This window comes from Aotus nancymaae, unplaced genomic scaffold (genome assembly GCF_030222135.1).
Source record: "Aotus nancymaae isolate 86718 unplaced genomic scaffold, 86718_ANA_hifiasm-v0.15.2.pri h1tg000036l, whole genome shotgun sequence".
NCBI lineage: Eukaryota > Metazoa > Chordata > Mammalia > Primates > Aotidae > Aotus > Aotus nancymaae.
In genome coordinates this window covers 87,405,294-88,310,169 of record NW_026988450.1, presented here as the reverse complement: position 1 = coordinate 88,310,169, position 904,876 = coordinate 87,405,294, and the positions used below count along the sequence as shown (strand labels likewise).

The window sequence follows — 904,876 nt, the reverse complement described above, 5'->3', positions numbered from 1 at the left end:
AGTGTCCGAGGACAGCAGGAGCAAAGGTGTCTGGCTCCAGAATGGAGGGAGAGCAGAGGGAGCCAGTGCCCCCGCTTCCCCCTGTTCATCCCAACTGGGCCCCCAACCAGTTGGACCCTCAATAAAGGTGGGTCTCCCTCTCAGGCCACTGAGCCACCCACTAATCTTCCTTGGAAATGTCCTCACATTTCCAATCACTCAGAAACAATGCTCCTCCAGCCAGCGGCCATCCCTCCATTCAGTTAAGCTGACGCCTGAAAGTAACCATAATCTGAGTCTCTTAGGGCTTCTTCTTCGCCTTGATTTCAAGCAACAAGCAGCGGTTCAAATAACTACAACCAACAACGTAAGCATATTCAGGAAAAGGTAGTCAAAAGAAAAGAGAAGGGCTAGGCGCAATGCCTCGCGCCTGTAATCCCAGCACTTTGGAAGGCAAAGGTGGGCGGATCACTTGAGGCCAAGACCAGCCTGGCCAATAAGGTGAAACCCCATCTCTACTAAAAAATACAAAAATTAGCCAGGCATGGTGGCGTGCACCTGGAATCCCAGCTACTCAGGAGGCTGAGGTGGGAGGATTGCTTGAACCCTGGAGGCAGAGGTTGTGCTGAGCCAAGATAGCGCCACTGCACTCCAGCCTGGGCAACACAGCAAGACTCCGTCTCAAACAGACAAACAAAAAGCAGAGAAGTAGGCCGGGCCTGGTGGTTCACACCCATAATCCCAGCACTTTGGGAGGCTGAGTCAGGCAGATCACTTGAAGTCAGGAGTTCAAGACCAGCATGGCCAACATGGTGAAACCGTGTCTCTACTACAAAAATTAGCCGGTCATGGTAGTGTGTGCCTGTAATCCCAGCTACTTAGGATGGAAGTTGAGGCAGGAGAATTGCTTGAACCCAGGAGGCGGAGGTTGCAGTGAGCCGAGATCACACCGCTGCACTCCAGCCTAGGCGACAGAGCGAGACTCTGTCCCAAAAAAGAAAAGAAAAAGAAAAGAAAACCAACCAAACCAAACAAAAGCAGAGAAGGTGCTGTCACTCTCTCACATGTGGGGAGGAGCCATCTTACTGCGCCCGAGGCCTCTGTCATCAGGTTTTTCCCTCTTCCTGCGGAGCCTGTAAGAAGCCTCAGTCCAGTGCTGGCAGCTTGCGACGCTGTGACAATGCCTCTACCTTGGCCTGGAATCACGTCAGCTCAGTGCGGCCACCCCGGTGGGAGACCTTGCTGTTAAGAAGCTCTTTGGCTGTTTTTGATGTGCTTGATTAAAAATGTGGATAAGAAGACAAAGCAGTGATTTCTTAATCTTTGTGTCATATAGGACAGGCTGTTACTCATACCATGCTTGGGCTGTGTAAGTCGTACTGACTTACTGGAAAGCTATTTGGGAGTATGTACCTAAGGCCTTAAAAGTAGCCTTAGCTTTTGATTCAGGAAGTCTGCCTCTGGGCCTGTCTCTGAGGAAATAATCAGAAGTTTGCAGAAAGCATTGTGCACAAAGATATTCATAGCAGTGTTGATAGTCTGACTGGATTCTTTTTGTTTAGTGGAAGGGACAATGGTATTATTGACGTCAGAAATAAACACTTTACATTAAAGGCTTTTTTTTTTTTTTTTTTTTGACACAGTCACGGTCTGTCACCCAGGCTGGAGTACAGTGGCATGATCTCAGCTCACTGCAACCTCCGTCTCCCGGGTTCAAAGGATTCTCCTGCCTCAGCCTCCCGAGTAGCTGGGATTACAGGTGGTTGCCACCATGCCCGGCTAATATTTTGCATTTTTAGTAGAGATGGGGTGTCACCATGTTGGCCAGGCTGGTCTCAAACTCCTGACCTCAGGTTTTCCACCTGCTTTGGGCTCCCAAACTGCTGGGATTACAGGCATGAGCCACTGTGCCCAGCACATAAAAGCTTTTAAAGTGATGTTTACAGATAACTTTGAACAGCATGGAAAATACTTTCATTAGATGGAAAAGAACCTTCTTGGGTTTTTTTTGTTTTTTTTTTAGAAACGGGGTTTCACTATGTTGGTCAGGCTGGTCTCAAACTCCTGATCTCATGATCTGCCCACCTTGGCCTCCCAAAGTGCTGGGATTACAGGCGTGAGCCACCACGCCCGGCCGAAGCTTCTTGGTTCCTATGATCCCAGAGGCGAAGTCCCACAGTAAGTTATCTGCAAGCTGGAGAAACGGAGAAGCCAGGAGCCTGCATCCCATCTTATGTACATACCAGGATTATAACCATGCTAACTGGAAACATAGGCTAGAAAAAGCTCAAAAAAACTTTTGGGACACAATTCTGAGTGGGTCTCAAGCTCCTTTCTTTTTTTTTTAAAGTTTGTATTTCCATAGGTTTTTGGGGAATAGGTTACATGAGTTAGTTACATGAGGAAGTTCTTTAGTGGTGATTGGTGAGATTTGGTGCACCCATCACCTGAGCAGTGTACACTGAACCCAATTTGTAGTCTTTTATCCCTCACCCCTCACACCCTTTCCCCCTGAGTCCCCAAAGTCCATTGTATCCCTCTTAAGCCTTTGCGTCTTCATAGCTTAGCTCTCACTTATGAGTGAGAACATACGATATTTGGTTTTCCATTCCTGGGTTACTTCACTTAGAACAATAGTCTCCATTTCCATCCACGTTGCTGCAAATGCCATTAATTCATTCCTTTTTGCGGCTGAGTAGTATTGCATCATATATATATGTGTATATATATATATACACCACAGTTTCTTTATCCACTCACTGACTGATGGGCATTTGAGCTGGTTCCACATTTTTGCAATTGTGAATTGTGCTGCTATAAACATGTGGGTAAGTATCTTTTTCATATAATGACTTCTTTTCCTCTGGGTAGATACCCAGTAGTGGGATTGCTGGATCAAATGGTAGTTCTACTATTAGTTCCTTAAGGAATCTCCACATTGTTTTTCATAGTGGTTGTACTAGTTTACATTCCCACCAATAGTATAGAAGCCTTCCCTTTTCACCACATCCACACCAACATCTATTTTTTTTTTTTTTTTTGGTAGTGGCCATTCTTGCAGGAATAAAGTGGTATTACATTGAGGTTTTTAGTTAGTTTGTTTGTTTGGTTGTTTTTTGAGACGAGTTTTGCTCTCGTTGCCCAGGCTGGAGTGCAATGGTGCGGTCTCAGCTCACTGCACCCTCTGCCTCCTGGATTCAAGCAATTCTACTCCATCAGCCTCCTGAATAGCTGGGACTACAGGCACACGCCACCACAGGTGGGTAATTATTTGTATTTTTAGTAGAGACAGGGTTTCACCATGTTGGCCAGGCTGGTCTCAAACTTCTGACCTCAGGTGATCAGCCCACCAAGGCCTATAAAACTGCTGAGATTACAGGTGTGAGCCAACACATCTGACCTAGTTCCATATCAATTTTAGGATTGTTGTTTCCAGTTCTGTGAAGAATGATGGTGGTATTTTGATGGGAATTCCATTGAATTTGTAGATTGCTGTTGGTAGTATGGTCATTTTCACAGTATTGATTCTATCCATCCGTGAGCGTGGGATATGTTTTCATTTGTGTTGCCTGTGATTTCTCTCAGCAGTGTTTTGTAGTTTTCCTCGTAGAAGTCTCTCACTTCCTTGGTTAGGTATATTCCTAAGTATTGTTTGTTTGTTTGTTTGTTTGTTTGCAGCTATTATAAAAGGGGTTGAGTTCTTGATTTTCTGTAGGGACAATGTGGAAGTGACCCAGGTGCATGCCACACAGTAGGTTTGCATCATAGCTGAGGAATCCCAAGCTTAGGATACCCTAAACTTTTATAATGGGCTGCAAGCAAACCTGCTGTATGAGTCCATTCACACATTGCTATCAATAACTACCTGAGACAGGGTAATTTATAAAGAAAGGAGGTTTAATTGACTCACGGTTTCACAGGCTGTACAGGAAGCATGGTTGAGGAGGCCTCAGGAAACTTACCACCATGTGTTTCAGGTGGGGCTGACCCTGCTCGGACACCGGTAGCTGACCAGTCAGAACAGTCCAGTCTACTGCTTACAGCGTTTGTTTTTCTTTTCTTTTTTCTTTTTTTTTTTGTATTTTTTAGTAGAGATGGGATTTCACCATGTTGGCCAGGCTTGTCTTGAACTCCTGACCTCAAGTGATCCACCTGCCTTGGCCTGCCAAAGTGTTGGGATTACAGGCATCAGCCACTGCATTTAGCCTCTTTTCCACTTTTAAGGAACTTTGTGATTACATTGGCCTTACCCAAATAATCTAGAACAATTGAACAAACTCCTATTTCAACATCAGTTAAGTAGCAACCCTAATTTAATCTGCAGCCTTAATTCTCTTTACCACATAACCGATGTGCTCACAGGTTCCTGGGGTTAGGGCATGGGGAGGAACCACAGTTCCAGGCATCTCGGCAACCACGTCCACTCCTGAAGCAGCAGGGGCTGCAGGCTCCCTGAGTCTGAGTCCAGGTGAATTTACACTCTTATTTTTTTACTCCTGAAATAAATTTACTTTCATTGATAGCTTCAATATAGATTCCGGACAGAACACTCAAAAAGGGATGGGACCCCATCTTGAGCCTCCTTAAACAAAACAATTTTCAGCCAAGAATTTTGTATGCAGCAAAAACTTAAGGCAGATGAACACGGGGCTCTGGCTTAGCTATGAATTTTCCATGGAAATACAGTTGTCCCTCAGGACTGGTTCCAGGAACCCCAGCAGAAACCAAAACCTGCAATGCTCAGATCCCTGATATAACATGATTATATTTGCATCTAACTTACACACATCCTCCTGTTTATGTTAAATCATCTCTAGGTTACTTATAATGCTTAATACAATGTAAATGCTATGTAAATAGTTGTTCAACTGTGGCTGGGCAAGGTGGCTCACGCTGGTAATCCCAGCACTTTGGGAGGCTGAAGCTAGTGGATTGCTCGAGCCCAGGAGTTTCAGACCAGCCTGGGCAACATGGCAAAACCCCATCTCTACAAAAAAAAAATACAAAAATTAGCCAGGCATGGTGGCGCATACCTGTAAGTCTCAGCTACTTGGGAGGCTGAGGTGGAGGATTGATTGAGCCCAGGGGTAGAGGCTACAGTGAGCTATGATCATGCCACTGCCCTCCAGCCTGGGCAACAGAATGAGACCCTGCCTCAACAAAAAAAAGTTGTTATGCTGTATTGTTTAGCGAGTAATAACAAGATTTAAAAGTCAGGGCTGGGTGTGGTGGCTATGCCTGTAATCCTAGCACTTTGGGAGGCCGAGGTGTTTGTATCACTAGAGGTTATGAGTTTGAGACCAGCCTGGCCAACATGGTGAAATCCCATCTCTACTAAAAATATCTACAAAATGTATCCAGGCATGGTAGCGCACACCTGTGCTCCCAGCTGCTCGGGAGGCTAAGGCAGGAGAAATGCTTGAACCGGAGAGGTGGATGGAGGTTGAAGTGAGCTGAGATTGTGCCATTGCACTCCAGCCTGGATGACAGAATGAGACTTCATCTCAAAAAATAAAAAATAAAGTCAGTACATGTTCAGTACAGATGCAATCATCCATTTTCACTCTGAATATTTTCAATCTAAACTTGGTTGAATCCATGGATGAGGAATCTGCAGAAACGGAGGGCTGACCATACACTTTTTCAGTGTTCTCTTCCTTCTAGCTTGTAAGGTTTCTGCTGAGAAATCTGCTGTTAATCTGATAGGTTTTCCTTTATAGGTTACCTGGAGCTTTTGCCTCACAGCTCTTAAGATTCTTCCCTTCATCTTGACTTTAGATAACCTGATGACAATGTGCCTCAGTGATGATCTTTTTGCAGTGAATCCCCCAGGTGTTCTTTGGGCATCTTGTTTTGTTTTTGTGGTTTTTGTTGTTTGAGATGGAGTCTCGCTCTGTTGCCCAGGCTGTAGTGCAGTGGAGCAATCTCAGCTCACTGCAGCCTCCGCCCCTCCAAAAAGGCTGGAGTGCAGTGGCGCAATCTTGGCTCGCTGCAGCCTCCAACCCCCAGGTTCAAGTGATTCTCATGTCTCAGCCTCCCGAGTAGCTGGGATTACAGGTGCCTGCCACTACGCCTGGCTAATTTTTAAAAAATTTTCAGTAGAGACAGCATATGACCATGTTGGCCAGGTTGGTCTCAAATTCCTGACCTCAGGTAATCTGCCTGCCTTAGCCTCCTAAAGTGCTGGGATTACAGTTGTGAGCCACCACGCCTGGCCTGAGCTTCTTGTATTTGTATGTCTGGGTCTCTAGCAATGCCAGGGAAGTTTTTCTCAATTATTCCCCCAAATATGTTTTCCAAATGTTTACATTTATCTTCTTCCTCAGACATGCCAATTATTCTTAGGTTTGGTCATTTAACATAATCCCAAACTTCTTGGAGGCTTTTTTTTCCTTTTGGGACAGAGTTTTACTCTCTTTGCCCAGGGTGGAGTGCAATGGTGCAATCTTGGCTTACTGCAACCTCCACCTCCCAGGTTTAAGCGATTCTTCTGCCTCAGTCTCCCAAGTAGCTGGGATTACAGGCACCTGCTGCCATAATGCCTGGCGAATTTTTTGTATTTTTCGTAGAGACAGGGCTTCGCCATGTTGACCAAGCTGGTCTCAAACTCCTGACCTCAGGTGATCTACCCGCCTCAGCCTCCCAAAGTGCTGGATTACAGGTGTGAGCCGCCGTGCCTGGCCTGTTCATTTTTTAAAATTCTTTCTCCTTTGTCTTTATTGGATTGGGTTAATTCAAAAACCTTGTCTTTGAACTCTGAAGTTCTTTCTTCTGCTTGTTCGATTCTATTGCTGAGACTTTCCAGAGCATTTTGTATTTCTCTAAGCCTTTATTTCCTGAAGTTGTGATTATTTTTTATTTATGCTATCTATTTCACTGAAGATTTCTCCCCTCATTTCGTGTATCATTTAAAAAATTTTCTTAAATTGGACTTCACCTTTCTCTGGTGCCTCCTTGATTAGCTTAATAATCAACCTTCTGAATTCTTTTTGAGGTGAATCAGGGATTTCTTCCTGGTTTGTGTCCATGGTTGGTGAGCTAGTGTAATTTTCTGTGGGTGTTAAAGAACCTTGTTTTGTCATATTACCGGAATTGTTTCCGTGGTTCCTTCTCATTTGGGTAGGCTATGTCAGAGGGAAGACCTGGGGCTCAAGCCTGCTGTCCAGATTCTTCTGACTTCCCCTTTTCCTAGGGAAATGGCTTCCTGAGAGCCAAACTGCAGTGATTGTTAATTCTCTTCTGGATCTAGCCACCCAGCAGGGCTTCCAGGCTCTGAGCTGCACAGAGCCTCGGGGTTGTCTGCACAGAATCCTGTGATGTGAATTGTTTTCAGGTCTCTCAGCCATGGATACCAGCACAGTATTGGGGGTGTCTCCCAGGTTCTGCAGGAGCAATCCGCAGGATTCTCCTGGCCTTCCTGGTTTATTTCTGCGGTAGTTCTGGGGTAAAAGTTCACGATGCGAGTCTCCACACACTGCTCTGTTCATCCAAGTGGGAGCGGCAATCTAGTCTTGCCTCCTATCCGCCATTTTCCAGATCTCGTGGGTCTCAAATTTCCATACAACTTGCAAACATACAGCTTGCAAACAAAGACACTGACAACCTCTGTTCAAGACGGTCTTTTCAAGGATTTTTGTTTAGAAAACAGCCTTGACGGCCAGGCGTGTCTCACACCTGTAATCCAAGCCTTTGGAGGCCAAGGTGGGCGGATCACCTGAGGTTGGGAGTTCAAGACCAGCCTGACCAACATGGCAAAACCCTGTCTTTAAAAAAAAAAAAGAAAAGAAAAGAAAACAGCCTTGACATAGAGATACTGTCTTCATCTGGAGCAGAGGGTGAGGCTGCTGACTGCCCTGCATAGTAAAGATATTTGGGGCAAAGGTAGGTGATAGGGTTGGATGTGTGTCCCCACCCAAATCTCATGTCAAATTGTAGTCCCCAGTGTGGGTGGAGGGGCCTGGTGGGAGATGATTGAATCATGGAAGCAAACTTCTTTCTTGCTATTATCATGACAGTGAGTTCTCAAGAGATCTGATTGTTTAAAAGTATGTAGCACTTCCCTCTTCATCCCTGCCTCCTTCTCTGGCCATGTAAGACATGCCTGCTCCTCTTCTCCTTCCCCTTCCCCTGTGATTGTAAGTTTCCTGAGGCCTCCCCAGCCATACTTCCTGTACAGCCTGTGAAAGTGAGTCAATTAAACCTTCTTTTCTTTTCTTTTCTTTTCTTTTTTGAGACAGAGTCTTGCTCTGTTGCCCAGGCTGGAGTGCAGTGGCGCAATCTTGGCCCACTGCAACCTCCACCTCCTGGGTTCAAGCAATTCTCTGCCTCAGCCTCCTGAGTAGCTGGGATTACAGGTGTCTGCCACCACACCTGGCTAATTTTTTTGTATTTTTAGTAGAGATGGGGTTTCACTGTCTCGACCAGGCTGGTCTCAAACTCCTGACCTCATGATCTACCCACCTCAGCCTCCCAAAGTGCTGGGATTACAGGTGTGAGCCACTGTGCCCGGCCAAAATCTTTTTTCTTTACAGATTACCCAATCTCAGGTAGTTCTTTATAGCAGTATGTCAACAGATTCATATAGCAGGTTTGCCTGCAGCCTATTATAAAATTTTAGGGTGTCCTAAGCTTGGGATTCCTCAGCTATGATGCAAACCTACTGTGTGGCATGCACCGGGGTCACTTCCACATTGTACCCATGGACCTGGGGGCAAGTGGAGTCCATACAACCAAAAAGCTTATGTGGCCTGCTATGCGGTGAGCAATAAAATCCTTTGTCTCTGACCCAAGATTTCATGTCTTCTGTCAGTATCCATGAAGCTATGGAGGCCTAACTTGCTAGTTTGCCAATAGGGTAAAATCTCAGACTCTCTTGAGAAATACAGTGACATCATAGCAGTTGAGCCTAAACCATTGAGCCCTTTACTCTGTTTATTTTTGTGTCTTAGAATTAATCGTTTCCTTAATAGAATATTCTTTTACAGTGGCAACAACATGCAGTTATTCCTCATTATTCACAGGTCTTATATTTGCAAATTGTTTATTTGTACCCTCCAAATCAATACTTGTGGTACTTTCAGGGTCATTCCCAGACGTGTGCATGCATAAAGCAGCGAAATTTGCTGTGTACATTCCTAGCGAGGCTGCAAAGGTGAAGCTCTGCCCTCCTGTCTCAATTCTCCTATTGTAAACAAGTCGTTTCTGCAGTCTATTTAGTGCCACACTTTTTGGTTGCATTTTTGTGGTTTTTGCTGGTAATTTTGCTGTTTACAATAGTCTCGAGAGTAGCAGTAAAGCACTGTCTTGTGTTCTGAGGTGCAGGAAGGCTGTGATGTGCCTTCTGCAGAAAATGCCTGTGTCAAATGAGTGTTGTTCTGGCATCGGTTATGGTGAGGTTGGCCATGAATTCAATGTTATAAATCAACAATATATTAAATAAAGTGTCTTTATTATTTATTTATTTATTTTTCTCGAGATGGAGTCTCGCTCTGTCGCCAAGACTGGGGTGGAATGTCCCGATCTCGGATCACTGCAACCTCTGCCTTCCAGGTTCAAGCTATTCTCCCACCTTAGCCTCCCAAAATAAGATGTCTTTAAACAGAAATACATATAAAACAAAGTTACGCATTGATCAGCTGATGAAAATGTTGCAACCAGAGGCTAGCAGTAAACTAACCCTTGTATTTCCTCTAGGAGCAATATTTAGTATTTGCTAACCATAGTAGTGTTTGTGGTGAGAGGGTCTCACTATGTTACCCAGGCTGGTCTCACACTCCTGGACTCAAACAATTCTGTCACCTTGGCCTCCCAGAGTGCTGGGATTACAGGCATGAGCCACTGCACCTGGCCCTCTTTAACTTTTTGAATCCCAGTTGCCTCACCTGTAAACTGAGAATCTTGCACATCTACTAGAGAGTCAATTGTGCAAAACCCCCACCTTTCTACCAATGCCCCTACAGGGGTGAGGCTGGGTCCTTTCTACTGCTGCTCCTGCAGGGTTGAGGCTGGGTCCTTTCTTTTTTCCTTTTTCTTTCTTTCTTTTTTTTTTTTTTGACACAGAGTCTTGCTCCATCGCCCAGGCTGGAGTGCAGTGGTGCAATCTCGGCTCACTACAACCTCCACCTCCTGGGTTCAAGCGATTCTCCTGTCTCAGCCTCCCGAGTAGCTGGGATTACAGGTACCTGCCACCACACCCGGCTAATTTTTGTATTTTTAGTAGAGATGGGGTTTCACCTTGTTGGTAAAGCTGGTCTCAAACTCCTGACCTAAGGTGATCCACCCACATCAACCTCCCAAAGTGCTGGGATTACAGGCCTGAGCCGCTGCACCTGGCCTTTTTTTTTTTTTTTAATTAAATTCAGGGTCTTACTCTGTCACCCTGGCTGGAGTGCAGTGGCACAATCAGAGCTCACTGCAATCTCCAGCTCCTGGGCTTAAGCAGTCCTTCCACCCTAGTCTCCCAAGTAGCTAGGACAGTGAGTGTGAGCCACCATACCTAGCTAATCTTTCTTTGTAGAGATGGGGTGTCGCTATGTTGTGTAGGCTGGTCATTAACCCCTAACCTCAAGCCTTGTCCCGCATTGGCCTCCCAAAGCACTTGGATTATATGCATAAGCCACTGTGCCTGGCCTGACTCTGAACTTTTCAAAAACAAAATGGGCTGGGCACGGCGGCTCACACCTGTAATGCCAACACTTTGGGATGCCAAGGCAGGAGGATTGATTGAGCCCAATAGTTTGAGGCCAGCCTGGACAATATGGTAAAACCCTGTCTCTACAAAAAATTAGACAGGCATGGTGGCATGTGCCTATAGTCCCCACTGCTCGGGAGGCTGAGGTGGGAGGATTGCTTGAACCCAGGACACTGAGGTTGCAGTGAGCCGTGACCATGCCACTGCACTCCAGCCTGGACAACAAAGGGAGGTTTTTTTCTCTCTTCTGAAGTCCTGGTTTTTTATTGGGCAAGGGGTGAGGGAAGCAAACAGACTGGTTAGACAGAGTAGATGGGCGTGTGAGGACAAAATGCTACCCGAAAGCCAGCCAGTCCACACTCCCCTGTAATGGATGCTAATGTGCTTCAGACTCTGGGCATTGGTTTCACAGCCTGCACAACATAGCGAGACCCCATCTCTACAAAGAAAAATTAGCTAGGTATAGTGGCTCACACTTATAGTCCCAGCTACTTGGGAGGAGACTAAGGTGGAAGCATTGCTTAAGCCCAGGAGCTGGAGGCTGCATTGAGCTATGATTATGCCACTGCACTCTAGTGTGGGTGACAGAGCAAGACCCTGTATCAGAAAATAAAAAGAAAAAAAAGGCTGGGCACAGTGCCTTCGGCCTGTAATCCCAGCACTTTGAGAGGCCTAGCCGGGTGGATCACCTTAGGTCAGGAGTTTGAGACCAGCCTGACCAACAAGGTGAAACCCTGTTTCTACTAAAAATACAAAAATGAGCCAGGCGTGGTGGCAGGAGCCTGTAGTCCCCGCTACTTGGGAGGCTGAGACGGCTTCTCCCAGGGATGAAAGAAGGGGTTCTTGGAAAGCTTCTCGTTACCTTCAACCACGGAGGTAAGTTCTGAGTTCTGGTTTTCCTGGGAAACTAACTCTAGTCACAAAGATCTCTGGCGTGATGAAGCATGGGGGCGTGGCAGCATGAGCGTTTCAAAGGGGAAAGTAGAACAGGAGTCTTGCCCAAGCCCTGTTATTGACACCAGCGCCTGTGTGTGGCCTCTCACCCTAACCAGAAATGGACAGAGCCACGTGTATGGTGAAAAGATAGACATATGTTTAGAGTTAGCCAGCTGGACTCAGTTTAGATGATCCCAATTTTGCTGGCAACGTCCAAAGCATCGTACCCAGGAGCCGGCTGAACATATGCTTTCCTGTCTCCATCAGGCTGATCGGGGTGTTGGCCTCGGCCACATCAGTGTCACAGAGCTTCCTCACAGCCTGTTGGATCTGGTGCTTGTTGGCTTTAACATCCACAGTGAACACAAGTGTGTTGTTGCTTCTGTCTTCTTCATGGCGGACTCAGTGGTCCACGGAAACTTGATGATAGCATCACGGTCAAGCTTGTTCTCCTGGGGGCACTCCTCCGAGGATATCTGGGCTGCCTCTGCAGTCACAGTGTCTCGGACCGCCTCCCGACTCGGGTCACTTTCTGCTGGAGCCCTTAGCATTGATTTTATTTTGTGCTGTTCCTTCTGGTGGCTTGGAAACGTGAGAGATTGTAACTGGAAAGTTCCAGGTCAGTCTATGTGGCCTCCCTGCTTCAGCCTCCCTGAGTTCTAGCCTAGGCCAAAAGTGACACTTGGATGGTGGGTGACGTGCAGATCTTCTTTTCTTTGTGGCTGTGGACACCTTTCAACGCTGCGTTCTTGGCCTTCAGAGTCTTCGCTTTGGCTTCAGCTTTAGGATGTACGTAGAATGTACTAACGGGTACATAGGACAGGGCAGGAGCTTCCTTCTTTGCTTTTGCCTCCATGTGGTGAAAAGACAAATGGAGATCTTGTCTCAAAAAATAAAAATAGAAAATAAAAAATAATAATAATAATAATAATGGTGACAGCTACCACCATTTAATAGCCACTGTGCAGCAAGCACTGACCTAATTTACTTAACCGTCCTGAGAGTATTAGCTCCATCTCACAGTGCAGGACGCTGAGGTCCTGCAGTGAGCAGCAGAGCCAGAATGCCGGCCTCACTTACCATGAGCACTACTGTCCCCAGCCCTAGCTCCTGACCAGCACTGACTGAGGCTTGCATGGGTGCCAGGACATTACCATGCCCACTGTGGATGACCAGAATGTGGGGAGGAAAAACAGTTCATCCTCCATGTGGGTTTAGTACAGGGCTCGTTGATAGTGCAGGACTTGTGCTGGGATTGTAGAGAAGGCAAAGGCACTCCCCTGTCCCCAAGTGTTGGAAACAGAAGTTCAGTACCACAAAGAAAAATCAACGCTGAGACAAAGGGTCTCTCAGCAAGGCAATCTTTAAGTTCTGCAGAAGGAGTGCTCCTGTTAGCCATCTTGTCACGAGAGCACAACGAACAAAGGAAAAGCAGACATATTCATCCCTTATGCATTTGGGGTCAGCCTTACTGCTGTGTCTGGTCCTCATTGGTTGGAGCCAGACCTCACAATCTAAAGTAAAACATGACTGGCTAACAACTTAAAACTTTTCTAAACAGGGAAAAGCAATGGAGAACAAAAAGGAAATCCAAATAAGGAAGGGGCACAGGCTGCGAGCTGGGACATGCCTGTGAGCACGTCCCGCACAGGTATCTTGGTTAAAGTATGAGGACATAGAATGTACCATGTGCCCGTGAGCATGTCTTGCAGCTACGTAGGATAGGGCTTCACAAAGAGTCACTAGTAAAACGCGAGAAGGCTTTGAAGAAAGTTAGTCTTTAAACGAGACTATTATTTCTAACATTTATTGTTATTATTATTATTCTCTAACAAGAAAGAAAACTTTGAAGAGGAACTTTTCTACTTCCTACACCAGGGAACACCCATGCTGATGGAAGGGACGGGCGGGAGCCAACCAGGGTGGGCCCAGAGTGAAGGTGCCCAGAGTGCAATGAGGGCCTGGGTGGGGCGTGTGGTGATGCAGGTGAAGGGTCTGGGGTAGCAGGAGGAGGATGCAGACGCCATAGCAGGGAGCAGGACAGAGGAAGCAGGGAGCATGAGCCTGCAGGCAGACAGTGGGGGCGGGGTGATGACCTATCCTGAATGCTGGCCCTGTTTCGGGCTTTGGGGTGAGTCATTTCTTCAAATGCCTGTCCCCACACCACTGTTTGCGACTACCTACTGTAGGCTGACACTTACCCTCTGGCTTTTGAAATCCACTTTTTTTTTAGATGGAGTCTCACTCTGTCGCCCAAGCTGGAGTGGAGTGGTGTGATCTCTGCTCACTGCAACCTCCACCTCCTGGGTTCAGGTGATTCTCCTGTCTCCAGTCTCCCAAGTAGCTGGGACTACAGGGACCTGTCATGATGCCTGGCTAATTTTTGTATTTTTAATAGAGATGGGGTTTCACCATGTTGGCCAGGCTGGTCTCAAACTCTTGACTTCAGGTGATCACCCACCTCAGCCTCCCAAAGTTCTGGGATTACAAGTGTAAGCTACTCTGCCCGGCCTGAAATCCACCTTGAGCATGTCACTCGCCACCCCGGAGCCCAAGCCCCTTAGGTGTCAGTGGAGTTTTGGGCCCACAGCAAGGTGGGGAGGCATGGAGGAACTGGGTACAGCCCAGATCGGGCTCCCTAGACGACAGCCCCAGCTTGGCCACTGAGTCCGTTTCTCTCGTAGGCTGGGGTCAGCCCATCTGACTTGGGCAAAGATCTCTCTAACATCTCTGCTTCCTCGCTGTGATATCCCAGATAACTCCCCTGTGAAGAAGTCCAAGCCCTCGGCCCCTAAGCTGTGAACCTGCTGCCTTCCATGGCAAAAGGGACTGTGCACCTGCACAGTGTGTGAGTCAGGTCGTGATCTTGACTGGGGAGGTGATCCTGGGTCACTCGAGTGGCCCAGTGGAATGGCATGAACCCCAGAAGAGGAGAACAAAGGCTCTCTCTGAGAGCCCCTCAGAGAGAAGTGATGGCAGAGGAAGTGGCTGGGAGGCACTGTGTGCTCATCAGCCATCACTGGCTTTGCAAGCTGGGAGGGCGCGGCCCCTAGATGCTGAGAACGCACTGACCCCAGCAAGGTGACAGCACCTCAGTCCCACACGTCAAGGATCTGCATTCTGCAGACAACACAAATGAGCACAGAAAAGGGATTCTCCCAGGTCCCTACCTCGGAACTGCAGGGTTATACAGTGTGCCGTTTTCACCTCTAAATTTGTAGAAGTTTGTGATGGCAGCAAAGAAAACAAATACACTCCCTGAACTCCCTTTCCCTGCGGATGAGGAGCTGGTTCTCATCTGGTCCTGGGGTGGCCCTGGGCCCTGCTCTCCTGAATAGATGTGCAAGGCCATTTCTCTGTGGTCTCTGTCTGGAACACGGGCACAGACAGGGGCTTGGGAAGTCCACGCTTACTTGGCTTTATGCCGAAACCAAACTCTGGATATGAGTGCACTTGTTTAAAAAAGAAAAAAAGCCAAGCACTGACCCACTTTTTCCTGACAGCTGTAGCTCAGACATGTCCCTCTAAAAGGACATTTATTTCAAGAACACACTGTTCCCAGGGCTGACATCCCCCACCTCCGTGGGAGGCAGAAGCACTAAGAAGAGATCTCAGGGTCTGGCCCCAGCATCTGGTAATGGAGCAGATGTTCCACCGAAAACCAGGCCTGGTGACTGCGTTGGCCAGGTGCTGGAGGGGCTGGGAGTTTGGTCTGAGCAAACTCAGTTGCCTTAAAACAACAAAAATTTATTTTTTAAAATTGTATTTTTTTAAGTCCCAGGATACGTGTGCAGGATGTACAGGCCGTGCAGGTCCGTTACATAGGTAAATGTGTGTCATGGGGGTTTGCCGTACCTATCAACCCATCATCTAGGTTTAAGCACAGCAGGCATTAGCTTTTTGTTCTAATTTTCTGCCCCACCACCAGGCCCCAGACTAATACAGTAAATTGGTACTAGCAGAGTGGGGTGTTGCTGAAAAGATACCTGAAAATGTGGAAGCAACTTTGGAACCGGGTAGCAGGCAGAGGTTGGAACAGTTTGGAGGGCAAAGAAGAAGAAAGGAAAATGTGGGAAAAGTTTGGAACTTCCTAGAGACCTGTTGAATGGCTTTACCCAAAATGCTGATAGTGATGTGGACAATAAGGTCCAGGCTGAGGTGGTCTTAGATGGAGATGAGGAACTTGTTGGGGACGGGAGCAAAGGTGACTCTTGTTATGTTTATTCAAGAGACTGGCAGCATTTTGCCCCTGGCCTAGAGATTTGTGGAACTTTGAACTTGAGAGGGATGATTTTGAGTATCTGACAAGAAATTTCTAAGCAGCAAAGGATTTGAGAGGTGACTTGGGTGTTGTTAAAAGCATTTAAGGTTTTTTTTTTATTATTATTTTTTGAGGAGTCTTGCTCTGTCACCCAGGCCGGAGTGCAGTGACGTGGTCTTGTCTCACTGCAACCTCTGCCTCCTGGGTTCAAGCTATTCTTCCTCAGCCTTCCAAGTAGCTAGGCCTACAGATGTGCACCACCATGCCTGGCTAATTTTTGTGTTTTTAGTAGGGATAGGGTTTCATCATGTTAGCCAGGCTGGTCTTGAACTCCTGGCCTTAGGCAATCTGCTTGCCTCAGGCTCCCAAAGTGCTGGGATTACAGGTGTGAACCACTGTGCCTGGCCTAAAAGCATTCAGTTTTAAAAGGGAAACATGCTCACTAAAGTTTGAAAAATTTGCAGCCTGACAATTCAATAGAAAAGAAAATCCCATTTTCTGAGGATAATTCAAGTCCGCTGCAGAAATTTGCATAAGTAACAAGGAGCTAAATGTTAATCCCTAAGAAGATTGGGAAAATGTCTCCAGGGCATGTCAGAGGTCTTCACAGCAGCCCCTCCCATCACAGACCGGAGGCCTAGGAAGAAAAAGTGGTTTTGTGGGCCAGGCCCTCAGGGTCCCCATGCTGTGTGCAGCCTAGGGATTTGGTGCCTTTCATCTCAGCCACTCGCCATGGCTGAAAAGGGCCAACATAGAGCTTGGGTCATGGCTTCAGTTGGTGCAAGCCTCAAGCCTTGGCAGCTTCCATGTGGTGTTGAGCCTGTGGGTGTACAGAAGTCAAGAATTGAAGTTTGGGAACCTCCACCTAGATTTCAGAAGCTGTATGGAAACGCCTGGATGCCCAGGCAGAAGTTTGCTTCAGGAGTGCAGCCCTCATGGAGAACCTCTGCTAGGGCAGTGCAGAAGGGAAATGTGGGTCAGAGCCCCCACACAGTCTCCCTACTGGGGCACTGCCTAGTGAAGCTGTGAGAAGAGGGCCACCATCCTCCAGACCCCAGAATGGCAGATCCACCAACAGCTTACATCTTGTGCTTGGAAAAGCTGCAGACACTCAACACCAGCCCGTGAAAGCAGCCTGGAGGGAGGCTGTACCCTGCAGAGCCACAGGGGCAGAGCTGCCCAAGACCTTGGGAACCCGCCTCTTGCATCTGTGTTACCTGGATGTGAGACATGGAGTCAAAGGAGATCATTTGGAGTTTTAAGATTTGACTGCCCTGATGGATTTCGGACTTACATGGGGCCTGTAGCCCTTTGTTTGGGCCAATTTCTCCCATTTGGAATGGCTGTATTTACCTAATACCTGTACCCCCATCATATCTAGAAAGTAGCTTGCTTTGGATTTTACAGGCTCATAGGCAGAAGTGACTTGCCTTGTCTCACGTGAGACTTTGGACTGTGGACTTTTGGATTAATGCTGAAATGAGTTAAGACTTTGGGGGAGTGTTGGGAAGGCCCCCCTACCCCGAAACCAATACAGTGATTGGTTTAGAAATGTGAGGACATGAGATTTGGAGGGGCCAGAGGTGATCAGCAATCAGATGGCGATGAAGTTCTAGATCCATTGAGACAAGCTCTAGACAGTAGCATGCAGTCCCACAACTTGTACCAGCATCCCCAGCGGCTGGCATTCCATGTTTCTGCTCCCGTGGCCTCCACGGTGTAACAAGCGAGTGGTTTACGTGGACCTCTGCATCGTCTTTCTTCTGTGCTTCAGCCTGCACATTCGCTTCTTCCTCCACGTGGCTCTCACAGCGCAGAGTCTTCCAAAAAAAATGGCACCAAGGCCGAGAGCTTGGCTAATTATTTTTATTTTTATAGAGATGGTATCCCTCTATGCTGCCCAGGCTGGTCTTAAGGAAGCCACTCACCTCAGCCTCCCAAAGAGCTGGGATTACAGGTGTGAGCCCTAACCTGCCCCTCTCCAAATGACACCGGGCATATTTGTCAAGGGCCCACCCTAACAACCCTGTCTTAATTCATCACCACTTTAAGGGCCGTATCTCCAAACACAGTCACATTCAGAGGGACTGGGGATTACGGCTTGAGCATATGAATTTGGGGAAGACAGAATTCCGTTTATAACACATGGCTGAGTCCTGTGAATGCCCTTTGTTTTATTGTTTGTTTCCCTGGGAAGGCTGCAGGGCTCCCTGCAGTGGGGACTGTCCACCTGACTCACCGTTGGGTACCCAGCTGGGACCCAGGGCCTGCCACGACTTTCCTGGCGGGTGAGTGGACAAGCTAACCCCCACATTCATCCTTTTTACAAAATGGGAACTCTCCTTATCAGAATGGGCCTGCCCTGGCCGTGCTGGTCTCCTGGGGAAGCCGACTGAGACAGATGCATTTCCAGGGGAACCAGGAAGGAGACCCATGGGGTCAGGTATCTGATTTTTTGCACCTTGGATGCGTTTTGTCTGATCTGATACTTTGTGTAAACAGATCCACACGGCATGAACTCCATGGTTTGCAGCGTCCTTTGCTCAGTGTTATCTTGGTGAGAGTCATCCATGTCATCGCACGTCTAAGTACTTTATGTTTATTGCTCAGTAGTATTGCACTGACGATAAATGCGGTGTATATAGGAATATACAACAGGGTATTCATCAGTCTACCCATTGACAGACAGCTTGAGTTATGTCCTATTTTTGGCAATTTTATTTATTTTTTATTTTTTAATTAATTAATTAATCCTTTATTTATTTATTTTGAGATGGAGTCTCACTCTGTTGCCCATGCTGGAGTGCAGTGGTGCAATCACAGCTCACTGCACCTTCCGCCTCCTGGGTTCAGGTGATTCTCCTGCCTCAACCTCCCCAGCAGCTGGGATTACAGGCGTGCACCACCACGCCCAGCTAATTTTTGTAGTTTTAGTGGAGACCAGGGTTTCACCACATTGGTCAGGCTGGTCTCGAACTTCTGGCCTGCAGTGATCTGCCCACCTCGGCCTCCCAAAGTGCCAGGATTACAGGCGCAACCCACCGCACCTGGCAGCAATTTCAAATAAAGCTGCTGTCATCATTCTTGGACAAGTGTTTTGATGAACATATGTTTGTTTTAACTTATTTTGAATAAATACCTAGACACTGAATGGCTGGGTCAAAAAGTAAGCGTATGTTTAATTTTATAGAAAATCACCAGACCTTGTTCCAAAGTATGTGTACATCTTACGTTTCTACCAGCAATGTATGAGAATTCCAGTATCTCCCTAATACTTGGGGCCATGAGTCTTTTAGTTTTAGCCTTTTTTTGGGGGGGGAGATAGGGTCTCACTCTGCTACCCAGGCTGGAGGAGTGCAGTTGTGCAATCATAGCTCACTTGCAGCCTCGACCTCCCAAACCAGTGAACCTCCTACCTCAGCCTCCTGAGTAGTTGGAACTATGGGTATGGACCACCACATCTGGCTAATTTTTTGTTTTTTTGTACAGACGGGGTCTCACCACACTGCTCAGGCTGGTCTGGAACTCCTGGGCTCAAGTGATACTCCTGCCTTGGCCTCCCAAAGTGCTGGGATTATAGGCATAAGCTGTCCTGCTGGCCTAATTTCAGCCATTCTGATCGACATGTGCACATCTCAGTGGCGAGCCCAGGAGCTTATACACAACTTTTTGGTTACCTCTCCCTAGCTCCTTCCTGTCCATTCTCTGTCCCTCAGCTGGTGACACTGGCGGTCTCTGTTGGAGCTCCCTTCCTCCATACCATGGATCAGTTATGGACTCAGGCAGAAAGCCCAGTGAGCCAAAGCTCCATTTGCTTCTTTCTCATTTGTTTGTTTTTCAGGGAACAGTCCTGAGCTGCCTACTGGCCAATGTCTGAAAACAGTTCCCTTCTCTGCCTCCTACCCCCAGTTTTCTATTTGTTTATGGTGAAAGAAATGTCTAGATGCTGCAATCCCCTCTATATTTGCTATTCACTTTTTAAACATTGGCTTTGGCCAGGAGTGGTGGCTCACGCCTGTGATCCCAGCACTTCAGGAGGCTGAGGTGGGTGGATCACCTGAGATCAAGAGTTCAAGACCAGCCTGGCCAACATGGTGAAACCCTGTCTCTACTAAAAATACACAAAATTAGCCAGGCATGGTGATGCATGCCTGTAATCCTAGCTACTTGGGAGGCTGAGGCAGGAGAATCGCTTGAACCCGGGAGGTGGAGGTTGCAGTGAGCCGAGATTGCACCATTACACTACAGCCTGGGTGACAGAGTGAGACTCCATCTAAAAAAAAACAAAAACAAAAACAAAATAAATAAAAATTGGCTTTTACATCATGTTAAAATAGATATATAAACAAGACATGGGGAGGCCAGGCGTGGTGGTTCACACCTGTAATCTCAGCACTTTGGGAGACTGAGGCGGGTGCATCACCTGAGCTCAGGAGTTCGAGACCAGCCTGGCCAATATGGTGAAACCCTGTCTCTACTAAAAATACAAAAATTAGTCAGGCGTGGTGACACTTGCCTGTACACCCAGCTACTAGGGAGCTGAGGCAGAAGGACTGCTTGAATCTGGGAGGTGGAGGTTTCAGTGAGCTGAGATCGCGTCACTGCACTCCAGCCTGGGCGACAGAGCAAGATTCTGTCTCAAAAAAAAGACATGGGGCTTTGGCATGAGTTTGTTGCGTGGGTGAAATAAGTCATCTCCACTTTTGATGTTCCCTTTGCAGCTTCTCCTTTGGTCTCTCAGGCTCTCTTTTACTTGGGAAAGGAGATTCTAATGCTTCCCCCTAACACAGATGTGGTCTAAGACAGATCCATGCTGGCAAAGAGCACGTATGGAAATGAGGATGTTCAGTGGGAAAAGTGAGCCTCCAACAGTGAGACGATACATATAGTATTTATTTATTTATTTGGAGATATAGTCTTGCTCTGTCACCCAGGCTGGAGTGCAGTGGCACGATTTTGGCTCACTGCAACATCTGCCTCCTGGGTTCAAGTGATTCTTCTGCCTCAGTCTCTTGAGTAGCTGAGATTACAGGTGTGCATCATCACGCGCAGCTAATTTTTGTGTTTTTAGTATATATTTATATATATATGCTAATGGGACAAATATATATATAATATATAAATATATATATATTTATTTACTATATAAATATATATTAAATATATCTATTTATTTACTATATAAATATATATAATATATATATATATTTGAGACTGAGTCTCACTCACTCTGTTGCCCAGGCTGGAGTGCAGTGGTGAATCTCTGCTCACTGCAGCCTCCACCTCGTGGGTTCAAGGGATTCCACTGCCTTACTCTCCCAAGTAGCTGGGATTATAGGCACCTGCCACCATGCTTGGCTGATTTCTTTTTTTGTATTTTTTAGTAGTATTGGGGTGTTTTTTTTTTTTTTTTTTTTTTTTGAGACGGAGTTTCGCTCTTGTTACCCAGGCTGGAGTGCAATGGCGCGATCTCGGCTCACCGCAACCTCCGCCTCCTGGGTTCAGGCAATTCTCCTGCCTCAGCCTCCTGAGTAGCTGCGATTACAGGCACACGCCACCATGCCCAGCTAATTTTTTGTATTTTTAGTAGTGACGGGGTTTCACCATGTTGACCAGGATGGTCTCGATATCTTGACCTCGTGATCCACCCGCCTCGGCCTCCCAAAGTGCTGGGATTACAGGCTTGAGCCACCGCACCCGGCCTCCAGAATTGGGGTTTTGCCATATTGGCCAGACTGGTCTCAAACTCCTGACCTCAGGTAATCCACCTGCCTCTGCCTCCCAGAGTTCTGGGATTACAGGCATGAGCCACTGCACCTGGCCACAGTGATATATTTTTGTAGCAAAATGATCCAGTTCAGAATCACGCTTGATATTTAGTTGTCACGTCTCTTTAGTCTTTTTAAATCTGGAACGGTTCCTCAGGCTTTCTGTGATTTTCATGACCTTGATGCTGCTGAAGGTCACAGACCAGTGGTCGTGCAGAATGTCCCCACTTTGGTTTGTCTGTGATTTCCTCTTGATTCGAGGCAGGGCACGTGTCCTCGACTGGGGCATCACTGACATGTTGCTGGCTCTCCTGATTCCGTCCTGTAAGGATATTTCCAGCCACTTATATTTGCCCTATTAGCACTGTGTTCAGTTTGATCTGAATCCTCTTTACCTGCTTTAGATAAAGAAGGAAAGGGGCTGGGCATGGTTGCTCCTGCCTGTGATCCCAGCACTTTGGGAGGCTGAGGCCAGAGGATTACTTGAGCCCAGGAGTTTGAGACCAGACTGGGCAACATGGCAAAATCCTGTCTCTACCAAACAAAAATTAGCCATGCCACGTGGTGGTACATGCTTGTAGTCCCAGCTACTTAGAGTGATGAGGTTGGAGGATTGCTTGAACTTGGGAGTTGAGATTGCAATGAGCCAAGATCACACGACTGCACTCTGGGTGACAGATCAAGATTCTATCTCAAAAAAGAGAAAAGAAAAAAAGTCTGGGCGTAGTGGTTCACGCCTGTAATCCCAGCACTTTGGGAGGCCAAGGTGGGTGGATCACCTGAGGTCAACAGTTGGAGACTAGCCTGGCCAACATGGTGAAACCCCGTCTCTACCAAAAATACAAAAATCAATGGGGTGTGGTGGCACGTGCTTATAATCCCAGCTACTCCGGAGGCTAAGGCAGGAGAACTGGCTCGAATCCGGGAGGCAGAGGTTGCAGTGAGTGGAGATCGCACCACTACATTCCAGCCTGAGTGACAGAGCGAGACTCTGTCTCAAAAAAACAAGAAAGAGAAAAAATGGCAAAGGTATGGGTAATTTGATTTTAAAAACTCCCAAAACTTCCACTTGATTTGTGTTCTTTGAAAAAATTTGCATAATCCCTGTATCTAGTTGGCTGATAGTAGAAATGTAGCCTCGGTCTTTCTTTTAAAACTTTTGCTTTAACTCTGATATATATATATATATATATATATATATATATATATATATATATATAATAGATTTACATATAACAGATATATTTATAATTTATATTATATGTTCTTTTTTTTTGAGATGGAGTTTCGCTCTTGTTACCCAGGCTGGAGTGCAATGGTGCGATCTCGGCTCACCGCAACCTCCGCCTCCTGGGTTCAGGCAATTCTCCTGCCTCAGCCTCCTGAGTAGCTGCGATTACAGGCATGCGCCACCATGCCCAGCTAATTTTTTGTATTAGTAGAGACGGGGTTTCACCATGTTGACCAGGATGGTCTCGATCTCTTGACCTCGTGATCCACCCGCCTCAGCCTCCCAAAATGCTGGGATTACAGGCTTGAGCCACCGCGCCTGGCCTATATTATATGTTCTGTGTGTGTGTGTGTGTGTGTGTGTTGGTGTGTGTATAAATATATATATGTATATATATATATATTTTTTTTTTGAGATGGAGTCTGGCTCTGTTGCCAGGCTGGAGTTCAGTGGCTCGATCTCGGCTCCCTGCAACCTCTACTCTACCTCCCAGGTTCAAGCGATTGCCCTGCCTCAGCCTCCCGAGTAGCTGTGACTACAGGCACGTACCACCATGCCTGGCTAAATTTTTGTATTTTAGTAGATACGGGGTTTCACCATGTTGGCCAGGATGGTCTCCATCTCCTGACCTTGTGATTCACCGGCCTCAGCCTCCCAAATTGCTGGGATTACAGGCATGAGCCACCTCGCCCAGCCAACTCTGTTGTCTTTAGGACACACAAAAGGCATAAGGAGGCTGGGCACAGTGACTCATGCCTGTAATCCCGGCACTTTGGGAGGAAGGGGCAGGTGGATCACCTGAGGTCAAAAGTTTGAGACCAGCCTTACCAACATGGTGAAAATCCGTCTCTACTAAAAAAAAAAAAAAAAAAAAAAAAATACAAAAATTAGCCGGGTGTGGTGGCAGGTGCCTGTGATCCAGCTACTTGGGAGGCTAGGCAGGAGAATCGCTTGAACCACAGGGGCAGAGGTTGCAGTGAGCTGAGATTGTGCCACTGCACTCCAGCCTGGGCAACAGAGCAAGACTCGGTCCCAAACAAACAAACAAACAAACAAAAAACCACTCACAAAAAACAAAAGGTATAAAGAATAAGGTAACTTCAATTATAGTACAATAACTTGATATATAATACACAACATATATTTCCAGTTGGGTTACTAGATATTATCTGTATGTAACATATAAAATATATAATACAATATGATGTAATATATAATTACTTGAATTCTTCTTAAGTAACCCAGTTCAAGAATAAGCCACTGCCAATTTAGTTAAATCTCTCTTGTAAATTCCTCCTCAGCTTCAGCCTACTCTCAGTTTGCCCAGAACTCACTGACCTAAACTCCACTGACAAAGTGAAAAAAAAAAAAAAAAATCCTGCGTTTCAGAAGCAATTTGAGGCATTTAAAAGCAAATTCAGCCCAGATGAGGACGTTTGTTTTTCTAGTGTGGCTACCTGGCTTCTTCCGGCACCTGGCGGTCACACATGGAATTGCAGCTTCTCATATGTAATCCTTGTCAGGATTTTTTTTCTTTTCGAATCCTTTCTTTAAACTTCATTTTGTAATGTAAAACCTGGGTTGCTTAAGTTGGATTTATTATAATTTATTTTTAAATGCTTTCTGGTTCTAAAAGTGACTGGCCTGCATCGGTGAGAACGTTTAAGCATTAACTGCTCAATTATCACAATTTTTCAATCTTTTGTAATTTCTTGGGGGGGGTGTGTGTGTGTGTGTGTACATAATTTTCCCTTATTAATTCAAAAAAACGAATTGCTCATATATACTAGGTACTGAGGTAGACGCTGGCATGAAGTAAGAATAATCAGGATTAAAGTAGTGCTTCTGGTTACACCCTGTGAAACAGGAAACTTCATTTATCTACAAAGGAAGGAAACCTGTCAGTAAATACTATTTATTGATCACCTATCATGTATCAGGTGAACATATTCTTTCTCAGAATATGTCACAGAGCACACGTGCACTGCTTGAAATGTATTAAATAGTCAATGACAGTCCTTACTTGGCTGTTTTTGGTGATCATTCTCGAGGCGTCTTTGGGTGTTAAATTCATTGATGAAAGTTTGAGGAAGAACAGGCTACTTTGTTATCTCCAAGTATCACACAAGTTACTTATTAATTACAGAGAAAAAAACAGGAACTTGACAGCGGAGAAGCTTGGCGCCCCTTGCCTTAAGCAAGCAACCCATGTTGCCTTTAGAAACATGGAAGAAACCCACATCATTTCCCTCTTGATAAAATGCACTAAGGACGCCATCCCTTCTGTGGTTGCAAAACACACATAACCTGAATCTAATAATGAGAACGCATCATACAAACTCAAATTGAGAACATTCTACCAAGTAGCTAGCCTGTATTCTTCCAGCATATTAAAGTTGTTAACCTAAAAAAGACATCAGAGAAAAATGTCTCCTAATATAATTACTGTATTCGGGAGCAAGCAAAAAGGATTATAATTGGGATGTGGAGCTACAGCAAGCCACAGGTGCACCTGAAGAGGGCAGGGGTAAGTGGGCGCTTTTATTGGCCAAAAGTGGAAGTTCACATAAGCTGTTTGGAAACAGACTTCTTTGGTTCTTGAGACTCAAAGCCGGAGTGGCATCAATTCATTTTTGGAGATGCCGCTACTAGGCAAGTGTTCTTTTGAGAGCATCTGATTTGAATTGCTGTAGTCCTAAAGAATGCCTAGTGCTAAGCCTGGTCACAGAAATAACAGGGTAGTGAATGGCTGGAGTCCCAGCTACTCTAGAGGCTGAGGCAGGAGGACTGATTGAGCCCAGGAATTTGAGTCAGGTCTGGGCAGCACAGCAAGATTCCTGTCTCTAAATAAACAAATGTGTGTACATGTGCAAAACGTAGGTGGAGAAACACATGAGACATGTGAAGCGCATGAAGGAATTTCTTGTGTGGTTATTTTGGAAAGTCCTTGAGACATTTCTTATCTCAGACAGGTAAACGTAAGCCCTCCTTTGTGCATTCCTTGCTCAACGTGCTTGGGTCTGAGCAGAGTTGTCTCATCCTGGTAGCTGCAACTTCCACAAAGGCATGAAAGAGGAAGAACGACCGAGACCCTGTTCTAGATAAAAGGATACTAAAAAAGATTTGACAACTAATTGCAACAGTATGATTCTGGACAGAGGGGAAATAGCTATAAAGGACATAATTGAGACACACAGAGAGAGGAAGAATGAGAAAATGAGGCAAAAATGTAAAAATTGGTGATTGTGGATAAAGGGTATAATAGCAGTCCTTTTTACAATTCGCGTCTTTTTTCTGTGAATTTAAAAGTATGTATATAAAGCGTATGTATACTAATATATAAACATATATATGTTAACCCCAAAAGGTGTTCCAGAAAGTAACAAGCTCTTTGAGAAGACAGAATTGATCTCTTTAAAAATGATTTGTTTCATTATAAAATCAGTGTATGTATGCTTAAAGAAAAAAGAAAACTCATCGATCTCTGACACATGTCACAGACCACAGCTGCCTGGGAAGACTGAAGAGTGAAATTTCAGCAGAATGTCAGGTGAGGAGCAGGATCGTGCTAGGTGGAGAAGATTCTAGACTGAAGGGACACCACAGAAAAGACAAGAAAGCGTGGAAGGGCGTGGCTTGAGGAAAATGAGAGGAGTCCTGGGCAGGTGAGATGGGTAAGGACTTCCAGGGAGGAGTAACCACTGGGCTGTGGCGGGGGTGACATCTGGGCCAGTCACAATTCTCTCCACCTGTCGCCTTCCACAATGCCAGGCACGCGCCTGGGGTTGAATACATATTTCTGGGCTGAATAACCTGATACACAAAAGGCAGGCCCCAAATTTCCTCCCCGCCCCGTAGCGTGCCCCGCAGCGACACCACCACAAGCACACAGCTCTTGGTCCCCGCTCTGGGCCTCAGGGCCTCGGGGCCGCGCGCGGGGCGTGGCCAGCCGGAGTGGTGACGCACGCGGGACGCAAGCCGAAAGCTCGGTTTCCAGGGCAACACGCGCTGGGCCTCTGTTTTTCCGCTCCGCTCGTGCGTCACTTCCGGTCGCTCCCCTCTTTTTTTTCCAGCCTTGTTTAGGATAGGTTCCGATTGGGATCAACGTCGGGGTGGGAGTGGTACCGGGAAAGAGCTGTCCAAAATGAACCTTCGGTTCGGCAAGAAGAACCCAGCGTCAGGCAGGTGGACCTCGGCTTCCGTCCCCTAAGCCAATCGCTTTCCAATCCGTCCCCTAGGCGCCGCGGGAAAATGATGCCGCTGCGCTACCGGCCCTGGAGCATGCGCATTACCACTGGAAGCGCATGGGGAAATCCACTGCTCCGGGATTTCCACGCAGCCGGAGGGAATCCAGAGGGGCGGGTGATGGGCGTGGCATCAGGGGGCGGGGTGGGCGAGCCACGGTGTTGATTGGCCGGTGAGAGGCGGCCGTGGAGCGGCAGCGGACCCCTGTGGCGAGCTCTGGCGTTTCATTCATTCGTTCATTCAATGAATGAACTGATTCACTCTGTGTTTACTGAGTGTACTCTGTGTCAGAGCTTGTGTAGGCGCTGAGGATTCAGAGCTGAGTCGGACAAAACCCCTGTTCTTAAGGAGCCCACGCTTCGGCTGACACCGCGGCGTCCCCGCCTTTCTTCCTTTGCACCTTATCTCCTCTCTTCTCTCAAGGCTGATGTCCATGCAGAAGGCGGCGACGCTTAGCCCATTACCCCAGGGACTCTATCCGAGGCTTCCACACCTCTGAAAGCAGCTGTTGAACACGGAAAGGCCTGACGTGGAATCCTGGCTAGCCGCTCAATCACTGAACCCCTTCTTCCACTTTACATTCACCTCTGAAAGCTTGGTGCAAGCGTCCCTAACTTAGGGTGGCTCGACTTAGGATTTTTCAACTTTACGATGGGTTTATCGGGAAGCAACCCATCACAAATCCAGGAGCATCTGCCTAGTTATCTTGCAGAGGGCTGTGAGGTTTAAAATGAGCTTTGGTGCTTATCTTAAGGTTGAGTCCGAGCTTCCTCCCTCATTAGTGGTGTGACTTTGGGCCATTGAGGGGAGGAGACCTGTGGTTGTTTATAGCTGGCTGAAACACTCTATTTATAAGGTGAAGGGGTTTTGTTTGTTTGTTTTTGAGACAGAGTCTTGCTCTCTCCCCCAGGCTGGAGTGCAATGACATGATCAAGCTCACTACAGCCTCCACTTCCCGAGCTCAAGCAATACTCTCACCTCAGCATCCCAAGTAGCTGGGACTACAGGTGTGCACCACCATGCCGGCTATTTTTAAAATTTTTTGAGAGATGGGATCTCACTATGTTACTTGGCTCATCTCAAGCTCCTGGGATCAAATGATCCTCCCATCTTGGCCTCCCAAAGTGCTGGGATTACAGGCATGAGATGCCTAGGCCAGCATGGTTCTAATTTTTGAGACCCCCTGATTGGATTTGTCAGGGAAGCAGAGTTTACTGGAGAATTTTCTGGTAGAGCTTGTTATGAACCGAATGTTCATCTTCCTCCCAAATTCATGTTTAACTTTGTTCCCCAATATGATCCTATATGGATGTGGGGCCTTTTGGAGGTAATTAAGTCATAAGGGCAGAACCCCCATGAATGGGATTCGTGTCCTTCTAAGAAGAGACCAGACAGCTAGTTTGCTCTCTATAAGTCATGTGAAAATACAAGAAGCCAGCCATCTGCCACTCAGAAGACGACCCTCACCAGACCCTACCCGTGCTGGCACCCTGATGTCAGTATTATAATCTGCCCAAACCGACTAAGACAGCCACATCATCAAAGCCTTCTGCCTGTTAGGGCTTTTGTAGAAGGGAGAGAGTGTGAGTGTAAGGTTGGATCTGATTATTTTAGAGATTCCTTCCAACCTTACATGTCTGTAAACTCCTTGAGGGCAGGCTTTGTATATTCTTTGAATTGTCACCATTCAGAGGAGATGCTTAGGAAATACCAAAGCTGCTAAAGGAGCACAGCCCCAGGCCCTAGACAGCTCTGGGAATGCTTTGGATGTTCTCATTTGATTGTCGTGGCTGGGCTGTGGCAGGCTCTTACACTCTCTGAGCCTCAGTTTTCTCATTGGTAAAAATGCAGAGTAATCGTCCCACCTACTCCTTCCCCCACAGATTTGCTGAAACAACATAAATTGATAGAAGTGTACACATTGTAAATAAGCAGTGTTTCCTTTTGCCAGCTTTCAATCTTGCTTTCCAAGTTGCTTGCCTTCTGCACTCACAGCAAGAATAAGAAAAGACCTATGCAAAGAGTACAGTCTGTGGGGTCTGACAGCCCTGGATTTGAATCCCTAAATAGCACCAGCCACTTGGCATGACCCAGCCAAGTAAGGTATCCTTGCTGGACCTCAGCACTAAAAATAGCTCCGTTGCCTGGATCTTCTGGGGTAAGCTTGGAGCCTGGTTTCTGCACTCAGACGTCCGTTAGTGGTGGCTTTTTAAATGTATCTTTTCTGTATTCTGTTAACCCCATATACGTCTTTATTCATTAAAAAAAAAATAAATTTTTCAGACAGGGTCTTGCTCTCTCTCCCAGGCTGGAGTGATCATGGCTTACTTGGCTCGTGATCCAGCATCAACTTGGCTAGACTCAAGTGACCCTCTTGCCTCAGTCTCCCGAGTAGCTGTGACTACAGTTTTGTGCCATCCTGCCCAACTAATTTTGGTGTGTTTTTTTCCCAAGAGATAGAGTTTTCCTATGTCATCCAGGCTGGTCTTGAACTTCTGGACTCAAACGATCCCAAAGGGCTGAGATTACAGGCACGAGCTACCGCATACAGCCTCCATGCAGTCAAAACAGCATGGGGCAGCCTCGTTGGGCAGTTTTTGTGTTGTCTGGGAGACATTTTTCCTCAGCCCCTGGGCACCTCTGTTGAAAACTTCCTGGCTGTGTGGCTTGCTGGAAATCAGCTCTCTTTGTTTTGCCCTGAAGATGTGTTTCATTTGTAACTCATTCTGACTCTGTAGAAAACAATTCGATAAAAACTCAATTGGTTTTCCACTAGCCCTGAGCAGGGATGAGGGATAGTATCTTATTTTATAAAACATATGAATAATAAAACAGCTCTGGTCACATAGCCCTGAGTGGGTAAGTGCCTAGTGACTTAAAGGAGAAGTGCTGGCTCAGACCAGTTTTCCCTTGCTGCTGTATGTGCTGAGAGAACCACTCCTGTCCTCTTTTATTTTTTTGAGATGGAGTCTCGCTTTGTCACTGGGGCCGGAATGCAATGGCGCCATTCTCTTGCATGATTCTCCTGCTTCAGCCTCCCGAGTAGCTGGGATTACAGGCACGCACCAACCACACCTGGCTAATTTTTGTATTTTTAGTAGAGACATGGTTTTACCATGTTGGCCAGGCTGGTCTTGAACTCCTGACCTCAGGTGACCCGCCAGCCTTGGCCTCCCAAAGTGCTGGGGTTACAGGTGTGAGTCACTGCACCCGACCCTTTTTAGTATTTTTGTTTGTTTGAGAGGGAGTTTTGCTCTTGTTGCCCAGGCTGGAGTGCAATGGCATGATCTTGGCTCTCTGCAACCCTTGTCTCCCGGGTTCAAGCGATTCTCCTGCCTTAGCCTCCCAAGTAGCTCGGATTACAGGTGCAAGCCAGCACACCCGGCTAATTTTTTAGTAGAGATGGGTTTCATCATGTTGGCCAGGCTGGTCTTGAACTCCTAACCTCAAGTAATCCGCCCGCCTCAGCCTCCCAAAGTACTGGGATTATAGGCGGAAGCCACAGTGCCCAGCCAGGATTTTTTAATTGAAAAAGAAATACATGCACATGTTAAAAGATTCACACAGAACATTGATCATACGTAACAGAGCGACTCTTTGTTCTGGATCCTCCCTGCAGATGCCATTGCTAATTCCTCTTGTGTTGGGCATTTGAAGTCTGTAAGTCTCCCCCATCTTCAGCTTTATTTTATTTTATTTTTGAACCCAGAGGGGTTTAAATCCTTAAATGGCTTCCGCCCGCACTTAGCAAGCTTGGCGCCTTGGCCCTGAACTAACGACAGCTGTCCTACCCACTGTCGCCCGTTTGGAACCCTTTATGTGGATGGATTGTTGGGGCTCTGAAAGTCGGGAGTGCAGAGGTGCCAGCTGGGGATCATGATGGCCCGTCACACAAGGGGCAACCGGCCCAGGCTCAGGCTCGGGCTCGCACCTCACCTGCCTCCCGGGCCCTGCGATCCTGGAGGCGCTCCCAGTCCCCGCGCGTCACGGTCACCCAACCTGAAAAGGGGGGCACCCCCGTGGGGGACCCGGGGGGCGCTCCCGGAGGATCCGCAGTGGGCTTCCGCGGGGCCTCCACCCCGGAGCTTCACGGAGGAAGTGAAATTTGAGCTGCGCGCCCTGAGGGACTGGTAAGCGACGTGGACAGGACTGGCGCCTCCGTCCAGCTGCGCCACCCCAGGTCCAGAAGCTTTCCTCCTCGTCTCCGCACTCCTGCTTCGGTCCTCCCTCCTTCCTCCCTCCTCCCTCCATCTCCCTCCCCTTCCTTCCTCCTCCTCCCTCTTTCTTTCTCCCCTCCTTTTTCTCACCTTCCTCCTCCCTCCCTCCTCCTCCCCCCATTCCCTGTCCCCTCCCTCCCAGTACCCGCGTCTCACCTCCGCTCCTCCTCCCACTCCGAGCTTCCCTTCCTCCTCCTCTCTCCTTTCTCCCTGGCTCCTCCTCCCTAGCGTCCCTCGCGCCTCTCGCAAAACCCGGGGCGGATCGCGGGCCCGGGCTCGGCCTCCGCGCACGCGCAGGAGCAGCGCCGGCTCGGCCGCCAGTAGGAAGCGCCAGTCCCGAGCCGGGGAAGTGGCAGCAGAGGCTGCTCGGCCTCGCTGCCCACCAGGTCGTGGGCTCCCGCTCCGGGCCCGGGGCCACCGGCTGTGTAAGTGCAAAGCGCGGGGGGAGGCTCCCGGTCAAGGAATCCGGGCCGGCTGCGGGGAGGGCTGCGCGGCTTGGCGTGGAGTCGGCGCGTCCCGCGGAGGTGCTCGCTCAGCCCTCACCTGTCCGGGCCGAGCCCGCCACACCTGTCCGGGTCCGCTATCCAACCGGGTTTCAGCTTGCACCTGCTCGAGGCGCCCTCGCCCCTGTTGGCGCCCTGCTTACACCTGTCTAAGGCCGTGTCCACACCCACTGAAGACCCAGCGGACACCTGTCCGGGATCCGGCCCACACCTGCCGCCCGGGCAGGCTCTGCTGTCCCGAGCTCGCGGCAGAGTCCCCTTCCCCTGTGCGCCTCCGAGCTGTCTCCGCCTGGCTTCCCCTCCGGGGTCGTCCGCTGCGCCGGAGCCCCCCGCCCCTGGGCCTGGCTACGCCCCCTGGAGCCTGCCGAGTCTGGGACACGCGGCTGTGGCCTGGGGACCCGCACAGCCCACGTTCCCGGCGCTTTCCCCGCCCTGCGTTCCCAGGCTTCTCCACTAGCCCTTTCCTTCCTGTCTCCTAGATGCGAAGTGCCTTCGATCTAGCTGGGCGGGGTCAGGCGTTGCTCAGGACGAGCACGCTGTCAATTCCAACTTCTCCCAGGGAAGCCTGGGAGGAGGAAGTCAGCCTGCTGGTCTGGATCTTCTCCCTGTCAGCCCACCCCGAGCCCCTCCACCCGCACGGACCTTCCCAGCGTGAATGTCTGTTATCCGAAAGTTTTCTGGTGTTAGGATGCGTTGTCTGTCTTCCAATGTTTTTATATAGAGAGGAATTAAAACGCTGGAAGCGTGGCCCAGTTGGAAGGTATGGGACAGTGACTTCCCTTCCATCCCCCACACCCCCAGTTTAAACTGGTGACTGTCCGGTGTTTCTAAGGTAGCAATAGCTACTTCCTAGTCCAGCCCAGCTTTATTTGTTAACATGAAACAAAGCACGGGGCGGGGATGGGGCATGATCTTGGAGACCCAGGAATATTGCTGTCCTCAAGATCTGGCTAGGTTTTGTTGTGTGTGTGTGTGTGTGTGTGTGTGTGTGTGTGTGTGTTTTTAATTGTGTGAAAGACTAGTAGTGCAGAGGGAGAAATAGTTGTCCAGAAACATGTAAACAATAAATGTTTCAGAAATATAATGTGTCATTAACAGTTTCATTGAGCCATCAACCTGCCATAAAATCCACTGCTTTGAAGTACAATTCAGTGATTTTTAGTGTATGTGTAACCATTGGCATTCCAGAATATTTTCATCATCCCAGAAAGAAATTCCATACCCATTAGCAGTCACTCCTCATTCTCCACTCCCACAGCCCCTGGCGGTCACCAATTTACTTTCTGTATTTATAGATTTGCATATTCAGGACATTTCTTATTAATGGAATCATACATGTGGCCTTTTCTATATGGCTTCTTTCACTCACCGCAATGCTTTCAAAATTTATTCATGTTGTGGCCTACATCAGTACTTTGTTCCTTTTTGTGGCTGAATAATATTCCATTATATGGATTTAACATTTTGTGTATCAGGCAGTTGATGGACATTCGTGTTGTTTTCACACCTTAGCTATTAAGAATAATGCTGCGCCTGTAATCCCACACTTTGGGAGGCTGAGGCGGGTGGATCACCTGAGGTCAGGAGTTTGAGACCAGCCTGGACAATATGGCAAAACCCAGTCTCGACTAAAAATACAAAAATTAGCCAGGCATTGCTGTAGTCCCAGCTACTCTGGAGGCTGAGGCATGAGAATTGCTTGAACCTGGGAGGTGTAGGTTGAGGTGAAGTGAAATCCTGCCACTGCACTCTCCAGCCTGGGCAACAGAGTGAGACTACATCTCAAAAAAAGAGGAATAATGCTGCTATGAACATTCCTGTACACGTTTTTGGCATGCACACATGTTTTCAGATCTCTTGGATTGCTGGCTTTATGGTAACTCTGGAGAAACTACCAAGTTGAAGATATGTATTTTTGCTGTTTTAATACCTGTATTAGCTTAGTCTCAGATACCAGAACTGGCTCCTTAGCAGGTGCCTTTTTTTTTTTTTTTTTGAATAGTCTTATTCCGTCACCCAGGCTGGAGTGCAGTGGTGTGATCTCAGTTCACTGCAACCTCCTCTTCCCCAGGTTCAACCTATTCCTGTGTCTCAGCCTCCCAAGTAGCTGGAATTACAAGTGTGTGTCACCACACCTAGCTAATTTTTGTATTTTTAATATAGAAAGGGTTTTGCCATGTTGACCAAGCTGGTCTCGAACTCCTGACCTTAGGTAATCCACCTGACTTGGCCTCCCAAAGTGCTGAGATTACTGGTGTGAGGTCAGGTGTTTTTTTTGTTTGTTTTGTTTTTTGAGACAGAGTCTTGTTCTGTCCCCCAGGCTGGAGTGCAATGGCGTGATCTCAGCTCACTGAAACCTCCACCTCCTGGGTTCAAGTGATTCTGCTGCCTCAGCCTGAGGCAAAGCGCGGGGGTTTACAAGCACCTGCCACCACACCCAGCTAATATTTTTGTATTTTTTGTGTTTTTGAGATGCAGTTCCGCTCTGTTGCCCAGGCGTGATCTCGGCTCACTGCAACCTCCACCTTCCAGGTTCAAACGATTCTCCTGCCTCAGCCTCCCAAGTAGCTGGGATTATAGGCATGCACCACCATGCCTGGCTAATTTTTGTATTTTTTTTAGTAGAGACGGGGTTTCACAATGTTGGCCAGGCCTGTCTGGAACTCTTGACTTCAGGTGATCCGCCCTCCTCAGCCTTCTAAAGTGCTGGGATTACAGGCATGAGTCAGCATGCCTGACCTTTTTTTTTTTAAATTGAAGTTTTTGCTGATCTTTGTCGTATCATTTTAAAATTTATTTAATTTTTACATTTTAAATTTTATTTATTTTTGAGACAGGGTCTCGCTCTGTTGCCCAGACTGGAGAGCAATAGCACCACAGTTGTTGGCCACCACATCCAGCTAATTTTTTTTTTGAGATGGGGTCTCCCTATGTTGTCCACACTGGTGTGGAACTCCTGGGTCAAAGTGATCCTCCTGCCTTGGCCTCTAAAGTGCTGGGATTACAGGTGTGAACAACCATACCCAGCCATGACCAATTAAATTTTTAGAGACGGGCTGTTGCTCTGCCACCCAGGCTGGAGTGCAGTGGCGTTCTCATGGTCTGCACCATGGCATGGGTGTGGCTGCTCCTGCATGTCTCAGGGCCCAGTTAGAAGTGGAAGGGACCCAGGCATTCATTCGGTCTAGGATGACCTAGTTGTTTAGATTTCATAGACTGATAAAATCCAAAAAGCTAGAAAGTGAATAATAGGGTTGTCCATTTTAATTTTTGTCCAGACAGGATAATTGAAAAGCAACCACCATCTATTGTCACCATCATTTTATAAAAAAAGTGAATGTTGGCCAGGTGCAGTGGCTCATGCTTGTAATCCCAGCACTTTGGGAGGCCAAGGTGGGTGGATCACAAGGTCAGGAGTTCAAGACCAGCCTGGCCAAGATGGCAAAACCTGTCTCTACTAAAAATACAAAAAAAATAGCCAGGCGTGGTGGCGGGCGCCTGTAATCCTAGCTCTTGGGGAGGCTGAGACAGACAATTGCTTGAAACTGGGAGGCAGAGGTTACAGTAAGCTGAGATGGCGCCACTGCACTCCAGCCTGGGTGACACAGTGAGACTCCGTCTCAAAAAAAAAAAAAAAAGTGAATGTTTAAACACCCCAAACTGAGGAATTTCATAACTTAGAAAGAAAATGATAAAGATAATAGTTAATATTTATTATTTATTTGTTTGTTTGTTTATTTATTTTTGAGACGGAGTCTCGCTCTGTTGCCCAGGCTGGAGTGCAGTGGCGCAATCCCAGGTCACTGCAACCTCCGCCTCCCGTGTTCAAGAGGTTCTCCTGCCTCAGCCTCCCGAGTAGCTGGGACTACAGGTGTGTGCCACCATGCTCAGCTAATATTTTGTATTTTTAGTAGAGACAGGGTTTCACCTTGTTAGCCAGAATGGTCTCCATCTCCTGACCTTGTGATCCGCCCGCCTCCGCCTCCCAAAGTGCTGGGATTACAGACATGAGCCACGGTACCTGGCCGATCTGATGGTTTTGTGTGTTTGGTAGTTTCTTCTGTGTGCGTTCTCCCTCCTGCTGCCTAGTGAAGAAGGTGCCTTGCTTCCCCTTTGCTTTCCACCATGATTGTAAGTTTCCTGAGGCTTCCCCAGACATGTGGGACTGTGAGTTAATTAAACGTCTTTCCTTTATAAATTACCTCGTCTCGGGCAGTTCTTTGTGATAGTGTGAGAACAGACTAATACAGTGCCCTTGCTTATCCGGCTCTTGAGATTCAGTCATGTTCCCGCATTGTAGCTTGGGTCAGTTATTTTCACTGTTCTATAGTATTCCATTGTGTTAGAAGACCACGATTCATTTATCATTCTGATGGTGAACATTTGTATTGTCCTACTTTTGTTTCTGTGTACCTTTTTATGTCTCCTGGGGAATATGCACAGATTCGCCTTTTTTTTTTTGAGAGAGAGTCTTTCTCTGTTGTCCAGGCTGGATGATCTCAGCTCACTACAACCTCCACCTCCTGGTTTCAAGTGATTCTCCTGCCTCAGCCTCCCGAGTAGCTGGGATAACAGGCGCATGCCACCAAGCCCAGCTAATTTTTATATATTCAGTAGAGACGGGGTTTCACCATGTTGGGGAGGCTGGTCTCGAACTCCTGACCTGAGGTGATCCGCTTGCCTTGGCCGCCCAAAGTGCTGGGATTACAGGCGTGAGCCACTGTGTCCGGCCTAACATACTCACCTTTTTATAATGCCAAATTGATTTCCAAAGTGGATGTACCAGTCTATAATCCCACTCATCGTATAGGAGAGTTACCTTTGATCTATGTCTTTGCAAACTTGGTGTTTTTCAGACTTAAACAATTTTTATCAGTACACCTGCGCTTGTAGTGATGTTATTCACAATAGTCAAAAGTAGAAGCAAGTGTTCATCGATGGATGAGTAAACAAAATATGGTACACGCATATAATGGAATATTATTCCACATTAAAGAGGGAGGAAATCCTCAGACATGCTCAGCATGGATGAACCTGGAAGGCGTTTTGCTATGTGAAATAAGCCAGTTACCAAAGAACAGATACTGTGCTGTGTGATTCCACTTACTTGAGGGCCCTAGAGTAGTCAAATGTATAGAAACAGAAAGTAGAATAGTGGTGGCCAGGGACTGCGGCAGGGGATGAGGAGTTAGATTCAGAAGGTACAGAGTTTCAGTTTCATAAGAAGAGGTTCTGGAGATTGATGGCAATCATACAGCAGTGTGAATGTACTAATGCTCCAGAACTGTAAATTTAAAAATGGTACATTTTGGCCAGGCTCAGTGGCTTACGCCTGTAATCCCAGCACTTTGGGAGGCCGAGGTGGGAGGATCATAAGGTCAAGAGATAGAGACCATCCTGGCTTCAATGGTCTCTACTAAACCCCATCTGTACAAAAATACAAAAAAAAAAAAAAAAAAAAAAAGTAGCCAGGCATGGTGGCACGCGCCTGTATTCCCAGCTACTTGGGAGGCTGAGGCAGGAGAATCGCTTGAACCTGGAAGGCGGAGATTGCAGTGAGCCAAGATTGTGCCACTGCACTCCAGCCTGGCAACAGAGAAAGACTCTGTCTCAAAACAAAAAAGAAGGTACATTTTATGTATATTTCTACCACACACACAAAAAAATTTTCTGTCAGCCTGGTGGGTGTGACATGTTTATCACTGTAGTTTTATTTTATTTTATTATTTTTATTTTTAGTGTACCAAATACTTTATGATGTTTTATGACATGTTGACTCAAAAATTAGTGGAAAGTTGCATGCTAATAGCTTTTTATATATTTTTTATTGCATTTTATATCACTGTAGTTTTAATTGCGTTTTTCTGCCGTTGAGGTGGGCACAACTTTCTGAGTTTCCTCTTCAGAGGTGTCTAGTGGAGTACTTTGCACACGCTCCTGTCGGATTTCTGAGTTTCCTCTTCGGGGGTGTCTAGTGGAGTACTTTGCACACACTCCTGTTGGATTACGTATCTTTGTCTTACTCATGTCCCAGTGTTATTTATTCCTTTTCCTATTGCTCTACAATGGCAACTCTGCTGTATTTCAAATTTCCTTGTATCTGTGGGTCTGGTTCTGGGCTTGGTTACATTCCATTAGTGTATTTATTCCTGTGCAAATACCATGCCGACTATAACTTTTTATCTGGTCTTTTTTTTCAGCCTTACTGAGATATAATTTATATATCATACAGCTTACTGATTTAAATGTACAGTGGTTTCATTGTTTATTTATGAGACAGAGTCTTGCTCTGTCACCTAGGCTGGAGTACAGTGGTGCGATCTTAGCTCACTGCAACCTCCACCTCCCAGGCTCAAGCAATCCTCCACCTCAGCCTCCTGAGTAGCTGGGACTACAGGCATGTGCCACCAGCATGGCTAATTTTTTTGTTTTTTATACTTTTTTTGTAGAAATGGGGTTTCACCGTGTTGTCCAGGCTGGTTTCAAACTCCTGGGCTCAAGTGATTTGCCTGCCTTGGCCTCCCAAAGTGCCAGAATTACAGGCATGAGCCGTCATGTCTAGTCAGTTTAGTGGTTTTAGATATGTTGTCAGAGCAAGCTGCACAACTATCCCCACAGTCAATTTGAGAACATTTGTGTCACCATAAAAAGAGACCCTCTGCCCCATTAGCAGTTTTACCTGGTCTTGCTATCTTATGAGACAAATACCTTTTCTGGTGGTGGTACTTTAGGAGTTTGTTAGGTTTTTTTTTTTTTTTTTTTAAGACAGGGTCTTGCCCTGTCACCTAGGCTGGAGTGCAGTGGTGTGATCTCAGCTCACTGCACCCTCGACCTCCCAGGCTCAAGTGATCCTTCTGCCTCAGCACCCCCCACCCCCGCAAGTAGCTGGGACTACAGGTGTGTGCCCACACTTGGCTAATTTTTGCATTTTTTGTCGAAATGGGTTTTGCCATGTTGCCCAGGCTGGTCTTGAACTTCCAGGGTCAAGCAATCTGCCTAACTCAGCCTCCCAAAATGCTGGGTTTACAGGTATGAGCCACTGTGCTGGCCTCTTAGGTATTCTTGACCATAAATTAGCTTGTTACGTTCCATCAGAAATTTGGTAGAGGCCAGGCATGGTGGTGTACACCTGTAATCCCAGCTACTTGGGAGGCTCAGGCAGGAGAATTGCTGGAACCCGGGAGGTGGAGGTTGCAGTGAGCCGAGATCATGCTACTGCTGCACCCCAGATTTTATCTCAAAAAAAAAAATCTGGTAGAGATTCTAACTGAAATTGCTTAGAATCTATTTATCAAGTTGGGGATAAGTAACATCTTATGATGTTAACTCTATTGATGAATATGTTTTTATCTATAAGGTCGCCCAGGTCTCCAGCATGGCGCACGCTATGTCTTTTCATCTCTACAGAGCCTTGCATGTGGAAAGTCGTCACTAAATGTTGGGTGTGTGAATGATGAATATTATGCATCAGTAGTTTCCACGGTAGCCTTTCACAGAAGAGAAAGCTAAACCTCAGTGAAATTATGCGGATCGCATATGGTCGTGTAGAGTGATTGCCAGTGCTGGAACCACGAGCCCGGTTTGGTGGATGTGATGCTTGGCAGGAGGGTTCCCTGCTCGCGCACCGCTCGTCGGGTAGCAGCACGTGTTTTGCTAAGAACCTGTGCCGTGCTGCTTTACATTTCATTCACTTGAGCTTGCACGTGGGTGGCTTTGGGCCTGTGTGTGATTTGTGCATATGTTAACAATAGAGATTTGGGAGAACTCCATGCCTGTGTAGTGCCTGGCACAGAATGCCCACCAAGCACATTTTTGAATTAGGAAAAACTATACTTAGAAAAATTTAAAAAAAATGAAAAAAATTGATGCCTTTTGAGATTAAAAAAAAACTATACTAAAGGTTAAATTTCTGTTATGATTTTAAATTCTGAATTTTTACTGTCTTTGACATGTACGCCTAACCTTAATGTTGGACACAAATATATTTAATAACTTGGTAAAATTCCATTGATGGTATTACATGGGAAGGGTATTGTAATACCATAAGAAAGAAAAAGGCCTTTTCTTTCTTTTCTTCTTTTTTAAAAAACTTGTGCTCTGGGACCCTAAATACCATTTTATTTATTTAGCAGTGTCCAGGGCTTGCTTGTTGTGGTGATGAGATGATACTGTTTTAGTAGAGATGGGGTTTCACCATGGTCTTGATCTCTTGACCTCGTGATCCGCCCTCCTCGGCCTCCCAAAGCCAAGGTGATTTTTGTGTGCACAAAAGGCTCTTTAGGGAATTGTTTTGGGGAAAGGGCAGGAGAGAGCAGGGCATCGTCCTTGAGAGTGTGAGCACTGGAGCTGGGGACTTGGGTTGAGTCATACACATGTAATATACTTGTAAACCATTTAGATCCTGGGCAGACACAACACATGTTGGGAGGCTAGGGTTTCCTTTTTTAAAAATTTAATTTTGTTCATACTCCTCCATGCATGTGTATTTTTGAAGTCTGTAGAGGATGGGGTTGCGATGTGTAGTCCATTGTGGGATCTCCATATTCAGAAAGGGATAGCCCCTCCTCTCCGTGCAGGGTGAGAGTCTTGCCATTAGAATGTCACAGAGGTCTTGTAGCAATGTCATTTTAATCTTAGTGTCTCACCTGGGAGGGTTACTGCCATGATCTCTGCAGTCAGGCTTTGGTGACCTGAAGGTCATGCAGTTTGGGTCTTCCTATTTAAGAAAAAGAAAACAAAATTAAAAATGCAAAATCAGATAGAGGGCTATGGAAGGGGCTTAAAGCTGAAGCCCCATTAGCTTATGGTACAGCTAGCTGCCCCTGGCTATGGGGACCATGGCCAAAAGCCCTGAGGAAGTATGAGCTTGCTAATGGGGACAGCAGAGGTGTGTATCCAGATGTTTCCCTATTTGATACAGAGAGCTCATTTAATCTCACTAACCTTTAAAAAAAATTAGACTTTTTATATGAGACTATGGTAGGTAGCTCATGTGCATTTGTCAGAAATAATGCAGAGAGATCCTATATACCCTTTGCCCAATTTCCCCCAATGGTGCCATCTTACAAAACCGCAGTACGTTATCACAACCAGAATGTTGACTCACCGACACTTGGAGCTATGTGTTACTATCCTCATTTTTATTCACGATTAAACTGGGGTTCAGGGAAGTGCCCAGGCTTGCTCCAGGTCGCCCAGTGTAGAGCTGGGAGTTGAATATCATCCCTGACTTCCAGGCAGTGGGATTTCCATCATGACCATCTGTGGGCTGGGGGCTGCATTTACTGAATTGTCCATTTGTTTGTTTGTTCACTAATCCCTTCAACAAACATCTATTGAGGATCTCCTGTGAGCCAGATTCCTCCATGTGGGTCATCTAATTTAATTTTTTCACAGCTCTGGGAATCAGATAATAACATTTTCTTTTTATATCTGACAAAATTGGCTGAGGGAGGTTATGGCAGCTCTCCTGTTTATAGAGGAGTGGTGGTGTATTTGTGTAATCTCTCCTTTTTTTTTAGGCACCGTGCTAGGCCCTTTACATCCGCAACCTTCTTAATCTAGATACAGTTTTATAAAGCAAGTTCTTTTTCTTCTAATTCTTTTTGTTTGTTTGTTTGTTTGTTTTTGAGACAGAGTCTCACTCTGTCACCCAGGCTGGAGTGCAGTGGCGTGATCTCGGCTCACTGCAGCTTCTGCCTCCTGGGTTCCAGCGATTCTCCTGCCTTAGCCTCCCCGGTAGCTGCAATTACAGGCACATGCCACTACACCTGGATAATTTTTGTATTTTTAGTACAGGTGGAGTTTCACCATGTTGACCAAGCTGGTCTTGAACTCCTGACCTCAAGTGATCTGCCTGCGTTGATCTTCCAAAGTACTAGGATTACAGGTGTGAGCCACTGCGCTTGGCCAAGCAGATTCTATTATCACCATTATTTTGTAGTTGAGGAGTTTCAGGGAGCTTGGAATTCAAATCCAGATCTGGTTGCATGGTGGTTTTTTTCATTATATCCTGTTCAGGGGATGGGGGAGCAATTACACATGTGTTATTCATTCACTCAACAGGCATTTTTGAGCACTGACTCTTACTACTCCTGGTTAGATGGTGGGAATAGGAAGACAAGAAACAGCCCCATTTCTGCAGAAGCTCCAAGCTGAGGCTAAGGGACTGAGGTCAACAGTTACGGCATTATCATCAGAGCTGTGACAGCCACGTGTAGAGCCCTAAGAACTGTTGACATCATGGCTTTCCTTGGGGCTTACCCTGCCTCCAGGTAGTGAACGTCAGAGTCACTGCCTCCCAGAGTGGGCTCTCAGCACTTGGGACTCTGCGTCTCAAAGCCTCATTTCTTCTCTCTAAACAGGGACTTCAAAATGAGTGTCCCTGACTACATGCAGTGTGCTGAGGACCACCAGACGCTGCTCGTGGTGGTCCAGCCTGTGGGCATCGTCTCTGAGGAGAACTTCTTCAGGATCTATAAGAGGATTTGCTCTGTGAGTCAGATCAGCGTGCGGGACTCCCAGCGAGTCCTCTACATCCGCTACAGGCACCACTACCCACCCGAGAACAACGAGTGGGGTGACTTCCAGACCCACCGCAAAGTCGTGGGCCTCATCACCATCACAGACTGCTTCTCGGCCAAGGATTGGCCGCAGACGTTCGAGAAGTTCCACGTGCAGAAGGAGATCTATGGCTCCACGCTTTACGACTCCCGGCTCTTTGTCTTCGGGCTGCAGGGGGAGATCGCCGAGCAGGCACGCACCGATGTGGCCTTCTACCCCAACTATGAAGACTGCCAGACGGTGGAGAAGAGAATCGAGGACTTCATTGAGTCCCTGTTCATTGTGCTGGAGTCCAAGCGTCTGGACAGAGCTACAGACAAGTCTGGGGATAAGATCCCCCTTCTCTGTGTCCCGTTTGAGAAAAAGGACTTTGTAGGACTGGACACAGACAGCAGGTAAGTTTACCTAGAGACCCGGGCCCCTTGGCTTCCCTACATCAGATGGGGAAAGCACATGGCAGAGTTTTGTTGCATCAACAAGTAGAAAGGTGTTGTCCATTGGTATCTAAAACTGATGACTTTGTGTCAGAATCTGAGTGCTGCTAAAAAACCAACCAGACAAAACCCAATGACTTTTAAAGACAGAGACAGGCTTTGGTTTGGGGGAGTCTTTCGGAGTTGTCTTGTACACTCCCCTTTTTTACTGGGGGTCCCCTCCTGGGACTCCTGGAGCTCTATCCTATACAGCAGGTACAGCCAGTTGTGGGTTTTGGGTACTAGACACCAGGCTAGTTTGAGTTGAGATGGGCTGTGAGTAAAAGCCGTGCCAGATTTTGAGACTTACTTCTGAAAAAGTAAGCTTTCTTGCTAATTTTTTTTTTTTGTTTTGAGACAGAGTCTCTGTCGCTCAGGCTGGAGTGCAGTGGTGTGATATCGGCTCACTGCAACTTCTGCCTTCAGGGTTCAAGTGATTCTCATGCCTCAGCCTCCTGAGTAGCTGGGACTACAGGTGTGCAGCACCACATCCGGCTAAGTTTTTTATCTTTAGTACAGACAGGGTCTTGCCATGTTGGCCAGGCTGGTCTTGAACTCCTGGCTTCAAGTGATCTACCTGTCTTGGCCTCCCGAAGTGTTGGAATTACAGGCGTGAGCCACCGTGCCTGGCCAACTTTCTTGCTAATATGTTTTATATAGACTACATGTTGAAATGATAGTATTTTACATATCTTAGGTTAAATAAACTATATTTTAAAAATCAGTATTGACAATTTGATTTTTACTTTTAAAAATGTGGCAGCTAGAAACTGAAATTTACTTACGTGGCTTGCGTTTTATTTCTGTTGGGCAGCACTGTGCTAGAGCACAGTTGGAACACTTTCATTCAGTCTCATCCCTTTGGTCATAGATAAGAGAGTGAATCTGGAGAGGCAAGGACCAGATCCTAGCTGAGCTAGAAGCGGAGCCCACATCTCCTGATTCCCAGGCTGGGCACCCTGTGTGTGTGGCTACTTTTTCTTTCCTAATGACCACAGTGTCGAATTCCTCACTTATAGATCAGCCAAGCATGGGCATCAGGATGCCAGAAATACCACCAGGGAGCTCCTAAATAGCTACGTTACACAAACGGAAAGTATCCCTATTCTCTCTGTGTACAGGGAGTATTGGATAGAGCAGGAAAGGTCAGTTTCCCATCTTGCCTGTTATTAAGTCAAAAACTTTATTTCAAATCTGAATCACTGATGAGGCCTTCTTTGCCATGTACTTCCACTCTCTGCTCACTGCCCTGTCCTGCCATAGTGGCTCTTCGGCAGAGCTGGATGAGATGCAAGATTAGGCAGCAACTGTTTGCCAAGAGGGCGTCCTTATTTGCCAGGGAAAGTGAGGTGTCACTCACCAGCCTCCTGGCTTGGGCGGGGCTCTCCCTCCTGTGTAGGATTGGCTGATGAGCCATAGGTGAGGAGTCAATGATGTAATGTGCATGGTGCCATAGTGCCTGCTGCAAAGTAGACGCTCAGCATGTTTCTTAAATTTATCTAAGGTCAGATGGTATCTTTCTTTCTGGTTGTTGGTCAGTCTGAGGAGAAATGATCACAGGATTGACAAACAGACTGAGTCCAGGCCTCAGTGTTGGAAGCATAGAGTAGCCTCAGTCACACCTGCCTGTGGTGCTTTGCAGGGTCTGGAAGGAAAGAATTTTCATTTCTTCATCCAAATGTGCATATGTGGCTTAAGGAAGGAGAAAGGCATGTTGTAGAGCTGCTCCGTATTGAATCCTCACGCAGCCCTGTGATCTCAGTGGGGTTGCTGTGCCCTAGACCCACTCTGTATTGAGTCCTCACGCAGCCCTGCAATCCATCCAAACGGGGTTGCTGTGGTGGCTGATATGGGGCCGAGGCAGCAACGTTTGGAGGCCTGGGCAGCCAGCGAGCAGCAGAGCTGATGTAAGCACCAGGTCTGTCTCTGAGGCCCAGGGCCTTTCCACCTCATCTCGTGGCCTTCCGCTGCACCTCCTGTGCCTTTTGAAGAGTGTGCACTGCTGTCCGGCCGGCAGGCACCTGCGGAGTCATCCCTGATAAGGTGGCGCTGTATGGTGTACGCCGCTTGGCGGCCACCTGCAAGGTTGGCAAGGAGCGGCCTGCCCCTGCTTTACAGAGAAGGGGTGAAGAGTGAAAGCTCATGGGCAGCATGGGTCAGGAACCCCGCTCTGACCCCTTGATTTTTGCCTTCCTCCTTTGCCTCACGGGCACCAGTGACATTTTTCAGGCACCCACTTCTCGGCTGTAAGGTTGCAGAGTCACCTTTGAATGCCAGGTCTTTTTTGTCTTGAAATCTGGGCTCACCACTCTGCAGGAATGAGAGTGTGCTGGAACGCAGTGCCTCACACATAGTGACAAGTGTTGGTTGAGGGGCTTCATGTGCCAGGCACGACTCCAGGCACTGAAACTACAGTGGCAAATAAAGCTGCTCGCTCACGCTAGTGGGACAACCGCAATTAGACATCGGTTAGCATTTGAACTTCAGTGAGATAATGACACCAGTGAACTCAAATCACGTACATCCTTCTGTCGTAATGGGTAACCTGTTGTTGCTTTTGTTTCTCCATGGTTCTCTAATTTTTATTTTATTTTTTTTGAGATGGTATCTTGCTCTGTTGCCAAGGCTGGAGTGCAGTGGTGCCATCTCAGCTCATTGCAACCTCCACCTCCCGGATTCAAGCAATTCTCCTGCCTCAGCCTCCTGAGTAGCTGGGACTACAGGCGCGCACCACCACACCTGGCTACTTTTTGTATTTTTAGTAGAAACGGGGTTTCACCATGTTGGCCAGGCTGGTCTCAAACTCCTGACCTCAAATGATTCTCCTGCCTCAGCCTCCCAAAGTGCTGGATTACAGGCATGTGCCACTGTGCCCGGCCAGTTGTCTAATTTTTGAAGCAATGATTTGGTGCAGGAACAGAACCTTGCTCTCCCCTGCAACTCTTGGTAGGAGCGAGAAAGTGTCCGACCTGAAATGAGATAGTATTTTGTAGGTCAATGGGAAATCCAGATGTAAGGTTTGGTTTGACGCATCGACCATACTGAGAGACCCCCTGACAGATGATTTGAACTTCAGGTCCTGGACTTCCCCGGACACGATGTGCAGGTGTATTTTACTTAAAAGCTCACACATGCCTCTCATGAAAACCCATGGTCAGTTCTTGTCCGTGTAGTGTTGTAGCTATCAAAATGATTTCTGTTCTTATATGTTTCTAATTTTTGCTTGTTCCTCTTTCTTTTCTTTTTCTTTTCTTTTTTCTGTCATACTGCCCTGTGAGTGTGTTGTTGGGTCTGAAAAGGTAGGCTGTGAACATTGCATTACAAATAGCCAGATTTCCCTGTGTGCTACCTTCTCATAGCCTCCACTGCTTTAAATAACAAGCGCTGCTGCCTAAATCCGTGTGTGAACTGGATAGTCTTTTCATTTTTTTGAATATGTGTTTTAATTTTAGCTTTATTTAGCATGTAACCCATTGGCGTTTGGTGTTTGCTAAAATATTTGCTCTGGGGGATCTTGTCCATCTGTAGCATTTAGTGACACATGAGCCTTTATTCCTTTGTTTGTTTTGAGGAAGTGAATTGCTAATTGATTTAGGCGGCTGTAGAGGGATTTTCCTGGGATCTCTTAACTGTGGAGGTCCAAGGCTGCAGCGCCATGCTTGATCCTGTGCTTTTGAGCAGCATGTCATTCCCAGCTGTGGCTGTGGGCCGTGCATGAAGGCAAGGAGGGCTGGCGCCGGAGTGCAGTGGCCGCCAGGGGAACTGTGGGAGGGTGAGGCTGCCTGTCTTTTCTTTCGCTCTGCCTTGAGCATGCCATTTCCCCGTTTCCTTCACCTCAGTGACTTTCCACAATAAAGGACACATAGGCCATTCTAAAACCCACACCAGGCCAGGTGCGGTGGCTCCCACCAGCACTTTGGAAGAGGCGAGTGGATCACCTGAGGTCAGGAGTTCAAGACCAGCCTGGCCAACATGGTGAAACCCCATCTCTACTAAATATACAAAAATTAGCCAGGCATGGTGGCATGTACCGCTAGTCTCACCCACTCTACAGGCTGAGGCAGGAGAATTGGTTGAATCCAGAGGCACAAGTTGCAGTGAGCCAAGATCAAGCCATTACACTCTAGCCTGGACGACAAGAGCGAAGCTTTGTCTCAAGAATAAATAAATAAATACATAAATAAAATAAAATAAAACCCATACCAATCTTTTGCCCTCCTTATGAGGGCAAGGGCAATTTGTTTAAGTATCAGGGAAATATGGCCTTCTAGTTCACTTGGATCATGTAGACACAAGGACCTGTATAAGTGACCACTGTTTCCTTTTGCTTCTGCCAGTGAGCATTCAGAGCCAGAGAGGCAGTTCACCCATAGCTATTGTATGGGCTCTTACCTGCCCCAGACTTTCCATTTAACCTCCTGTAGGTAAGACATAGCTGTGTCTGCATTTTCATTTTACTTTATTTTATTTTATTTTTAGATGGAGTCTTGCTCTGTCGCCTAGGCTGGAGTGCAGTGGCATGATCTCGGCTCACTGCAACCTCTGCCTCTTGGGTTTAAGTGATTCTCTTGCCTCAGCCTCACAAGTAGCTGGGATTACAGGCGTCTGCCAAGATGCCCAGCTAATTTTTATGTTTTTAGTAGAGATGAGGTTTTGCCATTTTGGCCAGGCTCGTCTCAAACTCCTGACCTCAGTTGATCCCCCGACCTCGGCCTCCCAAAGTGCTGGGATTACAGGCGTGAGCTACTGCGGCGGCCTGCATTTCTCCTCTCCCCTCCCCTCCCCTCCCCTCCCCTTCTCTCTGCTCCTTTCTTTTTTGAGACAGAGTCTCATTCTGTCGCCCAGACTGGAGTGCAGTGGCCTGATCTCGGCTTACTATAACCTCTGCCTCCTGGGATGGAGATGGAGTGATTCTCCTGCCTCAGCCTCTTGAGTAGCTGGGATTACAGGCACGCACCACCATGCCCGGCTAATTTTTGTCTTTTTAGTAGAGACGAAGTTTCAGCATTTTGGCCAGGCTGGTCTCTAACTCCTGACCTCAAGTGATCTGCCTGCTTTGGTCCCAAAGTGCTGGGATTATAGGCATGAGCCACCGTGCCCAGCCTGTGTCTGCGTTTGTTGAAGCTAACGTCTGTCACTGGTGGCACATCATTCATTTACATTACCGATTTAGAACCTCCAACACCAAGGGCAGCCCTGCAGGACACTCTGGCTGGCCTAGTCCCCTGTGGTTTCATCCCCTGCAGGGAAAGGCTCCTGCTCTGTGACCTGCTGCAACCACTGCACTGCCCAGGGGCCTTGTTTCTTTCTTAGTGCTCTGGTCCAAGTACAAACACTTTCATTCTTCATTTGCTTTGTCTCAGTTGACAGGCTGGGCTTTCTGGAAGATATCATCACATTCTAGGGTGGCGAAACAGAAGAGACATGAATGTAATAAGTACAGGAAGTCGTAGCTGTGCAGCTTGGAAAATGCAGGGGAAGGATCTGGTGGTGGCTGGTTTATCCTGGGCTGTGGGCCTTTCCTGCCACCACTGGCTCCCAGGATCAATGGGGACAGCCTGGCCTGGGCTTCCTCCTCTTCTGCTCTCCTGGCAGCCGTGTCTCTGAGTTCACAACCCAGGTACTCTCCTGGACCGCAGGCCATTTAGAGTTCAGACCACAAGAGAGTCTTGAGTCCTTGTCCTGGGCTGTCCTCTCCGTGTCCTGCGTGAGAAACAGGCACCTTTCCTAAGTGACCTGTGCCAGGAGAGACCTCCCTCGTTAGCAGGTGCCCTCTAGAGGTGACTCAGCACACGTTTACGGGGAAGCTTGCCGTGTGCTGTGCTAGATGTTGGGGACTTTAGAGACAGATATGGGGAAAAGGTGATGGACAGAAAGGAGAAGTCTGTCTGAGAGTGTGACTCAAACAACAGGGTACATGGTGGGCTGTTTCTTACAAAGGGGAGAACTGGGAGGGCCTTGCGGGGAGTGTTTTTGAGATGCCTGTTGGGCATTCAAACGGAGAGATTAAAGAGGCAAGCGGATGTGAGTCTGGAGCTCAGGAGGTGACTAGAGAGACACTTGAGTGTTGGCAGTAGGTAGCCCGTGTGTAATATCCTGAATGTGGATGAGCTGAGTGAGGGAGAATGCAGATGGAGGCAGGAGGAAGGCCCCGGGCTGACCCCCAGGTGCTCGCCGTGACCGGGAAACAGCCCAGATTCTGTTTTTTTTTTTTTTGTCTGAGATGGAGTTTCGCTCTTGTCGCCCAGGCCGGAATGCAGTGGTACAATCTCAGCTCACTGCAACCTCCACCTCCCTGGTTCAAGTGATTCTCCAGCCTTGCCTCCTGAGTAGCTGAGATTACAGGCACGTGTCACCACACCCCACTAATTTTGTAATTTTGTATTTTAGATGGGGTCTCGCCATGTTGGCCAGACTGGTCTTGAATGCCTGACCTTGGGTGATCCACCTGCCTCAGCTTCCCAAAGTATTGGGATTATAGCCGTGAGCCACTGCTCCTGGCTGGGGTTTTGTACATTATTCCATGGAGTTTGGGGTTTTAGGTGCAGCTGCCATTTATCCTAAAAGTGCTAGGGGTGGGGCTTCTACTAAAGAAATCCGAAGGGAATGATGTGGCCAGATTTGCCCTTATCCTTTTCCGTTCTGGCAGCAGGACGGAGTCACAGCTGAATAGACTGTCTTTCCCATGGACCCAGAAGGGCAGATCAGGAAGGGCATCTGAGGAGAGAGGTGCCAGAGAATTGGGGGAGAGACTTTGGATAGTTCTGGAATAGCTCTTTTTAAAACAAAAGACAATTAAAAAAAAAACCCAAAAACCCTTATGAATATTGCTAGTTACTATCGAGGAAGCAGTTTTTTCTCTTTTTTGAGATGGAGTCTCACTCTGTTGCCCAGGCTGGAGTGCAGTGGCGTGTTCTCGGCTCACTGCAACTGCTGGCTCCCAGGTCCAAGCAGTTCTTCTGCCTCAGCCTCCTGAGTAGCTGGGACTACAGGTGTGTGCCAGCATGCCTGGCTAATTTTTATTTTATTTTTTATTTATATTTTTTTGAGATGGAGTCTCACTCTGTTGCCCAGGCTGGAGTGCAGTGGCGTGTTCTCGGCTCACTGCAACTGCTGGCTCCCAGGTCCAAGCAGTTCTTCTGCCTCAGCCTCCTGAGTAGCTGGGACTACAGGTGTGTGCCAGCATGCCTGGCTAAGTTTTATATATTTTTAAGTAGAGATGGGGTTTTGCCATGTTACGCGGCCCAGTCTCGAACTCCTAAGCTCAGCCATTCCACCTGCCTTGGCCTCCCAAAGTGCTAGGATAACAGGTGTGAGTCACTGCGCCTGGCCGGAGGCAGTTCTTTTTTGACGCTTCTAAGTGTAGGTCACCATGTTGAGTGACTATGAGGACTAATAAGACAGCCTATCATCAGAGGCTTCAACCTGACTACCCGACTAATCCAAGTTCAAAAGGGGAGAAGCAGGGAAATGAGTGTGACTGTATGTCAGACACCAGTTAGCCACCCTCCTACCTATGTCATTTACGTTACATTGATGCCACCTGAGGCAGATGGTGACAGGCCCAGCTTGCTGTGTGGAAACATTCTCAGAAGGGTTAAATAATGAGACCAGCGTCACCCAGCTGGTGATGAAGCAGCAGGATTCAAACTCAGGTTCTTCAGACTTTAAATAAAGCATGTTGTCTCTACTAATTCTGTTACCTTCCTCTTACACTCGGAACACTAAAGTAAATCAGCTTTGGAGCCTTTCAGAAAAATTGTCAAAAGAACTTCTCTTGCTTAAGTGCCACAGATTCATTTCACAGAGCTCAGACTTCCCTGATAGGCAGGTAGTGTCAAAGTGTTTTAGGTCCCAGGGAGATGGTTTTTTCATTTTGCTTTACATTGACATGGTTGCAGATAATGCTCATATGCAAAGTAAAACATAGACACGTCTTGGCTTTTAATTAAAACTTTTCAGTTCTCGCTTTTTTCTTTTCTTTCTTTTCTTTTTTTTTTTGAGATGGGGTCTGGCTCTGTTGCCCAGGTGTGAGTGCAGTGGCATGATCTCGGCTCACCACAACCTCGGCCCCCTGGGCTCAAGTGATCCTCTAACCTCAGCCTCCTGAGTAGCTGGGATTATAGGCATGCAGCATCACACGTGGTTAAATTTTTTTATATGTTTTTGTAGAGACAGAATTTTACACGTTTTCCAGGCTGGTCTTGAATTCCTGAGCTCAGGCAATCTGCCTGGGATTACAGGTGTGCCATGTGATCCATGCTGGGATTACAGGTGTGAGCCACCATGTCTGGTCTCTTGCTCTTTCTTTATAGAGTGATGTTTTAATATTCAGACTTTAACATGAAAAAGTTCAGATGGAAGAAATTCACACTAACAATTTGTTTTTACTTTTTCATTAGGTAAGATGCAGTTATCAGCGTCCATAAAGCGTCTGAAACTGAGTAGCAAATCTGCCTTTTTTTTTTTAAACTTTCTGTTTAGAGTTCTGTTGTATCTTTTTTTTTTTTTTTTTAAGACAGGGTCTTATTTACCCAGGCTGGAGTGCAGTGGCGTGATCTTGGTTCAATACAACCTCTACTTCCTAGGCTCAGGCCATTCTTGTGCCTCCAGTGTCCCGAGTAGCTGGAATTACAGGTGTGTGCCACCCCACTCAGCTAATTTTTTTTTTTTTTGAGACAGTCTCTTGTCCCCCAGGCTGGAGTGCAGTGGTCTGATCTCATCTCACTGCAACCTCCGCCTCCTGAATTCAAGCAATATTCCTGCCTCAGCCTCCCAAGTACCTGGGATTGCAGGAATGTGCCACCATGCCTGGTTAATTTTGTATTTTTAGTAGAGATGGGGTTTCACCATGCTGGCCAGCCTGGTCTTGAACTCCCGACCTCAGGTGATCTGCCCACCTCGGCCCCCCAAAGTGCTGGGATTACAGGTGTGAACCACCGTGCCAGCCTAATTTTTGTATTTTTAGTGAGAAAGGGTTTTGCTATGTTGGGCAGGCTTATCTTGAACTGGGTTCAAATGATCTGCCTGCCTCAGCCTCCCAAAGTGCCGAGATTCCCAGCATGAGCTGCTGTGCCCAGCTACTCATGCATCTTAAGGTTGTCTGCTTTGGCACTGTAGCCCTACCACGTGGGCACCTTTTAGTATATTTACTGCATTTACATCAGGCACGTAGTCAAAAGGCTCCCCACCCCAAAATATTGTGGTGCAAAATTATGGGCTGTCACCATTATTTAAGTATACAGAGACTTCTTAAACTATGTCATACTATCCCTGACCCTGGAAAAGAAATTCTCTTTATCCGAGTTCCCTTGGATTTTAATTGCACACTGTTATTGTTGAGCAGCTTTAGCTTTTCTTTGGATATGAATATAGAAATTTCTTTGCAGATAAATTGTTTTTCGGACTAGAATACCAAGCTCTTGTCTTCCATAAGCTATATAAATAGTACCAAAATCACAAAAATATTAAGCATTTTATTCTTTAATCTGATTAAGAGCCACGAAAATAATATAGCCTATATCTTTGATTAAATTTTAATTAAAGTGCAGAAAGGAAGTACAATTTGAGTGCCTCTGTTACAGTGTTTGAAGCTATGTAATAGGTGCTTTTGTGCAACTTCCAGAAAGGATGCATCCTCTTTATCAACTGAGACTGTCAGATTATCAGATTCTTATGAATTTTTCTAGCAATTCTTAATTCCAGTTTCTTTCTTTTTTTTTTTTTTGAAATAGAGTCTTGTTCATCACCCAGGCTGTGCAATAGCACCACCATAGCTCATTGCAGCCCTGAACTCTTGGGCTCAAGGGATCCTCCTGCCTTAGCCTCCTGAGTAGCTAGGACTGCAGGCCTGGCTAATATTTAGAATTATTATAGAGACAGGGTCTTCCTGTGTTGCTCAGGCTGGTCTTGGACTCCTGACCTCAAGGAATCCTCTCATGCCAGCCTCTTGAGTCACTAGGATTATAGGCATGAACCACCACACCTGGCTCATTCTGTTTTTATACAATTTAGGATATTTGTATGGTTTTGACTTTAATATGAAAAACTATAAGAGTATTTATATGACTTCTTTTTGTAAAAGTCCTATGTTTTCAAAACAAATTGTTTATCATAATGTTTATATTTTTAAAAACAAGTTATTTATTTAATTTAGAAGATGCTACTAGAAAAATATTTTTTTGGCCAGGCTCACGCCTGTCATCCCAGCACTTTGGGAGGCGGAGGTGGGTGGATCATGAGGTCAGGAGTTCGAGACCAGCGTGACCAACATGGTGAAACTCCGTCTCTACTAAAAATACAAAGATTAGCTGGTTGTGGTGGTGTGTGCCTGCAGTCCCAGCTACTCGGGAGGCTGAGGCAGGAGAATCGCTTGAGTCTGGGAGGCGGAGGTTGCAGTGAGCTGAGATCACGCTACTGCACTCCAGCCTGGGCAAGAGAAGGAGACTCTGTCTCAAAGAAAAAAAAAAGAAAAGAAAAATATTTTTGGGCCGGGCGCGGTGGCTCACGCCTGTAATCCCAGCACTTTGGGAGGCCGAGGTGGGTGGATCAGGAGGTCAAGAGATCGAGACCATCCTGGTCAACATGGTGAAACCCCATCTCTACTAAAAATGCAAAAAATTAGCTGGGCATGGTGGTGCGTGCCTGTAATCCCAGCTACTCAGGAGGCTGAGGCAGGAGAATTGCCTGAACCCAGGAGGCGGAGGTTGTGGTGAGCCGAGATCGCGCCATTGCACTCCAGCCTGGGTAACAAGAGCGAAACTCCGTCTCAAAAAAAAAAAAAAAAGAAAAATATTTTTGAAATTTTGTGTGTTATATTTTGCTACAACAGGTGTACATTTTTGTGAAGTTCGTGTGAAGATGTAATAATTTACTTCTTTCTTTTCTTAAGAGACAGGAGCGTGGTCTGTTGAACAGACTAGAGAGCAGTGGCATAATCATGGCTCACTGCAGTCATCACTCCAGGGCTCAAGCAATCTTCCTGCCTCTACCTCCTGGGGAGCTGGGACTACACGTGTGAGCTACCATACCCAGCTGATTTTAAAAAATTTTTGTAGGCTGGGCATGGTGGCTGACATCTGTAAATCTAGCATTTTGGGAGGCTGAGGCAGGTGGATTGCTTGGGCCCAGGAGTTCCAGACCAACCTGGGCAATATGGCGAGACCCTGTCTCTACAAAAAAATATAAACATTAGCTGAGCAAGTGGTTGTGTGCATGTTGTCCCAGTTACTTGGGAGGCTGAGGTGGGAGGATCACCTGAGCCTTTGTAGAGACATAGTCTCTTGCTCTGTTGTCCAGCTGTCTTGAAGTCCTAGTCTTAAGTGATCCTACTGCCTCGGCCTCTCAAAGTGCTGGTATTACAGGTGTGAGCCACCATGGCTGGCCTAATTTACTTCTTTAGGATGCTTTAAAAAGCAAATCTTTTTGTAATTGGTTAGGAGTAAAGTTTTGTTGTTTTGAGTCAAATATAAAATATATTAAGCCAATATACAGTAGTATTTGTAAACGTATTCATGTATTAAGAGTTGACAGTTATGTTATTGGAGGAGGAAAATGTCCATTTGGATACTGAATCTTTTTCGCACTTGGAACAGGATAACATACCAAGGAAGTGAGCAAAACACTGTCTACCTTTGAGAGTAAGAGCTGGCTGGGCACGGTGGCTCATGTTTGTAATCCCAGCTGTTTGGGAGACTGAGGCAGGAGGATCACTTGAGCCCAGGAGTTCAAGACCAGCTTTAGCAACATAAGGAGACCCTATCTCTACAAAAAAAAAAAATAGCCAGGTGTTGTGGTGTACACCTGTGGTCCCAGTTACTGGGAAGGCTGAGCTGGGAGAATTGCTTGAACCCAGGAGTTGGAGGTTGCAGTGAGCTGTGATCACGCGACTGTACTCCAGCCTAGGCAGCAGAACAAGACCTTGTCTCTAAAAATAAAAAAAAAAAAAAAAATTGAAAAAGTAAGAATGTTCTAGAAACACATCAAGGACACTTAACCCAAAATGCAGAGGCTGAAGGCAAGAAGGCTTCCTTGAGAAACCAGTCATTGAGATGAGCCTAAAAGAGAGTGGAAGTTGTGAGACAGACAGAGCCTGAGATCGGGGGAACTCCGGCATTGCAGCAAGGTTGTCTGCAGAGGGCAAGGGCACAGTGGTAGGAAGGGAGGCCAGAGCCATGGGAGGAGGGGCTAGCTGTGGATGGCATGCCTCTCCCTAGGACTGAACTGAGGATCCTGTGAAAGGTTTGCAGTCGGGGAGGACACACTGATTTGTGCTTTGGGAAGGACACTCTGGCTGTGTGTGTAGAAGCAATGAGAGGAGAGGGGGTGCAGAATGGGGAGTCAGAGACTAGTGGAGGCTGCTGAGGTGACTGCTGTTTCGATGGGAGGAGCAGCTCAGATGCTGCATTTTTTTATGGGGAGGGTCTGTTAGCAGGGGCCCACCTGACACTGCCTTGTGGCCAGGAAGGAGACAAATGAAGGCTAGCGTTTCTTCTCTCTGCGTCTGCCTCACGTCATGATCTTTGTTCAAAACGTATTCAGAATGGGAAAGCTAAATTCCAGAGTAAGAAAGAGTTCGTTGAAATTGTTAGACATGATTGGATTTAATATTATATTGAGATCTGTCAATAACTTTCATTTACTTAGAAACTTCACATCTTCTGGGTTTCCAGAGGACTTTTATTCTTGATAAGATTGCTTTCTTGAGGGACAGTTTAATCCAGCTGTAGTTTTTCTTTAAAAAAATCATTTATCTTAAGAAGTATAATATTTAAAGAAGTATTTAAAAATGATAAAAGGAAGATTTTGGTATAGTCGCTTTGGTTTCTGAGTGGATAGGGACTCGAAGCCTTTGCATTATTTAATAGCATTTCCTTGCCAGTGTTTAAAGAGCTGTTAGCGAGCACTCCAGGCCCTGCCCTCTGAAAGCATTCCTAAAGCTTGCTCTGAAATAGTGAAGATAAACATCTTGTTTGCTGAAGCCAAATGGTTGGCTAATAAGAGGATCTCTCTTTATAAAATAATAATAGGTGTGATATTAAGAAGGGGAGGATAATTGATTTTTTTAAAAAGCTGAAACATAAACTTCCTTATGCTAATATTACAACTGGAAAATCTGAAAAGAAAAATCCGACTCTAACATTGTCTACGTGAAATACATGGTAGAAGTCTATCTACCTATCACCTTTAAAAAAATCCCTTGGCAGAACATTTTTGAAGTCAAGATCACTCCAGCTCACATAAATGGCAATGATTACTGCGGGCTTTAAATTATAGAGCCTACAGTTGCCTTCTTAGCAATTTTAGTAGTGAGAGAATTGCATAGTGCTTAGTCAGAGTGCTTTTGGGGTGGGAGTGGTATAGTAATAATGACACACTTTCATTTACTTTGTAGACATTACAAGAAGCGGTGCCAGGGCCGCATGCGGAAGCACGTGGGAGACCTGTGCCTGCAGGCGGGGATGCTGCAGGACTCGCTGGTGCATTATCACATGTCGGTGGAGTTGCTCCGCTCCGTGAATGACTTTCTGTGGCTTGGAGGTAAGATAAGCTGATGACGGCAATCTGATATGTAATTGTTTCAACCGTTACTTGAAATGAGAGGAAACTGAAAAAGAAAGTCCCCAAAAAGAAGGGATGAGGGAGGAAAAGCAACCAGCCTGTGCTGGTTGCCACGAGCAGTGGCCTGGGGTGCTTCCCTGCCGTATCTGCTGCCCTCCGCCCGCCCTGCTGTGCGTCCTCTGAAGGACACCCTGCCCACGCTGTCCCGCTTCCTCTGTTCTTAGCACACCTTGCCCTCTGCTTTGGATGTCGTTACCATGATCTTCACCTCATAGGCTCATCCCTCAAAACCTCCTCCATGTGTCACATGATGAATGGATAAACAAAGTGCGGTATGGGAATACAGCGGAATATCATTCAGTCATGAAAAAGAAGGAAATTGTGATACCAGTGCAGCACGGATGAATCTTGATAACTTTGTGCTAAGTGAGAGAAGCCAGACAGAAAAGGCCACAGATTGTATGATTCTGTTTATATGAAGTGGCTAGAATAGGCACATCTATAGAAGCAGAAATCTGGCCGGGCGCGGTGGCTCACACCTGTAATCCCAGCACTTTGGGAGGCCGAGGCAGGTGGATCACGAGGTCGAGATGGAGACCATCCTGGTCAACATGGTGAAACCCCATCACTACTAAAAATACAAAAAATTAGCTGGGCATGGTGGCGCATGCCTGTAATCCCAGCTACTCAGGAGGCTGAGGCAGGAGATTTGCCTGAACCCAGGAGGCGGAGGTTGCGGTGAGCCGAGATCGCGCCATTGCACTCCAGCCTCGGTAACAAGAGTGAAACTCCGTCTCAAAAAAAAAAAAAAAAAAAAAACAAACAAAAATTTAGCTGGGCATGGTGGCGCGTGCCTGTAATCCCAGCTACTCAAGAGGCTGAGGCAGGAGAATTGCCTGAACCCAGGAGGCGGAGGTTGCGGTGAGCTGAGATTGCGCCATTGCACTCCAGCCTGGGTAACAAGAGCGAAACTCCGTCTCAAAAAAAAAAAAAAAGGAGCAGAAATCTGTAGAAGCAAATCTATAGGCAAATCTATAGAAGGTTCTAGGAGCTGGGAAGTGGCTGTTAATGGGCATGAGGTTTCTTTTTGGGGTGAGGAGCATGTTCCAGAATCAGATAGTTGTGATGGTTGCACAGTTATGAATATTCCAAAAACTGCTGAATTATGCACTTTAAGTGGGTGAAGTATATGGTATGTGAACTCTATGTCAATCTTAAAAATTAAAAAAAGGGCAAGAGGAAAACCTACTTCAAAGAACAGCCGGCTCTGATCCCCCTCGGCAGTCGGCTGAGCGGGCACTGTGTCTGACCTGTTGCTGTTCCTTTGCGCTGGAATTGGATGTCTGTGTGTGGTCTTCCCTTGGGGACTGCGTCTCCTGGAGGTGGGCCTGGGAGGTCTGGACCGGCTGTGTCCATTGCCTGACAGGTTGCAATGTTCTCTAAATGCTTGTTAAATGAACGATGTGTGAGGAAGGACTGAAACAGGGTTCTTTTGTTGAAGTGGACAGTTTAGCAAGGACACCTGTCAGCCACTTACGAGAATACAAGTCGGAATGAAGTCATGAGGTGAGTTCTATAACAGAAGTTTGATGAGGTGCTGTAGAATACATTAAATGTAAGAAATACTTTCTTTCTTTTTTTGGGACAGAGTCTCGCTCTGTCATCCAGGCTGGAGTGCAGTGGCGTGATCTTGGCTCACTGCAACCTCTGTCTCCTGGGTTCAAGTGATTCTTCTGCCTCAGTCTTCTGAGTAGCTGGGAATACAGGCGTGCACTACCATGCCTGGCTAATTTTTGTATTTTTAGTAGAGATGGGGTTTCGCCATGTTGGCTGGGCTGCTCTTGAACTCCTGACCTCAGGTGATCTGCCTGCCTTGGCCTCCCAAAGTGCTGGGATTACAGGCATGAACCACTGTGCCCAGCCAAATATAAGAAATACTTTAAATGGCCAGGTATGGTGGCTCACACCTGTAATCCCAACACTTCTACCAAAAAAATAAAAAATAAAAATAAATAAAAAAAACCTCAGTTCACCTCATTTTGTAAAAAAAAAAGAAAAAAAATTAAAAAACGTTAGCTGGGTAGAAACCAGCCTGAGCAACATAGGGAGACCTCACTTATACAAAAATAAATTAAGAGACATTAGCTGAGTGTGGTGGTCTGTGCCTGTAGTCCCAGCTACTTGTGAGGCTGAGGCAGGAGGATGGCTTGAGCCCAGCAGGTCAAGGCTAGAGTGAGCCATCATCGCACCACCGCACTCCATCCTGATCAAGAGTGAGACTTTGTGTGTTTTTTTTTTTTTTTAAAGATGGGGTTTCACCATGATGGCCAGGCTGGTCTTGAACTCCAGACCTCAGGTGATCCACCCACCTCAGCCTCCCAAAGTGCTAGGATTACAGGCGTGAGCCACCGCGCCCAGCCGAGACTTTGTCTTTTAAGAAAAAACAAAAACAAAACTTAAAATGGACTTAAATTCAGTTTTTTTTTTTTTTTTTGAGACGGTGTCTTGCTCTGTTGCCCAGGCTAGAGTGCAGTGGTGAGATCTCAGCTCACTGCAACCTCCTGGGTTCAAGTGATTTACCGAGTAGCTGGGATTATAGGTGCCACCATCGCACCTGGCTAATTTTTGTAGTTTTAGTAGAGATGGGGTTTCAGCATCTTGGCCAGGCTGGTCCCGAACTCCTGACCTCGTGATCCACCTGCCTCAGCCTCCCAAAGTGCTGGGATTACAGGTGTGAGCCACTGTGCCTAGCCCAAATTTAGTTTTTTAAAGAGGGTAGAGAAATAAAAGTGGGTAACGAAAGGGAGTAAGAATTAGGGATAAAAAGAAAAGAGAAGCAGATAAAGGATTAAGAGGGGTGAGAAAGAGTGAGTTTTACTTGGTCTTCTTGAAAGAGTACTGTCTCCCTAAGTTCTCCTTATTGTACAATTGGAGAGTAAGTGCTTCTCCCAGCGCACTCTGAGACTAGGGCCTGTGCAGCAGGAGCTGCTTCAGAAAGATGGGGACCGCCCATATGCCTTCCTCATGCCGCGCTGGGCTGGGTCCAGAGGGCTTCTAAAGAGTCCACGGAGAGGGATGGTGCTGTGTGCCCTGGGCCTCTTCCATGGCACACACACTTCCATGGCCTCTCAAAAGTAGATAGTGGAGTTGTCCAGAAGCTACTTATGCCTGACATCATAGCTGACTGAATGTAGAAGCAGATAGAAGATCCAGCTGACTTGTATTAACTCTGATATTAAAGAAATATGTCAACATGTAAAATAATGCCATTCCTCCAGTATTTTATTTTTGTTTTGGAAAATAATTATTTTTCATAAAAATGTTAATGCATGACAAACTTATTATTTTATTTTATTTTTTTGAGACAGAGTCTTGTTCTGTCGTGCAATGGCGTGATCTCCGCTCACTGCAACTTCCACTTCCCAGGTTCAAGTGATTTTCTTGCCTCAGGCTCCCAAGTAGCTGGGGCTGCAAGTGTGCGCTATCAAACCTGGCTAATTTTTGTATTTTGAGTAGACTCGGTGTTTCATCATATTGGCCAGGCTGGTCTTGAACTCCTGACATCAAGTGATCTACCCGCCTCGGTTTCCCAAAGTGCTGTGATTACTGGTGTGAGCCACCACGCCAGGCCTATTTTAAAAGAAATTAATACATAAATCCTTTTCTCAGTTTTAGTTTCCAATATGGTAAATGTCTATAGTGTGACCCACATCACAGAAAAAGCTCTTTGTGATCCTAAGTAATTTCTAAGAGCATCAAGGCATTTTTAGACCAAAAGTTGAAGGACCACTGAATTAATGGATAAAGATGGTAGAGATGAATACTGTGGCACACCTTACAAGGCATGTGGCATAGCTCGAGATTATTATGTTGTCACTGCCGTGAGAGAAGTGGCTGTGTAGCGAGTTGATACAGCTGCCTTTGAGGGAGAGGTAGGTCTCCAGTCCCAAAGGAGCAGGTGCCTCTGGGGTGTATGGTCTGGAAAGGCATTCTGGTCTTGCTTTGGTGCTATTACTTTGAAATATTTTCAATCCAGGGCACTTTCTGTTATACATCTCTGTAGCTCCAGAACCTGGGGCAGTCTGCCACACAGTCTGTGTAGAAAGGCTGGCCACATGAATGAATGAATGCAGAGGCTGGCCTGTTTCACGTGTGCACTCAGCCCTGCAGGGAAACCTTGAGTGTGGTGAGAGTGTTCTGTGTTGCCTGCCTTGACATGGGCATGGGAAAGACTGTGGCAAGTTCCCATTTGCAAAAAAACTAGTGATCTTTAGGTTTGATCTTTGTTGTGGGAGAAAAATGGGCATTTCCAAATAATCCATCTGTTGAAATCACTCTTAGCCACTGCAGTTTGAACTAATGATGGGCCACTGACTTTACTAATGCTGCTGGCTTTTGGTTTTTGTTTTCTTAATGCCTAGCCGCCCTGGAAGGACTGTGTTCAGCTTCTGTCATCTATCACTATCCTGGTGGAACTGGTGGTAAGAGTGGAGCTCGGAGGTTCCAGGGCAGCACACTTCCTGCGGAAGCAGCCAACAGACACCGGCCAGGTGAGCTCTGCCCTTTTCCCAGCCTCTGTTCATTTGCAGTCTTTAAAGAAAGCAGACTCATTTATTACTTTTTTCTTTGAGTTAGCACTAATGTTTAAATAAACTGTAAAATCTGTTGAGTCAGAAATCTTGCATGAGGCATTTTGTTCTGATTTTACTGAATACTTATCGATCTTATTGAATACCACTAATGGGTTAGAATGATTAGTTGATTTCTGGAATACTTGCATAAAATTTCCTGGTAGAATGGACTTGAGGTTCTATGTCTAAGTCTTTTTTATAATTTTATGTATTAGAAGAAGCTAGTCCTAGAGGTCAATTTTAACAGCTGATTCAGGGACTGGGAGTGGTTTCTTATTTTATTGGCTGATGAAATTCTCTCAATGAGTTGTTTGATTTGCTTATGTTTGGTAGCATAAGAAAATGAAGAGTGAAAAAATTTCCTGGGCGGAGCAGATGCACGAATGCTGAATGAACATGAACGTTTTGGTCCTTGAAGAATGAACCTGCCTTTAATGGCTCAGGATTTAGTCATCACGTTGCCGAGCTCACAAAGATTGTACCAAATAATGCAGAGCTCCAGGCCATACACAAAACTGCTAGGAATTTTTATTTTATCTTTATTTTTTTGGTCCATGAGATTTTTGTATATTTTTCCCTTCAAAGACAAAAAAAGTTAGTTAATGTGTATTGAATGGGGAAATGTCTCGCATTTTTTTTCCATGAATTGTATCATCCCCTGTCATCAGCAGAGAATGCAGAGACTGCCTTCATGGGCTAGTGACTGTAGCCACACGGTCTGAAGCTGCATGCCCTCTGTGTAGATTTGCTTAGATGAACTGTAATGATTTTTGAAGATAATTTTATCATTCTTTAGTGGGACGTTCCTCTTGGTGACATCTCAGTTATTGAAGAGGAAAGTGAGGCAGGCTAAGGGTGCTGTCCCAAGTCTGAAGTTTAAACAGGCGGGTCCCTGCTGCTTGCTTCCTGTGCTGTGACCTGACTCGGATGCACCCCATTCGTGTTCACCAACTGTATTTACTCCTTATGATTATAATCACTGTCTCTGGCATGAGATAGCAGTGGTTGAAGTTTCACTGTTTTCTCTAGTCAGCAGCCAAGTGCTAACATCTCCGACACACCCAGAAAGGTGAAAACAGGTTTAATTTTCTCTTTGAAAGAAAGTTTTCTGGGCTGGGCGAGGTGGCTCATGCCTGTAATCCCAGCACTTTGGGAGGCTGAGGCAGGCAGATTGAGGTCAGGAGTTTGAGATCAGCCTGGTCAACATGGTGAAACCCTGTGTCTACTAAAAATACAAAAATTAGCTGGGCGTGGTGGAGCATGCCTGTAATCCCAGATACCCAGGAGGCTGAGGCAGGAGAATTGCATGAAACCAGGAGGCGGTGAGCTGACATTGCGCCACTGTACTCCAGTCTGGCAACACTTTGTCTTAAAAAAAAAAAAGTCTTCTGCTCCTAGGAGTGCCTGCCTGCCTTCCTTTCTCTCTCTCTCTCTCCTTCTCTCTCTCTGTTTTTCCTTCCTTCCTTCCTCTTTCTTTCTCTCTCTCTTCCTTTCCTTCCCTTTCTCTCCCTTCCCCTCTCTCTTTCTTCCCTCCTTCCCTCCCTCCCTTTTCCTTTTTCCTTCCTTTCTTCCTTCCTTCCTTTCTCTCTCTCTCTCTTCCTTTCCTTCCCTTTCCCTTCCCCCCTCCCACCCTCTCTCTCTCTCTTTCTCTCTCTCCCTCTCTTTCTCTCTCTCTCCCTCTCTCCCTCACTGCCTCTCTCTCTCTCTCTTTCTCTCTCTCCCTCTCTTTCTCTCTCTCTCCCTCTCTCCCTCACTGCCTCTCTCCCTCCCTCCCTCTCTCCCTCTGTCTCTGAGATGGACTTTTGCTCTGTTGCCCATGCTGCAGTGCAATGGCACAATCTCAGCTCACTGCAACCTCTGCCTCCTGGATTCAAGCAATTCTCCTGCCTTAGCCTCCATAGTAGCTGGGATTATAGGCACCTGCTACCACACCGAGCTAATTCTTGTATTTTTTTGTAGAGACAAGGTCTCACCATGTAGGCCGGACTGGTCTCAAACTCTCAACCTCAGGTGATCCACCTGCCTCAGCCTCCCAAAGTGCTGGGATTACAGGTGTGATCTACCGCACCTGGCCCAAGAGTGCCTTTCATTGGAGGTGTTTAGATTTTTTTTTTTTCTATATTTTATTTTTTTAGGTTGTGGTTTGAAGAGCTGTAAATGTGTTGAAACTGTTTCACTGATGTGATGAGTAAGACTAGAAACTTTTTAGGGTCACATTTCATTTCTTCCCTTTCCTAATTATAAGCAAATAAAATTTAAAGACATTGAAACACTGCTGTGTCTGTAGTAGAGAAATGTCTTTATTTAGATTTGCATAGAGTAAAAAACTTGGGAACTTTTTTCTGTTGAAGACAGTCTGTAGGGAAGAATATCTGGTGACAGTGACATTTAGATGACAGGAGAAAGGGCAATGGGACTGTCATTTAGAAACTTGGTAGGTTAGGCATGGTGGCTCATGCCTGTAATCCTACCACTTTGGGAGGCCAAGGTGGGAGGATCACTTGAGGTCAGGAGTTTGAGACCAGTCCGGCTAACATGGTAAAACCCCGTCTCTACTGAAAATATAAAAATTAGCCAGGCGTGATGGTGCATGCCTGTAATCCCAGCACTTTGGGAGGCCGAGGTGGGCGGATCACAAGGTCAGGAGATCGAGACCATCCTGGCCAACATGGTGAACCCTGTCTCTACTAAAAATACAAAAATTAGCTGGGCATAGTAGTGTGTGCCTGTAGTCCCAGCTACTCAGGAGGCTGAGGTGGGAGGATTGCTTGAGCCCAGGAGGTTGAAGTAGTGAGCTGTGATTGTGCCACTGCACTCCAGTCTCGGTGACAAAGCAAGACCCTGTCTCAAAAAAAAAAAAAAAAAAAAAAAAAAAATTTAAGAAGCTTGGCAGTGATTTGACTACCTTCAAAGCAATACAGTATCCAGATCTGTTAATGGGCATGATCTCAGGAACAGATATGCCGTCTCATCTTGGATATTAATCTTGAGATTAATATCCAGGTTTGTAGTGGCAGCCTCGTCTCACATCAGGAGTCAGTGGCATCTGTTTGAGATGAAGACCAACCTCATGATTTAACATCCTCCCTTGTTGTTTCAGTAGCAAAACAGCAAAAATGCTGACGTCAGTCAATATCACTGCAACCTGAAGGAAGTTGTTTAAGTGTCTTTTTGCCTCAGTTTTCTTTCTTTCTTTTATTTTTCTGAGTCCAGGTTTTGCTCTTGTTGCCCCAGGCTGGAGTGCAGTGGCTCAATCTTAGCTCACTGCAACCTCGGCCTTCCGGTTCAAGCAGTTCTTCTGCCTCACCCTCCCCTGTAGCTGGGATTACAGGTGCCCGCCACCATGCCCAGATCCTTTTTTGTATTTTAGTAGAGATGGGAATGCACCATGTTGGCCAGGCTGGTCTCGAACTCCTGTCCCCAGGTGATCCACCTGCCTCAGCCTCCCAAAGTGCTGGGATTACAGGCTTGAGCCACCGCGCCTGGCTGAGTTATCTTAGTTTAAAATACAGTTCTATAATTCCTGCCTCTTTTTGCTTTGATTCTCCTTTTGTTTTAATTTTGTTTTAAACTTTACTTTCACAGTATTTCAAAGGTTGGGACCACTAAATCTTAATCTGGAGACTTGCATATTAATCTGTAAGCCTATAATTAATGGACAAAACATATTTTAAAAATTAATAGGACATTTTGTAATTAATCTAAAAGGAAGTACTTATGGGCTTGTAAATATTTCTTTCTGGTCATTTCTACCTTTTGTACTGTCATCATTATCAAAATAGCTGTACATTATTCAGCACCTATTTAGGCCAGTGGATGTGCTAAACGCTTTACCTAAGTTGTACCTCACCACAGGCATTTGAAGGTAGGGACTAGTGACTCCATTTTGCAGGTGAGGAGACTGAGGCTGGGTAACTTGCTCCACATTCCTCAGTGGTGAGTGGCAGAGTTGGGATTTGAACCTGGGTTGATGTGATTACAGAGTGTGTATTCTTAAGGGCTCCTCGAATCAGCCTCCCCTTGACTGGCTGCCTGAAACTCTGTGAGTTCATAAATGTTGAATTTTAGTGGTCTAAGCCTGACTAGACCTTAAAAGAAGAAATATTGTAAGAATATAAGAGTGGCATAGATTAAAATTGTGCCTTGTCACAAATGTTTTATTCTCTGCTAACAACCTAAAAAGGTAATATTTTAATTTTCTTTGTAAGCATGAGAAACAATACATTAAAAATAATTACGTGTCAGGTGTGTTAAACGAGGGAAAAAGAAAAAAGAAATAAAACAAAATTAAAGAGAAAAAGGTGATTACAGTGCAAAATATAAGTGGTTTTAAAAATACAACCATTGCTAATGACCTACTGCTTGTTTTTCTCTAGTGATGTTGGCTAAGGGAAAATGTTATATTGAACCGGTGTTAGGCAGTCATTTTTTTTTTTTTTTTGAGACACATGTCTATGGTATGTTTAGGCTGGACCTGGGCTCCTGGACTCAAGCAGTCCCCTTGCCTCAGCCTCTCCAGTAGTGGGCCACAGGCATGCACCACTGTGCCTGGCTTCAATGTACTCTTTAGAATGGAAGAGAAGATTAAGTTAGTGAATTTTGACAGAAAATAGGAATATGTACTCTTTTCTTTGTTGATGATGATATGTAAGTTTTGTGGGACTTTGGACTTGTCAGCCTTTTTTTTTTTATGGTCTAAATCTATTTCCTCGTGTGTGAAATTAGTATAATGCTATATACTTTGTATGGTTGTGAGAGTTAGATACCATGGGTACAAAGCACCTAAAAGGGGCTCCATGAAAATTAGCCGGTGGGTCAAAGCCAGGCTCAGCGGCTTGCACCACCTGCCACTGGGGAGGCTGAGACCAGAGGATGCTTGGGCCCAGGGTGCAAGGCCAGCCTGGGCAACATAGTGAGACCCTGTCTTTAAAAAAAAAAAAAAGATCAGAGGCTAAGGTGAAGTTACAAAGTTATGGCTCTATGCAAATGAAAACTAGACAAAGTTATATTTCTATGCAGACAAAGACTTGGCCCTGCCAGTTTCCCATCTGCCGTGCAGAAAAGGTCAAAGGAAACAGCCTGTAGTCTCTTTGTCACTTAGTTATGGAAAGTTAGGGTTTTCCTTTCAATTTAGCTCTAGGAAGTCAGCGTGGAACAGCCTTAGGTTCCTTGCCTCTAGACCCTATTCTCCTGTCTCGAGCTTATCTTTTTTTGTGATTGAGAAAATTTTGATTTTTTTCTGTATCTTTAATAGATGAAAAAAATAAAAATGTTGATTTGACATCAGTCACTTTCCTTTATAGAGTGAATACAAGGGGACATTGTTGATAGATTGTTTTTTTTTTTTTTTGAGACAGTCTTGCTCTGTTGCCTAGGCTGGAGTGCAGCAGCACAGTCTTGGCTCACTGTAAGCTCTGCTTCCTGGGCTCAAGTGATTCCTGTGCCTCGGCCTCCTGAGTAACAGGAATACAAGTGTGTGCCACCATACCCAGCTAATTTTTGTAGAGATGAGGTTTCGCCACGTTGGCCAGGCTAGTCTTGAACTCTTGAGCTCCACTCTCCTCGGCCTCCCAAAGTGCTGAGATTACAGGTGTGAGCCACTGTACTTGGCTGATTATGCTGTTGTAATATGTAAATAAATGTGTTTGTATTTCAACAAAATTGTATGATTAATAGTTGCCAGTCCTTTGGGAAGTATTTTTTTTGTAAGACACTTAGGTTATTTACTGACTGAAATATACAGATGTGACTTTTATGATTATAGGGTTGGTATAGATTAAGGTGGCTTTTGTTATAGTGCAAAATACAAAGACTAGGAGGAAGCTTTGCTACTGATTGCTAGAAGAACAAATTCTCTGGGTATCAACATCACTACCTGTAAAATAAAGAGAGTGGCCCAGATGCCCATTTTCTTCCTGTTCTAAGATTAGTTTCTGTGAGCCTCTGTCGTCTGCTTATATTTAGGGGTGTTAAAAGTTTTCAGATTAAATAGTGAATACTGTTCCCTTCCTCGAATCGGATTTCAGTATGTACTAGCTAAGCTTTTAGTTATGGTCTCTGAGCATCGTATTTTAAAAAGCCCTGTTGATCATTTCTTATGACAATTAAATTTGTTACCTTTTCTTCAGCAACCTGGAAAGACCTTTCTGGCCATAGGTGGCGCTGTTGTACATATATATATTTTTTTCATGTCCTAATTTTCCTGTTTGTAAAAGAAGACTTAAACAAGGCTTCCTTCATTTGAATTTTGTTGTTGTTGTTTAATGCTTCCGAATAGCACTATGCCCATTACATTTGTATACCTGGAAAAGTATTCTAGTTATCTTTTTATTATGTCATTTCAGCGTGAAAATTTCAGACATGCAGTGTGGACAGTGGTGAAATTGGACTTTTCTTCCAGTGTTAGAAACCAGTCAGCTATGATTTATAAAAGTGATAGAAACCATCTGGAGCACCTTAAAGCTGAAAAGAGTCTTGAACTCCCTGAGTATCAGAACTGCTTTTGCGTGTTTGCTAGTGGGTGGTATTGTGGTATCATGGAAAAGCCTAGTTCAGCTGGCTTGTGTTTGAACGCAGGTGCCACAGTTCTTTCTCAGGTGCCCCCTTCCCCCCGCATCTATGAGTAGGGGCTGCTAATTTCTGCTTTGTAGAATTGTGAGAATTAGAGAGAATGTGTGCAAAATATTTAGCATGGTGGTCATCTCATAAAATATCTCATGACTGTTAGCTATTGCTTTATATGAAGTCATTTTATAGCATTTGGAAATTACTAAGGCATTGGAATAAGAAAAATGTTTTCATGAAGAAAGACTCAATTACGAAATGAAGGAAATATTTGAGGAGTCAGTAGTTCTTACACCTGTAATTTAGCTGCAGGATTAGAGACATGGCTGTTATACAGGCATCTTGACCCTACCCAAGCCACAGAATTATTGTGGAATAATAAATGTTGGGGCTTAAAGGGGCCCAATAATAACACTCCTATTTTCTTTTTTTTTTTTTTTTTTGAGACTGAGTCTTGCTGTGTTACCCAGGCTGTAGTGCAGTGGTGTGATCTCGGCTCACTGCAACCTCTACCTCCTGGGTTCAAGCAATTCTCCTGCCTCAACCTCCCGAGTAGCTGGGATTACAGGTGCCTACCACCACACCCAGCAAATTTTTGTATTTTTAGTAGAGATGGGGTTTCACCATGTTGGCCAGGCTGGTCTCGAACTCCTGACCTTGTGATCCACCCGCCTCGGCCTCCCAAAGTGTTGAGATTACAGGTGTGAGCCACCGTGCCCGGCCCAACACTCATGTTTTCTTCAACAACCAGTTAAGAGACGAGACAAGAGTAAGCAGGTAGAGAATCAAAATGTCATCCTTATTAGTGATGAAACCACATTCTCTGCCGGGTGAGGTGGGTCACACCTGTAATCCTAGCACTTTGGGAGGCCACAGTTGGTGGATCGCTTGAGCTCAGGTGTTTGAGACCAGCCTGGGCAACATGGCGAAATCCTATCTCTACAAAAAATACAAAAAATTAGCCAGGTATGGTGGCGCATGCCTATAGTCCCAGCTACTCAAGAGGCTGAGGTGGGAGGATCACTTGAGCCCAGGAGGCAGAGGTTGCAGTGAGCTAAGATCTCGCCACTGCACTCCAGCCTGGGTGACAGAGCAAGACCTTGTCTCAAAAAACAAAAAACAACCCGAGATTTCCATGAACTTGAAGGATGCATAAAAATGGGCATCCTACTACCGTATTCAAGATCTGGTGGCTGTGGGCCACAGCGGGCCTTCCTATGAGGGACTCCTCCCTGTCAGACATAGGCATGGCGGAGCACAGCGTCCTGTACACTTCCTGAGGGTAGCAACCAAGAGTGAAAGAGGAGTTCACACGCTCAGCTTGTGTCCCAAACTCTCTCATCTCACAACTCACTTCACTTGGGTGGGGGAGGAATGGGGTAGGCAAGAGGTGTGCGTTGCTTAGGGCAAAGCCTTTATTATGGAAACCAGAGGAGTGGGGAGCAAGTGCTCTCTTTCCCCTCCGTTTAAACAGGTCATGGGTAACAGTTTCTCTCTTGTTAACAGAGAAATAAGGATAGCCTTTGCGATTTAGACTAGCAAGGAAGTACAAAGGATGATTAGAAGGGAGACTTGTAAAATCACTGTCATAGGTAACATTTTCATTTTTTTGGATGGGAGGACAAAGTCTCACTCTGTCACCCAGGCTGGAGTGTAGTGGCACGATCTCGGCTCACTTCAAACTCCGCCTCCCAGGTTCAAGTGATTCTCCTGCTTCAGCCTCCCAAGTAGCTTGGATTACAGGAGCCTGCCACCACGCCCTGCTAATTTTTTGTATTTTTAGTAGAGACGGGGTTTCACCGTGTTTCCCAGGCTGTTCTCAGGTGTTTGATATCATCCTGACCTCAAATGATCTGCCCACCTTAGCTTCCCAAAAAGCTGGAATTACAGGCATGACCCACCATACCAGGCTGATAACATTTGTTGAATACTTAAAATGTGCTACACATATTTTATTTATTTTTATTATTTATTTATTTATGCATTTATTTTTGAGACAGAGTCTCACTCTGTTGCAAGGCTGAAGTGCAGTGATGTGATCTCTGCTCACTGCAACCTTTGCCTCCTGGTACAAGTGATTCCCCTGCCTCAGCCTCCTGAGTAGCTGGGACTACAGGCGCATGCCACCATGCCCGGCTAATTTTTTTGTTTTTCTGTATTTTTAGTAGAGATGTGATTTCACTTTGTTGGCCAGGATGGTCTCAATCTTTTGATCTCATGATCCACTGGCCTCAGCCTCCCAAAGTGCTGGGATTACAGGCATGAGCCACTGTGCTTGGCCTTTATTTTTATTTTTTGGAGATGGAGTTGCTCTGTCACCCAGGCTGGAGTGCAATGGTGAGATCTTGGCTCACTGCCACCTCTGCCTCCTGGGTTCAGGTGATTCTCGTGCCTCAGCCTCCTGAGTAGCTGGGATTACAGGTGTGTACCACCACGCCCAGCTAATTTTTGTATTTTTAGTAGAGATGAGGTTTCACTGTGTTGGCCAGGCTGGCCTCAAACTCTTGACCTCAAGTGATCCACCTGCCTCTGCCTCTACACACATTTTACATAAACCAGTTTAACCCTTTAATTTTCACAACAACCAGATAAGGTAGGTTACAGATGTGGAAACAGGCATTGAGAGGTTAAGAAACTCGACCAAGATTATGGAGCTAGTAGGCCAGGTGTGGTGGCTCGTGCCTGTAATCCCAGCACTTTGTGAGGCCAAGGTGGGCAGATTACGAGGTCAGGACTTCGAGACCAGCCTGGCTAATATGGTGAAACCCTATCTCTGCTAAAAATAAAAAAATTAAAAAAATTAGCTGGGCATGGTAGTGGGCACTTGTAGTCCCAGCTACTTGGGGGGCTGAGGCAGAAGAACTGCTTGAATCCGGGAGGCGGAGGTTGCAGTGAGCTGAGCTGGCACCCCTGCACTTCAGCCTGGGCGACAAAGCGTGACTCCATCTCAAACAAAACAGAAGAAAACAAGACACTCTGGCAGTCTGGCTGAGCCCCGGTAGATTGGCTTCAGGTGTTTAGAGGTGTCAGCATATCTATAGTTCCATGTGTACGTCTGTACATCAGTCAGGGTTTGGCCAGCATGGAAAGGGTGGGACAGAGAGTGTGATGCAGCAGTGGCAGTTGTGTCCTGGCCACTGGCCACAGAGTGAGCACTGCGGTTTGCATTAATCATTTGTGTAGGCAGCGGGTCTCTCCTTGTAACAGAACTTTAGTCCATCAGATTCATCTAGAAAACTCCTGCTCAGAGAAAGTGGGGTTTTCTAGATGAACTTGATTTGTATTTCAACAAAATACAACTACTGAATTCTGCCTCAGGGAAGGGAGTGGCATTCAGTACCCAATCTGAACACTTTAATGCCCCTAAATATAAAGAAAAGACAGAGGCTCACAGAAGCTAATCTTAGAACAGGAACAAACTGAAGCACTGGCCCCCCTCTCTTCATTTTACAGGCAGGGGCGATTGTGTGGGACTTTGCTATTCAGGTGTTAGCATCCTGCTGTAGAGGTGAGAACCACTAGGAAAGGGCCTGGAAACCAGCATTTGGTGTGTGAGGGCATCCTCTGTAAGGGTCCCGAGTGAGACGTATGGAGTTGCCTTCTGCTTACCTCCTGCCTGTGATTTGGCCTTGAAGAGAAAATGTGCTGATTGTTGAATCCTGCCTGATATTTTGGTCTGATTGATAATTGTGTGTCTCCTATTACATTAGTAGTTAAACCTCCAGTTTTCCTACCTCAGTCTCTTATGAGTTTGGTTAATATGACATCAGTCCACTAGAGGCTGATGATACTAATAATCAAATGATTGATGATTGTGACAATGACTCTGAGGCATCAGAAGTTTCATTCATATCCCCTACTTAAAGGACATGGTGAAGTATAATATATTTGACCAGGTTCTTCAGAGAACAAAATGTTTGTAGGATTATCTGGAAATCCAGACTTCCTCAGGGTTCCATGCAACTTCGTGTCTGCTCAATACAGACCTGGGACCTGGTGTCGCGGCGTGTGTGATGGCAGGCTTCCCGTGTCTCCTCTGGGTTTCAGTCTTGCCATATGCAGTGACGGTTAATATCTGTTTATTTTGTAGGGTTGCTCTGAAGGTCATACATGATATTTGTCAAGCATCGTGCTTGGCATAAAGGTGTTACTCCATGGAAAACACCTGTTTTTTATTTTAATGGTGGCTTCAAGATTGCAGTGATTTTTAGTCTGCATTTACAAACAGAGATGGGTGTATACAAAATAGCTCTTAAATAGCACCATAATCATGGGGCCTCGTCTCTGTGTAGACAATTGAATAAATGTGCTATTTCCATAAGAATATATTATTGAGACACACCTTTTTGAATCTTCTTAACATGTTTAGAAATGAAAATAGCTAATGATAAACATGATTCTTGGAACCAGTACCTCTTGGGGTGTGTTTTGCCATGATGGGAAATTGCATTCTATAGAGAAGTTTAATTGGATCACGCAGATATTTGTATAGTTTAGCAGACAACCAAGGCTTTCAAATTTTCTTCGTAATAATGAAAATGGTTTTGTATTTTAAACTAACTACAAAGCTACCTTCTAAAAGTTGGAAATCTTTAACTTGAAGTGTCCAGTAATTGTGTGTGTGTGTGTGTGTGTGTGTGAGAGAGAGAGAGAGAGAGAGAGAGAGGAGAGAGAGAGAGGTATTAATATTTTAGGGGGGTTGTGAAGAATTCCATAGAGCTTTTGGCACCTTTTCTCCTCCATTCTAGGTTGCTGACATACATTTGCACAAATAGTAATCCTTTGTCACTTAGCTTATTTGTGGGAATAAGGAATTCTCATACTTGTTTAAGAAGAGCTGGGAGGCTGGGCGCAATGGCTCACGCCTGTAATCCCAGCACTTTGGGAGGCTGAGGTGGGTGGATTGCCTGAGGTCAGGAGTTTAAGAACAGCCTGGCCAACATGGTGAAACCTCATCTCTACTAAAAAAAAAAAATTAGCTGGGCATGGTGGCACATGCCTGTAATCCCAGCTACTCAGGAGGCTGAGGCAGGAGAATCGCTGTAACCTGGAGGCGCGGAGGATGCATCCAGCTGATCATGCCACTGCACTCCAGGCTGGGCAACAGAGCAAGACTCCTCTCAAAAAAAAAAAAAAAACAGAAGAGGTGGGAGCATGAACATAGAAAGTGGGAAGGGAGAGAGGTGAGGAGGCACTTAACAGTTGGTTCAGGGTATGTGTAATCGTAGCTTTTCTTTTCTCTTTTTCTGTCTGAAGCAAAAAGGCACTAAACTTGTAACATATTGTTTCTTGGAATTGCTTTTTTGATCAGTTACTCAGAAAAGCAGTGATCTGAGTTTCTCAGATTGTTGTGAAGGCGATTTGAATTATGAAATGTGTTTTAGTAGTTATTTTTAAAAGCAGTTTTGTTTTCCAAATAAAATACCATCATCTGTTCTTTCTTCCAGGGGCACAGGAAGTTCTCATTGATCCAGGTACATCATCTATGTGTTTAGTTTCTTTTGGTTATTTTTTTAAGTGCTTGTTTCATGGTGATGTGAATGAATGGTTAAAATTTCTGGATGATGATCTTTGGAACATTCTGATTTAAGTCACTTTAAATCAGAACTGTTAAAAGCCTTATGATTGTTTGGTCCTTGCTTGATGGGCACCCCGTTGCTTTGTGTTGTCTGTTGGAGAGGAGGCTTCTTCCTCTAGCATGGCTAAGTGAATGATTTGAGAATTGTGCCTTTAATTCTCTGAATGCATTGAGCATGTTTGTCCTGTTAATTTTGAGTTCATTTGTAATCATGATTTTGCTGTGATTTGTGGCTTGTGCTCCTCCCTTCCACGTGAGTTTGAATTCTCCACTGCATTTCGTCTGTGTGTTCTTAGCAGGGAAGGAAATCTTGTATTTTCTACAGAGGCAGGTTTTTCTTTCCCCTCGTAATATCTCCTGTAATTAATACGGCAAAAATCTCTTTTATTACAGGGCTTAATTGTTTCATGATGAGCTCTATTATTTTCTGACTTAGTGAGAAACAATGACAGGGTAAATAATACAAAATGAAATCAGCCTAGAATGGGGCTCACACAGGCTCTGTGATAACATGTTCGCTGTCGTCTCCTCTTGGCTCTGAAACGAAGCAGCCTCAGGTTAGCAGACGTTGGTTTTTGGTTTTTTGTTTTTTTTTTTTTCAAGATGGGGTTTCACCATGTTGGTCAGGCTGGTCTTGAACTCCCGACCTCAAATGATCTGCCTGCCTTGGCCTCCAAAGTGCTTGGATTACAGGCGTGAGCCACCATGCCCAGCCCCAGACGTTGGTTTTAATATTTGCATCCACTCTTTTCTTTAGGCCGGTGGCTAAGTTTCCTGATGGGGTTTGTTGAATGTGTAGAGAAAGGACAACAGATGCCGGGCGTGGTGGCTCACGCCTGTAATCCAAGCACTTTGGAGGCCAAGGCGGGCAGATCACCTGAGGTCGGGAGTTCAAGACCAGCCTGACCAACATGGTGAAACCCCGTCTTTAAAAAACAAAAAACAAACAAACAAACAAAAAAAGAGAAAGGATGACAGATGCTTGGTTTGTTTTCAGAAGACCCGAGTTGCTGATGAGAAGACATTTGGGGGCAATGCCTTATGCCACCGAGGAGCTGAGGGCCCCACCAACACTGATGACAAATTAAATAGTTGTTGAATCTACTGGTGTTTGAGTGATACGAGTTTGATTGATACGAGCCCCAGCCTCGCTGGCGATGCCTGCTATAAAATACTGAATTCCAAGTCAGGCACGGTGGCTCACACCTGTAATCCCGGCACTTTGAGAGGCCAAGGCGGGCAGATCACAAGGTCAGGAGTTCAAGACCAGCCTGACCAACATGGTGAAACTCCATCTCTACTAAAAAAATACAAAAAGTAGCCAGGCATGGTGGCAGGTGCCTGTAATCCCAGCTACTTGGGAGGCTGAAGCAGGAGAATAGTTTGAAGCCGGGAGACGGAGGTTGGAGTGAGCCGAGATTGCGCCGTTGCACTCTAGCCTGGGTGACAAGAGCAAGACTTTGTCTCAAAACAAAACAAAAACTGAATTCCAGTGTGTCAATCACATTAGTTGTAGGAGAATTAGATGTATACACTATGTAGAAGTAGCTTAGAGCTATAAGAAAAATCAGTCATTTGTTGAGATAAGGCATTTTTAAAAGATTTCTGAAGCTTTCAAGGTAAGGTTGTGTAGGGAAGAAACTGAGTGTAGAGTGCTGGGAAGAAAGTGAGGAGCTTCTGTGGGGCTTTGTTATTTGAGGGTGCATCCAGATCCTGCTGTAGAGGTGAAAACCGCCAAGAAGGACCCAGAAACCAGTGTTTGGTGTGTGAGCACATCCTCTGTAATGGTTCCAAATGAGAGACGTGTGGACCTGACTTCTCTTTCCCCATGGGAGAGGGAGTGAAGAGAATGAGATGTGTCCCGGCCCCACATTCTGGTTCCTGCCTTTAGGCCACCCCAGTTCCTGCTAATGCCTTCTGACCTCTGCTAGTGGGGACTTTTGCGACAGGACTGACTCGCCTACTGAAATCATATCTGTCTTTCAAGCGTTGGTTCTTTCTAAACCCTTGCAAATGTGTTAGCCATGACTGTGCTGGTAGGGAATCTTCCCAGCTCCTAGGAGCAGTGCAATTTGATTCTCCACAGCCTCTCTGTCCGAATAGTTAACACTCTCTCAGGGGTTATAAAATTGTTCAGCTCCTGGAAAACCCATTCACATGACGCTATCACAGAATTGCATCACTTTCACTTTAATTTTGAATTTTAAATGGGCATAATGTTTGAAGCAAGCTGTTTGAGAATTATTTTCCTCCCTGCTTTCCCCACCACTGTTTCCAAAACCAGAAGAAGAGTTTCACGGTCTTCAGGGCTCCTCCATCTCTCATCCCAAGAACTAAGCTTCCCCTCCCGCATTTCTGGCAGTTTGGCCTTTGTGTTCTTTTTCTGCAGTTTTAAAATGGAATGCTCTTAAAACTCTTTTTTTCTTGTTATTTCTTTCCTTTCTTTTCTCTCTCTTTTTTTTTTAGACAGGGTCTTACTTTGCTGCCGAGGCTAGAGTGCAGTGGCTATTCACAGGCATGATCCTAGCTCACTGCAGCCTTCAACTCCTGGACTCAGGCAATCCTCACACCTCAGCCTCTGGAGTAGCTGGGACTACAGGTGTGTGCCACCATGCCCAGCTAATTTTTAAATTAATATTATTTTCTTTTTGAGACAGAGTCTTGCTCTGTCACCAGGCTGGAGTGCAGTGGCATGATCTTGGCTCATTGCAACCTCCACCTCCTGGTTCAAGTGATTCTCCTACTTCAGCTTCCCGAGTAGCTGGGACTACAGGCACACACCACCATACACAGCTAATTTTTTGTATTTTTAGTAGAGATGGGGGTTTCACCATGTTGGCCAGGATGGTCTTGATCTCTTGATCTCGCGATCCACCCGCCTCAGCGTCCTGAAGTGCTAAGATTACAGGCGTGAGCCACCACAGCTGGCCGAATTTTTAAATTTTTAGATAAAGAGGAGGTCTCTCTGTGTTGACCAGGCTGGCCTTGGTCTCAAGCAATCCTCCTGCCTTTGCCTCCCAAAGTGATTATAAGCATCAGCCACTGTTTCTGGTCTCTCTCTCTCTCTCTTTTTTTTTTTTCCTATTTCTAAACATTTCACGTAAGTTCAGCAACTACTTTACATACAATGATCTTTTGGATACTTTTAGTTGACATGTAGTTGCTTTCTCCATTTTCATGTTGAGGAGAGTTTCTTCTTCCTGTAATAAAAATGAACAATTTGCACTTATTATGTGAGAGACACTGTTCTAAGGTGCTTTTTTTTAAAAAACAAACAAACAAACTAGTTTTAATACAATTTGCCTATTTAAATGGTAAAATGCAGTCATTTTTAGTGTACTTACAGAGCCACCCTCACCACAGTCAGTCTTGGGACATTCTTATAACCCCGAGAGGAAGCCGTCCCTCTCCGTTGCCTACATCCCCTTAGCTCCAAGCAGCTGCTAAGCTACTTTCTTTCTCTATTATTTGCCTATTCTGGACATTTCATGTAAATGGCATCATACATATAATGGTTTGTTGTCTTTTGTGACTGGCCTCTTTCACTTATTGTAGTGTTTCGGGGTTCATCCGTACTGCATTGTGTCAGTATGCTTTGCTTTCTCTTCTTGCAGAATAATATTCCATTGCATATATGGGCCACATGTTGTTTTTCCATTCCATCAGTTGATGGACATTTGTATCATTTGTACCTTTTGGCTATTATGAATAATGATGTTATAAGCATTTGTGTAGACATGTTTTATTTATTTATTTATTTATTTGAGATGGAGTTTCGTTCTTGTTGCCCAGGCTGGAGTGCAATGGTGCGGTCTTGGCTCACTGCAATCTCTGCCTCCTTGGTTCAAGCGATTCTCCTGCCTCAACCTCCCGAGTAGATGGGATTGCAGGTGCCCGCCACCATGCCTGGCTAATTTTTTGTATTTTCAGTAGAGATGGGGTTTCACCATGTTGGCCAGGCTGGTCTCAAACTCCTGACCTCAGGTGATCTGCCTGCCTCGGCCTCCCCAGGTGCTGGGATTACAGGTATGAGCCACTGCACCCTGCCAGTAATAGTCTTTAAATTTATTCTCTGTAAGGGTCTTTTATCTGATACATGATTACCAAAATTTGTCTTTCATTCTGTGTGTTATCTTTTTTTTTTTTTTTTTTTTGAGACGGAGTTTCACTCTTGTTACCCAGGCTGGAGTGCAATGGCGCGATCTTGGCTCACCGCAACCTCCGCCTTCTGGGTTCAGGCAATTCTCCTGCCTCAGCCTCCCGAGTAGCTGGGATTACAGGCATGTGCCATGATGCCCAGCTAATTTTTTGTATTTTTAGTAGAGACGAGGTTTCACCATGTTCACCAAGATGGTCTTGATCTCTTGATCTTGTGATCCACCTGCCTCGGCCTCCCAGAGTGCTGGGATTACAGGCGTGAGCCACTGCGCCCGGCCCCTGTGTGTTATCTTTTTATTTTCTTGATTATGGTGTCCTTTGAAGCATACCAGTTTTAAATGTGGATGAAATCCGGTTTATGGTTTTCTTTGTTGCTGTGCTTTTAATGTCATATCTACGACTTAAGGTGCTCTATATAAACTTTCCACCTAAAGCAACTGAGTCTGCACGATTCTAGGAGACAGGCACTGTTGTCATCCCTAGTCTATAGATGGGTAAACTGAGGTGCAGGAAGGTTCACTGACTCGCTAAGGGTCATAGCTAGTAAGTGGTGATATGGGCATTCAGACCCCGAGTTTGGACCCAGGATTTATCCTCTTAACCACCACACTCTATTGCTTTCTATAGGGAATCATTTATTGAAAATTCTTTGCTCATTTGATTTCTTGACCCTTTTTTTTTGGTCATGAGGGACCTCATCTCTTCATTCACCTTGCAGAGTTGAGCATAGGTTTATTTTTGGTCTGATGTAGGTAGAATTATTGCTGTCAGTTAATTTCTGCATTGCTTACTCTGCAGTGATGATTGTTGCTAGTTGACGTAACAAAGTCATTTAATCACCTTCTGGACATCACACTAAATAAAAGTAGCATCATGACTACAGAAAGTTCAGAGACTGTATTTGATCGATTCCATGTCATTAGCTAAAGGAGACAATCCCCAGTGTTGACACAGATTGTAAGTCCTTCCAGAAGAGGGTCGTTGTCTTCCTTTTTTCCCTGTTCTTCACTCACGCAGTGTCTGGCATAGTGCCTCATTGTCCAGCGGATTAGCTAGAGCATGGCACTCTTCAGTCACTGTGTACAATGGCAGAATTTTTACAACAGTATCTGTTGTTAGTTTCACAAGGGAAAAATCGTAGAAATATCTCTCAAATGTATTAAAAAAGCCTGGAATTTTGAAAAGACTTCCAGAAAACATACAAAGGCATTTTCACTACTTTTAGATTTATTATAGATGTATTATATAGGTTACACAACAGAGTAAATTCATTAACTAGATTTGACAAGTTGTGTAATATTGTTACCTGTCATAATTAAAATATTCTGCCTCTGTTAAAGTAATTAGTATCCATGAGTAAACAAAAATAAGCTAGCATTTATATGCGACTGGGGGTAGACTTTATATATATGTGTGTGTGCATGCATGTATTTCTGTCTTTCAGAGCATTTGGCAGCTTTTCAACAATATTCTAACTTTAGAATTCTGTTTAAAAAATCAGCTGGGTGAGGTGACTGATGCATGTAATCCCAGCATTTTGGGAGGCCAAGGTGGGTGAATCATTTGAGGTCAGGAGTTCGAGACCAGCCTGGCCAACATGGTGAAACCCAGTCTCTACTAAAAATATAAAAATTAGCTGGGTGTGGTGGTGTGTGCTGAGGCAGGAGAGTCACTTGAGTCTGGGAGGTGGAGATTGCAGTGAGCCAAGATCACATCCCTGCACTCTAGTCTGGGTGACAGAGTGAGACCCTGTCTCCAAAAAAAAAAAAAAAAAAAAAAAATCACTGTGGCTAGTACACTTTGGACTGAGTTTATCCTCTCTTATGCACAGAATTCCACTGTCTCCTAGGTAGAGGTTTTCTTTCATCATATTGAATTAGTATCTGAATTACAGGAGCTGTGATTTCTTGAACTCTGGCCTTAAGTGAGCCTCTTGCCTCAACCTCCCACAGTACTAGGAATTTAGGCGTGAGCCATTGTACCTGGCTAGAGCTGTAATTTCTAGGCCTTTGCCTTTCCATGTATTTAAAGTTGCCTATCAAATGATTTTCCCTTTGTTTGTTGGGTTTTCATTAGTCAATTAGAACTTTTGAAAATGAATTTGTTTTTATATGTTATATAAATTTCCCTAGGAACTTGATGTGTTTTTGCTTTTAAGTTTTCAGTTTGTGAAAAATTTAAATATACTCTTATTTAAGTTATTTTTCTCTAGATATTTGTTTACCTCTATAAATTCTTTTCAAGGAGTAGGTGTGCATGTTTAAAAAAATACCTTGTACATGTAACAAACTTGCACATATACCGTTGAACATAAAATAAAAGTTGGAAAGAAAAAATATAAAAACAAAACCATATTTTTCCATATTGTAAAAGTCATCTTCATTATAGAGAATTTAGAAAATAAAGATAAAGAAAATAAATAAATTAAAAAATTACCCACACCTCCCCCACCCCAGGTAAGTTGTAGTAAATTTTGAAATTGGGAAGTGTAAGTCTTCTAAATTTGTTCTTTTCTTCTCAAGATAGTTTTGGTTATTCTGGATCCCTTGAATTTGCATATGAATTTTAGGATCAGATAGTCATTTTCTACAAAGAATTTAGATGGAATTTTTATAGAGATTATGTTGAATCAATCTGTTGATCAGTTTGGAGAGTATTGCCATTTTAAGAAGATTACATCTTCTAATTCATGGACATGAGATGTCTTTTCAACATTTACCTTCTTTAATTTTTTGTTGACAGTGTTTTGAGTTTTCAGAATATCATTTTATAGTTTTTTTGGGTTAAATATACTCTTAAGTATTTTATTCTTTTTCATGCTATTGTAGACGGAATTGTTTTCTTAATATCATTTTCACATGATTCATTGCAAGTGTATGGAAACACAATTTTTTGTGTACTGGTTTTATATCCTTCAAATTTGCTGAACTCATTCCTTAGCTCTAATCATTTTTTAGTGGATTTTTTAGGATTTTCTATAAGCAAGATCATGTCATCTGAAAAGAGAGAGAGTTTTTCTTCCTTTCTAATTTAGATGACTTGTCTTATCCTTGATTGTAGGGGGAGTCTTTTAATATAAAGCATGATGGTAGCTGTGGGTTTTTCACAGATGCCCTTTATCAGATTGAGAACATTCCCTTCTATGCCGAGTTTGTTGAGTGTGATCACGAAAGGGTGTTGAATTTATCAAATGCTTTCTTTGTGTCTATTGAGATGATCATGTGGTTTTGTCTTTTATTCTACTCATTTTCAGACATTAACCTTTGATTCCTGAGCTGAATCCCACTTGATCATGTTGTCTAAGCCTTTTTATATCATGCTGAATTCAGTGTGCTAGTAATTTTATTGAGGATATTTGCATCTGTATATATATATATTTTTGAGATGGCATCTCCCTCTGTCGCCCAGGCTGGAGTGTAGTTGCGTGATCTTGGTTCACTGCAACCTCCGCCTCCTAGGTTCAAGCGATTCTACTGCTTCAGCCTCCTGAGTAGCTGGGACTACAGGAATGTGCCACCAGACCCAGCTAATGTTTCTATTTTTTGTAGAGAGAAGGTTTCACCATGTTGGCCAGGCTGGTTTTGAACTCCTGATCTCAGGTGATCCACCCGCCTTGGTCTCCCAGAGTGCTGGGATTACAGGTGTCAGCCACTGCCCCTTGCCTTGCATCTATATTCATAAGCACTATGGTCTGTAGTTTTCTTTTGATGTCTTTTTCTGGTTTTGGTGTTAGGGCAACATTAGCCTCATATAATGAATCAGTTAGTGTTCCTTGCTCTTATGTTTTCTGGAAGAATTTATGAAGAATTGGTGTTAATTTGTCCCTAAATGTTTGGTAGAATTCACCTTTGAAGCCAGTTGTACCCAGCTTTTCTTTCTGGGAGATTTTTTGATTATTGATTTAATCACTTGTTATGGGTCTATTTAGATTTTCTAGTTCTTCTTGAGTTGGGTTTAGTAGTTTGTGTCTTTCTGGGAATTTGCCCATCTCATCTAGATATATCTATATCTATATCTATATCTATATCTATCATCTATATCTGTATCTACATATATATATAAAATTCATTGGCGTATGATTGTTCATAATATTGTCTTGAAATTTATTTCTGTAAGGTTGGTAGTAATGTCTGTTCTTTCAGCTTTGATTTTAGTAATTTGATTCTTCTTTCTTCTTGGCTAGTGCATAATTTTGTGGTCATTTTAAGACGCAACTTTCGGTTTTGTTGACTTTTCTCTATTGGTTTTCAATTCTCCATTTCATTTACTTCTGCTCTAACTTTCATTTCCTTCTGTTTGCTTCCGCCTCCCGATTTGCTGAGACTATAGGCACATGATACCATGCCCAGTTAATCAAAGCATTTTCTAATTTCTAGGCTGGGCATGGTGGCTCACGCCTGTAATCCCAGCACTTTGGGAGGCCAAGGCAGGCAGATCATTTGAGGTCAGGAGTTCGAGACCAGCCTGGCCAACATGGTAAAACCCCATCTCTACAAAAAATACAAAAATTCAAAATTAGTTGGGTGTGGTGACACATGTCTGTAATCCCAGCTACTCAGGAGGCTGAGGCAGGAGAATTGCTTGAGCCTGGGAGGCAGAGGTTGTAGTGAGCCAAGATCACACCACTGCACTCCAGCCTGGGGGACAGAGTGAGACCCTGTCTCAAATTAAAAAAAAGTACTTTTTAATTTCTCTTGTGATTTCTTCTTTGACCCATTGGTTATTTAGATATGTACTATTTAATTTCCAAGTATATGTGAATTTCCAAAATTTCCTTCTGTTGTTGATTTCTAAAATAATTCTGTTAAAAAAACAATTTTTTTTTTTTTTTTTTTTTGAGACGGAGTTTCGCTCGTTACCCAGGCTGGAGTGCAATGGCGCAATTTCGGCTCACTGCAAACTCCGCCTCCTGGGTTCAGGCAATTCTCCTGCCTCAGCCTCCTGAGTAGCTGGGATTACAGGCACGCACCACCATGCCCATCTAATTTTTTGTATTAGTAGAGACGGGGTTTCACCATGTTGACCAGGATGGTCTCGATCTCTTGACCTCGTGATCTACCCGCCTCGGCCTCCCAAAGTGCTGGGATTACAGGCTTGAGCCACCGCGCCCAGCCTTAAAAAACAATTTTGTTGTGACTGGAAAACACATTTCTGTGATTTCAGTTATTTATTTATTTATTTATTTATTTAGAGTCAGGGTCTGTCTCTGTCACCCAGGCTGGAGTGCAGTGGGATGGTCATGGCTCACTGCAGTCTCAGCCTGCCAGGCTCAAGCAATCATCCCACCTCATCCTCTCAAGTAGCTAGGACTACAGGGCCATATCACAATGCCTGGTTAATTTTTAGATATTTTGTAGAGTCAGGATCTCACTATGTTGCCCACGCTGGTCTCGAACTCCTGGGCTCAAGTGATCTTCCTGCCTGAGCCTCCCAGAGTGCCGGCATTTTAGGGATAAGCCACTGCTCCTGGCCTCCTCCTCCTTCTTTTTTTAAATTTCTGCTGTAGAATTTTTTTTGGGTTATGCTTCCTTTGTCTTCTTTTAGCTTGTTTAAAAATCACAACTTCTTCATATTTCTTCCCGGGTTAGTTTCCCTTTAATTTGTTTGATGATGTGTCTCCAGTCTTATTCCAGAATTTTTATATCCTTAGGGAAGAAAAATATATCAGATCTTCCTGCAGAATTGGTTCTTCAGTAGGTGTCTGGCAGCTGTCAGTAAAGCCAAAGGCTGGCCTGACGCTTATGTTCCTTTAATCATAGTGTCCGGATGGTGACTTTTTATTTATTATTATTTTTTTGAGACAGTGTCTTGCTCATGTTGCCCAGGTTGGAGTGCAGTGTCTGATCTCAGCTCATTGCAGCCTCTGCCTCCCAGGTTCAAGCAATTCTCCTTCCTCAGCCTCTTGAATAGCTGGGATTACTGGCATGTGCCACCATGCCTGGCTAGTTTTTGTATTTTTAGTAGAGATGGGTTTCACCATGGTAGTCAGGCTGGTCTCGAACTCCTGACCTCTGGTGAACTACCTGCCTCGGCCTCCCAAAGTGCTGGGATTACAGGCATGAGCTACTGTGTGCAACCCGGGTGGTGACTTTTTAATTACTGCACACACTGCTGTGACAATGTATTTCCTGTGCCCAGCTCAGTGTCTGACACAGAAGAGGCACCTAGTAGGTGTTATGAGTGTGTAAGTGAAAAAATGACTCATTCTGCTCATGCCTATGATATTTATTATTTATTTATTTCCCAGACACAAAAACCAATGGATCATGGCCTATGATCTTCATTTGTAATTTATCTTCTCTATTTTCATTTCATTTATATTCCCAATTGCATATGTTTTAGTGCTCTTGTCTTTAGGAAATGCGTCCTGTTTTTAATATAATAGACTTGTTTTGTAGCTTAATGAGTTTACCATAGGTCTACTTTTTTAAACTGTTGATTTTGAAAAAATTAAAAACATAAATTTTATAAAAGAGTGGTAAAGAGGACTCTGATATACTCTTCATCCATATTTGTCAATTGTATCATTGGCTTTATTATTTGATCTCCGTGAGTATACAGATTTTTTTTTGAGCGATTTGACAGTGAGTTGCAGACCTGATGCCCTGTCCTGAATACCTCAGCGTGCATTTATGAGGACAAGGTTGTTCACATAAACACTACAGTGATGAAAATCAGGGAGTTTAGCAGTGATGCATTCAGTACCTTTATCTACCCTCCAGACCTTTTCGCATTCCACCAGCTGTTCCAGTACAGCAGTTGCATTTCCTGATGCAGGAGCCCGTCCCGGATCACGCGCAGCACTGAGTGTCCATGGCACTTATATCATCTCAGCCTGTCTTCGTTTTTCATGATAATTGATGTTTCTGAAGAATACAGGCCATTTATTTTGCAGAATGTTCTCACTTTGCATTTGCCCGAAGTTGCTTTATGATTATGAGATTTTGCATTTTGGCAGGGCGGAGGGAGAGGTGAAATAAGCGATTCACTGTGCGTTAAGTCAGAGGCACATGGGGTTCATTTGTTGCATTACTGGTGAGGATAACTTTGATAATTGGTTAAAGTGGAGTCTGATCGAGTTTTCCACTGTGAAGTTACTGTTTTTCTCTATGTAAGTAGTAAGTAATTTGTGGGAAATACTTTGAGAACATGTGTACATCTTGTTTGTCATCACACTTCCACTTACTGGTTCTGGCATTCAGTGAAGAGTCTCACCTGAGTCAGTTATTACTGTGAGGCTGCCAAATGGTGATTTTCTAGCTTCATCATTCCTTACTTGTTTATTAGCGTTTTACTATAAGGAGGAGCTTTTTTTACTTTCTTTTCTCCTTCTTTCCTTCCGTCCATTCATCTATTATCATTATGGACTTATGGATCATTGTTTTTTCGGTGGATTCTAATCCATTGCTATTATTCTTTATTTTGTAGCTCATTGGCTAGATTTGGCCAATGCATCTCTTCAGGCCAACTCTTGTAACCTTTTGACATGTTCTTCAATCAGTTATTGAATACCTGTTTACTTTCAGGCTCAAGATGTTTTAGGTACAGGCTGGGCGTGGTGGCTCACACCTGTAATCCCAGCATTTTGGGATTCTGAGGCAGGAAGATCACTTGAAGTTAAGAGTTCAAGACCAACCTAACCTTGTCTTTACTAAAAATACAAAAATTAGCTGAGCGTGGTGGCGGGCGCCTGGAATCCCAGCACTTTAGGGTCTGAGGAAGGCAGATACCTGAGGTCAGGAGTACAAGACCAACCTAACAAACATGGCAAAACCCTGTCTTTACTAAAAATACAAAAATTAGCCGAGTGTGGGTGGTGGGTGCCTGTAATTCCAGCTATTTGGGAGGCTGAGGTAGGAGAATTGCTTGAACCTGGGACATGGAGGTTGCAGTGAGCCAAGATGGTGCCATTGTACTCCAGCCTGGGCAACAAGAGGGAGACACCATCTCAAAAAAAAAAAAAAAATGATGTTTTAGGTTTGTCATGTACTTTCCCTGTCCCAGCTCAGGAATCGGACATTTCTCTAAGGAATTTTAGTTTCTTTTGCTGGAGAGTGGTATTTAGAAACCAAGGTCTGGTCACTAAATACGCTCATTGCTACTGAGGTTTATTCATTCTAGGCCCTTTGAGAAGTTCTGCTGTTATGTAAACTTCATACTAACTTCTCTCCAATTACAAACCCAAATCCCAGGGTTCTTGCTGTTCTCTCCCTGTTTCACTTTCACATCTTCCTTCTCCACCAGGGAGAAACATGACTCCCAAGGACATCAATATAGTTACTTGTTTTCTTAGTCCTACAACATGTAACCAATATTACTGTAAAAACAAACCCCTACATAGAGTTCAAGGATTGGTTGTAGTTCTTTTGGTCATGAGACCGAGGATAAATACACAAGGTGCTGCAGTTAAAGGTTACTTGGATTTGTTCTTGAAAGCTCCCTGTCAGTGTGATTACGTTATTTGAAATGTAATTATTTATGTTTATGTATCGTTAGTGGGTTTCCCCATCTTTGTTGATTAAAAATTTTTTTTTTTTATTTTTACAGTTCTCTGAGTTACTGTTTTATATTTAAAATCTATATAAATTTTTTTTTTTTTTTTTTGAGATAGAGTCTCGCTCTGTTGCCCAGGCTGGAGTGCAGTGGTGCAATCTTGGTTCACTGCAGTCTTCGCCTCCCAGGTTGAAGCAATTCTCTTGCCTCAGCCTCCTGAGTCACTGGGACTACAGGTACATGCCACCACGCCTGGCTAATTTTGTATTTTTAGTAGAGATGTGCTTTCACCATGTTGGCCAGACTGGTCTTAAACTCCTGGCCTCAGGCAATCTGTCCGCCTTGGCCTCCTAAAGGGCAGGGGTTACAGGCATGAGCCACGGTGCCTGCCCAAATCTATATAAAATGTTAATATGGTTCCAAAAGTCAAAACTATATAAAAAGGGTTAACCAGGGAAGTGCTACTTCCTCTCCTATTCTTTTATTTTTGGAGACAGGGTCTCATGCTCTCACCGCGGCTGGAGTGCAGTAGCATGATCACAGCTCACTTTAGTCTTGACCTCCTGGGCTCAACTGATCCTCCTGCCTTAGCCTCCCAAGTAGCTGGGATCACAGGTGTGCGCCACCATGGCTGGCTAATTTTTTTTTGTTTTTTTTTTTTTTGTGAAGATGGGATTTTGCCACGTTGCTCAGGCTAGTCTTGAACGCCTGAGCTCAACCCAGGAGCCTTCCTTTGCCTCCCACTTTGCCTCCCAAAGTGCTGAGGTTATAGGTGTCAGCCACCACGCCCCATCCCACTTCTGTTCTTTCCACCTCGTTTCACTACCCTTGTAGGTAACTACTAATATCATTTGTTCTCGGCTTTTCCTTCTTCTTCTTCTTCTTCTTTTTTTTTTTTGAAAAAATAAACACCTTTTTTTTTTGAGACGAAGTTTTGCTCATGTTGCCCAGGCTGGAGTGCAATGGCACGATCTTGGCTCACAGCAACCTCCGTCTCCCAGGTTCAAGCAGTTCTCCTGCCTTTGCCTCCTGAGAAGCTGGGTTTTCAGGCATGCGCCACCATGCCCAGCTAATTTTGTATTTTTAGTGGAGACGGGGTTTCATCATGTTGCTCAGGCTGGTCTTGAACTCCTGACCTCAGGTGATCTGCCTGCCTCAGCCTCCCAAAGTGCTGGGATTACAGGCGTCAGCCACCGCGCCTGGCCACATTGATGTTCTTAATTCTTTTTCTTGTGCAAAAGCTAGGATATTACATATATTCTTTTGTACTTGTTGTTTTATGTTTTGTTTCGGTTGCTAATGTATCCTGGAGGTCAGTCCGTATCAGCTTATGGAGATTTTCTTCATTCATTTTCTCAGCTGTGTGGTATGCTAAGTGTGCAGGTAATGTGTTTTATGTTACCAGGCTTCAACATACGAATGTTTGTTTCCAGTGTTTGGTAGTTACAGATAATACATCAGCAAATCACATTGCATAGGAGTGTTTTTGTACTGTTGAAGGTGTATCTTGAGTGTAAACTCCTAGAAGTGGAATTACTGGGTCAAAAAGGAAACATGCATGTAGTGCTACTAGATTTTGCCAGAGTCGTCTTCATAAAGGTTTCGTTGTTTGCATTCACAGCAGCAGCACATGCAAGCATTTCTTCCATAGATTCACCGACACAGTGTGTTGTGAGGCTTTTAAATTTTTGCAACTAGATATGTGAAAAATGGCATCTCTTACCATTAATGAAGTTGAACATCTTTTTAAATGTTTAAGGGTCATTTTTTTTTTTCTTTTATGGATTGTCTGTCCAAATCTTTTGGTCATTTTTTTTTCTGTTGGATTTTCAGTTATTTTTTTCTCTTTTAATTTTTATGGCCTTGATATATGTGGAATATTAGCTCTTTGTGATATGCATTGCATATAGTTTTAAATCACATTATCATTTATGTTTTGGCTTTGTTTATAGTAATCTTGCTGCATTTTAATGTAATCGAATATATTAATCTTTTATTACATTTAGGTTTGTATGATAGAGAGCGTTTTCCATTGTCCAGGTTTTAGAGGAATTTACCCGTGTTTTTTGAACTTCCTTTATGGTTTTCTGTTTTCTGTTCAGATCTTAGATCGATTTGGAGTTTCCTCTTGTGTCTCCTGTGAGGTGTGGGTTTTATTGTGTCTTTTTTTCCCCAGGTGGCCATCTAGGTGTCCTAGGACCATTATTAAACACTCTGTCTTGGCCCCAGTGATTCCAGGTGCCATGTCCTGATGCCGGAGGACTTGATCCCACACTGCCGCCTGTGGACGCCCTGTCTTCCTGCCGTTCCTCTGCAGGATGGAGTCCACGGTGCCCACATGGCAGGGTTTTTGTTCTGTAGTTGGACGTCGGGTATTTGTGACTCAGGCTGGAGTCCACGGTGCCCATGTGACAGGGTTTTTGTTCTGTAGTTGGACGGCAGGTGTTTGTGACCCAGGCTGGAGTCCACGGTGCCCACGTGGCAGGGTTTTGTTCTGTAGTTGGATGGCAGGTGTTTGTGACCCAGGCTGGAGTCCACGGTGCCCACATAGCAGGGTTTTGTTCTGCAGTTGGACGGCAGGTGTTTGTGACCCAGGCTGGAGTCCACGGTGCCCACGTAGCAGGGTTTTGTTCTGTAGCTGGACGGCAGGTGTTTGTGACCCAGGCTGGAGTCCACGGTGCCCACGTGGCAGGGTTCTTGTTCTGTAGTTGGACGGCAGGTGTTTGTGACCCAGGCTGGAGTCCACGGTGCCCACGTGGCAGGGTTTTGTTCTGTAGCTGGACGGCAGGTGTTTGTGACCCAGGCTGGAGTCCACGGTGCCCACGTGGCAGGGTTTTATTCTGTAGCTGGATGGCAGGTGTTTGCGACCCAGGCTGGAGTCCACGGTGCCCACGTGGCAGGGTTTTGTTCTGTAGCTGGACTGCAGGTGTTTGTGACCCAGGGTGGAGTCCACGGTGCCCACGTAGCAGGGTTTTGTTCTGTAGTTGGATGGCAGGTGTTTGTGACCCAGGCTGGAGTCCACGGTGCCCACGTAGCAGGGTTTTGTTCTGTAGTTGGACGGCAGGTGTTTGTGACTCAGGCTGGAGTCCACGGTGCCCATGTGGCAGGGTTTTGTTCTGTAGTTGGACGGCAGGTGTTTGTGACCCAGGCTGGAGTCCACGGTGCCCACGTGGCAGGGTTTTGTTCTGTAGCTGGATGGCAGGTATTTGTGACCCAGGCTGGTGCTAGCCTGTTAGCCGTGGCTGAAGTTATTGCCACATAGGTTCTTGGTGTACCTAAGCCCTTTATGTTCTCTGTAGGAGAGAAAGGTTTGGCTTTCTCTCTTTGGCCTCATCCATCTCTGCTTTCTTCCTTCTTTTTTTGTGCTTTATCTTATCTGTATGTCTGGGTTTCCAGTTTTGTGCCTTGTATACAGCCTTGTGCATGGCAGCAGCTCACTATGGATGGACAAATGGGCAGAGAACTCTAAGAAAAGGGGAACAAAGGATTTCATGCGCAAAATCCTCTTCTAGTAAGGGAAGAAAGAACTGGAACAGAGATATAAAGAACTGGAACAAAGATATAAAGAGATATCTTTAGTGGCTGATGAAACCATTGTTGGATTGATACTCGAGAACCTTTGTGGTAGTGCCTTTTTCAGCCTCCCTGTCCCTGTGACTTCTTCTCCTCCATGCCCTTTCTTTGTGTCTCCTCCTGTCTAGGTCTCAGCCTCCTGTGGCATTGATTTTCTGCCTGTAATCTACAGGCTATGTGTCTTGATGGCTCTGGTTCACTAGTTCATGATGACATCTCATATGGACCGTCACAACTCTACAGATGCCAAGGAAGATCAAATCTATGGCTTACTAGTGTTTTTAGAACTTGTTACTCTTTTGTTGAATAAAATTAAATTGGTCTGACCCACTAAGCTCTCTTGGGAGCTATGTTCCTGTTATTTTCCTATGGTTTATATTGTTCTTGGTTGCTCCACATAGAAATTTGTCCTCTAGCCTTTATATTGAAATTTAGTTTAATGGCTTGGTGTGGTGCCTCACACCCGTAATCCCAGCACTTTGGGAGGCTGAGGTGGACGGATCACTTGAGGTCAGGAGTTTAAGACCAGCTTGGCCAACATGGTGAAACCCCATCTCGACTAAAAAAACAAAAATTAGCGGGATGTGGTTGCGGGTGCCTGTAATCCCAGCTACTTGGGAGGATGAAGCAGGAGAATTGCTTGAAACCAGGAGGTGGGGATTGTAGTGAGCCGAGATTGCACCACTGCCCTCCAGACTGGGCAACAGAGCAAGACTTGGTCTCAAAAAAAAAAGTTAAGTTTATCAAAGTAGCCCTTGTGACTGGAGTTGCCCTTTCTTTAAAAGATGGAGGGAGCACTTGTTCCTTCTCCGTGGCAGGGGATTTCCCTCTAATGCTTTGATCATTTACTTCTCAGAGAAGAGATGAGATACCATATGAGGAATGAAAACCCCACCTCATTCTAACCCCGCCAACCATTTCTCCAAGGGAAAAAAAGACTAAAACTGAACGATGTACAGATAATTCATTAGTGCTAATGAAATAAATCAAGACTTCTTGTCACTTATTAAATATTAACTTATACTAGAAACAAATGTATTATAAGCATGAAAAGCACATAAAGCACCACACTTCTGTGGTTAAGAACATAGGCCCAAGATGGCTTCTGCTTTGAGTCACCACCTCTGTAATTGTGAGAACTAGTCAGGAGATTGAACCTCTCTAGATCTTGGCTCCTCACCTGCAGAGATGGGGTACACTAAGTGTGCTCTCATAGAGTTGCTGGAGACGACGACACGTGCGGACATTCCTGACGTAGGTCCTGCTTTCTGCTAAGTGTGAAAAAATTTCGTTTTTGTCCTGATGGCGTTATAACAACCCGTGTAAATGCTCACTGCTCCAAGGGATGCCTGGTGCCTGGGAGATGGAATTCTCAATTCTCTGACTACGCACAGTTTATGTCACCAGGTCTTGCTGATTTGGATCTATTCTTTAAAAAGTGCATATTTGAGAATATTTTTCCAAGTTTGCCCTTTTCTATTATTATTTATAGTTCTTCCCTCTTGTCTCTTGCTGTGATTTTCACAAAATCAGCAGCAAACAAAGTCCTAAACCACCTGCCTCTTCACAGTTCTGTTCCAGTTCTTTCTTCCCTTACTAGAAGAGGATTTTGCGCATGAAATCCTTTGTTCCCCTTAGAGTTCTCTGCCCATTTGTCCATCCACCTCTCCGCTTACCCGTTTATTCTTCTGTCTTGTTCCAAAAAGCGTTTGAGGCAGCTTATAGAATTAGAGAACAAACAATAAGCAGATGAAAAAACTGGACCAAGGTTAGAAAACAAGAGTGAGAAGTGAGCCTGCGCGGGGATGAGGGGTGTGAGATGTGTGTCCCTGGCCTTGTGAAGTTATAGAGATGGGTGGCAGGGTCATCCCTGAGCTTCCTAGTGGCGCATGGGAAGCAGGATTTGTGGAAGATGCTTACTCTTTGTAAGCTAACCAAGTGGTTTCAGAGAAGTCAAGCTTTTCCTGCTATTGAGATTTTGGAGAATATTTTTTGAGTGTTCTGTGAAGTCAATGAATATTTTATCTTTGTTTTTTTCCTGCCAGAATTCTCTGTGTAGTTGGTTATATTCTTTAAATGGAAGTTTCTCCAAAATGCTTGCCCATGTGGGTTTGGTGGCTAGGAAATCAGATAATTCTGCTTATTGATAGGAGTTGGTCAGAAATAGAAAGTGATAGACATAGAAACATACTATCATTTATAAGTTTTTTTTTTAATGCTGTATGGTTCAGAAAATGCTTTTGTATAGTTGATCTCCTTTGAGGATGCAGGGTGGTCCCTTGCTAACATAAAGAGCTTCAAGCCGTGAGAGAATGTGCGCTGACTTCACCATTGCCTTCAAGACAATTGAGCTAGTTACTGTAAATATGTTACTCTTATGTAATGCATTTCATGTTCTTCAATAAAAAATTCCAACAGAGAGGAAAACTTATTCTGAGTTAATTAACATTTAATACAATGCTTTGATAGCAAGGCCATTATAGGAAGCATATAAGCAGTGAAGACTAAACACTTTCATTATTTAAATTTCAGTAGGGCACATTTAAGTTTTATCTGATTCATGCCCTTCTTTAAACTAACAAAGAAATAATAGAGAAAAAGCAAAAGATTATTTCTTTTCTTCCTCTCGGTTTGCAGGTGCCCTCACCACCAATGGCATCAATCCCGACACCAGCACCGAGATCGGACGCGCTAAGAACTGCCTTAGTCCCGAAGACATAATTGACAAGTATAAAGAGGCTATTTCCTATTACAGCAAGGTAATTCTATTGATTTGTAAATTTTTTACACAGTTGTGTTGCTTTAATCAGAAGTTCTCATTTTACATTGTGTAATGCTGCAATGTCTCTTAATTATTTGTTTCTGTAAGTATTCATGTCTTACTCGCTAATGCACAATACTATATGCCTAAAATGTTTTCTGTTTCTTATTCAAAACTGCATAGGTTTAGTATAATAAATTTGGAAAAGGGAGAAAAAAGGCTACCATGGCCCCAGTATTCACAGATAATGATTGTTAATATTGTATATCTATTTTCTGGTCCTTTAATCAATGTATATTATTTATATTTTGAGAAATGGAGCTGCTTTACTTACTGTGTGGTGACCCATGTTTTCCGTTTGGCATAGTATGCGTTTCTCTATGCTATTGAAATCTTCCGTGGCATAATGTTCAGTGACCCACAGAAGCTTCCGTCTTGTGGAGGCACCCTTCTTTTTAGTTTGGATTGAAAACAATTTCGAATTCCAAATGTACTTACTAAAATACTGAAAAAGAAAAGTTGTGCAAAAGACTATGACATGCCTCCTCTACCCTCACTAACAACTTGGTTTATTGATTATCAACAACTCAGTCCATAGCTTTCATGACCTTTATCTATGCCTATGAGACACACACACACGGACACACATACACACACACATGCACGTATGCACACATGCACGCACACACATGTACATCTTATTTACGAAAATGGGATCATACCATGTTGTATCATAGACCATGGGTGTACTCTCACCTCCAGAACTGCTTCCTTCTTTCAGATAGTGTGGAAAGGTTTTCTAAAATGTGGACACAGTCATGTGTTCGTCAAGGCATTTTGTGAGACACGCTCCTAAACACCACCTAGAACGAGATGAAATGCTTGCTCTTACAGATTTCACAGCTTGCCTTAATTTACTTAATTATTCTCTTGTGGTTGGATACTTAGGGTTTCTCACTTTTTCACTGTGAATTAGAAAAAAAATGCTTTAGCAAAGATTCTTGCCCCTATATTCTTGTGTTCTTGTATCAGTATTCCATTAGGTTCAATTTTTCTAGAAATTTATCCTGGATGTTAACATTTATCATAGGTTATATTCAAGTTACTCTCCAAATTCCTCTTCTAATAGAGAATGAAAAGATGTAGAATCATTTATTTCACCAGTACTGTTACTGATTGTGTTTTATTTTCGTTTTTTCTTCCCCCATTGTAAACAGTCAACTGATAAATGTCCCTATAGATACATCTTTTTGGATTGACTTTTTTTTAAGGGAACAGTTCCTAGAAGTTGAGTTGAGTTGAGTTAAATAGCATACTTTTTTTTGGCCGGGCACAGTGGCTTACACCTGTAGTCTTAGCACTTTGAGAGGCTGATGCAGGTGGATTGCCTGAGCTCAGGAGTTTGAGGCCACCCTGGGCAACATAGTGAAACCCTGTCTTTACTAAAATACAAAAAATTAACCAGATGTGGTTGCATGCGTCTATAGTCTCAGCTGCTTGGGAGGCTGAGGCTCAAGAATTACTTGAGCCTGGAGGCAGAGTTTGTGGTGAGCTGAGATCACACCACCGCACTCCAGCTTGGGCTGCAGAGTGAGACTCTGTCTCAAAAAAAACAAAAAGTATACATTTTAAAAAAGAGTTATATATTCCTATACTGTCCTCCAAAAAGGTTATTAACAATTTACTCCTCCATCAACACTAGCTATTATTTTTAAAAATATTTGCCAATACAGCCAAGCGTGGTGGCTCATGCCTGTAATCCCAGCACTTCGGGAGGCTGAGGCAGGTGGATTACTTGAGGCTAGGAGTTTAGTATTATGCTTAGAAATGCTTTTTTTGAGACAGAGTCTCACTCTGTTGCCCAGGCTTCAGTGCAGTAGCATGATCTGGGCTCACTACAACCTCTGCCTCCTGGATTCAAGTAATCTTCCTGCCTCAGCCTCCTGAGTAGCTGGGACTACAGGTGTGAGCCACCACACCTGGCTAATTTTTTATATTTTTAGTAGACACGGGGTTTCCCCATGTTGGCCAGGCTGGTCTCGAACTCCTGACCTCAAGTGATCTACTCCCCTTGGCCTCCCAAAGTGCTGGGATTATAGGCATTGGCCACCGTGCCCGACCTGCTTAGAAATACTTTCTTAACAATAGAATTAAACTCTTTTCTTCAGTTTTTTAATCTGTAAAATGGGGATAACAGTAGCCATCATCTCATAGAACTGTAGTTAAGGTAAGCCGAGATAATATATGCAAACATATATTTGTATTCACTATTATTAGCATTTAAAATATTTTTTATCATTATCTATAATTTATTTTGTGTGTATTATGACATAAGAATACAATTTATTTTTTTCAGGTCATTATCTCATTGTCCTACCACAATGTATTGAATTTGTATTTTTTTTGCTTTAATTTGAATTCTCACCTCTACTAAATACTTTCACATACTTGTGTCTATTTATTAACTTTTCATTCCTTTCTGTGAATCTCTTTTCTTCAGCACCATATTTTATCTATTTTAGTAGTTTACTTAATATCTCAAAGTGTTTCTTTCTTTTTTTTTTTTTTTTTTTTTTGAGACAGGGTTTTGCTCTGTTGCCCAGACTGGAGTGCAGTGGTGTGATCACGATTCATTACAGCCTTGATCTCCCAGCTTCAGGTGGTCCTCCCACCTCTGCCTCCCTGTGTGCTGGGATGAGAGGTGTGCAACACCTTGCCCAGCTAATTTTGTCTGGTATTTTTTGTAGAGATGGGGTTTTACCATGTTGCCCAGGCTTGTCTTAAACTTCTGGCTCAAGCAATCTGCCTGCCTCGGGCCTTCCAGAGTGCTGGGATTACAGGCGTGAGCCACTGCACCCACCTTTTTTTTCTTTTTTTTGAGACAGGGTCTTGCTCTGTTGCCCAGTCTGGAGTGCAGTGGCAAAATCACAGCTCACTGCAACCTCAAACTCCTTGATTCAAGCAATCCTCTCACCCTCAGCCTCCTACCTCACTCAGCCTCACTCAGATGACTAAGTAACTGTAACAACAGGTGCACGCCACCATGCCTGGCTAATTTTTTATTTGTAATGATGGACTCTCTATGTTGCACAGGCTGGTCTGGAACTCCTGGCCTCAAGCAATCTTCCCACCATGGCTTCCTGAGATGCTGGGATTAAAGGCCAAAGCCACTGCACATAACCTCCCAGAATGAAATGTATTGAAAGCCCCTATCAAAACTCCAATCTGATTTTTTTTAAACTTGAACAAATTATTTTAGAATTTTTGAGGAATAATAAATAAATTATACTTGCCATGAAAATTTGGTTGGGAGGAAAGAATTAAAAAAAAAAAAAGAGGTTGAGTGCAATGACTCATGCCTGTAATTCTAACACTTTGGGAGGCTAAGCTGGGAGCATCACTTGAACTCAGGAGTTCCAGACCAGCCTGGGAAACATGGCGAAATCCTGCCTCTACAAAATATACAAAAAAATTAGCTGGGTGTGGTGGTGCACACCTGTTGTCTCAGCTTCCAGGGAGGCTGAGGTGGGAGGATCACCTGAGCCTGGGTGATTGAGGCTGCAATGAGCTGTGATCACACCACTATACTCCAGCCTGGGCGACAGAGCAAGACCCTGTCTCAAAAAAAAATTTTTTTTCATGGTTTCATTTTAAATAGCTTTGTAATGTACATTAAAATATGTAAATTTAACCAAAAATATGTGGAAAAATTTGCAGTGACTTTTAGTCTCACTTCAATAGAAACTGTTTTAAAAGTTTTGAAGGAAAAAGAGTATTTCCATAGAATCAAGTTCCTATGTTAGTTTTTTCTTGTGTTGTAAAACAGTATATACAATTGATAGATTTCTGACTTCATTGTTGGTATTTAAATAAGTATGAATAGCTTCTTTTTCTGATCGTCTGTGATAACACAGATTACATATATGTTATGTGTGTGGAAAGGGGAGGAATGGAGACTACCCTTTCTGGCATAGTAAGTATAAAACTGCTTGTCCCCCCTTATGCATAATTTTAGTGAGGAAGATGACCAGTTGCCCCTTTGCTTTTTCATGGTTGGTAAATAGACTGCATGTTCACGAGCAGTGATGCCATGCCAGGCCTCTAGTGGGTCTCAGCAAAGGCTTGTTCATTACATGCAATGGTTTTCACATGTAAAAGCATATTAGTGTGTTACTCCTCCCAACCTCCGTTCTCTTCAGGTACTAGTATGCATGGACTTAACCTCTATAAAGCCTTTCTTTAATTTTAAATTAAATTATGTGACATCAGATGAAAATCACTCCAGCTGGGATAACTAGGAAAAAATAAAAAATAAAAAAGGTTTGGAATATTAAAGAAAAATGCAGAACGGCTAGCATGGAAGATTTTGCAGTGGAGGCTTGGGAGGGAGAAGGGCACTGGAGGGAAGGAAGGAGATCCATCCATCTGAACTCTTCTTTCATTTATTTTATTATTTATTTATTATTTTTTTGAGATGGAGTCTCTCTCTGACACCAGGCTGGAGTGCAGTGGTGCGATCTTGGCTCACTGCAACCTCTGCCTTCCGGCCGAACTCTTCTTTTTTGGAAGAGTTCTGGAACCCGACTCCTTCCTCCTTTCCATGCTCTCGGGTCTGGAGCCACATGGTGTGTAAGAGGGGCTGGGGGTGGCTCTCCTGGCTTGAAACTAGAAGAATTGGGGGTGAAGCTTAAAAATACTCCCCGGTTTATTGCGTAGTCAAATGAAGTTCCACAAAGCCCTTTCTGTTCCAAACGCCCTCATTTGTTCTTCATCTCAGGAACCATAATAGGAACTGAGAAATAGGAACAAGCAACTCTGAGACAAAATCAGAAAGCATTCAATACACAGGGAGTCAGATTTTTTGCAACTAAGTAAAATGAATTTATAACAACTGCATTAAAGCTGCAGGTGTGAATTTCTAAAAATGTTTTAGAGTACTACAAGGGATGATAAGCAGAACCGAATAGCAAAGTATTCATTGATAACATTTTGAAATTTTGCAAAATAGCAAGCTACTGTGGTCGTATTATTTTAATGAATGTATACATATTGATGCATTCATAGACTCACTCAGCCCCACCAATCTCTTTTGCTCCCATAAAGGATAGACTTTCTCACAAATTCTCCAGCCTTGGTGGGGAGGTGTATTAGTCCATTTTCATGCTGCTGATAAAGACATACTGGAGACTGGCAACTTACAAAAAAGAGGCTTAATTGGACTTACAGTTCTCTGTGGTTGGGGAGGCCTCATAATAATGGTGGAAGGCAAGGAGGAGCAAGTGCTGTCTTACATGGGTGGCAGCAGGCAAAGAGAGAATGAGGAGAGGACTCCAAAGCGGAAACCCCTGATAAAACCACAGATCTAGTGAGACTTATTCACTACCACGAGAACAGTATGGGGGAAGCCACCCCCATGACTCAGTATCTCCCGCCAGGTCCCTCCCACAGCACATGGGAATTATTGGAGTACAATTCAAGATGAGATTTGGGTGGGGACACAGAGTCAGACCGTATCTTCTGCCCCTGGCCCCTCCAAATCTTATGTACTCACATTTCAAAACCAATTATGCCTTCTCAAAAGTCCTCCAAAGTCTTAACTCATTTCATCAGTGACTCAGAAGTCCATAGTCCAAAGTCTCATCTGAGACAAGGCAGGTCCCTTCTACCTATGAGCCTATAAAATCAAAAGCAGGCTAGTTATTTCCTAGATACAGTGGGGGCATAGACTTTGGGTAAATACAACCGTTCTAAATGGGAGAAATTCGCAAAACAAAGGGGCTACAGGCCCCATGCAAGTCTGAAACCCAGTGGGGAAGTCAATCTTAAAGCTCCAAAATGATCTCCTTTGACTCCATGTCTCACATCCAGGTCATGCTGATGCAAGAGGTGGGTTCCCATGGTCTTGGGCAACCCTGCACCTTTGGCTTTGCAGGGTACAACCCCCATCCTGGCTACTTTCACTGGCTAATGTTGAGTGTCTGTGGCTTTTCCAAGCACATGACGCAAGCTGTCGGTGGATCTGCCATTCTGGGGTCTGCAGGACAATGGTCCTCTTCTCACAACTTCACTAGGCAGTGCCCCAGTAGGGACTCTATGTCAGGGCTCTGACTCCATGTTTCCCTTCTGCACTGGCCTAGCAGAGGTTCTCCATGAGAGCCCTGCCCCTGAAGCAAATGTCTGCCTGGGCGTCCAGGCGTTACCATACATCTTCTGAAATCTAGGTGGTGGTTCCGAAACCTCAGTTCTTGACTTCTGTGCACCTGCAGGCTCAACACCAAATGGAAGCTGCCAAGGCCTGGGGCTTCCACCCTCTGAAGCCACTGCCCAAGCTCTATATTGGCTCCTTTCAGCCTTGGCTGGAGTGGCTGGGACACAGGGCACCAAGTCCCTATGCTGCACACAGCATGGGGACCCTTTTTCCTCCTAGGCCTCAGGTCTGTGTTGGGAGGGGCTGCTGTGAAGACCTCTGACATGCCCTGGAGATGTTTTCCCCATTGTCTTGGGGATTAACATTTGGCTCCTTGTTACTTATGCAAATTACTGCAGCTTCAATTTCTCCTCAGAAAATGGGATTTTCTTTTCTATCAAATTGTCAGCTTGCAAATTTTTCAAACTTTTATGCACTGTTTCCCTTTTAAAACTGAATGCTTTTAACAGCACCCAAGGCACCTCTTGAATGCTTTGCTGCTTAGAAATTTCTTCTGCCAGATACCGTAAATCATCTCCCTCAAGTTCAAAGTTCCACAAGTCTCCAGGGCAGGGGCAAAATGCTGCCATTTCTTTGCTAAAACATAACAGGAGTCACTTTTGCTCCAGTTCCCAACAAGTTCCTCATTTCATCTGAGACTGCCTCAGCCTGGACCTTATCGTTCATATCATCATCAGCATTTCTGCAAAAGCCATTCAACAAGTCTTGAGGAAGTTCCAAACTTTCCCACATCTTCTTGTCTTCTTCTGAGGCCTCCAAACTGTTCCAGCCTCTGCCTGCTACCCAGTTCCAAAGTTGCTTCCACATTTTCAGGTATCTTTTCAGCAACACTCTACACTCGGTACCAGTTTACTGTAGTAGCCTGTTTTCATGCTGCTGATAAAGACATACCCAAGATTGGGCAATTTACAAAAGAAATAGGTTTAATTGAACTTACAGTTCTACGTGGCTGGGGAAGCCTCACAATCATGGCAGAAGGCAGGGAGGAGCAAGTCACATCTTACATGGATGGCAGCAGGCAAAAAGAGAATGAGGAAGATGCAAAAGCAGAAACCACTGATAAAACTATCAGATCTCATGAGACTTATTCACTACCACAAGAACAGTATGGGGGAAACCGCCCCATGATTCAATTCTCTCCCACCAGGTCCCTCCCACAACACATGGGAATTATGGGAGTACAGTTCTAGGTGAGGTTTGGGTGGAAACACAGAGCCACACCATGTCAGGAAGGGCATCTGGAGCCGTGTCCTGGGGGAAGTGCTGTTGTGGTTACTGAGCCCCAGTAGCACAGCATTTAGAATGCGATAGAAATATCTCAACTGTTTTTTGACTGAGGCACTTCCTTTACACCCTGCAGTATAAGAATGCTGGAGTGATTGAGTTGGAAGCATGCATCAAGGCTGTACGTGTCCTTGCAATTCAGAAACGGAGCATGGAAGCATCAGAATTTCTTCAGAATGCAGTTTACATTAACCTTCGACAGGTGAGTGTATGTCTACCTATAAGTGGAAGAGTTAATCCAGTTCTTATGGAATTTATTCACTATGAATTCAGCTTATTTCATTCTGCTGAGGTTCAGCATGCCATGATAAAAACTGTTGAATCTGAACTCTATTTTTTTTTTTTTGAGGCGGAGTCTTGCTGTGTCGCCCAGGCTGGAGTGCAGAGGTGTGATCTTGGTTCACTGCAACCTCCGCCTCCCCGGTTCAAGCAATTCTCTTGCCTCAGCCTCCCCAGTAGCAGGGACTACAGGTGCGTGCCACCATGCCTAGCTAAGTTTTTGTATTTTTTAGTAGAGACGGTGTTTCTCCATGTTAGCCAGGCTGGTCTTGAACTCCTGACCTCGTGATCTGCCCACCTCGACCTCCCAAAGTGCTGGGATTATAGGCTTGAGCCACTGCACTGAGCCCTTAACTTGATTTCTAATTAACATGGTTATTTGTATATTTTACTTCTTTCATTTGTGGTATTTAACTTTCAAAATTCAGAACTTGCTGTCCTTTCCAATTTTTTTTTGGGATGGAGTCTCCCTCTGCACTCCAGTTGCCCAGGCTGGAGTGCAGTGGCACAGTCTGGACTCACCACAACCTCTGCCTCCCAGGTTCAAGCATTTCTCCTGCCTCAGCCTCCTGAGTAGCTGGGACTACTGGCCTGCGCCATTATGCCCAACTAATTTTTGTAGTTTTAGTAGAGATGGGGTTTCACTATGTTGGCCAGGCTGGTCTTGAACTTCCAGCCTTGTGATCCTGCCACCTCAGTCTCCCAAAGAACTGGGATTATGGGCGTGAGCCACCACACTTGGCTCAGTTTTTTTTTTTTTTTTTTTTTTTTTTTGGTTTGTTTGGATAAATAACTGTCTTACCAGCTTTGCAATCTTGAATAAGCGTCATGCCTCTTGCCTTCATGTACTTGCCATTCGTAACCCTGTTTGGGGTGTTGGGTTTATAAAACATGCAATTTGTGAAAGTATTACATAGCTCCTTTGACACTACTGTGTCAGATATTACTTAAATAGTACTTAAATCTGAATCTGAATGGATTTTTAATAAAACAATGATCAAAACCTTTAGTTGTGAATTGATGCTAAATCCTAAAACTGATAGTCTTAGAAGGATTTTAGATATGTAGTTAGTTTAACTTGGATCTTTATAGACAGCGAAACCAAGACCAAGTTAAACAATTTGCTTAAGGACTCAAGACGAGGGTGAGAATATAGGTCACTGTAATTCAGCAGATCCTTAGGAGGGCGTCGTGGGGGAAAGAGAGGTGAGGCAGGCGGGTCCTACCCTCATCCATCTGACAGATTTGTGGGAAAGGCAGACATTGAGCAGTGGGGTAAGTGGAAAAAAAATGGAGGCACAGGTGCCAAGGGAGCAAGTGGCAAAAGGATTTAACTTAGTTTGATGGAGATGGAGGGTGTGGGGGCCAGGGACTGTCTCCAAGGCAGTGAGATTGGAACTGGGCCTTGAAGGATGAATAGGAGCCAGGTAAAGAGGAAATGGGCGAAGGTCATTTGCGAAGAAATGGCTCAGCATGAGTGGTTCTCTGAAACAAACAGAGCACATCACTGGGAGAGACTAAATAAGTAAGAGACGGCGATGAGGGTGAAAGAGGGGAGATGGAGAGCGAGGGAGGGAGGGAGGGAGACAGAGAAGGGTAGGGAGGACAGAGTCTGACCAGGAGGGCTTTCTTGGCCAGGTGAAGCATTTGGGGCTGCTTCTAAGAGCGGTGGGTTTTAAAAGCAAGGTCTTCACATCAGGGACTGATGCGACCAGATTTGTATGGAGCCGGCGGAGAGGGAGGCAGGGGGCCCATTGCAGAGGCCCTTGGGGAGCCCAGGCAAGCAGTGCTGATAACTTCCCTAGAGGAGGGAGGCTGCTGGCGGCAAGGCCAGCTCGCTGGAAACGTGCTTAGGAGTCTACGTGGAAAGGGTCAGCGGCTGACTGTGGGAGTGGTTTGGGTGGAATGGAGTGTTGCTCCATAGGGGCCTGATGGTCAGGCTGGGCTCCGAGGAGGGCAAGCCGCAAGGCAGTGGTGGAGGGAAAGGAGAGGTTCCACTTCGCACGTAACGGGAGAGGCGTGGGTCTGGGGGCTCAGGCGAGAGTTAGGGCAGAGGGTGGAAGAGAGGAGAGACTTTCAAACCAGTTTCTATTTTGAACACATAAACAAGTATGACTAATAATAAGACACTTATGTCTCTATCCGAGGTTCTTAATTTTTTCAATTGAGAGCAAATAACCTAAGTAGAAACAAAATAGCAGTTCACCACCATCTCAGAGTTGTCCACATATTGGTACTTTATAATGTTTATAGTCATAGTCTATAAAAAGAGAGGTATTTTAGCATGAGAGTCGAGCACACGGACTGGATACAGATTGCTGGGGTTGGCATTCAGGCTTCACTTGCCGTGCAACGCATTTAACCTTGTGTGTGCCTCAGTTCCTTCTTCTGTAAAGTGTATTTACCGTCCCTGGGACCCCTCATCTCAGCTAATTTCCTAGATTAGATGTTGGCAGGGAGGCCGATAAGTCAGAGTGTCAGTGTCACACCAAAGGGAGAGACAAGAACGCAGTAAAGCCAATAAACCGAGTAGAAGAAACAACACAGTCCCTCAAAGCTGTTGGCCATGTAGCATTAGGGAAACAGCACCACCGTCGGCAGTGTGTCACCGAGGAGCATTAGGAAGAGGTCCTTATCTTTCGGTTTGTGTTGAAGTTTCCAGAAAAGATGGGCAGAAGCGGAAACGTGACACTTCAAAGTGGAAGCTTCAGTTCCCCGGGCGCCCAGGGGGCAGTATTTGTCTCCAGTGATGCCTGGCAAATGAACCAACATCTGGATCATGTGTCTCATTTCACACACTTTTCAGGGGACCTACAAGGGGAGGGGTTCAGTGCTGCGCCGGGCCACAGATTTGTGGGGCTGATGAGGATGTGGGCCCTGCCCCGGAGTCTGATGCTCTCAGTGCTGGGGGTGCAGGGCTTCCTGGAGGAGGTGCTGTCCAAGGAGAATGAAAAGGACCTGGCAGAGTGGGGCTGAGGAGCCTCTGAGCAGAGGGACTGGGTGGAAACACGTGGCTGAGTGTGAGCTCCAAGCACAGAAGTCACTTGGGGGCCAGAGCAGTTTGGTTTGTGAGGGACAGTGTGGGGAAGAGAGGCCCAAACGCAGCGTGAGGTCAGATCCTGCCGCAGGTCTTGCATAGAAGTCATCAGGTGGGCAGGAGAGAATCTCTGGAGGAATCCAAGCTGGGTGTCACGGTGGAATCCAGCTGTCAGATGGGCTTGGGTTCAGACCCCTGTGTTGCCCCCTGTTAGCTGTGTAACCTTGAGCACAATCACTCGGTGCCTCTTAATATTCTGGTCTGTAAAATGACAGGATAAGAAGCTCTAGTGGTCACTGGGAGGACCGGCTTTGCCACTTCCTGTTCAGTACTGTCTTAGTGCCTGTTCCGAAAGTGACTCTGCGATGGACACCTGTTATGATCAGATTGGAAGGCATGAAGGGACATCTTTTGTGGCAGAGTGGAGGGTGGACTGTGCTTCTAAATGGATCCTCTGAAGGCCTGAAGCAGTGGAATTGCAGACAGTTTGGTTGGGAGCCAAGGACAGGGCTTTGAGGCTGGCTTGCCCTTAAGAACTGGAGTTGCCTTTGCAAGTTAATGCCGATAAATTGAGCCTGCGGGGAATCTGTTTTCACTGTTGGGTATAGAAACACACATTTCATGGATAAAATGTTTTCACTTAAAATGTGAGGACATTTTGTTCTTTGGAGCAGCCTGTCCTTTTGCTGTTGGCTCTTTCTTCCTGTGGACCACTAGAGGTCAGCAAAGACATGCCAGAAGGGGAACCGTGCTCTCCCGCGCTGGGCGGGCGGGGACAGTGCAGATGTGGTTCCCTGGCTCTGTGAATTCTCCCCAGCACGAGGCTTGGCTTGAGTTGACTCATCTCCATGTTTGTTTGCCAGATGAGCAGGCAGCAAGATAATGAGTTCTGGTGGGATTTTATAAGAACAGCAAAGAAGAAGGGTCTGTAGTTTTTCTGAAATAGAACAAGCTTTTGGTTCTTGATCAAGTATGTTCCATTGTAGAATTGATGAGTTGTATCTATTCCTGGAAATTATTTTGGCTAATGTGGAGATTTTTAAAGGAACTGAGATACTGTTATTGCAGATTCCTTCTGCTTTAAGAATCCCTGTGCAAATATAAAAACTGATAAATAATACATCTGGATTAGTGGTATTGGAAAGGGTTTTTTTGTTTGACAGAATTCACCGCAGAGTTCTTCCTCTTTGTGTGGAGGGAACCCAGGGGGTGGAACTTAACAGTGAGCCCAGATGGCGCCACTGCACTCCAGCCTGAGCAACAAGAGCAAAACTCCATCTTAAAAATAAATAAAATAAAATGGGAATGATAATACTCATTTCTTTCTAGAGTTGCTATAAGTTGTAAATGATAGAACAATGCATATAAAGTGCTAAGCACTGTTGGCTTTTAGAAAGCAGTCAGTAGATCGGGCATGGTGGCTCACGCCTGTAATTCCAGCACATTGGGAGGCCGAGGCAGGCGGATCACGAGGTCGAGAGATCGAGACCATCCTGGCCAACATGGTGAAACCCCCGTCTCTACTAAAAATACAAAAATTGCCTGGGCATGGTGGCTCACGCCTGTAGTCCCAGCTACTTGCAAGGCTGAAGCAGGAGAATCGCTTGAACCTGGGAGGCAGAGGTTGCAGTGAGCTGTGATCACAGTGAGCTGAGATCTGAGCACTGCACTCCAGCCTGGCAACAGAGTGAGACTCCATCTGAAAAAAAAAAAAAAAAGCATTCAGCAAACATGTCTGCCTCACTGCTCACTGGTTGTATCAAAGGGATGCAGGCAGTTCCTGTTTGTTGAGGACCTATTAACAGATAGTTTACTAGCTTGTGAATTTGGTTATTTTCTTTAATCCTTAAAATTCTGTTCCAGTATAGTTATTCTTGTTTATAGAGGAGGAACCTCAGGCTAAGGAAAGGTTGTACAACTTGTCCGAAGCCAGACCATGATTTCAGAGGAGAAGGGCCTCCGGAAAGCATGCTGGTTATCTCTTTCCTACCCTCACTCACATGTTCCACACCAGAGGCCAGGCACTCAGCACTACATCATCTGCTAGCCTTGAATGTTCAGTGGGCGACAAAACAGACATGGTCTCGCGCTGATTGCAAGAGAGGGAAGTGGTCTAGAGGGGGAAATGGGTACTGAGCAGATAAACATAAACACAGATAATTGTAAATTTGATCCAAGGAAAAGAACATGCTCTGCCTTGTAGACCTGGGGAGTTTTCTAGTCAGGGCTGCTCTAACAGTATTAATCCCGTAAAATAAGCTCTGTTGGCACACAAAAAGATGAAAAGGCAGAGCCTCTGCGTTATCGGATAAGCTGAAACTCATTGATAATGCCAGTGATTAAGCAGCTGGCATGCTACATGCATTTAGGTAGATGATTTTTAGATATTGGCCATAATCATCACAACAAGTTTGCTTAGTTGTTTATTATGCTCCATTTGAGGGACGGGAAATTGAGGAGAGGAGTTTGCTGTGGGTCCAGGATTGTCTTGTAGATACCACCATTGGTATTTAAACCATTTGGGTTCTAAAATTCAAACTCTATGTACCACATCAGGTAGTTTCCCCCAAACAACCCAAATGATTGAAATTTACTTTCTTCATTCTTGATTAGTTGAAAATGGCAAGTGACAGTAAGGGAAAATGGTAGTAAAGAATTGTTTGAAAAACTGGAAAAGAATCTGACTTTACCAGATTCGAGAACATACTCTAGGATCAACCCACGTTAAATCCAACACCCTTTCCTCTCACAAACCAAATATTCAGGAATGATTCGAGCCGTTTGAAAACATTTTGGCTTATGATACTGCTGACTAAGACCTGCCACCTCTTTGTTCCTGGTTAATTTTCTCTTCAAAGCCATTCAAATTTTATGCAGGCTACTCTGTTCAGATGTAAGAATAGCCTCTTTAAAATTTTTGATGCAGTTCCTTAATGAAGCTGTTGCTAAGGAAACCCAGCAAAAGCCTGCTAGATATGCACATAATAATTGCAACCTCAGAACTTTATGTCAATTTAAGCTGAAAATCAGAGGCACGGGGAGATTTGGGAAAAGCTTTTTAAGATAGAAGGGGGAAAGTAGAAGGAATGCAGCTTAGCTAAGGCTGAAACAGTTCAGTCCGGCCAGCAGGGGGCGTGGCTTTGAGAGATGGATTGTGAGGAATTCATAGTTCCCACCAAGAAACTGTTGGATGGGGAAGGGGGACAGTCAGGTTCATTATTAGAGATGGAAAAGGGGAGAGAGGGAATGGAGACATATCTGACTGAACACGAGCCTGGGATATGGCACCTTGTCTTTAGGAGAGAGAAGGAGGCATATAAGGAAATCTCTCTTGAGTGAGCGGTCAAAGCTGCAGAGAAATGAGCAACCCAGGTGGGCCTCTGATGCCCCTCTGCGCTCTGGATGGCGGCTGCCTGCAAAGCAGTGGGAATCTTTGACCCAGTCCTTCGGTTGGATTTCAGAGCTCCATGTGAAGCCCAATAAAGGGATGAGAGAGGGAGAGGACTAAATCAAAGCAAAAGCCAGATCCTGGAGAATGAGCCCCATATCTGTGCTGTGGGTTGTTTGTTCTGTTTAACGCAGGAAGGCATTGAGAATGGCGCTTCACAGCTTCCCGCAGGGGACATGCCTGCAGTTGGCGCAGATACTTACTGATATTTATCTCTTCCTATTTATTTATTTATTTATTTATTTATTTTGAGACAGGGTCTCACTCTTTTGCCCACGCTGGAGTGCAGTGGCCTGATCTCAGCTCACTGCAGCCTCTGCCTCCCAGGCTCCAGCGATTCTTCTGCCTCAGCCTCATGAGTAGCTGGGGTTACAGGTGCCCACTACTACTGCCTGGCTAATTTTTGTATTTTTAGTAGAGACTAAATTTTGTATTTTCACCCTGTTGGCCAGGCTGGTCTTGAACTCCTGTCCTCAAGTGATCTACCCACCTCAGCCTCCCGAAGTGCTGGGATTACAGGCATGAGCCACCTTGCCCGGTCTTTATCTTTATCTTTTTACTTTAGCTGTTAAGAGCCTTAGAGCTGAGTCTCTAACTTACCCTTAATAATTACACCTACTTCACGGCAGACATTTTTGTGGTTTAACCTTCCCCTGGTTTCATTTAACTAGAATTTTCATTTTCTCTTTACACTGATTTTTATCTCTCTTTTTTTTTATTGTTGTTAAATTGTATGTGTTTAAAAAATTGATTTTAGATTCCTTTTTAGAATGAGGCAGAATGTAAATAAATGCATAAACAGCATATTATGGACACATTGCTTTTAGAAATTCTAAGCTCTTTACCTTAGGGTTACCTTAGAGCTGAGCTGAATATTAACGTGATACATTTTTAATAGGAAAGTTTGGTAATGCATGCAGATTCTAGAGCGGGACTGTATCTTATTCATTTTTTTAGCTACTGTGCCAAGCACAATACTTGTCATAGACCAGGTGCTTATTAATGTTTGTTGGATGCCTGAAGTGGAGTCAGCTAGGACTCAGGCTCCATCCTGTGGCACTCACCAGCATCAGCAGCACTCATCTGAGTGGCAGTGACAGCGATGACCATTGGTGGACGTGCGCACCCGTGTCTGCATTGAATCCTTAAAACCCTCCCATGAGGGATTGTTCTTATTACTTTATATTTGTAATGTGTAGTATACTTCATTTTTACTTGGAAAGTCTTCAAACCTTTAGAAAAGCCACAGGAGTAGTACAATGAACACTTCTATGCCTTTCACCTAAAAGGACAGTGTTTGTCCCTTTGTGTCTAGATTATTCACTTAGTGCCGTGTTCTCACGGTGCCTCCGTGTTGCAGCACGAATCAGTCCTTCATTCCTTTTGACGGCCACATAGTATCCACTGTGTGGATAGACCACGTTTTATGGACACTAGGTTGTTTCCACCTTTTGGCTATTAAGAATAATGCTGCTATGAACACTCATGTACATGTAGTTTGTGGGAATGTACAAGTGTTTGTACATATTTTCAGTTCTCTTGGGTATATACTTGGGAGAGAAATTGCTGGGTCATGTATAACTCTATGTTTAACTTTTTGAGGAACTGTCAAACTTTTCCAAAGCAGCTGTGCCATTTTACATTTCTACCAGCAACAAATGAAGGCTCTGATTTCTCCTATCCTCATCAACACTTGTCACTGTCCATCTTTTGATGAGAGCCATTCTAGTGGGTATGAAGTGATGTTTCATTTTGGTTTTGATTCACATTTCCCTGATGGCTGGTGGTGCTGAGCATCTTTTCATGTGCTTCCTGGCCACTTGTATGTCCATTCAAATTGTTTGTCAGGTTTTAAATTGGATTTTACTTTCTTTTTATTGTTTGGCTGTAAGAGTTCGTTACATATTCTGGATACTAGTCCCTTATCAGATACATGCATTGCAAAATTTCTCTCCCATTTTGGTATTGTTATTTCACTTTTTTTTTTTTTTTTTTTTTGGAGAAGAGTTTCGTTCTGTTGTCTAAGCTGGAATGCAGTGGCATGATCTCAGCTCACTGCAGCCTCTGCCTCCTGGGTTCAAGTTGTTCTCCTGCCTCAGCCTCCTGAGTAGCTGTGAGTTAACTCACATGATTACAGGCATGTGCCACCACACATGGCTAATTTTTGTATTTTTAGGAAAGATGAGGTTTCACCATGTTGGCCAGGCTGGTCTTGCACTCCTGGCCTCAAGTGATCCACCCGGCTCATCCTCCCAGAGGGCTGGGATTCCAGGCATCAGCCGCTGTGCCCGGCCCACTTCACTTTCTTGATGGTGTCCTTGGCAGCACAAAAGTTCCTAATTTTGGTGAAGTCTAATTTATTAATTTTTTCATCATATGTGTTTTTGGTGTTATATAAAAAAAATTGCTAAACCAAGGTCATGAAGATTTATTGTTTTAATTTAGGAAAACAGTAGTGTTAGTTTTTGCATTTAGGTCTATGACCCATTTTGAGTTAATTTTTGTTTATCATGTGAGGTAGGGGGTCCAAGTTTATTCTTTTTTTTTTTTGTTTATTTTGAGGTGGAGTCTCACTGGTCACCCAGGCTGGAGGGCAGTGGTGGGCTCTCAGCTCACTGCAGCCTCTGCCTCCTGGGTTCAAGTGATTCTCCCGCCTCAGTCTCCTGAATAGCTGGGATTACAGGCACCTGCCACCATGCCTGGCTGATTTTTCCTGTGTTTAGTAGAGATGGGGTTTTACTGTGTTGGCCAGGCTGGTCTTCAACTCCTGACCTCAGGCGATCCACCTACCCTGCCTCCCAAAGTGCTGGGATTACAGGGGTGAGCCACCACGCCTGGCCTAACTTTATTCTTTTGTATATAATTATCCAGTTGTCCCAGCAGCATTTGTTGTAAAGACATTTATTTCCCCATTGACACTCTTGTGAAAAATTAGTTGACCGTACTTATTTTTTTCTGAACTCTTAATTCTATTCAATTGATCTACGTGTCTGTACTTATCCCAGTACCACACTGTCTTGATTACTATAGTTTTGTAGTAAGTTTTGAAGTTGGGAAGTGTGTTTCCTCCAACTTTGTTCTTTTTAAAGATCATTCTGGCTATGCTGGGTCCCTTGTACTTCCGTGTGAATTTTGGCATAAGCTTGTCAATTTCTCCAGCAAAGCTAGCTAGGATTTTGATAGGAATTGCATTGAGTCTATAGATCACTTTGAGGTGTTTTGCCATCTTAACAATATTGTCTTCCAATCCATGAACACGACATACCTACAGTAAAGAACCAACACAGCTTCCTTTTTTCCAGGAAGGAGACAAATTTAGTCGGCAGCCAAAATTTAGAATTTTAGGGTTTCTTTTTGTTTTAAATGATTATTTTTTATCTTGGCCATTTCCTAATAAGAAAGGCATCTTATGTTTCTGTTATGTTTAGATTGGGTGTTCTAGGAATCGGTAATTTCATCCACAGATATGAATTTTGTTAAGCTTATAGAGTGTCCTCTCGTTTTTTGGCTTCAACCCTTTCTTAATTTTGTATGTCCCTTCAAGGATCTGCTCTAGTTGGTGGCTTAATTTTTTTTCTTTTTATGCAAATTTAATTGCAATAAACTTCTTTATAAAGTAAACGCTATATGGGGACAAGTGATTTATCCCAGCATTTCTTTCCTGTATGTTTGCTTCACCTTAAATGTGTAATGTATACTGTGAAGATTTGGGGCTGATATTATTCTCTTGGTCGGGGGTGATGTGAGCACGATGGCAGAATAGGACCTTTCAGCACTTGTCCACCTGAAGAAACACCAGCCTGACAGCCATCCACACACACACCTTCGCAAGAGCTAGGAAACCAGGCAGGAGACCACAGCTACATCCAGGTGTAGCACATAAATGAGAAAAGGTGCATGGAAGAGGATGGGAAGGACAACCCCGCACCCCCGGAGTCAGCCTCCTCTGGCCCCAGGCAGCACAGTGTGGAGGGAGATGACCCTCACGAGGGAAAGGAGAGCAACGTGAGTGCCAGGCCTGCCTCGGACCCCAGCACCAGGCTGCCTGGTAAAAGCCAGTACCTGGCAGGCCCTGTGGCCCTAGACTCCAGGCTGGGACTCACGGACTGAGCAAAGTTTTTTAATTAAAAAAAAGTCTGTTAATAGTTAAAAAGAAAGAAAAGAAAGATTTCAAATCATACTTAAGTTTGGAAAATAGTGATTTTTGTTTTGGCAATATAATGGTCCAAAAACTCTCAGCACAAGTTCCTTAAAATTGCTGATTAAGAGATAAAAATCCCCCTATCCGCATACCCAACATCTTTCAAAATGCATAGCCCATAGTTAAGAAAGGAAAAAGGAAATCATTTTCCGAAAAGTAGGAATTCTGAAAGTCAGTGGGCCTTGAAAGCCAGAGAATTCCCTGCCCATCCATGGTAGCAGTTTTCAGTGCTCACATAGGAGGAATAGGAAATCAACCTTAGACCTGCCCAGACCTGGGAGTTGGATGGCAGACCCATGGGTAAAACCGAGATCCCCTGGACGACACATGTTTAGTCAAAGAATGAAACAGAAAAACACCTCAGTTCTTAGGGTAAGAATATAAGAAGACCCTTGATCTTGTTGGAAGGTGTATTAGTCAGGGTTCTCTAGAGGGACAGAACTGATAGAGATATATCTATATCTATTTACAGATATATACATGTGAGGGAGTTTATTAAGTGTTAACTCACATGATTACAAGGTTCCACAATAGGCTGTCTGCAAGCTGAAGAGTAAGGAGAGCCAGTCCGAGTCCCACAACTGAAGAACTTGGAGTCCGATGTTTGAGGGCAGGAAGCATCTACTACAGGAGAAAGACGTAGGCTGGGAGGCTAGGCCAGTCTGGTCTTTTCACAGTTTTCTGCCTGCTTTATATTCTAGCTGCACTGGCAGCAGCTTAAGGGTGGGTCTGCCTCTCCCAGCCCGCTGACTCAAATGTTAATCTCCTTTGGTGACACCCTTACAGACACACCCAGGATCAGTACTTTGCATCTTTCAATCCAATCAAGTTGACACTCAGTATTAACCATCACAGAAGGAAACAAAACCAGTCCAAAGAGGGTTTAGTTTAAACTTGTCCTGGCATAAGAGTGACCACAAACTCCTGGCAGAAAAATGTAAGTCCTTCTGGAGTGAGAAAGCTACGTTCTGAATGAATCAGTGAACAGAAAATATGAAAAAGGCTCACAGAAACTCTGGATCAAGATGTTACACCCAAACATACTACCTTAGGCTGTCTCCCAAAGTCTCATTTAAATATCCCAAAGTATTTTTTTGTTTTTTTTTTGAGACAGAGTCTTGCTCTGTCACCCAGGGTGGAGTGCAGTGGTGCGATCTCGGCTCACTGCAACCTCCGCCTCCCAGGTTCAAGCAATTCTCCTGCCTCAACTTCTCACGTAGTTGGGATTGTAGGTGTGCACCACTGTGTCCAGCTAATTTTTGTATTTTTAGTAGAGATGGGGCTTCACCATGTTGACCAGGCTGGCCCAAAGTATTTTTAAAGGAAATAAACTATAATGACAATCATATCTATTGCCACCACGATGTGCTAGGAATTCAGAGGAGAATACTAATGGTCTCCTCCTGTAGAGATCTCATTTCTGCTTGAAGAGACAGATCTGCAGTGTTTTGTGAGCATAGTGCAGAAGGCATTAGTCTATTTCAGACAGGCAGGAGAGGAGTTTTTAGGAAAGCGGTGATGGGGGTGGGTGACCTTCTAGCTGTGTATGGTTTTATTTAGTTGGCTTTTCATCTCAGGCTCCATAAGATGTCATTGGAGGGACTAGATTTTATGGAGAACTCGGCTGGGCCTGGTGGCTCATGCCTGTAATCCTTGGGAGGCTGAGGTGGGCGGATCACCTGAGGTCAGGAGTTTGAGACCAGCCTGGCCAACATGGCAAAACCCCATCTCTACTAAAAATAAAAAATTAGCCCGATGTAGTGTCAGGCACCTGTAATCCCACTACTGAGAAGGCTGAGTCAGGAGAATCGCTTGAATCTGGGAGGCGGAGGTTGCAGTGAGCCAAGATCATGCCACTGCACTCCAGCCTGGGCAAGAAGAGTGAAACTCCATCTCAAAAAAAGAAAAGAAAGAAATTCAGAACTCTAGTATGGAAAGATGAATGAGAAAAGCTGTAGTCAGAGTTGAAGTCATCATCAAAGTACACATGAACTCGCTCGCTCACTTAACCCAAAGATGGTAAAAGTAGGCAGTATTTCTGGAAGGCAAAGTAGTGGGTTTTTAAGGTTGTCCAAGCATGAATCAAAGGCTGAAACTGGGGTGATTAGGGGTCAAGTGTGGACTTTGCTTGGCCACCTCTTTTGGCCGGTGCGCTTACCAGGAGCACTAACTGTTTACAAAATGTCCTTCTTCCAGCATGTGGTAGATATACCTGGTAGTCCTCCCAGGTACCTGTCCAAGGCGTAGGGCACAGCATCTCTGTTTCAGCCGTGTCCTGTCCACCTTCTTCTCAACACTGGGATTATTTTTTTTTGTTTGTTTGTTTTTGTTTTTTGAGATGGAGCCTCGGTCTGTTACCCAGGCTGGAGCACAGTGGCATGATCTCAGCTCACTGCAACTTCCACCTCCTGGATTCAAGTGATTCTCCTGCCTCAGCCTCCCAGTGGAACTATAGGCTGGAACTATAGGCACCCACCATCATGCCTGGCTAATTTTTGTGTTTTCAGTAGAGATGGGGTTTCACTATGTTGGCCAGGCTGGTCTTAAACTCCTGACCTCAGGTAATCTGCCTGCCTGAGTCTCCCAAAGTGCTGAGATTACAGGCATGAGCCACTGCGCCTGGCCCCAACACTGTGATTCTTTATGGGCCTGTCTCCTCTACTACTTCATGAACTTTTGTGGGACCAGGTCTTATTTAAGTTTTTATTTTCCTTCTTACCTTTGAATGATTAAAACTGAAAATGGATCCAATTACTTTAGGCAGCTGCTTTTTAAAGAAAAATCCTTGGTGCTTACCTCATTACCCCTTCTCCGGGATGTAAGAAAGCAAGTTATGTTTTTTCCGGACTTATGATAGACATATGGAAAGTTTGTGTAATTTTGAAGATATATTTTCTCTCCATGTAATTACGGCCGGAAATAGCTGGCTAGAGAAGCAGAGTGTGTTTCCCATACCTGGGAATGTGTGGTGCCTGCTGCTCCCCGTCCTGCACTCTCCCACGGTCATCACTTGAGTGCTGCCACCAGGCTGCCCCCAAGCATCTGTCACTGCCTTGTTCTTCCGATCGCTGCAAGTACCCATGTTTGAGAAGGCTGATGAGGGTGAAAGCATTTTCTAGAGCTTCTCTGGCTGGTTAACTTGGGGTTAGAACCTGTGATTTCAAAGGCATTAACTAACAGTGATATTTCTGTTTCTTGAACACTCACTGAGAGTTTTAGGTTTATGTTCAGTGTTTGCATTTTTTCATTTAGTCTTTTCAACAATCATAATTAGATTTGATGATCCCTGTTTCTTGGGGATATGCAGGTGTGGCCCTGGAACTCAGGACTTCACAGGTCCAGTCTGTATTCCTCTCTTTACCATCCTGCCTGAGACCAGTCCTGCATCTGGAGTTTCCCACTGATGTTACCACTCTATTTCTTATTAGCAGAAGAAAGAAGATCTGAACTTACTTTCTACTTGGAAATGGAGTAGTGAATTAGTATTTGGATCCCCCAGAGTCTGTCTTGTGAGTAAGGCTACTTGTCTTGAGTAGTCTTTGAGCCACTTCCGTTGGAACCTCACATAAACATCTGGGTCCTGAACTTGGACTTCGTGACTGTGCAGCCTGTTGAAAAATTAGAACAAAGACGTGCTGATTAATATTCCCTGAAAGAGCAGCAGGTTGGAAATGAGTTTGGGGATTTCATCTCGTTTCAAGATTTTGTGAGGACCTTGGCCTGGCATTTTGCCTGGGACTGTTCTGTACCCCCCAGCTCCTCGTGCCTGTGTCGACCTAACACGGCTCTGTCCCGAGGCTCCCTGGGCTTGCGGCTTCTTAGTCAAAAGTGTCTGCCTAGTGCCCAAAAGCAGTTGCGCCCAAGCTTCTCCCATTAAGGATCCGTTTTGGAGCTTTGAAATGATGTCAATTCCATTTGCAATATAGTGTTTATCATTTGATTTCTTATTACGCCGAAATGGTAAGAGGAATGAAATAATGTATTACTGATCATAGTATTACAACCTTTCATCTTGGATAGGTTCCATGAAAGAATCAATGATGCGACCTTCCCTGGATGTCACCTTTATTTTAGTGGGTGGCCTCTTTAAGGGCTCTGGTTAAAATCACTATTTGTCTTCTCTGCCCCAACATCTTTTATCCTTTTTGGCACACAGTGGGTGCAGCTGAAGGTCTGGGCATTTCCAGGTTTGTGATAAAGGCATTAAGTACCCCCGCCTCTTCTTCTTCTTCTTTTTTTTTTTTTTTTGAGACAGAGTCTCGCTCTTGTCACTCAGGCTAGAGTGCAATGGCGCGATCTTGGCTCACCACAACCTCCACCTCCCAGGTTCAAGTGATTTTCCTACCTCAACCTCCTGAGTAGCTGGGACTACAGGCGTGTGCCGCCATGCCGGGCTAATTTTGTATTTTTTAGTAGAGATGGGATTTCTCCATGTTGGTCAGTCTGGTCTCAAACTCCTGACCTCTGGTGATCTGCCCGCGTTGGCCTCCCAAAGTGCTGGGGTTACAGGCGTGAGCCACCGTGCCTTGGCCAACTCTCGCTTCTTTTTTACAGGCCTCCTCCACCCCTCCCTGGCTGCTCTCCACCTGCATTGGGGTCTCTTTCCAGTGCTGTACTGCACACTCCTGGAAAGGGAGAGGCCGTGTCCTACTCAAATTTGAATATTCATGGACCATAGACCTAGACAGCAACTTCCAGATGAAAACTTAGAATATCTTTGTGACCTCAGGCAAAGGTTTTTCTTAGATTAGAACGTAGAAGGTACTAACTGTAGAAGAAAAAAACTGATAAATTGCGCTACGGCACAATGAAATGCTTTCGCTTATTAAGACTCCCTTAGGAAAATAAATTGGCAACAGACTGGGAGGAAATATTTACAAAACATATTTAACTAAGGACTTGCATTCAGAATATATACAGAACTCCTACGACTCAATAATAAAACAGACGACCTAATTTTAAAAACTGTCAGAAGATTTGAACAAGCACTTCACAAAGGAAGATATACCAGTGGCCGGTAATCATATGAAAAAGGTTCAACATCATTAGTTTTCAGGGAAATGGAAGTTAAAGCCACCAGAACGTCTAAAATAAAAAAGACTGATATTATCATATGCTGGTGAGCAGATAGAGCAGTGGTGATTCTCACACTTCATTGGGGTGAATGTGAAATGACCTTTCACTTAGGGAATGTAGGGGTGCAGAGACGCGATGCATACATAAATAGTATGAGGGACACAGAGAAGGGGCATTAAGGAGTCCAGCATGGTTAGGAGAATTTAGGGAAGCTGAAGGGCATGAGGATGAGCTTCTTGGAGAGCGTGGTATTGGAACTGAGCCTCCGAAGGGAGAGTCAGACGTGGAAGTGGACGGAGTGCAGGAGCAGAGAACCTGTGTGTCCTGGCGGCGTCACCTGGTGCAGTTCACCTCACAAGCTGCCACCCGTGATTCCATGTCAAATTGTATTTCATTGGACTTAGAGCAGTTATTTTATTTTGTTGTTCATTGATTTATTGTCATCTTCCCCACTGATTCTAAGCCAGGGTACTAGCCCGTCATTAGCACGGAGGCCCTCCGGGTCAGGGTCTTAGCCTGTTGTGTTCACTGCTGTATCTCCCACCACAAGAGTGGCTGGCACAGAGTAGGCATTCAGGGAATATGCGTTGACAGAATGAGAAACAAATGAGTTAAAGTTGTTCAGTTGGGTGAGGTGATAGGTAGGCGGTGGGACCTCGAGTTCCCAGAGCAGGCTGGAGCTAACTGCGGAGGACCTGGCATGCCTGTGAAGGCACTTGAGCTCCATTTTACGGCCTGAAGGGGTCCCTAGTGGTTTCAAGATGGAGATTGAGTTTGGTGAGGCTGCTGTAACAAAACCACAGACCGGGTGGCTTGTAAACCATAGAAATTGATTGCACACAGTTCTAGAGGCTGGAAGTCCGTGATCCAGGTGCCAGCAGGTTTGGTGTCTGGGGAGGGCCCACTTGTTCATAGACTGCTATCTTTTCTCTGTGTTCTCACATGGTGGAAGAGGTGAGCTAGCTCTTCAGGGTCTCTTCTTATAAGAATACTAATTCCATTCGTGAGGGCTTCACCTCCTGACCCAATGACTTTTCAAAGTCCCCACATCTTAATACCATCACCTTGGGGGCTAGGCTTTCGACGTGTGAATTTCGGGGAGGCACATTCAAACCATGGCTGGGGTGATGGGCTCTGAGCCATGTCTCAGGAACCCGAGTCTGGCAGGGGTGTTTGGATAGGTGAAGGAAGGTGGAGAGGTGGTGGGAAGATGATGCTGATTTGTCTTCCAGATGACGGCTGACGAGGGCCCCAGTGAGGCCACGGCAGTGAGTGCAATTGAAAGGGGATGGAAGGGGGGTTTAGAGGCCCAAGTTGCAAGGGTATTCAAGCTAAGGCTCTCTACTCACAGAAACATCAGGGAAACAGTCATAATCCAGGGCAGAGGAGAGAGAGAAGCGCTTCCTTGAGCAGCACTCCTGGAGTAGCAGAGTGGGCTCTGCCTGCCTTCTTCTCTGAGGGCAGCTGTGCAGTGGGCAGAGCCCAGGCCCAGAGTCAGGTCTTGTCCCTGATGCTTCTTGGTTGTGTGATTTTCCACAGGTGATTAATGTGTCCCTGAGCTGTTAATGTCCTTATTTGTCAGCTCACAGATGGTTGTATTGAGTAAATCAGGTACATTAAGTCTGCTGCCATACAGTAGGTGCTGAAGAAACAGAAGTTGTCATCTGGGTGTGGTGGCTCACACCTGTAATCCCAGCACTTTGGGAGGTCAAGGTGGGCGGATCACCTGAGGTGAGGAATTTGAGACCAGCCTGGCCAACATGGAGAAATCCCATCTCTACTGAAAATACAAAAATTAGCCAATCATGCGGGTGGGTACCTGTAATCTCAGCTACACAGGAGGATGAGGCAGGAGAATTGCCTGAACCTGGGGGAGTAGAAGTTGCAGTGAGCCAAGATTACACCACCACACCCAGCCTGGGCGACAGAGTGAGACTCTGTCAAAAAAAAAAAAAAAAAAGCAGAAACAGAAGATTGCTACACTACAGGTTGTTGGGAGGATTCAGTTGGGTCTCAGATGAAAGAAAACTTTTTGTAAACTATGAAGTCTTAAGTCTAATTTCAGTGGTGTTACCGTAAACAATTCGTTACCCAGTTACATGGTTCTGTGTATTCTTGTGTTTTAAGAATTTTTGTGTTTGATGAAAGACCTTGTTAGAATCCTGTCGTCTAGATGAACTCTTGTTCCTTTTCTTTTTTTTCTGTTCAGGAACTTAAAGTAGAGGTCTCATGTGATTTGTAGCAAGTACCTTTATAGCAGAGAATCTGAGCTGTGTTAGCAGGAGGACTGGTGCATCTGCAGCGAGGGCTGGGAAGGTCTCGAGCTCCCTGGTGCTGTCCTGGGCCTGTGCCCAGTGCTGCTCACCAGGCTTTCCCTCTCCTCAATGTCTCCTCAGGTCTTTGTTTCATGAAGAAACGTTTTTAACCTGTGTTTCTTTTTTTACTTACAAGTTTCTTTCAAAAGCTTTTTTACTTTCTCTCTGTGCTTCAGCTTTCTGAGGAAGAGAAAATTCAGCGCTACAGCATCCTCTCTGAGCTCTATGAGCTGATCGGCTTCCATCGCAAGTCTGCGTTCTTCAAGCGCGTGGCCGCCATGCAGTGCGTGGCCCCGAGCATCGCGGAGCCTGGGTGGAGGGCTTGCTACAAACTCCTCCTGGAAACGCTCCCCGGCTACAGTCTGTCGCTGGATCCAAAAGACTTCAGCAGAGGTACTGGAGTCCCCTTGCCGGCGCTGAGGTGTTGCTTTCTGTCGGCTGATCACATGCCGTTTAGGCCCCTGCTCTGCATGGCAGACATTGTGACTGGTGCTGGTGGCTCAAGGATGACTAAATCCCTGCCTGGTAGTTGGGTACCTATCATCAGGTGATAAGAAAATGTGCTTGTACTTTGCTTTGGGGTTCAGATTTTTGAATCTTTATCAGGGGGAGTTAGAAATCGTCTCTGAGTTCATTGGCGTGGTATGTCATCATCAATCAAATACTGGAAATACCTAATGAATTTTACTTAGGATATTTAGTTAGGTTAGCACAAATCAATGAAGCAGGAATAAATATACTTGGGTATATGTGTATACCCCAGCTATGCTAAGTAAATTCTTACTCTGAAATATTAATGCAGGGCAATACATATTAAAAATAATGCTATAAATCTAATAACAAATATGTATAAGGGTAATGCTCTTACCCTTATATGTAAGAGGCAAATGTATTAGGCAAAGTCTAATTAGGAGGAGAAAAAATATTTTTGGGGGCCAGGCGAGGTACCTCACTCCTGTAATCCCCAAAAGTTTGGAAGGACAAGGCAGGTGGATCACTTGAGGTCAGGAATTCATGACCAGCCTGGGCAACATGGTGAAACCCTGTATCTACCAAAAAATATGAAAATTAGCTGGGCGTGGTAGTACGCGCCTGTAGTCCCAGCTACTTGGGATACTGAGGCACGAGAATTGCTTGAACCTGGGAGGAGGAGGTTGCAGTGAGCTGGGATTGTGCCACTGCACTCCATTCTGGGCGACAGAGAGAGACCTTATCTCAAAAAACCAAAAACAAACAAACAACAAAAACATGTTTGAGGGGTTGCTTTTAGATACGAAACATACGGCACTTTTTTTTCAAGCCTAGAGTTATTGAAGGCATAGGCTTCTAGATAGGGAAAGAACTGAGATGTCATCTAGGTTAATTTCCTACCAGGGCAAAAATAGATTCTTCAGCATCTTTTTTATGTGGTCGTGTCCATCAGTTTCACTGGCCTCTGCTGACGGGAGGTGCTCATGGCTTCATGATGAATCCAGTTCTACTTTTGGATAATTATGATTGTTAGGGCTCTCCCCAACATGGATTTAAAAATTATGTTTCTCCTTACTTTCACCTGCTGGAATATCTGAAGACAAGTCTACTGGACTTTTTGGTACATTGATTCAACAGGTAATTAGTTAGACTTCTGCCCCCATGCCAAGTGGTATGTTGGGTGAGTCATGCGATGGCAAAGGAGGTCTGCCCTGTCCAGTGGAAGTAGACAGCTGCCTCTCACATACGACAGCTTCCCGCTGTCTGCACAGAGCTCTCAGGTCCTTCCAGAGCTGCTTCTAACTTACATGTCTAATGTCGCTGTGACCAGCCTCGTAAGTCACACTCCCCAGACTTCTTACTGTTCAGCCATCTTCCCAAGGCAACACTTAGATCTGATAGAATCTCCAATCAGATTCTCAGGATGCATTCTGATTAGCTGTGAGCAGGGGTCAGCAAACTTTCTCTGTAAAGGGCCAGAGAGTAAGTATTTTAGGCTTCATGGGCCTCACAGTCTCTGTGGAAATGACCCAGCCCTGCTGTTGGGGTGTGAAAACAGCCATGGGCAGTGTGTAAACCATGAAACTGTTTACATTAGGATATGGTGGCCAGATTTGGCATGGCAGCAATACTTTGTGAAATCCCTGGCTGAGAACACTGTGATATCTGAAAGCATTTATTCATTTTTGTTTATTAGAGATGAGGTTTTGTTATGTTGCTCAGGCTGGCCTCAAGCTCTTGGGCTGAAGTGATCCTCTTGCCTCATTTAAAAGGAGGGCACTGGGGTTTGGAAGATAAAACACAGACTAAGTGAGTAGTGTAGGCGGAGGAGAGTCTTTCAGGCAGGGAGTGAAGGCGAGTGAAGGGAGATGGGATGGAGCGCACGCAGCACTTTAGCCTCTTATTTCTCTCCAGGGAAGAGAACTAGACCTGGGGGGCGCTTTTGCAATGTGGGGAGGACACTTCTGCTCTGGACTGCTGTGGTCTGGCCTGAAGCTATGCTAGGAAGAGCTGAGGCCCTGCGTGCAAGCAGATGTATTCAGGGTTGAAAATCCCCCAAGTCCCATCAAGATCCCCATATGAATCCCCAATTTTTGAGGGTTTTTGTCTTTAGAGCCTAAGATATCCTGCCTCTCTGGAGCCACAGGGTGAGGCGGAGTGCTGATGACACTCCAGGCCAGTGAAACAAGCCTATCATGCTGTCTGCTAGGGTGAGATGGCTGAGATATGACAGGGAGTTTGGGACTTTGAGTGTTCACCCTCAACATGTGGCATGGTGTCCAGCACAAAGCAAGAACCAGGACATCCCTGCAGAATAGAAGGCCTGCTGGAGAGGGTCCCGAACTCCGCTCTTGACCTCTTGCACTCAGTATCATCACCAACGGCTAAGACGAAAGCAAAGGACAAAATCCAGGTTCAAAATGAACTCCACTAACAGTATGAGTCCAATCACCAGCACATCCAGCACAGACAGGTGTCAAGCCCCCTGTTTAACTAAAGAAACCCCCAAAACCATGACAGGTACAGAATAGAGGAGACCTGGCGAGGTCATGCACAAAGATGGATAAGGTGTGCTCTGAGGCGAGGTATATGACACTTTTTCTGCACCTACCCTGTCACCTGCCCTCCCTTTCTCTAATTTCTATTTCTTCTGTGTTCCCCAGAGGGATGGGATGGAACCTGTCTCCCAAGCCCTTGTTTCATGACTGGCACCTTTAGATGGACCATGAGGTTGTGTGAATTGAGGCTGATGACCCATTTACCTCCTGCCCTGCAGACCCACAGACTTCCCCACTGTCAATACCCCATACCAGGGTAGTACATTTGTTGCAATTGATGAACCTATGTTGACACACCATCATCACCCAAAGTTCATAGTTTACATTAAGGTTCACTTTTGGTATTGTACGTTCTGTGTGATTTGACAAATGTGTCCTGACGAGTATCCATGATTATGATATCATACAGAGAAGTTTCCCTGCCCTGAAAATCCTTTGTGCTCTGTCTCCTCATCCTTCCCTCCCTATTACCTTCTGGCAACCACTGACCGTTTTACTGTCTCCATAGTTTTGCTTTTCCCAGAATGTCATATAGTTGGAATCACACGATATGTAGCCTTTTCAAATTGGCTTCTTTCTCTTAGTAATATGCATTTAAGTTTCCTTCATGTCTTTTCATGGCTTGATAGCTCATTTCTTTATAGTGCTGAATAATATTCTACTATCAGAATATGTCACAGTTATTTATACATTCATCTATTGAATCTTGGTTGACAACTTGGTTGCTTGCAAATTTTGGCAATTGTAAAGCAGCCATAAACATTTGTATGCAAGTTTTTGTATGGATATAAGTTTTCAACTCATTTGGGTAAATATCAAGGAGCATGGTTCCTGGATGATACGGTAAAAATATGTTTAGTTTTCTAAGAACCTGCCAAACTGTCTTCCACAGTGGCCATACCATTTTGCATCCCATCAGCAATGAATGAGAGCTCCTGTTGCTCCACATCCTTGTCAGCATTTGGAGCTGTCAGTGTTTTAGATTTTGGCCATTCTTATAGGTATCTCATTGCTTTACTATGCAATTCGCTGATGGCATATGATGTTGAGCATTTTTTCTTATGCTTATTTGCCATCTGGATATCTTCTTTGGTGAAGTGTCTGTTCAGATCTCTTGCCCCCTTTTTAATTGGGTTGTTTATTTCTTTGCTGTTGATGTTAAGAGTTTTTTATATGATTCAGATGACAGTCCTTTATCAGTTTTCTTTTGCAAATATTTTCTCCCAGTCTCTGTCATGTTTTCTCATTCTCTTGATATGTCTTTTGCAGAGCAGAAGTTATAAATTTTAATGAAGTCTAGCTTATCAATTCTTTCTTTCATGGATTATACCTTGGGTGTTATATCTAAACAGTCATTAGTATACCTAAGGTCACCTAGATTTTCTTGTGTTAACTTCTGGGAGGTTTGTATTTTTCTCATTCTTCATTTGGATTTTTGATCTGTTTTGAGCTAATTTTTGTGAAGAGTATAAGGTCTGTGTGTGGACGTTTTTTTTGCTTGTAGATGTCCCCTTATTTCAGCACCATTTATTGAAAAGACTGTCTTTGCTCCATTGATTGCCTTTGCTGCTTTGTCAAAGACCAGTTGACTTAGTTATGAGGTTCTATTTCTGGGCTGTCTCTTCTGCTCCATTGACCTATTTATCTGTTCTTTCACCATTACCACACTATTTTTAGTACTATACCTTTATAGTATAAAATTTTGTAATAAATAAAAATATTTACTATTATTTTAGGGCTATTTTTTTATTTATTAAAAATTTTATAATAGAACAATTTACATTTCATTAAATCATTCTGTTATAAAGACATGCACATGTATGTTCACTGCAGCACTATTCACAATAGCAAAGGCATGGAATGAACCTAAATGCTCATCAGTGATAGACTGGATAAAGAAAATGTGGTACATATAACACCATGGAATACTATGCAGCCATAAAAAAGAATGAGATCATGTTCTTTGTAGGGACATGGATGGAGCTGGAGGCCATTATCCTTAGCCAAACTAACACAGGAACAGAGAAGCAAGTACTGCGTATTCTCACTGATAAGTGGGAGCTAAATGATGAGGGTAGAGGGTAGAAGGAGGGAGACGATCAGGAAAAATAACTAATGGGTACTGAGCTTAATACCTGGGTCACAAAATAATCTGTACAACAGACCCCTACAACACAAGTTTACCAGCGTAACAAACCTTTGCTTGTTCCACTGAACTTAAAATGAAAGTTAAAAAAAATGGTACTTAGTAGATGTCACAGAAAGTTAATTGTTCACAGAAAAAAGGTGATTGTTCACGTTTTCTTTGCTATTTCCTGGTATTTTAGGTGACATAGCTGGAGCAGCTGCTGTGCTGGGCAGGGTTGCTGTACAGTTGCGGCCTGTGCGGGGTGCTGGGCCGTGCTTGCCAGCCATCTGTGGCTCAGGGCTGGGTGCATTCAGACTAAGGGATGCTGAAGGGGCGCTGTTGTCTCCCACAGGGATTTTGTGGGCGTGCCTTGTTAAGCTTTGTGCCTGCAGGCTGCGTTTGCCTACGGGCGTCTCTTTCTCATCCACGCCAAGGCTAGCTGTAGTCTCATGGTAAGCAGTTTCACATGTGTAACCTCAGTTCTCACAGCTTGGTGAGTAGAGACCGTGCGTTCCAGGTGCCACGTGAGGGACCAGGGTGGGCAAGGTGCAGTGTTACTTCTGAGGTCACACAGCTGGTGAGAGCGCAGGACCCCATTATTGACCGGCTGTGTGACCCTGGCCGTGTCCCTGAGTCCTGTGTGCCCACTTTCTCATCTGTAAGTGGGACACTAGTTTACACTAGTTTACTGGTGGAGGTTGTAAGGATTGGATTGGTCAGTCCTGTGAGGAGCTTTGGACGGTGCTTAGGAAGTGTTTGTGGCTGTTAGTCAAATGAGATCCTCGGTCAGGTCTAGCGAGCCTCCCATAGCATCCCCTGAGGGTAGTGTGAAAGGGGTTTGCAAGGCCTGTCCCTCCCCTGGGCTCCCCCCACCACAAGGAGTGTGTGTTTCTAGGGCAGTCCCCTTCCTGGCCTTTGGTTGTGGATGAGGGCCAGGGAGGGGCCTGCCCTAGCAACAGTTTAATTTTGGATAAAATAACTGGATAAGCCCTAAAACTTGTAGGATTTTCATTTTCAAAGGCTAAGAGTGGGCTGGGCACGGTGGCTCACACCTGTAATTCCAGCACTTTGGGAGGCCGAGGTGGGCAGATCAGGAGGTCAGGAGATCGAGATCATCCTGGCCAACATGGTGAAACCCTGTCTCTACTAAAAAATACAAAAATTAGCTGGGCGTAGTGGTGCACCTGTAGTCCCAGCTACTCGGGAGGCTGAGGCAGGAGAACTGCTTGAACCTGGGAGACAGAGGTTGCAGTGAGCTGAGATCGCGCCACTACACTCCAGCCTGGTGCCTGGCAATAGAGCGAGACTGTCCCCCACAAACAACAACAACAACAACAAAACGCTAAGAGCGGCCAGCCGCAGTGGCTGACACCTGTAATCCTAGCACTTTGGGAGGTCAAGGTGGGTGGATCATCTGAGGTCAGGAGTCCGAGACCAGCCTGGCCAACACGACAAAACCCTGTCTGTACTCAAAAAAATACAAATCAGCCAGGCATGGTGGTGTGTACTTGTAGTCCCCACTACTCAGGAGGCTGAGGCAGGAGTATTGCTTGAACTTGGGAGGTGGCAGTTGCAGTGAGCCAAGAATGTGCCGCTGCACTCTAGCCTGGGTGACAGAGTGAGACTCCTTCTTGAAAAAAAAAAAATGCTAAGAGTTACTGTTGGAAGAGGAGAGATTAGACCCCAAAGTCTTAGCAGGGGAGAGTTGGGTGTCTAAGCTCGTTTAGGCTGGATTCTGGAGAAATTGGATTGGGAAGGAGTGGTGTTTAGGAAGAAGATAGATAGAGTTCGTCAAGCAATCACACTGTTGCTTTGTGGAGTGATGAGAAAGTATGTTTTCATAGGTTTCTCTGTTTGTGAATGGAATCCCCATTTGGTGTACTTTTAAGAGACTTCAGGCGAGATTTAAATTGCTTTTCAGTTCCTTTTTTTTTTTTTTGCATCCTTTGAATGTAACTCCAGGCTGGCTTCGGGGTAAAAGCAAACCTCCTGGGCTCTATGGAAGTTATCCTAGGAGTCGTTTTAATTTTTTTCCTATCCTGAGGCCACTTATCTATAACATCTAAGACTGCACCAGTCTGAGGTCTTCTGATGCCTCTGGCCTCCTTTGGGGACACTCTTCCCTTTCTCCCTGCCTCACTCCCAGTCATCCTCAGGTCACAGCTGGATGCTGTTTCTTCAGAGAGGTCCTCAGTGGTCCTTTCAGCCTTAAGTGGACCTGTTCTGTTTTTCTCTTTTACCTAATGCTGTTATTTTTCTTTTCTCATGGAATTCTGTTGTTCTTCCTTACAACACTTCTCATAATTTGTAAGTACATTTGAAAAATGTTTGGGGCTGGGCACGGTGGCTGACGCCTGCAATCCCAGCACTTTGGGAGGCCAAGGCGGGTGGATCACCTGAGGTCAGGAGTTTGAGGCAAGCCTGGCCAACATGGTGAAACCCCGTCTCTACTAAAAATACAAAAACAAGCCTGGCATAGTGGTGCACACCTATAATCCCAGCTACTTGGGAGGCTGAGGCAGGAGAATTACTTGAGCTTGGGCGGTGGAGGTTGCAGTGAGCCAAGATCGCGCCATTGCACTCCAGTCTGGGCAACAAGAGTGAAACTCCATCTCAAAAAAAAAAAAAAAACAAAAGCATTGGGTGTGATTATTTAACATCTGCCTTCCATGCTAGCCCGTAGGCCCTGTGGGAGCGGAGGCCCCTGTGTCTCTCTGTGTCCCCACGCCAGTCCCTGACGGTGCCCAGGCAGATGTGGGTGGTGCAGGGCCAGATGCTTGTGGGCGGCTACCATAACACGTCTGTTGCCATTTATTGAGTTTGTTTCTTGCTCTTAATTTTTGAGTTGAATGATGAATGAAACGTACTCCTTTTGAAAAGAAATTGTTTTTCTTTTCAAAAACAAAACAAATAAGCATGCATTCAAGTGACTTGGTACTTTGTATCGAGACGTCCATGTCAGGAGGAGACGTTTGCCATTATTTTGTGAAAGAGGTTAGAGAAAGAAGGTGACTGACTGAGATTAAATAATGTAAAAATGGTAAATGTCAGCTGGCTATATGTTTAACAAAACACAAAAGTCACTTTAAACCCCATCTCCGCTGTGGCTCTGGACTGCTTTAAACATTTCCCAGAGAATTTAATGGAAATCTCCTAACACCCTGTACCTGTGAATAAAAGGCAGATTGTCTGTATTCTCAGGTCCCAAAATGTATTCTGTCTTTCTCTTGAAATGAACATTTGCACTAGCTGGTTATAGACAGTTGAGGTAGGAACACTGACATGTGCTGTGTGTATTTGCCAGCTTAATGGGCTGCTTGGTATCGTTTAAATCTTATTCGTGTTGCTGCATGCGAAGAGTTTTGATCATGCCTTTTGCTCAAGGCTTTTCCTGGACAAGGGATTAAATTTTGCCCAGGAACTCTTATGAAAGAAAGAGAGAGCTAAGGCGGATGTATTTGCTGAAAGGCAATAGTTCATTTATATAATAAACCCCTACATTGGTGAACTTTTTGATTACAAGAGTATTGAAAATTTTATCACTGGGTCATATGCTGCAAATCTGTCTTCAGAAAAAGAATTCACATTTTATAGGGGGAGCACTTTGAGTCACAAAGAAATTATGACTTGTACATTATTTACTGTTAAGAAAATGTATGCTCGGTCTTACTCATAATCGCCTGTGGTAGGAACTGGATCATTATCTATTTTTAAAAGAATCAGCAAAGTGATATTTGCCCAATTCTTATGTGAGAAAACCTTCTAGATATGGTAGTGTTGCGATTGGTTAAATTGGGCCTTTTTGAATTCGTGGCTAGGTTAGTCATGACATTGATTTCAGCTTCATAATCTTAAAAAAAAATCTCTTCTTCATTTTGGCATTTGGTCTTGGCTTCTTCTGACAGTGTGGAATATTGCAGGGACTCGTCCTTCTCTCCTTTCCTGCAGTTGTATGAAAAGTCCTCCCATTTTATATTCCAAAAGATTTCTGGAAGATGAACTACTAAGATATAAATAGTGTTTTTTGTTTGTTTGTTTGTTTGTTTTTTAAATGTATGTGTGTGTTTGGTCAGCTCCAATGATTTCAATGAAAAATTATTATGAAATACTTTAAATATATACACATTAGGATAGAATCATGAGTCCATTGTCCAGATTAAATAATGATCAAGGTTTGACCATGCTGGTTTTATTTTTATTCATTTTTTGTTGAAGCGTTTCATTGCAGATCATGAAGGAGTACACAGCGAGGTACTCCTTCATACCAGCCTCCATGTCTACAGCATGGGAGGGTTTGCTCTCATCAGCCTTTCGTCTTGATCCGCATGTGTGTTAAGTACCAACTGTGTCATCAGGCACCCTGCTAGGCATTAAGGACACTTGAATGAATAAGACACAAACCTGCCTCCCAAGGAAGTTAAGGATCGATGAGAGAAACAAATACATGCGCTTACAGGTGCCTTATGGTACCTGTCAGATAACTCCTATGGGCTGAAATGTGTGCAAAATGTGTGCAAAATACAGTGGAAGTACAGAAGAGGGACTGGCCAGCTGTGCAGGGCAGGGTGCTGAGAGAAGAGGTCAGGAAGGCTGTGAGTGGCTGAACGCTTGGAGAAGCGTCTTCAAATATCAGTGGGCAAACAGAAAGGTTGGCATAGAAGGAAGGGCCCTGCTGTTTGAGCTGGGGAGGAGGCTTCCCTTCTCTTCTGTTTGCTCACCAGTCAGCATCAGGCAGGTGCCCAGTCTCATGCCAGGCCCTGTTACCTCCTTGCCCACCTCCTTGGCCCTCTCCCCTCGCTGACAGTTCCACTCACCCCCATCCGCCCTCACCATTACTGTTTGTGTTTGTCCCGGCATCCACCAGCACGTTTGTCTTCCCAGGGCTGCGGCCTGACTCTTCCCACAAGAATGCCAATGCCATGAGAGCGGGCACTTTTTCTCCCTACTCTTTCTCCTGAACCTGCTTGGCACGCTATTATGTTCTCAATAAATACTTGTTAACCAACCGACTATCGTGAACTATTACGGACTTTCAGTGTGTATCAGTTTTGTCTGAGTTTGAATGGACCTTTATGTGTTTTTTCATGGTCTAAGTTTTGGATCAGCTGGAGTAGTGATTTGCCAGTCAGTGTGGTTGGTTATCAGAGTCATTGGTGGGGTGTGTGTGTTAAGAACACAGATTGGCAGGGAGCAATGGCTTATACCTGTAATCCCAGCACTTTGAGAGGCCAAGGTGGGAGGATTGCTCCAGGCCAGGAGTTCAAGCCTGGGCAACATGGGGAGACCCTGTCTCTACAGGGAAAAAAAAAAATTAGTTGGGCATGGTGGTGTGTACTCAGTAGTCCCAGCTACTTGGGAGGCTGAGATGGGAGGATTGGATTGGATTGCTTGAGCCCAGGAGGTCCAGGCTGCTGTGAGCTGTGGTTACACCACGACACTCCAGCCTGGATGACAGAGCAAGACCCTGACTCTTAAAAAAAAGAGGAAAAGATACTTTTCAATTGTTTGTGCATTCAGATTTCTCCATCTTTAATTCAAAGATGCTAAACTATTTTGCGGGGAGCAGCTGTAGAATTTAACTTTTTTTTTCTAATTTTTTCTAATTTAGCTATCCACTTTTCTTCATTTTTCTCATATTTTAGAGAAATACTGTATTTTTAATTTAATGTTCTTGGTTTTTGATAATGAAGGCCCTTTAAATATGAGTATTTTCTTGAAAAAAAAGTATGCCTATAACTCAGATATATGAAAACTAAAGCTTATAATGATTTCGAAGTGGGCTATTTTGAAATCAGCCTTTGCAGGAGAGACGCTATACTGCAGTGCCTGCTTCTGGTGTATGAAAACCATGCCAACTTTAAAGTCCTTTTACAGGGCCATTAAAAGCAGGTGTCATATTTTTTGTTGGTTGTTGAGTTTGATAGTTGAGGCATTTGTCTTCAAATTGCCAACTTAGCTTAACTGTATTTCCTGCTCCTACTCCAAGCACTTTTGTGACGTTTTGTAATTTCCATCGCAGGCACGCACAGAGGCTGGGCCGCGGTCCAGATGCGTTTGCTCCATGAATTGGTCTATGCCTCCCGAAGGATGGGGAACCCTGCCCTCTCTGTCAGACACCTGTCCTTCCTTCTACAGACCATGCTGGACTTCTTGTCGGATCAGGGTGAGTGAGCTCAAACCATGCTCTTTTCTTCAAGGAACTGTGAATGAGAGCACTCTAGATGCTGGTTCATGTAAACCCTGGGCTTGGGTTTCAGTGGGTGGAAGACGCTGCCCAGCTGCTCATTGGTGAGAAGGTCCCTTCCCCGTCCTTGGTCGCTCCTTCCACATCACTTCTCTGGGACACCCGTGCCACCTCCTCCTGCCTTCACACCCTCTCCTCCTGCTCCTTGACCGCTGCACTCCACGGCTTTTCCCTCTGCCTCTCAGGCTTCTTCTCAGCCTCCTGTGTTGTCTCTCGTTTCCTTAGGCTGCCTTTTATAAAATATAAATGCCAAAGCATAACATTTACATAGAGGAGTGCACGACTCATAGGAATGTGGCTGAGTGAATTCTCACCAAGCGGCCACCCGTGTAATCAACACCCAGATCAGAGATAGGCATCAGCAGAACCCCAGGGCCCCTCGTGTCCCTTTGAGTCACTGGGTAACTCCCTCCTCCCTTTCAGAACTAGAGATGAGGTTTGAGTGTGCTGGCTTTCATGGGACCACGCGGTGTCTCTGCGTCTGTTTCAAGGTTGCCTTTCTCCCAGGCTCCTTTCTTGGCCTTCAGCTTCTCTTCTTACACTCCTTCTGGGTGCTCTCTGCTTTTTGAGTTTCAGTCATGACCTGTTTCCCTGGGCACTTGGGGCTCAGCTGCCCCACACCTGCCTTCCCGCCTGTGCCTCTGGCCCTGGCTCAGTGTGTGGCGGTGGTTGGGTTCTCGGGGAAGTGCTGTCTGCTGTGGAGACTGATGTGTGCAGAGTGTATTGGGAAGTACTCATGGGATCGACCCCGTGGAAGGAAAGAGACGGAGGCAAGACTGGACAGTGGGAGAAGCTGGCTCTCTGTGCTTTGTTGACACAGGCCTCAGCCGCATGGGGAGCTCTGCCCTGCCGTGTCTGCAGACTTGTCCCATGTTGTTCTGTGGAGGGCGGGCCTTTCTACACCCTCACTGACCAGCAGTGGCATGCAGGCTACCCTGGGTGATGTGGTTCTCTTCAGCAAGGTGACAAGGCCTCTGCTGACCCAGTGGGGCCTGTACAGGTGGGAAGCCGTCAGAGAGATCTCTGGCGATGGGAGGGCCGGGGCTTCCTGTCCCTGTGCCAGGCCCTGGGTGCTCACCGCTCCCAGGAAGGGACAGGGTCTCGATGAAGGGCCCTTTCCCGGTCGAGGACAGCTTCTGGGAGGCAGCACTCTCCCCTGGGGAACAGGACTCCTCCCTGCAGGCGGTCTGGGTGGCTCTCTACTGCCCCCTGCAGTGCTGCGCCTTCACTACTACTGTCCAGGCGGGACCCCACTCCCTCACTCCAGCACCTCCCAAGTTTCGCAGTTCTCTTGTTTTCACATTTCTAAAACCAGTACATCGTTGTCTCCATCCCTCCACCCACCGCTTTCCCCTGGCTGTTCTCTGTCTTAGAGCAGGCTCTGGCTCCAGGGTTATGTGGTGTGCCTCTTGGAGGGTGGCTGTGAGGTTTAAATGCACTAATTCTGGCTGGGCGTGGTGGCTCACACCTGTAATCCGAGCACTTTGGGAGGCCAAGGTGGGCAGATCACCTGAGATCAGTAGTTCAAGACCAGCCTGGCCAACATGGCAAAACCCCATCTCTACTAAAAATACAAAAAATTAGCCAGGGGTGGTGGCAGGCCCTGTAATCCCAGCTACTCGGGAGGCTGATGAGGGAGAATCACTTGAACCTGGTAGGCAGAGGTTACAGTGAGCCAATGTTGCTCCATTGCACTCCAGCCTGGGCAACAGGAGCCAAACTCCGTCTCCAAAGAAAAAGAAACCCAGTATACGTTAAGCAATCCTCATAAAGCCTATCTACTCAGCAGCGCCTGTTGAAAGGCTAGCATTCTTTAAAGGAAACGTTAATGTCTCTATAGTGATTTCCGTGGCCATCGCTATCAGAAAGGAATTCTCCTTTTGTGTAATCCTGTAGCTCTTTGTTGCCCAGGTTCTGAAGGCACACACCACTTACTGTGGCCGTCTGCATCCTCGTGTGTGGAATAGCTGTTGTTTTCTATTGAGGACTTCTGGTGACAGCCGTGCAGCTTCTCCCCTGCCTGTGTTGTATCTCTGTTGCTTTTGGGGCTGCATTTGAACTGTGCTAGTCATGGTTGTATCTGCAGAGTGAAGGTGGCTCCATGGCCCATTTGCACTCTGGCCTTTTGGTGACAGGAGGGAGCAGCAGGCCAAGGCAGAGCTCCCAGAGCCACCTGTGTCTCCTGCCAGGGAGGCTGCGGCTCAGTGGCAGCTTGGGCAGAGGTCTGGTGTTACCTGCTCTAGTGAAGTTTTGCTCTCCCCAGTCCCTGGGGGGTGCTGCTCCACACCTCCCCTGGGATTTCTTGAACCTCCTCATGATCCAGCAACTCTAAGAAGGCAGTACCTGGACTCTGTTTGTGCAGGAGTTTAGAATCTTGGGTGCCATCCCTGACCCATGGCACATCCCTCTGCCCCAGTAGCCAGGAGTTCATTCTCCCCTGGTGGCGATGTCCCCACACACCTCATCTCAGCATGCACAATCCCCATGGCTGGCGAGTGGTGGTGACCCGGCCTTACGCCCTTCGCCTGAGCTGTCCGTGTCACTCCTCCGCCAGCTGCGTCTGCTGCATCTTGAGCTTCTTCAGCACATACCGTCCTTCCCACAGCAGGGCCGGCGCACCTCCCCTGTCCCCGCACACTGCCCCTTCACCATGTGGCTCCTCTTGGGCCTTGAAACCCTTCACATGTCCCTAGCTAGACCAGGGGCTCTGGCCCTCTGCTGTCTTCCTTCCTGCACTTACCACATTTACAGTTCAGTCATCAGTTGTGTATTTAGTTGGTCAATGCTTGTCTCCCTCCACGGGAGAAGACCTCATTCTACCTGCTCTCTGCCTGGAACTCGACCTGGCAAATACTGGATGCTAAGCGCATGGCTGTTGAGGTGTCAGGGATGCCCTCACAGCCCTTGCCTTAATCGTGACTGCCTATGGGAAAGTTGATTCTGACTTGGGTCCTCAGGCATTTTTCAAAAGCACATTCTTGGCTGGATGTGGTTGCTTACCACTGTAATCCCAGCACTGTGGGAGGCCGAGACAGGCAGATCACCTGAGGTAAGGGGTTCGAGACCAGCCTGGCCAACATGGTGAAACCCCGTCTCTACAAAAAATACAAAAATTAACCGGGTGTGGTGGTGCATACCTGTAATCTCAGCCACTTGGGAGGCTGAGGCAAGAGAATCACTTGGACCTGGGAGGCAGAGGTTGTAGTGAGCCAAGATTGCACCACTGCATTCCAGCCTGGGCAACAGAGTGAGACTCCATCTCAAAAAAAAAAAAAAGCATATTCTTTTTACAGTGGACATATATGTGTATGTACACTGTATGTATATGTATATGTGTGCTGCATTGTGTATTTCTGTTGGAGTTTGTGTTTCTCAAGGCCATATCTTCCCCTGTGGGTGCCCTGCAGTTTCCACGGGACATGGGAAGCATTCCGAGCTTGTGAGATGACTGAATGTAGATGCAGGATCAAGAATTGGCGTGACCCACCCTACTCTTGTGTCAGGCTGATGAGTCTGACCGTCTCCACTCCAGACATATGGAGCCTTGTCTTGTTTTTATGACAGCACTGGGAAGTAGATTGTATCTGCCAGTCCCATGTGCTCGGAGGTTGATGTTTGCACGTGTGTCCATGAGATGGCTGCCAGGAACAAAGAGTGGATGGGCACACAGGGCACTCAGTTGTTCTGTTGCCGTGTTTCTTTTTGGTTAACAGCATTCATGCATTGATGAACATCCCCACGCCTGGGAGTGGTAGTGGGTGAGCGTTTGCCTGTCTGCCCTACCCTTCCTGTCCAGAACTCACGGTCAGCGTCTCTCTTCAGGTGACAGAGAAAACCTCTGTAGGAAGATACAGCGAGAGTTCTCGTTGGTGCTTTAACCTCTGCCTTTCCCTCCTTTTCTCCTCATCCTGTTCATATTTTTAAGCTTTGTTTACTTCTAAGCCTCTCATGTGATCGTTGCACCTACTCCTCATGTGATCTTTGAAAAAGGGTGATCTGTATGCTGTAGTTTCGAGTAGACATTTTGTAGCTGGTCACACTGGAGGCTCTTGCAATATATGTCTGTGAAATACATAAATGTGAACTCTTATTGAACCGACATCTCTGACTGTGACCCGTGGTCTTCGTCAGCCCTAGGTGAGGACGGAGGCTTCGAGTTGGCCGTGGCTTGCCCGTTGGCCGTGGCTTGCCCGTTGGACTGCTCGTCTCCCTCATGTGGTCACGTCTGGCCATTGCTTTTATGGCCAGACCCTTAGTTAACTCCCCCGCCATGCTGTGATCTCTCTTCAGTATGTCTTTTCCATGCTGGAATCCTGAAGATAGTTTCTTTTTCTTTCTTTTTCTCTTTTTAAGATCTACCAGAAATACTGCAGGAGAATATGTGTTTAAAGTCTGAGTTTGAATTAGTCATGTAGGAATTTTTCTCCGTGGTGTTTGTAGAGTGAGTTAGGAGAGATTCATCGTCTCCGTTTGGATGACTGACAGAGCTGCCACTGGACTTAGCTGGGTTTCACATCAGGCAGCTTATGGGAAAAGAGAGGAGGAGCTGTGATCACGGTGTACTTCTAAGATCTTTTCCTTTCTTTTCTTTGGTGGATTGTTAATTCCCAGTGAGAAAACAGAGCAAAATCACTATGCTTCTGTAAGGGCTGTATTTCCATTAGACATAAATTGGGTTTTCTTTTTGCTGAAAAGGCAGCATAACCCTTTCCTCTGGCGGTGTCAAGTGCCCCCTTGTCCTGGGAAGGGGACGCACACTGTGATTGATGGGGTCCTGGTTGTATGCTTTTAGGTGACAGGAAAATTTGTTTTCCCATGAAATGCTGATAGTGTCTTATGGTTATTTGAGGTCATATTAATTAGTTATTTGAAGACACTTAGTTTAAAAGGAGAAGAACTTGGGACACTTGATACTGTTGAACAAATAACAGTCTCTTGAAAGGCCTGAGTAAAATGCTATGTGGTTAATTGGAGTCGTCTGAGAAAAGGACAAAAGTCAGGAGGTCTGAAAGGTTCTTTCCACTCAGCTCAGCCTCTAATTGCTGTAACCTCCGATTGATAATTAAATCTTCCCCGGCCTCCATTTTCTTGTTTGGACAACTGGGCTGTGCAGTGCTGTGTGGCAGTTTGCTGTTTTTAGTGATAGATACTATAGTTTATTGGATGGCCTTTTTTTTCTGAAGAGCTCCTGGTGCCATTCACAGGCTGGATAACTAACATTTCTAACTTTTGCTGCATGGAAGTAAAGTCTGGAATGCAAGAGCAGCCCAGAATGGGAAACCATGACCCTGGGGTTGAGGAGGGTCTTTCTAGCCTTCTTGTCGTTTGCAAAGCTGGACTGGTGATGTGCAGTTGAAGATAGCATCATCTCAGGATGTCTACTCCAGGTGTACCCTCCAGTATGTGCAGATGACCCAAGATATGCTATGAGGGCAATTATTTTCATAGAAAGGCTCTGACTTCCCCAAGACTTTGGTCATTTTTTCCAAGATGAAGTACTAATGTGATGATTTGTGGACTCTTGGGAACCGTGACTGTGTTGCTTTTCTGATCCTGGGCACAGGGTCGTCTGTGTGTGTGGGCACAGAGCTTCCATGGCACTCCAGCAGCAGATGAACGGAACTGTCATCCTCTGAAGCTTTGTGGGTTGTGCATGCAAGCCTGGTTCTGTGAACTGCACAGGAGTCTCCTAAGAGGGCAGAGGGATTCCTTCCTTTGTGAAAGCTTTAGAATGGCACTATTTGTAATTTCCAGCCTCATCTTTTCCCACTCTCACTTTCACCCTGTATTTGGCCATACTAAATTCTTGACAGTTCTCCAAATACAACAGCATTGCTATTCTGCCGCCTTTGTACGTGCTGTTTCCATTACTGTCATGTCATCCAGGAATTCATCCCTGCCATGCTGAGCTCTCCCCTCTGGGAGCTCCCCGTGCCCTGTGCCTGCTGCCTCAGAGCTTCCATCCAGCATGCTGGGCTGTGGAGTTGCTGGCCTGTTTCTCCATCCAGCAAGCCTCTAAGCTCGTCAAAGACATGAACTGTCACGCATATCTGGAGCAGCACCTGGTACCTCACAGGTCCTTAAATGCCGGCCGAATGAATGAAGTCTTCTGCCTCTTTAAACTCACCTTCTGCTATGCTGTCAAATGGATATTTCTTCTAATTGGCTATTTTAAAGATCCTACTATGGCCTTTGGTCAGGCTTTTGAGCAGGGTTTGGCAAACTGCGGCCTATGGGCCAGATCTGGCCCGCTGCCTGATTGCTGATCCTTGCACTGGCTGTTCCAGGATGAGTTTATAGTTACTGACACCAGTTCCTGTGGAAAATCAAAAAGACTTGTGGCTTTGACATCAAATAACTAAAAAAGGGAAGAAGTGGAAAACTTAGCTGGGTAAACTGTTTCAAGGACTGAGATCAAAAGCCCTAGGAAAGGTTCAATCATATATTGGCTCTGCTACTGTGAGTGAAGTGTGGTTAAAAAGTGCACACTATGGCTGGGCGCGGTGGCTTGCGCCTGTAATCCCAGCACTTTGGGAGGCCGAGGCGGGCGGATCACCTGAGGTCAGGAGTTTGAGACCAGCCTGACCAACATGGAGAAACCCTGTCTATACTAAAAATACAAAATTAGCCGGTCGTGGTGGTGCATGCCTGTAATCCCAGCTACTTGGGAGGCTGAGGCAGGAGAATTGCTTAAACCCAGGAGGCAGAGGTTGCAGTGAGCTGATATGGGGCCATTGAACTCCAGCCTGGGCAACAAGAGTGAAGCTCTGTCTCAAGAAAAAAAAAAATGTATACTATATCAAAAGCTACGAAAAGAAAGGGAAAGAAAAGAAAAAAAATGGATACTGTAAATATGTCATATTAATGCTACCATGAAAAGACTGAGCAGTGATGAGGGGGGTGCCATTTGGTGGGAGGGGCCAGTGAATGATGCACTTGTGTTAACAGTGAGCCTTATTTCACAGCATTTGTGCTGTTGGAATGACCTTACCAGATTACGATGGCGGTGAGTGTGATGCTCTCGCTCTAGAGTGTAGATGGTCTGCATTGCACGTGGTTTCCTGGGCTTGGTCTTGCTGGGATCTGAAGGCTTTTGGTTTGCCTGCTCTACTATAGTCCAGTGTCTTTCTGGAGGCCTCTGGGTAGATGATGTTTTCTTGAAAACCCTCTCTGTGTCATGGTTTTTGCATCTACCTTGTGGGATTGTTCTAAGGATTGGAGGTGACACACCTGAAGTGCGTAACAGTCTGTCTGCTGCCAAGAAGTGCTTAGTAAATATCGTATAGATGGCACTGTTTTCCTTCTGGGGGACCCGGATGCCAGCTCCTTAGTCAGACATTAGTGGTTCTTTTGCTCAAGGTTACCTTAAGAAGACTCCGAGAGAGAAGTAAGAACAGCAGAATCACCCCAAAGGGCTATCAGATGTGGACGTGATTCTTTTTCAAGATGTGCTGCTGTTATGACTTGTATTATAATATTATAATTAACCATAGCACTGCTCTGACTGGCCTGGGGAAGGGGTGGGTGGGAGGTGGAAACAGGAAGAGGAGCAAGGGGAAGGAAAGGATGGTGCCCCCGAGAGGTGTTCTGGGCAGGAAACAGGCGCCAGCGTAACCGGCTGTTTCCACTACATTTGATGTTCAGCCCAGTCTTAGGGTGTTGGGAAGGTGACCTCTCCACCTTGTCATTGAAAGTGTAGATCGAGATTAGACTGTCAGTTCCTTGTTCAGCAGGTAGCGCAGAATCCCAGGTCGTATAGTATCCAGCACGAACCTGACTTACTGTTAGACCTTGCGGTTGTTCAAGCATCTTAAACTTCCAAACAACGGTTGCTATGCAGTGCCTCTCTCCCCATAGCCGCTGTTGGGCTTTTGCCTGCAAGAAACCAAAAGTCTTACTAAAATAAAATAAGTTTTTGAGCGATCACTCATATGCCAAACAATTTATCCATCTAAAGTGTATGAGAATACTCAGAGGGTTGTGCAGCCACACCACAAGTGTCATGCTGTGATGCGGATGGTCCTTTAAAATTCAATGCCAGGTGGAGGAAGCCAGGCTCTGACTTCCACACATGGTGTGTGATCCCAATGATTTGAAATGACCAAAATAGACTATAGGGACAGAAATGGATTAGTCTTTCTTAAGACAATGGGGAATGGGGGGTTGCAGGGGGGTGATGGCTAAAGGGTATATATAGGGTTGAGGTGATGAAGATATTCCAGCAGTGTGTTTCACAGCTCTGAATATCCTCAAAACCACTGAATTGCACCCTTTAATGGGCCAACTGGTATGCAAATTATATCTCAATCAAGCTATTACAGAAGTTTTTAAGAGTCTCTAGCAGACCTCTCTGTCTCATTGGCTAGAACTGGATTATGTGGTCATGCCAGCCCACTGTAAGCATGATGGAAGGACAGTCATCCCTGCGTATCGGCGGGGGGCACTGGTTCCAGGTTCCCTTGGATACCAAAACCTAGGGATACTCAACTCCCTGGTATAAAATGGCAAAGTATTTGCATATAACTTATGCACATCCTCCCCTGTAGTTTACTTGTGTGTTTATTTTTATTTTTAGCAGAGACAAGGTCTCGCCATGTTGCTCAGGCTGGTCTTGTCCTCCTGTGCTGAAGCAATCCTCCTGCCTCAGCCTCCCAAAGTGTTGGAATTATAGAAGTGAGCCACCGCACCCAGCCTCCTATATGGTTTAAGCCATCTCTAGCTGATTTGTAATACTTCATACAATGTAAATGCTACCTACATAAATCGTTATTCTGCTGCATTGTTTAGGGAGTAGTGACAACAAGAGAAAAAAACGATACACGTTCAGCACAGATGTAATTTTTTTCCCAAATATTTTCAGTCCTCGGTTGGTTGAATCCACGGGCGCGGCACCACGGCACCATGGCTAGGGAGGGCCGATTGGTTTGGCCTTGTTTGTGTCTACTGAGGGCAGGCAGTGTGGGGGCTGGCGGGGTGCGGGGAGAATGGCACCCAGTCAGTGACCAGTGTGGGCCTGTGTCTCCCGTCCGTTCTCGCCTGTTTCCTCATCCTTCACCTGACTACCCAGCGGTTGTTCTGACCCAGCCCTGGAGTCACGTTTTCTGCCATCCCCTCCTGTCTGCACCTTGGAAGTATGGAGAGGCCCAGCCAGCCTGCTTCCACTTTCTCACCCTGACTACCTTCGTTCTTTTTAATTCGCCACAATCTCCCTGGCTCCATTCTGGCCTCCTGTTGCTTCATTCTCCAGACAGCCCTCACAGTCACTGTTTAAATTGCAAGTCAGATTGTATTTTGTTGCTCCTGTAATAAAACCCAGGACTCAGTGTGGCCTGCAGGTTCTGCCTCAGTCCTGCCCTCTCTCCCACCTTGTCTCTTACTTTTTCTTCCACTCCCGATTCCAGTTCCTTTGGCTTCCTTCATTAATGCTTACGTGCCAAGCCGTTTCCACCTCAGAGCCCCACGTGCCCGTTCCTGGGTGATCTTGAATGGTGCATTTCTCCATGAGCTCTCGCCTCCAGTGCCATCTTTCCAGGAGACCACCCTGACCCTCGGCTCTTCCGCGTCATACCTCCCACTTTGCATTTCCCAGTTGTAACCCAGGAGGCCAACAGACCTCATCTGCCTTGTCCTGGGATGGCCTGGCACACAGTAGGTGTGAAGAAATACCATTAAATGGATAGACAACCTCCCTTTGACATTCACCTGCACACTGCTTTGCGACCGTCCTTGTCACGTTGCGATGGATGGCCATTTAGGAGAAGTCTAAATGTCACTTCCCCATCTGGTATGCTAATGGACTTGCCTGGGGTGGTCACTGATGATTGCACCTTGCAGGTCGCTCATCTCATCACTGGCTGCTTGTCTCTATCAAAGTCACCTTGATGGAGGGTGGAAGTGGCAGCAGATGTCGCTGAATACAGGAGACCAAAAATAATCACTGCAATTATTTTCAAAGAAGGCAGTTTGTTGCTTCAGAAAATGTTGTTTTCAGAGCAGAATTCAGCATCTCCACTTCTAAACCTTAGCGGCGTGTTTGCTGGAAAGGCGCATCTTCCTAACCAAGGCAGCCGCGTGTCCCACTGCTCCTCCAAAGGTGCCACTTGCCTTTGTGGCAGAGGGAACCAGTTGTGTTAGATGATTGTAAAGACTCCCTTTTTGAGAAAAGGGAGTTAAGGGAAGGATGACTTAATCAGAGCGAGGCTTAGTTACTTAATTGGAGGACGTAAATCATCTGCTGACCGCGTAGTTCGTAGTCGAGTGAGCGTGAGGCATGGCTGGGCAGAGGTGGCTTCAGCAGCCTGACACCCTGTGCTGCCATTGACAGGCTACTGGGCGTGGCGGGAGCCCGTTACCCTCCTCAGGTCTTCTTCACCTTCCCCTTTTCTCACCCCTACTCTTGGTGCAGTGCCATGTTTTAAGGAGCACTGCTGGAAGGGGGCGGATGTTGACCTCACCAGGGTGGGTGTCTCGTTGGAATGTTGCGGAAGGGCTGCAAAGCCCAAGGCACAGGCGCTCATGCCCTCCTACCCTCTCTGTGCTGCCTGTGCCCTCCTGCCGCCTCCTTTTCTCCCACCCCACTGGCTTTCCTGTGTGCAGGCGTGCCATAATTACCATGTTGTGCCCCTCAGCCCAGCCCAGCCAAACACTTTGCTCTCCGAAGCAGAATCTCTGCTGGGGTCGTCTGTGTGCCCTGCCCTCGTGTGCCCTGCCCTCGTGTGCCCTCTTGGGCCCTCTCTGCCGGATGTCCCTCTCCTCTCTCTTGCCAGGGTCACCAGTTTCCAAAGCAGGGGTCATTTCCTCTCCTCTTTTTCTCTTTGTCAGCAGTGTCCCCTCAGCCCAGCGCTTTCTTCCGTTTTCCAGCTCCCGTGTCTCCTCCTGGAGCTTCCCGCTTCTGATTCCCGTGTGGTGGGCCCTTGCGTCGGGGCTTGGTTCTGGGTCCGCGTGCTGCTTTGCTCCCACTGTCTGGTGATTCCCCTGAGCCCGTGCCTTTTGATGCCATTTAAAATGTGTACTTGGATTTTTGACATGTTCGCAGATGCATGCACCTTTCACTGCAGCCGGCTTTAGAACACTTTTGTCACCTCCAAGGGAAGCCCTGCACCCTGCAGCTAGCTAGAGGCACACGTTGGCATTCACATGCTCTTGAATGCATTAATAAGAAATCCTTCTCTTTCGTTTTCTTTCTTGCTGGCTTTTCGGGCTGTTTTTGGTACTGTTGACAACACTGTGATGAAGGTCCTTAGGCCTTTGGCTTTTTTAGCAGGAGAGTTTTCATCAGGAGGGGCTTCCTGGGTCAGCCTTTTTTTTTTTTGAGACAGTTTCACTCTTGTTGCCAGGAACTGTGGGGCTGAGCTGGACCCCATGGGGTTCTCCTGGAGCCCATGTCAGCTTCTCACCACCTCCCAGGCTCCCGCTCTGATGGTGGGAGCTCCTGGAGGAGAGGCTGGCACCCTTTGCTGCTGTGCTAAACACATGTGGCTGGTCCAGAGCTAGAGGAGCAGAGGAGATACAGGTGGGATGCTGCCCAGCCCACCAATGTGGGCACATGTCCTTCCCTGGGCCCTGGCACAGATGCCACCCCGTGCCTCTGCCTCAGACCTCACAGCCTGTGCCGACTCAGCTCTGCAGCGAGGGGCTGGGAAATGTCGTTCCAACTTAGCCGAGTGGACGTGGTGGTGAAGATTTTAATTTCTGGTGTGAATCGCAAGCCTACTTTTAGGAAGCAGGAGATAAATCCCCATCAAGAAAAAGCATTCATTTTCTTTGCATATTTTCTGGCATATTTGACATTTGATTGAAATGTTCACACCTGAAATAACTTTTTGTTTCGTTTTCTCTTTGGCAAGTCCATCCTTACAGATTTAGTTAGATGGGTTAGACAGGGATACTAATAATTCTCCTCCTCCCTCTCCCCGCCTTGGATAGAAAAATATTGATCTGATATTATGTGAGACTTTCTGAATGAGAGTGAAATGGACAGTGAAAAACACAAGAAAAAAATAAAGTAACTAACTCCTTAAAAAATCTCAGTTTTTTGCATGTAAAATTGCAGTGTTTGAGCTGAGCATTGAATTTTAGTAGATGCTCAGGACTCCAGAGGGTGTGTTTTAAGGGTTCTAGGAGTAACTGTTTGGATAATAAGGGACAAGGAGGAGCTGGAGGATCTGTACAGGAGCAACAGCTCTCTTTAATTCCTTTCTGCAGGTATTTGTGGATCGTCTCCCGTCAGTTGGGTACTGTGCGCAATCCTAGCAGTGTGAAGGGTGTGCAGTTCCTTTGGGGATGGCCTGGAGAAACTGGCTGGGGAGATGGAGCACCTGGGAGAAGCTGAGCTTGGCTGCTGCTTTCTACGCCCTAACCCTCCCCAGCCGATGCAATACAGGCAGTGTCACGTGTTTCAGCTTCCTTAGGTAGAAGGCTCGGTTTTTATTTGGTGCCATCCTACCTTGGATGTCTGAATACGGATTTGGAGGTGGCAGAGGTGGCTTTGAACACTAGGATGTGTTTGTTTCCTGAGCTCTTCCAGTCCTGTAAGCCCTTTGTGTCATCCCCTTGCGTCTGCCCCACCTCCAGGGCTGTACCCAGCTTTCCCTGGGTCTTCAGCTGCTGCCCCTCCATCTCCCGGGACGTCCACTGTGGCCACGTCTCTGTGCCTCTCCATCCTGTCAGTGGCCTGGGCCCCAGGTGGTCCATCTCCAGGAGCCTCCACCCCAGCCCTGTTTCCCGTCCCTCCTTGCTCCCGTGACCCCTTCCGTGGCGACTGCAGGAACTCGAGGTCTGTGGGTAGCCGACTCTCACATTTCCTCGTCCTCTTTTCCTCCCCGCATGTTCCCTTAACCTTCTCATGTGGAGCGAGTGGCTCTTCAGCAGGGGAGTTTGGAAATGTGTGGGAGTGTTTCTAGCATAACTGTGACCGGGGCCTGTCACCAGCATTTGGTATAGGAAGGGACAGGGAAGCAAAATGCAGTAAATTCCCATCCCACTCAAAATGCCATCCGAGCAACCCGTGAGATGAGAAGCAGTCCTCTCCTCGGCCTGCCTCCCCTGCTGTTCTCTCAAATGCATGCTGGTTTTTCTCCTCTGCCCCCAGGACCTCAGGGCGTAGAGACAGGCGGACGTCATTTTCCATTGCTACTTCCAAATGGTCCTCCTTCAGAACACTCCAGCTTTTGGAGGGGTATGCTATTGGGATTGATGGCCCCTGCCTTTCCTTGTGTCGTGGTCATTGCCAGGTGCTCTGGCTACTTCTCCTCACTCACCGGGGACCTCAGTCCTGCCTGCTCTGCCCTCAGCACCTCCACCCCGTCTCTGTTCCTGGTGGCTTCAGCACCCACACAGAGGGCCTGCTCAGCTCTGCCTGCTCTCCCATGTCTGCACGTTCTGCTGGGTGATCTCACCTGGCCCTAGGGCTTCAGGAACTGTCTTTGCATGCACGGTGCTGCAGGCCTGACTGTCTACCTGCCCACCCCATCTTCGCTTCCCATCTCAGCACAGGGTGCCCCTGCCAGCCCCGCTGCTCGGGCAGAAACCTTGATGCCACTGTGGCTCCCCTGCCGTCAGGCCCCACGTGTAGTATGTCAGGAAGTCCTGGAGGCTTCACTGCCTCTGCACATCCCAGATATGACTGCAGCTTCACGCCACAGCACCTTTCTGCCTAAACCTCCCCAGTGGCTCCCATTACATGTATCAGAATATGAAAGGAAAGCCAAGTTATTTTTGGAAGGCTCCCGGGTCCTCCCGATGTTTCCTGCTCAGTTCTTCTGCTCATCTCTCTCTAGTCATCTGCACATTCACTCAGCCCCAGCCAGCTTTGTCTTGTTTCTGTGTCTCTGAGAAAACAAACTTGCTTTCCATATCTTGTCCGGGACCTTGCACTTGATTTTTTTCTGCATGACCAGCTTCCCCCCGGGTCTTGGCATGGCTGCCATTTCTACACACTTGGGGTCTGAGCCAAACGCCCACCCCTCTCTGCCTGGTGCGACCATCAGCCTCCCTCCTTGAGGGCAGGCATGCCATGTCCCTTGCAGTCTCTGTGGCCTGGAGCACCGTGTGGCAGGGGCTCAGCAAATGTCTGTTGACTCCCTGCGCAGTAAGGGAAAGTCATGTGACTTCTCCCCACCTCATTTTCCCCATTTGGAAAAGGGACACGAGAAAGACCCACCTCTTGGGATGCATCTTCATTGGTTTATTTAACAGAATACCGCAGACTAGGTGGCTTATAAATAAGGGACATTTATTTCTCACAGCTCTAGAGGCTGGAAGTTCAAGACTAAGATGCCAGCAGATTCGGGTCCTGTGAGGGCCACTTCCTGGCTCAGAGACATGGCAGAAGCGGAGGCGAGGGGTCTCTCTGGGGTCTTTTTTACAAGGGAACGCCTCCCATCACAAGGACTCTACTCACATGCCCTGATCACCCCCCGCAAATTGCTGTGTTATAAGGAATCCCAGTGGGATTTGTCAATACAGGGGTATAAGTTGTTTTCGTGGCAACTTATGTGATCCCTTTTGTTTGTTCAGAGCTAGACAGAAAGGATTGAACAAAACCCCAGCAGACGTGAAGGGAAGCTTTTGACGGACTTTTAGCTGTATGTTGAAGATATAAATACCATGTAGTACAACATAATGAGTACCTGCTAATAAAACGCATGCTTGGGAGAGAAACCACACGTGTAAAACGGTGAGGTGAAGAAAAACCATCAGTATGTCAAAATCCCAAATATATTAGTGGATTTCCTAGTTATAGGAAAACACTAATTTGCCAAGTGAACCAAAATAGAACATCCCAGGGTGGTATCAAAAGGGACCTTCTGCAGCTTTGCGAAGGATCTTGTCTCTGTAGGACAGCATGGCTCCAAGGGGTGTATTCTCCCCAGCGGTATAGTGCCATCCTGCTTTCCTGTGTGCCTGTCCACCATCTGCCACGCAGAGTGCCAAGACACCATTACCCAGGCTGGGCTCTGCTACTTCTGCTCTGGAATACAGCAACACATCCTGAGAGACCACCCTGTCTTCCAGATTCTCTCTTTCTTGCATGTCCTCTACCCACATGGTAAAGCGATTTTTCTAAAGCAGGTGTTTATCTGCAGCAATCTTCTGCTGAAATCGTGTCAGAGGCCGAAGGCCCCTGCACATTGCACAGTGCTCTTTCAGTCTGGCCCAGGCCATCTCTTCAGCTTAGGAGGGAGGCTTAGCTGCTGTTTCCAGAGCAGAGGCTCCTTATGTGTGTTCTGTGAGTTTCTTCCAGCTTTTCACTACAAAGAATGGAGCACTAACCTCCCTGCCAGTGCCCCCCACCTCCCCGCAGCCCCTTTCCTTGACACCTCTTGGTAGAAAAAAACTTTTTTCTTCCCAAAGTATTTTTCCCATTTGTATATAACAATGCTTATCACATTTGTGAATGTGAGCTCTCTGAATAGGACTTTAGAGGAGAGACTTTATTCCAGGGAATAGTTTACACACTGGGAAGATACAGCCTTTGATGCAAACTGAAGCTACCCATTCCAGAATACAAAGGAAAGGTTTGTCTTTTACAGAGAAAGTTCCTGCTCAGGTTCCCACTCAGGTTCACTTATGGGTTTCAAGGCTTCCGACTTGCTTAGTTCTGATTGGCTGTTGCAGGTCACAGTCTATCGATGGCATAAATGGGACTAGGCAGCTAGGTAGTCCCCTAAGTTCAGCAGACACGTGGGTTTTCTGGGAACTCGAGGTCTGTGTGTGACCTCTAGTCAGCAGATGGCCGCTTGACTCTAATTTGAATCTAGGTCCTGTTAGCCACTCAGGATTGATTCATCCTGTGGAGTTGGCTTTTTCAGGGTCTACACATTGTATATTAATTTTTAGTTTTTATGTCTGTGGACTGAGTGTGCCAGGCTGGACAGCTGGAATGTAGTCTTTTTGTTTTTTTTAATCCCAGCCTAGTCATAGAGGCTCAGTAAATGCTTGGTAAGTCCAATTGCCTTTTTTTTTCCTCTGCCATTGTTTCCTTATCAGTAACATGAGGATGAATACCTATCTTCCCAGGCTGTTGTAAGGATTAGAAACAAAGTATATGAAGAACCTGTTCTTAACCTGTTCTCCACCGAGGACCTGTGCTCAATACATAGTCATTGTTCTTGCTTATGTGGATTTGTTCGTGACTTCCAAAGAGTGTTTCAACATACGCTGCTCTTAAAGTCTCACAGTTTTCTATTTTGATGATGTATACATATCACTCATGGGTATTTGAGTGGCCTTGGACAAGATGTTGACGGTCCCTGGGCCTGGGCTGCTGCGTGTGTAGGAAGGGGACGACGATGCTTTCATTCAGAAGAGGACTGTAGGGGCTGTGATCTTTGGGCTCAGGCAGAGCTGGGTTTGTATCCTGGCTCATATACTTATCAAAGGTAACCTTTGACAATTTACTGACTTGACCAAGCCTGTTTTTCAACTGTAAAATTAAGAAGATTGCATCTGGTTAGGTGGAGGATTTATCAGAAAGAATGTATCGACCGCCTGGCATCATGCCTGCCACAGTGGGAGCCAAATAGTGCTGGTCTCTTTGCCTACTTCACCCAGTAGGCAGGTGGCACTTTCCCTGATGAGGCTGTACAGTTCTTTCTAACTTAGAGACCTACATATTTGTCCTTGGGTCTCTAAGTTAGAAAAGTTTCTGTCTTTCTGGTGAAACGTTAAGCTTTCAGTGGGTATTATTGCAACGGAGTAACCAGCTAAAGTTATGAAAAGATTGTTTCTCTGTAGGATTTTCACAGCCAGGTAGAACAGATGGGAGAACTTTTATTTTTGACTGTGTCTGACTCTGACTCTAATCTTTAATTGACCAATTTAGTTTAAAAAAATGTTTATTTTGGCCGGGTGCAGTGGCTCACGCCTGTAATCCCAGTACTTTGGGATGCCGAGGTGAGCAGATCACTTGAGGTCAGGAATTCGAGACCAGCCTGGCCAACATGGTGAAACCCCGTCTCTACGAAATACAAGAAGTTAGCCTGGTGTGGTGGTACACACCTGTAATCCCAGCTACTTGGGAGCCTGAGGCAGGAGAATCGCTCAAACCCGGGAGGCGGAGTTTGCAGTGAGCTGAGATTGCGCCACTGCACTCTAACCTGGGCAATAAGAGTGAAACTCCATCTCAAAAAAAATTTTTTTTGTCGTAGTGGTATGTGGCAGGTACTTATTTAATGCTAAGTGTGACTTTGGTGATGAAAATGTAGGCATGTCTGTATCAGGACCACGTGAGAGTAAGCTAAACAGAATTTCTGATTACTGAATCGAAGCCAACGTGAGGTGGTAGGGTTTTCACATGGGAGTACTGAATCTGAAAATTGAAACAAACTGGAAAAGGCCATGCAGGCCGGATGCACAAGGACTGTGGCTCTTGCTCAGGGTTTGGTCTGGTTTTTTTGGACAAAGGACAGGATGAGGAGCTGGGAGATGAGACTTTATCCTTAGCCTTTCCACTTGTGACCTTCTTTTCTCCCTGGCCCTAGTTTTCTCCTCAATAAAAAGTGTAGAAATTGGGTTAAATGAGCAGTCATGTATGTTCATTCATTTGTTAAAGAGCTCTGTATTAGATACCGAATCTGATATTTGATTTATAATTTCAAATCTATTCATATTTTGTCACTTCAGTGTGAAGTGCTGTAAGGATTAGAAACAACGTATATAAAGAACCTGTTCTCAGCCTGTGCTCCGTTGAGGACCTGTGCTCGATACATAGTCATTGTTGTTGCTTGTGTGGATTTGTTCGTGACTTCCAGACAGTGTTTCAACATATGCTGCTCTTAAACTAAAGTCTCACGGTTTTCTATTTTGATGATGTATGCATATAATTCAATTCAATGTGAAGTGACAGAAAATAATTACTATATATTGTAAAAATTAATTTTGCAGTATGTTTGACATACTGCAAATTTGCTGCTCTGGCTCTGAAGGCCAGAGATCTGAAATGAAGGTGTTGGAGGTATTGGATTTCTTTGAGACCTTTCTCTTTGGCTTGTAGATGGCCGTCTTCTTGATAGCTCTTCACATGGTCTTTCCTCTGGGCCTGTGTCCTAATCTCCTCTTCTTATAAGGACACCAGTCAGATAAGATTAGAGTTCACCCCAACAAAACTCATTTTGATTATCTCTTTGAAGAACCTGTCTCCACACATGGTCACATTGTGAGGTGCTAGGGCTTGGGACTTCAACAGACGAATTTTGCGGGGAGAGGACATGATTCAGCCTATACCATGTGCCGTGGTCTCGCCTGTCCCGTCCCATCCCATGGGACGCTGGTCACTTTCCACTCAATTAAATATTATGACCCACAAAGGAGGTCAAAGTAACTGACAGTATGTTATATGCTTATGTTGCTCTTTTAGAAGTGGTTGGCTAGGTGCAGTGGCTCACGCCTGTAATCCTAGCACTTTGGGAGGCCGAGGTGGGTGGATCACGAGGTCAAAAAATCAAGACTGTCCTGACCAACATGGTGAAACCCCATCTCTACTAAAAATACAAAAATTAGCTGGGCGTGGTGGCACACGCCTGCAGTCCCAGCTACTTGGGAAGCTGAGGCAGGAGAATCACTTGAACCTGGGAGGCGGAGGTTGCAGTAAGCCGAGATCGCGCCACTGCACTCCAGCCTGGTGACAGAGCGACACTGTCAAAAAAGAGAAGTGGTCATGGAGTGCACACATTTGAAATGTCAGCTGAAGGCCTCTCCTGTGCCTCCTGTGACCACTGGCCCGTATTTGTGGGCTTTGCTTATATGTATGGCATGGAGACAGAATTCAATTATTTGGCCTATGCAGTCACCAAATCTTGCTGGTATCCACTTCGGTGATCTGAGAGACAAAAATAAGGCTTTTCTGGCTATCATTTTACAAAAGACATTGAGTTTAATTCAAATTAATAATATTTATTTAGCAACTTCGAAGTGGCAGGGATCTGTTTTGGGGAAGAAATGGCATATTCCTTGGTGTAAAATATAGAGACCTTCTTAAAACGTTCAGAGTTTATCTCCTCTCTGTCAGACAACCCCATTTTACAGGGGAGAAGACTCTACTCAGTCCACTGGGGTCCAGCCTGTTCTGGAAGGCCCCTCTGGAACACCTGCACCAGACGACAGGATGCCCGGCCCGTGTTGCTGGCGTGGTTGTTTGTGCACAGCCCTGAGGGCCTGAGGGGCTGATGTCATCAACCCTGAGGTTGATGTCACAGCCCTCTCAGTTATTATTAACTGCTCTCCTAAGCCTGCTCTCCACCTCCCTCTGTTCCCACCGCCACCCTCACGGCACTGGTGATCATGTTTCGGGCTCCCATTTGACACCCAGGCAGCATTTTGCTGGAGGAGGCAGCAGGTTCAGGGCAGGTGGATCCGGCACCTGCACCCACGCGCTGCGCGGCAGAGCTGGAGGGAGCGCGTCTGGATCTGTGGGGCTCGGTCCGTTTGTTCTCTGTCTTGCTGGTGGCCTTGTTCTCTGTCTCTGCTTTCTGGATTGACAAGTCCTAATCCTCTCAGTCTGTGGCTCATATGTCACAGTCCTGGCCTGCTAAAGCTTGATTAATTAATTTTCTCACTCACCCAGCCAGTATTTATCTTCTTAGAATGTTCTTCCTGTTTTATCTTTTCTCAAATACAGCACCTTCTGGATGTAGAGAGAAAGTGACCAGCCTTTGCCTGCAGTCAGTTTCTGGGTTCTGCGAGAGTGTGTGACAGGAGTTGTCATGCACCCCTGTGTGCTGGGCCTGGTGTAACATGTGCTTATGCGTGTGAACTCCTCTGATCATTGTGATTAGAGGGCATATTGCAGGCTTAGATTACAAGGAGGAGGCAGTAGAGGCATGATGGGCCTCCGGGCTGTATGTGGGAGCTGGGGTTACAGCCGCAGGCACCTGGCTCTGGAGCGCATCCCTGAGCCCCGTGTCCTGGGTCACCTGTAGCTGGCTAAGGGCACCCACTCATAGGATGTTGGATCTCAGTGTCTGACACTGACAAGGGGCTGTACCCACTAAAGACTGTACCAGCCAGCATCAGACACCAGTCAGGGGTGTTGCCGTTTCTTAGTTTTTGAAGCTTAAAGCTTTTGGAGTCATTCTTAAATTGTCCTACTTACCCCATATCCTGTTAATCGCCTAGAATACTCACTGTAATGCTTGAGTTTACCGCACGTGGAATTCCTCTTCTCCCTTCCATCATCCCAGCCCTGGTTAGACTTTCAACATTGATGACTTAGATTAGTTTGTTTCTGTACCAAGGAGGTTATCTATCAACTTGGAAACAGTTGTCATTTGTTTGAAAGACAAGGATTGGATGAGACAAAAATGTCAGATGTAATTTCTTCAGCTACTCCTTCTTTTCGTTGCTTGCTCATTATTTTGTTACTCAGCTCAAAGAAAGTGTGTTAAAAGTTTGCTATTCATTAGTGTCAGAGTAGATGGGGACTTGGTCTGGGTGAGGTTGTGGGTTACTGGGGCCTTGATCTTAGTGAGATGGACCTCACCTCTCATTTTACTGTGTTTCTTGGGGCTAGGGAAGAGCAGGAAAGAAGTGGTGCATTTTCGACATATTTCCAGTGGCCTTCAGTTTTGGTGTTTCCTTTCTCCGCTCCCCGTTCACATCAACTGTCTCTCATTGCCGCAGAGCAGAGTGTGGTGGAGACAGAGGCGAGCCAGGGTTGGGAATCTCGGCTGGCTTGCAGCTACGGCTGTACACTGTAGGAATATTTGTTGAACAAAATCTTTTGTTGTTGTAACTGTGATCATTATGTCATAAATAAAAAAATTGCCAAGTCCTGTGACCTCAGGGACATGACACAGAAGTATGCTTCATCATGGGGGAGAAACTGAGCAGATGGAAAAGAAGTTTTGGTTTCAAAATTATGAAGTTAATTATACATCAAAAGTAATAATTTGAGTTGTGAAAAAAAAAGGTTCTTAAAAATAAAGAATTATGCAGTGAGTCAATGAGGTTATAAATTTTAAAAATGTTGGTCAGGTGCGGTGGCTCACACCTGTAATCCCAGCACTTTGGGAGGCCGAGGTGGGAAGATCACTTGAGGTCAGGAGTTTGAGACCAGCCTTGACAACATGGTGAAACCCCCATCTCTACTAAAAATACAAAAACTAGCTAGACATGGTGGTGGGAGTTTGTGATCCTAGCTACTCAGGAGGCTAAGGTGGGAGAATCATTTGAACCCAGGAGGCGGAGGTTGCAGTGAGCTGAGATCGCGCCACTGCGCTCAAGCCTGGGTGACAGAGCGAGACCCTGCCTCAAAAAAAAAACAAAAAACAAAAAACATTGTGAAGAATTATGGTGGGATTGAAGAGTGAAGCTCTTGATTTATTCAAAATATAACAACAATTTGTTCATGGTTTCACATAGTTCTGTTTCTACTCCTGACCTCTGAACTGCAGTTTCCAAATGAAGGCTGGGTTTGTCTCCTGAATGCCTCATAGGGTCCTGCAGTTACCATATCCTCAGCTGAACTCATTCTCTTTTCCTTCCATGTTTTCCATTTGAGTTAAGGGTGTCATTACTTAGTCTTGGAAGCTTAAAACGTTTGCAGTCATCCCCAAGTTCTAATGCGTGAGTTTCTCTCATATGGGATTCCCCCTCTCCCTCTCGTGGTCATGACCCTGGTTCAGCCTTTCATTACCTGTACTTGGATTAGGGCAGTAGACTCTTGACATTATGTCCTGTTTCCTGACTTTGCTTCTTGCAAGTCTGTGTATCACGTTGCAGCTGGAGTTACCTCCTTAGAATGTGAGCTAAATCACATTCTGTTCCTTAAGAACCTGCACTGTCTACCCCTTGTCTATCTAGTACAGTCTCAGCTCTTTCTCAAGGACATTCATGATTTGATTCAAACTATCTTTCTAGACTCATTGCATACTTTTTCCAGCCATGTAACCTACATTTCAGAGACACTGAACATTTTCTGCTTTTTAAGTGTATCACGTGGCTTTCATGCTGCTCCTATTGCAGCGTGCTCTGCTCTTGCAGTTTGCCGGTTTCTTGTTATGAAGAAATTCATTTCTTCCACTGCACCTCCTTACTATCTTGCTGAGTGTTCAATTCAGCATCATTTATGTCTTCAGAGTAATTTACCTATCCCATTCCCTTACTAGATTACCAACTTCTTGGGGACAGGGACCATGTCTATTCACCTTTTATCTTTTATCATTTTGGGCAATGCTTTTACCTAGAAAGTAGTCAATACATGTGTAACTGATTTATTTATTCAGAGACAGTCTTGCTCTGTTGCCCAGGCTATAGTGCAGTGGTACGATCTCGGCTCACTGCAGCCTCTGCCTCCTGGGTTCAAGTGATTTTCCTGCCTCAGCCTCCTGAGTAGCTGGGACTACAGGCATCTGTCACCATACCTGCCTAATTTTTGTATTTTTAGTAGGGACGGAGTTTCACCATGTTGGCTAGGCTAGTGTCGAACTCCTGGCCTCAAGTGATCCACCCACCTTGGCCTTCCAAAGTGCTGGGATTACAGGCGTGAGCCACCGTGCTGAGCCATGGAGTTGACTTAACATTGCCTTTCTCAAATTATTTTCTAAAATATATCAATGGAGACTCCACCAGGCAGAGAAAGGTATTACAAGGTTTTGCTGTTGTGCCTAAGGACGTGGGACTCCAGTTGAGCGATTTATGATAGACCTCTTCCTTATAGAAGGTGGATAGTCAATGAATATGAAGTGAAGTATGAAATAGTTTCAGAATTAAGGGAGATGGCTGAGCATATTACACATGAGAGATTGTGGTGGAGAAGTGGAGGGCACACTGAACTGGATGGGGGTGAGATCTTTCTAAGCTTCCATTTCCTCATCTGTAAACAATGGCACTTTTTTGGTAAGGTTTTGGGAATAATTTAATAAGACACATTAAGTGCTTTGACTAGTGCTTGGCACACAGTAAGACCTCATTAAATGTCAGTTGCTAATGCAGCTGTTGTTTGTAAAACATCTGTGTTATACTGGGAAGGGCTACAAATTCCCTTTAAACTTCCACCTTTGTGAAAATGAAGGAACTTCAAAGTTTTCTTGTTGACGTTTTGCGATACTGTGTTCTTCACTTATGGAGCATTTTTAAACAAATCCTGATTTTTCTTTGTAAAACCTTTTTGAAAATTCAATTTTGAGCATTTAAAATACAGTTTTTATTATACAAGTAATCTATGCTTCTTTTAGCAATCTTGGAAAACCAAACAGGAAGAAATTATGCATAATCCTATAGAGGCAAGCCCTGTTAACATTTTTAGTGTAATTCTTTTGTATTGTTTTCTGTTCTTTTAAAAATTGGGTTAATTGCTTTCTTTCTTTCTTTTTTTTTTTTTTTTTTCCCCGAGACAGAGTCTTGCTCTGTAGCCTGGACTAGAGTGCAATGGCATGATCTCGGCTCACTGCAATCTCTGCCTTCCAGGTTCAAGCCATTCTCTTGCTTCAGTCTCTAGCGTAGTTGGGATTACAGGTGTGGGCCATCACTTCTGGCTACTTTTCATATTTTTAATAGAGACAGGGTTTCATTATGTTGGCCAGGCTGATCTTGAACTCCTGACCTTGTGATCCTCCCGCCTCAGCCTCTCAAAGTGCTGGGATTACAGGCATGAGCCACTCTGCCTGGCCGGGTTAATTTCTTAAATTGAATTTATTTTGTAAGTGTAATTCTGTATCCTGATTTTCCATGTGACATAACATTTTCCATAGTGTTACAGTCTTTATAAATGTCATTCTTAATGATTGCATAAATTTACATTATGCTGCTGTGCTATGGTTTATCTAACCAGAGGTAGATGTGCAGATTCTAATAATTTATTATCTTTATTTTTTTTAAAAAAAACTTAAAATATATATATATTTTTAATTGACACATAATAATTATATATGTTTGTGTGGTAGTGTGTAGTGTTTTGATACATGTGTATCATGTGTAATGATCCATTCAGGATACTTTGCAAATCCATCTTCAAAATTTATCATTTCTTTGTGTTGGTAACATTCAGAATCCTCTCTTCTAGCCAATTGAAAATACACAAACAATCGTTACTTCTAGTCACTGTACAGTGCTAGAATGTATTCTTTCTGTCTAGCTGTCACTTTGTATCTGTTGCCCAACCTCTTCCTATCCTTCCTTCCCTCAATCCTTCCTAGCCTCTACTCTCTGCTTATGAGATCAACTTTTTTAGCTTCCACATACGAGCGAGAACATGTGGTATTTGTCTTTCTGTGCCTGGCTTATTTTACTTAACATAATGTCCTTTAGGATATTAGGTTCAGCCATGTTGTAGTGAATCACAGAATTTCATTCTCTTTTTTTGTGGTTGAATCACATTCCTCTGTGTATATGTACCACATTTTCCTTATCTAGTCCTCTGTTGATGGACACTTGGGTTGATTCCATACCTTGACTATTGTGACTTAGACATGGGAGTGCAGATACCTCTTCCACACCCTGAAATCTTTTCCTTTGGAAATCCCAGCAGTGGGATTGCTGGATGGTGTATGATAGTTCTGTTTTTAGTTCTTTGAGGCACCTTCAAACTGTTTTCCATTATAACAGTACTAACTTACATTTCTCTCAACAGCACAGAAGAGTTTCCCTTTCCCTGCATCCTAGCTGCATTTGTTATCCTTTGTCTTTTTGATTGCAGCCATTCTAGCTGGGGTGAGATGATCTCTCATCGTGGTTTTGATTTGCATTTCCCTGATGATTAGTGATGAGCATTGTTTCATATACCTGTTGGCCATTTTGTTTGTCTTCTTTTGAGAAATGCCTATTCATGTCCTTTGCCTACTCTTTAATGGGAGGATGATGATGATAATGATGATGATGATGAGTTTTTGCTGTTGGGTTGACTTCCTTTATATTCTGGATATTGGTCCCTTGTTGGAATAATAGTTTGCAAATATTTTTTCTCATTCTGAAGATTGTGTGTTCACTCTGTTGTTTCCTTTGCTGTACAGACGTTTTTTAGTTTGATAAAATCTCATTTATCTATTTTTATTTTTGTTGGCCTGTGATTTTGAAGTCTTATCCATAAAATCTTTGCCTAGACCATTGACCTGAAGTGTTTCCCTTATGTTTTCTTCTACTAGATTTGTAGTTTTGGGTTTTACATTTAAGTTGTTAATCCTGTTAATCCCTTTGAATCAACTTTTTTTTTTTTTTTTTTTTTGAGAGGGTCTCACTCTGTTGCCAGGCTGGAGTGCAGTGGTGCAATCTCGGCTCATTGCAACCTCCACCTCTTGGGTTCAAGTGATTCTCTTGCCTCAGCCTCCTGAGTAGCTGGGACTACAGGCATACTACCACACCAAGGTAATTTTTGTATTTTTAGTAGAGATGGGGTTTCACCATGTTGGCCAGGCTGGTCTTGAACTTCTGACCTCAGGTGATCCAACCTCCTTGGCCTCCCAAAGTGCTGGGATTACAGGTGTGAGCCACCATGCCTGGCCTTGAGTCGGTTTTTGTATATAGTGACACATAGGGGTCTAGTTTCATTCTTCTGCATATTTATATACAGTTTTCCCAGCACCATTTATTGAAGAGATTGTTTTTTTCCCAATGAATGCTCTTGGCAACTTTGTTGAAAATTATTTGGCTGTAAATGCATGGGTTTATATCTGGGTTCTTTATTTTATTTTATTGGTCTACAAGTCTGTTTTTGTGCCAGTACCATGCTGTTTTGGTTACTATAGCTTTGTAGTATATTTTGAGGTCAGATAATGTGATGCCTCCTGCTTTGTTATTTTTTGCTTAGGATTGCCTTAGCTATTTGAGGATTTTTAAGGTTCCATATGAATTTTAGGTGTTTTTTTTTTTTTTTGTCAAAAACATCATTGGTATTTTGATAGGGATTATTTCCAGGATATCTGTGTTTTCTTTGCATTTTTGCATTTTGGGGAAATCTGGGTGGGCAATGTGAAAAAATGAAAAAAGCAGAAAGTTTGAACTTAAAGCTTTGAGTTTGAATATAATTTAGCAACTTATTACCTTAATAGCCCCAAGAAAGTAATTTGAATATGTAGATTCTTCTGTGTAATGCAAGTCTTTATTCTTAATACAATTTCTTCTTCTGGGCATTATATTAAGATCTCTGGAGATGTTAAAAATTTTTCTAGGCAGTGTTTAAAATAGATGTTTATATAGTGAGCTGATGGCTTAACATAATTACCTTTCATTTTGGTAGAACATGTTTATAAACCTGAAAGGAACAAGGAAAAATATTCAGTCTCCTGGTGCACTTGAATGATTGTTCATCAGGGCCTCCAACTGGTCACTCTGAAAATTGAGTGAATAGCAAATATAAAGAATTGTTGATGGGAGGCAGTTAATGTGGCTCACTGCAAATTTATCTAAGTTAATCCACACTCTCTTAAGGACAAGCCTTGTTTTCTTGTTACATGACAGATCTTCCATATCTCCTGGTTTGTCATATCATTAATCTTTATAGTGGTGGCATGTGACTTTTTCAACCTTTGTAGGTAGACTATTATGCTACCTGGATATATATGCAGAGTGAAGAAAAGCTGAGTTCATTTCTCTTGCTCTGTAAGACGCTTAACTTGCTGGACATGTTGGACTGGCTGTTTCAGGATATCAGTTTTGTTTTGTTTTTTTTTTTTCTTTAGACGGAGTTTCACTCTTGTCACCCAGGCTGGAGTGCAATGGTACAGTCTTGGCTCACTGCAACTTTTGCTTCCCGGGTTCAAGCAGTTCTCCTGCCTCAGCCTCTGAGTTACCTGGGATTACAATTGCCTGCTAGCATGCCTGGCTAATTTTTGTATTTTTTAGTAGAGATGGGGTTTTACCACATTGGCCAGCCTGGTCTCAAACTCCTGACTTCAGGTGATCTGCCCACCTCAGCCGCCCAGAGTGATGGGATTACAGGCATGGGCTACCACGCCCGGCCAGCATTGAGTTTGAATATAATTTAGCTGCTTATTACCTTAATAACTCCAGGAAAGTAACGTGACCTTTCCAAGCCTCAGATTCCCCCTTTGTGAAATGGGCACAAAAATGCCAAGGAAGTTGCTTCATATGGGAGAAAGAGTAATCGATTCAAGAAGCCCGAGGCTAAAGCCTCATCCCTGCTCACTGGCAATATGGGTGGATCACGAGGTCAAGAGATCGAGACCATCCCGGTCAACATGGTGAAACCCCGTCTCTACTAAAAATACAAAAACTTAACTGGGCACAGCGGCGTGTGCCTGCAATCCCAGCTACTCAGGAGGCTGAGGCAGGAGAATTGCCAGAACCCAGGAAGCGGAGGTTGCGGTGAGCCGAGATCACGCCATCGCACTCCAGCCTGGGTAACAAGAGCGAAACTCTGTCTCAAAAAAAAGAAAAGATTTATAACATCTCTGATTCTCCCTTTTCTTGTCCCTACGGTGGGGCTAATGCTCATATTTTACTCACTGAGTAAATGTGAATATTAAGTCAGGCGGTGCGGGTGATGCCTCTGATGCAGCGCTTGACTTTCAGACCGCTGCCTATGTGCTCTTGAAGTGTCATGCGCTCCCCAGGAGATGAGCCGTCACTGTCCACTCCTGTCCCATTTTTAATTTGTTGCTGCTGGGTTCTTGCATGGATGAAAGTGTTTTTGAAGGTTGCAAATGACCACTTGACTCCCACGTGTGGTGATCCCAATGGGCATTGCTCTCGTATCCACCCCGACTTCTTGTCTTTCCAGAACATCTCACATTTTGGGCTCTTGAGACGCATCTCAAACCTCTAGCCTTCTCTAGACGTGCTTCTCATGGCCCCTCACCTCTGTGTGCCCCAGGATGTTGTCCTTGGGTCCTCTGGTGAAGAGACTCAACCTGCCTGAGCTGCTGTCTTCAGATGAGCTCGCCCTCCCCTTCCTGTGACCTTGAACTTCTGTCTTGGCCAGTGGCTCTCCTCCACATGGTCCCCAAAGCTGTCGCCCTCAGTGCCAGTCTTGTCTCCATCTCCTTCAGCTTCTGTGTCCAACTGAACATGAAACCCTTTTACCCTAATTCGTAAATTATAACTATGCGAATTAGACTGTGGCCTCTTGGGTCATGGCTAAGCATCTCTTAAGCTCCAGGACCTTTTTAAAAAAAAATTAAAAAATTTTATTTCTATATGTTGTTGGGAAACAGGTGGTATTTCGTTACCTGAGTACGTTCTTTAGTGATTTCTGAGATTTTGGTGCACCCATCACCTCAGCAGTATACACTGAACCCAATTTGTAGCCTCTTACCCTTCACCCCCTCCCACCCTTCCCCCCGAGACCCCCAAGGCCATCGTATCATTCTTATGCCTTTGCATCCTCATAACTTAGCTCTCACCTATGAATGAGAGCATACAATGCTTGGTTTTCCATTCCTGAGTTACTTCACTTGGAGTAATAGTCTCCAGTCCCATCCAGGTTGCTGCAAATGCCATTAATTCATTCCTTTTTATGTAAAGCTCCAGGACCTTATACCGCATCTGACACATACCATGCCTCAATGATTAATCACGTACATATTTTATTAGATTTCTACCTAAGTATTTTCCTTCTTATTTTGAGCTTGTGATATTGCTTTATTTTAAATTATTAATTAATTAATTAATTAATTATTATTTTAAGACAGACTTTCGCTCTTTTGCCCAGGTTGGAGTGAAGGAGCACGATCTCAGCTCACTGCAGCTTCTGCCCCCTGGGTTTAAGCGATTCTCCTCTCTCAGCCTCTTGAGTAGCTGGGACTATAGGCACATGCCATTATGCCTAGCTAATTTAATTGTTTTTGAATTTTATTAGAGACAAAGTCTCATTGTGTTGCCCAGACTGGTCTTGAACTCCTGTGCTCAAGTGATCGTTCTCCTTTGGCTTCCCAAAGTGCAGTGATTACAGGCGTGAGCCACCACACCTGGCCATAATGCACATCTTAAAGTCATCATTGATGTTTGTCTGAGTGAATGGAGAAAATAAGTTGTTGAGACATTAGCATGTCAGAAATCACTGGTCATGGTTGTAGAGCATGTGGGTGGGGGCAGGCAAAGCAGGTCCTTGGATCATGGCGGGGGGATGTAAAGCATTTCTAGATCATTGCCACTTATGAGGCAGATCGGCCACCTGTGCACTATGTGGCCTGCCTCCGCATCACCAAATCCAAATATGACAGAGCAGAGCCCAAGCCGGAGTCGCTGGGGAAGGTTCCCCGAAGGGTAATGACTGACTGCACAGGTCTTTAGGTGCCTGCAGTAACCCCCCACTTCTTAGAAACTACTGGAATTTACATTCGTATGTCAGTGCATTGCAGTTTTTAAAAGGCTTCAGTTTACTCTTACTGTGTAGTGCTCTACAGGGGCAACTGAGAACTCTTTTGGGCATCTCTCTTCCTCAGTGGATCCGGAACTGTGTATCTCTTTAGTTCTGTGAGACTGTTGAAGACTCCATGCTGCTTTTACTGTCTAAGTTTATTCTTTTAATTATTTGTCAGGATTTGGTGTCAGGGTTGTGCTGACTTCATGACTTAAGTTGAGAAGTATTTGCTCCTTTGTATTCTGAAAGAGTTTGTATAAAATTGATATCATTTCTTCTTCTTTAAATGTTTGATAGAACTTAGGAGCGAAGCCATCTGGGATGGAAGTTCTTGTGGGAGTTTGGATTACAGATTCAACTTCTTTAATAAATACAGGATTATTAAATTGTTAATTTTTTGTGTCGTTTTACTCCCAAGGAGTTTGTCTGTTTCACCAGTTGTCAAATGTATTGGCGTATGGTTGTTTATACTATTCCCTTATTACTAACCTCTTAATGACTGGGATCGGCCTCCTTTTTACTCCTGATTTAGATGACTTGTGTTTCTCTCCTAGGGGTTTATTGTTTTTTTTAAAAAAAACCATTGACTTTGTTGATTTTCTTTATTGTTTCCTGTTTCCTATTTCATTGATTATTTTCTTTCTAGTTTGTAATTAATTTTATGTCTTTTTCTAGCTTTTACAGTGCAGACTTAGTTATTGGTTTTGGACTTTTTTTCTAGTATGAACATTTAAAGCTATAAATTTCCCTGTAAGCGCTGCGTCAGGTATGTCTCACAGATTTTGATCCGTTGTACGTTTATTACCATTCCCGGTTAGAAATATTTTTAACATTTCATTTTTGTTTTTATTTTTGATGTGTGTGTGTATCGCTTACTTTTCAGGTATCTGTAGCCTTTGTGGAAATGGTATTGCTATTGACTTGTTGTAATACTGTTATGGTCAGAACATATTCTATGTGATTTCAGTCTTTTGCAATCTATTGAGATGTTTTTTATGGTACAGCATATGGTCTATCTTGGTGAATTTTCCATGAGTACTAGAAAAGAACTTATATTCTGCAATAGAGGGGTATGGTGTTGTATAAATGTCAATTGAAGAAGTTATTTAACAGTTTGTTTAAATCTTCCATATCACTATTGTCTCCTTTATTTTTTTTATTTTTTTTATTTTTTGAGATGGAGTCTTGCTCTGTCACCCAGACTGGAGTACAGTGGTGCGATATTGGCTCACTGCAACCTCTGTCTCCCAGGTTCAAGCAATTTTCCTGCCTCAGCCTCCTGAGTAGCTGGGACTACAGGCACACGCCACCATGCCCAGCTAATTTTTGTATTTGTCGTAGAGATGGGGTTTTACTGTGTTGGCCAGGATGGTCTTGATCTCCTGACCTCGGTCTCCCAAAGTGTTGGGATTATAGGTGTGAGCCACTGTGCCCAGCCTGTCTACTTATTCTTTTACTTAAAAAGTTTTTAAATTTCATATATTTATTTTTGAGACAGAGCCTCTCTCTGTTGCTCAGGCTGGAGTGCAGTGGCACGATCATGGCTCACTGCAGTCTCTGCTTCCTGGGCTCAAGTGATTTTTTCAGCCTCAGCTTTCTGAGTAGTTGGGCCCAAGGGCATGCACTACCATGCCCACCTACTTTTCTTGTTTTTTTGTAGAAACAGGGCTCACTATGTTGCCCAAGCTGATATCGAACTCCTAGGCTCAAGCGATCCTCCTGCCTTAGCCTCCCAAAGTACTAGGATTACAAATGTGAGTCACCATGCTTGGCCTCTTTTATTTATTTTAACAAAGGGGTGTTAAAGCCTCCAACTCTTAAAAAAAGTCATGAATCTTTCTGTTTCTTAGTTCTATCAGATTTTATTTCATGTATTGTAAAGCTCTGCTATTAAGTACACACACGTTTAGTATTGCTGTTTCTCCTTGATGAATTGCCTCCTTTTTCATTATGAAATGTGCCCATTCATTCCTTTGCTCACACTGAAATCCCCTTTGTTTGATACTAATGTTGTCATACCAGATTTGTTATGCTTATTGCTTGTGTTTGTGTGGTATATCTTTTTCCCCCATCCTTTTATTTTCAATCTGTGTCTTCATATTTAAAGGTTGTTTCCTGAAAACCAAACATCATATGTTCTCACTCATAAGTGGGAGCTAAGCTATAAGGATGCAAAGGCCTAAGAATGAGACAGTGGACTTTGGGGACTCCGGGAAAGCAGGGGGTGAGGGATAACAGACTGCAGATTGGGTGCGGTGTGTGTTTCTAGGGTAATGGGTACACCAAAATCTCAGAAATCACCACCCAAAAACTGATTTATGTAACCAAACACCACCTGTTCCCCCAGAACCTATGGAAATAAAAAAAAAATTTTTTTGTTTTGTTTTGTTTTTTAAAAAAGGTCATTTTCTGAGAGTATAAAGTATGTATAGTTGGATCTTGGGTTTTTTTGGTCGAGTTTGGTGTGGATGGGTTCAAGTCTACCGTCTGAGTATTTATTTTGTTTGTCATATCTGTTTTTTTGCTCTTCTTTTTTCTCCTTTTATGCTTTTATTATTTATTTGTTTTTATTTATTTATTCATTTTGAGACAGAGTCTCACTCTGTTGCTCAGGCTGGAGTGCAGTGGCGCGATCTTGACTCACTGCAACCTCTGCCTCCTGGGTTCAAGCTGTTCTCCTGCCTCAGCCTCCCAAGTAGCTGAGATTACAGGCATGTGCCACCATATCTGGCTAATTTTTATATTTTTAGTCGAGTCGGGGTTTCACCATGTTGGCCTGGCTGGTCTTGAACTCCTGACCTCAGTTCATCGTCCTGCCTCAGCTTCCCAAAGTGCTAGGATTACAGATGTGAGCCACTGCGCCCGGCCTCTCTTATGCCTTTATTTGGGAGAATAAAATATATTTTGTTCTGTGGAAAAACACATTCAAAGTGTTTTTTCTGTTCTTAGCACAACTACCAACACAGAAAATTTATGTGACCTCTGGTTACCAAAATATGTGTAAGGATTTCTCCCCATCAATAATCAGTCAGTTTTCCAACAGATACCAGCTGGGTATCTTCTAATTCACTTCTTATGCCGTCTGTCTGAAGATAGTGTCGTATCCCACAGATTGAGAGTCCAGTCTCAGGAGACCATTCTCGTAGTAATACTGAAATGTACAGCACTCGATTCTTAGCCATATTCACCACGCTGTGCAATAGAGCTCCAAAGAAGTCAAACTTATGCCTCCTGTCTAACTGAGGCTTTCTATCTTTTGACCATCATATCCTCATTCCACCCACCTCCCAGCCTCTGGTAACCACCATTCTACTCTCTGCTTCTATGGGTTCAATTGTTTTGGATCATACATGTAAGTGAGAATGTGTAGTATTTGTTTTTCTGTGTTTGGCTTATTTCTCTTAGCCTAATGCTCTCCAGTTCCATCCATGTTGTCACAAATAACAGAATTTCTTCCCTTTCTATGGCCGTATAGTATTCCATTGTGTGTACATACCACATTTTCTTTATGCATTTCTGTGTTGATGGACACAGCAATAAGGTTTCATGGGCTTGGAGAACTGAAATTATTTTCTCAGGGTCATACAGAGGGATAGAGTTGGGATTCAGATCCACGGTTGACTGAGTCTTCCTGTTCCAACATATTAGGCCTGACCACATGCAGCCAGTGTTACCATAGGAGGAATAGAAGAACACAAGGCCATGGCGGCTGCTATCTGTTCCATATGACAAGCTGGAGAAAAGCTTGTGATAAATTTAACATATTTACAGCATATAATTTGGTCAGTGGGAGGTGATGATTGCTTATTTCACAAAAAATCAGTGTATCTCATTCCATTTCTGATCAGATTATCCAACAATGATTTTAGTCAAATTAGAGCACCTAATGCCCTTAAAAGTTATTTTGAACTTTTTTTTTTTTTTTTTTTTTTGAGACAGGGTCTTGCTGTGTCACCAAGGCTGAAGTACAGTGGCATGATCAAGGCTCACTGCAACCTCCACCTCCCAGGCTCAAGTGACCCTCCCATCTCAGCCTGCTGAATGGCCGGAACTACAGGTGTGCACCACCACACCCGGCTATTTTTCCATATTTTTTGTAGGGATGGGGTTTTGCCATGTTGCTCAGGCTGGCCTTGAATTCTGGGATGCAGGTGATCTGCCCACTTCAGCCTCCCAAAGTGTTGGGATTAAAGAAGTGAGCCACCACACCCGGCCCAGACAGAACGTTTTAAATGAAAACCTAGTTATTGCTAAACTATATTGTTCTTACAGAAGCCGAAAATATGATCACCAAAACTTTTGATCAGAAATGATTTACAGGCCATTTAAGTGGACACTGGCATGAAAAGCAGCACGTCATGAATTTCACAGTTATTCTTGTATCTGCTGAGGGATCATTGGAGACAACCATGTGCACATTCAGTCAGTTATGGTACTCTAAACAGGTGGAGAAGAGAAAGGGGAAAGAAGTGCATCTTTTTTTTTCTAAATCTGGGAGGAGAAAACTAAGAATGAAGGAAAAATAAAATATGGAGGAAAAATTACAGGTGTGCTTTGATCAAAAAGCTGAAGTTGCATTTTCACAATTGATTCTGGTACTTTCACTTATAGAAATAATACCACAGTTAGTATTTGAATTGTTTTCTCAGGAATAATGTTATTGATCTTTCAACATAACAATGCTGAGGTCTCTTAGGAGGCTCCCACTAAGCAGGGGACAAAAGGCTTCCACCTTTTGTCCCCTGGTGTCTATGTAAGTTGAAAACAAAACAAAGGGAAAAGATGGAGCTAACACATCTTTATTACCAACACAGGCTATGTTGAAGGACATGACCTATGGTTTTTTTAGAAAGTGAAATTCCTCACTAATACCAAGAATTGGGCAGACACAGCTTCCTACCCAGTCACAGGCTGTGCTGAGCAGGGGAGCCCCATCCCCAATCAGGGGAGGCCACAACCACACTTTCAGCATGGAGCTGCAGACAGGAACTCAGGCTCTGTGACCAGAGAGCTCCCAAGAGCAAGCAGGACCCAGCCAAGCTGAGCCCACAGCACCTGGTTATTGGGACCAAATGCAGCAATCAGATCAGTCACTCTGCCTCTCCAGGGACGGTGCAGAGAGGCCCACTGTTACCTAGCCAAACTCCCTTCTTACAAAAGAGGCTTGAGGGTTCGTGAAGAGTCTTCTTCTCCATTAACAAATACAGTGTTAGCGTTATCCCCATTTTATTTCTGGCAAACACGAGGCCCAGGGAGAGGAAGTGATTAGCCCAAAGTCAAATTTCAAATGCTTTCATTACAAAAAATATTAAATATTTCAGGTGATGGATATGTTAATTAACTTGATTTAATCATTTCACCTTGTATTAAAAATCATAGCGCTTTGTACTCTATCAATACATGTAATGATAATTTGTCAAAATATAAAAATTATTTCTATGAAACATTTTCAAATATAAATGTAAAAAGAATTGTAAAAGGAATCCTCATATATCCATCACCTAGATTCAGTGGTTATCAAGATTTTGACACATTTACTTCATCTCTTGCTTTTTAAATTTGCTGAATTATTTTAAAGAAAATCTCAGAGACATATCATTTCAGACCGTCATACTTTAGTATGCATTGCTAAAAAATGAATGTTTTCTTATATAACTACAATATTATACTTAAAACATTAATAATTTTTTTTTGGTGACTTTTGATACCAATCCATAATCAAACTTGCAGGATCGTTCCTGAGTTCACCTTTATGAACTTTACAAGGGGGATCATAATGCCTTTCCCCTCCTCTTTGGCAGGTATTTTGTCAGAGGGCATTAAATGCCTATTTTGGATAAAAAATATTGAAGTTTGTTGTTAATATATACCAGAATCCCTTGCCCTTAAAGATTTTACAGTCTAAAGAACATAGTACAATATTTGACACAAAGTAAGTACTCAGTAAATGTAATTGTGGGTAATGACACGACTTTCTTCCTTTTAGGAAGCTTGTAGTCCAAATCTTTTATTTTTAGTTGTCAAACTTAAGAAAAATTTAAAGCAGAAATCACTTATAATCTCAGCACTGTAAAAACTTTTTAAGGTGGTCTGTCCTTTGTAAAGCCCTTCAGAGACAATGAGAATCCGGTAGAAAGGAGCACTTCTAGCCTCTGGGTTTTAGTCTCTAAACTCTTCTTTCCACTAAAGGGAATAAGAGCTCCTTGGAGAATTGATTTTATTCTAGGCCTGGGGCTGGATATGAACCAGAAAGAAAGGGATCAAAGAATAGTGGGACCTTATCCAAAGGATACAGGAACCAACTAGAAGGGACGCCTACTGCCCAAAGATGGTGCCAACATCAAAAAAGAAGAACGCTTTCAAGTAAACAATCTAACACTGCATCTTAAGGAACTAGAAAAACAAGAACAAACTCAACCAAGGTTAGTAGAAAGAAGGAAATAATAAAGATCAGAGCAGAAATAAATTAAATAGAGATTAGAAAAACCATACAAAAGATTAATGAAATGAAGAGCTGGTGTTTTGAAAAGCTTAACAAACCTTTAGCTAGACTATGAAAAAAACAGAATAAATAAATGTCAAATAAATCAGAGATTAAAAAGGAGAAATTTACAACTGATAATACAGAAACTTAAAAGGTCACAAGAGACTATTTTGAACAATTATATGCCAACAAACTCAGTGACCTAGAAGAGATGGATAAATGCCTGGACACATATAACCTGCCAAGATTGAATCATGGAGAAAGAGAAAATCTGAACAGACCAAAAATGGTGAGAATATTGAATCAGTAGTAAAAAATCTCCCATCAAAGAAAAGCCCAGGACCTGAGGGCTTCACCACTGAAACATTTAACAAAGAACTAGTACCAATTTTTCTAAAACTACTTCCAAACCCATTCTGTGAAGCCAGCATTATTTTGGTATACTAAAACCTGACAAAGACACAACATCAACAAAAGAAAACTAAGCTAATCTCAAAAGGCAGATATCCCTGATGAAGATTAGATGCAAAAATATTCCACAAAATGCTAGCAAACAAAATTCAGCAGCACATCTAAAGGATCTTCTACCTTGAACAAGTGGAATTCATCCCAGGGATGCAAACATGGTTCAACGTAAATATGATAGATCACATTAATGGAATGAAGAACCAAAACAATATTGTCATTTCTATAGATACAGAAAAAACATTGACAAAATTCAGCATCCCTTCATGATTAAAAACTCTCAACAAATTAGGTATTAGAAATACTCAAAAATAGTTTCCAAATTCTGGAGGAGTCAGGTAGAGTGAAACAAGTATGTTCTAAATTTTGTTCATAGGAGTATACTAAATCATTAAAAGCTGTTAATAGTGCAAAAGAAAAGTTTCCTTGACTCTGCAAAAACAAAACAAAGGATCAGCAACGTTTTAAGCAAAAAGTCAAAAAGATTACTTCAGTCTTCTATTAGTTCAATACCTGTAGTTAATTCCTGTTTTGCTTGATATTCCTGAACACTTCAGTTCTCCATGAGTCCTGAAAGTTTTTCTTCTATTCCGATGTCACAGTCTCCAAAGTCATCAGAAACTTGTATTCAAGAACACCTGTTAGAGTTTTATAGCTCATTGTAAAGCCACCTTCTAAAGAAGACCAAAACAAGACAACAATTGTCTATGGATGACAAAAGGTTTTAGGGCAGCTGTGGTCAAAGATACAATTGATAAGGAAATTTGTTACCTCTGTGGCACACAATAATTTAACAGAACAATTATAATTATTACTGATAATGTACACTAAGTCATATCAGAGTTATAGGAGTTTCCCATGATTTTGGAACACATACCAATAACATATTTGTATAAATAGAGCCTAAAGAAAACCAAACACCATTTCATATTTGACAATATTTCCTATGTGATTTTTATACCAAATAAGCCAAATTATATTATTTTTGGACTTTAGGGAACCTAATATCTTCAAGGATTAAATTGGTCAGAAAAAGACATAATTTATAATTTGATTTTGGAAAGGTCAAAGGTTTAAGACACTTGATATCACAGATCATTGTAAAATAAGTTATTCATTTGACCAAAGTGATAACTCAAGGATTTTTAAAAAAGGTGAAAACCTTCATTCTTTGAGAAAGAAGACTTAATTTTCCAAACAATATTGTTTCTCAAAGACTTAATAGCATGCTATTTTAATAGCACCCTAATAAAATAGCATGAAGCCAATTTGTTTTTCAAAATTTTATAAACGATCTATAAAATTTTAATCTTGAACATAAGATGTAACTTTCATAAGCCTTTTATAATCTTTATAACCTTTACTAAGGGGTTGGTTATTGCTTCAAGAAAACCTTGTTAATCTGACACAGGGGCCCATATGCTGGTCTTGCATCAGTGTGCCTTTGACATTAATGATTAATTTATAGAGAAACTGAACTTATTTTCTCTCTCAAAATTGGCCCTTACAATCTCACATGCTCACCAAAAAAAAAAAAAAAAAAAACAGACATAGAAATGGCCAAAAAAATGTGAAAAAATGCTCAGCATCACTAATCATCAGGGAAATGCACATGAAAACCACCATGAGAGATCACCTTTCTCCGTATGAAATGCCTATTATCAAAAAGTCAGAAGATTAAATGCTGTTGAGGAGGTGAAGAAAAGGGATCCCTTACACACTATTGGTAGGAATGTAGATTAGCACAGCCATTACGGAAAACAGTCTGGAGGTTCCTCAAAAAACATAAAAATAGAACCACGGTATGATCTTCCATTTCACTACTGAGCATATATCCAAAGGAAATGAAGTCAGTGTCAAAGCCATAACTGTATGGCTGTTTTATCGCAGCGCTCTTCAAATAGCCAAGATATGGAATCAACCTAAGTGCCATTCAGCAGATGAATGGATAAAGAAAATGTGATACATATACACAATGGAATACTATTCAGCCATAAAAAAGACTTAAATCCTCTCATTTGCAAACACAGATGAACCTGGAGGGCATTATGTTAAGTGAAAAAAGCCAGGCACAGAAAGACAAATCTGGCATAATCTCCCTTAGGTGTGGAATTTTAAAAAGTTTGTCTCGTGGAATTAGAGAGCAGAATAGAGGTTAGAAGAGGCTGGGGATGGTAGGGAGAAGGGAGATGAGGAGAGGATGGACAGTGGATACAATGCTCTAGTTAGACGGGAGAAGTGAGTTCTGGTATTCTAGCGCACAGTTGGGTGACTATAGTTCACAAAAAGGCGTATTTCAAAAAAGCTAGAGGAGAGGAATTTGAGTGCTCTAACCACAAAGACCTGATATGCTGATTACCGTGGTTTGAGTGTTACACAATAAATGCGTTGAAACATCATACTGTACCCATAGATGTGTACAATTATGTATCACTTAGAAATAAAGGATGTCATGACAACCAATGGAAACATCAATTAGATAAAAATCCAGCAGCTCATGATGATACTAAACAATAAGCAAAACAACTCATTGGTCATTAGTAGAGTTTGATAGGGCAATAGTTCTCCACTCAATAAATAAAGGGGAAGATTCAACCATTTATTAATGTCTGCGTTGTCTGTGTTCCAGGGTAACCAAATGGTCGATGAGGAAAAAATCCTTCCTTATAGACAAATTGTAGCTTATGAGTGCGGAGGAATTAGAGAATTAGAAAATCACCAGTTTGTAATTCCTGATGAAATAACAGATCTGACAACAATTGGTAGCCAACACTTGACTCCTCTAGGAGAAAGGGGATGGGTCCTTTGCACTGGATGGGCCATGCTGACAACTGGGCATAAGCATTTCACTCTCGAAACCCCGCTGAAATGGCGATGAGGTCTTATGGTAGTAGGGGAAAGCCAAGAAGCAACCCCCATTCCCTGTGCCCATCAGGAGCGCCACAAGGCAGTAGGCAGTGCTGAAAATCATTTATGATTGATTGTATCCACAGATGGCCTCTGCCCCTGCAGCAGGTGACGGTCCCTTTTCCACTGCAGGAGAAGATTAGTATTTGACTCCCTTCAGGGAGTCACCAGGCACAGCCGGAGAGGTGTGCCCTGCTCCCCTCAAGGGGAATAAGTGCGTATTGAAGTACCCGTAGTCTGGCCTTCCACAAAGCTCTGAGAGCGCTCATAGCCAGCTGTACCGCTACATAGGAAGTTCCTCCATAGGACAGCGTGCACAAACACGGGGGTTCTCTAATGAAATGGCACAGCCAGACCACGCTGTGGTGAAGCGGCCTCCTCCGTGCTACTCAGTGTGTATGTTATTCTGTCTAGAAATGCCATTCAGAGCCTAGCCAAGTGACACACTGTGGTGCCTTTCCTTTCTTGCACAGCATTGCAAGTGGCATGAGGCAGCACAAATAGCTCCCTTTCCTTCTTCATTTTAGCAGCGTTTACCGAGAGTGCATATGGGGTGGTAGAATTCGACTTAATAGGATACCTCAACCATAAGTGCTCTCCTAACATTAGGCAAATTAGATAATTTACATGATATCAGCTGGAGCCCTTTGGGAGATTTTTATAGATTGAGAATGATTTGATTACTTAAAGACTTTTTTCATGTTTTAGATTAACACTATTGTGTTGTATTCAAAAGTACTTCTGGTCACTTTTCTGCTCTGCTCTCTGGCTTCCTAAAGAATGATGCTGGCTTGGTGCGATGGCTCATGCCTGTAACCCCAGCACTTTGGAAGGCCAAGACCGGGGAATCGCTTGAGCCCAGGAGTTCAAGACCAGCCTGGGCAATGTAGTGAGACCTTATCTCTACCAAAAATTTTAAAATTAGCCAAGCATGGTGGCATATGCCTGTGGTCTTAGCTACTTAGGAGGCTGAGGTGGGAGGATTGCATGAGCCTGGGAGGCGGAGGCTGCAGTGAGCTGAGATTGTGCCTCTGCACTCCAACCTGGGAGACAGAGTGATACCCTGTCTCAAAATAAAATAAAATTAAAATTAAACAAAATGCTTAGGCACAGAAGATTCCTATGATAGCATTCACCAATTAATACCTGTGCCTGAGCTCTATGAAGTCCTTTCCTTGATATTTATTATTTATGGTCGCAGCCTCAGTGGAGCACTTGGTTTTACTTTGCAGCTATTGACCTGTCCCTTGTCCACTCCAGTGTGGCTATGTGATGATGATAATCATTATTATCATTTCCATTTATTCAGCGCTCGATATCTGCCAGCCACAGTTTTTCGAATGCGTTATCTCATTTGTCCTTAGTTAATTCCTTATGTAGGCACTCCTCTTACTGCAGGCAAACAGGACGCAGACAGCTTGAAGGACTTCCCCTGAGGTGGTAGCACAGCAGATAGGGAAAGACCAGGGCATCTCCTGGAGTTGGGTCACCTTGCTGTTCTGGGTCTCATCCTGGGTGTCTGTGTCCCTCTGCTGCTCTTCTCTCTAAGTCCTCTGTCTTCCGCATTAGCAGTGACTGGTATTTCACAGAGAAAGTAGATGCTATAAGGAGGGACTCCCTCGTCCACACCCCTCCCATAATCCCATCCTTTTCTTCATTCTTTAAAGCACTATAGTGAGAAAACCACAGGTCTAGGGCCAAGTACATGGTCTTTGACAAGCTGTTAATTTCACTTGGTGTCAGGTTTTTCATTTGCAAAGTGGGGACAGGAGTGCCTGCCTTCCTGAGCCAGCCTGCCTCCTAGAGCACAGCAGGTGCTCCTGAGCTCTGTCGTGCTATGGGTGAGAAGGGGTCTGTGTCCGTGGCTTGTCTAGAGTGTGCCGTGGACAGTAAGGGGACGTTATTATCACCCGCGTGTCCTCTTCCTCCTCCTTGTGAAATGGCTGGGGGTGGGCTGGGGAACAGGTCTTTTCTCACAAAGCTTTATATTTGCATAAAAAATGTTGATTTGTAATTATTTGCCTAGTACTTGTCGTACAGATAAATTACGAACTCCTGTGGGACAGACAGGTTCTGGCATTTTGCTTGATACCTAGTAATTGCCAAAAAAGTATCATTAAGTTATAAAATATACTGATTCTCTAGTCCTGCCTACAGACCTTCTTGAAATTCGATAAAGGTTTATTTTCTTGGAAAATGGAAGTCTCCTGGAGGATACTAACTCAATTTCCCTTTTATCCACAGGCCCTTAAGAGGAGCAGTTGTGGGTAATTTTTGAATAAGTGGAATGTGGCTTTTGCTTCATTCTGGTCTCTTTTGGTTGCTGCTTCTTTATTTCTGTCAGAAGGTTGGACTCACTGGACTGTCATGAAATGCCCCAAGTAAAATGAAAGCGAGCCACTTTTACTTTTGCTTAATGAATCTTGCTTTTGTTTTCATCTTCTCTTCAGAAAAGAAAGATGTGACTCAAAGCCTAGAGAACTATACGTCCAAGTGTCCTGGGACCATGGAGCCCATCGCGCTCCCTGGCGGCCTCACCCTGCCTCCGGTGCCCTTCACCAAGCTTCCCATCGTCAGGTGAGACGGGCCCTGCAGAGCGGGGAAGGCGGCTGCCTCCGGGACACCGTCCTGTAGTCGGATTGTGAATAGAGATCTTTAGAAGAGCTCCATTTTTTGTTGACTGTGTATTGGGTTCATTATCTCCTTAAACTTGACAGCAGTCCTGTGACATGAAAGTAAGTATTTTAGAGATGAGAGATCGGGGTCAGTGACATTCCATAATTGCTGCACTTCCATGCCCAGTAAATGGCAGAGTCACGTCTGCACCCAGCCTTGCTTGGTTCCAAAGTCCACATTGCGACCACTCCACTGTGGTGGACACCAGCCTGACCATGTCGTCTCCTCCTTGCAAACATTCCGTGGTTTCCCTTTCCACAGGCAGTACATCCCCCGCCCCCAGCCACACAGGAACAGGGCAACTCCTCACCCACACCAGTGCTCACCAGTGTCTGCCTTTGCCCTGCACTGCCTCTGCCTGGCGGGCACTCTCCTCTCCTGGCTTCATTCTGTCTGTGCTCCCTCATTTCTTCATGCGCATCCCGAGCCCAATTTCCAGGACACTTTTCCTGAAATGCGAGCTCCCTGGTTTCCATGGCACCCATTGCTCACCGCCCTCCCAGGATTTGCTGCTGGGTGCCGTCCTTTCTCTGTGACTGTCAATCTTAAGGGTGTGAGATTAAGAGCAGAGACCCTTCGGCACATGCAAAATGGGTCCTTGCAAAAGGTTTTTGTTTTTTCTTAACCACTCAAAGCTTAGGACCTGCAAAAGGTTTACGAACTAATCTTGTGAAGCGATTTCTGAATTTCTGAAAGATGTGTTTGAAGACTGGAAAGAAACAGTTGCATTTGACATTTTGCTGTTGGGTGGAAGTGTGGTAGCCTCAGGATTTGGTGTGATGAAGATGCTGAGCGTCTTGAAAGCGCTCTTGGCTGGGCTGTTGTTCCCAGATTCCCTCGGTCTTGCCACGCATGGGACTTTGACTCACACACCGGCTGCATTCCATGAATGAGCCACCTAACCTCCTGAGTATCAATTCGCTTGTCTCCCGACTATGCCCCCGAAATTAAGAATGATAACCCATAGCATTAAGCTATTATGAGAATTTAATGAAGTAACATGGAAAAGCATGTGTATGGTGCTTAAGAAATGTTAGTTTTCTTTCTCCCTGCATTTCTTTGAAGGCAAGTCTAGTACTGCCAAATGAAATGGGTTCTTTTTTGCCAAAGAGTTGTGTCCTCCCGAGAAGTGGGGGCAGAAAGGGCCACTGTGGGTTGCAGCCCCAGGCAGGCCATGCTGGAATTATAAGGTGTTCTGAAGGGCACTGCTGAGGTTGTTTACTAGGCAGAGCTGCAAGGAGCAGCACCCAGAAGACACGGCTGTGCCCGAGAAGATGGTCTGGCCGTTCCTCAGCATGCCCGGAGGGACTGGCAGCCCGCAGTCTGGAAGGTCCAGGAAGTCCGTGACTGCTCTGCAGCGCCCGCCGCTCCCTGAGCACCGATGCAAGCTGTGGAGGAAGGGGCCGTTGAGGCTTTTCTAAGTAAGGCTTAGAGCGGAACACGTTTGACTTGGGATTAGGGGCATGATTCATTTTTTAAAGATTAAGGTCTAGAAAAGCCTTTCTTATTAATTTTATATTTGCATCATGACTTGAATCATTTTTAAATTTAGAAAACCTTGCCTAATAGAATGTTATAAAGCTTACAGAACATTCTGGGTGTTTGGGGCTGTGTGTAGGTATCCGGGAGCTCAGGCTTCTTGTCGGTGAAGCTGGGGATGATTGGGCCATGCAGGTCGTTGGAACTAAGGAAGAAGCATGTTTGTTCTCCTTGCAGCCTGCCAGGCGGCCCTGCGGTTGAAGCCAGAGGCCGTGGGTTCACTCTCACTTGTGTGTGGCCTTGGTAAAGAAGCAGCCCCTTTATGCTTCGTTTTCTTCATCTTTGAGCCAGGCTTGAAAATTGCCCCATGCAGGGTGGTTTGGTTTTGTTTCAGCTGAGCAGAGGCACATGGGCACAGAGCACCGTGCCTGGCGCCGAAGAAGTGCTCAGTGCATCTTAGTTTTCTTCCTGGAGACATTTCCACCTGTGTTTTCAAACAGCACATTGAAAAGTACTGTAATGTTCGCATTTTAGTCCCTCGGCTGTTAAAACATTAGAAAAGACAGATTGGGCAAAAGTATAAAAGTCTAAATTTGGGCAGGTGCTATTCCCCGAATCTTCTGCGAGCATCCCTTTCCTGGGCAGTGCGTCTGTCTCACCCTCAGGGTCCTGTGGCTCCTGGGGTGGAGCTCCCTGCGAACAGCTAGCTGTGTCTTGCCTGGCACCCTGGTGCCATTGCTCTTGCCCAGTGTGGTCATGGAGTGTTTTTAAAAATCTGATTTTATGTACTACACACCATCTACATAAACGTATTCATGATAGTTTTCTGGAGACTTTAGCTAGAGAAGTAAGCCCTGTGTGTCCCGGTGACTCCTTCATCACCTGGATTGTACCTGGTCTCATTGAACCCTGGAAAGAAGAACCGCCTGAGATTCAGCGTAGTAACCCCCTGGAACATCGGCGCGACTGGCCAAATGAAAGGGAATGTCTTTGGAACATGTGGAGAGCCAGAGTGTCTGGTAGCTTGCCCTGCTCACGGGCCACGGCGTAGAGAACAGACTCCAATGTACCTGCTCTGCACGCTTGCAGCACCCTCTGTGGCTGCTCTGTCTCCAGGCTGGATTGCAAGCCCCCTGTTTCCCTGGTCCTATTCTCCTGCTTTCCCTTGTCGAAATACTTAGAGTGGGCAAAATGTGTGTCGGGTTTTGTTCCTTCATTTAGGCTTTATCTCTGGCTTGGAATGCCTGTGCTTCCCTGCTTTCCTGACGACGCTTAGGCATCTTTCACGATTTCAGTTCAAGGATTATGTCCTCTATAAAGCCTTTTCCGGAGCCACCCAGGTAGAAATAACTATACTTTCTTGGTAAGTTAGGAATTATTTTAGCTGTAAAGAACAGAAGACCTAATAGTAGATAGTCAATAGGAAGTTATTTTTCTAATTTATTAAGAAGCTGGACTGGGCGTGGTGGCTTACGCCTGTAATCCCAGCACTTTGAGAGGCCAAGGCGGGTGGATCACGAGGTTAGGAGTTCGAAGCCAGCCTGACCAACATGGTGAAACCCCGTCTCTACTAAAAATACAAATATTAGCTGGGTGTTGTGGCATGTGCCTGTAATATCAGCTACTCAGGAGGCTGAGGCAGGAGAATTGCTTGAACCTGGGAGGCAGAGGTTGCAGTGAGCCAAGATCGCACCACTGTACTCCAGCCTGGGTGACAGAGCAAGACTGTCTCAAAAATAAAAATAAAAAAGAAGCTGGAAACAGGTGGCCTCTCTGTAACTCTGTCTTTGCCTCATGATTATCAGATGGCCGCTGCAGCTCCAGATAACACATCTACATGCAGAGTAGAAAGAAAGAAGAAGGGGCAGGTCTAGGAATGTCTATCTTTTGCTTAATAGGGAAGCAAAAGTGTTCCTGACAGATTGAGAATGGGCTTTTGCGCCGGTCTCATTAATGGGAAGTGTGTCTCATGGCCACCTGTAATTGCGAGACAGGCTGTGAAAATAAATGTAGCTTTCCTAGGATCTGTGGTATAGATGGGGAAGGGAGAATGGGGTCAGAAATTGGTGCTTGGTCAGCCAGCGAACAGTATGTGCTGTATCTGTGTTCCGCTTATGGAACTTGACTGTACATCTTTGTTGACATTTTAGGTCCTTCTCTCTGAAGAGCTTTTTGTCTTTGTAGCCCCGAGGTGACCTCGTGTGTTGAATGAGTAAATAGTTGGATCCCTTGGAATACTTTGTAATAGCAACTGATAGAAAACCTGACCCAGACTAACTTAGGCAAAAAGAATTCATGGCACATATACCTGAAAAGTTCTGGGAGGAATTCAGATAGGGCTGGAGTCAGGGCTCAAACAGCCTTATCAGACTTGGTTTCTTTCCTTCTGAGCTCTGTCCTCTGCAACGTTGGCTTTAGTTGCAGGCCCCAGCTGCTGTCAGAGTGACCCAGCAGCTCCAGGCCTCACATCCTTTTTCTACTGCGTCCAGGAAAAGAGAGAAGGTGCCTTTTAGTAACATCTGTAAAGGAAAGCTGCTTTTTTTCAGTGGGGAATGTCCCTTTGCTTTTCACTGCCCCTCCTGGGGTTATGGACTCAGATCTGATTCAGCCCCGCAAACCACATGGCTACAAGGAGACACGTGTAGTTCCCCTAAAGCAAAACCTAGGAATAGCTGGGACAGGACAAGAGGGAAGCGGATGTTAGGAGGTAACTGACAAGGACCACAACAGCAAATGACACCCACGGTCCACTCATCCTGCCACACTGCTCCAGATCAGAGGTCCTGTTTTTGGTTTGTGACCTGTTATGCTTATGAGTCAAGATAATGCCGTGATGAATAGCTGCCCTTCCCAAGTCAGAAGGCAGACCTTGGAAAAGCGCAACCTTGGAGTGAGTGCATGCTTTATTTTATGAACCACATTTTGTCTTCCTTGGACTCGTGACACTTTCTGATGCAGAGGCCTGGTCATATAGTTCCATTCTTACTAATAAATAGGCTTGTGTTTTATATGAGACTTATTTTCACACATAGATAAAAATGTGCACCCCCTAATGGGCTGGCCAGATTCGCTATACATGCCTTTCTCCTAAGGTTTTGCCATTTGAAAGTAGGAGGAATTAGGACAGATGTGATGTCCTTGCTCCTTAATTCTTCAGCCTTCAGCACTTTTCTTTTTCATGTCAAATCAAGATCTTTTTTTCCTCCAAGATATGCCATGGGTCATACTTCTAGAACAGACTCTATGACATTTCCTCCTCTAAGACTGTCATGATTTTGTGTGAGGGATAGTGATGTGTAAGCATCTTTGTAGGTTTCAGAATGGAAGGATAGTAACTAAAATGCACTAACATATTTACGCTAAGCACTAATAAACACCTTCGTGTAAAATTGGAAAAGCCACTGGCTTTTGTTCAGTAGTCTTACATTCATATCCCACATTCTGCAGTTAGTTGTGTGACTTTGAATGAATAATTTAACTCCCCCTTGAACTGAGGTTGATGAGACATACCTCCCATGCATGGATCAAATGAAATGTTTGGGAAAGTGTTTTATAAGCAGAAAAGCTCTTTGCAGACATGAGTTCTTATAGAGGTTTCAGGGAATTTTGCCTCTAATTAGATGTCACCTTAACATTCCCTGTCAGTTTCTACTTTTGTTTGTACATGTTAAATTAAATCAAATGAATTAGTTCCATCACTCCCTCAAGAAGTGTGACTATGTAGCTATTTAGTTATTTTTGAAAATTCTTGGGTGGGCACAGTGGCTCATATTTGTAATGCCAGCACTTTGAGAGGCTGAGGCAGGTGGATTGCCTGAGCTTAGGAGTTCAAGACCAGCCTGGCCAACGTAGCGGAACCTCGTCTCTTCCAAAAATACAAAAAATTAGTCAGATGTGGTAGCACGCACCTGTAGTCCCAGCTACTTGAGAGGCTGAGGCACCAGAATTGCTTGAACCCAGGAGGCAGAGGTTGCAGTGAGCAGATATCACACCACTGCACTCCAGCCTGGGTGACAGAGTGAGACTCTATCTCAAAGAACAAGTTAAAGTAACAAGAGTGAAGGGAAAGTAACTGTGGGATAGAAAACTGAAGTGACAAGTTCTGTTAGTACCTGGACATCGTAATGTCCTACGTAATGGCTGGAGATGGGAGAGAGCATGATTCTGAGGTAACTGACAAGAAGGAAGCGTGATTCATGAGAGGCAAGCACCTCTGTCTCTCATGAACAGACATGTACCAGTCACACTGGGGAAATGCTTCTCTTACCAGCAATGAGGCGGGAAACCCCTTTAGTGGAGTCTCTTGAAGAGAACATTCTGATGTGTTGAGCAACATGCTCAGCAGCATCCCTACGAGGATGTAGGCAGGTGTCTAACAATGATGTGGTTTTGCTGTTAGCATTCAGTAGCGTACACTGAGGGCGTGGTGCGGGAGCACCAGGGATAAAGGCGGCTCTCCCAGAGGACAAGGTGGTGTGGCCCGCAGTTGCCTGGCTTGCCGCAGCCCCCCTGCTGCAAGCATCTAGGATAATGGGGTGGGGAGTGCTGTGCATCGTATACGCCTTCGTGAATGCCGTTCCTCATAAGTGGGCTTTTGGCAGGAGTGGGGCAGCAGAGAATTGAGAGTTATGTTCTCAGGCATCAAAAAGAGCTGGTAGGTGTCTGCTGATGCTGACCCAGGGTGGTGGCCTGTGTTGTTGGTGCTCTCAGCACCTGGCCCATGGCAGATTCAGTGAATCTGTGTGCTGTGGTTAATATTCACACCGCATGTAGGGTTGTCCCTCTCTTCCTGAATCCTTGTTCCTCATCTCCACCTGAAGGGAGGCCGGGGCAGTCACTATGGACTAGGCCAAGGTGCTTCCTTAGAAAACAAGTCTGGGACTACCTTCATATATCACCCAAATGTTGCAAAGTCCTGTGCCTGGAAACATGGATTTTACCAGTTTAATTAAAAAAAAAATTGGGCTGGGTGCAGTGGCTCACTCCTGTAATCCCAGCACTGTGGGAGGCCGAGGCGGGCAGATCACCGGAGGTCAGGAGTTCAAGATCAGCCTGGCCAAGATGGTAAAACCCCATCTCTACTAAAAACACAAAAATTAGCTGGGCGTGGTGGCGGGCACCTGTAGTGCCAGCTACTCAGGCAAGAGAATTGCTTGAATCTGAGAGGCAGAGGTTGTAGTGAGCCAAGATTGTGCCACTGCCCTCTAGCCTAGGTGACAAGAGTGAGACTCTGTCTCAAAAAAAAACAAAAACCCCAAAAAAACCAAGTCAGGCATTGCAGGTCAACTGCTATGACATCAGAGGAGCTCAGTGGTATGTGGACTTGAAGGCTAAAGCTCCTTGTTAGTGTTACAGGATAAGCTGGTGGAAAAATGTCTACATTGGTGAGTAAATTATCAGACCTGCTATATATAGAATTGTTAGATATAAGCAAATTTATTGCTGAGGATGCCTCATAATTATGAATTTGGTTTTAGAATAGATGATCAGAACCATTTTCTTTTCCCTTGAGGCCTTTCTTAGTGTTTGACAATAAAACTATTTTAGCAATTTACAGGAAAATACTTACTTATTCTCTGTAGCATGGGAACATGAACTAGGCTCACCCAGAGATGGTTTCAAGTAATTATGATGCAAGTAATAAAAAAAGGAGCCAAAATACATCCCTATTTTAATTCTGTTCCAAAATTCAATGAATGAAGTATTTATTGAGTGCCTAAGATGCGCTTTTGGCCCAAGGCTGATTGCGAGGATTTAGTAGTGGCCAAGCATGATCTCACGGGCCTGGGGCGGCTAAGCCCACATCCCATTGCTTTCGTCCCGACTGAATACAGAGGATGGTTCTGATAGAACTATAAGTGATCCTATTTCGTTACTTACGGAATTCGCCACAAAAATGATAAAGTACGTACACAGTAGCCAACAGTAGACCGTCAGGCCCCTCGTAAGCGTGTAGATATACACTGTCAGTCATGGATTATTATTAAGGACATGGAGTAGAGTTCCAGTGCCATTTCCAGTGAACCAGGGAGTCTTTAATTTGGGGGCAGTGATATGGAGAAGTGGGAATCATTGACTGTGTTTTTAAGAGCTAACATTGAGCTCCTTTAACCTGGAAAAGAGCTCAAGAGTTGATGAAGGCATCTACATGGACAAAGACCCAAATCCTCCAGTGAGAGTGAACTTCGAGTTGCTTTGATACTTTTAAAACTGAAACTTCTAAGTTAGTTCTACTGTCTGAGAAAGAATTCTAGGCATTTATTTCAGAAAGGAGTTTAGAGACCCAAATTCAGGGCAGTGCTCCGGCCTCCCACACTCCAGTCAGGATGCAGCCTCCATGACTGTGTTGATGCCACCGTCCAGGGTTTTCTCCCATAGATGGTCTACCGGCCAAGCCATAACCTTCCTTAAGAATTTCTTAAAGCGGAGCTGTTAGGAGCTGATGATGAACACATAGCGGCGTTCAGGAGGGAGCCCGCCTTGCAACTACAGCTGGCGCTGTCGCCCTTTCCAGCTCATTCTGCTACTCGGATTCCGAGCAAGTGGCCTCCACGCTGTCACACACACGAGGCAGCTGAGGCCAGCTGTAGTCCCCGCCCGCCTCTTCTTAGAGATCTTTCCCTGGGAAGAAAGTTATGAATTAAAAACCAGGAAACAAAAGGCGAGTGGTTTTTGACTGTCATTGCTCTTGACAAGTTCATCCTGCGTCGCTTTCCTGATCAGCGCTCTGCAGTGCTTTGCACGGCCCCGGAGGCTGCTGTTCCTGAGGGAAGTCAGGTTTTTACAGTGTCAGCAGTTTCCAAATGGAATCTGTCAAAATCGCCCTTGTCTTGGACGCTTTATCCCTGGACTGCTGCTTTACCGTTGGCAGCTTCACAGGCCAAGTACAATTTTATTAGTTCTGCAGCTAGAGACAAATAAGGCCCCGGTGCCCCTGTCCTCAGCAGGCTCACAACTGAGTGAAAACAGATAAAAGGTGAAATGGTTCTGATCCTCTAGAATGAAGGCGTAGCGAAGGGCGCACGCAAAGCGAAGGGAGCCGGGGAGCATGTGCTGGGTGTGCCCTTGGTCTGGAGAGTGTGGGGTTAGCACCATCTCCTGCCTTGGGTCACTGAGGATGGTGGATGAGAACCACACACCTGGCGGGCTCCCCGGGGCTGGGATGTGGATCACTGGCGGGGATGGTCTGCTGAGTGTTATAGGTGTGCTTTGCACAGGGCAGGATGGAACGAGGCATCTGAGGTCCCTCCTTGCTGAGAGAGGTGGTGGTTTTGTGGATTCTGTAGGGCAGTCATTATTACTCAGTATAGGTTAGGGTGCCCTGTGCAGAAAAATCAACCCTGAAATCTTCGTGATTTACTGAACAACAGTTTCTGCCCCACTCACTCAAGTTTGATTCACGTTGGGCGGCTCTCCAGGCAGCTGAGCTCTGGGAGGTTGCTCAGTGCTCCAGGCTGCACCTGTCTGGTGCTGCACCTTCTCAATGTTCGGCCTCCAGGATTGCCATGGCCATGCGGCCAAAGAAGAGAGCTGGAGGCTGGCCTGTCGCTCTAAAGTGCTGCGTCTCACAGAGGATTCTGTGGCTCCCACTCACAACCCACTGGCCATAGCTCCTCGGGGGGCCTCACCTTCCTGTGGAGGCCGCGAGGCAGGGGCTGGGGAACACGTAGATTTATCACGATCAGTGTCACGGTTGGTCTTCCCGTTTTCCCACTTCTAACCTTGTCCTGTCCATCTCACGTCTAGGAGTGTTCCAGATCTTAACCACCGTCTTCCCAACTGGTCACAAGGGTGACAGCACCTTCTCGTGTTGTGGCTTAAGAGCATAGTGTCACCTATTATTATCGATTTCCAGCCATGGCATTTGGGGCAATATACTTAGTCCCTCTCGTGTGAATTTCTTTATTGATAACATGGAGACAATATTAATAGTACCCAAACTAAGACAGTGGTTGTATGTTTAAGTGGGATAACACACACGCAGTGGTTAGCACAGTGCCTGCACATGCTCAGGCTCCACAGATTGGTAAATTTATCTCGATGCTAGCTGGATGAATTCAAGCAGGAGTATAGACTGGCAGACATCCACAGCTGGGGAAGCAATGTCAGATGCAGAAGCTGCTGCTGGAGAAGCAGTCATGCATGCGAGTAAAGCAGAGCGTGCTGTTGATCTTCTCGTGGGTGCTTTCTCTTCCCGTGGGTCAGGGACTGGCTGCCACTTGCTATGGGCAGGTCCCTTGGGAAAGGGAGAGGCAGAGGAGAGCCAGCGTTGGCTGAGCAGTGGGCCCTGTGCCAGGAGTCTTTAGCTGAATCCTCCCCAGGGGTCCACAAGGAAGGTGGTGGCCCCACCTGCACTTTATAGACAAGGAACCTACATCTTAGAGATGGCAAGGCACGTGCCCAAAGGCACACCGCTAATAAGTGTGCAGCGAGATTTCACGCTGAACTTTCTGACTCCAGACCATCCTTGGGCCAAGTTCAGGAGCCCCCAGAGGGAGGCGGCTGCTCCCTGAGTTCCAAGGAGTGGTTTCCCTCCCCGGGAGTCTTGAGTTACTGCTGCAACACTTTCCTGCTCTGTCCGCTGACTCGGAGTGCTCTGCCTCCCTCCATTTATCTTCCTTCTGAGTGGTTTACTGTTTTTCTGACACATCATGTTTGGCTGTGTTTATCCTGAAATCAAGCTAACAAGACAGTTGAAGTATTTATGTTCTGTTTGAAACAACAGGCATGTGAAACTGTTGAACCTCCCTGCTAGCCTCCGGCCACACAAGATGAAAAGCTTGCTGGGTCAGAACATGTCGACCAAAAGTCCCTTCATCTATTCACCAATTATCGCACACAACCGTGGAGAAGAGCGCAGCAAGAAAATAGGTATGACGTTTAGCCTGGCCTTCCCACCGTGCTCTGCCACCTGGTGTCCGATGGCTTTTCTGGATTGTTAGAACAAAATTTTGGGCCAGGCCATGCATGTGTGTGTGCACAGGTGTGTGTGTGTGGACGCATGCATACGTGTGGATGTGTGCATGGATGTGTGTGTGTGTAGATGTGTGCATGCATGCATATGTGTGTTTGTGTGTGCGTGTGTGTGTGTGCATGTGGCTGTGTACACATGTGCGTGTGTGTGCATGTATGTGGATAGTCTGTCATGGAAATTTATTTGATATGCTGCTTTTGGCAAGCAGTTGCCCATAGGTCTGATTTTTAAAAATCTATTTCATATAAGGTGACTTTTGAATGTTCTAAAAACCAGAAAGACTTCTGTTAACTGAGACTTACGTGAACTATAGAAGAGTGATATTGGAGATGTAGTGATTTTCCAAGGGCTGAAGTGACTTGTGAATCATCAGAGAAGATTCAGGGTTGTGCTGTGCTCAGGATTGAGTAGGGGATGAGGTCACTGTGTTGTGCTCTCTTGTGAGCACAGGTGTGTTGTGGGAGAGGCTGGGGTGGGAAATCTCTCCCGAGCTTTTGTGTGTCAGAGCTCTCGTTCTTCCTGCATCAGGGCTCGGTGTGCACCCGGCCCTGTCCGCTGGTGTCTTTCCTGAAGCCAGGCTGTGGTGCCAAGCTGTCTGTCCCTTGCTGCCACAAAGAGATGCCCGAGGTCCGTGGCAGGAGATTGAGATTGCTGGTCACTGGGGACCACTGCCACTAGTCCATGTGTCCTGTGATTGAACCTTGAGAGTCTGGAGGCTGGCTCCTCCTTGGTGGCTGCCAGGGCCTCTGCGGAGTGTGAGTGGAAGGCCTGCACAGCCACGGCGCTCTGCATTTGATAGTCACTGCTTTCTTCTCTGTTTCTTTATTTCCACTCTTAATTCCTATACCTCCAATTTAGGAAAAGGCCTTCCAACTCCTTTTTCCATCATGCTTTTCTTTCCAGGACAGAGGCTTCCTGTTGCTCTCACAAGCCCACCCACATCCGGTGTTACGGACTGCAGGTGCTCCCTGACCCCGCCCTGCTCACACCCCTCCCACTCCGTCTGGCTTTTCCTGCCACCATCACTGCGGTTTAGCCACAGTGACTCCTTTCTGAGGGTGGAACAAGACAGGCTTGGGGCTCGCTCTTTCCTCTGCCAGGAGCTTGTCCCCTGCCCCTCTGTCATCAGCTCTCTTGCTGTCACATCCTTTTGGTCTCTGTTCAAATGCCCCCTCCCTCAGAGGGGCATTCTCTGATCCCAGTGGCTCACCGGCCAGTCCTCCCGCCATCTCTAGTGGTGCTGTTTGGGATTCTCTTCCTAGCTTTTCTCCAACTCAGAGCCTCACTGGCCTGTTGATGCTTTCTCCTGCAACATCCCCTGAAGCCCAGAATTCTGGCAGGCTGTGTTCAGCTGCTATCTCCCCAGCACCTGGAGCAGTGATGGAAGAAGGAATGAATGAATGAATGGGAGATACTATGAATCTCATTTCATAGACAGAGAAACTGATGCAGGATGTTTAAGTGTCTTGTCCAAGAACTCACAGGAGAACCTGGATCTCACCGTACATTTCATGTTCCTGGCAGGGCACTGTGGAATTCAAGGCAGAAAGGACAGTAAGAGCTTTATGTGTGGCACATAATCTTTTTTTTTTTGGAGACGGGGTCTAGCTCTGTCACCCAGGCTGAAGTGCAGTGGTATGATTAGGGCTTACGGCTGTCTCAACCTCCTGGGCTCAATTGATCCTCCTGCCTCAGCCTCCCCATTAGCTGGGATCATAGGCACACATCACCACACCCACTAATTTTTGTATTTTTTGTAGAGACAGAGTTTTGCCATGTGGCCCAGGCTGGTCTCGAACTCCTGGGCTCAAGTGAATCTCCCGCCTCGGCCTTCCAGAGAGCTGAAGTTAGAGGTGGCAGCCTCTGCATCCAGCCAGCACATTATCTTGATGAGCATTTCTTGTGCGTTACTAGCTCTAGGATTCCTTAGCTTCTGTAAAGGTCTCATAATAAACTTCATTAACAATTTGTAAATTATCTGAATGCCTTAAAAAATAAAGTGCTTCCGAAGAGATAAAGTTGTTTGCTAAGACAAAGGGCATCATTAGGATGGGAGTACTCAAAGAACCTTGTGCTTGTTAAAATGGTTATCATTTCTTTTATTCAAATTGTGCTTTATAAGAGGCTATCATATGTTACCTTATTTAGTTTTTCCAGTATTTTTGGAAGAATTCATTTTTGTCTCCCTTTTACAGATGAGGAAACAAACTCAGAGAAATGACTTTTAGAAGTAACTAAAAGTTAGTTAGTGACAAGCTTGATCTCACATTGCGGACCAAGTGTCCTGCTCCCATTAGTACCCTCTGGTTTGCTCTCATGTGCACAGTGGGTGTGGGAGAGGCCTATTAACTGGGCTCCACAGTCCTTACCCTCTACTGATTTTTCTGTTTAGTTCATGCAGACAACAAGACACAAACATGAGAAGCTGCCTATGGAGACTAAATGTGGATAAAGGTCTTAAAACTGTAGCCCTGTCAGCAGGTGTGCCTGGTTGCTTACACATTGAACTTGAACAAACAATAAATACTGGGCTAACTGGGAGTAGAGAGTCGAGTGGGGGCCCCGCAGACCCTGGGAAGCCCTCCGGAGGCTCAGATGCAGCCTTCCTCTGAGGAGCCATGTGGGAGTGGGGTGTGCGGTGTGGGGTGGGGGCCCCGAAGACCCTGGGAAGCCCTCCGGAGGCTCAGATGCAGCCTTCCTCTGAGGAGCCATGTGGGAGCGGGGTATGGGGTGTGGGGTGGGGGCCCCGCAGACCCTGGGAAGCCCTCTGGAGGTGCAGACGCAGCCTTCCTCTGAGGAGCCATGTGGGAGCGGGGTGTGGGGTGTGGGGTGGGGGCCACCCCTGGGAAGCCCTCCGGAGGTGCAGACGCAGCCTTCCTCTGAGGAGCCATGTGGGAGCAGAGTGTGGGGTGTGGGGTGGGGGCCCCGCAGACCCTGGGAAGCCCTCTGGAGGTGCAGATGCAGCCTTCTTCTGAGGAGCCACGTGGGAGTGGGGTGTGGGGTGTGGGGTGGGGGCCACCCCTGGGAAGCCCTCCGGAGGTGCAGATGCAGCCTTCCTCTGAATGGCTCCAGTTGTTCTAGCTGTTCATTGTTAGAATGAGAAGAAAATGAGGAGACATGAGGTCATGCCCTTGAAAAACTGCAGCCAGTACTGAATTTTAGAAAATTTCTGAAACTGTGAGTGCTAAACCTACTGCAGAATTTGTGTGTATGTGTGTATGTGTGTATATGTATGTGTGTATGTGTATGCGTGTGTGTATGTGTGTGTATGTGTATGCATGTGTGTACGTATGTGTATGTGTGTGTATGTGTGTATGTGTATGTGTATGTGTGTATGTATGTGTATGTGTGTGTGTATGTGTATGCGTGTGTGTGTGTGTGTGTTTTTAAAATGCCACTTTCAGTCTATTGATTCTGAAAGACACCCCAGTCTTGTCTCTCCTGCCACTGCTTCTCTCCTCTGGAGAACACGAGGTGACAGGGTGTGTGGGTGCTGGGTGGACTTGGTGGGTGAACAGGCAGGGCCTGGCGGCATCCCCAGATGTGCTCCAGTGTGTGTTGCGGTAAGCGGGAGAGAGCTGCACACATCCTGTCCTCGCTGTGTTTTGGGAATGTTATTTCCTGGCTTCCTGTGGGAGCTCCACCTTTCCTCTCTGGAGGGTGACTTCTGAGCTCCGTGGGGATGGGCAGGCCACTATCTAGGATCCTCTGTCTCCTCTGGCCCTGGACTCGCTGTCCTAGGAGTGCCGAGGCTCTTGTTCTGGGACCTTCTAGAGTCTCTGCTCTTTTCTGCTCTCATTGGTGTTGGTGATGAGCTGTCTCCCCTACAGAACTTTGGAGGAAAGCTTCAGTCCTTTGGTTTAGAGAAAAACATCTAGAGGTGATTTAGGAGACTGGAGGTGTGAGACTCCTCTTCTTAGGACTGGCTGTGTGATTTGTGGAGCCCAGTGCAAAATGCAAACATAGGGCCTTTGTTCAAAGATCACTAAAAATTTGAAGACAGTGACACAGCAGACCATGAAACCAGATGCCAGCTCAGCGCAGGGGCCTGTGCCACTGATGGCATGGATTGCAAGTCCTGCCTCTCTGCTTTTCCTTTTTAGTCTTAAGAAATTGTTATCTAGGTGTGGTGGCTCACACCTGTAATACCAGCACTTTGGGAGACTGAGGCGAGTGGATTGCTTGAGCCTAGGAGTTCGAGATCAGCCTGGCCAACATGGCAAAACTCCATCTCTACACAAAATATGAAAATTTAGCCAGGTCTGCTGGCGGGTACCTGTAGTCCCAGCTACTTGGGAGGCTAAGATGGGAGAATCACCTGAACCCAAGAGGGTGAGGCTATAGTGAGCCGAGACTACACCACCGTACTCCAACCTGGGTGACAGAGCAAGACCCTATCTCAAAAAACAACAACAAAAAAGGACACTGTCGAGGATTCTTTTTATGAAAATTACTCTCTGTATTTGTTGAAGTGGGTGGGCTTAAGCAGACATTATCCAGTGATTCTCAAAACTATTTGATGCTTATGCTACAGACATTACTATATTCCCTATTTGCAGATGAGAAAATTAAGACTGAACGAATGTAAGTACCTGCCCCAGGTCAGGTAGCTTGTCAGTGACAGAGCCCAGGCTCCATGCCAGGTTGTAGGACTCCGTGCCCCAGGCCTTTCTCCTTTATAATAAAGCTTCTCACGTGGTTAGAAGTACCTGTTCCTCTGGGCTGAGGAGAAGTTCAGTGGATGATGTAAGATTTTTTTCTGAGATACAAGGTTTGGCCGAAATGCACATTATTTGTTTGGTAGGAAAATGTAATTTACATTGCATAGCTTCTAATATCTTTTTGGCAGTGTACTGATCAGTGATTAGCTTGCCCAGAGGCTTGACAAATCACATCACTTTAACCTAAATTTCCAGTCTAACTGAACCTTGGTGTGTAACTGGGGGAGGTACCATCACAGCAGGCGGCATAGGGTTTTAGAGATGAAGAAATCTTGAGGGCACTGTTTGAGATCATTTTCCACTTTCACCTGGAATAGTTCACGCGTCTGTGTGTGTTGGCCGGTGTGGCCATCATCTGAGCCACATTCCATGCAAAGATGACTGCAACACCAGTCCTCAACTTGAGTGTGTTGGGTTGCAGACTTTCAGTCATTTGTGATGGATCTTTGTGGCACTGCCAGGCTTCCTGCCGAGGTCCATGGCTGCCCTGGAGGCAGCATGATGGCCTGGAGAGGCTGTGACCGTCAGATGGACTTGTGCTGCAGCCTGGCCCTGCAGCTCCCCACTGTGTGATCTTGGACAACTGATGGTGCCTCTGTGGTCTGCAGTCATGCCATCTACGGAATGGGGACATTAGAAGCTGACACAGAGGGTGGTTCTGAGGATCAAGGGAGAGAATGTTTCTAAAGTCCCTAGCGGTCATTCATTAACATTTTTAGTAGCAGTTGTATGCCCTGTGCTGTGTGCTGGGGATGCATTGATAAGTCAGGAGTGCTTCTTACCATGTGGGTCCATACAGTGTAGCAGAAAGAGACGAACTTGTCAGTAAACGCCACTGCCCAATGCCATGGGTCACAGATGACAGCGTGCACAGTGTGTCCTGCTACAGGGTGGGCAGAGCCTGAGACCAGGGGGTTTCAGGAGGCTCATTCTTATGCCTTCCCACTACTCTTGGGACAAAACAATGAGGAAGGGCCACCACCGTGCTTTGACATGCTGAGGGCTGGAAAGGGGTTATCTCCTTCTTTCAGACAAAAATAACTTTTCAGGCCAAGGGCAGTGGCTCGTACCTGTAATCCCAGTTCTCTGGGAGGCTGAGGCAGATTATTTGAGATTAGGAGTTTGAGATCAGGAGATCCTCAGGAGCCTGGCCAACATGGTGAAACCCCGTCTCTGCTAAAAATACAAAAAAATTAGCTGGGTGTGGTGGCACACACCTGTAGTCCCAGGTACTTGGAAGGCTGAGACAGGAGACTCGCTTGAACCTGGGAGTGGAAGTTGCAGTGAGCCGAGATCGAGCCTGAGTGACAGAGCAAGGCTGCATCTCACAAAAAGAAAGAAAAATAAATTTTTTTTTTAGACAGAGTCTCACTCTGTCACCAGGCGTCAGGCTGGAGTGCAGTGGCGCGACCTTGGCTCACTGCAACCTCCGCCTCCCGGGTTCAAGCAATTCTCCTGCCTCAGCCTCCTGAGTAGCTGGGACTACAGGTGCGTGCCACCACGCCCAGCTAATTTTTTTGTATTTTTAGTAGAGACAGGGTTTCACCATGTTGGGCAGGATGGTCTCGATCTCTTGACCTCGTGATTCGCCCACCTTGGCCTCTCAAAGTGCTGGGATTACAGGCGTGAGTCACTACGCCCGGCCAGAAAAATAAATTTTTTAATAATCAACAATTTATCTTAGATTTACCCTTTAGTAGACAGGAACCATCTAAGTACACATTATTTTTTTTGGTACTCTAAAAAATGATTTATTATTATTATTATCATCATCACCATGATAGGGCAGCAGTTTGTTAATTACCAGCATTAGCAACTTGCTTAAAGAGAGTGACCTTTTTCATTTGTGGTGAGAGTGGGCCAGGATGCTGACCATCAGTGGCCCTGGACAGGCTGGGTGAGGCTGGGGGCAGGTGGGGAGGGAGTGTGTTGTGCTCTGGCCACTGACTTATGTGAATGAGGAGGGTGGGTGAACCCTCTCCCATTGAAGGTCAGAAGCTGATGGGCCTGGGAGGTGGGCGGGCATGGAAGCTGGGATGAGGGAAGGACAAGACCTGAGTTTCTGGAGTCCTGAGAGGTGAAGCAGTAGAGTGAAAGAACATAGGTTTCGGAGCCGGAGAGACTGGAGTTTGAATCTCAGCTCTCTTGCTTCTCAGGACCATAGGATGGGCAGGCAGGCCAGCCTGGCAGGGGAGTTCTCCTTTTTTGTAGAATGGGTGTAACATTTGTGCTGCTGACATAGACTGTGGTCATTCACTGCATTGTGCAGAGGCTCCAATGAGTACAGGGTGGTGCAGGCATTGGATGAGCTAGTTAGCTCACCTGGTGGTGCTATATTAATTCACACAATGTCAACATGCCAGCTGTGGGTCAGCTGTTAGAGGTGTGATGGAGTCAGTCCTTATCTCTGTGCAGGGTGCTTGGTGCAGAGTGTGTGGAAGAAGCTGTGTCTTGAGAACACACTTATGAAAGCTCTATGAAAGTTGACGAATTCTTAGCAGACTTTCTCATCTGCTAGAGAAAAAGCCCTCCACTGCCCTGTTAGCCACCTGTGTCTGCTTGGGATGCCTCTGAGTTCAGAGGCCTGAATCCAGCAGCTCTTCTCACTAGCCGTGTGGTTCCTGGGCCAATTGATTACCCTGTTTGGACTTTGAGTGTTTGCCTTGCAGTGATGGGGTTATCGTACCTGTCTCAGGAGGTCCTTATGAAGAGTATTGAGATAACCTGTGTGGGAGTGCCTCACACCTAACACGTGCCTGATGCCTGTGGATTGATTCCGAAATTCCTTCTGGTTTGCCTAAGTGAGGATTGTAAAAGGAGGAAGGGGTGATGGAAATTGGGACAGATGCTGAATTAGCTTTCTGTTGCTTTGATCACAGATTCAGTGGCTTAAAACAACACAAATCTACTTCCTCACGATTTGTGTGGGCGTCAGCTGTGTCCTCTGCTCAGGGATTCACAGGACTGAAACCCAAGTGTCAGCTGGGGCTGTGTCCTCCTCTGGAGGCTCAACTAAGGGAAGGGCCTGCCTTCAAGACTCCTCAGCTTGTTCTTCATTCATTTCCTTGTGGTCCCTGTTCTTTTGGCAGCTGTCAGTTGGTGCTGCTCTCAGCTCCTGGAGGCTGCTCTTAGGCCCTTGCCATGTGGTCCCCTCCACAGGCCCTCTAGGGAAGGGCATGGCCTCCTCTGAGGTCTCACCTGAAACCCAGATTCAACTGATTGGGGACCTCAGTCACATCTGGAAAATCCTTCCACCTTTGTTTTACAAGGTAACCTCATCATCATATTCACACTGAAGGCCGTGCACACCAGGTTGTGCACTCCAAAGCTGAGGGTTTTGAGATCATCACAGTTCTGCCCCACACAGGTACTGAACTACAGTTGACCTGGGAGTGGGTGGGGAGGAGAAGACTCCCTCTCTCACAGTCTTGGGGGAATAGGGGAAATCACACTCCGAGTCACTCACAAGCGATCACATTGCCCCCTTCCTGTGTGTCAGCCTCTGGGCCCCGTGAAGTGCGGTGTGCCTTACAGCTCTGCACCAAGAACAGTGCCGTCTGGACTGATGGCGGCATGAACAGAGCCTGCTGAAGGCAGTGAGGAGCACCATTCATGTGGCATCAAAGTGGCAGTGACGGCTGCCTTGCTTTGTTTCAGAGAAAGCTGGTGGGAAACCAGCTTTGAATCGCCCTTCTCAAGATGATCATGGAGCCTGCTGCCTTGTTGAAAATATAAATTGCTGGAGAAATAATCAGAAACCATGTGGAAAGTGAAAAAATACCAACTAATCACTGGATTTGTGTGTGTGTGTGTGTGTGTATTTTCCAGATTTCCAGTGGGTTCAAGGAGATGTGTGTGAAGTTCAGCTGATGGTATATAACCCAATGCCATTTGAACTTCGAGTTGAAAACATGGTATGTATCACCAATCATTTGACCTTGTTGGGCTGAAACACAAACTTTTCATTAAAGTAGGTTTTTACTTTAATGCGTCTGAGGCGCACGTCTCATGATATCTGCCTGTTTTTATGTTTGTTTTGCCAGAGCATTAAGGTCATTGTGACTGAAGTCCGTGTTTTGTTATTCCCATGTCTTTAGGCTTGGTTCTCAATAAATATTTGAACCTACAAAGAAACCTCTGATTTGAACACATACCAAGCTTAGCTGGTTGGGTATAAGATGTGAAATAATCAGGTTGCGAAGTCCGCATTATGCCTGCGACGCAATGATATCAGCATTATTTTATTGCGACAAGATGATAAGATGATCTAGGCCCCAGGGAGGAACAGGGTGTAGAATGGGAGCTTAAATGACCACACCACCAAGGCGAGCTTTCTCTTGTTTTGAAATCCTAATGTCCTGTTGCACTTTGTGTAGGGTGTTAAAGATTCACTTTATAGTCCCTTCTGTTGTAAATGCTTACCTAATTCTCTAGTCAGGGGAAGGAGATTTGTACTGGCTCTCTAAGCCGATTCTGTGGGTTTTCAGAGCAGACCCTCCCCACGCCAGTGCAGCTTCCATCCCTCAAGTCTTCTCTGCATTGCTGTGTGCTGCTGCCGTGTAGCTTTTCAGCGGCATGCAAAGGATGGTGCTGCGAGACTGGATCTAGAGTTTTATGACTGGCAAGAGCCGGGCTCTTCATGCAAGTATCTCACTGAGTGCTCTTGCCACGTGTCAGGCCTCAGGCAAGGCCCTGAGGGGACAGAGATGGTCAGGCCCTGGTCCCTGCTGTGAACGCAATCAAGGCTCTCTTGGGGTGCACGCGGTGTTGTGGGCCTGATGTGGAGGGGAGTCTGCCTGGCCTTGGAGAGTCAGGGAGTGTTCCTGGGACAGGCGTGATGCCCTGGCCTGGAGTACAGGCTGAGTGGCAGTTTGCCAGGTGGACACGTGGTAGCCACACGAGATGCTGCTCATGCTGCTAGCACTGGCGTAGTTTCCCCAAATCGGTCTGAGCTCCTGGAAGCTCAGCTGGATGTTGAGCCTGCAGTCCCGAGGCTGACTCGGAGGAGCGCTCCCCCTCCTGTTGGGTGAGGACTGACCTGCAGTGGGACTTGGCTCTCGGCTCAGGCCTTTCCGGTGGCTTTCTTCTCAGTCTTAGTAGGGAAAAGCAGTTTAGAGAATCTTCCCCAAAGTGGGTAAAGTATCATATGTCTGCTGCTCTTTCTTACACATTTTTTTTTTTTGGTCTTAAAATGCAGCTTTCATTTTTAACTGGTTTAAAAACAATATGTGCTTATTATAACAAATGAGGAAGAGCAGGGAATAAAATAAAAAGCACCACATGGAGATAGCCCACAAATCATGGGCAAAGTTTTAAAAACTAAATTAAGAATTATTTTAAACATATGAAATGTTACAGGGAATACTGCACACTCGTATACCACCATTCACATTTAAAAAATGGTAACAGTTGGCCATATTGCTTTAGCTATTTTAAAAAGAAATAAATGCCAATATATTTGCCTAGAGACAAGTGGCTTCTCTGCTTCTACCCTTGCCTGCTACATCTGTTCCACACATAGATCATTTCACACCTTGGCTCCAAGGCCGAGCTCTGAGTGTACTCACTGCCGAGAGAGCGGCTTTGCTTCTGGGTGTTTTCTGTAGACAAGAGTTAGGCAAAGTCTGTGTACATCTACACATACATGAGATTGTGCATATATATCTAAACCGTATGCCTACATATGTGTACACATGCACATAAGCATGCATCTGCATCATGGACATCTGCCCTGAGTTCACCTGGACCCTTGCTTTCCAGCACGTCTCCAGACGGGGCTCGCCTTCCTCCCATCCGTGTGTGTCCTTCCTTCCTGCGTGAGAGCTCGGACTCCCACCATCAGCACATCTACTCATGCTCAGTCCTGTCATATATCTGAGATAGTTGCAGGGTTGCTACGACTATACCGCTGCAGAAAACCAACCTGCTGAAAAGAATCCAGAATCTCCCTCTTCGCGGAGGCCTTATTTAACTGATCTCAGCAGTGCTCTGTGACTGTAATGAAACCTTGCCCATCATTTATTAGGTTTATTCTAATATAGGTGATGGTTTTGATCTCTTGTTAACGATTTTTTTATGCATTTTTTCCAGTTGTTTATTGCTAAACTAAGTAACTCCTTTTTTTCCTGACTCTCTCACTTTGCTAAATGTACTTAAAAGTTCAGGTTTCATTGTAGATTCCATAGCGTTTTCTATGATCCTGTTTTGTTTTCTGTGAATAATTGTCTGTAAGCTTTTTCTTCCTTTCTCTTGCCTTAGTGCCCTGCGTAGGACCTCTATTACAACGTTGAGGACTCCTGAGAGCTGGCATCCCTGCATTGCTTCTAATCACAGGCCAGCTTCTTGAGGCCAGGGAATCTGCCTGCCTTGTTCACTAGCCTGTGCTAGCAAGCTTAGTACATACTGAAATGTGTTGATAACTCATAGATGAGTGGCAGGGATATTAATTGGTGGTATATTTCCACATGTGATTGATTGATTGATTGATTGATTGATACAGGGTCTCACTCTGTCCGCCACACTGGAGTGCAGTGGTGTGATCACTGTGGCCTCAGCCTCCTGGGTTTAGGTGATTATCCCACCTCAGTCTCCCAAGTATCTGGGACCACAGGTGTGTGCCACCTTGCCTGGCTCATTTACAAATTTTTTTGTAGAGATGTGGTCTCACTATGTTGCCCAGGTTGTTTTTGAGCTCCTGAGCTCAATCGATCTTCCCACCTTGACCTCCCGAAGTGCTGGGATTTCAGGTGTGAGCCACCATGCCCAGGTATGTTTTTATTTCTTTTTGTTTGTAAATAAAATATTTTCTTTTTGTGTTCACATTCCCATTTGTTAAAATGACAAAACGAATATTAAACATACAGCAAACAGGGCTAAAATAAGTTGATCCGTGATTTATCGCCTGTGCACCCACCGTGCTTACCGTGTCAAGGTGGTTTTGCGTTACACTGTACACTGTCTCTGAAGTTCTCTGTGGCTTTCTATAATGCCCGTTGGTCATTTTATTCCAGCAGTCCCAGATGTGCCCTAGCCAATGTCTTAAGGCGCATTTGGAATTGGGCGCACACAGTAGGTCTGGTCTGGGCTTATGATGCTGCATTGCTTGTTTTAGGGGCTGCTCACCAGTGGAGTGGAGTTTGAGTCTCTCCCTGCGGCACTTTCTCTTCCGGCTGAATCTGGTCTGTACCCAGTGACGCTAGTCGGGGTCCCGCAGACAACGGGAACAATTACTGTGAATGGTAAGGAGAGGCCCTTCGTGGTTCCTGTTCAGGAGGGACTGCTGAACCCTTGCCTGGCCTCCGTGAGGCCTAGAGCCCATCGCCCATCGTGCCAGTCCTCACCAGTTAGAAGATAATGAAGACTGTGTGAGAAAACCTGCTTGCGGGCTGCAGGGTGTGTGGTGGTGGGAGGGGCCCTTCCCGTGCTCTGACCCTACCCCCTGCCCCTCCTCCCTCTGCTGGGCTCCTTTCTGCCGCAGTCTCCTCCAGTGAGCCTTCCTTCCCTTCCTTCCTCCTGCTCCTTCTCGCAGGAAACCCTCAGAGGGTGTTTATACACGCTGAATCCACTCTCTGCCTCTGCAGGGGTCCTTTAACCCTCTGCATCCTGGACTCAGCCCTTTTCACTTCACCGAAACTCCTGTCACAAGCATTGTATTTTTGGGCTAAATCCGGGGCTGACTTTTCAGTTTTTTTCTAAGTTCGCTCCTCAGTGCCCTTTGAGTCCCTGGCCAACCCTCCACGTGGCATGCCTTCCCCTCTGGCTGCTGTGACTCTGCCCCTCCAGATGCTTTGCCGCCTCTCTGGCCCTTCTGTTTGGGTCTCTCTTGTCTTGCGCAGCCCACCCTCAGCCAAGCCTTCCTCACACCCCACTTCTCTCCTTCCCGCCCCTCGCCCTCTGTTCCCTGGCCCTGTTCATTCTTCCTCTTCCACAAGCTACGTTAGGTGATCCCACTGATGCCCTTGGCCTTCCTGTCTTCACTTCCTCCAATGTGCAGATGATTCCCAGGGCTGGACTTGTCAGCCTGCACCTCCAGCCCTTCCCAGCTTCCCTTTACAGTAGGTGAAAAGCAGAACTCGCCTCCCCAAAGCCACCCCTGCCTTGTCAAGCCTCCATCTCAGTGCAGGCATCCTCATCATTTGCCATTTGCCCTAATGGGTTCTTGGGACTCATCCTTGACCCTTGCTGTCTCTCACAGCACCCCCACAACCCCTCCCTCACTGCTTCCCGAGAACAGCCTCGTCTCTCCACCTCCACCTCCCCTTCCTGCCTTGCAGATCATAACTTTTCTAGGGTTTGTCACAAAAGCACTGGGAAGGGTGTTTCTGCCCTGGTCTTGCTTGCTAATAGACCCACCTCCTATCTGTGGCCCAGTGATCTTCCTAGTGAGAATCTGCTCCTGGCATCTCTCAACTGGGAGCCTCATAGCCTTCGCCGGGCCCTTGTTAGCAAGGCCAGGTCCGTAAGTGTTGCTCTGGAGCCTGGTGTGGTCTGGCTTCTGCTGGCCTCCACAACCTCCGCTCTGCAGCTCTCCTCCTGCAAAATCCTACTTCAGTCTCTGAAGACTCCTTAGTTCTGGCAGCTTTCTCGGGTTTCCGAGGCTTTGCCTGTGCCCTGTCCTAGTGCTTACCACCGTGGCTGGCTCCTCGGCTTCCCAGTCCTCGGTGCAGGCTTCCCTTCCTCCTGGAGCCTTCCTCAGCATGTGTTCACTGACCTAGGCCCTGCGCAGTGGTCTCCTTCCTGTCCGGTGCGATGGAGTCCTTGCTGGCCTTGTGTGTCTCGCTCAGTGCCTAGTGTGGAGGCTGGCACACGGTAGTCTTCAGTGTGTGTTTGTTGGCTGGAAGAGCAAACATTTGCTGGAAGGGTACTCCCTAGGGGTGAGGGAGGCGGGTGTAATTATAGGTGAGGGTGCCCTGCCCCAAGCCAGAAGACGGAGTGGAGTGGCGGTTGGAGTGAATGACTCTGGGCATGGACCCAGCTGGGAGAGTGGGTTGCTCGGTGACCCTGAGGCTTAAAGGCTAACTAGAAACTATTAAAATGAATGGGGGTGGGCCATGGAGGGAGTGGTGGGGTGTCCACAGGGAGCAGAAAGAGGGTTCCAGGCAGAAAGAACAATGTGGTGGTAAGAGAGAACATGGTGCATTTGGGGGATCTGGGGGTGGTCAGAATGGGTGGTCCAGGGCAGGCTGGCAGGGATGAGACGGGCTGGAAGGGAGGCAGAGGGCCCACCTGGGGACCTTCCTTATACACTGTGCTGAAGGATGCCAGCTTTCTCCAGGGGGCAGTGGGGCTGCTGCGTTATTTGAATAGAGACGTGGTTAGGTGGGCAATTCAGAGCCATCCCTCAGGATCCAGGATCTCTGTCAAGATGGGAAGGACTGGAGGCAGGGATACCAATGATCAAACTCCAGCGAGGACCCAGGTAGAGGGGGACAGAGGTAGGACCATAGCCAAGGCCTGGCAGTGGAGGGTAGGAGATATTAATAGATTAGAGAGGAACAATGAGGAGTGAAGGGCTTGATTCAGAATAACATGTAACCCATAACTAGTATGTTCACAGATGAGGAGTAGGAGCCTTACTCACGCATTTCTTAGTAGTTTATCCTGTGTCCAGACTAGTGAGTGTTCATTTTTGGCCTGATTTGGGAACGAAGTCAAAAAGACTGATCTTGTATTGTTAGACACATCATGATGTGCTATTGGTCATCAGACTTGTGGGTTTATATGGTGTTTTTTTTTTGAAACAGTCTCACTCTGTTGCCCAGGCTGGTGTGCACTGGTGCGATCTTGGCTCACTGCAACCTCTGCCTCCCAGGTTCAAATAGTTCTTCTGCCTCAACTCCTAAGTAGCTGGGATTACAGGCATGTGCCACCATGCCCAGCTAATTTTTGTATTTTTAGTAGAGATGGGGTTTCACCATGTTGGTCAGGCTGATCTTGAACTCCTGACCTCGTGAACCACCCGCCTCGGCCTCCCAAAGTGCCGGGATTACAGGCGTGAGCCACAGCGCCTGGCCATGATAGTTATTTTAAGCAAGGGGAAGAAAAGAAAATGGCTGATTTAAATTAAGGACTGTAAAATAATGACCGCTTAGCAGACAAAACCACATCATACCAGGTTTTATAGAAAAGACAGATGTGGTTTTGGGGAGGAAAACGTTTGCCAGTTAGAGACGTCTCTGAAGAGGTGTACTTTAGAGAAAGCGTGGCTGCTGTGAATGTGAGTTACATTGATAGGGCAGCTTCAAGCTGGCAGGAGGTGAGCCAGGACTGATCGAGGCTATGTAAGGGCCCTGAGTTGCCCTTGAGGGAGTGGCTGCCTCTCTGTGTAGTATGTAATAGTCTCCTATGAATGCAGAAAAGTTGTCATCCTAGGCATTTAGCCATTGGGTACTGTTTAATTTTGTTACAGAATGAATGTTGTTTATAATAATTATCTGGTGAAATTTCAAAAGCCATTTTAAAGCTTTGCTTAAACAATTTCTAGTGCTTATCTAACCAGTGGACTTTTTTTTTTTAACATGGGAAATTTGCTAATCTTAAATTATAGTCCTTGTACACATAGAGCACATTTGGCATGTCACGTAGCAGCTATGATAACAATAATTGGCTCTTGAACTTTCATCTCTCAACAGAAGGTTTTGAAGCATTTTTCAAATGCTCATTAAGTCACATTATGTCCTGGAAAAGAATATTAACTATCATTCTCGTTTTAGAGTTAGATAAATCTGAAAAGCAAATGAGTAAAGGGATGAGATACTGATTATTAAGTAGACATTTGTAGTTTACAAGGACCTTCGCATATAGTCTTTCATTTGGGCCCAGCCAGCCTTGTGAATCAGGATTGCAGGTGCTGTTATCCTCCCCAGCACGGGTGAGGAGAGTGAGGGTCTCGGGGCTTGAGGGCGGGCATGTGGGTGTGCGGGCAGCTTTGGAACTCAGGTCTCTGAAGAGGAGCCCTGTGCTCTTCTCACTGTTGCTGAGTGGACTGAACATGTTCATTTTCTGTTCCAGGTTACCATACCACAGTCTTCGGTGTGTTCAGTGACTGTCTGCTGGATAACCTGCCAGGAATCAAAACCAGTGGCTCCACAGTCGAAGTCATTCCCGCCTTGCCGAGACTGCAGATCAGCACCTCTCTGCCCAGGTAGTGTGCCCGAGGGTCACAGAGCAGAGTGGCTCCTCGGCATCATTTTTGGTCTTACTTTTTTTTTTGTAATGGCACAAAGAGCCTGTAATTCTTATGACCAGAATATAGGTGAATATTTCTTTAAGATAAACATCAATATGTTTTGCTTAAAATGAATTAGAACAAAGTTGAAATCTTTCTTACCATGATCAGAACAAAATGTGAAATTAGCCTATGGAATCATAATTCTTTTGAAAAACAAAATTAGGGAATTTAGGAATTCTCTTAAAAATATAGGGAATTTAAGTTAAACTTTTATATTATATTTTAATTAATTAATTATTATTATTTTGAGACTGAGTCTTGCTCTGTCGCCCAGGCTGGAGTGTAGTGGTGGGATCTCGGGTCACTGCAATCTCCGCCTCCCAGGTTTAAGCGATCCTCCCACCTCAGCCTAGCTGGGACTACAGGTTCGCACCACTACACCTGGCTAATTTTTGTATTTTTTGGTGGGGCTTTGCCATGTTGCCCAGTCTGGTCTTGAACTCCTGGTTCAAACAATCTACCCATCTTGGCTTCCCAAAGTGCTGGGATTCCAGATGTCAGCCACCATGCTCAGCCAACTCTTATCTTTTAAGAAATAGTTTTGATCTTGTTTGTTTTTAGCATTATAGGAAACCATAAAGAAGAAAGAAAAAGAAATCTCAGGAGTCTCAGAAGCAATTACTATAAATGATTTGTGTTGATTTTTCCTTCTAGTGTTTTATCCATCCTATTTAAAAATATGTCTTTGAATAGTTGAGATTACAGCACATCATATATAGTGTCATAGATTACTTTTCACATAACCACGTAACCTAAGCTTTTCTTCATGTTTTCACCAATTCTTAAAAAAATTCCATTTTAATCGCTTCAACGAAGCACATCATAACGATATCTCAGAACTGCATACCCATTCGTTTCTTGCTATTGGAATTTACGATGGTCTCAATTTTTTTTTTTTTTTTTTGAGATGAAATTTTGCTCTCTCGCCCAGTCTGGAGTACGGTGGCATGATCTCGGCTTACTGCAACCTCTACCTCCCGGGTTCAAGCAATTCTCCTGCCTCAGTCTCCTGAGTAGCTGGGATGACAGGCACCCGCCACCACATCTGGCTAATTTTTGTATTTTCAGTAGAGATGGAGTTTTGCCACATTGGCCAGGCTGGTCTCAAACTCCTGACCTCAAGTGATCCACTCACCTTGGCCTCCCAAAGTGCTGGGATTACAGGCATAAGCCACCACGCCCAGCCTGTTATTAATTTTTGCACTTATGAATAACACTTAATGGATATCCTTTTGGCCATTTCTATAAAATGTATCTTGGGATTTTCTGAAAAAAAATTTTTTTTGAGACAAAGTCTTGCTCTGTTGCCAGGAGCCAGGCTGAAGTGCAGTGGTGCGATCTCGGCTCACTGCAACCTCTGCCTCCCGGGTTCAAGCATTTCTCCTGCCTCAGCCTCCCGAGTAGCTGGGACTACAGGCGTGCACCACCACGCCCAGCTAATTTTTTTTGTATTTTAGTAGAGGTGGGGTTTCACTATGTTGGCCAGGATGGTCTTGATCTCTTGACCTCGTGATCTGCCCGCCTCAACCTCTCAGAGTGCTGGGATTACAGGCCTGAAATGTTTTTAAAGCCTGTTCATGTGTTTAATAGAACCTTTGATTTGCCAGTTGCTGTGCTGGGTGCTGGGACTGTAGCAGCCATATGACAGTCTTGGTCTCTGTCCTCATGGGAAGTTCTGTCATGTGGGGAGATTGATGAGTCGCCGAATAACCACAGTGCACCACTGTCAGGACTCTGATGGGGGAGGTCCCACGTGTTGGGGGAGGTCATGGACTCAGGGAAGTTTCCAGGAGGCGACACCAAGCTCAATGGGAGCGGGGAAAGGAATAGGCTGGGTACAGGGGCAGGCAGGGCGGTCTTCTGACAGAGGAAGGAAAGGTGGAGACAGTGACATATAATTGGGGAATAAAATGAAACACAGACAATGTTTACTCAAAAGGGATCATAGACCTGAGTGTAAAAGCTGAAAGTGTATAACTTTTAGAAGAAAATAAGAGAAAATTATCATGACCTTGAATTGGGCAGAGTTCTTTGGTGTGACACCAAAAGCAGGATCCATGGAATAAAACGTTGACAGATTGGACTTCATCAAAATTAAAAGCTTTTATGCTTCCAAAGACACCAGTAAGAGAATGAAAGTTACAGACTGGAAGAAAATATTTGCATATTAAATATCTGATAAAGAGTTTATATTCTCATTAAGAACTCTTAAAACTTAATAAAAAGAAGACAAACAACCTAATTAAAAAAATGGACAGGAGATGTGAGTAGCTGTTTCACCACAGGATATACAAATAGCTAGCAAGCAACCTGGAAGGATGGCGGCCATCATTAGTCTCTGGCACCACGTGAGGCCCTAGTTCACACCTGGTCAGGGGCCCACGATAGCAGGGGTGCAAGGTGTCGGAGAAGCTGGACCCCTCATGTGAGGCTGGTAGGGATGCTGATGGGCCATCCCTTTTGAAAGCACATGGGCAGTTTCTTCAGAAGTTACATATAACTTTACCGTATGACCCAGCAATTCCACTCCTAGGTGTCTGCACAAGACAACTGAACATATAAGTTGACACAGAAATCTGTACGCACATGTTCATAGCAGCATCGTTCACAATCAGAAAACTGGAAAGGGCCCAGATGGCTGTCAGCTGGTGAAGGAGTCAACAGAATGTGGCGTGTCCCTGCAGTGGAACACCACTCCACAACGAAGGGACGAAGGGCACGCGCCCCAGCGCAGACCAGCCTCAGAAGCAAGCTGCTGAGTACAAGAGCCAGACGCGAGAGGCGCAGGGCTTGAGTCCCCTGATGTGAAACATCCAGAAAGCCAGCTCTCCAGTGGCTGGATGCAGCTTAGTGGCTGCCTGAGGCTGGCAGTGGCGTGGGGACTGAACTGATTGGAAGTGCATCTGCAGCATCTCTGTGGGGTGCTCGACGTGTGTTAAAACTGGATATCAGTGATTTGTAAATTTACTGAAAATGATTGCATTGCATACTTAAGCTAGGTGTATTTTATACCTCTGTATACTGTTTAGAAAGGTGAATTTTGGCAAGGCTTCAGTGATGGGTGGACACATGATTTCCGCTGAGCCTGCCACCAGGACTTCCGGGCCTGGATGTTTCTGAGCACATTAGCTCGAACAGCCAGACGTGCAGACTCCCAGCTCAGGCTTTGCTGCTGAATTCTGCCACTGCTGTCTTTAGAACTGTGGCACCCCGTGGGCACTAGGCTAGGAAGGACACTAGCTCCAGCTACAGTTTTGCAGCACGTGCTCACAGGCCTGTACAGAGCACCAGCCGTCCATCAAAAGCTGGCGGTGAACCCTGAGAGAGCTGGTGAAGGAGACCACGGCTCTGGCTCCAGCTCAGCGAGCCCCAGCCCCCGCTCCAGCAAAAGGGCGGGAGTGGCTTACGGCGAAGAAACACTAAAGGTGGCTGTTACCAAAAAGGAAAAATATCTTGAGAAGAGGTCCTTCAACTTTGTCATTTGTCCTGCTAATAAGGCCTCCCTGAAGGCCCCTGTCCGCTATAAAAGGCAGTGAAGAAAGTGGGTCCTCTGTCTGCTTCTCTTTGCCATCCCCCCATTTTTCTCCTGCGTTTAGAATTGTTTCCAAAGATAATGCCCCTGACCCACCATTTTTATTGTCCTGTGGATGCTGTGACGGAAGTGCACAAATGCTCTGGCACCTGCTACCTCTCAACAAGAATATGTGCTGCCGTGGGTGGCCACCATGAAACTGACCCTGGGTCCTAGGGAGGAGTGTGGATCCCAGCTCACCCTGCTGATGACCAGGGGCTGGAGGAGGAGGGCCCAGCGGAACTGATTTGGAGTTAAAATGTTTGTTTTTTATTTCTTTTCTTTTTTTTTTTTTTTTTTTTTTTTTGAGACGGAGTTTCGCTCGTTACCCAGGCTGGAGTGCAATGGCGCGATCTCGGCTCACCGCAACCTCCGCCTCCTGGGTTCAGGCAATTCTCCTGCCTCAGCCTCCTGAGTAGCTGGGATTACAGGCACGCGCCACCATGCCCAGCTAATTTTTTTGTATTAGTAGAGACGGGGTTTCACCATGTTGACCAGGATGGTCTCGATCTGTTGACCTCGTGATCCACCCGCCTCGGCCTCCCAAAGTGCTGGGATTACAGGCTTGAGCCACCGCGCCCGGCCCTGTTTTTTATTTCTTATTTTAAAAAATTGTACATAATGTATATATTTTTCTAAGGTGATTTCCTGAAATAAAATGTGACTGTTCTTTAAGTGAGTTTTGGTTGCTATTAATCTAACGTGAACGTTCCAGTGACTGATTCATTAAATTTACTCACAAACATTTATCAACACCTACCATGTGCTTTAGGTCCTATAGGACTAGCAATGAATGAAAAATGCCCTGGACATAGGCCTCTGCCCTTGTATGAGTTCACAGCCTGGAAGGGAGGTACTCAGACTAATAGAGTCAAATTTGCTAACTGGCCCTGTGCTATGAGAACAAAGGTGAGGCTGACCCTGTCTTTGTGGTTCAGGAAGGCTTCATAGAAGATGTGATATTCAACTGGGCTTTATAAGATCCACAACAATTGGTCATATAATCAAGCATAGAAAAAAATGCAAAGAGGGAACGATAAATCAACCAACCCAATAAATACAGACCATGGCGCAGGAGAATTCAGTGCTGAGACGCAAACAGCTGGGTCAGATGAGATGTCCAGAAGAGGCAGATCTTCAGACACAGAAGGCAGCTCACTTGGCGAAGCAGGGTCAGATGACGAGGCCCGCTTTGCAGGGAGTTCTCAGGAAAGGCCTCTTGAGGGAGACATGCAGAGGAGCAGAGCCTGTAGGCAGCGGGTGGGACATGGCAGGGAGCACTCCAGGATGGGAGTCGGACGTGCCCAGCTGGAGCCTGGCTAGAGTGGTGCCTTGAGCACTGACAGTGACGAGGGCCGAGGTCAGGAGCAGGTAGCCTGATGGCGTCTCCTGTGGAAATGAGTTGTCCCACCTTCTCCGTGGCCAGGCAGCCAAGAGACGCACTGCACAGGGTGAGGCTCACCAGGAGGCAGCCGTGAAGTGTGCAGCAGGCCACTATGTCCCAGGCCTGTGTCATTACTGCTAGGGTTCTTTTCTGTGTTGCACAGTGCTTCAAATTTGAGATGCTTATTAATTTGTTCAATACATACTTATTAAGTACCTGCTATGTGCCAGGTACCTGGCTAGGTAGGAGCTGATAATACAGAGATTAAAAGTCCCGGCTGGGCCTGGTGGCTCATGCCTATAATCTCAGCACTTTGGGAGGCTGAGGCCTGAGGTTAGGAGTTCGAGACCAGCCTGGCCAATATGGTGAAACCCTGTCTCTACTAAAAATACAAAAAAATTAGCCAGGTGTGCTGTGCCTGTAATCCCAGCTACTCGGAAGGCTGAGGCAGGATAATCACTTGAACTCGGGAGGCGGAGGTTGCAGTGAGTGGAGATTGTGCCACTGCACTCCAGCCTGAGTGACAGAGTGTGACTCCATCTCAAAAAAAAAAAATTGTCTCTGTCTTGAAAAAGCTTTTGGTCCAGTGTGGGGGTGGGGAGGGCAGAGCTACAGGAAGGGCAGCTGAGCCCACAGCGTGCTCGGGGGACACAGGCGTGCCTAGCTTCAGGCACCAGTGATTCCCCCTTGCAGTTTCTATGCTGTTTAGACCTAGGGGCTGACTCACCCAACACAGACCACGTATTAGGGGCCATCTCCTTAAAAAGGAGAGTCTCGCTGGCATAGACCTTAGTCCCACCTCCCACTGTTTGCTGAGGTAAATCCATAGTCCCACACTGGAGTTTCTCTCTGCAAAGAAGCTCCTGGTCCTCATCTCCTCCTGGGAGACAGGACCTGGCCCTTGCCCAGCCTCTGCAGCCCCTCCCTGGGGGCCTGACTTTGGCTGGAGTGGGGTCCCTGCTGCCATCTCTAGTACCATGGCCTGTTCAGGACTCAGCTCCTTTTCAGGGCCAGCCTGAGTCCCCCCAAGCTCCACCGCTCGTGAAAACTGGGACGTTGCAGCTGGGACCGTGACGGCCAGGCCCTGTGACTGCCTGCTTGCTCAGCTCTGGGACCGTCTTTCCTTCTTTCCTTACAGTGTCAGAAGCATTGTTTAGTTTTATCTCAAAATCCTGTTGTTTGAGACACAAAATAGTGAGTCTTGGCCATGCTTTATTTTTCTCCTGATACCTCCTCTGCAAATCCACAGTGACCACAAAGTTTTTCTTAAGAAAGGCTGCCTGCTAAAAGATGGGAAGACGCCATTTATGGTAAGGACACGAGTCGTTTTCCTTCCTTGACAGAGGAAGTGTGTTTCTTGACTTATGAACATTAAAGATATGTAAATTCCCAGGAGCTTGCCTTGATTTATTATGCAATTATTTCACCAAAAGTTGGTTTGGATGCCGAAGCTCCTCAATCAGAGTGTGCAGCCAGAAGTCCCCAGGAAGCGCGTGCCCGGCTCTGTGAGCTTGGCTCTTGTTAAGCAGCATTTCTTCCCTTGAATGGCAGAGGTGTGAGTCTGGAACATTCTTTTCTGTGCTTTGGACCAAGTGTATGATAGCAAGTGCTCCCGTGGCGTGGGAAGCAGATCCGACTCTGATCCTATGTGCTGTACCCGAGAGCAGGGCTAAGAGGAGCTGGGCATCGGAAGGGCAGCTGGAGGGTGTCTGGGTGGGGTGGTCCACCGTCCGCTTAGCTGACTTCGTGAGCCATTTCTGGTTGTGCTAAGCACAAAATGTTGGCTCAAGTTTGTTGGAGTAATTGCAGCTCCCTGTGGAAATCCTTCAGTACAGGAAGAAGGTAGTGGGGCCCTCAGGAAACCCTCAGGGCCGAGGAGAACATGTCTGCCAACCCCCTCTGGCCACCTCCTCTAGCTGTCCCTTCGTTTTGTGGCCAAACTTCTCCAGGGAGCCCTGTGGGCATTTACCCTCACCTGCCACGTGCCTCTATTTGTCGTCCACTGGCTTCTATCCCCATTTTGCTACCAGATATCTTTTCTCTGTGGTCACCAATGACTTCCTTCGCAACCCACTGTTTGCCACCTGTGGGTTGAGAAGGACACAGCCAGGACAATTAGCTTTGTGGATTCAGTTAAAGTCAGTAGAAGTTAGGCGAGGCCTTACAGGTTGAGAGCTTTAGTGCAGGAGCCTTGGGAGGCCCTGGCCTCCGGGCTGCACGTTCATCTGGCCTGGCTGCCTTGGCCTGTCCCACAGTCCAGGGCCTGTCCCACAGTCCAGGGCCTCACCTGACTGGTGCGAGGATGGAGCCCCACAGACACGGCCTGACCCCAGGGTCTGGTCCAGCTGCCCTGTGTGACACTGGGTGTTGGTGGGCATCCCTCACTGTCCCTGTAGGAAGGGGTCTGTTGGACAGCTTCTCATGTCTCTTTGACCTCAGTTCTCATGTTATTAGCTGGAATGGTTCATATATGTTTTCCTCTTAAATCTATGGATTTTTCCAAGGCACTTCTAAGCATGACCGTGATTCATGGTTTTTTTGAATCAATTCATCATTTAATTTTTGTCCTCCATAACTTAAAGTGTTTGTATGTGTCACGTACACATGAGAAATGAAGGCTGAGTTAGGGCGTTCGTGTTTATGACACACAAAGACCCAGACGTGTCTGTATGAGGAAAGCATGAGGCCTGTGGCAGCTCGCTGTTCAAGTTCCTGCTAGCTGGGTACTGAGCTCCATGCGTGAAGCCGGGATTTCCTAACCCCTATTCCTGAAATACACGGGTATGGTGATTCTTCTGTCTGATGTGAGTAATTCTAAAATGACCTTGGCCTCTTCCTTCTTTCTCCTTTAAATTTCTTCTTTTTATTATTATTTTAGATCTGCACATTCATTGCAACCTTCTTCTGGTGATGAAACATCTACTAATGTATCTGTCCAGCTTTACAATGGAGAAAGTCAGCAACTGATCATTAAATTGGAGAATATTGGAATGGAGCCACTGGAGAAACTGGAAGTCACCTCAAAAGTTCTCACCACTAAAGGTAGATATCTTAAGCAGTTTTGACCCTGGGAATTTTTGTATTGTTTACTTGTAGAAGAGATACTTTAAATACTCAGTTTTCAGAGAATCCAGAAACAACTTCCTCTTTTAACTTGGTGCCATCATGACAGTGAGAAACCAGTTCTTCGTGAAAAACACACAACATAAGACAGCGGGACCAAGCACACACCTCTGTATCCCCAGTGCTCTTTCCCAGGCCTGAACATCCATCAGCTTCTAGCAGAACTATTTCTTGAATAAGTGAGAGAGAAGCATTAGCAGGCCTGGAAGCAGTCCATTCGGGATCCACCCCATAATGCATCCAGCCTGTGTCGCTTGGGGTCAGGGGACCTGTGTTGAAATTTTGACTTTACCATTTACTTGCTATTTGTCCTTGGGAAACTGTTACTACTGTGCCTTAATTTCCTCTTGGGTAAACGGGATTTAGTATTTGGCACATACATTACAAGAGTCACCTAGGGAGGGCGTATTTGGCGGGGCATCTGGTGTGTCAGAGGCTAGTGAGTGCATTGATCAAAGGGGGAATGTATTGTATAGGAGGAGGGAAAGGTATCAAGAGTGATATGTGGAAATAAAACTGGGTGATTTAATAAAGTTAGAGAAACTGTAGGCCAGTGAGACCAGACAGAATGAAAAGAGGGAAAGCAAATTAGCAGAACTTTGGGGTGTTTTACGTGCTTTTGATGAGTGAGTGAGATGAACCAGGCACACGGGGTTTGACTAGTTCTGGTGAAGTTTCCAGTAGAAGATATACCAATCACATGTTATTTCCTGGAAGAGGGCTCCCTCCCCATGCCCCATGCCAATGACATCATAATGTTTCTTAGAGGTAGAGCCACAGACCATCTGGTTAGTTCCAGCTTGAGGGCAGGTCCAGGGCTGAACTTGGGAGAACTTGCAGGCAAAGAATGATGTCATGAGAAGATGAGTTTGGAGTGTGTAAGAAAAGGTTCATTTGGGCTTGTACTGCTCTGGAGAATTCCAGGGTATCATCTGTTTGTGTATTTCCTCCAGTGATTTTGATAGAAATCTGTGTGTGTAGGAAGTAAAGCATGTAGCTATGCGTCTGCATTGTCTAACCCAGCCTCCCTGTCCGTATCTGCCCTGGAAGGAGCCTTGCCCTGGGGAGTGATCCAGACTTGTCCTTTAGTGGTTTGTGTGCGTGGTCATGGGGCTGGACCCATGGAGCAGCCCACCTCGTGCACGCATTCTCTGTTCTTGTTCTTGCTCAGGAGGGCCGGCTGTGCCCAGAGCAGGGAGCAGGGATGGAGCAGGAAGTCACCAGTAGCTTGTCGGTGCACATTCATTTGATTTTTCCTGGTCTTGAATGTTTCTCTTTTTTTTTTTTTTTTTTTTTTTTTCCCTTTTTCCTTTCAGTGCTGGTCATACAACATGGAATAAAAAGCACATTTTTATTGAGTGAAGCTGTAAGTGGCAAATTGTTCTATGCTAAATAGTTATTATGGCAAATTGTTCTACGCTAAATAGTTATTAAAAATGAAAGTCTGATGTGTTCACCTCACTACCTTGCCCCTGAGGAGTGGTCTTGCACTTATCTAAGGCTTTGCTCCAGCCACAAGGAGGTCACAGGGAGGTGGTCTCATGCCCTGGAGAGCCGGGGCCCGGTGCGGAACCTGCTGGCACTTGTTGACTTAGCACGGTCTCTGCACAAAGGTGTCAGAAGAGGAGCATTTCTGTTCTTCTCTTTCTCTTGAAATCTCCCCCAAACAACAAAGTATGAAGAAACAGTGAAAATAAGACCATTCCCTGTGAAACAAGGAAATAATTTCAACCCCATGTCACAAAGCATCTGCTACAAGTGTCGTGGAAGCCGGGTCAGAGGGAGGGTGAGAGCAGAAGTGGGACTCTGGGAGGACTTAGGAAAAGCTGTTCCCTGAGAGTAGGCCACACAGCACCCAAAAGTACCCCAACAGTGAAAGCCAGGCGGTGGGCCTGGGCAGGCGCCCGGAGCAGCGGGAATGCAGAGGGGTTACCTTTTCTGTGCCAGGCCTTTGGCCAAGAGAGGGGAGACCAGAGGTGGGAAGATAAGGAGGCGATGGAGCTCCCTGATAGAGAACCTGTGTGTGAAAGGCTTCACTGCAAGCCTCAGCTGTGTTTTCAACAATAAAAACCCCGGGCGGCCTGCCTCTGGGTAAGGGAGCTAGTGGTACAGCAGCCCCAGCCAAGCCGGATCACAGCTGTCGGGGGCCGGGTCCCTCCTCGTGTCACTCCAGGCAGGAAACAGGCCACGCCGGAACAGAAAGAATCGCTGTGAGCAATGGCCTACAGGTGTGAAGCAAACAGGAGGTGCAAGGAGGGAGGCAGCTCCTATCTTGGGCTGGGGCAGCCTGCGAAGAGGTTGAACGAGCCTGGCCTAGAAGTTGAGAGGAAGTACCCAGGAGTGGCAACTGAGACCTCGGAGGAGTGGCCCAGCTTGGTGCTGGAGTCTCTGAGCTCGGGGCACCCAGACCTCTGGGGAGGGCACCATCTGGCCCCACTGTTCTGTGAAATAACACTAAGAATAGTACGTACATCTCATTGGACTTAACTGAGAATTAAATGAGATATGATGTGTGAAGCGCTTGGGACAGTGCTTGGTGTATGAGCACTCGATGTGTTCTCTGCGGTTACTACTTGGCATCGTTTAGGTGTGTGCCCCTCCAAATCTCATGTGGAAATGTCATCCCCATTGTTGGAGGGCGTTCTGGTGGGAGGTTTTGGGTCAAGGGGGTGGATTCCTCATGAATGGCTGGGTGCCTGTCTCTCCTGTTGGCTGAGTGGAGGACATAGACAAGCATGTGGGATTCACTCTGCGATTTCGAATGTGACATAGCTCTGCCGCAGACCCTCCCCTCTCCACACCTGCTCTGTGCAGGCCAGTGCCTCTGCCGCTCTGCTTAGATGCCGCCTCCTTCCTGGAGAGGCCTTCCTCTGCTTCCTGGTCATCTGAGGTCTCATTTTAAGGTCCAGCTTCTGTCCTGCCTTTCTAGGCTACCTTAGCCTTTGGTGTTTCTTTCTTTCTTTTTTTTTTTTTGAGATGGAGTCTCACTCTGTCACCCAGGCTGGAGTGGGGTGGCACGATCTTGGCTCACTGTAACCTCCACCTTCCGGGTTCAAGCAATTTTCCTGCCTCAGCCTCCTGAGTATCTGGGATTACAGGTGCCTGTTACCATGTGTGGCGAATTTTTTGTATTTTTAGTAGAAATAGGGTTTCAACAAGTTGGCCAGGCTGGTCTTGAACTCCTGACCTCAAGTGATTCCCCCATCTCGGCCTGCCAAAGTTCTGGATTACAGGTGTGAGCCACCGCACCTGACCATCTTTGGTGTTCCTTATGCCTCTGACTTCATCTGGAACTTATTCTGTATCAACCATCGTTTCCCTCCTCAAACTTTCATTATGAAAATACTCAAACATGCAGAAGAATTGAAAGAATTTTATAGCAAACACTTACATACCAACCATCTAGGTTCTGTAATTAAAATTTTGTTACATTTGCTTTATCACGTATCTATCCAGCTTCGTATCCATCCATTAATTCATCTTATTTTTTAATGCAGTTTAAAGTAAGTTGCAGATTTCAGTGTATTTTACCCTTAAATGCTGTAGCACATGTATCATTAACTAGGGTTCACTTTTTTTTGGTAAAATAAATGTGCAGTGACATGTATGAATCTTGTATACCATTTATTGAGGTTTAGCAAATACATGTATCTGTCTAATGCAAACCCTTATCAGGATATAGTATGGAACATTTCTGCCACCCTAGAAAATTCCCACATGTTCCTTCCTAGCCAATCCCTGCCCCACCCCTGAGTCAAACCACTCTTTCCATTTATCTGCTCAGCCTAGTGAGTATTTCCTAGTGATGATGAAGAAGGCGGGGAGCACTGTGGCAACTGGCCAGACTTCCAAGGGAGATGCTTTTGGCAGTGGTTCACACCGAGACTGTCAGCGTGGCTGCCTTCTCTCCCCAGCCCTCGAGCGTGGTTGCCCATCATGCCTTGCCCATGCCTCTTCTGCCTTTGTTATTGTGTGTTTTTCTGGGCTTCTCTCTAGTCAGGGTCCCCAGTCAGTCTGAGGATGCGCAGGGCACATATGGCCACCCTGACTTTATGCACAGGGAACGTGGAAGCAGAAGAGGTGGGTGGCGGCGTCAGGTCACAGGGCAGCTGCAGGAGGAACCGGCACAGGAACAAAGCCCTTCTCATTCTCAGCTCTTGTGTCTTTACCTGTGAAGTATGGCAAGTGTCAGTAGATAGCATGGCAGAGCCATTTTCAAAACATCACAGTTGCTTGTGAAAAATGAAACCTATCATTCTTTTTAATTCTTGTTCCAAGCTGTAGTACATTTACATGTGGAATTACATTAATGAAAGCAAACCATCTGTTTCCAAAATACACAAAGGGAGTCATTCCTGTCACTTTAGTCCTACGGTACTGAGAGCTGCCAGCGTGAACGAGCAGAGGACCTGCTCTCAGGAGATGGGAACGGGAGCAGGAGCCACTGGTGGTGGAGAGGGCCAGGGAGGCGGAGCAGAGACAGTGCAGGATTTGGTTGTGGATTGATTTTTATTTTAGCATTATCTTTATTCTAAGCCCATTGAGCTTAGCTCCTTTAACTGTCTCTAAAATGTCTACTGTATGAAACTTCGCCACACGGGATGAAACGTCCCCTTCTCTGGGTTCCCATATGATTCTTTTTGCACTACGATCGAGTTAGTGTAAGAGGTCTTTCTGGGTGGGTGGTGGTGGTGGTCTGTTTATTTCACTGCTACATCCTCAGCACCTAACTACTAAGAACAGTGCTTTTCACATAGTAGGTGCTTTCGTGGTATTCACACTCTCACCAGCTCTGAGCGTGAAATGTTAACGCAGGATGGGGAAAGCTCTTGGGATAACATGGAGCTTGTTTGATTTACAGATAACAGTTGTTCTTGGTGTGCACATCGTGTCTGCAGACCACGTTTGCATGCCGGTGCCTGGTGCTTGAGGAGCCTGTGTCTTGTCCTTCCCCTTTTCCTTTTCCTTCCACCCCTGACACCGAGGGTTCTGTCAGGACCCCCACTAGTCTCTGCACACATCTTCACCCCCTCAGAATAAGCCCCTTTTTCTTCAGACGTCAGTCTTCAGATAAAGAAGTTTCTTGATTTGTTTTCTCTGTTTCTTGCATCTTCTTGCTCTCCTGATTTACTTTAATTCTTACTATTACAGACTCCCTTTAAAATTCCCTGCATTTTCAGTTGATGGTAAGGATCCGTGATATTCAGGGTCAGATAGACCTTTGTGGCCTCTCAGGAGTCTAGACTATCATTGGAGCTTTTATGGGGTGAGTGTGTCCCTGTGTTCACGAATTCCTAACACAGAGATGAGTGTTTATAACCCACCCCATTTCTGGACAAGCAGGGTCTAGCTATGTCATGTAATTCTTCTAATTTGAATTTACGTGTAAACAAGTTTTTTGTTCCTCCTCCTCCTCCTTCTTCTTCTTTTCTTCTTCTTTCTTCTTCTTCTTTTTTTTTTTTCCTGTGTAGACAGAGTCTCACTCTGTCTCCCAGGCTGGAGTGCAGTGGCATGCTCTCAGCTCACTGCAGCCACGCCTCCCGGGTTCAAGCGATTCACCTGCCATAGTCTCCCGAGTAGCTGGGACTACTGGTGTGAGCCACTATACCTGGCTAATTTATTTTTATTTATTTTTATTTTTAGTAGAGACAGGGTTTTACCATGTTGGCCAGGCTGGTTTTGAACTCCTAAGCTCAAATGATCCATCCTCCTCAGTCTCCCAAAGTGCTGAGGATTATAGGTATGAACAACCATGCCTGGCCACTTACAAGCAAATTTTTGTGTACAGACTGTGAAAGACGTGAACTTCTGCTTTTGCTCAGTCATAGATGTCATTGTAATACAGCTCAAATTAAGAAAAATTTACTGTATTAGTGTTTCCACAAATGTTCTAAGATGTGTATGTGTGTATACAAATAGAAACATATACACACCTGTATACATAAATGCACATACACACCCCTTAATTTCTTCATTCTTCTGTTTAATATTTTAACAAAAAATGATGGCTCTGTATTGTTATAATTAAAAATTCATAAATGTTTTGAGGCAAGATTCTCTTATTGCTTTTCTCATGAATGTTGTAACACAGCATCCCTGGAGTTAAAGCTAATATTAATGGCTTCTTACATGTCTCAGGTTCACAGCGGCAGTAATTCCTCTGTTATTATCAACATAGAGTAACCAATTTCACTTGATAGCCCTTACCTAAATGCTAGCATTTAAATAGTGACTATTATTTCTGAAACGAAATTTCACAGGGAAAAAAAGTTGGTGACAGATGTCCCACTGTCAATTGATGGCTCGTTATTCCTGCAGCGCATTACCGTGTAGGATTCTGCAAAGCCTATTCTGACACCCTGTTCTGTGCCACAGTAAGGAAGGGAGAAAACAGAAAGGCCCACTTTTAAGGTACAAACATGTATTAAATCTGACGACCAAGCTATGCAGCTTTCCACTGTGCTGTGGCTGCAGAAAAGTCATCTCAGAACCATGAATTTCCTCCGTGTTATTTCTTAGCTATAAATACCTTGGTTGTTTGGCATCAGAGGGGAAGAAGCTATTCCCTTGTGCATGGATTTGCTTGTTATTTGAATATATCTCTCTTAAGCCATGGAACTTAATACACACATAAGCAGTGTGGTTAGACATCCTCTGAGTATACCTTATGCTTGGAAATAGTAGGATTCTGAAGGTGGGACTTTGAACATTTTTCAGTTACTGGACGGGGCACGGACTGGGGAGGCAGTTTCGAATGTCTTCTGTACTCTGCTGCGTCTGTGTATGCGGAACGGGCCTGGCCTGTTGCCCTCTTGGTTTCTGTGCGCTTTTCCCTCTCCCTTTCTTCGTTGTCACTGTTGCTTATTGCGTCTGTCTGTGTGGGTCGTCTGGCACAGCCTCAGAGTGTCCAGCTAGCGTGATGACAAGAACATGGGTTTTGGCGTCTCGTATTATTAGCAATGCGACTCGTCTTGAGCAAGCTAACTGACTGCTGCAGGCTTGGTGTTCCTCATCTGGATACTCACCGGGATCCAGTCCCTCTCTCACGCGGTCATTCCAGAACATGCCTTCCTGTCTCTGGAGTACCTGACACAGTGCTTAGCACAGGGTAGGTGGGTAGCAGTAGCTGTTAGGTGGCAGTCCCAGGACTGATGGTTTGGCTTCCTTGGTCTGCCAGGGCCTGGAAAACCAGAACATCTAAATTGTTAAGGCTGACTCGAAATAAACAAATGCATGCCCGGCTTGGGGGAGACACGTGCCTTTGTCTAAATTTCCTGGCTGGATCTCTCTCTCTCTTTTTTTTCTAACATGTTTCAGAAACAGTCTTAGCTTTCCCCTTGTTCTCAGACTTTTTCTGGGATGGTGAAATGTAACAATTCCCCAGATGAATAAAGGTATACTTGCATTAAAACCATAGCAAATCCAAACCAGAAACCACTTAGTAGAGTCAGCGTAAGCCCTGCTCATTACGCAGCGAAGGAAGCCGGGAAAGGCAGGAGTGCGCGGAGACCTCGTGAGGCCACGGGCAGCACTGACAGGGAGGAGGCGATTGGCTCAGTTGCTCCTGTTGACAAAGGGAAACCTGTTACCTTGTAATTCTCAGGACCTGAGGGGTTTGGTAATAAGCTGGCTGAAGTGCCATGTAAGAGCTACCCACCCTGCTGGGCTTTCTAACTTTCTGGCCTGGTCTGTTTCCAAGGTGCTTTTATTAGGCTATTTTTATATAATCCTTTTCTTAAAAAAACATTATGGCAAGGCAGGGCAAAATTTTAGAAACTAGTCTTGGAGAAAAGCGGCTTCTACTTCTTGGTATTGTCATAGAGTGGAGTGTCTTGGGGAGTGGGGAAAGGATTCAGTTTCTCCGATCTCTGCTTCAGTTTTCACACCAAATCCCACTTGCATATCTGGGCGTGGACAGAGCTAGAGATGGAGCTGGCACAGCTGTGGCAGCCGGCCCTGGGCCGCCAGGCCAGCAGACTAGTCAGAAGCCCCTAGGTCAGGTCGCCCTCAATTTTAAACTTATTTATTATGGTCAACATTATACTATTTAGGATCAGCTCGACTTTTGTTAGAGTCCTGGCATTGCCGCTGACCGGCCGGGTGACCTGGACCGGGCTGTTTGCGTCTGTGATCGCTGTTCCCTCCTACTGGAGCTGGCGTGCGTAGCTCTTTTGGTTGTTAGGCTACATAGAAGCTGCTTAATACAGTACCTGGCTCCAGTTACGGTTCAGTAAATACTAGTTCCACCTTCCTCCTGGAAGGTGCTGTTATCTTTGATGCTGCCACCATTGTCATCTTATAAAAATGTCCGCTCCTTTGTCACCTTTCTAAAACATGTGGAGATGATTTTCCTATACTCAGTTTCTTAGCCCAGCATTCCGTGAGATCCCTCCTGTGTGGCTTGCTGCCTACCTTTCTCCTCCCCTTGTTTTCTTGCACACGTCTCCAGGATCCACTGTGCTTTGGGGAGCAGGACCACAGTCACCCCTGTCCTCGTGGAGCTCTGAGAGTAGTGGGAGGCTCAGTGGTGAGCAGGGGCACGGTGCCGCGTGAAAGCAGCGGCAGGGCAGGGGCAGCAGAGGGAGCGTCCTCTCAGCTCTTTCTTGGAGTGGTTGTTCCCTCTGGTGCTCGCCTGTCTGTCTTTGTGGCTGCCAGCTGCCCTTCCCTTTGCTGGACTCCTCAGCAGCCTGTAGTCAGCACTTCCCACGTGGCAGCCATCGTGTCGGGCATTGGGGACACCCAGGTGAATGTGATCCAGGGCTCTGTCCTGGGGAATGCAGGATATGCCGCCACAGCCCCTGCACTCCTGCTGCCTTTGGACACACTTTCTTGTATTTGGGACTTTGCTAACTCCCAGACATCCTCTGTGCATCTCAGAGTCTATCCTTCATTCGTATCTCCATCCACTGCCGCCTCCTGAAAGCTTTCCCGAGCCCTTCAAGTAGAATTAATTATGACACTCCTACCATACATTGCCTTGCTTATATTCTGTTACAATAACACTTACCTCACTTGGCTTTGTATTATTCAACAATCAAACATTTACATCACATTGACATGCCAGTCACCATGCAGGCACATGAATAATACATGAACCCTGTCCTGAGGAGCTCACAGCTCAGTGTAGGAGGCAGACATGTGCACTGAATTGAACTGAATTCCAACTGCACATCCTGTATTATTTCTGCTGCATGTTGACTAACCACAGTGAATGGATTTACTGGTGTGTCTCCTAGAAAGACATTGAAATTCCTGAATGACTAAAAGTCATTCAACTTGCTGCCCCCTCCTATACGTGATTGCGGTGGCTTTCTGGTACGGTTCAGCATTTTACACATTTCCAGGGTCACGCTGGAAAAGTTTACAAATCAAGTTGATCTTAAGACAAAGTGAAATGCCTTTTAATCAGTTCTGTGAGACTTGACGTGTTCAGCTCCTCGGGAGCATGGATGGGAAAGAAATAACGCAGGGAGGGCGGAGTGAATGAAGGTGTCTGGCCTGCCATTTGGGAGCTCCTGAAAATCAGATTCCCAGGTAGTTGTTTGGGGCCTTTGGTATGTCATGGCTCTGTAAAAAATGAGGAAAATCGTACACTTCTTAAAATGGAAATGCAGCACGATTTCACAGGCTTTTAGGATTAAGCAAGTGAGCTTACGAAGGGGTGGGTGTAAAGCAGAGTAATGAATCCTGGCTATACCCACTTCTGCGTGGCCTCAGCAGCCTCCCTAACATGGGTGTGATAGCAGGACCTAGTCAGAGAATCGGTCTATGGATTTAATGAGACAATAGACGTACAGGTCTTAGTGCCTGGTTTATGGGAGGACTCCGTAGAGGTTAGCTGGCTGGTGATGGTGATTTAAGTAACATTAACTGGCATGCAAAATCTTTGTCTCCTCCCCCTTCTTTCCTTTCGGGTTGTGTTGGGCAGGTGCCCCCACAGTAAAAATAGATGGTATTTCTTTAGTTTCATGTCTCCATTACAAGTCACTCCTCCTGATCTGGGTGACTGATGTGTCCTGCAGCCATGACCATGGCAAAGCGTGGTGGGCATCGCATAGTTCATTTTGACAGGGTGTGTAAGAAGTGAAAGCCATCCCAACAGGCAAGAACCGTGCTGTCCTGATAGTGTTTGAATTTAGTTGTAAACTTCGATCCACTACTGATAGCTGAAACAATGAGATATTTTACATAGGTCTGGGACCCTAGCAGGTCCACCGTTTACTTCCAGTTACTAGGACAGCAAGTCTTATTTCAGTTATATACTACCCTGGCTTGGGGAATTAATTCAACAAGCAGTTATTGAACCTGTTCCATGTGTAATGGTATTGCACATTTTACAGAAATTTTTAGATTGAGAGAAGCCTCATCTCTCATCTGGTCCCAGCTTTTGGGGGCTTCTTCTAAACCCCCGCATACCACATTTTCCTATCATTAGAGACAACCTCCCCAGAGGTAAGGGGCTGCATCTTCTTTATCTCTGTCCCTAGAACCTAGCATAGCGCCTGCCATGAGAATATTTTAAGGCTGTGCGGTAAATGTCCATTGAATAAAGGAAATGGGCAGCAATAGAATGTGAAAACCAAGTCTCATCACGTGCTGCAGAGAAGACAGAGGACTTTTGCTTCCATGAACTAGGCAGGTCCTGTGTGCCAGGGTGCTGTGGATAGCCTTTACATTGTCTCATTCTGTCTTCACATCACCTCTAACACGGTCTCCATGTACTGACAGGGCGTCTTGGGATGACAGAGGACATGTCATTGCCCATGTTGAAAGAGCTGGTAAGATGGCAGTGTTAGGACTCAGATTCAAGTATGTCTGACCCCAAAGCTTGTGTGCTTGGCCGTTATATTTTCTTTTCTGCCATCTCTTTTCAAAGTGCTCTCTCCCATCGCCTTCATGAGCTTCTCCTTGTGAGTGCTCCCCACCCAGTTATGATGCTGGTTGGGTTGACGGCTTCAGATGAGGGGCGAGAGGCAGTTTGGTCTTTGCCAGTCCTGGATCTGACTCTTGGTTCTGTTACTTATTAGCTGTTGGGCTTTGGGTAAGTTGCTTAAACGCTCTGACTTTTAGTTGCCTCTTTAATAAACTTGGACAATGTAGCTCTAATGTGAAGTTAAGATAGGACTTAATAGGCGGTTGTTTCAGTTACTGTCTTGCGTTCTCCTTTCTTCTTCTTCCAGAGTGGCCCTTAGGTAAGTTCTGCCTTAACTTGGCAAGCCAAGTTAGCACAGGTAGTAGAAAGGAGGCAGAACTTACCTAGTTAGTTGGGACTAGTGGTTTTCATTAGCCTGGGCACATTTTGTGTAGGCATTTAATCACCTGCCAGTTTGCTTGGCTGCTGCGGAGTTAATCCACCACTTCAGAGAAGTTTATTCAGCTGGCACAGTTGAGTCTGGGGACTTAAACAGTGATACAGATGCACCATTTGATTGTTGTCCTTGTCACCAATTCACACGATTGCCTGGCCCTCTTGTAGGACGCCACTGAAAGCATCAGCATTGGCTCAGAACCCACTTCACTCTCTTGGGTGAGCCGTGGTCCGTCGCAAGGTCAATCTTGCAGTGGATTTGCGGGCCAGATTCATGGGCTTCTCTCTGTACTAAATTGGAGGGTGGGGGGTAGGGTGGTGAGCTGAGACTCGAGTGAAATGTTAGCATGGTTTTGTGTCTGTGCATGTGTGTGTATAGGGGTGTGTGTGTATTTATAAAGTGTAACATTTATATCTGTGCATGTGTGTGTAGAGGGGTGTGTGTGTTTATAAAGTGTAACATATCTGCATGTGTGTGTATAGGGGTGTGTGTGCGTGTGTGTTTATAAAGTGTAACATTTGTATCTGTGCATGTGTGTGTATAGGGGTGTGTGTGTTTATAAAGTGTAACATTTGTATCTGTGCATGTGTGTGTATGGGGGGTGTGTGTGTGTTTATAAAGTGTAACATTTGTATCTGTGCATGTGTGTGTATAGGGGTGTGTATGTGTTATAAAGTGTAGCATTCATATCTGTGCATGTGTGTGTATAGGGGGGTGTGTGTTTATAAAGTGTAACATATCTGCGTGTGTGTATAGGGGTGTGTGTGCGTGTGTGTTTATAAAGTGTAACATTTGTATCTGTGCATGTGTGTGTATAGGGGTGTGTGTGTTTATAAAGTGTAACATTTGTATCTGTGCATGTGTGTGTATAGGGGTGTGTGTGTGTGTTTATAAAGTGTAACATTTGTATCTATGCATGTGTGTGTATAGGGGTGTGTATGTGTTATAAAGTGTAACATTTATATATGTGCATGTGTGTGTATAGGGGTGTGTGTGTGTTTATAAAGTGTAGCATTTATATCTGTGCATGTGTGTGTATAGGGGTGTGTGTGTGTTTATAAAGTGTAACATTTATATCTGTGCATGTGTGTGTATAGGGGTGTGCGTGTGTATTTATAAAGTGTAACATTTGTATCTGTGCATGTGTGTGTGTTTATAAAGTGTAACATTTATATCTGTGCATGTGTGTGTAGAGGGGGTGTGTGTGTTTATAAAGTGTAGCATTTATGTCTGTGCATGTGTGTGTATAGGGGTGTGTGTGTATTTATAAAGTGTAACATTTATATCTGCATGTGTGTGTATAGGGGTGTGTGTGTGTATTTATAAAGTGTAACATTTATATCTGTGCATGTGTGTGTATAGGGGTGTGTGTGTATTTATAAAGTGTAACATTTATATCTGTGCATGTGTGTGTAGAGGGGTGTGTGTGTGTTTGTTTATAAAGTGTAACATATCTGCATGTGTGTGTAGAGGGGTGTGTGTGTGTGTTTATAAAGTGTAACATTTATATCTGTGCATGTGTGTGTATAGGGGTGTGTGTGTGTTTATAAAGTGTAACATATCTGCATGTGTGTGTATAGGGGTGTGTGTGTTTATAAAGTGTAACATTTGTATCTGTGCATGTGTGTGTATAGGGGTGTGTGTGTGTGTTTATAAAGTGTAACATATCTGCATGTGTGTGTATAGGGGTGTGTGTGTTTATAAAGTGTAACATTTATATCTGTGCATGTGTGTGTATAGGGGTGTGTGTTTGTTTATAGTGTAACATATCTGCATGTGTGTGTATAGGGGGTGTGTGTGTGTTTATAAAGTGTAACATATCTGCATGTGTGTGTATAGGGGGGTGTGTGTGTGTTTATAAAGTGTAACATATCTGCATGTGTGTGTATAGGGTGTGTGTGTGTATTTATAAAGTGTAACATTTATATCTGTGCATGTGTGTGTATAGGTGTGTGTGTGTGTTTATAAAGTGTAACATATCTGCATGTGTGTGTATAGGGGTGTGTGTGTGTTTATAAAGTGTAACATTTATATCTGTGCATGTGTGTGTATAGGGGTGTGTGTTTGTTTATAAAGTGTAACATATCTGCATGTGTATGTATAGGGATGTGTGTGTGTTTATAAAGTGTAACATTTATATCTGTGCATGTGTGTGTATAGGGGTGTGTGTGTGTGTTTATAAAGTGTAACATATACTTATTGCTGAAAATTTAAAAAATATAAAACAATTTGAAACTACCCATGATCTCATGACTCAGACAAACAAGAGCAGATAGGTATGTTTTCTTCTTTTTCGTTGTAAATGTTTGCGTGTAGTTAAAATTAATTGTGCGTTCGCTGTGGTATTCTGCTTTTTTCATATAGCTCTTTTCCATCTGTTCTAAGGGTGATGTCTGGGCACACGTACGCATTCAGCCTCGTGCACTGTTGAGTGCCTGCCGAGGGCCAAGCCCTGTACGCCATTGCATGGGAAGGGGTGCTGCTGGCCGCTCACCCTAACGTGCACTCACTGAATGCCAGGCACAGTGTTAGACACTCTGCAGGAATCACACTTCGTCCATGCAGCTCTGGTGAAGGCTTGTGAAGATGATCGAGTTAGGAGAAGGAGACTGGGGCTTGAGGAGTGGGAGGAATAACTAGTGTTGGTTGAGTACTTATTCTAAGCCAGGCTCTTTTGGAAGCATTTGACTTCTGTCAACTCATTGATTCTGCATGACGATCGTTTTATAGATGAGTAAACTAAGATACACAGACCTTTGGTCATGTACGGAAGGATAGCCGGCCGGAGCCAGGATGTGAACCCAGCCCTTTTGTCCTGAAGCTGGGGTTTGTAACTAGCATACACTCTGCGTCCTGAGGTGGTGAGATTCAAAGGCAAGGTCTGGTCCCTGCCTTCTATTTCTGACTGTTTGGTGAAAGAGTAAGCTGCTTGGTACCAGGGTGGTGTTCCTCTCGAGGAGCGTGTGCTGGACCCCAGAGGAGTGATGTGGGGTGGGAAGGCGTCATAGGAAAGGAGCCTCCAAGGGGGATTGTGAAGGATGTGTAGAGTTTCTGTATTTGAAAAAGTAGTCAGGGCGTTCCTGGCAGAGGGAGTGGTGTGTGCCGGCGGGTAATTAGGGTGCAGGGATGAAGGGCGGGGAAGGAGAACAGCGGTGAGGGGGTTCCTGGGTTCCTGTCCTGCGACATTGCTGTCATGTGCTGGTGCGTCTGGAGGTGAGCCTGAGAGCCCTCTGCTGCTGCTTCCCTGGGGTGGGCGAAGCTGACACAGGACAGGACCTGAAGGAGTGGCTGGTTCTCGGGGCCCGTGTTTCAGAAGAGGTCTGACAGGACACTTAAGAGGGAGCCTCTGCAGGGCCTCAGTGTCTCAGCTGTGTTGGAGGGTCAAAGGGAGGTTGGCCAGTCCCCATGCAGCCCTGGGATAGTCGTTTAAAGAAGTCGCCAGTCACTTCTGATGTTCTTGAGGCCTTGGGCCCTGGCCCCCAGCAGGCAGGCCCCATTGCTTTTCTGCACTAGTTTCATGTGACCTGGCCTCTCTTATCCCATTCTATCCTGAACTGATTGACCTGATTGAAAAGCAAAGACAGAGTGCCGTTTATGAATCCATTGGGCACATATGTATAGAATGTAAGTTCTGGGAGGATCCTGGTGCTGTAAACGGTTTGGAAGGGAAAGCGATAGCATCCATTTTGGGGTCAGGTGCTGGCAAAAGCCCTCGAGAATATACCTAGCAGGCAGTGTGCATTTCTGGACTATGATTTAGACAAGAGATCAGGAAAATTTATAAAATGTAATGTATTTTCCAGACTAGGTTAGTGCCACATGCTCCAAGAATAAAAGGATTATCAGCAAACATCTAAACTCCTGATGTTCTATAGACGATTATAGAGGAAGAAGATGGCAAGAGCAGTGTGTGTTAAGGAGTTTTGAGTGTAATGTCAAATCCGTTACGTGTACCAGGGAGCGTGTGAATGCAGAGAACAAGTCCAGAAGCAGTTGCACAGGGCTATCCTCCCTGTTTTGAACTTTGCCAAGCCCTCTTGTGCCCTCAGGCCTTGTCTCAATGGCAGTCTTGCCAGGGAGTTTCCCTGGCCCTCCAGAGTTGGGCACCTGTGTCTGTCATGTGCTGTTGGGTACCCAAGACGGACTGACCCAGTCACGACACTTTGTTGTCTTGGGTCTAGTTTCCTGCCTAATTTCTGTCTCCTCTGTCAGACCATGAGCCCAGGGAGAGTGGTCACTGGCTCTTTTTCCCACTGATGTGTTTTTTTGTGCCCACTACAGAGCTCGACACAGAGCAGACACTCCATAAATATTTATCTGAAGAATGACTACTTACTTTGCCAAAGGACAGTGACGTGGTCCTCCTTGCACTCACATCCCAGTGAGAGCTACAGACAGAAAGATCAACTCACACAGTTGGGCGCAGAGTGCTGGTGTCTGTCCTGGAGGCATGTGCAGGTGTTTGCAGGCCTGGCAGGAGGGCCTCCAACCTCAGAGCAAGGGGTGGGGTGGTTGCATATTTGAGTGGATACCCTGGACCTGGGTATTCAAGTGCTCTAGAAAATCCAGCCAGGCAGAGAAGGTAGGGGAAGGCATTTCCAGTATGGGCACATAATGGGGTAGAGGTCTGCACTTGAGAAAGCATTTGGCATATTCAGGGACCCCCAGGTGCTGGGAGTCTATTGGAGGCATCACCAGATGTTAGCTTCTGAAAGGACACGTGCTTTCTCCCGCCCTCCCCTGTGCGTTCACACTGCATGGGGTCCTTTTCCCCACTTCTTGGCTCCTATTTTAAGAGACTTCTTTTCAGATCAAGGTGAGTCTAAAGTGGTGTCGTCAGGATGGTACCTCCGAGTGCCATTGGAGGAGAAATAGAAGGAAGGTAGACAGGTTGTCTCAGCACAGAAGAGGCCCAGGCTGATGTGGGCGCTGCTGCTTGGCAGCAATTGCATTCTCAGCTGTCAGAGGATGGGGGTACAGTGACTGAGTGTGAGGGCGAGGGTTCAGTTCCTGACTCCGGGACATCCTAGCTTTGTACCCTTAGGAAAGCTACTTGATCTCTCTGAACTCCAGTTTGCTCATTCAGATGATGTGGATATTGCTGGTGTATGGAGATTTTGGGAGGAGCGTGTGCCCTGCACTACGGTGATACTCATGCCTCCTCTGTCCGTAGCATATGAACTTCAGACAGTGCCTGGCACAGAGGTGGAGCTTAAACACCAGAATACTTATTGGAACTATCCCCTCATGGAAGTAGCAGGCATGGAGGGCTGTGAGCCCCATCAATGGTGGTGTTCTTTGCCAAACCTGAATAATTATAAGAACGGACACTGAACTGAGATTCACTGGGCACTGCGCCTGTCCTAAGTACTCTGTATGGTTTGAACCCACTACCCCTCACAGGAGCCCTAGAAGTAGGTACTGTTATTTCTCCCACTTTACTTGTAAAAGAAGGGGAAGATGAGACCCCGTGAAAGTAACATGGCCAAGGGCAAGCTAGGAAGGCGGGGAGCTGGGGTTTGAAGCCAGGGCTGTAGTTTCAGTTGTGTTTCACCACAGCTTCTGCAGCTGCTCACAGATGCACCAGCCCCTCCAGAAGAGCACAGTAGAAAGGGGCTCCAGCGTCTTGTGGGAGGGTAGAGTCTCAGAATACACAAAGAATGGCAACCAGGTGGAACCAGGAGGGCCTGCCTGGGGCCCTGTGTGGAGGAGGTCACATCGAGCAGGTAGAGAACTGGCATGGCCTGAGAGGACAGGTGGGAAGGAAGGACGCCAGCTACCTTTCTTACTAATGAGCCAAGATGTCCTGAGAGCCCTTCTGAAGAAGCGGGAAGAAAGACGCACCCCACTTGACGACACAGCTTTGTGTCAGACTCTCCTTTTCCTTCTACTTTCTCACCTGTAAGACGGCTTTGAAGTTCTTGTCCCGTTTGGAGACAGATCTTTGTTCTTTCTCTGACTGAATGACTTACCTTCTAAAGGATAAATCACATATGTGAGTATCTACACATTCCCCTGAGCAACCGAGGGCCAAATGTTGTGCGTTGAAGTGGGTTTCCAGACAGAGAATTCAGTAACCTGTTATCAACATGAAATACCAATATGACCAGCACTTTGTCCCCAAAGCTTGGCTGAAGTGTTTAGATTTTTGTCCTGTAATTAGAGTGGCTAGAATTGGGTATAATGCACTGTCTTCTGCTGCAGGTGATGCTTGTTGACCCATTTCATCTCCCACTTTGAGTTTTGGATAATACTTCCCTCCAATTCTCCATTTCCCTTTCGGTCACCAAATTCCTATAAGAATCTCATCCAACGCCACGGCTTCTTTTCTGGGGGATGGGGATGGAGTCTTGCTCTGTTGCACAGGCCGGAGTGCAATGGCTTGACCTTACCTCACTGCAACCTCCATCTCCTGGGTTCACGCAGTTCTCCTGCCTTGGCTTATAGGTATGCGCCACAATGCCCAGCTAATTTTTTGTATTTTTAGTAGAGACGAGGTTTCACGATGTTGCCCAGGCTGGTCTTGAACTCCTGGCCTCAGGTGATCCGCCCACCTTGGCCTCCCAGGGTGCTGAGATTACAGGCGTGAGCCACTGCATCCAGCCCACAGCTTCTCAAAACCATCTGAACATAGGGATTCATTCTTCAGACTGTCGTTAAAGTTGACTTTCCAGGAACCAGCCCTCTCCACAGTTCAGTCATCCTTTTCCCTACCATTTGTCTTTTCCCAGGTCATTCTAAAATAAGGTGATAATATTACACCATCCAAGGTGGTAGACTGGGTGATGCTGAAGAGCAGCTAATATTTATTGAGCAGCCGCGATATGCCAAGTCTTCCACTGACAGCTGAATGACCTGTTACATATGCTCACCTCCTTCCATGATTTCACTGGTTGTTGTGAGGATTAAGTGAGCTAACACATGGAGTGTCTGGCACATGTGAGGTGTTCTGTGAATGACTAAGTAAATAAATGAATGCGATGTGGTTTCTAAACACTTTTCAAGGACGCTGTCCCCTGGATCTGTCTCTGTGTTAGTATCCTTCTTTAAGGAAACACGGAGACATAAACACTGTCTGTCAGACGTGCTCCAGAGGGAGCTTCGCCAGTTCTGCAGGACTGTGCCGCAGTCGAGCACACCTCCGGCCAGGAGGACGGCTGCTTATTTTGAAGCTCAGTTTGTACTTGTGTTCCGGAGTTAGCACACCACGTATCTTTTTTCTTTCATGGGGATTTTGGTCTTCCACTGAGCTCCTGTGAGGTTGATTCTGGGCACTCTGACCAGGACTTTATATTTTAATTTCACCATGAAATATCTTCATGTGGGAGGTGAATGTGGCTTTGGAATCATTTGGATCTAGGATTCTAGATCGATTCTGTAGTTCGTGACCATAGATAAGTTACTTCATCTCTCTAAAACTGTCTCCTTATTCAGACTGCAGAACTTTAGCATAGAGAACTGGTTCCCAGAAAGGGGATGGTGGGAAAGCAGCAGGTTGCTCCTGCCTCCTAGGCTGCAGGGGCACCAGGAAGAGGGTCTTCGCAGAGCCCGGAAGCTGGGCCCTTCCTGGTGGGAGGACGGCCCCGTCCATGCTCATGGCCTCCTGACCCTTGTGTTGGTCAGGAGGGTTTCTTGCCCTATCATGTGGGGACAGCCAAACACCTAGCACATGACACAGGACAGGTGCACCCAATAGCAGTTCATTGGTCACAGACACTCACAGCTGGGGAAGGAGGAGACCATGCCATGTACGTCCACGTGGGGCTGCACTCAGGAACAGAGAGAGCAGCTGAGCAGGGGCTGGGGGAGGCGGGCTTTGGAGTATGGAGAGGGAGGCTGCCCCAGGCTTCCCGGGGAGGATGTGACTGGCTTATTTCAGTCTCTCCCAGGCTGTGGGGCACTGATACCCACCACTCAGGACACAGTGCTGCATCTGCTTCCCGTGCGCACCTAGGAGGCCTGCTCAGCTGAGGGACCCTGTATCTGCAGGAGCAGAGTCAGGAGGGGACTTAAAGTGAGGCTGTTTGGGGCCCTCTGGTTTCGCTGGATATCAAGGCAGCATGTCATACTCTGCCTGGGTTGTAGGAGCTGGAGCTGTGGGGGGACGCAGCTACTCTAGGGGGACCAGCGGTGGCCTCCCTGTGTCCCCTTCCTGTTCCTCTTCCTCCAGTGTTCCCTGAAGTTCTTACAGTGCCCTGGTCTTCTTGGTGCTTTTACAGATAGTACTTTGTTGAATTTGTAAAATAACCCTGTGGTGCAGTAATTGTTACCCTATTTTACACATGAAGACACCTTAACTCCAAGGGATTGTTATTCTCCATGGCACTCAAGTTAGTCAGTGTCAAAGAGGCACCAAAGTCATGTGACTTTAACATTCAAGACTTTTTATTAAAGACCATGGTGTATTCACAAGAAAGCAAGGGAAACACCTCTCCTGAAGGCCCTTCCCAAGGTGCCATCCTTAATTCTGTGTTTTTATTTTATTTTATTTAATGTATTTATTTTTTGAGACAGAGTCTTGGTCCATCGCCCAGACTAGAGTGCAGTGGTGCGATCTTGGCTCACTGCAACCTCCACCACCTGCCAGGTTCAAGCAGTTCTCCTGCCTCAGCCTCCCAGTACCTGGGACTATGGGCGCACGCTACCATGCCCAGCTAATTTTTTGTATTTTTAGTAGAGACAGGGTTTCACCATGCTGGCCAGGCTGGTCTTGAACTCCTGACCTTGTGATCTGCCTGCTTCAGCCTCCCAAAGTGCTGCAATTACAGGCGTGAGCCACCACACCCAGCTATTTTATTTATTTGTTTTTTGAGGTGGAGTCTTGCTCTGTTGTCCAGGCTGGTGTGCAGTGGTGCGATCTTGGCTCATTGCAACTTCTGCCTCCTGGGTTCAAGCAATTCTGCCTCAGCCTTCTGAGTAGCTGGGATTACAGGCATATGCTGCCACATCGGCTAATTTTTGTATTTTTCATAGAGATGGGCTTTTGCCATGTTGTCCGGGCTGGTCTCAAACTCCTGACCTCAAGTGATTCATCCTGCCTCGGCCTCCCAAAGTGTTGGGTTTACAAGTGTGAGCCACTGCATCTGGCTTGGGTTTTCATTTTGTATTCTCTTTTTCTGAAGAAGTGTCTCATATTGAATATATACTTTCCTGACTACACTTGGATCTGTTTCTCTTTAAGGTGATATAATACAGAAGATATGCATTGTGGAGAAATTTAGTTTAACTCTGATTTAGTTTATAAGAGCAAAACAGCATTTATTTGGTCAGTGAGAAGGAGTTGCTCACTAAGCAGTCAGGATGGCTTGGCCTGGGCTCAATGCCTCTAGAGATGAGTGGTTCTTCCTCCCTATGCCTCATTCATAAATGGGGTGATTGACTTGCAACACTCCTTGGTTCTGGAATGTTCTTGTCACTTTGATCTTACACATTTTAACAGCTCTTCCTTTTCCTTTGCTTTTGAGAATGCATCAGAATTTTCTAGGGGATTGGTAAGTCCCATACTGCCTCAGTTACAGCATCCTCATCACTGTCATTGCTATTATTGTAGAAAAATTGTACGGTGACTTCTTGAGCTGGAAGCTGGAGGAAACCCTTGCCCAGTTCCCTTTGCAGCCTGGGAAGGTGGCCACGTTCACAATCAACATCAAAGTGAAGCTGGATTTCTCCTGCCAGGAGAATCTCCTGCAGGATCTCAGTGATGGTAAGCTCTTTCCTAATTTTAATTAGCACATTAGGGTCCTAGATACAGTGTAGCAATCACCATCCCTTGATGCCTGCTGTTTTCTGTTTGTAACTTGTCATTCATTAACTCAAGCTGCCTGAGACACCTCCTGGGCACTTTGTTAACAGAGTGAGTTACTGTATGTGTCTGAAAGTAATAAAAGTACTTTTTAGCTAAATGATTTAATTCTCACTCTTTATTATTTTGTACTCATTTGCCAGGAGGTCATTCTAAATTAGTGGAATGTAGGAATTACTGCATTTTTTCAAGTATAACTGCTGTGATTCTTTAGACATCTAATTAGCTGTGATGATAAAGTTTTCCTTTCAAGTCTGGTGATTTCTATAAGGAGGTGGAGTGTGAAAGAAATGGAAATTTATATTTGTTGTAACATTAGGATTGATTAGAGATAAGATTTCACAGATTGGTTGGGTGAGGTGGCTTATGCCTGTAATCCCAGCACTTTGGGAGGCCAAGGCGGGTGGATAACCTGAGGCCAGGCGTTTGAGACCAGTCTGGACAACATGGCGAAACCCTGTCTCTACTAAAAATACAAAAATTAGCTGGGTGTGGTGGCGCAAGCCTGTAATCCCAGCTACTGGGGAGGCTGAGGCAGGAGAATTGCTCAAACCTGGGAGGCGGAAGTTGTAGTGAGCTGAGATCGAGCCGCTGCATTCCAGCCTGGGCAACAGAGTGAGACTCCATCTCAAAAAAAAAAGAAAAAAAAAGATTTCATAGATTAATTATGTCAAATTATGAAGCATTCATTGGGAGGCAGTGTGCCATCTATCAGTCAGATCAGGCTCCGCTGACAAGATACCACAGACAGAACAGCTTAAATAGCCAAGATTTATTTCCTCATAGCTCTGAAGATCGGGAGTCTGAGGTCAGGGTGCCAGCCATGGTGATTTTCCGGTGAGGAAGGGCCCTCTTCCCGGCTCGCAGATGGCCACCTTCTTGCTGCATCCCCACATGGAGGACAGAGGGAGCTCTGGTGTCCACCCCTTCTTACAAGGGTACTCATCTCCTAAAGGGGGCTCCACCCTCATTGCTCCATCTAAACCTAATTGTCTCTCCAAGGCTCCGCCTCCTAAAGCTGTCCCATTGGGGCTTAGGCCTTCAGTAGATGCAGCTGGGGAAGTGGGGAGGCAGTTCAGTCCCTAACAGATGCCCTCTATGGAGTTTGCTCTCTGCAGCCCCTGCAAATAGTCGGCATGAGCTTCTTGTACAGTGCTGGTACTTGGTAAAATACTCTTTTTATATTGTTAACAAAGGTAGAAAAACAGATTTAGGGCTGGACACATTAGAAAATGAAAAAGTCAAGAGGATTGAAAATTATACCAAGACTTAAAAATGTCTGATGAAATGGCTTGTTTTTGTTTGTAAATGGCTTTATAGAACTGAACTGCATTTTTTCTTTTTAATCAGTGGATAGAGGGTTACCTAGGTTCTGACTTCTTTTTTCCCAAGAAGGGGGTTTGGCAGAACAAGTGGTGCCCAGCACCTGTCCTCGGAACACTTGGGACTGGATACTATGCCAGGGGCATGTCTTGCCACGTGGACTCCAGGCAAGAGTGAGGGAACCGTGACCGTGGTTTCCACCACTGCCTGCTGGTATCGTCTCAGTCCTGAGGAACAGTGCGGAAGGCTTCCAAGTGGAAAGCCTGGCTTTTTGTGTTTTGGTTGTTTGAATTTATGTGTTCAACGCAGACCTGCTTTGTCCTGTTGTTACTGTGCCTCTGCCTTTTGTTACGGAGGGGACCGGGGCGTTCTCTCTGCCCTTCCAAGGTTAGAGAGAAAAATTGAGTCAAATGGCAATTTGGGACTTGCAGTCTGGGAATACCTTCTTCTATCTTTTAAAGTAAAACCAAACCTGACCTCGAATTACGGTTATCAAGTGGTTTGTAAATGTGATGCTGGCCTGGTTCCTGGTCATGGCACACGGCTGTTACTCATGAGATGCCCCTTTATTAATAACAGTTAATAGAAGCTCTGGCTGGTTGTTTACATAGTATGTGGCAGAGACAGCGAATCTCTAAGTAAGTCTTACAGAGGAAACCAGGTCAAGTTTTATGGAGGAAAATGTAGGCATGAAGAACCTTCCAGAGCTTGGTCCATGGAGGGTGCCTTGCTACGTGCAATTCAGTCTGAGGAAGCACGAGGCCATCGCTGTGGCCTTCTGTGGCGCAGCTGTAAACACAGAGCCAGAGGCTCATTTGTGGCCTCTGGGAACTGGGAGATGACTCCCTGCAGCTCACAGTCTAACACTCTCAGAGACATCTCGTGGGGGACCACATTCTCAGGTGTGGACTTGCATTAATTATAGTTACTGAAGTTAGACGCCACTGAAAAAATTCCCAGCAACCCGTGGAACTGTTGCATAGACCGGGATCCTGCATTCAGTGTGGGACCCAGAGAAGATAATGTTTATTGAGCATTGTCAGATGTCGCGTGTAAAGACTGGGCTAGCCACTTTTATTTGCATTATTTCTATTTAATCTTCGCAAAAACTCTATAAAGTAAATGTTATAATTCCCATTTTATAAAAGCAGGTGGGAAGAATGTTCTAGATTAAAGGAGATTGAAGCGATATAGCAATAAAATGCTGTGCATGATCCTTAACTGTATCCTGGATTTTAAAAAAGAAGACTTTTTTGGGACAATTGAGGAAATTGAATGTGTACTATAAGATATTATGTATCAGTGGCAAATATATTCAATATGATAATGAAATTGAAATTGTAGCAGAAAATTCTTGTTCTTAGGAAATAAATGCAGAAGCATTTAAGAGGGAAAGATCATTTGATTGCACTTACTTTAATAAGGTAAAGGAAAAAAATACAATGTGAATGTGAATCCAGAGAAATAAAGTAAAAGTGTCAAATTATTAAAATTTAGTGGCTTTAACTAGTCACAATACCAAACACATGGAATCAACCTAAGTGGCCATCAGTAGTGGATTAGATAAAGAAAATGTGGTACGTATATACCCTGGAATACTATGCAGTCATAAAACAGAATGAAATCATGGCCTCTGCAGCAACATGGATGCATCTGGAAGCCATTATCCTAAACAAATTAACACAGGAATAGAAAAGCAAATACTGCATGTTCTCACTTATAAGTGGGAGCTAAGCACTGAGTCCTCATTGTCATAAAGACAGCAACAAGAGACATGGGGGACTACAAGAGAAGGCAGGGAGTGAGGGGAGGGGTGAAAAGCCAGTTGTTGGGTACTATGCTCACTGTCTGGAAGACAGAATCATTCATTTCCCAAACTTCACCATCACACAGTATTCTCATATAACAAACCTGCACTGGTACCCCCTAAATCCAAAAGAAAAGTTGAAATTAGAAAAAAATTAGTGGCTTTAGATAAAGAGATATGGATCTTCATGTCTCTTCTTGTAACTTTTCTGTAGGATCGATATTTTTCAAAATAAAAAACAAGAAAAAGATTTTGTAGAGCACTGTTTTGATATGTTATTTTGATTTCTAAGTGAATTTTAGAAATGGTTTCTAAATGAAACATCAGAAAGCAAGTTATTTCCCTTATCTTCAAATTCTTGGGAGATATCTATCTTCTTTATATAACTAGCCTAGGGTAAGAGAAGTCACCCACAAAATAGTATATTCTTTTCCTGTGATCCTGATAATACTTGAAATCTCTTATTTCTTGGATTTTTATGTTTAAAACTGGAAGTCCTAGAAGACAGTGGCAAACTGTTACAGGTTTTGAATATATGAACTATTCAGTCAAGTAAACTGAACAACTACAATAGAAAAACCAAATACCTATAGGCAAAAATATACAGCAAAACCAGATACCTGAGTATCCCCACAGACCCCAAAATACAAGTAGATGTGGACAAACCACTGATAGTGACATGGTTTCACCATCTGCACAAGAGGAAGCCGGAAACACACACACACAGGAATCCCCAAAAAGCCTTCAGGTGCTCACTGGACAGTGCAGTGGGCCAAGCTGAGAACAGCAGCTGAAACATGAAGGAGTTTGCGTATTCCAATAGCAGACAAGTGCAAATAATTCCTGTAGAACAAAGCCTCACCTGCAGAGAAGCTGCTAGGAACAGAGGTGAGATAGCAGAACCAAGGAAAGAAAAGGTCTGGCTGAAACTCGGGGAGGATTACAGTTAAGTGGTCTAGAAAGTCATTTCTTATATTTTTGAGTACCACCCAAAAACACAGAATACAGTATGTACATTTACCAGAGCTGGAAGAGCTATCCTGAACTGTCTCCTAAAAGTTCATGAAAACTAGTTTCGTGTAAAGTTGGTCAACAGAATAGGATCACAGCCAAACTCTATGTAAAGTGATTCTAATAAAAATGTAAGCAGCAAGACAACATACCTGCAAACCATGAAAGTCTTCCAGAAGAACATGCTCGCAAGCTGAGGAAAATCACAAAAATCCAGAATGAGCTAAAAGACGCGAAGTACAAAAGAATAACCTAAATCTGAATGAGAAAAACTCAGAAATGAGACGGATATAACTCAGGAAAGAATTTGAAATATAAGGAATTTTTTTTTTTAGCAATGTAGCTTCTAGTGAGTTAAGTGTACCTGTCAGATACATAAGGGAAACAGAAGATGAAGAGAAGAGAAAAAAGAATTGAAAGAAAAATGATTAAAAAGAAAATGACACACTTAGAAGGTAGGCAAAGAAGATCTAACATGCATGCATGTATGCATGCATACATTGATACATACATTAATTCATTGATACATACATTAATTCATTGATACATTCATATATACATAGATTCCTTCATACATACATACATACATACATCTGCCATGAGACTCCAGAGAAGGAAACCAAAACAATGAAAAACTGTAATTCACAAACAACTTTCTGTAATTAAGGAAAAAACCAAACCCTCAAAACTATTTCTTGAATGTGTACACTGTGTACATGAGAATCTTGACTTAGAATGACTACGACATATTCTAGTTATATTACTGGACTTAAAGATTAAGTCTTTTGGGCCTTCAGACCCAAATAGCAAGTGATTTATGAAATAATATCAGATTATCATCAGACTTTTTGACTGCAGCAGTATTCCAGAAGCCAGTAGAATAGCATATATCTAGACTATATCTAGATACTCATGTGATGAGAATTTGAACCAGAGATTTTTAGGCCCAGCCAAACTAACTTTTAGGTATACAGGGCTTAAACAAATTGTTGTAAACATGCAAGACTGCAAGGATTACATTCTCATGATTTCTTGAGGATACTACTAGGGAAGCCCAGCCAAAATAACTAGAGACGTTGTCGTAAGGACTTGCGGTGAGCATACAACATGTAGCTGCTTGTATAGCTGAGACCAAATGAGCATTCAAAGGGAGAAGACAGTAGGTCCCGGTAACCTGCTTTAATAGAATCCATCACAATAATTTAAAAGATAGGGGGAGCATGGGAAATCATATGCAAAAGTAATTTTTTTTTTTTTTTTTGAGACAAAGTCTGGCTCTGTCACCCAGGCTGGAGTGCAGTAGTGTGATCTCAGCCTACTGTGACCTCTGCCTTCCAGGCTCAAGCCATCCTCCCATCTCAGTCTCCCAAGTAGCTGGGATTACAGGCTCGCACCACCACGCCTGGCTCAGTTTTGTGTTTTTTGTAGAGATGGGGTTTCACTATGTTGCTCAGGCTGGTCTTGAACTCAGGAGCTCAATTGATCTGCCCATTTCAGCCTCCCAAAGTGCTGGGATTGCAGGCATGCGCCACTATGTGCAGCCCAAAAGTATTGACAGAGTTTTGCTCTTGTCGCCCAGGCTGGAGTGCAACAGTGCTATCCTGGCTCACTGCAACCTCCTCCTCCTGGGTTCAAGTGATTCTTCTGCCTCAGCTTCCCGAGTAGCTGGGACTACATGTGTGTGCCACCATGCCTGGCTGATTTTTTTGTATTTTTAGTAGAGATGGGGTTTCACCAGGTTGGGCAGGCTGGTCTTGAACTCCTGACCTCAGGTGATCTGCCCGCCTTGGCCTCCCAAAGTGCTGAGTTTACAAGCATGAGCCATCAGGCCCAGCCCCGAAAATAATGTTTAAACTGTTCTCTGTAATTTTTTTGGTGGAGATAGTGTTAGTACTCATGTTCTGAAACTGTATCAGTGTGGAGTAAAGTAAATGATTAATTCTGTGATAATCTCATTCTGTCATCTGAATCTAGTTTTGAACTAAGATTCTCATATGGAAGACAGGAAGTAACTGATGTCAGATATGAGGTTAAGTAAAAACCTTGTAGTCTAGAATTTTAATAAAAATATCAGCAAGAAATCATGATCTATTTGAAAATTTTCAATCTCCTAGCCTGTACACTGTCCAAGTCTAGAAATTGACCAGTCCAGCAGCATTGAGCATTCCTAATGCCCACCTCCTGGTCTTGAAACACACTTTTTCACTCAGAGAAACCAGTGCTTCTTGAAGAAAGAACCAGTTCTAGATGTGGAGCAGGAAACAGAGCAGGAAGGTGGTCTTGGAGCATCTCGTCAAACTTGCAGCAAAGGAGCTATTAGAGAGCATGGAGGTTGTGTTGAAAGGCTCCACCCGAAGAGGTGACCACTGGCAATTTGAGCGTCAATAAGAATGCGAACTGTGTTTCAATCCATGAGTTCTCAGTGCTACTAGGGAGAATTGTGCACCCTTGCAATAAGATGGGGAAGTGATTTATCATTTTGAAAATGGTAAGCAATGAGTGTTTATTCTGCCTTTTTAATTTAGACTGTGCAGTTGGATGATCTAATAACAGCTGAAGAGGGGAGTCTCTCTTTACAGAATATTTGAGCTAAGAATTGAGGAAAGGATGATAGAATTAGAATATCATCATTTTGCTATCCCTAATAGATTAATGGGTCGAGACAGTAAGCATCCACATAACAAAATAAGAGACAACCACACATTATGTTCCTCCTGCTGGGAGAACACAGCACCTTCTGTGAATTAGCAGTGTCCCAGAATCACACCTGAGACTGATCAGCACTCTAGCTCTAACTGCTAATTCACAGGATTTCAGAGGGCAGAAAAACTTGTTAAACTATGCCATGGGGACAGAGTTGGCAGTCCAGACTCCAGGAAACCCTGCAGTCCATGAATTGGTTCCCTCAATAAGTAAATTATCAGGGGGAAGAAGAGATGAAGGTCTGGAGATGGGTTATGGTGATGATTGCACAACAGTGGGAATGTACTTAATGCTGCTGACCTGTACATTTAAAAATGGCGCAAGTGGCAAACTTTAACTTACTTGTGTTTTACACACACACACACACACACACGACACAAAACAAAGAGATGAAAAGGCTCTCTGTAGTTTAGGAGAGAATTAAATGACATATTTCAAAACAAACAGGAACAGCTAAACCGTAGTTTCATTGCTGCGTGCTTAGGTGGTAAAATGGCAAAGAGAAGCCAGGAAGCGACGAGCGGAAAGTCAGGGTGGCGGGCCCTGTGGGCCGAGGGAGGAAGTCGGCATTGGGATGGCCAGATGGAGGGCTTCTGCGGGGCTGGCAAAATTCTGCTTCTGGACCTGTGTGCTGTTTTCCAGGGTGTTGGCTTCATAATAATTCATTAAGCGATACCTTTATTTTTGGCGGTTTTATCAGTGTTGTATTCCACAGTAAAGTATTTTGTAAAAGAATAAAGGAATTGGAAATACCTTAGTAATAATACTTTTGCATATTAGACAGCTTTCTCATCTGATGAGATGGAAAAATTATTTTATCCAAGAAGGTTTTCATGAAGGAATTATCCGGAAGATCGAGCCAGGCTGCTGCGTGTGCTCTCTTTGTCTGAGGAACGTGTCTGAGCATAGGGAGCTGTCAGGAAGATTGATAAATTACTGTTTTGATTTTATTGGGATTGATGCCTCAGATGAAAACTGCCTTCGGGGTTGCCGTTTCTTGACAGTGGGATGAAAGCATCACCTGCTTTGGTTTCCTTTTCAATTAATTAATTATTTAATTTGGTTTTCTTTCTCTGTGTACTTTTTGGCTTTTGGTTTTGTAAGAGAAATGTCAGCTTTCCCTGCTGACAGTTTCTGTTAGACATGATAATTAAATGTGGCATTTCAATTTCAGTATGGGAAATGGTGATCCCTAGTATCACAGAATGAGACGAGACGGTAGATGTCAGCTAATCAATTTGGTTTACAGGACAGGAACCCGAGTCCCAGGAAGGTGGAATGATTTGTCCAAGGCTTCACACAGCAGCACCAGAGTCCCTGCCTGCTGCGGAGCTTTCCTGCTGTTATCCACTCCCTCCTTCCCTCTGGGCAGAGGTCCCCAACCTTTTTGGCACTGAGGACCAGTTTTGTGGAAGACAGTTTTTCTGCAGACCAGGGTGGCAAGGGGATGGTTTCGGGATGAAACTTTTTCACCTTGGATTATCGGGCATTAGATTCTCCTAAGGAGATCGCAGCCTAGATCCCTCATGTGCACAGTTCACAGTAGAGTTTGTGCTCCTATGAGAACCTAACGCCGCCGCTGATCTGACAGATGGCAGAGCTCAGGCCGGAATGCTCACTCACCTGCTGTGCGGCTAAGCTCCTCACAGGCCACCGACCAGCACCAGAGGCTGTGGGCCCCTGCCTTAGGGAACAAACAGAACACTATTTCTAGGTCCATCTTTGTGGTGGCTGTAAACTTCTGGTTTGCTGGGAAGTGAATTTCACAATTCTTTTGGACAAATGGAGACTTGATTTTAAAAAAATGGGGATATGATAGCAGTTGATGTAAGGAATCTTCCTGTCCTTGTCAGAGAGGAGGGTAAGAGAGAGTGGGCGGCACACTGGGTCCTTAAGTCATCTGGTGCTTGGGAAGGAACAGGTTGACTGTGGTGAGCAGTGTTCAGTTTGTCTCATGAGTTTGAACACTATGGGGAAAGTATGCTGATCTGTATCATAGGGCTCTCCCACTGAACATTCATTCATTAAGACATGGTGACGAGTGTGTGCCTAGTTTTGGCTATTGTCAACATGCTACTCTTTCCCCCACTCTTGTGTCCCTTCCTCTCAGCAGATGGTCTCTTTTCAAAGATCCATGGAGACCATCAGGCAGAAAACTCTGCTTCCTCCTTTTCCTCTGGGATACACTTGCTTTTCCATCTGTCTCGTCCTGGAGAAGGATGGGTTCCTCTTCTCATCAGAGGCAGATTCTCTGACTTGTCTTCCGGGTCAGGTATCCTTTCTCTTTGGACTTTTGAACTTGCCCTTGTTTTTCTAGGTCATGGTCCATGGACCACCTGCATCAAAGTGTCCTTGCTAAAACAGATTCCTCGGCCCACCCGGCTCTTTGACATCCCTTTCTGTGGGTGCTGGGCTGTGATATGTGTTTCTGACCCATCCTCCGGGGGATTCTGCACACCAGGCTTTGAGCAGTTTTGTACCGGTCCCTCAGCCGACGTGCCCAAATCCTCTTCTAAGCCGTGGGTTTCTCTCTGGCTGCTCTTTCCTCTTCACTTTCTCAACCTTCTTGTGCTTTTCTACATGTTGAAATCAGGCCTTTAAGCCCCACCCCCTCTGTGGTTGCCACTCACTCATCCTCATGAGACTCCAGTGGCCTGGGCAGTCCTCCTGCAGGTGGGAGCTTCTCTCCCCGGGCCCTTGCCACGCCACACTGACCATCTGTTCCCAACTCTCCTTCACTGCTGCATCCCAGCTAGGGATGTTCCTGACAGTTTTGTCCTTAATTCTTATCTTACACCGTTATTTTTCCTAAATAATTTCACAGGCTCTAACACGATGGTAATGACTCTGAAATGTCTATTTCTGTCCTGAATTCCACTTTAATGTTTTTAGCTGGCTTCCTGACATTCTCCCAAAAGCACCTCCAATTCAGCTTATCCAAACTCTGATGGATGTCATTCTCTCCAGAATGGCTCACCTTCCTATGTTTCATTTGGTGGCGAAAGCCATCATAATCTGCCCGGAAGTGCCAATGAGGGGCCTGGGGCCGCTCTGGATGGTTTCTCACCTTTGGAGTTTCATCCCCAAGGCTCGTCTGTTCTTTCTCTAAGTATCCCTCCATCCTCTGTCTCTCTTTGCCTTGGTACCCATGCGAAACGCCTTTTATCTGAGCCATCACAGGAGCCTAGTAACTCTTCTCCCTGTCACTAGCCTGGCACTGTTGAATCCATCTTCTATGGAATCAGTCTTCCAGTATGTATTAGACTTTTCTCAAAAACAAATGTGCTCCTCACTTTGGTGTCTAAGGCTTTATGTAATCTGGTCCCAATCTCTCTCCCTCTCTCTCTATGCTGCCTCCCTCGCCCTTCATCTGCGCTCTTCCCTCGAATGTCCTTCCCTCCCTCCTGCAAGCCCTCGTGTGTCGTCTCCCTCCATGTCCTCTCTTGACAGAGCTCGCTCTTCCCTGTGTCTCCCCCGCAGCTGCCCTGTGCTCTCTCCTTTCCCAGTACACAGTGGGGCCTGGTCAGAGCAGGTTCTTGTCTTACATTTATCAAGTGAGGGACAGAAGGTGCACTGTGAAGGCCACCAAGTGTTCCACACCCTGAGTTCAGAGGCGGGAGAGCTGTCTGGCTGTGACGATCTGGTGTTGCTTTCTGAACTCTGAACGAAGGGTCTTTTAAAATTTTTTTGATTTTTATTTTTGAGACACAGTCTTACTCTATCGCCCAGGCTGGAGTGCAGTGGTGCTGTCTCGGCTTACTGCAACCTCCGTCTCCCAGGTTCAAGCCATTCTCCTTCTGAGTAGCTGGTATTACAGGAACACACCATCACACCCAGCTAATTTTTGTATTTTTAGTAGAGACAGGGTTTCATCGTGTTGGCCTGGCTGGTCTCAAACTCCTGACCTCAGGTGATCCACTTGCCTTGGCCTCTCAAAGTGCTGGGATTACAGGCGTGAGCCACCCACCGTGCCTAGTCTGAATGAAGGGTCTTTGAACAGGTCCTGACTGAAGATGAGCTGGATACCACCAGCAGGGATGCAGGTCACAGGGTGGCCCTGAATAAAGGCTGGTCTGGATAGCTTAGAGGATGCAGGAGCAGGAGGGGATCCCTGTGGGAATGGCAGGCCCAGGTGGGCTGAAGTTCCAGAAGTAATTTAGCCTTTGTTGAAAGATACTGGAGAGCCACTGACAGCTTTTTAAAAGAAGGCTGGTATGATGGGAAACTGTTTTAAGAAGGTGAGTGGGGCTGGGTGTGGTGGCTCACACCTGTAATCCCAGTGATTTGGGAGGCAGAGGTGGGAGGATCACTTGAGCCCAGGAGTTCGAGACTAGTCAGCACAACAAAGCAAGACCCAAGACCCCATCTCTACAAAAAATAAGCAAAATGAGCTGAGGTGGGAGGATTGCTTCAGCCCAGGAATTCCAAGCTATAGTGAGCTGTGTTTGTGCCACTGCACTCCAGCCTGGGCGACAAGAGTGAGACCCTGACTCAAAAAATAAAAGAAGCTGAGTGGGCTGGATTTGGAAGTGTCATCTGAGATTCACCCGGGCATGGCAGGTGGTAAGTGTAATCACCCAAGGGTGAGGCAGGAAGGTCGTAACCCGGAGTGTGCCAGGTGGACATGCAGTGCGGGGGAGACCCCATAGCTTGGGGAGGCAGAATTCTTCCCAGGATGTCCTCTCCCTGGGGCCCCTGTGCGCCGTCACCTTTGGATGATGCTGGGTTTGCAGCACACAATTTAGTAGCAGGTCAGGTAGTTTCGTGAGCTCCCATTAGAATCTCTTCTGTCCCCTAGAAAAGTGCAGTTCTTTTTGCCTGAAATGCCTTATGTTTATCAGGCGAAAGACAAACTGCCTGTGGAAAGTTGGAATCAGTTCAGTTCTTTGTCCAGAATTGGAGACTAGTGTGAAAAAAACATTTCTATTTGGCATTTCATTATATTTTGCTTCTTCACAATTTAATGATAACGGACGCTTCCACTTATCATTGTGGTCAGGAATTAATTTTATTCGAGAGCCATCGCTCTTGAACGCATTATATTCACTTTCATAACCTGCCCCTTCCCCCGTATTGTACTCTGAAATTGGGACAGTTATTCAGTGTCTTTGTCCTCGTCTGCTACTGCTCTTGAAAATAAATACCAATTTTTGGAATTCGTAGTCTTATTTTTTAAAGAACAGTGACTCATCCTGAATTACTCAGAATTCAAAGACAAAGGTGATTGGAATCTTAATGCCATAATATTTCTTTTTTTCTTTGCAATTTCTGCATGCCTGAGTTTTTCCCACAATCCTGTGTTACTAAGAAGAAGGCCAGGGATTTCATGGAAACTTGGGTTTTTTCCTGAGAGCCCAGGGGCCGGGGAGAGTAGAGGGCCTGGCTGAGTGCCCGGTAGTTTGGGGTGGGTGTTGAGGCGCCTCCCAGGCATCCCCTGCACGGGGATGAGGTAAGGAGGTGGTTGCGGCCTCCAGCCAGTGAGTTCTGAGCAAGGGAGGCGCACCTGCACTTTGGCCTTTCCCCTCCCCCACCCTCCTCTCCTGGGCAGGGCTGGAGTCTTGTTTTTAGTTCCCAGCTCCTGGTGGCTGCATCCTCCCCCTGTACTCTCGCTGTTCTTTCTGCCTCAGGAGCAGCTCTGTCCCATTCAGTTGGAGATTCTTCCTTTTCCTCTTTACTAGAAAACACTGGAACTCCCGAGGCCTCCATCCGAGTCCCTCTTACACTTCGTTCCTAGGCTCTGTCCTCTGCTCACGTGGCTCAGCGCCCCTCCGCCCCCAGCTGCCCCCTGCCTGTGGGCTCCTGATTTGGGGGCTGAGGGAGGTGCGTCTGGGTGGAGGTTGGCTCGGGGCTTCCCTCCATGCCCTCACCCTGCTGCCATCTCTGTTGTTCTTCCCTCTGCTTTGACTCTGTGAAACAGAAAGGGAGGCTGGCTTGGCACCCCCGAGCCAGCTCCAAGGAGCAGCTTTCTCCAGGCTGCTCCCTCTTCCCAGTAAGGTTGCAGCTGAAGCTTTGTGTTGCCTTGGCTGGTGTTTGCCTGAGCCCTGGCGACAGCCCGGGGGGTCCTTCCCCCGCAGGGGCTGCTCTCCGCATTGCGGGCTGGCTGTTTTCCCCATGGCCCCAGCTCTCTGACCAGGCAGGGAAAGTTAATTTTCATTTCTCCAACTTTCTTCCCACGTCACAAGAGGGGAGCGTTGTTGTTTCCAGCTCTCTACGTCTTCGAGCTGCAGTCAGTTCCCATCTTACATTTTAATTCAGATCTGCAATTATTTTCGGATTATGTTGGCCATTTGTCATATTATGCGCTGCTTGTGTTTTGTGTTCGGTGGGTTATCTGCCTTTGTTCTGAAGGAAAAAGGTTAATGATGCGTCGGACAGCCTGCCCATCATTATATTTAGCCCGTGCCACCTCCCTGCCGTCTGACTCACAGGCAGTAATTTCACAGTGTGGCGGCACAGCCGAGGAAAAGGTCAGCCCGCTCCTGCTTCCCTGGAGCTCTCAGGAGCACATCCCTGGTGCTGGGGCTCCTTTCGAGACGGAAAGTTTTCCAACACCTCTAAGCTGACTATGCCCCAGACATCTGTCTAATAATCTGTAAGTGCACTTCTCCTTAGCCACTGTTAGCACTGTAGGTGGGGATGCTGACTCACTTCTTTGATTTAAATTTGGGTTGGAAAATAACTTCCTAAACCAGCAGACTAGAATGAAAATCCAGGTGTTTGTCATTCATCAGCAACAGGTGAGTCCCATTGCAGGCAGCTGGAGCCCACATCCCCTGCACCACTGAGCTGGCTCTTCTCATTACTGCCCTTTCCACCCAGGCTGGCGGTGACTCACCGTGACAAGTCAGCTAGGTGTTCAGGACAGGGATTTCAGAGTCTTTTTGTCCCAAGAGGAAAGGGATGATTTCTACAGATCACCGCGGGTTGGTTTACTGTTAGCTCATCGTGTTGATCACACCAAGTCTTGGCAATGTGGTTTTCTAAGTATTTTCATGCCTTCTCCCCATGTCCACGTCACTGCTCTGATTCAGGGCCTTGTCATTTCTCATCTTTGCCATTTTAGTAGTCTTCGGATTGGGCTCCCAGCTGCTAATTTTGTCCCCTTTTCCACTGTCTTCCACATTGTCACCACAGTCATGTTCTGATGGCAGAATGTGACTGTACCCCTCTTCTGTTGGATGACTTCTGGTGGCATCTCGTCACCCTCAGGGCAGTCTCTCCCGTGGCCTGCACTGTCTGCCCTTGCTGCTGCTTAGCCCCGCTGTCCGCCCTCCTCCCTCCCATGGGTTGTATTCCAGGAAAACTGAATTACTTGCATTTCTCTGATTTGCTGTGCCCTCGTATTTACTGCAAGAATAGACCAGTGGCTCTCCAAGTTTTCTGCACTCTGGAATCACCAGGGGATCTTAAAAAATAAAAATAAACCTGCCTGGCTCCTAGTCCTAAATATGGAGATTTAACTGGACTTACAGTTTTTCAAGGCACCCCAGATGATTCTAATGTGCAGCGAAGTTTGGGAACCATTGGTATAGACTATCTTCCTTCTGCTTGTTTTCTTTTTTTATGAATATGTATATATTTTTAATTGTACTTTAGGTTCTGGGATACATGTGCAGATCATGCAGGATTGTTGCATAGGTACATACATGGCAATGTAGTTTGCTGCCTCCATCCCCCTGTCACCTATATCTGGCATTTCTCCCCATGTTATCCCTTCCCAACCCCCCCACCCCGACTGTCCTTCCCCAGCCACCCCCAACAGACCTCAGTGTGTGATGCTCCCCTCCCTGTGTCCATGTGTTCTAATTGTTAAACACCTACCTATGAGTGAGAACATGTGGTGTTTGATTTTCTGTTCTTATGTCAGTTTGCTGAGAATGATGGTTTCCAGATTCATCCATGTTCCTACAAAGGACACGAACTCATCCTTTTTTATGGCTGCATAGTATTCCACGGTGTATATGTGCCACATTTTCCTTGTCCAGTTTATCATTGATGGGCATTTGGGTTGGTTCCAGGTAATTGCTATTGTAAACAGTGCTGCAGTGAACATATGTATGCATGTGTCTTTATAATGGAACAGTTTATAATCCTTTGGATATATACCCAGTAATGGGATTGCTGGGTCAAATGGAATTTCTATTTCTAGGTCCTTGAGGAACTGCCACAGTCTTCCACAATGGTTGAACTAACTTACACTCCCACTAACAGTGTAAAGTGTTCCTATATCTTCACATCCTCTCCAGCATCTGTTATCTACAGATTTTTTAATGATCGTTATTCTAACTGGCATGAGATGGTATCTCAATGTGGTTTTGATTTGCATTTCTTTAATGACCAGTGATGATGAGCATTTTTTCATATGTTTGTTGGCCTCATATATCTTTTATTTTGAAAAGTGCCTGTTCATATCCTTCGCCCACTTTTGAATGGCTTTGTTTAATTTTTTTCTTGTAAATCTGCTTTAGTTCTTTGTAGATTCTGGATATTAGCCCTTTGTCAGATGGGTAGATTGCAAAAATTTTTTCCCATTCTGTTGGTTGCTGGTTCACTCTAATGATTGTTTCTTTTGCTGTACAGAAGCTTTTGGAGTTTAATTAGATCCCATTTATCTATATTGGCTTTTGTTGTCAGTGCTTTTAGTGTTTTAGTCATGAAGTCCTTGCCTATGCCTATGTCCTGAATGGTTTTCTTCTAGGGTTTTTATGGTATTAGGTCTTACGTTTAAGTCTTTAATCCATCTGGAATTAATTTTAGTGTAAGGTGTCAGGAAGGGGTCCAGTTTCTGTTTTCTGCACATGGCTAGCCAGTTTTCCCAACACCATTGATTAAACAGGGAATCCTTTCCCCATTGCTTGTTTTTGTGAGGTTTGTCAAAGATCAGATGGTTGTAGATGTGTGGCTTTGCCTCCAAGGCCTCTGTTCTGTTCCATTGGTCTATATCTCTGTTTTGGTACCAGTACCATGCTGTTTTGATTACTATAGCCTTGTAGTATAGTTTGAAGTAAGGTAGTGTGATACCTCCTGCTTTGCTTAGGATTGTCTTGGCTATGCAGGCTCTCTTTTGGTTCCATATGAAGTTTAAGGTGGTTTTTTCCAGTTCTGTGAAGAGGGTCATAGGTAGCTTGATGGGGATAGCGTTGAATCTATAAATTACTTTGGGCAGTATGGCCATTTTCATGATATTGATTCTTCCTAACCATGAGCATGGAATGTTTTTCCATCTGTTTCTGTCTTCCCTTATTTCCTTGAGCAGTGGTTTGTAGCTCTCCTTGAAGAGGTCCTTTACATCCTTTGTTAGTTGTATTCCTAGGTATTTTATTCTCTTTGTAGCAATTGTGAATGGGAGTTCGCTTTTGATTTGGCTCTGTTTGTCTGTTATTGGTGTATAGGAATGCTTGTGATTTCTGCACATTGATTTTGTATCCTGAGACTTTGCTGAAGTTGCTTATCAGTTTCAGGAGATTTTGGGCTGAGATGATGAGGTCTTCTAAATATACAATCATGTCATCTGCAAATAGAGACAGTTTGACTTCCTCCTTTCCTAATTGAACACCCTTTATTTCTTTTTCCTGCCTGATTGCTCTGGCTAGAACTTCCAATACTATATTGAATAGGAGTGGTGAGAGACAGCATCCTTGTCTAGTGCCAGAGTTCAAAGGGAATGCTTCCAGTTTTTGCCCATTCAGTATAATATTGGCTGTGTGTTTTTCATAAATAGCTTTTATTATTTTGAGATACATTCTGTCGATACCTAGTTTATTGAGAGTTTTTAGCATAAAGAGCTGCTGAAATTTATCGAAGGCCTTCTCTGCATCAATTGAGATAATCATGTGCTTTTTGTCTTTGGTTCTGTTTATGTGGTGAATTACGTTTATAGACTTTCGTATGTTGAACCAGCCTTGCATTCCCAGGATGAAGCCTACTTGATTATGATGGATAAGCTTTTTGATGTGTTGTTGCAATCAGTTTGCCAGTATTTTAATCAAGATTTTTGCATCTATGTTCATCACGGATATTGGCCTGAAGTTTTCTTTTCTTGTTGATTCTCTGCTGGGTTTTGGTATCAGGATGATGTTGGTCTCATAAGGTGATTTGGGAAGGATTCTCTCTTTTTGTATTCTTTGGAATAGTTTCAGAAGGAATGGTACCAGCTCCTCTTTGTACATCTGGCAGAATTCAGTTGTGAACCCATGTGGACCTGGGTTTTTTTTGGTTGTTAGGCTATTAATTGCTGCCTCAGCTTCAGCCCTTGTTATTGGTCTATTCAGGGTTTCGACTTCTTCCTGGTTTAGGCTTGGGAGGGTGCAAGTGTCCAGGAATTTATCCATTTCTTCCAGGTTTACTGGTTTATATGCATAGAGTTGTTCATAGTAATCTCTGATGGTAGTTTATATTTCTGGGGAATCGGTGGTGATATCCCCTTTATTGTTTTTTTGTTACATCTATTTGATTCTTCTCTCTTTTGTTTTTTATTAATCTGGCTAGTGGTCTGTGTATTTTTTTGATCTTTTCAAAAAACCAGGTCCTGGATTTACTGATTTTTTTGAAGGGTTTTTTGTGTCTCTCTCTCCTTCAGTTCTGCTCTGATCTTATTTATTTTTTGTCTTCTGCTAGGTTTTGAGTTTTCTTGATCTTGCTCCTCTAGCTCTTTCAATTTTGATGATAGGGTGTCAATTTTAGATCTTTCCTTGCTTCTCATGTGTGCACTTACTGCTATAAATTTCCCTCTAGACACTGCTCTACATGTTTCCCAGAGATTCTGGTACGTTTTGTCTTCATTCTAGTTGGTTTTGAAGAACATCTTTGTTTCTGTCTTCATTTCATTAATTAACCAGTTGACATTCAGGAGCCAGTTGTTCAGTTTCCATGAAGTTGTGTGGTTCTGAGTTAGTTTCTTAATCCTGAGTTCTAATTTGATTGCACTGTGGTCTGAGAGACTGTTTGTTATGATTTCCGTTCTTTTGCATTTGCAGAGGAATGATTTACTTCCAATTAAGTGGTCAATTTTAGAGTAGGTTCAATGTGGTGCTGAGAATAATGTATATTGTGTGAATTTGGGGTGGAGAGTTCTGTAGATTTCTATCAGGTCCGCTTGATCCAGATCAGAGTTCACGTCCTGGATATCCTTGTTAATTTTCTGTCTTCTTGATCTTTCTAATATTGACAGTGGAGTGTTAAAGTCTCCCACTATTATTGCGTGGGAGTCTAAGTCTCTTTATCATTAAGAACTTGCTTTATGTATCTGGGTGCTCCTGAATTGGGTGCCTATATATTTAGGATTATTAGCTCTTCCTGTTGCATTGATCCTTTTACCACTATGTAATGTCCTTCTTTGTCTGTTTTGATCTTTGTTGGTTTAAAGTCCATTTTATCAGAGACTAGGATTGATCTCCTGCTTTTTTTTTTGCTCTCCATTTGCTTGGTAAATCTTCCTCCCTCTCTTTATTTTGAGCCTGTGTGTGTCCTTGCACGTGAGATGGGTTTCCTGAACACAGCACATTGATGGGTCTTGACTTTTTATCCAATTTGCCAGTCTGTGTCTTTTGATTGTGGCATTTAGCCCATTTACATTTAAGGTTAATATTGTTGTGTGTGAATTTGATCCTGCCATTTTGATGCTAGCTGGTTGTTTTGTCCATTAGTTGATGCAGTTTCTTCATTGTGTCAATTATCTTTACCATTTGGTATGTTTTTGGAGTGGCTGGTACTGGTTGTTCCTTTCTATGTTTAGTGCTTCTTTCAGGAGCTCTTGTAAGGCAGGCCTGGTAGTGACAAAATCTCTCAGCAATTGTTTTTCCGTAAAGGATTTTATTTCTCCTTTGCTTCCGAAGCTTAGTTTGGCTGGATATGAAATTGTAGGTTGAAAGTTCTTTTCTTTAAGGATGTTGAATATTGGTCCCTACTCTCTTCTGGCTTGTAGGGTTTCTACTGAGAGATCCACTATGAGTCTGATGGGCTTCCTTTTGTGGGTAACCTGACCTTTCTCTCTGGCTGCCTTTAGCATTTTTTCCTTGATTTCAACCCTGGTGAATCTGACGATTATGTGCCTTGGGGTTGCTCTTTTTGAGGAATATCTTTGTGGTATGGTATTCTCTGTATTTCCTGAATTTGAATGTTGGCCTCCCTTGCTAGGTTGGCGAAGTTTAACTGGATAATATCCTGAACAGTGTTTTCCAGCTTGGATTCATTCTCTCCATCACATTCAGGTACACCTATCAAATGTAGATTAGGTTTTTCACATAATCCCATATTTATTGTAGGCTTTGTTCATTTCTTTTCACTCTTTTTTTCTCTAATCTTGCCTTCTTGTTTTATTTCATTGAGTTGATCTTCAATCTCTAATATCCTTTCTTCTGCTGGTTGATTCAGCTATTGTAACTTGTGTATGCTTTGTGAAGTTCTTGTGCTGTGTTTTTCAGCGCCATCAAGTTGTTTATATTCTTCTCTAAGCTGTGTATTCTTGTTAGCATTTCATCCAACCTTTTTTCAAGGTTCTTAGTTTCTTTGCATTGGGTTAGAACATGTTTTTTTTAGCTCAGAGAAGTTTGTTATTACCCACCTTCCGAAGCCTGTTTCTGTCAATTCATGAGACTCATTCTCTATCCAGCTTTGTTCCTCTGATGGTCAGGAGTTGTGATCCCTTGGAGGAAGAGAGGCATTCTGGTTTTGGGTGTTTTCATCCTTTTTGTGCTGGTTTCTTCCCATCTTAGTGGATTTATCTACCTGTGGTCTTTGTTGTTGGTGACTCTCAGATGGGGTCTCTGAGTGGACATCCTGTTTGTTGATGTGGAAGCTATTTCTTTCCGTTTTTTAGTTTTTCTTCTAACAGTCAGGCCCCTCTGCTGCAGGACTGCTGGAGGTCAACTGCAGACCCTGCTTGTCTGGGGATCACCTGTGGGGCTGCGGAACAGTAAGGGTTGCTGCTGTTTTCTTCTTCTGTTGTCTTCATCCCAGGAGTTTTAACTTCCTTGTGGTTTTGTTTACAGAGGTACAGTTAGAACTGCCTGGGCAATGGTGGTCTGCCTCAGTAGTGGTGGACTGCCTCTGTAATGGTGGACTGCCTTGGTAACAGTGGACTTCCTCGGTGATGGCAGATTGCCTCAGTAGTGGTGGATGCCTCGGTAATAGCAGACGCCCTTACCCCCACCGATCTGGCTCGGTGGGTCCCACCCCCACAGCTGCGGGTTCAGCTGCGCTTGCTGTGATCGTCTCACTGCGCTTGCTGTGAAACTCTCAATCCAGAGCGTTTCAGTTTGCTGTTCGCTGTGGGGGTGGGACCCACCCAGCCAGATCACCTGGCTTCCTGTTTCAGCCCCCTTTTTTTCAGTTGAATGGGCGGTTCTGTCTCCTAGGTGTTCTAGGTGCCAGTTGAAACGGCCACCCAGATTTGTGTGACTTTTTGTGTGGAAACCCACGGCACTGGCTGAAACAGCTGTGCTGGAAACTCGTGTTGCTTTTTGACCCGGGAATCTCCTGGTCTGTGGGCAGTAAGAACTCATTTGGAAATGCGGTGATCACTCACCCTCTGTGTTGGTCTCACTGGGAACTGCACTCCAGAGCTGCTTCTGTTTGGCCATCTTGGATTTCTCCCCCTCTACTTGTTTTCTTGAAAAACTCTTACTCATTCTCTGAATCTCAAGGCAGTTGTTTCAAATTCTGGGCTTCTCCAGGCAGACCTAGTTGCTACTTATGTTGCTACTTATTCTCTGTTCCCTGTGATGATGAGTTTCGAGGTCAATGGGGCAAGTCTCCTGACTAGATGATTGTTCAGCAGCTTTTTGGATGTTCTTTGTCTGATGATCTTCTACATCAATTTTATTTGATTTATTTTTTATATTTTCTTGAGACGAAGTCTCACTGTGTTGCCTAAGCTGGAGTGCAGTGGCATGATCTTGGCTCACTGCAACCTCCACTTCCTAGGCTCAAGCGATTCTCCTGCCTCAGCCTCCTGAGTAGCTGGGACTACATGCGTGTGCCACCTTGCCCAGCTAACTTTTGTATTTTTAATAGAGATGGGGTTTCATCATGTTGGCCAGGCTGATCTCAAACTCCTGACCTCAGGTGATCCACCCACCCTGGCCTCCCAAAGTACACAGACATGAGCCACCATGCGTGGCCCACGTCAATTTTAGAATCAGTTTGTCAAGTTCCTCAAAGCAGTCTGTTAGAGTATTGATTGGGACTGAATCAAATATATAGATTAATTTGGGGGAGAAGTGACATGTTTCTGGTGGTTGGTCTTCCTATCTATGAAGATTGTGTCTCTTCATTTATTTGTCATTTGAAATGTCTTTCAAAAATATTGCCTAATTTTCTCTATAAAGGCCCCACATTATTTTACCAGATTTATTCCCAGATACCTTATTTTTTGTTAAGTGATATTTGAAGTCTTTTTTTATGGAAGTATAACTTACATACAGTAATAAACACAAATGTTAAGTTTATAGCTTGATGACTTTTTATTTTTATGTTCATATTAATGTGTATAACCACCCAGATCATGATATGAATAATTTCCAGCACCCTTCAATTCTCTTGAGTCCTGTGCCAGTTGATAGCACCCCACAAAGATAACTATAAATTATGACTTGTGTTGTCATAGATTAGTTTTGTTTTTACTTAAATTCCATATAGAAGAAATAAATGACCAGGCACAGTGGCTCACACCTGCATTCCCAGCACTTTGGCAGGCTGAGGCAGGTGGATCACTTGAAGCCAGGAGTTCAAGACCAGCCTAGCCCAATGTGGTGAAACCCCATCTCTGTTAAAAATACAAAAATTAGCCGGGCATGGTGGCACGTGCCTATAATCCTAGCTACCTGGGAGGCCGGAGCAGGAGAATTGTTTGAGCCTGGGAGGCGGAGGTTGAAGTGAGCCAAGATCATGCTATAGTACTCCAGCCTGGGTGACAAAGTGAGACTCTGTCTCAAAAAAAAAAAAAAAGAAAAAAAAAAAGAAATAAATGCAGTATACATTCTTTTTTTTTCCCCCTTTGGCCTAAAAGTGACACAATTGTATGCGCTTACATTTCTCCATGTTAGAAGTCTGAGATCAGCGTATCTTGTTTTTTTCCCTTCTCCCCTCCACATTATATCTGAGATGCATGCATATTGTGTGTTGTGTCTGTTCTTTTTTATGGCTGGACGGTATTGCGTGAAAATACCACAGTTCATTCATTATACTTGTGATGAACATCTGGGTGGTTTTAACTTTTGGGCTGTTAGGCATGACGCTGCCTCTAGACATTCTTGTGCGTGTATTTGATGGACATAAGCTCACGTTTATGTTGGCTTTAATAGATTCACAGCCAAACAGATTTCAGAGTGGTTCCTGGGATTTCCCTCCCTCTCAGCATATGTATGAACTCTCTCTGGCTCCAGCTCCTCACCACCGATTGGTATTGTCAGTGTTTGAAATTACAGCTGTTCTGGTCTACATGTGGGATTGTCTCACTGTGCTATTAACTTGCTTTTCCCAAGTAGCCAATGGCATTGCATATCAGATGTATACTTTTGTGAAGTGTCTATTAAAATATTTTCTTCATTTTTATTGGATTATTTAACTTCCAGCTGATTTATAGGAGTACTCAACATATTTTGGATGTTAGTCTGTTGTCAGCTGTGAGTACTGCACATGTTGAGAGTCTGTAGCTGGGCTTTTTACTTTCCTGATGTTGTCTTTTGATGAAGAGAATTGATCAATTTTGTTAATTAAATTTCTTAACTAAACAGTGGCTCACACATGTAATTCCAGCACTTTGGGAGGCTGAGGCAGGTGGCACACCTGAGGTCAGGAGTTAGAGAGCAGCCTGACCAACATGGTGAAACCCTGTCTCTACTAAAAATACAAAAAATTAACTGGGCATGGTGGCAGGTGCCTGTAATCCCAGCCACTCAGGAGGCTGAGGCAGGAGAATTGCTTGAACCTGGGAGGTGGAGGTTGCAGTGAGCTGAAATTGTGCCATTGCACTCCAGCCTGGGCAACAAGAGGGAAACTCCATCTCAAAAAAAAAATTGTAAATTTTCTTAGATTTCTTGATTTTATTATAATTATTTTCTTCTTGGTTAGCACTATTTTTTGTTTAGGAAATCTTTACTATATCCAGGTCATGGAAATATTGTTTTCTTTTAGAAAATTTGTTGTTTCTGTTTTTGCATTTAGGCCTGTGAACCATCTTGAATTTACTTGTGTGTGGCACATATTAGGTAATTACAGGTATTTGCTGAATAGGGAGCAGGAATTGTAGAAGATTTGGAATCATGTCATACAGTTTTAAATTATGGAAGTAACTAATTTCTAATATTTTCTTCTAATCAGGTAGCAAGACTTATACAATTTCCTTCTTTCTGGGTTTTTATAAAGTGGTGCATAGTCTAGCAAAGTAAGCAGTCAAAGTTCTTTTTTTCCTGTTGTCCTCACCAGTATTTGTTGCATATCTATTTTATTCCATGTACTCTGCTACTCTTGGGAGTGTCTGGAGTAAAATAAGACAGTCTCTGCCCTCTAGGGGCTCAGTGTCCAAGATGGGGGCATCCACAGAACCCTCTGTACTGGCGGGAATAGCCTGTGCAGTGCTGTCCACCATGGCAGCCACCAGCCACATGTGGCTTTGGTCCCTTGGGACATGGATGGTACATCTAAAGCAGGATCCCCAGCCTTTTTGGCACCAGGGATGGTTTTAATGGAAGACAGTGGTTTCTCGATGAAATTATTCCACCTTAGGTTATCAGGCCTTAGATTCTCATAAAGAACATGCAACCTAGATGCCTTGCGCGTGCAGTTGACAGTAGGGTTTGTGATCCTATGAGAATCTCGTGCCTCCACTGATCTGACAGGAGGCGGAACTCAGGCACGCTTACTTGCCTGCTGCTCACCTCCTGCTGCGTGTCCCAGTTCCTAAAGGGCATGAACCAGGGGTTGGGGACCCCTGATCTCAACCACTCATTATTAATTTTATTTAATTTTAATGACTTTACATTTCAATACCTACATTTCTCTCTTTTTTTTTTTTTTTTTTAAGATGGGGTTTCACCATGATGGCCAGGCTGGTCCTGACCTCAGGTGATCCACCCACCTCGGCCTCCCAAAGTGCTAGGATTACAGGCGTGAGCCACAGCGCCCAGCCCAATACCCACATTTCTCTAGTAGCTAGTGTATTAGCATAAGTCTAGTGAGAGGGATAAGCAAGTTCACAAATAAATGAAAAGTTGTAACCGCTAAATGCTAGGTACAGAATATATGATGCTGTGAGTATATAATCAGTGTTTGACTTAATTTAAAGGGCTGGGAAGACTTTTCTGTGGGAATAATTACTGAAGTAAGATTTACAGAAGGGGCAGGACTTAAATAGGTGAAAAGGGTAGGGTGGGAAAAGGTTTATTTATGTGTGTGTAAAACCCTGTGGCAGAAAGGAGCAAAGCCAATTCCAGGGACGTAACATTTGTGTGTGTGGTTGGGGGAGAGAGAGATGGCGGGTGGGGGTCGGGGGGCAGAGAGAGAGAGAGAGTGTGTGTGAGAGGGAGAGAGGGAGTGTGTGTGTGAGAGGGAAAGAGGAAGGGAGGGAGGGAAGAAAGAAACCTTTATAAAGTTAGTCCTTAAGAGACTTAGGCCCTAGGAGTTAAAACTAATTTGTGCAGAAGAAACATTTTGAGGGATGATGGGGTGAGCCTTTACTTTTGAGACTTTTTAAACTCAATGCTCTACCTTGAAACTGTCAGCTCTGTGATTTCTTTGATTCGGCTGACTGTTTAATGAAGAAATAATGACTTTCCTGTCCTTGAGGGATGCGCAGTGCTCTAGGACTACTGTGAGGAGCACACGAAACACCCAGATTATACTTTGAATTTCTAGCTTCTAAAAGGAGAACCAGCACATGTCATGCTTTGGCTTGGGAAACCACTGTTCTTCCTTTATTAACTTAGGAAAAAGGCCTTCTACTTTAATCTCAAACTGACAGTGTTCTGGTTTTGTTTCCCTGATTTTTGTCCTAAAATAACATATGTTAATCGAGCTATTTCTGTGGCTTTCTTTGGAGAATTGATGTTCATTTATTTGTGTTTCTCTTCAAGTAGAAATGGAGTAACATATAAACAGAATACAAAAGACACAAAACCTGGGGTGGAGGCATAAGAGGACCGGAATCTCTGTGCTGTTCAGCTTGTCACTGTTGATGTGCCGTGGTGTTGAATGCCTTTCCTCATGTTAGAGGGGCCGGGGCTTCGACTCCATGTCCAGTGCTCCTTTTAGAACTGCTTCTGGGCAAGTGAAAACCTTTTGGACTTGAACACAGACCCACATGTCTCTTAATCCTTTGGAACCGCATCCAGTGACTCTGCTTGGTTCTACCTTCCTCTACGTGAACAGGGAGAAAACCGGGCTAGGGCGATACTGGTCCTGTGGGTACCCCTACAGCTACTTAGAGAAGGAGAGAGAAAAGGACAAAAGCAATTCATAGTACCTTGCGGGGGAGCCAGGTTCCCCAAATTCCTCCTCCCTCCACTTGCTCCCCAAGATCTTGGCCAAGAAGTTATCTGCCCTATGCTTGGCCAGTTCTCGTAACAAGGAACTCAACTATTCTTCAAAGCAGTCCATTCTGACATTCTTATATTACAGAGAAGTGATTTATGGCCAGGTGCAGTAGCTCCTAGCACTTTGGGAGGCTGAGGCGGGCAGATTACTGAGGTTAAGAGATTGAGACCAACCTGGCCAACATGGTGAAACCCCGTCTCTACTAAAAATATGAAAAAATTAGCTGGGCATGGTGGCGCACACCTGTAATCCCAGCTACTTAGGAGGCTGAGGCAGGAGAATTGCTTGAACCTGGGAGGCGTAGGTTGCAGTGAACGGAGATCATGCCACTGCACTCCAGCCTGGGCGACACAGTGAGACTGTCTCAAAAAAAAAAACAAAAAAACAAAAAAACAAAAAAAAAACCCCAGTGACTTACTAGTAGTTTTTAAACATAATCTTTGGATTTGAAAGCCTAGCAACAACCTGCTTTTCTCGCTTTTTGCTGGAAGATGATCATTTGCTTATTCATTCATGAAGTCATTAATTCACAAAGTCATTCATTTGTGTCCTTATTAGGTGCTTTTCAGTGCAGGCCTGCAGTTCTTGGCCGCCGCATGATGTAACTTCAGGGAGGGCTTGTACATCACTGTCCCTGGAAATTATGGCCTCAGAGGTGTGTCCCGGGCTTCCCATGTACGGGCAGCACCTGAGGCTGCGAGGCATTTCTCATCACACAGGAACTAGGAAATGACATTAGCTCATTCGTTCACCCAGCCATAGCTTCTGTGTGCTAGGTGATGTGACAAACTTTAGATACAGACTTTAAATGCAAGCTTCCTGCCCCCAGCACTCTGTGGTCTAGTAAAGATATCGGTGCAGGTCACTGTTGTAAGTGCCCAGATCAGAGTCTGAGTCAGGGGGATGCTAAGACCACCAGCACAGTTTCCACTTTTCTTGAAGATTTCCGCAGAAGAGAGCATGCCCTCCAGGACCCATCCCCAATGGTCACAAATGCCTTCCTTATCTGTGGCTAGGTCCTCACCTGCTTCAGTTTCATTCACTTTTTTTTCTTTTTTTTGAGATAGAGTTTTGCTCTTGATGCCCAGGCTGGAGTGCAGTGGCGTAATCTTGGCTCACTACAACCTCCACCTCCCAGGTTCAAGCATTTCTCTTGCCTCAGCCTCCAGAGTAGCTGTGATTACAGGTGTGTGCCACCATGCCCAGCTAATTTTGAATTTTTAGTATAGACGGGGTTTCATCGTGTTGGTCAGGCTGGCCTTGAACTCGTTATGATCCACCTGCCTCGGCCTCCCAAAGTGCTGGGATTATAGGCTTGAGCCACTGTGCCCGGCCCCACTTCTTTGTTTTTGTAACCATCTTTAGAAGGGAAGAACATGCGGCTGGGTGCGGTGGCTCATGCCTGTAATCTCAGCACTTTGGGAGGCCGAGGTGGGTGGATAGCCTGAGCTTAGGAGTTTTTGACCAGTCTGGGCAACACGGTGTAACCCTGTCTCTACTAAAAAAAAATACAAAAAAAATTAGCCAGGTGTGGTGGCATATACCTGTAGTCCCAGCTACTCAGGAGGCTGAAGCAGGAGAATTGCTTGAACCTGGGAGGCAGAGGTTGCAGCAAGCTGAGATCGCGCCACTGCACTCCAGCCTGGGTGACGGAGCGAGACTCCATCTCAAAATAAAATAAAATAAAAATACAGTGATATCCTCATGCTAACAGGACTGTCTAGTGCTTTAAAGTGCTTTGTAGTTCATCTTCGGTGTGGTCAGTGTCTTTGTCCAGCGAAGGGGATCATTCTTATCAGCAGTTGCCACATGCAGTCTCAGCTGGATGTTGGCTCTTGGTGCACGTTTTATGCTTGTGCCTGTTGTGAGGTGGGCTTGCTGCTATATGAATGTTTACATTTCCCCTGGCAGGTGACGGTCTGGACTCCCTGTGAAATGACCGGGAGGAAGTGTGCATCTGTGTACACTGCCATGGGGAGTTATCTGGGACCCTGGAAGGAAATCTCCCTCTCAGATTTTAGGGCTGCAACTTTAAAGGACCTTTTCTGCCTATGTGATGTTGCTTTGTACCTTGTAGAGGCCAAGGGAATATTTGCTACGCTGAAAACATATGGAGGCCGGGCGTGGTGGCTCAGGCCTGTAATCCCAGAACTGTGGGAGGCTGAGGCTGGTGGATCACTTGAGGCCAGGAGTTTGAGATCAGCCTGGCCAACATGGTGAAACCCCATCTCCATTAAAAATATAAAAATTAGCTGGGTGTGGTGGCATGCACCTGTTGTCTCAGCCACTTGGGAGGCTGAGGCATGAACCCAGGAAGCAGTGGTTGCAGTGAGCCAAGATCACACCACTGCACTCCAGCCTGGGCGACAGAGCAAGGCTCTGTCTCAAAAAAGAAAAAGAAAAAGAAAACATATGGAATTGACTGGAGCATAAGCATCTGCTTTCCTGCTGCTTTCTGTTTCCCATTCTTCTCTACGTCTCTGACCTTCCTTCTGCAATTGTTCTCTGTGTACCTGAAGTGTACTATTTACAAGTTCCTTGTGAGAATGTGTTGGTGGTAAGTTCTCTTAGGTTTTATCCAAAAAATGTGTTTGTCATCATCATTCTAAAAAAAAGTTCTGCTGTATACATAAGTCTAGTTTAGCAGCTGAATTTTCCTTAGGACTTTGAGGATGAATTCTTTTTTTTTTTTTTTTTTGAGACGGAGTTTCGCTCTTGTTACCCAGGCTGGAGTGCAATGGCGCGATATCGGCTCACCGCAACCTCCGCCTCCTGGGTTCAGGCAATTCTCCTGTCTCAGCCTCCTGAGTAGCTGGGATTACAGGCACCCGCCACCATGCGCAGCTAATTTTTTGTATTAGTAGAGACGGGGTTTCACCATGTTGACCTGGATGGTCTCGATCTCTTGACCTTGTGATCCACCTGCCTCGGCCTCCCAAAGTGCTGGGATTATAAGCGTGAGCCACCGCGCCCGGCCGAGGATGAATTCTTAAGTCTAATGACTTCCCTTGCTGCTGGGAGGTTAGCTTCTGGTCTAATTGTTATTCATTTGGATATAATCTCTCTTTTCTCTTTATCTTCCTCTCTACCCTCAAAGTATGTTTGTCTCCTTACACATTTGTACTACCATTTTAATTTTTTTTTTGAGATGGAGTTTTGCTCTTGTTGCCCAGGCTGGAGTGCAATGGCGCGATCTCGGCTCACCGCAACCTCCGCCTCCTTTGTTCAAGCGATTCTCCTGTCTGAGCCTCCTGAATAGCTGGGATTACAGGCATCTACCACCACACCTGGCTAATTTTTTTGTATTTTTTTTTTTTTTTAACTAGAGACGGGGTTTCTCCATGTTGGTCAGGCTGGTCTTGAACTCCTGACCTCAGGTGATCCACCTGCCTCAGTCTCCCAAAGTGCTGGGATTACAGGTGTAAACCACTGCGCCCGGCCTATCCTTTTAGCTTTTAAAAAATATTTGTTGGGATAGAATTCACGTGAGATAGAATTCAGTCACTTTTAGTGTATTCACAGAGTTGTGCAGTTATCACCACAATCTAAGTTTAGAACAAGTTGGGAACTACCCAGAACACTTCACATGTTCAGTTGGTAGTTACAGCTTCCTGGACATGGAGGCTTCTGATGTCAGTGAGGGCAGAGGACTGGAAGTCTGTTCCCATTGCAGGGAGCATCCAGCAGAAAGAAGACCAGTCTCAAAGTGAGGCTGCCCGTGGGGAATGTGGACTGTTGCCATTTGAATAGTATCTGAAGGCCACTATTCCTGTATGATTATTTTTTCTTTCCTAAGCATATTCCAAAGTTTCTGAATGAATGAGCATGCCACTTTCTTGATGAAAAGTAAGGATGAGTATTGGCTAATTTCTTAGCCAACTGCTTGTACTGCTTTGGTTTTCTGGAGGATATTTTATGATAACCAGATGGGCTTTTTTGGCACCTGTGGATTTTATGACTAAATGAGAAAGCCTCTTTAAAATATATGCTACCTGGAATAGCACACTCTGACAAACTCTCACTGAGCAACTGTTGCCTCCTGTTGCCTTTGTTAATGTATTTTATTCTAGTTTATTTTAGGTGCCTCTCACAAGAGGAAAATGTATTGAGCCTTCTGCATTAGTGTCTCTTTTGAAAGTGTGACAACATGGACACGTCCCTGCGTGGATCCCGCCACTGGAGATAGATGCTAAGCCACTGCAAGGGTCCTTGTGATGGGTTAAATGCATACTGTACAGTTTTGACCTGGTGATGTGCTACAGAACAACCTTGGGTCGTGAGCTTTTGTAGAAGCTCAGTTTCGGGACTGAAATGTATTATTTGGCCCAGTTTTGCTGGGTAGTGACAAATCCAATTGTCCTGAGTTCTAGTTCGACTGTGCTTCTGATGAACTATGTGTTATTGTTGAGCAAGTTACTTACCTTCTCAGAGCCTCAGCTTCCTCATCTACAGAACTGGTAGGGAACGCCTGACTTTGCAGGGTGTGAAGGGTTGGATGGCGTGCACGGAGCACCTGGTGCCAGGCCACGGATGTGGCCCTCAGCCTTCACGCCTTCCTAGAAGAACTGTTTTTATTGTGACTCTGCTTTTTCTTTCCCATGCACAAATCCTGCTTTCAGCTGTCATTTTCCCCAGTTGTCATCATGGTTGGGATATGGCAGAATTCTAGAGAGAAGTATTATTTTAGCATACAAAATTATCTTTCTGAATTGCCCACAGAGTTGCTCTTAATAGAAAAGTTGAGCGCTATAAATGGTAACTATGAAATTCTCTCTAAAAGCTCGATTTTATTCATGATGATCTACCAGACTCACCATTCTTAAATCCCCTCTGTCCTGATAAATCCACTAAACCCTTTAGTCCTCCTACTAGGCTGCCTTCATCTGTTTGTAACTTTTTTTGTCCTGTCTTCCTATTAATTGTCATCCCAATCTGTTCTCTGTTCTATTTGTGATAGCCTGTGTTGGCAGAAAAATTGGCTAAATGATTAAACATAATTTTCTCCCCTCCACCCCACCCCAGCTGGAGAGAGATCCTTCCCAGGCGCGCCCAGTGATTTGCTCCCCTGCTCACGACATCTTATTCCATCTCATCTCCCGTCATCCCTCTGCAGCTGTCCCCTTCTCTCCAGCTCTGTTCCTGTATCGGCGGAGGGCTCAGCTTGTTTTCTGAAGGCTGGCTTCTGCCTCCTACCTCGGCTGGTTACATTCCGTCCCCATTTATAATTTATATCTTTTGTGTTTTGTATCTTCAGTTGGATTTCAGAACAGACTTCTGTAGTCTATAAAGAATCTGTAGAGTGGCTTTCTTAGTATTTTTCTGAGCTTGAAGATGACAGGTTTTTGAGGTTTCTTGGAGATTTTGAGGTCTGTGTTCAAAAAGGAGGCAAATTTCAGATGGAATTTTTAGACTTCTTTTTTTTTTTTTTTTTTTTTAAGCAAAGTGCTCATATCCCAGAGTCTCCTAGTTCCAAGACATTGCTGATTTGTGTTTTTCCAAAGTACTTTTACTTCAAATCTCATTGAGTTTTTTAGTTGGTTCCCGTTTTAGAGGCAAGAAAACTAAGGTTCATAGAGTTGTGTGTTGCCCAGAGTCTCTCAATGTGCTGGGGAAGGAGGGCTATAGGCAGATCCAATAGCAGGATATATATATATTTTTTTTTTTTGAGATGGAGTCTATCCCTGCCACCCAGACTGGAGTGCAGTGGTGCAGTCTCAGCTCACTGCAACTTCTGTCTCCTGGGTTCAAGCAATTCTCCTTCCTGAGCCTCCCTAGTAGCTGGGACTATAGGCATTCACCACCACACCCAGCTAATTTTTGTACTTTTTAGTAGAGACAGGGTTTCACCATGTTTCCCAGGCTGGTCTTGAACTCCTGACCTCAAGTGGTCTGCCCACCTTGGCCTCCCAAAATGCTGAGATTACAGGCGTGAGCCACCACGCCTGGCCCATAGCTTTATAATGTGACTCAGAGGAAGACAAACTGGACTCTTATCCTCCTAGAATTTGTAAATCAAATCTCATAGAAGGGCTTTTCATGTCCCTTCTTTACCTTCTGTTTATCCTCTGGATAAACGCTGTTGATGGGATGTGTCCGTCTCTGGCCATGGCCGGATCGAGGCTAGCCTTGATCCCACCAGAACTACATGGGATGAAGAAGGAGCTGCTTCCCAGAGAAAAGAGAAGTGCTGGACAGACAAAAGCCACATGTTCACTCCACTTTCCAATACTTTTGACCATTTCCAGAAATGAAGAATTTACCATTGTTATAAGTGTAAAATAGGATTGGTAGGGCCCAGGCAAAAACACCGAATCTGGGTCCTTCGGGAGATCCAAGCATTCGTGTAATGTGCTAAGGATGGGAGCCTTCCTCGGGAGGAGCTAGCCAACGCTGTGCTACAGGCCCTGTGCTTGTCAGAGAGAGGGATAGAGATACAGAGACACACAGGTGCAGACAGGCAGAGATGAGATGGCAAAAACACCCCTTTGGGCACCTGGCCTTCACTCAACAGAGGACGACTTAGTGGTTGAAGTCACATTGAGTGGTCTTTCATACCATGCTTGCTTAGAGGTCCATTTGACCTAGTTTCTGGGATAAGATGCTGAAAAATGTGGAGTTTATGTTTTGCAAATGCCTCTGTTCGTAACACTAGTACCCTTCACAGCAGGCATCATGGTGTCATGGAGAGGTTTTTATAATGTGTCTGTAGTACTGAGAGAAATGAGAAAAAAAGAAAAAAATTGACTCATTCAAACTTAATAGCTTTTGATTGAGTCTTTACAAATAAGTCTTTGCACATATCTACCTCATGAATTTTTTTTTTAAATATTTTATTGCACTGTAGGTTCTGGGGTACATGTGCAGAATATGCAGGATTGTCACATAGATACATACATGGCAATGTGGTTTACTGCCTCCATCCCCGTCACCTATGTCTGGCATTTCTCCCCATGTTATCCCTCCCCAACTCCCTACCCGCCGCTGTCTCTCCCTTAGTCCTCCGCAACAGACTCCAGTGTGTGATGCTCCCCTCCCTGTGTCCGTATGTTTTCATTGTTCAACACTCACCTATGAGTGAGAACATGCAGTGTTTGATTTTCTGTTCTTGTGTTGGTTTGCTGAGAATGATGGTTTCCAGATTCATCCTTGTCCCTACAAAGGACATGAAATCACCATTTTTTTATGGCTGCATAGTATTCCATGGTGTATATGTGCCACATTTTCCTTGTCCAGTTTATCATCAATGAGCATTTGGGTTGGTTTCAGGTCTTTGCTATTGTAAGCAGTGCTACAGTGAACAGAGGTGTGCATGTGTCTTTGTAACAGAACAATTTATAATCCTTTGGATATATACCCAGTAATGGGATTGCTGGGTCAAATGGAGTTTCTATTTCTAGGTCCTTGAGGAATTGCCACACTTCCACAATGGTTGAACTAATTTACACTCCCACCAACAGTGTAAAAGTGTTCCTATTTCTCCAAATCCTCTCCAGCATCTGTTGTCTCCAGATTTTTTAATGATCACCATTCTAACTGGTGTGAGATGGTATCTCAGTATGGTTTTGATTTGCATTTCTCTAATGACCAGTGATAATGAGCATTTTTTCATGTGTTTGTTGGCCTCATATATCTCTTCTTTTGAAAAGTGTCTGTTCATATCCTTTGTCCACTTCTGAATGGGTTTCTTTGTTTTATTCTTGTAAATCTGTTTTAGTTCTTTGTAGATTTTGGATATTAGCCCTTTGTCAGATGGGTAGATAGCAAAAAATTTTTCCCATTCTGTTGGTTGCTGGTTCACTCTAATGATTGTTTCTTTTGCTGTGCAGAAGCTCTGGAGTTTAATTAGATCCCATTTATCTATCTTGGCTTTTGTTGCGAATGCTTTTGGTGTTTTAGTCATAAAGTCCTTGCCTGTGCCTCTGTCCTGAATGGTTTTGTCTAAGTTTTCTTCAGGGGCTTTTATGGTGTTAGGTCTTATGTTTAAGTCTTTAATCCATCTGGAGTTAATTTTAGTGTAAGGTGTCAGGAGGAGGTCCAGTTTCTGCTTTCTGCACATGGCTAGCCAGTTTTCCCAACACCATTGATTAAACAGGGAATCCTTTCCCCATTGCTTGTTTTTGTGAGGTTTGTCAAAGATCAGATGGTTGTAGATGTGTGGCTTTGCCTCCAAGGCCTCTGTTCTGTTCCATTGGTCTATATCTCTGTTTTGGTACCAGTACCATGCTGTTTTGATTACTATAGCCTTGTAGTATAGTTTGAAGTCAGGTAGTGTGATGGCTCCAGTTTTGTTCTTTTTGCTTAGAATTGACTTAGCTATGTGGGCTCTCTTTTGGTTCCATATGAATTTTAAGGTGTTTTTTTTCCAGTTCTGTGAAGAGGGTCATAGGTAGCTTGATGGGGATAGCGTTGAATCTATAAATTACTTTGGGCAGTATGTCCATTTTCACAATATTGATTTTTCCTTACTATGAGCATGGAATATTTTTCCATCTGTTTGTGTCCTCTCTTATTTCCTTGAGCAGTGGTTTGTAGTTCTCCTTGAAGAGGTCCTTTACATCCTTTGTTAGTTGTATTCCTAGGTATTTTATTCTCTTTGTAGCAGTTGTGAATGTGAGTTCACTTTTGATTTGGCTCTGTTTGTCTGTTATTGGTGTATAAGAATGCTTGTGATTTTTGCACATTGATTTTGTATCCTGAGACTTTGCTGAAGTTGCTTATCAGTTTCAGAAGATTTGGGCTGAGACGATGGGGTATTCTAAATATACAATCATGTCGTCTGCAAATAGAGACAATTTGACTTCCTCCTTTCCTAATTGAACACCCTTTATTTCTTTTTCTTGCCTGATTGCTATGACTAGAACTTCCAATACTATATTGAATAGGAGTAGTGAGAGAAGGCATCCTTGTCTAATGCCAGAGCTCAAAGGGAATGCTTCCAGTTTTTGCCCATTCAGTATGATATTGGCTGTTGGTTTGTCATAAATAGCTTTTATTATTTTGAGATACGTTCCGTCGATACCTAGTTTATTGAGAGTTTTTAGCATAAAGGGCTGTTGAATTTTGTCGAAGGCCTTCTCTGTGTATATTGAGATAATCATGTGGTTTTTGTCTTTGGTTCTGTTTACGTGGTGAATTACGTTTATATACTTGTGTATGTTGAACTAGCCTTGCATCCCTGGGATGAAGCCTACTTGATCATGGTGGATAAGCTTTTCGATGTGCTGTTGCAGTTGGTTTGCCAGTATTTTAATCAAGATTTTTGCATCTATGTTCATCATGGTATTGGCCTGAAGTATTATTTTTTGTTGATTCTCTGCTGGGTTTTGGCATCAGGATGATGTTGGTCTCATAAAATGATTTGGGAAGGATTCCCTCTTTTTGTATTCTTTGGAATAGTTTCAGAAGGAATGGTACCAGCTCCTCTTTGTACATCTGGTAGAATTCAGCTGTGAACCCATGTGGACCTGGGGTTTTTTTGGTTGTTAGACTATTGCTGCCTCAACTTCAGCCCTTGTTATTGGTCTATTCAGGGTTTCAGCTTCTTCCTGGTTTAGGCTTGGGAGGATGCAAGTGTCAAGAAATTTATCCATTTCTTCCAGGTTTACTGGTTTATGTGCATAGAGTTGTTTGTAGTAATCTCTGATGGTGGTTTGTATTTCTGGGGAATCGGTGGTGATATCCCCTTTATTGTTTTTTTGTTACATCTATTTGATTCTTCTGTCTTTTCTTTTTTTTAATCTGGCTAGTGGTCTATTTTGTTGATCTTCTAAAAAAACCAGCTCCTGGATTTATTAATGTTTTGAAGAATTTTTTTGTGTGTCTATCTCCTTCAGTTCTGCTTTGATCTTATTTATTTCTTGTCCTCTGCTAGCTTTTGAGTTTTTTTGATCTTGTTCCTCTAGCTCTTTCAATTTTGATGATAGGGTGTCGATTTTAGGTCTTTCCTTGCTTCTCAGGTGGGCATTTATTGCTATAAATTTTCCTCTAGACACTGCTCTATGTGTGTCCCAGAGATTTTGGTACGTTGTGTCTTTGTTCTCGTTGGTTTTGAAGAACATCTTTATTTCTGCCTTCATTTCATTGTTTATCTAGTCAACATTCAAGAGCCAGTTGTTCAGTTTCCATGAAGTTGTGCGGTTCTGAGTTAGTTTCTTAATCCTGAGTTCTAATTTGATTGCACTGTGGTCTGAGAGACTGTTTGTTATGATTTCCGTTCTTTTGCATTTGCTGAGGAGTGATTTACTTCCAATTTTGTGGTCAATATTAGAGTAGGTGTGATGTGGTGCTGAGAAGAATGTATATTCTGTGGATTTGGGTTGGAAAGTTCTGTAAATGTCTATTAGGTTTGCTTGGTCCAGATCTGAGTTCAAGTCCTGGATATCCTTGTTAATTTTCTGTCTTGTTATCTGTCTAATATTGATAGTGGAGTGTTAAAGTCTCTCACCGTTATTGTGTGGGAGTCTAAGTCTCTTTGTAGATCATTAATAACTTGCTTTATGTATCTGGGTTCTCCTGTATTGGATGTGTATATATTTAGGATTGTTAGCTCTTCCCGTTGCATTGATCCTTTTACCATTATGTAATGTCCTTCTTCGTCTCTTTTGATCTTTGTTGGTTTAAAGTCCATTTTATCAGAGACTAGGGTCACAAGTCCTACTTTTTTTTGCTCACCATTTGCTTGGCAAATCTTCCTCCCTCCCTTTATTTTGAGTCTGTGTGTGTCCTTGCAAGTGAGATGAGTTTCCTGGATATACAGCACACCAATGGGTTTTGATTTTTTCTCCAATTTGCCAGTCTGTGTCTTTTGATTGTGGCATTTAGCCCATTTACATTTAAGGTTAATATTGTTGTGTGTGAATTTGATCCTGCCATTTTGATGCTAGCTGGTTGTTTTATCCATTAGTTGATGCAGTTTCTTCATTGTGTCAATTATCTTTACCATTTGGTATGTTTTTGGAGTGGCTGGTACTGGTTGTTCCTTTCTATGTTTAGTGCTTCTTTCAGGAGCTCTTGTAAGGCAGGCCTGGTAGTGACAAAATCTCTCAGCAATTGTTTTTCCATAAAGGATTTTATTTCTCCTTTGCTTCTGAAGCTTAGTTTGGCTGGATATGAAATTGTAGGTTGAAAGTTCTTTTCTTTAAGGATGTTGAATATTGGTCCCCACTCTCTTCTGGCTTGTAGGGTTTCTGCTGAGAGATCCGCTGTGAGTCTGATAGGCTTCCCTTTGTGGGTAACCCGACCTTTCTCTCTGGCTGTCCTTAGCATTTTTTCCTTGATTTCAACCCTGGTGAATCTGACGATTGTGTGCCCATGGGGTTGCTCTTCTTGAGGAATATCTTGTGGTGGTCTCTGTATTTCCTGGACTTTAATATTGGCCTCCCTTGCTAGGTTGGGGAAGTTCTCCTGGATAATAACCCGAAGAGTGTTTTCCGGCTTGGATTCATTCTCTCTGTTACATTCAGGTACACCTATCAAACATAGATTAGGTCTTTTCACACAATCCCATATTTATTGTAGGCTTTGTTCATTTCTTTTCACTCTTTTTTTCCTCTAATCTTGCCTTCTTATTTTATTTCATTGAGTTGATCTTCAGTCTCTGATATCCTTTCCTCTACTTGGTCGATTTGGTTATTGAAACTTGTGTATGCTTCCAGAAGTTCTCATGTTGTGTTTTGCAGCTCTATCAGTTCATTTGTATTCTTCTCTAAGCCATTTCTTCTCGTTAGCATTTTGTCAAACCTTTTTTCAAGGTTCTTAGTTTCTTTGCATTGGGTTAGAACATGTTCTTTTAGCTCAGAGAAGTTTGTTATTACCCAGTTTATGAAGCTTTGTTTCTGTCACTTCATCAAACTCATTCTCCAACCAGCCTTGTTCCCTTGTGGGTGAGGAGTTGTGATCCCTTGGAGGAGGAGAGGCATTCTGGTTTTGGGTGTTTTCATCCTTTATGCACTAGTTTCTTGCCATCTTAGTGGATTTATCTACCTGTGGTTTTTGTAGTTGATGACTTTAGGATGGGGTCTCTGAGTGGATGTCCTTTTTGTTGATGATGAAGTTATTTCTTTCTGTTTTTTAGTTTTCCTTCTAACAGGCCCCTCTGCTGTAGGACTGCTGGAGGTCCACTCCAGACCCTGCTTGCCTGGGAATCACCTGCGGCGGCTTCAGAACTGTAAAGGTTGCTGCCAGTTTCTTCTTCTGTTATCTTTGTCCCAGAAGGATACCCACCACATGTCAGCCTGAGCTCTCCTTTATGAGATGTCTCTTTGGATATATGGGGGTCAGGGAACCACTTGAGGAGACATTCTGTCCTTTATAGGAGCTCAGGTGCTGAGCTGTGAGCTCCGTTGTTCCGTTCAGAGCTGCTGGGCAGGTATGTTTAAGCCTGTTGCAGCAGAACTCATTTCCGCCATTTTTTCCCAGGTCCTCTGTCCTGGGAAGATGGGGCTTTATTTATAATTTCCTGACATGCTACTGCCTTTTTTCAGAGATGCCCTGCCCAATGAGGAGGTAGCCTAGTCACAGTCTGCCAGCAGAGGCATTGCTGAGCTGCCATGGGCTCTGCCCAGCTGCTGTGTGAACTTCATTGCAGTTTTGTTTATAGAGGTATAGTTAGAACTGTCTTGGTAATGGCGGTCTGCCTCAGTAATGGCAGACTGTCTCTGTAATGGCGGACTGCCTTGGTAATGGCAGATTGCCTCAGTAATGACGGACTACCTCGGTAATGGTGAACTGCCTCAGTGATGATGGACTGTCTCGTTAATGGCAGACTGCCTTAGTAATGGCAGATTGCCTTGGTAATGGCGGACTGCCTTGGTAATGGTGGATTGTCTTAGTAATGGTGGACTGTCTCAGTAATGGTGAACTGCCTCGGTAGTGGTGGACTGCCTCGATAATGGCAGACACCCTTCCCCCGACAGAGCTGGACCATCCTGGTTCCAGCTGTGCTTGCTGTGAAACTCTCAATCCAGAGTGTTTCAGATTGCTGGTCTTTGTAGGGGTGGGACCAGCCGAGCCTGATTACTTGTCTCCCTGTTTCAGCCGCCTTTTTTTTCAGTTGAGTGGGTGACTCTCCCAGACCTTCCAGGTGCCAGTTGAAATGGCTGCTCAGATTTGTGTCAGTTTTTGTGCAGAGACCAACTGCGTCGGCTGAAACAACCTTGCTGGAGACTCATGGTGCTTTTCCGCCCGGGAATCTCCTGGTCTGTGGGCAGTAAAAGCTCATTTGGAAATGGGGTGATCACTCACCCTCTGCGTTCTTGCTGGGAACTGCACTCCAGAGCTGTTCCTATTCGGCCATCTTCTGGTTTCTTAATCCCTGATGAATTTCAGTTGACTAGGAGTTGGTTGTTGAATGTGACTTTGGAATGATGGAATTTTTGTTGAGTGTGTGTGTGTAAAATGTTTGCATGTCAACTAAATATTGGATTTGACCCTGTAATTTATTCATTCATTTAGTTACTATTTACTGAGGGCTTACAATTTGCTAGAGCCTGCGTTAGCTACTATGAGGGACACAGTGGTGAATCTGACAAGAAGTCAGTCTTCAAGGAGTTTATGGTCATGAAGGAATCTAAGACACGCATAATTTGCTGCAGTAGGAATGCTAATAGCTCTTTTTACTGAATACTTGCTATGCACCACGCATTGAGATCAATACTTCCTGTGCAGTAGTTTATTCTTTATATAACCCTTCAGTATATGTGTTCTAATTATTCCCATTTGGGAGATGATGGATTTGAAGCTCATAGAATGTTATGTGACTTGATGAAGGTCATTCAGCCAGACAGAAGGGGAGCCGCACCTCAGCCCCGACTCCTCTGACCTCCTACCCTTGGACTCTCTGCCTGTGAACAGGTCAGCAGGAGGTAGACACGGGTCTCAGGACCAAGAGGATGCTGGAACTCCCAGGAAGATGTACTTGCTTTCATTAGGGCAGCTAGGGGAGGCATTACGGAAGAGGGAGCATTTGAACTGATACCAAAAATTGGGGGATATCAGGATGTCAGGTTGTCAGAGGGAAGAGAATTACCAATGCATAAAGGTAAAAAAAAATGGGGGGAGAACAAGGAGTGACAAGGAATGAATTTTGGTAGAAAAATGGCATAAATCCAGTCGCAGGGCCTGACGTGGCTCAAAGCTGGGCCTTAGTCCCAGCGAGCGCTGCCTTCCTTCCAGTCTCCGCTTCACTCTGTGGCCCCGCCTGAAGCTTCCCGGATTCACTGTCCACTCTCCACGGGGAACACTGAACACCAGTGTTTTTCACATCGAGTCCTTTGAATATGCCAGAGGTTCTGCTCAGATTCTCAGCCTCTTGGTGAACTCTTCTGAAATCTGCAGGCTCCTGTCTCTGTCTTTCGCCCTTCTGCCAGACAGTAGCCTTGTCGTTCTTCTTAGCTCTCTGATGCTTGCATGGATTTTAAGACTACTTTGTCTGTGTTTTCTAGCTGTTCTCAGTGGCTGAGCTGGTCTGAGTAGCCTAGCATGTTATGAGGAGTAGAATCTTCTGAAGTTCGTTTCGTGCCTATTCAACCTGAGCTGCTTGTGGGACGTCAGGTGGACCTTTGCTGCCTGCATGCAATGCTTAAACAGGGTCCTGTTGGGCACCTCTGTTTTCTCTGAAGTGCAGAGAGAACCTTACTTTTTTTTTTTTTTTGAGACAGAGTTTTGCTTTGTCGCCAGACTGGAGTGCAGTAGTGCGATCTCGCCTCACTGCAACTTCTGCCTCCTGTGCTCAAGCAATTCCCCTGCCTGAGCCTCCCAGGTAGCTGGGACTACAGGTACGCATCACCATGTCCAGCTAATTTTTTTAAAAAAATATATTTTAGCAGAGACAGGTTTTCACCATGTTGGCCAGGATGATCTCGATCTCCTGACCTTGTGATCCGCCTGCCTCGGCCTCAAAGTGCTGGGATTACAGGCGTGAGCCACCGCGCCTGGCCGAGAGGACCCTACTCTTAAGTGCTTGATCACGGTCTTCAGACATGTATTCCATAGGCACTACCAACAGAAACAGATCAGTTTGTCATTTTTCTTATTATAGACACACAGTGTCTGGTTCCTTCAGGTGCTATTTTGTGCATAAGGTGTAATGAACTTTTCAAGTAAACTGTTCTTTAACTTAAGAAAATTTAGCTTTTGGAGATTTGAAGCCTCTAAATAGAAAATTGCTTACTTCTTCTTTACCCACTTGAACATTGTTTGGCATTCTGAACGTTGAATTACTTAAGGGAACGTACCTTAGCAAATGATGCTTAAGAGAAGTGTTTTCTCTCTTTTTTTTAATTATGAACTATTTCTATTATGCTTGAGTAATTGTATATATATATATATTTTTTTTTTTTGAGACGGAGTTTCGCTCTTGTTACCCAGGCTGGAGTGCAATGGCATGATCTCGGCTCACCGCAACCTCCGCCTCCTGGGTTCAGGCAATTCTCCTGCCTCAGCCTCCTGAGTAGCTGGGATTACAGGCACGCGCCATCATGCGCAGCTAATTTTTTGTATTAGTAGAGACGGGGTTTCACCATGTTGACCAGGATGGTCTCGATCTCTTGACCTCGTGATCCAGCCACTTGGCCTCCCAAAGTGCTGGGATTACAGAGTAATTGTATATTTTTGCAAAGAGATATTAGGCATAGGACCTTGGGTCTAAGTGACTGGGAATTTTGAAATACACATTTTGTATCAATTAAAAGTAAATATTCTTCATCTTATCACAAGAAGCGTTAGTTTCTTAATGAGAAGTGACTTAGTTGGGTTCGTTTGAGATGAGCAGACGTTTTGAAATTTTCTTTCCCAACAACTGTGTGAAAGTAAAAAGGCTCCTAGGCTTGGGATAGAAAGCACCAAGTGTGTTTCAGACCTGCCTCCCAGGTACCCATCCATCCGTCCAGTCAAGTTCACTAAACATCCGTTCGTGTGTAGTACTATGCCTAGGATCAGGTATTGCCAGTGTGACTGTGGGCAGCTTTTTCATTGCTGTTCTTTTAAATAGGGGCAAGTTTCTTTATCCTCAGCAAACTAACACAGGAGCAGAAAACCAAAGACTGCATGTTCTTCCTTCTAAGTGGGAGCTGAACGTTGAGAACACGTGGACACAGGGAGGGTAACAACACACACTGGGGCCTGTCAGGAGGTGGAGTGAGGGGAGAGAGAGCATTAGGAGAAATAGTTAACGCATGCTGGCCTTAATGCCTAGGTGATGGGTTGACAGATGCAGCAAACCACCATGGCACTCAAGTTCACCCGTGCAGCAAACCTGCACACCCTGCACTTGTGCCCTGGAACCTAAAAAAAAGAATAAATGAAATGGGGGCAAGTTTAGAAACTGTAAAGTGTCGTACCGATGTGAGCTGACGTCTTACCACCCTCATTTTCTACCATTTGCTCTTTTGTCTGCTGTTCCCTGTATCTTAAGCCCAAATCATTAGTAACATTATTTCTTGCACCGATTGCCTCTGGCGATTTGTCCTCGTGGCCTGGTTGACGCTGGCACTCTGTGATACTTGCCATACTCATAGGCAGACTTCTGACTTCTCCTCTAGGCCAGCTGGGTTCTGTTAGGAACTGCAGCTACTTGAAAATAACTTCTTACGAGGTGATATCTTTACGTTCTTGAAAATATCTAAAACTGTAGTCAAACAACTCCTTCCTTCAGCCAGGTCTTCTCTTCCGTTAACTGGGAATTGGAGGGTGACTGAGGGCTGGATCATGCAGTGGTCTTGGAGACCAGTGCAGACTTTGGCATCTTCTGTAGGGCCAGGGTGTGAGCCCCCTTTCCTCAGGCAGCTCTGCCCACTGTCTGGGGAGTTGACTTAGGTAAAGGAGTGAAGGCAACAGGGGAGAAGAGCCAGGAGGGAAACGGCAGTGACTCTGAGTGGGTGCCGGCCACGAGGGCTGTCCTGGGTATACTCTGAGAGCTAGCTGGGTTTCCTTTTGGGTTGGACATGTGTTATGAGATGCAGAGAGGACTTAAAGATGAGTTGTGGGTTACATGGATCAGTTGATAGATAATGTTAACTAGTAAGAAAAAATAACCAGGTGGCCGCTTGTGCTCCTTGGAGGTTTAAACAGGGTCTTGTGGCAGAGTGGTGGCTGCTTGAAGCTGGGCTAGGAGGTGGCATTTAGACTAAGGTCAAGCAGCAAGAGACAGCTGGCTTCACCAAGGGAGAGGACTCATTCCAGCCTGAGGAGCAGCTCAGCAGAGGCTCAGGAGAGAGATGGGCTCTGCGTGGTTCATGCGCAGAGGGAAGACTGGGGCCTCGGCCATCACATCCAGGTGGTGAGGAGCTGTCCTTTTTAAGGAGTGATACAATCTCAACTTTTACTCATAGTTCATGTGAATGTGTGCTTATGGAGCACACATCAGGCGGTTGTAACTGATATAAGATAGAATGTCAGGACAGAAACTGGCATGCTCCTTACTGTCACAATTTTTGAACAAAATCCATTAAAAAAAAAAAAAAAACAGCTTGGGCAACATGGTGAAACCCCATCTCTACAAAAAATACAAAAATTAGCCGTGTATGGTTGCATGCCTGTAGTCTGTAGTCCCAGGTATTAGGGAGGCTAAGGTGGGAGGATCACTGGAGCCTGAAGGCAAAGATTGCAGTGAGCAGAGATTGCACCACTGCAGCCTGGGCGACAGAGCAACACCACCAACAAAAACCCCCAAAACCGAGCTGGCGTGTTCCTTATGGGTTTTGTTCTTATTTTGCAGATGGAATCAGTGTGAGTGGTTTCCCCCTGTCCAGTCCTTTTCGGCAGGTCGTTCGGCCCCGAGTGGAGGGCAAACCTGTGAACCCACCTGAGAGCAGCAAAGCAGGCGACTACAGCCATGTGAAGGTGAGTGGCTTTGCAGGCGGCACTTGCCGCGCGACGTCTGGGCTCCTACAGAGCCTTTTCTGAAGCACAGCTTCGAGCCCTTTTCAGAAAGGAAAGGCTGTGTGTGTCTGAAAGCTGGATTCTCAGTAGTGTTTGTTCTTGGACAATGTTTTGGAAAGCAGTCACAGGGAAGCTTGAGTGCATCGTTTGGTGTTGCAAACTCTTATGTCCTTGGAACATGGAGATTCTGTGGGCTGAATCCAGGAGTGCGGTGATTAAAGCAGCATCTCTCCTCCCGTTTCTCTATTCATTTGAAAAGTTTATTTATTGCATGCTTATTCTCAGTTCGGATGTTTACCCTGTACATTTTTCTTAATCTTTTGGCAACTCTTCCCAGTTGTTGGTTTGGAAGCACCAAGGAAGCCAAGACAAACATGCTGGTAACAAGTGAGTGTCAGTGCAAAGCGCGTGGCGCGGGGCTTGTGGGCCAGCACGAGCAGAGGTAGCTGCTGGCTCGGCAGAGAGGTCTACACGAGTGCTCCGGGTTTTTGGGTCTTCAGCACATGGGAAGCGCTGGCTGTTTGAGCCGGCCCAGGGACAGTGTGTAGAGCAGGAGGGCTGCAGGGCCTAAGAGCGGTGACCAGGCTGCAGGCAGCAACATCACTTTCAGGCATGCATGTGTTCAGGATCATCCTTTAGGATGTCATTTACAGTCCTCATGCCAAAATTTAAGAGGGCAGTGACCGGTTAGGAACATCAGAATTGCTTGGCCAAGATGCTTGTGAGTCAGTGATACAGTGGATTTGAGGCACTGGGGCTGCTGTCTCTAAACCAGCAGGAGGGGTGAGGAGCATGGGGTGTTGTCTGATGAGGTCATGGCAAGAGGGAATAAATAGGCCAGTTCCGGTGGATAGAGGTCATGTCAGTGGATCAAAGTTATGCAGAGCTACTTTTCAGGGAAGAGTCCTCTCCCCTTCACGGCTCTGCAGTGAAGAAAGGGGTTGTTGGTCACGGGGATGGCCCCATTCCTGGAGGGCTTCTGTCCACACGGCAGCTTGGTTACTGTGTTGCTGGGCTCTTGTGTTAGCCAAGGGACTGGTGTGGGAGAAGCTTCCAGCAGAGGCCCCAGTGTGCAACTGCACAACACATGACATGCACGGAGCTACCAAATACAGGAGGATGCTGCTGCGGTGGGCTTGAGGCAGGGAGGGCTGGGGAGGTGGCTTTCTCCGAGAGCCCCTTGGCTTTCACATCTCCTCCAGCTTCCTGCAGCCACATCCTTATCACCGCCTGACTCTGTTCAGGCTCCTCTGCACCCCGGCATCGTTAACATTTGAGCGGCAGCTCAGGCCCCCAGTGTGTGGCTGCACTCTGTCTGCTTTGGGGAGCAGCGACACGTTTCTGTCTTCTCCCTGTCTACACGCACTGTCTCCCCTTGGAGCTCTCAGAAAGGCTGCTGGAGACAGCAGTGGCTTCGGAGTGGGGAGCGTTGGTGGGAGAAGGCTTGGACCACACAGGGGCCCTCTGCCTGCTGCTTTGCACTGGGCTGTTGTGTGGCTGGGGTACGGTGGATCGGTGGTCAGTTGCTGGTTGGGAGTGAGATAGTCGATGGTGGGCAAAGGCTAAGCAGAGCGAGAGAGCACCTCCCGAAGCCGCCAGCCTTACTTGTGCATAGGTCATGTGTTCCCCTTTCTTTGCATGTCTCCTAATGTTTTGTGGGAAGCTGGACCTTTTAGTTAAGGGATGGCAGCAAGTTGAAGGCTGAGCCCCCGCCCTCCCCCGGGGCTGCGTGTTACTGCTCTTGTTGTTTCTCCATTGGTTTGGAAACTTGCCTTGACTAGTCTTCGTGGGGTCTGTTTTCCTCAGTGTGTGACGTCTCTGCTGGTTGATGATTTTTCCTTCCTATTTTTACTGCCCATCTGGATTCCCAGGGCGTGCCCCAGGTGCCCCGGAGCTTCGTGGGTAGCCAGTGTCTGATGAGAGTTGTGCTGAAACCCTTCAGTTCAGCAGGCCTCCACTGTTCCCCCATGGCTCTGCGCATGCCTTGGGGATTGCTTTCAAACTTCGGGGCTGTTTTTTTGGTCTGAATTCACAAGGTCTCACGTGGAGCCAGGGCCAGTGGCTCACGGGGCTTCTCTGGTTTGTCCTGAGTGTGTGGGAGCTTGTGCGTGTGCACAGCTGCCCAAGTTTCCAGCACTGTGAGACCAACAGGCTCGTTTGCCTCCTGCATAGTCACAGACCCATGACATGGAGACAGCAGGCTTTGCAGTGAAGAAGGAGTTTAATGATAGCGGGATGCCACATGAGGAGGTAGGAGGAGACCCTCAAATCCATCTCCCTGAGGAATTCTGGGCTGCGGTTTTTAAGGGGGTCGTGGAGGGTGAGGGTCATTGGCTGGGGTGAGGGGGATGAAATACCAGGATGTGGAAACTGCATTCTTTGGTGAATCAACTCTCCATGGGGTCCCTCAGACACCTGGCATAAGTGGGGTCCTTCAGGCCAGCTGATGTCGGTGGTTACACTGGTATGCAGGACCTGAAAGAATATCTCAGAGGGAAAATGTAACGTTTTGTAATGTTCAAGTGGCTATTGATAGAGCTGTCAGGGGAACTGGGGTCTCGGAGCAGCGTCTGTGTGATTCTCGGGTAGTTTAGGCACCGGCAGTACTGAGGAAGCAGGTCTGAAGGCTGCCCTCGTGATGAACGCCGAGCGTGCTGCAGCCTCTGCTTATTTTCCCTTCTCCCCTTTCCTTCTTCCCTGGTTAATTTTATGAAGTTTATGGGAACGGTTTCATTGGGGATAACTAGGGTCTTAGCATGGCCTTCTGTGCTCTCTCATGCACTGGCTCTTCCTGTTGAATTTCTGGTGGGTCTGCTGTTTTGTCATTTGCCCCAGCTAGTTTGGCGGCTTTAGGCCAGCTGCAGCGTTACCTTTCCTGACTGTTTCCTCCTGAAATTCACTGTGTTTTTTTTTTTTCTTTTAATTAGAGATAGGAGTCTCGCTCTGTCACCCAGGCTGGAGTACAGTGGCATGATCTCGGCTCACTGCAACTTCAGCCTCCTGGTTTCAAACAATTCTCCTGCTTCAGCCTCTGGAGTAGCTGGGATTACAGGCATGTGCCATCACACCTGACTAATTTTTGTAGTTTTAGTAGAGACAGGGTTTCACCATGTTGACCCGGCTGGTCTCAAACTCCTGACCTCAAGTGATCTGCCCTCCTCGGCCTCCAAAGTGCTGGGATTACAGGCCTCCCACTGTTATTTTTGACAACACCCTTGGACATGTGTTTTGTTTTCCACCCTCTGATCCAAATAAAGGCAGCCTCTTCCAGCAGGTAGCAGAGCAGGACATAGTCTTCTTCCTGTCTCTCCTGGCCGGGTAGAACTTGTGTGCTAAGGAGTTGGGGGTAGCAGGAGCAGCGGACCAGCCCCTGGCTAAAATGCCACAGTCTCCCTTGTTCTTATCACGATTGACTAGATTGTCATGAATAAATGCTTCTCAATTTGTCGTATGCCTTTGGTCAGGTTGAAAGTCCTTAAATGGTGTTCTTGATGTCTTTGTCCTTTTGCGTCTTTGCTTTTTGGGCAGAGGTTTAGCCAAGCTTCTCACTAGGCACTTCTGGAAGTCCCGCCCCTCAGACCTGTTTACCTTCTGGTTATTCTTTCAGAGCTGGGATAGGATGGAAAGTGCTGATTTGCAGAGATTTTCCTTTGGGCCTGTTAACATCTCAGGTGTTTATTCCTAAATGCTGGTGGCACAGGGGAGAGGTTCGAGTGTCGTGGCTCTGTCCCACAGCTCTGCTGGCTGTTTGCCGTGAGAGCAGCTGCGATTTTCTGTATGGATTATCTGTGTGCTTTGTCTGAGGACTCCAACTCCTTCTAGACTTTCAGCATGACTTTTTTTTTTTTTTTTTTTGAGACAGAGTCTTGCTCTGTCACCCAGGCTGGAGTGCAGTGGCATGATCTGGGCTCACTGCAACCTCCACCTCCCGGGTTCAAGTGCTTCTTCTATCTCAGCCTCCGGAGTAGCTGGGATTACAGGTGTGTGCCACCATGCCTGGCTAATTTTTGTATTTTTAGTAGAGACGGGGTTTCACCATTGTTGACCAGGCTGGTCTCGAAATCCTGACCTCAAGTGACCTGCCCGCCTTGGCCTTTAAGTGCCGGGGTTACCAGCATGAGCCACCATGCCACCATCTGTGTCCCTTGTTACAGTAGGGGTTCGCTGGCACAGGCAAGCCCAGGGAATTTTGGGGAGCAGGGTGTTTACACCTGTCTGTAAACTGTTTTGACACAGCTTCAGAGGGTGTATTTATTTGTATTATGCGGTAAGTCCAGTTGCGGGATTGTGGAATCTTTCATGTGAAAGGAGCCTGCCTAGTGTCCCCTTCTGCTTCTGTTCACACTCAGATCCCGCCAGAAGCTGTCCACTGCCAGCGGCACCGTCTCACCACGCAGCCTGTTCTCATCCGCAGACTCTAAACCCCCCCAGAGTTTACTTCAACCCTGTGCTGCTTCGTGTCTTCCTCCCTCCTTCCTTGTGCCGTTCCGTTTCTTCCCAGGTAGGACCTTCTCAGTGCCACAGAGGATGTCCTCGTTTTGCCCGGCCACGGCTGTATCACTCCATCCATTTTGCAGTGGACCGGATGTGGCATCTTCCCTTAGGTCCTTGCGCCCCCGCCCTCTGGCCTTGAGTGCAAGTCCGGTTTCTGGACAGGGTCCATATCCAGCAGCATAGACTGCAGAGGCCAGGCTCAGCTTCCTTCTGACCTTCCCTCACTACGCCTCTTTGCTCAATTAAAGCACAACGTATATTGTGCTCCAGGTGTGGGTCAGTTACGGTGCCCTGCGGGTGGGACACAATGATGGAATTCAGGAGCCTCCTTTTTAGGTGCCCTTGAGTTGGGGCTGTCATACAAGCCAGGAACTCAGTGCCCACTGAGTACAGCGTTGAGCAGCATGCCAGGTGATGGAGAAAGGAGAGTGCATCATGGAGCTCTTGACTTCAAAGAACTCCTGGGCTGGTGGGCAATATACAAGTAAATAAAACAAGAAAAGGCAGTTAGGATACAGGTGATTCTTGTTGCTATGGCTGCACAGAGGAAGTCGGGGAAGGCCTGTGAGAGGAAGTTGCACTCGAATGGAGTACTGAAGGAGGAAGGAACTGGAGTGAGCTAGCAGGCCAGGGTGGAGAGGCCATTCCTGAACCTGGGGCTGGCAGGTGCAGAGGCCCCTGAGGTCTGTGCGTGTACGGCTGGCTGCTGAAGCTCTGTGGTCCTGAATGCAGGAGCACGGAGAGGGCTGAGGGGAGGTTGAGGCCAGCTGCCGAGGGTTTCAGAGGCACGTGGAGTTCATTGCTTTCTTCCTTCACTTTGTGATTCACTCATACTTCTTCTGGGGGCATCCTCACATTTTAGATACTCTGTTAGACAATAAGAGGATTTTTTCTTTCTCTCATGGGATAGGCTCTTACAGTTTAGGGTAACATTTCAAAACCTAGGAGATACTCTTCACATTTGGTTGGGTCATGGTGCCTGTGGCATGCATTTTGTTTTCTTCAGTTGAGTGTTGCAAGAGTGAATGCGGTTTTTCTTTGGAATCATTATGGATGTGTATAGATACAGATGAATATTTGTGCATGTATTTAAGTGTAATGATTTAAATATCATTACCATTTACCGAGGAGCTCACACATCAGGCACTTGCATATGAAGTGTCCTTTTGGATTCCCGTGAGAGCTGTTTAAGGAGGTGGTATTATCCACTCAGGAGAAAACCGAGGCTCCTTGAGGTGATGTCACACTGTCCAAGTTACCCACTTTGTTCTCCGTCAGTTACACTGTGACGCCTTCTTCTTTGGGTACAGCTTCTCTGATTTTTACTTGTGGACAGAGTGCCAACGCCTCTGTATCCCGCACTCGAGGCCTTGGTGCTTCCCCCGTGGACTCTCAGCTTCTCTTTATGTCATTGCTTCCATGCGACCCCCACCTGCCCTTGGAGGCCAGCCACTTTCCGCAAGTGGCCCGGGCACCCTCCTCCACGACTTTATCGTGGGAACCGAGAGTAAAAGAACTAACGTTCATGGATTGGGCTCTGCAGGCAGGGACTGTTCGGGTGCTTGACATTCCCAAGTTGCCTCAGTCCTTATAATATCCTGTGAGGTGAGTGGGGAAACTGAAGCTTAGGGAAGACTTGCCCAAGTTCACTGACTGTGTGGGTGGTGGAGTGAGGGCGTGAGTCTGTGGCTCTTCTGTTTTTTTGGAGACAGAATGTCTTTCTGTTGCCCAGGCTGCAGTGCAGTGGTGCGATCTCAGCTCACTGCTACTTCCGCCTCCAGGGTTCAAGTGATTCTCCTGCCTCAGCCTCCCAAGTAGCTGGAACAATAGGCACCTGCCACCATGCCTGGCTAATTGTTTTTTTTTTTTTTTTTTTTTTTTTTTTTTGAGACGGAGTTTCGCTCTTGTTACCCAGGCTGGAGTGCAATGGCGCGATCTCGGCTCACCGCAACCTCCGCCTCCTGGATTCAGGCAATTCTCCTGCCTCAGCCTCCTGAGTAGCTGGGATTACAGGCATGCACCACCATGCCCAGCTAATTTTTTTTGTTTTTTAGTAGAGACGGGGTTTCACGGTGTTGCCCAGGCTGGTCTTGAACTCCTGAGCTCAGGCAATTCACCTGCCTTGGCCTCCCAAAGTGCTGGGATTACAGGCGTGAGCCACCGCGCCCGTGTCTCTTCTAATAATCTTCATCCTTCGACCTTTAAGGAGGACAAGATATAATAGGAAAGGCCCATGAAGGGCATTCCAGGCAAAGGTGCTGTGCCACCCATGGAAGGAGTGTGGGTGCATCCTGGGTAAGAGGGAGGAGTTGGGTTTTCCCGAGATCCACCGGTGGTGAATGTGGTGGATTTCAAACCTGTTCAGTTTTGTGGCATTTTCTGGTTGTCGAGGTTTGTCTTCTATGGGATGGCTGAGCCTCTCTGGGGACTGGAGCGGGAGCTGTGCAAGTGAAGTGGCTGACGGTGCTGTCTGTGGGGACATCTATTGCTGTAGGGGCATCTGGCACCATGAGCTTGTTACAGAGCCCCTCTCCCTGAAGCAGGAATGATGCAATTTAATTGGAATCGTGCTAAACCTATAAAACTATCACCCAGGAATGGTGTAGTCATGGAAACAAGTAATTCAGTGAAAGCTGCTTCTAGGGAGCACCCCGAGGAGTGGGAAAGATAACATGTGTTTCTCAGGTTTTCCAGAAAGATGCCTTCCTCTTGTTAGCTACAGTGACTGTGTCTGTCCGTGTTCACGACTGTCTTTCCTGCAGGCCTTGGGAGGAATGTTCTAGGGTTGAAAATAGGGACTGTGTGAATTGGATGTGTCTTAGAAACAATATTGATGCAAGCCGGCAGGGACAGTGCAGCTTTTCTGACTCTCAGCGTCTCTCTCTGTAAAACTGGATGACAATGCTTCCTTCATAGGGTTGTTGGGAGGCTTATGTGATAAAAGAGCCTGGCAGGGGAAAGAAAGAAGGCTGGGCCAAGTCAGGAAATAATTCATTGGGATTTCATTCTTGTATGTAAGGAGGAAAATGAGATTTCGTTAGCGAGTCCAGGTCAGTCACAGTCCTGCTGGTTGTTAACATTGAGAGCAGCTCTGGACTAGGCAGGGTAGAAAGTCCTCTGGAACAGGCAGGTGTAGGGTCCCCAGGGACTGGGAGCCTGGTCTTTGCTCAGATCAGCTGTAGCCCTTTGCCGAGGTATTTAGTGCTGCCTAGCCTGGCTTCCCCCAGCTGCAAAGTGAGGCTAGCGTCTGCCTTCTGGAGTTGGATATGACATGCATAAAATGTGTCATCGTGACCAGAACATGGCAGGGGCTCCACTGAGAGCCCTTCTGAGAAGGGCCCAAACTCGGTGGCCATATCACGGGCTGGGGCTTCAGAAATATGCAGCAGCAGGAGGCTTTTCCCTGAGTGGGACTGTGTGCCCTGTGTCACGGCACACCCCGGGTGGTGCTGTATGTCACTACAGGCACCCAGGGCTTTGCCTGCTGAAGGCATCCAACTCACAGCCTCCAGAGCTGCACAGAGATATGGGAGGTGGCCGGCACTGGGAGCATCAAGCATTCCGAGTGGCTGGAACAGCTGCGGAACAGTCAGGGAGCCGGCTCTAGCGTGGACAGCCGCAGCCATTTATCATGGTGTGCTCTCTGGCTGCTAAATAGATTCCATTTCCCTCCATCTGCAATACTGCTCTGTAAACACTCCACACCTGCTTATAGCTTCTGGAAAGCAGTTTGAAATCCTAACAAAACCAGTTTGCCAGGAGGCGTGGCCAGACCTCCCTGAAGCTCTATGCACAGCTGGCTTGCTGGTTCGTGGTCCCCCTTGTCAACAATGTCTTGTCTTACAATTGAGCAGGTAGGTAGAAAAGCTGTAGCTTCATTCACGGGCAGCTCCTGTGGAGCCAGGGGTTGTGCTTCCACTTTGAGACATTAGAACAAAAATGTAGATGAAACCCAAAGTCAGTAGAAAAGGAAATAATAAAGATCAGAGTGGAAAACAATGAAATAGAAAACAAAAACCCGATATAGACAAAGCAACCAAAAGCTTATTCATGGAGAAAAATTAATGAAACTCATCAGCTTCCAGCCAGATTGATCAGAGAAGACACAAATGAATAATATTAGAAATGAGGAAACTGGCATTACTGCAGATTTTATAGATATTAAAATAATAAGAGTCTATTATAAAAACTTTATGCTAATAAATGCAAAAACTGGGATGGTGTGACAAATTCCTTAAAAGACACAAAACGCCAATGCTTACACACAGAAATAGACAGCCCCAATAGACACATACTTAGGACATGGTTTCCTTAAAACCTTCCCATATAAGATCATGAGGGCTCAGAAAGAAAGTTGAAATGGAAAATATAATAAAATTAAAAAGTCAACCAAAAAAAAGATGAGAAAGTTAAAGAAAAAACAAACTTTTTTTTTTTTTTTTACACAGAGTCTCGCTCTGTCAGCAGGCTAGAGTGCAGTGGTGTCATCTCGGAGCACTGCAACCTCCGCCTCCTAGGTTCAAGCAATTCTCCTGCCTCAGTCTCCTGAGTAGCTGGGACTACAAGTGTGTGTCACCGCTCCTGACTAATTTTGTATTTTTAGGTGAAACGGGATTTCAGCATGTTGGTCAGGCTGATCTTGAACTCCTGACCTCAGGTGATCCTTCTTGCTCACTTTCATCCCTGGCATGCTCCTCAGCTCTCCTGGGTGAGTGCTGAGGTCACCTGGTCTGCTAAGCCTTCTTCCGCAAGTGGCACACCCAGAGCCAGGCCCTTCTCCCTGTGCCCTCGCCCACTGTTCCCACCTGGATGGTAGCACCTCCCACGCTGTTACTGTCTTCCTTTGCTTAAATTGCTGAGCTCCCCTTCACTGTAAGCACCTCATGGCCGTGGGCTTGTGAATTGTGCCTTCTGTAAGCATTTCTTGACCTGGATATTCCAGATAGTGAGGCCAGACAGCTCCTCTCCACGGGCTTGCCTGGAGATTCTTTTCATTAGTGAGGCAAAGCAAGACAGTAAAGTACGTTTTTTTCTCATTCGATCAGAATAAAGCTTAACTTTGGGTTTTTTGGGATCCTAGTAGCATTCAGATATATTGTGTAAAAATATGTTACTTTAGCTTTTAAAATATAGAATTGTAGAATGTTTATAAAGTTCGTATATACTTTTATAATTTTTTCTGAAGACACAGGGTCTTGCTCTGTTGCTCAGGCTGGAAGGAAGTGGTGTGATCACAGCACGCTGTAGCCTTAACCTCCTGGGCTCATGTGATTCTCCTGCCTCAGCGGCTCAAGTAGCTGGGACCACAGGTGTGTAGTACCACACCTGGCAAAGTTTTATATTTTTTGTAGAGGTGGGATTTCACCATGTTGCCCAGGCTGGTCTCAAACTCCTGAGCTCAAGTAATTTGTTTGCCTTGACCTCCCAAAGTGCTGGAATTACAGGCATGTGCCACCATGCCTGGCCTTCCAGCTAGTTTTAAGGATATTTTTATTATTTGTAATTTGCTGTAGAGATGTGGTCTGGGTTCATTCACAAGGTTGGTCTTGAACTCCTGGCCTTAAGTGAACCTTCTGCCTTGGTCTCCCAAAGCACTAGGACTACAGGTGTGAGCCTCGGCACCCAGCCAGCTTTTACGTTTTAATAATTATAGTTGCAAATGGACCAAAAGAATCCGTAAAGAGAACTTAGGAGCAAATGCATTTAAGTTAAAAAAAAAAAAAAACCCTACGATATACAACAGATAGTGTTGTTTCTGAATCAAGCTGTATTACAATTAAAAATGGCCCCCATGAGCCCTTTGGGGCCTGGGGGTAGCAGAATGGATGTTCCCTTCAGCAATGAGGAAAACGTATGTTACGCCAGTTATTCGTTAAACACTTACAGCACCCTGATTCGCGTGAGGCCCTGTGGCCACAGTGCCCTTGAGAAGCTTGCAGTAGAGCCTGGGGTGAGAACATCGGCAGAAGCTGTGACACCCAGGTGTGCAGTTGGGACTGTGGCCTTCCTTGGGGACAGGCAGTGCCCCATCATCTATTTGTTCCCAGGACATCCACGTAATTATTGGTTTGCTGGGTGGGAAAGGGATGGGGAACAGAGGGAAGCCAGCAGAGAAAAGGCTTAGGCAAGGGAGGGAGACACAGCTGGCGGGAGTGTGGGGGGGGCATGAGAAGAGAGAAGGCTTCCTGGAGTGCCGGGTGGGATTCTTCAGGCAGACAGGGGGATGGGGAAGTCCAGAGAGAGTGGAGGAACCTGCACCTCCCCCCGGCAGCAGCTGCAGCTGCTAGTGTCCCATCCAGTGTTCTCAGATGCTTACTCGGTGCTGCGCCCCACGCTTGGGGCTTCCCCTGCATTAATGGCGCATCCCCACCACAGACCTGTGAGGCAGGGGTCACTCCCAGCATTCTTGTCTTATAGATGAAGACAGTGGCATGGCCTGCTGGGTGCCTCACCCGGAATCACCTTGGTAGTTCAGCGGCAGAGGCAGGCTTGGCACTGGGCCAGCCGATGGCAGAATTCATGGTCCCGGCCCCTCTACTAGGCCGGCATGCCCAGGCATGGCAGGCAGCCGAACAGGCTGAGGCCAGAAGAAGAGGGAGACAGAGCTTGGGATGTCACACTGGGGAGATTTAGCACGGTGACAGTGTTTACAGATCACTTCCCTCATGAATACAATTCCACGTCATTCAAGTGGAAATTACTGAACAGCTTAGAAAGATTAAGTTAGCCCAAGGTCAAGTAGTTACTAAGTAGAAGTTAAAATTCAAACCAAGATAGGTCTGAATCCAAAGTTGAGCCTATTTCCATGTTATCATGCTGCCACTTTACATATAATCTCTAAGTTTCCCAACTTATTATGGGATACAAAACATTCTCTCTCAATTCAAACCATATTTGTAGGGCAGTCAAGTATAAACCTTTTAGCCTATCTGACCCTCAGTTTCCAATCTGTGAAATGCAGATAATAATACTTTCTCCTGGGCTATTGTAAGGAGTTAAGTGTCTGCTATTAGCCCTGGTAGATAAGAAAAGCTTACAAAATGGCAAATCCAATTCAGTTCCAAATTATTTCTAATCTGTCCCAGTAATAGTTACAGAGACAGGGAATTTCTTTTTACAAAGTTTAAGCATAAAGGCTTCAAAGGAATACTTTAATCTGCTCAGCAATTTCAAAACTTAATAAGAAATGCAGAAGTACGAGATGCGGAGTCTGCCGAGTGTGGAATTCTAACGGAGATGTTAAGGAGAGAGGCGGAAGGCCTGTTCCTTGAGTTTCTGTGACACCTGAGAACCTTTGCCTTCCGCGATGATCACTGTCTCCCGGAACCCGTGTGACATTTCATGTCATCCATTCCTTCAGCAAACATCCAGTAAGGGACTAGAGCCTGCCCAGTTCCCAATGCTGGGGCGTAACAGTGAGCAGGGCGAAGTTCCAGAGCTGACGTCCGGCAGAAGAGACAAGCCGCAAACAAATACCATGTGGACAGACAAGTAAACACAGGGAGTGACTCCTGCTCGCTGTTTTTGGCGGCTCGTCAGCGAAGGCCTCACTGCAGAGATGCCATGGAAGAGGCGGAGTGGTCCATGGGGCCCTCACGGCCTGTGCTGGCGATGGCTTGATGTAGTGAACAACACAATATCTCAACAACATCGACATCAACTGCCAGCGTTTTAAATTATGGTCGCCCCTTGGTATACACAAGGGACTGGTTCCAGGATCCCCAATACACCCAAGTCCACACATGTTCTAGTCCCGCAGTTGGCCCTGCAGAACCCCCGAATATGAAAAGTTGGCCCTGCAAATATGTGGGTTTCATATCCCACCAGTACTGTGTTTTTGCTCTGCCTTGGGTTGAAAAAAAAGTCTACTTCTAAGCAGACCTGCGCAGTTCAGACCCATGCTGTTCAAAGGCCGATGGCACTTCCGTGCAGTTTCCCCTGTAGACTGTGTGTCAGTGCATCAGAATGGGATACTGCAGCAGCCTTTGCATTTCCAGTGCCTGCTTCAGGGGCCGACATGGAGCAGGCTGTCTTTAAGTGTTGGAAGAGGGAACAGGAAAGCAAATGAAATGACTTCTGAAGAATTGCTCTGCTCTTCCAGTTTGTCTTCCTGGTGATCATATGCTGCTACATCTGATCATGCCCGTGCCTTAAGGCAGTGGCACCTACATCAGCCTGAATCAGCATCACCCAGAAGGCTGGTTTCGCTGCAGCTTGCTAGGCCCCGTTTTAGGAGGGCCCAGGAGTTTGCATGCAGCGTAAGCCCCCAGCTGCTGCTGCTCCTGGTGTGGAGCCCACACTTTGAGGACTGCCGCCTTAAGAGATGAAATATTTTGCAGTTTGTTTGGGCATTTTTTGTTGTCTTTAGGACTAGACCACAAGCATCCTTACAAACACTTCTGGTGCGTCTCACAGAGATGGCACGTGGTACGCTCTCTCCAAGTAGCTTAGTTTGGGGTGCCTCAGCAACTAACTGATTATACCTGATTTCCTGAGAAGGAATTTTAATAAACTTTTTTTTTTGAGATGGAGTCATGCTCAGCCACCCAGGCTAGAGTGCAGTGGCGTGATCTCGGTTCACTGCAACCACCGTCTCCTGGGTTCAATCAATTCTCCGGTCTCAGCCTCCTGAGTAACTGGGATTATAGGCACCTGCCATCATGCCCAGCTAATTTTTGCATTTTAATAGAGGCAGGGTTTAACCATGTTGGCCAGGCTGGTCTTGAACTCCTGACCTCAGGTGATCCACCCGCCTCGGCCTCCCAAAGTGCTGGGATTACAGGCCTGAGCCACTGTGCTGGGCCTAATAAACATTTGAGTTTAATTTTTTTTTTTTTTGAGATGGAGTTTAATTATTGTTGCCCAGGCTGGAGTGCAATGGCACAATCTTGGCTCACTGCAACCTCTGCCTCCCACGTTCAAGTGATTCTTCTGCCTCAGCCTCCCAAGTAGCTGGGACTACAGGCATGCACCAACGTGCCTAGCTAATTTTGTATTTTTAGTGGAGATGGGGTTTCACCATGTTGGCCAGGCTGGTCTCAAACTGCTGACCTCAGGTGATCCTCCCGCCTTGGCCTCCCGAAGTGCTGGGATTAAGGCATGAGCCACTGTGCCCAGCCTGAGTTTAAATTTTAACATAAGCATCCAATTAATCTGGGCATTAACATGCTTTTTGGGGGAAATCTAGAAACACCTGTCTAGCAAATGCATAAACCTGCCAGCCTCTCTTTAGTTCAGAGCATTTTCCCAGGTGATGATTAATGGCAGTAAAACACCAGGATTCTCAGAAACTCTCAATTCTTGGCAAGACACTGTTGCTGGGAAGCCCCTGGTGGTTCATCTGCAGGGTCCACAGGGACTCTGGGGAATCTTTGCAGTGCTGGGCAGGACTCGTGAACCATTCTCTTGAAACCGGACGCTGCCACAGCGTTCAGCATGATCCTTGTGAAGAAGGTAGGAAAAAACCAGACAGTAGAAGGAAACGGGCACTTGTATTGCATTTCTTGCCAAACAGGAAAATTGATTTAGATCTGCTGTTCAGAATGACTGACCGAAAGCAAATATGTTTGCTTTGGGTAAGGACATTTAGGTGATGTTATTAGTTTCTAAAAAATCCAAAGAAGTTTAAATAGAGACAACATCAAACAAAATAATTCTATTCCCCACTCCTAGAAATATCTCCACTACTGAAATAGGCAGAACGAAGGAGGGGAAAGTCCTACATTTATTTGGCTTCAAACGGATCTGTGATGAACCTCAGCTTTTTGCCTGCTTTGTTAGAGTGGACGGGTTACTTCAGGCCATCTTTGAAATGGAGCTCATCCTTAGCATGTCAACAGGGGTTCTTATGGTGAAGCAGGTTGCACAGAACCCAACTGCAGGGAATGCTCAGCTTCCTGGGGGCTGAAGAGACACACGGCTCCTGCATGCCTTCTCCAGGTGCAGTGTCATCATCACTGGGCAGAGTCATGGCACTTTCCTTGTCTGTCACCTCACTTGCCGAAGCAAAAACAAGGAGAAATGGGGTGTGTGTGTGTGTGTGTGTGTGTGTGTGTGTGTTTGGGGCAATTCTGTTGAAGTAGGGCAGTAAAAGATGAGGTCAGAACATACAAGGCAAGGTGAGACTACAAGTGAAGAATCCTGAATGCCACTTTAAAGATCCAGACTCCATGATGTCAGCCATGGAGCCACCTTAAGACTATAAGGGAGTAATAACCCTGTGACCCAGCCCTAGCCAGAATTTATTAGTTTGGTAAATCAAAATGTGAATATCCTAGATTTTCTTCCTTGTTCTGCCAAGTAAGATAGGATACAGAGAATTTTCTGACATTCATTTCAAGGCATAAGATATCCTATGATAAAGAAAATTATTGCTTTATACATAATGGCCCTAAGGAAAAGTTTAAGACAAGGAAGAGAAGCAAGAAAACAAATGTAAGACTAGATACAGAAAAAGAATTAGATGCTGTTTAGGCTTTAGCTGACTTTAAAACAGTTCTATAACATAGAAAATAATTGTTTTATCTTTCTGAACCTTATAGTCCGAGTTTACTGAGAATGTTTTTAGACCAGGAAAGGATACTGAATTTTCCCAAATGCTTACTATGTTTTTTTTGAGATGATTATGTTTTTTCTTTCTTTCTTTGTTAATATGGTGACTTACATGGATTGTTTTTAGAATGTTAAACCAACCTTGCATTCTGGGGAGAAACCTTACCTTTTCAACCTCAAAACATGTGACAGGCTTAGGAATAAATCTGACAAAATGTGCGAAGGATCTGTTCAGTGAGTCATAGGGAAGATGGTGAGGGTTGGAAATAAGACTGAGGAAGAAGGGGGTGGGCCAGAGTGGCCACTCTTCAGAGACTTCTTCTAGGTAATGTCAGTAATACTCTGGGAATCAGCATCCAGAGAGTGGGGTGAAAGGACAAGGATGGTTGTATGGTTGGGCAGATGTTGACTCTGGTAGCTGAGATGCAGACCATAGGAGGGGCGGTGAGCGGGAGCCCGGATTCGGATTAGGCTGCCCAGGCCTGCCTGAACCAGCTGTCTGGATGGTGGCTGAGCTGCATTTAACAGGACTCCTGGGTGGGGATTCCTCCTGCTTATCTGTATTCTCGTTAATCCATTTGAGTTCTTCTCTTTGATTTTTAAAATAGTTCATGTAGTGCATTCATGATTTAAAATCTCTTATTTTCAAATAGGCCGTGAAGTGGCAGTCTTCTGAGAATTTCTGTTTATTTAAGTTAAAGTTCTTAATCTTATGATTTCCTCTGGATCCGAGCACTTGAACATTAATTCTGTGTTAATGAGATTTACATAATGCTGTCTTTGTAGAGGATGCTTTTAGTGATGAATGTTTCCAATCTTTCTACATATTGTAGTTTGGGTTCTTGTTCATACAAAGCAAAAAATAAATGAACACATTTCCTATAGACTTTAGGAAATGGTTTCATGTATCATGCAGTATAAACTTTTGATATCTTTTGCTTTGTCAGATGACTTATCCATGCTTTTGGTAATCTTTGTGTTCCCTGAATGCCAGTGATATCTTATGTAGCTCCTGGTGACACTAAGACTTCTCTAAGCAGCGTAAGTTCTAAACTAGAATCGTTGTAATGGAGATGTCAATATTGCTATTTAATGTGATCACTCTGTATCTACTTTGAGTATTCCTACAGATACTTTCTTCCTTCTTTTTCTTTCCTTTTGTTTTTAAACTGACGGCTCTGTAGATGATTTTTAAATTTCTTGAGCAAGCTCCCCCAGTGTAACCTTCTGGCATCTGGCCTACATCCTCAGCATTTTGATCAAATTCCGTTCAGTGGAATTGTCTGTTAAGATTTCTTCTGTTAATAAAATCCAGTGATCTTTTTCTTACCCCCCTCTTTCATCATCTGTATTAGTCTGTTTTCACTGCTATACAGGAATACCTGAGACTCGGTAATTTATAAAGAAAAGAGGTTTAAATGGCTCATGGTTCTGCAGACTGTAAGGAAGTGTGGCACCAGCACCTGCTTCTGGTGAGGACCTCAGGAGGCTTCCGGTCATGATGGACGGCAAAGGGGCAGCTGGTGTATCAAGGATGAGAGCAGGAGCAAGTGAGTGACGGCAGGCTCTTTTAAACGACCGGCTCTTGTGTGGACTCACAGAGTGAGGACTCACTCATTACCATGGGGAGGACACCAAGCCATAAGGGATCCACTCCCATGAGCCAAACACCTGCCACCAGGCCCCCCTCCAACATTGGAGGTCACATTTCAACATGAGAGTTGGAGGAGACCAAACACCTTTTCCATATGATCGTCCATCTTTTCACCAAGTTCGACAGCACTGGACGCTGGAATCTCCTTTATGTGCCCTGTCCTCCTCCAGTTCTTGTGTGTGGAGGGCTTCTGGGTTTTCTTGATGTTCCTAGTCTTTCGAGCTGAGTACCTTGGCCTCATGTGTGATCCTTCCACCGCTCCTGGTACCCAGCCAGCAGGGAAATCTTGCAGACTCTTCCTTATAAAGGTCTCTGAGATGATTGTGATGGTTTTGTGGCCACACGCAGCCACTGCCCTGGCTGAGTCCTTCTTACTTCCAGCAGAATTCCTTTGATCTTTTCCAGCCGGTCTCCTCTGTCTCTTCTGTGGAATTTACCTTGCACTTGTCTGTTAGCTCAGCCTTCCCACAAGCACTGATTTTCACATCTTACTTCCTGCTAGAAAACTTGCCATTCATCAAGTGAAGTTCCAGAGTCCTCACTGGCGTTATAAATGACAAGCCCTCACACAGGTGTAAGCATTTAGCACTGTCACCGTCCTGACCTCACTGAGCAACACTGTGAGGCTGTTAGGGCACAGGGATTTTTCAGAAACAATAAATATTTATCATCACAGAAGTGCTATCAGCAAAGACTAGTGCAGGAATACCGTTGAGACAAGCAAAAACGAAGGAGAGAAATTTCACTTTCCTCCTACCCGGAGATCACTGCCATGAAGCCATCGTGGATCTCATTCCGGATCATTTAATGCACTGCATAGATGAATACCTGTAGGTGTGTTTTCTCCCAATGCAAAATTAGGTCACTGTAAATACTATTTTGTATCTTGCTTTGTTCAATTAATGCTATTCCATTTTCTATTTCAGTAATTTTTTATTGCTTCTGCTGTGCAGATGATTTTAAAATTTGACCCCCAAATTTTATTATAACAAATTAGTCCAAACCAGTATACAACTCAGGACCACTCGTTGCATCTACCCACTGCGTTGCTGTAAAGTTTGTTTTAAGCTAGCACCATTTTTTTCTTTTCTACGCTTGCTGAAGAGACCAGATCAGTTGTCCGGTAGAATGTCTTACCTTACAAAGAGGATTTGTCTAGTTGTTTACTGGATCTGTTTCTCTATCCCCTGATTTCCCTTAAACTAGAATTTGTATGCAAAGGCTTGACGGAGTCAGATGAAACTTTTTTGCCTAGAATACTTGACAGGTGAAGGTGGCACTTCAGGTTGCATTACCTTAGAGGTAGATGCTCGGTATCTGGCTGTCATACCGCTAGTGAGGTTAAGATTGACTCCTGGAGAGGGCAACGAGGGCCTGAGCCCATTGTGTTTTTCTCCTTGCAACCAGAGAATATTCTGGGTGTCAGTACTTTGGCAGTAGTACAAATATGTCAGTTGTGCATCTAATGTTTTAAAATCAATTGATAATCTTTGCCTGATTTAATAATCTCATTCAAGTTTTATGAAAGGATTTTTTCTATTATTTTGTCTACTTTTATAAAGTGGCCTTCTCTTGTAAATTTTAGAACTTTTAGCTCACCACTGGGGCTATTTAATTACCCAGGAATATAGTGCCTAGTAGAAAAACAGAAACAGAATGCTTCTTTTTTTTCCTCTTTTACTTTGTAATTTCAAAGGAAGGGATTGTTTAAGAGCTTCTGCAGAAGTTGAGAAGTTGGGATCTAATTTCCCTTTTCTGTTTTTGAGTGTAATTGTGGGCACATGGATTTGCGTTGATTCAATATTTTTATTCACTTGCAGTCATTATTCTGGTTGTCATTTGTCATGATTTGGCCAAAGAGAGCTTTCTTAAGTTGGCTCTCGTGCCCTTTTGATATGACTTACTAATCTTTGAAAGGCTCATTGCTTTTTTATTACAAAAGGTGAGATTTATCTCACCAAACAACAATAATGTGTTGATATCTCTATTTGGAATGGAGAAACTGAGGCTTAGAGCAGATATTTTGTAAACTAATGCAGCTAATAAATGGCATTGTTGTGGTGCAAACTCAGGTGTGCCTGACTCCAAAGCCTTTCCCACAGTGCTGGAACCTTCCACATTCTTTCCTTGGAGCCCTCCCCCACCTGCCATTGCTCTGATGGTTTGTCACAGCCAGCTGAGCCTCTTGTTCCCTCCTGCTTGACCCGGCACTGCTGCTGTGTGATGTGCGCTGTGCCAACCTCGGCTGTCATCCTGTCCCCGTGCCTCCCTGGTCCCTGGCTGCTACCCGCTTTTCCATTCTTCCATAAGTTCTAGGATGATAATATTGACTTAGTGTTTGAGTGGGAGTCAGATATATTGCATACAAATGTCCCCAGCATCAAAATGACTCAGAGTATGATTGTATTTTTAAATTAAATATCAAGACCTATCAACTGACAAAACAATATGAATGACAATGAGATATAATGTTTGAAATTAGATCTGTTCTGGGGAATCAAAGGTATTTTGTAACGGTATACACAGTAGGCATTGCATAAGTAAATGAGAAATAACTCTGTGAGCTGTTTTCTGGAAAAGTTTAAAGTAAAAATTGTCAGATATCAAATGAGTGTTAAAAAAAAATCAATGGAAGCAGCATCCTTGGAAGAACCCAGGAAGAGTTTTGTTTGTTTTTTTATATCAAGCCAGATCAGCAGGTCAACAGTGTTTGGCAAATACAGAATGGAGACCTTCTCTCAAGAAACTATATAAATAACTGTGATTAATTCCATTGTGAAAATTGCATTCTGGTTTCCAATATCCATGCTTCAGTTTAGAGGAAGCAGACTGGCTGCAAGGGCTGGGAAATTCAGCCCGCAGGTTTCTGTTTCGTCTGGGCAGTGCTTTCGGAGTATTTTGCTTTAGGATGTCTTAGGCACGTGCTTCCCACCGGCCGCAGCCCCGCCCCTGCCTGGACTGACCACTTGCCTGCCTCACACTCTGCTCACCCCTCTGGACTCTGAAGGGCTTGGGTCTCTGAGCCCTGCATCCAGCATTAGAACAGCACAGTGGTGACATGCTATTGGAACACAGGAAGAACATTACATCTATTTTCATCTCATCCTTTTGAAAAGTACCTTTTTATTTCAAAACCCTTTTACAGAAAAGCTGCAAAGGTGGAACGGAGAGTTCCCATATCCCTCATCACTTTTTGCCATTGTCAGCGTTATACATTACTAGGGTACATTTGCCACACAATAAGAAACCAACGTGTGTGCGTCACTGTGAATGAAACTCTATCCTTGATTTAGATTTTACTCATTTTTTCACTCCTGTCCTGTTCTGTCCCAGATCCCATGCGGGATGCTGGATGACATTTAGCCTTCGGGTCTTCTTAGTGTCCTCTGGTTTATGATCATTCGTCTTTCCTTGTTTTTCGTGACCTTGAGAGTACTGAGGTGTGCTTGTCAGATATGCTGTAGATTGTGCCTCGTTTTGTTTTTTTTCTGATACTCTCCTTATAAGGAGAAGGAGTTGCCATGCCCCTCTCATTATGCCGCCACAGGGGCGCCGACCTGACTCATTGGTGATGCTGACCTTGATTGCCACGGTTGTGTTTGCCCGGTTTCTCCATTGGAAAGTGACTCTTTTTGGTCCCCTTTCTAAACTCTCTTCCTGAGAAGCAAATCACTAAGGGTAGCCCCTACTCTAGGGCTGGAGGCAGGGGCTGGGAGGATGGGAACTGAGCCCCTGCTTCTGGTGGGGGTACATCTATTAGACATTATTTGGAATTCTTTACGGAGGGTTTGTCTTGGTGTGGCCTTGATTCTAAGCCCCTGCAGTGGATAGGGCTAGGAAACCCATGTATCTACACATCTCTGTAATAATTTCTATATTATCCATCCAGTTCAACATGAGTGTGGCTAAGTCCAGTCCCACAAGGTTCATTAGCTTTCCCATCTTGTGATTTTTTTTTTTTTGAGATGGAGTCTCGCTCTCTTGCCAGGCTGGAGTGTAGTGGTGCAATCTCGGCTCACTGCAACATCCGCCTCCTGGGTTCAAGTGATTCTCCTGCCTCAGCCTCCTGAGTAGCTGAGATTACAGGTGCACACCACCATGCCCAGCTAATTTTTGTAGTTTTAGGAGAGATGGGGTTTCACCATATCGGCCAGGATGGTCTCGATGTCTTGACCTTGTTATCCACCCACCTTGGCCTCCCAGAGTGCTGGGATTACAGGAGTGAGCCACTGCACCCAGCCCCCATCTTATTGATCTGTAACTTCCCTCTCCAACCATGAAAAACTAGGTCCCGCCAGCTGCTTTTCGTTGACTTATTTGACTACGTTGTGTATGTAAAGCACTTTCAGGGTTGCTCCTCTGCACCTTGTGAGAAGCAACTTTACCAACTAGAGTACACAGTTTCTGTGCCATTCCTTTTTAGAAAAATTTTTATTTAAAAATCACATTATGTTTAATTTTTGTGGGTGCATGGTATGCAGTCCTTTTATCTCTAATTCTACAGTTTTCAGTCAAGACATTGTCTTCCAAAGTTACAGTCTCATCTGTTTTAATACTTATTTTTGCGTTTGTTTAAAAATGTACTAATATATACTTTAAATGAATGTGCATATTCGGGATGTATTCTCAAAAGTTCTTTTTTTAAGCTCAAAGGAGTGTGCAATAAAAAAAAAACCTGAAGATCTATGGATGTAGATTGTGGTGCAGGTGATGCAAAAATATTTACCTTTGACTTTAGGGGTGCTTAGTGATTGATTGAGTTTAGCAGATATTTATTGAGAAAGCAGCATGACGCAGTGGAAGGAAGAAAGCTTCTGGGGGAGTAGATGGCCCTAGGTTCACAGTCCACCTTACTCCTCCTAACTGTGTGACATCAGGCGGGTTACTTAACCTGTCTACGTAATTATTTCCTCCAGTGACATTGGTGAATATGCATTTCCCAGGATCCCTGCGTAGGCTGGAAGATCTAGGCGTGGATCTGTGTCTTTACACATATCCGGATATCTGGGATAGTCTACATTCTTGCTACTCAAAGTGTGGTTTACCAGCTAAGAACATCAGCATCCCCTGGGAGCCTTTCAGAAATACAGACCCTTAGGCCCCTCCGCAGACCTTCTGAGTTTGGAATCTACATTTCACAGACCTCCAGGTGACTTGAAAGCATGTTCACCAGCAAGAAGCCCTGCCTTGTACTGTGCTTTGAGAAGCTGTGAGCTGCACATCCCCCAGCTCCACTCATTGTTCTCTCTCTGACTTCTCCTGGGGTCCAGGCCTCGGCTGCACTGCGGTCTCCCCTCAGAAGCTCTGCACTGGCCCCTTGTCCTGTGCTGTGGTTACAGCGTCCAGCCTGCTGTGCTGGCATCATCTCTTCCCCTCGTTCCTTCTCACTCTCGTGTCCTTTGTTGCAAGCACAGTATCTGGCACGTTCAATGTGCTAATAAATATTTGCTGAATACAGGAATGTCCTTGGTGCTCTCTAACTTCTGAGACTACCAGAGAAAATACATGGTTCCTGCCATTCAGGAAATCTCAGCCCAGAGAGGAGGCGGACTTGGAGTGGACAGGGACACCACAGAATTGTAACTGCCCAAGGGGTTTACCTTGCCCGCTGCCTAGACAGAGCCAATTCATTGAGACGGGGAACTGTAATAGAGAAGGAGTAATTCATGCAGAGCTGGCTGTGCAGGAGACTGGAGTTTTATTACTACTCAAATCGGTCTCTCTGAGCATTCTGGGAGCAGAGTTTTTAAGGGTAACTTGGTGGGTTGGGGGAAGCCAGTGAGCCAGGACTGCTGATTAGTCAGGGCTGAAATCACAGGGAGTCGGAGCCGTCTTCTTGTGCTGAGTTGGTTCCTGGGTGGGGGCCACAAGATCAGATGAGCCAATTTATTGATCTGGGTGGTGCCAGCTGATCCGTCAAGTGCAGGGTCTGCAAAATATCTCAAGAGCTGATCTTAGGAGCAGTTTAGGGAGGGTCAGAATCTTGTAGCCTCCAGCTGCATGACTCCTAAACCATAATTTCTAATCTTGTGGCTAATGTTAGTCCTACGTAGGCCGTCTAGTCCCAGTCAAGAAGGAGGTCTGCTTTTGGAAAGGGCTGTTACTGTCTTTGTTTAAACCATAAAGTTTTTCCCAAAGTTAGTTCAGCCTATGCCTAGGAATGAACAAGGACAGCTTGGAAGTTAGATGCAAGATGGAGTCAGTTAAGTAGATCTCTTTCACTGTTTCAGTCATAAGTTTGCAAAGGCGGTTTCATTCACCACCCTGTGGGTTCTGTGAATGCTCTGAGAAGGAAGCGAAGACGGTTTCCCTAGAATGGGTGTTGCTTAAGCTGAGCCTTGGAGACTAGACAGCCAGTGCACCAAGCTTCCTTTTCACCTTGCTGCGCAACACATGCCAGGGAAAACTGGCATTCTCTTGTTTCTTGAACATTAACCTTGGTTGTGTTTGCAGGGGACGGTTTACCTGAGCTGTCCTGTGAATGTCAAGGAAAGGCTCTTCCTGAGCCCCGAAGACCACCTGGCCTGCCCGTCTTTAGCCTGAGCTGGCTCCCCATGACAAATCTTGATTTGTTTTCTTTTGTTTTATATTCTGTGCTTTTGAAGAGATACGGCTGTTTTAAAAAGCAACACGGAGCTCATTAAATGAAATATCCCTAAGGGTTGGATTGTGGCCCGAATGTCAATACATATCTGGTAAGGAAAGAGGAAATTAAAACCCACATCACTGTATTTCATCTAGATAGTCCTTGATACCAAGGCAGACGCATCTCAATAGCAGGGCTGCATACCATCCAAACAGCAAAACAAAACAAAACAGAAAAACAAAAAAACCACCCGGGGTTCGAATCCAGACTTCATTTCCTCGATCCCTTTAACTGGGGAAAGTCATGGTGCTGCTCTGGGCCTCATGGCTCTCATCTGCAAAGTGAGGAGGCGATGTCTGCCCTGTCCTCTTTACAGGATTTTTAAAAGGATCCAATTGAAGATGGATTTGTGTTTTTTAAGACTGCAGTGCTTGGCTGGGCACGGTGGCTCACGCCTATAATCCCAGCACTTTGGGAGGCGGAGGTGGGCAGATCACGAGGTCAGGAGATTGAGACAATCCTGGCCAACATGGTGAAACCCTGTCTCTACTAAAAATACAAAAAAATTAGCTAGATGTGATGGCACACACCTGTAGTCCCAGCTACTTGGGAGGCTGAGGCAGGAGAATTGATTGAACCAAGGAGGCAGAGATTGCAGTGAGCCAAGATCGTGCCACCGCACTCCAGCCTGGGTGACAGTGTCAGACTCCGCCTCAAAAAAAAAAAGGCCGCAGTGCTCTTAGATTAACATTGGATCATATTACGAATCTCAATTCCAAAGCTCATTCCCAGTTTATTTCCAAAGTAGTATCCTAATATTTTCTCAGGATCTTCTCTTTCTTCTTTCTCTTTTTCTCTATCTTCTCTTCCTCGCCCTCTTTATTCTCCTCCTCTCTTCTTCCTAGTGTCCTGATCCAGCCCCATCACTTGTTATCAATCCCACAGTTTTCTGTGGAGCAGTGATCAAGCTTGAGTTCATCTATGATGCCCTCACCTATGCATCTAGCTTACATTTCCTGAGTGTTACTGTGTTCCTGGCAATTGCTGCTGCTGTGGATAGAAAAGATAAAATAGTATTTTTTCAAAAGGCGTTCATATGTGGGTCGTTGTGTTTTTGTGTCACAGGTGTGAGCTGTTCAGTGAATTGTTGAGTTTTAGTGTCACAAGTGTGATCTGTATGTGAATTGTTCAGTGTGTTTTAGTGTCACAGGTGTGAGCTGTACAGTGGATCATTGAGTGTTTCAGTGTCACAGGCGTGAGCTGTACAGTGGATCATTGAGTGTTTCAGTGTCACAGGCGTGAGCTGTACAGTGGATCATTGAGTGTTTCAGTGTCACAGGCGTGAGCTGTACAGTGGATCATTGAGTGTTTCAGTGTCACAGGCGTGAGCTGTACAGTGGATCATTGAGTGTTTCAGTGTCACAGGTGTGAGCTGTACAGTGGATCATTGAGTGTTTCAGTGTCACAGGCGTGAGCTGTACAGTGGATCATTGAGTGTTTCAGTGTCACAGGCGTGAGCTGTACAGTGGATCATTGAGTGTTTCAGTGTCACAGGTGTGAGCTGTACAGTGGATCATTGAGTGTTTCAGTGTCACAGGTGTGAACTGTACAGTGGATCATTGAGTGTTTCACTGTCACAGGTGTGAGCTGTACAGTGGATCATTGAGTGTTTCAGTGTCACAGGCGTGAGCTGTACAGTGGATCATTGAGTGTTTCAGTGTCACTGGTGTGAGCTGTACAGTGGATCATTGAGTGTTTCAGTGTCACAGGTGTGAGCTGTACAGTGGATACTTGAGTGTGTTTTAGTGTCACAGGTGTGATCTGTATGTGAATTGTTCAGTGTTAGTGTTGCAGGTGAGAGCTGCACAGTGGGTCATTGAGCGTGTTTTAGTGTCACAGGTGTGAGCTGCACCGTGGGTCATTGTGTGTTTTAGTGTCGCAGGTGTGAGCTGTACAGTGGGTCGTTGAGTGTTTTAGTGTCACAGGTGTGAGCTGCAACGTGGGTCGTTGAGTGTTTTAATGTCACAGGCATGAGCTGCACAGTGGGTCGTTGAGTGTGTTTTAGTGTTGCAGGCCTGAGCTGTACCGTGGGTCATTGAGTGTGTTTCAGTGTCACAGGCGTGAGCTGCACCGTGGGTCATTGAGTGTGTTTTAGTGTCACAGGTGTGAGCTGCACAGTGGGTTATCGTGTGTTTTAGTGTCACAGGCATGAGCTGCACAGTGGGTCATTGAGTGTGTTTTAGTGTCACAGGTGTGAGCTGCACTGTGGGTCATTGTGTGTTTTAGTGTCACAGGTGTGAGCTGCACAGCGGGTCACTGAGTATGTTTTAGTGTCACAGGCATGAGCTGCACAGTGGGTCATTGTGTGTTTTAGTGTCACAGGTGTGAGCTGCACAGTGGGTCACTGAGTATGTTTTAGTGTCACAGGCATGAGCTGCACAGTGGGTCATTGTGTGTTTTAGTGTTACAGGTGTGAGCTGCACCGTGGGTCACTGAGTGTGTTTTAGTGTCACAGGCATGAGCTTCACAGTGTGTCATTGTGTGTTTTAGTGTCACAGGTGTGAGCTGCACCGTGGGTCGTTGAGTGTGTTTTAGTGTCACAGGCATGAGCTGCACAGTGGGTCATTGAGTGTGTTTTAGTGTCACAGGTGTGAGCTGCACTGAGGGTCACTGAGTGTGTTTTAGTGTCACAGGCATGAGCTGCACAGTGGGTCGTTGTGTGTTTTAGTGTCACAGGCGTGAGCTGCACAGTGGGTCGTTGAGTGTGTTTTAGTGTCACAGGCGTGAGCTGCACCGTGGGTCGTTGAGTGTGTTTCAGTGTCACAGGCGTGAGCTGCACCGTGGGTCGTTGAGTGTGTTTTAGTGTCACAGGTGTGAGCTGCACAGTGGGTCGTTGAGTGTGTTTTAGTTGTAGCAGGTGTGAGCTGCACAGTGGATCGTTGAGTGTCTTTTGGTGTCACAGGTGTGATATGTGCAGAATGCATGGTCAGGGGTGTGTGACTGTAGGCATGCACATGCCCATAGGGATTTTAAAGCTTTAAAGACAGTTGATACCAGAGCTGGGTTTTGAAGGATGAGTAGGTATTGAGGTTCCTTTGGGACCTTTCAGTCAGCGAGTGCCCCAGGTACGGCACAGAACGTGCCTTGTGTATCTCAGGAGCCTCAGTTACAGTTGGCCTCTGCATCTGTGGGTTCAACAGCTGGGTTCCACAGCTGTGGATTCAACCAACCTTGGACTGAAAGTATCCAAACAAAACTGCATCTGTGCTGAATATGTACGGACATTTTTTCTCTCATTATTTCCTAAATAATACAGTATAACTATTTACATAGCATTTACATTTTATTAGGCATAGTAAGTCATCTAGAGAGTATTTAAATTACACAGAAGGATGTGCATAGGCTATGTACAGATGTGTCATTTTACATCAGGGACTTGATGTAAAATCATCAGAGACTTGAGCATTTGAAGATTTTGGTATCCGAGAGAGACCATACTGAGGAAGGGTCGACTGTATTTCAGGTGGGTGGGGTGTGAAGGGGTGCAGGCTGGGGAGAGACTGGATAGGAGGAGTGAGGAAGGCAGAGAAAGGAGGGCAGTGAATGTAGAGGCGGAAAAGATAGACAGGGGCCTTTGCCATACTGATGAGTTTAGATTTTAAATGGATGGTCATGGGGTTTCTAAGCAGAGGAATGTCTGGATGGAATTAATTTTCAGAGAGTTCAACTCTGGGAGCTCCAGGGTTAGAATGATGGATTAAAACTGGGATTAGAATTTGTGGCTCCAAGGAAGCGCCAGAACTGGGACTGGAGGCTGTTTTCTGAATCTGCTTCTTTGCCTTTTCCCAGAATGTTGCCTTGTGCAAAATGGCAAACTGTATTCGCTTCTGCAAACCGGGAGCCTTCTCTGCGTTGGGTACTGTGCTGAGAGCATTGCATGCATTACCCATCATTCTCAGACCGGCCCGGAAAGATAGGTGCTATAGTCTTCATTTGCAGCAATAGCTTGCCTCCAATCACACAGCTTGGAGGTGGCCTTAGCCGCCTAACCTCAAAGCACATGCTTCCCATCAGCACAGTGGGCCTCCTGTGGACCGACTTCAGTGGACAGGCTTTCCAGTGGACATTCTAGCAGCACGCACAATTACCAACCAAGCTTTCTTTCCTTCCCCCCCCCCAAAGCATAAAGATCTCTTCTGCCCTCATGGAACTTTGTGTGAGAGTGTCATTTCTTTCCTTCTGGCTCAAATCTGAACTTCTTAAACTTGCCAGTAATGTGAAAAATGGACAGTTTGTCCTAGTGTATGTTTTCAGCTCAACTTTGAAGATTTATATCCCGACTTATATTCAGCTGACTCAGGTGAGGAACTAGGCTTTGCAGTGTCTACAACATGAGACTTCTCCCTGTTCTGAACGTAGGTCACTCTGTTTGGGTTAAATTTGTGTTCATGGTTTTTAAGCTTAGATCTGCAAGAATCTAGGCCTAAGTTCTAAGTGTGTAATTTAAATTTATTCCTGTGGGGAAATAGCCAAAAACTCCATTAGAAAATCACCTCGGAACACATTTTCACATTTTAGATTGATGAGCCAGGGATTTAAAAGATTATTTAGAAAATTTCCTTCAAGCAATTCTGGAATGAAGGCATATATGGCAGAGGTGTTTGAAACCTGTGTTTCCCCAGTGAAATACTTGTTTTACTTCTGCAAGATTTAAATAGTCATTCGTCTGGGTATGGTGGCTCATGCCTGTAATCCCAGCACTTTAGGAGGCCAAGGCAGGTGGATCGCCTGAGGTCAGGAGACCAGCCTGATCAACATGGTGAAACCTTGTCTCCACTAAAAATACAACAATTAGCTGGGCGTGATGGTGGACGCCTGTAATCCCAGCTACTCAGGAGGCTGAAGCAGGAGAATCACTGGAACCTGGGAGGTGGAGGTTGCAATGAGCTGAAATCGTGCCATTGCCCTCTAGCCTAGGTGACAGAGTGAGACTCCATCTGAAAATAAATGAATAGCCATTCCTTTAGTGTTTGGGGAAAATATCTGGTAAATAGTGGCTACTGGATATTTTATGATTAGTTGGAATAGTTAATAGCCACCCATGTGACAAACAGTTCATTCAGTGCACTGCATGTTATATCTGGTTCTGAAACCTTGTTGGAGCAGGTTTTGCAGGTGTTGAAGCCAGGCTCTGCATAACGGGGCTGCCCCGACTGCACAACTGGTGTGAGGGCCTCGGGAGGGCAGCTTGCCCCTCCCCTGCACCATGTTGCCTGTTTTGATTGCTATGAAACATATCCCAGGCACTGTGCCAGGAGGTTTCTGCATATCACCTTGCCCTATGCATGATTGGGCCTGTTGACTGCAGAAGTCAGCCAGTGACTTCTGCACAGAGTCCTTTGGCCTATGTCGAGGTGATCATGCCGTGGAATATGGCACCCATCACTCCTGCATTGCAGTGAGGAAACCATTTTCAGTTAAATAAGTGAAATACACATGTGCCAAAATCTTGTGACCTTGCTTTAACTTTCCGGAACTCTTTCTTAGGTTTCGTGATTTACTCAGCCTGCTGGGGCCTTCCTTGTCTGGATCTGTATTTGCAAATTATAGATTGTTCAAGGAACCTGTGTTGAAGCCTGGGGTTGATTAGAAATGAACACAGTTGTTTAGAGTCTTTTGATTAACCAAAGATTCAAGATGTTAACATTTATAAGGAAGAGACGGGATACCATATTTTTAAAATTTTTGTTATGTGCCAGGCACCATCCACGATCTTTGAAAATTCTCATTTTAGTCCTGAGTGATGCTTCTCACCCTTCAGTGATGGATAGGCCCAGAGAAATAAGTGATGTGTTAGTGTCATGGTGGAAAGGGTAGGGGAAGAGATTTAAATTCAGGGTACTGACTCTCAGACGTGTGCTCCTTCCACTGTGCTATGGGGTATTAGCCAGTGACATCTGCCTTTTCCTGGGCAGCATAGTATTATTGGGGGAAATATGGAGCTGGGCAAGCATTTGGGCTTTCTGTTAGATTGTTATTGCATTGTGATAAAGAAATACCTGAGACCAGGTAGTTTATAAAGAAAAGAGGTTTAATTGCCTCATGGTTCTGCAGGCTGTACAGGAAGCATAATGCCAGCATCTGTTTGGCTTCTGGTGAGGCCTCAGGAAGCTTACAGTCATGACACACATGGCAAAAGCCAGTGTATCACATGGTGAGAGCGGGAGCAAGAGAGAGAGATTGGGAGGTGCCACACACGTTTAACAACTAGCACTCACGTGAACTCACCCATCACCAAAGGGATGGTGCTGAGTCATTCAGGAGGGATTGGTCCCCCATGATCCAGACACCTCCCACTGGGTCCTACCTCCAACACTGGGGATTACATTTCAACGTGAGATTTGGTGGGGACATAAATCCAAACATATGAGGCTTTAAAGGTAGACCTGGCTTCACCACTATTAGTATCATCTACTGGCAAATTACTGAGTTTCTGCAAGCCTCAGTTTCTTTATTTGTAAAGGAAGAATAATATGAATCTAAGCAGCTCTTGTGAGAATGGAGAAAATGCATGTGAAAGCATCTGGCGCGTTGTTGGCCCTCAGTTAGAGTGAGCGTGGAGCTGGTTTCCTGTCCCTCACAGTGGTCAAAGCCTGAATGAATGCACTTGTGCCTTGCTGGTGGCAGCTGCTGAGCATTTTAGAGGCTATTGCAACCCCACCCCCCTTCTCATCTGGCCTCTCCGCGAGACTGCCCGTTCTTCTCATTTGAGAACAGGGATTTACAGCAGGCATGACTTTGGTCCTGGGCAGTGAACTTGAGAATCCCACCGTTGGAGAATCCCTCAACCGTGCAGCGTCTATTTGGCAGCAGCAAAAAACACACTTCCGTGCTCTGAAGGTTTGCTTTACCCTCTGTTAGTCTCTGTTCTTAGATATTTGACCTTCTTTCTTTGAAAAGCTGGGCAATGAAACCGGGCACATTCTTGAATTTGCTAAGGGTTAAAAAAAATCTACTTCTCAAAAAACAACTTTCTAGAGTGAGGAGGGAGGGAAAGCCATGAGGGAGAAGAAGCCGAGAGTTTGGTCTTCAGCTCAGCTTTTTGCCTCTTTCTCTCTGCAGCCTCCTTTTGTGTAACACAACGACCACCTTTGCTCAAGTGAGATCTGGTTCTTCCAGGTTCTGCTTCTGTGTGTACCTGGGCAGCTGGGTCCAGCCTCTCTGAACAGGTTAATTCCTGCTTGCAGTTCCACTGCTCATCATCCCTTAAAAGGGATTAGTGGCTGTTGTGTTGTTGCTGCTGCTTTTCTGAGATGGAGTCTGGCCCTGTTGCCTGAGCTGGAGTGCAGTGGCCCAGCCTCTGCTCACTGCAACCTCCACCTCCCGGATTCAAGCAATTCTCCTGCCTCAGCCTCCCAAGTACTTGGGATTACAGGCGCCTGCCACCATGCCTAGCTAATTTTTCTGTATTTTTAGTAGAGACAGGTTTTCACCATGTTGACCAGGCAGGCCTTGAACTCCTGACCTCATGTGATCCTCCTGCCTCAGCCTCCCAAAGTGCTGGGATTACAGACGTGAGCCACCACACCCGGCCAGATGAGTGGTTATTATTATTATAGCTGTTCTCTATAGAATTTTAGTAACATGTTCACTTCTGGTTTCTGACCAGAGCTCCTGGTAAATGACAGTGATCAAGAGGCGCTTGTTAGCTTTGATTTCTCTGTCTTCTCAGCTCAATTGATTACATCTTTATGAGTGTTTGTGCTTCAAAACTTACGAAGAATGTGGCGATGCCTAAGATAGACGAGAGAGCTATGGAGGCCGTGCATCTGCCCTGCAGAACCTGGCTGTTATTCCAGGACTGGCATATGTGACTGCTGCTGAGGAGGAGGAGTTGAGTTTGTGCGCATGAGATGTGGAGAGGCGGGGAAGATAAGACCACAGAGAGAACCGGGAACCAGATGGCGTGCGCTAGGAGCTGCAAATGCGAAGCAAAAGATTTGGGAGATTGTTTTTATTTGTGCTTATTTTTTCTTATCACAAAGTAATGAATGATCCTTGTAAAAAAAATCTGGAAACTTGAGAAAACTATAAAGGAGAAGGGCAAAACGTTCCCCATAATCTCGCTATCCAGAAATGGGTGCTGCTATCATTTGGGCATATTTTCTTCCAGTTTTTCTCCATGCATCTCTTTATGTAGGTGAGATCAGATCTTATGAGCAGTCTAGCCCTCTATTTTACTAAGATTATGTTAGAAGCATTTTCTTACCCTATGCAAGCTTATTTTCAAGTTACTGCTCAATAGAACTGTAACATGGTTTATAAAATGCCTCCCCTCTTGTTCGAGGCTTGGGTCGCTAGTTTTTCCCAGTGATAACACTTTGGCAAGAGGAGCTAGTCTTCTGAAATAGGGAGCTGGCAGCACTTTTAAGGCAAGGCATTATGTATCTGATCTTACTTTTAGGATGGTCATTTCTGTGGCCACGCGGAAAGTAACCTGGCAGGAGGAATTACTGGAGGTAGCAGGGAAGCCGTTCCTTGGTTCCAGCATTCTTTCGGCAAATCTATGCCAGCCATGTGTTAGGTCATTTAGGAAGCTGTTGACAGAGCACAGGCATAGGTGATTCAAGTCTGCAGAAGGCAGTTTTAGTGAGGGTGGAGAGGAGAGAATTGATGTGAGAAGTATTTGGTTGAAAAACAGTATTTGTATATGGCATGGGTTCCAGAAGCAACTTATAGGGCTGCCTGTTGGCTGTTCAGGTGTATGTGTGCTATGAAAAAAGGAAATTTCAGCTGGAATTCTGGAGGGAGGCCTAGCCTGGTGGCATCAATTCGGGACCATCAGCCTGTGGATAGTGGTCGAATTGTATGTGGTTCCTTAGAATGAATCAAGAGAGAAGAGGAGCAAAGGTGGATCCCTGGGGAGCATCAGTGTTGGAGGCGTCAGTCAGGAAAGTGAATAGAGACCTGAAGGAGGAAGAGGTCAAGGGCATTTCAGGCCTGGGCGCCAGCAAGTGTGAGGCAGAGGCTGGTAAAGGGGAATGCCATGTTTAAAGGCAGGGATAGGTCACTGTGGCCGGGAGAGCTGTGCCATCAGGGTCAGAGTTGCAGGGGTTTGTAGTTTTGCAGGGAGCAGGGATTCGGTAGGGGTTAGGGTATAAGCTGTGCATAGAAACAACCATGCAGCACAACAGAGAGTACCAGCTTCCCGAGAGCCGCGCTGAGAAGTAATGTGTTTTCGAGTTCAGAGGAGGGAGATGTTGCTTAATCCGAGGGGCCAGAGGGCAGCCGTCAGGATCAGGAGAGAGGCATTCACTCACAGGTTTTTATTCATGCTATCACGTATTTATTCAGTTCTGTGTTTGTGCATTGATTTCATTATCTGTATGTTTTGTGTATCTACTTGTAGATACCACGGATTGTTTAAAATTTAAATCCCTGAAGGCAGTGATACTGTCATTCATTCTTGCTGGGGAAATCTCCCCCACCCTCATCCTGCTGAAGAATATTCTATTCCTGCTCACACATTTAGCTTCTCCTCCCATGGTCTCTGGGAGGCCAGGGTGGGGAGTGCTGTTTTCTTGGCCACTCCTGGATCTTTTGGGGGAGTAAACAGGGATAATGAGAACAGCCCAGTGAGCTCAGAGGATGTACAGGTGTGGGAGGAGCCCAGTTCCTCTTCCAAGCACACTGACCCATTGCTGCTCTTAAGACCCTGTGGGATTTGGGAGGCCAAGGCAGGCGGATCACTTGAGTCCAGAAGTTGAGACCAGGCCGGGCAACATGGCGAAACCTCATCTCTACAAAAAATACAGAAGTTAGCCAGACATGATGGTGCATGCCTGTGGTCCTAGCTACTAGGGAGGCTGAGGTGGGAGGATCACTTGAGCCCAGGAAGTCGAGGCTGAGTGAGCTGTGATTGAGCCTCTGTACTCTAGCCTGGGCGACAGAGTGAGACCCTGTCTCAAAGAAAAACAACAACGACAACAACAAAACACCAACAGGGAGAGGCCAGGACGATGAGGGGAAGTTGGTGCCTTTTTGTTAGCTCCAGGTCTGTGCTGGTGAAAGAACATTAGGGTGTAGAAAAGGGATTTAGAGACATACAGTGGCTGCTCTCCAATGTTCTTCCAGGGTCCAAGTGAAGAACTGGAACTTTTTCGATGACATGTGACGGTTGACCCGTGTTTCAGAAAGTGAAGCCTTGAGCTGAGCTGAGCTGAGCTGAGCCGTGTGGGACTCTCGGACCTACTGTAGCTGCAGCTTCTTAGTATAGGTTGAGCATCCCAACTCCAAAAACCCCAAATCTGAAACTTTCTTAAAACCAACATGGCACTCAAAGGAAATGCTCACTGGAGCATTTTAGGTTTTCTGAGTTGGGATGCTTAGCAGTACGTGTATTGCAAATATAGTTGTCCCTCGGTCTAGGTGGGGCATCGGCTCCAGGGCTCCCGCATGTACTCAAGTCCTTCCATTGGCCCCTCAGAACCTGTGTACATGAAAAGGCGGCCCTCTATATACATGGTTGTTGCATCCCACAAATATTGTGTTTTCCACTGAGGTCTGGCTGAAAAAACCTGCATGAGTCGACCCGCACAGGTCAAACCTATGTGGTTTGATGGGGTGACTGTATTCAGAAATCTGAAGAAATCCCAAATTTTCAAAAAACACTCATGGTCCCAGCATCCGGGAGAAGGGATCGCGATCCGTAGAGTGCTGTGTAGGGACGAGATCCAAGTGGACGTGGTTGATCGGATGCTTGCGTCCACCGGAGTAAAGCTAACGTAGCTTTATCTCTGCTGCCTTTCATCCACACATTTATTGATTTGCTTGATTCAAAAAAAAAAAAAGGAAAGATTTTGCAATGTTGGGTTTAACTTTCAGTGTTAAAAATAATGAAGAAGGCCTGACGATTCTGCCCCTCAGGGCACGTGTTTCACCAGCCATACACTCCCACTCACGCTGTCAACATCCCATCATTTTAGGATTGCTGTTTTTCTACTGGCTTCAACTAATTAGGAGCAATAAAGAGACATAGAAACCTCATATTTGGTGAAGTATACAATCAAGAAGAAAAGGATAAACTGTATTGCTTATATTAGAAACATGTTAACTATAAGTAGCCATTTAATAACTTTTTTTTTTTTTGAGACAGAATCTCACTCTGTCACCTAGGCTGGAATACAGTGGCACAATCTCGGCTCACTGCAACTTCCACCCTCCGGGTTCAGCAATTCTCCTGTCTCAGCCTCCGAAGTACCTGGGATTATAGGTGCCCGCCACCATGACCAGCTAATTTTTTGTATTTTTAGTAGAGATGGGGTTTTGCCAAGTTGGCCAGGCTGGTCTCAAACTCCTGACCTCAGGTGATCCACTCACCTCGGCCTCCCAACATGTTGGAATTACAGGTGTGAGCCACTACACCTGGCCTAATAACTTTTTAAACAAGACAGAAGTAGTTTCATTGAGCAGAGAACAGTAATAAAAATTTATAGAAATTGTAAAGACTATTTTGTAGCTGTAGAAATTCTTTAATAGGGTTCTTTAAATTTGCTTTGTAAATTGGTCAAACTAAGTTTGAGAAAATGTTTTGCTTTGAGGTTTGTGTAGTGATTTATAATTTTCACAGGGCTTTGTAATCTTTTGCATTATTCAAGCTTCACAACAGACTTACGACAATAGCTTTTGGGTACCAATACCCCAACTTCATAGACAAGGAGCCTGAGGCATGGAAGGGTCCTCCTTGACTTTTTTTGTTGGGTAATTCCTTTCCTCAGTGTCCGGGCCAGGCCTTGAGGGCCTCCCAGACTCCACAGCAGCATCCTAACTGCACCCTGAGCCTGTAGTTCCTCTCTGCTATAAAGCTACTTAAGCACTTCCTAAAATACACATTTGTTTGTACAACTTTTCACCTAAGACCTTCCCCATATCCCTGTCAGCTGTGAGATAATGTCGGGTTCCCGAGCATGGCACTGTACCACGCGGTCCGCGCCCCTCCCTGGTGGAGGCTCCCCCTGGTCCTCATGTGGGAATGCAGCTGAGGCCTGGGCAATGACGTGTACAGGGTGGGCAGCATGACTAGAACATCGTATTCTCCGTCTGGCAGGATGCGGCACGAGTGGGGACCTACTTTATGTTCACAGGATCAGGCCACACCCTGGGGTTGGTAGAGCAGCAAGGTGGACTCGGTCCTCAACCTCCTAGAGCTGTCCTATCTGGCCTGAACTGCCTTGGCATTGCTGTAAAGGGAGAGAGAAACGCAGATCGACAGCCCTTAAGGCACCGACATTTTGGTGGTGGCATAGCAGCTGGACCTATGTCCTAACCAGGCCCCTTCCCCAGGCTCCTCTGTGCAGCTGGGCCTGTCCAGCCTTCCCTGCCCTGCCGAGTTCTCTAACTTCACGTGCATGTGTCCTGCTGGACTCAGCCCTGGGAGGGCAGGGGTGCATCCTGTCCTTGTGTGTGCTGTGTGAGGAGCGCCTGTCACCAGTGTGCCTGTTGAATGCTTTCCGTGTCCTCCATCGTGCCCAGTACAAAGTGGCACTCAGTGTACGTGGTGGTCTCTGGCTGTGAAAAATGATCAGTTCTATAGCTGAATTGATGGCTGAATCTGAGAACATATAGGATTATAGTTATTATCCTGCCATTAATGGCAAGCTATCTCATGGAAAGAGTGCTCTCCGGTCTAGAAATGGTATTATGAACTTAAGAATGAAAAATTATTTTTTTTGGAGACAGAGTCTTGCTCTGTCGCCTAGGATGGAATGCAGTGAGGCAATTTTGGCCCACTGTAAACGCTGCCTCCTGAGTTTAAGCAATTCTCTTGCTTCAGCCTCCTAAGTAGCAGGGACTACAGGTATGTACTACCACACCTGGCTGATTTTTATATTTTTAGTAGAGACGTGGTTTCGTCATGTTGGCCAGGCTGGTCTTGAACTCCTAACCTGAGGTGATCTACCCGCCTCGGCCTCCCAAAGTGCTGGGATTACAGGTGTGAGCCACTGTGCCCGGCCAGCTCTCCATTTCTAATTGGCAGAAGCTCAGGACTCTTTAGCAGCTAATGTTTTTTAGACCCTTTCAATTCAGATGTGAGCCCTCAGAGCTGCTATGTGGAATATGTAATTGAGGTGGAATTCTGCACTTGGTAGTTATTAATAGCATTCATCTCTTTCCTAAGTGGATTCCTTTGATTATATCATGGGATTCGATGGTCTCTCCGCTTTCTTCCCCCATGTATTCAGTAAACTGTGAAAGGAGCTGGGCTTGTAGAGCTGAGAAGGACACATTTTGTTCCAGTTTATTTGTATGCAGGTCTTGCACCAAGCATCCCCATCCCCAGCTATGCTGTGAACACCTCCAAGCAGGGGTTAATTTTTATTCTCCTCCATGCCCAGCACAGTGCCTGGCACCTAGTAGACTCAGCAATGCTTCTTGATTTAAAGAATGAGTGAAGATCTGATTCTGTCCCCAAAGGAGATTATGGCTTAGTGGCAGAGAAAGCTAGAACTGGAGGAAAAATGTGACAAGTTCAAGCTCATCTTTTTTCCCCACAACGCAGAGTTTTGTGTGAGAAATAAGGGGGGTGATGTATATGGAACTTCTAGTTTATTCTGGAAGGTAATAGGAAGCTGATTATAGTGATATGGACAAACTGTTCTGGGAGGGAGAGTGCTGGCTCCTGTGCATTGGAAACGCTGCACTGGGAAGCTGGTGGTTGAGCCACAGGTTTGGGGGATGCGCAGACAGGCAGAGAAGGGGGAACAGCATGACGCAGGTCACATGTGGTGTGTGTGACGATGCATTCAGCTGAGAGTGTAGGTCAAGGCCAAGTCCAGAGGGTCCTGATTGCCAAGAGGCTGTATTTTTAGAATTTGAAATTTCTTAAAGTAAGCTCATAGGATTTAACAGTCAAATGGCACAAGGATTTGTTCTGCCAGCTCCTAATATTCTTTATTGGAGAATGAAATGCAAAGGCTCTGAGCAAGAGGTTGAGAGGACACTTAGCAAAATGACACTTTACAGTAGATCAATGTGCACTAAATCGCTTTAAAATAGTATGAAGGTAGAGCTGTACAGTTTAAGAATTAGCAGACCCTAGCGTATCAGTAGTGAAGCTGTTTCTGTCTGTTGGATCCAACAGCTTCGGGAAGCGGCCATTCTCAAATGTATTTGTGAAATCGAATTTAAAGTAGTGGGCAATTACTTTTAGAAACCAACATTCCCAAGCCATATATATATATTTGAATATTTTAATATATTTGAAATATTTAGAAAACAGATGAATATATTTGAAATATTTAGAAAACAGATGAATAGACCAAGTTCTTAGGGAAAGGCAGGCTTCTAAAACATTTGCTGGCTTCAACCCAGAGACTGTAAAGAATTTTTGGATAAATGTGTGCACTGGAAACCTAGGGAGCAAGATTTCCAGGTACCTGAAGCAAAGAGGAAATTCAAAATCTGAGTGATTAACAGAAGCTAAAGCCGAAGTGCCTCCTTGTGATAAACTTTACCAACCAGCACTAGGCCTGTCATGCTGATGTGGAGAAGGGAGTTCAAACTACAGCTCCCTGGTACTGAGTCATGAAGGGCTTCCCTCAGATTGGACCAGGAAAGTCTGTCCCCCAGAATGGGAGAGGCAGGGAAGCATGCCATGGCCTAGCACGTGAGGATGCACAGAATTACCATAGGAAACATGTGCTCACTGAAACCTGCATGGAGCAGCCATGACAGGTAGAAAACTGTTCCATAGAGATGCTTCCCTGGCCACAGACACATGGACTTCCCATAGGAAGTAGATTCTGTGGAGCATGAGTGTACAGTCACAGACAACAGACTATACAAGGAGGCAGACCACAAGGAGGGGGAATCTACAGGAGCAGCAGATGGGAGAATTTATACCTCAGGAAAGAGACTTTTAAAGAATCCTGTTTGGAATGGTAAGAATGGCATTAGAAGAAATAAAGCCACAAGTATGAGACAAAAGCAGGCTAATTTGAAAACCTCATGGAGATTCTAAAACAAAAAATATATAGTGATGGCTGGGTGCGGTGGCTCACACCTATAATCCCAAGACTTCGGGAGGCTGGGGCAGGTGGATCTCTTGAGGCCAGGAGTTTGAGACCAGTACAGCCAACATGGCAAAAATCCATCTCTACTAAAAATACAGAAAAAAAAAATTAGCTGGATGTTGTGGCAGGTGCCTGTAGTCCCAGCTACTTGGGAGGAACAGGCAAGAGAATCATTTGGACCCTGGAAGTGGAGGTTGCAGTGAGCTGAGATTGCACCACTGCAGTCCATCCTGGGTGACACAGCAAGACTCTGTCTCCCCATGCCCAGCCCCACCAAATATATAGCGATTGAAGTAAACAAAAACTTAAAATGCACAGTAGATGGGTTAAAATAGAGACTAGATGCAGTTGAAGACAGAGTGAATCAGAATATAGAGCTTAGGGAACTTCGCAAAATGGGTTACAGTGAGACAGGTAGAAAATGAGAAAGATTCATTGAGAGCATAGAATAGCAGTCTAGTTGAAGGTCCAGCAGTAGAAAGCAGAAAAAATTCTGGAGAGAAAAATATTCAGAGATGGCAGCTGATAATTAACTTGAGAAATGCATGAGCTCTTAAATTGAATGAGTACATCAAGTTTTGAGGTTTCAAATTTAATGAGAATGATAAGTCCTCAGATCCAAGAAGCTGAACAAACCCCAATCAGGATGGACACACACAATCACATCAAGTAATCAAATTAGTGAATACTGGTTGTATTGAGAAAAATCTTTAAAATAGCAAGAGAAAAACCATAGATTACATGGGAACAAAACATTATAATTGTAGACCCCTTGTTGGAAAAAATGGCCCTGGAAGACAGTGGAATTTGATCTTGAACTTGGTAAGAAAAACACAAAAACTGTTAACCTAATTCTATAGCCAGCAAAAATATCCCTAAGGAAAAAAAAAATACAAATAAAGACTAAAGACTAACAAAAGCTGAGAGAATTCCTCTCCAGAAGACTTACTCTGCAAGAGTGCTTAAAGGAGGTTCAAAGGCAGAAAATGCCTCAGATCTTGGAATGTATTAGAAATGGTAGAAAAATAGATAACTATGAATAAATAGAATTGTTTTTTGGAATTTTTAAGTTTCCTTGAAGGAATATTGATCACATTTTAAGCAAAAACCTCCATATACTGTTATGTCTTTAAAACATATATAAAGGAAAAAATATGACAAACACAGGATGAGAGGGAGAAATGGAAATATATGGTGGTAGATTCTTACATTGTACATAAGGTTGTATGATGTTATTTGAAAATAGATTGTGATGTTTAAGATGCACATTATAATCACAGAACGTCCACAAAACGAAAGAATACAAAGTGTTATAGCTGATAAATCTATAATAAAATAGAATCCTAAAAAAATTCAGTCATAACATAAGGCAGGAAAGAAGGGAAAAGAAATGGGAGAAATAGCAAGGCTGTAGAAGTAAGCTCAACAACATCTGTAACTACATTAAACGTAAATGGTCTAAGAACCTCAATATAGTGGTAGAGATTATCATACTGGCCAAAAAAAAAAAAAAAAAAAAAAAGGCAAGATATAACTATACATTGTTTATAGGAAATTCACTTAAATATAAAAACATAGACTAAATATAAATGGATTGGAAAAGATATATTATGCCAATACTTGTCATAAGAAAGCAGGAACAACTTTATTCATATGAGACAAAGTCAACCAGTAATATTAGGGATTAAGAGGGACATTTTGTAACAATGAAAGGGTAAATTCTTTAAGAACATATGACATTTCAAAATGTGTACACACCCAATAAACAGAGCTTCAGCATACATGAAGCAAATAGCTGACAAAATTGAAATAAGAAATGGACGAATCCATAATTATAGTTGGAGATTTCGCTACTCTTTTCTTGATAATTGATAGATCAAATAGAAAGAATGTGAGTGAATATATAGAAGACTTAAACCAATGCTCACAACCAATTTGATCTAGTTCACATTTCTAGATTACCTAAAAAAACAAACAAAAAATATACATTATTTTCAAATGCACATTGAACATTTGGTAAGCTAGATCATATTCAGGGCCATATATAAAGTCTCAATAAATTTTAAAATATTTAAATCACACACAGAGTATTGTGTATGACCACAACAGAATTAAAATAAAACTCAGTAGCAATAAGATACATTGGTAAGCCCCCAAATATTTGAAAATTAAGCAACACATTTCTAAATAACCCATGGGCCCCAAGAAGAAATCACAGGGAAATTTGAAAACATTGTAAATTGGCTAAAAATAAAAACACAGCATTTTGTAATTTCTGGATGCAACTAAAGCATTGTCTCAATGGAAATTTGTAGCTGTAGATGCTTACACTGGGAGAGGAGACTTGTTTCAATTTTTGAGCTGTATTCCCTCTGAAAAGAAGATATTAAAGCCAAAGTAACCAGAAAGGAAGAGAAAATAAAGACCAGAAATTAGTTTTACAACAATAGAGAAAACCCAGTGAAACCAAGAACTCATTCTTTGAAGAGATCAATAAAATGCATGCACCTCTAGCCAGACTTACCAAGATAAGAAGACATGAAGTATCAATATCAGGAATGAGAAAGGGGGCGTCAGTCTTTCCTACAGGCAGTAGAAGGATAATAAAGAATTTGGGGCTGGGTGAGGTGGCTCATGCCTGTAATCCCAGCACTTTGGGAGGCCGAGGTGGGCGGATCACCTGAGGTTGGGAGTTCGAGACTAGCCTGACCAACGTGGAGAAACCCTGTCTCTACTAAAAATATAAAAATTAGTCTGGCATGGTGACACATGCCTGTAATCCCAGCTACTCAGGAGACTGAGGCAGGAGAATTACTTAAACCCGGGAGGCAGAGGTTGCGGTAAGTTGAGGTCGCACCGTTGCACTCCAGCCTGAGCAACAAGAGCAAAACTTCTTCTCAAAACAAAAAAAGAATTTTAACCGAAAACTTCATGTGAATAAATTTGATAAGTTAGATGAAATAGAAAATTTTTTTGAAAGACACACATCAATATTTACTGAAGATGAAACAGAATGCCTAAATAGCTCATTCTTTAATAAAATAAAGTTAATTTATTATTTAAAAATATTTCCCAAAATAAAATATTAGTCACAGAATTTCACTGGTAAATTTGATCACATTATAATGAATAAGAAATACAATTTTTATAAAAACTCTTTCAGAAAGCAGAGGAGGGAACATTTCCCAGTTTCTATTATCAGGCTAGCTTTATCCTGAAACCAAGATCAGAGACACTGTAAGGATTACACATCGATGTCCATCATGAACTCGTATGCAAAACCGTTGAAAAATTAGCAAATGGAATCCAATGATATATTTATTAAAAGAAGAAAAAGAATGCAGCATTATATGAAATGAGTGGTTCACTGTGATCTAGTGAGATTTATTCTGAGAATTCAAGGCTGGTTAAGTATTCAAATTTCAATCAGTATCATTCACTATATTAATAGAATAAAGGAGAATAAAAACCATGATCATAGCAATAAATCTGTAATGAGCCTTTGACAATGTATCATGTTTATGATACAAAACACTTAGGAGACTAGAAGTAGAAGACCACTTGCTAAAAGGCATCTGTACAAAAATCTGTGCTCAACATTATCCTTAATGGTGAATGCTTTCCTCCTAAGGTCGGTAAGAAGGCAAGGATATTCATACTCATTACTTCTATTTCACATTGTACTGATGGTCTAGTTAGTACCATAAGGAACAAGAAAATGTGCCCAGATTGGAAAGGAAGAAATAAAACTCATTATTTACAGAAAACATTACCATGCATATAGAAAATACTAAGGAATTCACAAAAGTATAGTAGATTAACAAGGTAATTAGCAAGGTAATAGGATACATGATCAATCTACAACAATCAAACTTATTTTTATATGTTATCAATGGACATTTGGAAAATAAAGTTAAGAATACCATATCATTGATAAAAACAAAAATTATATACTTGGGAATAAATTTAAGATGTATAAGAATTATACATTGAAAATTACAAGACAATTACATTTTCTCAAGGCAATTATAAAAGATTATTTTATAAAATATTATAATCTTAATCTTATAAAGATTATAATCTTAATTATAAAATTATAAAATCTTAATTATAAATTTATAAAATTATAAATCTTAATGATGATTAAGATTATAATCTTAATTATAAAAGATTGTCTTGAGAAAATGATCCAAATAAGTAGAAAGACATTGAAAGATATACATGGCTGTGGGTAGTAATACCTAATATTAAGATGACAGTTCTTCCCAAATTGATCTTTAGATTCAATCCAAGGCTCATCGAAATTCCAGCAGGCTTATTTTTTTCCTAAGAAATTGATTGCTTTATTCTAAAGTTTGTATGGCGTACACAGGAACTAAAATCTCAGACAACAAAGCTACAGTAATTAACACAGTGTGATATTGGCATAAGGATAAACACAGATTAATGGAAACAAAATAGGAAGTTCCCATTAATAGCAATAGACTCTTTTATAAATAGTCAATTGATTTTGGACTAACGTGCCAAGGTAATTCAAAGCGGGAAAGGATTGGCTTTTTCAACAGGTGATGCTGGAACAACTAATTATCTATATGCCAGAAATTAACTCTGACCCTTACCCCACACATACATAAAAATTGGATCCAAATGGGTCATAGACTTAAGAGATATAAAGCAGTGAAATTTCTAGAGGAAAACACTCAAGAAAATCTTCTCAGTCTTGAGATGGGTAGAGATTTCTTAGGACAAAAAACATAAAACACAAAGGACAAAATGATAAATTAGATGTCATCAAAGTTAAAAACTTCTCTTCAAAAGCCACTTTTAAAGCAATGAAAAAGCAAGCTCAGCCTTGGAGTAAGTATTTGCAAAACATGTATCTGTTAAAAGGACTTGTATCCAGAATAGACATAAAGCTCTTACAACCAATAGTAAGACAAATCACTAGATTTTAAAAATAGGCAAATGATTTGAATAGCTAATTCACCAAAGAAGATACATGCATGGCAAATAAACACTTGAAAAGATGCTCAGCATCACTTGTCAGTAAAGAAATGCAAACTAAAACCATAAGGAGATTTCATTATGTGATCCATTTGAATGACTAAAAAGAGTGATTATTGCAAGCCTTGGTGAGGCTGTAGAGTATCTGGAACTCTCTTGTATATTGTGAATGAGAATGTAAAATAGTATAACTACTTTGGGGAAATGTTTAGCTATTTATTGTTAAACATACACTCAATGTTCTGACCCAGCAATTCCTCTCCTCCCCTGTGTACCTTAGGAAAATGAAAATGTAGATTCACTCAAAGGCATGACAGATGCTCATAGCAGCTTTATTCATAATAGCCCCAAACTGGAAACAGAATGTCCAGAAACAGATGAATGGATACACAAACTGTAGTACATCCATGCAGCGGAATGCCACGTAGCAGTGAAAAGAAACCAACTACTGGTATGCCCAGCAACACAGATGAATCTCAAAAACATTGCAGTTTGTTGAAGCAAGGCTCAAAAGAATGCCTACTGTGTGATTCTGTTCATAAGGAATTCTGGAAAGTGCAAAATGAAACTCTAATAACAGGAGGCAGGTCACTCGTTGAGGGGGGCTTTGGGCGGGGATGTTAGATTGTCAGGCAGGAGGCAGGAAGGCACTTCCAGGGGTGATGGGAATACTCTACAGCTTAGTTGTGTGAGTGGATACAGCAATACATTAATGTATCAGGGGTGGTTCTGCATACACTCAGAGTGGCAACATTTTGTTGCATATTAATTATTTCTCAATAAAATGGATTAAAACAACTTTCATAGTTCAAGAGAGGTCATCTTTGTCTTTCCTCACCGCTCAGCCTGCTGATGTGTTCAGTGGCCTAGTATTTTCCTTTGTCACATCACTTGGCACACACTGAGTTGCAACTGCTTCCTTCCCTGCCTCTTCCATCAGACTCTCAGTTCCTTAAGAGCAAGGAAGGTCTTTTACATGTCTATCCTCAGGGCATAGCCCGATGTCTGGCATGGACAGCTATTGCCGAATAAGCGTATGTTCAGTAGGATGGCTTCAATTTGTTGATTGCCTACTGTGTGCCAAAGGTAGTGCTAGATGTTTTGCATTTATTATTTCTGATCCTTAGTAAATGTTTGCTACACAAATAATGAATCATCACTGCACTCCAGAAGTCGTGGTGCACGGTTGCACACTGTCATGGGCACACTGTCACGGAGTATATAGTGTGGCACACAGCACACAGAGGGGCAGGATGGTTTAAATATTCTGTTCAATGGCAGTGTCAGGATTAAACCCATGGATGTCGTCAGATTTTGTTGTTTTACATCTAAATCTTCAGCTATTGTCTGCACATACTTAAGACTCAGTTACTTTTCTGTTTTTAGAATTGGTCTTGTCAGCAAGTAGAGTTTACTCTGGAGATGTGAGCCTTACATTTTCTAATCTGTTTGGCATTCATTTCTTTTGTTTGAGGCAGTGATTCAAAGTAGGAAACATGCTGTAACCAACCCATCTTCAGAGCCTGGGTGGCATTTCAGGTGAGCGGCATTGCTGCTGGCTTAATCGCATAATAAAGGAACTCTGTGGGAGAAGCCTAAAAACTGCTGTGGCGTGTCTGATGCCAATGTCTGCTTGTTCCCTTTCCCTCACAGAAAAAAATACATCTATTACTGACTCTCAGCGTAATGGAGGTTCATAATTCAAAAACCAATTATTTGGGGCAACTATTGGATGAATGTTCTTTGGCATCCTTTTGTTGGCTGGTTTTCCTGTTAGCTGTGTGTACTGTTTTCTAAAGAAACACGGTAAGTGGTTGTCTGTTGGAAATTGGATTGCATTGAATAGATTCTGAGATTTGATGACTGAAACCAGGCAACACCATGTACTCCCCATTTTTCTTGTTTGTTAAATTCTAATGAGATTTTTAAAGATCTTTGACTTTAGGTTACAATAAAAAAAAATTCCTAGGTACGTTGGAAAACAATTTGGTAGTTCCACAAAAAACATAGTTATCATATGACCCCACATTTCCATGCTGGGTCTATGCTCAAGAGAACTGAAAACATGTTTGCAAAAACTTGAACACAGTGCTGATAGCAGTAATATTTATGATAGTCAGATACTGGAAACAACCCAGATATCCACCAGCTGGTGAATGGATAAACACACTGTTGTAGATTAATGCAACAGAATATTAGTCAGCCCTGAAAAGGAGTGAAGTACTAATCCAAGGTGAAGACCATCCATCTATGGCGTGATATACCTTGAAAACATCGTTAAGCAGGAGAAGCCAAACACAAAAGGCCACACGTGGTATGATGCCATTTATAGGAAGTGTACAGAATAGGCAATTCCATGGAGATAGAAAGCAGATTGATGGGGAAAGGAGGAGGGGGAATCAGGAGTGACTGCTAATGGGCACACGATTTCTTTTGGGACGATGGAAATATTCCGAAATTAGTCAGTGGTGATGATTGCACAATTCTGTGAATATACTAAAAATCACTGAGTTGTGCACCATTTTCAAAGGGTGAATTTTATGGTATGTGAATTATTCCTCAATTTATTTTTTTTAACTTTTAAGTTTAGGGGTACATGTGCAGGATGAGCAGGTTTGTTACATAGGTAAACATGTGTGATGGGGGTTGGTTGTACAGATTATTTCATCAGCCAGGTATTAAGCCCAGTCCCCATTAGTGATATTTCCTGCTTCTCTCCCTCCTCCCACCCTCCGTCCTCCGAGGGGTCCCAGCGTGTGTTGCTGCCCTCTGTGTGTCCATGCATTCTCATTATTTAGCTCCCATGTATAAGTGAGAACATGTGTATACCTCAGTTGAAAACAATTCTCAAAGCTAAACATTTTTCCTCCCTCCTCCACTTTTCCTCTTGCCCTTAGTCCCCCATACGCACGTCTTCTGAGTAATATTTACGGCGGCTAAGATCAGGCTCCCGCCGTGTGTTATCTGCTATGCTAGGCACTTGGTACTTGCCATTTTATTCAGTTATTATAGTAACGGCATAACTGTAGTTTCAGTTTCGTGTATGCGTGAGCAGGTGGAGCCGGGACTGCAGCACGTTCTGTCTGACGACTGGACATCTTTTGCTGTCTCATATTTCTGTACCTCATTCATGAACTCTTCCTGGTAAATATTTCTAGTGCATGGATAGCTAAGTTTATACCCTGGTCTATAGACACATCTTAGACCCGGGCGAGCAAATGCTTTCATGAGGCAAGCAACTCCTCTACTGGAGGTATGTGGGGACCAGAAGATCTGTACCCTGACTGAAGGCAGTTCAGTCACCAAGTTTCATGTGACGCTGAGTGGGCTAAGCAGAAGATGTCTTTAAACCAAGGGTTCTAGTTCGTGACTCCACCGCTGCATCTGTTCCCTCTTGGTTCACTCCTTCCTTGTAATTCTTGTAGTAGTCTTGTAGACTATTAATTGAAAGCTGTCATCAGTTAACAGGTTGTGCATAAGTCAGTATAAAATCTAGCACAAATGCAGGCCATATTTAACTGTAGCTTTATCTCTGCTTATCTTCTCAGTGTCTGTCTCCATAGCTACTGTCCCATGCTTAGGGCCCCATGATCTCAGATTTTGATCACAGGTATTGTGCAGCTTTGTAACCGGCCACTGACTTCGGTGTCTTCCCTTCAGTCCGTTCTGCACTGGACAGCCATCAAGTGTCGTGGCTTGGAGACAGGGTTCTGCAGTCATGTCACTGGACCTGAGCATGTGGTAGCTGTTGACTATGGTCACATTTATCTCACCGAATCTATGTTTTCTCGCCTATAAATTTGGGAATGATAGTACTTTTCTTGTAGGTTGGTTAGGATAATTATTTTTAAAAATAGTAATAAGTAATATTATTGCTGCTTCCTGTGTGCTGGAAACTTTGTAAACTCACATAAAGCTTTTAGCACAGTGTGCGGTGTTTCTGAATGTCAGGAAGTGTCAGTTGCTGCTGCTGCTATTGTAGCTCTTATAAAACCCAAATAGGCTGCTTCTTTATTTAACCCCCCCTCCAACGTCCAAAGGTAGTTTAAATTTAACCACCTCCTCCCCTGTCAGATGCATTTTAATCCCCTCCCCTGTCAGAGGTGGTTTAACCCCCTCCCCTGTCAGAGGTGGTTTAACCCCCTCCACTGTCAGAGGTGGTTTATCCCCTTCCACTGTCAGATGTAGTTTAAACCTCCTCCATTGTGCAGAGCTAATTTAAACTGACACCATGTCCATTTTCAGTTGGATGCGGTCCTGGCTTTGAGTTCTGTCTTCCTGCCTCCGTGGAGTCCTCCCTGTGTGGGGAGTGCTCTGCTCCGCCTTGCCGTGCTCCACACGTGCTCATGCCTTCAGGTCCAGTGCAGGGGCCACAACCTCTACCTGCGCTTCTTCCTGAGTAAAGAGACAGTTCTTCCTTTGTGTGGCCACATCAGCTGGCACATACTTGAGTGGGAGCAGTTACTGCACTGAATTTCTATCATGTGCTTGCTTAGCCTTTACATCTGAACTCAGCCTTTCTCCCCATAGCAGTTGTCGTTTTCGGTTTCTTTCCTGTCCTCCTCACAGATGCTCCTGTCCTCCAGATACTCCTGCAGATAGAGCCCTTACATTCTGAACGTTGACCCGTAGCACCCCAGGTGATTCCTGCACAGAGTGCCTTGATTGGTGCGGCCATACTCCTACACCTGCAGTCTCGCTTGGAATGCGTTAAAAAGTGTAAATATGCTGGGCGCGGTGGCTCACGCCTGTAATCCCAGCACTTTGGGAGGCCGAGGCGGGTGGATCACGAGGTCAAGAGATCGAGACCATCCTGGTCAATATGGTGAAACCCCGTCTCTACTAAAAATACAAAAAATTAGCTGGGCATGGTGATGCGTGCCTGTAATCCCAGCTACTCAGGAGGCTGAGGCAGGAGAATTGCCTGAACCCAGGAGGCGGAGGTTGCGGTGAGCCGAGATCGTGCCATGGCACTCCAGCCTGGGTAACAAGAGCGAAACTCCGTCTCCAAAAAAAAAATAAAAAAAAGTGTAAATATTACCATGGCACTGGAATAGAGCATGGGACATCTCAGGAATGTTGACTTTGAGTTTTCCCAGTTTGTTCCTCCTCCAGGTCCACAGGGTCTCTTTGTCCCCCTCAGACACTGCCAGGCAGTGCAGGTGCTGGGGGATGGAGAGTGGAAGAACCTCCATGGCAGAGGGCCTCGGCTCTTGGGTGTGCTTTGACTTGATAGGCACTTTTATACCTTGCTCTTTGTGATTCTTGCTATGAATAAGTCTTGTAAGATTTTTTTTTTCTCTGTTGCCCAGGCTGGGGTGCGATGCCCCAGCTCACCGTAACCTCCACCTCCCAGGTTCACCCAATTCTCCTGCTTCAGCCTCCCAAGTAGCTAGGATTACAGGTGCCCACCACCACGCCTGGCTATTATTTTTAGTAGAGGCCAGGTTTTACCATGTTAGGCAGGCTGGTCTCAAATGCCTGACCTTAGGTGATCTGCCTGCCTTGGCCTCCCACAGTGCTGGGATTACAGGCGTGAGCCACCATGCCCACCTGTCTTGTAAGATTTAACAAGCCTTAGCTGTAAGCATAAATAATCACAAAGACCCTCAGTGACTTGGAGGGTTTTGCAGGTATGTTCTTCCTGAGAACTTAATCTTCAGCAGTTGCCTAGATAATGTCCCATTTTATACATACAGTAAAATGTTGACATTTTCAGTGGATGGTGAATAAAGTTGCAGCATTTATTTAGTAATTGTTTCTTCTTTTAAAAGATATTTTTCATTACCTATGTATTCCGTCTCCAATCTCTTTCTGTCTGTAGTGAGATATCTGTATCTCTATAGGCCTCTATAATGTTTATGCATATAAACATTAAGAATATTAAGATTTAAGAGGACATTTTGATTGTCTAGCCAGAGACCCAGAAATGCTGAACCCTAGCTCCAACTCGTTTATTCAGGAGAGGTCATTTATCAGGTCATTTAATGGAAAAGTGCAGTTGGAGGTTTGTTTTAAGTTTCAGACATGTCTCTCAACTCTAACGTGTCGATTGCAACTTGACAGCATTCTTAGGCTCCAGGTGGCAGGAATGTGGCTGGCCAGGTGTCAGGCTGATGTTTTCCTAGGTGTGAGATGATAAGAAAATAGTGTGCACTTCTCTGTCTTGATTGAAAAACCTCCGACCCACCTCTTCAGGACCCAGTCACCTGCCCAAGGTTCTTGAAGGCTGGGGCTGGCCAGGCCTGAGTCTGAGACTCACTTTGGAAGCTGCAGGCCTGGCCATTCCCGCAGTCAGCACAGGAGTGTGCTGGAGCTGGGTGGTTCTCCAGAGGAAAATGGGGGTGTTGTGACCAGAAGAGGAGAGCTTGTGTTGGGCTGTAAAACAGCCATCTCATCCATTCCTTCCTTCAGAGTGCTCCCGAGCCTGCTTTTCTGCAGCTGTTTCTGATCCTTGTCAGTTTCCCGGTGAGCCTTCTTCATGCCTCCCTGAGTCTCTGTGGCTCATTACGCTACAGATCAGAGTGTGATGTCTGTGTGTTTTCCTAATTGGATTTCGAGTTCCCGAGAGGTAAAGACTCTTTTTCTACCTTTCTCCCAAAACCCTTGGCAGGTGTCAGATCCTCAACAAACATTTCAGGGAGGCCACAGGCAGAGAGGATGTGGAATTTGGAGTCAGACACACCAGGCTTTCCGTTGGGGCTATTTTGCTTACTGGCTGAGCAGCCTTCAGAAGATCATTTTCCTTCTGTGAACTTAGTTTCTTCATCTAGAGAACAGGCATGATATTGTCTCCTTTGCTAGAGTGATTCGAGGATTATGTAGGGTGCCTAGCATAGCATCTGACAGAAGTGAAAGATCATGGCTCTCAATGTCACATGTGTGACATAGGGGACATGGTCGCACAGCAGCTCGAGCTGTCCCCACCCCACTGCCACTTCCAGAAATCATAAATGATGAGCATCTTGATAGGGCTTCTGTTTGTTAAAAGAGCAATATAAGAGGATTGATATAATGACTTTATTGCTTCCAATAAAATGCTTTTAAAAAGTCATGTAAAAGACTCACATACGGCAGGGCATAGTGGCTCACGCCTGTAGTCCCAGCACTTTTGAAGCCAAGGTGGGTGGAATGCTTGAGTCCAGGAGTTTGAGGCCACCCTGGGCAACATGGTGAAACCCATTTCTACTGAAAATGCAGAAAATAGCTGAGTGTGGTGGCACACACCTGGTAATCCCAGCTACTGAGGAGGCTGAGATGGGAGGATCAGTTGAGCCCAGGAGGTTGAGGCTGCAGTGAGCAGTGATCCCACCACTGCCCTTTAGCCTGGGTGACAGAGTGAGATTCTCTTCCTCAAAAAAAAAAAAAAAAAAAAAGACTAAATACATTTGAGCCGTTTTTGTTTTCAGATCTATGTGGCTCATTTCCTTTGTTTTGTTTTTCCAGCGTATTTCCAGAATTTCAGTTCTTTGCTGCTGCTTTCATTGCTTTATAGGCTGGTGCTGCCAGGCCTGGCTCAGTAGCCCTCCAAATCAGCTGAGTAGTTGCTGCTAGCACGAGTTAGGATGATTCCTCACCATCCTCAGAGTTAAGTCCGTTTTCCTTTGGAATTTCTTGCTGTCATGTCTGGTCCTCCCTGGAAGGCCGGGGCAGATGGATTGAGGGCCAGGAGAGGTGGTGCTGCCCAGGGGGCCAGTGTCCAGGGGAACAGGCCTGGGGCCAGGCCATGCAGATCTGGGGTGCATTTCACTCTCTCCAGCTTCATGCTCCTCACCCCTCAAAAATGATTTTTCTCCATAGCCCACAGATCTTTTATGCACTGAATAGTTCTCGTGTCTCCTTCACTAGGGCGTAAGTTCTATGGGGAGACGTACCAGGTTTTGTTTACTGCTCTGCTCTTAGTGTTCTGAGCAGTACATGGGACATAGTAGGCTTTTAATAAATGCCGGTTGAATGACTCATAGTCTCTGGAGGGACAGGCAGATGAACCAACATGAATGAGATAAGCATGGGGGAAACATGAGCCCACAGTAGCCTCTACCTCTCTAAGGAAACTGGGAAATATTCATTTATTTTTAAGTAAATAAACATAAAATTGCTATTAGTTTTTTACAGTAAACATCAATAATACTTGAAATAAAAAATCGTTACTGAGTGCAAATCAAAATCACAACGAAGCACCCCTTCATATCCACTAGGATGGCTGTGATAACACAGCTGGAAGGTAACAGGTGTTAGTGAGGATGTGGAGAATTCGGAACCCAGGCACATGACTGGTGGGAATGGAATACAGCTCCTCAAACATTGACACAGACAGCTAGCCTAGGATCCAGCAATTCCACGGAGAGGTACGGCCCAAGAGGACCTAAACAGGTATTCAAGCAAGGACGTGTGCACACATGTTCATAATAGCATGACTCACAGCAGCCCAAAGGTGGAAAGAGCCCAGATGTCCATCGAAGATGAATGGACAAACAGAATGTGTGAGGGCCACACAAGGACGTACTGTCCAGTCACGAGAAGGAAGAAAGTGGTGACGCCCACCACAGTGCCCATGAGCCTTGAGAACAGGCTGAGGGAGAGAAGCGAAGTGAAAATGTATATGCTTCCATGTATAGGAAATACTCGGAATAAGAAAATCCATAGAGACAGAATGCAGATTGGTGGTTTTCAGGGCCTGGGTGGGGAGAAGGGGGATCAGCTGCTGAATGTGTGTAGGGTTTCCTTTTGGGTTGAAAAAAATGTTTTAGAACTGGGTAGAGGCGGTGGCAAAACGTTGTGAATGCACTAATTACTGCCAAAGTTTTCACCTGAAAATGGTTCATCTTACATTATGCCAATGTCATCTTCAATATATGTTATTGACAAATCTTAAAAAATCATCCTGATCACTTTGAAATGATCCGACTGTGTGGTGACAAAATGATAAAGTCACCACACTAGTAAGACACCCAGATACCTTACCTCATTGTCACTGCATGTCATTATCGAGCAAGTGACCTGACCAAAGAGAAAGCTGGTGTTTGGGGAGGGGGAGATGATGGCTTGATGTCTTTTTCAGTCTTGTCCATGTATGTGACTTACAGCCCTAAGCTGCATTTCATGCAGTTGCTGCATAGATTTCTGCAAAACTTCAGCTTCTCCTTTTATCCATAATGCATATTTTCTGGGTGCCAGAGTCACCAAAGCCCTCCCGTGAGAGGGAAGCTTTCCCTTCAGTTAATCGTCGAAAAAATGGAGACGTTACCGTTTAATTACTGTCTTTTCTTTGTAGACATTCTGGGTCCGCTTTCGTGTAGCCTTTTGGTTTAGAAATAAAAGAAAGAGAAATACAGATTCATGCTTATGAAATCGTAGGAGCTTAAAACTCATCATCAGCCCCATCTCCCTACTTGAGCTTTCCTCTTAAATTTCCAAGTTTCCTTGAGAAATTCCCATTCACATGCCTTCATGTTCCCATAAATGCCACATGTCTGGAGGTGAAGCTGCCTTTTAACCAGTCAGATGTAGGCTTGAGAGCTGTTTCAGCTGCTACCAGCTGATGGTCTCAGTTATCAGAACCTCCATTTCCGCCCTTGTGAAGTGGGGATGGTGGTGGCTTTCCGAGGACTGTTGTAGGATTCAGAAGGATGCTGTGTGCAAAGTACCTCGTGCTTTTGGCATGTGGTATGTGTGCAAAGGTGTTTCTTACCCCTTCTGTCCCAGTCCCGAAACTGTTTCATCCTTATTTTTGAAATCCTCTTATAAAAATCTGTGGTATAACCATTAATTCCCTACCTAATTGTCAGTGTCGCTCTTAGGTCCCAAAGCCTTAGCTGTTTGTTTATTCCTGTGCTCCCTGTCGCTTGGATATTGCCATTAATCCTGCATACTCCCTATCAACCTGATTCCTGTAAGTTTTTCTTTTTTTTTTTTTTTTGAGGCTGTGAACTATCACTTAGACCCCTCTGTGTCCTGTGTGACCTGATACCATTGTGAAAATACAGGCAGTTGCCCGTGAATCCTCCTGTCTGATTGATTCAGCTACCTTTTTTGGTCATTAGTACTGTAATGGAGAGATTGTCAGTTTTGCATTCAAACAAGCTGAGTAGTAATCATGCTCGCTGGGAGGTGGAGGACACGTTGCTTTCCCTCCCCATCTGTTCAATGGAGGCAGCACCAGTTCTTGGCTCAGCTGGGAGGGAGTGGGGCAACATGTCAGGCCCAGGCCCAGCACAGGGCTTTGGATGTGGGAGCTGATGTTTTTTCATTGGATAAGAAGGCTGTAAACACATTTGGAAGATGAAGACTGAGGGGCGAGTTGGTTAAGCTCTAAGTGCAGGTGTCTAGAAGCCAGCACTCCCACCCCGCAGGGCTGCCTGCTTGCTTTGTTGCTGCGTGTGGCCTTCTAGACCCCAGCCTGGTATCTGATATTTCTCATGCTGGAAGAATGGAGGATCCTGTCTTACAATTGCCAGACCCTGGGATGTCTGGGGAAAATATTTCCCTAGAAATGATGCTCATGGCTTTCCTCCTTTCTTTACGTGTACTGTGTTGGAGGGCTTGCGCACACTCCTGTGTGTGTTTACAATCCTGACTCCCTGTGGGAACTCGAGCTCCCTGGAGGTGAGGACCATGTGTCCACTCTGTTCCTGACCCTGGGCATGACTGAGAGCATGGCTGTCCAGGAGGAAAGACTTTTCAGTCAGGTCTGCAGTTGCTACACCAGAAGGTTAGGGCTGGAGGGAGATTGAACTTACGGCTTTTCTTCTTTCCAGTTGAAAGTTGGTTGGTCTGAGCTCATGTCCGAACATTGGTGTGACGGCACTCACTGCCGATGCTTAGGCTGGCTGCTGGGGAGGGAGCCATGGGACCCGATGAGTGCGTGTTATTTATTGCACAGGGACTGGTTTTGGTGGGTTTATTTTGGTGGGGCTGATTTTGGTGGGTTGATTTTGGTGGGTTGATTTTGGTGGGTTGATTTTGGTGGGTTGATTTTGGCGGGGTTGATTTTGGTGGGTTGATTTTGGCGGGGTTGATTTTGGTGGGTTGATTTTGGTGGGTTGATTTTGGTGGGTTGATTTTGGTGGGGCTGATTTTGGTGGGTTGATTTTGGCGGGGTTGATTTTGGTGGGTTGATTTTGGCGGGGTTGATTTTGGCGGGGTTGATTTTGGCGGGGTTGATTTTGGTGGGGCTGATTTTGGCGGAGTTGATTTTGGGGAGCTTTCTCTCAGGCCTTTTGGGCATCATGATGAGTGTTACCCACTGAGGTTGCTATTCCAGTTGGACTCCACTCCACCTGGTCTGGGTGTGCATGTGCACAGCATGCTGCGGTGCGTGCAGGCGGGGCTCCTGGAGGAGATGTGGACAGCATGAACGGTTGGGGCCCCCTGGCTGCTCCAGGCATCGAGGGAGGCAGGATCATGGCACTGAAGTAAAGGGAGCAGCATGAAGAGAGAAAAGTGCAGATGTGGGAAGCAGCTGGGTCTCACTGGGTTATATGTTTTGAGGGGCGGGGTGCAGTGAAGGGTGAGGGATGATTCTGGAGAGGTAAGCAGAGCAGCAGGATAGAGTGGCTGATAGCCTGGGCTCCGGGCAGGTTGCTTTGGTTTGAACTGTGGCTCAGCTCCTGCCTTTGCAGGTAATCTCAGGTAAGATACTTTAGCTCCATGGACTTCTGCCTTCCCTTTCCTTTTCTTTTCCTTTTTTTTTTTTTTTCTGATGGAGACACTCTCTGTTGCCCAGGCTGTAGTGCAGTGGTGCGATCTCAACTTACTGCCACCTCTGTCTCCCAGGTTCAAGTGATTCTCCTGTCTCAACCTCCCGAGTACAGCTGGGACTACAGGCACGCACCACCATGCCTGGCTAATTTTTTGGTATTTTTTTTATTTTGTTTTATTATTTTATATTTTATTTCATTTTATTTTTTTGAGATGGAGTCTCACTCTGTCACCCAGGCTGGAGTACAGTAGCACGATCTCGGCTCACTGCAACCTCTGCCTCTCAGGTTCAAGTGATTCTCATGCCTCAGCCTCCCCAGTAGCTGGGATTACAGACAGGCACCACCATGCCTGGCTAATTTTTAAATTTTTAGTAGAGATGGGGTTTCATTCAGGTAATCTGCCCACCTTGGCCTCCCAAAGTGCTAAGATTACAGACGTGAACCAGTGTGCCCAGCCTAGTACTCATTTTATAAAGGGAGTGTTGGCATTGAATCTGTTTATCCATTAAAGCATTTGGCACATTTCCTAGTACATAGTAAGTACTTACACCTAAGGCATTACCTTATTATGAGCAACGCCAGATGTTGTGGCCCCATCATCCCAGCAGCCTGGTCATGCTACACTAGAGAGAGGGCAGGGGTCTGCTGCTGATGGGGCAGAGAGATGATTTGGGCTTGAACCAGGAGTTAGCTATGAGCAGGAGGGGCTGCATCCAGGGGACATTCAGTGATAAAACTGACACACATCAGGGATTGGCAGGATGTGGTGGGGTGGATTTTGGTTCCTGACTTGTGGGGCTGTGGATGGAGGGAGGAGGGGCAGGCCCATGCAGAGTTCCACTTGGACTCGCTGAGGCTTTGGGCCTGTGCTGCACGGAGGCCCGGGGCACCATGGCTAGCTGTCCAACCGAGTCTGAGACAGAGATACACATGGCGGTTAGTACCAGGCAGGGGAGAAGACAGCCACAGAATGGCAGCAGTCACTCAAGGCATGATCTTGTGGGAAAGGAAATCGGGCCATTCTGAATTCTGCATCCCGGTATCTGAGGGATGGGAAAATGAAGAGCTGTTCACAGAGGAGACTGGAGAGGAAGAAGGAAGAAGGCAGGATGGGCCACAGAAACCCAGGCGTTGGCTAGAAAAGGTACACAATTAATGGCAGGGAGACCCGGTTGGAGAAATAGGAAAAATATCCACTGAATTAGGCAATGTGGATTTGTTGACGACTTATGAAGTTTTTAGGGGAAGTTTATAGAGTTTATAGGCAAAAGCCAAATTACGTGCTGAGGAGCCATTGGGATAAAGTGAGCAGCAAATGCAGTTTCTGTCTTGTGAAGTTTGGTTGTAAACATTAAAGAGAATGAGTCGGAAGATGAGGTGCGGCTCTCGTGCATCTCCGTGTCCCCACTGCCTGGAGCCACCCTGGCCTGTGTGGGTGTGGCTGTGTCTGTGGAGTACATGTGGGTGCTGGGTGACTTCTCCCCATTTGTCTGCTCTGTACTTTAATAAAAGATACACAGCACAGAGGTTTTACTCTTTCTAAATTTTTTGTATCTTCATGAACGATTTAAATTAGCAATTCTTTTATTAGGGGAGATATTTTTAGTTTCTCTAAAAATTTCTCCTCCTTTCCATTTGTTAATTAATGCTAAACCTTCTTTTTAAATATAATTTGTCAGTCAGTTCCCCTTTTAAACCACCTTCTTGCTCCTGGAGTTAATAGGCTTCTGCACTGACCTTATCCGTGTTTGGAGACCAGAACGAATAATTATATTCTGAGTCCCCTACCTTCCCCCTCCTTCTCTCCCTTAAAAGGCATTTTACTGAAACAAAGGCTGCAATAATTATTGGGAAATCTGAACGTATTCTGTAGGTATAGTCAGGCTGATATGATTCTGGACTCAGATGTTTCCAAGATGCCGGCTGTCATGTGAGATGGGCTGCGCAGCGTTCCGAACCTCTCTGGTCCGGCTGCCAGAGACAGCCGCTCTCCATTTCCCACCAAAGTCGTTCATTCAGGACCTCATTCCGTTATTCATTGTTTCATTCGGCACTGAGATGGTAACAGACTTGGAATTTATTCTCTTTGATGGAAAACGGCAATACCATCCAGAAAATTGGACACATAATCTCTGCTCCATGCTCGGCAGCTAACATTCTTTTCTAATGAGTCTGGCTGGGTGCAGGATTCTGGGCATTGGGAGAGCTTAGTCCCTCACTTTAACTCACTCACAGCCCAAGTTTGAAACTCGAGGAATTTGGCTTTGAAAGTCACTGTGAGGTAGACCAAGCTGCTGTGCTTCTGGGGATGAAGGTTGATGGCCTCGGAGCAGGACTGTGGGGTGTGCAGCAGCTCTGCGCAGGGCTGGTGGGACTGGCGGTTGGCAAGCCATCTGCGTGCCTAGCTGCCACCTTTCTGCAGGAACTGGGCAGTTGTCTAGAGCTGAAAGACTGTGGACTATGTTTTTAAAAAATTATCTAAAAAAGTTTTGGTGGAATACATACATTATAATGGTAAAATTTGCCATTGTAATAATTTTTTTTTTTTTTGAGACAGGGCCTCTCTCTGTTGCCCAGACTGGAATGTGGTGGTGCAATTATAGCTAACTACAGTCTCGAACTCCTGGGCTCAAGCAGTCCTCCCACCTCAGTCTCCCAAGTAGCTGGGACTGCAAATGTGTGCCACCATGCCTGGCTATAATTAAAAAAGTATTTTTTGTAGAGATGAGGTCTTACCCTATTTGCCCAGGCTGGTCTCAAACTCCTGGCCTGAAGCAGTTCTTATGCCTCAGCCTCCCAAAGTGCTGGGAACACAGTGTGAGCCACTGTGCTGGCCCCTGTAACCATTTCAAAGTGTGGAGTTGAGCAGCAGTAAGTGTGTTGACATTGCTGTGCAACCATCACCACCGTCCACCTCACAGAGCTTCATGCTTTTGAATCTACCCTCTTCCCTGCAACTGAATTATTATGTAGTGTGGACAGGCTATATAGTTTGTTTATCTTTCATTTATTTAATATTTACTGAGCACCTACTATGTGTTAAGCACTGGACTTAGTTCTGGAAATACAGATCAAATAAGATAGGGACCGTGTTTAAGGCACTCAGTGTGATGAGCAGATGAATAAAGGAAGCAGTACAGGCCTAGGTGAGACTAAGTACATAGAAAAGCCTTCCACGTAACAGCATGTGGAGAAGCAGGTGGCTGACGCCGCATGCTGGTTTCGGGGAAACATGAGCAGCTCAGTAGGGCCAGATCCTAGGCATGAGGCTGAATGTGAGTTCATGGAGTGGCAGGAGGGGAGGGAAGGAGCAGGGTGGTAGGCAGTGGCTGTCCCCTGTATTGCTCCTTTGGAACTTTCTTGAAAGAGAAACCTTAGTATTTCACTCATTCTCAGTTTTACCTGGATTCTCTCGGTATAGCTCGATACAGTTTGCACAAACAGAGTGGTAAGCTGGAAACTGAAGGCAGACAGATAGTGTCACACCACAGGACTAGTGGCCCAACAGATCTGCTAGGGGCTGGCGTGGGCAACTCTGTCCACAGAGGCATCTTCAGGGAACGACAGCTCAGGGCTCCTTGCTGTCAGACGCTCAGGCTTGGCTGCAGGAGGCTGCCCATTTGCCTGCAGCCCAGCCTCTTTGTGAGTAATTCACACCGCCTGGCTGCTCTGGGCATCCTGGTGGCCTGCTTTGCATCTGTAGTGCCCTGCCCCACCCTGCCCTTTCCCTCTCTCTCTTTCCCTCCCTTTCTCCCCTTTTGAGGCCTCTCATTGCCCAATCTAGATGCTGAGCCATCGTTGTGCCTCTCTTGTGGCCCTGTGGTACGCTGGAATGAACAGTTGTGCAGATCGAGCATCCCTAACTTGAAATCCAAAATGCTCCCAAATCCGAAACTCTTTGAGCGCTTGCATGACAACACAAGTGGAAAATTCCACCCTTACTTCATGTGATGTGTCACAGTCAAAATGCAGTCAAGACTTTGATTGAGGCACCAAATTATCAGAAGTATCACACACAATTACCTTCAGGCTATGTGGATAAGGTATATATGAAACATAAATGAATTTCATGTTTAGACTTGGGTCTCATTCCAAAGATAGCTCATTATGTAGGTGCAGATATTCCAAAATGCACAAAAATCGGAGACATTTCTGGTCCCGGGCATTTCAGTTAGAAGATACCTGACCTGTGTCTGAAGTCGCAGACCAGAAAGGGAATCTGGACTCTGCTGCTTGCTAGCTGTGTATCCAGGGCCAGCCATGTCATCTCTTGGAGCTGCAGCTTCTGCATCTGTATAACTGGGATGAGAGTTACCTCGAGTGTTGTGTGTGTGCAAGGTACCTGGAACACACCAAGCGCCCAGAAAATGCCTGAGGGTGATGTACACAGGGAGGGATGAGCGTTCTGGATTCAGATGGAAACACTGAGTCCCAGCAATAGCCGTGAGACATTTTAGCAAGTCATTGACTCCTTTAAGCCTCAACTTCCTCATTTGTAAAACAGAGACAAAAATAGCTGCTTCTGATGAAGTCAGGCTATTAATTTAAGCACTGGACACATTATATGATGCACAGCAAGCCCTTAGGAATCTTGCTCTTGTTTCAAAAGTCATGATAATCTGGTTCACTGGTATCTGCTCCCTTTCACTGGCTATTAAGTAGGGCAGGAACTTCTAAAACAGGGGCCACAGACTCTTTCCTCTGGTGGCGTGAGGAAGAGGAACATGGTTAATGCAGCGGCAGGCGACATTTGAACGTTGCAGTTCACCTGTTTGGCCACACAGGGCTGCCCTTTCTCACGAAACAGTGCAATGCACCACCGCGGGCACCTTACACAAGGCTTGTTTCTGAAATAGGATTCAGAATTTGATTTGGGTTTTTTTTTTTCTTCCTCTTTTACATGTAATGCTTGGTTTTCTTTGGATTTGCAGAGAGACTTGACTTCCTTCCTTACTTCAGCTAAATGATTTGGATGAGATTCAGAAGACGTTCTGGCATTATCTATGAAATACTGCTTTATTTAAAATGCAGTGCTCTCTTTCTTCCTTGCCTAATGTGCTTTTCTTGTGGACATGGTTTGGAGGCAGGTGGGAGGCAGACCTTTGCAGAGGAGACATCTGCAGATGTGGAAGGAGCTGGGGAGCAGGGGGATACAGGGGAAATTGCAGGGGTTGCGATCAGTCATTCAACAGTTACTTCCTGAGGGCCTGCTATGTGCAAGGCACTATTCTCGGTGTGTGGGAAAAATCCATGGCTGGAGGAAAGAACGATTCCTGTCCCCGTAGAGCCCACATTCTGGTTGGGGTGACAGTAAATGGGATAATAGATTTAGGCATTTTAAATCTAAATTTAATGAAGTGGAATTTTGGGTATTAGGTATTAGGCACAATAGAAAAAAGAGCAGAGGAAGAGAGACGTGCACGCTTGGTGGAGGTGGGCGGGGGAGGTTACTGTGTTGTGGGCAGGCAGGACTTAGGCACCCCTGGCTCTCCACTTCTCTATGTCCTTGGTAGGGAAGTTCCCCCAAGGGCAGAGACTCAGTCTTATACGTGCTGCAGCCTAAACTTCAGCGTCTGGGTGTTCGTAGGTGTTCTTCTACTAGCCAATGGATGATGGATGAATACATACATGCTTCTAGGGGAAGTCACTTGACATTCTTGAGCTCTTGTTTGTTAAGTCGTAAAATTGTGTCAAATGAGTTCTTGTTTACAAGTTTAGGGAAAGAGATGACATGAGTCTAGGTCAGTGCTTGGCACATAGTAGATGCTCAAGACAGTGTCACTTCCATTCTGGGGACAGTCTGCCCACCGCGCACAGCAGGGGAGTCTGGGCAGCTCAGGAGCACAGATGCTACTCAGCTTGCAGGAGCAGAATAGAAAGGTTGTAGTGACTTATCAAATATCGTTTACTTTAGACGTAACATACTCTTAAACATTTAAATTTATTTTATATGTGGTTCTTATTGCTGCTGTAAGAAATACTGTAAACTAAGTGCCTTAAAACAGCACAGGTTTGTTATCTTGCAGTTTTGGAGGCCAGAGGTCTTAGTGGGTGAAATGCCTTCATTCGCGGGGCTCTTGGGGAGAGTCTGTCTCACTGCCCTCCTGGCTTCTGCAGGCTGCCTGCATCTCTTGGTTTGTGGCCCCTTCCTCCATCTCCAGAGCTCACAGTGTTGCACCTTCAGTTTCCTCTCTGACATTCCTGCTTCCTTCTTTCCCTAATAAAGACCCTTGTGATTACATTGAGAGTCTACTAGGATAACCTAGGATAATCCCCTCATCTTAAAGTCTTCATCTTAATCACATTTGCAAAGTCTCTTTTATATGTAAAGTCACATTTTCACAGGTTCTTGGGATTGGGATGTAGATATATTTGAGGAGGGTCTGTTACTCAGTCTACCATCTTAAGCAAATCTTTTGACTAACGATTCCATGTCAAAGAAAAACATGGATGAGTGCACCGAGATTGTGTATGTTAGATTGTTAGGTTGTCTGTTAAAGCATTATTTATAATACCAGGATTATCAGAAGCAACATAAATGTTCAACAGCAGGGAATTACATTATGACATATGACCATTAAAAATAAAGGTGTAAGAAGACTATTAACATAGAAAAACATCTATGACTTAAGAAATAAAAGGCAAGTTATAAAACAGTGTGAATGATATGATCCAGTTCTTATAAAAATAAGCATATATATATATATGCATAGAAAAATGTCTAGAAGAATATACACCAAGATGTTAACAAGGGTTATTTCTGTATTTTGGGATTAGAGGCAATTTTTCTTCTTTTTGCTTCTCACTGTTTCCTAATGTTTTGACAGTGAAAATGCATTAGTCTTAGAAAAAGAACCTCCTCCTTTTTTTTTTAAAGAAAGATTACTGAAATTTAGTTAAAAAAATTTATGATCAAATACAGAATTGGCATCTGAGAGTTTCACTTGTTGAAAATAAGTTGGATTTTTATTTTAATTGCATTGTTAGCCTTAGATTGGACAAGAGTCCCCTGCTTAGCGCCTCACAGCGTCACCTGGGATCTCAGTGTTCTGCTCTGAGCCTTTCCAGACCCCTGCACTCATTTCATCATCCGCTGATGGTGGATTGGTCCCTCCCTCCCTTCTCCTCCCTCCCCTCCACCTTGTCCACAGAGAGAAAAGGCTTTTCCAATTTTTGCTGCAGCACAATGGCTTTATGTTCATTTTATTTGGGCCTGCATTTTTGAAACTCTCCCCTTCTTACATTAAAATTTGTGTCATTCTGCTTTCACACCTTTTTATTTTAGCATCTTCTCTGCAGCGTCTCCATTCTAGGGCTCTTCTGACAGTCCTCAGATTGTATCGGTGGCGGCACTCTTCTCTTCATGGTTGTAACTTAAAAACATATTACTTTTCTTCATCTCTCCGAGCCTGAGGCTTCATCTTCTGTGATGCAGAGGTCACGGAGGGAGCGGGGCTGGAGCTCCATTGCTTCGGCAGTTCTGTTCTAATATTACAAAACTCCAAGGCTCCCGCTGCAGAGACAGGCTATTGCCAAATTTCTTTCAGGAATCATGTGGTCTTTCTCTAGTATGATAGAAGGAGGAAAATAAATGTGTAATTAAAGAAATAATATGATAGTATTTCTACTCGCAGTGATAATAACCCAAGTTTCACAGAGTACTTTTGTATCCATCTTTCATTTGAGCCTCTAAGGATCCCTGTGTGGGAGGCACTTTCCAGAGGCAGAAACTGAGGCTCGAGGATGTTAAATGATTGCACTGAAGTTACATAACTAGTAAACGTCCAGGCTGCATTGAATGCTCCATTCACCTTGCGCTCAGGTTGGTGCTGCCAGATGTCTGTGTGTTTGTCATTTTGGTCAGGGGATCACAGGATACACGAAGCAGGTGGTGGCTGGAGGTGTTTAGCATGCATATGAGACCCTGGTGTTGTGGTGATTCTCTTCTGATTCACCTAGCAAGCCTTTCTATGTTGAATGTTTCCCTTTTGTTCAGGAAGGAATCAGCTGAGGCTCAGAGAGGTCAAGAAGACTGTCCTCAATTATACAGCTAACATGACTGGAGGACCCCTGATTGCAAACCCCACCACTCCCCTCCCCTCCATGCGTTCCTTGTGGACCACGAGCAAGGATATTGACTGTTGTCACCACTCAAGCAAGGTATGCCCTTGACAGTCAGTTGTGGCTCTCAGATCAGTTCTTTTAAAGGTTTGCAAGTGTCTTTGAAAAAGAGAGATGATATCTTTGTTGTTAGAATGTAACCCCTTTCCCATGAGGCATTGCCAATCCATTTGGCAACTGTTGCAAAAATCAAATTATACATTCAATTGGTTTAGCTGTCCTGCTTTTTCAAACATTGATTGACAGCTAGGGGGTCACATGTCAATAGACCCAAAGAAATTTATCTTTTTTGGCTGAAGGGTTACTTATTGAAACAAATGAGATGGCCCTTTTAATTGATGGAAGTGATTTCTTAGGGCCTGAGGGTTGCAGGCAATCTGTGTGGTCATCTGTGAGCTCCTCTTCATTGCAGCATGGGTCTTCTCTGTCTCTAGCTCCCTGGTTCCCGGCTTTCATGTATTAGGTATTCAACAAATGCTCTTGAACATCAGGGATTTAGTTGAAGCCGTAGCAAAGGCAGGGCTGTGTGATGGCTGTGGCATCCTGCTTGGTCACAGCCAGTGGTGGGAGCACAGGCTCTTTCCCGTGGCTGCCACCTGCAGCGTCCACTCATGGGTCCTGGTTCCTGCCTTCAGAGCCTCACCAAGTCTACATTAGTAGCTCCTAATCCTGAGGGGAGGGAGTCCGCAGTCCATCTCTCCTGAGCCTCTATGTCTTTGAGCCAAATGACCCTGGTGTAGAAACGCATGTCGATCTCCTCACCCCTTTCATGGTATTTACCAATGAAACATTTTGTCATTTTAACTTGTAGCCCCCAGAATCCACCTGTCCCTTAAATATGCCTTCCAGTCGTGAGGTATTTATCGAGCCTCTACTGAGTGCCAGGGATTGCCATGAAGAAGCCTGTCCAGGTAGAACTCACGGTCCAGTAGGAGAAGATACATCAACAGAGGATGCTCACAGGATGTCCTACATGCTGTGCCAGGGTACTGACAAGGCACAGTGGGGCCCGCAGGAGGGAACTGGCCATTCCTACTTCAGAGTTACAATGATAAAGATTTTGCTTAACAAATACTTTATTGAGTGCCTTCTCTGCACGAGCATGTGCTGGACAATAGGGACATGATGCCATGGTGCCTGCTCCCATGGGTTTATAGTCTGTGGACATAGTAATCTAATTCAAATGAGGATATTATTGCAAACTGAGATAAAAGCTGTGAAGAAAAGGGACTTGATTTCATAGGCAGGCCTAGACAAGGGTATAAGAGCAGGTTTTTCTGGGGAGATGAAGTGTAAGCTGAGATCAGAAGGCTGAGTAATCATTAGTGAGTTGAAGGGAGGAGAGGGAGAATGCTCAAAGCAGAGGTGACAGAGGGCTGGACGGCGGGAGCAGTGGTGGGGGAGAATTAAACACACAATTTTAGAGGCCACAATGGGGTTTGGTATTGATAATCAGAGTAACGGGAGTCTTTTCAGGACTGCACATTGGGGAGGAGCAAATGATGAGATTTGCACCCCAGATGCTGGATAGGGAGGCCAGTGTGGAGGCAGAAGGGGTCATTGAAGAGGTTGGCATATAAGATGAGGGAAAACACAGTGATAGCTTGGAATAAGGTGGATGTGGAGCCAGAGAGAAATGGGTGGATTTCAGAGACAATTGGGAACAAACTATAGAAGAGAGGTGATGAAATCAGTAATGGCTCACAACGACTTGGGCATCAGATGGGTAGTAGAGTCATTATTGAGCTAGGGCACATGGGAAAGGAAGGGTGTTCTCTTTTTATCGGCAGAGGTAGGGTAGAGGTGATCATGAGTTTAGTCCTAGATCTGGTGAGTTTGGGGTGCCTTTAAAACATCCAAGCAAAGTAGACAGCTGTATAAACAAATGGTGGTGTTTGAGCTGACTCTTGAGAAAATGATTGGGTGGTTTCCAGATAAACAGTAGGAAAGGGCGTTCAAGGCACCCTGAGGCAGAGGGTGTGACATAAGCAGACGTAGGAGGCTTGAATGAGCACTGGGTGCCAGTTAGAGCATTGGGTGTGTTATAAAAGATGCAGATGGAGAGAGGCAGGGCCAGGGCAGATCCTGGAGAATCTTTGATACCCTGTTAAGAAATCTGGACTTGATCCTGAAATGTATCTGCAGGTATTGAAGGGTTTTTAGCAACTGAATGTTATAATCAAATTTACACTTTAGGAAAATCACTGTGCCAGTCAAGTGAAGAAATCAATTTGATGAGTCATTCATTCATTAATTAATTCATTCAACAATCCCACATGTTATATACTGTTTACAAGGCACTGTGTTAAATGCTATGAAACAAAGGTCAATAAGGCAGAGACAATGCCTTTACCAAAGTGATGGTCTCTGGGGAAAGACAGAGCCATAACATAAATAGAACATTAGAATGTCATATGGTAATTGTAATGATACCTATATGCACAGAGTGTTGATTGCGTGGGAGAAGGGAAGCTTACCTACATTGCATTTAGGGAAGTTTTCTAAGATGAAATCATGCAATTTAAAAAGAATTATAGGGACAAATGAATGGTCATAGCAATTGCATTCCAAACAGAGGGACAGAAAGAACAAATCATGGAGGGAAGAAGTAGCAGAGGATGTTAGGAAGTCTCAATCAACTTGTTGCCAAAAGTCAAAGGGTAAAGCAAAACTGGTGTGAAATGAGGTGGGGCCTGTGGTTGGACAGTGTCCTGTAGTCTGAGGAAAAAGCTGTGACATCATGAGCTTTGCATTTTAGGAAGATCACATTAGGAGCTGTGGGCAAGGGACTGAGGATACCTTTCATGATACAAATCAACATGAAACAAAATGAAAGCCTCATTAGGAAGAGAGATGAAATTCCTTAAATGGATAAAGGATAGTTTTGAAAAACCCCAGCTAACATCATACTTAGTGATAAAACAGGAATGTCCACTCCTGCCACTTTGATTCAACATTGTGCAAAACGTAATAATTGTGTTAGAAAATGAAACAAACAGCGTCCAGGTTGGGAAGGAAGAAGTCAAATGAACTCTATGATGTTATATCTAGAAAAACGTAAGTAATTCACTGAAACACTGTTAGCACTGATAAACAGGTTCTACCAGGATGCAACGTACAAGATCTGTATACAAAAATAAGTTAGATTTCTATGTTTTTACAATGAAGAACAAGGAAATTAAATTAGGAAAATAGTCCTTTTCATAATAGTAGCAACCATAGCAAAATAATTAGAAATAAATCTAACAAAAAGAACTGTAAGACTTGTAAACTGACCACCATAAAACATCACTCAAAGAAGTTAAGACCTAAATAAATGGAAAGACATACCCTGCTCATGAATTAGAAGACTTCATATTATTAAGATGGCAGCGTTACCCAAACTGATGTACAGGTGCAATGCATTCCCTATCAAAATCTTGTTTTTTGGTAGAAATTGACAAGCTGATCCTAAGAGTCACTTTTTTTGTTTTTTTAAGCTTAAGATCCTGGGAGAATGGCTTCATGCACATAGTTAACTTAATGAATGGTTGACATGTATTAGACACTGTATTGTCTAAGACTTTTTTATATGCATTAACTGCTCTTTATAGGGAGCCTATCAATCCACATTACTAGGGGAGGAAATGGGAAATAACTAGCCCAAGGTCATAGAGCTGGGAAGCAAGGAGAGCAGGATTCCAACCTTTCTGGCTCCACGGTGCATGGTCTTAGCCTCCATGGAGTATGCTTCTTTTCCCAGGGCAAAAGTGAATGCCAGGGCAGTGTGGGGCGTGTTGAGTCAGGTTTCTGGACATCTGGGCTGAGGTGCTGAGCAGGCAGTTGGCTTCACATCTAGAAGTAGAAGAGAGAACTAGGCTCGTGGTAAAGATTTGAGTGTCGTTGGCACGAAGACAGGTATTGCCGACATTGCGGCGTAGAGATCACCAGAAGGTCAGGTGAGGAGACAGTTAGCTGATGACAGACCTTCTGGGTCACAGGATTGATGAAAGAGTGTTACGGATTGAATTACATTCCTACCACATTCCTGCATTGAACTCTTAACCCTCAGCACCTCAGAATGTGATCTTATTTGGAGAGTCTTTACAGAAGTCATCCAGGTAAATTGAGGTTACTAGGGTGGGCCCTAGTCCGTTATGCCTACTGTCCTCCTAAAAAGGGGACATTTGGAGGCAGGCACACGTACAGGGAGAGCATGTGGGAGCATGAAGATGCCATCTGCAAGCCAAGGAGAGAAGCCTCCGAGGAGCCGATCCTGCCAATGCCTTGATCTCAGCCTCTGGCCCCCAGAGCTGCGAGGCCAGGAATCTGTGTTGCTTCTGCTGCTGGGTTCACGGCCTTTATCACAGCAGCCCTCCCAGTCTAAAAGAGCAGGAGAAGGATGTCCCAGAGGGAAGCTCAGCAGGGTCACAGTCGCCAGGGGTCAAAACCCTGGGCCTGCTGCAAGTCTGAGCCTGTGGGCCTGAGATTACAGCTGCTGCATAGGGACAGCTTTGATGCTGATGCCACCTGAGGCTGTGTCCCCCACCAGCGCTGAGTTGTGCTCCTGGCCCCGCCTTGAGCAGAAGTGGGGGTGTCAGATACCTTCCCTCATTCTTTATCCCCTCCCCTGCTGTCAATCTCCACTTCCCCATTTCTGTTCCTGTGCAGCTGATTTTTTTGAACCTAAATGTGGGAGCTAGACGAGTCTCTGTTAGCTAAATGTCATCTTGCTGGTTTTGGTGCTGTGTATCAGCCAGTAGAAGTCGCTTATAATTTCAGCTCTGCTGTTTTTCAGGATAGCATTCCCTATAGACCTGTGGTGTCCACAGCACTGAAACAAACATACTTCTTGTCCTTATTTGAAGTCACTGATGAAAAAACAAACAAAAACAAGCTGCAAGACATGGTGCCAGAGGGGTGGCCGAGCCTGGAGGCTGCGTTGAGGGTCTTGTTCCTCCTGGCTCTGGGTCCCAGGACCCTCAAAGCAGTGCTCGTCCTACGCTTCCCCAGTTCCTTCCTAGCTTCGTCTTCTCCCCAGGTCCCTGGAATGAGGGTGCTGCCCAGGATCTGGTTGTCACCCACGTGATCTTTACACCCTCCTTTCCCTGCACAGATGATCTCACCTCGTCTCTGGTTCCAGTTCCTATCTGCTACTATCAGTGTCTCTTTAGGTGAATCCTTTAGTCTATTTAGTATCCATCCCAACCAACTCTTGGGCTTCAGTTTCCTCATCTACGAAATGAGGATAATAATACGTACACATGAAGTTAGATGATGAAATGAGGTAATTTTTTTTTTTGAGACAGACATTTGCTCTTGTTGCCCAGGCTGGAGTGCAGTAGCATGGTCTTGGCTCACTGCAGCCTCTGCTTCCCAGGTTCAAGTGATTCTCCTGTCTCAGCCTCCCAAGTAGCTGAGATTACAGGTGCCTACTACCACATCTGGCTAATTTTTTGTATTTTTAGTAGAGACAGGGTTTCACCATATTGGCCTGGCTGGTCTTGAACTCTTGGCCTCAGGTAATCCACCCACCTTGGCTTCCCAAAGTACTGAGATTATAGGCATGAGCCACTGTGCCCAGCCTAAATGAGATAATATTAGTAGAGAACTTGGCCACAGTGCCTGGTACATGCTCAGTCCTTAAGACCTGATCACCATCATTATAACCACTGCCACTGCCTCATGTGACACACATCTCTTATTGGAGATGGCCTGCCTCTATGTCCTTGCTGTTGGATGCAGGCTACAAATGTTTCAGCTCTGTTCTGGCTGAGTAGGTCTTCTGATTCCTCCTCTTACCAGATCTGGAATCTTACGGGCTTTAAATAGTGTTTTACATAATACATACACATACGTACATGTATGTAAGATGTGTGACATATAGAGAGTCATCTCATGTAGGCTCCACAGGGCCCACACTGGGACTTCAGGTACTGGGTTGAGGCCAGCAGACATTTAGAGGAGATGAGATGGGGATTAGTGAGTATTCACCCTGCACTATGGAAGGTGACTTACGTGCATTTGAGTGAGACAGCAGCCCTATGTGGTAGAGATTTTATCCCCATTTCACAAATGAGGAATTGAAGCCCAGTCACTAATCTCAGGGAATAATACTCTTACTCTTTTTTTTTTTTGAAACAGTCTTGTTCTGTCGCTGAGGCTGGAGTGCGGTGGTGTATTCTCAGCTCACTACGACCTCTGCCTCCTGGGGTCAAGCGAGTCTCCTGCCTCAGCCTCCCAAGTAGCTGAGACTATAGGCAGGTGTCACCACACCTGGCTAATTTTTATATTTTTATTAGAGATGGGCTTTCACATGTTGGCCAGGCTGGTCTCGAATTCCTCAGCTCAAGGGATCCACCCACCTTGGCCTCCCAAAGTGCTGGGATTACAGGTGTGAGCCACCACACCTGGCCCCAGGGAATAATATTCTCATTCCTATTTGAGAACTCAAGGATCCTGCATTTGTTTTTGCACTTCTTGGTCCATTGGGAGTAGCATGGTGACCATGCTGTGGGACCCACTAGTCCTTGTCTGCAGGTAGACCAGAGCAATGGAACAACATCAGAGGTGACATCTTAGAGGCCTGCAGGGGCATCCGATGTTCATCCTGCCACCTGGAAAGCATTTGCATGTGTATTAGTTAGCTCCACAGGGCAAACTGGTTTAGCCCACAAAGTACACATTGAAATGTAAAATCCTTGTGTTCATTTTTATTTTGGATACAGTGAACATGATAAGAATACCACCCCCAAATGCGTTAGCCTCTTCAGGAAGCATGATCAATAAGACATGGCTATAAATAATGGCTGTAAATTAACAATTTGCCATCCCAATAAAGTATGGACAGATTACAACAACACATAGAGAAACTGAACACAAGAATGCGAATAACTGTATCCAAGTTGTTCACTACATCATTCTTCTTGTGCTGAAAACGATGAGCTTACCAGTCCCAAAAATGCTTTTTTTTAATGCCTTCTGTTTTAAGGTAGGATATGAATCTTTCATTGAATTGCTTGGTGTTTTCTCTCATCTGGAGCAAGGTAGCTGGAAGGCATACTGGAAAGGAAAGCCTGTTGGGGGGAACCTCACAGGGTCAGGGTGAGTGGGGGTATAAGACTTTCAGTGAGACGTGTGGGGACCGTGGGATGCTGTCATGCAGCCAGAGGGATTCTCGCTGCCCCGAGCTTCGGCGTGGACTATTTATGGCCTTGTGGCACATTAAAACGACTCTGGACAGTGAGGATGAGACGATACGTGGACAGCTCTGAAGTTTCTTTGCAGATAGTGAGTCCACGAAGGACGCTGGGAATTTTCTTTTCCCTGCAATGGAAAACTTGGCATGAAAAAGAGTTCAGCGCAAGTAACCCGAGTCCAGAATGCAGGTGTGAAAGTCAAATGAAATGTGGTTTACTCCCGTGAATGAATGATGAATGGAAATTAGCTCTGAAAATGTGGAATAATGCCTGAGAGAATCGTTTTTATTAAAATGACCTGGGTGTTTACATACACAATGTTCAGGATGCTCCCTCAGGCTGTCTGAGGGCTGTCTCTCCTCCCTGCACACTCCCCTAGCCCTGGGCCTCACGTCCCACTGGATGGGGGCTGGCTGTGTACGTGACAAGGGAGCACGGAGGACAGGCTCCAGGAGGCTGGACTGTGTCTGCTTCACTGTTGTGCCCCGGGGGCTGGAGCCAGCATCTGTTACACAGGGGGAGCTCAGGAAGTATTTCTTGAGCAGGAGAATAAGGGCATGGCTGCCTTTCCCACTGACTGAGTTCCAGTGAGAAGCCCGGCAACTCTGTGTGCCTGGCACAAGGTAGCAATGCCTTGGACCTGCAGGGTCTGGGTGTGGGTTCCATGTGCTTGTCCTGAGCTGATGCTGTGTCGCTTTGCTGAGGTCTCTACTTCGGCTTCAGTGTCATCTGTAAATTAACTCTCTGGCTTATTTTGAGAATCAAGTCAAACAATCCATATGAAAATGCTTTTAAAACTATGAAGTGTTATTAATTAAACACTGATTAAGCTGTGTCTGTCTACCACTGTCTATCACTGTAATTATGCTCTTTTAAGCCAGAGTGATGTTCACTTAAACGTAACTCTCACCATGTTGCTAAGTTCTTAGTCTTTGATTTCTCATCTTCTTGCCCTGAAGTTATCCATGTGTAAATAAATATTGTGACTGCCTTATGACAAAGGAATTGAAACAGGACTTCTTTCTGGCATGGACAACTTACCTTTCCAATGCCGGCCACTGCACCTCGGGTCTCCATGCCGGGAACAAGGCCTCGCCTCCGGAACTGAGCTGTTTGTGAGTGATGAAGCTCTGCCTGTGTGCTAAGAGCATATGTGCTGCCCTCACTAAACGAAGGAATTCATTTAAATGTCTATTAGAGATTCATGGCATTACAGTTGACCCAGAGGAGAGATACAGACATAAAAAGAGGTTCTTGCCTTCCTGGGTTTTCTGCATAGGTTAACACTACAGTGTGCGTTCTAAGAAGGCAGAAATAGTTTAAGAGAACCAAGAAAAGGCAGGAACAACAAAGTGGGTATTTAGATGTTTAATATTGTAGGGTAGAGTAAAATATGAAACTGGAAAATGAGAGGAGGCAATAATGTGGGAAGAAAAGAAATTGCTATTTTTAGTTGCAAAAACTGCAGTTACTTTTGTTCCAACACAGTAATTTGAATAGAAATGTTGATAGAAGGATACTAGTCTTTATTGAGCACCTGCGTAACGGGTACTTTCACATACTTTATCTCATTTAGTTATTAAAATTATATTGGAAAATAAGTGCTCTTATCCCCACTTTCGTTTTTATTTTGTTTCGTTTTTTTTTTTTTTGGTTAGAATACTGAGGCTCATAGATATTAAGTAACTTACCCAAAGTTATAGAGTTTATAAAAGGACAGAACAAGTGGTTTCAGAGGCTGCCCATGGGATGCCATAAGAAGCTTGTGAGTTACATTCATTATGAAATATTAGAGGCACAGTAAGAGGAGAGAGGCAGACAAGAGCAATCTCATTAAAGTGGAGGTAACATTTTAAAAGGAAATTTTAAAATTCAAATTAATTACGAGATGTCATAGTTAATAAAAGTCTTTTAAAATAGATGTAGTTTCCAAGGTCATGCTGTTTTTTCTTAATGGAGATATGGCTGGGAGCAGTGGCTCACACTTGTAATCCCAGCACTTTGGGAGGCTGAGGCGGGCAGATCATGAGGTCAGGAGATTGAGATCATCCTGGTCAACATGAAACCCGGTCTTTACTAAAATATAAAATATCAGCCAGGCGTGGTGGTGCACACCTGTAGTCCCAGCTATTCAGGAGGCTGAGGCAGGGGAGTCACTTGTACTCGGGAAGTGGAGGTTGCAGTGAGCCAAGATTGTGCCCCTGCATTCCAGCCTGACAACAGAGCAAGACTCTGTCTAAAATAAAAAGAAAAAAAGAGAGATAAACTGGCTGAGATATAAGTTGAATTAGAAAACATGTATACATGCACACAATCACATGCATATACCTCCTTCCCCCGACCCCAGCATACATGGTACCCACTGACAAATGCTCCTAAAGGTTGAGTGTGGGATCCAGTTCCTGGCCAAATGCTACTTGGAACCGGTTCTCAGTGGTCAGATAGGTGTCTGCTGTGGCCCTCGGTATCCATGCCAGGGTGGCCGCCACAGCTGCCTCCTTCACGTACAGCATCATGTAATGCATTTCTGAAGGAGGTGGAGAAGATATTTAGAAAGCCCAGCACATAGAAGAATTGAGTAGCTGGTGAAGAATTTATTAGATATAGCCTCTGATTCCTTAGATATAGATGACATTTCCAAACTCTTTGTCCTTGAAACAAGTTGGTTTTGAAAATTCTACTAGTTTATTGAACATATAGCAGTTTGTTAACTGGATTGAATCGCCTCTGTTGTAGTCCAGGTATTTTACTAGGACCTTTAATATACACTGTCCCACGTAAGGTAATAAGTACTGAGTTTAGGTGAAAGTCTGAAAACAGGAGAGATGATGAGGATGAAATATTGAAAGGGAATTGGCCTGGAATTCTAAACAAGATAGCTGAGTAAGGTCATGCTTTGAATTGTCCTTGCCAGCAAAAAGACTTAGGCAGTAACAGAAAACATGTAAAGGGAGAAAATAAAAAAAAACCTCTGAGTTAAAAACTAAAATAAACATTTCATGAAATAGAAATCAAATCCACTGTGAAGCAGTTAGCTGGGTTCTGGGTCCAAAAAGTTCACCAGTGACTAGGATTTTAGCATACTGAAAGAAAAAAAAAAAGAAGTGAAATATTAGCAAATCAAAATCTGCCAGGTATAAAATAAATACTGTATCAGAAACAAGTAGAGTTTATCTCAGAGATGCAAAGATGGTTCCACAGCAGAACATTTCCCAGTGTTATATATATATTAGCAGATTAATTGAGGAAAAAATAATTTAAATTGTTACAGAATAATTCAATAAAGTTCACCATTTATTTATAATAACAGCTCTTAGTAAGCAGACTGCAAGAGAGCATTATTGGCTTAATAAAGGATGTCTGTAAAATATCTCTAGGAAACATGCTTAATGGTGACACTCTAGGCACATTATCTTTAATGTCATGAACAAGATAAGGATATTTGCCATCACTACTTCTGCTTGAAATTTCCCAGTTCTAGCTACTGCAATAGGAAAAAAGAGGTATGTGAGTTAGAATGGAACAAAACTGTCCTCTTTTGTGGATGAGACGATTTTCTATGTGGAAAATTCAAGACAATCTATGGATAAACCATTAGAATTAGAGAAAGAGGCTGGGCGTGGTGGCTCACATCTGTAATCCCAGCACTTTGAGGGGTCAAGGTGGGCAAATCATTTGAGGTCAGGAGTTTGAGACCAGCCTGGCCAACATGGCGAAACCCCGTCTCTACTAAATACAAAAATTAGCCGGATGTGGTGGCACATGCCTGTAATCCCAGCTACTTGGAAGGTCTCTGAGGTAGGAGAATCACTTGAACCTGGGAGGTGGAGGTTGCAGTGAACAGAGATCATGCCACTGCATTCCAGCCTGGGACACAGAGCAAGACTCCATCTCAGAAAAAAAAAAAAAAATTAGAGAAAGAGTTCAACAGGTTTCCTCGACTCAACATAAAAGATTAATAACATTCCTCTAGCTTGATAAAAACCAGTTAGAAAACAGAATTAAAGCTGGGCATGGTGGCCCACCCCTGTAATCCCAGCACTTTGGGAGGCCGAGGTGGGCAGATCACTTGAGGTCAGGAGTTTGAGACCAGCCTGGCAAACATGGTGAAACCCTGTCTCTACTAAAAATACAAGTTAGCTGGGCATGGTGGCGGACACCTGTAATCCTAGCTACTCGGGAGACTGAGGCAGGAGATTTGCTTAAACCTGGGAGGCGGAGGTTGCAGTGAGCTGAGATTGTACCACTGCACTCCAGCCTCGGCAAAGGGGCGAGATTCCATCTCAAAAAAAGAAAAAGAAAATAATAATCTCATTCATTAGCCACCAGGTCCCTGAGGTACCTTGAAAAAAACCTAATGATGTGTACAAGACTTTGTGAAGAGTATTACAAACAATAAACATGTAAAACATCAACGTAGACCTGATGAAATAGCAAAATATACCATATTCATGGATTAGAAGACTCAATATTTTGAAGATGTCAACTTACTCTTGATTAACTTATGAATACACTTAATTCCTGGCAAAATTCCAACAGGAATTTTAAAATTAACTTGAGAAGTTAATGTTAGAATTCATATAATAGAAGAAGGAGCCAAGAATAGCCAAGATAAACCTAAGGATGTGACCAAGCTGAGGGGTCTTGCCCTATTAGATGTTAAGGCTGATAAAGCAATAGTAATTGAAATAGTCTGATAACATACAGACTATTTCATTTGGCAAATGGACAAATGAAAGAGAATAGAAAGCCCCAAATTGGATCTATAGGCATAGAGAAGTTTGATATGTACTATGTCCTTAATTCTAATAACATCTTTGTTTTATCCTTGAAATACAAATTCATCTTACAATCTATGGTGTTTTATAATTGTTGTCAGCCAGATGGCAGACCATACATAGTTTTATGAAAACCTTCTGATAAGAATTTTAGAATCGATGGACTATGGAATGGCATGGGGCATTACAAATCAGTGGGAGAAAGCAGTAACTTTTTTATAAATGGCGCTGGGACATTTGGTTATGCATATGAAAAAATCTGAAATGCCACTAACAAAATCAGCACCTGGTAGGATACATACACAGGTATGAATGAGGAACATGTTTAAAATTTTAGAAGATAATGTAGGAGATTGTCTTAAAGACCATGGGGCAGGAAAGAGTTTCTTAGGCTTGGCAGATAAAGCACAAACCAAGAAGAAAAGACTGATTGGTTTGATTGTATTAAATGTTTACAAACTTCTACGAAGGACATTCATTATAAGCAAAATTTACATGCAAATTACATGTATACTATGTGTTATGCATTTTTCTGTATGTATGAAATATTCCAAATGAAGGAAAAAGAGAGAGAGAATCTCCAAAAGGGGAGAAGATGTGACTGGCACATGTAACCAACAAAGGACTGGTGTGTAGACTATGAGAGTGAGTCCTGCTGATAGATCAGCGAAGAGGAGTTAGGAAAGTGGGCAGTGGAGCGAAGCCTGAATAACAAGGACACAGGTCATGCTGCCAGGGCCTCTGGCACGACCATGCCCAGGCTTTTGCCCAGCCTTGCTTTGATTGACGGATGCCTGTGCACCACCTGGAGATTAAATATTTTTGATAATGTCTTACAAATACTAATCAGGGAAACGCACGCTAATAGCACACCATCTCAGCTCCCTTTATTCTCTGCCCTGTTCCCTTCTCTATTTGTGTCCCAGAGCCCAGTATGGAGCTCCAACCACTCATTCACTCACTCCACTAACAGCTGCTTTTATACTGGGTGCTGTGCTACTTGGATACGTAGTTTGGATGATAGGGTCCCTGCTTTCCGGAGGGCTTTAATCTGTCTGAGTAGAAGAGAGAGTGAGAAGAGGAAGAAAACTCACAAGTTGGACACTACCAGGTGCAAGGCATTTTTCTTTTACTCTCTGATTTATTCCTTATAGCAGGCCTCTAAATTTGGCATTTCATTATCCCTCTTTACAAATGAAGAAATGAAGATTTGGAGAGGCTAATTTATTTAGACCAGTAAATGAATAATTCGGCCAAGCCGAAATTCAAGACTGCAACTGTCTGGCTTTGAGCACCCTGCTCGTGTGTGGAAAATAACCCATCTTTTATGAGAAATGTGGATGAGATGTCCCTGGAGTGTCAAAGTGAAGGAAATGGGAGAAGCCTGCATGGAAGAAGTGGGCTGTGAACCTGGCAGGGCTGTGAGGGTTTGAATCAGCCACCCTCTTGCCGGGAGCAGCTGTTCAGTCCAGCCCGTTGTCTCCACGTGGGGCCACTGGAGGAGCAGCCTTCCCAGTCAGCAGGCCTCACAGAGCCTGCCAGGGCCACACTGCCATGTGGGTGCCGGGGCTGCTGTGGTGCTGGCCCACGCCAGCCTACTGTTGAATCTGGACCAGCACGTGGCTACCCTTTCTGTTGTGGGGGTGCTCTTTGGAATCTGGCAGTGAAAGACGAAGGTCATAAGATGTCACATTGTCTATTGTGTACCTCTAATGTTTAATTCTTGGCACTTGGAGAAGAAAGAAGATTCAGAATCTTTCTGTGCGTGTGCGAATGTGTGCACGAGATGGCGTGTTCTGAGGACATGTCTTCAAATGCAAGCGTGGGGAGCTATTTTTAGGCACCTTTCCTCACAACAGTGCTGTTTAAAGATTCAGCTCAGGCTGCTAATAGGTATATTTATAACCATTCTGTCGACTGCCCCAGCATGAATGCTGCTGCAGATGATGCTATTCTTGGAGGCAGTTGCCATGGTTACCATTAACCCTTTTGCCTTGGAAGAGTCTATCAGCCCTGTGCTTTGTTCCCCCAGGGTGCTCAGCAGCATTTGAATGCAGAAATGTACTCTGAAACGGAAACCAAAATGGAGTGCATTTTATGTTTAAACAGTGAATAAACGTGACAAATGAGTGGGCAGCACTACAGATTAATATTAGCCAAGGTTCCCCCTGCCCTTAAAATCTAGAACAGTAAAGGTAGCTGTGTAGCCACGGCTGACCCCCGGGGTGCTGAACTCTCCTTTGATTTTGAATATAGACTAACCAGTCCCTTAAGATCTGTTGTTCCTGCCTCACTGCATACTATTTCTCTCATTTAGCAATTTATTGATTTTAAAAATCAGAGTATCTCTTTATGAATATTCATTTGTTAACTAGAGCACCACTACAGCAAGCTGTGAAACCGGCATCCCTGAGGGCATGGTGCAGTCCCGATTTATCTAGAAGAACTCATGGGTCAGTGGGTTCCAAACAAACAGAACAGAGACATACAGTCATCCCCTCTTATCCTCGAGGGCTGTGTTCCAAGACCCCAGCAGATGCCTGAAACTGTGGACAGTACGGAGCTCTATGTGTACTGCGTTTTAAAAAATCTGATAACAGAAGCAGCTCCTAAGTGAGTGATGGGTGGAGAGCGTCTCCAGTGTGGATGCACTAGATAGGGGAGGATGCTGGTCCCGGGAGGGAGAGAGCAGGTGGCAAGAGGTTCATCATGCTTCTCGGAGTCCAGAACTTACGAATTGCTTACTTCTGGTATTCTCCACTTAGTATTTCTGAACCACGATTGACCATGGGCAGCTGACCATGGGAAGCGAAAATGGAAAAGGGACGACTGTAATAAGTAGACTTCCGAATCGCTTTTAATGAACTCTCCCGTGAGGCACGCTGTGTTAGAGATGTGATTGCTTCTCCTACCCACAAGTTGCTTATAGTTAAACAAGTGTGTTAGCATGAAGAACAAAATAATTAGTATAAAAAGATAAAGCGGAAGTGCCCTGTAGAAGTGTGGAAAAGTTGCCATTTGGACAGCTTGAGGTTAACTATGATTAGCATAGGGAGGGACAGTCGTAGAGAAACGACTGTGTGAGGGGAAAACTGACCGTGCAGCCGGTCGGGGCGGTGACTGTAGCGGAACGAAGTCTCTGGAGGGGTCTAGGAGAAGTGGAGGCGGGAAGGCTACCTGGCGCTCGAGCGCTGAAGGCCAAGAACACCTTGCTGAGGCGTGACTGCCCATTGAGGAGTCGCTGCAGGCTTCTGAGGCGAAGAGCTGACTGGATCTGACTTCTGTTTGAAGAAGGTGGCGATGTGGATAATGTGGCAAGATCTGGAAGGCAGAAAGGCAGTGGATCGTGAGGTATTTTTGGGTGGAATTCTGAAGTGCATACAATTTTTTTCTCTAAATCAGAATATGGGAGGATGCTTTGTTGAATTATGCTTCATTTGCTGGTTGATGTATAGAAGGGACACTTTGATGCTCTGTTAAATGCCAGATACACCAAGCATGATGGGGAAAGCAAGGCATTAAAAATACAGGCCAACAAACAAACAAAACCAACCACCGAAAAACCCGCTACCACACGACACCAGTAGGAAAACGGAAGTTTCTTGCTCTTTAGAACTTCTCACTTAATCAGGGGACATGCCTCTCTGAAATGAATAGTCTATCTGAACAAGTTAAATGTAGAATATAATTTATAAGCATGCAAAGGAGTGGGTTGAGGAAGTCAGAGGGCTGCTGCTGGGAGCTGGGATGTCTGAATTCTGAGAGAGGAGAGAGCAGCTCCACATTCGATGAGTGGTCCATCGAAGAGTGTGGGACTGCTTCCACGACGCCCGTCTCTGGTCCCCTGCCTCTCTGCTTGTGCTTGCCCCTTCACTTGCCCTTGTGGGGCACACAGCTGCTCAGCGGTCCCTGCATACAAGCAACCCCATGTGGTCGCGCCTTCACTGGGCGTGGTCATTGTCATGCATAATGACTGTATTATATCACCCTCTCAGTAAATGGTAGCTGTTTAAAAATGAAAGTTTTATTAAATTAAAGCATAAAGTCAGAAAAATGCACAAATCATAAGGTGACATACAGCATGATGAAATAGTGACTACCCTGGCAAAACTGCGAACTTTTGAACACTCTTATATAACTGCCTCTCAGAACAAGAAATGTAACATTTGTAGCTCTCAGAGGACTCCTGTGCTGCCCCTGCCCATTCACTGTCCACGCCTCCCCAGGGTAGGAGCTGTCCCAAACCTAAGACCATAGGGGTTTTTTTTGCCTGTTTCGAACTTCACATAAATGACTTTGTATGATGAGTACTTTTTTTTGTGTCTGGCTTTTCCTCGTGATGTTTTTGTATGTGGCAGGAGTTTACACACTTTTCGCTGGACTGCAGTATTCCACTGTGTCACACACCACAGTGGGTTCACTCTGCTGCTGATGGGCCTTTGGGTTGTCTCCCATCTGACGCTGTTATGTGAGGATGCTGGCTGCATGTTTCTGTTTATGTCTTTTTGGTGCATGTACACACATAGTTCCGTTGGGTATAACCCTTCTGCAAAATGCTGGCTCGGCAGTTCTGTGGCTCTCTTTATGAGAACATTCCTATAAGCACCGTTAGTCAAGGTGAAAGGGATTCAAAGCAGAAAGAGGACCTGACTCTCCCAGGGAGGGTTTCAAGGAGGGCTTCACAGAATCTGAGCAGGCCGTAAAGTATGGATAGGAATGTGCCAGGCCAAGGGTGGGACAGGCTTCCGGCAGCCGGAGCAGGAGTGACAGGCACCCACCATTCCCTGGCTTGCTGTCCCCCTCGGCCCTCTGTGCCTGCTGGACTCTTGACTTCAAGGATCTTACCTCTGCCATCCTTTGCTTCTGACTCATTTAGTCGGCTGCTCTTTCTAGAATAGGCATGGTGTGGACTTCTGTGCCTCAACCTCAGAGCTTCCAAGTATCATGTGTGGCCTACTCCCAATTCCCTGAGCATTAGGATGCCATCGAGTCTCTGACTCTGGCCATGCACAGCCGGTTTTCTGTGATGGTTCAGCCCTCTGCACCCTTAGACTGCACACCTGGGTCACTGCCCCAGGCTACAGACAGTGGCCACTACCTAGATCAGGGTTGACCATTCTGCAGTGCATCCGACACCAATCCCTCCATTTTATTTATCTTTTTAAGAGACAAAATCCTGGCACCAGCATATTTGTTTGCTTACCGCTTGTTTCTCTCTCCTGAAGCCGAGCATAGCAGGTACATTCCTGCCATTGTGTGTCTCTGCTGGTTTAGACTCTGAGTGGACCAGGCAGAAGGCGCTTACTGTTCTGTGCTGCTGTCCCTACACAGGGAAGCATCAACCTGGAGACAGAAGCTGGTCTCGCCTTCTGGGATCAGTCAGACAAGAACTGAAAATTACCGTAAATTCCAACAAGCACATAGAGGGACCGGGGGATTCACTGAGAGCACGTCACACTGAGAGATAACAGGTTTGGCAAAGATGCTGCTTTAGAGAGGGCCTTTAGGACATGGGGCATCCTTTTTACCTCTCCCAAGTGTGTAACACACACACACACACACACACACACAGTGCCTAACACGTAGTTTAGAGCACTCCAAGATCAGCTGCTATTTTATTATTTATTTATTTATTTTTGAGATTGGGGTCTCACTCTGCCACCCAGGCTGGAGTGCAGTGGCATGATCTCTGCTGACTAACCTCCGCCTCCCAGATTCAAGTGATTCTCCTGCCTCAGTCCCCTGAGTAGCTGAGATTACAGGTGCTTGCCACCATGCCTGGCTAATTTTTGTATTTTTAGTAGACATGGAGTTTCACCATGTTAGTCAGGCTGGTCTCAAACTCCTGACCTTAAGTGATTTGCCCAACTCTGCCTTCCAAAATGCTGGAATTACAGGCGTGAGCCACCACACTCGGCCAGCTGCTGTATCTATTATTACCTTAATAATATGATCGTGATGTTGATGTGTATTATGTCAGTATCTCATGGAGATTATCTAATAACACATGATACATAATAGGCTTATGTACACAAATTTCATAATCAGATGTACCTGGATTTGGTTTTACTTATTTTATTGACAAATTAAAATGGTATATGTTTACAGTTTATAAGGTAAGCATGTAGGGATTTAAATGCCAACCTTATTACTATCTTGGACAAAATGCATGATATCCCCAAACCTCAGTTTTTCATACATAAGATGGAGCTGTAAATATCTACCGCATAAGATTGTAAATGAAATACTGAAGCATGAATCAGATGCATCTCAAATTTTACAGACAATGGGAATCATTGGAGAGTCTTGTTAAAATGTAGAACCTGATTCAGCAGGTGTGGGGTGGAGCTGGTGTGGGAGATCCTGCCTCGGTAGCTTGACCCCAGGCATCACAGTGGGTGGGCAGCATGGGGTGAGGCTGCCCAGGGCTGGTCTCCGGTAGGCACCGAAGACATACTTCCCACTGCTTTACCCGCCTTGGAGAGCTCATTGCCCTCTCCTGAGTGATCTGGAGCAAAGACATCACCTCTGGGATCTTGGACTCTCATCTCTATGGTGAGACCCAGCAGTTATTAATTACGTAGACCTCCTTGAGTGCCAGGTGTGGAGCCAGGGTGGTCACTGGAGCGTGTGGTCTCTGCTCTGGAGTCGCTGGCAGCCCAGTGGGGAGCATTGGCTCCCAGGAAGACTCAGGTGAGGGGATGTGGCGAGCCCTCTCGGTGCACTGCGTGGCTTTGTCCATTTGCTGACTGTGGCGTTGTTTATTTCAAGTTAAAATTGTGGCCATGGTGGGTGTGCACTGCTGGAGCCCTGTGGGTGCTGGCCCTTCCCTTCCTTTCTCCCTACTTTTTCCCGAGAGGCTTTTGCCTTCTCCTTTTGTTGTGCTGTGGGTGTCTTGTCATTTCTGTCATGTTGTTTTGCAGCTTAGTCGGGCATTTTTATCCCTCCTCTGTCAACCTCGAGTTTAAACTCTCCTCATTAGGTGGGAAGTCTGCAAAGCACATGCTTCCTGGTTTGGAATCAGGCGCTTCCTTGGCCCCTTTGGTCAGCTGACATCTGGTCCTATCCCTCTGCCTCGGGCACCCTCTCTGCTCGGGCTGTACCCAGGGTGTGGCACAGTCTGGACCTCCCACTGTGCTGTCAGCATAGGGACCTGAGTCTAGACCCTGTGCTCTGCCACTTCTGGGGTGCATGTGCCTTCTGCTGCTGCGATGCTGTGGCCCATCTCCACCTATCTGGATTCTCCCTGTCCTTCAAAACCCAACTCAAAGGATACATCCTCCCCAAAGCCTTGGCTCCTCCTCCCACCCCTCCCCTGGTGTTCCTTTCCTCATTCAAGGTGGCTGCCATTGCAGGCCCTGCCCTAGGTGGGGGGTGTGTGTGTGTGCGTGTGTTGTGTGTGTGTGACGGAATTTGCTCTTGTCACTCAGGCCGGAGTGTGATAGCGCAACCTCGGCTCACTGCAACTTCTGCCTCCCGGTTCAAGTGATTCTTCTGCCTCAGCCTACCCTGTAGCTCGGATCACAGGCACCTGCCATCACGCCTGGCTAATTTTTATGTTTTTAGTAGAGACGGGGTTTCACCATGTTGGCCAGACTGGTCTTGAACCCCTGACCTCAGGTGATCCACCTGCCTGAGCCTCTCAAAGTGCTGGTATTACATGTGTAAGCCACCGTACCCGGCCAAACTGCTCTAGATTTTAAGTTCCTGGAGGACAGGATTGGAGTTTGTGACTCATTTCTGTGCTTCCCAGTGTCACACTGTTCCTTGCCCATGGGTACCAACCAGTAAATGCACGTATGTGCTCAGTAAGGCCCCATGAAGATGGCACTCAGACAACAGGCTCTGAGCGGGGAGATGATCTTGCCCATGCCTGCCAGGCAGCCAGGCCTTGTGCCCCTGTCCTCCTGTGTGGGCTCCTGCTGCTTCAGGGAGGTCAGACCTGGATCCTCTGATGGTCACCTGGTTTTGTGTGGCTTTGCTTTTTCTAGTGGAAACTGAAATATCCAGACCAAGTCCTTCCCATGGCCCTCTCCCCTGCCCGGTGGTCCCTAAGCCACCACTGCCGTTATCTATTTTTTTTTTTTTTTGCCTTCATCGGGCATGGGGAATATACCTAACTTCATCTCCAAATACCTGGAAACGTAACAGCTTTGAAAATGGAGAGAGAAATCCATTTCCTTTTATTCTCCCCTTCCCCCACTGTGGTGTGGTAATTTGTAATTTCATCTTCTCCTGATTGCAGTTTAGTCATTTGTCCCTTTTGTTTTATCACCATGACACATCTTTCTGAAACACAGAGCTGACTCCATTGCTCTTTTCTTTGTAGAAGGAAAAAAAAGCCAGGGTCCCACCACCTTACTGGCAACCCCCCGGACCACTGCTTCTTAACTCCGAGTACAGCAGCTACTTCGTGTTTTTGTTCTCTCTTAAAAAATTGTATTGTGACGTTTATATGTCATTTCAACCATTTTTACATGTGCAAGTCAGTGGCATTAATTACATTCACAATGTTAGGCAGCTCTGGCCACCATTTCCAAAAGTTTTCCATCACCCCAAATAGAAGCTGTGTGTCCATGCAGCAGTAATTCCTCATTCTTCCATACTCCTGGTACCCGGTAACCTCTAATCTACTTTCTGTCTCTATGGGTTTGCCTATTCTAGATGATTCAGTTTGTGGAATTACATAGTATTTGTCCTTTTGTAGCTGGCTATTTCACCTAGTGTAATGTTGTTATAGTTCACCCGTGTTGTGGCATGTGTCAGAATTTCCTTCCCTTTTATGGTGAATATTCCATTGTGTATATATAGCACACTTTGTTGATCCATTGATCTGTTGATAGATGCGTGGTTTGCTTTTGCCTTTTGGCTGTTGTGACAATGCCGCTGTGAGTATTGGGATAAATTATATGTTTGAATCCCTGAGGTGTGCATCTGGGAGTGGAATTGCTATGACATATGAGGATTCTATGGTTAGCTTTTTGAGGAACCACCAAAAGTTTCCACATTGGTTGCACCATTTTTCACTCCCACAGGGTTTCAATTTCTCGACATCTCCCCAGCCCTTGGTATTTTCTGTTTCTCTAATTACTGCCATCCTACTAGGTGGGAAGTATTATCTCGTTGTGCTTTTGATTTGCATTTCCCTGATGACTAATAATGTTCACTATTTTTTCATGTGCTTATTGGCCATTTTTATATCTTCTTTGAAGAAAAATCTATCCAAGTCCTTTGCCCATTTTAAATTTGAATTACCTTTTTGTTGTTGAGTTGTGGGAGTTCTTTAGATATTCTGAATTTTAAACCCTTATCAGATATATGGCTTGGAAATATTTTCTCCCATTCTGTAGACTGTCTTTTCATTTTCTTGATAATATCCTTTGATTCACTAAAGTTTGAAAATTTGATCAAGTCCAATATATCTGCTTTGTTTCTTCTTTTGCTTGTGTTATTGATGTCATACCTAAGAATCTGTTGACAAGTCCAGGTCATGAAGATTTACCTGTTTTTCTTCTAAGAGTTTTATGGTTTAATCCGTTACATTTAGGACATCTATCCAATTTGAGTAATTTATGTATATGGGGTGAGGTAGGGGTCAACTTCATTCCCTTGCATGTGGAACTCCAGTTGTCCAAGTAATATTTGATCAAGAGACTTTTTTTTTCACCCATTGCATGAACTTGACATCTTTGTTGAAAATCAGTTGGCTGGCCAGACGCAGTGGCTCACACCTGTAATTCCAGCACTTTGGGAGGCTGAGGTGGGTGAATCACAAGGTCAGGAGTTCGAGACCAGCCTGGCCAACATGGTAAAACCTCATCTCTACTAAAAATACAAAAATCAGCCAGGCATGATGGTGGGTACCTGTAATCCCAGCTACTTGGGAAGCTGAGGCAGGAGAATCACTTGAACCCAGGAGGTGGAGGTTGCAGTGAGCTGAGATCATGCCACAGCACTCCAGCCTGGGTGATAGAGTAAGACTCTGTCTTGGAAAAGAAAAAAAAAGGAAATCAATTGGCTGTAGAAGTATGAGTTTATTTCTTGACTCTCAATCTTACTCTCTTGGTCTATATATCTGTTATTATGTCATAACCACAATGTTTGGATTACTGTGACTTTGTAGATACTTTGGAAATCAGGAAATGTGAGTCCTCTAACTTTGTTCTTTTTTTTTTTCAGTATTATTTTTGCTATTTGGGGCGCCTTGCAATTCTATGAGAAATTGAGGGTCTTTTTTTCCATTTCTGAAAAAAAAAACCAGCTGTTGAAATTTTGAAAGGGATTGTGTTTAATCTTTGTTTTGGGTAGTACTGACATCTTAATAATAAATCTAATATCCATGAACATGGGATGTCTGCCATTCATTTAGGTCATCCTTATTTTTTTAAGTCATGTTTTGTAATTATCAGTGTACAAGAATTTAACCTCTTTGGTTAAATTTATTTCTAGGTATTATTCCATATGCTATTTTAAATGAAATTGCTTTCTTCATTTTCTTTTCAGATTATTCATTGCTGGCGTGTAGAAATACAACTGATTTTTGTGTGCTGAATTTGTATCTTGCAACTTACCTGAATTTATTAGCTCTAGTAGCTTTCTTGTTTGTTCTTTGAGATTTTTTAATGTAGACTCATGTCACCTGTGAATACAGAGAGTTTACTTCTTCCTTTCTAATTTGGATGCCTTTTATTTATTTTTCTTGTTTAATTGCTCTGAGGAAGATTCTGGTTCAGTATTGAGTAGCAGTGGGGAAATCAGGCATGCTGTCCTGTTCCTAATCTTAGGGGAAGCTTTCAGTCTTCCTCTGCTGAGTCTGATGTTAGCTGTGGGTTTTTCATAGATATCCTTTATCATGTTGAGGAAGTTCCCTTCTGTTTCTGTTTTGCTTGGGTGTATTTTTATGTTTTAGCATGAAAGGATGTTGAATTTTGTCAAATATTTTTTCTGCATCAATTGAGATGATAATGTGGGTTGTTTCCCTCCATTATATTAATATGGTATATCACATTGATTTTTTTAAAAATGTTGAACCGTCTTTATGTTTTAAGAGTAAATCCCCCTTGGTCATGGTATATAATCCTTTTAGTGTACTGTTCAGTTTGGCTTTCTAGTATTTTGTTGAGAATTTCTGCAGCAATATTCATCAGGGATATTGGTCTGTAGCTTTCCTCTTTTCTTGTGATGTCTTTGTCTGGATCTGGTATCAGAGTGATGCTGGCCTTATAGAATGAGTTTAGAAGCATTCCTTCCTCATATTTTTTGAGGGTTTTAGAAGGTTTGGTTTTTCTTCTCCTTTAAATGTTGGGTCAGATTTTCCAGTGAAGCTTTCTGATCCTTGACTTCCTTGTAGGGAGGTTTCTGATGACCTGTGCCACTTGTATGTGCCCATGCCCTTGCCTGCTGTCAAGCCTTAGCACTTGCTGCTGTGTCCACCATCAGGGATTTCTCCCCTTCTCTGCTTCCTCCTCCTTCTCCTCCTCAGAATCGGCCTCCTCTTGGAAGGGTATTCTGAGCCTCCCACCTGCACCTTTCCCGGGCACTCTGCATGACCCCGTCTTCATCAGCGTCCTGTCATTGTCTTGTGTCCTATCTGTCTTGCCCATTAGACCAAGGTCTCCAGGGCTAAGGTCTTTTCAGTTCACTTGGTAAGTACTTGTTGGAGGGAATAGGAGGCCCCACCTTGTACGTGGAGACTGCTGTTTGTTCTGTGCTTGTGTCAAGCTGTGCGGTAGTGGGCTTGATGGAGTGAAGCTGCAGTAGTGCAGGTAAAGCCCTAATCTCATTTCTCAGTGACTCACAGTGTAAACAGGGAAGGTGACGGTAAGCTACTCAGGCTGAAGTTTGGGTGACAATAAAATAATATGAGAGAAAATTATGCTATTTTACAAACATCTCTGGCAAATAAAAAGATTCGTGGGTGTCAAGATCAGCTATGAAGTCTTACGTGGTTTCAGTCCATTTTTAATGGCCTTTTCCTCTTTTTAGTATAAACACTTCTTACAAAGGGAAAGTCCAAGGAGCACGTTGTTTTGGAGGCTCTGACTTCTGCAGCCTTTGGACGGAGGACCCTGCTGTGCTGGACCGTGGGTGCAGAGATGAGAAAGTCCCCATCAGTCGCCACCCCTGTTTAGTTCCCGGGCAATAAGGACTTGATTGGAGATGGCTCTCTTGTCATAGCATGGAAAGTGACAGCAGAGGTGTGACCAGGGAGGATCCAGAAAGCAGGGACTGTGTGGCCTTTAGGGACAAGCTGGAATTCTGTGTCTGGAGGGGTGGGCGATGTCCTCATGGGGGGCTGACTGTGAAAGTTCATGCTGCATCCAGTAAGGTGTAGGGACAGCGATCCCCTCGGTCCCCTGGGAAAAGGGCTGACTCTGAACCCTTGTAGGATGTGAGGCTGGAGGCAAATGTAAGCTTTGGGCCAGATTAGGAAGAGCTTTGGTGGACTTTTTGCTAAACCCTGAAGTTGGTGAGATGCTATTGAATGTGTGTGGGTGAGGGCTTGTCTGGGAGCCCTGGAATGTCTGGGTGGAGAGGACCACCAGGCGACTTGCCCTCAAGCCTTTGTTCCCTTAAGGTTCTTTGTGAAAGAACAAGTCTTGGGTTTGAACCCTGAGGTGAGAAAAAGTCAGTGCTTCATGTATCAGGGGCAGGGCCATCTAGGTGAAGGGACGTGTGGTTTCCACCACAGACCTGTACCCCTCGGCAGCCAGGAGGCCTGGTGCGTCACTCAGCCTCTGTGCCTGGCTTTCTCAGGATGTAGTCAGAGGTTCATGCTGATTTCTTTTCTCCCTCAGGGGGCTGGTGCAGAGGCCAGATGAGCTCTGTCTATGAAAACACCTTATAAGCAGCTAACAGTGGACAGATGGTGATTGTGTTAAAATTCAAAGCACTTTTTAGCAGATACTCTCAATACAGCTTGTGTAGTATGGTTTAGTATAATGTTTCTGCAGGGAAATTTGGCAGTCCTTTATGTATCGAGAACCTTTAGGAAGTCTATACCCTATTACCCACTGATTCCACTTTCACTAATACACCCTAAGGAACAAAACCTTACATGCACAATGATGTGTATTGCAGTGTTATTTATCACAAAGGAAAAGTTGGAAACAATCTAAATTTGAAATAATAGAGGATTGGTTAATTGAATTGTTGAACACCTTTACAATGGAATAAAATGTAGCCACTGAGAAAGTTTTAAAGGTACATTATAAAATATCTTTACAGTATAATTTCAGCTTATTAAAAATCTATTCATAGCAAAAGCATTGGAAGGCTGCATATGGAATTAATGACAGTTACCTCAGTGATGGAAATAACAGATTATTTTAATTTTCTGTCTTATTTCCAAAATTTTTTTACGATGAACATTTATTATTCTTGGCAACTTTTCTGTATGATTTTTAAAAATTTTGACACAATCACATACTTACAGAAGATTCAAGCACAGTGCAAAGAACCCCCTCCATCCGCTGAGCTGTCAACCTGGTGCCCTGTCACCGCCACACGCCTTCCTGTGTATGTCCAAAACACGCAGCATTCTCTGTACCCCCACAGCATAACCATCAAAATAGGGAAATGGCCACTCGGTCCTCAGACCCTGTTCACTTTGCCAGCTGTCCCAGGAGTAGCCTGTGTGATGCAAATGTCCCACTTGGAATCATTTGATTCTTTATAGTCAAATCGCTTTAGCCTCAGTCTGTGATCTGGAGCATTCCTCAGGCTTTCTCCAGTGTTCATGGCCTTGATATTTTTAAAGATTGTAATTCAGTTATCTTGGAGGATGCCCCTCAGGTTGGCTTTGGTGCTACCTCATGACAAGAGTCAGGTCCTGTAATTTGGGCAGGAACACTGCAGAATGATGCCATGTTCCCATCGTACCCATCAGGTGGTGCACGATTCCTTCATCGCAGTTCTGATGATGTCACCATGATCACTTGAGTAACGTGGTGTCTGCCCGGCCTCTCGTCTGTGAAGTTACTCTGAAATTCGGAAGCATTTCTAGGAAGGTGCTGTGAAGTGATGTAGAGATCCTGTTCTTTATCAGACTTCTGGTCTGTGCACGCCTTTCCTCATGGCACTGTGAATTCATGGTCTCATTCTGTTTAATGGGGATGATCCTCTCCCGTTCTTTATTTTGATACCCAGATTGTCTCAGACTTGACCAGTGGGAGCCCCTCAGGCTGCCTGTGTCCTTCTGACACGTGGGTACCCCTCTAGAGTTCTTCCTTGCTTTCTGGTGTGAGATGCTCCAGGCTAACATTGTCCTTTCCCTGCTCTGGCCCTGCAGTTGGTCCTGTCTCCAGGGGCCCTGATTCCTCAGAAGCCACAACTGGGGCTTGAAGCGTGCATGTAGCTGATGGGGATGTCACTGCTCAGGCCCTCTCAATGAATAGGTTGTATATGTATGTACGTGTGCATTTGTACACATGCATTTACATTTCTATTTGTCCATCCATCTGTATACATCAAAAAGCGTAAGTTCTCAGAGTTCTGGTCCGGTTTCACTGGCTTGATTCTAGTTTTCTCTCTCGGTATTTGTAACTCCCTTTTCCCTGTGGTAGAGAGCTGGCTCTCACCATTCTTCCGTGTTGACTTAGGCGTTCAGTCCTCCTGTGCATACCCAATCTCCCATCGCCTCTACTACCCCCTGGCCCCCATGTGGCGTCCTGCCCACCCAACTCGGGCTCCATCCCCTGTGCTGGCTCACTCTGTGTATAGACACCCTTCAGACCCCTCCTTGGCTCTGATGCCCTGGGCTAGTTAGCCCCTCCCTGGGATCGCTCCTTCTCCCGACTTGGGCTCTTCATGCAGCCTGTTTGGGCTCCACTGTTACATTCTGCTGCTGCATTCTGCTCAGGCTCCGAGGTCTCACACACGGATGTCCTCTTCATCCTCTGGGGGCTTTGACTCTCCTGTGGGCGTCCTCCTCAATGGATGCTGCCTCACCATGTGAAGTGCCAGATACCTCCCAGCCAGCCTCCCCTCCTCGCAGATACCTCCCTGCCCTGCCTCACCCAGGAACCTCAGGCCTGCCTTGTTCAGAAAGGAGATGGACACCAATCTGTTGTTAAAGAAACACATTTAAGCAGGGAGTTAGCATATGCTTTAGAGGTGACCGGAGGCTTAGAAAGAAAGGCTTTGCTTCTGCTAACTAAAAATCCCCATGAAAATCAATCTCATTGGCAGAGCAGCGAATCTGTAGGAGAGGAGTCGTCTTAATGGGGAGCTTAAATGACTGGGAAGTTGCCTGCTTTCAGAAGGAATTAGCTTTAGGAGCCCCCTGTGTGCAGACCTTTTCCTAGGACTGACTCATCGCCAGGAGGGCTTAACTGAGGCAGAATGGTTGGGTGGAAAGGGCAGCGGCTTTGCAGCTGGACCTAGCTGGCTCCACATCTCAGCTCCACCGTTTACTGGCTCAATCACGCCGGCCCCTTGGGAGCCCCAGTTTTCTCTTGTAAAGTGCAGCACTGATAATCCCCGCCTTACGGGGTCATTTTGAGGATCCGCCATATAAGGAGCACAGCGGGTATTCAATCAGTGCCAGTTCCCTTCCTTCACTTCTCTCAAAGAGAATGGATTTGCCTCACTCAGATTTTTTGGAAAAATTGGACAGAATTTATACCCTAGCTTCTGTCACCACCCTTGGCCTTTAGCCTGCTCACCAACCTTCATCAACCACAGACCATTAGTCACTGCTTCCTGCATGCAGCCCCCGTTCTGGCTGGGCACAGGGTGACCCGCTGTGGCCTCTCTTTGGGCACCAGCCATCTCCCATGGATAGCTTGCTAGTGCCAGAGCTGGAGTTGGTTTCCATGAACACTTTTGTGCGTGCGTGTGTGGGGTGTGTGTGTGTGTGTGCGTGCACATAGGTATATATATCTTTTTTCTTTTTCACTTCTGGCTCCGAAGTAAATGAAACTACACGTAGGCTGTCTCAGCACCGAGCATAATTGTGGTTCAACTGTACTGTGGTGATCGGAATTAGGCTGCGACCGAAGAGCCACAGGAAAGGAAGATAAACCTTTGTTGACTTTGGTATTGATAAAAACAAATTAACACAATTGTAAATTCTAACTTTTGTTTATGCCATTGTCTGTGCTGTCTTTGTTTTTGGCTGAAAAGCCAATTTAGTGCTTCACTATGATTCATTTTAGTAAGGCAAGTAGATGCTATCTCTATTGGTTTATAACTCACCCTGCAAAAGCCACCACACTGCTTATACTTTCTTAATAAAGGTGAATTTATGCTTTAGAATTTACGACTTCCACTTAATCTACTAAAATCACCTTAGCTCTAATATTCTTGGGGACTCATTTTTGGCAAGAACGTGATGGAACGACACAGATTTGTAAACTCAGGTTTTCTTTAGCGTCTTGGTTTTCGGCTCTTACTGGTTTACGTGGAGGAGCAATGCTTTCGGATGTGGTTGCTGTTTCCTGTGATGGGAATGCCTTTGCAATCAAGAACATATCTCCTTTAACGTGCATTGATAGTCTGGAATATGTATTTTTATCATCAGTGAGATCCGTGACTTAAAAAAAAACCCTGCATCCTTAACAAGACTCTAAATCAAAGAGGCCAAGAGATACTTGTTCCTTTAGCTCCTTGAATATTTCTTGAGGGCCTGCTACATGCCAGATGCCAGCCTTACTGCTGGTACAGGGTCGTGGATGAAGCATGGCCACTGTCCTCAAGATGCTTAGTATCTGATTGAGGACAGCTGTGTGATAATGCGTTTTATAGGATATGATGTATGATGAAACTCACCAAAAATAAATTTAATTCTGTTTCTTCATGCTCTAACATATTTGGTCATTTCTTCATGCTTTAATATATTTGGTCTAACATATTCGAACATGCCTTCATGATTCCGTTCATTCATACATTCATTTGTTCAGTCAGCAAATAAATATGCACTGAGCCCCTGTCCATCAGGCAGGCAGGCTTGGTGCATGCCTCACAGAGCTTCTGTCCACAGCCTTGTTTGTTCCAAACCTGCATGTTTGAGAGAAACGATGATCATGCATCTCCTTTCAGCCAAGTGCCGCACACTAAATGCCTTTTTGCACTTGAGCATCCTTAATTTTCTGAGCCCATTGGGAGGAGGGTTTCTCTCTCTTGGTTTGCAAGTGAAGACGCGGTGGCTCCAAATAGTTATGTTAGAGACTCACAGACGTGGCTCCAGAGAAGGGTAGACCTCAGTTCCAGACCTAGCTCCCCCAGCTTGCCTAGCACCCAGCCCCATCTGGGAAAGGATCGGACGAAGGTTAGAACTCGTGGCTGTCAGTGGTGTGCTGTGAAGCCGGGGAGGCACAATCAGTGTTGCCTGAATAGTGAGGGTCATGGCGCCCGTGAGTCCACTCCCTGCCCCGCCCCTGCCAGGCCAGGCCCACCTTGCAGGATGTCAAGGCTTCCCTTCCACGTGTCTGCCTTCGTGGGGCCTGGAGGTGAGATTTGGTAGAGTTAGCCAGACTCAGCTACTTCTCGTTGCTTATGCTCTGGCTAAATACACTATCCTAATTAAATGTTTCTTTTTCATTTAAAGTTCCACAGTGCTGTAATTCAAATTAGAAAGCTGCTGTTTTGACAGATGATGTCATTTAATTTCAGGATCATTGTGCTTCTTGTATTCAACTGCTGACTAAATTGGACCCTATCTCAGAGCTTTTATTGCTTTAAAATATTATATTCTTCTTACAAGTGTCTGATTAACTTGTCGTTATGGGGTGTTTGAATTCCCTCCCGCCAATGTTCTTTGAGAGAACTCCTTGACACAGGGTTGGGGACTGATTTGTTAACGTATTTGTTTGGAGCCTGGTGCCTGAGGGTCCGGTTCTGAAATGGACCTGCCGGTTTTCATCCGCCTGGTGTCTCACAGTTAAGATGCTCCAGATGGAGCCCGCCGTGTCCCCTCTTCCAGCCTGGTCATCTCCCTCCGTGGCCGTCTCAGTGGACACCTCACACTGGGGGAGCCGGGAGAAGAGCCGAGAGCAGCTTTGCCCTCATCTGGTTTCCTCTGAATCTGCTCGACAGTCTCTTTCAAATCCACTTTACTAAGGTAGAATTTACATACCACAAATGCCCCCATTTGAGTTGTGTAAAGAATGATATTTGACAAATGAACATGCCAAAGACCTAGAATATTCCCATCACACGCATGTTCCCTGCACCCCTTCCCAGACAGACACTGCCATGCTTTCTGAAATGACTGATGACACTGGTCCTTTCCAGAATTCCATGGCAATGAGCAATGACCTCATAAACCTGAGTTGACCCCGTGGTTCACGTGCCCCGCTCTGTGACTAGGTTCCATTCGATTCTTCCTGGGTCACTGCAGCTGTCTGCTGAGCGGCACTCCTTTCTGTGCCTCCCCTGTTTCCAGAGTGATCTTTCCCAGAAACAACCCAGCTTGGTGGTTTCCTCTGAGTGCCCTGGGCCAGCTGCCTTTGAGGCCCTTAGGGAGACTGTGTCCCAGCCCCGGACTCTGGGTGGGCCTCTGCCTGCTGACCACGGCTGCTTTGTCACCATCAGCCTAGCTCCTGCTGCCGTCCCCTGCCTCCCTTCCCCTGGCAGCCCTGTGAAGAGGTGGGCAGGGAATGTTGCCATCTCTCTTTGAAGAATGTGAAGAGCAGTGTCTGGGTTTTATCTGAGGCCACCTGGTTGGGGGACAGTGACACCCTCAACTTTTACCAAGAACTTGCCTTCAGGATATGGGACTTTCTCTCTAAAAATGGCAACAGTTAAACCCAAATGTCTTCTGCTAAAGCTCTACAAAATATGAAACTACATATTAATATTTCCTAGAGCCAAATAATGAAGACTCTCTTCTCCCAGTGACCACCCCTACTATGGCAGATTCTGTGATTGTGACCAGATATGTGCTGGCCTCTCTGTGAGAGGTTACACCCCCACCTCACTGCCTTCAGACTGCGAGAGTGATTGTGGTCTTCCCCTCTGAGGGGCCTCCCTTGTGAGGGGCCTCCCCTGTGAGAGTCCTCCCTGTGAGAGTCCTCCCCTCTGAGGGTCTTCCTGTGAGGGGCTGTACTTCCCTGCCCGGGTGGTGTCAGACTTGGGCTTGTGATTTGCTTTGGCCCCTGTGAATGGCAAGGGCACATGGTAGATGCAGTAATGCCCGGCCCCCCCCCGCCGACACCCAAAGAGGTCCACATCCCGATGCTCAGACCTTGTGTACGGTACATGTGACCTGACATAGTCATAGGGACTTTGCTGATGTGATGAAGTTAAGGACCTGGGGAAGGGGACGTGATCCTGGGTGGTCCAGGTGGGCCCAGTGTCATCACACAGAGTCCGTACAAGAGGGAGGCAGGGTGGGGCACAGAGAGGCATAGGGGCTGTGGCCATGGAAGCCAGAGATTGGGGCAATGTAGGAAGGGGCTACAGTCAGGGAGAGTAGTCAGCCTCCAGAAGCTGGAAGGGGCCCAGGCAGAGTCCCCCCTGCAGCCCGCGCCAGGAGTGCAGCCCCTCAGCCATGCTGGTGTGCGGGCTTCTGACCTCTAGAACTGGGAGATTATCAGTTTGTGTTGTTTTAAGCCACTAAATTTGTCATCATTTGTCATAACAGCAATAGGAACCTAATACAGGGGCACACATAAACTGCCGAGCAGAAGTTTAAAGAGCCAACCAGGGGCTGTGGCTGTCTTTCTTTTGCCTCCAGCATGAGGTGAGCAAAGTCCTGGGGGTGGGGGGAAACTTGTTGCTTCAGCCAGGGTCCAGAGTGAAACAGACATGGCTAGAGCCTGTCCAGTGAAGAAATGAACCTTGGTTGTAAGCCACTGAGATTTGGAGGTTGCTTGTTACCACAGCATAACCTAATCTCTCCAGATGGACCCACTTCGCCTGCACTCCTCACAAATAACTCAGTGCTTCCATTCATTCAGCAAATACTTTGCAGTGTCCTTTGATGGCCAGGCACTGTTTGGCCCCTAGTGTACAGTCAGAAACAAACAGACATCAATTGTTCTTACTCTTGTGGCACTTATAGTCTCTTCCTGGGAAGACAGAAAATGCGTAAACAACAGATTAGTATGTAACTTTAATTTTGATGAGTGATGTGCAAGAAATACACGGGCACGATGGAAGAAGTGAGGTACAGTGGGGTGAGAACCCAGCTGTGCAGGCGGGGCGGGGATTGTGGCTGGAGAGGAAGCAGCATGTCAGCACCCCAGAGGCCCATGGCAGAGTGGGTGTGGCCGGGATGTGAGGGCAGGGCAGCAGGGAGAGCAGATGTGGCTAGTCCAGAGCTAGCAAGGCTGGATTCTGCCAGGTGGTGGAGGCGCGGGGGTCAGAGGTCTGAATTTGATCAAGAGGCAGTAGGTGCCAGGGAATGGTTTTTCAGCAGGAAAGTAAAATGTGCAATTTCACTTAAAAACATCCACTTGGGAGAGTGTGTGCAAGAGGCAGGCGTGGCAGTGGGAGGTCTGGCTGGAGCGCTTGTGAGCTTGGGTAAGAGTGGGGTGTCATGGCGGATGTGACCATGGGAAGGGCTCTAAAGTGCTTTGTGAGGAAGAGCGAGGAGTCGGGGACAGTGACCAGCAACAAGGTGGGTGGTGGGGCCAGTTACTGACATGGAGAAGCCTGGAAGAGGATCAGGTTTAAAGGAGAAAGTAAGAATGTGGTTGCAGAGGCATGAATGTGAGGTATCTATGTAACATCCAGAGATGTCAGACTGGCAGTTGGTGTGGGTACACCTTGCTCCATACATTAAATAAAAATAAACCTGTATAGGACCCAGTGACGCTTTTCTATGTGCACATTCGGCAAACGTTAAATCTGTGCAAACTGTGAATAACCTTGTGCTCAGGATGGCTATGGATCCCATGTTTCTGATCTCAGCCTCACAAAGTTATTCAGGTGCCCCTTTTCAAGAGAGGCTTCCTGAGCCTCACGGCTGAGTCACCTGTTTCCTGTCTGCTGTGCACTTGCCTTGCAGCTCGGATCCCCTCCTCAGACACCTGAGGCAGCTTTGTTCCTCTGCCGCACCCTGCTCATTACCCGGTCTTTGAGGTACAGAAGAGGCATTGAGTTCTTTGTGTTGGATCTAGACATACACTTAAAAATTTTTAATTCTTACAGAAACATCAGGATGTAGGCATTATTTCTCCTAGAAAGGGAAAACTAAGGCTCAGAATGCTTTTGTCTCTTAACCCAAGGCACAGAGGTAATGAATAGCAGATATATGCACTGGATTAGATCTAAGACGTTTGTTCACTCCTACTATATGCGTTAGTTATCTATTGCTTTCTAACAGCTTGCCACAAATGTAGCAGCCTAGAACAACATATATTAATTAGCACACAGTTTCTGTGGGTCAGGAGTCCAGGCATGGCTTAGCTGGGTCCTCTGCTTAGAGTCTCACAAGGCTGAAGTCAAGGTGTTGGCCAGAGCTACAGTCTCATCTGAGGCCCAACTGGGGACAGATCTGTTTCTAAGCTCTCTTTGGTTGTTGATGGGGTTATCTGTAGTCATAAGAGTGAGAGCTTTGGTTTACAGTTGGCTGGAGAATGTACTCAGCATCTGGCGGCCACCTGCAGGTCCTTGACCCATTGAAGTTTCCCAACATGACTGTTTGCATCCTCAAAGACAGCATGGCGGGGGGGTTGGGGGACAAGACAGACAGGCAGACAGAGACAGACTGACTCCAGCAACATGAGCCTATAGTCTCATTTGATGTAATCATAGATAGGTAATCACATAGGTCCTGCCACCTCTGCTTTAAGCAAGTCACAGGACCCACCCACATCCTCAAGGGGAGAGGCTCACACAGTAGTGTGAACACCAGAGGGTAGGGATCATGGGAGCCCCTTTAAGAGCCTGCTCTGCAGACAAATGACTCTGCCCTCTTTATCACTTTCACCCCTACTGGAAGGAGCACAGAGCTCTCCAGGGGAGCCCTTCAATAAGTGATGGTGAAGTGGAAGCCACTGATTCTTCATCAAAGGGCCTATAGTTGAGTTTACAATAGGATAGGCACACAATTTTGCCTTTGGTAATGACTTCACAGTGTGCCTAAAATTATAACATTGGCAGGAAAATCTAGGTCATCTCCCTGAATCCACTCTCCTTTCTGGGGCCTCTGTTGCTGCTGCTGCCTGGGCCCTGCCCCGGGCCTGCACAACTTCTCCCCTGGGTCATTGCGGCACCTTCTGCCCTCGCCTTCCTGCCTCTTCTTACTGCCAGGGTATCTTCTTAAGCGACAATCTGACTATGACTTCCCTGTGGCTCTGAAATAAAACTCAAACTCCTTGGATAAACCAAGTTCTCCATGGTACTTTTCATTCTTGCTTTTCCAACCCTGTCCCTTGATACTATCCCTCTTGCATCTCAAGGTCCAGCAACCCCCAGGCCTGTGGATGTTCTGATTGCTCCATTCTATCTCACACCTTTGCACCCATTGTGTTCTCTCCCTTAAAATCTCCTTTCATCCCCTTGCTCACTTTCATTTCTCATATAAATATGTGGCTTAGTGAATTCTTACTTTTCTTTCAAGACATTATCCAAAGGTTACTCCTCAGTGGAGGTATCCTTGACATCCTCTGGAAAAGTTCATAGAGAACTCTTAGAGAACCCAACATCTTGCCTAGTGATTTGATTTTGTTCCTTGACCTTTTAAAAACATTCTCCTCTGTATTCTCAGAAACTTCCATTTGTGTTTTTATTTCTTGATGGCATGTGCCCCTCACATCTTGATTGAATGGATGGATAAATGAATGGATGGATGTTGGATGGATGGATGGATGGATGGATGATGGATGGATGGATGGATGGATGTTGGATGGGTAGATGGATGTTGGATGGATGGATATTAGATGAATGGATGGATGTTAGATGGATGGATGAATGGATGGACGTTGAATGGATGGATGTTGGATGAGTGGATGGATGTTGGATGAGTGAATGGATGTTGGATGGATGGATGTAGATGGATGGATGTTAGATAGATGAGTGGATAGATGTTGGATGGGTGGATGGATGTTGGATGGATGGATGTTGGATGGTTGTTGGATGGGTGGATGGATGTTGGATGGATGGATGTTGGATGGTTGTTGGATGGGTGGATGGATGTTGGATGGATGGATGGATGTTGGATGGGTGGATGGATGTTGGATGGATGGATGTTGGATGGGTGGATGGATGTTAGATGGATGGGTGGATGAATGAATGGATGGGTGGTGGATGGATGGATGTTGGATGAATGGATGGATGTTGGATGAATGGATGGATGGATGGATGGATGTTGAATGGATGGATGTTGGATGGATGTTAGATGGATGAGTGGATGGATGTTGGATGGATGGATGGATGTTGGAAGGGTGGATGTTAGATGGATGAATGGATGGATGTTGGATGGGTGGATGGATTTTGGATGGATGGATGTTGGATGGATGTTGGATGGGTGGATGGATGTTGGATGGATGGATGGATGTTGGACGGATGGATGGATGTTGGATGGATGGATGTTGGATGGGTTGATGGATGTTGGATGGGTGGATGGATGTTGGATGCATGGATGGATGAATGAATGGATGGGTGTTGGATGGATGGATGTTGGATGGATGGATGATGGATGGATGGATGATGGATGGGTGGATGGATGTTAGATGGATGGATGACAGGTAGATGATAGATGGTTGGAAGGATGGATGTTGGATGGATGGATGGATGGATGTTGGATAGATGAGACTATTGCAGAAAAGCTGTGTGGAAGTGAAAATCTTAAAAACAAAGTCTATTTAAAATTCTTTCCTGGGAGAAGCACTCTATATTGTATTAATTAACTCAGCTTGCTAATCAGGGAAATGCTAACGATCTCTCCTTCCAGTTGCTGAGGAGAGGTGCTGGCAGAGTACCTGCCTCATTCATCATTTCAGCACAGGGCTGGGTGTGCTTATTTTTCTGGTAAATAACGAAAAGAAATTACACCATACTTTGAGCCGAAGGTATTTCTTGTTGGAGTTCAAAGCTGCCTCAATTTCTATCTTGTGGATGAGTAGTAGACATTATGTAACTCAGGGCTGAGACTGTGTCACCTCTCATCTGCCACAGTGCCTAGACCAGTGCTGGACCCATACACGCCAAAAGCCCAGGGGTTACCTTAAGAAATAAATCCTAAATGATGTGCTATGTCAGTTTCTCTTCATTCACTTTCTGAACGTCTACTGACTACCCCGTATGTGAAACTGTAGCATCCTGGAATCTAAATAGGACTTGGAAGCAAGGATTCAGTCTTTCCAGGATTACTGAGATGTGTATAGAAGGAGGTAGGTGAGAGGGAGGAAGAGGGAAATGCTTTGAGAATCCCACAAAGAGTTCTACAGGAGCCCAGGTGACAGGAAGGAAGTTCCTTTCTGGTTTAGATGAACTTGGAAGGTTTTAATAGAGAAGATGACATTTGAGAGACCCTATGGTATCAGGTAGAGGAATTTGGAGTTAAAGACCTGGCGAATTCCCTGGTTTATTTCTCAGCTGAACTGCTCTGAAGATGTTATACGACCTCTTCTTACCTCAGTTTTTTAACCCCAAAGAGGGGAATGTTACTATCTACCCAGGTGTGTATGTGTGATGGTCTAATGATTTAATAGGAGATGGAAATGCCTTAAGGGATTGCATTCATCTTCATTAGGTTGTGGAAGCTGGCCCTTAGAGGGTGACTGGGAGTTGTACATGATGAAGAAAGCGCTTGACAGCCAGAGGGGCTGATGGGAAGCTGGAGGTTGGGGGCGAGGCGTAGAGTGAGAATGCCCCTACTCAGCAATGCTGGCAGCGAGGTGAGGATTTGAGGGAAAGGGGGTTGGGAGGAGCCACTTGAGGGGCTGAAAGGACTTCTGTTTTGCCTTATCATGCATTACATTTTTGTTCAGCCAATTCATCATCCTGATCACGGTTTTCTTAGGCTATGGCTAAAATTAGCCTGAGTTTCCTGAACTCATTCCAGATGACAGCCCTGTGTGTTTGCTGGCTGCAGGATGCCATGCCTGGCATGGTTCAGCTGGCCTATCTATTTGCCCTGGCCCCCTGCTGGGCACTCCAGCTTCCTGCTCCTCTTTTCTCCTTGCCTTGTCTTGGTCTGACACAGCTGTGCCCACCTGGGTCTCCTGGAGGTGCTTACACTGCAGACGGCCTTAGTTTGACATTAGACTGCATTTGGAAGGGGCCCGTCTAAATGAAGACCCTTGACTGTAGTTAACAAAATCACCTTCATGCTGCCTTAAGCCAAAGAGGGAATGTCCTAGGAGGAGCTTGGTGTCTCACAGAAGGCAAGTATACACTGCAGGGCCAGGCTGTAGGTGGACCCCGGGCTGGAGAGTCCTCGGAAGTAGCCTGCCAGGCTTTCCGTGCCAATGTGCACACCACTCAAGCGCCGTCACTTGCTCTGTGGCTTCTCGTCCCTCCTTTGTCTTTTTCTATTCACTGGCTCCTCTGCTGCTTTAAGCCCGTGCTCCCTGCCCATGGCTGTCTCAGCCCCCAGTTCACATGATGACAGGTGAAACCTGCAACCTGCCAGGATTCTCTCCGCACCAACTCCAGACCTGCAAGTGGAGGCTTCCTCTTGGCCCAGCTTCTATTACGTGTCCTTCTCTGGTCCTGCCAACCGGGGGCCAGTGGGACCTGAGTCCCTTAGTGACAGACATGGCTACCAGAGGCTGTCCGTGTGCACAGAGGACAGTGCCCAAAGGAGACCATCGTGGGCTAGGAAGAGACTTCAGGGGGTATCCACTAAGGTACTCAGAGGCTACTGAATCCTTTGACTACTAACCTGGAGTCTCTGGACCCTTTTGAAGGTGGCAACAGTTGAAATGATGGACGTTCATTCGTTAAACATTTGCCAATCACCTGTAATGGCAGGCGCTACCTCCACTCTGAGGGCAAAGTGTGCGTTACAATAGTTGCTTTGTTCTAGCTGGACCCAGGTGAGCTTACTGTCCGCTTCCCATTCCAGGTGGCTGTGCTGTTCTGTGGGTGCTGTGGCCACTGGGGTCTCACTTCTCAGTATCCAGAGAGGCAGCCACGTGCATCTCATGAAGCTTTGCCTGGAGCAAATCTTGGTTTCTGATTTGTAAAATGGGATTAATAGTGATCATCTCAGAGAGTTTTTATGAAGCATATATGAGAAAATATATTTGTATGGACTTTGTAAGCTCTAAATTAGTTACACAGTTAACGATTTCAAATTCCTAGAGGATGCAGGTAAATGGTATAGTTCAGTTACGAGAGGTAAATTACAAATGCACTGTTGGTCTTTGAAGGTCTTTAACTAGAGCAAAATCTATTTATTTTCTAGACAATGTGCATTTGATGTATCTTGCAACTGTAGTGATGAATCAGAATTTATTTTCCAAATTCTCTTTAAGAGAAAGAAGCATCAGCTTACTTTTGCTTCTTAGTGAGTTCTGTCATGCAGCATGTCAGAGGCTCACTCACTTCCTATGTTGATTTTTTTCACTGCTCAGTGCTAAATCAAAGCTGCCATCATATGCCTTGCTGTGGTTTGAATGTTGGCCCCTCCAAAACTCAGGTTGAGATTTAATTGCCATTATAACAGTGTTAAGAGGTGGGACCTTTGAGTGGTGATTAGACTATGAGGGCTCCACTTTCATGAGTGGATGTAATGCTTTAATAAAAGAGCTTTCGGGAGTGGGCCCTCTTGGCCCTTCTGTCTTCCTACAATGTGAGGAGCCAGTGTTTCCTTCTCCTCCAGAGGATGTAGTATGCAAGGTACCATCCTGCAAGCAGAGAAACCAGGTTGTGACCTTCTAGAGTCTTGATCTTGGACTTCCCAGCCTCCAGAACTGTGAGCCAGTTGCTTCTTATAAATTACCCAGTCTCAGGTATTCCATTACAGTAGCACAAAACAGACTAAGACATGCCTACTGTGTGGTGAGCGCTTTACGTGTATTATCTCATTTTTATCCTTATGCCAGTCTACAACGAACGTATTATCTTCTCTTTACAGATAAAGGAGAAACTGAGTCTCAAAATGATGTGCACAGTTAAGTCAGTAAGACTTTCAGACTCCAAAGACCCTTCCCTTCCCACGGTACCCCGCTGGCTTGAGTCAGAACAGAGAGGTGTTAGAACTTCAGGTGAGAGAGAGGACATCTCCTCCTCCTGTTTGTGTGAATCCGGCCTGTGGTTCTGGCTGTGTCTGGGTGGTTGGTGTTGGAGAGCCTGAATCTGCCCACCCAGCCCCCTATCGCCGCTTCCCTACCTGTAGAGAACCTCTAGGGTACCTTTGCACTGAGAAACTCTGTCTCTTTATCTTGTCAGCTGCTGCCAGAAGGGTGTACCCAGACCCCAGCAGCGCCTGGGGTAACTTCTACTCGAAACCACAGCGAGCATTTGTTGTCTTTAAAGCACAATAGCATCATGAATCAGTTTTAGTGTTAGAGAGATATATGTGACTCTTTGGTAAAATGGTCCCCTAAAATCTGTAAATTACAGGCATCAGCATCAATAAAATAACGACAGTGCCAAACAAATGACTCATCATCTTCCCTCAGGTTCTGTACCCTTCTTACCTTCTCTCAAAGGAAAAAAACGAGTGCTTAGTTGGCTGCTTAACTGGATTCTTCTGAAATTTCACAAGGAGAGAACACGTCACGTTATAGAATTTCTGCCTCTAGGGGAGTGATAATCGTTAATTTTAGGTATGAATTTCCTGCCTCCAAAAGTTGGCCATGGATTCTTTTAACAGGTGCAAAATAAACTGTGTCCAGCGTCCGTATGGTTGCCGGCATGATCTTTCTACGGTGCCGGTACGATCACCCCCGTCCAGCGTCCGTATGGTTGCCGGCATGATCTTTCTACGGTGCCGGTACGATCACCCCCGTCCAGCGTCCGTATGGTTGCCGGCATGATCTTTCTACGGTGCCGGTACGATCACCCCCGTCCAGCGTCCGTATGGTTGCCGGCATGATCTTTCTACAGTGCCGGTACGATCACCCCCGTCCAGCGTCCGTATGGTTGCCGGCATGATCTTTCTACAGTGCCGGTACGATCACCCCTGTCCAGCGTCCGTATGGTTGCCGGCATGATCTTCTACAGTGCCGGTACGATCACATCTCACCCTACTTTCAGCCTTTTCATTATTCCTCATTGCCTTAAGAATAAAACGTCGACCCCCTTAGCCCATCAGACACACGCTCTGCCCCTGCCTTTCCCCTGACCGCTTATATCCTTCGCGCATTTCCTGGGCTCACTGTTCTTTGTCACACCTCTTTGCCTGGTGCCTGCTGCCCCCTCTGCTGGGAACAGCCTTCCTCACCTGTTATGCTCCTGAGCTCCTTCCGATCGGTGCTCAGGCACTGCCTTCTGTGTCTTTCCTTCCCCCATAATAATCATAATCCACACCTGTTGTATGTTCCAGGTAGTCTTGTGGATGTTCACAAGTACTCTCACATTCACTTATCACACTGTCCCTCGGAGGGTCACTATTACTGGCCCTTTGAAGGAGAACAAGGGCTCAGGGCACAGCATCCTCAGTGTCCCATAGCCCATAAATGTGGAACAGGCTTTTAAGCCCAAGTCTGGTTCCAAAGCCTGTCCGCCCTCCCGTTCTCCAGGTTGCTCCTCCCGGGGATTACCCAGCCCCTGCTCTGCTCGTTCACTCTGCAGTGGGGCCTCACTACAGCCGCCGGTTCCGTGTGCTTAGATTCAAGCAGCCATAGATTGAAAATATTTGGAGGAAAAAAATAACAATACAACCAAAAAAATACACTATAATGGCCCGGTGCAGTGGCTCATGCCTGTAATCCCAGCACTTTGGGAGGCCAAGACAGGTGGATCTCGAGGTCAGGAGTTCAAGACCAGCCTGGCCAAGATGGTGAACTCCGTCTCTACTAAAAATACAAAAAAATTAGCCTGGCGTAGTGGTGGGCTCCTGTAATCCCAGCTACTTGGGAGGCTGAGGCAGAGAATTGCTTGAACCCAGGAGAGACAGAGGCTGCAGTGAGCCAGGATCATACCACTGCACTCCAGCCTGGGCAACAGAGCGAGACTCCGTCTCAAACAAAAAACAAAAAACAAAAGACCACACACAGTATAGCAACTATTTACAAAGCACTTGCATTGTGTTAAGTTGTAAGTAACCTAGAGATGATTTAAAGTACATGGAGAATGTGGGTAAGTGACATGCCAGTGCTGTGCCGTTTTATACCAGCACTGAGGATCGAGGATTTCGATTCTGCGGGGTTCCTGGAGCCAGTCCCCGGTGGCTGCACTGTTTATTGCTACAGTTAGCACACTCTGTTGTTATTTATTACCTGTAGCTGTACTTTGCTTACATGGTGGGCTTCCTTCAGTCAGGAAGTATCTGTTTCAGTCTCCTCTTTCCTTCCATGGTCTAGCGCAGACTCAATCAGGAGGTAGTCAGACTCCTGACTGAACCAAATTGAATGTATTATTCTGTGGATATTGCATCTTTTTCACTGAGCCCTATATTATTACTCACATATTCTGGATCATCGGCAGCTCCCTCCCTCATCTTGTCTCTTGGCTCCTTTTACTTCCTTCCTCTTCCAGAAGACTTTTCTGTTTCCGAGGAGGCTTTGCGGTTCCCCCTCCTGGGTTCCCCCTCCCGCTCCCGTATGCTTTCCCATCACGAGCCACTTATTTGCTCTCCTAATCACAGACACTTCACCTCTTTCCTCCTTCTTTGTCTTTAAGTCTTGGATGTAATGACCCAGGGCCTAAAAGCAATTATAAAATGATTGCATCAGTGATGGATGGTCCTGTTATTCCATCCTGTGCTGCGATTAAAGATTTTACCATGAAGTGCCAAGGATGGCTACATTAATGTCATCTTTTTGATCAAGCTGAATTCAAATTTTTGTCGATGAGAACGGTCAAATTAATGACATTATGATATCAGATTTCTGCTTTAGACTACATGGCCCTAAAGTACCATGTGTCTTTTGTAACGTGGGCAGTTGCTGTTAGGAATATTTTCTTTTGGGAGGGTTTTTTTTTTCAGGCCTTTTCGTCCTTGTGCACCCATTGCTAGGCACACAGAGGCATTCATTGTTGACTGGCTGGCTGGATACATGGCCTGGGGGCATGACCATTTACTCTGCAAATGAAAGGAATGCATTCTGACCTGGAGGCTAGGTGATGGGACCGGAAACAGGAATAACAGTTCCCGCTGGGAAGCAGAGTGGGTTTTGTGAGGAACTCAGACCGCATACTGGCTGCTGCTGAAGTATGCGAGAGGCCAGCTCAGTCAGAGGAAGACTTAGAGAGGGATTTTGAAAGCGATCATTTCTGATCAGAGACTTTGAGGCAGCTCTTATGTAAATGAGCAAGAAGTTCTGCAGATGAGCGGCCTTGACTTTCTGATGGAGTGGGAAGCATGGGTGTGGCTGCACAGGCTTTGATTTTGTCAGGGACTCTGATGTGGACAACTCCCTTTTGAGTTCATGGCCAATTAAAGGTTGGGAGGTGAAAACCCCACGTGCCCCACTCATCAAGTTGGCAATGGAGAATTCAGTTTATCAGCTTGTGGAGACTCTCTGGAGTTGAACTTCTCCCCCAAAACTTGAGGAACTTGCTTCTTTGTGACTTAGGGTGTAGGGAAGTGGAAGTTATCGCGTCCTATGGACGGGTAGAGCCCAAGGTCACCGTGGAGGCCCTGCTGAGCCTGCCTGGCTTCTCCTCCCTGACCCTCCACGCCCAGAACTCCCTCTGAGCGGTGAGCGGCCAGGCGGGTGACTGTGCCAGCAACCCTGAAGACAGCAAAGGGTGATCTCTCTCCCCATCCTTAACGTAGAAATCACCACGCGACATTTTTTCTGTTTTAAAACAGTTCATCCTGCCATGGTAAGTGATGGCATACATCTGTGTCATTTCATTCTCCAAGGCCCACCTTCTGTGCTGCCTGCTTCTTGACACTTTCCTGATGGTCCGGCTGGAAATACCCTCCCTCCCCTCGGTGAGTTTGAGAGCAGGCTTCAGCTTCTCCTTGTGTGACGCAGCACATGCTGCCTGGGATGGCGCTGCCTGTCTCATTCTCCCTGAAACGAAGCGTCCTCTGTCCAGGGGACTGTTTTATTTGTCGAACCTTCACAGGATATAAGTCACTGCCGGGCCTGTACTCTTTCCTTTCTTTACTGTCTCTCTGCTCTTCACATGATACTAGACATATTTCCAACCCCTCAAATGCTCAGCTGCTCTCTCATATATAAGGAAGCAAAGGAAAAATGATGTGGAAGAATTTTTTTTTAAATGTCAAGAGAAGAGGAATTTAGGTTGGGTATGGTGGCTCACACCTGTAGTCCCAGCTACTCAGGAGGCTGAGGTAGAAGAATCCCTTGAACCCAGGAGGCGAAGGTGGAGGCAGAGGTTGCAGTGAGCTGAGATGGTGCCGTTGTACTCTGGACTAGGCAACAGGGAGACTCGGTCTCAAAAAAAAAAAAAAAGAAATTAAAAAAATGGTGATATGTCTAGCATGTAGCATGATGCAAGCCCTCAAATCAGACAGACCTGGGTTTGAACTGCAGCTTGTGATCTATAAGGCCACCTATTAAAAGTGAGGCCTCTAAGCAGAATGTCTTCCCCTGTGAATGTGGCCACTCTACCCGACAGGACGTCATGAGACTAGGAGGTAATGATGTACCCACCGGCTCTGACCTGCAGTTTCTTCTGCAAGGATGGGGACAGCTCATAGACCTGTTGAGAGGATGAAAAATCACGCCTCCAGTGTCCAGCCCAGTGGCTGACGTGACCTGGAGGCTCACTGTACGGGAGCTGCGGTCATCGTCTGGAATTACCCGTTGCTGTCCTCGCACCTGAAGCGAGGCGAGCCAGAGCTTCCTGTTGACACGTCAAGTTTTATTATTCCTCCTCTGTTTATGAAAATGGCCACGTTGATAAAGGAGAAGGGCTACCCAAAGATGTTCTCCTCTGGAGAAAGCTGTGAATAGTTTATCAAGCATCCCGCCAAGTCCTGCCGTGGTGCCTGTGCCTGCCTCCTGTGGGAGTCACCTTATAAAGTGTCCCTGTTGATGGAGTGTGCTGGTGCACACGGGGAGAGCTCGCTGCTTTGCAGAATCACTCGACAGTCATACATGTTTTAAGTAGTTTTACCTGCCCACTGTTTTCTATACGTTAATCTATCACCCCCATCACTTTTTCAGGACAAAGTATCTTGCCTTGTTCATACCAGCGAGTCACAGATGTTGCCGTCAGTGTCTTTCCTTTCTGTTTTACCTCCGTTTTGAAGGAAAGTTCTGTGTTGTCCTTATCCATGCATTGGGAATTTTTTAATGACTCTCATCCCCGAGAAATGTGAGCATGTGCACACAGGTTTGTGACTTAGGGAGACCTGCTCTGGGCGTCTCACTCTGCTCACAGGCGTCAGTGCAGCTGCCACTGGGTGCCCACCTCGCCCCAGGTGCTGTCAGGGGATTTGTGGGGATGCCTATTGTTCTTTGTGCTCCTGCCTCCCCCCACCTCGTTCCAGGGGCAGTGACAACAGGTGACCAAGGTGCACAGCATGGGGTTAGGGTGCACATGGAGCTGCTGACCACGGTGCTGAGGCCGACCTGGGCAGAGGCAGGTGGAGAAGAGTCTGGGTGGCAGTGACCCCTGAGCTTGCCTTGTAGGAGGAGCCGACCTCAATGAGCCTCAGGGAATGTGGTTAGCACATGTCAGGTTTAAGGCCCAAACTGAGGAGTAACTGAAAAAGAAAGGGACTTTTAATGGATGCATCAGTCAGGGTCCCCACAGGAAACAGGCAGCACACTCAGAGGGGTAACTGGGGACAGTTGAATAAAGGGGTCTTTCCAAGGGCCTGGGTGGTGAAGGGAAATCCAGGAGGCATGGGAAGGAGCCTGGGTCTGGCAACAGCTGGGGGCTTTGGATCTTCCAAGTAGAAGGGTGAGAGGAAGCAGTTACTCAAACAAGGGGGGAGCTGCTGCATGGGCTACAAGGGCAGCTGCTGCAGGGGGTGCAGGGGGAGCTGCTGCAGGGGGAGCGTGGGGGGAGCTGCCACAGGGGGAGCTGCTGCAGGGGATACAGGGGGAGCATGGGGGGAGCTGCCACAGGGGGAGCTGCTGCAGGGGGTGCATGGGGGGAGCTGCCGCAGGGGGAGCTGCTGCAGGGGGTGCATGGGAGGAGCTGCTGCAGGGGGTGCATGGGGGGAGCTGCCACAGGGGGAGCTGCTGCAGGGGGTGCATGGGGGGAGCTGCTGCAGGGGATACAGGGGGAGCTGCTGCAGGGGGTGCATGAGGGGAGCTGCCGCAGGGGGAGCTGCTGCAGGGGATACAGGGGGAGCATGGGGGGAGCTGCCACAGGGGGAGCTGCTGCAGGGGGAGCATGGGGGGAGCTGCTGTAGGAGGGCAGCTGGGCTGTTGGGGAAGAGCAGAGCAGAGCCTGGCAGTCTGGGGTCAGGGGAGCAACTGTTTTGGCCCTCTCTGCTCCCTCATCTGGTGCCTCCCATGGGCTGAGCCCAGCCAGAAGCTCAGGGCCATGCAGAGCCTGTTGATGCTGTCACCTGAGTCTGCCTCTTGGAACACAGTGCAGGGTAGAAGCAAATCAGGAGGAGCACACACAGAACATGTTCAGCACGAAGAATTTAAGTGTAATTAATTTTTACAAGGCTTCAAAGCCCAGACTCCCCAGCCTCTGTTGACCTTCCTCAGCATTCATCAGACCAGGAAAACAGGCAGACTGGCCTGGGTGGCCCAGAGTAAAACACTGGGCTGGGCTGTGTCTGTCATCTGTTTTGATGTCAGGTGGGAGAGGTTATTGGTTGGCACATGAGGAAAGGAATTTTTTGAGAGGTTCGATAACTTGCCCCATATCCCCCAGTTTTTGACAGGGGTGGAATGAGAAGACAGCATCAACCCTTGGCTGCTTCTCAAGATACCCACAACCCTCTGAACACAGCAGGGTACAGTAGATTCCATTCATAGATTTTTTTTTTTTCTTATTTAATCCTTAACCCTTAGAGGCAAATTGTATTTTTTTCAAGGTCATGCAGCTGGTAAATGGCAGGCCTGGAATTTAGACCCAGTTATGTTTGTTTCACTGTACCACGTGGTCTGTTCTGTTCGTATTTTTGACCGGCAGTCATATTTTGCTAGACTTGACCCTCCCAGATGCTCATCATCCATTTTGACCAGTGGTGACCTCGCATTTAATGACCTCCCGCTGGTTATTCCCAGAGTGACCCAGGCCCCAGTTTGTCCGAGATAGGCCCTGTTCACACTTACTGTCCTGGAGTAATGATTATTAGTGCACCCCCCCCCCACCCACATCTCAGGTTGTCCTCCTGGCACTCAGCAGGTAGCAGGCCCCGTTTGTCTCTGGGCTGGGTCGACTTCGCCCTCCCTTTGCTTGTGAGGCACCACTTTCGTGATGTAATTTTTATAAAATCTGAACATGTACCTAGAGGCATTTTGGAATCACATTTGTTTCAGAGTTGGAAAGGAAAAGTGAAGTATTTTGGGTAGTTATAAATTACCTCTGTTTTGGTTTTTGGAAACTCCATTTATATTGCACTGTTTTTCAGTAAGTAAAAAGGCTTCTTGAAATAAGGAAAAGAAAAAAATATCTCCCCTCTGGATAGTGGTTTTCAATCTATTCTTAGTCATAGGATGTTGTTTCAAGTGAAACCTTCACAGATCCCCCAAATACATAACAGATAAATGTTGTGCTGCTCTGGCTGAAGCCACATAGTAGCTGCATGGGTCATGGGGAACATCCCGCCAGCGAATTCCCTGCATACCTGCTGAGGGCCTTCTGCACACCGGGCATGCTTCTAGGCACTAGGGCACAACAGAGGACAAACCACACAAAAAGCACCACAGGAAGATGCTCTTCTAAAGTGGGGGAGTCTGACAGCCACCCTTCAAACAGGCTTCATCCTTTCAGCTCATCTCCCTGTTCATACACACCTAGGAGGCCTGACGGTACGAGTGTGTGTGGGGCCAGGTAGGCCCTGGGCAAGGGGGCAGATGGAAGGTTTGTGCTTCCAAAATGCTGTGAAGTCCAATGGACACTTGGCTTTAAGTGCCTTCTCTGTGTCAGGCACTGTGCTGGGTATTGTGCAGAGCTTCTGTGTGACTAGGTTGGGGTAAAAGACCAAAATGGCTCATCAGAATCGAGCAAGTGCTGCCCATCGCCTCCGAGAGGCTCCCAGGGATCTAAGATACGTGACCAAGGGCTGTGCCCACAGCGGCTGGGCGCAGGGCTGGGCACCTGCAGTTTGGCTTCTGACTCTGGTTTTCCAAATAACTAAGAGACTTACTTGACAATTATAGAGTTGGCCATTTACCTTCTCTAGGACTCAGTTTCCTCATGTGGACACAGAGGACCTGACTGGGAAATTCTTCCCACCCCCCTTCTCCATTCATCCTCCACAGATTTATGAATCAGTGAATTTTAAGTTAAGATATCACCCAGAGGATAGTCTGTCTATGCTTAAACACATACATCCTCATATCTACATGCATGTATGTGTGAGTATCTGTCTTCTGTCTTTTGCCCCCACACCCCACCCCTGCCACACACATTTTGAAAACCAAAAGCCTCATACTTGCTCTTGCGTCTCTGGCCAAAATTGTGGGCAAGATGGAAACTGCCAGACTTTTAATGTTTCACTGCTCTCTGCCTTCCACAGATTCTCTGTGCTGCTTCCGTGACCCCCAGTCAGAGTGAGCCATGCATGCCTTCCCATCTCCCATCTCCCTTGAAGTCTTGGCCAGTCTTGCCTTGTCTCTTCTCATGGCTGTCTTGTGGCCAGAACACAAGGAAATGATTCCCATGCTTTTGCCTGTAAGCCTTGGCCCTGCTTATCTACTGCCCGAGGAACCATTCCTCTTTGCCTGTTCACTTGGCTACTTCCTCCACAGTTCTCCCTTCTGAGAGGGATTCCTGGAACTGAGGGCCTCTCCCACTGTAACATTTGCCTTTAATTCTGGACAGCTTGGCTACATGCCCCTCTTATAGAGAGCATCCTTCAGTTCTCTTACAATGACAGTTATCCAGTTATTTAGTTTTATCTTTGTTGAAATTGTCTTAAGGCCGGGAGCTGTTCCACTTTACTTGATGTTCTGGTCTTAGCATAAAGCACCAGGTCTGGTGCATTGGAGGGGCTGAAGTGAATACTTGGTAAGCGAATAAGCAAAGGAAGGACTGTAACAAGCCTTCCATTTCCACCTTTCTGTGGATCTGAGATTTCATAATTACTAAGACCTTGTACAGACAGTAAGTGCTCTAAGACTTCAGAGGAAGGGATTTGAATTGAACCGGGCGGGACTTGAAGGCCAAGTGGAGGGGAGGAGAAGGATATGCTCCCGGCCGTGGTTTCAGTGCCTGCAGTACGGTGGTCCTTGCTGTGTTTTTGGCCAGGGACTTCTTTGAATCTCTAATTTAAAGCCATGGATCATTTCCTCAAAAGAAAGGACATAGGCGCAAAATCTCCTCTATACGCCTGGAGATTCTTAGACCTCTGGTACTCGTGAGGCTCAGGATGCGAACTCTTGTTTTGTCAACAGAGGTGCCACTGAAATGTGAACTTTTGCAAATGTTTATTAAGACTATATTATGCGCCAGGTGTTATGCTAATTGTGCGGGGTATAAAGATCAATAATACTCAAGGAGAAAAACAGGAAAGGGATCTTAGTAAACAGGAAAGGGATCTTAGTTTCTTTCTTTCTTTTTTTGTTTCTCTTTCTTTCTCTTCCTTTCCCCTTTCCCCTTTCCTTTCCTTCTTTCTTTTCTTTTCTTTTTCTTTTTCTTTTGACGGAATCTTGCTCTGTCACCAGGCTGGAGTACAGTGGTTTGATCTCGGCTCACTGTAACCTCTGCCCCGCGGGTTCAAGGATTCTCCTGACTCAGCTTCCTGACTAGCTGGGATTACAGGCATGTCCCACCACGCCTGTTTAACTATTGTATTTTTAGTAGAGACAGGGTTTCACCATGTTGGCCAAGATCGTCTGGATCTCTTGACCTTGGGATCCGCCTGCCTTAGCCTCCCAAAGTGCTAGGATTATAGGTGTGAGCCGCCCCGCCCAGCCACTTAGTTTTATCTTTGTTGCAGTTGTCTTGAGGGCGGGGAGATTGAGACGTTTCTGAGCATCTCTGTGGGCTGGGCACTGTTCGGGCCCTTTATATAGGCTCTCATGCTTAATGCTTACTTCTCATAACAGTGTGTTTGAGGTTGGCATTGTCCTCTTTTTTCATGGGAAGAATTTGAGTCTCAGAGATGAAATGGCCTTTTCAAGGTCACACAGCTGGTCAGTAAAACACCTGCAGTCCCTTTCGTCTTGCTCCGAAGCCTGGGTTTCCCTGTTCTACCTCACTGTCCCCCTGAGAACACACCTGGCGTTCACGCTCTGCCTCTTCCATGGGGGGTTGCTTTGAGTGGCCATCCCAGCAGCCCTGTCTGCCGTGGCAGCCACTCACCCTGCAGGCATCATGACGAGGCGTGGCTTGACCTGCTTTCCTAAGGGACAATGTTGTGTGAACGTGCCCAAGAACCCCTGAAAGGCAATCCCCTTTCAGGCATCTCGTCTAGGTTTGGGATAACTGACAGTTGGGAAATTCTTTTTGATCTTTAGTCAAAATCAGTTTCCTAGGCACCTGTCAGCAGCTGCTCTGGCTTTTCTGTGAGCCACTGTCTGTCTCAAAAATGCGAACCTGGTGTTGATTTTTTGGGACCCAGGGGCTCCACTCTGATGGCATGATCTGATGGCGTTGTCCGGGAGCCGAATGAGGAAGCGGGCGGAGAGACTCTCGCCCTGGCAACCCTCGCCTTGCCTTTGTTCTGAAGGTGAGCTGAGCCCTGTGTGATTCATCATCCAGCACTTTGTCACTGGTGTTGCTTTTTGATCTGAACACCAGACTTTTTTTTTTTTTCTAATTCATCATTACAAAATCTACATTTGACTTGGTGATTTAGCTCTTTGGATAGGCTTGGACCTTTCATTCCTCGTTCCCTTCCTTTCTGCTTTTAAGGAAAGATGAGAGACAGACTTTTCTGCCACAGATGTCTCCTGTGATGGAGTAGCCAGCCCGAAAGTGCTGCCCGCTGGCCCTCTGTCAGTGAGGACAGAGCCTCTGGTGGTCTGTGATTCAGATCTCATGCAGTCTGTCTCCTTCCTTGAGCCTCCTCCCAGTATGGTGAGTTAGGTAATGAAGATGTGATTAAAGACAAAACCAAAGTGTCTCAGATGAGACATAAAGAAGACAGGGAGGCCGGGCGCGGTGGTGGTTCACGCCTGTAATCCCAGCACTTTGGGAGGCCAGGGTGGGCAGATCACGAGGGCAAGAGATCAAGACCATCCTGGCCAATGTGGTTAAACCACGTCTCTACTAAAAATACAAAAATTAGCTGGGTGTGGTGGTGCACGCCTGTAGTCCCAGCTACTTGGGAGGTTGAGGCAGGAGAATTGTTAGAACCCGGGAGGCAAAGGTTGCAGTGAGCCATCGTGTCACTGCATTCCAGACTGGGTGACAGAGTGAGACTCCATCTCAAAAAAAAGGGCAGGGAGAAGGAGCTGAGGCAAGGCTTCCCAGAGGAGGTACTGCTGGGTCCTGGAGGAGATGAGGTGTTTCCCAGGTGGACAAGAGAAGGGTAGATGGAGCTTATAGGTCAGAGGGTGCTCAGAGGGAGGGAAGCGTGAAAAGATAGGGTGTGTCAGGAGTGTTTAGACACGTGGCACTTTGTTTTCTCTCCTAAGCAGGTGTCTCTATGAAGTATAGTTATTTCTTTCTCTCTTTACCATAGCGAGGCCCAAACGTTCCAAAAGTGGCTTTGGAACTGTACTGTGTACTGTGGCCAGGAAGGAACCATCCGACCGGCCCAGGGAGTCAAACTCAATATCTAGGGGGAGACAGATTCAACAGTGTTAGCCAAAGTCTCAAGAGAAGCGCTGACTGTTCAGAATAAATTACCAATTAATCCGTCAATTTGCCATATATTTATAGAGCATTTATTATGTGTCAAGCGCTATTTGAGCACAGCCATCATTTCTCATGAGATGAGGCCTCTGGGTGAGGCCACTAATGATAAAGAGATGCTCCTAATCATAGTAAGAAACAGGAACCTAGGACTTTACGACCTGGGGTTGGAGAGGGGAGACCTGGGGAGGGGAGGGTAAGAGGACGGACTAGGTGTGTGTATCGTGTAACCTTCAGTCCTGGGCGGGTGGCTGCGGCTGGCCGGGTGGTGGCCAAGCACGTTTGGGCTGTCCTGGGAGCTGTGTGGTCAGGACTGCTGCTGAGTGGGACCCTGCCATGAGGCAGCAGGGATGACGGCCCCAGGGGGCAGGCGGAAGCAGTGTCAACTCAGGGAGCTCCATGTAGTCATTAAGTTTTGCCATTAACACTGTTTCTGAAAGGGTTAGAAAGGAAGCGAGGCTTCAGTTCATGGCAGTTCTGGGAAACGTCCTAATCACGAGAAGGATGTTGAAGGAGTATCTGTGTTGGTGTGAACCACTCTTCTGTTCACTGGGGAACTGCAGCTGGTCCGGGCCTGGTGCCTGGGCTGGGGGAATGGCACCCCCAGGAGGGCGTGTGTGGTAGCTTTTCACAGCACCTGTGTGTGACACAGCATTCCTGTCACCTGTGATGTCATCTCCCTGCCTCACAGCTGCTGCATTTCAGACCATGGTCGAAGATATCGGGGGAAACTTGGCCTCTTCCATCTGTTTCCTGGCTAGTTCCCACGCCCTCCCATCCTGCCATCAGACTGCTTGTATATCATTTGTCTAAGATCGTGAGTGCCCACTTAGATATCCAACTATTTCATGGGCCTGAGTGTCTGAGATCTCAGGGTCTCGGTCATCTTTATTCCTGATGATATTCCATGCTGCTTCGTATTTCTCCCTTCCAAGAACATCTTTTTTCACTGATCTTCCTATAAAATGCCTCATTCTTTAAGATCCATTGCAGAGCTGGGAGCCCTCCTGGTTCCATTCAGGCTGTTGTAGGGGTCTTTCCTCTGACTCCACAACCCTATGCTTATAGCTGACAGTCCCGGCATACAGCGTAGCACATGTATTCCACTGTCATTCTTTGTTTCCAGATCTGCCCTCCCAGGAGACAGTTTCATCCCTGCTTCTCCAGCCTGGCATATGGTACAATGCTTGGTACCCAGGATAAGTGCTAAGTAACTGCTGAGTGAATGAATAAACATAGTAAGTAAAGGGATCGTCCAGTGTCTGGATTTAGAGATGCATGCCAATAAATTACATATTCAGATGTCTTCACTGATATCCTCAAAAACACGTATTTCTGTAGCCCGGGAATCAGCTGTTGGTATACACTGCCTCTCTCTCCCAGGTGGGAGGGTGGAGTGGTGGAAAGAACGCAGGAGTTGGGCTGCCCAGGTTCAAGACCTGATCCTCTTTCTTTTTAGCTGGGTGACTCTTGGCAAGTCACAGTTTGTCTTAGAACCTCTCAGTACCTTCCTGTAAAAAGAATAGTAGTGTGCATCTCAGAGGGCCATTGTGAAGACCAGCTGAGACAGCGTCATGGCTAAGGAGAGTGCTTTGTAGTCATGATGGTACCATTAGTAGTAGGGTATCAACTATTCTTTATTGCTACCTATTAGATTCTAGGCACTGTTCTAAGATTTCACATCAGGACTTTTCAATAGCAGTACTACTGACATTTTTTCTAGGTAATTCGTTGTTGTTGGGGGCCTACAGGATATAGGATATTTAGCAGCATTCCTGACTTCAACACTGGAGGCCAGTAAGGTCAATTCCTGCCCCAAACACTTGTTCTAACCAGAAGGTCAACCAGGTATTGCCAAAGCTCCCCTGGGGGTGGGGGTGGGGACAGAATTGCCCCTGGTGAGAGCCCCTGCCTCACACGAGTTCTTATTTCATCCTCACAATTCTTCGAGGAGGGTCCTGTGACCAGTTCTGGTTTACAGATAAGGAAACTGAGGCACAGGGAGGTAAATATTTGCCCCAATAATGCTACATTAAAAATTCTTCTGAAAAAGGGAAGCTACTAAATGGTTGTCATTGAGAGTCTGGAAGAGAGCGCTGATGTAATTAAGGACGGTGTCTCAGGCTGAGTACCAGGAAACCCTGCTGCTAACCCTCTGCTGTTACCTCCCGTCCCTCATCTGTGCTGTGGGAGGGGAGAGCGGCGGGTCTCTCAGGCGCCTTCTGCTAGTGGAATCCCTGCTTTCTAGCATCCCTTCATTTCATCATTGGGTGTCTGTTTGGTCAGGATTGTGTGTCATCTTGGTAAGTCAGACATGACCCTGGCTCTTCAGACACACTCAGCATTGCAACTCCCTCAAAATGGGAGCTGCAGGCATGTGGGGGTTGAGCTTTAACCTGCCCAGCCCTTTGCTCTGCAGGTGGATGAAGTGGGAGGCAGAACTTGAGAAGCATTTGCCCAGAATCATGCAGCAAGATAGCATCGAATGCAGAAGTCAGCCATGTGTCCTCCAAGTCCACACTGCCTTTCTTGTTGGCCTTTGCAGCCCGGCCTCTTGAAAAACTTGTCTCTGCTCACTTCTCCAGTCCCTTTCCTTCCATCCTCCTTTCAACCTACTCTAACCAGAAGATGGAAACAGAAGTAAGCAGTGAACTAGGCAGGTTCAAATCAAGCCAAGAGTTGTGTGTTGACCAGCCAGTGAGGAAGTTGCATGTGGGAGAGAACATGGTAAACTGTGTCTTCTCTGCATGCGCGCGCGCACATGTGTGCGTGTGCATGTGTGCACATGTGCGTGTGCGTGCGTGTGCGTGCATGTGTGTGCGCGTGTGCATGTGTGTGCATGCGTGTGTGGTGGGGGAGATTGGTATTTTAGTTATTGGACAAATATTTGTCTAGCACTATGTGCCAAACACCAACTTAAGACATTTATAAGAATTTCAGTTTCTCTGAGGCCTAGGCTAAGATTTTCAATTAAATTCACATGAATCTATTGCATCTCTTTTTTTCATTTCCACCTGGGTAGTCAGGAAAACACATTAGATATATTTTTAAAAATTAAAGTTAACACAGTGTTATAAACTTTGAGAGAAGCAATAATTTTGAGTTGCACTAGTAATCACAGTAACAACCCCAGATACCACATTTATTGTCTCTTACAAAGCGTCATAAGTTACGTCAATCATTGGTTTTAACTATATTGTGTTATAATTTGGACTCTGGTAACTAGGCGTCAGTCACTGGTTTTAACTATATTGTGTTACAATTTGGACTCTGATAACTACGCAGATACAAACCAACAAAGTAGCATATAAAACCACATGGAACAAAAAGCAAGCTACACTCAAATATGCATTTTCTGGAGCCAATCTGATATTTAACTGGGGTAAGACATTCTAAATAGCAATTGAAATATTGGTATACCAGAATGTCATGAAATAAATATTTTTCCCAACTCTGAAGACATTCTTTTCCTCATGCAAAATTTACCAAAAAAGAAAACAACAACAACAACAAAAACGCCAGGCACTGTGGCTCACACCTGTAATCTCAGCACTTTGGGAGGCCGGGGTAAGCAGATCATGTGAGGTCAGGAGTTTGAGACTAACCTGGCCAACATGATGAAACCATGTTTCTACTAAAAAGACAAAAATCAGCTGGACGTGGTGGTACATTCTCCTGCCTCAGCCTCCCGAGTAGCTGTAATCCCAGCTACTCGGGAGGCTGAGGCAGGAGAATCACTTGAACCCAGGAGGTGGAGTTGCAGTGAACTGAGATCGCAGCATTGCACTCCAGCCTGGATAACAAGAATGAAACTCCTTCTCAAAAACAAAAACAAACAACAACAACAAAACCCGAAAAACCCTACAAAACCAACCCAAATTCGTAGTAATGAGAATTTTCAAATTTTTTTTTGTGATCAGCACCTAAAATGTATTTTAAAATGCTCATTTTGATGCCCAGGCACCGTGGCTCACATGTGTAATCCCAGCACTTTGGGAGGCAGAGATGGGTGGTTCACCTGAAGTCAGGAGTTCAAGACCAGTCTGGCCAATATAGTGAAACCCTGTTTGTAGTAAAAATAAAAAAAATTAGTCAGGCATGGTGGTGCGCACCTGTAGTTTCAGCTACTTGGGAGGCTGAGAGAGGAGAATTGCTTGAACCTGGGAGATGGAGGTTGCGGTGAGCTGAGATGGCACCATTGCACTCTAACCTGGGTGACAGAGTGAGACACTCAGTCTCAAAGAAAAAAAAAATACTCATTTTGATTTAGACTAAAGCTGCCTGGCCAAAAGATGATCTGTGGCTAGAAGAGGAAGGACAAATAAGAAAACATAAATGGTTCCAATGGCACTCCATGTACAAAAACATTAAAAGGCAGAAATTTCTTAATTTCCACTTTTTGTTAGAAATTAGTAGGTCACAAATGGTCCTCCAGGGAGCGCTCTGAGTCTCTGTCACTAGTCCTTCAGTTAATAAAGAGAGAAGGCCCTGGAACTTAGCCCATAGGATTTTAGGGCTGATACACCCAACCCAGCCACCCAGGCTTTCTCCTCTGAGCAGCACAGAAGAGGCCCCGGAAGGCCCCATGTAAATACCCGCGAGCTAGGACACAGAGTCATCCACAGGGCCCTGTCTCCCGTGCGGGAGATTACAGCCGCAAATACAACCTTCTCAGCTCGCAGACGCATAGCCTCCCTCTTCTCCAGCCTCCTCCCCTTGCAGAGCCCGTGAGCCTGAATGCAGAGTCCGTTTTGATCCTGTGCTAGCACAGCCCTGCCGCCTAGGGGGCCCCAGTGGTGCCCCGGAGAGGAGGGGCTCAGGGCGGGGCCAGACCACAGCAGCCCCCTAGACTCCCCCGCGACGCGTGCTTTAGTAGTCTCGGCCAGGGGTGCTCACACTGCAGTCTGCGCCAGAGCCGCAGCGGAACGTGGAGGACCCGGAGGACCCGGGCGGGTGTCCTTAAAGCGCGAATCATGTTGCTGCTGAGGCTGTGAACTCAGCACCGAGACCTAGCTGGGTGTCCCGACCCTGCAGACAGCAATGAAAGACCTGGGTGGCCATCAATACCCTGTGGATTGCGGTGCTCCAGCTGCCATTTACTGAGACCTGGTTGGATGTCGCTACCCTGCTGATGGCTGCAGAGGACCATGGTGGGTGACAGTATCCTGCGGATCGCGGGGATGCTGAAGTCGCGCGCCGAGCCCTAGCCTGGTATCTCCCCTGATGCTGCGGAGGACCTGGGTGGGCGTCAGTATCCTGCGGATCACGGGGATGCTGAAGCTGCCCACCGAGACCTAGCTGGGTATCTCCCCTGCGGAAGGCTGCGGAGGACCTGGGTGGGTGTCAGTACTCTGCGGATTGCGGCATTCCTGCAGCTGCGCAGAGACCTAGCTGGGTGTCCTCCCTGCAGAAGGCTCCGGAGGGCCTGGGTGGCCGTCAATAACCCTGCGGATCGGGGGGATGCTGAAGCTGCACGCTGAGACCTAGCGGGGTGTTCCTACCCTGCTAATGGCTGCGGAAGACGAGGTGGGCGTCAATAGCCCGCGTACCTCAGAGGTGCTGAAACCGCACACTAAGACCTAGCTGAGTGTCCCTACCCTGCGGAAGGCTGCGGAGACCCGGGCGGGCGTCAGTACCCTGTGGATTGCCGTACTCCTGCAGCTGCGCAGAGACCTAGCTGGGTGTCTTCCCTGCGGAAGGCTGCAGGGGATCTGGTGGTCGTCATTACTTTGTGGATCCCAGGATACTGACGCAGCTCACTGGGACCTAGCTGTGCGTCCTCCCCTGTGGAAGGCTGCGACGAACCCGATAGGTGTCAGTAGCCTGTGGATTGCGGCGCTCCTGCAGCTGCGCAGAGACCTAGGCTGGTGTCTCCCGTGCAGAAGGCTGTGGAGGACCCCAGAGGGCGTCAGTATCCTGCGGATTACGGCGCTCCTGCAGCTGAGCAGAGACCTAGCCGGGTGTCTCCCGTGCAGAAGGCTGTGGAGGATCCGGAGGGCGTCAGTACCCTGTGGATTGCGGCACTCCTGCAACTGCGCAGACATCTAGTCGGGTGTCTTCCCTGGGGAAGGCTGCGGAGGATCAGGAGGGCGTCAGTACCCCGAGGATTACGGGGCTCCTGCAGCTACATAGACACCTGGCTGGGTGTCTCCGGTGCAGAAGGCTGCGGAGGATCCGGAGGGCGTCAGTACGCTGTGGATTACGGGGCTCCTGTAGCTACACAGACACCTGGCTGGGTGGCTCCCGTGTGGAAGGCTGCCGAGGATCTGGAGGGCGTTAGCACCCTGCGGATTACGGGGCTCCTGCAGCTGCGCAGACACCTAGCTGGGTGTCTCCCCTGCGGAAGGCTGCGGAGGATCTGGAGCGCATCAGTACCCTGACGATTATGGGGCTCCTGCTGCTGCGCAGACACCTAGCCGAGTCTCCCTGCGGAAGGTTGCGGAGGACCCGGAGGGCATCAGTACCCTGAGGATTGCGGCTCTCCTGCAGCTGCGCAGACACCTACCTGGGTGTCTCCCCTGCGGAAGGCTGCGGAGGATCACGGAGGACTGCGAGGGGATCACGGAGGGCTGCGAAGGATCACGGAGGGCTGCGGGGGATCACGGAGGGCTGTGAAGGATCGCGGAGGCTGCGGGGGGATCACGGAGGGCTGCGGAGGATCACGGAGGGCTGCGGGGGATCACGGAGGGCTGCGGGGGGATCACGGAGGGCTGCGGAGGATCACGGAGGGCTGCGGGGGGATCACGGAGGGCTGCGGGGGGATCACGGAGGGCATCAGTACCCTGCGGGTTGCGGCAGTCCTGCAGCTGCGCACTGAGAACTAGCTGTCTTACCCTGCGATGGTGATGGAGAACCCTGGTGAGCGTCTTTACCCTGTGAATGGCCTGGCGCTGCTGAAGCCCCGCAGAGACTTAGCTGAGTGTCCTCCTCTGTGCACGGCTGCATAGGATTTGGGTGGGCATCATCACTTTGTGGATTGCGGGAATGCTGTAGCTGTGCATGCAGACCTAGCTGGTATCCTCCCCTGCGGACGGCTGCGGAGGGTGAGGGGAGGGGAGGAGGCATCATTACTTTGTGCATCGCGGAGATGCTGAAGCCATGCACTAAGACCTGACCGGGTGCCCCTACCCAGGGGACGGCTGCGGAGGACCTGGGCAGGCGTCAGTATACTGTGGATGGTGGTGCTGTGAAAGCTGTGCGTTGAGACCTAGCTGGGTGTCTCTACCCTGCGGATGGCAGCAGAGAACCCTGGGGGGCGTTTTAACCCTACGGATTGCCTGGTGCTGCGGAAGCCGCGCACAGACCTAGCTGAGTGTCTTCCCCTGCGGAAGCCTGCGGAGGACCTGGGCGGACTCTTTACCCTGTGAATTGCGGGACTGCTGAAGCTGCGCACGGAGACTTAGCTGGGTGTCTTCCCCTGTGATAGGGTGCGGAGAATCTTGGTAGCGTTGCAGGATCTGGGTGGCTCTGCAGATCGCGGGTACGCTGACGCCTCGCGCCGAGACCTAGGGGTGTCCTCCCTGTGGATGGCTGCGGAGGACCTGGGCGGGCTCTTTACCCCACGGATCGCAGAGCTGCTGGAGCTCTGCACTGAAACGTGGCTGAGTGTTCCCCGCCTCGCAGATAGCTGCGGAGGACCCCGGCAGACGGGAGTCCTTATTGTGGATTGCCTGGCGCTGCTGAAGCCCGCACTGAGATGTAGCTGAGCGTTCCCTACCTTACAGGTAGCTGCGGAGGACCCCGGCAGACAGGAGTCCTTATTGTGGATTGCCTGGTGCTGCTGAAGCCCGCACTGAGATGTAGCTGAGCGTTCCCTACCTTACAGGTAGCTGCGGAGGACCCCGGCAGACGGAAGTCCTTAATGTGGATTGCCTGGCGCTGCTGAAGCCCTCACTGAGATGTAGCTGAGCGTTCCCTACCTTACAGGTAGCTGCGGAGGACCCCGGCAGACGGAAGTCCTTAATGTGGATTGCCTGGCGCTGCTGAAGCCTGCACTGAGAGGTAGCTGAGCGTTCCCCGCCCCGCAGATAGCTGCGGAGGACCCCGGCGGGCATCTTTACCCTGTGGATTGCCTGGCGCTGTTGAAGCGCACACTGAGATGTAGCTGAGCGTTCCCCGCCCCACAGATAGCTACGGAGGACGGGCGTCCTTACCCTGTGGATTGCCTGGCGCTGCTGAAGTCCGCACTGAGACCTAGCCGATAGTTCCCTACCCTGCAGTTAGCTGTGGAGCACCCTGGTGGGCATCTTTACCCTGTGGATTGCCTGGTGCTGTTGAAGCGTGCACTGAGACGTAGCTGAGCATTCCCCACCATGCAGAGAGCTGCGGAGGACCCTGGCAGGCGGGCGTCCTTACCCTGTGGATTGCCTGGCGCTGCTGAAGCCCTGCATTGAGACCTAGCTGAGCGTTCCCCACCCTACAGATAGCTGCGGAGGACCCTGGCAGGCATCTTTACCCTGTGGATTGCCTGGCGCTGCTGAAGTGTGCACTGAGATGTAGCTGAGCATTCCCTACCCTGCGGTTGGCTGTGAGGGAGCTGTTGAGTGCCTTTACCCTATGGACTATGGCAAGGGTAAGACTGCATTCCTTGATGGGCGTCCTTTTCCTTCAGATGGGGGCAATTCTGTAGCTGCTCATTGAGGATGAGCTAGTGTCATTCCCTGAAGGACTGTGGCATGTCTGTAGCCACGCACCCAGGACCTGGGTAGGTGTCATTACCCTGGGAGCAGTGGCAGAGCTGTGACTGCGAACGAGGACCAAGGCAGGCTCCTCACTCTGCAGACTGCAGCACAGCTGTGGTTGTGCACCAAGGACCCACCCAGACAGGCTTTCTTACCCTGTGGACAGAAGCTCAGTGGCCACTGGGTGCCAGCAACTGGGCTGGTGTTCTTACCCTGTGGACTGTGGCACAGCTGGGGCTGTGCTCCCCAAGACCCGGCTGGGCATTTCTATCCTGCCGACTGTGGCACGTCTGTGGCCAGGAGTTTTTACCCTGCAGACAGCAGCACAGCTGCACTGCAACCTAGGGACCTAGACAGGTTCTCTCACCTTGTAGGCTGTGGCAGGGCGGTGGCACACACCCACGATGCAAGCGGGTGTATTACCCTGTGAATGGCAACACAGGCTGAGCAGCCATGACCCAGGCGGGAGTGCTGATTCTGGGGGAGTCCTTACCCTGTGGACTGGGGCACAGCTGTGGCTGGCACAGGAACTCAGGTGGGCATCCTTACCCTGCCGACAGTGGCAGCGGTACAAATGGAGGACTCAGGTGAGTGTTCTCATCTTGTGGACTGTGTTACTGTTGTGGCTGTATACTGAGGCGCTGGGCAGGTGTTCCTCTTCTGCTGACTGTGACACAGCACCAGCTGCCCAGAGAACCAGGGCAGGTGTCTTGACTCTGTCACCTGTAGCCCTGCTGCTACAGTGCCTGAGAACCAACCTGGAGCCAGGCAGAGGAGGTCCCTCCCCTCCTGACTGCAACACAGCTCCACCTGTGCCCTGAAGATGTGCGTGAGCATCTTTGCCCTGCCCCGCGCCATTGCTCTGGCCATACACCAACGACCTGGACAGGTTTTCACACCCAAAGCCCTAGCGACCCTTCTGTTGGTTCCCGTGGCTGGCCCAGTCGGCTGTGCACTGTGACGTGCTGCAGGAGGAGCTTCAGGGACATGTTCTTCTTGACTTCTCAGCGTAGGAATGTCTCACGTCCAGCCCATGTCCCTGTCGTGGTCCTCCTCTCTGCTGTTCCTACACGTCCTCCACAGTGGTCTCCTGCGCACTCATGGCTGTCGTACCAGAGGAGGGCATCTTCTGCATTTCTGAATTCCAGGCACTCCTCTCTACTTGCTACTCACTGTCTCTACTGGGTGTCTTCTGGTCATCCTGTGCTCAACGTGACTGATGGCTTACTCCCAGCTGGCTTTACAGTTTCCCTCACTGTGTTGACGGCAATTCCATCCTTCAGTGGCTTAAGCCAGATACCTTGGAGTCATTCTTGACTCTCTTCAACTTCATACCTATTTCTCAAGTGGATTCTGTTTTCTCTGTCTCTAAAATGTATCCAGAAGCAGCTACTTCGTGCCTTCTTTCACAGATTCAGGTCACTATTTGCACCCACGTGGATTATTGCAGTAATTTCCTGACTGGATTCCACATTTCCAGCTTTTCTGTCTGCAGTCTGTTTTGTTTTCAACATGTGGCTGGAGGGATGCTGTTATCATCTCAGTGAAATGTATCATTTCTCTGCAGTGGCTCCCTAGCTACTCAGAGTAAAATCTCAAGTTTTTACAATGGCCTGAAAGGCCCTCCATAACCCTGCCCCTTCCCACTTACCTACCTGTCTCCTCTCTTCCCCCCGACACTCAGCCCTGTGTATTTTAGCTACTGAAGGAATATGTGGGCACGCTGCTAATTTATTGTCTTCACGGAGGCTTGAGTTGGCATTCACTGTTTCAAACATTTATGGGTGGACTCTGGCAATCAACAGTCATATTTTTGAGTCCCCCTACAGATGAGGAAATGTACTAGGTGCAATGTACGCCCTCCCTCACATGGTATGCTCTTGATACAGAGTCAACCAGGTAGTACTGTCGGTCCTGCTTTGTAGGTGAGGGAACTTAGACCCAGAAAATGAAGGAAAGTGCCCAGAGTTACATGCCGGGAAGTGGTGGAGCTGGGATTCAGACCCAGAGTGCAGGCTTTGTTTCCATCTCGGAGAGGTGTCCCTCTTCCTGAAACGCTGTTCCCCGGTTATCTGCGAGGCTGAAGTCCTCACCTCTTTCAGGTCTTTGCTGAATTAGAACCTTCTCCTTAAGGCAGGGCTGATGCTGAGCACCACATTTAAAATTTTCTGCTCTCTCAGGACCCCCTTCTCAGTCCCTCTGCTTGGCTCATTTCAGGTTTCTGGCATGTCGTGCCCTTTAATAAATATTGCAAGTGTTTCTCCATGAGTGTAAGAAAGTTTTTTTTTTTTTTGGTGGGGTTGATTTTTCATGGCCCAGGGTTTCTTTGGGTCCTGTCTGGAGGCCTGAAGGTCATGCTGGGCTTCTGGGGAGTGGGTCCCCTTCCTGCAGCCTCCCTCCTCCCTTTCGTGTTTCTCACTCCTCTCTCTCCCTGGGAAATGTTGCTTGATAAAGATGCAGCTTTTAATTAATGCAACTGTTCAAGATTACAGCCAGTCATCAGCTTTCTAACCAGTGCCTCATGACTCTGCTGGAAGAGCCTTGCTCTGGTGATGGTTAATTTGCTGCCATTCTCTGTCCCAGCCCAGAGAAGGTCCCCTCACTGTCAACATACCATCTGTCAGGTGCATGTTATAAAACTGCCTTCATGATCAGCTCATTCACGCACCAGCTTTAGGTTCTAGGAACTGCTGGCCATGGTGTTGAAGACCTGCTCGAGCCGAGCCTCCAGCCAGACATCTGATGTTCACATCTCAGGGCTCCTTGTTGCTTGTGTAGCCTGGCAGCTATGGCCATGGCAGGCACACCATGGTTTGGAGTTTGGAAAGAAGAGACCCTTTATTATTGTAGCACGACCACTGGATTGGGCTTCTAGAAATCCAGTTCTAATCAGACTTGGGTTATGCATTTACAATTTAAATAAAACATTTATGGGTGGATGCTGGTAATCAACAGTCAAGTTTTCGAGTACTCACTGCCAGGTGAGAAAATGTACTAGGTGCAGTTTACATCCTCACGTGCTATATTCTTGATACAGAGCCAGCCGAGTGATCCTGTTTTGTAGGTGAGGGAACTTAGACTCAGAAAATGAAGGAAGTTGCCTAGAGTTACATGCAGGGAAGTGGTGGAGCTGGGCTTCAGACCCAGAGTGCAGGCTTTGCCTGTGTGGTAGCATAGACATCCTGCCTGCCGAGGCACCGCGCTCAGTGCCAGGTGGGATATGAATGCTTACGGGACGAGGCCCTCTTCTTGAGGACTTCCCTTCCCTCCCCCCTACTCCCCTTCGTTCCTGTGTACCTGTCAGGTCACTGGTAGGTAGCAGGCATGTTGGGTAGTGGGGATACACAGTGGAATGAGAGGCTGTCACAGTGCTGTAGCTAACAAGGTAGCCAAAGGCAAGACATTTCCACTTTCTGACCTTTCCTTTGGCAGCTTCTGGGTGCTAGTGGGTGGGAGGTGTGAGGGATGTTGAGTTTGAGGTGTGGAGTGATAGCACGTGGCTCTCGGAGCCAGACTCACCTGCTCGTGTCTATCCTGCTGCACCCACGGGCTGTCTAACGTGTTGGTGGAAACCCAAGCATGAGTTTCTTCTGCAAAATGGAAGATGACCACCCCTTTGTGCTCCTGTGATGAGGCATATTGTGGGTGCTCCTCCCTGCAGGCAGCTGCTTCTCAATGAGTGGTGCCCATTGCTATTTGGAGGTGACCACCATGTCTGCTCCAGCCAAAAAATTTGGCAATTCTAAGTTCAGAGTGGTGGGTGTAGGTGAGAGAGCCAATCTGCAGGATGAAACCGGCCCAGAGAGATGAGGGCAGAATGTGCCAGGTAGTCAGAGTGGAGATGGTCTAGGTGTGCTCTCCATGACCTCAGCTCTTCAAGAGAAGGGAAGCCACCTGGGGAGAGGGTCAGTATGGAGCCTTTCCCGCACTGGCTGGGATGTCCTGAAGGGAACTTCCTCAGACTTCACAGTCTATGCCATGCAGACTCCAAGGGGAGGTTTGGAAAGAAAGCAAGAGTAACGAGGATGACTAATAGTGAAGGAAGTGAGATGTATGGCCACGATCGGGATTCGGAAGTCTAGCCCTGCCAGTCATCGTCAGATGACCTCAGGGAGGAACCTTTGTCTCTGGAGGGCTCAGCTTCTATCTCTGTCCAATGAGGAGTCACGTTTGGCCTCTGAATTCTGTCCAGCTTTAAACAAAAACACTATTTTTTCTATCTGAAGCCTTTTTTTTGTTTGTTTTTTGAGACAGAGTCTCACTTTGTCACCCAGGCTAGAGTGCAGTGGTACGATCTCAGCTCCCTGCAACCTCCACCTCTTGAGTTCAAGCAGTTCTCCTGCTTCAGTCTCCTGAGTAGCTGGGATTACAGGTGCACGCCACCTCACCTGGCTAATTTTTAGTATTTTTGATAGAAATGGGGTTTCACCATGTTGGCCAGGCTGGTCTTGAGCTCCTAACCTCAAGTGATACGCCTGCCTCGGCTTCCCAGAGTGCTGGGATTACAGGTGTGAGCCACCGCACCTGACCTGAAGCCTTGTTTCTAACAGTTGTTGGACTTTAAGAGCTTGTTCTTCAGGTGACCATCTGCTGGGAATCATCCACTATTCCCAAGACCAGGCAAGGAAGACCAGCAGAACTCCAGCCTCACAGGAGCCCTGTAGTCACTTCTTGCACAGGATTCACCTCCAGGAAAAGCAGAGAACATGAATCTGTGTCAGGAAGTGTTGGTAGCTGCTAGAACAAAGGCCGCAGGGAAAGGTCCTTATCTCAGATTTTGGAGGTCCTCAGATGGCAAGGATTTTTGAGTGTCTGGGGATGGTTTATGTGCAGGCTGATACGAGGAAGATGAGCAGGAGGGCATTCTGGAAAGCTTTTTTAAATTCTATTATAAATGCAGTAATGGTTATTGAACTGATACTTGCATTAGGCCATGTACTAAGTACTTTATGTGCTGCCTAATTTGATTTCATAATAATCTTGAAGTAAATGGATTATCCCCATTTAACAGATTAGGAAAATGAAGCCTAGAGGGTATAAGCTCTCATAACTCCTAGGTGACTGAGCCAGAAATCAAGATCTTTCTGAATCTGAGTCCTTTTCTCTTAACCCTTATGCTGAATTTTAAAACAAATACAAAAATATGAAAAATACAGAAATAGGTGAAAAAGTCACCATTATTTCCAGCAACCAGACATGACCACACTGTGAGATGTTCTCTCTTCTTCATCCCTTTGTCGGCAGAGGCAGGCAGTAGTAACTTTTGGTCTTAGTAGGGTAGGATATGGGGAAAGAGAAGTGCTTGGGGGGCCAGTCAGCCCGTGGTTTGATTCCTGGACTCATTAGCTGTGTGTTCTTGGATAAGTTACTCAGTCTCTCTGATTCCTTTTCTCATTTAGAAAATAAAATGATATATATTTTAGATGCTATATGAACTATGGCTGGGCACAGTGGCTCACATCTATAATCCCAGCACTTTGAGATGCTGATGTGGGCGGATCACCAGAGGTTAGGAGTTCGAGACCACCCTGGCCAGCATGGTGAAACTAAAGTTTTCTACTCAAACTACAAAAATTAGCCAAGTATGGTGTTGGACGCCTGTGATCCTAGCTACTTGGGAGTCTGAGGCATGAGAATTGCTTGAACCCAGGAAGTGGGGGTTGCAGTGAGCCGAGATCGCACCCTTGCACTCCAGCCTGGGTGACAGAGCAAAACTCCATCTCGAAAAAAAAAAAAAAGCAAATAAAATTGAACAATTCATTAAATAATGTCTTTTATTAGTAAAGTACATAACTAATGGTGGCTTCCATCAATATTTTGGTAATAAAAAGGTTTTTCATTTTTTTGTTTCTTTTTTCTTTTGAGTGCTTGGGAATCAGCTAAGTGGAGCTGGCTGGCAGGAAGAGGGAGGAGTTTCTGGTCTAAGGAGATAGCAGAGGTCTGGGCTGGGGGTGGTCAGGGTCTGTGGCTGAATCGTCGGGTAGCTGTGGGGCTGGCGGGAGATGGGTCTGCAGAGGTGGGATGGGTGCAACTGTGGAAGGCCTTGGAAGCCAGGCTGGGGTTGGCCTCTGTCCCCGGGCAGTAGGGAGCCACCGACAGTTGAGAGGAGACTGCTGGGTAGAGCAGTCCTGGGTTGAGGACAGTTTTTAATTCTCTGTTATTTTTGTAACTTAATCGCAGCAGGCGGGACAGCAGATCAGAACCCTTTGAAGCCAACTTCAGAGGCCCCTCTTACCCCTGCCGCAGCTGACTTCCTGCTGTCTTTCATCTCTGTTGTTATCTAGATCACTGCAGTTAATTATTTCTCCAAATATTAGCTCCATCCTCGACTCTATAATGAGGTTTTCCATCATCTTCCATGGAGAACCTCCTGCTTTCTACAGGAAATACCCTTGGTAGTAACATTGTGGTGCCTAAGAAGTAGAGGCAGCGGAGTTGCTGGCCATATGCAAGTGATTTTCAAAGGGTCCTTCCTCTAAGCCAGCTCAGCTGGAAACTTGGGAGAAGTTGTTGGGACTCTGAAGCCCTGGCTGCCCTTTCCCAGAGCATGAAACAGAGGCCCCTCCAGTCAACTCAGCCTCACCCATCCCTCCTTCTGCCAGTCTTTCTTGCACCACATTTATTCAGCGTTTAGTGTGGGCCAGGTCTGGTATTAGGCCCTAGGGTTATGAAGCCAGCTCAGGCCATCATGGTATGATGGGTCCTTGACAGGAAGGCAGATATCCCAGGGGATGCAGGATAAGGGGGCAGAAGAGGGAGAGCCTGCAGCAGTGTGCACGGGGCCGGGTTGCCGCCTCTGAGTCGTGGGGCTTCGGACAAGCTATTGCGTCTTATGGTGCCTCTGCTTTCATTAAGAAGGGATGTGCTCTCTTACCCAGTGTTTTGCTTTTCATGACTGTTCTTACGTAATTATGGTATGTTGTCTGTCTCTGCACAGTCTTCTGTCAGTCTTTGAGGCTGGTCTTCAGCCTTTTGGACTCTGATTTTTCATTTTGGTAGCACTGAGAGCACTCGAGTCTCTGGGAGCAGAGCCACACCAGTCCAGCTCCTGGAGCCAAGACCTATCACCCAGAAGCCAGCCCATTCATATACCCTAGAAATGGGGTTTCATGTGCTCCCACTGTCTATCACATCAGCCTGTTTGCCTCCGATGCCCATGAGCAGGTGCATGGGAAGCCAAGGCTGCCCTGTGAGCCCGAGATCGCAGCTGGGCATTAATGAGATGCTTGGCTCTTTACCCTCCTTAGCCTGGGACAGTCTCATGTACTTTGTTCTGAACGCAGGAATGGGTACACTCGGTGGGGGATGATGAGTTTCAGTGTAAACCATGAAGCGTGCTAAGGGCCTGGCCCAGACCTCCACACTGCCGGAGTGCCCAGGAAATCTGGAATTATTGGATTAGCTCCGACCCCCTGGTCTCCCAGGTGACCTGGAAACAAGTCACCTGATGCCTGGTAATACGCCAGTGGAGATGAGATAATAGGTTATTTTTAAAAACTATAAGCTGTTTAATGTCAGGTGAAAAAATAAAACTTGTCCTCCATTTAGGGTTCACTCTGAACCTGGGGTGTCCAAAGAGCTGAGTTCTCTCAGCCCTGGCTCTGAGCAGGTGTGGCGCATGGCAGGAGGGCTTCTGTAGGAGCTACTCATGGAGTGGGAGGTAGTGTCTGGTGCCAGGTGAACAGTGTGTTTCCATGTGTATATACTGGTGTGAATATTTCCATATTATGGGCAGAACCTGAATTCATACAGACACATTCAGCTGACTTCAAAACCGGGTCAACCAAATGCGTTATAGTAGCCAGTTGAGACCAACATAATCACTGTTATGTTTGAATTTGCATAAACGTTGCCCTTGCTTATGTTTTCTTTTTCTTTTTCTTTCTTTCTTTTTTTTGTTGAGACGGAGTCTCGCTCTGTTGCCAGGCTGGAGTACAGTGGCGCAATCTTGTCTCACTGCAACCTCTGCCTCTCAGGTTCAAGTGATTCCCTGCCTCAGTCTCCCGAGTAGCTGGGACTACTGGTGCACACCACCACTCCAAGTTAATTTTTTTGTGTTTTTAGTAGAGACAGGGTTTCACCATGTTGGTCAGATAGATAGTCTTAATCTCCTGACTTCGTGATCTGCCCACCTCGGCCTCCCAAAGTGCTGGGATTGCAGGCGTGAGCCACCGTGCCCAGCTGCCTGTCCTTACGTTTTTAAGCAAACACTCAGAAGGTCTACCAGCCTACTCATCTATCAAGTGTAGGACCCCTCCTGTGTGCCAGGCCCTCTGCTTGGCTCTGGGGATCTGTGATAAAGAAGGCGAGGCTCTCTTTCTTAGGGAGCCCGTGTCTCTCTGGGAGACCGGCAGGAAGGCAGCTTAGGCAGCTCCATGACTCTCCGCCTGCTATTCCAAAATCCATAAAGCTCCCCAAAGAAAGGTTTTCTTTTCATGAAGACGGTGTTCAAGCCCATGAGTGGTGAAACCCGGCATAAATTTGTGCGGGGTCATTTAAACTCTTCCCTGATTTCCTGTAGTAGGACTAGATCATTGATTTGACTGCAGAGTGAATGTGTCTGATGACAGGGTGCTGCCTGGTCCAGGGTGTGTATATAGTCCTTCTAAAACCCAAGCAAGTCAAGCTGCAGTTCTGAAAAACACCTGGCCTCAAGGGCTTTAGATGAGTGTCTTTCTGACTTCTGAAAGATAGAGGAATTCGTGAGGATAGAAGAGGATGAGGTGCTGACCCTGGGGAACTCTCGAGGGGAAGGGACTTTTGAAGTGGGCTGCCCAGTAGGAGAGAAGAAGGAAGGGAAGAAGGGAAAGCTCTTCCAGGCCGTCAGTGCATCGAGGGTCCTTGAGGAGAAACTTGCACAACCGCAGTGAGAGCTTGGTTTGCTAAATCATGAGGTAGAGCGATTGTTTTTGTTGCTGTTTGTTGTTTAAGTGCAGTTTGCTTGAGTATGATTTTCATTTTTACAAATGCAAGCACAACAGAAGGGTCTACAGAAGAAGGCATCCTAAAACCTTCCTGTCCAGAAACTGATGTTATTAATGTTAGAGAACCCTTCAGCAGACCTGCGCTCTGCATTTATGTGTGCTGAGAAAGACTGGTAGGAAGGAGAAATTATTTCCCCTAAAAGTAGATTGTACTCTATTTTAAATAGAACTATTAATTTAATTTTACTTTAGCGTGACAGAGAAAAAAATAAATGGAAGTGAAATTTATGGAATTGCTGAACTTCTGATGTGTTTGTTCATGATGGAGATACGATTCCCTATCAGGTCTCTTTAAGATGAAGAAAAAAGATTGCGAAAAGCCTAAGCAAGTAGCAGAGTTATATTGTTAAACTCTCTATGTCAGATTTTCAAATTATTGATTAATTCCTCTTTAGGAAAAATAAGGGAATTGATGCACTCAGACTTTCTGCCATCCCCCACCCCACCTTAAAGTACTGGCCATTTGTTCTTTGTGAACAGTTACAGCATTTATATTCTGTTCTCAAATCATCATTTCAAAAGGTCCCAGTCCCCGTGGTGTGCTGAAGTGGAGACGAGGCTGGCCACTTCTATGCCACAGCTTTGCCATTCCCAAGGTTGTTCTTATTTATCTCTAGGTTGGTGGGATCTTAACACTAAGATGGTTTTATTTGAGGATGGCTACCCCTTAGGTGTTAGATTTTCATATTTCTTGCATAACCATCAGTTAACAAATACTTACTGAGCACCTACTGTGTGTCAAATGGGCTTCAAGGCACTGGAAATACAATGGTGAACAAGACAATAAGAGTCCTGCCTTCATGGAGCTTATATTCTAATGGGGAGAGGGTAAAGTATGAATGTGAACAAATAAAAACAATAGCTTCTAGAGTGACAGTTTCAGGAAGAAATATGAGTACATGGTCCAGCAGGACTAGAGAGGCTGGTATAGCCCAAGTGAGCAAGGAGCATCTCTTGAGGAGGTAGCATCTGTCCTGAGGTCTGAATCATGAGGAGGAGGTAGCCACCTAAAGAGCTAGGGGCTCTGGTGAGCCTCAGCTTCCAAGGAGGAATCACAGCTGGTGCAGAGGCCCAGAGATGGCCCCACGTGGTGATGGAGGAGCTGGGAGCTGAAGCCTACTCTCCAGACTCTTGCCAGTGATGGTGGGTTTTTCTGGGGCTGGCGGCGAGGAGCCCCACGAGAGAGCCAGGGAGTAGTGCGGTTGTGCGTCATGCATGAGAGTGGGGCTGCTGGTTGGAGATGGATTACAAGGTGAGAGGGAAACGTGGACGAGTAGAGGCAGGGGAGATGAGGTGGGGAGCCGATGGCATTGTCCAGACAAGCGATGACAGTGCTTTGGATTAGGGTGGCAGCAGCTGAGGTTGGCGAGAATGGTCAGACCCAAGATTCACTTAAGAATAAGCAAGGGTGTCTTGTAAGGTTTTGGCCTGAGCCACCGGATGGTGGTTATGTTATTTACTGAGACAGAGGAAGCCTGTGGGGATTAGAGTGTGGGGAAAACGCAACCATATTCTTTAGGCGAGTCATGTGTGAGTGCCATTCGGCGCTCCAGCGGGGCTGCGCGGGAGCCTGTTGGTGCTCCATCTGTGTTCCAGGGAGAGGTCTGGGCTGGAGGGAGGAGTGTGAGAGTCAGCAGCTTGGAGGCAGCATTTAAAATCCTGGGCCTGGATGACATTCCCGAGGGGGTTGCAGAGATAGAGTGCTGTGCTTTCGAGGCACCCCGACATCTGCAGGGTGACGGCTGGGAAGAGGGTGAGGGAGACAGAGGAGGAAGCCAGGGAGTGGAAAGAAAAGCAGGCAGCACAAGAGCTGGAAACATGGGGCGTGCCTTAGGAGCAAGTGACAGCTGCTGAGAATGTCAGGAAGACAAAGCCAGGACGTTGACCACTGGCTTTGAGATTGGAAAGAGTCATTTCAAAGGAGTAGGAGGATGGCAAGCTGATGGTGGCGAGAAGAGGAGCCAGCAGGAGCGGGCAGTGCTTTGCAGGAGCTCTGCTGTAGAGAGTGGGGAAACAGGATAGTGGCTGAGGGAGGTGTGGGGTGAAGAGAGGGGGACGTGGTTTTTTTTTTTTTTTTTGAGACAGAGTCTCACTCTGTTGCCCAGGCTGGAGTACAGTGGCGTGATCTTGGCTTATTGTGACCTCTGCTACCTGGGTTCAAGTGATTCTCCTGCCTCAGTCTCCCAAGTAGCTGGGATTACAGGTGCCTGCCACTGCGCCTGGCTAATTTTTGTATTTTTAGTAGTGACGGACTTTCACCATCTTGGTCAGGCTGGTCTTGAATTCCGGACCTTGTGATCCACCTGCCTCAGCCCCCCAAAGTGCTGGGATTCCAGGCATGAGCCAGCACGCCCAGCCAAGAGGGGAGTGTTTTGAAGGTGGTGTTGGCAGTGTGTGATTGTGTGCCACTGAGAAGGATGGAACAGTGGGAGAGACGGGTGGAGCGGGACAGGATGGGGTGCCCAAGACCAGTCCCCCGGAGGCAGCAAGAGCTGGTCACCAGGGCACAGATGGAGCTGTGGCCTCTGACAGCTATGGGGAGGCTGCTGCCCTCGTCATGGAGGAAAGGGGCTGTGTGGGGCTGCAGTGTGGTATTGTTGGTGGAGAGAAGTATCATTTCAACTGACTGCCTCGCCCATTCCCCTTCCATTTCTACCCCCCTTTTTCTTTCTCTTCTTGCCTCTCCCTGCTCTCCTCGTCTTCCCCTCTCCTTCCTCTCCCCCTGTCTCCTCTCTCCCCTCCTTCTTCATCCTCCATACTCTGGGATCCTCTTGGACTCTCTTTGTGATAGCACGTTTCAAAACCTGTGTCTTTCACCTACACCTACCCGCTCTCGAACACACGATCCAAACCCTGGTTAGGTTGTTTCTGGTTTAGTCTTCAGGAGGACAGGAGAATCTGGCAAACTGCTAGGCTGCCTTATGCTCCAGGCGGGGAAAGTCAGAGTTAGAAAATGGAGAAGTCTTCTTAGAGTTGTGTGTGCAGGTCTGAGCAGCTTCATTTTTATTTCCTTCTGTCAGCTTACCCTTAGAAAAAGCCACAGTGATTCCAAAAGGGCTGTGGGGTAGGGGGGGAAGCAGTAGCCTTAGGGGAGAGTTCTGCCAGCACTTTGAAGAAGAAATGTTTATTTTTAACAATGAATCAGAGAAATGAGAGGCAATGCATTGACAGGCTCCCCACGTGGAATGCGGCAGATCGGGACACAATTACTCAGAGCAGAGGCTGTCCTCTGCTTTTGTAGGGGCCGGGTAGCATGGACCTCAGCAGGCGTCTGCAGCCCACAACTTGTGTCTTTCTTCTGTAAGTGGAATGCTTACTGTGAAATAGCAGAATTGGAAGCCCTGGGCTCTCTCCAGCACGTCGGCTTTAGCGAACCAAGTCCCTAGAGATTGGGCTGGGCTGTCTAATGGGGCTTTCCTGGCATTTCCATTCGAGAGAGTTTTTGGTGGTTCTCATTTCACCACAGAAAGATCTGCATGGAAAAGCAAGGATGGTTTATATTTAAAGAGAGAGATTTTATCAGGATGGTAAAGATACAAGAGGTGGAGATTTCTATTTTTCAGTCTAGGCCAGTGGTTTCCAAACCTTTTTTTTTTTTTTTTTTTTTTTAAATAGTAGGATTCTTTCTGCAAACATGCAGAGGAAACCCAGAGTGTAAATTAAGCACAAGTGGTGTTGTCCTGCTGGAAGTGGGCGTGTGGGCTCATGGAGCCTTCATCACGTCGTCCCCTTCATTCCCGTAACTGCATCAGCAGAGACTGGGGAGCATTGGGGAGCTCTCTTTTTCAAGGAGTTGTGGGCCACAGGGTTTGCAAAGGGTGTTTGCAGTGAAACATGGAGCTCTGCGGAGTGTGCTCTTCCCGCACCGCCGTCTCCGCTCTCCACGAATCTGCCCCTGGCTTCGCTAGAGATCACACAGATAGACAGCTATCAGAGTGAGGCGTTATGAGCACAGGCCTCAGAGTCCAGCCTGACTCTCGTCCCAGGCTATCTTCTTGGGCAAGCTACCACACCTCACTAGATACCAGTTTCCTGTCTGTAACATGAGCCTAATAATATGCCTGTTCCAAGGATAGAAGATGCCAGGCAGGAGCTTAGCCCTGTGGCTGGAACTCACTCATGCTCAGTAACCATCTCCAAGGTAGGAAAAAGCTTATCTTGCCCTTTGAGATTTCAGGCCCCAGAGCCAGGGCTTTCCAACAGATGCATCCCCTGGCTGAGGGGCTGAGGACCATGGCAGATCCTTCAGGACACTGCTCACCACTGGGAGCCTTGAACAGTCCTGGGCCTGCCCGCTGGTGAGAGAGCAGCCCCATCCTTGGTGGCTCTTGGGCAGAAGAACTCAGAAGGCAATATTAGCACTGGGGAAGTGATACATGCTGATTTCCATGCTGGCCTTTTAGAAAGGTAGGCTGGGGTCACATCATGAAGGCCCTTGTGAGTCGTGTGGTGAGCTTGGATATTATCCTGTAGGCTACTATTGAAGGCTTTTAACCAGAAAAGGGACACGCTCAGCCTGTTTACCACGGACATGGCCATTATATATGGATTAAAACAGCTGGGTTCCCATCTGAGGCAGAAAGGAAGTGAAAGTGAGGAGACTAATAATATTTTTATTACCCTATTTAGGATTTGTAAGTGGACAGTTTTAGATTTATAGAGATTTATTTTCATTATAGCAGTATAACATGTTTACTATAGAAGATGCTAAAATTATAAGAATGTTGGAGGAAAAAAAATTAATGATGGTTCTACTGCCCAGACTTAACCATTGTGTCTTTTTATTCCCTTTTCTATGCACAATTATAATAATAATAGCTACCATTTTTTGAGTGCCTACTCCATGATACATATGATTCTAAGCTTTTTATTAGAACGGTCCCTTGGATGATGACGCCTGTGAATGGCCACTGCACTCTAGTCTGAGCAACACAGCAAGACCCTGGCTCTTAAACAAATGAACAAAAAACACAAGCCCAGGCCGGGTGCGGTGGCACACACCTGTAATCCCAGCACTGTGGGAGGCCAAGACAGGTGAATCACGAGGTCAGGAGTTCAAGAGCAGCCTGGCCAACATGGTGAAACCCCATCTCTACTAAAAATACAAAAATTAGCTGGACGTGGTGGTGCATGCTGCTGGGGAGGCGGTAGCAGGAGAATCACTTGAACCCGGGAAGCGGAGGTTGCAGTGAGCCAAGATTGCACCACTGCACTCTAGCCTGGCGACAGAGCGAGACTCCATCTCAACAACAACAGCAGTAAAAAACCCAAGCTCTTGTGTGAGTATTCTTTTCTCCAGTTTACACAAACAGAAATGGAAGGGCTGTGAGGTTAGGTGGTTTGGCCCAGACCTCACAGCTCGGGAACGGTGGAGCTGAGATTTCTGTCCTGGCCTTTCTCTCCGTAGTTCTTGCTCTTCACTGTGTGGCAAATTGCATGTGCATTTCTGCGCCCTGCCCTCGTTGCTCAGCGCCAATACAGAAGCATTTTCCATTCCATGCAGTGTTTGTCAGTGTAATTTTAAAGACTGTCTATGATGTTATCAGAATGTTCTAAGTAATTTTTCCAAATGTTGGACATTGAGATACTGCCCCGTTTATTCATAATTTTATTAAACACTGTTGTGATAAACACTGTTTATCTCTGTGGAAAGGTTTTGTCTGGATTCCAGGTCATATTCTTAGGATAGATTCCCAGCAATAGAATTACTGAGTCCAAAGATAGGAACATTTTTAAGTCCTTTGTTACCTGCTGTCAGATTGCTTTCCAGAAAAGCTGTCCCAAGTTAACATAAGCAGCTGAGTTTCACGGTGCTCCTTCTCTGAAATATGTATAATTTTGACCTCCAGGCACATGATCCTGAACTAAATCAGACCATTTTGATGTCTTTTGTTTGACAAAAGGAGAAAAGAATGTGTTTAACAATCTTTTGCAAAAGCCGTATTTCTAGAAGAAAAATTAATGTGAACATCAGGCTGGGAAAATCTGAAGCGAATAACAGTTTGTCAAAGGCAAGGCTATTCAAAGCGATATTTTCAAGTTCAGGCGTTTCTATTCCTTGACTCCTTAACCTCCTTTCTTTTGTGTATCTGTCACCATCTAATGTTAATTAGGTTGTTAAAATGCATTAACATATCAAGACATGGTGGCACTTTCCCCTCTCACCTCTCTGTATTATTTGGGAATTGCAGATGCCCTTTCTGCTAATGCTTCTGGGGATTTATTTCTCTCCAGGGCAAGCTGGGATGGGGTTACGTTATATTTGTGTCAAGGAAAAAAAATGATTCCTCACTTTATTCAGCACATTTTTCATTCTGAGAAAAAACATTGCTGTCTAATGTTATGTTTCAAGTTCTTCCTTCCTTTAAATGCTTAGAAAAAAGAAAAAAAAATCACTGCTGGGCCCAGGTTGGAAAAACATGTGGCTTTTCTGTGGCTGTTGGGTCTGATAACAGAAATATGTGGCTTTCCTATGGGCTGGAGAGAAACTCACATTTCAGATAAGGAAGAAATGGGTCAAAACATTTTAAAGCCGCTGCTTTCACTGACAACATCCTTTCCTTGTTAAGCACGTTTCGATTTGATTTGGCTCCCAGGCTTGCTTTGAGGACGTGCTGTGTGCTAGAGAAGGCTGGGCCTGAGGAGTTGGAGGTGAGCAGGGTGTGCGTGGTCCCCTGGGAGAGGCGCAGATGGTACCTGATCTCTGTGAACTGCAGCAATGCTAGTGAAGTCATATTCACCGAGTTCTTCCTGTAGGCCAGGCCTTGGGCGCAATGCTGAGGACAGATGTATGGACTGAGAGGCGCATGGACTGTGTGGGGAAGGCAGCCTTGTCTTGAGAGAATAGTGGATTGAAACACTCGGGCGACCATCTTTTTCCCCGTCCCCACCCCAAAAGAATGTGCGACTTGACATAGTTTTCCCTCATTTGTGTTTTTATATGAAATGTCTTACAGAGGAATCAAATTTGCATTTCTGAATGCACTTATTGGCCGGCTGCAGTGGCTCACACCTGTAATCCCAGCACTTTGGGAGGCCAACGTGAGGATCACCTGAGGTCAGGAGTTTAAGACCAACCTGGTCAACATGGTGAAACCCCATCTCTACTAAAACTACAAAAATTAGCGGGGCATGGTGGCAGGTGCCGTAATCCCAGCTACTTGGGAGGCTGAGGCATGAGAATCTTGAACCTGGGAGGCAGAGGTTGCAGTGAACTGAGACTGCGCCACTGCACTCCAGCCTGGGTGGCAGAGTGAGACTCCATCTCAAAAAAAAAAAAAAAGCATTGATTTTATTCCTCACCTTACTATGAAGGAACAAAATACTGAGAATAGAGAGAAGACACACACCTATAATCTCAGCACTTTGGGAGGCCGAGGCAGGTGGATCACTTGAGGCCAGGAGTTCGAGAGGTCAGGAGTTCGAGACCAGCCTGACTAACATAGTGAAACTCCGTCTCTACTAAAAATACAAAAATGATCTGGGCTTGGTGGTGCACATCTAGAATCCCAGCTACTTGGGAGGCTGAGGCAGGAGAATTGCATGAACCCAGGAGGCAGATGTTACAGTAAGCTGAGATTGCGCCATTGCCTGGGCAACAGAGCCAGACTCCATCTCAAAAAAAAAAAAAAGAAAGAAAGAAAACAGTGGCGTCATCTTCTGTGGAGAGCTGCCAGAGCTGGGATTCCAGATGTGGGAATGGAATTGGAGGCTAACGGGAACAGAACAGGCTAACGGGAATGGAACAGCTGGAGATGTGGGAGTGGGCTGTGAGGGGCAGAGGTCCAGGCGGAGGGTGCTGCTGAGGAGGGAGGGCAGGCTTCTCAGCTGCAGAGGCACTGGGGACAGGCGGCATAGAAGGGTTAATTGGCCTTACTTCTCTGACAAAACTTTTGTCACAGCTCCAGAGCCAGGGTGGGTGCCTCCCTGGAGGAAGGGGCTTCCCTTGCTGGTGGCGCGAGAGGAGTCTAGGCTTTATACTGTGGACACCATGGACCATAGCAACGCCTTCCCCACAGTCCTGCCTTGAGGACCTTGGGAGAGAGAGGACATGAAGCACGTCGTGCTCCAAAGCGTTCAACAGAAGCTTTCTGGTTCTGTGCCTGTTTCTTTGGCACTTGGGTCCATTTGCAGGGTCTTTACGCACATGATCAAGGCTCTGGCTGTAGCACTAGAGTTCATGTTTTTAGGGTACGTGAGCGTGACGGGTGCTGTGGTTTGTATGTGATTTGTTTCCACCAAAACTCTTGCTTGAGGCTTAATTGCCAGCATGGCAGCATTGGGAGGTGGGGCCTGGGGCAGGTGATTGGGTTGTGGGGGCGGAACCCTCTGGAATAGATTGGTGCTGTCTCCTGAGAGAGTTCTCGCTCTCATGGGGCTGAGAGCGGCTTGTTATAAAGCGAGGCTGCTCCTCATGCACGTCTCTTTCCATATGCCCACTGGATTTCTTCTTTTCTGCTACGTCTTCGTGCAGCCCATGGCCCTCACCAGAAGCTGAGCAGATGCCAGTGCCATGCTTGTGGACTTTCCAGCTACCAGAATCACAGCTAAATAAACCTCTTTTCTTTCTGCATCAGCCACCCTCAGGCACTCTGCTACAGCAACACCAAATGGGGACTAACACAAGAATGAGTGTGGGGTGTGTGTTTTGTACTTATAGTCGTTGCGTATTGCAATGAAGGAAAGTTTACTAACGAGGTTCTTCATTTCCACATTGCTGAGTGTTAAGTTACAGGGAGAACTATTAAGGACCCAGGCGTGGTACAGAATGTTCATCACTGACCATGTGTGTGCCTTCTGTGACCTTGTATGTACTTGATTCTGCTGGACCATTCAACATCTCTTCCTGGGGATCTTGGCCTTTTGATGAAACAGGGTTCATTCCAAGGTGTCATTTCTTAAAGCAGACTTTGAGCTGAAATAACACCTGGCCAGGGGAAAGTGATGCCTTTTTGTTGTTATTATTATTATTTATTATTATTATTATTTTGAGACAGAGTCTTGCTGTGTCACCCAGGCTGGAGTGCTGTGGTACAATCTTGGCTCACTGCAACCTCCACCTCCCAGGTTCAAGCAATTCTCCTGCCTCAGTCTCCCGAGTAGCTGGGATTACAGGTGCCTGCCACCATGCCTGACTAATTTTTGTATTTTTAGTAGAGACAGGGTTTTGCCATGTTGGCCAGGCTGGACTCCAACTCCTGGCCTCAAGTGATCTTTCTGCCTCGGCCTCTCAAAGTGCTGGGATTGCAGGTGTGAGCCACCGTGCCTGGCCTGCCTTTTTATTATTATGCACGATTAGATGTTTTTGTTGCCAGTGTGCCCTGTAGTTATAAATGGAGAACAACAGTCCAGGGCCGTGGGTGTAGGGACAGCACTTGTAATAAATATCAGCAAACTTCACTGCCCTTCTTCAGGTGCCTCTTTTCTGCTGGAGTCTCTGCCTGTGGCCTCTCCCGGGGAGCACTTTGCAGGGGCTCTTATCTTACTTCTCTGGGGCCTCATCAAGTTAAGGAATTTGTCAAATTCAGACACCTGGTAAAGGAGCAGAATCAAGAGTGAACTAAGTTTGACCCATTCAAAGTCTGAACTCTTGGATTCCTTGTTGCTTGTGGCCATCTGTGTTAGTCTGTTCTCACTCTCCTAATATAGACATACCTGAGACTGGGTAATTTATAAAGGAAAGAGGTTTGATTGACTCACAGTTCCACATGGCTGGGGCGGCCTCACAATCATGGTGGAAGGTGAATGAGGAGCAGAGTCACGTCTTACATGGTGGCAGGCTAGAGAGTGTGTACAGGGAAGCTGCCCTTTATAAAACCATCAGATCTTGTGAGACTTATTCCCATCACAAAAACAGCGTGGGAAATACCTGCCTCCATGATTCAGTTACCTCCCACCGGGTCCGTCCCACAGCATAGTTCCCGTCGGAATTATGGGAGCTACAATTCAAGATGAGGTTTGAGTGGGGACACAGCCAAACCATGTCACCGTCCAAGTCTGGAAAGCTCTACAGTTGCTGGAGAGATGATAGGATCCATCCAGCTTTAGGAATGTCACAGCTGAAAAGCCTTGAACCATTTCTGGGCAGGCCTCCTGTTGACTGGTGGTGACTGGGGGCAGGGAGGGGAGGTGGCTGACCAGGTGTTAGAGCACAGATCTCTGAATTTGGGGCTGTGGCTCCTGTGTACCTGTATGTGACATCCTCTCAGTTGCTTCGTGTACTCCTCAGACGATGACACAGCCTCAACCCTGAGCTGCCTCTTCTTGAAGTGGGTGCACTTCCTCCATCAGACCACTCTTTGTCCTTGTGATTCAGGTTTTTGCCTCTACTGCCTCCAGGTCCTGGAATAATTTCCTTTCCCCACCTAGGAAGCTCTTTTCCATCCATTCATCCCTACCCCATCCCCCCTCTGGCTTTCTGTCCCATTTCTGGAAGCCCTCCCCTGTGCCCACCCCTCGGCTTCACTAAGCCTCCAGCCCTCCATCCAGTGAGGCTGCTGCTTCACTCTTCCTGCCTGAGGCCAAGATTTGGGTGGGGTCAAAGTGTGCTAAAAAGCCTGGGCTTGAACTTGAGTCCGACCACTCCTGCGTCACTTACCTTCTGTGAGCAGAAAGGCCGTGTCTCCCCGTGGCACCGAACGTGGCACTGCTGTAAAACCACTAGCACTGTGGCAGTTTTCTCCTTGCCTTTTGTTACAATTTTAAAAAGTTCTTCCAGAATTTTGTAAAACTCTGTATTCTTCTAAGTGACAGTGTGGGGACATTTGAACACAGGGAAAAGCACGAAGAGGTGGTTTGGAACAGGTTTGTTCTTGTCTGGAAGCTGATTCCAGGACAGTTTTTCTTTCTTTCAGATTAATTTCCAGTTAAATGGAGATGAACCGCATGCTTAGAAGACAGTTTGCCTGGCAGTGTTTCTACTAGTGTTACTGGGTTTTTACACTTTATAGCTAATTATTTTACCTCCATGACAAATGCAGGATAAAGTTCTCGATTTTCTGAGGAAAATCATGTTTTTCCGTAAGAAACACCAGGATTGGGCCGGGCGCGGTGGCTCAAGCCTGTAATCCCAGCACTTTGGGAGGCAGAGGCGGGTGGATCACGAGGTCAAGAGATCGAGACCATCCTGGTCAACATGGTGAAACCCTGTCTCTACTAAAAAAATACAAAAAATTAGCTGGGCATGGTGGCGCGTGCCTGTAATCCCAGCTACTCAAGAGGCTGAGGCAGGAGAATTGCCTGAACCCAGGAGGCGGAGGTTGCGGTGAGCCGAGATTGCGCCATTGCACTCCAGCCTGGGTAACAAGAGTGAAACTCTGTCTCAAAAAAAAAAAAAAAAGAAAGAAAAAGAAACACCAGGATTGTCCATGTTGGGCTTTTCCGTCTCGGGCACCATGGCCTTTTCCGTCCCATCTCCCGGGTTTCTCTTGTTCCGGCCCTCCAGTCCTCCAGCTTTCCTGCCCCTCCGTTTTCAGCGTGATCATACCTCTGCCTGCATTGCCTTCTCCCCATCTCAACATTTCTGTTCCTATCCTTGGGGCCTGACCCAGCTGCCGCCTTGTTCAGGAAGCATCTCCTGATGTCCACAGTGGGAAGGGTTCTCTTCCTGTTCTGTGTCCTTGCCTTGTCCATCATATCACATCGACCTGACACTTGGCCATGGAGTCCTCCCTGACCAGCACGTACCCTGCTCAAATGCATGCAGGAAGAAGATACTGGAAGGCACCTTCTCTGGGCCGCCTTGGTCCTGGGGCACAGGCTGGGATGTCTGGGGTCAGCTCTTTGAGAGTAAGGGTCTAGTCACACCTGCCTTGGTACCTAACTCTGTGAGATGACAGAAAAGAAAGCTGGAAAGTCATTGAATTATCTGTTAGCTTTTTACTCTTTTCCACTAAGCTACGTGTTCCCTAAAAGCAAGGATTGCGTTCATTCACCCACTTGGGTTCATTTACTCGACAAGTATTTACTGAGTGTTGAACAAGTGAACCATGATCCCTGTCCTCATAAAGCTTTCAGTCTAATGGGAAGATATTCGTTCAATACACAAACAAGTATGTACTATGTAATATTTATATTTTGTGGTTATATTTTCTTCCCTTTTTTTCTTTACCTCCTGGGTTCAAGTGATCCTCCTGCCTCAGCCTCCTGAGTGGCTGGGACTACAGGTGTGTTCTCCCATGCCCAGTTAACGTTTAAATATTTTGTAAAGTCAGGGTCTTACTATGTTGCCCAGGCTGGTCTTAAACTCTTGGGCTTAAGTTATCCTTCTGCCTCAGCTTCCCAAAGTACTGGGATTACAGACGTAAACTATTGTACCCAGCTGATTCTGTGGTTATATTTTCTATGTATTATAGAAACGTTTATTTACATTTTATATTTATGTCAGGCATAATTACATATATGGCAAGTACAAATTGCAGCTGGTGTCATGATAGCTGCTTTCATGGATGAGCTCATAGCAGCTTGGATGTGGTCTTGGTCTTGGTGGGGGCTGTGTGACACTAGGCTGAGGCTAGTCTTGGGGTGCCGTGGCTGATTTTTGTGATCATATTCGGACCCCCACAGTGAGTGGCCTAGGAACCAGGTGTTGTCATCTCTGAGTTTCAGATGGGCACCCAGAGGGGATGGGCCCTCCCGCCTGAGGGACGCGGTGTGGAATGCGGCTGGACGCACACGTTGGCCCAGGAGGCCGGGTGCTGCCCTCCGCACTCTTCCTTTTACCTCATTTTCTTTGATGTTTGATCCTGGCTAGATCCTGACTTTGGAAAGAACAGTGTTTGCTGACTTTTTACTTTGTAAAGAAAGGATGCGGCCCATTTGGTGGTGTCACTGGAGAGTGTCACCCAAGGCCTGCTGGCGAGCAAGGGCCACACACACACAGCAGCCAGGGGAAGGCCAGCTCTTCTAGAGACTCTACGGGGCACCATTTTGGCAGTGATGGCCTCAGGTGGACATTTATAGGCCATTCTGTGTTCCACGCATGCAAATCAGAAACCGTCTTCCTTACGTAGACTCATCACAGTGACGCTGTGTACACATACGGTGCTTAAGAGTGGATGAACAGCTTGCGCCTCTCCATCTCCTCACCTGTAAAATGGGGATCATGATAGCACCTTCCCCTCAGGACTGGCCTGAGGTTTACAAGCTCCATGCTCAAAGCTTGCAGGAAAGCAAGGGCTTCCTGTTAGCTGTTATTATTACCACTGTGCTTCCCATTACCGTTGCATTAGAAGTGGGCTATCGTAAGAGATTTCACTCCAATGTTTAGTTGCTTCAAATTAGTAACTGCAAAAGGCAGTTAAGCAGAAATGAGTCAAAATGCCATGTGTCCAGCTTCAGAAGGGTATTTTCCTAATGGCTGTTGCAGCTCAAGGTGAAAATGCGTGCTACCCTAGAAATGTCACAGACATTGGCGCCACAGCAGTGAGAGGCATCGGAACACTTGGCTGTCTCTTCTTTTCTCCTGTGGAAAAGTGGTTATAAGAAGGGGATGTTGCTGTGCCCTGCTCTCTTCACTGACTTGCATATAATGTACATGCTTAACAAATGGTGGAGTTGATGACGGTGGTGGCAGTGATGACACTGGAGACTTACATGGCAGCGGCGAGGGCAGTTCCATGGAGCTGAAACCCCTCTAATGGAGGAGGAACAAGTGCCTTTGCATCCAGCGTGGTAGCAGTAAGCAGGCTGCGGGAGTAGAGGGATGTGAGGACTTCGTCCATTATTGACAAAGCTGAGGTCTGATCATCAGTGCCCACTGCTGCCTGTGGGCTGATCTTCTGTGTCTTCGCTCCGTGATGACCATGCAGAGGTGCTGCTAAGGTGAACCAACCAGTCAAGAGTTATTAAATAATACCTATAATTAGAGTAACAATAAAAATGTGGTTTCTCTGTGAATAGTTTTACGTACATTATAGCATTTCACCTCCAAGACAGTCTAGTGTGGTAGGTGTCGTTAACTCCATTATTTAAGATGTGGGGCCTCAGAGGCTAAGAAGGAGGTCTTCTTCTGGAGTCACCTGCTCTGGGGCCGAGCCCCATCTGCAGGGCTCTGATGGCCAGCCTCTTGATGGGCACATGCTGCTTCCCTTTCTTACAGAGAACAGTGGGGCAGGGGGTCTAGGCTTCAGACCTCTTCTAACATGAAGGCTGACCTTGGGCAAATGATGTCTCTTTTCTGAGCTCGTCCCCTCATCTAAAATATTGGGTAGCAATTTCCCTGAGGTGCTTACAGGGATCAGCATCTGAATTCAGGTCCTACCACTGGGGATCAACAGCACCAGGGGCCCAGCCACTTGCTGTGTTCCCATAGTCCCTGCTGTCTGACCCTTTCCTGTCCCTGCCCACCATTCTCTTCCTGAGAGGCCTCCAGAGCTCTCCACTGAGCAGCCCTTCTTTCGAGAGGCCTGCATTGCCCACAACCAGATTGGGACTCCACTGAGCTGAGGTCTTTCACAGCTTGATCTTGCTCAAAGGAATTGGCCCCTTCAGGGCGGGGACTGTCTTTCCTGAGTTTTTCAAGTGCTCAGAACAAAGTCCGTCTGACAGCGAGAGCCCAGTAAGTGTTTGTTAAGTGCAACAACATCAGCTAAGAACCCCATGTATCCTTCTAACCCTGCCATCTGTGCATCCTTCCTTCCCCTGTGGAGGGACCCTGATGGATGGGAGGCAGATGTTGATGCAGTGCCCTCTCTTTCAGAAATGAGGAAAAGGGACGGGGAGGAGCTGGAAGGGGATACACTTGCCCTGAAGCCCAAAGTAGTGGCTTTTCTGAGCATTTCTTCCTCCGGGTGACAGTGAAGCGTGGCTGTGACTGTTGGAGTTCTGATTGCTGGGTGGTTTGGGAGATGCTGTGTCCTGAGGGGTGAAGAGCAGGGCCTGGCCTCTCCAGTGTCCCTGGGCTGGAGGGATGGAGGAAGAAGAGGAGAATTCTTGCTAGGAAAGCATCCCTGCCTGCTTCCTGCCCTCTGGACCTCCGGGAGGTCTGCCTACCTGCCCTTCACTACTCACTTCATTGCCGTCTGCCCCACGATGCCTTTGGGACATTCTCTGTGATCGGGATCACTTCCTGTCTGTGATGGTAAAGACCTGTATTGGGCAGTGGCAGGAGGGATGAAAGGTGACATGGGGATCCTTTGCTGGCTCTCCACGTCTCATTTTCTTCTCCTGGACAATGGACTTGCCTCACAGGATTGTGGGGAGGATTTAATGAGGTCACAGGTGTGAACGTGTTCAGCAGATGTGTATCAGGGATGTAATAGGTGATTCAATTTAACTCATTTACTATGGAAAATTTTAAACATATAGGAAGTAAACAGAAGAATGTGATGAACCATCCACATGTCCATTAACAGCGTCAGTAACCATCAGTGCTGAGCCATTCCCATCTTTATCATCTCTGCCCATGTCATCATCCCATACTGAGTACCAGTGTTGAGAATGATGTTGATAATGAGCTGCAGTTACTTTATTTCAAGGTAAAGCTGCACACATTTAAATGCACACGTCTTAACTCTACAGTTTGGATGGATGGATACATTCTTTTTTTTTTGAGATGGAGTCTGACTCTGTCACCAGGCTGGGGTGCAGTGGCGCCATCTCAGCTCACTGCAACCTCCGCCTCCTGGGTTCAAGTGATTCTGCCTCAACCTTCTGAGTAGCTGGGACTACAAGCGGGCGCCACCATGCCCGGCTAATTTTTGTATTTTTAGTGGAGACGGGGTTCACCATATTGGCCAGGATGATCTTGATCTCTTGACCTCATGATCCACTCTCCTCAGCTTCCCAAAGTGATGGGATTACAGGCGTGAGCCACCGCGCCAGGCCAGGATGGAAACATTCTATTAATCCTTCTCCCTTGTAGAACATTTCTATCTCCCCAGAAAGTTCCCTTGTATCCTGTTTAGGTTAATCGTCCTACCCTAACTAGAGGCATCCCTGGTTTTCGCCTTTGCCTCGTTTAGCGTCACGTAGCAGGAATCTCAGCATAAGTGCTCTTCCGTCCCGTTTCTTTGTTCAGTGCAGTGTTCGTGGGATCATCCCACTTGTATCCGTAGTTCAGTTCTTTTTATTACTGAATTTTTGTGTTTCAAAATCCATTTCAAAAATTGTGTTTTGAAATCCATTGTATGGACATACTATAATTTATCTATTCTCCTACTGCTAGACATTTAAGTTGTTTTCAGTTTTTGGCTATTATGAAAAGCTGCTATGAACATTATTATGCAAGTAATTCCATTGACATGATTTTACTTACTTGGAAATATTGGTAAATTGGAAATACTAGTATTTATTAAGGGGTAGAATTGTTAGGTCATATGCTAAGCGTGTGTTTCATTTTATAAGAAACTATCAAAACAGTTTTATAAAATCGTTGCTCCATTTTACATTCCCCCTGGTCGTGTCAGAGTTTGGGTGCTCTCCTTCTTCACCATAGTACAGTGGGACCAGCTTCTAAAATTTTAGTCATTCTGCTGATTATCTTTTCATTGATGATAATTTACGGTTCCCTGATTCTAAGGACATTGAACACTTCTTCATGTGATTATTAGTTATTCATGTATTTTCCTTTCTGAAGTGTCTGTTCAAGCCTTTTGCCCATTTTATGGGTTGTTTATATTTTTATTATTGACTTGTAGGAGTTCTTGATGTATTCTGGATCTAACTCATTTTTCAGATATACAGTGAAGATGTATATAGTGAAGATATATACACACACATATTTACATACATATAGTGACACTGTGTATGTATGTATACACACATATAGTGAAGATACATATATGTGTGTATATATATGCATTGAACATTAGAGAGATTGAAGACATATAATACTTTCTCCTAGTCTGTGGCTTGCCTTTTTTTTTTTTTTTGAGATGGAGTCTCACTTTGTTGCCCAGGCTGAAGTGCAATGGCATGATCTCAGCTCACTCAGCCCCCACCTCCCAGGTTCAAACGATTCTCCTGCCTCAGCCTCCTGAGTAGCTGGGACTACAGGAGCGTGCCACCATGCCCAGCTAATGTTTTGTGTTTTTAGTAGAGATGGGGTTTCACCATATTAGCCAGGATGGGCTCCATCTCCTGACCTTGTGATTTGCTTCCCTCAGCCTCTCAAAGTGCTGGGATTGCAGGTATGAGCCAGTGCGACTAGAAGATTCAGATCTATTGAAATATAATTTATGTGCATCGAAGTTCACTCTTTTTGGTGTACAGTTCTGTGAGTTTTGACAGTTATCTGTGAAACTACACCAACAAAATAAAGACGCAGAACAGTTTCTTCACCTTAAAAAAATGTCCCCTCCTGCTCCCTTGTAGGCAACCCTGGCCCCTACTCTGAACTTTCGACAGCTGCTGCTCGGTTTTCTGTCTTAGAGTTTTGTCAGATGCTTTTTCTGCATCAGTTGAGATGATCGTGTGATTTTAGTCTTTGATTTTGTGAATGTGGCATAGTGCACTGATTGATTCCAGTGCTGACCGTCCTTGCACCCCAGGAGCAACCCCACTGGGCTATGGTGTTTTTCGTCTTTTCCCTACTGCTTGTCATGATGCAGTGTGTGTGTTTCAAAATCTCTTAGCTACTTTTGTCTTAACAATTTGCTCAGAGCTTTTGTGTGTGTCACCGCATTTTATCTTCAGAATTGTTCCATGAGCCAGAGTGTTGTATCTGCTTGTCCAGAGAGGCCCAGTGAGAGAAAGGAGTCACTGCTTATAGAACCCCTGGATGGATTTCAAGTATCATTAACTTAACCCCCAGAGACCCTGTGGGGCAGGCGTTACCATCCCCATCTACACGGACAGACTGAGGGTTCCAGAGGCAGGCACTGGGCCTTGGTGGGACTGTGTGACTCCAGGGAAGGCCCCTTTATCCAGCACAATCAGGGCCTTCCAAGGCATCGCAGCTTCATCTAGGGTCACACGGCTGCTTTCTAAGAGAGAGACTCCACACTTGAGCCCCTGTTTCCTCCCTCTCAGGGAAAGTCCCTGTTCTTTCTGCCTGCTCACTTAGCCACGGAAGAAGCCTGGTTGGAGCTTAAAGGGCAAAGCAGATCTGGTGGTTTTTAGGGCCAGGGACTCACCAGCATGATCGCTAGAGCGACGGTAGGGCTGTGAGTGTCAAGGGCTGCTTGACAGAGGTTCCTGGACTCCAGCAGCCTCTTCTTTCAGCTTAGTCCGTCAGGCACAATCACAGGCTGTAGGTAAGGCCGTGGGTTTCAAGATAAGCCAGACATGAGTTTGAATTGGCTGTATCACTTAGCCACGGCATCAGCTCAGGCAGGTTTCATGATCCGAGCCTCAATTTCTTCATCTGGAAATTGGAGAAAAAATACTCCTTACTTGTGAGGATTAGGTGAGATAATATGGATGAAACAGCTGGCACAGCAGCTGGCTCCGAAGCTCAACATGCTGGAACGACCACAGGCACTCACCCTTGGCGTTCCTGTTCCCATTGCTCCCAGGTGTGTGCTGCCGGGGCCAATGCCCCCCATCCCTCTGCATCACAGCAGTGCCTGAGCTGTAGGTAAGGGATGTGGAGGGGCTGGCGCCCAGGGCTGCGTGGCCATGCTTGTTTGCCTGCCTCCATCCCTCCTGTGCGTGGCCATGCTTGTTTGCCTGCCTCCATCCCTCCTGTGCGTGGCCATGCTTGTTAGCCTGCCTCCATCCCTCCTGGAAGCGCCCAGGGCTGCGTGGCGATGCTTGTTTGCCTGCCTCCATCCCTCCTGTGCGTGGCCATGCTTGTTTGCCTGCCTCCATCCCTCCTGTGCATGGCCATGCTTGTTAGCCTGCCTCCATCCCTCCTGGAAGCGCCCAGGGCTGCATGGCGATGCTTGTTTGCCTGCCTCCATCCCTCCTGTGCGTGGCCATGCTTGTTTGCCTGCCTCCATCCCTCCTGTGTGTGGCCATGCTTGTTTGCCTGCCTCCATCCCTCCTGTGTGTGGCCATGCTTGTTTGCCTGCCTCCATCCCTCCTGTGTGTGGCCATGCTTGTTTGCCTGCCTCCATCCCTCCTGTGCGTGGCCATGCTTGTTAGCCTGCCTCCATCCCTCCTGGAAGCATCCAGGGCTGCGTGGCGATGCTTGTTTGCCTGCCTCCATCCCTCCCGGAAGTGTTTCTCAGGCCTAATGGCCTTGACCACGTGCGTCTCTATGGAGAGTCTGTGTGTGTGGCTTTAGGGGACAGCTCTGCTGGTGTGCAGCACTGATGAGCAGCCTGATCTTTCTGAGCCAGTTTTTGGCATGTTTTGAGAACCTGCCACACTCCTCTGCCACGATGGTTAATTTTAAAATGAGGCCCTACTGTTCCTCCCCTCAGGGAGCTCCTTGTCTAATTACAGAGCAAGAACAGTCTGATTTTTCTAATCATTTTTCCTCATGGGAATTACTAATTAAGTGTTGATTACTCAAAGAAAAATCGCATAGTTTTGCGCCTCCATTGTGTATGTATATATTATATATGTGTGTATGTATTATGGATCTATGCATGGATTTTTTTACATTAATTCCAGTGCTGACAAAAGTTTATGGAGACTGACATGTTAATATGCCTCTGTTGCCAGTGTAAGTTGGTAAAACATCTGAAGAAGGCTGCCTGTCAACCCATATCATCTGTGCTATGATATTTCTATATTTTGCACTACCTTAAAATAATTCCAAAGTAGAAAATAGCTATGCGTGCAGACGCCCTTCTAAGTGTGTTTGTATTAGCCAACATGAGAACAACTTCAGTGCCCCTCGTGCTGGTTAATTTAATTGTCACCTTGACTGGATTGAGGAAGACCCAGAGAACTGGCAATGCATTGCTTCTGGGCATGTCCACGAGGGGACTTGGGTGTGAGTTGGGCGATTGTGTGGTGAAGATCCACTGTCAATGTGGGTGGCATCATCCATTAGCCGGGGGCCTGGGTGGAACAAAAAGACAGAGGAGAGGAGAACTGTCCCTCTCTCCTAGAGCGGGAACACTGTTCTCTTCCTGTCCTTGGACATCAGAACTTTGGGCTTGCTGGCCTTTGGACTCTGACTGGCAGCAGCAGCCCTGAGGATTGTTGGCCTGTGGCTTTAGATCAAGAGCTACAGCCCTAGCCTTGCTGGTTTTGAGGCTTTCGGACCTCTGCTCCCTGGCTTTCCAGCTTGCGGGGGGCTTGGTGTGGGACTTCTTGGCCTCTGTGATTCAGTTCTCCTAATACGTCCTCTTCAGGTCTCATGTGCACACACAGCATGTCCTGTTGGTCTTCTAGCGAACCCTGCCTAACACACCCATCAACCGAAAACATTTTTGGTGGCTAAGGGTTTATTTAGGTGGTGCAGTAGTATGGAGTCATACGGGGTGTATTAATTAGTCCATTTGTCATTTGCAGGCCACAGTCAAAATTATCTAAGTTTCTGCAGATTATACTCCTTTATAAGTTGTAAACAGGGCCCAGAGGGACCGCCCTCAGCGAAGCAACACCAAGGCCTTTTCAGACCTCTGTGCTGAGCACTTACTTCTTGGTGCCTTACCCATGCCCACCAAATTCCACCCCCGGCGTTTGAGGTGGATCACATTCTTACTGTGATCTACAGTAAGAGGAACAGACTGAGCCTTCGGTTGCTGATTTGCCCAGGTGGGGTGGGCAGTGAAGGTTGACAGTGGGCTTTGAGCCACCCTTCTGATTGTGGGCCCCGAGGTTTCTGGGCTGCTGCTGCACTCACTGGTGAGAGAATAGCAACATTCTATTGAACTGCTTTCTTCTTCAGCAGATGCTGAATTCTGCTGTTGTTCTTGCATTCTTTAATGGTTTCGTGAGCACAGTGGCTTCAGGAGGGGGATGGGGACAGCTCTCTTTTCTAGGCGTCGCTGTGCTCTGAGCCCTGGGCATGGCCTGCTCGTTCTCCTTGTGCTGGGAACTGGACTCAGCCACAGCCAGCTGGCTTGTGCATTCAGAAAGTGAGTTTCTCAGCATCATTGAAACCTTTTCCTTCTTCTGTTTTTTATCTCCTATATATTGTGAATGCAAGGGAAATTCAAAGGTGAATTACTTGATATAGTTACACAGATTAAATAATCAAACTTGCATTGACACAGAAAGCTTCATGCATAATTCAGGTAGTTAATACTCACTGATTTAATTTATTAGGCAAAGCTATATTGTTGTGCTAAATGAGGAGTCGTTTTGAATGCAGATAGAACAACCGTCCAGAGTAGGACTGTTTGTGGTAAACTAATTAGGCTTTGATTGTGGCCTGCAAAATACAAATGGATGAATTAAGCTATTTTGATTTAAGAATTTCGTAACGCAGGTGATCATCCACTCTTGTTTAACCAGTGGCCTGATTTCATGACGAGGGTGGCTCAGTTTGAATTGTTCATTTGGAAGAGCAGTATTAATGATGGGAATGTTTTTGAAAGTGAAACTTATTTAATTCATAATTGTGTAAAATTCCTGCATGAAGGTCTCCTGCAAATGTAAAACTTTCTGTCACCTGTGCAGCCTGCCCAGGAGTCTTTGCCCTGATGCGAAGTGACGACGGCTTCTCTCCGTTCCCTGCGAGTCTAATTGGTCTTCCGGTTGCATTTGGCATCCGTGTCTTCAGGGCTGCTCGTCGGCAGCAGAAAACGGAGCTGCTTCCCTTGCCCGAAAGCCTTCTGTGTTCTCTTCATCCCTTCTGAAGCCACCATTTCTTTCTTAAATGCCTCAATGTCGCATCTCCATGAAGCCTTCCCCATTTCCCCAGGCAGCCCTGCTCTATTACTGGGTGGCACGCATAGCGCTGGGGCTGTGAAGGGACTCAGGCACAGGAGACTGACAATTCCTATATAAGGTCTCTCTCTCTCTCTCTCCTCCTCTTTGCCTCTCTCTCTCTCTCTCTCTCTCTCTCTCACACACACACACACACACACACACACACACACACTCTCTATAGGTAAGTGCAAAATTCAGAAGCAATACAGGCAACAACAACAAAAAATGCATAAATAAGCTTGTTTTCTTTGCCTAATGAAAGAATGTGCCTGCTCGGATGCTTCAGGTGTGGGGCCAGGTATGGGCCAGGCACTCCCACTGGAGTCAGGATGCGTGCCTCAGTTCCCCTTTTCGTAGTCCTGTAGAGCTCTGAAGTTGGCAGCCAAGCTTCCCTGGATACTTCTTTCTTTCCTTCGCAACATCTTTTTGTCACAAGTCTTGTATTTTCTGTGCATGAGCTCTGATTGGTCTCAGTTAATAACACATATAGAGAAAGAAAATAAACCTCTTGTATTTGATACTTATTCACCCTCTTTAATGTGCTTACATTGTCCCTTTGCTTGCCCTGTGACCTTGATCAAGTCACTCTCTTCTCTGGATTTTACCCACAAAATGAAGACATGGAGGAGGTTGCCCCCGAGTTCCCGTTCAGTTCTTGTCTTTGCGTAGGTTGAACCAGGGACCAAGCTCTGTCCTCACACGAGTGGGCATGGACAGTAGTTCTCATGGGGTTGAGGGAAGTCAGAACAGGTGGTCTATTGCCAAGAGCCCAATTTGATTATTTAAAAACTTAGAAGGTTGAATTAGAAAGAAATGGGTCTTTCATAAGCCATTGCTTCTTCTCCGAATGGCTCCTACATTCTGTTGAACGGATATGCGACGAAAGTGTTTCAAGGAGAGGAAATACTTTTACCCTGTTCCAGGCTCCTCTGGTCCTCACAGATGCTTTCCCGCAGTTACACTGGAGCCTGGAGAGGGTCCTGTCGGCAGCTGGCTTGGCTTCACGTGCAGGTGCCTTTCTTCCTCTGACAGCTCCCCCGCAAGTGCTGCAGGGGCGACTGCAGCTTCCCTCACAGGCATGCTGCTCCCTGAGACACAATCAAAGGGTTCCCTTGCGTTGGTGCCAGGTATCTTTGATCTCTATCTCTCTTACAGACTTCTTTTTAAACACAATAGTTGTCCATTCTATATTGGATTTATATTGGCACTGCACAGAGTAGGTATGAAGTACATCCCTGGTAGTGGAGAATTGCATGCTGCGTGTAATTGCTCACCGATTAATTTATTTACATTGACATATTTACAAATGGTAGTCTAGAGTAAACCTAATAAAAACTTCTGGTAGTCATCTTCTCAGACAGACGTTTCATTTTGCCTGCATTCTGACTCTCATGGGTCTTGCCCCAACTCATATCAACTTAGTTCAGTTCAATTCACTGCACTTCAAGAGATACTCACTGTGTGGACTGTGGGGGAGTGACATTAAACGCAGCACAGCCGCCGTTCTTAAGGAGCTCGCAGCCTCCGATGACCATCCGGCATCCTCAGTGTCTGTCTTCACACAGGCTCAGGTCTCCTGGGGCTTACAAAGTGCTTCTGTGAACTCTGCATCCCATTGTCGCCCTCCTCAGTGGTGGATTTCATCAACAAGAATCACATGTCTTGGACACAGAGAGGGGAACATCCCACATTGGAACCTGTCAGGGGTGGGGGGCTAGGGGAGGGATAGCAGGCGGTGCGGGGCTAGGGGAAGGATAGCAGGGGGTGGGGGGCTAGGGGAGGGATAGCAGGGGGTGGGGGGCTAGGGGAGGGATAGCAGGGGGTGGGGGGCTAGGAGAGGGATAGCCTTAGGGGAAATACCTAGTGTAGATGACAAGGTGATGGATGCAGCAAACCACCATGGCACATGTATACCTATGTAACAAACCTGCACATTCCACACATGTCCCCACAACTGAAAGTATCATAACAATTTAAAAAAGAGTCACATGTCTGTCGGCTGTTTACCTACATCAGGAGAAAAATACAGGTGTGCCTCAGAAATGGCATGGGTTTCGTTCCTGACCACAGCAATAAAAAAATAAAGTGAGGTCGGTCTCGGTGATTCATACCTGTAATCCCAGCACTTTGGGAGGCCAAGGCAGGTGAATCACCTGAGGACAGGAGTTTGAGACCAACCTGGCCAACATGGCAAAATCCTGTCCCTTCTAAAAATACAAAAATTAGTGCAGCATGATTGCTCATGCCTGTAATTCCAGCTACTTGGGACGCTGAGACAGGAGAATTGCTTGAACCCGGGAGGCGGAGGTTGCAGTGAGCCGAGATCGCACCACTGCCCTGCAGACTGGGTGACAGAACCAGACTGTGTCTCAAAAAAAAAAATAAATAAATAAAAAAATAAAGCGAGTATTGCCATACAGCGAGCCGCACGGAGGTTTTGGTTTCCCAGTGCATATAAAAGTCATGTTTACACTATAGTCTATTAAGTATGCAATGGCATTATGATTAGAAAATGTATATCCTTTAATTAAAATATGCTTTATTACTAAAAAATGCAAATGATCATCGGAGCCTTCCATGAGCTGTAATCTTTTCGTTGGTGGAGGGTCTTGCTTCCTTGCTGACGTCTGCTGACTGATCAGGCTGGTTGGTTTCTGAAGCCTGGGGTGCCTTTGACAATTTCTTAAAAGCAGACAGTTACCAAGTTTGCTGCCTCAGTGGACTCTTCCTTTCACTAAAGCTTTCTCTGTCGCATGCCATCCTGTTTGATAGCATTTTCCTATGTATAACTTCTTTCAAAACGGGAGTCGGTCCTCTCAAACCCTGCCACTGCTTTATCAACTAAGTTTATGTCATATTCTAAATCCTTGGTTGTCATTTTAACATCGTTCACAGCCTCTTCACCAGAAGTAGATTCCATCTCAAGAAACCACGTTCTTTGCTCATCCGTAAGTAGCGGCTCCTCATCTGTTCAAGTTTGGTCATGAGATTGCAGCAATTCAGTCACATCTTGAGACTCTGCTTCTAATTCTAGTTCTCCTGTTATCTCTACCACATCTGCAGTTACTTCCTCCACCAAAGTCTTGAGCCCCTCAAAGTCATCCATGAGGATTGGAATCAACTTCTTCCACACTCCTGTTCATGCTGCTATTTCAACCTCCTCTCAGGAATCATGAATGTTCTTAGTGGCATCTAGCATGGTGAATCTTTTATAAGAGGTTTTCAGTGTTCTTTGCCCAGATCCATCAGTGGAATCACTGTCTATGGCAGCTATAGCCTTATGGACTGCATTTTTTAAAAGAATACATCTACATGTAAAGAATACATCAACATTGGCCAATGTTGACAAAATCCTGAGGACTCTTTGATCCACGGGCTGCAGAATGGATGCCGTGTGAACAGGCTTGAAAACAACTTCACCTTCTTGGACATCTCCATGAGCTCTCTTACGTGACATGGTGCATTGTCAATAACCAGGAACCTTTTATTTTCTGAGCAGTAGGTTTCAACAGATGACTTAAAATATTCAGGAAACCATGCTATAGACAGATGTGCTGTCCAGGCTTTGTTATTCTACTTAAAAGCACAGGCCGAGTAGATTTAGCATCATTCACTGGGGTCCTAGAATTTTCAGAATGGGAAATGAGTGTTGGCTTTAACTTAAAGTCACCAGCCACCTTAGCCCCTAACATGACAGTCAGACTGTTCTCTCAATCTTTGAAGCCAGGCGTTGGCTTCTACCCTCCAGCTATGAAGATTCTAGATGGCATCTTCTTCTGCTAGAAGGCTATTTCATCTGCACTGAAAGTCTGTTGTCTAGCATTGCCGCTTTCCTCGGTGAGCTGAGTGAAGTCTTCCCGATGTCCTCCCGCAGCCTCTTCGTCAGCGTTTGCTGCTTCACCCTGCACTGCTTTTTTGCTACAGAGACGGCTTTGTTACTTTGGCCTCGTGAACCAACCTCTGCTGGCTTCAGACTTTTCTTTTGCAGCTTCTTCGTCTCTGTCATGTTTCATAGAATTAAGGAGAGTTAGGGCCTTGCTCTGGATTAGATTTTGGCATAAGGGAATATTGTGGAAAGGTAAGCAACAATGGGAAGGAATATCAATACAAGCTGTATTAAGCATATGGATGTGAAGTCTGCCTTGGTATATAGGGGATGATATTTACTGCCAAGATCACCACCAACCTTTTCCTTTGGGCAAAGTCTGTGCTCGTTAGGAAGGGAGATGACAGCTGTGTGAATATAATGAGGTCGTTTCCGCTCACTGTAGAGACGATGTACTGCACTTCCAGTTCCCGTGGACAAACATGCTTCCAGGGGGCTTCGCTGGGTAGAGGCCTTTACAGTCCTGCAGTGAATGGGGGAAGCCTCGAAGCCTTTTGTGTCCTAGCTGCACATCCAGGCCATCGTACCGTACCCTTTTTCTTTAATCTGGTGTCCAAACCAGTCACAGAGAAATACCTTCTAGAGATTCCATTGCCAGGAATGAATAATGTTGCTGAGATAACATTGGCTAATGTTTGTACAGTTCCCAGGACAAGAATCTAAAGTTTTCTTTTCTTCAGGCAGCTTCCTGCCCTGCACTTAGCCCTCCAGCATTTAAGCCTCCAGAATACGCATGCCAGTTTCGCTTTGCTTTGTTACCTCTCTAGCTCTGTGAAGACCCTATGCTCCCTACAGGGGAAATTCACAGGTAAAACATCCTTCTTGCCTTCCAGGAGCTCCCGGTCTGCATGCAAATACCTGTGCTATCAGATAGAGGTAAAGACTATCATCTCAGCGTCTGGTTTCCTAAGGGCCTTTCTATTTCATCAGTTTTGAAATGCCTTCCTGTGGCTCCTGCACTTTCTGTTTCTGCTTCCTTTTAACCCTTGGAATGGCAATCTCCGACTCATGTTGCACAGAACTCTAGGTATAGATCACCTAATGCCATTTTGTAAAACCAGAAAAGGTAAAAGAAAACTGACCATTTCACATAACCCATTATTGTATGAACACGATGCTATTCTTCGTATTTTTTAGGAAAGGGTCATGTGGGATAGTGTATAATTGGCATAGAACTTTGTTATTCCTGCCAAATGTAACAGTCGAGTTGGGAAAATTAATTATGTGACTATGTCATTGTAGACAGGTATGGTGTTCTGATGCATCGAGTCACAAAAACCATACAAGATAAATGGCTTGAAATATAATGGCTACACAGAAAAAAAGGAATTCATCTTTCCTAGGAAGGACTTCATGAAAGAACTGCCGTTTTAGCAGGGCTTGCCACAGAGAGTCGAATTTTGGCTAGCGGGAAAGAGGAGACCCAGCATGAGTGAAGAGGCAGGGCAGGGGCCGGCATGTTTTGGGAGGCAGGGCCACTCGTATGCCGCGAGTTTAGGGGGGTGTGCTAGGGAGTGAGCAAATTGCGAACCTGAAAGGGTGACAGAGAGCAGGCAACATGGGCTGCTTAGGAGACACTAGGAGAAATTTGATGCATACCCCTCCTGCAAGTTCTGCTCTTAAGGAAACATACAGAAATTCCTCAAAAGCAGAACTATTTCTAGTTATTATTAATTCAGCATCCTGCTGAAATAAATCTTTTATGGAGCAAAGTATGCATGAAATAGTGTGACTGGTACTGAGTATCAGAATCTGAATTTTCCTTACTGCCATTCACTGTTCTGTTCACCCGTCCATTCCTCAGACGTTTTTCCTGGGCCTCTGTGGTGTAGCCTTGAGTTAGGCACAGTCTGATGTGTTTAGAGCTCTGTTTGGAATGCCACATGCTAACAGGGAAGTACACTAAGTCAACTAGGAGCTATAAGAATGAAATGGCCGTAGGATTAGTTCTCAAAGTGGGTACCATGTTACCTGGCTCATGAAAGGTCCGTGGGAATTGACCTCAGGAAGCGGGAGGCCATGTGCGCCACAGAGGAGTGACTGGAAACTGAAACATGCTGGTGACATGCTTAGGTTCTGTACCCGCACCCAAAGCTCATTGTAGATTATCATCTCCGTAAGTCCCACATGTCAAGGGAGATACCAGGTGGAGGTCATTGAATGATGGTGGCCGTTTCCCCCATGCCGTTCTCGTTGATAGTGGGTGAGTTCTCATGGGATCTGATGGTTTTCTAAGTGTTCAGTAGTTCTTCCTGCATTCATTCACTTCTCCTTCCTGCCGCTTTCTGAAGAAGGTCCCTGGCTTCCCCTTTACCTTCTGCCATGATTGTAAGTTTCCTGAGGCTCCCCTAGTTGTGTGGAACTGTGAGTCAATTACACTTCTTTCTTTATACATTACCCGGCCTCAGACAGTTCTTGATAGCAGTGTGAGAACAGACTAATACAGTTGGCTCTGAGAAGTAGTGTGTGACAGTTGGGGTGCCGGGTGGGTGTGGGGCTGAATTAGGGGGATGGAAAGAAGACCCTCCTCCTTCCTCAAAAGCTTTCTGAGCTCTAGTGTGTGCCATTGTGTGTGTTGGGAATGACGCAGTGAATAAAGTCAGATTTGTGCCCCCCAAGGAGCTCATCTTCTAGTGGGAGAGCAGACAAGCAAGTGGACAGGAAAGCAGAAACGTGGTTGATGGCAAGTGCTGCGAAGGCTAGAAACAGGGGAACATAGTGCTGAGCAGGGCTTTCGGGAAGTAAGGAGGGCCTCTCTCAGGGTGCTGTCAAAGGCGAACCTTGAAGAGTAAGAGGGACCCAGAGACCAGTGAAAGAAGCAGGGAGAAGCAGAAGCTGGAGTAAAGGCACTGGGGCTGGTGAGGACACGGCCAGGATGCAAGGAACGGGTGAGAGAAATAGGAGGTGGAGTTGGAAAAGCAGGCAGGATCCACGTTATACACGTCTGCCAAAATGTCATGCTCAGTAGTGTGGGTTTATTCCATGTCTGAGATTATGCTGAAGTCTGATCATGCCCAGTGGGATGGAATACCGAGCATCAGAGATCTTGGAGGAGGGGAATGACAGGCACAGCCCCCTACAGAGAGGCTGCTGTGTACAGGGAACGTGGAGGCCCACCCTCGTTTTAGACAGGTCCATCCCAGGCCCTGTCCTGTCCTGCCCTGGAGATCTGTGCTCCCCTCAGGCTCCCAGGTGGCCAGGCTGGTCCTGGAAGATGTTGCCTTTACCCTCAGGTCAGAAGGGTGAAGTACAGGGAGGCCCCTGGCTGTGCATGTTTGTGTTTGTGTGTACGCACACCTGAGAGGGGAGGGGGACCCACTGGGCTGTGAGATTCCCTTGATTTGCAGTTGTAAATGTGGAGATGCATGGTATGTGGGCCCCATGTGTATTCTCATCTGCTCCCTGTAATGCTGGAGTAGGCCTGTGGTGGGAGAACTAGTCTGAAGAAAGTGTTCTTCCAGGGCGTGTCTATTTCAGTGCTCTGTCAGTGACAGGATTAGAGGTGTCCAAAGCCGTCCCCAGCATGGGCCCTGGCTGCTGTTCCATTCTCACCCTCTCTACCTGCTCCATCTTCCATCCAGGATTCTGGCCTGTTAAGTTTTGGATTTTTGTTGCTTTGTGATTAGACCAAGGGCCCAATGCTTCCACTTCGTTCCCCTATCTACACCTCCTTTTCCTTCAGTGCCCAGCTCAGACAGCCTGTCTTTTGGGGTAACCTCCCAGACTGCTGAGGCTGGATGGGGCGTGCCTCCTTTGTCCAAGGCTCCGTGGCGTGCTGCCGAGCCTGTCAGAGCAGCTGTGGCACTGTGCTCACTATGCCACGGTCCTCTGCTTGCTTCTCTGCTTCCTGCTTGACTGTGGGCTCCTTGAGGGCAGAGAACCAGCTTTGTGTATCCATCACCAGCTCCGAGACAGCGTCTGGCGCATATTAGGTATTCACTAACTGTTTCTTGATTAGAAGTATCAGAATTAAAATTGTGGCCTCAAGAGCTGCAGGAGAGCATGCCTTGGGAAGGGCAGTCTTCCCGGGAACACCTTGCCCCTCTCACTGAGCTAAGAGAATATTTGTAAATTGAGGGCTTACACCAACTTCAGTATGAAACCAAATGTTGGCCTTAATTGTTTCTGAAATCTTCCAGTGGCTCCCCAGTGCCTACAGATCTGTTTCTCAATTCTGCTTCTCATTAGATTTGAATGATCTGAGGATATTTTAAAAAAATGCCCAGGCCCCATGCCAGGCTGCCTGAATCATCATCGGAGGTGGGGATGGTTTACAGTCTCCCTGGACTGTGACAGTGTGACTGGGAAATGCTGGCCTGTAACGTTAGATCCCTCCCTCCTAAAGCCTTGTTTTCACAAATTGACTGAATATTGGAATCATTTGGAGAGCTTAAGGATTCAGCCCATCTGGACATGGCCTTTGCCCTAAGATCTCTAAGAGTGCGCTGGGTCCGCCATGTTGGGGCAGCTGCTGCCAGGCCCACCCTCCTGCTGCTAACCACTAAAAATTATGGGGGGGGTCAATTAAATAAGAGTTGTCAGATAATAGACAAAACCCCTTCTCCCTAATTCTCCCTCCCCTCAAAAACAAAACCTACCTAGCACAGCACTGTGGTCTCTGAGGTCAGAGAAGCCAGTGTGGTGGTGCCCGTGGGTAGTGGTGGGTAGAGATGTGGAATGGCTAAGAGTGGCAGCTTTGCCCAGTGGCAGGGGCAGAGACCAGATTGCAGGAGGCCGAGAGGCTGAAATCTGGGGTAGAACACTAGAGAGAAAGGAACTCAGCAAAGAGAGAGTTCGCAATCTGCATAGGGATTACCTGGGGGCCATTGCTGAATCCTAAGCTGAACACAGGGAGAGTGAAACCCCTGCAGGCAGGCAGAGAACTCCAGGCAGTTGTGCATGGAAGAATCCCAGAGCTTTGCAGCCAGAGGAACCACCTCAAAGGACACCTGAGGCCTTCTGGATGCGAGACCACAGAAGAACCCCCTACTTAGCAGCAGGGCCAGCCTGGCTCCAGTGTGAAGGCCACTCTAGATGTGCCTTAAAAGGACTGGAAAACAGGCATCAGAAAGAACGAGCTGGTTCGCAGGTAACTTAGCTGCCAATCAAAAGGAGACCCAGCACTCTAAAGGAAGACAGTAACACTCAGACATTCAACAACTGAAAACTCACAGTGCCCTGCAAAAGTAGCGGGAAGATAGGAACCAGAACTGGCGGGGTGCGGGGGGAGCCTGTCAGTTGAAGCAGACTCAGAAATGATAAGGATGATGGTGTGAGCATACGCGGACTTTGAGGTGATGGTTAGAGTCGTGCTTAAGGATTTAAAGAAAATCATAAATATAATGAGGAAAGGACTGGAAGGAAAAGGTCAAAATCGAACATTTAGAGCTGAAAATGTAGCTGCTATATCAAAAATACGTGCAGAAATTTTGTTACTTAGTAACAAGAAAACAACGCAATTAGAAGTGTGCAAAAATGTGAACAAATATTTCACAAAGGAAAGTAAATGATTGGCCAGTGAGCATGGGAAAAGATGCTTGATATCACAGATTTTCAGGGAAATTCAAGTCAAAACCACTCCTGCACACACATTGCACCCGGAAGACCAGGGGCATGGGATAGCTGGAATGCACCTGTAGTGCTGGTGACAGTGTGCAATGGTGTGGCTACTTTGTAGAACTGTTCATCAGTTTCTTTGAAAGTTAAACATATAGCTCCTGTACAATGAAGCAAACCCACTTCTAGGTACTTACCCAGGAGAAATGAAAATGCATGCCTGTATAAGACTTGTACTTTGATGTGCATTGCAACATTATTCAGAATAGCTGCAAACTGGAAATAACCCCTGTAGCCAACTATACATAAATCAATAGTTGTAGTATTATGGAATGGTACTGGCAACAAGGAACAGGCTGCTGCTCCGCTTAAGAACGTGGATGAATTTCAACAAAGCACGTTGGGTGAAAGACGCCGGACACAAAATGTACACACTGTTATGATTCCATTTATATGAATTCTAGAATAGGCAAGACTCGATCATGATAGAAAGCAGATCCCTGTTGTCCTGAGGAGGTGAGAGGGCTTTGGATTGGTTGTAAAGGGGCAGGAGGAAGGTTTAGGGGCTGGTGGACTGGCTTTATCTTTTCTCTGTGTGGATTATACTAGTATACGTTTGTCAAATTACATTGAACTTGGTAGTTAAATATGTACTTTTTATTATGTGGAAATCATACTTCATTACCAAGGATTTAAAAATGACAGCACAGAACCAGCCTCCCAGGAGTTTCTAGTACGCAGCAGAGTCTAAGAACCACTGCCACAAAGGCCCTCCCAACTCGGTTCCTGCCTTGTTCTCCATCGTGGCTGTTTCTGCTCTGGTATGGGCCCAGGTGGAATTGCATGCGGCTCCCCACACAAGGCATCCTGTGTTTGTTTTCTTTTCCAGATCTATCCCCTTTGCCTAAATGTCTGTCTCCCACATTCTCTTCCCTCCCCATGGGCCTTCTTGGCGACCCTGGCTGTCCTGGCTGTTCTTAGTTCCTCCTTCCACTGTCTGTCTCTCAGGTTTCTGCCAGGACACTCCCTGGCCAGCTTGTCTTTGCCTATGAGGTTCCTTCTCCTCCTGTATTGCAAGAACCTTGTGGGCCCAGGCCCTGCATTTCCATCTCTGTGTTCCTAGGGCACAGCTAACCCAGGCCCAGAGGTCTCCAGTCAGCAAAAGCAGCTGAAGGAATAATGAATGAACAAATGAATCGTTGAGGAGAGTTCAGATAGCCATGGGGCTAGAAGAGGTGAGGGCTGCGTTCTCATGCAGAGAAAGACAAATCATTGGAGGGGATTTCAAGGAGATTTCGTCAGTGGATTTCAATTATCCCTGAACCCCATGGGTGTTTGCAGGGAGGGCATTTTGGAACTAGCTGTCAAAGTGACACCACAGTGTCTGTGACCTCCTCACCCACCCACACCCAAACACATCATATATTAAAGATTCTGAGAAGTGACTGGAGAAAAGGAAATTAATGTTCCACGGTTGTCGACTGATTTCAATCTCAGCTCATTTTAAGGGCTGACCCAGGAATTTTCTAAAACCAAACAGGACAGTGTCCCAGAATTGTGGAGTAGATGGGCCCTAGGAGCTGTCACATTCACATTCGGGAGCGCTTCTGTATGCGATGTGCTTATAAAAACAAAAGCTTATCTGGAGTGCCAGCCTTGCCGGTGGACGCTCCCCCACCCCTGTGTGGTGTGTGGCCGGAGACTCTGGCAGCAGCACCTCCACTAGAGCTCTGGTGCTGGGCTCATTCTGGATGCCAGGCGCTGGTCCACCCACTGCATGTATGCATTTACTCTCATTGTTTTCTGTTGTAGTAAGAACATTTACCTTGAGTTCACTTTTAACAAATGTTTTTGAGTGCAATACAATATTGCTAACCATAGGCACAATATCGTATGGCAGATCTGTAAACTTACGTTGCATAACTGAAACTTTACACCTATTAAACACAGCTGTCTGTGTCCCCTCCCCAGTTCCTGGAAGCCACCATTTGACTTCCTGCTTCTGTGAGCTTGACTATATCCCTTAACTTAGCGGAATCGCACAGCGTTTGTCCTTCTGTGACTGCTTGATTTCCTGTAGCATAATGTCCTCAAGGCTCTTCCACGTTGTAGCATATGGCAGGGCTTTCTTCTTTCTAAAGATTGGATAACATTTCATTGTATTTATAGACCACATTTTGCTTATCCATTCATCCGTCCATGGACACTTAGGTGGTTTCTACCTCTTGGCTGTTGTGAATAATACTGCAGTGAACGTGGAAGTGTAGATATCTCTTTGAGATCCTGATTTCAATTTTTTTGGGTAAATACCCATAAACAGAATTGCTGGATCATTTAGTAGTTCTATTTCTGTTTTTCTGAGGAACCTTCATATGGTTTTCCGTAGCAGCTGTACCATTTTACATTCCCACCAGCAGTGTTCAAGGGCTCCAGTTTCTCCACATCCTCACTAACACGTGTCGCTTTGATTTTGGTAGTAGTCATAGGTAATGTATCATTGTGTTTTATCTGCATGTTGAGCATCTTTTCATATATTTGTTGGCATTTGTATGTCTTCTTTGGGGAAATGTTTCTATTTAAATCTTTTGCTCATCTTCAGTTGGGTTATTTATTAACCGTTTATTATTTGTGTGCTATTCAGTTAACTATAGTAGTTAGGTGTAGGACTTCTTTATACATTTTGCATATTACTCCCCTTATCAGACATTTCCCCCCATTTTGTAGGTTGCCTTTTCGCTCTGCCTGTTGTTTCATTCTCTGTGCGGAAGCATTTTGGTTTGCTGTAGTTCATTTTGTCTGGTTTTGCTTTTGTTGTCTTGTGTTTTCGGTGTCATATCCAAGAAATGATTGAAGAGACCAAGTCCTGAAAGATTTCCCTATTTTCTTCTTGGAGTTTTAACATTTCAGATATTAAATTTAAATCTTTAATTCATTTTGAGTTTCTTTTTGTGTATGGTATAAGATTAAGGTTCAATTTTATTCTTTTGCTTGTGGGTGTTCAGCTTTCCCCGCACCATTTGTTAAAGCGATTATCCGGCCTCCGTTGTGTATTCTTGACACCTTTATTGAAGATCAGTTGACTTTATATCCATAAGTTTATTTCTGAGCCCTTTATTTTGTTCCATTGATCTCGTATGTCTGTCAGCACCATGCTAGGTTTTTGTTGTTGTTGTTACTTGTTTTTTGATTTTTTAGAGACAGGATTTGGGCTTTTGCCCAGGCTAGACTACAGTGGTGGGATCGTAGCTCACTGCAACCTCAAACGCCTGGACTTAAGCCATCCTTCCTCTTCAGCCTCCCGAGTAGCTAGGACGACAGGTGCTCACCACTACACCTGGTGAATTTTTTTTGTTTTCTTTCTGTAGAGAAGGGGCCTATCTTGCCCATGCTGGTCTCAAACTCTGGGCTCAAGTGATCCTTCTGCCTCAGCCTCCCAAAGTGCTGGGATTCCAGGCATGAGCCACTGTGCCTGGCCACCATGCTGTTTTAATTACTATACCTTTGCAATACATTTTGTAATCAAGAAGTGGATGTCTCTAGGTTTATTTTTGTTTTTCAAGACTGTTTGGGCTATTCTGGATTCATAATGGTTCCATATGAATTTTAAGGTTTTTCTTTAATTTTGTAAAAAAAAAAAAAAGCCGCTGTTTAGATGGAGATTACATCCATCCATGGATTGCTTTGGGTAGTATAGCTATTTTAACTACTAATTTTTTCAATCCATGAATATGAGATGTCCTTGTATTCATTTGTGTCTTTAATTTTGTTCATCAATATTTTGTAGTTTTCAATGTGCAAGTCTTTCACCTCCTTGGTTAAGTTTGTTCCTTAGTATTTTTGATGTTATTATAAGTGAAATTGTTGGTTTTTAAAATATATATATATTTCTTATTGTACTTTAGGTTCTGGGGTACATGTGCAGATCTTGCAGGATTGTTGCATAGGTACATACATGGCAATGTGGTTTGCCGCCTCCATCCCCCCGTCACCTATATCTGCAATTTCTCCCCATGTTATCCTTCCCCAACCTCCCTACCCCCACTGTCCCTCCCCTAGTGCCTCCCGACAGACCCCAGTGTGTGATGCTCCCCTCCCTGTGTTCTTAATTTCTTTTTCTAATAGTTTATTGTTAGTGTTTAGAAGTGTAACTAATTTTTGTATGTTGTATCCTGTAACTTTGCTGATATTTGTTTAGCAGTGTCTAACAGCTTGTGGCGTCTTTAATGTTTTCTGGATATAAGATCATGACATCTGCAGAAATAATTTTACATCTTTTCTGATTTGGGTGCCTTTTATTTGTTCGCTTTTCCCCCTAATTGCTCTGGTTGGGACTTACACTACTGTGCTGAATGGAAGTGGCAAGAGTAGTCACCCTCGCTGCATTCCTGATATGAGAGGAAAAGCCTTCGGTTTTTTACCGTGGAGTGTGATATTAGCTGTGGGCTTTTCAGATATGGCTTTTATTACATCAAGGCAATTTCTTCCCATTCCTGGCTTGTTGAGAGTTTTTATTATGAAAGGGTGTTGAATTTTGTCATAGACTTTTGCTGCGTCAGTGCAGGTGATCCTGTGATTTTGCCCTTTATTTTGTTAATGTGATATAGCCATATTGATTGGTTGGAATGCAAGGAAGAGATAAATCTCACTTGGTTATGGTGTATACTCCCTTTAACGTATTGTTGAATTTGATTTTCTATATTTTGTTGATTTTTGCATCTATATTCATCAGGGTTATTAGCCTGGAGTTTTTTGTTTGTTTGTTTGTAAGATCCTTGTCGAGCTTTGGTATTAGGGTAATGCTGGCCTCCTAAAATTTGTTTAGAAGTGTTCCCTCCTCTTCAGTGTTTTGGAAGAGTTGAGAAGGATTGAGATTAATTCTTTAAATGTTTGATAGAATTCACCAGTGAAGCCATCTGGTCCTGGAATGTCCTTTGCTGGGAAATTTTGGATTACTAATTCCGTCATCTTACCAGCTGTGATTCTGTTCAGGTTTTCTCTTTCTTCGTGATTCAGTCTTCGTAGATTCTGTGTTCTTTTAGGATTTATCCATTTCTTCTAGGTTATTCAATTTGTTGGTGTATAATGGTCATAGTCATCTCCTAATGCTTTTAAAATTTCTGTGCCATTGATTATAATGACTACACTTTCATTTCTGAGTTTATTTATTTGAGTTGTCTTTCCTTCTTCCTTCTTAGTCCCAGGAAAAGCTTGTCAATTTTATCTCTTCCAAAATTATAGCTGTTTTTTAAAATTGTTTTTCTCTTCTCTATTTCATTTGTTTTTGCTCTAATCTATTATTTTCTTCCTTGTGCTAACATTGAGCATAGTATTTTTTTTTTCCCTCATTCCTCAAGGTATAGAGATAGGTTGTTTATTTGAGGTTTTCTTTTTTATTACAGGTGTTTAGTGCCGCAGACTTCTCTCTTAGTACTGCTTTCCTGCATCCACAGCTTTTGGTATGTTGTTTTTTTGTTTGTCTGAAGATATTTTTCAAATTTCCTTTTGATTTCTTTTTGAAACAAATTTTTGGATTCAGGGGATACATGTGCAGGTCTGTCACCTGGCTGTATTTATTAGATGATGCTGGGGTTTGGGCTTCTATTGAACCCAGTACCCAAATAGTGAACATAGTGCCCAACGGGTAGATTTTCAGACCCTTCCGCCGACCTCCCTCTTTTGGAGTCCTCAGTGTCTTTGTTTCCATGTTTATCTATGGGTAGCTATTATTTAGCTCCCACTTTTAAGTGAAAACATGCAGTATTTGATTTTCAGTTTTTGTGTTAATTCACTGAGCATAGTGGCCTCCAGCTACATCCGTATTGCAGCAAAGGACATATTTCGTTCTTTGCTATGGCTGCATAGTATTCCATGGTATATATAGACCATATTTTCTTTATCCAGTCCACTGTGGATGGGCATCCAGGTTGATTTCGTCACTTTGCTGTTGTGAATAGTGCTTCAATAAGAATGTAAGTACAAGTGTCTTTGATAGACGAAATCAGCATTAAGGCAAACACTGCCATAAGACAAGGCCATTCTAGAATAAAAAGCTTGATTCAACAGGAAGATGCAGCAGTTATCAGTATATACGCACCCAACGTCACAGCACCTAAATATAAAGCAAACACGGACTCAAGGGAGAAAAAGACAGCAGCACAGTAACAGTGGAAGACTTCAGTACCCCACTTTCAAGAACGGATCACATCCAGACAGAGAATGAAGAAGGAAGTCAGTGGACCTGGCAACACTGTGGACCAAATGTTCCTCACAGATCCACACGGAACATCCCACCCAACAGTGGCAGAGCATGCATTTTTCTCAGTGCAGACAGAACATTTTCCAGGAGAGATCACACATTGGGTCACAAAGCAAGTCTTATAAAATATAAAAAGACTGAAATTGTACAAAGTATCTTCTCCAACCCAAGGGAATAAAACTAAAAATCAGTTGTACAAGGAAAACTGGAAAATTCTCAAATCTGTTTCAACTGAGCGGCACACTCCTGGACAGCCACTGGGTCAGCCTCACCCTGGTGGTGGCAGCTTTGGTCACAGTGGTCAGGTGGGGTCTGCCAGGCTGCTCCACTGTAGCTTCCCCCTGTGGTTAATGAATGTCTGTGGGAGGTGCTTTGAGACTAAGTAAATGTCCTGTCTCATGGTCCTTTCACTCACAAATCCTGTGATGATTCTTACCTTCAATGATTATGTGTTTGCCAAACGGTGATTTTTCTATCCCATAATTCCTCCTACGTTCATTTGTGGGAATTCTACTGTAGGAAGCAGAGGTCTCTTTTTCCCCCCTTTGCTTAGTAATGTCAGTTGGGGGTCATGGGTATTGGTTTTATTCTATGGATTTGAATCCACTACTATCATTATTTATTTATTTATTTATTTTGAGACAGGGTCTTGCTTTGTCACTCAGGCTGGAGTGCAGTGGCACAACCATGGCTCACTACAGCCTTGACCTCCAGGGCTCAAGAGATCCTCCTACCCCAGCCTCTCCAGTAACTGGGACCACAGGTGTATGCCACCATACCTGACTAAGGTTTTTTTTTTTTGAGGTGGAGTCTTGCTCTGTCACCCAGGCTGGAGTGCAGTGGTGCAATCTCAACTCACTGCAACCTCTGCCTCCCAGGTTCAAGCGATTCTCCTGCCTCAGCTTCCTGAGTAGCTAGGATTATAGGCGCATGCCACCATGCCTGACTAATTTTTGTATTTTTAGTAAAGACAGGGTTTCACCATGTTTGCCAGGCTGGTCTCAAACTCCTGACCTCAAATGATCTGCTCACCTTGGCCTCCCAGAGTGCTGGGATGAAGGTGTGAGCCCCTGTACCCAGCATGACTGAGTTTTTAAATGATTTTTTGTAGAGATGGGTTCTTGCCATCTTGCCCAGGATGGTCCAGATTCCTGGACTCATGTGATCCTCCCACCTCAACCTCTTGAAGTGCTGGGATTATGGGCGTGAGCCCTCATGCCCGGCCATTGCTATCATTATTTATTTTGTGGCTGAAATTATTCCAGACTTACTTTTAAAGAGAAGGTCTCCTTGCATTTCCATCCAATTAAGAGAAAGGACTGCAGTTTTGTTTTGTTTTGTTTTGTTTTGGAGAATACTGTGTGATGAGATCCCTATGTATGTTCTTTATCTGCTGTGGTAATTTTGAATTAGCATTATAAACCCTCGAGCTGGAATGCAGAAGCCCCTCTTTGCCACCCTAGTGCTTTGCCTGCTCTGCCTTCCTCCTCTGGTGGTCACCTGGCCGGCCCCTGACCTTTCCCAATCACTCGTGCTGGAGAGAAGCTGCAAGTGGGGAGAATGTTTTCTTCTCCGCACGCTTCCGCTTCCCTTTCTGGGTCTGTTACCTGCATACAATGAAAATAAATATGGTGGATGCATTGGGATTGGCAGCACACTTCAACTCCTGCTGTGATCTCACATGAGAGTGAGAAATACTTCATTGCTGATCATGAGTCTACATGTGTGCCCTTCTCATTAGCCCTCTCCTCGTATGCTTACCCGCGAGGATCCAGGACTACAAATACTCTCTTTATCCTATGTTGGGAAGCAGCTGTCCTTACGATGCATCTTTAAATAATTGTCCATGTCCTTTATAGACCATTTACTGTAAATCTCTGGAGAACAAATTTTTCCCTTTCCTAAGAATTTGCTTTATGTTTGCTATTTGTTTTATGTTCTCAAAGGCAAAAAAGAAGAATGGACAGTGTTTTCCTGTGTGGGTGCCATGTGGTTGGAGGAGGAAGCCTGTTTTTCGCAGGTGTATGCAGCACCCTTGCCTCCTCACCGACTGTGTCAGGAAAGGGAGAGGGACTCCAGATGCTTGCTGCGAGCGGTCGAGAAACCTGTAGCCATCAAAACTTCTGAATCCAAGGTTGAGGGTTCAGATACACTCGTGGAAAATGACTGACCAACAGCGCAGGGCTTACAGGAACCCCCAGGGTTCAGATCCCAGTGTTGAGCTGCTCTGTCCATCCTGGTGGGTCCCACAGTGCTTAGGAGGTCACGAGGCTCATGGAAGTCACGAGGCTCATTGATGTCACGGCGCTCATGGATGTCACGGCGCTCATGGAGGTCACGGTGCTCATGGATGTCACGGCACTCATGGATGCCACGGCGCTCATGGATGTCACGGCGCTCACGGGGGTCACGGCGCTCACGGGGGTCATGGCGCTCACGGGGGTCATGGCGCTTATGGAGGTCTCATTGGCCTTGTGGCTCTGACTTTAAAGGCTCCACTGCCCCATCAGGTCTTCTGATGGGCATGAGGGAGGGAGGAGTGTGCAGGAATGAAGCCACTTGTCTCTTGCTAACATCTGGTGGTCTCTGATGACTCATTCAGTTAAGGACACTGTCTATAGTGGGAGCTCATCTTTCTTGTTAATTCATTGTACAGAGTGGCCACAAACTCCCTCTGTGTGAGATTGTATCTTACTGGCAGTTGAAGGTCTAAAAATAGGCATCAAGGACTGTTATGGTGACTTCCGTTCCTTCAGCGTGGAAGGCAATGTCCAGAGGAACCTGAGCGATGAGATGGTGGCTGAGGAGGAAGGCCACACGCAGGTGCCCGCCGCCGTGCAGAGCTGTGCAGGCCACCCAGTGCACGGGCTCTCTACCGTGGAAGGCTTTTCTTCCCTCCTGGGGTTGGTGGTGGGCTGTTCTCCATCTGGCATTTCCAGGTGAGACCCCAGGCTGGTGACTCGTTACTTCCCCCCTTCTTCCCTCCCCGGCTACCATCGCCTCATCTCCCATCTCTCTTCCTCCACAGACATTTCATGAGCATTTCCTGTGCCCTGGATAGAGGTGCTGGGGGTCAGGAATGGTGTCCTGAGTCCCATGAGCCCCCATGAGGGGACTGTGAGACCCAGAGAGTCATGGAGGCTGGTGCATGCAGTATCAGAGGGAATTCTGTTTATGGGGTGGGGGCACCGAGGGAGGACCTGGGGTGGGAGTTGGGGTTGGGCATCTTGCCTGGTAGAGGCTGGAGATGAGGGCGCAACATGATACTCCTCTGCCCTTCAGTCCCCTCATTTGCAAAGTGGGGAATTGTGAGAACTGCCTGAGACTGTGTGCACATCGCCCAGCACATAGGTTTCCCGCAAGCGTTAATTCTGCGTTCTCTGGCTGGAGAGTAGCTAATACGCATATTTCACGCCAGACTCCCCACAGCTGAAGTGTCATGGGAAGTTCAAATGAATCCTCCAACAAGGAGCTCTTCATTGGCTTCTATGACTCATGAAGCGCTGGAGGCTTCATGCCTGGGCTGCCCAGCACATGACTGCCAGGTATGAAAACCAAAGCCTCCGTTGCCGAGTCCTCTCACCAGCTCATCACAGACCTCAGATCGGGAGGCCCTGCTGTCAACTTGGGTCCCCAGGCGGCCTTGTATACACAGTGACTCAGCCCTGTCGACCCCACGCTGTGCTCACACCGCTGGTGTTACACACCCTGGTGGCCTGCCTGCCAGTCGCTGCTCACACCTGCATGTGTCGTTTGGCAGTGGAGGCAGCGGCCTCGCCACTGTCTGCTCTGTGACTATCCGCTTTGGGGACTGAGTTGCAGTGGGATTGAAGGAGTCTTTCCCACTTGATCTTGGGCAAGTTTTCTGATCCCTACAATGAGGAATAAAGCTCACACATCACAGAATTATCCTGAGGACTCGGCAGGAGACCCTCCACCAGACCTTGCTCAGTGCCTGCCCTGTGGGACACAGGTGCTCAGCAAGGCTGCTCAGAGATCCGCTTTCGTTTCCCGCCTCAAGGAAACCCCAGGGTTTGGTGTTGGGACAGGGGTCCCTGTGAGCCTCCCCCTTCAACTGCATATGAGTTTCAAAGACTGACAAACAAATGGGAAGGATACATAATTAGGAAACCTTCTGTCCACTTCCTTGGTTGCCAGGAAAGTAATTTGGTGGTCTCGGAGGGAGGCCCCATAGCATTTATCTTCATGCTTGATGAGAGGTTGGCAGAATGCATCGTTGTGGGCTGGCTCTTCCCACAAGTGTGCCTTCCGCAGGCCCAGGTGAAAGAACAGGAACCCAGGCACAGTAGCAGTAACCTTCTAGCGCTCCCCTTCCTCTACCAATGAGTAAGGTTGGGTTGTAGCTCACTGATTTTCCACTTAGGCCAGGAAGGGAGCATTTATTATTTCTTTAAGTCAGATGACATGACTCTCCTTGCCAAAAGTTTCAGGAGCCCTCATGCCATAGGACCAACTCTGGGGCGGCAGTCCTCACCCATGGCCTTTAGTTCTGGCCCTGCCCTCCGGTGGTCCTGTGAACGTGGGAGTTTGCTTTACCTATATAGGTCTCTGCTTCCCTGTCTATACAGCGAGAGAGTCCCCTAGCTTTGCAATTAAAGGGATGGGACCAGTTCCAACATCGCAGGGAGTCGGATGTGGCTGTGGGCGCTGGGGTGCTGTGTGCCTTGGGTTTACGCTGTAACCACCCCTGTAGGGCCACCTTCTTTCTGCCTCAGCTTCTCATGTTTTTCCTTTTGGTAAACATTTCTGGAATTTCTGCTGTGTTACAGGCACCCAGTTATGAAGATTAATGACACCTGATTCCTGCCTTGGAAGAGGGGGGTGCAGATGAACTGGTTGGAGCTGAGAGTAGGGGAGCAGGGATGGGTGACAGGAAGCAAGTGAGCGCATCCCTGGGCCTGCTGTTCATGCGGGAGAGGGGGTCCTTGGCTCATGGGCGCACTCCCTTCACGCTGGACCCCGAGTTCAAGGCTTCAGACAGATGAAAACCCTGTCCCTCCATACCCAAGCTGCAGCTCCTGACCTTTCGATGGAGCTCTTGGTCTCCACTTCATGGATGGCTGCAGGGATTAGATGAGCCCAAACTTGCTCTAACGCTCCTGGCCTGGCACCTGGCATAGGGCTATTGTCTAGAAATGTTACCCCTGCCCCTTGACTTTCCTACCCTTCCTCCTAAGAGGCAGGCCCTTAAAGAGTTAGTCTTCATTTCTTCCAGAGCTTCTAGTAAGATTGTCTTTATCCCATGTGTTACCCTGTAGAAGGAGAAGTCACTGTCATCATTGTTATTATCCTCTTTATGACAGCTGATTGGACACTTTGCATATGTCAGGCGCTGTCCTCACAGCAGCCTTGTGAAGGCACAGTGGTTAGCTGCCTTGTATTGTAGACAAGGATATAGGCTTGCTCAGGGACCCGCAGCTGTTAGCGCAGAGCTGGCATGGACAAATCAATGCTGTCCATCTCCAAAGACGGCATTTCCAGGGAGAGTCTGCCTGTCAGAGGGGCTTCTGGCCAGCCCAGCTTGTGCTGGGCCATTTGCGAAGATGCGGCTGGCCCAGCTAATGCTGTGCATGCGTACTCATTTGAGCTCTGGCCGGGGCCTGATGGCTTTGACTGGACCCTGCATTGCTGGCAGCATGTGGCCTGGCCCTTGGTGGTCCTGTGTTTTCTGACCTCGCCCCCCACTCTGCCCCTACCTCCGCTGGGTAATAGAAAGTGGTGTGTGCACTGGAGTCTGGCTGGAGTCTGAGCTGGCTTTCTGCTAAGGGTGATGGTAGCGCCAGCCAGCCTGGGCTCATGTCCCACGTCTGCTGTAAAGAACGCTGCAGCACACCGGAACTCGGTGCTGGCGCCCAGCCCCTCTGAGGACCAGCTGGGTGTGTTTGTTCCTGTTGTCGTCCGTGTCGTCCTTCAGCAGAGGCTGTGGCTGTGTCTGCTCTCAAACAGCCTGCACAGAAGCAGGCCGAGCTGAGCCTGGGCCACTGGGCCATCCAGCCCACTCTTGTCTCTTGCTTTGTGCATGATGTGTGTTCTCCCTGTATCCCAAGGCAGTCACTCATTTTCTTCTCCATCCTCTCAGCCTCTCCTCTGGCCCTGGGGGACCTGCCTTTCACCCCGCAGGCTGCCATGCCAGGTTCTCTGGTGCCAGCAGGGCCTCCGCAGAGAACGACTTGCATGCCCTTCGCATTTGGGCTCTTACTGCAGCTGGGCTATTCTTAGCACGCTGAAATGTGAGCCGTCCCCTGTGCACTGGAGGTGGATTGATTGAGCTTCTGCGTGCGTGTTTCTGAAAGGGGCCTCCGCCGAGGAGCATGTGTGTGCGTGCGTGTGTGTGCTGTGGGAGGAGGCACAGCACGGGCGGGTGACCGTACACCCTGGAGTCTGGGGAGCTATATTTAGCTCCTCCGACATGGCCTGCTGTGAGGCTGTGCCGGGAGAGGCTGGCAGGGCCCAGGCAGGGCTGGGCTAGAATCTCTGGGGAGCTGCAGGCCTCCCTTCCAGGGCACGGCACAGACAGCCAGTCACAGAAGAGCTTCCGCAGAAAGGAACAAGAGCAGTTTATTGTGGGTGCCACAGGAACCTTTCTAGGCTTTTTCTGTACACATTTCTATTTCTCAGAACAAGCCTACAGAATAAGTAATATTTCTCCCATTTTCTAGATGAAGAAAAGTGGAGGCCCAGAGAGGGAAATAATGTGCCCAGGTTGGTTGCTTGTGGAGCTAAGATATGAACTCAGATCTTGGTTTACATCTTAGGATGAAGGCCCAATCACTAACATTTATAGTTCAGAGCAATGATAAAATGTGGGGCAGTTCTAATTTAGAAAAGGGGTAGAGGGTCATTGAAGAATAAACTTGAGTCCTTTTCTTCGTGCTAGAGTATTTAGAAAGTGCAAGATGACGGCAGTTTCTTGGCTACAGCAGGGCCCATGTCCACCAAAGCACAAAGCTTATAAGACGGGCATCCTGGAATGCTCAGGGAAACGTTTTCTGGAGGAGAAACATTACAGAAGTCTTCCCAGGCCGTGGACACCAGGTGCTCCTGTTGGAACCTCCTGCCTTTTAGCCAGCATGACAGAAGCTGCTGGAGATGGGGGAAAGGGGCGGGGAAAGGGAGGGAGTCTGGAGCGAAGGCCCCTTGGCCTGCCCACCCTGTCCATCCAGCTCTCTTTCCTGCTACAAAGCCCGAGCTGTGGCCACACTGGGCTCCCGGCCTTTCCTCGCCAAGAAGGCTTTGTTGCCCTGTCTCGCAGAGGACAGAACAGGGTTCATGGCCCTCGACAAAGGCCCCAGAGAACATGCGGAGCATCCAACGTCCTGGGAAGAGTTCTCATGCACCATGGAGTGGGCCAAACTCAACCCGAGAACGGCTAGACCACTCAGCACAGTGCTGGCGCAGGGCAGGGGTGCCAGTCTCCTTGGGCAGGACCCACCAGCTCTTATCCCAGTGTTCTTCAGGGAACACTAGAGACTCCGTGTCACAGGAGTCCCATCACCCCATCTAGATCCAGCCCCACATTTAAAAAGAGTCCCCACATTCCTTTTTCTTCTGGTTGAAATTTCATTTTTCTTTTGAGAAGGACAGCTGATTATGGAAAGCCAGTGCTGCTAGAATACTAACTAACTTCAAATTGTGGTCTTGGTAATAACTGCTTTTCGTTTTCCTTAGTTAAATAGAATGGTATTGACTCAGAACAACCATTTGGTGAAAGGATGAATAAAGGGAATGTAATTGATCTGGGACTTGGCCGCCTCAAGGCTGAGCTGGGCGTGTCCTTCTTGGACACCGTGGGTTTCATCTCCCTGGGAGACCTGAGCGGCCACCGTCATCGTCCTTAGAATGTATAGTGTTCTCCAAGCAGAAGCAGAGAGACCTGACTTGGGGTTTTTTTTTTCTTCTTTTTTTTTTTTTCCTTCAAGGTCTTGCTCTGTCTCTCAGGCTGGAGTGCAGTGGCGCAATCTCAGCTAACTGCAACCTCTGCCTCATGGGTTCCAGTGATTCCCCTGCCTCAGCCTCCCAAGTAGCTGGGATTACAGGCATGTGCGACCACACCCAGCTAATTTTTGTATTTTTAGTAGAGACAGGGGTTTCACCATGTTGTCCAGGCTGGTCTTGAACTCCTGACCTCAGGTGATCCGCCTGCCTCGGCCTCCCAAAGTGCTCAGATTACAGGCTTGAGCCCCTGCGCCTGGCTGCACTTGGGTTTGTTAAACCCAAGGTCTTTGTTCTCATTTAATGCTCACAGACCACAGCAGGCAGGTGTGCTGCCATCCTCATACCGTGTACGTAAGGAAGCTGAGGCACAGAGGGTCGGGATGTTTGCCCAGGTCTCAGAGCCCATGGGACAGCAACACCGGGCTGGTGTCTGACCTGACTGTGGGCCTTCAGACTCCTCATCTCCTCCTCTTCTTCCTCTCCATCTCTGCTGGAGATGGGCTAACCAGAGACAAGGATTCAAATGAAAGGGGAAGTCAAATGCCTTGGTGGTGACTTGGCTCTGGTTTTGGAGATAAAGTTCTATGCCTTCATTCTGCATCTTGTTTGTTTTCAACCTTAGCGATTCCTTGTAATAACTTATTGACTCTTCACCAATCCTAGTTTAGCTTTGGCTTAATTTTTCCAGGTGACATAGAATATATCACTCCTTTGTAAGTTACATCAGTTAGCTATTCTTAGTCTTTAGAGTGAACACATCTTAGGTGAGTGTAATTGGAAATGCGTTATTTAGCATATAAGGGATAATTTTCTCTTTCGCAGCTGTGCATTAGGAAAAATAAATAGCATTTGCAGCACTATAGGTTTCCATTTGTAATAGGGACTTATTCTCCCAGAGGCTAGAAGCTGTAATCCTCTGAAAGCCCTGCCTATCAGTGCTGAAGATGTTGCTTTCATTCATTTATGTACTCTGGAGCATTTATCGACCTCCTCCATTGGGCAGCATGCCAGGCCCTATGCCGCACCCTGGGGGCACTGCCGTGCCCTGGAGGGACGCTCATTGGTGGGGCCTGACAGTTAAACAGGTTATGATGCCTATTTTTACAGTGGTGTCATGGCTGTCTGTTACAGCGTCTTCAAAGTTGGGCAGGTATGGAACCAAATTCTGCCACTGAAGCTGTGGGATTAGTTGGGCGAGTTGCAAATCCAAGCCACGGTTTCTTTACTGGACCATGAGAGGCTGTAGGGGAACAGTTGCCAAAGTGATGTCTTGGGATTGAGCGCCTAAGTAGGATGTCATGTCCCAGCCCACTGTGAGTTTTTTGTTTTTATTTTGGTCGTCATTGTTCAGTTGCTTCTGGACCAGCAACCGAGTGTCTGGCACAGGGGAGCACCCAGTACATGTTTGTCGAATAGTTGATCGGGGGTGGCTTTCCGTTGGCCTGCTGTGAATCTGAGGAAAGCGGGGATGGCACTGGGGTCAGCCTTGGCTTGAACATCTACCTTGGCACACCTTCCAGGTGAGTACCAAGGTTTGAGGGTGCCTCGCTGACATCCTGCCGCCACAATGATCTGAGTTTAGAATAGCTGCCAGGTGCATGCAGGAGTGGGCTGGTCCACGTGGCTGGGGTCTGGCCTGGCTGTAGACAGACCTCATGGTAGAATTCCTTGTACCCAGGCAGTCATGGGCAGAAGTGAAGACCACAGGCCACACCCATGGGGCAGGCTCTAGGATTCACTGGAGAAGAGAGGGAAGGGCTGGGGCCCATGTGGCCATGCTTTCCCCATCTCACTCATCAGGGAACTTCCCTATATCACCTCATTTCCATTGCAGTGGTTCTTAAAGTATGGTCCCTGGACCAGCAGCTTCAGGAACCTGGGCTCTTCTTAGAAATGCACATTCTCAGGCCCCTCTCTGACCTGTCAATCGGAAATACTGGCATGGCCCAGCTATCTACATGTCCAAATAAGCTCCCCTGTGACCCTGCTGCAGGCGGGAGGGCAGAGCTACTCCTTCAGGAGATGTACTGTGAGTGGATCTCAAGGGCTAGGACACTGACCCGCCTGACCTCTGGATGGTCGGCCGGGGCTTGGGGTAGCCAGGGTGAAGGGACTGCGCCAAGGAAATCCTTCCCATGGAAGCAGGAAGACGGGAGAACAAGGCTTATCCCTGAAGGTGAGGTCTGGGACATGTTACTTCATGCTCTTTAAGCCTCATTTTCCTCACCTGGAAAATGGGAATAATGGGCTCTTTTCTATAGGGTTACTTTGAGGCTTAAACCACAAGATGATTAAACAAAAGTGAATTTAGTGTACAAGAGATGTTTGTTAAGAGGGGCTTCCTTTCTTTACCCTCTTTTCCAATTGGCCTAGGTAAGATATCCTGGAAACTATAAAAAGTGGAAGAGCTTATAGACTAGAAGAAGAAATTCTAGATGCCGGATGCAGCCTTTCTTACTGCAGATAGAAGCTAACAGAGGGTTTAGAACAGCGTTTTTCTCCATGTCCTAGCTCCTTAGTTTTCATCGGGGAGGGAGAGTAGGGGACGGCTGATGTCCCTGGAAGAGATGGGGCGGGGCGGCCCTGGCTCTCATCTTGATCTGCCAGTCGAGCTGAAGAAGTGTTTGTTGGGAAGTTATTATGTTGATGCCCATGTGAAGACAAAGGAACTGAGTCCCTGAGATGGAGAGATGTTCACCTAGGGCTGCCCAGCGAGGAGGAGCCCAGAGGCACGGCTGCAGGCTCAGCAGACAAAGTTTCAGCTTTCTGTGTAAATAAGGAGGTTTGCTGGCATGAGAAAGAGACAGAGCCCACAGGCTAGAAGAGTCGTTGAATAACTGAAAAGATCAGCGAAGGAAATTCACTTAGGAGCAGCCTGGTGCTGAGAAGGCAGAGGCGTGTGGGGTGGGGACTCTGCTGCCTTTGCTTCCTGCGCCCTGCTCTGGCATCGGCAGAGGGCCTTGGCCCAGGTGGTCCGGATTCTCCACAGGGTCATGCCCTTGTGGGAGCAGCCTAGGAGGAGAGTGAGTGCTGGTGAGGGAGATCAGCTAGGCTTCCCAAAGACCCTGTGTCCTGGGGTAAACTCTGGGACCTTGGCCAAGGCCCAGTTATCTCAGCTGAAATATCCATGCCTTGGTCTTTCTCGAGAAGATCAGGAATCTTCTATACAAAGCGGCCAGAACCATCCTTGGAGCATGCTTGTTGAGCGAGGTGGCTGCATCCTTTACACAGTTTCAATGATTGTTTTAAAGTTAAAGACTCTAGAAGACTTGATTTGTTAATATTTTCCCCAACATTTTATTTTGAAATATCTCAAACCTGAAGTTGAAAAAATTGTATACCGATCATCTATACCCATTCACGTTTTTTTCTTTCTCTCTCTGTATATGTTTGTGTACACACACACACACACACACACACACACACTTTTTTGGGAAGCCATTTGAAAGTAAGTTGCAGACTATATTATTTCTCCCCTGAAGTAATTTTTACGTGCCTCCTAAGGACAACGGTGCTTTCCAAATAACCATTGTCACACCCAGGAACTTTGACATTAGTACAATAATGTTACATCGTAAACGTTCCATATTCAAACTGCCCCAGTTCTCCTGAATATTGATTTGTTGATATTTTTTTCTCTCTGTTTGATAAAGGATAGATGCCTCAGTCTATAATCCCTCTTTCTACCTGAACAGCTTGTTCTAGACATTTTCTCTCTGCTTCTTTCATTGATATAAGCTGGAATAGATTTTGGTTTTCATTTTTTTAAGAGAATCTTGTCCTGTTGCCCAGGCTGTAATACAGTGGCACAATCTGGGCTCACTACAGCCTCCACCCTCTGGGTTCAAGCAATTTTCCTGCTTCAGTCTTCTGAATAGCTGGGATTACAGGCACACGCCACCACGCCCAGCTAATTTTTGTATTTTTAGTAGAGTTGAGGTTTCGTCATGTTGGCCAGGCTGGTCTTGAACTTCTGACCTCAAATGATTTGCCTGCCTTAGCCTCCCCAAATGCTGGCATTACAGGCATAGTCATTGTGCCTGGCCCAGAAACTGGAGTTAGATTAGATTTCAATGCCATATTGAGGCCCAGGACGGTGTGACCACTGTGAGGGCAAATGAGGCACAGGTGCTCTCCCCATCCCCTGCAGAAGGACTTGGGTGATGGGCAGGGCTAGGGTGGGACACAGGCTTTGGCCTTAGATCAGGGCAATGGTCTGTTGGCTGTTGGACCTTGGGATCCCCAGTTGAAAAACAAGGTTGCTGACTTGATTGCTTCTTAGCCTCTGTTTAATTCTTACTTTTTGTGGATAAAATCATTTAATCATTGCTGTTGGGAAAGAGTACTTACAAAGTCACTTAGTTTACCTTGCTGTGCAGGGATACCCTGTTTGAACACCTGTACTGATAGAGAACTCATTGTCTCACAGGGCTCTAGTCATTTAGACACTTCATTATATATGTGTATATGTTTTCCTTGCCAGGTACAGTATGTTGATGGTATTGACTATACATGATTCTCCTAATTTCCCTTCTTCATGGGTCTAGGGATGGAAACTGTCAGAGAGAGAAAACTCAAGAGTGTCTTGGGGGTAGGGCTGGGTCAGGGAGCGCTAGTGGCTGGCGGCTTGTTTTCCTCTTCTGCTGTTGCAAGAGATGTTGGGTCTGGTCATTCTTGGAGGTCACAGGGACCGTGAGGTTCACCATTCATACCTGGATATTACCTTGACAAAGTAGTTGTCAAAGGTAAATGCCAGCCCCAGCATCAAATGTTTCCACCTTTCCGTGGCCGTCTCTTGAATGTTTCCACCTTTCCCTGGCCATCTCTTGAATGTTTCCACCTTTCCGCGGCCATCTCTTGAATGTTTCCACCTTTCCGTGGCCATCTCTTGAATGTTTCCACCTTTTCGTGGCCATCTCTTGAAGGTTTCCACCTTTCCGTGGCCATCTCTTGAAGGTTTCCACCTTTCCACGGCCATCTCTTGAATGTTTTCACCTTTTCGTGGCCATCTCTTGAATGTTTCCACCTTTCTGTGGCCATCTCTTGAAGGTTTCCACCTTTCCGCAGCCATCTCTTGAATATTTCCACCTTTTCGTGGCCATCTCTTGAATGTTTCCACCTTTCCGTGGCCATCTTTTGAATGTTTCCACCTTTTTTGTGGACATCTCTATTGCAGTTTACTTGAGCCTCCCTGTGACTCAGGACACCTTCCAAGGAGTCCTTTAGTGACTGCATTGCCGCTTTCTTGAGGTCATCATAACTGGCTCCCTCTAGGCAGTAGGTCATATCCCTGAATGATGTGTTGGGATGGCGATATAGAAAGCTTGTCAGTGTGCTCCTGTTAAGCTCAGAGATGACCTTGCCACTTGACCACTGGCCTTGGCAGTGTCTGTGGATGTCGGATTATGTTGTGAGCCAAGCCGTCACACTTCACTTTGTTAGAGGGGCCGTCTCCTGGGAAGTAGTGTTGGTGTGCACTGTGGTCATGAGTACCTCCACTGGGCTGTGATTGTTGTGGGTAGTCTTGGCTGGGGGGCTTGGGTGGTAAGTAGTTGGTGGTGGGCATTGCTGACAGTCTTGAGGGAGTTTTCATACTTCTCATTATACACATGTGTCTATCAGCAGAGAATGAAGGAAGAGATGGTGACTCCTTCAGGTGAGTCTCAAATTTCTCAAGGGAGCTGTAGACTCCTTCACATACTCAAGTTAGAATTGCGCTATTTGATCTTGGTGGGGTCTTGCTCCTGGGAGATTAAGATGAGTTTTCCCGTGATCACAGCCTCCCGTCTGCAGCCCTGGTTGTCCCTTTAGACTTGTGGAGTCACTAGAACGTGGCACAGCATGAAGTTGTTCAGCGAAGGGATCAATGGAAAGGGCAGTGGAGAGGTCATCACTGGCTACCGACAAGTTGTCCAGGGTTGAAAGTAGCCCTGGTGATCGGGTGCCTCATGCAGCGCAGCCGTCCCATCAGCTCTCAGGGATGTGGCTGGCACCACAGCAGGAAGGCAGCTACCTTGTGAGCAGAGCGGGCTGGAGAGCTCGCAGCTGCACCTTCCACAGACGTTTGTACAGCCGGTTTTTATCAAAACATTGACGTGAACATCGAGGAAGAAGTGATGTCCACTCCATGGCTTCATGAATAGAACACAGGTTTTGGATTTAAATATAGCTGGCATTTAAACTATGTATTTGTTGGGCACATTAAATCATTCCGTGTTTAAGTTTTCTTACCTATAAAAAGTGGGTAACAATTATGTATTTTGTTTTTTACAAGACCAGTGCTCTAACCCCTGAGCTATGGAGCCTGTATTTTGTTTTTTAAAATCACACCATCCAGGGAAGCGCTGACTATACTAGAAAATCCTCCCACTGTTTATCTGGTATATTTATGGCTCCCAGATGTAAACCTGGCTGCTTACTCCAACCTCATTAACAGGAAGGTGTCCTTCTCTGTGAATCAAGCCTTTCTCATTCTTGTGGATCTTGTGGGTGAAGCCATAATTGCACCTGTACCTTTTGAGTAACGGAACTTCATGTTTATAGTCCTGGTTAGTAGGGCCCGTGGCCCCATGCCTATCAGAGAGGCTGTGTACAGTGAATGTGGACTCGACGGTGCTCCCAGACTCTGAAGCTAGAATGCTATTAGGGTCTTAGTGAAGGTGCAGCAGCGTAGGGCTAATGAGATCAAAGACGGACTGGTTACTGCAGATTTAACACTGGATGGGACCTTACAGATAACTCCACATTGAGCTGAAGATTCTGCGATGCAGGTTTGTGCTCCTTCTCACTCCGTTCCTTCCCCGGCTCTGTACTGACCTCCCTGTGAGTTCCAGGCACCAGGGTTTGAGGAGGAAATGCTAGGTGCCCTGTCTCTGGGGACATACAGTCTGGCAGGGACACAGAGCCATCTGAAGCTGTGACATGCGTCCCATGGAGGCTCGGAGGAGGCCCTCTCACTGAGGCCTGCAGATGAGCATGTGGATCAGACAGAGTCGGCAGATGTTGGCACATCTGGTTTCCTACCAAGACCGCTGTGCTCAGCTGCTCCCTTCGTGGTGTTTTTGCCTGGACCCTACTCTGGCCGTGGTCATGTCTGACACTGGGTGCTGTTGCGTCAGGAGAGACCACCTTCCTCTGGATGAGTTGCCCTGTGCTCTGCTTCTGTCCTGCTGCTTGATCTCCATCTACACAGCGTGTGGGTGGAGCCAGGGCCACCCGTCCATCCACACGCATCGTGTAGATGCACTGTTCACTGCAGGTGTTCTCCAGATGTGCGGTTGGTGACCCAAAGGCATGTATGAATGCACACGACATAGCCTATTTGTTCCCCACAATGCTGTCATCTAGTGTATGGGGCCTGGTCCTCCTCATCATCCTTACTTACAGGCCGGCTTGGGATTTAGCCTCAGGGGTGTCAGGCCACATTGCAGGTGCTGGAGGCCCACGTGGCCCTGCCCGTGGAGCACAGGTGAGCAGAGGAGAACAGGGAATGCAGGCGCCCACATGTGTGCAATCCTTGCCCTGCCTCGGCCAGGCACTGTGGCAAATCAGTTTTCTCATTTAATTCTGACAGCAGTCCTGTGTCATCGTTTTTATTCTCTGGTCTTCACATGATGAAAATGCCCTTTGGTGGGATGGAGACACGGAGATGTTTGGTGGCACAGAGGCCAGAGAGGTTGCGTCTAAGCTGAGGGTAGGGAGTGTCAGAGGGAGTTTCTTTAGTCTTCTGAAATAAGGAGTAGGAATTTCCTATTTGGAAAGAGTGGGTAAAGACATTCTGGCATGCAGGTGTGAAACAATATAGGTTTAGCAGCTTTCCCAGCATGCAGCACAAGGAAAGCTCTGGCGTGTGTATGTGTGTGTGTCTGTGTCTGTGTGTGTGTGTTGGGTGTGTGTATATCTATGTGTGTGTTGGATGTGTGTGGGGTGTGTCTGTGTGTGGTGTGTGTCTGTATGTGGTGTGTGTGTGTACGTGTATGGGGTGTGTGTGTATGTGTGTGTTGGGTGTTTCAGTGTGGTGTATGTGTTGGGTATGTGCGTGTGGGGGGTGCGTGTTGGGTATGTGGTGTGTGTGTCTGTGTGTGTGTGGGGTGTGTGTGTTAGGTATGTGGTGTGTGTGTATGTGTGTGTGGGGTGTGTGTGTGTGGTGGGTATGTGTGTGTGGTATGTATGTCTGTGTGGGGGGTGTGTGTGTGTGTGCTGGGTATGTGGTGTGTGTGTACGTGTGTGAGGTGTTTGTGTGTATGTGTGTTGGGTATGTGTGTGTGGTGTGTATGTCTCTGTATGTGTGTTGGGTATATGTGTGTGGTGTGTATGTTTTTGCATGTGTGTGTGGTGTGTGTGGTATGTGTTTGACCTGAGACAGGAGGAGCAGTAGGGGTCCGTTATGGAGGGGCTGGCAGCGGCTATGCTGAGATCTAACTGTAGCTGGGTGATTGGGGCCAGTGATGCAGTAGGGACAGATATGGAAATTGTTTCTTTATTCTTGGCTCTACTTACGAATTCATTTGTTCCAAGTATCTTATCTTCCTTTCTCACTGTTGAATACTGATTTAGTAATAATAATATTAGCTGGTACTTATAGCACTCTTTCCAAATACCAGGCACTATTCTCCATGTTTTTTAAGACTAGCTGGTTTTGTCTTCCCAGATAATTCAGATGCGAAAATTGCTGCATGAAGAGATCAGATCGCTCGCTCAGGGGCCCAGGCAGGAAACGGCGATAGGGTCTGAGCTTCGGCATCTGCTTTCAGACTGGGTGCTATTCACTGTTTTATTCTTTGCTGCTTAAGTTGCATTTTGTAAAAATTTGAAATGCCTCACATGACAAGGGTTTATTAGCAAGAGGGCTGAGAGACCATATGATAAAATAATGTGATGATGATGATTTGTTTCCATAAACACACACGCAGCATCCTGTCTTCTGAGGAGCCCCAGGCATCAGGCGAGGATTGCTCCTCCAGCTCCCGCTCTGTCTGGACAGGCGCGCTCCCTGCTCCGAGCTGCAGCATCTCCCTGTGAGCACCGTCTCTTCAGCCCGACTTCTCCCCACTCAGGATTCATGTGTCACACTGTCATCACTTGGATGTCCTTGGGAATCTCAAACTTACTGTGTCCTAAACCAAAGTTGTGGATCTTCGCACCACACCCTGTCCTGCTCCTCCGTCCTCCGCCCTCCCTAGCTTTGGTAACTGGTAGTGACCCCACCTCAGTAACTGGTCTCGCATTCTTCTCATTTCTTCAGTCAGGAGTCTAATCCTGAAGACATCTGTGGCTCCCCTTTCTCCTCCCCGCTGAGCAAACAGTCTTTTGGCTCTGATGTCTTTAACTGCAGCGCGCGTGCAGAGCCTGGCCAGTGTTCACTCCACACCTCCCACTGGACACGTCCCGCCCGTCTTCACCTGGCAGTTACTTCCTCCGCTACCTTGGCGCCTTCCCTTTAGCCTTGTCCTCAGTCTGTCTTCCATGTTGCAGCCAGTGTTCTGCTTTTTAAGGAAGTCATTCAGCTCATGCCTTTAGCTAAAAAGTCTTCGAAGGCTTCCCAGCTCCTTCAGAGCACAGGCGTGTGTCCTTTCTGAGCCTGGTGTGCCTGTGTGGTCTGGCTCCGGCCGCCTCTGCTTCCTTGGCAGCCTGCCACGTGGCCCCTCACAGCCAGTGTTTGTCAAGCGATGGGTGGGTTGGGCGTTCAGTTTGTGTGCATAGCCCAGTCATGTGGACAGGGCCACTGAAGATTAACTGGTCCAAATCCATATTTCACAGATGGGAAAGTTGATGCCAAGAAAGGAAAAGTGACTTCCTCGAGTCTACACCTAGGCTTGGTCGGGGAGCGGTGGCCACTCTCCAGGTCTCTCCTGCAGGGGTTCTCCGTTTACCACCTCGCCTGCTGTTGGCCCTGGGTCAAGTGAAGCAAGACATCGAAAGACGCTTCCTTCCTGGTGAAATCACACGGACCGTTCCTTTATCAGTGGCCTTCAGTGTGGCTGGCTTTTGGGGTCAGGCACACGCTCACGTGGTTTACTAGCTACGGGAACTGGAGCGGTGGACCTCCTCTTGCCGGGCGACAGCTGCTCTTCAAGGCCTTCCTGTCTGATAGGATGGGGAAGCCCCGAGAGAGACCCAGTGTGTGCAGCTCCTAGCGTTGTGTCTGGCAGGGGCCGGCCACCTAACACTGGTGGTTAGGATTGCTTCTTGCTGACCTGCTAGCAGTTTCTAGCCCTCTGAGTTACTTGGCATTTTTGCTGTGGGTCCCCATCCACTTCCTGCATGTGTAACACCTTAATGCTTCCTCTTGAGTTGAATTTCAGTCATACAGCTTTAGGAAGGATATAGCATTCCTTCCTATAAGACATAAATCTGTTGAAATGCCTGGCTTTCAAGTACCTTTCTCTAATATTGAAGATCAGCAGTATTTAAAAGGCCACATCCTAAGGCCAGAGAGTATTTCTCATAACTAAATGAGTGCAAATGGAAAATATCCTAATTGCTTATGGCTTGTAACAGTGAATTAACGTCAGGAAAATTCTGCTGATTCCCAACAAACCTCTGCTGCCTCATTTCATGCTGATTGTATTTCAGTTTTAGTATATTTATTAAAATCACCCCTTTCGCAGTTTACCCTCCTCCAGCTGTGTATACAGAAGGAGTCCCCCCTTCCGCAGTTTACCCTCCTCCAGCTGTGTATACAGAAGGAGTCCCCCCTTCCGCAGTTTACCCTCCTCCAGCTGTGTATACAGAAGGAGTCCCCCCTTCCGCAGTTTACCCTCCCCCAGCTGTGTATACAGAAGGAGTCATCCCTTCCGCAGTTTACCCTCCCCCAGCTGTGTATACAGAAGGAGTCCCCCCTTCCGCAGTTTACCCTCCTCCAGCTGTGTATACAGGAGTCCCCCTTCTGCAGTTTACCCTCCGCCAGCTGTGTATACAGGAGTCTCCATTCCGCAGTTTACCCTCCTCCAGCTGTGTATACAGAAGGAGTCACCCCTCCCGCAGTTTACCCTCCTCCAGCTGTGTATACAGAAGGAGTCACCCCTTCCGCAGTTAACCCTCCTCCAGCTGTGTATACAGAAGGAGTCCCCACTTCCACAGTTTACCCTCCTCCAGCTGTGTATACAGGAGTCCCCCTTCCGCAGTTTACCCTCCTCCAGCTGTGTATACAGAAGGAGTCACCCCTCCCGCAGTTTACCCTCCTCCAGCTGTGTATACAGAAGGAGTCCCCACTTCCGCAGTTTACCCTCCTCCAGCTCTGTATACAGAAGGAGTCACCCCTCCCGCAGTTTACCCTCCTCCAGCTGTGTATACAGGAGTCCCCCCTTCCGCAGTTTACCCTCCTCCAACTGTGTATACAGAAGGAGTCACCCCTCCCGCAGTTTACCCTCCTCCAGCTGTGTATACAGAAGGAGTCACCCCTTCCCCAGTTTACCCTCCTCCAGCTGTGTATACAGAAGGAGTCCCCCCTTCTGCAGTTTACCCTCCCCCAGCTGTGTATACAGAAGGAGTCATCCCTTCCGCAGTTTACCCTCCCCCAGCTGTGTATACAGAAGGAGTCCCCCTTTCCGCAGTTTACCCTCCTCCAGCTGTGTATACAGGAGTCCCCCTTCTGCAGTTTACCCTCCGCCAGCTGTGTATACAGGAGTCTCCATTCCGCAGTTTACCCTCCTCCAGCTGTGTATACAGAAGGAGTCACCCCTCCCGCAGTTTACCCTCCTCCAGCTGTGTATACAGAAGGAGTCACCCCTTCCGCAGTTAACCCTCCTCCAGCTGTGTATACAGAAGGAGTCACCCCTCCCGCAGTTTACCCTCCTCCAGCTGTGTATACAGAAGGAGTCCCCCCTCCCGCACTTTACCCTCCTCTAGCTGTGTATACAGAAGGAGTCACCCCTCCCGCAGTTTACCCTCCTCCAGCTGTGTATACAGAAGGAGTCACCCCTCCCGCAGTTTACCCTCCTCCAGCTGTGTATACAGAAGGAGTCACCCCTCCCGCAGTTTACCCTCCTCCAGCTGTGTATACCAAAGGAGTCACCCCTCCCACAGTTTGCCCTCCTCCAGCTGTGTATACAGAAGGAGTCACCCCTCCCGCAGTTTACCCTCCTCCAGCTGTGTATACAGAAGGAGTCACCCCTCCCGCAGTTTACCCTCCTCCAGCTGTGTATACAGAAGGAGTCACCCCTCCCGCAGTTTACCCTCCTCCAGCAGTGTATACAGAAGGAGTCACCCCTCCCGCAGTTTACCCTCCTCCAGCTGTGTATACCGAAAGAGTCACCCCTCCGCAGTTTACCCTCCTCCAGCTGTGTATACAGAAGGAGTCACCCCTCCCGCAGTTTACCCACCTCCAGCTGTGTATACAGAAGGAGTCACCCCTCCCGCAGTTTACCCACCTCCAGCTGTGTATACAGAAGGAGTCACCCCTCCCGCAGTTTACCCTCCTCCAGCTGTGTATACAGAAGGAGTCACCCCTCCCGCAGTTTACCCACCTCCAGCTGTGTATACAGAAGGAGTCACCCCTCCTGCAGTTTACCCTCCTCCAGCTGTGTATACAGAAGGAGTCACCCCTTCCGCAGTTTACCCTCCTCCAGCTGTGTATACAGAAGGAGTCACCACTCCCGCAGTTTACCCTCCTCCAGCTGTGTATACAGAAGGAGTCACCCCTTCCGCAGTTTACCCTCCTCCAGCTGTGTATACAGAAGGAGTCACCCCTCCCGCAGTTTACCCTCCTCCAGCTGTGTATACAGAAGGAGTCACCCCTCCCGCAGTTTACCCTCCTCCAGCTGTGTATACAGGAGTCACCCCTTCCGCAGTTTACCCTCCTCCAGCTGTGTATACAGAAGGAGTCCCCCCTTCCGCAGTTTACCCTCCTGCAGCTGTGTATACAGGAGTCCCCCCTTCTGCAGTTTACCCTCCTCCAGCTGTGTATACAGGAGTTACCCATCCCGCAGTTTACCGTTCTCCAGCTGTGTATACAGAAGGAGTCCCCGCTTCCGCAGTTTACCCTCCTCCAGCTGTGTATACAGGAGTCACCCCTTCCGCAGTTTACCCTCCTCCAACTGTGTATACAGAAGGAGTCCCCCCTTCCGCAATTTACCCTCCTCCAGCTGTGTATACAGAAGGAGTCCCCCCTTCCGCAGTTTACCCTCCTCCAGCTGTGTATACAGAAGGAGTCCCCCCTTCCACAGTTTACCGTCCTCCAGCTGTGTATACAGGAGTCCCCCTTCCGCAGTTTACCCTCCTCCAGCTGTGTATACAGAAGGAGTCACCCCTCCCGCAGTTTACCCTCCTCCAGCTGTGTATACAGAAGGAGTCCCCCCTTCCGCAGTTTACCCTCCTCCAGCTGTGTATACAGAAGGAGTCACCCCTCCCGCAGTTTACCCTCCTCCAGCTGTGTATACAGAAGGAGTCCCCCCTTCCGCAGTTTACCCTCCTCCAGCTTTGTATACAGAAGGAATCCCCCTTCCGCAGTTTACCCTCCTCCAGCTGTGTATACAGGAGTCCCCCTTCCGCAGTTTACCCTCCTCCAGCTGTGTATACCGGAGTCACCCCTTCCGCAGTTTACCCTCCTCCAGCTGTGTATACAGAAGGAGTCCCCCCTTCCGCAGTTTACCCTCCTCCAGCTGTGTATACAGGAGTCCCCCCTTCCGCAGTTTACCCTCCTCCAGCTGTGTATACAGAAGGAGTCTTCCTTTCCACAGTTACCCTCCTCCAGCTGTGTATACAGAAGGAGTCCCCCTTCCGCAGTTTACCCTCCTCCAGCTGTGTATACAGAAGGAGTCACCCCTTCCACAGTTTACCCTCCTCCAGCTGTGTATACAGAGGGAGTTCCCCTTTCCGCAGTTTACCCTCCTCCAGCTGTGTATACAGAAGGAGTCCCCCCTTTCGTAGTTTACCCTCCTCCAGCTGTGTATACAGAAGGAGTCCCCCTTTCCGCAGTTTACCCTCCTCCAGCTGTGTATACAGAAGGAGTCATCCCTTCCACAGTTTACCCTCCTCCAGCTGTGTATACAGAAGGAGTCATCCTTTCCACAGTTACCCTCCTCTAGCTGTGTATACAGAAGGATTCATCCCTTCCACAGTTACCCTCCCCCAGCTGTGTATACAGAAGGAGTCCCCCCTTCTGCAATTTACCCTCCTCCAGCTGTGTATACAGGAGTCACCCCTTCTGCAGTTTACCCTCCTCCAGCTGTGTATACGGAAGGAGAAAAAGTGTGAGCATCCTTAAAGCAGCATTTAGCACCAAGTCCAGAGAGCCAGGCGCGGCATTTATGGAACTGGTCTTCCTTTGGGAACCCAGGCCTTCCTCTTAGGGGCAGCGCCAGCTTTCTGCTCAGTCTCATTCTTTCTGTGTTTCCTTAGCTTTTCTTTCGGAGATAGCACAGGACTACTGGAAGAGCAGGACCTTCGGACTCAGGCCTGACTTTGAACTTCGTGGCAAGGCTGTTTATTTCCCTGATCTTTCAACAGTAGTGAGCTTTTTAGGTAGTAATACCTGTGTAGCATTGTGTTAGGACTGAAAGTTCCTCCAGTGCTATTCACAGTGCCTGGAGCACAGTAGGAGCCTACTAAATGTCAACTTTCTCCTCTCTCTGAGATTTGTTGTGAAGGTGCTATCATTCAGTTAAATGGAATGCATGTGGAGCACTTGCTCTTCAAGGCACTGGGTCTGGAGCATGGTCCCTGCCCACAGGGAGCTTTTATTCTGTTGAAGGATCCAAGCATTTGTGCTACAGTGTGGTAAGGCAGAGGTGGAGAAAGTGCTCTGTGCTGTTTATTGAGGAGGTGCAGCAGCCTGGGCTTGGCAGGATTACAGAGAATGCCAAGGTGATGTGAGTTGTCCACAGAAACCCAATAACCAAGGAAGAATTTGTCAGTGGGAAGAGGGGAGGGTGACGAGGTGGGGGAAATATTTGTAAAGCCATGTTGCAAAGTGTGGAAAATATATGTTTATTAATAAGATTATCCATCCATCCATTTAACAGACATTGATCCTTAGTTAATGTATTAATCATCTTCAAATGTAATTCGACTTAGTAAGCATTTATTGAATATTTGCTTTGTGCCAAGTCCTGTGTTGGATACAGATAAACACACTTGAGAAAATTAACAAAGCCAAAAATTAATTCTTTCAAAATTTTAATGAAGTTCATAATTCCCTAGCAGGTGTATCAACAAAAGAGAGACAACAAATTATTAGCCTCCGGAATGAAAGCGGAATGTGTTGTATATCCTACAGACATGAAAAGGTTAGTAAGAGAACATGGGCCAGGCATGGTGGCTCACGCTGTAATCCCAGAACTTTGGGAGGCTAAGGCAGGTGGATCACTTTTGCTCAGGAGTTCAAGACCAGCCTGACCAATGTGGTGAAACCCTGTTTCTACTAAAAATGCAAAAATTTACAGGGCATGGTGGCATGTACCTGTAGTCCCAGCTACTCAGGAGGCTGAGGTAGGAGAATTGCTTGAACCAGGGAAGCTGAGGTTGCAGTGAGCTGAGATTGTGCACCTACACTGTAGCCTGGGCAACATACTGGGAGAGACTTCTTCTAAAAAAAAAATAAATAGTTAGAATGGCAATCATTAAAAAATCTGGAGACAACAGATGCTGGAGAGGATGTGGAGAAATAGGAACACTTTTACACTGTTGGTGGGAGTGTAAATTAGTTCAACCATTGTGGAAGACAGTGTGGCGATTCCTCAAGGACCTAGAAATAGAAATTCCATTTGACCCAGCAATCCCATTACTGGGCATATATCCAAAGGATTATAAATCGTTCTACTATAAGGACACATGCACACGAATGTTCATAGCAGCACAGTTTACAATAGCAAAGACCTGGAACCAACCCAAATGCCCATCGATGATAGACTGGACAGGAAAAATGTGGCACATATACACCATGGAATATTATGCAGCCATTAAAAACGAGGAGTTCACGTCCTTTGTAGGGACATGGATGAACCTGGAAACCATCATTCTCAGCAAACTGACACAAGAACACAAAATCAAACACCACATGTTCTCACTCATAGGCGGGTGTTGAACAAGGAGAACACATGGACACAGGGAGGGGAGCACTATACATGGGGGTCTGTTGTGGGGGAGTGGGGGGGACAGCGGGGGGGTGGGGAATTGGGGAGGGATAGCATGGGGAGAAATGCCAGATATGGGTGAAGGGGAGGAAGGCAGCAAATCACACTGCCACGTATGCACCTAAGCAACAACCTTGCATGTTTTTCACATGTACCCCAAAACCTAAAATGCAATAAAAAAAAAAATAAATAAAAAATAAATAAATAAATAAATAAATAAAATAACATTATGAAGAGTTGCATTTCAATACATTTGACAACTTGGATGAAAGGGACAAATTTTGTATTCTAGCGTTTTGGAGATTTCCCTGGATGAAAATTTACTTTTAATGAAATTAATTTTTTTCCTTTAATGTTTAGTATTTTTTGTGTCTTCTCTGAGATCTCTTTTCCTATCCCAAGACTGCAAAGATATTCCATGTCTTCTTCTAGACATTCTAGGTGTTACATGTTCAGATGTATAGCCCACCTCAAAATAATGTGTGGTCAAGGCCGAGATTTATTTGTCTCTGCACATGTATCCACCCGTGTTTGTACAAGAGGTAAATGTTATCATTGAATTGCCTTAGCTATGGTAAGAAATCAGTTACCTGTGTCAGTGTAGGGTTATTTTTGGAATCTTTATTTTCGTCCATTGATTTACTAGTCCTTGCCAGTGCAGTAGGCCAAGAAAGAAAAGGTAAAAGGCATGGATTTTAGAAATGGAGAAGCAGTAAAACTGTCTTTATCTGCAGACATGATTTCGTATAAGGGAGAAAACCTCCCAGGAATTTGGACAAAAAAGACTGACAGGTCAATTAAAAAATAGGGAAATGATATAAATGTGTAATACATGAAAAAGGCATGAAAATGTGCTAAGCATATGGAGAGATATTTGACTTTTTTAATAATTGGAGAAATGTAAAGTGAAACTACACTGAGAGTCTTCATCTGTCAGACTGTCGAAAAGCCGAAAGTGGAACAATATACCTTATTTTCAAGGCTTTGAGAAAAGAAGTGCTCTCTCAAGCATGGCTGTTAACATGTGAAATGGCTCAACTTTCAGTTGAACATTAGGGTCGTATCTAGGAAAATGACAGAATTTGCTTTTTGATCCAGAAATCTCCCTTGGAAAATATACCTTTCAGAAATACCTTCATATATCAAAAGTGACTTGTGTATGTGGTTATATTATAACATTGTTCATAGTAACAAAATATTGAAAACAACCAAAAATCCAGTGTATAGGGACCGTTTAAATAAGCAATAGCACATCTGTACCATGGAATGCCACACGTCTACAAATAACCTGCAAAGAATGTTCTACAAAGAATGCTCTCTCTACTAAGTAAAAATCTTCAGGATATACTGAGTGATAGTTAATAATCAGGTGCACAAAGATGGACAGCATGTGTAAATTATTTATTTATTACAAGGTGGTGCTGGGCGGAGGAAGCTGGTGTGGAGGAAAAGGTTTATATTTGTATTTTCTTGCATCTGTGTAAATAAATCTATGTAAATAAATGTGGACGCATTAAAGAAAACTAATAAAAGAGGTTACAGGAGATGGGAGCAGACAGTGGTCTGGACGTGGTGACAGGTGGGAGCAAGCCGTCTCAGCACCAACCATTTTATATCACTTAGATTTTATACACTTCCCATCAACAAAGTATATGACTCCAGGTATGATGGGTACTCCAGCGGTGTAGACGCAGAGTGCCCATGTGGCATGTATTAGAGAGTGGCAGACGCTGCAAAGCTTCTGATAGAAGCTGAAATTCAGCTGGAGCATAAGTACAGGTAGGCTGTGGTGGCCCTCTGTGCTGCTGTGGTCTGTGGTGTGGGGCTCATCACCCAGGCAGTTAGGCAGGAGGTCCCCGGTTCAGTCTGGCCCTCGACTCTCTGACCTGATGCTCTCCTTAGTACCCAAAACCAGACTTTCAACTTGGTCTTCTAACCGTCCCCAGACGTACCCTCTCCTCTGCACCTTGCATCCTGACTCTTCTCAGCCACCACGGGACTCCTGGGACTCCTGGGCCTCCTGGCTGGAAGCTGTGTTGGTGGCTGCTGCTGTTCAAACCCATCCCTGCACTGCTGTGGGTGGCTCACTTAATTTGTAGTTACTTGGCATCTTTAAGGCATCATTAACACTGAAGAAAGACTTTGGCAGAAAGTGCTAATTAACTGGAAAGTAATGATATGGCTTTCATTTGTGAGTTTCATTGACCTTAAGTCAACCGTTGCGCTGGTCTCTTGGGGAATGAGCCCCAGCCTTTGGTCTTGAATGTTTGACTTATTAAGTGGACCACATCACAGCTATTAATTTTATGTCATATTATAGAAACAGAGCAGAAGGAAATCTGTGGTGACAGGTTCAATTGGGGTCTTTAACTATTAGAGATCTACTTCATATACATTTAAATTGGCTGGCATACATATGAGGATGACTGTTTTTCTCTGACAATAGTCTTAGTTGTATTAGAAGTTGTGAAACATTAGGAAAACGAAGAATAACTGTTCATAAAAGATCTGGTCAAAACCTCAGGCAACATCTGGCATGACACTCAGGTTTTAAGGTGAGGAGATTGAAAACTAGAAAAGTGATGTGACTTCTCCCAGGTCATGTGAACTTTTAATTGTGGTGAATAATAACCTCACTGCTGCTGCTTCTGCTGCAGAACCTGGGACTCTTAAATCTCAGTCTGAAGCCTTTTGTAGGGCCTCACATTCACCTTTAGACACGGGCAGTCCCACATCAATGTGGCCCACGTTGTGACTTGGAGTCTTTAATAATGTTTACGAGTGATTGTATGCCTATTAATGGTCACGATCAATTTCTCAAATCAACTTTACTGAATGTAATTTGCATTCAATAAAGTGCAGCCTCATTAACCATACAATTTGATGAATTGTGACAAATATATACTCCATGTAACCACCACCACCATCAAGATACAGAATATTTTTATCACCCTCCAAAATTTCTTTGACCCCTTTGCAGCTAACCCTCTCCTGCCCCTAACTCCAGGCAACTACTGATTTTCTTCTTGCCACCAAAGGGTGACCTTTTCTGGTATCTCAAATACATACAAGCAGCGGTATGCACTCTTGTGTGGCTGGCTTCTTTCTTTCAGAATAAGGTGTTTTGAATTCTTCCATGTTGTGTATGTATCAGTAATTTGCTCCATTCTTTTGCTGAGTAGTATTTCATTTTATGAATTTACTACGATTTGTTTATCCAGTCACCTACCTCTTGTTGGACATGGAGGTTATGAATAAAGTCTCCATGGACATTTACATGCATGTCTTTGTGTGGATATGTGTTTTTATTTTTTCTTGGTAGGAGTTGCTTTGCTGAGTAATATGTTAATTGCAGGTTTAAGCTTAGGAGGATTTACCTAGTTATTTTTCAAAAGGATTTTGCTGTTTTATAGTAAGTAACACCAGCAATTTCTGAGCGTTCCAGTAGATTCCTTAGGATGTTTTTCGTACATGATCATGTTGTCTGCCAACAAAGACAGTTTTATGTCTTCCTTTCCAACATAGATGCCCTTTGTTTCTTCACTTATTGAACTTGATAGGATCTTGAGTACAGTGTTTATGAAAATCATTACAGCTACGTCCTTGCCTTATTCTGGATTTTAGGTGCAAAACATTCCGTTGCTTATCATTAAGCATGGTTTTGACTGTAGGTTTTTCATGAGTGCATTTCACAGAATGGGGACATTCCTTTCTATGCCTAGTTTGCTGAGAGTTTTTAAAAAGTTACAAATGGGTTTTGAATTTTGTCAACTATTATTTCTGGAGCTAATGATCATTCAGCTTTTCTTTTTGTTGCCTGTCAATATTCTATTAATATGTGAATGACATTGATTTTTGAAGATTAAACCAACCTTACATTATTGATGGCCCTGATGTATTACTCATTTTATATTTTACTGAACTTGATTCATTAGTACTTTAAAAATAATTTTTACATTTAAATTCATGAGGGATATAGGCCTCATAAATAGTCTTCTTGGAAGTTTCTGTCTGATTTTCATATTTGAGTAACATTGGTCTCCTAAAGAGATTGGGAAAGTTTTCTCCTTTTTTCTGATTGCTAGAAATATTTATATAAAATTGATATTTCTAATTTAAATATGTTAGAATTCAGCTGAGAGACCCTCTGAGCTTGGGGTTTCTTTTGGGAGTGTATTCTTGTTTGCTTGTTTGTTTGTTTTCTGAGACAGAGTCTTGCTCTATAATCCAGACTGGAGTAAAGTGGCATGATCTTGGCTCACTGAAACCTCCACCTCCTGGGTTCAAATGATTCTAATGCCTCAGCTTCCTGAGTAGCTGTCATTACAGGCCTGTGCCACGAAGCCCAATTATTTTTGTACTTTTAGTAGAGCCGGGCTTTCGCCAGGTTGGCCAGGCTGTCTCAAGCTCCTGGGCTCAAGTGATCTGCCTCTGCCCAGCCTCCCCAAATGCTGGGATTACAGGCATGAGCCACGATGCCTAGCCATCTTTTGGAAGTATATTCTTGATTTTGAATGCAATGTCTTCAGTTGGCACGAGGCTCTTCAGATTTTCTGTTTCTCCTTGATTCATTTTGGTAATATGTGTCCATTTTATCTAAGTTGTTGAATCTATTGGCACAAAATTGTTGACACTTTTCCCTAATTGTCCTTTTAATGTCTGTAGGATCTGTACCAATCATCATTTTCATTCCTGATGTTGGTAATTTGTTGTTCTCTTTTTCCTTGATCAACTTAACTTAGAGGATTGTCACATTAATTAATATTTTCAAGAAGTAGGTCTTAGTATAATTGTTTTTCTCTATTCTTTATCCATTTTCAATTTGATGATTGTCTAATCCTGTCTTCCTTACTGGTTTGTTGTTCCTTCTTTTCCAACTCCTGCCTACCCAGCATATGTAGTCCTTTCTCCTCCTGTATCCTCATATATCCTAATACACTTATCCATGACACACATGTCACAATTTACTCAGAGGCCTCTGGGCTTGTTTCTTTTACCAGACTCGAGGGTCCCCAGGGCAGTACTGTGCCTTTTTCTTCTCAGGTGTCATAGTCCCTGGCACATAGTAGACATCTGTCCAGAGTGAGTGAGTAAATGATTAGATGGGTGAATGAATGCTGTTCTGAACAGTTTGCCTGAATGGCAAGAGAGTGGGCTGTGCAGGTGCATTGCTCTGTGTTCAGTTCCTGCCTGTGCTGCTTCCTGGGTGTGCCCTGAGCCTCATTGCTGAAAGCAGCAGTTCCCTTGAGGGGGTCTCATGATCATTGCATTTGGGTGCATAGGTCACTTAGTGCAGCACTTGGCACAGAGTAGGTGCTCCCTAATACAAGGTACTCACTGACAGGCCTTTCATATTAACTGGAATAGTAAGTGGTGTGCCTAAAAAATAAACATTTTTGTTGTGATCTCTTGCTTATTACTGATTTCTGCAGTAGTATTCTGTCAAAGTAAGGATTGAGAAATGCTCTCCAAAGGGAACATCTTGAAGTCTCTTGAATTGAGGAAAAGGACTTGGACATCCTGTGTCTTTTGACTTCCCATCTTCCGTTATGTTCTTATTAAAATATTCTAATTTTAAAAGACCGAGGAGGCCTTTTTTGTTGTTATTTCTGGTTTTTGTTTTTATCTCAAAGAGGAAAAGCAGTGACATTGAACTTCAGGAAACCTTCTGATATGGTTAGGCTGTGTGTCCCCACCCAAATCTCATCTTGAATTGTAATCCCCGAGGGAGGGACCTGGTGGGAGGTGACTGAATCGCGGGCGTGGTGTCCCCCATGCTGTCCTTGTGATAGCGACTGAGTTCTCACAAGATCTGATGGCTTTATACGTGTTTGACAGTTCCTTCTTCACATACTTGCTCACTCTCTCCTGCCGCCATGTAAGACCTGTTTCTTCCCCTTCTGCCATGATTCTGTGTTTCCTGAGGCCTCCCCAGCTGTGCGGAACTGTGAGTCAAACCTCTTTTCTTTATAAATTACCTAGTCTCAGGCAGTTATTCATAGCAGTGTGAGAATGAACTAATACACCATTTCTGTGCTTGATTTTTAAAAATTAGATATTTCCCCTCATAATTATCTTTTTGTTTTTCTTTTTTTTGGTTTTCTACAGAATAAAGAAATAGTGAATTCCCAGAAAATAGAAACACAGACTGTTCCTTCGTCTACATCACTCTCTGTAGGTGGCTTTTAAATTTACCCTAAAAACCAAACAAACAAAAAAGCCAGGTGACATTTGTTGGTACTTCACAGATTTTGGCTTTTCAAGGCCATTACTGAGAGTTTATTTCCGTGACTACTATGCCTGCAATTTGAGGAATATGCTGTATATATGTTAGGGGGTGGGTTGGCTTCATTTATTTATTAATTTATTCATACATTGACTCACTTGGCATTTATTGAGCTTTCTGAGATCAGGGACCACATCTTCATCTTGTACTAAGTGCAGAACCTGGCACTCAGAAGATACCCAGGAAGTGTTTGAAAGATGAATGAAAAAATAGATCAAACAGATGAAAGTCAGTTGAACTCAGAAAGTCTTGATAGAATTATTGAGTATATGTGTGTTGAGTCTCACCTTCTTATGACAAGGGCAATTTAAGAGGTCTAAGACACGTTCACAAGAAATCAGCAACCCTTTGGAGTTGACAGAGTGGTGCTTGGGAATAAGGGGAATGAAAAAGGATTTGGGATTTTGGTGAGGCCAAAATATGATCCTTGAATAGTTAAAAAAATATGTATTTTATTGAGCCATTTGTAAGTAAGGAGAAGACATGGCTTTATTTGGGCTGTCAAGGAGGAGGAATATTTACATAGGTGGAGAGAATTAGTGAAGGTGTTTCTCTGGCAGTACAAATATTGAAGAGAACCTGGCAATACGTAGCCGTGAAAGACACCTTGAGGAGTGGTGAGAGGAATTTGGAATAGTGAACTTTTAAAATAAGACTGAAGGACTCAAATAGAAATTTCTCCAAAGAAGATACATAAATGGACCACAAGCGCATACATAAATGGACCGTAAGTGCATAAAAAGATGCTCAACATTACTTGTCACTAGGGAAATGCAAATCAAAACCACAGTGAGCTACCCCTTCATGCCCCTTAGGATGGCCATTATCAAAAAAAGAGAAAATAGCAGTGTTTGGTGAGGATGTGGGAGAACAGGAACCCTGTGCACCACTGGTGGGAATGTAAATGGTGCAGCCACTGTGCAAAACAATATGGTGGCTCCTCAAAGACTTACATAGAGCATAACCATACGATTCAGAAATTCCACTTCTGGGCATATATCCCAAAGAACTGAAAGCAGGGTGTCGGTATCGTCCAACCATAGCAGCACTGTTCACAAGAGCCAAGGGGTAGGAGCACCTCAAGTGCTCATTGACAGATGAATGGATGAGTAAGACACAGTGCATACATATAATGGAATATTACTCAGCCTTAAAAAAGAGGAAATTCTGACCCATGATTCGACACAGATGAATCTTGACAACATGATGCTAAGTGAAATACGCCAGTCACACAAGGACAAGTACTATAGGATTCCACTCATGGGAGGTGTCTAGAGTGGTCAAGTTCAAGGAGACACAAAGCAGCATGGTGGGTGCCAGGGCCTAGGGAAGGGAGACTGGGAGTCTATGTTGAATGGGTTCAGAGGGTCAGTTTGGGAAGATAAAAAATTTCTGGAGATGGAGATGGATGACGGAGATGGTTGATTAACAAAGTGAATATGCGTGATACCACTAAACTGTGCGCTTAGAATTGTTAAAATGGTAACTTTTATGTTATGCATACTTTGCCACATTACAAGAATAAAAAACAAAACCTAGAAGAAATGGGAATGAAACCCATTTCCTCCAGTTCTAAGCCATGTTGCATCACGGTGTCAGATGGGTAGGGTTGGAGGGGAGAAAGGATTGATTTAATGAGTGACTTCTTGTTCTGTCACTGTATTTGCTCATTGAATCTGTAGGAATTTAGTGAGATACGTATTAATTATTGTCCCTATTTAACAGTAGAGAAGCTTTGATTTATTTATTTATTTATTTATTTATTTTTTTGCATTTTGTTTATGCTTTTGGTGTCATATCGGTGAAACCTTTGCCTAACCCAAGATAATGAAGATTTGCTCCTATGTTTTCCTCTGGGTTTTATTTGCAAATCTTTGATGTAAAGGTCCACACAGTAAGTACTTTGAGCTTTGCCAGCCGCATATGGTTTCTGTTGCATATTCGTCTCTGGTTTTGTTTTGTTTTACAAGCTGTAAAAAATGTAAAAACTGTTCTTAGCTCTCAGGCCACACAAAAACAGGCGGTGGCCAGATTTGGCCCCTGGGCTGGATCTGCTGTGCCTGCTGCTTCAAGATGCTTCAGGATGCTCCTGGGGAAGGCGAGGTCCTTTAGTCCGAGGGAAACCGGGTTGGATTTTTTGTTGCTATGGTTACTGTGGGTACCCCCCCAGGCTCCACATTCCTCTGGTGTTGCCTTGTACTCGCGGCTGCAGAGAAGCTATGATGTTCCCCTTCCATTCCCAGCCCTCCTGCGTGCAGTGCCACTCCCATGGCTGGGGTCTTCCCATACCTCTGTTCCTCACCTCTCACTGGGTGCCACTGGGCCCCAGCAGGAGCACATGGGCACTCCCCGCTGTGCAGCACCCCGCCCCTCCTGGAGGGCCTCGTTGCGCTGTGAACTTATCTCTTGGATGGGTTCAGGGAAACATCTTGACTGTGGGGTTTGTCAGCTTTTACTCACTGTCAGCCCAAGTGACTCCACCTTCTGGATGGAAGCACTCCGCCCCGCCTGTCACATCATCTTATGTTGAAATGATGCTCATAGAAATGTGTTTTTCACTCTAAAATGCCCTATCTAGGCTGGGCGCTGTGGCTGATGCCTGTAATCCTAGCACTTTGGGAGGCCAAAGCAGGTGGATCACCTGAGGTCAGGAGTTCAACCAGCCTGGCCAACATGGTGAAACCCCATCTCTACTAAAATACAAAAATTAGCCGAGCGTAGTGGTGGGTGCCTGTAATCCCAGCTACTCGGGAGGCTGAGGCAGGAGAATTGCTTGAATCTGGAAAGCGGAGGTTGCAGTGAGCCGAGTTCATGCCACTGCACTGTAGCCTGGGTGACAAAGCGAGACTCCGTCTCTAAAAACAAAAAAAACCAACAAAAAAAGTGCCGTATTTAACCATGGAGAAGCTGTGGAAGCCCTTTCCATTTGCACGTACAGACTGAGAATCTTGTAGACTATGGGTCATCACAGGAAAGATGGCGCCCGCCGGGGGTGTGAGTCGGCCAGTGCTGATGACGTGGCTAGATGGGCTTATCTTCAGACTCTTCCTAAGTGAAGCCACCTGTCTCCTGGTGGATTAAACTAGGGAGTACTAACGTGTGTGTTTTTTTTTTTTTTAAATATCTTTTTAGACCCTGGAAGCTGTCCTGAATTTCAAATATTCTGGAGGCCCGGGCCACACTGAAGGATATTACAGGAATCTCTCCCTGGGGCTGCATGTAGAAGTTGAACCATCTGTGTTTTTCACCCGAGTCAGTACCCTCCCAGCATCCAGGTAAATGTCTTACTGCTGCACAGTGGTGGTGTTCTAGAGCCTCAACAGCGCTGCGTCTGCAGTCCTGACCTCAGCGTGTTTTTGTCCTGCCTCCCGTCAGATCCGGGCCATTGGGCCGAGTTGCTTAGCTTCTCTGGGCTGTAGGTTTTTCATTAGGAAGCCAAGTGTTATCTGAGAACTGCCTCTTGGGTGGCCATGAGTGAATGGGCTTTATACATCATAGTGTGCCATGATGATAATGCTGATGGTTGCAAGGTTCTTGTGTGTGTGTGTGTGTGTGGTTCTCACTGTGCACACACATTTCCCGCTCAGCCTAGCCTGTCTCAATTCTGGCTTGCTTCTCTTGTTAGCGGGGGTCTCATTGGAGAACACACGTCTCAGGGACCCCAGGACAAGTCCAGCATCTCTTTGGCATCACTCCTGGCATCCCCATAAGATGGGTACTTTGTGGAGCTCCCAGCCATCTGGGCGTCAGGTCATTTCTGCCCAGGAGGCCCTCCTCATACAGAAGCTTTCTCTCCTGTCTGCTTTCCAGACCTAGTCTTCCTTCAGGGAGAAAGAAATTGGACAGTTTGTACACTTGAAACCCAGAAGTGGCGAGAGATACTAAGGGTATTATTTTCTGAGGTAGGAAAATGACAGTTTCTCATCCAAAACTTTGCCCTCTGGCGAAGTTGGAGTCATGGAGTCTGGAAGCTGGGGTGGAGCTCCTGCCAGCTGGAGACCCTCAGCTCCCATTCCTACCGCAGTGCCTGGAGCATTTGGGGAAGCAGGTGCTCTTCATGTCCGAGCCCTTCCCGGTGTTCCTGTCCAGCTGGGCCTTGCCTATCAGAGTAGGGAGGGCCAGGTGGGTATTATTTAAACGCTTACCTGTCCATCCTCGGATGGGGCGCTGGGGGCATCCCATGCAGCCCCTGCTCCTCCAGTGGGCCCTGTGTGCTGCAGCGTGAGATAGAGGCATGTCATTGTCCATGTTAATGTTGACATAAAATCCCTTTAAAATGATACAGCTGTAAATAATGAGTGTGGTTTTAGTTTATAGGAAAGACTGTTTTTCTTCCCAGCCATTGGAGAATGCCTTCAGCAAGAATTAATGGTTTAGCTGGGCCTCTTAGCGTCACATTACATCATCTATCACTTTTTCAATCCTCAGAGTAAGAGCCTTTGCTGCCAAGACTCGCCTCTGTTTTGAATTTGTATAAAGCATTAACGCACTTGCCCCTGGGGAAGCTTGGCCAGGACTGCTGCTGAGGGTAGAGTATTTCAGGCCCTTTCTGAGCATTAGATTCGCTTCATCATGAGCCTGGTGTGTGTTTCTTTTTCATCTCTTCATCTCCTGCTGCCATTGCCCATATAAATAATTTTTGGAAGCGGCACAGGTTGTCACTGAGTTCGTCTTTTTTTCCCCCCTGTTGATATCTGGCTTTCACGTCATGGTCCCTACGGTTCTAAATGACACCTGAAGATGAGGAAAATGCTGCTGTGTGGTTCGCTGCACACAGAGGTTTGGAAGCATGGGTGGTCAGCTGAAGCGCTGTGTGGATCCTGCCCCCAGCCTGTGGCCCTTGCTCCCTTTTCTTTTGGTTTCCATGGTTCTTTGCCCTACTCTTGAGATTGAGATTTGATGTCTCTAATTCTCCTTTTCTTTTTTTTTTTTTTTTTTTTTTGAGACGGAGTTTCGCTCGTTACCCAGGCTGGAGTGCAATGGCGCGATCTCGGCTCACCGCAACCTCCGACTCCTGGGTTCAGGCAATTCTCCTGCCTCAGCCTCCTGAGTAGCTGGGATTACAGGCACGCGCCACCATGCCCAGCTAATTTTTTGTATTAGTAGAGACGGGGTTTCACCATGTTGACCAGGATGGTCTCGATCTCTTGACCTCGTGATCCACCCGCCTCGGCCTCCCAAAGTGCTGGGATTACAGACTTGAGCCACCGCGCCCGGCCTAATTCTCCTTTTCTGTTATTCCTAAGTCTAAGTGGTCCCCAAGCCCTGTGGATTGGACCTCTGAGATGTCTCTGCAATCCACTGCATGCTTTGTCACTGTAGAGAGAGTTGCCCGGCCGGTCTCTCTGCTTACAGACTTGCTCCGTGTCATCCTTTCAATACGCACGTGCCCATGCCACTGCTCTGGTACATACTTTCCCAGTGCTGATAAGATAAAGTCCAGAGTCCCTCCTATGACATCCATGGTGCTTAAAGATATGGCCCAGATCTTCCCCTTCAGTCCCTTTGCCCCAATCCCACACTTCATGTACAGTGCACTTTACTTCTCGCCATCGCTGGGGTATGTGCAGGTGGTTTATACCAGTGAGCTTTTTCTAACACTCTTCTCTCTTAAATGAAGATTCTTTATTTAACCTTTTGGAAAATACCTGTTTGACCTTGATGACCCATTGTACCATGTTGGTAAAATTCTTCTGAGTGTGACTAGGCAGAGTGGCTTGGCCTTTCTGTGGGTCCCTTGACGTTACTTGTACTTTTAGTAATGTGCTTTCCAAAGTTTCAGGTGCTATAAAGAGATCACTGGTTTAAGAGACAAATGGAGCACAATTCCTGTTTTTCACTAGCCTGACGTAAGCTCATCAGTCAGAAATAAAGCAATTGGAAACCAGAAACTATATAAAGAAGTGATGAACCCAATAAGTAGTAAATAAGTGAATAAATAGAAAATATTTGTTTCCTTCACTTTAAAAATTTCTTTACAAGACTAATTGACTACTTAAAGAAGAAATAAGAACATTTAATTCTGTAGTGTACAGCACATATACAAATAAAATATGGAACAAAGTAGCGACACAAAGAATGGATGGGAAAATAGAATTTCTTGTGTTATATGCAAATTGTTAGAATATTATTTGAAGTTAGGATGTGATAAGCTAGGGATACACATAAACTCTGGAGCAACCCACTTAAGGAATGGATGATAAGCCAGAAGAGATAAAATGGAATATTTAAAAATACTTAATCCAGAAAAAGGGGAAGAGGCATCAAGAGAGGAGGAGAAAAGAACAAGGAACATATAGTCAAATAGGAAGCAGATGGCAATGTGGTAGACACAACTCTACAGGATACAGAGTTACACTAAATGTAAATAGATTTAATACCACCTTTAAAAATGGAGATTGTCAAACTACATAAGTTAGATGCTAACTACCTTTTTATAAGAAATTGACATTAACTATGCATAATTTAAAAACAAAAAGATGAAGGAAAAGACATATGTAAACACAAATAATTAGACTGGTTATCACTACCAAAAGTTTAAAAAATAAGCCAGTTGTTTTGCTTTGCACCTGTAGTTTTAGCTACTTGGGAGGTGAGGCAGGAAGATCACTTGAGCCCGGGAGTGATTTGATTTGGGTATCTTAATATAAATTAGATTTCCAAGAGAAAAAGAGGACAATTTTTAATGACAGTAGAATCAAGTCATCAAACGTACATAATGATCAAATGAAACTGTATTTACAAATATAGCTTCAAAAGAAAACCGACGTAGTGAAGGGAGAAATTGACAACCACCATTATACTTCAAAATTTCAACATTTATCTCTTAGTGTTTGGTAAAACAAGTAGATAAAAATTTTAGTAAAAATATAGAAAACTTGGACAATTCTTTTAATCAGTGGACAATTCTTTCAATTAGCTCCACCTACTGTGTGTGTGTGAATTTTTTTTTTTTTGGCGTGGAGGATATAGAATCTCACTCCATTGCCCAGGTGAGAGTGCACTGGTACCATTATAGCTTACTGTAACCTCAAACTCCTGGGCTCAAGTGATCTTCCTGCCTCACCTCCCAAGGAGCTAAGACTACAGGTGCGCAGCACCACAGCTGGCTTATTTTTTAAACTTTTGGTAGAGATACTGGTCTCTAACTCCTGGCCTCAAGCAGTCCTCCTGCTTCAGCCACCCAAAGTGCCTAGTTGCTATTTATAAAACGGTAAATGTTTATATTAGAAAAGGTAAACAGTTTAAAATCAGTAACATAGCTTCTTTCTAAGATAAAGAAGAGCAAAATGTACCTAGAGTAAGTGGAAGAAATAATTAAGAGAGGATATCAGTGACATAGAGTATGAATGAATAAATTCCTAAAGTTGGTGACACCAATAGTTTGTTCTCTGAGAAGATTAATGAACAAACAAATAAATTGTAACCAGGGTGGTCAGAAAAAAATGTGGAAATACAAATAACCAATATTGAGAATGAAAGAGGTGGCATTACTACTAATTCCGCAGACATTAAAAGGATAATAACATAATATGAAAAATCATAAAACATACAAAACATTGAAAAAAATTAACTGGGTATGATGGGACATCCCTAGAGTCCTAGGTATTCAGGAAACTGAGGCAGGAAGATCCCTTGAGTGAGCTATAATTGTGCCACTGCACTCTAGCCTGGGTGGCAGAGAAAGAATCTTGTCTTAAAAAAAAAAAAAAGATGGCCAGGCACAGTGGCTCACGCCTGTAATCCTAGCACTTTAGGAGGCCAAGGTGGGCAGGTGACCTGAGGTCAGGAGTTTCAGACCAGCCTGGCCAACACAGCAAAATCCTGTCTCTAGTAGACATACAAAAATTAACCAGGGTTGTGGCGCATGCCTGTAATCCCAGCCACTCAGAAGGCTGAGGGAAGAGAATCACTTGAACCCAGGAGTCAGAGATTGCAGTGAGCCAAGATTGTGCTGCTGCACTCCAGCCTGAGTGACACAGCAAGACTTTGCTTCAAAAAAAAAAAGACACAAATTACTAAAATTGACACAAGAAGAAACAGAAACATAGTCACACATCAGTTAAAGATTTTGAATTCTTAATTAAAAACTTCCAACAAAGCAAACTTTAGGCCCAGTTGGCTCCATTCTGAAGTATATAAAGCTTTTTACAGAAAGAAGTAATATCACCTTTACAAAAACTTTTTCAGAAAATAAGCAAGGAGGAAATACTTCCCGACTTCCATTATGATCCTAGCATCACCTTGATGCCAAACCCAGACAGAGACATTATGAGAAATAATAAATATTGTAGACCAATAACCTCATGTGAAATATGAAGAGAAAAAAATCAAATCAACTTCAGTGATACATGAAAGAGACAAAACAGCATGAACAATTCAGGTTTTACTCAGAAATATGAGGTTGTTTTACCACTGAAAAATCAGTCATTAGAATTTATCATGTTAGGAAAAGAAGGGAGAAAAATAATATTATTATATCAGTTGATGGAGAAACATCATTTGACAAAAGTCAGCATTTAATTATGACAGAAACGCTCAGTACACTAGGATTAGAAGAGAATTTCCTCAGTCTGACAAAGGCTATCTACAAGAAATCCCCTTAGTTGATGTTATACTTAGAGGTGAAAGTCTAATCTCTTTTTCTCTAAGAATAAGAATAAGGCACGTTTCCACTGTATTCATTATTTTTCTGGCAGTCCTAATCAGAGCAATAAGGGATGAAAATAAATAAAGGCATTAAAATGGGAAATGAAGAAGTACAATTATTATTATTCACATGTCTGTCTTTGTATGGTACATATGATTATGTACATAAATATCCTAAGAGAAATCTGCCACACTGAAGAAATTATTAGATATAATAAGTCAATTTAGCAAGATTGCAGGGTGACACTCAGTATTTAAAAATAACTTTTCTACAAATCTTATCACTACCTAGAAAATGACAAAATATGATACAGAGAAGTCAAAGACTTAAATAATTAGAGAGGTGGCCAGGCACCGTGGCTCACATCTGTAATCCCAGCACTTTGGGAGGCTGAGGCGGGCAGATCACAAGGTCAGGAGTTCAAGACCAGCCTGGCCAATATGGGGAAACCCCCATCTCTACTAAAAATACAAAAATTAGCTGGGCATGGTGGTAGGTGCCTGTAGTCCTAGTGACTTGGGAGGCCAAGGTAGGAGAATCGCTTGAACCCGGAAAGTGGAGGTTGCGGTGAGCGGAGATTGCGCCACTGCACTCCAGCCTAGGTGACAGAGCGAGACTCCATCTCAATAATAATAATAATTATTATTATTATTAGAGAGGTAGACCATGCTTAGTGATTGAATGAATTAGTTTTTCTTAAGGTAGTGGTTTCCCCCAAACTGATTATTAGTTTAATGCAATTCCAATCAAAATCCTGGCAGGATTTTTTTAGTGTAATTATAAAATTATTTCGAAGTGGAACAGATCTAGAATAGACAAATAACTTGACAAGAAAGAACAAAGTTGGAGGACTCACACTGTATGATTTTAAGACAACGTAAAGCTATGGTAATCAAGAGAGTATGTTGTTGGTGTAAAGACAGAGATCAATGGACTGTAGTAGTCCAGAAGTAAATCCAGTTATATCTCATCAGTTGATTTTTAACAAGATGCAAAACTAATTTCATGGGGAAAGAAAAGTCTTTTTAACAAATTATGCAGGGACAACTGGGTGTCTCTATCAAACCTTCACTCATACATCACATCATGCCCAAGAATTCCTTGGAGGTGAATTTTAGGCCTAAATGTAAAAACTCGAACTGCAAGCCTTCTCACAGAAAATGTGGCAGAGTATCTTCTTGATTTGAAGGCAGAGATTTCTTCGATGGGGCCAAAAACTACTAGCCATAAAACTAAGAGTTGATAGGACGAATTTTATCAAAATTAAAAACTTCAGCTCATTAAAACACAGATTACATTCCAAGATAAAAAAATTGTAAATTTATTGATGAAGTTGTACAATTCTAAAAAGATGAAAAATAGAAGATTTGAACAGATTTTTCTCAAATGACCTGTAATCTCTGAAAAGTGATCAACATTATTAATCATTAGATAAATGCAAACTAAAGCTGCAATTAGGTGCTGCTGTATACCCACTAGAATGGCTAAGGTTACAAAGCAGAACACTACGTGTTAGGAGGAACGGGAAACAACTCAGATCCACATTAACCGCTTCTGGGAGTGTAGAATGGTGCAGCCGCTTTAGAAATCAGTCAGGCACTTCCTCATGAATTAAACATACTCCTCCCCAGTGATCCAGCAGTTTCATTCCTAGGTATTTTCTCAAGAGAAATAAAAGTCCATATCCACAAGAAGGCTCTTACAGGTATTTTCATAACAGCTTTATTTCTCATAACTCCAAACTGGAAACAGCCCCAAATGCCCATCAACAGGTAAATGAATAAACAATGTGGGGTGCCTTGCTCACAATGGAATTTTACTCCTCAGAAATAAAAGCTGCTGGTACACTCAGTAGCATGAGGTCAGTGCGAAGTCATGATGCTGGTCAAAGGAATTGAGTCATAAAAGGCTCCATGTGTGACTCCATGTATACACCTTTCTAGAACAGGAAAATCTGTTTTATGATAAAAGAAATCTAACCAGTGGTTGACTCTGGGTTAAGGTGGGGTGGGGCAGGAATTAGCTGGGAAGGGATTAGGGTTAACAACTGTCTGGTTTCCTGAGATTTTCCAGATTTTAGCTCGAATTCTCTCACCCTGGGAAAGTCCTCAGTACAAACCAGGACAGTTGGTCACCCTAAAGGGAAGAGAATATCTTTCTGACTTGATGAAATGTTGCATATATTGATAGGGGTATGAGTTATAGGGTTGTAGACAAGTGTAAAAACTAATCAGACTAGTATACACTTCAGATTTGTGTATTTCATTGCATGTAAATTATAACCTTGATTTAACATTCTTTGATCATATATCAATGCATGTATGAAAAGATATGTGCATTGGAGGGAGCACCTAATTTTTACTGGAGGGATCTGGAAAGGCATCACAGAAAATGAAACACCGCTAATTCTTGAAGAAAGAAGGATTTCACCACCCACAGTGGGAGGGGCAGGAGAAGTGTTAGCATTGTGCTTCTGGTCCTTCCACTAGATTTTGGGCTCTGAGGAACGTGGAACCAGGTGGTTGACTTCTGTCTCCCGGAACCCAGCACCTTCCCCCATGGTGGGCAGCCAGTGGAGACTTGGGAATGACAGGATATAAAATACCAGGACTGTATTCATTCAGGTGTCTTTTTGTATAAAAGGAATGACCCCTGTTGCTATATATATTTAAGTTTTATCTTTCATTGCTTTTGCCTGGGCTGGAGTGCAGTGGCATGATCTCAGCTCATTGCAACCTCTGCCTCCCAAGTTCAAGTGATTCTCCTGCCTCAGCCTCCCAAGTACCTGGGACTACAGGCATGAGCCACGATGCCCGGCTAATTTTTTTTTTTTTTTTTTTTTTTTTAGTAGAGACAGGTTTTACCATGTTGCCCAGGCTGGTTCTCTAACTCCTGACCTCAAGTGATCTGCCTGCCTCGGCCTCCCAAAGTGCTAAATCTGTTTTTCTTAATAGGGACCTGTGTAAATTGCAAGGCTTGGAATACAGTAGAATTAGTATGCATTTTCGGCACTTGACCTTTGCAGTTTATTGAAGTTACGTGATGCCTGGTGTATTGTGAATTCATTACTTTTCACTTTGCTCACAGGTGAAGACTTTTCTTCTGGCATCACGCCATGTTAGTTACATGCATCCCCATAGGTGGCCCATTTCAACACATTTGCATCACAAACAAGGCCCAGAGAGTTTTCTGATTTGCTCACGTTCACACAGCTTGCAGGTGACAGGGCTGTCATCTAGATGTCCTGGCTTCCAGGCCACTGCAGCATGGACAATGACTTGCATGTCAGTGTGAGGCTGCACAGAGATTCAGACTAATTTTAGTGCAAATGGAAGCCAAGTATATGTCAAAAACTACTTTACTGGGGACATAACTTGGATCATATATTGTATCGTGAAACCAAAATACAAATGGTTGTGAGTTATTTACTCCTGGGGTGGTCTGTGTGTCTGCTTCTCTAATTGATAGTGATAATTTCTGCAGTTTTTCTTACTGGCATTTTTTCAAATGATGGTTTTCTACAAGAGAACGTGGGAAGGAAGAGCAGTACTATTTATTCCCAGCCTGCTAGATTCCAGAGCATGCCCTGGAGGTTGTGTCCGCATTCCGTGCACACTCCCGAGAGCCCTCTGAGGTTGGCATTCCTAACTGGGGATGTCGGATACCTCACCTTGCCTTGTGCAGGCATGAGTGGAACAGAGACAATCTGAACTGTGGCCTTGTTGGTACCCAGACCAAAGCTTGCTGCCACACATGCTCTGACCTGGGAGTCTGGTGTCCCGGGCTCTGGTGTCTGCTCTGCCCCTGACACCCTTCGTAAGAGCCCTATCTTTGGAGGAGTGTTTCTCTGTCCCAGCTTTGTCCCTGCCCTCCGTGGGGCAAGAGTGAGCCTCTCAGCTCTGTTCATCTCACCAGGGCAATAAGATAATCCATTTAATTAACGGGGGCAGTTTTTTCTAAATGCCAAAGCACAATATAGAGGTTAGGTAGAATTCTCATTATTATTATTACTATTATCATTATTATTTTTACTGTTCTCCCTCCAGGGAGTACATAGGTCTTGGTTGACTTTTATTTAAAAGATCAATTACCTTCAAGATTTGCTTTTTACACAGAGCTGCCTGGTAATGTTGTTAGGGACGAGATGGAAATGGATGAGCCTGGGCCGTCCCTGTCTGAGTGCCGAGCCTCCCTCTCTCCTGAGGAGCAATTTCTTTCTAGCCTGTTACAATAAACAATCCAATCTTAGACATTTCTGCTCTGATCTATGTGGAAAATGCACTTCTCTGAGCAGGGCGTGGGATGTAATCATTATGACATTATTGATAGACACCCTGCCACTGAGACCTCAGTCACTTTCCCCACTGTCGAGGCGGTGGGGGGCGGGGGGGGGGGAGGTGATGACAGCTCCCCCTGCAGGGGGCATAATGGAGTTTTATCATGGTAGATCTTTTTCCAGTTGTGATGTTTATTTATTAGATTGGTTTTAAATTTAATGAGAATTTAGAATTGTAGTACGCACCAGGAGTGACAGCCAAATGCACCTGCATCTGATTTCCAGTGTTGATTCTCCTGCTCATTTGCAGTGTGGTTCCGAGCAAGCCATTCACATTTCTCTAAGCATCATTTTTCCTTTATCTTGAAAAGGAGATAACATTGATTGTGCAGGGTCATAAAACTGTGTGTTTAAAAACCATGTAAAAAGTGTCTGAAAAATTATAAACAGTGCCTGACACAAGGCAGATAATTGAAAATTGGTGGTTGTCATTTTCCTTGTGTGCATACATATGCGGTTCTAGGGACAAAGGGATGAATCAGTCTTGTAAACACTAGCGGCTTTGCGGCAGCTGTCCCCAGCACTCCCACAGGACATCACTGACCTCAGTGGATCCTGAAGCCTTTGTTGGCCTTCCTTCCCACCTATGGTCAGCTCTCCGAAGGCAGCCACCCTGCGACTCGTTGTCGTCTGGGCAGCACCAGGTGAAATAAGCAGTCAGTGGTCAACTGAATTGTTGAAGAAACCTGCAGTGTGACAACTAGGTATGAACCACCTGTGGCAGGAGCTTTGAAGAAAGAACAACTAAATTTATGTGGACCAGCCAGAAGATGAGACCAGCCAGGTTTCAGTGGCAGAGTGTCTATCAGTAAATTGAACGACCAGCCAGAGGACCTACAATGGGAGTTGTTTGTTTAGACAACTGGGGAGTATAGGTTCCTTCCCTTAAGGGCAGGATTAGCTGGACAGGAAGTGGAGTGCAGAGGAAGGGAGAAGTTGGGAGCCCAAGTACAGATAGGTTCCTGGAGGACTGCACATAGAGGTGGGGTCGTGGTTGGAGCAGAACCCAGCTGCTGTGACTGTGGTGGGCCTGAGCCTGATGGGATTGACCTCCATCTGGGCCTTACCTGCTTAGCAGGTACCCAAGAGCAGTGTCATCTTTTCACAAAAGCATTGATTTTCCGTTACACTTAGGGTCCCATTGACCAGGCTGTTAGCACTCTTCATTCCTCGTGTGACCTGGCCAGCCCTATGCATGTAGGCATTGTGATCTTGTCTCAGTGTGTATAAAGGAACTGGATTATTACTTAGCACCCACTAAGTGCCAGGCGCCTTGCTGGATACCCTACTCTCCCTGTAACCCCTTTTCCCCCTTAGGAAGCACTTTCCAGGTGTTGCCACTTTTCAGAATTTACAGTGACCCTCTGCAAAGTGAGTTAGTCCCTGAATCCCCCTCAGGGGCTCGTGGGAGACTTCAGCATCTGTCCTTGTACATTTGACATGCTAGGGAGTGCGGGCTAGAGAACGTGTGGCCCTGTTTTACAGGTGAGCGACTCAGGCAGAGTAAGGAGGAAGGATGAGCTTGGTGTTCATGGCTGCATCACGCCCCTAGTCACTGGGGGGGCCTCGGCCTGACCAGCAGGGTGCAGCAGGGCCGAGAGGAGGAGGACATGGGTTTTGGAGGCTGACTGCCTTGTTTTGGATCCCAGCTCTGCCATGTTGGGCAAATTACAGAATCTTTATAAAGCGGGCCTCCTTACAGGGCGGTAGGGAGGATTCCAATAAGAGACTGTATGCCTGATGAGTGACAAGCCTGCAGTGTGCAGGGGACCACGCTGCTCTGCCCTCTGGTTCTCAGGCTTTACAGACGTGTCACAGGCAGCATCTTCTCTGTGTTTCTCGTACCTATGACAGGGTACCTTGATTTCCCAAGGAGGGAAGAAAGGGTTTGGAATCAGAGGGGCTGGATCTCTAGTTCCTGCCTTGAGCAGGTCTCTCAGATGCTCTGAGCCCTGCATTTCCTTATCTATAAATAGTAGGAAGATTATATCAAGTAATATGTTTTTCCCCCTACTTCTTTCTTCTGAAAACTAAAGTCATTCAAACTTATTATACAAAATGTATGCCTGGTGGAAACATTCAGTCAGATGAGTATCTGTTGTGATATCATCTCACACAGACACCCATTATTAAAAGTTTGACACAGATTTCTCCAGATTTTTAAATTCATCTAAATATACATAACGTTACTATTATTATAACTAATTTATTTATTTAATTTTTTTGAGACTGACTCTCATTCTGTCATCCAGGCTGGAGTGCGGTGGCACAATCTCAGCTCACTGCAACCTGTGCCTCCCAGGTTCAAGTGATTCTCCTGCCTCAGCTTGCCATATGGCTGGGACTACAGGTGCCTGCCAGCACACCTGGCTAATTTTTGTATTTTTAGTAGAGACGGGGTTTCACCTTGTTGACCAGGCTGATTTTGAACTCCTGACCTCAGGGGATCTGCCCACCTCGGCCTCCCACAGTGCCGGGATTACAGGCTTGAGCCATCCTGCCTGGCCTGTTACCATTGTTTTTAAAATAGAAATAAAATTTTAATCTTTTGCAAATTAAAAAAATATAATCGACGTTGATCATCTTTCCATATCAGTACCTCCAGGGCTTCTCATTTGTTTACAGATCACGTGCCGTTCTGTCAATAGATATCCCATAACGTGTTAAATGCTTCTGCTGAGCGAGGTTTGGATCGTTCTCTATGTTCTGCTATTTCAGGTAGTTTTGCATTGGACATTCTTGTGTATAAACTCTGTGCGTGTTTGGTGGTTTTTGTAATATGAATTCTAAACATTTAGTTGTAATATACATTGTGGAAACTTCCTCCATAATTTACCCTCCCGAGTGTCATTTCTCCCTATCATAGCCATCATTGAATACCTCATTCTTTCCATTGTTTGCAATTTGATGGATGTGAAGGATCTCACTGTGCATAATTGTAATTTCCTTATTTTTGAGTAAGGTAAACCATCTTTATGTTTATTGAACATTTGCATTTCTTCTATGTGTTCTCTTATATGTAATCTTGGCCTCTTTAAATTTTTTTTTTTTTTTTTTTGAGACAGAGTCTTTATCTGTCACCCAGGCTGGAGTGTAGTGGCACAATCTCGGCTCACTGCAGTCTCTGCTTCCCAGGTTCAAGTGATTCTTCTGCCTTAGCCTCCTGAGTAGCTGGGATTACAGGTACACGCCACCACATCTGGCTAATTTTTGTATATTTAGTAGAGACAGGGTTTCACCATATCGCCAGGCTGGTCTCCAACCCTGACCTTGTAATCCACCCGCCTCATCTCCCAAAATGCTGGAGTTAGAGGTGTGAGCCACCGTGCCCAGCCAAACATTTTTATTAATCTTTTTCTGTTGATCTTCAGGAATTTTTGTGTGCTGTGTATTTTAACCTTATCCTAATTTGCTATTTGTATTTTAGTACAAATTATTACGGTAACTTTTTGCCAAAATTTTTAGTAAAATTATTTTATTCTTACTGGCTTCTGGGCTTCATTAAAACAAAACAAAACAAAAAACACCTTACCCTACTTAAGATTATACATATGTTCTCTTTGATTTTGTTCTAATATATTAATAATTTTATGTTGAGATTATTCATCCATCATGTTTTTTGTATATGGTGTGATATTGGAAAAACTAATTTTAATCGCAGAAATCTAAGATTTTACAAAATCTAAAATATAAAGTGTTCCACAAATTTAGTTGTTGTAACTTAAAAATTAAATTTTGATTTTTTATTCATGGTATAAATAAATAATGAAATAAGACTTAGAAAAAGTCATAAGTAATTTCTAGGTTTTGGTCTTCCGTTTTAAATTGCCCATCAAAAATTCTTGGTATAGAGTACAGTGACGTTTGCATGATCGGACCTGGTTCCCTGCAGCCTCACCAGCATAGCGTTCATCTTTCCTGCTTCTCTCCCTCTTTGAAACAACTACTTCTTGCACCCTATTTTCTGCAAAGCACTGTCCTAGGCTCTGAAGACAGCTGTGAGTATACTTGAGTTCATGCTCTCAAAGAGCTTATATTGGAATGGAGAAAGATAGGTGAGAAGCATAAATACAGCAGGCGGCATACACAGCAAACATCAGTGTAGCAGGTGGGAAGCGCTGTGAAAAGCTGAAGAGCTACCGTGGGAGAATGTGTGCTGTGGCATGGGTGGGAGTGGGTGTCAGTCCTACTTGGTAACCCAAGCAGGAGTAGGTTGAAGTGGAAAGGGTGGTCAGGTTCTGGGTATCCTCAGAAGAAGCATTCAGTAGGCTAAGCCTTGCTATTTCACAGGAGGTGTGGCGACTCTAAGACTTTTGTCCTGAGAATCTGGGAAAATGGAGATGTCACATATGAGAAGGGGAACTTGTAGGGGAAACAGGTTGTAAAAATCTATTGCTAATTTAATAAGAACAAAGTATAAATAAATGTAAAATATTTTTCACTATTTTCTATTTAGATCATTTAAATTATATACATGATTGTTTTTCCTGATCCTTGCTCACTGTATCTTTCTAAATGAGGATAATAAATGGGCCAGTGCTCATTTGTCTTGTGATGTCTTGATGATATCAGTATGTTCTTATAACAAGAGCACCGTATCTGTATCTGTACCACAGAAGTGATACTAAACTGTTGGTTGACCTAGTGTAGAAATGGGGAAGTCTACGGATGCTCTTTGGGAGTATCAAGGATTTAAGACTTTTTTTCTCATGCGAAGTACATTTCTACAGGGGGAAACTGGTCCAGTTCCATTATGCTTCTGGACTGCAGTCCTCTTTTTTCCTGTTCCCCTCGTTAGATGACTAAAAATAGAAATAGTTTTTAGATTCTGTTGGTTTGATTCAGACCCATGTCATATTTTTTTCAGTTTATTTTGAAACAATTATAGATTCACAAGAAATCGCAAAAAAAAAATAGATGTATGGGGAAATTCTATGCGCTCTGTATCCAGCCTTCCTTGCTGGGATATAAACTATTCAGGTCTTTGGTTGGGACATTTAGGAAATAAATATTGAAAGGAATTATCTTAAGTGCCACATTAAGACTCCTTTGTGATACTTTAAAAGTCTGATCAACTTTCCATGTTTCTTTTTAAAAAACCATTCTGTGTCTATAATAAGGCATCGGATGTAGATGAGGTGTGGGAGGCCAGGAGGCGACAGGTGGCCACAAGAGCTGAAGGTGAGGACGGAGTTTCCTCTCGACCCATGTGCCCTGTGCCTGGGTGTTTGTCCCGTGCACATGCAGGGTCAAGCCAGGCTGGGTCTGCAAAGCAAACTGTGGTCCTGTTTCCCCCTTGATGGCAATTTTATCCCCCGGATGCTGCCGTCAGCAGCAGTGTTACCTCTTAGAAGTTCTCAGAAAGAATATTCCAGGGCAAGGTAAGGGGCTCACCCTCTTGGTTGTGGAAATTGCAGAGAAACAGACCCCAGTCAGTGAATCCCTCGTGCTGGTTAATGAGAGGGATAGGGCTGTGTTGCTTAGAAGGAAGCCTTAGCCCTCAGCGCTTGGCTCCATCCTCGTACCATCAGCCACTGACCTTGGTGTGCTTTTGAGAAGCATCCCAAAGCAGACTGAAGGAGAGATGGAGCAAGATCTGCGCTGAGACCTACTTTTGTGAGAAAAGGAGGCTGGAGATACAAGTTCGAACTGATGTGACGGGTTCCACACAGTACCCTGCCCTGAGATTGCCGTCACCGTCAATTCATAGACCCTCTTGTTGGAACGGAACTTGACAATTCAGTGTATTCGCTTCACCTCATCCCTTACCTGTCGGCCTGTGTGCCCTGAGATGATGAACACACATTTTGTTGCCATTCCTGTTATTAATACATTGTAGCTCTGTACAGGGCAGGAGCTGGGACCCAGCCTCCACACGCGGGAGCAGGTTGACGTTCCATCTGGACTGACACCGACTCCATGATTAGTGCTTCCGAGTTGCACGTGTCATCCGCTTGTTATCCAAGCAACTGCACCATCTCCTAGTGGATGACCTCACAGTGTTGTGTCTGCTCACAGGTCTATCTTGAGAGGACCTGTTTTATGTTTTACTGACGCATATTGTTATTAAAAGCAAGAATTTTAAGTGATCTATGTTTTATTTTAGATTGGTATATTACTGAATATTATATATGTTAAAGTTCATTTTAAAATAGTATTAATATTAAGAGATTTAAAGATTTGGTATTAAGCACTGTATACTTTTTAATACATTTCAAAGTCTGATTTATAAACATCAGTTAACAATGAGTCTACCGTGCTTGGTTTGGGGATTGAATACATGTTGAAAGGTAGATTGTTCAACATCATCAATTAGGCAGAGTTTCTTTTTAAACTTATGTTTGGGATTCTTGCATTTTACATTTTTAAAGTTCTTTTCATTTCTTTGCTTAATTGCTATGGAGTTTAATTTCCAAATGGTGACACGTGAAGCGTGATTTCAGATTGTTATTTGCGAGTACTTTTCTACAAATAATTTCTTGTGAATTCGGATTGTCTTAATTTCCAGGAAACGAAAAGCGAAATTGGACGTAATCATCATCATATGTTATATTTTGAACGTTGTATTTTGAGGCCCTACAAATGTCTTGATGTGCTGCAAATAAATTTTGATGAGATGAGTGCAACTCAGAGACCTGGTGGCCGTCACCCGGAGGCAGAATTGCAGTCATTGTAATGCCCCTCATCCACCTGCGTTCTTCATGGCTCTCCTCTTTAACCGGTGACCCTCGTGGGCACACGTGAGAAGTGTAGCAAAGATTTAACTGTTTGTTCAACTGTGGCACTGCGTGTGGGTCAGTTGAGAGGTGAAGCATTGCTGTGTGGGCCATGAGTGTGTTTGGTGGATCTCTTCCCCCGTTCCTGGGTACCCCTGCTTCCTGTACACTCAGGATCTCAAATGGCCTCCTTCTTTTTAGCTCTACTGAAATATAATTTACATGCCACATAATTCGCCCACTTAAACTGTATAATTCAACATTTTAGTATATTCAGAGTTGTTCAGCCGTCACAACAGTCTTCAGTTTAGAACTTTTCATCCTCCCATTTAATCTTCTCCAAAGAAACCCTGTACCCATTGCTGTCATTCTCTCTTCCCCTACTGCCCTCCCTCACCCTAGGCAACCGCTGATCAACCACTCATCTGCTGTCTGTCTCTCTAGATTTGCTTACTCTAGATATTTCATATAAGTGGAAACAGCATGCGACTAACTTCTTTCACTTGGCGTATTGTTTTCAAGATTCAGCCATAATTACGTATAAATATGTCATTTCTTTTCATTGCTGAATAATATTCTGTTGAATGGATATAATACATTTTGCTCATTCGTTCATTAGTTGATGGACATTTGGGTTGATTCCACTTTTCTGCTATTGTGAATAATGCTATTATTAACATTTGTGTATAAGTTTCTGTATGGATGCATGTTTTCATTTTCCTTGGGCATAAACCTAGGAGTGGAATTGCTGGATCATAGATGGTAACTCTGTTTTTAAATAGTTTAATGTGCTGCCTGATTGTTTTCCAAAGTGGTTGCACCATTCCACATTCCCATAGTGTATGAGTATCTGATTTCTGTACATTCTTGGCAATATTTGTTATTGTATTTATCATTTTGATTCCAGCCATTCCAAATTGTTAAGGAAACATTAAAAAATGATATTTAAAGTGTATTGACTAAAAAGTTAGAAACAGTTATCCTTCCTGTCTTCAATAATGTAAAGCTTCAGAGACCCTTCAGAAAGATGAGTTGCTGGTTAGTCATTGATGGGGAAATGCTCCCATGTTCCTGTCTGCCCCAGACCTGTCCTTTGTACTTGAATAGCCGTGTGTTGACTCAGGCTTGTCACCTTTGTCCCTTAGGACAAGGCTTCTCATTTCTTTTTTGAATAGTTGTGACAGCTTTTCAAAGCTACTTTGCCTTCAGTTTTTTCCTTTTCAATTCTTTCAATAGATGCCAGAGTTAGGCATGGTGGCTCACCCCTGTAAGCCCAGCACTTTGAGAGGCCAAGGCGGACAGATCAGGAGGTCAGGAGTTCAAGACCAGCCTGGCCAACGTGGTGAAACCCCGTCTATACTAAAAATAAAATAAAATAAAATAAATCAATTAGCCAGAAGTGGTGGTGCATGCCTATAATCCCAACTACTTGGAAGACTGAGGCAGGAGAATTGCTTGAACCCAGGAGGCAAAGGTTGCAGTCAGCTGAGATTGCCCCACTGCACTCCAGCCTGGGTGACAGAGACTTCATCTCAAATAAAAAAGATGCTTAAGTATTCTAAAACACATACATGACATTTTTCTTATTTTTCTTCCTCCTCCTCCTCCTCCTCCTTCTCCTCCTCCTTCTTTTTTTTTTTTTTTCTTTTAAGACAGGATCTCATTCTGTCACCCAAACTGGAGTACAGTGATATGATCATGGCTCGCTGCAGCCTCAACCTCCTGGGCTGAAGAGATCCTCCTGTCTCAGCCTCCCAAGTAACTGGAACAACAGGCATGTGCCACCATGCCTGACTAAGACCTTTCCCCCTATTTTCTTAAGGTCTTTTAATGAGTCTCATCATCTGTAGGTCAAGTTCCTGTTCCAGAGCTTGATACACAAGACTTCCCATAATCTGACCCAGCCCTTCTCCCTTGTCTCCCCAAAATTCACGTTTCCTCACTACTGTGAGGAAGGTCCTGGAAGTTCCCCCCAATAAACAGTGCTGACTTAGCTCAAGACTTTGGCACACACTATTCACAGTGTCTAGAGAGCCCTATCCCTAGTCGACCTGCTCGCTTACCCCCAAAACTTCACCATGCTGCCACTTGAGAGACTGAGGCGGGAGAATTGCTTGAACCCTGGAGGCAAAGGTTGCAGTGAGCTGAGATTGCACCACTGCACTCTAGCCTGGGTGACAGAGTGAGACTTCATCTCAAAAAAAAAAAAAGATGCTAAAATATTCTAAAATATAAACATGACATTTTTCTTATTTTCCTTCCTCCTCCTTTATTAGGTTATTTGTTTTCTTAATGTTGAGTTTTGAAAGTTTTAAAAATATATTACAGATACAAGTCCTTTATCTGACATGTAATTTATAGATGTTTTCTTGAATTCTGTAACTTTTCATTCATTTAACAGTATCCTTCACAGAGAGATATTTTTAATTTTAATGAATCTAATTTTTCTTTTATCGATCCTACTTTTGTTTTTTTTTTTATGTTTTCTTGTAAAATTGTATAGTTTTGTTTTGCATTTACCTGTGTGTTTTGAGTAACTTTTGTATAAATTGTGAAGCTTAAGTTTCTTTTCCCTTTTTTTTTTTTTTTTTTTTTTTTAACAAATGGAATCCAGTGGTCCCAACACTATTTGTTGAATAGTGTGTTGACTCAGGCTTGTCACCTTTGTCCCTTAGGACAAGGCTTCTCATTTCTTTTTTGAATAGTTGTGACAACTTTTACTACCCAATTTTAGTAGTAAGTCTTTTTACTACTAAAATTGGGTAGAATCCTCCAAAACTCCGTGTCCTCAGAGTTTTCTTTTATAACTGTTTCGTCTGTTGTTCCTTTGGATTTCCATATAGATCTTCAGATAAGATTGTCTACGTCTACAGTGTCATTTTAGAATTTCAATTGGAATTTTGTTAAATCCATGCATTAATTTGGGAAAAACTGTTAAGTATATTGCACCTTCCAATCTGTGAGCACTGTATGTACTTCTGTTTATGTAGGTCTTTGATTTTATTCATCCGCATTCTGTACTTTTTAGCATCCATATTTTTTGAAGATTAAGGATTATTTTTTCTATTAGTAGTTAGTTTTTTTTTTTAATCATGAATGAAATTTGAGTTTTGTCAGATGCTTTTCTGGTATCAAAAATTTGTTGAGGATTATTGTTAAGAAGGGTATTTGTGGTCGTTTTTCCTTCTGTCTGTCTAGTTTTGATATTAGATAATGCTGGCCTCATAAGATGTTTTGGGAAGTGTTTCTTCTACTGTTTTTTGGGAGAGGTTATATAGAATTATTTCTTTTTGAATGCTTGGTAGAATTCATAAGCAAACAATCTGAGCATAGAGATTTCTTTTTCAGCATGATTTTTAAAACAATACATTTAATTTAATAGATGGAGGACTTTTCAGGCTGTTTTTTTCTTGGATGGATTTTTATAGTTTGTGACTTTCAAGAAATTGGTCCATGTCATCTGAGTTGTCACACCGATGTGAGTAGAGTTGTTTGTAGTATTTCCTTATTGTCCTTCTAATGTCTGTGGCTGAAGTGATATTCCCTCTTTTATTTATGATACTGATCATTTGTGTTATCTTTCCTTTTTCCTTTGTAATTGTGGTTAGAGGTTTATCAATTATATTGATCTTTTTAAAAAATCAGTTTTTCAGTTCATTGATATTTTTCTGCTTTCATTTTCATTCATTTCTGCCCTTATTATCTCCCTCCTATGCTTGCTTTGAGGATTTGTTCTTTTTCTGATTTCTTAAGATAGAAGATAGGCCTATTGATTTGAAGCTATTCTTTCTTATACAATCATTTAATGACATAGATTTTTCTCTAAGTACTGCTTTAGCTCTAGTCACAGAATTTTGATGTATCATATTTTGGTTTACTCAAAAATATTGTATTTCTATTGGGGCTTCCTCTTTGAAGAGTAGGTTATTTGTAAGTGCATTGATGGAATTTCCAGATAGTTGGAGATATTCTACCTTTCCTTCTGCCATTGATTTCTAGGTTAATTCTGTTTGAGTCAGAGAACATACTTCGTATGGTTTATACTGTAAATTAGTTCAGGATTTTTTCTGTCATCTAGAATATGGTCTACCTTGTTGAATGTTGCTATGCATTTGAGAGTATGTTTATTCTGCTGTTGGTGGGTAGAGTGTTCAATAAATATCAATGGGAATGAAATAATTGGTTGTGTTTATTACTTTTATATCTTTATTGACTTCATCTCTTTGTTTATCAGTCACTGAGAGAAGAATGTTGAAGTCTCTAATTGTGATTTTGTCTATTTATCCTTCGTTTTCTTTTTAACTGCATGTATTTTGAAACTCTATAGTTAGGTTCATACACATTAATAACTATTGTGTATTCTTGGTGAATTAAGGCTTTTATCATTATATAATGTCCCTCTTTAAGTGTCTGATGTTAATATAACAGTTCAGTATTTTCTGATTAGTGTTTTTTTTGGTATAATTCTTTTAACATATCTATATCATTATATTTAAAGTGGATTTATTATAGACAGCATATAGTTGAGTGGTTTTTTTTTGTTTAAATCTATGCAGACAATCTCTGTCTATTAATGAGACTGCTTAGGTCATTTACATTTAATATAATTCTTAGTATGTTTGGATTGAGGGCTACCATTTTATTTTTGGTTTGTTTTTTGTATATTCACTCTGTTTATTCTTCCATTTCTCATTTTCTGTGTTCTTTTAAATTACTTCATTTTCTAAAGCATTTTATTTTAATTTCTTTATTGAGTTTTGAACTTCATCTCTGTAGAGTTGTTTTAGTGTCTTCTCTAGGGAGTATAATAAGCACTCTTGGCTTTTCACAGTAGATGTAGAAATAATATTTTATCACTTGCTGGAATCTCAAAAAGTATAGGCTCCTTTATTTTTCCCCCTCCCGATTTCTTAGTTGTATAATATATTATATCAATATACATTGTAAACCCAATGTTATAATTTTTGCTGGTAATCATCCTGTCTTTTAAGTAATTTAATAGGAAATCACATTTCACCACGTAATTACTGTTTTTATTCCCATTTTTTCTTTCTTCATGTTCAGTTCTCCCTGTAATATTATTATTTACCTTTTATGTAAATGACTTTCTTGACAAGTTCTTTTAGGAAAGTTCTACTGATGACTGGCATTCTTATTTTTCCTTTATCTGAAATGTCTTTATTCTACGTTTATTCCTGAAAGATAAATTAATGGATATAGATTTCTGAGTTCACATTCTTTACTTTCAGTGCCTTAAAAATGATTCACTTTCTCTGACCTTCTCTGTTTTTAATGAGGATTCTTCATGCATGAGAAAAATTCATTGTTTCATTGCTCCTGTGTACAATGCATTGTCTCCCCTGTGTGGGATATACTGTCTCCTGTGTGGGATGCACTGTCTCCCCTGTGTAGGATGGGCTTTATCCCCTGTGCGGGATGCGCTGTCTCCCCTGTGCGGGATGCGCTGTCTCCCCTGTGTGAGATGCGCTGTCACCCCTGTGCGGGATGCGCTGACTCCCCTGTGCGGGATGCGCTGTCTCCCCTGTGCGGGATGCGCTGTCTCCCCTGTGCGGGATGCGCTGTCTCCTGTGTGGGATGCACTGTCTCCCCTGTGCAGGATGGGCTTTATCCCCTGTGTGGGATGCGCTGTATCCCCTGTGCGGGATGCGCTGTCTCCCCTGTGCGGGATTCTCCCCTGTGCGGGATGCGCTGTCTCCCCTGTGCGGGATGCGCTGTCTCCCCTGTGCAGGATGCGCTGTCTTCCCTGTGCGGGATGCACTGTCTCCTTTGTGGGATGCACTGTCTCCCCTGTGCGGGATGCACTGTCTCCTGTGTGGGATGCGCTGTCTCCCCTGTGCGGGATGCGCTGTCTCCCCTGTGCGGGATGCGCTGTCTCCCCTGTGCGGGATGCACTGTCTCCTGTGTGGGATGCACTGTCTCTCTGTGTGCAATACATTGTCTCCCCTGTGTGTGATGCATTGTCTCCTGGGTAGGATGCATTGTCTCCCGGGTAGAATGCATTGTCTCCTGTGTAGGATGCATCGTTTCCTCTGTGTGGGATGCATTGTCTTCTGGGGTAGGATGCATTGTCTCCTCTGTGGGATGCATTGTCTCCTCTGTGTAGGATGCATTGTCTCCTCTGTGTGGGATGCATTATCTCCTCTGTTTAGGATGCATGTCTCCTCTGTGTGCAATACATTGTCTCCCCTGTGTGTGATGCATTGTCTCCTGGGTAGGATGCATTGTCTCCCTGTATAGGATGCATGTCTCCTCTGTGTGGGATGCATTGTCTCCTGGGTAGGACGCATTGTCTCCTCTGTGTAGGATGCATTGTCTCCTCTGTGTGCAATACATTGTCTCCCCTGTGTGTGATGCATTGTCTCCTGGGTAGGATGCATTGTCTCCCGGGTAGAATGCATTGTCTCCTGTGTAGGATGCATTGTCTCCTCTGCGTGGGATGCATTTTCTCCTCTGTGTAGGATGCATCGTCTCCTCTGTGTAGGATGCATTGTCTCCTCTGTGTGGGATACATTGTCTCCTTTGCGTGGGATGCATTGTCTGCTCTGTGTAAGGTGCATTGTCTCCTTTGTGTAGGATGCATTGTCTCCTCTGTGTAGGATGCATTTTCTCCTCTGTGTAGGATGCATTGTCTCCTCTGTGTGGGATGCATTGTCTCCTCTGTGTGGGATGCATTGTCTCCTTTGCGTGGGATGCATTGTCTGCTCTGTGTAAGGTGCATTGTCTCCTCTGTGTGGGATGCATTGTCTCCTCTGCGTGGGATGCATTGTCTCTTGGGTAGGATGCATTGTCTCCTCTGTGTGGGATGCATTGTCTCCTGGGTAGGATGCATTGTCTCCTCTGTGTGGGATGCATTGTCTCCTTTGCATGGGATGCATTGTCTGCTCTGTGTAAGGTGCATTGTCTCCTCTGTGTAGGATGCATTGTCTCCTCTGTGTGGGATGCATTGTCTCCTCTGCGTGGGATGCATTGTCTCCTGGGTAGGATGCATTGTCTCACTGTGTAGGATGCATTGTCTCCTCTGTGTGGGATGCATTGTCTCCTTTGCATGGGATGCATTGTCTCCTCTGTGTGGGATGCATTGTCTCCTCTGCGTGGGATGCATTGTCTCTTCTGCATGGGATGCATTGTCTCCTGGGTAGGATGCATTGTCTCCTGGGTAGGATGCATTTTCTCCTCTGTGTAGGATGCATTGTCTCCTCTGCATGGGATGCATTGTCTCCTCTGTGTAGGATGCATTGTCTCCTCTGTGTAGGATGCATTGTCTCCTCTGCATGGGATATATTGTCTCCTCTGCATGGGATGCATTGTCTCCTCTGCGTGGGATGTATTGTCTCCTCTGCATGGGATGCATTGTCTCCTCTGTGTGGGATGCATTTTCTCCTCTGTGTGGGATGCATTGTCTCCTCTGCGTGGGATGTATTGTCTCTTCTGCATGGGATGCATTGTCTCCTGGGTAGGATCCATTGTCTCCTGGGTAGGATGCATTTTCTCCTCTGTGTAGGATGCATTGTCTCCTCTGTGTAGGATGCATTGTCTCCTCTGTGTAGGATGCATTTTCTCCTCTGTGTAGGATGCATTGTCTCCTCTGCATGGGATGCATTGTCTCCTCTGTGTGGGATGCATTGTCTCCTCTGTGTAGGATGCATTGTCTCCTCTGCGTGGGATATATTGTCTCCTCTGCATGGGATGCATTGTCTCCTCTGTGTGGGATGCATTGTCTCCTCTGTGTGGGATATATTGTCTCCTCTGCATGGGATGCATTGTCTCCTCTGTGTAGGATGCATTGTCTCCTCTGTGTAGGATGCATTGTCTCTTCTGTGTAGGATGCATTTTCTCCTCTGTGTAGGATGCATTGTCTCCTGGGTAGGATGCGTTGTCTCCTGGGTAGGATGCATTGTCTCCTCTGTGTAGGATGCATTGTCTCCTGGGTAGGATGCATTGTCTCCTGGGTAGGATGCATTGTCTCCTGGGTAGTATGCATTTTCTCCTCTGTGTAGGATGCATTGTCTCCTCTGTGTAGGATGCATTGTCTCCTGGGTAGGATGCATTGTCTCCTGGGTAGGATGCATTTTCTCCTCTGTGTAGGATGCATTGTCTCCTCTGTGTAGGATGCATTGTCTCTTCTGTGTAGAATGCATTGTCTCCTGGGTAGGATGCATTGTCTCCTGGGTAGGATGCATTTTCTCCTCTGTGTAGGATGCATTGTCTCCTCTGCATGGGATGCATTGTCTCCTCTGCATGGGATGCATTTTCTCCTCTGTGTAGGATGCATAGTCTCCTCTGTGTAGGATGCATTGTCTCCTGGGTAGGATGCATTTTCTCCTCTGTGTGGGATGCATTATCTCCTCTGCGTGGGATGCATTTTCTCCTCTGTGTAGGATGCATAGTCTCCTCTGTGTAGGATGCATTGTCTCCTGGGTAGGATGCATTTTCTCCTCTGTGTGGGATGCATTATCTCCTCTGCGTGGGATGCATTTTCTCCTCTGTGTAGGATGCATAGTCTCCTCTGTGTAGGATGCATTGTCTCCTGGGTAGGATGCATTTTCTCCTCTGTGTAGGATGCATTGTCTCCTCTGCGTGGGATGCATTTTCTCCTCTGTGTAGGATGCATTGTCTCTTCTGCGTGGGATGTATTGTCTCCTCTGTGTGGGATGCATTGTCTCCTGTGTAGGATGTGTTGTCTCCTCTGTGTAAGATTCATTGTATCCCTCTCTAGAATGCATTGTTCCTTGTGCTTGCTGTATGTTTACTTTGTAGCTTTCCAGTCTTCTGTTTTTAGCTTTCTGCATTTGATTAGATTTCCAGGCAAAGATTGAAAAAAAAAGAATACTATTTGGACAAGGCTCGGTGGCTCACATCTGTAATTCCAAGACTTCGGTAAGCAGAGGCAGGTGGATCATCTGAGGTCAGGAGTTTGATACCGGCCTCGCCAACAAGGTGAAACCCAGTCTCTTAAAAAAAAAAGAAGAGAGAGAGAGAAATTGTCGGCGTGGTGGTACTTGCATGTAATCCCCACTGATTGGGAGGCTGAGTCAGGAGAATTGCTTGAACCTAGGAGGCAGAGGTTGCAGTGAACCAAGATTCACCATTGCACTCAAGCCTGGGCAACAGAACGAGGCTCTGTTTCAAAAAGAAACAAAACAACAACAACAACAAACTTTTTGTGTTCTGAGTCTGCTTATGTCTTTTGTCAAATGTTTTTTTGAGCGTGGCCATTATTTTTTTTAAAATGGCCAGTTGTTTTCTTCTTTGCTTCTGATGTCCTGTGACATGATATTTAGAGGTTTTGTTGTCCCATAGGAGTGGTTTTTTTTTTTTCATCTTTTTCTCTACTGTTTCCATTGGGTGTTTTGTTAATCTCTCTGCACGTTTACTTGTTAATTCCTCAGTGGTCCCAAAACCACACTGTATGGTTTCTGTTTTCCAGTTGTTAGTCACCCCTCCCTCCACCCGTGGTCTTGGAATGTAATTGTTGGTAAATATTGCCTGTAGAATTGGGTAGTATGCGTATTCTACCACGTTTGGATGGAATGTTCTCTGAGTATTAATGGGATCTGGGTGGTCAAGGTATTCTTGTTTATCTTATATTGTTTCTGATTTTATGTTTACTTGTTCTCTCAATTAGTAAGATAATTCACCATCTTTTCAAGTTTTCAGTTTTTTATTTTTAGCTAAAGTTTCTATGGTTCTTTTTTATATCTTCTTTTTTTGCTGAGATTTTCCATCTTTTCTCTTGTTTCAAGTATGGTCCCTTCTTGGAATGCATTTAAAGTCTCTTTTTGATATGGCAGTCATCTTGAAATGATCGTCTGTTGTTTACTTTTTCCTCATGACTTGATATTTTCTTAGTTCTTTCTGTGTTGAGTTATTTTAGATCGTATTCTGGACATCTCGACTATAGTACTGGGAGACACTGGGGTCTTGTGTGCATCCTGAGGAAAGTATTGGTACCTTTTTTTAGCAGAGTGCCTTTTGCGGGCTATGCAGCAGTTTCAGTTTCAAAGCATTTGTGGTGCTCCTTGGATCAGCCACACTGGGTGCCTGTCGGCATTCTTGCCTGGAGATCAGTTATCAAAGCCCATGGTTTGCTCTTCAGGGTCTGATTCTCTCAAGCTCATCTCTCTGGTGAGCTTAGGAGTTCATGCATGACTTTATTTGCTCTTCGAGTCTGTCTCCTTTCTGAAATCTTTCCAAGTTACTGGGGGCTCCTATCCCTATGTGCCTACTACAAAGCCAAGATGTGAGCTTCCCCCTCTGTGTGTCTACGTGGAGGATTGACTGTCCAGAGGCACAGAGAAGGAAATCAGAGTGATGCAGACTGGCCCCATGGTTTTGAGAGCTCAGCTCTTTGGGTCAGTGAGGTGGTTTGTGTCAGGGAGGTGTAAGCGCCTGTTCTGCCAAGATTGCTATGATGTCATTATCTCCTGTGGTTTGCTCTGAGGCTGGGCTGGGAGAAAAGGGAAGAAAAAGAAAAGACCCAGGGATTCCCCTACTTTCTGTGGCCCTTCAGGGTCCCTTTTCCCACTTGTTGGACCAGGAAGAGGGGCTGCCCTTGGAGCTGTGTCTATACCCAGGGCACGCCTCTGAACTCAGTGCTGCCTTTTCATTTCAGGCCAGGTGGCACTGGAGAGAGATGGAGCTCACTGCCTGTTTAGAATAACTTCAGTTTCTGGCTCCTACTGTGATCCACCTTCTAACATTTATTTTTTGAGTCTTCATCTTCAGCTGAGTGCATTCTATCTATGACTTATAGTTCCATTCAGTGGGAGAGACAGGGTAGATTGTGCTTACTCCATCTTTTCCAGAATCGGAACTCAACATTTTTTTTTTTTAACACAAACCAATTCATGTCACTCATCTGCTTAAAACTCTCAAAATAGCTTCCCATTATACTTGGAATAAAATATGAATATTTCCCCATGACCTTGCCTCTGTTTTGACTCCTACACCGCTCTCTTCTTTGCTGGTTCTGTTTCTTGATCACACTGTGCCTTACGATTTTTGCATTAACTGCTCATTCTCTGTGGAAAGCTGTCCTCCAAGACCATCACATGATTGCTGTCCTGTCATTGCATTCCTAACTGCAGCATCATTTCTTCAGGGTGGCCCTTGTTTGCCATCAAATCTGAAGTCATTTTTTAAAATCCCTGTTAATGTTGTCAAGAGATTTACTTAATTTTTAAAAGCTATTTGTGTCATACATGTCTTATGCCCTGCCTCATATACTAACCCACTTTTAGACTAGCTATTGCCATGGCAACCAAATTTATGCAGGTGTCACCTGATGGCACCTTACCTTAGCCGTGCTGAGCATCTCTTGCTTTCTGGAATATTCTAACTGCCTTCTCTGAGGCTGTAGGATTGGGTGCCCATGGGTAGCCTCTCTGCACAGTGCATGTATGAAGTGTGAGAGACTTGACGCCTCTAGGGGAAAGCTTGGCTAGTAAGGGAAAGAGCTGGGAGAGAAATTATTTTCTTTTCTGTGCCTCGGGTGCAGTGCTGAGGCGCAGTCCCCTTGGCTCCATAGAAGGATGGTGGATTGAGCCCACAGGGCCGCCAGCTCAGCAACACGCAGCAGTGTGCACTCTGGTATCACCTTCTCCTCTGCTGCCCCACTCTGCACACTCCACCTGGTTCCTAGCATCCCTTCCCTAAGCAGTAGCTCTGTGCAAACCCTTTTCTTAGGCTCTGCTTTCTCGGGGGATCCCAGGCTAACACAGTATTCCAAGTGACTTTAAAAATACTTTTTATAAGACATTTCAAGTATAAGAAACATAAATAAAGGTCTCAGAAGTATCAATTTATCTACCGCCCAGACTTGTCCATTTTAAGCATTTCACTGTATTTGCTTTTATTTTTTTAATTTAAAGAGATAAGAATATGCTGTTAAAGCTCTGTGTATTCTTCCATACTGTGTCTCTTGCTCTTTTAGCATGAATGACTACTCTTTGATGTTTATAGACAATATCGAGTATTTTAAAACATACTTTAAAATTTGATATATATAATATATATATTATATGGTATCTTCTGGGACTTACTTCCCCAGCAGTTTTAACATGAGATTTGTCTGTGGTGGGGCATATAGTTCTTTTAAATTCATTTTCACCGCTGCATAGGTTTCCACCATGTAGCTCTACCATTGTATACCTGTGTCTACTCTCTAGTTGATGTGCACTTAGTTAAAAGCAGTTTTTTACTTTTATAAACAATGTTGCATTGAACACTTGGAATGTGTTCTTTTACCAGATTCTGAGTTGATTGGAGATAGGCAGCTACAAATGGAATTGTTAGGTCAAATGCTTTTCTCTCTTAAGGAGTCATACCAATTTGTTTCCCTACCAACAGGGAAAAGAGTTCCCATATTTCCCGTTGATCTATAGCTTGGCCACCACTTGGTACTGGGACACTTTAAAAATATTTCCAATAGGTTGTGTGAGAAAGAATGCTTTTGGGGTTTGTTTCCATTTCTCTAACTGCTAGTTGGATTGAGCTTCTGTTCCTGTTTATTGGTTATTGGGTTTCCCATACTTTAAATTGTTGATTCTTGTCTTTTGCTTGATTTTCTATTGGGTCATTTCTTTCTTAATGATTTATAGGAGTTCTCTATAAATTCAGAATTCAAATCCTTAGTCAATTTAATGTGCTGCAGATGTCTGTGAAAAGTTATTTGTAACACATTAAACATGAAGCTTGTCTTTGCTTTGGTTATGTTAATTTTAATGCAGACAAATGTGTTATTCTTTTCCTTTATATTTTATATGTATTGTAACTCGTTTGAGAAATCTTTCTTTTTTTCAAGGTCATGAACTGTTCATCTATATTTTCTTATAAAGATTTTTAAATATTGTTTTACTATAGTTATTCATTCTATTTGGGATTTATTTTTATTTATGATGTGAGGTAGGGATCTAATTTTCTGTTTATCTGCATAATCATTTTTCCCAGCACTATTCAGTGAACCTTGTGCTAATTAATCAACACCACCAATGCAGTCATCTCTCCAGTTTCCTTATATTCGTGGATCTACTTTGCAGCTGTCTATTCTTTCAGTAATGTATTTCTCTGTCACTGCCCCAGTGCCACCGTTTTCACGATTACAGCTTTATAACAATTCCTGATGTCTATTAGGCCCAATTCCTTCCAAAAACCTCCCACATCATTGTTTTAACAAAACCATGTTGTGATTTTTCTTATTGAGTTTATAGAAATTTGGAAAGAGATAACTTTTTTAAAAATATTAAGTCTTTCCATCTTTGAACATAACGTGGGTTGAGCATCCCCAAACTTGAAATGCTCCGAAATTCAAAACTTTTTGAGCACTGACATGATGCCCAAAGGAAATGCTCATTGGAGTGTTTTACATCTCAGATTTTTGGATTTTGGATGCTCACTTGGCAAGCATAATCACGTATTCCAAAATCTTTAAAAAAACCCATATTTGAAACACATCCGGTCCAAGCATTTCTGATCAAGGATACTCAACCTGTACATCTCTGAACTTATTTTTCTTCTTTAATATTGTTCCACAAAACCTTAGAATTTTTTGCATAAATATTGTGCATGTATTTTGTTAGATTTATTTCTACCTGCGTTGTGGACTTTGTTGCTATTATAAATGTATTTTCTCAAGAAGTTTGTCTTGTAATTGTTTTTAGTTGATGTGTAGGACTGGTATTGATTTTGTGTCTTAGTCTTTTATTCAGCAATCATTTTCAGCTTTTTTTTCTAATTTTATAAAAAATGACAGCAAATTTTATTTTTTTAAAACAACTCCATCAGTCCTGCCCTTTTCCCTCACAAGAGTATAATAGCCACAAATGGAGGGAGCTTGTGTTTCTTATTCAGTTCCTCAGGAGGTATTTGCTGGATGAAATAATTAATAAAAATCTCCAATTCGGGGCTGAGGAAATAGTGCCCACTCATTGTGTCAAAGTGGTTTGAGTAATACATACACTGCTGCTCTCTTTGCCGAAAAAGGGCTTCTTGTTTTCACCCGGCAGCCTGGTCTACCACACTCAACCAGACTCCATATTCCCAAAATAGCTAGACTCCTCCATGCTCTGGGACTTTGTTTTCTTCTCTCTTCTAAGCCAGGCAAACGTGTCTGTCCTCCAGAGACGCGCCCTGGTCTCAGCTCTTCCAGGAAGCTTTCTTGGATTTCCTCATGCTTCAGATAGATGTGTCTAGAAAAAAAGCAAACCCAAAAAGCACACAAGAATTAAGGTAAACCGTATGCTCAGAGCCTTAGCCTCAAAACCAAGCATCCAAAGCCATATGGAAAGGTACACGGAGTCAGTGACATTATGGTGGCACACACCGCTGCTACAGTCTGGGAAAGGAAACTTACTTATGAATAACAGCTAGGAAGCCAAGCTCCACCAATACATCATCATGTCAACAATTAGAAGGAATAGAAACACTCGATCCAGACGCCCCCACACTCAGACAGTGAGTCAGAAAAAAGCAGAGGAAGAGGACAGAAACGCATTGTGTACCGACGATGCTCATTCCTGCGCCGTCTCCTAAGCGCTCCATTCTGTGAGTGTAAACAAAATACATTTGAACCTTTTCTTCCAGACTTTTAAAAAATCACTTCAATTTTCCTCCTCTGATAAATGTTTTACGAGTTCCCTTTTCTGATGAAAGATTTTGCTGTGATTAAAGATTTCATGAAGTTATGACAACAGAGGAATAGATCTTCATTCTCGGAAGCTCATTTTTCTGTGAGCTGAGCAGAGAGACCTCTTGCAGGCAGCTGTCAGAGCTAATGAATGTTTTCCAAGTGCCAAACCTCTGGGGAAGGCAGCCCCACCCAAAAAACCCAGACTCAACTGATGGCAGCTGTCATCTCTAGGTGTGCGGCACCCCGTTGACGCCGTGCTACCTGATAGAAATGGCACCGTGGCTCACGCCTGTAATCCTAATACTTTGGGAGGCCGAGGCAGCAGATCACCTGAGGTCAGGAGTTCGAGACCAGCCTGGCCATCATGGTGAAACCCCATCTCTAGTAAAAATACAAAAATTAGCTGGGCATGGTGGCAGGCACCTGTAATCCTAGTTACTCAGGAGGCTGAAGCAGGAGAATCACTTGAACCTGGGAGATGGAGGTTGCAGTGAGCCAAGATTGCATCACTGCACTCCAACCTGGCTGACAAAAGTGAAACTCTGTCTCAAAAATAAAAAAAAAGGGAAATGGTGACATGCTCCCACCTTCCCTTTTGAGAGCAGGTCACATGCCCATGTTCTGAAAAACTGATCTTTCACAGATGCCCTGTGGCCTTTTGACAAAGTCGTACTTGTGCGTGTGCATGTGTGTGCGCGTGAACTTCTGGGCCTGCCACTGCACCCCCGGCATCTCAGTTCCCCTCTCTGGAAAGAGGGAGGGCATGTGTGGCTTTGGAATGAATAAAGGTCCATGTCTACTGGGAAAAGCCCAGGGTTTTGAGTGCTCCATCCAGGGTCTCGGGCATTGCGGCAGCAGTCCTGCCCTCTTCTGAGCCTCCCTCTCCAATGCCGGTGGGGGGCCGAGGACTGCTTCCGAGGCTGTTGTGATGAAGTCACAGGCGATTGTCCCTTTCCTTTGACTGGACTTTCCTTTGACAACCAGCAAAGCCTTGCCTCCCACTTGGAGAAATGCATCTGAGAATTCAAATGCCCTTTGGAAGGCCATGTTTTGAAGTCACACTAGGCTAATCATAATGACCAGGGCACAGATCTTTTTCTCCAAGTTTTCTTCCCCCAATGAAAACATTTATCCTAATCTTCCAAGAAGAATGGCCTCTGCTCAGTTGCTGTCATCTCTGTCTGTCCTGCCGTGGGTGCAGCCGTCCATTGAGATTAGCAGACATTTATCGATGACCTGGTAATGTGCTGACTGTGATACTTGGTGTCCAAGACACCGTATGAGTTTTTGGCAAGCCTTCAGCTGTCATGTTAACCTAACAGATGATGACTGACACAAATGGCACGTGTGGGGCTGAATTTTTCCACTTTGCACATGGAGCTAACACGTCTAGAGGGAGGCCGGCAGTGCAGGGCTGCCACCGCCTCTCAAGGATGCGACTGCTCCCAAGCACCTCTGACTGCTGCTCTGCCGTCTGCAGCTGGTGGGGTTTGTCCTCAGTGTCCCTGAGGTTTACTGAGCTCCTAGGCATCCTACTTGCTTCTAGGGAGGAAGGAAGGGGAACGAGGAAGGCTGAAGGGTAAAAGCCCTCTCCTCCAAAGACACGTGTTTGTATTTGGGAAGGAAAGTGTCTAGAGGCCTGTGCCTTGTTGGCTAGAACTTCCCCACATGGACTGGCCCTTGCAAGGAAGGGTGGGAACTTGAGCATTTTACTTTTCACCTCTGTAGGAGAGTAAGCAAAGGAGAACAGGCTTCAAAGGGTGGTGAGTAAACGTCCAGTATCTGCCCCAGTTCTAGAGGTGCCTGCGTGGGAGAAGCGTGCACTGGCTGTGCACACACACACACAAGCAGGACACCTGTCATCATGCCTCAGTGCCCAGCTTGGAATCTGGTAGCTGAGGATGCTGGCTTGGACATAGCCTCATTGGATGGCACTGCATGCCTGTGTTTCTCCACAGATGAGAGGCAGGTGTTCTAGTCATCAGTGTATCGAGGTTTGGAGAATTCAGGTTACCTACCCAAGGTCACTTGCTTGGTAAAAGATATGGCTCAGCTGTGAGCACATGTCCCCAGGACCCAGGGACCAAGGAAGACCTGAAGCCTAAACCCACTCCTTAGAGTTCACACTTGTGTTCAGAAGCGGTCTCCGTAATCCTCTGAGCCTGGGAGCACTTAGCTTCCGATATACTTTGCCTCTTAAGTGGCGGGAAATCTTCGGAGAGTAGAAAAAGGAAAAGTCACTCGTCTTTGGCTGTCACAGGATTGTGAACTTTCTTTTGTCTTTAACGCAGCACCCGGCAGTGCCACCTGCTCCTGGATGTCTTCAACTCCACGGAGCACGAGCTGACTGTCAGCACCAGGAGCAGCGAGGTGCTCATCCTGCATGCCGGCGAATGCCAGCGGTAAGTGCCCCATGGCACCTCGTGCCGCCGCAGGCCACCCCTGCCTTCCTCACCCTGCTGGGGAGGGTGTGGACATAATCCACCCCGAATCCTAAGGGGTTGAGCAGTTTTGTCTCTCTTTCAGAGATAGCGTAGTGATTATTTCAAGTTTGGTGGGAGAATCTGGACTGGTTTTAAATTAGAGCCAAGTGCAAAGTAGGTAAAACCGATGGCATCTGGGGAGGTGGCAATGTGTGCCTTCAGAGCCCACATTTGAGGACCTGGCAGCATTCGGGTGTCTTCGCTGTTAAATTCTTTAGTGGTATCTGGGCCGGGCATGGCGGCTCATGCTTGTAATCCCGGCACTTTGGGAGACCAAAGCGGGTGGATCACCTGTGGTCAGGAGTTCGAGACCAGCCTGGCCAACATGGTGAAACCCTGTCTCTACTAAAAGTACAAAAGGTAGCCGGGCATGGTGGTGCATGCCTGTAATCCCAGCTACTTGGGAGGCTGAGGCAGGAGAATTGCTTGAACCCAGGATGCGAAGGTTGCAGTGAGTCGAAATTGTGCCACTGCACTCTAACCTGGGTGATAGAGCGAGACTCCACCTCAAAAAAAAACAACAACAGAAGTATCTGGAAATATTTGGTATCAGTTTGGGAACTGCATGTCAGCATCAGTAGAAATTCCTTTGAGGAGTTAATGCTACAGAAAGACAAGCCAGGCTCAGACCTTTGGAAGGGGAGCACAGTCACTCAAGCCCAGTCTCTGGAGGGCAAAGAGAGCTGGCACTAGCAAACGCTGGCCAGGGTCAGCCTCAGGAGACCCCTGGACCGGCAGAGGTGGGTAAGGAGCTGAGGCAGAACTGAGAGCTGGTGAGGAGTGAAGCCAAGGCTGCCAGGGCATTCCCGGAAGCAGGTGGAGCTCAGTGACTCCCGGGTGATGTCCTTCTGTGGCGGAGCCCCTCAGTGGGCCCCTGACCAACTCCCCACTGGACCTCCCTCCATAGTGAGAAGCCGTGCCTCCAAGCCTAGCCTGGGTTCCAGGACATACCCTTACAGTGGAATTATAGATGGAATAATATTTTTATTTTTAATTGCTAAAGATTTCAAATGTACAGAAAATAACTTAGAAACTAGCATACTCACATCCTAGATTTAAGCATATTGATATATTTGCCCCAGATCCTTCTCTCTCTCTCTGGCTCTTTCTTTTGTTTTAAGGAAATAAAATGTTTTTTAAAATAGCAGCATTATCAATCAGTGGTGGAATGTAAGTCCGAACCACGATGAGACAGCAAAGCACACTCAGCAAAATGGTTAAAGACAGCACCAAATGTTGGTGAGGGTGTGAAGCAACTGGAACTCTCATACCTTGTGGTTAGGGATTTAAAATAGGGCATCTGCTTTGGAGAAAGGTCTGGGGCTCTCCTATAAAACTAAACATACACTTACCCTTTGCCCAGCTATTTCAACCCTAGTTATTTATTTAAGGATAATATAAAACATACAGTCACAAGAAGACGTATACAACAATGTTCCTAGCCAGAAAATAGAAAGAGGCCAGGTGTCCATTACAGGAGAACACACAAACAAACGGTGGTGTTTTCTTACAAATGGAACGGTATCCTGCAACAGAAACGAATGAATTACTCACACACAGAACGGCACAGGCAACTCTCAGGAACAGGATGCCAAGTGAAAGGAGCCTCACCCAAAGTGCATATGCCATGTGACTCCATTGATATGAAATGCTGTAGGTTGGTGCAAAAGTAATTGTGGCTTTTATCTTTATATTTAATGGTGAAAACAGCAATTACTTTTACACCAGCTTGTAGAACAAGCAGACCAGTTTATGTTGGAAAAACTCAGAACATTGATTCCTTCTGGAGAGACTGGAACAGGGTTTGACCAGGAAAGGGCATAAGGTAATGTTCTAGGTGACAGTCATGTTGTATAACTTAATAGGGGTTTGGGTCACACATGTGTATTTATTTGTTAAAACTCAGCAAATAATCACTTGAGATTTGAATATTTCATGATGTATTGGCTTTATACTGGAAGGGAAAACTAAACCAGGGTTGAGCTCTAGTTAATGAGATGCACACCAGAGGATTTGGGGTCAGGGGAGAATACCTCCTATAGTCTTTGAGATCTATAAAACATCTGACAGATGAATGGATGGGCAGATGAACACCTTAGGTGCTGATGTGAATATAGTATAATGTTAACAGCAGCGTCTCTTAATGGGCATACAGGGTATACACTGTAAATCATTTTCACCTTATGTTTGAAATTTTTTAGAAGAAAATGTTGGGACAATGAGAGTTAAAATAGCTAAACTCTTCTCTTCTACCCACCTCAACCCATCTTCCTTTCTCTTTGCTTCCTCCTCAGGGTAATTTCTTTCTTGGAGGTGATGGTATCATTCCACATCCATGTTTTACTACTTTATTGTATATACTTATATCCCCAACCAAACATTATTTTGAGAGTTGGTTTTTTTTTTTTATTTGACATGGAGTCTTGCTCTGTCACTCAGGCAGGAGTGCAGTGGTGTGATCTCAGCTCACTGCAACCTCCGCCTCCCGGCTTCAAGTGATACTCCTGCCTCAGCCTCCTGAGTAGCTGGGATTACAGGTGCGTGCCACCATGCCCAGCTAATTTTTGTATTTTTAGTAGAGACGGGTTTCACCGTGTTGGCCGGGCTGGTCTCCAACTCCTGACCTCCTGATTGGCCTGACTCGGCTTCCCAAAGTGCTGGGATTACAGGCGTGAGCCACTGGGCACCGCTAATTTTTGTATTTTTAGTAGAGACGGGATTTCATCATGTTGGCCGGGCTGGTCTCCAACTCCTGACCTCCTGATTGGCCTGACTCGGCTTCCCAAAGTGCTGGGATTACAGGCGTGAGCCACTGGGCACCGCTAATTTTTGTATTATTAGTAGAGACAGGATTTCACCATGTTGGTCAGGCTGGTCTCGAACTCATGGCCTCATGATCCACCTGCCTCGGCTTCCCAGAGTGCTGGGATTGCAGGCGTGAGCCACTGCGCCTAGCCAAAAGTTTTTTTTTAATGACATAAGTGGTTCTATATCATATACGTCCTTTTAAAACTTTAAAAATCAGCATTATTCTTTGGAGCTAAATATAAATCTGGTTCTTTCATTTGGACTGCTATTAATATTTCATTGTGTAAATATGCCACTTTATTCATTTCCATGCTAATGTACTCACTGTGAGGTGGCTTCCAGGGTATTTCATATTTAATGTGATTATTGTTAATGACATGCATGAATGTCAAGCCAGGCCCTGCAGCCTTGTAGCAGGTTCTGCTTGGGCTGCTGGAAGCTAGAGATCTAGTGGCTTGGGGAGCATTTATGGCCTGCCTTTGAGAGGTGCCAGAAAACCTTCCTACCCAAGATCACTTGGGCAGGACTTGCCACCTGGGTGTGGGTATGTACGTGGGGCCGGTGCACGCTTCTGTGTGTATGAGCTATGAGGGCTGTGGCTGGATGCTGCAGCACCTCAGGTTTCTAAGGATGAGGACAGCTGTCTTCAGGGACCACCGATGCATCCTCTGGGGTCTACACCTTTGGCAGGGCTGGGTCCAGTGCTGTGGCATAGGGAACTGTCGGCCAAACTGCTCTTTCTTGTCTAAACGCCTTGGTGTAGTGAAGATCCCACAGAATATACATCTAGTCTTCTTACGACGCTAGTATAAAACACTTTAAAGAAATTATAAATTGCTAAGCTTGTCCTGTATAGTAAGCTTGACTCATTCTTGGCAGTGCAAGGCTGATGACATTAACAATCCCAGCTGCAAATAATCACAATTTAGTCTTCTGCTTCAGGCTTTTTTGTTATTAAGTTTTTGCTTAAATTCTCATTTCTGAATGCTTCTAACTTGCATATTCTTTTATTCATTCATAAAATATTCATTCAATAAATATTGATACTTCAGGAACTCGCTGTGTGGTAAGCCCCGTGTCAGGCTCCAGGCGTGCTGAGAAGAATAAATAAGGACCCCTCCTCGCTGGGGAGTGGCAGTGCTTTGGGACAGGTGTCTGTCTGACAAGGGCATCCTGCTGCCTGGCCGGGTGGGAGCTGTGGGTGAACTAGAGGTCAGAGGTTACGTTTGTCTTGGGAGTCATCTTAGGCACTCTCCCGCTGTGCCCACTGCTGGGGACACACATGTGACTCCACCCTGATTGCCTGTTTGGGAGGTTTGAGCCCTGAGGCCTGGAATGTGTGAATCCCTTCCCTTCCCTTCCCTAACCCCTCTCAGTGCCTCACCAGCCTCCTGTGGGTCACATGCACGCTTGGCCTCTGTGGAAGGGCTGCATGGAGCAGTGCAGGTGGAGGAAGTGGAAATGGCTGTACCTGACTTGGCAGTGCCAGGCAGCCGCACAGACCTCAGACCTGGTCCCTGCCCATCCAGGCTTTGTCTGTTGAGTACCCAGTTCCTTCCCAGAGTTCTGAGCTGAACCCCTCTCCTGGCTCTCCCCTTCCTCTACGAGGAGGCACCCCTGCCACTCCCCGGGCTGTGTTAGACCTAAAGCAGCTTCTTCTGGCTGCGTTTTGCCCTGTGGAGTGGGGAGGGCATGGGTTCTGCCTAGAGGTGCGGGCAGTAGTGAGGCTGAGACTCCAGAGTCATCTCCACCAGCGGGAGCGGCAGGTGGTGCTCTCACTGCTACTGGGAGGGAGGCAGGTGCACAGAACTTCCCTTTGCAGATAGCACAGCCTACTCTTAAAGGAAGAGCCAGATTCCTGGAATTAACATGGCTTTGATGCTGCCATTTGCAGACTGGCCTGCAATCTAAGAGAGAGACCAACCCCAGCTAGATAATTGTGGTGCCTGCCGCCTCTCCTCCCTCCTAGTAGGAAGTGGTGATCTCATCTCACCCAGTGCAAGAGCTATGGATAGAAATGTGTCCCCAACAGCACGAGGAGGAGCAACATGCTTCCTGGGGGAAGAGAGGATGGAAATAGGATTTACCGAGCACTTCCCATGTGAAGCCACATTCAGTCCTCATAATATTCTCATGTGGGAGCAGTGTCCTCGTTTTATAGATAAGCAAACTGAGTGGCTCATCAAAGCTTCCGTGTGGAACCCCGTCTGTCTGAAGTCCAGGCTCTGCCCTCTGCTCCACACACCAAGGGGGGGCACTGGTGGAGCCAAATGAGAGAGGCCAGGGCGGGGGCAGAATTCTCTTTCCCTCCTGCTCTGTACGGCCTTTGGTAAGTTGGGCTCAGGACCGTAAAGTGCAGCGTCACCCAGCAGAAGAAAAGGTGAGGCCGAGAAGCAGACTGCGTCTTTGACGTCCAGCGTGTTCATTTGTTTCTTCATCAAGTTTTTTTTGCGTACCTCCAGGGTGCCCGGCTCTGCTGGGAGTGAAGCTGCTGAGTTCATGTGGTGCCGTGTGTATTTTCACCACACTTATATTTAGGTGTGGAAGAAAAGCACACAAACAGGCAACTGTTACCCAGTGTGAGGAGGATGTAAAACACACAGGAAGGCACCCAACCCAGACTCGGGCCAGGGAAGGTGACTGGGAGGGCTTCCTGGAGGAGGCGATGATAATATGGAAATGCTGAGCTGCTGTAACAAAATACCATAGATCGTATGGCTTATAAACAACCAAAAATTATTTCTCATGGTTCTAGAGGCTGCAAGTTCAAGATCAAGACACTGGGCAGATCCTGTGCATGGTGAGGGCCCATTTCCTGCTTCATCGATGGAGGCTTCTCACTGTGTCCTCACATGTGACAGGGGCCAAGGGTTTTTCTCAAGCTTCGTTTAGAAGAACACTGATCCTGATCATGTGGGCTCCATCCTCACGAGCTGATCACCTCCCTGAAGCCCTGCCCTTTCATATCATCACGGTGGGGGTAGGATTTCAGCATGTAGATTTTGTGGAGAATAAACATTCATTTACAGCATGATGTGACAAGAGAGCAGGAGGTGGCCAGGGCCAGTGTGCCGGGGACAGCCGTGCAGGCGAGGGGAGCAGCGTGGGGGTGGGGGTGGGGCGGTAAGCAGGAAAGAGTTGTTCATGGACTGTGAGTATTGGAGGTTTTAGACATTAGCAGTGCCACTGTCGTCATATTTCTTCGCGATACCTTGTTAGTCTCATCATTTGCAATAGAATATTGAAGCAATTGGATGCAGAAAGTACCTTTCCACCTTCCTAACTAAGCTCTCCTTTAAAAGGTCCTTTGGAAATTAGTGACTCATCCCTCAGCTTGTGAGTTTCTGTGGCATGCGTGATACATCAGTTCTGTAATTAAGGATCATTCGTTAACCTTACTTTTGCCAGACGTGATTTGTGATGCTTGGTGCCTAGTGATTGTGTTTCCTGGGCCCCGTGATGTTCAAAGCCCTGTCCCCAGTCGAGCAGCTGGAGGTCTGTATTAACTTCCATTTCTGCCCCGGGGCGGTGTTGTGAAAGACACCGCATTCGTTCACAGGCAGTTCTACAGGGTGTGGGCTTTGCACTCACTTTTCCCTGTGAGTAAAAGAGGTGGAGGCCTGCCAGGGGCATGTAGTCAGTTGGTGCTGGCACTAGGCTGCAGAGCACCAGCTGCTTGTTCTCCACTGCCCACCTTTCTGCGGGAGTTGCCCACGGTTCCCCAGGCTGCGCCCCTAGAATCAATCGCCTTCCCTCCTTGTCCGGTTTCCAAGCATGACCGGAAACAGTGGACATCTCTCTTAAGTGAAACCACATGAACTTTCTTAGGAAAATACAGTGTTGGCGGCAGCAGCAAATTTACTGGAAAATTAAGATACAATAATTATTGTGTGTTTTTGCTTCATTATCAAACCACTGAAATTAAATTTCATGACAACCCTCATGTATGCATAAACCTCTTTAGAATGCATGGTAATAGATGTTATCTCATTACATGCTTCAAGATGCCCGGCTCTGCTCCCCTTCCCTCCCTTGCTGTAGAGGCACCGCATTTAGAGGGGGCAGCGGACCTGGCACCAAAGCACCCAAACGCCACGGCTGCTGGGGAGATTGACCTCCGGGAGGATCTGAGCAGCCAGGTCTGGCTGTGTCTTGATAGGGCCCCCATGTGGATCGTGGGGTGACTTTGCTGTGAGAGGGGCGGGGAAGAGCTCCATGGGCAGTGGCCAACCTGGGGAATCTGAAACTTCTCCTTGAGGATGCTTTGAGGAGGGGGTTTCTGGGCAACCCCATCTCCTGGGGGTTATGTGGGTGCTGCACATGCCTGTTTATCCAAGCCCAGAGCAGCCCCCAACTCAGGTGTCTGGCTCCTCCTCTCACCTGTCTCTTTTTGTTTCTTGTTTAATTGCTTCAAACACCCCAAAGAACCTTGTGAATCATCAGAGCGAAGCTTAACAGTGCGGAGCCCAGCTTTCTTGCAGGTTGTTACCGAAGCTTATTTATACTATGTCGGCATTGCTCATCCCTCTGTGTTCCCTTCTGCGGTCTGATTACAGATGATTTTTTTGTGTGAATTTTCTTTGTACCTTGCTTTTCAATTTAAAAGGAAAATAGGAGAGTCCCTCAGAAATGGAGCTTCTAGAAACAAGGAGAAAGCATCCTGATGTGCCCTCATCCCTTCAGCGATGATCCCCTCATCCCGATGGAGGTCAATGAGCCTGCTGGAGCCAGGCTCTGGAGTCCCTGGCCGGAGCTGTCCCTGCAACCCCCACTGCCTCCACTAATGAGCAGTTTTTACAGTTTTCCTAATAGAAACCCAGATGGCTCTGGGATCGATAGGGGCCTCCCAGTGATTAACAGGCAGAGGGGAGGAACGTTCGCCTTCAGCCTGGAGAAGCAATTTGATTAGAGAAATTCAATACCAGGGAAGATGCAGTGGTTTGCTGACTCAGATGACAAGAGAAGTTCTTCTCTTTTTGTGAGAAAAGAAAAATACGGTGACTTGATTGGCTTTCCACACACCACGCGCCTCCGTATTCCTCAGAAACCTTCGACAGGAGGTTTTCCTTCTGGGTCTTTGCCTCTGTTGTCCATGGGTGGCTTCTGTGGCAGGGACATGTCTGGAGCCTTTCCTAGTGTGTGAGAGGTGGGGGCCGTGAGGCTCCTCCCACACCCGCCCCGTCTGCAGACCTCTTCCCATATTCTGCACTGTCCGCTCGCTGGGCAGAGATGATCATGCACAGGCTGGAGCCAGTGGAGCCCTCTGCAGCCTCGGCTCCATCCCGAGCTGGCTTCTTCACTGGCCTGGGCAGGGCCTCGCTGTGCACCGAGTGCTCTTCATGGCAGTAGGAATGGAATCCGTGTCCTGCAGGCAGATCTAAAGAGCAGCGTTACAGCCCATGCCTGGCACGTGGCCGGTGCCCAGCCATGGGTGATGGTGCTGTTACCTGTTAGTGCCCCTTTGTTATAGTAATAACTTCAAAGCTGTCCCTCTCCAGGTTGCATGGCCAGAGCGCGTCATGGCTCGTGTGCAGGGCAGGCATTCCAGAGCTTTCATTTCCTTCTTGTGGAAGTGACTGGACCCAATTTCTGCACAAGTAGTTGGTTGTGACTTGGGGTCCCATTTGGCTGGATTCTCAGTGACATCGGGAGTGGAGGCAGAGAAAGTTCTCATGGCACTGGTCAGGAGTGAGGAGCTGCACGGGTTACTGAACAGAGAAGATTTGCTCTGGAGAACCGTGTCTGAGCCGTAACGTTGGCAGCTGGGCCCGGGCAGGCAGAGGACAACACTGAGGTGTGCCGGTTACAGCGTGGCTGCAGGGAGGGGCGCTGTCCCTCGGGGTTGGCATCTTGTTAGAGAAGTTTAGGGGGCATGGAGCTGCATAGCCGTCTGAGGAGTGGGCACCTGGGGTCTTGGAGGTGAGGAGCGATGTCACTGGGGTGCACCTACAGGAACTGTAGACAGAAAACCCTTGAGGGACAAGGGGAGGCCTGGGGGAGAGCAGTTTGCTTCTTCCCCTGTGGTCCCGAGGGCCTCCTGCTAGCACCCATGGACAGAGCGGGAATGTGGTCTGTGGAGTCTCAGCCCCACACCCCAGGCTGGCACAGAGGAGTCAGCGCCACGTCACTTGCAAATGAGCCATGGCTCTTCTTTCCCTCAAGCCTCACTTCAGGCCAGCTCTGCCCTGGTTCCCCCTGGCTGTGCTGTGAGGTAGAAGTAATCTTGCAGGGATGGCAGGCCTAAGCCTGGACCGTCCAGGATCGCCGGCACGTGGCCACCCTGCCGCCGGGGTGATACGGTGCGGGGTCTGACCCCTCCTAGGCCTCCCCCATCCCAGACCTTTCGTCTTGGCCGGATGCCCCAAAGGCCAGTCTGCACTGGGCCCCTCTCTGCACACATGACAGGGGCTTGCTCAATGTGTGTCTATGCAGGGCTGCCGTCTCTGGCACAAACTTTTTCTTAAGGTAGAAACGTTTGCCATAAAAAAGGAGTGGCTTTTAAATTCCATCTGCACTTTGGGTGTTGAAGCCATTTCTTCCTCCTCCCCTTAGTCCATGGGGTAGCTGGGGGCAGGAACGAGAACACAATTGTCCCTTCTGAGTCGGCGGCGGGAGGGAAGGAGCCCCTGGATGAGGGGAGGCTGTGGCCGGGGCTGGGACGGAGTATCAGCTGTGGGGAACTGGAACTCTGACCTTCTTCCCCATCTGCCTCATCTAGAAGCATTTTGGCAATGGGGAAAAAAAAAATTATTTATTTTGCATCCTCCATGTTGTTTTAGGAAAGCTTTTTGGGGTCTAAAGTTGTCATTCTCTGTGACCCCCGGGGTCCAGCCTCAGATGCTGAGGTTTGTTTGGGGTACAGATAAAACATACTTCGGCCATGGCATCTGTGATCTGCGATGCTCTGGGCTGAGTCGTGGCCAGGGCTGTGGTGTGTGGAGTCCAGGTTGTGTCTTGTGTGAGTCGTACGTGGTCTGGGGAGTCCGAAGCCTTGACTTTTTGGGCCCTGTGCCCCTTTTTCCAAGTAGCCTGTCAGAGGGAATGGGGCTCTGTGACATAGCCCCTGGTGAGGCATGTTTCAAGGATACAGAGGTATTCTTTGTTTTCCTGTAGGCCGGGGTAGAGCCTCCTAAAATGTGATTTTTTTCATCATCTTAATTGTAATCTATTCCTGTGGGAAAACTTTGGTTAAAAACAAGTATCACATGCTGTTCTATACAGAAGCACCTCCCGGGTAAGTTTGGGACTCACTCCACCTCAGAGTTGGGCTGTGGGTGTTTTATAAGCTGAGAGATTCAAAGGTATTTGTTCCCTTAAATGCATTTTGCTAAATCCTCCCTGAAGCTTTGGTGGTAGCGTGAGGGCATGGATGTGGGGTGGTATTAGGGTGTGTTCTTTTATACTGAAAATTTAAAATATAGAACTGGGTCCTGGCACTGCGGCTCAGGCCTGTAATCCCAGCACTTTGGGAGGCTGAGGCGGGCAGATGGCTTGAGGTCAGGAGTTCGAGACCAGCCTGGCCAACATTGTGAAATGCTGTCTCTACTAAAAGTACAAAAAAAATTAGCCAGGCGTGGTGGCACACACCTGTAGTCCCAGCTACTCAGAAACTGAAGCAGTAGAATCTCTTGAACCCAGGAGGCAGAGGTTGCAGTGAGCCGAGATCACATCATTGCACTCCAGCCTGGGTGACAGAGTGAGACTCCATCCCAAAAATAGAAATATTATATATATGCTGTCCCCAAAACCTGCACCCAGTCTCATCCTTCAGCCAGCCTGGGTGCAGGTATTGGGGACAGCTTTTTGGTACAAGAAGCCTTCAAGGGAGATTTATGGGCCAGAAACAGCTGGGCAGGCAGAGGGCAGTTGGGTGGGGGTTGTCTACCAGTGAGGACTGCGTGTGCCAGGCCTGGAGGTCGGGGGCAGGGGAGCACACTGGGTTCCCGAGGCTGAGGCTGTTCAGAGTGGGAGTGAGGATAGAGAGGCAAGTCCAGGGTGAGGCTGAAGGGGCAGCAGGTCCTCTCAGCCAAGGTTGAAATCAGGTCTCTTGTGAGGGGAAGGGATGGTCATGAGAAGGCAGGAGAGTGCGCCGTCAGATTGGCCTTTTGGGAAGTGCCTGGAAGGGGTGACAGATAGTGGGATCCTGGGTGCTGATCTCAGGGTGGGTTGCACTGGCTGTGCCTGGGGGTGCCATTTGGTGTACAGAGAAGAGGTAGATTCCAGGGATCCGTGGGTAGGAGGACTTGGCAGGCTGTAGGGGTGTGGGGTTTGGAGAAGGAGGGGAAGAGTGTGGGCCACAAGGCAGGTGGGGTTGCTGTTCACTCACTCAGGGACAGCAGGAGTCGGAGCTGGGGCGGAGTGAGTTCTGCAGGGGGCAGAGGCTCTCCAGCCATGAGGCCCCTGTCCTTTCAGGTTCAGCTGGCTTCCGGCCACACCAGAAAGGCTGTATGCTGATCTTGGACAAAGGGCACTGGGCTGGGCATTGCAGGCCTAGCACCTGAACCCACCCCTGCCACAGCCCTGCTCCCTGAACATGGCCTTGACATTTAGGTCCAGTCCAGCAAGCTGGGCCTCACTCCATGAGGAGGGAGAAGTAGAGCTGGTTATAAACCTGCAAGGCACCTGGAAAATGTGACCCTTGTTCTTCCCTCCTGTGAGTGGGACCCTGGGAAAGGTGGAGGGAAACTGTGCTCCTCCCGTGTCTGGGGTCTGGGGCAGCCTGTAGGAAGGGGCCTCTCTGGGGAGCCAGAAGGGCTCTCAGGCTACTGGCACCTGCTTCTCCCAGCCCAGATCTGGCTTCCCGCCTTCCCTTGTGCCCTCCTTCCCCTCCATCCTCTCCTTCCTCCCCATTTTTGAAACGCCTCTTGTGTTCCAGGCTCCCTAATTTCTAAGACTTTCACATCTTCTCTCGTGTGACATGCCAGGGAAGCTGTAAATGGCACTGGGGACCGAGTTCCGCAGTTCCCAGCAAAGAGTTGAAATGCCCGGAGAGGCTGTGGGCATCAGCATAGGCGGCAGAGCTGGGACCTGGACTCTGTCTGTGAACTCCTGATGCCCGGCTCCTTCTATTTGGGCATTGCTGGCACCTATTTCCCCAGTTTAGGAGGTGCTTCCCTTCAGCCTTATATGATGCTTTTCTGCCTAGTAAGGGGACCCCAGTCCCACTGGGGGCTGCAGGAAGAGCAGGAGGAGGAGGCCTTGTAGAAAACAGGCTGTGGTTTATGACCAGGCTATTCACGGCCAAGAAAAAGTGCTGTCTTTCCTTAGCCTGTGGCTTTCACAACATTTTTTGCATAATGAAAGAAATACTTCAATATGGAAAACTGGCTGGAAACTTGGATAACAAGGCAGTGTCATAGAGCAAAGTGCTTGCCTATTAGAGCTGTTGGCGGCAAAACCAAAGTGAAATGAGGCTGACATAATGGAGTCATTTAATTTGTGTTAGTTCTGAAAGTCTTTGTGAAGTTACATTAACTCAAGATCTATTAGCCACTGGAAGCTGCCCAAGATAGACACAATCAAACCAGCCATGGCAGGAAGAAGATTTTTTGACTTCCCAAGCTTGAACCTTAACGCCTGGTGGCCCTGGGGGGTGAGGAGCACTCCACGGCTTCCCGCTGACATTTGCTGACACCTTGGTGCTCTCCAGGTTCACATTTTCCAGCCTCTCAGTGTTAGCTGCAGGTTTTCAGATCTGCCTCGTCACCTCCATGATCCTTGTTGTACTTCTGCGAGCCCATTGAGGAGACCGAGGCTTGGTGAGGTGAAGCCCCTTGCCCCAGGTGGCACTGCTGGGATGTGTCCGAGCCGGGATCCAGACCTAGGCCATGAGACCCTCCTGCAGTAACCTCTGTCACACCTTGCACACTTCTTCGTTCCAACTGTAAATCACATTTTCTCCAGGAGCCAAGACACACTGGGCACTGCAGATGCAGATATTGAAAGGACAGTGGCTTTGAGACCCCAGTCTAGTGGGAGGGAAAGGCTGCAGTACAAATGAGCACAGGAGGCGGGGGCAGCTGAGGAGGGGCACAGAAGCCACTCTGGAGCGGGAGGTGTCCCACGCGATGCTGGGCAGCACTGAATCTTGAAGCATAAGATCAGTCCTTTGCCCCCCGGGGCCATCTTCTCATTCCCCTCACTCATCTTTCACTTAGAATGACTGCATTAGACAGGCACAGTCCATGTGCAGCGAGCACACATGTGTTCAGAGGATGTGGCTGTGTTTACACATCCTGCACACACACACACACAGCGATGACTCTTGTGCCTGCCATCTCTGGACTCCTGTCGTCCTAGCCATGGAGTTTGTCTGAAGTGCAGTTGGAACTGATGGTCTCTCCATGTGAGACACAGGACAGGTCATAAGCTTCCGGGCTGCAGAGACGGGGTTAGAGTCCTTTCTTCACCACATTTGCACATGATGTAATCTTGGGTAAGTTACTTAACCTCTCTGAGCCTCAGTGTTGGCGTCTGTGAAATGGGGACGGTGTCAGTACCTCCCTCGCTAGGCCAGAATGAGGACAAGTTGGGTGACTCGCTCTTGTGCACCTAGTATAGTGCCTGTCTAGTATTTAACAACTCATCTGAAAGTGATATTTGCTCCTCCTTCCTTGGAGAGCTTGGAGTTCTCTTCTGTGGCTGACGAGGAGAACGGGAAGAGTCCCGTTCAGATAAGCCTTGTCTGGAGTAGGCAACATCTCCCTTAAAGGATGGGTGACTTTGTGAACGCACACATCCCTGTCCACCAGCTCCGTGATTCCACAGCCCAGGCTGGTCTGGCCCAAAAGCCTGCCGAGTTCCATCGTCCCCACTGGCCTTGTCCCACCATATTTCAGGGTCGTTGTGGCGTTCTCTGAGCTCCAGGGAAGACAGGAGTCAGAGTGGGCATACCATCCTGGGAAAGAACGTAAGGCTGCCCATAGTGGGGGCCAGTTTCTGGGGCTTGCTGGGGACATGGGGACACACAGATAATAGGCAGCTAAACACGGGGAAGATGCTCAGGCCATGGGCTGGGGTGCAGGTTTCTCAGCTTTACATAATAAAAGAGCACACAAAAGCACCATTGTGGCTTTTTAAAAACAGAAACAAAATAATGCGTGCTTTTTAAAACCTGCTTTATTGTACAGTTTCCAGTTATTATTCCACAGCAGAGGGAAAAGACAAAGGAAAAATGCTGGGCTAATACAGCGTACAGTGCTGTGGGCGTGAGGTCCTCCACAGACGGCTGTGCTCTCTCTTCCCGGAGGGCCCTGTCTGCACCCGAGCTGCCCAGTCAGATGCTTCTGGCTCCATGTCAGATGCCTCTGGCTCCCCCAGCCACTGTGATCAGGGGTCCTGGACCACTCCGTCCACACATCCTGCACAGCACGTGCCTAGGGCCATTGTTTAGACCTCAGGCTCTCCACTGGGAGCCCCCTTTGCAGGAATCCTTCTTCGTCATCTCTCTGCACCAATGCCTAGCCGAGTGCCCAATACAGTAGGAACTGGACTGAGTGACTGGAACCCTGATCTGTATCCTTCTGTGCGGGCTGAGTTCTTCTGCAGTAACAAATGGCCCAGAATCTTAGCGACAGCACAGCAGCACAGATAATTGTTTCTCATTTGAGTTCTGTGTCCATCGCGGCCTGGTTTTGGCTCTGCTACAGTCTGCTTTCATTCGGTGACCCAAGTCCTCTCTGAGACACACTGGTTTTAAGGTAGAGGGAAAAGCAAAGGTGAAGGACCTCATGATTGCTCATGAGCATTCTGCTTGCAAGTGGCCCATGTCACTTCATCATCCAAACAAGTCAGGAGGCAGCTAGAGACCAGCAAGGCGAGGCTGGGTGATCCTGTAGGAAGGGGTACTTCGGACAGTAACGCAGTCTACCACACTTCCATTGCATTTAAAGAAAAACTACCATGCTTATTACAGCTTTGTCTTTACGTTGACTTTTTTGCCCTCTTTAAAGGATGCATGCTTTTTTCTTACCCTATGTTAATATGTCATGTTACAGTTGACTCTGTATTCTCTTATTGTTTTTTATTTTCATGCCAAAGACTTTAATGGAGCACCTATCTTGTGCTAAACCAGATGTTAGGAGTGGTGCTGAGGTCACACAGAAATGATCATCTGAAACCTGCTATGATGTGTGTTCATGCATGCATGCACTCAGCATGTAAATGAGGCCCTTGTTATTTTTATTGGGGTTTATTGAGCATCTATTAGGCTCAATCCAGTATGGCCAATACAGAAAAACAGCCCTCTCCCTGCTCTCAGGAAAGTTTTGTTTCAGCAGGATTAGAAAGGGGCTGGCATTTATTGACACCCAGCGTGTGCCAAGCATCGTGCCACCTGCAATCCTAAGGAACAGGCAGATTTATGCTTATTTGACACATGAAGAAACAGACTGATAAGGTAAAGACAAAAACAGAAGCAGTGCGTGTACAGTAGGCTATTCTGGAAGAAGGACCAAGCTTGCGCCTGTGTGCCTCCCTGCAGGAGCCCCACTGCTGCAGGAGCTAGGGCCGAGGAAGGGTGCCGTATGTATCCCATGGGAGCAGAGAGCAGGGGCTGATGGGCAAGAAGTCTCAGCCCTGGGCGAGAGTCCCCCCGCCCTGGCAGAGAGAGGAGTTGGTGGGCCCGGGGTGGTCCCGTGTTTCCCACCATGCCATATGCCAGGAACCCGGCAAGGCAGGGCTTAGATGCAGGTTATTTGGCGTCTGGTCTCCGGCTCTAGGGTGGAATGGGATGACCGTGCCCTGTGTCCACCTCCCTTCTAGGGTGAGAGATGGTCCAGCCAGAGGCTTTGCCTGCTCTGCTCCCACCTCTCACACTGTGCCTCACTCGGAGGAGGGGCCCAGAGGCACTGGCTGAGCAGGACTTCATAGACTTGTGGCAGTAGTAGTAGTAGTTACTGTTTTTCAAAATTGACAGGTACCAGGGACATTTTCTGCTTCCAAAGCCTCCCTCAGGCCTGAGTGCTGTACCAGGAGACCTTGGAGATGTCAGTCTGCTGTGCTTCCCTCACTGCTGTGTGTTGGTGATGAGGTTAAAGGAAATTCTTTTGTTTCCAATTAGTCCTCCCCAGGGAACCAGCTCCACATTCAGCACATAGCCAACTCTGCATTACATGGAACCTTCTCTCCCCATGTGACGCGTCTCTGCTTTTTAAGTCATTGCATGGTTTGTGTTTCTCCTTGCACTGGGGACATCTCTGGAACCGGGAAGCAGGGGTTAGGTTGGTGAATGTGAATGGACCCAGGATGGAAAATCTTAGCCAGTGTCAGCTGGGGGCTCCTGGAGACCAGGAGGCAAAGCTTCTTTGCCTTGGAAACCTTTGTTCTTTGTTCTTGATAAATTTTCTGACTATTAAAAATTCATGAATGCGTCATTTTCTGCTCAACGAGATCCTAGGAGCACCTTGTCAGCCCCAGCTCTGCAGCTGTGACGGACCCCGCGGGAGGATGTTCAGACCTCAGTCTGTTCAGAGGCAGCTAATGGGTGCTAGGAGCCTGGGGAGCTGCTGCAGCACCCCAGGGGGTCTGCCTGGGGAAAAGGTGGCTTTTCAAGGATTCTCATGTGGGCAGAATCTCCCAGTATTGCGAGTTACAGAGGGCATGTTTCAGAAAACGTAAGACTGTCCTAAATGGTCATTTTCCACTGGACAGTCATTTCTCCATTCCTGAACGTGCAAAGCACTGTGCTGGGGGCCGAGGGCCTGCAGATGAATGGCCCATCATCCTTGCATTGTGATTAGAAGTGCGTGGAAGGTAGCTGGGCTCTGTCTCCCCCAGAGACCCCCGGCTGAGGGACGAAATCAGTCAAGTCCACAGAGAGTTATAGCCAGCCTGGGCTGACTTGGAACAGACTCAGCCCTAGAGCCAAGGACAGTTCAGCACCTTCATCTGGCCCCAAGTCCAGCGGATCAGTAGGAGAGCAACAGTCCCAGTTATGCTCAGTACGATAGGATAGATGAGTTGTGTTCTGGAAATGTTACAGACAGACAGCATTCCTCTCCTGCTTTCGTGTAAGCTTCTCAATTGCACGTAGCAGCCCTGGGGTCTAAGGTCCTTGGTGGGAATAGTATGTGAGGAAAATTAAAAATCTGGCCTCCAGCCGGGTGCCGTAACTCACACCTATAATCCCAGTACTTTGAGAGGCCGAGGCGGGTGGATCACGAGGTCAAGAGATCAAGACCATCCTGGTCAACATGGTGAAACCTCGTCTCTACTAAAAATAAAGCAATTAGCTGGGCGTGGTGGCACGTGCCTGTAGTCCCAGCTACTTGGGAGGCTGAGGCAGGAGAATTGCTTGAACCCAGGAGGCAGAGGTTGCGCCATTGCACTTCAGCCTGGGTAACAAGAGCGAAACTCTATCTCAAAAAAAAAAAAAAATCTGACCTCCATCAAATACTGTTTTTCCCCAGATTTGGTGAGGACTCAAAGGCATACCTTGTTACCATGTTTCTTACCATTTCATCAGTTTATGTTTTCTTAAATAATTATGCTTTATCATTTTGGAGATGCTGTTCTGTGTATTTGTAATGATTCCTCTGTATAGAAATACCTCCGAAGTCCATTAAGCTTTGGAATGGTAAAGTTGGAAGGGATCTTTAAGATACTGAAAACCCTGACACCCTGCTTCGCATATGAGGATGCTGAGGCTCAGAGTGGCTTTCTCAGGGTCTGGTAGAGAGCCCAGAGTAGAACTTGGCTTTCTGATTCTTACATCACAGCCACTGAATCTTCCCCAGGGTGGGGGGTTCTCAGGGAGTGTTGAGTTAGGGCTCTGTGAGAGGGTGCATTCCCAGAGTCGGCTAAGAACTGATTTTCCACACACCCTGTGGCAAGGCCTTCATGCATCTGTCAGTCTGGAGCATCCCTCCTCATTCTCCCAGATACTCCCTAGACATCATCTCTGCCCAGAGGCCTTCCTTGGCCTCATGAGATGCTCCCCTTTTCCTCTGTGTCCTGCAGCCCCTCATACTGACCCCACGGCGGCTGTCCTGTGCTGTCATCTAGTCACCCTGTGTCTGTGGGTGGCTCTTCCCACACAGAGGAGAGGCACCGGGAGCAGGGCATACCTCATCCGTTTCATCTCTCCCCAGTGCCCGAGGCAGGGGCAGGTGGTTAGCACGTGTGGGGGAGAATCAGTCACCGTGCCATGTGCACCTCCTCATCCTCTCAACCCGTGCACACGTTACCCTTCATGGCAAAAGGCACTTTGCAGATAGAATTAAGTTAAGGACCATGAGATGGCGAGAGGATCCCTGGTCACCTGGGTGGCCACTGGGTCTCCTGCCCCCCGTTGCCATCTCTGTCTAGAGGACATTACCTTCACTGCGTTTATGGAACTTGTCTCTATTTGCCTGTGTCTGTTGGCCTCACTGTCATCCTTGTGATGACTGAATGTGGCATTACAAACTCTACAGAAACACAATTTCTCGATAGCTCAGAAGTCAGTTCTACATGTGTACCATAGTTTACTAATCATGCGCTAGCATCAGTCATTCTCATCGTTTCCATTGTCTCTGTGTTATAAATAACTAGAAATAAGCTTCCTTGTGTTTGACTCTTGGTCTGTAGGTTTTTTTTTTCTTTGTAGAATTGCTTCTTGGGAGGGAATCCCTCACTGGTTCCCATGCCTTTCAGGCCTGTGTTATATATTATCAAATGGCTTTGCAGGTATGCTGTAGCATGAAAGTGTGCTTAATTTTCATGAAAACCTGAAGGTTTCATGACAGATCATCTAAAAGTGAAAGGGAAAGGGGCCCACGTGACCTGAGGTCAGGAGAATAGTTGTGTTGCCTTCCACTCAAAGGACAAGTCTCCCAGCCCTCCAAAAGCTCCTACATGGCCACAGGAAGCCACGCCTACCCAGGGCCCAAGGATGAAATGGAAAGAAGCACACCCTGAGCAGTGTCCTCAGCGCCCATCTCCTGAGGCCCTGCACCCAGGAACACGAGAACAGCAGCGTCCTGAGGCGCCTGATGTCAGGATGGCGCCCAGGCTTGGAACCAGGAAGAGCTGGGTTTAAAAGCCAGTTTCTGGACCTGCCAGCTGATCCCTTAGTCAGCTCATGTTAGTCCTCCAAACCTCCACTGCCTTCCTTGTTCTGAGGAGGTTCCTAAGTCCTTTCTGAGCCCGTGAACCCGCATGACTCTGCCCTCACCTGTTCCTTTCACCAGTCCCTCCTCTGCTGTCTCCTCACCAGTCCCTCCTCTGCCGTCCCCCTCACCAGTCCCTCCTCTGCCATCCTCCTCACCAGTCCCTCCTCAGCCGTCCCCCTCACCAGTCCCTCCTCAGCCATCCCCCTCACCAGTCCCTCCTCTGCCGTCCCCCTCACCAGTCCCTCCTCTGCTGTCCTCCTCACCAGTCCCTCCTCAGCCGTCCCCCTCACCTGCCCCTCCTCTGCCGTCCCCCTCACCAGTCCCTCCTCTGCCGTCCTCCTCACCAGTCCCTCCTCAGCCATCCCCCTCACCTGCCCCTCCTCTGCTGTCCCCCTCACCTGCCCCCCTCTGCCGTCCCCCTCACCTGCCCCCCTCAGCCGTCCCCCTCACCTGCCCCTCCTCTGCCGTCCCCCTCACCTGCCCCTCTTCTGCCGTCCCCCTCACCAGTCCCTCCTCTGCCGTCCCCCTCACCTGCCCCTTCTCTGCCGTCCCCCTCACCTGCCCCTCCTCTGCCGTCCCCCTCAACTGCCCCTCCTCTGCCGTCCCCCTCACCTGCCCCTCCTCTGCCGTCCCCTTCACCTGCCCCTCCTCTGCCATCCCCCTCACCAGTCCTTCCTCTGCCGTCCCCCTCACCTGCCCCTCCTCAGCCGTCCCCCTCACCTGCCCCTCCTCAGCCGTCCCCCTCACCTGCCCCTCCTCAGCCGTCCCCCTCACCTGCCCCTCCTCTGCCGTCCCCCTCACCTGCCCCTCCTCTGCCGTCCCCCTCACCAGTCCCTCCTCAGCCGTCCCCCTCACCTGCCCCTCCTCTGCTATCCCCCTCACCAGTCCCTCCTCTGCCATCCCCCTCACGTGCCCCTCCTCTGCCGTCCATCTGAGCACCTCTCATCACCTGGCACTCACAGAGACCCACTGAGACTCCTGGGTCTTCTGTGTTCTGAGCCAGTGACCAGGGTTGGCCCTTTGAAGTTCTCCGCCTACCTGGAGTGAACTGGACAGGGGTTTGAGTTAGCATCTTCTCTGTGTCCCCGCTAGGATGACATCACAGGGTCAGGTACGGGGTGGCTGCCTTCGCCCTTCTCTTCTGGCATGATGGCCGAGTGGCCGTTCTGGCTAAAGCCTTGCCTGTAATTGTAGCTGGCTCAGTTCATGAGACTCCCTTTATGGTCCTGGTCACTCTGTCTCTGTCTTTCGTTCTCCTTCCATTTGTTCCCTGTAACAAAGCTCTTAGAACCCAGGGAGCCAGTGGGGAGGGTGCTGGTGCTGGGAAGGTGGACCCTGGCAGTGCCGTTCCTTAAGAGGGCTTGCCAGCATGGGTGCCCAGCAACACGAGGTCCACGGCTTGACCTCATCTCTCCCCAGCTGTGGGGCGAGAGGCAACTCTTTCCCTCTCTGAGCCTCCATTTTATTGGCCGTAAAATGGGGATAATGACCTATTTTACAAGCTTTCCTTGGAGGCTATTGATTTATGGATGTTGTGGCTCTCGAAAGAGTGCCTGGCACAGAGGAAGCCTCAGCAAACACTCGGCGAAGCTGGCGTTTAAAGACCTTTATTGGTGTTGGCGTCTTAGGCCGGGAGCTTCACCCGAATGCTTCATCAAACTCTCCTGACAGCTGTCAGTAGCCTTATTTTACCCATGGGTAACTGTGGTTGAATGATTTGCTCTTGGTCACTAATCCAGAAAGTGCCAAGCTGGGAGCCAGTCCTCTGTGTGACTGGGAATGCAGTGCTCTGCGTGAGGCTTTCATCTTGTGTGCTCCCGAGGTGGTCACCCTTGTGGTGTCTACAGAACTCCCCTTGTCCTCGTGGAAAGGAAAAGGCACTCTTACACTCCTAAGGCAGCCGACTGCACACCCTGTCCTGCCTTGGGTGTGTCTGTGAATGAATGTGGTGCCTCCGCCACCGCAGACCTTGTGCGCCTTGGGCTGCAGAGTGGTCAGCCTCCTTCAGGACCCTCCAGTCCCTTTCTTGGTGGAAGCAGCCCTTTTGCAGAAGAGTGCGGGTCTCTTTTATCCAGTTAGACACATTGTACTGAGTGACGGCTCTGTGCCGAGTGAGTCAGGATAAGAGAAACTGTTGAGAAGTCAGCCTTCCCGTAAGCTTGCAGAGCAGGCACAGACGCAGATGCCTCGCGCAGAGCCCAGGGAAGGGGGCAGCCACCTGGAAAGAGGGGTTGGCAAAGACTGTGAGTGTCCCAGCCTCGTGGAGACGTCTGAGCTCAGAGCTGTGGAACGGTGGGGCTCCAGCATGCTGAGACAGTGGGGAAAGGAAAGGAAAGGCATTGAGTTTTAAAAAGCCAGAGTATTCCTGCCAGCTCACGAGGTGTGTCGTCAGGAGAAGGGAGCCGTGGGGACTGGCCTCGGGACCTGGGGCTGAGGGGCCCAGGCGGCCACTTTCCCTCCCTCCCTCTCAGATGCCTGTCTTGGCCGCTGTCCTCATGCCAGCAGTTGCAGCGAGTCCTTTCAGCTCAAGTCCCCATCAGCGACTGACTCCCATGTGATTGGCGTCTGGCCCGCCAGGGGTCTGACTGGTTTGGATCAAATGTCTGTTTGTGAGCCGGTCAGCCGCCACGTCACTCAGGGGCTTTGTGTTCAGGGAGCCTGTCCTCAGAGGCTGTGGATGGAACTGGAAGGTGGGCAGGAACCTCTGATACATTTGGGAACAGAAACAGCGTCGATTTGATGAGAACCCGGGGCCTTTGGAGGGGTCTAAGGGGAGGCTGGGACGGTTGGCAAGCCCTGCGTGCTGGGCTCCCCTTCTGCTGCTGATGGCTGGGCCGAGGGGAGCGGTATGACTGGCGTGGCACTTGGGGCCCTCCATGTGAGGAGCGTGAGTGAACCAGGCCCGTGGCTGTGGCCGAGGGCGTCCCCGGGACATGTGCCTGGTGCCAGGCCTCCGGGGCCGGGGAACGTGACTCCTGCTCCTTTCTTCCTCTCCCTCTCTGAGCTTGGGCGGCTGGGTGGTGGAGAGAGTGCAGCCCTGTGTACTGAGCACATGTGCCAGGCGCCAAAAGGTGTGGCACATCGCCCCACGGCCTCTATGGTATGGCGTTACCATCCCCGTTTTATTCCTGAGGACACCCAGACACAGCGTAGCCTGCCTCGGTCCCGTGGGTCAGCTTAAGGGGTCCCCTGCTGTCCCTGCCTCTCTCGGACTCCAGAGTCCTTGCTGTCTCCCAAAAATCCCTTCATTTATTTTAAAAAGAAAAGGTTACACGACATGCTACAGTGTTACAGGTTGTCCGCTGTTCACCTCAGACAGATGCTGCCTGCCCTGGAGTGCCCCGTCCAGGACAGCCACCTTGGTTGCCCGCGTCCCCCGAGGCTGCGGGGCAGGCGGCCTGTCCTGCTCATGGCACCCTCCCAGGCCTCCTGTTTCCATGGCAACCCTCTTGGCCTGGCCCAAGCTTCTGGACTAGGGTGGTTGTCGCTGTTGGACTCATTGGAACTGTGTTAGCTATTTTTAGCTCCTGTGAGGAAAATCTTGTGGCTTGTAAAATGTCACAGGATCAAATATGTTTTCAGCACAGAGAGCCTGCTCTGTGTGGGATGCAATTTTGCCATCTCTGAGGAAGTAGCCTCCGAAGCCGTGTCCCTCCCGCTTGAAGGCGGCGCCCTGGGGCCTCATTGTGTGTCCCCACTGACATTCTGTCCCTGCTTCAGCTCCTGAAATCCCATCAGATTTGTGGGTTACCTAGGAGAGAGTCTGGTTCTTTTACCCCAGAACTCACCCCTCAGCACGGCCTGAAGGAGCCACTTGTCCTCCAGGGTGTGGGGGGCCTCTCTGCAGGGAGGGGAGCAGGAGGCACGGGACCCCGGCAAGTCTATGCAGAGCCAGGATGGAAGCAGCCTGGCCCAATGCCAGGTCGCCACTGCCCTATTCCCCTGAGCAGACAGGTGCCCACGCTGCTGGCTTGTTGCCCTGGTGTGGAGAGGGCCAGGGTTCCCTGGGGCATCTGGATTCCACCCTGGCCCTGTGACTTACCACCAAGGTATGCTGGGCATAGTGAGGCAAGCCTCCAATGGCTTCCAGAACTCCAGCCCAGTCCGGTGGCCGATGGTCCCATCTGTCTATGCTTTCTCCTTTGAGCCTCTTGTGGCCCTTGGTGAGAAGGGTCCTTGGGGAGGGCCCCTGGGTGGCGGGAGGCCCTCTGCCTGGTTCAGGCACACCAGGGCTGTGTCCCAGGTGCCCCCAGCCCCTCAGCGCCACCCACACCTGTCCCTGTGCTGCTCACTATAACCCCTCAGTGTACAGTCGAGGGCTGGCCCAGACCTTCTCCTCCTGCTTCTGGCCTTGTCCTGCCCTGTCACACTGCATGCCCGAGCTGATGTTTCTTGTTCCCCCTAGGTTTGGCTTGGGTGTCTGGTGGCCTCTTGCAGGACACCTGTCCCTCACTAAGTCCAGGCCCTTCCTCTCCCGCCTCTGAGCTGCCGGTGCACAAAGTGGCTCACTCCCCAGTGCGTCCACAGGCTCCAGGCTCTGCGGAGCTGAGCAGTGCTGTTCCAGGCACACAGGTCTTTGTTTCTTGTCAACCAGAAGGGCCCATCTTGATTGGAAACAATTCCAAGGAGGCACTTGCCGTGTATGAGACACCATGGCGAAGGATGGAGAAATAGGTCAGGCCCAGGCCCAACATCAAGGAGACGCTGTGCTGGTCAGTGATGGACACGAACACCTTAGAAACATCTTGTGTGGGGTGAATGCACCACAGAACCAAATGCTGCGCACACAGGACACAGCTGCACTCTCGTCTGCTCTCTGTGTGCTGACCAGCCACCTCCCTGCCAGCCACATGCATCAACATAAAATTAAATTCAGAATCCTTATGTTTATAGTACTTATATTTGTGAAACCACTTTTCCAAATCACATACATGCCAAATTGTGAGACCAATACAAATAAAATTACCAGATTAACTTGATGAGATGTTTTGGTACAACTAAATTGCCAGTAGAATTGTGAACGTATATGGACAGCTGCAAAGCTGGCTGCTTTGATTTTAGCGTGCCTGTGTGTACAATGGAGGGGATCTGTATTCTCAACATTGGCCTTTATTCAAACCAGGGCAAATCTTCACTGACACGCCCTAATGCCACTTGAGTGTCAAGTGGTGTGAGCACATCCACCTTTGTTCCTTGTTGTTAGCTGGTGGCAGCGAAGGTAATAACACTTGCACAAGCAGCCAGAGACACCAACGCAAACACAGGTCTGGGGCAGTCGTGCTGGGTGGCAGCAAGCAAACCACACCAGGCATCAGATTACACGGCAGTTTCTTCTTACAAATGGCCATTTCAGTGATTTAGAATATGCTTATATTGATTTTTAATAGTTGTCTTAGTCTGCTGGGGCTGCGGTAACAAATGAACCACAGACTGGGTGGCTTAAGCTGCGCGCATGTATTTCTTGCAGGTCTAGAGACAAGCTGTCTGGCATCTCTTCTTATAAGGACACTAATCCAATCCTGAGGGCCCCACCCTTATGACCACGTGTAACCATAGTTATCTCCTACAGGCTTCACCTCCAAATACCGTCACATTGAGGGGTAGGGTTCAACATGTGAATTATGGGGGGGTTCACAGGCACTCAGTCCATAACAACTGCTTTTTTGAGGTATAATTGACATACAAAAAACTACACATATGAAAGTGTACAATGTGATAATTTGGGGCATATATTTATAGCCAAGAAACCATTGCCACGATCCCAACAGTGAGCATATTTGTCACCCCCAAAAGTTTCCCTGTGCCCTCATCATCCCTCCCTACCCCTGGCCCAGTCCCCAGCTAACCGCCAATCTGTTCTCTGTCACTGCAGATAAGTTTGCACTTTCTAGAGTTCTGATCATACGGGGATGGATCGTATAGTATGCATTCCTTTTTGGTCCGGCTTCTTTCACTCAGGATAATTATTTTGAGATCTGTCCATACTGTTGAGTGTGTCCAGTGCTGGGGACGGTTCTCCACATCGTCTCCAGCAGTGGGTGTGGTCAGTCTTTCTCATTTTAGCCATTCTAACAGATGTGTATTAGCATATCATTATGGTTGTAATTTCCCTGATGATTAATATATGTCATTATATATAATGATATATTTTTATATGCTTACTTGCCATCTGTAGATTTGTTTTGGTGACATATGTGTTCAAGCCCTTTATTTAAATAACGTTGGGTTGTTTTGTCACTCTTGCATTTTGAGATCTTCACATATTTTAGATACAGGTTGTTAATCAGATATATGATTTGCAAGTATTTGATATCAGTCTGGTTTATCTTTTCAAGTGTCACTCAAAGAGCAGAAGTTTTTAATTTTGGTGAAATCCAATTATCAGTGTGGGCTTTGAGGAGTCCTGCCTTCTATGTCTTTTCTAGGCAATTTTTTCCTTTAATGTTTACTTCTACAAGTTTTTTTTGAGACAGTCTTGCTCTGTCACCCAGGCTGGAGTGTAGGGGTATGATCCTAGCTCACTGCAACCTCTGCCTTTCATGTTGAAGCGATTTTCTTGCCTTAGCCTCCCGAGTAGCTGGGATTATAGGTGTGTGTCCCCACGCTTGACTAATTTTTGCATTTTTACTAGAGACAGGGTGTCACCATGTTGGCCAGGCTTGTCTCGAACTCCTGACCTCTGCTTTTCCTGATCCACTCTCAGCCCCCCAAAGTACTGGGATTACAGGTGTGAGCCGCCGTTCCTGGCCTACTTCTACAAGTTTTATAGTTGTAGGTTTTATGTATCTTAAAATGATCCATTTTGTTAATTGTTGTAGATGGTGCAAAGTGAATCAAAGTGGGTGTTTTTGCATGTAGAGAATTGATTGTTCCCTCATCTCCTCTGCCTCTGAATCCAGGGCACTCAAATCTGCCAGCCTCTTGCTTCCTGTGGCAGGCAGTCTGGCCTGAGTCTCAGGCTTGTGCTCTAAAGTCAGACTACTCAGATTCAAGTCCAGCTCTGCTACTGACAAGCTGTGGGATCTTGCAAAGTTAACTGACCTCTTTACCTTCAGCTTCCGCATGTGTATAAAGTGTGTTAATAGTAGACTGTGCTTGTTTGGGTTGTTACAGAGTCTGATTAGAGAATGGATGTGATGTGCTTAAGCACAGTGCCTGGTGCAGATGAAGTGCTCAGCAGAGAATAGCATCGCCGCTGTCACGGCCGCCACCACCCCGGCAGCGTGAGTCGACTGCCATAGCTGCTTTCCGGGTGCCCCGCCAACACCCCGTGGCCCCAACCTTTGGTGCCCTGCCTCGTCTTGCAGTATCTTGTTCTTAGACACAGGCATCCTAGGATCTTCACCTCCAAGTCTTTTTTACATCCTCTTGTTCCCTTTTCTTGGCATATCCTTTGCCCAGGCCTTTGTTCACTGCTCCCGGGGACAGCCCTCTGATGACCCGAGCAGCTGGGCTCCTGTGTGGTCTTGGCGCTTCAGGTCCTGTTTGGTACATTCTGCTTTAGTCTTCCTTAAAAGTTCCGTGCAGTAGAAAGCACTGCACCTGAGTCACACAGACCCAGGTTCATACCGCGCTTTTGTCACTTGTTTAACCATTTGATTTAAGCAAGTCCCGTGAACTCACTGCGCCTGACTCTTCTTCTGTAATAATAAAAAACAATAATGATTTCCTCTTTCATTATTGTGACTATTGTGAAGATTAAATGAGATTCTGGATACAAAAGCCCCTTACACGGCATCTGGCATGCACTTGCTATTAATTAATCCAATTCTGAAAGTCACGTGGATCAGGGCTTTAGCCACAAAAATGCAAAAGGAAGAAAAACAGCCATTTTGAGACTGAATTTAGTAACAGCTTAAGTTGTGGATTAGAAAGTAAAGTATTTCTTCAGCTTTTAAGCTTGGAGAGATGATTCATTTCCTTCACCTTACTCCTGAGAAAGAAGGAAATTAGAAGAGAAAATTTGTCCTTTATGAACATACATTTTTGTGTGAGCCTGATGTGCAAATGATTGAAATGTGGCAATTTAGGTGGCCGGAACTTCTTCCTCCCTGATAACGCTTAATTGCCACAGTGATGAGAAGGTATACTCACATGCTGCTTGGCCTTGAGAGTTTCAAGGGTGTGTTTTTCTTCCTTGCATTTGATTGGAACAACTCACTCTTCATACTCTGGCTTTTCCGTGATCTCTGTGAGCCCCTCTTCTGTCAGTGCCCCTTGGGGCAAACTTGGAGATGGAGTGAACTTGGAGCCTGTAGTCACAGAGTGAGAAGAACAAAGGCCTGCTTCTGCCTCGCAGCCTCTAACTCTGCAGCTTGGGGTACCGCCTGTCCTAAGTTTCAGTGCCCTGTGCGGAAAGTGGGCATTTATTCCTTAAACGAGCAACCTACGTGCAGCGCCCTCCGGACTTGACATTCTAACGGGACGAACAGAAGAGGAGGTGCGGGAGGTCCAAGGACTTTGTCTGCAATCATGAGCACTCTGCTGGGGAAAATGGCCAAGGTGGGGATGGTGGCAGTGAGGACACCTGCCTCTGGGCAGCAGAACGTGACTGTCACCTTTCTTCTCATCATGAACCCTCATGGCACAGTTTTTGTTTAGTGCTTTGCATAGGAAGGTGACAGAAGAAAAGGGGTAGCTCCAACTGGCCTGACTTGTGTGCTGACCACTGGGACGCCCAGCTGTGGACCACTTCTAAGAGAACGGCAGGGCCTGCAGGCATTGAGCACCCTGTGAGGCGGGCTTTGTGTGAGGAGCGTTGGCAGAGGCCTTGTTTCCTTTCCATACTGATTCTGTGAGGGGTTAGGGTGATTCTCTGACTTCTTAGGAAGAAGTTGAGCTCAGAGAGGTGACATAACCAGCCCTATGTCCCAGGTGGGGAGGTGGTGGTGGGGATGTGCCTGCTGGGTCTGGCTGACCCCAGGCTGTGAGCAGATGAGGTGCTCTATTTGGTGGGATTCTGTTCTCAGTTGACCCACCTCACCCCTTTGTAGTTCATTTGTTTGACTGTAAGGCGGGGGCAGCCCCCTCCCTCCCTCCCTGCTGCGCCAGCCGCCTCTTGCCACATGCCAGTGTGTTTTGGTGCATACTGAAAAAGCCATTGGAGCCTGGTGTTCACTTACTGGTTGGTGTGCAACCACTACATCAATCCGTTTTTTCCCCTCTTGTAGCCAGTTGAATTTTCGGTTGCCAAGTGTATTCACCAGTGTTCAAATTGTTGCTTTCTGGGACTGCATCAAGAAACCGTGATGATTTGGGAAAAGCCTGTGGTATTCTAAAGTTGGGGGAGTGGTTTTTTTGTTGCTTTTATCACCTGTGCTTGGAAGACCCTTGGCTGGTGCAGTCTTGTCAATATGATGTCTGTCACGCCTCCCAGCAGCAGCTCAAGCATTTATCCTGTTGAAAGTCACACCTCGGCCAACTGGCTGTCTTGCTTGATGCTGTCTGTTCAGCAGCAGATTCGACTGGACCCCCGGTTTACTCATGGCGAAATCAGCAATGCTACTCTGGACATGTTCCCCAACCACTTTGAACTTCAGCCTCGAACTTGCGAGAACCATTGTTAACTGACCAGCATCACCTGCTGACAGGTTCAGCTTCCATTTAGTAGGCCTGAGCTCTGTGGTTTGCCAGCTAAAAATTATTTCTGCATATTATTACTTTGAATCCTCACGAGAACTTGTTGTGGATGAAAATTGCCTTCATTCCATAGAGGAGGGCTAAGTGGAACCTGGACTGTGGACCAGCAGTCTGTCCCAGGCTCCTGTGGCCACACATCCCGCTTCCCCCATGGTCACCTGAAGCTAGACTTGCCGCTCACCCCGCCATCATGGGACAGAAACTTTCTAGGGGCTGCTGTTTTACCTTGAATTTTATAGGCGTTTGTTCTGCAGAATGTGGTGTATAGGCTGAGATGTCTGTGTTGAAGGCAGGGCAGAGTTATTTATATCAGACATGTATAATCAGTAACAGTTTATTTTCTTTTTAAATGACAATTTTATTGAATTGTAATTAACATATCCTACGATGTACCTGTTTACAGTGAGTAACTCAGTGGTGTTGAGGATATTCACACAGTTGTGCAGCCGTTACCATGCTCAGTTTTAGAACATCGTCGCCTACCACGCTACAGAAACTCCTCCCCGTTAGCTGTCACTCCCCCTTTCCACTCCCCCGACCCCCAGCCCTCAGCAACCGCTGATCTGGTTTCTATGGAGTTACCTATTCTGGACATTTCATAGAAATGGATTTGTGTGTGTGGTCTTTTGTGACTGGCTTCTTTACTCAGCATAATGTATTCAGGGTCTATCCACGGTAAAGTATGTATTAATACTTCCTTTTTACTGCTAAATTATATTTCATCATATGGATGGATGGAGCACATTTTACTTCACAGTTCATCGACTCATGGGCACTTCCGTTGCTGCCCCTTTTGTCTGTCATGAACAACGCTGCTGTGTGCGCTCCCGTGTGTGTGTTTTTACATGGAAATGTTCTCATTGCCCACAGGTGTATCCGAGAAATGGAACTGTTGGGTCATATGATAACACCATGTTTAATGTTTTCTATTTTTCTTCAGTCAGCTTTGGTAAGTTACATGTTTTCTCCTTGAAAATTATTTGTCAATTTTATTATATCTAAGGTTTTAAAGTTTATTGGCAAAGAGTTATTCATAATTTTCTCTTATCCTTTTACAGTCTTAGTACCTGTAATGAAATCAGGTTTTCTTAGTCCTAATATTATTATTTGTACCTTCTGTTTTTTTCTCCCTTGATCATTCTAACCAGAGATTTCTGTTTTAATTAGTTTGTTATTGTCTATTTATTTATTTATTTTGAGATGAAGCTTCCCTCTGTCTCCCAGGCTAGAGTGCAGTGGCACAATTTTGGCTCACTGTGATCTCTGCCTCCCAGATTCAAGCAATTCTCCTGCCTCAGCCTCCCAAGTAGCTGGGATTACAGACACCCACCATCATGCCCAGCTACTATTTGTATTTTTAGTAGAGATGGGGTTTCACCATGTTGGCCAGGCTGGTCTCGAGCTCCTGACCTCAAAAGATCCGCCAACCTCGTCCTCCCAAAATGCTGGGGTTACAGGCGTGAGCCACCACGTCCGGCTTCTTATTGCCTTTTTAATATCTCAGCGAGCAGGCTTGGTTGACAGGCTCACCCTGATAATGGGAAAGGCTGCAGAGGGGGCCCCTGTGCACAAGGCCTGCCTCTTAGCCCCAACTCTGTGGCCAGATCAGGGCTGCTGTAATCAGAAACCTTGATGAGAATTTTGTATTTGAAGGTGGAGGTGGAGGTGGGGTGGGGGGCTCCTCTTAAAGGAAGGGGCTGCCATAATGACCAAAACTTGGGGAGGAGGGTTTCGGGCCAGCCTGGTAATTTGTGCTCTCTCCTGCCTGCCCCTCTGTCTTAGCCACGCTGGCCTCCTTGATGTCTTCTGACCTTCCCAGATGTCCTCTTGCCTTATAGCATTGGCACTTGCTATCATCGCTCCCTGGGATGCTCTTTTCCCCACTGAAGGCGAAGCCATTATATTGGCAAAAGCAAAAGGGAGGGTGTGAACCCCAGGGAAGGGACAGGGGGACCACACTAGGGTCTGCACATCACAGCATGTTTGTGTGTGCATGTATGTGTGTTTTTTTAACCATCTTCCCCCACTCAGTGTAAGGAGAGCTCTTTGTTTTGTTCTCTTCTGTTTCCCTAGCATCTAAAACAGTGTCTGGCGCAAGGTAGTTTCTGGATGAAAGAGTGAACTTAATACTCAAAGACCCTATGATACGAGGTTTATGATTCGCACTCTACAGATAAGGAAAATAAGGCTCAGAGTGGGTCAGTAACTTTCCCGGGGTCATGCAGGTGCTAGGAGACAGAATGTGGATAAGAATCCAGGTCTGTTGGACTCAAAAGCCCATGCTCTCAATTCTCCTGCCTCCATATACTGTATTTTTTTTTTTTTTTGAGATGGAGTTTCGCTTTTGTTGCCCAGGCTGGAGTGCAGTGGCAAGATCTGATCTCACTGCAATCTCTGCCTCCCAGGTTTAAGTGATTCTCCTGCCTCATCTTCCTGAGTAGCTGGGACTACAGGCGCATGCCACCACACCTGGCTAATTTTTGTATTTTTAGTAGAGGCGGGGTTTCACCATGTTTGCCAGGCTGGTCTTGATCTGGTGACCTCGTGATCTGTCTGCATCAGCCTCCCAAAGTGCTGGGATTACAGGCGTGAGCCACTGATCCCGGCCATATATCCACCTTTTTATCCTTCTCTTAGTCCATCATATTTTGTTCATGCATTTGAAAATTAATTCCAAACCTCAGTATATTTCCCCTAGCAACCAAGGCATGTATATCATTTACTAGAGTTGAATGTCTACTCTGTATCATTTCATTTCAGTCATGTTAAGTCTGTTCAGACTTGTCTTACGGCCCACATCAGCTTCATCCTGGTGAGTGCACCTTATGCATCTGAAGTTGTTTGCTGTAGTGCTCTCTGCACACCAGCTCTGGAGTTGCAAGTGTTTTTTAGTTCACTTATGTCTTTACTGACTGTGTTGTTTTCTTTTGTTTTATTTTTTTCTGATTGTGCTGTTAATTGCAGAGAGCAGGATCTTAAAATCTCCAACTATGATTGTGGAATTGTCTGACTCCCTCTAATTGTGTCAGTTTTTGCTTCGTGTATTTTGAAGTTCTTTGATTGTATCCTGGTATGTTTATGAGTATTATGTCCTGCTGATGGATTCACTTCCCTTCATGATGGACAGTTATGAGTCTTTGCTAATACTCTTTGTCTTGAAGCCTATTTTACGTGATGTTAATATAACCATTCCATTATGGTAATGTAAGCATACTATTTGCAAAGGATGTCTTTTTCAATCCGTTCATTCAAACCTGCCTAGTTTTCGTATTTAAAGTACTTTATTTATAGACAACATACAGTTGAATTTTGCTTTATTATTTTATTTTATTTTGAGGTGGAGTCTCACTCTATTGCCCAGGCTGGAGTGCAGTGGCGCAATCTTGGCTCACTGCAACTTCCGCCTCCTGACTTCGAGCGATTCTCCTGCCTCAGCCTCCTGTGTAGCTGGGATTACAGGCATATGCCACCATGCCCGGCTAATTTTTTTGTATTTTTAGTAGAGATGGGATTTTGCCACATTGGCCAGGCTGGTCTCGAACTCCTGACTTCAGGTGATCTGCCCACCTCAGCCTCCCAAAGTGCTGGGATTACAGGCATGAGCCACCATGCCCGGACTGCTTTTTTAATCTATTGTAACAATCTCTGTCTTTTAGAGTATTGAAATTGTTAACATTTAAGGTATTTACTGGTATTTGGCCTAAATCTGCCATTTTAATACTTGTTTCCTGAAAGACCCCACTATTTTTTATTCATTTATTTCCCTCTTCTTACCTTCTTTTGTATTATTTAATTATATATAATAATATGTATGTATGCATTTATGAATTATATATTCACACATGAATTTATCTGTCAGCTTTTTACCTGTACCTCTTTATGTTCTTAGTGGGTTACTCTAGGGGTTACAATGCACAACCTTAATTTTCATGGTCTACTTAAAGTTACTGTTGTATCATTTCACATAAAATACAGAATATTTGCAACCACATAGGTTCCTGTGCCTCAGCCCTGTCCTGTAGGCTGTAGTTGTAGAATGTGTTAAATCTAGTGCATTATAAATCACACAAGGATAATGGTATAAGTTTTAAGAAGTCCTATGTATTTAAAATAAATAAGAAAACAGTATTTTACATTTGCCCAAGTATTTACTGTTTCTGGTTGTCTTCACTGTTACTTGAACAGCCAAGTTTCATTTCCATCTGGTACCCGTTTCCTGTAATTCAAAGAACTTTCTTTTAGCATTTCTTGTAAAGGAGGACTTCTGTTGATAATTTCTCTTAGTTTTCTTTCATCTAAAATGTTTTTATTTTGCTTTAATTTCTGAGGGATATTTTCACTGGACACGGAATTCTGGTTAAAAGTTCCTTTCCCTTATTCTGCTTGGGCTTTGCCAAAGTTCTTGAGATTATATATTTATGTCTTTCATCAAATTAGGGGAAATACTGGCCATGATTTCTTTGAACACATGTGTTTTTCTGCCTCATTCTTGTGACTCCAAGGACGGGTGTGTTAGATTGATGCTGTTCCCCTGAAGTTCTGTTCCCCTGAAGTTCTGTTCCTTTCCCTTTCACTTTCCCTTTCCTTCTGTTCATGTTTTATTTATCTGTCTTCTTAAGATTGGATTACTTACTTTGACCTACCTTCCATCTACTGATTCTTTCCTCTGTCACCTTCATTCTTGGGTGAAGCCCATCCAATGCATTGTTTATTGAAGATACTCTATTTCTCCATTTTAGCTTTTCCACTTATTTTAAAATAATTTTTATCTGTCTGCTGAGTTTTCCTATTCTTTCCTGAATTGCCAGAGTATTTTCTGTAATGTTCTGGAGTATAGTTTAATAAACTGAAAAACACTTTGTCTGCTACTTGCAAGATCTGTATTCTCTCAAATTGACATCAATTTGTTGAGTGTTTTTTCTCTGAAGGATAGGTTACATTTCTTGGTTCTTCCTAGGTTAATTAACTTTCAGTTATATCCTGCACATTGTAATCTTATGTGTGGAGTCTCTGGATTTTGTTATAGTCTTTTGGAGAGAGTTCATTTAAAAATAATTATTTGGCAGATATTTGTCTCTGTTGGACTGTAATTGAAAACTCTGCCTCAGCCAGGTGTGATGGTTCATGTCTGTAATCTCAGCACTCTGGGAGGCCAAGATGGGGGGATCACCTGAGGTCAGGAGTTCAAGACCAGCCTGGCCAAAATGGTAAAACCTCATCTCTACTAAAATTTCAAAAATTAGGTGGGCTTGGTGGTGGGTGCCTGTAGTCCCAGCTGCTAGGGAGGCTGAGGCACGAGAATTGCTTGAACCTGGGTGGTGGGGATTGCAGTGAACCGAGATCTCACCACTGCACTCCAGCCTGGGTGACAGAGGGAGACTCTGTCTCAATTAAAAAAGAAAAGAAAACTCTACCTCTTGCCTGAACATCTGGAATCTCAGTGTGTTTCTTTTCTACTTAGCTGGGCTTCACTGACTCTGCTCCATGCGTACCTGGTTCAGGAGGAGGCCGAAGATCTGCACAGATTCTGAGCACACATTTTGGACTCCTTCTCTTGGCCCTCTCCTTTCCTGCACTGTCCCTTCCTTTCCCTTGTTGTGGTTGCCTCAAACTCTATCTGCAGGTTGTTTGGCCAAGGAGGATGGCGGGGTCTCTCCCGGAGCTTTTGTTTCCACGTAGCGCTGACTTGGCCTGTCCTCGGAGCAGGAGTCATAAAGGAGAGCTGCCCAGCACCATGGCTTCCTTCTTCCCGGTGTCTGCTCTCTCTTCTCTCCACTATGCCTGTTTCCTTTACCTGCCAGTGCCTTCACATTGCCTATGTAGAATGTACAGTTCTTATTTGCAGGAGCCTTTGGAGCTTGCTCAGACATACTGGAACTTTTCTGCTCTTTAAAGCTTCAGGCTTCCCCAGTTGATCTGACTGTGGAACTCTCGTTACATCTATTAAGCACCAATAAGAAGTTCTGGGAACGTCGGTTTTTCTCAAGTATCTTGAGAGTGTTTTTTCTCAAATTCTGTCCCTAGCATGTTGCCTCCCTTAGAAGCTCTTCAGATTTTCATTATTTTTTTTCTTTAAAATGACCAAATTTCTGATCCAAGTAAGGACACTTCTTGGGTCAATGCCCAGGGATTCAATAAATAACTCTTGAGTGTCTATTCCTTAACTGACCCCAGGAAGGTAATATGCCAGAATGAGGGAAAACCCCAGTGCTCGGCAAACAGAGATGGCATCAGCCTTGCTGAGAACTAGAGCAGGGTTGCTGTGTGGCCGCCTCCTGTTCTACTATCCCGAGTCACCATCCACAGAGTACTTCCACATCCGTCAGCCCAGCCCAGTTCAGTGTTCACAAATTAGTAAGGCGAGTCTTTTACTTTCTAAAACACAGAAAAGGAAACTAAGGCTTGAGAAGGTAAGTGACTTAGTGGAGGAGCTGGGTTCAACCCCAGATGGGTTTGATTCTGGAGCCCGTGTTCTTCATGCAGTCTCATATGTCTGTGTCCTTTCCACGCACTGGACACAGGATCTCCTCCGTGGGGCCCCTTCAGATCCGCCTCTGGCTTTGTCTCCCTCTGCCTTAGGAAGAGGTTTACAGAACTGTGTGGCAAACTCATAGCCAGAGCCCATGTGGGCCAGAGACCGAGCCCAGGGGTACAGAGTGGCATCTGCCCTCTGCCCAGCCTGCCTTCCACTCGGCCAGCCTACCCTGAGACCTTCACTGAAATGCTTGCATTTGGTCATGTTTGAGCACTGGCTGGCCACAGGTACAGTCATACTGTCTGTGGACAAACCAGTTTGTCGTAGACTGGCCTCGGAAAATTCCTTTCCTTGTGCATTGAATTGGACGGTGATGGTACCACCTGGCACAGTCTCTCCCTGCCTTTGTTAAGGCTTGGTGGGATGAGGGCACTGACTGCCTTCCTGCCCAGTCCATGGCCTGCCCTCCTGCTGTACTGGGCCCTCTGTGTCCCATTTTACTCCTACTCTTGTAGTCTTGCAACTCAGAGCATAGCCTCTTCCTAGAGTAACCGGGCCGCACCCTGAATCCTCACTTCTGGGCTTTGGGGTCGCAGCTCAGCCCCACTTCTGGCTAGGGGCTGCTGGCCCTCCTGGACAAACCACTTCTGCTCTGATGGCCTCCGTTGTCCCCCTGTGAGTCCTCTCCAGGCCCACGGTCCTGGTCAGGGTGTGTCGACTGTACCCTTCTCACGGGGCAGCCTTCTGTGAAGGCTGAGGGCTGGTGAGGATGCCCACCTGCTCTGAAGACGAGCTGAGTGTGCCTCCCCAGGCTCTGCTGCCCTGTTCTGCGGTGTCTGCAGCTGAAGCCAAGACAGGCATTTCCATTTGCCCATGCCAAGGGGTTCTGGGCCTGCCAGGAAACCAGTCATACAGATCCACCCCAGGTACGTCCCTGTGAGGACAGTGACGGGAGGTGCTACCCCAAATCCCTCCACAGGCTGCTGTGGGTGCCTGGCCTTTGCGCTTCACTATTGCGGGTGCTTGGGAACACCCACAGCCTTGGCTGCTTCCCAGCTCCCCTTCACCCCGGCCCAGCCCCTTGACAGAACTTAGTCTCTCTCTGTGTGGGAGAATGAGCTTGTCCCTCCCCAGGACTTCTCATTGCAGCCGCCTCTGCTGGGGTTGGCTCCTAATTTCCAAAGCTCTGTACGGCCATGAGGTGGGGAAGGAGGAGGAGGGACATCGGCCAAGGTGCCTGTGGCTCCCCTCTGGCTGGTTTGGTCATAGCTTCTTGGAGGAAGTTCTGTGGGTGACAGTGGCACTGCCATTGGCCTGGCTGGAGTGTGGCCCCTGCCTCGTGTCCCTGCCAGCCCCTCTGCACCACTGAGCCCAGGCCTGTGACTCTGCTGAGTCTGAGGCTGCCGCTCACCATGTCCTGCCTCTGCAAGGAGGGAGCAGATACACTCTAGCTGTGTGTGAGTCACTTGCTTTTCAATTTTTTTAAATCCCCCCCCACCTCATTTCATTATGATGTTTCATTTCCTTCCTTCTGGCACTATGAGGTTTTCACAGTATGAAATTTAAAATGAAGATGATGAAGATGATAATATTGGTTGGAACAGAGCATAGCAAAAACTCCCCAATTAACACAAACTTCAGTGTCTGATGTCTTCCCAATTTCTCTGGCTAGTAATTTTTTTTTTTTTTTTTTTTTTTTTTGAGACGGAGTTTCGCTCTTGATACCCAGGCTGGAGCGCAATGGCGCGATCTCGGCTCACCGCAATCTCCGCCTCCTGGGTTCAGGCAATTCTCCTGCCTCAGCCTCCTGAGTAGCTGGGATTACAGGCACGCGCCACCGTGCCCAGCTAATTTTTTTGTATTAGTAGAGACGGGGTTTCACCATGTTGACCAGGATGGTCTCGATCTCTTGACCTCGTGATCCACCCGCCTCGGCCTCCCAAAGTGCTGGGATTACAGGCTTGAGCCACCGCGCCCGGCCTGGCTAGTAATTTGTTTCAGTGTCTAGAGAGATGGTGGAGAAGATGTATTAAGAAAAGCTTGACTGCCAGAGCTGTTCTGAGCGAGAGAGACTGACGGGCAGTGACCCATCTGCACTCCTTGTGTCTAAGGGTGGAGGCCGTGTCGGATCCTCTGAGGAGGTGTTTTGGGGGTGAGGGGAACTGATGATGGACAAGAAGCCCAGACGTGTGGCCAGCAGGTCCAATCCAGCACGCAGATATATTTGGCCTGCCTAGGGTGAAAAAAACCAAATTGAGCTGTCATTGTAAAAATATAGGAATTTCAGATTCAATCTCATTTCTGCTTCTCTCGAGAGATCAGGAGCTGGAGCTGTGCAGAGCCACATGCTACGGCCCGGCTGTCCAAGGGGGAGGCCACTCCCACCGATGAGACCCCACGCCTGCCTGTCTGCCAGGCGCCAGCCACCCTCTCTCCCTGGGCCCTGGAGGCATTTTTGTTGCCACCCTGAACTTAGAGATTTCTTTCTAATTCTAGGACTTAGGATCTGAAACTGTTTTGGGCAGTACTGAATAAGCCATGATCAGATGTAACCAGGCTATTTCCTGGAGCCACAGAGGTGGGAGCACTTGCTCAAAAGAACCAGGGGGAGGCATGGAACCTTCAGCGATGGGGTGGTCTGGGACACTGGGCTGCCAGAATGCATGTCAGCTCCCGCAGCAGGGGTGTTTTCCACGCTTGCAGGCCCACAGCTTCAAACAGAAGGCTTTGTGGACCCGGATGGGCAGGGAGCAGATCCTGCCCTGGGAATGGGGCCTGGGAGGGTGGGCTGAGGGTCTCGGCTGGGCAGGCTCTGTCCTCTTAGCCTCATGCAGCATGCTGGACCACCTCCTTCTGTTTCCTGACTCGCTGGCGACTGCCCTCTCTGGCTCGCCGCTCCTTCCCCCTACTCCGCAGCCCCCTCACCTCCTCTCAGGGGCTGGCACCTGCTTGCCACGCCTCTTGCTGTGTGTGGCCCACTCACCGCAGGGCCCTGGCTCCTGTGCTTCTCGACCCCTCCCGGCCCCTGTGTCCAGCGGAGGTGTTACCTCTTCCAGGACCTTCGCTGGACTCTGTCTGGGCTTTTGCCCATTCTCTGGCTCCCTTGGCAAATGTCCCCCAAATATAGCCCTGAGCAAAGTGTTGTGGCATCGTCTGCTCACTTGTCTGGCCAGTTCTTTGAGGGCGAAGTCATGTTTGAGTGGCCCTTGTGTCCTGATGCCTAGTGCCTGGAGAACAGTGGGCATTCCCTCCCGTCTGTCGAGTGGCATGGAGGAAGGGCGGAGCTGAATCGGAGGAGGTGGCATTTTATTCAGTCATCTTATTTCCCCTTTGGCCTTTGAAAATTAATCGGGTATAACTCTGTGTGTCTCAAGGAACTGTGCATTTAAGATAGACCATTTCCAAGTACCTGCTGGCCGTGTGGTTTTCTCATCTGATTTTAGCATAGGGATGGCTGGGTTGACACGCAGGCGGGGCAGCTTTGTCAGCTTCCCAGACAAAGACCTGCCAGGCAGTGGTGGGTGGAGAGAGGCTGCTGCTTTATTGTTTCAATTCAGGAATGTGTTTCTTATCCTTAATTGTCAATTTCGTATTGTTACGGGTGTTCTCCTATTCATATTTCAATGGTTGTGGCATTGTCAATATTAAGCCAGACTCCCCAAAGAGTTTTCTGGCTGAATTGATCTCCCACAAGGAAAACTTCTGTTTTCAAATCCCCGAAGACGCTGGGCTGCTGAGGAGGTGTCTCTGTGAGTCTGGGAATGCATTTCACCTGTCGGTGTCCTGAGCCACAGCGGGCACTGGAGCACGTGTGGGGCCCTGGCAGCAGCTGCTCAGTGATGGCTTTGTCAAGCGCTGGCCAGAGAAGGCTTCATCACCCATGCTTAACGCGGTTAGAAACCGTGGCGGCAGTGGTAATAATACATGACATTTGCGTCCCCGTTTCCACTTCACACTGTGCCTTCCAAGTGTTTTTATTCACTGCCCTGCCGTCTGCCAGGAGTGCTTCCAGAGCCACCTCATTCCAATTCTCTTTCCCTCCTCTCCTTGCTGCCTCCAGTGTGGACGACTCTGGTCTCTCTGTTGGCTCACACTGATCCTGCCTCTCTCCTGGCCCCACTGGTCCCGCAGTGGCCCCGCCACCTCGGCCCTCCGGCCTCTGCGTGCTCCTGAAGCTGCTGCCTCTGCCACTGCCCTGGGCTCCCAGGAAGGGGATTTCTTTTCTTCTTTGAGACATCAGTCCAACCCACAAAAATAACACATGTTCATTTTAGAAAAGAAGGAAAAGTGTGGAGAAAATAATGTTTGGATTACACTGAATCCCAGCACCCAGAGAGAATGCCTCATGCTCTGGACCACACTCATATTGCTATCTGTGTCTAGCTGACCTCATTCACACCAAGTTGAGATCATTTTGTGTTCCCTCTTCCATGCCTCTTCCCCATGATGTAACAAGAGGTTTTACTGTTACTGTTCAAGAACACGGTGTTTCATGGTTTCACAATATCCTGTAGACACAGGGGGCTAAAGCAGCCCCATCGTGGGGCGCAGCTTGGCCTGATCTGACCTCGCCCCACTCCAGCCTGAAGTCCAGCCCCGCTCTCTGCGTGCTTTATCACCACACTGCAGTGCCCACTCACCCTGGCTGTGCCTCACGCTCTCCTCTAGGCTCTCAGCCCTTGTCCCGGGGTGCCCTGCCTTTGCTCAGGGGTCTAGTGGCTCATCAGAGTGACTTCCCCAGGCTCCCGCCGGACGGGCCCCAGCTCTGGTTCAGCGTCTTGTCACAGCACAGCTCCGCAGACCCGTGTCGGCTCCCGGCTCATCATTTGCGCCTAAGGCAGGGGCTGCGTTTCCTTTGTCTTTGTGTTTCTAGTCTGTGGTCTCGTGCTGCTTGCAGAGCTGGCAGTTAGCATGCCTGTTATGAATGAATCAGTGCGCTGCCTTCCTCAGAAATCACTTTAGGAGGTGTTCGGGATTTTCCACCTCTGAATCCTCCCTCAGCAGGACTAAGAGCTGTGGTGGTGCATGCTAGATGGTTTGTTGGCCTGTGGCTCTCCTGGGCTCTAGTTGACCCTATCTCAACAGAGCCAGAGTCAGGGATGCCGGGAATCCTCAGCTAAGGAGTCTGAGAGTCTTCAGAGGCCCACAGTTGTGGAGCATGAGGTGAAGGTCGGCGTGAGCCTGTGATGCCACTCTGGGCCTGTGCTTGCACCAGGTCCCCCGAGCCCTGGGCAGGAGTGGCTCTCCCCACGTGGTGCAGGTGTCCCCATTGTGGGACTGGAGCAGGAAAGGTCACATGCATGACCTTACACTGTGTGTCCAGCTCCATCCTTTGGGTGACTAATGTGGCATCTCTGTGCCTCAGTTTCCCCATTGGTGAATGAGAGGAAGGGTTCTTGTACTGATGCAATGAAGTGATTGTTCTGAAGGTGTGTTAAATTACAGTGCACGAAATAATGGTAGGCTATAATAGCAAAAGAATTATTTTGTTATTATCAAGTGGTTTGCCAGAGTTCATGTGGCAAATAAATTGAACTTGGAACAAATGTAAAAAAAAGAAAGCAAAGACTGAAGAAATGTATTTTAAGTAAGAGATGCTTTGCACAAAAATGCCATATCATATCCCTCTTTCCCAGCTTTGAGCTGTGGAAAGGAAACTGGATACCATCCTCTTCACTCTGTTTTCTAGGCAAGGAGCTAGGAAGGGAGGGCAGGACTGAAACACACCGACCGTGAACTTCACAGTCTGCACACACAGTCCATGCTCTATCATTTAACTCCTGGAAGAATGCCGTGGGATAGGTATTTTTTCTTATTTTACGGATGAGGAAATTGAGACTCAGAGAGGCAAGGAAACAGTCAGAGGTCTCAGAGCTGGCAGGTCACCCTGTAACCCTGAGAAGCAGACAGGATAAGCGAGATCTCCCCAACACAAAAGCACATGTAATTTTTTAGAAATCTTTCCCCTCTTCTTCCCTTGCAGCCACTACTTTGATGAATTCTGGAGTCCACCGCTGTGGGGTTACAGTCCAGAAGGTCTCACACGCAGACATCCATAGGCTTCCGTTGACCGCACACCTTCTCTCGCATGGTGCTGTCTTGTCTGGCCTTTCCAGGGCTCCCGTGAGATAATGTACAGGGAGGGGCTGAAGTCCTGAGCAGTTAAGTGACAGGTCTCCTAGGGAATACCTGTGGTCCTCCTCTTTCTCTCCGCGTGTTGTACTGAAGACTCCATGAACATCGTCTCACCACGTGGGATAGGAGCCCCAGCATGGCCAAGTAGGACTTAGCCATGCTGGGGCTCCTGTCCCAAGTGTGAGTGGCTGCAGGCCAGGTCCTCTTCATCCTTTGGCCAGCACATTGTCCTGTCCAGAGCTGTGTCCCCTGTCTGAGTGAACACTTGCCGAGGAACCCTTGGGGTTGGGCCCCATGTGTCTACTTGCAAGGGCAGAGGGGCTGCTTTCTCCAGTCTGCAGGGATGGGGCTTCCTGCGGCCACATGTGCAGTGTTGGAGGTTCCTCAGCAGGATGGAAGGCAGTTTCCTGAGTAGAAGAGGATTCAAAGAATTGCTGAGCAATTTAGAAGTGATGACTCAGACAGGGGCTGATTATTAAGTAAAAAACTCTCTACACTGTGAGTACCACTGAAATAGCACCAGGAAAGCCAGTCAGCAGTGCATGGCCTACAAGAGATTGGAAGAATGAAGTTTAAAGAGCCCAGACTTTCCATTGTCTGTGCAAATTGTCATTGATAGTGGTAGAATATTTCTCATTATTGTCACTGCTAACTGTAATGACAGGAAACACCCCTGCCAAGCAGCCTGTGCACGCTCCTGCTGTGCGTACGGATGCTCTCCTTCTCTCTCTCTCTCTCTCTCTCTCTCTTTCTCTCTCTCTCTCTCTCTTTCTCTCTCTCTCTCTCTCTATCTCTCTGTCTGTCTGTCTCTGACTGGACTTGAAGTCAAGGATTCAGCTGCATTTGCCTAAAACAGTGGCTGTTAGTGTCAGCACACAAAGCATTTTGTTGAATGAATGAAGGCAATGACATGGCTTAACCTGTTTTATAAAAAATGCATTTTCAAAAGTGAATTCTGCTGAGTATAACTTCTCACAGAGGTTTCTACAACGTAGTATCAGCTAAGGATGGAGAAATATGGACAAGATGGTATTATAGTCAGGTAGGTTTATAAAAATAATAGGTCGCACCTACTAGCAGCCACATAGATGCTTTGGCCACACCATTTCTCCTCTTTACCTTCATCCCTCCTGACGTTATTGTTGCTGTTTTGTAGATAAAGAAATTCCGTGTGGTATGTATTTTAGCCGAGCTCACACGGCTACGTGAGGTGGATCTGGAATCCATAGCAGTCTAGAACTGATTATGGACTTTGATTAATCTCAAATATGTATGAATTGGTTCCCAAAACTTTGTGTGGGAAGAGCAGAGATCAAGACAGGGACCAGCCAAGGGCAGGATGACGAAAATGCCGAGCAAGTGTCAGTAGAAGAGTTGACTTTGGGATGCAGCCTGTGTGGTCCTCAGGGAGGTGAGACCCTGCCACGGGGCACAGAGATCTGGGGAAAAGCGTGGAGAAGTGTCTGCTGCAGCCGCAGTGGGCGGGAGGTGTCGGATCAAGGGCTCCCGATGTGGCCCTATGGTATCTGTTGTCTGTGTCAGCCCGGAAGGGTCCTGTTCTGCCCCCACGTCTGAGGGTTAGAACTCTTGCTCTGTTTGCTCAGGCTGTGTGCTGAGAGGATCAGTGGGAGGCAGGACTTCCTTCCTGCAGGAGAGATGACAGCTCCCTTGGCAACTTGATTCTATAAGCACCGCGTATAATGTAGTTTCCATACTCATTGATTCATTCACAATTCAGCACATATTCATGTGCTAATTAGGCCAGATTCCTTAAATGTTAGAAGAGATCTTAGTTGTGGAGTTTTCTGCTTTAGATGGAGCAAGTAGGCACAGAATCCAGGTACTATACAGAGCACTATTCCCTGGGGCACGTCGTCAACGTGGCTGGAGAAACACAGCTTGGTCACAAAGAATCATGAAGAAACAAAAACCGGGGAAGTCCACGGGCAGACAGCTGAGGGGCTGGGGTCTCGAGAAGAGAAATGTTGCTCCTAGCTGGGAATGAGGAGATGCTTCTGGAAGTAGTGGTTTTTGCTCTAGGCCTTGAAGCAAAAGCATTTGTGTACAGGAGCAGAGGTGCAGGGGCGTTCCGGGAAGAGCTGTATGATTTTTTTTTTTTTTTTTTTAACCAGCTTATGCTGTGGTAGCAGACTATTCCTAAATGTCAGTGACTATAAGCGTGGGTTGACATCTTCTTACATTAAACGTCAGTGAGAGGTTGGCTGGGGCTTGGGACCCTGCCCTGCATGACATTGCTTTTTTTTTTTGAAGACACAGTCTCATTCTCTTGCCTAGGCTGGAGTGCAGAGGTGCTGTCTCGGCTCATGGCAACCTCTACTTCTTGAGCTCAAGCAATTCTCATGCTTCAGCCTCCTGAGTAGCTGGGACTATAGGCATGTGCTAATTTACACCTGGGTAATTTTTTTGTATTTTAGTAGAGACGAGTTTGACCGTGTTGTCCAGGCTGGTCTCGAACTCCTAGCTTAGGCAATCCATCTGCCTTAGACCTCCCAAAGTGTTGGGATTACAGGCGTGAGCCACCATACCCGGTCTCTACATGTCATTTCCATCCCAAGAGTCAGGTCAGCCGACATGATCTTATGACAGGAGAAAAAATGGGGCCCTACTACACAGTGTTCCAGCATGCTTCTGATCCAGTGTGGCATATGTCACTCTGCTCAGGACCTGTGGCCAAGGCTGACATCCGTGGGGTGGGGACGTTCTCCCATGCTGGCTGCCCTGAGCAACACCCCATGGTGCGGGACTCCCTCGGCTTCACAGGGAAGCGGCTCTGGGGGCTCCCCGAGGGGCCTGCCTGGCTGGTTTGTCCTTGTTCCTCCCTGTAAAATCAGTGCTTCCCAGCACCAGAGCCCTGCCTTTGGGCCAGCCTCCAGCCCCCAGCTGCACACCTGCACTTCTGCGACCTCTGTCTCCTTTTAAATTGTATAGTTGCTCTTAGGTGCTCTTGTAATGCTTGACAAATTCTCTGTGAATAAGGGGAAAAATTGAAGCATAAATCATCCGGAGAGTAGCATTTTCTAATTTGGATGTGTGGCAAAACAACTCTGGGTGATTTTTATTCTTTATTTTCAACACAGAATTTCTCTGACAGGCCATCATCAGCTGCTATAGAGCAATAAATCAGAGTCATCTTTTCCGGGTGGAATGGGCTTAATTTCTTATCGTTTCGATCGTGTTTCCCTTCCTCTTCTCCCACATGGCGCTTGTAATCCTAATGATGCTGTGATGAGAGATGACGGTCGCAGACTCAGACTTAGCGGGATGGGCTGACAAACTGTGGAGATCCGCACTGGTCCCCGTCTGCCTCTGCCAAGGCGGACAGGATGCAGCTCTACAGATCGGACCAGCTCAAGTTAATAGCCCAGTGGTACGCAGAGAAAGAAGCACTTTCCAGACTGCAGGGCCCAGAGGCTCAGGCCCAAAGCTTTGTGTGACCTCAGGGCTTGGCTTTTTGTACAGTGAGAGGGTTGGACTAGGCGGTCTTCAAGGTTCCTCTCAACTGTAAACTTCCTGCCACCACAGACAGGGCTCCAGTGGGCACCTGCCTTAAGGTGCATGCCAGCCCCCATGGAAGGGCATTCATCCTTCTTTCTAGGACTGTGGTTGCGGGTGATTCCCCTAGTGAAGCCTTGTGGAAACTGTCGTAGATATTTGCTGCATTGTTAATGTCAGTTTCCTCCTCTGCGAGGCGGGGATGTCAGGATCTAGCCCCTGAGGTTGCGGTGAGGATTACAGGTAAACTCGGCTCTAGTGCAGCTGGTGTTCAGTGAATGGCAGTTATCTGTGGTGAATATCCTTACTTTACAGATGAGAAAACTGAGCCTCATGAGGTTGAAGTGGTTCCCGAGGATCTCACAGCTTGCAGTTTTAGAGGTGGGGTTAGAGTCATCTGGAAGCTCTTTTCCTCACCCCTTTGGGGCAGTTTGGGAGGTGGGAGGACAAGAGCCAGGGCCTCGGGCTTGCTTCCTGGGCAGGCAGGGAACAGGCCCCATGGCCTGAGGTCTGATTCCAGCAGGGTGGGTGCCCTGCGTGTGCCTGTTTCCACACCCGTAAAAGGGGGACCTCTGGGTGCACAGAGTCAGCGAGCTAATGCAGGCGTCAACACTGAGCACTCAACTGTGTTGCTGTCATTGTGGTTTCATCCTCATGAGAACCTTTGGGTGGCCCCGTTTGCGACTCCTTCCCCGTCTGAGCCTTTCCTCGGAGGGTCTCATCTGTAAGACAGCAGTGGAATTGGGCTGGGTGTCTAAGGGAGTGCCAGCTCTGCAAGGCCAGTCACTAGGATTGGTTGAAAATGAAGTCTCTTTGCAAAATAAGTTCCCTCCTCCATGGGGCTGAACAGGGGGATTCTCCTTATGGTATTTGAAGGGTCGGAAGGATTGAGCTCACCTTTGAATATTAATCTGCCGCTGGTACCATTTTGTCTGTTTAGTATCTAGGGTTGGAAAAAGAGGGGTGTGACTATCTCCTGTCTGACGCCTGCCTAGCATTGCTGCTTGGAAAGCAGAGCAGAAGTCCATTTCCAAGGCCTGGCTCTAGTCATTAACCCCCTTGTCTTCCCCATGATCTGAGGGCGAAGTTGACCAGCAAGATCCGTGTTGCATGAGTGGGCTGGCCTTCCTGCCGCTTACCTTGGCTGTGCTTTGTTCACATTACATGTCAACTCCTGGTTGGCACAGCGCCACAACCCCACACCATAAGCCTTCCCATCCCAGGAGCTGAGACGGAGAATAAAAGCATGTTAAGATAGCATGTAGGAGGCTTAAGGGGCACAGCTCTTCCTGGGTGTCACCTTCTCGGCTGTCACCTCTTAGGCATCCAGGAGATCCCAGAAATAAGAGAAGTGAAGTTATGCTTGCCCAGCCCCTAGCATATGCCATTCGCGATGCTAAATGTTTTCTTTAAATTACCCGTGCATAACAGAGAAGTGTAGAGAAACAGTAAATTCACGCACAGAGCCAAACATGTACACCGATGGCCTGTGTGGCAGGTGCAGCTCCTGAGGATCGCACCTACAAGCTGGTGCTTACCCCATTTTACAGGACATCGAAGGGTCTGAGGCAGAGAGGGCTGGGCTGGAGACAAGGATGGAAAGGTGGAGAGGGCGGACCCCAGACGTCCATCCCAGCTCAGCCTGCTCTGCTGGGCCTTCCTTGAACACCGGGCCAGTGCTGCACAGGCTTGCTGGGTGACCAGCCAGGGGACATGAGTCCACTCCCCACACACCTATGCATCAGGTGCATGGCACCATGGTTCTTGAAGTAGCAGGGTGTGCGCGGAAGCATGGTTTCAGAAGGGGACAGTGCTGTTCTTCTGGAAGACCGTGGAACCCTGCAGCTCAGGAAGAAGAAGCAGGCAGCACAGTGACTCTGCGGAGAGAAAACCAAAGCCAAGAACGGAGGCTGCCCACAGCGCAAGGAAGTTCATTTTAATTGTAAGCCTGGGACCAGGCTGTGTTTGAGAACAGCATTGCACCAAAGTTATTTCAAGGCATCTTGTCTCCACTCAAATGTATCACACTTTATATATTCTCCTGGTGACTCCAAGCTTACAGTAGATTCATGTATTGATCATTCACTCTGTGCTGTACTTTGTAAGACTTCAGAGACATCCTCGTTTGAAATGTGACGGGCATGGTTCCTACCTGTGTGACTTTGTCAGGGAAGTGACAGAAAAGTATATAAAACCTAGTATTTAGAAGCTTGTTTATTTTGAAGAGAATGGTTTCTTTATTTTAAACAAATAGAGCTAACAATGATTCCCGATTTCATTAAGAATTTGCTAGTCATAGCTTTTCCACGAGATCGGATTGCCATGGGTGTGCACGGCACCCTCCCGGGCACCCTCCCGCACCCACGCACAGAGCACCGAGGGGCTTGCTGCTCGCAAGGTGTTGTCGTAGGGACGGTGGAGAATCAACGAAGTGTGATGCATTCTTCCTCTCCAGACACCTGTGGTTTCCCAGAGATAAAAATGCACCCACAAAAGGACGAGACAGGACCCGGTGAGCACCATAAACAGACTATGCGGTGCCCTGGGGTTCCCAGGAAGGAACTTGTAGTAGTGGAGAGAGGGCAGGACACTGTGGCCGGCACACAAGCCTGGAGATGGTGTAGAGAACGGGTCACCTCCAGGACTGGGGCAGATCTCCCAGCCACGCACTCATTCAGTACCGACAGCAGCCCGGAGGTTGGTGGATGCTGTGGGCTTTTCCATTGAACACAGAGACCTTGAGGTCAAGGAACCTCAGTCTCTTACCAGACCTAAGATTTGAACCCAGGTGTGTGTATGTGTGATTCATTCATTCATTCATTCATTCATCCATCCATCACTCATTCAAGATAGAGTCTCATTTTGTCACCCAGGCTAGAGTGCAATGGCACAATCTCAGCTCACTGCAACCTCTGTCTCCCCGATTCAAGCGATTCTACTGTCTCAGCCTCCTGAGTAGCTGGGATTACAGGCACGATCCACCATGCCTAGCTAATTTTTGTATTTTTGGCATTTTTGGTAGAGATAGGGTTTCGCCATGTTGGTCAGGCTGGTCTCGAATTCCCGACCTCAGGTGATCCGCCCACCTGGGCCTCCCAAAGTGCTGGGATTACAGGCGTGAGCCACTGTGCCCGGCCCATACCCAGGTGTTTCTGACTTTAGAAGCCACACTTCTCAAGTGGTTTAGAGCCAGACTGTTTTGGCAGACAGACATTTACAAGGGGCGTGTCTCTTGGTACAACTTTGTAGAAGGATTATTGTGGAACAGTAAACTGTACATATTTAAAGTGTAAAATTTGATCAGCTTTGATACATGCCTACACCCAAGGAATTTTTGGCACATTCAGTATAACAAATGTTTTTATCACCCCAAAAATTTCTGTGTGCCCTTCTGCAGTCTGTCCCATGGCAGCCCCTGGCCTCCTGCTGTAGTTGAACCTGTATGTTCCAGGATTTTATGTAAACGGGATCACATAGTGGGGACTTGCATTTGTCTGACAACGTCACTCGGCACAATGGTTTGGAGATTCATCCACATGGTTGGCCTGCAACAATAGTTTGTTCCTTTTTATAGCTGAGTATTTCATTCTAAAAATATTCTATAATTGATGTATCTATTCACCTATTGATGGGCATTTGGATTGTTTCCAGATTTTTGGCTATTGCTATGAAAGCTACCATAACCATTCCTAAACAAACCTCTGCATAGACGTATTCCCATTGCTTTTGGTGAATATCTGGGAGTAGGACTTTGGCTTATGTGATAGGTCTGTGGATAACTAAGAAACTACCAGACCAGACTAGATGCAATGGCTCACACCTGTAATCCCAACACTTTGGGAGGAGGAGGCATGCAGGTCGCTTGAGCCCAGGAGTTTGAGAGGAGCCTGGACAACATAATGAGACCTCATGTCTACTAAAAATAAAATACATTAGCTGGGTGTAGTGGTGCACACTTGTAGTCCCAGCTACTCGGGAGGTTAAAGTGGAAGGATTGCTTGAGTCTGGGAGTTCTAGGCTGCAGTGAGCTATGGCTGTGCTGCCACATTGCAGCTTGAGTAACAGAATGAGACTCTATCTCAAAAAAAAAAAAAAAAAAAGGAAAGAAAAAATAGCAGGCTGCCTTGCATGTTCCCGTCAGCAGTGTGTGAGAGTTCTCCATCCTCCACGCCATTCACTGCCCATACTTGATGTGGTCAGTCTATTTCATTGTAGCCATTGGAGTGTGGGGGTTTCCCATTTACATTTCTCCCACAACTATGGATGCTGAGCATCGTCTCATGTATTTATGGATTATTTGAAACGTTCTTTGGTGAAATGTCATTTAAATATTTTGCCTATTTTTCATTAGGTTGAGTTCTTATTATTGGGTTTTGAGAATTCTTTATATAGTCTTGGATACAAATCTTTTGTCTAATCTATGAGTGGTGATTTTTTTTCCCAGTCGTGATTTGCTTTTGAAGATCAAAAGTTTTAAATTTGATGTAGTTCAGTTTCTCAGTATTTTCTTTCATGACTCGTCAATCTTCAAGTTAACTTACCCTCTCCCCTGTTACTTCCATTCTACTATTGTTTTTGTTTGTTTGTTTGTTTTTCTCTGAGACAGTCTCGCTCTGTCACCCAGGCTGGAGGGCAGTGGCGCGATCTCAGCTCACTGCAACCTCTGCCTCCTGGGTTCAGGCTGTTCAGGAGGTGGTTTTTATTTTGTTTTGTTTTTTAAATTCATTGTATTTTTAATTTGTAAAATTTCCACTTGCCTCTCTTTTATATTTTCTATTTCTTTGTTGTAAGTTTCTATTTTTAGAACATTCATTTTGAATGTGTTTTTTTACCACAGGAGTCTGGTTATAGTGGCTGCTTTAAAGACTTTGTCCTGTGGCTCCAGCATTTGGGTGATTGTGGGGCTGGCAGCCATTTGTTCTTCTGAATTGATCACATTTTTCTGTTCTATGTCAGCTTCCCATTGCGTCTTGGACTTTGTGGGTGTTGTTTTTTGCAGACTGTGGGTTCTCTTGAGAGCCTCTGGAGAAAGTGATGATTTGTCTTGGCAGGTCCTCGGTCCAGTTAGGTTCAGACCTTAAGTTCTGCTTGGCCCTGTTGGGATGGGAGTTCACACCTCCGCTCCTGAAGTTCACCTTCCCAAGCCTCTGCTGCATTGGTCTGGGTCTCTCCACTGTGACTTGGTAAATTTTTCACAACCAGCCCTGGATTATAGTATTTGCTGATTTTTGTTGTACAAATATTTCCCTTCTGTGACCAGCTGGCTGGGACCAGCCAGCTGTAGCACACCCCTGGGTCTGTCCCCTGGTGTGCCTCTTGGGGAGTCAGGCTAAGACATGTGTGTGGTTCAAATCTCATTTCACAGCTTTCCCATGCTCTGAGGTCTATCCTGTGCATAACTCAGAGGTAAATCTGAAATGTGTGTGTTTTGGGGAGTCAAACCCCAGTTCTGTTTTCCAAGGCTTTCCTTTTTTTTTTTTTAAGACAGAGTCTTGCTTTGTCACCCAGGCTGGAGTGCAATGAAACGATCTCAGCTCACTGCAACCTCTGTCTCCCAGGTTCAAGTGATCCTCCCACCTCAGCCAACGGAGTAGCTGGGTTTACAGGCATGCACTACCACGCCCAGCTAATTTTTGTATTTTTAGTAAAGATGGGGTTTTGTCATGTTACCCAGGCTGATCCTGAACTCCTGGCCTCAAGCAATCTGCCCGCCTCAGCCTCCCAAAGTGCTGGAATTACAGGCGTGTGCCATCGCACCCGGCCTCCGTGGCTTTGTACTGTTGAGTTGGGTCTGTCTTGCTCAGGGATCAATCTGAGATTTCTGCAGGCTTCTATGCAGGATTAAAGGGTCCACTTCTCTAGCCCTCTCCCCTCTTAGATTCTCCTACCTCCACGTGCAACTCTGCAGCCTACAAAAACTCCACCCCTTTTCCTGGGCAAAAAGACGATGTTTCTGTTAGAGTTTCAGCCTCCAGTGCTGCCGCCTGATGCTCTGTAATGGGGCATTTTTTCCCACACCATGGAGAAAAGGTCGGAGGAAAAGTGGGAGACACCCCCACCCTGTGGGCCCCTCTGCTAATGAAAGTCATTCAGGTGATCTAAGGCAGTTTCCAGTAACTCATTCAGCAAACATTTGATGAGCCCTTGAGTTCTAGGTCTGTAAAAGGTGAGTAAGACATAATTCCCTCCCTCTGTAGAATTCCTGGTCCAATAGTGAAGGAGGCGGACAGAATAGGCATCCAAAGAAACCAGTGTCATCATGAGTGGCTGATAATGGTTGAAAATGTGAGCGCAGACTGATGGGCACAGTCGGCGCTTGGTTCCCAGGGGTGGAAGTGGGGAGGAGTCCAGGTGGCTTACCAAGCAGAGTGTTTGGAGCTGTCAGTTCCTAGACCAATAGTTGAAGGCAGGGCCTCCTGGTGGCTGGAACGGGATTGTGCCGGGGCCTGGCAGCATGATGCTGTGTTGATGGTTTCCAAGCAGGATGCAGTTCTGTGGTCCGGGGGCGCAGGTGAGAACCAGAGGTGCATGGGCCCAGGGAGTTGGGGGCTTCCAATGCCTTCCTAAGGAGATTCTGGCGTTTTCTGTGACCTCTGTTTTCTTCGGCTCCATGTGGCCGGGTTAGGTGCAGGGCTCCTGTTGTCCGTGGGAGGCAGTGATGCCAGGTGCCATCGCTCCCCAGCAGGTGTGTGCTCTGTGCCCAGAGCTTGGCCTGTGGCTTTTCAGCCTCACTATGACACTCCCAGGTTGCCATTATTATCGTTTACCTTCACAGCAAGAAAACGCTTCAAGAGGCTGACTGATTCGTCCAGGATGCCACTGATACAGAGGCAGAGCTTGGGTGAAAGTCCGGGTTCTGTGATCCCAAACCCTGGAGTTCACCCTGAGCTCTGGGGGCTGGGACAAGAAGGCCTGTGGGGCCCTGACCATCCCCTCCCCGTGCTTGGCACGGACCTTTTTGATTGTTTGCAAGGCACATTTGAGGATTTCCATTTCCTGTTTGCATTCACCCATTTAATCTAGGGAAAATGAGATTTCACTCAGAATTGACGAAATATGTAATTAGATATAATAGCATTTTTAAACTAATGGCTACTGATTCAGTATGATTGAGGCATTTTGTTAACAAAATGGGGACATTTCACTGCCTTAAAACCAGGCAGCTCTCCACTGAGTAGGTCTCTCCGAGAGGCTTTTGGACGCCTCTTAGTTCCACCAGCCTTTCCTTCAACACCTGCTGTGTCTGAGGCATTGAGTCAGGTGCTGGAAAGGTGAACACAGACAGACCTTCTGTCTCTACTCTTCCGGGGACTCTCTGCACATGTGCAAAGCTGGCCTTCTCAGACGAGCTTCATCAGGGAAGCCACTAGAAGCTTAGGAAGAAAAGGAGGCGGCAGATGGGGAGTTTTGTCAGGTGGAAATGGGGCTGAAAGGAGGTTAGCCAGGTGGAGGTGGGGCTGAGAGGAGGTTAGCCAGGTGGAGGTGGGGCTGAGAGGAGGTTAGCCAGGTGGAGGTGGGGCTGAGAGGAGGTTAGCCAGGTGGAAGTGGGGCTGAGAGGAGATTAGCCAGGTGGAGGTGGGACTGAGAGTAGGTTAGCCGGGTGGAGGTGGGGCTGAGAGGAGGTTAGCCAGGTGGAAATGGGGCTGAGAGGAGGTTAGCCAGGTGGAAGTGGGGCTGAGAGGAGGTTAGCCAGGTGGAGGTGGGGCTGAGAGGAGGTTAGCCGGGTGGAGGTGGGGCTGAGAGGAGGTTAGCCGGGTGGAAATGGGGCTGAGAGGAGGTTAGCCAGGTGGAAGTGGGGCTGAGAGGAGGTTAGCCAGGTGGAGGTGGGGCTGAGAGGAGGTTAGCCGGGTGGAGGTGGGGCTGAGAGGAGGTTAGCCAGGTGGAGGTGGGGCTGAAACTTGGGAGTGTTGAGTGAAACGTGAGTGTGGGAGGGGACACCAATGTGAGCAGTGCCAGCCACAGAGGCAGGGAGATATTGTCAGAGGCCCGTGCAGCTCCCATGTGCTAAGGTGAGGCACTGGAAGAAACCCACGGCATGGCATTTTACGTGTCTCCAGAGCCCTTATGGCGTGTTGTCATGGGGCCACACTGAGGCAGGCAGGCATCCTGTGGAAGGAAGAGAAATCCTAACACGGAAAGATTTGTTGAAAAATATTGATGCAACGTGGTAATCTTTTATCAGTTCAGCTCCACTTGAGGGGAGGTGATTATGTTTATTTCCACGGAGGCTAGATGACCCAGGCATGGTGTCCTCCAGTAGATTTTTCATTCACCTTCGGAACGGTCGGCATCCCAGGACCCTCATGCTGGTTTTAGCTGGCTTACCGGTCTGGCCCATCTGCAGCTATCCTACAAAGGCTGTTGTTGTAGGGTTTGACTCTGCTGGTTCTGTGGTTTCCAATGTTCTGATGAGCCTGATCAGGGAGGCTGCCATGGTGTTTCTGAAATCCAGGTGCCAAAAACACTCCTGTGAATTTCTCTTGCTTGCTTTAGTGACATATCAGGAAAAAGTGGCCAGAGAGGTTCCACATTCTTTTTCTCTCTACCTTCAGCAATCTGGGCCTGAGCTTCGTGTCCCAGCCCTGTTTGGTGTCCGCAGGGTGAATTTGGACCCATCCTTCCCTTCTCGCCTGCCTCGGTGTGAGGAAGTCGGGAAGATGCACTTTTCTTTGGGAACCTGAGATCTGGGTCCTGGGCTTTAGCCTCTGGGCAGTGTCTCGCCTGGAACGCTGAATGAAGCCATGCCTCACCTGCTGTCCTATGGAGGCTGCCCCCGCTCTCACTGCCAGCCAGGCCTCTCCGGAGGCACCGGGGAATGATACGTTGTGTGTGTCCACGTAGACCTGACTCCTGGCAGTCGCTTCATTGCCGGAGCTTTGGTTTTCTCATCTGCTTTGTGAAGATAAAACCCATTTCAAGGATTAACCTTGGAAGGAAATGAAAATAAATGAGTTCACATATATGATTGCTTCAAACAGTGCATATTCTCACCAGCTATAGTTTATGTTCTTTACTTTCTTCTGTTGTTTCTTTTCTGTGCTACCTTGCTTGATTTCTTGTCTTTTGAACAATAGCCTTTGATGTTTATTTCCATGTGGGCTTCCCTACTCATCTGTTTAACCATCCACGAAAGCAGGGAGGGGCAGGTGTGCTCAGTCCTAGATGCGGCGGGGGTGGGTGAGATGTGCAGGCTCCTGGATCTGGCACCTGGGAGGAGCGGAGAGTGGGGACAGGCGTGCACGCTCCTGGATGTGGGGGCGGGGAGCTGAGGTGTGCACACTCTCAGATGTGGCAGTGGGGGGGCAGGTGTGTGCGCTTCTGGATGCACCAGATGGGGGTGATGGGGGTGGGAGCTGGTGTGTGCACTCCCAGATGTGGCAGCGGAGGGCAAGTGTGTGCCTGAATGCAGCTCATAGCCCTTTCTCATCTGACCCCTGCTTACCTCTCAGCTATGCTCCTCCCCAGGTCCCTCTGTCCACTCAGATGATCATCCAGGGTCCCTGGCTAGCCTGCACAGGCTAGTACGCCTGGCTCTTGGCAAGTCGTGCTCCCTGCCTCTGGGATGGTCCTTCTCCACCGCAGCCCTCTACCTGCCAGCTCCCCTACTGCATGTCTTCAACACTTCTTTCCAGCTCGTCCTGAAGCCTGTCAGACAGGATTGCTTTGCTCCTTTCTGTATGCCTATAACATGCTAAAGGTTCTGTATCACAGTGCTTACCACAGCTTACACAAACTAAGTCTGACTCTCTGTTAGCCATCTCTCTCATGGGCTTCTAAAGCTCCTGGACAGATAAGGGCTTGTTTCTGATTCATTTTATGTCCCCGTGCACTGAGCTTAGGGCCTGCAAGATGACAGCTCTTCTCTGCATACTGCCAAGCCCACCCCAGGGTGGTTTGCCCCAAGTTTCTCCCCTGAGATCTGGCCCTGGGCAGCATCCCTCTTGGTGCCATGATGTTACGACTGCCTGCCCTCGCACATTAGCTGGAGGAGTTGCATGGTGTGGTGAGACTGCAGGGCCTCAGGAGACGATAGCTGAGTGGTTCCATCAGCCTGTGTTTCACAGGAGTGGCCGGTGTCCTCTAGCTGTCGTGCAAGATCCAAATGACACGAGTGTGATGGGGGCCGCCAGGGTCCCGCCTGCTTGGCAGGGTGGCCTCCACGTTGTAGTACCTGCACCTTCAGAGACTGTCAGGGCAGGTGTGGAATGTGGCCACATCTGCGGCAGGTGTGATGAGAGCAGAAGCAGGCACTGTGAGCACCGCGCTGCCATTCCTGACCTCTCTCCTCGAGTTCAACCAGGTGCTCCGGAAGAACCTAAGAGGAGCTGAGGAGCTGAGGTTCTGTCAGTGCACCAGCTTTTCATTTAAGGAAATGTGGAACAGTCACAGAGCTGCCTCTGCAGGTACTGCTGGGCCCGAATCGAGCTCCTGCGCCCAGGCAGTTGCTGTAGAAGCAGGTTTTTCCAGCTTACTGTGAACTAAGCGTGCCCCTTTGGAAAAGCAAGGAGACACTCTGGTTCTCAGTCATCTAAGGCAGAGAAACTTCAAAACAGTTGATTTTTGATTACAATTCATAAAGCAGGAGGGAGTGAGCCCTGTTGGAGCCCCAGCATGTGCCCTGCCTGGGCCCTCTTAGGTCACTCACTGGCTCCTGGCTGTGACTGTAGGCAGCAGTGCCCTCCTTTACTGACCAGGAGGGAGACTCAGGGACAGACAGGGTGACTTGCCCAAGGGCACAGCAGATTAGAAGTAGGCCCAGCCAGAAACCAGGTCTTTCAGACTTGAAATGAATAGCAGAAAAATGGTAAAGAATCTTTGTTTTTTTTTTGTTTTGTTCGAGTCAGAGTTTCACTCTATCGACCAGGCTGGAGTGCAGTGGCATGATCTTGTCTCATTGCAACCTCTGCCTCCTGAGTTGAGGTTGTTCTCCTGCCTCAGCCTCCTGAGTAGCTGGGATTACAGGCACGCACCACCACGCCCAGCTTGTTTGTGTATTTTTAGTAGAGATGGGGTTTCGCCATGTCAGCCAGGCTGGTCTCAAACCCCTGACCTCAAGTGATCTGCTCAGCTTAGCCTCTCAAAGTGCTAGGATTACAGGCATGAGCCATCTCACCCCAGTGGTAAAGAACCTGAATAGATATTTTAATCTTAATACAAATATCTTCAGAATTTTCCATGAGGAGCATTGGAGAAAAACCAAAAACCCACCCTTAGAGCAAATCTGGAGGAGTGTTGGAACGATTCCCAGCACTTGGTGGAAGGATCCGGGCAGTGCCATGCTGCGCCTGGAGTCTTGGCGGGTCACGAAGGGGAAGGAGAGAGCATGGTGACCACGCTGCTGTGGGCCCGCAGCCCCTGCTTCCCTGCGTGTGGGATCCTCGGCACCTGCTCTGGGCCACACACTGGTAGCATGGGGGCACCAAATTGAAGAAAACAGCTCTGACACAACTGAGGCGAGGATGCAGTGGAGATGCAGACACCCTGATACTAGCTTGACTGAAGTGTTTTCTAAGAACACAGGCCGACGGGTGAATATAATGCCCAGATCTCATATTTATCTTATGTTTTATACTTTCACAAAGTGTCTTCATAAAAGCTATCTTGTTTGATCTTTATCATGATAACTTCCTTTAATAGTCATACTTTTTAATAACAACTTTATTGAGATTTGATTTACACACCAGGCAGTTTATCCATTGAAAGTGTACCGCTCAGTGATTTTTGTTTATTCACAGAGTTGTGCGTCCCTTACCATTGCCCATTGTAAAACATTTCAATTGCCCCCAAAAGTATTATAATAGCTGTAATTTTTTGAGCACCAATTATGTGACAAGTGGTTCAAATCAATTCTCCCAAATTCTGACTAACACTGTGATATAGGAGATCCACATTGGGTATCAAAAACCAAGGCCTGGGAACACTCAAGTGACTTGCCTCTGGTCTCAAAGTGAATAGGTGAGCAGAGGGCTGCGCTCCAGTCTGTGCTGCTGCAAGCCCATGCCCTTTCCTCTGCTCGGCGCCCCATCCCAAACGCAGTCCTGCAGCCGGGACACTAGCTGGGGTGGCAGAGCCACAGAGAGTCAGAACAGGGGTGGGCACCTGAACTCCACTGCTGACTCCCAGGCCTGCCCTTGCAAGCTATGCCGCAGAGGCTGTGAGGAGTGAGGAATGAGGCCCCGGGCACCAGCTCCTGTCTGCTTTCCCTGGACCTGTGGCTGTTTGGACCCAGCAGGCCAGGCAGCTCTGTTAAGATGGAAAAGCTACTTCCTCTGGAGGCCTCTGCAGAAGGAAATCAATTAGAAATGACCCGTGGTGCAGGAGCCCAAGTCTTACCCTGCATTCTGCCTTTTGGAGAGGGAGGGCAGCTGGCAGCCAGTGGCATTAGGTGAATCTCATTTTCTAGAGCACTGTTTTCTGCGCTGAAGAAAACAATACTTAAAGGTCCTGAAACAAATGGTCAACTGAAGAAGTGCAAGCCAAGGGGCTGTGCTTTCATCAGTGCTGGCTGGTTTGGAGGGCACTTCCGAGCTGAGAACAGCACTGCTCTGGGAAGGTGGTGTCTGGCTGAGTCCTAAAGGGTGAGGGCAGCTGCCTCCATGGTGGGAGGGCCCCTCACTCTGGCTATCTTGCTTATGCTCTGGTGACTGGCGGGTAATTTCCACTCTTATGAAATCAGTGCACCCCTCTGTGACCTGAGGGTAGTGATACAGGATCTCCATAAGCATAAACAGATATGCTGTATATTTGGGGCTTTCCCAGTGCAGGCTAGGGGCTCTTTGCAGGTTCCCTCCCCTGGGAGACCAGCTGGGCTGACGGATTGAGGAAGCAGAGTGCTCAGAGCCCACCATCCCTCTTTGGAGAAGCTACCCTTGGCCTCCTCTGAACTCACAGAATCCAAACTGAAGAAATGATGGGCCTCACACAAACTCCAGTTTACAGTGAGGAGCTCAAGATTCCGAAAAACGAGCTGCCTCCGAATCATAGACTTACAGATTGAAGTAGTGTGAGGATCTGTCTCGAGCTTGCATCTCCTCAGGTTTCTCCCATCGAGTGTTTTTCTAGCCCTGCCTGGAGCAGAGACCAGACCTCAGACTGCCTGGTCCCAGGCCACAGCTTGTTTATTTGCCACATGGACCCCTGGCAGAGCTCTCAGCCCCCTCACCGCACAGGCCATAGCTGGCTGTGGGAGCCCTGGGCTGCTTGTGAACAATGAGCAGTATTATCTCCAAGCACCTGTCAGTGTGTGTGCCGGAGTTCAGATGACAGGGGCAGCTCTCTGGACCCTTCCAGTCAATGCTTACCACAGGTTCCTGGCTCCTGAAAGCCTAGTTTGGAATTCTTCATCTCCTATTTGCCATCTCTGTGGCCCTGGGCAAGTGACCTTACTTTCTATAATGAGCAGACTGCTCCCTCCCAGGGCTGCTTCGAGGATGGAGGTGGTGGCCACAGAGCCTGTTGCTTGGCAGTGGGACGGGCCCACAGTGGGCCCAGGGGATGGGGGCACCATGGCTTTGGTGCAGTCCCCCATGGTGCAGTGATTGGATCACCAGAGATTCGACTTTCAGAATACAGCTTATCGAAAAAAACAAACAAGCCCATTCAAAAATGGGCGAAGGATATGAACAGACACTTTACAAAAGAAGACATACATGAGGCCAACAAACATAGGAAAAAATGCTCATCATCACTGGTCATTAGAGAAATGCAAATCAAAACTACATTGAGATACCATCTCATGCCAGTTAGAATGGCGATCATTAAAAAATCTGGAGACAACAGATGCTGGAGAGGATATGGAGAAATAGGAACAGTTTTACACTGTTGGTGGGAGTGTAAATTAGTTCAATCATTGTGGAAGACAGTGTGGTGATTCCTCAAGGACCTAGAAATAGAAATTCCATTTGACCCAGCAATCCCATTACTGGGTATATATCCAAAGGATTATAAATCATTCTACTATAAGGACACATGCACACGAATGTTCATTGCAGCACAGTTTACAATAGCAAAGACCTGGAACCAACCCAAATGCCTATCGATGATAGACTGGACAGGGAAAATGTGGCACATATACACCATGGAATATTATGCAGCCATCAAAAACGATGAGTTCGTGTCCTTTGTAGGGACATGGATGAACCTGGAAACCATCATTCTCAGCAAACTGACACAAGAACAGAAAATCAAACACCGCATGTTCTCACTCATAGGTGGGTGTTGAACAATGGGAACACATGGACACAGGGAGGGGAGCATCACACACTGGGGTCTGTTGGGGGGAAATAGGGGAGGGACAGTGGGGGTTGGGGAGTTGGGGAGAGATAGCAAGGGGAGAAATGCCAGATATAGGTGAAGGGGAGGAAGGCAGCAAATCACACTGCCATGTGTGTACCTATGCAACAATCTTGCATGTTCTTCACATGTACCCCAAAACCTAAAATGCAATTAAAAAAAAAAGAATACAGCTTGTCTTTCCCCTTCACTTAAAAATAATAATAAGGAAGGGTCTCTCTTTTCTACTGTAATTGATCTAGGAGGCTAAAGGAGAAAACAGTCCTCTCCTTGGGCGTGATGTAGATGTCACTGTTCATGCCATTTCCTTTTCTGCTCAACATCCCTTCTCATTCGGGATGGATGAGTCCAGAAGATGGCTGCCTCCCTCCCACTCGTACTTTCTTACGAAACAGAGCATAGGCTGGCATTCCGCTCAGGCAACAGATTCCCATACGAGGTACCACATACATTTAGAAAACTAGCCTTATAACTAACAATTATCTCTCAATGAAAGTTCAATTTAATTATATGTGGATAGTCCTCTGAAATCCGACTCCTTGATTTGTGTTTAAATGTCATCATTATGACTTCCCTGGTGAGGTTATCAGCTGTTCAAAGACTGAATCATATGATATGGTATTTTAAAAACCACCACTTTTTTATACTCTTCAAAAATCACAGCACCTTTTTTTAGTGCCAACTCTTGACTATTATTGTCACATTTGGCCATAAAATTAAACATGAAAATTGGCGTTCAGTAATAGTATTAATTTTATTTAACTCTGCCTTCAGAGATGAACAGAATCAAGTGGTGGTGCAGAGCGTCTGCCTGGGAGGCCGTGGAGCGCCGCGTTCCGAGGCGTGGGCGGAGGACCAGGCCTTCCCTGCACCTGGTGTTTGAAATGCAGCCCCTCCACGGCCTTACGTTTTCACTTTGCAACCCCAGGTTGTCTCCTTAGCTCCTCAGCACCTTTGTCTCTTCATCTGTAATGCGGAATTCAGAATCATGACAGCAGCCGCTATTTATAGAGTGCTGTTTATATACCAGATACTTCGCTGACCGTTTGGATCCACCATCTATCTTCTTTACACAAAATCTTACAAAATGGGGTTGCTCAGTCTCAATCAGACTTAAAAAACTAAACCACACCGTTTTGCACGTTGTGAGGAACTTTAAAACTGTGAGCAAATGTGACTCTCCCAGGAGGAAAATGTCCTGAGGGGTTTATGTAGTCGGACAAGCCTCCCAGAAGAGCCGGGGTTTGACTGTGTGTTTTATAGATCTGTTCAAAAGTAATTGTACTGACCTAAACATAAGCTCGGCAGAAGTCCTGCCTTGATTTGAGTGGGCCTGGTCCTTTCCTCCTTCTGGGATTCAAGTCTGTTCCCTTTAGTGAATCTCTAGAGAGCATTTCCACACACCAGCCACCAGCCCCGTCCTCACAGGACGACCAGTGACCCTGCTAGAACGCATCTCATTTTCCAAAAGGAAGTTTGGGTGTAGAAAAGTTACGTCTCCTGTGGAAGAAATGCGGGTGTCTCAGGCAGCCCTTCCCTCACAGAGCTCCCAGCCCAGGACCAAAGATTGCTCTCCGTGTCAGCAGACAGCTGTGGCAAGGACTGGCCTCTTGTCCCCTCTGCCCATTCAGGGAAGGTGTCTCTGTGCTGATGTTCCCTGCAAAAGCCCTCCTGTTCTGCAGGGAGTGCTGAACTGGTAGCCCAGACCCAGATTCTCGTCTTGGTCAGACACAAACAGCAGGTAATACGCCTTGTCCTCATCATGAAGCCCTTACTTTATTAACAAGTGAAATGAGGCTGGGCGCAGTGGCTCATGCCTGTAATCCCAGCACTTTGGGAGGCCGAGGTAGGAGGATCACTTGAAGTCAGGAGTTTGAGATCAGCCTGGGCAACAAGGTGTCTCTACTAAAAATACAAAAAGTAGCTGGGTGTGGTGGTGGGAGCCTGTAATTCCAGCTACTTGGGAGGCTGAGGCATGAGAATCGCTTGAACCCGGTAGGTGGAGGTTGCAGTGAGCCAAAATTGTGCCACTGCACTCCAGCCTGGGTGACAGAGTGAGACTCTCTCTCCAAAAGAAAAAAAAAAAAAATCAAAACAATCACAGCAGAGCCCACTCTAGCAAAATAACGTCACTCAAAGAGCTGTGACTGTGCTGTGCAGACTCCTGGGCAAGGCCTGGCACTGCCACTCTCCGGGAGCCCCCCTACCCGCCCCGAAAGGCCACTCCCACCAACACCCACTGCAGAGGAGGGAGGTGCCTTCGCCATCAGTTCTGCGCAGATTTCCTCACTCACCTTTTCCACATGGTTTCCAAAGATAATGATTTCCCACCACTTTGCTGTGACTTGCCAGAGCATCAGCCATGTTCCAAATCACTTTTTGGACACTTTCTAATGGGTAATTGCATGAATATTCTCTGATACATGTTACTCACCCCAACATAAGACCTCACCTATGTGTTTAAGCTTAAACCCAGGACTAGGAGGGACGTGCCGCCACGTGCGAGTCACACCTGCAGGTGGGCAGGCTTCTGAGGCTGCAGGGGGGCAAGTGGTGAGGAGGGTGGCATGCATGTGGCATCAAGGCTTCACTGCTTTGTTGTTGGTATGGAAAGTGGCTTGTTCATCGAGAAAGTCGTTACGGAGCCGTCAAGGCACTCAGCTGATCATGAAGTGTGGACTGGTTATGGGAGACCCTGTTGCTGGTGCTGAGTAAGAACATGCAAATTCTCCTAGTTGTTAGGCGCAGGTAGTGCTGGCTGCATTCCACAGAGACGATCCGGGAAGCACCAGGCCTCACCCCAAAGTCACCTCCAAGCCTAGCTGGGCATCCAGCCCAGGTGTGGGGCTCCGAAGCCTGATGCTATCTTCTGCTGTGCTGCCATCCCGGTGCCCACCATGATGGACAGGCCACTGCCAGCCACACCTCCATGCCTTCTGCACTTCCCCTCTAGAAGACAACTGCAATAGGTGGTCTCACCTTCATGCCCCTCGGTGGCCCTGGGTCTCTTCCTTACCTTCCAACACGCAGTGTCCCTGCCTGCCGGTCGTCTACCCATGAGCCTCTCAGCCAAGTGCCACCAACCCACGTGCCCTCTGGCACTCCCTGTGGGATAGACATCCTGTCCGCATCTCTCCAGCCACCCACCGTCATGGGGCGTCCTGCTCTCCACAGGAGTGATCAACCTCAAACCCGATGGCCTTGGCCCTCATTTGAAGTCCTGGTGGTGCTGCCATTGAATTTAGAGCAAGGTCACCTACCAGGGCAGCCGGCCAGGGGCTCTCGCCTTCCAGGACGCAGCCCTTGCAGCTGTCACACACGGCGCAGCCAGGTCTTCTGGCAGGGGTGAACTCAGGTGTGAGGACTCCTCCGTGGGAAAGCCTCTTGCAGTTTGCGGGTTAACAGTCACGGGGCTGCCGTTACTTCCTGATGGGAGGAGTCAGGAGGAGAGGGCTCAGGTTTAGGGGCTGTGCCTGGGAGCACATAGATAGAAGGGTGCAGGTATTAGGCAGAGCTCCTCTGTGGTTTGGGGGAATCATCCTTGGCTCTTGGAATTCTGGCAATAGGACTTGCAGCTGGGTGACCTTAGGTGAGTCACTCAGTTTCTTGGTACCCCAGTCTTGTCACTGTAGGAAGAGGAATGTCACCTTTGGGATTTTTGGCCCATCCCAGGGCTGCAGAGGAGAGGGTGATTGTAAATGTGGGAAGTGGCTGGCCATGAACACAGGCGGCAGGCCTGTTGTGGGCAGGCTTGGCAGTTGCAGGGTCTCTGTCCCATGCCACTCTGCAAACAGCATGAACAAGAAATGGTCTCTCTTTAGGTGTCCTGCCTAAGCAAAGCAGAGCCAAGTAAAGGTCAAGACAAAACAGAGAGGACGGAGTCTGCGACACAGGCTCTGAGTGAGGCTTGCTAGCTCCATGGTGTTGGGCCAGATGGCTTGGGTGCCCAGAGCTGCAGTCCGTCATCTGTAACACGGAGCAGATCACGGCCTTCCCTGGGCTGGCTATAGGTTAAAAACATGAACGTACAGACAGAACACCCGGGAACGGGCTTGGCGCACAGCAAGTGCTCTTTACATTTTGTTTTCTTCCCTTTTCTGTTTGATGGGGAGCGTTGGCTACAGTTTTGTTAAGGTTGGAGGGGGGTAATACAGTGTAATGATTACTCAACCGGAGATTGGTTGAAAGATACCCCCAGATGATCACACAAACATAGTTCCAGTGGCTGCAGCATCCAGTGTGTGCTCTGACCCAGGGAGCTGCCTGCTGGCTGTTTCTCCCTTCTCTGAGCAACAGGAAGAGAACCTGGTGCTGGGAACTGTTGTCAAACCCAGCTGAAAGGTGAAAGTTATTAGTTCCTTTTGGATTCTCAAGCAGTGAACTTAAGTTGGCCTTTTTAGTGAAACTTAGGAAATATTCTGGCCTTTTGTTTGAAGAGAGCACTAGTTTGCTTCAATCTGCCTTTGAGGTGGGAAATAAGAGGAGCTTTTTGCCGGGTGGAAAATGAGAAGCTCTCGCTGCACAGGTAGGTTACTCACGAGGGAAGAAAGAGACATGGTTAATAAGCTTCTGAAAAATGTTCAACCTCAGGGGTAATTCAGACCTGCACATTAAAACATCAGTGAGGTAGCATTTTGCCTGTTACTAGCAAAGATTAAAAACCAATCATCACCAGTATTGGCAGTGGTGCAGAGAGAGACAGGCCTGCCCACGCTGCTCGGGGATGAGCTTCTGGAAGACTCGGCATCTGGACCTGAAACATCTCACACCCTCCAATCAGTGTAGCTCCACTTCTAGAAACAGGTCTGAGAGTCAGTCATAAGTGCAGGCAGAAACACTCTTCACAAAGATGTTTGTCAGGGCTTTTTGTACGATAGTAATTTTTTAAAACGTGGAAAAAAGCTAAGAGTCCAAAAAATAAGAGGGTCATTCTGTAAGCTGTGATACAACCATATGAGAGAATATTTTGCAGACTAATTTTTAATGATGGAAAAATGTTCATAGCGTGTTAAGAGAACCAAACAAGACTTCAAACTGTGTGGGTGTGTTTCTTTGTGTATATAATACATCATGGTTTATACATATACATGTAGTGATTTTAAACTATGTTAAATACAAATATTTAGGGAAAAGACTATAAAGATATTAACATTAGAGTGTAATATTTGAATGCTTTTCTTTTGTATGCTTTTTTTCTGTCTTCCAACTCTTTAACAATAAGCTATCTACTTAGCCAGAAAAGAATGTAGTAAAAGGGATTTTTAAAAATCATGTTTTGCAGCAGAAGCACTGTCCGCTGCTTAGGGGGAGCGTCTCCAGCTCTTCTGTGGCTCAGCCCCACGCGTCGTGCCTCAGGCCAAATGCTGTAGATTTATTGACACTGCAGTAGTTCTTGCCCAAGCTGTGTTGGAGACGGAGACTTCTTCTTTGGACTTAATCTTGTCTTTATATCCCTTAACAGCAAGTCCTCTATTTCCTGCTTGTTCAAGGGAGAAGCCACAGAGGCCAATTAGAGCATGGTTTTGCTCAATATTTTGGCTGCAGCACAGTCTATGTGATAATACAAAGTGCTTTTTTGTTTGTTTTTCTGGAACAGAGTCTCACTCTGCCACCTAGGCTAGAAGGCAGTGGCACAATCTCGGCTCACTATAACCTCTGCCTCCAGTGCTCAGGCGATTCTCCTGACTCAGCCTCCTGAGTACCTGGGACTACAGGCGTGCACCACCATGCCTGGCTTATTTTTGTGTTTTTGGTACAGATGGGGTTTCACCACTTTGGCCAGGCTGGTCTTGAACTCCTAATCTCAAGTGATCTGCTTGCCTTGGCCTCCCAAAGTGCTGGGATTACAGATGTGAGCTACAGCGCCCAGCCTAAAATGCCTACTCTTATCCACTGACTGATGAACCATCAGTCATTGTATTAGTTTGTTTTCATACTGCTGATAAAGACATACCTGAGACTGGGCAATTTACAAAAGAAAGAGGTTTAATCGGACTTACAGTTCCATGTGGCTGGGGGAGCCTCACAGTCATGGCGGAAGGTGAGGAGAGGAGGAGCAAGTCCCATCTTATGTGGATGGCAGCAGCAGAGAGAATGAGGAAGATGAAAAGTGGAAACCCCTGATAAAACCACAGATCTCCTGAGACTTATTCACTACCACGAGAACAGTATGGGGGAAGCCACCTCCATGATTCAGTATCTCCCACCAGGTCACTTCCACAACACATGGGAATTATGGGAGGACAATTCAAGATGAGATTTGGATGGGGACACAGTGACACACCATATCATTCCACCCCTGGCCCCTCCCAAATCTCATATCTTCACATTTCAAAACAAATCATGCCTTTCCAACAGTCTCCCAAAGTCTTAACTCATTTCATTATTAACTCAGAAGTCCAGAGTCCAAAGTCTCATCTGAGACAAGGCAAGTCCCTTCCGCCTATGAACCTATAAAATCAAAAGCAGGCCAGTCATTTCCTAGATACAGTTGTGGGTACAGACATTAGGTAAATACAACCGTTCCAAATGGGAGCTGGTGGGGGTGTGTGTGGGAGGAGTACCCCTACCTGACTGGAGAAGGAAAGGCGGGTGGGAGGAGGCAGGCAGCACTCAGAGGATAAACTGGGAGTTCCCAGTGGGCTGATGGGTCCCCAGGGTTAAATAATTGTCAGCGTTGTCCGTGACTGTCTGCACAGGAGTTTAAATTGCCATCCAGCTCACTATCTGTGGCACACTGGTTCTTGTCTGCCTTGCTGTGTTATGGAATTGAAATTTTTGTCTGGGGTAACACAGGTCTTCCCAGAGATTTGAAGCAATGACTGTGTCTTCAGCTCCAAATTGTGTGTTGAACCAGCTCTGAAGTCAGGGCCACCTTGGGAGTCTATTATTTCATTTTCTTGGAATGAATCCGTTATGAATTACTAACGATAATGATTCATTATAGTGTCTCACGCTGGCGTGTGCTGATTCTCCAACAGCCAGCAGAAATTGCCCTCCTGATGAATTCTCTGCTGTGTTTTCCCCTTTCTCGTAGGATGGCTATTCAAGTGGACAAGTTCAACTTTGAGAGTTTCCCTGAGTCCCCTGGGGAGAAGGGGCAATTTGCAAATCCCAAGCAGCTGGAGGAAGAGCGGCGGGAAGCCCGAGGCCTGGAGATCCACAGCAAGCTGGGCATCCGCTGGAGAATCATATCCTTTTCCTGGGGCCACCTGGGCCTGGGGGTGCCTTCGCCCAGGGTGCCAACCTCTAAGAGAGGCCCGTGAGTGTCTTAGCTATTGAATTTTCACCACAGATAGCTCAGAAATGCTGTGGCAAGGAGAGGTGGACCAAAGGCCTGGCATTTCCTTAACCTCTTAACACGTCAAAGGCCCCACTCAACACAGTATTGATTGGGGTTGAGGAAAGGTCCTTTTGGAGCCAGTGGTGCTCATGCCTTTGGATCACATGCTTCTTGCCAGTGTTGATATTCATGTTAGTGACAGGTTCTAATGGCCACCTATCAGTGCCGGGCTCGGGGGGTTCGCAGACTGACAGCTGAAAACACGAGTGCAATTGTCTGAGAAACTGAAATCGGAATGTACAGCTTACCGAGGCATGAAGATGCCATTTTGAAAAGTCAGAGTTTTCAGCAGGATTGTGCTATAGCACCAAGTAGCGTGCTCTGAACTTCAGATCTGCGCCTGCCTCGTCACAGACGCTCTGCTGACTGACTGAGTGCTCTGGAGAAGCCCAGGGTCCCTTACTTGCAAGTCCAGCAATCTCTGGAGAGCACCTACTTTTGAGTCAGGTGTTTTGCAAGGCATTTAAGAGGCTGAGATGCAAGACAAGGTCTCAATGCAGTTGTTTGTCTGGTAGGAAATGGATGTGTCCTCTGGGAATTAAACACTGCCAGGGAGCCAGCACAGAGCCCCCTGCCGAGTGCTGCAGGTTCAGAAGCCACTGGGGGCATTCAAGGAAGGCTTCCTAGAGGGGGTGATATTTGAGTGGCTGCTAGGAGTGGATAGAAGTTTATCAAAGGAACAGAGGTAGGAAATAGCCCCAAAATACTGAGGCATGAGAGCCCGTCTCCAGGAAGAGGCAGCTCTGATGGGAATGTCTGTCAATGATCTCAGTCATGCACACATTCTACAGATACGGGGGTGCTCACATTGCTCCGTCATGTGGTCTGGGGTCCTTCCAGATGGCCTCTCAGACTCTGAAAGTGTTTTCACTCTACACACAGCTTAGGTTCCAGAACCTGAGGCCGGTTGGTTTGTTCAAGCTAAAGGGACTTTGGGCCTGGTAGACCCACTGTCTCCAAGGAGTTTGTGACGAAATAAACACTTTACATGTAGGTAGAAAGTTTTTGAACCAGACATGAAAAATAGAGTGTGTGGGGACTCACAGATTGAGCAGGGACAGTCGGTTGTGAAGTGACAGGCATTCATCTCTGGTGCAGAGAGAAGTAAAAAGGTGGGGATGATGGGAGTTGTCTTTTCCTTGCGTTCCCCACAGAGCTCAGCATAAAGTCAGGGTCCAGCCAGTTCTTCCTGCCTAACGAGCCGAATGCTGTAGCAAGGAAGCAAGTCAGGCTGATTCCCGCTGCGTCAGGCACGCACTCGTCGTCCCGTTTACCTCCTCCACATCTCCCTGACCAGCACTGTGGCTCCCATGGAGGAAACTGAGTCCCAGCCAGTGAGGGGTGGAGCCAGGGACCAATGCAGGGAGATTTGCAGGCGAAGTGCTTACCACACAAGTCTCAGACTTCAAAGGAGAAAGCTCCTCAGACAACACCTCCACTGTCAGGCTGGGAAGGGAGGGACCCTGGCCCTCATCTCCTGGCATTTGTGCTGCGTCTTGGATCTTTCTGATAATCTTTCTATTTTTCTGTTGGGTCTTTCTGATAGTGACTGAGTCTTTCTGATAGGCTGATGGTTGGAGAGGCTCCATGTGAGGTGAGAGACAGCTCTTAGTCTGGGTTTCGGAGATTCAGCTTCTGGCCAGGAGCCCTGTGCAGAGCAAGGTGGTCCTGGATGGGTCAGATGCAGCCCCAGCTCCATACCAGCAGCACCAGTGGAGGAAGGGGCAGGAGGCTATTCCTCCTGAATGATCTTGCTCTAGGCTCAGATACAAGCCAGAGCCCTCGGATGGTTGGGATTTTGACCTCTGCGTCCCCATGCTTCACAGAGATTGAGCCCTCCCCACCCATCACAGGGCCTCACTGTACTGGACACACAGGGGCACCCTGCTGGTATCAGAGCTGCTGCTTCCCAGCCGCCACTCTGGGCCGGTGCTGCCCTGGGCCGTGTTGCCCTTGTCAGCAACCTGGCTCCTGGGGCGGTTGCATTATCCCGTCTTACAGGTAAAAACCGCAGCTCCACTTCACAAATGGCGAGCAGCATGGCCGGCTTCTGCACCTGTAACTCACCTGCCAGCCTGCAGTCCCCGCCCAGCACTTGCTGCCTTCTCATGGGATGACACTGGCCCACAGAACACTTGTGTCCTTAAAAACCAGTGTCAAAGAAGTATGGAAAATGTCTTTGCGTTTGACCTCTCCATTTTCTGTGTATTTGCTTAATGATTCATGCAGCACACATATTTATTGATTGCCTACCACGTGCCAGACACATCTGCCCCATACATTTACTGATCGGAAGTTTATGAGAGCTTGATTGTTCCTATGGGCAAATTTAGTGAAAGAGAGTTAACATTAAGGACATATTCTCTCTCTCTCTCTCTGCCTGTCTCTCAATATCTCTCTCTCTCTCCCCTGCCCCCACTCTCATCTGTTAATGACATCTGGCATCAGATGAATAGCAGAATTTTGCTACTGTAAACCTGAATTCAAGCAGATGGAAAGACCAAAGATTGAATTGGCTAATAATTTCATTATGCATTTTAATAATGTTTTCTAAACATTTAGACTTAGTACAAACGTTTGAGCTTCATTTGACACCCATCCATAGTTGTAGCAATGGCCCACCTGTGGTGCATGGGCTAGGTATGTGCATTTTAAAGGAAATTGGGGATCCTGCACCCGGTAGATGCATACCTGTCGACGCAGCATTTACAATGACATGATGGGCAGCCCGGGCCTGCCGCAGCCTCTGGCCTCACTCTTCACCTCTTAATGGCAGGTACTCTACAGATCTGACTGTTCTTATGAGCTGAGCCCTGGAGATGCCCTCATCTAAGGGGAGGGGACAGACACAGAGATGGGCACTTGCAGTGCAGCATTGCCGGGCTGATGGGAGCTTCCATCAGGTCAGGGCTGTCAGGAATGGGTGGAGATCTCAGCCCGATCCTGGTCACTTGGAGAGACAGAGAGGGCCCAGGGCCCAGCACATGCTGTGCCGTCCTCAGCGTGGGACCCAGAAGGCAGAGTATTAGCATGATCAGATTGATGTCTTAGAAAGCCATGCTGGCCACAGTGTGACAAGTGGGTTGCAAAGATGCAGGTATCCCTGGGGACACTGATCGGTGGGTTGAGGAGCCATTGCACCAGCAGCTCTAGGCTAGGGTCCACGGGGGCCTGAACAAAGGGGGCAGCCAGGAAGAAAGCGCAGAGGCAGCCACCCATCACCAAGCACCTGCAGGGTTCAGACTTGGGGAGGCCTCTGAGCGCCTGCCCCTTCTTCTCTCCTTCCCAGTCCTCCCTTCCTTCCTTTGCCTCCCACCCCTCCCCCCATTCCTTTCTCTACTTCATTTCTGGCAAAACAGAGGGTTAAACTCAGTAGCCTCCTTGTTCCTGTTCCCCTCTCAGCCCCGTGTGTGAGTAGGTGCCCCTGGGCACTCCTCCTGGAGTCCTGGAGGGCTGTTGTGGCCTCTTGAGTAGCCCCCAGCCCTGCTGACCAGCCCCTTCTCTTGTTTTGTGAGTGGGGGCAGGTTTATCACAGGGAGGCCAGGGCCAGAGAAATTACAATGAAGACACCTAGGATCACGTCCCAAGGAACTGACTGTGTGTGAGGGCCCGTCCTTGCTGTGGTCAGGGCGGCCTGTTGTGTGGGGAGTGGTCCAGGGTGGTCGGCCACTCCTGGGGGGGTCACACTCTGGCACTGGGCCTGACCGGTTGAGCTAATGGGTTAGGTACAACTTTTTTCTTTAAGAAATCTCTTTTCTGAAACCCTATTTATCATCCTTAACATTATTATGACTGAAAACCACTTCTTGTGTGGCTGCTATGTGTTAGCTACTTAGCAAGCTGTCCTCACTACTCCCCACCAAGCCTGGGGCCGCATGTCCCATGAAAGTCCAGGAAACCCAGTCGGACTCGGGCGGTTCCCGCCACTCTCCCGCCAGTTCCTGCCTGGGTGACCTCGGTCATGGCCGCCTTCTCTCTCTGCTTCTCCGTCCTCAGTGGGGACAGCAAGGGTTCCTACTTCCCAGGAGCTACATGGGGCAAGTCCCTGCTCCTGTGGCTCACTCAGGGGAAGTCCTCTCGCCATGCCCCCTCCCCATGCCCCCTCCCTGTCACACACGCCTCAGGTTGGAGGGCTTCTGCTATCTTTGTGCATTTATCCTTATTCTATCCCAGGATCAAAGTTTTCACAAAGGACTCCTCATGCTGACAAATCTCTTAAGCCCTTTCTCCTACATTTCCTGGGCTTTCTTGCCCACATCAGCCTGCTGATTTTAAAGAGAATCCTTCCTCCGAGCCCCCCGACCCAGACCTCTCCTCCTTGATGAGGGCATGCTTGTTTGTAATGTCTGTGCCTTTTCCCTGGAGGGCGGATGCATCTCTTCCTGGTTACAGGCGGCATCTAGCCCAGAGAGCCTAGCTTATTTGCTATACACAGTACTTTTCGGATAAAACCTACGCTTCCTCTCAGCTCCTTGATGGCCTCTTTTAACCTTCTTCTTACCCTCCAGCTACCAGTATCGGACAGTTTTACTGAACTTGGGAAACCTTAGCATAGCCAGCTCTCTGTGAGCTGTGTTATTAGCAGATAATAGGCTTTACCACATGATCTAGAAATCTTCTCTATTTGACTTTGGGGTAGGACTAATGATGCTACATTGCTGCGCACGGGAGCCTGGGGTCAGAGGCTGGCCCTGCCACTCCCAGCACACAGAGGTGTGACCTGAGGGCCATGGCTTCATCTGTGCAGGCAGAATGACAAAACCTGCTGCAGACCATTGCTGTCAGGATGAGTTCTAAGAAGTGTCAGGCGTTTTGATCACCTATGGGTGATCAGAAGCATTTTCCTTACCCCATACCTGCAAAGCAGGTAGTATCTACCCCTTTCAAAAAATGAGTAAATTTTGGAAGTTCAGTAACTCACCAGAGATTGTGCAACTGGACAGATAGTCAGGATCCCAAAACTTGTTATTTTCCTGTTGACGATGTCAACTGAGGTCACGTCTGCAAGGTGCTGACATAGCTCCTGACCCTGGAAAGTGTCAGAAAATGTGGATTCCCTTTGCCTGTTTCCTGCTGGAAGAGCTCATGCCGCTCTGTGACCTGACCTCAGGTGAGGCCCTCCTGACTCATCCTTTAGAATGGACCTCACTGTCTGCTCCTCGGAGCCTTCCCTGCCACCAGCCTCCCTCCTATCTCACCCTGGCTGCCACAGCCCCTTCCCTTGGGCTCCTGTAACACCCAGTACTTCATTCTTGTCAGTTACAGTCTTTAAGTAGTACAGAAAATTGGTTTTTTTCTGCAGATTGTCTCCCTTGCCAGATTGTGTTGTCTTGAGGTCGGCGGAATCCTGTTCATCCAACAGCTGTTTATTGAGGAGCTACCATGTGCCAGAGGTGGTACTGAACACCGGGCACGCCGCGTGCTCAAAATCAGATGTGGACCTTGCTCTGATAGTGTGTATTCTCTTTTGCTAGCCCAAGTACTAAGTACAATCCCTAGTACATGGATATGAAAACTGTTTGTTTTTTGTTTTTGTTTTGAAACAGAGTTTCACTCTAGTTGCCCAGGCTGCAGGGCAATGGTGTGATCTCGGCTCACTGCAACCTCTGCCTCCCAGGTGCCTCCCAGGTTCAAGCAGTTCTCCCACCTCAGCCTCCTGGGTAGCTGGGACTACAGGCACCCGCCACCATGACTGGCTAATTTTTGTATTTTTAGTAGAGGCAGGGTTTCACCATGTTGGCCAGGCTGTCCTCGAACTCCTGACCTTGGGTGATCTACCCACCTCGGCCTCCCCAAGTGCTGGGATTATAGGTGTGAGCCACCGTTCCTAGCCTAAAACTATTTGTTGAATGGATAGTTTCCATTTCAGTGAAACAGAATGGCTACCAGCTCCGTCGTGCTGTACCGAGTGCTGTGATGAACGTGTGAAAGGAGTCTGCAACTCACGAGATGACTCTGTATCACGGCAGAGGCAGCCTGCACAGACCGTCTATGTTGGAAGCAGGGCAGAGACCCACTTTGGGCAAGCCTAGGTCAGCTCACCCTTTCATTTTCCTTGTTTTTGTTGCAAATCACCCTTTGGAGAGCATTTCAAAGATTGGTGTGAGACTTGCTGACGTACCAGAATCCAGCTGTGTGAACTGAAGTAGGAAGAGCTGGGTGCACAGTTTGGCTGATCCCCACGAAGGCCAATGACCTGGGCCATCTGGGCAATCTCTTCCCAGCGGCTGATAAGCATCCGCCTCCCCCATTCTGTCTGGAGAAGCATTTGTAACTAGTTTGGCTGCTTTGAGAGTAAGGATGTGGACAGTGCGACTGTGGCCTCGGTGCAGGGTGCCTTGTGTCCTCGAAACCACAAGGCAGCTGCCTTCCCAGGCACAGGGGCTCAGGCACAGCTTGCGTCTCAGGCTGTGCTTGCCGAGGGGTGTTGGGTGTTGCACACAACAGTCACCCTCTACACAGTGCAGCGGCTCAGCAGTGGCGGTGGTATTTGTCAGCTTTCTTTGGGCTTCATAGTGGAACAGTGTAAGGATTTTAGGCGTAGTGGCTCTGTTTGGGTGATCCCACCTGGAATACAGTCACACCTGGGCTTTGTTCTTCATTTTCAAGACTGCTTTCTTTCCAGTAAGCAGGAGTTGCCTTCTGTGACCTCTCCTTCCTCAAGCACTTGACCTGGGCGGTGTGGGCCCACCCTTCATTCTCTCAAGGTAGCTTCTTGCCAATTCTCAGACATGCTTCCTAAGGGAGCTCTGTCTCCTCATCTCCTAAAAAAAATTAAATGTCTCTAAACAAGATTCTTTTAAAACTCAGCACACTATGTTTTTCTAATCGTCATGTTTGGAGAAATAGTTTTCTGTAAATGAATTTTACTATAAATGGCTCCTGCCATCAGTACAGCTGATTCCTTGATCATTTTAAGTAAAGTGCAGGGTTGCATTTTGTATCTGCCTTGAGGGAATTTGGCTTTTATAGCTGTTTGTAATAACGTGGTTCTGAGGCCTTTAATCTCCTGTAGCAGGGAAGCCCTGCCAGCCACAGACTTCCTGCCTTGCCAGCCAGTGAGGCTGTCACATTGCCCTGGCTGTTTGGCCTTCGACGGGCTAGGGGATAAGGTGGGAGAGGCACAGATTTGATTCCTGCCTCCCCCAAATCCAAATCTGGTGGCCATGTACACCTTGAAATGACTTTGAAAGTAATCAGGGTTTGATACCTAGGAAGCTCAAACTTCAGATCTGATCAGGAGAGTGGGGAAGGGCCTTTCCAGCCTTCATAGCACCATTTCCCACCTTCAGGTGTGTGCACATGTGTGTGAACATGCACACGGATTGACATGCATTGTGTTTGTGAGATTGGGTACATGTTGGACATGTACACACTCTGTATTTTTAGTGTGATGATTACTGTGAGCATGCGTATCTTATGTAATAGAATCATGAAATTACAGAGCTTAAGTAACAGCTAAAACCCATATGGCACTTACTAGATGCCAGGCACCATTCTGGGCAATTTATATAGATTTATTCCCTTAACTTTCACAACAACTCTCCGAAGTAGTTTTATGCACGTTGCACAGATGAGAAAACTGAGTGAGGCCCAGCGAGGTCAACTCGCTTGCTGCAGGTCACTCAGCTCGTCTGTGGCAGAGCCGGGGGCACGGGCAGCTGCTGCCCTCAGTGCTGTGTGCACAGCTCTATCTCGGAAGAGCACAAGAGCCTCTGGCCTCTGCCATGGCCTTGCATTATCCCCACTTTCCAGAGGAAACCTATGGAGATGGCAGCATTCCTAGGTCTCACCACTGATTGGTGCCCATCGCCCCAGGCAGAGCTCATCCATTTCACCCAGTCTCCATTGCAGGACTCTGGAATATTCTCACCCAAGCAGGATTTGCAGCAGTGAGCCAGTGGCAGACCTGTCCCCTTGGCGGCACATCCCACTGTGTGACGTCTTCCGTCTAGTTGGGTCTCTGGCACCAGGGAGCTCAGCCGAGGTGCTGGGGCACTTACTGAGATGAGAGCAGCAAGAGTATCAGCATTCTGAAAGTTCATGATGCAAATTGGAAAACAAAGTCATGGGAAAGAGGCTCATTAATCATTTAAAGCAGTCTTTCCATTAGTGTAATTTCTATTTATGACAATTTGCTAATTTATTTGATCTGAAGTGGGGTGGGGCTAGGCTGAGTCCCTGCACCTGTAGTCAGTCACTCCAGAGCTTGTGCATGGGATGCAAACAGCCTATTTTCCTGCAGGGAGAGATGCCCCAACTGAAGGCACACCCACCCAGGAGCACCCACTTCATGATGCTCACCTCAAATCTGGTGTGAAAGCCTTCACATCACATTCACCATGACGGAGTTCAAGCTTTTGCTCTGTAGACTTTGGATACTAACCAAACATTCTGAGCACAGCACTTCTTTTTGGAGAGATGAGCTCACACGCCTCAGGTGTACAGCTTCCGAAGAGAACCTCACAGATCCCCATCCGGCTTCACGTTCCCCAGGGGCAGAGTGAACTGAGCAATCATTTTTTCCTCAAATGCCAAACCAGGTCGCGGTGGTCTTCAGTCACATAAATATAGACAGGATCTCAAAGCTGCCCTGTGGTTTCAAACGGTCGTGGACTGTGGTACATTACCAAATATTTTACTGCTAATGGCCTCGTATAAGCTGACAGGGAAGGTGTTTTATTAACTCGTGCATTTGCTTTGCATCTGGCTGTGTTTTTCAAAGATTTGGAAGTGAACACTCATGATTCCCAAGATATGCAGATTAACTGAGACGGCACACGTGAAAACATTTGTACACAGAAAGGCTCTGTACAAATATTGATTAAATAATTAAATGTGATAAATAAGGAAGACTGACTACTGATAATAAGTAGAATATAATCCTTGCACAGGAGGCTGGGCTTCTTAAACATAGGGAGGACCCCACCTTGGTCTCTGGATCCCCGGCGCCTAACACAGCAAGGACAGGATGGGTGCTCATGCAGGGTGCGACGGTGGCAGCCAGGGAGGACAGAAGCGTTGGTTTCCAGGGTGGGAACGTCACGGATAAGGCAGTGCTTGAGCTCTAGAAGATGGGGGCGTTCACCAGAATGGCAAGGCTAAGGGTGTTCCAGGCAGAGGGGAAAGCAGAGCAAAGGCAGCAAACAGCGCCGTCTCCGGAGGCCAGAACCCAGGTGTACACAGGCACACACGCACACGGGCTCAGGGTCTATAAGAGGAGAGGGCAACAGGAAAAGCAAGCTATGAGGGAGCTTGTGGATTGCGCTGGGAGTTGGGACTGTTCCAAAAACAGTGGGTTGCCCCTGAAGGGTTTTGACCCAGCAAGTGACATGATCACCTTCACTACGAGGAGGACGGATGGCTCTGGTCAAATGGTGGAATGAAGGCTTCCTCTCCACCTGCTCCTGGCCTGGCCTCGTGCATCTAGAACACATTTGGCTCTATGAAACTGTGCTCCCTGCCTTTGAAAATTAGGCACAAAAGTCTCTAAATATACGCATAGGGCAGTACAGGTCTCTGCTTTCTCTCCCTGCCTCCTGCCCTCAGCCCTTGCTGAGGCCTTTGAAGGGCATTGGGTTGGAATAGAGGAGGCCAGTTAGGGACAGGATTCTTGCTGGTGTATGGGTTACCTGATGTGTGAAACTCATTTCTACTCTAAAGGGTTACAGTGGAAAACCAGAGCAGTGACCCTGCCCTGAGCCCTATGGTAGGTGAAGAAAGAAGATAGGATGGGGCCTTTCTCTTGTGAATAATTATGGGAATTACCCAGTATAGCTGAGGGCACAGTTGATCCTTGAGCAACACAGGTTTGAACTGCGTGGGTCCACTTAACATAGATTTTCTTCCACCTCTGCCACCCCTGAGACAGCAAGACACCCTCCTCTTCCTTCTCTTCCACCTACTCAATGTGAAGATGAGGATGCTGATTCTCTAGCTTACTTTATTGTAAGAATATAGTACGTACTACATATAACATAGAAAATACATGTTAATTGACTGTTTATGTTATCTGTAAGACTTCGGGTCAACAGTAGGCTATTAGTAGTTAAGTTTTGGTGGAGTCAAAAATTACATGTGGATTTTCGACTGTGTAGGTGGCAGGCACCCCTGACCCCAAGCTGTTCAAGGGTCAATTAAATGTCCTTTTTTGTTTGTTTATGGTTTTATTATTATTATTTTTTTGAGACGGAGTTTTGCTCTTGTTTCCCAGGCTGGAGTGCAGTGGCGCAATCTTGGCTTACTGCAGCCTCTGCCTCCAGGTTTCAAGCAATTTTTCTGCCTCAGACTCCAAAGTAGCTGGGATGACAGGCACCCGCCACCATGCCTGGCTAATTTTTGTAATTTTAATAGAGATGTGGTTTCACCATGTTGTCCAGGCTGGTCTCGAACTACTGACCTCAGGTGATCCCCCCACCTTGGCCTCCCAAAGTGTTGGGATTACAGGCGTGAGCCACTGCACCAGGCCTGTTTCTGTTTTTTCAATGTGTATTTTTTTCTCTTCTAGCCACATTTTAAATTCACGGAAGGGATGGAAATCTGATAATGTCGGAGAGAGTGGGGTATGATGTATGCAACTTTTGTAAACCTCAGTTTCTCCTTCGCTGAAGAGCCACAGCCTCTGGATCTTGCGTGTGGTGGGCGTGAAGCTCAAATGCAGCTCAGAGCTGAGCGTGCTGTGTAATCTTTGTGGGCTGAACACGCACACAAGACCACTGCTGCAGGGAAGCATGGCTTCCTCCAATGCCAGGTGCAGAACTGGTGCTCAGTATATGTTCCCAGACACAAGCTTGTGTGGCTGGATGTTCATTGATGAACTGTGGCCTTGTGTAGGTGATAACTGAAAGCTACAATTACGTTCCTTCTGCTCATCCCTGGAAAAATTCGTTCAGTTGATTTGTACTTTCTCCCAACTCTGTGGAAATGAATTAGGGACTCAGAGAGAGTAAACCTGTCCCTTGTCCTCAGGATGCTCACCGGGTCTAGTTTGGATAATCAGTCATGGCCCTAAGTATCTGGAGCCCAGGGTTGCTTGTGCTACTGTGGGAATGAGGCACAGGGCTCAAAGCCAAGGGGCAGCCTGCCAAGTACTGTGCTGGGGCTTCCTGCCTGCCAGACGTGGGGCTGCTCTTCCTGGGCAGGTAGCCACCCCTTGCCCCTCTTCTGGGAGGAGCCCCACTTGTGCACACCACTTACTCCTGGAGTTACGCATCACCATCTCACTGGCAGGGGACAAGCTGACACTGTTATTGGCCTAAGCCAATAGTACAGAGCACATCTGTGTTCCCACTACCTTATGTTCTCCCCCAGAAGACTTCATATGTGACCTCACAGGAGAAAAAGCCTTTTCGAGTCCAAGGGACTCTCTCGCCCTCTTCAAGGGGCGGGCACAAGAGCTCTCAAGGTTCCACAGCACCCAAGAGTCTCTGTGCTTTTAGGGCTACTTTGAAGGTGAGCTCCTGACCACGTCAGTCTGGCACCTGTGAACTTCCAGCCGGTTGTGCTGGAAATGCAGAATAATGGGAGGGGTCTGGACAGGGAAGGGGCACTGCCCTTGGAGCAGCAGAACCTGAATTTGAATCCCCACTGAGGTGAATTTGAATTGACCCGTTTCTGGCTGTGTGGCTTTGGAAACGTTATCTGACATCCCCGAGAAGGTTCCCTGAACCTGAAGTTGTTGTGAGGACTAAGTGTGCAGATCTGTAGGTGACGGAGACACCACAGGTGCTCAGTGAAAAGCAGCAGACATTTATAGAGCCTCTACCATGTGCCGGTGACCAGGACACTGTCCCTTCTTCTCCCAGGACCTAGAACCACAAGCAGTCCTCTGAATTCTCTTTTGTGGGTGGGATTGCTTTTTTTCTGTTCTGTGAAATAATATCTTCCCATGGGAAGGCCAAGAAGCTAAGCATTTGGGAAGGTGGGGCTGCCTTGTTTCCTCATTCACCTTGCTGGTTTGAGCAGGGACGGCAGAGGAGAGTTAAAGTGAGCTGGGCTAGCCCCAGCCCCTGGATCTTGTGGCTCATTGCCTCCACAGGTTTTTGACCAGTAGGACATGTGAGCAAACTGTAAGGAACTCCAAGTAACTGAGCCATGTCTCTGAGGCAGAAAGTGGCAAGCTTGGAAGACACTGTGAGAGGAATTTATGTTTCCTTGCAAAGGTGTTAGAAACTACCTGTGGGCAGCTCAAGATATGAGAGCATGAGCTGGGCTAACATGAGCTGGACTGGGACATGGGTTTTCTCAGGGTTCAGGCACAGAGGGATGTCAGTCATTAAACAGTGGGCATGGGTTAGGGGACTTTTGTGAAGCCTAGGTTGGCCCCAGCAGTGATTTCACAATTCTCCTGCTGCCAAAGTCTTTATCTCTATCTCCTGAGTGTCAGGGGCAGAATGGTGGGGGTAAAAATCTGTTGACGATTTGGAAACTTCATCCCCAAGTGACTAGGAAAAGCCTTGAGTGGAGGCAGTGGCTTCAGCACCATGGAGAGCTCTCTGCTGGGCTTCCCTCTAGACTGGAAGTACACTGGCTAGGCTGGGTGTGGACACTGACCAGCCGCTGGCCAACTGCGGCACACTGGCACAACCTGTCCCCATGGACAGCAGGATCTTTGTCCAGTGGGACTTATGCCTCCTGGTTTCCAGGTTTACTGTCAAGAATCAATGCAATATACCGAATAATCTCTGAAAGCGAGAGAGCAGAGTGTGGGCTCAGGGGTCAGCCTGCCTGGGTTCAAGCCTGGCCCCTGCCACTTCCTAGTAGCATTGGCTTTTTTTTTTTTCTATGAGCCTCAGTTTTCTAGAAAAATCTTTCAAATGAAAATAACAGTACGCATCTCATACCCACCATATTCTGAAGTCTTAGCGTGAAAGTAGTGAGTATTGCAGTGAGAAGTTGTGTGTTGAGCACGTGCCCAGGGCCTCCCTCACAGCAAGCACCTTTGAAATATTCTCTATGGTGGCAATAATTATAGGAACTACTATTGTCATCATCATTATGGATTGACCTCTTGCTCCAAATGCCAGGGTCTGTGTATTTAAGAGATAGTAGCCGCCCCCATCACTGCCACCATTGTCACTGTGTGTTGTCATATTATAATCATGGCTGTAATCACTCCTGACCCATCAGCCAGCCTTCCATTCTTGTGCACAGGCTGAGATGCAAGACTGTTTGGGTGGCTTACGGGGCTGAAAGGAAGTCGGATATGCATGCAGGTAATTAGCTTTATTAACTCAGCTGTATAATTTTATGGCTCATGTCCGAAAGCAAATTAATATAGAAATATGCTGCTGGAATGTTTTCCAAAGCTCCAGCAGCATCTGGCAACTTTGTAATTACTCACAGGCAGACTTCCTCCCCGTATTAATCACTGCAGAGCTCCTCAGCCTGGCCGGGCCTGTTCGGCACTGTCTCTGCTCTGCAGCCACGGGGCTGCAGTCTGCCTCAAAAGCCTGGCATGCAGCATTTAACTGGGAGTCATATGCCATAGTGTGAGTTCTTAATTTCATGAAAGTGAAAATAAACTCCAAAGAGAATCAGGAGGGAAAGCAGAAAGAAAGAAAAACAAAAGTGTGTCAGTGACTTGCCTCCCCAGACCTCTCTTTTCTGAGGGTGAAGCCCACCCTCAAGCTCAGCTGTGCCCCACATCCTAGGCCCATAGCTAACTCTCAGCATTTAGTTTTGTTCATTGTGTTGCCAAGGGCATGTTATTGCTTACTTTTATTATACTAATTTTTATATTACTTTAAGTAGATGTACATGGTTCCGATTTTTTTTTTTAATTAGACATTCCCATCTGCCCTTTTCCCTACCTCCCAGAGTGCCCACTTTTATTTGTTTCTTGTAGAAACTTAACAAAACGTATTTCTAGGGGCTAGGTGAGGTGGCTCACATCTGTAATCCCAGTACTTTGGGAGGCCTAGGTGGGTGGATCACGAGGTCAGGAGTTCAAGACCAGCCTGACCAGCATGATGAAACCCTGTTTCTACTAAAAATACAAAAATTAGTGGGCATGCTGGCGCGCAACTGTAGTCCCAGCTACTCAGGAAACCGAGGCAGGAGAATTGCTTGAACTTGGCAGGTGGAGGTTGCAGTGAGCTGATATCGTGCCACTGCGCTCCAGCCTGGGTGACAGAGTGAGACTCCATTAAAAAAAAATTATTTCTGAAATTATAAGTACATGCAAACACACCCGTTTTACCCCCCATTTTTTTTTTTTTTTTTTTTTTTACACAGAAGGTATCCATTTCGCATGTTGCTTTTTTTGACTTACTACATATCTTGGGAAACTTTTCATAGAGAATGATCTCTCTCCTTTTTCCTGCTGCAAAATATTACGGGAAAGTGGGAGCATGCCTGCATGCCCCCTGCTTTGTCACCAGGGATGCTTTTCCGCTTCCAGATTTTTGCCAGTCTGGCAGATGGGCTCTTGAGCAGGTCCTTTTCCTCTGGAGATGTCGTATTGCAGGAAAGAGCCTGGCACTGGAGTTAAAGCAGCTCCGGGGGTGGCTGCTCTGTCACTGAGTAGCCCAGGATGTGTCGTTGAGCCCTCATTTCTGGTTCTTTCCCTGTGTGAGAGTGGCAACTGTCCCGGCCCCACCTGGCTAAAGGGAACACATACACACTTGTCACAGTGCCCACCACAGCTCAGGCATGTCCCAACGTCTCTTCCCCTCCCGCTTCCACTCTGGGACCCCGTGGGATGACTCTGAGATTGAGAATTGCCTACTTGGAGCATTTTCTTCACTGAGAATTGGTCACTGCTCTGAGCTTGACTTCGTGTGCCTGTGAGTCATGTGGGCCATGAGATGACAGCTGAATGCCGAAACCAGAAACAGTGAAATTGAGCTCATCTCGCTAGCACGGCACACACATTTCCACTTTCCCCTGCCTTTGATGAGAGTGAGTCACAGCATGCCTTGCAGGGGTCTGGTCATGAGCGGAGGAAGGGAGATCTGATGTCTTTTTTATTGAAGAGGAAGTTGCTCTGTTCTGTGGTGGCTGCAAGGGAAAGAGAAGCAGCAGAGCCCCACTTCTCTCCCCTGCAGGCACTCTAGTTCCCGGGGTCCAGTCCCCTCAGACTCTGCAGGGTATGGTGTTTCCTAGGAGGGTGGCACACTCGGGGTACCACAGCAGTAGGGCTGAGCCAGGGCGGTGGTAGGTGGGGCTTGGGGCAACTGACTGAGCAGAGCAGACCTCTCCCAGAAGGACAGCACCCCCCAGGATCACCCAGTCATGTGCACAGTGACCTGTGATCTTGTCGGGGCTGGCGTTGACTCACTCCTGGGCCTCTCCCCTCAGGAGAGAAATAGCCTCACATGCTGCTTGGTGAGGGTCTTGTTGGTGCAGGGACCTGACAGTGGAAAGTGCAGGAGGCTGCCCTGAGCCAGCATGGAACCTTCTAGGAACCTACCCTACATCAGAATTAATTGCCTGAAACCTCTGAGAATTCTCAAAAAGGACACTGGCTGTGTTTTCCCGCCAGCAGTGTCATAGCAGGCAAGGCTGGTGTGGCCAATGGAGTAACAGGGATCGAGGAGGCAGCCATGGGATGGATGTGGGCAAGGATGCGGGTGCTAAGCGGCAGCCACAGAAGAATCCACAGGACTGCTTGGAGTTATCTAGGAGCAGGTTTGCATCCACCCCGTGCCCCTGTGGGCATGGAGGAGTTCCACCCTGTGGGTATCACATGGTGCTAAGTGACATCACAGGCCAAGCCTAGCATCCCACCTGTCACTCAAAGCCAGCGAGTTGTTTGACCTTCCCGAGACTTGGTCCCCTCGTGTGTTAGACAGTACTGGCTGTGTGTGCCCAGCTCTGTGCTGAGGGCTAGCGTCAGTTACCTCCTGGTGTGCCAGGATAGACCCGTCAGGGAGTCAGTGTGTTCCTCACGCTAAAGACCAATTGTGGGTGCGCTGCCAGTGAAGGGCAGCTTTTGATGAAAACCATTCTTTTTTTTATGCCTGCATTCATGCAGATGCCATGCATACTTTCATTAAATTATTTAATCCGTGTTTGTGGAGCTACTTTTGGTCCCAGGAATTGCATGAGACATGAGAGCTTCACAAAAAGGTGCTCACGGAGCCTCAAGGGAAAGAGACACACAAGTGTCAACTGCAGCATTGCTGGATGAAGCTCTAAAGAGCATTGTGCAGGTCGCCAGGGCAGGGCAGGCACGTGGCTGTGCTCACTTAGCTCTCCTGAGGGGCACGGTTGTGGTGGGTTTGAAAGAGGAGTCTGCCGGGTAGAAGAAGGGCAGGGGCCTTCCGGGAAGAGCTGGGCACAGAGCCTCAAAAGGAGAGAGCAGAGTGCATCCAGGTCAGCAGCACGTGGTGAGGTTGTGAATCTCCACATCCACTATGAAAACAGACATGGAAATGGACAGTTAGCATGGAGCCCCTGAAGCTCCACAGGAGAGGAATCTTGCCAGGACTGTGGGGCACATAGGAAGGAGCCCCTCACCAGGGCTACGAGAAACACAGCACACCTCCTCCAGTTTGTAAATCCTTGGAGGGCAGAGTGAGTTTCTCTTTAACTCCCATGGGGCCTGTAGAATTGGTGAGGTTGAAAGCCTTCCCCTCTATCTTTTCATCCTCCTGACCATCTGCAGAATGAGTGCTGGGGACTCCCTCTATACAGAGGAGGTGCTGTTGTGGACTGAGGCTGTGAACACTGCACCCATACCCCCTCCCCAAGCTGATAAGATGCCTGGGTGACAGTAATGGTGCAGCTTCTACAACAGAGGAGTGACTGTGCCTTGGTACACTTCTACAGTGGAGGGATGCCCACACCATGGTGCAGCTTCTACAGTGGAGGGATGCTGAGGCAATATTGCAGCTTCTACAGTGGAGGATGCTCAGGTGATAGCGTAGCTACTACAGTGGAGGATGCTCTGGCGATAGTGCAGCTTCTACAATGGAGGGACGCTCAGGTGATAGTGTAGCTTCTATAGTGGAGGATGCTCAGGCGATAGCGCGGCTTCTACAGTGGAGGATGCTCAGGCGATAGTGTAGCTTCTATAGTGGAGGATGCTCAGGCGATGGCGCGGCTTCTACAGTGGAGGATGCTCAGGTGATAGTGTAGCTTCTACACTGGAGGATGCTCAGGCGATGGCGCAGCTTCTACAGTGGAGGATGCTCAGGCGATAGTGTAGCTTCTACACTGGAGGATGCTCAGGCGACGGCGCAGCTTCTACAGTGGAGGATGCTCAGGCGATAGTGTAGCTTCTACACTGGAGGATGCTCAGGCGACGGCGCAGCTTCTACAGTGGAGGATGCTCAGGCGATAGTGTAGCTTCTATAGTGGAGGATGCTCAGGCGATAGTGTAGCTTCTATAGTGGAGGATGCTCAGGCGATGGCGCGGCTTCTACAGTGGAGGATGCTCAGGTGATAGTGTAGCTTCTACACTGGAGGATGCTCAGGCGATGGCGCAGCTTCTACAGTGGAGGATGCTCAGGCGATAGTGTAGCTTCTACACTGGAGGATGCTCAGGCGATGGCGTAGCTTCTACAGTGGAGGATGCTCAGGCGATAGTGTAGCTTCTACACTGGAGGATGCTCAGGCGACGGCGCAGCTTCTACAGTGGAGGATGCTCAGGCGATAGTGTAGCTTCTATAGTGGAGGATGCTCAGGCGATGGCGCAGCTTCTACAGTGGAGGATGCTCAGGTGATAGTGTAGCTTCTACACTGGAGGATGCTCAGGCGATGGCGTAGCTTCTACAGTGGAGGATGCTCAGGCGATAGTGTAGCTTCTACACTGGAGGATGCTCAGGCGACGGCGCAGCTTCTACAGTGGAGGATGCTCAGGCGATAGTGTAGCTTCTACACTGGAGGATGCTCAGGCGACGGCGCAGCTTCTACAGTGGAGGATGCTCAGGCGATAGTGTAGCTTCTATAGTGGAGGATGCTCAGGCGATGGCGTAGCTTCTACAGTGGAGGATGCTCAGGCGATAGTGTAGCTTCTACACTGGAGGATGCTCAGGCGACGGCGCAGCTTCTACAGTGGAGGATGCTCAGGCGATAGTGTAGCTTCTATAGTGGAGGATGCTCAGGCGATAGTGTAGCTTCTATAGTGGAGGATGCTCAGGCGATGGCGCGGCTTCTACAGTGGAGGATGCTCAGGTGATAGTGTAGCTTCTACACTGGAGGATGCTCAGGCGATGGCGCAGCTTCTACAGTGGAGGATGCTCAGGCGATAGTGTAGCTTCTACACTGGAGGATGCTCAGGCGATGGCGTAGCTTCTACAGTGGAGGATGCTCAGGCGATAGTGTAGCTTCTACACTGGAGGATGCTCAGGCGACGGCGCAGCTTCTACAGTGGAGGATGCTCAGGCGATAGTGTAGCTTCTATAGTGGAGGATGCTCAGGCGATGGCGCAGCTTCTACAGTGGAGGATGCTCAGGTGATAGTGTAGCTTCTACACTGGAGGATGCTCAGGCGATGGCGTAGCTTCTACAGTGGAGGATGCTCAGGCGATAGTGTAGCTTCTACACTGGAGGATGCTCAGGCGACAGCGCAGCTTCTACAGTGGAGGATGCTCAGGCGATAGTGTAGCTTCTACACTGGAGGATGCTCAGGCGACGGCGCAGCTTCTACAGTGGAGGATGTTCAGGCGATAGTGTAGCTTCTATAGTGGAGGATGCTCAGGCGATGGCGCAGCTTCTACAGTGGAGGATGCTCAGGCGATAGTGTAGCTTCTACACTGGAGGATGCTCAGGCGACGGCGCAGCTTCTACAGTGGAGGATGCTCAGGCGATAGTGTAGCTTCTATAGTGGAGGATGCTCAGGCGACGGCGCAGCTTCTACAGTGGAGGATGCTCAGGCGATAGTGTAGCTTCTACAGTGGAGGATGCTCAGGCGATGGCGCAGCTTCTACAGTGGAGGATGCTCAGGCGATAGTGTAGCTTCTACACTGGAGGATGCTCAGGCGACGGCGCAGCTTCTACAGTGGAGGATGCTCAGGCGATAGTGTAGCTTCTATAGTGGAGGATGCTCAGGTGATAGTGTAGCTTCTATAGTGGAGGATGCTCAGGCGACGGCGCAGCTTCTACAGTGGAGGATGCTCAGGCGATAGTGTAGCTTCTACACTGGAGGATGCTCAGGCGATGGCGCAGCTTCTACAGTGGAGGATGCTCAGGCGATAGTGTAGCTTCTATAGTGGAGGATGCTCACGCGATGGCGTAGCTTCTACAGTGGAGGATGCTCAGGTGATAGTGTAGCTTCTACACTGGAGGATGCTCAGGCGATGGCGCAGCTTCTACAGTGGAGGATGCTCAGGTGATAGTGTAGCTTCTATGGTGGAGGATGCTCAGGCGATGGCGTGGCTTCTACAGTGGAGGATGCTCAGGCGATAGTGTAGCTTCTACACTGGAGGATGCTCAGGCGACGGCGCAGCTTCTACAGTGGAGGATGCTCAGGCGATGGCGCAGCTTCTACAGTGGAGGATGCTCAGGTGATGGTGCAGCTTCTACAGTGGAGGATGCTCAGGCGATGGCGCAGCTTCTACAGTGGAGGATGCTCAGGCGATGGTGCAGCTTCTACAGTGGAGGATGCTCAGGCGATGGCGTAGCTCCTACAGTGGAGGGATGCTGAGGCAATAGCATAGCTTCTATAGTGGAGAATGCCTGCGCCTTGATGCGCTTCTATAGCAGAGGAGTGCCTGAGCTGCTGTGTGCTTCTACAGTGGAGGAAAGCCAGAGCAGTTTCAGAGCAGTTGTGGCTCAGGCTGGGGCAACCTTTGGAGCCCCGTGATTGAGCAGTTTTGGAATACACTCTACCGTTTCCAAGGAAATAAGTAAATGATGGGTGTCTGTGCCAAACCTGTGGTGCACATTAATCCATGACAGGGAGACTCACCATCGTAATGCACGCAGGGCCAGCCTCTGGCCTGTTGTCTCCCTCTGTCTGTGCATTTTCTCCTGTGTCTCTTCTATGCTGTGGGGCACTAGGGCCTCTGGCTGTGAGATTCTTGAGGGCAGACAGTCCTGAGGGCTAGACTGTCATCAGTTTATCTGCAGCAGGTTCTCCTTCACCTCCTCTCTGGGAGAAGCAGCTGGAGACTCAGGGTTTTCCTCCCTGTGCCCTGACCTTCTCCTGGGAGGGCCCTGGTGTGAACCACCATGGTGTCCCTTGGGTACTACATGGGAGGGAGGGTCCCATGCTGGGTGTGGACCAGAGCAGCACAGCAGTGCAGGGGGCTTCTTCGGCCGGGAATGAGCAGGGCCCTGAAGCTTCTTAGCAGCCTTTTCTTTGTGCTGCACTGGGTGGCTGTGGCACATGTGTTCATGGTGGTCTGTGTCTGTGTATGTTTCACACTGGTGTGCATGTGCCTGTTCACACAGAAACACGACATTCGGGGCCTCGTATCGTTGCCCAGTTTCTGTAACTCGGAGGCCTTTGGCAGTGGCTGAGAACACAGCCTCTGGGGGCAGAGTGGGCTGCCATGTGGCATGTGGCCTTGGCCAGTTTCTTGACCTTTTTATGCCTCTCTTTCCTTCTCTGCAAATTAGATAATGCCTACCTTGTAATGCTATGATGAACATTCAGTTGCTGAGCACGTGCAAGCTTCTTAGAGCGGGCCCTACCTGCAGCACGCACCCTGGAAATGGGGGATCTTGGCTGTCGGTCTGCCAGCCCCAAAAGTGTGCAGATCCGTGGGGTTTGTTGGGCTCTGCGTTTTTTGCCTGCCCTCTAAAAAGCCCTTCAGCTCTGAGCTGATGATATTTCATGCATTCAAGGAGCCCCGGCGGGAAGCAGGGTACAGCCAGCCCCACCTGGCCTGCAGCCACCAGACCAGGAGCTCCAGGAGGGTGCAGCATGTGCCGCTGAGCTGGGCTTGGGTCCCTGCATCCAGCACAGGACCCAGGCAGATGAGCGCGTGCACGGGGAAGCGTAGTCGTGGGAGCCACACAGCCTGGGATCGCAGCCTAGCTCCAGCCCTCACCCAGCAGGACTGCCGTGAGGGTGAACGGCAGGCCTCTTGGCCTAGCCTCTGCCCGTTTGCCCATGAGCAGGTGCTCTGGGCTCTTCTGACGCGCCAGGTGCATGCTGGGCATCCTCCTCTTCTTTCAGAAAAGTTCTTTAATCTCTGCAGATGAGATTCCCTTACTCTCACATTCCTCACCTTGACAAGTAATTTAAGATGGTGCCTTGAGCATTAAAATGAGGATATTCAAATCTGTGGACTCAAAAGAAGAAATCAACAATTCACTCATTATCCATAGAAATGAAACCCTGCAATGCCCTGCTCACAAAGACACAGACCTTCACAGCCAGTCAATTCTTAATACCAAACAACTCCTCTTAAGAAAATTAAATTTCTGGGAAACTGAGCGTGGGTTGCCATTTACTCAGGAACTTGGCTGTGGGTGCAAGGAGGGGGAATGGAGACCCCTTCGCTTCAGCCATAGTGAAAGCAGGTGACCTAACCACTCAGCTGGACAGCTGTCCCTTCTCGAAAGCCAGTCCCAGGCACAGACAGCTACAGATATTTTCTAACTCACTTGGGGCCTGACTGCCCTGAACCAGGTGCTGGGTTATGAGAACAAATGTTTGCAGGAGTGCTCAGTCCCTGAGGGAGACAAGCCTTCACCTTCCCCCATTTTAAAGCTGGGAAAACAGGCCGGGAAGGGGCCTTTCACAGTGGCCTTTGACCCCTTGTCACTCAGCCAGGCCAGCCCGTGCTCCACCTGTGAGCCTGCTGCATATCCAGAGCATGAGGCACGCCTGGGAGACACCCGGGAACCTGGCCCCACCGAGAGTCAGGCTTGGCTGGCTGTGGACTGCCGTGGGCAAGGGGACATGGTGTCCTTGGCCCTGGCTGTTTCTCCTGAGAAGGGCACAGTGGCAGGGAACACGCTAACCTCTGTAGACATCCCTGGGCCTGGAGCAAGCACCTCCTTAGCCCTGGTGGGGTGCTCTGAACGGAGAGCCCCAGTGCCCAGATGCCTATAGGGCCTGACCTCTCTGTTGTGACTTAGAGATCAGGAGGGGACCACACAGGTCATGCCTGAGGTCCCAAACACCCCGGACACACAAAACACCCACTGGGTTCCATCTGTGCTGGCTCCTTGAGGGAGAAAGTCAGATTTGCTTTTGCAAAAAGATAAGGGAACTACAGGGCGCTGCCTCCTTGAGGGGCACCTTGCTTCTGCTGGCTCTCAAAACGGGCCTGGGGTGGCAGCCTCCATCCTCATCGTGGGAGATGCAGGAAGGCAGGACCCCGATCCCCGGTTGTTGCTTCTTGTGCTGACTCCCCGAAAAAGGTGCCCCTCATGGAGATGCAGGAGATGCAGCCTCACTGCCGAGGGAGGAACGGCCATTGATGAAACACGAATGAATGCACAGGGCAGCTGTGCGCTTGATGGAGGGATGCTGCCTACAAAGGCGCCTTAGGAAGGAGGAGGGGGCTGCAGCGGGGCCATCCTTGTCCAGGGCTTCCCAAGCTCCCGCTGTGGCCCTCTGCTCAGATGTCCCTACCCTGCGAGATTTCTCAGTTCTCTGTGCCTAATTATGGCTTCCTCCAGGCCTCCTTAGCATCGCTCCACTTCCTAATTACAGCCTCCTTCCTGGGTCGGCATTTTAAGAAAATTTACCATCTTAATTCTGCTTCTGTGTACAGCTCAGGAGTGTTAAATATTTTCAAATTATCGTGCAGCCATTACCACCATCTGCTTCCAGAACTTTTTCGCCGTCCCAAAGGGAAACTCGGCACCCATGAAACAGTCTCCCGTTCCTCGCATCCCTGCCCTGGTGCTATGATTTGTTCTGTCTCTGCGGATTAGACCACTGTAGGGGCCTCAGAAAGGTGGATCGTAGGTGTTTGTCCTGTCGTACCTGGCTGCTTTCCTGTGGCATCATGTCCTCAAGGTTCATCCACATTGTAGCATGTGTCAAAAATTCCTTTTTTTTTTTTAAGACAGAGTCTTGCTCTGTCACCCAGGCTGCAGTGCAGTGGCACAGTCTTGGCTCACTGCAGCCTCTGTCCGCCTCCTGGGTTCAAGCGAGTCTCCTGCCTCAGCCTCCTGAGTAGCTAGGACTACAGGAGCCCACCACCACACCCAGCTAATTTTTTTTTTTTTTTTTGGTAGAGATGGGGTTTCACCATGTCGGCCAGGCTGGTCTCGATCTCCTGACCTTGTGATCCGCCCACCTCAGGCTCCCAAAGTGCTAGGATTACAGGTATGAGCCACCGTGCCTGGCCAAAAATTTCCTTTCCTTTAAAGGGTAAGTAACGTTTCATTTTGCCAATAGACCACATCTTGTTGATTTGATCATCTGTTGGTGGACTTCTGGCTGCTTCCACCCTTTGGCTATTGTGAATATCACTGCCGTGAACTTGGGTTTGCAAATATCTGTCTGAGTCCCTGCTTTCGGTTCTTTTGGGTATAAACCTAGAAGTGTGTTTGCTGGAGGTCGGCATGTTTTGACAAGGCCGTCTGTTGGATCATAGTCAGCTTTGTAACCCTCAACCTTAGCTCAGCTGCTGTCTGTTAACTATTGAATGGATAGGGTGAATTCCAGGGTACTCACAGGACAAAATAAGATAATTAAAAGTGCATTGCAGAGTATTTATCAGTAGCAATATCAGTTCAACAAACATGGGGTGTGTATGTAATGAGATGGAGAACATTTCATTTGGAGCATTCTTCTAAGAGAGGGAATTATCTTTGCAGGAAACACTTTGATAAATTGCTTGCGGGAGAGTGAGATCCCCAAGGGAGTTTGAGGCAGCAGAAATGATGGCTGAATTCCTGGGGCAAGGAGAGAAGTTTCTGCATCTCCTCCGAGAGGAAGCAAGAACAGGAGAGGGGAGGAGAATGGGGACGAGGCTGATGCCACCAGTAGGCGACGCTGACTTAATGCCAGCCATAGGCCAGAAGTACGATTCCGTGCACTCCTCGTGACAGCGCTGTGAAGTCAGCACTGTTAGCGTGCTCGTCTTACAGATGAGGAAAGTGAGGCCAGGGACTTTACATAAATTAACCAGAGCTCATCAGTGGTGGCGCCGGGATTCAAAGTTGGGCTGAGTCTCCAGAACCTGCTTTTTCGGCACCAAGCTCCACAAAGAGAAGAGAGGGAGCAGAGCCAGTGAGGGCAGGAGCTGCTGACTCAGGGCCGGGGCACCTCTGTCGGCCTCAGAGCCTCAGCCGCAACTCCCAAGCCCTTAGATTCTCTACTGAGGAGGGACAGGATGAGTGGGATGTTGGGTTGCTGTGGAATAAAGCAAAACAGCATGGGTAGACTGGAGCCAGGGGCAAGAAGACCCTGAGCAGTGAACCCTGAGAATGTGTGGAAGCCGTCAGCAGGCCCCTGGGCCTCAGGCGCAGGAAGGTTTGCTGAGTCTCATAGCTACTGAGCTACGCTTCGCTGTGTGGAAGGGTTCCGGGCTGTGCTGCTGAATGAGGCGTGGCCCCTGCACTCCCACCTGGGACGTTTGCTCATTCAGTGTTCATTTATTCATCAGGTAATACATATTGAGCAACTGTTGTGAACTAAGCACTGTTTTAGGCCCTAAGACCAGGTCTCTGCCTTCACGGAGCTCACAGGCTAGGGCTGAAGCCAAGTAATAGGATGATGACCACGACTAGTGCAGGTTGTCAGGGGATGCATGCATGCTTTCTGGAGGCTTCCTGTAGGAGAAGCAGGGTCAAGTTGAGACATAAAGTAAGGAAAGAGAAGAGGGCAGGGAAAGGCATTTCCAGGGAGAAGGCACAGAGTGCGGGAGGGGAGGCCTGGAATTCAGAGAGAACATATAATATTTAGGGAGAATTGAAAAATCCAAAATAGCTAAAATAGGGCTGGGCACGGTGGCTCATGCCTGTAATCTCAGCACTTTGGGAGGCTGAAATGGGCTGATCACTTGTCAGGAGTTCAAAACCAGCCTGGCCAACATGGTGAAACCCTGTCTCTACTAAAAACTTAGCCGGGAATAGTGGCAGGTGCCTGTAATCCCAGCTACCTGAGAGACTGAGGCAGGAGAATCACTTGAGCCCGGGAAGCCGAGGTTGCAGTGAGCCGAGATCCTGCCACAGTACTCCAGCCTGGGTGACAGAATGAGACTATGTCTCAAAAAAAAAAAAAAAATGCTAAAATAGGACACAGGAGTGGGCAGGGGTTCCCGAGCACCAGGCCAGCATGTTGCTGGCCTTAGCCTGTCCTCCTGCTGGTGGCTGTGGTGGTGCGGCCGGCTGGCTCTCTTGGGCAGCCCCCTTGTCTGGACAGCCCTATGTGGCTATTCCGTTGGACCACTGATGAGGGGATGTGCCCACTCTGCTCAGAGCCTGTGAGCTCGACACCCCCATAAGCCAGCAGGAGAGACCCAGGGGTCTCCGTTTCCTCCCGCTCCCTCCTGCTCTCGGCTCCATTCTACCTCCACCTGCTGGGGCTTTGTTCCCACAGGACCGTCCCCAGCGTTGGCCAGTGCGATTCTCGGTTTTGTGATGTGAACCTCTCAACTTCAGGGTGAGTGGCCGCCCTTTTTGCTCCTTCAGGGCCTCCCACCTGCTGTGCTGTGCGTGATGTGCTTCAGACTAACTGGATGTGTTTGTTGAATGGAATTAACTTACTAAAGGAAGAAGGAAGGTGGGGTGTTTTCTTTACTTTTGCAATCACTAGAGAATGTCAGAAACTGAAATTTTCCCTTTTATTGCAACTTAAATATGGTGGCTTTAACTAATGTAGGAAAAGGAAAAGAGGTTTACAGATCTATTTTGAGAATCACATTGGCTGTTTAATACTAGTGCCAGGGAGATTTCTGTTTTCTACATTTCTAAACTTAATTTCTTCATCCACTGATACCTGCCGAGAGACTTTATGACTTCCTTGATTATGAACTCACGTAAGTGAGCCTGTTCTTAATAATATGTGTAATTACATCAAGACATATAACAGGACTGATGCAAAACCAGCATGAAACTGACACGTGTCAAGGAACTCATGGGTTGTACTGAACAGTGAACCACAGTTTGCATGTTTTATTAAGGAAAAATAACCTTCCATTTCTCTTTATTTCCCTCAGCAAGAATAGTAGTTGGATGAAAATTATCTCAGTGGATTTCCCTTTCTTACATAACAGTAGTTTAATTTACCAGATTTGAGGAATCGGAAGAGAGGTACTTGCTGTTTTATATGCCCCGATGTCCACGTACTCAGGGCGATGTCATAGTGGTTGGTTAGACAACCCCTTCAGAAGAGGGGAGACATCTGCTGTAGGAGCTTTCCCATCTGATGGTCTCTGTCTTGAACTCCTGACCTCAGGTGATACCCCCACCTCGGCCTCCCAAAGTGCTAGGATGACAGGCGTGAGCCACTGCGCCTGGCCTGATGGTCTCTGTATAGAGACTTTTAGATGTTCTCCTGTATCTGGGATTAGCAGGAACTGCGTTTTCCTTGACCGAGGCTCACCCCTCCCTGAAGCGCAGCGGCGAGGCCAGTGTGGAAGGACTCCTGAACCAGCTCGTCCTGGAGCACCTGCAGCTGGCACCTCTGCAGTGGGGTGAGTACCTGCCAGCCACCCATTGATTCTGGGTGATGTGCTCCTTTTCTCTAAATGCAAAAGCAAGATTTTTTGGGGGGTGTGTGTCTGGGCACCCCAGATGTTGGTGGGTGCTGCAGGTTGTCACGGGAAACCATGTGGGAAAAGACAGGCTCGTCGTGCTGCACCGGCGCCTCTGCCTGAGGGCATCTGTGTTCACCACGGCGGGCAGCTCAGCATTCAGGCGACAGTGCAGATGTGAGAAGGGCTCAGTGCCCGTCAAAACAGGTGCAGCGGGCGGATCATGGCCTACGCCTTGACTTGCACTTGCTGTAGAGCGGGTCGCCTTCTGAAATGGCAATTAACTGTGTCTGGCTGGCCTGTGCTTTGCAACTGTTTCCAGAACTGAGAGAGGCCTGGAATGGCAGAAGAGAACAGGATGTGGTTCACCCTTGCTTTCACCCCACTCACCGCGACTGTGTGTTGACAGCTTTTCATGCTGTCTGTGTGGAAAAGCATTTGTTTTGTAAATGCCTCAACTCAGTGTTGTGTTCCGCCCGAAGGAGAACACCGTTACTGAACACTTAGCACAGTTTATTTGAAGGCGGCTTCTTCTTGCACCTGGGAACTTCCTCCCTACACTGTGCCTTTCTAAATTGAACTCAGAAATATTTTACTGAGAGATGAGCTTAGTATTTCTATTGAAGTGAGAGTCTTTATTCTCTGGAAATTATTTTATCAGCTCCTCTATTTTGGATCACCTGCAAACCGTCAGTTGCAAGCATGTATATCCCCTTTCTTCCTCTTCTTTAGCCAAGAGGTCATTGTGAATAAGTACCTCCTCTGTGATCCAGGGTCCAGTTCTTTAATAAGCTTGTTCTGCCCCTTTCATGGGCTGGAGACACATGGAAATGATTCCAGTGATGTGAGGAGAAAGTAAGCATTTCTCCTTGCACTCCACCAGCCCGCTTCAGCCTGGAGACCCCTTGTCCTGCAGAGGCTGGCTCCTGGCTCCTAACAGGTGAAAGCTGTCGGGACCAGGTAGGCACCGTCATGGCAGCTGTAAAGTGGGTTTGCATTTTATTCTCAGGCTCCTTCTGTGGACTCTTCCACCTCTCTGACCCAGCCTGAGTGGCAGGAAGGAAAGGCTTGGTGTTTCTGCAGAGGGTTTCACAGTTTGGTTCTCTGGAGGCTTCCCAGTAGCCCAGCCGCTTTTCTAGGTGGAAATGTCCTATCTGTCTCCTGATTACCTGGGCACAGTCAGCTATGCCCCTAGACTCAAACAACTGAGCTGGGGCAGACACCTGGGCCCCCCGGCCGTGGGGTGGGGTCAAGCCCAGGGGAACTAGCTGTATTTTATTTGTCACCAGAGGAGATTCCTCCAGGCAGCTATGCAAGACTTTCAGGGGGTAAGTGAACCAAGGGTGGGCCACAGGCAGAACAGGGGCCCAAGAGCAAAGAGCAGAGTGACTTGGGGTGGGCAGGTGGGCAGCAGATGGGCTCCTCTTTTTCTCTCAGGGTTGGCAGCCCTAGCCCCATGCAACGGTTTTTGAGATGGCTTGAGGGCCTTTGATTGGGTGGGTGACCAACAGGGCACCCAGGAGCAGAGCCCTGGGGGAGAGGCTCTGGCAGGACAAGGCTGAGTGGGGAGAAGTCTCTCCGCCTTCCAGTGCTCTGTGAGATGACTGTGCAGTCTGGAGACGAGGCCCTTCCCAGGGCATGGACTGCCCTTGGCACTGTTCTAGGTAGGCCCTAGGGGTGAGGAGGGTTCTGGAATTGGAGAGGCACAGGACAGAGAAGAGGCAAGGACCTCGGATTGTTGAGCATCTCTTGTCCCAGACGTTTTACATAAGAGCTGCCATACTCCTCACCATAGTCCCATGAGTGAGGTTTTCTCCATCATTTACAAACAGGGCGACTGAGGCTCAGAGGTTGGCATTTGCCCCAGGGGCTCCAGGGTGAACAGAGCTGGGAGCACTGAGTTACAGGCCACCATACCTCCACCAGCCAAAGACAAACCTCAGCCCAGCCCTGCCTGAAAATTGCTGGGGCTGGAAGAAACCTGGACAATTTGGGAATTTCAGATGAAGAAAAGCTTTAGTCCTTAATGATCACAAAGGTCCTTTCTACTCTTTTTGCCTTCTCCCCTGGGTGTGCTAAGAACACCCTTTAAAAATTTACAATAGTGGGGAAATTAGAGAGAAGAGTGGACAATTAGAGCCAGAACTAGGAAGTTGGTTTGGCCTCGGGACGCCTCTCAGCGCAGAACAGCCTGAAAGCTGCACACGCCCTTATGGGCAGAGGCACCTGCTGGGAGGCGTGAAGGCTCTGGGCTGGGCTCAGACACCTGCTGTGTTACACTGCTGTTTGCATTTCTTGCCCTAATTTTCTCCCACTTTGTACTGTTCATTTTCTGTTGCTTATAACAGAATACCTGAAACTGGGTAATTTATAAAGAAATGTATTTCTTACAGTTACAGAGGCCGCAAAGTCTCAGGTCAAGGAACTGCATCTGGTGAGGGCCTTCTTGCTGCTGGGGACTCTGCAGAGTGCTGAGGTGGTGCAGGGCATCTCGTGGCGAGGGGGCTGAGTGTGCTCATGTGCTAGCTCCGGTCTCACTTCCTCTTCTTAAAAAGCCACCATTTTCCCACCCATGAGAGCCTATTAATCCATCAACCCATGAATCCTTGAATGGATTAATCCATTCACCAGGGCAAAGCCCTCATGACCCAGTCACCAGTTAGACTCCAGCTCCCAGCACTGCCACATTGGGGATTAAGTTTCAACATGAGTTTTGGAGGAGACATTCAATCCGTAGCACCCTTTTTTTCATACAGAGGCTCAGGGAGTTCTTTTGGAAATGTAGTTCTGTTCCGTGACCTTTCAGGATCAGGCAGTCCTGGGCTCAGATCCTAGCTCTGTCATGTGTTAGCTGTGTGACCTTCGACATACCACTTCACCTCTTTGAGCCTGAGTTTCTTCCTTCATGGAGTGGGATGATGCCTGCTGTATAAGTTACTCCAGGAATTGCCTGAGATGATGTCTATTACGTGCTCAGCACAACCCCTGCCTCCCTGCAGCATTGTTTCCTCTGAAACCCATACCCGTCTCCTCGTCACCCTCCTACCCGCTGTGCCGGCTCCCTTTCCCCATAGGAAACGTGGGCCAGCAGTGGGACCAGCCCTGTGCAGATGCATACTGGGCCCCTGCAGTTGGGCTCCGTGCAGGGTGAGAGGTGACACTTGGTTGACGTTGTTGACCTTGCTTCACTGCAGCCTCTAGGGGAACAGGTAGGGGCACAGGGTGACAGAAAAGAGCTGTGGTTTTTCACTCCACTCTTGTCTGAAAGCAAAGGCCTTCTTTACGGTGCTTCAGTCCCCTCTGTGGTGTAGTAGAGGCTGTTGGTGGAGCCAGGGGACCTGGTTTACGTTTCAGTCCTGCTACGTGCCGCGTCACGGAGGTACCCTGAGCCTCCATTTCCCCATCACAGGGCGGCATGGACCTCTCCCATGGCAACCTCACGTGTTGCTCTGAGGCCCAGAAATCAAAGTGAAATGACATTTGTAAATGTGTCTGGAACACCATAAATCCCCACCGCCTGCAAAGCAAAGATTTATTATAATCACTTATGTTTTAAAAGCTACAGAATCTTTTATACAGATATTTCTGTAATTCCTGGAAGATCAACCCAGTTCTAGGAGCCATATACCCAAGCCCTAATGTGGAAACTCATAAGGGGCTCTCCGTGAATCTGTGCTGTTCATCTCTGCCACCCCCTTGCTCACCCCAGGGACTGGGCAGCACGTGGACCTCCTTCCTGGCATCCATGCATGGTGGGGCCGCCTTCAGAGGGATGCCCAGGTAGGCGCTCTTCAGTCTGGGGGACAGCAAGGAGGAGGGGTGAGGCCCTATGGAATGTGGCCCACGGCGTGTTAAGAGGTGCTTACATGTTTCCTGCTCTCAGTGAAACCAAATTGGCCCAAGAGCTGCCATCCTTTACTGTCTCTGTTCTTGGAGAATTTGAGAAGGTGGTTTTGAGGTCCCGTTTGCATGGCATAGAAAGATCATTAGCAGTTGGAGGCCAACTCTTTTCTTCATGACTAAAGAAAGGTCGCCTTGCCTTTGTTAGGGTGGAGGTTTGAGATGCAGCACTTTGACATCTGAGGACAGTTGCGAGATGTGGCTTAATGACTTCATCATGAGACCAGAGCAGATCTATTTGCTAGTTTGGAGGACACGGTAATTCCCACTTCACCAGGTTGTTAGGCAGCTCAGATGGCATGAAGGGTGGATGGGAGATGGGGGCGCTCGCCACATGCGGTGCTCTGTGAGTGAGTGTGGAGCAAACCAATTGGCAGTCAGATCTATTTTTGTTAAATTACTAAGGTTTGAACAGAAAACACATCTGCATCTACAGGAATTTGGGTTCCCTAAAAAGGCTAATAAAAACGAAGTTCAACTTGTCTTGATATATTGGGTCAGTCAAAAGAAACAGATTCCCCAGGGGAGGGGTCGTCCACCTGCTGCCACACCTGGAGTGAGCCTGTGGACCGTCTCTCCTGGCCGAGGCCACTGGGAGGAACCTCGGGAGGGGGGGTCTCCTTCTCCAGCACCGGGTCGGTTTCTTCCCCAGGCCTTTCTGTTTGGTAATGGATAGTGTTCAGGTCGCCTCTAGCGGGCACAGAGGCATGTTGGCAAATAATGCGAATATTAATCCCTTTATCCTGGAGGAAATCCATGGCTTTTTAAAAGCAGTGCTAAGATCTGAAAGGCATTTCTGCCTTCAGGACATGAGCCGGTCCCTGCAGGAGCCCCAGCAGTGAGCGGCTCATTTCAGTTCCAGTGGCACCTGCCAGGGCGGGGGTCTCGCGCTGCAGTGTGGAGCCATTTCCAGAAGTGGGGCATGATATTTTCCTGTTGGCAGTGTCACAGTTCATCTCACTATTATCATATTGGCTGTTTCCGGTGAACATGTTAATACATAGATTTCACTTCGATTTTCTGACTAGACTAGTTTTCTAGTTAGGAGTTACTGCTAGGTAAAGGCTCTGAACCTTTTTAGGGATCTTGAGATGTTTATTCATTATATGGGCACGTGACTATGCATCGTGACGTAGACGTTGTTGGAACTTGGATTTCTGAGGCGATCTTCTGACCCCTTTTGGGGGCACAGGACACTCAGGCTTCCCCTGAGAGGAGGGTGGGGAGTGCAGGGAGGGTCTGGGTTGGATCAGTCCTTAAACCTTCAACAGGACCCCCGGATATTCTGGAGACTTTGCGAGTCAAAGGGCATGGGAGCTGAACTGGGTAGCAGGGGTCGTAGTGACTCCAGCGCTCCGCGATGCTGCAGATGGATCTGTGAGCCCAGCGGGGCAAGGGTCTTGCCGTGGCCACCAGGCTTTCCACGTCCACTCCTGCTGAATTCCACTGCATAAGAGGTGCTTGGCATCTTTGCTTTGCTTGGGAGCCATGGCTATGCCGGCCGCCTGCACACCTGGGTTGGTCTCTGACTGCAGCAAGATCACAGTGAATGCCTGCAGGGACCTCGGCTGAGTTACATGGCGTCTCTTCCCAAAGCAGCCATGTGGGGGTTTTCCATTTCTGAGCAGAGCCTTCTCTTTGAGCGCTGTTTGGAATCACACATTTATGTATCTATGTATATACAAAGAGAGAGAGAACAGGCACCTCGCCCTATGACTCATAGTTCAGGCCCTCAGGATGTAGAGGAACAAGCAGACGCGGACCCCATGGAACGATCTCAGCTTTGGAACCCCGCAGACCTACTTCTGGTCTCAACTTTGCCATGTTTTGCCAAGTTGGTCGAGTGCCTTGAGCAGTCACTTACGCTCTGAGCTCCGGTCCTCTGTGAAGTGTTGTGACTCAGCCACCTTGCAGGGATGTTGGGAGAAGGGAACAGGCTAACACAAATGATTCCTTGCCATGTAACCAGTGCTCAGAAATAGAGCATTTAACATCTTGCTGGTTTCTTTCTTTCTCTCTCCTCATTCTCTCGAGGAGCTCCAGGCTGGGAAAGGAAGTTCCCGGTGTAGGAACAGCAGGGCCAACACAGGGAGGCCTGGGGAGAGCCTGTGAGGGCCGGAGCAGCCCCATCCTGCAGGCAGAGGCCATTTGGGAGGAGGGGAGATGGCTCTGACGGGAAGGGGTCGGGATGGTGTCAAGCAGGAGGTGGCTCTCAGTTGGGCTTGGAGGGATGGGTGATTGGGTTGAGTTTACCAGAGTTTAGCATCTGGGCAGGGCCAGATGGAGAGTTCAGACCTTGGCTAGCCAGCCACAGCATGGTGGTGCATGAAAAAGGGGTGAGTTTTGTCTGCCCCTCACTCTGACCACATGCTGTGCCCACCTTCAAGCCCACGGGGGGCACATGTGCTACAGGGTCTGCATCTCTGCAGCTCCCCTCCCATCCTGCAACGTGGAATCCATGTCTTGGACCCATCCACTCCTAACCCCCAGCCAGGGCTTCAAGGCTACCTCATTCCCTGCACTCCACCCCCAATGACCTGGGCTCCCCTCACCATTCTTCCAGAGTCCCCTCCAAGGATGAACTAAGGCTGCAGCTCACTAAAAGTCCCCGTGGCCCGAGGGAGTTTCTATCACACCCGTAGGCCACCATGCCGTGCAGGCCCTCGCTCCCTGGCAGGCCCAGTATCCCCAGCTTTGGCCTGGCCTGACTGATTCTTTGACTCAGAGCAGGCTCACTAACTGAATTCAAAAAGGAAAGGATTCTTCTTTAATTTTTGAATTTTTATATAGTTTTGAGACAGGCTCCTGCTTGTCACCCAGGCCGGAGTGCAGTGGTGCAATCATAGCTCACTGCATCCCTGACCTCCTGGGCTCCAGTGGTCCTCTCTCTTCAACCATACCCAGCTAATTTTTGTATTTATTAATTTTTGTAGAGAGGGGCGTCTCCCTATGTTGCCCAGGCTGGTCTTGAACTCCTGACCTCAAGAGATCCTTCTGTTTTGGCCTCCCAAAGTGCTGGGAGTACAGGCACAAGCCAGCAGGCCCAGCTTATAATTTCAAAGCAACTGTTTTGCAGTACAAATCACCGGCTGGGCCAGGCGTGAGGACTTTATGTTGTTATTTCTGAGCCCTGCCATGGCCTTGAAGGCTGAGGTTCTCCCATATATAGAGGAGGAGCTTGGACCCAGCACAGCTGGTCTCCCCAGCACTGCACAGCTGGGAGGGAACAAGCCTGGGTTCAAATGTGAGTTCCTTCTGTTACAACCTCAACCTCGCACTAGATCACTTCATGAAAGTAATGTAATCTCATGGCAGAAGACAAGGGAAAATCAGAAAACAGAGATAAAAAATAGCCTTTCCCTATGCTCTAATTCATTTTTGTGCATTCCCAAGTCTTTCTGCTACTTTCCAATTCTAATTTTGTCCATAGGGATGATCCTACTGTATTTATACTTCTGTGTCCCTTTTTATGCTTGACACAAGTGTAAGCATTTCCCATGTGATAAACATGTCTCACACATATTGTGACGGGCTGAACTATATTTTATCAAATGAATACAAGATAATTTAATACTTGTTCTATTGTTGAACATTTAGATTGCTTCAGAATGTTTGCTGTTTTAAAAATTAGATGTAGTGGTTTTTTCGTAGAGCCTTCTCTGTGTTTTGGGGCAATTCCCTCAGCGTGGATTCTCAGAAGTTATTAATATTTTATGGGATCTTGGCAGAGAACAAAGCCGTCCACTTCATTGTGTGATGATGGCAGCAGTTGCGCAGCTTGGACTGGTGTGGAGTCAGCGCTGAGCTGACTGGGGTCTCGGCTCAGCCTCTGCCGCATCCTCGTGGTGAGTGTTGATTCAGCTGATGGTCAAGTCCTGTGAACCTTGGGGTTCCCTTTCGTAAAGTGGAGATGCTCAGTGGAGGTTTGAAGAAACTCCCAGAAGCCCAGGAGAGAGCATGTTCCTCAGGCTCACAGAGGTGGGTGTGATCTTCGGGGGGCCTGTGGTGTGGGTCCTGATGTCAGACTACGGGCAGTGGGGGGCCTCCAGAATCTCTCTGCTTCTGGGTCCTGAATCGCGTAGTGAGTGTGCTCCTGCTGGAGAGGGTCTGTCGGTGAGGCAGGAGGCAGGAGGGCAAGGCTGGGCTAGGAGCAGGGCCACGCTCACAACCAAACCCTAAGTGTGCGTGTTGGGCTGGAGCTCCCCAGACCCCTCTGTCTCTGTCCATGAACGGTCCTGGAAAGGGGGTGCTGTTCCGATCCTCCAGGTGGGAAGAGCAGGAGGCAGGGCTGGGCCTTCCTGTGCCTACTGCAGAAACTCAGCGTGCTCCCTGACTGTCTATTTTGAGGCCCATCTTCCATGCGTTTCCATAGAGACCCGGTCATGGTGACTAATGGGGCTAAGCATTTGCCATGCGGATTTGAGTGTCCCACGGCTGTGCCACCCTCCGCCTGCTTCTTCCACTGCTGGCACTTTTCTCTTTATAGCTCTTTGTATTTTCTCAGATGCATCAATGATTGGTCTGTGCTGTCTTTCACAGACATCCAGGGAATACAGATTAGGTTTTAGCCACATTACGGAGTAGATATTTTCAGTGCACATTCTCCAAATAATCACCAAGCAGATCCCACCGTGAGCTCCAGTTCTGAGCTGCAATGTGAAGGCTGCACTTGTGGGAGCAAGGGGAACACCAGCCTGGGAAGCAGAGCAGCCACCTGATGACTTGTGTGTGGGACACTCCTGCCTTGTCTCAGAGGACATGCAGTGTTCTCACATTTGGGCAGCACGGCTCAAGGTCCAAACTCTTCATGACTAGGAGAGTACAGCAGGCAGCAGATACAAAGGCCTAGAAGAGAGAGGCGGGGCCAGACATGGTTTATGGGGACAAATGACTGCCATCAGTGGAGCCTGGAGCCACAGGGAAGATGGGTGGGCTGGTAAGGAGAGGGAGGCGAGGCTGGGGACCTAAGGTTGCATGGAAGATGTTGATTGATTGATCCATCCATACATCCATTCATTCAGTAAACATCTCTTGATCACTACTCAGCACCAGGCACTGTCCTCGGCGCTGAGGACCTAAAAATAAACTCCATCCCTGCCTTGGGGCCACTCTCAGTCTGACGAGGGCGAGGGATCCAGGTTGGTCAGCAGCTTGTTTGCACACATCCTGGTGTTTGCTCACCTCAGAACTTGTGCAGACATCCTGCAGGCAGAGGCCAGAGACAGACTAGAGCCTGACACCCAGCTGCTGCCTTTCCCAGGAAGGAGTCCCGGTACGCAAGGGGACGTGGCTCAGAACCCATGGGCCTCCCTGGGGACAGACCACCTGGAGCAGGCTGTGGTTCCTGTGGTGTCCATCCAAATAGCGCTTTCTGCACTGAGCCAGCTCTGATCAGGAGTCCAGATCCCATGGTGCCAGCAGCCAGAACTCTGCCTGGTGCCTCTGAGGCTGGGCTATACCTGGGTGCTTTCTGGGGCTTTGCAGAGAGACGTGTCCCTACACCGAGAATGCCCCCTTTCATCAACTTGTGTAACATGGACATCGTGCAGGTAACTTTGTTTATTTCTAACATGATCTTCAGGCAGAATGGCCTCTACGAGTCACTAAATGTGTTCAGAGCTCAGGCTGCCTGGCAAAGGGGGTGAGAAACCTGGCTCCTGCCAGCCAGACGGTAGGACAACCCGCACGGATGGCGGCAGTGGCTCCCCTAAGCCGCCCCAGCAGCTGGGCTTGCCCGCCGGCCCTCTGCCTCCTTCCCAGGTAGCTTAGCAACGGCACCAGCAGTGGATTTTTCCAGCATAGCCCACATCTCCAAACATCTGCTGCAGGCCAGTCTTAGTCAGTACTTCTGAGGAGTACCGGAGGAGCCCCCACTTGCTGGGGCAGGTGAATTGGGTGGTTTTGGTGATTCTGAGAGCCCAGTGTGCTTGAGCTGAGAGCCACTTCCTGGGGACCATGACAGCTTGTGGCAGCTGGCCCGAGGCCTGCTGGCCTGGTAGAGTAGGTGTGGGAGGCGAAGGCTGTCGTGTGGCCCAGCTGGCATCCCTGGGCACAGGTTGACAGCGGATCATTCGTTTTTCTTTACAAAAGTAGTTACCTTCTTTTTGAAGGGGGAAAAAAGTGAAAACAAAAAACCTGTATTGAGAGGAAAAGCCCCAGGATCCTAATCCCCCACTGGGAGAGGCCCCCGTTCACAGGCCCTGCTGTTCCGTCTGTGGGTACGGCTGCTGCGTTTCAGGAACGGTCTCCATGATGCTTTCTGCGTCCTCGTGGCAACCCCGGAGGAGGCACCCATGACAATCCCTCACATGGATGGGAAAGCGGAAACCCAGAGTGCGGCAGCCCCAGGTGGCCTCGCCCCATGTGAGCCCGGCTGGCCTGGCTACGGGGCCTGTGCCCCCACCGCCTGCTCTGTCGTCTCTCTCCTCTCCCTCCTCACTCTTCTTCCTCCCTCTTCACCCCTCAATCTTCTATTTAGCCACAAACATCTCTGCTTGAAATACCATTTGGGAGCCTGCTTAATTGTAATCTTGTTCACCAAAAGAAAAACTATTTGTGGCGTGTGTACTGCTGCTGTCAGGAAGGCGTAACTTCCGGCGTCCCCTCGTCTCTTCCTCCCGATGTCCCAGTGGGGTAAGCAGTGTCTGCTTTTGGAAGAAACTGGTGGGTGGAGAGACTTCACACTGGTCCCACAGCTGCTGTCCCTGTCCCCGGTTCTGCTCGTGTGGGATCTGCCTTTTCCACAGCGCTCAGGGTGACCTTCCACCTGTGGTCATAGCTGGCTGTTCTCCTACCTGGAGCGCTCTCGTGGCTACAGAGCCCTGAGGATGGACTCCCAAGCCTGGCCTTTGGCTCAGAAGGCCCCCCCAGCACCTGCAGGGCCTTCCCCAGCCTTGCCTGCCTATGTTCCCTGTGGTGCGGGCCCCAGCCTCCCTCAGCTGCAGTTGCTTGTCCCTGTGAGCCACGCTCCCCCCAGGCCTTCATACCTGCTGCCTCCCATAGTCTTATCCAGCCCTTTCCTTCCATCTCAGGTTCTTGTAGGCAGCCTGCCTTGGCCTCCCCACCTGGGCCCAGCTGCGTTTCCACCTGTCTGTTTTCCCACCCCCAGCACAGTGCCTTTCTCCTTCAGGTTGTACCGTCTGCAGGCTGTGTCTTCCACTACTGGGGGGTGCCTGAGAATACAGCAGCATCTTCAGCACCTGTGGGTGCTCAGTAAGGGTTTGCTGACTGCATGAAAGAGTGAATAAGCCAATCTCCTCCCATGGGTCCAAGGCCAGATTTGAGCCTAGGCATAGATGTCATTCTTCCACGTAATTTAAATGGTTCCATGTTGATGTGCCCAGATGCACTGAGACAGTCCCCTTCTATTGCTTGTTGGTGGGTTCATGTTTCCATTTGTAACTCTAAAGCAGGTGTTCCCGGCATCTGCCTTGCGGCAGCTCTGGTCAGTTCCCAAGACCTCATTCCCAGAGCAGCATTGCTGCTGCAGCGTGCATGCTCATGGCCAGCCTGGCCTCAGTGGTTGACTGACCCATGCTCCTACTGACAAGAATGGCCTGACCATGGGTCACCCAGGATCCTCAGCAAGGCAGCAGCCAGTTGGAGAGGATGTGGCTCCAGCCCAGGCTTGGGGCGCCATGCTGAGCAGGCCCAGACCGTGCCCTGTGCCTCACCCCAGTACCAGCACAGAATGTGGTGCCATAGTGATGGGGCTGGTATGTTTCTAGGGACCAGAGCTAGACCTTTCCAAGCCAGGTCCCTGGAGAACTCTCCAGTACAAAGGACAGGAATATGGCCTGGAACATAAGTCAAGTGGAATTAAATGTCCCCCAGCCCCTGGCTGCTTCCACCTGAAGTAACTCCCCCTGTGGGAGGCCTTCATTACCCTTGTCTGCTCCTGCACAACATCCCCTCCCATTTACCTTGTCATTTGTCTGTCCTCTTCCCAAGACTGTGAGCTCCTTGGGAGCAGTGACTGTGTCCAGGCAGGTGGAGGAGGTGCTCTGTGTGGCTTCCTGAATCCTCCTGAGCAGGGCCTGGCACTGAGGGAGAGCAAGTGCAGGGAGCAGCTGGCCTGTCCCCGCCACTCACACACAACCTGATGGAGGGGTCAGGGGAGGTGCTGCAGAGAAGGGGACAGTTCTGCCCAACCCAGGATGCCGGGAAGGGTCTAGCTAATGCAGTTTTGAGTGTTTACTTATTACCTTTATCCTTTTGTGATGAGTAATATGATCACCTAGCAGTGATTAATGTATTGCCATCCTCTTTCTATCCATGGGGAAAATGAGACTGGGAGATGCTGATAGACTGACTCAGCATTCCCAGACAAATCAGCAGTAATGTCAAGACTAGTCTTGAAGCACTATTCTAGACTTACGTTCCCTTACTTTTATCCTCCAAGCATCCACTCTCCCCATCCCTGCCACCTACCAACCCATCCACCCCTCTATCCAGCCATCTATCCACCAACCCATCCACCAGCCCACCCATCCATCCATCCACTCATCCAACCATTTACCCATCAACCCGTCTACCAGCCCACACATCCATCTATCCACTTATCCAACCATTTACCCACCCCAGTCCATCTACTAGCCCATCCATCCATCCACTCATTCAACCATTTACCCACCAACCCATCCACTAGCCCATCCATCCATCCACTCATCCAACCACCTACCCACCAACCCATCTACCAGCCCATACATCCATCCACTTATCCAGCCATTTACCCACCAACCCATCTGCCAACCCACCCATCCACCCATCCATCCTTCCATTCATCCAACTGTTTACCCACCAACCCATCCACCAACCCACCCATCCATCTATCCACTTATCCAACCATTTACCCACCAACCCATCTACCAGCCCATCCATCCTTCCACTCATCCAGCCATTTACCCACCAACCCATCTACCAGCCCACACATCCATCTATCCACTCATCCAACCATTTACCCACCAACCCATCTACCAGCCCACTCATTTATCCGCAAGCCCATCCACCAGGTTATCCACCCATCCATCAACTCATTCATCTGACCACCGTCTGTCTGCTCCACTCACCCATCCATTCATCCAGCCACCCGCCAACTCATTCATCTACCTACCCATTGATCCATTCACCCACCTGCCCGCTCACCAATCCATCCACCACACACTTACCCACCCACATATTTATCCATTCACCCACATATCCACCTATCCAGCAAATTGCAGTTGAGCACCTTTGGTGCCAGTCTGTGCTAGACTCAGGGGCCTGCCTCTGGGGTGCCTCAGCTCTTGCTCCTCCTCTTCTAGTTGCCTGCAGCTTTCTTTAAGAAACATCTCATTTTTTGGAAGGGTAATTTCTACAGTCGTCTATTCCTGTGGGGGAACGGGACATGGGACTGTACCTTTCATCTTTTGATTCAGACTCCAGGGAATGTAAGGTTCTAATAGTCCTCCTCGGTCTGGCATTTGGCCAACTGGTGTGCTCCCAGTGCCTTCTGGCTTACTGGGCTGGGGCAGGCCCTCCAGCAGGAAGTGAGAGATGTAAATGCCTGCACAGCACAACAGCCTGCAGGTGCTGAGGAAACGGCGATGTGAGTGGAGCTTTCAGGTTCTGAAAACAAGCTAAGGAAAGAAGTCTGAAATCTCCATAGAGTGGCAGGTAGCAGGTTATTAATCCTGATAAGCCAAGAGCTAATAAAAATGACTAAACATAGCATGCCCTATGCCTACCCAAGGTGGGCCCAGATGTCCGTGTTATAACAAAACTGAGCCACAGAACCAACGCACATCTCAGCTGGCAGACTCTCACTTGTAATCAGCATAACTACCTTTATTGAGAAGCCTCTACCGCAGGGACTTTGCTGGCATTTAAATTCACTCATGTCACACCGTCCTCACACAACCTCATGAGATATATTAAAACCACCCTTGTTTTACAGAGGGGGAGCTTGAAAATCAGAAAGCTCATTCCACGACCACCAGAGAGTAAGTGTGGGATGAACAGAGACTGCCCTCCTCCCAGCGCTGCCCCATTCCCCACCTCCAAGGGAACATCAGTGAAAGCCCTTCTTCCATTGCGTGGTAGCCCCTGTGAGCCTATGCACTAAGTGTTTGCATTATTTATTTTGCAAAGAAAAAATACGCACAAACATACTTCAGAATTTAGGAGGTGCAGAAGGATACGTGATGAAAAGCAAGCCTCCTTCTCCTTAACCTCGATCGTCTCCCTGGAGGCTGTGGCTGCCCCCAGTTTCTGGTTATGTCTGCAGACTTACTCTGTAAATTTATTTTCCTTAATGGTAGACTGTGACAGCTGTTCTACGATGTTGTTTTTTCCCCCCACTTAATAGTAGATCTTGGGTATGGTTGCATCTCAATCCTGTGGAGCTGCCGCATTCTTTCCAACCTCTGCATCAGAGCGTCATCATTTATTTGCTCTGTACCTTTTGATGGACATAGGTTGTTTCTAATGTTTTGCTGTTATAAACATGATTGCAGTACATATCCTCGTAAATATATCATTCCTCACCAGAGTGAGTCACACTGTATGATACTTAGTTCAAATTGAGCAATCTCTTAAAAAATGTCTTCTGTGCTGGAACCATGCTTTAAAAGACCTTCTTCTTTGTGTGATGTTTTTAAAAAATTCTCCCATGTTTTCTCCTGGTGCTTTCACGGTCTCATTTGGTTTAATATTCAGATCTTCTGTTTTTCTGGAATATACTAAGGTGTGAGTGAGGCATGGGTCCTCCCTTTTTCTAAAAAGCTACCTAATTGTCCCCAAGTCATTTAATCAATAGTCTGTCTTTTCCCAATCACTTTTCTCATATGTTTAGGGAAATTTTTGGACTCTCTTCTGTCCTTGTACCCATAAGTAAGCACCACCCTTTAATTGTTCTATCTTTACAGTCCAGTACATTTTACTATCTGCTATAGACAGTCCTCCCTCAATGCCCCTTTTTGCCTTTCTATCTACCTACCTGTGGGTTGCATATTTAATTCATTTAAAATTTCCTATTTTAAATACAATTATTTAAGGCCATGAATTTTCCTGTGGTCCCTGTTTTTACTCTGTTCCATGTTCTAGAATTTAATGTTTTCATGTTTGACAATTTTTAGGCATTCTGCAATTAATGTATCTTTCACTTCTGTCCCAAGAGTTGTTTAAGACAGTTTAAAAAAAACTTCCTGCGGTAATTACTTTGTTTTGTTTTCTTCTTTTGTTATTGCTTTCTAATGTAATGGTATTATCAGTTCAGACTGTTTTCACCACTTACAATTTACAAAGTTTTCTTTGTGCTAAGATTTTTGTAAGTATGCCATGGATATTTTTAAACAAGTTATGTTTCTTACGTGCATTGAGTTGAAAATGTGTCAATGAACCCTGCCTTATTAATGATACAGGGTAGTTCTTTAAGATCCATTCTTATTTGATCTACTATGAGTTTTGAGAGGTAAATTACAACTAATGCTAATGTGGGTCCATTCCACCATGAGTGCATGTATGTGTCCCATGATCTCCACAGTGTGAATGCTGATGGCCTGTGATGCACAGATGCTGGTAATTGTTACCCTTTACTTGTCTCTTTATCATTTAAGATGTCCTTCTCTGTCTCCTTTCATGATGTTTTTTGCCCTTATTTCATCCCTGTTTGATTTTTTTTTTTTTTTTTTTGAGACAGAGTCTCACTCTGTTGCCCAGGCTGCAGTGCAGTGGCATGATCTTGGCTTACTGCAACCTCTGCCTCCTGGGTTCAAGCAATTCTCCTGCCTTAGCCTCCCAAGTAGCTGGGACTACAGGTGCATGCCACCACGCCTGGCTAATTTTTTGGATTTTTTTTCTTAATACAGAGTCTTGTTCTGTTGCCAGGCACCAGGCTGGAGTGCAGTGGCACAATCTTGGATCACTGCAACCTCTGCCTTGTGGGTTCAAGCAATTCTCCTGCCTCAGCCTCTCGAGTAGCTGGGACTACAGTTGTGTGTCACCACGCCCAGCTAATTTTTGTATTTTAATAGAGATGGATTTTCACCATTTTGGCCAGGATGTTCTCGATCTCTTGACCTCATGACCTGCCTACCTTCGCCTCCCAAAGTGCTGAGATTACAGGTGTGAGCCACTGTGCCGACCAGTTAGTAGAGATGGGGTTTCACTGTGTTAGCCAGGATGGTCTCGATCTCCTGACCTCGTGATCCATCTGCCTTGGCCTCCCAAAATACTGGGATTACAGGCATGAGCCACCTTGCCCAGCCTCTGTCTGATATCATAACTACTACCCCTGCTTTCTTTTTGTGTGCCTGATACAGCTTGGCCTATCATTTGAGTTTAAACCTTTAAGAATCACTTTTTTCTTGGATGAAGCTTTGAGTTTTGCTTTCTGATCCAACTTCAAAGTCTTTTTCATTTATAAGTGAGTTTAGGCTATTTACATGTATTGCTATGGTATAAATATTTGGTCTTGGTTGTGTCATATATTCCGTTTTGCTTTTTGTTTTTATAATTTTTCTATTTACTTTTGTGATCTGCATTTTCTTGGTTTTATTCTGTGTGGTGATTTTCTTTCTCTTTCTTTTTAAACTTGCCTTCTACATCTTCTGTCTGACCTACCACCCCTTCCTTCCAAGGTCTGAGTTACTTTATTTTTCTGCACAGTCCTTATAATCCTCTAATATTTAATCATATCCCAGATGTGTTTCCTGTTTGTCTCTCCACCTTCATTGGAATATAAGCTCCATGTGGGACAGATTTGTTCTCGGTGTGGTTTCAGAGCTTAGAACTGTCCCTGGAGCATCTATTACATTAGCAATAGATATTTGATAAAGAAGTTAATAATATAGGCTTTACAACACATCTCCAGAGTAGGTAGTGTTATTCCTATGCTTTAGGGGAAAGGACACTCAAAGAGTATGCGCGATTGTCACTCAGCCTGCAAAGCAAGGAGTGGAACACGGTCACTGTGGTTTCAAAATTCACGTTTTTCCCAGTATTTTTGTATTTCCCAAGATCAGATGATGAGCTACTGGCCTCCACCAGGATTTCAGGCCTTGGTCTACTGACTTCCAACCACATATTCCACTGCAGCATGCTGTTTTAAGAGGAAAGAAAGGAAATGATATTATGCATAAACTTGCAAGTATGGTAGTAAGAATCTCCTTTTCCTGAACCATTTTATTTTATTTTATTTTTGAGACGGAGTCTTGCTCTGTCACCTAGGTTGGAGTGCAGTGGCGCGATCCTAGCTCACTGCAACCTCCTCCTTCTGGGTTCAAGCAATTGTCCTGCCTCAGCCTCCTGAGTAGATGGGATTACAGGTGCTCACGACCAGTCCCAGCTAATTTTTGTATCTTTAGTAGAAACAGGGGTTTGCCACATAGGCCGGGCTGGTCTCGAACTCCTAACCTCAGGTGATCCACCCACTTCGGCCTCCCAGTGTGTTAGGATTATAGGCATAAGCCACTGCGCCCAGCCTGAACTATTTTAGAATATGTGGCTGATCTGATGCTCCAAACACATCCAAATTATTAATATGTACTTCCGACAAACACAGACATTCTCTTGTATAACCACAATGCAGTCATCAAAATCAGGAAATGAATATCGATAGATGATGATCTCATACCGAGACCCCATTCCAGTTTGCCAGCTGTCCCAATTGTGTCCTCTATGTTTAAGATCTGGGTCTCATGCAGAATCATTTGCTGCATTTAGCTATTACATACTTTAGTCTCCTTTGGTCTGGAACAGCTCCTCCGTCTTTCTTTGACTTCCGTCACCTTGATACTTTAAGATATTACCAATCAGTGATTCTGCAGAATGTTCTCAGTTTGGGTGTTTGCAGTGTGCCCTCATGATTAGATTCAGTTTTGAACATTTTTGGCAGGAATGTCACAAAAGTGAGGCTGAGTCCCTCTCTTTGTGTCTGTCAGGTGGCCCACAGCCTCCAGTTGTCCCATTGCCAGTGACGGTTATTGACCATTTGATTAAGATGGTGTTTGCTTCTCTCTGCTATAAAGCTATTCTTTCTCTTTGTTGTTACTAAGTATTTTATGGGAAGGTGCTTTGAAACTATATGAATATCTGATTCCTCATCAAGCCCTTACATTTGCTTATTTATATTTGTATGAATTCATTATTTAAGATTTTATTCATTGGGTTAAAGTTCATTGCTATTATTAGTTATTTTGATATCCAGATTATCCCGATTTGACCTCTGGGTGCTCCCTCAGGCTGACTTCTGTGTTTCTTGACCGGTCTCCATCATTATTCTTCGAGCACACACTTATTTTCTGCCCCAAGGCATTTTAGGTTCATCTCAAACTTAAGACCTGATATCACTCATTTCTCAAAGGAATCTTGGTTCCCTCTAATGAAAATTGATATTTAGAGGCCAGGCATGGTGGCTCACGCCTGTAATCCCAGCACTTTGGGAGGCTGAGGCAGGCGGATCACCTGAGGTCAGAGTTCGAGACCAGCCTGGCCAACATGGTGAAACCCTGTCTCTACTAAAAATACAAAAATTATCCGGCTGTGGTTGTGGGCGCCTGTAATCCCAGCTACTCGGGAGACAGAGGCAGGAGAATCACTTGACCCCAAGAGGTAGAGGTTGCAGGGAGCCGAGGTCACCCCAACCAAGAGCCACACTTTAGGGGGTGGTCATTCATATTGGGATGTTGCTGTTCCCAAGCGTTCTCAGAGGATAGAGCCAGGAAATAGACATATACATGTAAATAGAAACACACACACACACACCCGTATTAACATCTCTTTCTCTCTGTCTACCTTAACAGCCACAGGCCCACACTGACACTGCTAATTCCAGTCAACCACTGCAGGGTTCCTTATGGTTGGTCCCTTTTCTTCACTGGTACCTTACTTCCTCAGCCTGGAGAGCTTGGCTTTTGTTATCTTTACTGTAATCTGTAACTTGTCAGTCTCCCGGTATGTAACCAATCTCCCATTTCTCCCAGCCCTTCTTCACACTCTCGAGCTCTCAATCGCTCACCAAGGGGACGTAACCCACAGATCCACAGCTTCCTGCCTTCCCCTCTCACTCCTGCTCTGGCACCCAGGCCAGGCCTCCCTGCTGTGAGGATGTCCTTCTCCCCTGGATGGCCCCTGGCTTTGGTTTACACATGGTGTGTAGACCAAAAATAAAATTCTAAGGCCCCCCCACCATCTGAATGGACTTCCTCCTCAGCCAGGGCTCTTAAATTGTAACCCGATAGGTTGAGGCCACAATGGGAAGTAGTGGTGGAATAGTCCTCATTATACCGCTCTGGCAGTAACATCAACACAACACAGACTTTCAGTCTGATAAGAAACATTTTGCGACCTATTCTCTCTGAAGCCTGCTAGCTAAAAGCTTTATCAGTGTGATAAAACTTTGGTCTCTACATTCTCCTATCCTAACCCAGACATTCCTTTCTGTTCGATCCCAGGTCTTTAGACAAACTCAGCCAGAAAATGTTTCAATTTACCTAAAGCCTGGAAGCCCGGAAGCCCCCACCACCTCCCCACCCCTTTGGAATTGTCCCGCCTTTTTGGACCAAACCAATGTGTTTCTTAAATATATTTGATTTATGTCTCAGGCTTCCCTGAAATGTATAAAACCAAGCTGCATCCCAACCACCTTGGGCCTATGTTCTCAGGACCTCCTGAGGGCTGTGTCATGAGCCATGGTCACTCAGGTTTGGTTCAGAATAAATCTCTTCAAATATTTTAGAGTTTGACTCTTTGGGTCCACAAGTGGCTTATACATGGGGCAGCTCTACTGTGCAGAGACCCTCCTCCCCCTGCCCAGGGTCCACACCCATCCCTGGACCACACTCAACTGGGTTCTCTCAGGACCCCATGGCTTGGGGCTGAGTTGTTTGGACAGGGAAGGGGTGGCCTCTGACCCTAGGCTCCTGCCTTTTTTTGTGACAGTCCCTTCTCTGCCATATCTCCATAGCTTTCCTTGCCATTCACTGTTACTCATTCTTCCGGCCTCGGTCAATGGTGGCCTGGTCTCAAACATACCTTCTGCTTTCTCCGCTGCTCCCACCCCAGGGATGGCTCTTTCTGACTCCCCTTTGATATCTGTGTCTGTTTCAGGCCCTCTTTGAACTCACAGCACAGAGTGAGTACAAAGTAATTGCTTGTTGAATGAGTAGTCTGTAGTAAGCCTTCAACAAATACTTGTTTTGTGAATGAATGAATCGGAGAGAAGCAGTCCCTTTCCTCAAGGAGTCCTCAGGCATGTTGAGGAGAAAGGCTGTCTTCTGCCAGACCAGAATGCAGGGGCATGGGGCCAGATTCCTTCTGCTGGGGCAGAGCCGCCTCGGTCTGTAGAGATGCCTGTGGCTCTCGCCCTGAGAGCAGCCTTCTAAAATGCTTCATCCAGACCCCATGGGGATGGCCTTAATTGTGATGACAGCTTCTTTTGCTGGGCCTCCTTAGGTTTTCCTCTGCCACCACCTAATCACAGCAAAATCAAGAGAATTTAGACTGCTGGCTTGAATCGGTGCTAATTAGTGCAGATGTAAATCAAGCCCAGGTCTCTATGGGATTCTTAGTTCCGAAGTTTCACGTGAGCTTCCAGGCATTGTTCAGACGTGGTTCCTGCGGAGCACATGCCGTCACCCTTGGACCTGGTGATATTCTCCTCATCCTAGGATACTTTCAACTGGGTTGCGTCCACAAAGGTGTAGGTGAGTAACTGCTGGCATGAAGCACCTTTGTTCCCAGCAGATGAGCCAGTCCAGGTCCAAGCCCTTTTCTTTTGCTGAGATTTCGCCTCTAGGATCAGGAAAATGGCCCTGGGCAGGGCGCTGGTGTTCATAGCTCTGCAGGGCTTGCTGGCTGTGGGCACGCTGCCATATGCTCTACAGACACTGCCCCTTGCTCCTGGCAGGCCTGTGGGGCAGGTGTGCCACCCTCATTTACAGAGATGGAAACTGGGGCTCTGCAGTCCCCTAACCAGGAAGTCACAGAGCGGAACGGGCGTTTGAATCAGTATCTGTCTGGTACCATCCACAGGACTTGGCCCATGTCACAGTGTCCCAGGTGCATTCCATCCCTTCAATAAGAACGTGAATTTCAAAAGATAGGCTGTGCTAAAAATAAGTGACGGAGATTTCCGTCTTTCCCCAGTTTTCTATTGTTTCTTTATAAGATTAAAAACAACTTTAACCCCTGGTGCCTTCCTTTTGCAGGAATTTTTATATCACTGAATTTTGCAGCCTTTCCAAACCCTCATATTGAAGGACAGACGTGGAGGGAGAAAACATATGTTGCTGGTAGAGATAAGAGTAATTGAATGGGCTGTCTGGACGTGGATCAGCTGGGGCTTACTGTACCAGTGAAATGGAATCTCTTGTTTTTCTTGGACGCCTCATTCAAGGACAGCACGGGAAAGAGCCCTGGGCACCAGCTGACTAACCAGCTCCTTGAGCTAGCCTCGGGCTGCGGGAGAGGGAGGGGCTTTGTGGTGACCTGATGGAGCTGGGCCAGAATGTTGGGTGCTTACCACAGCACTGGTGGGCGGTGCTGTCCCCGGCACCTTGATGCTCCCTGGTCCCAGTCCTGGCTGGGAACCATCAGGCTTTCTGGCCATCCTGGGTGATGTCAGCCCGAGCCTCAAACCTGCACTCCATTTCCATCTTTCCCGGCGTGAATGCTGCCCCTTGCCCACTCCGCAGCCCCCTCCCTGTGCACCTCAGCAGCAGATCTGTTTTTAGCAGCAGCTTCAAGCCGAGGCTGCAGACACAGCCATGTGGGGTGAGTGCGGTGGTGTTCAGGGTTGTCCTCCCTTCGCCACGTTGACATGTTGACCATCTCAGCCTTTCTCGGAGGTGGAAACAGTGATTCTAGACGGGAAGTGGAGGCCCATTCAGGGAATGCCTGCTGAGCCATGCCTGGTGACGGGGAACAGCGCTCCTGCGGGGTCACATCGCGCCTCACACCATCTGGGGGTGGAAGGGGCCTCACCCCCCAGGGACCGGGTCCCAAGCCTGACCTGTTACAGTGCTCACCGGTTCCACGCCCCGGATTCACCATAGGCCTGGGACAGCATCCTCAGCAGAGGAAGCAGCATCCCATCAGGGGAAAGAGGCACTCCCTGGCAGCCTGGGAGTGTGTGGGGGCTGGGCGCACCCCTTCTTTGTGCCCTTCGTGCCTCCTCCCTGTGCTGCAGCCTAGCAGTGGGCAGCTCTATATCCTCTGGCCCTTTCCATCTCTGCATATCCTGGGCTTCCTGGGGCTCAGAGCCTGCTCATTGAGTCCCGGGGAGACGGGAACCACACCTATGGGGTTAGTGTATCAGGCACTGTGCTAGGCCTCTCCTGGGTGAGGGCTGAGAGGGGCCTCAAAGTCCGTCTCCTTCCTAGGTTCTACCACTTTGCATAAACTGCAGCCAATTCCTGTGTTTTTTTCTCCTGGGGAAGACAAGCCGAATGAGTTGGTGTCAGTAGCTTGGGAACTATCTCCTGAGACAGGAGCAGGGCCTGGCCTCAGAGCCCTCCCCTTTATGCAGGGTTCTGGAGCTCCCCGGCAGGAGGGGCTGTGCATTCCTGTGCCTCTGCCACGTGCCAGGAGATGGAGAGAGGCTACCGAGGGCCACCCACCCCATTGAGAGGTGGCACCACGTGGAGCACACGTATCTGCACAATGACCTGGGCTGTGGGAGGAGCAGGATGCCCGGGAGGAATGCAGAGCCTTGGTGCACGTGGGGCTGGACCAGGGCACTGAGACCTGGGGGAGCCCCTGGCCTCACCGTGCTTTCCCTCCCTGTCTGTGGCTTACTTAGGGTGTCCAGGACTTGCTGAGTATGCACAGGGCAGGTGCTTCATGGAGCGTGAGATTCAGATATTTAATGTCATAGGAAGGAAGGAAGAGAGATCTGGAAGCAAACGTAGGTCGACTTAGACCTTGGTACTCAGAACTTTTTGGGGAATCCCTCCTTCCCCTTGCAATATGGACAGAGGAAGTGATCCTACAGGCGCGCCTGCCTCTGGGCCCCTTTGAAGCTGACCTTGAGCCTGATGAGGCAACTTCAAAGACAGCCCCTGACCTTTCCCAGACAGCTCTTGACGACGTCCTCTCCCCAAGGCCCAAGGCTGGTGCTCCGTCACTGGACGGCGGGGCCAGTCCAGCAACTGGAAGAACACAGCTGAGTAACCTTTGCTGTCTAAGACGGCAGTGTTCCCGGAGGACAAGCCCCTTCCCTAGAAACAAGCTCACAAGTCTGCACTGATGGTGGAAAAGGCAGAGACCTGGCGAGGCAGGGCACAGGCAGACAGCGGCACTTTTGTGAAACAACACAGGCCAGGAAGAGCCGAGGCACTGGGGCCAGGTGTCCTGGCCGCTTCTCCCAGCGGAGCCATTTCGCTCAGTAACCATGACCTCGCAGAACCTGTTTAATCTGTAAAATGGACCCGAGTCCCAACGTGGATGGCTTCCGAGAGGAAATGGGGTCATGTCCACATTGTATCTGCCTAGCAAAGGCACTGATGGTATCACAGTCTGGCAGACAAGTAGTGCTTTGCTGATCTTGCGTCCCGGGCTCTTTGGGGAATGGAATGATAAAAACATGGGGACCCAAAGCTTCATCTTTCCCCTTCCCAGGGAGGTGACCCTTTCACCCTTGTTCTATCTGGGAGCCTGCAGGCTCTTGGTGAAGAGACCTGATTTGTAGTGAACGGGGCGATACAGCATCAGAGCGTGGCAGGGACCCAGCGGTTGGGGAGTCACTGAGTTGCCACGTTTTCCCATAAGGAGACCAAGGCTCAGAGACTTGTCTGTTCAAAATCACCCAATTTGTGGGTTCCATAGCACCCCAAAGCACATCCCCTCTCCTGTGGCCTAGAATGGGCAGAAGCAGCACAGAGCACAAACGGAACCCAGTTCTTCCGGCCAGCATATGCCACCTGACAGAGAGTACAGAAGGGCTGCCGTGGGAAGGTTCTAGAAAGTGGGCAGCCGCCAGCCTGTGAGATGCCTGTTCCACCTGCAGCCACAGCTCCCAGGCCCTCCTGGCTGTAGTGTTTATGACTGTAGCCTGGTAAGGAGCAGCTCTTTCCAGGTGGCCAAGGTGAGGGCGCAGAGCTCATGACCTGGAGCCGTGCAGGGCTGGGAGGCCCTTCATTGGGAACCTTCCTCAGGCCCGAGGATCCTGGGAGAGAGGCCATCATCCACTGAGGGCCCACGGATGGTGACAGGCATTGGTCTGTGCTTAGTGAGGGACTCACTTATTTGCTGACCACAGACCATGGAACCAGGTCTGGGCCAGGACCTGGGGTGCAGGAGGGATGAGCTGGGGGGAGGTGCTGAAGGAAGTGTGGAAGGAGCCACTTTTGGGCTTCAGACAGCCCTGAGCTCCAGGCCTGGTTTGCTGGATGACCTGAGCCTGTGGTGAGAGCAGTTGGAGCCTCTCCGAGCTGGAGGCTGGGGATCCTGCGACATGCAGGGGAGGCACAGATCCTGGCACTGGGGAGACTGTCTCAGAAACAGCCATTCATTCACCAAATGATTGTACACGTAGCACAGAATTAGCTGGGAGACCGAAACCAGGGCCAGGCTGGGGATGCCGCAGTGGTCTGGTCCTCATGCTGCTCCCATTTGCCATGGTTGAGGTGGGACGGCGGCCAGCATGGCCTGGGCCTGGTGTGAGCTTTGCTGTAGGAAGATGCATTTCTTTGTGAGTAGTAAGTGAGGTCATCTGATGGGACTGGGGAGGTGGCGCCAGTGGATGCTGGGGTTTGAGGATTGTGGGAGAGCTTATGTACAGTGCAGGGCACCGAGAGCTTGGCCTACAATCAGGACTCATTCAGTGTTCACTGAATTAATGGGAGGGAGGCATAGGACCGAGGAAAGGCGGACTCTGTTTTAAGAAGGATTCAGTAAGAAAAGAGGTGTGAAGAGGTCCCGGCACGAGCAGAGCCTGTTGCTGAGTGCCGTGCCTGACAGATGGGAGGTTCTTGATCAACACATCCTCAGAGAGCTGCTCAGGACTACGGCACGGGCAGGAGCTGGGCAGGCAAGGCAGGTGCCTGGAGCAGGAGAAAGCCTCGCTGTCTGGAGGTCAGTGAACTCCCACATGGCTGCGTTCCATCCTTGCCTCCTTCCTCAGTTTCACTTCTCCCCCAGACCTAAGCTGATCTTGTGGATACTGGTGGGACTGTCCAGGTCTGGTCCTGGGGGAGCCCACAGCCCGTTGAGCTGGGGATGTTGAGTGGGCTATCCACAGGCAGGTAGACATATGGTTCCAAAGTGTAGACAGAGGTCACATTGAAACCGTGGGGTTCCAGGTGGTCACACGGCCAGAGGAGCAAGCAGAGTCGCCCACAGAGAGGGTATGAGGTGTACAGGGATCCCCAGGGAGTCCCCGTGTGGGTATGCACAGAGCAGGGAGGAGTTGTGGGAGGGAAGGGGCCTGGGAAAGAGGAGAAGTGGATCGCTGGAAGGGGAGGGCTCTGGGCAGAGGGACCTGAGTTACCACTCCCTGCAGAGGTCAAACAGCGAATCCCTGAAGTCCATGATAACCCCTGCTGGCTTCTGCTCCCTGCCCCTCTCAGCAGGCATGGCTGAACACCCGGTGCTCCCAGCGTGGGTTCCACAGTGGCCACCTTCACTCTGGCCCTGCCTTTCTCTGCTGCCGCTGCTTTTTCCAATGGAGGATGGTCACTCGCGTGGTTGCCTTCTTACCTTGACTAAAATCATCTTGAGGTCAGGCCCCACTCATTGCTGGTGTCCCCAGCCCCTCACAGCATGTCTCATAGGGTCATGGACACAGACTGGCGTAGCCTATCATTTCTGAAGCAGAAACCAGGGCTCAGGATCTGCCCCAGCGTCTCGGTGCTTCAGGGCTTAGGTGGCCTGAGCTCGGCGAGGCCATCCCTGCAGTCGTGGAGGCTTCTGGACTATCACGATGGTTGGAATGGGGCAGCTGGAGGCAGCCGGAGCTCAGAGGTCACCATAAATGTTGAGAAATGCAAGAGTGACAGGCGGTGGGGAAGGAAGAGTCACCCTGATTGGAATTCTCTTGCATTCTAAGGTTTTGGCATGGAATAGATGGGCTCAAATTTCTTTGCCGAGTTTTGATTTTGAGAAACCTGTTTCATCCCGGACTTGTTTTCCGAGTCCACGCTGGTCTCTTGTGTGGATGCAGCTCAGAACAGCTGATCTCACGAAGCAGAGAGGCCTATGGGGAGCACACAGACCCAGCAGAATGTCTTGCACAGGAGTGGCTGGTGGCTCCCTGGGGTTGTTCCCCACCTCCATCCCTTGGAGCCCTGTGACAGCCCTGTTTGGACCAGGTTCTGAGAGCCTCGGCATCTGTGGGGTCATACCTGGCTGGTCTTCAGTGGGCTCGCTCTGCTTTTTGAAGATGATGTGGCCTTTTCTCTAGAGTGCGGGTACTTGGTTAATGCTCACTCACAGCCACGGGTGGTTTGGGAGGATCACTTATTCAATTGTTTCTTCACTGCACAAGCATCTGTCCAGCTACTGGATGTACCTGACACTGTGCTGATACTGGAGATGCAGAGATAAAAGATGATTTGTCCTCAGAAAGCTCGCATTGCAGTGAGCAAGTGTTTGAACCAAGAGTCGACATATGAGTCATCCCCAAAGTGTATAAAATGGTACACATTTTATGAATGTGAGTTCCTTTTTCTGGGAATAGGGTCCATAGTTTTCATCCTATTCTCAAGGGGTCTGTGGCCCCAGCCCTCTGGCCTTGCTTTATTTAAAGAATTAGCATAGTCGTTCCCTTCCCTCTCCCTTCATGGTTCCTTCAAGGCGCTGGCTGCTGCTCTCCAGCCCGGGTTGCTGGGCACAGAACTCCCTTTATGATGCCCAGAGCACACTGAAGCTCTTCCCATGTACACACCTCTCTTCTTGGCACCCCACGTCCTCTGGGCGCCAGGTCCTGGTTCAGCTCTTATATGTCCCCAGTTTCTCTCTGGCCACATGGGGCAGATCTGACATCAGGAGCCATTCTGTGTGTGCAGGCCGTGTGTCTGTAGTGCAGGGGTGGGCAGAGCAGCCATTGGTCATTCTCTTCATTGGAATGGAGAAAGTGTCATGATGTCATCAGGGAGAAGTGTTAATTTTCCTTCTTTCTGAAGCTGTGGCATGTTACCATCCACATGCCTTTTCTATTTCTGGAAGCATGAACTTTATTTTGCAGAAATTCAGCTTTGCTTAGTAAGCAATATACGTTGTGCTTTAACTAAATGTCTCTGTGGGTCATTAGGACAGTGAGCAGTAGTGATTGCTACATCCAAAAATGGAAATGCAGACTGGGCTTGGTGATCGGGAAAGGAGCTGGCCTGAAAGCTCCTGGGTGCTGCGAGTCAGGAGTCCAGGAACAGAGAGACCTCTCAGGTCACTCGGTCACTCAGGGCACGTGGGCATCAGACGCAGGCAGCTCCGTGCATGCCAGTGACTCCTCCTGGACTCTGACTCGGACCAGAAACCTGGGGACTAGAGGGGTAACCCTGGAGAAGCAGAATCCCTCAGCTTGGCCTACACCCCACTCCTACAGCGTTGAGGACAGGGAGTGCTATAAGCGCAGAGTCTGCTGGGGGAACGGAGGGAGGACCCATGGAAGAAGTAACATCTCAGAGATGTCTGAAATTCAGGGCACAATTTCACCCACACAAGTAGAGGAGGCAGCTTCTAGATGGAGACACTCAGGAACGAGCAAACTCCTGTGGAGGGACCCCCACCTGTGTCCTGTCTCCCCTCCAGCACTGATCTCCCACCCACCCAGCCACCAGCTCTATTGGGGCCTTCCCAGCTGTCCACACACACCCGACAGTGGAGTGCTGAGAAGCCGTGAATCAGTTGCTAAGTCAACTAAAAATCCTGGGAAAGATGCAGTGTTTCTCGAGATTGATAACAATGGCATGGAAGAGCTGTTCCTGGACTCCCACCCTGAGCAGTGGACGAGCCACTGCCAGCCGAGGGTGTATGAGGAGCCCGCCTGGGTCTCAGCAGCTGGGCGGAGGCCTTGGGGAGGCACTGCAGGCATCCTGCAAAGATGCGCAACCCTCTTTATGATGATGGAAGGCGGGTGCAAAGGAAGCACTCCATACTGTGCTGTCACACACGTTTGTCAGAAAAGTACAGGAGAAACCAGCCAAAACTTGATTCTTTGCTTTTTCTTTTTTTAACCTGAATTTTTGTTTGTTTTTTTTTGAGATGGTGTCTTGCTCTGTCTCCCAGGCTGAAGTACAGTGGCGCAATCTCAACTCACTGCAACCTCTGCCTCCCAGGTTCAATCGATTCTCCAGCCCCAGCCTCCCAAGTAGCTGGAACTACAGGCGCGCACCACCACACCCGGCTAATTTTTTGTATTTTTATTAGAGACAGGTTTTCACTGTGTTGGTCAGGCTGATCTCAAACTCTTGACCATGTGATCTGTCTGCCTCAACCTCCCAAAGTGCTGGGATTACAGGCGTGAGCCACTGCGCCCAGCCGGTAACCTGAATTTTACTAAGTACAACCTCTAATAAACTTGTTTTCATGTTTTTAGATTTCATTTTTCAAGGCAAAGCCCCAGTCACATCTTATTTGCCGTGACACTTTGGCCCCACTTCTGAGCAGGTTCCTTCGAGCAGCCTTTTTGGAAGCAGTTCTCCTAGATTGTGAAGCGTCTTTTCCCTTCTTTTCTACTGCCAGATGTTTATCCACAGTGGACAGGTGGGAAGGCCCTGATGTCGAGCTGATGGCTTGATGGGTGGGAGACCGGGGCTAGAGATGGGGACAGCTGCCTCTTCAGTGACCTGTCAATAACCGCTGAAGGCAGCAGGGTCCTTGGCCAGGCCGCCTACGTCCGTTGCACCTTTTTTGGGGCTGGTTGCTCTCTCTACCCCTTGCAGGCTGTATGTGCAGCTGTTGGCAGGCAGCCCAGGGCACCCAGCCTCGTGCTTCCTGGTGGGGAAGTTGCTTTACAAGCAGCAGGCTGCCCAGGCAGGGAGGAGGCAGAGGGTGGTCAGACAGCCCCGTGCTCAGCTCCTGACTCTCAGAGGGCACCACACAGAGCTCCTGTGGCTGCTCCGGCTGTCGTGAGGTTGCTCGGCGGCCACCATGCCTTCCTCAGCCAGTGACGCCTGTGGGAGTGAAAGGTCCTTGGACTTGTCAGCAGGCCTGGACTGGGTTCCACATGCCACATGTGCTTACTGTGTGACCCTCAGTTTTCCCTGCTGTCAAGTGGAGATAAAATGGGGACCATCGCCTCAGGTTGCCGTTGGGATGTGAGGGGAGAACTGCACACAGGTTCTTGGTGAGCACACTGCAAATATTGCTGTTCCTCACCCTGCTTCCATGGGACAGGCCTTCTAGTGCGAATGTTCATTGGCGCTGTTTATCCTCAAGATACAAACCAGACTCCTGCGTGTGTCCTGCCATACCAGGCCCATGAGCCGTTACCAGCCTCTGGCCTCACCTCCGGGCACTCTGCCACTCCCTCCTCTGCCATGTGGATCCCTGTGCACTTGCTGGAAACCGTGGACTCTCACACTCCCTGCCTTCACACATGCTTTCCTTCTGCCTGGAGTGCCCTGGGCACCTTTCTGCTTTTTCAAAATGCAAGATAGGCACCCACCTCTGTCTGAGCCAGTTCCCCCACCCAGATTCCTGGGGTGTCCCAACTGTCCTGTTGCTCCTTATCACATACTTCTTCTCTCAGGCCTCAGTGCTCCCGGGAGCAGAGGTGTGTGCCCGAGCCACTCCGCATCCCTGTGCTGAGCAGCGTCAGGTTCACAGCAGCAGCTAAGAATACTTGAATGAAACATGACAGACAACATTAGAATGAATGAGTGGGTAGACGAATGTCTAATGAATGAGCACGTTCTTCTTCCACCTCACTGGTTTTGCCTGTACTTTCCCTCTATCCCCTCCCTTTCCCTCAATCACTTGCTGTTCTGCAGGTGCTGGGTTTTGACATGGGAGGAAATTAACACCAAAGCAAGCCTGTCCTATTTACAAAGGGAGTTAGTGCTCACAGTGCAGCTAATGCCATTGCTCTTGAGAAAATTCACAAATACATTTGCACACAACCCCCTCCCCGCCACCGTCCAGCTGCTGTGCTGTTGACCTGTGTTACCCATGAGTTCAGTGGAAGCTGGGAAGAGACTGGCCCGCGCCTCTCTCCTGCCAGACTTAGGTTGCAGTGGGGAGCCAGTGGGTTCACTTCCCAAGGCCCAGTCTCCTGGTTGCCTGGCCCCAGAGGTGGAGGACAGTAGAGGAAGGGCAGCAGCAGCAGGGCTGTCTGACGTCTTGCTTCCTGGGGAGCAGAGTTGGCTTTAGGAAAAAGGCCCCAACTGGGTTGACCTTGGCCATGAAGTGGTTGCAGGAAGAGGTGGCCAAAGACTGGAAGAGGTGTGCTGAAATTCGATCCTGACCTGCAGCCCCTCCCCCACAGGCCTTGCCTCCAGATCCCCACACCTGCAGCCCCTGTGGTGCCTGTGTGCCCCTCCCCTACAGGCCTCCCCTCCGGATCCCCGCACCTGAGGGGCCCTGGCTGTGAGCAGGACACAGAGGGAAAGAAGCCCAGTGCACTGGCCGAGTTTGTGCTCAGTGTCCCTGGCTGCATGCATTGCCTCAGGCACCCTCCCACAGAGCCTGTGAAGCTGGAGAGCATCATTTTCATTTTACTGATGAAGGCCGTGGGACTCAGAGCAGGGGAACTTGCTCAAGATCAGACCAGATAGAGAAGATCAAGAATTTGAACCCAGTTGTTGGAAACAGATACTTGGTGCCACAAAGAAAAGTCAGCACTAAGACAAAGGATGTCTCAGCAAGGTAGTTTTACTTTCTGCAGAAAGGGTACTACTTGCCAGCAGTCTTGCCACGAGAGTACAATGAACAAAGGAAAGGCAGGCATATTTATTCCTTGTGCACTGGGTCCTTACTGCTATGTCTGATCTCCATTGGTTGGAGCCAGACCTCCCCACAATCTAAACCGAACCCAATTGGCTAACAACTTAAAACTTTTCCAAATAAGTAAAGGCAATGAAGAACAAAGGAAAGAGGAAGTTGCTTGAGAAAAAACTTAGAAAAGTAATAACATTTCCAAATAATGAAGAGCCATAGGCTGCGAGCTACGACACGCCTGTGAGCACGTCCAGCACAAATATCTTGGTTAAAGTACAAGGACATAGAATGTACTTATTCCCTTATGTCTTACAGCCACATAGGATAGAGCTTAACAAAGAATTATTGGCAAAAAGCAAGAAGGCTTTGAAGAAAGTTAGTCTTTGAAAGAAACTATTATTTCTAACATTTATTGTTATTCTTTAACAAGAAGGGAAGCTTTGAAGAGGGACTTTTTACTTTCCACACCAATTCTATCTGTCTCAATGTGCAAATGCTTTTTACCAGGCCTCACTGCCTCCCAGTTCTGTGGGGGACCCAGGCCTGCTGTTACGGATGAAATAAGAGGCATATGGCTTGGCCTGTGCCTCACGCAATTGCCAGTCTTACCAGCTTTATAAACCATGCATCAAGTGGTGTCTTCACAAGGGCAGCCCTGAGGCGCTGGGGTCAAGCAGGCTTGCAGCAGAAGACAGCACCTTCCCCATGCAGCTCCTGGACAGCCTTCCACCTTGGTAGGGCTTTTCATTAGAGGTTCCCAGAAGGAGTTGCCAAGGGCTGGGCTGGCTGCATAAGACTCCCCTGAAGAGCTTAAACAGGTGGCTTCCCACCCCATCACCTTCTAGGCAATCTTATCTAGGTCAGGAGTGCGGCCGAGATCACACATCGCGTAAGCACTTGCACAGCTGTGGTGAGCCGCCTGGAAATTTCTGCTTTTCATCCTCTTGGGTCTCCATGTGGACCTGTCACGATGGTGATACCATTGTCATTTGAAGGCATTGAATCTGAAGCTCAGAGAAGGAAGTGACCTGGCTAGGTACCTCTGCCTGCCAGGGCCACAGAACTGAGTTCCGGGCACTGCCCCATCCCTAGGGCTGCGTGGGAGCAGCGTGGGATTCTCAGTGGAAGGTCTGGAGAGCCCAGGCCTGCTCACCTGATTACCGAGGAAAACCAACATTTAGCTGCTGCCTATTCACTTCCCATACCTATTTGAGTTTGATACTCTCAGATGCAGAATCTTTGGGCCTGTTTCGTTTACTTATCTGTCTTAATCTGCAGCCCAGCTCTGGGTTACAAGGAAACCAGGTAGACCCGATTGGCTTTCAGGGATGTTTGCAGAGGAGGCAGCATCTCCTGCCTCTCAGAGATATGAACAGATAATGGTTTAATAATTGACGCGTCTGTGCCTCAGGAGACCGTGCCAGCTTCGAATGAGGATGATTGATCAGAAGGGAAGGAGCCAGAAAGCCCATGCCAAGCTCGGGACCCCATCGGCCCTCACTCCCAGCCAGGAAGTGGGTAGCCAGGCTGGGGTGATTTTAGGGGGCATGAGCAGGCCAGTGTGCTTCCCGGGCAGGTCCTAGGGAGACCAGCACTGGCCTCTGTGCTCGCTTGACACCCTCTTTGCTGAGCTCTTTTGAGAACCTGCCACTGCCAAGTCCTCGGACACTGCTGAGGATGGCTATGAGCCAGGCTTCTGTGAGATTTGACCAGGAGAGAAAAAGCAGAGGAGAGGATGAGAGCGACATTTACTAGGATGTTACCCATGCAGGCGTGATGCCGGGCATAGTTACGCCCCTGCTATTCTTACCAGCTCACCGAGGCTCAGAGAGGTTAAGTTTCTTCTCTGGAGCCACACCGCTAGAAGTGGAGGAGCCAGGGTTTGAATCTAGATGGTTGATGGGCTGCCCTTACTGAGGACATCCTGTTTGCTGGGCCCTGTGCTGAGTGCTCCAGGTGTCACCTCCCTGACCCCAGGGCACAGGTATGGACCCCAAGGGCTTGGCCAGTGCCCAGCTTCCAGGGCTGGCAAGTGGCAGAGTGAGGCCTGCTCCAGCATGGGCTCTTGCCTCTTTCCTATACTCAAAGTGTCACTCATGGCAGCGTCTGTGAGCTGAGGCTCCCGGGAACCAGCCAGCCCTGTCGATTCTGACGCAAAGGAATGAGCTGACTTCAGTTCTGATGTTCCAGAGTCACATAGAGGGTGGAAAACATTCTCGAGGAAGAACTCGACCTGCAGAGGTTTCTGAACCCAGAAAGCCTCGCAAACCCCTCCCAGGGTCCGATAATCAGATAGAGAGTCATGAGTTTTCTCCTGTAGAACGTGGCAGACAAAACATGGTCAGATGCGTTCATTGTCCTGGCTTTATCGTTTTGTTTGGATGACCCTTTGAGTGAGACCATTTGCCTTGAGAATTAAAATTAAACAATAAGTAATATTTTTGTATAATGTAGTATTATATACATATGGTATATGCATGCATGTGATAACCACACATATGTAGTAGTATAAAATATTAAATATTTGCATATTTATTTGCAAATAATTAGAAAACCCAAAACTGAAATAAGAGCCCTTTGCTGATGCCACACCTTGGCCCTCAGGCCCTTGTTCATCGAGGGGTCCCTGCCCCAGCTCTACCCTGGGTGTGCAGAGTGAGCATGGGACGCTCTCACTGTTCCACTGCCCCCCGCCTGCCCCGGCCCCACCCCTTCCCGTCACTGGCCTAGGAGTTGGAGGCATCGCCTCCTGATGCAAAGGCCTCCTGTTTTTTGGAGCTTAGGCCTGAATCCCACCCTGCAGGAGGTGGTGGCTGATGCCCTGGGTTGTTCCTTGCATAGCCCTTGCATTGATTACTTGCTTCATTTGTTCATTCCTTCAGCAAGCATTTCCTGAACACCTGCCTTGTGCTAGGTGCAGGTGATCCAGGATGAACAGAGTTCTGTCCCTTTCTTCCCAGTCCCTTCCACCTGTGGGGCAGATTCTCTTTGGTGAATAAGATGGGGAGTCACAGGTTCTATGGGCACAGGGATAGAGTTTCTAGCTCTTTCCTAAAAAGGAGAAGAGATTTGGAAAACGCTTCTGACCACTTGGCCTCCCCTCCTTCTTTTCTCACGAGGACCCAGACTGCAAATGGGAAACTGGTTGTCGTGTCTCCAGAAGGGCAGGCTCCTGCACGTCGCGCCTGCCACAGGCCTGTGCTACAGGAGCCAAGCTTGGGAAAGCTGGCCAGAACCGTCTGGAGCAGGGAAGCCTGGGGGACAGAGGCCTTTCCAGAATTCAGCATAGAGCCTCCCTGTGCTGACAAGGCAGGAGTGGTTTAATGCCAGGCACTGGTGTCACCATGCAACACTTCATGGGAAGCCTAGACTCACTGTTACGGGAAGGAAGAGCCCAGGAACCTTTGTGAATGATGAACAACAGCGTATGGCCTGGTCAGCGGCTGACCCAGATGCTCAGAAGGGGAGTAGGCAAGAGCTCAAGATGCCAGTTTGCTCTGCCCACCTCCGAGAGACTCTGTTTGCAGCTCCCTCTCCCCGAGGGCTGCCCATATTTTGAAAGATGATATCCCACCATGTTCAATAAAGGATGATGAACTTATCTTTTCATGTCATCAATCAGAAACACACATCTGCCACCCAGAGCTCCTGGCCAGCCCAAGGTAACTGGTGTAACCTCATGGAACGGAGATCATTCCAGCCCAGACGGAGAAAATGGAATGTTTTCTTTGGTTCATGCTGCCCATGGAAGATAAACATATGATTTCCAACTGTCTGAAATATTGAGATCATTACCACTAATACCATTACTGCCTTCGGGAGCCCAGGTGGAAATCATCAGTCTCACTCTTCTCTGTCATTTTACACATTTGGAAACTGTGTCCACAAGAAGGAAGTCTATCACTGGGTGAACCAGGACCAGGGAGGAGAACAGATACTGTCAGAGCACCCACTGTGTAACTTGCACTCTGTGAGGAGCCTGCCGTCCAGTGGGGGAGGTGGGCGTCAACCCATGAGTTCATGATCCAGTACCAGAAATAAAATGGGCACACACCAGGTCTCAGGAGTGTGGAGGAGGGAGAGGTTAGATCTCAGAGACTGTATTAGTCCATTTTCATGCTGTTGATAAAGACATACCTCAGACTGGGCATGTCTTTAAAAAACAAAGAGGTTTAGTTGGACTTACAGTTCCACGTGGCTGGGGAGGCCCCACAATCATGGTGGGAGGCAAGGAGGGGCAAGTCATGTCTTAAGGTGGATGGCGGCAGGCAAAGAAAGAGCTCGTGCAGGAAAACTCCCCCTTATAATCATCAGATCTCGTGAGACTTATCACGAGAACAGCACAGGAAAGACCTGCCCCCATGATTCAATTACCTACCATGGGGTCTCCCCCACAACACATGGGAATTCAGGATGAGATTTGGGTGAGAACACAGCCAAACCATATCCGAGACGTCCTCCGTTCCCCGGCAGACCCTCCAGGAGTGTCTGCGGTTGCACAGCCCACCCATTCACCAAATCCAGTGTTCTTCTCCGCCTGCGCCTCACAGGGCCCACCCAGATCCCTCAGGGAGACCGTGTGCGACCGAATTACTTTGGAAATCTGCTGGTGCCTGCCCAGGCACCTCTAAAATGTTAACAACAAAAGTACCGTATGCAGCTTTACATATGCTCCAAAGATCTTCAGATATAAACATTTGCCCCGAGTCCATGGGACACCCTTCCCGGCTCATTTCCCTTTTGAACATTAGGTATGGTTTTCTGGCACTTTTCAAGATTCCCAGGCTGTGTTCTTGTGTCAGTGGTGCCCCTCTTGCTCTGCTTCCTCTGGAGACCAGAGCTCGGGGACCTGCTCTCATGGATGATTTGACTGTTCATCCCGTTTGAAATAGGTACCAGGTGGAAAGCAGGCCAGGTCCCATGCCTTCCTGGACACACCACGGTCCAACCACCATCCTGCTCTCACTCCCACACAGCTCCCGGAGTCAAGATGGAGGAGCAGTTGATGGCATCTGTGGTCAGCATCTATCTTCTGAGTTGCTCTGGGCCTGAGCTCCTGAATTCTAGTTGAAAGTAGCTTGGTGATACGGGGAGAGTATGTGCTCTGGAATGACCTGACTTAGGTTTGAGTCTGGTCAAGTTCAAGAAAGTATGCTGCTCCCTGACCCTGACATAAATGCTTTCCCCGGCTCCCACAGTACTTTGTTCATGCCTCTCTCTGCAGAGGTTCATACCGCTCTCTGAGCACATTGGTATACAGAAGTTTCTCTATTCACTGACAGGTTAGGCTCTGACAGTAACAGTGTATAAGGAACCCATGACATCATCGGCTACTTGGGAGCTGAGCCGATGTGCTTTTCCTCTCTTTTAGACAGGGTTCTTCTGAGCACGGAGAATATCTTACTCATCTTGGTCCTCCCGTATCTGGAACGCTTCTTGGCATGTGGTAGGACTTCATTAAGTGATTGTTGGAGAGGTGGATGGGGGCTGGATAGATGGGAAGATGAGTTGATAGCTAGATGGGTCAGTGGTCGGATGGCTCGGTACATAATTAGGTGGAGGGATGAAGAGTGGATTAGTAGACAATTGGATGGTGAAAGGACAAAGGTGTGGACAGCTGATGAGTGGGTAGATGGCCATATACATTTGTAGATGGATAGATGGATGACTTGATTGTTCAACTCACTGGCATAGAAAAAGTTTTCCTTCTATGACTTATACCCCTACAAATGGCTAATTATACGGCCCAGGGGTTTTCAGATGCGTCGGCATGTATATTAGCGTTTCACTCTTCCTTTAACACTTACAATGACTTCTGATTACAGTGTTGTCACTGGTAGCCAGTTTCTCCCAGGACAAGGCAGTGCTGGGGTTGCAATGGCAAGGGAGCCACTGAGAGCTCCTGCCCCATGAGGGGCACTGGCACTTTGGGCTATCTGGAAACAACACCGAACTCTGGGAGTCAGGAGCCCTGGGTTCTAGTGTTGGCTCTGCCCCTGCTTATCATGAGAAGCAGCCATCTGAAGGATTGAGCACTGAGTGATGTCATGCATGGAAAATAATTACCGCTGTGATCAGCCCATGGTAGACATTCAAAACTTCTAATTTCAACTTCATTCTTCCAAGCCTCTTCTCAGTCCCTCACACCCATTTGTAATATGTATGAGGTGAAAAAACAGATGCAGAGCAACTTCACGATGGTCTGGTCCCCAGGGGAGGACTGAGAAGGGGCCAGAGCTCCAAGCAACTGGGCAGAGAGGCAGAGACATAGGGTTGGGCTCAAGTGTTACTAGGAGCTGATAGAGGAACTGAGAGGCAGAGCAGAGAGCCCCCGGGAGGTCTGGTCACTGATGGGCAAGGAGGATAAGAGCTTTCAGGTCCTCAAACCTTTCCAGGCCCTCTCTTGGATAGGAGCAGCCGCAGGCCTCCTCCAGGTCGGCAGTCACGGGTGCTGAGCCAGGGCGAAGTGAGGTTTGCTGGCAGAGCTGGCTCTGCGGGCAGAAAGACTCCACTGTGGGGAAGCGGCTTCACCTCCTGACATCTCCCCCTCTGTAAAATGAGCACATGAATATCCAGAATTCAAGAACTCAGTGAGGCAGAGGGCAGAAAGCACTGAGCAGACTTCCTAGTGTGGACATGCTTAGAAACGTTCACGCTCATGACGGTATTATCACAATGGTGTTCACACACCGTATAGCGCATTGTTGAATATTACACCAAATGCTCTAATATGGAAGCTGGAATATGCGATCTGCTTAATAGTGTAATATAATACATTTACATTATGAAATTATAGTTACTCTGTAGTTTCCTTAAGGCATTCTTGTGGCTAGAATGAGGTACATAATGAAAATGCAGAGCCAGAGGGAGAGGAGAGGGAGCAGCTACCATAGTCTGCTATTAATACTTTTACCTGTTAACCAAAGCCCACACTGCTTTGGTACGTGGCACACAGCGGACTGTCCCAGAGTGGTGGCCTTGGCGGCTGCTGGCCCCTGAGCAGAACACAGGGACAGCCCCAGTGGCAAACAATGGCAGATGCTTGGTGTCAACAGGGAACCTCTCCTGGTAGCAACAAAGCAGTGTCTTAATGGCCCAATCTACTTCGTCCATTTCCCATTCACTCTGTTTCTGGCTGTGGCCCTCTAAGGGGGCTTCTGGAGGTCTCAGGAGATCTTTTCTCCAGATATCCTAGACAAAGGCTGGAAGAACGCGATTTGGGAACAGCTTTGCCTGAGGAATGGCTGGGGATTTGTCATTCAGGGTCCGAGGGGCCACAGCACTCTCATTTGAGTCAGGGGCCAGCGGGCACCTCAAGCTGACTCTCAGGCAAAAAGAGGGGCCGGGAAGTCACCCACATAGAGTGTCGTGAATTGCCCAAGCAAAAGCTTTTCGAGATGATTCCGTCCAACTTCGGATGTCTGCAAAACACTGCATTCTGAACAGATCTGTCTCTAACCTCATACGGCACGGTCAGGCTAGACAGCACACCTGCTGTGGGCTTTGGGATGTGAAGCAGCAGCATCTAGAGTCGGGGAAGCAAATGCTGAGCCGAGGGAAGACTGCCTACGGGGAGAAGAAAGACAACAAGCGCTCGTCGGGAACGCAGGCACACACCACTCCCGACTCTTTCTTTTTAGACACTGTAATTCATCTAAGTATATAGGCTTCTATTTCGGGAGCTGGGAGATATATATACACACACATGCATATTTATATGGGGAGAGCTGTATCTATACATTTATATGTCTATATATAGAAGGTGATCCAACTTGAGCTATATGCACACACATAGATTTTGCATATATATATATATCTCACATATATGTTTATTCCATATATCATGTCCTAGTTCCCTAATAAACACTGGAAGCTTTCCTGTCTGGGCTGTTTATTTCAGGCAATCTCTCACCGTGTGCCATGACACTCTAGAGTGTGCATGTGTGTGTGTGCACGTGTGCCTCTCATGCTTGTGTGTATTTCATCTATTTTCTGTAACTTTTAAAGAGGCAGCGTGGGCTTTGGTTAATAGTATTTTATCTGCAGTGTTTGCAGGGAAGCTTGCAGAGCAGTGAACAAAGTGCCTCTCGTGTGCGATGCGCCCTTGGTGCTCAGGAGCTGGCGGCTGGCTGGACAGTGGACATTTGTCTTCAGTCCTGCAGGTCTATCGAGACCTGGGCTGTCATCTGCCTGTTCCTCCATCACCTGCTTCCCTTCTCCCTCCAATGCTTATGGAAAAAGCCCTTTAGATGGTGTGATTTGTCCAGGGAAAGAGGCTGTGGAGCTTCTGGGACAGGCCCTGTGTGAGAGGCTGGGGGCTTTGGCCCAGTTCCAGCAGATGCAGTCCAGGCCCCACATGTCCCAGGGCTGCTGCTGCTGACATGGGGCACAGGCACGGTGGCAGGGAGCAGAGGCTTTGGTGGTGGTGGTGAGCTTTTGGCCTTGGAGGGTCTTTAAATGTGTTTCTGTTGTCTCCACCCACTGTCGGGGAGGCAGGTGCTCACTCCCATCTCCAGGCCAGGCCGAGGCGGGGCTGTTCCAGGGTTTCCTCATTCGTGGGCAAGTGTAGCCTGCATTTGGGTGAGAAGTGGGAGGAGCTGGCTTCACAGCCCCCAGTATATTTGCATGTGTCTTTCATTCTGACTGAATTAATTGCATTGATTCCACCCCTCAGCCAGGAGGGAAATTGGTTCCATTTGTTTTTCACCTCACCCTTCCGGGTGTGTGTGGATGGAAGAGTGTCTCCCCTGCTCAGAAACCCTCTATTGGTTTTGCTGTCTTCCATCAGCGGGCATTCAGCTTTGTTGGCAACAGCGCTTGGTTTTAGAAGACTGGTGCATTTGCTCCTCAGGAACCCTCTGATCTGCTTCTCACGGTCTTGCGCCTCTTCCCTCCCTGTTGTCAGAGCTTTGTCCTGCCTGTGCACCCACAGTTGCTGGCATCTGGGGACCCTGCAGGGCAGGGATGGCTGCAAGCCCAGATCTCGGCACACAGTCATTTCTTAATAAGTCATCACTGAATGCATGATTGAAAGAATGAATATTTTGATTAACTGGACCAGACAGCTTCAATAGCTTGTTAATGGATTTATATGATCAATTTGCGTGATCAGAGGAGTGGATTGATTTGTTGTGGTCTTGAACGCGCAGCCTGCCTTACAGCCAGCCTCCTACCTGCACTCTCACCCCGAGTCTTCTCCACAGTCAGCGTGGGGAGTGGCCTGCTGGGCACAGCCCCAGCGCAGCAGGGATCGAATGATGGGGGATGGAAACGGGCCTTCTCCATGCACAACTCCTGGATGGCCTTGCATCTGTCAGAGTTTTGAATGCATCAGTCAGCTTGCCAGGTGGCCAGCATCGTGTCTGCTGACACAGATTAACTAGAGCTCAGTTAAATAGTTGCCATTTCTTTCAGAGACAATTAAAATTATATGTATGTGGGGGTGAATTTCTTTAAAAGTTGTTTGTAAGTATCCATCTTCATTTTTCATCTTATTCCTGAGATAATGTATTTGCTGCCTCCACTTCATTTAGGATATAATTCACCTCATCCTGCCAGAGGCAGTTGGTTTGGAGGGATGAGTCCAAGTTTTGCAGGCTGGTGCCAACTGGTGGGGCCTGGTCCTGGGCCATGGATGGGAAAACAGCAGGCCAGCCCGGCTAGTGCTCTCCCGGTCCCCCTCCTCCCGTGGTGCTCGCTGCTGCTGAGGGAGGTGGAGCTAAGAGCTGAGTTCAATCTGGGATTGATCACTGATCTCCAGCTTCAGTGGGGAGCTGCGGGCACAGGCTGGCATCGGTTCTTGCTGGGACTGTTCACACAGCCCCTACCACTTCCGGCACCAAGCCGAGCTGTCTGACCCTGGCTCCTCTTCCTGCAGCCTGTCGAGGTGTTTCTCCACATGATGAAGTTCAAGGCCCATCACGGCCAGGCCAGACCCGACCGCTTGGCCTTGGCCTCCGCTTGCAGCACCCACCCCTTCCTCCACGTCTCCCTTTGGACCTTCCCAGTCCCCATGTCCTCCAAAGCCTTCCCTGGCACCCTGGTCCTTCCCGCTCCCTCTTCAGAGTGTCTCCTCCCCCACCGTGACCCACGGGCTGGCTTCCTGGGCTCATCCACCAGCCCAGGAGCCCTTCCAAAACAAGGGTCCTGCCTGGCACACCAAAGGCCACAGCTTATCTGTCGGGTCTGCTTGGCTGCAAGTACCAGAAACCCCCAAGGAAGAGTGGCTTCAGTAAAGCTCACGGGTCTCTGTCACATTAAAATCTGGTGGCAGACAGGCCACAGCCGATGGGACCTGCCAATGCCAGGCACCTGGGCACAGCCTGGGTCGGGACAGCTGCTCCCATGCCGCAGGGAGCACGGAGGGAAGGAGGAAAGCACTTGCTCCCTGGGGGAAGGAGGCCTCCTGGAGTTTGCACAACCCTTCCCCCTTATTCCCTTGGCCAGACTTAGTCACAGTACCATACCCACCTGCAAGGGAAGCCTGGAAGTACAGGCTCTATGGATATGCCCAGCTAAATATTGGGGTTCTGTTCTTTAGTGGGGGAAGTGGATATTAGGAAGCAATTAGCCATCTGACACTCCAGTGCATTTTAATGTCACACACTTTGATGGAACCCATGTGTGTTTCTAAGGGCTTGGGGCGGGAAGGCAGTGGAGCAAAGGTGAGGGTGTGTGCCTCTGTTACCCACCAGCCTGGGCCCGCACTTCACCCCACACAGCTCCTTCCCTGCTTCCCATACCCTACAACGCTTGGTGGCATTACCTCCTCCCTGAGACCCAGAAAAAGTAATTTGTCCAAGCCATTCAACCATACAACCAGCAGATGTTAAACCAGGGGTCAGCCTAGCATCTCCTTAAAGGCGACATCATCCTTAGGTGCCTTGAATTGGAGAAACTCAGCTCCGATATGTGCCAGTTGGGTGGTAGGACACACAAGAAATGGTGATGAATCCAGGCAGGGCCAGGAGACAGGGCAGACTGGAAGGTGTGGAGGACGTGGTGCTGGTGGCTCAGTGTGGGACCAAGCTGCTGACATGGGATGTGCCAGGCCTGGGGACAGAGTGACGAGCCAGGAGCATAGCGGTGGCTGAGGCCTTCGGGCCAAGCCTGGCCAGCAGGTTGCTGCAGCCAGCTGGGGGCCCAAGGCATAGGTGTCGCATTTATAAGCAACCGGGACCTTCTGAAAAAGCAGAAGAAAGCCTGGTGAATGAGACGGCCCTTCCCTTCTCAAAATGAAAAACAATTCTGTTTTCCCCACACTGTCCCGAAGCTTATTCCAGTCTATACTCCCACCAGCGGTGCAGGCTGGCGGAGCACCTCTTCTGCTCTCCTGCTCTTCCCCGCTTCTCTTCCTCCTTTTCTCTTCCTGAATTTATGGTGGAAAATGTGGACTCTGTGGTTTGTGTCCAGACAGGACCAGCCAGCCACAGAACAGGCCTTGCCCAGCGCTCACCCTGCACAGGGCTCTGCATACCCTCCTTTCTGGAAGATTAACGGCCCCTCAGTTTTTCACAGAAAGAGCAGGGAAGGAACATTTTGATGAAATAGAAAAGTCTGATCCTTCTCTCATCCTGTGACATGCTTAGAGCCCAATTATTTCATGTGGAGAGGACAAAGCAGGGAGCCACCCTGGTTTGACCCCTTCTCCTGCCAGGCACTTTGCCGAGAGATGGACATGACCATCACGACAGCCAGGTGTGGTCTCAGGTGCCCTGCTTCACAGAGGAGGAAGGTGGGGATGGGGAGGCGCAGTACCAGCGGGGCAGTGACCAAGTTGGGAGTCCACAGCTGTCCTTCAATTTTTCCTCCTAGCAATGAGGAGGTTTCCTTGATGAAAGGCACTCTGTGACTCTGGTGGGTGAGCATAGTCACCTGCCTGCCTGCGGATGAGTGAGTCTCTGGGAAGCTGCTGAAGCCTGAAGAGGTCCACAGCCCATGCCTTCTGAAGCCAGGCTGACTGGGGAGGACGGGACGAGATATGCCACACTCAGGTAGCCAAGAAACAGCCAGAGAGCACCGTATGGGGAGTGAGGGCCCAGCGCTGGAACCTACAGCTCATCGGCCGCGACAGTGGCTGGAGGCTGCTCTGGTGAATCAGCACACACTTGGTGGCTTAAAGCAACACAGATGTATTCTCCTGCGGTTCCGGAGGGCAGAGCCAGAAGTTGGGCTCATGGGCTAACGTTGAGGTGTCACAGGGCTGGTTCCTTCTGGAAGCCCTCAATGAGGATCCATTCCTTGCCTTTTCTAGTTTCCAGAGGCCACCTGCTCTCCTTGGCTCCTGGCCCCTTCCACCTTCAAAGCCAGCAGTGGCTGGTCCAGCCTTTCTCTTGCTGCCTCCTCCCTGGTTCTGACATTTCTATCTCTCTTCTTCACTTTTAAGGATCGTGGCGATTACATGGGGCTCACCTGGATAATTCAGGATGAGCTTCGTGTCTCCAGGTCAGCTAACTGGCAACCTTAAATCCCCTTCGCCATGGAAGAACACCGGTTCACAGGTTCCCTGGGTCAGGATCTTTAGGAGTGAGCATACTGCCTATCACACCTGCTGTGAATGACAGAAATTCAGAGGCGTCCAACTTCACTGGACGCACAAGTGGACATTTCAGGGCTTTTCCCATCTGGTTCTGCAGATGCCTGGAAGTCCCAGAGAGCAGTGAGCTGCAGACCAGCCCGGGGGCAGTTTCTTAGCCCTGCCACTTGCCTGCTGACTCTGGGAGTTCACGTCTCTGAGCCTCAGTTTATCCATGTGTAAAATGAGGCCAGTGATCTCTGCCTTGTTTACTTTACACGACTGTTTATTCAGCAGATTCCCAGATGCCCACAGCACGCTACGTGTTCTTCTGCTTATCCCTGTCTGTTGAATGTGCCAGGCATGGCATTGTACACGAGGTGTAAACCAGCAAACAAAATAACCCAGTCCCCCCCCTCCAGCTGCCTCTACCTGCACTGCCAGGTCTGGGGGTGGGCAGTGGCTGGGGCAGGCCAGGTTGGCTGAAAACATCTGGCAGGGTAGGCCTAGGCTGCTACAGACCTGTTCGTTCACCTGCCCCTGCCTTAGCTTCCTCATCTGCAGTGAAAATCCTCTTAGGATTAGAGGGAGTGGCATGACATGAGACCCCATTGTAGGACCTGGCAGGGCAGCTGCTACATTAGTGACTGTAAGTGCAGAACTGGGGGGACCCACCAGCTAACCAGGATGCCTTCCCAGAAGCAGAGTGGCCAGCACCCCGAACCTGTCTATGGGCAGAACACTAATGGCAGGACAGAGCAGTGGAGGGACACCTCTCTGTGCCGCAGGCCCGCTCCCCCTGCCAGCCCCTCCTTCCCCTGCCGGCCCCGCCTCCACGGGAGTCCAGCCTTCTCAGGCAGTGGGGATGCTGTGATCTTGGCCCCAGGCATGAAGGCGAGAGCCGGTGTTGATTCTATTTACAAATGTGATGAGTCGCCTGCCGACTGTGTTTATTTGTCAGGGCTGCTGTGAAGCCGGTGTCAGTGGGGGATGTCTGTGCGATCGAAGCCAGTATCTGCTTTGACAGGTTTAGAAGAAGGGTTTGTTTTTTCCCTTAGGAACTCTTGCTGTTCAGTTGGAATGTGAAGCGTGGAGGCCTGGCTGGAGGGCTTCTCCTCCGGACAAAGAGCTGGACAACAGTGGAAATTCTAGAGCAAGTTTCCACAGGTGGGAAGCTCCGGGCCCAGGCTGTTCTTTAAAAAGCAGGAGGAGGAGGAGAAAAGTTCCCAAGGCCAGCAGCAGCAATATTTCAACAGGCAATGAAATGAGCTCTCCCTGCAACTGTCAAGAGAGAGGCTGCAAATTGGCCAGGTTGATGCCAGGACAGTCTTTTAAAAGCACAGCTCTGACTGGTGGCCAAAAGTCCAGCACAGACTTCCTAGCTTCTAATGCAAGGGCCTCATGGACCGGCTTCTGCTGAATTCTGCTTTCTCATTTCGAAGCCCCTGCCTTTCAACTGGGCTCATGCTGCTGTGTTTTCCAAAGTGGTCGGGGCTCTCCCAGGTCCCAGGTCTTCACTCGCTCAGTCCTCTCTGCCCCAAGTCCCCAACTTCCCTCCTGCACTGTCTAGTAAACCTGGACATTGTCCTGTGGCTTGTCATTCATAGGTTCGCTGGGCTGTGCAGCCAGCCAGGGCTGCTCCCTGGTGGGTGGTGGCTTCATGCTGGGACTGTCACATGGCCTTGGGTGCTTTAGGGGGCCATGTTCCCCACCGACCAGTGAGCTCCTTGTGAGTGGGCAGAGTGCAGCATGGGGGTACCTCCCACCAGCTTCCCACTGTCAGTACTGTGGGTTCTGGAGATTCTGCCTGCACCAGGAACTCCTTCATCCATGAGGTGCCTGTGACCACCTCAGGAACAGAGGCAGCTGTCAGCAGCACCACCCTCCCTGCCCGGCCAGCCATGCCCTGGGACAGATTAGCCAGAGTCTGCACTCAGCAGGTGTGTTAAGCATGAGCATTCCCTTGCTGGCGGACTGCAGGAGTCAGCTGCTCCTGCCCGGCAAGCAGACATCCTGGGGGAGATGGGGTGGGGGGAAACATGGTGGTGTGGCAAGGCCCGCCAGCCCCCAGCGGCAGGCTCCTGCACCCCGTGTGCTAGGCAGAGCAACAGCCCCCAAGATGTCCACATCCCAACCCAGGACCTGCGAATATGTGACCTTACACGGCAAAGGCAATCGGGTTGCCGATGCGGTTAGTCTATAATCAGCTGACCTTCAAGCCTGGTTATCTGGGCAGGCCAGGGTAATCACAAAGGTCCTTTCAGAAGAGAAGAGGGAGGCAGAAGAGGCAGCCGGAGTGATATGATGTGCGAAGGACCACAGGAAGGAGCCGGGCAAGGGGGTGTGGGAAATCCCTCAGCGGGAAAAGGCAGCAAGGGGTAAATGTTCCCTGGAGCCTCCAGGAGGAATGCGGCCCTGCCAACATCCCGACTGCAACCAGGCGAGGGCCACTTCAGACTTCTAGTCCAGAATCACAAGAGAGTGAGTTGGTGTTGCTTTAAGCCACAGCAATAGGAAACTAACATATCCCCTTTTACCTCCCAGGCCCCAGCATCAGATCATACCCTTCCAAGCACCCTAGAAGAGTGGTCCAGGAACGTCAGAGTCAGGCAGCCATAGAAAGTAGCAGAAAACACTGGCCATGGGCGCAAGGGAAGGACAAGCCTGTGAGAGGCAGCTAGGCCTCGGTGAGGGACCCTGGGCAGTGGCCAGGGCAGGCTGCCTGTGCCTGTTGATTGACATATCTGAATAGGGGCAAGGCCAATAAAGAGTGTGAGAGTGTGGGCTGTGCCACGCCCTTGCTGAGAAACCTCCCATGCATGGAAATCATACGCTGTCCTGGCCCGAGTGTCCAGTGCAGAATCCCTATTCGCATGTTGAATGCCCACTGAGGTTTAGGGTCAGTCTGTTTCTGGTCTGTGCTCCAGGAACACGCTGCCCTTGCCGACCTCCACTTTGGGTGTGCGATTTCCTCATCTACTACTGCTAAGCTAGCTTCTCTGCCTCCTTCCAGGCCCTGCTCACATGGTGCCTTTGCCATGAAGACTTAAGCATTTGAGTCTTCATGGAATCAACTCGCATTCCCAGAATCCAGGATCACTCCTGATCCATAGGAGATGTAGAATCCATTCTGTTGGAACCAGTGATAAATGAATGGATGTAAAAGCAGGCAGAAGTTTGCCTCCCCGCTCCTCTGCTCTTCCTCAGCATCCGAGAGGAGCGGCCATTGCCAGCCCCCTCCCTGCAGGGAAGCTCCGCACGGGGACCCAGGGCCCCTGCAGCCACACCGTCACAGCAGAGGCCTCTCCGAGGAGGGACGTGGCAGTAATAAGGCCTGCTGTTGTGTGGTTCACATCTCCTGGCCCTGCTTTGCCAGGCTGTGGGATGGACTGCACAGTCCAGGGGAATTCAATACAGACTCTATGGTGGCGCCCAGACTGGTGGGACGTTCCGTGTACTGTGCTTTGGGTGGAAAATCACCATCCTCTGTGGCTCTCATACAGAAATCAAGTCATGCTTAATAGCCAGGGTTTCTTTGGAACACCGTCTCTCAGAAAATGAAGTCCGTCAGCTGTAACATAGAAAACTGCCATGAAAGCAGCAGCCGGGAAGGGAGAGGCCATTTGTTTGCATCCCTGTCCCAGGGCCTGGCACGAGCTGGCACTTTGTGTCTCTGAAATGGGCCATGCCTGCTCTCCCTTTGGATGAACCGTTGGCTCACCCTGGAACATTCTTTGAACTTGGAGGCAGTGCCCGGCAGAGCTGGAGGCAGCGGCATTTCAGCTGTGGCCTGAAGGGTGGTAGATGCCCCTAGGAAACAAGAACATGCCAGGAGCATCCCCTTTAATGGGGAGCAGCTACTGTGGGTTCTGAGCGTGACTATGAGGAGGGACCAGTCTCCCCTCTGCTGAGCCCCTTCACAGAGGCCAGAACCATTGACTCCCTGTCTACTCCCCTGAGAACCTTTCTCGAGCCCTCCATTTCTTCCCCACGGTCCCCAGCCCCACAGGGACAGCCTGTTGGCCCTCGCTGCCAGGTGGCCTGTCTGTCCCCTCCTGTGGCGTGGACTTGGCTTGTGGAAAGCAGTGCCCGCCCTGGGGCTGCGTGGGGCCCCTCGCCTGGGTCCCGTCCTGCTGCACTCACTGCCCGGTCCGGTATCTCATTCTGGAGTGGTCTCTATGATGATGGTGTGACCACACTGCTCATGTCCCCTGAAAATGTCCCCGGTGCTGAGCAGTGTCCGGCGCATGGTGGGTGCTCGGCATTTGCTGAATGTGTGAAGGAGGGAGTGCCTGGGCCCAGGCCTGGGCCACGTCTGGGACAAGCACAGCACTAGGCCCAGCAGTCAGACCTGGGAAGGCATCTGGCCAAAGATGCGCCCTGTGCGAGAGGCCGGGGCTGGGCCATCCTGAGAAACTGCCTGTCATGATTCAGGAGATGATGCTTCTAGACAGGGCCTTCCCTTGTGAAAGGGAGAAGTCCCCCCAGTGTGGCCATGTGGATTTTGCTCCCTGGCATGTCCCCCTCGCTGCACATAGGCCGACCTGAAGCCTCAGTCACACTGCTGGTACCAGCCAGGTGAGGCCCTGGGCCTCTCCACAGCGGGGCTGGGCAGGAGAGCAGCAGGAGGAAGAAAGCCGATGTCTGAGTTCCTAGGCAAGCCGGGGCTGTCAGGCCTCATTGAGAGAGGCTGTCAGAGATAGCCAGAAAAATCCCTCTGATGGGCCGCGAGTGCTCCCTGAGGCTCCTCCCCCTCCCAGAGGCTGGGCAGGCCTCCTCGGTAACCTTGCCACACCCATCATCACGGCACAGTCTCTTCCTGGGGAAGCCCAGCCCTAAAGGAAAGTGGACTAACTCTGCGGCCAGGGAGCCTATGCCAGGGTGGTTTGTAGGCTCCCAGATTCTCTTCTTAAGTGGCTTCGAGCAGTCCATGAAAGTGGCACACACCAGAGAAGGCCCTTGCACGGCCCGGGCCCACTCCCCACTTGGTCCCACTGCGCCCACGTGCCCCAGAGGTCATGGCCTTCGTTTACTCGTTTGCTCATTCATATAACTCTGCGGCCAGGGAGCCTATGCCAGGGTGGTTTGTAGTCTCCCAGATTCTCTTCTTAAGTGGCTTCGAGCAGTCCATGAAAGTGGCACACACCAGAGAAGGCCCTTGCACGGCCCGGGCCCACTCCCCACTTGGTCCCGCTGCGCCCACGTGCCCCAGAGGTCATGGCATTCGTTTACTCGTTTGCTCATTCATATGTTGGGTTATGACAGTAAGCATGACAGATGTGACCCCTGTACCCCAGAGCTTACAGTCTAGCAGGGAAGAAGAGCCACAAAGGATGTGACACTTCAGCGGCGTTTGCCAAGTGGGAGACAGCACGGCGGGCAGGGGAAGCTTCCTGGAGGAGGAGGTGTTTCACCTGAGAGCTGCAGGAGGAGGAAGAGCTCTCCAGTCACAGGGAGAGGCACGTCATGGGTGGGGAGGGTTCAGCCAGGGGTTTGGGGCTGTGGCTGTGGGGAACTGGGAGAATTCCACAAGGAGAGAGAAGGGTCCTGGTGCGGAGGCCTGTGTGTGTGGTGAGCCCTTTAGACTCTGCACTGGAAGCAGGGGCGTTGAAGTCTTTGGGTGCTGGAGGGGATGGGAGAGAAAGCACCACCAAATCTTCACCCATCTGACCAGCTCCTCTGGCCTCCTCACCCACTTTGGGCAGAGCACAGCTGCTTTTTGTGTGTTTTATATGCCATGTTGTGCACACATTGCCTTTGATTAATAAATTTCTGAAGCCACTGAGCCGAGGAACCTGGCAGGTCCTTCGGGGCTCGGCTGCTCCGTGACTCTGCAGCAAGCGTCCTCACCGCCGTCCAGCCTTCCCTCTGCGCCCCACTGTGTCACCGTGAGGCGCACACGTTTGTCTGCGCTGTGCATGGATGTACGGAGGGATGTCTAATATCTATTCATCTAGGTAACTATTTTTGTATCCATGAGACATCCTCGCTAATAACCCTAGGGACAGCGGTGGAAAGCAGCAAGAAAGGCCAATCAGTGCTGCTGCTGTAAAGCGATCGAGTCCCAAAGGACAGCAGATAAGAGACACCGATGCCAAATCTGCTTTCTTTAATTAAGGCAGAGATTGATAAGAGCTGTCAGAGTGAAATGAAGAGACTCCAAGCCTCACTGGTTTGCTAAGACATGAGAGGGAAAGCTGAAGATTAAAAAAAAAAAAGTCTCCCTAGAAAGCGCACAGAAACCGTTCCAGAAAGGACAGGGCTCCGAGGACGGGAAAGGGTGCCTGGATCGCCACCCCAATCACCAGTGGAGGATGTGGCCCGGGCCTGCCCGCTGTTTGGACAGGTTATATCTCTATCCATCTATCAGACTAGTTGGGAGGTGTTTCTGTTACTGGGTTTGTGCTGTTAAAGAATGTGACCTTGGGCGAATCATGTCTCCTCTTGGAGCCTTGGACTACAGTGCTGGTTTTTTTTCTGTTAGCGGAATCTTAAAGCTAAGTAAGAAGTCAGCTGAGGGAAGGGGGCTTCAGGCTTTACGAAGGTTTTCTGCTCAGGGATTGTAAGGCTAAAACCAGGGTTTTTTGTCAGACCGGGTTCTCACCAGGAAATGGAGAAAAATCTACTTCCAAGCTTGTTCTTGTTGTTGGTAGAATTCAGGTCCTTGTGGCTGTAGGACCGAGGCCCCAGTTTCCTGCTGCTGTCAGCTGGAGACTGCTGTCAGCTCCTAGAGGCCACCCCCATTCCTTGACACATGACTCCCTCCATCTCAAACCTGCAATGGGGTGTTGAACCCTTCTCGTGCTTCTCATCTCTGACTTCCCCTTCTGAGATCAGCTGGAAAAACATCTCTGCCTTTAAAGAGGTTACCCTGTTAGGTTAGACCCACTCAAGGAATCTTCTTTTTACCAGAGAATACCGTAATCATGGAAGCCATACCTGACATTCCCAAGTTCCCACACCCTCACGGGGAGGACACTGTCCAGGGGTGAGGGTCTCCTGGGTCATCTTAGAGCTCCCACAGGGAGGGACCTCATCCACCTTGGGGCAAGGCTGCTTCCTGCAGGAGGCTCTTCTGGGCAGGGTTGTGAGGTGGAAGAGCAGCGAGCCAGGCTTAGAGCCCCCCAGCAGAGGGAAGGCCTCTGAGCTCACTCTGGTGGACCTTTATTTACCTTTCCCTAGAATATGACACCTGCGCTTGGCACATTGCTCACTGAGTTCAAGGTGGCGAAGCTGGGTTCTGGGAAGGCCGGGGCCAACTCCGGGATCTCCCACCCCCACCAGCCTCACCCGCTGTGGGCCATTCCCACTCATCCCAGACCAACCAGCTCCTGGGGTTCTGGCAGGAGCAGCAGGTCTCGCTAGCTGCTCCACCCAGACACCCTTGCTTTCTGTCTGGTGTACGTGCCTTGTCAGATTTTGAGTATTAAAAGCAGTCTCTGAGCTGGGTGGTCATCAGATGTTATCATGCAAATGTAGCTATTTTTATAGGAAGGCCAAGGAAGAAAGAGACCGTTTTGCTCATTCTTTAGAAAATGCACTCACAGGGTATCAGACTCGATCTGATGAGACCGGTGAGTCTTGCAGGGCCTGGAGAGCCTTCCCAAGGGAAGCTTGTGAGCTCGAACGAGGCCCTCAGAGGTGGCCCCTGCCCTCACCCCTCTCAGAGCTGGTTACTGGCAGGGGATGCCCATGACAGCATGAAAGGTGGGTGCTCGCTGTGGGCACCGTGGGAGGGGAAGTGGGAACCTGGAGACACAAGGTTAATGGACACTTCACAGAGAGGAGAAGGGATAATTGAGTAATAGGCACTCTGAAACGTAGCCAGGACAACGGGGCTACTGAAAGCGATGCGACGGAGGGGGCAGAGGCACTGTGGGAAGAGCACAGAGGGAGGCGGAGGTCTGGGCAGCCTTCCACTCCCCGCACTGCGGGCCGGGACACTCCCAGCACATCCGTCCACCTGGGCCTCCGCTCCCATCTCTAAATTGTGGATAGTGACACTTTCACTGCTGCAAAAGTTTGCTTTGCATAGCAAATGAGCCTCCTCCTGACCCCTCATCCAGTGGGTCTCATGCAGTGGTGAGGATGCTCCCACAGGCTGGGGGCACCCAGCGGGGTGCAGAGCTGGGGTGGGGATCCAGGTCTATCTCAGTTCCTTACAGGGAGCAAATGTTGTCATTAATTTCTCGGTTAAATTGAGGTGATTCGTGAGTGTGTGTATGCATGCCCGTGTGTGACTGTGTGTTAGTGTGCGTGCACGCATGCATGTGAGTGTGTGTTTAAGTTGTGGGTCTCTTCTCGTAGCTCCTGTTAGGATCAAATATCAAGAAACCTCGTTGATAGCTGAGAGAGTCTTGCCTGCCTCCCCCACCCCAAAAACCCAGGTCCTGGCACAAGCAGGTCCTCCTCAGAGCCTGTCAGACACCCACGGCACTGCAGACCACAGAAGTCCAAGTGATGTGAGGTGGCTGTCTTCTGCCCCAGACGTGTCCTCGGGACCCACAACAGGAAGATTAGAGTGTGAACCTGTGGAGCATGAGAGCCCTGGCTTCAGTTCCCAGCCGTCTCTCCTGTTGGCCCACTGAGTGCCTATGGGGAGCGCTTTAGCAGATGACTTGTTTCTGAAATGGGGCAAGTGCTCCTGCTTCCCAAGGTCGCCATGATTTGAGCACCAAGTACACGTTAGCATTCAGCACGGGCTGTGTGCAGGGTAAATATCAGTCAGCACAGCTAGCGACGGAGCTTGCTGCCGTGTACTGCATCACTGTTCAATAGCCCTGACGGCTCAGGCTCCCTGGAGAGCAGGTGCCCTGGGCGGGACCCTCTGTTCACGGTCGCGGTGTGGGCCTGGGATCGAGAGAGGCTGCCGGGCGCCCTGGTGCAGCAGCCCAGACTGGTGTTTGCCATTGCCTAGCACGGCCCCTTCTAGGGGTGTGTGTGCGTGCATGCGTCTGTGAGTGTGTATATATTTGCATGTGTGCATGTGTGTGTGTGTGCATGTGTTTGCGTGTTTATGTGTGTATACTTATTTGTATGTGTATGCATGTGTATGTATGTGTGTAGTGTATGTGCATATGTATGCGTGTATGTGTATTTGTGCATGCTCATTTGTGTGTATGCATGTGTATGTGTGTATATGTATTCATGTGTGCATGTGTGTATCTTTATTTGTAATCCATGTATGCATGTGTTTATATGTATGTAGTGTTTGCGTGCGTGTGTGTGTGCATGTGTATTTGTGTGTGCTTGCTCATTTGTGTGTATGCATGTGTGTATATGTATTCATGTGTGTATGTGTGTATCTTTAGTTTTATCTGTGTATGCATGTGTTTGTGTATATGTAGTGTTTGTGTGCATGTGTATGTGTGTGTATGTGTATTTGTGTATGCTCATTTGCATGTGCATGCATGTGTATATGCATGTATGTGTGTATATGTATTCACGTGTATGTGTATCTTTATTTGTATCTGCGTATGCATGTGTTTATGTGTATTGTTTGTGTGCATGTATATGTGTGTGCATGTTTGCATCTGCACGCTCGTTTGTGTATGTATATGTGTGTATGTATTCGTGTGTGTATGTGTGTATCCTTATTTGTGTCTATGTATGCATGTGTTTATGTGTAGTGTTTGTGTGCATGTGTATGTGCATGCATATGCTCATTTGCATGTGTATACATGTGTGTATGTGTAGTGTGTGTGTATGCTCATTTGCATGTGCATGTGTGTATGTGCATTTGTGTACTCATGTGTGCACATGCATGTCAGGCTCCCTCCCTGGCTTGTGCCCGGCAGGCCGCAGAGTATCCTCCTGTTTCTAGGTAGGTGTGTAGATGCGTTTCTGTTGCTAGCTAACTTCAACTTGTCCTAACAAAGTTAGTTGTGTTCACTGTCATACATCTTTTCTCCCTCCTTCCATCTCTTCTCTTTGCCACCCCCACCCATGCATGTAGAGAGGAAAGTTCTGTGGTACCGGGGCCTGGGAAGTGTGTGGTCTTTGGACACAGACGCAGCTGGATTCCAGCCCCAGCTCCGTCACTTGCCAGGCATGTGACCTTGGTCAGCCATTGACCTCCCTGAGCTGCAGTCTCCTGGTTTAGAAAGTGAGAAAGCCTAGCTCATGTGTGTAGCATTGCGAGGGACAGTAGGAGCAGGTGTCCATTCTTTCTGCATTTCTCTTCCCTTGCCTGCCTCTCAGGACCCATTCTTTTCTCTCTTGTGTTATAATATTTGGGATCATAGTCCCACAAAGTGTGTGAGCTGGAAGGGCCCTCCCTCCTAGATTCTCTCCCGCAGCACCCATCCCAATGCTCTTGGTGAGAACCAGGGTTGTGAGCATCTCCAGATGGAGGCACCCAGACATCCCTCCTCCTGGGGCTGTGTGTTAGTAGATTGGGCTCATGTTTGGGTGCAGATGGGCGTTGAGGCAGAGCTCTCCCATTAAAGCACATGTGGGAGACCCATGTCAGGTGGTGGAATGAGAACGGGTCACAGGGCTGTAGCTAAGACAGAGACCTCTGCTTTGGAGGCTGTGAGCTTGGACGAATATTCAACTTCCCTCTCCTCTGCTTCTGCTTCTTTCCTTGTCTGCACAATGATTGTGAGAAGTAAATGGGACGATAGCTTTAAAAAGTGGTGCATGCGCCGAAGCAGTGATGGGATTGGTACGTAGAGCAAAGAGAGAGAAAAGACTTTCTACCCTCCGGAGGGGCGTCTCCGTACATTTACACATTCGCACACATTAGTCGGGTACACATATGTATGTTACAGTCAGAAAAGGAACTCTCTCTAAATATAGACAAAGATTTGTAAAGGAACAAGGAACGAGAAGCTTGCCATGTTGATCTGCAGGCATTTTTTTTCTTCCTCCATTCTGCCTCTCCAAATGTATTTTTTTAAACAGAGAACATATATGGAAGGAAAGATGAATTTCTTTTCTAAGTTTTGATCATACAAATATAGAATAGTTGGGTATCTTTAGCTTATTTTATTCAAATGGATCTGTCATTTCATTGGGTGAGCGCTCCCTCAGTTTGCGTGCATTTGTATAAATATTGCTCATCTCATCTTCATTGGTTTCATGCTGAGATTCAGACGCTGGGCTCTGGGGACAGAGGGCCAGTTGCATGGTCCTAGGGTGCTGTCTCTGGAGCCAGACAGACCTGGGGCAGTGTTCCTTCGAGTTGCTCACTGGTGATCAACTTCAGGAAGACAAAATGATGTGTTGATTGACCTTGTAGGCCTGGCCCTTAATGAACGTTACAGCCCAGTGTCAGACACCCTGGGGATCTCGAGCAACAAATATTAATTGCATCACCCAGCCGCATGCTGGGAAATCTCAGGATATTCCTTCAAAGGAGCATTTCCCAATTTAGTAATCACTTTTCTCAATAGAGCTTGGTCTTTGAACCACTCGGTAGAAAATGTGAGTGGTTATCTTCAATTGACAGCCTTTGGTGTGCCTTTGGCCACATTGTCTGGCTTATTTTCTGGTTAATGTGTAGTGTGATTTCCTGGATTAGCTCCTAGAGACCAGAGATGCCAAATAGATCAAGAAAGAATGCGAGGAGGAAAGCATACTCTGCCCTTGCAGAGTAGAGGATAGTCTGTCCTCAGGCCAAAACTCGGGACAAGCCAATACAAGCTGAGGACCTCTGTGTGCCAGCTACAGTGCGACCCCCAGCAGACACGCGTCGTGTGGGCACACTGGGCAACATGCCGGGGATAGGTGTGGAGTGAGGGAACACAAGCCCTGCAGCCAGGCTCACCAGGTTGAGCTTGCTGTGATTTGGATGTGTGTCTCCTCCAAATCTCATGCTAAAATGGAATCCCCACTGTTAGTGATGGGGCATGGGGGGAGGTGTTTGCATCTTGGGGGTGGATTCCTCATGAGTGGCTGAGCACCTTTCCTGTAGTGATGAGTGAGTTCACGTAAGGTCTGGTTGTTTGGAAGAGCATGGCACCTCCCCCATGCCTTGTTCCCACTCTTGCCCTGTCCATGTGACATACTTGCTCCCGCTTTGCCTTCTGCTATGAGTAAAAGCTCCTTGAGGTCTCCCTAGAAGCTGAGCAGATGCCAGCACCGTCCTCTCCATACAGCCTGCAGCACTGTGAGCCGATGAAGCCTATTTCCTTTGTAAACTACCCAGCCCCAAGTGTTCCTTGATAGCAATGCAAGAACAGCCTGGCACCCAACTCCTCTCTCTTGCTGCTGTGCTATCTGGCTTTGCGAGGACGCCTGGCTTCTCAGAGCCTCCATTCACTCATCAGTCCTCACTGGCACCAACCCAGCATGTGGCAGCCCCGGATTAAAAGGTGGCGCAGTCTGTGACTGTCTCCTTTAGCCCCGTCTGAATGCTGCTACCCTGCTCCCAGAGTCCTCATCGGGGGTTCCCAGTTTGCCATGATGTCTTCCAAAGCTGCAGGAAGCTTCAGAATCCCTTCTAGAGGGATTACAGGGATCAGCCATGGCTCAGCCTTTTTCCGTCCCGCATGCAGGGCCACTAGCAATGACATCTAGCTCATGCCAGACATGTGCCTGGGCCCCGCGGAAGACATATGCCACCTCTCTATGCTCCTCTTCCTTGGCCTCCAGGCAGGATGGACTCTCACCCACACCCTGGGAGAGGACAGGGGTCCCGGATCTCCGCTGCCGTCACACGTCATCATCATGGCCTGGTCCATGGGCAGGTGATAACTGGTGCTCACCTTTTCCTACCGGAGCCTGGCCCTTCACTTTGCACAGGAAACAGTCAGATTCAGGAACCCATGAGTGAGGAAGCCCCAGGAATGCTTGAGCGCCGACTCAGCTCTGTCCGTCACCTTGCGGCTGTGGTCTCGAGGCTCGGCCACTCTTCGGAATCGCCTCCCTTTTGCCTTCTGGGCGAGCCATCTGCGCAGTGGCGTCTTCCACGGGATGTCTGGTCACTGACTCTGTCCTGCAGAAGCCCTGGCCCAAAGCAAACAAACCAGGGCCATGAAATTTCCCATGGGTGGAAGTGACCTTTTTCTCAGAACTTATTATGGAAATTAAATTTCCATTTTTATTGGGAACATTAATTGATCCCAAAGGGATTGAGGGCAGTGATTCTCTGAATAGAGTTTCAGATCCTGAGGTCTGAGGCTGCGCGTGCAACCCACACAGCCCTCCCCTGGCCCTGGCGCCCACCCACCCAGTGCCCAGTTCTTGGGCCTGCAGCCTGTCATTCTCATTCTGCATAGCCACGGGAGGGACAGGCCTCCAGCCTCACAGGACATCAGTGCCACCTGCACCAAGCCCTCTGCCTCTCCTCTCCTCCGCTCAGAGGGAAAGAATGGGGCCCAGTGTGGCCGCAGGTCCCGGAAGAGTGGCAGGAGCCACTAGGAAAGGGAGGAGCCGTTTCTCTGCTCACCCTGCATGGGCTGCCCCATGGCCACCACACCCCTCAGTAGGTCCTTCTCAGTCCCTTCTGTAATCCTGAAGTCCCACTGTCCCACCAGGGCACAGGCCATCTGTGACCCTCCACTCCAGCGACCCCACCCGAGTGTTTTCTGTGGAATGAGAGGTCCTTGTGCGCTCTGTAAAGAGGAGGAAGGGCTTCCCTGGTCACATCCACCTCCCTACAGGGGACTTATGTGAGCATGCATCAGACCCGGGAATCCTGGGGTAAAGAAATCCATTAATCCCATTATACCCAGCCAGACCCAGCCTCCTTACAGCATGGAACCCTTTACAAAGGTAAAATTGGCTGGGTGCGGTGGCTCACACCTGTAATCCTAGCACTTTGGGAGGCCGAGGTGGGCAAATTGCCTGAGCTCAGGAGTTTGAGAGCCTGGTCAACATGGCAAAACCCCGTCTCTACTAAAAAATACAAAAAATTAGCCGGACGTGGTGGTGCATGCCCGTAATCCTAGCTACTTGGGAAGCTGGGGCGTGAGAATCACTTGAACCCAGGAGGCGAAGGTTGCAGTGAGCCGAGATCACACCACTGTACTCCATCCTGGGTGACAGAGTGAGAAATCTGTCTCCAAAGGTAAAATAAAACAATAAATATAAATATAAAAAGGTAAAGTCCATTAAATCCCTTAAAACAGGTGTTCTCATGGAGCACCCTTTGGAAAGTTGCCCTGCTCAGCCGTAGGTTTCCTCTACAGCCGGATGAGCTCCGCTGCCTCTCCTGTGGTCCTGGAAGCTCCAAGGTCTTGGCCACGTGGTTACTGACGTTCATGACAGCGCAGTGGTGCTGGATGTCCCTACAGGCCCTGAAGCTCTGCACAGGAACCATGCTTGGCATCCTCACAGTGACCTGGCAACTTCGTCACCTCGTCCACTTTGCAGATGAGAAAACAGAGCTCCCTGGATTACGTGATCTATACATACACTGCTCAGGGCTAGTTCCAAAACCCGGAAAACCTTGTGCCCAAGGACTGATCACTGTCTTTAACAGTCAAATTCTTTGAGCCTGTTTTCTCCCCTGTAAAATGGGGAAGGCATCTGCTCCCTCCTGTATGTTTCGGGTTCTGAGTGAAAATGGGGTGAACTGATAGACGTGAGAGCCCCATGTAAATTGCGGCCTGCTCCTATCATAGAAGGCCTGGGTATTTTTATTCCGATCCACACAGGCATGTCTAACAAATTCTCAGCCGTCAGTCCAGTGCCTTTCAATTCTCTCTCCAAGAGCTTCCGTACCAAGGGTGGGTGAGAGAGCCAGGAGGGAACAGGTGTGGGTTTGAACACCATCACGTGGCCGCGAGACCCCAGCCATTCCCGTTTTATTTTCCTGAGGATGCTCATCAGGCCTCTCTTTGCAGTTGCCTCTGTAGGCCCCGGGATGTTCAGAGCTCAGCCTCAGCCCCATACCTGGAAAGCCTGGCACCCCTGCTACAGGGGTTCTCTGGGAACACTGTCCATCAGCAGGCTTCTCCTGGAGCACAGACCCAAGTCAAGGGATAAACGGGATAAACGGGGCATCTGCTGGTTTGGGTGGGTCACTCTGACCCTGCCAGAGTCTCTGATGGTTGCAGGGTTGCAGGGGCCTGCGGGGGAAATCTGAACTCCTTGGCATGGCGTTTCAGGCTCCTCACCCACCCATACCCTGGGCACCTTGATCTCTTCTCTTTCCGGTTCCCATTCTGCATTAGGACACCAAGCCTCCACCTGCTTGAGCCCCTTAGCCTGGATGCCAACTCTCTGTCCCCACCTGCTTCCCCACTTACATGTGCGTGCTTCCTCCACGTCAGGCCACTGGGGACCTGGTCCAGCTCAAGTGTCGCCTTCCTGTGACAACCAAAGCTCCTCCCTCTCATGCCTCTGGGGTGACTGGGCACTGGGAGGGGTACTGGTACGGACTGAATGTGTTCACCCAAAATGGTGTGTGGCAGCCCTAACCCCCAGCATGGTCATACGTGGAAATGAGACCACTGAGGAAGGAACTAAGCTTAAACGGGGGATGAGGATGAGGCCTTGAGCCAATCGAATTACTGTCCCTATAGAAAGAGCTGCCAGAGAGCTGCACACCCCCGAGGAAGGCCATGTGAGCTCCCAGCAGCAGGTTAGCCGGCTTCCAGCCCGGGGAGGGCCGTCAGCGGACACCCACCCTCCTGCCCCTTGATCTTGGACTTGCAGCCTCCAGAACTCTGAGAAATCAGTGTCTGTATTTAAGCCACAGTCACGCTACGTTGTGACAGTCGCCCGAGCTGACTGCGACAGGCAGGAACAAGGCTTTGCTCATCTTTGCACTACTGCCACCAAAGCCAGCCGTGGCCCTGGTGTCTGAGGACTCCACGTGCCAGTGGCAGGTGGCATGTCTGAGAGGGCGTGTATACTCAGCAGGCCCCTGGCAGCTGGTGGCCACTCTGCTGTCCTTCCCGTGGAGGCAAGGCAGGCCCCTGCCATCCTACAGCTCTCGGGCCGGACTCCTCTTTTTCAGGGAGGCCGTCTCTGCACCTGCTTGGGGTCTGGCCCCTGGCTGCACTCTTCTCAAATGCACAATACAGTGTCAGTGCAACAGGCAAGTTGCCGGCGTCGGTACCCTCACCTGAGCTCCCCAGGAGCCTGGGGCGGGGTCTCCGTGCCCTGTGTAGCTGGTACCTGGCATTGTTCTCTCGGAGCACATGAGCACCTGGGCAAGGCTTTCATTTTACAAACGGGAGGCTGTGTCTTAGAAGGCTGTGGAAATCATCTCCATGTGCGCTGACCCCAGTAAACTGGGAGCCACTTCGGGGTGGGTCACACTGTCTTCCAGGCCTGCTTCCTCTGCACCGATGTTTGGTCTGGAGTAGACACTAATACAGGATTGAGGAAGGGACTGAGGAAGTCACCTCTCCTCCCCTACGGCCTGGCCCAGGGCTGCCCCAGCTCAGCACCAGGTGACGGTTTTTAATTGAGTTGGATGAACTGGTCTCCCCAGAGCCTCAAGGCTCTTTGCAGCACCCCACGGTCCCTAATAAAGCCATCCTGACTTGAAAGGGCAGGGGTCAAAGCCATTGTGCCGAGAAAGAACTCTCAAATCTCTCTTCTTTATTGCTCAGCCACTTAACGAATTCTCAGAGTGAGGAACAATTTAGGCCCAGCCAATAGCCGAGCCTGGCACTGCGATTCATTTTCTCTCCATCGAGCTCCGTGGGGAGAGCTCCAGCTGCTACCTTTTTGATTCCTATTTACCAGGCTATTACAGCACACAAATCTGTTGATCTCTACTCAGAATCTTTAACAAGCTCACAGGTCCCGTGCGCAATGGTGGCTGGACTGTCACGGAGCCTCACCATGGGTGCTGGTTTGTAGTCAAGAAAGCACTTTAAAAACATGTATTACTTTTTTTAAGTTGTAAGAGTAATCCCCGCTTATTTTAACTAGTGAAATAATGCAAAGTGTATAAAATATGTTCATCTTCTCCTCCATCTCCATTCCCTTCCTTTGGAGAAGCAGCCCAGTCTAGACCCTGGCGTATGTCCTTTTCCACATTTCTCCAGGCCCACGTCGATGCCTACGGATATACGTGAATAGATAGGAAATGGATTTGTTTTACAGAAGCGGGGGCCTGCTCGTCTTAGATTCCTCTGAGACCCGCATGCTGACATCTTGACCTGTGCCCCAGCGTACTCTCTAAGGGCCAGACTACAGCCTCCGTGTGCCCCCAGCCTGGGAGAGCAGCCCCTCGGCCTCGCCCTTCTCAGCACTGTAGACATTCAGGGGCTTCCTGTGTGGCCATCGGCTGGGTGAAACACATTGTCACTGCTTTAACTAGCCTTTTGCTGGCCGCTTTGCTCTTGTGTTCTTTGATGGTGTGCATTTCTCTTTAGTATGCCCTGTTCTCTAGGATTGTGTGGCTTTTTCTTATCCATTTGTAGGAGATTATGAGACCTGGGGTAGGAACAGACTGCCTTGTGTGCTGCAATACAGTTCCTGGTCTGTTACATTTCTTTTGACTTTGTTTTCGTGGCTTGTGCCACATACAATTTGTTCATTTTTCTGCAATCCAGTATATCTTCTTCAGAATGTCTCCCCCATTACCAGGTTTTATATATATATATAACATATATCATACACACACACTCTCTTAATTTATTATTTTTAAAATGGAAAGCATTTATCTGGAATTCATTTGTGCACATACAATGAGATAGATCCTTGTTTTGTTTTACTTGGCATTTAGGCGGTTATGCCAGGACCAGCTGAGTTTTAAAACCATCCTTATTTCCTTGAATTAGCATGCTACCTTTGTAATAGATTTAGCTCTTTTGTAAATGCGGATCTATTTCTGAATTATCTGTTCTGCTGTAAAGATGGCTGTGCTAATGCCATGCCCTTTGTCATAATGGCTTTAAGATACGTTTTAATATGTGGTAAAGCAGGTCCTTTCTCACTTTTCCTTACAATTTTCATAGTTATTTGTCCATTTGAACTTTAAGAGCATATTATCCAGTTTAAAATTAGCATTGTATTTGGAAATACATAAAAATATGTATATGTGGAATATTTGCTTTTTAGTAAAATCGTTTTTATAAATTTGGCCAGGTGCAGTGGCTCATGCCTGTAATTGCAGAACTTTGGGAGGCCAAGGCGGGGAGTGTGGATCACCTGAGGTCAGGAGTTCAAGACCAGCCTGGCCTACATGGTGGAACCCCACCTGTATCAGAAATACAAAAAATAGCCAGGCACGGTGGTCCACGCCTGTAGTTCCAGCTACTCAGGAGGCTGAGGCAGGAGAATTACTTGAACCCAGGAGGCGGAGGCTGCAGTGAGCCAAGATGGTACTGCTGTACTCCAGCCTGGATGGCAGAGTGCGACTCCATCTCACAAAAATAAAAAATGAATAAATAAATTAGATACTTTTCTTCTCTTCCCATTTAAAGAGTTTTCTTTTCTGAAATCTGAAATTTAAAAAAAAATCATTGTCTTTTGGCATTTATCAGCATGATCGTAACTTTCCCTGTTCAATGCTGTAATGATTTTGGATGGTAGATTCTTGATGTGAGCTGTACTTGGACTAATCATTCTTGCTGGTGGTGGATGAGTCTTTGAATGCTCTGCTGGCTTTGATTTGCTAATGTTTTATTTAGAATTTTCCCCCCGTGCTCATCAGTGGAATTTATGTATCGTTGTCTCTGAAATACTACTGTCTTCCATATGCCACCTCTGTGCACCGATGAGTTTGTCCCTGTCCCAGGGGCTTCCACGGCATGATGATAAATGCTAGAGCAGTGGTCTCCAACCTTTTTGGCAGCAGAGACCTGTTTTGTTTCATCACTACAAAGGGCCAGCACCTAGAGATGGGCATGCATGCAGGAAGCTATTAGGAACACTCCTTGGAGTCATAAAGCCCTGAGGTCAGTCACTAACCAGCCAAGGGTAAATGGCCTAAAGTCTTTGAGCCTCTCTTTTCTCATCCACGAAATGAGGCTAGTAAACCCTATACTCATGTGTAAACAGTATATGCCAATTCCTTAGCATATACTGGTACACGCAGTAGCTTAAGAATAAATTGTGGAACTGAAATTGATTAATTCAGCACATTTTTGTGATCTTCCTGTTTGTCGTTGGGGATCTCGGTATGGCCTTGTAAGACAGAAGTAAGCAAGTCTCTCTGACCCAAGGGTGCGGGTCATGGTGTATGCGGCTCTGTCTGTTCCCACAGCCTGGAGGTATTTCCCAAAACCCTTTTACCTAAGTTGCGTCTATTCCACCATCCACCCCATAGAGGAGCGAGCAGCTCATGGCTGAGTGTCCCCCAGCAGTGGAGGAAGCAGAAATCATTAGGACTCTTGCAAAGGAAAAACCCTCTGAAGAGAAGGCTGTGCGGTGAGCAGCAGCCTTGAGTTCATGCCTCTCATTGCTCACCAGCCACATGGCACCCGCTGCCAGGACGCATCCACAGGTAAGGGGCTAATGAACAAGAAGCCAGGCCTGTGGAGCGGGAGACCAGGAGGGCACGCCGCAGCCGCTCGATTGAGAGTCATGAGGCCGTTCCATGAGTCTGGCCGCCCGCAGAAGCACCGAAGCGCAGACCAATCCGGCCCCTTTTCCACAAGTTCATCCTCTCAGTAATCTATCACCTTCTCAGTTTTCAAGGAAAAAGGAGCTGCTGAGATGCAACTGCCATAAGTAGCGTTCTAAGATTCTGTCCTTAGAAAGAGACAGGACTGTCCCCACCACTGCTGCATGGCGTGTAGAACTATCTGAGATTTTCAGCCTGCACCTCCTCTCCTCAGCCTTGTCCATCGAACAGGTGTCTCAGCCTCTAACTTCATTGACTTAACTCAAGATGGGGCATTATGAACCTGCTCCAGAGGCCCCTGAAAGGCACGGGCTGACTTCAGAGAGCACCAGGCCCAGACCGCAGCACCCTGGGGGTGCTCAGAAAGACGGGGTTGGCGTGGGTGTGCTTATGTCCCTCCTTACTGAAGATCGGACTTAAATGGTTCACAAAGATTCATCCACAGTGCAAGATAATGTACACTTAAATGTATAATATCTGGAGCAAAAAAGAATAAGAAAAAGAGTGCTTATTAAATGGAGACAGAAATGAAGCTGAGGCTGTGCCTGCGTGCGCAGTGAGGGCGGGCTGTGAGTTTTGTTCCAAGCAGCTGATGGATGGAGGTGAGAATTCACCATTTCTGGCAGGGGTTGGCAGACCCAGACAGTGTCCTTATCCATGAAGCACAGGAAGAGTCGCATGACATTTGCAGAGGTCATGACAGATGCTCTTCTATTTTTAAATCTGAATATTACGTAAAAATGAAATGACCCTCGGTAGGAGGCTCCGTCTTCCTCTTTGTAGGCAAGTCCCGCAACGGCAGTTGGGTCCCAGAGAGCACTCGGGAGCCGGGGGATGTTTTCTGAGGGGCGGTGGGTGGGAAGGGACTGTCCGGGCTCCACCTCTCCTCTGTCCCTGCTGCGCGGGCCCCTGTGGCCCATCTCCATGCTGAGATGGGGGCAGCCCCCTTGTGTCTCTCCCTGCCCCACAAGCTAGGGCTTTGAAGCTCTCCCAGTGCTGCAGTGCACCCAGCATTGCTCTACATCTGCACCTGGTGGGCTGGCAGGGGACATTCTGGGGACAGATCGACCAGCCTTTCCTCCTTTCCCTGCAGCTTCAGCAGCACCTGGCTGGCCCAGCTTCTTGCCACTTGGAAGGTGCCCACCAGCCCCTTGCCCTCGCCTTTCCTCTGTTCCTTGTTCTGAAAGTCTAGTTCATCCTGGCCCCACTTTGTGTGGTCACCCCCTCTCATCTGTAAGCCTGGTCTTCTAGGCCTCTGTGCCACCCCTTCCAGAAGTTTCTCAGTCAACAAGGCTGCCCCCAAGTCCCCTGCAGTTCTCCCACCCACTCTGTGCTTCCCAACCACAGCATCTGCCAAACACAGCCTTTCTTGCCAGTTTCTCCAGTGGGTTAAGCCAGTTTTGTCCAGGCTTGGGAATCTGCCTGCCTGGTCCCCAGCCTGGCTCTGCCACTCACTGCCCTGGAATCCGCCTGCCTGGTCCCCAGCCTGGCTCTGTTGCTTACTGCCCGGGAATTCACCTCGCTGGGTCTCAGCTTCTGCATCAGGTCTCTAGGTGGCCGTGAAGAGCCAGTGAGTTCCTAAGAGTCAAGTGATGAGCACAAAACCCACCCGTATTTGAACACACAGCTTCCCTGCCATCTCTGTATTTGTCTCCCCTGCTGGTGATCCCCTGAGCCACGGGCCACCCTGCCTTCCCACCATGAATCCTGAAGTAGCGCAGTCCCTGCTCTCAGGAAATATCTGTGGATTGACTGTTGAATGTTAGTGAGTGCTTGCTGGGTGCTGTGGCTTACACCTGTAATTCAGCACTTTGGGAGGCTGAGGTGGGCGGATCATTTGAGGTCATGAGTTTGAGACCAGCCTGGCCAACATGGTGAACCCCTCATCTCTACTAAAAATACAAAAATTAGCCAGGCATGGTGGCGCAAATCTGTAATCCCAGCTACTTGGGAGGCTGAGGCAAGAGATTTGCTTGAACCTGGGAGGCAGAAGTTGTAGTGAGCCAAGGTTGCATCACTGCACTCCAGCCTAAGCAACAGAGCGAGACTGTCTCCAAAAACAAAAGTGAGTGAGCGCTGCGTAGTTGTGGTGATTTAGAAATGGAAGGAATGTGAATATCAGGTCAGCTGTGTGACCTTGAGCAAATTATTTGCTGCCCCTGCCCCCATTCTCATCTCCAACAAGAGAGAATGATGGGCACCTTCTGCCAGAGGGAAGACGGACAGGGAGCTGGGAGAGATGGGAGCTTATCTGGATGAAGGCTCTGCTTTGCATTTCTTCTCTTCCTTCTGCAGTCCCCCCACCTCAATTGACTGATAAAGATGTTCTGAAGCAGACTGCCCACAGCAGGACTTTACAGCTGACCTGGGATTGAGGCTGACCCACAACGGGACCTGGGGGAAGCCGCTGAGCGCCGGGCCCCAGTGTCACCAGCTTTGCTGCAGACATACTGGTGGCAGCAAGGAGCATGCGGGTTTCCTATGACATCAGTGGCCCTGCTGGCATCAACTTAGTGCCCGGCCACGTCGTCCTCAAGGAGCTAGCAGCATCGTTTTCCAGACCCTGCTCTGCAAGCACATTGGGTGATTTACAGAACTCCTTGGGTGCAGGATTCAGGAACCGCACCTTCTGGGAGTTTTTTAGGCTAGCAACCCTGCATGCTCACAGCTACTGTTCTCCTTCTCTTTTTCTTTTCTTTCTTTCTTTCTTTTTTTTTTTTTTGGAGGTTAACTAGCAGAGTTTAGGAGGGAAAGCTTTGAAACAGACCTAGATTCAGGTTCTAGCCCTGCTACTTACTGCCTGTACAACCCTGGAAACGTTAGTATTTCAAAGTCTTAGCTTCCTGTCTACCTGGAAGAAGAGCTGTGAGATCCGAATTTAGTGAAGGAAAGTCAGGCCCAGAGGAGCCTCTGAACTCTGGATTCTCTGTCCTGTCCTTTAGTGTCCTCCTCGGAGGTGCTGGGTCCTTCTCCTGGGCCTAAGGTACTCCTTGGGGCCCCAGGGTCCTTCTGCTGGGCTGGTTCTTGCCTGAGGGTCTTCTCCCCCTCCCTCCTGTTAGACAGTCTGCTCCAAGCTGAGCAATTTCTCCCCCATTTCCTGACAGCTTGAGGGGTTCTGAGCAGCGCTGGTGACTGTTCTTGGCTTCTCGGCGCCCTGTCTCCACTGGGAAGGCCATTGGCATGGAAACAGGCCCGGCTCGAGGCTTCATCTCTGTCCTGCCGCCTCTCCCAGCAGACATAATTCTCCCTGTCTGACATCACAGTCTACCCCTGGCCGCCCACTGCCTGCCTCGCAGAGCACAGGGGTGCTGGGCGGACTGAACAGCTGCGGTGGCTGTGGAGGAACGTGATTCTTCTTCCCGGGCTTCAACTCAGAGGCGGCAGCTCAGAGGCAGGGAGGGAAGATGGAGAGAAAAGGGGACTTTTGAGTCAGCTGGCCTGGGCTGGATTCTGGTGTCACCTTTTCCAGGAACTTTCTGGGGTGCCCTCTCCAACCCCTGGGCTCTGCTGGGCAGTTTGTCCTCTGTGCACCACATTCCTGTCTACAGCCCTCCACCCTGGTGCTGCCGCAGATGACAGCATGGGGGAGAGGTGACCGCACCTCTGCTGTCACCTCTGCCTGGCACTACCTCAGCCCAGCACTGTCACCTCTGCCCCAGCGCTACCACCTCTCCCCAGCACTGTCACCTCTGCCCCCACACTGTCACCTGTGCCTGGCGCTGTCACCTCTGTCCTGTGCTGTCATCTCTGCCTGGCACTGTCACCTCTGTCCCCACACTGTCACCTCTGCCTGGCACTGTTACCTCAACCCGGCACTGTCACCTCTGCCCCGGTGCTACCACCTCTCCCCAGCACTGTCACCTCTGCCCCCACACTGTCACCTCTGCCCGGCACTGTCACCTTGCCTAGTGCTGTCGCCTCCCCCAGTGCTATCGCCTCTGCCCTGGCATTGTCACCTCTGCCCCTACACTGTCACCTCTGTCCTGCACTGTCACCTCTGCTCCTGCACTGTCACCTTGCCTGGCGCCATCACCTCTGCCCAGCACTGTCACCTCTGCCCCCGCACTGTCACCTCTGTCCTGCACTGTCACCTCTGCTCCTGCACTGTCACCTTGCCTGGTGCCATCACCTCTGCCCAGCACTGTCACCTCTGCCCCCACACTGTCACCTCTGTCCTGCACTGTCACCTCTGCTCCTGCACTGTCACCTTGCCTGGCACTGTCACCTCTGCCCCAGTGCTGTCACCTCTGCCTGGCACTGTCACCTCTGCCCCAGTGCTGTCACCTCTTCCCTGTGCTGTCACCTCTGCCCCCACACTGTCACCTCTGCTCCTGCACTGTCACTTTGCCCAGTGCTGTCACCTCTGCCCCAGAACTATCATCTCTGTCCCCATGCTGTCACCTCTGCCCCCACATTGTCACCTCTGCCCCGGTGCTGTCACCTCTGCCCTGCACTGTCACCTCTGTCCTGCACTGTCACCTCTGCCAGGCACTATCACCTCTGCCCCCACAGTCACCTCTGCCCGGCACTGTCACCTTGCCCAGTGCTGTCACCTCTGCCCCACTCTGTCACCTCTACCCTGCACTGTCACCTCTACCCTGCTCTGTCACCTCTGCCCAGCACTGTCACCTTGCCTGGTGCTGTCACCTTGCCCAGCACTGTCACCTCTGCCCCATGCTGTCACCTCTACCCTGCACCATCACCTCTGCCCCAGCGCTGTCACTTCTGCTTGGCACTGTCACCTCTGCTTGGCACTGTCACCTCTGCCCCAGCACCGCTGTCACCACATGGTTTTTGTTTGCTACCTGCTTGTCTTGCTCATGATTCTGTGGGCTCCTTAGGGGCTGTGATGTCTGGTTCATTCTGTGTCCCCTGGCAGCCCAGCCTGTGGCCTGGCACACATTAGACCCCAGGAAGCCTGTCTTGCTGACCTGGGCACCAGGTTTCCAAGGCCCCCCTCCACCAGTGCTGAGCAGAGCTGGGCTCAGAGGCAGCTTCTCAGGCCTCGTGGTGAGCTGTTTGCCTCTCCCCACCCAGTGCTGCTGCCAAGGTGCTGAGAACAGTGCTCAGGGAGGTCTGGTGGGTCCCCCGCTCTAGACCTGGCCCTTCTCAGCTCATGGACCAGCACCAAGTCTCATTCTGGCAGCATCTGCGGTCCTTCCAGAGGATGGTTCCAAAGGCGCCTTATCTCTGGAGTATGATGGGAAAAGAGGTCTGGCCGTGGCCTGGGAGGCGCTACAGCGTGGTGCCTGTGGGACAGGAGGGGCCTGGCTGGCCCTGTCCTCACACTAGCCCCACAGCAGGCACCTGGTCATGACATTTAAGAGGAGGAAACTGAGGTGCAAGAGGGGATATGACTTACTCTAGGTCACCAAGATGTGAGACCTCACAGTGGGCCTGGCCTGCCTCTTTATATTCCACCCACCAGGCCACACCCTGCTTGTGGGGACCGAGCAGCTGGCACCAGTCTCTGCATCCTCAGCCCCATTCCCTGGTAGAGCTCAGGAGAGCTGAGAAGATGGCCTGAGGGAGGGTGGAGAAGCAGGCCGATCACTCCCGCTCCAGAGCTGTCAGGGCCAGGCGTGAGCTTGCTTCCAGCGCGCCTTGCCCGTCCGGCACCTGTCTGCAAAGCACCGTCCAGCCCGTCCTCATGCTGTGTCTTTAACCTTCCTGAAAGCCATATGAAGTAGTTTATGTCTTCCCCCATTTCATAGTTGAGAAAACTGAGGTTCACCTTAGCTACAGCCTGTGCCCCTGGAAGGCAAAGCTCTTCTGAGGTTTCACATTCTAGGCCCTGACTCCAACACCTTTGCTCTTGGTGTTTTGGGGGGTGCAGAAATTACACTAATTTATATACGAGTCTCTGGTTAAACATATCTGATATTTAACTCATTAACATTGTCCTTTGATGATGAGTTTTCTGTAAAGGTTTTTTATTTTGCAGTGATATATACACATGACTCAAAAAGCCAATTCATTCTGTGGGGCACAGAACGAGGACCAACAGTCCTCACTCCTGCCCTCCCCATCCCCAGCGCTGGTCCTCAGAGGCGCTTCTGCAAATGCTAAACTGTTTCCTTAGATATTTACCTTGAAAATATGACTGAATTAATGCCAAATAGAGTACACTGGTGTACGTGATCTTTCAGTGTGAGATGCCATCGTCTGTGGGTGGCTCACCTCTACCTGCCTACTGCAGCTCTTTCACGGTTCTCGGGAAAATCACCACACGGCCCTTCTGTTCATTTTTACTGTGACTATGTGATTGTTTTTCACAGCTGAGCCAAGCATGTATTATGATTACACTTCCCTTCCTTAAACAGCTTTTTTGCTTTTTCTAGAATTATGATTGTATTTTCTTACTGTTTATTTTTCTGCGATGCTAATTTTTCCTGAACTTGCCGTCAGAACCACAAAAGTCCCCTCAGTACCACCAAACCCATCGACCACATCATGTGCGCATGTGTGGTTCCAGGTGCCGTCTCTCCAACGTTCTCGCGTCCTGCTTCTGTCTGGCCTGCCATCCTCCAGGCCAGCTGCAGGGCTGCAGTCCTGGCACATTCCTTCCACCGTCCCCAGCAAGCCCCGGCCTCTCCTCAGTGCCAGAACCTGCTTCTGCTTTATCTTTCTCTTTATAGGCTTACTTCTTCAGTTTGCTGGAGTGCATCCTTTAGTGCTTTTTTAGTGCTTTTCCAGGAAAGAGTGCATAGGAAAAAAAATGTTTTTGAAATATTCCATTCCAAAAAATATATATCTTAATTCTCCCTCAAATTTAATTGATCACTCAGTTGAATTTAGGATTTAGATTCTTTTCCCCTTGGAATTTCAAAGGCATTGCTCTCGTCTCTTAGCTTCCAAAAATACATAGCTTAAAAAATGAGCTCCCTGCATCCTATTGAGAAGTCCCCTGCCATCCAGATTCTGAACTCCTGATTCTTTGCAGGTGACCTGCTTGCTTCTCTCGGGAAGCCTTTAGCATCTTCAGTCTCCAGTGTTCCGCAGTTTCACATAATGCCTCCTAATGTTGTTCTTTGAGATTCATTTGCTCTAGACCCCCAGTGGGCCGTTTCAGGGAAAACAAACACGGGCACCAAAACAAGGACTTTGAAAAATGATTTTTAAACTCATTCTGCCTCCCTGCTCCTGGGTTTTCTCTTGCAGAGTACCTGTTGATTACATCTCGGACCTCCGTGACTAGTCCTTTTGTTTTCTTTTCTGTGCTGTCTCCTATCTCTTAGAATTCTTATACTACTTCCTGGAAGATGTCCACAATTCCATGTCCAATCTCTGTATTACTTTCTTTTAATCTAATTTTTAATTTCCAATGGCTCTTCCTTGTTCTCAGTTGCTGTTTATAGAAACCTGTTCTTTTGTAATGGCTGGACTGCCTTTTCTTACCTCTGTGAGAGTATTTATTTTATTTTATTTATTTATTTTATTTTTTATTGCATTTTAGGTTTTGGGGTACATGTGAAGAACATGCAAGATTGTTGCATAACTACACACATGGCAGTGTGATTTGCTGCCTTCCTCCCCATCACCTATATCTGGCATTTCTCCCCATGCTATCTCTCCCCAACTCCCCACCCCCTATTGTCCCTCCCCTATTTCCCCCCAACAGACCCCAGTGTGTGATGCTCCCCTCCCTGTGTCCATGTGTTCTCATTGTTCAACACCCATCTATGAGTGAGAACATGTGGTGTTTGATTTTGTGTTCTTGTGTCAGTTTGCTGAGAATGATTTTTTCCAAGTTCATCCATGTCCCTACAAAGGATACGAACTCATCGTTTTTGATGACTGCATAATATTCCATGGTGTATATGTGCCACATTTTCCCTGTCCAGTCTATCATCGATAGGCATTTGGGTTGGTTCCAGATCTTTGCTATTATAAATAGTGCTTCAATGAACATTTGTGTGCATGTGTCCTTATAGTAGAATGATTTATAATCCGTTGGATATATTCCCAGATGAGGCCAATAAACATATGAAAAAATGCTCATCATCACTGGTCATTAGAGAAATGCAAATCAAAACTACATTGAGATACCATCTCACACCAGTTAGAATGGCGATCATTAAAAAATCAGGAGACAACAGATGCTGGAGAGGATGTGGAGAAACAGGAACACTTTTACACTGTTGGTGGGAGTGTAAATTAGTTCAACCATTGTGGAAGACAGTGTGGCGATTCCTCAAAGACCTAGAAATAGAAATTCCATTTGACCTCCGTGAGAGTATTAATTGCCGCTGTCTTTGTTCCCTGCATTGTTTCTGTCTTCCTCTTTGTCTTCCCCTTGATTTCTCGTTGTCTTTTTCACATTAAAGGTTGTCCTCAAAGGGCTATGCCCTTTGGCCTTTGTTCCTTTGAGGCCCTAGAGCAGATAGGAAGTGCTGGGTCTGTGCTTGGGCAGGAGGGTTGACTGGTGGGCTTCATGGACAGGAAGTGTGGTGGGCCCCACCCAGAGTTCATTAGGGATTCCCCAGTTATGCCGAGTCTGTCCTCTGGCCTGGCCAGAAGAGATCCTGGACTATGCCATGGACCTCACTGCCAGCATTCAGGGAGCCACATCCAAGAAGGGGGCTGCCCTGTCCATAATTCCTGTCTAGACTTTGCCTTCTTCCCTCCCTCTTGGAATCTTGAGTCCAGAGGCTTCCTGGCCCGAGTTCTGCCCAGAATAGAACTTCCGTGCTGTCTGACCGAGGTCCAGTTTGACCCTGGCCATTTGGAGGAAACAGCTTTACGCAGTGGTGTGCTGGTAGAAGTTTAACAATCAGCTCTTAGTGGATGGGGGAGCCCCGGTCTATAGCATTTGCTGGTTTCTGAGACGTAAGCACTCCTGTAGTGGCCAGTTTTAAGCTCCCAACACAGTGTCAACCCACTCGTGAAATCTCTGAAACGTCGTCCGCTCTGACTGGACCCTGGCTCGCAGGATTCGTCGTGGTCATTCAGCTGCCGCTCTACACTCATTGCTCATCCCTGCCCATGCCCCGTGGCCACTCCTGCTTCTTGAACCCCCACCTCCCCACCTCCCCACCTCCAGCAGTAGCTGTGTCTCCTTGGTATCGCCTCCCATGGTTTAGCGTCTGCTGCTCTGTTAGGTCAGTTACCCCTCACCCATCCTCTTTGCTTCTTCCAAAAATTAGTTGTCCTCTTTCCATAGCTGTCGTTGCCTCCTCTTCCTGTCGGCTTCATATCTTATTTATTCTGGCACTCTCTCCATAGGTTTCGGAAGGGAACAGAGTGGATGTGTGTGCTAGGTCTGCCTGTCTGAGCAGAATCTCCCCCCGCCTGTATGTTTCCAGTTACCCAGTGATTTACCGTGAGGCAGATGTGCAAAGATGCCAGATGTGCCTCTAGCAACCTCTGCTCTCAGCACACACAGGAGGCAGGGAAGAGGGTCCAGGGTGGCAGGAAGAAGTGGGTGGGAGTCACTCAGTATCCTGCCACTCAGGAACGTGCCTCGCCAACCTCAAGGGCTGGCATGCAGGGTGTCTAGTGGCTCAGCGGGGTGGGGGCTGCTGTTTCTGTGGCGGGCACAGTCATAGCTACTGGGGTTCAGGTGGGGCTTGGCTATTGTGGCTGGGAGAGGGTGCTGCCTTCAGGGCTATGCTGGCCGTCATTTGGGGACTCCATAAGAGAGAACGGGGGCTTCTGCAGGGAGAGCAGGAAAATCAGGGATGGGCTATTAGCAGGTCAGGCTCTGGAGGACCCCAAATGCCAGCGGGCAAAATTAGACTTGCATCCCAAGGCCACGGAAAGGCACCACTATGGGACAGAGACTGAAGTCGGCAGCCATTACCCAGGACCTCTGCTTCAGTGAGATTGGCACCCAGCTGGTGCGTCTGCACTCAGTGATTTCATAGCCTGCCTCCCGTCTGGCGCAGGAGTTTGCCCCGGTGGCTCTTGGGAAGTTTCCTGCTATTCCTCAGCTCCCCATCTCCTCCCTCTGTAGCACTGTCAGCCTCTAGGTGTGCCTAGAAGAGGGCGCTTCACTCCTAGTCCCTGTGCTGATGCACTCAGGGCAAAGTGCTGCGTCTGCCTTTGGACGAGACTGTACTATGAAGTCGGTTTCAGAAATGGCTTCTGTGCAATTCGAGGTGACTTTTACCCTCTTTTTTGAATGAATGCTAAGTGGGACAAGTTAAGTGGATTATCTGAATTTGGCATTTGTTTCCTGGTCCTTAGAAGGGTTATCAAATTGGATGTTTTTGATAATGAAGTATTACAGTCAGTAGACTGTGGTGTTTATCCATGCTGGAACCTTTGTCAGGTGCCAGTCAGAGATCACAAAGGGGTTTGGAGTTAGGCACGTCCACTCCTGGGCAAAGAGCAATGACAGCATACATCCCACAAAACCTGTGCACGTCTGTGTATGGCAGCATTTGTCGTAATAGCAAAACGTGGAAACAGCCAGCTTAAGTGTTTTTGTTTACCTGTCCATCAGCTGATGGATAAAATGTGGTATATCCATATAGTGGAATACTACTCAGCCAGAAAAAGGAGCAAAGTGCTAATATATGTGAAAACATAGGTGAATATTTTAAAATAGTATGCTGAGAGAAAGAAGCCAGACATGAAAGGCCACATGTTATGCAAATCTGTTTATATGAAACATCCAGAATTGACAGGAAGTAGATTGGTGGTTGTCAGACGGGGTGGGGAGGGTTGGGAATGACTTCCAATGAGTATGGGGTTGCTTTTTAGGGGGACTTAGGAATGCTTTGGCATTAAATAGTGCTGAGGGGAGATAGAAATATCCTGAAATGTAATAATGCGGATGGTTGTACGACTCTGTGATATATTTTTAAACCCCTGAATTGTATAGTTTATTTTTTTTAACGGAGTCTCACTCTGTTGTTCAGGCTTGAGTGCAGTGGTGCCATCTCGGCTCATTGCAACCTCCACCTCCCAGATTCAAGTGATTCTCCTGCCTCAGCTGCATGAGTAGCTGGGATTACAGGTGTGCACCACCACATCTGCCTAATTTTTTTTCTATTTTTAGTAGAGACAGAGTTTCTCCATGTTGGCCAGGCTGGTCTTGAACTCCTGACCTCAGGAGATCTGCCCGCCTCAGCCTCCCAAAGTGCTGGGATTACAGATGTGAGCCACTGCGCCCAGCCTGAATTGTATACTTTAAATGGGCAAATTGTATGGTAGGTGAAATATGTCTCAATGAAGATGTTAAAAAAAATAATAAGGTCAGGCAGCACCTAATTGCGCTCCTCTGTGATCTTCGGGCTCCGTGACTTTAGCGAGGACTTCCCACCTCCTGCCCTTCTCTGTGTCAACAAGATACCCACCTGTAGGGATGCGTGTGGCATTTGTGCCTGCCCCCACAGCTGAGCGTCCTTCCTGTCTGTGGAGAAATTCTCATGTGATGAGTCCAACCCATCCAAAGCAAAGCCAGAGCTCATCCCTGCCTCCAGGACCCGCCCATCTGATGCCTGCGCTTTGTTCATTCAACAGAGCTTCGTTGTTCATATTTTATTTCTCTTATTTATATTGAGCTCCTCCTGTGCGCTCTACATCACTTTTCCTTTAAGGCTGTTACCATCCTCTCTGCCTACAGTCAAAGAAAGCATTTCTTGGGCATTAAACAGGGAGGAGCTACACAGAAGCCCCACTTGGTGCCGTCCCCCAGCTCTTGTGGAGCACGGCCTCAGTCTCTGGGCACTTTCATCCCATAGTGCCTCCACCCATGGTTGTGTTTGGGGCAGCTCCTGTCAGCTCCTGTGCTGTTTGCTGGGTTTTCCTTGCAGATTTTTGTTTATGATTAAGCAAGGGCACATTTATGACATGCCCAGTACAGGGCCCTCTGTTTTATTAATGGAAGGGAATCAGTAAAGCAAGTTGATGTTCCTCCCTGGTGTTAGTTTTACCAAAGCTGCCACCTGTGCTGGCCAGGAGAAGGGCTGCCAGCCGTCCACTTGGCCCCTCGGAGTTTAGAGACTCTTCTGAATGCCTGGGTCCTGTGGAATGCGATTCTGGGGTTGGGTAACTGGCTGGTCCCTGTAACCGGCTGGTGTGACCTGCACTGTTATGGCCTTAGCAGCAATCGTGTCTCTTCAAAGAACTCCTGACCCGCTGGGGATGCTTTCCGACCCCTTCTCACCCCACAGAGAGCCCCAGCTCTCTATGCTGGAAACCCTTGGCTTCCCAAGCCGTCTGTCCCTTCCCTGGGAAGCCACAGTCCTTCTGAGTGGATGGGGCTGTGCAGGGCATTATCAGGTGGCAGGCTTCCTCCTACCTCCAAGGGCTCTTGGTCAGCTGACGGTGTCTCGAAGGCATCAGCGAGCCGCTCTCTGGAGGCCGCTCAGTGCCTGGGCCTTCCTGGCCCGCAGCCCGCCAAAGTGCTGGTTCTTTTCCAAAGTCAAGCTGAAAGACAACTTTCCTCCACACCCCCGCGCCTTCTGCAAGCTTCTTCTCCCCCATGCACGTGCACACCAGAGGACTGAGGGAGCTTCTTCCCTCTCCCCATCACGAGAAGGAGGATCCTAAAGGAAACAGTTATCCCACTTCCGACCCTGGCAAGGGCCCTGCACTGGGAGGAGGTTGGATTGGGTGGGCTCTGATGGGAAGCGCCTGGTGTGAATCCAGCAGCTGCGGCTTGCGAATCAGGGTTCTCAGCTGCCAGCCACAGAAACGGACTCTGACCAACTGCAGCAGAACAGCAGTGCCCGGGAAGGCTATCGGGGAGTTAACGAAGCTACCCAGAGTCAGAATGGGACTCAGGAGGCTCTGCTGCTGCCAGACCTCAGCTGAGATCACACCCCAACACTGGCTGGTTCAGGCACACCCTTGAGGGGCTGCCTCTGGCACCTGACGCTGCTTCTGCTCCACTCTTGATCCTGTTGTTACTGCCACAAATCATTTCATGCTGAGCCCCAAGTGGAAACGTCCATGTGGCCAAGATCATGTACCTGTGCCTTAACCGCCAAGGACAATGAGAGAGGGGACAGGGAAGCTCTCCCTGCAGTCAGTAAACCAGCCAGGACCCGTGTTCCACCACGGCCACACATGGGAGGGAAATCTACCCCTCCCCAAGCCCCACCCATGGGAAGGGGCTGAGACCGTACGACCACACAAAGAAAATGGCAGAGGTCCACCGCTCCCTTTGATCGTAGGTGATCGTTGCATCTCTGGGAGTCTTGGCTTCCTTGCTGGGAACAGGAGCGGCAGCTGCCGTGTGGGATGATGGTCGGGGTTAAGCCCTCGGAGTTTATCTTTAGTGCCTGGCACGATACTTGGCAGGTAGGAAGCTCTCAATTAACGCCCCGTTCTCCTAGAGCTACACTTGGCAGCCCTTGACTGTTACGCTGAGAGCTTGGGGCTTCCTTCTCCAGCGTGCTCTGCGCACACCCCAGCCTCTGAAGGCATCATTATGTGATTATGTGAATACGTGGTGATTACAGGTTAGCCTTAACCAGGCTTTTATACATTGAGACACTTATAGGCTTGCATTTTAGTCCAATCTGGAGTGGGCTTTCTGGTGCTTTAAAGTGCATCATGAGCCCTCCTTCTCCATTCTGTGTAGTTTAGTCTATACTTAATAACTGTTCTCTAAGGCTGCATTCTCTGGGTCTGTGGTTGAACTTTTTAATACGTGTCAGGAATTACCAGCCTTCCCACTCATGCTACGCGCTCCTTTTATAACTCCTCTTGTGGACTCTGCATTTTGAAAGGTTTTATATGTCAAAATATGTACTACTCAGAAATCATTAATTCACCGCGCCTGCATAGTAGAGGGGCCTGGCCAGCCCTGACCCCCAGATGAAGGTACCACGCCCAGTGCCGAACCCACACTGGATGCTCAGTAAACACTTCCTTGGCAAATGAGAGAACAAAGCAGAATGTTCAGTATCTTACCCCAAGTGCACAGCTGACGAATGGCAGGGCTACCAGGTCTGCGGGCTCCCATCTGCAGAGCGTGGGGTTCTCTCACTTCCGACCCTGGCGAGGGTCCTGCACCGGGAGGAGGTTGGATTGGGTGGGCTCTGGATGCCTGTGCATGGCCCGGAGTTTTCAGACTTGCGGGCAGGAGGCAGCCCAGGCACACCCCATGCCACCCTAGATTCCACAAAGCCACTGAAACTCCCCAAAGGACACACAGGGGGATGCCGACTCTGCATCCAGGGGGTCTCTGCAGTGTTTGGAGTGGATCCAACAGTGGAAGGAGGCCGGGAGAGAGCTATAGTCTAACCTTCACCTGCAACCTCAACGGGGTGCATGATGGGGAGACACCTCCCTTGGGTTCTGTCATGCCCCTGGACCCCAACATGAGAACCCCTCTCCAGGGGAGGAGCCTTAGTGAGTTCATGCACGAAGCATGCTGTGAGTGTTGCCACTTGAGGACCTGGCCCTGAACTCCGGCTTGCTGCGCCCAGCCATCACGGCTGTTGGGGACCTTTGCTTCGTTGAATTTTATACTCCTCCCCATACAGGGGGCCTCATGAGGATTTGGTGACATGTCTGAAGCACCGCATGAGGGAGGCTGCAGGGAGAGAGCTACCTTGGTTGGCGGGAGGGGTGGGTGGTGCTGGTGAGAGCAGTGGTAGTCATGTTGTTTGCACACTTGAGGGACTCACTGGAGAAAGGTGATTGGGGACCATCTTGGCTTCATCTATGGTAAACTCCACCGAAAGTTCAAATGACACATTTGGACATCATTTATTTCCGACTGCTGCCAAAGCAACTGAAATAAAAATCCCAGCCGCAGCCCGGTCCTCCTGGGGAAGTGGTAAAGTGGGGCAGCAGATTCTGAGAAAAGAAACTAGACAGCGTGATGCACCCATCTCGAGAAACAGCCCTGCCTTCCAGAGACTCGGGGACATCCACACATCTTCTTTGAGAATAATGGGTTTGGAGTTCTCTGGAAAACCTTCTGCCAGTAAACTGGGAAGGAAGTGAACATTTGTCGATGGGCTGATATGTGCAAGTGACAGGTGGAACATGAACCATGGATGGTGTTGGCATCCCACTTTGTTGGGGTCTGTGTGTGCACACCCTCCGACTGTGGGCTTGTGGCCTGTCTGCACGGAGAGCGGTGCTGGGCCTGAGGCTTCTCTGCAGTTGCACCGTCTGGAGGGTGAGCTCCTGTGTGACTTGGCTGTGTGCCCTGGCACTATGTGTGGCACAACAGAGACAGAAGCAGCTGCATCCCCTGCCCTAGGCAGTGGCAGAGTCAGTTTCTGCCGGCAGGGCTGGAGGTCAGGGCAGTCTGTAGGACTCGCCGCTCTAGAGTTTCCTCCTGAGGTTCCCTTCCTGAGAGGCTGTGTGCCTGATGGGAGCCTGTGACACACACACACACTCAACAGCACACAGACACATACCTTCACATATATTCACATACAGATGCACACACAAACAGCACGCTCACACTCAACAGCACACAGACACACACCTTCATATACATACACATTCGCATACACACACATTCACATACATACAAATGCACAACACACACAGCGCGCTCACTCAACAGCACACACACACCTTTGTATACATACACATTCACATACACGTTCACATTCACATACAGATGCATACACAAACAGCATGCTCACACTCAACAGCACACAGACACACACCTTTGTATACGTACACATTCACATACACGTTCACATTCACATACAGATGCACACACAAACAGCACGCTCACACTCAATGGCACACACACACCTTCATATACGTACACATTCACATACACACACATTCACATACACACAGATGCACAACACACACAGCACGCTCACACTCAACAGCACACAGACACACACCTTTGTATACGTACACATTCACATACACATACACGTTCACATTCACATACACACAAATGCACAACACACACAGCGCGCTCACTCAACAGCACACAGACACACACCTTTGTATACATACAATTCACATACACATATCTTCACATACACACATTCACATACAGATGCACACACAACACACACAGTGCTCTCACACTCAACAGCACACAGACACACACCTTTGTATACATACACATTCACATACACATACCTTCACATACACACATTCACATACAGATGCACACACAACACAACACAGCACTCTCACACTCAACAGCACACAGACACACACCTTTGTATACATACACATTCACATAAACATACACGTTCACATTCACATACAGATGCACAACACACACAGTGCTCTCACACCCAACAGCACACAGACACACACCTTTGTATACATACACATTCACATAAACATACACGTTCACATTCACATACAGATGCACAACACACACAGTGCTCTCACACTCAACAGCACACAGACACACACCTTCACATACACACATTCACATACAGATGCACACAACACACATGGCATGCTCACACTCAACAGCACACACACCTTCATGTACACACACATTCACATACAGATGCATGCAACACACACACAGCATGCTCACACTCAACAGCACACACCTTCACATACACACATATTCACATACACATTCACATACAGATGCACACACAACACACAACACACGCAGCACACTCACACTCAGCACACAGACACACAACTTCACATACACACACATTCACATACAGCACACAACACGCACACAGCACACTCACACTCAACGGCACACACACACCTTCACATACACATTCACATACGAATGCACGCAACACACACACAGCATGCACACAGCACACTCACACTCAACAGCACACATACATTCACTTACAGATGCACACACAACACAACATGCACACAGTGCACTCACACTCAGCACATAGACGCACACCTTCACATACACATTCACATACGGATGCACACACACACTGACATACACAAATACACACAGTACACTCACATTCAACAGCACACACATACCTTCACATACACATTCACATACGAATGCACACACAACACACACTGACACAACATGCACACAACACACACACTCAACAGCACACAGATATACACCTTCACATACATACACCTTCAATACTGATGCACATACAACACACACTGACATACAGAACACACACACAGCTCACTCACACTCAACAGCACACAAACACACACCTTCACATACATATTCACATAGGGATGCACACACAGCACACAGTGACATTTACAACATGCACACAGCACACACTCAACAGCACATAGATACACACTTCACATACACATTCACACACAACACACACTGACATACGCAACATGCACAGAGCGCACTCAACAGCACACAGACATACACCTTCACATACACATTCACATATGGATACACACACCGCACACTGACACACAACATGCACACAGCACACTCACACTCAACAGCACACAGACACATACCTTCCCATACACATACATTCACATACGGATGCACACAAAACACTGACACAACATGCACACAGCACACTCACATGACAGCACATAGACACACACCTTCACATACACATTCACATATGAATGTGCACACTGACACACACAGCACGCTCACACTCAACAGCACACACATACACCTTCGCATACACATTCACATACGGATGCACACACTGACACACAACACACACTGACACACAACACGCACACACACACTTCACATTGCACACCGTGCTGATGCCTACACTGCAAAGCTCCAATTCTCACGTCAGAACCTAGAGGCACAGACAGTCATTTTTTCCCAAACAGAATGTTCCACATAGAAAGATTGCCATCAGCAGCAGCAATGGATACTAGTGGATCTCTGGCCCGTGAAAGAGACTATTACTCACCTTTCCTCTACTGGCCTAACATAAGCGTCTTACAGGATTTGAAAGCTTGCAGTCACTATGATAGTTCCTCCTCACAGCGATCCTCTGAACTGTTCAGTAGCAAGCTCATTTCAAAGTTGAAGAAACTGAGTCAGAGGGCCAAGGCATGCCTGAGTTGTCGCTGGGTGGTGGTGGGATCCAGGGTGGGAAGCCCGCTCCTCCAACCACACTTCTCTACTGCCCCAGGGACCCCTCCTGTAGCCAGGACCTCAGATCACTGACGGACCCTTTTCTCCCAAACACAGCCCCTCTCCTTGTCCCCCCTCCACCCCTTGTCAAGAGCCAGTCCCCTTAGGGCCAGCAAAGCAGAGGTGTGAGCAGGAACCTGTGGCCTCATTTTCTGGCTGGTCTCTCCCACCCGGTGATCAGGTGGTCAGTCTTCACTCCAAGTGCATTTGTGTGGGGACAGACTCTCCACTCTGCTTGCTCCCTGCCTGGCACAGAGGGTGTGCTCAGCTGACCTGTGCTATCTGTACCGGGTTGCATGGGAAGCAGAGAGCGGAGAGGAGGGAAGAGGAATGGGCTAGAGGAAGGAGCCCAGAGCGAGACAGTCAAGCTCCAGCCGATTCCTGGGGGATGTAGCACCTTGTGTGGACTCTGCTTAGAGCACCTGGGTGGGCAGGATCCTCTGGAGCCCCAGGGGAGGTCCAGGAACCATGTCCACAGGCCTCAGGGACTCCCTGGCAATTCTACAGGCCCAGTCCTGCATTAGGAGTTTACTGAGAGGCTGATTGTTAACAGGCAGACCACCAATTCAGTGTTTGCATGCTTGGCAAATCCCATTTAGTAGCTAATTGGCACTTGAGAGGTTTCAGGATAAAGAACAGAATTGAAGAAAGGAGGTAACACAGTGTAACTGACACAGAGGAGTTCGTGCAGTTTCCTGGCGGGTCCCGCCTGCGGCTGCGCAGTTCAAACCCAGAACTCAAAATCACAGTGCCTCCTGGCTGGAACAGTAATCCTGCCTGATAGCCACCCCGCCCCCTGCTTTCCCATCCCCCTTTCACAGCACCCGGTTACAGGTGACAGTGCCTGGAGTTTTCACTGCCTCTGCTTCACTCACATAACAGTGGACACAGCCAGGGAAAGGGGAGTAGGGAAGGAGCTTCAGCCACCCTGCCTCCTTGGGGGCCAGATGCCCCTCCCCACAGGCATGGGCTCTCCCCAGCCCAGATTCCTGCCACACCCACTTACCACTCACTTGTAAGCCCTGATGCCTAGGGCTTTGCTCCTGGTGAGCACCCTGGCTCAGGAGGGGTCCAGGCTGGGATGCTGGGGTGTGTGGTCCAATGTGAGCAGGAGATAAGGACTGTCACCTTCAGGAGGACATGTCTAAGCAGGGAGGCCACCAGCTGAGTCGCTGCAGGAAGAGGAAGGCATTGTGTTGTCTGTCCCCACCCTCATTCCGCTGGCACCACGGCGCATCACCTCACACTTGTCCCTGTGGAAATACCCATCCCACCAAATGACAGCTACCGGAGGGGTAGGAAGAGTGTGATTTCAGAGACAGCACTCCTGGGCTCCAGTCCCTGCCCTGCCGTGGACCAGCTCTGGGATCTCCAGCCAGCGACTGAACGTCTTGGAGTCCCGTCTGCCACACAGATGAAAAACCCGCCTTCTGGGGCAGTGGTAGTGGCCACCTCAGGAACAGCTGTCCGCTTCTTCCCAGGATGGGCACCTACTCTTTCTGGGAGCCGCACATCTCACTGCCCGTCAGCTTTAGGACAGGGGACCCACAAAGCAGCTGGTCTTTCCAAATTGCCTTCCTACTTCTTCATGGACCCACCAGAAACCCTGCCCTTGGCCCCTCGGTGTGGATGTGTGGGTCCTCTGTCAACAGCTAAGTCTCACTCAGTCTCCAAGGCACATGCTCCCAGGACAGCAGCTCTGGTCACCCAATTCTCTTGGCCCTGTTGGCTGAGTTATTGGGCCTGACTGCTTCTCAGGCCTTGGCCAGCCACGTGCTGCCCTGGCATAGGTGGTTACCACAGGAGTAATCAGCATGGCACAGGTGATGGCTTTCAAAGCACCACATGGTGCAGCAGCTGGGGACCTCAGCCAGAGGCATCCCAGGGGCAGGAGCACAGAGGGTGGCCCGTCCAGCGTAATGCCCACTTCATCTTTTGACACCTGGCCAGCTGCTGGCACGTGTGGTTGTCTTGTGGCATCTGCTTGCTGTGCCTTCCACGCGTCTGCAGAATCTGCCAGCCTCTGAAGCTGGTCCTGCCCTTTGTCTGTCTCCGTGTCTGTCTGAGCTGCTGCCTTCTGGGCCCGGCATCACTCCCTCTCTGGAGGATCGTGGTCAGCTTCCTTACCTGCCTTTCCTTGTTGGACCGAGGAGCGCTTGGGGACAGCAGTTCTGTGGTATTTGCCCCAGTGACCCCGTGCTTAGCACAATGTTAGGCTCTGTAAAGGGGTTACAAGCCACAGCCCATGGGGCCACAGGGCCTTTCCCAAGGCTGCCTGGCACCGCTCCTTCCCGTGCCAGGCTGGCCAGGGCAGGACGTTCTTCCCGCTACTGCTCAGAGCTCATAGGAGCTCTTCCATGCTCCTTGCCTAGGGACTCGGTGTGGACAGTTGGAGACAGGGCACAGACTTTTCATGGGGGCGATGCGGAATAGGGGATGCGGGGTCTGAGGGAGCCCCCGAGGCTGGATAGCAAATGCAGTCTGAGAAAACAGACCTGTGTGGGAGCCAGTGGTGGACCGGTGGCTTCAGTTGGTGATTCAGGGAGGGGAAGGGAGGGCCCTCCACGGATGTGGTTGTGGGGATGCCATGTGTCTGTAGTGTTACCCTCATCTGCACAAGGAGCAGTGTGGTCGGTGGAAACACATCCCTCCAAAAGCATGTCCCCATCTCGGAACGTGTGACTGTTACCTTATAGTGCCAAGAAGGTGGGGCAGATCTTTGCAGATGCGATTAAGGAATTTTGGATGGGTGGATTATGCTGGATTATGTGGGTGGGGTATTAGTCCATTCTCGCACTGCTATAAAACAGCAACAACGAAACAAGAAAATCTATCAGGAGAACAGGACCACAAGGGTCCAGTCACCTCCCACCAGGGTCCAGTCACCTCTCACCAGGCCCCGCCTCCAGCATTAGGGATTGCAACTCAACATGAGATTTCACTGGGGACACAAATCCAAACCATCTAAGGCTCTAAACGCCATCACGTGCATTTTTCTGAGAGAGAGAGACGGGAAATTTTACCCATGGAAGAGGAGGAGGCGGATATTGGCATGATGTGGTTACAAACAAGGAATTCCAGTGGCCCCCAAAAGTTGGGGGAAATGGGGAACAGAATCTCCTCCAGAGAAAGTACATCCCCACTGATACCTTGCCCAGTGGCACTGATGTCAGACTTCCAGCCTCCAGAACTGTCAGGGAAGACACTTCTTATTTTAAGCCACCAAGTTTGTGGTAATTTGTGAGAGCAGGAACTGATGCAAGAGTGTTTCTCAGATCTGGTTATGTGGCTCCCAGACAAACTTAGAGAAGTGTTGACCAGGACCCTGAGCTTCAGAAGAGAACCATGGGCATACCAGATCGCGTCTTCCGCAGGGAGCTTATTTACTCGTGCCCTGACGGGGCTGACCTCTTTCAAAGCACAGATCCTGAGAAAGCCACACCCTGGGCCACACCCTGTCCAGACCTCCCCACCGCCCCGTCTTTGAAAACACCAAAGAAGCAAGCAGTCAGGAGCTATCCCAGCCGTTGCTCAGCCTCCTGACATCTCGTCCTGGGTTGCCCATCAACCCCCTTATGATTTCAGTGTCTCCAGGATCTCCAGCATGCTCTCTGTAGGGTGCTAAAGGAGTATTTCTAAATCACAGCTCTGTTTAAAAGTCTCTATTGCCATGCAAGATTGGTATACAGAAATCAATTGTGTTTATATACACCAGCAGTGAACAATCCACATGGTATTAAGAAACTTCCGTCTACATTAGCAGCAGAAAAGCATAAAATTCTTAGGAGTACATTTAACATAAAAAGAGCATAGCATGTACACTGAAAATTACAAAACATTGTTAAAAGAAATTATAAATACATTTTAAAAAACCTAAATAAATAGACACCCTGTGTTCATGGATTGGAAGATTAATTTTGTTAAGATGGCAACACTCCTCAAATTGATCTACAGATTCAACACAATCTCTGTCAAAATCCCAGCTGGCTTCTTGGTAGAAAGTGACAAGCTGCTGATCCTAAAACTCATATGGAAATTCAAGGAACTCAGAATAGCAAAAATAATCCTGAAAAAGAGGAACAAAGTTAGACAACTCACACTTCCCAATTTCAAAAGTTACTACAAAGCTGCAATAGTCAGGACACTCTGGTGCTGGCCTGAGGATGGACGCACAGATCAATAGACTGAAACCGAGTGTCCGGAAACCAATACTCGCATTTACAGCCAAGCGATTTTCAACAAGGCACCAAAACAGTTCCAAAGCGAAAGAATCAGATTTTCAACAAGTGGCACTTGAACAACCAGAGATCCTTATGCGAAAGAAGGAAGTAGATCGAATATCTAACTATAACTGCTCAAACTATAAAACTTCGAGGAGAAAATGCAGAGATAATTCTTCCCTGGCCTTGGATTTGGCAGTGGTTTCTTAGGTAGGGCACATGAAGTACTAGCAGAAAAATAAAAATAAATATGGCCAGGTACGGTAGCTCATGGCTGTAATCCCAGCACTTTGGGAGGCTTAGGTAGGCCAATCACCTGAGGTCAGGAGTTTCAGGCCAGCCTGGCCAACATGGGGAAACCCCGTCTCTACTAAAAATACAAAAAATTCGCTGCACGTGGTGGTGGGCACTGGAATCCCAGCTACTCGGGAAGCGGAGGCAGGAGAATTGCTTGAATCCGGGAGGCAGAGGTTGCAATGAGCCGAGATCACGCCACTGCACTCCAGCCTGGGCAACAGAGCAAGACTCTATCTATCTGTCTGTCTGTCTGTCTGTCTAAATAAATGAATAAAGAACTTCATCAAAATTAAAAACATGTGTCTCTAAGAACACCATCAAGAAAGCGAAAAGACAACACATCGGCTGGAATGAAATATTTGCAAACCATATATCCGATAAGGAACTGGTACCCAGAATATATGAAGACCTCTTTCAACTCAACAGTAAAGAAAGACAAATAACCCAATTTAAAAATGGGCAAGGACTTGAAGGGACAGTTTTTTCAAAGAGAAATATAAATGACCAAGCAGCCATGAAAAGATGCCCAACACCATTCATTAGTCATTTGGGAAATGCCAATCAAAACCATGATGAGATAGGGCTTCTCATCTGCTAGGGTGGCAAGAATCAAAAAGACGGACAGTGTTGTTGAGGATGTGGAGAAACTGGAACCCTCCCACTGCTGGCGGGAATGTCAGAGTGCAGCCACCTTGGGAGACAGTCCTGCAGTTCCTCACAAAGTTAAACATAAAGTTACCCTATGACCCAGCACTGCTACTTCCGGATATAGACCCAGGAGAATATATGGTCTCACAAAAACTTTTACACAAACCTTCATAGCACTGTTATTCATAATAACCAGAAGGTGAAAATCACACAAATGTTCATCAGCTGATGACGGATAAACAAAATGTGGCATAGCCATAACGTGGAGTATTACTCAGCTCTGAGAAGGAATGAAGTGCTGACACACGCTGTAACATGCATGAGCCTTGAAAACATTATGCTAAGTGAAAACAGACGGGCACAGACGGTCACATGGATATGATTCCATTTGTAGGAAATGTCCAGAAGTGACAAATCCATAGACACATGCATTCAACGAGCGGCTGCTGGCTGGGGGGGATGGGGAGGCGTCTGATGCATCACTGGATCAGTCAGGGTCTCTGGACGGGAACCAACTACCTACCAGATGAAGTGAGATCAGCTCCTCCCGCTTTGTTGGTGCCAGTATCACTCAGTGACTGGCCCAGGGCCTCAGATAGGGCGGAGCAGGGCTCTGCTTAAATGGACTGAGCTATATGAATATGTTTGTGAACATCACCGGAGGGAAGCCTCTTGAGCAAATCATCATCATCGTCCCCTCCCCCTCCCCTCCCCTCCCCCTCCCCCATTTCATGCTCTTACCAAGGGTGTCAGATTCTTAAAGACAGCAATTTAAGTTTGGCCACCTTCTCCCATATTGTGTTTGTTGAGTGGTGTTCACCATGGGTTAATGACCCTGTGCCTTCGCGCTGGGATCCATTCCTCTCGTGCCATTTTGAGGGTCCATCTCAGGGTAGTAATTGGCTTGTGTGCAGCTGATTGTCAGTTCCAGAGGTCCGGCTCCCACCCCTCACGCTCACTGGCCCAGGAGAGCATCACAACATCTCTGTTTCCCAACAGTTTAATTGTGTACTCTGGGTCTCAGGTTAGTTTGGGATTATTTTTCAGATAATTGAAAAGGATGCTTTCAGATGCCAAATGATGACTGTAAGTACTCTTCACAGTGTCCACTTACTGATGACTTCACTCCTCCCGCCACCTCCAGCCCCTCTCTACCCAGCTTTGATTACAGATCCTATCAGCTGCATTGCCTGGCAATTAAGCCATGTGCGGCTCAGGGGAAAAGCTGTGTTTGAATCACACAAACACAGGCTGCTAGCGCTGGAAGGGTCCCTGGGGATCATCTGGTCTGACTCCTCCTCTCATAGGCAGTGTTATGAGATCTCTGTGTCCAGGAGCAGTGTGGCATCTTGCCAAAGGGTTCACAGGGAATTAATTGCAAACACACAGGATGGCTGCCTGGCTGTCCTGACTTCTCAGCAGTGCCCTTCCTCCCACCGTTGCTGTTGGATAAATGGGGCTGTGGGCATGATGCAAACCTTGCGGAGAAGAACAGGCTCTGTGCTGGAGCCAGGACACCTGGGCTCCCAGCCCTTCCTCAGCAGGGCCCACAGGGGACCCGGCCTGTGGTGAAATCTTTGGTGTTTGCACATGGTCTTTGTCTCCCTTCAAGACTCTGATCAGTTATTTTTCCTGGGGAGTTGAGAGGCCTAAGCAGGCTAAGGGATGAGAAATACCTGGCCCATAGTAGGTGCTCAATAAATACTGGCTCTTGTCCTTTCATTCCATTTGTTCTCCTCACCCCAGGCTTAGGAAAAGAGGTGGCTCTGTCTTGGGCCATAGGCGTGATGTCAGGTGACCCAGGATGGCATGGCCTCTGCCATGTGAACGGCCTGAAAAGTCCAGTGACTTCTGGGTCTTGCAGTGCTGCTTGTGCAGAATGGGAGATGATGCCCACAGGGTGGGCCATGTGGTAAAGATGGCTGTCTTAACTAAGCACTTGTCTCTGCCAGCCCCTCTGAGGATGGCAGGGACCGGCATAGCCTCAGCCACCAAGGACTCCCAGGTAGAAGCTCTGGGTCCCCAGCAGTGCTCCTGGAGAGGGAGTGCCAGGAATGGGAGCCGAGGGGACAGCCAGGTCATGGCCCTGCCCTGGGGAGCACACAGTTGCTGGACAGGGTTCACTCCTGGCTTTCCCAAGATGTGTCCCTGAAGTGGGCCCCTCGTCTGCTGTGGAAATGCCAGTGCCTCAGCTCCACTGAGGCTCCCAGGAGCCCCCGCCTCACGAAATCAGCCCCTTTTGGTAAGTGAGAATGCCTCCATCTGGCCTTGGAGTCCCTTTTTTCTGGCACACGTGTCTGTGGACAGCAACCTCATGAAACAGCCTTAGACAGGGCTGATAATTCGAGATGTCTGCAGGCAAGTCCCCGACGACCTTCAGTTGCAGAGGGCAAGTGTGGGCAGCTTCTGGGAGGAGAGGAGGCTCTCTTTGCCCCCACAGCACATTGTTAGGGGACCACAAGGTCACAGTGCCAGGCAGGATTCCACAGTGGGAGCCAGGCCCCTGCTCTCGGGAGCTCCTGGGGCAGGTGGCACGGGGCAGGCATGAGCCGCATGGATGGGGTCTGCCCAGCGGCGCTCAGAGCCATGAAGAATAGCAGAGCAGGGTGGGGGCCAGGAGTAGTGGGGCGGGGAAGGAGTCAGGAGGGAGGCCTCTCCACAGACCATGCTCTTTGGCCCCGGTTCGCACTGATGCCAGGCACATGCACACACGCATGCGGCACACACAGACCATGCTCTTCGGCCTCTGCACATGCTGTTCTCCCTGCCTCTAGGCCTTTCCTGCCTGCTGTCATCTGGATAATTCTTCCCACCCTTCAGTTTTCCACTCAGGCATGTCCTCCAGAAAGCTCTCCTGAGACAGGGAGGTCTCCCTGCTCCCCTGGCCACACCCCATCTCAGGACCTTGAATAAGATTAAACCTGCCATCTGAATGTCTGTCTCCCCAGCAGACTGGAACAGGGGACTGTGCTGTCCACGCTTGAAGCCTCTGTACCAGCACAGGCCTGGAGTCTACACAGGGTGAATGTTGACGGGGACAGAAAAAAAAGGATAGCTGCCAGGCCTCTACTTTATTTGGGGAAACCAGGGAGGGCTCCCTGTGGGAGGTGACCTGTGTTCTGAAAGCTGGGGTATGGACCAGTAGCTCCTGGGAGCCTGGCCACGCAGTGACAGTGGAATCCTTGTTGAGGGGCTCCTTCCACACCCCTACCCCGCTTGCACTGCAGAGGGGCGACAGCAGTGCTGAATCCTGGGTTGCAGAGCTGCATCCCACACAGAGTGGCCTGTGCACTGTCCCTGTCCCTTTGTATTAGGCAACTGGGGTTCTAATGTGCCAGCAACCACCCAGCAGGGAGAGGGCAGAGCTGCCCGTGAGCTGGGCTTGTGACCACCTTGCTACTCTGCCTTGACTTTAGTGCCAATCCATACAACATCTGGGCTGGAAGGGGTGCCAGAGCACAGCTCCTGGCTTTATGGGCAAGCGTGTGTGAGTCTGTGCAGAGGAGACAGGCACCTGTGTGAATGTGTGTGTGTGAGTCTGTGCAGGGGGGACATGCACCTGTGTGAGTGTGTGTGTGAGTCTGTGCAGGGGGGACAGGTTCCTGTGTGTGTGTGTGTGTGCGTGAGTCTGTGCAGGGGAGACATGCACCTGTGTGAGTGTGTGTGTGAGTCTATGCATGGGAGACATGCACCTCTGTGAGCATGTGTGTGTGAGTCTGTGCAGGGCAGACATGCACCTGTGTGAGCGTGTGTGTGTGAGTCTGTGCAGGGCAGACATGCACCTGTGTGAGCGTGTGTGTGTGAGTCTGTGCAGGGGAGACATGCACCTGTGTGAGTGTGTGTGTGAGTCTGTGCAGGGGAGACATGCACCTGTGTGAGTGTATGTGTGAGTCTGTGCAGGGCAGACATGCACCTGTGTGAGTGTGTGTGTGAGTCTGTGCAGGGGAGACATGTACCTGTGTGAGTGTGTGTGTGAGTCTGTGCAGGGCAGACATGCACCTGTGTGAGTGTGTGTGTGTGAGAGTCTGTGCAGGGGAGACATGCACCTCTGTGAGCGTGTGTGTGAGTCTGTGCAGGGGAGACATGCACCTGTGTGAGCGTGTGTGTGTCTGTGCAGGGGAGACATGCACCTCTGTGAGTGTGTGTGTGTGTCTGTGCAGGGGAGACATGCACCTGTGTGAGTGTGTGTGTGAGTCTGTGCAGGGCAGACATGCACCTGTGTGAGTGCGTGTGTGAGTCTGTGCAGGGCAGACATGCACCTCTGAGAGTGTGTGTGTGAGTCTGTGCAGGGGAGACATGCACCTCTGTGAGCGTGTGTGTGTGAATCTGTGCAGGGGAGACATGCACTTCTGTGAGCGTGTGTGTGTGAGTCTGTGCAGGGGAGACATGCACCTGTGTGAGTGTGTGTGTGAGTCTGTGCAGGGCAGACATGCACCTGTGTGTGTGTGAGTGTGCAGGGGAGACATGCACCTCTGTGAGTGTGTGTGTGAGTCTGTGCAGGGGAGACATGCACCTCTGTGAGTGTGTGTGTGAGTGTGCAGGGGAGACATGCACCTCTGTGAGTGTGTATGTGTGTGTCTGTGCAGGGGAGACATGCACATGTGTGTGTGTGTGAGTCTGTGCAGGGGAGACAGGTGCCTGTGTGTGTGTGTGTGTGTGTGAGTCTGTGCAGGGCAGACATGCACCTGTGTGAGTGTGTGTGTGAGTCTGTGCAGGGGAGACTTGCACCTGTGTGAGTGTGTGTGTGAGTCTGTGCAGGGGAGACATGCACCTGTGTGAGTGTGTGTGTGAGTCTGTGCAGGGCAGACATGCACCTGTGTGTGTGTGAGTGTGCAGGGGAGACATGCACCTCTGTGAGTGTGTGTGTGAGTCTGTGCAGGGGAGACATGCACCTCTGTGAGTGTGTGTGTGAGTGTGCAGGGGAGACATGCACCTCTGTGAGTGTGTATGTGTGTGTCTGTGCAGGGGAGACATGCACCTGTGTGTGTGTGTGAGTCTGTGCAGGGGAGACAGGTGCCTGTGTGTGTGTGTGTGTGTGAGTCTGTGCAGGGCAGACATGCACCTGTGTGAGTGTGTGTGTGAGTCTGTGCAGGGGAGACATGCACCTGTGTGAGTGTGTGTGTGAGTCTGTGCAGGGGAGACATGCACCTGTGTGAGTGTGTGTGTGAGTCTGTGCAGGGGAGACATGCACCTGTGTGAGTGTGTGTGTGAGTCTGTGCAGGGGAGACATGCACCTGTGTGAGTGTGTGTGTGAGTCTGTGCAGGGGGGACACGTTCCTGTGTGTGTGTGAGTCTGTGCAGGGGAGACATGCACCTCTGTGAGTGTGTATGTGTGTGTCTGTGCAGGGGAGACATGCACCTGTGTGTGTGTGTGAGTCTGTGCAGGGGAGACAGGTGCCTGTGTGTGTGTGTGAGTCTGTGTAGGGGAGACAGGCACCTGTGTGAGTGTGTATGTCTGTGCAGGGGAGACAGGCACATGTGTGTGTGTGTGAGTCTGTACAGGGGAGACAGGTTCCTGTGTGAGTGTGTGAGTCTGTGCAGGGGAGACAAGTGCCTGTGTGTGTGTGTGAGTCTGTGCAGGGGAGACAGGTTCCTGTGTGAGTGTGTGAGTCTGTGCAGGGGAGACAAGTGCCTGTGTGTGTGTGTGAGTCTGTGCAGGGGAGACAGGCGCATGTGTGTGTATGTGTGAGTCTGTACAGGGGAGACAGGTTCCTGTGTGAGTCTGTGCAGGGGAGACAGGCGCCTGTGTGAGTGTGTGTGTGAGTCTGTGTAGGGGAGACAGGTTCCTGTGTGAGTGTTTGTGTGTCTGTGCAGGGAAGACAGGTGCCTGTGTGAGTGTGTGTGTGTGAGTCTGTGCAGGGGAGACAGGCACCTGTGTGAGTGTGTGTGTGTGTGAGTCTGTACAGGGGAGACAGGTGCCTGTGTGTGTGTGTGTGAGTCTGTGCAGGGGAGACAGGTTCCTGTGTGAGTGTTTGTGTGTCTGTGCGCAGGGGATAGGTTCCTGTGTGAGTGTGTGTGTGTGTCTGTGCAGGGGAGACAGGTGCCTGTGTGAGTGTGTGTCTGTGCAGGGGAAACAGGCACCTGTGTGAGTGTGTGTGTGAGTCTGTGCAGGGGAGACAGGTGCCTGTGTGTGTGTGAGTCTGTGCAGGGGAGACAGGCGCCTGTGTGAGTGTGTGTATGTGAGTCTGTGCAGGGGAGACAGGTGCCTGTGAGAGTGTGTGTGTGAGTCTGTGCAGGGGAGACAGGTTCCTTTGTGTGTGTGTGTGTGTGTGTGTGTGTGTCTGTGCAGGGGAGACAGGTGCCTGTGTGAGTGTGTGTGTGTCTGTGCAGGGGAGACATGCACCTGCATGAGTGTGTGTGTGAGTCTGTGCAGGGGAGACAGGCGCCTGTGTGAGTGTGTGTGTGTCTGTGCAGGGGAGACAGGTTCCTGTGTGAGTGTGTGTGTGTCTGTGCAGGGGAGACAGGTGCCTGTGTGAGTGTGTGTGTGTCTGTGCAGGGGAGACAGGTTCCTGTGTGAGTGTGTGTGTGTCTGTGCAGGGGAGACAGGTGCCTGTGTGAGTGTGTGTGTGTGCAGGGGAGACATGCACCTGTGTGTGTGTGTGTGTGTGAGTCTGTGCAGGGGAGACAGGTGCCTGTGTGAGTGTGTGTGTGTCTGTGCTTGTGCGAGTGCTTGTGTGTGTGGGCTGCCACTGTTGCCCAAAGCTGGCCAGCTGGCAGCGTGACATGGACCACTCCTGAGGATCTACGACCCTATTCTCAGCAAGTGGGTTGTGCACTCCCCCGTGAGCCTCATGCCTTCCTTCCATCAAGGGCTCGTGTCAGACTCTTCTTGCATTGCTGTCAAGGAATACCTGAGGCTGGGTGGTTATTCTTCTTATTATTATTGTTATACTTTAAGTTCTGAGATACATGTGCAGAATGTGCAGGTTTGTTACATAGGTATACACGTGCCATGGTGGTTAGCTGCACCCATCAGCCTGTCATCTACTTTAGGTATTTCTCCTAATGCTCTTCCTCCTCTAGCCCCTAACCCCCCGACAGGCCCCAGTGTGTGATATTCCTCTCCCCGTGTCCATGTGTTCTCATTGTTCAACTCTTGCCTATGAGTGAGAGCATGTGCTGTTTGGTTTTCTGTTCTTGTGTCAGTTTGCTGAGAATGATGGTTTCCAGCTTCATCCATGTCCCTGCAAAGGACATGAACTCATTGTTTTTATGGCTGCATAGTATTCCATGGTGTATATGTACCACATTTTCATTATCCAGTCTATCATTGATGGGCATTTGGGTTGGTTCCAAGTCTTTGCTATTGTGAACAGTGCTGCAATAAATATACACGTGCATGTGTCTTTATAGTAGAACAATTTATAATCCTTTGGGTATATAACCAGTAATGGGATTGCTGGGTCAAATGGTATTTCTGGTTCTACATCCTTGAGGAATCGCCACACTGTCTTCCACAATGGTTGAACTAATTTACACTCCCACCAGCAGTGTAAAAGCGTTCCTATTTCTCCACATCCTTCCAACATCTGTCATTTCCTGACTTTTTAATGATTGACATCCTAAATGGCATGACATGGTCACTCATTGTGGTATGATTTGCATTTCTCTAAGGACCAGTGATGATGAGCTTTTTTTCATATGTTTGTTGGCCGCATAAATGTCTTCTTTTGAGAAGTTTTTAAAGAAAGGAGGTTGAATTGGCTCGTGGTTCTGCAGGCAGTCTAGGAAGCATGACAGTATCTGCTTGGCTTCTGGGGAGGCCTCAGGGAGCTTTTACTCATGGCAGAAGGCAGAACAGGAGCAGGCATGTCATATGGCAGGAGCAGGAGCAATAGAGAGGGAGGAGGAAGTGCCACACTCTTCTAAACGATCGCACCTCGTGAGAAATCATTCACTATCGCAAGGACAGCACCAAGGGGCTGGTGCTAACTGTTTATGAGAAATCCACCTCCACGTCAACTCCACCCCCACGTCAATTCCACCAGGTTCCACCTCCAGCAACGGGTATTGGATTTCAACATGAGATTTGGTGGAGACGAACATCCAACTGTATCTACTCTCCGCCTGGACAGAGGGACATTTGGGGCACATGGTCCTGTGCTGTGGGGCTGTCCTGTATGTTGCAGATATGCCGCCATGCTCTCTACGCACTGGATGCCGGTAGCACCTGCTCCCTTCATGTGACAACCAGCAATGTCTCCAGACTTCACCAAGTGTCCTCTGGGGCCAGATCAGCCCTGGTGAGAACCCCCACCCCTTGGATTGTGGGCAGTGCCTGCAGCCTGCCTCTCAGGGCAGACATGGTGGCCTGCCTTCCCCTGTGAGCACTGGCTCTGGTCTCTGAACCCCTTACCCCACGCTTGTCCGCGCCCCTACTGTGGCACCTCTTGCAGAAGAACAAGGTACCCCGCAGTCTCTCTCATCCTCAGCTCACAGTTTCTGAAACTCTAGGTGGTGGGCTCGGAACTTCTGAATGTGATCAGTAGAGCCGAGCTCTCTGCGTCAGCGGCAGCAGAGCACTTAAGTTCCTGTTCAAACAGGGCTAAACTTATCTTTCAGAAAATAGGCTGTTTTGAGGCTTAATCATAGGCATTAAAGCCATTAATTAGTAATAAGATTCAATTTCCCCGTGTCCTTGCCCGTATGTGTCCTGATGTAGAGATTGTGCTGCGAGCATTTTCCGCAGATGCATCGACAAACACCTGCTGTTCCCGCTCAGCAGCAACACGGCGTCATGTTCCCCAGCCTGGCCAGGCCCCGAATAACCCCATTACTGAGAAGGATGATCCACACCAAATGTCCTTCCCCCTGGGTCGGGAGGGACACGCGCAGGGATGGGAGCCCGAGCAGGCTGCTGGCAGGGCACGCCTTTATCAGAGCTCCGCCTTCAAACGCCCTGCTGAAGCCGTGCCTACAGAAGGGATGTTATCGGTTTTGCTAACCACCTCCCTCCCACCTGGCCTTCCCCTGGGACCCACACAGGCTTCCGGGGTCACAGGTGTACTTAGCCTTCATCCCAGTGCAGGGCACTTGTGAGCAAACAGCCAGTAGCACGTGGATGGTCAGAAGAGAGAAGTCTGGGTGTCCCCCCCGCACTGCCCCTCGCTAGCTGTGTGAGCGTGGTGGCATGTTCCCCTGCTACCTCAATGGGGCAGATGCTGACCGCACGGGTGGGCTGCCAGGTTACACGAGCTGATGGCCCGAAAGTGCTGGGCCTCTAGGAAGCTCTCAAAGAGGCACTTGCCCCTTCCTATCATAAAATGTGGTTTGGTAGGGCTGAGATGTAAGTAGCCTGGGAGGTGATAAGGCCACGTTTAAACAGCCATGTGAAGATGGATCAGGCAAAGCTGCTGAGATAACCAAACACAACCATGTGCAAGAGGCCGCGTCCCTGCGGCTCCCAGCAAGCCTGGGGAGTGGGCAGAGAAGACTGTGGGATCCTCAGTTTCCATCTCACAACCCAACCACGCAGCTCCCCCGAAGGCAGCGCCGGGGACTGGTTCAGCCCGGCACCCGAGGCACCTGGCTGTGTGCTCCAAGGGAGGCGTGGGTCTCCCGCCTGCCCGGCAGGCCGTGGGCTGCAGCAGATGTGTGTGAGCAAATGCCGAAGTGAATGGAGCACTTTCCCACACACGAGCTCCAGGCTGACATTTCTGGTGCATTTTGGATGCTGTGTGATGTTTAGATTAACATGCATGCCGATTTTAGCTGCACCGTGTTCTTTGCCTCCCATTTGTTTGCATCTTCATGTATAGAATGTTTCTCAGAAAGACTCCAGTGTTTTGTTTCTTGGCTTTTTCAAAACAAAATCCTCTTCATGTGGGCTTTTCTTTGAGACTGTTGGGTCTGACCTGCAGGACATGGCAGCGGGGACCCTATGTGGCCCCAGGATCTCGTGGTGTTCCTGAAAGGCCCCCCCCATGCCTCTGTGAGGGCAGGTGGCCTGGGGTGTTAAGTGTGACTTGTGGATCACGGGGAGTTGACTTTGTGTCGAGGGAGGGCTGTGGGCCTTGTGCTCAGCCTGTACCCACAAAGGCAGGCGTGTTGATAACTCGACTCTGCGTGGCTGTCAGGAGGGAGGGGGGAGAGCAAAGTGTGTGCCCAGGTCCAGTGTCTCACACAGGGGTGGGGTGAGTACCATTCTTCACTGGCTGTCGTGGAGTGGCCATGGACCCCATCCAGGGACTCCTGGCACTGCCCAAGCAGCTGCCATGCCCTAGGACCAAAGCTGGTGTTGCCTGGGGTGGGGGTGGGGAGGCACCGGCACCAGGAAGGGCCAGGCTGGATCCTCCGCAGCTCCCGCTCTCCCTCCCCAGCAGCCACCATCCTTGCCCTGCCTGATAGTTAACAGTTTTGACAGGCCAGGCTATTTTTAGAAACCTGTTCCCACTCCTTTTCCCTGTGGGAAAAAGGAAAGCAAGTTAAATTTTAAAATTAATCCACCACCCCACCCCTCCTCCAACACACACTGACACACGCATTATCTACCCTGGACCTGAAGCTCGGCAGAGCCCTGGGCTGCAGGAGTGGCTGCAGCTCAGGGCTCCGGGAGGGGCACGTGAGTCTTTGATCTGGGCAGCAGTCCTGTGGGACTCAGGGTGTTGTGATCATCGTCCCCAGCAGAAACCAGTGCAGACGAGAAGCAGCTTGCTGGGCTGAAGCCTGGTTGGAATTGGGGATCCTGGTTCTGAGTCCGTGCCCTTTGTAGTACCGCGGTTGGCAGCAGTGGAGGACGCCACAGGGTCAGATGTCCGTGGTGGGGGACTCCTTGTCTCACCTCCCATAGCCCCGCGCCTTGCAAAGCTCTCCCATGCTCCCCCACCCCGTCCACCGATTTGGTCCTGACAATAACCCTGGAAGACAGGGCCAATCAAGATTTCCACCCCCATGTCCCCAGGACACTTCTGGAAGCCTGGCGATAAAATCAGAATCGCTCAAAGCCACACCCCTTGGAGCCGCCTTCCCGTGGGGTCTTGGCACCCAGTGGCCTCTAGGCAGAAACACACCCAGGTGCTCACTGGCAGGTGGCACCGATCCGGGACAGGGACATTGAAAAACAATGGTGTTAACTTGAACAGTACATTTAAAGTGAAAGTTACATAGTCACCAGTTTTTAACTATTGACCTAATAACAATGTAGAAAGAAATTCTGTGGATCAGTATCCTTAGCTTGGTCCATTTACATTTAAGCTTTTCCATACTGGGCTTTGAAAGCATCTGTAGGGTCAGGGCAGAAGGAAGGACAGAGCCAGGCAGGCTCAGTTCGCACATTCCCCTGGCTCTGCCCCTGCCTGGCAGGGAGATTTTAGGGAAGGTGTCACCTCTCTGAACCCCAGGTCCTTATCCTTAAAGGGGGTGACAGCAACCCCTGCTCCCTAGGCTACGGTGAGGATGAGAGCGTCCTGCCCGTGCAGCGGGTCCAGCCGCATCTGCCTCCCGTCCCTGCTCAGGCTGCACCAGAGGCATAAGACAGCTCAGTTGCCTCTGAACAAGATTTTTCCTCCTCAAATTCAAATCAAGCAGTGACTGGCTGTTCCCCCAGGCTGTGACTGTGCTAGGTGGCCACCCTCACTCATTCCTGTCAGCTCGCTGCCTTTGCGCAAAAAAGGCAAGCCCTTATTGGGTGCTGGTAGTAATAAAAGTGATTGTTGGTATGCCATGATTGATTCAGTCTCTGAATTTTTTTTTACAGCTTCTTTGTAGTCTAATTGACACACAATAAATGCAACATATTTAGCGTGTAGAATTTGATGTGTTCTGGCAGCATACACACCCATGAAACCCTCACCACCACCCAGATCGGAGCACGTCCATCTCTCCCAAACTTCCTCCTGCTCCATTCTGCCCTCCCTGGCGCCTTCCCCTCTAATCACTGACCTGCTTTCTGTCACTGTAGATGGGGTCGCACTTTCTAGACTTTTATATAAACGGATTCATACAGTTTTTCTGGCTGGCTTCGTTCATGCACCATGATTGATTTATGTTTTTGCATGTCCTGGTAGTTCTTTTTTTTTGTGGAGTAGTATTCCACCGTATGCACATACCGTAATAGTTCTGATCCGCTCCCTTGATAGACACTTGGCTTGTTTCTAGTTGGGGCATATTACACACTGAGAGCAGCTAAGGCCATTTGTGTAAAAGGCTTTGTGTGTGAATGTGTGCCTCTAGGTATTTGGAGTAACTGCCTAGGAGTAGAATTGCTAGGTCATGTGGTAGTTGTACTTTTTTTTTTAAGAAACTTCCAAACTGTTCTACAAAGTGGTTGTGCCATTTTCCACGCCCACTGGCAGTGCATGGGAGTTGCAGTTCCTCTGCCTCCCTGCTGCGCTTGACATGGTCGGTCATTTTCACCCTAGGCACTCTAATAGGTTGGTGAATTCGCATCTCGCTGTAGTTTCGATTTGCATCTCCCTGCTGACTCAGTGTTAATGTGCTGTCTATATTATCTTCCTTAGGAAAGCATCTAGCAAATCTTTTGCCTATTATTTTACTGGAGTTTTATGTTTTTGTTTTTTTTTTTAATTGCATTTTAGGTTTTGGGGTACATGTGAAAAACATGCAAGATTGTTGCATAGGTGCATACGTGGCAGTGTGATTTGCTGCCTTCCTCCCCTTCACCTATATGTGGCATTTCTCCCCATGCTATCTCTCCCCAACTCCCCACCCCCCGCTGTCCTCCCCACTCCCCCCCAACAGACCCCAGTGTATAGTGCTCCCCTCCCTGTGTCCATGTGTTCCCATTGTTCAACACCCATCTATGAGTGAGAACATGCGATGTTTGATTTTGTGTTCTTGTGTCAGTTTGCTGAGAATGATGGTTTCCAGGTTCATCCATGTCCCTACAAAGGACGCGAACTCATCGTTTTTGATGGCTGCATAATACCCCATGGTGTATATGTGCCACATTTTCCCTGTCCAGTCAATCATCAGTGGGCATTTGAGTTGATTCCAGGTCTTTGCTATTGTAAACTGTGCTGCAATGAACATTCGTGTGCATGTGTCCTTACAGTAGAACGATTTATAATCCTTTGGATATATACCCAGTAATGGGATTGCTGGGTCAAATGGAATTTCTATTTCTAGGTCCTTGAGGAATCGCCACACTGTCTTCCACAATGGTTGAACTAATTTACACTCCCACCAACAGTGTAAAAGTGTTCCTATTTCTCCACATCCTCGCCAGCATCTGTTGTCTCCAGATTTTTTAATGATCACCATTCTAACTGGCGTGAAATGGTATCTCAATGTAGTTTTGATTTGCATTTCTCTAATGACCAGTGATGATGAGCATTTTTTCATATGCTTGTTGGCCTTATGTATGTCTTCTTTTGTAAAGTATCTGTTCATATCCTTCGCCCATTTTTGAATGGGTTTGTTTGTTTTTTTCTTGTAAATATGTTTTAGCTCGTTGTAAATTCTGGATATCAGCCCTTTGTCAGATGGGTAGGCTGCAAAATTTTTTTCCCATTCTGTTGGTTGCCGATTCACTCTATTGACTGTTTCTTTCGCCATGCAGAAGCTATGGAGTTTGATTAGGTCCCATTTGTCTATTTTGGCTTTTGTTGCCAATGCTTTTGGTGTTTTGGTCATGAAGTCCTTGCCTACGCCTATGTCCTGAATGGTTTTGCCTAGGTTTTCTTCTAGGGTTTTTATGGTGTTAGGTCTTATGTTTAAGTCTTTAATCCATCTGGAGTTAACTTTAGTGTAAGGTGTCAGGAAGGGGTCCAGTTTCTGCTTTCTGCATATGGCTAGCCAGTTTTCCCAACACCATATATTAAACAGGGAATCCTTTCCCCATTGCTTGTTTTCATCAGGTTTGTCAAAGATCGGATGGTTGTAGATATGTTGTGTTGCCTCCAACGCCTCTGTTCTGTTCTATTGGTCTATATCTCTGTTTTGGTACTAGTACCATGCTGTTTTGATTACTGTAGCCTTGTATTATAGTTTGAAGTCCGGTAGTGTGATGCCTCCCGCTTTGTTCTTTTTGCTTAGGATTGACTTGGCTATGCGGGCTCTCTTTTGGTTCCATATGATGCTTAAGGTGGTTTTTTCCAGTTCTGTGAGGAAGGTCATTGGTAGCTCGATGGGGATAGCGTTAAATCTGTAAATTACTTTGGGCAGTATGGCCATTTTCGCGATATTGATTCCTCCTAACCACAAACATGGAATGTTTCTCCATCTGTTTGTGTCTTCTCTTATTTCCTTGAGCAGTGGTTTGTAGTTCTCCTTGAAGAGGTCCTTTACGTTCCTTGTTAGTTGCATTCCTAGGTATTTTATTCTCTTTATAGCAATTGTGAATGGCAGTTCATTCTTGATTTGGCTCTCTTTAAGTCTGTTATTGGTGTATAGGAATGCTTGTGATTTCTGCACATTTATTTTGTATCCTGAGACTTTGCTGAAGTTGCTTATCAGTTTCAGGAGATTTTGGGCTGAGACGATGGGGTCTTCTAGATATACAATCATGTCGTCTGCAAATAGAGACAGTTTGACTTCCTCCTTTCCTAATTGAATACCCTTTATTTCTTTTTCTTGCCTGATTGCTTTGGCTAGAACTTCCAGTACTATATTGAATAGTAGTGGTGAGAAAGGGCATCCTTGTCTAGTGCCAGATTTCAAAGCGAATGCTTCCAGTTTTTGCCCATTCAGTATGATATTGGCTGTTGGTTTGTCGTAAATAGCTTTTATTATTTTGAGATACGTTCCATCGATACCTAGTTTATTGAGGGTTTATAGCATAAAGGGCTGTTGAATTTTGTCGAAGGCCTTCTCTGCATCAATTGAGATAATCATGTGGTTTTTGTCTTTGGTTCTGTTTATGTGGTGAATTACATTTATAGACTTGCGTATATTGAACCAGCCTTGCATCCCCGGGATGAATCCTACTTGATCATGGTGGATGAGCTTTTTGATGTGCTGTTGTAATCGGCTTGCCAGTATTTTATTGAAGATTTTTGCATCTATGTTCATCATGGATATTGGCCTGTAGTTTTCTTTTCTTGTTGAGTCTCTGCTGGGTTTTGGTATCAGGATGATGTTTGTCTCATAAAATGATTTGGGAAGGATTCCCTCTTTTTGGATTATTTGGAATAGTTTCAGAAGGAATGGTACCAGTTCCTCTTTGTATGTCTGGTAGAATTCAGCTGTGAACCCATCTGGACCTGGGCTTTTTTTGGGTGGTAGGCTCTTAATTGCTGCCTCGACTTCAGACCTTGTTATTTGTCTATTCAGGGTTTCGACTTCTTCCTGGTTTAGGCTTGGGAGGAGGCAACTGTCCAGGAATTTATCCATTTCTTCCAGGTTTTCTAGTTTATGTGCATAGAGTTGTTTGTAATAATCTCTGATGATGGTTTGAATTTCTATGGAATCTGTGGTGATATCCCCTTTATCATTTTTTATTGCATCTGTTTGGTGTTCTCTCTTTTCTTTTTTATTAATCTGGCTAGTGGTCTGTCTATTTTGTTGATCTTTTCAAAAAACCAGCTCCTGGATTTATTGATTTTTTGAAGGGTTTTTCGTGTCTCTATCTCCTTCAATTCTGCTTTGATCTTAGTTATTTCTTGTCTTCTGCTAGGTTTTGAGTTTTTTTGATCTTGCTCCTCTATCTTTCAATTTTGATGATAGGGTGTCAATTTTGGATCTCTCCTTTCTTCTCATGTGGACACTTATTGCTATATATTTTCCTCTAGAGACTGCTTTAAATGTGTCCCAGAGTCTCGCTCTTGTCGCCCAGGCTGGAGTTCGGTGGCATGATCTTGGCTCACTGCAACCTTTGCCTCCCAGGTTCAAGCAATTCTCCTGCCTCAGACTCCAGAGTAGCTAGGATTACAGGCGCCTGCCACCATGCCCAGCTAATTTTTGTATCTTTAGTAGAGACGGGGTTTCACCATGTTGTCCAGCCTGGTCTCAAACTCCTGACCTCAGGTGATCTGCCAGACTTGGCCTCCCCAGGTGCTGGGATTACAGATGTGAGCCACCGTGGCTGGCGTTGGGTTATTTTCTGATTAGGAACACTTGAGGGTGCTCATATATTGTGTATGTAAAGTCCTTCATCAAATTGATGATTTGCAGGTACATATTTTCGGTCTGTAACTTGTCTTTTCATTATCTTAATAGTGTCTTTTGAGGGCAGGAATGTTTAAATCTAGTTTATCGAGGTTTTCCTTTTTCTTTTTTTCTTTTTTTAGATGGAGTCTCTCTCTGTTGCCCAGGCTGGAGTGCAGTGGTACAATCTCAGCTCACTGCAGCCTCCACCTCCTGGGTTCAAGCAATTCTTCTGCCTCAGCCTCCCAAGTAGCTGGGACTACAGGCGTGTGCCACCATGCCCTACTAACTTTTTGTGTGTATTTTTAGTAGAGACAGAATTTCAGTATGTTGGCCAGGCTAGTCTTGAACTCCTGGCCTCAAGCCATTCACCCACCTTGGCCTCCCAAAGTGCTGGGATTACAGGTGTGAGCCACCGTGCCTGGCCAAGTTTTTCTTTTAAGGCATGTGCTTTTGGTGTCGTATCTAAGAAATCTTGGCCTAACTCCAAGTCGCAAAGAGTTTCTCCCACATGTTCTTTCAGGAGTTTGGTAGTGTTAGGTTCTACATTAGGGTCTCTGATTCATTTTGAGTTGGTTTTTTTACAACGAGTACAAAGTGGGAACTGAAGTTCATTTTAGCGAGTGTGTATTCAGTTGTTGCAGCCTTATTTGTTGAAAAGATGATCTTTTCCTGACTGGATTGCCTTTGCACGTTTGTCAGACATCATTTGTCCATGTATGTGTGCATCTACTTCTGGACTGTTTATTCTGTTTTATTGATCTACTTGCTTGTCTTGAAGCTAATACCACACAGTCTTAATTATTGCCATTATGCAAGAACATCTGAAGTCAGGTAATATTTTGGCCATTCTGGATCTTTTATATTTCCATATGAATCTTCTCATCAGTTTGCCACTTTCTATTTTGTTTTAAAGCCTGCTGGAATGTTAATTGGAATTATGTTGAATATGTAGATCAACCTGGGGAGAACTGACATCTTCACATTGAGTTTTCCTAACCAGGATCAGAGTATATCTCTTCATTTTTTTGAGCTGTCTCTAATTTCGCTAATGTTTTGTCGATTTCCATGTACCAGTCTTGCACATCTTCTGTCAGATTCAGCCCTAAGTATTTCATATTCTTTATGCTATTGTAAATAGAATTATTTTTTAAAGTATAGTTTCCAATTGCTTGTTGCTACTATATAGAAATGGAGTTGATTTACATATATGTCAATCTTTTTTATTTTATTTTTTTTGCGATGGAGTCTCACTCTCTCACCCAGGCTGGAGTGCGGCGTCACGATCTTGGCTTACTGCAACCACTATCTCCCAGGTTCAGGTGATTCTCTGGCCTCATCCTCCCGAGTAGCTGGGATAACAGGTGCTTGCCACCACACCTGGATGATTTTTGTATTTTTAGTAGAGATGGAGTTTCACCGTGCTGGTCAGGCTGATCTCGAACTCTTGACCTCAGGTGATCCTCCTGCCTCAGCTTCCCAAAGTGCTGGGATTACAGGAGTGAGCCACCGCGCCCAGCCTGTATGTTCACCTTATAGCCTAACACCTTTCTAAACCTACTTATTAGTTCTAGTAGCTGTCTTTAGAGATTCCACTGGATTTCCTGCAAAGTCAGTCATGTCATCTGAGGCTAAAGACGATTTTAATTCTTTTCCAAACTAATGCATGTTATTTTTTCTTTGCCTAGTACTTTCAGCGCAGTGTTAAATAGAAGTGGTGAGAATAAGACATTTTCTGATCTGAGGGGGAAGGCATGGAGCCTTTTAGTCTTAAGTATGATGTCTGTGGATTTTCAGAGATGGCCTTGATCAAGTTGAGGCACCTCCCTTCTGTCCTGGCTTGCTGAGAGATTTTAAATGTTTAATCAGGAATGAATGTTGCATTGTGTCACACGCTTTTTCTGCAACCATCAAGATGATCACATGGTTTCTCTTTTTTTATTTGTTAAAATGGTGAATTACATCGATTGATTTTCAAATGCTAAACCAACCTTGCATTCCTAAGATAAACTTTGGTTGGTAATGATGTTACTTTTTCATATATGTTGGATTCAATATCCCAAAAAAACTTTTAAGAATTTTTAGATCTATGTTTATAAGGAATATTTGTAGTTTTCTTGTAACATTTCTGTCTTGGTTTGGCATAAGGATAACGCTGGACTCAGAGGATGAGTTGGAAAATATTCCCTCTGATTTTATGGAAGAGTTTGTGAAAACATATTACATCTTCCTTCAATGTTTGCTAGAATTTGCTAGTAAAATAATCTGGATCTGGAGTTTCTTTGTGGGTGTTGCCTATGAATTCAGTTTCTTTTGTAAGTATATTAAAGAATATTCTGGTTAGCTGTTTCTTCTTTAACGAACTGTGGTAGTATGTGTCTTTCAATGAAGTTATCCATTTTATCTGTGTTGTCAAATGTAATGGAATGAAGCTTTTCAGAATATTTCCTTATTTTCTTTTTAATATTTAGAGAACCTATAGCGATGTCATCTCTTTTATCCTGATATTGGTAATTTGTGTCTTCCTTCTCCTGATCAGTTTGGTTAGAGATCTATAGATTCTGTTGAGCTTCTCAAAGAACCAGCTTTTGGTTTCATTCATTTTTTTAAATTGATTTTCTGTTTGCTATTTCATTGATTTCCACTTTGCTGTTCATTCTTTTCTTTTCTTTCTTTGGATTTAGTTTGTTCTAAAATTCCTGGTTTATAAAGTGGAAGATAAAATCTTAAATTTGAGAGTTTTTTTTTTCTAATAGGTGATTTGTGCTATGAATTTTCTTGCAAGCGTTGCTTTAGTGATGGCTCACAGATTTTGACATGTTATACTTTCGTTTTTATTCAGATCAAAAGAATTATTAATTTCTCATTTAATTTATTCTTTGACCTGAGGGTTATTTGGAAGTGTGTTGCTCAGTGTCTAAATGTTTTGGGATTTTCCTGTATTTTTCTGTTACTGATTGCTAATTTAATTTCATTGTTGTCCGGGAACATGCATTGTATGACATGAATCCTTTTAACTTCTAGTCAAGAATATGGCCTATATTGATACATACTCAATGTTCACTTGAAGTAATTTATATTCCACTCTTTTCAAGTAGGATGTTCTGTAAATATTGATCTGAACAAGTTGTTTGACTGTCATTTCAGTCTTTGATGCCCTGGCTGATTTTCCGTTTACTGGTATCGATCATTGAAAGAGGATATTGAAATGCCCACCTACCATGGTAGATTTGTCTGTTTCCCGTCAGCTGTATTAGATTTTTGCTTCACACATTTTGGAGCTGTGTTATTAGGTACATAATTTAGGATTGTTATGTATTTTTTGAGGAATTGACCCCTTTATACTTAAGAAATGGCATTTATAACTTTATAATATCAACTGCTATGATGTTAATATAGCCACTGTAACCTTCTTTACATTTGTATTAACATGACATGCCATTTTCCACACTGGTTTTGTTTTTGTTTGTTTTTGACATGGAGTCTCACTCTGTTGCCCAGGCTGGAGTGCAGCAGTGTGATCTCAGCTCACTGCAACTCCCACCTCCTGGGTTCAAGTGATTCTGCTGCCTCAGCCTCCTGAATAGCTGGGACTGCAGGTGCATGCTGCCACGCCCGGCTAATTTTTATATTTTTAGTAGAAGCCTGATTTCACCATGTTGGCCATGTTGGTCTCAAACTCCTGACCTCAAGTGATCTGCCTGCCTCAGCCTCCCAAAGTGCTGGGATTATACGCGTGAGCCACCACACCCAGCCCCTTTTTTCATACTTTTAATTTTAACCTTAACCTATTTATTTTTTTACATTGAAAGTACATTTTTTGTAAGCACTTGCTTTTTTATCCTGAAAATCTCTGCCTTTTATTGGGTGCATCTGCATTTAGTTCATTTACATTTAATGTGATTATTAAATGTAAATTTATTATTATTATTTTTTATTTTTTATGAGACGGAGTTTCGCTCTTGTTACCCAGGCTGGAGTGCAATGGCACGATCTCGGCTCACTGCAATCTCCGCCTCCTGGGTTCAGGCATTTCTCCTGCCTCAGCCTCCTGAGTAGCTGGGATTACAGGCACGTGCCACCATGCCCAGCTAATTTTTTGTATTTTTAGTAGAGACAGGGTTTCACCATGTTGACCAGGATGGTCTCAATCTCTTGACCTCGTGATCCACCCGCCTCGGCCTCCCAAAGTGCTGGGATTACAGGCGTGAACCACTGCGCCCGGCCCCTAATGTGATTATTAATATACTTAAGTTGAAATATATCATCTTCTGTTTGTTTTCTGTCTTCCCCAACTGTTCTTTGTTCTGTTTTTCTCTTTTCTTGACTTCTTTTGGTTTCACTGAGTACTTTATGATTCCATTATTTTTACATATTTTTAGAGCAGTTTTAGGTTCACAGCAAAATCGAGTAGAAAGTACAGAGTTCCCATATACTCCTCCCTCCCACCACACACACAGACAAACACACAAAGCCTTTCAAACTCTCAGCATCCCACACTAGAGTGCAGCGTTTGTTATAATCAATGAACCTACATTAACACATCAGTATCAACCAAAGCTCATAGTTTTCATTAGGGCTTACTCTTGATATTGTACATTCTATGTGTCTGAACAAATGTCTAATGACATGTATCCACTATTAGAGTATCATACAGAATAGGTTTATTGTCCTAAATAGCCTGTATTCTCTGCCTGTTTATCCTTCTTTGTTCCCTAACCCCTATGGTTTTGCCTTTTCTAGAATGTCATATAGTTGGAATTACACAGTGTGTAGCTTTTCATATTGGCTTCATGTACTTAGTAATACACACTTATGTTTCCTTCGTATTTTTTCATGGCTTAATAGCTCATTTCTTTCTGGTGCTAATATTTCATTGTCTATATGTACTGCAGTTTATCCATACACCTACTGAAGGGCATCTTGGTTGCTTCCAAGTTTTGGCAATTATGAATAAAACTGGTATAAATATCCACACATAGGTTTTTGTGCGGACATAAATTTTCAACTCATTTGGGTAAATACCAAGGAGTGTGATTGCTAGATTTTACTAGTAAGAGTATTTCCGTTTTGTCATAAGTCAACAAACTCTTCCAAAGTGGCTGTACCATTTTGCTTCCCCATCAGCAATGACTGAGTTCCTGTTGCTTCACAGCCTTGCCAGCATTTGGTATTGTCAGTGTTCTAGGTTTTGACCATTCTAATAAGCATGTAGTGGTATCTCATCGTTATTTTAATTTGTAATTTCCTAATGATATATGATGTTGAGCATCTTTTTGTATGTTTATTTGCCTTTTCTTTCCTCTTATTTGTTGAGATGTCTGTTCAGCTCTTTGGCCCATTTTTAAATCAGATTGTGTGTTTTCTTGTCACTGGGATTTTGGAGTTCTTTGTATATTTTGGATAACAGTCTTTAGCCAAATAAATCTTATTTGCTGTGGCTTGTCTTCTCATTCTCTTGGTGGTGTCTTTAACAGAGCAGAAGCTTTAAATTGTAATGAAGTCCAGGTTACCAGTTATTTCTTTCATGGGTTCTGCCTTTGGTGTTGTATGTAAAACGGCATTGGCATACCCGAGGTTGTCTGGATTTTCTCCTGTGGTATCTTCTAGGAGCTTTATAGTTTTGCATTTCGTATTTAGGTCTGCAATCCATTTTGAGCCAGTTTTTTGTGAAGGGCATAAAGTCTATGTCTAGATTAATTTCTTTGTATGTGGATGTCCAGTTGTTCCAGCAACATTTGTTTAAAAGGCTCTATTTCTATATTATAGTGTCTTTGTTCGTTTGTCAGAGTTTATGACATAGACATGAGTGTATTTCTGAACTCTGTTCTATTGCTGTGATCTGTTTGTTTCTGTTCTGGTCCATTGATCTATTTGTTTCACCAATACCACGTTGTCTTCATTACTGTAGCTTTATAGCAAGTCTTAAAGTAGGGTAGTGTCAGTACTCTGACTTTGTTCTTCTCCTTCAATATTGTGTTAGCCATTCTGGGTCTTTCACCCCTCCATATAAACTTTAGAATCAGTTTGTCAATGTCTACAGTTGGGTTATAGTTAGTATTGCATTGGATCTATAGATCAACTTAAGAACTGACATCTTCACAGTATTGAGTCTTTCTATCCATGAACATGGACTATTTCTTCATTTATTTGTTCTTTGATTTCTCCCATCAGAGTTTTGTAGTTTTCCTCATGTAGATCTTGCACATGTTTTGTTGGATTTATATCACAGTATTTCATTTTGGGGGATGCTGATGATGTTATGTTTTTAATTTCAAATTGTACTTGTTCATTGCTGGTATATAGGAAAGTGATTGACTTTTGTATATTAACCTGTGGCCTGCATCCTTCTAATGATTGCTCTTCATTCCAGGAGGCTTTTTTATTTTGTTTTGTTTTTTGGTTGTTTGTTTGGTTGGGTTTTTTTTTGGTCATTTCTTTTAGATTTTCTAATAGACAGCCATGTCACTGTGCACAGAGATAGTTGATCTCCTGTGTGGGCTTATTCTCTAAAACTCTTTTATTATTTTAGTGGTTGCATTTGGGGTTCAGAGTATACTTATAGTCTGTCATGAAGTGACATTATACACCTTCATGTATGCTATCAGAACCTTATAATATAGTTGCAATCCTTCCCTATGGGCTTCAATACTATTGTTGTTATACATTTTATTTGTACATATGTTATAAGGCCCACAGGACATTATTATTATTGTAAAGAGACTTCGATAAGGAAAAATCTTACATATTTATCCATGTAGTTACCATTTCCTGTGTCTTCATTTCCTTATTGATTCATGTTTCCACCTGGTGCTATTTTCTTTATGCTTAAAAGACTCTGTTTTAACATTTCTGATAATGCAGGTCTACTACTGCTGAATCCTTTCTGCTTTTGTATTTCTGAAAAATTCTTTGTTTCACCTTAGTTTTTGAAAGAGTTGGTTTTTTGCTGCGTTCACAATTTTAGGTTAACAGTTCTCCACGCTACCCGCCCCATACTTAACGATGTTGTCCAGTCACTTCTCTTACATTGTTTGTGATATGAAATTGGCTGTCATTCTTATCTTCATTCCTCTGTATATAACGTGTCTTTCTTTTCTGTCTAATCTTAATATTCTTGTCACTGGTTTGAGTAGTATTTATTAGGTTGGCACAAAAGTAATTGCAGTTTTTGCTGTTATCTTTAATGCCTACCTTGGTGTGGTTTAGATCATGTTTCTTGCGCTTTGGATTTGTGTAGCTTCTTGGTCTTTAAGTTTTTGGGGACAATTTTGGCCATTCTTTATTTTTCCTGTTTCCCTCTGCTCTCTTCTCCTTCAGAGGACTCCAATTACAGCTGTGTTCAGCAACTTGAAATTGTCTCAGAGCTTATGAGTATTTTTGTAATAAATTATTTTTCTGTGTGTTTCATTTTGGATAGTTTGTATGACTGTGTCTTCAAATTCGCTTATTTTTGATTCTACAAGGTCTAATCTGTTATTCCAGCCTTTTTGTTTTTATCTGAGATGTTATATATTTCATTGACATAAGTTCAGTCTGGATCACTTTTGTATCTTCTATGTCATTAAATTTTTGAACAAATAGAATACAGTTATGATAACTGTTTTAATGTCCTCATTGCTAATTCTAACATTCATGTCAGTTCTGGGCCTGTTTTGATTGGTTGTTTTTACTCCTCCTTGTGAGTCATATTTTTCTGTTTCTTTGCATGCCTGGTAATCTTTCATTGGGTGCCAGACGTTATAAATTTTGTCTTGTTGGGTGCGGGCTATAAATATCTTTGAGATGCTAAGATACAGTCAAATTACTCAGAAACAGTTATATCCTTTTGAGTTTTGCTTTTAAGATTTTTTTAGGCAGGAACAGAGCAGTGTTTAGTCTAGAGCTAATTATTCCCCACTACTAATGCAGGAGCTAAGTGTGCTACCTAATGCCTTGTGAATTCTGATGGTTTTTTGTGGGAGTGGGGGGTTTGGCTGACTGATGGGAACAGGCACTATTCCTCGTGCTGTGTGAGCATCAGGCACATTTTCCTATAGTCTTCTCGAGTGTTTCTTGCCCTTAGCCTTGGGTACTTTCAATGTCTTACTGAATCCCTAAGGGAACCCTCCCCCACCGATCTCTATAGTTTCTCTCTCCCTTCCTTCCCTTACTCCTTCCCCCTCAACTGCAGCTCTCTGGTCTCCTCTCCAGCATTCCGTCCTGTAAGCTCTAGCTGCATTCACCTTCCTAGACTCTCAGTTCCAGCTCCTCAACTCCCAGTCTTGAGGGGTGCCCCCGAGGTCCCCACTGCCTGTGCTGTGGCCTGACTTTCTCAAGGCAGTGAGCTGGGATGCTTCTAGGGCTCACTTCATCTGTGCCTTTTTCCTCTGTGTTCTTTGTTCCATAATGGTCAGTGTCTTGGAAACCATTGTTTCATGCATCTTGTCTGTTGTATTGTTTTCTGTTGTTTGTTCTAGGAGGAGGGTAAATCTATCCTTGTTACTCCAGCTTGGCTGGAAGCAGAAGCCTCTTTCATTCTGAATATTTTGATAAAATTTTGTTTCACCAACATACACACTATGTAAGAAGTCTCATGGCCAGGATGAATAAATGATCTAGAATCCTTTATTGTCGAGGAGAAAATCATTGCTTCATTCATTTGCTTATTCAGGAAATGTTGACCTTGCCTCTACCAGGTCGTGGAGATAACACAGTGAATAAAACAGACACGTTCTTTTCTCTCTGGGGCTTATTTGGAACCAGACCTAAGGAGTTTTAACAACTCTCATGGGTAAACTTAAGAAAAATGAAGCTCTCTATCATTCATTCAGCAAACATTTACTAAGAACCCAGAATCCGTCAGACCCTGCTCATCCCTGTCCCTGAGGAGCGTGTGGTCTAACCAAGGTAGATGGTGCAGAAATACTTTCTGCTAAATGCTGAGATGAAAATCCATAGAAAAGGGGACTGTGTGGCAGTTGAACTGACTCTTGAAAGATGATCAGAGCAGGAGACCATGGAAGGTGAAGGACCTTGGTGACGTGTTCAAAGAGTGGAAGGACCTGGTGTGGCTGGAACCTTAGTGTTGGGGGCTAGTTCAAGGATGACACTGCAGGGGCCACAGGCAAGCTGGGAACTGGCACGCAGGAGCTGCAGAGATGCAAGGCACAGCCCCCACGTCATCAGCTGGTGGTTCAGGCGAAAGTGATCATATTGTCATTTTATAGTAGTTCACAGGCACACTGGGCTTTGGCTTTTATTGCCTCAGAATCATTTCTGTTTTCCCTGAGGAACTTTTTATGCTGTCATTTCCCAGGTAAGATTTATCATTCCTTTTGTTAGCTGGGGAGCCTGTCCTACACCAAGCTCTTGAAGTCAGCACACATGTGCCTTTCTGTGCATGCATGTACGTACACACATACACACACAAATACACACACACACGTGCACACAGGCAGACAATGGGACCAAAACCCCAGAGGCTGTGAGCCATGTGATGGAGTCTAGGTTCAGAGCACAGCTGCGAAGGAGGCTGCTGGGTGGTCAGCTGTGCCTCCTAATCAGGCGATCGATTCTGTAAGGAAGCTCCCATTTGCTGAATGAGTTGAGATGTATCACCTATGTAAACAAGCGATTCTAACCTCCAGGTGACGTGCATTTGTCTTCACGCTGGTGCCACCCTGTCCTTCCCAATTCATTGGGCCCTCTTTGGATCACAGAGGACAGACTGATCAGTACTGTGCTGTGACGAATGGGATGACGTCACACAGCAGCTGACGTGCCCTGTTAGGTCCTGTTGGCTTTGCCTCATGTGGCTGAGTTCATCTGTGAGCTGAGTCATCTGACTGGGAGGCTGCAGCCTGGGGTCTCTTGTGCAGGAGGCCTACAGGGTGGAAGGAACCCTGTTGGGGAGCCCAGAGGCTGAGGCTGGGTCCCAAGCCCCCATGACTAGCACGTGGTCCTGGGGGAGTCCGCCCAGCCTTGTCCTCTTGTCCTCAGTAAGGAGGTTGGTCAGGGCTGGTGGCTATTGCTCAAGACCTCTGAAAGTGCCTGCTGAGAGGAGGAAGGCAGCTCAGAGCCAGAAGCAGCAGAAGCCAGGAGCCTGGCCCTGGGGCAGCCTCGCTTGTCAGATGCAAGGCCCAGAGATGCTGTCTAGAGAGAGCAGTCCGGAGCGGGCCTGCCTTGGGTGTAGCCCGAAGGCAAAGTTGAATCTCATCTGTGGAAATGGATGGGGGCATTTCTAGGCACAGGGCACATTGAGGCCCAGGCACTGGGCAGGAAGGACAGATGGCCACAGAGGGCCAAGCGTTTCATCTTGACCTCTGAAGGCTCCAGAATTTGGGCTTCACCTTGTGGGGCAACAGGGAAAGAGGGAAGTGGCCAGCTAGAGGTGGCCCCAGCCTGACAGACTCACAGCCAGGGCTCTGGGCTCACACCTGCTGAGGCCAGGCCATATCTACACGGGGAACCAGGCTGGCCTCAGATCCCCTCAGGACTCAGCCCTGGACTGCCGCCATGCCCCAAATCAGCCCACACCCCTCCCCTAGCCATGAGGCCTTGGCCCCTTGACTTCCCAGTGCCCCAGAAAAGCAGTCGGTGATTTCTAGCTGAGAACAACATGCTCTGGGCCCAGCCCAGGCCAAAGGCCTATTGTTAAGAGTTTCTGGGAAAAGCAAATTTATCAGCTTGTGAATAGGGGAAATGTTTACAGGAATGGAAGACACAAAGGGAATGGATAATCAGGGCTCGGCTCAGTCTCCTGAGACTAATATTCTAGTCTGGTTTGCTTTTATTAGAGAAGAAAGCGGAGCGCTCACCCTGCGACGGAGTCAGCCCCTCAGAGCCTTGGGACTGGCAGGTGGGAAGGGGCTGAGGTCTTCCCACCTGGTGCAGACGTGACCCTGTGAGCCCTTGGGTGGGTGTGGGTCTGTGCAGAGGCCCAGGCTTCCCCAGAGTCCCACCCAGGGCAGTGCTAGGTGCCGCACAGCCCCGGACAGCCCCAAAGATGAGTCCTAGGCCCACTCTGGCCCTTAGACTTTCTTGGGGACTGGACCCCCTTTGGACCTTTTAGTGGCTGCCTGTGCCCCACTATCCGGTTAAGCGTCGCATGAGGCGGCATGGTACCATGCAGGTGTTCCCCTCGGGTTCTAGTTCCTGGGACTTGCGACTTTCCTGTGGATGCGTGTGTTCTCTGTTGTCCCTGGGGATTTCCAAAAATGTGTGACATCGACAGGGATTAGGGCTGGGCCAGAAGAGCGAGGTCCGTCCCTAGCTCTGCCCCTCACCTGTCAACTGGAGAGATTCTCCTCCCTTGCTGAGCCTTCCTGTCCTTATCAGGAAATGACAGTTTCAATTATTAACGGTAGTAAGAGGTGCTCAGCTCAGCCGTGCCAGGAGTTGCCCTCGTTCCTTTGGGAAACGTTATCGAGCACCTACGTCCAGCCATGAGCTGCTTCCGGCCCTGGGGAGGCCGAGGAAACACTGCGCCGTGCTAAGGCGGGTGAGCCAGGGAGGGAGGACGCGGCGCCACTGCTGTCGCTGCTGGTCAGCGGGAAGGGGTTCTCTCTGGGCAGTGGTGCCTGTGAGTGCACAGTGAAGGTCATGGGATGAGACAGTGTTGGGGGAGGAGAGAAAGCTTCCCCAAGGTGTACACACAGGCACACACACACAGAGACACACACTCGCACGCAGCCGTGCAGACACATACACACACAGCCCTGCCTGAGGCTGGCCAGCCCGCCATGCCCCCAGTCCAGGCCTCCATCCTCCGGTTTCTCCTGAGCCCCTTCCAAAGCTTTCCACCTGTCAGCACCCACAGTGTCTTCTCACAAGGCAGCTCAGGTGGTCTGTGATCCATACATCAGGCTGTGCCCCTCTGCTCAGCCCGTGCTGACCTCTGTCTCACTCAGGGCAGGTGTGAGAGCTTCTCGTGGTCTCCTGCTTGCCACCCCAGTGGCTTTTGCCCAAGTCCACATGGCCTGGGGAGCTCATCTCCCTCTCACTGCACTCACAGCAGGCTGCAGCTCCAGCCTTCTGCACGCCCCTGGTCTAGCTCAGCACTGTGCCCCTCTCCCCTGCAGCCAGCCTGGCTTTCCTTCGTAGGGTCGATTGCTGCCCCACGTGGGAGATGATGTCTGGATGTCTTCTGACTTCTCCACTAACACATGAGCTTCTTGAAAACAGGCACTTTGTCTTTCTATGTTATTTATTTTTAGACATTTTAATTTTCTTTCTAGAAGGGTGCCTGACACATAGGAATAGCTGAATGGAGAGTCGTTGGATGAATGAATGCATGGTTGATTGGTTGGTTTCAGGCAAAGGTTCCAAACGCACAGAGGAGGCTGGTGGCTGGTTTTGCTGCCGGCTGGAGTGAGCGAGTGGTGGGGGTCTTTGAGGTAGGTGGCAGATGCCTGGGAGCCAGGGTAGGGGTGTAGGGAGGGTGCAGGCAGGCATGGAGTGTGGGAGTGATGGTGTGGTGAGCAGGAAACAGCTGTCACCATCCAACTTAGCCTAGGGACCCAGCTGTCCCAACGACCTCTGAGGTCCATCCACCAGGGAGGACTCGCCCCATCACCTCCTTCATTTCCCTTCGGGGCGGTTGCCTGTTCAGGCCGCTGATTCCCACCAAGTGCCATCTGCTGCACTGCCTGCTCCCAGGGAGGCATTCAGGACAAACTCCAGGAATGTAACCGAGGCCTCTGGCAGCCACTGGCAACTTTGTCTTCATTTGTGTTCATTTTAGTGATCCTGTTGGTGCTAAATACCCTCTAGCTTTTACTTTGGATTTTCATTGAAACCTGTTAGAGCCATCGCATGAGGAGAGACAGAGGCAGAGACCTGGGTGTGCCAGGCATTGTGCTGGGTAATGAACCCCACACAGCCTTGCCTGCCAGTAGGTGCAGCCCACATGACTGCCGAGGCAGCCAGTGCCCCCTCACAGGCATGTCCTGCCACGGGACCCACAGCTGCCATGAGATGGCCCAGGGCACGAGCTGTGGGCCTCCTGGAGGGGTGCCTCACTAGGGCTTTAGGCTGGAGAGGAACACAGAGACCTCAGCCTCCAGCCTCACCTGCTTCATGAAGCTGCTCTGCAGCGATGCGCCTGAGCTCAGCTGTGGCCCTGGGGATTTTATGAGCAGCCAACTCCAGGCAAGGCAGTGTGGGTGGCCATGTGTACCCCAAAGACAGATGCCTGGGGAGCTCACAGGCAGAGTGTGGGACTTCTCAGGATCCCAGGAATGTGGGCTGGGATGGTAGCTGTGGTGATGACTAGAGTGAAGGGGTTTGGGGACTGTCAGATGAGGTTCCAGCCCCCATCTCCTCATCTGTAAAATGGGATAGCACTCTCCCCTCACTGGATTCCCATGAGGTGATGTGAGATGACCTCTGTGTAGCGCCAGGCACTGGTAGGGCACTTGGTCTGGGTCTCTCCCTCCCTGCCGCATGGGCCTGTCAGGCCACAGGCGCAGACCTGAGTGTCAGTGGGTTCACCTGGAGCACGTTCATGCGTGTAGGCATGTGTGCACACATGTGGGCCATTTGGCCTAATGAGCATGATGACCTTCCACATGGATCCCGGGTGATTTCATAGGCAGGCTGTCTCTAGGCCTCAGATGTTGGTGGGACAGACCGATAGCCCTGAGCAGCACTGAAGCAGCCAGTGCCCCGTCCATCCTCCACACCAGGCTGCGGCATAATTAAGTCTCCGGCAAAGGGGCTGTGACTGTGAGCCCCTCTGCACCTTGGTTCATCTGTTTTCTCCATCTGGGATCTGCTCTCCCTCCCCCTGTGTCCCCACATGCACCTGCCCACATGTTCCTCCTGGATCACCCAATGCTGGGTGAAACTCTGTCTCCCTCCCACTCTGTCTGGGAGGGGGCCTTCATGGGTATAGGACACTCTGTGGGACAACCACCCTGTTGATGTCAGAAGAAGTAGACTCTCCGTCTCCCGAGGCAGTTTGCATTTTCTACCTATCGAAGAGCTCAGCTCACCTCAGAAAGCACCGGCAGAGTGGGAGAAGCAGGGCTTTGGAAGCGCACAGACTTGGCTCACATCTGTGCGGTACTCTGTCTGGCTGCGTGATATGGGCAAGTCCCCGCGCCTCTCAGAGGCTGCCTCCTCATTTGTTATATAAGAAGTAGTCATTCCTGCCTCGCCGGGTCTCCACTAAATTGGATGACTCGTAAAGCACCTACAGCCATGCGGTAGCTGACACGTGGCCTTATAATTGTCAGGGTCCTTGTCAGTGTCCTTAGCAGGCATAGCAGGGGGCACGGTCCAGGGGGCAAAGTCCAGGGGGCACAGTCCAGCAACTGCCAGCCAGCCAGGCCCTGTGCCAAGGCTACACTGCAGGGGCTCACAGTCATGCGGTGGACACAGACATGCAGGTGAGGACTCAGCAGAGCATATGGTAAGTGACGTAGCCACAGGTCTGCGGGATGCACAAGCCAGCGATTCCCTCTGGAGAACAGGATGCTTCCCAAAGGATTCCACATTCCGCTGGTTTTGGCCTTAAAGAAGGTGTTCTCAGGAAGAGCCAGGCAGGGGGCTCTGGTGGGCAGAGGACTGGGCCTGAGACCAGTCTGTCGTCTTCCTCTAGTGAGTAACCTCAGGAGCAGGGACCTTAATGATAGAGACCGTGTGTTGATTGCCTTGCTTGGAAGGGCTGTGAGTCCCTGCGTGATGCCGTTAGGTCATTACCACTGAGGAGGGGCCACTGGGGCCACATGCGCCCTCCCAGGTCCTGAGCCCCCGCAGAAGTCAGATGTGGGAGAAGCCTTCCTACATGTGCTGCCAGTTCCCCACCCCAGCACAGACCCCAGCTGGGGATGAACTGTGCCCCGTGCCCAGCTGGGTGGTCCAAACTCACTTGTGGGAAAGAGCTCTCTTGGGTTGTACCTCAGAGACAGACTGGCACAGACTTGGCATTTCGAGAGCATGCATCTGTGTGCCCACTCCTCCAGTTCCTGCTTCCGCCCCCAGACCCTCACCTCTGTCCCCCACACAGGGTCCTCTAGCAGCCTCCCAGGAATCCCAGCTCCTGTCCTTCAGCAAGGACCTCCAGAACCTGCCACCACTTCACCTGCCCGGCCCCTTGATGGGGTTTCTGAACAGAATGAAGAAAAGCCCTGCTTTCCTTACCTTTTTCTAAACTGTTTCTTCCCTTAACTCTAATCCTCTTGCCCTCACCTCTCCTTCTCCCTGTCCTTTAAGGTACTGGTGGCCCAAGGCCACCCTGTCCTTTAAGGTACTGGCTACCTTAGAGCCTCAGAGCATTTTGATGATTTGATGAAAGCTTCAGACTATTTGTCTAGGAAAACGTGAACCCACACATGTCCACACAACGGTGCTGCCCCTTGAGGGCATCCCCGACCCTGTACCTGGGGGAGCTTTAGGAGTCCCATTCAGTGGGGTCTTCTTAACCTCACCCTGGCTTTTCCTCCCTTCTCCCTACCAGAACTTGGACACTTACCCAGGTCCTGTAATGAGGTCCCCCTCTGAGCAGTGGGAGGGAGAACAAATGAACATACTGGAGAGAGTGTGGGGGACTGGGTGGCAGCCCCGCCCTTGGGTGCATTTTGTTTCAGCCTGAACAGTTGTTCAGTGAATCCTCATGCAGGAACCGAAGCATTGGCTCGGAGAGACCGGCAGGAAAGCCACGGTGTGTCTCCTTTAGAATGAATTGTCTTACATGGCCCGAGGACCTAATGTGCACTGGGTGATGGAGACGATCCGGGGAAAAAAGGTGGAGTGTCTAGATCAGTCTTGCGGGGAGTCAGGAATGCAGTTCTGGGATGAGAACGAGTACTCACCGCCATGTTTCGGTGTCTTCACTCTGCGCACGGTTCTTCTTTCCTCAACGTATTTGCAGACTTGATGCACCAGACCGCGGGGTATGGGTCTCTGCTACGGACCAGCTGAAGCTTTCATTCTGTGACTGAACAGGAATAATTCTTCCTGAGGGCCTTAATTTAGCACTACCCAGGTGCTAGATACTGCAATAGGCATTTTCCAAGCAACTCATTTTTGTCTTCCTACTAACCCTGGAAGCCAGGCTTTATAGAGGAGAAAGAGCAAGGCTCTGAGAGGGTAAGCCACGTGATTGAAACCACAGAGGGGTGCTGGGGTTAAAACGTGGCTCTGGCTGAATATAAAGCTCATGATCTTTCACTATGACTACAGGAAGGCCTCGCCTTCAGAATGGATGAAAAAGACCCATGGATTTATCTGGAAGACTAATTCTTTATTGAGTCATGGGGAACTTTGAAAATCTGACAGGATTTGCTAAAGGACCTGAGGCAATCCAGAAAGGGGAGTGGGCTGCTCAGGGGTGGGGGTCACCTCCTCTAGCCGGTTGCCTGGCTGATCCAGATCCAGCTGTTTTCCTGCACATGCCCTAGTACACCCCAGGACAGGGATGCCTCCAACTTGGGGTCTGTGCTCATTAAGTGTGCAGCCTGGTGGAGCCTGGTGTGTCCTTATGAACACAGGCACGCTCTGGAGAGTGAACTGAGGCCACAGTGGGACAGACCACAGTGAGCATAACCACCTCAGCCACATCCGTGTCTCACTCAGTGCTAGGCAAGCCGTTCTGCCAGCACCAGAGAGGAGTGAATTGTTGTGCCTGCATTTTAAGTGTGTCCTGGATGATGGATGATGGCCTGTCCACGACTCCATAGGTGGCCCATGTTGTTCCTCTGGGGCACAGCTTTGTAGCCCTGCTCTGCTCCCTGGTCTTTCTTTCTGGACTGCCTCAGGTCCTTCAGCAAAGATGCTGTGCCATCTCCTATCATAAAATGCCACCACTTCCTGTGACCCATGTCCTCTTCCAGCCACCCCATTTCCCTGCCCCTGCTACAGCCACGCAGCCACGTGGACTCCAGAGTGCTGCCTCTGCTCATTCCTCCTCCTTCTTTACTTCCCAGCTCTCTTGAACACACTCGTACCACGCTGTGGTTCCCATCACTCCATCCAGACACTGGGTGTGTCACTGTGGCCTCCATGCCAGCATGATCCCCACACCTGTGCCCTCACTGCCCTTGCCATCATTGCTATCTCCCTCCTCCCAAGGCCCTTCTTCACTTGGCTTCTGGGGGCCCGGTCTCCTTGGGGTCACAGCCTCCCATCAGGAGACCTGCCATGTATCTAATGGGAACTTGTACCTTCACAAGGCCAAGATCACATGCGCGATACTGCTAAACTCCCGAGTCCTAGTCCTCCTCAGTGTTCCCCAGCTGTCAGCAGGCAGCTCTTCTGGCTGCTCAGGCCCAGCACCTGACCCCTTCCACACCACGCCTGCTCCGTCACTGGCCTGCTGGAACATGGCTTAACCCGACCACTTCTTAGCCTGTACAGCTTCCACCTGGTCTGAGCCAACCCTCATTTCCCCTGAACCACACAGCAGCCTCCAACCCCCTTTATCCTGTCCCCACTTACCAGCACTTGAATGACTGACGTGTGTGTGCACATGTGCATCTGTGCTTGTTTGTTTGCTAGTTTCTTCTACTAGAAGGAAGGGACTGGAATCCATGGGTGTTTCATTTCTAGAACCTGGCACAGTACCTGGCACATGGTGGCTGCTCAGCGAATATTTGCTATGAGTGAAGGAGGGAGGGAGGGAGGAAGGGACCTAACGTGTCCCCAGGGGAGACAGACTGTAGCTTCTGTCAGATTTTCAAAGTTCCCTATGACTCAATAAAGAATTAGTCTTCCAGATAAATCCATGGGTCTTTTTCATCCATTCTGAAGGCGAGGCCTTCCTGTAGTCATAGTGAAAGATCATGAGCTTTATATTCAGCCAGAGCCACATTTTAACCCCAGCACTCCTCTGGGGTTTCAATCACGTGGCTTACCCTCTCAGAGCCTTGCTCTTTCTTCTCTATAAAGCCTGGCTTCCAGGGTTAGTAGGGAGACAAAAATGAGTTGCTTGGAAAATGCCTATTGCAGTATCTAGCACCTGGGTAGTGCTAAATTAAGGCCCTCAGGAAGAATTATTCCTGTTCAGTCACAGAATGAAAGCTTCAGCTGGTCCGTAGCAGAGACCCACACCCCACTTCCAGGAAGCCAGGGTAGGCAGTGGCCCTGCCCCAGCTGTAGCTGCAGCCTCGTGCTCACATCCAGTACGGAGTGTGTGCAGAGGCTGCTCTGGACTGTGCTGCTCCACTTCCCATCACCAGGCGGCTGAGGCTGGGAACCTGGTCCTCACGTTCCTTTCTGGGTGAGCAATGGGCGGCTCAGAGGTGGAATGAGAGGCCGAAGGTCCCGCAGCTGAGACCTGAGACAGCTGCCTGGGGCTCTCCCTTCCCAGGTGCCCTCCGCAGCTTGGCCATCTGTTTCCTGAGCACATGCATGCTCTAGGGGAGAAGAGGGCAGTGGAGAGGACTGAATTATAGTCGTGCGCCTCATGACATTTCAGTCAGTGTTGGACCGCATGTGTGACGCTGGTCCCTTGAGATTGTAATACCTTATTTTTATCATACCTTTCTGTGTCTTGATGTTTGGGCAATACACAAATGCTTACCATTGTGTTAGCATTGCCTGCAGTGCGGAGCACAGTCACACGCTGCAAGGTTTACAGCCTAGGAGCAATAGGCCTCGTGCGTAGAGGCTTGACCTCTGGACTCCTGTGAGTGTCCTCTGTGATCTTCACACCAGGACAAAATTGCCTAATGACGCATTTCTCAGAACCCATCTCCAGTGTTAAGCCATGCGTGGCTGTATTTAAGAGAACAAATTGTTTTAAAGCACCGTGATTTGCATACAGGCTCTTAATATGCTCATTACACACCATTCTTCTGGTTCTCAGAAGCAGCAGTTCCGTCCACCCTGTAGCCGGCTGCTCTGCTTGCATCAGAGGTGCTGCAGGGATCTTCCTCAGCCCAAATGCAGGCTGCTGAAAGCTGGCCTTCTCCTCACTCCTCCAGTGAGCATGCCGCAGGCCCTCACTCGGGCTGCAGGGCTGGGTGGCTCAGAGGGCTGACCCGGGACCCAGGAAGGAGCAGAGCATCCCTGAGCCTGGGAGCTGAGGCAGGGCCGGATTATAGAAGGACACCTATGAATCCAAGCATAGCTTTGCCTGTGCAAGTGCGGATGAAGCAATCTGTGTTTCTCTGGGTCAAGAATCTTCCTTTGAACTTAGCACCTGTGCATAAACAGGGGGGGAGTCAGGGGAGACAAGCAGAGGAAGCAGACGCGCATGCGCAGGACGCCCAGCGTGGCGCGGGAGGGCTCGAGATGAGAAATATGCAGGGTGTGACATCAGGCCTGGGGAGTGGCCCTGCCCCCTTGAGAGGACAGCAAAACGGGGCGGGCCTGGGTTCAGGGCTTGGGCCACTGTCCAGTGGGCCGTCCCTGATGGGGGTGACCCAGCACCTAGAGCCAGGAAGCGGAGGACGGGGCAAGGTCACCGAGGTTGCTGTGTCGACAGCGAGCCATGAGCGTGACGTCCGGCAGAGCTGTGCTGAGGGGTTGGGTCCCAGGCCTGTGGTCGGAATGTGGGGTCATAGTATCATACCGGGCAGGGTGTGGGGTTGGGAGGGGGAAGTTGGCAAGCCAGCACCGGGGCTGGGAGCGGGGCACTGTGCACGCCACATCATCACTTTCCAGCCCAGCACTCTGAGGGGCCCAGAAATTCTACATTTGAACTTGGCCTTCTTGGTCACTATAAAGGTAAATTCGCCGGAAGGATTAAACAAGCGTCTGGTTTGTCTGTGAGCCTGACTGGTAACTTCTGAAGATTCAGACATTGACCTAATGTGGCAGGTGGGCCACACCTGTGCTCTTGCCCTGTACCCTATAAAAGGTGTAGCTGGCCCAGTTGGTCTTTCTCCCCCAGCCTTTACCAATAGCTCCCCCAGCACAGGCCCCCCCTCATCCCCTGCCCAGAACACGGTTCAGGGACCTGACATAGCCTTCCTGTTAAGTAAGTAGACAACAGAGAGGCATTCATTTCCAAGTTGACTTCAAAAACCCCATTTTCCCCGGCAGTGGTGCTGTTGGCCCAGAGAGGCCTGTACTGCACCTTGGTGGATTGTAAGAGGCTGAACAACCATGCCAGGGAGTGCAGAGACTGCAAGAGATTCACCAAGGCAGAAGGACCCAAGCTGCCCACCCCATCCAATGTGCTGTGGCCCTGTGTCCACACCCAGATCTCATCTCGTAGCTCCCATAATTCCCATGTGTTGTGGGAGGTGCCTGGTGGGAGATGGTTGACTCTTGGAGGCAGGTCTTTCCCGTGCTGTTCTCGTGATGGTAAGTGGGTCTCACAAGATCTGATGGTTTAAAAAAATGGGAGTTTCTCTGCACAAGTCCTCTCTTTTTGCCTGCCACCATCCACATAACATGTGACTTGCTCCTCCTCGCCTTCCACCATGATTGCGAGGCCTTCCCAGCCATGTGGAACTGTAAGTCCAATTAAGCCTCTTTTTTTGTAAATTGGCCTGTCTTGGGTATGTCTTTATCAGTAGTGTGAAAATGGGCTAATACACCATCTTCCACTCTACTGATTCACAGATTAACAATATTTCTTCACAAGCATCTGCTGAGCTGGAAATCACCTCCTCTGTGCTTCCCTGACAGAAATGGCAAGCACCCGCTCTGTCCCTCTCCATGCCCCCTCCTGGGCTCCACACCCCTGCACATCTCTATCTGACAGCACTTACCACCCTGCCTGGGAGCACTATGAGAGCTGGGCTAGGGGCCAGGCCACCGCTGGGTTCACTTGAAGTTACAGATGTGGCGCCAGTTTGTGCTATTTCGAAATGAATCCCTGCTCTGGGTGGACACCAAGAACACTGAACTGTTTCTGGCCACCCCAAAAAAAACCTCCCTGTGTTAGAGTGTGTTTTCCCCAGGTGGTCACAGTGATATCTCCCACCTCCCACACCTGTTTGTAGCATGGACTTGCCACTCCCTGTCAAGAGGTGTGGGATCTGTTCCTCTAACCCTTGAGTCTGGGGAGGACCTGTGACTGCTTTGACAATATGCTGCTGCGGAAGGAATGAAGTGCCAGTTCCAGGCATAGCCTTTAGCTGGCCTGTTGGCTTTCACTTTCTGCCTCTCGGAAGTCAGCTGCCGTATAAGAAGCGTGACTACCCTGAGGCCACCTGCAGTGAGAGTCCTCAGTCACATGTGGAGGGACCCTAAGGAATGAGGCATCCTCCAAGGGAGGGAGGGAGGGAGAGAAGGAGAGGGGCACAGAGCATGGAGACACCAGGTGTGGAAAGAAGCCAGTTTTCCAGGGGGTCCTGTGGTTCAGCTGTCCCCAGAGATGGGTTGGAGATGAACTGCCCAGCTGAGCCCTTTCCCAGTGCCTGACCTACAAAATCATAAGCAGAACAAAATGTTTTAAGCCACTGTGTTCTGGGGGAGTTTGCTGTGTTGTGTGGGTGACAGGAACACTCCCCACTCTTACATTTTCCATCAGCCTTCGCCATGGGGAGCTGGGATTCCTGCCTTGCTGTTCACAGGGGACTCTTGTGTTACTGCCCGAGGCCGCCATAACAAAGTACCACAAATTGAGCAGCTTAAACAATGGAAATTTGTCGTCTTACGGTTCTGGAGGCTGGAAGTCCAAGATCAATGTGTCAGCAATATTGATTCCTTCTGGGGGCTGGGATAGAGAATCTGTTCCAGTCCTCCTGCCTGTTTTCTGGTAGAGAGACAGATAGTACACAGAGGCCCAAATAAGAACAGAAGAGCATTCATTCACTTAGTGCTGTGCTACAAAGATAAGAAAGAAGACCACGTGACCGGGCAGCCACTGGTACCCAGGGAAGACCTATCTGAGGAGGGACCCTTAGCTAGGAGCTGAGTGGTGGGAGGGATCCAGCCAGGTACAGATCTGAGGACAGTGTTGTCAACAGACAGGTAGCCAGGACAGCACGTGCAACGGCCCTGAGGTGGGGACAAGCCCTCTGCATCTGAGGGCAGAAGGACGTCCTTGGGAGGGAGGGGAAAGGAGAGAGAGAACCAGGAGGCTTCTAAGGAGCATAGGTTTTCTTCTAAGTGAGTTGGAGTGCCAGCAGAGCCCTGGAAGTTTGTAAACAGGGAAGTCATGCTGTGCCACGTCCTGCTCTGTGGAGAACAGCAGCTGGGAGGTGAAGTGCACAGTTCCCAGTTGAGAAAGGGAGAGATGACGGGTTCTGGAATGCACTGAGAGAGTGGATGGAGGGATGAGAAAAGGACAGGCAGGGAGGCGGGCCCCTCCAGCGCTTGGGCCAGTTACGAGGATGGCAAGGTGGCATGGAGCTAGGATAGACATGGGGCTGCCAGGGAGGTGGGTGGCTGGGAAGGAACTTGGTAGTCTAGAGGCTAGAGGCTGAGTTCACAGCCTCATGGAGGCAGCAGCTGTGTCTCATTCAAGGGCCTGGTAAGTCTGGAAAAGTGGGCGTGAGGGCACAGCCAGAGGAAAGGTCAGATTAAGCAGAGAAGGCGGGCCTGTGCTGAGTTTGATGGTAGACGCATGAAGCTGGGCTGGCCAGGCAGAGGCAGAGGTGGTCCAGGCATAAGCGCAGGTGTGGGGCCGCCTGCTGGGCCCCTCGGCTTCCCAGAGTCTCAGCTTTCTCATGCATTCCCACGTTCTCTGTGGCATTGTTATGAGGACGAAAAAGGACACAGTTTCTCCCATGGTGCCAGCACCCATGGGACTCGGCAAGTGGGAGCAGCCGAACATGATTCAAAGCAGTGTCAACCTAGGAATGGTCTGGAATGCTCACCAGACTAGACCCTGGGGACCTCCAGAATCCCTGGAAGGCTCTTCTGTCAAACCCTGCTGCCAGGTGCCCTCCCCAGATCTATCACTCAGGGCCCATGGGCTCCAATTTTTCCCAACGACAGGGTTCAGCCAATTCTCTCATTGCTTCTTCCGTCTCTGGCCATTTAGACACAAGGCAGAATGCGTACTGGATTTCCTGGGCTCTGGGCTGTGGATCTCTTTGGTTCTTACTGGCTGGAGCAACAGGGGTTTGCCTCCACGCTCTGAATTCTGTGGGCCGGGCCTGTGACCGATGCATGTGCAGTGCCCTCTGGCCCTTGGACTTCGTCATCATGAATCATCTGTAAGAACTGTCCTCCGAGGCGGCCTCTGTCTGCCTCATTCACGTGGGCCTGGCACGTTTCGTGTGGCAGTGGGCTAGACTGCCTGGGCAAAGTCAGGCTTCACCCACCCCACATCAGTCCTTTCCTCCTCGGTCTGCGGGCCTTTCAGTTCCAACATGTGCTGCGCCCTGCACCAGGGACAGGCCGTGCCCTGAGAAGCACACAGTAGGTACGGCAGATAGGACCCCCAGATCTTCACCTGGGCCTTCTGGGCCTCACCACGGAGCTTGGAGCCCTGATTCCCCAGGAGGACAATCTGAGACACCTCTGGGTCCCGAAAGCAGAATAGGGAAGGGGGAGTGCCCTAGTCTTTCCCGAGCTACGGGAGGGGGCAGAAGATGCAGAGAAGTGTGCTTAGCAGACACGCTTCTCTGTGGTTGGGAGGTGATTCCCGTGGTGGGAACAAGAGGTGCAGAGGCACAGAGGCTTGGGAAGGCCCCCCAGGGCTCTGTGTGGAGAGTGTCATTGTCCTGTACCCAGGCACTGAGCGAGGGCTCCTGGGGGTGAGTGTCTTCACGTGCACAGTGGGAAGTGTATCATCACAGAATTGGCACCAGCTCCTGGACTGGGAGTGTGGAGGCCTGTGCTCAGGACTGCCGGATGGTGTGGGCTGGCTTAGTGCTTGAACCCCCAGAGCCCACCGTCGGAGCCTTTGCTCTCCCAGGGAGGTGGTCGACAGGGCAGCAAAGGTGGGGTGAGTGACTTAGGCCTTAAACACTGTAGGTCCTGGGGCAGGGACAAGAAGTGGGGGAGAAAGTGACCCAGGTTTCTGCTTCGCAGCCTGTGGGGTGCTGCTGCCCTCCCTGAGCCTGCACACTGGGAGTTTCTCAGGTGTGCACCCAGACCAGACGCACCCAGGACGGCTGGGATCCCATGGCCCTGAGACTGGGGTGGGGGTGACATGAGCGATGCCCAGCATGCACTGCCGGCTCTGTCTCTCCCCACCTCTCCTGGAGACCAGCAGGAGGAAACCAGACCTTTTCCCAGGTCTTCTGGGCCTAGCCAAGGAGCTTGGAGCTCTGATTCAATGTCCTGGCTGTCGGGTTGGGAACCCCACCCCTGACCTTGAGGAATGGGCTGTTCCTGCAAGCCCACTGCCAGCCTCCAAGCCTGATTGGAGGGCTTCAGTGGCCCTGGGCAGAGGGCAGCCCAGGACCCGGCCGAGGCGGGCAGATGTGCGCCAGCCGCTTGCTGGTTGGGGAAGGGGGCAGCTGCTCAGTGGCGGATGCTCCCTTAGCTCCTGCTGTAGCCAGACTGTCCCTGGGCCAGAGCAAAGCAGCACAAGCCTGGGCCCCAGGGAGCCCCTGCTGGTCGGGTGGGGCGGGCAGGAGCGGAATCCAATGGGGTCCTGCAGACCTGGTCCCGCTTCAGCCGGCGCCCAACCTCTCTCCGTCTCTGGGGACTGTCGTGAGGGCGTGCCTACTGTGTCCCATGGGGCAGTCAGAGCCTGGGCCCCAGGGGAATCCATAGGCATGGGATCCCTGCCCTTACCCCACCCCTCCTGCATCTCCAGGGGTGGTTTTCATCATCTATTTTTCATTTTCAGTTAATGAGAAGCCAGTCAGCGAACAGCTGATAAGATCTGCATCTGTTTTTTTCGGAAGGTCCAACCCTGGTTTATCAGGGTGGGGTTGGATTTCATGACTGTGCCAGGCTTTCTCCTGGAATTCTCCAACCTAGGAATAAGAAGCTGGGCTGCCCCTCACCCTGAAACTTAAACACAGGGCTTGAAGGTAGGGAAAAGGCCTGCTATGCAGTAGGAACCAACCTACAAAGTCACCACCAGCAGGTAGAAATGCTGCGCCTGGGCGGAGATGCGCGTGTGAGCTCGTTCATCCAGGCATTGGGCACTGGGACGGGCACCTGGAGGACCCAGCAGGGGCTGAGGGTCAGGAGCTGTCCTGCCTTGGTTAGGGGAGCCCAGCACTCAACGGCTGCCCTGACTGGACCCTGAAGGAGCCAGGGAAACCAGTAGTGCATCAGGCTCAGTGCTTCCTGCTCTGGGAGAGACATGGCCTGCAGCCACTATAAGCAGGCAGACAGGAGCCCCTGGCTCTGCTTGGACAGGTCCAGGAGGGCTTCATGGAGGAGGGGACGAGGCCAAGGAAGCCTGAAGGGCCAGGAGGAGATAGAAGCCCTCTTCACAGCCAGGAGCCTCTGTGACATGTTAGGAGCTCTTGCTAAAGTAAACATAATTCAGTACACTTGTTGAAGAACAGCACGGCAGGCTTTATTCAAGGGAGGCCATCTCATAGGCTTGGGACCAATGCAACGGGGTCTTGCAGTGGGGAAGAAAGATTGAGCTCAACTCCGCATACAACAAAAGAAAGGGAGTGTGTAGCCGAGGAGCCGCAGAGGTGTTAGCGGGTGGAAGGTGATGAAGAGGAAACATCACAGTAAGGCAGCTTCTGAGACGGGCTGGGGTGGTCAGATGTCACCTGAGGGCTGGTGGAAGGCGAGGAACCCCATCAGATACGGAGGCTGATCAGACATGGAGTCTGGATAAACTGACTTCACAGGATTCTCGCAAAAGGACAGTGCAGAGATGAATGAGGAAACGTAAAAGTTGAGGCCTCATTGAAAAATTGCTCAGGGAGTCCGATAGAGTTTGGTCAAGGGGAATCTTTGCTACTTTGCCAAGTTGGTGGATGCCCTTTGGATGATGTTCTGAGCGTGCGGTCACTTTCTGCCCGCCTGAGACAGGCCACCCTGGGAGGGAGGGGCCAAGCAGAGCACGTCTTGGCCCTTCCCACTCACCTCCCACTACCCAGGGGGGCCCTCTCCAAGCTGTCTGTCTGCTGCCCCCATCGCTTTCCTTCCCTGCTCTTTGCTGTCTGAATCCGGTATTCCAAGGATGGAGAGCAAAGGGTCCACGTCCACCCTCCTTCCCCCACTCCCACAGCCACACAGACCTGGCCTCACTGCAGCCCCCAAGCCACTGGAAGCAGTCATAGTGCACTACACCCCACAGCCACACACACACACACACACCACACAGCACACTGTGCACGAACACACACGTATGTCATGGTTCATGCTGAGATGAGCATGGCGGGGTCAGACATGACAGGCGTGTGCAGGGCCTGGGTTTACAGAGGCAGGGCTGAGAGTTGAGTCCATCCAGCCCCATGGGACGGCTCCATGGACAGCTGGGTGGGCACAGGTCTGGGAGTCTGTCTTGGAGACTGATGGGGCTGGCTGTCGGCAGGCTGCTCTGCCCTGGGCCCTCCCCACATCTGGCCTCCAGGGCCATCTTGCCTCCCCACCTGGCAGGACTGATGGGGGAGGGTGGGAGTGGGTACCAGCCCTCCTGGGAGCATTGAGCAGCAGCTAGGTCCAGAATCTGTGTCCCCCCGGGAAGTCCAGCCCCGGCGTCTGCGGTTGGTGTTTCCCGGAGGAGGCTGCCTCTCAGAATGCCTCTTGGCTTCGTTCAGAACAACACTCATCTGTCTCGGCCTCGTCTGAAAAATCCCCAGGCTCGCTCCTCTGCAGAGGAAACCGCTGTAGCCCTAGATCAGGAAGCAGAATCTGTCCTCTCCCTGTCTTTCCGGGCCTTTGAATTCCCAGCAGTCCTGGCATTTCAGCACTGCCCATGTGGCACAGCCAGAACACCAGCCTCAGCCTTTCAGCCTGGCCAAGGCACCTCCTCCCTTGCCTCTCACCTTCCTTATGGAGAGAGTGCTCAGCTCAGAGGACAGAGATGAGCATTCCAGGGACGATGGATGTGAAGAGCCCAGTGGGAGCCAGGAAGATGGGAAATACTCAGTGTGCAGCAGTCACTCCTCCCTGCCCCGTCCGGCTTTGCCTTCTCTTCCCCAGGGGACTGAGTTCAGAAGTCCCCCTGCCCAACCAGATTCAGGCTCCAGCTCTGCCACTCCCTGTGCAGCGTGGGCAAGTTGCTAACTTCTCTGAACCTCGATTTCCTCATCTCTGAAATGGGGACAGCCATAGCTTCTAATTCAGAGGGCTGAGGAGCTGGAGCAGCACCTGGCCCACTCACCAGTTGCCATCAACACCTCTGCCACTGCTCATGCTGAGGCGGACCAGAAAGAGAACAGAGGCACCTCTCACCCATCTGGCATCTTGGGTTCAATGTCAGGGAGGCCAGGGCTGCCCCTGCCTTTCCACAGTCTCTGTCTGGCTCCATGGATGCTTGGGTAGGGTCCACTGAGTCAGAAACCCAACTCAGCCTCATCACCTGGGACTTGGAGCAATTTCTTTAACTCAGTTGGCTGATCTGTGGCATAACCTGGTTTGACTACCTCTCTGCCACTTTCCCCGACACTGAAGCCAGGAAGGCCTCCTCAGCCTGCCCGGCAACCTTCCCCCTCTGACACAATGCTCTCTTGCCCCTGCCTTCCTGGCACAGGTCTTCCTGCCCTGGCATCACCCTCCTTCAGGGAGCCTGGCAGTCGCTCAGTAAACGTTTCTTCAGCCAAACACACAAGGTGCTTCCCTCGCACCCCATTTCCCTCCCTGTGTCGGCATCCCCATCCCCGCCCAGACTCCCCACAGCAGGCAGAAGGGTGCCGGGCCTCATTTCTGCATCAGCCTCACCTTCTAGTGGGGAATATTCCTGGTCCGATTATCAGACCAGGATGAAGGCTAGGACGTTGACGGCGTCCGTATGTGAGCTGAGCTCAGCTTTTGTGTCTTTCCTTTATCTGCAAGATGGACAGGATGAAACCTCCATCCCCAAGTAAGAAATGTAAAGCACGTGACGTGGGCACGCTCAGTGTGAGTCCGATTCCTCACAGGGCGGTCTCCTCCACACGCACAGCTGTCCCACACCCCACATCAGCCTGATATTCGCTCCGGCCCCAGCCAGCAAGTCCATCGATGGGCACCTCCAGCCATCCCCGCCCTGAGGGGTGACGCTGGCATCCCAGGCCTGAGCGCTTGGCCTCCTCTTGGTCACGGGATTCCTTTCCAAGTGGAAGAAGACAGACTAATTTGTTTTTAATTCATCTTCTAATTGCTTTCTTCTCTAAAGAAGGCCTCCACAAGACCCAGGCTCAATCCCTGGGACCATCGTTGTTTAAAATAAAAATGAGGCCGCTCGGCAGGGCCACATTTTTAATCACTGGAAAAGTCCTCCTGGCATCAGGGTATGCAGCCTTCTGGCACGTGGCTCCCTGGCGAAAGCCCAACAGAAAGCGTCCTTGCTGTGGGTTCGGGGATTCCCCCTTGGATAGGGAGGCGAGCCTGCCAGTCACGCTGACTGCACACCTACTAAGCGTGAGAACTGCAGGCAGTGCAGGGGCTGCAGAAGTGTCCCCGCTCCTCTCTGTGCTCAGCCCCAAGAGACCAGGCCTCAGGAACGAGACATGCCTGGCCAGTGGCATCAGAAGCGGATGATGGCTGGGCCGGGGGACCTCCCTCTAGATGGTACTGACAGGCACTGCCAGAGCGGCCATGGGACCCACTGCACACCCCACTTCCAGGGCCCCCGCGACACACCGTCCTTATACCCACACGCCATGGCTCCGCCTGCGACATGCTGTCCTAATAGCCAAACCCTGGCTGTCTCCTCCACAGTCTGTCCTGCGTGTTCCGAGGTTCACTGATGCACTCAGCACAAGTTACCCGAGGACCTGGAGGGCACCAGGTGCCATGCCAGCACTGAGCCAGCAGTGGGAGCTGGGGCAGACACAGGCTCAGAGCTTATAGCTCCCCCAATTATAGCGACCTCTCAGGTGACCTCAAGGCTGGCCTAGGGCATCACCCCTGTCCTGTTGGCCCCAGGCAGCCAAGACCGATGGCCGTGGCTGGTCCTTCGCAGGACCCCGGCAGTGACAGCTGCTGGGGTTCCCCTGGTTTCGTCATTGTAGCCACACCTGTGTTCTTAATACATTTTGCCCATTTGACAGATGACGAAGTGGAAACTCAGAAAGTCGGTCAGCAAGTGGTGGGGCCACAGTTTAAGTCTCCAATGGGAAATCGAATGTGGCCTTGCACCAGCAGGAGGCCTGTCTTCAGCAGGGGAGGAAGGCATGCTGTTCAGCTTGCGTCACAGGCAGGGGTCTCTGGAAAACAGAGGCTGGCACTCGGCGCCCTCGGGTCAGCAAGGTGGGAAGGAGAGGAGGAAGCAGATGGACTGAGAGAGAAGCTGGGCGGGCCCAGTGAGGATTTCAGCTGACCTACGGGATTTGGGATGGCTCCTTGGTGTTACCCCAAGTTTGGGTGAGGTGAGGGCCCGGCCTTGATACCCTGTGTGGATCAGTCACCGGATGTGGGCCACCCCAGGAAGGTGCTGTGACCTGTTAAGGCAGCGCTCCCAGATCAAGGCAGTCTTGGAAGGGGCTGTCTGCAGGCAGCACCCAGGGTGCCTGTGGACCGCGGCTCCAGCCTTGATTCCTGAGGGGCACCTTCTCAGACCATCTGCACTCCTGGGTGCAGATGTGGGAGCCCCAGGTGATGCAGACTGACTGGTTCTTAGTGGCGTCTCCTGTTAATTGTGCAGCTGAGACCAGGCAGTGGAAGGGGAAAGAGCTTTGGGGGGTCACTCGTTAGATGGCCTCATTTCCAGGGAAGGAAGGCTGGTCTGGAGAGGACCAGGTTCCTCGGGGGTCAGGAGCAGGCACAGAGCAGCAGCAGGCTGGGGGTCCTTGGCTGCTTCAGGCTGAGGGAGGCTGCCACATGGCTCCAGCTTTCCCCGCAGAGCCAGCCCGAGCTAAGAGCACACTGGACAGTCTCTCTTCTTGCACTTCTCAGTTCAAGGTTGAGACGTACCGAGATGAAGTCAGTTTGAGTCAGCAAATATTTATGGAATACCTGCTCTGTGCCAAGAAGCAGGGTTGGGATGCACAAACAACTATGCCATCATGGCACTCCAGCCGAGGAGACAGACACGCAGATGCCTCGCCGTCCCGTGGCCACGATGCAGACGAGGAGAGGGCTGTGGCATTGCCCAGCAGCGTCATGTGCTGAGGTGGCAGCGCTGCTCACGGGAGTCCTTTCATCCTCGCAGTCACCTTTAGTCCATGCTCCAAATGAGGATTCCGGGACTTGCAAAATGAGTGGCTAGCCAGAGGGCCACAGCTAATAATGGCAGACATAAGGCTTAATGGGACTCATCTGACTCAGGCAAACAAGGAGGGTATGATCAAGGACTCAGGGAAGCATAGAGAAATCTAGAAGGAGTGCAGAAGGCTTGCAACAATGACTTAGTGCATCCAGGATTTAAAGGATAGATGAGCATTCAGCAGGCACTGGGAGTATTCCCCCTGAGGGAAGAGCAGAACAAAGCAGTGAAACGGTAAAATACATGAAAGGCTATTGGGAAATCTGATAGAAAGTGAATGAAGAGAGGGAGAAAGGAAAGGAGGGTTAGATGGATAGATGAGGGATGGATGGATGAATGGATGGAAGGGTAGATGTTGGATGAATGAGTGGTAGATGGGGGATGTTGGATGGATGGTGGATAGATGGATAGTGGATGGATGGTATATGGATGGATGGATGGATGGTAGATGAACAGGTGGTGGTAGATGGATGTATGAATGGATGAATGGTGGATGGGTGGTGAACAGATGGATGGTCGAATGGATGAATGGTGGATTTTAGATAAATGGATAGATGGATGAATGGACAGATGAATGGTAGATGGACACATAGTAGATAGAAGTGTGAACGGTGGATGGGTGGATGCTGGCTGGATGGTGGATGGTTGAATGGTGGGTAGATGGTAGATAGATGGATGGTAGATGGGTGGATAGATGAACAGATAGATGGTAGGTGGATGGATGAATAGTAGATGAATGATAAATGGATGGTGGTTGGGAGACCCAGCCAATAAATACAAAGGGACAGCAGCCTGAGGGCATCTCTTGTCTGCTGGAGGATGGATGGATGGTAGATGGGTGGATGTTGGATGGATGGATGGATGGTGGATGCTGGATTCTGGGTGGATGGATGGTAGATGCTTGATTCTGGGTGGATGGATAGTGGATGCTGGATGCTGGGTGGATGGATAGTGGATACTGGATGCTGGATGGATGGATAGTGGATGGTGGATGCTGGATGGATGGATGGTGGATGCTGGATGCTGGGTGGCTGGATGGTGGATGCTGGATGCTGGATGGATGGATGGTGGATGGTGGATGCTGGGTGGATGGATAGTGGATGCTGGATTCTGGATGGATGGATGGTGGATGGTGGATGCTGGATGGATGGATGGTGGATGGTGGATGCTGGATGGATGGATGGTGCATGCTGGATGCTGGATGTATGGATGGTGGATGCTGGATGCTGGATGGATGGATGGTGCATGCTGGATGCTGGATGGGTAGATGGATGGATAGTGGATGCTGGATGCTGTATGGATGGATGGTGGATACTGGATGCTGGGTGGATGGATAGTGGATGCTGGATGCTGGGTGGATGGATAGTGGATAGTGGATGCTGGGTGGATGGATAGTGGATGCTGGATGGATGGATAGTGGATGCTGGATGCTGGATGGATGGATGGTAGATGCTGGATGGATGGATGGTAGTTACTGGATGCTGGGTGGATGGATAGTAGATGCTGGATGCTGGGTGGATGGATAGTGGATGGTGGATGCCAGATGGATGGATGGTGGATGCTGGATTCTGGGTAGATGGATGGTGGATGCTGGATGCTGGATGGATGGATAGTGGATGGTGGATGCTGGATGGATGGATAGTGGATGCTGGATTCTGGGTGGATGGATAGTGGATGGTGGATGCTGGATGGATAGGCACATGACATGTAGTCTAGTGTTGATTGAGTGTGTGGAGGCAGAAGAGGTTGTGTCCCGGTCTTTGTTTTAGGGTTGGGGCACAGGAGTCCAGATTCCTAGGCAGATAGAGCTATATGGGTCACCATAACTGAGAACCTCACAAAACTGAGGTCAGCCACTTTAGAAGTGAAACAAGGGAGCCCCATCCTGTTGCTAGTGGCCACGAGCTGGTATTGGAAGCAAGTGGGCAGTGGGAAGAATCAGAAATGAGCAAGGCCAGGACATGGCCCTGGGACCAGCAGCAGGGATATGCAGGGGTGATCTGGTGTCTGGAAAGGCCAGGCTTAGTACCTTGGTACCTAAGTACCATGGCTGGGGTGAATCCCAGGTGCTGTGGCCCTGGCTGCTGGGCATCCCTGGCCTCCAGACCCCTGTAAAGATGCATTCTGTTTAGTTCTGGCTGCTGATCATTGCACAGCCGAGAAATCCACTGTGATTTCCAGACTAACACCTGACAGAGTTGGGCCAGAGGTTTCGGACGCGTGGCTAGGTGAGCTATGTTGACCTCCCATAACCTTTCTCGCAGGCAGGGCTGTGCTCATTTTAAATGGTGTATCGATCAGCCAGCCAGCCATTCCCCAAGATGATCCCATAGCCCTGCTGGCTTGTCCTGGAGCAGCCCACGAGGAAGTCTCCTCCCCTTGTGCCTGGCTGTCTGCAGCCCTTGGGGCGGGCCACAGGCTCCACGGCACTGCCTGGCAGAGGGTGGGGACTATTGGCTCTAGCGCTGGAACACATTTGGTTTCCCTGTGTTCAGTGGGGCGAAGACCCACCTGCTGATGTCACCTGCTGCTGCTGTAGAGAACAAATGGACTCCTGGAGATGGAAGCAATTGAGAGTGTTAGTGAGCTCTGCAGGTCGAATCCCAGCTTAGGTAGGGACCTGGTGGACAGGTGCAGTTTCAGTGTCCCACGGGACTCATCCCAGGCAGGCCCAAGGCATTCCTGCCCCCTCAGTGCTGGAAGGCTCATTTAGACAAGCTGTGTGGTCTTTGGAGAGAGGCCAGAGGCCTATCCCCAGGAGCAGGGGGCCACAAGCCAGCTTTGGGGCTCCCAGCAAGTCTCTCTCCTCTGGTTCAGGGCTGTCCGGAGAGCCCCTCAGCCTGTGCCCAGCACAGCTCCACAGGCCTTTTCATGCTGGGGTGCAGTACGGGAGTGTTGCCTGGCCCTACCTCCTCCTCTGCACACTGAGGAGACTCAACAAATAAATACAAAGGGGAGGCAGCCTGAGGGCGCCTCTCTTCTGCTGAAGGTGGCTAGGCTGGAAGAGGTCAGAGGGCCGTGGGGAGGCGTGTTTTGCCTCCAGGGTCCGCTAAGTCAGCGCTCATTCTCAGGGTGGCTGCCATCATGAGAGCAGGAATACTGTGCATATCTGGCACCCTGGATTGAATGAATACTTGCAGCTTCTGGGGTGCTCAAGTCCCATCAGAGAAGCCTGGGGAGCGGGGGAGGCTGGGCAACCCCTGGTGGGTGCCTCAGGACTGAGGCGAGGTCTGTGCCACACTCCAACAGCCAGGGCCTCATGGACCCTCCCTGTCCAGCCCCTGCCACTCCCAGCTGGGGTGGGATGGGGTGGGGGACATGCCTCATCCAGTCTTGGAGTGTGTGGGCCTCAGTCTCCCCTGCAGGCTGTAAGCTCCTGGTGGTCTCTGTGTTGCCAGCCCAAGCCTAGGGCAGAGGGAGCGTATGGCCCCATCTCCCTTGACCGGGTCCTCAGGAACCTCCAGGCTGCCTGTGGCCCCGCTTCTGAAAGCCCCTTGCCCAGAGTCTCAGCAGGGAGGCGCTCTCCGCCGGGCAATCCTGTCCCCTCCAGTCCAGCACAGAGGCAGCCGCTCACCACCACCCACTTCTCCAGCTCCCGGCTCTGGCAGTTCAAGCAGATGGGCCACTGGAAGGTCCTTTTGCACCTCGTGTGCTTCCTATTTGTGCTCTAGGTCTTTGTAGTTCTATGTGAAACTTTGGCTCTCACCATATCGAAGTCTGTTTAACCTCAGAAGTGTTGACCCAGCACCAGGCAGGGGTCAGCCCTGGGCTGTGTGAAGACAGTCTCGCGGTGCAGGGTGTGAGGGGCTCCTGGCATGCTTCGTGGACAAGCATGGCACCTTTTCACGGTAGAAGGAAGGTCAGGATATGGTGCCCAGGGATGAGAACATGAAATAGTGGGCCTGTTTGAAACCATCCAGCCCATTCCTCTCATGTAACAGTGGGGAAGCTGAGGCTCAGAGAGGTTAAGTGATTTACCTAAGGTCACATAGTAAGCCATTGAAGGGCCAGGGTCATCTCTCGTCTATCCATTAGTACAGCAAAGCTCCTCCAGGAGCTCAGGGGAGAGAGCACCTCAGCAGCAGATTCCTGTGTGGGCCATGCAGGCCACGGCGGGGGCTGGGGGCTGGATGTGCCTCAGAAGCCTTCCTCGAGCAGGTGCTGCAGGAGCAGAGCTTTGGAAAGGCCTCCAGGAGTTGGCAGGAGGGAGGGACAGATGGAGCAGGGGAAGTCACAGGGCACTGGGTGAGAGACCACAGGAAAGGTGATCAGACAGCCCTGAACCTGTCCTTGAGTACTTTGGAGGAGCAATTGAAGTTGCCACTTCTACATCCATGATGACTTTATGTCTTCTCTCTGGAAACTCTTTCTTCCTCCCACTGTCTCCCTGCTGGACACGCCAGGACTCCAGAAACCTGGTTTCCAAGCCTGTCCCTACTGCCAGAGTTCAAGGTCTAGAAATCCTGGTGGAGACCTCATACACACAGGCCCTGCTGGGCACTAGGGCATGGGGGGAGGAAGTGCCAGTCTATTAGTGGGGGTGGATCCCTGCCCCCAAGGTAAATGCCCTTCTAGGTGGCACACGGGCACACAGGTGCAGAATGCTGAGGGCAGCAACCGAGGCTCCCGGGAGGGACAGCTTCCAGGGAGGAGAGGCTGCGCTGGACAGACCAATGGCAGACGCCCAGGCAGAGCCAGTGAGCAGCCTGTGCAAGGCCCGGCTCCGGAAACCAGCTGCAGCCCCTCAGTCCTCCTGCACGCCCCCCACGCCAGCTCTGACCCCTGTGCATCCCCGACGTCAGGCTCTGATCCCTGCACACCCTCTACACCTGCTCTGACTGCCGCACACCTCCACACTCGCTCTGACCCCTGGCCGCTCCACACCCACACTGACCCATGCACACCCTCACACCTGCTCTGATCCTCCCGTGCTCCTTCCCGGCCCAGCTTCCTCCTTGAGGAAAGGGTCTCATGATTCCTCCAAACCCCCTGGGTGCCAACAGTGCCCACGCCTACGATCTGATTGGCAGAGGAGAAGGTCTGAGGCTGGGATGGCATTGGTGAGGACAAGGGCTCAACACAGAGCCACACAGAGCGGTGGGGGCGGGGGGCCTGCCTAGGTGGCAAGAGTCTTTGCTTTATGTAGACAGGCTTGGGAGAAGATGAAAAATGAGAGATTGAAAAGGTAGAGACATTGCTTGGGGACAGAGGAGTCATTTTGAATTCTCTGGTTCTCAGAAAGCTGTCTTTGCATAATGCTGCCAGCCAGCAGGGATATTTCCCATTTCTTTCCTCCTTTCTTTTTCTTCTGGTTTATCTTCAGTTGTCTGAAGTATGTGTCCAAAAAGAGAAGGTTGAAGGGGAAGGACTTGATATAGTCATTGTCTCCGCGAGCCAAAGGCTCCCGGTCCACAACACAGCCTGCTGCTTTTGGGAGAGAAGGGACCAGAGGCCCAGTACCTGCCTGCCATGGATGCCCAGTGTGGCCGTGGTCACAGCAGCACACGGGGGCCCTGGTGCTTCCTCCTGAAAGGGATGGCTTCGTTAAATGAGCTCTGGTGGCCTGTAAATGTCACAGCTAAATGCTGTAACAAACAGCCCCAAATTCCAGGGACCCGATGCACCAACTCCGTTTCACTTATGTCTCATGGTGTTCTTGGTGCAGGCGGCTTTCTGGAGCTCACCTGGGGACCCAGGCTCCACGATGCCCTAGCTCTGACCACCTCGTGCCTTCAGCCCCTGTATGTTCCTGCCTACCCTGAGGCTCTGCCAACCTGGGGCCCTACCCCTAGGGGTCCCCTAGCCCACCTGTCTTCAGTTCCTCCCTCCTCCAGCCCTCAGTTCCTTCAGTTCACCTCTCAGCCTGGAGATGGGGGACTGTGGGACAGATGTGTTTACAGTCCAGGCTTGTCATTTCCCTCTAAGTTCCCTTAGACTGGACTTGCTCTTGTGTTTCCAGCTCACTCCCTGGGGAGAGGGGCTGCAGCCTGTGCCCAGGAGGAAATGTGATGGCTTCCCGACAGCCTCTGCAGCCAGAACCTTCTCAAGGTCAAGTGTTCCATGAGAGATCAGGGAATCCCCTCATGGAGGGGGCACGTGTACAGGGCCTTGAGAAAGAGCTGGGGTGCTGCCAGCAGCAATCGCAGGAGCCCAGCACAGAGGGCAAGGGGCGCAGATGGCAGCAGATGCCACCCTGAGCACATAGCCCTGGGGTGAAGGTGTGCACTGGCCTTGGTGCCAGGGAGACCTGGGTGCAAGTGCTGGCTCTGTCTCTTTAAACCAAAATAGCCTTGTCCACCACTGTCCAGCAGGACAGTGCCTCTTGGAACGTCGCTGAGAACGTTCAGCGAAGCAGTGCCAGTGTGCTCACCATGGGCACGTGGAGGCGTGCTGCTGTCCACTGACTCAGTTTACCCCTGTGCTATAGGTTTACACATTTGAGCTCAGAGAGGTAAAGTCTTGGCCAGAAGGCACACAGCAGCAAGGCAGCGAGCCCAGCCCCTGGTCCCCCAACTGCCCACTCCATCTAGAGGCCCTGGCTTCCCTTTGCCCCCCTGCCCTCCTCTCTGTTTGTCCCCAAGGGAGGCTCCAGCCAGGGCAGCAAATCCCAGAGCCTCCTGTGCCTGGAGGAGGACTGGTTTCCTTCAGCAGCCCCAGTGTCCTGCCCCTGCTAGGACGCCCCGGCCCATGGGCAGGCTCAGCTCTCTGTGCACAGCCCGCCCGCCTCACCTGCTGTCCTGCCAATCGCTTTGAGTGTGCTGAGGGTGGAGCTGAGCCCGAGCTGCTGCAAGTGCATGGCCTGGATGAACCCCCAGCTCCTTCCTCAGCTCTCCTGGGTCTGGGAGCCAGGCAGCAGTGATTCACGCCCCTCTGTTCATTTCTCTCTGGCCAGGCTCGGAGCTCAGCCCTCTCCTAACATGTCTCCTTTACTCCACACACGACCCTTCCCTTGTTTAGACAAGGAAGCAGAATCTCTGGCTTCCAGAGGGGCTCACCCAGGCCCCTGACTCAGCACCTAAGCTCCAACCATCATCTCACGTCCAAGCCATAAAGCCTTCTAACCCAAGAATCCTGGCCTGGCACCCATGGAGGCTGTGGGCTGGGACACCCTGGCCTCAGTGTGTTGTGCTGGTGACAGTGTTTCTACCCAACCTCAAGGCAGTCACAGCCACTGTCCCCAGCAGGCCCTGGCCACACGAGGTGTAATCAGGAGGCCTGCCTGGAGGGCAACCCTTCTCCTCTCTGGAGCCCACCTTCCGCAGGTCCCTGGGCCCTTCCCTCCACAGGAGCCCTGGCGCCCCTAGGTGGAGGATGGTGAGCTGGGGAAGCGGAGAGCCTCCGACGAGAGAATTCCGAGCTGTACAGGTCTCCTCTCAACTTCATTTCGCCCTAATTTTAATTTAATTCCCTTTAATCTTTAATGAAAAGTTGTAAAAGTAAATTATTTACCCAAGAGAACCCAACGGCTCCTCAGGAGCTGTTCTCGACTTGAGGGTAATTACACATGCGGGGCTGGCACCACCGCCCTCCCAGGATGCCTGGGAAGAGGCGTCCTGCTTTATGAACTAATTAGCTCCCTCAGTAACTGTTAAAAATGCATGCCATTTGGTGGATTGAGAGCGAAGCTCCAGCTTCAGAGAGTACATGCTCCGACAGTCGCCGATGCGGGGAAAGAGCCTGTGTTCCATGCCCATGGGGTCAGCGGCAGTGTGGCCGGCTGGAGCATGCCGAGCTGGACCTGCCTCGGCTCCCAGGGAAGCAGCGCTCTGGGACAGGGAGATGGAGCAAGCACTTCTTCCCATCTCTCTCCTGCCTCTGTCTCCCTGTATGAGCCTGCCTTGGGCTCCAGCACCCTGACAGAAGGCCCCTTCCCAGCAGTCAGGCCCCTTTCAGCAGACAGAAGGCCCCTTCCCAGCGGCTCCGGAGGTGGGGAAGGGGTGGTGGGAGAGCAGGGGTGGGGAGGGGTGGGAACTGTGTGATTTGACACAACCTCCCAGGCTGTGCACTGCCTCTTAGACCCTCGGTCACAGCACCGTCACACCCGTTTCCTGGCCATTATCCATGCCTCTTACCTCTTTTCCAAACTCTCTATTTCTCCACTTTATTGTATATATATATAATATAGAAGGCCTGGACCAAGGGAAACCATATTGGCATAGTTGGTCAAGACTTGGCAGAGCGGTTGTGCAGGAGAGGCTGTGTGTGTGTGTGTTTGGGTGTACCTGTGAGTGAATGTGCCTGGTGGTGACTGTGCATTCGTGTGTCCCTGTGAGTGAATGTGTGTGGTGGCGGTGTATGTGTGCATTTGTGTGTACCTTTGAATGAGTGTAGTGACGACTGTGTGTGTATGTTTGTGTGTACCTGTGAGTGAATGTGTGTGGTGGTGGCTATGTGTGTGCGTTTGTGTGTACCTGTTAGTATATGTGTGTAGTGGTGACTGTGGAGGGCAGAGATAGGGTCACTGAAGGCCAACGTGGTGCTTTAGGTGGATTCATATTTAGTTCTGAGCTTCCTAACAGCCAAAGTGAAAAGGTCAATTGCTTGGCTCTCATCAATAAAGAGGGAAAACATGCGGGGCTGGGGGATTGTGTACGTAGCAACCAGCTACGTTGGCGGTAGAGAAACACCAGCTACGCTGGCAGCAGGGAAAGTTGCCGGTTATGTTAGATAATTGGAAGTTAGAGTGTTTCATATGGGACATGCCTGCCTGCTCCCCACCCCCACAGCACAGTGGGCCAGGGGCTGGTGAAGAGCAGGAAGGCTTGGCTTGCACTCCTCTCTCATCTCAGCTCTTGGCTATTTTGTTTCCCCATAGAACTGCTTTTGCTTCATCTGAAGAGTGACAGAACTCCTTGATTAATTCTGAAGCCAGACCTTGCCCGAATCAAATTCCTAAAATTTAGGACCACCCAAGATTGATGTCCACTAGAAAAATGTGTGTCTCCTGAAATTGAAAAGTTAAGTGTACTTTAGCTGAGGCGGGCTTGATGGAGCCTTCAAACCTCAACTCACCTTGACTGTTCCTGGGTCTTCAGCTCGCAGATTTCCGCTGCGTTATTCTTGTCTTTACACTTTTTAAATCCAAAATTAGGTATTTGCATCTGAAGTCAGCTTAGTCCCCTGTTTCTCATGAGCACAAAAGGTTAGAGACTAGAGTCGTAGCGGGTGGGGGAGGCCCCTCGCTGGGAGTTTGAACTCTGGAGGGAAAAATAAACCTTCAGCCAGCCTTGGGGGGCGTGCCCTGAAGGACAAGTGAACAGATTGTTTGATGAACCAGTTGGACAGGAAATCCACAGATCATTCCTCTGTCACTGAAAAGCAATTTGCCTTGCGGATATTTTCGCTGTTTCCTTCAACCACCTGAGAAGCCCACGGTAGCCCCACTCCACCGCCTTCCACACCTTCTCCTCCTCTGGCTCCTCTGGACCCACTCTGAGTGAGACAGACATGGCTCGTGCATTGGGCCTGCAACCTGGACACATGCACGTCAGAAACTCATGCTCAGCACCACCTTACATAGAGGAAACCCGCCTCTCTGGCATGCAGTCAGGCAGGTCTCTGGAAGAGTCCACTGTGGTTTGAAATCTCTGCTGTAGACCGAACCTGAGCCCCTGCACATAGGTGGGGGCTGTTCTTCCCCCACAGATGCAGCATTTCAGTGAAGGTCTCCTGGGTGCCAGCCCCTCACCCCCACCCCTGCCCACCCTGCAGATCCAGGCTTGATAGTGACCAGACACGCTGCTGGGCCCATCTGACCTGCTGGTCCTCAGGTCCTCAAGGTCTGGTCTCCATCTGGCCCCGCCTCCTGGCTCCCTAACCCCTGCATCCATCCTGCCTCTGCCCATGGCCATGCTCTGGGTCCTGACCCTCTCTAGTGGTCCCTGACTTGCCTGTTCCCTGATTGCACACTGTGCTCTGCTTGAGGGAAGAGACTTCCAACTTCAGCCCTGGCCCACTGTCTCTCCCAGGATCCAAGATGTGAGAAACTCCTGAAATATGGAGGTTAAGGGCTTGGAGTTCTAGAGGGTTCTCATGGCTTATGGACATAGCAAGCAAAGAGGACTGCACAGGAGGGCCATTCCCAACAGCTGTCCCAGGCTGGCGGGGTGCAGTGGGGCTGTCAGTGCAGGGAGCAGTGAGCGCCAGCAGCACAGCTGGGTGGGGGTGGATCGGGGAAATGCAGGCGAGAACCACAGCAAGATGCCACTTCCCTCCACCAGAATGGGCGGAACCAGAGACAGGCAACCATAGCGCCTAGAATGCGTGGAGCAGTCAGGCCTCTCCTGCGCCACCGCTGGGAATAGTGGTGCAGCCGCCTTGGTGAACAGTCTGGTGGTTCCTGAAACAGTTAGACAGAGTTGCCATTTGACCCAGCAAGTCTGCTCTCTGGTGTACACCCAAGAGAAATGATAACCCGTGTCCACGCAAAATCTTCTCCATGAACGTTCAGAGCAGCACCACTTGTAACAGCCCAAGTGGAAACGGCCCACGTGTCCCATGGTGGATGCGTGGTGAACAAAATGTACCCCATCCATACGTGGAATATTATTCCGTCATGCGACAGAGCGCAGCGCTGCGCTGACCCATGCGGCAACACGGTGAGCCTCAAAGACATCCTGCTCCTTGAGGGAAGCCAGGCACAGGAGCTCACTGCCCTCTGCTTCTATTTACATGCAGGTCAGAGTAGGGAAATGTGTGGCGTGGCACAGGGGAGATTCATGGTTGCCCCGGGCTGGGAGTGGAGAGGGTCTGGGGGTCGGGGCAGTGGTGGCTGAAAGGATACAGGTTTCTTTGAAGGTGATGGAAATGTTTGAAACCTGCCTATGGTCGCACATACCTGAGTATACTAACAGCCACTGAGCTGTACACTTTCAATGGGTGAATTGTGTGGCGTGTGACTTTTATCTCAATAAAGCTATTGGAAGACAACAGCAGCAAAAACAACAAAACCAGACCAAACCCGGGGCCCAGGAGTCCCGCGGGGGCTCTGCACCTGCCACGGCTCACCGTGAACCAGCTCCTGAGCCACCTGCCGCCTCGGCGTTTTATCTGTAAAATGGGACAAGGGCCACACACTTCCAATGGGGCTGCTTTGGGGACTGAATGAGGGGGTACCTAGAAAGCCCTGAGACCTGGGCCTCGAAGACAGTGAGTTCTCCAGAAGTCAGGCGTTGCTGCTGACAACCGGAGGAGCACCAGGGAGGAGCATCATGCCCAGGGGCAGTGTCACACCCGGGGGGGTGTCGCTGCTGACAACCGGAGGAGCACCAGGGAGGAGCATCATGCCCAGGGGCAGTGTCACACCCGGGGGGGTGTCGTGCTGGGGCCGGCTGGAGGTAGGGGAGGCTGGGTTCAGGTGGGGCAGGCCCCTTCCCCCAAGTCCTCCACCCTCCTCCTGGGGCTTATTCGGGTCACATAAACCTCTGGCTGGAGTCCTGAGCTATGGAATGAAATGGGAACTGGGCCTCTGCATCTCCCTGGACTCAGCCCCTCCTGGCGCTGCTCCTGAAGCAGCAGAGCCCAGGCTGGAAGGCCTGCACCAGCCCCACATCTGCCCTCCAGGAACCTGAGTCCTGAGTGGGTCACGACAGCCAGAGGTGGAAAGGCCGAAGGATGGGTCTGCCCCAGGACAGTCCAGTCAGGGCTCCTGTCCCCAGGGAGTGCCTGAGCTCACCGAATGTGCTGGCCTTACCCTGTTGAACATTCCCGCTGGCACTGCCTCCCCTACCCACTGTTCTCTAGGATGGGGCTCCCAGGCCTGCTTCCACAGGGCCCACATGGGGCCCAGTCAGCGCCTGTCACCTCTCTACACCTCAGTGTGTTTCTGCAAACTCAGTAAAGCCACACCTGCTCTCTGCCCTCCTAGGAGGATGTGGGGGCCAAGTGAGGCACACCTTACCTCCCGGGAGCCTGGGCCAGCCTCCCCCTGCCTCATCTCAGCCTCACAGGGTCCCACAGCCCGTGTGCAGGCTGGCCAGTGGCTTCATTTCTCTGTGCCCTGCCAAGCCCCTCCCCGGCAGGCACAGCCTTCATTTTAGCCAGTGTTTCTGCCAGAGCCTGGATGTGCTATAGCATGAATGTGGCAGGGACTTTAGGAGGAATTCTGGGCCAGACACAATTACTTCTGTGACCCTGGCTGACATTAAATCTGAGGGAGAAGCGGAGCCAGAGGCAGGACAGAAGAGGGGACCGGTGTGGATGTAATGCCTTGAGGAAGGAGGCTGATTGGCTCCCAGGAGATTCCTTACAACACGAGCTTTTCCTGCAGAAGTTATCTCCAGAAGCGCACCGTCGAGGATGGGTCCAGAGTGGAGCGTGGGAGCTGGTCCTAGAGTCCTCATTTGGGACGCGCTTCTGGGACGTAGCCCTGGTCCCTCATGTGCCAAATGGTGCTCCGGGGCTTGAATGGGGCAGGACACAGCCAGTCAGTGGTGAGACTGGCGTTCAAACCTGGGCACCTAACCCCAAAGCCCAGTATTCACTCACTCACTCATCCATCTATGTGTTCAGCAGATATGAAATGGAACTTGTGTCTGCCATTTGCCTGCCTGTAATGGGTATTGGGGACACCACGGTGAATAAGACGGCTAAGTGCCAATGTTCCTGGAGCTTCCTGACGAGGAGGAACACGGGTAGTTAATAATGAAACAAATGGATAAACAAGGTCACTTCAGATCAGATGCTAGGGTCATGTGAAAACACAGAATGTGGCTGAGTGGCTGGTGGGGACAAGAGGTCCTTAACTGTGTGGTCAGGGACAGCTTCTGGCAGGGCCAAGTCCTGCCCATCAGGACGGAGCTGCTGGGGTGGTGAGGCTCTGGGACAGGAACGATGTGCTGGAGGTTTGGGACAGCTCGGGAGCAGTGGCGGGTAGGGCGCAGCCCCGGGGACGGGCTCTGGGAGGAAACTGGCCGCAGCCTGCAGGGCCGAGGAGACCAGGGTTGGGGTGAGAATTTCATCAAGACTTTTATTCTGAGCGTAGACAGAAGCCATGGGCCAAGCAGGGGAGGAGCGTGCGAGTGACACGACCTACCAGCGTCTCACACCAGTGCTGTGGCCGTGCAGAAAGGAGAGAGCGGCCAGCCAGGGCAGGGCGGGGGGAGGCCAAACAGAGGTCCAGCTGCATAGACCACTGAACATGTCCCAGGCTGGGGCAGAGCGTCTGGGAGGAGAGGACCCAGCCTGAGCCGCTGCCGGTGCTGGAGCGACTCCACTCAGGCAGGCATGGGGAAGAGGGGCTGGAGGAGAAAGCGGAGTGTGAGGCCCCGTCAGATGCCCGGGCGAGATGTCAGGGTGGCCCAGAGGAGCACAAGCCCACGGCTCAGGGCCTCTCTTGTGTCTGTTAAATAAGTGAATGATGTGGTCTTGGCCTGGGGCACACTGGGTTTCAGAAGCTGGGGGTGGGCAGAAGCTGGCATTCCTGGAGCATCTCGCTCTGTCTGGCACTTCTCATAGAGCATCTGACACTCGCTCCACAGCCCTGAGAGGGAGGCACGACCATTCCAAATGAGGAAACTGAGGCTCGAAGAGCTGCACACCCTGCCCAGCGCCACCTGCCCCAGGCCCAGCTCTGCACCCAGGCTGGGTCTCCCCAGCGGCCTGTGAAGTGGTGGCCTGAGGCTGCCTGGGTCCCTTAGAGGCTCTGTGTGTGTCCTCAGACCCCCACTGTGTTGGGCTCGCCACTGCTCCCACAAGTCACCACCACAGGGTTAGTGACGTAAACAGCACACGTCCCCACCATGCGGTTCTGAAGGCTGGAGTCTGATCAGTGTTACACTTCCTTCCTCCCAGAGGCTCCAGAGAGAAGCCCTGGGCTGGCATTCTCCAACTCCTGGGGTGCCTGCACCCCTTGCGCCTTCCCCCGTCTTCATAGCCAGCAGCGAAGTGTCCCCATCTCCTGCCTCCTTTCTTGCCTTGTAAGGACTCTTGTGATGCCAATGGGCCCATGCCGATGACCCAGGGCTCTCTCCCCATCTCCGGGACCTTCAGTTCATCACATCTGCTAAGCTCCTTTGGCCATTGGAGGGGACATAGTCACAGGCTCTCGGGGTTGGGACATGGGCAAGTGGAGGGCACATTACTTTGTCAACCACATCACCCTCTTTGTTGGGAAGGAAGACCTGGAGATTCAGGAAGCTTTGTGGGGTAAGTTTCGACCTTTAGTCATTCTGTCTCTCAGCTATGACCCCCCCCTCCTCTAGCTGCTGTGGGCACGGGAGCTCCTTCCCCTCCCTAGGCTACTGCTTGCCCCTGCCAGGACATTCCAGGTCCAGGCAAAAAGGCCTACGGGGACCCAACGTCCTCAGAGGCCACAGGTCTGCCTCCCTCGTGGTCAGAGTGGGCTGAAACTGCCTGCCTGGTGCCTGGCCCGGGAGAGGCTGGACGGACCTGACCCTGCTGTGTCCGTCCTGTCAATTGCAGCCTGCGTGGAGCTTCTTCGGTGTTCACAGCTAGCCTGGGGACAAGGAAGGGCCTGGAGAAGCTATCGAATTGCAAATCTTCCCCGTCCCAGTTCTCCCCACCTCAGAGAAGGCTAGGAGCCGTGGTGGTTAGGATCAAGCTGCCCCTAAGCAAACCCCACTTGACATGATCTCCTTCTACCCGACCTAAAAGGGAAGAGACTGAGGCTCAGAAAGGTGGAAATGCACAGAGAAGTCACTCAAACCCAGGATGGTCTGGTCTCACCTGTGATGCTGACAGCTCCATGACAGACAGCTGGGCAAATCCCGCCTGGGAGAGGGAAGGCGGAGCTGGGCCTGCCAAGAGGAGGCTGGTTTGGTGGCCCAGGAAATGGAGGGTGGCAGGGAGCCTGACAGGGACCAGCCCTGGAGACCAGCATGAGAAAACTGGATCCCACATACCCAGACGCCAGACTCAGGGCTTCCGGGGGGAGGGTGGATGACCCCCACCTGAAGGCTGTGGGAAGGCATTCTTGGGGGTGGTGATGAGTGCTCGAGGAAGAGGACACGTGCGCTGGCATCACTGCTCACCTCCTGGGGGCTAGCTGGTCAGGCTGCTGTGTTCACAGAGCTGTCCACTTCCTCACAGGGGTCCCGGACCTAGGGCTCACTTTGTCGTGATGGAGCAGTGGGCCCCACAGGAGACACCCACTCTTCCCAGCTGAAGCTGGCAGGCTGCGTGGCACCTGGGCTGCCCGATCTGTCCCCCAGGGCCTGCCTGGGGAGTGCGGATGGAAGCTGGGTGCAGGGGAAGTCAGGCCACAGGCCGGGCTGAGCTCCCAGCAGCTCCCACGCTTTCACATGTGGTTCCTTCCCGTCCCTCAATGGCAGTTTAGAAACCGCTTCAAAACAGCTTGTCTTTGAGAAATTTTTCCCATTATTTATCCCAGCCGCTTCCTGGTTGGAGTTGGGGAAGCCATTTTGTGATGGACAGAAGCCCCAGCTTCTCTTCTCTGGTCTGTGTGGCCCTGCTCAGCACGGCGTCTGTGGAGAGGGGGGCCCTGCAGAAATGAGCCCACTTCCTCTGATTCCCCAGGACGGGACACTGCTCGTTGGGGCTTGGAGTCAGAGAAGCAAATTGACAGCAATGGATGAGGTAGGGCGTTTCCGCTGGCACTGTCGCGAATCCTGCCCGGGCACAGCCCTGCCGTGTGGTCGAACCTTCCGGATGCAGGGCAGCTGCGAGCATAGCCACCGCCATCATCACAGTCATTAGATCGTTTCCCCCGCGTTTCCAAAGCTTCACCCTGGGGTCCCAGGAGAGACCAGGGGATCCTGTTGAATTCAGGAAGCTTAATGCTCTCGGACAAAAACAGACCCCTGCTCTGCCCCGTCATGGGAAGGCTGCCTTTCCTCTGGGTCATGGGAAGGAGGCTGCGTCAGGGGATTTGGTGCCGTGTGATTGGATCTGAGATGCTGGAGCTGTAGGGACTGCCCAGGCTGTGGAGCAAGGAAGGAAATGGCTGCTTGTTGAGCACAGAAATGCGTTAATTTGGTAGGCAGTCACTGTGGGTGCCAGGCATTGGGGTAGCGTGACCCACCATCCCAGTTTACCTGGCACTGAGGATTTCCTGCAATGCAGGCTAAAGCCAGGCTGGCTCTGGCCAAACTGGGATAGTTCGTCACCCTAGGAGCGGCGACAGAGCAGCAAGCAGGACAGGTGCTGCCCGTCATTCCAGAGCGCTGCCCTCCTTCTACGATGATGGCCAACAGGAGAGCCTATGGCAGGAGTGCCCTCTCTGGCTGGGTCCTCTCTGTTCTTCACCCCTGCCTCCAGCCTGGGAGGTCAAGATCATTATCCCAGTTTTGCAGATGAGATGGAGGGGGCACCAGTTGGCAAAGGGCCTTTCTCAGGGTAAAGGGCAGTCAGAGGCAAAGCTGGGACTGGAGCCTGGCCTCCTGCTCCGACAGGGCTTGGCTCTGGCCACAACCCCTGCCAACTCCTGCTGCCCTGGCGTCATACCTAAGTGCCACACAGTCCTTCTCTTCCTGGAGAGAAAATAGCAAAGAAGTATTCCACCAGCAACGTTTACAGGGAGAGCTGGCTCCAAGCCTTCATCAGCTTTCTCTTGCCCAGGGGTTGTACAGAGCCAGGGCTAGGAAGGGTTAACAGGCGGGCTAGGGTGGCTCCGTCCTGGAGCCCACAGACCAGTCCTCTCCTGCCCCAGCAGCCCACACAGTTCTCTGCAAAAGAAAAAAAAAAGAGTAGGGCGGTAATGAGCCAAGCACCCTTCACTGATTTGCACAGAATCGTATCTTTCCCTTAACGGAACCAGCAAGGAGGCCACACTGACATCTGCTCGCTCCTTCTGCCCCTATTTTTTTCAAGAGGCTCAGACCACGCCTGGTTCAGTTCACTGTTCGAGAAACATTTACCGAGGCCCGGCCTGGGTGGCACAGAGGTAGAGGAAGGAGAAGGGCTGGGGGTTGATGGGAGCCTCCCTGTGCTGGGCTCTGTGGCACAGACAGATAACCAAGACTCCAGACAAAAGCCACCGCCCCAGTGGCACTGGGCCTCAAGACAAAGTCCCTCAAATGCTCACGTGTACGTGCTGCGACTGAGTCCCCGGCAGGGACATGAGCTCATCACAACTGCCGATGCATTAGCGTCAGCTCCGTGTTACGGAAGAGGAAACTGAGACTTAGGAGGTGTAGACATGCCCCGGGCCCCATAGATAGAAGCGCTCAGGCTCAGGTCCCTCTGGTCTTACCTTCTGGGCTCAGCAGAACAGACCAGCTGGGAGAACAAAGAGCCTGTCTTCATGCTGTCTGCTGCATGTCAGGCACTGTTGGAAGTACTCAAGGACACTGCACATAGCCCAGTGGGCAGGCCCTCAGGAACCCCAGGCTTATCCCAGCCTGGTCAGACTCAGTGCAGGTGGCCCTGCACATCCAAAAGCATAGGATGCAGCAAAACTTGGGATTTGAGGGCAAATCATAGCCTTGAAAAGCACCAGAATAGGGAAAGGTATCCTTTCCTCCAGGAAGCCTTCCCTGATGCCATCTCCACAGTTGCAGAGTGAAGGACCACTTCACTGGGCCCTCTGGTGGGCACCTGTTGAGTGCTCTATCACACAGTGTTGGCATGACCCAGTTCTGGGCTGAGCGTTCCTTCTCTCACTGGATCGTGAGCTTGCTCAACACCGGGACATGCTCATCACACTGGGTGCAAGAACCAGCAGCAGGCTAGTAAACCTTAGAATGAATGAATGGGACTGAGTGGTTTCTGCAGCCCCTTTCAGCTCCAGCCCTGAGGATGGGAGATGGACAGAGGTTCCTGGAGGTCAGTCTGACCTCTCAGCCTCTCTTAGAAATGTTTCTTTCCCTTGCTCCGATCATTTCATCTACCTCGCTGTTCCAGGAACATAAACTCAGAATTCAGACAGAGCTCAATAGAAAAAGGTGTGCCTTAGTCACTTACACTGAAAACAGTGGACACGAGCCACATGCCAGTGGCCGACATTGCAGTGTAATGGAATTGTCTGCAGCCTTTGAAAAGGTGCTCACAAAACCTCCACAGCGCGGGACGTGTTTCCATTCTCGTGGTTCCAGAGAGCAGGGTGAAGGTTTGTGTGTCAGCCACAGCCACCACATCTGCAACCGAGACAGGAGGCGGCAGGAGGGGACCCGTGCCGCACTCCGAGAGTGGCTGTCAAGGAAGGGACTGGAATTACGTGGGATTTTTAAAGTTATTTGTACTTCTAGGACCTTTCCAAGTTTTTAATAACATTTTGTAAAAGCTTATGACATCAAAGAAACAAAACCAGGGGAGGCGTGATGAGGGAGAGCCCGGGTGGAGAAGCTGTCTTGTCGCGTGGAACCGAGAGATACGGATGTGCCCCAGCTCCTGTGAGAGCCCCAGCCCGAAATCCCACGTGCCACCTCTGGCCTGATGGTCTCTGCATCTCTGTGTGTGTGTCTCTCTTTCTGTGTCCCTCCCTTCTGGGGACACCCTCTGCAACCCTGGCTGTGCCTCCAGGAAGTCGGCAGAGGAGACGCTCCGAGGGGAGGGCACCGCCCGCCGGTCCCCCACTGGCCCCTGAGGCCGGCTCTTCTGTTTCCTCCTAAGCTGTGCCTTCCAGGCCACAGGTGAGGAGGAGGGGGCCTCCTCTGTGCCTGTTTACACTCCTGGAGGCCTCTCCCCGCAAGCCACCCATCCCCTGCCCCCTGCTCTGCCCTTGCTCTGCCATTCTCTTTGGGGGCCAGAAGGGTGACTTGGGGTCTTAGAAGGTACTTTCCTCCTCACCTGCGTGTGGGGCCAGTGGAACCCAGGCAGGACAGCAGGAGGCCTGACCGTGCCTGAAGTCGCCTGCTCTGGCCTGACCATTCCAGCTAGGCAGCCAGTCTTCAGAGGAACTTCCTCTTGGGGCTGCAGCGAGGACGCCCAACAAGGCCCCCCTTGCAGCCACGGAACAGAGGTCCAGGGCAGAGCATTGCAGACCAGAGCATTTCCAGGGTCCTCTGCTGTAGGGTGCTGGCAGCGGGCCTGGCCCAGGACACCCATGACTGTGTGAAGGGGCAGAAGGGGCGGGAGTGCTCTTGTGGCCCACGTGCTTTCCCTCTGCGTGTCACCGTTGCATCACCCTTACTCCACGGCTCCCACAGAGGAGCATCAGCCGTGGCAGACCACAGGGCTCAGGCTGGCTCCCGGAGCCACACAGTTTGTACCCAGATGACGTGAAGTCGAATTGCAGTCTGCAGGACCCCCACTTCTGTGACCTCCACAATGGGGTCACAGCAGGTAGCCTTCCCCCAGCAGGAAGGGCCCTCCCTGTCTTAGTCTGCTAGGGCTGCCGCAGCGAATGACCACAGACTGGGTGCTTGAATAACAGACGTGTGTTCTCAGTTCCGGAGGCAGGAAGGCTGAGGCCAGGGCGCTGCAGGACCGTGAGAGGTTGTGGGGGCTTCTTCCTCCCTCCTCCAGCTCCTGGGGGCTCTAGGGGCTCCTTTGCTCCCCGCCGCATCCTCCAGTCTCAGCCTCTGTCTCTGTCTGTGTGTTCTCCTCTTCTGTCCCGTATGAGGACGTTTGTCACTCACTGCAGGGCTCACTCTAATCCAGAATGAGCTCCTATCAGGATCTTTTGCTTGATTACGTCTTCAAAGACACCTCCTTCCCAAATATGGTCACATGCTCACGCCTTTTGGGGGTCACCATCAAACCTGCCACCCTGACCATTGGCTCGCTCCCGAGAGGGGGCACACCCTCCCCATCCCCACCCCACCCCAGCCTTGGGCTCCTTTCCTGCTGCTGCCCAGTTAGGAGGCTGCCTCCTTGTCTGCAAGCTCTTGGGGTCTGTGAGCAAGGAAGGGGAGAGGGATTGGCTCCGTGCTCTTCCGCCCAAGCCCAATTCCCTATGCCTGGAGGGTCCACAGGTCCCAGGCCTGTACAGCTCCCTGAGCACCTGTTCTTTGCTGGGCTGTGTGTCAGGCACCCTGGACAGGCTGACAGGATGAGGAAAACACGGTGCAGCCACTTCACGGGGAGCGCCAGAGCCCACGTGCGTTCCTCCAGGGGAATGAGATCAAGACACCACCTCCGGGAGTGTGTGGTCTTGCATACCCCCGAGGTGAGGGACCTGGGGCCTGCCTGTGCTCCAAAGCTCACCTGACCTGGACACTCACCTCCACAGTGTCAGACTCTTACCTGGATGTCAGCCCCTGACTCACTAGAGAGGTCCTCCCCTTCCAGGTGGGCTGTGGCAGGAGCCTCTGGCAGGCCCTCCCAGCTGCCTCTCCAGCGGGGCGCAGACCCCCTGAGTTATAGCTCTAGCCGCCACACCTGCTTTCTCAAGGTTCCTCTTCTGGAGACCAGGAACTGGTCGCACATCTGTGTCTCCAGTGCCCAGCCTGGCAGGGAGTGGGTGGCTGCCTTGAAGGGGAAAGGAGGGAAGAAATGAATGAATCACTGAATGGATAGGGGAGGCCAGCTGGGTCATGCAGGCCAGCCCAGCCCCTGACAGTCTCGTGTCCCTTGCAGATGTGCTGGTAGACGGACAGCCGTGTGACCGTGAGGCCACGGCGGCCTGCCAGGTGGGTGACCCCGTGCGCCTGGAGGTGCGGCTGACCAACTGGAGCCCACGCAGCGTTGGGCCCTTCGCCCTCACCGTGGTCCCCTTCCAGGACCACCAGAACGGCGTGCACAACTACGACCTGCGTGACACCGTCTCCTTCGTGGGCTCCAGCACCTTCTACCTCGACGCTGTGCGTGGTGGTGTGCAGGGCGGGCTGGGGGCCTCCGGCTGTGCGCCCAGGCCCTCGTGGTCATTGTTCCGCTTCCCTGGGTGGGGGGCTTTGGGGTCAGCCCACGACAGTAGCAGCGGTTCTGTGGTCACGTGTATGCACACTGGGGCTGCCCCATTCACTGCAGGAACTTAGATGAGCTCACCTCTGTCTCTGAGTCCTGGACAGTGACGCCCTGAGGGTTGGTGAAACAGGAGAGTGTGCTGGGAACGGGAGCTGGGCCCAAGACAGGGCACCGCTCGTGATTTGACCCTCTGTGGTGTCGCCTGCCGCTCCTCCCATGCAGAGGCTGCAGCCCACGCCCTCAGCCCCCACCTCCCAAGCCACCTCTCAGCACCTCCTCACTGTCAGGCTCCAGTGCAGGCTGACATTCCATTCCCCTTCACCCCAACCTCTCCCTCCCTCCCACACTCCTGACCCCCTGAACCCCCAAACAGTTCAAGAATGGGAATGTTAGCGACTCCTTTCAAAGATAAAAACGGGCTCGGAGAGGCATAGTGACCTGCTGGAGGGGGCACTGGAACCAGGCCTGGGGGGCCCTCACTTCCCCCGTAGCACCAATGTCCAGGCAGGTTCCTGGAGCTCCTGGTAGCTTTGAGTGGCTCATGCTGCTGACCAGACTGACGCATGTTTCTCCTCCCCCTCAGGTGCAGCCTTCCGGCCAGTCGGCCTGCCTCGGGGCCCTCCTGTTCCTCTACACGGGCGACTTCTTCCTCCACATCCGGTTCCACGAAGACAGCACCAGCAAGGAGCTGCCGCCCTCGTGGTTCTGCCTGCCCAGCGTGCACGTGCGCGCCCTGGAGGTGCAGGCCTGAGCCCGCCCATGGCCGTCCTTCTTTCTGCAGGCCCAGAGGTGACCCTGCCTGGCCTCCCACACCCCCTGCGATGAGCAAGGCCTTTGCTGCAGCCCCGTCTCCTCCTCCTGCCCCCGCCCCCACTCAGCCCTCTGCTCACATTCCTCCTATAGCGCCTTTGCTGGGCCACGCAGAAGCCCTTGGACATGGCAGCCCCACCCCATGCCCCACCCCTTCCCACACTGTTCCCTGGACCATGCCCAGGCTGGTTCGGAGTAAACCCCAGAGTGGGGGCCCATCCAGCCCAGGTCCCGGGATCCCTGCACCCGTTCCTGTGACCTGGGGCCCCAGCCGCGCTGTGCTGCTCTCACCCCGGCAGAGGGACCTCCCTCGTCCAGCCACCTCCCTTTGGCCATAGAAAGAAACGGTGAGCATGAGGCTGGGCATGGCCTGAGGGTGTGGGCAGCTTCCCTCCCTCCCTGGGCCTTGGAATTCCCCAAGGCTGGTTCTCTTCCTGGAGACCCCCATGGCAGCTTGGCAGGAGAGATGGTGCCGTAGGTGGTCATGGATGGTTGACACCAAGAGGGGCCCTCCACCGTGGTAGGCAAATGTCCAGGCCTGGGCTGGCTGCTCTGAAGTTTCTGGGTGTCCCCTGGCCCCAGGGTGGGCTCTGGGTACACTGGCTATGTGTGTCCATGTCTGTGAGCAGTTCTTCAATAAATGGCCTGCCTCCTCCTCCCTGCCTTCCTGCATCTGCTGGCCCAGTGCGGTTCAGGGCCCCCACCCAGCCCGTTAGCCCCCAACTCAGGTGGCTGGCTTCCCAGCAGAGGCTGGACCCAGGAAGGGACGGGATCTGAGTTAGAGTTCCCTCATAAGCAAACCCCGAGACCAGAATCTGGGCAGCAGCAGCTTGTGTGGGAGGTGGAGGGGAGCCCCACAGGGGAGGGAGGTCACTAGTGCAGAGTGTGACTGAGCCCGAGCCACCGACAACAGTGGGCACCTGGCCCTGTGTTCCTCAGGGAGAATGGGAGAGGGAAAGCACGTGGCTTACCTCTTCCTCGAGGGCCAGAGCTGGGGCGTGTCTATACCACCCCCAGGAGTCCTGGCCTGGGGGCAGGCTCCTGGCTGTGTTCACCCTTGGCTCCTCTGTTTCCGGAGAGGATAAACAGCCCTTGGTCCCCAGCAGACACCAGGCTTGTCAGGCACCCCTTGGGCACTGAAAGCCTCAGGGAGTATTGGGGGACAGAGAACAGGGCTGGGGCTTCCCCAAGGCCACTCTGCCAAACAGGCAGAGCCAGGAAGGGGCTGCTCTGACCTCCCATGGGGAAGAGTCATGTTGGCATTAGGAGGCCTGTGGGGCTGAGGGAGCTTCCTGAGGACCTGAAACTCCAGGCCTGAACCTCCCTTGCTGCAAGCAAGGTCACCCTGTGGCCTCTGGCCTGAGGAACAGGTTTTTTACTCCATCTGTGACCTCCTGTTGTCACTCAGTGAAGGATGGGAGCATGCTGTGATGTGATGTGGGCTGGGGGCATGTCGGGGCAGGTACCCAGTGGCGCTTGGTCCCTGGAGCTCATTCAGCATCTGCTCAAAGCTCCAGGGAAGGCAGCCCCAGAAGGTCTGGCTGCAGTAGTAGGTGAGGACCCCCGGGCGGTCTCTCCAGCCCTTCCCTTCAGGACGCAGCAGCGTAGCTGGGGGCCTGGCTACTTGGGCTGTTTCTGAATGGACAATGTCCATGTGTGTCAACCTCAATAGAGCCCAAAAATATGTCACTGAATGAAACACGTTCCAGGATGCTGGACGCAGGCCAACCACACTTGTGTAGACAGTGTCCCCCAAAATCATACATTGTCTGTGCCTCAGAACGCATCTATAGCAACATGTTTAAAAGACAGAAAGGATACACATCCCCTGTAGAATAGTGACCTCATCTCGGGTTACAGTTGTCATCTCATCTGATCTCAGAATGGGGGTGGTGGTCACGGGGACTTTAGGAACATATTTTCTTTTCAAAAGCACAATAGGTGCAAGATACGGGTACACACAGAGCTACAGGTACAGATGTAGCCGTAGGTCCAGATTTGACATAGACGCACACAGAAGCCTGGAAAAGCCCATACGGAAAACTCTGGCAGTACCTGATTCTGAGTGCCAAGCATATTGGTGACTGTAATTCTTTTTGGCAGTTTTCTCTATTTTTTAATTTCCCAAAATACAAAAAATACCCACAACAGTTGTTACCAGAGAAAATGTGGATGCCACCAGAAGGAAGACTTTCAAGGGGCAGGAGGCAAAGTTGTCTTCTTGGAGGAGGAGGTGTTAGAAATAACCTAGGCCTCTTGGAAAATGACCCGAATACAGTCTGGCACTGCCAGCCTCAGCCCGTTCCCCACCCCCAGGGCATCCTTTCTGTCCTAGTGGAGAAGGTGACCTGGAGTCAGGCCCTGCGTGTGCTCCAAGCGTTTGGAACTTCCCTGTGGGATGTGGGCAGCCAGGGGTGTTGTTTGCTGGCATTTCTGTGGCTGGGTCGTTCTGGCTATGGAGCTGTGTTGTGGACAGTGGCTGAGATGGAGGACCTGGGCCGGGTGTCTCAGGGGCAGTGCAGCATCCTCCAGGCTCTTCCAGGGCCCTGTGCTGCTGGCTACCTGGCAATAGTCTGGCAGTTGCTGCTTTTCTAGGCCCCTGGAATGGGGGCGGTGGAGGGTAAGCCAGGAATAGACCATGTCCACTTCACTTCACTAGCTGAGCGTGTTGGTTTTGCCCTTCTGATCCTTGGTCCCTCAGGGCAGGACAGGCCTGCAGTGACCCCATAATCATTGCAACCGTCATGCTCTGTCATCTGAAATTCACAAGGAAGGCAAGCATTCAGAGGAAGATGTCTGAGAAGCTGAATTCCAGCTCAGCCACATGTCAGCTCCTTGACCTTGGAGGAGTTACTTAAATTAAGCCTTGATTTTTTTTTAATCTGCATAGAGATAAAAAATATTTATTTCATGGGCACTTTCATACTAGTTTGTTAGATTTAATCTCCTAGGTTTTCTTAGCACATGATAGCAAGTTCTCAATAAATACTGGAGACCTTCTCCTAGCCCTCCGTTAGTTCCATCCACATGGCCTCTGCCTGAAACATCCTGCGCCATGTGCCTGAAATTCCATTCTTCTCCTGGGACCGTTAACAGGACACATGCTATTCTCCGTTAGTCCCCTACATGGCTTAATGTATTAGGTAACATGAGGCATATAAGGCAGAACTTTCTAACACAAGCGCTCAAATGGGACAGGGAGTGCCAGCGGAGCGAGCACTTTGTCAGTAGAAGTATTAAGCAAAGTCTGGACCTGCAGATGTTTTTTAAAAAACGTGAGCATCATTTGGGGCCTCTGAGCCTGCCAGCCAAGAAACTGTCCATGATGACTTGGTAAGAGGTATTTCTGATCCCAGTAAGCAGGGAAGAGAGAGTGAGATGTATGTGACCACATGGCTCCTGGGTCCTCAAGTAATGTCTTAAGACACAATAAATATTGATCAAAGAAGGGTTTCCACATGAGGGACTAGAGACCTAGACTGGGGGTCTAGGCTAAGCCTCTTACTGAAAACAACTAAAATCATATTTGTAAGTATATCCATGAGCTGGAGAGTCAGAAATACCGTACCTGTGTGTAGGCAAAGTCCTGAGAGGTGAGCTGTGCACTGATGCCAACTTCCACTTTGAGGGCTTTTCCCAAAGCAGGAGTATCAGTTTCTTCAGCCTTCTAAAACTGAAGGGAAGATGACAAATCCCGGGCCCACTGGCCAGGGAATCTAGCAGGTGAGAGCCCAAAGATTACACCTTGAGTAAAGGATGAACTGAAAACAATCCTCTTCCCATCCTACTAGGAGAGTAGACATAATGCTTCCCTGTCTTGACCCTTTGATTCCAAATTGACCCTCCCGAGAATTCGCAGTCCCAAATTCCACTTCCTAAATGCCTCTTCCAAACCTTAAGTTTTAATTAATTTCAAAGTGGTCCTAGACAACACCCCGTTATACACACAGGTACCAGACATAGATATAAACACATCCTTTCTGGAGAAATTCACTTTTATCCGAAAACCTGAAGTTCTACAAGGAAGATGATTAATTCAGAGTTTAAAAACAAAGAAAGTCATGGAATACACAAGCAATGCATCATGAGTGAGAGCTAGGAGAGACAAAATCAGCAAAGGCAGGCTTGAAAAAGAATCAGATACTGGACTTACCAGACGTAGACTATAAAATGACTATGCTTAATGTGTTCCAAGAAATGAATGAAAAAGAAGATTAAACTAGGTAAAGAACTAGAATAACATAAAAAATCAAGCAGAACTTCTGCAACTGAAAATATAATTGAAGTGAAATATTTAATGAATAGCTTGAAGAGCAGATTAAACTCAGTTTAAGAGAGAACTAGTGAATGAAAGATAGAATTGAAGATGTTATTAAAAGTAGAGACCAGAAAGACCAGAAAATAGGAAAGAAACTTACAGAAACATGGAGGACAAAGTGAGAAACTCAAATATATCTAATTGGAGTTCCTGGAGGAGAAGATAAAGAAAATGGAGAAAATGCAGTATTGAAGAAATAATGACTGAGAATGCCTCAAAACTCCTAAGGATAAAAATCCACAGATTCAAGAAGCCCAAGAAATTCCAAGTCACATGACATTTAAAATACACAGTTGAAACATCATAATACAATTTCAGGAGACCAGATGCAAAGGTGTGATTTTTAAAAGAGAAAAGACAAATTACTTTGCAAAAAGTGGCAACTGATCGACAGCTGACTTCTCACCACCAACAGTGGAGTCCAGGAGTTAGCGAAATAATATCAAGAATGTGCTGAGCAACAAAAATACTTTTCAATGAGTAAAATAATGACATTTTATTATAAACAAAAGCGGGTTTTCCACCGCCAAAACCTCATTAAAGGGAATTTGAAAAAATGAACCACAAATAGAAGGAAATTGATACCAGATGGAGTGTCAGAGATGCAAGAAGGAAAGAAGAACAATTCAGTGATACATATGTGGGTAAGTCTAAATAAACATTTACAGTACACATAATCATAATTGTGAATTATTGAGTTACAGCATAATAGAATTAACATACATAGCAAAATGGCACATAAATGTTGGTGAGGAGATGATTGGAATTAAAGTGTGATAAGGTCCTTTAATTTCAATTCCCAAGGTTTAGGAGAAGGGTAAAGATATTGACTGACTTAGACATGGGCTTTGTGCTTTATTTATGAAAGTTTTAGCCAGGCATGATGCTTCATGCCTGCAATTCCAGCACTTTGGGAGGCTGAGGTGGGAAGATCGCTTGAGCCCAGGAGTTCAAGACCAGCCTGGGCAACATAGCAAGGCCCCATCTCTACAAAAAAGTTAAAAATTAGGAGTGGTGGCTCATGCCTGTAGTCCCAGTTACTCAGAGGGCTAAGATGGGAGGGTCACTTGAAGCTGGAAGGTCGAGGCTGCAGTGAGCCATAATTATACCACTGAACTCCAGCCTAGGGGACAGAATGAGAACCTGTCTCAAAAAAAAAGGTTTTCCAGTTTCCATTTTTGGGGCAACTATCAAAAAGATGAAAAATAGCATGAACATCTAAATTTGTGAACCCCAAAACAGGAATAAGGAAAACGAATCATTCTGAAAGAAGTCAAGAAAGGATAGAAGAAAAACTATAGAAAGAAATAGAAATGGTAGAACAAATAAAACCACAACCCTAATGGCTTTAGTAATACTAATAATGATGCCCACACTTAATATGGCCATGTGTGTTAGGCTTTCTTCTAAAATTATATATATGTAATCTTCATATGTGTGCTATCAAATACAAGTATGCTTGTAAGGAAGTCTCTATTCCTTCCTTAGGAGATATATAGATTTAGATAAGCTTACTTACAGTCTTTTTCTTTCTTTCTTTCTTTTTTTATTTTTGAGATGAAGTCTTCTTACTCTGTTGCCCAGGCTGGAGTGCAATGGCATGATCTTGGCTCACTGCAGTCTCTGCCTTCCGGGTCCAAGAGATTTTCCTGCCTTATCCTGCCAAATAGCTGGGATTACAGGTGCCTGCCACCATACCCAGCTAATTTTTTTGTATGTATTTATTTATTTATTTTTGGTAGAGATGGGGTTCCACCATGTTGTCCAAACTGGTCTTGAACTCTGACCTCAGGTGATCCATCTGCCTTGGCCTCCCAAAGTCCTGGGATTATAGGCGTGAGCCACTGCTCCCAGCCAAGAGTCTTTGAAGTACGTATCATTATTATCCCTGTATTACAGTGGAGAAAAATGAGGCACAGAGAAGTTATGTAACAGCTAAAAGGTGATTATAAGTTGTGGAAATAAGTACCTATAATAAATGAAAGTATACTAAATCTGTTAGATGAAAGATGACAAAACCCACAAAGTCAGGTTTATGATGTTTACAATATACATTAAAACATAATGATACAGAAGGTTGAAATGAAATGGCAAGAAAATATGTACCAGGAAAGTCCTAATGAAAAGAAATTATAAGGCACAAAACCCAAATTACTTCTAGAAACGAAGGCAATAATATCATGATGTTAAGAGTAGTAATTCACCAGGAGGCTATAATAACTCCAAATTTGTATGCTATTAATAATACAGTGTCAAATACAGAAAGCAGAATCTGACAGAACTATAAGGAGAAAGAGACAGACCAACAATTATAGTAGAATATTTTAACACAGTTCTCTCAGAAAATGAAAGAGCAAGAAGATAAAAATTACTAAGAGTATAGAAGATTTGAAAAGTCTAATAAGTAAATTTGACTTAGTGGACATATAGAGAGTATTTCACTCAACAGCTGTACAGAGACATTTTTATCAAGCACATATGTTATTATTTTATGGTCCAATATGTAATGGAAGGACTGTTATATAGATCACATTATCTGAACCCAATATGATTCGGTTAGGAATTGATCACTTTTTTGTTAATTATCTTAATTTTTTATAATTATAAAAGTCTCATGTATTTGGAAATTAGGTAACACTTACAGGTAACTCACAGTTGAAATTAGAAACCACCATGGAAAGTAGGAAGTAGGAAATATTGAAAATGGATGATGATAAAAGTAATGTCAAAACCTGTGTGATTCAGATAAGTCAGTGTTTAGAGGCAGAATTTATAAACTCAAATGCTTGTAATTAAGAGGAAAGAGTGAAAGTTAATGAGCTAAGCACCATCCCCAGAACCTGAAAATGATGGCAGTAGAGATCAAAGAAAAGAAGCTATAATAAAGATGAGATCATAAATTAATAAAATAGAAAAGAAACACACAATAGCAAAAAGCCGAAGGTTATTTACTGAAAAAGCTGATAAAATAGAGAAACCTCTGACTAGATTAATAAGGAAAAAAGAAAAGACACAAACAATCACATTACAAGTAAAGGGGACATCAGATACTGCAGACAATGATACAAGGATATTATAAATGTAAGAGGAAATTATGAAGAACTTTATGTCAATAAACTCAAAAACTTAAATATAAATTTTCTAGAATAATAAAATTTATGATAATAGACTGCATAATCCTAAAGCCAGTAAAGAAATCAAATCAAGGTAAAAATCTTTCCAAGAAGAAAACTGTAGGCCCAGATAGTTTTTAGTCTAATAAACATTTAAGGAATAAAACATCGTAATGATACACAAAATATTTCTAAATGTAGAAAAAGAGTAAACACCCAAATATTTGTATGAGGTTAGCATAATCTTAATACCAAAATCTGACGAAGTAACATGAGAAAAGAAATTTCAGGCTAAATCAAGCATCATTTAAATGCAAAACTTTTAAATGTTAACAGATTAAATGATGTGTGAAAAAAGATAGTGTATCATGATCAAGATGCCTGCATTCAGAGAATGCAAGGTTGGTTTCACATTTAAACAGCTATTAATGAGCTCACTCCACTAACAAATTAGAAAAATCATATGATGATCATATCAAAAGCTTTTCATATAAAAATCAACATTCTTTCATGATAAAAAACTACCCCAAACCAAAAAGAACTCTAAGCAAGCTAAGTCTAGAAGATAATTTCCTTAACCTGATAAAAGACTGCCTATAAAAACTATATACAGCAAGCCTTATTCTCATTATTGAGGCAGGAATTAGACAAGGATGCTCATTATCTTCACTTTAGTCAACATTGTATGAGGGCTCCATGCTAGTACAGAAAGGCAAAGAAAATCTAGAAACCAAGAAACAAAACTCATGTATACATTATATCAATAGCAAACTAAAGAATCATTAGATTTATTAGAATTTTAAAGTATTCAGCAAGGTTCTTGTATACAAAATCAGTGTACAGAAGTCTACAACACTACTGCACCATAGCAACAAACATCTAGAAAATAAAATTATAAAAGTTATTATTCTTAGAACTACAAAAATATAAAGAACCTGTGGTAGGAAGAATAACAGCATCTGAAAAATGCCTACATCCAATTCCCAGAACCTATGAATATATCGAGTTACATGGCAAAGAGGAATAATGAATGCAGATAAAATTAAGGTTGCCAATCATCTGGTCTTAAGATAGGCAGATTATTAAGGTAGACGTAATGTAATCATGAGAATTCTTAAAAGGGAAAGAGGGAGGCAAAGGAGAGTCAGAGAGATGGCAGCAAGAGAACTTAGCTCAATGTTGTCGAAGATCGAGTAAGGGGTCAAGAGCTAAGGAATGCCTCAAACTTCAGAAGCTGGAAAAGGCAAAGAAACGTGTTCTCCTCTAGAAACTCCGTAGGGAATGCAGCCCTGCTGACACCTTTATTTCTGCCCAGTGAGACTCATTTCAGACTTCATCCTTCCAGGACTGTAAGATAATGAATTTGTGTTGTTTTAAGCCACTAAGTTTGTGGTAATTTGTTACAACCTCAATAGGAAACTAATACAGAAACCAAGAATAAATCTTTCCTTTAATATCCAAGACCTTTATGGAGAAAGTTATAAAAATTTATTGCAGGACATTAAAGAAGATCTAAATAAATGGGTTGGAAGACTTCTTCTCATAAAGATGTAAATTCTTGCTAAATTGATCTACAGATTCAATGCAACACCAATAAAAATCTTGACTTTTTTTTTTTTGATGGAACTTGGCAAGCTGATTCTAAAATTTATATAGAAATGCAAAGGTCCAACAATAGCTAACATACTCTTGAAGAATAAATCAAACTGTATTGTTATGCTAAAGCAATTAGACAGTGTGGAATAGACAAGTGGACTAATGTGGAGCCCAGAAATGGACCATGCATATATGAAGACTCGATGCATGACATATTGCTATCATATGCCCATGGAGAAAAGATGTGCAATTCCCTAAATAGTGCTGGGAAAATGAGTAACCATAGGGAGAAAGGGATGTTGGCCCCTACTGCACACCATATGAAAAAATGTATGTATTCTAGGTAAATATGTAGACATGAAAGCCAAAATTTAAAGCATCTAGAAGACATTATAGATATCTTTATTATCTTGGCATAGGGAATATGCTAAAGAAGACACAAAAAGCACTAGCCATAAAAAATGATAAATACAACTGTATGAAAGTTAAGAAGGTTTGTTCATCAAAATTTACCATAAAGAGAATGGAGCGACAAGTCACAAATGGAGGAACATGAGGAGGGTCCGACACTGAGAATATTCAACCTGGCAAGGATATGCAACTTGTCTTCAGAATCCATGGGGCAGAGCAAGTTACATGACTCCAACCGGCTGCAAATGGGTCATATCTCCCATAGGAGGAGGAGAGAATGTGATATAGTGAACACCATAAGTCTCTACCACTTCTAGTAAAGTTGAACTAGTCATAGGCTATAACCCAGCAATTCCACTACCATGTACATACCTTAATGAAACCCAAAGTCTTGTGCAACATATGTTCCAGAATATTTATAGCATAATTACTAATAATAGAAAAAAATGACAAAGTCCATATGTCATATTAAGACTGGAATGGGTACACTATGGCGTATTCTATAGAATAATACTAAACAATGGTGAATATGCAGCAACATGAATGCATCTCAAACACATAATGTTGAAGGAACAAAGCAGGGAATAGAGAAATACATGTAGTATGACTCCAATTAAATGCAGTTCTAGAAGCAAATCAATGTGTTTATTAAGAATATATACACAAGTGGAAACACACAAGCAAATGATAAAGACCAAAAGTAAGTAATTAACACAAAATTTAGCATACTGATTCCCTCTGGGGGAAAGAACAATGGGATTTGTGAGGAGCAAAGAAAGGGCTTTAGAAATTAGGAAACACTCCATTTCTTCCACTTCTCTATTAAGTGGTCTCTGTCTAAAATGCTAGGTCTCTGTCCAAAAAATGAGATATTCAGTTCAGGTGATGAGAATTGTCAACGACATGGCTTTTGGTTAAGAAAAAAAGAATGTTAAGATCCTTTGGCACTGACCCAGCAAACCAATAAAGAATTCTTCCTTCCTTCCACCTTTAGAATTTAGTTTGCCATTTCAAACCTGCTGATTAATCACAGTGTGCTCCTGGCAGCTGCCCAAGCCAGCTCCTCTGTAAGAGAGTGAAGGTGGAGCCCTCAGGCAGGAGCGCCATTAGCACCACGGACAGCGACCTGCTAGCACTAGGGAGACAAGCCTTATGAGGAACTCAGAGAGTTGCAGAAGGGCAGAAGTCTTAAAAGTCTTGGCCCAGGCCCCCAACAAGCTGGTGGCAGAGCATGAAACAGAATCAAGTTCTCTTGATACCTAATTCAGTGCTTGTTGTGTTCCGCCTGGCTTTGAATAAATGGACTGGAACCCTTCCATAACCAGGAATTCACCAGAGGACATGGGAGGCTTCCCTATCTGCCATTGAAAGCTTGGGCTTCGCCTCCAGTCTTATTTGGGTTTAGATCTGGACTATGCTCTTTAGCTCTGGACTCTGCCCTTGCCATTTGAATGTCCCGAGAAGTCACTGCACCTCTCCAAGCCTCAGTGTTGATACCGTCACCTCCCTACAGAGTTTCTCCCTACAGAGGATTCTGTGATATATATATATATATATATATATATATATATATATATATATATATATATATATATATATCCTCATGCTCAGCATAGGGACTTGTGCACTGCTGCTCACTTCAAAAACAGGAAAATTCCCTTAGCCTTTCCCACAGTGTATTTCAAATCAGAAGGGAAAGGAATTGGCTTTATGGGATGTATAAAAGATGCTGAAACAGTATTATTGTTTAGAGCCTGCTTTGGAAATAAACCCAGTAAAATTTCCATATAAAATCTTGGCATTTCCTAAAAGGCTCCATTGGATGCCTTAGATCTCTCCAGTCTTGTTAATTTTAGCTCATCAATGCACTAGTGACCATTGCCTAATATCTATGTACTTCTGTCATGGCAAAAGATGCTGGGAGAAGAGGAGTGGCAATATCCTACAAAGTGTCCCCAGGGCCAAGGGTCCTCAACCACACAGTGCATTCCCAGAATAAACCTAATAGGGTAATGTATTATGTTTTTGAGATGTTACTGGATTCTATTAATGTTTGATGGCATTTTATTTAGAAACTTTTAAGGTATATTCACAAGTGCCATTCATGTGTGGTTTCTACTATCTCGTATTACCTGTACTAAAGTTATTCAAGATGCATGGACTGAATAAGAGAGTCTCTCTTCTATCTTTTTCTATGGCTCAAAATAGCTTAAACAGCATTGAAATGATTAGTTCTTTAGAAGATAGGTAAATCTCAGCCGTAAGCCTGTCTGATTCTGCTGCCTTTCACTGATAGCTCTCCAGTCACCTTCTCCAAATGGTAACTGGTCTGTTAGAATTTTCTTTTTTTTTTTTCTTGAATTGATTTTGGTGATTTACTTTTACTAGAAAATCATCCATTTCCTTGAGGTTTCAATTTGTTATCGCAGAGTTGCATATAATATTCTCTCATAATTATTTTTTTATCTCCCCTGTATCTGTAGTTATATTGGTTATGTCTGCCTTCTTATTCCTAATCTTGCCTAATTTCAGTTTCTCTCTTTCTTCATTCTCCATAATTGGACTCACGAGAGTTTTTCTATTTTATCAGCCATTTCAAAGAACCAGCTTTTGCATTTGCTTATTCTTTACACTATTTTTTAATTTTCTATTTCATCAATTTCAGTTCTTTGTGAATTCCCTCTTTCTTGTTTCTTGTATTGTTTCTTTTCCTTTCTTGAGACAAGTAGTAAAATCATGCTATGTTTAGTCTTTTTTCCTCTTCTGATAAAGGCATTTAAGGCTAGATGTTTCTAAACAGTCTTAACTTCACTCCCTATCTTTTAATAGGAAACATTCTCTTTTTCTTTGTTTTCCAAATAGGATTTATTTGCTTTTCTCTCCCATCCAAGGATTATGTAGGGATATTTTAAATTTTTAAGTAAAGCATTTTTCTTGTTTTGTTCCCTTTTCATTATTTAATTCTACTCCTATGGGATATGGCCAGAGCATGTGGCCTGTGCAAAACTTTGTTCTTGTGTCCTTGAATTTGGTAAAATGTCCTTGAATTTGGTAAAAAGGTATAGTGTAGCATGCACCTGTAGTCCCAACTATGCAGGAGGCTGAGGCAGGAGAATTGCTTGAGTGGTTTGGAGGAGTTTGAGACCAGCCTAAGCACCATAGTGAGACACCATCTCTAAACAAACAAACAAAAGCATTCTCTCTATTGTATATTGTGTGGATATTCACATCTATTTGTTGCATTTTTCAATTCTAATGCCATTCTTTGAAGCTGGTTGTTTTGCAAAATTTTAAATGTACAGAAAAGCAGAGTAGCAAGTATAATGAACACCATATACATTGCAAAGATCCAATAACTGTGCATATGTTGCTGTATTGCTTTTCACTGAGATATTAAAAGTACATGAGAGGCTTCATAGACCTTCACTCCTAGATGCTTAAGTATCCGTCCTTAATAACAAAGGGCACTTCCCCACGTAACCATATTATTATTGCACATGAGAAAAGAACAACAATGTCCTCTGGCCTTCTAAAACTCAACTCATGTTCGAATTTCCTTAATTGTTCCTAAAATGGCCTTTTAAATCTGATTTGTTCAAACTAGGATTCAATCAACAGGCATGTGATACAGCACACTGCTGTTTCCCTGTCTAGTATTTTTTGTCCATTTCTGATAGAAGTGTGCAGTTATGGGTATATATTGCTTCATTACATAACGCTTTTTTTGTTTTTGTTTTTGAGACACAGCCTCACTCTTGCTACCTGGGATGGAGGGCGGTGGTGCAATCTTGGCTCACTGCAACCTCTACCTTCCAGGTTCAAGCGATTCTCCTTGAACCTCAGCCTTCCGAGTAGCTGGGACTACAGATGCCCACCACCACGCCTGGCTAATTTTTGTATTTTTAGTGGAGATGGGGTTTCACCGTGTTGGCCAGGGGTCTCAAACTCCTGACCACCTGAGTGCTGGTCCCTCCTGGGCCTCCTAAAGTGCTGGGTGCTTCATTATATAATGTTCTAATTAATCACATTCAAATATTTTTAATGCTTTTGAGCTATTGGTCAGTCTTACTTTATTTTCATTTACTTTATTCCTGTAAAAATTTCCTAGCCATTTATTTTAAATATTTAAAAATGATTTTGTTTTCAGTGTATTTTGAATTTATGGCTTATTATTATCATTTTTTTGGATATTTTGCTTGTTGAACCCAATATGACAGTGTTTGTCTTATAATGGGAGAATTCACTTCTTTTTCATTTATAGTTATTAATTAATTGATAAACGTAATTCCTACAATATTCTTCTGTTGATTTTTGCCATTTTTTGTCCTTTCTCTTTCTCTCGTTTTCTGTGGTCTGATTAAGTTGTTCTTCCTTCCATTTCTTCCTCTGTGTTAATTTGGAAGTCCCTACCATATCCTCCCATTGCTCTCAGGGGCACCTCCTTTTCCAGTTTATATAACCAGACACAGATTTCTTTCCTATTAGCTGAAAACGATATGCCACCTCTCTCACACAATGAGATGTTCTATTTCTTCCATGATTATTCTTTTTTGATCTAAAAAGGTGACCCTTCTAGAGTTCTTTTATTTTCTTCCTCTCCTCTCCCCCTCAAGGATGAGACTCTGGAAAACTCAGCTCCTAGAGGTTGCTGAGCTATAGCTTTTATGAAGAGCCTATCGTTAGAATTTCCCCTTCCAGTCTGGACCTCCTGTTTCAGCAGCCCTTACTCAGCACTTCCGCTGTGCAGTCTGAGATAGGTCTATCCTTATTCATTTTGATTTAATTTATTCACACATCAAGGTCTGCTGCTCACCACTGTGTCTTTCCCCTTTCATTTCGTGGCCTCTCCTGTCTCATTTGTTCTTGAGTTTGAGTCTTCTCCCGAGTCATTTCCTCAGCTGGAAGATGTGGGTGATTCAGGTGGCACACTCTCTCATTTGCCTTCCCAGGTGAGAGGGAGCTTGTCTGGGCACAGGATTCTCAGGTCAAAGTCTTTGCTACGTGGGAAGTCAAACTGCACTCCCTAGGTGTGACCCTGTGACACATTGCAGCCAGGAAACAAGATTGGAAGTGATGTAGGACATTTCTGGGCAGAAGCTTCCAAAACCATTGCAGCATTTGTCACATTCCCTTTCCCTGGCAGGGATCATGAGGCTGTTATCAGGGGAGCCTGGCCTGTCTGGGAGGAACCCCAGGGAACAGAGTCACCTGCAAAGCCACCTGTTGACTCACATGAGCAGGAAATAAGCCTTTGCTGTATTAAGCCATTGATTTTAAATTTTCTGAAATCTTTTGTTACTGTTGCCTAATTTATCTCATCCTGATTGATTGAGAAACCAGTAGGATATGGGTGCCCTTTCTCTAGGTGTAACTGTTCTCCCGTCTGGCTGTCAGCCCCTTAGATGCTATAATTTTTCTTTGTCAGCTCTTGAGGGCTCAGGTCTGATTGCCAAATGCCTCTGGGTAAAGATGCTGAGATGCAGTTGAACCCAGAGAGAAATTGATTCGGGAGGAGGCCCATGAGAGAAAACGGAGAGGGGCTGGGAGAGATTGGAGAACTATCACATCAGGGTGCAGGCCTGGTCCCGGGTGACGACAGAGGGAAAGACGAACAAAGCCGTGGTCCTGAGCACCTGGCCTTGAATCTTCTTCCTGCGTACTTTCCATGATGCCAGAGGAGATGTTAAAGCCATAGCAGAGATGAGTGCTGGGTTGGCTGTAAGTCAGGACGGCCAAGGACTCAAGGGGGTGAGGGAAGAGGATGTGTTTGTTGCTGACCTGGGGGCCTTGTTGCCAATGATGAACCATGAACATGGTGATGCCAACATGAACATATGCTGTCGGCAACGTGAGCTCCCAGGGGGCAGGGATTGTGCCCACCTCACCTTTGTACCATCAGTACCTGGACCAGGAATTGGCCAAATAGATGCTTAACAGATGTTTGTGTCAAGAAAGAATGAACATGTATATCTCTCTTCTGGTCCTGAGGCTGTTGGACTCTAAGGTCTAGTCTGGGAGAGGTAGGACTCTGGAGTGGAAGCACCAAGGAGGTGTCCACCTGGACCAGAATCAGAGAACCTCACTCTAGGCGAAGCCTCCCCTTCCATTTCTCCCATCTGTGTGACCACCTGCTCACTTTGCCTTCTACTGGGGGAGTTCCCTGTTTCTCCCCACTCCCCCTCTTCCTCTCTGATGCCTTGATTCTCCTGCTACCACCTCTGCCTGGCTGGGTTTGGAGTCCCCAGGACTGCTAGTATGCGGGAGTCACTGGTACCTCTGCATCAGGAGAAACAACAGTGGCTTGCTACAGAGCGATGTTCAAGGCTAAGGACAGAGACAGACATGACCAGCTCCCATCCAATCAGTGCCTGTGTCAGGCTCTCTGCCAAGATGAAAACATGGCGGTCCTGAAGTGCTCATGCTCACATTGGCGTTGATGTAGGAACATTTACCAGTGCTGCCTTGGGGCTACTGAGTTGTCACTACCCGGGAGAGACCAGCCTGATGCTTCCTGACATTCCAGGAGGTGGCACCTTTTCTGACCTTATGCTCAGGCAGTTCTCCCGGCCCTGGCCCCCTCTAGGTACCTCTGGAGCCATGTCACAGCCAGCCAGAATCAGATAGAATGTGGCTTGCCCAGGGAGGCTGACATGTTGGGGACAGGTGGAGCCTGGGCTGGCTGTGTGGGCTTCTGCAATCTGACACATCCCAAACCAGCTCTGTGGCCTATGGCAGAGCCCTGTGCTCAATGGAGACAGGAATCTCTGCCTGGTCCCATCCTGGGTTGCATTGTGGGAACATGGGAAGTGTCCAAACACAGGAGGACCCCTTGAGATGAGCTTGCTGGGGAGGATGATGGTTCAACAGAGTCTCTCAGTTGGGCTGGTGGGAGCACCAGTGCTTCTTGTTCCTCTCAGGGGCCTCCACGGACCTCTTCCCTGGAACACTCCGTTGCCTCTGCATTGCCATGGCTTCCCTGAACTCAACTCTTGACTTGGGGATGTGAAGTCAGTGTTTTCTGAAGCTGGTTCCCCCCACCTGCTGAAATGGTGCTGCCAGACTTCCCCAGAGGCAAAATCCTTGGGAATTGGAGTTGTTTTTAAATATATACTTTACGTTTTAATTTTTTTTTTTTTTTGCAAAAAATAATTTTGTGATCAAAAATAGAAATGGTAGAGCCGGCTATGGAGGCTCACAGCCTGTAATCTCAGCACTTTGGGAGGCCGAGGCGGGTGGATCACCTGAAGTCAGGAGTTTGAGACCAGCCTGGCCAACATGGTGAAACCCCATCTCTGCTAAAAATACAAAAATTTGCCAGGTGTGGTGGCAGGTGCCTGTAATCTCAGCTACTCGGGAGGCTGAGGCAGGAGAATTGCTTGAACCTGGGAGGAGGAGGTTGCAGTGAGCTGAGATCACGCCATTGCACTCCAGCCTGGGTGACAGAGTAAAACGCCATCTCGAAAAAAAGAAGGAAGGGTAACATGATTCAACCTGCCACCCACCATTAAAGAGATTTTCAAGCATTGGAGTGGTGATGGGAGAGATCTGGAGAAATGGGGACACTTCCTGGTGCTAAAGGACCACACTGTGTCTGCCAGGCCTGTCCCAAGGCCCTGGGAGCCAGTGGTGTCAGAAGAAGCTGTGGGGGCTTCACCAAACTCACCCTAGCAGCCTCTGGTCCCTGTGAGTGGACCTTGACACCGTGGAGGTGGTCAGGGTGGCAAGAGGGGCTCAGTTGTGGCCTCTGGGAGATGTGACCTGAACCACGCACGCCATAACCTGCACGTGTTTACAGTCATCAGTGATGGCGTCGTGATTGCTTCAATTGGCCGCCCGTTTCTCGGGGGTCTTTTCCCCTCCAGAATCAGAAATACTATCAGAGAGCTCCCTAGGTCTGAGGTCCCTGTGCCCCAGATGCCAGTAGGGATGTGGATGCTGAGAGACCCCACACCCATCCCACAAGGCGTTCCATGCCTCAGCTCCCTCCTCTGTACAAAGCAGAGGGCGTTTCTGTGAATGCGCAAGGGAAGTCCAGTCCTGCCTGTGCGTTCAGGAACCATTGCGGCCTGGCCCTGCCTCCTGTCCTCCTTGGGGCCAGGGAGGGCTGACCTCTGATCTTACCTTGTGCCTCTTTTCCTGGATGCCTACACCCTAGCCACGTCAGCCACCTTGCTCTTCCACAAACATGCCAAGCTCCTCTGCCCTTGGGGTCTTTGCATCCACTGTCCCCTCTGTCTGGATGCCCTGCCTCTGGGTCCACAAATGTCATTCAGGCCTCAGCTCACATAGCATCTCCTTGGGGACTCTTTCCTGACCGATGCATCCTGAAGCGCTCCCCCTACACCACACACTGCCTCCTAATCATTGCCTTCTGTTTGATCATCTCCCTGCAATCATCCTGCTGATTCACTGGCTCGTTGCCCATCTATGCCATTAGCATATCTGCTCCATGTGAGAAGGGACCTTGCCGGTTTCACTGCCTGGTCCCAGTACCCCTCGTAGATACCAGTGGGAAGAACCGGGTTGCTGAGCTGCATCAGGCTCCCTGGGGAACTCAGGACGGCCTGGGCCTGGCTCGGGGGACCCAGGAGGTGTGTGGTGTTCCCTTATACAGACAGTTCCATGACGTTGGGCACATCCCTGGACTTCTGTGTGCCAGTCTCCTCATTTGTCAAATGTGGAAGAAGCCTAATTGCCAACGTGCTTCCTTGCCCTATGGGAAGAGACTTAAACCCGAATGGGCACCTGCTGTGAGCCAGACACATCCCAGAGGCATCGCTTGCGTTGGCTCAATGCTCACAGCAACTGTATGAGCCACCTGGGGACCAGTGCCAGACTGAAGTACCCTCTACTGGGAAGCCTACTGGGACTGCCCCACCCCAGCCTGAACTGATCGGGGCTCCTGCAGCCCCCACATGATCCCATGGGCCTCCATTTCCCAAACCTGCCATCTCCCATTGACCTCATGTTGCCAGCAAGTGACAGGAGCAGAGAGCAGCGCAGAGGCAGAAAAGCCTCTCTGAAGCCCGTGTACTTCCAGAGGCCACCAAAAAGTAATGCAATTTGGTAAATGTTACCCAGCCCCGACTCTGTGCTGGGCGCTGTGCTGGATGCTGGGGACACAGATGGATCAGACACAGGCCCTGTCCTTAGGAAGCTCCAGGGGACAGTGACAAGTGCTGAGGGCAGATGCTGTTGCAGTGACGAGCTCTCAAGGCCATGGCTCAGAACAGCCTGGGGTCCAGGAAGGCCTCCTGGGCCAGCGCCAGTGCCTGAGGGCCCTTTAGAGGCGTCTGGAAGCACCCAGTCCTCTCTTCCCTTTCTCTGGGAGTTGACAGCACCCGTAATGATACAAATGATACACCTGTGCGTCCCCGAAATAGCAGTGGCGTGTGCAGGGACGCCGCGTCACGCTGCGAAGTTGCTGCCACCTCGGCTGCGTTTGCAAAAATACCTTCTGCCACACAAAGGTGAAAATGGCAGAGGCGAGAACCAGGCTTCTGAAAAGGAAAAATATTTAAACACCTTCCACAGAGATCTGTAAACTCTCGGCACAGGCACAACTAATGCTCCATGTGACTGGGCTAAAGTTAGCTCCTGCAGGGAGGGAGCTGGCTGTGTAGTAACGTCTCCACCGTCAGCGTGTGGCGGCTGGCACCGCTCCCTGGCTGGCGGGCAGTTAGGTGGAGAGAGGAGGGTAGTGTGCCCTCTATACTCGGAAGAGAATCAACATTGGCTGAGCATACACTGGGGGCCTGGGGCCTCTGTCAGAGCCGTGAGGCCTTGTAGCGTGACTTCACCCCAGAGAGGACCAGCTCTTTCTCATCAAAAAGGAAAGAGGCACAGAAAGGGCCCCTCACTTGCCCAAGTCACACAGGGCACAAGTGACCACATCAGGTTTGGAACTGGGCCTGACTGGGAAGCCACGCGCATCCCACAGCCCAAGGGTGCTTCAGAGATCGTCTAGGGGAACCCCCAGGATTCCAGTGATGGAGAAGATGGGGATGCTGGGCGTGTACTTCAGGGACAGGCTTGTGCTGTGGAGGGAGAGTCCTCAGACCCAGGGGCCAGGCCTTGCTTTGCCCCTTGACCTGTGCTGACGCTTTACAGGTGTTCCAGCCCAGTAACCTCAGCCGCCCTGCAAGTGAGTCCCATCTCATCTCCAAGTGCAAGAGAAAGAGACCTCTCTGGGTGGCTTTCCTGGTCTCACAGCTAGTGAGTTCTCAACACACTGTGATCTTTGTTTTTAAGAGCACATATCTTACTTTTATCTTTATTTTTAAGAAGACAGAAGAGCTGGGTCCAACAAATGTCCCTTGATTGTGAATGTCCGATTATTCTGAGCACTGGGTAGGGGTAGGTGACCATTGCCATTTCCTGGCCACCAGTCACTATGCTGTCTCCACATCCATGTTATTAATCAGGGCAACAAATGCCCAGCAGCCTCTGCTTTATGCCAAGCCCCAGGGCACCCAAAATTGACAGCTGGGGACAGAGACGTGTTTCCTGCAGCCCAAGAGGGCCAGCTCTTCAGCCCAGCCCTGGATCGCAGTGAGAGGCTGTGGGCAGGGACACACACTGTCCTCCCATGCCCCCCTCCCCGCCCTGCTTGCTTTGGAACAGCAAGGTATCTCTGGGGTATCAACCCTGCCTCACCCACCTCAGTTAATGAGACCCCGCCGCAGCCCCTCTTGGGATGTATCGGCCGGAGGAGCCTCTGCAGATTGTCTGATTGATCCTGGCAGCCACTTGTGCTCCGTGGGGAATGCAATGCAGCTATTTATGGATCAGGCCTGGAGATGGGCAGTGGTTCAGGCTGCATTAAGGAGCCTGAAATCCACTAATCAGATTTCCTCTAATAAAGCAAGGGCACGTGCATGTGCGCAGCTTGGTGGGGGGCATCCTTGGCTTAAGCAGAGAGGGCCTTGAGGGAGGGGGGTTTGGCCTGGCTTTTCCCTCCTTTGCTATATGATCTCAAGTCTAAGAATGACCTGCTCATCATCTGTTAAAACAAAATTCCTGCTCTTAAAAGCCCCCTAGTTCTGGAGCCAGCTGATTCTGCCTCCCATCCTGTTCTTGCGCAGTGTGGGTATCAGCCATGGTGGCGCCTTTGCCCACGTGGTCACAAGGACACCTCATGGCACATAAGTTTCAAGCTTGAAAATCCTCAGGAAGACCACCAGGACTTGGCATCTAAGGGAGAGCACCCCTCCAGTTTGGGCTCATGTCCACAGGTCACCCACTTGCTTCCTGGGCAGCTGGAGGTCTAACAACTCAAAGGTCACCTGAGCTCAGCCAGGCCTGGCCTCAGTTCCCCTCTTCCATCCCTGGCTCTGCCCCTGGCTCTCAGAAGTTCTGAGCCAGGTTCTTGCCTCCCTTCCTCCTGGCGCTCACCTCATCACTAACAGCCCTGGGGACTCCCCTCGGTATCTTTTGGATTTGGGAGCCAATGAAACAACTTCTGAGCGCCTACTGTGTACCGGGGCCTGGGTTGCCCCTCTCCGTTCCATCTCAGTCTTCTGGCTGCTGCACTGGCCAAGCCCTTGTGGCCTGTGGCTGGTGAAGAAGGACACAGCTTTCCCCAACTCCTGGCCCTGCAGAGGCAGTGCCTTTCTAAGGACTCCCCCCATAGCGACTGTCGTAAGCTCAGAGAGCCTTGGCTCTGTCACTGGCCAATAGGAATGATAGAGATAGTCCCACAGAGTTACCCTGAGGACTCAAGCTGTAGCAGGGACACTCCAGCTCAGGCTCAATATCCAGCAGGTGACTTGAGATGTGGGCACTCACCTGCATCAGCACACAGGGGCCTCCTTCCTCCGTGCCACATATACCATCACTGTGCCATGCCCTCCTGGCTCCTCTCTTCTCTCACATTGGGTTTAAAATCTTCTTTGCCTTCTCAGCTGGGGCCTTGAAAGGAAGCAGGTCAGTGCTGAGTCCAGGAATGACCTTATGTGTACCCTTGTGTTCAAGATTCTCAGGCCATAACAGACCCTAGCCAGACACAGTGCTAGGATCGATTAGCAATGTCTGCTCTGGGCAGAGGTGGAGGGAAGGACAGGATGTATGCCAGGATCCGTGAGCCCCCCCACCCCTGGCCCCACTCCCCGCCTAGCCTCATTTCCCTCTCTTTCCACCATTTGAGCCTCTTTCTCTTTGCTTTATTATTTCTCTTCACATCTGTCTTTCTTGTTGCTTTTCCTCCCTCTTTGCTATATTGGACACCCGCAGACATTAGAGCCAAGGCCTAAACCTTGGGGGCTCTGTCAGTCATGGCCTGGACCATCTCTGCCATCTGCACAGCCTTGTGTTCTCCGACTCTCCTGCCTCTGCTTCTGCCTTCCTGTGAGAGCTCTCACAGGGGGCGGTGACTAGTGATCCAACTCAACTCTTTCATTTTCATCAAACATTCATTGTGTGCCTACTGTGTGGCAGGCCCTTTGTGGCCAGGTTGGGTAAGATGTGGCCCCTCCCCTCAAGAAGCTGACAGTCTTTTGGGGGAGAGTGGCAGTCCCCCAGATGAGTCATTGTGATAGAAGTATTCTGGCAGGAATATATGCAGGGACACAGGAGTCTAGTCCAGCCCACAGGGGTAGGGAAATTTCTGGAGAAGACACCGTCAGAGCTGAATCCTAAAAGATGAGAAGCAGGGACCAGGTGAGAGAGGTCATTGGAGGCCATGTCAGGATGGGAATGCCAGGCTGAGCTTAGCCTTTATCCACAGAATCCTAGACAGTTTTCACCATGGATGTGCAAGAGTCAGCCTGTTCAGAAGGTGGCCCCGGTGGCAGGTGGAGAAGGAGATGCCTGCTGCAGGTAGCAGGGCCAGTGAGGTGGCCGAAGGACATGAACTGGTGCAGGGCTTGTCTATGCAGAGCCAGAAGTGGAACCAAGACCTCCTGCCTCCCTGTATCCAGGTATCTGGGCTGGGTCAGCAGTTCCCAAAGCACGGTTCCCAGGACCTGGGTGCTGCAGCTGAATGATTCTGGGAGACACGGCTCACAGTATGCCCATCTAGGGGTCATCATGCCTGTTAGCAGAACAAGGGCTCTGAGAAGTCTTGCATCTGCCCGTTTAACCCAATGTTTCTCAAACTGTGTAACTACAGAACACACTTGTTCACATCCTAAAGAGGAGGCTGGGAAGCCCTGGATGAGCCTGGCTGCCTGTTTTGGGAGTACTCTTCTCTGGAATCTGACACTGCTGGAGGTCTAAAGTGAAGGCGATAACTGTGCCATCAACTGTGCAAATGTCACTGTCCTTGAGAAATCAGCTAGGAGCAGAGTGAGGAACCTCTAGTTCTGGCAGGGAGGCTACTGAGGAAGGAGAGACTCATCACAGCTCCTCTCTGTGATTTGGGGCCACTGGACTCCGTGGTGCCTCACCTTCCTTGAAAGGAAACAGGTCAGTGGAAACAGTCCAGGAATGGCCTTATGTGTATCCCTGTGTTCAAGATTCTCAGGCTGTAATAGATCCCAGCCAAAGACAGTGCTGGGATCAATGAGCAATGTCTGCCCTGGGCAGAGGTGGAGGAAAGGGCAGGCTGTATGCAGGGTCAGTGAGCCCACCCATGGCCCCACTCCCCTCTCTAGACTTCCCCATCTGTAAAATGGGTATGATGAGAGTGCACCCCTGCCTGTTTTCAAAGATGTGGGGATTAATGTGGCAAAGCATTGAACATACCCAAGGAGTCAGGATGTTGTGGAGGAGCAGACGGCCTGCCCTGGCCCAGACACACTGCGTTGATGCAAAAGAAGTACTGGTCTGGGACTAGGGTCTTCCCTTACTCACTGTGGGACCAGGATAAACTGCTGGGCCTCCCTAGGTAAGAACAGGGGCTGCAGGCACAACCCACCATGTGTAAAGCATGAAGCAAACAAGTAGCGGCAAGCAGACAGAGTTATAAAACCATGATGTTCTTTATTAACTAATAAGGTACATCTGGTTTTACAGAAACAGGTCCAAGGGAGGCCCAAGGTGGGGCTGCTGGAGGGCGCAAACAGCTGTGAACACAGCACATGGGCACCAGCAGCACCGGGAAGGCTTGGGACCACCTGACTGTGGCTTAAACCCACGAGAGAATGCACTTGCTCACCCTTGCGTGTGTACCACGTGCCTGCATCTGGGTTCTCAAAGTCAGGAAGAACCTGCCTCCCTTCTCAGGTCACCTATCTGCTGATAGCCCTACCCAGAGGAGGGCTCTGATTGGTTGAGGTGGGCCTTCACACGTCCAAGTCCAGCCAATCACTGTGGCCCTGGGGAATTCTGGACTCTGATTGGCCACACCTCAGTTCCGCATCCTTCTTCAGGTGAGGCTGTAGTTGGGACGCCCAGACCCTCAGGGGCTTCGAGGGAGGCAGACCCAGAGGCACTGTCCCTAGCGGACTCTCTGGGCTGCCATGTGGCATACACCATCGGGATGGATGCTGGGGACGCAGGGAAGATGTCTGAGCCCCAGGCTCTGCTCCAAGGAGCTTCCATTCCACCCACAGGTCCAGCACCTTGGAAGGTGGCACATGGCGGGAGTGGACGGGCGGACGAGGAACAGCTGAGCCACTTCCACGGCTCAGACGCTGCCTGGGCGGGCCTGAGTCCACGGGTCTATTTCTCAGGGTGGAGGAGAGGAAGAACCAACGCCTCGGGGCTGGTAGGTGGTCAGTCAAGGCATTCTAAGCTTAGGGCTAGAAAGCTGCAGGGGTCCTCCAAGGAGCGCTAGACAGAAGCCTGGGAGAGGCTTCCAGGGCTGGCTCCACATCCGAAACACTGTGGGATCCTGGGCACGTGATCCTGTCTTGCTGGAAGTTTTCCTATCTGTAAAACAAGGGATTTGGAGTAATTCATCTCCGAGGTCCTTCCAGTACGCACACAGCGGTTGCGCTTTCCTGAAAGGCTGTATGCAAATTGAGTTCCGTAAACCAAATCGAAGTGGCTCTGCAGAGCGCGGCGTCTGCCGGCGCGCCCCTCCCCCGCCCGCGCTGCCGCGGGGACAGCCTGGACTTCCCCGCAGCGAGGCCGGCTGCGCGGCCGCCCCGTGGGTCGGAGTCCAGTGCCCCCTGGTGGCGCCGAGGCGGGCAGGCGGCTTCCGGACCGCGCGGAGGCCCGACGGCTGTGACTCAGGGGTGGCGCGGCTGCCAGGGCGGCGGGAGGCCTGACTGGGGTTCCGTCGTGGGCTGAGCCACGGCGCAATTAATTACCAGCTGCTGGGAATCCTTGTCGCCCGCTCGCGGTGACTCACCCGGCAGCCAGGCTCACTTGCCGAGCGCGGGGGCCTTGGTTTCCAAAATGAATTCTGGGGAGAGTGCCTGCTCGGGGTGGGGCTCCCCGCTCCTGCGCCCCAGGGCGCCCGCAGACCCCGCGGGGACCTTAGGGCTCAGACGTAGCCCACAGCGCTGGCTCCCCTTCCCTGGTGGGCACCCGCGAGCCCTGGAAGTGGGTTGCAGAGTGTCCCAGCTGGGGAGCCTCGTCGAAGCACTGGGGTCCCAGACCCTCTGGGCCCGAAGTCCCTGAGGCCTAGGAGGCCGAGCATGGCTCCCGGGGGCGACCCACAGAGGGGATTGGTCTCCTGGAGCCCTCGAGCTGCGCGAGAGTTTGGTCTGATTCCCCAGCAGCTAGCTGCTATCTCGCCGCCAGGCGACCCTTTCCCATCTCCATCTCTTCCTTGGCTGGAGTCAGGAGAGAAAGGGGAGCCCAGGGGTTTCTGAGGCTTGGGTCTGTCCGTTTGGAACTCCACTGCTCCTGGCTGGACTGAGGAAGCTGGTGGTCAAGGGAAAGCCCCTTGAAAGCCTAAAGGGAGAGGGCGGGGAGGGGGAGGAGGCCGAAATGGGAAGGAGATAAAGCCTGGAGAGGCCTCATCTGGAAGCAAGGAATAGGTGCGCCCCGGCCCTAGCCTCGCATTCCTACCCAGGTGGTCCCGAGAGGGGCTACCGCGTGGCTCAGGGCTGCATCCGGGGCGCACCTTGTGCCCAGCTGTGGGGAACCAGGGTGTTTTTTTTTTCTTTTCTTTTTTTTTTCCTTTCTTTTTTTTTCTTCAGTAAAGCAACAGAGAGGGTATTGGGTCGGGGGATTGCGACGTCTTTCCCCGCTGTCCTGACTCCAAAAGTGGCGGCCCATGCTATTCTTAGCGCTCTGCAGGAGAAACGAATCAGGTCTGCAGGTGCTGGGCCAAGCGGGCTGTGCCGCTGGGAGGCGAGGGGGCCGAGTCAGCCATCGGGACCCCACCACTCCACGAGGCCATGTCCCTGGCCAAAGACACGCTCCCGCCTCGGGTGGCTGGGCGGGGGGTGGGGAGACCTCGTGCACCGCTGCCGCCGCGCTCCGGTGTGCCATGGCCCCCTCCCCTCCTGCTCCCCACTCTCCACTCGATCTCCCTGAAGCTGCCAGTCTGCCATCTCCGGCTGAATCCCGTTTCCCTCCCCCAACCCTGAGTCCCTCAAACTCTCCACCAGCCAGGGCAGCTTGCGCTCTTGGGGAGCCGGGCTAGAAGCACCCAAGAGGCCTCGTTTATCCTCCCATCCCCCGCCAAAACCGGCCGGCGGCTCCGCCCCCGTCCCCTCCCTTGCGGCTCAGGCCGCCCCTCCCGGGCTCCCTCCGCGTGCGCCCTGCGCCGCGCTCGGTCTGCAGCGGGAGCTGCCACAGCAGCCTCGCCAGCTGGCTGGGGACCAGGCGGGAGGTGGCGCGCCCTGGAGGCTGAGGGAGGGAAAGAGGGAGGGAGGCCCGGCCTCGGCGTAGCCCGGCCCCCGCTCCCCGAGGCCCTCCCGCAGGAGCCGGGCTGCCAGGCGCACACACACACACACACACGCACACTCACACACGCGCACACACACACTCGGGCTCCCAACGGCGCGCACGCACGTAGCGCCCGGGGCAGACCAGCGCAGCGGCCGCCTCCCGGGACGCCCGGACGCCGGAGGGCCCCGACCCCTGCGCGGCTCATGCGCCCGCGTCCGCTCGGCTGCTCCGCGAGGCCCGCGGGACCCCTCCCGCCGCCGCCGCCGCGCCCGCCGCCCCCGGAGGAGCGGGCTGGCCGACCGCCACCGCGCCGTCCCCAGGCCGCCCCCGAAGCCGCTCCATCGCGGTCCTTGCCGTCCTGGGGCCGCGCCCGGCTCCCGCGCCTTGGGGGTTGAGCCGAGCAAACTTCGCTCACCGGCCTACGCCCGGCAGGGACCTCGCTGCGCCCCCGCGCGCCCGGGTGGGCGCTGGGCTCTCGGACCTTTGGGGAGCGAGCTGCCCCGCCCGCTGCACCTGCTCGGCCCCCTCCCCGCTTGCAGGGGACTCCAGAGACACCGCCACTTCGCAAACTTTTCCTCCCCACCACCGAGAGGGGGCGAGGAGGGGTAAAAGGGGAAGCAGGTCCCGCGGGGCGCGCGGACCTGCAGGCTTCTTGCTGGGCGCCGCCACCCGCGAGCTGGACCCACAGGGGTGCGGGGCCCCGCGGCCGCCCTCCGGCCGCTTTCTGGCCCCGGTTCCCGTCCCTGCTTTTCCCGCGGGAGCGGGGGGCGGGGTGCGGAGGGCAGCGAGGCCCGCGCGGTACCCAGCGGGGCCGCCCTGCATGGCCCTGCGCAGTGGGGCGGGCTGCTTCGGCCGGGTCTGGCGCAGGGTGTCGGGGTTCCCGGACGCCTGGCCCCGGCGCTCGAGCAGCCTCCTGTGCCTGTCCGCCTTCTCGGCTGAGCCCGGGCCCGCGCCGCCCCTGCCCCGCCAGCCGCCTCGCGGTGGCGGTGGCTGTGGCGGCCCCAGCGGAGGGGCCCCCCCTCAGCCTCCCCGCCCCCCGCCTCCCCGCTGCTGCTGCTGCTGCTGCCGCCGCCGCTTACAACTTGGAGGCGGCGGCGGCGGCGGCGGAGGAGGAGGCGGCGGCGGCCGCCGGGCGCTGCAGTGGGACGCGCGCGGCTGTGAGCCTGCGGGACATGCCCCCCGCGCCGGCTCCTTGCTGGCGGCCATGAAGAGGCAGAACGTGCGGACTCTGTCCCTCATCGTCTGCACCTTCACCTACCTGCTGGTGGGCGCCGCCGTGTTCGACGCCCTGGAGTCGGACCACGAGATGCGCGAGGAGGAGAAACTCAAAGCCGAGGAGATCCGGATCAAGGGGAAGTACAACATCAGCAGCGAGGACTACCGGCAGCTGGAGCTGGTGATCCTGCAGTCGGAGCCGCACCGCGCTGGCGTCCAGTGGAAATTCGCCGGCTCCTTCTACTTTGCCATCACGGTCATCACCACCATAGGTAAGGGCTGGGCGCGCCGCCGGGCTCCTGCGCCCCGGGAGGAGTCCGGGAAGGCGGCAGAGCGCGCGGCTCAGGGCTGGGTACAGGGCGTCGAGGGTTAAACGCAGCCTCCCTCGGGGTCCTTCCCGCAGCGCCCCCTCCTATCTAGGGAGCCTCCACCTCTGCGGCGCCTCCGAGCCTCACCCTTCGGGGACCCCACCCGGTGCTCTCCAACGCGCTGGTGTCTGGGCCGGGCGTGTGAGCCCCGAGCGAGTGTGCCTGAGCCGGGAGGGCGGAGGCGCCACTTTTGCGAAGAGAGTGGAGCGCTAAGAATAATCCCATAGCAGACACCCACCCACCCACCGCCCCGGCGCGGGCTGGGCTGCGCGGGGCTCTGAGCCTTACACTTACTACCTCTCTGGGAGTTGGAGAGGGCTGGCCTGGCACCCATGGCTCCTAGAGGGACTCAGGTGGCAGGGGAGTGTGCCGGGGGGTGGGAGACACTGACCCTCCATACCCCCTAGGCCCCCCTCCACGCTTCTCTGAGCTCAGATTTCATCTCTCTTCCTCCGGCTCCTTTTTTCCTCCCTGAGTTCCAGTTCTGGAGCTTGGACTTACCAGGCCCCTGGGAGGAGAGAGTTTGCTCTCTGGTGCTTGGGGTGGGGGTGGCAGCCCCTCAATTGCTCTCAGTAGAGGTGGAGAGTGGGGGCAGGGCGGAACCTGCCCACTCCCTGGGCTGTGACAGTGGGAAAGGCCGGTCTAGATATTGCCCAGAAAACCAGGGAACTTGAGCCCCAGTCCTGAGAGGGGGGTCCAGCTGGTAGACTACAGGGATACCCAAGGGCGCTATTCACAGAGCAGGGTCTCTGGTGAGTCCCGAGGGCAGTGTTCCCTCTAAGGCTGGGGGCTGGGAGGACTCCCAGACATTATACTTGGAGACCTGTGGGAGCGGGGGCAGGTCCCTCCATCCGGGTAGAGAGGTGGATAACCTGCGTGGCAGGAGGCAGGGTGGTGTCTCTGGTTCACTTGTCCCAGTGAGGCAGGCTGCCTCTCTAGGGCCATCTCCTTAGACCTGTCAAGGCCAGTGTGTTAGCTCAGGGGTGGTCTGTTTCCTGCACCTCTCAGGGCTTGATACCCCTGTGCCCTGGGCAGGGGTCTCTTCCTTCCCCCGACTTCTCCCCAGCTTCTCCTGTCTCACTTCTCTGGACCTCCTCCTCTAATTTCCCCCTTGATATTTTTCTTTGTCTGAAAATCTCTGCATGCTGAAAAAACAGGATTTCTCAGTGCCATATGCAACAGGAAGCGCCAGCACAGGACGGCCTGTCTTTCCTTCTTGGTTGAAAATACTTTTTAGAGAGTCATCTTGTTTTAAATGTTTAATTCATTGGTGCAGGTTTTTCTGTTTGTGAAGGAAATTGTCCTTCTGTTATCTACATAATCAGCCTGGCTCCTGCTTGCCCCACGCCCTTTGCCCAGCACCCCAAACACAGATGACTCCTTCCCTTCCCATGCTGTGTTTCCAGCATCTGAGAGGGCCAGTCAGTCATTGCCATCATCTCTGGCTTTAAACTGTGGCAGAGGCATGCAGATGCAGGGCAGTGATTCTGGGGAAGAGGGGCCTGTTTGCTGGAGAGCTGTAGAGTAAGAAATATGCCTCTGAAACTGAACAGCCCTGGGGAGGGGAGAAAGCCCCAAACCCCTTAAACATGCCTTTAGGGATGAAGACGGAAGACAGGTGAAATTGGCTAGCATGCTGGCTTCCAGTAGTAAAACAGGCACATAAAATGCTTGGCTGATCCTGAGAGTTGAGCTTGCAACATCGAGGAGAGGATTGGTGTTAAACGCAAACCCTGAAATGTGCCAGTTTTCCTTAAGACATACATTGTTGAGACTGATGAAGTTCATGCTGAGGTGTGTTTCCATGATTGATTCTGATTGGTAGTTCTGGGTGTATGCCTCTAATGGTTAGAACTCCAAAGAGAAGCTGTCGAGGGAAGTGCGGCCAAATGGAGGGTGTCGGCTTCGCCCCAGGGGCTGTGGGACTTGTATGAATAAGGAACAGAGGCCGTTTGAGGTATTCGCTGATTTTCCTCGCTTCCTTCTTTGGGTTTTCCACTAATTTTCTGGAGAGAAAGGTTGGGGGGAAAATGCATGTGCGTGTGTGAATAAAAGACAGCTCTAACGCTAACACAACTGTCCTGTTGTGGAAAGACATTCCACTTGGAACCCACAGACCTGGCTTGGAATCTGAGTTCTGCCATAGTGTAAGACCATAAGGAGCTCATTTCCCCGCTCCTCACCTCGGTTTCCTCGCCTGTAGAAGGGACATCTCACAGTAACCACCTGACAGGCTGACTTTTAGGGTCCAGGTGAGATCCCGCGGGCTGCAGCTGCCAGGCACAGTGTGGCCAACACTTAGTAGGAACAGAATCCACGCTCTTGGACAAAGCCTGATGGAGCCTCCGCTCTCTGCCCTAAGAAGCTATGTAGCAGAAGAGCTCAAATTTACAGGAAACAAAGCACCTTTCCAGTTAATTCTGTTTTTCCCCCCCATTTTTTTTAATATAAATGCAAATTAAGGTGCTCCTAGGCCTAGAACAAAACCCAGCCCCAAGCCTTGCCCTCCAAGGAATTGTCTCCTATTGGGCAGTGATATTAATGAGTCAGGTTAATCTTCATGGGTGTTCTGATTTTTAATCTAACCTTGAGCTATTTCTTGAGTGTGCTTCAACTTTTTGTCTAAGTCTCCAAGGCTAGGACAGGAGCCGCTGGTGCTGGGTGACCACGAATGAAGGCTTCTTCTCAGATGCAGTTATTAGCTTGCTCTGTGAAATGGATTTTTAAAACATATATAAGTACTACTTCGAGTTGGATCTGCGACTGAACCTTCCTAAAAGGCTTTGGAGGGATATTACCCTGAATCCCGCTCCAGCTCTCCGGGGATCCCAGGGCACAGTGACCATCGTCATAACCAGGGAAGAGCAGGAGTCCAGCCGGGCCCTGCAAAGGGCAATTTCAGTTACATCATTTATCAAGCTCTGTTTCCATTCCTCCCCATTTGCTTCCTTTGATGTCTGTGCCACTTGTAGCTATTTCTGCAGAGATTATGTTTAATTCTAAACTTGTGAAGCGCTAGACCTTTGGATGGGAAACCCTTGTATGTACCCTGTAGTTCCCTTTTGATTAGGGGTTCAGTCTGAGCTGCCCCTGAACCCCTGCCCCCGACCACCTGCTGGGGGAAGTGGTGGAAGTCAGAAGTGCTGGGGCCAGGATCTGAACAGGGGTGGAGGAGTTTTATTTGGATTTGGCCTGCTTGGGACTAAAGCTTAGGTGTGTAAGGGACCCCTGGCACACACATGTGACCTTCCTGCAGTAGGCACTTGAGCCTCTCCCCATGATCTCACAGAGCTGGAGTCTCCATGACACTTCTTTTTCCACTCTAACATCTGCGACCCAAGTTGTTATTACCTTCAGGATCATTAAGAAAAAAGAAAGCATGTTAGAAATCAGATCTCATCTGCGGAGTGCAGAGGACAATTTAAAATCGGGTTTGCATGGGGAAGGAGGGTAGGAGAGGTGGGTTTTTCCCTTTTTTTTTTTTTTGCTACAGTTTGCAGGAGGGAGAGCCATACATTAGGGGCAGTATTTCCCTAGAACCTCGGGCCCATCTGAAGCTAGGAGTGGTTGTTGCTGGAATTGAGGCGGCTGGCTTGGGGCAGGGTGCATTCTGAGAAAAAACTTTGGGGTTTCTGGAGGTGCCTGGCTCCCAGGCCTGTACCTGCTGGAAAACAGAGTGCCTTGGGAAATCTTCCTTTTCCCCTTCATCAACAGCACCTTAAACAGACTTTTGTGAAGGAGACAGCATTTTCTGTTTTTTCCTGGCACTCCTGGTGCAGTTTTGGTACATGGCTCACACTCTGAGCAAGCACCTGCCCCTGGCCTGTGCTGCTCCTAGGCTCCGAGGCTCTGGGGACCATCTAGATGACAAGATAAGGCCTGGCCTTGAGAGGGGAGAAGGAGGGAGCTGAAAACCCAAACAACTGGTTGTCGTCCAGGGCGCAGTACAGGGGCAGCTAAGCCCAGCGGCTCCCTGCCACCTGCTCAGCACACACGGAGGGTGTGCTCCTTGGTTGGCTCCTTGAACCCGTCTTACAGGTGCTTGTCCTCCGAAGTCTTCCCAGCCTCCCCTTGCACTGGCTTCCTCAGTCCCAGCCTCATTGTTTAATGAATACCATGCTTTCTGCTCCAGGCCTTAACCATGTGTGTTTTCCCCACACCTGCAGGGCCAGGACAATGCTTGGTCCACAGTGGGCTTCCCAGAAGGAAGGCTGCAGAATACAAGCAGCACCAAGCAGACCCCACAGGCTGGTGCTGGAGGAGCACGGAGCTTCCACACGCATGCACTCACTTCCCCTACTTTACAGATGAGGAAACTGAGGCAGATGAGGCCACACATACCGAGGCAGAGGGTCTGGAACTCCGTGATGCAGTTGGGATCTCCTTACTGAAGGCTCTGACTGTGGTGTTTTCCTGGGGCCAGGGCTGGGTTTGTGGAGTAGTCCATCTTGTGTTTCCTTCTCCCTTTAGCTCCACCCTTCAGTGAAACTGCTCAGCAGACCCAGATGAAGGGCCTGCCAGTGTGTCATGGGGTGGGCCCAGAGGAGTGGGACTGCCTTGGTAATGTCCAGTGGGGTAGCTGGCCATGCCGGGGAGCCAGGAGGTGCCTGTGGGCAGCTCCTCTTCTCCTGCCCCTTCTCGGACCTGGTCTGGCTTAGCTCCAGGCCCTCTAGGAAACTGCCTCTTTATAGATGTCATGGACGTGGCAAAGAAATGGGGGTTTCTTCTGATTCCGGGGTACATCAAGGAGACACATAGGTATGCAGAGACACCCAGCATGGTGCTCTGAGGAGGGGATGGGAATCAGGTGAGACCCAGGAGTTGGAGATACCCACTGCCTTCTCCTACTCTATCCTGGGTCACTTTCATTCATGGAGTCTAATGAGGTCAGAGCAGTAGGTGAACCAGGCCTCAGTGTACACCTCTTCCTCCATGCAGCGGTTAGCCACACCTCCATCTCTCCATTCAATGTGTACTCACTTGGTCCTCCATGCACCTGCTTATTCACACATCCATCCATCCACCCACCTATCTACCATACATCTGCCACCCATCAATCCACTCATCTACACATCTATCCATCCCCATCCATCCTCCTGCTCACTCACCCATCTACCCACTTATCCATCCATCCTCCATCCATCCATTCACCCACCCATCCATCATTTATCCATCCACCATCCATCCATCTACCCATCCACCATTCATCCACTCACTATTCATTCATCTACCCATCCATCTGTCCACCATTCACCCAACTACCCGCCCACTCACTTACCCATCTATACATGCATCTACCCCCTCATCCACCCGTCTACCATCTGTCTACCCACCCATCTACTCATCCATTCATTTACCACCCATACACCATTTATCCATCCACCTACCCACCCATCCACCATCCATCTGTTCACCCACCCATCCACCCATCCATCAATCTCTTCATGTACCATGCATCCATCCATCTACCCATTTATCTACCCACCCATCCACCCATCCATCCATCCATCCATCCACTTACCCATCTATTCATTCATCCACCCACCCACTCCTTCATCCATCCATTCACCCACTCATCCATCCACCCATCCATCCATCTACCATCCATCCACCCACTCCCATCCATCTGTTCGTCCACCCACTCATCCATCTATCCATCTACCTACCCACCCACCCACTCATCCATCCATCCATCCATCCACCCATCCACCCATCCACCCACCAACTCACTCACTCATTTACATCCATTTGCCCACTCACCCGTCCATCCATCCGTCTACCCACCCATCCACTCATCCACCCATCACTCATCCATCCATCCATCCACCCACCCATCCACTCATCCACCCATCACTCATCCATCCATCCATCCATCCACCCACCCATTCACTCATCCACCCATCACTCATCCATCCATCCATCCATCCATCCATCCATCCATCCATCCATTTATCTAACCATCCATTCTTCTGTGTCCTCCCTTCCTTCTTCCCTCTTTCCTTCCCTCCCTCCTCTGTGTACTCAGTGGGTCCTCAACTCACTTGCTTATTGGATGAATTTCTGCCCCTCTCTCTTTCCATGTGCTGGGTGGGGCCCCTGTGCTGGTGGGAGGCACACAGTGGTGAGCAGGCACCATACCTCTCAGCTAGAGCCTCAGTGTTAATGCCTCAATGGCTCCATGGAGGAAGGATCTCCAAGTGTCCCAGCCACATCTCCTTCCTGCAGATGTGAGCCAATTCAATCATTTTTGATTTTTAAGCATTTTTATTTAAGTATAATGTTCTTATAGAAAAGTGTACATTTCATAAGTGTATTGCTCAGTGAATTCTCATAAGGAAATCATGTCCATGTAACTAGCATTCTGAACGGGAGACAAAACATTACCAGTACCCCGGAACCCCCAACACTAGTCATTTTCTTCTTGAATGCCTCTAGTGATAAAGAGCTCATTATGTAACACACAGTGAAGTGGTGGTGGATGTATTTAGCTGAATGTTGAGATTATCTCCTGTGGGGTTCTGATCTGGTGAGGAGCGGTGTGTGCATGTGGGTTGGGTGGGGAGGGTCTTCTCCTCAAGGACTGCTTGTCTCTATTGTGGTCACCTGAGGAGGAACCAGCAGATGTACATTTAGAAACTGGAACATGGGAGGCTTAGACCTGGAAGATGAGAGGGATTTCAGTACACGGAGGCGGGATTGAGTCTGGAGTGGGGACCGCATGCTATGGTGGCCCAGGGAGCTGGCCCCAGAGGGTCGGCCCCTCTGACTCAGACTGCAGCAAGCAGCTCCGGGCTGTGTGTACACCAGCCTCCCAGAGGAGGAGAAAACATGGAGAAAGAGATGCAATGCTTGTTCTTAGCAGAGACCCTGGAACTAGGAGGCAGCTAGCCCAGGCAGGCTGGGCTGATAAAGGAAAGGCAGTGGGCACTCTTGAGAGAGTCCCCCAGGCAGAGGAATTCTGGGGCCTGAGAATTGTAGGAGGACTCTTCCCACCTCCAGGTGGAGCACCCTCCCATGGCCAGCCTGAAGGACCCGGGAGTCTGGGGTCTCTTTCCTCAAGGGATTTTGTCTTGAGGGTCTCTTGTCCTGCCCACCCCCACCCGGGGACCTCCACCTGTAGAAAGCTCTCCCCTTTTAGCTCAGGGTACCCACTGTGTAGCTTATGATCCTCCAAAGGGAGGGCTGAGTGGAGCTTGGCCTCCCTCCTGTCCTGTAATGGCCTGTAGGGATTTGGGGATAGCCCTGGACTCCGGAGTTTCTTCCAATAATGCCCTTTGTAGCTGGTTCCTCTCCTCTAAGCCTGTATGTTCCTTTCCTTTTAGCATGTGTGTGCCCTCGCAGTCCAGCCTGAGCATGCAGGGAGAGCTGAACATCACCTCCTTTTGTCTACACAATATACTTCTGTTAATGTCCTCAGTTGGTACACTAGCTTTTCTGGGTAGCCCCTTCCTGCATTAACTTGTTTTGAGAACATGTACTTCCATTTCGTGCTACTAAGCAAGAGTCCCTGACCTGCGTTGGTATGGACCCGAATACAAACCCTGACATTGATACCTGAGCACAAAGCAGAATTATGTGCTAGGGACCAGGAAAGGAAGGGGTGGTCAATGGAAAAATTCATAGCGAGGAAGATGAGAAATTTCAGGTGCATCTGTGAGTGTGCTGGCCTGGCTTGCTGAGACACTGCGGGCAGATGTCAGCTGCTGGGCCTGAAAGTCCCTCCAGCTCCTGGTTTGCTGGCCTCAGCCCAACCATGCCCCTGCCTGGGGTCTTGAGGTCAACCGGTCCTGAGTGATGGCAGAACCTGGCCAGGGAGCAGCTGCTCCAAGGTGGTGCTAGGTGAGTGGAGTGGAGCTGCCTTGAGCCATCCTCATCCTTATCACACCTCGAGCACTGGGAGGGACCAGCAGGTGGCAGTAGGGTGGAGGGACGGGGCTGGAGTAGAGGAGGGTGGGCTGGGGCTTGGGGTGGCAGCTGGTGAATGGAATGTTGGTGTGGCAAGAGGGACGCTGGGCTGGGTATCGAGAGTAGGGGGCAGGTCCCTACCCTACCCCTGGCCAGCCATCCATTGAATGGGTCACGATGCCACCTGTCTCCTGGGCAGGGTTTCAGGGACTCCTCTGTGGCATCTCTTGTGAAGGCACATGATGCTGGGAAGCGGGCAGGCCTGGGGTGCCAATGCCCTGCAGGGTGGCTCACATCTGGCTTGAAGCCCATCCTGGAGGCCCAATCCCAGGCACATCCCTTAAGACTGGACCTCTTCATCTATGAAATGGGGACTTAGAGCTCAGAATTTATGTCCTTGTAAGAATGGGAGGAAATGTGTGTGAAAGGCTTTCTCCCTCCTCCACCCAAGAGACAGCTGGTGAGTGACACAGTTTTGTTGTGATGGTGGTCATTTGGGCATGCTCGATAGGGGACAGTCATTCGGGCCTGGTTGTGCTCTGTCTACTCTTGGCAAATTCACTTTCGGCTTCCCCTCGCCACTTCCCCACCATCCCCTTTCTGCTGCTGCCCAACCCCTATATCTCTCTCCCAGCCCTAATCCTAGCAAGGGGCTGCCTGAGGCTCACTCTGAGAGATGCTCCTCAGAGACAGAAAAGCTCCTACCGTCCAATGGAAGGGGGCTGGGATGGCAGGTGTCAGGCCGGGAGCTTTGAGGGCCCCAAGCCGCATTCAAGGTGTCTCTGTTGGATGGGTATGGACTGGAATACAAGCCCTGGCTCAGTTCAAGGAGTGAGAGTTCCCCAACTCAGTTCTGTTGGGATACTATGGCTTCGTGGGATGCCACCTTCCACCCTGCCACTGCAGTGACTCTTAAAAGCTCCTGCCCCAGACCCTGTTGGCTCCCCATTCCCTGCAGAGTCAGACCTGGGTCTTCAGCTCACAGCCCTGTTCCTCCAGCCCTGCCCAGGCCTGTGCCCACAGCTTCTGCCCTGAGTCTGGCTCTGCTTTTCTCTTTTCCCCAGTTGTCCTTTATCCTCTAGAGCAAAGGACTTGTTTCTCTGCTCCCCAGCTGACTGTGCCTCAGTCTCCTGAGTAGACATCCAGATTCCCCAGGGGCCTGCTGGTCTCAGGCTCCCCTGCCCCCAGCCAGGCCCACAGCAGGTGCTCAGCCAGGCCCACAGCAGGTGCTCAGGCTGGCCCACAGCAGGTGCTCAGCCAGGCCCACAGCAGGTGCTCAGGCTGGCCCACAGCAGGTGCTCAGCCAGGCCCACAGCAGGTGCTCAGGCTGGCCCACAGCAGGTGCTCAGCCAGGCCCACAGCAGGTGCTCAGGCTGGCCCACAGCAGGTGCTCAGCCAGGCCCACAGCAGGTGCTCAGGCTGGCCCACAGCAGGTGCTCAGGCTGGCCCACAGCAGGTGCTCAGCCAGGCCCACAGCAGGTGCTCAGGCTGGCTGGATGCTGGCGGGTACTCCTGGCTCCCCGAGAGCAGGAACAGCTGAGAACTGAGCAACTTGGGTGACATCTTTCTGCTCAGTTGTGCATCAGGACCACTGGGCAGGTGTGGAATGGGCTGCAGCCTTTAGAACTCGAGTTGTTGCTTTTAATGGGAGACGACAGGTTAGGGATCTGTCCTGCTGAGTGGGGAGCTGCTCACTCCTGAGGCTTAGATGTGTGATCTTGGTCCCTACGGCCACGTGCAGGTGCCAGGCATCTGGCAGGAAGAGATGCCCACTTGTGAAATGGCCTTTGGCTGTCACTGGCCCTGCCAGACATGTGAGGAGCAGCCCGCTCAGGAAGGGGAGAGACCTTTACCTGTAGCTGACAGGCACATAGCGCACATGTGGTGTTTGTCAGAGATGAGGAAGGTGGGCACACATCTAGGGTGAGCCTCTCAGGTGGGGCTGGGTGAGGCTCAGAGCTGGGGCCTGGGTGAGCCTCTCAGGTGGGGCTGGGATGAGCCTCTCAGGTGGGCTGGGGTGAACTCAGGCTGGGGTGAGCCTCTTGGGTGAGCAGGGTGAGCCTCTCTGGTGGGGCTAGGGTGGTCTGCTCAGGCGGGCAGGGTGAGTTGGGTGGTACTGAGAACTGTGGGGTGCACACTTTGTTTCCACATTTGAAGCAGAAGCTGTAGGCAGCATTTTGTGTCGGGGCAGCTTGGGGTGAAAGGCCCCGTGTGGACTGGAAACAGGCAGTGCCAGGCTCCTCGTGGGTGCCAGGGCGTGGGCATTCAGTTGGACGTGGGTAGGAGCCAACTGCTGCTGATGCCGGATGGGCCTAGGCTGAGCTTATCTGGGCCACAGGGAAGGGCCCAGCGCAGAGATGCCGCTGGATGTGGGAGAACGTTCCCCAGTGAGTCTGGTCATGATGAGACGCTCTCCCTGTGCCGTTTCTGGGAGATGACTTCTTTGACAGCACCCAAGTGCTGAGGAGCTCTGGCAGTTGGGGAAATTGGTCTAGTGTCTGTTTGGGACAATGTTCAGGCCGCAGGTATCCAAACACCAGTGAGGGGGAAGCCGCTGTGTGTTGATTCCCCAAATTGCTCTCATACTATGGGAAGGGAAAGTTGGCAAGCATCTGTGGAGCGTTCCGTGAGAGGGAGGAAATTCCCCACAATTCTTCTGCGACCCCATGATCACATCCAAGAACGGCTTCAGCATTCGGTGTTCACCTTCTTGTCATTGCCCAGATGTGCTTGCTGTCTTTATCATTTCATCAGAGTGGACCATTTAGGGATGGTGTTCGGGTGCCTGTCACAGAAAACCCATTTAACAAGGACTTGAGCAAACAGCAGTTTTCTGTTTCTTGGTTGCAAAGCGCGGGGCAGGCAGACGGGTTGACAGGTGGCTCCACAATGCCTTGAGAGAACAGGCTCTTTCCAGCTTTCTGCTTTCAGTCATCTTAGCTTGCTTTTTGTCCTCTGGCTGGTGTCTCATGGTTCCATGGTGGCTGTTCCACCTCCAGTATTCTCTCCAGCGTCCCTCCCGGCAGGAACAAGAGGAAGAACACAAGTCAAAGGTATATGTCAGCTGAGCCTGCTTCTTTCTAAAGAGCTTTCCTGGACAACCCACCCAACAGCTTCTACTTCTATCTCGTCAGCCAGGACTATGCCTCATGACCAACTCTAGCTGCAAGGGAACCTGGAAAATGAGGCGTGCTGTTTCTCAAAGCAAGCTGGGGTGCGGCTGGTGAGGAGGGGGTGCAGTCAGGTATCCGGAGGTACCCTCGGTGTCTGTGGTGATATGCACAGCATTTCGGAGCCCCTTTTCTCTTTAAGTCTACATCACACATTACCTTGTGTTTCCACAGTCTGGAGGGAAATGATTTTAATGGCTATATATCCACTGAGTGAGTGAACACTCAACTGTTGAGCTGTGCCTCTATTGATAACGATTTAATGTATTTTTTCTTTTTTTAGGCTAACTGTAGATCATGCTTTGTTGGACATCTCTGTGGGTGTGGATTCTGTGAGGTCTTCCTTTAAGGGTTTGCTGGCTGTAGTGGGATCAGCAGGTCACAGGGCACAGCACTTGGTTGTTCTCATCAACAGTTGTACAAGCAGGGCTGGGTCTTCTGGCTTCACTGCAACCTCAGCAGCCCTCAGCAGTGTTGACAACGCTTATGATGTTCTTACTATTTCAGAATGTTTTCTTAGTGATCTTCAGGTAGCCTTGGAAAGGCAACTGGGACGAGCTCACGTGGAGTTGGAAAGCTGGTGTCGACAGTGAAGTCCTTGCTCACCCCAGATAGAGCCAGTCCAGGGAGATTGCAGTGTACTTGTGGACACATGAAATGAGGAGTGGGAGGGGAGGTGAGCCTGGGGAGTTTAGCTCTGGGGACTGGGAGGGTTTGCCTTGACAGTTTGGCCCAGCCTACTGGCTCTGGTCACTGCAACTCTGTACCAAGAAGCAGCCTCAGAGGGGCAGGGTGCCATGTGTGATTGATTAGTTGTGTCTGACATGGGTATGGGTCAGGCAGTGGTAGCATGCTTGCCACATATGCCCACCCTGGGCTGGTGGAAGAGAGAATTTTGGAGGTGGATGCCTTCCCATCAGTATGCTAGGAGTGATGTCATTATGGATAATTGCTTGACCTGGGTGTGATCTAGTTTACAAGACGGGTTCCCATCCACAACCATCTTTCATCCATTAACAAGACTATAGAATAGGGTCCGTGGTTACCTGGTTATGCTGATGAGTCTCTGAGAGATTTGGTAACTTACCCAAGGTCATGAAGTGGAGCTTAGGACTTGAGCCCAAATCTCTCTGCAAGCTTGATGTGGTCTCCATTACACCCACAGCCTGTCCGGGGTGCAGTCCCAGACACTGTCGCTCTGCCTGGAATTAAGAACTTGGATATAGGAAGGATCAGTCTCAAGGACGATTACCTGACAGTCAAGAGAACTCAGAAGTCATCTGGTCCCACCCTCTCAGGATGGCAGCATCACTGAACCCTCCAGGGACAGGGAGTTCATGGCCTCACACATAGAGAAAGGCAGATGTGGCATCAGTTTTAAAATAAAAGGACAAACGACAAAACGACTCTCATTGTTTTGTCTTAGTTCTCCTGACCAGAGCTCCCCAGGATAAGTGTGATTTCATATTCTCTTACCAAAGAGCTATTGTTTATGGCATGGCCATGGGATTCTGGTTTTTTTTTTTTCTTTCCCAGTGACTCTCTCAATTAATTCCATCCTCTCAACAACCCTGAGATAGACATTTTCATATATCCCTGTTTTACAGATGAGGATATAGAAGATCAGAGAGACTAAGCAACTTGTCCAGGGTCATGTAGCTAATAAGTGGCAGAATCGAGTTATGCCCGGAAGTCTGACTTCAGAGTCTGAGCTGTGTCACTCCATACAGCATCTTTTCGCCTGTATCAGTTAGCTAGTGACGTGTAACAAATCATCCACAAACCCAGAGGCTGAAAACGACCACCGTCTATTATTATTCACAGTCTGAGGCTCAGCTGGGCACCTTTTTCTCACTGCTGGTCTGCAGGCTGATGGGGGAAACTCTGCTTCAAGTCATTGCATGTTTTTTGCTTGATGATGGCAAAGGCACAGGAGAGCAGCAAAATCAGTGATGCCTCTTATGCCAAGATGCTGCCGTGAAGCTGTCACTTCTTCCACATACCATTGGCCAAAGCAAGTCATGTAACTGAGGCCAAAGTCAAAGGGTGGGAAATGCATCCTGCCCACAATGAGCCCAAAGCAATGGTATAGTGTCTCAGCCTGCCATCTGACCATACCTCTTGCCAAGTCCCTCCTGCCACCCCCTCCTCACTGTGATTTGCTGCCTGGTGCAGTGGAGAGCATAGCTTTGGTTTCCAGGTGGGTTCAAATCCTGCCCATTGTATAGCTCTCAGATGATGTGCTGTTTTCTCATCTGTAAAACAGACAGTCCACAGTCTACCTTTGGATTAGTTATAGTTTGCTGGGGCTGCCATTACAAAGTAAGACAGGGTGACTTCAGCAGCAGAAAATAATCTTTTTCTCACCATTCTTGAGGCCCGAAGTCCGAGGTCAAGGTATCGGCAAGGTTGATTTCTTCTGAATCCTTTCTTTTTGGCGTGTGGATGATCGTCTCCCTGTGCTTCACCTGGCTGTCCCTCTGTATGTGTCTGTGGTCCTAATCTCCTCTCCTTAAAAGGACTTAAAGTTTGGATTAGGGCTCACACAAAGGGCCTCATTTTGCTTTAATTTTTTTCCCTAAAACAGTTACATCTAGAGGTCCTGGGGGCTAGGATTTCAACATATAAACTTGGGGTGAGGGGACGTTTTTCAGCACACAGTAACTTCCTAGGACTGCTGTGAGGATTAAGCGAGATCAGGGAGATGGAAGCACCTAGTTCAGGGCCTGTCCCATAGAAGTCATTCAATGCATGTTGCTTCTCTGCCGTATCCCGTGTATGAATCTGAGTTTATCTTACTATGGTCAAGAAGACTTTGTTGTCCAAATATGTTATTTAATCTATTGTTACTTATCAAAATCTGACCGTTTGCTAGGCTGAAAGCCTACCTTGGTGGAGTGGACCCAACCCAGGATCGGTCATTGATATGGTCTGCCTCTGCACCCACCCAAATCTCATCTCAGATTGTAATCCCCATGTGTCAAGGGAGAGAAGTGATCAGAGTGTGTGGGCTGTCCCACGCTGATGATGAATGCGTTCTCACTAGAGCTGATGGTTTTAAAGTGCGGCACTTCCTTGTTCTTGCACTTACTCTTTTCTGCCACCTTGTGAAGAAGGTGACTACTTTCCTTTCCGCCACGATTGTAATTTAACTGAGACCGCTCCAGCAATGTGGAACTGTGAGTCAAATCTCTTTCCTTTAAATTACCCAGTCTCAAGTATTTTTTTATAGTAGTGTGAGAATGGACTAATACAGTCATGGAGGGACCTGGGCTCAAATCCCTCCTCCACCTGTTACTAGCTGGGAGATGGCAGGTACATTCTTGCTCTCGTCCTCAGCATCCTTATTTGTAGGGTATGGGTGATCCTATCTCCTTTAGCATGTTTTGAGGTATATGAAGTCTACTGTGCTTTTAAACCTTTTCTTAATCGGATTTAAAAACTGATAACATGTAATACCTCTGTAATTTAAACATACACACACATTAATGCTAGGTTTTTGGTGTGATTATTATTATGACTATATGTAATAAATGAGTACTTATCTTTAAGAGATAATGATGCAAGTATAAGTGAAATGTCTGAGATTCTGCTTTAACATAACCTGAATCACACAGGGAAGTGGATAGGGGTTTAGATAAAACAGGATTGGCCTTGAGTTGTTCATTGCTGAAACTTGAGTATTCCTATCTGGGGATTAATTATATTTTTCTCTACCTTGGTGTATATGTATGTGTGTATGTATACATATATATATATACACACACACACACACGTAGATATACATGTATGTATACATATATATGCTATATATGAAAATCTACATAGTGATAACTTAAGAAAAACCAAACAAAATGTATCACAGAAGTAGAAGCCTCCTGTAATGGTCCAGCCCCTTAGCCCCATGTCTAAGAGGTGATAGCTAGCAGCAGGTTGCTGCATAGAAGAGGACGAAATACTTGGCTCTGTTGCAGGCTCTGGTGTGCACATGTGTTTTCTTTGGCTCTTACATTCTTTGAAAATATTTGGAATTAGTTGCCAACATTTATTAATCTTTTAAAAGAACCAGCTCTTAGTTTTATTATATCTATTTTATTGATTTTTTTTGCATTTATTTATTTTTTATTTATTTATTTACTTATTTATTTGTTTTGAGATGGAGTCTTGCTCTGTTGGTCAGGCTAGAGTGCAGTGACACGATCTTGGCTCACTGCAACCTCCACCTCCCGGGTTCAAGCGATTCTCCTGCCTCAGCCTCTTGAGTAGCTGGGATTACAGACGCCCACCACTGCACCCTGCCAATTTTTGTATTTTTAGTAGAGACGGGGTTTCACCATTGGCCAGGCTGGTCTCAAACTCCTGACTTTGTGACCTACCTGCCTCAGCCTCCCAAAGTGCTGGGATCACAGGCGTGAGCCACTGTGCCCAGCCACTTTTATTTTTATTGAACACTTAATTTACATTCTTTAGGTTTATTTATTTTTTCCTCCCTTCATGCACTGACAGTTACTAGGCTTTCTCTTTTTATAAATAAATTCAGTAAAGACTATACGTTGTCCTCTGTATGCCCCTTTGGCTGCATCCCATAGGTTTCTCATTATCGTTTGTTTGTAAGTAATTTGCAAATAAGTTTATTTTTTTCTTTAATCCAAGGGCTATTTGAAGTGTGTGTGTTTTAAAGTTATACACAAAACACACATGCATATACATGCACTTTTGTTAGCATAATGATTAGGTATGAGAATGAGTTTTGGAGCCAGACTGCTTGTGTATTATTCTGTCTTGGTCATTCACTAATTGTAATGTAATTACATGGACATGTATTTCAGCCTCTCTGTGCCTTGGCTTTTGCCATCTATGAAATGAGGATGATAACAGCAACAATAATAGACCTCAAGGTTGTTGAGAAGATTAAGTTATTTATTGAATTTTGTACATTTAAAATAGCTACTATGTTTTGAGTGTTTCCTATCTGTAAGTCATATTTATAATGCATAATTTCTATATTTTAAAATTTACAGGACATTTTCTTTGTAGTTCAATTATTAATTTTTATAGAGTTCCATGAATATTTGAAAAGACCATGTATTTCTTTGTTGTGTATAAACTTATACACAAATCTATTAAATCAAACATATTTATTATGTTACTCAAATCCTTTTCAAAGTCTGAAAACTAGTGATTCCTGGCTCAATCAGCTTGCACACATGTTGGATTTAGCACATATAGTGTTTAAATTATCATTATTTTATTAACATTTATGCCTTAAATGGAGCATGTGCTCTTTCCAGCTCACCATAGTCCGTAACATCATCATATCAAGTCATCTTACTCATTGGCTTCAGCTGCCTCTCTTTATAGGCATTTTGATGTGTGTGTTTTGCTTTATAATCTGCCTATAATTGTGAGTAGGTCTACTTAATTTCTGAGGGAGATCCCTGAGTGTCTCTACCAATGCTTGGTCACTGTAGCTTGTCAATTTCTCCTTGTGTTTCTGATAATTTTAGTTTTACGTTTTTGAAGCTATGTGGTTAGATGCATAAAGGTTTGTTGTTATTTCTTCTTGGTAGAGGTAAGCTTGCCTATGTAAAAGAAGCTTTTTTATTATAGTTGATGCTTGTGCCTTCTTTTTCCCTGATACTATTTCTGTGCCTACTTTTTCAAAATTAGCATTTGTTATATATATGTTCATATTTTTAGCTTATGTTCACCCTTTTTCTTCTAGGAAAGTTTTTGATATGGCTTATAACCAAAGATATAAAAATTAGGTATAAAGTTAGTCCCATAATATGGGATGTTTGATTTGTGTATACTAACTTTCATATTGGCTGTGATACAGGTTCAAATTTAGTTGTGGCTCCCAAGAAGAAAAGACAGAAAGAAAACATGTCAAATGTTATAACTGCTATCATTAGAAATGCGTGGTGCTAAATGCACAAAAGAATGTGTTCTCTGCTGGGCCTGGTGGCTCATGCCTGTAATCCCAGCACTTTGGGAGGCTGAAGTGGGAGGATCACGAGGTTGGGAGTTTGAGACCAGCCTGGCCAACATGGTGAAACCCCATCTCTGCTAAAGATACAAAAAATTAGCTGGGCATGGTGGCACACACGTGTAATCCCAACTAGTCTGGAGGCTGTGGCAGGAGAATTGCTTGAACCCAGAAGGTGGAGGTTGCAGTGAGCTAAGATCATGCCATGGTATTCCAGTCTGGGTGACAGAGCGAGACTCAATCTCAAAAAAAAAAAAGAAAAAGAAGACTATGCTTTCATACCTTCATTGAGGGTTCACCAAGTAATGTTGTATTAGTGTGAGGAAAATCAAAGAGGACTATGAAATGTGGCTGACTTGGAAATAACCAGGGCCATGGAGTTCTCAGGGCATGTCTGGGTGGGATGTTCAGTGAGTGATGATGCTGGTCTCTGGGGTACACTGTCCAGGACCACCTGGGGCCTGGGATTCTATAATTTTTTGGCTTTGTCTTCCTTAGTGTGTTGGCATTTGTACTTGGGTTTATCACGTCTCTGTTCCAGACAGGAAAAAGGAGGAGGCAAAGGTCAGAAGGCTTATGACAGTGGGGATTGTCCTTTTAACAAACTTTCCTGGAAGCCGCACTCAGCATTTTCTGCCTCTGCCCCATTGGCCAAGGGTGGGCCACATGGCCACACTTAGAGCCATCATTGGAAAGTGATGGGGAGGAGGAGGTGTGGCTGCTTTTCCCATCTCATGCCTGCCTTGATACTTAAGGGACATCCAGTCTAGAATCCTGGAGAGAAAGGGACCTTCTGGTGGCCTGTTCAGTCACCCCTCACACTCTGCTCACACACCTCCTGTTACAGGGACAGCCCTCTGAGCCCTCAGCCATGGTCAGCTACCGCATGTCCTGGATGTGACCTCGTAACACATGGTCAACTCCAACCCCTTGTGCAGACCTGGCTTCCCTGTCTGGGCTTTAGTCTCCCCATGCATGAGTGAGCCCACGGACAAGGTTGGCTTTGAAGTCTAGTGGCTGGTGATGGAAACCCTTAGACCTGCCGCTGAAGACAGAGGCCACCAACTGCTTCATTTGGCATCTGGGGATGTCCCAAGAGTCCCCTATAAAAGAATCAGAAGTGGAGTTGGAGCTGAAATGGGGAATGCTTTTGGCAGGAGAGCACCTCAGAGTGAGAACAGTAGAGGGGAGGAGGGAGGGAGCAGGAGGAAGCTGCCGGCAGGGGCGGGGCAGGTGCTTTTCTCTCTGGCTGCTTTCTTCTCCGCCTGGCTCCCAGGCACCTGCTCTTCACCTTGTCTGGCAGGGGAGAAATCTGGAGCCGGTGGGACATTGCTCTTATCCCCTTGAGCCTTTTGTCCTGGGACCAGCATCTCCCCACACAGGGAGGGTGTCAGTGCTGTGACCCTTTTCCTTCTTCCTATCAAGTAGATGTTTGCTGTAAGCTGGGATCTTGCTTTTAAAGTTTAGAGGGGAATTGCAGATGTCCCCTTCCCTGGCCCCTGCTGCCTCTGGTTGCAGTCCCTCCCCATCCCAGTCCCAGGAGGCCTGGCCATTGGAAATGCTCTGGTTTTTTTCCTTTGGGTTTTGTTTTCCAGCTCAGCCTAGATCCATTCTGGGCACACAGAGGAGCCCTCTCTAATTTTTGGCTTCCTCTGGGGATGACCTAAGCATTTGTTTTTAAAGGGCGGGTATGGGGGGGGGGTCACCAGGCATTATGCAACACTGCACTATGGCAACATCACCCACTCGGCCTTCTCCAAGCTGCTTGCATTTCTGAGATGGCCCAGGGCCTCTGCTGATGTGCATCAAGCTAGCCCCAGGAGATCGAGTCACTGCCCTGCTCACAAGCCATCGATGGCTCCCAGTGGCCCACAGCCTGCAATGAATTGCTTACCTTGGCCCTTGAAGTGTAAGCCCTTGCTTGTCTCTCAGGCCTGTCCCTCTCTCTACCCCTGTCCCATGCAGACCGAGTCACAGGCTGGAGTGGGACATCCCTAGCCACTGAAGATGCCTCCTCTCTGCAGCCTTCCCAGGCGGGTGAGAGGTCTCTCCTCTGGGTCCCTGCAGCTCCAGGGCTCCTGCCAGCTCAGCACCTGCCACCCTGTGTCGTGTTCAGCTCTTTCCAAGCCAGTCTTCATTCCCTGTTCCCAGCACCCCTCAGCAGGGACCCTCTTCTTTATCTCCCAGGGACTGAGGCCCCCACCCACCTGTGACTGGCACTAAGCAGGCCCTCCAAGAATATTTGTTGAATGAACATAGGCATGGAAATGGGACAGCTTTCACGAGAGCTATATTTAACTGTTCTAGAATATTCTCTAGGTCTTTCAGAAAAGCAAATCCTTGAAAAACAGCAGCCCACGAATCCGAATGGCAGGTGTTTGTGAGAAGAGGTGGGTGGTCCCATCGGGAGGGCTTCCCGTGGAGCCGGGCTTCTCCCTGCACCCCTCATGCTCCCCACTCAGCCCCAGACACCTGCCAACTTTGCTGTTCTTCCTCCAAATCCCAGGTCATCTGCAGGGACTGGCTTCCCGTGGTGCCACAGGAAGCTCCCATGAGGTGAGCCACAGGAAGGGAGCTCTTGTTGCCCCACCTGGGGTTGGGCCATCTTTCCTGGTGTCTCCTTTCCTGAGCTCCAGGCATGGCTGTGACTGTCCAGGCCGCATAAGTGCCGGGTGGTTAAATAACAGTGTTTGTGCACTGACATTTTCTTTCCAAGGAGGGTGCTGAGGCCAGGGGTCCCCTACAGGTTACCTGGAGCCCCACACTATGATGTGGGATTGGCCACTGCTGGCCTTCCCAGGGAGCTGGCCCCAGCGGACTCGGATACTCTTGTGCCTTATGGCAGAGGGGGCAGCCAGCCTGCTGCTCACCGTGCTGCCTGCACAGCACGGGGTGAGCTCCTAAAGCCAGCCACCCTTGTTCCAGCTCCCAAGCACTCTGGAGCACCAGGAATTTTGCAGGGTCAAGTTCAAACTAACAAGATGTGTGGACCTTTCCCACGTGACTCCGCCCTGCTCTCCCAGCTTCTTGCTCCTTCCCCTGGACCTCTGGGCATGGGGCTCTGGGCATCGGCTGCTGGTGCCTTTGACATGGTCCCTGCCTCCTGCCTCACACCTTGGCCCAGGTTACTCCATCTGGCGGCATCTTTCAGGGCCACTCTGCTGTTTCTTCATTTGGTGAACTTCGGTGGTGGTGTGCTAGGGAGAGGAGCAGAACCCAATGGTTAGTGCCAGCGATGGGCTCAGCCTTCATGAGGCAGGGGTGTCATGGATGCTCTCCTTGCCTCTTTCTCATTATGTGACCTTAAATGGACATAGCTTGGAGTCTGGTGTTTCCATACACAGAATGGGTAGAATGATGACTGCCTTCTGGAGATTTTGTGAGGCTTGAATGAGATCACGTGCGGAAGGCGCTTGGCCACATGGCACAGGATGAATGCACAGAAGACGATATGATTAGTGTTAGCATCTGCCTGTTCTGTGCCATGCTAGATGCTGTTGGCTCCAAGGCAAAGAAAGCAGACACGAAAGCCACATGCGTGCTTGGGGAGACAGTTACAAAGCTGGAGCTCTAAGCTGTGGGAGGAGAAGGGCTGAAAGGAAGCTGGGGTGAGGCTGGAGAGAGCCCCACGCTGCTGGGCAGGACCTTGGAGAGTGTGAGGAGGAGTTTGGATTTTGCACCCTAGACCTCGGGGTCAGAGAGAGAGGGACTGGCTCTGCGTTTGGAGAATGAGACTGCCTGGGTTCAATCCTAGCGTGGCCTTTAATAGCGTGTGGCCCCAGAGAAGCTACACCTTCTCTGGGCCCCAGTTTCCTCTCCTGCCTAGTGGGGATCCTGAGAGCGCCAGCCTCAGGGGGCTGAGCATGGATCAGGCATCAGGAGCACATGGGGAAGTGCCCGGCACACCGTGAGCACTCGCTGGGCTGTGCGGGTGGAGGCTTTGCCTGAGGCAGGGGCTGATCTGAGATGCTGAAGCCACAGAAGGGTAGGGCCGCCTCCTCCTCTGATCTCCTCTGTGGGTAACGATCCGTCTTCCTGTCCTTCCTCCAGCCTGGGACTGTCCCTGAGGAGGCCCTCCTGCTGTCCAGGATCACAGACCCTCCGGAGGTATGCAGGACCCAGCTGGCCCCTAAGCTGTTACTTGCAGGCCCAGGACAATGGCCGGTTTCTGGGGAAGGGGAAGGGGCAGATCCAGGTTGGGAGGTGGAGAGTGAGCCTCTGTAGCCCTGGGGAAGTTTCCTTCCTAAAGCTGGGCCCCACCTGCCCCCCTCTGCCATCCCCAGAAGACCCAGGCACTGGAACTTGTGGTCCCTGTGCCTGCCGCTGCTGGCCAAGGCTGAGCCTGGAGCCTGCACTTGGCTGGCTCTGGGCAAAGGTGCTGCCAGCCGGAAGAGATGTTGCCAGCCCTTGCTGGCCTCAGGCACCACTCCTGCTTCCCTGCAGACAAGAGGTGGGAGCAGGTGGTGCAGGGGGATAGACCTGGTGAAAGTGGGAGCCATGGCCCCCAGACCATGCAGCCAGGTAGGCCTGTGCCTGGCACACACAGTGCGCTCACCTCACCCAGGATGCCCTGTCCCTCCTGAGGGACACAGCTATGACATATGGCAAGGTGCATTTGAGAAAGGCACCCAGGCTGAGGAAAGTGTGGGCTGCTGGGCAGAGTGGAGGTGAGGGTTGGGGACACCACAGCCTCGGTTCACAGAAACGGTGGGTCACACACACACTTGCTTATTGCTGAGTGAATTGGCTTAGACCCCTGCGTTTCCCCAGGTTTCCGTCTCTAGCTTCTCCTTCTGTGAAGGCAGAACCTGGGCTTCTTTGAAAAGACTTGGGTTTGAATCCTGACCCTCTCACACAGGCTGTATGACCTGGGGTGAGCTCTGCAGCCTCTCTGTGCAGTCTTCCCATCCGTCCAGCAGACAATCTAAGGAGACGCTGGCACGTGCTAAGCTCTCAGTGACTTCGGCAGGTTCCTGCTAAGCTCCCCTCAGCTTTATCCAAGGACGCGCACACCCAGAGGCCCTGGGCTGCATGATCGCTAGACTGTGTTGACGTCTTGTAAGAAAAATCTGACCACTCGGGGTTTCCCTTGTAACAAGAAGTGTGCGTCAGCAGGCTGGGCTGGTAGCGCTCCTTGGGGGAGTCATCGCGGACCTGGGCCTGTGTAGTTCACGCATCCCTGAGCTCAGGGAGTGCCTTTCACCTGCCATTCCACATCCTGCCTTCTAGGCAAGAGGAGGGGAGAGCAGAGGCAGGTGCCAGCTGGGCCTGCACCTGCCCATTAGGGATGCAGGCGTTCTCCAGGAACCCACCTGGCGTGGCTCGTACTGGCTGTCATTGGCTGGAACTGGGTCACATGGCCACTCCTGGTATTTTTAGCTGGGGCTATTGTTGTTTTGAATAAAACTGGGGTTCTCTTAGTAAGAAAGAAGGGAAGGGGCTGAAGGGACAGACAGCCTGACTCTGATGCCTACAGGCTTTTAAAAAACAAAGCAAACTCTACCACCCAAAATCAGACCCACAAATGCATCTTTTCAGCCAATATTCTTTCATTAGGGGCAGACCCAAGTCTCTGCCTAGCTGCCTGGTCTTGCCACTGTGTAGACGTAAAAGCTGGATTTAGCTGTGCCTCTGGGGAGGGCTGGGCATGGTGGCTCATCCCTGTAATCCCGGCACTTTGGGAGGCCGAGGCAGGCGGATCACGAGGTCAGGAGATTGAGACCATTCTGGCTAACACAGTGAAACCCCATTTCTACAAAAAATACAAAAAAAATTTAGGTGGGCATGGTGGCACATGCCTGTAATCCCAGCTATTAGGGAGGCTGAGGCAGAAGAATCACTTGAACTCAGGAGGTGGAGGCTGTAGTGAGCCGAGATTGCGATCACACCACTGCACTCCAGCCTGAGCGACAGAGTGAGACTCCATCTCAACAAAACCAAACCAAACAAAAGCCTGGGAGAGAGGCCATTTACTGCTGTGTTGTCTGTAAAGCTGAGGCCTTGGTCTGAGAACGGGAGCCCACGTGGCATCAGGGGCCCAGTGATGGACTTCAGCCCTGGCAAGGTGAGGTCTGAGGCCAGCACAGCACACCCAAGTCCACAGGCCTTGACCCCCAAAGAGGAAGGTACTTGTGGACCTTGGAACTGGCTGTGGACTTTCTATCAGTGCCAGGAAGCAGCATCAGGGACTTTCTCCAGGGACGGCCCTGAGACCCTCGGGATTGTTGAGAGAACGTTCAAGCTAGGGAGGACCTGGCTTCCTAAGCCTCATCCCGGAAGAACAGAAGGGCCCTGTGAAGGCCCCAGAGCTCAGAGCATGAGTGGAGAGGGCCCCAGCTGGCTGCCAATCAAGAGCCAGACATACCTTGCCCTGACCAGGAGTGGGGCTTCCTAAGAGCCCAGGGAGGACATGGGGCTGTGGTCCTAGAGGGACAGTAACCTCGGGGCTCTCAGCCAGAGTGGGGGTGGGTTCTTGTCTCAGATCTGAGAATGGAGCCACCTGCAAGGCATGCATATCAGGAAAGACGCTTCCACGACACATTGGAATCCTTTCACCTCTGAGAGAAGGCGGCCTGCACCTTGGGCAGAATCTTGATTCCAGTGGCTTCCAAGGAGTTCTTGTGACCCTGAGAAAGCTGAGGGATTGTGTGGAATGAGTCCAGTCATCTCCAGGTCCAAGCAGGGGTCAGGCTTTGGTGCCAGTGGGTGTAGAAGTCTGTCAGCTGCAGCTGAGTGGGCCTGGATGGACTGGATCAGGCTGTGGGGCTGAGCCTGTGGGGCTGGAATGCAAGGTATTATTGTGCAGCTGTGGGGACCCGTCAGGCTGGGATGTGAGGTATTACTCTGCAGCCAGGGGGACCCATTGGACTGTGGTGCAAAGTATTACTCCACAGCCGTGAGGACGCGTTGGGCTGGGTTGCAAGGTATTACTCTGCAGCTATGGGGATCCATTGGGCTGAGATGCGAGGTATTACTCTGCAATCCTGGGGACCCATTGGGCTGGGATGCAAGGTATTACTTTGCAGCTGTGGGGACGCGCTGGGCTGGGATGCGAGGTATTACTCTACAGCCAGGGGGACCCATTGGGCTGAGATGCGAGGTATTACTCTACAGCCATGGGGACCCATTGGCCTGGGACTCGAGGTATTACTCTACAGCTCTGGGGACCTGTTGGGCTAGGATGCAAGGTATTACTCTGCACCTGCAGAGACTCATTGGGCTGGAATGTGAGGTATCACTCTGTAGTCCTGGAGACTCGCCAGGCTAGGATGTGGGGCCCTGTCGGGCTGGGGTGCATGGTACTACTCTGCAGCTGTAGGGAGTAAGGGAACCTCCTTTATTTTTCTTCCTCCTTGTAAGAGTGTCTGATCCACTTTTTCACCCTTAGTCAAATGCTCGGCATTTAGAGGATTGTGTTTTCTCTTGGCCCTGAGCTGCTTCTTGGGGTTTAAACAAACCAGCAGCCCAGGCAAGCTGGGTGACAAATACTTCTTGTCATTTGGGGTCAGACTAGCCTCTGGGACAAGTGTTATGGAAAAAGTCCTAGGCCCTGGAGTTGGATGAGCCCAAACAGAAGTCCAGCACTGTCCATTTCTCCTGGTGTGACTCAGTGCCTCTGCCTCAGTTTCCTCATCTGTGACCCAGGGGTGCACACACCCACAGGTGATAGCAGAAGCATCTAACACCTAGCACAGGCACAGGTGCAGCTGCTGCACCACCCGCTGTGCCCAGCATCAACCTTTGGTTGGTGGCCTCAGCAGGGAGGGTCCCCTGCAGCCACCAGCTAAAGGAAGGTCCAAAACATGATGTGGGACTGCCTTTTGGGAAGGTGCATACGTTCTGCAGCCTACTGGCCACCTGGGTTTTCATCCTGTCTTTGCAACCTCCCAGCCATGAGGCTGTGGACAAGTGATTCACCATCTCTCTCTTTTTTTGAGACAGAGTCTCACTCTGTCACCCAGGGTGGAGTGCAGTGGCACAATCTCGGCCCACTGCAACCTCCACCTCCTGGGTTCGAATGATTCTCATGCCTTAGCCTCTCAAATAGCTGGGATTACAGGCATGCACCACTACACTCAGCTAATTTTTTGTATTTTTAATAGAGATGGGGTTTCTATCAAAAATAGGCCCATGAGGCCCTGCAGAGGCATCAGGGCAGAGCTGGAGGCAGTGCCATGGGGTCAGGGGTTGGAGTCCCGGCTCCTCCCTTTAGCTGTGTGCCCTGGGCGTGAGGGAGCCCCAGGCTCCTGAGCTGTGAAATTGGAGGGCCGGGTCCCTGCCCCTCACAGAGGGCTGGTCTTGAGCTCCTGGCCTCATGTGGTCCACCTGCCTTGACCTCCCAAAGTGCTGGGATTACAGGCGTGAGCCACTGCGCTCAGCCATGATTCACTTATTTTGTGCCTCCATGTCATGAAGATCAAAGTGAGCACATACTTGAGAAGAGCTTAGGAAGAGCCTGGCATATGGCTCACACACAAGGAGAGCCTCCTCTCAGAATCAGGGGCAGCCTGGGTCTAGAAGGCCCTTTGGGGACAAACTTCTCATTTTCCAGGTAGCCCTATTCTGAGAAATCCTGGTGTGTTCATCAGGCAACATTTATGAGTGCCTGCACTGTACCAGCCCCAGCTGGGAAACAGAAATGAGTAATCACAGGTTGAAGTTCTGTCCTCAAAGAGCCCACAGACCACAGCAGGAGGCGACAAGTACCCAGCTTATGATGGCCGAGAAGGCCAAGGGCTAGAAGTGAGTTGGGCGATCCGCCCTGGACACTTTGTTGTTGGGAGAAGAGGGAAGGATGTGTAGATGTGTAGTAGTAGTCAGCACGGGCTAACTACTGCAACAGACTGCTCTCACTTCTCAGTGGCTTTACACAATACAAATTTATTTGGCTTTCACATTAATGTAGGTCAGAGTTGAGGCTCTGCTCCACTTGGTCATTCAGGGCTCCAGGCTCCATCTTGTGGCCCTGCCTTCCTTTAGGGCCTTGACATTCTTTCATTCAACTAGCCAATAGAAAAAGAGAGCCTGTGGGCAGATGTGGGACATTTATCATGCCTCAGGCCTAGAAAAGGAGTGTATTATTTCTGCCCACATTCCGTTGGTCAGCACTTGGTCACATGATCCTACCTAAGTGCAAAGGCATCTGGGAAATGTAGTTTAGCTCTGTGCCCCGGAGGAAACTGCACCAGGTCTATGAGGTTTGGTGAATACCAACAGGTTCTGTCACAGGAGGCTTCTAGGAGACCTTAAGGTCGACTTGGGTTGTGAAAAATGAATGGGGAAGTGAGGCTGGGGGGGACACATAAGTGCTCCAGGCAGGGGGTCAGCTTGGGCAAAGCAAGGACTGAGAATGTCTTATTTTGGGCTGCTATAACAAGATGCCACAGTTTGGGGAGCTCAGAAACAACAGCATTTGATTTCTCATGGTTCTGGAGGCTGGAAATCTGGGATCAGGGCAGCAGCTTAGCTGGATTCTGGTGAGGGCCTTCTTTTGGTTGCAGATGGCCCACTTCTCCTGTGTCCTCAAGTGGTGGAAAGACAGTAAGCCAGCTCTCTGGGGCTTGTCCTTATAAGGGCACTAATCCTATTCATGAGAGCTTCACCCTCAGGACCTAATGCTTCCCACAGGCCCTACCTAATGCTGTCACATTGGGATTAAGGTTTCAACATAGGGATTTTGGGGACCACATTGAGTCTGTGGCAGAGCATGGAGCACATTTTGGGAAGGACAGGATACCCAGGCAGTGGGGCAGGTGGAAGGGTGAGCAAGGACGTGCTGGGACACCTCCCCCCATTCCTTCCATCCTCTTCATGCGGCCCCATGTCCCGAATGTTGCCGGGTCAGGCACTGCCTGGAGTAGGGCCTGCCTCAGACCTTATTACCTCATTTGCGCCTCCCCCCCGATCCTTTTGCAGTTGGTGGATAACCAAGGCTCAGAAAGATGAAGTAATTTTCCTGTAGCTCACTCAGCCAAAAAGGAGACAGCCAGGATGGAATCCATCGTGGCTGACTCTAAGGCCAGTGCTATTTCCCGGCGGGTGACAACAGACACTCAGAATCGTGTCTCTTGTCAGTGAGGCTGAGAGGGGTAGGGAGAGGGGATCCAGGGTGGGGAAGGCTTCAGGGGGAGGAAGAGCCATGTCCCTGGGTGCCAGGCCAGGGGGACATGGATCCGAGGTGTGGCTTTCGGGGAAGTACTTGCTGGGCATGGGCCTTGCAGGCCCCATCCGGGGCTGAGTCCCTGTCTTGCTGCTAAACCTTAGGGTCACCGGGGTGCTTGGCTTTAGTGACTGACAGCCTGGGCCCTGTCACAGCACCAGTGGCTCTCACAAACATGTGGGCAGCACGGAATAGGGGAGGGGAGAGGCCGTCTGGCCCTGTGAGGCCCTGCAGAGGCATCAGGGCAGAGCTGGAGGCGGTGCCATGGGGTCCAGGGTTGGAGTCTTGGCTCCTCCCTTTAGCTGTGTGCCTTGGGCATGAGGGGGAGCCCCAGGCTCCTCAGCTGTGGAATTGGAGGGCCGGGTCTCTACCCCTCACAGAGGGCTGCAGGAGACACTGGAGCCCGCCCACCTGGCCCTGACCCCCATCCTCATCAGCTCACACTGCCCTCACAAAATACCATAGATAGGGCTGCCTGGACGATAGACGTTGACTTCTCACAGGGTGGATGCCAGAAGCCTGAAAGCAGGGTGCTGACAGGGCCAGGTCCTGGGAGGCTGCTTCCCGGCTGTCGACAGGGCTCTCCTGCTGTGTCCTCACATGGCAGAGGGTGGAAAGAGGAGAGGTTGTCCCCTTCCTCCTCTAGGCAGGCCCTAAGCCCACCACAGGGCCCCACCCTCATGACCTCATCTAAACCTGATCACCCCCAAAGACCCCACCTCCAAGTACCATCCTTTTAGGGGTTAGGACTTCAACACGTGAACTCTGGGGAGACGCAAGCCTTCATTCCACAACACACCCCACATGTTTGGCTGTTGGAAACAAGCTTGGGGTTCTGTTCGCCCTGGCACACTGCAGGGTCTTAGAGCCAGAAGGAAGGGAAGGGCTCAGGCAGAAGGGAGCAACACCAGGCCAGGACGGTGGGGCAGGGGTGGGGCTGCTGCCGTCAGCTCTGACTCTAGGAGGAGGGGCCCCAAACCTGGCCTTGGAGGTGCCCAGGAGCAGGTGGGCTGCTGGCTCAGCAGGATCATGGGATGAGAACTTTCCTCTCTGCAGGGGTTGGGAGGGGCTGGTATCAAGTATCAAAGAGCACGCTGAGAGGCCCCACCCCACTCCCGGCTGCAGCAGAAGAGGGCCTGTCCTCTCTTTGTTGGCATTTTTGCAAACTGCAAAGAGGCGTAACCCACTGTCCCAAATGTATAGAGCTGACATTTTGCTCACATTTTCTTTCTCTTTCCAGTCTGTTTGCCAGTTGTGAAGCCCTGGCAAGCCCTTGAAGCTCTCCTAACCCTGCCGTCCCTATCTGTAAAATGGGCCAGTGGTGTTTCACCAGTCACGCTGTCAGGGATGCTAAGTGAGGTGATGCATGCCAAGGGGACGGGTGGGCTGCACGCGTCCCCCCTGCCCACCAGCTCCCGTCCGGTGCTGCTAAGCTGCGCCTCACAATGCCTGACATAGGCCTGGCGAGGCTTTTCATTGTTTCATTTTTGTAGCAGCTTTATTGAGATTTAGTTCACGTAGCATGCAATCCCCTAACTTAAAGTCTGCTACCCAATGGTTTTGAGCATTTTCACAGATACATGCGACCATCTCCACAGTCGATTTTAGAACCTTTCCTTCACCTGAAAAAGAAACCCTGTAGCCACCACCCCTACCCCTCCATTACCCCCAGGCCTACACAACCACGCACCTACTTTCTGTCTCTATCACGCAAGGTTTTGAGCTCAGTTCTGCTGGGCACTCATTTGTCAATTGAGGGGGCAATTAGCTCCCCAGATCCAAGGATTGAGGACTTGCTTGCCTCTTGTTCTCCCTGCCTGAATCCCATTCTGCACATAGTAGGTGGGTTGAGCCTGTGGTTGTTCATGTATTTGTTCCTCCTGCCTTCTAGTCCTTCCCCACTGACTGGCTGCTCCCCACCATGCACCCACCCTCTCCCGCCTGGTTCAGTGCCTTCTGCACTGTGATGCTGGGGAAGATCCAGGCAGGTGCCCTGCGGCTTGGGACCTGTTGGAAATAGATGCTTGGTGCTGCAAAGAAAAATTAGCACCAAGACAAAGGATTTTTCAGCAACGCAATCTTTACTTCCCGGACTGCAGGAAGGGTACTCTCGCTAGCCATCTTGCCACAAGCGTACAACAAACAAAGGAAACCAGACACATTTATCCCTTATGCATCTGGGGTCATCCTTACTGCTGTGTCCGATCTCAGTTGGCTGGAGCCACGCCTCACAATCTAAACTAAAACCTGATTGGCTAACAACTTCCAACTTTTCTAAACAAGTAAAAGCAATGGAGAGCTGGCATGCCTGTGAGCGTGTCCAGCACAGATATCTTGGTTAAAATACAAGGACGTAGAATGTACTACGTGCCAGTAAGCATTGCATGTCTAATAGCTTCATAGGATAGGGCTTAACAAAGTTATTAGCACGCTTATTCTTTAACAAGAAAGGAAACTTTAAAAAGGAACTTTTTATTTCCCACAGGATCCCTTCTGCCTGTGGCCCTTCCCAGCCTGCACACCTTAGGATGTAGGTGACCCCCAAACTCTGCACTCCTCAAGCTCCTTCCCATGCGGCTCCTCTCTCTGGAGAGGAAACAGGACTGGAGACCCAGCTCTTCACCCCAGGCCTGCCGAAGACAGGGAGACTCCCCCATGGGGGCTGTGTTGGGACAGGCTGGGGTGACGCTGCCCCATATCCACATCCCTCTGCTCCCCACTCCGCTGGGGGCAGCCTCAGGTGGGGGCCCGTTGCCATGGGAATTGTGTATTAGAGTCTATTCTGAGACCATCTTGTAGGGTGATTTTTAATATGGCCTGGTGTTAGCGGTCGGGTTTTCTACGTTTGCCCAAGTGAATGGATTTTGACTGATTGGAAGGCTTAGGCTGATTTTGTCTTCAGATGTGGCATTGCCCAGAACATTGTTGGAGCAATTAATTACAGGTGACAGGGACCCCAGTGTAGCCTCTTAAAGGCTGGGCTTAGCCTGCCGCCACTAAGTGTGGAAGGGAGGTGACTAGACACAGTCCCAGGAAGGAATGGTTGTGCCAGCCCGAGGCCCTCCCCTGGCCCTGCTCCTGCCTCTGCGCACTGGGTGAAGTCAGGTGGGTGCTTTGTGTCTTCTCCTACAGAGGAGGAACCTAGAAAGCCGCTTCCAAGCTGCAGGGAGTTCAGTGAGGGATTGGGGTGAGGAAGCTAGTCTCGAGCCTTGGCGAGCACCTGCCGTGAGTGGCTGCCGGGGTCAGCCCCACCTGCCCGGCCTGAGAAAGGATCTCACACCTGCCCTTGCTCCCCAGCCTCAACCCCTGCTTTGTCACATTCATCAGAGCAGGAATTGTGAGTGTGTTAATATTTAAACATCTACCTCCTCACTGGACTGCAGGTCCCATGAGAATGGGTGGGGGCCAGTGGTGCTCCTGCCATGCTCAAGGGAGCCTTGAATAAATACTTTTGAATAGAAGAATTGTCCAGGCAAGGTGGCTCATGCCTGTAATCCCAGCACTTTGGGAGGCCGAGGCAGGCAGATCACTTGAAGTCAGGAGTTCGAGACCAGTCTGGCCAACATGGTGAAACCTGTTTTTACTGAAAATACAAAAAAATTAGCCTGGTGTAGTGACACATGCCTATAATCCCAGCTACTTGGAAGGTTGAGGCAGGATAATAGGATAATCGCTTATCACTTGAACCCAGGAAGGCAGAGGTTGCATGAGCTGAGATTGTGCTACTGCACTCTAGCCTAAGCAACAGAGCAAGACCCCATCTAAAAAAAAAATGGGCCAGGCGAGGTGGCTCATGCCGGTAATCCCAGCATTTTGGGAGGCCAAGGTGGGTGGAACACAAGGTCAGGAGTTTGAGACCAGCCTGACCAACATGGTGAAACCCCATCTGTACTAAAAATACAAAAATTAGCCGGGCGTGGTGGTGCGCACCTGAAGTCCCAGGTACTCAGGAGGCTGAGGCAGGAGAATTGCTTGAACCCAGGAGGTGGAGGTTGCAGTTAGTCGAGATCAGCCACTGCACTGCAGCCTGGGCAACAAGAGCAAAACTCCGTCTCAAAAAAAAAAAAAAAAAATGAATGTCAGCAAGTGGCCTTGGGCATGGGCTCAGTGTTCTCCACACAGGGACTAATCCTCCTGCCTCTCGCTGGCGGGGCTCATGGCCTAGGCGCCTTTCACCTCCTCCGGGCAGGTTTGGGTTCTTTCCACTGTGAGCACAGCATAAAGAAGTGAGGATGTTGGCCCAAGGGTTTCAGAAGGGTATCCTCTAGAAGGGAGCATCAGTGAGTGATGGGGGCTGAGTCAGGTAAGAGAGGCGGGTGTGAAGGGAAGAGAGCCCTGCTGCCACAGAAGCCCTGCCCTTCAGGTCGGGCAGTGTGGAGCCCGGGCCTGCTCTGCATGTGGGCTTCTAGGAGCAGAAGGGCCGGTGACACCGGACAGTCTTGTGGTTGCTATTGTGGTTCCACTTCCTTCTGGTTACTGATATTGTTATCGGAATAGAGGTGGTTCCAGGAAGGAATGAGGGAAGGAAGCCCATGGGAGGAGTAGGATGTAGAACAGAGTGGGGCTGTCTGCATGGCTCGGGGGTGGCAATGGTGGAGGGGATGCGGCTGCAGGTGCGTGTCCCAGGCCAGCTTGGGGCCCTGTCCCTGCGCTGTGATGAGAATGTCTCCACGTTGGTCATCAAATCCTGGAGCTGTAGAAGATGCTGGTAGGGAGGCAGACCACCCACTTTTGACCTACCACTTTTTTTTTTTTTTTTTTTTTTGAGACAGAGTCTCGCATTGTCTTCCAGGCTAGAGTGCAATGGCATGATTTCAGCTCACTGCAACCTCTGCCTCCTGGGTTTGAGAGATTCTCCTGCCTCAGCTTCCCAAGTAGCTGGGATTATAAGCACCCACCACCACACCAGCAATTTTTTTACATTTTTAGTAGAGAAAGGGTTTCACCCCATTGGCCAGGCTGGTCTCGAACTCCTGACCTCATGATCCGCCCACCTCTGCCTCCCAAAGTGCTGGGATTCCAGGTGTGAGCCAGCATGCTTGTCTGCCCTTTTTTAAAAAAAACTATAAAAAAAATTTTTTAATCACATCAATAATATATAATTATTGTAGGAAATATAAGAAAATATGGATGATTTAAAAAGATCTTATCTCCTGTCCTCCGAAATCAATGACCCTGAGACTCAGCATGTTATTGGCAAATTCTTCCTATTCAAATATATTTGTCTTTTGGTATCTGGGGGAGAATGGATTCTCTCAGAAACCCAAATTGATGGATGCTCAAGTTCCTGTATACTTTAAATCATCTCCAGATTACTTCCAATACCTCACACAATGCACAGGCAGGTCTTATTTGATTGCCTTTCACTTTATTGTAATTTACAGATATTGCTTTTTTTTTTTTTTTTTTTAACAAATGGAAGGTTTGTGGCACCCCATGTCATCAAGCCTGTCAGTGTAATTTCTGTCCAAGAGCACGCGCTCACTTTGGGTCTCTGCGTCCCATTTCAGTAATGCTCACAATATTTCAAACTTTTTCATGATTATTAAATCTGTTATGGTGGTCAGTGACCTTTGACGTTACTATTGTAATTGTTTCGGGGCACCACGAACCACATCTATACAAGAGGGCTTGCTTAATCGATAAATGTGTGTCTTCTGACTGCTCCACCCACTGGCCATTCCCCCATCTCTCTCCCACTTTTCCTTGGCCCTCCCTATTCCCTGAGATACAATATTGAAATTAGGTCCATGAGTAACCCTACAGTGGCCTCTAAGTGTTCCTGTGAAAGGAGGAGTCCAGCATCTCTCACTTTAAACCCAAAGCTAGAAATGATTGCACTTAGTGAGGAAGGTAGGTCAAAAACCAAGAAAGGCCAAAAGCTAGGCCCCTTGCACCAAATTGTTAGTTAAGTTGTGAATACAAAGGAAAAGTCCTTGAAGGATATTGAAAGTGCCACTCCAGTGAATACATGAGAGATAAGGAAGCAAAACAGCCTTATTGTTGATGTGGAGGAAGTTTGAGTGGTCTGGACAGAAGCAACCAGCCACAACATTTGCTTAAGGCGAAGCTAAAGTGCATCTTCTCTACAGTGAGAAGAAATGGTCCCGTTAGATTCACACAACTGTCATTCCTCCTTCCTAATGAGCGCAGACTTTGTCCAAAGGAAAAGGTTGGTGATCTTGGCACTAAGATAGCATCCCCTATATACCAAAGAAGACATTTTTTCCATATGCTCAATACAGCTTGTATTGATATTCCTGACTGCTGTTACTTACCTTTCCACAATATTCCACTAAGCCAAAATCTGATCCAGAGAAAGGCCCTAACTCTCCTCAGTTGTGTGAAGGCTGAGAGTGGTGGGAAACTGCAGAAGAAAAGTTTGAAGTAAGCAGAGGTTGGCTCATGAGGTTTAAGGAAAGAAGTTATTTCCATGAAAGTGCAAGATGGAGCAGCAAGTGCTGGGGGAGAAGCTGCACCAAGTTGTCTAGAAGATCTAGGTAAGGTCATTGAGGAAGGTGGCTACACTAAACAACAAATTTTCAAAGCAGAAAAAACAACCTTCTGTTGGAAGACAATGACTTCTAGGACTTTCATAGCTAGAGTGGTGAACTCAGTGCCAGGCTTCAAAGCTTCACAGGACAGGCTGTCTTGTTAGGGGCTAATGTGGCTGATGACTTTAAGTCGAAGCCAACACTCATTTCCCATTCTGAAAATCCCAGGACCCTTAAGAATGATGCTAATTCTGTTTTGCCTGTGCTCTACAAATGGTACAACAAAGCCTGGATGACAGACTCTCTGTTGAGAGTATGGCTTATTGAATATTTTAAGCCCAACGTTGAGATCTACTGCTCAGAAAAAGATTCATTTCAAAATGTTACTGCTCATTGACAATGCACCTGTCACCAAAGAGCTCTGATGGAAATGTACAAGGAGATTAATGAGGTTTTCATGCCTGCTAACACAACATCCTTTCTGCAGCCCATGGATCAAGGAGTCATTTAGACTTTCAAGTCTTGTTATTTAAGAAATACATTTTGTAATGCCATAGTTACCATAGATAGATTTCTTTGATAGATCTCGGCAAAGTAAATAGAAAACCATTTAGAAAGAATGTACCATTCTATATGCCATTAAAAACATTTACGATTCACGGAAGGAGGTCAACATATCAACATACTGATATTGTAAGAAGTTTGTAAGAAGGTGATTCCAATCCTTTGAGGGGTTCAAGACTTCAGTTGAGGAAGTAACCGCAGATGTGGTGGAAATAGCAAGAGAACTAGAATTAGAAGTGGATCTTGAAGATGTGACTGAATTGCTGCCATCTCATGATCAAACTAATGGATGAGGAGTTCCTTCTTATGGATGAGTGAAGAAAGTGGCTTCCTGAGATGAAATCCACTCCTGGTGAAGATGCTGTGCACATTGTTCAAATGACAACAAAGGATTTGGAATATTCCAGACACTTAGTCGGTAAAGCAGCAGCAGGGTTTGAGAGGATTGACTCCAGTTTCGAAAGTCCTACTCTGTGTAAAATGCTATCAAACAGCATCGCATACTCCAGAGAAACCTTTCGTGAAAGGAATAGTCAATCTGTGCAGCAAACTTCACTGTGGTTCCATTTTAAGAAACTGTGACAGCCACCCCAGCCTTTAGCAACCACCGCCCTGATCAATCAGCAGCCATTCACATGAAGAAGACAAGACCCTTCAACAGCAAAAGAATTATAACTTGCTCAAGTCTCAGATGATCGTTAACTTTTTTTAGCAATCCTTTTTAATTGGGGTATGTATATTGTTTCATTTTAGAAACAATGCTATTGTACACTCAGTAGACAAGTATAGTATAAACAGAACTTTTATATGCACTGAGAAACCATAAAATGTGTGTGGCTTTTTTAGGATTGCTTTGTTGTGGTGTCTGAGACCGAACCTGCATGGTCTCCGAGGTCTGGAGAGCAGTTGTGAGCTAGAAAAGAAATCAGCTGACTGTGACAAGATTGAGCCTCAGATTAAACAGAAATGACACATGCAGGCCTTCCTCAGAGATAGGCTCAGTTCAAGACCACCACGAGAAAGTGAAGGTTGCAATAAAGGGAGTCACACAAATGTGTTGGTTTCCCAGTGTGTATGAGTTCCATTTACACTGTCAGGCATGGTGGTGCACGCCTGTAATCCCAGCACTTTGGGAGGCCAAGGTGGGTGGGTCACCTGAGGTTGGGAGTTCGAGACCAGCCTGGCCAACATGGTGAAACCCTACCTCTAGTAAAAATACAAAAATTAGCAGGGCATGGTGGCACACATCTGTAATCCAGAGGCTGAGGCAGGAGAATTGCTTGAACCTGAGGGGCGGAGGTTGCAGCAAGCGAGATTGTGCCATTGCACTCCAGCTTGAGTGACAGAGTGAGACTCTGTCTCAAAAAAGAAAAATAAAAAAGAGTTTCATTTACACTATACTATAGTCTGTTAAGTGTGCAGCATCATTGTGTCTATAAATACAGTGTACATACCTTAATTTTTTTAAATTTTTATTTTAAGTTCAAGGGTATATTTCCAGGTTCAAGGGTATATTTCCAGGTTTGTTACATAGGTAAACTCATGGCATGGGGGTTTGTTGTACAGATTATTTCATCATCCAGGTATTAAGCCATGAGTTAATTTTTCTGCTCCTCTCCCTCCTCTCACCCTCCACCCTCCACTGTCCAAAACGGTCCTCAGCAAATGTAAAAGCACTGAACTCATAACCACATAACTTAATTGAAAAATACTTTATTGCTAAAAATGCTGACACAGAGACGTGAAGAATATTCTGCAGAGCACATGATGTTGGAAATATGGTGCCAATAGACTTGCTTGATGCAGGGTTGCAACAAACTTTCAATTTCAACAGCGTCTGCCAGGTGTAGTCAAGCATGGAACGGTAAAAGGGGGTGTACCTGTAAACAGAGCCATGTCCGAGTGCAGCACTGTGCATGGCCTGTCTGTGCAATGGAATCTCAGTCAGCCGTCAGGAATTGTTCTCCTATGTTGGAGGTGTAGGTTCGTTCATCTTTTGCCATTATAAGGAATGTCGTGAGGACCTGAGATGAGGTCTCGCTCTGTCACCCAGACTGGAGTGCTGTGGTATGATCTTGGCTCACTGCAACCTCCGCTTCCTGGGTTCAAGCGATTCTCTTGCCTCAGCCTCCCAAGTAGCTGGGATTACAGGCACATGTCACCATGCCTGGCTAATTTTTGTATTTTTAGTAGAGATGAGGTTTCACTATGTTGGCCAGGCTGGTCTCGAACTCCTGACCTTGTGATCCGCCCACCTCAGTCTTCTAAAGTGCTGGGATGACAGGCGTGAGCTGCCATACCCAGCCACGAGGACCATTTTTATTTACATTCCTTTGAACACTCGTCCAATTTTGTCCTGAGGATAAATTCCTAGAAGTGCAATGGCAGGGTCACAGACATCTTCTACAAGCCCGTTCAGTTCCATCTTGATGGAAGAGGACTTTAGGGACTGAGTTGCCTGGGCAGCCAGGGTGGAACCAAGGCCAGCAGGCATCCTGCAGTGCATCCCCTGTGGGAACAGAGTCCCAGCCCACTCGGGTGCTTCTGACGTGGTCTGCCTTGGGTCACTCTGCGTCCTGGGCATGCGGGTCTGCATCCTATGAATGTTCCCCTTGGACCATCTGGTCTGCACCAAGCCCTGTGGGAGCTCTGGGAGAGCCGGGCAGGGTAGATGGGCAGCCCTCACCTGGGCAGGGCCTCAGATGCAGCCGTGGCAATGCTGTCATAGGGGAAACAGGCATTAGAGGAGGGATGGCATCTTTGCTGAAGGGTGAAACCAGCCCTCTGGGCCAGAGCAAGGCCAAGGGCATCAGTGCCCAGCTTGGTTCTTATCTTGAAGGGGGCAGGTGCCTTAAGGTTGAAAAATGGATGAGGACAATGTTAAGCAGAAAGCGATGAAAAAAATCAGGTCAGATGTTGGTGAAGAGTTGGTGATGTGCCAGCTAGTGGATACAGCTGGACATGGATCTGGAGCTTTCCATGCAGCCGAGCACCTTCTCCATTCAGTCAGCAGGGATTTCAGCACCTGCTGTATGCACAGGGCTGGGCTCTGCAGCCTGGCCTCAGCAATGGTGGAGTGGCTGCGAGTGCAGACGTGGGCCTGGGTTCAAGTCCTGACCATGCTGCTTGGTGGCCTGTGAGCTTTTGGTGACTGATGGATCTTCTTTGCCTCAGTTTCCTCATCTGTAAAAATGGGGATGGTCACAGTGTCCTGAGCACTTACAGAGATTGCCACCAGATGGCTGGCTCATTTAAACCCCAAAAGGTTGCTGCTATTTATATTAATTTAGCACTTAATAGACAGAAAACGCCTCACACGGCATTGCCCTAGCAACATGCTTAGTACCTGCTAACCCGATTGCATATTGTGTTAACCTCCCTACACAACAGGCATGACTTCCATTTTACGGATGGGGAAACTAAGGCTCAGGAGGTAGGAACTTGCCTCTTGTCATCTGGCCAGTGCACTGGAAAGCCAGGCTTTGCAGCTGTCTCTGTAGTAGCTATTACTGTGACTCCCTCTCAGTTCCCTCCTGCTTAGAACAGGGACCTAATTGCCACATGGCCCATGGCTGGTGACCAGGTAGCTGGAATCAAATCCCAGATGGGACCCAAATACTCGCCTCCCAAGACACAGCTCTGGAGGTGCTTGGCTTGCATCAGGAGCACTCACGGCTTCCCAGGTGCTGTGTGACAGAGTTGTGCTGTGTCGTGGGTGTTGACAAATTTAGCTTCCTCGAGGTGGCTTTAGGGCTGAGCTGCTCAGGCTCGGCCACCCTGATGCTGTTTGTGGGCCAGGAGTGCCAGCTTCACCTGGCAGCAGGGTAGACAGTGGAGGCTCAGCCCTGCCAGACCTGCCATGTCAGGAGCTGCATTCTGACAAGACCCCAGGGCCTGTGTCCACTGTGTACACATTCAAGTTTGAGAAGGGCTGGTCTGGAAGCAGGCTGTGGGGTGATCTGATGCCAGCCCTCCATGCACGGTCACCTCATTTTACAGAGGAGTCAGCTGTCAGGAGCAGGGTGGGTGGCGAAGGAGCTAAGGTCCACAGAACACCTGTGAAGCTCCTCAGGCAGGTGGGCACAGAGCCAGGGCAGGGCAGGCACCTCACAGTTGGTGGAATAATGTCTTCTCCTTTGCCCCCACAAAGATGTCTGCAAATCTGTACTACGTTGCCTTCCACAGCAAGGGAGAATAAAGGTTGCAGATGGACTTCAGGCTGCTGATCACTTGAGCTTAAGAAAGGGCGAGGCACCTGCATCATCCAGGTGGGCCCGATGTGATATTAGGGTCTTTATAAGAGGCAGGCAGGAGGGTGGAGTCCAGAGAACTCTGATGACTGAAGCGGAGGTGGGGGCGGGGTGTGGTGTGAGAAGGACTCCAGCCTTGCTGTGGGCTTTGAAGACAGAGGAAGAGGTTAATCGTGAGCCATGTAGTGCAGAAGCGTCTAGAACCTGGAAAAAGCAGGGAGTGGCCTTTCCTGGACGGCCCCCAGAAGGTATGCAACCCTGCGACACCTTGATTTTAGCTTAGTGAGGCCCATTTCAACTTCTAACCTCTTGAACTGTAAGAGAAAATGTGTCATGTTAAGCCACCGAGTTAGTGGCAATTTGTGACGGCAGCCTCAGAAAATAAAACGTGCGGTAGCCAAGGCTGTGTGGCTGCCTGGGCCCGGTTACCATGTGAAAATTATGCCGGTGCTGGGGCCTGCCGCGCTTGTAGGAAGGAGACATCCTCCCCGCACCCCTCAGCTTCCATTTCTTTTTATTGCTGGGGGAGGGTCATCCTTCCCTCCCTCTGCAACAGCCACACTGGGGCCCCACCCAGCTTGTGCTCTAGGAATGAAGCCAGAGGGAGCCTCTGCAATGGCTGGAGGAGCTGGCTCTCAGGAACCAGAAGTTCCCAGTGACTGGGGACTCGAGCCAAGGAGAACTGGACAAGGCCCTAGAGGGCCATGACAGCAGGCTGGGATGTGGTCACACGCCCTCCGGCTCCCAGCCTGACTAGGATGCACTTGCTGGCCGTCAGGAAGTGCCTGGGGAGCGGAGGCCGAGGTCTCTGCCCTGTGTGTGGTGGTTTGTCAGACCTGACAAATCAAAGGTGATTGCAGTTCCTGGCTGCCAGTGCCCGGTGGTTAAGCCTCTTCTAGACTCAATTTGGTGAAACTAGTTTTTTTGGGGGGCTTGAATTTGGGGGAGCATATTCACTCCAAGGAGAATTTAGGTGATAAAGGAAGCTGGTCATAGCTTGAAACACAGGCACCTTGCAGGGATGTGTTAAGGTCTGAAGGCTGTGAAAAGGAGCAGGGAGGCGGGCGTTGGAGGCCTCTGCCTGGCTGGGAAGGCTGGGTGGGCTAGGGCAGGAGACAGAGCAGCTACCTGGACCAGCAGGGTTTGCGCTCAAGGAGACTCAGGGAAGGGGAAGGATTGCCGAGAAGTCTGAACACAACGTACCCATCTTGCAGGTGAGGAGACGAAGGCCCTGAAAGAGGGCAGAATCGACCAAAATCATACAATGTCAGACATCAGAGCCCGGTTCCTGCCCCTCCTGCTCAGTCTGTCCCATTTGGGTTCAAATCTTACCTGTGGCTCCAGCTGGCCGCGTGGCCTTGGGCAGGTGGCTTGATCTGTCCCTGCTTCCGTTTCCTCCTCTGTAGGATAGCCGTAAGTCCTCGCAGCGTTCTCCAGAGCATTAAGGGATGTGGCACAGGGTGTCAGGCCCTGATGTGTGGCACAGGGTGTCAGGCCCCGATGTGTTATTTCTCAACTTCTTCTCGTTTCCTTGACTGACTTCACGCTTCCTCTGTAAGAGCTTGTTCCACTATCTGTGGCTGCATAACAAACATTTCCACCTCAGTGGTGCAAAGCGATAGCCATTGTTTGCTAATGTTCTCTCTTTCATTTCTGGGGGCTGGCTGGGCTCAGGCCAGCAGTGCTTCCTCACGGTCTCTCAGGCGGTTGCAGCGACACTGAGTTAAGGCTGGAATTGGCATGAAAGCTCCCTCATGCTCTCGCGCTCCCTGCCCCCCCGTGTTTCCTGGGCTCACTCTCTTTCTCTTACACACACACACACACACACACACTCACACCTGTTCCTGGAAACATGAACTCTTGGGGCTCCCTCTGTCTGGTCTTTCTGCACAGTAGCTTCAGAGTAGCTGGACTCCTGCACAGGTGTGTCCTCGGGGCAAACCAGCAGGTGAGAAGCATTGCTGTCATCACCAAGCACCCTCTCACCTCGTTGTCTGTTGGAAGGGTCACATTAGAGCCAGCCTCAACTCAAGGGGAGGGAATTAGATGCTGTCTCTGGCGGGAGGACAAAGAATCTGTGGGATTGTTTTAATACAACTGCTGGTGCTCAGGACAGCAGCTTAATGTCTGAGACTCAGTATCCTCACAGGTGACTCCAGCTCAGCCTTCCAGAACGGTTTGTTCATTGATTTATTCACCTGTTCATTCATGAATTAATTCCTCCCAAAAGGCATGTATTGAGTGCCTCTGGGGTGCTAGTTACTGGGATCTAGTTGTGAGCAAAGTAGCTCCTTGACCTGAAAATAGCAGTCTGTCCTTCCCACCGCCATCACCTGGAACGGTTCATGGCGGCAGGTCTGAGGTTAAGGTGTTGGGGTGTGGGGGCCCAGAGCAGGTGCTCTGTGTTGGGTGGGGGGTGGGACCCCAAGAGCATGTGACCACCTGCAGTCTCCCCAGAGCGGATGGGAAGACCACGTTTGCTGTGTTGTCCTTGCGCTGACCTGTCTTCCCCTTGTCTCTTGGTCCCGGCCCCTCCCAGGCTGTGATGCTGGGTGGCCGGGGAGGATTCACCGGGACACTGTGAGTGTGCATGTGTGTGGGGGGTGTGCACATGTGTGCGTGAGGAAACCTCAGCGCATTTCAGCAGAGGTTCTGGGGAGGTCTCTTCCTCTTCAGACCTACCCATTCTCCTCCCAGGGAGCATGTTGTGTCTGGGAGATGCCGTGGACTACTGAAGGCCTGGGGCACTTTGTGGGGCTGGAGGGGCACTGCCCTGGTATGAGAAGCTGGGGGTGAAGGCAGGGGTGCTCCCTTTTACTAAGCCTCTGCACCCTGCCCACCCACTGCAGGGTCAGGAAGCTCCTAGCCTGAGATCTGTCCTCCAGCTCCCCTCCCCTCCCCTCCCCTCCCCTTTCAACCCTCCTTCTCTCCTCCCCTCTCCTCCTTCTCTCCTCCCCTCCCCTCCCCTCCCCTCCCCTCCCAACCCACCTTCTCTCCTCCCCTCTCCTCCTTCTCTCCTCCCCTCCCCTCCCCTCCCTTCCCCTTTCAACCCTCCTTCTCTCCTCCCCTCTCCTCCTCTCCTCCCCTCCCCTCCCTTCCCCTTTCAACCCTCCTTCTCTTCTCCCCTCTCCTCCTTCTCTCCTCCCCTCCTCTCCTTCTCTCCTCCCCTCCCCTCCTCCCCTCCTCCCCTCCTCCCCTTCCCCCTCCCCTCTCCTCCCCTCTCCTCCCCTCTCCTCCCCTCTCCTCCCCTCCTCTCTCCTCCCTCCTCTCCCCTCCCTTCCCCTCCCCTTTCCTCCCTCCTCCCCTCCCCTCCCTCCTCCCCTCCCTCCTCCCCTCCCTCCTCCCCTCCCTCCTCCCCTCCCTCCTCCCCTCCCTCCTCCCCTCCCTCCTCCCCTCGCCTCCCCCTCGCCTCCCCCTCGCCTCCCCCTCGCCTCCCCCTCACCTCCCCTCGCCTCCTCCTCCCCTCCGCTCCCCTTGCCTCCTCCTCCCCTCCGCTCCCCTCACCTCCCCCTCCCCTCCGCTCCCCTCCCTTCCCCTTCCCTTTCCTCCCTCCTCCCCTCGCCTCGCCTCCCCCCTCGCCTCGCCTCGCCTCCCCTTCTCCTCTTCCCTCCCTTGCCCTGCCCTCCCCACCTCACTAGGAGGGCCAGACTGTATCTCTTTCATTCCCTGCTATTCTTCTGGGCCAGCACAGTGTCTGCTCAAGGTGAGCACTCATGAAATATGGAGTTGGGTTGAAAATGGCTGTGGCTGCCCACCCTGGCTAGACCCTCCCTCAAGTCCAGGAGCAGCTGGAAAAGCATGGGGTGGGGGGTGGCTGACTGAGGCCTTAACCCAGCAGCCCAGGGCCAGCAGAAGGGGCCAGGCCTAGCCTTGGTAGGACCCGGTGCATTGGCTCAGGCCAGCGGCTGGTAGTGGCACTGAATGTGGGCCTCCTTTTTTGCATGTCCCTGTCTTACAAACACAGCAGCCACTGGGGAGCAGGGTGGATGCCATACACAGCTCAGCCAAAGCGCTCATCCCAGTCCCCCTTCTCCTCACACCACCATGGCCACCCATGTGTCCCCTCATCCCCCACCCTGGCCACACCCAGCCCTAGCATGCCAGGCCTTTGGTCCATCTGAGGCCCTGCTGTGGTTTCACTTGCAGAGCTCTGGGCAGAGCAGGAAGGACCCCAGCCTCCCAGCTCACCCCACAGCCTACTCCTGCCATGTCTGCCTGCAATGGAGTGGGATGTGGGGTCTTGGGAGGAGAGGGAGGCCCAGAGGCCTGCAAGGAGTGGGGTGGCTACGGGATCCTCCCCAAGCGGTGAGGAGAGGTGGGCCCCCCAGCTTTCAGGCCAGGTAGGCGCTGGGGAAGGACAGTGAAGGTCAGCCTGACTTTGAGGCTGCCTTGACCCCAGCAGCACCATCCTGACCTGAGCCCCTCTCGCCACACCTTGGTGCCTGAGCCATTGCTTGAGGACCCCCTGAGGACTGTAGACCAGCAGCCTCCCTTGTCACAGGAATGGGAGGCCAGCCCTCACAGAGAAAGGGGAGTGAGCCTCTATTCATGCCCCCTGGGGCCAGACCTCACCACATCCCACCCAGGCAGGTCAAATGGTCCCATTTGCTGCCCAGAAATGGACGTCCTCAGAGGTCCAGGAGCTTGGTCCCAAGGTGACACAGCCTACACTTCCTGTGCTTCAGGCCCCAAAGCCAGGCCTCTCATGGGAGTTGGCCATGGAATTGTAGACATCAGTCCCTGTTGGCCTATCTTGGGACCTCTCTTGAAACTCCAAGTCCCCTGGAGCTGGGCCATTGCCCGGGTGGGTGCTGCGGGCTGGATGATGGGGCACTCAGGACACCTCACCCCAGGTGATTCTTATCATTGGGAAGCTGAGGCCCCAGAGGGGAGGGCATGTCATTCCTGTGGGCTCTGCCTGCTCCCAGGGCTGTGGCTTGAGGGCCAGCCTGGGAGGGGATACCCACGACCCTACCTTGTGTGCTTTGGGCCATTTGTAGACAGCCAGGATGGGAAGAGCCCTGAGCCAGGGCCAGCATTGACCACTCGAAGGTGCTGGGGTCTGAGCCTGCAGCCTCTGCCTTGACTGCCTGGAAAATGGAAATGGCCCAAAGCATGGAGTTGGGGTGGGGGGATCCCCACACTGGGATTTAAGCTCTGTGTGGGTGGAGACTGGGATGTAGGGCATATGGTGTGTCACACAGCAAGAGGTACATGGCCCAACTCAGCGCCTTCAGTGTCTAAGACAGGGCCAGAATGGGGTGGAAGCCCTCTCCCTTGTCTGCATGATCACACCTCACTGCAGCAGCTTGGGCCTGGAAGCGGCTGGAGAGTTGGTGCCCGGATGTCCAGCCCCCTGGGTTTGAGGCCTGCCTTTGTCACTTTCTTAAGGGGGCTTCTGGAAAGTTATTTTGAGTTGGGGATTGACATTGCTTTTCTGTCAAAGTTGTACAGAGGTGCTGGTGCCTGTCACAAGCTGGGTTGAGGATGCTTCCCTGGCCAGGGTACAGGGGAAATAAGGGCTTTCAAAGAGGAAGGAGCTGGGCTCCTCTGCCAGCTAACTCTTAGGTCTCCTGAGGCAGATGACTTGATCTCTCTGAGCTTTAGTTTTCCCAGCTGGAAAATGGGAATGGTTGCAAGACACATGTTCTCAAGACAACCTATCTGGTGGGAGTGGGGACGGGGGCTGTCTCCTGGGCTAAGTCCTTGACAACCAGTATGCATTAGTGTTAATAAATGCTTGATGACTCAATGAAAAATACATCTATGTGGTTTTATCCATATTTTATTATTTTTATTTTATTTTTTGAGACAGGGTCTTGCTCTGTCACCCAGGTTGGAGTGCAGTGGCGCAATCTTGGCTCACTGCAACCTCTGCCTCCTAGGTTCAAGCGATTCTCCTGCCTCAGCCTCCTGAGTAGCTGGGACTACAGGCATGTGCCATCACTGCCTGGCTAATTTTTGTATTTTTTTTTTTTTTTAGTAGAGACGGGGTTTCACCATATTGGTCAGGCTGGTCTTGAATTCCCAGCCTCAGGTGATCTGCCTGCCTCGGCCTCCCAAAGTGCTGGGATTACAGGCATGAGCCACCACACTCAGCCTATCCAGATATTTTTAATGCACTGTGTGGAGGAGCGGGGGGCCCATCACCAGTCTTCATTGCAGGCTGTTATTACAGGGGGTTTTCTACCTGTGGGAGAGTGCTCTAAGTGCTTTTAGGAGGCTGTTAGATTTAATAATCCAGAGAGGTTGAGGCTCAAAGTATACTTTCTGAAATATGTCCCGGTTCATAGAAAAATAAGCAAACAAATACGACAGTTCTGACCAGCTATGTTACTGAACAGGCAACACATTTACATAGTTCTTCTATGAAGACAGGATGCGAAGGTGTTCCTTAAGACTCCCACCCCACTCTGTTCTTTCCATCCCATCTTTATCCCTCTTACTTTTTCCTGTTATCATATATAGTGGGTTATTTTAAAAATTAATATATTGTTTCTGGTATACACATAAATATATATGGTCCTATCCCCCGTTTCTTGCACAAAAGGCAGTATACTTGATAATTGTTCTGTCTCTTGAGTCTTCTCATAAGAATAAATCCCAGAGATCCTTCCATACCAATACAGGGGGTAGGGTCCAAGCCAGAGAGAGGCCAGGGGTCTAACACCTGGCTGCTGGAGGGTAGGGGTAGGGGAATATTCTCTATTTTTAATCAATGTGTCTGAGGCAAAGGACAAAGAGAAGAGGGAAACTCAACCTGCACCCTCAATCCTAGGCATGATCTTTGTTTCAAATATTTGAAGGAGGCTGTTGTAGTGGATAGGGAAAGCCTTGGGTCAGGACTCCAGCCTGGAGCCACCCCTAGCAAGTGGGGGACCTTTAGCATCCCTGACAGCAGCTGAGAGTCAGGGTTGCATCCACACAGGTGTTTAGGTCCCAGAGCACTTTCTTGCCTGTGAATTCATTTGACACTCATAAGGCCCCAAAGATTCAGTGGCTTGATACAGGCTGTTTCTTCCTCCTAGAATGCCTTCCTGGCTAACTTGTCTTTCCCCAAAACTTTAATTCATACTCATTTCTAATTGCAGACCCTCTGGGAGCTTTCCCAGGCTGCCCTGTCCACGACTGCCTCAGCAAACATTAGTCCTCCCCGTGTACCCTGATCCGCAGCAGTAGTCAGCACCTCGGACAGCGCCCGAGGCAGGTGGACCTTAGAGTAGAGGCTAGATCCAAGGTCAATGGCAGACTCAGGACATGGGCAGGGAATAGCCCAGAAGGAGAGCCATCTCGCTTCCTGGACAGTGGCTTTGCACTTGGGGGAAGTGTGACCGTGGGGAAGTCCAGGCTTATTTGCAAAGCTGGGACTCTGGAGTCCCCTGATTTCACAGAGCTGGTCCCTGAAAACACATCTGGTTTGTGAGAATCCCAGCCAGAACTCAGTTCTTGCTTCTTGGCAGATGCGACTGAACCCCAGAAGGCAGGGGCTGGGCTGGGCTCTCCCCTCCCTGATATCTTTTGCACGGTGGAGGTAGTGAGGCTCGGATTGAGGGGAAGCTGCAGAAAAGGAAAGGGGTACCAGTGGCCAGGGGCTTGCTGGGCAGTACAGGAGTCGGGTACAGCCTGTGTAGCCTGAGGCCCCCATCTGGCTTTCTTGTATTCAGCAACATTGTGGGGCACTCTGCAGGAAAGAGCTGGGGGCTGGCCTCCAGGTGGGTCCAGCCACAGGGCTTTGGGATGGGTGCACCTTCCCTGCTCAGCTTCTCCAGCAGTGCTCGTCCCTCCATGACTGCAGCATCCACCACGTGGTGCCTGCCCCCAGCTGTAGTGCTCACCAGGCTCCCCTCGGCTCTTTGAGCTGCCCCTGATAGCCCCTCATGTCTCACTGCTCTACTTGGTACCCTCAACCTCTCCTTGCCTCAGCAAACTCTCTCTTCAGTGAAGACAAGAGTCTTCACCCTGATTTGATCCATCTGAGTAGACATCTGTTTCATGCCATGACCTTGACCTGAGGCAGCCAAGGACTTGAGATTTTATTCTAAACCCAACAGGAAACCATAGCCCTGTGTCCACATATCCACCCACCACATCACGGCATCTCCTCTGTCTGTCCTATGGAGGAGACCTGCCATCGGACAGGGAGAATCCTGAGAGTGGGGGCCAGCCACGATCTCCACCTGGATGGGCTGATGTGAGTGGGGCCTGCTGGGATAGAGGTGACTCCTGGAGAGGCCTACCCACCCACCAGGGTGATGATGTCCCTCCTATGTGAGGAGACAGGAAGTTAATTCATGCAAAGCTTCTATGAATAAAATGGGGCCTCGTTAGTAGTGCCCATGCGGTGCAGCTTAGCAATGACCTCCATTCTGCATGTGGGGAAAAGGTGTCCCAGTCAGTGCCCTGTGCTCAGATCCGTATACCACCCCCATGTCTCCTGCAGTGTTTGGTGGGAAACTCAGTTTCCCAGGCTCTATTGCTCTCTGGCTCTGCGGGTTTTAGCTCAGGGAGCCAGTGGCGGAAGCTTATAGGGCAGGATGATGAGAAATCCTCAGTGCACTCTCTCGGCCTGCGGTGTCCCTGGCAGCTGCCACGGGTCCTCCATGGCTCCTGCTCTGGCCAGGTGACCTGATCCTGACCTGCCTTCTCCCACTGCCTAAGGGTGGAGGCAGCTTCCTGCGCTCGCCCCATCACCTCCGTGACCAATGTTCTGGATTGAATTCCCTCTTCTAAATTCTCTCAAGTGGTGGTGGTTTTCTGGCCATACCCCAGAGCTCAACTCAGCGTTAAGCTCAGAAAGGTTCAGCAACCCACCCAAGGGCACACAGCTAGTTATGGCCACTCAGGATTGAGTTCAATCCTGGCTCAAGCTAGCACCTGCCTTCCCGCTGCTCTTCCCACCACGTGTTTTCTGGCCAGACCCCATGAGAAGTTGAGCTCAGAGAGGTTCAGTAACACACCCAAGGGCACACAGCTAGTTATGGCCACTCAGGATTGAGTTCAATCCTGGCTCAAGCTAGCACCTGCCTTCCTGCTGCTCTTCCCACCACGTGTTTTCTGGCCAGACCCCATGAGAAGTTGAGCTCAGAGAGGTTCAGTAACACACCCAAGGGCACACAGCTAGTTAGGGGCACCAGGAGCCAGGGGTTCAATTCTGGCTCAAGCTAGCACCTGCCTTCCTACCACTCTCACTTCCCCGACAGAGACAAGGGGAGGCTTCCTAAGGGCAGCAAGGTTGGAACTGAGACTCCAAGGAAGAGTCGGATTCAGCCAGGTGGACCAGGCAGGAGATTGGGTGGTTCCTATTGGAGGACATAGCACCTGCAAAGGTGTAGAGGGGGCAAGTGGTGGGTTTGGAATGGATACTGAAGACAAGGAGCTGCAGGGGGTGGGGCTGCATTGGGGAGGGTTGAGCCCTGCAGGGGAGGGGCCCATCTTGGGAGGGTGAGCAGGGCCAGGGCAGGATCTGATTTGTGTTGGAGAAGATGGTTCTGGTTGTGGATGGTGTGGCCTGTGGGGCCAAGAGTGGCCCCAGGGAGACCCTGAGAGGCTGTGGTCTCTGTCCCAGGTGAGAGATCACGGTAGCCTAGGCCAGACTTCTGTATGGAAACCAGAAGAAACTGCAGGCCTAGGAGATAATCACGATCATTAAGGAAGCATTTGTGGTATAGATACGGCACTGTGTGGGACTGAGTTCCTCCAAAATTTGGCGTAAAGAAGGAAATCGTCAGTCATTTCCAGGGAAGCAGTTAGGGAAGGTTGGGGCAAATGGATGGCTTTCCAGGGCAGGTGTCATCTGACAAGCTTCAGCATTCCCAGCTGCTCACTCATCGGTCTGCCGCTGGCCAGTCCTGTCTGCAGATTGTGAGTGAGAGGCAAGTGAGCCCAGGACAGTGGGGAAGGGCACTCCAGGCCCAAGGAGCAGTGTGAGGAAGAAGACCCAGAGGTGGCAAGATAGCTTGCTGCATCTGGACAGCAGGGGCGGTGGGGGGCACAGGACCTCAGGGGCAGTGGAGAGCACAGGACCTCAGGGGCATGTGGGCTGGAGGGGCCAAAGAGTTACAGCCCAGGCTGAGCCCCAGCTGGATGGGCTCTCTGCTCAGGCTGTTCCTGGCTTTTGGTATTTTTTAATTCCTGATACTCCTGAGGACCAAGCTGCTTGCAGGGAAGGTCTAACAGCTGCCACTCAGATCTGGGCACCAGGTGGGGTGTATTTACCTACACCTGGGAGTATTAGCCTGTACCCCAACCTTGCTCATGCGTACCTCCCTTGCTGTGCCCATGAGGAGAGGTGACACAGAGGGAGTGCCAAATTGTTTGACTGTCCCGGAGCTTTATGGCTGAGTCAGATTATAGGGCTGCCCTGCTTGCCCCTACCCCCTGCTGATTTGAACTTCACCTGACCACTGCCTCCCCGCAGGGCTCTTATCCCCATTATGCAGAGGACGAAGCTGGGGCCTGGGGGCCTCTGGGATGTTCCCAAGACTCCACAGCATTGCTCTGTGTCTCCCTTGCTGTAGGCAGAAATCCTCTCTTGAATCCTGTCTTCTCCCCCAGGGTTCCCTGATGATCTAGGGTACCCACCATGTCTACTTTCTTCCTCCGGCTCTGATTGGTAGAGCCCTGAGTGGGGAAAGTCCAGGAGCTGTGGGAGGAGCCCAGTCTGGAGTTGGCCATATCTGCTTGGAGTCAGAATGTGTGACCTTAAGGGGTTACTGCCCCTCTCTGAACCTCAGTTTACTCAGCTGAGAAATGGGCATTTCTCACAGGGTGGCTGTGGGACTCTCCCCTCATCCAGGGCTGGGCACCGCTCAGCTTCCTACCTCCCTCTTGGGCTGGCGATGCCCCTGGGGTTCTGTCACCTGGACCCAAAGGGGGTCACAGCCTCCCATGCCCCTTCCTCCGCCAGCCTCATCTCAGCGCTCCAGAAAATCTGCCTAGTCAGGTTTGAATGGGGGAGAGCCAGCCAGCCAGCATGTCTGGGTGGCGAGAAAGGCTATTTTGGGAACAAGCCGGGGAAGGAGTGTTTTGTTTTGTTTGCTCCTCGTGATTACAAGAGGTGGCAGAGTCCTGCTCCTGCTCTTGGGCACCGAGTGAGGTCTGGGTGAGGGCTGGGGAGGGAAGGAGGGACGTGCTTCTCTGAGATGGACTGTCAGGCTTCTTGACAACCCGAGGCCGCATGGGTCTGCAGCCTGACCCCCTTCCCTTGTCACTGTCAGCTTGGTCCCAAGCAGTATCTGAGGGAGGGTAGTGGGGGCGAGGAACCTAGAGAAACCAGGGCACTTGAATCTTGACACCAGACTTTTATCTCCAGTTCTGGCGCCGGCCCCAGCACCCGCCCCCCTATCCATCTCTGTCCACTGGAACTGTCCCTTTAGCCGACCACCTATCCATTGTGCATTTGTCCATCCATCACTCATCTCTCCATCCACTGCCCCCACCTGCTGTCCTCTTGCCCATTTATCCACCCACTCTCAAGCCGCCTACCTCTGCGTGCACCCAGCCGTCCTCTGGCCCCAGCGGCCCACTGCAGCCAACGCCACAGGAGCTCCATGCATCTGGAGCTAGGCCCTGGGGTAGCATGGTGAACAAGCCACTGATCTGCCTCCCCCACAGAGGCCATGAGTAAGCAGCCAGTGTGGCATGTAATGCACGTCTTTGTGGACCTTACCGTATCCTCAGGTGCCTGGAAGGATTAGCACAGGGACCTGCATAGAGGCCCACGTGAAAGAAGGTGACAGTTTAGCTGTAGTCTGGGGGCTACCATGGAATCTGCCTGTTCCCTGCCTGAGGGAAAAGCTTGGCAGGGGGCTTTGAGGTGGGAAGGGGTCTGTTGTCTGGTTGGGGGCGATCAGCTAGGAAGCCAGAGGGTCTGGAGCTCAGGAAGCAGGTGGGGATGGGGCAGACAACACCAGAGCCTGAGCGGGCAGGGTGTCTGCTCATTGGCTGTGGTCCTTGAGAAGAAGCTTTGGCAGGGTCTGGCCATGCTGCGGGCCGGTGTCCCGTTCAGCAGCTCTGCTCTCTGACCAGGCAGAGCCGTCCCCAGATGAAGGGGGCTGAACGCTGCAGGTCACTGGGGCACCCAGTGGTCTGACAGCTTGTGTTTTCCACGTAAATATTAAAAACGCTCCCCAGAGCCCTCACTGGATATACAGGCAGAACATTCAGACAAACCTCAGCTATTCTTCAGTGACTCTTATTTACAGCTTTCTTTTTCCTTAGATAACAGCATCATCCTTTTCCTAACCAGAAAGCTCTATTCCTGAGGCAACTGACTTGGCAAGGTCCTAGGCAGGGGATGGGGTCAGAGTCCAGGCCAAGCACCCACTTGCGTGGCCCCTGAGCCACGGACTTGCCCACCCTGGGCCTCTACTTCCCCTGGGTGGAAGAAAGGAACACGGGCCTTAGCTCTGGCCTCTTCTGCTCTGAGGCTCTGGGGTTTGGGGACTTGGGACTGGAGAGGTCCTTGGCTGCCCGGAGCAAAATTCCCGGGAGGGTGTCGCCCGAGCTGAGCTGGCTGGTGGGAGGAGTGAGCTCGGCGTGGGCCTCTGGACAGTTGTGGAAGATGGATTTTTCTTGAGCTGATAATGCCGCCTCGTGTTTGTAGAGCGATTTATGGGTTTTGAAAGCTCTTTCCCTTGTGTTGTCTGATTTGCATTCGAGTATCTATTAAACAAGTGTCTGCATTTAGCGGGCAGTGGGAGCTGGGTCCAGGCCCTTGGGGTGAGGGAGGGGGTGGGGCTGGACCTGCTCCCCTCCAGGGCTCGAATTTCCATGAAGCATCTCAGCAGCACCCCAGAGCTGTGGGAGAGACAAGAGGAAGTTGGGGGGCGGGTCTCTGCTGGGGGAGTCCTGAGTGCAGACCCGGAAATTGGGCAGAGGCTCACTTGCAGGGGGTTGGGGAGGGGCTCGATCAGGCAGGCACTCCAGGTAGGGGTCCTCGATTTTGCTCAGGCCTAAGCAAATATGTCACAAAGAAATTTTAGGTACTGTTTTGATTATGTTATGATAAAGCCAAATGTGTGTAAATATATTCATAACATTTTCTATTTCTAGCCATATATCTGTGGCATCTTATAATAAAATTCATTTAAAAAGAGGGCTCTCGGCCATTTGGAAACTCAGTCTGGAACCAGAGGCTGACAGGGCTGGTGGTATCCGTGATGCTTCTTCCTTCAGCCTCCCAGTAACTTCCTGAGCAGCTGCACTGGGCTGGGCACTGCTCCCCATCAAATCCACAGCCTGGCAGCATTTGAGGAGCTCTGGGGTGCTGGCATGGTGCAGAAGGGGGGGCCCCTACATGGTGCATGATTGGAGACAGTAGCAAATTGCCAGCACTACACACAATGCTTGTGTGTGCAGCTGGCTGTGTCAGCCCCTGCCCTCAAGATGTTGAATTCTGACTTCAGGACAGAAGGTGGGGATGGAACTCTTGTGAGGAAGCTGAGAATATGTTCCTGCTCCTGTCTGGCCTCTGCAGCTTTAGGCACTGAGGGGCTCCCCGAATCCAGGCTCTAGGAGCTCCCGGAGCGTGCCACTTGCCAAGGGGCGCTCCCGCAGCCAGTAGCTGACAGCATTTGGCTGCCTGGTGCTCTGTGTATTTATGGACCCATAAAATATTAAATAATCATCACACAGCACTTTTTCTCCTGCAAGGCCTTTAAGGTCCATATTTCCCCCATTTGGAAGGCAGAACAAATAACCATTGAATCAACCTTCAGCTCCCGGCTGGAAAATCCTGCCCTTGGTGGAGTGCCAGGGAGGGCAGGCTGCCTTCACCCCCAGGGCATGAGTGGAAGTCCCCTCTGCTTACAGGTGCAGGTGTGAGGCAGAGAGGGAAGGCCCCCACATGCATGTTCGCGGTCCCCCATATGTAACCCTGGATGCCCAGGTGTTGCTCCTTAGATACCTTGACAGAGAACAAGGACACAGAATCGCGGAGCCTCCATGGGCTCAGGAGAGAGCACTGAGCTTGGAGTCAGGAGACCTGGGAGAGAATCCGCTTGGAACAAGGCCTTGGGGAAACCAGTTCCTAGTTGGCCATTGTATAACATTCTGAGCTGTTGGGGCCACCTGTCTGCTGGGAGGGAGGGCTCACTGTCGTGGAAGCACTGGGGTGGGCGTTTTTCACTGTCTCTGCTCTGCTATCAGCTCTATAATCTCTGCAAGCTGGGGATCATGTGCCCCAGCTCTTGGGAGCAGTGAAAGGAGGACATTTGAGACTCAGGCTAGTAACACAAGGCATTCACAAGATGGGGAAGTTCAGGAGATCAGATTTCAGGTCCTTATGGCTCCAGGTGCACAAAGGATGTCAGCTAAGGGCAGGAGGTCAGGTGTTTCTGTCTGCAGCTGGGAGGACATGGTGATGGGTGAGTCTCCCCGGGACTCGGACCACAGCGTTTGGTACCCACTCCGGATCTGGAGATAATGACTCCAGATCAAAGAGTCCCTTAGAGCAATAGCAGGGAAGGACTTGGGCCAGGGGGCAATACAGCAGTCCTGTATCATGGTGCCGGCCGTATTGGCTTCATTTTAGCGATAGCGTGATTCCTCCTATTCTCCAACACATGAGAATTTCAAAAAATATTTATTTTAAACCCCAACCCCAGTACTCTTCCGCTAATTAGTCTTGTTCTGGCAGCAGCTGGGAAATCGGCCCAATTCGGCCTCCATCCTTGACTCCCATCCATCTGCTATGGAAGATCCAACTGCAGTCTCAGCCCTACTCCATTTGAACACAATCATTGTTGCAGGGGGTTTTCTACTCATCTGGCTCCACCATTTACTAGAAAACAACAATCCAAACCGTCACATGGTGTCTAGGAGCGATCACCACTCTATTCTCAGCAGTCTGCGCCTAGGTGTGACTGATGACCTCGTCCCCTCCTGTTACTACAGAGTGTGGAGCCACAGGTGGCCCGGTGTGGTTGCCATGCCCATCTGTGGTCAGGGGGTGGGACTGTGATCAGCAGCCTCCACCAGGAAGAAGAATGAGAGGATATCTGTGCGGGGTGGGGGTCCCACTGGTGGAGGGGCAGTGCTGTGTGGGCTTCCCGCTGGTGTTTCTGACCGTGCAGGTTGAATGGATCTTCAAGGAGCCTTTGCTCCAGCCCCACCTGGCATATTTGGGGAACTGCTCAAGGGAAGCTCCTAGGCTTGCAGCTAGGAAGAAGCAGAAGGGGATGGAAGGTGCACTCCCTGACCGGTAGCCGAGCCCTCTTCCGCATCCACCTTGATATCGTGGGCTTTCAGAATTCATAGGAGCAAACATTCTCAGGGGTGGGAGGGGCTCTGAAGGCCACCCAGGCTCCTCATCCTGAACCCTGGCAACATCACTTCCGAGGGTGTCGAGGGGCTGGTGGCCTCTGCTCCAGAATCCCCAAATGCGGATGGCCGGGCTCAGCTCCCTGAAGGCCATGGGGCTGCCCTCCCTGCCAGGGAGAGCACCTGCAGCCACATCTTGGGAAGACTTCTCATTTCCCAGGGATGTGTGGTTGTCGAAGTTTACTCTGGTGCAGATGCAAACTTCTGTCTCTGTACAAGTCAGTGCCAGCCACTGCCTGCACACGAGTCAGATGCTTAGGGACCCTGGAGTGGAGAGGGGATGTGGTCCCTGTGTGCACCCTCCTTCCCCATCCTCGGGGTCTACTCCTCAGGTAGGGGAGGGGAAGGAGGATGAGGGAGTGTGGAGAGGAGCAGCAGGCAGAGACACCCAGGTGCACACAGGGGGCCCAGTTCTGCTCAGCTCCTGCCCCCGTCCCGAGTTGGTGCCCACCCTTGGGCTCTTTGGTGCTCTGTTTGTAATCATAGTAGGTGCTTAATAAATCCCTGTGTGTGCTAGGTCGATGTATGTTGAGGGTGAGATGTAATGGAAGCTTGCAGGGATGGGAATGTTGCCTGTAGCTCCGAGCTGCTCAGTAACATAAATGAGCTGAGGCTCTGCCCGGTTAGCAGGAGGTGCTCCCACCTTGCCCCTATCCTCTGTTCTTCAAATAGCAGCCAGCACGATTCCCTGAAAATCCACCTCAGATGCTCTGCTTTGGATCTTACTCTGGGGGAGATGAGAAGCCCCAGGGGAATTTTGAGCCAAGTTATTCCCATGGCCACGGGCCCCACGTGATCTTAACTTGCCTGGTGTTCCTGGGAGGCTGCTCTTGCCACAGGGCCTTTGCACCTCCCACTTCTTTTCCCCCAGGTAGATGTCTGGCTTGCTCCCCCACCGCCTTCAGGGATGCGACACAGAAGAGTCTTCCTTGGGTGTCCCTTCCACACCTACCTCTTTCCTCGGGGCGTACAGAATTCCTGCTCTTCCTTGTGCAAGGAGCCGCTGCTCCAGCATTAATCCCCTTTCAAGCAGTATCACTTTGTTCTTGGCCATATCTAAGAACATGTTAGGTGCTCAGTAAATATTCTTCAAATGAATGACTGAGGCAGAGAAGTTAAGTGATTTTTTTTTTCCCCCAGGGTTACACAGCTGAGAAGTGGTAGGCTGGGACTGGAAGCCAGGCAGTGCTGTCCTGGAGCCAGACCCTTTGTCTTGCAGGTACTGGGGAGCCATTGAAGGGTTTTGAGTAGGGGAGTGCATCTGTTGCACAGTGCAGGAAGAAAGAACCAGGAGTGGGAGTAGCCCGGCAAGGAAAGATGACATCCGGGCATGTGGCTGCCCCAGGGGTGGGTGGTAAAGTCCATGGTAGGCAAGGCAGAGGCAGGGACCCTGTGAGGGATGGCATGTGTGCAAGACACATCTGGGAGTGACTTTAACCCAACCCGAAGACTCTCTGGTTTTGCTAAATCCTCCCTCTTTCTACACCCCCAGTGTCCACCTGCAGCCAGCCCCCAAATCAAAGGACCCAAGCTCCCCTCCGGAGCCTCCTGGTGCCCCAGGCTTCGGGCCTTACATAATTAAACACACACTTCTGACGTGCCACTCTGGCCAATTTTCCAGATCTCATCTGCTTGAAAATCCTGTCATTTTCCACCAGCTGAGTTACAGTGAAAAAGGATAATTTAACTGGAGTACATCCATCTTCAGTGAAAGTGAGCAATTCTGGCCCATCTGTAGTTGAAGGTCCTGAAATACGGAGTAAATGGCCTGGGAGGGGAGGCCACAGCATCAGGGATGGAGAGAGAGCTCCTCAGAGGGTGAATATTAGCTCAGCATTCTTGGGTTGGGTTGGGTTTGGTTTTGAAAGAGTGTTCATGGAAGTGAATTCTGAAAATTAACAGAAGTAATTTCTTAGGTGTCCAGTGGCTGTCTTCCACTTTGTATGCTAAGATGATTACCTGTCACAGGAAAAATGTAAGCTATAGGTTAAAATCCAGCAAAGGCAGGGGGGGAGATGGGATCGACACCCCATCCTGCCCGGAGGCTGCACTCCAGCCCTCATCTGCCCACAGTACTTGTCATTGGCAGCTGGTGCCACCCAGTGCCAGCCGACTCTTCCCGCCAGGGTTCAGGGGCCTGGTGGTGGGCACCTTGAGGGCAGGGGCCGTGCCCTTCCCCATCTGTCAGCTGGGGAAGCATTTGCTGCTGGTGAATTCCACTTGCACAAGGCTCTAGGCCAAGACACAGCTGCTCAGTGACAAGGCTGGTACTGTTGGGTTTCATGATCGATAGTCAGGGACCGGCGAGTTCCTGAATTTGTGTGCTGAGCTAGTGGCCCGTCCTCAGTCCAGAGAGACAAGGGGCAGGCTGGAGGGCCACATCAGGGTGACGTGGCAGCCATCACCATCTTGCAGGGGTTGTTGTGATAGCGTCCCCTCATTTTCATTGAGAGAATATGCTTCAAAAAATTAACGATTTTAAAGTATACAATTCAGTGGCATTTCGGGCATTCCATGTCTTGCAGCCATCACCTCTGTCTTGCTCAAAAACAATATTTTTTTTACTCCGAAATGATAGCCCATCCCACTAGCAGTCACTCTCGTTCCCTCCTCCCCAGCCCCTGGCGACCTGTGATCCACTTTCTGTCTCTGATCTGCCTGATATGGACCTTTCCTATCAGTGGAATCCTGTGCTAGGTGACCTCCCGTGTGTGGCTTTCTTCACTTCGCATTAGGTTTCCGGGGCTCACCTGTGTGGTGGTGTGTCCATGCCTTCTTCCTTTTTATGGTCACATAATATTCCATTGTAGGGATCAGATTCCATGCCTTATTTGAAGGAGGTGGGTTTTTCCGCCTTTCGGCTAGAGTGCTGCCGTGCACATTGGTGGACAAGTGTGTGACTCCTGCTCTCCATTCCTTTGGGCACATTCCTAGGATTGGGATTGCTGGGTCACGTGGCAATTCTAGGTTTAACTTTTTGGGAAATCACCACACTGCCTTCCACAGTAGCTGCACCATTTTCAGTTCTGGGATTGCCTCCTGAGAGGGGGGTAAGGGCAGAACGGAGAGACCTGAGATCTTCTTTTATGGTGGAAGTTAAGACAAGTCCCTTTGGGGCTCAGAACTCTGCAAGCTGCTTGTCTCTCTGAGTAAAAGCCGAAGCCCTTACAATGGCCCTGAGACCCTGTGACCAGGTCCCTGTGACCTCCCTGCCATCATCACCGCCACCTCCTCTCCAGCTGCACTTGACTGTGCTGGCCTCTCTGCCCTTCTCCAGCAGGGCGGCATGCAGGTGTCTCAGGGCCTTTGCACAGCTGTCCCTTAGCCACAGGGATCACTGTGGGGGAACGTCCCACGTGCATGTCCAGCTGTCTGTCCTTTCATATCATTCATTGTTCATCATGCTGGGTGTGTACTGCCTTTCGCCCTGCCATCTCCCCACGAGAATCTGAGCTGCACAAAGGCAAAGACGTTGTTTTCTTCACTAAGAATCCCATATGTCTACAGCTGTGCCTGGCAAACAGCAGGTGCTCATGGGCTGTTTGTTGAACGGTAGAATGAAGATACTGATGGGGTAGCTTCCTCCATAGACCTCTAACCAAACACCCCCAGGCTCCTGGCGATGGGGAGCCTGGGACCTTCAGAGCTTCTCCACCACGGCTCCTCCATGGCTTCTTCCCAGGTGCCATCCTGGGCCCACTCCACCCTGTGGGTGTGCCCCTAAAAGCACAAGCTCTCGGAGCCCAGCCTGAGCCTCTCTGCTCCCACCTTCCAGCCTCAGACCTGCAGAGCCTCCTGCCTCCAACAGAGGGCGGGGGAGGTCACTTGTGTCGGGTCTGGGAGCCCAGTGCGCAGATGGCCCAGCCCACCTTCGTGTGCACTGCACACCCCACCTTGTGCACGTGTTTGGGCTGGTGGCCAGTGTTAGGACAGGAAGCCAGGGGGCCCCATTAGAGACGATGGAGCTGCACACAGTCATTCCTTTTGGGGAACCACGGCTGGCTGCTTATTGTGTTAAACTAAGAGGTACTGGTTGGTGCTGTCTATGTTTCTGCTATGGGCATTTTGAGTCCATTTGTAGGAACTCATGTTTGTTATGACTTATTTCATCTTGCTAGATTCAGGATTTCAAAAGATTTCAAAAGCCTGGCCAGAACTGTCAGATAACATTCATTCATTCATTCAGTCAGTCAGTCAGCAAATAGTCCCTGGAATCCCTGTTTTCCCAGTGACTAAAACGTGGTACTGTCTTTAGGGCACTGTCCATTTACTGGTGGGCTGTACCTCGCTGCACCGTGTAAGAGGCTGCTTCTGGGTCATGATCCGCGTCACTGATGAAAAGTATTGCTCAGGTCAAGTCCAAGATAGAGCCCTGGGGCTTGCCCCTGGAGACCTCCTTCCATGCTGACCTTTGGCCACAAGAATCTCTGTTCCTCTTATTTATCAATGTTCAGAAGCCACGGAGCTGTCATCTGCCCATGATCACATGTCTTCTCTACGAGATGCTGGAAGAGACTCAGAAATGGGAGAATTTGGCAACGTGTCTGTTGCTGGTCTTGGGCTTTGCAAAACTGAACCAGCACAGGGCTGACTGGAGAGGAAGGTGGTTCCATGTGCTCCAAAGTTAAGAAGGGTGCTGCCCACAGCATTTCCTGAGGGGTGTGACCTGGTGGCTCCCGCTTGCAGGCAGGGCTTCCAGGGAGGTGACATCTAGCTGAGTCCCTGAACACTGGATCCAGTTCCAACTTGACAAGTAGAGGGGCAAGGAGCCTGTGGGGAAGCAAGCTGCTGGGCATGAGGTGAGGGAAGCTGTGAGCATCCCCAGGGAGTGTCTGAGCTTGCTGGGAAGGGGCAAGAACAGGACATGTGTGGGGCACCAGGCTAAGGAGTGGGATGCCATCTCAGTAGTGTTGGGGAGCCTTCGGGGTAGGGTTTCTGGCACGGGCAGGGCAGTGTCTGGACCGAGGCTTGGGGAGCTCCCTCTTGCTGCCCTGTGGATGGAGGCCAGGGCACAGGCAGGAGGAGGGGCCTGGTGATGGCGGATTCCTCCTGTGCACCGCTCGGGGCTAATTGGCTCCAGGTGCCTTGAGAGCCTTTGGCTGAAGCTGTCTGCAAAACAAGCCTGTGCCAGGCTGCTGGGGCAGGTCCAGGGCCCTAGAGTGTATGGTTGGGCAGGAGGGATGGGACTGTCACCCAGCACCTGGGCCCTGCATTGGGCTTGGGGTTTTCAAAAGCGCCTTGTCTTGTAGGACTTTCTGCAGCCCTGTGGGGAGGTGGTACTGGCCTCAATGGACAGACAGGAAAGGCATGGGCTGTGGAAAGTCCCAGTTCTTCCACTGCCTGGCTATGCCAATTTGGACCCTGAAGGCCCCTCCCTGGGCTGTGCTGAGGGCAGGTGAGGTTGGGTGGGCATGGTTGAGCAGCCTCTGCCCTCTAGAACTGAATCCTTGAGTCCAGTGGTCCTTGGGCTGCCTGGGCCAGTCTGAGCCTTCAGAAGGTGAAGGGATCCTAACTGCTTCTTGCAGGTGGGGCTGCTGGGGCCCTGAGGTGATGAGATGCCCCGGGTCTTCCTTGGGCCCACAGCACCTGGAGAATGCCTCCCTGGGCCCCTCTCTGGACTCCGGAGCACTTGGTGGGTGCCCCTGCTGGAAGGGGCTGTGGTCTGTGGCTTGCACTCTTTCTTAATTCTGGGACAACAGAAGCCTACATGGTGTGGGAGGGAACCACCCCATGCGTGGGTCTGACGCCAGCCTAAGGCTTCTGCAGCCACCTTGAGCCTGGTGCTAACCTCCTGGGGGCCTGGTTGGCCGGCCTGTGTCTGTCTGTACTGTGGGTGGGGATGTGGGGGGAAGGCACAAATAGATCAGAGATGGCAGCAGCCTCTGGAACAGGGGGTGGACAGCTCTGTGGGGGAGGCAGGGCCCTTGGCCCAGGTGCACTCGCAGTGCCGGGCCCAGCGGAGGTGGCCCTGAAGCCTGATTAGTGCCTGAGTGGGCACTGCTGCAAGGGCTGCTGGGATTGCGGCACCCAGAGGGCAGTGGGAGGCTCTGGGGGAGGACAGGGTGGGAGCACCCCAGGAGGCAGGCTGGCTGGTCTGGTGCCGTGGGCCTGAGTGGCCCTGGCTGGGAAACCATCTGTGCTACCCAGGTCCACCGAGTGGGCTCCCAGAACCTCAGTTTCCTCATCTCTGAATTGGAGGAAGTGATGCCCGCCTGAGGGTACGAATCTGAGCCTCAGAACCCACTCAGTGTTCCAAACCCATGCACGCCGGAGCCCACCCTGAGCCGCTTCTGGCTGAAAAACCTTGCCCTGGAATATGGTCTCAGCCGTGGGCTGTGATCCATTAATGGGTCATGAAATCAAGTTAGTGGGTCACGGCTAGAATATTAAAAAACGAAACAGAATAGAATGGAATCAGATAATAGAAAAGGAAAAACAGGAGCCCGCTGGAAGGAGAGATGTTCTGTGGACATCAGCTGAATATCCATGGCTACTGCGACAGGAGTTAAGGACGTTTCTTGCTGTGGGTCAGGTTCAGCCTGTCTGGGTTTGGGTGTCCGCTCTGCCTCCTGCAAGCTGCGGACGCTGGTTCTTTCCCCATCCGTTGAACAGGGACGATAGGGACAATCATGGCACCTATATTCCATAGTGACCAGGAAGCCCTTACTGCAATACTTTGCTTGGGTCTGGCCCTTCCTAACCACAGTCATCAAACCAGAGTTAGTTATTTCATCAATGCTACCGCTTCTTGAGCGTGGGTATCGTGGCAGAGGTGGAGACCACAATCACCGTGCTCCTGGGGCCTGGGTCTAGGCAGACATCACCCCAGGTCCAGAGAGCTGTGGGAAGAGCCCCCCCACCCCCACTTCCATGGTGCAGAGGGAGTGGGCTTGGCTGACCCTGGAGGAGGTGGCGATTGAACCAGGGCTTGTAGATGGGAGAGGCTTTGGCCAGGGGTCCTAGGGGAGGAATTTCAGGCACAGACTGGAGGGAGGCAGAGGCCCCTGAGACCCCCATGCATCTCAGGGGTGGGGTGGGGGCTGCCAGCAGCCTGGTTGGACTTGAGCCCTGAAAGGGGAAGCCATAGGCTTGTGCACGTGACAGCTTCCAGGGGACACCTGTGCCCTGCTGAGGGCTGGCATCATGGTTGTGGCTGTTGACCCAGTGCCAAGCCCTGGGCCTGCCCCTTGGCCCGCTCCTTGGCCCATGCATGGTGAACTTGGGGCATCTTGAGGATCCAGAAAGTGCCTGTATCCCTCAGCCCCTGCAGCCCCTTCCCCAGTGAATCCTGGGACCCCTGGGGTTGGTCTTGCTGCAGCTAAGTCCTGAAGGGGGAGTATTTTTGATGTCATTTCCTCCAGGGAGCCACCTGGAACCTCCTAGTCTGGGTGAAAGCCATTGGGGAATAGAAATGGCTTGGAGACACAGACAGAGGTGGGGGTCGTGGCCAGCAGGGGGTGGAGACCCATGGTGGAGGGCATTGAGAGGGGACCCGACTCACTGGCTATTTGGGTTTTAGGCTGTGGCTGAGCCTGATGCTGGCGTACAGTCCCCGCTTTATGGGGCAGTGACGGGAATAGAACAGGGGAATTAGAATCCCTCCTTGTCCCGTGAAGAAGCTCATGTCCTTTGCAGGCTGGTTCACTCCTTGCCTGGCCCAGGGGGTAGGGTAGGGGGACCACAGGGCCTCATGGGTCTTGGGGCACTGGCTTATCAGATCTGGAGGCTGGGCCTCAGTGGAAGGAGGGGTTCTGAGGGTGACAGGGGGACAGGAGCTTGTCTGATCATAGCACACGAGTTCTGATCCTTGACCGCCTACCCCAATCTTGTTCTGCCAACAGTGATGCTTTCTGGGGTCTCCTGAGCAGATGCAACAAAAACCCCCGCCACTGCTCAGGCTCCCTGCGGGGGCCGCCATTCTCCCTGGCATCCCCTCTTCCTGAATTTGCTCTAGATGAAGCCACACAAACAGTGCTGTCCTCCGTACCTACAGCTCCCTCCTGCCCTGGCCTGAGCAGGCCCTGCGGGGGCTAGAGGGCCCATCCACGGCTCCTTCCCCAGGGCTGGGTGCGGGTCTCAGGAGGGGCAGTGGTGGAAGTGGCTGCTCCCCACTGAATCCCTGCATCTGTGCTCCTTGCCCAGGAGTGCCCAGCCAAGTGTGCAGGGAGGGGCCTTTCAGGGCAACACCTCCTCCCATTTTGACTTGGGGGTTTCAGGATGACTTCCTGCGGGCAGCCTCCAGGGACTGTCCCCTTGCCAGGCAGAAGCAGGATGTGTGGGAAGGCTTGACCTTTTTGTAAAGCATGCATTGATTGCTTTTGAGCTTACTAAAATTGTGCATTGTTTTTGATTGCAACAAACGAGTGAATTTCGGTTTTTAATTTTGTTGCTTTGGTGCCATTTCCAAGATTTTCTGTGAGGGTAGAATCGCCTTCATCCAATGACCTGTGGTCCCAGCCATGTTCTTCGCCTCTCCTGTCTCAGCAGTGATCTTTGATGGAGCCACTGCATTTGCACAGGCTGCTCTTGGTGGGAATGAAATTCAGCTGCTGTTAATTTTAGATGGGGAAAGGGCTGCCCCTGTGTCACTCATGTAACTGGGATTATAGGAGTGGAGAACACTTTAAAGTCCCTTCTGACAGAGGAATCTGTTCTGGACTATCTTGGATGAGTATGCCTCTGTCCCTAGCTTGCATACTCCCAGTCATGGGGAACTCCCTACCTCACCAGGCTATGGCTGACTGGTCCCCATTCCTGAGCTGAGGTGGACATCTGTATGGCAGAGACCGAGAGGAGGCCTGTGCATTGCAGAAGCTGAGCTCTGCCAGTGGGCAGCCCTTCCAGGGACTACCCCAAGTGCTTGCTCTGTCTCCCGCTGGACACCATCATGGCCCAGTCCTCAGCCACACTGCAGCAGCATCAGGGCAGTGCACTGGACTCACCAGAAAAGGCCAGTTAGTCCTCCCCTAGGAGGGCAGCCATGTAGTGGGCACAGCAGGGACAAGGGCTCCTAGGGAGAGGAGGCTCAGCGCAGCCGGTGAAGATGCAGGAGGGTGTGCAGCAGGGAGTGCGGGAGCAGGCCGGAGCGCCGGAGCGCTGGGGCACAGCAGGGGGCTGCCAGCATCTGGAAAGGCCCTCTGTGTGCCACACTCGTGTTGGGCACATGTCAGCAGGCTCCGGTCATCACAGCTGTCCACCTGTTCCACCTCCAAAACAGCAATGGTCATGATGCCCATTTCAGTAGACTCAGGACAGCTAAGGAGCGCCAGGACTCCGGGCCCCAGGTCACTCCAGTCACCTGGCCGGCTTGGTTATCCAGCCTGAGCCCTGTGTGCTGCCAGGGTGGGCTCTTGGCTGCAGGCAGGAGAGAGCTGGCATGATTTTAGGAGGGCAGGATGGGAGAGGGAGGTTCTCTGAGGAGGCTGAGAGCCCCAGAGACAGCAGCCTCATGCTGTGAGGGCATCCTGAGTGAGCCGTTCCTGCGGGGTGGCCCAGGCCCAGGAACAGCACCCACTGCTACCCCAGCAGTGCAGGTCGCAGGGTGCCTTGACCCACCGGAAGGCACCCTGGTCACGGCCCCAGGGATGGAGAGGATAGAGAACCTGCCTCACCTTCTCGTGCCAGACCCCTTCTTGGTGCCAGGCCCTGGGCAGGGTGATTCCCTGGTGATCTCATTTAGTCCTAAGAAACCAATAAAAATGAAACACAGGTATGAAAACAATTCCTAAAAATCTGTGATTCAGCGATAAATATGCTTCCTGACTGAAGCATTCAATAACGAGAGCTACCGGTGGGCCTGGCAACTCCAGTGAGCTCTGAGCGATGGTGCACGTCTGCAGTGCCCGAGATGTCTGCACCCGCGGAGCATGGCACGAAAATACAGCTTGTTTCTGGGGATGACGCAGCAAGAAGAAAAGCTAAATTTCAGCCAGAGGGCGGTGGAAATGAAGACGGTGGGTTTTTCCCCATCCCGATTCTTGGACCCCTCCTGAACTCTACTCAGAGCTGCCAAGGATTCAGGAGTCCTGCCCAGGGTTGGCCTTGGCCAGCCCCACAGGGCAAGGGGGAGCGTGGTTACAGGATGCACAGGCCCTGGTGGCTTAGAGTGCAGGCGTGTGACCAGGACACATCAGAGAAAGTGCAGTGCGTCATGCTAAGGGCTCTGATGCTGGTGAGCAAGGGGGCTGTGGAGCCCGGCAAGGATACCAACACAATCTAGGGTGGCTAGGGAGAGGACCCCAGGGCTGTTCTCTTGGAGAAAGCGGTGTGGGGTGTCAGTGTCGCAGGCTGTAGGACTAGCACATCCACATCCCAGCAGCCTTGCTCAACCTGGCTCATCCTTGGAATGGAAGACGTGCAGTGCGTCAGGGGCTCGGGGGTGTCTGGGGTAGGGTGAGAGGCGGGTAAGTCTGGTGGCAGACTTGCATTCTAGTCACAAGCCCTGCCGCTGATGTGCCGGAGCTGGTATGCTTTACAGATGGGAAGGTCGCGTGCATCACCTCCTCGGAACCTCACGGAGCTTAGCACGGCACCTGGGGTACACAGACAGGGCGTGTTGGCTGGGGCTGGAGAGGGTCCTGAGCCCAGGAGGCCCGAGATCCATTTGAGTCTGGCCTGGGAGGCCGGGGAGGAGCCAGGGCTGGGTGTGGCATGAGGCAGGTATTGGCTCATGGGGCAGCCCGGCAGGAAGTGGGTAGAGGCTAGTATGGGAATCAGGCAGGCCCTACTGTTGCTGGGCCCCCGCCTTCACAGTCACGCCCTCTTCTGATGCCATCTCCACGACGGGGCAGAGCTAGGGTCCTTAGCACGCCTTGCAGAGGCAGACACTGGACCCAGAGTCAGCTCTGTAGTGGCGCTGGTCTTCCCAGGGCTGGCTCGTGCCCTGCAGTTAGCAGGTGGGCAGGCTGGGGAGGTTGTTTTGGGGCCTCAGCCTGGTCCCTGCCACGAAGTCTGACACTTTAGGGAATCTGGGGTCTTGTCACCCAGAGACTGGGCTTCAGAAGCATCAGAAGGCTGCAAGTCCTAACACGAATGTGCTTTTTGAGGCTTTTCTTATGTCACGTGTGGTGCTGCCCCTTGTCACATGCCAGGCCCAGACTCCAGACCCCCAGTGCTGGGCTGGGAGCCATGGCTACCGCAGGGCAAACAGCTCTGCACCCCGTCCTTGTCCTTCCTCGGTTCCTTGGCACAGGGGACTTTCTCTGGCTGTGGGCCTGGGGCTCCGTGGGTGCTTTGGGACAGAGCAGGGAGAGAGCTAGCCTGTGTTGGTGACTACTCCCTGCCAGACAGCGTGCCAGACACACTTGCGAAGTGAGCAAATGCAGGCAGGCAGAGCACCCGGGGCCACGTCCTGGCGTCACTACTTGCTAGTGGTCTCTATTTTCCATGCCTCCATTTCCACTTCTGCAAAACGGGGATGATGCTGGAACCATCTTAGGGGATTCTGGTGAGAGTCGTGGGCTGCTTCATGGAGCGAGTGCTCAGTGAGTAACAGCCGGTGCTTTAGGGATGAGGAAGGCGACTCAGCTGGCTCCTAGGCGCCAGAGCTCAGGTTGTATCCAGAACATGTCAGAGGTGGCAGAAACTGCAGGAAGGGGCGGGGCAGGAGTGACTGCGGCAGGTGGAAGCGAGGGGCACAGGGGTGGGCTGTGGTCTGGCGGTGTGGGCCTGGCAGTGTGGGCCTGGGGGAGGGTAAGCTGAGGGACATGGTAGGGGAAAAAGCGCGAGAGTGGGGATCTGTTGGATGCTGATGTGGGAGGCCCAGCAGGAGTTGGACTGGTGAATGGGAGAAGGGGCAGCTCACCAGAGAGACCGTCAGCAGGTGGACTCGCTCCAGGCCTCCTGCGCTCTCAGCTAATTAAACAGGCAGAGCAGATGATGCCTCTGTGCATCATGTGTTTGGGCCGGGGAACCTGGGGACTCCCAGGGAAGCCACCCCCCAGTGGATGCTGAGCCAGCTGACGCGTAAGGAAAACTGCACTCTCAGCTGGGACTTTGCCCGACCTCAGAGACTGAGGTGGGTGCAGGTGCCCTAGACTAGAGGCACCCAGGGAGGCTGGTAGGGACTTCCCCAGACAAAGCAGCTGGCACTTGGCTCAGGGAAAGTCACTCAAAGGGACCCAGTGAAGCTCCCTGCTTCTGGTCCTGCAGTAGCCGATGTGCCGCTCCCCACCAGCCCTGTGTCCTGTTCTGGTTTGAGTTTAATGCAACCATAGAAGGTGTTGAATAGTGAAGGCATCGCCTAATTGTGGCCAGACAAATATTCTGGAAGAACGGCTCCCCCACTGAGTCTTCTGTGGCTCCTGTTCGGTCATGTAGCCGCCTGTATTTGGCAACTGTTGGGTGCCAGATCCTCTGCTGGGCATTGGGGATTCTGATTCACATAGGCTCAGCAATTCATCGCCTGTGTGGTCTCACCATCTGCAGCTGTTTGTTTGTTTTCATGTCTGTATTTAAGTGTGAAATAGGGGGATATACAGGCGAGGAGCAATTCATTCATGTCACATCTTCCTGGGTTGCTGGAGATGGGGACATTTGGGTTGAGTTTTGAAGGATGAATAGGAGCTTGATGTCTTCCCTCTTTCTGCCTTGTCCACTTGTTAGAGAGATTCCAGGTAAAGGTATGGGGATGTGGTCTAACATACTTCCTGTTCTCTTATTCCGCATGTGAGGACACCTCCCTGTGGAGGTCACAGCAGTGAGTGCTCAGTGAGGTCAGGGAACGTGTTTGACCTGCACGTGTGATAGTATTAGCACAGCTTCCTCACATTCTGCCTCTGTCTGGCAGAGGCTGGGTTGGGAAGAAGGGGGTGTGGAGGAGGCATCAGTGGCCCAGCGAAGTGTGGGGAGTGCCAGCGGACGAGGTCTGCTACTGGTCTCGGGCCTTAGACATATTCACCTCCCAAAGTTTCCTTCCACCCCCCTTACTCTCTCTCTCTCTCTCTCTCTCTCTGTGTGTGTGTGTGTGTGTGTGTGTGTGTGTGTGTGTGTAGCAGGAATATTTAAGATCTATCCTCTTAGCAAATTTTAAGTATACAGTACAATATTGCTAGCTGTAAGTACTATGCTATATAACAGCTCTCTAGAGCTCTCTCTAGTTTTTTGTATAACTTAAATGTTATATCCTTTGACTGGGACCTCCCTGTTTCCCTGCCCCTTATCAGCCACTATTCTCTGCTTCCATGAGTTTGACTGTTTTAGATGACATCATTTAGTATTTGTCTTTCTGTGTCTGGCTGATTGCACTTAGTGTAATTTCTTCCAGATTTATTTATTTAGTCACAAAGAGCAAGATTCTCTTCTTCCTCTATTTTTTAAATTTCTATCTGTTTACATATACCCTTTGGTGAGCCATTGGTCTCATACTTTCCTTTAATTCTTCAGACATGGTTATTCTAGTGCTTTGAGCATCCTTATGGCACTCGGTCAGCTTAGTGGTTGGCTGATGACTGGACAGATGTCCTTAAATGCCTTGTAGCCTCTGCTGAGGAAGCCTGTGTGTGTTGGGGTATGCAGTCAGCACTCTGGCAGGCAGTTCATAATTCCATCTTCGACTTCCCTTCCTGCTTGTGCACAGCCTCAAGGTCAGCTGGAGTGAGATCCTGGGGTCATGTCAAGTGCACTGCCCTGTACCTTTTAGGCTCCCAGGAGTATGTCGCAGCTTTCCAAAAACTCCTTTGAATCTCCTATTCCCATTGTTTCTTTTTGTCTTTTGGTCAGCCTCTTGTTAGACCCGACTGGTCGTGGTGCTTTGGACAGCTGCTATGTTAAAACATTGCCTCTGATTGTTTGCAACAAATGCTACCCTCTGGGGACGAGTGGTAGTTCTCTGGGGATGGGGTTTTTGGGGAGCACCAGTGGCCCTTCCATGGCCACCAGGATGGCATTTTCACAGCTATTGTGATTGCTGAGCTATGGGTGTTCCAGGTTACCATGGAGCTGAGGCAGGGAGACAGGACCAGGGCAGGTTCAAATGCCATAAAGCTTTCTTTTCTTCCTGAAACATAGTCGTTTTTCTTAAGTAAACACTTTTCCAGTTGTTACAAGACTTCAGCTAACTTCCAGAATTTCAAAAAGTTGATCTGATGGTTTTGCCAGTGTTCTCATTGCTTTTCTGGAAGAGTTGATTCCTGGAGAATCAACTCTGCTCTTCTGGAAGTGGCTACAGTTCTGTGACCTCAGAAAGCACTTTCAGCACTGAGTCAGCAGCAGGAGTTGGGGTCCACCTCTGCTGAAAAGAAAGGGCCACAGGGAAGGGAAAAGAGGTTCTGCATCTGGCCAGAGGCTTAAGAAGTGACTCTACCCTTGGGGAGGGAAGTGTGACAGGCCCCATGCATCCCAGCCTGGCTGAGACCACAGCACACCAGCATGAGGACAGCTGAGGCACTGGGGTCAGAGAAGAGTGCGGGCATCTCAGTGTCATCACTCAAGAACTGTGTGAACTATGACAGGATACTTACCCTCTCTAAGCGAGTTCCTTCATCCAGGAAAATGAGAGCCATCATCTCTAGCAGCTGGGCATGCCGTGAGAAGAATCTCATTGGTGCTGGGATGGTGTCCTCAGGAAATGGGACAATAAAGGGTGGTCTTCATTTTGAGTCTCTTGCAGTGCCCAGCCCAAATCCTGGTCACTATATTGGTTTCTGGTCTTTGCACATGGAATGAACAGAACTCCAGGGGCCAGAAACAGTGTGCTTCTGGCTAAAACACAAATGGGGCTCCCAACAGATTTTCTATTTAGCCTGTTTAGGTGAAGACATACCCCATCTACTTGAAGCTTATGAGGAATTAAAAATGTTTATGGAGAATTTTTATTGGCAATATGATAGCATACACATTTTCTGATAAGTGGAAAAAAATCAGGCTCCATAATTGCTTCTGTACAACCTGCTCTCAGCCATAGAGGACACAGTCAGGAAAAGGACTAGCACGGAATACAAGATGCTCTCAGGCTCCCTCCTGAGTGCTGGGCTTGTGGGTGATTTTATTTTTCCTGCTTCTTTAGATTTCTTTTAACTTCGTGATTCTCTTCAGTGAGCAAGTATTATTCCTATGATCAGCAAATTACAAAATAGAAAAATCTAAAAAGTAGAAAATAAAGAGAAGTGGCTGGCAGTCCAGGAGATAAATTAATCAGGATTACAGCAGCAGGATTTTTCCATTTCTTTTCTGGTTTTGTGTTTAGGTCTCTCGCTCTCTGCAAGGTTAGGTGACTGGCCCAAGGTCAAACAGCTGAGATGGGAGGTGGGTTCACCAGGACCTGGGTCTTCCCTGTTATTACAGAGTAATTATGACCATAAAGTGTCCCTCCCAGCGGTGCCAGCCTGCCCCTGTGATGGTACTGCCCGGTGCTGGCCTTGACGGGAATCAGCAGCGACAGCTGCAGAAGAGTGTCCACCCAGCAGCTGTCACCCTTGGCTTTTATGGGCCGGGTATCAAGGGCGAGGCGCAGACAGGGCATGGTTTTCTCCCTGCAGAGAGAGGGCAAAGCAGCTCGAATCCGTGGGGATTTGCCCTTGGGGACCTCATAGGCTTCCTTCTAACCTGCGGGATCCCTGGCTCTCCAACTTTCCCCCGCATGGGCCCAGAAATGGGTGTCAAACCCCAGTGCACGTTACAGCTGCCACTCTCAAAACCCGGCTTGTTCTGTGATGTGGAGTCATTGGCCTGCTCTGGTGGGTTAGCATCTGGACTCTGCATTTTGACCAGCACCTGACGGATTCCCGTGAATGGTCCGCAGCCCTGCCTTGAGAAATGCCGGCCTGGGGAGGAGTGTGAGTGGTCGGGGCCTCAAAAGGAAGGGACATGGGATGTTGCAGAAAGGCACACAGGGCCACCGGGGGCTGGCTTGGGAGAGAAGGCGCTCCCCACTGGGGCTGGCAGGGGCACGGGCTGGCAGGGGCGCGGGCTGGGCTGTGTATTGTACGTGGTGCCCACCTTCAGTGCTTGGGGGAGATGCATGGGCTTCCTTCTCTTTGACAGATGAGAAAACAGAGCCTTGAAGAGGCAGGGCAGGGCTCCCTGAGCATCCCCTTCCTCCTGTTTGAAAAAGATTGGAGAGACTTTCAGGCCATGTCACCACCTTGGCTTTTCCCACAGATCCTCCCAGGGAGAATGATGTTCTGGGGACAGGCTTTGATTGGAGGAGCCGTGGGGCCAAGCTTGGGGGCTCAGCTTCCACTAACATCCACAGACAGCTTCCTAGTGCTTGCTATTGTGATTTCATTTCATACCCACCGTGGCGCTTTCAGGAAGGTGGTCAGCACTGATGGCTTTGTTTTGAGAATAGAGGCTGTGATGCCTGGTGCATCTCATCAGGGTTAAGTGCTTTGCCAGCTGGCCCAGTGGGGCACCCTCACAGCCACAACAATCTGTGACAGAGGGGAAACTGAGTCCCCAGTGGAGACAGTGACCTTGCTGTAACCCAAACCTAGGGCTTGACTGAGTCCAGTGCTCTTCCCAGGCGGTCCCTCAAAGGCCAACTTCCCTGGGGCAGTCTCCCTCAGGCCAGCATCTGGTGGCCACAGAGGAACACCACGTGGCTAGGCAGGGACCACCCCGTAGGACCCACGGAGCTGAGCTGCTCCTTGCTTTCTTCCTGGGGCAGAGGCCTTGGTGAGGGGTGAGCAGAGCCTGTGGCCCTGAGAGCAGCCACCTGCTCAGCCCTGTGGGACGGGGTGGCCCTCTCCCGCCAGCTCTCTTGGCCCAGGCTGTCTCCCAGCCCTGCACAAGAAGCAGCTCCTGGACACCCAGCCACTAACAAGACAGATGTGGGGCTGCTTTCGCGCCCTGAGGGCCATTCCTCCGCCTCAGACAGTGGGGCAGCTGCTTTAATTAAAAGGGCTCCGTGGCTCTGGCAGGATGAATCAGGGCCAGCTCCTGTTTGTAAGCGCATGCTGCAGCAGGGCCGGAGGCGCCTGGGAAGGTTCTCTACTTCCTTGGAGCTGGGCAGGTGGGACCCCTCCCCTTCTCTCTGGGTGCTGAGCCCGGGGCCAGGTTCCCCATTTACAGCCTGGTGCTGGTCGGGGGTTCATCCTGTGAGCCCCTGGGTGAGTGGCTGCCTCGCTGTGCCTGCTCCTCCTCTGCCAACTGAGGACACCAAAGAGCGTCCCCAGAGCTGTTCTCCCCCAGCCTTGCGACACCCTCATGATCGCTGTGCCCTCTGCTGATGAGGCAGCCAATTTAAAGCCTGTCTTGGGCTCCCCTGAGCTGATGGCAATGCCTGATGTGTCCGCATCAAGTTGTCACTGTTACCGTTTCAGTCATCGTGGTCCTGGCTCCCCAGCGCCTACCACCGTGCCTGTTCCCTGGCAGGTATGCAGTCATGATCTGTGGAGTGAAGGACTGGGATAAGGTGCCGTGTGTGCCAGGCTCTGGGAATGCCAGACGGGAGAAGCTGCCCCCGCCACCCAGACCTGTTGCCCTTATTCCTGTGGGGGCAGGTATACACCCTGGGAGAGTCTTGAGTCCCAGGACCCTGGTGTCGGGGCCCTCAGCTGTGTTCTTGTCTATTTTGACACTCTCACTTGCCTCTTAGAAGGCTGCTGTCCTCCTTTCTGTCCTGGTCACCTCCGCTGGTCCTTTGGGGCAGGGCTAGGTTCTCCTCAGGGGACAGTAAGCAGTGCTGCTGTGTCATATGTAGAAAATCCAACCCCGGCCTAGTAACAAGGTGGCCTGGGTGACAGGGTTCTGGGTCTGCATCCACCAGATGCAATCACCAAGTGGCCAAGTCACCAGCTGGTGACCCAGTGCTGGTGGCTGACCCCCGGCCTTGGTTTTATGATATGGCAATAGTAACGGAACCTTCTACAGTTACTCTGCAGTTTAGAACAGTGCCTGGCCACCCTAACATTTATTGGACACTTTTGTTTGAACAATTTTTGATGAGGAGCTACTATGTACCAGGCAATGGAGCTACACACAGCAGTGAGTGAAACAGGTTCCAGCATGCTCTCAGACAGGACGGGCTGCCCCTGCCCCAGGCTGGCTGCTCACTTTACCCTTCAGGGGCCCTCATGCAGCAGGGGAACGACCCAGATGGCAATCTGTGAGGAGCCACTGATGCTGGCCCTAGGCGCCTTGCACCACAGCTGTGGAGGCGGCTGCCTCACCCACTGATCAATCCTGTGCCCCACACGACACCCCGCAGATGAAGCCCCAGAAGCTCTTTGCAAAACACCCAAGGAGGGGCCTTGTTCCCTCTCTGTGGCTCTCAGGGCAGGCTGCAGCTGTTGTCTTCCACCTGCTCTCCTTCACCCAAGGATCCCCTTTTCCCTGCAGGGGGAGATGCTGATGCGAGCCTCCCCTGTCTGGCTGTTTGGTGAACAGTTAGCTACCAAGTGCCAGGCCTGGGGACCTGGAGACAAATGGGAGTCCGAGCCATTCTCAAGGCTCTCCTGCTGCTCTGGGCAGGATGGACAGTCCCAGCAGGGCAGAGCGGGCCCCGCCCTCATGGAGAATCCAGGCAGCTTTCATAAAAGGGGCCCCTGAACAGAGAGGTGAGCGGCTGGGGGCATCTCACAATGGTGCTGTCTTGCAGGGCCAGCGCCGGGGGACCAGCAGATTGAGGACAGTGGGGGCTCCAGGAAAGGTGGAACTGGAGGGCGGACAGGAGGCTAGGGAGGTTGTGGGGCACCGTGGCCCATCCACAGGTGCATCTGGATGCCTGCCTTTCCCATGAGGGGTAGGCCAGGCCTCGCTGGGCCATATTCCCTCAAGCCAGTAACTGCAGCTACGTGTTGGCTGTCCCCTTAGGTGGGCACATGATCACCCCTTCATCAGGAAATCACCTTTCCCACAACTGGCATTTACCTGGTTCCCGAAGCCATTTAAACTTGAGACCAACAACCTAAGGGGACCAAGAAGTTCGAGGCTCCTTGACTCACCCCATGAGTCCACCCTGCTACGCGGGCCCAGCCCCGGGCGAGGGACACGGGAGCGAACCAGCAGGCGACATGTGACGTGCCAGGAGGACTGCTGCTATATACCAGGGCTGTTGCAGCACAGCAGGCACAAATGCCCTGGGGCAGAGAGCAGAAGGAACAAGAAGGGGATGCTTGTGACAAGCTTGGTTACAACAGTTACAGGGCTGCTGGGGAGCCAAACGGCAGCTTCAAAGGCTGCAGGCTCCAGGGAGAGGCCCCTGCCTTTAGCGAGGCCGTGCCCCTTGCTTTAAGTGTGTCATCTTCACGCTCACAGCGGGCCTTGGGGGAAGGCACTGTGTGTGTCGGTTGTCTGGGATGGGAGACCAGGACACGGCACCGAGGCTGCACAGATCGAGAGCAGCTGGGCTGAGCTGGTGAGCCTCACAGCCTGGGTTTTTCCACTCTGCTCTGCAGACTTGGAGACACCTCAGGTTGCTGTTATGTAAGGGAGGGCCTGGGAGAGCCGGGGCTCCAGGCTGTGTGTGCGCCTGTCACCGAGTGTGCCTGTTGAGTGTACGTGTGTGTCTCAGTGTGTGCCCGTGTGCCTGCAGCATTTTCGGAAGCAGGTCAGCACACTGGAGTGGGGCAGCAATCCAAGATTGCCGCCTCTCAGGCGTGTGTCCTTGGACAAGGGACCGGGCTAAATCATTTAATCCTTACAGTTCCAGGAGGTTCTCACATTGTCATTGTTTGGCCAACAAGGAAACTGAGTGACTATGTGCCGGGGAACATTCTAGGCCTTTTACAAGCATTCACATTTATTGCATATTTACGATTTATCTTGTTTTTTTTTTTTTTCCCTGAGATGGAGCCTTGCTCTGTTGCCCAGGCTGGAGTGCAGTGGCGCAGTCTCGGCTCACTGCAACCTCTGCCTCCTGGGTTCAAGTGATTATCCTGCCTCAGCCTCCTGAGTAGCTGGGATTACAGGCATGCACCACCATGCCCGGCTATTTTTATTTTTATTTTTATTTTGTTTTTAGTAGAGATGGGGTTTCACTATGTTGGCCAGGCTGGTCTCGAACTCCTGACCTCATGATCTGCCCACCTTGGCCTCCCAAAATGTTGAGATTACAGGCGTGAGTCACTGTGGCCGGCACTATCTCACTGTTTTCTGTTATACCACAGCTACGTCTCTCAGGCCAGATGTGTGTGTGAGCATGTCCACATGTATTTATGTTCACGTGTGTGTGCGTGTCCATGTCTTTGTACGTGTATCTGTTTATGTGAATGCCCGTGTGTATGTGCCTGTGTCTCTGCATCTGTGTCACAGGTGTCCACATGTACACATGGCCTGTCAGTGTCACACGGCAGAGTGCACCCTGCCGCATCGCCCCACTGTACTCATGTCCCTGAGCCCTGGTTCTCTCACCCGTTCCATGGACGTGACTGCACCAAAGTCGGGGGTTCTTTTCGTGTTCTGTTGAACAGTAAGCGGGGCGAGGCTGTCTGTATGTCTTGGCTCCCCAAGTTCAACTTCTGTGCTGGTACAGAATCACCTGAAATACATGTTATGAGCTAGGCGCATAGCAGATGTACCCCCACATGCCATTGGCTTCATACATCCCAGGTTCCTTTTTCTCTTGCATCACAGCGACTGTTTCTCAGCAGGGGCTCTGCTCCAGGTGGTCACCGAGAACCCAGGCTCCTAATGGCTGGAGGCGCCACCCTACCTTAGGTTCCGAGTCTGCTATCTTCAGGGAGACCTGGGGGGAGAGAGAAGCAGAGGAAGAGACAGAAACAAAGGGTCAGAGAGAGAAAATCATACGGCACGTTTTAGTGGGCCAGGCCTGGAACCCTGCTGGCCAGCACTGAGTCACACGGCCACGTCTACTTGCAAGGGACTCTATGGCCCAGCTGTGTGCCCAGGAGCAGGAGGTCACATATGTGGGCGGACACTGACGGTCTCTGCTAGAATCCACCTGCTTCTGTTGCTTCCTGGCAAAATGAACATCCTTCAATGCGGGAGGCCCTGGTGGAAGCCAGTTTGCTGCCATCAGACTCCAGCGTGCACTGAGTTCAATGTTAACAGCAAAAACATGCTAGGAACAAGGCCTGGGGCACCCCACAGATCTTGCCTGCTCTGGCTTTGAGGACCCCCCTTTTTTTTTACATGATGTGGGGTACATGGTGACTTGTGTCTATGAGGCACTTGCTAGAAATGCAGAGGCCCAGGCCCCAGCACCCCCTCCCCTTGCAGAATGGGCACTACAGCAAGTCTCAGGTGATCCCATTGCTAGGAAGCAATGCTTTAGAAGTCATTCAGGCAACATGTCTTACCTTCATTTGCACCGTCAGACCTCCCAAGAGGCCTCGGGTTTTACTCACCTGGTCTGGTTTGATGAACCTTAGCGCTCCCAGTCACTCAGCATTCAAGGCTCTTGTTCTTCCGACCTGTAGATCCTTCCAGGGTGAACTCTGCTGTTCCCTCTCAAAGCCTGCAAGGTGAATTAGCCCTAAATGAGAATCCAGCAGAAACAAAGCATGAATTCAAAAAAGTTAGATTTGATTTCACTTCTTTAAAACACAATGTCTCAATTATTACCTACAGATGGTATTAGGGTCTAGCTTGATTTTCAGCTGTTATTCTACTATAGACTCTTCAAAAGTCAGCCAAATTTTATATTATTTTTTCCTCTGTACTTTGTTTTTTAAATTTAGCCTTGTTTCCCCACATTTTCTTGTAGTATTTCTAAAAATTTTTTTTGGAGTGGGAGAGGAATTATTTAGTGGTGGGAAGGGAAGGAGAGTAGAACGGAAAGGAGCGAGGAGAATTTTGCTGGAAAGGGATGGAGGTGGCCAGCAGAAAAATGCAGGTTTCTCTGGAGTGCCTGACTAGGTGTGGGCGCCAGGCTGAGTGCAGACGCTGACCATCACATCAGGCTGGCTCTGGGGCTTACGTAGGCCACATGCTTTGCGCAAGGCTAGGCGGCGTTTTCTCACCCATGCCACAGAGAGAATACGGCCGACCCTGCAAAGGGTATCCCCGTCTCCAGAACCAGTGGGTTGAGGAAAGGGAAATATTTCAGCGCGGTCCCTGGCCCAGCGCCAGCCCGCAATAGCTGGTGGTCGTTATTGTTACCATTATTTATCTTTTGTCAGTGCTAAACGACCACTGACTGAGGGCAGCTTTTGGAAAGATTCATATGACATCTCATCTATGAGAAAGATCAGTGACTTTTCCCAGGTGATTCCTGGGTTCTGGACGCCGTTGCGGGAAAACGTGGGCGGCCGACCCGCGCCCCTGCAGTCGCCCGAGTGCCCGCCAGAGGGCGCCATTGCCTCTCCGGCGGCCGGTGCTGCGCGGGGCGCCTCCTGCAGGGAGCGGAGCCCAGGAGGCAGCGGCTCTCCTTCCTCGCGGCCCATTCGCCTCTTTCCTGGCAGCACTTCCTGGGAGCGTCTTTCAAAAGCAGACTTACTTGGGGGATGCATGACCTCCAGCCTCTTGTAAGAATGTGATTGCAGGCTTCTGCGTTTCCCAGCCTTCGATATGCTGGGGGACTGGGAAGGGGCATGCCTTGACCTCAGTCTACCCCACCCACCCTGATGTCGGCCTCCTGGATATACTATGCATCTGTGTGGCTCTTTCACAGGGGAAGGCCTTCTAGGCACCCCGTCTTCCCCTCTGTGTCCCAGGGCAGGCCCACGGCCCCGGACCCAAGAGGCTCACCCACACCCTCTCCAAGCTGCCACCCCAGAGCCAAGCCAGGGCCCTTCCATTGGGGAAGGGCTCCAGCCCTTCCATAGGTGCAGGCTCCAGCCAGCGTCAGCAGCGTGTGCCTGGAGGCTAGAGTGGGTGGGAGGGTGGGTAGCTAAGTGGGGCCAGCGAGCCTTGGGTGGAGCTGCTGCGTGCCTCTAGGATTGGGGGCTGCTCAAGTCCTGCGTCCTCAGGGGCTGGGGTGGCAGAGCGTGGGCTTCCGAAGAGCGTTTCCAGGCCCGCAACAAGCTCCTGCCAGCTGACCCTTTCTTTCCAGCACCCACAAAGCCTCGCCTCTACCACTTCCTCATCCTCAGGGGCTCAACCTAAGGGTTTTTTTTTTTTTTTTTTTAAAGCTTAGGAGCATTAACAATAATGCTTTTTCAAAATGTAAGTAAAATTCATGTAGCAAAATTCCCTCTTAAGTGTATAGTTCGGTATACGATTCAGTACAATGTGGTACGACCATTGAAACTGAGTTCCAAGCCATTTTCATTGCCTCCAAAAGAACACCCTTACCCTTTTAAGGCTCCTCCCCACCATATCACCCTCTCCCTGCAACCCAGAAAAGAAACCCCTTACTCTCTTGAGGCCCCTCCCCACCACACTCCTCCCCCATAACCCCTAGGCAACCACTAACCTGGTTTCTGTCCCCATAGGCGTCCCTGTTCTGGGTATTTGTGGACTCCTACGATATTTGTTCTTTCATGACTGGCTTCTGTCACTCAGTGTTACGGACTGAACTGTGTCCGCCAACATTCAGTGAAGCCCTGACTTCCAATGTGACTATTTGGAGATGGGGCCTTTGGAAGAGGGAATGGGGGTCAGGTGAGTGAAGCCCTAACCCAGCAACTTTAGAGTGCCCCTAAGAAGAGGAAGGGGTACTGGGACATTCTCTCTCTATGCACCGTCTGGGGACACAGCAGGAAGGTGGCTCCTCAAAGCCGGGAGGGCCCCCACAAGAAAACCCATCTACCCCCCTTACATGGTGGAGTTCTAGCCTCAGAACTGGGGAAAAATCAGCCCCAGCTGACCAAGCTTCGTCGGCACTGTAGCGCGCCAGGTCTGCGTTTCTCTTTAAGGCAGAGCCAGTCCGTACCCATGGACCATGTTTGTTTAGGCATCTATCCATGGACGGACGTTTGGGCTGTTGTGAATGCTGTGAACATGTGTGTACAAGTATTTGTTTAGGTTTTAGTGACACGCCTAGGCGTGAAGTTGCTAAAAACGCTTTAAGAACGTATTTCTTTGGGTATGAGCCAGGCTTAGAGAACATCTTGGGGCATGCTGTGAAGGCCCTGCCTACCCCCCCCACGGTGGCAGCGTAGGCCTTCCTGCCCTCCAGGGGGTGCCCCTCCATGCATCTAGACCCCTGCAGAGGGCGTTTCCTGACACCACCTGGCCAGGTCACCGTGGGGATTAAAGGAGCAGCACAGGTAACTGACAGCTGACGTGCACCGAGGCTCAGCCTCCCCATCCATAGAATGGGGATGAGGACGCTTCAGTTAATCTCAGCCGGGTCCTCATAATGAGAAGGGACTGGGCCCCTGGGAGGTGAAGCCGCAGAGCTGGAAAGCAGCCGACTGCAGTCGGAGCCCATCTGTCCGAGGCTGCTGCAGGAGGCGCTGGGTCAGTGATAACCACAGGCCGCTCAGGAACGAGATGTCCACCCAGTGCCACCCTGGCCGGGCACCGGGGCTCCCCCAGGCTGGCCTTAGGAAGGGGCTCTAGGGCTCTCCCAAGGGGGGGCCTCACCCAAGGCCCTACATGGAGCAGAAGAGGAGAAAGGCATTCATGGATGCTGTCGTAAACTTGTGCTTTGCAAGCTCGTATGCTTTAGAAATTAGTCCATTCCCCCCTTCAGGCATCAAGTGAAGGGAAACCAGAAGGGAACTGAGTTCTTTTTGGAAATTAATAATAAATCATATGAGGAAATTGCTTTCATTAAATCAAACACCAACTCTGCCAGATTTTCCTTCAGGGAGCACAGAGTGCCAAGCCCGAGAATCAGCCAGTTCCAGGCCTCCAGGGCTCCGAGGGCAGCTCAGGGCTGGGGCTGTGGAAGAGCGGAGGGCCATGCCCTGCCTGGGTGGCGTGAGCAAGGGCCTCAGTGTTCCAATCTGTGGCAGGGGCCAGGGCTTGGGGGTGAAGTTCTCCATGGCGATTGTGGGAAGGGACCTTCGATTACCAGAATGACCATGTCTGCCAGGGTATGGGGCTCCTTGGCGCTCTGTGCAGGGCAGGGCTGACCTCGGCCCAGTCAGGGAGGTGCTTCTATGCCTTTATTTGTACATCTGTGAAATGGGCGGAGCCAACTGATGATTCTTGCCCGGCGGCCTCACCGCAATGGAGGGAGGGCAAAGAAGACGGGGGTCTGTGCTTTTGTGGGTCTCACTGGCCTCCCACTTGCCTCCCTCTCCTGCTGCCCTCCTCCCCCACAACCCCAGGTCTCTCGTGCTGTTCTTGTTCTTCCTTCCTCACTGTTTCTGGAGCACATGTGGCCGCCGTTTGAGACAGATGGTCTGTGTTGTTTCAGTTTGGCCTGTGCCATGTTTTCAAACGTTTAATTGGACACTAATTAGTTACCACATTTTAAAAATCCATGTTTTCAGCTTCTCTTTAAAACTCAGAATTGAGTCACCCTGGACTAGCATCCTGGGGCCGGGATGGGAGCGGCTGCTCTTTGAGAGGCCCTGGCCGTTGCCTGCTCACAGCGCTGTCCCCTTCTAGCCCCTCTCCCCAGGACATACCAGAGGCAGCTTCCAAGAGGAGCTGCAGGAGGCACAGGGCAGTGCGAACTGCAGAGCACTCTGTTAACAAAACCTGTTGGGTGTTTGTAGTCTTGCTGGGGTATTAGGAGATGTACTCTGGGTTGGGTGTTAATCACTTGTGGTAAAACCCTGGCTAAAGCGAATACATTTACAGGGGGACATATGGACATGTCTGTGAGCTAGGCTGACTCTGGGTAGGACAGGTGTAGATGCGGGGTGAAACATCTCTGGTTCACCTTTCCATCTCTGAGACTGGGGATGGGATGTTACCTTCTGTGGCCGAGTTCATCCTCCTCATGGTGAAATGACTGCAGGAGCTCCAGACCTCACACCTTGGCACCCTTCAGTCTGGCAGGAACAAGCAGAAGCCTTTGAGTCACCTGCCGAGCCCCAAACCCTGAGGCTTTTGCTGAAACAATCAGAGATCCTACAAAGCACCCTTCCCTTCTTCACTGAACAGGAGACCAAGCCTGTGTGTAGCAGTGCCCAGTAGAAATCGAGGTTCTGTTCTATTGAAGAGGAGGACTTGACACACCACCACCGATGTCCCTTATCCATGAAAGGATGAGTTGGGAAGAGCGCTGTGAAGTGTGGAGTGCTGGGCCATGGAGGAGGCTGCTTCATTCCATATTCCCCTTGACAGAAGGAATATGAAGACTTAGAGAATCTCAGGTGGCTCGCCCAAGGGTCGTGGTTGGGAGGCAGGAGATGGAGCAGACGCAGACCTTGGGACCCACTGATTCCTACCCAAGGATCCCTCCTGCCCACCCTCCACATGGCCCATGCGTCACTGCCTTTGGTGTTTGCAGACGCCTGGGTTTTAATCATGCTGAGCTCATTTGGGGGCCTGAATGGGGCCAACGCTCATGGGAGGTTGAGTGGGATGCTTGCCGCAGGCTTCCGTGGGAGCCAGCCAGGAAGCCCAAGGCCCAAGGACAGCTCTATTCTCCAGCAGGTTCCTCCAGGCCGCCCTGAGTCATTCTTTAATGGAATTTGTGGCTGTTTTAATTCCTACCAGCACAAACCTTTGCATGTCCTTTATAAATATTATATTGTCTTCCAGCAGGAGATTTCTCAGGGCCTCAATACTTGCATGGCCATCTCCTTCCCTGTGCTGGGCAGGCTGTCCCAGGCAACCATGGGCTGAGGGAGACAGCCATCAGCACCCCTCACCTGCACCTGCATGACAGCCCTCCAGCTCCTGCAACAGCCGGGCTCCCTGGGAGACTGGCATTGCAGTGACAGAAGAGAAAGAGGCCCATGGAGGGAGGTGACCGCCCACAGTCCCTACGAGGGCATGGTCAGGGCTCAAACCTGGACTGGCCTGACACCAGGGGCTGAGCTTCTCCACTCCCCCCGCTGCAGTGGGAGTTCAAAGCTCAGCTCAACGGCTTCTGGTCAAGGGATCAGGGCAGGCCTTGGGGAGCGGCACTCTAGGAGCTGGCCTTGAACCTGAGGGGAATTTGCCCAAGTGTAAGTGGGGTAATGGCCTAGGCCTTCCCAAATGGGAGGAATGGGAGTGGCAACGCCACAGGGGCAGGAAGGTGAAGGCCCTGCTCTGTCTACCTCTCTCCAGAGTAAGCGTCACAGTGGAGGGCAGAGGTTACCCTGTAAGTCTGTGAAGGTCACTCATGGTCAGGTGCAGATGGACCTAAATTGCCAAGGGGACATGGGGAACCACAGCCAGCTCTTGAGAGCTGGAGTGCAGAAGTGAGGCTGGTCTGCAATCCATCTGGCCCAAGCTGCCCTGTTTGACTCTTTCCAGCCTGCTGGATACTTAGTGTCTTTAGTTTAAGTATGGTGCTCAGAACAGGTGCCTCGTTTGGTCTAATCTACATGTTTATAGCATGCATCTTGCGTTACTAAGTTCTATGTGCTTAGAGAGTCTTTAAGTGAAATATGCTGTTCAGAACAGGAGAAGCTGGGAAGCTTCTGGTACTTAGTGGCTGCCACAGCTTCTGGGAAATCTCGCAGGAGCCAGTGGGGAGTGCCAGGCATCTTGCAAGTAGGTGCTGCTTTCCAGCCACAGCTGGTTCTTTGGGGAGACCCAGACCCAGTAGAAATGATTATTTCTTTATCCTCCTCCTCTGCCTCTCCCCCCTCTGGGAAGATGGAGCCTGTTCATTTTTTTTTTCTATTTTGTTAGCCAGCTGCAGCAGACAGATGAAGGCTGTGTCTCTGCAAAGCCTCTCCTAGGTCAGATCAAAGAGCCCCACTAAGTATATTAAAGGGGCCATGAAAATCGGGCTGGGTGATGCCATGTCTTAGGCAAAGCTGCCCCCAGCCACTGTGGGCTCTGGACTTAGGGATTGGCCGGGTCTTCCAGGCAGGCCTGGAAAGATGAAATCACTTGTACATCAAGGCATCTGGAGATACCAGGTGCTGCCGCCTCCTCCATGCTGGGCTCTGGGATCTGCGCAGCCGAGTCAGGAGTAGGCTCTGCTCTCCTCAGGAGCTCATGGTCTGGTCTAAGGTGGCCCATGCTGTGACTCCCCAGCAGGGCCAGCCAGTGTCTGGATAGGTGAGGGGTACTGCTCTGGAGCCTCCAGCCTTCCACTGGGGTCTGGGGCTGGAAGAGGCACCGAGTAACCAGCTGAGAAGGTCCTGCAGAAGCAGGCAGGCTGTCAGTTCCCTTGGGACCAGACATCGACGGCTATGAATTCATACGGGCACTTGGGGGTTGGAAGGCCTGATCCTCAGGGCTGCACACCAGCCTGAGATGGGGCTCAGCTCAGAGGCTGCAGGGCCCAGCTCTCAGGGAGGGGCCCATGAATTTGGCCAGTTCTGGGTGGGGCCTGATTCTCATTCCTCTCTGATCCACGTCCTCTGCCCCATTTCACAGATGAAGCGGTTCTTCCGGATGCTCAGGAGTCATAGTGCACAGTGCGGAGTTAGCTTTTCCAGCTGGGCTTTGTCCTTACAACGACTGTCCTGTTTCCAGATGTGTAGGGCAGGAACCCGGTCACTGGCCCCCTAGTGTGGAGGTGGCCCTGGTGAACTGGAGGCTTCTCCTCCAGGGCTGGCTTCATTTAGCAGGTGACCTAAGATGCTCCAGCCCCCTGGGTGGGGCTGCCACTCAAGGGCTTGGTTCCATGTGCTGGAACATGGGGCTGGGCTGGGCTGGGCTGCCCTGGGGTCTTCTTGGTTCTCCTTCGCCACCCACATCCACCCTCCCTGCCTGGTCCTAGGCACTGCCACCTCTTGGCAAGGCTGAGCAGGCCTGGGGAGGGCAGGTGGGCAGAGCAGGACCCCGGAGCCCAAAGCACTGAGTCATGCAGGGGCCAGATGGGCTGAGGAAGCTGGGACAGGCACCTGACTGGAACCGCCTGAGCTCCCTCCAGCATCCCTGAACTGCGCTGGCATCCTGGAATCTCAGGGAGGATGGTGTCAGGGCTGCTGCTGCTGTGTGAGCAGTGCTGAGGACAGGATTTCAGGCTGTCAGTGCTTTCTCTGTCACCAACCCCCTTACGGTCAACCTCACACCCAGAGGCCTGACTCCTTGTGACCACCCATGCCAGTACCGTGTCCCGAAGGCAGGCGTCTCTAACTCAGCATGCCCCCCAGATGCCAGCAAAATAGGCAGTCAGGCTCTGGAGAGGAGCAGTGTGGGCTGGCTGCAGCCCTTGTGTCCAGGGGCTTTGTACCCTGTGTGTGGCCTTTGCGTTCCCCAGTTGGTGGTGCTCCGGCTTAGGGCCCTGCTGTTGGCTGCGTGCCTGGAGGGGTTCCCAGGCATTGGACTGGGTGCAGTTGATACGGTCTCTTGGAGGGCGACTGTGAGTTAGTTCAGTCTCCCTCTTGCAGCCTCATCTTCCAGATCTGTAAAGTAGTTCGAGTGACCGAGGCTGCTCGGTTGGACCTTACCTGCAGGCTGAGGCCCCCTTCTGGGAGTCCCAATTTCGTTCTCTCTACCTTCTGTGCCCTGTGTGTGCCTCCAGAACCTTGTGTAGATCCATTATTTCAGAAGTGTTTTAGCCAAAGGGATGAGTGATCCCTTTATGATGAGGGAAGAGTGGCCAGTGCTGGGTGGGACTGCTGAGATTCTGCCACCTCTGTAGTCCTCAGAGGAGGAGGTCACCACCTTGTGGTCCCTGGTGGGGGTGGGTAGTGGAGGAGCCTAGAGTCCTAGAGGGAAAAATCCACATGGCCACGTGTGGCTCCTGCGCTCACAGGTGGGGTGGGAGGTGACCAAGGACAAGCAGCCCAGGGGTCACCTGTGACCTTTCCACATCCATGCCCCAGCCTCTATCCACACCTGCTCGTGTTGGGCACTGGGCAGGGCTCTAGAGACAGGCTGGCTAGAGCCCCGTGGGAGATTTCCAGGAAAGAAGAAAAGTTTCTGTGGAATCCCCTGTGTCAAGAGCAGATCCCAGGGCACACAGTCAAGTCTCTGGAAATGTCTGAATGGGTAACATATGAGTAGATGAATGAATACATCTTCTGACCCTGGGGTGGGTGAGGGCACTCGGATACGTTCATTTGCAGATGGGAAAAAAAATAATCAGTCTTGCTGGACTTGAGTTGTCATACAGGTGCTGGGGAAATAGATTTGTACCTCATTCTCTTGGGAAGAGCTTAGAGGTCCTCTTCTGTGTCACGTGTCCAGCATACATGCATTTTCTATGTTCTTTACTGTATCTTCTACATACAGTCTGCAGACATGGTACATACACATGTCTCCTGAAACGTGTAGTGTGCAGCGTATACATAAGTGTGGCACATACACAGCCTTGTTTTGTGTGTTCTATGGGCACACTTCATAGACAGTATTTGCTGGCGAATATGGGTATGCTGTAGTTATATGCGCTTCTTGGTTTATCTGTATATAGTATGCTACTGCGTCCCATGTGCAGTGATTCTCCACATTAGGTTTCAAGTGTACACCGTGTGTACTCCACGTGAAGTCTTCATCGAGGCTGTGTATGAGTTCCATACTGGCATTGTGAACATCCAACTTGTGGACTTAATATTTGCAGACCTGTTTGCACACAGCACCACCTGCGGCGTTCTATCATAAGCGGACTCAGGGAAATATGGTATGACAGCTCTCACACCCAATAGTAAATGCGGTATTTATTATTGAACACGGAGGCAGGGTTGGGGGGAAACAATGAGGGGGTGCATGGTACCCCAGCACCCGTGGAGAGCTGTTAACAAGCCAAAGGTGCAGTTACTGGAACTTGTAGAGAGTAGCTGCTGTGGGCCTGCTGGCAGTTGCAGCTAATGCTACAGTCCTCCTCTTCTTCCCTTTCTCTGATCTACTGGGGCTGTCCATTGGATGGACCCAACTGGAAACCAGAGGGCAAAGGGGCACTTGATGTAGCTCCCAGGGTAGAGAGCAGGGTGCGGCTGGGAACAGCTAAATAGGACAGTTGAGGATACCCTGCACAGCCGCCTTTTTCCTGGAAGGCCTTGGGAGTTCTGAAACTTGTCTCTCACTTGAGAGGGACTGGTCCCGTTCCCTGGACTGCTGGGCCCCTAGGAAATGTGTTCATGTGGGAGACCCTTGAACCTCAGTGCTGTTCATCTCCCATCCTTCCTCATGCGCATGTCTTACTAAGGGATGGCATCAATGCTGTGGACCAGTGAGAAACACTGATCACGTTCTTTCAGTTCTGTAGTAAGACAGCAGGAGCACTGACATAAGCCCGAGACGGGACATACCAGTGTACTGCTGTCGAAGTCCTCTGAGGGCAAACTACTGCTTATTTTTACTAGAAGGAACAGAAGCGGGGATGGGGGACTCTGGCACCTGGCATGCGGTTTTTGACCCAGAAAATGCTGTGTTGACTTCCTCCAGTAAATATATCACATCTGGAACATGACCACTTATTAAGTTTCCAACAACCTCCTGTTCTCCAACATTCTAGCTGGTTTTTTTTTGGTATCAGCTCTACAGATGAGCTATATGGAGATATGGTAGGATTCCCACCCCTGCATCTTTTATATTTACCCTATTTGTTTGCCAAGATGTGCCACCTTCTTTCCTGAAGACCTAAGTTTCCATCTGGTGTCCTTTTCCCCAGAGCAGTCTTTATTAATCTTGTGTGGATCTGCTGTTAATGAACTTGTCTTTGTTTTGCCTTTGTTCTTGAAGGATAATTTCTCTCCATATAGAATTCTGAGTGAGCAGTGTTAGTTCTTTACAGCTGTGCTTCCACTGTTTCTTGGCCTCTGTTGCTTATGTTTAGAAGTGAGCAATATTATGTTGTTGCTCCCCTGGATGTGGTTTCTTGCTTTTCTCTGGCTGCTTTCATGATTTTCTCTTTGACTTTCAGTAGCTTAACTCTGGCATGTGGGTTTCTTTGTATTTGTCCTGCTTGGGGTTCACTGAGCTTCTTGAATCTATAAATTTGTGTCTTCCATCACATTTGGCTTTTTTTTTTTTTTTTTTGAGATGTCACCCAGGTTGGAGTACAGTGGTGTAATCATGGCTCACTGCAACCTCTGCCTCCTGGGTTCAAGTGATCCTCCTGCCTCAGCCTCCCAAGTAGCTGGGATTACAGTCATGCACCTGGCTAATTTTTGTATTTTTAGTAGAAATGGGGTTTCACCATGTTGGCCAGGCTAGTCTTAAACTCCTGGCTTCAAGTGAACCACCTGTCCCAGCCTCCCATAGTACTAGGATTGAAGGTGTGGGCCACTGCACCCGGTCTAAATTTAGCTACATTTGGCCATTATTTCTTCTTTTTCCTGTCTCATTCTTTTCTTCTGGGATACCTTTTAATATTGTCCTACAGATCCTCTGAGGCTTTAAATTTTCAATCTTTATTCCTCTCCGCTCTTCAGATTGGATAATTTCAATTGATAAACCTATTCTCTCTTTTTTTTTTAGCTTTTCTGTTTCCTCTCCCTGTCCTTCCTGGCTTAACTTTGTCACTTCATCTCTTCTTTCATAAGGACTGAGTGGTTTCAGAGGGGTGTCAGAGCTCAACGGTAGCTGGGATTGAGGGCCAGAGAGGAGGGGGAGACGGCCTTCTGGAGGCAAACATGCGATGTCATTTCTCCAGTGAGAGTTTAGCCCATGGAGGGTAGGTAGGTCATGGTACATATTCATACTACCAGAGATGGGCAGACAACCACAGGCCATGAAGCCCTGATGGAGAAATGTGAGCAAGAGCAGGCAGAGACAGCTTCCTGCAGGAGGGAGTGGTAGAGGATCCTGGGGTCTGGTAGGTCCCTACTATGAATCAGGCTCTGGGCTAGGAGCTGTTTGATCTCGGCAGATCCATATAACGCTGCCACCTGAGAACAATTATCCCATGTCATAGATGAAGAAACATGGGTTGGAAAAAGTTGATGGGACAGAAGGTAAAGCAGCAAGGTGACTCAGTGACCATGAACATGTGACATGGTCACTTCAGGGAAGTCTATCTTGATGGGGCAGGATTTTAGATGTTGGAAGACCAGGTACATCCTTTAAAATTTCAGTCCAAACATTATCCATGATCCAGGTTTTCTTCTGGGCCATATTAACCCCACAGTTTGAACCTACCAAGTCTCTTGATCCTTCTGCCATAGTGGGAAGATCCCATTCTGGCTCTGACACCATCACTGACCAGCTGGGTGACCCTACAACTGACTTCACCTATTCAACAGCATTGCCTTCATTTTGAGTGTGAGGAAATAAAGGCTTGACTTGGATTCCCTGCAGCAACCATGAGACAAAGTGGCATGCTGTGAAGTTGCATCAGGAGTTTCAAAAGTACCTACACACATAAGGCCTTTACGGACTGTTTCCTCATTTCTATCAAGGCTCCATTCATGTAGTAATACAAAATTTATTCATTCCTTTTTATTAAAGAAATATTTTACTTTCTAGGTATGGGGGAATACAGCAGTGAACAAAACATTTAAAAAAAAATGCCTTTGTGGCACTTGCATCTCACTCCACAATTGCCTCTTTTGATTCAATCTCTGCTTTTGAGCCTCACTCTTGGCAGCTGAAAACTCTGGGCTGAAATCCCAACTCCAAAGACATCAAGCTACCCTGCTATTAAGTAACTTAGGTTTCTTGTCAGTGGGGTTGGAATCATGGTTGTTTAGGGGCTAGAATGGGGTGATGTATGTAAGAGGATTCAGCACTGTGTCTGGCACATGGCGGGTATCATTCTTCCTGTCAATCCATAGTGGACAGAGAGAAGTTTCTCTCTCAGGCTTGGTATTTTTGGAGTTCTCTTAGTAGTGAATCTGCTTTTTTCTTTTTAAAGCCTTTATGTCACTCTAAGATGGCATTGGAATGACCCTCAATCCCCTTGGTGGCGTATCACAAGTGACGTTGGTTCTTGTTTTTCTCTTCCCTTCCATCCCAGGTTATAGCACATCCCAAATCCCCTCGCTACTGAAATGGTCCTACCCCACTGCCGTCCCCCATCCTCATGTGACTTCTAAGAAACTAGTTCTCCAAGAAACAGGTTCTCCTTTGTTCTCCTCCTTCCAAGATATGGGCAGGCCCCTCTACCCTACAGAGGAAATCCCCCCATTCCATCCCAATTGAAATGCAGCAGGTCCCCCACAATTGCACTGCACCAAGTCTACTCCCCTTCCCCCAACCTGCAGACCCCTCCTAACTCTCCCTGTTCTTCTCATCCCTTCCCTGCAGGTTATGGGCACGCCGCACCTGGCACCGATGCAGGCAAGGCCTTCTGCATGTTCTATGCCGTGCTGGGCATCCCGCTGACGCTGGTCATGTTCCAGAGCCTAGGCGAGCGCATGAACACCTTCGTGCGCTACCTGCTGAAGCGCATCAAGAAGTGCTGTGGCATGCGCAACACCGACGTGTCCATGGAGAACATGGTGACTGTAGGCTTCTTCTCCTGCATGGGGACGCTGTGCATCGGGGCGGCCGCCTTCTCCCAGTGCGAGGAGTGGAGCTTCTTCCACGCCTACTACTATTGCTTCATCACGTTGACTACCATTGGGTTCGGGGACTACGTGGCCCTGCAGACCAAGGGCGCCCTGCAGAAGAAGCCGCTCTACGTGGCCTTTAGCTTTATGTATATCCTGGTGGGGCTGACGGTCATCGGGGCCTTCCTCAACCTGGTCGTCCTCAGGTTCTTGACCATGAACACTGAGGATGAGCGGCGGGATGCCGAGGAGAGGGCGTCCCTCGCCGGAAACCGAAACAGCATGGTCATTCACATCCCCGAGGAGCCGCGGCCCAGCCGGCCCAGGTACAAGGCGGACGTCGGGGACCTGCAGTCTGTGTGCTCCTGCACCTGCTACCGCTCGCAGGACTATGGCGGCCGCTCGGCGGCCCCGCAGAACTCCTTCAGCGCCAAGCTTGCCCCCCACTACTTCCATTCCATCTCTTACAAGATCGAGGAGATCTCACCAAGCACATTAAAAAACAGCCTCTTCCCATCTCCTATTAGCTCCATCTCTCCCGGGTTACACAGCTTTACCGACCACCAGAGGCTGATGAGACGCCGGAAGTCCGTTTAGGTGTGGGGAGGGAAATGGAACAGAAAAGTCATTTGTCATAGTTGATGTTAATTTCCATTGGTCCAACTCGTCTTTTCTTATTTATTTATTATTCTTTATTATTATTGTCATCATTATTACTTTCTCTCCTTCCTCCTTTCTTGGTCTCTTGGTCTCATTTGCCCCCACCTTTCCAGCCAGACAGAGCAGGCCAAAGGGAAATACAGGCCCATCCTCCTCTGAAACTCGCATCTGAGCATGAAGCATGGATCTCCTCCTTCCTTCCCAGCAGACTATGCCTTACATTTCTCACCCCACCCGCCCCATCTCTGCAATGGTTTTCCTGGGACAGAGGTGAGACCAAGACCACGGAGACAGAGCTGAGAGGATACCCACCCCAAAGCTGCACACCATGCTCAGAGCCTTCAATCGCCCACCTTAGTGGTGTCTCTGACCTAACTCCTTTTTTGCCTCCCTAAGGACTGAGTGGCTGTGTGTGCGTGTGTTGTGTGTGCGCTTCTGTGTGCACGTGTGTCGTGACAACACGGGAAGTATTCCTTTTTCTTTCCCATCACACATCATAGCCTGCTTTTGGCTGCTTCCAAACAAAACAAAGACAAAACCCCCCAAGGTTTTTGATTTATCGTCTCTTGCCAAATCAAGCATGTTTCATAAGCAGTCTTTACCCCTGATGTGTCATGGTCCTACTTTCTAAATGCTAGGTTCTCAATTATATTAATGTTTTTTAGGGGGCGGGTGGGCAGGAAGACCTGGATCATTTTAGCTTGCCAGTTCAAACATTTTTAAAAAGCATGCACTTTGTTAAACTGGTATGCGCTATCCACAAGAAAACCAGAAGTGGAATCATCAAAAGCCCATCATATTAATTTATAAGAGACATCTTTAGTTTTGTCACCTCCAGTTCCAACAATTTACTGTGCAACTGGAATTGTCAGGGGACACAGGAAAATTGTTGGGACCACAGAGTACCTATTTTATTTCCCTCTTATTGACGATTTTGTGCAGCACCTTCCTACATAAGAATTATCGTGTTGGAATGCTTGGGCGAGAATGGGTATTAGTATGTGGCTGTGGTTCCTTTTCCTAATGAGAAGTGACAGGGCATTCCTCATTAAAAATACATATCTATTTCAAGAAATATCGTCTCTAATTGCATTTGATTTGTAAATAGGGGAAAGTTCACATTGGTCTCAGGAAGAGTTTAGAGGCAAGGAGCTATGTCTTGGCCTACTGGGAACTTGCCAATCTCAGGGGATAGTTTTGTCTGAGTAGTGTAGAAATTCCTCCCTGCTCTCAATAGGGTATGAGCCCAAAGGGAAGACCTGCTATCCTCTTGCGGGGCGAGGGAGGCAGGGGTAGTTCAGGCTGTAGCATATGGCACATTGGAGGCTCTTACAGTAGCAGGAATAAAGGACAGTTTGACCTCCAGATTCACTGAGGGGACTTCAATTTCCCTCATTACCATCCCTGCCATTTTCTAAAAATCACCCATTCATCCATCCTCCCATTCCTCTTTTGTAAACCGGAAGTTCATGGCTCTTGCATGGAAATGGACCTTGGCTGTTTTCAGAAGGAGCTCGGTTACCGGCCTGTCTCAAGGCCCCAACGAAATCTCCCAGAAAGGAGGCTTTGCTCCCTAGAAAGAGTAGACCTACAGGATTTCTTAAAGGAGACAACACCTGAATGCCACCAGTCCCAAGCATTTGGGCCAATGGGCTGAAACAGGAGCATTCAAGACTCCTCTGAGAAGGCTGTGCATGTACTTTTACGCTACATCCCATGTTGAAATTTCCCCTTCGTCCAGGACACAGGGCCTTCAAAGGAGTCTGCGAACCTCAGATTCTCTAGGCCAAAGTTGACAGTTCTCAACCTTCAAGGTCTTTATCGATTCACTGTTTTAAGATTTTGTGTTATGGGATGCCCTCCTTGGGGCTCTAAAGTCTGTCCAGAGAATAGCAGTTCTTTTCAAATTTTTCTTCTCTTGGATGAGATTGTCGATTCTATGGGGTCAGAGGTGTAACAGCCCTAATGCATTTGCAGAGTGCTTTATGCTTCGGAAGAGTGTGCCTGGAATAAATGTGGGGCTCTCATGAAAACCTTTGTAAGATGTGCCTTCAAATGGGGGCGGGGGATGATCTATGATGCCAAGGCACTGAGAGGATGAGTGATTTGCTCAGTGTCACAGAGCTGGTTGTTGACAGAACTGAGACAGACAGGTGTCTCAGTCTGGAGCCCAGGAGAGTCCAAGAAGCTGATTTCACACCACCATGTCCTAACTTAGCCCTCAGAGGAGGGCACCTGCCTCTGTTTCCCCACTGGGGACATGCAGCAGGCCCTTGGAGCCAATTAAAGGGACGCTGACTCCACCCTGCACACAGAGCGGGTTTCCCCCACTAAAATGTCTGTCACGTTGGTCCTACAATAGCCATATTTCTGCTTGAATGCCTCAAGAAACAAGGAGCTCTTCTCTTCCCAGGGAACTATAGAAAACATTTTCTATTGGATTATTATAGGATGAAGTCTTTTCTCCTCACCTTATAAGTATCAGAGCCAAAATAAATTGCAAGTTGCCTCAATTTCCCTATGTCTTCTCTTTTCTACCAGTTTAGTCCTTTGAAGGATGATCACTGAGTCTTCTCTTTCAGAGTTAAACATCCTTGTTTATGCTCAAAGTGTTCAGGGGATGGAGGCAAACCTTGGTTTGCTTGCTTGGTGATGTTTATCTTTTGCTGAGATGATGGTCCATCTCTTCCCTAATCTGATCTCTGGCCAAGGAGTGACATATCTAGGCACATCATGAAATGGTCTCAGGGTGGAGGGCAGGGGCCAAGTTAAGGGTTCAGGGTTTTTTCTTCTCTTGGAGAAACAGAAGTTGGGCATCTCTGTTTAGTGCTCTACGATTCAATCAGCATTAGAATCAGATCCTCAAAAAGTCTTGAGGAAACTTTGTCCAAGTTATCTCACTGAACAGCCTTTATTTTCAGACGATGACATTGAGGTCCAGAGAAGGTGAACACTCATCTAAAGGTCTCAGAGGTAGAATCTAGATCTTCCCACTGATTTCTTTACCATTTTTCTGGTACTTCTGCTGCTGTTTATAGCCTTCAGAAGATCTCCTGTTGCTGGATGATTTTAGTTTTTAGCCCCATGTCTCTCTTCCTCCCTCTTACACCTAGTGATTTCTTTCTTTCATCCAAGTGATTTTCATTCCCTTCTCCCAGTTAACCATACCCATTCAGCAAGGAGTACAAAATCACAGCAGGCTGTTTGGACGTAGGGTTCAACCTCTATTAGAATGTACTCAGGAAGAGCCACGTCCTACCAGAATCATCACCAAAGCTCAGCCCACCAGCCAGTACCTAGAAATCAACGTGCCTTGTAGGTATTTAAAAATATTACTCTCACTTGAACTCTTTTCAACTAAGAGCTCTCGGTCTTCATCTTTCCACCTCAAATATAGGAGGAAGGTGGACAGTGGTACTGATGATCCCTAGAACCCCTGGGCACACACCTTCTAGAGACCATCCTGCTATAATCTTCATTGCACCCATCCTGGGTGGAAAGTGCTGTGTTGACTGTCAGCATGCTAGACTCTTACATAGGAATGAACCAACTCCTCTGGGTTTTGAGATACTTGGTTATCCCTACAGCTAGCATCAGATCCATTCTTTCCACCTGCCCTGCTTCATCTTGGAAACCCCACAGCAGCCCCTTAACCACAGTGAGCTGCCTGGCTCTAAACATGAACCCTCTTGGAAGCATCTGTGTGTGCCCACTGTGTGTGGCCAGTTGGGAGGGGAGTGCCCGTATTCAGGCATGGTCAAGCCACTCATTTGCAGCCCAGGATTCCCAGTGGGTCCCTCATCCTTCTAGGAGAGGTAGCAAATGGACCTTGACCACTGCCTACAAAAGCCTCCTTGGGAGGTGCTTATTAAAACCCCACCCATCAAAAGGATGGAGATTAATCTCAGCTCACCTGTTCCTTATCTGTGCACAGGGCCTTGATTAAGAGAACATCTGGACAGTATGAGAAGCTCGCAGATAAGCCTAGGCAGGTCGCTTTTCTCTGCCTCATCCCTATCTGGAAGCTGATGGGTCCTGATTCTCAGTGACAATCACTTGCAGCTGGAAGCTGGAGGGAAGAACAGGGTTTCTCAGAGGCCTCCCTTGTCTGTGCACATTGGCTGGGAGAGGGAGGTGAGCAAGGAGCAAATGACCATAAAAACAACAGAGACTTACGGCTCCATTTCTTTTTGTAATATTCTTTTTAAAATGACAGGCCCCAAGATACCCTTTGAAACCCTCTGCAGAGGCGTATGCCCCCGTCCTATCGGTGTGCTGGCCCCGGCATCAGTGAAGCACTCTGGCAAACCGTGGCTTTGTTCTGAAAGTGGTGTGACTTGGGGGTCTGTTCCATGCAGGCCATGCTGCCTGGGGGTGTAAAGTGGGTTTCCTCCAGAGTTGTGGCCTGCACGGGACCCTGGAAGCACCCTCAGTGAGGACAGGTGGTAGGCAGGGACCTGTCATTGTGCTGTGCTCCACTGAGCTCCTGGAAGTCGTTTCACTCCCTGGGCCTCAGGCTTCCCCATCACAGTGAGACAGCTTGGGTGAGATTTATGGGCACTTAGCACAAAACCAATTTGACCCACAAAAGCATTTGGCCTGGATGTTCTGACCCCTGGGCACACTTGAAGCTTGAGCTGCCCAGAAGAAAGCCAAAAATCACTTGGTTTGGCAGGGGATGGGGAGCTGAGAAGATGAAGAGGGACAGGCAAGTGCCGTGGTTGTCACAAACCAAGGCTAAATGCATTCCGGGGTCCCAAAGCGCTGAGCATAAATCCATTTGATGTGGTTTTTTTTCTTGACCACACCTGATAGAGGCTGCTGATTCAGGAAAACAGAAACTCTATGACCATGGTCATATGACCTTCTATGTTGAAAATCCCGGAATTAGAGTGAAGAATAGTCTGATGAGCTTCTCTAGACCTCTCGCCTAGATCCCCCCTGGCCTCAGTGCTTTGCCGCCCTCACTCCCCTAACTCTCAGATGTTTGGACAATGTGTTAGCATGCCTGCAGCTTTTCAGTGGTTCAGCCAAAGAAGATATTGTCTGCCATGAACAAGAGCACTCTCCCAATGGTGCCATTGTCACACCTAAGAAACGTAGCATTCATACGATGTTATTGCCTGATACAATCTGTGTGTAAAACCCCAGTTGTCCCAAAAATGTCCTCCAGAGCTTATTGAGTCTAAAACGCAATCCAGGATCACGTCCCACATTGCTTGTCCTGTTGTTCCAGACCTCCCCCGAATGGGACGTCCCCGTCACCATTTCTGTCTTCACCATGTTGGCCTTCTTGAGGAGTCCCGGCCAGGGTCTTGTAGAATAATGCCCCATGATCTGCTATGCTCGTTTCCTCTGGTTAAGACACTTTGGCAAGACAACGGAGTTGATGTCCTACAGCCATGATTTATGCATTTGATGTTTGGCTCTCTGGGGACCTCTGTGGTTACTGCTTGCATTGTGGGTAAATAAGTCGTATTAAATGTTGTTTTCCTCTGTTAGGGGAACTAACTGCACATTCAAGAGAGGCGTCCGTGGATGCTGGGTCTCACTGCCAAAGCCGAACATGGCTTCGGGATCTCTGCCTTCTCACGTGGACCTCTGCTGTGCTGGTTGAATGCCACTATTTGTTCCCCTAAACACCCGTGGGGATGGTCCAGCTACTCATAGACAGGAAGCCCAGAGAAATGCTTGATGTGAGGGTCCCCGCAAGCCAGTTGGGCTGTTTTGGCACCTGCCCCCCGACCCATAGCTCCTCAATGAGGGGTAGAGACTGCCAAGCCCTTCCACTCATTCATCATCATAAAAATGTAACTTGCTATGGCAGCCTCTTGGCCATTAAGGGCTATACTTTGTGACCTCTGTCCTTGAGATCTTTGCTCTGACAAGTTCTGTAGCCTTCTCAGTGCTGCTGTCGTGATGCAATCTCCCTGCTGTGGCTAAGTAACCTTTCGTTTTGATCAAGATTTGTCCATGCAGACTCCCACCTCTGCGCCTTTGCCTGTGCCGGTCCCTCGACCTGGGAGGCCTCCCTGTTGCTCTCCAGCCTTGAGGTGGAGACAGAGTATCTCACACCTCCTTTTGCTGTCTCGTGACCCCTTTGCTCCCTGATGGACTTGACGATGTCCTCTTTTGGGGTCCCCCAGTTCTTGTTTTGGTCATGAGTGACCGCGCTTGGGGAGCAAACCTTCTGTGGCCCCGGCTACAGGAACAGCAAGCAATGGGCAGTGCCCCAGAAGGAAGGACCATCTTGAGAATAAAGGCACTGAGATGTGTGGCCTCTTGCCCAAATGGCCACTCATCACCGTGACTGAGGCATGTCCTAATTTGCTGAAGTGGAAAAAGGGTAACTCAATGCACGCCTCTGCTCCATCCCTGGAAACGGATCCAGATCTGTGAGAAGAAAACTGGACCTCATAGCGCCGGCGATTCAATAGCACCTGCCCGGCGGGGTGGCATGTGCCCCATACAACAGGGCTGGAAGCTGCCACGCCAGGTATCTCTCATAAGGCGGGTGACACAGATGGCACCAGGCTCCAGGAGCACCATTGTGGTGTGTCACCCTGAAGAAGCTGGGCCCCGTGATGGGAACGTCATCAGGAAACTGGGTCTGCACCGTTTTCTTGTGGCAACACCTCTGGTAGAGGCTGTGAGGGGATGGGGACATGCCTCATGAGTGACTCAGGATCCTCAGCCTCTCTGGCCTGGCACCTGCCCACCCCTAGAGCCCTGGGCCTTGAGAGGCAAGCGCACGCTCTTCTCACCTCCAGAGAGCAGCGTAGGGGTGTGGATGCTGCTCAGGCCCTGGCATCTCGCACGCCTGGGACCGGCCTCTGACATTCACAGGTGGGTGGTGGTTTTGCCTCTCTGAGCTTCAGTTTCCCCACCTTTCAATTGGAGATTGTACATAGCCCCTACTGCAAAGGGTGCCTGTGAAGACTAGATGTGAGGTGATGGCATTTAATGTCACCTGCTCTGTGCCAAGCACCCTGCCTGTGTTCATACATGTTTGCATTTCTCATAAAAGCGAGGCCCATGTCTCCCAGAGGAAGTTACTCCTGGGGCATCGGACTTGAAATCCAACTATGGAAAAAAAAAAGTGATCAAGTCTGGTTGAGGAGCTCAGGCAGGGCTTCATAGAGGAAACGGCTTTTGGAAATCATTGAGGCGAGCTTTAAAGGAGCAAGTGGGTGCTATTTTAGGCACAGGCAAAGGCACGGGCCAAGGTGCAAGAGTGTGACAGTGCAGGGGGCACAGGTTCCATCCCACCATTGGTGGGATCCTGCCACACCTGGGAAAGATGAGATACCCTAAATCTCAAGGCCCTCTACAAGCTGGCCACATCTAAGTCATTCAAGCCATTCTTCTGCTCAAGAACCTTCCCGGGCTCCCTAGTGCCCATAAAGTAAGTTGATGGCAAAGTCCTGCACTCTAACCAACCATAGCCGTAGTCTCAGGCTTTCAGGGAGGCACTATCCATCTAGATGTCCCTTCCGGGTCCTCCTCCCATAAAATTTCAAAAATAGATCCTGGAGTCTCACCAAACTTGAATTCTATGGCATCCTCTTGTTTGGGCGGGGTTTTGTTTGATGGGTGGCAGACATTAGCTCTAATTTGCACATGGAAATTTTTCTGGGTAAGATCTTGGTCTTTCACTGAAGCATCCTGGGACTTGTCCTGATGAAATCTTCTGCCAGCCTCACCAAAGACTAGCATATGAAACAAAAGGAAAATGCTGTATAAAATAAGTTCTTAAGCTTACCTGGCATGAGGAACTTGTTTCCTGACTGATTTCATGATCAACAGTGGTCATGACTCCCTGCATCTCTGGCCTCTGAGCCTGAATCTGGCTAAGGCCTTGTGGGCACTTGCTCCTCTTACCCCTAGGAGATGAGGCCTCTCTGTGGGTTTGTCACCCAGCACAGGGTCCTCGGAGGGTGTCAGCAGAAGATCCAGGAGTGCCTACTGTCGTGGTGAGTGCTGGTGACCCCCCAGACATAGCAGCTCTTGGTGAGAAGCTCTGGGTGCAAACCTGTCCCCACCAGGACTTAGAAATATGAGCTTGATTTTGAGATGAGGCCTCCGGGTGGTGGAGGCTGAAGGAAGTGGAGGCTGAGGGAGGCAGAGGCTGGGGTGGGGGTGGGATGGTGTACAGGAAAGAAGTCTAGGGAACATGGGTGGAATCAAGACTCAGACTTTGTCTTGATTTGCTGTGTGACCTAGGGAAAGTCATGTCACTCCTCTGGAGCTGAGTTTCCTAACTTCCAGACTAAAGAGTCTGGCCAAGCTCCCAAGGCCCATTCCACCCCACTCCAGTGTCTGCCATGGACAGGACACCAGTCTGGGGAGGACTGGCTGGGCTGACTTCAGTTGCATTGGAAAATCTTTCCCCAGACACCTTCTGTTGGAGTTGACTCTCAGATGCTTTATTCTTAATGACATATGGATCCTTAATTAACTAACAGCCCCATTGCAATCTTTGCTTAATTTCTTGGTAGGCTCTCCTCCCATCCTCACCACATGAGGTGCCCTGCTCTAAAGGAAGAAAGCCTTAGCCAACTGAGCTGTGAGTCATCAATATCTGCAGAGCAGCCCTCAGGCCTGGCCCCTGGAACTCACCCTTCCTGGTGAAAGAGGGGCATGCCTCTGCCCAGCATTTCCCTTCAGGCTTGGCTCAAAGCAGCCGTTCCACCCCTGCCCTGTGTCTTCCTCTGGGTTGTCCTTGCTCCAGGGGTCTCTTTGCTTCCTGGGAGAATATGTCCCCCCACCCCCTGCTGAAGCCCACTTGGCCCAGCAAAGAGCCTTGCCTTGGGTCAGCTCAGCTGGGGCCCAAACCTCCATGGCAGCCTCTTGAACTTACATGTAATGCAGCACTGTGCAAGTGAAGATGTTACTTCCCACTGGCACACTTACTCTTCGTGCTGGGTGGGGGTGGCCAGAGCACTTTCATCTGGCATATGGGGTAACAGGGCTCAGAAAAGTGGCAAAGCTGGAACTCCAAGTCAGGTATCCTGACTGCACACTTTCAGGCACCTATCCTGAAGCTCACAGGGCAGGGCAGGTCCCTCGGATTGCCATAAGGAAAGGACATAGATAGCGGCATAGCTCAGGAGGAGGGAGGAGGCGTCATCTCCAGGTCAAATCCATACACGGGGGGTGGGGGGGTGGGCATTTCACAGGGGAGGCATCAGAGAGGAAGAAGCACCAGAAGAGCGTGGTCAGCCAGAAGAGCATGTGCTGAGTCTGCTGGTTCCTTCACCCAGTTCAAAAGCCCAACCCTGTTCAGCACCACGGACAGATCTATAAGCTAAGAACCACGTTCAGACGAAGCCTTTGGTTGTTATTAATCACACAGACTTTTGTGCGTCTTTTCTCCACAACAGTGGCCCCCGAGAGGGCAGACCTGAGACCAGCAGTAGTGGGCTTTCTGGCCTGAAGGGTGGGCTAGTGGACCTCAGCTGGGTATAATGTGCATTACATTGTGTAGAATGTGGCAGCCCCTGTGCAGGACAGAGGGCTCTGCGCTGTGGGTGGAAGAGCCTCTGCTGAACCCTCCCACACTGCGGTGTGACCCAGGCTGGGTGTCCCTCCTGGGCGGCAGATCTGAGGAGCTAGAGAAACACGGTGATGCTCAAACACGTCATCTGGCAAACGTGCCCCATCTGAGCCTTCGTTTCCCCATCTGTGAAGGAAGGATCTGGAAGACAGGACTGTCCTGGAAGGATTGGGGGTGGAAACCCTTGTTCTGCAGATGCTGGTGTGAGGAGCCATCCACAACACTGGGCAGGAATCTGGCCCCAGGGCATGCCTGGGTTTTGTCTGAAGCTTTGTGTGGGACTCACAAGTTGGCAGGGAATCTGGAGTCGGTGGGGAGGTGGGGTGGCAGGGCTTGTCCTTTTCACCAGCATCTCCCTCACCGTGGTGACAGTTGGTCCTGGCAGCTAAAGAGTACAATTGGGAAGACAGAAGGGGGAGTCAGTTCCTTGGAGCCATCTTTGCATCCAGAGAGCAGTGCTTGATTTAGAGGAGGGAGGCCTTTTAAGCTTCAGTCATGACTCTTGGCCTCTGAAAGTCTGAGCTCTCGGCCTTGCCTCTTCTGGCCACCAGGCACTGGGTGGTGTAGACGTTGGGGGCCTTTCTAAGCACTCAACCCTGGTTCCCTTCCCTCCTCATTTGTAATAGGACCACTTGGCCTTGAGAAGTCACTTATCTGCCTCCCTACAAAAGATGAAATGGCCAGGTGAGATGAGAGGCAGTTGTCTCCCAGGCAGAGACTGGTGAGGATGAAGTGACATGGTGTGGTCACATACTGGACTCTGACATTTTAGTGGAGGAATTTGGAGAGACAGGGCCCAGTCTTTCCAGCATTGGGCTGGGTTCCTACACAGGGTCCACATCCTCTCCCGGGGACATCACCTGCTTCAGGTAGATAGTTCTATAGACTTCCTCTCCTCTCGCTGGAGACTCTCCCCCGACCCACAGAGCCCTTTTAATCCTTCTGATGGATTCTCCCATAAGATGGGGTCTCTTTGATGAAACAACTTCCAATCCCCAGTAAACCAGATGTCTGGACAGTGGTGTGGGAAGGGGCATGTTCCAGGGAACCAAAGTCCACCTCTACCAGATGATGCTGCTATGAGGTGTCAGCTGCCCCAACCATGGGCCCCGGCAGCTCCCCAGGGCCGCCTTGTGCAACACGGGCTGTCGATTCAGCCATTTCTCCAGCCACTGTTGACTGAGTGAGCTGAGCATGTGCTTGCTGCCTGTCAGCCACAGTAGGGGCCACTGTGGCCAGCTAGACCATCAAGTCCTTGGCTTCATGGGACTAAGATGCCAACAGACCACAGCTTCCTTGATGCATGGAGTCTGGAGGCAGGGCCAAGGAGCAGAAACAGGAACCAGAACAAACCTCAGCAATGGTTTTACTTTCTCAAGTGGAATTTTAGAAGTTGGGTAGAAAAATAAAAATATGATGAAAGGAAAAACACAATTAGTGGGAACCCAGTGAAGTAGAACCCACAATTAACAAGATTTCTCTATAATTTGATAGCTCCTCAGAGGAACACACTCCTGAAAAAGGCTAATTATACATTTGTTTGTTCAGCCCACAAATAGCATTTTGACAGCCATTTTTCGGGGGGCAGGGGGCTGGAAAGGATGTCGTGAGATCATCTCAGTTCGCCCTCTGCTCTATCAGAAATCTCCACTAAATAGACATTGCACTGGGTTAGGTGAAATTGTTTTCATTTATTCAAATGTAAATAAGGGAACAGATTAGCCCCACTTGGGAGATTTGAGGATATCCGGTATATACAAGTGTTGATAAAGAGGTTTGCAGTTAGACATAGAGACACGGGACGGAGACATCAAAGATGAGTAGAATTTCAACCACTGAATTAAGGAGAAAAAACTTCTAGTCCATTCCCAGCAGGCCAAGAAATCGCTGATAATCCCTCTTAGATGTACAGTATTTTTGACTTCAGCCAACTGTGTATCCTTGTGCTTTAAAACTTCAAAAAGAAAACGTCATTTGTGACTCCAGGCATAGAAGAAATTAAACTTGAATTAGTTCTGAATTCACACCCATCAAAACGATTGGCATATACTCCTGCTGTGCCTCCCGGGGAGGGTGGGGCATAGGGACACGGGCCCTTGTGAATCTATTTGGGGTATGTGTGCGTGTGTGCATTGACTGGCTATCTGTGGGTCTTCAGATTTTTGTGTTCCTCCTCTCCACGCCCCTGGCATTGCTGGGCATTTTTGTGACCGTGCAGTAAGGGGACCTGGATTTGGTTCTTATGAAGATGCTACCAGAGGCCTGCCAGAGCACTCCCTGGGGAGGGAGATGGAAGTCAGGAAAGTTCTAGCAGAAATGGGCTTAATGACCTTGGGACTGTTCATTCACATTCAGAAGGATGGAATGTTTGGTTCTGGACCCTTAGCAGGGACCCACCTTCCTACCTTGGTGAATGGGGTTTGAGCAGGTCCTATTGTGGTCAAGGTGTCAAGGCCTTTGGTGGGAAGCTGTATCAGATCTGGCAAAAATCAGCAGTTCTAACTCATGCACAGAGAACCAAATTCAAAAGGAGCCTACTGCTTCTGTTCGTTTTCTTTTGTTCATCTTCTCTGGCCTTCTCTGTCTGTGGAGATGGCACCTTCACAAATGGCCTTAGAATGCTGTTCTGAAGTTCAACAGAATGAGACAACTGTCAAATGAGTATCAGAGGTATCTATTTTCACAGCTTACCTGATTAAATATTTAAAAAAACTAGTCACCAATGTTTACAAGTCCATAGACATCCAGCCCATGTAGAACATGTAACTTACATAAGGGTTTGCATCTTTCTTTTGTAACGAGTGTGGTACGCAGCCCTGTATATATTTTACAATGTCTTTACAGAAAAATCATTTAATGTGGTGTTGTACAATAATGCACTTTTCTAATTTTTTTCCATTAAACTCTCTATGGCACGTTTACAAATGTATCTTGGTCTTTCTTCACTAGGAAAGGTGGGACAAGATCTTTGATGCCACCTCTTTCTGCCTGTAAAACCGCATTCTGAAAGCAGAAAGCATGGTGGACCGCCCTGGCTGCATGCCCTGTTTGATCTTGGTCTTCCTCTTTGTCGACAGGCCTGCTCAGAGGCCTCTCCTCTAACCACCTTGGTAAAGTAAGGAATTTGTCTTAAAATACAAAACTATCCTTCTTGAACCTTATGTGCTGACTCAGTTATTTTGTGCAGCTTGAATTAGATCCAGGAACCAGAAAGTAGGTGAGCACCATTTCCAGGAGGCAATGAAACCAAACAGAGTTCAACCTCAACTGAACTGAGACCAGCTTGGTGGATTTTTGTTTTTCTTTTGTGGCCAAGGAATCTGAGTGCAAAAAAATGCGACAAACCATGCTGCCCTTTTCCACCAGTGTGTATATGGACACAAGAAGGGAAAACCAGGCAGTTCACAGGTGCCCAGTGTTCTTTGTATCGAGGCAAATCTGTTCCCCCAGCTCCATAGGAGATGTCCAAGTATTGGGGCTCCTGAGCTCCACCTGGAAGGCTCATGAAGACAAGTTTCTGGGGTGTGCCCTCAATCTGGGTCTAGGATGGAGCCGAGAAGGTGCATTTCCAAGGAGCACTGAGGTGATGCTGCAGCTGCCGTTTCAGAGATTAATGGGAGATGCAGGCCAGAAGCAGACCATGGCCACAGGTCCTGTTCCTGAACCTGGCCACACAAAGCCAGGCTGCTTTCGGCCTGTCTTGGAGGCCACGCCTCTTTTCCCTGCTCAGCTGTTTGGCTTTCCCTAGTGCCTACCCAGGGCTCATCCAGGAAACAAGTGGACTTGAGCTCTGGTAAGAACTATAACGCTTAGTGATTGAGGCTTAATTTACATACAGAAAAAACTTATGCCTACGTGTTCCATTCTCTGCATTATGACTTGGGGTCTTAAATCCTCTTAAAATGTAAATAAGGACAGATTGCGTTCTCTGCTCAACCTTTCTGTGGATGCCTGGGATAGAAGCCAAGCCCTTCCTACTGGTCAGCTTTGCTCCTATCTGCCTGCCCAGCCTGTGCTGTCCATGGCATGCAGATGTGCCCACATGGCCCCCTCACCTGCTCTGCTGTTCCCTATACCAGCAGCGTTTTTTGACCCCACCTCTTCCCATCCCACAGTGTCTCTGCTCAGATGTGACCTTCTTGGAGGGCACCTCTCCAGCCTGCTTTCTCCCCTAGCGCTGATCACCATCTGCTGCCACAAAACATTTGACATGTCTATTGTGTCTCCCCCAGGGGAGCATGAGCCCCATGAGGGCAGAGGGCAGAGATTTTCACTTGCTTTATTCATTCATGGCTCTACCCAGAGCCACATCTGCAGGCAATAGTCCTTCAGCATTCCCTGAATGCCAGAATGATGGGATGAAGTCAGAGTCCGTGCCCCGCAGAGCCTGTGAGCCTCTTGCATCCTCCTTCTTCCTCTGCTCCCTCCTACCCCAAACATTAGCCTCCCGGCCTGTACTGGCCCTGAGGGAGAACCTCTTGGCTCAGAGATGGATCTAAGGTCCCCAGCACCGTGAGCTCAGAGAGGCTGTGGGACCGTCCAACTCATGAGGTAGGGCCTGTTGCTAAACTGCATCCTGGGGTTCCAGTGGCTCCAAGAATGTGGACTGGTGACCCACAGCAGGGCTGGCTCTTGGTTTGTGACCTAAGGCAATTTCTATTTCTTTTGTCTTTGGAAGGCAGTGTGTGTCTTTGGTGAACCAGGTTAGTGCTTCCTAAGAACTCCGTGCTTTCTGGAATTTTCGAGGGATAATATGGTTGAATTGCTTTCCTGTATTTTCTATTATTTTAGCCAAGGCCCACTCAGCTCAGAAGGACACTCAGGACAGTCGTGGACGAGGCAGTTTCGAGTCCCTGGCTAATCAGTGCAGGATCCACAACTTCCTTTTGCTCCCTAATGAGAACTCTGTGCAATCAGAACACCTGAGATTCTAACCCCACATCAGCACTTTCCTCTCTCCCCGCCACCCCCTGCTGCTGGTCATTCAATCCAGGCACAAAGGGGCTTATGCCGCTGCCCAAATGAAGAATCAGGAGCAGGCATGAGACTTCAGCGCGTATTCCAGGGGATTTTCATCGCTGTCCTTGTTATCGCCATGCACCTGTTAATGGAAATAATGACCACCTAAAATAGAATACTTTTCTGCATGTCTCGGTTTGTTCCCGCATCATGTGGTTAGATTTTCGCTACGTTCTGTGTAGGGTCCCTTTGGAATGATCTGACGAGAACTATAGGAGCAGGAATATACAACATACTTGTGAGGTCCCCGAAGAGGACACCTGAGGAAAAAGCCATTATGCTCTAGGGCAACTGAAACCATGGTAACAAAGAGGCTGTGATTGGCAGCGATAGGCTACCATGTAAAGAATGCGAGGGTTCAAAGGTTTTATTCTCCCTTTCTGCAAGTGGAAAATCCTATCATTAAGAGCCACAACAGGAGATGTTCCAGCTCACAGGGGCCGATTGTCAGTGGAGCTCCTTCCCATGTGAGCATCTCTGTGGTGTACTCCAGAATGAGCAGTATCAGAACTTCTTTGTTTTGGGATTAATGATTCTCACAAGCAATCCAGAAGGGTGAGCCCTACTTTTTACTGTCCCTGTGTTCTTGGTCACTTTACTCATCTGCAAATGGTCAAGTAGACTTTCTTAAATAAGACACAGGAGAGCACCTGTCCTAAGCAGTTCCTGTCATGTGGCAGGCATTGCAGGCTATGTCTTTTTCTGGTAATAACTCAGAGCATTTCCCAAAATGCTTTCCATAGCATGCCGGTCCTATAAAGCCTCACCCCCCCCCAAAAAAAAATGGAACATGCATTGCTGCTTTCTAAGTTCCTTTTGTGCAGATTTACAACCCACACCACAAGACATCTCACAGCATTTACTATCCTAAAGAAAAAATGGAACTTTGCCAACCTAGGGGTTTCTGAGCAAATCTGATGAACCTGTTTTCTGTGCCCCCGCCACCTCGAACAGCAGTGGCATTCATCGCCCCCCTCCTCCCCGCATGCCTGTGATCAGCAAGGCTGTGCAGCAGCCCCTCCCATCTCTGCACCCTCCAGGCATGGCAGGGTTGCACTTCCTGGTCCCCTGGATGGGTGCGGTCATGTAATTAGTTCTGGCCAATGAATCACAGGTGAAGCAGCACAGATCACTTCCCGGCTGCAACCTGAACTGTTCAAGACCCTCCAGGACTTTCTTTCCTTCTGTCGCATGGACAGGCAAGTTTCAAGATAGTGGCTGCTAAGCCCAGGTCCTGAAGAGAGGTAAGGTGAGGACTCCCCAGCTGGCCCACGGTGGATGCACACGGTGAGAAAAACCTTCAAGCCACTATGCTGTAGGGATGGTTCAGCCTCTCCCGACTGCTCCAGCTTTGTTCCTGGGGACACTTCCTCAGGTGGTTGGTGCCTGGTACATCAGGTTCATAGTATCTGGGAAGATGTTGTCAGCCAGTCATTGACTCAATAAGAGAGGTCTCTTTAAAGAGCCTCATATACAATAAAATCTTACATCAGGAGCAGGGGGTCTTAATTATCTGGGTTAAATATTGCCCACTCCAGTTTCATCCTCATCCAGGGACTTAAGAAATATTTTTTCCATAGAGCTTTTTCCATTTTAAATGTGATTTTCACTTTCAATTCTTTGTGTTTCGTCCTTAAAACAGGACTGTGCAGGCGGCCCCATCAGAGGATGGTGACAGCTGTCTCCTTCTGTAAGTGAGGAGGCCTCATCCTTCCTTGGATACTCAGCATCTCTTAACCAGCTGCGGCAGAGGTCGAATTAGAATGGCACCAGCTTTGGATAAAAATCCAGATCTCATTTTTCAAAACGTGTCTAGAGCTGGTGGCTGTAAGGAACCAATCAAGCCTCAGCTGTGATTCTAATCGGGCCAAGTCCACCTGAGAGCCCAACTCATTCATCCAAAGAGAACACAGTTTGGATGGAGCTCAAGGTGCGTGGCTGGCTGGCATAGCCTGGACAACCTCTTAAAGGCCGGGCCGCAGAGATAGAAGGTCTGTCACTCAAGTTGGGGAAATCACCTGAGAAGTTCAAGTCCACTGCCTCACAGCTCAAACAAGTCAGCCTTACCAACCAAGAATTGCGCTGATAAACAGACTCAGAGCCTGTGCTTGTGGGGTTGCCCATCTGCAAGTGTCTCAACTGGCCCTTCTGCAGGGCCCGGCAGGGATTGGGGAGGGTGAGTGCTCCCTGGGGCGGGGACTGGGTCTGCTTCCAGGCTCAGCGCCTCCGAGTCATACAGATGCTAGGTGGTCCTGCTGCTTACCCTCGCTGAACCTCAGGCTTCTCGTGTAAACAGGGCGCTTTTGAGGAATTATTAACAACTCCCTGTGAGTCAAGGCACCAACTGAGATCATGTATGTAATGCTTGTAATAAATGCAGCTATGTGCCAGGCACTCTGAGACACTGCCTTTGTGGTTATTATTTTCAGTTCAGCCGTATGCGTGCCGGAACACGTTCCTGTTGGCTGTGAGTCTACCATAGAAAGTGGCTTCTAGGGTATTTATTTACCTGGCACCTGCCCCTTTTTGCTGGTCCTTGCAATAACCCAGATTTGAGCCAGGGTACAGACCTAGAATCCCCTGGATGAAAGGGAGGCCTGGTGCCTTCAAGGAAGGACCCTGGTCACACTGCCACACATTATCCTGTGAATTTTTCTCATAGCCTTTCTCGAAGTTAGCTATGGCCATTTACCAGGGAGACAGTGCACCAAGAGGGAGGAGAAAGATCAGACTTTTTGGGGATTGCCAGACCCTGGCTCTGAACTGACACTGATTCCCAGAGACCTGGATGTCACTGTGGTCTGGCAGTCAGAGTAGGCGATTATGGAGTGGGGCGATCCATGGAGTTATCGCTCAGGTCCATCTCAAAGCGGGCACCGTGGGTCTCCCAGCCCATCCTGTGGCTGCTGGCCAAGTTCTGAAATGCATCATTGGAACAGACTCTCAGCAATGGGCAGAACCTGTAAGCCAGCAGTAGACACCAGCCCAGCCAGGGCTGAGGGTGGACCTTTACGCAGGCTGGGTTCATTATGGCACTGTGTCCTCTAGGCCAGAGGTGGCTCTGGACGCAGACACGAGTCCCAGATTGGCCACTTGGAATGTTCCCTATTCTTTCCTAACAGGAACTGGTTGGAAGAGCTGTCTGCCCCTGAGGCAGGCTGCTGGAAGGGATGAAGCCAGCATTCTGGCATCTTGCAAGGCCTAAGAAGGCTTAAGTCCTGGGTGAAATCACCCCTGTGGCCAGATCTGCTCCTGTCCCTTCTACTGGATGATAATACAAACTCATCAGTTTTTAATAAGCCAGGTGAGCTTGGATGCAATGACACAGACTCTAGTGGCCTGATTCACTGTGGGGGAATCTTCTGTTCTCCCCTCCAAATCTCTCTTCACCTTTATTCACACTGCCCTGTGTCCATGGAAACGAACCTTTGTGGCTTCCACGTAGGCTTGGTCAATGCAGAGCTCTGGCAAGAAGTGAGGAGGTTGCGGGAAAGAGGGAGGGAGGATTTATCCCCTTTCCCCCTTGGCAACTCTGCGGTCTGGATGTTTTCTAAAGCAAGGGTCTCAGCCTCTGCCAGGAGGCCCTCTCCACACTGTATCTGGTTTCCAAGTTCTGAACCGCCCTTTCTTCCTGGCCTAAGGAGGTGAGTCCTGGGTGCTGCACTATCCTTTACGGTTTCCTTCTACTCTGCTGAGCTTTTGAAGATAGTCCCTTCATTAAAGCATCCACAAATCACCCAGCAAGACTTTCCCATCTGTCTCCTGGTAGACACTGCCTGCTCCACACACTGCACCCAGACAGCCCGGACTAAATGGACACAATGTCATCATGATCATCACAGGAGAGTGACGTACAAGTCTCGGTCCAGGCAGAGATCTAAGGAAAGATACCGTAAGCGATCTAGGAAAGCAAAGTATGTGCTTAACTTCGGAGTAAGTGTTGCTCTATTGCACGCACTGTGCCGGGCACCTTCTCATGCCAGGTTTCCTAGTGGGACAATCCCCCTGCCCTCAGGAACTGGTCTTCTCAACAAGTGAAGATGGCCCTACTATGAGGGAAGAAATCTAGAGATCAGCCCGTACCCCCTTTTTTTTTTTATGGTTCATTCAACATTGACTCATCCTCTGCTGGAAGCAGATCTAGAGCCAAGATTTTTTTTTTCAATTTAGCTTTTATTGAAGTATGACATACACTCTGGAAACATGCATCAATTTAAAGTGTGCAGCTTGATGAACCTTCTGGAACTCGCAACCTCGGCATCACCCGCATACAAACTGTTGTATAAGCACCGCGCGCTAACCGATTGCGCCACTGGAGCATGCTTAGCTTGATGAATATTTCAAGACTGCAAGTTCCTCAAGTTCCACAGCACTGAAAGTTCCATGGTGCTGAAACCCCAAGTCCAGAAATTCAACACAGTGGGCACCCCAGCGGCTACCCCTTTTCCTCCCAGACACTGCCCCTTCCATGGTAACTACTCTATCTTCTAATCTGTTTTTGAATTTTCAGTAATGGAATCCTAATTGTGCACTCTGGTATTCCGGCTTCTTTTGCTTCATGCATTTGCAAGTTTCACTGTGATGCGTTCCATTCTGTGACCATGCCAGCCCACTCGTGATGGGCCCTCGTGTCTCCAGATTTTGACTATTAACAACAGTGCAGCTACAAGTGTTCTGGAATATGCCTTTTGGGTTACAAGAGCAGCGGGATTGTTGCATTCCTGGAAGGGCCTAAGGACAAACGTATGTATCCCTAGTCATTTCCCAGAGCCCTGCTCATGTTTGTGCAGGATCCAGTTCCCACCATCAGCCTCTGCTTTCTGTAAGTGTCTCTACCTCCCCAAAGCCTGGCGGATACAGTTATTGGTACTAGAAGTGGTCCCAGGTGGGTAAAATCCTAGGGACAAGATCCAGGAATTCATTTTTTTGATCTGGCTGGATTTAAAGTCAGCAGCCAACCTGTTGTCTAGCACCTAATCCCGTGGGTGGCTGAGTTACAGCACACACTGAATTCAGAGCTCTGGTTTCTCTCATGTTAAAATTAGGGCTGTTACCAAATGCAGGCTCAGTTCCTGTGATTGCATGATTCTTGTTTGGAATGAAACTTCAGGCACTGTTAGTTAACTGTCAGATGCCAAATTGCAGCAGAAAGAGTCAGATAGGTAAACTTGCTTTGGGTTTGTACATCTGTGGCTACAATCATGGTGCCTGTTTCAGGGTAGCCATGGTGGCCTAGAGCAGAGAACCTTTCTGTTCAGGAAAAAAGAGTCATGGGTTTGCCAAGATTATAGACAAGGCATAGGTGAGTGTGGTAGACCGTCCTTCCCATCCCAGTTTTAAGGGCTCCCCCTCCTCCATTTCCCTCCATCAGGTTTTCTGCGTCCTCTTATTCCCCACGTGGCACCTAGTTTCTGTCCCTTCCCCCTCAAGACTTGCTGTTTCATGATGTGGTCAATTATCTAACTGTCCGGGATGTGGCTGTGTCTCCTTCAAATCAGCAGCTCTCATGCATTTTCTGTGCTCAAGACAAAGAGGCGGAGGATTGAGAATGGAGGGGTGGGCAAGGCAGAGGACCTGTGGTTTCCCAACATGCTGAGGCTCATCTACAAAATGGAAACAATGCTTCCATGGCCCAGGTCGCACCTCTATTAAGTTGAGATTCATGCAGTGGGCACAGGGTCTGGGGAGCAGTGGCACCTTCCTGGAGGACAGTCATTCCTTCATGCACTGGCACAGCTTCAGGTCACAGCAGCACAGGTTGGGGAGGGCTGGCCCTGTTTCCACCTCTTTGCGTCACCTTAGCTGAGCTCCCCTGTGCACTGTACAATCGGCACAACAATACGCGGCAGTCTTTGTTTTGTACACCAGATAAATTGAACATTATGCCAAGGGCCATGCAGGAAGGGCCAATCGCAGACCCCGGTACCAACTGAAAGTTATATCCCACATAGGCTGGAGTATTACCTTGATGGAAGGCAGATGAGCCCCTATGGGTATGGTTAGTCCATGCCTAGTCCCTTTACACAAAATCATATTTATTGAGTATCTAAGGTGGGCTCAATTTTGAGACTTCTTAAAGATCCATCTCATTCAGGAAAGTTATCAAGAGCCTATCATATGCCAGGCACTGTATGCTAGGGACTTGGGGTGTGAATATCACACACACAAGTGCCTTTGAGGAACTTATAGACCATCATGGGGTGAGAAAAAACATAATTATACCGTATGTTTGAAGCAGTGTCATGGAACAGAGAAAAACAGTAAGGGATTTGGAGCCCTGCAGGAAACAGGTGGCTTTACACAGTTGGCAGTCAGGACCATTCTCCACTGGAAAGGTGAGCTTGAGCAGACGGGGACATGAACATTCCAGCTGCTGATGGGCAAGAGCCAAGGCTCCACGCTGAAGCGTATCCAAGGCTCAAGGCCCAGGAGGCCCCTGTGGCTGATCCCTGCTGTGTTCTTCAGGGGTGTCACCTCTACTCCCTAGGCCTCCTGACACCCAGCAGCAGATCCTCTCATGCTTGCCGTCCTCTGGCTGTCCTCATCCTCCTGGACTTTGCCTTAGGTCAGCTCTGAGCCCAGTTCAGCCAGAGGTCTATGGCAGAATCAGGTGGTAGGTTGGACATGTGTAGAATGGCACATGGAGGTGGGGGGCACGAGGAGGGAACAAACTCCTGCCTGCTGGGCCTCCCTGCTTTTTCAGGGCCCCAGGGTCTGCGAGGCCAGGAGTTAGAACACATGCCCCACGCAGTGATCTCATTCGATTTCTCTCTTGCAGGGTTATCGCTAACCATGGGGAGACAATGAGTTCCGGGGCTTTGGTGCAGACTTGGCATGCCTGCCCTGTGGGGTCAGGAAAGTGTGGTGAGGATGGCAAATGTGCAGTCCACGTGTCCCCCCCCACTCCTCTTAGCCACCGCCATGTCCACGGCAGCCTGGCCTGATCCACTGTCACATGCTGTAGTGCCTGGTGCAGATGCCAACTTACACTGACTAATAGGGATGATGTGGAGAAGGGCCGGAGCCTAGAGTGGTGATTGCCATTGACATGTGCAAACTTGGAGTGGAATGAGGATCCCCACCCCCAGCTGTCCTGTGATCTAACTCCCTAGTGTTGTGGAATGTTTGGCTTCAACATGGTTCTGCTGATGCGACCAGATGCAGCAGCTCTTAGCTCTCACCATTCCCCCTTGGAAGCATCACCCACCCACTACTCAACCTTGAAGGGTTAACAGCTCTGATTATTTCTTGGGGAACCCCACTGTCTTCACTCTTGGCCCAAACTACATGGAGGGTACTGAAGGCTTTGGCCCTAGGATCAGAACTTGGGATTCTCTGCAATTCTTCTCTGGCTTCTCCAGCCAGAGTCCTCAGCCCCCAGGGCCTAAATTTGGGGTAGAGAAAAGGAAGGGAGGGTCTTCATTCACTGCTGCTCAAAGAGGATGAAACTGGCGAGCATGGCCTTTGAGAGCAGTGAAGTCCCCGAAGAACCATCAAGAGAAGCACAGCAGGCCTGTTTGCTGGGCCTCCAGCTTTGCCCGTTGCCATGGCAACGCCCCAGTGCAGCACCAGGAATAGATGGTTTTTGAAGGGGGGTGGGGATGCGTGACATCTTATTTAGAAAAAAAAAAAGTTAGCATGTTGGGGGTAAGGATTTTCCCTGAAGGCATCCTCTGAGCAGGCAGGAGCAGGGGCCTGGGCTACAGTCTGGGGGTTTGGTGCCCTTGAGGGCTGTTCCCTTTCTCCTGTCCTGGCAGCCAATGACTCTGCCTTTTATTCTGGAATGCAGCATAAAAGGTGCTGGCCATGGTAGGGGAATGAGATATGAAGTTCAGGAGCATTTGGGATAATGGCAGGGAGGTAATTAATGTTCACTCCCCCATGAGCCCTGGAGATCAGCCCACCCACTGGCCACAAAACCAGTCTTCTACAATTAATGGGAGAGAGCAGGGCTTGGGGTCAGGGGGCCTGAATCCTAATTCTGGTTCTCCACCTCTTGCAGAACAAGTCTGGGTCAAGTTTCTTACACCGTCTTCTCAAGGGCTCAGAGGTTCAATCAGCCAGGTACCTACCAGAGAAGCAGAGTCATTAGGAAATATATATTAAGAGATTTATTGAAAGGAGTTGACTTACATGATTGTAAGGCCTAGGCAAGTATTAAGTCTGCAGGATTGGCCTCCAGGATGAGCAGGCTAGGTCTCTTGGGCACGTGCCAAAGGTGGGATCTCCAGGTGGAATGTCTTCTCCATCAGGGAAGCCTCAACTCTGCTCTTATGGCCTTTCAACTGACGGAACCAGGCCCACCCAGGTTACTTAAGACAGTCTTTCTTACTTGAAGTCAACTGATTATGACCTTCAATCACACCTATAAAGTACCTTCTCAGAAACATCTAGATTAGCATTTGATTGAGTAACTGGGACTGTAGCTAAGTTTAACACATAAGAAAGCTATACAAATGCCTCTTCTGTAAAATGGAGCTAGTCTTTTCTTGGGAGACCGCTAAGTGACCTACATGAGGTATTTCATTTAAACCTAATACTTGCAATAACAACAAAAGTGATAGCCACAGCTGGCCTTTGTGTGGTGCTTGGTATGTTCCAGCATGTTCTAAATATCCCTTTAATCATCACAATGATCCTATCTTGGCAGATGTCATTTTGATCCTTGTCTCAGTCTGTTTACTATTGCTATAACAGACTACTACAGACTGGGTAATTTATACAGGATAGAATTTTATTTAGCTCGTGGTCCTGGAGGCTGGGAAGTCCAAGAACATGACATTACCTGTTGAGGGTCATCCTGTGACCAAAGGGTGGAAGGAGGAAATGAGAGTATGTGGGGGGCAGCAGGAGCCAGGCTTGCTTTTAAAAGCCATTCTCAAGATAACTGACTCACTTTTGACTCCATCTCTTATTATGCCCCACCTTCCAGTACCATTGCATAGGGCATTAAGTTTAACACATGAATTTGGGGGGTGGGCAGATTTAAATAACAATCCTCATTTACCAAAGGGGAAATTGAGTCAAATTACTAAGTCTAAAATCTCACAAGAACCAGCAGGGTCCAGAAACCAAATAAGATATTTCACATTAGGTGCTATGCCAGGCACTTCACATGTAAGTGTTTTGAGGGGATCAAATTCAATCTGATAAGGGTAAAAAAAAGTCTATGTGTTCACCCATTCTCCAAACAGGCGGCAGACCACCCTCCCCACCACACACACCGGCATGCTGTACTTGGACTCTCATTTAGTCCTCAGTGCCTTAGGACACAGAGGAGACTTGGCTATAGGCCAGGCAAGGAGTCAAACTAAGGTCTGGGGACCCCCAGGCCCCTGCATTCTTGGATACTTTACGTCTTTGGAGAAAATGATTGGTCGGCCCTGGTGCTCTTGAACTCAAGCTACAAGGGTCAGTTCTGGGTTAACCTTACTGGTGTATGTACTGGCTTTTCTGTAGATTTCTTCTCTGCCTACCTCTTCCTGCTCTATACCTGGGAGGCTGATTCTAGGATGGCATCATCCAGATGGCTTCCATTTAGTGTTGGTCAGTGGGAGACACTGGTCTTTTAGACCAGTATCTAAAGGTCTAAAAGAAAGGTATCAGGATACCCATCAACCCTCAATCCCTCCCCTGCCTTGTCATGGAGTTGTCCATCTCTTTCTGGGGTCTAGCAAGACCCACACCCCCAGACCCAGAACCCCTGCAGCTTCCAGTGTGGAAAGAGGCTTCCCAAGGTTTCTAGACCTGGGGTGCCCCACTCTCCCTTCCTGGTTCCCTTAACTCTGCCTTCATCTCTATTATAGTACCTTCACGAACTCTCCAAGGAAATCCTTGGGTGGTCCACCTGCTTCCTATTAGAGCCCTGATCAATTGCTAGGCCTGGAGGACTGCCAGTTGGGGACCCACTTAGAGTGATGTGGGTGATCAGGGCCCCTCCAGCCTTTGCAAAACAAACAAACAAACAAAAAACCCATAAAACCCAACCATACTTCATGAGTCTTTGGAAGACTCAGCCAGGCCTGGCCCCATTGAATGCATAAGGGAAAAAGTAGGATGATGAAGTCAAAGTTGCTAGGGATTATCCTGGTGTTAACATTGAAGACCCCACATTCTCAGTCCCCTAAGTCCCAGGAAGACCAGGACAGGTGGCCACTGTAGAGTCAGTCACTGTGCTGTTGCCATGGGGGGTTGCTCCATCCTTGGGAGATGCCTACAGTCCTCCCAGGAGCTCTGATCCTGGCCTCACAAAGGAGGCAGGAGGGACTGACCCTGCAGAGACCAAATCCCAGAGGGAAAGGGACAATCAGGCAGTCCTCTGTTCCTGCCTTACCTGGAGGGCATTCTAGAAATGCTATTCTGCCCCTCCCCAACAGATTAACTGGGAAGGCCTGTCTGGGTGTAATTGCTTGGCAGATTGTATCCCCAGGGCCCAGCACAATTACTGAGTGTTTAAATCATTAAAATACAATGAGTGCTCCTCTTCCCTGCCTCTCACTGTACAGTCTGCATTCCCTGAGGCATGGTTAATTGCTGTAATGACAATGTCAACTCACAGCCACCTCCTCTTAAAGTCCTGATAGGGAAGAATGAGTTTAATCAATGACGTCAGACAGGAAATTCAGGTTGCAGGAAGCTGCCTTTGCATATGTTGTTCCCTCTGCCCGGGTATCCCCACTCACTGGCTCAACAGCCCATTCCATGCTCACTCAGCACCAGGCATCCTCCAGGAGCTGGGCAGAGGACACTGAATGAGAGCAGCAATGCAGAGCAGTAGCTCCAGGGCCCCCTCTGCCCGTCTCTCACCTGCTTTTCCCATTGCACCTAGGTGAACCAGACCAGTTGTAACAATATCATGTGGATAAACCCTTCGCTTCAGGCCCACACCCTGGGGCTTTGAGGGGATTGGAGGTGCCAGTCAAACTCTAGGCATAAGGACCCAAATATCTGCTGTGAATCAAATTTGGAGCCTCTCCTTGGGTGATGACAACACTAGTTTCCACAGTTTCTTATCCACCATAACTCTCACCACTACCAGGATACTGGCATCCTAAGCCAACAAGAAGCCATGAGTGAGTTTTGGGCAGAAGAAGGCTGTCTGAATCCTTTGCCATGGACTACAAGATGCTGTGAGGCCTGGCCCAGCCACTTATTCACCTTCAACACACTCCTCCTAGCTCTCTGCTCCTTGGCCACAATCATCATCTCTTGGCATCCTCAGGACACCAAGTATCCTCCTGATTCAGGGTCTGGCCCTTGTTCCTTGGTCTGTTTGGAATGCCTTCTACTGGGGCCTGGGCAAACTTACTTATCCTTTGCATTTGGAAAGGGGTTTCTTGACCATCCCTCAATCCTGCCCCTTCCTGTAAATCCTATGTTCCTCTAGTTTCTCACAATGCCTTAAGCTTTTCCTTCATAGCATTTATGAAAATATGTAAGACGTTAATAATTGGTCAACTATATATGCCTCTCCCCCACTCAGAGCAGAATGATCCATTGTCATTCGTACAACTTCAGTGCCCAGCACCAGGGTACCTACCACACAGCAGGCAAAAAGTATGACCTCCTCTTGGAAGAGAAAAATGGACATTTGGGGAATCATCCTCTGTGGGAAACAAGAATGCTCTATATGACATCAGCTCCTGAACTTCTTATCTAGCAAGCGTGTATGGCACGTACTGTGTACCAGGCATGGTTTAAGTGCTTTACATACATCTCATTTCATCATAGAAACTATGAGATAGAGAGGATTATTATCCACAGCAAAGGAAGAAATTGAGACCAAAGGTTTAGATAACTCAGAGGGCTGTGGAGATAGCCCAAGTGGGAGAAGACAGTAGGTAGTTTCTTCAGATCTTCAATTCTGTGACCATAAGAAGGGTAAGAAGAGGTAGAATGGGTAGCTGTCCCACTCTGTAGGCAGAATTAAAAAATCCAAACCTTGTGCATCTGACTTTAGGAGTTCAGATGTCTTCGTAGACACCAATGTATTAATGTTCTTTTGTAATTATTCATAGCCAATCACATGTTCTTGCTTTTGATAGAAATATAATTATAAGCCTTCATTTCTTTGATTTCACCTTAGATTTTGATAGAAACCGTAGACTACAAGACTTATCTAAGAGTTAATGAGAATACCTTTTTAAAATAACTTTTACCATGAATCTGTTTTAAGTGCTTTGAGAGTGCAAAGCACTGGGTTAGCCAGGCATGAGCTTTAGTTTGGAAAGTTTCAGAGAATATTTGCATAACAGTGGTCATAACATTTTAAGTTAGAGCTACAGTCTCTCTGCATTTTGTCCTATTTTTTGAGACAGGGTCTCAACTTGCATCGCCCAGGTTGGAGTGCAGTGGTGTGACCTCAGCTCACTGCAACCTCAACTTACCAAGCTCACGTGATCCTCCCACCTCACCTTCCTGAGTAGCTGGGACTACAGGTGCATGCCACCATGCCTGGCTAATTTTTTGTGTTTCTAGTAGAGATGGGTTTTTGCTGTGTTGCCCAGGCTGGTCTCAAACTTGGCTCAAGTGATCTGCCCACCTTGGCTTATTGTAACATTTTAAAGAAAATAATTCACAACTTATAATTCTATACCCAGCAAAATTATCATATGTGACATCTGAATAAAAACAGACAAAAATCAGTCCTGGATCTTACTAACAGTAGCAGTAGGTCCCTTGTCAACAGCAGTCTTTAAAATGTTTGTTCCCAATTCACTCTTCTCTAATTCAGACTAATTGCTTGGTGCACAGCAGTCATCTTAGATCTTGCCTTAAGTTTCTTATGTGTTTCATTCATTCCATCTTCCACTTTCACTGTGTACTCCCCTGCTTTGCTCTGTTGGATCATATCCTCCAGCAGCTTTATGCAAAATGGTTGCATGGGAGATTAGATTTCGGAGACTTGTTTAATAAAGTATTTTACTAATTATATTTGATTAGCAGTTTGAATAGGACTATAATTCCAAGTTAAATATTATTTGTCTTCAAATTCTTGAAGGAAGGTATTGCTCTCGAATTCCCCCTTCTAGTGCTGCTATTGGGAAGTCTAAAAGGCATTCTGATTCCTGCTCCTGTGTATCAGAGTTTATTTTTCCTATGGAAGTAAACTTTTCATTTCTATTGTTCTGTAATTTTAAGATGATGTGTATTGACATGCAGGCACTTGGTATGCCATTTCAGTTTAAGAAGTCATGTCCTTCACTTCTGGGAAAACGTTTAAAAAACTGAAAGGTTTCTTCTTCTCTGGTTTCACTTTCTGGAATTCCTAGTATTCGGAACATATTTCTTCTAACATAGTCTTTTCATATTCTTATGTTTTATTATCTTTTTCTTCTTCTTGGAGATGTCTTCAAGAAGCTGTTTTTAAAGTTTCTATTGAATTTACTTCTGTTGAGTTTTTCACATCTGTATTTTTCAAATCCTAAAATTTTTTATTCTTTAATATTTTTCTCCTAAAAAGTAGCATCCTGTTTAATCTCATGGATACAGTGTCTTTGAGATATCAGTGACTGACATTTCTTCCTTCTTTGTTTCAATTATTTTCAACTATTTTTTTCTTGTTTTCATGTTGAATATTTTCCTCAAATTTCCTGGAATCTTTACATGTCTGCTTAAGAGTGGGGAACTGTGAAGCTGATGAGGTCCCTGAGCACAGGGTGGGACTTGATTTAACTTCTATTTTAGGTTTGGGGATAGATGTGAAGGTTTGTTGTTACATAGATAAACTCATGTCATGGGGGTTTGTTGTACAGGTTATTTCATCACCCAGGTATTAAGCCCAGTACCCAATAGTTGCATTTTCTGCTCCTCTCCCTCCTCCCACCTTCCACCCTCAAGTAGAGGGTCTGATATTCCCTTCTTTGTGTCCATGAGTTATCATCATTTAACTCCCATTTATAAGTAAGAACATGTGGAATTTTGATTTCTATTCCTGCTTTAGTTTGCTAAGGATAATACTTGTTGATTTAACTTCAATGTAGGGTGATCTAGCAGAGCCTTCTTTAGAAGATTCTCTGGTGTTGGTCAGAGTTCCAATAAAGTATCCTTCTCCACTCCTGTCTGAAGGACCAAGGCTGAACTACCCAGGTTGGAGCTAGGAAAGGAAAAGAGCTGGATGTCTCAGCAATCAGTGTGCCTGTGACCATGGAATACCAGTTTCAAATAGCACTCCTCCCCCTAAGTGTTCCCCATGTTCTCTAGGCTGTGGCATTTGTTTCAGTCACTCCAGTGAATCAACTTCCAGTCTTCCACCAGTCCAGGGGAGGGGAAGCCATGCAGCCGTGGCATGAGGGCAAGTTTTTCCAACTGTAACTGTTTCTAAGACATCTATCAGAGCAGCTTATATTTTAGCCTGGCACCATCACTCGTAGAGTCTTTTTTGAAGATCTCGTGGTACATGTCCTGTCAACTCCTGGATTTCTCCGCTGCCTGTATAGTATTTGGCTTTCTCAGGGATGCCAAGCTAAGTATTACCATCCTGGCTACCTTCCAGTTACTGAAATGTGTTTCTGTCCACTATTCTTCTTGGTCTAGACTTAAGCAGTTTAAACTCCCTTTTCTGTGGTTTTAGTGGGGAGTCAGTAAAGTGTGAAGTCACATGTTTGTGTAATATGCCATCTTTAGAAAAGAAAGTTTCAGGTAAAAGATCCCCAGAACATACTTTTCTTGTCCTATTCTCTGCCCAGGGCTGGCTGTGTGACTTAGCCTAGTCCCTCCCGCCTCTCTGGGCCTCAGTATCTTATTTCAAACCCCCTTTTTTCCAGACAAGATTGGGGAGGTACTGGGGAACTGGATTCTTTCACAAATCCATTTTCATATAGGATATGGACCTTAGATAGGAATGAAGACTGTGAAGCCTTATAGAGTAGCAGAGCCACATAAGTGACCTTAAGAACCTGGAAAAAAGAGAGAACAGCAGCAATTATCTGTGCCTGAGGGTTGAAGTCCTCCTAGGGTGCTAAAGCCAGTGATATGATGTCAGCATATGATGAGTAAAGCTTTCTAAGCAAGGGTCCTAATGAGGCTGAGTTCAGTAATGGGCAAGCTGAAAGAGACCTAGTGCTCAGCAAGGCCAGCCCCTCCATGCCCAGATTGGGAGACTGTTGGCCTACAGCAGGGAGGCATCTGCCTCAAACGAACCCAAGGCAGCACTGGCTAAGGGGCTGTGTGGGTGGAGGCCTCCAGGAATCTGACCATGAGACAGGATTGCAAGAGATTTACTGAGAGGCAATGTCTATGACAGAACAGGGAGGAAGCAGGATTGGATAGAGAAAGACTTTAGGTCATGAGCACATCTGACAAAATCCAGGTCAACCCAACAAAGAGCTTTAGTGAAAGAACGGCTCCTTCGAGGACTCTGTGTTGGGCAGAAATGGCCAGGCCCTGGTTCCCTGCAGCACCTAGTCCACTGTCTAGGTGGAGGAAAAGCTCAGGAGGTGTAGCTTCAGATCAAAAGCTCTGATGGATCCTGAAAGTGTGAACAGCTGGAAGCGATCAGTGAACAGCAGTGCAAATGCCAAGTTCTTTCTTGAAGGGAGAGTTGGGGGACACATCTCCATGGTTCACAGGGGTGGGGGTAGAAGAGGCACCAGGAACTAGATTCACAGCCCTCTCTTCTCTGATTACACATCTGAGGGAGAGGGCTCCCCAAAGTCCTCCATGACCACATTCCCAGGACTGAGAAAACAAAATGCAAAGGCATGGGGACCTTTTGACAAGGGGGAATGGGATTTTTTTTTGAAGGAAAATTTGTATTAATTATTTTTATGTACAGAAAACTCAACAGTGTACATTTAACCCAGTTTTGTGGCAAGTTCTTTAGCCTTTGCCTTTTTGAGCTTGGCGATGTGAGCCACAGACTTGGGACCCAAGACATTGCCTCCCCAGTGACGGCGGATCTCATCGTATCTGTCATTGTAATTGGTCCTGATAGCTTCCACCAGCTTAGCCAAAGCACCTTTGTCTTCCGAGTTAACATGTGTGAAGGTGACAGTGGTGCAGGTCTTCCTGTGGACTAGACGTCCCAGTCTTGCCTTCTCCTTGATAATGCAGTAAGGGACTCCCATTTTACGACACAGGGCAGGCAAGAAGACAACCAGCTCAATGGGATCCACATCGTGCGCAGTCACCACCAGCTGAGCTTTCTTGTTCTCCACCAAGGTGGTGACGGTGTTAACTCCTGCTCGGAGTACAGGTGGTCTCTTAGTGGGGACGTCCCCTTTGCCAGCCGCTTTCTTCTCGGCCTGGGCCAACAGCCTCTGCTTCTTCTCTTGCTTTGTCTCTGGTCTGTACTTGTGGGCCAGCTTAAGCAGCTGAGTAGCTATTTGGCGGTCCAGGGCCTGGGTGAACTGGTTAATTGCAGGAGGCACTTTCAGCCGCTTATAGAGGATGGCTCTCTGCTGCTGCAACCTGATATAGTGGGGCCATTTCACAAAGCGAGTGAGGTCTCTTTTGGGCTGGATGTCCTGTTCAATGCCTGGCTTGGCTGATTCTCCTGCTTTATGTTGCTGGGTGTTCCTCTGAAGGCTGACCAATGCCCAAGGTCAATATTGCATTCACTGAGATTGTGGAAATAGCTGAAAAGAGATTTTTCTTGTTATCCTGCCAAGGAAGCGAGGCATGACCCGAGATGGGAAGTACCTTAAGGGATCAATGGTTATTACAAAAATTTTCTTTGGCAAAATGTACCATGTGCCAGACATTTTATCATTTCCACTTTAAATATTTTATATCTGTGTGTATAAATGCATAAATATAAACATGCATAAATATAATTGCCACAATTTTTACACATTAACAATAATATCCTCTTTTCCCTGGCATTTTACAGAAAAAGCTGAGAGTCAGCTAGACGAATTGATATTTGCTGAACTGACACTCTCAGGATGAGCAAGAAAGAGGCACATGAAGAGTAGGGGTTAGGCTGAGGCTGTCTGGGCAGAGGGCCCAGCTGGGTGGAGATATGGAAGCCAGGCTGGGATGGTACATGCAGGTGTCATCAGCAAGTTGGGGATTGCTAAAGGGAAGAGGGGGAGGCAGGAAAAGGAAGGATCTGGAGAGTCATCAGGGCCTTGTCATGCGAATGTGACCATGCATCATGGTGCTCCACAGAGCATAACTGGGCTTGGTGACATCTCTAGCAGACATTTAGGACACCCCTTGATTTCAGCACAGTGGTGCTGGACAGCTCCAGGCATAATTCCACACCATCTCAGGTAAGGAAGGCACCCCTCTTTGCTTTTTTGGAGGCCAGAGAAAACTGCTGAACACACAAGCTTGAAGACAAAGGAGTTAGTGTCCCTGAGGGGTGATCTTAATTAGTGGAGATGGAGAAGCTGGGCCGACATCCCAGCCCCCCCCATCCTCTTTGTGACGATTCTAAGGCACATTCTGCATGTTTCTCTGTGGGTCTGAGCCTCAGTTGCCCTCAGCATGAAGCAGCATTAAAGCACCTTTGGTTGGTTGGATTTTCTCATTCTGCCTCACAATCCCCACTGCTTCACTGTTTTTCCTGGTATAGCCAACCAAATAGCCTCTAGTCAAAATCCTTGGCCCAAGTTCTGATTTGGGGAAGGTGGGAGCCCAACTCTAAGCCAGTGTCATTGCTTAAAACTCAAGCCAGCCACCTCAAGTGGGAGTGACAGCTGACTCAGGCAGGTAGACCCAAGAACTGTTGCTTGGGACCCCACTGCAGGTGTCATAAGGCTGCCTGGGCATCACCCAGGCAGGTCTAGCCTAGATGAGTCAGGACAGTTTTCACACGAACATGCCAAGACAGAAACTGACAGTTGTCTGGGGCTCACACATGAGCCGATCATGTTCTCTAGTTCTCTTTCCACCTGACTTTATTGGCTAAGGCTCCAATATTCTTGGGCGATTCCAAAATCACAAGTAGCCCCTGGAGAGAGAGTGAGCTTTCTGCAGCTCTGATGGTTTGTGCATGGTGCACATTCTACATGGTGTCACCCACATCACCTCTGAGTACAAACACAGAGTTGGGGCTGATTACCACTGAGCACAGAGAATGTCATTCAGTCACTGACTCCCAGTCCTCTTCTTCCACTAGTTGTGAGGCTTACAAGCTGTGTGTGTGCCTAGTGCTCACTGTCCTGGGTGGATTCAGTCTTTCTGGAGACACAGTGCCAGCTCCATCTCTTGTGGGGATGGATTCTCCATTAGTGTTCACCCTCATCCTTTTGGGATAGTTTTATTGACAGAGATTGAGAAGGGTATCTACCATCAGGACAAGGTTCCAGGGACTCAAGGTTTGACACAAAGGAGAAACTCACCTCTCACATCTACCTCTCAAGCCCTTTGCAGTTTTTAGAAAGTCCTCATGCTCTCTGCTCTTATAGGCAGAAGTACAGCCACTTCTTTCAATGTCCAGGCAGTTCCTCCAACCTGGAGAATGAGGAAAATGTCAGGCAGGCACAGTGCCATGGGGAGCCCCTATGACCCATGAAGAGATGAGGTAGCTTCCAATCTTGCACATCCCAAGCTCATCAAATTTCTCAGCCGCCAGGAAGCCAGGGTTGTGCTTATCCTGGACACTGGGTGGCCACTAGGTGGCGAGTGTGCAAATGCAGGTTGGTTTTTAATTTTTAATCTCTGTAAATGTAAGCAGAAAAGCAGTAGGAACCCTCATTCTATAATGTTTTCTCAATATGTTCCTATAAAGCAACAGCAGGTGAGGTGGTGTTGTTCTGAGATAGTGCTCGCAATGGCAAGAGGATGGTCTTGGAAGACAGACCTGAACTCCCATCCTAGCCCCCTCCTCATGGTCCTGGTACCTGGCATGAGTCACAGGAAAATGGAGAGAATTGACTTACAATAACCTTATGAGACAGTTGTAGAGGGAAAGCAATGAACTGGCCTGTGTGTGAGGACCGAACACTGGTCAACTTGAGAACCTTGCTGAACTCTGTAGATCTCTAGATCAGTGGTTTTCAACTGAGGCTGACATTGCCCTCCAGGGGGATATTTGGCTGAGTCTAAAGACATTTTGGGTTGTCATAGCTTTGTGGGGCGAGTTCCTGCTGGCATCTAGTGGGTAGAGGCCAGGGATGCTGCCAAGTACGCTACAGTGCACAGGATAGTCTCCACACACACACACACAAAAATTAGCTCATCTGAAATGTCAATAACGCCAAGTCCTGAAACCCTGCTCTAGAAGATACTGCATTGTTGAATGTAATCATAGCTACCATGTATCTAACATCTACTACATATAAAGCACTTTCATACATCATCTCAATTCTAGACTTAGGGCTTGTTGATGTTAACTGCCTTCACTTTGGAAGTGAAATGGAACAGAGAACTAAAGGCAAGTTCCTCATGATGCCTCATCACTAAAGGCCTGGGGACATGTATTCAAATCGAGATTGAACTGACTCCAAAGCCCAGGCCTTCAATGCTTAGACTTTTGGGTAAAGATGACACACAGACCTGTGATAGAGTTTACTAAGCTATGAGGTGGGCCGTGTTTAGAATCTCATGGTGACAGGCTTGTCTTAATCTGTTTTGTGCTGGTATAATAGACACAAAGTGGGTAATTGATAATGAACACAGTTCATTGGCTTACAGTTCCAGAAACTGGGAAGTCCAATGTCAAGGTACTGTCACTTGGCAAGAGCCTTTTTGCTGAATCACAAAGTGGCTGAAGGCGAGAGCGTGAAGAGAGCAAGCCTATGCCCTCAGTGCCCCATAAGGCATTAAACGTGTGCATGAAGGTGGAGCCTTATGACCCGATTACTGCTTCAAGATCCCACCAGTTACTACAATGGCAATTCAAACTTTACATGAGTTTTAGAGGGGACAAACATTCAAACCATAGCAGGGCTGATGCTGGAGGGATGTGAGAGGAGCAATTTGGTGCCTAAACACTGAGTCAGGGAGGGAACTTCCATTGGGACAGGAGGAATCATATTTTAATAACTTATTGAACAGGCGATACCTTTTGCATCTTGCACCTTGTAAATGTATGAGTAATCAGCGAGAGCTTTCTCTACCACTCTGGCCTCCCATCTACTCAGTTCCCTGCCACAGAATCAACTGATTTAGCCGATCTTTAGGTATCCTACAGAGACTGTATTTTAAATTCTTAGAGAGTTATATTTCTTTTATAATCTTCATGCAGTGAACATATATTGCTTGTTTAATGTAGATAAGCAAACAGCAACAGAGAGAATAAAATCACCCATAATTCTACCCACAGGGGACAAAGTCACCACAAATACATTGGCATGAAGTCCAGATCTGTTTTCTATTATTAAATCTCTAAAGAGCTTCCTCCCCCCATGTGTATATAGGAACATAATCACTTTGGAATGGTGTAGCCCTTTCTATAAAAGACGAACCCAGAAACCAAAGACAAATTTGGCTAAAATGTTTTAAATTTTGAACAATAAGCCCTGTAAAGTCAAAAGAAACAGCTAGAAGAAATGTTTGCCACTTTACTGCTAATTTAGTCGGTAGGAATCTTGTGTAATCTGCAGGAAAGACAAAAGATAGCATCCTTAATATCCAGCAGTGACTTTCCCCATCCTGCTTAGGAAGGCTTCCATCAGACCAAGCTTATTAAAATTTCTCTTGACTGTTCTAGTCATTTTATTATTCACTTATTTTTACGTTGAAATCTGTACATTTTTTTTTACATTTTTTAAAAACACTTTTACATTTAAGTCTTTCATCCACCTGGAGTTCATTTTTGTAGGTATCATTTAGGGGATCTAGTTTTCTTTCTTCCAGATGGGGAGCCGATTATACCAGTGACATTCATAAATTAGACAGTCTTTCCTGCTGAATTGAAATGCAGCTGTCATCCCATAGTAAGCTCTCCAAGGCATGCAAATCAGCTCAGAATAGCGTTAAAAGAATTTTTTTGAAAGGTAAAAGCATAACCCCCATACAGATCTAAAGATAAAACATTAAAGATTTTGTTTAATTAATGTGACAACAGTGAGGTGGTACAATCAATTCAAAGGAGATTCCA

General features: G+C 48.1%; 2 protein-coding genes across 5 annotated transcripts; both read left to right on the top strand.

Annotated features, from left to right (window-relative positions):
* Positions 1–23,165: 23,165 nt before the first annotated feature.
* TRAPPC9 (trafficking protein particle complex subunit 9) lies at positions 23,166–753,470 on the top strand. The gene is made up of 23 exons (XM_012461180.2): positions 23,166–26,530; positions 42,195–42,788; positions 56,260–56,405; positions 60,848–60,976; positions 73,069–73,095; positions 92,061–92,182; positions 99,753–99,878; positions 118,209–118,425; positions 129,209–129,352; positions 170,994–171,120; positions 181,424–181,569; positions 190,222–190,307; positions 193,505–193,631; positions 197,404–197,536; positions 205,457–205,620; positions 226,561–226,713; positions 269,901–270,025; positions 472,650–472,792; positions 506,158–506,268; positions 572,339–572,492; positions 599,048–599,138; positions 751,680–751,903; positions 752,590–753,470. The coding sequence occupies exons 1-23, from the start codon at positions 26,511–26,513 to the stop codon at positions 752,755–752,757; spliced, it is 3,477 nt and encodes a 1,158-aa protein (XP_012316603.2). The 5' UTR covers positions 23,166–26,510; the 3' UTR covers positions 752,758–753,470.
* A 26,585-nt stretch (positions 753,471–780,055) lies between these two features.
* Positions 780,056–886,284, top strand: KCNK9 (potassium two pore domain channel subfamily K member 9). 4 transcript variants are annotated; one of them, XM_012461179.3, is made up of 4 exons: positions 780,056–780,469; positions 868,405–869,246; positions 874,812–876,155; positions 885,527–886,284. In XM_012461179.3, the coding sequence occupies exons 1-2, from the start codon at positions 780,187–780,189 to the stop codon at positions 869,244–869,246; spliced, it is 1,125 nt and encodes a 374-aa protein (XP_012316602.1). In that variant the 5' UTR covers positions 780,056–780,186; the 3' UTR covers positions 874,812–876,155; positions 885,527–886,284. The 4 variants fall into 4 exon arrangements, with proteins under 4 accessions (XP_012316602.1, XP_012316598.1, XP_064240697.1 ...); XM_012461175.3 differs by lacking the exon at positions 885,527–886,284 and having other exon boundaries at positions 868,405–871,123; positions 874,812–882,328; XM_012461176.3 differs by lacking the exon at positions 885,527–886,284 and having other exon boundaries at positions 780,187–780,469; positions 874,812–882,329.
* The last annotated feature ends 18,592 nt before the right edge of the window (positions 886,285–904,876 follow it).

Excerpts from the sequence above, each read along its gene's own strand:
- TRAPPC9 (XM_012461180.2), top strand. The coding sequence starts at position 26,511 with ATGAGAGGAGTCCTGGGCAG. Across the intron at positions 193,632-197,403 it reads GGGAACAATTACTGTGAATG|GTTACCATACCACAGTCTTC; the intron begins GTAAGGAGAGGC and ends TTTCTGTTCCAG. Across the intron at positions 599,139-751,679 it reads GCTGGCACCTCTGCAGTGGG|ATGTGCTGGTAGACGGACAG; the intron begins GTGAGTACCTGC and ends TGTCCCTTGCAG.
- KCNK9 (XM_012461179.3), top strand. The coding sequence starts at position 780,187 with ATGAAGAGGCAGAACGTGCGGACTCTGTCCCTCATCGTCTGCACCTTC. Across the intron at positions 780,470-868,404 it reads CACGGTCATCACCACCATAG|GTTATGGGCACGCCGCACCT; the intron begins GTAAGGGCTGGG and ends CCTTCCCTGCAG.